We start from the raw sequence: 1153433 nt of genomic DNA, 5'->3' as shown, positions 1-1153433 counted from the left end.
ATTATTCGAAATAAAAAAAAGTCTTTTGTAATTTTTCTCTTAAGTTAATCGTTTTCGAGTTATAAACAATTTTAAACTAAAAGAAAACGAAAAATGACGGTTTTCAAGGCTCCAAAACATAGGTAAAAAATATCTTTTTTGAAATCACGATGGACCTTAATTCAGGTTTGAACCTTATTCTATGAGTTCTTGATAACTATTTTGGGCTTTTTCTCATTTTAAGTAGTGCTTTTTTAGTTGCTAATGCAACCCGATCGCCCGTCTTCCCATAAGGAGCCTTCCTCATTAACAATTAAAAAATATATTTTAGAATCAAACATGGCAAAAATTCTTAGTGGAACCCGATAGAAGAAGGATTGACCTTGAATTAAGGTATTTGATGATTATAAACTTGACGGTTGTTAAACTCAAAAACCAACGACTCAACTCAACATAAAACAAAAGACCTTTTTTGTTTCGACTGATCCAAAAAGTCTTAAAATATCTGCCTGGGCCGAAAAAATTAGAGTAGAATTATAAAAAAAGTAATTTTACAATTATTAAAATTAATTATAGTCTGGACAAAATTATATCGGGCACGCCTGGTTTTTTTAATTTTTAACATAATAAAATAATAGGACTGGATGCCGCGTACCAAAAAAAAAAAGTTGATTAATAGCAAGCTGAAAATTTGTTAATAGCTTGAAGGTGTCTAGTCGAACACACTTTGATGTATGGGAAAACTGGAATAGGGGAAGTTTTAATTGTGGAACAGTTTAAAAATTTGGAATGCCAGATTACGAAAACGTCCCATGTATTTTGTCAGATAGAACATCCAATTGATTTGTTACCCTTTCATTAAACTCTCATGCAAAAATCAGACTGTTATTACTTACTAACCAACATGATTCCTGTCATTTGACATGTTCTTCGTGTTCCACCCATTAAAATGCCCAGTTGGTGATTAACCTGTTCCCAATTAAAACTTCCCCTGTTCCAGTGTTCCCACACATAAAAGTTTGTCCGACTAGACACCGTTAAGCTATTAAGGGGAAACAGTAGCGATCAACAGGTAGCGAAAACGCGTTCCAAGATTGCGGCTGTAATTTTGAATATTTTTCGAGATATTTGGCACACGTATTCGTGATATAATAAAGAATGGCGGTACAGAGCCCAGTTTGAAAAATATTTTAATATGTGGAAATTACTCTGTAATTAAATACAATATTAAAAAAACGAGCCTGTACCGCCATTAAGAAGAACAAAAAAATACACTTTCTTCAAAAACTTTTTTATTCGATGCCTAGATTTTGTGTCATTTTGGAACTACTAAATTTTTTTATTTCATTAGTAGTTCCAAAATGACACAAAATCTAGACATCGGATAAAAAAGTTTATTTGAAGAAAGTGTATTTTTTTGTTCTTCTTAATGGCGGTACAGGCTCGTTTTTTTAATATTGTATTTAATTACAGAGTAATTTCCACATATTAATATATTTTTCAAATTGGGCTCTGTACCGCCGTTCTTTATTATATTACAAATACGTGTGACAAATATCTCGAAAAAATATTCAAAATGACAGCCGCAATCTTGGAACGCGTTTTGGCTACCTGTTGATCGCTACTGTATCATCTTAATAAATTTTCTGCTTGCTATTAATCAACTTTTTTTTGATACGCGCCATCCAGGTCCATAATTTTTATCCGTTAAATAGATCGGTGAAGGTCGTTCTTATATCGGATCCTCTACTATATTTTTTATTAATTGCATTTTTATACTACTGCACATCTTTTTATTAGAAGAATATATTTTTAAGGATATTCTAAGAAAGTGCTATCAAGTGCTATATTGCTCAGAAGTATGTTTTCAGCATCACGTAATCTCATCTTAGGTTCTACTGGTTCTACCAAATACCTATTATATTTACATATTTTAATGGCAAATGAGAATGTAGTTAGTACCTACATTCTGCAATATTACTTAAAAAGTAAGTACATATTTATAAATTTTAGTAATTTATATAAATTATTATATTATAATACTTATTTAGCTAAACTAAACTATGTATGAGTAACTAAAATAATTTATATACTTATATGTACTTACTTATATTATGTATTTATTAAATAATATTGAGTTACCAAAATGGATTATACATATTTTGAAGCACCGCAAACAAAATAAAGAGATTATGTATGTTCTTTAGTCCTAGTACTTTATCATTCGTCTTCATCCTTACACTGCATAGATACAAATAATGCCTACTTTCGATTTCATATTTTACCGTTCTTTCCTATCCCTGATTCATTCAGGTAAGAAATGGTCAGAAAAAGACGGGGATATGTATTGTGGAATAACAACATCTGTGCACCGGTGGTTAGTGTTGCCAAACGGAGAGAAATTTCTTTTTTTTTTCGAATTTTCAACATAAAAGGTGATAAAGGGAAAAGTTAACTCAAAAGGGAATTTTTGTTCCAGTCCAAATTGTAAAATTAAAAAAAAAATCAAAATATTTGAAAATAATTAAACATATCTTCTCAGATTTGGTAAACACGAGGGAATTTTTTTATAAAAGTGGGAATTTTCAAGGTACGTTGACGGAAAAAGCTTACTTGACGGTTGGCAACACCAAAGCCTTTGGTGGTGGGTTTTGGCATGCTTTGGTTCTGGAATGGCCCATATTGAATTGAATGTACCTAAATTTAAATTCCATCGATGTAAAAATACTCATGATAAACTCGAAATGGTAAAGTTATTTCAATTATGAGAACGAATTTTTAATAAAAAACGTTATACAAGTATTGTTTAAACTTTTTTACCATACAACAATTTTGAAATCAAATTCGTCCAATACTAGCTACATACATAAATTTTATTAATTATTCTAAAATATAACGAAGTTGATAATCTATAAGGCTAATATTATACTTCCTATACATACATATTATTTTTAAGATATTTTAAAAGTACCTACTTATAAGTATGTGTTAAGAATGTACTTATAAGTATGTGCTAAGAATATTCGATAAAGTTATGTTCTAAGAATAAACTTTTACGAATATTCCGAGATACTAGGTACACGAATGTACTCAGTATATTCGGTACGAAAATATACTTTAAAGTATATGCAAAGAACATGAAATTTAGAATGGTTTTTAAGGTACATGTTATGCTTGTACTACGCATATACTAAAAAGAATATACTCCGACGAATGTTGGTAGTATATGCTTAGAACATGATGCGAACAACATTGTTATGTGGGATGTGGCACCCTCTGGGCAATTCATCATTTTTGGTGGCGAATTTAGATTTCTCGTCCCAAAAAAACTTCCATTTATCAAATCTCGTGTTATTATCCCATGCCTGTTAGGAAATATTCAAGAATAAATAAAATAAAAGTTTTCGACACCCTGTATTTCGGTAAGGTAAGTTAGCTTAAATCGACCTGTTTTAACCTCAGGAATCTAAGGTTAAGCTATGGCCCATTCTTTACCAAACACCCTGTATATTAATTTTTTCATCAATATTCCTGTCCTATTTGAGAGGAAGGATAAGTCAATTATCATTACTGAAGTAACTGCACAACTTGTTCTGTGAAAAGCATAATGTCACGCTCACATAAAAATGTAGTAATTTTTTCACAGATCCATCCTGGGGGCGTTCAAGTATTACATAACGCGATTTTTTAAGATTTTTTACCCCTCCCCCCTATGTAACGCACCGTAATATGGCGTTTAAGTATGTTGTAACGCAATTTTTGAAGATTTTTGACCCCCTCCCCCCAAACTGCGTTACGTAATACTTGAACGCCCCCACTGGTCTAAATGTAAAAATGCTTGAAACGCACTTGAATCTCAATAAACTGCCCTTTATATTATCAAAATTCAATCGTCTAGTATTCATCTTACAGACTCATAGCAATATACGAAAGGATTATACCCCAATATTCGAAAGTAACGACATAGAACCTCTCTATCGTGGTCTATTCCTAGTACATGACTGACTAAGCCGTGTTCGTGAGGACTCCCTCTTCGTCGCGCTCCATATGTTCCTCCCTCTTCATGGATGTCTGCAGGGAGTTAATCATTTTCCGATTTTGGGGAAGTTGATTGATTTCCAGCAATTTCGGCAGCTAAGCTAAAGTGGGATATGAAATAAGTCAGTGACGTATGCTATTTCCGCTTTTATTAATAGTGGAAGATTTTTTCGGATGGTCTGATTTTTATGTGATTGGAAAATTAGTTAACATCTTCTAATAGTTATTTAGACCTTAATGTAATTTAAATGTTGTGATGTATTTTTAAAAGGAACACACAATAAGTAGAGGTTTGTAAAAATATGTAGGTATGCTTTATGGACTTCGAGAAAGCCTTTGGTAGAGTGCCACATACAATACAGTTTTAATGTTTAAACTTGTTTAGTCATAATACATATATTATGACATAAGATTGCTCAAACAATTTTACTCCAATCAGTCTGTCGCTGGTGTTAATCCGGATCAGATTTTAAATACACTTCCTATAAATCATGGAGTGTTATGTTACCCTGGCGTGGTAATTTTATTGTAAAAGTCACCATCAACTTCTAGTATTAATCCTCCTAATTCATTTCAAAGTCATTAAATGGACATTCCTAAGAAAAATCATGCCACTAAACTCCTCAAACATCAGTTAAATATAACAATACTTTAGATCAAGGAGATAGTGATCCTGAAGATACATAATCGAGACTAAAAAAGACTATATTATGATTAGTGTTGCCCAAAATCGGTCTCGGTCTTGCAGTCTTGGTCTTGTTCTTGCGTTTTAGCAAGACCAAAACCAAGACCAAGACCGCCTTATTTTAGCAAGACCAAGACCAAGACTAACCGTGCAAGACTTGAGCAAGAACAAGACTAAGCCTGCGAGACTCTTGCGTCTTGCAGTTAGGATTGAGTGTCGTTTTATGGAATATATTAGTTCGGGAATATAGGTCTGGATCCCGCGTATGAAAAAAAGTTGATTAATAGCATGCTGAAAATTTGTTAATAGCTTAAGGCTGTCTAGTCGGACAAACTTTGATGTATGGGAACACTGGAACAAGGAAAGTTTTAATTGTGGAACAGGTTAAAAATTTGGAACGTCAGACCACGAAAACGTTGACATGTATTTAGTCCGACAGAACTTCCAATTGATTTGTTACCCTTTCATTAAACGCTCATGCAAAAATCAGACTGCTATTTATCACCTGTCATAATTCCTGTCATTTGACATGTTTTACGTGTTCCACTCATTAGAATGCCCATTGGGTGATAAATAGCAGTCTGATTTTTGCATGAGAGTTTAATGAAAGGGCAACAAATCAATTTGGAGTTTGTCGGACAAAATACATGGGACGTTTTCGTGGTCTGACGTACCAAATTTTTAATCTGTTCCGCAATTAAAACTTCCCCTGTTCCAGTGTTCCCATATATCAAAGTTTGTCCGACTAGACACCCTTAAGCTATTAACAAATTTTCGGCTTACTATTAATCAACTTTTTTTTCATACGCGGGATCCAGACCTAATATGCTTAGAGACAATGAGACGCAAAAAATATGTAACAAAAATTTGGAAAATTTGATTTATGCTCATTATGAACAATAAGATGAACATATATGTATAGCGAATTAAATATCCATATAAGAACACTCAGAGGTTTATTATTACAATGTAAAAATAAAATATTTATCTTCATTCTTTCCTAAGATCAGACAACCCATTCGCTCCGAAAGTAATTGTATTAAAAAAATACTAGATTTTGAGAATACTTTTCATACAATAATCTTCTTGTGTAGGTATACAATATCGCATTTCGTATTGAAACTTTTAAAGATATAATGTCCCCTTTGTTGATAAAAATATAATACGAATAGCATATCCACTGTTACCGACACCCAGTCAATTGTTTTTCCTTATCAGTTAGTGGGAATAATACCATATCGTAAAGACTAAACGTCCTACTTATAAACTTTTTGCAGAGTGTGCAATTAGTTATTAGATCAATAGGCCAAACAAAATTTTTTGCTGAAAAAGCACTAGATAAGATAATGCCCGGCTACCCTGTATAGTCCATTCACTCACGGTAAAATGTTACAAAAACTTGAAATTTTTAAAGAAGCGCTTGGATTTTGGATTGACATGTTTGCGTACACATAGCTAACACGCCAAAAAAGAGATACTGGCCGATGCATGTGTGATTTTGCCCTGGGGATGAGTTTCACCTTTCACCCCTTCTTGGGGGGTTAAAAAACAAAGGTTCAAAATAAGTCAAGTTTGAATAAACTGACTAATTCTAAGCAACTTTTGTTCTATTTTATTCATCTACAAATAAACCAAGTCAATACTTTCGAGCTATTTGCGACTGAATATGTTCATTTTTCAACAAAAAAAAACACACGTTTTTCGACGGTTTTTGCGCAAATGACTCAAAAAGTAAGTATTTTATCGAAAAAAATATTCTAAGCAAAAATATATCTTATAAAAAATTGAAATAAAATGATGCATTTAATGGTAGGGGAACCTAAGTGGGGATTTTTACAGTTACTGGAGCGCGTCAGATTATCATATGGGGAGAAACCTTGTACCCTGTAAATGTACCTCTACCATGCCTATATTGGCTTTTAATACAGGCGAATTCGTTAAGGGAGGCCCGAAAAAAATATATATCCTTAGAAAAACTCGAAATCGTCAGATTAAGATAAGGTAAGTTTAGTATGTACATGCAAAACAGTGTATATTTAAAAAATCTGACGATTTGAGCGGGGCGTAAGGAAATTGGTGAGTCAAAAAGTTTCACAAAAAAGCGAATATTTCACGAAATGAATGTCAGATCGAAAAATTATAAAGTACGTTCAATATTTTTGAAAAATCTATCGAAGGACACCAAACACAAAATGCAAAGTTTTATTAAGAAACAGACTGACTCCCGTAGGCCATGGTAGATAGCTCAGTTGTAGCTCACATTTATTAATTTGGTTGGTTTTGACTATGTCCATGTTAAGTCAAGCTGAAAATGTACCTATACGTTTACGTTGTTCTCAGATCTAAAGATCTCAGATCTAAATATTTAATAAATAGCAATATGCTAGTGGGTAACTGCGAGACTTGCAAGACTCTTGCTGCAAGACCAAGACCAAGACTGGGAGTTCAATACCAAGACCAAGACCAAGACCAGGTGTATTGGTGCAAGACCAAGACCAAGACATTCCAAGTCTCGTCTTGGTCTTGCATTTGGGCAACACTAATTATGACACCTGTTTCTACAAATTACAAGCTATGGAGATACGATGACTCTTCGACTATGATTCAGAGCAGAAAACAACATAAAACTAGATTTAACCAATCAATGAATACAGAGCATTATCAAAAGAAATAAGAAGGCAATTCTGCATAGACAAAGAGGATTACATCCCCCAAATATGCAGAGAAACTGAAGAACATGGTTGTCGGAATAAACCGAGAGATTTATTTGAAAAGGTTTCTTCTTCTCACCAAACAAAAAAATCCTTACCAGAGAGTTTAAACCTCAAACGTGGTCAGTGATGGATAGGTGATGGATGAATGCGACAGAATCTACATTCCAAAGTTTTGCATGCATCCTAACGAGCTAATTATCAGAGTACAAGCTTCCATGCAGCAGATGTTCAGTGCTATTTTTGTTTATTACCTGAATCATACAGAAGGTTGTTGTCAATGTTCCTATTTTCTGAATCAAGGTGTGTCATCTGGCTTATCCCGAGGATATGAATATTTAATCTATTCATTTCTTAAATGGTTTTGTGGATTTTGCCTGCCTAGAAAATGATTCTGACATTCCAGGTGCCTATTTGAGACCATCATTTGGTGTACTTTTAGGCTTTTCCACTTTTGTGTCATAACGCTCTTGGCGGAGATTCTTAACACTGGCTGCGGACTGGGGGCCAAATGTGTGATTGCATTGTTTATTGTTCTTGGGATATAGTTTACTATAGGTCTGGATCCCGCGTATGAAAAAAAAGTTGATTAATAGCAGGCTGAAAATTTGTTAATTGCTTAAGGGTGTCTAGCCGGATAACCTTTGATATATGAGAACACTGCAACAGGGGAAGGTTTAATTGTGGAATAGTTAAAACATTTGGAACGGTCAGACCACGAAAACGGCACATTTATTTTGTCCTACAGAATAGACTTAAACTCTCCGAACAGAGATTAAACTCTCATGCAAAAAGCAGACTGCTATTTATCACCTGTCATAATTCCTGTCATTTGACATATTCTACATGCTCCACTCATTAAAACGCCCATTTGGTGATAAATAGCAGTCTGATTTTTGCATGAGAGTTTAATCTCTGTTCGGAGAGTTTAAGTCTGTTCTGTCGGACAAAATACATGCGCCGTTTTCGTGGTCTGACCGTTCCAAATTTTTAACCTGTTCCACAATTAAAACTTCCCCTGTTCCAGCGTTCCCATATATCAAAGTTTGTCCGACTAGACACCCTTAAGCTATTAACAAATTTTTAGCTTGCTATTAATCAACTTTTTTTTCATACGCGGGATCAAGACCTACTAGTTTTTCCTTGTTCTTTACATTGGATTTTAAGGTTTATGGGACAGATAAATAGTGGATGAATTGTGTCATGAAGCTACCGGCCAAGAGGATCTTAGCACCACGAAACACTTGGAAATAAGCATGGCACACAAAAAAAGAAAAAAAAAATAGTAAATAAATCTTCAGAAAAAGTATTTTAAATATTTCGTTGAGTACTTACTCAAAAATTTTTTTGTTTGAATCTGTTTTTACGTTTCCAAGCATTATTTATAAATTTATGAACACGACATCTCAAACAGATATCACCTCTATCTAGTTATATGGCCGATGGTCTTGTTGCACATTTCCGATCATATTCATTAGTACTCATTACATCATATCTGGACGTTTTACTTTCCTCCTTTATATTTCCATTATCGCCAACATCATAAACCATCAAAGTTATGTTTTATACCAAGTATTACTAAATAAGTGTTATGTGAATAGTCACACTGAATATTTACTACTTGTACACTTGAATGTACAACGTCACTCAATTTTTCCACTTCCCCATTTTGTGAATAATTTCAACATTTTTCATTTTGTTATTTAAATTTTGCACCTTTTCTTAAAGTCTATTTTTCCTTAATTAATATCATCATTTTATTGTCAATATCCTCCTTTCCTAACTTTGTACATCAACGAATAAAATTTCCTCTAACCGACAACTTACACCACACTCCGCCTTAATTACAGCTACGCCACTGTTTCACACAGCAATTTTCCCGCTTGTTCTTATACTTAGTTAATTATATAGGAAAACTTTAAGTAGTTTTCGTTGCTTCGACCATTTTCCTTCCCCACTCGAACTTGACTCATGGTATTCCACTCCGAACTTTGGCTTTTCTGTAATTACAGGGTCAATGGGTCTTTGATAATTTAGGTGCGGCTGTATGCGAGGCACATAGGGATCGAGTTTGTGGGTAATAGAGAGGTATTGAAATTTGAAATCGTGTATAAAATTTCGAGGTATGGTGTTTTATTAGGAACCGTAGACAGCCGCCGATCCTGTCATTAAGGCGTGTAATTTGCCTACCGATATAATTATTCAGCAAATAGTAATGACTACTAAGGGAAATAGAGCAGGGTTTCATATAGTCCATGAGGTGAAACCGCTCCCTTCTGGAAAATTTTTTGATTCGGTTTCTTTGTGGATTCCTATTAAAAAAGGTCCCCTTTAAACAAATATGAAGGGAAATTTTTGGGCAGAAATTGTTTAAGGTACTAGTACACTTTAGAAGACCAAAAATAAGCATTGTTTCAAGATTTTTTTTTCTTAGAACCTTTATTAAGAATGAACTAGGTATGCGAAAAACCTACCGGTTTTAACCTAAACCCTTTGTTTGTCCCGGTTACAACCGGTTTTTTCTTTTTAAAGTAAAAACCGATTATTAGGATTTTACGATGATTAGGATTAGGTTAGGTATTATTTTGGATCCCAATCATAATTATTATTCTCAAGTAATTATTCCAAACAAAACCATAATTTAAATTTTATTTTATAAATACAGAAGCAAACTGAAAGTGCAAACTCACGTCAGCCAGAAACAATTAAGTTTTATTATAATATTTCGTTGAATAGGTATTTATAATGATAATATTTACATAAGAAGTGATCTGGTTGAAGTAGACGCAAACATCATCTATTTTTCACACTTGACTCTTGACATTGAAAGTGGGTGAATGACTTTTTCTGATTACCAAAAATAATGTTCTGACTATGAATATCGAATTACCGATTACGAATACGAATCTCCAAGGATTTCCCTACGCTTTCAAAACGATACACTGATACACCCATACAGGAAGTATTAAATGAGTTAAAATGTACCTACCTATTATACAAATATACAAACGTGTTAAAATAAATACATGATAAATTTTTTCGATGGTAGTAAAAATAAAAGATAAATTGCATTATCCAATTTATTTTTAAGTAAAATATTTATGTTGATATTATTTTTTTAAATCCCATTTGAAAGAGACTGGGAAATTTTTTATAAGTTGAAATGGTTGGGTTAAATTATATATCTAATATTGCAATATGTATATATTAATCTTACGCTATATTATATTTAATAATAATCAATAAATATATAATAATAATAAAATAATAAATAAATATAATAATTAATAGAATAAAGTCGTTTTATTAAAAATTGTGTTTTATGTATATTGACACTGATGTTCTTTCGATAGTAATAATTTTGATCATATTGATATCGAGTATCGAGTCGAGTGGAGTATCGCAAACTAAAGTGCATTGTAAATGTAACATTGTAACCTATTGGATTAAAAAACCGAATACTGGTTTTTGGAAAAACCGGTTTTTTTGGCCGGTTATAACCGCCAGGTGAAACCGTAAGCAAAAAAAACCGGTATAACCGAAAACCGGTGTTTTGTCAAAAACCGCCCTCCCTAGAATGAACATAAAACTTTTTACATATTAATATCTAACTGGAGAATACAAAAATATATCTTTTTTCATTTATGCACGTACACTAGTATCGTACAGGGCGCCAAATTCGAGGCCTCGAAAAAAAGTAGTACTGATGGCGGACAGTTAATCTCAGGATTGGGATCTCTGAAACAAAAAAATCGTACATTTGAAAAAGGAAGGTTTCTTACTTGACAATTTACCAATGTTAGTGAAAAATTCCGCAAAAAACGATTTTACAAAAATTTGAAAAAATTTTGTGAAAAAGTCGTCCGTTTTTATTCAGTTTTTTTTTTCATGGTTAAAAAACATTTATTTTTTACTTTGTGTTCAAATTGTGGTAAATATTGTCACGTAAGAAACCTTCCTTTTTCAAATGCAGTACGATTTTTTATTTCAGATATCCCAATCCTGAGATTAACTACTGTCCGCCATCATTTTCGGGGAATCGACATTTACGCCCTCTACAATATTAGTGTAAGTGCGTAAATGAAAAAAGATATATGTTTTTGTACTGTCTGAGAGTTAGATATTAATATGTAGAACATTTTATGTTCATTTATAATAAAAGTTCTGAGAAAAAAATTCTTAAAAAAATGATTATTTTTGGTTTTTTAAAGTGTATTAGTAACTTAACGATTTTTTTAAATAAATACAAAAAATCAAGTTTTTTTCTCCGGAACATATATTTTTAAGTTTTGTGGGTCATTCTAAACAAGAAAGGTATATTATAAATTTTCTCAATAATTAATAGTTTTCGAGTTATAGGCGATTTAAAATCTGAAAAATGCAAAAATACGCATTTTTGAGGCCTAAAAACTCATATCTAAATTAGTATTATTGAGGATGCCATATTACTTAAATTGAATTTTAAACATTCAGCTTCAAGATTCTGAAGAGTGATTGCGTCTAGTCTTAATTTATACCGTTGTTATTTAATTGTTAAATATGCATAAAAAATTTCCAATTTTTCTCCGAAAAATATTTTTTCCAGATCCTTTGGAACATTCTAAATAAAATAAGTTTCTTGACATTTTTCGCAAAACTTAACAGTTTTAAAGGTATAAGCGATTTAAAATCCAAAAATGCGTTTTTTTTGGCAAGTTCTACTATCTCGAAAACTATACATCCTACGAAAAAACTTGTAAGAACGTTTTTTGCTTTTAATGACCCAAAATATACAAAAAATGTTTTGTTTTGCGAAAAATAGCTGTTATGTGATTCCTTAAGTTCTTTGTTTATAAACAAATTCGTGTTCTACATAAATTGTGGATCGATTCATAAATTATTTATTGATTTATACGGGATGATATTATATTTAATAAAAAATTATTATAATATTTAAAGTAATAATATAATATTTAATGTATAAAACAGTTAACTAGAAAACTGCTGTTTGATTTTATTGGAAAGAGATAAAACTTAGAAATAAAGTAACGAGAATAATAATAATATTAAAGTTTATTTATTCGTAGAAAGAACGACATTACCGCGGTATATAGAAGGAAGGAAATCTTCTCAAATTCATATTCCATAAACCGGGATGTTCCTATAAGCGGTATTCGAATAAACGGTTTAGACTGTTATATTATCAACGGAAATCTCGAAACTGAAGTGGAAGATCAAGTAAATAGAGCAAATAGAGGCACAGGTTGACTGAATACAACAATATGGAGAAATAAAAATACCGGAAAAATGACAGAATTTACAAAACAATCATCAGACAAATAATGACATATGCCGCAGAAAGACGACCTGACATAGAGAGAACAAAAGATTGTGTTGGAAACAGCAGAAATGAAAACCCTTCAAGAAATCGATGGTGAGCCACTATGTGACAGAGTTAGAAGTACAGATATACGACGAGGATGCAAGGTGGAGAACATTAACAACTGGGAAAGAAACAGAAGCGTAGAATGGAATGACCAAAAAAACCGAATGACAACAAATATAATAGTAAGGACAGCGAGAGACGGTTCCCAATAGGAAGACGATCAGTGGAAAAACTACGAAAGCGGTGGAACGACAGCAAACCGGAGGGTCATTGAAAAAAGAGACAGAGCCATATCTATTCAAAAAGAAGAAGACGAATAAGAAGACTGGATTAGTATTACTTTCATCTATTCAATTATAAATTACACAACTCTTCTGATGCCGGTGAGTTTTAAAATTCTTCATTATTTTTCCACGCCAACTTTTTTAAAATTCTGTTTGGGCTCTAATTAATTTTTATATACACTTTAACCTTATTATATACGGTATCTATTCACCACATTCGCCATTGTATATTTCACTTAGGTCGTCTCCACTCAATTTGTCATAATTTAGCATTAGCACCAAAATGATTTATGTACATTCGCCGCCAACTATATACACACCACACACAGCTTATTTTCCACGTTATTTCATTCAAGAAAACATTCACTTTTCCAACAGCCCAGGCTGTATGTTCGCCCCCGTTAGGTAAATTATTCCGATTAGATTTTATGTTGCACAAACTTATTAAAAAAGACGTCTATAACAAATCCACGGGGCGCCGGGCGATACCGCGGTCGGAAAATTGTTGAAACAATTTTTTTAAACAAATTCACAAAAATAATTTTTTCACTTCGGACAATTTTTTTACGTTCTTTGGGTCATTCTGAGCAAAAAAGGTCTCTTGTAGTTTTGCTCTAAAATTGATCATTGCCGAGTTTATAAGCGATTTAAAATTTAATGTCCGACTGGTATATTATTAGACAAATAATGACATGATTTCGAAGTCAGTTAAATATGATATAATGCCCTTGGGCGTTAAATTTAAATAACTAGTTAAATACTGTTAAGTTGACAAATAAAAACCTAAGTAAAACTATGGTTACCACAATTACGTTACGACTATTGCTGCTAAATGTACTTATTTAAAAACTAATTAATTCAAAATCCATTAAAATTTTTTGCATATAAAGAAGAATTTAGTCGGACATTAAAAACGTTAAAGGCACCACGGTATTATAGATAATAACGCTCTCGGTCAACATATATACTTTGGGCCATAGGCCTTCGGTATATACACCATTGACCTCAAGCGTTATTATCCTTATAATATCCTTGGTACCTTAATAATTATAAAAAACGCGTAAATGACCATTTTCAAGGCTTAATAACCTGCTTATTAACCCTGGATTTCTACACTTATTTTCTAAACTCAAAGTGCTACACATTGGTACAGTGGTACCCCAAATAAAATCGACCTAAAAATATTTATATATGTATATTGTATATTTTTAAGAACGTATGACAAAATAATCGTTAACATTACATGTTAAGAGTCTATTTTGTATACAAAAATATTTTATTATATTATTATCCACAAGTTAGGCATATTTTTTTTTGATGCTACAAACAAATGAATTTTTTGCATAGGGCACAGCTAACTCTGGATTTCCGATCTTCGCTTCTGGGACAAAATGTGCATCTGCCTGTGGTAGCAACCGGTCTTGTTGGTACTTCTACTGGATTAAGTATTTTTAGTACATTGCAAATAGTTTCGCGAAGTTCACGCCTCAAAGTCGAACATTCCAAACGACTGTCTATTTGAGGTTTCACTAAATCAAGTGCCACTTTTTTTAGGTAAGCTCTTCTGTTGACAAGAATTTCCTTTTCTGGCGCATTAGAACCACGTAAAAGGATCATTGAGTTATATCCCACAATGTTGAGCAGATTGTAAAAAAGGCATAATGGCCAAGGACGCGTCTTTCAATAGTCTTTCTATAAACATACGCTGGGGTACAAATTTACCCCCTTGGTTATCTGAAGGTTAACATGATGTACGAGATTATATTGATTATAATTTCAATAGTTTAGCAAAAAATTGAACTTACATGTCAGAACAAAAAAATATATTATTCTGCTACACTGCAGAATGTATACCCCGGACCTCAAATATCTCAAGAACTAAAAATGCACAGTGCGTTATCAATATCACATCTAAACTGCCGTCACGAAAGATGAAACTACCGACAACTACCGAGGTTCTCATGACCGCAGCCCCCACTCCTGCAGATTGGTGTAACTTTTAAACACGTTTGGGGTACAAGTGTACGCCAGGTAACATTCCAGGGTTAAGCATAGATCAAGGTCGGTTTTCTCTTAAGAGGATCGGTACGTATTTTCGGCTGCAATGCTATTCAAATGGGGATTCATTTTTTTCGAATCCTGAGAAAACTAATAAGTATTTTTGAAAAATTTAAACGCAAAATGAAAGATTACGTTATTAGCGAGGGCCGAAAGTCCGTGAGAACTTCTATATTGTTTATTTTAATAAGTTACAGGGGTGAAAAACTAAGAGAAAATTTAGTGTGATTTTTAATTTCAAATATCTCATTCAAAATAAACTTTTTATTTATTCTAAGGGACTTTCGGCCCTCGGTAATAATTTAGTCTTTCATTCTGCGTTTAAATTTTTCAAAAATATTTATTGGTTTTTTCAGGATTCGAAAAAAATGAACACAATGCCGTGGTAATATTTTCCAAATCTATCTTTGTCTTACAACGCACTCAGCCGAATATAATATTGTCAGCATATGTTGTCAGTCAGACACTGACAATCAGTGACAATTTTAAATATTTGACATTGCATCGGGAATATGTTGAGTTATTGATTAAATATTATTGATATATATGTGGCGTATTTGATAAATAATTGATTTATAAGACGTGAACTTAATAAAAAGTTATTTATTGTGTATTATTTGTGGAAGATCCAAGCAGAGAATACATCAGGATAATAATATTCTGCGATCCAAGTATTTTGTTGTTAAAGATGTTCAAAATTGTAAGCGTTCCATAACAATATACAGTCGAACCCGCTTATTGGAATAGCCTTTGTGCCAATCAAAAGTATTCCTATAACCGGGATATTCTAATAACCAATCATTGGTCGCTAGTAGAAACGTTTCGGTACCTCAAGTTTCTATTCCTTAAACCGGGATATTCCTTTAAGAAGTATTCTAATAAGCGGGTTTGACATTAAAAAATCACTTTTAACACTTTTCCTCTTTTCTTGATTGAGTATTAGTTTTTGTTGTACAAATAAATTATTACAATCACTGAATACATAGTTAGTGAAAAAATTATCACATTTATTAAGTGAATTAATAATTTGCATTGCAATTATAAAAATAACAGTTATCCAAGAACATTCAACAGCCATCTCTTTAAATAAATGATGACATTTTCAAGTAGAATGACATTCTAGTAATGTTTACATATCCATACCAGTGTGAATTTTACTACACCTGATTTGCCGTGTAAAGACAGATAAAGTAGGGATACACGTAAAATATTTGCGAATTATGTACCCATAACCTTAATGTAAAGGAAATAGAACGGGTAAATCATTTCAAATACCTTGGCAGCTGGTTAAAAGTAAATTGTGACTCTGATGAAGAGATAATAACCAGTATCGAAATATCACGTAAGACTTTTATGACTTGGAAATCAGTTTTATGTAACACAAACCGGAATTAATATTCGCAAGAAGGTCTTGAAATGTTATGTGTGGTATATCCTAGTGTATGATTGTGAAACATGGTCGTTAAAAATCACAATGCTAAACAAATTAGAAGCATTCGACTTGTGGTGCTATCGACGAATCCTAAAGATATCGTGGATTTTGCACACTTCCAATGAAGATGTTTTTCAAATGATGAATTCATCATAAGAACGAATTCATCATCAAAACGCCTGCTCATAAGCATCATAAAGAGGAGAAAAACAGAATACTTCGGCCATATAATTCGAGGACCTAAATACCATCTGCTTCGCCTTATAATAAAAGGAAAATGGGAGGGAAAGAAATGGATTGGTCGAAAGAAGGATTAAAGAAGAAAAATAACTCGGTTAAAAAATATTATTGCGAAAGTTAGAAAGTGACCAAATCAAAGTTTAAAGCCCCTCTACAAGATCCTGAAGCAACTTTTGTCATTATTTGATAACAAAGCTGTTATTTTTCATTATTAACAATGGGTGCCAAGCGCGTATTAAGGCGGCCGTTCAATAGAGTGGGAGAGAGATACACCATTGGACGGCCGGAATGGTGCATATCTCTCGCACTCACCATTGACAGCCGCCTCAATACGCGCTTAGCGCTCATTGGTATACTGTGATAAGCGCGCTAATAACCGGCAAAAAAACGCAAAAGATGGAAAACATAATACATTAAGAAACAAACAGGGATGAAACTAGTGGAGGTGGAAGGTATCGTTATAAACGTATAAATAATTTAACATTACATTACATAGTTTCCCACCTTTAGACGTCTGTGACAGGAGTATTTTATAAAATTCTACTGTCACAGTGACATTTGTCATACTCCTCTAATACCTCTAAAGGTGGGAAACTATGTAATGTTAATTTGTACGTTTATAACGATAATTTCCATCTCCACTAGTTTCATCTCTTTTTATTTTGCAATGCATTATGGTTTCCATCTTTTGCGTTACTTTGCCGTTTATTAGCGTGCCCATCACTGTATGTATATACTATTAAAGCTGTACGCTCCCGAGGAAGCTGAAGCTGTTTTCACTTGAAAGTCTTCTTTGTAGGCGATCATCCCATTCTGAGTTTGATTTTATAGTTGCTGGTGTGACTTCGCTGTTTCCACTACCTTTCTACATCCTTCTCTCTCTTTAATTTTTCTTCCTATATTTCTAATTCCCACACTTCTTAAGTCCTCTTCCAGTTGCTGTCTCCATCTCAGTGTAGCGCGCGTTGTTAATAATTAAAAATAACAGCTTTGTAATAAGTAATGACAAAAATTTCTTCAGGATCTTGTAGGGGGGCTTTAAACTTTGATTTGGTCATTTTCTGCTAGGCCTGGATCCTGCATACCAAAAAAAGTTGATTAATAGCAAGCTGAAAATTTGTTAATAGCTTAGTGGTGTCTAGTCGGATAAACTTTGATGTATGGGAACAGTGGAACAGGGGAAATTTTAATTGTGGAACGTAATTTTAATTTTGGAAGTTGTCATCCTGATAAGTTTATGATTGTGAAAACTAGCAGGTTGTTTTTAAGTTTATTTAATAGCAAATTTTATATAATATATGAAAAAAATTTTGTTCGACAAACTATATTGGACGTCTTAATAAGTTCGACACGTAGAACATTTCAAATGACACGAATTATGTTGGTGATAAGTAGCAGTCTGATTTTTGCATGAGAGTTTAATGAAAGTGTAAAAAATCACAAGTTCTGTCCCACAAAATACATGGGACGTTTTCGTTGTCTTACGGAAACCTGTAACCTGTTCCACAATTAAAACTTCCCCTGTTCCAGTGTTCCCCTTCATCAAAGTTTATCCGACTAGACACCGTTAATCTTTTAAAAAATTTTCAGCTTTCTATTAATCAACTTTTTTTTTGGTACGCGGGATCCAGGTTTATGACTTTCATAATAATAATTTTTAACCGAGTTATTAAGCCTTGAAAATGGCCATTTCCGCGTTTTCCAAATTTTAAAGCGCGTATAACTCGTCAACAATAAATTTCAGAGAAAAATCACAAAAAACCATTTTTGCCTAGAATGGCCCAAAGAATCTAAAAAAGTCCGAAGTGAAAAAACTGATTTGTTAAATTTGTTAAAAAAAATATTTATACAATTTTCCGACCGCGGTACATCTAGGCTATTGATTATGTTCAAAATAAGAGAGCTAAAAGGAACTACAACGTTAACGAAATTTTGTTGTCTCATATGGTCAATGCACCTCTAAATTAGAAAAAACCGCGGAGTGCTACCATTTAAATGGGTGCGTTTTTGAGAAAGGGGTGAATTAGTCACTAGGCAAAAGGTGAATTAGGGTGAGTTTTATGCAATTTTAATACAAACACGTCTACAGAAAAATTGTTCCAGATTAAATTTACTATCGAAATATTACACTTTAATGTCAAAAATATTTTTTTTTTACAAAAATATATTCAAAAGAAAAGCAAGAAAAAACACGAAAGAAAGCAATTTTGTTCTTTGCCCATAACTTTTTTCCACAGGGATATAGGTATAGGCATTGCTTCACCAAAAAAATAACATTAATCCTTCCTCTTTAAAATGAGATTTAGTAAAATTCTCTAAGATTTATAGTTTCCGAAATAAGATTTTTCAAATTTCGCCGCTCACAGCATTTTTGGGCAATTTTCCCCATTATTTCGTAAACATTGTTCTGTTACTTTTTTCTACGCATTTCTAGGTATATGCAATGGTACATTTAGTAGAAAGAGAAGTCAATTACCTTTAAAATGGTCTACAGCATAAGGTTATACGGCTCTTTTTAAGCAAGTTACGCTTTTTCAAGGTTTCATACTTTTAATGAGTTTTGATATTTTTAATGATTTTTGTTTATTTCTCATTATGACATTTTTCTTGTACATTTAGGTATATACGTTGTGGAATAAAAAAAGCTTATTTTCTTTACTTTAAAATGGCGTACCGCAAAAAATTCTAGGACTATTTTTAAAAAAGATATCCGTAGGATATCCAAGTGTGTCTGTAATTTGAGAAAAATTTTAATTTTTTTTTATTTTTGTCAATTAGAAAATTATGATTACATATTATAACATTATTGTTAATTCTAAATATCTTTCTTAATAACACTTTTCGATATTATGAAATATAAAGGTACTTTACTCTTGAGCAAAATCCATAATTTTTAACATACCTCGTACACTATTGACAAAATTTTATATCTGATTATTGCATCTTAGGTATTAGACCATGGAAAACATATTATAAGCAATATTTTTTTTCACAAAGTTAATAATAAAAAAGTTTTCCATATGGTTCCAACTTAGTGGGACCTATTGCATGTGTATATGTCACATTTTGAAAAAGCATATCTTGTTTAAAAATATTCCCAGAATTTTTTACGATACACCATTTTAAAGTAAAGAAAATAAGTTTTCTTTTTTATTAGGCAATATATATACCTACATATATACAATAAAAAAAAGTTATAATGAGAAATTTAAAAATGCTCATAAAATATGTCAAAAATAATTAAAAGTATAAAACTTTGAACAACCACATCTTGCTTAAAAATAGTCATACAGCCTTTTACGGTCGACCGTTTTAAAGGTAATTAACTTTTCTTCATATTAAATGTAACATTTCATGTACCTAAAGCTATGTAGAAAAAAGTTAGAGAACACTGTTTGAAAAGTAAGGAAAATGGGCCAAAATCGCTGTAAGTGGCGAACTTTGAACAATCCTTTTTGGAAACTATAAATCATAGAGACTTCTACCAAACGTCATTTTAGAGAGTATGGATGAAAGTTTTTTTTCTGCGAAGCGATATCTATACCTATATCCCCGTGGAAAAAAGTTATGGGTCAAAAAGCAAAATTGCTATCTTTTGTGTTTTTTCTTGCTTTTGTTTTGAATATATTTTTGTAAAAAAATACTTTTGACTTTAAAATGTGATGTTTCGATAGTAAATTTAACCTGGAACAATTTTTCTGCAGATGTGTTTGTACCAAAAGTGCATAGAACTCACTCTAGTTCGCCCTGTTCCTAGGGACTAATTCACCCCTTTCTCAAAAACGCACCCCTTTAAATGGTAGCACTCCGTGGGTTTTTCATATTTACAGGTCCATTGACTATATTATTATAGAACAATAAAATCCCGTTAACGGTGTAGTTCCTTTCTAAAATATATAATCAATAGCCTAATTCTTGCACCCTATGTATTTGTTATAAGGACCTCTCTTTGAGTAAGCTTGTGTAAAAAAAACGAATCGGAATATTTTACTTAACGGGAGCGAGCATACAGCCTGGACTATAAGTTTATTCTGATAAATTGTGTGTTCACGTGCGAACCGTCGACGCGTCTACAAAGTTTATGAATATAAAAAAGAGTACGAGAAAAAAAAAACACACCAACAGTGTGATCTATGATTTCATCGAACACAACTTTTTGAAGTTAATGGCTACGTCGTAAAAGTTGGAAATTGTTCGCGTTTGCTTCGGTAATTAAAACAGGTTATTGAAAGAAACCATATTAAAAACGTGATAGATGCTGCGTGAGTTAAATCGATGGATTTACCTCCATTTTATGAACTTTTATTAAATTTTACAGATAGAAGGGAGAAAACTAACTGACGCCTTCATTAGTATTGTTCTTTCACACAGGAAGACGAAATGTAAACTGCGATTTTTTCACTCTGTCGCCGGTTGAAGGCTGGACTCATGTGCGAATATCTTACAGCCCTTCGGTTGAATTTCTTTCTTGATTATTGACTTATACAAGGTTAGTTGAAAAAATTTTTGTTCGATAGGAGAAACTATAATATGGCAGAACTATTTGAAACTTTTATTATCTAGGAAACTGGGGTACACTCATTGATTATGCACAATGAGAGAGTGATAAACCTGCCTCAAAAAACCTATTAATGTCAGTTCTTTTATTCAGGGCAGATGGATGTTTCGGAATATGGCACATTTCGAGAAAGGATCTTTTTTTGATAATTTTGTTGTTTAACCAGTATTTTAACTTTGGTAAAGTCGATCTGATATTTTGTGGAAATGGCATGTTCTGCACGGGCACAAGAAAGTTTTGAAATCCTAATGTCGCTTTTATGAGAAGTTAGACGGCCTAATAGAGAGCGGCTGGTTTGGCCAATGTAGCAGGAATCGCACTCAGTACAGGGAATAGTCTTTCACAACGTTTACAAGTTTATTCTGATAAATTGTGTGTTCACGTGCTAAATGTCAACGCGTCTACGAAGTTTATGAATATAAATAAACAGTACGAAAAAAAAACACACCTACAGTGTGATCTATGATTTCATCGAACACAACCTTTTGAAGTTAATGACTACGTCATTACAAAACAGGTTATTGAAAGAAACTATATTAAAAACGTGATAGATGCTGTGAGAGTCCGATCGATAAATTTACGTCCATTTTATGAAGTTTTATTAAATTTTACAGGTGAAAGGGAAATATCCTCACTTTACATACAAAATAATGGACTTGGAAATAATATACGAAAAGTAATATACACAACTCGTTTAACTCGCCATTCTGTGACACGTGCTTCGTGTCACTAGTCTCGTGACCTAGTGTCATATTAATTTTACAATTTATTGTAAAAGGTCTCAAGTCTGACCATGCCATAGGATAAATTTGACTGTTTTTGGCTATGCTAGTTAACCCGCCAGTGGTCGCTATATGAGATTTTCTCTCACGGTTTCAGAAAATTGCGCACAACTTTTTTTTTTGGAAAATTATAGGTACGCTCGGTAGTTCCTTTTAGCTAGTCTCCTAACTATCCTCCCTCGACAATCTAATAGACTTGTACGCTCAAATAATGACTCATTTTTCTTAGTATCACCATATTGTTGAGTCAGTGCGCTTCAGGTGAGAGATTCTCTCATCAAGCGACCACCAGCGTCGCCAACTGTGTATAAAAATTAATTTTATTTTTCCCCTTAAAACCTAAAATACCTTTAATGATGTAATAAAAGGCGCCGTGGATGTGGTCGATGATATAAAAATCATATATTCTGTTTCACGGGTTAGTTGTAAATGGTCACTTACCAATATATTTTTCAATGTTAAATATTAGCGGCATCAATAGTCACATTTTATATAAAGATAATAATAATAAAACAGAAAAACGTCGTGTCTTTTAAAGCAAATAAATTTATCGTTGATGAAACCTCATCTTTTTTGTAAACATTTTTAAAAAAAGGCAAAAGCGACCAAGGCCGGGTTAAGAGATAAATGATGCTGTGTGTAATTCTTAAAATCAAAATAGCTAAATACATCAGAGTTTCCAATTACATTTATTATTCTCGAAGCATAAAGACCAGACATGGCTTCTAAATCAGTCATATCATTTACAAACTTTTTTGTCTCTAATGTGATGCATGTGAATGTGATGAATAACGCAGCACAACAGGTCACACATTTATTATCAGATGTTATGATCTTGGATGAAGGAAATAACTATAAAAAAAGACTATTTCTCGCAATGTACCACAAAGTTTTATTTGCTTTGAATGTAATATATTATTGCTGAATTTTTGTTCTTTTCGCTGTGCCTTTAACTTAAACTATAAACAAAATGGATCAAAAAACCTCAAAGAGCTTCCTGATTAACTGTTGCATGAAGCTAAAACTTTATTGGCTCTAAAAAACAGTTTCATTTTAAAAATTCATATCCTTTCCTAACGTACACATGCAATTTTTTTTACTCAGTAAACTCTTGTGAAGTGAACTCTTCCAACATGTTCTAATTCCAAAAGCGGAGCTGAACAAAGAACAAACAAGTTCCTCTAGCGAAAATCTAAACGATTACACTTCTGAAAAATTGATCATACCTTTAAGAGTTTCCTTTAATCTCGGCTAACAGTTTAAGAGCATACACAGGTAACCTTTTTATTGGAACTTACCTAACTTCACGTTACTAAAAGTAGAAATCTGTGCGGAAACTACTTTAATTTTGTATTAAACATAAATAGATTTCCTCGTAGAAGAGCTTAAACAACTTTTGCGAAATTCACTTTATCACTTTTTAAATAAAATATCCTTTCGTCGGTCCTTTTCTACAAACTTGCCTTCCTAAATGTTTCAAACTAGACTCAATAAAATTTATGTAGTTAATATACCTGGAGGTGTGTTAAGTTTTAAAGTTTATAATGTATATAAAGTGCAAGAACTTGTAAGTGTAAGACAAATGCATTTGAAAGTATCAGTCAAGCTAATATGCAACAAGAAAATACTATTAGAGTAACATACATTCACAATAAATTATTTTTTCACATGGTGCAGGCTCCATTATGTAGAATCTACATAAATATCTATATTGTAGATAATTTCCCACCCTCTTTGTTGCAGTTTCGAAACTGTATATAAATATTTTGGAAATATCAACATAATTGTTGCTAGTTTTGTTTCCCCTCATATAATTAGCCAATATTTCGCTCACCAAAACTAACACCGAACAATAGACTCACGTCGCATCATTCTCAAAAAAACGATTATTTAACTGACCCCCGTTAGACATGGGAAAATCACTTTTGTTGCTCCTGCCGAGCGAAAAAAATGTTGCTTGCGCTCTTCCCAGTACCGATTGTAGCTACTACCAATTCCATGAGATGAGGCACCAATTATATTCATTAATGAACACATTATTTGTTAAAAATAAAATAAAAATTCCATTTTTATTCAGTTGCAATGCGAAGGCAAAACAACCTTATTTTTCACTTAGAATACGGAGCGCAGTCCAGCACTCTGAATCGACGATTTTCGACTTTTATTGGAGTCTCATCGGAGAGACGTAGGCCTGCTGCTCCATACTCCAAGTGACCAACAACGAGAGTTTATCCACCACACCGCAACTGATGTGAATGTATTAGGTGACTACCGTCATCTGGCAATTGAAAGGTAAGGTAAAGTTTTTCTTTTAGAATTTACCAGCTGAACAGACAGGGTCGTGAATTGTAAGTTTCTTGAATTCCCTCTTGTCTTCTTCGCTTCAGCATCCATCTGGCTTGCAATTTTTAAAAGCCATGAATGAAGGTCACCAGGGAAATGGACAAATAAGTTTTCAATTTAAAAATCTTTTAGTAATATTTTTAATATTTTTCAATATTATTAATGTCGCTATTAGGATTGAAAACTTTACCTAGCATTATTTGTTATCAAATTTCACTGTTGCTGTGATATTTCAAATACGTTTATTGCTATAACGTAGTTATCTTGCTAAAAGGCGCAAACTGGAATACTTTAGTGATATAATGCGTCACCCAGAACAATATGACATACTTCACCTTGTCATGTAAAATAATGGGAAAAAGAAGTGTGGGCCTGTAAATAAGACATTGATTGTTAATATGCTGGGCAACATGAGAGCCAACGTCGACAAGCGGTCTCGGCACCTTAAGAAGAAGAAGTTATCTGCTGCAAATTTGTTTGTGTAGAATTCTATCTCATCGTGTATCGCGATTTAAAACATTTTGATTTAAGAGCATTTAACATTTGCTTATTTACTTTAAGAACATTTTACATTTGTTTTTTGCTTTATCGTGTATTTGTAGGTTTAGAACTTGCACAAAACGATTATGCTAATATTAATATAATTTTTTTTATAATTCAAAGACTTGTAGCTTTTATTTGACTTATTCCCAACCTTAGTTAAATGTGTTTATATGTTTTTTACTTCCATACTTCAAACTTGTAGGTCTTAATGCTTTAGAATTAAATGTATATACGTGATATTCTGTTTTCATTTTAGATGCTTCTTATCTTTTGTGTAGTAGTGCACACACTCTTTTCAATTGAGAGAATTCAGTGTCCTTTAGACTGAGTTTATATCTAGACTTTCTTGCTGATTCCTCGTATATGGAGAAAGTAACACTTTTCTTTTTTTGAATAACGAACAAGCTGCATTTGTCACAGTATACTCGTGTAAGTTTCGAGTGAGTCACTCATCATCTAATTTGAGTTATAAAATGGACTTATTTTTTATTTCTTCTGTTTAAGCATTCTTGCGTTTCTTAGCCGTGAGTAGAAGGTTTCTGATTGGCTAGATCCGATCATCCTCATCCTCTCTGTTGCGTCATTCGTTTTTGAAATTACTTGTACAAATTCTGTTCAGTCCTTTCTATTTCTCCCCCTTTGCTTGGCTTCTATCGATCTAAATCTAACTCGTTCTTTGTTCTATTATTGAGGTTATTCGCCAGATATTAGCTGGTCCTCTTCATCTTGATCACTTGAGTGCACGCCAGCCTGACTATAGTAGAATGATCTTTTTTTAAATGTAAGCACCACATATAATATGTAAGATAAGAAAGATATCGTAGTAACATGAATTTAATGGGATGTGATCTCTTCTTCTTCTTCTTCTTCTTAACTCAGGCGAGACTCATTAGTCTCTGGCACTTGGTCATAAGACCTTTGTACCAAACCCTGTTCTTCTCCTTAAACTTTAATAAGTCCTGTGGCCTCAACGAAGGCCAACAGTTTTCTTATTGGTAGTTTTAGGATCTCTTCTGGTTCAAACCTCATTTGACCAGTAAAGTTCTGCCTTACATCACCTAGCACACTGCAATAGCATAGTATGTGTATGGCAGTTTCTTGTTCCATTTCGCACTTTCTGCACCATGGTTCATTCACCTTACCTAGTTTGTATAGGTGATTTCTTAAACGACAATGTCCAGTCACCATTTCAGTGACCGTTTTGATCTCTCGTTTATTGAGGTTCATCAAACTGTTCGAGAGTTTTTTATCAATATTCTTGATTATTTTTTTAGTCTGGATTTGCCCTTGAGTGGTTCTCCATTTATTTTGATGATTCTTTATCAGCCATTTCTGAACCTCGTTTTTCATAGCATCTTTAGTGATGCTACAGAAAGGTTCTGTGCCTTCAAAAGTTTTTCTCGAGCCTTGTTTCGCTAACATATCTGCTCGTTCGTTCCCATGCACCCCTTCATGACCCGGCACCCATATTAAAGACACTTTATTGTCTTTTGCCAGGTTATTGAGGAGATCCTTGCAGTTTCTCACCAGTTTTGATTTGGTGAGAGGGTTCTTTACAGCCAGAATAGCCGATTGGCTATCTGTGTAAATGTTGATTCTCTTAGCTTTAGGGTCCTCATCAATGATTTCATCAATGCAGGCCACCAAAGCAAAAACGTCAGCCTGGAACACCGTTGTATGTTGACCTAGGCTGTAAGATTTATAATAGTTACATGTTTGCCCAAAGACTCCTGATCCAGTACCATGGGCAGTTTTAGATCCATCAGTGAACCATATTAAGTCTCCATTAATGTTTGGGACTTTTTGTTCTCTAGACGGTATAATTGTGTTATCATCATATCTAAGTTCATCATAAAGATATATTCCTCAAGTATAGTCCCAGTAATGTTTGTGTGGCTATTCAATACATAATTTGGCCTCCAAGTATTGTTTGCTTTCAGCCTCAGGATGGTCATAAAGGCTACCGCCGAAATATACAATTCCAGCGGAGGGAGACCTGTGATAGCCTCTAATGAAGCCGTTCCTGTACTATTCAAGGCTCCTGTTATATTTAGAAGCGCTTGTCTTTGTAGGGTGGTGAGAGTGGTCACACAAGATTGCAAAGCCGTCTTTCTCCACCAGAGTACTGACCCATAAGTAACTGTCGGTCGTATCACTGATGTGTATAACCAACATATCACCTTTGGTTTCAATCCCCAGGTTTTACCTACAACTCGTCTGCAGTTCCAGAAGAGTAGCTTAGCCCTATTGGTTATATTGGTATGGGATATATATATATATATATATATATATATATATATATATATATATATATATATATATATATATATATATATATATATATATGGGATATGATAAATCATGGCAATTGAATAGCTTAGGCATTTTTGGAATGCAGGTCTTACTTATTCTGTCCTATATTTGATTTATAGACAAATATTTCATAATTTTATTACAAAAAAAGAATGTCTGTGTACTTTGTATGCACGTAAGAAGTTATACTTCTATTATTATGACTTTAACGAAATTAATATACTTAACAGGTTATTTGTATTTTATTTAAATATAAGACTAACTTTCTTTACCTAACACTTTAAAAAAAATATTAAAACGATACCAAAAATATAAAAAAAAAGAATGTGAATCGGCCGGGATTTGAACCCGGGACCTCTTGATCTCCGGTCACACGCTCAACCACTGAGCTATATCCCTTTTGCTTTGACAGGTTACAAGATTTCTCATACATACTGGCCAAGTGAAGTATACAAAAATACTTTAGATATATTATTATAAAATATCTTATTCCCGAGGAAGACAAATCCAAAGACACAAAAATTATAATAAATAATACATTTACTAAGAACACTAATATATCCTTTTATATGATATAATATGACTTATTTGCGCTGACAGCGCTGATACATACATATCTTGAAAGATTAGCAACGAAATACATACTGTCTGTGTGCGCATGCGCCCGGCATGTGAAAAATTTTACTCTCGATCGTAAAAAAGTATAACTTCAAAAACTTTGAGAAAGAAAATAGGAAGGTGAATATGAGGTTTCTTTTTGATTCAGAGGGGAGCAAGCATCTGCACCGATGAAAGTTCATAACAGCAACAGCTGTCTGTAGATTATGCCTTGCCTCTTAATCAAAATAAAACATAAATTGTCTTTTAATTCAGTTCTATCTTTACTCAGATGAGTAAAGTACTATGAGTACTATGATCCTTTTCTTGTACCTTTTCCTACACGAATCAAAACGGAGTGCGATTGCATATCGTAGAATGCTTTCCGTTTTCTATATTCGTCGTCTCTATACCATGTAAATTGTGGAAAGCAGAGATTTAGGATGTTAACAGATAAAGGTTCTAATAAGGAAAGTTTTCAAATTAAAATTAGTGCATATTATTATTTTAAGAATGTATTCTGTATCTAGGACTTTCCTATTTTCTTTAATAGATGTCGCGACAGCGTTATTATAGTGTATAGAGATGCATCAAGTCAAACTAGTTTGATTTTATTCAACAAACTTGACTTGACTTGAAAACCAAACTTTTTTTGTAAAAAAGTTTGACTTGACTTGATTTCAATATCTTTAGATTTGACTTGAAATCGAACCTCTTCAAACAGTTTGAAGTTTGAATATCATATTGCGCAACGTGTTTATTTCCAATTCTAATTGAGAGCGTAATTTACTGACTTTGGTTTTGACTTTTTGGATAGGTCTGAATCTGCTACTCCGCAAATTAGTTTGTAGTTCATATTATTAAGAAGTATATGCTTGGCCTGTTTATTACGTTCGTTTTGAAGTGTGTGCTATGTGAAATAATATCTGAACCTGAATATTTTTCGGCTCAGGATAAGTACTAGATCTAAATTGAGTCTGATTTTGAAGGTATTCCCAGTGCAAAAATTAAGAGAAAAAATTCTGCGTTACAAAATGACAAATAGTGAAATAAACTCAAGTTCATACATTCAAGTCAAACTTGTGCAACTGTAATAGTGTATTCCAATCAATTTTTGAAACTCCCCTTAAGATGACAATCTCGTGTCGTTTTGATTCAGAGGCATTCGGAGCATCTGCACTGATGAAGTTTATAACAGAAACAGCGCTGTATTATGCCTTGGCTGTAAACCGAAATGAAACATAAATGGTCTTTTAATTCATTTAAAAAAATTTTACTTTACGTTTTTATTCTAGTTCATGTATTTCCAACAAAAAGTTAAATAAAAAGTAATATGACCGTAAGGAAACCATTTCCGTATATTCACCGTTGTTATTTTTGCTTACTAAACAGTTGTGCTACATTTTTAAACAAACTATAAAGATCGTAAAACAATCACGTAGCTGGAAGTATACAGGCAACCGTACCGTTGTTTGACAACTTTTTAAGAACAACACAAACAATTCGAGAGCGGCGGCGACTGCGGGCGGCTAGCGAAGCGGGCGCCGCCGCCAGGAAAAACATCCACCGCCGACCAATTTTATTTGTGTTTTTCTAGAATAAATTAAGCAATTAAACGGTATAAATTAATACGGTCGTTTTTCGTTTCGTTTCGGCCTCTGACTCTGTACGTTGTTAGTTGTTCTCTTTTCGCTGGCCGGGAAATTTATTCCGAGTTGGTCACTTACAAATTTTATCATTCTAGTCCAGTTACTGTAGCAAATTTCCACAAAAATTTTATAGCTGCACCAATTACTGTCGTTTTTATAAAAATTCATGATGAAATTCATAATGTTGTTGTAAAAATTGGAAGCATCACCGTTACTAACACCTACAAACCACCAGCTATATCCTGGCCAGCACAAGTCATTCACACACATCCTCGCCCGTCAATATACGTGGGGGACTACAACAGTCATCATGAACAGTGGAATTATAAACAATGCAACAACAATGGGAGCACACTAGTAAAATGGGCGGAGGACGAATATCTCTTACTTAAGTTTGATGCTAAAGACCGACCTACATTTATGTCAGCAGTATGGAAACAGGGGTACAACCCTGATCTATGTTTTGTCTCTACTAATAGGAGCGAGCAACCTCTATCAGTCTCACGAAAAGTAATGGACGACTTTCCACACACTCAACACCGCCCAGTAATCATAGAGGCAGGAACCCAAATTCCTATAATCACATCCATCCGTCGCCCACGGTGGAATCTGAACAAAGCCAAGTGGAGTAGGTTTTCTACGGAACTGGACAAGACTCTAGGATGGATACGGATACCCCCTACCGGCAGAAATTACAAAAGATTCGCTGGAGCCGTAATAAGCACGGCCAAAAAGCTTATACCCAGAGGCTATCGAAAAGAATATATTCCCAGTTGGTCCCATAATAGTGAAGAACTGTACTAAAATTTTCTTGAAAGTGGTGATCAAGAAATAGCCGATGAACTGCTCCATAGCCTAGATGCGGCGAGACAACAAAAATGGACCGAAAATGTAGAAAGTCTTAATTTTCAAACATCAAGCAGGCAAACATGGACACTGTTAAGAAAATTAGGAAGCGGAGCTCCTATAACAAGGAACAAAAGAACAATTAACCCAAACACTATTGCCTCACATCTGGTATCAACATCTAGAGCACCGAAAGACAAGCCACATACAACCAAGGTGAAACGAAAGCTCAAAACTTTAAAATTCCAATCTACAGACACCGAAAACTTCCGCCCTTTCACTTCCGAAGAAGTCACCATTGCTCTCAAGGATGTAAAGCCAGATAGAGCCCCAGGTTTTGACCATATTCATCCCGAATTCTTAATTAACTGCGGCAAATGTGCGAGAGAATGGATAGCCCACTTTTTCACGGACATTATGAAGAATGGTATCATACCACAGGAACTCAAACGCTCGAAGGTCATTGCCATATTAAAACCAGGGAAACAAAATGATAACAACCCTAAGAATTACAGACCAATAGCCCTGCTATCGGTGACGTTTAAGCTTCTAGAGCGCCTTATCTACAATAGAATTAGCCCAAAGCTGCTTGAAACAATACCGGTTGATCAGGCAGGTTTCCGACCCAAAAGAAGCTGCGCAGATCAGGTTCTTTGACTTACCACATTTATTGAGGCAGGGTTCCAGCGAAAACTTAAAACTGCAGCCGCATTCATCGACCTAACAGCGGCCTACGATACAGTCTGGAGAGAAGGCATGATATACAAGCTCCTCCGTACAATCCCCTGTAAATCCACCGCTCGAATAATCAACAGCATGCTAGCCGACGGGTTCAACGCATTTCAAACAGAGAAGTCTTAAACAGAGTAGGTCAAGGCGAAGGTGACTTAATGAAGATGATAAAAAAGAGAAAACTTGAATATCTGGGGCATATAATGAGAGGTAGCAGATACAGGATGCTGCAGTTAATACTCAACGGAAAGATCGACGGAAAAAGAGGAATTGGTCGAAAGAAATATTCATGGCTCCGAAACCTTCGTCAATGGACTTAACATGCCGCACAAGATCGAGAACGATATCGGCAAATTGTTATGGAAGCTACCCACGCCTAAAAATTTGGGCACGGTACTTAAAAAAGAAGATGCTAGCCGACCGAACGATTCAAGTGGTCATGGGATCTCACATCAGCACCAAAAGGAAACTGAAGAATGGACTGCCTCAGGGATCTGTCCTAGCTCCTCTTCTCTTTAGCCTATACATCTCTGATATACCAGAAACCAAATCAAGGAAGTTTGGTTACGCCGATGACTGGGTCCTTGCAACAAGGTGTAAGTCATTTAAAAAAACAGAAGAAATCCTCACGGCGGACTTACACATAGTGGGAAAATATTTCCGTGAATGGAGGCTCCAACCAAACGCTACGAAAACAGAGGTTTCCAGTTTCCACCTAAAAACAAGTTTACAGGAATAATACTCAATATTCAGTTCGAAAACACCACACTCGCCTACAATAAAACACCAATGTACCTTGGGGTGACTCTTGACAGAACCCTATCATTCAAGGAACATCTGAAAAAACTTAAATCCAGAAACAACATCATCCAGAAGCTGTGCGGCACAACATGGGGAGCATCGGCTTCCACCTTTGGATCATCTGCCCTATGCCTAATCTTCTCAACTGCGGAATACTTCTCTTCAGCATGGCTTAACAGCCCACATATACAAAAATTAGATGCCCAATTGAATAATACAATGAGAATTATTGCTGGAGTTATCAAATCCACCCCTACGCAATGGCTCCCAGTACTGAGCCACATTCCACCACCCAAACTACGACGCATACACGCACTCACTAGTGAGTACCGAAAGATAGTAGATAACGAGAACTTGCCAACCAAGATATAGATACTGCCAATGGTACTCGTCTACGCTCCAGACCACCACCAATAAAAACAACAAAGGTGGCTGTGAAAAATGAGTTCAATTTAACGACAACATGGACTCGAGAATGGATGGAACAACAAAATAACAACTTACCCTGCATCACACAAAAACCACCAGGCTTTGACTTACCACGCAACAGATGGTCTATGCTGAACCGAATCAGAACCCAACACGGCAGATCTGGTTACATGATGCACAAATGGGGTAAACGACCATCCCCACTCTGTGACTGTGGACAACCACAAACCATCTATCACATCACAGAACAGTGTCCCACAAGATCATATCATGGCAGGTCAGAGGATTTCCTGATGGCGACTCCAGAGTCGATAGACTATGTAAATAAGTTAGATGTACGTTTGTGAACCTATGTATTGTCTTATACAAAATATATGTAAATGTGTCAGGTGCCATACGCTAAATAAAATAAATAAATAAATATAAAAATTCACTCTTAACATTGTTCCCAATCGCGCCTTAAGAAGTATATATCAAAATTTAGAGGTATTGACCTGTTTTCGTATGCAGTGACTGGGCTATTATTCCGAGTGGGTCATTTACAAATTTTGTCGTTCGTTATTCGAGTCACCCTGCGACCGCGCGCCCGACGGTGTTTACATTAGCTCGACAATTTTTGGAATATCTTATATAATTATGGTAATTTTGGAGGACATGGCGGCCTTAATTACTCGAGTTCTTCCAAATTCTATTTTACATTTATAAACACGGCTTTGCTACAATTTAGTAAAAAGTACAGAATACTTTATATTCACAAACTACCTAAAAAGAAGTTTTAAATATATACTTGTAACATAATGTAAAAAAAGCTATAGTGAGAATTATGTACAGTTCATTATACTCAATACAATGCCATTAATAAATACTACAACTAAGAAAGTTATAAATTTTTTTAAAATTTTATGCATAGGTGCCTATTTATTGTTATTTTAATCCAACATATACTTGAATAGCCTACAAAAAATTGTACCTCATCAAAAGGTATTCATAGAGTTTAGTGGAGTTTGCGTTACTAATTGTTGATTTTTTCGTATAAGATGCAAAAATCGTTAGCCAGTATTCGAGATACAGAGCAGTGAAAAACATCGTTCATAAAAATGCACAGAGTCTTGTTCGAACATTCGAGCTGAACACACGTAATTAAGAAGCAATTTGTCGAATAATTATTTTATCATATTGTAATTAGTATAAATCCACTGTTATCAAGAAACCGAAAAAGAATAGCTGAAAAAAGTGTTCGTGTTTAATGTTAAAATAATTATCCAGTAAGTAATTTCTACAAATCTAATTACTAAGTTTATCAACATAAATTATCCCTAAATATAAAGAAAATAGGCCAGTATATTATCAAAATATGTCGGAATGTTTTAAAAATTCATAGCTATAACTAGTGGAAACTATATGTTACCAACATGCTAACCAGGAACAATCTACTAGTTATTCATGCAGTGAGGACATAAATCCAGCAATTAGAAGAAACAGCTTAGCACGAACTCCTACACCTGCAAGAACTCAAAAAGACAGTTCCAATTCACTAGATGAACAGCAGAAAATAAAAACACGCAACAACAATCTACAATCGCATTTAACAAATTTTCCAATAGATAAACCGCAAGAACATCTCCCAGATGCCGATGTGGCAAAAAGTGATGGTGAATGGGTAACAGTCCACCACAATAAACGTCAACGCAATGACGACAGTCCTGATTTGAAAAAAAAAAACAAAGAAGCTACAGTCAATGATTATTGGCTGAGTAAAACTCTTCATACATCTAACAGATACGAGTTACTTGAAGATGATACATTTCGTGAAGAAGTTGAAACGTTGGAAGACCGAAGAGAGGAACAGCCACCACCCATATTTATACAAAATGTTGAGCGTATCAAACTACTACAGGAATTACTACAGCAGATAACACCAGGTAAATATACTTGCTAACATAAATGTATTGCTAACAATCAAATTAAAGTTCAAGCTGATTCATCACTCAGTAACATACATACGAACTAAAACAAAACCGAGGATTCCGAGTTGTTATACGTAATATCCACCCTTCAACAAATCCAGGCGACATTAAAAAAGCACTGCTGGAGCACGGGCATACAGCCCTGAATATCTCTAATATTAAGTAAAGGGGAACCAAAGAAAGGTCTGCCACTATTTAATATAGAACTGGATATTCACAGCAATAATAAAGTATATTTGAGATCACGAAATTACTCAATACTATTGTTACAGTTGAGCCACCGCATCCGAAGAGGGAACTACCCCAATGTCAAAGATGTCAACATTTTGGCCATACACACAATTATTGCCACAGGAGTCCGCGCTGCGTAAAATGCGTAGGAAATCACCTATCGTCTAAATGCCCAAAACAAAAGAATATAAAAGATGTCCAATGTGTAAGTTGGAAGGAAAATCATCCTGCAAGCTACAAAGGATGTTCAGTATACAAAGAGCTGCAAAAGAAAAAAATTCCATCGCTTCGAGAAAAAAACGCAAGTCAATCACCTCGTGTTGCACATTCGTCAATCACTCAACCAAATATTAGTTATGCGAACATTGCTGCAGGAAAAGATAATAAAAACATAACTAACACAAATGAAACTACTCACGAAATAGAAACAGCAACTCCCCAATATATACAAAACGATTTAGAACTTCTGGTACATAAGCTAATGAAAAGAATGGATACGATATTTGATCTAATAATGTCTCTGATATCTAAGTTTAACCTTCAACACTTAACTTAAGATGTGCTGTTGGAATGCCAATGGCTTAACTAATCATTTCCACGAAGTAAAAGCTTTTATTAATTCTCATAATCTAGATGTTATGTTTATTTCCGAAGCACACATGACTATTAAGAGTTATTTTAATATTACCAAATATTCAACCTATGTAACTCAACACCCATTAGGAAAGGCGCATGGATGTACGGCAATTATTATCAGAAATAATATTAAGCATCATGAAATAAACAAAATTAGTAAAGTTAACATTCAAGCCACATCAGTGTCGGTAGAAGATTCACAAGGCCCGATTATTTTATATGCTGTTTACTGTCCACCAAATAAAATAATTAGAGCTGATCATTTTATTGAATGCTTTAAGATGCTCGGACACCGTTTCATTGCCGCTGGAGATTAAAATGCCAAACATCACAAATGGAGCTCCAGAATCATAACCTCACGCGGGCGAGAATTATTAAAAAGTATTAATAAGAATCATTTAACTCCTCTCTCCACTGGACAGCCTACTTATGGGCCCACCGATAGACAAAAAATTCCCGTTCTTATTGATTTCACTCTATTAATAGAATAACACACACCTATATCCAAATTTCTCCTTCTTTTGACCTATTATCGGATCATTTCCCTTTCTTCATAACCTACTAAGCCAAATTCGTAATTGTCCTAAACTTTTAACACTTTGTAATAAAAGAAAAAACTGGAGTAGATATAGAGACGAAATAAAAACATCCATTAACCTAAACTTCCCTCTTAAAAGTGACAATGACATAGAAAATGCAGTTGCTCACTTAACTACAAATTATTCAGCAAGCTGCTTGGTCGTCCACCCCAGAGATTACCTACACACACAACTCCGAGTCGTATCCTGCTCACATAAATACATTTATACTGGAAAAAAGAAAACTAAGAAAGAGGTGGAAGCTCACTAGGCACCCAGAAGATAAAACAAATCTTAATAGAGCTTGCAGATTACTCAAAAGAAACTTGATCCAACCTAAAGACAATGGAATCGCCAACTATTTAAAGAACCTCTCACCTGCAGATGATACAAACTATTCTCTGTGGAAACTAACATATAAACTTAAAGACAACGAACAAATGAATATGCCAATCAGGAAACCAAATGGCACATGGGCTAAAACTGACAAAGATAAAGCATATACTTTCGCAAATCATTTATGCGAGGTATTTCAACCGCATCAGAGGGAAGTATCAGCTGAAGAGGAAGAAGTTATTCATGAAGTCGTACACGCGCCATATCAAATGGCTCCGCCTCTTAAAATTTTTAAGGAATCTGAAGAAGTTATTGATAATCTGGAAAATAAGAAGTCACCTGGATATGATATATTATCTAGTTTGGTACTAAAAAATCTACCCAACGAAGGTGTAAGTTTAATTACCTATACAATTCAATATTAAAAACAGGCTACTTTACACTCCAATGGAAAGTAGCTCAAATTGTTCTAATCCCAAAACTTAATAAGGATCACGCGGAAGTATCTTCATACCGTCCAATAAGCTTGTTGCCTATTATATCCAAAGTATTTGAGCGGCTTTTTCTGAGAAGACTAGACCCTATCTTAGACAGCAGCAATATTTTACCTAATTATCAGTTTGGATTTAGAAAACAACATGGTACCATCGAGCAAATTCATAGAGTGGTAAAAACTATCAGAAATTCGCTCGAACACAAAAATTACTGTACAGCTGCATTTCTACATATTTCACAGGCATTCGACAAAGTTTGGCATGTAGGTCTTATCTCCAAAATTAAATCCATATTTCCTTATCCCATAAGTTTTTTATTAAGATCCTATCTGACAGATAGATTTTTTCAAGTCAAAAGAGGTGGGGAAATTACCAACCTGTTCCCAATATGTTCTGGAGTTCCACAAGGAAGCATATTAGGACCAACACTCTACTTAATATACACCAACCACCAATAATATAACAATTGCTACATATGCGGATACACTGTTATCATGGCTTCAAATTCTATAGCAACGGAAGTATCCGAGGTATTGCAAAACCATCTGCTTAAACTAGAGAGCTGGCTTAAACTGTGGCGAGTCCAAGTCAACAGTTTATAGTCAACACAGATAACATTTACTTTAAAAGGTGTCGCGCCACCTGTTTCTATAAATAACACTCCACTACCAGTCAATACAGTCGTGAAATACCTCGGAATTCATTTGGAGAGTAAACTTAATTGGGGCACCCACATTTGGAAAAAAACGTCTTCAACTTAGCTTAATCTACAGGAAAATGTATTGGTACATGAATCAAAAATCAAATCTCAGCCTGGAGAACAAACTTCTTATTTATAAATGTATTGTAAAACCGGTATGGCTATATGCAGCACAAATATGGGGAACATCAAGTAACACCAACATTCAAAAACTTCAACGATTTCAATCAAAAGTATTGCGAACAGATCTGCACTGCACCATGGTATGTTACGAACCACAGGTTACACCACGATCTACAGCTACCAACTGTTAGCGAAGCAATCTCTGGCGTAAGCTCTACGTACAAGACCAGACTATCTTGCCATCCAAATCCACTCGCCACGGACCTGCTCAACATTTCTCATGAAAGACGATTAAAAAGACCTGACCCTTTGGACCTCTAGTACATCTGGACATCAGAGCAACAACAGAGTACAGTGTCATAGTGCGGTGAAATAATCAAGTGTTAGTTTCAGTGGTTTTTTTAAACTTTTTTCGTATTTTTATTCTTGTTTTTAGATTTCTAATAATCATATTTATTGCCCGTGCTGTATACTATACTACATTTTACCTATTATGTTCCAAGTAACTGTTATGTTGTATATTTTAAAAATTATAATTTCTTATATGTCTTACAGGGTGCTCGCCACTGGGCGGCTTCCCTCTATGTTATTTTACAATAATTATGCATATTGCTTATTGTTTGTGATGAGACAGATTGCAATAAACATTGGATGTTATTAAAAAAAAATAAAAATACACGTGCAGGCTAAGTTACTTAAAGAGAATCATGAAAAATTTACTTTTTAAAAGAAACTTTTGGAATCTACTTAGCAAGGTAAATAATATCTGTATCAATCAGTTGTAAAATAAAAATTTAAAATATTATTTTCTATCATAAATAGTATGTATCATGTAGCACAACCTAATTTTTTTCAAATCCAAAGAAAACTAATAAGAATTTTTGGAAAACTTAAACGCAGAATGAAAGATTACATCATTACCGAGGGTAAAAAGTTCCTGAAAACTTTTATAATGTTTATTTTAATAAGTTAGAGGGGTAAAAAAGAAGAGAAAATGGAGTGTGATTTTCAACTTCAAATACCTCGTTCAAAAGAAACTTGATGTTTATTCTAAGGGACTTTCTACCCTCGGTAATCCTGTAATCTTTCATTCTGTGATAAAGAAGACCGTGATGGCTTTGTCACGGTCATCTTCAATGTCAGATAACTCTGATATGACGTAAAGAGAAGATGTTTTTTTATTTCAAATTTGATCTAACCTCCTTTGTCACTTTGCCTCCATAAAATCATTGATTGGATTACTCGTATTTTATGTTTTTACAAAGTTTATACGAATTATTTTTATATAAAATCGGAATCTGTGCATCTCGCTTGACCAATTTTATTCCAAATAATACTATTAATATAAAACAATCGAATTTGTCAAAATCGCAACGAACCTGATGACGAATATAATGAACAGTTTGTTTGAATTTATTAAATATTCAAAAGAGAGAGCAGTGGACTATAGGCCAATAAATGACTCTTTTGGAGTGTAATTTTCAGGGGCAACTCCGAATTGCATGAAAATTTGGATTTAGGTTCTACTTACCCTCCACTTCAAAGTTGAATTTGTGCCGTTGGTTGCTTTTACTTGGGGGGTAACATTTACCCCTTCTCGGGGGGTGAAAAACGCGTGTTTAAAATAAGGCCGGAAATGGATAAATTGACTTATTTTAAGCACCTTTTGTTCTATAACGTTTTTTACGTAAGTCAATATTTTTCGAGTTATTCGCGATTTAAAATGTTTATTTTTCGACAAAATAACTACGTTTTCAGACTGTTTTTCCCTAATAACTCAAAAAGTAAATATTTTATCGGAAAAAATATTTTCAGCAAAACTGTAGCCTATTAAAAAACTAAAAAAATGGTGTACCAGTAAAATCTACAAATTGAGTAAAAGCAAAGTTGTAGCTCATGAAAAATACGTTCTTATTCGTCTAATTCCAAATCGAATAATTCAACGCGAAATCACCGAAGAAAGAAGCATTTTTCGGGAAAACCTTATTAAATTTTTTAAAGTATCGAAAAAAGCTTATTATTTGTTTTTTACAAAAGTTTACAGCATCAACAATAAACGAGTTACACTGAAAAAAAGTTGGCCCCTTTTTTTTTGGAAAAAAAATCGTGAAAACCTCCCACTATTTGACACCCTAAATGAAATTAATCGTTTGGCTTTACCATCTATTTTAACTGTATGTGTATTGTTTATATGATCTGTAAGTTTGATTGGCTTGCAGTGCTTATTAATAAAAACATTTGGTTTTATAGTAAAAAAAAAAAATGTTCTAAAAATTTTTGAAAAATTTAATTTTTTCAAAATAACTTAAAAAGTATTAGCGATAATAAAAATCTTAAAGAGTAAAAAAATGTAGGTTTTGCTATTATAAATATGCTAGTTTCATTTTGTTTCTCCGTAAGACAAAAATTGGTTAAGATATGGCTGTTCAAAATTTGCATACACTCGTGATTAGTGACCCATTCAAGCTTTCTCGATTATAACCCTTTCAAAAGTAAACTTTTTAAACCGGTGAGACTGACATACCATATAAAAAATAGATAGGTAAGTAAATTGTTTGTAAAGCGGTAGCGATTAATTTCATTTGGGGAGCTAAACACGGCGAGATTTTCATGATTTTTTACAAAAAAAAAGAGGGCCTACTTTATTTTGAGCGTAACTCGCTTATTTTGAATGCAAAAACTTTTGTTAACAATTAAAATAAAGCTTTTTATAAACACATTAAAAAATTTAAACGGGTTTTTCCCGAAAAGTGCTCAATTTTTCGGTGATTTCACCTTGAAATATTCGATTTGGAATTAGACGAATAAGAACGTATTTTTCATGAGCTACAACTTTGTTTTTGTTTGATTGAAAGACTTTACTGATACACCATTTTTTTGGGTTTTTTTAAGCTACACTTTTGCTAAGGATATTTTTTCGATAAAATATTTACTTTTTGAGTTATTTGCGAGAAACCGTCTGAAAACAGTTTTTTTGTCGAAAAATCAACATTTTCAATGGCAAATAACTCGAAAAGTATTGACTTACGTAAAAAACTCTATAGAATAAAAGTTGCTTAAAATCAGTCAATTTATCCATTTCCGGTCTTATCTTGAACGTATGTTTTTTCACGCCCGAGAAGGGGTGACTGTCACCCCCCAAGTAAAAGCAACCAACGGCACAATTTCAACTTTGCAGTGGAGGGTAAGTGGAACCTAAATCCAAATTTTCATGCAATTCGGAGTTGCCCCTGAAAATTACACGGTATCGCCGAATTTCCCGTTCATTTACTGGGCTACTAGCATATATGTTATTATTTCGTTACCTGAAGTGTAAAATATTTTTGCGAAGGCCTTTGTTCAATATTTTCGTTTCCATAGAAACGTTTTTAAAACTATTCGGGTTGGAGTTAACAAAAAACAACTATTTCGTGGATATTTATTTGTTATTTTTTATATCGGTAAATATGTTTTACACAAACATGTTAAAAGTATAAACGCTTTAACTTATTTCGACACCCCCATCGAACAAGGTTGTAACTCATTTTTAGCGATTTTACAGGAGAGGCAAAAATCGAATTTTTAAAAATTTGTAGCGAAATGATTAGACCATTTTACACTAATGTGATATGATATTTATAACATAATAAGGGATTACTGTGAGATGTATGCTTTGTAATTTTATTAGCTATTGAGAATCTTGAGTTTGATTGAGATACAACCTTGAGATTAAACATGAGTATTTGTAGAAAAAGGTTGTAACTCGCGTAACAACCATTTTACACTCTCCGTGTTAATTATTTTTCCCGTTTAACTAGTAAAAGGATGTATGTTTTGAGTTATTTGCAATATAGCTAGGAGAAAATTAGTTTTTATGGTATATTTAAACAAAATATCAACTCAGAGTTTACACAATTTTAATTGGAAATTATAAATTTTACAATAACAAAAATATTCAACACAACTTCTATCGCTATGACAAAATCATGGTATAAAATATCTCAAATTTTTCGAATTTTTATTGCGTATTTATCTGTAAATATTTAATTTTAAACCATTTTAGTTTATTACTTTACTCTTTTACTATTAATATCTACTTCAAAATTAACATGTGTGCCCTTAAATGGGTCAAAATTTAGAATTTGCTTCTAATTTATTTCATTTACGGATTTAGACTTGCCTGATGCTTTGGCATATCGTATCATGGTTAACCATTGGTGTGGAGCATATACGACTTAATGTTTTTTCTGCTTTTTTTATAAGGGCATGCATTGAATCACCATCGTTTTGTGAATGTGCTATTTCTAAAAATACATTAAACTTTTTCACTACATATAATTACGTAGCAAACACTATTCGATACTTATTTTGTCCACCGCAATTACCAAAAAGAAAAAAAAAATCTCCGTAAATCCGTTTTTACTTTTATTTCGATAATTTGACTTATGAGATGCACCATATGTTTGAATACGTTATAAATTAAACATACGTGCAACAAAGTTGTAACTCATTTAAAAACCATGTTGATCGTCAAGTATAAAGAAAGTAAATATTTTACATAGGGAGTATCCAGTGTTACTGCCTTCTTCAAGCTAAAATGGAGTAAAATGGCATACTTAACTTAAAATACAACTTCTTATTAGCCAAACTATTGAGAATTAAACTATGTCGTTTATATTGACGTATGCGCAATTTTTTGCTGAATTCGCCTGTGTTGAAATCTGAAAAAAGATGTAACTTGAGTTACAACCTTGTTCGATGGGGGTGTCGATTTATATGCACAATATGCCGTTAAGACCTAGGGCATTTTTTAAAAACATAATCATAAAGTTAGCTAGTCACAAATTATTTTAAACAAAACTCAAACTTTTTGAAAACAAAAAAACAAAATTTTTGAATAAGTTTGACAATTTATAGCTTTATTATTTGTGTTCCGATTTTCAAGATTCTTGCACCAGTTTGTAGGTACATGTATTGGTATCGTTTGGTATTATTCCTATAAAAAAATTGCTTAGATGGCATTATACGGGGGTGAAATAAAGCGCTGTATTCTCTCCTAACTTTAAAAAATTCTGGGGAAAAATACAATAGCTCATTTTATTTCATAGTCCTGTCATATTATCCCGGATACATCACTAAAATTTTGTTTTTTGAATTATTCAAATATCTCTTTTTTTGTAAGAGCCGTACCATTTTTTGTAAATAAAAACATTGATTAACTCATAAAATAGAGGTTAGATTGATAATATCAGAATGGCCCGCATGCAACCCATATCTCAATGCTATTCAGCATTTATGGGATGAACCAAAAAAGCTATTCGCCGCCATCCTAGGCCTCCAGAAAATTTGGTACAGTTATGGACCTGGTAAAGGAATATTGGGCTATTCCCCAGGCAAGGATAACACATCTTTATTCGATGCTAAACAGATTGAGAGCAGTCGTTGCTGCAAGAGGTGGACATACCCGCTATTGAATTGTTGTGTTGGGTTGTTAATTTTGTTCGGTATTGTTAATTTTAGTTCGTTTGAAATTTTTAATTAAATAAACCTTCAAATCAGTGTTTTTATTTACAGCTCTTACAAAAAAGAGATATTCGGATAATTTAAAAAACAGAACTTTAGCGATACCTCCAGGATAATACAAAAGGAGTATGAAATAAAATCGGCCCTTCAATTTTTCCACAGAATTTTTTAAATTTAAGAGAAAAAACAACGCTTCCATTCACCACCGTATAATACCATCTAAGCAAAAAAAAATGTATTACTGGAATAATAACAAACGACATCAATACATGTACCTGCAAATTGATAATAAAGTTATAGATTGTCAAACTTATATATATATATATTTTGGTACATGCTATTTTGATATGTTTAGCGTGTGTTTGATAGAAAAATATTTGTTAAAGGAAGGGAAGCAGAACTATTCAGATGTTTCAAACTTAATTGTAATAAATCAATGTATATATTAAAGTATATATTTAGGTTAGCAAAATAAATATATGTATTTAGTTGACATAACACGTAAAAAATATTGTTAAAATAATTTTTATACGTAAGTTAATTATTATAATCAACTATTCTAAATGGGAAGTAAGCCACAATTTAACTAAAAAAATGATTTTATTAACGTTTCGACGTCCAAATCGGATGTCATTGTCAAAATACAAAAATTAGTCAGATTAAATAAATTATTAGAAAAATTTTTTACTAAGCAACACCATTTTTGTTTAAGTTAATAATATTTTGTATTTTGACAACGACGTCCGATTTAGACGTCGAAACGTTAATAAAATCATTTTTTGGTTAAATTGTGGCTTAGTTCCCATTTAGAATAGTTGATTACAAAAATGCCACAAGGATAATAGCTTCAGAACAAGTTAATTATTATTGTGAAAGCTTTAGGTCTTCTTTTTATTTTAATCTTTTACGGTAATACATACTATTTCATTTATAACTAAAAAAAATATATATTAATTTATAGTCTCTTATCTTTTTCGTACTGTTTTAAAATGTTCTTAAACTCATTAAAAGAACTAAATAATTGTCCACACTCCGTAGTTAATTTAAAAACAAACACTAAACAAATAAAAAATAAGAAATCACTGACACTCTAACTTTTTTATTTGCGTACACGGTAACGTATACCTAGACACAACCTAATATTTAGGTATAATCTTCTTCTCCTTCTTTAGTTTATTGGCCTCCACCTACTTGGGTATTTGGCAAGCTCATCGTCGTGGAATAAGTCAAAAATATTTATATTCTAATGACATTTATCGTATGTCATTGTAATAATATATACCAGTTTGTTAAATTGTAGTTTTATACTGTTTTTGAAGGAAAGGAACGAAGGTTTACTATTGAAAATAAAACCATTTTGTAAAAGTACGAATTTTTCTATGAATAGTTCAAACGATCAAAACACTTGTAACGTCACATAAATGTATTTTCTACTGACGTTTATAACGTCTAATTTAAAATTCTGTTTACTTTATTGGAAAAATGTAAATGTAAAACCAAGTGACGTCACGACGCGTTTTGGACCACCTGTTGTAATTTGAATTTTTAATCGTCTTTAGGGGCCAAACGAAAGACAAACAAAACTTTTTTATCTTTGATACATGTTTTAAATTATGTTGTGTTGTGATTTATAACAATTTTTTCGAATTTAAAAATGTATGCAAGTTCCCTATTCCTGAAGCTGGCTGTATACCATAGTAGTCCAGGGTAATAAGGTTTTTTTCATGACACTTCAGCAACCAGGGTACTGAAGCGTTTTTCTGACAGGAAATACTTATAAGAGCAAATTGTAACTATTTCCTGGATGGGATCTGGCGGCAATTTTTATTTATAAACAATTAAGTGTCAAAAAATGGCATTTTTCATTTTTTTTTTCAAATCAATGGAAAATAGGAAAACTTATAGTTTTTTTAGTACAAATATATTCGAGATTATGGAAAAAGCTTTGAAATGACGTATTACAACGTTTGATATACACATTTATTGTTAATATAATTGCGAAAAAAGTCAGAATTGCAAAAAAAAATATTTTCTCAATAACTGTTGTAAAAATTAGTGTACAGCTTTGAAATTTTTGTCAAATAAGGGTTCTTTATATATTATAAAGTTCTTATATATTAAATTTAAACATTTAAATGAATCGCTTTGAAATTTTTATTACATATTAAGCACCAAAGAACCCTCATTTGACAAACATTTCAAAGCTGTGCACTAATTTTTTACAACAGTTATTGCGAAAATATTTTTTTTGCAATACTGACCTTTTTCCGCAATTATATCAACAATAAATGCGTATATTAAACGTTGTAATACGTCATTTTAAAGCTTTTTCCATAATCTCGAAGATATTTGTACTAAAAAATCATACGCTTCACTGTTTTCCGTTGATTTGAAAAAAAAAGAGGAAAATGCCATTTTTTTACAGTTAATTGTTTATAAATAACAATGGCCGCCAGATCCTACGCAGGAAATAGTTATAATTTGTTCCTATGGGTATTACCTATCGAAAAAACGCTTCAGTACCCTGGTTGCTGAAGTGTCACGAACAGGGTATATTTTTGTCTTATTACCCTGGCCCATAGGTACATCACAAAAAATTAACTAAAATCCTTTATAAAAGGTACATATATAATTTATTAAAATTCCCTTGAAAGGCTACATCACAAATGCATGAACATTTTTGATCTTAATACAGATTATCATCAGTGCTGAACCGAAAATTAGTATAACCTATAAATTTAATGCAAAAATTTTAAATGTTGACTAAGGTTGAAAAAAGTTTAGGCTATACTTACAGGATGTTCACATGCTAAGCAACCAAAATTGAAAATATATGGGTAAAGACCCTTTAAAATGATGGATGTTATAAATAATACATAATTAAGCCCGGGTAACATTTGACCTTCAAATGAGGTGGGACACATCCTGATGTTCAGCTACCTCATATCTTGAACCGCCGATGGCAACTGATGGTAACGTAAATCTTGAAAGATATCCAAACTTAACTATCAGTGCAACCGGAAGGAGCAATTTGTACCTATTGTTTTTGTAGCGAACTTATTAACTTTCTTAGTTTATTGATTCTATAATAATCTATCACATCATTACTAAACTATTTCATAATGAGTAGTTGTCTGCCTAACCTATCGGGCAGACTGCAATTGCGCGCAGCGGTCAGGGTTCTCAACAGGGTGTCTAAGCCAATGGTGCAATTGCGCGCACGTCTTTAAAAAGGTGTGCTGTGATTGCGCGCAAAGTCTTAAATTATAGTAAACGGAAGTTTTATTTACTTCTTATTCGTTTTGAACGGAAATTTTGCTAATTTTAAAAAATTAAGATAATAACAAGTGAATACTACATTGAAATAGTTGTGATAAAAAAAACTAAATAGTGTTTCTTTTATAATTAATATTTATTGTATTAAATAATGTACATATGTAGACATTTAATGTGAACATGCCTTATAACATATAGTTTTAGCAAATTCTATTCTGGATATTTCTTTATTTTTAAATTTCTCGATCAAAATTGTTACATATTTTAATGTTCTTTCATAATTAATATTTTTAATTTTTTTTGAAGTTATACTTCTTTACCGGCGATAGAGGGTGAATGTTTATATGGTAAAACCTATCGACCGGGCGCATGCGCATTATAACTTTGTTCTGATTGGATGTTCAAATGACATGTCAAAAATTATTCAATATGGCGGCTGTGGCAGAGCTGTAGTTAGATTATTTATGGTTGTTGCGTTTTAAAATTTGTGTGCAAAGAAACAACAAACAAAAGTTAGTTAATAGTTATACTGCCTTTTTAAATAGTTTTCATATACCTATATTTTTGGACTTTTAAACTATTTTGGACAAGGAAAACTCATTCTAATTTGGTAAGTAGTTTTTATTATAATCATATTGTAATTATACATTTGGATTAGGTTGAAATACATACATTTATTTTCTCAAGAATGCGGATTTTAGAGAGAAATCCCAAATTAGGTTCGATTTTTATTTTTAAATTATGATTTTTTGGCGTAGATTTATTTATCTAGTAGATATGTAATGCTTTGATTTACATACTTAATTTGATTACCAACAAAAGTTCTACCAATCTTCATCTAATATATTGTTTTCTTACTGTTTTGTTATATTTTTATATTTTCTTCCACAAAATTTAAACTGCATAATTTAATTTTCAAAACAACTGTCAAACAGTAAAACGTTCAGTTACCGTATTTTTCCACATGATAAATAATGTGGGATTGGACGAGTGAGTCTACGCTTCGATTACGAATCAAAGCGCCACGAAATTCACGGGTTCAATTCCCGATGCAAGTTTTATTTTTTTATTTTTTTATGCATGTTATGATTGTAAGTATATTTGTTATATAATTTTTTTTCAGAAAATGCGTATTTAAAATTTTTATCGTTATCAATTATTATCGTTCAGAAATCATTTTTTCTTTGTGGCGTTTTTCAATGCGTTTGTGTGCGTTTTATTCTTTTATTTTTTTAAATTTTTGGTATTGTCTTAAAAATCACATAATATGTATTAGAAGTATAACTTCTTACGTGCGTACAAAGTACACACACATTCTTGTTTGTAAATGTAAGCTATTTAATTGCACATAAGATCCTACTTGAACATTTTTTAATTCATATAAAAATACAAAAATATTAGGATACGGAGAATAAAATCTTTTGTTAAAATGGCTATGAAAAGATTCACAGGCGTTGGTAGTCCGTTCTCGATTTGGGCTACATGAAGCCCACATCTCTGGAGGAAATCTTGCAGATTCAGAAATGTAATTCTTTGTTAAATAATCGCAGACTGAGGTTATACGGGTATCGTTGGGGGCTTCAGCAATCAATTCTTCAACGAAGCATTCCGAAACATCGGTACTATCTAAATATATGAGGCCGAAAGACCAGCGTAACCATTTGCCCAACTCACTGTCCTTGTCGGTATACTCTCTTTTGAGTCCAATATTCTGTATTTTCCTCAGCCAAGCTTGGCTGATGTGGAATCTGCAGCCAGTTATCTTTAGCTGGGGCCAAACGTTTCGGCTTGCTTTGTGAATAGCTTCTTCGAAATCACACACAATTTCACTGGGATTTAATGTCAGATTATTGCTATCACAAGCAGATATTACAGTTCTAAACACTTGCTCATAAGCTTCTGTCTTTTTATTTTTTATAAGTGCAAAAACTAATGGCACATAATATCCATTTCGAATCACGTGAATCGTGAATAACTGAGTGAAGAATTTTGTGCAGTAGTTGAAGGTCCCATCACAGAAAAACTTTGTTTCACTACACAAAAATTGTAAGTGTTTTTCACAACTGAATATTACTATTCCTAACTCCTTATTAAGCGAAAGCAGGAAGTCTTCATTTATTGAAGTTTTAATTTCAATTGTAGCCAAAGCGTCGAAAACATCGTCCAAATTTTTGGGAAGTGGTGGAAGTAATTTTCTTCGAGATCGGTAAATGCTATCCCGAATGTTTGATAGGTCTTGAGTTGTTGCCGAAAGAACCGCATCTCTCATTACCATGTTCATGATTTTGCTGGGCCGGATAGAAATATCTTCGGTGGCTTTTCTTTTGGCGTTGTTTTGAACCTTCTATAACAAAAAATAAATTGGGATTTTCCCATTGATTTTAAAAAATAAATATATTGTTAGAAACTGTATTTAATATTTTTTTTTATTTAAAATTAATGTGCTCGGCTACTAAGGCCACTTGCACAAGAACGGTTACAACAATATTACAATAAATAATGTGTTACACAATGCAAATACAGGAGAAGCTATTTGTAATCCGATATCTTTAAGTGCTTTTTCTATTATAAGGTGCGGTATTGTGGGCGATACATTTGGCTACGTTTAGCTGGAGTAATAAGTCGCCTGATAGGGACAACTATTGAGTTTATGGTAATACTTTGGTGGGTACACAGAAGTTCGTCGACTACTGCAACGGAGGTTAAATAAATACAAATACGATTATTAGAAATTCGAGATGCAAAGGTAATATTCTTGGGGGTAACAATGTCATGGGGGGCTTGATTTTTATGAGGAAACGTTGGAGGTGCTGGTTTAGTTAAGGTTGCGGCGACATAAGACTTATTATTCATTGTTACGTTAGTTTGTAAATTTATTTGAGAGTTATCTGAAGTCATTTTTGTGAGTGGTCCTAGATGCCAAAACCACTACACGTAAATTTTGTTAATGCAACAGACATCCTAGTAGGACTCTCTGGATAAAGTGATTAAAAAATAACAGTTACCTGGTATGATGTTACGCCACTGGATAATCAAATTGTTCAATTTATGTAGTTTACGATGCACTGTTTTTTTAAAAAACTTAACACTGTGTGTGTGTGTTTATGTTTTATTGGCACTAAAAAAAAAAAAAAAAAAAAAAAAAAAAAAACTTAACACTGAATTGTTCGTAAATATCACATATTTCTTTGTGTTTACATGGTAATTAGTACAAACTAGTAATAAGAAAAAAACTCGTAGATATCAGAAATATCTACCTACAGCAAACGATAAAGCCTGTATTTATATTAAAAATAATAAATAAGTCGATTTGAATTTAATTTATAGAGTTCGCATCTATGGACAGCTGGCTTTCGATCTCAAAACCTGCTCTACAGTCACAGTATTTCCTCTGTCGTCTACAGATGGCGATACTTTTTTCGCAAACATTGTATTTAATATTGTTATATTAATTTTGTTAAAACATCTTACCTTGATTTTCAGATTTTCATTTCCATCGTGGTTGTGCTCGTTCAAACTTTCTAAGAGAATAGTTTCGTTGTGATCCACTCTAATAGATGCTTTACACAATTTGTTCGTACACGGATATTTTGTACACGTAGATTGCACCCTATCTTTACGAAACGTAAAATAACATAGGTATATCTATGAAATCTTTATTAGACGAGGATACCCTATTATAATATTGATTAATTAATTAAAAAATTAATATATTATATATATATATATATATATATATATATATATATATATATATATATTATATATTATACAGTACCATTTTCAAAGGAGGAAGACCTAACCCTTCGGTCCAAACCTAACTTTCGGGTATTAGAGTGTAGAATACCCCAGGAGGTATTTGACCGCTGCGCGCAATCACAATATACCGTGTTGTTTACCTGCCTTAATTCTTCCGTTGCGCGCAATCACAGCAACCCTCTTAAAGGTAAATTTCAGTACCCCAGGAGGTATTTGACCGCTGCGTGCAATCACAACCCACCCAACCTATCTATATGAATATCATCTTTTATCTACTTAGTCCATGTAGTGAGACCGCTCCCGTCTGAAAAAAATTCTGATTCGGTTTCTTTGTGGATTCCTATTCAACAATGTCCCCTTTAAATAAATCTGAAGGGTTCCGGGCGGAATTTTTGGGCAGAAATTGTTTAAAAAATATTGTTAAACAAATACAAAAATCACCTTTTTTACACGAAGAATATTTTTCTAGGTTTTTTGGGTTATTCTAACTAAACAATAAAGGTATCTTGTGATTTTTTCTCAAAAGTTGACAGTTTTCGAGTTATAGGCGATTTAAAATCTGAAAAATGCGAAAATACGCATTTTTAAGGCTTAAAAACTCATACTTAAATTAGTATTTTGATGTTGCCAAGTACTTGAATCCAACAAACTAGTTTTGAATGAAGAGAAATCAAAGTAAATGATTTTTACGACAAATAATTTATTAAACCATCAAGCCACTATAGAAGCAGCAGTAAATAAAACAGACTGCACGAAGTTGCTGGGGGTCCTTTTAGACAGTAATTGTAAATGGTCAAACCACATTTCTAATTTGAAATCCAGATTTAGTAGCGCATATTATGCATTGAGTATTCTTTTACGTCTCTTTAATATATCAATATTAAAAACAATATAATTTGCCCATTTTTACTCAATAGCCAAATATGGCATTGAAGTCTGGGGTTGTACCTCTGAATTAGAGCAGATATTCGTACTTCAGAAAAGAGCTATTAGGATAATGTATAAAATGAAATTTAGAGATTCTTGTAGAGGTATCTTTAGACAAAACAATATTCTTACAATTCCTGGTCTGTATATATTTTCGTGTATATAGTATTTACATTGCAAAATTTATGAATTTAATAAATTTCAATTTAACCATGTTTATTCAACAAGATTCAGAGACAATCAGTTTATGCTTCCACAACATCGTTCTATTTTGGTGGAAGGTAGCACACATTATGCAGCCATAAGTTTCTTTAACAAATTACCAATAGATATACGAATGAATTTACATCAGCCAAACTTTCAGAGGTGTGTACATCAACACATTTGTGACCTAGAGCCATATTCTAAAAATAATTTTTGAGTATGTTTTATCGTATTTATTAACTTATATACTTTTAAGATGTATGTCTGTAACTTTGATTTGTCGCATACATGTACCTTGTATAATGTCGCATGTGATCAATAAATTTGACTTTACTTGACTTGACTTAAATATTACACAAACTATATAACACCAAAATCAAATCGTCGTTCTGAGCAACTTTCAGTGAATTTCATGAATATGGAACATTCCGAATACATTTTCAGTACGGAAGGGAGCAGGATTGAGCAAAGAAAATTTTCTCTTTTGGCGACTGAGTTTTCAAAATTGAATTAGGGAATTCCTTCGTGGTTCTTGCTAGCATTGAGATTTTATTAAGGACTCATCAGAAAAAAGTTTTGTAATGCCAGAAATGGAAGGCCGTCATTAACGGCCCGAGGGGCTCTTCGCAGGGCAAAAAATATGTAGTGTTTTTATACTTATTCCTGTAAGGGTAACGGCAAACATTTTATACTTTTAAATTTGCGTACGAAAGTTTCTTAGTATTTTCTTCTAATTCATGGATACCTTGATATTAGCATCTAATGTCCGTCCCACCTTGACTTTACAGTATAGGGAACATAGGCAATGCAGTCTTCTGAGCGTTTTTAGTTCGCTGATGCCAATTTTATCAAAAATAATTTGTAATCGAACATTACAGAGATTAAATTAAAACTGTTTTAGAAAGGCAATCTACGATTCATATGCGTAATAACTATAGTATATCAAATAAACTTAAACGCATACAAATCCTAAAATTGTAGATTGTCTTTCTAAAACAGTTTTAATTTAATCTCTAATGTTTGATTCCGGATTCTTTTTGATAAAATGGGCATCACCGCGCTAAAAACTCTCATAAGGACTGTATTGCCTATGTTCCCTATACTATAAAGTCAAGGTGGGACGGACTATAGAGAGTTATAATAAAAATAACATAAATTTTTACTAATTACAAAATTAAGGAATTTATTATTGGGTGCCATGCACTTTTTTCTGTAGCTTAACCTTCGGATGACCAAGGGGGGTAAATTTTGACCCCAATGCATGTTTTTATTTAATAAATTCAGAAATACTTTTAATTTAAACTCATTATTTTTTTATTTGACTTTAATATCATTTTAGGTACCCTCATATTTTGTAATATAAAAAATTCTCTATATTTCACAAAAAAAAATCTGAATTTGGGGTCAAAGACGAATTCTCTTGGCCTTCCATGTTCGTCTATTATGTGGATTTGTATGAACGAAACATCCCAATATTGAAATAGTTATTTTCCTAACTAGTGCGGAAAGTGATACTTTCACACACGAGACTGCCGTTGACCCGAATGACGCGATAGCGGAGTTCGGGCAAGCAGTCGAGTGCGGGGAAGACACTTTCCGCATGAGTTAGGAACAATATTTTTTCTAGGGCCGTACTTTTGGAAAAAAGCCACAAAAATAGAGTCATATCAATTTTTATTTAGGAGTGAAAATACACAAACTAATTCTTTGACAAGGTTGTCAAAACCAAACTTTCAATATAATGAGTTACCACGACGATATTGGTTTTCATGACGACGATTTAAAACCATTGTAATTGTCTACTGATTTGACTTTTAAATATTATGTCAAAATAATTTTATTTCATCGAATTATTGCGTTAATTTCATTAAAACATGAACACAATAAAATACATTCAAAATAAAATAGTAAATAATATCTAAATATTAGTTTACTGCATGTATTATAGTATATTATAATGTCATATTAGAAGGTATTCTTCATTCCCGCACGCCGTGCGGGAAAGTGCAACTTTCGGAAACGAAATGCGTGCTAGAAAGTGGCTGTTTAAGCACGGCCGTAGAAAAAAAAATGTTTGTTAAACCTGTGGCGACGTAAATTAGTCTATATTTTAAAATTTCTTTAGTTCTAAGTTCCGAATGATGGTTCCTGTTTTTGTTCAGTTGTAATTAAAAATATGTTTGACTTATGTATTCATCATTTACTGATAAAATAATAACATTAAAATTAAGAATACATTATTTTATTTCTTAAAACAACTTAATTTTTTTATCAATTTTCATTTTTAAATGGGTGTCATTTTTGACTCCCGTTGGTCATCCATGTAACAAAGGAAGGTTGTTCATCGGAAGGTTAATAGGTAATTTGGTTATTGCTTACTTACAGTCGAAAAAATTAAAGATTATCCATGAACGATCATATCAAGCACATAATATTTTATATGTGCTGTCTTTTCCAATAAATAACAAACGAGAGAGATAGATTATTAATAATCTTACGGTTACAATATGGAAGGACTGTCAAATTTCAAGAGCCTTATAGATAAGGTTAATCAACTGCTTAATTATACTCCCAATTCTGACCTAGGCATGTGAATCTTGGACCCTGAGAAAATCAGAAAGAAGAAAGATAGACGCCACTGAAATGCTCTTTTGGAGACGAATGCTACGAATTTCTTGGCCCGCCATAGGACAAATAATTCAATTTTAAGATAGCTAAAATTTAGCCAACGACTCTTCAGTAAAGTCCATCTCCAATATTAAAATACTTTGGACATGTTATGAGAGAAAACATAGAAAACATGAAAAGACTCATTATACAAGTAAAGGTGGAAGGCCGAAGATCACGAGGAAGATTCCCAACAAGATGTATCCATCAAATTACAGCATTGTGCAAAAGACCTATGTATGAGTTGACAGAAGTGAGCATAGCCAGAAATCTTTGGAGACGGACAATACACGACATCACGTCGACCAGTATACTCCCTTCGGGGGTCAGGATTGAAGAGAGAGAACCAAGAGGGTCAGAGTAAATGATCCAGTGGATTAATGATTCATACCATGGCCAGAAAAAAAAGACTAAAGCAGTAATATACTGACTTAATCTAGAATAGAATACAGCTGATAAAGTGTATCAGATCCACACAAAGACGGGCAATACGTTAGAGATTGGAACTTGCGACTTGGTGTTATTCAGTCCATAGATTCTAAGGCCGCATCTACATTGGATCCGTATTTTTCCGATCCGATCCGATCCGACGTCGGCGTCGGTTTGAAAACAAACTTATAGTATTAAATGGCGGCACCTACACTGGATCCGTAAATCGCCCGATATCGGGCGATCGATAGGAGAAGCTATAGTATGGTATAGTTAGACCCAAACTCAGACATCCAAAGTGAAAGTTATCCTCCAACACCAAATTGTTTTATATGGTCCACATAATGTTCAGAAAAAAGTCACACCATCTTGAGCATTGGGTTTGGGTGAGAGAGCGGGGAGAAATCTGCAAATTCGTAGTTTTTTACGTTTTTCGTCAATATTTCTAAAACTAAGCGGTTTAGCATGAACAAACTTCTACACAAAATTGTTCTACATTAAATTTGAAATAAAAACGGCCTTATGCATAACCCTTCTAAAATGAACGGTTCCAAAGTTACAGAGGTAGTATAGTATAATTGGTCCAACAAAAGGCCTAACCCAGACATCCAAAGTAAAAGTTTTCCTTCAACACCAAATTGTCCTATATGGTCCACATATTGTTCAGTAAAAAGTTACACCATTTTGAGCATCCGGTTTGGGGGGGAGATGGGGGAGAAGTCGGTAAATTAGTAGTTTTTTTACGTTTTTCGTCAATAATTTTAAAACTATGCTTTAGCGTAAGGAATGTTCTATAGAAAAATGTTCTACATATAATTTAAAACAAAAAAGGTTCTATACATAATTGTTATAATATCAACGGTTCCAGAGTTACAGAGGGTGAAATGTGGAGGTTTTCGATACTTTTTATATTTACCGATTTCTCCCCCCTCCCCCCCCAACCCGACGCTCAAAATGATGTGACTTTTTCTTGAACATTATGTGGACCATATAGAACAATTTGGTGTTGGAGGATAACTTTCACTTTGAATGTCTGGGTTTTTGGTATAGTTATATCATAAATATTGCTCAAAAAATATAAAAAGTATCGAAAACCTCGACTTTTCACCCTCCGTAACTCTGGAACCGTTGATTTTATAAAAACTACTAATTTACCGGCTTCTCTCCCATCTCCGTCCCAAACCGGACGCTCAAAATGGTGTAACTTTTTACTGAACAATATGTAGACCATATAGAACGTTTTGGTGTTGAAGGAAAACTTTTACTTTGGATGTTTGGGTTAGGCCTTTTTTTGGACCAGTTATACTATACTACCTCTGTAACTTTGGAACCATTCATTTTAGAAAGATTATGCATAGGGCCTTTTTTATTTCAAATTTAATGTAGAACAATTTTGTATAGAAGGTTGTTCATGCTAAACCGCATAGTTTTAGAAATATTAACGAAAAACTTAACAAACTACGAATTTACCGATTTCTTCCCACTATCCCCCCCAAACCCGACGCTCAAAATGGTGTGACTTTTTTCTGGACATTGTGTGGACCATATAGAACAATTTGGTGTTGAAGGATAACTTTCACTTTAAATGTGTGGGTTATGCCATCTTTTGGATCAACTATACTATACTACTACAGCAGAGAAGCAGTTCGGCGTCGGCCTATATGGGATCGGATCGGAGAAAAACGGATCCAATGTAGGCACCGACATTTAATACTTGGGTTTATTTTTTAATCCGACGTCGGATCGGATACTGGAAAAGTGTATAGGCGTAAATAATCGGTATATAGATCAAGTCATGTTTGAGTCCCTGACAGTTAGTTTATTTGTGGTGGTTGTATACGCATAAATGAGATAGTACATAGCTATTGCCGATCTATATAAGATGATAAAAAATATGTAATGTAGTGATTACCGTTTAGTAAAAGAGTATAACAACGCAGGCGCAGAAGGTATCTTAAAACTCAGTAAGTATAGAAGCGATATAAATATTTTCCAATAAAAATTACTATACTACTTTTCAACGCTTCTCATTTGTTTTTGAGCTTCTGTCATAATGTCTTATATTAATATTATACACGGATTATATGACATATGACAGAAGCTCGAAACAAATCAGAAACGTTGAAAAGTACTATTCAAATTTATGCAATCCTTAAATAAGTGATATTTTTCCTAAATAAAGACGTAATGACATAAGACATAAGTATTAATAATCAAAATATATCCCAGCAGTCCTTTAGTTACTTCGTTTGGTACGTCTATGGGCTCACCGGCGCCGGGGCGCTTTAGGAATTCCTAATTTTTCACATGAATTTAGATTGGGACGAAACTTTTACAGACACAATGAACAATTTCTATAATCTAGCGTTTGGTGGTGGTTTTTGGAGGTTCAAAACCGTGATTCTTAGCGAGCAAAGCGTGGTAGGTAGGGCCGGGATTATAATCGACGAAAGACGAAAAACAGTGCACTATTAAAATTTTTGAAAGGCTGCGATATTGTTTGTAGTTGAAAAAATGAATTAGAGAAATTTAATTTTGTAACAAACATGGACAAATTAAACTAAGCTAAAAACTAATCTGACTTAGTTCAGAGAAATAAGAAAAAAAATATCCTGTTAGTGACACAACCCTCTCCAGGCCGAAACCAAATTTTTTGAGTAGCATGGATATCTATAATAACAACCTACATGTTTCCTGCAGCCGATTTTGATGATATATATAGTTATAAACAAATGAAGATCAAAAACGGTAAGGTTTCGGTTTTCTTCGTCTATTACCGAAAAGTTAAGCCAGCGATTCTCAACCTGTGGGGCGCGCTTTTAGTAATGGGGGGGCGTGAGCATATAAAAAAATACACCAATATCATTAGCTAATATACTAAAATCAAAGCAAAACAAAACTTTGACAAAATAAAAAATAAAATACACATGAACACTGAATAGGAGTTATAATCATAAAGAGCACTCAATACTAAAAAGAAAGATTTTACTTTTTTTTGTCAAAATGATTGAACGAGGGGGGGCGCGGTGAAAATAATTATGGAAGATTGGGTCGCAAAGGGTAAAAGGTTGAGAAACGCTGAGTTAAGCATTTTAAACAAATTTGAGAGTAAGAGTCTCATAAATCGTAAAAAAACTTCAATATGGCGTTCGCGGAACATGCCTATCCTTATTGGTTGCTTAGAAAATTGAAAAGTAAATCATAAATTTTAAGTTTATATAAATAATGTTCATAACTTATGTAAAAATTAACGACATTAAATTAAGAACATTGTACGTGGAGTGCTGAGACTTCTGGTGCTGAAATCATACCCTAAATTTCAAAGCTATTGGTCAAATAGTTTAAAAGTTATTTAAGCTGTTTATCCCAAATTAATTTTTTTTTTCAACACTATAAGTCAGAAAATTATGAAGTTACATTAATACTTTGGATAGTTTATGAAAGACGAAGATTTACACTATTAACTTAATTGAAAAAAATGACAAAAAATAATTCTAAATATTGCAAAATAAATTTGCAAGAACATGTGAATTAAAAAGGGGGGGGCTAACTTCGTCCCTAATTGTCATAGGACAATTGTTTTTCTTTCTAAATGTGTATAAAAATTCAGTCTTTCTAAATATGAAAAAATAATTTTTCTTCTGGTAACGGTTAAAAAGTTATTCAAATTGTTTTTAAGTAAGCAAAAAATCGACATGTTTTTGCAAAATAATTTTACACTGTTTACAATTAATTTTTGTAATTTTTTTTAATAACGTTAATAGTATAAATGTTCTTCTTGCATAAACTGTCCGAAGTAGTACTGTAACCTCATAATTTTCTGACTTATAATGTTGCAAAAAAAAATGAATTTGGGATTATCAAATTAAATAACTTTTAAACTATTATAGCCCAATAAATGACCGTTTTGGAGTGTAATTTCCAGGGGTAACTCCGAATTGCATGAAAATTTGGATTTAGGTTCCACTTACCTTCCACTTACCTTCCACTTTAAAGTTGAATTTGTGCCGTTGGTTGCTTTTACTTGGGGGGTGACATTTACCCCTTCTCGGGGGTGAAAAACGCGTGTTTAAAATAAGCCAGGAAGTAAATAAATTGACTTATTTTAAGTACCTTTTGTTCTATAAAGTTTTTTACGTAAGTCAATACTTTTCGAGTTATTCGCGATTTAAAATGTTGATTTTTCGACAAAAAAACTACGTTTTCAGAACGTTTTCCCAAATAACTCAAAAAGTAAATATTTTACCGAAAAAAATATCTTTAGCAAAAGTGTAGCCTATAAAAAATGAAAAAAATGGTTTACTAATAAAGTCTACAAATTGAGTAGAAGCAAAGTTTGTAGCTCATGAGAAATACGTTCTTATTCGTCTGATTCCAAATCGAATAACTCAACGCGAAATCGCCGAAGAAAGAAGCGTTTTTCTGGAAAACCTTATTAATATTTTTAAAGTATCGAAAAAAATCTTATTATTTGTTTTTTACAAAAGTTTACAGCATCAAAAATAAACGAGTTACACTGAAAAAAAAGTTGGCCCCTTTTTTTTGGTAAAAAAAATCGTGAAAACCTCCCTCTATTTAGCACCCTAAATGAAATTTATCGTTTGGTTTTACCATCTATTTTAACTGTATGTGTATTGTTTATATGATCTGTAAGTTTGATTGGTTTGAAGTTCTTATTTTTGAAAACATTTGGTTTTATAGTAAAAAAAAAATTTTCTAAAAATTTTTGAAAAATTTCATTTTTTCAAATTAACTTAAAAATTATTAGTGAAAAGAAAAATCTTAAGCAGTAAAAAAATGTAGGTTTTGCTATTATAAATATGCTAATTTCATTTTGTTTCTCCGTAAGACAAAAATTGGTTAAGATATATGGCTGTTCAAAATTTGCATACACTCGTGATTAATGACCCATTCAAGCTTTCTCAATTATAATCCTTTCAAAAATAAACACTTTAAACCAGTAAGACTGACAGATCATATAAGAAATAGATAGGTAAGTAAATTGTTTGTAAAGCGGTAGCGATTAATTTCATTTGCGGAGCTAAACACGGCGAGATTTTCATGATTTTTTACAAAAAAAAAGAGGACCAACTTTATTTTGAGCGTAACTCGCTTATTTTAATTGCTAAAACTTTTGTTAACAATTAAAACAGATTTTGTTAACTCTTTAAAAAAGTTTAAATGGGTTTTTTCCGAAAATTGCTTAATTTTTCGGTGATTTCGCTTTGAAATATTCGATTTGGGATTAGACGAATAAGAACGTATTTTTCATGAGCTACAACTTTGTTTTTATTTGATTGCTAGACTTTACTGATACACCATTTTTTTGGGTTTTTTATTAGCTACACTTTTGCTTAGAGTCTTTTTTTTCGATAAAATATTTACTTTTTGAGTTATTTGCAAAAAACTGTCTAAAAACGTAGTTTTTTTGTCGAAAAATCAACATTTCCAATGGCAAATAACTCGAAAAGTATTGACTTACTTAAAAAACTCTATAGAACAAAAGTTGCTTAAAATCAGTTAATTTATCCATTTCCGGTCTTATATTAAACGTATGTTTTTTCACCCCCGAGAAGGGGTGACTGTCACCCCCCAAGTAAAAGCAGCCGACGGCACAATTTAAACTTTCAAGTGGAGGGTAAGTAGAACCTAAATCCAAATTTTCATGCAATTCGGAGTTGCCCCTGAAAATTACACGGTATCGCCGATTTCCCGTTCATTTACTGGGCTATTAGACCAATTGCTTTGAAATTTAAAATATAATTTCAGCACATGAAGTCTCAGCGTTTCGTTTAATAAGAACGTTCTAACTTAATTTCTACATAAGTTATGAACATTTATAAAAATCTCAAAATTTATGACTTATTTTGCAATTTTCTAAGCAACAAATAAGGATAGACATATCCAGCAAACGCCGTATGGAAGTTTTTTTATATGGTTTATGAGTTTCTTATTCTCAAATTTGTTTATAATGCTTCACTTTTTAGTAATAGACGAAAAAAGCGTAAATTTACCGTTTTTTGTTCTTCATTTGTTTATCACTATGTATATCATCAAAATTGGCTGCAGGAAACATATAGGTTATTAATATAGATGTCCATACTACTCAAAAAATTTGGTTTCGGCCTGGAGTGGGATGTGTCTCGAGAAAAATCTTATTTCTCTGGCCAACTGTGTTTTTATTTAATGCTAATAACCTAATAGTCGTTTTTCATTCTTTCTAGTGTTGTATTCTATGCATTTTGGTGCCACAATATGAAATGCTATTTTACAAACTAGGAATCAGTGGCTACAGAAAAAAGTGTGTCGAATGTGAATCCATACACATCTTCAGTTTTAATCTATAAATAAAACTGTGCCATAGAGAAATAGAAAATACGGTGTAATAAATTTTAAAAAATGTAGTTACTAATTAACTAAATAATAAATACTATGTTAAATAAGTTCTAAGAAAAAAGTGTATCATTCGCAGTAGTGCAGTGAGTTGGGGAAAATATAGTGAAGAAATCTAGGGGCTCAGGAGGTTCAGAACCGGGAAACTCTGAAGAAGACATCGGAAAGGATGACACTCTAAGATGCTACATATTTTCTATATTGCTATATGGAATGAAAGCTTGGACATTGAAGAGACAACACATAAGAAGAATAGAAGCGTTCGAAATGTGGTGTTGCAGAAGAATATTGAAAATTCAGTGGGTTCAAAGGATTAGTAATGTTGAAGTGCTACGACGTTTAAATAAGGAGTTAGAAATTATGAAAAGTATAAAAACTAGAAAACTGGAAAATTTGGGTCACATTACCAGAGGAGAAAAATATGAGTTGCTGAGAATTATTATGCAAGGAAGGATCCAAGGAAAAAGAAGCATATAAATCCTCCTGGCTGAGGAACCTTAGAGAATGTTTTAACTGTAGATTATTACAACTACTCAGAGCAGCAGTCAACAAAGTGATCATAGCCATGATGATATCCAGCCTCCGATAGGAGAGGGAACTTTAAGAAGAAGAAGGTCAAAGTAAAGCAGGGACTCAATGACAGATTACTTTATACACAGAAGAGGAAGTGCTGCTTCTCCAAGATAGCAAAAATTCATGAGATGAGCTTCGAATTGCTTTCTCATGCGACTTATTCTCCTGACTTGGCCCCATCCGATTATTATATGTCCCACCTATTTTGCAATGCTTCCAAAATCGTATTATTCGGACGACATAAGGAAGTTGGAGAATCACTGGAATCGTTGAATTGGGTTAAAAGGATTGGGCTACATCAAATAAAATAAAAAGAATTTTTTGAAAAACAAGTTTTGCATTTCAAAGGAGGCAACTTATCACTCAATTCCCAGGTAATTATGCTAATATCGTATTTTGATGGATTACTAAAAATTATACTCAAACATCCACTTGCTATTGTCAAAAAAGTTATTTGTATTTTACTTATATTTTTTACTCACCGACTCTAATTCAGTAATCAACTTGAATAAATTTCTCACCTGCAACAAAAAATAACATTATTAATACGAGTAACCCATTATAAAAGTAATAATTGGAGGATAATTACACACATTTGACTTATTCCATATATCAACGTGACCGAAACGAGTGACATATCAGGAAAATTACTCTACTAATTGTCAGAAAGCCCGTTATTTGAATAACATATTCACGATGAAAGTAGTCCGTTACTGCGTGTTTCGAAAGAATGGCAGATTATAGATTGGTTCGTCATTAATTTAACATTTAAGAAGGTTATCACCCTTTGTATAATGATCGCTTAATTGACAAGCGGTTATGACATACATGGAAAGTCCTACTAATAAATAAGCCATACCTATTAGAATATTTTGAAGGATATTACCAGAGAACGGCAGTTCTCACCAGTGGCGCACACCCACACCCCCCTACATGCGACACTATATATACACGAAATTTTCGATTTTATAAATCTGACTGAATTGAAAATTGGGCCAACTCCCATCTTAAAATTCAGGGAAAGACTCACCCATTCATATGTCAACCATCCATTTTAATCTAAGGGTGTAAATTTTACGGTCCTTCCTATTTCGTTCTCGTCCCCAAAACTCCCAAAAACCTCAAAAATTTAAGTCTGACTTTTGCAGTTTCTAATAGCACTGATCATTTCCTTTCCAACGCATGTCTAATTTTGAAAATCGGTGATACCGTTCAAAAGTTACCAAGCTCAGAAATATGACTCAATTTCTAAATAAAAAAGGGAAAGTGTTTGTGGATATGTATGTATATATGTGTGGAAAAGTTAAACCGATCTGATTTTTTTTCTGTGTTTGAAGAGGGGGTCAGGACCGATTCAGAACCGGTGTAGTTTGTGACTTTTGACCACCCATAAGCCAGCTATAGGACTTGGTAAGTACAAAACGGCATATTTTTGGGGGGTATATATCTTCGGTTCAAGAAAAGAAAAGAGAACCGCAAATACACCAAATCAATAGTGTTGAGTTAAGCTTTCAGTTGGTGTGTAAGCCGTCAGGATCAGACATATACACGGCTCAGTATAGCCGAAAAATTGAAAAACTAAACTTTCAACATTTTGGTTTTTCGACAATTACTCAAAATTTCAACCTACGAATTGCGCCAATAACTGAGCGTTTATAGAAGGACTGTGGACGAATCTAACGGTGTGTACCTCATATCCGGAAAAATTCGAATTTTTAAGTTATAAGCTTCATAAATATGATCAAATCTATGGGAAAAACGGTTTTCAAGGTCAATAATTCCTGTAATAGTTTCAGTTATCATACCTGACCTTAGATGCATCAGATACTACTTGTCAATACGTTTCAAATCCATGTTTAGTGATCAAAATCGGTTAAGCCGTTTAGAGGTTATTAAGCTACACAAGTATAATCCAATTAACGATTATTCCCGAAATGGTTTATGTAGTTGTAGTGATTACGACGCTAAATTTGATCTGGCAACGGGCAATCCGAGTTTATTTACCGGACATCCCAATATTTTTTTCATTCTATTTCGAATAGAAAAAAAATTTAGTGTACTAAATCGACTATTTATAAAGCTTAACGTGTAATCGAGAAACATTACATTCAACTTCATACATTTAATGTATAAATAACTTTGAAAAACTCCTGATACAAGAATAAAAAACCGCTAAACGCCGTAAAAATGAGTGGCGCATACAATATTCCAGCTACAAAAGATCTGATATGAATATTACGTGGCGCGAAAATGTATTTTCATTTTGATGCAAAACAAAATTATAGTTTTATTTTAAAAGATGTTTCCATAATATTTGCTAAATTTAAAGTAAACGCGCCACAAAAGACTTTCAAAATTCAAACTGTATCAAAGTTACTCCGTTTACTTTTGCGTTTTAGTGCGTTTTACTTCAATTTGAGCAAATATTATGGAAAAATCTTTTAAAATAAAACTATAATTTGGTTTTGCATCAAAATGAAAATGCATTTTCGCGCCATGTAATATTCATATCAGATTTTTTTATAGCTGGAATATTGTATGCGCCACTCATTTTTACAGCGTTTAGCGGTTTTTAATTCTTGTTACATTATAAGTAACTAATAGGTCTGGATCCCGCGTATGAAAAAAAGTTAATTGATAGTAAGCTGAAAATTTGTTAATAGCTTAACCCGGGAGTAGTCGCGCTCACTTCTGTAACGTCGATAGTCGCGTGTGAGATTCTATCTCAAAATACGAATTTAAAACAAATTTTTATTTTGTACTATTTTTATCTACTTTTTATATTGAAAATATATATTTCTAACAATTTTATTAAAAAACCTGTGTTAACGGCCACCTGCCAACATCGGCCACCTGTCCTAACGGCCAGTTTAAAAATTTCCCAAACCAATTATATGTAGACTACAAAAACTGGCAATACCGTCCACCTTTCTATATCGGCCAATAGTTCTCTCATTTTTAGTGGCCGTTACTGACAAATTTTACTGTACAGTAAAACATGTGTTAACGGCCACCTGCCAACATCGGCCACCTGTCCTAACGGCCAGTTTAAAAATTTCCCAAACCAATTATATGTAGACTACAACTGGCAATAGCGGCCACCTTTCTATATCGGCCAATAGTTTTCATTTTTAGTGGGCGTTACTGACAGGTTTTACTGTATTACGAAAAAGGTTGAAATGTGAGATTCTATCTAACGGCGCGACTACTCGCGGGTTAAAGCTCATTGGCTCTCGCCAAAGCCATAAATTCCACAAAAAGAAGAAGAAGAAAAAAAGAATAATTCCTACGCATTACTACACCCTTCCTCGAGGCACTTACGAAATTTTTTCAAAATAGCAAAATTGTTCATCAAGTTATCGCGAAAAAGGATAAAAATTGAGATTCTATCTCACCGCGCGACTACTCGCGGGTTAAGGGTGTCTAGTCGGACAAACTTTGATATATGGGACCAGTAGAACAGGGAAAGATTTAATTGTGAAACAGGTAAAATTTGGAACGGTCAGACCATGAAAACTTCACATGTATTTTGTCCGACAGAACTTCCAATTGATTTGTTAAGCTTTCATTAAACTCTCATGCAAAAATCAGGCTGCTATTTATCACCAAATGGGCATTATAATGAGTGGAACACGTAGAACATGTCAAATGATAGGAATTATGACAGGTGATAAATATCAGTCTGATTTTTGCATGAGAGTTTAATGAAAGGGTAACAAATCAATTGGAAGTTCTGTCGGACAAAATACATGTGACGTTTTCGTGGTCTGACCGTTCCAAATTTTTAACCTGTACCACAATTAAAACTTCCCTGTTCCAGTGTTCCCATATATCAAAGTTTGTCCGACTAGACACCCTTAAGCTATTAACAAATTTTCAGCTTGCTATTAATCAACTTTTTTTTCATACACGGGATCCAGACCTATAATATCTACTTTTATTTATTTAGCGTATGGGATAATAACTCTGATTAGCTATCCGAATAGCTATGATGATATCCGACCTGCGTCGCGAAAATGGAACTTGAAGAAGAAGATGGCATAAAATAAGAAAAGTTAATTAAAAACAGTAGAAAACGTTAAATAGAATATTACAAACGAATTAATGTATCAGTGTAATCTAAAACATTTTCGGTGGCATTCGGGAATTTATCAAAAACTTTTTTTAGGCAACCGCCTTTGGGGGCATTTTTCAAGATGATGATGGTGCAGGAGTAAGGGACTTTCCCCATCTATGTAGGGTGTCAGCACATCTACCGCTGCCTGTTCTTATTCTGTTCTGCGTTATCCATATAATGCGGAGAATTTCAATACCTGGTAGGTTCTAATCAATATCTGGTATACTTCCAATACACCATCTGGTGTACTTCCTGTAGTGAGTCGCTCTCCCATTGCTTTCTCCAGGCGTTGGCAAGGCTGAAATGTTCCTCATATAAAGAGGTGACCTTTAATAATGAAGGATATCTGGAGCTCAATCTATTCATTTTGAAATCAACTTAATCGTGGTAGTAGGTAGTTGATGATTAGCCGAGATTTATCTATATTATCTGGGAATAGAATGACTAATTATAGTATACTGAAGGTTTTCTCCTCCGATTTCATTGAACCTTCATCGATTTCCATGAAAATTGGTAAGTAGTTAGATGATACCTCAAGGAACAAATATGACATGATTCCAACTTGCGCTTTTACCCTGGGGGTGGATGCCACAATGCCACCCCATCTCGGAGGTGAAAATTATTTTATTAAAAATAATACCATAAGTCGATAGAGGGATCAATTCTACGCAAAATTTGTTATATAAAGTTATTAACATAAATCAATACTTTTTAAGTTAAAGATCAAAAATTTTATTTTTTCGCAGAAATGATGCAAGCTATTTTCCACGTATAACTCAACAACTATAAGCGTTTGCAAAAAAGTTATTCTTTCCAAAATTAAAGATAATAAAAGTTTGAATACACTCCTTACTTAAAGAACTAATCTGATGTTAATTCAAAATGAGTTATGGGTAATTGAATGTATTTTATTTTCGACGAGTACTCAAATCTTAGTATTTAAGCTTAAATAACGGAAAAAGCATTTTATAAAATATACCTGTTAAACAAAAAAAGTTAATAGCTTCACAATTAAGAATGTTATGATGAAAATAAGAGAACCCTTTCGAATTTTTTAGGAAAAAGTGAAAAATAAAACATAAGTATATGCCATTTCCACAAAAATTATAATTTATCGTAATTCTTACAAGAATTTCTTTATATTATTAGTATAGGTATTAATTTCTATTGTGACTGGTTTAGAATGCATATTTAAAAATATATATATATATGACTTAAAAAAATCAAAATTTTTAAAACTATCTTAATTTTCATCTTCTTTTGATAATAACTCCAAAAATAGTCATTATACGTAAAAATGATTACCAAATTTTAGCTTTTTCTGAAACAAATATTTTACCTTCTTTACTATTTACTAAATTAACTGAGATATTTTGCTGCGAGAACCATGTAACAGGGTCTATTTAACCTTTTATTTTTAAAATAGTAAGGTCTTTAAAATATTAAATTCAACGTGGTTTAATAGCCCTTGGAATTAACTTTATATCTTAAAAATTAACGGAGTTATTTAAAAAACACAATAACATTTTTGGAAAAATTTTTAAAAGATACAAACAATTCTTGGAGCATAAATTTTGATTTAGGAGTTAAATTTAGAGAATCGTTAGGGAGCTCATTTGATAGATATTTCTAAGTACTTTGACAAATGTTTAATAAGTTTACATATTATGTCATAAAATGCATCATTTTTTCGTTAATGAAGCTTAAACATTAGACTTGGGTACTCTATTACTGGGTATTACTAAAATTTTTTATTTCATTAGTAGTTCCAAAATGACACAAAATCTAGGCATCGGATAAAAAAGTTTATTTGAAGGAAGTGTATTTTTTTGTTCTTCTTAATGTCGGTACAGGCTCGTTTTTTTAATATTGTATTAATTACAGAGTAATTTCCACATATTAATATATTTTTCAAATTGGGCTCTGTACCGCCATTCTTTATTATATTACGAATACGTGTGCCAAATATCTCGAAAAAATATTCAAAATTACAGCCGCAATCTGGGAACGCGTTTTCGCTACCTGTTGATCGCTACTGTTTCACCTTAAGGCCGATGCCGCAGTGCAGGAAGTTTGGCAGGATGGTGGATGGTAGATACCCGCCTGGCGACCATCCAGCTACTTATACCACGAATAATACAACGACGGTAGCCGCAGTGGCCTCCCAGTACCATCTACCCATCCGGTGGTCCGCCAAGCGTCTATCCACCCATATCAGTCGTGTTTGAAATCCATCCGGGTAGCCTCGCTATAAATATATTACATATATGGAGGAAAGCGTAATAAGTGCTGTTTATAAAAGAAGGGCAATAATTTTTTGCATAATCACATTTGTAATACATCCCAGAATAAGGTTCAAGAAGTCGCCCACGAGAAAAGTGGTCCAAATTTTTTTTAACAATTTTTTTTAATCAAATCTTTTTTAACCTTTTTAGACCATTCTGGACAAAAAAGGTCTCTTGTAATTTTTCTCTAAAGCTGATGGTTTTCGAGTTATCTATGAGCAATTTAAAATTTGAAAAATGCGAAAATGGCCATTTTTAAGACTACTTAATAACTCGGTTAAAAATTATTATTATGAAAGTCAGAAAGTGACTAAATCAAAGTTTAAAGCCCCCCCCCCCTCCTACTTGATCCTGAAGGAATATGTGTCATTAATGTATTACTAAGCTGTTATTTTTAAGTATTAAAAATAAGCCGTAGATCGTATTGACGCGATCGAGTTCAAGTGCGAGTAAGATGCCCCATTGGACTGCCGGAATGGCATCTCTCTCGCACTCACCATAGACGGCCGCCTAATACGTGCTGGCGCTCATTATTATTACTTAAAAATAACAGCTTAGTAATAAAATATTGACAAAATGTTTTTTACATTATTTGCCATTATAATTGCCGAAGATAGTAACATTTTTTTCGCAACTTTAGAGAGAGGCATGATGTCTCCTCAGCAGTCAGTTGGATACTGACTTCATTTCACTCTTTTCACTGCGTCCAGGATGCAGCGACCCTCCACCATCCACCTTTAAAATCCACCATCCAAGCCACCATCTAGCATCCTGCAGTGCGGCATCGGCTTAAGTTCTTTGTTTATAACAAATTTATCGGCATCCGGATCAACCGCTACCTAAAAAAATCGTGTTCTACGGGTCAAAATACATAAAAAACTTGGGTAAGTCCATCTGAATAAAGGTGGCCGTTGTACCCCCTGGCGACAGGACTATATGATTCGTTGACTCATCTCGTTATTAAAATTCGGAATGCTTTAGTAACCTACAAGTAGTTGTTTTTGAACCTATGTGTGCCTTAAATAATAATTTACTACCAGTATACAAAATTCACCTAGAAATAAATTACATAATGTGCGGGCCGACGAACTGTCGGCTGCAGCTATCATCAGTTTAATGATAGATGTTGAAATGCACTCTACCCTGTTCATTTATTTACTTTACTTAAGGTAAGATGCCAATCACTAAGACGTAACGAATAGGTACACAGTGTTGAATTAGGGATGGGGCATTGAGTCGTAATTTTTAAATTATTCATAGCAGACTAAACTAAATATTTTTTTAAACTACAATTGAGGTGCGTTTCAATATGATCTTATATTCTATTAGACCACAAATCAACTTTTCTTCTTCTTCTTCAGACTGTATTCGTCCACTGCTGGACATAGGCCTCTTCCCTTTCTTTTCATCGATTTCTACTCTTGGCGATCCTCATCCACTGCTTGCCCGCGACTTGTTTAATATCATCTGCCCACCTCTTCTGCGGTCTGACTAGTCCTCGCCTGCTCTCTCTTGGTCCCCAGTTTGTTAGTCTCTGTGTCCATTTTTCGAATGGAATGTCGATATTTCGAATTCTGTCTCTCAAGATAATCCCTAGCATGGCCCTCTCCATCGCTCTTTGGGTTGTGCTGAGCTGCTCTAAGATTTTCTTTGTAAAAGCCATGGTCTCCAGTCCATATGTAGTTACAGGCGAGATACATTTATCATAAAGTCTACGTTTTAGACACATTCTTCAAGATAAGGCTTAACTTGCCGAAAGCTACCCAAGACGTCTGCGTCTCTTTATTTCGGCTATTTGGTTTTCTTTGCCGATTTTAATGGTATGTCCAAGATATATATATATATATAAAGTGCTCTACATTTTCCAGACTGACGTTGTCAATAACAAGATTAGTTTGTAAATTACTCATTATTTTTGTTTCTGAAGATTCAATTTGAGACCTATTTTATTTCATTGCTGGTTTAATTCCTTCAACATTTGCTCCAGTTCCTTGATATCTATACTAAATTATACTATGTCATCCGCAAACCTCAAATGACTCAAACGTACACCATCAATATTTAGACCTTTTTCCTCAATGTAACTTTTATTGGAGGAATATTAATACATAGACTGTCATCATAATCACTAATTTGTACGATATTAGCCATTCTTTCGGAATTTCCCCGGTATAGTGCATTTCGTTGAATATATCTACTAGTATATCCATTTGTTTCTCTATTAGTAGTCTTAAAATTTTTGTAGGTAATCCATCCAGTCTTATGGCTTTATCATTTTTTAAACAATTCGGTGCCTTTTTAATTTCCTCTTTGGTAATTGTAGGTCCATTTCTAACTCTTGGTTTTCTTGTCGTCATTCTTTTATTGTCTTCAACTAGCTCTTTTATAGGTAGATATACATTCTTCGCATCTATTTATTTTCTCTTCATTTTTCATCATTATCATTTCAGGTCTATTAGGAATGTATATAATAATAATACTACAAAACAATAAATAAATGTGATAAATAAAACCTTGAGAAGATAGTAAAATAATTAGTTATCTCCAACAAATTGAAAACACTTTGTAAACACGCTCAAAGCATCAAAACCGCCATTTCTACTCTTTTCAACTTGCCAATGTACATTTATATAAACGAGCTTTCGGCGCAAAAAACGCGAAATTGTAGCTACAAATGGTGTTTCAGCCAACGCAAGGCATTTTTCTTCCGTTAATTAAAAGCCCAGACGTTTTGCTCACTTGTAATTCATAAAATTGCATTTAATTACACCAATTTATATTTCCAGAAATTCGGCGCATAAAGAAAATACTCAAGTACAATAGAAATGACGCTGCTAAAGGAAACAATGCTGGATTCTTTCTAGTCGACATGCGGACTTTTTTAATTTTGCTTTTGTGTAAACACGAATATTTTCTACACTACCGACATTTAACATTTTTCTCGTTCGTCGAGAGATTCCACGATTTATGTTGGCATTAAAAATTAAAAATTTGAAGCTGCGAGAGCATTATCTATCTGGGTACACTGATCGAACTTAACCACAATAAATATATCTGAAAAAATAAAATGAAATTTTGAAAAATCTGCGTCTATGGTATATCAATTTATGGAGCTTAAACGCAATTTGCAAATATGCGATTATAACATATTTTTGTACCATTTAAAGGGTTCTCAGCCTGGCATTTCTTTGGTGGCTCAGCTTGCAGTTAACCTGTTCTTAACACTGATGATGATTTTGTTAAAAATCGAAAACTTTCTGTGATGTAGCCCTTAAAGAGATTTTAATAAATTCTTATAGCTTTTACAAAGGATTTTTTATTAAAATTTACTAAAAAATACTTTAAAGACATTTTTCTCGAAATCACATTTTTCAAATCAGGGAGATATTGTTTTTCAAAATCTACTATACCAATCTCATAAAGCCACCATTTAAACGTTTATTTATTAGTTTTATGCTTTACGAATTCAACCTGGTTGCAATTAAAAAACGTGTTACAGGGAGGCAGAAAAGTGTCTTCCAAATTTAAATGCATCTTTGGAAGACGCCCACTGCAGTGGTGAAAAATAATAAAAAGTGCCAAATATTTTTTTGTTTACCTACCTCAAAACCTTCCTAACAATTCATAATCAAAAAATTATAACCATAAATATAATAAAAATTAAAGAGATAAAGTTTTTCAATCCTAATAGCAACATTAATAATATTGAAAAATATTAAAAATATTACTAAAATATTTTTAAATTGAAAACTTATTGGTATATTTCCCTGGTGACACCTCCAAGGCTTCTACAATTTGCAAGCCAAATGGATGCTGCAGTGAAGACAAAAGGGAAGGAATTCTACACTATGCAATTCACAACCCCCGCCTGCAGCTTGGTAAAGTTCCAACGGAAAATGCACCTAGTTACTCCACGGAGTAATACTACTATAAAATAAAAATGTGCTCTCTAATCTAAGTCAAAATTAAGATATTTTTGGCCTCGCATTTCAACTGAATAAAAATTGTATACATTTTTATTTTATAGTAGTATTACTCCGTGGAGTAACTAGGTGCATTTTCCGTTGGAACTTTACCAAGCTGCAGACGGGGGTTGTGAATTGCACAGTGTAGAATTCCTTCCTTTTTGTCTTCACTGCAGCATCCATTTGGCTTGCACATTGTAGAAGCCTTGGAGGTGTCACCAGGGAAATGTACCAATAAGATTTCAATTTAAAAATCTTTTAGTAATATTTTTCAATATTATTAATGTTGCTATTAGGATTGAAAAACTTTATCTTTCAATTGCCAGATGACTCTAGTCACCTAATCCATTCACCTCAGTTGCAGTGTGGGACTAATATATGTCGAAAAATTTACTGGATTAGAGAAAAGCAACCTATGCATTCTCTGAAGAGCCTCTAACAAGAGGTGAAATCGTCGATAAGAGTGCTGGTTGCGTTCTCTAATCTAAGTAAAAATTAAAACATTTTTGGCCTCGCATTGCAACTGAATAAAAAAAAATGTTATACATTTTTATAATAAAAAGTCTCTACTTTAGTACCATTTAACAATTTCATATTAACTTCTAACTTCAAATCAATTTAACCTACATATCACAACTTAAGTCATTTTCAAATTTTTAATAATTCTATTTTTACAATAATTTTATTTTTTAATAATAACATAAATGTCGCCAGGAATTTTGTTTCCGTCCTCATCTTTGCAATATTGTCAGTAACAGCTGTTAATTGTAAAATGGTAGCCATTTTTTAAAACACATTAAATGTGATTATTTTATATATATTTTAAGGGTTTTTACCCTGACCAGTGGTTTGATCCCTGGGTCACTTTTTAAAATTGGAATGTGTTTGTTCAATGATTTCTCTTCGTTTGAGGTATTTACAACTATAAGACGTAAGTGTTCACCTTTATAGTTTTTATAAATAAAATTCTTAAACTTAGTCTTTTATTAGGATAGCTCTGATGATGGCATTTAAAATGCTAAAAGTACTTAGCTGATTTAATAAATTTATTTACACACTGTCAGTTTTTTTGAAAACATACACCAGTTCCCGTTTTGATTTATAAATATAATAGTTTTTTTTTGTTAAATATTTTAAAACTGACTTTTTTTTCAATTTACACAGTAAAGTACCCTTTTCAATGATTCTATATCAACTCATTTTTTTTAAATACTGAGAAACCTAATAAATATTTTGAAGGAATTTAAATGCAGAATGACATCCCTCGGTAATAACGTAATCTTTCATTTAAATTTTTAAAAAATACTTATTATAGACCAGTAAGGATTTGCGAAAAAACGTCTATTTTTGGATGTGAGAGGTGGCATTTGGATTTTTGCAGATAAAGTTAGGTTACACCTTCAGTAATAATAATTGACTTATGCTCCTTCTCGAATATGCCCGGAACAATAATAAAAAAATTAAAATATTTAAAAATTTCGAAAAACATCGATTCTTTTCTGCTTTCTTTGCTTATAACTTTAAAACGATTCGTTTTGGAGCAAAGTCGTAGAGAAATAAAATAAAGATAATTAAATTTTGTATGACATACGACTGGTAAAAAATGTCTTAAGGTATTACCTTTTCTGCAATATAGCAATAAATACAAAATAAGGGGGCAAAATAAGTCTGTTCTTATTCAATATTTTCTAACCACTTTGGTGGCACTTAGAACCTTAGTAATTCGCTTAGGAAATTCTTTGTAACATACTTCAATCGTGTACCAAATTTCATTAAATCGACCTAATAAATTTTGCATAATAAATTTGCAATCTAAATGTTTTTAAAAAAGTTCAAATTTTTTAAAATCTTTCTGAACAAAAAGTAGACCATTTAGAAGTTGGCTAATTTTTTACATATAAAGAGGTGCTCTACCTATCTAATACACCTTACAGAATTAAAATCGGATTATTGGCCTCAGCAATGTTTGAAATTTACAGTATGTCCCTGTAAGTTGTATCCATATGGAAAACTTTTTTATTAATAATTTTACGAAAAAAAGTTATTCTTTATAAAAAGCTCTGCATGGTCCAAAACCTATGATTTAACCATCAAATATAAAATTTTTTGAATATTATACGAGGTATGTCAAAAAGTTTGAATTTCACTTAAGAGTAAAGTAGCTTTATTTTTCACAATATTGAAAATTGCTATTATGAAAAGTTGTTTGGAATTAAAAATTGTATTCTAGTATGAAATTACATCCTTCTTATTGAAAAATTTTTTTTTTTTGAAAAATTATGGATAACTAACATTATTTTCAGTTATTTTAATTCATATAACTCTTTTATTATTAATTTTACGATAAAAAGTGATTCTTAATAAAAAGTTCTGCATGGTCTAAAATCTAAAAGACAACCATCTTTTGTCAAATTTTATCAATTTTATACGAGGTACGTCAAAAAATATGAATTTCGCTCCAAAGTTTATTTTTCACAATATCGAAAATTGTTATTATGAAAAGTTATTTAGAATTAAAAACTATGTTTCAGAATGTAATTACATCCTTCTAATTGAAATATTCTGAACTATAAAGGTACTTTACTTTTGATCTAAATTTATCTTTTTTGACATACCTCGTATAAAATTGATAAAATTTGATATAATATGGTTGTATTTTAAGTTTTAGACCATCCAGAACTTTTTAATAAGAATCACTTTTTTCGTAAAATTAATAATAAAAGAGTTATCAGAATTGAAATACCTAACTGAAAAAATAATGATAGTTATCCATAATTTCTCAAAAAAATTTTTTTTTCAATTAGAAGCATGTAATTGCATATTAGAAAATAGTTTTTAATTTCAAACAACTTGTCATACTAGCAATTTCCAATATTGCGAAAAATAAAGCTACTTTACTCTTGAGTAAAATTCAAACTTTTTGACATACCTCGTATAATATTAAAAAAATTTGATATTTGATGGTTAAAGCTTAGGTTTTGGACCATGCAGAGCTTTTTATAAAGAATAACTTTTTTTCGTAAAATTAATAATAAAAAAGTTTTCCATATGGATACAACTTACAGGGACATACTGTATAAACAATTTTTTGGCTTATAAAAAAATAGCTTTGTATAATAATAAAAAAATTAATTTTTAGCAATGAAAATAACTAAAACCGGTATAATTTGACTTAAACTTTCAAATGCTGTAAGCAGAATTGCTATTTTATTTTTTAATCAAACTTTATTCGCGTTCAAAAATTGCAATTTCTCGATTTTTTGAAAGTTCCATCGCGTTTATCTTGAAAAATATGCATCCTACGAAAAAACTTGTAAGAACATGTTTTGCTTAGAATTAGAATTGCTTTATTTTGCGAAAAATCGATGTTATGTAATTCCTCAAGTTCTTTGTTTATAACAACCTTATCGATATCTGGATTAACTGTTACCCAAAAAATTCGTGTTCTACAGGTCAAAATACATAAAAAAAACTTAGGAAAGTCCATCTAAATAAAGGAGCCCGTAGCACCCCGTCCTGGCCACAGCACTAATTTGTTTATAAGCCAAAAAATTGTTTATGACTTTAAAACATTGCTGAGGCTGCTTAAATAATCCGATTTCAATTCTGTAGAGTGCACTAGACAGATGGAGTACTTCTTTATATGTAAAAAAATTGACAAATCTTTGTATGTTCTAGTTTTTGTTGTGCAAGATTTTAAAAAATTTTAATTCTTTAAAAAAAGTTTAGATTGCAAAATTATTATACAAAATCTAGTAAGTCAATTTTAATTAAATTTGGTGTACGGTTTTAGCACATTACAAAAATTTGCTAAGCGAATTAGGAAGGTTCCAAGTATAACCTAAGTGATGGAAAATCATTGAATAAAGACAGGCTTGTTTTGCCCCCTTATTTTATATTTATTGCTATTTTGAAGCAAGGGTGATAAATAAAGACATTTTTAACCAATCGCATCTGATAGAAAATTTAATTATATTTGTTTTATTTCTCTACGACTTTGTTCTAAAATGAATAGTTTTTAAGTTATAAGCAAAAAAATTAAAAAAAACGAAATTTTTTGAAATTTTTAAATATTTTATTTTTTTATTAATGTTCCGGGCATATTTGAGAAGGAGCATAAATCAATTATTATTAACGAAGTTATCACCTAACTTTATCCGTAAAAATCTGAATGCCACGTCTCACATCCACCTAAAAACAGATCTTTACTAGTCTATTAGTTTTCTCAGGATATTCGAAAATGAATGCACTTAAAAAGCATTAGAGCCGAAATCTTTCGCCTACGCCCTTAAGCCCTTTGCTTACTTACATCAATTATTAATTATTAACCAGCTCTTTCCCTTTATAATGTCTCTCTACGCCACTCCCTACATACTAATGCACTGTTCACGTTTATCAATCTTCAGTAGGAAGTAATCAGTCCGCGTTAATTATTTTTTAAATAGCCAACGTTACAGTTCACTAAAAATAATCAGCAAGCACAAGAAAGCTGTCACCTCTAAAGAGTAACTACTCGATCGCACAGGCTGTTCTCCCGGCCCTAAACACAACTTGTTGAGCGCGAACAAAATTTTAATATTAAACGGACGCAAAAACTTACCGCAGTAATTAAGTTGTGAAAAATTATGTTAAAATAGATCGTTAGGTTAGTTGTTAAAAAACAATTACAAGGATAAGTAAGTCTATTGAGCATCTGTGCTTTAATAAATTAAAAAGTAAAATAAGTTTTTTGGAGTCTTGTATAAACTTAAATTTGGTCTGGTTTATAATTGGTATAATATGGCATCGTCATCATTATCTGAACGGCCATTTGTTGGTTTTAACTTGTAATTATTTGTATTGCTTTTCCATTAGATGATTTTGGTATCTGTCATCATTTGATACTATACTTTTTTGAAGTTATACTTCTTTACGATCGAGGGTGAAATTTTATGCTTGCCTGGCGCATGCGCAGACACACAGTATGTAGTTCGTTGCTAGTCTTTCAAATTATGTATGTAGCAGCGCAAATAAGTCACTAAAAGAATATGTTAGTGTTTTTAGTAAATGTATTATTTATTACAATTTTTGTGTCTTTGGATTTGTCTTCCTCGGGAATAAAATATTATACCTCGGTGGTAGCGCGTTCGACCGGAGATCGAGAGGTCCCTGGTTCAATTCCGTGTGTTATCTAACCTTTTTTTTATTTTTAGTATTGTTTTAGTAAAAATTTTTGGAAAGTAGTAAGTAAAAATTAGTTTAATCTTTAAATACAAATAACCTGTTGAAAGTATATTTATTTCGTTGAAATCATATTATAATAGAAGTATAACTTCTTACGTGCGTACAAAGTACACACACATTCTTTTTTCATTTGATACGTTTAAATCTTTTTCACTAGTTCCGTATATATAATTTCAGGTCTTAATATTGACCTTGTTTCAACATAACTGGTATCTGTCTCATTACTTTCTTTGGTATTTCTGTTTATTGCATACTGCATACCTTAAACATGGCCCATCCAATATAAATGTCTTTCCTTCTGCTTCTTCTTGAGATTTACCTGTTTCAGGTTTCGTTGTTCCTTACCTTTCCTTCTTGGGCTTTGCCTGTTTCAGGGTTTGCTGTTCCTGGCTCTTTCACTCAACTTCTAAACGTGCTATCCTTCTTCCTTAATATTTCTCAATTCTACGTATGACGTGACCAAACCATTGCAGTCTTCGTTCTTGAACCTTTTTCTGTTATGTTACGTTCCCTAGTCCCGTTCAATATCGACCGAAACATTTTCATTTCACTAAAAAGGGGTAGTTCACTGGGTTGGCTGTATACCATATAGTTAAACAAACTCTAATATGAAGTATAACCATTTCTATGTAATAGGTATAATTCACTAAAATCTTAAAAATCCCAATGGATTAAAAAAAATGTTCATTCAGAACGTTTTCGGACCTATCAGTCCATCATCAGTGAATTCATATATATTTGCTAACTAACCCCAGAACCAAACATAGTATAGTATAGTTGATCCAAAAGATGGCATAACCCAGACATCCAAAGTGAAAGTTATCCTTCAACACCAAATTGTTCTATATGGTCCACACAATGTCCAGAAAAAAGTCACACCATTTTGAGCGTCGGGTTTGGGGGGGGGGGGAGAGGGGGGGAGAAATCGGTAAATTCGTAGTTTTTTAAGTTTTTCGCCAATTTTTCTAAAACTATGCGGTTTAGCATGAACAGCCTTCTATACAAAATTGTTCTACATTAAATTTGAAAGAAAAAAGACCCTCTGCATAATTTTTCTAAAATGAATGGTTCCAAAGGTACGGAGGTAGTATAGTATAACTGGTCCAAAAAAGGCCTAACCCAAACATCCAAAGTAAAAGTTTTCCTCTAACACCAAAATGTCCTATATGGTCCACATATTGTTCAGTAAAAAGTTGCACCATTTTGAGCGTCCTGTTTGGGAGGGAGATGGGAGAGAATCCGGTGAATTAGTAGTTTTTTTAGGTTTTTCGTCAATATTTCTAAAAGTATGCTTTAGCGTAAACAATGTTATATACAAAAATGTTCTACATGAAATTTAAAACAAAAAATGTTCTATATTTAACTGTTATAAAATCAACGGTTCCAGAGTTACGGAGGGTGAAAAGTCGAGGGTTTCGATACTTTTTATATTTTTTTGGCAATATTTATGATATAACTATACCAAAAACCCAGACATCCAAAGTGAAAGTTATCCTCCAACAATAAATTGTTCTATATGGTCCACATAATGTTCAGAAAAAAGTCACACCATTTTGAGCGTCGGGTTTGGGGGGTTGGGGGGGAGAGGGGGGAGAAATCGGTTAATATAAAAAGTATCGAAAACCTCCACTTTTCACCCTCCGTAACTCTGGAACCGTCGATTTTATAAAAATTATGTATAGAACCTTTCTTGTTTTAAATTTTATGTAGAGTATTTTTCTATAGAACATTCCTTAGGCTAAAGGATAGTTTTAGAAATATTGACGAAAAACTTCAAAAAAAAAACTACTAATTTACCGACTTCTCCCCCATCTCCCCCCACACCGGACGCTCAAAATGGTGTAACTTTTTACTGAACAATATGTGGACCATATAGAACAATTTGGTGTTGAAGGAAAACTTTTACTTTGGATGTCTGGGTTAGGCCTTTTTTGGACCAATTATACTAAATTACCTCCGTAACTTTGGAACCGTTCATTTTAGAAGGGTTATGCATAGGACCTTTTTTATTTCAAATTAAATGTTGAACAATTTTGTGTAGAAGGTTGTTCATGCTAAACCGCTTAGTTTTAGAAATATTGACGAACAACCTAAAAAACTGCGAATTTGCAGATTTCTCCCCCTCTCCCCCCAAACCCGGCGGTCAAATTGGTGTGACTTTTTTCTGAACATTATGTGGACCATATAGAACAATTTGGTGTTGGAGGATAACTTTCACTTTGGATGTCTGGGTTTGGGTCTAACTATACCATACTAACATTGGTTGTAATTATAATTCAATCTAAATTATAATGTAAAATTAAAAAGGCTAAACGCCGATGTTAACAAATAACCTCTGGGAACATGGTGAAACTCTAAACGAGAACCTTAACCAACCATCTTGGGCCAACGATGTCTGCCAAGTCTTGGCTGATTTTCATTTCAGCTGTCTCCATCTTCTTTTCCGGAACCGTCTTTAGAAGCCTCTCTTCACTGCCGTAAATCAACGCAGGCCTCGCTATATTCTTATATATCTTTCCTTTTAGCCCTTCCCAGTTTTTTAGATCACTGAGAACCCCGCTCATTCGCTCTCAGTTAAGTTAACCAGTTTGTATCCTGTGGATAATCTCTCGATCTAGTGTCCGATTTTCGGATATCTACGAGCCACCCATTCCATTAGTCGTTCTAGCTTTCCCTCAAGCAATTCCATATCCGAAACCATTCCTGTTCCTTCCAACTACATATACTCCGTTTTCGACATGTTATTCTTAAGTTCTCCCTCTTCAGTAGCCCTTCCCGAACCCTCTAATTTCTGCAACATTTTTTTACCCTCTTCCAGTAAAACAACATTACCCCAAAGAGCATTATCCAAGGAGCCTCCTCCCTTACCTTCTCTGCCAATATATCCATGACAAGATTAAATACATAGGTAATCAGTGTGAATATTCTTGATGCAAAACAAACACCACTGAAAAACTTTCGGTTTTCGGTCAATCCGATACAAGTCCTGACTTTAGTGAACGCTTCTTCATGCATATTTTTCACGAGCCTTACGTACTTACAAGAACCCATTGTCCTCTCATATCTCCACAGCTCTTGTCTAGGAATTATGCCTTCTTAAGATTTATAAATAACCAATGTAGCTCTCCTTTCCTTATGGCCATATTTTCTATCAACTACATCACTGTATATCGAACATACATACAAATATACACACTGTATATCAAAGCAAACAAAGCATTCGTTTTCCTTCCTAACATAAACCCAAACAGTTCTTCTCCTATCGATAATTCCCTTCTTTACCTTCGTTCTACAGTTCTCTCCCAAATTTTCATTGTATTAGACAATAACATTATCCCTCTATACAAGTCCTGAGTAACGGTCCCCACATACCTTATACCCCATCTTATTTTTTAATGAAAGTTTGTTATAAGTGCTCTTTTTATTGCTGATGTGACCTTAAAATTCCAGTCAAAACCACTGCTGTGGCCAAAAGTTCCAGCTTCCGTATAATGGATAAAGGGATAAAGGGAGAATTTTATGACAAAATACATACATAAATATGTAAAGATTATAATCTGTTTAACAATGTTCGAAAACTGTTTACTTGTAGCATGTCTAATTTAACTATTATAGACATATTGTGTAATTGAGTGGAAAGTACTGAGTTTTTCTCTGGTACTGAAGGTACTGCGTCTGCGCAAAGTAGACATGTATATAGTGTACTGTAAAATGTAGTTTACCCTCCATGTTTAAATCTGGATATGTCCCCATGACCAAATCAACGTTTGCTAAAAGCTGATATGTACCCTTGTCAGTTGTAAGTCATAAAACATTGCGCATGCCAAAAGCAGATATGTACACTTGAAGTGGATTTATCATATTTTGGCAGGCATTTTTTTCTATATTTCTTGAACTTGTCTTGTTTCTTTAGGAGCAGTATTTTATTTTAAAACCTTTTAATATACTTGGCTTGGTTGGTGTCACGGACTCCGCAAATGTTGTAATCCATTTTAAAAATAGTTCTAGGCTACCTAGACACCTGAAATTTTCAGGATAGGTTAGAACTAGCTAACAATGCAATATTTAACTGCTATTATACAGGGTGATTAATTGTGAAGTGAAGTGAAGCTCCGTAGATCCTTTATAGTAATGTATAGCGATAAAACTTAATAACAAAAATTGTAGCGAACTTTGAGCTTCACATTACAAAATTAGTTAGAATATTACAGGATGCTCTATAACATAGTGGCAGACCAAATTTATGTTTTTTTAAATAGAACACCCTGTATTTTATTTTATATTCAAAATGTTCGTAACTTTTCGATTACAAAAATATAAAGGTTTGGTATGTTATACGGGGTATTTACAAAGTTATAACCAATTTTATATGAAAATCGTAACAAGTTTAACTGCCTGTATAAATAAAAGCAAGCACAAGGTCAATGGTTTATTGACGTCATATTTTGTTATTTATTGTCAAAATTTTCGTAAATGTTTGTTTTGCTAATTTTCTTTATATTGAATACAGGGTGATTCAAAACGCAAATACATTATTTTGTCAGTAATTTTAAATAGAACACCCTGTATTTTATATCATTATCGAAAAGAACCATTACCATACTTTAATTTTTGTATAACATTCCCTATGTGTAAATTTATTAGTTTTCGAGATATTTTCATTTCTCAGACCAAAATTATTAATAATTACGGGTCTAACTCTTTCCAAATTTTAAGTAAGCCATGACTAAATAGTTATCTAAAACTTGCAATTTACGATTGCTGATTATCAATCTGTAATCAAAGTTGGCTACAATTTTTGTTATTAACTTTTATTATTATCTATCATGTACTTATAACGGATCTACAAAGCTTTACCCCACTGACCAATCACACTGTATGGATAAATCGATTTTTTTTTTAATTTCAAACTATTTTAAAAATGTGACTAATGCAATTATATTTTAAAGTACGTTAATAAATCGATATCTACAAATTTATGGTGCCTCAGTGGCATTAGACTGCAGATCGAGAGGTCCCCAGTTGGAACCCGGCTGTTGCGTATCTTTTTTAATTGTTTTAATAAATAATTAAAAGTTTATATACTTAAAATTATATACAGTAGGAAAAATGAAAGAGTACCCATGAACGAACATATAAAACACGCTGTATTTTCCTGTCACCATGTCACACAAAAAATTGGCCAGCGCAAGTACATGTTATAATTATTGTTACATGTATTGCGCTGGGCAATTTTCTTTGTGACACGGTGACAGGAAAATACAGCGTGTTTTATATGTTCGTTCATGGGTATTCTTTCATTTTTCCGACTGTATACCATTTTAAACAAGCTTAGTATTATAAAAAATACTATTTTATACTAGTGTAATTTTTGGAATCATAATTATAAATAACAGTTAATACACCTACTAAAAATTCATATTTTGTAAGTTAATTATTAATTCTTTCCAAACATGTTGTGTCCTACATAATATGTACATGTACAATAACAAAACCGTGATATTATAAAAATTAATTTTTTATTTCTATTTGAGTATCTATATATTATATTTCTATTAAAAACTAATTTTTTATTGAGTGTAATTTTTGGAATTTTAAGCATTTTATCGTTAAATCGTTTATCGTTAAAATATTTGATATTCTTTCACATAAATAATAAAAAGGTTTTATTATAAAAAAGTTCTTTTTTATAAAAGTGTAATTATATTTTGTATAAAGATTTTGTTTTAAAAATGTTTAACTATATTATGTTGGCAATATTTTTTTATTTAGGAATTATACATTATACAAGGTGTTTCTAAATAAGTATGACACCGTAAGGGATAATTCTGCATAAAAAATAAGTACAGTGTGCTCGATAAACATATGTCCGCAAATACTACTTCATTTCCGAGATACTGATTCCGAGGTGTTGAAATTTTTTTTCAAGCTGTCAATTTATTTATTACTCTAACACCGGTTAAGCTATGACAATGAAATTTGGTAAGCTTTAAGCAATAGTTATTGCGCATTTGTTAGCGACATAAAAAATAAGAGTTTTTTTATTCATCATTGGCGTGCATACTTGTAATGGTCTAATTTTTTTACAGAAAAAAATTGTACGCCACTGAGATATTCCAAATTAAAAATTATTTTTAAATTCCATGGTTAACTTCTGATAAAAAATCCTCTGGTCCCTTATTTTCATATGATGCACCGTTTTTATTAAAAAAAAAACATCTTAGCGCATATTTTTCATTTCATTAATACATTACCAAGAACTACTTATCTAATACAATAATACTAAACTAGAAAAATAACAGAAAATAACAGTAATAAGATTTCAACTAGGCGCAAAGCTGCAACATATGTTCAAAATGAATTTCTTCTCTGCGACAGAAGAATTTTAAATTCATCATTGGCGCGCATATGAATATTGGTCTGAATTTATTTTTAAGAAATGGCATGCCACTGAGATATGTCAAATTAAAAATCATTTTTGAATTTCTCGTATAATTTGTGACAAAAAATATATTTTGCCTTTTTTCATATGAGGCGCCGTTTTTATACAAATAAAATAATACATCTTAACGCTTACAAAGTATTCGAGGTAATTTCCATATGCATAGTAAACTATGCATATGGAATTCAAATACATACTTCAAATACATTCAAATACTTTGTAAACGTTAAGATGTTTAATTTTTTTGCATAAAAACGGCGCATCATATGGAAAAAGACAAGATAGATATATTATCGTAAATTGAACCAGGAATTCAAAAATGATTTTCAATTTGGAATATCTCAGTGGCGTACCATTATTTTCATTAAAAAATTCAGACCATTACCCGTACGCGCGCCAATGATGAATAGAAAATTGTTAGTTGAATGTCAAAAAATGCGCAATAACTACCTCTTAAAACTCACCAAATTTTATTAGAATGTTGCCAGTAGTTTATTTAAAAAACGTTTGTCAAAAGCTGATATGTGCACTTACATCAGTAAATTTTTTGCATTTTGCAAAATTAACAGAAAATTTTTATGAAATTTGTAGCTTGGTTATATGTAAACTCATACGGATAGCTGTAAAAAAATTAAACTCAAAACCAAATATGATATTTCTAAACCTGTGATTTTATGGACGTCGTAGAAATTTTAATTTGCTTTCCTTAAAAGTAGCAAAAATGGACATATCAGCTTTAGGCAAACGATCACTCATGTAGTTTTTTAATGTTGTTTATTGTTTGTTTATTGTACCCGTTATTTACTCTTATTTTTTTAATGAGATTCAGAGGAATAACACCAGCTTCAAGTACAAACAATAACAAGAACTTACACAGTGGTGTATACAAATTTACACGTAGTGATTGCCCAAAAACTACATCGGTCAAACTGGTAGAATCTTAACACACGTATAGCAGAACACAAAAGGTCTTGCCTTTCAATAATAAATCAAATAAAAACGGATTCTATGTACGAACTTTACCTTCTAAATCATAATTAAAGGCCCTAACCTATACTTATTAGATTTTATGGAAATTATTAAATTAAAAATTACATATATTATTCTGAATGACCAACTTAAGACACACTTATTCAGGTAAAGACTATAAAGTGTAGACACATAGTAAAAATATATCCTTCGAGAAAGGCACTCTGTCGAAACAACTGTAATGAAAATAAAGTTTAATATATTTTGTGTATCAGAAACAAAAGTTTTCAGTCTTTTATTGTTATATAAAAGGAACTTCCATTAAGTAACGGTCAAATTATTCATCACGGCAAAAGTTTTCTCAACGGCAAAATCTAAACCTCCATCAGTTTATACCAATTTTCCCAAAACATAACTACCCACCTACCTCATAGCAGACTTGTTGCGTCCTCCCAACAAATTACAACAAGCCGTAACCGTACCGCCAACCTATAACGTATAATTTACTAACAAACAAAACTAGTTCGCAGTCCAGAGCTGGAAGCTGGAAGGCGCGCCAGACCCTCAACGACCGTGATAATCCGGCAAACTTCGCGGGCTCAACCATTCGATTCCAGTGCAAATTTCTACAGGAGTCGTTCGCAAGTTGCGGAAACTACAGTGCAACTTCTTGGAGTTGGTATGTGACAACCACTGGGCGTGAAAATTGTTGCTGACGCTGGTAGATACAGATAGAGTATCGATTCGAGGATGTTCGGCAGTAAACCATCGATGCGATAATGTGGAAGACAGATGAATGCATTAAAATTCGGTTTTGTATCAATTCAAATGTTGTTCGGAAACTATAATTAGATTGACCGAGTTAGATTCATCAAAATATCGTTGAAAATAAACAACAAAATATAAAATGAACTATATAGTCGAGGAAATGAAGCATTTTGGCTCGCAATTTTTTCGTCCAGCATGGATTTACTTGAAATTTTCACAGAAGGTAGGGAATAGACCAAGGATGATCTTCTATATTATGCCGCTGTACGCTAAACCTTGGGGGTGGTTTCCACCTTATCTCGGGGGCGGGAATTTTTTATTACATTCTAACCATGTAAATCGATGTAAAAAGTAATTCTAAGAAAAAAATGTTTTTTACAATTTTTTCGTAAAACTAATATTTTTCGAGTTATTCGCGCTTGAAAGTAACAGTTTTTCGATGAAAAAATCGACTTTTTAGAGGGTTTTTTAGAATACCTCGAAAAATATGCATTTAATCAAAAAAACTACAGATATGTAATATCTTTAAGACCAATACAAACCGAGATACGGCATGTTAAAAGTTAGCTATTTTGTCAAATGCATAATTTTAAATATTCAAAGTAAAATAACGGAAAAACTTTGCATTTTTCGAGGAAAACTTAAATAAACTTTTTTAAAGTATACAGCTAGGCCTTTCAAAAAATAATAATAAAAAGTTTCTAGTCTTAAAATTAAGCGACTTATGATCAAAAAAATGTCGATACCTGCTTTTCTCTATGAAAAAATCAGTGAAAACAACCCCCTAACTACCCTCCTAATTAAAAATTATTCTTCACCTTTTTGTAATTCCTTTTATGTTTGTATTATTAATACACTTAAGAAGTTTGACCTATTTAAAAGGCATAATTTTAGAAAAACTGGAGTTTAAATAAAAATTAATTTTTTGGAATTTTCCATTTTTCACCTTTTACTTCAAAATATCTTCGAAAATACTGGAGATACAAAAAAATTGATAAACTACTAAATTATAGCTTTTTTAATAACTAAAATTCCCTTGTACATAGATTTTCATTACAGGGAAAAGTTAGCGAGATATAGCTGTTTAAAACCTCTATTTACGAGTAAACACCCCCTTATTCGAGCCCTTTAAACCCACCCTAATTAAAAACTAAGGGATCTTACGGAATTTAGTTCACACAGTCTTATAGTCTCCAAAAATCCTACGAATTAATTTTTGAAAAAATTTTTATCGACAAAAATGAAGGAGCTATGTTTATAAAACGAATTTTTTTTTTCGAAAAGTTCGGATAGTCCGCTTATGGATAATTTTCAATGTATGTATAATACCACAGAACCGGTCCGTATACTGGACGATGACTAAAAAACTATTTGTATTTGTATTTGTACATATTTGTAAATTCGTTATTTTGTGTAAATAAATGTTTTTGTAATTCTTTAATTCTACTTTTTTTCTGTATAGATCTATTAAAATATCTACTTATAAAAACTGTAATGTTATTAAGGGTGGTTTTTAAGGGTTTAAATATTATGATATTATATCCTAAAGTATAAAACAATCATTATTTAACCAATCAAAACCAAATTTTACCCATATTAAAGTTTACAATGTTTTTATATATTTTTGACAATAAGGGGTAGTTTACACCCCTAAAAATAATCAACGCCTTTAAGCATGATATAGAATATGAAGTAAAGGGTGAGATGATGCTAATCCCAAATTTTTATGTAAATCGATGCAAGCCGAAATTATTCTTTTATGATAAGTAAATTTTTTATATATAGCTCTAACAAGGTTGGTTTTAAGGGTTGAAATATTATGATAGTATATTTTACAGCATAAAACAATCACTATGTAACTAATAAGAACCAAATGTTGACAATGTTAAAGTTTAAAATGTTATTTTATAATTTTTTACAATTAGGGGTAGTTTTCACCCTTAAAAAACCAAAAGCGTACAACGGCTCAATATAGAAAATGAACTAGAGGGTGTAATGAGCCTAATCACAAATTTTTGTACAAATCGATGCTGGACGAAAAAATTGCGAGGTTTTGCCATTTTTTCAGCTTGATTTCCTCGACTAATAAGGCGAACTACAGATGAAAATTATAAATATCGATACATTTTTGTCATTTATATCTTAACTTTTCTCATCCATGTCCATTTTAAAATGCCTATTTCCAGGTTATTATACACATTTATATCACAAAGGTGATACGTTTAACATGAGAAATATATTCACCCATTGCGACATATCTCTACCACTAAAAATATAGCTGCTAAAATGCTATGTATTTGCAGTCTTGCTGTATCGCGCAGAGGCCTGGACAATAACGAAAACATTAATTAAAAAGCTAAAGGTATTCGAAATGTAGGTGTACCGACGTACTCTCAAAATATCCTGGATGACTAACATCACCAACGTAGAGGTATTATTGCGCCGAATGGGAAAACAGACATCTGGTTCACAATTAAGAAACGGAAACTTGAATACCTCGGTCATACTATGAGGCATAATAAATCTCGTATACTCCAACTGATAATACAGGGTAAAATAAAGAGCAAATGCATACCCGGAAGAAGAAAACATTTATGGCTTCAAAACTTCCGCCGATGGTTTGGACTAATATCGAGAAGTTATTCGGAAATGCCGCAAACAAAATAAAAATTACTATAATGATAGCCTACGTCCACTAACGGACAAGGCACATGAAGAAGAAAAAGATTACCAAGAAGGGTTACCAATTACCTAAAAGATACCAACTCTTAACCTCCTAAATTATCGCCCAAAAGACATTAGTACCAATAACTATTCCTAGAAATAACTTAATCATTCAGAAATAATATCGTCAAAAATTTTTAAATGAATATATCAACTTTCACATTTATTACACATATTTTAACTTTCTTGCCGTGTGATGGGCACACAATATTATTAAGAATATTTGCTTTGCTATTTGCAATATGTCTTCCTTTGGCAAATATGGCACCTTCCTTTTATTTTTAGTTGTGAGGAATTCGCTTCTTCCTTTGAATGATCTTCCAATTATTTCAATATCTGGTGATAGTTTCTGTTGTTTTGTTGGTTAGACGAGATTGGATGGTCGGGTTGCTTATCTTTCTTGTTAAGTCTTCTTCTTCTTTCTTCTTGTATGTAGGCTTTAAAGCCTGTTTATTATTCAATATTAGCCTCCTAAATTGTTTAAGTTATCGCACCATTTTTTCTTGGTCTGCCAATATTTCTTCGTCCATTTGGTGACTTATCTCGTGCTATTCGTACTATCCTATCCTCTGCCATTCTACTAATGTGTTCGTTCCACTCCTGTTTCCGTTTTGCCACCCATCCATTTATGTCTTCTACATTGCATGATCTTCTTATGTTTTCGCTTCTCTCCCTATCCAACTGACTTTTTACTGATATTCGTCGGAGTATTTTCATATCTGTTGTTTCTAGTAGTCGTCTCGTTTTAGATGTGTCAGGTCTTGTCTCCGCCGTGTATGTCAATATAAGTCTAATTGCTGCTTTATAGATTCTTGATTTTGTGTCTTGTGTTAGGTGTTTGTTCTTCCAGATTGTGTCATTAAGAGATCCCGCCGCTTTACTTGCTTTTAAGCTTTGTTTTCGTACTTTCTCTTCAACATCTCCGTAACTGGTTATATCTATTCCCAAATATGTAAATCTTGCTTCCTGCTTTATTATTTTCCCATCAATTTGGATTTTACATCGTAGTGCGTATTTAGATGTTGTTATACATTTGGTTTTTTCTGCTGATATTATCATATTGTATTTCTTGGCTGTTGTATTGAAGATGTGTGTTAATCTTTGGAGATCGTCTTCTGTCTCGGCGATTAATGCGGCGTCTCGTCCGCATAAATAATATTTGGATTTCTTTGTTCCCCATTCTGTAACCATGACCGTTACGTACTGCTTCTATTATTTCGTCCATTATTATATTAAAGAGCAGTGGGTTTAACGAGTCACCTTGTCTGACTCCGCTTTGTACTGGTATAAACTTCGTTAGTTTTTCATTTATCTTTGCCTGTATTCGATTATGAAAGTAGATGTTTTCAATGGTTTGTATAACATTGGTTGGTATGTCTCTTCTATACAGTAAATGTAGGACATCTTCGACTTTCTTGTTAACTGTTGCAATAAAAGCTTTTGCCTAACAAAAACGATCTTCGTTTACCTAAATATTGAAATTTCTGTAGCGTTCCGAATAGTGGTGGTTTCATGTCGATGAGATCTCTTTTGCTTTTTATGTAGACCAGTGGTTCCCAACCTTTTATATTTGGCGACCCACTTTCTGATGTGTTTTCATATTCGCGACCCATCCCACAGTCATGATGATATAAAAAAATAAGGAGCATAACCCCTGTGTTACACGACAATTAGACGGAAATCATTAGACCGAAAGCAGTAGACTGAACTCATTGGACCGAAAAGCACTTTACCGAAACCTTACTAGACAGAACAGCATTAGACCGAAATGGTACATGAATTAAAAAATATTGCAGCAAATTATGCTAAGATTTTGTATATCTGTCTTTTTGTTTATTGTATTTTTTATTTTTTTTTTTGTATTATTTATATATTATAGACTGTGTAAATTGTTCCTCTGTACAGTCTGATATGAAATAATTTTCATCCGTTAAACAAATTAGTGAAGGTAAAAATAAATTAAGGGTAGAGTGACGTTAACAGCATATTAACTGTTTCTAATAACCATCCAAATAACATTTGGTTGTAATTACATTTGTCTTATCTCTTTTACTGCGACAAGTAAAAAGAAATTGAGGGTAAATTTTACTTGCTTCTAATTTATAAAAAAAAATAAACCAAAGCAAAAAAAAAACAAGAAAATAAACAAAAAACAAAGCAAAAACGAACAACCTCTAAACTGTTTTTAGTATTTAATTTTTAGTATTGTACATAATAAATAAAAAATAAACCAAAAACCAATAATACCAAAAAACAATAAACAAAAAACAAAGCAAAAAAACAACCTCTAAACTCGCCAGTACTTTGTGCTGCCAGTTCTAAGCCTGGATAAAGGGTGAAGGGAGGTTGATGTTACCCTTGCTCAGATTACAATCTGGTTTGAGCACCCAGTATTATGTACCTATTGCTTTTCGGTCTCCTACTGTTCGGTCTAGTGAGGTTTCGGTAAAGTGCTCTTCGGTCTAATGAGTTCGGTCTACTGCTTTCATGTCTAATAATTTCGGCATCTTTACAGTAAACCGGTCACTGTACGCTACTCAGCTAAGGCCGATGCCACACTGCAGGAAGTTTGGTAGGATGGTGGATGGTAGATACCTGTCTGGCCACCATTCAGCTACTTATACCACGAATAACAAAATGACGGTAGCCGCAGTGGCCTCCCGCTATTATCTAACCATCCGGTGGTCCGCCAGACAAGCGGATACCTTATACATTCTCAGTCATCGTCCCGGCACAGGAGTGCGTGTGCGAAAACTATGTATATTATTTGTAATTTTAATAATTCTCGACAATGATTATCAAATTTCAAATTATTGGTTACAATAAGAAATAATATTGTTTTTCCATACACACACACACACACACACACACACACACACACACACACACACACACACACACACACACACACACACACACACACACACACACACACACACACACACACACACACACACACACACACACACACACACACACACACACACACACACACACACACACACACACACACACACACACACACACACACACACACACACACACACACACACACACACACACACACACACACACACACACACACACACACACACACACACACACACACACACACACACACACACACACACACACACACACACACACACACACACACACACACACACACACACACACACACACACACACACACACACACACACACACACACACACACACACACACACACACACACACACACACACACACACACACACACACACACACACACACACACACACACACACACACACACACACACACACACACACACACACACACACACACACACACACACACACACACACACACACACACACACACACACACACACACACACACACACACACACACACACACACACACACACACACACACACACACACACACACACACACACACACACACACACACACACACACACACACACACACACACACACACACACACACACACACACACACACACACACACACACACACACACACACACACACACACACACACACACACACACACACACACACACACACACACACACACACACACACACACACACACACACACACACACACACACACACACACACACACACACACACACACACACACACACACACACACACACACACACACACACACACACACACACACACACACACACACACACACACACACACACACACACACACACACACACACACACACACACACACACACACACACACACACACACACACACACACACACACACACACACACACACACACACACACACACACACACACACACACACACACACACACACACACACACACACACACACACACACACACACACACACACACACACACACACACACACACACACACACACACACACACACACACACACACACACACACACACACACACACACACACACACACACACACACACACACACACACACACACACACACACACACACACACACACACACACACACACACACACACACACACACACACACACACACACACACACACACACACACACACACACACACACACACACACACACACACACACACACACACACACACACACACACACACACACACACACACACACACACACACACACACACACACACACACACACACACACACACACACACACACACACACACACACACACACACACACACACACACACACACACACACACACACACACACACACACACACACACACACACACACACACACACACACACACACACACACACACACACACACACACACACACACACACACACACACACACACACACACACACACACACACACACACACACACACACACACACACACACACACACACACACACACACACACACACACACACACACACACACACACACACACACACACACACACACACACACACACACACACACACACACACACACACACACACACACACACACACACACACACACACACACACACACACACACACACACACACACACACACACACACACACACACACACACACACACACACACACACACACACACACACACACACACACACACACACACACACACACACACACACACACACACACACACACACACACACACACACACACACACACACACACACACACACACACACACACACACACACACACACACACACACACACACACACACACACACACACACACACACACACACACACACACACACACACACACACACACACACACACACACACACACACACACACACACACACACACACACACACACACACACACACACACACACACACACACACACACACACACACACACACACACACACACACACACACACACACACACACACACACACACACACACACACACACACACACACACACACACACACACACACACACACACACACACACACACACACACACACACACACACACACACACACACACACACACACACACACACACACACACACACACACACACACACACACACACACACACACACACACACACACACACACACACACACACACACACACACACACATGCTCGTATCAACCCCAGCCCCGGGGGACATGTGTGTTCCAATAGAAAAGTGGAACCCACATGTCCGAAGATCAAACCGGTCACACCCCGTAATAGAGTGGTACCTATCTGACCCCCAAGCTATACCTCCACCCCTCCCCATCGAAGGACATACCGAATGGGGAGGCGTTGATCTTAACGTTACTTTGGATGCCCTGGGTAATGGAACATCCTTTGTATTACTTCATGTGGTTAAGCCACCTGGTTTTAGGGGTAGCTAGAAAATTACTAGTCTATTATAATTAATGGGTTGTCAGAGTTGTAGCCAATATGATTCAGACTAGGTATTATTGACGTACTTTCCTGACGATAAAATTAAAAATACCGCCTCTAATAATTATTGTATACCTTGCAGAAGAGTAGAGGATCCGATATAAGGTCGATTTGCACCGATCTGTTTAATGGATAAAAACTATTGGGTATGTAATGTAGCATGTTAACCATTACAAAAAATAAGGGTTGCCCGATCTATCTAACTATAATTAATTAATAATTAAAAAATGAAATTTTTTTATAAATTAAAAAAATTCGACCCGGGCAGATACTATTTCAGGTTTTTTGGACCATTCTAAACAAAAAAGGTCTTTTGTAATTTTTCTCTAAAGTTAATCGTTTTCGAGTTATAAACAATTTAAAACTGGAAAAGAACGAAAGATGACAATTTTCAAGGCTCAAAAACACAAATAAAAAATATATATCATTTTTGTAATCATCACCATAGGGTACCTAAATTCAAGTTTAAACCTTTTTCTATCAGGTCTCGATAATAATTTTAGCGATATTTTATTCTAAAAACATATTTTCTTTAATTGTTCATGAGGAAGGTTTCTTATGGGGAGACGGGCATTACCAATTAAAAAACAATGTTTCAGAATGGAAGTCCAAAAGACTTATCAAGAACTGATACCTCTAATAAGGCTTGAACTTGAATTTAATGTTCTTTCTTGATGAATACACAAACGATATTTTTTACTTGTGATTTTCAGCCTTGAAAATTGTCATCTTTCTTCTTTTTTCAGTTTTAAATTGTTTATATCTCGAAAACGATCAACTTTAGAGAAAAATTACAAAAGACCTTTTTTGTTTAGAATGATCCAAAAAATCTTAAATAGTATCTGTCCGGGTCGATTTTTTTTTAAATTTATAAGAAAATGTGATTTTTTAATTATTAATTAATTATATAGTTAAGAACAAGATTAGATAGGGCAACCCTTGTTTTTTGTAATTGCTAACATGCTAATTAATTAAATCGACCTTATATCGGATCTTTCCTCTACTACAATAAGGAATAATTATTATTAGAGACTGTATTTTTCATTTTATCGTCAAAAAAGTAAATAATACCTAGTCTGAATCATATTGGCTACAACTCTTGCAACCCATTAATTATAATGGACTAGTAAAATCGAAAAACAATATTATTTCTTATTTTAACCAATTATTTGAAATTTGATAATCATTGTCGAGAATAATTATTAAAATTACAAATATGTATACATAGTTTTCACGCACGTGCTCGTGTGCCGGGACGATGGCTGAGAATGTATAGGTATCCGCTTGTGTCCGCCAGGCGCGTATCCACCCAAATCAGTCGTGTTTGATATTCCAGCCGGGTGGCCTGGCTATGGAGGAAAGCGTAATAAGTGTTATGTATAAAAAAAGAGCAATTTGGGACTCAGCAAACGCACTATGTGACGAAACATGGCTTAACATATCTGTTTCATTTATTCTTTGCAGTTGCATTAAAAAAATCCAATATTTAAGTCAGGTGAATTTAAAAAACAATTTGTACCTTTAAGTCGATTTTTCTCCACTTTCTGAAAAGTGTAGTTAGTGAGTTTTACCTCTAATAGGACAATATGCTAAAAAACACACCAAATGTAACGTAACAAATGAAACAATCCACCCTTTAAAATCCTTTAAAATCCAATACACCTTTAAAATCCACCCTCCAAGCCACTATCTAGCATCCTGCAGTGCGGCACCGGCTTAAGAGCCACGCCGCGACCCACCTGAAATCCGCCCGGGACCCACCGGTTGGGAAACGCTGATGTAGACTATTCGTTTTCATCAGCGGTAAGATGGCATTATAGTGTTTTTCACAATTACCTACGAACATTTCAATCACGTTTCCAATAGGTTTGTCGGTTTGTCTCTGGTGTTCCAGTGTACCTTTATCATCAAAACGCTTTCAACTGGTTATTTGTAAAAACTTGTTCCGTGGCATTGTTCCAGAATATACTAGGGTGTTGAAACAATAGTAATTTTGCCATAGGATTCCTACACGCTCCCGACTAATTTTCAGGGTACTAGGGCAAATGAACCATATTTATATTCCAAAAATTCTTCTTCTCCTTCTTCATCTGTATGTTTCCAATATACAGAACGTAAGTAAAAAATTAAAACTTTCCTCGTCCAATAGTTAAAGAACTTCAATACAGATTATCTGAATGAGCCGCTTTTCCATTTTTTACATTTTTCCAGTGCTTTAATTAATTCTTCGTTAAGTATCTCAGGTTCATCTAACTCTTCATATGATTGTTGTATATTGGGTCTCGATCATTGGCAAAACATTCAGATATGTAGGTTTTCCATATTTATGCCTCTTCCTGTTTATCTATTATCAATCTGTTGGTTTTATCGATAAGTTTTGTGAGTGTTTTCTGTTTATAAATAATGTTATTTCTTTGATCCTTTCATAATATAGTCCTGTCGCCAGGGGGGGTACAACGGCCTCCTGTATTCAGATGGACTTACCCAAGTTTTTTTTATGTATTTTGACCTGTAGAACACGAATTTTTTGGGTAACAGTTGATCCGGATGTCGATAAGATTGTTATAAACCAAGAAGTTGAGGAATCACATAACAGCGATTTCTCGCAAAACAAAACATTTTTTTGTATTTTTTGGGCCATGTTAACCAAAAAATGTTCCTACAAATTTTTTCGTAGGATGCATAGTTTTCGAGATAAACGAGGTTGAACTTTCAAAAAATCGAAAAATTGGAATTTTTGAACCCGAAAAACTTTTGATTAAAAAATAAAATAGCAATTCTGCTTACCGCATTCGAAAGTTCAAGTCAAATTATATCGGTTTTAATTATTCGTATTGCCAAAAATGTATTATTTTATTGTTAAAACAAAGCTATAAACAACTAGTGCTTGAGTGATGTTTCAATGATTTCTCATTTAAAATCGAACGAGTACGTAGAGGAGGAAAAAGTGCAAGCGGGGCTATTTCTAAGTAGCATGCAATAAAACGCATGTATTAGGCACGGGAAACAGTATGTGTTTATAGCTTTTTTTAACAATCAAAAAATAAATTTGTAGCAATACAAATATTCAAAACAGATATAATTTGACTTAAACTTTTAAAGGCGGTAAGCAGAATTGCTATTTTATTTTTTATTCAAACGTTCTTCGGGTTCAAAAATTGCAATTTTTCCATTTTTTGAAAGTTCAACCGCGTTTATCTCGAAAACTATGCATCCTACGAAAAAACTTGTAGGAACATTTTTTGGTTAGAATGACCCAAAAAATACAAAAAAATGTTTTGTTTTGCGAGAAATCGCTGTTATGTAATTCCTCAACTTCTTTGTTTATAACAATCTTATCGACATCCGGATCAACTGTTACCCAAAAAATTCGTGTTCTACGGGTCAAAATACATAAAAAAAACTTGGGTAAGTCCATCTGAATTAAGAAGGCCGTTGTACCCCCCCTGGCGACAGGACTAATATGGCATATTATGGATTAGAACTATCGTCTCTTCTTTCACTTTTTTCCATGTTCTGGTACTCTTGATTTACCCATTTTTGTTTGGTTTCTTTGATTCGTCTATTATGAGTATTGTTGACACTTTATTCATCCATCTTTGTCATATTTTTGTTGACATCGCTTCCATGAGCTGTAGGAATTCATTGGTCATCCAACATTTTCCTTTTTGGTAGATTGGTAGATTTCATTACATCATTTCTGTGGTAATTTGATGGTTCGTTTTTGCAGATCATCTAATAAAGTTGTTTTTTAAGTGATTCCATAAAAAAACCAAGAGATGATATATCTGGTGATTGAGCGGCTTAGTCAATGAAACGTCTTCTTTCAATAAATTGACCTGGAAAGGTCTAATATAAATATTCTCGAATAAACAATGTATAATGAGGTGGAGTACCATCCTGTCGAAACGTCAACAACTGTTCTTTAATGTATCAACCATTCCAATATTCAGTTATAACTGTTGAAAAAGGTTTTTTCTTACACAGTGCATAAGAAAGAACTATTGTGTGTGTAGTGTAATTGTAACGAAAATTATGTTTTACATTTACTTTGACGTTTCTATTTTCAACACAAAAATCATGTTCAAAATATTTAGAAGCTATAATTATCTTTACCTCAACTATAGAGTTTTTTGTTCTATTTTATTGCATTTGGATTTGCATTGAAACGTTAAAAATAAACAATATTCCATAAACAGGTAACCTTTTAAACAGTTTAAATCGCTTCTTTTATTTTTTAATCTAATTTTTCTTTTGACATTGTTACACTTCAGTCCATTTTGACGAAAAAAGAAAATAAATCCTCCGAGAAAGTCTTTCCGACTATTGTCACACAAAGAACGCATATTTACAATATAGAATTTTTCATATTTCCTTGACTTATATCATATTTTCTTGTATATAAAAGAGATCGAAAAGTCCTCATGTGAATTCAACAAATACAATAAGTTAAATTCAGATACGTACAAAGGAATGGAAATGTCTATGTAATATATAACTTTAACGCCATTTTTCTTTTTGGTATTATCCGGAAAGCTTAATATAATTGAAGAGTTTTATAATACTTTGGAGGAAGTAATAGAACTAGTAAAGGAAAAATAAAAGGGGCATTTTAATAATAGCTGGGTACAAGAATTACTTATATACTAGAGATGATATACTTATATAGTGATATACTAGAGATAATTTCGATAGAGAATTTGTCATAAGACTTTAGTTTCATAAACAAATCGTTGCGTCAGAATAACAAGGTTCTATCTGCCATTTTTGTCTAAACTCTGATTTTTATGTTAAGTGGTTCTATTTCATGTTCTTCACCTTAATATGATACAAGCACCGACATCTATTAACAGGTGGCTGAAATACGTAAGTTACAAGGTTCTATCTGAGAGAATTTTAAATGTTGATAAGTTAACAAGGTTCTAACTGAAATCAAAATAGTCAACTTAAGTACATAAGACTTTATTAAATAACTTAAAGTTGTTTAAATAACTTAAAGTGTTAAATAAGTCTAAATCATTTCTCACATCAGAACTTTTGTATTAACTATTGAAGTAATCTTTTATTTCATATTAAATTAATTATATATTTTTAAAAATTTACATTGTTAAAACATACAAGTAGCGACAGTAGTAAAATAAATACATAACATAGAAACTTTAAACAGTTATAACTAAAAATGGCACCTGAGGCAGTTGGAACTTTGTTATTCCAATGCAACGAAATTTCGATATGTAAACTGGATTATAGCAGAACTCTCCATTGGATCATTGATGTCAAAAACACCCATGAGAAGACAAGAAAGAGAGAACCTCCTAGGAGTATCTGGAAAGTTTGGAGACACATAAAGGAAAGCTCTTTTACACATTTATAAAACCATCACCAGGCCAATTATCCAATACAGGGCAGTTTTCTATGCGTCAGTGAATACTTTCCACAAAAATACCATCGTGGATATCGAAAGAAAAATCTTAAGAAAGCGCTTGAGAAAGATACCGCTTTATACATCGGTATTGGTACACCCACACGCTAATCTTCCCTTCTTCTTCTTAAAGTGCCCTCTCCTATAGGAGGTCGGATATCATAATGGCTATGGTCACTTTGTTGGCTGCTGCTCTGAACAGTTGTAATGAACTACAGTTAAACCATTCTCTAAGGTTCCTCAGCCAGGAGATGCGTCTTCTTCCTATGCTTCTTCTTCCTTGGATCCTTTCTTGCATAATAATTCTCAGCAACTCATATTTCTCTCCTCTGGTAATGTGATCCAAATATTCATGTTCTAGTTTTTATACTGTTCATAATTTCTAACTCCTTATTTAAACGTCGTAGCACTTCAACTTAACATTGGTAATCCTTTGAACCCACTGAATTTTCAATATTCTTTTGTAACACCCACATTTCGAACGCTTCTATTTTTCTTATGTGTTGTCTCTTCAATGTCCAAGCTTCCATTTCATATAGTAATATAGAAAATATGTAGCATCTTAGAGCCCTCAATCTGAGAGGCAACTGAAGGTATTTGTTTGTAAACAGTGTCTTCATTTTTATAAATGCTTGCCTTGCAGTTTCAATTCGAACTTTAATTTCTTTGCTTTGGTCATTTTTGTCATCAACCCAGGTTCCCAGATATTTGTATGTCTTTACTTTTTCTATTTGGATTTGCTCTATCATTAACCTTTCATTTCCATGTTGTGTTTTTGAGACAATCATAAATTTAAATTTTTTCTTGTTTATTTTTAGTCCTTATCGAATGCAATAATCGTTAATTCTATTTAGCAATTCTTGTAGCGATTCCAGGGTGTCTGACATTATAACGGTGTCATCAGCGAATCTTATGTTATTTACTACTCTTCCGTTTATATAGATTCCATCACTTAGCTCCGCTATGGCTTCCTGAAATGAGGCGCTCAGAGCAACAGTGGCCTAACCCACATCACACAATTTTACCAAAACGCTTTTGCTACATTAAAGTTATGCATTAGTTAAGTATTTTCAGATGAAGATTGGCTCAAGCAACTATTGGTTGATCTACTCTGCATCTGAAAATATTTAAATAAGGGATAACTGTGATGTAATTAAAGCGTTTCGGTAAAATTGTAGGATGTGGGTTAGGCCACTGTTGCTCTGAGCGCCTCAAATATGACTTCAGTGTATACGTTAAACAGTAGCGACGACAGAACACAACCCTGTCTTACTCCTATCTCTATATCAATATTCTCGGATTCTTGTTCTTCTATCTTTATATTGGCCTTTTGATTTTTTGATACCACCATAGAGGAAAGAATTGGTCTTCTCAGCAAAAGATATGTACTACGTACGATAGGCAGCTCCAACAACAGAGTAATTAGACCCTAAAAACCCTTTGTCGTCGTCTACGTCACATACTCGCCAGGCATCCCAGAAACAAAGTTCCGTTCCATCCAGACAGTCTTTTTCATTTGGCCAGTAACGAACTTCCTAACAAGTATTACGTCGTCGTAGAAGAAACCCCCTAAAGCCGGTCACTCACGATATTGAGGCGTCGTTTAATTTTGTCGAATTCTACTAACTGACAAAAATTTTGATCGTGTGTGACCGTGTATCTAACAAAATCGTCAATTTTACCACAAAGAGACTGGAATCTCTGCTGCACTACTGCAGAATTGATATCAACGACGATTTTGTCGAATGACACTGCAGTACCGTGAGTGGCCGGTTTAAGATATCGCAGATAATGTAAGCTGCAAGCAAAAAACGCTGATCAAGAGCTGTTTCCATCTATGTTTGTAACATCAGCGGTACCTTTCGCTTGAAGTTAGTTGTATCACGACTTTTTTACCTAACATCCTTCTCTTAGCTTCTTAGCTAATCCACATCCAAGCCTCCTGCTCCACTGGAAGTTTTGGTTCTCTATCTAATAATTACTCTTGCTTATCCCCACTCAACGCTCCTGCAAAAAACGGAGCCCACCTACCTTAAAGAGGCGAAAGCCTAAACGAGATTTCCTGACATGTGTTCATTAATTCTTAATGAGCTTTTATTTTGTAGTAAGTTTTTTAATACTATGGTCTACAGCCAATCACTGGGATTTCCCTTTAAATTTTTTCCTAAATCTTCTGGGTGTAGAGGCATGGCCCTCTCCAAGCTGTGGATGCGTGGATCTTGAGGATCAAGATAATTTTTTTATAAGATCTAAAACATTACAAAATCATTCCGATAAAAGTGCCCATTACAGTATACTAAGACTTTTTCAATATATTGTAACAAAAGAGAAATCTTGGCCGACCGCCGTATAACAGTAAACACCTCGAGAATGACGTCATCGAATGATCTAGGCCTCGGCGGAAAGGAGGAGGAACTTCTCGAACGTACGACCCGTAGGCGGAACACGCTGATAGCTAGAGATGGGCGTCGATTGTTCCAGAATAACAACTGGGTATAAATACGGGCATATTTGTAAATAAAGTTTAGTCTGAAGCTAAAGTTTGTAAAGTAAACTTGTATAAATAAATAATAAAGTCGTATATAAATACCCGAACGCTCGTTTATTACAGTTGGTGTCGGTGTTCGGTAAACTTAGTGCGATATAAATAAGTGAATTACAGAGAGACTTTAAAAGACTTTTGAACTTTATTCGTCGGGAAAAACCGGAGTGCGTTAATTGTTCGATATTCGGAAAGACTTTAAAAGACTTTTGGACTTTTTTCGTCGGGAATAGTTAAAGTGCGTTGATTGTAAGGTATTCGGAAAGACTGTTAAAAGACATTTTGGAAAGTACGTGTGTGCCGACCAAAGATGTTGCTACAAGAACTTACAGTAAAACAGCTCCGTGAACAGCTAGAGGAACGGGATCTGGACAGCAGTGGGCTCAAGATAGTCCTACAAGCACGACTCGAGGATGTCCTCACGAAGAACGGAGAAGACCCAAAGACGTTCCACTTCCAGTCAGCAGAACAAGCAATCTTATCGAAATTAAAAACTGTTTCTGAAACGATCGATGAAACTTCTAGAAAAAGCGACGAGAAATTCGAAAACGTTGCTAAAAGATTCGACGAGACTTCTCAAAAGATTGATGAAACTTTTAAAGAGGTCTGTAGACAAAACAACGAAAAAGTTGAAGAAGTTTGTAAACAGAACAATGAGAAATTTGAAGAAGTTTCTAGAACATTCGATAAGATACAGAAAAGTGTAGACGACAATAAAGAAACGTTAGAAGAGAAGATCAAACAACTAGAGACTATGGTAACCAATACGAAAGTTCTACCTTCAGTTAATGCAGTAGTTTTGGCCGTAGAAGAGAAGATCAAAGAATTAGAAAGCATGATAACCGATACAAAAGTGCAACCGTCAGTTAATGCAGTAGCTTTAGATCCTGTAGTGAAAGATGAACTACCGAGAGACGAAATGTCGCATAATATGAGATTCAAATTACCACCATTTGATGGAAAGTCCTCTTGGTCCATATACCTTAGACAATTCGAAGCTATTGCGACCGCCAATCATTGGACCGAACAGGAAAAGGCTGTTTCCTTGACTGCTGCTTTGCGAGGTGATGCTGCAGATATATTAAGATCAATTCCTAAGGGTCAAGAAAATAGTTACCAGACCTTGTTCACTCGTCTAGAAAAACGCTATGGAGATGCCCATCTACAACAAGTATACAAAGCACAACTGCGAAGTAGAAGTCAACGAGCAAGTGAGAATCTGCAAGAATTTGAAGCAGATGTGGCTCGTGTAGTGCGGTTGGCTTATCCAGAGGTGCCAGACAGCGTTTTAGAAGAAATTGCAGTAGATACCTTCGTCAATGGGCTGAAAGATAATAAACTACAGAAAGCTTTACGACTAGCAAGGCCGAAAGTTTTAGATGAAGCACTTGCTATTGCATTGGAACACGAAACGGCTAGTCAAACTTCACGAGGCCATAGAGTAAGAACCAGTGAAGAAAGTGACGAACACAACGATGAACGTCTGGAGGAAATGATACGTAGAGTATTAAGTAATCAGATGCCAAAGAGACGCGAGCCTAGATGTTGGAATTGTGGAGACGTAGGCCACATTCGTCGTAATTGTAAGAAGATCATACAGCCGTCGGAAAACTAGAGCGGGTCGACACCAAGGGGCAACTGCCGACCTCGAGAACTAGAGCCCCCATAGTAACTGTCAACCTTACGTCCTCCGGTGGAATCCACAACTTATACATCGAAGGTCGTATCAGTAATAGATGTAGATCATTTTTGGTGGATACAGGTGCAACGAGAACTATCGCACGTCCAGATGTAGTACGAGACCATAATAAATTATCACCTGCAACAGTAAAGCTTAGAACAGCGACTGGTGAGCTAATTAATACATATGGCGAGGCTAATATGTCAGTATCCATTGGCCAGACCACAGTTGAACATCAAGTATTAATTGCCGAGATCTCCGACGAATTCATATTGGGGATGGACGTACTAAGGAAAGTGGGGGCAATATTGGATGTTCAAAATGGAGTTCTCAAGATCAATGGTGAAGAGTTGCCCTTTCACGACGACAAAGAAGATGTCATCCGCTTACTTACTACATGCGACGTAACCATACCCGGTAATAGTGAGAAAATTCTGATGACCATGCTTGATGGACACTGCCGAGAGGGAAGTTTAAGGATGGTCGAAGATGTGGATAATGTCGAGTTCCTAACGGCGAAAACTTTGGTAAAAGTTCGAGATGTGATCCCTGTAAGAGTTATGAATTTAAGGGAAACTGCTATCAAGTTAAGTAGAGGAGCTTTGATCGGGCAGTGTGTTCCAGTGGCTTCAATTTGCTCTGTGAATACCAATGAGAAATCATCGAAGGCGAAGTATCCAAAGGAGCTTGTTGAGATGATCATTGAAAGATGCCAAGATCTTGATCATGAACGAACGGAAAAAGTGACGTCTATGCTGATAGAGTATCAAGATGTTTTTGCTATTGACACGAAGGATAAGGGCAAAACAAGCATAGTATTGCATAAAATAAATACCGGAGACGCTCAGCCAATCAGACAACGGCCTAGACGACTTCCATTTGCGAAAAGAGATGAAGCCGAAGAGATTATCAAGGATATGGACAAACAAGGGGTAATTGAACCATCGAACAGTCCATGGACATCACCAGTAGTTCTGGTAAAGAAGAAAGATGGTTTAACGCGTTTTTGTATCGACTACCGCCAGCTCAATGCGGTAACAAAAAAAGATAGTTATCCTTTGCCCATAATAGACGATACATTGGATACTCTCTCCGGTTCTCGTTGGTTTTCCACACTCGATTTAAAAAGTGGATATTGGCAAGTAGACATGGAGCCAGCCGATCGGGAGAAAACCGCATTTTCGATAGGATCAGGGCTTTGGCAGTTTACGGCTATGCCGTTTGGTTTATGTAATGCCCCTGCCACATTTGAAAGATTAATGGAGGCAGTTTTAAGAGGTTTAACATGGAAAACATGCCTGGTTTACTTGGATGATGTAATTGTGGTTGGAAGGTCCTTTGAGGAACATGCCAAGAATCTAATAGAAGTCTTTCAACGATTGAGGGCAGCGAACTTGAAGTTAAGTCCGAAGAAATGTCACATGTTTCGACGAGAAGTTAAGTATTTGGGACATATTGTATCGAGTAATGGTGTAACAGCTGATCTTGAAAAATTGAAGCAATTAAAGATTGGCCAGTACCAAAAGATAAACATGAAATTAGAAGTTTCCTTGGCCAATGTACATATTACCGACGATTTGTCAAAGGATTTGCCAATACCTCCAAGCCCCTAACAAAGTTGACGGAGGAGGGCAAAGAATATACATGGAATGAGGAGTGTCAAAAAGCTTTCGAACAACTACAAAGGGCTCTGATCAGTGCACCGATATTAAGCTACCCGGGACAGGCAGGAAAATTTGTTTTGGATACCGATGCTAGCAACAGTGCCATAGGAGCTGTTCTCTCACAAATCCAGGATGGACAGGAAAAAGTCATCGCTTATTTCAGCAAAGTCCTGTCGAAACCAGAAAGAAACTATTGCGTTACCAGAAGAGAACTGCTGGGTGTAGTGAAGGCTTGCGAACATTTCCATAAATACTTGTACGGCAGAAAGTTCCTTCTTCGAACAGATCACGCTGCTCTAAAATGGCTCATACAATTCCGTAATCCAGAGGGCCAGATGGCAAGATGGTTAGAACGACTGCAAGAATATGATTATGAGATAGAACACAGGGCCGGAAGAGTTCATTCAAATGCTGATGCCCTTTCGAGACGACCATGCAGTGCAAATTGTAATCACTGTGCCAAATTAGAGGAACGATTTTGCCCCGTGAGACGAACCACCGTAGTTAATGAGCAATGGCAGCCCCAACAGTTACAAAACATTAGTGCATGTAGTCCAGAAGTCAAGGCCTACTGGAGCCAATGGAATTGCCTGGTACTAAAATATGATCTTCTGTACAGAACCTTTGAGATCGATGATGGTACAGAATCTGAGCTGCAGTTGATTGTACCTAAAAGTAAAGTGTCAGAAGTATTGCGTCAGTTGCATGACGGTACATCAGGTGGACACTTTGGTATTACGAAGACTCTGCAAAAGATTCGAGAACGATTCTATTGGGTGAACTGTAAAGATGATGTAAGAAGATGGTGCCGGAAATGTGAACTGTGTGCATCCGGTAATGGTCCAGTTGGTAAAAAGAGAGCACCCATGAGACAGTACAATGTTGGAAGTCCTATGGAAAGAGTAGCAATCGACATTGCAGGTCCATTTCCAGAAACCGATGCTGGAAATAAATACATTCTGGTAGCCATGGACTATTTTACGAAATGGACCGAGGCCTATGCATTACCGAATCAAGAAGCTGCTACCGATGCAGAGGTACTTGTTAAAGAATTCTTCAGCCGATTTGGTGTTCCCTTGGAGATCCACTCCGACCAAGGGCGAAACTTTGAGTCAGCTCTTTTCCAAAACGTTTGTAAATTGATTGGTGCCAATAAGACCAGAACAACACCCCTGCATCCTCAATCAGATGGAATGGTCGAGAGGATGAACCGAACGATGGGTAAACACTTGTCCAAAGTTGTATCTGAACATCAGCGAGATTGGGACCAACACATTCATTTATTCCTGATGGCCTACCGCTCGGCCGTGAATGAAACTACAGGTCAAACACCAACCTGCCTGATGTTGGGTCGTGAAGTTCGTTTGCCCTGCGACCTAGAGTTTGGCTGCAGACCTTCCGAGGAATATGTTGCAGGCGAAGAATACGTAGACCGCCTGAAGTTACGAATGAACAACATTCATGAACTTGCCCGACAACACATCCAGATAGCCAGTGACAGAATGAAAGATCAATATGATTCTCGATGCAAGAATGAAAGCTTCGAAATAGGTGATCTTGTCTGGCTTTATAATCCACAACGTCGTTGAGGCCTGTGTCCTAAACTGCAAAGACAATGGGAAGGTCCGTATGAAGTTAAGAAGAAAATAAATGACGTAATATACAGAATTAAGAAGTTACCAAACGGTAAACCAAAAGTTATTCACATAAATCGTCTTGCACCATATGCTGGTTCAAATGAAGCAGAGGAAGCCCGAGTCCTCCAACAGGAGATGAAAGATGCACCACAGCCAAGTTTTAAGGAATTTATGTCAAATTGCGCAGAAAGAAAGAGTGCTAGATTCGGCGTGACCACAGAAGTTCAGCAAGATCTGTTTGGTGTTCCAGAAAACGTCTCTCTAGCCCACTGTGTTGCCCAAGACCTCGAGATGACTAAAGGAATCTCGTCCGTATTCAATAGAAAGTTCGGCCGCCTGGACGAGTTAAGGAATCAACAACCTAAAATTGGAAGAGTATTGCGATTGGAAGATGGTCCTCGATATTTGCTGTATATAGTGACCAGGAAGTCTTATACGGACACGCCAAGCTACGAGAACATATGGCGTGCTCTAACTAATTTGAAGAAAATCGTGTGTAATTATGACATCAAAGATTTGGCTATACCAAAAATAGGCCATGCAGTAGAAAATCTGGATTGGAAGATTGTGAGAAGCATGCTTAAAGTGATCTTCAGAGAAACTGGCGTACGAATTACTGTGTGTTGCATGAACCCGAAGATGTCATACCCTTCAAAGACAGTAGACTGCTATTTCTTCTTGAAGGGTGTATGCAGAGCTGGAGAGTCGTGTAGATTCCGCCATCCTGGGCCTTCATCTAGAGTTGCTGATCGGGACGCTCAGATCTTAAGAGGGGAGCAGTGTAACAAAAGAGAAATCTTGGCCGACCGCCGTATAACAGTAAACACCTCGAGAATGACGTCATCGAATGATCTAGGCCTCGGCGGAAAGGAGGAGGAACTTCTCGAACGTACGACCCGTAGGCGGAACACGCTGATAGCTAGAGATGGGCGTCGATTGTTCCAGAATAACAACTGGGTATAAATACGGGCATATTTGTAAATAAAGTTTAGTCTTAAGCTAAAGTTTGTAAAGTAAACTTGTATACATAAATAATAAAGTCGTATATAAATACCCGAACGCTCGTTTATTACAATATCTTGTTATTCTATTGAAAAATCGTTCTATTCTGCATCATCGTATCTCTCCTATCAAAAATAGAATTTCTCCGTTGCTCAGAATCAAAAGAGATGTGGGGGTGGTTCTTTGGAATTTTCTTACTAGCTCAGAAATGGAAATAAAATTGGGGAAATAAAGGAGATGTTTGCTAATAGAGCTAAACCAAAAATAATGAAAAAAGAAAAAGGAAAAAAGAAATTAAAAACAATTTAACAAAAAGGGAGCCACTTTGTCTTTTTTCAGGAAAAGAGAACTCTCAAAATCAAAACACAAATATAAGCAAATAACAAGTAACAAAAATAACAAACAAATAGCAATCACACCTATTTTATTTAGTCATATACTCAAAACATATTTCACATTTTACAAATAGATAGGTTCATATGATAATATACGTAGGCAAAGAATCAGTATAATTATTTAATACCGTCACTTTAATGTTGTACAAAAAATAAAACAATGGTTATACATACAAAAGTTGCTGGGATTTGCCCAAAAATTAATTGTAGCATTAATGTGGACTAAAATTGTTACATTAATGGTCGCTGCATATTATCATGCACGTAGCGTTTTAAGCAACGTAGAGAGTAGTTTCCGAAAAATATGATTTAATGGTCTTAAATATGAACAATTCGCACTGTCTGGAACGTATCGTATCAGACAACTTACGTTTACGTTCAATAAAATCATATTTTTCGGAAACTAAACGCTACGTGCTGGAAACGCTACGTGAATGATAATATGCAGCGACCTTAAGAAATAAATATAAGGACAGCCTTGGACTTTCTTGTCCAACTTACATTGCTTATGGACTTATTTAGCTACAGCTAATGCAATAAAAGATTACCCTCGTTTTTATATATACCTTTATTTACTGACTGCTTTACTGCACTAACTACTGCCAAAGAAATTTATCGGAAAAAGGTGTATTATAACAGCCAAACGTCGCTCGCATCGGTATGGTACATGGCTCGTATGATAACAATCCATCCTCCTAGAAGCGACAGCGTGAACTTGACTGATTCTAACACACGCTATTACTGAAATCAATCATGTTCGCACAATTGTTTATCAAAAGATCTCTTTCGCAAATTAAGAACACAACAAAATACTTATAAGACTCCATGAGGAGGCCATTTTGATGTTTTTAATCCTCTCTCATGGATCTCAGCGATATTTTAAATAAACAGTCTTTTTAGTGTTTTTTACTTAGAAAGTTTCAAGATACAAACACCCAATACCTATTGTTAATTTAGAATACCACATTTAGACAAGAAGAAAACGGCTGGTTCGTTGAAAAAAATATTCCCATGAGATTTTTTGCATAATCACATTCGTGAAACATCCCAGAATAAGGTTCAAGAAGTCGCCCACGTGAAAAATTGTCCAATTTTTTTTTTATCAAATTGCAAAAAATCGATATTTTCAGCCCGGACAATTTTTGTTAGGTTTATTGGACCATTCTGGACAAAAAAGGTCTCTTATAATTTTTCTCTAAAGTTGATCGTTTTCGAGTTATAAGCAATTTAAAATTGAAAAAAACGAAAAATGGCGACTTTCAAAGCTTAATAACTCTCTTAAAAGTTATTATTATGAAAGTCAGAAAATGACTAAATTAAAGATTAAAGCCACCCCTACAAGCTCCTGAAGAAATTATTGTCATTATTTTATTACTAAGCTATTATTTGGATGCCTCAGAAATCAAACGGTGTAAGTCACATTCTCCCTAAAAATGATTTATGAGATATAACACTTATTATTATATATAATAATATTATTATTTCCTTGATTGTATTTATGAATATGTTACCCATATTATGATAAATATTAAAGAAAGTTTATTTGTTTTTAATAACTACTTATATTTCTGCAACTATTGTCAGAAACATCTTAGTATCTCATTTTAAACACTTATTGACTTACACCGATTGGCTTCTGAGGCATCGATTTGTAAGTAATAATAATGAGCGCCTTGCACGTATTAGGCTGCCGTCAATGGCAAGTGCGAGAGAGATGCCACTCCGGCAGTCAATGATGCATCTTTACTCGCACTCACATTTACAGCCGCGCCAATACGATCTTACCGCTCATTGTTAATAATTAAAAATAACATCTTAGTAATAAATTAATGACACAAATTTGCTCAAGATCATTTAGGGGGGTCTTTAAACTTTGATTTAGTCACTTTCTGACTTTCATAATAATAATTTTTAACAGAGTTATTAAGTCTTAAAATGGCCATATTCGCGTTTTCTAAATTTTAAATTGCTTATAACTCGAAAACTATCAGCTTTTGAGAAAAATTACACAAGACCTTTTTTGTGCAGAATGGTCCAAAAACCCAAAAAAAAGTTGTCCGGACCGAAACAATTTATTTTTGCAATTTGATTAAAAAAAATGTTAAAAAAATGTTGACCACTTTTCGCGTGGGCGACTCCTTGAACCTTATTCTGGGGTGTCTCACGAATGTGATTATGCAAAAAAATCTCATGGGAATATATTTTCGAACGAACCCGCCGTTTTCGTCTTTTCTACATAATTGCCGTCCGGATATTTATAAGGAATAAATCTTTTATGGGTTGCGGTAACCATTAAAATTTTATGATATACAGGATCGGAAAATTGTTGGATTCATGGATCGTTACATCCAGTCAAAAAAATGTCTTTCTTATATGTTTTCCTTTGTTTACTATAATTTATGTTTCCAAAAATCATTCGAATTGATATGTTCTCTAAGGTATAAAACGTATAAAGTTAACTCTGCATTTAAATAATCCACATCTTCCTCCATAACTTTAAATCGTTGCGCAAGTTGCTGTAGGAAGTAACTTTATGATATACGGCGATGACTAGACAAGAACAATATTATTAAGTTTACAAAGACAAAGGCGGCGGGCAACGGAAATGGCTTGATAATTAATAATCTTCAAACGGAACATATGAGCCCCAAGGGCCTACGTGGAAATTGTCGTATATGTCTACAATACAAATATCTATTACTGCATAGGGATGATGATTATCCGATATCTACGGGAATGGTAAATGTTTGCAGTTGCTAATTAGGACGAATAGCTAGATAATGGGGTCAAGAAATGTTAAAATGGTTGATATATTCCAATAAAAATAAACCGGACAGTTAGGCATTTATTATCTAAACTAAAGACAATTATAGAAACAAATTCCTAGAAAACAATTTCGAGATCTGCTATAGTTAAATATTGATAATAATGTTCTTCTGAAGCTGTTTTCTTGTGAAATTTTTGCAATTAACTATTTTAAATGAGAAATAAGCCACAATTTTACCAAAAAAATTATTTTATTAACGTCTCGACGTCCAAATCGGATGCCGTTGTCAAAATACAAAAAATATTAATATAAACAAAAATGTTGTTGCTTAGTAAAAATTCTTCTAATAATTTATTTAATCTGACTCATTTATATCGGCAATTTAGACATAATATATTATAAATTTTAAAGTAGAAGATTTTAAAATGATATTGCCAATATTTACGAGTTGCGTTCCTGGGACGACTTTACTGAAAAATAGTTCATTCGATTACATGAAATCAACCCCAACTCAAGAATATCCGTCAAAAAAAATCATAGCATGTGATCTGTTTTAAAAAAGACGGTGCAATAGATGCAAAAAGACATGCAACGGTGACAATAAAATTCTCGCGTTAGAGATTCCATAGTAAATCACGAGGGAAAAGCAGGAAAAAACCTCGTGATACTATCCCGACATCGTAAGTATTAGGTCTTACTTTAATTTACTCTCAAAATTAATACCAAATTCTGCTCTTAATATATAAATATGATATTTTAAATTATAAATAATATTATTAATACATAGATATATAAATATTATTTCTTATTCTTCTTATTTTTTGTATATACATGACTCTGTCTGTTTTTTCAATGTGCCTCTAGTAAGTTGTCGTTCCATCGTTTCCGTGGTCTTGCCACTAATCGTCTTCCTCTTGGGAAGACGATAAATCGATATGTTATTGACTTACTAATCGTGGTATTTTCTTTCTATTGACTTAGTATGGGTACTGAACCAGGGCACAACGGGGTAGCCATTACAAGATTAGTGAAATTAATAACAAAAATATCTTAATTGTAATTATTAAGAACCGGAAAGTCCTTAGAAGCATTAGAGAATACCACAAACTTTTTAAACCACGCCAAAAACAACTCTGCAGTTATCAAACTCTTTATGCATTTTTTTCCTAGGAAACGGTTTCACCTCTTTGGGCCGAAGTTAGTGAGCCGACTTGTCGCTTGCCCTGAAGTGCTATAATTTTGTAATTGTTCTTAGGGTTTACTGTGACACCAGTTTCATCACAATTAAATATTTGCGCTGCTGTCAATTTGTACTTGTCTACCAAGTTTTTAAGCAACGAAAAAAAGCTATCAACTGCCACTTTATTGAAGCCCATAGCTCTGGCGCCAGATGTTGACTCAAGTTCTCGAAGTGATAATGTAAGACTTCTCTTTAAAAATCCACTGACCCAATCCTGGACAGCGATTGACCCAATCCGTGGGCTAGGCCATTTCTTTCAGCTAACTGATAAGCTAAGGTGTGCAAATATTTCATCGTTAGACCAAATAATCGAGACTCCATAATTTTCAAATAGCTCATGAGCTCATATTCTGACTTTCGGTGGAGACAACTTGAAATTTTCCTGCTGTTGTGTCAATATGGTACTATGGATCTTCCCTTTCCTTCTTAACATATCTCTTCAGGGTACGTTGGGGAATATTAAATTGCTTTGAAGCCTTCAAATAACCTACTTGACTAGAAATAACCGCTTTGACAGCATTATTCATACTTTCAGTAGACCATGACTGTCTATTCGTCTTCCTTTTGTATACTCGAACCATGATGTATACTCATGAAGCACATGATTTATTTCTTCAAGCTATGGTCACTCCAAAACGATTGGTAAGAAAACGTTTGCCTAGATTAAATGAAAGCTAAATACCCTACAAGTATTACCAACTAACGTTGTAAAAAACTTAGTTGGTCATAGAATCACAAACAGTTACAAATTATAAGCGAAAAACCACGCAACGATAGATTTACGTTGTTAACGGCAAGATAATCAGACAAACATGCCTACCGGTCTTCACTTGCACTAAAGTCACTTATGTACTTTTACTTATCAACGCTTGGCTGCTGCACGTAATTGATACTTAAAAATACCAATCTTCATTCCACTCTGATACCCCAATCCGCCCAGCTTTCCCCTATACGGAAGGAGATTATATACTTGAAAAGCTTCTTAAGATATCATCGAAATAATGGTAAGAAACCAAATTGATTACATCTTAATTAATAGTAGATCCACAATCCATAAAATGTGTTAAAACCTACCCATGAGCAGATATAGGGTCTGAGCCTGATGGCTCAAGAAAGAGTCAGATTAAAAAAAATCAACATTGGGATTAGAAGTAAACCTTGATGCCCTGAATGACAACAACAAAAGTCTTCAGCTGTATAATACACAACTAACTAAAAAGACTAATCAAAATAAGAGGAATATGCATTAAAATATCGCATATACACTGCAGATATAGATGATTAAACCTTGACGCTCTGAATGATAACAACAGAAGTCTTCACCTGTATACACAAATAACTAAAAAGACTCATCAAAAGAAGGAGAATATGCGTTAAAATATCGCATAGACACTGTGAATATAGATGATATATTGACAAATGTCAAGGACACAACAAAAGAAACTACATTAGAAATCCTGGGAAAAGCAAGTAAAAAAAAGGATATCCAATCCAAGCACCAATCACAAAGTGGTAGAAGCATCGGCCGACCGCACACGTAATGAAGTGATAATTTTTCATAGAGGCAATAACCACATCACACATCACACGACCGATAATATCCTGATAATAATAGCAAGAAGAAGAAGAAAGACCACATATGAGGTAAGTCGATAACTGCGGTACAATCAAATAAATAGAACAAAAGATATAAACCAGATGAGGAGCTTTTTCCAAAAAAATATGTTATTATTTACAAATTGTTAGATTTTAAAGTTACTAAAAGATAATTTGTAATATTAGTATGCCGCCTAGAAAGCACTACAGACATAATCAATTATAAAGTACCCATAAACAAATTATATATCGACTACTCTATATTATTGTGTCGGCTTTAATGAGTCTTTATATCGTAAAGTTTCAAAGGGATTTGTCTCCGGGGCAATTCTCATCGAGATAATTGGCTTCTCTATGACAATGATTGATATTTATTGTTTATGTTGCTGTGTCCTATACACCAGTCAGAGGAACGGCAATTATTTCTTTATCTGCTACAAAGACTAATTGCTTCGGTTTTTGCCAACAGCAGAAGACAATCCAATTATTAGATTTTGTTAAAGGAAAATTTTAATGCTATTCGACTTTTATCAAAACCAGTAAAATAGACAAAAGAACAAATTAACTTGACAAAGAAATATGTATAATTGAGGCAATATTTCTGGTATCTGATATTAATTTTGCATAGAAGACGCATACACAAATAAGATGTATGTAGAACAATTGACTATTGTTACAGAAAATTATTCCCTCTAAAATAAACTTGAATGCCTAGAAATGGAAAAAACATCGTGAGTTATGAACTCGTATAACATCGAATATCATGAACAAAGACATTATTAAAGTAGGATTCAACAATATTCATGAACAATAAAAGTGGGAAAAGTAATTATTATGAGCCAAAGAATTATATAGACTAGAAAAAATAACTATAATAAAGTGGTGCAAGGATAAACAAAAATCCAATAATTTATTTATTTTGGAAAATGTCGCAAGCAGAATCATAAGTTTTTGTTTACTTTTGCCAGGTTCCTCCAACAAAATGTTTATTTATTAGATCGCTGGGCCGGGAGATTTTTACCGGCGAAGGGTATCGTCGCAAAAATAAAAGGTAAGAAAGTCAGTCTGGAACTGGTCTTTTGCTGGTCTTAGTCTAGCAGTTAATCAGTGAGGTACTGGCAACACCAGTATCAACAGATTTCAACAGACCTGGGCACTTCGCACTTCATTGATACCTGCAAGTTAAAGAAGCCATGAGGAACTCAGAATTAGATCTTAAATCTCTTAATAATCTTTTAACTAGGCTTCAGCGTATTTTGCTCAAATTTAAAGTAAAATCCCTCTAGTTCTTCCTCTGCAAATTTCACTTCTTTTGCATTAGCTTACAGTGGTTTACTTGTCTATAGGTTTAACCTGATGCTGATATTTTCGACTTCTTCAGTATTTTTTACTTTTGAAGTCTTTTCGACTTCTTGAGTATTTTTTACTTCTTCAGCGTATTTTGTTCATAGCATAAAGACAATTGGCTTCTATATGACAATGATTGATATTTATTGTTTATGTTGCCGTTTCCTATACGGGGGAACGCAGTCAGGGGAACGGCAATTATTTCTTTATCTGCTACAAAGACTAATTGCTTCGGTTTTTGCCAGCAGCACAAGAAAATCCAATTATTAGATTTTATTAAAGGAAAATTTTAATGCCATTAGACTTTTATCAAAACCAGTAAAATAGGCAAAACAACTAATTAATTTAACAAAGAATGCAATTGAAGCAATATTTGGGGTTTCTGATGTTTTAAAACTAATGCTCAAAAGCTTCCAATTTCTTAATCTCTAATTGCTTCAATGCCCAGGCTCCATATTCGTACTGCAAAGTTGTAAAAACGTAGCAGCAAAACAACCTTATACTTAGATCCTATCTTAGGTCTCTAATAGGTAATAGATGATTTATTTTCACAAATTATTCCCTTGTTATTCCTATACGGAATCTCTTGTGTTTGTTCTGAATTTTGACTAACTAATTTTCTAGATATTTGTATTTATCTACTATTTCTATCTGGATATTATTAATATGAAGTGTCTCTTTGTCTTTTGGATGTTTTTTAATTTCATGTAAGTTCATTTTGATACCATATATGGTACACTTTTTCTTCAGCCGTTCCTGTTTGTTTGTCAGACCATGACCATGAATTTCGTTTTTTTAAGTTCATTTTAATACCATATGCCATATGATACACTTTTCGTTCAGCCGTTTCACTTTGTCAGACTTTGTAGAATTGAAGTGTATATCCAGGGCCTCCCTTGCCTTTAATCTTGTCTTGTAAAATCAACTTTACAAGTCGGTATTTACTATTACACGTAATGTGGCCGAAGTAAGCTAATTTTCTGTTCTTTACCATGTTAATAATTTCTTTGTCATTTCCTAGCATCTGGAGAATACTTATGAACTGCAACTAAAATATATAAAGAAAATATGATGTAATTAATGTATTGAAGAACAATGGCGGTATTCGTAACAAAGGCGGCAAATCTCGTGAGGACTACCAGTCCGAATGCAGCTATTTTTCCTTTCGGACTTTTGTGTATTTTTCTTTATTACAGGAGTATAAAATTACCTGTATGATAAAGGAATTTTTATTTTTATTAATTAAAGCTTATTATTATATATCACAAAAGTATGTATAAAAAGATGTAGGAAAATAATTTTTCTATGGATGCTATACAATGTGCAACTTCTCTCACTACTTACATACATTCAAAACGAACAATTTCTCAGGCAGTGAGAAAAGTCGGCCATTGCAGTGAGAAATATTTTTCTCACGGGTTCACAGCCGGTTTACATACATAGGATCGCCATTTCCATGGTAACATGCACAATACAAACACAATTATTCTTGTCAAATAAAATGTGTTCAAACTTGTCAAAACTTATCAAAAATTACCTTTTAAGACTATTCAACTGTGAATTATAACTTTAAATAAATAAAGTATATAAATATTAAGAAGATTAAATACCTATGTGTATATATGTATTTTATTTCAATTTAGGCATATAATATACCTAAAAGCACCTAAATTATTGACAAAAACGCATCCATAGAAAAAGTACAGTGTACAACACGAGAGAAAATGTATGTACCGTACATAAAAAAACTGCTCAGCTGAAAAATTTCATCAAATTCACCTGGGTCGGGTTTTTTATCTAAAGCTAAAGAAATGGAAAACGTACCAAAAAGCCGGCGTTTTTCATAAAATATTTTACTGGTATGAATCTTTATAAAAATAATTTGTGCAAATACAAATTTTTTTATTAAAAGTGCTTAAATTCTATAACATCTAATTTTTTGAGTTACTGATTAATTTTTTCTTTACTTCTCACAGTCTGATGAAATGAATTTCTGTTGAGATTATTATTAGTAAAATAAGAAAATCTACGGTTTCGTTTTGATTAAAATCTGTCTTCCTCCATCCCCCGATAGCACTATTTCTAGGTCTACCTGTTGTCAAGGAAGACAGATTTTTACCATTCCGACCGTAGATTGTCGATATAAATTAAAATAATTTATATCGCAGTATGGATAGAACGCCCTCTAACGGGGAATAAGCGAAATGAATTTCGACTCAATTCAAGCTTTCTGCTTAACCCAGGTATATCATACCAAAAGGCACCGCCAGGAAAACATTCCACTTTGCGGTTCAGAGAGCCCATATGAAACGAGTCTTTGTACTCTATGCAGAGTATGGCATTAACAAAATAAGAAAATCTACGGTTTCGTTTTGATTAAAATCTGTCTTCCTCCATCCCCCGATAGCACTATTTCTAGGTCTACCTGTTGTCAAGGAGGCTCTAAGGAAGACAGATTTTTACCATTCCGACCGTAGATTGTCGATATAAATTAAAATAATTTATATCGCAGTATGGATAGAACGCCCTCTAACGGGGAATAAGCGAAATGAATTTCGACTCAATTCAAGCTTCCTGCTTAACCCAGGTATAACATACCAAAAGGCACCGCCAGGAAAACATTCCACTTTGCGGTTCAGAGAGCCCATATGAAACGAGTCTTTGTACTCTATGCAGTGTATGGCATTGACAACATAAGAAAATCTACGGTTTCGTTTTGATTAAAATCTGTCTTCCTCCATCCCCCGATAGCACGATTTCTAGGTCTACCTGTTGTCAAGGAGGCTCTAAGGAAGACAGATTTTTACCATTCCGACCGTAGATTGTCGATATAAATTAAAATAATTTATATCGCAGTATGGATAGAACGCCCTCTAAGGGGGAATAAGCGAAATGAATTTCGACTCAATTCAAGCTTTCTGCTTAACCCAGGTATAACATACCAAAAGGCACCGCCAGGAAAACATTCCACTTTGCGGTTCAGAGCAAAGAGCCTCCTTGACAACAGGCAGACCTAGAAATAGTGCTATCGGGGAATGGAGGAAGACAGATTTTAATCAAAACGAAACCGTAGATTTTCTTATTTTGTTAATGCCATACTCTGCATAGAGTACAAAGACTCGTTTCATATGGGCTCTCTGAACCGCAAAGTGGAATGTTTTCCTGGCGGTGCCTTTTGGTATGTTATACCTGGGTTAAGCAGAAAGCTTGAATTGAGTCGAAATTCATTTCGCTTATTCCCCGTTAGAGGGCGTTCTATCCATACTGCGATATAAATTATTTTAATTTATATCGACAATCTACGGTCGGAATGGTAAAAATCTGTCTTCCTTAGAGCCTCCTTGACAACAAGTAGACCTAGAAATAGTGCTATCGGGGGATGGAGGGAGACAGATTTTAATCAAAACGAAACCGTAGATTTTCTTATTTTATATATCGGAGAATTCTAAAAATCCCATGGACTGATCGGGTCACAAATGAGGAGGTCCTTAGAAGAATGGGGAAGAACCGAGAGGTACTGACCACCATCAAATCTCGAAAGTTGGAATAGTTTGGACATATTATGCGAAATGAATCCAGATATGGCCTCCTACAAGCCATCCTGTAAGGAAAAATATTTGGAAAGCGAGGTCCAGGAAGAAGAAGAACATCCTGGTTAAAGAACCTCAGAACCTGGTTCAACACAACATCTGTGCAGCTTTTCCGCGTTGCTGCAGATAAGGTGAAGATTGCCATGATAATCGCCAACATTCGTCACGTATAGGCACATCAAAAAGAAGATCATAGTCCCCCTCTAATTAACCTTAAACCAGCAACCAAAAAACATACAGTCCACACAACTCTCAAATTATATTAATAACTTCATATATGCACGTGCTCTAATTGTACACTTACTTTTGTCTGTTTTTAAGATGTGATCTAATAGGTTTTGAAAAATTAAGAAAATTAACTTCTCTATTTAGGTAGTTTGGCATTGGTCGATTTTGCATGTTTTTTTAGCAAAAAAATAAGATCATATATACGATTTTGCCCAACCCAAAACAGGTACCGCCTGGTATACTTGTAGTTTGGGTGAAGAATCCGTCCCATTTTATAGTTTTATTAATGTTCAATTTAAGCCGTACACGCTCCAGTAAAATCACACTAAAATAGAAAACAAAGCAAATAAAATCGGCTGTTCTTTTAACTTCCCATCCGTGCCAGTCCCTTCGTTAAACACATTCGTGTAGATAGAACACTCTTTATTAGCGGCGACTATTTCGTTTCTTCGTCTTAACTAATCAGCCTCGGTGTACATCATGCTCTTCCATCGACACCGAAAAGAATGTAAATTCAATTTTTCTTATGCAAAAAATAATCTTACTACTGTATTAATCCCTTGTATTAAATAGTGTGATGTTATGCCTTCTGGTCCCAATTAATTAAAACTCAGGTTTTCCGATAACATTATATTTAATTCGAAGCCGATGATTCACTACATAAGTTGTTTACAATAGTAACTTGACCTATCCTATACGTGAATACCTTCCAACTACATCAATAATCATAATAATCTTTCTCGACCGAGTTAATGTTTATATACACATTTAAATAATAACAAAACATGACAATTCAATGTTACTTGCGGTTATTGAATCCAAGAACAGATACTACATGGATTAATGACTTTGAATGAGTTTTAAACATCTTTTGTACAGGGTGATATTATAATACCATACCTCCCCGTTTTGTTAAAATTACATATTTTTAAAATGTGATGCTCCTCTTTCCCTTTTACAAAAATGTTTACGGTTACCTAATACTATTTTCAAAAATTAAATTTCCTAACTATCCCAACTAACTGTAACATGGTACGTTTCAGAGTTTTTTTTTAATCCTAAAAATTGTTTATTATTATCACTAATTCACTTTCTGTTCCGTCTTGCTTTTTAGTCTTTTCTCCATTCACAAAACAGTGTCCACATAAAAACAGTGACTAAACATATCGGGATTTTTAATATAGTCTTTTAGTGCCTATATGCATCTCCTACAAGCAGGGGAATAATCTAATCTACCTAACTAAAAATCTCGTATCTAACTAAAAGTCCTAAGCTAAGCTAATATTACTCGAATAAGTAAAAAAAATGTATCCTTTACTCTATTAATAATTCCTATTTCAGTCTTCTTTTGATTTATTTATATATGTCTTACTAACTTTAAAATAATGTACCTATAATAAAAATGTAATCTCTCTAAAAACTTCTAATATTTCTCTAAAAAACTTCTAATAACTCTCTTGTAGCTAAAATAAAGATTTAATCTCTCTAGAAACTTCACTTTTTGTGTCCCTTTGCTTACTATCTACTAACACTTATTGTAAGATATTGTCTATCCTTAATTCAAACACTTCCATTTTACGCGAAAATTTAACCTGAATTCATTATCTACCTTTAAAAATAAGTTATTTATAATTTACATGACTTTAGAGAAAAACAATTTACAACTTTAATTCTTAGACATAATTCAATGATTAGCTACTTATTTGATATTATTCTTAATTCTGCTTTATTTTGACATTTCTGACAAATTTTATATTCCTTCTTCCATTTTTCCCACATATTTTAATAAAATTATTTTTTTCTCTCTCTCTTCTTCTTGTCTGGTACTATAACTATATTTCTTCATTTTTCTCCACATAATAACACTTCTACAGTGTACATAATTCATCTTCATATACATCTTTCATATAACAATCATATATCATTTATCTCATATATCATTTCATATAACATCATAATCATCACTTCATATACTAGCTCCGAGACCTTCGTTTTACCTTAATAAAAGAGGTTTCACTCGGATGTCTTAGTTCTCCGCCAATATTAATCCGAATTTTCGCCCTGATCTGTACGCACCATCTAGGTGGTATAGTTAACTCAAAACACGAAATAGGTATTTTATGCGGTTCAAATTCTTCTAAAAATATCACAACCTCAATCCCTTGCTTTGAGGCCGTTGTTTATTCACGAATAATCATGAATAAAATAGGTACCCTTCAAAACACAGAGTGGGTCTCTAATAAGCGTTCAAGCTTCTATAAATCACTTAGTACCTTCCTAATTTGACAAGAGCCGTGGGTTTCTTATTGTCTCAAGTTGCCTCATAATATTTAGCTTATAATATTGTTAGTTCTTCTTCTTATCTATATAGTTCTTCTCCAAATTCCTTATCTCGACTCATCAGGTCGGTTCGTTAAAAATATATCTCTTGCTTATAGCAATGTTCGTCTTAAAGCTCTTATATCAACGTATCTCATCACTAATCATTATTAATTAAAAAAATATCATTTATCACACAAAAATTATTAATTCAGTTTCATATCATAAAAAATTTAACACAAAATCGATGCAAATGTACTAAATTTACTCAACAAATATCAATAAAAAAACAACTGGCTAATAAAAATTAAATAATAGTATACATATTCGACAAAAATTCAATAAAGATTCAAAAATAGCATATGCAAAAGTTAGATAAACATATTCAAAATAAGTTTAAATCTCAAAATTCGATAGAATTTTTTGGAAAAAATTCGATATTCCATAAAATATTTAAAAATAACCGTACTAAAAATCGAAATCAGATAGAGATTTTTCAAAAAAATTCAATAACAATTCAAAATTCAATAAAAATTCAATAATAGCATATATAATAAACTTCGATAAAAATATTCAATTCAAAAATCACTTCATATTTCAAAATTCATAGATATTCTTAAAAAAAAATCGATACTTCATAAATTATTCAAAAATCAGCAAATATAAATATTCAATTTTCAATAATAATATAAAACGAGGGAAGCATTTTTAATAAAGATAGACATTCTTACTTACATTTTATTTCCACTTTGTCTTTACACTGTCGCTCACTGGGTTGACCGTCTCACAATACGGGCAGTATTGGATCCTCGGTTCCTGGTCCATTTTCGCCGTCTCCATTTCCAAGCTGGTGCCGCCATCTCTGCTCCTTTCAGAAGACCTCCTCTAGTCTGCAGGATCAGCCATGTATTAAATAGTGTGATGTTATGCCTTCTGGTCCCAATTAATTAAAACTCAGGTTTTCCGATAACATTATATTTAATTCGAAGCCGATGATTCACTACATAAGTTGTTTACAATATTAACTTGACCTATCCTATACGTGAATACCTTCCAACTACATCAATAATCATAATAATCTTTCTCGACCGAGTTAATGTTTATATACACATTTAAATAATAACAAAACATGACAATTCAATGTTACTTGCGGTTATTGAATCCAAGAACAGATACTACATGGATTAATGACTTTGAATGAGTTTTAAACATCTTTTGTACAGGGTGATATTATAATACCATACCCTTAATAACAATCCTTAGTTTAAAATAATTCTTAAGCCGACTCTGACTAACAGTTGGTACCTGTTTCATCCGTACCCAAATACAGACATTATGCCTAGACATTGAAACGTGGATTCTATCTCTTAACCGTTGAACAGCAACGGCAACAGATGCATATATAGCTCTGTTTTGTTAGCTGTCGAATGCAATACATCTCTCTCATTACGCCAATCTTTCTCTCGGTTGAACTATTATCGCGAACCTTTGTCTCAGTTCAACTATTATTGCAAACGTTTCTCTGGATTCAATTATCGCTAAACAAACGCTTTTTAGCCTTTTGCAATAGTGAAAGATGCTAATCTGATATAGATAAACCGCTAATCAGTTAAAAACAATTAGGTAAACCTCGTACTTGAAGCAACCGAGTATGAAACCGGCATATGTTGATCTATGCGCGAGTGGTGAAATAGTGACTTGGGCAGATTTTTCATTAACTTATGATATTGTCTGTATATGTTGGATACTGATTTTGGATGTTCTTTTTTAACAAAAAAATAGATTGGATTTACCCAACCCAAAATAGATATCGCCTGATCTACGTTTATTTTGTGTGAAGAATTCATCCCAGTTTATAGTCTCATTAATGTTCAATTTAAGCCGTACACGCTCCAGTAAAATCACACTAAAATAGAAAACAAAGCAAATAAAATCCGCTGTTCTTTTAATTTGCCATCCGTGCCAGTCCCTTCGTTAAACACATTCGTGTAGATAGAACACTCTTTGTTAGCGGCGACTAATTCGTTTCTTCGTCCTAATTAATCAGCCTCGTGTACATCATGCTCTTCCACCGACACCGAAAAGAATGTAAATTCACGCAACCATTGTCGACCCAACGTTTAACCTTTGCCCTAATTTATGAAAGGACAACGAATAGAATCGCGCGACACGGAAAGATGAGGTATGAGGATACATGCTCGAGCACGAATCTCCCCACTAAATTCGAAGCGACAACTTTTGTCCGATGTGCTTTTGTTAAAAATAAGAAAATTACGTTATTCTTTTTCCTCGTGCGACATTTTTTGATGTTCACAATTGTACAAAAACATGAATTAAACATTATTCTTAATTACCAACATATATAAGACTAGCAATTGCTCTCTATTCTTTGCAATCTATATTTTTAGACAAGGCATGTAATGATTTTCCAGAGACATTCATGAGGTATATTAAAGTTAGGGTGAATTTCCCTTGGTAAGGAGTTGGTCGTCAGGAATATACTTAAATTATCATCTGTACTTTACTGCTGTTGAAATACAGTTATTAATATGGATCGTACTCAGCTGATGACGATGGTTATATCATTTTGCTCTAAATGGTAGCAAACCCCATTCTTCACTAACTCCCCAATATATTCGCTTTCCCATATTTATCAACACATCGTTATATAAATATGGTTGCCTATGTTTTTCATTACTGTGTTAAGTTTATCGTTATATAATAAACAAGCTCGCTAAGGTTTGCCGAATTGCATGCATGCGTTGTTTATTTCACCAAATATGTTCTACTTACGAAATTAAACGTATGCTTGATGTATATTGGTTTATAAATAAATATCTAATAGATTAATTAGATACTAACGATTTGACGCCTTTGAAATGTGGACCTATAGAAGAATTATTAGGGTTTCCTGGGTAGATAGTTACAAACAATGAAGTACTGAAAAGAATAAGGAAAGAGAAGGAAGTTGAACTTATAATTAAAGAAAGAAAACTGCAGTATCTCGGACATGTGATGCGGGACGAGAAGTATGGCATTCTGCACCTCATAATGCAAGGAAAGATATATGACAGCAGAAGCATTGGAAGAAGATGAATCTCATGGCTGAAACACCTGAGAGAATGGTTTGGAGACAGCTAAAACAACTAATTAGAGCTACTGCCTCAAAAATTAAAATACCTATGCAGATGGCACCCGAAGAAACAGATTAATTTAGGATTTTATTGCGCTGGTAGTCTGACTCAGAATGAACTATCCATTCTGGTTTCAGGTACCTGACGCAGATGAGTGTTGATTTTTATTAATTTAAAGTGTAATTCATGATGATATCGAGGAATTAAAAACAAAGGTCCAGATTAATCCTCTTATATTATGGGATAATAGAGTAAGGTATCATTCCAATAGAAATATTGCTGACAATTATTAGTCAACGCTCTACAGTGTCGGCCCCTAAAACCAGCCTTCAATGACTAGACTGAAATAGGCTGGGGTCTGATCGGCCTACGGGGGAGCAGTATGGTAAGGGATAAAGGCTTGCGGCTCGGTGCTCATAATATATACTTCTGTCACCGGCGTGCCATAGTCCAAGGACCAATAAGCACACGCCGATAAGCATCGGCCCTACTCTGGTCCCATTTCAAATTTTCCATTACCCTACGACATGGAAATCCCCGAAATATCGCTGTAAACGCCGATATAAAACTGGTGATTCCCAAGTCAGGCATATCAGTCTTTCACTGGCTCTTCCAGAGTCACTTGCACTCCGGGATCCCTCCTGTTGGGGCTCTGCTGCTTTCTCCAGATCCTGATTATGGCTGGCGTTCTTATTTCTTCAACTTCTACCCTGCGAAATGGTTAGCTTTTATTAAAGCTAGTCTACCAACTTTAATCAGGCCATATCCAAAATGGTCTGACTTTAATCAGACCATAGCCAAAACAAAGGCGATGAAATCACCTGAAATGGTAATCGAAGAGGATCCTTCCCCCTTTGCAGAGCGTACGAGGCAGAAGCAGTAGATTCGACCACTTTTTGCTGACGAGCCGATATAGCGCCCAATTTAGTGAATCGAATCCAACCATAGTCAGCCATACCGAAGGCAACACCAATGAATCCAACTGGTGTTGGATTTAAGGAGACAGTGGGGAGGCCACGTTAGTGCACGGAGTGCAGAACCTAACATTCCGCCATCGAGGAATCTTGCTGACCTTGATGCCTTCAGTGTGCCAGACGTCTTCGACGAGCCAGACTTCTTCGAAGTTGGAAGTCCCCAGAAGCTATGGAAGTCCCGGAGTAGACCAGCCAATGTATGTCCTACATATATGTGGTCCATGACATCACGAAGGCGCAGGCTCAGGTACACTCGACTACGGAACACTGCGGACATAGCAGATGGGAACCGATGACCTAGGAGAATACGAACTCCCGAAGGAATTAGCAGACCGACATGATGGCAGTTGCAGGAGAAGGAGATGCAGTCAACACAACAAGTTGTATGTATAAGTAGTGATATGCTGTGCTTTTCGAACAATTTACCTTTTGCATAATTTTACCTTATTTCTGACTTTTTATTTTTTTCGTATCTTAATAGATTTATTCCAGCCACAGAGTCTTCCAGAGGACGGGGGATGTCACCGGTGTGCCTTAGTCCGAGAACCAATAAGCTCACGCCCATGCACGCTATCCTCGAATAAATCTAAACAATGATTATTCAAAAATTAAACTAATTATTACTTAAAACTTCAAAACTTAGAAGTTTAAATCATGAATGCTATTACATCTGGAAAAATGGATACAGCGCTACAGACGAATGTTTTTTTAATTGAATCCTAAACATTAAAATACTATTGAAAAAATGTATCATTAATCGCTAATGATTCAGATAATTATTGCCACAACATTGCGAGAGATTTTATTTTGGAAATAAAAATACCCTGCCGATTCAAAATTATTCTACAGACAGAGGAATGGAATATTAAGCATCAAGTTGTCGATTTCGTCGGACAACAACTCGTCGTCGTGTCGCAAATTGTATGTTGTGGGTAAACGTTTGGGGGTTATTCATTCGGGCTGCGTTGTTTCCTCCGAAATGACAGGTATTTACGTTGCTTGTGTACAATGTTCTTCCCGTTGCGTTCCTGTTGGTTGTTCGTGAAAGTTCAATATTATCGTTGTGACAGGTCGAGGGATGAAGTTAGCGGCTCGGCGGTATTGTAAAAGTGATATCGGTTATACCAACAGACGAGGCGCTAATCTCGCCACTTTCGGTGTTTCGTTGCCACCACAATTCGAGCTAAATGTTTTTTTTTCCGTTTCGAGTGAAAATTTTAAATGGAAATTACACACGGTTTATTAAAAATTGTATTTTGTGTTGGTTAAAGAAGGTTAATTATGTATTTTTTTATTTATAATTTTGCAACCGCCTATACCTATGGCTATTAGCGAGAAAGAAAATATTAACATGCATAGAATACCCCAACAATCAAATTTTGTATAAATATTAAAAACAGCTTATGTTCCATTTCAGTTCAGAGATGATCCACCATTCCTCTAGAGGTTCAGTGTTCATGTATCCCTATTGAAGAGGTCTGAACAGACCTAAACGGACTTACAGGGATGGTGGATCATCTCTGAGCTGAAATAAAACAAGCTATTTTTAATTTTTCATTTACTCATATTTTGACTACAGGGAACCAGCTTTAGTTGGAATTTTTTCTAGATGAATAAACGGAATGTGGCTGCGTATTGTAGACTCCCTTTCGTCTTCTTCATTCGTCGTCTCCTTGCCGTATAAAATGTAAAAGACATAGATTAAAGATTTTTCCAGAAAGTGGTTCCAAGAGAATTTTCAGATTTATTGTTTAGATCTGGTACTTCTCAATTTTTTTTGTATAAATAGTTTACGCTTTTAAATATTGAATAATCACTTTAGCAGCGCAATTTTATCCTTTAGTTCACGAATTAAATTTCTTTAAGCTAAAAATCTGAAATTTGCAACATAGCGCGAATGATTTTTTGCGGATTTGGGATATTAATTTTAAAAGATATCCTCATTTGAGAAAATCGTGAGCCAATGAAGTAAAAATATTAGATATCTGTTTTTAAACAGTAACAAAAAACAAAAACTAAAGTATGGTATATTACGAAAGTTTTTTTTACTTGTTCAGAGATGAACATTGCATTTGGTAGGGGAGCAAAGTATGCTAAATGTGCAGTCACTCGAGCGCTTTGGAGACCTATTGGGTAGTGAAGAGTAGGTCCTAAAACCAAAAAAAGTTAACTAACATTTTCCATTTTAGTGGGCGCTTGCCATTTTTTAATTTAATTTTCCATTTCCAACAATCGTTTTTTCCGATTATAACGCCATCTATGCATAATTCGAAAAAATGTTTCGAATAAAAGTTACTTAGTTTTTCGTAAGGAATCCAAATCTGCAATAAAAAATGGGGGCTCCTATTTAAGATTTTAAAGTAACCCCCCACCCCACCTCCGTGGGGGTCTTGTTTGGTGTCATTCGATAGATTTTTTTAAAATATTAAATAAGTGTATTTTACAGTTTTTCGATCTGATTTCATTTCGCGAAATATCGCGGGATTCGTATTTAAAATATTTAATTTACCCCACACCCCTCTCTGTGGGAAGTCGTGTTTGGTATCATTCGATAGATTTTTAAAAAATATTGAGCACATATTTTTTAGTTTTTCGATCTGTTATTCATTCCGCGAAATATTCACTTTTTTCTTGTGAAACTTTGGGACTCGCCCACTTCCTTACGCCTGGCTCAAATCGTCAGATTTTTGAAATATACACTCTTTTGCATGTACTTAACTTACCTTATCTTAATCTGACAATTTCGAGTTTTTTTAAGGATAGATTTTTTTTTTCGGGCCCCCTTAACGAACTCCCCTGTGTTAAGAGCCAATATATGGTAGAGGTACATCTGCAGAGTACCAGGTTTCTCCCATATGCTAATCTGACGCGCTCGAGTAACTGCAAAAATCCCCGCTTGGGCTCCCCTACCAATTTGTCGTATATTAATATAGAAATGTCGCATGAAATATAAAAACCTATATTTCAAAAAATTTTATATTTTGTTCAAAAGCTGTTTTATGGGAGCACAAATACTCATTGGATGGAGTAAGATGTCCATAAACGGGGACAATGTGTTACAAGGGTAAAAACACATGGAGCTACATACAAAAAATTATAAAATAGGTTGTCCTCAATTGAGGGCATGGTGAATGAAAGGGTTAAGAATAGTTCTTTCAAATTTTCCGGGATTCCGAATTGACCTCTTTTCGCACTGTATAAAGGGAACTCCACTAAAAGGAGTTTTATTGTTAGTGGGTCTCTCAATCATATTGTTAGTGGGTCTCTCAATCATAACACTTCGGGTCTTCGGTTGGGGATCTCGTGTTATTAGATGTCCATGCGTGAGGCGACTATACTCCTTCTCAGAGGCATCTTTCAGTACGCACAGTTTTTCGATTTCTTTCCAACGCATTAAATTCAAAGTGACAGAAGAAAAGGTATGGCCGTGATTAAAGTCATTTATAACATTTATTCTTTAAAGCCATATATATAATCGAACAAAAAATGATTAATGTATTATCTATACGACTTTAATCTGTATAATTTATAAGACTATACAAATCAAGGAGCATACCATTTTATAAATGAAATAAACACAATTGATTTGTTTTTATACCAAATTACGATTACCATTCTGACAACTGTCAGATTTAACTAAAATGTTATGCTATGATTCTCTACATTCTTAAACTCATATATTACGTCATTAATGACACACTGAAAGATTGAGAAAAACTTTAAATTATAGTCGTAGATAGTAAGTCTATAAATATGTAATAGGTAAATAATGGGTAAATACCTAAATCATTTCTTTTCAGATTATAACGCCACCTATCAGCAACTGGAATAAATGTTATAAATATGTATGTATCACGGACGTACCTTTTCTTTTCTGTCACTTGAGTAACACTGAAAAAAGCCTCTGAGAAGCACCATATAACCTAGTCGCCGTCACGTAATGGTCACCTAAGACAAACGCTTTTTGTAACTATTAGACCATGGTTGAAATGATGGTTTTATCTCAAGCTTAAGCATAACTTACAGTCCTCATATTCCATCTACAAAGACTCTATAATACGACTGAAACATGTGGTAAATTTCGTTAGTTCACATCGGTTAAATAGTTTTTACACAGTAATTTTGGGTCTACCAAGACCTGCAAAAAATAGTACAATTAGTTTGCAATAGTAAGTCTGCATTGCAAATACAGTACACAGAATTTGCGATATTTGTAATATAGTGAGTTTTTGGAGTTAAAGTATATTTATTTAAACCGAGTTTGTCTTCACTTAATCTATAAGCTCACAGAAAAACGTAACAATATTAAACATTATCTAAGATGTGTAAAGTTTCATTAAAACTAATTTTCTCGCTACTCTTTTTTGCATATTATGTGATTGGTAAATTTATCGTGAGTTTTATAAAATACATCCTCGAATCCCATAAATAACAAAATATCACAGCGATCGTACAAACAAACACAATGCCATCATAACTATAGGTACACGCATCTATGGAGCTATTGTTGGACAAAACCTTTTGTTTTTGGTCACAGCATTGAAAAATTTGTGGCCAAACAATTGACGCTTGCGGTGAACATCTCTCACGTATTTATATACAGGGACCGTACCTGATACACGGATTGAATTTGACAATACCCGGAAAATTTTCGACTAAATCAAATAAACTGGAATGTTATTTGTGAGCTACATGTATTTAAAATTGGGTACGTAGTTTTATTTTACCTATACTGCTTACGAGTACAAAGATGTACAAAATAGGGTGGCCCTTAAAATATGTGAGAAAATTTTAATTTTGAAATTTCAACCTCTCACCCCCCAAAAGTCGTGCTCTTTTAGGTAAAATTTCATCTTCAGAAGTCGCACCTGCACCAACGTTAGTATTATCAGTGTTGTCCAAGTCGATTTCACTTCACCTTCACCAATCTTAATATGTACTCTTTATTCCTGTGCTTAATTGTAACTATTAAGCTATTATTTATTAATATATTTTACAATAATGGCTGAAATTCGTAGCACACGACTAATTTCAATTACGTGGGGTCTCAGGGGCCCGGAAACCTTTAAATATTTTCAGATTTCAATAAAAATTTATAATTTTAAGTTTCTCCATAAATGGAACAATTTTAGGGGGTGAGTGGTGAATATTTTTAAATTTCATTTTTAAGGGCCACCCTAGTAGACAAGTATACAAGAGAAGAACTTAGTACCTACAAGAGAAAAGTTCATAATAGACTATATTATACTAAAATAAAATGGAAACAAAGAAAATATCTCATGTAAAAGTCAGCCCGAAATAAACAGCTACCATTATCTATTGGTATCAATAATAAAAAAGAATGTGTGTGTACTTTGTACGCACGTAAGAAGTTATATTATTTTTCTCATGATCATCTTTCAGTGCGTCACAGTTTTTCGATTTCTTTCTAACGCATTAAATTGTATGTGACAGAAAAAAACGCACGTCGGTGATTACATTTCGTCGGTGACATTTATAACATTTATTCTAGTTATTCTAGTTGTCGATAGATGGCGCCATAATAAAAGAAATATTTTTTTTAATTAGATAATAATATTACAAACATAATCTGTATAATTTATAAGACCATACAAATCAAAGAAAATACCATTTTATAAATGCAGGAAACACATTTGATTTGTTTTTATTCCAAATTGAAAATAAAATGTGACAACTGTCAGATTTAACTAAAATGTTATGTTAGAATAAATGTCATAAATGTGTATTATCACGGACTTATCCTTTTTCCTATCATTTGTTACGCACTGAAAAATGATCATGAAAAGGACAATACTTCTATTATATGATTTCAACGAAATAAATATACTTTAAACAGTTTATTTTTATTTTATTTAAATATTAAACTGATTTTAATGCTTACCACTTTCCAAAAATAAAAAAAAAGAATAGGAATGCCCCGGATTTGAACACAAGACCTCTCGATCTCTAGCCGAATGCTATACCAATAACGCTACGAGCTCTGTGTGTATATTTATAGTCTCGAACATAAAAGTATAATAAATATAAATAATGTTTTAATAACACTTATCTTACCCCTGAGGAAAACACATCCAAAGACAAAAGAATTATAATAAATATATTTACTAAAAACACTAATATATTCTTTTCACACCTTTATTTACACATAACTTGAAAGATTTATTAGCAACTAACGCCATACTGTCTGTGTGCGCATGCGCGCAGAATAATAAAAATTCACTCCCAATCGCGCCTAAAGAAGTATAACTTCAAAAAGGAAATAAAAATAAATAAAGGAAAAGGCAATACAAGTGGGATAATAGTAGAAAAGGATAAAATCGTACCGATTGAAAAACAAATATTAGCAGAGAAATATGCTGAAGCAGTTTTTCAAGAAACAGAAATAAGAGACTGGGGTACACAAAATGTGGAGGATGTATGGCAAACACTTATGCTTGGTTGCACCAACACATCTTAAGATTAAGACGTGCCCTAAGCTCATCTTACAAAACATACGCTTGTACCATGGAGTCTTAGATCAATTTTCATCTTGCCAGAATGAATTGTCATGTTGATTGCATAGATAAGAATCGAAAATTATGGTGCAACGTAAGTGAGATTCACAACGGCCCTATCTATAAGCTGAGCTTGGCTAAGCTGGAGCTTAAGATTTGTTGGTGCAACCAGGCATTAAAGAAATAATATTTAATTTTCCAGAAAAAATATGAAGTATAAATAAAAGTAGTAAAAAGGAAAAAAATGACTGTATGGTGGACGGAGTAAATTAGGCGTCACATACAATTAAAAAAGGATACATAGAGAAAATATTAAGGAAATAGAATGGATAAAAACTATAAACAATATAAAGAGCTGAGGAAAACACTAAACAAGTTACTATTCGAAACAAAACAACGTGCTAAAAAGATTTTTCAGACAAATTAGAAGAAGATAACAGGAGTAACTAAAAAATATTCTACAAGCTGTAAGAGGTAACAAAAAAAGATGTAACGACGATAAAGACTGGATATGGGGAACTATTGACAGTAGAAGAAACAATCATACAGAAATGGAAGAGGCGGAAATAAAAAAGAAAATTTACAGGCGGAAATAAAAAAGACTACAGATTCGCAAAGAGAAAAAAGCGATAATGAAGAATAAGACATTCCAGAAAACATAACATCATTTGAGGAACTAACAATACAAGAAAAATAAAAAAGGAGAATTTCTGGACATGATAAAATTACGACAAAAATGATTACAAGTACGGTTTAAAACACAACAAGGGAAGACAGTTTTGGACGTTTTCCAAAAAGGAAAACAAAAATTCTGGTATTACTCAATATAGCATGAAATGAAAAACAGTTATCTACAAACGGTGAAAGGGGTTTCGTGAGAAATGGCGATAAAAAATTGCAATACCTGTAGAGGAACTAGCCTGTTTAGTACAGTTGTATGTTTAGTAAGAACATGGCCTAACTTTTTTATTATCCCACAAAAGCCAATGAATCAATAAACAGAATGTTAACCCTTAAGTACTAACATCTTAAAGCAATGACGTAAACACTAACTAACCGCCTGACAGACGGTTTAATATTTTAGTGATTATTTCATTCATAGGAGATTTTGACCAATAGAAAGCTACAGAAATCTGAAATAAATCGATAATTTTTGATAATCTCCCGTCGTTAAGTATATTACGTCAGATGCCCTTCGTTGCTACGAAAAAATACATTCAGTGACATTAATGACAATTAATATTTTAAAAATTATAAAAGTGATGACTTTCAATCGTCAAATATTTATAAAAACTGTGTGTTTAATGGTACTTACATAAATAAATTACAATAAAATTTTGGTTTTGAACAGTTTTATTCATGAAATAATCGCAACAAATTGCACTCGACCTCTGAAATTAATATAGAATTTTTGCTCTCATGACACTTTGACATAATTTCACTCGCCTTCGGCTCGTGAAATTAAAACTGTCAAAGTGTCACTCGGGAAAAATTCAATAATTTCAGAGCTCTTGTGCAATTACTACTGATAATTTTTTTTTGTTAAATATTTTAATGCAAAAAATATCTCAGTGACTTACTGAAAGTATTGATTATCTAAAAAACACAGTAGTTAATCTAGCTTTTCTGTATTTATTAAAATAAAAAACATTATAATAAGAATGGAAGGATTGTTTGTGTACCTTTTTACTCCTAAAAAAGTGTGATAAAATTTAAACAAATTAAAGAATCTTAATAAAAATTTATAATCGAGTTAACCAGAGAGTAAGGAAAATGAAAATAAAAAGGTTTTCAAAAAATGTTGAAACAAAAAAAAACTGACAGGTACTATAGTTAGTACAGTGTAGCAACGGTAGTCAGTGGCAACATTTTAATCACAAATTGATTCCACTTCGCTCATGTCGTCTGCTACCTCATTAAACCATTTCAAAAGAGTTTCCTCAGGGTCTTTATTCCCTTATTTGATGTTTTTTGACGAACTGGGGCACATTATGTGTAATGACGAACTGGGCACAAACACTAACACCCCGTCTATTAGACGGAAATTACACTTTGAGCCTAAATATCTTGCGAATAACAACCTGCCGCAAATTGCCGAATTCAGTACTACTAAAGAACAACCCAACTTAAAAAGTCATAAATGGGTGACCTTCAAAATTTTCTAGGAAGGGAAATATCTCACTTTCGACAAGCGATGCCGTCTGAGAGACGGGGTGTTAGTACTTAAGGGTTAAGAAAACCTGTGGCTATAGTTGGGTTATAATTTTAGTATTTTATAAATGCTAGAATATTTCACAGGGTATGATGTTTGTTTGGTACATCAGGTATACAATCACAATTTACCTGTCTAGCAACAATAATACTACAGCGATATTGTTCAAGAATAAGAGTATAACATATTAAAAATCACTTAAATAGGACAACTGGCTTAGGAAATTTGAGACATCAAAAATGGCCCATTTTGTGGGGTGCCCTTTTTCTATGACGCGCAGTGTAGTTTTTAAAGCTATATAATAATTATTATATAGACCCATTCATACGTATGGTTATAAGTCCTGGATATAGCTAAGCAAGACCAAAGTACGATTTATGTATGCGGCAGAGATGAGACATTTACGGATGATCCAGGGAGCGAGTAGAAGAGATCGGGTAAGAAACATTGGTACAAGATATGTATTAAAAATAGAGTCAATGGCAGTGTTGAAAAAAGAGAGTTAAGTTGGTGGAATAACCAAAAAATAAAATAACGGTCAAAAAGATATGAGGAACTAAATCACAAGGAAAAAAGAAGGGAGGAAGGCCTAGAGAGGCTTGGAACGATATAACAGCAAAACGACTTGACAAAGAAGGAGCTACATGAATAGAAGGTGATGGAACATGGTAGAAAGATCTGGAAGAAATTCGTGCATAATTTATTGTAATGACAGTGCATTTCATACCTACACCCTAGGGGTAGAAGGGCATTAGATTCTACGGAAGGTAGAAGGGAATTTGATTATTTAGAAGTGTAGTTCAAGGACTTTCTCATTATCTGAAATAGTCTTTGTTTACAGTTTATTTATTACAATGATAGAACATCAAATTCTCTTAAAAAAATCAATACAGAAGTGCGAAAGAAGCTTTACATTGGATCCCAAATTATTTTGTATTTATAATCAAAATTTTGCTGCTAGCTTTCTGTTCTAACTGAATGACTAATGTTAATGCCATTAAATGTTTTTTTATTTAAACAATATGAATACACCTAATCTACAAGATTAATCAGTATTTTTTCTTTAACCTAATTTCCCTAAAAATGTTTGTAAACTAGATGTCACCTGGTCCATCCTAGCTTTTTTTTACATGAAATGCCCACTTCTTTGTTGTGGCTACACAGCACAGCACTGACTCTGCTTTTCACTAATTGCTCACGTCTTTGTTGTGGCTACAATACAATGCACAACACTAACTAAGCCCGGCACAACTTCACACATTACAAGAACTCGAACGGTTTAGTCCTCTTGAGCCTTTGCATCTGGAGTTCGTTGACCAGAAGCTGAAGTGCTTCATGGTTGGGATGTTTATGGAGCCTCTCTTCATGTCTCCTGGCGACTTTCTTAATTTCATTTGGAATAGATTCGATTTTAAGATCTCTACGCAAATCGTCATTCCGAACATACCAAGGAGCACATACAATATTCCTTAATATTCGGTTCTGGAGCGTTTCTAAATTTCGGTAATTGCTTTTTTTGGTACAGCCCCATAATTGTAGGTCATAGGTCCACACCGGTTTCAATATCTGTTGGTAAATAAGTACTTTGTTCTGGATGGAAAGTTGAGAGTACCTACCTATTAGCCAATACATATTTTTGTACTTTATCTTCAACTGTTCAGTTTTCTTTTTAACATGCTCCTTCCATTTTAGTTTGACGTCGAGATTTAAACCCAGGTATTTCGCTGTTTTTTTTTATTAGGAACAACGTTGTTGTTTAGGATAATTGGAAGATTATTGATTTTCTTGTTAGTGAAGTTAATATGAACTGACTTATGTTCATTAAACTTTATACGCCATTTTTTGGACCAGCCTTCTATGCCATGCCATTAATTGCATTTTGTAAGTTAATCGTAGATTCCTCTATAGTTGCTCCTATTGTCAGGACTGCTGTATCATCAGCAAATGTGGCCAGTTGGATGTTTTCCCTCTCCGGAATGTCAGATGTATACAAAAGGTATAGTATTGGTCCAAGAACGCTACCTTGCGGAACCCCCGCATTTATTTGCTTTAACTCAGAGTACTCGTTTTCCATTTTAACTCTAAATGTTCGCTGGTGTAGGTATGACTGCAATATTTCAACGAGTTGCATAGGAAATATTTTCTATAGCTTCATTAACAGATCGTCATGCCACACTTTGTCAAATGCTTTTGCGATATCCAGGAATACTGCTGAACAAAGGCTATAGCGGGATAAGATGGTAAAATCTGCACTCGGCTGGATTCTTAGTTGGGTTTTAGCTCCCTATGTGACCCCAGGTGTCCCCTATCGAAAAAAATATGGTTTTTCGAAAAACATTTTTTTGGAGCGATCTTTTGCCTTAAAAAATGTGAAAAAAATTGTGAATGTACATTATTATACCCTAAATCCCACTAATTTTTTTCAGATTTTTTGGATCAAAATTAACGCCAGAAAAAATGTTTGAAGTTTTCAAAAAATTTTTAGGTTATGTAGGTAATTTTTGGCTAGCTCCGACAAAATTGTCTTTAGTGTATTTTTTTCCGTTCTTTTGAATGGCAGGGATAGTTTTGCCATTTTCTCGCCGGAAATTACTCAAAATTCGAAAAAAACCCATTTTTTGGTTACGCCCCTTATATTTTTAGTGTTTACTGAGCGATCTTTTCTTTAAAAAATCTGAAAAAAATTATGAACATACATTGATGCCCAAAAATATACTATTTTTTTTCAGATTTTTTGGATCAAAATTGAAAAATTTTGAATTTTTCAAAAAAATTTTAGGTTATGTAGGTAATTTTTGGCGAGCGCCGACATAATTTTTTTTAGTGTATTTTTTTCCGTTCTTTTGAATGGCTGGGATAGTTTTGCCATTTTCTCGCCGGAAATTGCTCAAAATTCGAAAAAACCCATTTTTTGGTTCCCCCCTCATATTTTTAGTGTTTACTGACCGATCTTTCCTTTAAAAAATCTGAAAAAAAATTATGAACATACATTGATGCCCAAAAATATACTGGTATTTTTTCAGATTTTTTGGATCAAAATTGAAAAATTTTGAATTTTTCAAAAATTTTTTAGGTTATGTAGGTAATTTTTGGCTAGGTCCGACATAATTTTTTTTAGTGTATATTTTCCCGTTCTTTTGAATGGCTGGGATAGTTTTGCCATTTTCTCGCCGGCACAGTGCGCAGCACGTGGAAAATCGAGCACGAATTGGCTTATGCTTACCTATAGTATTATTGTATTATTATTCTATCTATGTATATCATGGATTGAAAATATAAATATGTAGATATTCACATACTTATTTAGTAAGGTACATTTATGGAAATAACTTGATTACGGTGCAATTTGCTTATTTAAAATGTAACTTTTAACGAATAATTTTATTTAATTTACACCTTTGAAAAGTAAAATTAATAAATCAAATAAAGTTGAAAATAAACGTTTGCCTATAACTGTATGGCATATTTCATGCTGTGAAAACGTTTTTAATAATTACTTATTACTTATTAATTACTTATTAATTACTTATAATTACTTATTAATAACATTAATAATGTCTATATATATTTAAATATTTATAATATTGATATATTTTTTAAAATAGGTACTCTAGCGTATCAAAAAATTAACTTTCAATTACCTTAAGTTAATTAATAAATACGCAAAAGGTAATATTAATATGGTAATTTCAATTGAGAAATCGGAAAACACAACTAAGACGAAGAAATATCTATGAATTGATCTATACATAATGTAATTAAGGTAGCTATGTACCTATAGTTAAGGGTTAAGGTTGTCTACTAAAAACATAGGAAAAATATCAACAAAGGGAGTTTGTCGTATTTTATGCATATTCTCTTCTCAAAATGGCTACCGTCTCTTCTCAAAAAACCTGATCACGCTATTCAAAATAACGGAAAATCGTTATTTATTGACATGCAATTGAGTTTATGTGTACACATAGGGGGACACAAAGAAATGGCTCTTTTCGAATTGTGAGGAAGTCCCGGAGAGAAAATGGCAAATCTAACCCAGTTATTCAAAAGAACGAAAAAAAAATACACAAATTATTTCGAAGTCCGTCAAAAATGGCTTACGTAAACGATTTTTTTTGAAAAATTCAAAAAATTTCCCTGAGTAAAATTTTAATCCAAAAAATCTAAAAAAAATCAGTATGTTTTTGGGCATAACAATTTATGCTCATAATTTTTTTCAGATTATTTTAAGAAAATATCGCTCAGTAAACACTAAAAATATGAGGGGGGAAAACCAAAAAGTGGGTTTCTTCGAATTTTGAGCAATTTCCAACGAGAAAATGGCAAAACTATCCAAGCCATTCAAAAGAAGGAAAAAATACACTAAAAAAAATTATATCGGAGCTAGCCAAAAATTACCTACATACCCTAAAAATTTTTTGAAAAATTCAATAATTTTTTCTGGCCTCAATTTTGATCCAAAAAATCTGAAAAAAAGTATGTTTTTGGGCATCAATGTATGTTCATAATTTTTTTCAGATTTTTTAAAGAACAGATCGCTCAGTAAACACTAAAAATATGAGGGGGGAAACCAGAAAATGGGGTTTTTTCGAATTTTGAGCAATTTCCGGCGAGAAAATGGCAAAACTATCCCAGCCATTCAAAATAACGGAAAAAAATACACTAAAAAAAATTATGTCGGAGGTAGCCAAAAATTACCTTCATAACCTAAAAATTTTTTGAGAAATTCAATAATTTTTTCTAGCCTCAATTTTGATCCAAAAAATCTGATAAAAAAAACAGTATGTTTTTGGCCATCAATGTATGTTCATAATTTTTTTCAGATTTTTTAAAGAACAGATCGCTCAGTAAACACTAAAAATATGAGGGGGGAACCAAAAAAATGGGTTTTTTCGAATTTTGAGCAATTTCCGGCGCCAAAATGGCAAAACTATCCCAGCCATTCAAAAGAACGGAAAAATATACACTAAAAAAAATTATGTCGGACCTAGACAAAAATTACCTACATAACCTAAAAAATTTTTGAAAAATTTAAAATTTTTCAATTTTGATCCAAAAAATCTGAAAAAAATACCAGTATATTTTTGGGCATCAATGTATGTTCATAATTTTTTTTCAGATTTTTTAAAGGAAAGATCGGTCAGTAAACACTAAAAATATGAGGGGGGGACCAAAAAATGGGTTTTTCGAATTTTGAGCAATTTCCGGCGAGAAAATGGCAAAAATATCCAAGCCATTCCAAAGAACGAAAAAAAATACACTAAAAAATTATGTCGGCGCTCGCCAAAAATTACCTACATAACCTAAAAATTTTTTGAAAAATTCAAAATTTTTTAATTTTGATCCAAAAAATCTGAAAAAAAAATGGTATATTTTTGGACATCAATGTATGTTCATAATTTTTTTCAGATTTTTTAAAGAAAAGATCGCTCAGTAAACACTAAAAATATGAGGGGGGTAACCAAAAAAATGGGTTTTTTCGAATTTTGAGTAATTTCCGGCGAGAAAATGGCAAAACTATCCCTGCCATTCAAAAGAACAGAAAAAAATACACTAAAAAAAATTATGTCGGAGGTAGCCCCAAATTACCTACATAACCTAAAAATTTTTTGAGAAATTCAATAATTTTTTCTAGCCTCAATTTTGATCTAAAAAATCTGATAAAAAAAACAGTATGTTTTTGGCCATCAATGGGTTCATAATTTTTTTTTTCAGATTTTTTAAAGAACAGATCGCTCAGTAAACACTTAAAATATGAGTGGGGAACCAAAAAATGGGTTTTTTCGAATTTTGAGCAATTTCCGGCGAGAAAATTGCAAAACTATCCCAGCCATTCAAAAGAACGGCAAAATATACACTAAAAAAAATTATGTCGGACCTAGCCAAAAATTACCTACATAACCTAAAAATTTTTTGAAATATTCAAAATTTTTCAACTTTGATCCAAAAAATCTGAAAAAAATACCAGTATATTTTTGGGCATCAATGTATGTTCATAATTTTTTTTCAGATTTTTTAAAGGAAAGATCGGTCAGTAAACACTAAAAATATGAGGGGGGAACCAAAAAATGGGTTTTTTCGAATTTTGAGCAATTTCCGGCGAGAAAATGGCAAAACTATCCCAGCCATTCAAAAGAACGGAAAAAAATGCACTAAAAAAAATTATGTTGGCGCTCGCCAAAAATTACCTACATAACCTAAAAATTTTTTGAAAAATTCAAAATTTTTCAATTTTGATCCAAAAAATCTGAAAAAAAGAAATAGTATATTTTTGGGCATCAATGTATGTTCATAATTTTTTTCAGATTTTTTAAAGAAAATATCGCTCAGTAAACACTAAAATTATGAGGGGGGTAACCAAAAAAATGGGTTTTTTTCGAATTTTGAGTAATTTCCGGCGCGAAAATGGCAAAATTATCCCTGCCATTCAAAAGAACGAAAAAAAATACACTAAAAAAAATTTTGTCGGAGCTAGCCAAAAATTACCTACATAACCTAAAATTTTTTAGAAAACTTCAAAAATTTTTTCTGGCGTCAATTTTGATCCAAAAAATCTGAAAAAAATCAGTGGGATTTAGGGTATAATAATGTACATTCACAATTTTTTTCACATTTTTTAAAGCAAAAAATCGCTCCAAAAAAATGTTTTTCGAAAAAACACATTTTTTTCGATAGGGGACACATGGGGTCACATAGGGAGCTAAAAATTTGGTTAGGGGGTTTTTGAATTATGTACTTTCGATTGCCCAACCCCAACTAAGAATCCAGCCGAGTGCAGATTTTACCATCTTATCCCGCTATAGCCTTTTGTCCCCTTCTAATGCTTTCTCTATTTCAGTTATTATTCGATGGATCTGGTCAATTGTGAAGTGTTTATCACGAAATCCAAATTGGTGTGTTGGAATAATATTTTTTTGTTCAATTATATGGTTCATTCTTCGTAGTAGTAATTTTTCAAACACCTTTGAGATTATGATAGTAAGGAGATTGGCCTGTATGATGTTAATTCATGGTTATCTTGTCCTACTTTGGGTATCATTATAACCTCTGCAGTTTTCCAAAGGATGGGAACATATCTAAGCCTAAAGGATGCATTTATTAGTGTAGTAAGCTTTACTATGACTTTTCTAGGTAATTTTTTTAGTATCTCACCATTGATCAGGTCAAACCCAGGCGCTTTTTTAAACGCTTTTATTTAGTTCAATAGTTTGCGTCAAATCTTTAGACGTTAATTTGACTGCCTTTTCTTCAATGCAAATGAATGAAAATTTGCAGACATATGCATTCGCGAGAACAATACACGAATAGTCAATAAAAGAAATGTTTCATGTTTATTAATTGTTTAAACAAAAAAAAAAAAGATTTTAATGAAAAACGCTTCAATTCTCTTGTTTTTTACAATGTAAAAACTTGAAACTTTTACGGATTGTATAGCTAATGATATGAACAATACATAATTTCACTTTTTACGTTAATTGTTTACGTTATGCTTCATTAATAAACAATAAAGTTTCAAATTTTTTGCCGATTCCGACTACTTTTCATGTTAGTACATCATATGTTTTATACATATTTTAAGAAACATGACGATATATTTTAATGTTTAAGAAGTGTAAGACTACAAAGTAAAAAATAAAAAAATATGAAAAAAAAATTTTTTAAGAAACGCTTTTCTTTAGTTACTAGTGACTAAAATTAAAAATTATATATTATAAAAAATCAACTAAAAAGCAAAAAATAAAAAAAAAATTGAAAAAATCTAACATATTCGTTAAAGAAAAGCGTGGGGCGAAAACCGTTCATTCGATGAACACGCGCCACGCTTTTCTTTGACGAATGTGTTAGATTTTTTCATTTTTTTTTATTTTTTGCATTTTAGTTGATTTTTTTATAATACTTTTTAATTTTAGTCACTAGTAACTAAAGAAAAGCGTTTCTTAAAATTTTTTTTTCTTTTTTTTTATTTGTATTGATGTTCTTGATTAATTTTTGAACTTTTTTGTAGTAGTCAGTTGTATGTTAACAGAATCAATAGCTATTCGTTCATCGTCTACATGAGTTTCCACAGGGTTTGGTTGAAATATGTTTTCTAAATAATCAGCGAACGCATCCACTTTCTCTTTGGGATTTCTTGCCCATGTTCTGTTTTCTTTTCGTAAAGGAGGTATATGCTGAACTGGCTTATTTATCTTTTTGGCTGCCTTCCAGAGGGAGTAATCGGTGCATTCATCATCAGTTAGTCCTCTCAGGTACTTATTGATTGATTCGTTTTTAATTTTCGAGATTTCTCTTTGCAGCTGTTGTGTGAGCCTATTTAGCTTATTTTTATTTTCTGTAATTCGAGTTCTTTGCCATACCTTCCGAGCCTTACTTTTTTCATGTATCAAGTCTCTAATTTCTTTGGGGTAATTGTTTCCTACTGTTTTTCTTTGGATTATAGGTGTGTTGTTCCACGCTGCCTGCTGGATGTTTATCATAAATAGCTCGGTTTCTTGTTCCAATTGTTCTATCGTTTGAATAAATCCACTGATAGACCGGTCTAGTTAGACTCAAAAATAGGAGTGAGGCTACAATAATTACCATCAAGCTGAAAATTGGCAGGATTGTTCAAAATACCATCATAAATGAAATCTGAAAAGTCCTCATAAATCCGACCCCTGCTAAAAAATTTACAAGGGGTCAAAGGTCACCAAATATGGTTTTTAGCGATTTTCAGCGAAACGGTAAGTTTTATCGTAAAATTAGTTCTAACAAAAAATGTAGATTAGATAATTATCTATAAAAAATATCTTAATAGTTTTTTTCCTAAGAGGCACTGTTTTTGAGATACAACGATTCAAAGAGTTGAAAGACTTCTAATCGTCATAATATATGTATTAGTACACCAGGTATATACATCACTGAAGCTGTAATACAAGTAAACATAATAGTCTACGGTCAACTTAACTTATATTACACATAATAATATAAGATTATAAATATGATAATGTTTCTACTATACAGCTTGCGGTCTACCTAGGGATGCAATCCATAAGCTGTATTATATTACAGTGCCAACAAAAAAATCTTTACAAAGTGGATGTAACGCGAAAATAATAAGAATTATTTGAATTTTACGGCTTAATCCCAACAAAAATACACATCAAAATACAACAAATGACAAAGTATTAACTTATAATAATTCTTTTTTTTTATGCGCCTTAGTTCAATTTGCAAAGATGGGTTTTGTCGGAATAAACACGTTCGTCAGCTAATCTAATCACCCTACATATTCTCTTCTCAGAAGGGTTTGAACATAATAATGAAAGACAACTTTCTAGGCAAAATGTTTATTGAAAAGTACTAATAAATACTTATGCAAATTACACCGTAATTTTCCTGGGTGGCAAAATCCTTCAGGTACATGACACCCTCGAGGTATTAATTAGTCTTGAGTACTACTCCGGAGTGAAAATACGTGTTAAACCTATATTTTTTTATCGAGTATTTCGTGTTATTTTCATTGTTATAACAAAAATGTCAGAATATTGTTTTATTTGCGCTAAAATTTTAACTGAAGGTGAAATTGTTACCGTTGAACGTGGTATAAAAACATTAATCAATGCAAGTACTGAAAGAGCTGATGGATTTTTAGAATTTCTTAAACAGCAGAAATCTGTGACCATACATGTGGAGTGTCGTAAAAGTTATACTCGAAAGTGTTCTATTGCTGCAGCTATTAAAAGACAATATGAAAACCAAGAAGCCAGTACATCGACCAAAAGTCCTCCTCTTACTAGAGCACGTGTAAGTGAACCAGCTTTTTGTTTTAAAAAACAATGCTTATTTTGCGGCCAGGAATGTAATGAAGAGCGTGAAAAAAAAAATGGCCATCTCTTCTCTCTCTATGTATGGAGCGCCTAAGAAAACTACGTGCTTAGATAAGTTTCGATATGCATGTTTTTTTAAAAGTACTCGAAACAAAAACAAGTGCAGTTATCTTGTCTTCCTCCAACCTCAGCGGCTGCTCATCAACATCTTTTTCGGGTATATTACCAAGTTCAAGTGTGGCTTGGTTATCAGCTAGATCCAAAAGACTGGGGATGGAAATTAGTCGAAAGTTCATTAGAACCAATTCAAACTTTACTCCCCCTGCGCCGGAAAAACTCCTGAACACAATTTTTTGCAACTGTAAAAAGGGATGTAGCGCTAAATGTGGTTGCAAAAAAGTTGGACTGTTTGGTTCGGTAGCATGCACTAATTGTCAAAACCGGTCGTGCTCCAATGTTGAATCACCAACAATGGAGGATTCATTTGATTCTATCGAGGAGCCATGCGATGTGTCATTATTGGGACAATTTACTTGCACCCAGGATGAACAAGAAGAAGAAGAAGAAGAAGAAGAAGAAGAAGAACTAGAAGATGAAGAAGAGGAAGAAGAACAATGAGAAGAAGAACAAGGGAAGCAGAAGTATTAGAAAATTATGAACCCGTTTGATAAATTTCCCTTTTTTTTTAATTTATACCGCTTTATATAAAGTTTAATCATTTTTAACCCTTGCCAATATCAATTATTAAATAGCTTTAAATTAAACAGAATCATAACAGATCCGTGGAATAGGCCTACTGGGAAAACCACGTTAAAAAAACGCACTAAGTACACTACCTCAAAGGTGGTGTGGAAACGTGTGCGCATATTATGACGATTACCACTTTTTGAATCGTTATATCTCAAAAACGGTGGCTCCCAGGAAAAAAGTAATAAGACATTTTTTATAGATAATTATCTAATCTACATTTTTGTTAGCACTAATTTTACCATAAAATTTACCGTTTCGCTGAAAATCGCTAAAAACCATATTTGGTGACTTTTGACCACGCGTAAAATTTTTAGCAGGGGTCGGATTTATGAGAACTTTTTAAATTTCATTTATGATGGTATTTTTAACAATCCTGCCAATTTTCAGCTTGATGGTAATTTTTGTAGCATGCAAAAAGGATGCGTAAGTTGACCGGAGTATGAACTCAATTTTCTCATTCATTTCTGATTGGAAGTTTACCCAGTCCGTAAACTTATTGGTCAACGCGGGTTTCATTTCAGTGGTAACAATTGGCTTACTAATTGTTAGTAGAATTGGAGAGTGGTCAGATATAAGCTCCTCTACATCCTCTACTTTTATAAAATTTGTTGCTACACCTCTGGATATGAAAAAATCTAGGAGGTCCGGGATTCTGTTTGCATCACTTGGCCAGTAAGTGGGTTTCCCAGTATAGTGCCATCTACACTTTTGTCCGGTCACAACATGCTGCAATTCTTTACCTTTAGGTGTTGAGAGTCTGGAGCCCCAACATGTATTTTTTGCATTAAAGTCTGCGCCAATTATGTATTTTTCACCCAAGGTTGACAAGAAGTTAGCATAGTCTTATCTTTTGAGGTTATGTCTTGGAGGGAAATATGCAGCTGCAATGTTAAGTGTGTATTTCTTAGTTTTAACACTGATAGAGGCACATTGTATTTCTTCAGTTTCAATTTTTTCACGTTCCCAGTGGAGAATAATATTTTTAACAGCGACAGCAGCTCCGCCTTTGGCTGAATTTTGTGGATACATGGCATGATAGATTTGATAACCTTGCAGCTTAATAAATAATTGTCTAGTTAGATGTGTTTCTGCAATTAGGCATATGTCTATTTTTTGTGTTTGTAGGGTTACTAATAAATCTTGCTGGTATTGTAAGAGTCCATTTGTATTCCATTGGAGTATCCTAAGGTCCATGGGCATTATAGACTGATTATGATCGGCTTCTGATATTTTCAAGTCTGTCCAGCCTTTCAAGTACCTTTTTGTTAAATTCTTCTTGTTTGCTCATTTTCTCCATTATTCTTTGCAGCATTTCAGTTACTATGTCTGTATTATTTTCTGTTTCTGGTTGTGTTACTTGAGCATAAGATACTCCAGCCATTCTTAAAAATTCGGTGTCTATTTTCCATATTTTCTATATTTAATCTGCTCTCAGGAGCCTTGTTATTTATATTTTTATTTCTTAATATTTGCAGAGCTTTTGCAGTGCTACATCCCTATAATTAGCTGGATGGTCATTTCCGCAGTGAACACATTTTGGAGCTATATTTTTGGGTTTTTTAGAGTCTTGGGTTAGATGTTTTCCAATGCATTTGACACATGCCATTAAATAAAAATAACTTTTTGTTCTATAATCTTTTTAGTTTTACTAGTTAAAATATGCAGTGGCACTTTTGTAATTAATTGTTTTTTTTATAATTTTTTTCAAAATTTATTCTCCTTCAAACCATAACAGCATCAACAATGTATGAATGAACCGACAGATTATATTCAAAATAAACCAAACAGTCAATCCCATTACATCGCATTGCTTCGAAAAATCCATCTGCCGATTGACTAACATTCTAGGAAAATATTCAAAAGTGTGGAGAGGATGCCAAAACTATTCTACTAAAAATTGAAAATGTTAGTGACAAGAACTAGACACCGCTTTTACCTCTTATCCAAACGAGAACGATCGACATGAAAAGCTTCTTACGTTATTACATTTTCTCTTTGTTTATTTTGTATTACAATAGATTCCCTTTCTCTTCTCTGTTAACTTTATGGTATTCTGAAATAGGCCAGAGCTTGAGTCACACATGTTCATATAACTTATGTGCTAAAAGTTTTGGCACAAAATTCATTGGCTGTAATTTTAACAAAAACAAAATAATATAAAGTTGCCTGTAGAAAAAAAGGTTTGTTTACCTTGTCTATTGATATTTATTTATTTTGAAGTTTTTAATCAAAAATCTTCATTATGTCATAGACAAGAAGATGGACAGAAGTAAGCACGTTCCTCAAAAAAGCACGTTCGTCAAAAAAACAACTCTGTTTTATAAACGAATCATTTTTTTACGTACACATTAATCCTGTCTGTTTTCAATGTGCCTTCCATCATTTTCGTGGTGTAACGTTACAAACGTCACATCTTTGTTATTTTATTTTAAAATAATTGTTTTATTTCATTTTTTTAATATTTCATTCATAATTATCTTCTATTCGTTTTAACTTGCTTTTTCGTTAAAACCTTGTTTGGCGCCCTCTTTTGTTATCCTATTTTATTATCTTCTATTTAATATATCTCTTTTCATCTAAAATCTAATCATCATACTGAACGTACCCCGTATATTCTCACTCTGTATCTGTCTTTCAATACGGAACATGCCTGCTACTTCATATGTACTTGGCCGTCATTTCAAATGTCGTTTTCAATGACAGTCTCACTTCATCCCTACCCGAAGACACAAAATGGAAGGGAATAATTATTGCTTAAAAAGGCATTTAATTTGAAAATTATGATTTATTATTTATCACACCATAGTCTCCTGGGGTGAGTTGTGTATTCTAATTATTTTTTCTTGTAATTACATTTCTACAGCTAACGGCTTTTTCTAAAAAATTTTATATCTAACCTAGTGTTGCCCAAAATCGGTCTTGGTCTTGCAGTCTTGGTCTTGTTCTTGCGTTTTCGCAAGACCAAGACCAAGACCAAGACTGCTTAATTTTAGCAAGACCAAGACCAAGACTTACCGTGCAAGACTTGAGCAAGAAGAAGACTAAGCCTGCGAGAGTCTTGCGTCTTGCAGTTAGAACTGAGGGTCGTTTTAGGGAGTATTATATTAGTTCGACTATATTCTTAGATACTCTATGAGAAACAAAAAAGTCTGTAACAAAAATTTTGTAATTGGACTTATGCGCATTACGAACAATACCATAAACATATATAGGGAATCAAAATATCCATTTAAAGAACACTTCACACATTATTTGACACGTCATCAGAGGTCATTATTACAATGTAAAAATAAAATATTTTGTACATTTCTTCCCAGCAGACGACTTCTCTGAAATTAATTATCCGGGTTATGAGAAAAGTCGTCTTCTAATCATAATCATAACATAACATTCTTGCTTTGCGACGCAGACAGTAATATCGAATATCGTAACCAAACTTTTTAAAATTACCTGATAAAAAATATACCTAATAAGTAATTAATTTTTTTCATTATTAGTTTTCTAGAAATTTAAACACACAACTCTTATCGGTATATGGAATAGTAAGACGATTATGTATTGTTTTTGCTGAATGTGCTATGAGGTCACTCGGTAAAACAAAATTTGAGACAAAAGAAAATTAACTATTAAAAGAACTATTATTTAATAACGATACACACTTCTCCAAAAAATTAACGCACCACCTTGTAAACGGGTCATTGTTAATGTTTCGAATTTTCTAAACCTGTTGTCCGATTTAAGTGATTTTTTTAATACGTTGTCTTATTTTTATAAATATCGCTGTAATAATATTATTGCTAGACAAATCAATTATTGTCATTGTACACCAATCAAACTGTGTTTTTTTCTCAAAGGAATACTCAAAACAACATGATCACTCTGTGGAATATTCTAGCATTTATAAAATACTGAAATTAAAACGATAGCCTCATATTTTCTTAACATTATATTTTTTATTCATTCGCTATATTGGATAATAAAATACATAAGTTTCTAATAAACTTAATTAGTTAGAACATAGGCACGGATCACTTAGATCGTGGGTTCAAACCCCACCCGGTGTCAATTGTCTACATCAGTAATTCTCAATATTTTTGAGTCATGTACGACAAAACACTTTTTATTATTTTTGTAACCACCTAATACTTCAGAAAGCCACTGCGCATCCGCTAGGAAAAATATTATAATTCGGATTTTTTGCACAATCTTACTCAAAAAGGATTCCCTTTTAACAAATTTGCATGTTGCCAGGACCAAAAGGTGGTCAAAAATTTTTTAAACGTTTTTTTTTGTTTTTATCCAAAAATTATTTTTTTTACATGGAAAAAAGTTTTTTTTAGGTTTTTTGGATCATTCCAAACAGAAAAGGTCTTTAGTGACTTTTCTCTAAAAATGATAGCTTTTGACATATAAGCGATTAAAAATTGACAAATTGTGAAATCGGCCATTTTTAACCCTCAAAAACTATGTGAAAAACTAAAAATTCGAATGTTGCCAAGGTAGGTAGATATTCTTTAAACATCGATTGATGAAATCCCGAAGAGTTTTTTGCAATACAACATTCAAAACTCCTTTGTTTTTTAATTGCTAATTATGTGTGCGCGACACTATTTTCCACCGACAGTATGGTGCAAATGAAAGGAATAAATTCGTTATTTTGTAAACCGGCGACTTTAAGAAAAAATCCCGAAACAGGTCGATTTTTATTTTTAAGTTATGATATTGTGGCATATATGGTATACTAGTGACGTAATCCATCTGGACGTGATGACGTAATCGATGATTTTTTCAATGAGAATAGGGGTCATTTGCTAGTTCATTTGAAAGGTTCTTCAATTCTCTATTCAGTAATATAAACATTTACATAATTATTTATACAGGGTGTCCAAAAAATGTTTATTAAATTAAATTATTTGACAAAAAAAAGAAGTGGAAGGACACCCTGTATAAATAATTATGTAAATGTTTACATTACTGAATAGAGAATTGAAGAACTTTTCAAATGAGCTACCACACGACCCCTATTCTCATTTAAAAAAATCATCGATTACGTCATCACGCTCAGACCGATGACGTCACTAGTATACCATATATGCCGCAATATCATAACTTAAAAATAAAAATCAACATGTTTCGGGATTTTTCCTTAAAGTTGCCAGTTTACGAAATAACGAATTTAATCCTTTCATTTGCACCATACTGTTGGTTGAAAATAGTGTCGCGCACGCTTGATTAGCAATTAAAAAACAAAGGAGTTTTGAATATTGTATTGCAAAAAACTGTTCGGGATTTCATCAATAGATGTTTAAAAAATATCTACTTACCTTGGCAACATTCAAATTTTCAGTTTTTCACATAGTTTTTGAGGGTTAAAAATGGCCGATTTCGCAATTTTTCAATATTTAATCGCTTATATGTAAAAAACTATCATTTTTAGAGAAAAGTCACTAAAAACCTTTTCTGTTTGGAATGATCCAAAAAATCTAAAAAAACTTTTTTCCACGCAAAAATAATAATCTTAGGAAAAAAACAAAAAAAAACGTTTAAAAAATTTTTGACCACCTTTTGGTCCTGGCAACATGCAAATTTGTTAAAAGGAGTCCTTTTTGAGTAAGATTGTGCAAAAAATCCGAATTAGAATATTTTTCCTAGCGGATGCGCAGTGGCTTTCTGGACTATAACTGAAATAGCTCTAATCTAATTAACTATAATAACTGTGGCTGATTTTGGATGTTTTGCGTTTTGTGTACCACCGCAAATAATGATATGTACCACCAGTGGTACATGCACCACAGATTAAGAACCGCTGGTGTAGATATTTATTAATTTGGCTGGTCTTTACTAAGGCTATGGTATTCCAGCTTAAAATGTACCTCTCTGTTACGTTGTTTGAAAGATATGCAATAGGCTAATAGGCCCTAGTCTCTTGCGAGACTTGCAAGACTCTTGCTGCAAGACCAAGACCAAGACCGGGAGAGCAATACCAACACCAAGACCAAGACTAGGTGTACTGCCGCAAGACCAAGACCAAGACTGTCTAAGTCTCGTCTTGGTCTTGCATTTGGCAGCACTAATCTAACCTAACCTCCAATGTCAGAACATGTGTTTTGATATTTTATTCCTAAACATATCTTTTTAATTTACATATATGCACGTTTAGTAATCAAATTTTAGCTATTCTTCTCATCTTATTTCCATTTAATTTATTCTTGTCATCTTCTACTCTTTGGATTAAAGAATGGCAGACTGGCACACTTTGGTTATTAACTTCTTGATTGTTGATATGTGTTTTACTCTTCTAGTTTTCGGGAACAAATCAACATTTTCTCCCTTCGGGAGCATCAAGCCAACCTCACCGGTGATGGAACTACGGCGATACAAGAACGGAGAACATGAAATCTAGACTACAGCACCCAACATCTTCAGCTGCAGGGACCTAGGGCCGAACATCTGCCCAGGTCTACAAGAAGTCAACAGGAGTACCATTCGACATCAAGAAGTTACCATCAAATACCAGCTACCAAAAGCTATAAGTATAATCCAGAATTGTTAGTTTTTGGCAAGAATTTGAATATATTTGTTAATACATTTACTAAGTCATACTTTTATTATATCTTTATCGAACAATAAATATGGTTAGTTAAAAATACTGTTTTGTTTGCTTTGATTCCAAACTTTCATAGTTCATTTCTAAGGTTAGGACAATACGAACACACACCTGAGAGACTGAGCTAAGCTAAGGGTGTAGCGATGGCTATCTTGGATGATTGAGGTAATATTTTCGAATATTATTTCAATTAGCTGGGGTAATGCGTCGCGCATTTTTTTCGTTTCAGTGGTCTTCCCACCGATCGTCTTCCTATTGGAGGACTGTCCCTCGACGCCTTTACTACTCTATTTGTTGTCAATTGGTTTACGTGATAGTTCTATTCTACTCTTCGCTTTCTAACCCAGCCCTTTGTGTTGTCCAGTTCTCTATCGACGGAATCTCCGTATTATATATGTGCTTCTAACTCTATCTCATAGTGACATTATTAATTATGTTAAGGTTTTTCATCTCTGCGATTTCCAGCACTACTTTTGTTCTCTCTGTGTCAGCTCGTGTTTCTACCGCGTATGTCATTATTGGTCTGATGACTGGTTTATAAATTCTGACTTTCATTAAATTTCTCTACATTCTTTTTTTTTTCTCCAGATTGTTTCATTCAGACATTTTGCTGATCTGTTTGCTCTATTAACTTGATCTTTGACTTATGTTTCGAGCTTCTCGTAACTATAATGTGATGCCTAGATATTTGACTTATAAAATTATAATTTTATTACTTCACCCTTTCCAAAGCAGAAAATGTTTATATAATATTTTCATGCCCTTATTTATCATTGCCATTTTAACAGTAGTACAAACAGTACAGTAGTACAAACTACAGAGCTATCAAACTACTTAGCCATAACATGAAAATATGGGAAAGAGTAATTGATAGACGGATACGTGAAGAGACCGAAATATCCGAGAATCAGTTTGGCTTTATGCAGGGCAGATCAAAAACAGATGCAATTTTCATTACAAGGCAGTTGATGGAAAAATACAGGAGTAAAGAAACAAACGCTCATATGGTATTCATTAATCTTGAGAAAGCATATGATAGAGTTTCTCGAGATATTCTGTGGAGGGCACTCAATAAGAAAGGAGTCCCTGGTGAATATGTAAAGATTGCAAGGGATATGTATGAGGGAGTAACGACTAGTGTTAGGACAGGTGTGGAAGAGACTGATAAATTTCATGTTAAAGTAGGATTGCACCAAGGCTCGGTGCTTAGTCCGTATTTATTCTCATTAGTTTTGGACCAGATAACAGCCAAACTACAGGGTAACATTCCATGGTGCTTAATTTATGCTGATGATGTCGTGGTAGTAGGAAATAGTGAAAGAGACTTAGAACAAAAACTGGAACAGTGAAGACAAGCTCTGGAGGAAAAAGGTTTAAAACTTAGTAGGACAAAGACAGAGTATTTGCAATGTTCATTTAAAGATGGAGTTACTACAAATAAAATGGTATCTTTGGATGGTGAATTGATTGTAAAAAGCAATAGTTTCAAGTACCTGGGATCGGTATTACATAGTAATGGAGAAACAGATGAAGATGCATGCAGTAGAATTAGGACTTTTTTTTTTTTTTTTTTTTTTTTTTTTTTTTTTTTTTTTTTTTTTTTTTTTTTATTTATTATTTATACATATGACCTGGCCTCTAGTGACTAATCCAGGTCGTTTTTTCCTGATGGGATTACAGATATTTTTTTTTTTTTTATATTTTTACATTTTTTACTCAACTATTAAATCTATTTTTACAATAACAATTTGCCATAATCTCTTAATTACGTATAACAAACAAATTTAAATAAACAATTTAAAATATTTTTGGTACTATCAACTCCCTTCTAAGTTATAAAGACAGTCCCTCTATTTTCAGAAGAGAGTTGGTAGTTTTTTTTTTTTTTTATTTTTTTTTTTTTTATGAATTATGTATTGAATTATTATTTTTATTTATTTATTTTATATTGAATTATTATTATTATAATTGTAAATATCTATTTTTGAATTTATATTTTATTTTATTTATTTTAACTTTATCTTACTCAACTTCATCAGGGTTGGATTATTGGTTGTCTTCTTCTATTATTATAGATTTCTTGTTGTTTTTTAGATATTATTTGTGTGAGATTGTTTAATATTTCAAAATATTCTTCATTTTGTAATATATCTTTTATTTCAATTCTTTCTAATCTTCTTCTCATTTCTCTGTGTTCTTCATTTTCTATAGTATTTTCACAATGTAACACTATATGTTCTGGTGTACCTAGTTCTCCACATTCACAATATGCATCATCTTTTAAGTTAAATCTTTCCAAATATGTTGGGTACGGTCCATGTCCTGTTAAAAAGTGTATTAAACCTTGTTTTGGATTAAAATAATTTGGAATGTTTTCTAATATTGGTATAAAAGTAGAATTAGGACTAGATGGATGAAGTGGAAGGAAGCGAGTGGTGTGCTGTGTGACAGGAAAATTCCAATGAAGTTGAAGAGAAAATTCTATAAAACAGCCATAAGACCGGCTGTGATGTACGGAACTGAATGTTGGGCAGTGAAAAATAAAGAAAAACAACGAATACATGTGACGGAAATGAGAATGCTTAGATGGATGAGTGGAGTGACAAAAAAGGATAAAATTAAAAATGAGTATATTAGGGGAAGTCTAGGTGTGGCACCAATTGATGTCAAAATGACAGAGCATAGGTTGAGATGGTTTGGTCATGTTCAATGTCGAGACGCTAATCACCCAATACGACAAATTGCGGAAGTGCAGATTCCTGGAAGGAGTAGGAGAGGAAGATCAAAGAAGACGTGGGGGGGGAGACGATAAGGAAGGACATGTTGGTAAAGGGGATTAATATTGATATGACCAAAGATAGAATTGTATGGAGAAATGCAATTAGGGAAGCCGACCCCGCATAGGGATAAGGCAAGGAAAATGATGATGACTTATCATTGGAATTTTCTTCGTTGTCTTCTTGTTCTTCGGGAATTGAAAATGGTACATTGTGAACCTAGTGCTGACTGATATAGACGACGGAATACTGATAAATGGAGAACGACTGAACAAGATAAAATACGATGGCAACTCTGATCATTATTTCTTGTTATGCTTAAGAAGCAGAAGGAAAACGGCCCTTTACTGCTATTCTCACAAGTAGGTACATTAACAAGTTCCAAGCAATGTTCGTAGTATTATGTGAAAAAAAAAATTTAAAATAACGAGAACGACACTGTTATTATAACGCCCAACATATCACATAGTGTACGGTATTTTCCTACGGGAAATAAAAACTTAAAACACTTCTTTCATATTATTCTTAGGAATATGTACTTCCGGAGAAGTAAAAACAGTAAATAAGTAGATTGAAAATGTTCCTCTTGTGTGGGGAATCCAGTTTTGTATCTTTCTATAACATGCATAGGACTGGGCCAAAATGAGAAGATTTTGTCCAATGTTGAGAAAAATTTATAGTTTTTACCGTTACATCTTCGATTGCTTTTCCGCAATCGAAATATCAAAATAAATGTATTTTGAAATGGGATTGTGATTAATTCACAATAAACAGTAAATGAAAAACATAATATGAAAAAATACTCTGAATAATTTACAAGAAAGCTTTCGAGGAATACCCTAGATAAAGGATAAAATTAAAAGCTAGAAAATAAATATATTGCCAAAACAACATTTAAAGCAACAGACATACTGATGTATAGATCTATTTTGATATTGATATTTGAAAATCAAACCTAACAATAAAGGTGAAAGGAGAGTACATATATCTAAAATATCTTGTCCCTTTATTCTCAAAAATTATCATGCATATCACACAAAAGTACCTAGTTGTTAAATATTTAAAAATCAGCTTGGTAATCATAGCTCTTACGTCGTTCTATTCTGGCCTATAAGCTCACTTCTATCTAAATTTACTGAATGCGAAAAGACGAAACCCAAATGTAAAACTTTCTCGGGATAAAAGGTAAGAAGAAAAACGGTGGCATCGTCTCGCCAAAATGTAAATTTCCTAAAGTATACAATCGATTGTTTGGTAATATAATACTACCGTATGTTTACTTGCATTAAAAAATTCCTTGTTTATCTATTGAAGTTAAGGCAATGAAGAGTTTTTATTATATTTGTCTCACTTCTTATATCAACAGAAAATATTGATTATATTTTTCATAAAGTTTTACAAGTTCGTAAATTAAAATTTTCTCGAAATAGTACATTCTTTCACGGTTTTGATGTAAATTTTAAGGAACCGCTTGGATTGACATGAAATTTGGCGTACGAATAGCTAACATGTCAAAGAAGAAAAGTGAAAATATGTGTGCAAAATAAGTCCCGAAATGGATAAACTGACTAATTTTAAGCAACTTTTGTTCTATAGTTTTTCACCAAATCAATACATTTCGAGTTATTTGCAAGTGAATATATTCATTTTTGAACAAAATAACCACGTTTTTAGACGGGTTTTCGCAAATATCTCAAAACTTAAGGATTTTGTCGAAAAAAATATTCTTTGCAAAACTATAGCCTGTAAAAAAAGTTAAAAAACGGTGTATATATTAGGTCTCTATACCTAGCAAAAGCAGAGTTATAGCTAATCAAAAATAGGTTCATAATCGAAAAATTCCAAATAGAATAATTCTATGTGAAATATCCAAATAATAAAGCATTCTTGGGAAAAAAATATTTCAACTTTTTTAAAGTGTTTAGAAAACCTTTATTTCTGTTTTTATAAAAAAAATTTCAAGCATCAAATGTAAACAAGTTACGCTCAAAATAAAGTTGCCCCCCTTTGTTTTGGCAAAAAAAAATCAGGAAGATCACCCTCCAATTAGCAACTTAAATGAAATTAATCATTACTGCTTCACAAGTTACTTTACTTATGTTGTGTTTATATGATCTGTAAGTTTCATCGACTCAAAGTGCTAATTTTTGAAAAAAACTGGTTTTAAAATAAAATTTTTAAAAATTTTAATTTTGAAAAAATGCTTTTTTTTAAATATCTTAAAAATTGTTAGAGATACCAAAAATTTTAAACAATAAAAAAAGTCGGCTTTACTTTTCTGAATATTTTGCATTCTTTTGTTTTTCCGTAAGACAAAAATTGGTTAATATTCGGTGTTTCTAAATTTGCATACACTCGTGATAAGTGAGTCGTTCAAGCCCTTTTAACTACAGCTCTTCCAAAAATAAGCACTTTGAACCGATGAAACTTACAGATCATATGATCAATACATACGCGAGTAAAAAATTTGTGAAGTGGTAACAATTAAGTTCATTTGAAATGCTAATTAGGAGGTGATTTTACCGATTTCTTACCAAAAAAAAGGGACCAACTTTATTTTGAGCATAACTTGTTTACTTTTGATGCTAAATGTTCCAAATTTTTAAGCTGTTCCACAATTAAAACTTCCCCTGTTCCAGTGTTCCGGTTCATCAAAGTTTGTCCGACTAGACACCGTTAAGTTATTAACAAATTTTCAGCTTGCTATTAGTCAACTTTTTTTGGTACGCGGGATTCAAGCCTATATGCCTGATCACTTTCTAGCTACGAAAAATCAGTGAGCATATTGAACTAAGACAAAATTACACTACCCTAATCAATAACAGACAATAACAAACAGACCGGACTGAGCTAGCTTTAGACACGATTTAAGTGACACAATTCACCTAAATGTACCAATCAAAACTAATGAACAACTTGATAAAGAAGCAGAGAAACTAGCCTTAAATATACAACAAGCAGCAAGGAACAATACCAAACAAATTACACTTGTGAACAAAAATATCGAATATTTTGAAATTATCATGTGAAGTGCAATTTCACTTAAACTTAACATAACAACAAAACCACTTAACATCCAAAACAGAATTATTCTTCTATACAAAGCAATACTCAAACCCATCTGGTACTAAGGTCTTCATCTATGGTACTGTGCAAAGCCAACTTCCGCTTAATATCATCCAAAGATGTCAGTCTAAAGACCTGAGATCGTATTTGCGTAAGTAATCCAACACTTCGAGGCACATCGAGGCTCGGGGTCGCAAAATGAACGTACCATTCACCACGAAAATGAGTTAGTAAGTGAATTATTCAACAATGGCCCTACCACAAGGAGACTAGAGAGAATCTGGCCCTAAGACCTACTTCAAATCTAAAACATAAATAGAATAAGCTGTTGTTGTTTATTTGGGTTTATATGACTGCGGACACTAAATCCATTCGCCAATTTTACTATTTTTATTTTATTAGTCATTTTTTCGTATCTTATCCTAAAACTAATACTAATATTAATCTCTAATAAACAATTCTACTAATAAATAATTATTTTTGTATTTATTTTTTTTAATAATTTTTTATAATATATTTTTTTTCTTTTTTTTTCTAAATGATGTTCTCAGAGTTCAACAGCAAAAACTGCAACATTCTTCTTTAGCCATCTACTTAATTCGAAAGCTTTTTACTATGGACTGTCCAATAGTGTCCAAGTTCGTCATTTATTTTTATCTACATATTTTTTTATTATATTATATTTTTTTATTATTTTTTTTTATATTTTTTTTGTATATATATTTTTTATATTCTTTTTCTTTTAATATATAACAATTTACAAGAAATACTTACTCTATATTTTACAATTACAATTTAACTTTAATATCTAAAATATGTTTATACAATAGTCGGTATACCAACTCATTATTTTCTAATGTTAATAAATAATTTAAATTAATGGGATGGTGGACATCAGTCAAAGAATACAGTGAATTTAAAAACATATTAACTTTATTAGAAATAAGAGAACAGGTCAAAATTTTGTGTTGTAGGTTACCCAACTGACCACAAATACTTTGTGGGCTATCAGCTATATTAAGTTTAAAAAATATATATTTAATGATAGTGTAAGACAGTGGTTAAATCTCATTCTGCATATGGTTATTGTCATATCCTTTGTCGACTCCATTTTAGACAACCAAGGCTTATCTGTTATATAGTTTCTGATTGATCTGTAGTGGGTTCCTGTATTTATGTTCTCATCAATATATCTTTTTTTCCATTCTTTCTTAAGCTCTTTGAATAAATCTGATTCAATATCTCTAGACGTACAAAGGTAATGTGTTAATACTCCTTGTATCATTCTATATCTCTCCTTCACGTCCAAATTCAGTTACACATTTTTTGCTTTTATCTATAATGATATACATTGTAAATAAACATATAATAGTTATATAAAAAATAATAGTCTTAAAATTTAAAATTGACTTCAAAAATATACAGTTATATATTTTGATTTTCTTCTTTGTGATTTAATATTAATCCAGCCCATTTTTCTCCTTGGCTTAATTCACAAAATCTTTTAGCTAAAACATTTTTAAAAATACTTCCCGGCAAACCATCAAACAAAAAAGGATTTTTATATGTAATCTCCTTTGAATACCGACCTCCCGACCAAGCAAATCCATATTTTTTACTAAAACATCTTTTTGTGTCCGATTTAATAAAAAATAATGTCGTTTCGGGCTCACGTGAAAAACGCCGTCCTTCACATTTGGCGTTATCCCTCCAAAGTAAACTTAGTCCAGTATGTATCGTCGCCCCCGTTAGGTAAATTATTACGATTCGATTTTTTTGCCCAAACTTACTCAAAAAGAGGTCCTTATAACAAATACACAGGGTGCCGGGCGGTACCGTGGTCGAAAAATTGTTTAATTTTTTTTTGCACACTCCCAAAAACAATTTTTTTACTTCGGACAATTTAGATCATTTGGGCCAGTCGGAGCAAAAAAGGTCTCTTGTGATTTTTCTCTCTAAAATTGATTGTTGTCGAGTTATTAAACGCGATTTATAATTTGAAAAATGCAAAAATTACCATTTTCAAGGCTTAATACCTTAGTTAAAAATTATTATTATGAAAGTCAGGAAGTGACCAAAGCAAAGTTTGAAGCCCCCCTACAAGATCCTGAAGAAATGTTTGTCATTATTTTATTACTAACCTCTTATTTTTAATTATTAACAATGAGCCCTAAGAGTTTATTGAGCCGGTCATTAATGTGAGTGCGAGTGAGATGCACCATTGGACGGCCGGAATGGTGCATCTTTTTCGCACTCACCATTGACGGCCGCCTAAAATATGCGCTTAGCGCTCATTGGTAATAATTTAAAATAACCGCTTAGTAATACAATAATGACACAAATTCCTTCAGGTTCTTGTAGGGGGGACTTTAAACTTTGATTTGGTCACTTCCTGACTTTCATAATAATAATTTTTAACCCGATATTTAGCCTTGAAAATGACTATTTTCGCCTTTTGCAAATTTTAAATCGCATATACCTCGACAACAATCAATTTTAGAAAAATATCACAAGAAAACTTTTTTGCTCTGAACAACCCAGATGATCAAAAAAATTTGTTCGAAGAAAAAAAATTTTTGTAAATTTGTTTATGGTCCATTGAAATGTTACATTTTTTAGGCCTTACCTTGCATTTGTTAGAAGTGTCTATTTTATTTTTTTTAATGTGTAGGAGGGATTAGTAGAAGCTTAAGTTCAAGTTTTTGGTGTCGGCACCCTTGTCCCCCGGCCGCCATCTTGGAATAGGGGAGCAAAGGGATTTCGCGCTATATCTCGTAAACTACTGACATTACAGAAAATCTAATAAAACATAAAATGTAGCAAATTAAATTTTCTACAATTCTGTTTCTACTAGTTTTTATCGTCAAGTGATCAACAAAAAAGATATAAACAAAAATAATTAAAATTTTTTTAAGAAGTTTCCTTTTGGAGCTTATAACTTCTTTCAGTTTATTTTGAAATAAAATAACATAAGACAAATTTTGTAAAGGGTTTTTTAGCGAACAATTTCCACTATAAAGTTGTTTAATTCTATTTATTTATCTAGGTTTTACAGCTCTCCAAACTTGACCAGATTCTCCAATGCTCATAGGGATACAATAAAAACAAAACGTTAGGCTTACTTTTCTATTTATATATTTTTTTATTCTTACAATTTATTATGATTTTAACATTCCAATGCTATTAATAATCTATCTTTGACCTTTCTCCCCACTATAAAAGTTAACAAGCCTAAGCATATAGAGAAAAGACCCAAGAAGTTGTTTGATGACAAATTCGCCGGTCCAGAAGAAGAATGACGCAATCGCAAAATGCAAAATTCTTCACACGAGCAAAAAAGATTTTTAAATATTTAAAATAGGTATTAAATAAAGCGTAATCGTCCAGGAGCGTTGTATGGCGTTTGTTTTTTGAAAACGATGGCTTTTATTTTCATCAATATTTATTGGAATTTCATTATCTTAATTAAATCGCCCCATTTTCAACCCTACCTAGAGTTGCGTCATTATGCATCTGAAACAAGGTCTAACAGCGCGTATTTCAGTAACGACGCAACCACCCTATAGTGGCTCAGCCCATTTTTACAGTTCGGTAGTTTCTGTATCGTCTGTACATAGTATTTTAGGAGTTAAGTACGCAATAAACAGGAATTGACAAAATTTGCAGTCAAATTATTCTTCTTCCGTACCGGACTAAACATCTGTCTGCTAATACATTTTTATTAGGTATAATTTATAGTAGGTGGCACAGCAGTTAGGTTCCCCTCTACTTAACTTATTCTTACAGTTGTGCTACCTATGTAGCCACGTGCAGTCGTATTAAAAATTGTGAAAAGTATTTTGAGTTGTAGAGAAAATAGGATTGAGAGTGGATAAAATTTATATTTTTGTGGTTAAATAAGCATTTTATGTTTTTTGTAAGCGCGCATCATGAGTGGTGGTTATTTAGTTGTAAGAAACCTCTGGGGAAAATTATTTGTCAGTGGGAAAGTCGAGACATCTTTATTCACTGTTGTCGGCGAACGTTTTTCGTCTATTTATATGGCGGAATTAAAGACGATTTTCTGGTAACCCTGAGATGCAAACGATTCGCTGAAACAGCGACAAAAATGCATTTAATCTTTTTAGTATGGTATAACTTGACCCAAACCCAGACATCCAAAGTGAAAGTTATCCTCCAACACCAAATTGTTCTATATGGTCCACATAATATTCAGAAAAAAGTCACACCATTTTGAGCGTCGGGTTTGGGGGGGAGAGGGGGGAGAAATCATTAAATTCGTAGTTTTTTAGGTTTTTCGTCAATATTTCTAAAACTATGCAAAAATGTTCTACATTAAATTTGAAATAAAAAAGGCCCTATGCATACTCCTTCTAAAATGAACGGTTCCAAAGTTACGGAGGTAGTATAGTATAATTGGTCCAAAAAAAGGCCTAACCCAGACATCCCAAGTAAAAGTTTTCCTTCAACACCAAATTGTTCTATATAGGCCACATATTGTTCAGTAAAAAGTTACACCATTTTGAGCGTCCGGTTTGGGGGGAGATGGGGGAAAAGTCGGTAAATTAGTAGAAGTTTTTCGTCAATATTTCTAAAACTATACTTTAGCGTAAATAATGTTGTATAGAAGAATGTACTACATGGAATTTAAAACAAAAAAGATCCTATACATAATTGTTATAAAATCAACGGTTCCAGAGTTACGGAGGGTGAAAAGTGGAGGTTTTCGATACTTATTATATTGTTTGGGCAATTTATAGAAATTTTCTTTAACAGGATTGGGTTTTGTAAATAAAATTTGCTATTTCAGTGGCTGATGGTATGTTAGTGATAAGCCCTTGAAGAGACGTCAACCCCACCACCCAAAATAATCATCAATTGACCAAATAATATAAAAAGTATCGAAAACCTCCACTTTTCACCCTCAGTAACTCTGGAACCGTTGATTTTATAACAATTATGTATGGACCTTTTTTGTTTTAAATTTTACGTAGAACATTTTTGTATAGAACATTTTTTACGCTTAAGCATAGTTTTAGAAATATTGACGAAAAACGTAAACAAACTAGTAATTTACCGACTTCTCCCCCATCTCCCCCCCCAAACCGGACGCTCAAAATGGTGTAACTTTTTACTAAACAATATGTGGACCATATAGAACAATTTGGTGTAGGAGGAAAACTTTTACTTTTGATGTCTGGGTTAGGCCTTTTTTGGACCAATTATACTATACTACCTCCGTAACTTTAGAACCGTTCATTTTAGAAGGATTATGCATAGGACCTTTTTATGTCAAATTTAATGTAGAACATTTTTGTATAGAAGGTTGTTCATGCTAAACCGCATAGTTTTAGAAATATTGACGAAAAACCTAAAAAACTACGAATTTACCGATTTCTCCCCCCTCTCCCCCCCCAAACCCGAAGCTCAAAATGGTGTGACTTTTTTCTGGTCCACATCATGTGGACCATATAGAACAATTTGGTGTTGTAGAATAACTTTCACTTTGGATGTCTGGGTTATGGCATTATTTGGATCAATTTTATCATACTATTTCTCACTTTCTCCAAAACAAGATGCAGCCCGTTTCCACACAGTGCATGTGGTTGCCGAAAAGCAAACCTCAAATGTTCAGCAGTGTGCATCCATTTTGGTGGTGAAAATTTCAGCGACATCGTTTACATATCAAAATTAATTATTAAAGAACATGAATTGGAAGATGAATTACCGAGAATGACGCAAACTCTAATTCTCATTATACCACAAAGTTCACCTCGGATGCTGATTCATATCTTGACTCGCAGCCTGGACCTCAGAATAAAAATGAAAAAAATAATAACTCTGATAGATCTTTATCAACATGTAATAATAAATAATATTATTTTGTCTAAAAATTGTCCGTGGATTAGGCCTATTGGTGATACCACCCAAAAAACGCTCCTCCAGACTCTACCTCTTAGGTGGCGGGGAAAAGGGTCAAAAATAGCGTAATAATAGCATAGGAATGTTAAAATCATAATAAATAAATATATAGATAGAAAAGTAAGCCCAAAGTTTTGTTTTTATTGTATTCCTATGAGAATTCGAGAATTTGGTCAAGTTTGGAGCGCTGTAAAACCTAGATAAATAAATAAAATTAAACAACTTTATAGTGGAAAATGGTTCATTGAAAAATCCTCTACAAAATCGCTGTAATGTTATTTTATTGTGAAATGAACAAAAAAAAACAGTTATAACCTCCAAAAAGAAACTTCGTACAAAATTTTCTCTTATTTTTGTGTATAACTTTTTTGTTGGTCACGTGACGATTAAAAGTAATACACATAAAATTGTAGAAAATTTAATTTGCTACATTTTCTGTGTTACTAAATTTTCTATAAGTTTACTAGTTTAGGAGATACAGTACAAAAGCCCTTTGCACCCCTTTTTCCAAAATGGCGGCCCAGGAACAAGGGTGGTATCCCAAAAACCTTGAACTTAAGCTTCTACTGAACCTCCCTACACATTAAAAAAATAAAACTGACTCCTCTAAGAAATGCAACCCTAAATGTAACATTTCAATGGACTATTAAAAAAATAGTTTTAACAATTTTTCGACCACGGTACCGCCTGGCACATTGTGGATTTGTTATAAGGACTTCTTTTTGAGTAAGTTTGTGCAAAAAAATCGAATCGGAATAATTTACCTAACGAGGGCGACGATACAGCCTGGACTAAAAAAAACGCGCCGTCTTTCACATTTGGCGTTATCCCGTCAAAGTAAACTAGTCCTTTTTAATCCGCAAAGGGTCCTTAAAAGCCGCAGACCCAACAAGAAAAAAAGGATTTTTTCAGCTTGACGTACATTAACATTTTGCCAAGAATATCCTATTATTAATTTAGGCTTCGACGCCCACTTGTGCTTTTTGTGGTTTTACGTTAATTATGGATTTAATGAAAGTATGAGTGTATCAAATCAGTGGCGCATCAATGAAAATGTTTTATTGATTTATGTTAAAATGTCAAAATATTCATGTTAAATTGAATTTTCTCACGAAATGTACAGACTGTCCATGCTCATGCAGTCTGTACATTTTTGGTCAATGGCAACCAAAAGGATCCATACAATATAATAAAAAAATCTGGACACAAATATGTTTGTAGTGTATTGTATAATGAATAAATGTAAATGTAATTACTTATTCTGTGATGTAAGCAACGATAAATAAAAAAATAGAAAACTTCGAAAACTATGACCATTGGTACATGATTACTAATATTAGATATACCTATTAAATAACGAAAATGAATAATAAGTATACGCAAAGAACGACATAGTAGTGAATTGTTGCATGGAATGTTACTTATTGCTTACTAAAATAATAGTATAATTTTACATAAAATTATAGAATTATACATTTAAACTTATAGTATACTTTTACACACCACTGAAATTACTTCTTTTTCTCCTCAAATTCCGTAAAAATCCACGAATTTCTAAATAAATCATTGACAATTATGTATTTTGTTCTATGACTACATATATTATCAATTATCACTTTACCTAAAGATTCTTATGTTAAATCTTGTGGTAAAGCTAAGCGGTTTTTTGAAACTGTATAGTTTTCGCGATCTCTGGAGATTGTTGAACATTTCCTTAAGAGTACATAGGTTTCATGATAGGTGATGATGAGACAGAACAGAAATTTTAAAAGGCTATAAATAAAAATAGCTCTAACACAGACAGAGGACTATAACAACATAGACTCAGCTTGGGAAAATATAAAATTAGCTCTGACAAGCGTATCAGATGAAATACTAGGCCACAAAAAGAGAACAACAAAAAAATGGTTCTATGATGATTGCCTGAAATCCATAACAGGAAGAAATATGGCTAGAAGGAACATGCTACAAAACCCCTCGCACAACAACAATGAAGTGTATAAACAAAAAAGAACAGAGACAAGAAAATTAATGAGAAGGAAGAAGAGGGAGTATCAGGAACAATTAATCAGAGATATAGAAGAAAAAGAAGGAACAAACAAGCGAGCCAGTTCTTCAAAGGAGTTTTAGATATCAAAACAGGGTACCAAGCAAGAACAGGAAACTTCGTTCAAAACGACAGCGGGCAGCTTATCACTGACGACAAGGAAATCCTAAAAACCTGGAAGGAATACTTCTATCAACTATTAAACGACCAAGCTAACAAAAATACATCAAACAAAGAAGTACATACAGCTGAAATAGAAGACCAATACCCGACATACGAAAACTTATTACAGGCAATTAAAAAACTTAAAAATAATAAGACACCAGGTAGCGATGGTATACCCGCAGAGTGCTTAAAACATGGAGGAAAAGCGTTGTACAGTTCTATATACAAGCTAAACAAAGACATTTGGCGGGAAGAAACAATGCCACATGAATGGAAAGAAGGAGTTATTGTACCAATACACAAAAAAGGAAACAAAAAGCAATGTATTAACTACCGGGGAATGACACTCCTAAACACCACCTATAAAATCCTTGCAAACATCCTGCTAGAAAGAACCAAAAAATACACAGAAGAAATCGTTGGAGATTATCAATGCGGATTTAGACCGGGCCGCTCTACTATTGATCAGATATTCACAATAAAACAGATAATGGAAAAATGCTGAGAATTTGATCGTGAGCTTCATCAGATGTTCATAGATTCTAAAGAAGCATTTGATAGGGTATGCAGGGATAGACTGTGGAGAGCGATGCAGGAACTTGACTTTCCAAAAAAACTAGTCAGGCTGATACGGATGTGTATGGAACAATTACGATGTAAGTTGAGAGTTGGACAACAATATTCGGAGACATTTGAAAAAAAAAACAATGGACTAAAACTGGGAGATGCACTTTCACCACAACTTTTCAATTTAGCTCTGGAGCACATAATCAGAAGTGCAAGAATAGAAAAACCCAATACAGTATTTCATCGAGAAGAACCAAACTTACTACTGGCATTTGCAGACGATATCGATCTAATAGGTAACACACGATTAAGGATGAAGGAGACTTTGGTAAGGTTCGAGAAGGAAGCAGAGAAGATGGGGCTCCAAATCAACGAAAACAAGACGAAATATATGTATATGAGCCGCAATAACCAAAGCAGAGACAGAATTGGTCAGAACATCACCATCGATGACTTTAACTTTGAGCACGTTAGAGAATTCAAATATCTTGGAACAACAATAACTGAAGACAATAACGGATCACAAGAAATAAACAACAGGATACAGGCCGGCAACAGATGTCTTTTTGTCCTCCAAAACCTTATAAAACCAAAACAATTAACAAGACGTACGAAGATACAAGTCTATAAAACAATCATATGACCCGTTGTGATGTATGGAAGCGAAACGTGGACGATAACAAAGGCAAACGAAAAGATACTACTTGTTTGGGAAAGAAGAATCCTAAGGAAGGTCTTTGTTCCTGTGCTGGATGAAGCATCAGGACAAAATAGGATAAGAACTCACAAAGAGCTCAAAGAACTTTACCCAGACGCCAACATCATACAAGAAATAAAGTCCTCGAGACTCCTATGGGCGGGACACCTCAGAAGACATTCTGACCAAAGAACAGTAAAACTGGTGTGGGAGGAAGTCCCAGCTGGGAGGAGACCAAGCAGACGCCCTCGACTTCGGTGGCGACATAATATAGCAGGAGTCCTAAGCGCGATGGGCGTGGAGAATTGGATGAAGGTTGCTCAAGACAGAGAAGAGTGGAGGCATGTTGTCGAGTCGGCCAAAAACCCACGAAGGGTTGTAACCCCACGGAGTAAGTAAGTAAGTAACATAGGTTTCATGCCCAATGCTGAAAGTTCCTGAAAACGTCAAGAAACTATGGGTAAGTTTGGTGTGGTTAAAATCGGAGTCTTCTGATAATAGATAAGATGCTTCTGTTCTAGTTAGAAATTCCAGGAAAAGATTACCAATAAATGGATGCAGTTCATAAAGAGTTGTTGTGCTATTTTACCATAAGTTTGGCCAGATATCCTCTACTGACTTTTTGACAATGAGTTTAAAATCATTAGCTGGCTGAGTTATGGTATCACAGTACTATGGTTGGTAGCTTCTTTGGCAAGATGATCTACTGTTTCATAACTAGTAATTTCAGTATGAGAAGGCAACCACATGTGAGAAACTGTTACGTCGTGAGCAGAGAGATTTTGGTTCTTTTTATGAATGTATTGAAGCAATGCTTAGTCAGTGACAATTTTTGTGATTAAATGGATTCATGTAAGGAAATCTGTACAAATGGATATGTGTCTGTTTTGATGGTAGATGTATTTAAAAGTCAACAGAAAATTATACAGTTTATCTGGCTAAACGCTGTATGTTGAGAGAAACCGAGATTATCTTACAAGTTCATATTTAGTGGTGACTGCACAGAGTGCACAGACAACACCAGTGGCAGTTTTAGAATCATCAGTAAAAAAAACTAACTTATATAATTTTTGCATAATTCTAAAAATAATTTATTTATAAGAATTATGGAGATTTGCATTTGTTAAAGATGGAGAGTGAAATGTCTATTGAAGAAAGATGTTTAGTCCAGGAAATAAAGATAGAAGAAATGCTTTACTCAGACAGAGATCAATAGTTTGGACATCTTGGCTATTAGTGCACCCTAATATTATTATGTCTGTGTAGATTTTGGCATTGGATCTTATGGCAATGGATGTTAAGTAGTGGAGCACTTAATTGAGGTACAGGTTTTATGATAATATGTTGGACATTGTTATTGGAAAATGTATTGTAATAATTACGCAATGGACAAGATTGAAGAGATTTGCGGATGTTGATGCAGTATTTGAAAGTTGAAGAGTTTGGCGTCTTAAAGTGAGAGAATATTGGATTCACAATATACGCTCTTGCTATGATATAAATTACCAAAAAAGGCTAATTTTAAAGTGTTTTTGCCTACAGTTACCTTGATTTCTTTTTAGTTTTTGTTTATATTGATGTGTTTTTAATTTTTCCTTTCCTCTAGATACACGGCCTTATTTCTTCATGATCTGCGAACAGTTGTATAATTTTCCTTTTGATCTCGTGTGTGATTTAAAAGCAGGCTCCTACTTGTCCAAATTCAATTATTGTGACATAATTAAAAACGCTTCAGCAGTGCTTTAAGTTCTATAAAAGTTCAATCAACTGTGATACTTACTAGGGCCGGTTGTTCGAACGCTAATCAACAATGATCATTATCAAATATTTAATTACTGTCACCAAAACTGTCAATGTCAACTTTGTTTGGGTTGCTGAAAACATAATTAATTACAATTATGAGATTTATTATTAATTATGTTAATAATTATTGTTATATTAATTGATTATAGACTCCACAGACTTTTTAACAACCCAAACAAAGTTGACATTGACAGTAATTAATTATTTGATAATGATCATTGTTGATTAGCGTTCGAACAACCGACCCTTAGTCCTGTTGCCAGTGGAGGTACTCCTTAATTCAGATGGATTTACCCAAGTTTTTTTTATGTATTTTGACCCGTAGAACACGAATTTTTTAGGTAACAGTCGATCCGGACGTCGATAAAATTGTTATAAACAAAGAACTTGAGGAATCACATAACAGCGATTTTTCGCAAAACAAAACATTGTTATGTATTTTTCGAGTCATTCTGAGCAAAAAAATGTCTTTACAAGTTTTTTCGTAGGATGCATAGTTTTTGAGATAAACGCGGTTGAACTTTCAAAAAATCGAAAAATTGCAATTTTTGAACCCGAATAACTTTTGATTGAAAAATAAAATAGCAATTCTGCTTAGCGCATTTGAAAGTTCTAGTCAAACTCTATCGGTTTTGATTACTTTCATTGCTAAAAATTATTTTTTTTTGTTGTTAAACCAACCAAGCTATGAACACACAGTGATTGAATGATGTTTTCAATGTATTTCTCATTTGAATTCGAACGAGTAGGCGTGCATACATACAATTTCTACGTGGATTACGTACCTTAAAATGAATGCATTGGGCACGGGAAACACTATGTGTTTATGGCTTTGTTTAACAAATTAAAACTTAATTGTTAGCAATGCAAATAATCACAACCGATAGAATTTGACTTGAACTTTCAAATGCAGTAGGCAAAATTGCTATTTTATTTTTTAATCAAAAATTTTTCGGGTTCAAAAATTGCACTTTTTCGATTTTTTGAAAGTTCAACCGCGTTTATCTCTAAAACTATGCTTCCTACGAAAAAACTTGTAAAGAAATTTTTTGCTTAGAATGACCCGAAAAATACAAAACAATGTTTTTTTTGAGAAAAATCGCTCTTATGTGATTCCTCAAGTTCTTTGTTTATAACAAACTTATCGACGTCCGGATCAACTGTTACCCAAAAAATTCGTGTTCTACGGGTCAAAATACATAAAAAAACATGGGTAAGTCCATGTGAATTAAGGAGGCCGTTGTACCCCCCTGGCGACAGGACTATTTTACATAATTCGATTAAATATGGCTGCAAAGGGCACAACGAATTCCAGTTAATAAAATAATTATTTTTATATACAGGGTGTCCAGAAACTCTACCGACAAACGAAGACAGGAGATTCTTCAGATAATTTTAAGATAATTTAACCCAATTCACTTAGTCCGAAAATGCTTCCTAAGGGAGCTAGAGCTCTTTGAAGATGGCGTTTTGTAATTAGTGTTTCTTAAATACCTCCAGAACGCCTCAATTTAGAAAAACAAAAACTGGTACGCGTATTTATCTACAAGATATAAATCTAATCCATTCATTGCATATTTCTAGTACCGATCATAGGCGTCCGTTTTGGGTAGGGCAACGGTTATTTTATCGCATAACTTTTTTATCTTTAACTTTTATGCATTTCTGACACTGGATTATGAAATTTTGAAGTATTCTAGTACTAAAAGATACTCTTATTTTAAATCGGTAGGACACACCGTTTTCTAGAAAAATCGATTCAAAAAATTTTTCGCTTTTTAAATAAAAAAAATTAAAAAAAAAAACTGTTTAGAAAGACGAAAACTGGTACATTTATTTATATTCCAGAGATAAATCGATTTCATTAATTGCGAATTTCTAGTACTGGTCATAGGCGTCCGTTTTGGGTAGGTCAACAGTTATTTTATAGCATAACTTTTTTGTCTTGAATTTTTGAGCATTCTTGACACTAGATTATTAAATTATGAGGTATTCGAGTACTAAAAGTTACTCTTACTTTATGTTGGTAAAATACTTCGTTTTTTGTAGAAAAGTTCTTTCAATTTTTTTTCAAATTCCAAAAACGAAAAACTTTCAAATCGATTTTTCTAGAAAACGGTGTGTCCTACCGACTTAAAACAAGAGTACCTTTTGGTACTAGAATACCTCACAATTTAATAATCCGGTATCAAAAATGCATAAAAGTTAAAGACAAAAAAGTTATGCGATAAAATACCCGTTGCTCTACCCAAAGCGGACGCCTATGACCGGTACTAGAAATTTGCAATAGATGGAATCGATTCATCTCTGAAAAGTAAATAAGCATACCAATTTTCGTTTTTCTAAATAGAAGCGTTCTGGGGGTATTTAAGAAAAACTAATTTCATGGCGCCATCTTCAAGGAGCTCTAGCTCCCTTAAGAAGCATTTTCGGACTAGGTGAATTGGGTTAAATTGTCTTAAAATTATCTGAGGAATCTCCTGTCTCCGTTTGTCGGTAGAGTTTATGGACACCCTGTATATGACGACATAAAAATAGAACAATAAAATTGAGTAAAAACAACACAATAACAAAAATTCGTTAGATAAATGGAAAAGCTGTATAATTATAATTTTGACACAAGGGAAAAACAAGTAGCGCTGTAGAAATTTGTTTCAAATTTATTTTCACGTTGAAAAAGCCACGCGTGTAGCACACGATTAATTTCAGCCGTCTCCTGGTTTTCCAAAGTCTTCACACACAAGACAAACTTTCAATAGAAAATAATATCAGAACTGCATTAAGTCCAGATAATTTACTAGCAAGGTTGCGTTACGGATATATTATTAGAAAATAAGACACAAGGGCTGAGTTAAATAGAAAAACGTAATCGCTATTGACAAAAAATTTCGTTTAATCTAATATGTCGCTAATAATATCTTCCAACCATATTTTACAAACTTATTTTTATTTTATTGTATTATTCTACTCACCAATTCTAATTCAGTATAGAACTTATATAAATTTCTTACCTAAAACAAAGAAAACTTAATTAGTATGTACCAGCAAAGCCTTTGAAGTAAAATGATAAATTATAAACTGCGAATCTTAACATCTACAGACACAATATTACCATATTAGGCCTCTATGGCCCTAGTGAAGATACATCAGTACAAGAAAAAGATACATTCTACTAACAACTGGAAGAGAAACTCATAAAATAGGTAACCAGCGAGAATTAATAATAGTGGGCAGTGTTGAACACAGAACCTGGAAGAAAACTACATAATCCAGTAAGTAGTAATAGGCAACTTCGACGAAGAATTGAAAAATAATAACGGAAATTTACTTAGAAACCTATGTCCACAGTTTGACCAGAAAATAAGTGCTTAATTATCAGTGCCGTATGCTGACGGCATAGCAGATATTAGGAGAAACCTACACAGTTTAAAGGAAGAATTTACGAAGTTATGCAAAGAAGCATCCAAAAGAGGTTTAGAAATAAATCAAAACAAAACAAAATATCTAATATGCTCAAGAAAAAGCCCAGTTAATATAAGAAGCTTAAATATTGGTGAATATGAATTTGAAAAGGTAGAACATTTTAAATATCTTGGAGTCTCAGTTAATGGAACTAATGATAGCAGTATCGAAATTAATGAAGAATCCAGGCAGGAAACAGAACCTACTGGAAATACAGTAACTTCCTCAAAGACAAGAATCTTACTCAGAATACAAAACTGAAAATTTACAAAGCAGCAATTAGACCAGTAATCACATGGTGCTGAAGTAATGTGTCTGACACAGAAAGAGGAAGAAGGATTGAGGATCCCAGAAAGGAAAATAATTCGGAGGATAGCAGGACCACTGAATTTAGGTAATAATGAATTTAGAAAACTCATGAACCACGAAGTGAGAGAACTTCTGAAAGGAGAAGATATCGCCAGATTTATCAAGGCACAGAGACTCAGATGGATGGAACATAGAGAAAGGAGGAATCAAGAAGCGGTTTTCAATAAAATTTCCAAATGGAGACCTGTATCAGGCAGACCACGAGGAAGACCCAAAACTAGATGGGAGAACCAGATAGTGGAGGACCTTGAGAAGATGGGAGTCAGAGAATGGGTAACCAGAAGCAAAAACAGGAACGAATGGAGGAAAATTGTAGAAGATGTCAAGTCACACAACCAATTATAAAACCAAAATGTTAATGCGGATTGACTCACCGCGACAAACGAATCGGAAGGGTCCAAAGAGGGCGGCAATCACTCCGCTAGGAGTGTAGATGCCATGGTTATGATGATGATAATTAAGATTGCACACCTGCGAACACTAAGGGTCGATTTCTCATACCTGCGGTAATCTATGGTTCGGTTGAACCAGGTTCACCGGTGAACTTCCGTTTTGTTTGGAATGCATTTCTCATTGCACGTTCATGTCAGTGCACGTTCTACAGCTTTCGAGAAATGCCAATAGATGGCAAAAGTTAAAAACTGTCGCCATTTTGAACTACCTTTTTATGCAGTTTTGAATAAAGTTAAATTTAAGTATTTATAGTCATTTTAATAATTATAAATAAATATTATAAAAACAAAAATAATGTTATCGTTTATCGTTAGGCTTAATATAATAAAATAGGATATATTTATATTATGACAGCGTTTCGTGTTAATACAACGCATGCATAATCCATGAAATCATCTGAACTGAGTTCTGAAATTTTGAGCGGCCGAATTCCACCGTTCAAGCATCGTTCAAGTTTAAACTGCCATCGGTTGAACGTGAATTGAGAAAGACGATTTTGACTTTAAACTGACGTTTACTAAAAGTTCATGTTAAACTGGAGTTAAACTCGATATGAGAAATTGGCCCTTAGTCCTGTTTGTATAACAATAACCAATCTTCTGTTTATCAGTAACACCTCTCTTTTCTTTTGGCAAGCAGTTAGTAGTTAACTGAATATTTCAAGCAGTTACTAATAATTAAAATCAATGTTTTTAAGCAGTTATTGAAGTTAAAGTTGTGAAATCAAGTAGTGTAATTAGCAAAAGAGAAAAACATGTTGTAGTGAGCTAATTTTCTCGTTAGTAAAGTCACTACAGTCAGTCATGAATAGCTGAGGGTTTCATAGTGAAAGTAACAGAAGAAAAATCAGACTTGTACTGTCTTAAAATGTTGTTGTCTACTCAGACTTAAGTGCAGTGAAAGTGCCACCATTTAATTCTTGGAGTCCCCAGTTATTAGGCAAGAGGACAATCGCCGAAGTCCAAATGATAAACAAAAGAGGTATTTGGAGCCAATAACACCCAAACTCTCCTAAAGGCTCATAATGGGATAACTGATCTACTCAGCAGGGCATGCATTTCTCTTCATAAATGGTGATCTAACTCTAAAATGTTTTTGGAAAATGTTTTTTCTCTCTCTGCAAACTCTGCCTATGTTATTTCACCAGAAAATGCTTCTAATAAGGTTTTAGGTCTCTTTTGGAACCCCATTACTGATACATTCTCAATTTCTGTACCTCAATGGTCAATAAAGGATAATTATACAAGAAGGGAAGTACTCTCTATTATCGCTGAGATTTTTTATCTACAAGGGCTTATTAATCCCGTGACAGTGCTGAAATTATTATGCAGAAAATTTGGATTGCTAAAATTAATTACTGGAATGATCCCGTAGATTCAAATATTTTACATGAATGGTTAAAGTTTGTGACTGATCTCTCTGCTCTCAAGGGTATGAGTATACCCAAACCTCTTTTTTCAAGTCATGAAATTTGTTCTGTTGAAATTCACTCATTTTCTGACGCAAATTTGAGAGCATATGCTGCTTGTTGTTATATACGGGTTATATACAATTCAAAAAATGTCTCTTGCTTTCTCATTGCTTCAAAAAGCCGTATTGCTCCTTTAAAGACCGTAACGCTTCCAAGGCTGGAACTTACGGGTGCTTTATTGGCTAGCAAACTTACCACTAGGGTGGTTGATATCATAAAGGATAAATTGCCCTCTCTTAGCTCCATAAATATGTGGAGCGATTATGAAATAGTTTTGGCATGGCTTAGATCCCATCACTCTAGATGGAATCAATCTGTCGTCAATAGGGTAGCTCAGATTCAAGAAAATTCTTCTCATTCTCATTGGAGACACGTAAAGTCTAAAGATAACCCTGCTGACATCCTCCCCAGAGGAATGATGCCCTCTAACATACTCAATTCCACTCTTTGGTTTCAAGGTCCCCAGTTTTTACGAGGATTTGACATAAATTTGTCTGAATATAGTCCAAAGTTTAATTCCGATAAATTACCTAAAGAAAGAAAAATTATTGTTCTTCACACTCGAAATGCTCAGATCAATTTTTTCGTCATGCTTCTGAAAGGTACTCCAGTTTCACGAAGTATATAAGAACTATAGCTTATGTACTCAGATTTGCTAATAACGGAAAATCTCGCACCCAAAAATCATCCGGTACTCTTAAAGTATCTGAGCTTCAAAATGCTGAAATGAAAATTATAAAATTACTTCAAAACTCAAGTTTTTTCTCAGAAATTGCTGATCTCAAAGGCAATAAGATTATCTGCAAAAAGTCTCTTCTACCACTTGCTCCTTTCATTAACAAAGATGGAATGCTCCGTTTAGGTGGACGTCTTAGTAACTCAGAAGTCACCTTCGATCAAAGATACCCTCTCCTCCTGCCTTCAACAAATTATGTTTTTTGTCTTATACTCAAAAGAGAACATCTTAGGCTCCATCATGCAGGCCCTCAGAATACTCTCTCCCAACTGCGCCTTAGATATTGGCCTTTAAATGGTCTGCGTGAAATTAAGAGGATAGTCCATGAATGTCATGTTTGTTTCAAGTTCAATGCCAAACCCTCAGCTCAAATCATGGCTGATTTAGAACAATGTAAAACTTTTATGTAATAATGGAACACACTATTAGTTACTGTAACGCGAGAAAGCGGTCCAACATTAATTTCTTTTTAATGTTCTCTTCCGATTACTTCTCTTCCGATTCTGGGCAACAGACCTTTGTTCATCTCATATGTGTTGGCATATTATTACTACAACCTCAATCTTCTATAATTCCCAGTATGTTCTTTATTTTATCCATTATTTTAGCTCTTCTGTTCTGGACTTGTCTGATCTTCGTGATTTTAATCCAAAATCTCTATATTCCACAAATTTTTGTTTTAAGTTGGATTCAAAGCATCGCTATTATCAATTGACTATGAATTAATCAGCTATTGTGTCAATCAATCATCCATTGTTTCGTCGGAAAAACTACTTACAAAATTTAAATATACAGGGTGTTTGGTAGAGAATGGGCCATAGCGTAACCTTAGATTCCTAACGTTAAAATAGGTCGATTTAAGCTAACTTACCTTAGTACCAAAATTGATAATAACCGAAATACAGGGTGTCAAAGATACTTTAACTTTTATTTTATTTTTTCTTGAATATTGCTCAACAGGCACGGGATAATAACACGAAATTTGGTAAGCGGGGGTTTTTTGGGATAAGAAATCTAACTTCGCTACCAAAAATGATGTATTACCCAGAGGGCGCCACATACGTCTTTCAGCGCTCTGTTGATACGTTAAATTTTTTTTATTCCTTACTCTACATACTTTTTGCATAAAAATTTTTATTCTCTTAATATTTTTACTTAAAAAAGGTATACTACTACATTTATCTCGCTAAACTAAACTGTTTTCGAGATAAACGCATTTTAAATCTACGATACTGTAACGTTACAAACGTCACATCTTTGATATTTTATTTTTAAATAATTATTTTACCTTATTTCCTTTAATATTTCATTAATAATTATCTTCTTCTATTTGGTTTACCCATTTTCCCCTTTAAAAATCGGTTGGCGCCCTCTTTGATTATCCTCTTTTATTATTCTCTTTGATTATCCTTTTTTAATAACCTCTTTTATTATCTTCTATTTACTATATCTCTTTTCATTTAAATCATCGATTGAACATACTGAACATACCTCGTATATTCGTACTCTCTAAATATCTGTATTTTCAATACGGAACATGCCGCTACTTCATAGTACTTGGTTGTCATTTTAAATGTCGTTTTCAATGACAGTGTCACTTCATCGACTTGACCCCTACTCCCTGACATAAACTGGAAAGGAAAAATTAATCCTTAAAAAGGCATGTAATTCCAAAATTAAATCATTTTGCTCCATCAAATCATTCCTCTTGGGGTAAGAATAATATTATATTGTAAGTATATTTCTCCGTCTAACAGTTTTCTAATGTTTTTTATATCTAACCTTCAAATGTTCAACCATGTGTTTGGTTTCTATATTCCTTTTCATCTAATAATATGCACGTTTAGTAATCAAAATTTTTACTATTCTCCTCATCTAAATTCCATGTAATTTAACCTTGCCATTTACTATTTCTGAATACTATTTGGCAAAGGTACAATTTGGTTTTCTTCTTGATGATTGATATGTGTCTCTATTTTATAGTTTTTGGGAATAAAAATCACAGTCCTCCCTCCGGGAGCTTGAAGCCATCCACACCGGTGATGGAACTAGGGCTATACCACAACAATTGACCATGAAATCTAGGCTGCAACACTCAACATCTTTCGCTGCGGGGGCCTAGGTCCGAAGATCCGCCCAGGCCTACAAGAAGTCTACAACAGTACCATACGACATCAAGAAGATACTATCAGCTACCAAAAGCCATAAGTATATTCCAGAATTGTTAGTTTTTGGCAATAATTTGAATACATTTGTTAATGCAATTTACTAAATCATATTTTTATTATATCTTTATGAACAATAAACATGATTAGTTAAAAATATTGTTTTGTTTGCTACCATTCTAAATTTTCATAGTTCATATCTAAGGTTAGGACAAGACGAACACACACCTGAGTGACTGAGCTAAGCTAAGGGTGTAACGATGGCTATATTAGTTGGTTGAGGTAATATTTTCGAATATTATTTCAATTAGCTGGGGTAGTCCATTGCTAATTCGTTTCAATACAACATAATTTTTTTCATAATATCATTGTAGTTAGACCCGAGAAATAAACTTAAAACCATAATAATAATTGTGCCAGTTCTCATATTTATGTCAACGCGTTGCAAATTACATTTGAAGAAATTTGCGATACACTTTGTAAATTTTTATGGGTGTAAGTTATTTTTCGGGGGTAACTACAATGATATACAAAAAATTATGTTGCTTCGCAGATTTAAAATGTGTTTATCTTGAAAACGGTTGAGTTTAGCGAGATGAACGTAGTATACCTTTTTAAGTAAAACTATTAAAAGAATAAAAGTTTTACTTCAAAAAGTATGTAGAGCGGGTAATAGAAAAAATGGAACCTATTTAATGAGCGCTGAAAGGCGTATGTGACGCCCTTTGGGAAATACGTAATTTTTGGTGGCTAATTTAGATTTATCGTCCCAAGAAACCCCCGCTTACCGAATATCGTGTTATTATTCCATGCCTGTTAGGAAATGTTCAATAAAATAAAATAAAAGTTTATCTTTGACACCCTGTATTTCGGTTATTATCAACTTTGGAACTAAGGTAAGTTAGCTTAAATCGACCTATTTTAACCGCAGGAATCTAGGGTTAAGCTATGGCCCATTCTTTACGAAACACCCTGTATAATAAATCAATTAACTATATTTTTAAATTATTAATTTATGTGCACACTTATATAAAACACGCGTCATGTTGTTACTGCATGACAATAAACAATAATCAGCCTCATTTCTACAAATGCCATTGAAAAAACGACACGCGTCTTTTCCAAAGAGCATGGTGCCAGAGAAAAACGGAAAGTGGAGAATGCAATATCGCTAAATAAACGTCGAAAATATTTCAACGTCGCTCTCGTTCGTATCTAAGATTGTTGGCAGTGTCATCACAACAGTCGGGAGATGGAATTTGAAAGATCCAGGTCAGTTAACCATAATCTCGTAAACGGAACAGACAGAAACAGGATGAGGTGAACGCGGAATCTACAAAATTTCGCAGGAGATGGTATATACCTGGTAAATATTGCGTTCTACCCATATAAATGTAAAGTTGAAGGCACAATTAGACGATTTTCGTTGTAAAAAATCTTTGATCAGAGCCATATGCAGAAAATTTATAAAATTCAAGTTAAAAGAGGTGGAAAACTAAAATTCGGATTATTGTCCTCTGATGGTTTTACGTAAATATAAAGCAAAGTACAGTGATGAATTAGTCGACATGGAATCTAAAATTGCATTCGCGACTTGTATTTTACTTGTATTTTATCACCTTTACTTGTATTTTGTTAATTATTATTTGATTCCAGTTCTGTGCTTGCACAGAGGTACTCTCATAAGATTTATTTAAAGTCGAATATAATCTGGGCAGATTATCGGAGAATAGGCTTTTTTTGGAAAAATTTATTTACCAGCAATTTTATTGCTGGAATCGAATCTTATGATTGTATATATTAATAATATAGGTATACAAAGTCCGCAGATAGTGTGCTACTTTTTTATAAACAAAATGGCGCCCGAAAATCGTGTTTTTGAAGTTATACTTCTTTACGCGCGATGAGGGTGAATTTTTATATGTTAAAACCAGGCGCATACGCATCACCCAGGCGCATACGCGCATTATAACTTTGTTCTGATTGGATGTTCAAATGACATGTCAAAAATTATCCAATATGGCAGCTGTAGGACAGCTGTGGTTTGGAGGAAAAGGTAAAGATAAACAAATGTATAATATATTAGTTTTATTGTTGTAAGGACAGAAACAAAACAGTTTATAATATTGTAGTGACATTTAAATAGTTTTTAAAAGCAACAGATACGTAATAATTGTTAATGTATCATGGCTATAAACCTACCTGTTTGATCTGCCAAAATACATAGTATGTAATAATGTAATACTTTTATTTATATAATTTGATTACCATCAATATTCACCTAATCTTTAAACCTAAACCTTTTTTTTTCAATTCTAAAGTCCACTTTACATCAACAATAATTGAATAAGAAATTGACAACAAGTTATTCAAGGTCAAATTTGGCTTATACCAAACACAATTCTACATCCAATTTTGCCGTGAATAAAAAGAAAATAAAGAAATTTGACAAAATAAAACATATCCAATTGTTCTATTTCATCAAATTCCTTCATTTTCTTTTACAAACCATACATTTTGTACTCGTCAAATTTGGCCTTGAATAACTTTGTCAATTTCTTGTTCAATTTATTGTTGATGTAAAGTGCACTTAAATCATTTCAATTCAAAATTAAAATAATTTGATCAATTTTCAAAATATCACAAGTTTAATGACGTTCTACACCTTCGGCAAAGAATTAAGGATTTGCATGAAATTTTAGTATGTTATAGTTTACTTCAACAAACTAAGACTCGATTTTTTAAAAAATGTTTTACCGTGCCGTTTAATTACTCTTAAGGGTCAAAGTTAAGTTTTAACATGGGCTCTTATGGGAATTCTTAAAAAGTTAATAACTTTTGACCACAATTTACGATTTTTAATTATTTGTGCTTAAATTAAAGGTATTTTTGTAAGGAATAACATATTAAAAAATGAGGATTGTTTACCGTACCATTATTAAAATAAAAGTGAAATTACTGTTTCGAAATTTAACAAAGTTGGTAGTAGTGAGATCAGCTGCACTCATAATTATATCCGAAACGTACATGTCAATCACATGACCTCGGTGGTCTAGTTGTTGAGCGTTCGGTCAGAGTTCGAAACGTCCCGGGTTCCAATCCTCTACGATTGATTTTTTTTTAGTTGTTTTAATAAAAAATTTTTGAAAGTGGTAGATAAGAAAGTTAGTTTAATATTTAAATAGAATACAATTACTTCGTTAAAATTATATAATAGAAGTATAACTTCTTACGTGCGTACAAAGTACACACACATTCTTTTTTTTTCAATTTTTGTTCTATAACTCCAAAGATTTTAATTTTACACCAAAAACACCTAAATAAAAATTCACCGTAATTGGATTCTGCATAGAGATGTGTTTTCCCGATTTACTTTGATGAAAATTTTCCCCGGAAAATTCGGGTTTTTCCAACAAAATCTTTAATTTTCAACTAAAATTTTAGATAAATAATTGTCTATCAATAATTAAATTATTTGGCAATATAAAAGCTGTTTCGCATAGATTATAGTTCCAGAAACCGATGGAAATTGAGTGAACAGTTTAACAACAAATGAATTGTTAATTAAAAATTTACGGTCGCTATAATACCCACAATAAATAAGATAAATAAGAATAACTACGATTTTTGTATGAAAAGATACTGTACCTATCTAATCTACTTTACAGAATTGAAATTGAACTATTTAAGCGGCCTCAGGAATATTTTAAAATTATAAACAATTGTTTGGCTTATAAACAAATAGAATATCTCGGGAAATGTTAAATTAAATTAAATCATGAAAACGATATTGGAAAAAACCGGCAGGATGCTTCTAATAAAAGAAAAAACGTTTAATTGTGATGAGTGGTTCCTGAGACACAACCGGTCAAAGTTGACCGGCATTAACGGCAAAGATATAAACAATAGGATCATAATTTTTAAACCATCACCTTTTTATTTTTGTCCTATTTCTCCGCACCTATTTTCATATCTTTAAAATACTCATAACATATATTATTATAATAAAAACTATCGATATTACTAGTGAAAATTGCCAAAAATAGCAAAATTCCAATCAAAAAAATTAAGTTCAAAATCGGTATACGAGTAGAGCCATAACTAACGTATTATTAAATGTCAAACCTGTTTTGTTCTGTTATAATAAATTAATTTATTGATTATAACAAAAATTTTTAATTTGTTTAAATAAAGATTGTTTAAATAATTATGCAGCTTTCAAATGAGAATATTTGTGTTTTTAACGGTAAAAGGTAAACTTGTAGTAAGTTTACATAAAAAAGTCTACAACTGGAAAAAATATGTAGTTTTCTTTTCTTAAATAAATTAATCTATTATAACAAAACAAAAGCAAGTTTAACAATTATTAATGCATTAGTTAGATGGCTCTACTCGAGTTACTTGGGAATAAAAAAAGCTCCATGGGAGGTCGAGAAAATGCATTTTTTTAACGTATACCGATTTTGAACTTTGAGATTACATTTTTTTCCAACCTAATTTTTGATTGAAATGCTATTTTAGCAATTTTCACTCGTAATATAGATATTTTTTATTATAGTAATATATGTTATTTTAAAGTATTTTAAAGAAATTAAAATTGGTGTGGAGAAAGAGAAAAAAACTAAAAAGGTGATGGTTCAAAAATTATGATACTATTGTTTATATCTTTGCCGTAAATGCCGGTCAACTTTGAGCGGTCGTAGCTCAGGAACCACTTATCACAATTAAACGGTTTTTCTTTCAAAAGAAGCGTCCTGCCACTTTTTTCCAACACCGTTTTCACGATTTGATTTGATTTAACATTTCCCGAGATGTTCTATTTGTTCATAAGCCAAAAAATTGTTCATAAGTTTAAAACATTCCTGAGGCCGCTTACATAGTTCGATTTCAATTCTGTAAAGTATATTAGATAGGTACAGTGTCTTTTTATACAAAACTTATAGATATTCTTATTTATCATAATTATTGTGGGTATTATAGCGACCGTAAATTTTTAATTAACAATTCAATTGTTGCTAAACTGTTCACTCAATTTCTATCGGCTTCTGGAATTATAATCCATACGGAAAGAGCTTTTATATTGCCAAGCAATTTAATTATTGATAGACAAATACTTATCCAAAATTTTAGTTGACAATTAAAGATTTTGTTGGAAAAACCCGAATTGTCCGGGGAAAATTTTCATCGAAGTAAATCAGAAAAATCACGTCTCTATGCATAATTTAATTAAGGTGGATTTTTATTTAGGTGTTTTTGGTGTAAAGTTAAAATCTTTGTAGTTATAGAGCAAAAATTGAAAAAACACGATTTTCGGGCGCCATTTTGTTTATAAAAAAAAGTAGCACACTATCTGCGGACTTTGCATACCTATATTATTAATATATACAATCATAAGATTCCATTCCAGCAATAAAATTGCTGGTAAATAACTTTTCCTTGTATTTTGCTAATTAGCCCAGAGTAATACTTATAAGCACATACTGGAGGCCCTATATTGTAATCAAATCTGAATCATCTTTACTTTCAATTTATTTTTATTCACTTTTGTGAGTGTAAAGGAAATAGTTTGCTAAAGATTATTATTACGGTGAACGACAATTCGTGAATGCATTTTAAGATTCCCTTGTCGACTATTTCATCACTTTGTTTTTCTTTATATTTACATCTTATTTAAAGACATCAGAGGACAATAATCCGAATTTTAGTTTTAAGCCTCTTTTAACTAAACCTCGTTCATAGATTGTGCTAGTTGCATCTTTGGTAAGTATTTGAATAATTACCCCGAAAAGATGACAAATATCTGATTCCACTTCAGTGCATCTACAGAGTTGCTCTGATGAGATTTATTTAAAATAGAAATACGTATAAGCACATAGTGGAGGCCCAGTGCTGTTGTAATCAAATCTGAATCATCCTTACTTTCAGTTAATGAAATTCAATTTTTGGAGCTTTCTTGACAAATATAAATGTTAGTTTGGTTCTTGTTATACAATATAAACCAATACTACAACGAAGTACTAGTTAATTTGAATTAAATAATTAGTGCAAACAAATAGTTATTAGTTTATTAGCAATAAAAAAAGAAGAAATTCGCTCAGTAACCATAGTTCCTGAACCTATGTTCCGCAGAACCATAAAGTTACTGTTAAAAAAATAGAAAATATAATTAATATAGTTTAGGCCTGGATCCCGCGTACAAAAAAAAGTTAATTAATAGCAAGATGAAAATTTGTTAATAGCTTAACGGTGTCTAGTGGGACAAACTTTGATGTATAGGAACCCTGGAACAGGGGAAGTTTTAATTGTGGAACAGGTTAAAAATTTGAAACGTCAGACTACGAAAACGTTCCATGTATTTTGTAGGACAGAACTTCCAATTGATTTGTTACCCTTTCAATAAATGCTCATGCAAAAATCAGACTGGAATTTATCACCAATTGGGCATTTTAATAAGTCCAACACGAAGAAGTGTGTTCTTGGGTTTGGTTTTGGACATGATAGATCTCATAGTGATAGTCGTTTCGAATGTTGTGATATCGTACTTTTGTCCTACCCGTTTCAGTTTTTCTCATAAGCCCTTTCATATGGTATTGTCGCCATGTTTGAGTCATTTCTTGTGAGTGTATCTGAAATGCTTGTGGTGTTCTGTTGCTTCTTTTCTATAATCTTGTTGAATTCATCATTTATAAATAACAATCGATACTATCTATAGTCATTATCAGCCAAAACCTATGTTAGCAGGTTTTTTTCTTCCTGAAATGCGTTTTCCTTTTATTTTCTTATCCTTTAAAAAAATACAGTTAACGGAGGTACGGTAAACCACATTGTTATCACAATGTGGTTTATTTGGTTTCTCACAATTTCCTATTTAGCCATTCCAAAAGAATAACTATAGTTTTCCTTCTTGCTTGAAAGCTATTCAATTAGTCGTTCTGCTAAGGCCTGTTCAAAGATTGTTGCAGGACCTCTGCTCCTATTAAATATTTTATTTAATGAGATGAACAATAAGAATGGAAATTATTTTTAACACATTTGTAGCAACATTGGCTTAAGAAGGCAGATGGCCTCAAAAATGCCTAGAAAAATTAAACTGACTGTACTGCCGTGCTAAGCCCAAAGGCGGTTACTGATTTTTTATCGAAAATGAGATTTTTGTATTTTTAGGTAGAACAGGGTATTTAGTATATATTTATAAAGTCTTTGGAGTTGTAAACGCATTATATTTTAAATAAAATTGCAATTTTGTTAGCGGTATCTACACTTTTCAGTTAAAATACTAAGCCATTTGGCGGTAAATGTTAAATACTATGGCGTTTTGACGGTATCTGCTACAGATGCCGTCCATATACCTTAGCATATTGCACTTACCGCTAATCTACTTTAAAGAATGCTACGCCTACATTTAGAAACCGCCAAATCGCCTTAGTATTACGAAGTAAATTCGGCCTAACTTTACAAGGTTAAATTATTGTGTTAGTTAAAACAGTTGTGTTAGTAAAAGAAATAATTAGCGAGGATAATGAGAACTTTTCGAGATTATTATATCTATTGAAATGTATTTTCATTTTTGTTTATAGTGTTTCAAGGATTAACCAATTATGTTGTCCTAAACAATATGACTCTGCTCCAAGTGGATGATTTATATCTTGAATTAGGCAGTAAGAGATTTTCACATTTAAAAATATTCCTTTTTTTTTAATTAGGTTTTAAAAACTTAATAATATTTTGTGTTTTAAAAATACGCTGTCCACAAGCATTTTTAGAAAAAAAGACTTAAAATATTTTGTTTTTTTAGAAAATCAAGTAGAGTCGAGTAAGATTTGTGAAACACGAGGTGAAACCACTAAAGACAATATTATAGAAAGAGGACAATTTATTGTAAAGTAATTACAAGAGGTGAAAAAAAATATGTTCAGCCTGTACAGGCGCAAGGTTTGTTTCATACTTAAAGTTTTCGGTAATTAACCATTTGTTGGTCGTACATGGGATTAGCAGTCCCATTGATTGCATTTTTTTTTTGTTTAAATACAAGCTATTATCATTGTTTAACTAGACAATATCTAGTAGTCTAGTTATACAATGCTATTATAAATAGGTAAAAGACAATGTGATCATATTTTACTCATAACATATAACTAGTTTGTACAACACAACTAATAAAATGTTAAAATTTGCCCTAATTACCTTAAGTAATGGTATTTTAATACCCAATATGATATTGTGAAATACCCAATAATATAACAATGCATAATAATATTAGGGTAGGTGTCGGCTATCATAAAAATGTTAAAGCTCTATAATAACATGTCGTAAATAAATAGCGAACCTTTGTCGCTAAGAATATAATAGCTGAAAATAGAAAGTGAAAAGTATGGTTTACAATCACATTCAAAGTTCAAGAATCCTTTAAAACGCTTAACATCAGCACATAACAATCTGACGGGATTCTGTTTTTTCCTAGTATAAGTAAACTTTCGCCTAAATTATTAGATGCACTATAAAAGATTTTATAAAAAATGTTAATTATGAGGTAATACCATTGTAATACTAAATAGGTTTTTCGGTATGTACCAGACACAAGGTATGTTGTTCGGTTGTCTGTTTAATTGTCTATATTGAATCACAAATGGAACATTATTATTCATGAACCAATATGTATTTATTGACTCTTGAAAGAAAACAGATATAACGACAACTAAATATTGTCAATTTGTTGTTGTCATATCGTGGCTCAACAAAATAATAACATTTAATAGTACTTTAATTCTTTCAATTTAATAAACTTTAATACACAGAAAAGCTTTTTATTTCATAACAATCACAACTGTAAACCACATACCGCTAATAGGCTTAGTAATATAGTAAGTTTTGATAAAAACGTTTTAGCACATGTGGGCCAAACCAAGACAGGATATGAAACAATACATGGGGGATTAGGCTTTGGAACTAGAAATGAAGCTGGAGATGACATGCTTGAATTAGCAACAGCATTGGATATGGCGATTGTTAACACATTCTTTAAAAAGAGAGAAACTCAACTTATTACCTACAAAAGTGGACAACATCAATCCCAAATAGACTACTTCATGATAAGGAAAGAAGACATACGTGAATGCAAGGACTGCAAGGTAATAGTGAGTGAGACAGTAAGCCAACAACATAAGCTGCTTGTTCTGGACATCGAAGTAAAAAGCGAAACTAAACAAAAATATCGGAGAGGACCACAAAAAATCAAGTGGTGGCTGCTGAAAGATGAGAAAGAAGGTCTATTCAGGAGAAGAATAGTAGAAAAAATATGTTGGAACATGAAAGGAAGCCCTAATACAATTTGGAGAAAAATGGCCAGTAGTATTAGAGAGACTGCTATTGAAATACTTGGGAAAACGTCAGGAAAAAAGTTTGAGGATAAATAGACTTGGTGGTGGTCAAACGAAGTACAAGGAAAAATAAAAGAGAAGAGAAAATTATATAAAAAGTGGCAAGAAACCAGATCCGACATAGATCTTCAAAACTATATGGTGGCGAAAAAGGAAGCGAAAGTAGCAGTAGCAAAAGCCAAAGCAGAAGCGTATTCAAACCTATACGATCAACTTGATACCAGGGAAGGCGAAACGAAGATATATAAAATAGCCAAACAGAGAGCAAAGAAAGCAAAAGATTTTAATCAGATTAGATGTATCCGAGATGAAAATAATAAAATACTAGTTCACGAACGGGAAGTCAAAAAGAGATGGAGAAAGTACTTTGACAGCTTATTAAATGAAGAATTTGACAGACAGCCTGTAGAGTCAACGGAGGCAGTAGCAGCAATGGTCACCAAAATAACCAACGAGGTAGTGGCTCAAGCGCTTCAAAAAATAAAGAAAGGAAAAGCGGTAGGACCAGATGATATTCCTGGGGAAGTATGGAGAGCATTGGGAGAGACAGGAACAAGGTGGCTAGCAGGTCTATTTAATAGAATTATGGAAGTCGGACAAATGCCAGACGAATGGAGAAGCAGTATACTAGTACCTGTTTACAAAAACAAGGGAGATATACAGCAGTGTACAAACTACCTTAGCCACACCATGAAAATATGGGAGAGAGTAATTGAAAGACGGATAGTGAAGAGACCGACATATCCGAGAATCAATTTGGCTTTATGCAGGGCAGATCAACAACAGACGCAATTTTCATTATAAGGCAGTTGATGCAAAAATACAGGAGTAAAGTATATGGTATTCATTGATCTTGAGAAAGCATATGATAGAGTTCCTCGAGAGATTCTTTGGTGGGCACTCAATAAGAAAGGAGTCCCTGGTGAATATGTAAAGATTATGAGGGATATGTATGAGGGAGTAACGACTAGTGTTAGGACAGGTGTGGGAGAGACTGATAAATTCCATGTAAAAGTAGAATTGCACCAAGGCTCTGTGCTTAGTCCGTATTTATTCTCATTAGTTTTGGACCAGATAACAGCGAAACTACAGGGTAACATTCCATGGTGCTTAATGTATGCTGATGATGTCGTGCTAGTAGGAAATAGTGAAAGAGACTTAGAACACAAACTGGAACAGTGGAGACAAGCTCTGGAGGAAAAAGGTTTAAAACTTAGTAGGAGAAAAACAGAGTATTTGGAATGTTCATTTAAAGATGGAGCTACTACAAATAAAATGGTATCTTTGGATGGTGAAATGATTGTGAAAAGCAATAGTTTTAAGTACCTAGGATCGGTATTACAGAGTAATGGAGAAATAGATGGTGATGCATGCAGTAGAATTAGGGCTGGATGGATGAAGTGGAAAGAAGCGAGTGGTGTGTTGTGTGACAGAAAAATTCCAATGAAACTGAAGGGAAAATTCTATAAAACAGCCATAAGACCGGCTATGATGTACGGAACTGAATGTTGGGCAGTGAAAAAGAAAGAGGAACAACGAATGCATGTGGCGGAAATGAGAATGCTTAGATGGATGAGTGGAGTGACAATGAAGGATAAAATTAGAAATGAGTATATCAGGGGAAGTCTAGGTGTGGCACCAATTGATGCCAAAATGAGAAAGCATAGGTTAAGATGGTTTGGTCATGTCCAACGTCGAGACGTTAATCACCCAATACGAAGAATAGCTGAAGTGCAGATTCCTGGAAGGAGTAGGAGAGGAAGACCAAAGAAGACCTGGTGGGAGGCGATAAGGCAGGACATGTTGGTAAAGGGGATTAACATTGATATGACCCAAGACAGAATTGTGTGGTATCTACCTCTTTTTATATAAAACTTCGTTTTAAAATATAATTAATGGTTCCCTTAATAAACTGGGGCATATATCCATGCATTAAATCTATTAGCTAGTCCATAAATCCCTAACGGGCCAAAATTGTAGCAAGACCAGTGCTAACATATGGTTCAGAAACTTGGTCATTTACACAGAATGACCAAGAACTGCTCAAACGTTTGGAGCGAAAAATACTAAGGCGAATATATGGAGGCATAAAACAACAAGGATTGTGGAACAGGCGTTACAACTTTGAGTTGTATGTAAGTTTTGGAGAATCTGACGTTGTAAAATTCATTAAGGTAGCACGCCTTAAATGGATAGGTCATGTAATCAGACGAGGGGAAGATGCCATAGTCAGGAAAGTTTTTGACCGAAGAGGGCTGATAGGACAACGAACAAGAGGAAGACCGAGACTTAGGTACCAAGACAACTTAGAAAATGATTTGAAATCTATTGGAATTAGAGCATGGAGAAGAGTTGCCAGAGACAGGGGCAAATGGAGGATTGTTCTGAAGAAGGCGTTGGCTCATAAAGTGCTGTAACGCTACTGATAATGATGATAGAAACATTGTCTGTCAGATAATTTATTGAGTTTTAAGGAACAAATTGGATTCTATATAGGATATTATAATACAATAGGATATGTTATATGTAAATTTCCAATGAAAATAACATAACAGTTAATTTGAATGATACGCCTTCATTAATATAGACGATGTAGAAAATTAACATTTGAAAATTATGCTTGTTTACTTTGACCACGGTAAACAAGTTAATAGATATGAAATTTTGTTTTGAGCCGATAGTTGATCAATAATGGACTGTACGCAAATTGCAGACGTAATTACTTTGAAATAGTATGCGTATTAAGTTATCGAATTGAAATGGCCACTATTTGTTTTTCATTGATCCGATACTTCACTGATACTTGCGATCTACTCTGAATTATTATAGTGTTTGTTTTTAATTATTATCCAACATTAACCTTTTTATCAAGATTTTTGCCACATTTATGTTATGATATAGCAATATATGCTATATAACAAAAGAACTCACTGAGGTGTATCTATATTTATAAATAATAAAGGGACACCTAGAATTACAGGCTACCCACACATAAATGAAAGAATAATAAAAAATGTTTAACAAATCTCCAAACCTTCATCAAGTAAGGGTCGAAGCCATCGCCTATTGACAGAATAATAGTAAGATTAAAATTTGATAAAGGTCATCATCATTCCTGACGTTTATTTGATAAAGGTTTCATCGATAAACGATCCAAAAATTGATCTATGAATCGTGCAGTAAAACAAATCATGTGATTATTGGAGATGCCTTAAATGGTGACACATTATAGTCCTGTCGCCAGGGAGGGGGGCAACGGCCTCCTTTATTCAGTTGGACTTACTTAAGTTTTTTTTATGTATTTTGACCCGTAGAACACGAATTTTTTGGGTAACAGTTGATCCGGATGTCGATAAGATTGTTGTAAACAAATAACTTAAAGAATTACATAACAACGATTTCTTGCAAAACAAAAAATTTTTTTGTATTTTTGGGGTCAATCTATGCAAAAAATGTTCTTAAAAGTTTTTTTGTTGGATGCATAGTTTTCGAGACAAACGCGATTGAACTTTAAAAAAATCGAAAAATTGCAATTTTCGACCCCGAATAACCCCGTTTTGATTAAAAGAGAAAATGGCAATTCTGCTTGCCGCATTTGAAAATTCAATACAAATTATCGGTTTTAATTACTTGCATTGCTAAAAATTTATTTTTTTATTGTTAAACAAAGCTATAAACACATAGTGTTTCGAGTGTTGTTTTCAGTGATCTCCCATGTAAAATCGAACGAGTAGGTAGAGTAGGTACAAGTGCAAGCGAGACAATTTCTACGTAGCATGCAATAAAACGCATGTATTGTCCACGGGAAACGCTACATATGTGTTTATAGCTTTGTTTAAGAATAAAAAAATAAATTTTTAACAATGAAACAATCAAAACCGATATAATTTGAATTTATCTTTCAAATACGGTAAGCAGAGTTGCTATTTTCTTTTTTAATCAAAAGATATTCGGGTTCAAAAATTGCAATTTTTCGATTTTTTTTTAAGTTCAACCGCATTTATCTCGAAAACTATGCATCATACGAAAAAACTTTTAAGAACATTTTTTGCTTAGAATGACCCAAAAATTTCAAAAAATGTTGTTTTACGAGAAATTGCTGTTATGTAATTCCTCAAGTTCTTTGTTTATAACAATCTTATCGACATCCGGATTAACTGTTACCTAAAAAATTCGTGTTCTACGGGCCAAAATACATAAAAAACTTGAGTAAGTCCATGTGAATAAAGGAGGCCGTTGTATCCCCCTTGGTGCCAGGACTATTATATAGACAGAAAGATATGTATACTTGCACATACAGTGCTCAAAGATAGAGATCTCCAATGTTAAAAAGAATGGTTTAAGAGGGTTTTTGTTTTAAGGCGTTGCAATAAAAGAAGTCGTTGCAGTAAATTGTAATAAAAAGACTTATGAGTTGTCCGTTCTAGAAACAAAATCCTGAAATGACAATAGGATTGATAAATGTGAGAGGTATGCTGCTTCTATTAGAGATTCGAAGCACTCAAACAAGTCAAGAAGGAAAAATAAAAATGGTTTATCATCATCAATGCCCTTCCTTGCCAATGGAGTGTTTGGCGCTCCTACTTAGAGCTATATTAATAATAGTCCAGGGCGCATCTGTTTTGAGATAGACGTTGAGAGGTGACTCAAATTTTTTTGCAGAAATTGCTTGAAAATAACTCAAATAATAATATTTCAATTATCCTCCCACTCAAAATGGTCCGGAACATTGTTTAAATAATCAAAATGTCAAAATATGAAAGAAAAATTCGATTTTTTTATTGGTTTTTTGATTATAACTTTAAAACTATTCATTTCCGAGAAAAGTTGTACAGACATAAAAGTTGCGTAATTAAATTTCCTATAACATAAAGTTGGTTAAAAATTTAAAAAATGGTCACCCTTCTGGCAAAATAGCAAAAATTGCGAAAAAACCATACAAAAACAAGTATTCGCATTTTACGTTTTTCAACCATTTATGCTCTGCCGTCCTTAGGAAAAACGCCGTATCTGCAGAGAGATCGAATTTGAGTAAAATCGGTTTTTGTTTAAATGTCTAGCCGTTGAAAACTATTTAGAATTTTGTTTTGTTTTCTACTTTATATACATAATAAATATCATAGAATTCATATTTATACATAAGAATGGCAAAAAATATTTTATTTACTCTAAAAACTCATGTTACTGCGTTCTTTCTAAGTATACTACATAAAAATTAACTTCTTCCTCCTTAGGAAGAATGCAGTACTGCGTTTGCGCTAAGCTTTTTCTTATTTTATAATACAGTAGGCTCTCTCTATAACGAACACGGTTATTACGAAGTTTCGCTTATAACGAGGTACACTAGATGTCCCATAAAATTCCTATTGAACTGAACATTTCTATAATGAGGAAAAATGAAATCGTAAAATATGTCCACAAGGAAAAGAAAAAGTTTTCCTGTAGTTGGCTGTATACCATCAATCACAAAATTGAAAAGAAATCCTTTGTAAAAGGTATAAAATTTTTTTATTAAAAATCCCTTAAAAGGGCTACATCACAACAAAACGTTTTCGATTTTTATAAAAAATCATCATCAGTGTTCGATAAACTGGATGCTAGCTGAGCCACAAAAGAAAAATATCTGGGTAAAAACCCTTTACATAAAATATAGATGCCTTAAAAGTGCATACTTCAATAAAAAGGCCTGTGATGGTCACATGGCAAACAGGATAATGCCCTAAGGTAAGGTATACAGGTTTCCCAACACGTGGGATCCAAATTGAGTTGATCACATTTCAATGACTTAATGGCAACTGGGAACTAATTAAAAAAAAAATTTATACCTTTTACAAAGGATTTCTTTCCAATTTTGTAAAATATGTATCTTTATTATTCTTTATCTATTTTTAGCTTTTGGCTATAAGTAAATAGCTCAACTACCTACCTGTATACATAAATTACCAACATCTGTGCTGTTCTCCAGGGTAGTACTTAATTAATACTCCGTGGCGTTACAACCCTTCGTGGGTTTTAGCCGACTGGACAACATGCCTCCACTGTTTTCTGTTGAGGCCGACTCCACTGAAGATATCGAGGGTAGTGCTTTAATAAAAATCCACGCCTACCTATAAGAAAGTTCTTCCTGTTCTGTTTATTTATTGGCCGATACTGAATATTGTAAAAAAATTTATAATTTATGATGGCGAAGCCTAATTGTCGAAGAAACAATATTTAGCAACTTATATTGCTCCGAATGGCATCACTATATAATAGAAAGTTAATATTTTAGACAACGATATAGGTATGTATGCACAATATAATTGTTGTCTGATATAACGAGATCCGCGTATAACGAGGTAATTAGTCTGCCATTTCAGTTCTGGTTATAGAGGAAGTCTACTGTATAATAAATACAATATAACGATGAAAAAGGAGAATAAAAAACATTTTTTATAAAAGTGTGTCATGATAATGGATAAAAAAAGTGTTGGAAATAATTTTGGAATTAATAAGTTTGCCGCTAAGGGGCGTTTCTTGAATTTTAAAATTAAAAACATTCCAGAAACGATTAACATTTACGATCAAGTTTATTTTTAATTGATTCACGTTGAAAGATGGCAACAAACTAACCGTATTAAAAATTTTACACATGCTGTAAAAATCTGTCAAATGCTTAGGCAGAACGCCGCATCTAGTGCCTACTTAGGATAAACGCGGCAAGTGATCTTTAAATACGGTGTTTTTTCTAAGTATTTTTCAGATGACGCATTTATTCTAAGTATCCATGAACATTTTTGCAGATACGGCATAAAATGCGTTGTGTTTAATGTATTTTGGCTTAACTTACGTCATTTTTAGTAAGCAAATAAGATAGATATGCACATTTGGGTTAGAAAAATATATAAATCTATTTTTTTCAGATTTTTGCAGATACGGCGTTTTCGCTAAGCACGGCAGTGCTAGAGTTAGGACCTTCATATTTTACCTAAAAAAACGTTATGATATAGTAAAACAACATTGTAAATTTCATTAAGATCGGTTTAATAGATTTTGCAAAATAAATTTTGCAATCCAGCTTTCGCAAAAAAAATTCATTTTTTAAAATGTTGCAGGACTGAAAATAAAGCAGATTGTAAGTTGAATTTTTTTTTACTTATAGAAGTATACTGTACCTTTCATTTGAAATCTGCAAAATTAAAATCGATTAATTACCACGGCGTCAGGAAATTTTTTAAATAAACATTAATTTTTGGTGCTACGCGCAGGACAGCGGTGTTCGATTCACACAAGTTGATTTCTACCAAATTTTTTTCCAACCTTTATCTAATATATTATTTTCTTGCTCTATATTTTGTTGTATTTTAATTCCACAAAAATCAAACTAGTTTTGTTATTGTTTGTGAAATATTGTTTAAACAATTGAATATGTTTAAAAGTAATAAACTTTTATTCTCAAAGTTAAAATATATGAACAAAGAAAGTTTTTGCTAAAAAAAGTGTTATTTCAAAGGATAGATTATGTGTTTTTATTTTGCAATAAATAAATTTATTTATTTATATCAAAATGTAATAAAAATTAAAATGTATCAATCATTATCAAAGGTCATTGGAATGCCCAATCAGAGCAAACTATCCGCTGTCCTGCGCGTAGCACCAATAATTAATGTTTATTTAAAAAAATTCCTGACGCCGTGGTAGTTAATCGATTTTAATTTTGCAAATTGCAAATGAAAGCTACAGTACACTTCTATATGCAAAAAAAATTTCCACTTGCTATCTACTTTATTTTCAGTCCTGTAACATTTTGAAAAAATGAATTTTTTTTGCAAAAGCTGGATTGCAAAATTTATTTTGCAAAATCTATTAAACCTATCTTAATGAAATTTACAGTATTGTTTTGCTGTATCATAAAGTTTTTCTGGGTGAAACATGAAGGTCCTAAGTGTAGCATAAATGCTTTAAAAACGTAAAATGCGAATACGTGCTTTTGTATGTTTTTTTCGCAATTATTCCTATTTTGCAACAAGGGTGACTATTTTTTAAATTATTAACCAATTCTATATTATAGGAAATTTAATTACGCAACTTTTATGTCAGTTCAACTTTTCTCGGAAATGAATACTTTTAAAGTTATAATCAAAAACGAAGAAAAAAATCGAATTTTTCCTTTATTTTTTGACATTTTGATTATTTAAACAATGTTCCGGACCTTTTTGAGAGGGAGGATAACTCAAATATTATTATTTGAGTTATTTTCAAGCAACTTCTGCAAAAAAATTTGAGTCACCTCTCAACGTCCAAATGTACTAATATTTTTACAAATGCGCCCTGGTCTATAAAACAATTACAGCAAAAATGTTCGCCAATATTCGAAACGAATAGGCACCAAAAGAAGAAGACTTACAGCTCATAGAGTCGCTTACTGTGGTGAATCGGGTTTTTATATGTTTTTTTTTTACACGCATTTTTCTTGCGTGTTGTAAAAGTTTGTTGGATGACGTAGTTTTCGTTAATATTTTTGAAGTTATACTTCTTTACCGGCGATAGAGGGTGATTTTTTTATATGTTAAAACCTATCAGCCCGGCGCATGCGCATTATAACTTTGTTCTGATTGGATGTTCAAATGACATGTCAAAAATTATCCGATATGGCAGCTGTGGTTTGGAGGTAAAGGTAAACAAATGTATAATATATTAGTTTTATTGTTGTGAGGACAGAAACAAAAAAGTTTATAATATTGTAGTGACTTTTAAATAGTTTTTAAAAGCAACAGGTACGTAATAATTGTTAATGTATCATGGGTATAAACCTACCTATTTGATCTGCCAAAATACATAGTATGTAATACTTTTATTTATATAATTTGATTACCATCAAAATTTCTATCAATATTCACCTAATATATTGGTTTTTTGCTCTATGTTTTGTTGTATTTTTTCAATTCTAAATCATTTCAATTCAAAATTAAAATAATTTGATCAATTTTCAAGATATCAAAATATCACAAGTTTAATCCGTTTAGTTAGTCGATCTTCGTAAATAATGACACATAGTGTCCGTGGCTAAGCGGAGAAGGCGAGTGAATTCCAATACCAACCGCTCTTATCAGCGCTGGTTCGAGTCCCAATAGAAACTTTCTTTTTTGTTTTTTTTAACACATTTTATGATTGTAAGTATATTTATTATATAATTGTATTTTCAGAAAATACGTATTTAGTTAAAAAAATTTTCGACAATTAATTTTCAGACATCATTTGTGGCTTGTTTAATGTGTTTGTGTGTGTTTTATTCTTTTATTATTTTAATTTTTGGCACTGTTCTAATAAAAATGTTTGAGAAGTAGTAAGTATAAATTAGTTTAATATTTAAACAAAATATAAATAAAAAGTATATTAATTTCGTTTAAATCATATAATAGAAGTATAACTTCTTACGTGCGTACAAAGTACACACACATTCTTTTTTGTCACTTATTTCGATGTGTATAGACTCCTCCAGTTTCTTAGTTTGATATCTCTATTGACTTGGTGCTCCCATCTCCCTTTTCGGTCTTACCTTTTATTTTTCAGCCTCTAGTCTGGATTCCATCGAATAGCTAGTCGAATCAGGAGGTCGCCTTTTCATTCTCTCTATGTGCCCCAGCGATCACAGTATCTACGCTTTGCTAAATTTAACTATATCTTGTTCCTTTATTATGTCTTATTTTATGGTTCATTCATCTTATTTCTTCATTTTCCAGTCTTATCGGACCTACAATTCTTCAGAGAATTTTCATTGTGTATATTATTCATTTTCTTCAGTTTATCGGTGAGGCACATTGTTTCAGCTACGTATGTAACTACTGATCTGATTGCAACTCTCTATATTTTCAGTTTTGTATTTCAGGATAAGTTCCTATCCTTGATTAGCATATTATATTATCTCCAGCATGTTTTGTTGCCTGCTAGTAATAGACCAGGGTAATAAGCTAGAAATAGACCATGTTCGGGACACTCAAAGATCCAGGTAGCTAACTACTTTTTTAGTTATTGGATACCTATAGGATAAAAACCTACCTGTTTCCTGCCTAGAGTTCGCGTCCGTTTTTTATTTATTAACAATTTAGTGCGAAAATCGTGATTTTTTACACATCGCGATAGTTGACACAAAATTAAAAAATTTGATTTTTTAGAACATTAAAAAACCTTCAAAATGCCGGTTTTTTAAAGTTAAAAAGTTAATTTGTTGCTACGCAAACTGCAAAATAAATGAAAACCTTTTTTTGTTAATAACTTTTACTAAAACTGCCTTAGAACTTTGTTGTTTCACATAAAGTTGGGTATTGGGGTACTTAACAAACCCTCAAAATTTGAGATCGATCCATTAATTAGTTTAAGAGTTATTCTAATTGTTTATCCCAGAGACCCTTATTTTGCAATAACATTAGACAGAAAATAATGAATATAGGGCAATTCTGAGTATGACAAATGAAAGTAGAAAACCGATGCTATCAAAATTTACTAAAAAACTATATAAAAAACTATTTGTATCTAATATAGTCAAAAATCCTAATGCCAAATTTGTTAAATTTTGTAGTTTAAAAACATTTAGAATAACTTCAATCAGACAATATTGTCTGTAGAAAAAGTCATTTTACATATTATAAAATCTGGTATTTTACACGAATTTTAAAAAATGTAGTTTAACTGGTGACTATGTAGTCGTGGTAAGTGAAGGGGGAGCTGGGAGCCGACAAATGCACGAGTTCAAAAACTAAAAAAAGCAACTTAAAACTACTATCATTTTCTATATCTCGGGATTTACTGAATATATTTTGATCGTCCTTTTCTTAATTTGTATGTAATTTTTCTGTACATTACAAATATGTAATTTGTCTAGACATTTATTGATTAATAAACAGTCAAATTTGTTTAAACAATTTTTGAAAAAATAATTTTTTCCCAAAAATCCATGATTTTAATCATACTATCCCTATTAATCCTAGAAAAAGTTAAGGTATACTTTAATAAATAAATTATCTCCAATAAATAATTATCCAATAAAAATCATTTATTTAATAAAGTGTACTTTAACTTTTTCTGTGATCATTAGTGATACTATGATTAAAAAATAGATTTTTGCAAAAAAATATCTTTTCAAGAATTGCTTAAACAAATTAGACTGTTTATTAATTAATAAATTTATAAACAAATTGCATATTTGTAATGTACGTAAAAATTACATACCAATTAAAAAAAGAAAGATAAAAATCCATTGAGTTGATCCGGAGATAGAGCAAATTATATTAGTTTGAAATTGCTTTTTCGGTATTTTAACTCGCTGTATTTGTAGGTTCCCCCTAGTAATCGTTTGCACTACATTTTTGAAAAATCGTAGAGGGTGCTGTAAAGGTACCTATAATGTTTGTGCAAATTTTTTAAGAAAAAATACAAATCCCCTTCTTTAAAATAGCATTAATGAGATTCCTTAATTATTATAACCAAATTAGCTGTGAATTAAAAAAAAAACATATGGCTAACTTTGTCCCAAATGAGCCCAGGCTAATTTTTTTTATTTGAAAATTCGTGTTAAAATACTATCTTTTCGAATATATAAAAAGATTGTTTGTACGGACAACATTTTTAAAGTTATTCTAAATGTTTATAAACTACAAAATTTAAAAAAAATTTTACCTTTTTTTAATACATTCTGATACCATCACTCTTCTACTTTCATTTGGCATACTTAAAATTGCTCTATCTTCATTATTTTCTGTCTTATCTTATTGCAAAATAAAGGCATCTGGGATAAACAAATAGAATAACTCTTAAACTAATTAATGGACCAGTCTCAAATTTTTAGGGTTTATTAAGTACCCCAATATCCAACTTTCTGTGAAACACTAAAGTTCTAAGGTAGTTTTAGTGAAAGTTATTAACAAATAACCATTTTCACTTATTTTGCAGTTTGCGTAGCAACAAATTAACTTTTATACTTTCAAAAGTCGGCATTTTGAAGGTTTTTCAATGTTTTCAATGCAAAAACTGAATTTTGTAATTTTATGTCAACTATTTAGTTTTTGAATGGAGTGCAAAAAATCGAAAAATTCGCGATTTTTGCACTAAATTGTTAATAACTAAAAAACGGACGAGAACTCTAGGCAGGAAACAGGTAGGTTTTCTTCCTATAGGTCTACAATAACTAAAAAAGTAGTCAGCTACCTGGATCTTTGAGTGTCCCGAGAAAATACTTATTACCCTGGACTATAATCGCTCTGCTACTTCGTAGCTTCGCTTACTTTTACCATTCACCTCCTTAGTATTTAAATTGTTGAACTCACTGTTGATTGATTTACTGTAGATTGATTGCTGATTCACTGTATTTGAATATAATTCATACAATTACGTAAAACTAATTTAACAAAAGGGAATATGAAAGTCAAAACGTCAAACAAAGTTTATTAGCATCGGCATCTTCGACAAAGCTCATTTATAGTTGTTTTAATACATCGTTGTATGTTCACCTGAGGAACCGCAGACGTTCGGATACAATTAGTGTCCCTTTGTAAAGACAATAAAATCGACTTTACTAAGTAACAAGATATTTACTCAAAATACACATTGCACTATACCATGATTGCGAAATCAACTGCACCATGTCAATGGCCTTAGTTGACAAGTCATTTAAGCTAAATAGAAAAAATATGTTATTGCTGCATAAACTTACGTGCATAGACATCAACCCACTTAAAAATTTGGTCATTTTTGATGTCCCATATTTCCTAAACCTGTTGGCAGATTTAAGTGATTTTTTGAAAATGTTATAGCCTGATTTTTTAACAATACCACTGTAATATACTGTAGTATTGTTGCTCAACAGGTAAATTTTCATTGTACATGAAATCTTATACGTAAATCACTTCAGTATACAAGGTGTACCAATCAAACTGTGTTTTTTCTCAAAGTTTGCATCACCCTGTGGAATATTCTAGCATTTATAAATACTGAAATTAAAACCCAACTGTAGCCTCAGGTTTTCTTAACATTCTGTTTTTGATTCATTCGTTTATGTGGGATAATAAAAAAGTTAGGTACTTTAACAACTAGACGTGTTCTTTATCAATACACGGTGTTTCTAAATAAGTGCCACACCTTAAGGGATAATTCTGCATGAAAAAATAATGACAGTTGTCTTTATAAACGTAATTCCGCAAATGTTTCGTTTCCGAGATACGGGATGTTAAATTTTTTCTTACAAACTGACGATTTATTTTATTGCTTTAAAACCGATTGAGATATTCCAATGACATTTGGTGGGTTTTAAGACGTAGTTATTGCACATTTTTTGACGTACAATTAAGAATTTAAAATTCACCATGAGTGCGCATACATGTAATATGACCGATCATATTAACCGTATGCACGCTAATGGTGAATATAAAATTATTATTTTTATGTTAAAAAATCCGCCATAACTATCTTTTAAAACTTACCAAATTTCATTTGCATATCTTAACTGGTTTTAAAGCAATAGATAAATCGTCAGTTTGTAAGAAAAAATTCAACATTCCGTATCTCGAAAACAAAACATTTGCGGACATCGCTGATCAAGAAAACTGTCATTATTTTTTCAAATCTCTTAAAGTTTGTTGCACTTATTTAAAAACACGGTGTATTGATGAAGAACATGCCTAGTTGTTAAAGTACCTAATTTTTTTTATTATTAAACATAAACGAATGAATCAAAAAACAGAATATTAAGAAAACCTGAGGCTATAGTTGGGTTTTAATTTCAGTATTTTATAAATGCTATAATATTCCACAGGGTGATACGAACTTTGAGAAAAAAACACAGTTTGATTGGTACACCCGATATACAATGAAAATTTACCTGTTTACAAACAATATTGTTTCAGTGGTGTTGATAAAGAATCAGGCTATAATATATTCAAAAAATCACTTAAATCGGTCAACAGGTTTAGGAAATATGAGACATCAAAAATGACCAAATTTTTAAGTGGGCTGATTTCTATGCACGTACTTTTAGTACACATAATCGCAACATGACAGCTTTCCTTTTTTTGTGGCAGTATTTTATCCCATTTAGTTCAAAGCTTAATTTATCCCGATTCTTTTTATACATCGACCATTGAAAATCGAATGTATCCTTTTGCAGTATAAGTCGGGCATATGCGGGCGTAGGCACGCATCCAAAAATCCAAAATCCGGCGCATTATTCAATGAAATTTTCAACAGTGTTGGCTGTTTGTGTAAATAGAGAGAATGAGCAATACAAAATGAATTGCGGTAAAAAGTAACGCAAGCTATACACAAAACACAATCAACTAGTGGGTATGTTTGTGCAGAACTAAATTTTCCACCATGTTTGGCGCGCTAATGGCACTAATGTGTAGGATATGTTGCCGAAAAGTTCGGATGGATCGTTTATCCGTGAACGTTTGGACTTTTGGCAATGCAGTTATTTGATACTCGATATTGTTGATGGAAAACAAAAAACAAAAAGTTGTTCATTTTAATAATATAATATCACATGCTAACAAACAAACGGTGATTTTTATAATTGAATAACCTATTTAGATCATTTCCACCTATTTCCTTGTGGCATTTTTATAATGAGCTATTTTAAATGGGAAATAAGCCACAATTTTACCAAAAAAATGAATTTATTAACGTTTCGACGCCCAAGTCGGGTGTCGTTGTCAAAATACAAAATAATACTAAATAAACAAAAATGTTGTTGCTTAGTAAAAATTCTTCTAATAATTTATTTAATCTGACTCATTTATATCGGCAATTCAGGCGTATTATACATCTTAAAGTAGAAGACTTTAAAATGATATTGCCAATATTGATGAGTTGCGTTTCATTAATATTAATTAATTAAATTTAAATTATAAATTTCATTAATTTCTATTCAGATCAATTAATACCCCAGTAAGCAAGTATTTGATACTCGATATCGTTGATGGAAAACAAAAAACAAAAGTTGTTCATTTTAATAATATAATATCACATGCTAACAAACAAACGCTGATTTTTGTAATTGAATAACCTATTCAGATCACTTAATACCCCAGTAACCAAGCCGAAAAAGCTCTTGAAAAATCGAAAAATTACTGGCCGGTATTTTTTCAAATGAAATATCTCAGAGAAGTCAATAGAAAAGGCATAAAGTCACTGAGACTTTGTAAATTAAAAAAATTTTATAAACAAAAGTTGTTGCAAATTAATCCCGAAAGTAAGCATTTTTTCAGTTGTTTATTTTATGAATATTAAAATCAATAATGAAAATATTTAAAACATATTTCACAATGAGGTTTTATATAAATACGTAGTTATTATACAGTATGGTGCATATGAAAGGAATAAATTCGTTGTTTCGTATATCGGCGACTTTAAGGAAAAATCCCGAAACAGGTCGATTTTTATTTTTAACTTATGATATTTCGGCATGTATGTCATACCAGTGACGTCATCCATCTGGACGTGATGACGTAAACGATGATTTTTTTAAATGAGAATAGGGGTCTAGTGCTAGCTCATTTGAAATTTAATTGAATTCTCTATTCAGTAATATAAACATTTATATAATTATTTATACAGGGTGTCCAAAAAATTTCTTTTAAATTAAATCATTTGACAAAAAACAAAGAAGAATTTTTGTAATTTATTTAATTTAAAATTTCAAAATTATTGCTGTCAGAAATCAGAAAAAAGTGTTTATATCACAAATAAACATTGCTTTTCGCTTAAATTAAATGTTCAAACTTCCAAGATGCAGGTGGCTGGCGGGAGCTGGCTTAAACATTGAATTTAATCGAAAAGCAATGTTTATTTGTGAAATAAACATTTTTTCTGTTTTTGGACAACAGCAAAATGTAGTTTGAATTAAATAAATTACATACATTCTTCTTTTTTTTGTCAAATAATTTAATTAAAAAAAATTTTTGGACACCCTTTATAAAAAATTATGTAAATGTTTAAAATACTGAATAGAGAATTGAATGACCTTTCAAATGAACTTGCACACGACCCCTATTCCTATTTAAAAAAATCATTGATTACGTCATCACACCCAGATGGATGACGTCACTACTATGACATATATGCAAAACTATCATAAAAAATCGATATTTTTCGGGACTTGTCCTTAAAGTCGCCATTACGAAATATCGAATTTATTCCTTTCACTTGCACCATACTATATGTGAAAAAGTAGTTTTTAAACAATTATATTTGTTTACCACATTTGGGGAAAAAAGGTTATCTTCAAATGGTTCTTATGGTCATTCTCTTCATGAGGTTGTAACGGTTAGTTAAGGTAGGGAGAACGTTAAGGGGTTAAGTTAAGGTAAAGGTAAGGGGTAGTTAAGGTAGTTAAAGGGTAACGGGTAGCTAAAAGGTTATGAAAACAGGCATCTTTAAAAAAGGGAAGTTTGTACGACCCATCGAACCGAAAATATATTTTTTTTAAATACAGCGTAGGTAATTGTTTATAAACATTAAGAGCTGAAATTTGGTAAATTTGTCACTGAAGTTTCAGTTTTTCATTTCAAATTTAATTGTAAATTAAATAATGGTAAACCAAAAGGAACAGCAACTTTTAAACACATTATAAAAAATTTCTGTTTTAGCTTCAAAGAACCTGTTTAAACTAGAGTTAAAATAAGCAAGTTTCCATGTAGTTCAGAGAAATAAGGAAAAAAATATCCTGTTGGTGACACAACAACCTCCAGGCCGGAATCAAATTTTTTGAGTAGTATGGACATCTATATTAATAACCTATATGTTTCCTGCAGCCGATTTTAATGATATACATAGTTATAAACAAATGAAGATCAAAAAACGGTAAATTTTCGCTTTTTTCTGGTGCTTAAATCATACCCTAAATTTCAAAGTAATTGGTCAAATAGTTTAAAAGGTATTTAATTTGTTTATCCCAAATTAATTTTTTTTTGCAACGTTATAAGTCAGAAAATGATGAAGTTGCGCTAATACTTTGATAGTTTATGAAAGAAGAAGATATATACTATTAATTTAATTAAAAAAAATGACAAAAAATAATTCTAAATACTGCAAAATTATTTTGCAAAAACATGTGAATTAAAAAAAAATGGGGGGCTACTTCGTCCCTAATTGTCCTAGGATAATTGTTTTCATTCTAAATGTGTATAAGAAATCAGTCTTTCCAAATATGAAAAAATAATTTTTCTACGGGTAACGGTTAAAAAGTTATTCTAATTGTTTATAAGTAACCAAAAAATCGACGTGTTTTTGCAAAATAATTTTACCCTGTTTAAAATTACTTTTTGTCATTTTTTTTAATTAAGTCAATAGTATAAATGTTCTTCTTCCATAAACTGTCAGACGTCTTATTGTAACCTCATAATTTTCTGACTTACAGTGTTGCAAAAAAAAATGAATTTGTTATAAACAAATTAAATAACTTTTAAACTATTTGACCAATTGCTTTAAAACTCAAAATATAATTTAAGCACCAGAAGTCTCAGCAATTCGGGTAATAAGAAGGTTCTAAGTTAATTTTTAACGTAAGTTATGAATACATATTTGATGGATTCGACCGTTACTTGATGGAAGTTCATTTTATCTAACAATAAAACACTGAAAACGTTTGTTTTCTATACTTCCACAAAATTTATTATAACTAAGTGACTACAGCTGTTTCGGCGGAGTGCCTTTCTCAAGTGATACAGTTTACAATGTGTTTGCCTTTTTAAGTCTTCAACTGAAGAGTTTGAGGAGTGGGGAGCTGTTTGTCTCGAGTTGGTCATTCAGAATTATATCTGTATTTTTCAGTTTATTAATTTCCATAGATTCTAAAAACAGCTGTAGTCGCTTAGTTATAATAAATTTTGTGGAAGTATATAAAACAAACGTTTTCAGTGTTTTATTGTTAAAATACATATTTATAAAAACTCAAAATTTATGATTTATTTTGCAATTTTCTAAGCAACCAATAAGGATAGACATATTCAGCGAACGCCATATTGAAATTTTTTAGACGATTTATGAGTTTCTTACTCTCAAATTTGTGTAAAATGCTAAACTTTTTGGTTATAGACAAAAAAAGCGAAAATTTACCGTTTTTGATCTTGATTTGTTTATAATATGTCTATGTATATGATCAAAACAGACTGCAGGAAACATATAGGTTATTAATATAGATATCCATACTACTCAAAAAATTTGGTTTCGGCCTGGAGGGGGATGTGTCACGAGAAAAATCTTATTTCTCTAGACTAATGGTAAACTTTGGGTAAACTTTTTACTTCAGTATCAACAATCATCATTTACTTTCGTTAAGGGGGGGGGGTATGGTTTGAAATATTTAATTTTTTTTTATTATTTCAGATAAAAGTGCATACTTTCAAGAATACACTCTGAAAATTTCAAAATAATCGGAGTAAAATTACCAGAGATACAGGGTGTTGAATATCCCTACCTTCGACTCGTTTTGCCGCGACTTCGCGCCAGCACGCTTGAGCGTAGTGAGAAACGTTAAACAACTGTTCGCCTTCTCTTTTGTAGATTATTCCTCGATTAAAAAAACATATTCCAATGTGCATCACTTTACGATTTGGCAGACAAATAAGAAGATGAAGATGCAGTTGTCAAAACTTTAAACGTATTTTTCTCAAAACTGCTTTTTCAAGTTCGGTGGACATTGTAACTGAAAAACTACCAGGCCGATCTACCTGATATTTTGCACATATTTTCTTTAGATATTTCATGAGGTAACAACGTCGAGATATTTTTCTTATTTGTTTATTTTTTGTTCAACAATAATAAATCTGTTGATTTTCACAAAATTTTTACCAAAAATTTAATTTTTTTGATTTCTGAGTGATACCAAAAATTCAAATATCATTAAAAATAAAAAAAAACTCGACGTTGTGACCTCGCCAAACTCATGAGCTAATAAAATCTTTTTGAATTTTTGGTTTCGTATGATCGAGTTTCGAGTTATGATGTCCACCGCAAAATCCATTTTTTTGTGAGCTGCCTGTCAAAATTTGTCACCAATGGATTATTTTTCAATATTTTGGATTGAATTTTTTTCTAGCATATTCTTTGAATTGTACTTAATATGCTTGTTTAATTTAAAAATAAAATAATTCTACCATAGCTTCGAAAAAAATTCACAAAAATGTGCTTGATATGTTGATTTCAAACCATACCCCCTCCTTAAAGGCCGGCGCCCACTTATACGTGGAACACTTCCGTAGCTGAACATTCCGCTACGGAACGGACCGCGACGATCGGCATTTTAATATTTTCTTGTATTCAAATGGCTCAACGCCTCCTTTACGGAATCGTAGCACATCACGCTGAGCCATTTGAATACACGCAAATATTAAAATGCCGATCGTCGCGGTCCGTTCCGTAGCGGGCTGTTCCGTATAAGTGGGCGCCGGACTTAAAACAATATTCAGCTTATAAGTAACCCATAAACAATGTGTTTATTGTTATTATGCTCTAGCACTTCTTGTACTTGTTTTCTCAAAGCCTCTCTTTTTCCTTCTGTAGATATATTCCAGTCGCTTGTATTATATTTTCGTTACAATACCAATATCTGTTAGTCTAAGATCCGAATAGAAGGTTGAAATGTACCCATCTGCTTGCCGGGTGAAACATTGTTGTTTTCACCCAATTTTGAAAAAATGTGAAAACTTTGAATTATCCACGTCCGTCTGTCCGTCCGTCTGTCTGTAATCACAACTCCTCCGTCAATATACCAGCTAGAATAACAAATGAGGTGTCAAATGAAAGCTTATAATCCAAGGATGGTACTAAAGGTGAGATATTTGACCTAGGCTGTCTAACCGTCGGTCTGTCCGACCGCGAATATAACTCCTCCGTCATTATACCAGGTAGAATGACAAATGAGGTGTCAAATGAAAGCTTATAATCCAAGGATGGTACAAGGTGATAAATTTGATCTAGGCTGTCTTTCCGTCGGTCTGTCCGACCGCGAATATAACTCCTCCGTCATTATACCAGGTAGAATGACAAATGAGGTGTCAAATGAAAGCTTATAATCCAAGGATGGTACTAAAGGCGAGATATTTGACCTAGGCTGTCTGTCCGTCGGTCCGTCCGACCGCAAATATAACTCCTCCGTCAATATACCAGGTACAATGACAAATGAGGTGTCAAATGAAAGCTTATAATGCAAGGATGGTACTAAATGTGAGAAATTTGACCTAGGCTGTCTTTCCGTCTGTCCGTCGGACTGCGAATATAACTCCTCCGTCACCATACAAGGTAGAATAACAATTGAGGTGTCGAATAAAAGCTTATAATCCAAGGATGATACTAAATGTGCGAAATTTGACCTAGGATTTCCGGTTTTAGAAATTCGACCAGAAGTACTGTTTTAAAGTCACCGGAATAGTACACGTGATATACTACTCGACGCTACTTCGCAAGAAGAGAACAACTATATACTTTCGGTTTCATGATTGTCTGTTCATCTGTCTTTCCGTCCACGAATACAACTCCTCCATTATTAATACAGATAGAATGACAAATGAGGTGTTGAATGAAAGCTTATAAACCACGGATGGTATTAAAGATGAGAAATTTGACACCGGACTTTCGGTTTTAGAGTTCCAACCGTATGAGCTGTTCTAAAGTCACCGAAATAGTATAAGCGATATATCATTCGACGTGCCTTAGAAAGATGAGAAAAAATTTTGGTTTTTATATCATTTCCGCTTAAAAATTTCTAACCAGAAGTGCCGTTATAGTCGCAAAAATAGTACATGTAACACATCAATTGAAGCGTATTGAAAAGTTTAGTTTTAATCTTTAGTTCCTGTTTTGAAGTAATTTCTGTTTAAACAATGATTATCCAAAGTTTCGTAACAATGACTCAAAATTAGTAAAATCGTATATCGATCGACGCAAAGTTACACGCGAAGCGTTCAGATATCGACTTCCAGTTCTAGTTTCGATTACTTTGGGTGAAAACCTAGGACTTACGAAGTCCAATTACTTGTTTTTATTAAATTTCATACATAGAAAAACACGACCAGCATGGGTTGCCTATCAAAATCGTGTCATAGCTATCCTTAAGGGGGGAGGCCGTAGGGGTTGAAATCAATATTTCAAGCATATTTTTTTTGAAAGTATAGTAGATTTATTTTATTTTTAAATTAAACAGGCATATTCAGTACAATTCATAGATTACATAAGAAAAAATTTAAGGAAAAATTCAGGAAAATAAGCTAACAGTGGCAAATTTTAAAAGACACCTCAAAATATAATGAATTTGGCAGTGGACATCAGAACCCACCATTGGATCATGGTAGACAAAAAATTCAAAAAGATTTTATTAGCTTATGAGTTTCTCGAGGATACGCTGTCGAGTTTTTTTAGTTTGATCTAATTTCGACTTTTTTATATCACTCAGAAATCTAAACAAAGATTTTTTTGCAAAAAAGAGTGAAAATCGACATATTTGTTATTATTAAACAAATAATAAGCATAAAACAAAAAATATCTTAACAGCGTTACCTTAAGGAATGTCTAAAGAAAACATATTCAAAATTTCAGGTGAGTTAGTCAAGTAGTTTTTGAGTTGCAATGTCTACAACCTGAAAACAGCAGTTTTGAGAAAAACGCGTTTAAAGTCAATTTCTATTTTCAATTTCTTTTTTGTCTGTCAAAAATGGTAGAGTGATACACACCGGAATATGTTTTTAAATAGCGAAGTAATTTACAAAAGAAAATAAGAACAGCTGTTGACCGTTTCTCACTACGTTCAAGCGCACTGACACTAACTTGCTGCAAAGTGAGTCGAAGGTAGGGAGGTAGGGAGATAATGTTGAATAGCCCTATCTTCGACTCGATTTGCAGCAGGTTCGCGCCAGCACGCTTGAACGTAGTGAACAAGGGTCAACAGCTGTTCTCATTTTCTTTAGTAAATTGCTGCGCGATTCAAAAAGATATTCCGCTATGCATCATTTTACGATTTGAAAGACAAAAAAGAAATTGAATATACAATTCGACAATACTTTAAACGCGTTTTCCTCAAAACTGCCTTTTTCAAAGGCTGTAGACAACTCAAAAACTACTTGACCTATCCACCTGTAATTTTGTATTTATTTTCTTTAGACATTCCTTGAGGTAATGCTGTCGAGATATTTTTTGTTGTATGCTTAGTTTTTGTTTAACAATTATAAATATGTTAATTATCACCCTTTTTTGCAAAAAAAATTGGTTGTTTTGACTTCTGAGTGATATCAAAATTAGATAAAACTAAAAAAACTCGAGAGCATTACCTCTAGAAACTCAAAGGCTAATAAAATCTTTTTGAATTTTTTGTTTAGCATGGTCCAATGATGCGTTCTGATGCCCACCGCAAAATTCAATATATTTTGAGGTGTTTTTTTTTTAATTTGCCATCGTTCGCTTATTTTTCAGTATTTTTACTTGAAATTTTTCTTGAGTAATCTATGATGTGTACTGAATATGCCTATTTAATTTAAAAATAAAATAATTCTACCATACTTTCAAAAAAATTTACTTGAAATATTTATTTTAAACCCCTACAGCCTCCCCTCTGAAGGATAGCTATGACACGATTTTGATAGGCAACCCATGCTGGTCGTGTTTGTCTATGTATGAAATATAATAAAACAAATGTTTCATCCGGCAAGCTGATGGGTACAATTCGACCCCCTATTCGGATCCCGTACTATAACGTATTTATATAATCCGAAAAGAAGGAGGTAATAATACTCCTAAAGCTCTTTTCCTAACTGGATTTTTTTTTCAATTAGTCGCATCATGTTAATATTTGACTAAAGTTGAAGAGGATTAAACCAACTCGCTCGCTCGATTTGGAATCAGAAAAACACGTGATTCGATAAAATCCATCGGGTGTAAACGAGATTTTAAGCCGGGATTAATTTCTGCGTTTTTTCCGGATCTTTTGTAATTAAAATGTAACGATATAATTTTTTAGCCCTTTTTTATTTTGTTGTTACCTCAAACGAATCGTTAGCTGTTAAGGGGATGCTGTGTTCGGTGCGTGCTCTCTGTGAAAAATGTTGTGGAAATGGTACGTCAAACCATAATTCACCTTTTCCGTTTAATAGGATAACGCGAGGAGAGAAGCAACTTCGTTCTCGACCCCTTTCACCATCGGTCAGGAGCGTATTCGAATGTATGTTTAATTTATTTATAAACTTCGCCAATATTGCAAGCTATTAAAAAGGTATACAAAAAGTTTATGTTGATCCAGCTAAAAAAAACTTTATTGGTGGAAATGATAATAAACATTTTTGAAAATGACAACAGACAATTGGAAATCAAAATCTCAGAGTTCTAACTTCCAAATGTCTTTCTTCATTTTGAGTTTGCTTGTCGATAAAAAGTATGAAAACATACTTACAGTGTTAAATTTTAATTAGAACATCATAATACCGAGTGTCCACTTATATTTTCCCCCATTTTAACTGCCTATAACTTCTAAACGGCTCAAGATAGAAATATGCGGCTTTCGCTGAAATGTTTTATTTTAATAAAAGTTTTGTCTGAATGAATTGAATTTTTAATATCGATTTCAAATACGAAAAAAAATGGCGGATTTTTGAAAAAAACGTTGTTGACTTTTTTTTAATGGAACACCAAGTATATTTTTCTGTAAATTGAAAGAAAGGTCATTCACCTATCCAGCGATATAACGTTTTTCAAAATCGATTATCAAATCACTGAGTAATTAATTTTTAAAAGAGGTGCAACGTGGATATCACATACCTAAATAACATAACTAAGCAAAATAATATTGTTATGTGATTTCCACATTGCATCTCTCATTTTAAAAATTAATTGCTCAGTCATTTGACAACCGATTTTAAAAAATTTCATTTCGCTGGATAGGTAAATGGCCCTTTTTTCATGTTACAAAAAAATATACTGGATGTTTTAATAAAAAGAGTCAACAAAGCTTTTTTTCCAAAATCCGCCATTTTTTATTTAAAAGCGATATAAAAAATGGTCATTTACCTAAAAACTTGAAAAAACGGTCATTTACCTATCCAGTGATATAAAAATTTTTAAAATCAGTTGTAAAATGACTAAGCAATTAATTTTTAAAATGAGAGATGCAATGTGGAAATCGCATAACATAATATCAATTTGCTTAGTTATGTTATTTAGGTATGCGATATCCACGTTGCACCTCTCATTTTAAAAATTAATTACTCAGTAACCTAAAAGATCTAAAAGATCTCAAAAGATCTAAAAACGGTAAAGCAGCAGGACCTGGAGACATCCCAATTGAGTTGGTAATGTACGGACCAAACATATTACATGAGATGTTGGTTCAACTATTTAATAAATGCTTAAAAGGACAAAATATCCCTGATTATTGGAATAATGGATACATCAGCTCAGTATACAAGAAAGGGGATAAACGTATATGCTCTAATTATAGAGGAATAACTGTTACCAGCTCAGTAGGGAGGTTGTACGGTCGAATAATAAAAAAAAGAATAGAATCACAATACGAAGACATGGAAGAACAAAGCGGATTTCGTGCAGGAAGATCGTGCACTGATAATGTATTCGTTCTGCAGCAGGTAATAGAAAAACGGAAGGCAAGGAGTCTATCTACCCACCTATTGTTTGTAGATTTGGAGAAGGCATACGATACGGTACCGTTGAATAAACTGTTTCAAACATTGACGAAGGTAGGTCTCAGTAGAGAGTATGTGGATGCTATCGCAAATATATACAAAAATGCAAGAAGTGTCGATAAAGAAGGAAACTGTATATCTGAATCATTCCCTATATCAAAGGGGCTTAAACAAGGATGTTGTCTGTCTCCGACTTTATTTAAAATATATATTCAATCATCGCTAGAGCAGTGGAGGAAACAAGTATCCGGAATGGGAATAGGCATAGGCAGTGGTAAATGTCTAACAACTTTGTTTTTTGCAGATTATCAGGTAGTCGTAGCGAATGATGAGGAAGACATGGACTACAGGTTTAGAAAACTAAAGAAAGAATATGAAAAATGGGACCTCAATATGAATATGTCAAAGACAGAGTATCTTAAAATAGGGGATGATAAGGAAGATCCAGAGTAAGAAATTAGAACCACAAAAAGATGTAATGAATATAAATATCTCGGATCTATAATATCTAAAGAACGCACTACCAAAAGAGACATCGAAAAGAGAACGCAGCAGGGCAAAAAAGCGGTAAACATTCCAAGCTGTCTACTGTGGTCTAAAAATATAAGACAAAAAACGATATTGACAATCTGTCGTACCTTGGTAGAGCCTATTATGACTTATGGGGCAGAAGTTTGGCAGATGACAAAAAAAGATAGAAAAAGAAAAGAAGTAGTAGAAATGGATTATCTAAGGAGAGCGTGAGGTATATCTAAAAAAGATCACATCAGGAATGAAGATATTAGAAGGAGGACACATACTGTATATTCCAGTGTAGATAGAATTGAAACTAAACAACTAGTGTGGTATGGTCACATGAAACGAATGAATGAAGATAGATGGCCAAAGAAAGCTTTGAATGACATACCACACCAAAGAAGAAGAAGGGGAAGACCTTCAGTTGCCTGGGAAGAAAATGTACGGCACATCATGAAAGATAGAGCCATCAAAGAAGACGAATGGATGGACAGAAAACGATGGCGGTGTAAATGCGAGAAGCGGCAGAGGCTGTAGGAACCTCGCTTATAGATATATAGAGAGAATTACTCAGTGATTTGACAAACGATTTTGAAAAACTTCATATCGCTGGATAGGTGAATGACTTTTCTTTCAATTTACAAAAAAATATACTGGGTGTTCCATTAAAAAAAGTCAACGTTTTTTAAAAAAATCCGCCATTTTTTTTCGTATTTGAAAGCGATATAAAAAATTCAATCCATTCAGACAAAACTTTTACTAAAATAAAACATTTCAGCGAAAACCGCATATTTGTATCTTGAGCAGTTTAGAAGTTATAGGCAGTTAAAATGGGGGAAAATATAAGTGGACACCCGGTATATTGGGTTTAACTTTATTCCTATCCAAAAAGAAATTAAGCGTCAACTAGCAATTATCCGAACCGCAAGAACTAAATTAAATAAAGAAAGATCGAATAATACCAAGGAATGTTAAGCTCAGTCTGTGGTCTTTAGACACCGTACGCTGAGTACAACGTCACGTCGGGCGTCGTAGGTATAGATATAATAACACATAGATTAGGCCAGGTCCGAAAAATAGCGTAACGCGGAGCACTTCGGGTCGGTGGTCTATATATCTATCTCTACCGGCGCTTAGCTCTCTCTAGCATTATCATGGCCGCTGCAGCTGTTACGCTGTGGCTGTATCGTTCCATTACTTCCACCTCTTGGTAGATACGCTCACACTCGTACGACAGACAAAGATAGCTAGACCACCGTACTTGATATTAACATTACACCCCGATGCATTAAGTTGCATATCCCTAGCCTGGTCTATTGTTAACATGTCTCTGATCGTAGGTCGCGTCTGTATGCTTAATACAATATAACAGCTGTGGTCTCTTACCGAATGCAACATGAAGCTACTTCGCAGGCTTTGGTCTCCAACGTTGGATGCCGTACGCCGCATACAGCATCACGCCATACGTCGCGTCTCGATGCTTTACACAATAAATAAAGGATACGGTCTCTATTGTACGTCAAACTGTTGTACGTGGCTCTAAATGTTGGATGCAGCGTCTCTATATTTATTTTTGGGCATATACGTATAATCCAAAATAATACTTATAATGCAAAATCGAAGTGCCGTACGCAAGTGGTATCGACATATACGAAAAAGCAACATTTTCCTGTATTTCACTGGATGGAAGCCAGATTAATGAAGATGATAAAAAAGAGAAAACTTGAATATCTGGGGCATATAATGAGAGGTAGCAGATACAGGATGCTGCAGTTAATACTCAATGGAAAGATCGACGGAAAAAGAGGAATTGGTCGAAAGAAATATTCATGGCTCCGAAACCTTCGTCAATGGACTGGCCTATCAGCAGATCAATTGTTACATGCCGCACAAGATCAAGAACGATATCGGCAAATTGTTATGGAAGCTACCCACGCCTAAAAATTTGGGCACGGTACTTAAAGAAGAAGAAGAAGCCAGATTACCTTCTTTTAATGCTTTGCTTTCTTGCTTTCTTACGATTTTTCCTATTGATTTTCCACTATTTCTTCAACTTTTTCATGCGATTTTATTTTTGTTTGTACTCTTTCGATTTCGTTATTATTTTGGTGAATATTTGTTTTTACTGATAGGTGTGCGTGTGCATACATATGTACTTACCTGTGGTTTTAATTTATATATTTTCAAATATTGGCTTGATCTTATAGTATCTTTTGTTACAACCAGACAATGTTCTAGCTCTGGTTTTTTCTTTATTTGTAGCATTTAGTTTACTTGTAATCGTTGACCTGATGATGATCTGAATATTGTAGAGATCGAAACCGGTCGTCGGAATAAAACAATAAATGATTACGAGTACGTCTGTTTTTTACTTCTTTACGTTATTTCATTTAAAAAATTGAATATGTAAAAATTTTTAAATCATAATCTATTGAAAATAGTTGAATGAACAAAGTCTATTCTAAAAAATTTAACTTTTTGTATTAGTAGGCGAGAAAAGTATGCTTATTTTGCAGTTACTCAAGCGTTTTGGAGACCTATTGGGTTGCGAAGAGTAGGTCCTAAAACCAAAAAAAGTTAAGTTTTCCATAAAATGGGGTACTTTCCATTTTTTAATTTAATTTTCCATTTCCAACAATTGTTTTTTCCGATAGATATATTTATCTAGGTATCCACAATTCAAAAAAAAAGTCTCGAAAAAAAGTTATTTATTTTACGTAAGGAATCCAAATCAGCAATAAAAAATGGGGGCTTTTACTTAAGATTTTAAAGTAACCCTCCACCCCATATCCGTGTTAAGTGTGATTCGATAGATTTTTCAAAAATATTGAATACGTCTATTTTTCAGTTTTTCGATCTGATGTTCATTTCGCGAAATATCGCGGGGTTCGTATTTAAAATTTTAAATTTACCCGCCCCCCCTTCCCCCAATACTCTCCATGGGGGGTCGTGTTTGGTATATATGGTGGGGGTAGATTTACAGGGTACAAGGTTTCTCCCCATGTGATAATCTGAGTAACTGCTCGGACAACGAGGTAACCGACGTAACTTCTCGACGGTAACCGCTCGAGTAACTGCAAAAATCCCCGCTAGGTCCCCTGTCATATTAATAGATCTGGATCCCGGGTACCAAAAAAAATTGATTGCAAGCTGAAAATTTGTTAATAGCTTAACGGTGTCTGTCGGACAAACGTTGATGTATGGGAACACTGAAACAGGAGAAGTTTTAATTGTGAAACAGGTTAAAAATTTGTAACGTCCGACTACGAAAAAGTTCCATGTATTTTGTCGGACAGAACTTCTAGTTGATTTGTTACCATTTCATTAAACTCTCATGCAAAAATCAGACTGCTATTTATCACATTATCACGAACTGAGCATTTTATTGAGACAAACACGAAGAACATGTTAAATGACAGGAATTATATTGGTGATAAATAGCAGTCTGATTTTTGCATGAGAGTTTAATGAAACGGTAACAAATCAATTGGAAGATCTGTCCGACAAAATAGATGTGGCGTTTTCGTAATCTGACGTTTCAAACTTTTAAACTGTTCCACAATTAAAACTTGTCCGACTAGACACCTTTAAGCTATTAACAAATTTTTAGCTTGCTATTAATCAACTTTTTTTGGTACGCGGGATTCAGGACTATGATAATTATTCTATTAAATTTTTTTATACGTCCATAGAGATAGCATGAATTTTATGAATAAATATTCGTTTTCACTTTCTATTATTGCGGTCCTGTCTTGGCAGCGTGCTATCTCTTTCCCACATCTTACCCCCCGCATCCCCCTAAGCAATTCATCAACATAACGTCGGAAATACCAAAAATATAAGGAGAACATTTCGGACGCTCTCTCCTCAAGATCCAAGTAATTTACTTCTTTAAGACAAATTCCGAAAGTGTATTATGATTTTAGTAAAGAGACAGATGAACGATGTTTTTTGTTATTCACACTTTGAATTTTCCCGGAGAATATTATCACTTTTGTGATGAAACATAAAACTTTAATTCGAATTTTAATTTTTGGATGGTACATTGTACATTGGATTCAAAAATGTTCGCTCTCAAGACAGAGTGGATTTTTTTAAATCCAAAGCGAAATTTAAGTTTTAACCCAAGCCGAGTAAATTTTATTGACTAATATTCTGCTGAATCCATTTTCTTATTATCTTATGGTATCTTAATGCAGTTTCCCATTTTTGTTGGGAATAAGTAACAACTTTTTGTATTTTGAGAACGGATTTCAAAGTGGAAATCGAAACGTCAAATACACTGATTCTCTAAGTAAAATTAGGGCTTAATCCCAACAAAAATGGTAAATTATACTATAGATTTTCATAACGTCCTATAAACAAGGTGTCCCGAAAAGATTGGTCATAGATTATACCACACATTCTAGGGTCAAAAATAGTTTGATTAAACCTAACTTACTTTAGTATAAATGTGCTCAGAAAAAGAGTTACAGCCTTTGAATTTACAAAATGAAAATCGATTTTTTTCAATATATCGAAAACTACTAGAGATTTTTTATTGAAATTGGACATGTATTATTCTTATTGCAGGAGCATCTTAAAACAAAATTATAGTGAAATTTTATCACCCCATAAAAATTTTATGGGGGTTTTGTTCCTTTAAACCCCCCCAAACTTTTGTGTACGTTCCAATTTAACTATTATTGTAGCACCATTAGTTAATCACAATATTTTTAAAACTTTTTTGTCTCCTAGTATTTTTTCGATAAGCCAGTTTTTATCGAGACGCGACTTCCTTTTTAATATAATTACATAAAATTTGTATGGGGGTTTGGTTCCTTTAAACCCCCCAAATGTTTGTGTACGTTCCAATTAAACCATTATGGTGGTACCATTAGTTAAACATAGTGTTTTTAAAACTTTTTTGCCTCTTATTATTTTTTTGATAAGTCACCTTTTATCGAGATGTGGCTTCTTTTTCAAAATAAACCTATTAATGCAAGTTATAAATAAATTTTCAGATTATTAACAGGTCTCTATAATCGAACTTTACCATATACAAATATGTGGTGGATTCGAAAATTATTCAAAATATCTAGATAAACACTGTCTTATCGAAAAAGTACTAAGAGACAAAAAAGTTTTAAAAATATTGTGTTTAACTAATGGTGCCACAATAATAGTTTAATTGGAACGTACACAAAAGTTTGGGGGGGTTTAAGGGAACAAAACCCCCATAAAATTTTTATGGGATGCACAAATTTCACTTTATTTTTTTTAAGATGTTACTGCCATAAGAATGTCACATGTCTATTTTCAATAAAAAATCTCTAAAAGTTTTCGATATACGAAAAAAAATCGATTTTCATTTTTTAACTTCAAAGAGCTGTAACTTTTTTTTGTGTCATATTGTATATAGGTAAGTGAGGTTCAATCAACCTATTTTTGGCCCCTCAATCTGTGGTATAATTTATGGCCAATCTTTTCGGGACACCCTGTATTGTTAATTAATGGCTTCAAAGCGAGCTGCGTCTTTTTCTACACAGGTATATTTTTCTTCATTAATGTTATACAAAAGTCTGGTCAACGAGAACAAAAATAGGATATTATCTCCGAATTCTATCTTACTAATTCATAAAAATTTGGTAATAGGCGCTACTTATTTCAAATTTAAAAGACTACCCTATGCCAATATATGATAATTATTTGATAGAGGTAAAAACTACCCATTATTGCCAAAATTGAATAAAACTAAATAGTGGGAGATTTTCACGATTTTTTTTTACCATAAAAGTGCTCAAATTAATTTTGGGCTTAACTCAGATCGTAGTTTTGAAGTTCTAAACTTATAGAAAATAAAAATAAAACCTAAAAATTGAAACATTTTAAAAAAGTTATAGTGAGTTTTCCGCGAAAATGCTTCGCTTTTAATGGGTCGATAGACTTCATAAATACATCATTTTTTTATTTTTTATAAGCTACGTATTTTCCAAGAATAATTTTTTCTTTAACAGTGCCACACAATGGCTACAATCTCCGTAACTTATTCTAATCTATTCGCCTCTTTCTCATTTTCGTCAGAGATTGGAGCACTGCTTTGGCAGTTAACACCTACACCACTCCCATGTAGCGTTACAAAAACACAACCTTTCTGTAGGTGATTTATGCATTTTTGTAGGCAGTAAATATCCATTAACATTAATCCATCCCCAATCAATTGGATTAAAATCTGCACAGCTTCTAGTACTAATTTTACAGCAGTGATTTTTCCAGGAGCTATGAAAAGTGAGTAGTCGATATATCGAGATTCCATCCACATCTGTTCCAAAATTGGTACATGCTACAAAATTGAAAAAAAAAATTTGGTTTTTTACAATAACTTCGTTTATTTTAAAGTTACTGTATGCATTTAAGAACCATTTTAAAGGAAATCTAAAGTACTGTAAAACCAAGTTGATCACATCAATTCAAAATATTTAGTTTTGAAAAGGTAAATAGTGGAGTCACTGAAGGTTTTCACCTCCGATTTCGATGAACCTTCATCGATTTTCATGAAAATTGGTGAGTAGTTAGAAGATACTCCAAGAAACAAAGGTGACATGATGCCAACTTGCGCTTTTACCCTGGGGGTGGATGCCACCCCTTCTTGGGGGCGAATTTTTTTATTAAAAATAATACCAGAAATCGATAGCGGGTCGACTTCTAAGTAAAATTTGTTATATAAAGTTATAAACATAAATCAATACTTTTTGAGTTCTTAAATATCAAAAATTTTATTTTTACTTAAAAAAATGCATGTTTTAAAGCAGGTTTTCACGTATTAAGCAAAAACTATAAGCTTTTGTAAAAAAGCTATTAATACCAAAATTAAAGATAATAAAAAATTTAATACACTCCCCACTTAAAGAACTAAACTAATGTTATTTCAAAGTGAGTTATGGGTAATTTAATGTATATTTTTTTCTACAAGTACTCAAATCTAAGTATTCAAGCTTACATAACGGGAAAACGATGCATTTTATAGAATATACTTGTTAAGCACTTATCAAAGTACTTCGGAATAGCTATCAAATGAGCTCCAGTAGAAGTTAATAGCATCAAAATTAAGCAAGTTATGATGAAAATAAGAGAAATCTTTCGATTTTTTTAGGAAAAAGTGAAAAATCAAACATACGCCATTTCCACAAAAATTAAAATTTGTAGTAATCCTCACAAGAATTTCTTTAGCTTAACATAGTTAATGATTTTAACAATTTTTACCGGATTAGAATGCATATTTTTGAAAAAGAAGATATAATTTAAAAAAATCAGAATTTTTTAAATTATCGTACTTTTCATTTTCTTTTGATAATAACTCCAAAAATACTCAATATACGTAAAAAATGATATTTAACTAAATTTTAGTTTTTTCAGTTCCAAATACTTTACCTATTTTACTATTTCCGTAGAGTAAAAAATAACCGAGGTAGAAACGCTTAAACTTTCAATTTTGCTGCGAGAACCAGGTAACCGGGGCCATTTAACCTTTTAATTAAAAAAAAACTAAGAGGTTTAAAAGACTAATTTCAAAGTTTTTTAATAGCTCTTAAAGTCAACTTTCAATTAGTTTTTAGGTGAACCTGATATCTTACAAATTAACGGAGTTATTTACAAAAAAACACTAACATTTTTTGGAAAAATTTTTAAAAGATACATTTTGAAACATTTTTGGAACATAAATTTTAATGCTATCAACTTGTTTGAGGGCTTATTTGATAGATATTTCTATGAACTTTGACAAATGTTTAATCAGTTTATGTTATAAAATGTCCTAATTTTATAATTTGTCCCTTTATCGAATTGTGGGGTTATTTTTAATAAAATAATTTTCACCCCCCAGGGAGGGGTAGCATCCACCCCCAGGGTAAAAGCGCAAGTTGGCACCATGTAGTGTTGCCAGGTCCGATTTGTTTTTAATCGGTACATAAGCAAAAACAAATCGGGATTTAGGGTTGTAGATCGGGACAAATAAACAAAAATATCCCAATAAATGGTCGTTTTGGAGTGTAATTTTCAGAGTCAACTCAGACTTGCATGAAAATCTGGTTTTAGATTCTACTTACTGTCTACTTCAAAGTTTAACTTGTACCGTTGGTTGCTTTTACTTGAGGGATGACAGTTGCATTTACCCCTTCTCAGGGGTAAAAAAGCGCGCGTTTAAAGTAAGTCCCAAAATGGGTCAACTGACTAACTCTAAAAAACTTTTGTTCTACAGTATGTCCCTGTAAGTTGTATCCATATGGAAAAAATTTTTATTATTAATTTTACGAAAAAAAGTTATTCTTTATAAAAAGTTCTGCATGGTCCAAAACCCAAGTTTCAATAATCAGATATCAAATTTTATGAATGTTACACGAGGTATGTCAAAAAGTTTGAATTTCACTCAAGAGTAAAGTAGCTTTATTTTTCACATATTGAAAATTGCTATTATAAAAAGTTGTTTGGAATTAAAAACTATATTCTAATATGCAATTACATCCTTATAATTGAAAAAATGTTTTTTTGAAAAATTATGGATAACTAAGATTATTTTCATTTATTTCAATTTTGATAACTCTTTTATTATTAATTTTACGAAAAAAAGTTATTCTTAATAAAAAATTCTGGATGGTCTAAAACCTAAAATACAACCATCTTATATCAAATTTTATACGAGGTATGTCAAAAAAGATAAATTTAGATCAAAAGTAAAGTACCTTTATAGTTCAGAATATTTCAATTAGAAGGATGTAATTACATACTGAAACATAGTTTTTAATTCTAAATAACTTTTCATAATTACAATTTTCGATATTGTGAAAAATAAACTTATTTTACTCTTGAGCGAAATTCATATATTTTGACATACCTCGTATAAAATTGATAAAATTTGACATAAGATGGTTGTATTTTAGGTTTTAGACCATCCAGAACTTTTTATTAAGAATCACTTTTTTTTGTAAAATTAATAATAAGAGTTATCTGAATTGAAATAACTGAAAATAATGTTAGTTATTCACAATTTTTCAAAAAAAAAAATTTCAATTAGAAGGATATAATTGCATACTAGAATAGTTTTTAAATCCAAACAACTTTTCGTAATAGCAATTTTCAATATTGTGAAAAATAAAGCTACTTTACTCTTGAGTGAAATTCAAACTTTTCGACATACCTCGTATAATATTCAAAAAATTTGATATTTGATGGTTAAATCTTAGGTTTCGGACCATGCAGAGCTTTTTATGAAGAATAACTTTTTTTCGTAAAATTAATAATAAAATAGTTTTCCATATGGATACAACTTACAGGGACATACTGTATATAATTTTTAAGTCGATACTTTTCGAGTAATTTTATCGAAAAAATTATTCTTAGCAAAAATAATTTTAGCAAAAAGCTTTCAAAAAAAGCAAAAAAAAATTGCATGTTCAGAAAGTCTATAAAATCAATAAAAGCAAAGTGGTAGCTCATCAAAAATATGTTCTTATTCGTCAAATTCCAAATCGAATTTTTCAATTTGAAATAACCAAAAAATTTAGTAATTTTCGGGCAAAACTTATTAAAATTGTGAGTGTAAAAAATCTTTAATTTTGTTTTATATAAAAGTCTCTAGCATTAAAACTAAGCGACTTACGCTCAAAATAAAGTTGGCCCCTTTTTTGGTAAAAAAAAAATCCTGAAAATCTCCCCCTATTTAGCACCGTAAATAAAATTAATCGTTACCGCTTTACCATTTACTTTATATGTGTATTATTTATACGATCTGTAAGGTTGATCGGTTGGGAGTACTGAGTTTCGAAAAAAAATGCTTTTATAGTAAAAAAATTTTCCTAAAATATTGGAAAATGCCCTTTTTTCAAAATATCTTAAAAAGTATTAGGGATACTAAAAATCTCAAGGAGTAATATGATAGATTCATTCATTTTGTTTTTCTGTAAGACAAAAATTGGTTAAAATATGGCTGTTCATGTTCATATTTTGCATACACTCGTGATTAGTGACTCGTTCAAGATCTTTCAGTTATGTAAAAAATACATAAGTAAAGTAAATTGTTTGTAAAGCAGTAACGATTAATTTAATTTGGGGTGCTAATTAGGGGGAGATTTTCACGATTTTTTTACCAAAAAAAAAAAGGAGTCAATTTGATTTTGAGAATTTTGATTTGAACTCGCTTAGTTTTGATGCTAAAAACTTTTTTAAAACATAAAAATAAAGCTTGGTTTTGGTTTTTTCCCGAAAACTTCTTCATTTCTTGCTTATTTCACGTTGAAATATTTGATTTGGAATTTGACGAATAAGAACGTATTTTTCATGAGCCACTGCCTTTGCTGGGTCTATAGACTCTTCACAAGAGTTTACAATTTTTTTCATTTTTTATATTATTCTACATTTTTGGTAAGAATATTTTTTTCGATAAAATACTTACTTTTTGAGTTATTTGTGAAAATCGTCTAGAAACGTCATTTTTTTATCGAAAAATACACATTTTCAATCGTAAATAACTCGAAAAGGATTAACGAAGTTAAAATTTTATAGAACTAAAATTGCTTAGAATTAGTCAATTTATCCATCTCCGGACTTATTTTAAACTCGCGGTTTTTTACCGCCAACTAGGGGTGATCGAGTAAAAGCAACCAACGGCACAAGCCGTCCAAATTTTCATGCAATTCGTAGTTGATCCTAAAAATTACACGGTATCTCCGTATTTACCGTTCATTTACTGGACTACAAGGTGTTTCTATAATCTGTATTTAATCCTACATAATAATAATACACGAAATTACAAAAAAAATCGTAGATTAAGTAAATTATTTATCTTTTATTAAAATTATATTTTTTATTGGATTTTGCCACTTCTAGGAGTGCTTTTTTTTATAACATAGTTATAAAATTCACTGCAAGTCCTCCTGAAATTGGTTTTCGTGGGTGAAAATCGGGACATTTAGTGTCCCGATCAAGTACAAATCGATACGCGTCCCCAGACCCCTAAAAATCGGGACGTCCCGCGTAAATCGGGACACCTGGTAACGCTAGCACCATGTCACCTTTGTTCCTTGAGATATCCTCTAATCACTCACCAATTTTCATGTAAATATATGGAGGTTCAACGAAATCAGAGGTAATAGCTCATATCCACCTTCAGTGACTGCACTAAAAAGGTTAAGGTGATAATTGCGCTATCAACCTAACTTAGTATTGATATATCTGACAGTTTGTATGCACCAATAAATAAAAAAATATAAAAAAAAATTTTAAGAAACGTTTTTTTTTTTAGTTACGTGTGACTAAAATTAAACATAATATAAAAAAATCAACCAAAAACAAGAAATTGAAGAAATCTAACACATTCGTCAAAGAAAAGCGTGGCGCGTCTTCATCGAATAAACGGTTTTCGCACCACCCTTTTCTTTAACGAATGTGTTAGATTTTTTCAATTTTTTTATTTTTTGCTTTTTAATTGATTTTTTATAATATTTTTAATTTTAGTCACTCGTAACTAAAGAAAAGCGTTTCTTAAAAATATTTTTTTTATATTTTTTTAGTTTTTACTTTTTAGTCTTACACTTTTCAAACATTAAAATATATCTTCATGTTTATTAAATATGTATAAAACATATGATATACAAACATGAACAGTAGTCGGAATCGGCAAAAAATTTGAAACTTTATTGTTTATTTATGAAGCGTAACGTAAACAATTAACGTAAAAAGTGAAATTATGTATAGTTCATATAATTAGCTACAATCTGTAAAAGTTTTAAGTTTCTTCATTGTAAAAAACAAAAGAATTTAAGCATTTTCCGTGAAAATCGTTTTTTTATTTAAACAATTATTAATAAACAAAAAATTTTTTATTGACTATTCGTGTATTCTTCCCGCGAATGCATGTCTGCAAATTTTTAGTCATTTGCAATGAAGAAAAATCAGTCAAATTAACGTTCAAAGATTTGACCCAAACGATTAAACTAAAGAAAAGCGTTTAATTAATTAATACGATACAACGAATTCTAATGTTAATTATAGCACAAAACGTCTCTACCGGTGGTTTTCTAAGACTACGATAAAAACACGAATTTTTTTAATTCGAGTTTTGGTTGAAGTTTTGTTTCATATCGTATTGAAATTTGACACGATAAACGCCGATTTATTTATAAACAAATATATGAGCGTTCAGAATAATTTGAAACTTTATTGTTTATTTATGAAGCATATCGTGAACAATTAACGTAAAAAGTGAAATTATGTATAGTTCATATCATTAGCTACAATCCGTAAAAGTTTCAAGTTTCTACATTGTAAAAAACAAGAGAGTTTAAGCATTTTCCATTCAAATCTTTTTTTTTTTATTTAAACAATAAATAAAAAAATTTTATTGACTATTCGAGTATTGTTCCCGCGAATGCATATGTCTGCAAATTTTCATTCATTTGCATTGAAGAAAAGTCAGTCAAATTAACGTCTAAAAAATTGATGCAAACTATTGAAGTAAAGAAAAGCGTTTAAAAAAATAAAATTTTTGTCAAAAAACCCTACATTTTTGTACTGAATCTTTTTCGTATCTCTTAGCATTTTCAAAATAGATGGAGAAAAAGCAGATTTTTAACAAAATTTAAAAATGCGCTCTATAATTTGCGGTCCTATTTTTTTCAAAATGAATTTTAAACCAGTTAAACTTTTTGAGCATAGAGACAAAATAAAAAAACAGGTCTTGAATATAGATCTCGTACACTTTATGCATAGCAAATACACATAAAAGTTAACCATAAAAATGCACAGGAAGTCAGTAAAATGCAATCTGATACGATCGTGCAGTTTTATTAAAACTGTCTTGTTCCCTCATTAATTCCTTCCAATTAAACCTAACCAACCCCCGTTTATAACATAAATTCCTTTTTGTAAAAGTATGGTGGAGGTCTTGGGGGCGGCTACGAAAACAATAAAAAGGACATTATTCTAATTGGCAGTAAAGAGCTTTACGATACCAATAAAATTCAAAAGCTCTCCTTTTGCTTTTCTGAGAGAGGAATAGAACTTTAATTATGTATTATTACACAGATTTTCCATATAATTCTTTGCCGCAAAAACCTCGAAGCTTTAAATTTATGATTCAATTACGAAGGGATACCGGAATAATAAATGTGCTCGGTGAATTTGTTAATTTTTCATGAATAAGAAATGTGGCGACCTTTAAGGGAAAGGTACGGAAAAAAATTTCCAAGATACGACTGTTTTCTTTGTATAGGTATACCGATTAATATTTTTAGAAGTGTACAGGAAGGAGTCTTGATAATTTACATGATTTTCTAAAATTTTTTCTACTCTCATGCTTTAATACATCAATCACAATTTCAATACCTCCCCATAATGGGCTTCATTATGATACAGATTTTTAACCAATAGAATTGCGAGGTTATGACGTTAATAAGATAATGACAATTAATATAATGATATCAAGAAATTATTATGGTTTCTTGTTTCTAAATAAGGAATTTTCAAGAATAGACCAAATGGAATAAAACAACTTAAAACACGGGATCCCGTCACATTCACAAGAAATAATATGAAGAAAATAACAATACCATACATAAAAGGATTATTCGAAAAATTTAAAACGATAGGAGATAAATTCAACATTTCAACAAGATTCCAAACAACAAACACATTGAGATCTATTTATATAAAACGAAACCAAACAATGATCAAACAAGAACAAAGAATTATATTTATAACATACCTTGGTGAAACAACAATTAACAATTCCATTAAATGTTAGAAGAAGTGGACATCAGTCTTATATTAAAAATAAAGAATTTGATATAATATCTCAAATATGTAAATACGCATGGGACAACGAACATAGCGTTCAGTGAAAAGATTCAAATATAGTCTTAAAAGAATCAGATGTTAAAAACATAATAATCAAAGAAGCGGCTCTAATAATTATGTTAAATGAAACCAATTGTGTCATTTAAGAAAACAAATTCCTCCGCAGAATGCAGTAGGATGTGGTTACATACATATATTAAAAGAGGAAATCAGTAGAAAGAGAATACCACAATTAGTAAATCAAGAGCATATCAATGATACACAGGGCCTATTTTACCACTAGGCCAGTGAGGCACCTGCCTCGGGCCCGCATTTAATTGGGGCCCGGAAAGATCATCAAAAAATTTTGATTGCAAAAAAACAAGATAAATTTTCAAATTTGTCAACTGTGGTCTTAGAACCACATGAGCCACACTTTGAAAATCTTTCAACGTATCATCCACAGTAGAATCAGACATAAATGTGAAGAAGACCAGGATGAAACACAATTTGGCTTCAGAAATGGACTGGAAACTCGGGTCGCACTCTTTGCACTAAATGTATTATTGCAGAAATGCCGAAATCAAAGGAAAGACGTATTTGCTGTATTTATTGACTATGAGAAGGCCTTTGATCGAGTACAACATCACAAATTAATTAAAATATTAAAGAATTAAGGAGTTGATAGTCAAGATGTACAAATCATAGAAAAATTATACTGGCGTCAAACAGCGACAGCTTGCATAAACAGAAAATCAACAGAAATATGCAAAATACAAAGAGGTGTCAGACAGGGTTGTATACTGTCCCCACTGTTATTCAATTTATATTCAGATAGAATATTTAAAAAGCGCTCCATATTTTGGAATGGAGTGTGAAAGTTAATGGAATTCTGATAAATACAATCAGATATGCAGACGATGCAGTTATTTTAAGTGATGGTATGAATAGATTACAACACCTTTTAAATGCCATTGACACAGTGGGAAGAGAGTTTGGCCTAAACATAAACTGTTCAAAAACAAAATACATGGTATTTAGCCGGTTGGCCCATCAAGATTCACAGTTATATGTTGATGTCATATAATTCAAAGAGTACCCAGTTTTATATATCTTGGTTACCATATTACTAAACAACTAGATCCAGATAAAGAGATAAAATGTAGAATCGAGATAGCCCGCACGCATTTTTAAAAATGAGGTCATTCTTCTGTAATGATAACTTGCAACTTAAACTTCGAAAGCACATGATTAAATGTTACATTTGGTCAGTCCTCTTGTATGTTGTCGAAGCATGGGCATTAAAAATATCGACCATTAATCGTTTGGAGACCTTTGAAATGTGGCTGCACAGACGTACACTGAAAATACCATGGACGGCTACATGGACGTGGACAGGAATAAAGAAAGCAGAACAACTATTTAGAATGGCTCGAGACAGAGACAGTTTCGCCATGTTAATCGCCAACGTCAAGAGGACTTGATAGGGCACTTTAAGAAGAAGAAGAAGGTCTTAGAACAATTAAAAAATTTGATATTAATATTAACTAATTAACTTAATTAATATTATTATTAAATTATATTTAGGGGCCCGAAAATTATGTAGTGCCTCGGGCCTGATTTGAAGTAAAATAGGTTCTGATGATACATGATACATAATTTATGTTTTAAAATAACCTACATATAAATTAGTGTCATTTTGAGAGTAAACCAAGTGTAAGACAGATGATTACCATGTCGTGAGAGTATGGTTTTTGTCCTCACGATTTACTAAGAGATCATAACCAAGAGAATTTTGCTGTCACTATTGCATGCGTTTGTCTTTTTAAAGAAAAATCATGCCATGATTTTTCTGACGGATATTCTAAGTTAAAGTTGATTTCATGTAATCTAATGAACTATCGTCCAATAAAGTCGTCACAGCCCATTTTTACCAAGCAACAAAAACAAACTTTGCTTAATTTATTAATGTTTTACATACTTAATTTTAAAGTAAAATTTTTGATTGTTCCTAGCACAAATTATAAATTGCCATAAGATGCGACAAGAAATAGCTTCAGAACAATATTAGCTCTAACATACAGTGAGGACGTTTGAGTTGGAATAAATTCATTATCTCGAGAATGGGCGAATTTGGCGAGAAATCCTGACACAGGTCGATTTTTTTTTTAAATTATGACTTTTTGGAATCTTATATCATACTATGACGCCATCCATCTGGGCGTGATGACGTAATCGATGATTTTTTAAATGAGAGTAAGGGTTTTATGATAGCTCATTTGAAAGGGTATTTAATTCTCTATTTAGTAATGTAAACGTTAACATAATTATTTATACAGCATATGTCCCTTATAGCAGTTTATACATTGAATTTAAGCGTAAGGCAATGTATATTTGTAAAATAAAAATTTTTACACGTTTTCTGACAGCAGTAAAATATATTTTGAATCAAATAAATTGCTTACATTCTTCTTTTTGTGTTAACTAATTTAATAAAATAAATATTTTTTGGCCACCCTGTAGGCATAAATAATTAGGTTATTGTTTATATTACTGAATCGAGAATTGAATAACCTTTCAAATGAGCTATCACACAACCACTACTCTCATTAAAAAAGTCATCGATTACGTCATCACGCCCCGATGGATGACGTCACTAGTATGATACATATGCCAAAAAGTCATAATTTAAAAATAAAAATCGACTTGTTTTAGGATTTTTCTCCAAATTCACCCATTCTCGAGATAATGAATTTATTCCAACTCAAACGTCCTCACTGTATAATATGTGGTGTAGGCCTCACACTTCCATAAAAGAGGAAAGACTTCATAAAGGATTACCCATACAACAACTTATAGAGCCGATCACAACATCATAAAATAGAAAAGTAACAGAAGCTATATGAGGTGACCTGAAACAACCTTGCTTTTGTCCTTGGATTGTTTTAATTTTCTTTGATTGCATTTTTTTAATATACCTATCTGAACTAAAACCTACGTACATAGTTATAAAATACCTTTCGATAAAACCTATCAGCATAGTGTCCCATGACAGAAAATAAAAACACAAATATCACACCCAAACCTGCACTCACGCGACCGTTAGGGTAAAAAGCAATACTGATTTTGGTGAAAAAAAAAATTGATTAAACGAACTGCCTAATGATATAAGTATAAAAATATCACCAGGAAATACAAACGTAGGCGGATAGTTTAATCTACTTAATAATATCGACCGAATTAAATACGCTTTTTAACTCACTTAATATATTACTACTATTATCTATCATTCAGATAGAAAAATTGAATTTTTTTAAGTGCTTAATGTGTTTTTGTTCATTGATTATTAGATAATGAAATATGCGGTAAACTATTAATTTTACTTGTATTTAATAATGACGAGACCCAACTACAAATGTTATAATCCAAAAAATAAAAAAATAATCTGTATAGCAAATAACGTGAAGTCTTTAAGAACAACTTTGCTTAGATCACCATAATATGAACAAATGCATAGTTTACTGTTCTATAAAGGCGGGTTGACATTACTAGTGAATAACGAACGTGGCTCACACTTACGTATTTTGCCCGTGCTATTGTTAGATATTTTATTATCTATTTTCAAACTCGAGCAGTACATTTGTATCTATGCATTGCATTTATGCAAATGTACTGCTCGAGTTTGAAAATAGATAATTAAATATCTAACAATAGCACGGGCAAAATAGTAAGCGTGAGCCACGTTCGTTATTCACTAGTAATGTCAACCCGCCTTAAAGGACATACAGGCAAACATACATTTTTATGTAATATACAGATTGTGATATCAACAAATGTAAGTGCTTTCTAGTTTCTCATAGACATAATACCAGCTTAAAAATTTAACTGCTGAAGTTCGGTTATTCTTTTATTCTGAAACGGGTCAAAATCAATTAACGACCGTTTTGAAGGTGGATGTGAGAAAAAGCGACGCAGACCGACCTCAGCATATGCTCATCGGGCCACGAGCTGCGGCATCATCAACTGGACCGCAAAGTCACGTCACTCCAAACACTACGTTCGTTACTGATAATAATTGCTGGCCTGTGATGGCGAAATAACGGCAAAATGACTGGAAATGACGGCAAAATAATGGCGAAACGGGCGGGCGACCGACTATCGGCAATGCAGAAATATGTCGGCTTTTCCGTAATTTTTTAACGACTTGGCGCTCCGACGTAGGGGTAGGGGCATTGGAATCGGATTACTTCTAATGTAATTGGTATGAAATACGACCGAGGCGCGATGTAGATGTATAAGTTTGGTTGCGGGGTTGATGTTGTTTTAATGATCCTAGTTAACTGTTTATCAAATCCAATTAAAATGTTTGGAATGTATCTACTGCGGGTTTAATAAATCCATCAGATTTACGTTAAATATTATGAACAAGCATTGTATAATGGTGGGTTTTTCACATTAGGTACATATTTCCAGAAATCTGTATCAAACTTGGGCCAAAAAAGCAAAAATAAACGACGATTACACAATGATATACTGCGAAGTAGTCACAATGCTTTCAAATCGAAAATTAAATAAAATTTATCAGTTGATGCAAATTTTATAGAGGATTATTTTTTTTAATGTTGTCCGTGCAACTTTGTGCAACATTTGTGGTGCGTTGTTGATTTCATATTATTCTCTTGCGAGATTTCTGCGTTACCAATGCTAAACAGATCAAGATTTAACACATAGAAAATCAGGTTCTTAAACAGAGAAAACTGTGTATAATAAAGGAAATACCACATCTGAAACAAAAAAATAAATATCTGAAAAGGAAGATTGGATCCAAGGAAAATTGAAAGAAGTAGAAAGCTCGCAAAAGAAATATATAGATATTTACACATGAACTTTAAAAAATAGTTCTATGTAAATTTAAATTATTATCTATAGTGACAAATACAAAAACGTAAAATTAGACCCTGAAAAACAAAGACAACTTATGAGAACGATTTTCGAAGTGGAAATCGAAACGTCAAATAAACATATTTTAAAGAAAAATTGTGGCTTATTAACAATAAAAATAGTAAAGTGTCAGTTCTATATTGCTAACTAGTTAGTAATAGAAATAAAAGGCAGATATCGAGCACCTAGTTTGCCCAAGATTCCATATATTCGAGCCCAATTCCATATATTCGAGCATTTAACCTACTCCTATTCTTTCGTTACTAATACACGAAATTAATAATAAAGGCGATGCTAAGGGTATCATCCCACTAGGAGTACTGTTTTATTATAATTATTAGCAAGAAAAGATAGTGTTGTGTAAAAGGTACAATGGGTGTCCCAATAAGAATGGCTCTCGGCCATATCTCAGGAACCGTTTATAGTACAGCTTTGGGAAAAATTTTTTTATAACAAAAGTTGCTCGAGAAAAGCCTGGAAATTATTTTCATATTTGTAAGTCCACCGCTAGAGGGCGTAATTGAATATCAAAAATTTAAAAATCAAAATTTTACAAAATTTACGTAATGAAAGGTCACTGAAAATCCGATCATCGTATTCTTCGCAAAATTCTGCGAATATTTGATTTCACAAGTGTAACTCTACCTTTGCAAATAAGAGGTGGGGACGAGTGGGAACCTTGTTATGAAAAATGGCTGTACGTCCGGTTCTGCTTAATCGATTTTTGCAAACTTAGTCTCGTTGAAAACAGATCTTTTTCGTTAATGTAAAAGTTATAATTACGAAACAGCCTAGTAAGTAATATGCCAGCTAGGGGGCGCTATCTTATGTTTTTCAGAAATCTAGTTTTCTTTGGAAAATATTAAATACAAGTATGCACTTTTAACCCTGTATTACAAAATTAAACCAAATTATCAACAGAATATCGAAAACCGCATGTCGATACCTTGTTTCTATCTCAAGATATCTTAAGAAACGTATAAATTGTAAACAAACTGATAATGTCACCGGTAAACAAAGTTAAGGAAATCAAAGTGAAAATAGGTAGTGTGCTATGGAAACAAATTAGAGCGGGGCACTTGCGGAGTGCCGATAGAAGTGAATATTTCTCATAGATTCAATTATATTCGGTTCGATTCAATTCGATTCCATTTAATTGGATTTAATTTTATTTATTATAATTATGCTTATAATTTAATATATTTAAAATCTACCCAATTTAATACATAATATATATGGTTTGTCAAACGTAGGAAAGAGTTTGAAAATCTTACAATCGTCGAAATTTTTAAACTTTTTGCTACGTTTGACAAACTGTACTAGTGATTTTACCCATTAATTTTAGAATTAACAAACTTGCAAAAGAAGTTTTACTTCAAATTTGATAGTGAATTTAATTATTATTATATAAAATGAATAGGATGTTTAAAAATACCATTTGAGGATAAGTAGGTTGAAAGGAATAATGTAATCAACAAATTTAAAAAAGTCACTTTTGTATAACGGCCTCCCCTTTAATGAGAGTATCTGAAAATAAATGAAATCTTCCATGCATTATTTACGATTAAAATTTACACGAAGTATTTACTATACTTCATCAGTAATTACATTTTTAAATTAAAAAATATCGGTTACATTATTAAGAAAAATAATAATTTAAAGCTTTATGTATCTTTATATCTTATTAATCCTAATTTTAACGGTAAAATCACTAGTATATAATATTATGTATTAAATTAGGTATATATTATACAGGGTGTATCAAAAATACAGGTCATAAATTTAATCACATATTCTGGGACTAAAAATAATTCGATTGAACTTAACTTACCTTAGTACAAATATGCACATAAAAAAAGTTATAGCCCTTTGAAGTTACAAAATGAAAATCGATTTTTTCCAATATATCGAAAACTATTAGAGATTTTTTATTGAAAATGGACATGTGGTATTCTCATGGCAGTAGTATCTTAACAAAAAATTATAGTCAAATTTGGACACCCCATAAAAATTTTATGGGGGTCTTGTTCCTTTAAACCCCCCCCCCCCAAACTTTTGTGTACGTTCCAATTTTAATAATATTGTAGTACCATCGGTTAAAGACAATGTTTTAAACATTTTTTTGCCTCCCAGTACTTTTTCGAAAAATCAGTTTATATCGAGATATTTTGAATATTTGTCAAATCCACCCCATTTTTGTATATGGTTAAGTACGATTATGGAAACTTGGTAATAATATGAACATTTATTTTTGATTTACATTTTTAGGTATATTTTGAACCATATTAAAAAAGGATCCACATCTCGATAAAAGATGCCTTATCAAAAAAATACAAAGAGGCAAAAAAGTTTTAAAAACACTGTGTTTAACTAATGGTATCGCAGCAATAGTTTAATTGCAACGTACACAAACATTTGGGGGGTTCAAAGGAACAAAACCCCCATAAAAATTTTATGTAAACATATTAAAAAAGAAGCTGCAACTCGATAAAAGCCGCCTTATCGAAAAAATACTAGGAGGCAAAAAAGTTTTAAAAATATTTAATTCAACTAATGGTGCCACAAAAATGATTTAATTGGAGCGTACACAGAAGTTTGGGGGGGTTTAAAGGAACAAAACCCCCGTAAAATTTTTATGGGGCGTCCAAATTTCACTATAATTTTTTCTTAAGATACTACTGCCATAAGAATACCACACGTCCATTTTCAATAAAAAATCTCTAATAGTTCTCGATATATTGGAAAAAATCGATTTTCATTTTGTAAGTTCAAAGGGCTGTAACTTTTTTTACGTGCATATTTGTACTAAGGTAAGTTAGGTTCAATCGAATTATTTTTGGTCCCAAAATATGTGATTAAATTTATGACCTGTATTTTTGTTACACCCTGTATATTTATATTAAAATATAGATATAATATATATTAAATAAAATTAAATCTAATCGAATGGAATCTAATTGAATCAAACGAATATAATCGAATCTATAATAAGTATTCACTTCTGTCGGCATTCCACAAGTGTCACGCTTTAATTTTTTTCCACAGCACAGTACTTGTTTCCACTTTGATTTCCGTAACTTCGTTTAAAGGAGACATCATCAGTTATGTTTAAAAATGAACACGTTTCTTAAGATATCTCGAGATAGAAAAAAGGTATCGACATGCGGTTTTCGATATTCTGTTGATAATTTGGTCTAGTTTTGTAATACCGGGTTAAAAGTGCATACTTGTATTTAATATTTTCCAAAGAAAACTAGATTTCTGAAAAACATAAAATAGCGCCCCCTAGCTGGCATATTACTTATTACCCTGTTTCGTAATTATAACTCTTACATTAACGAAAAAGATCTGTTTTTAACGAGACCAAGTTTTAAAAACTCGATTAAGCAGAACCGGACTTACTGCCATTTTTCATAACAAGGTTCCCACTCACCCCAACCTTTTATTTGCAAAGGTAGAGTTACACTTGTGAAATCAAATATTCGCAGAATTTTGCGAAGAATACGATGATTGGATTTTCAGTGCCCTTTCATTAGGTAAATTTTGTAAAAATTTTATTTTTAAATTTTTGACATTCAATTACGCCCTCTAGCGGTGGACTGACAAATATGAAAATAATTTCCAGGCTTTTCTCGAGGTAACTTTTGCTATAAAATTTTTTTCCCCAAAGCTGTATTATAAACGGTTCCTGAGATATGGCCGAGAGCCATTCTTATTGGGACACCCGGTACAATGTCTAAAACAAAGAGTAATTTAGACATCGCCAAACTGTACAAAGAAACATTGTACCTCAAAATATTTTCCGTTTGTGTTTTAATCTTATTCATAATATAGAAATTAGGTTATTAATAAGATAATCCACCCCTTTCCTCTTCGAATGTAGAAGGTTTATAAAAATAACTGTTATTACAATTATAACGAGCCGTATAACAAACTATTCCGCACAGTAAAACAATTAACTGTCTCGAATATGCAACCGACCATCCATTAAGTTCCCTTAGATGCGGATTCCGTCGAAGCTCCTAAAAGCGTTTGCTATATTTAAATTTCACATCTAATTCCCGTTGTAATGTTCGCATAAATGCAACCAATAAAGTTTTACGGTCCACAAAAGAAAACTGAAATTCTACTCGATCTGTTCCAGTCCCGAACAGCAGGCCCTCTCGCTCTATTACTACAGTCAATGAGAGCACAAATAGGACTACCAATCACAAACAAATTAACACAAAATACCACAAAACAGTTAGAATTTGATACCCTAGGCAATAAGAAGAAGAGGTCCAGAAATATGAAAATGCTAGATTTCAGTTCTCATCCTCCTTCTTGGTTCAATTTCTTGACCGGGATGAGTGGGTAGAACGAGAACCCACACTAGTATGTCGAAATGGGCTCACCTGGTTCACAGATGGGTCTAGAATTGACGAGATGGCAGGTACTGGAGTGTATGGTGGAGGAGTCTGATTTGAGTCTAGCCAGGCACTCGGCTCTTATGCATGTCTTTCAGACCGAGATCTTTGCGATCCTGGTATGTGCTCAAGAGATTATAGACATGGCTTATTTAGGCGGGAAAATCTCTATCTGATCTGACAGCCAGGCAGAGCTAAGGGCTTTGGAAGCGCCCAAGAACAGCTCTAAGCTGGTTCTTGAGTGCAAGAGAGCACTGGATGATGCTGCTCTGTCCAACAGGGTTGGGTTGGTATGGGAACCGGGACACACAGGTACGGAAGGCAACGAACGGGCTAACGCCCTGGCAAGACGGGGCTCATCCATTCTGCCTTTGGGACCCGAACCTATGATTGGGGTGCCCTTAAGTACTGGTCGAGGTAGTCTCAGGGAGCTTCTTCTGCGGACGTTCCACGACTCCTGGGCCAGTTGTGGAAGTTGAATTGTGGAGTTGCTCACATACAAAAGTCTCACAGCCCAACTGCTTCTTCTAGATCGTAGAAGATGCTCCCTAGTGGTCGGTATGCTCACCAGCCAGGGTAGACTCCGACGGCACCTTCATCTGCTTGGACTTGCGGATGGCTCACGGTGCCGTCTATGTAATGATGAGGAGGAAACCTCACATGTCCTCTGAGAATGCCCGGCATTGGCCTGTCAGAAGTGGCAGATCCTGGGATCGGAATCTATGCAGCCGAGACAGGTGAGGGAGTTGTCTTTCAAGAGACTTGTGGCTTTCTGTGAGGCAATAAGTTTTCTATGGGATTAGACGTTCGGAGTGGCATCGGTAGGAGCTCAGATTGTGCAGACCCTGCTGATCTTGACAGACATGTGAGCTCGGTGTAGCCTGGGCCCAAGAAACGCCGAAAACCAGGTTCTTATGGACCTGGTCCGTGAGATAGAGGTGATAGAATGGATGCGCCGTAGGAGGTCTAAGTGTCTGAAGGGTTCACGATGTATCATAACCATAACCACCCATAGAAATTAGGTTATTATTTAGATGATCCACCTCTTACCTCTTCGAATGTGGAAGGTATATAAAAATAACCGTTTTTACAATTATAACGAACCGTACAACAACCTATTCCGTACAGCAAAACAATTAACTGGCTGGAATATGCAACCGACCATCCATTAAGAAAAATTGCATGAAATCGTCATGCGTTCTTCTGGAGCGTCCGGCAACTGGAGTGCCCTTAAAAATTTGTTGGACAATATTACCCTTAAACTGTAAGTATTTCTATCGAACAATCCTGCAAAAATCAGCTGTGAGAGTATAAATTGTACATGGCTCTTTATGATGCGTGCGCCCCCCCCCCCTAAACACAGCAAAGTTAGAAAGTCAGAAAATTAAAATTTATAGCCTGACAGATGATTTTTGTAGGATTGTTTTATGACATACCGTATGTCGGTGTAGTTTGACAAACGGAATTAGGAGCCAAATACCCTCATTGACTGCACTACTATCGCTGCTCTGTCGAGTGCGCACCTCTAAAAAGTAGTAAAATTCAATCAACAGAGGGAATTTAATGAATCATTAAAAGGCCAACTCAATCGGAAATGAGTTAGAAACTACTTTTATAATTAATTAAGGGAAGGCCTTTTGAGCGAAGAAGTTTTTACTGCCAGGAACGGAACGAGCAAAGCGGGATCTTCCCAAAGAAAGCTAATTATAAATGCAAATAATGCGATCTATAGGGGATCGAGAAGGTGTGGACTTATGTTATAGTTAAACTAATTTAGTATTTTATGGCGTGATTATTCCTCAGAGTAACCAAAGCTGAGGGAAGTCAATAGAAGAATAGTGTCATCTGTTGGGTATCGAAATTTTTATTGCGTCATGTTGTTTTATTAACACTTTTATTAGCACAAACAAAAAAGCGACTTTTTTCATTTCAGTATTGTGAAAAAACTACGGACTATTTATACATGAAAATGTTTATCAGTCGCTTTTCATGAAAATACTTACTCTTTAACCCTTAAGTACTAACACACCGTCTCTCAGACGGCATCGCTTGTTGAAAGTGAGATGTTTTCCTTCCTAGAAAATTTTGAAGGTCATCCGTTTATGACTTTTTAAGTTGGGTTGTTATTTAGTAGTATTGAATTCAGCAATTTGCGGCAGGTTGTTATTCGAAAGATATTTAGACTCAAAGTGTGATTTCCATCTAATAGACGTGGTGTGCCCAGTTAGTGTTTGTGCCCAGTTCGTTTGTTAAACATAATGTGCCCCAGTTCGTCATGAAGTTCAAATAAGGGGCTAAAGACTACGAGAAAACTCTTTTGAAATGACTTAATGAGGTAGAAGATGACATAAGCGAAGTGGGATCATTTTGTTATGAAAATGTTGCCACTGACTACCATTGCTACACTGTACAAATTTTAGTGCCTGTCAGGTTTTTTTTTGTTTTAACATTTTTAAAAAAACTTTTTTATTTTCATGTTTATTACTCTTTGTTTAACTCGATTTTAAATTTTTATCAAGATTCTTTAATTTGTTTCATTTTTATCACACTTTTTTTCAGGAATAAAATGTCACACAAGCAATCCTTTCATTATTGTTATAATGTTTTTTATTATAATAAATACAGAAAAACTAGACCAACTACTGTGTTTTTTAGATAAGTAGTACTTTTATTAAGTCATCGAAATTTTTTTTGCAACAAAATATTTAAAAAAAAAAATAACCAGTAGAATGTTAAACCCGTCTGTCAGGCGGTTAGTTAGTGTTTACGTCATTGATTTAAGATGTAAGTACTGAAGGGTTAAAGATTTTCTAAACTAACATTAAAAAACAAGTGTAAAAATAAACACAATAATTACTTGCGGACAGTAGAAAAAGCTGAAATTTTGGTTGATCGCACTACGCAATATGTACTGGACTGGCTCTGAATACAAAAAAAATCATGATTGTCAGTAAGAAGATATTGAAGACGAAAGAATCCACGTTAAAGGAAAAGCTTTGAAGAAAGATACAATTATTTGGGATGTGAACTAAATGAACAACGGACCACAGCCTCGAAATAAACCGACGCATAGAGATTGCCAGAAGCGTTTTCAATAAGATGAAAATAGTATTATGCAATGGAAAAATGGGAGTAGAAATTAGAATTAGATTATTGAGATGCTATAATTTCTCTGTCCTTTTATATGTAGTTGAAGTCTGGAAAATTACGGACGTAAGTGAAAAAGACTTGCCAGGTTTGAGATGTGGTGTTACCGTAGACTGTGGAAAATTACATGGACAAAATCCGTAACAAATACGAAAATATTAAGAAAGATAGAAAAACAAATACTCAACACTATGAAGGAAACAAAAATGAGCTACTTTGGTCACATACTAACACATGAAAAATATGAGTTGATACGATTATTAGTTTTACATGTAAGTTTTTATGTAGATACTATATTATGAGGCTAGAGTAGCGATCAACAGGTAGCAACAAACGCGTTCCAAGATTGCGGCTCTAACTTTGAATATTTTGTCGAGATATTTGGCACACATATTCGTAATATAATAAAGAATGGCGGTACAGAGCCCAATTTCAGAAATATGTTAGTACGTGGAAATTACTCTATAACTAAATAAAATATTGAAAAAAGGAGCCTGTACCGCCATTAAGAAGAAAAAAAAATAAACATTGTTCAAATAAACTTTTTTATCCCATGCCTAGATTTTGTGTAATCTTGTAACTACTAAAATTTTTTATTTCTAACAAGAAATCGAACATATTATAACTAAATAACTAATTAGACAACATAGAGAAATTATCACTGTCATTTTGACAAGCCTGCGTCAGATTTTCTCTAACCTGTTCTGTCATCTTTATCGATATCTGTTCAGTGCAGTAGTGTGTTAATTTAAGAATTCGTTTTTTTTTGTTTCATAGGAAAGTAGTGTTTATTGATAGTAAATTTATTATAATCCCTATTCCACGAACATACGCCTGTTTTGGATTACTTCGGCAACGAATATTTTACTGTGCAAAATAAGAAGAACGAAAGTAAATGGCAAATTAAATTTGTGTTTATTGGAATAATTATTGCTATGTATTTTCTACGTTATTATACGGAGTAGAGGCCTGGACACTTTCCGAGGCTTCTTTGAGAAAACTCGAGGCATTTGAGATGTGGTGTTACAGGCGCATTTTGAGAATTTCGTGGGTGGATCGTGTGACTAATATTGAGGTTCTACGTAGAATAGGCAAGGAATGCGAGATTATTAACATAATCAAAGAGCGCAAACTAGAATATCTTGGCCATGTTATGAGGAATGAACAGAGATATGGCTTGTTGCAACTCATTCTTCAAGGCAAGGTATTTGGAAAGAGAGGACCAGGGAGAAGAAGAATATCTTGGCTTCAAAACCTGAGAAAGTGGTTTAATACATCGACAACCGGACTATTCAGAATAGCAGCAAGCAAAGTTAGGATAGCCATGCTGGTCGCCAACATCCGGAACGGATAGGCACCTTAAGAAGAAGAAGGAATAATTATTAGCGCCATTGATTTTCGTACTTCTTCTGTTGCACAGTAAAATATTCGTTGTCGAAGTAATCCAAAACAGGCGTATGTTCGTGGAATGGCCCATATATTTGTTGTTGTTGTATAAGTTGTTGGCCTCTTTTAAAGAATAGATTGTTGTTATTTGTGAGTTTTATTTATATTTATGTACGTAAGTATATTTTACGTAAAAATATTTCGAATTCTAATGCGAGTATATAAAGTTTTAGGAGGATTTTTTATTCTAAAAATATTATCAATAGTTTAACAAAATGGAAAAAGTAAATCAAACGAAAAATAAAGTGAAACCTTCCAAGAAAAAGTCCATTAAAACCGTGCCAAAATTATGCGAAAATCGAAATTTGTTTCGCTTCACAACAAAAAATGATTATTTATTATTGTTTTATTATTAGATATTTCATGCAAATACCTTTCTAAATACCTATCTTAATATAAAATGTTCACCCATTTTGGTTTATTTTTATAAATATGTATTTATTAATAATAAAATCTTTTTCTATTACTTCCATTTAGCGCGACTATGATATTGTTAAAATATTAATCTTAGATAATGTCAAAGATTACCACTGTTGCCAAAGTTTATGATACTATCTCCCGAAGTTATATTTTGTTGCTACCTGTTGATCGCTACTGTTTACTCTTATGGGTAAAAGATGGGCCTGATCGGTAGATCAGTTTTTAAACTATTCTATTTGTAAAAAAAAACTAAAAAAAAACTAAGTTTTTAATCTAATAGCACATAAAACAACATCCAAAAATATTATTCTATATCCTACCAGACTGAAAACAATGGGAACCTTCTCTGGCTCTATTTGTTCTCTATTCTATTTGTTTATCCCATTTGAAAAAAACGGTCATTTTCAAGTGGCTCTACGGGCGCTTTGTCAATACTTATAAGAGTTCTTTGGTATCACTTCCTACGTAGTGTCTCAAATTTTTGATATATTTTTTTAAAAAGTAATTTTTAATTGTTTAATTACAAATAATTGAGGCGCAATGAAGTGTCATTTTTCGTTTTATTAATGAAAAATTTCATTATTTGCGGCGTTGTAACCTTGACAAAAACCAAAATAAACCATTTGAAAGGTTATGAAAAAACCCATTTTTATAAAAGAGAGGAGTTTGTACGACCCGTAGAACTGGAGATATTCTTTTCTTAATTCACAGCACACTTGTTTACAAATATTATTGCTGAAATTTGGGCGGTTTGCTAATGAAGTTTCAGTTTTCATTTCAAATTTGAGTAAGTGTAATATATGCATAATAATTAATATCATGGAAAGTTGTTAAAGTTAGGAAACCAAAAGAACGAAAACTTCAAAACTGAGCACGCTTGAAACTGCAATATCTCCGGTTCTACGTAACTTAGAGATTTTTTTTTATTTGGGGTAGCTAGTATAAATAGTAAGTTCTAATATATTTTCATTCCTATATAAAATTTTAGTAAACCGGTAAATATCTATACTGTGTCAATTTGTTTTTATTTTTTTTTGTATTTTTTCACTTTGTTCATTTGTTTTTAAATTTTTATTAATCAATTAAATTTTCTTTAGATATTTTAAAAGAACGGAATGTTTTAAACACAATGAAATACCAATTTTATTTATAAAAATACAGCTAATGCTTTTTATTTTTTCGAATCATAAAAAAACTAATAAATGTTTTTGAAAATTTTAAAAGCACAATGAAAGATTACATTATTATACTTACCAGTACTCTTTACGAAGATCGTATAAAAGCTATTAAGAACTAAGAACTTAAACTAATAATATTGGGAGATTTTACCGCCACGCTTTTTGGAAGAGAGACTGAAAACTCTGAAAACAAGACTGAAAATTTTGGATTCGACACAAGAATCACAAAAGGAGAAAATAGGAAAAAGGACTAATAGAATTCCTGCAACAAGAAAATATGTATGATATAATACCTTTCACAAAAAGAAACTAACGAAACTCCCAAAAATGAAATAGACTATTTTCTCTCAAGCAATACCCTTGTCTCATGCCATCACTAGCTTTAATTTCGTCAGTTTTTCTTGTATTTTTACTTTTATTGTGTTGTGGTAGAAAATTTTTATTGTTTTGATTATTCCTAGAGATAGATATCTCTCTTGCATCTTGTATTCAGTTCCTATTACCTCTATTCAACCTTAGGATGAGCTTTCAAAAAATCGAAAAATTGCAATTTTTGAACCCACATAACTTTTGACTAAAAAAAAATAAAATAGCAATTCTGCTTACCGCATTTGAAAGTTAAGTCAAATTATATCGGTTTTGATTATTTGCATTGCTAAACATTTATTTATTTATTTTTAAACAAAGCTATAAACACATATTGTTTCCCGTGCCTAATACATGCGTTTTAATGCATGCTACGTAGAAATTGCCTAGCTTGCACTTGTACATACTCTACCTACTCGTTCGATTTTAAATGATAGATCATTGAAAACATCACTCAAGCACTAGGTGTTTATAGCTTTGTTTAACAATAAAAAAATTAAATTTTTAGCAATGCAACTAATCAAAACCGATATAATTTGACTTGAACTTCCAAATGCGGTAAGCAGAATTGCTATTTTATTTTTTAATCAAATCATTCGGGTTCAAAAATTGCAATTAACTAGTTTTGATGGAAAATAAGCCACAATTTTACTAAAAAAAAAAATGATTTTTTTAACGTTTCGACGCCCAAATCGGGTGTCGTTGTCAAGATACAAAAAATATTAATATTTCACCTGAAATTCCTTTCACAAAAAGAAACTAACGGAACTCCCAAAAATGAAATAGAGTATTTTCTCTCAAACAACAAAAGAATATTTGAAGACGTCACAACAATAAAAAACGTAACAATTGTAACGATTTAGCCTCCAGCTCACGCATGCGTTCGCCAGCGTATTGAACGCAGGCAGTCCGTCCAGACTTCAACTAGGCTTTAACACATTGAGTTGAATCTAGTAGCGGTTCAGAATTGATGAATTGCTGGCGGCCCGTTTCTCTCCAATGACTTGAACGTTAATTGAACGGTCATTCCCATGTTCTTCCCTACTGCCTGGCCGTTATCGATTTGTGTGAATGTTTTAAGCGCCGTATTTTTCACGTCTAGTAATTGAATTTTATTTTAATTTACAGACAGTTTAACATCATATTAGGGCGAAAATAAGTATTAATTCAAAAGAAGACAGAAAAAGGAAAAATTCAGCATGTATATATCCTAAAACCTGTCCTGTATTTCACGTGCAACTCTAGGGGCATCAGGCGCGTTTTCCACTTAATACTTACTTCTCTTTTCGTGTAATAAGTGGCCATCATAAAAGACTAATTTTGTTTCACAGCATTCAGCGAGCGGAAGAGAATAGACCAGTAAAAATACAAGGAGCGAGAAATAGAGCAAACGGCAAAAAGTAACGCTGAAAAATTGGAATAAAAATGTTTTTGCATTAAACATGCATTACGTTGTTTAGAAACGAGCGTTTTCAGAAAAAATGTTAGAAAGCTTTTTGTTTTTAGCCAATATCGTAACATTGTGCTACAATGCTCTTGCAACTGCAGTTTGAACTTAAACAAAGATAATACGAAAAACTTTGTGTCAAAAGGTAATATAATACCCCATTCTATGCTTTGTTTTTAAACCAGGAGGAGTGAACTAAAAAGACAGATTCATATCCAAGAAATTCACTAGAAAAATCACCAAATACCTACATTTCTTTTTTGGTTTATCATGTCGGTCTTCGAAAGTAATCCATAAATATTATATTATACTAATACGTCGCTAAAAAGTTGGAAAAATAACTGATTGTTATATAAAAGCAGACTAAAAATCTATAAATTAAAAGAATGGCGTAGAAATTAAAAAAATCCAAAAATACATGCCAAAGATGTGACAAATTCGCATTTAAGGATCATTTTGGAAATATTTGCACTGAATGTTTGACGGACTAAAATTATTGTGCCACTTCGACCATTTAAAGTACTAGTACACTTTTAGTACGTTCTTTGAAGGTAAAATATTGCAAAACCTCTAGATTTTAAAGAACTGCTTGGATTGACATGAAATTTGGCATACAGATAGCTAATAAGTCAAAGAAAAAAAGTCATATTGTGCCGACGTGTGCTTTTGCCCTAGGGGTGAGTTTCACCCCCTTGTGGGGGTGAAAAATATATGTTCGAAATAAGTCCGGAAATGGATAAAATGCCTTATTCTAAGCAACTTTTGTTCTATAAAGTTTTTTTCACCACGTTAATACTTTTCGAGTTATTTGCGAGTGAATATGTTAATTTTTCTATAAAATAACTACGTTTTCAAACGGTTTTTCGCAAATAACTCAAAAAGTAAGTATTTGGTGCAAAAAATTCTTATCAAAAATATAACACGTAAAACAATGAAAAACTTGGTGGATATATTAAGTCACTGTATCTAACAGAAGCAGAGTTATAGCTAATTAAAAATAGGTTCATATTCGTCAAATTCCAAGTCGTATATTTTAACGTGCCATAACCAAAAAACGAAGCACTTTTTTGGGGAAAGCTCATTTTAACTTTTTTAAAGTGTTCAAAAAAATGCTTATTTTTGTTATTTAAAGAAATTTTTAGCATCAAAAGTAAACAAGTTACGCTCAAAATAAAGTTGGTCCCTTTTTTTTGGTATGAAATCTTAATATGAAATCTGAAACTTAATTGTTATCACTTCACAAGTTTTTTACTCGCGTATGTATTAATCATACGATCTGTAAGTTTCATCGGTTCAAAGTCCTTATTTTGAAAGAGCTGTAGTTAAAATGGCTTGAACAAGTCACTTATCACGAGTGTATGCAAATTTAGAAACAACGAATCTTGACTAATTTTTGCTTACAGAAAAACAAAAAATACAAAATATTCAGAAAAGTAAAGCCGACTTTTTTTATTGTTTAAGACTTTTGGTATCTCTAACAATCAATAAGTTATTTTGAAAAAAAAGCATTTTTTTCAAAATTAAAATTTTTAAAATTTTAATTTAAAACCAAATTTTTTTCAAAAATAAGCACTTTGAATCGATGAAACTTACAGATCATATAAACACAACATAAGTAAAGTAACTTGTGATGCGGTAATGATTAATTTCATTTAAGTTGCTAATTGGGGAGTGATCTTCCTGATTTTTTTTGCCAAAACAAAAGGGGCCAACTTTATTTTGAGCGTAACTTGCTTACATTTGATGCTAGAAATTTTTTTATAAAACAGAAATAAAGACTTTTTAAACAATTTAAAAAAGTTGTAATGTGTTTTCCCCAAGAATGCTTCATTATTTGGATATTTCACATTGAATTATTCTATTTGGAATTTTTCGAATATGAACCTATTTTCATTAGCTATAACTCTGCTTTTGCTAGGTATACGGACCTAATATATACACCATTTTTTTCACTTTTTTATGGGCTATAGTTTTGCTAAGAATATTTTTTTCGACAAAATGCTTACGTTTTGAGTTATTTGCGAAAAAGCGTCTAAAAACGTGGTTATTTTGTTGAAAAATGTACATATTCACTTGCAAATAACTCGAAAAGTATTGATTTGGTGAAAAAGCTCTATAGAACAAAAGTTGCTTAAAATTAGTCAGTTTATCCATTTTGGAACTTATCTTGAACATATATTTTTCGCCCCCGAGATGGGGTGTAACTCACCCCCAGGACAAAAGCACACATCGGCACCATATCACTTTTTTTCTTTGACATGTTAGCTATGCGTGTGCCAAATTTCATGTCAATCCAAGCGGTTCTTTAAAATTTACAGCAAAAACCGTGAAAGAATGGACTATTTAGAATACCAAAAATAAGCATTTTTTCAAGATTTTTTTTCTCAGAACCTTTATTAAAAACGAACATAAAATTGCTTACATATTAATATCTAGCCCTTAGAGAATACAAAAAATATATCTTTTTCCATTTGTGCTCGTACACTAATATTGTAGAGGGCGCCAAAGTCGAGGCCTCGAAAAAAAGTAGTTCCGATGGCGGACAGTTTAATCTCAGGATTGGGATTCCTGAAACAAAAAAAGTCGTACGGCATTTGAAAAATGAAGGTTTCTTACGTGACAATTTACTACCGTTAGTAAAAATTCCGCAAAAAAAATATTTTACGGAAATTTGAAAAAATTTTGTTATAAAATCGCCCGTTTTTCTTCAGTTTTCATGGTTAAAAAATATATATTTCTTATTATTTGGTCAAATTATGGTAAATTGTCACGTTAGAAACCTTTCTTTTTCAAATTCAGTACGATTTTTTTGTTTCAGATATCCCAAGGCCAAGGCAAAGATTTTTCGAGGCCTCGACTTTTGCGCCCTCTACAATATTAGTGTAAGTGTGTAAATGAAAAAAGATATATTTTTTGTTCTCTCTAAGAGTTAGATATTAATATGTAAAAAGTTTTATGTTCATTTAATAAAGGTTCTGAGTAAACATTTTTTTAAAAAATGATTATTTTTGGTCTTCTAAAGTGTACTAGTACCTTAATAGTGTTATTTTTTTACTTTTTAGTTCTATTCTTTATTATTCATCCCTATTGGTCATTCTATAAGTTCGAAGATAAAATATATTTGTGTTTTTTACTAAATTGATCTTATTTTTGTTACCATTTTCATTTACTTGCGAATAAAGACCCAAAAAATCATGACCCCCCCGTTCTTAATTTAACCACTGTCAAAATGAGAAAAGCCAAAGAACAAAACATATCTAATATCAAAGTACGGACAGATGTAAATATGTTATTAACCATTAATTTGGTAATTTTGTCAGAATCCTGTATTATACGACAAAAAACTATTGGTCTACAATCGTAGACAGCACGACTAAGTTCGTCAGCAATAACCGCGTGCATAACGTAGGGTTAATGACCAATTTGGTGTAGTGACATTAGTTTGTAATACATTTTTTGGGAGAATTGATAACAAATTTTTCCAGTGTTTCATTATTACATACAATGAATCAAAGCAACGGTCGAATCCATCATTTAGTTAAATAATGTTTACAAAAGTTCTTCTCGTTTTTTATTCATCTGTACAAACATACATTTGGCTCGTTACAACATCGTTTATTTGAGCAAATTGAAATATGCTCACGTCGAGCACCTTTTTGTCGTTTACCGGAAAATATGTCGCTGAGAAAAAAAAAAGAGAAAAGAAAACGCCGAAAGACAGAAAATATCCAATTACAACAATTTATTTTATGGTAATCGCTATCATTACGTTTGTGGGGGAGCAGCAGGTATTGCTGTTTTTTACTTGTTTTTGTCAGCGTCTCAGATTGCTATCGTTACAGACAAATGAAATAAAACGAATCGGAGCTTTTTATGGATTAATATTTGCGTTTCTACAAATATGAAATTTTTTTTAGTACCCGTATATCAACAGAAATGATAAAAAACAAATTGAAGTTTTGGGAATTATTTATTTACAGTAATGATTTGTATTGCTGGGTTATTTTGTATTAAGATAAAACTAGTTTGACAAATTTATATACAGTGATGAGCGCGCTAATAACCGGAAAATAATGCAAAAGATGGAAAACATATTAAGTTGTAAGATATAAAGAGATGTTGTAGAGATGGGAAATTTAGCGATAGAAACCTATAAATTTACCTTATATTGATTGTTTCCCACATTTGGATGTATCAGAGGGGTATGCCAACAAAAACTGTCACTGTTACAGTAGTTACCAAACTCATCCGATACGTCTAAAGGTGGGAGACAATCAATATAATGTAAATTTATAGGTTTCTATAGCTAAATTTTCCACCCCTAGAAGTTTCATCTCTATTTATCTGACGACTAAATATGTTTTCCATCTTTCGCGTTATTTTTCCGGTTATTAGCGCGCTCATCACTGTATATACGGGGTTTAAAACGGCCTATGCCGCATCCCCACAAATATGTGCTCTGTGCGTAAAGAGAGTTAAGTCCTAAAACACCGTTTCGAGATAAACGCGTTTAAAGTTTGCAACGTCGCGTGGCGCACAGAGAGTCAACTTAATAACTCATTAGCGTACAGTGTGTTAAGTCCCAAAATTGAGGGACTTAACACACTGAGTCTTCCTGTTTCTTAAATAATCATGCGTCTAAGTTCAGAACTTAACACGCTTTACACAGATTGTTTTTCATTTGTGAAAAATCAATATCTCCTTTTGTTTCCTGACATTTTAATTCCAGGATAGACTTGGTCTTCCCCTCTTCCTCTTATCTGGGGATTTCCAATTTAATAATGCTCATACTGCTCATCCATCCGAAGCACGTGACCTATTCTGTCCACTGCATTGTCTTGGGCTTACATTGATACATTCATCTTCGTCAAATCCCCTAGGGAATGCTAGCGATCACATTTTCCATTAACTCTTTGTATCTTGCATCAGATCATTGTATCAGAGATTGTATGTCATTAATTCCTGTCCATTGCCTTATGTTTCGGAGCCAGGACATGTTCTTGTGGCTTATTCCTCTCTTGCCTTCAACTTTATCCTCGATTATAAGTTGAAGGAACTGGTATTTTTCGTTTCGCATGATGTGACCCAGGTAAGTCTTTTTCTTTTCTTGATGGTTTCGAAAAGTAGGCGTTCTTGGTTGATTCTCCTAAGAACATCTATAAAGCCACTGTTTATATCCCCCGTTTTGAGTGCTCAGACCTCTACGCCATATAGCAGCACCGACCATACGTAGCACTTAGTAAACCTTAGTTTGAGTTGAAGATCAAATGCTGAACAGGTGAGTACCTTCCTGAATTTTACGAAAGTTTCTCGAGCTTGCTCAATGCGACATTCTACTTCCCTGTCTGATGCCCAGTCTTCAAAGAGCCATGTTGCCAGGTATTTAAATTTGCTCAATCTTTCAATGGACTGGGTATTCAGTGTTATGGTTAAATTTTCAAGTACATCTAAGTTTTTGGAGATGATCATAAATTTGGTCTTTTTGGTATTATTATTTTGCTATTATTAAAGTATACCTTGAAACACCCTAATTTTTTTTTGTCCATATATTCTAACTAGTAATTTTGCTCGTCTCAATGCGATACGGGATCCAATATGTTGACATATACAGTCACTCCAATTAATTTTTCATAATTTTGTTCTATTTTGTCGTATCTCCCTCCAATTTTTCTGATTCACTCTAGCTTTAGATTATCTCTAGATTACCTCAACACTTTTATTGTCTACTTATATCTTTGATTATTATTTCTCTCGGTGCTCTTTTATCGTCGACTTTGTATAAAATTTTTATCATTTCCATTATGAAGTGATTAAACCAGTTAAAATCAGCACAAAATTAAAGAAAATCTGGTATTTTTTGCAACTTAAAAATGTATTGAAATAACCAATCAATCTATTTTAGAGATAAAATATCCTGACTTCATTGTAGAAAATGTAGAAAAGCAAAAAGAAATAAGAACTTCTTTGACAAGTACCTAGTTTTAAAGAAAAAGTAAAAATCTTGAAATTGGCAGTTATGAATAACGATTACAGTCGATAGTAAATTACGTTAGAATAGTCAGAATCAATCCGCGAATTTGCGAACGAGGATAAACTTTGATGGGAAACTAAAACTAATTTAAAGTGAGTATCAATGGAATATGACGAACTGACGGCCAACGGATGCCAACGGGGCGCTAAATCAAATTTGTGACGCAACGAGAAGTGACAGGCCATGCCAATGGTGTTGCGATAATGGCTGAAAATTCGTTTAATGACAGCTTTCAGCTATTTTTACACGGTGATCCCAAGTGACAATCGATATATAAATAAAAAAGGATAAGGAAATACAAAAAATAGAGTTTTTGAAATTTAAAATAACCAAGAATACAGTAAAGAACCAGAGAAAATGAAAAAAGTTAAGCAATTGTTGCATTATGATACGAAAAAAACATGAAAACTTTTGATAGATCAATCGTACCAATATTTTAATTTTATGCTAATTAACCAGGCTTTATTCATATTATTTACTGATTACTTCACAAAATTACAGCAAAACTTTAGAAAATAGTTATTTATGTACCAAGTCAGTAAAGAGTCTTTACTGACGTGGTGCATACAAAATTTTATCGCCAATCATAAAAACATTAACACTTACTTAATACTTACTTAATTACATCCTTCTAATGACAAAAGAGTGTGAGTGTGTACTTTGTACGCACGTAAGAAGTTATATGTACTTATATTGTTATGATTTCCACGAAATAAATATATTTTAAACAATTGAATTGTATTCTTATTTAAATAACTTATTTTCTTAAAATAATATCTACCAAAAATTAAAACGGGATACCACCTTTATTATTTTTTCCCAAGAGAATCACATGAATACATTTAACTCAAAAATATCCGGAGATATAAATGGTTCCCCAATCGGATCTCCGGGGGGAACGGTCTTGAATGTTAGAAATGTACGAGCAAACTTAAGAAAGACATTAAAGATAGGCACCTGGAATACACGCAGCTTATTTGAAGCAGGGAAGCTGGCTAACCTAACTCAAGAAATGTACAGAATCGATCTAGATATCCTGGGGATCTCAGAAACCTGGTGGCCTTGATCCGGTAAATGCACCACAGAGAGAGGAACATTCTTTTACTCAGGCAATGACGACCGTGATCATAGAAAAGGCGTCGGGATTATGATAAATAAAAAATTGATGAGTGCTGTCACAGAGTTTGTACCATATTCCGACCGCACAGCCTTGGTAAAACTTGAAGCGAAGTCAAATAATCTCAACATCATACAGGTCTATGCACCAACTGCAGATGCAGCAGATGAAGAGGTAGAAAACTTTTATAGTGAAATCAAAGAATTGCTTAAATTGACAAAGAAATATGATGTTAACATAATTATGGGAGATTTTAATTCCAAAATAGGGAAAGGCAGCTTTGAAGACGTAGTTGGACCTTATAGTCTTGGAACAAGGAACGAAAGGGGTGACCGACTTGTACAATTTTGTCAGGAAGAAAACATGAGAGTTACCAACACATGGTTCCAACTCCACCCCCGTCGCCTTTATACTTGGAAATCTCCAGCCGATAGAGCTCAGAACATAATAAGAAATCAGATAGACTTCATTCTCATCAACGGTAGATTCAGCACAACTGTCAAAAGAGCATGCACATATCCTGGAGCAGATGTGCCTTCTGACCATGTACCATTAGTGGCCGTCATAAAGATCGCTCTTTCATGCAAAGACAAGCCTGAAACGCAACAACAGTTCGCATTGGATAAACTGAAAGATCCAATGATACAAGCAGAAATAAGTAATGAAATAAACACACAAATTCAAATATTGACGACAAACATTACCGAAGATCTAACACTAACATGGAATACGATTACAAGTGTATGGAATAAGATTACATCATGAAAAGCAACTTGGGGTACACACCAAAGAACAAGAAGCAAAAATGGATGACAGAAGAAATACTATTACTAATAGATGAACGACGACGACACAAGAATGACCCAGATGGCAGCAATATGTATAAAAACATTAACAGTCAAATAAAAGCAAAGATAAGAATAGCAAAAAATTAATGGCTTAAGCAACAATGTATCGATCTAGAACATTTACAACGACAGCACGACGATCAGAATTTACATAAAAAGCTTAAGGAGACTGCTGGAATATACAGAAAAGAAGACCAACTATTATAGTTAATCAGGATAACCAGGTAGTGCTAGGTGAAAAAGAGAAAATTCATATATGGGAAAACTATATCCAGAAGCTCTTTCATGACGAAAGACCCATGAGTGAAGTTTATACAGACGACCAGCTGACTGGCCCTTCAATTAATAAAGAGGAAATAGAAAAGGCAATATTATATTCAAAACACAATAAGGCACATGGAACTGATGAAATCCCTTCAGAAATACTTAAACTTCTAGATGAAAGGGGAATTTCAGCACTACATAAAATATTTAATTTTATTTATGAAACTAGTTGCTATCATCAGCAGTGGTTGCTCTCTACATTTATTCCCTTGCCCAAAAAAGTCAATGCCAAAAGAAGTGAGGATCACAGACTCATTAGCCTGATGAGTCACACTTTAAAAATTTTCTTAAAAATACTACATCAAAGATTATACAAAAAATGTGAATGGGACATCAGTGATTCTCAGTTTGGGTTTAGGCAAGGTTTGGGAACAAGAGAAGCAATAGTAGCAACACAGTTGTTGGTCCAAAATTGTTACGATCAGAGGAAGGACGGACGTATTTCTGTGCTTTCTAGACTACGGGAAAGCGTTTGATCGTGTCCAACATCACAAGTTAATGCAGATCCTCAAGAATCTTGATATAGACCAAAAAGACATAAGATGCATTGAAAACTTGTACTGGTATCAGGCAGCACAATTAAAAATAGACAATTCTATATCCAAATCCATACATATAAGAAGGGGTGTTCGGCAGGGATGTGTGCTTTCCCCTCTTTTATTTAACATTTATTCGGAAGCCATATTTCAAGAGTCTTTGGAAGATGCACAGATGGGAACCAAAGTGAATGGAGTATTGATCAACAACATACGATATGCTGATGATGCTGTCTTAATTTGCGACAACATAGCAGATCTTCAACAACTTGTCACTATAATCGGAGAATACAGTAAGCGAATGGGATTAGAGATTAATACCAAAAAGACCAAATTCATGATCATCTCCAGAAACTTGGATGCATTTGAAAACTCCACCATATCACTGAATACTAAGTCCATTGAGAGAGTGAGTAAATTCAAATACCTAGGAACGTGGCTTTTTGAAGACTGGGCATCGGACAGGGAAGTAAAATGTCGCATTGAGCAAGCTCGACAAGCTTTCGTAAAATTCAGGAAGGTACTGACCTGCTCAGAGTTCGACCTTACACTGAGACTAAGGTTTACTGAATGCTACATGTGGTCGGTGCTGCTATATGGCATAGAGGGCTGGACACTCAAAACGAGGGATATAAACAGATTAGAAGCCTTCGAAATGTGGCTTTATCGCCGTATCCTAAAGATACCATGGACGGCGAAAGTCACAAATGTGGATCTCCTTAAAAGAATCAGCCAAGAACGTCAGCTTTTCGACAACATCAAGCAAAGAAAACGGCGTATTTGGGTCACATCATGCGAAACGAAAAATACCGGTTCCTTCAACTTATAATCCAGGGTAAAATTGAAGGCAAGAGAGGAATAAGACGAAAGAAAATGTCCTGGCTCCGAAACATAAGGCAATGGCCAGGGATTAACGACATACAATCACTGATACACATTGCCAGAAACAGAGAGTTAATGGATAATGTGATTGCCAACATCCATTAGTGGATTTGCATTTGAAGAAGAAGAGGAAAAATTAAAAATAACATTAATAGTTACGTCATTGTTTATCAACTGTATATCCTTGCGCAGTTGCTTTTCTCTTGATAAATCGTAGACAATCTAAATAAATATATTTACTAACAAATTATCAATAATTATCTATCACCGTCCTATATGTAATCAAATTAAGAAAAACACAATTTCACGCATAATTTGCATTAGTAGGTAGTACCTAACTTAAAAGATTTAAGAATTTTATAAATTTTAGACGTAATAAAAATTTTGTATGACAATGACAGTAATGACAGAATGCCTTTGCATTATGGGCGGTTTCGATGTTTAATCGATAGTTGTCAATATTGAATACCTAATTACTAAATTTGTAAAGTTTTGATTTATTTTGTATGAATATAATTGCAAAATAATACAGAATTTCACTTTTTGATATAAATTTAATTAATAATAACGTAAATTTTGTACAATATTTTTATTAATTAAAGTAAATAAATTTTAAATTCACAGAAATAAATAATCGATTACTGACATTGACCACTTACACTCAATCTTGGTTAATTAGATTAATCGCGACAGGTAAAGTAAAATTCTTCTTTCAGTACAATAAAGTGTTACTTTGCTGCCGCAAATGAGGGCAACTGAGTACAATAATGAATGACTTTAGTGACGGTTGGCGATAAAAATATTAGAAAAATAAAGTTGAACGATATAAATTTAGAAACAAAAAGCGAATATATCTACCTGGGACATATATAATGAGAGTCAACAAAGAAAATCAAACGAAATTACCAGAAGAATAAGATTATCGTGGGCAGGATTTGGAAAACTGAGTTGGATCTTGAAAAACACTAAAATAGAAAAATATTTGAAAACCAGAGTTTACGATCAGTGTATCCTCCCTATACTCACGTATATAGTTCACAGACGTGGACACTCACCAAGGCCAATATTGATAAAAAATGATCAAGTGATCAATGCTCGGTGTGAGACATATAGTCAAAAAAATGGATTAGAAGCAAAACCAAAGTAAAAGACGCAGGAAAACATGTTGCAGAACTAAAATTGAGCATCGCATGACACAATGTCCGACTGAAGGATAAAATATGGAACCACGAAATACAAAAATAAAAAAAATATTTACAAACAAAACAGTGTATTATTTAGATAATAATTGTAATAAGTTAGTTTGTTATGTATTTACAGTTAGAAATACAGAAAAAATTCCTCTGATTGAAAGAACAAATTTGTTTGTTAAAAAAAAAATGAAATGTCTGGCTAAAGGCCATCAAATTCACACGAAATACAACAATAGAGACCATGGTTAGTAAGGAGAAGCAAAGAAAGGCCACAAATGAGATGGGCTGATGACATTAAGAAGATTGGATGAAACAACTGGAAGTAATTGGCGCAAAATAGACAACATTGGATTGACTTGGGGAAGGCCTATGTACAAACTTAGATTACTTAAGGCTGTAGAAGAAGAAGAGGAAGAAGAATCAGAAGAAGCATAAGTACAAAATTAGTAGACGACAGTATCATGTCATGACTATTAATTTATGCTAATAACTCATCATATAAAAATATTTATAATGGTACATCTATGTAGATATAAAATTATGTTCCTATCAAATCACCTCAAATTACATCACCTAAGGTTACAGCCAATAAACAAGACAAAGTGAAGAGGTAGAGGGAATATATTGAGGAACTGTTTGATGACGAAGTAACAAAAATTCAAAAAATATCGACTAGGTCAAAAATAATCTTCTATGGAATGGAAAACCCATAAAATTAGAAAAGAATAAGGAAAGCAATCAGATGAAATTATTAGCGCAATAATCAAACTACTCGACGATAAAGGTCTCTTCTAAACCTGTTCAATAAAATATGCAAAACAGTGTAGCGATTATCGCACCATCATGCCATCATGCGTCAGTCTGATGATCTATGTACCCAATTCGTTTTTAAATACTGCACACGAGAATTAGTAAAAAAAACAGAAGTAGAACTAAGTGAAACACATTTTGGTTTGAAAAACAATCTTGAAATTAGAGAAGCATTATTTAGCTTGCAGATCATGTTTCAAAGATGTCCTCTGTTTAAAGAAGGTCTGTGATCGGGTCACGCAGGAGGCGCTGATAGGTGTGTTGCAATAGGTGGGGAGTTATAATCAAGATCTTCGTATTACGAACTACTTGGCATCAATGTGCAAACAAAAGAGTTGGTCAAGGTACGACGGAAGCAGTGAAGATACGAAGTGAAGTGAGGGTGTATTTTATCTTCTTAATTTTTTAATAATTACTCCTAATTTATCTTTAAATAAGCCTTAGTTGAGCCTTTTATTAAATTCGGCGGAACTAATATAAACAGTCTCAGATACCCAGACGATATGGTACTGATCGCTTCGAATCAAAAATATTAAAAATAGCTGCGAAGACTAAAAAACAGGGTGACCAAAACAATAACAGTATCACTTAGTTGGGCGCCAGTAGTCTTACACCAAAAGGGCACAGAAATAACGAAGTAGCAATAATGAAATTACAATAAAAATTCGAAAGTTACAATACTTCAATAATGTAACGAGATCACCAGAGCGGTATAACCTTCCACACCTCATGGTGCAGGGTAATATTGCCGGAAGAAACTGCCCAGGCCGACGAAGAACATCCTGGCTACAAAATCTCAGAGTGGTATCAAGTGACATCGGCTAATCTGTTTCGATCTTGCGAAGTCATTATGGCCAACATGATCATCAATATTCGATATATTCGGACCGGTTACTGAAATAAAAAAGAAGAGAAAGAAGATTATTAAGAAAATTCCCTGTATATTTCTTGTACTGTTATGTAAGTATCATTAATTGTAATTATTAAAACTTTATATATCATATACTGACTAAAACAGTTAACATCAGATTGTTACTGGTTTATTCGAACACCTTTGTGACACCTTCTGTGTTCTATTACCTACTGTTAAACTTAATCCTAAAACTTAACCTAGGGCAACTGTATTTTAACACAGCTTCATTAATTTTTTAGCTTTGTTCAGTTTCTGAAGGGCCTGATGAGGGCGTACAAATTTTAAACGCCTAAACCGGTCGCCCACAATCTGTTGTAAATAAAACCTTCAATAATATTGTGAGCATGGGACTCTTTATATCCAACATTTACACAATGTGCTCATACCAGCAACTACACTTGAGAGCAAAATAATCGACTCACTTGCTGAATTGTACACGTTAGAAGTCTCGAATTTCCTAAACCTGTTGTCCGAGTCAAGTGATTTTTTTAGTATGTTACAGCTTTATTATTTAAGAAAATCGATGTAATATTATTATTGTTAGACAGGTAAAGGACATTTTATACCGGGTGTAACATAAGAAAATGTTAATAAAGCCTAAACCTACAATTGAATTTTAATTTAAATATTTTTTATATGCTAGAATACTCCACAGGGTGTTCCGAACTTTAAGAAAAAAGAATGTGTGTGTGTACTTTGTACGCACGTAAGAAGTTATACCTCTATTATACACTGTGTCCGTAAAGTATGGAACAAATTCTTTTTTAGCTAAACAGAGCATTTTAAGAAATAATCCTGAAACACGTCGATTTTTGATTTTAATTTACCGTATTTTAAAATAATATTCTAATATACAGGGTGAATTACTTTCGAGTAATGACGTCACCGTAATTTTTTTTAAATGGAACACCCCCATTTTGTCTCAATTTTCGGATTACTTTAGCTGAGCTGATTCCAAAAATGTATCACATGTTGATTCAAGTTGGTACAGGGTGGACAAAATACAATAGTTTTGTGTGTGCTCATAATATTAAATTTTAATTAATTTTTGATATTAAATTAAAATATTAAATTAAACAATATCAAAAATTAATTAAAATCAAAAATTAATTAAAATATCAAAAATACAATAGGTATTTTTGATAATATTGTTAATTTAACTAACGCGTTACTATATGAACACACACAAAGCTATTGTATTTTTGTCCACCCTGTACCAATTTGAATCAACATGTGATACATTTTTGGAATCAGCTCAGCTAGAGTAATCCGAAAATTGAGACAAATTGGGGGTGTTCCATTTACGGTTCCATGACGGTGACGTCATTACTCGAAAGTAATTCACCCTGTATATTAGAATAATATTTTAAAATACGGTAAATTAAAATAAAAAATCGACGTGTTTCAGGATTATTTCTTAAAATGCTCTTTTTAGCTAAAAAAGAATTTGTTCCATACTTTACGGACACAGTGTATATGATTTAAACCAAATTAATATACTTTTTATTTATATTTTATTTAAATATTAAACTAATTTATACTTACTACTTCTCAAACATTTTTATTAAAACAGTGAAAAAAATTAAAATAATAAAAGAATAAAACACACACAAACGCATTAAAAATGCCACAAATGATTTCTGAACATTAATTGTCGCAAATTTTTTTAACTAAATACGTATTTTCTGAAAATAAAATTATATAATAAATATACTTACAATCATAAAATGTATAAAAAAATAAAAGTTTCTATTGGGGTTTGAACCAGCTTATCAGCGCGGTTGGTATTGGTGTTCAATCGCCTTAAACGCTTCGCCACGGAGACAATGTGTCATTACGTGCGAAGGTCGACTAACTAAACGGATTAAACTTTTGACATTAAATTATTTTGATTTTGAATTGAAATGATTTAGAATTGAAAAAATACAACAAAACATAGAGTAAGAAAACAATATATTAGGTGAATATTGATAGACAATTTGATGGTAATCAAATTATGTAAATAAAAGTATTACATACTATGTATTTTGGTAGGTTCAAAGAGGTAGGTACCTATGATACATTTACAATTATTACGTACCTGTTGCTTTCAAAAACTATTTAAAAGTCACTACAATTATAAACTTTTTTGTTTCTGTCCTCACAACAATAAAACTAATATATTATACAACATTTGTTTACCTTCATATTGAACAATTATTTATTATTGACAGATCATTTCAACACCCAATCAGAGCCCGTATAACGACTAATACCATACTGTCGGTGTGCGCATGCGCGCAGATTAATATAAATTCACCCTCAATCTCAATCGCGTCTAAAGAAGTAAAACTTCAAAAACACAGTATGATTGTTACACCCGGTATAAAATGACCTTTACCTCTATAGCAACAATAATATTACATCGATTTTCTTAAATAATAAGGCTATAATATACTAAAAAAATGACTCAAATCGGACAACACGTTTAGAAAATTCCACGTATACAATTACTCAGGAAGTGAGTCGATTATTTTGCTCTCAAGTGTAGTTCATCACTTAAAAAAATTACTATTTACAAATGTAGTTAGTTACATTTGCAACAAGAAAATTTATTTGGATATAAAAATTATTTTTAAATGAGAAAATCTGCTTGCATTCTGAAAACTACCGAATAAACAGTTCTTAAACCCATAGGCCTGGATCCCGCGTACCAAAAAAAGTTGACTAATACCAGGCTGAATTTTTGATAATAGCTTAACGGTGTCTATATTATATTCGGACAAACTTTGATGTATGGGAACACTGGAAGTTTTAATTGTGGAACGTGATTTTAATTGTGGAACGTGTCATTCTGACAAGTTTGTTATTGTGAAAATTTTTAGCGGGTTGTTTTTAAGTCTATTTAATAGCACACTTTATATGTATAAGAAAAAATGTTTTTCCGACAAATATGTTGGACATTTTAATGAGTCCGGCACGTAGAACATGTCAAATGGCAGGAATTATATTGGTGGTAAATAGCAGCCTAATTTTTGCATGAGAGTTTAATGAAAGGGTAACAAATTAATTTGAAGTTCTGTCCGACAAAATACATGGGACGTTTTCGTAGTCTGACGTTCGAAACCTGTAACCTGTTCCACAACTAAAACTTCCCCTGTTCCAGTGTTCCCGTACATCAAAGTTTGTCCGACTAGACCCCGTTAAGCTATTAACAAATTTTCAGCTTACTATTAATCAACTTTTTTTGGTACGCGGAATCCAGGCCTATCAAAAAAGCTTCTTGAAACGCTTTCTGTGGTACTGTTATTTATAAAAGAGTTTTCCTTTCTGAACAAACCTTCCAGACAGTATTTAACCAAAAATTTGAATATTTTTATTGGAGATTTCATAAAAAATCAACTCCAAAAAATTTCTTACCTTCGCGACCGATCTCATCAATTTTTTTCGAGGACGTCCTGACTTCGTAATGAAAAGTTATCAGAAGGATTCTCGCTGTCGCGATGAAGAGAAAGATGAATTATGGATGGACAGTAAACGAATTTTTGGAAGAGATCGCCTTCTGTTTAATTCATTGTGTTGCTTTTGTCAATTATGATACTCGTTTTGACAGAAGAGTTTGTTGTACAGTGTTGGCATGGAAAGTTTTTACGAGGGCTATTCAGAAATTCCGTTACGTTTTGATCTGTAGCCGCTAAGGGCGAGGATAGCGTGGCAGTCTTAGCATCGTGGCGTTCCTCTGTTCAGTAGCTGTCCATCCGTGCTAGCGCGAAATCACTGTCTCTTCTCGTTATTTTACAACAGCTGTTTGAAATGTGCGCTGCGGAATACTTGAGAATAAAACTGTCAAGCTACGGAAAAGTGGAAGAAGAAGAACAAAAACAAGTGAACATGGCGAACAGAGCAGCAGGATGTCTAAACAACACAATATGGAGAAACAAATACCTCACAATGGAAACGAAAACCAAGATATATAAATCAACAATAAAACCGATAATAACGTACACAGCGGAAACGGCTCAAATACGGCGAAAACACAAAGGCTGCTGGAAACAGCAGAAATAAAAGTCTTGCGAAAAATAACAAACCAAACTCTAAGAGACAGAGTAAGAAATGAGCAAATACGAGTGAGATGTGGTATAGAAGAAATAAACATGTGGACCAAAAACAGTAAAATAGAATGGAACCGACACATGCAAAGAATGACAGAAAATATGATAGTACGAATAACTAGAGACAAATCTCCAAATGGAAGAATATCATTGGAACGACCGAGGAAAAGATGGTCAGACAATGTCAATCGAGGCTAACAACCGAAGTAAAACAGGCTTTGAGCCTATTTATAAAATAGGAAGAACAATAGGAGGAACAATACAATAAACATAGACTGACATATTCATTTGACACGTACTTAGGGGTCATAATAAATTATTACAATGTAAAAATAAAATATTTTGTAATACATGCTTTCCTATCAGACGACGCCTTCGCTTTGAAATTAATTTTAATTATCTAGATTTTGAGAATAGCGCCCTTTCATAAAATAATCTTGTGTTGTGACGCTGACAGTAATATCCTATTGACTATTGAAACTTTTTAAAGATATCATGTAGTAAAAAATACAATATCACACCCACTCAATTGTTTTTCCTTATCAGTTAGTAGGATTCTAAATACCACATCGTAAAGACTAAACAACGTTCTTATAAACTTTCTGCAGAGTGTGCAATTATTATATCAATTGTTCAAACAAAATTCCTTTCTATTTAGACAGAAAATTTTCTTTAATATACCATTTATTTGATTTTTTTTTGTTTTAACCATGTTTTAGCACGTGTAGCACATATTAATCTAGACTGATCCTAAAAATTACCAATAATGGTTAAGCTGTAAGGGAATGCTTAAGAAATAAAAAAGTACCATAAAATATCATTTCATTACAAGACTAAAATACAGGGTGTTGTATTTAAGAAAACTCAGAAAATACTCATTCCGAGTTTCGACCAACCCTGTATACCAAATTCAACATTTAGCTATAATAATAACTTTTAACAATAGTAGACTATATTCAAAATCATTTGAACATAAATAAAGTTTTTGATGTCAAATACCTACAATTCTACAGGGTGTGAAAGTTGCTACGAAATTAATAAGAAAACGTAATTATCTTTTAAACTACCCTATATAACGTTACAAAACCTCATATTTTTAGAAAGAAGACATGGAAGTGAATTCAGAAATATAAAAATATACATGGTATTTAAAAAAACGAAGTTATAGGCAACTTCCGGTATAACTGGAAGTAGGAAATAGATAAAAATATTTTCATTAAATAGATCAATCTTCAAAACCCTTTCGTTCCAATTTTCATGATTCTGTTGTCTTTAGTCCTCGAGATATTTTTAATAGGAAGTTTATCTGCCTCGCCCTGTATGTTAAGTCAAGCTGAAAATGTACCTATACTGTTACGTTGTTCTAAAATCTAAAGTAACGTTTAATAAATAGCAATATGCTAGTGGGTAACTGCGAGACTTGCAAAACTCTTGCTGCAAGACCAAGACCAAGACCAAGACCGGGAGTGCAATACCAAGACCAAGACCAGGTGTATTGGTGCAAAACCAAGACCAAGACTCTCTAAGTCTCCTCTTGGTCTTGCGTTTGGGCAACACTACTTCCACCCTTTTGATTTTTGCTTATGTGGTTATTCCATTTATTTATCGTTACATTTGCTTCTATTGTCTTCTCTTTTCTTTCAATATTTCACTCTACACAAAAAATGTTAGTAAATATTTTGATTTACCATTATCTCAGCTCCATTTCTGCCCATCTTATTATTCATTCGAGGGGGTTTTAGTGGAAAGCCCAGAGTTAGGACTGGATAACTTTTCTGAATCTTATTTAGGGTTCCAAAATAAACATTTTATGCAAAATTTAGCGTGTTTATCTCGTCTTAAGACATTAAACATATCTAACCACTGGACTAAGAGGAAAATAATGTTTTTAGTACTGAATTAACCAATATAATTAAATTATGGATTTATAGTAAGCGGTTTGAACTCTACGCATAATGAAAATCAAACAGATAAATAAATGTCTCTACATATAACCTGCCAGTTATAGACAAGGCGAAAACGGCGGGTTCGTTGGGAAGAACATTCCCATTAGATTTTTTTGCATAATTACATTCGTGAGACATCCCAGAATAAGGTTCAAGAAGTCGCCCACGTAAAAAGTGGGCCAAATTTTTTTTAACAATTTTTTTTTAATCAAATTGCAAAAATCAATATTTTTGGCCTGGACAATTTTTTTGTAGGTTTTTTGGACCATTCTGGATAAAAAAGGTCTCTTATAATTTTTCTCTAAAATCGATGGTTTTCGAGTTATCAGCAATTTAAAATTGAAAAAAATGAAAAATGGCGATTTTCAAGGCTTAATAACTCGGTTAAAAGTTATTATTATTATATGAAAGTCAGAAAGTGACTAAATCAAAGTTTAATGCCCTCCCTACAAGATCCCGAAGAAATTTTTGTCATTATTTTATTACCAAGCTGTCATTTTTAAGTAATAATATTGAGCGCCATGCACGCCGTAAATGTGAGTGCAAGTAAGATGCAGAATTGGACTGCCGGAGTGGCATCTCTCTCACACTCAGCATTTACGAGCGGCTACCACGTGCATGGCGCTCAATATTATTACTTAAAAATAACAGCTTAGTAATAAAATAATGACAAAAATTTCTTCGGGATCTTGTAGGTGGGGCATTAAACTTTGATTTAGTCACTTTCTGACTTTCATAATGATAACTTTTAACCGAGTTATTAAGTCTTGAAAATCGCCATTTTTCGATTTTTTCAATTTTAAATTGCTTATATCTCGAAAACGATCAACTTTAGAGAAAAATTATAAAAGACCTTTTTTATCCAGAATGGTCCAATAAATCTAAAAAGAAATTATACGGTCCAAAAATATTGATTTTTGCAATTTGATTAAAAAAAATTGTTAAAAAAAATTTGGCCCACTTTTTACGTGGGCGACTTCTTGAACCTTATTCTGGGATGTCTAACGAATGTAATTATGCAAAAAAATCTCATGGGAATATTTTTCCCAAAGAATCCGCCGTTTTCGCCTTGTCTATTACTAAATATTACTATTATTCGTGTGTCTATTATATTATAATGTACGAGTACAAATTGTAGGCCTGATTGAGAGTAGCATCCCTCTTATACAGCAATATATATTATCTGCTCTTGTTGGTCAGAATATATTATTTGCCTTTGATCTATCTATCTATCGTTCTAAAGGTATGTGGAATCAGCTTGGTGGGTTCGTTAGGCTAAAACAGGACGCCATGCCGATAACCATAGCCGCAATGCTGTTTTCGATGCAATTCTACGTTACCCTACGGGAAACTAAATCCAACGGTGGTTTCTCTAAATAGATTTTCCTTTAAAAGCCATGTATACAGTTTTTATATCCTAATTTATTAATTTAACAATTTACAAATTCCTGGATTTGTACTAATTTGGATTTGAACTAAATTGGATTTATAGTATTGTACACAATGGTGTTGCCTAAGTATATTTTACCTATACTAAGTAAGTTTTACGTTATACAGGGTGCCCCGAAAAGATTGGTCATAAATTATACCACAGATTCTGGGGTCAAAAATAGCCGAAATACCGAAATACATTATACAGGGTGTACCGAAAAGATTGGTCATAAATTATACCACAGATTCTGGGGTCAAAAGTAGGTTGATTGAACCTTACTTTCCTATAATATACAATAGTGCACACAAAAAAAGTTACAGCCGTTTGAATTTACAAACTGAAAATCGATTTTTTTTCATATATCGAAAACTCCTAGAGATTTTTTATTGAAAATGGACATGTGGCATTCTTATTGTTCAAAAATGTGGCATTCATTTTCAAAAAAAATTATAGTGAAATTTTGCACCCCATAAAAATTTTATGGGGGTTTTGTTCCCTTAAACCCTCCCCCCAAACTTTTGTGTACGATCCAATTAAATAAACACAATATTTTTAAAACTTTTCTGCCTCTTAGTACTTTTTCGATAAGCCAGTGTTTATCGAGATATTTTGAATATTTGTCGAATCCACCACATATTTGTATATGGATAAGTACGATTATAGAGAGCTGTTGATAATCTGAAAATTTATTTATAATTTACATTTTTAGGTATATTTTGAAAAAGAAGCCACATCTCGATAAAAGGTGATTTATCCAAAAAAGGCTAAGAGGCAAAACAGTTTTAAAAACACTGTGTTTACCTAATCGTATCACAATAATAGTTTAATTGGAAGGTTCACAAACATTTGGGGGGTTTAAAGGAACAAAACCTCCATAAAATGTTTATGTAAATATGTATATAAAAAAGAAGGCGCATCCCGATAAAAACTGGCTTATCTAAAAAATACTAAGAGGCAAAAAACTTTTAGAAACGTTGTGTTTAACTAATGGTACCACAATAATTAATGAATTAGAACGTACACAACAGTTTGGGGTGGTTTAAGGGGACAAAATCCCCGTACAATTTTTATGGGGTGGACAAATTTCACTTTAATTTTGCGTTCACTTTTTTAAAGATGTTCATGCCATAAGAATGCCCCATGCCCATTTTTAATAAAAAATCTCTAATAGTGTTCGATATATTTAAAAAAATCGATGTTCATTTTGTAACTTCAAAGGACTGTACCTTTTTTTAGGAGCACATTTGTACTAAGGTAAGTTAGGTTCAATCAAACTATTTTTGACCCCAGAATGTGTCGTATAATTTATGACCAATCTTTTCGGGATACCCTGTATAATATGTATTTCGGTCATAAGTTGTATATGTTACCGGCCAAACCCGATTTCAGGATACACTACTTTGGCCTAGGCCAAACTAGTTTGTCCGCATTAGACATATTTGCCAGTGTAGTCGCAACATCCACTAAAGGAGACAGCACCTCAACAAAAAGAAGACAACACGTATCTATTATTTACATTTTATTTCAGTATTTTTTTTTTCTATTGGGGACTATAAATTATCGAGTATCTTGAAAACAATTCAAAATATTATATACAACTACCTAAAGATTAACCATTTAGATGGGAAATAAGCCACAATTAAATTGAAAAAATAATTTTAATAATAATTTCGAAAATTAATTTTTAGAAGAAAAACAATTGTTAACATCAGTTTTATTAAAAAATGATTATCCTTTTTCGTTTATAAATAAGGAATTGTCAAGATTGGATCGAATGGAACAGAACAACTTAGAACGGGATCCTACAACATTAACAAGAAATAATACGAGGAAAATATCAATACTATATGTTATAGTCAAAGCCCGAGTTTCAGGCAATCCTAGGTTTGACTAGGCAATCCTCAGGTCTGACTGACGGTCTTAGTCAAAGCCCGAAATAAAATTACAGTTTCGGCCTTTGACTAGTCAAATCTAGGAGAGCCTAAGTTGACCACGCAAAGGTCGAAATTTAATTTTATGAAATCGGGGTTTGACTAGTCAAACCCCGATCAGCTATTAAAATGTCGTAATTTGTTAGATTGGGTTTAATAAAACGTCATTTTTTAATTTTAATGTTTAAGATTTTTATATTGTCGTAATTTACTTACTTACTTAGTCCTAAGCCTTTCTACCTTTAGGTGTAAGGCTGGTGGAGTTGAGTTTGGCATTGTAGTCTCCATGCTTTCCGATCTTGCGTTAGGTTTCTTGCATTTTCCAATGTCAATCCCTTCTTCTCGATTTCTTTCCTGATTTCATCTACTCACATAACTCTTGGTCTCCCTCTTTTGTTTTTCCCCTGCACTCTCGTTTCGAACACTCGTTTTGTTAGCCTCTCGTTCGACATTCTACACACGTGCCCGAACCATCTAAGTTGTCCTTCTACTATTTTTTCAGTGATTGGTCGTAATTTAAATAAAAAAATTAGTGTTTATTCTCACATGTTGAGGCATTATGACATTTAGAGTTGTACAATACGTTAGACCTTTTACACTTACGTAATATGGACTAGCATTTATTATTGCAGTAGCATTTTATAAATCCTTGTTTTCCAAATTTAGAATCTGTTGTACTAATTTCTTTTAGAGATAGAGACAGCTTAACGTCTGGAACATCTTCGAAATTAGGAAATTTCTCTTTGCATTCTCTTATTTTATTTCTTGAAAAAAGTGTATTTATTGTTCCGTATTTCGTACCAACTCTATATAAACCGTCAATTGTTTTATCTTGTATCATACCCAAAATATTTCAAGCTTCTCTTTTGGCTCTATCAAAGCTGGGGATGGGTATTGTTACAGTTTTTCCGATCAAAATTGAAGGACATTTTTTTTCACTTAATTTTTCCATAACATTATAGGCTGGTCATGAAGACCTTCAATCGCATTTCCTTTATTTATTTTAATCTTTTCTGTCAGTGCTCGAACGCGTGCCAAGAAGATGCTCAGTTTTGACGGTAATAATTGTCGGTTTATATAGAGTTGATACGAAATACGGAACAATAAACACATTTTTTTCAAGAAATCAAATAAGTGAATGCAAAGAGAATTTTCCTAATTTCTAAGATGTTCCAGACGTTAAGCTGTCTCTAAGAGAAATTAGTACAAAACATTCTAAATTTTGAGGACAATGATTTATAAAATACCAATGCAATAAGAAATGCTCTTTAAAACCATGTAAGTGTATAAGGTCAAACAACTCCAAATACCATAAGGATAATGCCTCAACATGCGAGAATAAACAATAATTTTTTTATTTTAATTACGACAATATAAAAATAATAAACATTATAATTAAAAAATGACGTTTTATTAATCCTAATCTAACAAATTACGACATTTTAATAGCTGATCGGGGTTTGACTAGTCAAACCCCGATTTCATAAAATTAAATTTCGACCTTTGCCTGACCAACGTAGTCTCTCCTAGGTTTGACTAGTCAAAGGCCGAAACGGTAATTTATTTCGGGCTTTGACTAAGACCGTCAGTCAGATCTGAGGATTGCCTAGTCAAACCTAGGAGTGCCTGAAATTCTTTGACTATAACATATATAAAAAAATTATCCGAGAAACTTAAAACAATAGGAAATAAATGCAACATTTCAACAACATTTAAAACAACAAACACATTGAGATCTATTCTATCTAAAACTAAATCTATCAATGAACAGGAAAGAACAAAGAATTGCATTTATAAACATTTATAAAATACCTTGTGAATGCGAATAGTTTTATTTAGGTGAAACATCAAGACTATTAAACGTTAGAATAAGTGAACGTCAGTCTTATATTAAAAATAGAGAATTTGATAGATCTCAAATATGTCAACACGCATGGGATAATGAACATGGAGTTCAGTGGAGAGATTCAAGTATAGTCCTGAAAGAGTCAGATAGTAAAAAGAGAAAAATCAAAGAAGCGGCTCTAATTATGCTAAATGAAACCAATTGTGTCGCAAATTCCTCGGTAGAATGCAGTAGAATGTGGTTAACCATACTAAAAGAGGAAGTCAATAGAAAGAAAATACCACGATTAGTAAATCAATAACATATCGAGTTAGTACGTATTTTATATTTTAGTATTACTTATTGTATATCTATGTATTATTAATATTATTTATAATTTAAGCATATTTAAGTCAGAATATGATATTAGTTTTTGAAAGTAAATTAAATGTAAGACCAAATACTTACGATCCACATGAGATTACATCCTACCGACACATTAGCCTATTACCAGTTATGTCCAAAGTTGCAGAGAAAATCATTGCAAGTAGACTAATTATTGATATTCAGACAAACAATATTATACCAAATCATCGGTTCGGTTTTCGCCAAAACCACGGCACAACTGAACAAGTGCATAGGGTGGTAGAAAAGATACAAACAGCCTTCCAGGAAAAGAGCTATTGCAATGCCATTTTCCTGGATGTAAGTCAAGCATTTGACAAGGACTGGCATCCAGGATTGTTATTCAAACTAAAGAAAGAAATCTCTCAGCCGCTATTTACAATACTAAAATCATATCTCGAAGAAAGGCTATTTTACACAAGATACGAAGAAGGTGTGTCTGAAATTCACAACATAAATGCTGGCTGGGGTCCCGCAAGGCAGTGTCTTGGGGCAAATTCTCTACACAATCTTTACAGCTAATTTCCCAATTGGAGAAGAATCTACAATCGCAACATTCGCAGATGACACTGCAATTCTGGTAAAAAACCCAGATCCCATACAGGCAGCTGAAATATAACAACAAAACATACATCCAGTTGAAATATGGGCTAAGAAATGGAAGATAAAGATCAACGAAGCAAAATCAGTTAACGTAGTATTCACTAAATGTCACAAAGAAAAATCGAATATCCTAATGCATAACAAGAATATTCCTAAGAATGATACTGTAAAATATCTCGGATTACACCTTGACAAGGGGCTAACATGGAGAACACACATATTAACGAAGAGGAAGCAATTAGGAATAAAATAAAAAAACACTACTGGTTACTCGGCCGAAAATCCACCTTATCTCTATCCAACAAAATATTAGTGTATAAAGCAATCATCCGGCCCATCTGGACATACGGGATTGAACTGTGGGGAACTGCAGCAGAGAGCAACCTAGCAATACTGGAGCGGTTTCAATCCAAGGTTCTTCGTGCTATCACAAATGCACCGTGGTTCATTCCAAATGCAGACATTTACAGGGACTTGAAGATCGAGACAGTGAAGCAGATGATCATCAAATGCAGCGATAAATATTTCAAACGACTGGAAAAGCACCCCAACGAATTAGCAGTGAACTTATTGGACAACTCTACACAACTAAATAGACTGAAAATTAGAACTCCTCTTGACTTGCCATTTAGAACATAAGTGTTTTAAAGTGTTTTAAGGTTTTAAGTGAAAGTAAGTGATTTAGTGTAGTTATTAGTAACAAACCTACTAGGAGTTGATAGTCATTAAAACTCCTCTCACATTTGTTCCTTCAACAAAAATGCTTAGTGTTACTTTTTTTTGTGATGTAACAGATTGTATTTAAAAACAAATAAAAAAATACTTACGATATCGGGATAGTATCACGAGGTTTTTTCCTGGTTGTCCCTCGTGATTTACTATGGAATCTCTAACGCGAAAATTTTACTGTCATCGTTGCATTTGGTTGTCTTTTTAAAGACAGATCATATGCTATGATTTTTTTGTGACGGATATTCTTGAGTTGGGATTGATTTCATGTAATCGAATGAACTATCTTTTAGTAAAGTCGTCCCAGGAAAGCAACTCATAAATATTGGCGATATCATTTTTTAAAGTCTTCTACTTTAAAATGTATAATATACGTCTCAATTGCTAATACAAATGAGTCGGATTAAATAAATTATTAGAAGAAGTTTTTTACTTAGCAACAACATTTTTGTTTAATTTAGTAGTATTTTGTATTTTCACAACGGCACCCGACTTGGGAGTCGAAACGTTAATAAAATTATTTTTTCAATTCAATTGTGGCTTATTTCCCATTTAAATAGTTAATCATAAATTGCCACAAGGAAATAGCTTCAGAACAACATTAAAAAACTACCTAAAGAATTCGTATAATTAAATTTTTCGCGTTGCTATTTGAGAACAAGCTTCGTTTTTTTTTCATTTTATTACATTATTTGCATTTTTTTTACTTTACATATTAAAAGCATAACTTATTCGACGAATTTTTAATAATTACCTCGAGATGTTCCTCTTCTCGGTTTACCTTCTTTTAAGTTGAAGTAACCTCTTAAATTACAAAACCTCCAAGTAAAGTTTTCGAAGCGAACTTTCCGCAGACAGGGGTTTCGACGTACTTCTTTTAATCCGATATTTCCAAAAATTTGTACCAAACTTTTGTTCTCGTGTTACAGGGATGTAATTCGTCCCAAGAGCGATTTTTTATCTTAAAAGGTATATTTAGACGAATTGGGAAACATAACCTTATATAGATCAACCCATTTTCTTGTTCTTCTTCCTTCTTATATGTAGGCTTTAAAGCCTGTTTCTTCTTCCATATTAGCCTACTAAATTGTTTAAATTATCGCACCATCTTTTTCTTGGTCTGCCAATACTTCTTCATCCATTTGGTGACTTATCTCGTGCTATTCGTACTATCCTATCCTTCTACCATTCTGCTAATGTGTTCGTTCCACTCCTGTTTCCGTTTTGTCACCCATCCATTTATGTGTTCTACATAGCATGATCTTCTTATGTTTTCGCTTCTCTCCGTATCCAACAGACTTTTTCCTGATGTTCGTCGAAGTATTTTCATCTCTGTTGTTTCTAGTAGTCCGTTTTAGATGTGTCAGGTCTTGTCGCCGCCGTGTATGGCAATATAGGTCTGATTGATGCTTTATAGATCCTTATTGCTTTTGTGTCTTTTCTTAGGTGTTTGTTCTTCCAGATTGTGTCATTAAGAGATCCCGCCGCTTTACTTGCTTTTATGCTTTGTTGTCGTACTTCCTCTTCAACAGTTCCTCCGTAACTGGTTATATCTATTCAAAGATATCTAAACCTTGCTTCCTGCTTAATTATTTTCCCATCAATTTTGATTGTAGATCGTAGTGGGTATTTATATGTTGTCATACATTTGGTTTTTTCTGCTGATATTATCATATTTTATTTTTTGGCTGTTGTATTGAAGATGTGTGTTAATCTTTGGAGATCGTCTTCTGTCTCGGCGATTAATGCGGCGTCGCACATACGTTGATTTTAAATAATTAGCCGACCAAAAGTCAAATTTCAAAAGTGACGTAAAAAATTCAAGACTCGTCCTAGATACACCTGATGGTTTGTCTTAACAAAAACTTACTATCCCCACTCCAGAACTATTCACCGCGCACGTGTGCACGTGCGAATGCGCGAGCATGTAGCTGTTCGTAAATTTTTGTTCTCTTAGCTTAGTAGTCAACTTTTTAAAAATTGTGACATTTTGCAATATTTACCTTATTTTTCAAAGTGATTGTTGTAGAATCGAATAATTTAGGTAATAATGAATATTTCTTAAAATATTTTTAGAAAGTTTACTGTTATTTTATATTATTTTTAGAAAGTCAAAAACAAGCCGTTTAATAGTGACATTTTTGTTGAATTTTTATGTTTATATGATATTTAGTTATGCTATCGCCTCCGATCGAGCAAAAGTATTTATTTTATAGCATACTGCATGTATTTGGCTAATTAATGGCATACAATTTAGCTGCGGATGCCAGAAATACAGGGGTTTTTAATTTTGCCATATAGGATGACGTCACAAAAATAAAAGTACCTACATATTTGTTTTAATTATAATAATTGAGCTTTTTTTTGTTTTAACTACATCTGGTGACTACTCTGGCCTAAAAATAGTACTCCGTAAATATCGCTGAGACCAAATGGAGCTACAAGATTTCCCTAATCTAGAAGACAAATTAAAATATTTTCAAATTAACTTATTCAACTGTTATATCTGATAATTTAATCAATTTAAAACAAAGATTTCGAGATTTTAAAACGGCGATGATAGAGAAATGGTCAAAGACTCACGAAAAGATGCGGTATTTCTACAAGCAAATAAAGATTGGTTAAATGGAACATTTAAATCTTGTAGAAGTAGAAAACAAATAAATGGAACCAGGTCGGCTTCCTAAATTATTTGAGGACACCAGTGAAAGGATGAAAAGAAGAAAAACAGAAGAAATACGTTCTTTGCTTGATGGTGAAGCTATCTTTAATGCAGCACAGACATTACAGGCTCGTGAAAAAAGGAATGTTTCAAAAATACCAAAAGAGGTCCCAGCTAGTATAAGGAAATACATATAGTTGCGTACAGGAAATTAAACTTCTTTTAACTTCTGACCAGCTATTAACAATTTTAAGAAGCAAGAAACGTGTACAGAAAAGGATCAAACGACGGTCATTTTATTCTGAAACGATTAAAATGCTTTTGCCTACCGGGTGACCCCAAATACTGAGTCCGATATGTCAGATACCGACTGAGGTATAAGTAAAACCTGCATATTTTGTATTAATTTTAAATTTTAATTTTTTATGTGAAAAATGTAAGTCAATTTTTAAAAAAACAATATTTTTAGTAGATATAATATGCTGTAAAATAATTTTGGCCGCGTAAATCTATTAAATCGACCTATGTGCGTCGTCTGCATAACATAATATTCGGATTTCTTTATTCGCCATGCTTTATATCATGACTTTTACGAACTGGTTCTATTATTTCGTCCTTTATTATATTAAAGAGCAGTGGGCTTAACGAGTCACTTTGTCTGACTCCGCTTTGTACTGGTATAAACTGTTTTAGTTTTCCATTTTTATCTTTGCCTCTATTCGATTATGGAAGCAGATGATTTCGATAGTTTGTATATTTTTGATTGATTGATTGTTTGATTGTTGATTATTAATTATTGTTGATTGTTGATTATTGATTGATTGGTATGTTTCTTCTATAAAATAAGTGGAAGACGTATTCGACTTTATTGATATAATTTGCTTATATGTTTTATTAAAACAGACTAGTATTATTTGTCGCTGATAAAAAATTCACGTTTTGTATCACATGACTTTAAGAGCTGAACATATCGGTTATTTAACAAAAAGGTTAGGAGTCTGGATTACGGAAGATCTAAATCCGAAATCAGAAATTCGATCAAGAATAGAGCAAATCAGAGCGGCGAAATGGTATTGCACACAATGGAAGAAGACAGAGAATTTTTGACCACCATTAAAAGAAGAAAGTCAGCATATTTGGGGCACATATATAAAAAATATAAATACGAGTTGTTGCAGCTGGTTATGGAGGGTAAAATCGAAATTAAAGGTCCTGGTAGACAACCACCTGTCTGAAAAACATTCGCGACTGGACCGGGGTAAACACACAGATGCTTTTAAGAAAATCAGAAGATATAGACGAATTTGCAATGGTTCTAGCCAACCGTCATTGGTGGAGTCGGCGCTAGAAGGAGAAGAACAAGAACGTTAGGTTCCGACTAAGGTCTATAACCTCAAAAATCAATGTATACAATGTATGAGTGGACGGTATGGACTGGGAATACAATCAAAGTTAAATACATCTTCTTCGTATGCTTCGATAGTGATTTCTGTTCATTGTCAATCATTGCTTTTTATGACCAATAATTTTTAAGTAAAATTATTATTAAAAAAGTTTCCAATATGGTTCCTACTTACTCAGACACACTGTATATTACATCAATATTTTGAACAATATTACTTCATTCAAGTTAATCTGTCTATAAAAGACAGTCCAGTTACTTTGTAAAAATTTATAGATTATTAATAAAAGATACCTTGTATACTACAATCTACTAATTTATTAAGAATAATGCAATAACAATATTGACGACAAACTCGTTTTCTAATAAATCACAAAACGATTATTGTTTTCAAACGATTCCTGTAATTATACTACAAGGTCATTTCGACCACGAAATCAATTTCTTGATAAAAATTACAAAAAAAACAAATTATTACGCTACAACACATTACCAAGAAACTATAATTGGATTAATCAATAAGGTATATAATAGACTAGTGCATTAAGAGGAAACAGTAGCGATCAACAGGTAGCGAAAACGCGTTCCAAGATTGCGACTGTAATTTTGAATATTTTTTCGAGATATTTGGCACACATATTCATAATACCATAAAGAATGGTGGTACAGAGCCCAATTTGAAAAATGTATTAATATGTGGAAATTACTCTGTAATTAAATACAATATTTAAAAAAACGAGCCTGTACCGCCATTAAGAAGAACAAAAAAATACACTTTCTTCAAATAAATTTTTTTATCCGATGCCTAGATTTTGTGTCATTTTGGAACTACTAAAATTTTTTATTTCATTAGTAGTTCCAAAATGATACAAAATCTAGGCTTCGGATAAAAAAGTTTATGTGAAGAAAGTGTATTTTCTTGTTCTTCTTAATAGCGGTATAGGCTCGTTTTTTTAATATTGTGTTTAATTACAGGGTAATTTCCACATATTGACATATTCTTCAAATTGGACTCTGTACCACCATTCTTTATTATATTACGAATACGTGTGCCAAATACCTCGAAAAAATATTCAAAATTACAGCCGCAATCTTGGAACGCGTTTTGGCTACCTGTTGATCGCTACTGTATCACCTTAAGCAAAACATAATTCGATTTATAAATACAGCACCTAAGAGACTTGCAAATTTTTGCATTGTGTTCAGGATGCGTCAGGAAAAAAGTCTATAATGGAGAAATGGGTAGATGCATAATTAAATTTTAAAGTGCATAACATGCATCCAAAAGTTCACAAACATGTCAAAGTTAGTATATTAAGGGCCAGATTTTGTCATTACACGAATATGCTATCAGAACCCACCCACGATGCAAACGGTGCCTAGGGTCACTGATGAGGCACGTCATCTTCTGGAGTGTCAAGGAGTTTTCGGCACTAAACTCATACATACAGATTACTCGTGGGTTTTTGAGGTTGCTAAACACGAATTTGACATCAGAACCGACACTCAGAGACTCAGAGTACCTAGTGCCCAAGGTGATTGATACGCACGCCATCGTCTGGAATTTCGAGACTTTCCGACAATAAATTGATGCACTTAGACCACTCGGGAGTTTTTGGGAATGCTGAACACCCCATCAGAACCGACCTCCGAAAACCGGATGCCTTCGAAATTCTAGAAGATGAAGTGCAAATCAATTTACTTGGGCACTAGGTGCTTCGAAGTTCGGTTGTGATGTCACAATCGTGTTCAGAAACCCTCAAAACCCCACGAATAAAATGTACGTATCAATTTAGTGCCGAAAACCACCGAAACTCCAGCAGATGAAGTGCCCTAGCAGTGTCTCTGGGCACCAGGTGCTTCGGGTCGGTTCTGTTGACGTATTCGTGTTCAGCGATCATAAAAGCCCCGAATAATCTTTTGCATCAATTTAGTGGTAAGAACCCTCGAAACTCCAGATGACCTGCCTTCTGTGGGTACCAGGTGCATCTAGGTTAGGTTCTTGTTACGTATTCGTGTTCAGTCACACCAAAAAAACCCCAAATAACAAAAACTGGCCTTAATATACTAATTTTGGCATGTTTTTGCACTTTTGGATACATGTTTACACTTTAAAATCCAATTATGCATTTACACCCATTTTTCTATTGTAAACTTTTTTCCTGGTGTCCTTCCTGTTTTTAGTGTTAAATGCCCTGGTCTAATACGTTGTCGAGCAAACGCGACTGAAACATTTTATAGCATTTCTATTTAAGGCTATGGGTACATAATTCGCAAATATTTTACGTGTATTCCTACTTTTTCTGTCTTTACACGGCAAATTACGTGTAGTAAAATTCACACTGGTAAACTGGTATGGATATGTAAACATTACTAGAATGTCATTCTACTTGAAAATGTCATCATTAATTTAAAGAGATGGGTTTTGAATGTTCTTGGATAACTGTTATTTTTATAATTGCAACTTATTAATTCAGTTAATAACTGTGATAATTTTTTCACTGACTATGTATTCAGTGATTGTAATAATTTATTTGTACAACAAAGACTAATACTCAATCGAGAAAACAGGAAAAGTGTTAAAGTGATTTTTTAATAATACAGTGCCGGCAAAAAAAATCTTTACATTGCCAAATAAATCACCAAATTTGAAGACAATTTGCATGCGTTGTGTCTGCGCTTGGAGGGGAGGCTAGGGGAGGGGGATAGCGTACTTGCGACGGCAATTATCTGCAGTTTACGGACCGCTTGGCGTATTTAGGGTATTCTGCGCGTTTGCACTGTAAACGGTTGGCTTTGTGCGGGTAGTCAGTGTTAAACTTCGTCTCATTTACCGCGTAAAGTTTGAGATCGTCAAATTCTAAATTGAACTGACAAATATGGGTCGAAAGAAACTCACAGAAGAGGAGAAGGTTCATGTTTTAACATCAGTGGAAAAATGAGACTCTGAAATTACCGTAGCACGTGATATTGGTGCTTCAAGAGGGGCTATTTATCAACTGAAACGTTCGGCTGCAACGTTTTAGTTGATAAATAGCCTCTCTTGAAGCAGCAATATCACGTGCTACGGTTATTACAGAGTCCCCTTTCTCCAGTAATTTTAAAGCACGAACCTTCTCCTCTTTTGTGAGTTTATTTCGACCCACATTTGTCAGTTCAATTTAAAATTTGACGATCTCAAACTTTACGCGGTAAATGAGACGAAGTTTAACACTGACTACGCGCACAAAGCCAACTGTGTACAGTACAAATGCGCAGAATACCCTAAATAAGCCAAACGGTCCGTAAACTACAGATAATTTCCGTCGCAAGTACGCTATCCCCCCTCCCCTACCCTCCCCTCCAAGCGCAGACAGAACGCATGCAAATTGTCTTCAAAATTTGGTGATTTATTTGGCAATGTAAAGATTTTTTTGCCGGCACTGTATATTGTTATGGAACGCTTACAATTTTTAACATCTTTAACAACAAAATACTTGGATCACAGAATATATTATCCTGATGTATTTTCTGCTTGGATCTTCCACAAATAATACACAATAAATAACTTTTTTTTTAAGTTCACGTCTTAAATCAATTATTTATCAAATATACTATATATCAATAATATTTAATCAATAACTCAACATATCCCCGATACAATGTCAAATATTTAAAATTGTCACTGATTGTCAGTGTCTGACTGACAATATATGTTGACAATATTATATTCGGCTGAGTGCGTTGTAAGACAAAGATAGATTTGGAAAATATTACCACGGCATTGTGTTCATTTTTTTCGAATCCTGAAAAAACCAATAAATATTTTTGAAAAATTTAAACGCAGAATGAAAGACTAAATTATTACCGAGGGCCGAAAGTCCCATAGAATAAATAAAAAGTTTATTTTGAATGATATATTTGAAATTAAAAATCACACTAAATTTTTTCTTAGTTTTTCACCCCTGTAACTTATTAAAATAAACATTATAGAAGTTATCAGGGACTTTCGGCCCTCGCTAATAACGTAATCTTTCATTCTGCGTTTAAATTTTTCAAAAATACTTATTAGTTTTCTCAGGATTCGAAAAAAAATGAATCCCCATTTGAATAGCATTGCAGCACAAAATACGTACCGATCCTCTTAAACGGAAAGGCGCAAAATGTTGCCTGTCAAAATTTTCAACCTGTTTTAAATGTATTAATTTTTTTCGTTTGAGAAGACTAGCAAGTGTTTTTGGAAAATTTAAACGCAGAATGAAACGTTACGTTATTACCGAGGGCCGAAAGTCCCTTATAATAAATAAAACGTTTCTTTTGAATGAAATATTTGCAATTAAAAATCACATCAAATCTTCTCTTTTATCTTCATCCCTATAACTTATTAAAATTAACATTATAGAAATTTTCAGGGACTTTCGGCCCTCAGTAATAATGTAATTTTCATTCTGCGTTTAAACTTTTCAAAAATATTTATTAGTTTTCTCAAGATTCGAAAAAAATTAATAAACTTATTTTAAAATACATTGAAAATACGATGCTTGAAAGGTAAAAAGTTGTGCAAAATTGAGGGTTTATAAGAAAAATTGTGTTAGTTACACATTTTTAAATCATTTTTAAACAAAATTCATGTAAGGCTTTTTTTCCGCCCCCACCGTACTTATGCCCATACATTTTATTTCGTTTTATTATAACCATAAAAAAGCTTAATTATTCTTTTTTTAGGTTCAATTTGTAAAATTTCATTTGATCCATTAGTTAAAGAATTACATTAAAATAACTCAATCGTGCACTTCTTCGTACGCTAGTTTACAGTACGCCAATGTTTGTGAGAAGGGTGATTTTAGCGTTATAAATAAAAAATTATAGAAGATACAGATTTAATTTTAAAAAATTCTTCATATAAGGTTTTTTTTAACATTTTCTGGATTTTACAATTGTCAAGTCAGTTTTGTTCTAAAATTTATAATTTCGAAGTTATTTAAAAAAACATCAAACTTCGTAGTTCATTTGTTTAATAAAAAATGAAGCACCCACTTCTCGAGTAGAACTTTTTGATATGTTGTTTATTAAACATTTCTTAATAAAATTACAAAAAGTTCTATCTTGTACTGTCACTCTTGTGGGAACTGATTCGGCTTTTCAAATATCTGTTTGTTTGGCCAATATATTGTTTATTGCAACTTCCACAAGGAATAAAATAGACTATGTTGGATAACCATATCAGGTCTGTAGGTGTTAAATGTATAAATATATAAAATCACGAAACAAGAAAAAACCAACAGTTAAGATTGATGCCAAAATATGGGATCAACATTACGAAGAGCTAATTAAGGTAAAAAAGCACTCACGAATGCTCCGAAGAAACATACCTTGATGATACAAACAAAATTGAAAAATCCACTGTAAAAATTAGATGCTTACTCTGAAGGGGTTTGGAGGCTAACTGATAAAAATAGATGTCGATATGGGGCTTTATAGGTGAAGCAAGTACTCAATGATACTTGGTGCGAGACGGCTACTCGTGTTTTTGGTTGGAGAGCTAAAGTCGTGGGACGTTTAGGGGATTATGGAATGGGGGTATTAACTACTGAAACAAAGATACTTACAGATGCCCTTAAACTTTCGGAAAAAGAAAGATCCCTGATATTTTTAGGGCGCCTTTTCAGGAATTTCTTAAACAACTCACTTGGGCATAAAACTCAGGGAAAATTCTTCTCACTTGGGCATAAACTTCAGGGAAAATTCCTCTTTTTTCTGGGCTCTTTATCTTGTTTTTCTTGCTAAAATGCTTTTAAGTGATTCATATTTTTCCCAGAGGTCTAAAGAAATTAATCAGAACAAGATGTGTTCAATCCGGAAAACAAAATCCATAAGTAGCTATCAATAAAATTACCAAGTGGAGACCAGTATCGGGCAGACCACGAGGAAGGACGAAAATGAGATGGGAGAACCAGATCAGATAGAGAATGGATAACCATGAGCAAAAACAGGAATGAATGGAAAAATATTGTAGAAGATACCAAGCCACATAATCAATTGTAAAACCAAAATGGTAATACAGACTGATTTCCTGCGACAAATGAAGCCAAAGAGTCCAAAGACGGAGGCAATCGCTCCGCTAACATTGTCGAGCAAACGTGACGAGTAGATGAATTGAGAGGTTGAGAAATGTAATCTTAGATTCCGTCTAGTCTGCTTTATTCATCGTTCTTTTGTTTTACAAATTTTAGTAGGCACGAATTCAGGTTGTCACCCCAAAGTTGGTAGCAACGATTTTCATATCAAAATATTATCATTGTTTTTAATAAGGTAAATCGATATGTATAAATATAATATAATTTATCTTGTTTTTCTTACTAAAATGTTTTTAAGTGGTTAATATTTTTGCATAGGTCTAGACAAAATAAATAGATCAAGATTTGTTTAATCCAGAAAACAAAATCCAGAAGCAGCTATCACTAAAATTACCAATTGGAGACCAGTCTTAGACAGACCACGAGGCAGACCAAAAATGAGATGGGAGAACCAGACAATTGCGGACCTTAAGAAGATGGGAGTTAGAGAATGGGTAACCAGAAGCAAAAACAGGAACGAATGGAAGAAAATTGTGAAAGATGCCAAGTCACACAATCAATTGTAACACCAAAATGGTAATACAGACTGATTTACTGCGAGAAATAGTTCAAGTAATGAAGCTTAAAATAGGACAAAACCTCGCAATTTTTACAAAATGGATCGATTTGCTTGAAAATTTGAGAAAAGTAGTGAATAGTCCAAGGATCAAAATCTATATCATGCCAAAAGGCGATTTTACCATGGGGGTGGTTGCCACCCCATCTCGGGTGTGGAAATTTTTTATTTTATTTTGACCGCAAAGTTGGTAAAAACATTCATTCTAAGCAAAAAAAGGTTTAATACAATTTTTTGATAAAATTAATAGTTCTCGATTTATTCACTATCGAAAGTTTTAGTTTTATATCGAAAATATCAATGTTTTTAATCACAAAATTGGAAAAAATCCTTTGTAAAAGTATAAAATTTTAATAAAATCCCTTTAAAGGGCTACATTACAACAAAACGTTTTCGATTTTTATAAAACGGAAAACGTTTTGTTGTGATGTAGCCATTTAAAGGGATTTTATTAAAATTTTATACCTTTTACAAAGGATTTTTTCCAATTTTGTCATTGATGGTATACAGCCAACTACAGGAAAAACATTTTCTTTTCCTTGTGGGTTTTTAATCAGTTTTCTGCTAATAACTCAAAAAGTTTTCGTTTTATTAAAACAACTTTGCTTACCAAATATGTACCCTTTGAAGAAAAAATACACAAAATCGTTTTATTTTTATTTTCTTTAAGACCAGTAGTGATCGAGCTAAACTTAATTATATGTTAGCTCTTCTTCGTCAAATGCTAAATATTGTAGTTTCAAAGTCAAAGGAAGGGAAAACTATGCATTTTTTGAGGATAACTTGTTTAAATTTATTTAAAGTATTTAAAAATGTCTATCTCCAGAAATAAAGAAATAGTCTATAGCTCAAAAATTAAATGACTTTAATTAAATAATAAAAAGAATGTCAGTCACTATTTTTTTCAGCGAAAAAGTGATCGGAAATTTCCCTTTACTCACCACCCTAATTAAAATTAGTCATTGACATTATTTGGTCTTCTTTATTTATGTATTATTAATAGGGTCTAGAGATTTGACCGGCTTAGAATGATTAGTTTAAAAAAATGAAGTTAAAAGCGAATAACGAATTTTTGTAGTTTGGTAAATATTCCCATTTCTTCAGAATAAAAGGATTGACATCAGAAATTCGAAAAAATATTTAAATATAAAATTGTAGCTTATTTAATTCCCAAGAACTTGGTTTACAAAAAATTTTTCTGCAGCATACATTGAGTGAGCTATTGACAATTAAATCTTGTAATAATGCGCAAAAACCACCTTTACTAATCCTTTCAAAGTCATCTCTTTTTGCGACTGGGGATTTTAAAAGGATTTAATATTAATAGTCTTATAGATCTTGTAAATTCCTACAAAATTATTTTTTAACAAACTTTCTGGAATAAAAAATAAAAAAGTTTAAAATCAATATAATTTTTTGAAAAAGAAAGGAGAAATCCAATTGGAAGCATAATAATGTAAGTTAGCCGTGTTTTTAGTCATTGACACTATTCATTCTTTTTTATTTATGTGTTATTAATAGGTTCCAGAAGTTTGACTGGCTTAGAAATATTAGTTTTTAAAAAATAGAATTAAAAGCGAATAACGAATTTTTGTAGTTTGGTAAAAAATGCCATTTTCTTCGGAATAGAAAGATTAGCATCAGAGATACGAAAAAATTATTAAATATGAAATTGTAGACTATTTAATTCTCAAAAACGTGGCTTGAAAAAAATTTTTCTACGGAAAAAATTGAGTGAATCGTAAATGAGTATAATATCGAAAAACATTGATTTTTTCAATATAAAACTAACACTTTTGATAGCGAATAAATCTAAACCTATTAATTTTATCAAAAAAAAGTATAAACATTTTTTCTTAAAATGAATGTTTTTATCAACTTTTGCGGTCAAAATATAATAAAAAATTTCCACCCTCGAGATGGGGTGGCAACCACCCCATGGTAAAAGCGCCTTTCGGCATCATATAGATTTTTATCCTTGGACTATTCACTACGTATTCTCAAATTTTCAAGCAAATCGATCAATTCTGCAAAAATTGCGAGGTGAAAAGCTTCGGTTATTGTACTAAAATGAATCAAAAGAGTCCAAAGACGGAGGCAATCGCTTCGCTAACATTGTCGAGCAAACGTGACTGGACAAATTTATTACAATTGATGTTTAGAAAATTTCTTCGTATAAATGTAAAACCTGTCATCATAAACATATTTGAGCTTAAAAATACTTTTTTATTGCTTAAAAAGCAGATCTGGAATTTGATTTAATCCTTCAGGATTGCAAGGGCATGACGATTGTGACAAACACAAAAGACCCGTAAAAATATTCCATTTTCTGATTAATAACATCTAATGCAGCCGCACATAAAATCCCGATCGAAATCGACAGGTGTCCCGCAGAGCAATCAAAACGCGGAGTTTCGCTCTAAAAATCTCCATTTTTACAATCTCCAACGATGAAAAAACACCACGAAATGCAAATAAGAGATAAATCCTGTTCGTCGTCTTCGGCGGATGTACACGTCGGGGACCAATTCCACTAGCGCTCTTCCAACACTATTTAAAATTAATTGAATTGCACCCGACTTTCTGCATACCATGTATTTTTTGGTCTGAGAATTATTTTATGCAAATGATATGACATGAAATTTCTTGAAAATGAGACGTTTTCTCTAAGTGAGTCGAGATTGAAGATATTCTAATGAAAATTAATATTACACCGACTTGTACGTTTCTGGAATATCTTAATAACGTCTTATTCATAAAGCCCACTACAAAAGATTTTATGAAAATGAATTTAAAACCCATTATTATATTTAATTATTATTGGGAAGAATTATCTTTAACGATGGAAACATTCAGAGGAAAAAAGTATTAGTTGCATGCAAATTTAATGGAACAGAAGGAATAAAAGATAAAGTGTATACAAAACTGGAGAATATTGAGAGGTTCTCTAGTTTTCATGCTCCATCTATGCATGTAAATATTGGACTAAACTTATTGGACATTCTTCACAAATACAATACGATATATTTCTTCTTTCTATGCAATATTAGGTCCCCTTAACGTTGGAAATTACATTGGCAAATTAACAGTACGGAACAAAAATAGTATTTGATCATTCTTTGGCGTAATTTTAGATTTAAGATGTGGTTACAAAAGAAGGATTACATTTCTAGAAAGGTGTGCTTGCTGGTTCAAATCCGCAATAGGGATGTTCACTAATTTTTAAATATAGTTAAATTCAATAGATTATAAGGTATATAAAAACGTAACAATCATAAAACTGTTTAAAAATGTATATTTTTTAAGATAAATGAGTTCATAATGTTGATTTTCTTGGAGGCTAGAAAAACGGTACCCTGCAGCGAGGCTACGGTCTGTGACGTCAGCAGTCGTAACGTCTTTGATCGACGACTAGTTTTGTATACTTATTTACTCAGTGTATTTGAATGTGCGCAGTTTTTTACGTATTTAATTATTAAAAATAAAGCCAAATAAGTGGTGTTTTGTTCCTGGGTGTGTAAATACATCAAAAAACAGTTCTAACAAGATTTTTATTACCGTTCCAGCCAATTTAAAACAGAAAAAGAAATGGTTTGTTGCAGCTACAACTTAAAATAACTAACTTAAAGAACTAACTTAATAAAACAAACATTATAGAAGTTTTCCAGAGACTTTCGGCCCTTGGTAATAATGTAATTGTTCATTCTGCATTTACATTTGTCAAAAATACTTATTAGTTTTCTCAGGATTCGAAAATAATAAATGAATTTAAATAGCATTGGACCAAGATTTTGCACCTACCCCCTTAAAGAGTAAATGAAAAAGTTTCGGGACCTCAAATTTGTATTCCTTAAACTGGGATATTCCTAAAAACGGGATTCTAATAATACATACAATAAAAGTAAACCTTGAAATAACTACATGTGGATGTAGGTATGACTTTATAATTTATTAAAATCATTAATAATTTAGTGAAAAGATTGGTTGAAATGAAAATGTATAATACCCAAGTTCAAAAATATTTTTTACCTTGGAACAGTTGTCAACTCGAAATACGAAACAACCGAAATAAGATCTAGAGTTGAAAAGGACATAGCAACATTTAACAACATGCATGAAAAATATTTTCACCCATTGCGACATAAAATCTCTCCCACTAAAAATGCGGCTGCTAAAATGTTATTATTTCCGGTCTTGCTATATGGCGCAGAAGCCTGGACAATAATGGAAACATTAATGAAAAAGCTAGAGGCATTCGAGATGTGGGTGTACCCACGTATCCTCAAAATATCCTGGGCGACCCACACCAACGTACAGGTATTGCGTCGAATGGGAAAACAAAAATAAATCTCTTTTACAATTAAGAAACGAAATCTTAAATATTTCGGTCATATCATGAGGCATGATAAATATCGTATACTCCAACTGATAACGCAAGGTAAAATAGAGAGCAAACGCGGACCCGGAAGAACAGTCATGACTTAAAAACTTACGCCAATGATTTGGATAAAAATCGATCGAGTTATTCAGAAACGCCTCAAATGAAATTAAAATTGCCATGATGATAGCCAACGTCCACAACGGACAAGGCACATGAAGAAGAATAAAAATATTTTTAATACACCTAACCAAGGTAAAGTAATAACCAGCCAATGTATGTATACAATATGGATGCGTACAATGCATGCATACAACTTTCTCTATTTTTTTTTGTGGAGTATTAAGCATTTATTTTTTTAGCTTACAGAAGACATGGAAAATTATATGGAATATACACTCAGTAAAGCTGTGGTAGATTTATTTTTTTACAAGATGCCAATAAATCATACACCATTGTTACATCTACACTACAGTCGGTAGTTTATACGAATCGGCTTTCTGAAAACCTTCTTCCATTTTATTTGTTTATTTTTGTAAAACCCAAAATATGTCCTTACAAACAGTCTATCCACTTTAAACTGAACAAATTCACTATAAAACTCCACTTTAACCCTGATAAAACAAGAAGAGAACAAAATAAAATGACCTGAAACGTCAAACAGGTAAACAGTAACACTATGAGAATGGCGCGCGCTTGGGGTATGCAACTAGTGACGTCAGGCCAATAGAGAAGCGTTCTTGAAATTTAAAATAATGCTAGATTTCTAATAAAGATTTTTTGTAGAAAGGCTTTTTCAATTTTGTTGAAATTTTGGACACTTATTCCTAGGGTGTTTCTTAATCGTTTTACATGTTTGAAATGACTTTTTAATTTTTTGTGAACATCCCTATTGATCTCTTTACCTTGGTCTATTAATCTGTAAAGTAGCATCAAATATATCTAAAGTGGGTAACTTTCTTAATGTTTTGTTGATCTATCTGGAGGGAAGCAGTTTTTGAGTTTGGCGACTAAATATCATAAATTTTGTCTTAGAATAATTTATTTTTAGACCCATTTTTCTGCTTGTCGTGTTTATGAAATCCAATGGCCCTGAAGACTATCAGATACCAGTTTCAATAACGTATCTAAGATTACTGATCCGTTCACTATTGAGTTTTACTCCAAAGTCATAATATCTTGATTTTGCTATCGTGAATCAGGGGATTCCGAGTACCCACTGCCCACTAAAGAACTGCCCGTAAATAGAGGCTGTGATTTTTGATTGATTTACCACAGAAATATCCTGGGAAATAGATAACAGTGTGGTTTCCCGTTGCCTTCAATTTTTTGAATAGAGCTGTCTTTAACGTAGGGGCGGACAATATTTGCAGCCGCCTACTCTAGAACAGACTCTGCGTATATGCTTCTCAACTGCGTCTAGAAGCCAGGCTGCCACTACTGCCAAATTTGCCGTTACTATTGTACTTCTCCTCAGCTTAAATCGTCGTTGTGGTCTTTACCTGTAACCCTAGATAAAAGACCTTCACAATACGCTATCAGCCAGACCTGCTGCACTCTGCTTTTTTATAGAGGTGTTACTCTTTTAACTCTCCTCTTTTTTCCGGGCTTGAGACCGGCTGCACCGGTTATAGAGCGACTCAGTTCACACTAAACGTAACACAGGTTTAACGTAATAATAAAAAACTTTTATAACACAAGAAAATATAAAAATACCTACATACATAAGAATAGCCCAAACCCATTAGGAGAAATCCATACTAGACTACGTTTTTATTAAATAAGTAAAAGAGACTCGATAATAGAAACGGGTTATAAATAATAGCTAATAATAGCGATAGCTTTGTACTGGTTGCCAAAATAAAAGATAAAAGTAGATGTGAAAGACAAATCATGCACAAAAGACACAGAGTATAATATTATGAAATATTTAAAATCAATAAACTAAAAGACAATTACATTGCTAGTAGGTACCTATATCGAAACAACGAATGAAAGAACAATATACAGATTTGCTCAGAAAGAATAATGCTCTATGATTTTTGTGTAGTATTTAAAAACATCGTTATTTTATGTCTGCTTATTACTGAATTGTTATTTTTCGATAATAACATCGCACATTTAAGTTTTTAAATTTATAAGAGGTTCTCACCACCCCTAAGCATGCTTAAAACCAAAAAATGATCAATTTCGTTTTTAAGCAATATGATCCATTCCTATGGAGGACGGTCTTGAAAACCTTGTCTAGTATGAATATTGTGCAAATGTGGAGCAACCGGTCTGTGTTAGCATATCCCGTATATTCGCCTGGTGAGAACAATAGTGACGAAACTTCAAAATGAACATTTAGAGATAATCGTATTTGAAGTTTTGATGAAACTGCTAAACAGTATAACTGACTTATAGGTAATCATTTTGCAAATTTTTTCTAATAATGTGCTTTCTAGATATGTAAACCAATTAGCAGAAGTAATTTTATTTGAAGAAAAGATTAATATTGAATTTATTTTTGATTTTTTTTCTGCGTTACGCCATTATTGCATTATCGAAGATGTTTAATTTGATGTTTCGCCACTATACTTTAATACTACTATACTACAACAGTTTAGTTTCTGTTTTAAATAATTAAAAAATTTACTTTTAAAAATAAATTAAACGCATCAAATAAAATATTTTATTGTACACACCAGTTATGCGCAAAATGAAACTAAGTACAATAGAAAAATAACAAAATAAGATCTTAAGTAATAATTATGAAAACGATAAACATGATAAAAGATAAAAAGTAAGCAAAAGAACTATGAATAGTAAAATTAAATTCATAATTTCACTCACGTATGTTTCGTATTTCAAACTACTAAAGAAATTATTGTAGGTAGAAGGAATTGATTTTTTTTGTAAGACTTCTTTTTAGAAATGAATATTGGTTCTCGATTGTGTGGAATTAAACAATACTGATCCAAAGTGGATAGACGCTTTCCGGATTTGCTATTTGTAAGTACCTAAGAACGATTGAAACTGAGTTTCTCTGTAAGAAGTTTTATAAAAAAAAACACAAAGGCAAAAACGACCACACAGACAAAAGTGCTCATTCGCCGCTATTGCACATTGTACTACTATCTTTAATAAAATATCTAATATTTCAAATACATGCAGGCACGGCGTAATTACAGATTCGCCAGTATTGATATAAAGTTTGGTGTGCTTTCGTCGTTAATGCATCAAAATATTTGACAAATTCACAATACCATAAAGACTTGTAGGCGCCCTCTAGTAATAAGGAAATTAAATAATTGTTAGCCGATATTGCATATAAAAGAGGGCATATTTAGATGTCGATTGATGGACTTAACTCAAAAACGTTAATTTTCGAGTTTCGCCACTATTGTTCTCACTAGGCGATGCTCGATGGGATTAAGATCTGGCGACTGTGCTGACCACGTTAAAAGTGTAGAATCCTCATTATGAAACCAATATCTTGCTGTTGCTGCAGTCTGTTGCCTTGCACTATCCTGCATGTAATATAAATCAGGAACTGCAGCAGTGGCAAATCTAACCTAACCTAACGATGTTGTATGCTGTAGATATGTGCATGATAAACACAGTATTGCACGAAGAAATTTATAAAATTTGAGACTTTTACCTAGAAAAGGCATAAAATAAGTATAGGAAAACACAATCAAACCTGTGAGATCCAGCGTCGTATAGGCTTGGAATAGGCAGCATTTGGCAAGATGCGACATATTCTAAAAGGACCGCTACCGATTTGCTTGACGAAAAAAGTTTACAACCAGTGCATGCTGCTGTTAATAATATATGGTTCCGAAACAATAACTTTGACTAAACATTCTGCAAATAAATTGAGAATAACCCAAAGAAAAATGGAAAGAGCAATGTTAGGATTAACGAGAAGAGATTTGGTACAAAATAGAATAGGGAGAGAGAGGACCAAAGTGACAGTGCCATAGAAAAACTGCACAAGCAAAATGGAGATGGGCTGGACATATAGCACGTTTAAATGATAATAGGTGGACCAGAAACTTATAAAGTGGAGACCTAGAGAAGATAAAAGACACCGAGGTAGACCACCGAAGAGATGGATGAATGACTTGAGATCAACAGTGGGAAATTGGAAACAGAAAACACAAAATAGAGAACAGTCGAAGGACATGGAAGAGACCTATAACCAATAGTGGATGCAAGAGGTTGAAGAATGATGATGATGATGAATATGACCTAGAAAAATCTCCTAAAAGAATAAAATAACTGACCAAATAGTACTCCAGATTAGAAATAAATAGAGAGACATCGGTAATTATTTAAAAAGTTAAAAATATTTAATAATAATAATACATAATTATTATTATACCTCAATGAAGTTCAATGCATAAATATAATTTCAACTGATAATGGTAAAAGCCCAATCCCAATTATAAATAGATACTTTAATACGAATAGTGTTTTTGCCTCAAAGTTTATTTACTTCTTTTCACTTGCTTTTTTTTTCGAACATAGCACGTTCTCTGCTAGTCACATTTCAGTTCTTTTCTCGTATCGATTCCGTAGAAACTTTTCTCTAGCATTATTTTATATCGTAGCGACGTTTCGATTATTATATACATGAAATTTCCCGCCGCCATCAGCACGGCGAGGCGGATCCATATACAGCTTGAAATTTATTATTCCTTATAACGTGTAGCTAGTTTTCTCTCAGGAAAATTTCTGGAGTTGTTCTGCCAACACTGCATTACCAGGGTAGCGGCGGATGAACTTGGTTGGATGAAATGACTGATATTTTCAACGGTATGAAAAATCTTAGACGTTTTGCGCTACAAAGATGTATTTCAGGGCAATAGTTATATAAACTGTGATATGAAGAAACTAGAACAGGAAAAACTAATAAGCCGGCCATTACCCATTTAAAGCACGTCAATCTAAATAGAACATAAGATAAAGATGACCTAACAAGTGTACTGAATCAGTTCATAACGGGTAAACCACAGGGTAACATTTACTGGTGCTTAATGTATGATACTGCTCATATTATTATAGTATTAGTAGAAAATGCTGAAAGATACTAAGAAGACAAACCGGAAAGATGTGGACAAGCTCTTAAGGAAATTGTTTTAAACGTTAATAGGACAAGAACGTCCATTTTAAACGTCCATTTTAAGATGAAAACACCACTACAAATGAATGGAACTAAGTAATGAAAACGATTAATTAAACAGAATAACAACCAATTAAAAAAAATGCAAACAATTTGTAACCTTAACAAAAAAGTGGATAACTGAATAACATCACTTTTATTTTTAATAACATTTAAAATTCTTGGCAAAATTTTTACAAAGCTCTTACAAAATTTTTGGTGTAAATGAATTCAATATTACTTGCCAGTTTTCTTCAATTATTGTAGTATACCAAGGCCTTCAATCAAGTTTAAACTTTTTTTTGAGGTCTGGCAATCTGCGCTGTCCTGTTGTAAGACAAAATCTTCCTCTGATTTTGACTTTTTTAAAATGATTTATTTCCATAAATAATGAAAGATATTCTCCAAAAGTTTAAAATATTTGTGCGTAATTGAAAACGAAAATGTGTGACGTTTGCACATCTTTAGACGACATACTGCTCTAGACCATGATATATACAAGAAAGACTTTTCTCTTGAGACAGTCTGGTTAAACAGTTTTTCTGCAAATAACGCGCCTCGTACTGTTTCCGACCCAAACTTCAATTCTGGACTCATCACTCCATCGTATTGCATCCTATCGTGAATGTGTCCAATCGCAATGCTCTTTTGACCATTTTAAACTATTTTTCTTTTGTTAGAATAACTAACAAAAGAAAATGTTTTGTTAGAAAATTAGATTTTCATTGGCCTGAGGTAAAATAAAAATTTTTAAAAATAATTCGTACTGATTTTTTCAAATATATAATTTCTAGATATTCTAATTGTAGATTAGTAATCTGTAGATATTCTAATTCACATAAACTCTCCTCTAGACATTCAAAGTGGACACTACGAAGATGAAAACTCTTATGCCTTGGAAGGACGAAGTTATTAAAGTAGTGACGTCTTCCATAATGTCCATGATATCTCCCTTCATAAGGTCTTTCTCCGTATGATCCAATTCCGCCTTCATAAGGTTCTTCTCCATAAGAACCACCTCCGTAGTTGGCCATAGCAGCAGCAACAAATAGAGACAAAAATGTATAGTCCAGATTTTTTGCACAATCTTACTCAAAAAGGACCCCTTTTATCAAATTTGCATGTTGCCATCCCCAACAGTTGGTCAAAAGTTTTTTAAACGTTTTTTTTTTTGTTTTTTTTTCCTAATATTATTTTTTTGCATGGAACAAAGTTTTTTTTGATTTTCTGGATCATTCCACACAGAAAAGATCTGTAGTGACATTTCTCTAAAGTTGATAGTTTTTGACATATAAAATCTATGTGAAAAACTGAAAATTTGAATGTTGTCAAGGTAGGTAGATATTCTTTAAACATTGATTGATGAAATCCCGAAGAGTGTTTTGCAATACAATATTCAAAACTCCTTTGTTTTTTAATTGCTAATCAAGCATGCCCGACACCATTTTCCACCGACAGTATGGTGCAAATGAAAAGAATAAATTCGTTATTTCATAAACCGGCGACTTTAAGGAAAAATCCCGAAACAGGTCGATTTTTATTTTATGATATTGTAGCATATATGGTATACTAGTGACGTCATCCATCTGGGCGTGATGACGTAATCGATGATTTTTTTAATGAGAATAGGGGTCGTGTGCTAGCTCATTTGAAAGTTTCTTCAATTCTCTATTCACTAATATACTGCCGTGCTAGGCCCAAAGGCGGTAACTAACATTTGATAAAATGGTGGCAAAATCGATTTCAAAATTAAATGCTAAAATTTTGGCCCGTTAGGGATTTATGGACTAGGTAATAGTTTTAATGCATGCATATATGCCCCAGTTTATTAAGGGAACCATTAATTATATTTTAAAACAAAGTTTTATATAAAAAGAGGTAGATACCGCTAAAACGTTTTATCAAAACTTACTATAAAACTAAGCCTATTAGCGGTATGTGGTTTACAGTTGTGATTGATATGAAATAAAAAGTTTTTCTGTGTATTACAGTTTATTAAATTGAAAGAATTAAAGTACTATTAAATGTTATTATTTTGTTGAGCCACAATACGACAACAACAAATTGACAATATTTAGTTGTCGTTATATCTGTTTTCTTTCAAGAGTCAATAAATACATAATATGTTATAATATATAATATATTATATTGGTTCAATAATATTAATGTTCTATTTGTGATTCAATATAGACAATTTAATAGACAACCGAACAAAATACCTTTTGTCCGGTACATACACAACACCTATTTAGTATTACAATGGTATTACCTCATAATTAACATTTTTTATAAAATCTTTTATAGTGCGTCTAATAATTTGGGCAGAACTGTACTTATACTAGGAAAAAACAAAATCCGTTCAGATTGTTATAGATGTTTAAACACCTGCTGATGTTAAGCGTTTTAAAGAATTCTTCAAAACTGTGAATATGATTGTAAACCATACTTTTGACTTTCTCAGCTATTTTTATTTTGTTTCTTAGCGACAAAGGTTTGCTATTTTACGAAAGGTTGTTATAGAGCTTTTAAGATTTTTATGGTCGCCGAGACCTACCCTAATATTATTATGCATTGTTATATTATTGGTTATTTCACAATATGTATTATATTCGGGTAAATACCATTACTTACAGTAATTGCCATATGCCATATGCCATAAATAAAGTGCCATATGCTAAGGTATATGGACGGCAACTGTAGCAGATACCGTCAAAACGCCATAGTATTTAACATTTGCCGCCAAATGGCTTAGTATTTTAACTGAAAAGTGTAGATACCGCTAACAAAATTGCAATTTTATTTAAAATATAATGCTTCTACAACTCCAAAGACTTTATAAATATATACTAAATACCCTATTCTACCTAAAAATACAAAAATCTCATTTTCGATCAAAAATCAGTTCCCGCCTTTGGGCTTAGCACGGCAGTATAAACATTTATATAATTATTTATACAGGGTGTCCTTCTACTTCTTTTTTTTGTAAAATAATTTAATTTAATAAAAATTTTTTGGACATCCTGTATAAATAATTATGCAAGTGTTCCCACTGCTGAATAAAGAATTAAAGAACCTTTCAAATGAGCTACCACACGACCCCTATTCATATTTAAAAAAATCATCGATTACGTCATCACGCCCAGACGGATGACGTCACTAGTATACCATATATGCCACAATATCGTAACTTAAAAATAAAAATCGACCTGTTTCAGTATTTTTCCTTAAAGTCGCCGGTTTACGAAATAACGAATTTATTCTTTTCATTTGCACCATACTGTCGGTGGAAAATAGTGTCGCGCACGCTTGATTAGCAAATAAAAAACAAAAGGAGTTTTGAATATTGTATTGCAAAAAACTCTTCGGGATTTCATCAACCGATGTTTAAACAATATCTGCGTACCTTGGCAACATTCAAATTTTTAGTTTTTCACATATATTTTGAGGGTTAAACATGGCCAATTTCGCAATTTTTCAATTTTTAATCGCTTATATAATATGTCAAAAACTATCAACTTTAGAGAAATATCACTAAAGACCTTTTCTGTTTGGAATAATTCAAAAAATCTGAAAAAACTTTGTTCCATGCAAAAAATGTAATTTTGGGAGACAAACAAAAAAAACGTTTAAAAAATTTTTGACCAACTTTTGGTCCTGGCAACATGCAAATTTGATAAAAGGGGTGCAAATTGTGCAAAAAATCCGAATCGGAATATTTTTCCTAGCGGATGCGCAGTGGCTTTCTGGACTAGTAAATAATTTCATATTTAATTATTGCTATAATATCTGCTACCACTAAACGACAACTGAAGAGCAAGCAGCAAATCCTAATATATGGGCCTCTTGGTGACAGATTGATCTACATATTATAATTATATCCAACAATATTAATCCACAAAACACGACACTATTATACGAGTAGATAAGTTGCACGTCGTTTTATCACTATAATGCGTTTTAGTGCCCTTCGATCTGCTTCGGTTATTTTTTTTTCTTAATTTCTGTTATAACAAAATTTTAGGTTTTGTATCTTGATTAGAATGAACCAGAAAACATAAAAAAATATTTTTCGGGCCAAAAAAGGTGATCTATTGTATTTGTTTAAAAAAATCGTTTAAAAAATTTCTGCCCACAAATTCCGCCCTGCACCCTTCAGACTTGTTTAAAGGAGATATTTTTTAATAGGAATCCACAAAGGAACCGAATCAGAAATTTTTTCAGACGGGAGCGGTCTCGCCACATGGACTAGTAAAAGACTTCATTTATGTAATGGAGTCCAACTCCATTTGCGATATAACTTTATACATAACGACATCAACAACACGAAACTTATCATTTCCGCGCAAAACAAACCAAATCATCATATTACCATCGCAAAGAAAACCTTATTTCCTCGCTCACTTATTGTTTGCGTACCTCAGAAACAGGAAAATTAACTTAGTCTCTATGATTTCAAGAGGAAAATTCAAATTAAATTACCAACTTCATCGCAAAGTTCCACATTACGCCTCTATGTCGTCAGATAAAGTTTGGCCGTGTGTATATAGTCCGATGTGATGTAATACTTGTAGTTGTATTAGTATGGCTTGACTGGTTTGTGCTATTTTGAGGACACCATAAGACAGATAATATTTAATAGATAAAGATAGAATATACAAATATTAATTAAGTTAACATACATAACGATTATTCTGCAATCAAGGCACATTTAAATAATTTTTACACAGCGTTGACTAGAGATAGACAAAAAAGTCATTTTTTATCAGGTAACACAAACTTGATAGATGTTTCATTTGCTTAGAAATCGTCATCATCGTTAATCTGATAATGATTCATCATGAAGCTCGTGGTTCACCACTTTTCACTGGGTTTTTGGGGTTCATCACTAGGGATGGCGGTTGTTGACAAAACACCGGTTTTCGGTTATACCGGTTTTTTTTACCTACGGTTTAACCTGGCGGTTATAACCGGTCAAAAAACCGGTTATTCCAAAAACCGGTGTTCGGTTTTTTATTCATAGCCAATACCCAATAGGTTAAATTTACATTGCGCTTTAGTTTGCGACACTTCATTCGAGTCCATATCAGTATAGAAATCAGTCATCAGGGTTGTGAAATTGGTTTCAGTCAGCTTGAAATTTCTCATTTAGGCGCGGGGGCCACCCAGCAAACAGGTTTGAGCCCAGTTACGTGATGATTACGTTAAATTTACGGCGAATTTCAACGAATACGTAACTCGGTGATTTATGACGGGAAAAAAACGTAATTCAGTGCCAAATCATTCACCTATATATTAGTGCTTCCTTTATACATGTTTGACATTAGAATAATATAAAATCATAATGACGAATATAGTACATATTTTTTATAATAGGTGTGTTATTTCACGCAATAATCACGAAACAGAAATAACTTCCTTTGGTTAAATTTTGAGAAATATTTTGGAAAACAAAATTTTACAACGGTGTTGGTTAAATAAGTATCGCTTGAATTTTACTCACTGTATTTTATGAACGTCGAAAAATTAGATGTATTTCACGTAAAAGTCATGTAAATAATACCAATATTTTAACAAAAAGTTTATGATTTCACTTTTAAAATCATTTAGCATAACTATTTTAATCCAACCTTGATTTGAAGCTATTTTTGCTATTTTTTTCTTTAAAAATATCACAGGAGCTAAAATGATGTTGAGTCTAATTTTCAAATCGCGCGCGGTGATGACGTACTATCAAGCCTTTCTCCTCCTTTAAATACTATCACGTGACCACGGTACGTGATTAACATAGTTGGTTCGAAAATTAAATTAATCGATCTATCGAATAATAGATACGTTTCGATAGGATTTTTTTTATATTATTCTGGTATTGAAATAGATTTTTAGTAAGACCAACTAAGTAGTTAATAGTAGAAGAAATTTAAAAACAAAAAGAAAATACCTAATACTGATTTAAAGTAAGTAGAATAGTTTAACTGTAATTTAAAAATAATCGATTTTTATAATCGATGATCATAACCTCTAAAATATCAGCTTCTCACATTTCTCACAACAAAAAGTGAAGTGAAAATGAAACGCGAAGAGCTTTATTTCACTCGTTTTATTTTAGGCGGGTTTATTTATAATACTGTCTTTCGTATTAACGTTTACCTCACTGCTCGAGGGTTGAAGTGCCGATGATGCAATTAGAAAAAAAAAACAAGAAAGTGTCCTCCTCGAAATAAAAAGTGGCCTGTTTTGTGTTGGCAAATTTTTTAATGTGTCTTTAGGTCCGTACCATTTTTGATTCATTATCTTGTATAATAATTATACAAGACAAATGTTTTACAGTACTTACCTAAATTCTACTAAATAAATACATTGTTAATACTTTATATGCTTGTTTTATTTATATCATATGAGGATAATAATTACGTAATCCATAAGTTAATTAAGGTCGAATTATTTACGTGAACCGAGTATGTATCTTTCACGTGAATACTAATATATACATTCCCTAAAAATACGTTAATCAACACGTATTTGTAACGTGAATTTCCCGAAACATTTTGGTAAATAACACGTCTATTGAAGACGAGTTATTCACGTAATTTAAAGAGGTATTTTCAATGTGACATTCCAACCAAATTTTCACGTGAAATTCACGTAAGCAATTTACATATATTGGTGAAAAATGTACCCAAAATTCACGTAATTAACACGTCGGTCTGTTTGCTGGGGAAAGATTTTTCCATATTTTCTCTGAATTCAGTATTTTTTCCGCTTATCCGGTTTTTCACCGGTTATTATTTTATAAAAAAAAAACCGGTTATAACCGGGACAAAAAAAAACAACCGGAAAAACCGATTATTGCAGAGGAAAAAAACCGGTTTTACGTTAAAACCGGTAGGTTTTTCCCATCCCTATTCATCACTCGATATTAAGCCCCGGCGCAAATTGAACCTAAGCGAGACACAACCTGCGCCGGCGGGACGCATTTGTTTTTCTAGCGCACCGCATATTAAACCCAACCCGATTCAACCGTTGCGTTGGCTGTCACCGTGGTGAATAGAAACGTTCAAAATCAGTGCGGACGTGTAACGGTTACTTTTGGATACCGGTTCTCAGTGGTACTGAGTACAAATACTGATTACAAAATACTGATGTATCTGATCCTTGTACTAAATTGAGTAGGCAACTTTAAATCGGTATTTCCGTACTTGTAACTCGTAACGTTTTAAAAATATCTTACACGCCCCTAGTAGTCGTAGCGGTATGACTTTCGAAAACATCGAATTTGATCATAAGCGGGTGCATAAAAAGATATCTTACACTGAGTATTTTATTTCTGGACATAATACACTAGACTCCCTCTATAACGAGAACTGAAATGGCAGACTAATTACCTTGTTAAAAACGGATCTCGTTATATCAGAAAACAATAATATCATGCATACTATAGTTTTCTAATACATTAACTTCCCATAGTGAAGCCCTTCTGAGCAATATAAGATGCTAAATATTGTTTCCTCTACAATAAGGCTTCGCCATCATAAATTGTTAATTTTCTTACAATATTCAATATCGGTAGATAGAGAAACAGAACAGCAAGAAGTTTATTATGGGCGGTGGATTTTATTACAGCACTATCCTCGATAACCGCACAGATGTTGGGGATTTCTGTGTACAGGTAGTTGGGTATTTATTTATAGCCATTACAGAGCTAAAAACAGATGAAAATACATATTTTACGATTTCATTTTTCCTCGTTATAACCAAATATGCCTCGTTATTGAGGTGTTACAATTCAATATGAATTTCATGGGACATCTAGTGTACCTCGTTATAAGCGAAACCTCGTAATAACCGTGTTCGTTATAGAGAGAGTCTACTGTACCTACGCATTTAAAATAATCTCTCCGCTACTTGGTTATTTCATACTGAGAACCTTGGTTTTCATTAAGAAAACTTTGTTTTCTTAAGTAACTGGTTTTAAAGCTGCTGTGAAGGTGCTTTTAAAACCATGTTAAAAGACACTTTAAGTGCAGGCAGTTTTATAGCAAACTTAAAAAGGTTTCTTAAATGGACACTGTTAAAGACAATTAACCATATTAAAATGATTCTTTAAACCCATATACCCCATATAGGAAAACAAATTTTTACATGTGTTACGTATGATAGGTAGATACGTATTTGTTACCATAAAATAATAAAAAGTACTTGGTTATTTCGAACTGTCAAGGTAGAAAACACTTGCGCACCCAACTTTATTGATAATGTTAAAAAATAGGTCTAAATAACTCACGCGCCCTAAAATCTCTGACTTTTGGCGGTTAAAAAATAAAAATAATAAAAAAATTTATATCCGAAAAATATTAATTTGAAAGAAAAAGAATTGTATCTACAATTTTAATGTTTTAATGTTAAAATAAATCGAATTTATGTCTTTAAGTCGCTTATTTATAATTTTTATGTAAGCCTTATATTGTAATCTATCATGGCTTTCAGCAACTCCAGAAAGCAATATGACTGAAACTAAAATAAAACTATTTAGTCAAAATCAAAAAATCAAATGATTTTAATTTATAACTTTCCATGAGCATATATCCTACATCAAAGCAAGGTTGCCTTGGAATTAAAACCGTTTAGTTTTAATGCTGCTGTTAATAATTCCACTCGGTTTTAATGTAAATGTAACCTAAAATCGAGGCGTCGCGCGTCGTCGTAGTGCTGTGTGTGTTGTACTTTTCTTTTAGAATGACCAGTTCGGTTTTATTTTAAGTACTTGCGACTTACTTCTTCCATACCAACTCTACTTCCACTTTTTACAACACACTACACCATTGTTTCGCTCTAAAACAAATGGCCGACCCTTTTGGACATGAAAGAAGAGGGGATGAGTTTAGTTTTATTGTTTCTAACAAGAAGCATAGTTTAGTCTTTACGATAACCAAATTGATTCAGTTAAGTGCGTTTGGTTTTAATATAACCTACTAACTGCCTTTAAGAAAGCAACTTTAAAGAAAACTAAAATAATAGTTTTAAGGCATATGTTTTACTGACATAATAGTCTTAAGATCAAGTAGTTTTAATAAAAGGTTTTATTAGTAATATTAGGAAAATCTTTAAAACTGCAATAAAACTAAAATGTCACAAACTAGAATCTAATAAAACCAAACAGTCCGGAAGTTTTTATGAAACTGATTAGTTTTAAAGTGAACTGAGAATAAACCATTTTAAAACTACAATGAGAAAAATTATCTATTAAGATTAATTAGTCTTATTTCATACTCTTATTAGATACTTTAAAACTAGTGACAAATGCTTAAAGTTTTAAAGTTCTGGCAGTACATCTACAAGATAACTTTAAAACCATTATCTTCTTATTTACCACAAAAAAACCTTTATTAACCTTAAATAAAACTAAAATGTTTTATTGTGCTACTTGGGATGAACCAAATGGCGTTTTTTTCTTTAGTTGTCTCTCTATGGTTGGTACTGCAAAAGTTATAAACAATTAAAAGTGCACAAAAAAAGGTAGAACAGTTCAAAAGTCCACCATATTGTTTTTTTTTTTCATAATTAAGTATTTTCTATGGGAAATAAGCCACAATTTTACTAAAAAATGAATTTATTAATAAATTCATTTTTTAGTAAAATTGTGGCTTATTTCCCATAGAAAATACTTAAGAGGAAACAGTAGCGATCAACAGGTAGCGAAAACGCGTTCCAAGATTGCGGCTGTAATTTTGAATATTTTTTCGAGATATCTGGCACACGTATTCGTAATATAATAAAGAATGGCGGTACAGAGCCCAATTTGAAAAATATATTAATATGTGGAAATTACTCTGTAATTAAATACAATATTAAAAAACGAGCCTGTACCGCCATTAAGAAGAACAAAAAAATACACTTTCTTCAAATAAACTTTTTTATCCGATGCCTAGATTTTGTGTCATTTTGGAACTACCAAAATTTTTTATTTTATTAGTAGTTCCAAAATGACACAAAATCTAGGCATCGAATAAAAAAGTTTATTTGAAGAAAGTGTATTTTTTGTTCTTCTTAATGGCGGTACAGGCTCGTTTTTTTAATATTGTTTTTAATTACAGAGTAATTTCCACATAATATATTTTTCAAATTGGGCTCTGTACCGCCATTCTTTATTATATTACGAATACGTGTGCCAAATATCTCGAAAAAATATTCAAAATTACAGCCGCAATCTTGGAACGCGTTTTGGCTACCTGTTGATCGCTACTGTATCACCTTAATTATAAAAATGCCACAAGAAAATAGTTTTTTTTTCAGTGCAAATATTTCATTGTAGTACCGACAATAGCTAATTCCAAACCGATTTTCAGAGCGGCCATTTTGAAAATAAATTCGAGTATTTTTTTAGTGTATGTAATTTTACCTGCCAAATATATCATTTTGAAATAACTTTTGTACTAGAAATAAAATACGTTTTTGGAGGAATCTGGCCATAAACATGATATTTAACTTATGACAGGCAAAAGAAGAAAAGTTTCAGAATGATTGTTATATCAAATTTTCTAAAATATATCAATTTTCATCTCTTAGAAAACCCGTTACCATAATAGTGTATTATCTGACAGCGTAAAAGGTAGTTACTCCGTACAATTTCTTTCTTTTTATATTTTCTCCGTGCAAATATTTGCTTGTCAGATTATCGCTTCAGGCGACTTCTTTGTGTTGATTTTTCCGCGATATCACAACGCAGGCCGGTCGACTCGTATTCAGCCATGTCTATACGCCAGCCCTGTCAACGAAATCTTTTTATACAACTTAAAGCCCCGATATTACAAAAAAAATAAACAAGGGTTTGTAAATGTTTACTTAAAAAATTTAGAAGTTGAAAAAATGTTTTAATAAGTCAAAAAATATTTAACAGGAAGTCGTAGAAAGACACATTTGTGAAATAGTTCATATAACATTGACGTAAAAGATCATTTTCAAGTTACATTGAAAAAAAGGGAGATTTTTAAGAAAATTTAAAAATGCGCTCTATAATTTGATCTTTTTTTTATATAAAAACCATTCATTTTAAACCCGACCAACTTTTTGAACATATAAATAACACTATAATAAAAGATATTGTAGAAGGAAAACCATGCATTTATATTTTGGCGGATGGGGGTTAAAAATACTTCTCATTTTTTCTTAAAATACATACATTAGTTATCAATTGTATTTGCAGCATATCTCGGTTAGTTTTAATGTAATGGATCTTTAATATAGCTCATTTTAAAGGTTTTTCAAGCAATAGAAAAGGTATTAGTGGAATTATACACCTAAAATCCACCGTTTCTCTGTTATTTCAAGTTGAATACACCAATTTGAGAATGTACCAAAAAACAAACTATTTTCACCTACCTTATCTCGTTTTATATTATAACTAGAAGATTTATGAAGGCAAGTGTCTCTTTGTTTTTTTATAACCTACAAAAATGTTTAATATAGTTTTTTTAGTTAGATGCATAGTTTTTAAGGTATTCGCAAAAAACCGTTTGAAAAGGTATTATGTTTCAATAAAAAATGGCCAATTTTCCTTGGGGCAAAATGGCCTTGGGGTGGGAACCACCCCCAAGATAAAAGCACACATCGGCATAGGGTAGACTTTGAATTAGGAGATAAGTAGAGGCTAGGCCCAAAAATTTCATTAAAATCCATGCTCAATAGGGTGGAACGAAAAATTCGAAGTCATTATTTTTTATGGGGCTAGTGCGAAAAAGTTGTGTTTTGATGTATAATAAAACTGTAAGAAATCTTTTTTGTATTGGACCCTATCTTCAGGTTCCATATTAAATTTAAATTTTTGGGAATAACAAAAAAAAATAAAATTTAAAAATTTTATTTTTTTATCTGTTCTTTGACTCTAAATAATTGTTTTATGATACAATATACATTTTAAAATTGGTAGTCTGATTTTTTGTTAAAAAACGGCATATTTCTAGACGGTAACCTTGAACGAATAAAGCCATTCCTTGATTCTGGTCCACAAACAGCAGCTGATGCTTCAGTTACCAACTTAACAGTTCTTTCCACGGATTTTGTATGACAAGGGCAGCTTAAGACCTCTATGTTGTTGTAATTCCCAGAATCAATCATATCCCTTACATCTTGAAATTGGAAATGTGCTTTAGCAAAGGAGGAGCCGTAACTTTGAATCCAGAAACAGAAATTAAGTCATTACAATCTGCAGCACTAAAATTTAATGTTGGTATTTTGAATCTCTGGATTTTTTTTCTTTCTGACTTTCTCTAGCTTTCGGCACTCTGCGTAGTCCTAGCTCCCGTATATGTTTTCGTTCATCTTTCATCATACCGAGTAATACATTTTCGGGATGGGCAAAATAAGCATTCCTTTGGATAACGGCATCGACAATTTTTCTTTGGTCAACTGGTAGAAATCGTGAATAATGGATCATTCGCCATAAATGTTTTGAACCATCAGAACAGCTCGGATGCAGTTTTATATAAAACCAAACTGGTGCATACACTTTTTGGATGAAACTTACTAACATAATAATTAATTGGGGGCTGGGACATTCAGTTCCAACATACAATCGAAGCAACCGATTATCAACTGTCAGCCACCTTGCGTGTGATATTTTCCCAGGTTTTTTAAGGCTCAAATCATTAGGACATTTTCCTGCAGCAACTGCTTGACTGATTTGGTACAAGTACTTCTGATCGGTGCTAAGGTCTGTTGTTTCTAATAATATTGCTAGGTTGTTTTCTATTGCGACAAAATCGACAACAGCCTTCTCTTCACAGCGTTCCAGAAGTTTCCCTATTGTCCCTGAAAAATGAAGTGGTCCACTGGTGCGTCCATCTAACTGTTGAATTAAATGACGTAGGAGTAGCTCATTGCAATGAAATAAGCATACTGGCCATTGAAGTGAAGTGCCGCAGTATTTGTGACGTAAATGGTTGGACTGTAACTGTTGACAAAGAGGCAATGAATTCTTCTTCATGATCATCTGCATCAGAAAAATTTGAGTCAAACAAGCTGCTACTCATGGAAGGATTGGAGGAATCTACGATACATGCTTTAAGAACAATTTCGTCAATATTATATTTTTGAGAACTTGCCTTTGCCTTCATGGTTCTTTACATTTTCTTCCTTATTGCTGCAATATCCACTGGTCCAATTGCCATTTTTCGACAGGATCGTTGATCTTGAAGAAAAATTCGCTCATTTTGTGGTACTTTCTGGATTTTATCACAAGTACACACACGCAATTCCAGTCATGTTGCACTTGCAAGCCGCGATATTCAATAACTTTTTACACTCCTTTCGAAACTGGCAAATCTTTTCTATTTATGAATCAGATGCTTGCTGAGTTGTTGTGTACCTATCGCTTAAGATTTTGATACTCTGTATAAATATTTTTAATCATATCTCGAATGCACTTATGCGATAATGTTGGAATAGAAGCTTTTATTCATATTTGTTCCACTTTCGTTGCAACGGCATTTAAGACGTCGGCGATAGATGGATCTCTGTTATTCTTTGTCAACTTAAGTTCATTACGAATAAAGAGAAAGCACTTTAGAATGTCACACTTAGTTGATAAAACACGATCATTGAAATTTGATCAGAGCCATATTTATTTTTTCGACAAAAATAATTTTTTTGTTTTTTCATTTTTCAAATCCAATATGAAACCTCAAGATATTTTTTTATTTCAAAATGCTCTCGCACCAATTGTTTTCATCACCTGACACAACTTTTAAACGATAGCCACAAGAATTTTTCTTTTGTTTTATTTTTTTGACTTTTTTCGTTCCACCCTAATGCTCAAGGATAGAATTCTGAGGTAATATCCTATTCTTGCTCCCACTGACTGGCGTATTACTATTTAGTGAATAACGAACGTGGCTCACGCTTACATAGTTTGCCCGGGCTACACGACTAATGTAAACAGATTTTCGTGCAGCACGATTATCTCACGAATGGTCTACGCCACGCCACGATAGATATTAAATCTGTTAAATATTTCACGCTCTACAGACAGTCGTAGAGAGTTTGTATTTGATTAAGTACGTGCTTTTACCCTCAAAAATGAGCATCTGAATGAATGGAAGACCGTTATATGTTCGATTTGTAGAATTGTACGAACGCGATCCTGTAAGTACTCCTGGAATGATTCTGACGTAAGGTATAAAAAGAATGACGCATGAAACGCAGCAGTGGAAAGAATTGTTGCTCAGCTTGAAATTGAAAATTTTACTGATTCAAGTACAGTCATGAAATAAACAGATAATAAAAACAGAAAAATCAAAAAAGCGGCTCTAATTATGCTAAATGAAACCAATTGTGTCGCTAATTCCTAATCAAGGAGGAAGTCAATAGAAAGAAAATACCACGATTAGTAAGTCTTCTACTTTAAAATGTATAATAATATATGTCTGAATTGACGATATAGATAAGTCAGATTAAATTAAATTATTAGAAGAATTTTTTAGTAAGCAACAAAATTTTTGATTAATTTATTAATAGTTTGTATTTTGACAACGACGTCCGATTTGACGTTGCGACGTTAATAAAATCAGTTTTTAGTTAAATTGTGGTTTATTTCCCATTAGACCAGGGCGCATCTGTAAAAATATTAGTACATTTGGACGTTGAGAGGTGACTCATATATTTTGCAGAAATTGCTTGAAAATAACCCATATAATAATATTTGAGTTATCCTCCCAGTCAAAAAGGTCCTGAACATTGTTTAAATAATCAAAATGTCAAAAAATGAAGGAAAAATTCGATTTTTTTCCTCGTTGTTTAATTATAACTTTGAAAGTATTCATTTCTGAGAAAAGTTGTACTAATATAAAAGTTGCGCAATTAAATTTCCTACAATATAGAATTCGTTAAAAATGTAAAAAATTGTCACCCTTGTTGTAAAATAGCAATTATTTCGAAAAAACGATAAAAAAACAAGTATTCGCATTTTACGTTTTTCAACCATTTATGCTACACTTGGGACCTTCATATTTTACCAAGAAAAATATTATAATATAAGAAAATAATACTGTGAATTTTATTAAGATCGGTGGAACAAATTTTGCAAAATAAATTTTGCAATCCAGCTTTCGCAAAAAAAAATATTTTTTTCAAAATCTTGCAGGACTGAATATAAAGCAGACAGCAAGTTTAATTTTTTTTAAATATAGAAGAATACCGTACCTTTCATTTGCAGTTTGCTAAACTAAAATCGGTTAACCACTACGGCGTCAGGAATGTTTTTAAATACACATTTATTTTGGTGCTACGCGCAGGACAGCGGATAGTTTGCTGTGATTGGGCATTCCAATGACCTTTGATAATAATTGACAAATTTTAATTTTTAGTACATTTCGATATAAATAAATAAAAAATACAACAAAATATAGTTTAAGAAAATAATATATTAGATAAACATTGAAAGAAATTTTGGTTGAGATAAACTTGTGTGAATCGAACGCCGCTGTCCTGCGCGTAGCACCAAAAATTAATGTATATTTAAAAAAAATCCTGACGCCGTGGTAGTTAATGGAGTTTAATTTTAAAAAATAAATGAAAGGTACGGTATTCTTCTATATGTAAAAAAAAATTGAACTTGCTATCTGCTTTATTTTTAGTCCTACAACATTTTGAAAAAATGAATTTTTTTTGCGAAAGCTGGATTGCAAAATTTATTTTGCAAATTCTATTGTACTGATATTAATTAAATTTACAGTATTGTTTTACTATATTATATAGTTGTTCTGGGTAAAATATGAAGGTCGTAAGTGTAGCATAAATGGTTGAAAAGCGTTAAATGCAAATACTTGTTTTTGACAATTGACAATTTTTAAAATTTGTTACCAATCTTATGTTGTAGTAAATTTAATTACGCAACTTTTATATTAGTAAAACTTTTCTCGAAAGTGAATACTTAGAAAGTTATAATCAAAAAACGAAGAAACTAATCGAATTTTTCCTTCATTTTTTGACATTTTGATTATTTAAACAATGTTCCGGACATTTTTGAGTGGGAGGATAACCCAATTATTATTATAGGAGTTAACTCCAAGAAATTTCTGCAAAAAAATATGAGTCACCTCTCAACGTCTATCTCAAAACAGATGCGCCCTGGACTACATTCAGAATAGTTAATTAAAAATTTTACAGCAAAACATGTACTAGAGAAATAATACCTATTATTCGCAGGTAGCCTGTAATGTGTGTGCATTTTTTGTTCTATGCGTGTGCATTTTTTGTTTTTATATTCTTTAATACATGTTCATCAAAATCTCAGCTTTTTTACATTTACATACATCTAATATCTAGGTTTTAAGAACAATTTTTACAGTTAAATGGTCCGATTAAGTCTGTTCTTGGAGACATTAGAATTAAGTTTTTGTGGCTTCAGAATCTTATCTATAACGATATCCATATATAAGTGGATCGACTTCTTTTGCAACATCTTCAAGGTACGTCAATTTTTTGCATAAAATGCTCATTTTATATGCAATAATGGTGCTGCAAAAAAACTCTGGTGGTCTGAAGGCCCAAAAAGTTAATTTTGATGCCTTTAAACACAGACTTATTCTGTAGATGTAGAGAGAGAAGCTGAGATTTCCTGTATATCTTGATGAAGATGCATTAAAAAGAATGTTCGTAAAAATAGTATTTGTTGGAGAACTGTATTCTCCACCCAAAATAAATTCTATTTCACCAACAACAAATTTCCGCGCCGCCTCTGTAACAACCATAAATAATTTCATTACGCAGTGCCCGAAGAAAACTTCCAAGAATGTTAATCTCCGCCTCCAAAAACCCAAACACCCCAACGGGAAAATTTGTTAACGGTATGCAAGAGCGGGGTGCAACAGTCAGTCAGTCAACTATCACCACTCATTAAGAACGTACGCAAAAACCTCTTTTCATTTACGCTTTTTCGAAGAGAATTCTTCACGCCGCAATTAGCAAAAAGCCGGTACAAAGTGTAAATATATGTGTAGTGGCGTCTTTCACGGATAAGTTGTTAACTCAATTGTTCACATGTAAAATTCTATTTCTTGCCCTTTTCAACTTCATTACAGTCATAGCAAAATAGAAATTGTTTTATTTACATTAACAATTCAACAGGCCAGAATTACAGCATCTTACGGTTCACTAAAAGTTCTCCTCTTAGCTATCGAAGGCTTAGCGACACATTGAACTTACTGCAAGTGCAAAACGCTGGAAAGAGACATTGGAACTACTCCAAACTCTCCATGGAGGAATGCTGAACACCGGCGTCCCTCCATTTTGTTCCTCCGAGACCGGATTTTATTTCTAAGAGCCGAATTTGGCCCTTAAAGCCACATTTGATCCATCGACCGAACTTTTCTGGCCAAAAAACACTCAATTCAAGTTTCTATCTAATTCTTTTATTTTGTTAAAAAAAACATTTCTGGCTAATGCCAACTCTTTCTAAAAGACATTATAAGTGTCGCGTTTTTCGGATATTCTCGTCGAATAGACAATAATTCCAAGAGACAAAGTGATTGCGTTATTTATTCTACGGACAAATAAACATTCTGTGAACAAAAACAGTGATAATAGTTTACTTCAAGAAGTGGTGTTCAAGGACTAGCTGATTCCAGGAAAAGCAGCCCACATTCAAGTACCAAGAGCCCAGGGGTGACGTACAAAATAAACTTTTCTATATATGTAAATTCAAAAAGTTAATTTTCAAAGATCTCTTGCGAAATGTTACTCTAATAAAGTTAAACACTATTTAAAGAACTATTCAGGGTTGAATTTTTGGTTTAATATTGCATGCTTGTTAAAATTCAAAAATAAATAATAATTTTATTCAAAAATAAACAAATTAAAGTTATTACAATGAGCAAAAAAGGTTTAAGTAAATTATTAAACAAAAAGCATTCCATTCTAGATTCTGTTAATAGAATTCAAACGTGGCTAGAAGCAAACCATGACTCGGAAAAAGATGTTTTCTCATTCAAAACAAGAGAAGGTCGATTACAAGACCTGTTCTCTGATTACAATAACGTACAGGATGAAATTGAATTCCTGGACGATTCTCAAAAATGTGATCGTGCCATATTTGAAGAAAATTATTTTGCGGTTCTGTCAAAAATACAAAGTTCGATTAGAGCATTGGATATTACCAATACAGGGAGCGTCGCTGCCGCTAAGCAAGTGGCCGTAAAGCTCCCGGCAATAAGCATATGCAAATATTCCGGGCAAATAGGGGACTTCGAAAGTTTTTTTGAGCTCTTCGACACACTGATAATACAAAATCAGTCCCTTTCTGACATCCAAAGGTTTCTTTATTTGAAAAGTTACCTACAGGGTGATTCTCTTAAGTTGGTGGATTCTTTGAAAGTCACAAATGAAAATTTTTCGATTGCTTTAAATATTCTAAAGAACCGCTATCAGAATAAGGTCACAATCATAAATTCTTACTTAACAGAAATTATAGACATTCCTACACTGAGAAACAGCTCACCGCAAGCCCTCAGAAATTTTCTAACTACCGTAACAAAAAATATGCAATTGCTAAAAAATTTGCAATTTTCAAGTACAGAGCTCATTGATATAATTTTAGTTTTCCTGCTAGAAAGCAAATTAGATTTTTCAACAAGGAGACTTTTTGAAACTGAGCGAAATCATTCAGATGTACCAAAATTAGATGGTTTTCTTAAATTTCTTGAAAAAAGGTGCATTGTTCTGGAAAGCCTGGAAAATACAAATCCTAGGCAAGCCAAAAACGTAAAAGTTTCACATCATGCATCCAGTAATAACACATCAGAGGATTCAGATAAAAATAATACGTCAAATAATTTAGTTTCTGACTTTTATTGCATTTTCTGCAAAAAGCAAGGTCATAAAATTTACAAATGTCACTTTTTCAAAAGCATTCAGCATGATGACAAAATAAAATTCGTGAATTCAAAAGGTCTCTGCGTAAATTGCCTAGGTAGGCATAATTCTAAAGATTGTTCATCAAAACATGTATGTACCGTTTGTAAAAGGCGCCATAATACAAATTTGCACATTCTGGCACCAAATAATAATTCGGGTAAACATAATACTTTTCTACGACCCATAAAAATGAAAGTCCGTCCACTTCTACAAATTCAAACAATTACGAACGCGAACATTCGTCAAATTCAAACTTTCAAGGGCAAGAACCTTTTACAAATTCCTTTTCTGCCTTGTCCGTAAAAAATTTAAACATACTTCTAGCTACGGCCAAAGTAACTATTTTCGACAAAAACGGGAAACCTTTAACGGCCCGATTGTTACTCGATACGGGAAGTCAAAATAGCTTTTGTACCCAGTGTCTCGCTGATAGGCTGGGCTACAAGCCATATGACATATCTCTAAACATTTCTGGCATAGGCCAAAGTAATTCGGTTTCAAAAAAGATGGTCAACATAAAAATGCATTCTAACTATAATAAAAAGTCTTTCAAAATTTCATGTGCCATCTTAGAAAATATTACTTGCAATCTTCCACAGTTCCGCATTCTTACAAAAAAATTACCAATTCCAAGGGACGTTTTTCTCGCCGACGATTCCTATCACAAACCTAGTCAGGTAGACATCTTGGTTGGGGCTGATTTGTACTACGACTTAATTCTTCCTGACATAATTCCTCTGGGCCCTAGGCTTTCAATTTTGCAGGCTTCTCATCTGGGGTACCTAATAGCCGGCGTCAGTGCTCCTCACTTGACGGCACCTACAGTAGCAAACAATGCTTCTGGAGATGTTGCTCTACTTTCTACGTGTAGCACGGACGAGCTGCTCACGAAATTCTGGAACATGGAAGAACTTTCTCAAAAACCTATTCTGTCGGAAGCTGACGAGCTGGCCGAACAAATATTTCAAACTACAACAAAGATCCTTGAAAATGGACGCTTTGAAGTAGATATTCCATTAAAAAGTGCACAAGAACACCAATTACTGGGTGATTCATTTTCTATAGCCAAACGGCGTTTTCTTTCACTCGAAAATAAATTCCAAAAAGATAAAAAAATATTTTTCGAGTACAAAAATTTCATTGACACATATATTTCTTTAGGGCATGCTGAATATGTACCTCTTTCGTTCGTAAATGAAAATTCGGACAAAAAATATTTTATTCCACATTTATGTGTCATCAACGAACAAAATAAAAGTACAACTTTGCGTGTCGTCATGGACGCTAGTTGTAAAAGCTCTACAGGAAAAAGTCTGAACGACATTTCATTAAAAGGGTATCAGGTTCAACCCGATTTATTCGACATTCTGGTTCGTTTCAGGCAATACAAATTCATATTTTCCTGTGACATTCAAAAAATTTTTCGACAGGCGTGGATCAACAAAGATCAACGCTTTCTACAAAATATTCTATGGAGGGACGATACCCACGATTCTATAAAATGTATTCAATTAAATACTATCACATACGGGACGAATAGCGCCCCGTTTCTTGCGACGAGAGTCTTGCAAGAAATTTCAAATAAAAATAAAGTTCAATTCCCATTGGCCTCGCATTTTTTGAAAACCAATTCTACGTAGATGATGGTTTATGTGGGTCAAATAATATTCAAGAATTGCTCGAAATACTTCAGCAATTAAATTCTGTTCTAAACCGCCATAGGTTTACTTTACATAAATTCCATTCAAATTCATCCATATTCCTACAACAAATCAACCCAGAACATTCAAAAAATACTACTCAGGAATATGACCTAAATTTCGATTCCACTTCCAGTAAGGTTCTAGGCCTAAAATGGGACCCTGCGGAAGACCAAATAACAATTTCCGTCCCCGAAAATAATTTCTGCCCACCAATAACAAAAAGAAAAATCCTATCTGCGTTAGCGCAATGTTTCGACCCTCTGGGACTCATCAATCCGTTTATTGTTAAAGGCAAAATGCTTATGCAGAAACTCTATCTGCAAAAAATTCACTGGGACACAGAAATTTCGGACAAAACTATTCTAAACGATTGGAACAACTTTCTACAGGACTTGTCACAATTAAAACAATTAAAAATTCCTCGTTTCTATTTTTCTGAAAAAATAATTCTGAAGGTTGAGCTTCATGGATTTGCAGACAGCAGCATGGCAGCTCATGGCGCATGCGTATACCTAAGAACTTTCTATTCAGATGAGACCATCTTTTGTGCATTAGTCTCTTCCAAATCAAGGATAACTCCGTTAAAGACGGTAACACTTCCTAGGCTTGAGCTGTGCGCAATGGTTCTTCTTTCAAAACTTGTTGCAAAAATAATTTCTATCTTTGAAAATCAATCTATAAAATTTCATTCAGTCAGCCTCTGGTCAGACTCCCAAGTAGCTCTGTCGTGGTGTAAAAGTCATCCAAGTCGGTGGTCGGTTTTCGTGGCTCACCGGGTAGCTCTTGTCCAAGAGTTGACTCAAAACTTTACATGGCTTCACATAAAGTCTGCGCAAAATGCCGCAGACCTTCTTTCTCGAGAAATGTCTGGTTCTGAAATTCTCAATAGCGACTTCTGGTGGCAAGGTCCCAAATGCTTGCGAGATAAAAATTTCAATGTTTCCAATCTAGTAAATGACAAAGTTCTCGAAAACCTACCCGAGGAAAGAAAAATAAGCCTCGTGGTAAATTCTAATGTGGAAAATTTCTGGATAAAAATTTTCTCACGTTTCTCAAATATTTCACGCTTAAAACGTACAGTAGCGTACGTATTTCGTTTTATTTCTAATTGTAAAAAACAAAAAATTTCTGAACCTCTTTCTGTTGCGGAGTTAAATTATGCAATGGATTTCATCATCAAGAAAATACAGGGTGATGCATTTTCAAAAGAAATTTCGGCGCTTAAAAATAACAAATTTATTTCGAATAAAAACTTCATGTCACTAAAACCATTTTTAGATTCTTCTAATTTTCTCAGAGTTGGAGGCAGACTTACGAACTGTCCCGACATAGACTATTTGCAAAAACATCCGATACTGCTCCCATCCAATAATCCTATCGTCAATCTTATCATCAAAAATGAACATCTCAGATTGGGACATGCTGGTGCGCAAACAGTTCTCTCAAATCTTCGTTTGAAATTCTGGGCTCTCAATGGTCTAAAGGAAGCAAAACGAATCATTCGCAACTGCACCATATGTTTCCGATTTTCGTGTGCTCCTGCACAACAGCTTATGGGTAATTTACCTGAAGATAGGTTGTCCATTACAACAAGACCCTTTCAAAAAGTGGGTGTAGATTATGGTGGACCCTTTCTGTTAAAATCTTCTTCACTCCGAAAAGCGCCAAAAATCAAGGCATACATAGCCATTTTCGTGTGCATGGTGACCAAAGCTGTGCACATTGAGGTTGTTTCTGATCTAACAACTTCTTCCTTTCTATTAACACTTAAGAGATTCATTTCCCGACGTGGTAACCCAACCGTCATTTACAGTGACAATGCCACATGTTTTTCTGGTGCAAAAAACCAACTCTATGACTTATACAAATTTTTTCAAAATAAGTCTAATTCTCAAACCATTATGGAATACCTTTCTGAAAATCAAACCTCATGGAAGTTTATCCCTCCTAGATCTCCTCATTGGGCTGGGCTCTGGGAAGCTTCAGTAAAAAGCGCAAAATATCATATGCGTAGGCTAATAGGCTGTTCTTCTTTCACTTTCGAACAGTTTTACACTGTCATGGTTCAAATTGAAGCTGTGATGAATTCAAGGCCTATCTGTTCCATGTCCAGCGACCCTTCAGATTACACCTTTCTCAGTCCTGGGCATTTTATAATTGGCTCCAGCCTGTCAGCGCATCCTGAGCAAAACTTACAAAAAATTCCGGAAAATAAACTATCCATGTTTCAGCAAATTGCAAAAATACAACAAAGTTTCTGGAAAAAGTGGTCTGTTGATTACTTGAACCGGTTACAAAATTCTCCAAAATGGTCCCGACCAAGGGAAAACGTAAAAGTCAATGACTTAGTTCTTCTGAGAGAGGATAATGTACCTCCTCTAAAATGGCCTTTAGCACGGGTAGTTGATACAATGCCCGGGCAAGATGGCAAAGTCAGAGTGGTCAAGTTGAAGACCATCGATGGTAAAATTCACAAGGGCAATCTCTAAAATTTCGGTTCTCCCTAATCAAGGTAAAGAAGAGTAGGTTAGACCACAAGGCTCTAACGCCGGGGGGAATGTTGGAGAACTGTATTCTCCACCCAAAATAAATTCTATTTCACCAACAACAAATTTCCGCGCCGCCTCTGTAACAACCATAAATAATTTCATTACGCAGTGCCCGAAGAAAACTTCCAAGAATGTTAATCTCCGCCTCCAAAAACCCAAACACCCCAACGGGAAAATTTGTTAACGGTATGCAAGAGCGGGGTGCAACAGTCAGTCAGTCAACTATCAACACTCATTAAGAACGTACGCAAAAACCTCTTTTCATTTACGCTTTTTCGAAGAGAATTCTTCACGCCGCAATTAGCAAAAAGCCGGTACAAAGTGTAAATATATGTGTAGTGGCGTCTTTCACGGATAAGTTGTTAACTCAATTGTTCACATGTAAAATTCTATTTCTTGCCCTTTTCAACTTCATTACAGTCATAGCAAAATAGAAATTGTTTTATTTACATTAACAATTCAACAGGCCAGAATTACAGCATCTTACGGTTCACTAAAAGTTCTCCTCTTAGCTATCGAAGGCTTAGCGACACATTGAACTTACTGCAAGTGCAAAACGCTGGAAAGAGACATTGGAACTACTCCAAACTCTCCATGGAGGAATGTTGAACACCGGCGTCCCTCCAGTATTAATGTAATCTTATTGGGCTGTGTCCCGTTGAAAATAAATAAATGAAAAAAAATAAATAAATGCATAAGAACAAATTAATTTTTTAAGTTATATTTCTGAAATTTTAGTTTTTCATGTTTTTTTTTCTCATTTGGTACAAAAAAACCAAAGAAAAATATATAGAATGAACGGTGATACGAGGTACTTTATGATGATTTAATTATAGGAATTATATGATAAAATTGTATTAGGAACTTCAAAAATGAAAAATGAAGATAACGTATACATACATCATTCGTTATAATTTGTATTGAGAGTGATCGCGCGTGAAGTTTTTCGCTGTGAGCCGTTCTTGAGTCTCATAGCACGCTTTTTAATATACAGAGAGCACGTAAAGGTTGGAATAAATTTATTTTCTCGAGAATGGACAATTTTGAAAAAAAAAATACAGAAACAACTCGATTTTAATTTTTAAATTAAGACTTTTTGGCATATATATCATACTAGTGACGTCACTTATTTGGGCGTGATGACGTCATCGATGATTTTTTTAAATGAGAACAGGGTGTCCAAAAAAAATTTTTGAAATAAATTTATTGACAAAAAGAAGAATCTGTGTAATTTATTTAATTCAAAATACATTTTACTGCTATCATAAAACAGGAAAAAATGTTTATTTGACAAATAAATATTGTTTTTTGCAAATTCAATATTAAATCAGCTACCCACCTGCCACTTGGCAATTTTAGCATTTAATTTAAGCGAAAAGCAATGATTTTTTTTTCAAATAAACATTTTTTTTGTTTTCTGAGAGCAGTAAAATGTATTTTGAATTAGATAAACTATACATACTCTTCTTTTTATGTCAATAAATTAAATTAAAAAAAAAATTTCGACACCCTCTATAAATAATGATGTTAATGTTTAAATTACTGAATAGATAATTGCATTACCTTTCAAATGAGCTATCACACGACCCCTATTCTCATTTTAAAAAATCATCGATGACGTCATCACGCCCAAATGGGTGACATCACTAGTATGATATATATGCCAAAAAGTCGTAATTTAAAAATAAAAATTGACCTGTCTCGGGATTTTTTTCCAAAATCGTCCATTTTCAAAAAAATGAATTTATTCCAATCTTTACGTGCTCACTGTATGTACATCTCGAACAAAAATAAACCTACGAACATTTTACTAAGCTCAAAATGTTCCTTTTGATTTCTTCTATTATTACTGTTGATTAAAGTATAAATGTTTATTGCTCAAATTTGGTTAAAACCCTTATAGTCCTGTCGCCAGGGGGGGTACAACGGCCTCGTTAATTCAGATGGACTTACCCAAATTTTTTTTATGTATTTTGACCCGTAGAACACGAATTTTTTGGGTAACAGTTGATCCGGATGTCGATAAGATTGTTATAGACCAAGAACTTGAGGAATCAAATAACAGCGATTTTTGGCAAAACAAAACAATATTTTGTATTTTTTGGGTCATTTTAAGCAAAAAATATTTCTACAAGTTTTTTAGTAGGATGCACAGTTTTCGAGATAAACGCGGTTGAACTTTCAAAAAATCGAAAAACTGCAATTTTTAAACCCGAATAACTTTTGATTAAAAAATAAAATAGCAATTCTGCTTAGCGCCTTTGAAAGTTCAAGTCAAATTATGTCGGTTTTGATTATTTGCATTGCTAAAAATTTATTGTGTTATTGCTAAACAAAGCTACAAACAACTAGTGCGTGAGTGATGTTTCTATGATTTCTCATTTAAAATCGAACGAGTAGGTAGAATAGGTACTAGTGCAATCAAGACTATTTCTACGTTACATGCGTTAAAACGCATGTAAAAGCACGGGAAACCCTACGTGTTTATAGCTTTGTTAAACAATAAAAAAATAAATTTTTACCAATGCAAATAATCAAAACCGATATAATTTGACTTAAACTTTCAAATGCGGTAAGCAGACTTGCTATTTTATTTTTTAATCAAAAGTTATTCGGGTTCAAAAATTGCAATTTTTCGATTTTTTTAAAGTTCAACCGCGTTTATCTCGAAAACTGTGCATCCTACGAAAAAACTTGTAGAAATATTTTTTACTTAAAATGGCCCAAAAAATACAAAATATTGTTTTGTTTTGCCAAAAATCGCTGTTATTTGATTCCTCAAGTTCTTGGTCTATAACAATCTTATCGACATCCGGATCAACTGTTACCCAAAAAATTCGTGTTCTACGGGTCAAAATACATAAAAAAAACTTGAGTAAGTCCATCTGAATTAACGAGGCCGTTGTACCCCCCCTGGCGACAGGACTATTATAAAAAATTAACTTACAAATGTTTTAAGAAAATTATAACTTCAAACGAGTATAACTTTTTAATACACATAAAGATAGAGCAATTTAACAATATTTTTTTGAAAGTCTATGAATTAAGCTTTAAAATGAGACTTTGCATAGCTCATTTTTATGCGTAGAAACTGAGTTATGATCAAAACAGCTTCGAAAGATACTTATTTTGCAATTTGCACTAAGCACTAATTTTGCAATATCTTGAGTTCTAATTGTTGGAATTAAGTGTAGTAACCGCCATTTTCTTTTGTTATTTATTAAGGAATAAATTTTATTTTAAAAATTCTTTCTTACCACTTTTAGTTTATGAGCTAGAGCCTTATAAACAATTTATAAACAATTAAATTGTTTATTATAAAAATTTTTTGACCGCTCCGATCGAAATCCAACCTCGAAATTCGTAATCATCGGCAAAAAATACATTAGAAACCGTTGAGTTTGCCCATCAGAATTAAAAAGACCACAGCTGGCGCCTAGGCTAAAACCAAAAAACTAAAAAAGAATTAATTTTTTATCGTAAAAACAATGTTTCCAGTTTGTCAACAACTACCGCTCAACCGCCCATTATTTTTTCATCACATTGCAATTTAAACCCTCCGAACGCTTGTCAAAAACCACGACAAAGTCACTCAAACGGAATGATACCTGGCTCATACGTTTCCAACGGTTTTGCATTGTTACGATGTCCTTTACCTTTACCTTTTTTCTTCATTATTTTCCGAAAAAACTTCAAAAGAGATTTTCTTTGGTATTTTCTATAGACTTCAAAGGTAATTATATTAAGCGAGGTAGCGTCGACAACAGAAGATTGGGAAGTAAGTCTATATCGTCATGTGAACTAGAACTTTTAAGGATTCTTTGTGCTGTATATCTGTATTTATTACAATTTTTAACGGTAAGCATTTATCAGATCTAAAATATACTGCGCGGGATAAGTTAGAGGATTGCCAATAAACTGTTTTATTGGCATAGGCAATTGACCAGACTATTTTTTAATTTGTATTCACAGATCTACACAATCAGAGTTAGTTAGTGGTGAGTCTAAATTAAAAGTATATAATTTAGTTGTGTTGATTGTTATTTTTTTTATTATCTATTTTTAGTCGATTCTTTTTTTAAGTTTTGTTTTTTAATTGCGTTATAATATTTTTATGGAGTATATAATATATTATGTATTTACCTATTATTTTTTATTATTTTTTATTCGAATTCTATATCACATTCGAATTCTAGGTCACCGTTTAGCACATATAGAGAAACTCACTTTCGGAAATTTTTAGCCCCCTAGGTCCTAGGTGATCACGTGATCCACCTAGAGCCTAATTAGGCTTTTTATGTTTTTATTTTTTATCTCAGCCGCATCGAGAGCTAACGAAAAACTTTAAATAAAAAAGTTGTAAATTTCAAAAAGTTTTGTCCGAATTTTTTTTTATTTTTGGCGGACAATTTAAATTTTTCGACCATTTTAAAATTTTAAATGAGTATAAAAAACAACTAAGACATTCGTTTTCACGAAAAAAAATTATAATGTGTATTTTTGCATAATGTTTTACCCTGAATTTTTTCAGATTTTTAAAGTTGGTGAAACGTACTTTTAAAGTGGTATAGTACTATGCCACGGCGTCCATTAAATAATAAAGATGAACTCAACAGGCCTATAGGGTGGAGATGCTTCAAAATGGTGCACTACAAGGTGAAGTTGATGCCAATATTTTCATTGTTTCGCGAAGTGTTATTTCCAGACTTGGGTCTAGATCTAATAACACCGGCACCGGTTGCTGAACAACAAAGAACAGGTCGGTCTAGGATTACCACGGCTCAGGATGACCAATATATTACACTAAGGCTGCAGCTCCTCGGGCGCAAAATTGACGCTAGCAGTAGCGGTAAAATTACGGCAGCAGCACAGCTGTAAAATCTTGGCTCCACGAGAACGACAATTTACAACATTGCAGGGTCGGCGATAACGGGCTTGCAATGGATGCACTGCAGGCGGGCTCTCCTATTTGAGGGGCTCCAAAATGAGCTTTTTTCTGTATACATGTTAAACAAAATAGCCGAGTTGAGGTCCGAAGATGGCTAAATTGATTCCCGTTGCCATCTGGGGCTTAGTCGGTGTACGTAATATTTTCTAGGAATGACAAAACAATAAATTATTTTATAACATATAGTTTTGTTATAAAAATGTATACCTATATATTTACAGTAAAAAATATAGCCTACATTTACACGCTAAATCTATGCTAAGGTATTTAAATACCAGTCTATGTATATTATGTACGTTTTTGTCTATTTGGCAATAAGAAGAAAACCAAAGGTACTATCCGTTGCACGATAATTCGGATGGAATTCCCCAGATTTTTTTTGTGCTTGATATCGACCCAGTCTGTTAATCTGGGGAATTCCATCCGAATTATCTTGCAATGGAGAGTGTATAAATACAGAGAGAGTCTGTAACTTGGAATAAATTCAATATCTCAAATACTAATTGTTTTTTTGAAAAATGCTCAGACCCGTGGATTAGTATTTCAAATTGTCCTTTTTGACATACAATAATAATGTATACAGGGTTTCCCAATTTAGAGATATGACGTCATCATTGATTTTATTAAATGGCAACACTGTCATTTTAATAACTATTTTGATAGTGTGTGTAAAGTTATACATAACTGCAAAATATAAAATTTTTATTCTCTACCTTTTACAAGATAATAGAAAATAACAAAGTTATGTCTGTAATTTGGAATAAATTCAATAATTAAAATATTAATTGTTTTTTTTTTTTGAAAATGCTCAGACCCGTCGATTAGTATTTTAAATTGTCATTTTTGACATACAATGATAATGTATACAGGGTGTCCCAATTTAGAGATATGACGTCATAGTTGATTTTCTTAAATGGCAACACTGTCATTTTGATAGCTATTTTGATAGGGTGTGTAAAGTAATACAAAACTACAAAATTTCAAATTTTTATTCCCTACCATTAACAAGATAATAAAAAATACCAAAAATTTTGAAAAACAAGTAATCAAACAATAATTGAATTTAATTATTTCAATTAAGTAAATGCCATAACGTTGTCCATTGACAATTTGACAATATTTGAGGGAAACATTATGAGTATTTGTTTAATTGAAATAATTATTAAATTCAATTATTATTTGATTACTTGTTTTTCATTATTTTGTAAATGGTAGGGAAAAAATTTGGCAGTTGTGTATATCTTTACACACCCTATCAAAATAGCTATCAAAATGACAGTGTTGCCCATTTAAGAAAATCAACAATGACGTCATATCTCTAAATTGGGACACCCTGTATACATTATAATTGTATGTCAAAAATGACAATTTGAAATACTAATCGACGGGTCTGAACATTTTTCAAAAAAACAATTAGTATTTTAATTATTGAATTTATTCCAAATTACAGACATAACTTTATTATTTTCTATTATCTTGTAAATGGTAGAGAATAAAAGTTTGATATTTTGCAGTTGTGTATAACTTTACACACCCTATCAAAATAGCTATCAAAATGACAGTGTTGCCATTTAAGAAAATCAACGATGACGTCATATCTCTAAATTGGGACACCCTGTATACATTATTATTGTATGTCAAAAAGGACAATATGAAATACTAATCGACGGGTCTGAGCATTTTTCAAACAAACAATTAGTATTTGAGATATTGAATTTATTCCAAATTACAGACTCTCTCTGTATAGACCATGAACGGAGAAAATTTACTTAAAGAACTTTGGGCAATATTCAAAAGTTCCATCCATATACATAAATGGTATCCAAACCTGTTAAAAATTGTAAAATGCTATTACAGGAAAACATAATAGTTTGGTTTTCTATGTCGTTTACCATTAGGAAATCCTCGTTATTGTTGGTTTCACTAGAAATGTTTTAATGTTCATGAGTTTCTTCCATACTTTTTGCCAATTTGGGCCGAAGAGATCGTCGGGCGTTATACATATTTTTCGGAGAAATTCCACATCTTTGGTAGTCAAGGTACTAATATCGCCGTTTCGTAATTTCTCATGCAAAATTTTCATATCACCCATTTTCATAGGTCCACTGACATCTTCTACGGTCTTTCACTTTAAGGAGTTACTTAACATTTGACGATTGAGCACATCTTCGTTTAATTCACAATGATTGTGGTCATCCATAATTTCCGTCACTACGTTGTCCCCTTGGGTTTTTAAAAATGCTTTACATTTTTCTTTCGTCTGCGCACAACAAATTCAACGCTTGTCATCATGCCGTCATTTTTTAAAGATTTGTGAAAACGACATTTGAAGCCATTCAACACAATCAATTGTTTTCCTTTTTCACTAAGAACAACTTTCACAGAATTCATTTTGGCAATCAACTCAAACCGTATCGTATACAGATAGATCGCGCTCTATAGTGTTACCCTTCCTTATTAACTTATTTATTTTTAGCATGTAGGCAAAACGCTCGGACAGGTCGATTTTTAAAATAATCATAGTATATTATAGCATCAATTTTTCGAACTTTACGCGATCCCTCTTCAGGTAACAGGCATAAAGGGCCTAGCCGGGTAAGATGGTGAAAAGTGCCCCCAACCCAATCTAAATTCCATATAGGCCACTTTTTAGCACATATAGAGGAACTCACTTTCTGAAATTTTTAGCCCCCTAGGTGGTCACGTGACCCCCCTAGAGCCTAATTAGGCTTTTTATGTTTTTATTTTTTATCTCAGCCGCATTAAGAGCTAGCCAAAAACTTTATTTAAAAAAGTTGTAAGTGTCAAAAAGATCTATATGAAAAAATTTTTTTTTATTTTTTTGGCGGGAAATTCGAATTTTTAGAACAATTTTAAACTTTTAAATAAATCTGAAAAAAAAACTAAGACACTCGTTTTTACGAAAATTAATTATAATGTGTATTTTTTCACAATCTTTCACCCTGAATTTTTTCAGATTTTTAAAATTGGTGAAACGTCCCTTTAAAAATAAAAAACCGCATTTTTTCGGTTTTTTTTTTCGTTTTTTTGATACAATTTTATACATATTTTTCAAAAAATTTAACACCGTCACTAGAATAGGTAAAAAACTGAAAAATAATTGGGATTTGCTTCATAAAAATTTTTTGTAACGCCATCCATTTTCAAGATACAGGGCGTTGAAGAAAACAAAATTTTACATATTTTTTACGATTTTGCCGAAACTACTGGCAACATTGTAATAAAACTTGGCGGGTTTTAAGAGGTAGTTATTGTGCATGTTTTGACATACAACTAAGGATTTAATATTCATCATTGGCGCGCATAGGGGTAATGGTCTGAACTTTTCAAAGAAAAAAAGATAGTACGCCACTGACATATTTCAAATTAGCAATCATTTTTGAATTCCTCGTTCAATTTGCAATAAAAAATCTATCTTCTCATTTTTTCATACGACGCGCTGTTTTGCTGCAAAAAATAAAATATCTTAACGCTTCCAAAGTATTCGAATTAATTTTGATAATGGATGTATGAGTTTATTATGTATGTAGATGTAGAAACTACTAGAAGTTCGAATACTTTGTAAGGGTTAAGATCTTTTATTTTTTGAATAAAAATGGCGCGTCGTATGAAAAAATAAGAAGATACATTTTTTGTCACAAATTGAACGAGAAATTAAAAAACGATTGTTAATTTGAAATATGTCAGTGGCGTACTATCTTTATTCTTTAAAAAGTTCAGACCATTACCCCTATGCGAGCCAATGATGAATATCAAATCATTAATTGTATGTCAAAATATGCACAATAACCAGCTCTTAAATCCCGGCAAGTTTTATTACAATCTTGCCAGTAGTTTCAGCAAAATCGTAAAAAATGTGTAAAATTTTGTTTTCTTCAACGCCCTGTATTTTGAAAATGGATGGCTTTACAAAAAATTTTTATTAAGCAAACCCCAATTATTTTTCAGTTTTTTACCTATTCTAGTGACAGTGTTACCTTTTTTGAAAAATATGTATAAAATTGTTTCAAAATACGAAAAAAAAAACTGAAAAAATGCGGATTTTTATTTTTAAAGGTACGTTTCACCAATTTTAAAAGTCTGAAAAAATTCAGGGTGAAAGATTGTGCAAAAATACACATTATAATTAATTTTCGTAAAAACGAGTGTCTTAGTTTTTTTTTCAGAGTCATTTAAAAGTTTAAAATTGTTCTAAAAATTCGAATTTCCCGCCAAAAAATTTAAAAAAATTTTTTTCTTATAGATCTTTTTGGAACTTACAACTTTTTTTAATAAAGTTTTTGGCTAGCTCTTGATGCACCTGAGATAAAAAATAAAAACATAAAAAGCCTAATTAGGCTCTAGGGGGGTCACGTGACCACCTAGGGGGCTAAAAATTTCAGAAAGTGAGTTCCTCTATATGTGCTAAAAATTGGCCTATATGGAATTTAAATCGAGCTGGGGGCACTTTTCACCATCTTACCCGGCTAGGCCCTTTGATTTTTTTAAATGGGAAAATACATCATGTGACACCTTATTTAAAAGCATTTGAAATACTGATTACAAAAATGTATAATACTTTATAATATATAATAAAGGAATATAATGTATAATCCTTTTTAAAAGCGTAGGTGCAGAATTTCGATCGAATTTTTTTTAAATTCATTCATTTTTTTTGAATCCTGAGAAGACCAATAAGTATTTTTGAAAAATTTAAACGCATAATTAAATATTACAGTATTATCGAGGGTCAAAAGTCCCTGAGAACTTCTATAATGTTTATTTTAATAAGTCACAGGGGTGAAAAAAAGAGAAAACATAGTCTGATTTTTAATTTCAAATATATCATTCAAATGAAACTTCTTGTTTATTCTAAGGACTTTCAGCCCTCCGTATTAATGTAGTCTTTCATTCTGCGTATAAATTTTTTAAAAATACTTATTGTTTTTCTCAGGATTTGAAAAAAATGAATGCGTTTAAAAAGACTTCGATCGAAATTTTGCGCCTACTGTCTCAAATAGGATTAAAGTATTATCCATTTTTGTAATCAGTATTTTAAAAGCTTTTAAATGAGGTGTACTTTCCCATTTAAAAAAATCAAAGTTATGCCTGTCACTTGAAGAGGGATCGCGTAAAGTTAGAAACATTGTAGCTATAATATACTATGATTATTTTAAAAATCGACCTGTCCCAGCGTTTTGCTTATGTGCTAAAATAAATAAGTTATTAAGGGGGTAACACTTGTTCCAGCGCACTGTATATATTACATTTTATATTTGATTATCATAAATGCATAAACAATAAAATACTTACAAATTAAAAGCTATCAAAAAGGTAATTAGAAGCATTACGATTCGCGGGATTCAATTCGACCTCTAAATATTTTGACCCTTCTTAATTTAGATATGGGACTCAATTTACCTACGCCCCTGTAGATTACTGTAAAAATAGGTTTGGACCTATCCATCTGCGAAATAACCTTGACGATGCGTCTTTTACCGATGTTGAGCGACAGTTTACAGCATCGTGGAGCCGCCCAGTATTATCGCTGTTGGTTTCATTTATCACTCTTCATTTTACCGCTACTGCTTGCGTCAATTTTGCGCCCGTGGAGCCGTAGCCTAAGTGCGATGGACTCTTTTTTACTACACGATACTCTCACAGCGTCTTCATGCTGCTACTGGTACGCTTGTTTCCATTCGAGCTATTCGAAGACGTTTAAAAACATTTGGTTTTGTATCAACGACCTCACGATGTATTGACCTCACGATATCGGCGTCACAAGATTAGATTTGGATAGAGCACGTTTAAATTGGAGAGTTGAATCGAATTCCGTATTGTTTACCCGTGAGTCCAGATTTTTCCAATATTCAGATAACCGTCGAGTATGTATGGACAAAACCAAATATACCAAGAAATCAAAGACGTATCGATGGTTCATCCATTTGCAGGTGGTGGTGTTATGGTTTGAGCTGGAATCTATTTCGGTTGAAGAGCATTTCTCTAAGTTTGCAAGGACATTGTGAATAGTGAGATGAACAAACGGGTCATTATTGGGCATATTATTGTTAATTTTCGTGCAACCATTGGGAGCAGTTTTTTTTTTGTTAAAAATGCTCGACCACATAGGTCTGCAGCTTTCGAAAAAAATAGAGATATGTATGGAATTCCTGCACACTTTAATCCTGCAGGGCTACAAAGATAATGTTCCCTTTCTGTAGACACTTCAGCAACTTTGAAAATTGTTACCACTGATATGGGCAGAAAGTGCTCAAGAATATGCCGATATTAATAAATACATAGTATGTCACGTGGAAGTCACACAATACTTGATGCCAATGGTAGATATGAGGACACAATGTCTGTTAATAAAATAAAAATTTGATTTTACCTGGATAATTATTAAATATTATTTTTTATATATATTTTTTGAAAATATTAATGTTTTTTGTAAATAGTTAAGAAATATGTTTAATTAAAAAAATAATTAAAGGGCCTAGTCGGGTAAGATGATGAAAAATGCCCCCAACTCGATTCGAATTCCATATAGATCACTGTTTAGCACATATAGCAAAACTCACTTTCTGAAATTTTTAGCCCCTAGGTGGTCACGTGACCCACCTAGAACCTAATTAGGCTTTTTATGTTTTTATTTTTTATCTCAGCCGCATCGAAAGCTAGCGAAAAAGTTTAAATAAAAAAGTTCTGTCCGAGAAAGATTTTTTTTTTATTTTTGACGGAAAATTTAAATTTTAGGACGATTTTAAAATTTTAAATGAGTATAAAAAATAACTAAGATATTGGTTTTCACGAAAAAAATTTATAACATGTATTTTTGCATAATGTTTCATCCTGGATTTTTTCAAATTTTTAAAATTGATGAAACGTATTTTTAAAAATAAAAAACCGCATTTTTTTTTTGCCTTTTGATACAATTTTATACACGGTCACTAGGATAGATAAAAACTGAAAAACTATTGGGCTTTGCTTAATACAAAATTTTTGTAATGCCATCCATTTTCAAGATACAGCGCGTTGAACAAAACAAGATTTTACACATTTTTTCCGATTTTGTCGAAACTGCTGGCAACATTGTAATAAAATTTAGAAGGTTTTACAGGTAGTTATTGTCCATTTTTTGACATACAATTAAGAATTTTATATTCATCATTGGCGCGCATACGGGTAATGGTCTGAATTTTTAAAGAAAAAAGATAGTACGCCACTGACATATTTCAAATTAACAATCATTTTTTAATTCCTCGTTCCATTTGTGACAAAAAATCTATCTTCCTATTTTTTCATACGACGCGCCATTTTTGTGCAAGAAATAAAACAGCTTAAGCCTTACAAAGTAATCGAACTACTATGTCAAGTTTCTATACATCTACATAAATACTCGTTACTCGTACATCCATAAAAACTAAATTCTAATACTTTGGAAGTATTAAGATATTTTATTTTTTGCATGAAAACGGCGCGTCGTATGAAAAAAGATAATATAGATTTTTTGTCACAAATGCAACGAATAATTCAAAAATGATTGTTAGTTTGAAATATGTCAGTGACGTACTTTCTTTTCTTTTTTTCCTTATAAAATTCAGACCATTACCCGTATGCGCGCCAGTGATGAATATAAAATTCCTAATTGTATGTCAATAAATGCACAATAACTACGTCTTAAAATCTGCCAAATTGTATTACAATGTTGCCAGTAGTTTCGGCAAAATCGAAAAAAAGGTCTAAAATTTTGTTTTCTTCAACGCCCTGTATCTTGAAAATGGATGACATTACAAAAATTTTTTATTATGCAAACCCCAAATGTTTTTCAGTTTTTTATCTATCCTAGTGATGGTGTTACCTTTTTTTAAACAGCATGTATAAAATTGTCTCAAAAAGCGAAAAAAAAACCAAAAAAATGCGGTTTTTTACTTTTAAAAGTACGTGTAAGTGTTTATATTTGTGATCAAAACTAACCATAATTTATTAGTGATTTTAAGTAAATAATTTTCTTGATAAGTAAATAAATTAGATCAATGAAATCTGAGTAATACTTACAGTTTATAATATATTAGGAGCACTGGTGACTTACCTACAACAAAAAAAAAATAGTAATAGTATTGGTGCATTCACCAAAAATTCAGACAGCATTTATTATTACGATTAAAAATAATATTTAAATGTTATTTAACAAATACAGATGACACCGGTATTGAACAAACTTTTGATACAGCTTGTGACTATGTATATGACTTCGACATAAAAGGACTATTTTATAAAAAGTATTTTTTTATTTTGTTTAAAAAAAAAACTCGATTTTTTACATCTTATGTAAAATTTTGAGCTATCTATTAAACTTTATAGTTTAACTCGAAAAATGCAAGTATCCATGTTAAACTAATAAACTAAAAAATGGCTAAGTCATTCATGAAACATATAGATTGCAAAAAAACAGAAAAATACTTGACTTTTCAAATACTAAATATGTGATTTAAAAAGGGGATTTTATCTAAAAACGCAAATGTTACTGCTGCAACTTTTTTTAGTAAAGAACTTGATTTATTTAAGTATAATTGCTTTATGTCTCGTTTTCATTATTCTAGTGCAGCATTCCAGTAGATGGGTAGAATTTCATGAGAATAATATGAACTTACACTGAAATATATGATACCAGTGATCAATCCAACCCAGTTGACTGGAATTACGGTCTATTTTTAAATTCAGTTCGCCTATGCCAGCGCTAGTGATGTTGATTATAGTTACTTTCGAGTATTCGTTACAAATCGTTACTTTTGTGTAAAGTAATCATTTACAGTATTTGTTACTTTGATTACTTTTGTTACTTTTGTGTTTAAGTACCGGTAATATTATCGAGAATTTTCTCAGTAAGTAGGTATTTTGTATAGGTATTCCGATATAACAACGACTTTCGCCGATCAGTTTAAGGGGTAAACATGATTTGATTACTTTTGTTACTTTTGTATATGAATACTGGTAATCATATCGAGAATCGTATTTCTCAGTAGGTAGGTATTTTGTATAGGTATAGATATAGATCTAGATAAAAATATAGGGTTGTCGCATTCGATCTTTGTTAATGACATACACTACATATTTTACGTACATCCATTATACCTCCCTCTATTTAATCTTTTGTCTTCTTCTCACCCTCACACCCTTAACGCTTCACACCGATAACGATATTCGATAACACTCGTAAACTACCGGTCCCGTCCGCTACTCGCTAGAATACGAGTGGTAGAAAGTAATCAAGTGTACTGGTTGTAGATACAATAGTCGTTACTCGCTCTGATACGAATGGTACGAAGTATCGAAGTAATCAAAGTAACGATTTGCCTCTTCGTATAGTAATCGTTACTTTTGGTATCCGTAGGTAACGAGTACTTTGTGACGAATAGTTACTTTTTCAACATCACTAGCCAGCGTCACTGAAACAGTGTGAATAGCCAGTCCAGTGCTTGATTATGGCATTAAATTATTGTCATTATATTGTTAAAGATATAACTTTTAAATCACTGGAACAATATGGATCCAGTCAAGCAGTGTACTGGATTAACACGCTGGATTACTGGACTCTAATAATGTGAACCAAACATAAATAATGTTGGAAACTTTTTTCTTTTCCAATCGGTTCATTCCTGTTACTATTTATTTTTTCACTTTTAATTATTTCCTAATTCTTAAGCCTGGTTTATAACCAATCAAAAAAAAATAAAGAATATTCACGACCTAGCAATAATAATTAATTATCTGAACGGCACATAAAATATTTCAAAAATGTGTAATGTAGAAATGAGTGAATAATAAAGTAAACAAAAAGCAAACAAAATAATATTTATTTCAGTACATATTGTTGATACAAAATCGCAATTTTGCTGTAGCTCAGTAACGATTTAATAATAAAATCAAAAATATACAGCATACCTACCAATCCTATAAATCGTCAGCAATTTAAATAGTCTATGTTTTGAGGCCATTCCCGTATGAAAAAATTTCTGATTCGATTCAGATTCCTGTTGATAAATATCCATATCCCATTTAAACTTTAAATAGGAGCCGGAAGAAATTTTTGGGCAGAAATTGTTCTTAAGTTTTTTATATAAATTCAAAAGATTTCTTTTTTTCCCCAGAAAATATTTTTTAGGATTTTTGGGTCAGTTTAAACAAAAAACGCTGCTTTCATTTTTCTCAAAAGTTGACAGTTTTCGTGTTATAAACAATTTAATATTTGAATTCGTACAAGCTTAGTCTACAATGCAACAATGCCATCGCATATCGAATCGACGGTTGAAAGGTAAGGGGTTGTAACGTGTAACCCACCAATCAACTTTTTTCAGGAAGTAGAAAAAACGTTCCATTTAAGTAATTTGATCAGGAATTAACCTAATAATTCTTTTCATTAATTTATAGATGGCTTATTGACCTATAAATTAATGAAAAAATTATTAAGTTAATTCCTCAGAAAATTACTTAACGGAACATTTTTTCTACTTTCTGAAAAAGTGTATTTGTGGGTTACAACCTTTTACCTTTCAACCGTCGAAATGTGATTAATTGGGCCTTGGACAATAAACATTATTGCACAGCAGCTTTTCTGGACACCAGTCAGGCATTTCACAAGGTATGACACCTAGGATTACTTTTTAAAATCAAAAAATCTCTACCCAAAAATACTTCGACTTATTAAAAGCATACCTAAATCAAAGAGAATTTGAGACTAAATTGGACGATGAACTATCAAACCGTAACCAAATTCATTATGGAATCCCACAAGGTAGTTACTGGGTGCACTACTGTATGTACTGTACACATCAGATTTACCAATGTCTCCACAAACCACCATAGGAACTTCATCGCTGATGACACAGCAATATTTGCAACTGAAGAGGATTACTACAGCTGCAGTATTAAAACTTTAAGAACACCTACTGGTAGACCAAATCGGACAGTGGTTAAAAAATAGAAGATTAAAGCTAATGAAATTAAATCAACACATGTAACTTTCACACTGAAGAAAGACCAATGATTATTGTCTTATTGTCAGAAACAGATTATTGTCAAATACCAGGGACTTCACCTTGATTCTAAATTAAATAGAATTAACACATTTTAAAGAAAAACGAATAAAATGACTTAAAAGTGAAAGAAATTAATTGGCTTACAGGTCTAAAATCGCGACTATGAATTGAGAATGAACTGCTCATTTATAAAACAGTCATCAAACATATATGGACGTATCCGATCGAACTATGGAGTTGTGCCAGCAAATATCAAATACAGAAATAATCCAAAGAACCTAATCAAAGATTCTACGTACGTCGCAAATGTACCGTTTCTAATCAAACTTTTCATAGAGACCTAAGCATCCGTTAGTCAGCATAGTTATTCAAGAAAGAGCTAACAGACACGATGAAAAGGCGACCCCAACCAGTTAATATTACCTTTACTACATCCACTAAACAACAGAAGATTGCGAAGTTTATGGCCCATAGATCTTCGCTGAAACTGAGGTTAAACCGTTGGGTGATGCACCTTATAACACCACATCAGTTATGTATATATTATATTTTATATATTATATAAGATGTGCTTGTTTTCAAATTATCTTACATAATTTCTATTATCTGTCTGATGTTATGTCTGTTAAAAATACAGCTCTAGTCAAAGGTCCGGTCCCCCCCTCGTATCTTTTGAACGTTTATACTTATAATCGTGAAATTTGGAAGAAGAAAATAAACGGACGTAGGCTCATAGACATATTAAGGATAGACAAGGCATTCTGAGCAGAAAAGCGTAACTCACTGGCAGTCGATCGGTGGTCTCGCTATCTCTTTTTACAAAGCGATCCCGCATATGTGACAGACAAAGATGGCTAGACCACTCAAATTCGGATATTGGAGTTACACATCGATGCACAGAGCGGCCCATACCTTACGTGATCTATTTGTTATTATAATATATATGCGTAGACTTCTCAACTAGTTATAAAAGGTGACGTGATAGTGATAAATGACGTTACAGCGCGCAGCGCCACGGTGACAGATAATTTTAAATGGGACCTTATGGCAACTGATACCTCGTTTGAAAGGTATTGAAATTACCTATTCAGCCATACTAATTTTATTTGTGTTTATGTTGATTGTAATGAATAAATTAAATAAATACTAAAATAGTAAAAATAAAAATGTATACCATTTTAATTCAGTTGCAATGCGAAGGCAAAACAATCTTATTTTTCACTTAGAATACGGAGCGCAGTCCAGCACTCTGAATCTACGAATTTCGACTCTTATTGGAATTATTATCTTATTCCATTAAGAGTCGAAATTAGGCTACGGCTCCACGGGCGAGAAATTGACGCTAGCAGTAGCCGTAAAACGAACTTAGGTTCCGCGGAATGGAATAGGAATAGCCGAACTGAACCGACTACGCACAAGTCCTGTAGTCGGTACAGTTCGGCCATTCCTATTCCGTTCTGCGGAACCTTAAGTTCGTTTTACGGCTACTGCTAGCGTCAATTTCTCGCCCGTGGAGCCGTAGCCTCAGTCGATTCAGAGTGCTGGACTGCGCTCCGTATTCTGAGTGAAAAATAAGACTGTTTTGCCTTCGCATTGCAACTGAATTAAAATGGTATACATTTTTATTTTTATATTAGTATTACTTCTATACAGTGCGTCCATAAAGTAACGCATAAATTCGTTATTTGGTAAACCGGCGACTTCAAGGAAAAATACCGAAACAGGTCGATTTTTATTTTTAAATTACAATTTTTTGGAATGTATATTATACTAGTGACGTCATTTGTCTGGGCGTGATCACGTAATCGATGATTTTTTTAAATGAGAATAGGGGTCATGTGATAGCTCATTTGAAAGGGTATTCAAGTCTCTATTCACTAATGTAAACATGAACATAAATATTTATACATGTTGTTCAAAAAAAAACATTTTTTTATTTAAAATAATTGAGACAAAAAGAAGAATGTATGTAATTTATTCAATTCAAAATGCATTTTACTACTGTCAGAAAACAGAAAAAATTTTATTTGATAAATAAACATTGATTTTCGCTTAAATGAAATATTCAAACTGGCAAGAGGCAGGTGGGTGGAAGCTTTAACATTGAATCTAAGCGAAAAACAATATTTATTTGTGAAATAAACATTTTTTTCCTGTTTTCTGACAACATTAAAACGTATTTTGAAAAATTACATACATTCTTCTTTTTGTCTCAATTATTTTAATTAATAAAATGTTTTTGTGGACACCTTGTATAAATAATTATGTTAATGTTTATATTATGGAATAAAGAATTTAATACCCTTTCAAAGGAGCTATCACATGACCCCTATTCTCATTTAAAAAAAATCATCGATTACGTCATCACGCCCAGATGGATGACGTCACTAGTATGATAGATATGCCAAAAAATCGGAAATTAAAAATAAAAATCGACCTGTGTCGGGATTTTTCCTTAAAGTCGACGGTTTCCGAAATAATGAATTTATGCGTTACTTTATGGACGCACTGTAGAGTAACTAGGTCCATTTTCCGTTGGAACTTTACCAAGCTACAGACGGGGGTTGTGAATTGCATAGTGTAGAATTCCTTCCCTTTTGTCTTCACTGCAGCATCCATTTGGCTTGCATATTGTAGAAGCCTTGGAGGTGTCACCAGGGAAATGGACTAATAGGTTTTCAATTTAAAAATCTTTAATTAATAGTTTTAATATTTTTCAATATTATTAATGTCGCTATTAGGATTGAAAACTTTACCTTACTAAAATAGCAGTTTCGCATTTAATTATTGTTTGTTTTTTAACCAAGAGGAGTGATTCAAATTTACCGCGCCGTAATGCTTGTTTCTAATTGGTCTAACCGCAGGGAAGTTTACTCCCAGAGATATGTAAAGAAAATAGATCAGGCTAGTCATATGCCACTAAATGCATCGGGGTGCAACGTCGATATCAAGTACGGTGGTCTAGCTATCTTTGTCTGTCGTGCGAGTGTGAGCGTATCTACCAAGAGGTGGGAGTTATGGAACGACAGTTACACACAGGCGGCAGCCATCATATGCTAGAGAGAGAAAGCTAAGCGCCGGTAGAGAGAGATGGATAGACCATCGACCAGAACTGCTCCGCGTTACGCTATTTTTCCGAGTTGGCCAAATCTATGAGTATAAGATCTTTGTTTACTCCACTGTTATTAAATTTTGACACTAATGACATTTATGCAATTTTGGCACTTCTGTCATTTTATAGGTTAATTAAGTATATCGGCGATTGTTTGTGTTTTCTGCAGTATTCCTTTAATTTTTAGATTTTTAGTCTACTTTTATATAAAAACAGTTGTTTTTAGAACTCTTTAGCGATGTGTTAATATAATATAATATGTATGGATTATCATCAAAGGTGATATGATCAACGAAAAAAGAAGATGAATTTGGTGACTTTTCTAGTAACTTTCTTGGGTGTGAATCTGTCTTTTTAGTTTACTGCTCTTGGTTAAAAGATCAACTATAGTTAAGTTAAAACGTCCGCCTATGGTTTCTTGTCAAAAAAGTTGACGTTGATGTAAAAAACAACTAGAGAATTAAAAAAAGGCAACTATTTTGACAAGTAACCATAGGCGGACGTTTTAATTTTTATTAGTTAAATGCTGAACTAGAATTTTAGTATTTATTTAATTTATTCGTCAAAATCAGCTAAAATCTTAAAAAAGTTAGTATGATTGAATAGGGATATTAAAATTATTGTAGTTTAAATATTCAAACGTCCGCCTCTCGTTATTTGACAAAAAAGTTGACGTTGAAGTAAAAACAATTGGAGAATTAAAAAACGTCAACACTTTGACAACTAACCAGTGGCACACGTTTGAAAAATTTTTAATTTAATGCGAAACTAAAATTTTAGTATTTATTTAATTTATTCATCAAAATAAGTTTAAACTCAAATAAAGTTAGTATAATTGAATAGCTATTTTCAAACGAGGTATCACTTGTGATAAGGCCCCATTTAAAATTATTATCGGTCACAGTGGCGCAGTAACGTTATCTGTCACTATTAACGTCACCTATTATGACTAGTTGAGAAGCCTAAGTCCGTTTATTTCCTACCTCCAAATGTCGCTATTATAAGTAGATCCGTTCAAAAGATACGACGGGGGATCGGACTTTCGACGAGCACTTACAAACCAAAGACAATGTTTGCCAAAACATTTCGGCTGGTACCCTTCTGATTTATTTAACCCTTATCCGGGCAAGGTGGGACCGGCGGGCCCGAGACGCCAAGTCTTTTATCATAAACTGATAAAAAAAAATTATTGAATTTTATGCATCACTGAGTGTGTTTAGAAGTGTGTTTCCTTCACATAGTCATGAGCTATTTAAAATATTCATTATTATTTTTGAAATTATTGCGTCGAAAGAATTTTGTCTCGTAAAGGGGCAACACGGGCCTGTCAAGCCCTACTTGTATTTATACCTAAAGTCTAAATCTTTGTTACAGAAGTTAATCTGGCAGTCAGGTAATGTTTTTGTGGATTATGTAAAAGACTTTTATGATTCCGGAAATAAAATAATAAAGTCTAAACGTGCAACAAACAATTTAAACTAAAAAGGGGTAGTTCCCTGGATTGGCTGTATACCTTATAGTTAAACAAACTGGAACATGAAGTAAAAACCACTTCTATGTAAAAGGTATATTTACTAAAAATTTTTAGAATCCCAATGGATTCAATAAAATGAGTTCATCAGAACGTTTTCAAACCTATCGGTCCATCATCAGTGATCTAAAATCAAATAAGTAATCCCACTATTAAAATTAAAAAGATGGTTGAAATTGTGAAAGTTAAAAAATGTGGTTATGATTACTTACTTGAATACTTGCAAAATAGCCCCAGAACCAAACAATGGTTGTGATTATAAATAAATCTACATTATGTTGAAATAAATTTAAAATGGCTAAACGCCGATGTTAAAGGATTAAACCTCTGGGAACATGGTGAAACTCTACCCGAGGACCCAATCAACCATCTTCGGTCAACGATGACTACTAAGTGTCAAAGCTATGTGGGAAATGCTTGATGTGACATTGACAGTTAAGGAAGAAGGTAGTCGATTTTCTAGGAATTTTAAAAAACAAAGTCATGATCCAGAAGAAGATATGTTAAAGCTTTAAATATCTGAAATTGTCTGTTAATTAAATCTATTGTTGTTTAAAATTAAAAGATAATGTGTTTTACAAAATAAAATTATTTTAACTGTAGGTAACTACAAATTGACTGTATCAAATAAAATTAACCTGATCAAAAAATTACAATATGATAAAGTGAGCTGATTAGTAGTAATAACAGAAATAAAATTAAATAAGTGGTGTTATAGAAGAAGTTTTAAATTTTGAAAAGGGATATTATTATATCAAGAAATTTATATGTCCACAGCATGTGTATTGATGGTTGTATAGGTAGTAGGGAAATTATTGTTTGGATGTAGGTGAAAATTAAAAAATTTTATATAGATTGGAGTTAGGATAAAGTCAATCTGATAGTAGAAAATGTGATTCAGGAATGCAATTCTTATGGAAAAATTTTAATGAAATTGAGAAAATTCTTGTGACAAACTGGAGAATATGTAATTGATAATAAATAATTGTAGGAAAAACAGGTTGCCCAGTTGATACAAACTAAAATTTAATTAGTATAGAAAACAATAGGTGTAATGAATGAAATAGAATTAATAAAACAAAATTAAGAGAATGAATATTGTTATAATTTGATTAAAGAATGACTGAGTTTAACTGTGATTAAAGAAATAAAGTGATGAAATGTTAGATGTGAAGATAAAAAATATATTTGGAAAAGGTCAAAGACAAAAAGCAAAGGAGTGTGATGTAGGATCAAAGCATAGGTGAAATGAGTGAAAGAGAAAGATTGGAGAGTTGGGTATGAGGGTTGAACTGAATGAAGAAAAGAAATGAAAGAAGTGTGAAAAGAGGGGGTAAATTAATTAGGTTTTGATTAAGAGGAGTTTATGTGGTTAGTAATGATTAGTATGTGTAAGGAGTTTGGAGCCAGTAAGGGAACGAAGAAGATAGTTGACAGTGGGTAAATAGGATGAAGAAGATAGCAGATAGGATAGGAAAAGGGAAGGTATAACAAAGTAATAGGAATTATGAAAATAATTGACGGTGAATGGGGACAAAATTGCGGTTAAGGGATGTTTGTCGGTTAACACAATTGGGACTTTTCTTTAGGTCTTTGACAATTTCCAAATCCTCGTATAAGTCTAAACGGAGTGTATTTTTTTGTTGAATGTTGTGTATCAACTGGACCCCATCAGGAATCTTAAGTTCGTGTTTATTGACTTTTAAATGGTGTGAAAAAGCTGAAGTGGTATCTCTCTTACTGTGTTCTGCCGATCGGGTGGAAAGAGATCTATAAGTTCTACCAATGTAGGTAGCATCGCAGTCTGAACAAGAGAGTCTGTATACCCCACTACGGCTCATGTAATGGATAGGGTCTTTGGTGTTAGTTAAGCTTTTATTGAGGGTGTTATTGACTTTAAATGAGATTTTGATGTTATCACAAGAATTAGAAATGATTTGTTTGACTCTTTCAGATAATTTGGAGTTATTAAACGGTAAGGAGGCATAAATTGGAGTAGTTGTGGAAGATGATGAGAAAGCGGATTGTTGAAGTAACTTAAGTTCTCTTTTCTGTTGAAGTTTAAGGATGATGTCTGGGTCATAACCATTGTTAACTGCAATTTGTTTGATGATGTTCAGTTCTTTGTTAAATTCAGTTGTAGATAGAGGAATAGAGTTTAATCTATATATAAAGCTACGAAATGCAGAAAGTTTATGTGAAAGAGGATGGTTAGAAGTGGAATGGATAACGTGATCAGTCTGTGTAGGTTTACGGTAGATACCAAAGTTGAAGTGGTCATCTAGTCTGGTAATAGATATGTCCAAGAAGTTAATGGAGTTAGAAGATTCTAGTTCCATGGTAAAAGTGATTTTAGGATGGATTAGATTGATTTTATGAAGTAAGTTGTGAGCTGAGTCGGAGTTACCAGATATGAGGACTAAAATGTCATCTACATAACGAAACCAATGTAATATCTCTGGATTTTTTGTGATATGATTGGATTCTAAATGATCCATAAAGACATCAGCTAAGAAAGGGGATAAGCAACTTCCCATTGCTAAACCATCTGGTTGTTGATAAAAGTTGTTGTTGAAGACAAAGTAATCTTGAGATAGGCAGATTTTGAGAATGTTTATAATAGATGAAGTGGTAGTGGAGGTCACCGAATTATTTAAAAGAAGCGAGTTGACCAGACTAATCGATTCATTTTTTGGGACTGAAGTGAATAAATTGCTAACATCAAAAGACAGCATGACGATATTCGGATTAAGATTGACAAGTTGAAGTTTTTCAACTAATTGGCGAGAATTCAAAACAGTAAACTGTGGGGTGAAGTTAATAAAATTTTTAATAATGTTAAGAATGAATTTGGATAAAATAGAGACTGGAGTATTGATGAAACTGACAACGGGACGAATGGGATTGTCAACCTTGTGTATCTTTGGTAAACCGTATAACCTGGGAGTGAGTGGATTAGACGGAATTTTGGTGTAAGGTGCTTCATATTCAGAGAAGAAATCAGTAAACTGTTTAAGATTGTTTTTCATTTTTGAAACAAAAGATTTTGAAGGATCAACAGGGAGAAGATTAAAATTATTGTTATTTAGGAAAGATGTGACTTTGTCGATGTATAGTTGTTGGTCTAAAATAACAAGGCAGTTACCCTTATCTGCTTTACTAAAAATGAGGTGTTGGTTTTTGATTTTATTTTTAATAGATTTGAGTGTGGATAGAAGGGATTTAGACTTGTTAAATGAAAAATTGGGAAAAGATGAAGATGACGTGGAAGTAGAAGAGAAATTGATGTTGGAAATAGAAGAATTGTTATTAGAGAGAAGTTTAGTTTTGAATTTGTTGATAGTTTGGATGCAAGAGTTTCTGATTGATGTTTTTTGTGTAAGTGAAATGGAAAGATTTTGAATAACAGTGTCGGTCTCTATGGAAAGACTCTCAAGATCTCTGATAGATAGATTGGTGGGAATGGAGTGTTTAAGACCGAGGTTTAAGAGTTTTAATTCGTCATCTGAAAATTGGACATTTGAGAGATTTTTGATTCTTGGATGGAATCGAAAATTGGAAAAACTTTTGTTATGGGAAGCTTTTTGTTGATCAAGTCTAATCTTATTGTTAACTAAATGTTGTAATTTATTATTGACTCGGTTGAATTTAACTGAATGTGAACGATCTACCTTATCCTGAACGTCAGACAAGAGAGTATTAAGATTAATATAATGTAAAGTTTCGAGTAGAGAATCATATGTTACCTTTAGCTTACAGTCAATGTAGTTCAGTTTGCTATAATGTTTACAAATCTCTTTCTTCATGAGTTTAGTCTGCATAGCGTTCCTGATGTTGGGATGTACATTATTGGAAGTTCTAACTCTACAGAATGTTGGGAAGACTTTATTATGTAAACATCTGGATATGAACCATATGTCCAGCTTTATGTTGCTCCGTTGTGTGGCTAATCGCAAGTATTGTAGAGCCAAGTTGACCATACTGTCATATATAAACTAAAAAGGGGTAGTTCCCTGGATTGGCTGTATACCTTATAGTTAAACAAACTGGAACATGAAGTAAAAACCACTTCTATGTAAAAGGTATATTTACTAAAAATTTTTAGAATCCCAATGGATTCAATAAAATGAGTTCATCAGAACGTTTTCAAACCTATCGGTCCATCATCAGTGATCTAAAATCAAATAAGTAATCCCACTATTAAAATTAAAAAGATGGTTGAAATTGTGAAAGTTAAAAAATGTGGTTATGATTACTTACTTGAATACTTGCAAAATAGCCCCAGAACCAAACAATGGTTGTGATTATAAATAAATCTACATTATGTTGAAATAAATTTAAAATGGCTAAACGCCGATGTTAAAGGATTAAACCTCTGGGAACATGGTGAAACTCTACCCGAGGACCCAATCAACCATCTTCGGTCAACGATGACTACTAAGTGTCAAAGCTATGTGGGAAATGCTTGATGTGACATTGACAGTTAAGGAAGAAGGTAGTCGATTTTCTAGGAATTTTAAAATACAAAGTCATGATCCAGAAGAAGATATGTTAAAGCTTTAAATATCTGAAATTGTCTGTTAATTAAATCTATTGTTGTTTAAAATTAAAAGATAATGTGTTTTACAAAATAAAATTATTTTAACTGTAGGTAACTACAAATTGACTGTATCAAATAAAATTAACCTGATCAAAAAATTACAATATGATAAAGTGAGCTGATTAGTAGTAATAACAGAAATAAAATTAAATAAGTGGTGTTATAGAAGAAGTTTTAAATTTTGAAAAGGGATATTATTATATCAAGAAATTTATATGTCCACAGCATGTGTATTGATGGTTGTATAGGTAGTAGGGAAATTATTGTTTGGATGTAGGTGAAAATTAAAAAATTTTATATAGATTGGAGTTAGGATAAAGTCAATCTGATAGTAGAAAATGTGATTCAGGAATGCAATTCTTATGGAAAAATTTTAATGAAATTGAGAAAATTCTTGTGACAAACTGGAGAATATGTAATTGATAATAAATAATTGTAGGAAAAACAGGTTGCCCAGTTGATACAAACTAAAATTTAATTAGTATAGAAAACAATAGGTGTAATGAATGAAATAGAATTAATAAAACAAAATTAAGAGAATGAATATTGTTATAATTTGATTAAAGAATGACTGAGTTTAACTGTGATTAAAGAAATAAAGTGATGAAATGTTAGATGTGAAGATAAAAAATATATTTGGAAAAGGTCAAAGACAAAAAGCAAAGGAGTGTGATGTAGGATCAAAGCATAGGTGAAATGAGTGAAAGAGAAAGATTGGAGAGTTGGGTATGAGGGTTGAACTGAATGAAGAAAAGAAATGAAAGAAGTGTGAAAAGAGGGTATGGTAAATTAATTAGGTTTTGATTAAGAGGAGTTTATGTGGTTAGTAATGATTAGTATGTGTAAGGAGTTTGGAGCCAGTAAGGGAACGAAGAAGATAGTTGACAGTGGGTAAATAGGATGAAGAAGATAGCAGATAGGATAGGAAAAGGGAAGGTATAACAAAGTAATAGGAATTATGAAAATAATTGACGGTGAATGGGGACAAAATTGCGGTTAAGGGATGTTTGTCGGTTAACACAGTCGGTTTGTCAAAGACCTAAAGAAAAGTCCCAATTGTGTTAACCGACAAACATCCCTTAACCGCAATTTTGTCCCCATTCACCGTCAATTATTTTCATAATTCCTATTACTTTGTTATACCTTCCCTTTTCCTATCCTATCTGCTATCTTCTTCATCCTATTTACCCACTGTCAACTATCTTCTTCGTTCCCTTACTGGCTCCAAACTCCTTACACATACTAATCATTACTAACCACATAAACTCCTCTTAATCAAAACCTAATTAATTTACCATACCCTCTTTTCACACTTCTTTCATTTCTTTTCTTCATTCAGTTCAACCCTCATACCCAACTCTCCAATCTTTCTCTTTCACTCATTTCACCTATGCTTTGATCCTACATCACACTCCTTTGCTTTTTGTCTTTGACCTTTTCCAAATATATTTTTTATCTTCACATCTAACATTTCATCACTTTATTTCTTTAATCACAGTTAAACTCAGTCATTCTTTAATCAAATTATAACAATATTCATTCTCTTAATTTTGTTTTATTAATTCTATTTCATTCATTACACCTATTGTTTTCTATACTAATTAAATTTTAGTTTGTATCAACTGGGCAACCTGTTTTTCCTACAATTATTTATTATCAATTACATATTCTCCAGTTTGTCACAAGAATTTTCTCAATTTCATTAAAATTTTTCCATAAGAATTGCATTCCTGAATCACATTTTCTACTATCAGATTGACTTTATCCTAACTCCAATCTATATAAAATTTTTTAATTTTCACCTACATCCAAACAATAATTTCCCTACTACCTATACAACCATCAATACACATGCTGTGGACATATAAATTTCTTGATATAATAATATCCCTTTTCAAAATTTAAAACTTCTTCTATAACACCACTTATTTAATTTTATTTCTGTTATTACTACTAATCAGCTCACTTTATCATATTGTAATTTTTTGATCAGGTTAATTTTATTTGATACAGTCAATTTGTAGTTACCTACAGTTAAAATAATTTTATTTTGTAAAACACATTATCTTTTAATTTTAAACAACAATAGATTTAATTAACAGACAATTTCAGATATTTAAAGCTTTAACATATCTTCTTCTGGATCATGACTTTGTATTTTAAAATTCCTAGAAAATCGACTACCTTCTTCCTTAACTGTCAATGTCACATCAAGCATTTCCCACATAGCTTTGACACTTAGTAGTCATCGTTGACCGAAGATGGTTGATTGGGTCCTCGGGTAGAGTTTCACCATGTTCCCAGAGGTTTAATCCTTTAACATCGGCGTTTAGCCATTTTAAATTTATTTCAACATAATGTAGATTTATTTATAATCACAACCATTGTTTGGTTCTGGGGCTATTTTGCAAGTATTCAAGTAAGTAATCATAACCACATTTTTTAACTTTCACAATTTCAACCATCTTTTTAATTTTAATAGTGGGATTACTTATTTGATTTTAGATCACTGATGATGGACCGATAGGTTTGAAAACGTTCTGATGAACTCATTTTATTGAATCCATTGGGATTCTAAAAATTTTTAGTAAATATACCTTTTACATAGAAGTGGTTTTTACTTCATGTTCCAGTTTGTTTAAACAATTTAAACACCTCTTTGATGTGAACATCAAAGAGATGCTTACAATAGGTGTTATATCTATTCTAAATGAATTGTAAAAACTGATAATGATTGTTGGAATGTAATAGTATTTTTAGGTAGGTACCTATACATATTTTGAAATAAATAATGCATCTGCTATCAGTCGTTTGATAGCGATGTTAGTGTCGACAACTACTAAGCAAGTAAAATTATATTGAATTACAGTGAAATTAGATAGTGCGAATAAAATATCCCGAAAACCATTATCAGCTGCAGAACTGCAAGATATTGCTAATAATTTATGGGATTCCAATGATGAAGAATCTTCTGAAGTAGTTGGCATTGAAAGTGACTCTAAAATTGAAGATCATCTTTCGGAAGCAAGTGAAGAGGATGATCAGCAAGTAGTATTGAGTGATAATGAAGAAGAGTGTGTAGCTACCAGTTCCCAGATTTCAGAGTGTGTAATTTTTGAAACTAAGGATGGAACTAACTGGAAGAGTCAACCACAACCGACAGGACATATTCGATCCTGCGGCATAATAAAAAGCAAAGTGCACAAAGTAATGTTAGCCCCTGGTCAAAGTGTGGAGGAACCTGTTGATTCATTTTGTTTGTTTGTGGACGAAAAAATTGTAAACGAAATAGGGAAGTGTACAAATAAAGAAGCGGAAAAAGTCCTGGGGATAGAGAACTGGACATATTGTGACTCTACAGAGATATATGCCTTTATTGGACTCTTACTAACTGCACGGCACCTGAGTGTCAACAATCATATTGTAGATATACTTTGGAGTAAGTTTTATGGCCCTACTATATTTTCTCTTTTATACTATTTTCTCAGAAGAGTTTTCACACAATAATGATAGGCAACAACACCGTAATCTTTTTCAAGGGTATGCGTAAATACCAATCCCTCTTTTCAAATGAAATAGCCTATTAGATTTACAAAAGATTTTATTTATTTATTAATTAAGTCGTCTTTGGCTCCAAATCTTTATTACTTGTACATAAATATTTTTTCTACAAAAGTTTTTTTGCATTTCATTATTTTGTGCAAATCTTTCAGGTAGATCGCACCCTCGAAGTAGACCGCATAGGTACTAAAGTAGCATCTTTTTTTAATCTAGAGAATTTAAATCTAACTTTAATAAAAAATCAAAAATGAATATTAGACATAATATATGCGGATAGTTATGAATAGTACATTAAAGAACAGTGGTGGGCCCAACGGACCCGAGTTGCCCGGTTACGTAAGTCAAATGTGTTGCCCGGATAAGGGTTAAAGGGGACATTTTTGAATAGGAATCCACAAAGAAACCGAATCAGATACACGAGCAACCTCACAACATGGACTAATAAATCGTCAGCAATTTAAAACGTTTACTGCCATATGTAAATAGTACCGGATATTAAAGTTTTGTTTTATAGTGACGTTTTTATGGAAAGTACATGATAATTCTATTTTTCGACATCCCGTTAGGGATTGGGTCTGTGTCAAATAGCTAAAAACAAATCCGGACAGGAATTTTGAGCTTTGAACTAAAAGAGAAAATATTCACGGATGAATTTGTACCGAAAGAGGAGCAAAAATGTTGGTTTGTCGGTTTTGTTCCTAGGGATTTCATTTGATTTTTAGAACTTCTTTTGAGTTGACCACAAACCGAGGGTTTTGAATTTGGGAGCAGTAGCTGTATGATTGAAAAAGTTAATTTGATTATTTACGGTTGAAGAAAAGCGTCGGATTCAAACAAGATGCACATATGTGTGTATTCACGCTCAAATTAATATTCACCGCATGCTACAAACGTGGATAATTTTGAGTTATACAAGCTTCGAATAATGGTAACTATTATTGCAACTTGTACGAAACTATTTTTATAAAAGTCAATGTACACATAATATCTTACAAAGTGCTTCTTCTTCATCGCGTATCAGTTTTCATATAAACTTTTGATTTTCTTCTGTACATCAATGTTCTTTAGACATATTCATGATATTTCGAATAACTACTAAAATTTATGGAAATAAAAGGCAGATATCGAGCACCTAGTTTATTAAATCTTGCCTAAGTACCTTTGCGCTCCTAGACCGTCCTAGACTTCTAGAGCTCCTACAGTAAAATTATATTTGGGGCAAGATTTCATAAACTAGGTGCTCGAAACCTGCCTTTTCTGCCTGCAACGGAAACCGTTGAAACGATTTTTATAGATTTTGTTGGGTAAGGGTTTTCTAATACGAACGATATTATAGTGGTAATTACATTGTTGTCAAATCTTCCGTTTTTCTGGAAATCTAATGAACTTTCTTATTTCAAATAGAACACTCTGTATGTTTGTTGCGTTTTGACGTCCTTAAGAAATACTGATTATTTTTCATGTTATATTCTCTATACCTAGATGCCGTAATTTCTGAGTTATTGCTACATTTATTAAAAAAAAATTGTTTTTAAACAAATTATAAAAATTAAATTTTTTGGCCCGGATAGACATTATTTTAGGTTCTTTAAATCATTGAAAATAAAAAAGGTCTTTTATAATTTTTGTCTAAAGTTAATCGTTTCCTAGTTATAAACAATTTAAAACTGAAAAAAATCAAAAAATGACGATTTTCTAGGCTCAAAAACACAAGTAATAAATATTATTTCTGAAACAACGAAGGGCCTAAATTCAAGTTCAAGCCTTATTTTATCAGTTACCGATAAGTAATTTTGGGCTTGTTGCATTTTAAAACACTCTTTTCTAGTTGTTAATACAGCCCGATCGCCCGTCCTCTCATGTTATGTGCTTCATGAAATTTAAAAAAATACAATGTTTTAGAATAAAACGTGCCAAAAAATTCTTATTGGGAGCTGATAAAAGAAGGTTTGAGCTTGAATTTAGGTACTTCGTAAATAAAAAAAGAATTACGTGTGTATTTGAATCTTGAGAATCGTAATTTTTCGATTTTCAGTTTTACATTGTTTATAACTCGGAAACGATTAACTTTAAAGAAAAATTACAAAGGATCTTTTTTGTTCCCAATCATCCAAGGAATCTAGTCTGGCCAAAAAATTTCACTTTTATAATTTGTTTAAAAATTTTTTTTTAATAAATGTAGTAATAACTCCGAAATTATGGCATTTAGGTATAGGGAATATATCATGAAAAATAATCAGCATTTCTTAAGGACATCAAAACGCAAAAATATATAGGATGTCTCATTTGAAATAAGAAAGTTCATTAGATTTCCAGAAAAACGGAAGATTTAATAACAATGTAATTACCACTACAATATCGGCCGTATTAGAAAACTCTTACTCACCAAAATCTATAAAAATCGATCCAGCGGTTTCCGAGAAATTACCGTGTTTCCATACTTTCTCGTTACCCTGTATAACTACTAAAATATTGTGAAACAGTCGTGACAGAACAACTAACTATGAATGTATTTATAGCGTTAACAGGCCTTTTATGCTTATTTCTGGATGGATAATTTCCATCGTTTTCTGTTTTTTAGCGGTCTGTTTCCAATCTCTGATTCCTAACTCACTGACGTCTTCCATTACTGCATCTCTCCATTTTCTTTTAGGTCTCTTTTTTGCCCTCAGGTGCTCTCCAGCCAATATTCTTGACTTGCATGCCCTCCTGCATTCTTTCTAGATAACCAATCCATTCTAGTTTGCGTTTTCTCACTATTTTTGATATCAGGAGGTTAGCATACAGTTGGTACACTTCGTTCGACTTCTCCATTCTCCCTCAACTACTTTCCCACCAAATATTGTGCGACGTATCTTTCTTTGTCAGGCTTCCGATCTATTATGTATGGTTTTATTCATAGTTCATGTCTTAGCCCCGTATAGCATTGTGGGTCTAATTATATCGATTTGTATACTCTTATTTTTGTATTACGTGATATTTCCTTAGCCTTAATTGTTTTTTAAGGTTGTTCTGATGCTATTTCCTTGTGGCATTTTTATAATTAAGTATTTTCTATGGGAAATAAGCCACAATTTTACTAAAAAATGAATTTATTAACGTTTCGAAGCCCAAATCGGGTTTCGAAACGTTAATAAATTCATTTTTAAGTAAACTTGTGGCTTATTTCCCATAGAAAATACTTAATTGTTTTGTTCGAAAATCGAAGAAGCATGGGAGAAAGTAAAAACATCAATAAGGAAGCAAATGAGGCAGTTCTAAATAGTACAGTGATAAAAGGAAAAGTAAATGACTGGTATGATGAAGAATGTGAAAAAGCAGCTGAAGCAGTGAGCAGAGCAGAGCTAGACAAATTATTAAAAGTAAATGAGAACAACAGAAATGTGTATAGGGACGCAAGAAGGGAAATGAAAAGACAATGTAGGAGAAAGAAGAGAATATCCTAAGAAAATAAGCTAAAGGAAATTGAAGAAAATTTCAAACTAAAGAAATAAGGTCATTTTACCAAGAGGTTAAAAGAATGGACAAAGGATATCAAAGCCGCAGGTGCTATAAAGATGGAAAAATTATTTCGAGGAACTATTAAATAATGTTGAAGAGGACGAGATGGACATAATAGAGAACATGGACGAAAACAATACGATAGTGGAGACGCCGACAAAACAAGAGGTAATGAATATAATCAGCCAACTTAAAAACAACAAAAGTCCAGGAGCGACAGAAATAACAGTTGAAATGTTAAAGGCAGGAGGAGAACAACTGTATGAGCAACTATATGGGTTGGTGAAAAATATATGGGAAGAGGAAAAGTGCCAAATGACTGAAGGCTGGCTAGAATCTGCCCCATACTTAAAAAAGGAGATAAGCAAACATGTGAAAAATTAAAAGAGAATAGCACTTCTGGAGACAGGGTATAAGATATTAGCACAATGCATACGTGCAAAACTGAACGAATTCATGGAGGATACTGTGGGGGAGTACCAGGCAGGCTTTCGATCTAACCGTTCGCGTTCGGTAACAGACCAGATTTTCACGCTAAGAGATTTACAAGCAAATTGCTATGAGTACAAAACTACCCTGTATGCGCTGTTCATAGATTTCAAGCAGGCATATGATCGTGTAAATAGAAAAGAAATGTACCGTACTCTGAAAGAACTAAAAATTCCCAAAAAATTGATTAGCTTGATTGAAATGACGTTGACAAAAACGAAAAGTGAAGTGGTGTAGAAAGACGTCTCAGAGGACTTCGAAATCAAACAAGGACTCAGGCAAGGTGACCCGATGTCAACCACGTTATTCAATCTTGTTCTTGAAGTAATAATGAGGAATTGCAGCATAAAAATGGAAGAAACCATATTTAAACATGCACATCAATGTATAGCTTTCGCGGATGACCTAGCAATATTAGCAAAATCAAAGAAAGAATTGAAGATAATTGTGAAAAAGATAAAAAAAGAAGCAAATAGGTTTGGCCTAAAGATAAATGAAAAGAAAACTAAGTACATGATAATGGGGGATACACAGCAAGACAATGAAAAGTTTATAAAAATACAAGGGGAGAAAGATTACATATACAGTTTTGACAGAGTGGAAGAGTTTACCTACCTTGGTGTGAAAGTAAAGGAAAATTGACGTGAAGATAAAGAAATAGAATCCAGAATTACAAAAGGCAACCAGCAATATGGAATGCTGAGATCCCTAATGAAGTCTAAATTTCTTTCAAGAAAAACAAAAGAAAGAATTTACAAGACAGTGATTAGAGCTACACAAATGGGATGGAGAAGAAGGACAAATAAAGAGTTGGAAGAGCTGTATACAGTATAAAATCACCGCAATAATAAAGGCGAGTAGAATAAGATGGCTGGGACATGCGCAAAGATTGGAAAATCACAGAATGACTAGGATGATATTGAACAGGAAACCAGTCGGGAAAAAAAGGAAAGGAAGACCCCGTAAAAGATGGTTTGACAGTATCCAAGCAGAATTACGTGAATTAAAAATAGATAACTGGAGAAACAAGGTACTAGACAGAATAGAATGGAGAGAAGTGGTAAGAAGAGCCCAAGAGAAATTGTAACAAAAGAATATACCATGAACTTTAAAATGAGAGCTATATATGTATATATTTATATTAATGTATTTTTAATAGACAAATTATTATTGTATATTGTATATAGTAAAAACATGTAATTGTGTATTTCACGCTCAGGGCCTACATGTCCTGTTGAGCAAAATAAATAAAATAATTATTTTGTTCATAGCCCGAATGCATCTATTACTCTTTCAGCCTTAACTGGATTTATGTTTCTTCCTTATATGTCTCATCGATCACTGTACCCAAATACATATATTCATCCACCCTCTCAAATTCCATCGCCGATTCTTCATCCACTTCTAACTGAAAGTGTCCCCTGCTATTTCCTTCTTTTTTCCTCGCAATTTCCATGTACTTGGATTAATTGATATTCACTTTCAGTCCAATCTTAGCGCTAGCCGCAGTCTTTTTACCGTGCTTGCCAGTGCTTCTTTATTTCTTACAAAAAGAACCACATCATCAGCATACGCCAGGCAATGGTGTTCTTTTTAGAAAAGGGTTCCGAACCTATTTATCTCACTATCCCTCACAACCTTTTCCAGAGCTCTATTGAATAACAAAAAGTGGAGAATGGGTCTCCATGACGAACCCCCCTTTTCACTTCGAATTCTTCTGAAACTGTACAATTGCATTTCACAGCACAAATGGTTTTTCTAACTGTCATTGTTACTTTGGAACTTTGCCTTTCAGCTCTTTTCCATTGGACTTATAGTTTTGACAAACAAACTCACCCTCTTCCCCTCCGCGATCTCAGATCGTCCATAAATTATTTTTCGTTTAATTTTTGTTATATTTTCTTTCCTTTACACCACGTATATACTGTTCACTACACATACATATTGTTATTAAACACAAGCAAAACTTATAAATATCGCTCCTAAATTCATCATATTTATTGTTTGCAATCACGATATCGCCTCCCGGATTTAAATATTTAGTTTTTCATTATCGCATGTGTCTATCAATTTGTTTGTCAATGCAAACAAAAATTTTAAAAACGCTCTTGGGCTTTATGTGTATAACCATAAATTGTTATTTTTTTTATTAATATCGCTTTGTAGAATTTTTTATTTGTAAAAAATCGTGAACGTAAATATTGGTGATGGAGGGATAAATTTATTTTTTAATAAAATTTTTTGATGTTTGTATTTGTTAAAACGCACTGAAAATATTTATTTAAAAAATAATTATTATATACATCTGGGCGCCTGTATATTATTTAAGTTATTATTAAGTATGATTTGGAATATGAGTAGAAATAATATTGTTAATCGTTTGTTTTATCTTTGTCGGACAGCATTCAAAATGTTTGCTTTAATTTTTATTTATCTAAAACTAAAAAAAGGATTTGGTGCTTACTTTAATATTTTATTTTTTAAGTGAAGCTTTTATACAGGCGCACAGTGTGTCAATGAGCCTAACTACGTGGACAAAAGTGATATTAAAAACTAAAAGGATTATTATTTGAATATTGTAAACAATACCCCAAAACATACTACTCTAATAATTGTTTATGTCTAACACATCCCATCGTTGAGTAATAGAGCCGAAAAGTACGTATTATCAGTAGTAATTGCACAAGAGCTCTGAAATTATTGAATTTTTCCCGAGTGACACTTTGACAGTTTTAATTTAACGAGCCGAAGGCGAGTGAAATTATGTCAAAGTGTCACGAGAGCAAAAATTCTATATTAATTTCTGAGGTCGAGTGCAATTTGTTGCGATTTTTTCATGAATAAAACTGTTCAAAACCAAAATTTTATTGTAATTTATTTATGTAAGTACCATTAAACACACAGTTTTTATAAATATTTGACGATTGAAAGTCATCACTTTTATAGTTTTTAAAACATTAGTTGTCATTAATGTCACTGAATGTATTTTTTCGTAGCAACGAAGGGCATCTGACCTAATATACTTAATGACGGGAGATTATCAAAAATTATCGATTTAATTCAGATTTCTGTAGCTTTCTATTGGTCAGAATCTCCTATGAATGAAATAATCATTGTAATAGAATAAATCAGTTGAATTTCGTACATCATTTCAATCATACGAAATTAAAGTTTTCCTTGATTTTAAAGATAAGTTGTTGAAGATGGATAATAGTTATGCTGGTAAGTGCTTTTTTTGTTATCCAATAAACCTATCTGATAATCAAACAATATTAAAAAAAAGTTTTTATGATGAACAAAGGAAATTTTCTTCGTTTTTAAACTTTGGAAGGGTGGCAATTACTTTTACCCTTTTGTACCCGGGCTAAATTTTCTATACGTCATAGCTGCACCTTTCCCATTAATAATAATACTTATTATAACCTGCACACGCTTGTACATCATTTTTTTTTTGTAGTAATAGCGTCCAAAGGTACGTATTTTTATTGTAATAGAATAAATCAGTTGAGTTCCGTTCATCATTTTTTTCATACGATATTAAAGTTTTCCTTAATTTATACAGATTAATTGTTGAAGATGGATAATATCTATGCTAATTTTTTCTAATTTATTAAATCTATCTGATAAACAAACAATATAAAAAAAACTTTGTATGATGAACGAAGGAATTTTCTTCGTTTTGAAATTTTCAAATAATGGAAATGACTTTTACCCTTTGTACCGGGGCTAAATTTGCTATTTGTAATATCTGCACCTTTTCCACTGATAAAAAGGCTTATTATAACCAACACACTCTAGCACAACATTTTTTGTAGAGATTTGAAAATTTATGTCTTGAATGCAGAGAACATTTTCTTGGCCATAAGAGCCATTTCATGGTACTGAAAGCCACTGTACATAAAATACTTATACATAGGTAGTATGGAAGTAATCAAATCAGCATTAGTTCCACTTGGGCCGCTTTCAAAGGAAGCTCAAGAAGCAAGGAACCAAGATTGCCGCATGTTCCAGGAGAAATACATCTGAAACTGTTCACGTATTGCCACGACTACTACATATTTACCTTCAACGCTGGTTATAACATCTGATCCACTGATAAATACCCTCAGAGAAATTCTAAACAAAAAGCTGGTTAATTGTACCCAGAAGTTTTAAAGTTGATTATAGCTCCTACAGCAGAGTCTCAACCTATGTCAAGTCTACTTCAAAATCAGACGAATATTTATTTATATATTTATGTATTTGTAAAAATAAAATTAAAATTCCATTTTTATTCAGTTGCAATGCGAAGGCAAACCCGTATTATTTTTCACTAAATCGACGATTTTCGACTCTATTTGGAGTCATCATCAGAGAGGCGTAGGTCTGCTTCTCTCTGCTCGAAGCAACAAAATTACGAAAGATTATCCCCGCATTGCAACTGACGTTTATGGAGTAGGTGACTAGCGTCATCTGGCGACTGAAAGGCAAAGTAAGTTTTCATCCTAATAGAAACATTAATATCGAAAAATTTTAAAAATATTACTAAAGGATTTTTAATTGATAACTTATTGGTCCATTTCCCTAGTAACACCTCCATGGCTGCTAAAAATTGCAAGCCAAATGGATGTTGAAGCGAAGAAGGCAAGAGGGAATTCAAAATCTTGCAATTCACGACCCCGTCTGTTCAGCTGGTAAATTCCAACGGAAAATGGACCTAGTTACTCAAAGGAGTAAAGACCAATATAAAAATAAAATTAAAATTCAATTTTTATTCAGTTGCAATGCGAAGGCAAAACCGTACTATTTTTCACTTAGAGCAGGGAGCGCAGACCAGCACTCTATATCGACGATTTTCGAGTCTATTTGGAGTCATCATCAGAGAGGCTTCTTCATCTGCTGAAATTTAACTTAATGGTCCTTCTAGCCTCGATACCAGTGAAATATTGGTAAATTTTGGACAAATTTCAGTGTCGTTCCAGCATCATATTCAAGCAACCGTTAATTGGACAAACAAACGATTCAAAAACTCATTTTACGTCGCTCATCGAGAACTTCAAAGTCTGTGAGTGAGTTTTTACCTAAAATATTGCTTTCTTATCTGATCATGAATAAAAGTGTTAATAATTGTCATATTTGAGATCTGAATTTGCAAATATTCTTTGTTTTTTAAAACATTAGTAAATAAATTAGCGGTAATAAAATTAACTTAATAATTTCTATATATATATATATATATATATATATATATATATATATATATATATATATATATATATATATATATATATATATATATATATATATATATATATTAAAATTAATTAATTCATTTCTATAAAGCTTAATAATTTCTATACAGTGTGTTTAAAATCTTATTATCCATTTATTGCCACAAATAAATGTCAAAAGGTAAAAAATCCAAAACGTCAAAAATGTCAGAAGCTATAGGGCTTTTCATTCACAGTCATTTGTTTCGAGCTTCTGTCATGTGTTACATAATATTAATATATCTACGACATACGTTATTGGTATATACAATAATACAAACCAAAGACGTATGACGTAGATATATTAATATTATGTGACACATGACAGAAGCTCGAAACAAATGACAATCGATGAAAAGCCCTATTGATAAATTACGTAAAAATAGGAATTCTGTCAAAATCAACTTAACTATATTTAGTAAATTCGTAGATAACTTTAATACAGCAGGTGGATCTGTTACTGAGTTGCAAGCTAGATTAAATAATGCAAAACATTTAATACGCGAATTTGAGGATATTCAACGTGAAATTGAAGCATCTTTGGATCAAGTATCTGAAGAAGAAATAAATCACCGCGTAGAATTCAATTCATTGTACTATTCAACGGTAACAAGTGCCGAACTAATAATTAATACTTCTAGTTCTACTTCTGAACATAATTCTTCTTCAGCACAGCAATATACAAATATTGTAGGCATTACTCTTCCTTCTCTTCATCTTCAAAATTTCAGCGGAAGTTATGACCAGTGGCTATCCTTCCGTGACTCCTTTGAGACAATAATAATTCAGAACAAAAATATTAGTGACATACAGAAGTATCACTATTTAAAGTCATGCGTCTCTGGTAGTGCAGAAAAAGTTATTCAGTCACTAACAGTTAGCAGTTAAAATTTTATTGTTGCATGGAATCTTCTTCTTGATAGATTTGAAAACAAGGAATTATTAATCCACAATCATATTAAATCAATGTTCAATATAAAACAAATAAAAGAAAATTCTTCTTTTTCCTTACGATATTTAGTAGATACAATTACAAGCAACTTGCGCTCATTACATTCTCTTAAGGAACCAGTAGATAAATGGGACTCTCTTCTCACTTACATCGTTTTAGAGAAATTAGATTCAGATTCAGCCCATGACTGGGAGAAAAACAAAACAAAAAGTTCTTCTTTCCAAGATTTAATGACATTTCTTAGTAATAAAGCAAATGTATTGTAAAAAAATAGAATTGATTGTCAAACTACAAAAAAGCGTCATGTACTTTTAGAATAAAAAATATTTAATTCAATCAGATTAGTTTGTCCAAAACAACAAAAAAATAAGCCACAGGGAAAGCCCCTAGACACTTTAGTTTCTTATTTTTTTGTTGTTCTGGACAAACTAATCTGATTGAATTAATTATTTTTTATTCTAAAAGTACATGACTTTAAATTTAACCAGCACTCTAAATCGACGATTTTCGACTCTATTTGGAGTCATCATCAGAGAGGCGTAGGTCAGCAGACCTACGATAAAATATATTTTCGGCGAGGCATGGCATACCGCATGTCAGTGGTTAAGGGTTATCTTTGTTTTTCTCGGAATTTATATATTTCTAAGTTATATACCTACTTTTATTTTAATAATAGATACGGTACGTCGTTTAGCATCTCGCTCTAATGGTAAAGTTTTAATGGTGAATATCTTATGTTAGTTTGATTGTTTATCTTTGAGTTCGTCCTCTTGAATTTCACGTTGAATAAAAATAACGTTTTGTCCCAAAACTAACAAAGTCACAACTCTGAAATGTCTTTACAATGGAAAAACTCAGCGTGGCGTATTTTCGTATGAATTATGAATGTAATTATCGTTGTTTTCATGACAAACTTTTCGCTTAAAATGGCCACGTCGTCGCGACGCGAAGCGCCCTCGACTCTCCAGCTCGTAGTTTGTAGTTTCTGACTGTTAGTGGACTGTGCTCTATGCTGTCGTCGACACTAGGTGTTGATTTAATTGTTCTTGACTTATTTCTGTTACAGCCGGAGAGTGAATTCTCTCGCAGCATGAAGAAAGGTACTTGCATAAAATTAGGATGAATGATTCCGTGTATGCGAATAAAGTTTCATTTATTCATAGAGTACGTTCGTACTTTGTAGGTCATCAGCAGTTGGGAGTTCTTTTCAACAACGAGGTAATTAAACACAGATATATCAAACACAGAGACAAAATAGTATTCCCTCTAACAAAAAAGCTTTTATTCTCAGAAGGTTAATTAAACAGATTGTTTAGCTGATATGAAAATAAATTAGGGACTCTTCACGGGAAGTAATTTAGGTGCGTCAGTACTTTTATTAAAAATATAATTTACTTTTTAGTGGCAAATAAGCCATAATTTTTCTTTTAGACAAGGCGAAAAAGGCGAGTTCGTTGGGAAAAATATTCCCATAAGATTTTTTTGCATAATCACATTCGTGAGCCATCCCAGAATAAGGTTTAAGGAGTCGCCCACGTGAAAAGTGGTCCAAATTTTTTTTAACATTTTTTTTAATAAAATTGCAAAAATCAATATATTTTGCCCGGACAATTTTTTTTTTATATTTGTTGGATCATTCTGGAAAAAGGTCTCTCATAATTTTTCTCTAAAGTTGATCGTTTTCGAGTTATAAGCAATTTAAAATTTGAAAAACGCGAAAATGGCCATTTTTAAGACTTAATAACTCAATTAAAAATTATTATTATTATTATTATGAAAGTCAGAAAATGACTAAATCAAAGCCTAAAGTCCGCCCTACATGATCCTGAAGAAATTTGTGTCATTAATTTATTACTAAGCTCTTATTTTTAATTAATAACAATGAGCGGTTAGATCGTATTGACGCGGCTGTAAATGTGAGTGCGAGTAAGATGCACAATTGGACTGCCGGAAGGCATCTCTCTCGCACTCACCATGAACGGCCGCCGAATACGTACAGGCGTTCATTATTAAAATTTATTTTTACGATCAACTTTACAAAAAAATTATAAGAAACCTTTTTTGTGCATAATGGTCCACAAAACTTAAAAAAAAAATTGTGCGTTCCAAAAATATTCATTTTTGTAATTTGATTAAAAAAATTGATAAAAAAATTGGACCACTTTTCACGTGGGCGACATCTAGAACCTTATTCTGGGGAACCTCACGAATGTGATTATGCAAAAAAATCTCATGGGAATATTTTTCCCATCGAACCTGCCGTTTTTAACTTGTCTATTTGAAATTAAGTTTATTTTAACATAGCAATGAACAAGACTAAACAATTCTGCTACAATTATTGTATTCATAAAATACCATGTGAATGCTAAAATTATTATTTAATTAAAATAAGGCATTAAACGTTAAAATAAGTGAACATCAATTTTATTTTAAAAATAGAGAATTTAATAGATCTCAAATATGTAAACACTCATTCATGGGACAATAAACATAGAGTTCAGTTGAAAGATTCAAGTATAATCCTAAAAGAAACTGATGGTAAAAAGAGAAGAGTAAAAGACGCGGCTCTCATTGTTGTAAATAACACCATTTGTATCGCAGATTCCTCGACAGAATGCAGTAGGATTTGGTTACCCATATTGGAAAGGAAATCAATAGAAAGAAAATGCCAAGAGTAGTAAGTCAGTAACATATCGAGGATACATCATTTACATTTTAAAATAACATATATACATAGAATCAACGATTGGTGTTATTTTTGGGAGTAAATTAAATACTTACCATGTCGAAAATGTCGGGATAGTATCATGAGGTTCTTTATAAGAGGATTTACTACGGCATCACTAACACGAGAATTTTACTGTCATCATTGCATGTGGTTGTCTTTTTCAAGACCAATCACATGCTATGATACGCTTTCTAACGGTTATTCAAAGTTAAATTTGATTTTAGGTAAACGAATGAACTATCTTTCAACAAAGTCGTCTCAGTAACTCAACTCATAATTGAAGACCTAAGTGGAAGAAGGAGGTATGTAACATTTTTTTTTTAATTTTGAGTTTCTAAGTGAATTAAGGTGGTATGTAACTTCACTATCATATGACACTTATACTGTACCTCTAAAAACTAAAAAGCTTAATAAGAGATATTCTAGTGGGTGAAGGAGGTATGTAACATGTAAAGTACGATTCTTGAATGGAAGAGGGAGGTATGAAACATTTTTCGTCGTTTTCAGATTTAAATTGTTTATAACTCGAAGACTATTAACTTTGGAGAAAAATTATAAAAGACCATTTTTGTTTCCAATGATCAAAAAGACCAAAAATAATGTACCCGGGTTAAAAAAAAATTGATTTTTTAAATTTAACTAAAATTTTTTTTAATAAATGTAGCTAAATAACTTTAAAATTATAGCATTTGCGTATAGGGAATATAACACGGAAAATAATCAGCATTTCTTAAGAACTTGAAAACGCAAAAATATACAGGGTGTTCCTGTGTTCCATTTGAAATAAGAAAATTCGTTAGATTGACAGAAAAACGGAAGTTCTGACAACAATGTAATTGCCACTATTATATCGGCCGCATTAGAAGACCATTTATCACCATAATCTATAAAAAATCGTGCAAGCCGTTTCCGAGATAATTGAGGCTTTCCATACAAAAAACTTAGGATTTTAAAAAAATTTTGGGCCTAGCCTCTACTTATCTCCTAATTCAAAGTCTGCCCTATACCGATGTGTGCATGTATCTTGGGGGTGGTTCCCACCCCTCCTCAGGGATGGAAAATTTTTTGGTTAAAATTATCACGAAATTCGCTAGAGAATCTAATTCTAAGCAAAAACTGTCCCATAATTTTTTTTTTGAAAACTCAATACTTTTTGAGTTTCATTTTCATTGAAACAATACCTTTTCGAAAGGTTTTTGCGAATACCTTAAAAACTGTGCATCTAACTAAAAAAATTATATTCAACATTTTTGTAAGTTATAAAAAAACAAAGAGACAATTGCCTCCATAACTCTTCTAGTTATAATACAAAAAGAGATATGGTAGGCGAAATAGTTTGTTTTTTGGTACATTCTCAAATTGGTGTATTCAACTTATAATAACAGAAAAACGGTCGATTTTACGTGTATAATGCTACTAGTGCTACCAATACCTTTTGTCGTTATTGAAAAGACCTTTAAAATGATATAAATTAAAGGTCCATTACATTAAAACCAAGCGAGATATGCTGCAAACAAAATTGATAACTAATGTGTTTTAAGAAAAAATGAGAAGTAATTTTAACCCCCATACAGCAAAATGTAAATGCATAATTTTCCTTCTGCAATACCTTTTACTATAGTGTTATTTCTATGTTCAGAAATTTGGTCGGGTTTAAAAAGAATGGTTTTTGAAAAAAAAAAGATCAAATTATAGAGAGCATTTTTAAATGTTCTTAAAAATCTTCTTTCTTCTCCATATAACTTGAAAATGGTAAGAGATACAAAAATGACAAACAAAATTGAAATTTTTATCTTGAAAAACCCTACATTTTTGTGTGATATCTTTTTTCGTATCTCTTATAATTTTCGAGTTACATGGAGAATAAGGAACATTTTTAAGAACATTTAAAAATGCACTCTATAATTTGATCTTATTTTTTTCAAAAACTATTCATTTAAACCAGTCCAACTTTTTGAACATATAAATAACACTATATTAAAAAGTATTTTAGAAGGAAAACGATGCATTTAAATTCTGATGGATGAGGGGTTAAATAGACTTCTCATTTCTTCTTAAAATACATTAGTCATCAACTTTTTTGCAGAATATCTCGCTTAGTTCGAATGCAATCGACACTTAGTGTTGCTCATTTTAAAGGTTTTTTCAAGCACTGTAAAAGTCGTAAGTATCATTATACACCTAAAATCGACCGTTTCTCTGTTATTTTAATTTGAATACACCGATTTGAGCATGCAGCAAAAAACAAACTCTTTTTACCTACCATATCCCTCTTTCTATTTTAACTAGAAGATTAATGAGGGAACGAATCTCTTTGTTTTTTTTATAACCTATAGAAATAATTTATATAGTTTTTTTGTTAGATGCAAAATTTTTAAGGTATTCACAAGAATCCGTCCGAAAAGGTGTCATTTTTCAATGAAAATGGCCAATTTTCAACCACGAATAACTCAAAAAGTATTGAGTTTTCAAAAAATAATTATAGAACAGTTTTTTCTTAAAATTAGGTTCTCTAGTATCTTCCGTGGCTATTTTAACCCAAAACATTTTTCACTCCCGAGAAAGGGTGGGAACCACCCCAAGATAAAAGCGCACATCGGCATAGGGTAGACTTTGTTTCATGAGCTATTCCCTACTTACTGTGAAAATATCGAGTAAATCGATTTAGTAGGATGGAATTCGGAGCCAAATACCCTAATTGACTGCCCTAAGGAGTAGGGCTGCGCTGTCCCGGCCAGACAGCAATCTTACACTTTTGGCCAAGAAACGCATAAGCGCCCAATATTCCACAAGAAGGGATGGAACGAGAGAGCGAGAAGGAATAAGGAGGTAGGAATGGCAAACTTTCTTGTATATTTCTTGGGGTCCCAAAATTTATATTCTCAAAAAAATTCAGCTTTGTTTGTATGGTTTTTAGAGGTTCAGTGGCATTTTCATCTCTGACGACTGGAGTAATAGTGTATTTCCAATTTTGACTGCCCTCATTATCCTTCTTTTCCTTTATTGATATTTTTGATCAACTCTTTTATAAGTAATAAAAGGTTAATTAGAACCGTCTATCAAAAACAGCGACCAAATTGAACGTAAAAAGGCACAACATCTCAAAACGAAGGAAATTATCAATGATGTTATTAAAACTTAATTCCACGTTTTTCTATTTACCTTACCTACCGTAATGATAAAATAAACGAGCCGCGCCCTGGACAAAATCAACGTCTTCAAAACGCGGCCCCGGAGTTAATTAACGTTTTTTGGCGGACCCATCAGGACCACTCTCGACGTCTCCGATTTTGAACGCCCCAAAACAGTTCACGCGAACGCCATCGGCGAGCGCTACCGAGAATTTCCGCGTCGGAAAGCAAATATAGCGTTTCCTTCGTGTCTCGGAAACCACGGCCAAACGAACGAAAACTTGATAAAATCAAGGATTGTTTGTTTCCATCGCAGAGGATGTTAATTATTTTGATGTATATAAATATATGGAAAAAGTGGTTCATACATAGTGTGACCAACTAATTTCAATTGTTGAATAATAGTTGAATTTTCAACTATTTGGTAAAATTCTATTTTGAAATTTTGAATACGTTATTCTTCTAAGAATGCACATCAAATAAGTGTAATAGAGTCAGAGTGTAATGTTAATACCAGAATTAGTGGACTTTTTTCGTTTCTATATTTTAATTATCGTCTTCTGAAAAGACAATAATTATATTTTTGATGGGATTAAGCCGCAATTGGTTGTAATGATAATTACATTTTTATATTAACCTAAGGTGATATATATTTACATGGAAATCCAAAATCAGTTTATTTTCAAATTTTTGCTTTTTTGAGAACGATTTCCTTATTGGAACTCGAAACGTCAAAAACTAACAAAAATATAATTATGATTAGAGCCAATAATTGTGGCTTAACCCCATCAAAAATATCATCGGCAACATAAAAATGTTAAATAATCAATAAAATTATGATATTAAAATTCTACATTTAAAAAAATGGCCCGATTTTCAGTAGTAATTGCACAAGAGCTCTGAAATTATTGAATTTTTCCCGAGTGACACTTTGACAGTTTTAATTTCACGAGTGAAATTATGTCAAAGTGTCACGAGAGTAAAAATTCTATATTGATTTCAGAGGTCGAATGCAATTTGTTGCGATTATTTCATGAATAAAACTGTTCAAAACCAAAATTTTATTGTAATTTATTCATGTAAGTACCATTAAACACACAGTTTTTATAAATATTTGACGATTGAAAGTCATCACTTTTATAATTTTTAAAACATTAATTGTCATTAATGTCACTGAATGTATTTTTCGTAGCAACGAAGGGCATCTGACGTAATATACTTAACGACGGGAGATTATCAAAAATTATCGATTTAATTTAGATTTCTGTAGCCTTCTATTGGTCAGAATCTCCTATAAATGAAATAATCATTGAAATGTTCCGGATTTTTGATATTTTTTTCAGACTTGTCCCGAATTCGACAGAATTGGAGTTGGTCATACTATACATACAGAATATTTATATGGTAAATCAATTCTTACATAAATTATACACTTACAACTGAACATTATGCATTTATATATATAATGGTAGGGGAGCAAAGTATGCTAATTGTGCATTTACTTGGGTTGTGAAGAGTAGGGCCTAAAACCAAAAAAAGTTAAGTAAAGTTTTCCATTTTAGTGGGGACTTGTACATTTTAAATTTAGTTTTCCATTTCCAACAATCGTTTTTTTAGATTATAGCGCCATCTATCCATAATTCGAAAAAATGTCTCGAATAAAAGTTATTTATTTTTACGTAAGCAATCCAAATCTGCAATAAAAAATGGGGGCTCCCTATTAAGATTCTAAAGTAACCCCTCACCCCACCTCCGTAGGGTTCGTGTTTGGAGCCATTCGATAGATTTTTCAAAAATATTGAATAAGTGTAGTTTTCAGTTTTTCGATATGATGTTCATTTCGCGAAATATCGCGGGATTCGTATTTAAAATATTAAATTTACCCCCACTCCTCTCCGTGGGAAATCGTGTTTGGTATCACTCGATAGATTTTTAAAAAATATTGAGTACGTATTGTTTAAAAAACTCATACAGAAGTAAAAACTTCAACTTGTATTCTGGTATAAAATCGTTTATTTAAAAACTATCTAAAAAGTCATCCAAATGGATTGCAAAACGTTTTTGTTCTAATTCAGAACATCTTCAGTGCCTAGAATGAAGTATTTCCACGTTAGACTAAAAAAAAGGTTAAAATTGTGACTGTTAGAATGAAAAAACTTGTGTGAATACTTACATTCTGCATAGTAGTTTGAAACTAGCACACCATTTAAAGTGGTAACCCCATAATATATCGTTTAAAAAACATGGTGACTACAAGTCGATGTTATTAGATATAGTAGAACACATGCTCAAAGGGCAACATGGTTCCCTGCTCGAAACTGCTAGGTACTTGCCAATACAATGGGCACATACCAACTGAGAAATTAGGAAATGGACAATTCAATATGACAAGAGTGACATGACATGACCAGATAAAGCCAATTTTTGGTTAAAGCTTACAAAGTGTAATTTGGTTTTGGATTTGTAGTAAAATGTAAAATTTTTTATTAAATATCTGAAAATGCGATTTAAATTATTTAAATATTATAATCTATTGTAAAGTCTCAATTAGCAACTCTCTATTCCAGAAAAACTTATGGATTTTATAGATTTAATGTGGAATTTAATTTCATGTTACCTGAAAAATACGACATGTCATGTCGTATTTTTTAGTTTTTCGCTCTGTCATTCATTTCACGAAATATTCGCTTTTTTCTTGTGAAACTCTGGGACTCACCCATTTCCTTACGCCCCGCTCAAATCGTCATATTTTTGAAATATACACTGTTTTGCATGTTCTTAACTTACCTTATCTTAATGTGATGATTTCGAGTTTTTCTAAGGATAGATTTTTTTCGGCGCCCCCCTTAACGAACTTTCCTGCATTAAGAGCCAATATATGGTAGAGGTACATTTTCAGGGTACAATGTTTCTCCCCATGTAATAATCTGACGCGCTCGAGTAACTGCAAAAATCCCCGCTTGGGCTCCCCTACCATAGGTCATTTCACTTATGCACAATATGAGACCAGTTTCGAGAGAGATTAAGACATCGATCACAAATTGACAGGTTTCCTTATATATGCGAAAAATTTACAGTTCATTGAAGAATAAAGACCTATTTACGGGGTCGGGGTCCTGCAACCTCTGGCGCATCCCGATCTACACCTTTTTGGTCCATCCAGTCCTCATTCATGGCTCTATTTCTCATCATTCCTCTGATTCCTTCTCTTCGTTCTAACGCTGGTCTTCCTCGCCTTCTTCTATTCAATGGAACATAGTTTATAGCCTCTATTGGCCGTAGTTCATCTGTCATTCGCATTACATGCCCGTACCATAAAAGCTGTTTGTGAATTCTATTGTATCTACGGTATTGTACTTGTACCGGGTGTCCCAATAAGAATGGCTCTCGGCCATATCTCAGGAACCGTTTAGAGTAGAGCTTTGAAATAAAAAATTTTATAACAAAAGTTGCCTCAGGAAAAGCCTGGAAATTATTTTCATAATTGTGGGTCCACCGTGAGAGGGCGTAATTGAATATCAAAAATTAAAAAATCAAAATTTTACAAAATTTTCCTAATGAAGGGGCATTGAAAATCCGGTCATCGTATTTTTCATATAATTCTGCTCATATTTGATTTCGCAAGTTTAGGTCTACCTTTGCAAATAAGAGGTGGGCGTGAGTGGGAACCTTGTTATGAAAAAATGGCTGTAAGTCCGGTTCTGTTAAATCAAATCTTGCAAATTTGGTCTTGTTAAAAACAGATCTTTTTCGTCACTGTAAGAGTTATGATTTCGAACCAACCTACTAAGTAATATGCCAGCTATAAGGCGTTATTTAATTTTTTTCAGAAATCTAGTTTTCTTTGGAAAATATTAAATACAAGTATGCATTTTTAATCCTACATTATAAAATTAGATTAAATTAGCAATGGAATAGCGAAAACCGCATGTCGATACCTTTTTTCTATCTCGAGATATCATACGAAAGTGTAAATTTAAAAACATAACTACTGTCACCGGTAAACGAAGTTAAGGAAAGTAGTGTGCTATGATAAAAACAAAGAAGAATTTTCCAGATGTCAACGTATATAATAGGGCTTTTCAACGCTTCTCATTTGTTTCGAGCCTCGGTCATATCTCGTATACCTATTAATATTATCACGGATTATACGACATACAATATGACAGAGGCTCGAAACAAATGAGAAGCGTTGAAAAGCCCTATTAATTAAAACAACAAAAAAATAAAAACAACTATTTAGTGTTAGTGACGACATAAATGTTCAGATTTTTGCAAATCATTTTCGTTGCAAGCATTTACTCTTTCAGATTGAACAGCGGTCTCAATTTCTGCTCTTGAAATGCTTTCATATTCTCTGGATAATGTTTTCTCGAGTAGGGTATCAGTATTGTAAATGCTTGCTTCAAAAATGATGGACAAGAATTTGAATATTTAGGTCGTCACTAAGTAGTTGTTTTTATTCCTTTGTTATATTTTTTAGTGTTGTTTGTCTTTATATTGTTGTTTTAATTAATTATATTTTTATACGTTGACATCTGGAAAATATTTCTTTGTTTTTTCCATAGCACACTAGTTTTCATTAACTTAGTTTACCGGTGACAGCAACAGTAATGTTTAAAATTTACACGTTTCTTAAGATATCTTGAGATAGAAAAAAGGTATCGACATGCGGTTTTCGCTATTCTATTGCTAATTTAATCTAACTTTATAATGTAGGATTAAAAAGGCATACTTGTATTTAATATTTTCCAAAGAAAGCTAGATTTCTGAAAAAAATTAAATAACGCCTCCCAGCTGACTTATTACTTATTAGGCTGGTTCTAAATTATAACTTTTGCATTAACGAAAAAGATCTGTCTTCAACAAGACCCAGTTTGCAAAATTTGATTTAGAATGACCGGATTTACAGCCCTTTTTTCATAACAAGGTTCCCACTCACCCCCACCTCTTATTTGCAAAGGTAGACTTAAACTTGTGAGATCAAATATGCGCAGAATTTTATGAAGAATACGATGATCGGATTTCCAGTACCCCTTCATTAGGAAAATTTTGTAAAATTTAGATTTTTTAATTTTTGATATTCAATTACGCCCTCTAGTGGTGGACCCACAATTATGAAAATAATTTCAAGGCTTTTCCTGAGGTAACTTTTGTTATAAAATTTTTTATTTCAAAGCTCTACTATAAACGGTTCCTGAGATATGGCAGAGAGCCATTCTTATTGGGACACCCGGTACATTCTTCCCGTTCTTCTTCCTGTTGGATTTTTGCAACACCAAGGAAATAATTTTACACTGGTTTTACACTTCTGAAGCTAGGAATAACTAAAGACACTTTTCACAACTAATATTTTATTACAATAACACAAACTTTTGGTATTAAAGTAATTTTTGTGTGGGATCGGACACACGCCCTACTTTCCCGTTTTTTATTATCTTATTATTCTATATAACAACACCTTGGCAACGAACTTTTTTTTTGAATATTGCGCCTTTGTGTACACTTTGAATTATAGAACATAAAAACATAGAAACATCTTTGTGAAGTGTACACAAGGCGCAAACCACTAAATAAAATATTGAAACAAAATATAGTTTTACTAAATATTAATGTTGGGAATTTATTTCTCCAACATGCTGGGGGGCCTTGGTTTTGATACCAAAACAATATATTCCACCCCTTTTTTTTACACATTTTTTAAAGAATTTATTGCTTATATAAGTATAAAACTTTTACAAAGTTTTAAATTTAAATAGAAATAGTTATAAAGTTAAATTTTATTTATTATTATAAATTGAGAAAAAAAAAATAATTTAAATTTGTTCATCGTTAATTGGAAGAACAGCAATTTTTGTGACAGAACGTAAGTATGTTCCCTTTTTAGTTTTTACTTCCACCACTCTTACCTTTCCGTCTTTACCAGGAATAACTTTATTAATCCTTGCTATAGGCCACCCAAAAGAAGAAACATTGTCCTCCTTTACAAGCACAAGCATGCCTTCTTGTAAATTTGGCAACGATTTTCTCCATTTAGGTCTGTTTTGAAGTTGTGTTAGATAATCTTGGTACCACCTTTGCCAAAAATGCTGCTGCATTTGAACACACAACCTCCAAAATTTTAATCTATTTTCAGGAATCTCAGTTAAATTAGTTTCAGGGAAAGTTGTCAAAGGAGCACCTATTAGAAAATGACCTGGGGTCAAATATTCTAAGTCAGAGGATTCATTATTAATTGCCATAAGAGGCCTTGAATTTAATATTCCTTCAACTTGAGTAATCAAAGTATTAAACTCCTCATATGTTAAAATATTATTTCCCATCACCCTTTTTATATGATATTTAGCACTCTTCACCCCGGCCTCCCATAGACCCCCAAATACTGGAGAATAACTTGGGATGAAGCAAAATTCAATTTTATCATCAAGGCAAAAGTTGTTTAACTTAATGTTGTCGTTTAGAAGTTTTTGAAGTTGATTATTTTCTCCCTTGAATGTGGCACCATTGTCACAAAAGATCTTGGATGGTTTACCCCTTCTAGAAATGAATCTTTTTAATGAAGCTAAAAAAGTATCTGTTGTTAGATCAGAGAGTAACTCCATATGAATTGCCTTCACAGAAAAGCAAACAAACAATGCTATATATGCCTTTGTCGTTATAGACTTTCTAATCCGTGACTGTTTAATTTGGAAGGGACCACAGAAGTCTATACCAACATTCTGAAAGACCCTCGATGAACGTACCCTTTGTTCAGGAAGAGATCCCATTAACTGTTCACTGCACTTGGCCTTACATTTAAAACAGGTTACGCATTTGTGCAAAATCCTTTTAATTTCTTTAGTGGCACTAATAATCCAAAAATTTTGATTTAATGAACTTAAAACTTGTTTCGGACCTGCATGTAAAAGTCTTAAGTGCTCTCTGTGAATCAAAAGATCAGTGATATGATTGTTTTTGGGAACGATCAAAGGATGTTTTTTATTAAAAGAAATATCTGAGTTCTCCAGTCTACCACCAACTCTTAACAGTCCCTGAGAGTCCAAGAAAGGATATAAAGAATTTAAATTAGACTTAATTGCTGTGTTGTTGGTTAGACATTTTATTTCCTCAGAAAAATGAAAACTTTGTTCATACTTAATAATGGTTTTAAGGCTATTTTCTAGTTCTACAACTGTTAAACTTCCAGTAATCTTTTTATTTTTATTTTTTATATTATTTACAAATCGTAGGCAATAAGCCACTATTTTTTGAAGTTTTGTTAAGCTAGAGAATTTTATGAAGAAAGATTCTGGTTTGACCTTAGCTAAAGTGACAACTTTATATTCAGGCAAATGGTCTGGAGTAGAAAATGGAATTTCAAAGTGCAAGAATTCAATATTTGAAAGAATTTCAGGACCATTAAACCAAAGATTGTTTGAATTAATTTCATGAGGTTCAAGTCCACGAGAAAGACAATCTGCTGGATTTTCCTTAGTGTTTATATACAACCATTTAAATTCGGATGTCATTTCTTGAATTTTAATAATTCTATTGGCAACATAGGGATTCAATTTCAAAGGTTCGGATTTTATCCAAGCTAAGACAATGTTTGAATCTGAATATAAAAATACCTTACTGACTTTATCTTTTAACAGTTCAAAAACCTTGTGAGATAGTTTTAAAAGCAACAAAGCACTGTTCAGTTCAAGTCTTGGCATAGTTAGTTTTTTGTTTATAGGAACAATCCTAGATTTGGAACAAATCAAATTTACATGTACTTTATTTTCAAAAATAGTCCTCGCATAAATAACAGCTCCATATGCAATCAAGGAGGAGTCACAAAAGCCAACTATTTCAATATGAAGAGCACCAGTAAAGTTTAAATTTCTTTGGACAGTCACTGTGGGCATGCTCATTAAGCTTTCAACAAAATTTTTCCAAGTGTCAAGTAACTCACTGGAAATTATAGCATCCCATTTGACCTTACTTAACCAAAGTTTTTGCATAATTACCTTAGCAGCTACTAAAACTGGGCCCACTAATCCCAAAGGATCATAAAATTTGGAAACAAAACTGAGAATCTGTCTTTTAGTTACACATTCATTTATATCAACTTTTGGACAACTAAATTTAAAATTATCTGTTTTTGTATCATAAGTCAATCCCAGAGTCTTTACCGTTAAATCGTTTTTGCTGATGTTAATTTCATCAAAATTTTGTTTATTTTTAGGAATATCATTTAAAATTTGTAAATTATTTGAGCACCATTTGTGCAACTCGAAGGACCTTAATCTGAGCAGCGAGATAAGTTCATTTTTTAGTTTTATCGTTTCTTCGATTGTGTCACACCCACACAAAATATCATCAACGTAGGTGTTATTAAGAAGAGCTTTAGAAGCCAAAGGATAGCGTTTACCTTCAGTTCGGGCTAATTCTACCAAACATCTGGTAGCTAAAAAGGAAGAACTTCTTAAACCATATGTTACAGATTGAAGTTGAATACATTGTAAACTGCCATTTTTCTCTCGCCACAAAATATTTTGTAACTGGCAATGGTCTGGATGTACCAAAACCATTCTATACATTTGTTTAATATCTGTCAAAAGGACGTAATTATATTTTCTAAAAAGAACAAGAATATCGAAGAGCTCATTTTGAACTACAGCACCATTATAGAGATAATCATTGATGCATTTTTTCTTTTTTGATTTCATGCTGCCATCAAAGACTACTCTTAATTTTGTTGTTTTTTTGTCTTCACGTATCACTGGATGGTGAGCCATAAAGTATAAAGAACCACTATTTAAGTCATATGTACTAAGACTTACTATTTTTGCATGCTTTAGAGCTAAATATTCATCAATAAAACTTTTGTATTGAGAGTACAGGAGAGCTCAGGATTGACTTTAAATCTTTTTTCTAGATTTTCAAAGCGTTTTAATGCTACAGAAAATGAATCTCCTAAATCCAAATCAGGTAGATTTTGTTTTAATGGTAATTTAACTTGGTATTTATTATTTATTACTTGCAAAGAATTTTCAAAATTAATCTCACAAGCTTCCTGCTCTGTCGAATATTCCGGAAAAATTTCTGGAACCTTCTCGGTTTCCCAAAATTGAGAAACAATATTTTCTAAATTATTTTTCATGCTTAAATGAAAAGCAGAAAAATTACAAATTTGTAGTGATGGAGCAGAACCACTAACTATGAACCCAAATAGAGTATTTTGTAATATAATCTGGTCTACTTGTATTTTATCGGAGAGCAAAATATGAAATGAAATATTTGCCCCAAACAATATATCAATTGTGCCAGATTTATTGAAGTCATCATCAGACAATTTAATATTTTTAGGAATATTTAAATTTGAAACATTGAAATTTGTTTGTGGTATATCACTAGTAATTTCATCAACCACAGAACATTTTATATTTGTGCTATAATCAAACACACATGACTCAATTTTTAAATTTACAGCCTTTTGCACATTGGTAATATTCTCAGAAATACCTAAGATATTGACATTATTATTAAATGTTTTTAAGTTTAATTTACTTACCAATCTACTTGTTACTAATGATATTTGAGATCCTGTATCCAGGAGACCTCTGGCAGTGATATAATCACCCCTTTTTGTTCTAATTTTTACCTTCACTGTTGGTAACAGAACATTATTAATGTTTTCATTTATTGAACCAAATGTAGTCACCCTATCGTCTGCATTACCACTGTTACCCTGTCCAGTGCTGTCTAATGGAGTTTGTCTGTCCACATGCAGAAGAGAATTATGTTCTTTTCGACAAACTGAACACCTGAAACTCATTTTACACCTACCAGGATGATTATTCAAACAAATTCGACAAGCCTTATGACTGTCTATAAAAGACACTCTATCATTTACTGAAACAGATTTGAAACTGGAACAATTATAAATTTTATGGCCTGAGGATGAACAAAAGCTACACCTGGTTTCTAATTTGACTTTACTTGTAGCCAAGTGAGTTTTTTGATACCTTTCTTTGTTAGTGCTACATTTTTTATCTGGAGTGGTTACAGTTTCTAAAGCTGTAGCCCTATTTTCAATATAAGATAAGAAATCTTTTAAATTTGGCAATTTTGAGTTGTCCCTATCAATTTGAAATGATCTATTAGTATAGTGATCTAGTTTTTTAGTTAAAATGCAAATAAGGATCATATCCCAACTTTCTACGGGTTGCTTTAAGTTTTTTAGTGCACCTAACTGCTGTCTCACTTTACTAATGAACTCACGTAAGGCGGTGGAAGTTCCTTTTTGAATGGAGGGAATGTCAAGTAGTGAATAAATGTGAGAATTTATTAATATTGTTTCATTGTTATAACGGTTATCTAACATTCTCAATGCATCATTATAAGAGTCATTTGTTAGAGGTAGATCATTTATTAGGCTTCTTGCCTCTCCTTCCAAATGATTCTTTAAATGAAAAAGTTTTTCAACATTTTGCAGTGACTTATTTCTATCAAAAACAGCTAGAAATAAATCTATAAAAGGTCTATAACTTGTTAAATCTTTGCCGTCATAACAAGGAATTTCTATTCGTGGAATATTTGAAGAATAAAAAGAATTATTTACATCTTGTGGATTAGTACTTACGCTCTGTATTACTGTTTTTGAGAGTTGACTATTAATTTTAGCTAATGTGTCAAAGTATTCCTCTCTAATATTATCAATGGAATCTGCATACCCCTGTTCACAACATAAAATTTCACAATGAAGATCTTGAAGTTTATTAAAATTTTCTATTAGTAAGTCTTTCCTAGTTTGTAATTGATTAATTATTAATTCAGAAATTTCTTTGTCCAAATGTTTTTCAACAAACCTTGTAATAGTTTTAATAGACTGAATTTCTTGAGATTTTTTAGTTTTTAGCATTTCAATATCCTTTTTAGCGGGCATTTTTTTTTTTTATATGAATCTACCTAAAACTTAAAAGGTAAAAAAAACTATTTTAAATATCAAAATAACAAAAATGTTGACGATTATTTACAAACCAAAACACAAACAGTCAATTTATTTAATTTTGTATTCACTGTCAATGTCAGTTTTCTGTCACTTCATATATGATCGATTTCATAAAACATCGATTATTTCTCTCGATCGCTTGATAACCATTCGACGTCGGTCGTTCGCCCTCTTTTACATAGATGGCGCTATTGTATGAGCTTGACGTTTTACAAAATTAATTTTTTAATGATTTTTCTTTTTTGTAATTTCTTTTCTAATAATTTCTTTTTTGTTCAATAATTTCTTCTTTTTTTTATTAGGTGTGTTTCTTACCTTCTGGAAATTGAGTAATTCCTAGCTTCTTTTTATATCCGGCTCGAAGGACCAAACTTGATGTTGGATTTTTGCAACACCAAGGAAATAATTTTACACTGGTTTTACACTTCTGAAGCTAGGAATAACTAAAGACACTTTTCACAACTAATATTTTATTACAATAACACAAACTTTTGGTATTAAAGTAATTTTTGTGTGGGATCGGACACACGCCCTACTTTCCCGTTTTTTATTATCTTATTATTCTATATAACAACACCTTGGCAACGAACTTTTTTTTTGAATATTGCGCCTTTGTGTACACTTTGAATTATAGAACATAAAAACATAGAAACATCTTTGTGAAGTGTACACAAGGCGCAAACCACTAAATAAAATATTGAAACAAAATATAGTTTTACTAAATATTAATGTTGGGAATTTATTTCTCCAACACTTCCTATTTATTAATTTGGGATGGAAACAAGTCTGGATATCTGGACAGGCTTGTCTTAGATAGTCAATTTCTACTACTTCCAGTTTTTCTTCTCTTTCATCATCATTTGTCAACATTCAGATACGTACGTCAAAATTGGTTCTACAACTGACTTGTTTGTTGTCATTTTTGTTCGTAAACTAATTTTAGGGGACCAAAGTGACGAGTTTAGTGTTTGTATCACATTTTTATTTTCTGCTGGATGTTCGTTTAGATGTTCTTTCCTTAAATATCACTGTACCTAGATATATAAATTCTTCGCATTTTTTTTAAACCTCTAATCGAGATTTATGGGTCTCTTTCTTTATCCTTCGTATAAATATAAATCAAGAAACAATATAAAGGATAATGAGTTCTTAAATATTTTTGTTCGAGCAGTGCCGATTTGTTTTAAGAAATAAATGCTGAATTTTTCTATAAATTATGGGAACTACCATTGATGTATCCTTAATATATATATTCCTTTGTAAAGTGACTTTAGTGAAGTGAACTGTGCCTTGGACTTAAAACAAACCAAGAGATGATACAGGACTAGTATACAAGGTATTTTTTTAGTAAACTTTTCATTTTCTTTTTGGTAAAAATGATCTCTTTATGTAAAATCGCAAGAGATCACAGATCTTTATAATTTTATTTTATTTTGTTTCAATAAAAAAGTTTGGTTCATTGAAACATACTATTTATTATTGTATTTTGCCTTTCTCTAGTTTGGTAAGAACAACAAAGATTTGCTGAGTAAAGACATATATAAGGTAAGTCGCTCCAAAAGTATTTTATATATTTTGTATTGACTAAGTTTTTGTTTAATTTTTGATTTAGCTATCTTTTCTTTTACGTTTCTATTCTTGTATATTTATGGTTCCCACAAGGAAACAAGTGGCGCCCAATATTTGATTTCTTTTTATTTGATATTATTATTTGATTTTTCTTTTTTTTTCCAAGCTAATAAGTGCATATTAATAACATCCCGTTAAGAACCACTCCCATATCTCTTCTTTGTACCATCCTTAGATTATAAGCTTTCATTTGATACCTCATTTGTGATTCTACCTGGCATAATGACGAAAGAGTTAAATTAGTAGTCGGACGGACAGATGGACAGACAGCGTAGGTCAAATTTCTCACATTTAGTACCATCCTTGGATTATAAGCTTTCCTTTGATATAATGACGGAGGAGAGTTATATTCGCGGTCGGACGGCCAGACCGCCAAATTGATCACCTTTAGTACCATCCTTGGACAGCTTTCATTTGACACCTCATTTGTCATTCGACCTGGTATAGTGACGGGGGAGTTATATTCGCCGTCAGATGGACAGGCGGACAGACTGACAGACAGCCTATGTCAAATTTCTCACCTTTAGTAGCATTCTTGGATTATAAGCTTTTATTTGACACCACATTTGTCATTCTAGCTGGTATAGAGACGAAGGAGTTATATTCGCTGTCGAACGGACAGACGGACAGAGAGCATATGTCAAATTTCTCACCTTTAGTACCATCTTTGGATTATAAGCTTTCATTTAACACCTCATTTGTCATTCTATCTGGTATAGTGACGGCGGAGTTATATTCGTGGTCGAATTTATCACCTTAAGTACCATCCTTGGATTATAAGCTTTCATTTAACACCTCATTTGTCATTCTACCTGGTATAACGACGGAGAAGTAAACGTTCTTATAAAATTATTCTATTATTCTTGTAGGTACATTTAACATTGATTGAAATTATGAAAGAAATAAAGAAAACAGTAGGGTGTACTAATAACCAAACTGTCAAATTCTTCAACCATGACACTCTTCTTCTTCGTATACTCCTTCCGCCTCCTATCTACCGTTAACGCTAAAGAATGATTAATTTAATCTGAGTTGTTACTATAAAGTTGTTTTTTATCCGAATATATGAGAATAATATAATTTTAATATAATTTCATGTTTGTATTACAAACATACCTGGGTATCGAAATTCATTTTTCAGGAAAGTTAGTAAGTTAGAAATACATAAAAAAGTGGGAAAATCGTCTCAATCATACAGTCACTCATTCACTCAATCTTTGCATAATTTACCCTTCCAATAATAGCCATATAAAAAAACCGGGAGAATAATTCGTACAGCATATCGAAAACGCATTAGTGGAGGTGATCCCAGTGCGAGTTTCAGTGGGCGAGAGACACTCTCCATAGAATTGCTTTGGCCATGCAACGGGGAGAAGCAGATGTTCCATGACCGAAACGGGGTTACGGTCAAATATTGCGGTTACGACAACTCGTGCTATATTCTCCATTGTCATCGATGTATTACAATAACCGCAGACGGCTTTAGCTTTATACAATGGACAGCCGGAGTGATGACGTAGAAGTGTCAATTTTTATTGACATATCAGAGTTTTCCAAACAAACGTTGTTTAGTGTGGCAAATTTGTATTTTTTATTATTTTTTCAGTTTTTACAGAGAATATTTCCGTTTTTTGCAATGTAAGTATTGTTATAGTTACTACAACAATGTTAGAAGGTTGTGTAAATAATAAAGGATGATGTTTTATATAAATAGCAATAAAATGTATGTATGGGTGAAGTAAGGTTAGAATTTATTTGATTTTTAGAAATTTTAGATTTTATATGTTATTTTATTTTTTTTTTTAGATTTTATACTAATTAAAAAGTCTTGAAATTCGGTAAAACCTTACTTTTCAACGTGTTTACAATCTTTGTTTGGAAGTGATCATCATAACACTGAATATAGCCGCAGTTGGCTGTGACGTCACACTCCGGCCGTCTATTACGTAAAATAAACTTCCCGGTCAGATTCGTGAATTATGTAACCATAAAGCGCTTGATTTTTTTATCAACATCTTGCGTTCATTGCCATCTGTCACATCAGAAGCAATAAACCATTAATGCATATTCAATACATCATTCAATAGACAAGATTGAGTATTTTCAATATTTCTCCAGGTGGTGATATTTTTCCAATATTCTTCATGTAAAGCAGCTCCATGGCGGGCAAATTTGGATAAAAAGATATTCTGGTCTTTACCATTCCGGTAGAAACCGTCATGCAGAGCAAAGACAAGGGTGGGAATTATATTAGTACAAGAATTACATAAGGAAATCTTAAAATTCGAACCATAAACTCAAGAATACCAAACATAGAGTTACCGTTGAAACATAATATCAAGATAATGTGGAGAACAGAGGATACTACCGAGATAGGAGCCTGCCATACGCAAGCCTTAATTCTCTCTGAACTCCTGTACTTAACTGGAGAGAAATCATGGCCTAAGACTATTCCTATCCAATACCTAGGATATCATACCAATTTCTCAAACAAATTTACCAACCTGCCTGACAAGCGTGAAATTTAAATGCCAAAACACCCTCAGCATGAATAGACATTCAAGAAAAGGGCCCTCAATTCCCGGAAGTTCGCTTGTTCCCAACCAAGGTACACATAGGATTCAAGGGGAGCGAGCAGAGCGTGAAGCGAGAAAAATCCCTCGGTTATAGGAGGTATATACCTGTACCTATATAATGTAAGTATCTGATTTAAAGATGAGAAGATGACGGAACAGCTCTAAATAGTTGGTTAGGGCTCAGACTAAACCATTCCCTTATATTTTGTAGGCAGGAGTTTTTTCTACATCTCTTTTGTCTTTCATATTAAATGGGATATTAAAGGAATTAGCCAAATCAAAACAAGAGGTGAAAACAGGTCAAACTAAAAACAAGCAGCAAATTTGACTATAAATGGGAAAAAGGATCGTCAACTGGAGGAATATGTTTATTAATACAGAACAAGTAAAAACTTCGTTTGTATAATGGTATGAAAAGTTTATTGAGAAACTATTGAAAAGTCATCCAAAAGGATTCGCAAAACGTTTTCGATCTAGATCATATCATCTTCAGTGCCTGGAACGAAGTATTTCCACGTTAGAATGAATGCAAAAGGTGCATTCTAACATGGTAAATTTTATTAATGGCATCAAATTTTATTTGCCAGTATATAATCAAGGATTCATCTATGGCCTCTTGTTTTGTTGAAAGTAGTATGAAATACGTAAAATATTTTCAACAACAAAAAAATGCAGAACGCAGAAGCCTAAGGTATCGTATATGTAATATATGCCATGTCCTAAATAAATAAATTTTCAGTACAAGGTCTCACTATTTAAGTCGTATCCCGGTTGTATATAGAGACCTTTCGGTCGAGAGGTGAAAATTACATAAATCAATTTCGGATTTGGAATAGATTGGCCCTAAGTACCTTTTGGTGAGTGCACTGGTTTATTGAAATCCCTATCTTTTGGTATGCGCCAATGAACACCACCTACTAGACTATATTTGTCAATTTACATAAACAAATTAAGGTCGTTTTTCCGTGTGTTTAATGAGAAAGGCGGCTGTATATACGCTCTATTTTTACGTCAGGTTGAATATACATAATATGCGAATGCTGAACTTATATTAATTAATTTCATTAATGTATATGTTTTACCAACATGGGATTATTTCTCCGTTTTATATCGGTCATTTTTTTGGTAAAATGTTTATTCAGTTTCAAGCGCGTGATTATTAGCTAAATATTGCAATTTCGTTTAATTATAATAACACTGATTCAGTTTCATATGGTTCAATTAACAGTCAGTAAAAAAGATTGTTCCATACTATGTGACTAAAAAAAACCAAAAACCCTTTTTAAAGTAAATATACACTAAGCAGTAAAATTAACGCACCACCTTAAAAATGGGACATTTTTGATGTCTCGTATTTCCTAAACCTGTTGTAAAATTTAAGTGATTTTTTAAATATGTTATAGCCTTATTCTTTAGTAATATCGCTGTAATAACATTGTTGCTAGACAGGTAAATCTTCACTGTATACCGAGTGTACCCAGTACCCATGAAACTGTGTTTTTTCTCAAAGTTCGCAACACCCTGTGGCATATTCTAGCACTTATAAAACACTGAAGTTAAATCCAAATTATTAGCCTCATAGACCGGGCAGTATCGTCGCCCCCGCTGGCGAAATTATTCCGATTCGATTTTTTTGCACAAACTTACTCAAAAAGAGGTCCTTATAACATATCCATAGGGTGCCGGGCGGTGCCATTGTCGAAAAATTGTTTAAACAATCTTTTTTAAACAAATTCACAAAAATAATTTTTTCTTTTCGAACAAAATTTTTTTAAATAAATTGGCTTATTCTGAGCAAAAAAGGTCTCTTGTCATTTTTTTCTAAAATTGATTGTTGTCGAGTTATATGCGATTAAAAATATGAAAAATGCGGAAATGGCCATTTTCAAGGCTTAATAACTAAATTAAACATTATTATTAGGAAATTCAAAATGTGACCAAATCAAGTTTCAAATCCCTTCTTCAAGATCCTGAAGAGGTTTTTGTCATTATTTTATTAGAAAGCTGTTATTTTTAATTAAAAATTAGCGCTATAGTTCAGGATCTATCGTCGCCCCCGTTAGTGAAATTATTCCGATTTCATTTTTTTGCAAAAACTTACTCAAAACGAGGCCCTAATAACATATCGACAGGGTTCCGGGCGGTGACGTGGTCGAAAAATTGTTTAAACAAATTCACAAAAATAATTTTTCCACTTCGAACAAATTTTTTTAGATAATTTGGGACATTTTGATCAAAACATGTCCCCTGTGATTTTTTCTAAAATTAATGGTTGTCGAATTATACGCGATTTATAATTTGAAAAATGCAAAAATGGCCATATAACTCGACAACAATCAATTTTAGAGAAAAATCACAAGAGACCTTTTTTGCTCAGAATAACCCAAATTATGTAAAAAAACTCGTTCGCAATAAAAAAAATATTTTTGTGAATTTGTTTAAAAAAAAATTGTTTAAACAATTTTTCGACCACGGCACCGCTTGGCACCCTGTGGATATGTTATAAGGACCTCGTTTTGATTAAGTTTCTGCAAAAAAATGGAATGGGAATAATTTTACTAACGGGGGCGACGGATACATCCTGGACTATAGGCATATTGTTAATAATTAAAAATAACAGCTTTTTAATAAAATAATGACAAAGATCTCTTCAGGACCTTGAAGAAGGGGTTTGAAACTTGATTTGGTTACTTTTTGAATTTCATAATAATAATGTTTACTCGAGTTATTAAGTCTTGAAAATTGCCATTTTCGCATTTTTCAAATTTTTAATCGCATATAACCCGACAACAATCAATTTTAGAAAAAAATGACAAGAGACCTTTTTTGCTCAGAATAAGCCAATTTATCTAAAAAAAATTTGTTCGAAATGAAAAAATTAATTTTGTGAATTTGCTTAAAAAAAATTGTTTAAACAATTTTTCGACCACGGCACCGCCCGGCACCCTGTGGATATGTTATAAGGACCTCTTTTTGAGTAAGACTGTGCAAAAAAATCGAATCGGAATAATTTCGCTAGCGGGGGCGACGATACTGCCCGGTCTATCAGGTTTTCTTAACATTTTGTTTTGTGATTCATTCGCTTATATTGGAAAATAAAAAAGTTAGGTAGGTACTTTCACAACTAGCCATGTTGTTCGTAAATAAATTCTAATTTTCTGCTTAGTTTAATAAACAAGCCTAATAAGCTATGATAAATTAACAATTTGATAAATGTCAAATTGTTAACAGTCAAAAGTGTCTGGTTTTTTGTAAAAATTAGTAGATTTATTATTTAAGTCCGTAATTTTTTTTTGTTGTTTGGTGGAAATGGAACGCCCTACAAAGAGTTTGACCAGCGATGAGTGTGTTCAAGCAGTGACCTTACATAGCGAAAAGCGAACATGCTATGGGTTCCTTATATTGGTAACAATTTTTTGTTAATGCACGATACTGCAAGACCTCACGTTGCACCAACTGTAACCTAATATTCAACAGGTAAATATTTGGACTTTTGTATTGGCCACCGCATAGTCCATATCTTAACCCAATAGAACATTGGTGGGACATAATTGGCAGAAGACTACGACAACGTTTGCTACCTCCTAGAACCTTACAAGAGGTAGAAACTGTAGCTCTCGATATTTGGAATGATATTGTTCATGACCAAATGGCAAACCTAATTTGTAATATAAAAAAACATATCTCGTTGATTATGGAACATAAGTGAATGAATTAAAAAATAAAATGTGAAGAAAACCTAGTGCTACAATTAAATTTTAATTTCAACATTTTATAAACGCTAGAATATTCCACAGGGTGTTCAGAACTTTTAGAAAAAAACACAGTATGATTGGTACACCCGGTATACAATGACAACTTACCTGTCTGGCAACAATATTATTACAGGAATATTGTTTAGGAATAAAGCTGTAACGTATTAAAAATCACTCTAATCTGACAACAGGTTAAGAAAATACGAGACACCAAAAATGTCCCATTTTAAAGGTGGTGCGTTAATTTTGGTGCTTAGTATATTATAATGTTTAGCTCGTTAATTAATTAAGGCATTAAAAAATGAAATGTAAATGGTTGTACATATAAGAACAATCGATTGGTATAACTCGAAATTTATTACCGCAAAAGAGTGATTATGTAACATTCGAACTACCACATAAAAAGTTGGGAGGTTAATGTATAACAACCAAACTCTAACTAAACTTAAGTCCAGGAATCTTTAGCCGTGCGTCATTAATACCTGGCGAGATAAAACACATATTTGATAACTCAAATTTTAACCCGTGATAGGAGTAGTAGCTACTTTCGTATGCTTTAAATTAATGATGACGCACGGTCAAAGAACACTGGACTCAACTGTAACTACGGACACCGATTGTTAAGGGCTTGTCCATATGAGGGCGGTTTGCCAACGTCGACTGCGCGGTTTATCTGTTTTACTTGATCTCACCCTAATGCCGCCTTTGAAGTTACCAAGGAAAACAGGTAAATCGCGCAGTCGACGTTGGCAAACCGCCCTCATATGGACAGGCCCTAAGCATTCGCCTATCTCATTCACTCACATGTAAGTTCGTCTTACCTTAATTTAAAAAGTGAACAATGAATCTTGGAAGGGACAAATAAAATATAAAATTAACTAATCATATTTATTTAGCATTTGACAATATAATAAATAAAATGGGATTTTATTAATACCAGCAAATCCTGCCTATAGCTTTACAATAAAAATGATACTTGTGGTACGGTTGGATTGGTTGCTGAATATAAAGATTGATAAACGTAAATGGCTCCAGATGAAGTAGGTGGATATAGACGTTTGCCATGTATCTTTAAATAGCTGTTATCACATTTTTCAAAACTAGGAGATGTTTTTCTAAAAATCAATATGCGTTATTAAAAAAGTGTTTATTAAAAAAGTTTTTATTAAAAAAAGTGGAATAATGTTGGTGTTCCCTAGCCATTTCTGATCTGTGAAGAATACGGTAGTATACATTTTCGGACATATTTTTTACAAAATCGCTGCTGTTTTGAATTTTATCTACATCTTTAACACTTTCGGGTCATCCCCCTTTCAGCAATCTTATCGTCGCCCATCCACTCCTTCGTTTCGACGGGATTTTTCCTAGACAGATGCACTGTCGGCAAGTTGCGATGCGGCCGGAATTTTAAAGAAGCACCAGAATGATTTTATTACAAAAACATTGGGACGTTAAGCGAATTACAGGGGAAATTAAAAAATAAATGAGGAAGTGAAGATGGCCCTGTTAAATTGGAATCAGGAACACTAACTGCCTCAGTGGTAATCGGTTTTAGAGGTTGTGGTGTGGAAACGGTATGCTAGTGGGCGTAGGAAAAGAAAAAGAGCAGTTGTAACATTAATGATGAAATTCTTGCGATTAATTTGATTAGTATGTTTGATTTTAATTGCTTTTCTGTCGCTGTTTAAAAATATTGGCATAATTTTATAATATTTTTTTTTCAAATGTATTTATAACCTTTAAGAGTTATGAGTTCATGTTGTCATTTTAAATAAAGCTATTAATAAAAATGATGAAATATTTGCATATGTGAGTCAACTTTCAGCAGGTAAGAATAAGATAACTTTCTATCGTACGAAAATGAACTAAAAGAAGATAACTAAAAAAAAAGAGACTTAGAGTTGAACCAGGAATCTTTCCCTGTTTTCCTTAACTTTTCCGAGGTAAAAATTTTCGTCTCCACAACCTGCCGTTATGCCTATTTTTGCAGGTTCATTAACGTGAAAAGTAACAAACTTTCAAGTGACATGAGGGAGAAAATCATGGACAGTCAATACTCCTCTATCGATTCGTAAAACGACATAAGGAAGAAAATCGTCGCCGGACAAGCGAATTTCTTTACAAAAGAAAATTCAATTTTCACAGGAAATACCACATTTTGCATTATTCTAATGGAAGCAACACATTGTTACATGGGGGTAAAAAAGGACGGTTAGTATATATACAAAATTATATCCATAATACTGTTTAAAAGACTAACTCGATACGCAGAGGAAATAATAGGTAATAGTTGAAAGACTGATAAAAATAATAGGTGACTGCCAAAGCGGATTCAGACCGGGAAGGTCGACCATAGACCAGATCTTCGTCTTACGCCAGGTGTTGGAAAAAACTGGGAATTCAACCGTGATGTACACCAAATCTTCGTGGACTTTAAACAAGCTTACGATTCTGTTAGCACAGAAGCATTGTGGGAGACCATGGTAGAAATGGGAGTGCCTGGAAAGCTGGTACGATTAGCACATGTGAGCACGGAGAACGCTTCCGCACGGATCAGAATTGGCAGCACCATGTCGGAGAAATTCCTCATTGACACCGGGCTTAGAAAATGATATCCTCTCGCCCCCTTCCTGTTTAACTTCGCACTGGAACATGCTGTGAGGAAAGCTCAGCAACTACTGACAAACATATTTGCAGCCCAAGGATCAAAAACACTATTGGCATTTGGGGATTACGTGGACACAATTGCACAATCCACCAGAGATACAAAATAAGTGTTCACCCTGTTCGAGAACGGAGCCAAGGAAGGTGGTCTTAAGGTCAACGAGGACAAGACCAAGTACATGGTGGTTACGAAAAACCCAAGACTAAGGGTTAGACAAAACGTAACAATTCATGAATATAACTTTGAAGTCGTCAAAGAATTCAACTACCTGGGAGCGATCATAATATCTAAAAATAAATGTGAAAAGGATGTGGCAGCCAGGATCATTGCAGGAAACAGGACATATTACTCACCAATGACCGTACTAAATCAAAAGTCATCTCAAGATCAGCAAAAATAAGAGTATACTCTGAACCATCGGGAAAAGACAAAATTACTTGTACTTGAAAGAAAGATACTGTTGACTATCTATGAGCCTTGCAGGAAAGAGACAACAGGAGAATGGGGAAGAAGACACAATGATGAACTCCAGCAAACCGAATAAGATGGACGGGCCACGTGCTAAGATCGAGCGACGAAAGACTTCTGAACGCCACATTCTGGGAAAGGGCCGATGGCCCCAAAAGGTCAGTTGGTCACCCAAGAAATAGATGGAAGAACGCAGTAGCCAGTGATCAACGCAAAATATGAGTACAGCAATGGAAAATAGCTGCTCAGGACCGACAACAATGGAGGGAAATCGTAAACGCGGCCAAGACTCACATAGCGTTGTAGAGCCAAATGATGATGAGGATGACGTTTAGTATGTTTACGATTTAATGTTATTTGACTAAATAATGTATAGAATAAACGTTAACCCCTTGATTATATTCTTGCACTTTTTAGTCAATTTCAAGGAGCCTATTAATCATAATGAAACTTAATAAAGATTTTTGTCAAAATAAAATCCCTCTGTAATTAACTTCACGAAAGTAGTTTTAGTGTAAAATCACCGGTGACACGTGTACAAAGTAAAAGAAAAATTCCGTTTTCATTACGACCGAAACATAAAAAAAACCGATTTTTTTTTCTTTTGAAGTACGCGTTTTCCCCGTAATAAACATGACATGAAAGGGTAATTTGCTGTTATCCGGATATGGTCCCAAAGAGTTTTTTGTTGTACCACTTTTTTAGTGCGCCTATTTTCAGGTGGATACGGTCAAAGTAAATAAATGAGGTACACAATATTCATCCCGTAGGTTTACAGTTGTTTAACAAAAACTCATAGGGGTCTATTTATGAATAAAAGCGACTACCAATCATTTAGGTTCAATCATTATTGATCTGTTGAAGAATGTCTGATTAAAATGAAACGTATGTAGTTTTTAGGTCTTTTTAGTTTTCGCTCTTTATTTGGCACATTTTCTAATACAAAGAAATGGAATATTCTATTATACAGGATGTCCAGAAACTCTACCGATAAACGAAGACAGGAGATTTCTTAGATAATTTTAAGACAATTTAACCCAATTCACCTAGTCCGAAAATGCTTCCTAAGGAAGCTAGAGCTCTTTGAAGATGGCGTCATGTAATTAGTTTTTCTTAAATACCTCCAGAACGCTTCTATTTAGAAAAACGAAAATTGGTGTACATATTTACTTTCCAGAAATGAATCGATTCCATCCATTACGAATTTCAAGTACCGGTCATAGGTGTCCTTATTGGGTAGGGCAACGGTTATTTTATCGCCTAACTTTTTTGTCTTTAATTTTTAAGCATTTTTACTCTGAATTATTAAATTGTGAGGTATTCTAGTACTAAAAGGTACTCTTACTTTAAGTCGATAGAATACACCGTTTTCTAGAAAAATCGATTTGAAAATTTTTCGTTCTTTGAATTTCAAAAAAGAAGATTCAAAAAAAATTATTTAGAAAGATGAAAACTGGTACATTTATTTATATTCCAGAGATTAATCGATTTCATTAATGGAGAATTTCTAGTTCCGGGCACAGGCGTCCGTTTTGGGTAGGTCAACAGTCATTTTATAGCATAAATTTATTATCTTTAATTTTTAAGTATTTTTGACACTAGATTATTCAATTATGAGATACTCGAGTACTAAAAGTTACTCTTGCTTTAAGTTGGTAAAATGCATCGTTTTTTTTTATTAATTTTTTTCAACTTTTTTTTCAAATTCCCAAAACCAAAAACTTTCAAATCGATTTTTCTAGAAAACGGTGTGTCCTACCGACTTAAAGTAAGAGTAGCTTTTAGTACTAGAATACCTGACAATTTAATAATCCAGTATCAAAAATGCTTAAAAGCTAAAGACGAAAAAGTTATGCGATAACATATTCGTTGCCCTACCCAAAACGGACGCCTATGACCGGTACTAGAAATTCGCAATGGATGGTATCGACTCATTTCTGGAAAGTTAATGTGTATACAAGTTTTCGTTTTTCTAAATAAAAGCGTTCTGGAGGTATTTAAGAAAAACTAATTACATGGCGCCATCTTCAAAGAGCTCTAGCTCCCTTAGGAAGCATTTTCGGACTAGGTGAATTGGGTTAAATTGTCTTAAAATTATCTGAGGAATCTCCTGTCTTCGTTTGTCGGTAGAGTTTCTGGACACCCTGTATAAAGCAGGAGATATAGACCAGTAGGGATCTGTTTTTAGGTGGATGTGAGAGGTGGCTGTTCAGATTTTTGCGGATAAAGTTAGGTGATAACTTCGGTAATAATAATTGATTTAAGCTCCTTCTCAAATATGCCCGGAACATTAATAGAAAACATATAATATTTAAAAATTTCAAAAATTTTCGTTTTTTTTTCTAGTTTTTTTGCTTATAACTTAAAAACTATTCATTTTAGAACAAAGTCGTATAGAAATAAAACAAAGATAATTAAATTTTATATCAGATGCGATTGGTTAAAAATATCTTAATTTATCACCCTTGCTTCAAAATAGCAATAAATATAAAATAAGGGGGCAAAACAAGCCTGTCCTTATTCAATGATTTTCCATCACTTAGGTTACGCTTGGAACCTTCCTAATTCGCTTAGAAAATTTTTGTAATGTGCTAAAACCGTACACCAAATTTCATTAAAATTATCTTGCTAGATTTTGCATAATAATTTTGCAATCTAAACTTTTTTTAAAAAATTAAAATTTTTAAAATCTTGCACAACAAAAACTAGAACATACAAAGATTTGTCAATTTTTTTACATATAAAGAAGTACTCCACCTATCTAATGGACTTTACAGAATTGAAATTGGATTATTTAAGCAGCCTCAGCAATGTTTTAAAGTTATAAACAATTTTTTGGCTTATAAACAAATTAGTGCTGTGGCCAGGAGGGGGTGCTACGGGCTACTTTATTTAGATCGACTTACCCAAGTTTTCTTATGTGTTTTGACCCGTAGAACACGAATTTTTTGGGTAACAGTTGATCCGGATGTCGATAAGATTGTTATAAACAAAGAACTTGTGGAATTACATAAAATCGATTTTAAATTAAAACATTTTTTTGTATTTCTTGGGTAATTCTAAGCAAAAAATGTTCTTACAAGTTTTTTCGTAGGATGCATAGTTTTCGAGATAAACGCGATGGAACTTTCAAAAAATCGAGAAATTGCAATTTTTGAACGCGAATAACGTTTGATTAAAAAATAAAATAGCAATTCAGCTGACAGCATTTGAAAGTTTAAGTCAAATTATAACGGTTTTAATTATTTGCATTGCTAAAAATTAATGTTTTTATTATCAAACAAAGCTATTTGTTTATAAGCCAAAAAATTGTTTATAAATTTAAAACATTGCTGGGGCCCCTTAAATAATCCGATTTTAATTATGTTAAGTATATTAGATAGATAGAGCACCTCTTTATATGTAAAAAAATTAGCCAACTTCTGAATGGTCTACTTTTTGTTCAAAAAGACTTTAAAAATTTGAACTTTTTTAAAAATATTTAGATTGCAAATTTATTATGCAAAATTTATTAGGTCGATTTTAATGAAATTTGGTAAACAATTTAAGTATGTTACAAAAAATTTCCTAAGCGAATTACTAAGGTTCTAAGTGCCACCAAAGTGGTTAAACAATATTGAATAACAACAGACTTATTTTGCCCCCTTATTTTGTATTTATTGCTATATTGCAGAAAAGGTAATACCTTAAGACATTTTTTACCAGTCGTATGTCATACAAAATTCAATTATCTTTATTTTATTTCAGTGCGACTTTGTTCTAAAACGAATCGTTTTAAAGTTATAAGCAAAGAAAGCAGAAAAAAATCGATGTTTTTCGAAATTTTTACATATTTTAATTTTTTTATTAATGTTCGGGGCATATTTGAGAAGGAGCATAAGTCAATTATTATTACTGAAGGTGTCACCTAACTTTATCTGCAAAAATCCGAATGCCACCTCTCACATCCAAAAATAGACGTTTTTTCGCAAATCCTTACTGGAAAATTAGAGAAAATTAGTGAAAATTATCAACCAAGAGAAGAGACAGGATTCCGAAAAAGTTACGAAACTAATGACCAACTGCAAATTATAAAAACTATCATAGAGCCGTAATACAAAAATGGTCTTTGTGAATTATGTTATAGGCATTTAATCAATTTTGTTTTGTTAAAAGATGAATTATTTTCGTGTCATATGTTATACGCATTTGGATAATTTTGTTTTAATAAAAGGTAGATTTTTTGTAACTACTCATATTTCAAATTGTAATTTTAAGTCTTCAATTTTCTTTGTTAAAAAAAATAAGTTGAGTAAATTTTGATTTTTAAATAAACAAATTGAACAAATTGGACAAATTGGATTGTTTAGACTCACAGAAAAATACTAACTACATAAAAGCATTTTAGATACAAAAGATCTTCAGAGAAAGAGAAATTTTCCATGAGTTTTATGCCCAAGTGAGAACGATCTTGTAACCGGCGCGGCGTCCAAATTCAAATGGGTTAAGATCTTTCTGAATATTTTCAATAAGGACATTTTTGTAAGTATCCTTGTATTTCTCTGGTATCAGTAGTTAGTACTTTCATTCCAGAATCCCCTAAACGTCCCACGACTTTAGCTCTCCAATCAAAAACACGAGTAGCCGGCCGCACCACATATCATTGGGTGCTTGCTTCACCTTCTTTAAAGCCCCACATCGACCCCCATTATCTGTTAGTATCAATTAGCCCCCAACCCCCTTCAGAGTAAGCATCTCAATTGTTAAAAGTAAGCATCTCAATTGTTTAAAGTACAATAAACCTCTATTGCTACTATTTATCGATTTTCACAAAGCTCTTGACAAAGTGGAGCCAAGTAAATACAACAGGCGCTTAAAGAATGTAGGCTAGATTAGAAGTATACAAGATTATTAAGTATATTTCGCAAATATTCTAATCTTAGTACATTGAACCGTTCGAAGACTGTTTCTAAATAAGAGGTAGCTTTTCTTGTACAATTCAGTGGTTTTATCATGTGCGCTTGTCTTGAAATGATTTTTACTTCGTTCGAAACTTCCCTGTATTTTTTAATCCTGCTGTTTTGGTAAGTAGAATACGCAACTCAAAAATAAATTTTCCCTCTTTAGTAACTGTTTAAACTTGATGAGTATATACAAGAGGATTAAAATGTTAAGAGTATTCTCCCTCTTTCTGCCATAGAGGGAATACAATGCACAGCCAATTTTCTTGAAAGACAATAGAATAACGAAAGCGAAAATTTGAAAATTAATCACCTCCAAAGTCTGAGTCATTAACAACATGGCGCGGTATTGAATAGCTAACGAATAGTTGGAATATTATCCTCTGAGCCGTTTATTAATGGTTTTGGTTTGCAAATACTTCATTATGCTTCATCATGAAATTATATATTATATATGGCTCGATACAGGTTTGGAATGGGTGCTTGATTATACCATTACATCGTGTTTCGAGGTCCATTATAGGATGTAATGATTTCCGTTTATAAGAGACTTCTTTTAAACTGGCGCACAAATTCATTTATCAGTATGTTTTACACATGACTATTAATTATTTCCAATAATGAATAGTTCCAGTTTTTTAATAATATAAAAAAAACTAATATTTGTAAGGATTCGTATTCGCATTTTACGTTTTTCATCCATTAATGCTACATTTAGGACCTTCATATTTGAACCAGAAAAACTGTATGATAGAATAAAACAATAATGTAAATTTCATTGAGATTGGTTTAATAGATTTTGCAAAATAAATTTTGAAATCCAGCTTTCGTAAAAAAAAATTCATTTTTTCAAAACGTTGCAGAACTAAAAATAAAGCAGATAGCAAGATGAAATTTATTTGACATATAGAAAAGTAATATACCTTTCATTTGCAATTTACAAAATTAAAATGGCTTAACTACCACGACGTCAGGAATTTTTTTAAATAAACATTATTTTTGGTGCCATGCGCAGGGCAGCGGATACGTTTGCTCTGATTGGGCATTCCATTACCTTTGATAATGATTGATAAATTTAAATTTTTACTACAATTTGATATAAATAAATAAATTTGTTTATTGCAAAATAAAAACACATACTCTGTCCTTTGAAATAACACTTTTTTTAGCAAAAACTTTCTTTGTTCATATATTTTAACTTAGGGAATAAAAGTTTATTATTTTTAAACATATGCAATTGCTTAAACAATATTTCACAAGCAATAATCAAATTAGTTTGATTTTTGTGGAATTAAAATATTAAAATACAACAAAATATAGGGCAAGGAAATAATATATTAGATAAAGATTGCAGGTAATTTTGGTGGAAATCAACTTGTGTGAATCAAACACCGCTGTCCTGCGCGTAGCACCAAAAATTAATGTTTATTTAAAAAAATTCCTGACGCCGTGGTAGTTAACCGATTTTAGTTTTGCAAATTGCAAACGAAAGGTACAGTTTTATTCTATATGTTAAAAAATCAACTTGCCATCTGTTTTATTTTCAGTCCTGCAAAATTTTGAAAAAATAGTATATTGTTTACCGGGTAGGAAAAGCTTAACATTCCTGGACGACTGTGAAGATTGCTAAGTCGAGGCGCAAGCCGAGACTTAGCAACACAGAGTCCAGGAATGTGGCTTTTCCTACGAGGTAAACATACTATTTTTCCGCAAATCGTTTAAAATTCGACAGATATTGATTGATTTAAAAAAAACGCGATAATTTTATTCCCAAATAAATGGTGCTTTGAAATTCCTAATAAAATTACTTGGGTTACTATGGAAACGTATTGAGGTTGAATTGTCAAACTTGACGCTTATAAATTTAATTGCTGGTGTTCTCGAAAGTAAAATGATAAGTGATGATGAAATTTCCATTCCTGTGACTCCTCCAGAGCTGGTTGAGGCAGTGAATACTGCTTCATTAGAATTATTAGAAGGATATATCGAAGAATCGCTTAACAATAAGGTTGAGGTGGCAAATAAAATTTTCACAGTACAAAATATTCAACAAAATGACCCTTCCACCCTGCATGTTGTCCAAAATGTTTCTCATAGTTCTAAGAGTGTTCCTCCAATGTTCAATAATTGTACTAACTGTCAAATTACTGTAAATATAACAAATTGATCTTAAAAATGTATTCAGCAATGACTTGATGTTTTCAAAATATAAATTAATTCCTTATAAGCAATGTGTTTTCTATCATTTATGTAGAACACTAACAACTGTACGGAAATATCATTTCCTTACAGTAAGGAAATGACATTTCCTTACAGTAAGGAAGTCCTGACTTTTTCTTCAAGAAATTTTGATAGGAATGTCAAAATTTCCTGGCGATTTGCGGAAAATGAATTTTTTTTGCCAAAGCTGGATTTGCAAAATTTATTTTGCAAAATCTATTGAAACGATGTTAATGAAATTTACAGTATTGTTTTATTATATCATAAAGTTTTTCTGTATAAAATACGAAGTTCTCAGAGTAGCATAAATGGATGAAAACCGTAAAATGCGAATACTTGTTTTTTATGGTTTTTTTCGCAATTATTACTATGTTGCAACAATAGTGAAAATTTCTAAAAATTTTAACCAATCCCATATTGTAGCAAATTTAATTATGCCTCTTATATATGTTGATACAACTTTTCTCGGAGTGAATACTTTTAAAGTTATAATCAAAAAACGAAGAAGAAAATCAAATTTTTCCTTCATTTTTTGACATTTTGATTATTTAAACAATGTTCTGGACCTTTTTGAGGGGGAGGATAAGTCAATTATTATTACATGAGTTATTTTCAAGTAATTTCTGCAAAAAAAATATGAGTCACCTCTCAACATCCAAATGTACTAATATTTTTACAGATGCGCCCTGATCTATCAACAATATGTACTGAAATAAATATTATTTATCTACTATTATGTTGAAGCGTTTTACATGTCTGCTCTGATGGGGCCAAGGATAAGACTAACTACTTAAATACTGGGGGTCAATATAGGGCTAAAGAAGGAGCAGGCACATAAAGCTTCATTGCGAACGGCGCATCAGTTTGTTGTTCGGAGAGCTGAGTCATAGATTCGTTAGGGAGATGGAAGGGTTTAAAGAGGACTAACTACCATAACCAAATAAACAAAGGATACTTACACAGACTGGAAGACTTTCCTACTATTTAAAGAAATTTGGACGCCGTTTGAAAAATCCTCAGGTTCACATATTGGGTACTTACTGGACATATTATGTACTTACGGAGTTAATTCCAATTAATTTCTGCAAAAAAATATGAGTCACCTCTCAATTCCATCTCAAAACAGATACGCCCTGGTCTATTTATAATTTTACGATTTAAGAATGTAAATTGAATTCGATGTATAACCATTGTTTGGTTTTGGGGCTATTTTGCAAGTACAGTGGAACCTCGTTAGCTCGGATTAATCGGGACCGCGGCCTATCCGGGTTATCGAAAATCCGGGTTAGCCGGAGAAAATGGTAAAAAATAATAAAATACGGTATACTTACAGATAAATTCCGTTATAATTGAAATAACATGAAATATATATGCACAGTACACATCTAAATTACGTATCAATTACGCCTTTATCAATTCTACCTAACGCTTCTAGTTTCCTTTCCATTGTCACTACAACATTTTTACGCTTTGTTGCCATTACGCAGACCTAAAAACACGCAAACACAAAATCTGAATAGATTTACGAACGATTACAGAACGGAAGCGAACAACACGACTGTACTACTTATACACAATACGGTCTCAATAGCAACGATGTTATGTTATTTAATAACAGTGAAGACTAAGTCCATTGTTTAAAAAATATTTTTTAATAGTCTTTTAGTCTTTTTTAAACAATGCTAAGACAGTTTGAAATAAATAAAGGACACTACAAGCGCCTGTTGTTTCGGATAACACGACAATGAACGTGAGTCATGAGTCATTTTACTATCGTATAAATATGTAGTTACACAAATGCCCATTATCTCTTAAATATTATATTACATACATTTTTATTGTTGAAATGTTTGTCTGATAAAAATCGGTCAACGTTAGACGGATTAACTTCCGGGTTATCGGGGGCCGACTTATCGGGGTTTCACTGTACATGAGTTCAAAAATGACGGACTGATAAGCTTTTTAACTACATGGTATACAGTACAGCCAAATTCCGCAAAACTTACCTGTTTTAGCTTAAAAAAAATGTAAGATTTTTCAAATGTAAGATCCAATTTGTAAGAATCACTCACTTATGCGTTAATTAGAAAATATAATAAATTCTAACGCCAGTTCGCCTCTGTATATCTCGGTGGAGAGCCTCGTTGTAGGTGATACAAAGGCTGGAAAATAATGATGGAGTCGTGAATATCCCCACTGGATTATGACTGTATTGTATGCGAGATGCTAAATGAATGGAGTCATTTTAAAGGTTTAGGTTAGAAAACAGAAGAGAAGATGATGGAAAACGTTGTTTGCCAGAAACAATAGCTTTCGTGTGGTGAAAAGAGATCTAGAAGGAGAAGTTTTCTTTTTTGTGTTCTAAGCCGGCGTAAATATCGTACGTGGTTTGAAAGGAAATAATTTCCATTAAAATAATTGTTATTATTTGGATAAATAAATGTATATATATTCTTTATACGGTGATGAGTGCGCTAGTAACTGACAAAATTTCGAAAAAGATGGAAAACATATTAAGTTGTGAGATAGTTAGGAGATAAAGCTAGTTCTTATACTACTTATACATACGTCGCTAGTTGACTTCAGTCATAATTACACGTATGACGTCGAAAAACATTTTACTTTAATTTCCAATGCCATGATTTTTATGAAAATTGGGGAGTACTTAGAGAATGCCTTAAGGAACAAAGGTGACATGACGCCAACTTGCGCTTTTACTCTGGGGGTGGATACCACCCCCTATTGGGAGTGGTTTTTTACTTAGAATGAACGTTCTTACCAACTTTTGCGATAAAAATATAAGAACAAATTTCCACCCCCGAGATAGGGTGGCAACCACCCCCATGGTAAAAGCGCCTTTTGGCATGTTATAGATTTTGATCTTTGGACTACCCACTACTTATTCTCAAATTTTCAAGCAAATCTAGTCATTCTGTAAAAATTGCGAGGTTTTGTCCTATTTTAAGCTTCATTACTTGGGCTATTAGTCGAAGAAATGAAGCATTTTGGCTCGCAATTTTTTCGTCCAGCATGGATTTACTTGAAACTTTCACAGATAGTTCAGAGAAATAAGGAAAAAAAATAGCCTGTTGGTGACACAACCCCCTCCAGGCCGAAACCAAATTTTTTGAGTAATATGGATATCTATAATAATAACCTATATATTTCCTGCAGCCGATTTTGATGAGATACATAGTTATAAACAAATAAAGATCAAAAAACGGTAAATTTTCGCTTTTTTCGTCTATTACTAAGAAAATAGGCATTTTAAACAAATTTGAGAGTAAGAAACTCATAAACGGTATAAAAAACTTCAATATGGCGTTTGCTTAATATGTCTATCCTTATTGGTTGCTTAGAAAATTGCAAAATAATTCATAAATTTTGAGTTTTTATAAATATTTATAACTTATGTAAAAATTAACTTAGAACCTTCTTATTACACGGAATGCTGAGACTTATGATGCTTAATTCATACCCTAAATTTCAAAGAAATTGGTCAAATAGTTTAAACGTTATTTAATTTGTTTATCCCAAATTTATTTTTTTGCAACACTGTAAGTCAGAAAATGATGAAGCTACAGTAATACTTTGGATAGTTTATGGAAGAAGAAAATTTACAATATAAATTTAATAAAAAAAAATTACAAAAAATAATTATAAATATTGCAAAATTATTTTGCAAAAACATGTGAATTAAATAAATGGGGGGGGGGGGCTAACTTTGTCCCTAATTGTCCTAGGACAGTTGTTTTTCTTTCTAAATGTGTATAAAAATTCAGACTTTCGAAATATGAAAAAATAATTTTTCTACAGGTAACGGTTAAAACGTTATTCTAATTGTTTATAAGTAAGCAAAAAATCGACATGTTTTTTTCAAAATAATTTTACACTGTTTAAAATTATTTTTAATAATAGTAATAGTATAAATGTTCTTCTTTCATAAACTGTCCGAAGTATTATTGTAACCTCATAATTTTCTGACTTGTAGTGTTGCAAAAAAAATGAATTTGGGATAAACAATTTAAATAACTTTTAGACTATTTGACCAATTGCTTTGAAATTTAAAATATAATTTAAGTACAAGAAGTACGAGCATTCCGTGTAATAAGAAGGTTCTAAGTTAATTTTTACATAAGTTATGAATATTTTTAAAAACTCAAAATTTATGATTTATTTTGCAATTTTCTAAGCAACCAGTAAGGACGGACATATTCAGCGAACGCCATATTGAAGTTTTTTATACGATTTATGAGTTTATTACACTCAAATTTGTTTAAAGTTCTTAACTTTTTGGTAATAGACGAAAAAAGCGAAAATTTAGCGTTTTTTGATCTTCATTTGTTTATAACTATGTATATCATCAAAATCGGCTGCAGGAAACATATAGGTTAATAATATAGATGTCCATACTATTCAAAAAATTTGGTTTCGGCCTGGAGGGGGATGTGTCACGAGAAACAGGTAGGGAATAGTCTAAGGATCATTTTCTATATCATGCTGCTGTACACTAAAACCTTGGGGGTAGTTGCCACCCCGTCTCGTGGGTGGGAATTTTTTATTACATTTTAACTATGTAAATCGATGTAAAAAGTAATTTTAAGAAAAAAATGTTTTTTACATTTTCTTCGTAAAACTAATATTTTTCGAGTTGTTCGTCGTTGAAAGTAACAGTATTTCGACGGAAAAATCGACTTTTTTAGACGGTTTTTTGAGAATAACTCGAAAAGTATGCATTTAATCAAAAAACTGTAGATATCAAAATTGTATCTTTTAGTAACACAAAAGAAACTGTATTTTCTATGGGAAATAAGCCACAATTTTACTAAAAAATGAATTTATTAACGTTTCGAAGCCCAAATCGGGTTTCGTTGTCAAAATACGAAACGTTAATAAATTCATTTTTTAGTAAAATTGTGGCTTATTTCCCATAGAAAATACTTAATTATAAAAATGCCACAAGGAAATAGAACAACAAATGAAACTGTTCTTCTATAATATTTTTACGACCAATACAAACCGAGATACGGCATGTTAAAGGTTAGCTTTTTTCGTCAAATGCATATTTTGAAATAATCAAAGCCAAATAATGGGAAAACTTTGCATTTTTCCAGGAAAACTTACATATTTTTTTTCAAGCATACAATAAGATCTTTAAAAAAAAATAACAAAAAGTTTCTAGCATAAAAATTGAGCAACTTATGATCAAAAAAAGTCGGTACCTATTTTTCTCTACGAAAAAAACAGTGAAAACAACCCCCTAACTACCCTTGTAACTAAAAATTGGTCTTCGCCTTTCTGTAATTCCTTTTATATTTATATTGTCAATGCACTCAAGAAGTTTGATCTATTTTAAAGGCCTAATTTTAGAAAAATTGGAGTTTAGAAAAATTGATTTTTTGCAATTTTGCATTTTTTATCATTTTCTTCAAAATATCTCCGAAAATACTGGAGATAGGAAAAAAATGATGTACTACTAAATTATAGCTTCTTTAATAGCCAAAATTTCCTTATGCATAGATTTTCATTACAGTGAACAGTTAGCGAGATATAGCTGTTTAAAACATCTATTTACGAGCAAACATCCCCTCATTCGAGCACTTTAAACCCACATCAATTAAAAATTAAGGGATCTTACGGAATTTAATTTACACAGTCTTATTACTCTTCAAAAATCCTACAAAACTATTATTGAAAAAACTTTTCATCGCCAAAAATGAAGGAGCTATGTTTATAAAACTAATTTTTTTTTTTTCGAAAAGTTCGAATAGTCCCCTTATAGAGCATTTTCAATGTACCTACTATATAATACCACAGAGCCGGTTCGTATACTGGATGACTAAAAAACGATGTACTTGTATATGTATTTTTATATATTTGTAAATTCGTATTTTTGTGTAAATAAATGTTTTTGTAATTCTTTAATTCTACTTTTTTTCTGTGTAGATCTATTAAATTGTTTACTTATAAAAATTGCAATGTTATTAAGGGTGGTGTTCAATGGTTGAAATATTATGATATTATATACTAAAACAAAACAATCATTATTTAACCAGTCTAAACCAAATTTTACATATATTAAAGTTTACAATGTTTTTATATAATTTTTGATAAGGGTAGTTTACACCCCTAAAAATAATCAACGTCCTTGAGCATGATATAGAATATGAAGTAGAGGGTAAGATAATCCTAACCCTAAATTTTTATGTAAATTGATACAAGCCGAAATTATTCTTTTAGGATAAGTAAACTTTTCATATATAGCTCCAACAAGGGTGGTTTTAAGGGTTGAAATATTGTGATATTATATCTTAAAGCACAAAACAATCATTATGTAACTAATAAGAAGCAAATGTTGACAATATTAAAGTTTAAAATGTTATTGTATAATTTTTTACAATTATGCCCCTTCGTTTTGAACTTCAAATATCTCGAAAACTAACAATGACTTTATCGTTACGAATGAAGAGTATATTATTTACATATAAAGTATTGGGGAATCCAAAAATTGCACTAAAATATCACTTACGCCAGTGGCGTAGAATGTGGGAAAGGTAAACCATTTACTTTCCCCCGTCGGTACGCCTCTGATAGTAGCCATAAACGTTTGTTTAATACAATTTAGTAGGGTGTACAGTACGTACACTTGCTGTCAAATATGACAAAGATATGTCAAATGGTTTTTAATAATTACAATGAAATTCAAAAAATTGAATTTTGCATAGTATGTATATTTGAAATGCGTTTATCTCGAAAATGGTTGAGTTTAGCTAGGCAAATGTAGTGTACCTTTTTTAAGTAAAAATAATACGAAAATAGAAGTTTTAATCTTAAAATTATGTAGACTGAGTGATAAACAGAATTGAACGTATTAAATGAGCACTGAAAGACGTCTCTGGTGCCCTCTGGGTAATATATAATTTTTGGTGAGTAATTTAGGTTTATCGTCCTAAAAAACCCCTACTTACCACATTTCGTGTTGTTATCTCATACCTGTCAAAAAATATTTAAAAATAAATAAAATAAAAGTTTAACTTTGACACCCAGTATTTCTGTTATTATCAACTTTCTTACTAAGGTAAGTTGACTTAAACCGACCTATTTTAACCCCAGGAATGTAAGGCTAAGCTATGCTCTTTAACAAACACCCTGTATATTGACGGCCAATTACTGGTTGTTAGCGCTTCTAAATTTTCGAAGTTAGAGAACAAGTTTTATACTGAATTTAAAAGAATGGCAGCAAAAGGCAGTATAATAATATAAATAATTATTAACAAGCTGAAAACGCGAGCATTATCATAACGAAAACTTTGTTTATTTAGGTATTTTAATTCATACTGTGGAAAATTGCTATTATGGAAAGTTGTTTAGAATTAAAAATTATGTTTTTATATGCAATTGATCGAATTTCGTATTTTTTATATACCTCGTATAAAATTAATAAAATATTATACATGATGGTTGCATCATAAATCTTAGACCATGAAGAGCTTTTTATGAAGAATAGCTTTTCTTCGTCAAATTAAAAATAAAAGAGTTATAAATGAAAATGTTGATATTCATAATTTGAAAAAAATCTTCAAATATTTTTTTCCATTAGAAGGATGTAATTGCACATATCAGACCATAATTTTTTATTCCAAACAATATTTCGTATGGTCGGTTCGCTAAACTCAGACACAACTTGCTAGTGATTTTAGTCAGTAATTTTGCCAATTCGGCAAAAAATATAATTACTAAATAGTTAATAATTACTAAATACATAGTAATTTTGCCAATTTTTTCAAAATTGGCAAAAAAATAAAAAAATTACCTACTAAAATCACTAGCCAGTTGTGTCTGAGTTTAGCGAACCGACTAAAATAACAATTTTCATTTAATAACAAATGAAACGGTCTATTTATCATTAGGTACACCCATTAAAGGGGAGGCCGTATACTTGTATAAACCTTTTTAAAGTTTTTAATTAATTATTGCTTTCAAAATATACTCAAATTGTATTTTTGAACATCTTATTTATTTTTTATATTTATTAAATTCACTATCAAATGTCATTGATATTTTATTAATACTTTATTCAAAATTTAGTTTGATATTCACGAAGTGTCAAACTCAAATAACGTAAATCTATATATATAAAAGAAAGTCGAGGTTGTGTTAGTTACACCATTTATAACTCGAGAACGACTGAACAGATTTTTATGAAATTTTACATGTATATTCTAGCGGTCTGGGAAAAGGATAATATGGAGTTTCATACCCGTACATCATAAGGGGTGTTGCCCCCCCTGATATATTTTTTTAATTTTTGGAAAAACCGTTTTTTACTATTTTTATGAGATGTAGAAGCAAAAGATACATACAATCCTAAATTTTCAATTTTTCATCTCAGACCGTTATTTTTTAATAGCCATTTAAATATTTTACATCTATATAAAAATTCGCCGGTCGCAGTGTTTGTTACCATACTCCTCCGAAACGACTTAACCGATTTTTATGAAATTTTGCAGGTATATTGGACTGTACTGGGAGTAGGTTGCTGTCTATATTTCATATCCGTATGTCATTAGGGGGTTGCCCATGACGCCGTAACTCTCAGAATAATGACGTGAAAAATATTAAATTAAGTAGGTAGACTCCTTGCTGAATTCCCAGCAGAACCGTACTAAAAATTTTTGTCTAGCACAATCGGTGTCCGAAATACAATATCTCAAGCCGTAGCAATATTCTGAGGACAGAAGAAGAACGAGCGACAAATTTCATAGAAGAGAAATGGCACAGTTTAACTTTGGGACTCAAATTGGGCAAAATACGAATTTTTTAATTTTGCGAAATTTTCAAAAAATATCTCTAAACGGAACCGTAAGCAGGAGAAAAATTCTGAGCACACGAAAAGAACAAGTAGCAAATTATAAAATTTTATTTAATTTTAATTCATTTTGTTTAATTTTATTTAATTTAAGTATTTTATTTATTTTCGTTTATTTTATTATATTTCATTTTATTAAATTTTATTTATTTTTATTAGACTATATTTTCCTTTATTTAATTTTATTATTATTTTTTAAATTATTCATTATTTTTATTTAATTTTTTTTTAACTTTATTTAATTGTATTTAAGTTAATATGATTTTATTTATTTGTATTTAATTTTATTCAGTTTTATTTATTTTTATTTACGTTTATTCAATTTCATTTAATTTTAATTTACTTCATTTACCTTTTTATTTAATTTTAATTGAATTTAATTTTATTTAATCAACACCTATAGACTTGGAATCTCCCCGAACCTAATAATAAATAGATGGTTGTTTTGAATGTAGATATAATAAAGCTGTTATGTTCATTATAAGATAAACAAATTTAAGATTGTAGCTGTTGCACTACAAACTTTATTTTGTTACTTCTAACTAAACTTTATTATTTCAAACATCATGTGTAATTAATTAAAAATAATAATAAAACCTCATTCACATCGAGCATTTTTGTTTATTAATTACGAATTCCTTTTGTTCATTGTAAGTTTATTGTATACAACAGTTTGTTTTTATCTATTGAGGCAGTACGAAGTCTGCCGGGTCAGCTAGTACCCTATATATGCTTTGCTTAACAAATTCAGATTAAAAAACTAAACCACATTCAAATAGCAAATTCCCAACTATAAACAAACGCACGTGTTACTATTCGCCCGCTCATTCGTCAAGAGGCTATTAAATCTAATTTATTGCCCTAGTCCAAACTGGTCAGTCTGCAAATTCAAATTGTAGGTAGCGTGTTGGTTTTTAAGATACACTCCAGGACGACCCTGTTTAGCTTCCATGCGCGTTTGTTTACAGTTGGGAATCTGTAAAATGCCTACCTACTAAATCTATAGCCTACCTACTAGCAACGATTTCAGCTGACGTTTAGTGTATCGGCAGAAAATAAAGGATTGTGACGTCACATTTTAGATTTTGAGGTCGATTATCTCGAAGACGGTTAGAGATATCAAAATGCCGTTTTCAGTTTGGATTCAAAAGACAAAACCACATGAGAATCCCTCGACAAATCCGCTCTATGTATTGCAGGAGCGGCAACGCAATAACACACACACTTTGCGAATTTATAAACGAAAAGTTTTCGTTGGAAATCGATTAACAGTTAACGCTTCCATAGTTTTATTAACTCAAATATCAAATATTTAATTTGTATACATTTATTTCTCAGCCATTGCAAACAAATTAATAAATCATTTTGTTACATCACGAAAATATTTACATACATTTAGCCATTGTTTTCGGGGTAAATAATTACAAAATGTGCATTAAAAACGCATTATCGCAGGAAATATTCAATATATTTTCATATATTATTCATAAGCACACAAACTGATTTGACGCTAAATAAAATATTTATATTTGGAATGGACATAAAGGTAGGCAACATTAAATAATCATTTTTATATTTACCTACAAAATTTGATATTTGCATTGTAATAATTTGGCTTTGATATAATGAAATATCGAACATGTTCAATAAACATCCGTGGTTCACTTCGTAGTATGATACAATTGATCCAGAAAATGACTAAGAAAAATACTGATTTTTTTGAAAACGTAAAACGTTTTACTGATTTCACCAGTGCTTAATAATATTATAAATTACCCAAAAAAAATAAAAAGTATCGAAAACCTCCACGTTTCACCCTCCGTAACTCTGGAACCGTTGATTTTATAACAATTTTGTATACAACCTTTTTTGTTTTGAATTTTATGTAGAATAGTTTTATATAGAACAATGTTTACGCTAAAGCATAGTTTTAGAAATATTGACGAAAAACTTAAAAAAACTACTAATTTACCTACTTCTCCGCTCAAATGGTGTAACTTTTTACTGAACAATATGTTGACCAATGTGGTGTAGAACAATGTGGTGTTGGAGGAAAACTTTTACTTTGGATTTTTAGGTTAGGCCTTATTTTGGACCAATAATACTATACTGCCTATATAGTTATATATAGTATAGGCCTATATAGTATAGGCAGCAGCAACAAATACCTATATAGTCAGTTCGAAATTTATACATAAAAAGAAACACAAGATAACCTGGATGTTACCAGGAAGATCAGATGGCAACCAAATAGATCATGTATTGATTACAACAAAATGGTCAAAGATAATACAAGATGTTAGATCCTTTAAAGGAGCAAACGCTGATACTGACCACATACTCTTAATAGCTAAAATAAAGATTAAAATCATCAAATCTAATAACAAGGTAGGAAAAAGAAGGAAGTGAAACATAACAAAATTAAAAGTGCAACAAACAAAACAAGAGTATTCAGAGGAACCAGTACAAAAACTGAAGAGGTACGATGGCACGAACGTAGAAGAGGAATGGACAAATATAAAAATGAGCATCATAGAGGCTGCGGAGCAAACCATAGGACCTCAAGAAAAGAAAAAAACCAAAGAATGGTTTGAAGAAGAATGTCGATACCAAAGTCAACTTAAAACGCTGGCGCGAAACAAATGGCTTGAAAATAGCGGTCAAGAAGAAAGAGAACAGTACCAAAAAGAAAAGAGAGAAGCGGCCAAACTTTATAAAAGGAAGAAAGAGACATGGATCTTAGATCAAATGCAAAAGATTGAAACAAATAATAAAGACAACAAAAAATTGTTTGAATACATAAAACAACAATATAACGGTAACAAAGTGACCAGCAAAATAAGCAAAAAAGATTGGGAAAATCACTTTAAAGGTATAAATACAAGCAACCAAGCAATCGACGCAGAAGAAGAAGATATAACAGATAACCGAGATGAAGAAGAAAATGCACCTACCTATCAAGAATTTATAGAAGTAGTAAAACAACTAAAATCTGACAAAACTCCAGGACCGGATGAGATTAACAATGAATTGATTGCAAATGGAGGAGATGACCTTCTAAATCGTATATATAAATTAATGGTCAATATTTGGGAAAATGAATACATGCCTGAAGAATGGAAGAACGGACTCATTATACCAGTTTTTAAAAAAGGAGACCCAACGCTCTGCAGCAATTATAGAGCAATCACGCTATTAAATACAACATATAAGATCATGACAACAATTATAAGAAATCGGCTAACCAGATACACAGAAAAAAACCTAGGACCGTATCAACAGGGATTTAGAAAAGGGAGATCAACAATCGATGCAATCCACGTTTTAACGCAAACAGTCGAAAAAAGTTACGAACATGGCATAGAACTGCACATATTGTTTATTGATTTCCAACAGGCTTTCGACAGCATCTACAGAAAACAGCTATTAAAAGAAATGAAAAATATGAATGTACCTGCAAAATTAATAAGATTGACCAGAATGACAATGAAGGACTCAACAGCAAAGGTTAAAACAGTGGATGGTGAAACAAAGAATATCAACATAGAACACGGGGTAAGACAAGGCGACAGCCTATCAACGACTATCTTTAATATAGCTTTGGAGGGAGTAATTAGAAACACAGGGCTAACAAAAAAGACAATAATCCAAAGCTCTACACAAATAATAGGGTATGCAGATTACCTAGGATTGATAGCCCGCGACAAGAGAAGCCTAGAAGATGCATTGCTAACATTGACAAGAGAGGCAAAAATCAGGGGGTTAATAATTAACCAGAAAAAAAAAACAAAATACTTAATAAGTACAAGAAATCAAGACCAAATAAATAGAATAAAAGAAATAAGAATAAGTGATCATGTATTCCAAAGGGTTGACTGCTTTAAACACTTAGGAGTGATAGTAGACGGTCAAAACAGAAGAAGCATTGAGATAAATGAAAGAATTAAAGCAGGGAATAGGGCATTCTGGAAATACCACAAGCTACTTAAAGATAAAAACCTGAGCAAGAAAACAAAAACAAAGATATATAGAGCGGCACTTAGACCAGTCATCACCTATGGAGCAGAAGCAATGTGCCTTACAAAAAAAGATGAAGAAAAACTGAGAATAATAGAAAGAAAAATTATGAGGAGAATACATGGTCCAATTAAAACAGATCAAGGAGAAATACGAATTCTGATGAATCACGAAATAAGAAATCTAATGGAAGGAGAAGACATAGTGAGATTCATTAAAGCACAAAGACTAAAATGGTTTGGCCACATCCAAAGAAGAGGAGTGGATGAACTAATTAGGCAGAAAATTTTTTGCTCAATTAGAAATCCAATGAAATCAATTAATTTGTGGTCATCTGATTGAATACAACCAATAAAACCAACATTATACTGAAAACAGATCCCATGGGCTGTTTTCACTCAATCATGTAGCTATGGATACCTACATTTCGTTTCATTTCGATTTTGACATTTCAAATATTCAATATTTCAAAATGTCACGATTTGGTTGTAATACTGATGAGAATATTAATGAAATTATCGAATCAAATATACCAAAGAATACGGTTTACAGTAAAAAATTTGTATGGAAAGCGTTTATGGACTTTTGTAATGATAGAAAATATAAATTAGATGGAAATCGGACGGTGGAAGAATTGTGAATTGCACATTTAAATAAATTGTTTCTGCTCTGTATTTTTTTTTCATAACCAGCAAACAATTTTCTATCCGAATAACCCTCGAACATTGATAAATGCTCAAAAATTTTTTAACAACTTTCTCAAGCTTTTTGCTTACAGGCAACAGACCTCCGCCTACGGCGTCGGTCTGTTTCCAAGCAAGAAGCTTTCGAAATCTGTTATAAAATTTTTTCGAACAATTATCAATGTCCTTGGGTTATTACTACTGATAACAAATTGGACGCCAGTAATAAACAGACCTAGAAGAAGACCGAAAATAAGATGGGAAGATCAACTGCGAGAGGATATATCCAATATGGAAATTACAGGCTGGAGAGAAAAAATACAAAATAGGAAAGAATGGAAACAGATCACAGAGAAAGCAAAAAAACACGAAAATCTATAAAGGATAATGAAGAGGACTTATGCGGACCAATCCACCGCATGAAATGGATAAAAAGAGCTCATGAACCTGAGCGACCTATACTCTACTAGAGTGACCGGTCTATATATAATAATACTATACTACCTCCGTAACTTTGGAACCATTCATTTTAGAAGGATCATGCATAGAACCTTTTTTATTTCAAATTTAATATAGAACATTTTTGTATTATATGTATAAGTATGTTCATGTTCAAAAACGTAAAAAACTACGAATTTACCGATCTCTCCCCCCTCTCTTCCCCCAACCCGACGCTCAAAATGGCGTGACTTTTTTCTGAACAATATGTGGACCATATAGAACAATTTGGTGTTGGAGCATAACTTTCACTTTGTATGTTTGGGTTTGGGTCTATTTATACCATACTATTTGCTACTTTCAATTTATAGTCAAAAGTTATTTTTATTAACATTAAGTAAACGTGTAGTGAAAAAAATCAATGCGGCATTTTAAATGCCTATTTGTGTACCTAATTTATAAAATTCTTATTAAAGTTTTCAATATCTTTATAGAGTAAGAAATATTTCCTATAAACCAAAAGAACTAATTTTTTAATTTTTAAAACCGGGACTGGATTTTTCCAGTTTGAATAAAGCAGTTAATTATGTGGAAGTAGTGTAATGTTTAACCAAATTATGAGACACATCGATTAAAAGTTATGACGTATAAAAGTTTCAGTCAAAATTCACAACTCACCCTGTATATTACTAAACAATGGGAGCAGACACTTCTTAATGGTGACTTGTTACTTCCCATAGGGGCTTTTATACGAGGCAGAAATATGTACAGTTCTTCATGACTCGCCCTGTATATACTGATGAAGCTATGACGAAAAGAAAGTATTTCTTCAAAATACAAAACGATTACATAAAGCCTGGTTTAGCTGGGCGTCAACAGGTTTGGTGTGTGGGCTGTTGAGTCCCATATCGATGCACAGTACTTCGCAACTAAATACACGCGTCCGCGTCCCGTCCCAGAGTTGTCAACCTAAGTATCGTTGCTAAGGAACCCCATGTGGTATAGTATTTTTAGTCAGTTGGAACACCAAACAAACTGGTTGACGGCAAATATAAAACAGTATATGACATTACGATACATGAGCGCATCATTCATTATACAGGGTGTCCAGAAACTCTACCAACAAACGAAGATCGGAGAATCCTCAAATAATTTGAAGATAATTTAACCCAATTCACTAGTCCGAAAATGCGTCCAAGGGAGGAAGGGAGCTAGAGCTCCTTAACGATGGCGTTTTGTAAATAGTTTTTTTTTAAATAGCTCTAGAACGCCTCTATTTAGAAAAACGAAAACTCGTACGCCTATTTATCTTCCAAAGATAAATCGATTTCATTAATTGCGAATTTCTAGTACCGGTCATAGGCGTCGTAAAGCAAGAGTAACTTTTGGTACTAAAATACTTCACAATTTAATAATCCAGTGTCAAAAATGCTTAAAAAGTTAAGACAAAAAAGTTATACGATAAAATAACCGTTGCCCTACCCAAAACGGGCGCGCATGACCGGTACTAGAAATTCGTAATTGATGGAATCGATTTATTTCTAGAATATAAATAGACGTACCAGTTTTTATTTTTCTAGATAGAAGCGTTCTGGAGATATTTAAGAAAAACTAATTCAAGACGCCATCTTCAAAGAGCTCTAGCTCCCTTAGGAAGCATTTTCGGACTAGGTGAATTGGGTTAAATTGTCTTAAAATTATCTGAGGAATCTCCTGCTTTCTTTTGTCGGAGTTTCTGTCACCCTGTATAAAGCACGGTACATCCTTCTTGACGGTATTGGGCTACAATCTTCAGATGCGAAAATATCGCTCGAGGGTAACCAGATCGTTTGTTAATATTTGCTCAGAAGTTTCCAATTCCTTATAGCTCGTAGCAAGCGCCCAGTCGCCTGCATATCCGAACTTCTTTGATCTGGTTTCTGGCATGTCTGCTATACAGGGTGTCCAGAAACTCTACCGACAAACAAAGACACAAAATTCCTCAGATAATTTTAAGATAATTTAATCCAATTCACCTAGTCCGAAAATGCTTCCAAAGGGAGTCAGAGCTCTTTGAAGATGGCGTCTTATAATCAGATTTTCTTAAATAACTCCAGAAAGCTTCTATTGAGAAAAACAAAAATTGGTACACATATTTATCTTCCAGAGATAAATCGATTTCATGAATTGCGAATTTCTAGTACAGGTCATAGGCGTCCGTTTTGGGTAGGGCAACAGTTATTTTATCGCCTAACTTTTTTATCTTTAATTTTTAAGCTGTTATGACTCTAGATTACTAAATTGTGACGAAACCTACAACTAAAAGGTGCTCTTGTTTTAAGTCGATAGAATACACCGTTCTCTAAAAAAATCGATTTGAAAATTTTTCTTTTTTTGAATTTCCAAAAAGAATTTAAAAAAAAAACTAAACAACTGGAATGTTTATTTATCTTGCAGAGATGAATCGATTTCATTAATTGCGAATTTCTAGTACGGGTCATATGCGTCCGATTTGGGTAGGTCAACGGTTATTTTATCGCATAACATTTTTGTCTTTAAACTTTAAGCATTTTTGACTCTAGATTAATAAGTAGTGAGGTATTCTAGTACTAAAAGTTACTCTTGCTGTAAGTTGGTAAAATACACCGTTTTTTTTTTGAAAAATTTTTTCATTTTTTTTTTCAAATTCAAAAATCGAAAAATTTTCAAATCGATTTTTCTAGAAAACTGTGTGTCCTACTGACTTAAAGCAAGAGTGTCTTTTAGCATACCTCACAATTTAATAATCTAGTGTCAAATATGCTTAAACGTTAAAGACAAAAAAGGTATGTGATAAAATAACCGTTGCCCTACCCAAAACGGACGCCTATGATCGGTACTAGAAATTCGCAATGGATGGAATCGATTTATCTCTGGAAGATAAATATACGCACCAATTTTAGTTTTGCTAAATTAAAGAGTTCTGGAGTTATTTAAGAAAAACTAATTACAAGACGCCATTTTCTAAGAGCTCTAGCTACGTGAATTGAGCTAAATTGTCTTAAAATTATCTGAAGAATCTTCTGTTTTCGTTTATCGGTAGAGTTTCTGGACACCCTGTATAAAGGCTAAAGAGTATACCTAGAGATATTACCTAGTTCTCTTTAACTAATTTACACGAAGACGTAATACTAACTGCTTCCAAGTCTGCGTCGGTATCAACAAAAACAGAAATCCAACGTCCCATACTATGCAATTTATATGGGGCAAATGTTGTACGGATACATTAGATAATGAAGCAACCTTTGAACTTATACAGAAAGTATGCTAATATCATAAAAATCTCGAAATAACTGTGAACATAATGTTGTATCAACATGTTCGTTATGCAAACAACAATTCTGAGAAAGTGTCGCAATAGAATGACTTATAATGTCGTGGCAGTGATATATGTGAAGGATCCTCGACTTTTCCTCGCTGCATAAACCCATCTTATCTGCGTATTATCCAGTAATAGCAGCAGTGCCTTCCCGCATTCCTGAACAATATCGCCTAAGATCCACGCGCATCCGCCTAATTTTAAAATTGCACGTCGCCTTTCTGTCTCCACTCGTATGCATAAAGCAATTATCTGGATTCAGAGCACGGAGGGTTCGTTGGCGGCTGGATAACAAATTAACTTTGTTTTGCTTATGTCGGAGGAAGAATTCGAAGCCGCCTTCCGCCTTCCAGAGCGGCGGGCACGGCATCGTTGTCAACGCCACGCGAACGTTTGTCGTCCCTTCGATGGCGGATTGGAACAGCTCTGACAAATCTGAGAACAGATTCTGGAATTTCCTTTAATATACACAAGATTTGTAGACGCTTTTTATTTGTTCATGTATAAATTATCAAAGAAATCAGAAAATAGTGCCGCAAAGACAAAGCTGATTACATCTCTTCAGAGAGATAGAGGAACATGGCTGTCGAAATGTACTGAGGGATTTATTCCAGAAGATCAAACTTCTTACCAGAGAATTTAAACCTCAGACGTGGTCTGTAATAGACAAGAAAGGAAATCTAAAGACCGATACTAACGAAATATTGGAAACAGCGAAACTACTGTGGCGAGCTATTAAAAAATAACGAGGTATCAGCATAAAATCAGTGGCACTCTGATTACCCTAGAGAACCCTACTGTCTTAGTCGGTGAAGTCAAAGATGCAGTTAAATCACTAACGAGAAATAAATCCCCAGGCATTGATTCAATACCATGTGAAATACTACAGTTACTAGGTGACAAAGGATTACATATCATCCATTCTATCTCTGTCGCTGTTTGGAATTCAGGAAAATGGCCATCTGATTGGTGTACCTCAATTTATATCCCGCTACACAAACAAGGAAATACTACGAGATGTGAAAACTACCGCACACTGTCACTAATAACGCATTCTAGTAGTAAAATCTTGTTACAAATTATCAAAAACCTATCTACATTACCAAATACCTCAGGAACAAGCGGGGTTTGTAAAGGGTAAAGGTACAAGGGAACACATCCTGAACCTGAGACAACTCATTGAAAAGTCTAGAGAATTTCAAGTACCTACATACTCGTTGGCTACCAAAAGGCATTTGATTGTGTAAGCTGGATAAATCTGTGGTCAATTTTAATAGAAATGGGAGCACCAATGCACCTGGTGACACTTATTAAAAATCTGTACCAGTCCAGTGTAGCGACAGTACGACTAGATCATAAGTTCTCAAACCAATTCAAGACCGAGAGAGGTGTTAGAAAAGGATGCGTGTTGTCACCTGATTTTTTAACATTTATGGTGAACAAGTCATGAGGATGGTTTTAGAAGGATGGACCGGTGGAGTAACAGTAGCTGGTAGGAAAATCTCCAATTTAAGATTTGCTGATGACACTACACTTATAGCAGCAAATGAGCAAAAAATGTTTGATCCCCTGCGAAGAGTTGAGTACGAATACAACAAAGTTGGTCTGGAAATCAATAAAGCTCAGACAAAAATAATGGTGGTCGACAGATTCGACACTATTCAACTGACTAACATGTTACAGAAATACCAGGTAGTAAACACCTTTGTCTATCTCGGAGTTCGGAGACGTATTGGTATGGTAAAAAATGGGATGAGTCGCCTAAATAAAGTTTGGAAAGACAGATCTATCTCTCAAAATATCAAAATGAGACTGGTGAATGCCCTTGTAATCTCAATATTTCTATACGGAGCAAAGACTTGGACTCTTCGCGCATGCAAGCGCCAAAAAATTTATGCCTTTGAGAAATGGTGCTGGAGAAGAATGCTGCGCATACCTTGGACGGCTCATAGGACAAACGTTTCCATTCCAAACCAACTCAAGATTAAAAAAAGGCTGTCCACAATATGTCTGCAACGAATACTGCAATTCTGTGGTCACGTGGTTCGCAGAGGTGACGACAGTTTGGAGAGATTAATTGTTTCTGGAAACGTTCTGGGGAGAAGATCAAGAGGACGATCACCAACTATATGGTCCGACCAATAAAGAATTGAATATTGGAAGAAATCACGATCCTCAGTAATGGGGAAACGAAAAGAGAGAGAGAGATAAATTATAGCATGCAAAGCGTGAGAACAAATGGTGTAAAAATAGAGAAAGATTGACAAATTGAAAAAAGGAAGTTAACTAAGATGTACGAGCAACCCAAAAAAAAACTAATGGTAGAAAAAGACAAACGCGTAAACGTAGAAAATATATGACACTTACCTAAATTTCAAGAGCAACTTCAAGACATCAGTTTATATTATGGTATACAATGCAGTTAGATTGTGTGGTGAAGCTTAATTTGTACAATGCACAGAGCCAACTGTTCAGACCCAACACTCCCCTTTAGTTCGATGTGCTTAGTTGTACGAAATAATAACGGAAATTTTTACTACCAAAGGCACAATCTGTCTTTTAGCAGCCCAGCCCTTATTTACCCTAATATATAAAAAGGAACAAGAAGTGCTTAGATTAACAATTGAAATAAGGAAAAAAAAATTTTAATGAAAAATTGTTTAATGAAAATCCTTTAAAAAAGCTATAAGTAAAAACTATTTATTAAAATCCCTTTAATGGATTACAGAATTGTTTATATTTTTTACAAAATCATCATCAGCGTCAAGAACAGGTTAATTTCAAGCTGAGCCACCAACGAAATACCAGGGTGAGGATCCTTTAAACGGTATATAATTATAATAGGTTTGTTCTAGCATCAGTTTCAAACGGTTTGAAACCATCAGCGAATAGTGAACTAGCGCGAGTAGAGGGGATAGCACTGGTGACTGTATTACGTTCTCTCACTGACCAACGATTTGCTGACGGTTTCTAACTAGTTTGACTGTTTGCTAGAACAAACCTATTATAATCGCATATTTGCTTTAAATTGCATAGGACGGATAGTATTTTTAAAGAATTATGCCCTTCGGCAAAGTATGACTTTCCCCATTCGGGTTAGACGAATAGCAGACCTAACCTTGCATTAGGAGTTAGGAGCTGCCCCAAATTTTAGTTTTCTTATCTTTAGGGGGGGGGTCAATTGTAGTGTAAATTTAAAATCTCGACTGAAATGCCCTGTTGTGTTAGCCGCCATCTTGATTTTAAACGAAAACCGTTTTTGTCAATATCTCCGCCATTTTCAACTTTTCGACAAAAAGTATAGCAACCAAAATTGTTGAAAATGTGATTTTCTATTATTTCTATTTTTACAATTTTTTCGCGCCGTCGATATTTTCCGAATTATCTCGTTTATTATTAGTTTTACGACGGAAATGTTCCTATACAAAAATAGAGAGAATTAAATTCTACACAATTTTAATATCTTTAATTTTTTTGCTAAAGTTAATATTTTTAAGGTAGTACGTATGCGATAATGGCGCGAGCGTAAGACCCGATTGTTTTATAACAATTGTTTTTGTTCAATATCTACGCCATTTTCAACTAAAATTGTCCCAAATGTGACTTCGTACAATTTCTTTTTTAACAATAAAATTTTTTTCATGCCGTTGATATTTTCCAAGTTAAGTGGGAAAATAGTAAAAAGTGGTGGGGGGAGCATAATTAGTAATTTAAATATTTCTTCTGAGCTGCCCCAAATTTTATAATTATCTCCTTTAGGGGAGATCAATAGTAGTGCAAATTTAAAATCTCGACTGAATTCCGCCGTTGCATTAGCCGCCATATTGATTTTAATGGAGAACCGTTGTTGCTTAATATCTCCGCTATTTTCAACTTTTCGACAAAAATAATACGAACTAAAATTGTCGGAGACACAATTTCCAACCATTTATTTTCCACAATTTTTTATGCCATCAATATTCTCCTAGTTAAGGGGGGAAATAATGAAAGCGGAGGGGAAGCATAATTATTGTAGACCCGCCACTGCTTCTCTCGAAAAATTGTAGTAAATCGTAATTGCAACAATTTCAGTCATTACACTTTTTGTCCGAAAAGTTGAAAATGGCGGAGATATTGAACAAAAACAATTGCTATAAAATCAATCAGGTTTTACGCTCGCGCCTTTTACCACATACCTACTACCTTAAATATTGATTTTATCAAAAAAATGACAAGAATCAAAATTGTACAAAATATAATTCTCTTCATTTTCGCATAGGTTCAAATTTGTTGTAAAAGTAATAATAAACGAGATAATTCAATAAATCAATAATTATGCTTTAACTGTCTTTATTTCCCCATAACTCGGAAAATATCGACCGACCGAAAAAAATGATCATAAACAAAATTATAGAAAATCGCATTTTTAACAATTTCAGCTTTTACACTTTTTGTCGAAAAGTTGAAAATGGCGGAGATATTGAACAAAAACGGTTCTCGTTTAAAATCAAGATGGCGTCTAACGCAACGGTCAAATTCAGTCGAGATTTTAAATTTATACTACTATTGACCCCCCTAAAGATTAGATAAATAAAATTTGGGGCAGATCGTAATGCAAGGTCAAATGCTATCCCGACTGGGCTACATCACGTGGGTTGCAAAGCTAGTTATTGCGTCTCTACATGACGACAGTTAGATGGGAATTAATTTGGAAAAAATTTGTTATCAGAAATCTCTTCTGATTGCTCGCATTTGTTATCAGAAATCTCTTCTAATTACTCGCAGTGACTCAATTCAATTTTTTTTGAAATAGATATAGTAAGTACTTTTTTTATGCAAACAAAACATAAATATACTGCGTGCCAAAAAAAGATAAACACGTACATAATATATGTATTATTAAATAATATATTATTATATTTTTTCGATTGTAATTATTTTTGGTATACATATTTATTATCTCTTACTACAGACTAAAATGTCTATCATAGTCCTATATTCTCAACTCTGACAACTTAACTGAGAGTAAACTCTGACTCTTCTCAATATCAGTGTGTCTTTTAAACTCTGCTCTTTTTCTTGTTTTACTATGCGTGCGAGATTTGGACAGTTAAAGATTGAGATGCATGGGCCTTTGAAATTTGGACACGGAGACGATTACTTCGAATTGCATGTACGAATCACCGATCGAATCTATCAGTTCTAGATAAAATTGAACCCAATCAACGTCTCTTTAATACAGTTAATGCTAGTATTTCAAAGTTCGGTCATATCCATCGAGCAGGGCCGCATTTAGGTCAATTGACGCCCTAGACAATTCTCTAGTAGCCGCCCTTCAAACATGTACCATTTTTGCGAAAAAAAATTGCAGATATTTTATTTAAATAAGAATACACTAAAAATGGATTTAAACTAAATATACCTACAATAGAAAAAAATGGCATTCCAGTTCGATCACATCAGACACTTCTTTTCAAAAAAAGATTTTTCCAAAAAAAAATTTTGTTCTTGACAAAATCGACAAATTTTTAACACTTTCTGCGTCATACTTGATGGGAAATTATTTTCTATTCTTAAAAATTTTCGAAAATGACCTTTCAGCAGACACGTTGGCAACTGGGAAGCACAAATAAATGTGCAAAGCAATGTCAAAATTAGGGAAAATATCTTTCAATCCACTTAGTGCAGTCACTGAAGGTTGTCACCTCCGATTTTGTTGAACCTACTTCGATTTTCATGAAAATTGGTGAGTAGTTAGAAAATACCTCAAGAATCAAAGGTGACATGATGCCAACTTGCGCTTTCACCGTGGTGGTGAAAACTACCACTTTACGTGGGGGTAAAAAAAATAATACCATAAATCGATGGAGAGACAAATTCTAAGCAAAATTTGTTATATAAAGTTATTAGTTAATAAATCAATACTTGTTGAGTTATTAAAGATCAAAGATTTTATTTTTTAGATGTACGAGTATCTTAAATAACGGGAAAACGATGCATTTTATAAAATATACCTGCTAAACACTTGTCAAAGTACTTCGGAGTACCTATCAAATGAGCTCCAGTAGAAGTTAATAGCATCACAATTAAGCAAGATATGATGAAAATAAGAGAACCCTTTAGAAAATTTTAGGAAAAAGTGAAAAATAAAACATACGCCATTTCCACAAAAATCAAAATTTATAGTAATCCTTAGAAGAATTTCGTTATATTAGCATACGTAATGATTTCAACAATTTTGACCAGTTTAGAATGCATACTTTTGAAAAAAAGATGTAATTTGTTTAATAAGGTTATGTTATAAAATGCATCATTTCCTCATTATTTAAGCTTGAATACTTAGATTTGGGTACTCGCCGAAAAAAATATACATTCAGTTACCTATAACTTACTTTTAGTTAAAATTAAAAGGTTTTGTCACTAAGGAGTTTATTTAGTTTTCTATTAGCTTTAATTTTGGTAATAATAACTTTTTTGTAAAATCTTATAGTTTTTGAGTTATTTATGAAAAATCGGTAAAAAACATGCATTTTTCTCACGAAAAATTAAAATCTTTGATCTTTAATAACTCAAAAAGTATTAGTTTATTTTAATAACTTTATGTAACAAATTGTGCTTAGAATTTGTCCCTCTATCGAATTCTGGGGATATTTCTAATAAAATAATTTTCAGCCCCGAAAAGAGGCGACATCCATCCCCAGGGTAAAAGCGCAAGTTCACACCATGTCACCTTTTTTTCTTGAGATATCCTCTAACCACTCACCAATTTTCATGCAAATCGATCGAGGTTCAACGATATCGGAGGTAATAGCTCATATCCACCTTCAGTGACTGCACTAACTCTTCTTTAAATATTAAGATATTTATGTCAATTGGTGGTTTTATTGTGGTATCCAACAAAATTTGTTTAATGACCCTTTAAGTGAATGCATCCATGTATGAATGATGTATCTTGGTCGTCTTTATTTTGTATCAGATTTTCAGCTTCTTTAATAATTTCTTCCTTACTTAATTTTGGCAAATCTGTTAATAACACGAAAACGTTGATAAATAAGTCGATAAGATTCCAGACGTCTATTCAGGTCTCTTATCAGAGTGTCGATTATAACATAGAATGTGTGGATTTTCATCTCATCACTAGCTGAAAAGTTTAGTTGATCATCAACCCTCTCGTCAAATTGAATTTCTCTTTCTTATTTCTTTGTATGTTTTATTTGGGCAAAATTTTTTGGCCTCTTTGAGGTAAAATAATTTGAAAGAGCTTCATACTCTTTAATAACAGAACTTAGATCCATAATGTTTATATACAAATATTTTTTGTACAGTATTTTTGCCGCCCTCTCATAATGTGCCGCCCTAGGCAACTGCCTATATTGCCTAGTGGATAAAGTGGCCCTGTCATCGAGGCGATCACAAGACGGTTATTGGTCCAAGGAAGGCTTCCACAGGGATGGGCAGACATTACAACAAAGCTTTTCAACAAACACTATACCGGAACCGGATCAATCACCCGATTCAACAATATTCTATTTTGATCAAACGGATTATGGCTTCCATTGACCTTAACAGAAGCTTCCGCAAGTGCAAGTGTAGTACTTTTTTTTGCTTTTTTCCTGTTGTATTCCCAAATTGATATCTTCTAACACAGCGATTCTCAATCTGTGGTACATGTACCACTGGTGGTACAATTCACTACTTGCGGTGGTACACAAAACACAAAAAAATTAAAATAGTAGTACTTAGTAAGTTTTCATAATACACTCTAAAAATACAGGGTGTAACAAAAATACAGGTCATAAATTAAATCACATATTCTAGAACCAAAAATAGTTCGATTGAATCTAACTTACCCTAGTACAAATATGCACACAAAAAAAAAGTTACAGCCCTTTGAAGTTATAAAATAAAAATAGATTTTTTCCAATATATCGAAAACTATTTGAGTTTTCTTATTGAAAACGGACATGTGGCATTATTATGACAGGAATATCTTAAAAAAAAATTCTGCACCTCATAAAAATTTTATGGGGGTTTTGTTCCTTTAAACCCTCCAAACATTTGTGTACGTTCCAATTAAATTATCATTGTGGCACCATTAGTTAAACACAATGTTTTTAAAACTTTTTTGCCTCTTAGTAATGTTTCTAACAAGTTTTTATCGAAATATTTTGAATATTTGTCAAATCCACCACATATTTGTATACTGTTAAGTACCATTATAGAGACTCTATTAATATGAAAATTTATTTATAGATTATAGATTTTATAAGTATATTTTGAACCATATTAAAAAAGAAGCTACAAAAAGAAGAAGGCAAAAAAGTTTTAAAGACACTGTTTTCAACTAATGGTACCGCAATAATAGTTTAATTGGAACGTACACAAACATTTGGGGGGTGTAAAGGCACAAAATCTCCATAAAACTGTTATGTTAACATATTAAAAAAGAAGCCTCATCTCGATTAAAACTGGTATATCTAAAAAATATTAAGAGGCAAAAAAGTTTCAAAAACATTGTGTTTAACTAACGGTACCACAATAATAATTTAATTGGAACATACATAAAAGTTTGGGGGGGGGGGGGGGTTTAAGGGAACAAAACCCCCATAAAATTTTTATGGGGTGCACAAATTTCACTATAATTTCTTTTTAAGATGTTCCTCCCATAGTCATGCCACATGTCCATTTTCATTAAAAAATCTCCAATAGTTCGATATATCGGAAAAAATCGATTTTCATTTTGTAACTTCAAAGGGCTGTAACTTTTTTTTGTGTGCACATTTGTATTAGGGTAAGTTAGGTTCAATCGAACTATTTTTGGTTCCAGAATATGTGATTTAATTTATGAACTGTATTTTTGTTACACCCTGTATATGTGGTACCAAAAATAATAAAAAGGACTGTAGGTGGTACATGACTCAAAAAGTTTGAGAACCGCTGTTCTAACACATTCCATAATACTTTGCTTTTGTGTTCAAAATTAAATATTAGCCCCTGAACTGTTTTTATTCCTGTCTCTTATTTGCTGCTATTCTCAGACAGGTGGTTTTGCCTGATATTTATTTTAGATAATCGTGTCAGCTCGGTATTGATTTCACCCTGTTTTGTTTCCGTTCTTGATGATCTTAATCAGTCGAATGTGTAAATAATAACCTACACTGTACCAGTATACTAATAATATAATATTTTAAAGTGTTTAAATTATCTATAGCTATCAATGAGACATTAAAACACCATTTTTATTTTCATTTCAATCACACGGAAGTTGTCCCAAAGTAAAGCAATGAAACTTAAGCGAAGTTTTTAATTTAAATTAGTGTTTTATTCAGCTCCGGCTTCTAGTCAGCAAGGAAATAGGTCGAAAAATATTGGCGCTTTTTTATCAAAGTAATTTTGAATAATTCGGATCGACTACAGCCATTTGTTAGTCCGTACACAAATTCAATTAGGAATAAAACGGAGACAGACCATTTGGTAGCTTGTCTCAAGTTCAGGAAATAATCTTCCCAGCGGTCGACAACTTGGATTGAGTTTGGAGAAATGATGACGGATTAATAAGTAATTTTGTAAGAACGTTACGTCTTAGCGTTGCAATCTTATTGAAAAATTACTTGAAAACTGTTTACTGCGGATACCAATCAATTCGTTGATTATAAATTTTATTAAATTCGGTAACAATGCCATTATTTGTGAAATATTAGCTTATCATCCTATAAAATAACTGTAAAAATTGAGAGGAAACAGTAGCGATCAACAGGTAGTCAAAACGCGTTCCAAGATTGCGGCTGTAATTTTGAATATTTTTTTGAGATATTTGGCACACGTATTCGCAATATAATAAAGAATGGCGGTACAAAGCCCAATTTGAAAAATATATTAATATGTGGAAAATACTCTGTAATTAAATACAATATTAAAAAAACGAGCCTGTACCGCCATTTGGAAGAACAAAAAAATACACTTTCTTCAAATAAACTTTTTTATCCGATGCCTAGATTTTGTGTCATTTTGGAACTACTAAAATTTTTTATTTAATTAGTAGTTCCAAAATGACACAAAATCTAGGCATCGGATAAAAAAGTTTATTTGAAGAAAGTGTATTTTTTTTTTCTTCTTAATGGCGGTACAGGCTCGTTTTTTTAATATTGTATTTAATTACAGAGTAATTTCCACATATTAATATATTTTTCAAATTGGGCTCTGTACCGCCATTCTTTAATATATTACGAATACGTGTGCCAAATATCTCGAAAAAATATTCAAAATTACAGCCGCAATCTTGGAACGCGTTTTGGCTACCTGTTGATCGCTACTGTATCACCTTAATGATCATTTAGCAATTTAACAATATCCAATAAGCAACACCTAGCAGCAGAAGAAGAGACTAAAAGGAAAAATGACCAGATCACTTGAGGCCTCTAGAATGAAAACCCGCTAGATCCATGTTTTGGAATTTTTCAGGAGACTAAAAAAACATTAAAAATCTCCTTATGTTTAAAGGCAAAATAGAGGGCCGTAGAGATGTAGGAAGAAAACAGGTTTCTTGGTTAAAAAACATTCGTGAATGGACTCAGATATCAAATGCAGGACAATTTATTCCATATTGCAGAAGATCGAGAAGCCTTCGCAATGGTGATCGCCAACGTCGGATAATTCTGATATGGCACGTGAGGAAGAAGGAGTCTAGAACAGCGTTTCCCAAATGGTGGGTCGCGACCCGGTACCGGGCCACGAAAGCAAAATGCCGGGTCGCCTGGCTTTGCCGAATAGGTTTTTTTTATAAATAAAAAGAGAATTAATAGCTACCATAAAGAATGTGTGTTTGAATTTTCTCAGAACGCTCAATCTGAAAACCTTGTACCTACTGGCTTCTTATGAAATTTCAAAATTAATTGCTGAAACAGGTTATCCACACACAATTGCCAAGAAATTAATAGCTCTAGCAGTGAAAATAGTAGCATCTCGGATAATATGTAATGAAAAGCAGGAAAAGCAAGAAGTGAATTCGCTGGCTCTATGAAATAACATATCGAAGCGTAGGATTGTGGAGATGGCAGATAATATTGAAGAAACTGTTATATATCTCTTAAAGGACTATAACTATTTTTCCTTTCAACTTGATGAAAGTACAGCCATATCAGATAATGCTAATCTAATATGTTTTGTAAGACACGATTTTGAAAATACTATTCACGAAGAATTTCTATTTTATAAATCTTTGTCAACAAGAACAACAGCTGAAGAAATATTTAATCTGATTGCTAGCTGCATTAGTCATAATCGTAATGGAATTGAATAGAATAAATGTGTGGGACTTAGTAGCGATGGATCACGGACAATGGCAGGCACTCGTACTGTACTTTTTCCGGGGATCAAAGCCTTAGCACCACAATATATTTGGGTGCATTTAGCATCCACAGAGAGGTATTAGCTGTCAAAAAAATGCCACTGATTTTAACCGAATCTATGAAGGAGAGTTTAAATTTTTTAAACTTCATAAAATTTCGCCCACTGAACTCACAAAGTATTCTCTGCTTTGTGCAAAGAAATGGGAAGTGAACATGAAGATCTTATTTTGCACTGCGAAGTGCGTTGGCTATAAAAAGGAATGTTTTAGAAAAACCTATTGAACTGAAGGAAGAAATTTCAATATTCTTAGAAGCACATCCACCAGTGGCTAGGGATGCAATATTTAAATTTAAAGACAGTTTTCATGATGTTAATTGGTTAATCAAGGTAGCCTACCTTTGTGATATTTTTGACTTCTTGAACAATTTAATTATGACATTATAAGGTAGCAATGTAACTTGTATTTAAAGTACAGGAGAAGGTGAAAGCTGCAACAAAAAAAACTTAATTTGTAGACATGTCGCACGGAAGCAGGAAATTACAAAGCTTTTGCAAAGCTAACGGAACTACAAAAAAAAATAATATCGTAAATTCATTGTCGGATGAGATTTCAGCGGCTTTCAAGAAACACCTGCTAGGAGTGGACGCAAGAGGCAAATCTGAAGGAATACTTTCCCCCATCCACAGCAACAAAACGTGGATAAGGTATCCATTTTTTGCAATAGACGTATAATCCGAGGCAGAACTTTGGATTTAGATGTTGAGTCAGTAATTGAACTATCTTGTGATAGGGCACTCAAAGACATATTAGAAAAAATACCACTGCGGATTTTTTTGGCTGATTTGTCGCCAGGAGGAGGTACCCAGTTTTAGCAGAAAAGGCGATAAAATTTCTAATTCCTTTTGTTACGACCTATAAGTGTGAGGTAGGGTTTTTAACACTGCTTTTCCTTAAAAATAAATATAGGAACCATTTGGAAGTCGAACCGGACCTGAAGATAAAATTAACATCTACTTCTCATTAATATTTGATTATTATTTTGTTTTATTGCATTTTTGTTTGAGCAAATGATTCTTTATTAAAATATAAATATAAAGCTGTAATAAATATTTAAATATGTTTTCTTGTACACACACCAGGCTATGCAAAAAATTAGTGGGTCACGAAAGATAAGCACAAAAATAACCGGGCCACGGAAAAATAAGTTTGGGAAACGCTGGTCTAGAAGATTGTACTAAATTAAAAAAAACTGTGATTAGATTAAAGACTAAATTAAATCGGTGTAAAATTAGAAAGTAAAATCACTACAATATGACAAAGAAAAAAATGTCGATTAGAATATTGTGAACGGCAAAGACAATTGTAAAGCCACGGATAAATAAGAATAAGTAGTAGACTCTATTAAGACCATACAGTAGCGCGTCATCAATATAACTTCGGGAGATAGTATCATACCTTTTTTCGTAAGGTCTGCGAAACTTTGGCAACAGTGGTAATCTTTGACATTATCTAAGATCAATATTTTGACAATTCTGCTCATAGACGCGCCAAATGGAAGTAATAGTAAACAATTTTGTTATAAGTAAATAAATATTTATAAAAATAAACCAAAATGGGTGAAAATTTGATGTTAACGTAGGTATTTGCACGAAATAATAATAATAAATAATAATCATTTCGTTGTTAATTGAAACAAATTTTATTTAGTTCATAGAGCGCCAAAGGCTCTGTAACTTTATATACTCGCAGTAGAATTCGAAATATTTTTACGTAAAATATACTTACCTACCTACATATAACTAAATCTCACAAATAAAAATAATCTATTTTTTCAAATAGACCAACAACTTAGTTCTATTACACAAAAATATAATAAATTAACTATAAATAAACACTACTTTCCTATGACACAACAATAACGAATTTTTAAACTAATACACTACTGCACTGAACAGATATCGACAAAGATAACAGAACAGATAAATAAAATCTGACGCAGGTTTGTCAAAATGACAGTAACAATTTCTCTCTGTTGCCTAATTAGTTATTACTAATAATATGTTCGATTTCTTGATACAAATAAAAAATTTTGGTAGGTCCAAAATGACACAAAGTCTGGGGGGGTCCGGACAAATAATCCCGGACAAAAAATCCCCACAAATTATCACTGGACAAAAAATCCCCGGACAAAAAATCCCCGGACAAATAATCCCCGGAAAAAAAATCCCCACAAAAAATCCCGGCAAATAATCCTCACAAATTTTTTTTGGAAAAAATATCCCCACAAAAAATCCCGGACAAAAAATCTCCAAAAAATATTTGCTGCCGAATAGTTATCCAAAAGTTTTCCCCAAATTTTAACAAATTTCGAATTCCAATTCCATGCTGAAAACTTCAAATTTTACATGACAAAAGAGTGTGAGTTTTTTCAAAAATTGTGGAAGATATGGGGAATGAGTTAAGGCCCCGTTTTCATGTCAGGCGCATAACGTGCGTTTTTATAACGCTCGATTACAACTACATACATTTTACTGAAGACCGTTCACATGCTAATGCGCGTTTTAGGTCAGTAAGATCAAAGCGCCTGTCATGAAAACGGGGCCTTAGCTCATTCCCCATATTTTCCACGATTTTTGAAAAAAAACTCACTTTTTATCATGTATAAACAAATAAAGTTAACAAAAATATAACACAAATAAAGTTTTCAGCATGGAATTGGAATTTTAAATTTGTTAAAATTTCAGGAAAACTTTTAGAGAACTATTTGACAGCAAATATTTCTTGGGGATTTTTTGTCCGGGATTTTTTGTGGGGATATTTTGTCTAAAAAGATTTGTGGGGATTATTTGTCCGGTATTTTTTATGGGGATTTTTTGTCTGGGGAATATTTGTCCGGGGATTTTTTGTCCGGGGATTTTTTGTCCAGGGATAATTTGTGGGGTTTTTTGTCCAGGATTATTTGTCCGGGATTATTTGTCCTTGCTTCAGTCTGGGCATGGGATAAAAATCTTTATTTGAAGAAAGTGTATTTTTTTGTTCTTCTTAATGGCGGTACAGGCTCGTTTTTTTAATATTGTATTTAATTACAGAGTAATTTCCACATACTAATATACACTCCTGGCCAAAAAAATGGAACACCTTAAAAATGGGTCATTTTTGATGTCTCTAATCTCCTAAACCTGTTGTCCGATTTTAGTGATTTTTTTAATATGTTATAGCCTTATTCTCTAAGAATATGAATGTAGTAATAGTGTTGCTGAACATGTAAATGTCATTGTATACCGGGTGTAACAATAATACTGTGTTTTTCCTGAAAATTCGTAACACCCTGTGGAATATTCTGGCATTTAAAAAATATTTAAATTAAAACTCAATTGCAGCCTTAGTCTTTCTTAACGTTTTGCTTTTTGACTCATTCACTTATGTTAGATAATAAAAAGTTAGGTACTTTGACAACTAGCCATGTTCTTCATCAATACAGGGTGTTTCTAAATAAGTGCGACAATTGTTAAGGGTTAATTCTGCATGAAAAAATAATGACAGTTTGTTTTAATAATAATAATAAATAAATCGTCAGTCTGTAAGAAAAAATTGAACACCCGGTATCTCGGAAACTAAGCATTTGCAGACATATGTTTATAAATCAAACGGTCATTATTTTTTCATGCAGAATTACTCTTTAAAGTTTGTCGCACTTATTTAGAAATACCCTATATTGATGTAGAACATGGCTACTTGTCAAAGTACCTAACTTTTTCATTATCCAACAAAAGTGAATGAGTCAAAAAGAAGAATGTTAAGAGAGGTTAGGGCTACAACTGAGTTTTAATTTCAATATTTTTTAAATGCCAGAATATTCATTAACATGTTCAGCAACACTATTACTACATCCATATTCTTAGAGAATAAGGCTATAACATATTAAAAAAATCACTACAATCGGACAACAGGTTTAGGAGATTCGAGACATCAAAAATGACCCATTTTTAAGGTGTCCCGGTTTTTTTGGCCAGGAGTGTATTTCTTTAATTGTGCCATTCTTCATTATATTACGAATATGTGTGCAAAATATCTCGACAAAATATTCAAAACTACAGCCGCAATCTTGGACCGCGTTTGTTGCTACCTGTTGATCGCTGCTGTAGCGTCTTAAAAGTTCATATTTCGTCAGTTTTATATTATTGGTTTAGCTGAAATTTACTATTTTTGTTTATTTAAAAATGAAACTAAAACTATCTGCCAAAAAACTTCAAAACAAAGTTCTTTGTCACACTATAATCCCCATAAAGCTTTCCGGTGCACTTTCCAGTATACACTCTCGGCGGTAAATGCCACTCAGTTTGTCATTGTACGATTGAACAAAAGGGCCCAACAAAGACAAAAAGACGTCTTTAACTGCCCCCTAAGACGCTTAGCGACACACAACAAAGGGAGGCGTCCTCGCGAAGTAGCGTCGCGAGAGACAGAGCGCGCCAAAGCGGCAAATTAGACTTATTAGTTGGGGTAGAAGAATAGAAAAAAATAACGCTGGATGATATACCCAAAGAAATAAAAGTTTTTTGGGTAAAAGTATATAGCTGGGTTATTTCGTGTCACAATATATAAGGCTAGACAAAAAAGTGGGAACACTTCAGTGGTTTTTGCTGTGATTCGTTGATAAAAGACAAAATATAGAGGGTGGCACGAAACCAAGTCCATTCAACAATGATTGGACTTGAAGTAACGTCAACCTTTCCAAGAGGCTTCTACAGGCCCACGGTACACGTACAGACGGTATGCCGATTTGGGCGCCTAATTCCGTCCGGTTCGCGCACGACGTCAGCTTCGAGGAACCCACACACTTGCCACTTGACTTGCAGATACATTTTTACATGCATTTGTGAAATTCTTTACACCTGATAGTTTTACGGAGCGGAGAATATATTTTGTTACTTTTAATCATTAGACATTATTGAACTTATTAATATTCAATTTATTATTTGTATTGTTTTTGGTATCGTGTGGGTCTGGCATAAATTTACAATGCCGAATTGTGCCGTATATAATTGCAAAAACTGTAATCAAAGTACAAAATGTACGAAAATAAAATACTTCAGCTCAGTGGCGTGCGGTGACTTTTTCGAAAGGGGAAGCGATTCAATAAGGATATAAATATATTTTCTTAAGGGTCGAGAGTCGAGCAACTTTCCACCTGATAACACTCTGATGCGCAGGGGCTCTCTATCAGCAAAGTACTTAATTATGTGAGACGTCCTACGTACAAGGACTCACACACTAAATCCGTGACGCGTGAATGCGTGAGGCACTCTATTCTCGCTATTTCTAGTGACTAGTGACCTATCATTGATCTGTATTGCTACCTAGGGCCTTGAGTCCTCGCGCCGGGCTTGGTTTTCTAAAGAAGAATCATATTTAAAAAAAAAATATACTCCGAGGCATTTTCCACAACACACGACTTTCACTAAAATGACACTTATTTATACTCGAGGTCTATTCTCCTATCAACTTCTGATAATTTTTGAATGCAGTCTTTTTTAATGGATAATAGGGCTAACTTTCAAAGTCTGTCTTCGCTTGTTGAATTCTTTTAAACTCGTAATTTGAAACTTTTAATGCATCTTAATACTGCAAAACTTCGTTCAACTGATGCACTTGTGGCTGGGATAGTTAGTAGCACTAATTCACACAACTTGACCACTTCACACAGCGACTTGTTTAAACCAGTAGTTATAAAGAAATCCCAGATTTCTGGGTATTTCTTTATCATTCATGTCAGTTGTTTCATAAATGATACTTAACTGAGAATGTAAAGCTGGGATATCAAAAAATTTTCATTATTTAATCGTAATGAAATAAATTCCTCTGTGGGAAATTTTGATGAATTATAATTAGAAATATTAAGATTATATATAATTCTACAAATTTTAAATCGTTAAAATTTTGAAAGTTAGAATTCATTTGTTGTAGAATATTATCAAAAGGTCTCTTTGTTTCCTCTGTTTTCTCTGTCTCTCTGTCTCCGAAATTATCAATCTTCATTATTTTTCTTTCATGTTCAAACCCCATATGTTCAGTTTTATGCCAAATATTTTTAAACTGCTCTCGTTTTTTTTTTAATTATCGTATTAATAAAGTCATCAATTTGTCTTATACAAAATGCAATACCATTTGATTTCTGTAAAATGTCAAGTAAAAGATCAGTAAAAGGAAATATCTCTGCAAAAAAATTAAATCGAAATATTCTTTAAGCGGATGTATGTAATAACTAAGCACCCCTTAAGGCAAGCGTCCACAGACCCGCATCGTACGCATCGGACGCGTCGTACGCAACGGATTTTAGTTTGCCTTGTACAGAAATTTATGTAACCGCGTCCACTGATCTGCATTGTACGGATCGCATTATCGGCAATCATTGTAAGGCAAACTAAAATCCGTTGCGTACGATGCGGGTCTGTGGACGCTTGGCTTTAGCAGCAGTAACAGTCGGAGCATCTCACTTTCGGGAAGGCGATACGACGAGCGCTTCCATGGCATACCAAAATTCGCGCGACTAGTGGCTGCGGTCATTGAACCCTGACCAATTTTAAAAGGGACAACTGCATGACAAGCGGCGATTTTGAGATGCGCTTCTGCCAGGAGTGGACCAAATAGTTGAATTGTGTGCATATTGAGTTCGTTCGTACGCGATTAATTTTTAATATTTTTCAATGCCTATTGGCTAGGTAATATGTAGATTATTTGGATTAGGGAAAAAATTTTATTATTAAATATTAATTAATAATATATTTTCTTATATCGACGAATAAATAGGGAAGCGGCGCTTCCCCCGCTTCCATGGACCGCACGCCTCTGCTTCAGCTTTCCAAAGACAGATAATTTGTCGAAACAATGGATAATCGCTTGTCGCAGAAAAGATAATAATGAAATTAATTTAAAAAATGTAAGTTTGTAATTAATTCTAAAATGCCTAATTATAAGAAATTGATATAATATCAAAAATAAGTAATAAGAAGATATCAAAAAAGAGCTGTATTAAATAAATATTTATATCTATAATAATATATTTTATGTATAAGTAACTTTAACTTCTTTAAGTAACGATTTGCTCAATACATTTTGAAGAAAAACATTATGAAATTCCTCTGAAACAAAGGCTTTTGGATTACTCTCCAAAGAATGCTCGTCATTTAAAGGCTGATGAATCTCTACAAGGTTCAGAACCTACTCTAAACTTACCTGGAGGCTCATCAAATACTGACCTAGAGCAAAAATCTGAAGAAAGAACACTGAGAATTCCCAAAAAGAAGACGTAGAGAAGAGGTGGAAAATATTATAAAATCATCAAACAGTATTTCAAGTTGTACATTAGCACATAAAAAGAACATAGAGAGGATTACTAAGGAGTCACAGCTTCCAACATGTGATGAACAATTAATTTTAACATGAATAGAGCCCCTGACTGGATACAAGCTGTCGCTAGAGGTTCTCTTTTACATCCAAATGATGATTTGTGGGAAGTGGCTCTGAAATTGGAGACGAAGTTCCACAAGATGCATGGTAACTCTTTATCTACAGAGAAGAACAGTTTTCACAAATTAGCTGATAAAACAATGTCACAAATAACAACTACATCAGTGCCTTACCAAGTTGTCCTTTACTTCGCTAAAACTCCAAGTTATATTAGGCTACAAGAGTTAAATTAGAAAAATTCGTTTAAAAATGCTCAAAGGAGCATAGATAAGAAAATGTCAAAATTAACCAATTTTAAAATATAATAGTATTTTATTTTTGTTCTGTTCTCTTGCAATAAAATATTCTATAAAATGTCTGCATTTTTTCTTTCCTTTTTTGGAAAGACGATATAACTAATAGTATTATTTATAACATGTTTTCTTTTCTTGACAATATTTTTTAATTACCTGGCAATTTAAAAGAAAGCATTTCATCAGGTTATTAAGACAATACTGCAAAAAAGTATTTATAGTGGTCTTGAATTAATAATCAAGGCTTATTATTTCTGGACATATTTCCTCGAAAATAATTTTCAAATATGAATATCTTTAATGAACAACGTTTAGGTGGACAAATTTTAAATCCCTAGGAATAATAATATTAGTACATAAAACTATTTTCTCTTATAATCATTTTGATCAAAAAATCAGACCTATCATTTCAAATTCGATAAAACTGGAACGTATCTCCTAAAATGATATACATTTATTAGAAAACATTCTCCTAGCGCGTGACGTCACAACGGCGAGAGAGATGCGCCTCTGCATACCGTCTGTCTGTACGTGTACCTTGCTACAGGCCTAGGCCATATACATTTCTGATATAGAGAAACCCAATCTGAACTTTCTATGGACAATGTCGCATGAATATTCTTCCAACAGTAAAATTTTCGTTTCAAATTTAATGTAGAACATTTTTGTATAGAGTATTGTTCACGCTAAACCGCTTAGGATTAGAAATATTGACGAAAAACGTAAATAACTACAAATTTGCCGACTTCTTCCCTCCCCCCAAACCAGACGATCAAAATGGTGTAACTTATTACTGAATAATATGTGGACCATATAGAACAATTTGGTGTTGGAGGAAAATTTTTATTTTGGATGACGGAGGGTCTTTTTTTGGACCAATTATACTATACTACCTCCGTAACTTTGGAACCGATCGTTGTAGAAGTTATACATCAACCCTTTTTTGTTTAAAATTTAATGTAGAACATTTTTGTATAGAACATTGTTCACGCTAAACCGCATAGTTTTAGAAATATTGACGAAAACCGCAAAAAACTCCTAATTTACAGACTCCCCCCCCCCCCACAACCCGACGCTCAAATTGTTGTAACTTTTTACTGAACAATATGTGGACCGTATAGATACAGAACAATTTGGTGTTGAAGGATAACTTTCACTTTGGACGTCTGGGTTTGGGTCTAGTTATACCATACTATTATTAAAACAGATAGAAGAGTCAATGATACGTCGAATGAGAGCTTATAAAACAAAGAGGCTATTAGAGGTAATAACTTTGACCTATGACTTCCGGCTCCAGAGTTGCAACCGAAAGTACTATTTTTTAAAGTCGCCAAACTAGTACAAGCGATATATTATTCGACGCCTATTAGAACGATGGGAACAAATTTGTATACTTTTGGTTTTTATATCAGTAGTAAATTAGTGAGATCGTATACCAATCGACAAAAAGTTACACGAACAGTTCAAATATCGACTTCACTAAAGACACATGTTAAGACATCTTTCTATAATCAAGCTGTCTCTATACCAAATTATAAAATCTACTACTTATATACGTACACATGTATCCTCTTTTAAACTAAATTTAGACCTCGACTTCAGCCGTCGTGATAACTCGGTTGTAATTTAAGTTTAGCGATAAATTGCAGAAGACTCCATCACTCTTTATTCATCCAACGTAATCAAAACGAAAGTTGAGTTACAAAGAAAGATAAGAAAGTATACACCTGCATAATGAGTAGAGACGAGACAATGTTTCACTGGAGCGCTATATCACAGTCTAGTAAGTTAATTAACATGTCAAAACAAAATGTTGACTATCTCATGCATAGAATGCAAGAAAAATTAATTAGTAAGTTCGCATTTTGTAGCATCTGGAGAATTTTTAATATCGTGTATTATAACTAAAGACTGGATTATATGCAAAATGCATATGCATATATATGCTGCATATTTCTCATGTTTTTCATAAATGCATATGCCTTGCATATTTGGAGATTTAAGAGCATATAAATGCATATTTTGATGGGAATTTACTCTACCCCATTTAAAAATAAGGTATATATTAGTAACATCAACATCCATTAAAATAAAATGTGAAAGTAAATATTTTGCTGTTAAGCTCCTTTGTTGTTGTACCCATAAACATAATGGGCGTTATTTATAGCTGCAGGTATCATTATCCGGATATTTAAGATTTATAGACTTCTCAGAATTTACAAATTACCTAAGTAAATACCGATTATATTTTGAATAACATTACAAATATTACCTGTACTTTCTGCTGGTGTCGGCCAACTATGAATTATTCTGGGAAAACCAACCAAAACGAAATTTTAAGCATTTTAAGGGTAGGATAGATTATTTTATTTTATGAATGGTTAGTCTTAAATCAATCGCCGATTATTCAACTTTTGTGATTGCAAGTTATTGACTATACTGTGTAAAAAAATCATTTTATTATTATTGTGAAAATGCCTAAAGTAGCAAGGGAAAAATCAAGTCTTCTCAGAAGTTGGATTGGAAGTAACAATCATCTAAAAGTTATCGACAGTGAAAGTATGTTTTGCACCATTTGTGATAAAAAGGTAAGTTCTCCACTTCAATAGATTTTTAAACTTATCAAACTTCTTTGCACATCTATGTGTCTGTCTATTCTAAAATGACAAACCGTCCCATTTCTTCAAAAACTGTTTTTTAAAGTTCGCAACGGTTTGGCTTATACAGAGCGAGGTGTTGAGAGTGGCCCACCCTGTATACTACGGTACACTGACTGTACTTTATTGTTTGACGATTTCAATTTCACTTTGAGAAATAAAAAAAAATTGGGGGAGGTTTAAAAAGTTTGATCATTTTAATGTAGGTATCTATTTACGAAAACATCTAAAACATCATTATCATTATATTCCAGATTCCATGTCAAAAGAAATTCCAAGTAGTTCAACACATAAAAACTTCACTTCACCAAACTAAGCTATCAAAAAATGATAATAAACCTCGCCAGCAGATTCTACAGAACAGTTTGCAGATTCAGAATACGTCAGTTGGGCAAGAAACCTTTGCAAAGGATTTATGCCATTTTTTTTTTGAACTGCAATATCCCTCTGCACAAGTTAGAACATAAATCGTGTCAAAACTTTTTAAAAACTTATTGCAAGATTAAAGATAAACCAGCTCAAATACCAAGTTCTTCAACTCTTCGGAAAAAATATGTCAGTGCATGTTACAAAGATGTGATGACGAGTATTAAAAATCAGTTAAAAGCCGAATATCTTTGGATTTCCGTCGACGAAACAACGGATACAAAGGGTCGACAAATTGCGAATCTAATTGTTGGAGTTCTTAACGACTCTGGCGATTTTAAAAACTCATACTTAATTAGTGTAAAATGTTTGGAAAAAACAAACTATGCTACAATAGCTAGATTTGTTAACGAATCCCTAACAAATTTTTTTTTACCTGATCAAGTACCATTTGAAAAAATATTATTAATGCTTAGTGATGCCGCCTCATATATGATGAAAGCTGCATCCAATCTTAAAATCTTTTTCCCTAATTTAATTCACTGTACATGTTTGGCGCACGGCCTAAACAGAGTTGCAGAGAAAGTTAGAATTGAATTTCCCAATGTAAACACCTTAATAAATAATGTAAAAAAAGTATTTCTGAAAGCACCACTACGTGTACAGGTATATAGGGAGATGCTTCCCGATATTCCTTTACCACCAGAACCAGTATTAACCAGATGGGGAACTTGGCTTAAAAGTGCTATATTTTTATCTGAACACTACGACGACATCAAAAGCGTTATTTCAAGTTTTGATCCGACTTGTACCGCTATTGATAACTGTCAAAATATTTTTAAAGAAAAGTCTATTAAAAATCAATTGTTGTATATAAAATCGAATTTCGATATCATTGAAAGTTCAATTACAAAATTAGAGGCTCAAAATTTATGTCTTCACAATAGTATGTCTATTGTTGATTCGGTTAAACAGAAAATAACAAATCTGAATGGGGAAATTGGAGTAAAAATTAAAGATAAACTTGATGACGTTTTAAACAAAAATGAGGGTTTCACTTTATTGCGTTCAATAAATAATATAATCAATTTTGGAAACTTCGATGAAAATATTAATATGGATCCGTCTCTAATAGCAAAGTTTAAATATGCCCCAATTACATCTTGTGACGTTGAGAGATCTTTTTCTGCCTATAAACAAATATTAACAGATAGAAGACATAATATTAGTTTAGAAAATATGAATCAATATATGATTATTTATTGTAACAATAAAAATATGTAAATTTGTTTTATTGTACTCTTTTTATAATATTAGTTTAGAAAATATGAATCAATATTGTAACAATAAAAATATGTACATTTATTTTATTGTACTCTTATTTATCTTGTGGTCAAAATAAAATATTTTGCCGTTTTATTTGTCACAAAACCTGAAGTTAAAAAAATATATTAAGAAATAATAATACAATTTGGTTTAAATTCAAACCTATTTATTTATTTTTATTATTTTTTATTTATTTATGTATTTAACGTAAACCATAAAATTATTCATATAAAAATAAGTGCATATATAAATGCATATTTGCATGTTAATTGTGCATATTCAGCTTGTTTTAAAATGCATATTGCATGCATATTTTAGACATTTTTTAGTGCATATTTTCCAGTCTCTAATTATAACATGTATTATACAGAAAGACGGAGCGCTGACAATTATTCCAAAACTTAATCTGTCTTAATGAGTTTGTTTTAATAAAGACAACTTTTACTATTATTAAACTGCTAAGGTGACAAACGTATTACTGGAATACGTTTTTCATTACTCTCCATTTATACTGTATATATTATATGGAATCTATTTAAACTTATATGGAATCATCTGATATTTCTTAATATTTCGTGCGAATTTCAAAAAAAAACGAACACACGAAGTCAAACATAAATTATTTTAAAGGAATTTAATCACAAATACGTAACAATTAAATAAAACAATAAAACATTTAACAAACAAATTAACACTAGTTGTTTTAAAGTCAATGGAATAAAAAATTTCAATGTAAAACCAATAATGTTTAAATTAAAAAGGGTTCAAGGCAGGTTTTGTTTATATTCGATTCAGAGTTGGACTACCATCTCCATATAGCAACTATTTCAGCATCCTTATGCATCATCAGTGAAGATTATGCAGTCACAACTCTGAAGGGAATATAAACATTCTGCCTCTTTTAAGGCAAAACATCGCGATACAATGAACCCACCTTTTGAGACGCAAATCAGCGACATCTCTCGTATTACGAGGAAAACAACGAAAAGCCCCAGATACAAAGTTTACTGCTTTTTAAACAATTAGAATAATTGAAATAAAAATATAATAAACAATATTTTAAATCTAAGACTTTTCGCTAATAAACTGCTTTCTGGCTGCATCCCATATCTCCGGATTTTACAATATATAATCACGTAGAGACGACGAAAATAGGAGAAAGCAAATAGAGGACACTTAGGCCACGCATTTACCTTCTCTTCGTCTAGGAAAAGGACCGAAAGACAGTTTCTAAATACTCAAAAACTGAGTAAAATGAAAAAGATTAAAAAGGGTTCAAGGCAGGTTTTGTTTATATTCGATTCAGAGTTGGACTACCATCTCCATATAGCAACTATTTCAGCATCCTTATGCATCATCAGTGAAGATTATGCAGTCACAACTCTGAAGGGAATATAAACATTCTGCCTCTTTTAAGGCAAAACATCGCGATACAATGAACCCACCTTTTGAGACGCAAATCAGCGACATCTCTCGTATTACGAGGAAAACAACGAAAAGCCCCAGATACAAAGTTTACTACTTTTTAAACAATTAGAATAATTGAAATAAAAATATAATAAACAATATTTTAAATCTAAGACTTTTCGCTAATAAACTGCTTTCTGGCTGCATCCCATATCTCCGGATTTTACAATATATAATCACGTAGAGACGACGAAAATAGGAGAAAACAAATAGAGGACACTTAGGCCACGCATTTACCTTCTCTTCGTCTAGGAAAAGGACCGAAAGACAGTTTCTAAATACTCAAAAACTGAGTAAAATGAAAAAGATTAAAAAGGGTTCAAGGCAGGTTTAAATGTTTAAATTGTTTTTATTTATTTTTATTTTTTTTTGATAGTCAGTGTTATCACCTCTAGTCCAATGTAAGCTTCAGTTTGCGTGGGCACGCTCCTAATCAAATTTCAACATTGTGTTGTGGTAGGTTGCTCCATTCTTCAAGAGCAGTTTTGTGGATTATTCCGGTGAGTTCTAATTTTTCTTTTAAGCATATCCCACAAATACTCTATAGGGTTAAGCTCGGGTGAGCAAGCCGTCCACTCCAAACAAGGGATACCTTCTGCTTCAATGATGTCTTTAGTCACTCTAATGGTAGGTGGAGGTCCATTATCATGCATGAAAATGTGATTTTACACCAATCCTGACTTTTTCTGAAAATAGCATATTTTGTCAATTCTCAATGTTCCAGTTTTGGTGGTGAAGACATCAATTTAGGCGATCAATCTTGTGCTGCCTGGATAACTCGGGAACTCATAACTGTCTCTTGCTTTATACTTCTTGGCACGAACTCTTCTTCTTATCGTCTCAACTGAAAAAGTTATTTCTGTAGCTTCCAAAAGCTGCCTTTGGAGCTGCAGGTGAGAAATGGTTGGGTGTTTTCCAGCTGATTGCTTTCCCTTGACTATCCCTTGCTTTATTTTTAAACTTTCCTAGTTCCTGTTACCTAGCATAGGTTTTGGACAGAATAGAAAAGGCGAAAACGGCGGGTTCGTTGGGAAAATATTTCCATGAGATTTTTTTGCATAATTACATTCGTGAGACATCCCAGAATAAGGTTCAAGAAGTCGCCCACGTGAAAAGTGGGCCAAATTTTTTTTAACAATTTTCTTTTAATCAAATTGCAAAAATCAATATTTTTGGCCTCGATAATTTTTTATAGGTTTTTTGGACCATTCTGGATAAAAAAGGTCTCTTATAATTTTTCTCTAAAGTTGATGGTTTTCGAGTTATAAGCAATTTAAAATTGAAAAAAAAAAGGAAAATGGCGATTTTCAAGGCTTAATAACTCGGTTAAAAGTTATTATTATGAAAATCAGAAAGTGACTAGATCAAAGTTTAATGCCCCCCTACAAGATCCCGAAGAAATTTATGTCATTATTTTATTACTAAGCTGTTATTTTTAAGTAATAATATTGAGCACCATGCACGTGGTAGCCGGCCGTAAATGCTGAGTGCGAGAGAGATGCCACTCCGGCAGTCCAATTGTGCATCTCTTGCACTCACATTTACGGCCGCCTACCACGTGCATGGCGCTCAATATTATTACTTAAAAATAACAGCTTAGTAATAAAATAATCACAAAAATGTCTTCGGGATCTTGTAGCGGGGGGGCATTAAACTTTAATTTAGTCACTTTCTGACTTTCATAATAATAACTTTTAACCGAGTTATTAAGCCTTGAAAATCGCCATTTTTCGTTTTTTCAATTTTAAAGTGCTTATAACTCGAAAACGATCAACTTTAGAGAAAAATTATAAGAAACCTTTTTTATCCAGAAAGGCGGGTTGACATTACTAGTGAATGACGAACGTGGCTCACGCTTACGTATTTTGCCCGTGCTATTGTTAGATATTCTATTATCTATTTTTAAACTCGAGCAGTACATTTGTATCTATGCATCGCATAAATACACTATACTGGAAATCTGATGTAGGTACCATAATCTACAACTAAAAGGTATAAACAAAAATAAAAAATTTAAATTTAAGGAAAAATAATATTTTTATATTTAAATAGAAGCAATTATAAAACAATACAATGTCATCATTCACATTTATCTTTTTTTACATTTGTATATTGTGTGAACATTGTTTAATTTATTTAATGTCAACGGAATTTAAAAATGACTTAGGCAGTTACAAAAACTCCCTATTAACGTTCATCATTTTTACGATACGTAAGTGCTTTACGTATAGGTAGATACGTTTATGTTAGGCAGTCACAAAAGCTCCCTATTATCTGCCACCGCCCCTATGTGCCTATGTCGTATAAAAATTCTGGTTCAGCGCTTAAACGAATGCAGATAATTAACGTAAAATGAAAGTTGGTGATAGACTAAATTGAAGGTAGAGGATTGAAAAGAATAGAAGGAAATTTAGGGATTCTTATACAAATAACTGTAACTTCAGAAATGAGATAATTGTGTGGCATTTACTTCGAGTGTTTCATTACCAATCTATTTAAGTTATTTAAGTTCTTTTTTGCCTAATACCAGAGTTTTTGTCTAACACCACGCAGAACTGGGTAGAAGCCATTCGAGTTGGTGATTTAAAGAAGGAGTGAAAAAAAAAAAAGAATGTGTGTGTACTTTGTACCCAAGTAAGAAGTTATACTTCTATTGTATGATTTCAACGAAATTAATATACTTTAAACACTTTATTTATATTTTATTTAAATATTAAACTAATTTTAATAGCTACTACTTTCCAAAATTTTTTATTAAAACAATACCAAAAATTAAAAAAATAAAAGAATAAAACACACACAAACACTTAGAAAAATGCCACAAAGAAATGATTTGTGAACAATAATTGTTGGCAGAAATTTTAACTAAATACACATTTTCTGAAAAAAAATTATATAACAAATATACTTACAATCATAAAATGTATAAAACACATAAAAAAAATAAAAACTTGCATTGGGGATCGAACCCGCGCATATCAGAGTGCTCAGATTTGTAATCTAAGCCTCTACTCATTTACCCACTGACATATATCCGTCATGTGGGAGGATAGGCCAACTGAACATTTTACTGTTTGACAGTTCTGAATTAGTTTGATTTTTGAGGAATTAAAATATTAAAAAACAACAAAACATAGAGTAAGAAAACAATATATTAGATGAAGCTTGTTAGAAATTTTGTTGGTAATAAAATTATGTAAATCAAAGCATTACCCACTAGATAGGTACATTTTCCATTTTTCAAATAGGTAAGTATCTATGTAATTTTTTATTACAATACTGAAACATTTACAATTACGTAACTGTTGCTTTTAAAACTATTTAAAAAGTCACTACAATTATAAACTTGCTTTTGTATGTGTCCTCACTAAAATAAAAACTAATATATACAACATTTGTTTACCCATAACCATTGACGTGTTAATAAAATAGCCGACATATTGAACAATTGTTGACAGGTTATTGTAATTACCCAATCAGAGCACTATAACCTTTCAGCTGCGCGCAGAACCAAAACTTTTGATGAATTCGCGCACATATAAATTTACTCGCAACGCTCCTAAAGAAGTATATCTTCAAAAAACTTACTGCACGCCATTTTATGATGCCATTTTAGGAAAAAATTGGAGGTACAATGGGAAATTTTTTTTTTCTCTCTGATTCTGGCTTTGGTTTAGAACTAGAACCTTTAGCCACGTAATTGTATAACTTATCACTAAGTCAGGGGAGTAATGTGTAGTGTGTGTGTAGAGTAAGTGTCTTGTTACTTTGCAAAGTACAATGGGAAGTTGTTTGAAGAGTTGTTAAATTTAAAAATGTGTATTTATATTAATATTGTAGGTTAGTCAGCTTTTCGTTTAGTTGTATTCCGTGTATCTGTTCTGGTTGTTTATAAGCGATAATATTGGTATCTCCGTATTATGAAAAAAAAAAAACAAAATCAGTTTGGTACGTGACCATAAATTCCATCCCACAATACAAAAGACCGGCGGTTATTATTCATCCGTGAAATACGATTATCTTGTTCCAAATTGACATGGCACAAGGAACGCGTTTCATTCCATACTATTGTTCTTTGCTATCTAACAAAAGCATCTGAAAGGAGTGTTCGCGTGGCCAAAACCCACTAAGTCTCATTAAAATTATTACCTCGTCGTCAAAGGCTCAGAATAAAAGGAAAAGGGAACTTTGAAGTTTTCCCTTGTATGCCTCCATTTTGCATGAAAGCGGGACACACGAGGCCATGCACCGATCGCAAGGACAGTGTGGTCCTACTCAAAATAAAAGATTAAATGAGAAATCACCTAAAAGCATGAAGCCGAGAAGTAGGCCAGAGAAACATTAACTCATATAACAATAATTGATGTATCCTTCCACTCAGAAAGGTCCGGAACATTGTTTAATTAATCAAAATGTCAAAAAATGAAAGAAAAATTCGATTTTTTTCTTATATTTTTGATTATAACTTTAAAAGTATTCACTTCCACAAAAGTATTCATTTCACACAGAAAAAAGTTGCACTGACATAAAAGTTGCGTAATTAAATTTCCTACAATATAGGATTAGCTAAAATTTTTAAAAATTGTCACCCTTGTTACAAAATAGCAATAATTGCGAAAAAACCACAAAAAACATGTATTCGCATTTTACGGTTTTCAACCATTTATACTACACTTAGGACCTTCATATTTTACCCAGAAAAACTTTATGATATAGTAAAACAATACTTTAAATTTCATTAAGATTGGTTAAACAGATTTTGCAATCCAGCTTTTGCAAAAAAAATATTTTTTTCAAAATGTTGCAGGACTGAAAGTAAAACAGATAGCAAGTTCAATTTTTTTTATATATAGAAGAATATTGTACCTTTCATTTGCTTTCATTTGCAAAATTAAAATCGATTAACTACCACGTCGTCAGGTATTTTTCTAAATAAACATTAATTTTTGGTGCTAAGCGCAGGATTGAGGTGTTCGATTCACACAAGTTGATTTCCAAAGTTTCTTCCAATCTTTATCTAATATACCCTATTCCACGAACTGTGTTGGATTATCTCGACAACGAATATTTTATTGTGCAAAATATGAAGAACGAAAGTAAATTGCAAATTACATTGTTGTTTATTGGACTAATTATTAGAGTCATTTACTTTCGTACTTCTTATGTTGTACACTAAAATATTCGTTGTCGCGATAATCCAAAACAGTCGTATATTCGTGGAATGAACCATATATTATTTTCTTACATTATATTTTGTTGTATTTTCATATTTTAATTCCACAACAATCAAACTAATTTTATTATTGTTTGTGAAATATTGTTTAAACAATTGCATATGTTTAAAAATAATAAACTTTTATTGTCTAAGTTAAAATATATAAACAAAGAAAGTTTTTGCTAAAAAAGTGGTATTTCAAAGAGCAGAGTATAATTATTTAAAAAATAATATATAATTTATAAAAAAATGAATAAAAATCTGTCGTTTATTTAACTTCTTTTAAATCTCATTATAACACCACACAATTTTTTTAATTTTAGTATCTTCATTATTTCATAAAATAATCATAATTTTAATAATCCCCGAATGAAAAACTGCCGAATGAAGTACTGAAACCTTGACAGCTTGGACAATGCCAAAATATGTTTTATCTACAATTTCACTTTCTAAAATAATTTGATATTGGTTTTAACACTTACTTGCAATTTACAATTTAAGAACTTTTTAAATTTTAGATGTCATAATAATTTCATGACAGTGATGACAGATAACTTTTGCAAGATGGCCGCTTTCGATTTTTAATCGATAAGTAGTTATCAATATTGAATAATTACTAAGTCGGTCAAGTTTGAATTTATTTTATATGAATATAATTACAAAATACCACAGAATTTTAATTTTTGACATAAATTTAATTGATAATATCGCAAATTGTGTACAATATTTTTAATAATAATTAAAGTTAATAAATTTTAAGTTCACTCAAATACTCGCCATTCGACTACTGCCATCGACCAGTTACATTCAATCTTGGTTAATTTGATTAATCGCGGCAGGTAAAGTAAAATTCTTCTTTCAGTACAATCAAGTGTTACTTTACTGCCGCAAATGAGTAACTATATGATCCAAGCCACTTATTGTATTGCAAATTTCGCATAAATCCTGGATAACAGGCGTGGCCAAATTTTAGTCGAGATATAGTAACAATATCGTATCTTGAAAAATCTTAATTTTTATGCCAATAACCTGTCGGGATTTTCGGACGTAAAAGAGTGTACCTTATCGAACAGTTTAGAGAGTATTGATTCCAATCAAGTTTCCAGTTATCATGTAGCCTGGCTTTACTTAAAAATTACTTATTAATTAATTAAATTACTTATTAGTGGAGTCACTGAAGGTTTTCACCTCCGATTTCGTTGAACCTTCATCGATTTTTATAAAAATTGGTGAGTAGTTAGAAGATACTTCAAGGGACAAAGGTGACATGATACCAACTTGCGCTTTTGGGGGTGAAATTTTTTTTAATAAAAAATACCAGAAATCGATAGATGGGCAACATGTAAGCAACATTTGTTATATAAAGTTATTAACATAAATCAATACTTTTTGAGTTATTTGATATCAAAAATTTTATTTTTTCTTAAAAAGAATGCACGTTTGAAAGCTGTTTTTCACGTATTACTCAAAAATTATAAGCTTTTGTAAAAAAACTTTTATTACCAAAATTAAAGATAATAAAAAATTCAATACACTCCCCACTTAAAGAACTAAACTAATGTTATTTCAAAGTGAGTTATGGGTAATTGAATGTATATTTTTTTCAACGAGTTCTCAAATCTAAATATTCAAGCTTACATAACGGGAAAATGATGCATTTTATAGAATATACTTGTTAAGCACTTTTCAAAGTACTTCGGAGTACCTATCAAATGAGCTCCAGTAGAAGTTAATAGTATCAAAATTAAGCAAGTTATGATGAAAATAAGAGAACCCTTTCGATTTTTTTAGGAAAAAAATGAAAAAAAGCATACGCCATTTCCACAAAAATTAAAATTTTCAGTAATCCTCACAAAAATTTCTATAGGTTAATATAGTTAATGATTTCAACAATTTTCACCGGTTTAGAATGCATATTTTTGAAAAAAAGGTACAATTTAAAAAAATCAGATTTTTTAAAATTATCGTACTTTTCATTATCTTTTGATAATAACTCCAAAAATACTCAATATACGTAAAAAATGATATACAGGGTGTCCCGAAAAGAATGGTCATAAATTATACCACACATTCTGGGGTCAAAAATAGATCGATTTAACCTAACTTACTTTAGTACAAATGTGCTCATAAAAAAAGTTATAGCCCTTTGAAGTTACAAAATGAAAATCGATTTTTTTCAATATATCGAAAACTATTAGAGATTTTTTATTGAAAATGGACATGTATCACTCTTATTGCAGGAACATCTTGAAACAAAATTTTAGTGAAATTTGTCCACCTCATAAAAAATTTATGGGGATTTTGTTCCCTTAAACCCCCCCAAACTTTTTTGTACGTTCCAATTAATTCATTATTGTGGTACCATTAGTTAAACACAACGTTTTTAAAAGTTTTTTGCCACCTAGTATTTTTTCGATAAGTCAGTTTTTATTGAGATGCGGCTTCTTTTTCAATATATTTACGTAAAAATTGTATGGGGGGTTTGTTCCTTTAAACCCCCCAAATGATTGTGTACGTTCCAATTAAAGTATTATTGTGGTACCATTAGTTAAACACAGTATTTTTAAAACTTTTGCCTCTCAGTCTTTTGTTCATAAGTCACCTTTTATCGAGATGTAGCTTCTTTTTCAAAATACACCTAAAAATGTAAATTATAAATAAATTTTCAGATTATTAACAGGTCTCTATAATCGTACTTAACCATATACAAATATGTGGTGGATTCGACAAATATTCAAAATATCTCGATAAACACTGGCTTATTGAGAAAGTACTAAGAGGCAAAAAAGTTTTAAAAATAATGTGTTTAACTAATGGTGCCACAATAATAATTTAATTGGAACGTTCACAAAAGTTTGGGGGGGTTTAAGGGAACAAAACCCCCATAAAATTTTTATGGGGTGCACAAATTTTACTTAAATTTTTTTTTAAGATGTTGCTGCCATATAAATGTCACATGTCCATTTTCAATAAAAAATCTTTGAGAGTTTTCGATATATGAAAAAAAATCGATTTTCATTTTGTAACTTCAAAGGGCTGTAACTTTTTTTGTGTGCAATATTGTATATAGGTAAGTGAGGTTCAATCAACCTATTTTTGGCCCCAGAATCTGTGGTATAATTTATGACCAATCTTTTCGGGACACCCTGTATAACTAAATTTTAGTTTTTTCTGTTCCAAATCCTTTACCTTTTTTATTATTTCCGTAGAGTAAAAAATAACCGGGATGGAAACGTTTAAAATTTCAATTTTTCTGCGAGAACCATGTATCCGGGGCAATTTAACATTTTATTGTTAAAAAGTGAGATGTCTAAAAGACTAGTTTTGACATTTTTTAATAGGTCTTGGAATCAACTTTTAATTAGTTTTTAGTTGAACCTGATATCTTAAAAATTAACGGAGTTATTTACAAAAAAACTATAACATTTTTTGGAAAAAATTTTAAAAGATACATTTTGAAACATTTTTGGTGCATAAATTTTAATGCAATGAACTTGTTCGAGCGCTTATTTGATAGATATTTCTATGAGCTTTGACAAATGTTTAATAAGTTTATGTAATAAAATGCATCATTTTGCCGGTATTTAAGCTTGAATACTTAGATTTGGGTACTCGACGAAAGAAATATACATTCAATTACCTATATCTTACTTTTAGTTAACATAAAAAGGTTTTTCTAGTAAGAAGTTTATTTGATTGCTTATTTGCCTCAATTTTGATAATAATAACTTTTTTGTAAAAACTTATAGTTTTTGAGTTATTTATGAAAAATCGGTTAAAAACATGCATTTTTCTCACGAAAAATTAAAATCTTTGATCTTTAATGACTCAAAAAGTTTTGATTTATTTTAATAACTTTATATAACAAATTTTGCTCATAATTTGTCCCTCTATCGAATTGTGGGGTTATTTTTAATAAAAGAATTTTCACCCCCGAGGAGGGGTGACATCCACCCCCAGGGTAAAAGCGCAAGTTGGCACCATGTCACCTTTGTTCCTTGAGATATCCTCTAACCACTCACCAATTTTCATGCAAATCGATTGTGGTTCAACGAAATCGGAGGTAATAGCGCATATTCACCTTCAGTGACTGCACTATTATAAATTGAAAAGATCTATATCGCTGGTAAAAAAATGGCATGAATTAGAGTAGGTTTTTCCCGGTCATATTTAATGCCAAAAATGGTAGTGTATTAGGGCGCAGGATTTAATCAGAGCCACCCCTTGCTGCATGCGTCGTCTCGGCGTCGCATCATAAAGAAGCAATACAATGCATTTAAATTGCCGCTGTGTTTCGCACAGGTACATGATGCAGAGAAACAAATTCAACAAACGAAATATGCTTATTGTGTGAATGGAGTGAGCGAGCGAGCGAACGAAATTAATAAACATAGTCCAAAAAGGGTTGAAACGGAATAGAATAAACCACCTTGCGGAATATTTTACCTCCGGTAAATTTATATGGTTTCTGTTTCGCAGCAAAACGTAAACGGCTCTCGAGTACTCGCCGTAAACAATATGATAATTAAGGACACTAGATGTCGTTGGTTTTGATGATGCATTTCGGAGTGTTTACTTGATGCATAGGAGAAGACTGACAATGAGATCATTTGTAACGTTTCTGGAAGTGACTGTAAGGGATTTTGGTAGGTTGTGCATATTTTCGACTGCAATGAATGTAATTTTAATGTGATTCTGCTGAATAATCTTAACTGGAATGGTTTAATCCCTGGATTCCCAACGATGCGTAAATGCAACATTTTTAAATGTATTTTTTATAGGTCACTATTTCAATGCCAATTTTGTTGCTACATTTTTATTAAAACAAAATATAAAGTACAAATCTAATAAAATATTTTGAAGTAATTACAAAGGTAAATTTAATTTAATAAATATTGAATTTAATTTTTTTTAATTTAATAAATATTGAAAAAATCGAAAATTATTTTTTTATTTTTGTCGAAGTAATTTCGGCACAAAAAAATTATATTTCCAAAATTATCAATTTACATTCTTCTATCGAATGTCTATATTATTATTTAAAAAAACATTATTAAAAACAATAATGTTTTTGGTTTTTGCATACCCAACCTTAGCCTAAAGCGCCGCTTAGTCACGTTGTGTCAAATTTTGCATTTTGTTCAGTTTTGTTTAATTATTTGAAGTAAGAGTTAATAATAAGTAGCTATTTACTTGAATTATAAACGAGTAAAGGCAAAATTTGGTGTTAAAAAGTACTGTGGTAAAGAGATTCTATATTTTTTTTATTTGGTATTTCTAACTAACTTTACCGTTCTAGTAATATCGTGGGAAATCAAGAGACCTTTGACAACTGCTTTTGCATTTAGCTTTATTGGAGGAGGATGAAGATTTACTTGTGCGGATACTGTTAATACTGTATATTATATATTCCGCCTCCTGTAGATGGGCTTACTGATGAAGAAATGCTTCTCGATAATGTTAAGGAGCACAGATATTTGCCAGATATCGCAGAGTTACGAAATACATTCAAGTTTAACTGACACATGCGAAAATAACAATAAACTCCTTTTGTCTTCAACTTCAAAGAAAGGAAAAATTTGTAATAATACTATAAATTTTTCAGCCAAAAGTTACAGCTGAGTACCGAATATCGAGCTACAGAATCAAGATAAAAGGAAAGAAATGGTGGCGGAACCTCTTTATACATGTAATTGATAGAGTTATTGTTAATGCATGGAAAATATAAATAAGGTGACATATAAAACTAAAATGTCATAGTTCGATTTTAAGTCTCACATAGCAGTCAGCCCTACGAAGATGGAAATACCGCTTATCGAATATAATGTTCAATATATCGGCTCCAAGTCATTACAGAAACAATCTTCCAAAACACAATTGTGGACGACCATCCAGAAACAAATTGTTAGCAGAAATTATGTAAATACAATGTCATAGTAATTAAGCTATTTAATTTAAAGTACTAGATTTTAGATACGCAACATTTTGTGCTGAAAAAACTAAGGACCTTTAGTTTTTTAACCCGCGAACCCGCTTATTAGAATACCTGTTAAAGGAATATCCCGCTTTAAGGAATGAAAATTTGAAGCCCCGAAACGTTTCTACTAGCCACCAATGATCGGTTATTAGAATATCTCGGTTATAGGAATACTTTTGCTTGGCACGAAGGCTATTCCAATAAGCGGGTTCGACTGCAGTGGCAAATACATGCCACGTGGCATAAAGATAAAAATTTATTCTTTTTTAATCTTGGGAAATACCAGGTTTTAAGGACATTAGTGGCTGGTTGCACCAGCAAATTTTAAGCTTAAGACGTGCCTTAAGCTCACCTTACGAAACATACGCGTTGCACCATTGAGTCTTAGATCAATTTTTAGTTTGCCACAATGGATTGCCATATATGTTGCATAGATAAACATCGAAAATTATGGTTTAACGTAAGAGAGACTTAAAGCCGCCCTATCTAGAGTCTAGAGAGTGTCCAGAAACTCTACTGACAAACGAAGACAGGAGATTCCTCAGATAATTTTAAGAGAATTTAACCAAATTCACCTAGTCCGAAAATGCTTCCTAAGTGAGCTAGAGCTCTTTGAAGATGGTGTCTTGTAATTAGTTTTTCTTAAATACCTCCAGAACGCTTTTAGTTAGAAAAACGAAAATTTGTACACATATTTATCTTCCAGAGATAAATCGATCCCATCCATGGTAACTTTCTAGTACCAGTAATAGGCATAAAATTTTGAAAATAAAAAAAAACGCTGTATTTTACTAACTTCAAGCAAGAGTAACTTTTAATACTAGAATACCTCATAATTTAATAATCTTATGTCAAAAAATCTTAAAAATTAAAGACAAAAAAGGTATGCGATAAAATAACCGCTGACCTTCCCAAAACGGACGTATATGACCAATACTAGAAATTAACAATTAATAAAATTGATTCGTCTCTGGAATATAAATAAATGTACCAATTTTCGTTTTTCTAAATAGTTTTTTTATTGAAGTTTTTTTTTGATATTCAAACAACGAAAAATTTTCAAATCGATTTTTCTAGAAAACGGTGTGTCGACCTATCTATCGACTTAAAGTAAGAGTACCTTTTAGTACTATAATAGCTTACATTTTAATAATCCAGACTCAAAAGTGCTTAAAAATTGAAAACAAAAAAGTTATGCCTTACCCAATATAGCTGATGGGTACTAGAAACTTGCAATTAATGAAATCGATTTATCCCTAGAAGATAAATATGTGTACCAATTTTCGTTCTTCTAAATAGAGGCGTTCTGGAGATATTTAAGAAAAACTAATTACCAGACGCCATCTTCAAATAGCTCTAGCTCTAGTCGGAGAGATAGAAGCGGATTTTGTGCGTGATAAGTAATATGGAAAAACTATTCGGGGATATGTTGAATTAGTTGTGTACATGACTTTCACCAACGGCCGTAAACCAGAGTTGGGGCCGAGGGTAGGTATAAGGGATCAAAGTCGCGGATTTTATTATTTTTTTTTATCACGCTCATGATCGAGATAGTGCACCAAAATTTGGGAATAAGTAGACCATGACATTACTAAGTAAAATCCCCAGAGCCGGAAACCAGAGTTGGGGATGAGGGTAGTTATAAGGGGTCAAAATCGCCGTTTTTATTATTTTTTTTTGTGACGCTCATGATCGAAAGAGTTCACCAAAATTTGGGAATAAGTAGGTTAAAACGTAACTAAGTAAAATCTCCAGGAGTGGCAGGCTGCGTGGCCGACAAAGGGGTGGGGCAGGGGTGAATACAAAAAATATAAGGGGTTTTTTTGCAACGTTCGTGATTGAGAGAGTGCACCAAAATTTGGGAATAAGTAGACCATGACATAACTAAGTAAAATCCTCAGAGTCGGAAATCAGAGTTGGGTATGAGGGTAGTTATAAGGTGTCAAAATCGCCGTTTTTATTATTTTTTTTGTGACTCTCATGATCGAGATAGTGCACCAAAATTTGGGAATAAGTAGGTCATGAGGTTAGTAAGTACAATCCCTAGGGGTGGAATGCTGCGTGGCCGATAAAGGGGTGGGGGTAGGTGTGAATATAAAAAATATAAGGGGTTTTTTGCGACGTGCTAGATTGAGAGACTGCACCAAAATTTGGGAATAAGTAGACCATGACTTAGCTAAGTAAAATCCCCAGAGCCGGAAACCAGAGTTGGGGATGAGGGTAGTTTTAAGGGGTCAAAGTCGCAGTGTGTATTATTTTTTTTGTGAATCGGCACAACATTTGTCTCCCACGCAGCGTTCCGCCCCTGGAGATTTTACTTAGTAATGTCATGATCTACTTATTCCCAAATTTTGGTGCACTATCTCCTACATGAGCGCCACAAAAAAAATAATAAAAACCGCGACTTTTACCCCTTATAACTACCCTCGTCCGCCACTCTGGTTTCCGCCTCTAGGGATATTACTTAGTTATTTCATGGTCTACCTATTCCCAAATTTTGGTGCACTATCTCAATCATGAGCGTCATAAAAAAATAATAAAATCCGCGACTTTGACCCCTTATACCTACCCTCGGCCCCAACTCTGGTTTCCGGCCGTTGGTGAAAGTCATGTACACAACTAATTCAACATATCCCCATATAGTTTTTCCATATTACTTATCACGCACAAAATCCGCTCCCAGCTCTTAGATCTTTAGGAAGCATTTTCGGACTAGATGAATTGGGTTAAATTGTCTTAAAATTATCTGAGGAATCTCCTGTTTTCGTTTGTCGGTAGAGTTTTCGGACACCCTGTATAAGCTTAGCTGACCTAAGCTGGAGCTTAAGATTTGTTGATGCAACCAGGCATATATGTCGTTGGTTTTGATGAAGCATTTCGGAGTGTTTACTTCATGCATAGGAGAATACTGACAATGAGATCATTTGTAACGTTTCTAGGAGTGATTGTAAAAGATTTTGGAAGGTTGTGCATATTTTCGACTGCAATAAATGTAATTTTGATCTGATTTTGATAAACAATGTTAATTATAATGGTTTAAGTACTTTTCTAAGTGGTATTTACTTACTCAATGCTCTTCTTAGAAGATAATCAGAAGAGCTGAATGTATTACTAACCTAAAACAAATAGAAAATACGATTAGTCAAAATTCTGTTATTATTAAATTTAATATTAATATTTTTAATAAATTTCAATACTTATTTTATACATCTGCAAAAATCAGTAACTTTTATGCGATCCTGTATAATTTTTCTAATGTTGATTACTGTAATGTAATACAATTAATAATTTTATATTCACCATTGGCGCGCGTACGGGTCATATTATCCGTATGTACGCCAATGGTGAATATGAAATTCTTAAATGTATGTCAAAAAATGCGAAATAACTACCTCTTAAAACCTACCAATTTCCATTTGCATGTCTCAACCGGTTTTAGACCAATAAATAAATCGTCAGTTTGTACGATAAAATGCAACATCCTGCATCTCGCAAACGAAGCATTTGCGGACATATGTTTATAAAGCAAACGGTCATTATTTTAATGCAGAATGGGTAATGCAGAATTACCCCTTAATGTTTGTCGAACTTATTTAGAAGCACCCTATATTGATGAAGAACATGGCTAGTTGTTTTGCTAGGTAAGAACCTAACTTTTTTATTATCCAACATAAGCGAATGAATAAAAAAACAGAATGTCAAGAAAACGTGAGGCTTTAGTTGGGTTTTAATTTCAGTATTTTATAAAAGCTAGAATATTCCACAGCGTGTGGTGAACTTTGAGAAAAAACACAATTTGATTGTTATACCTGGTATGCAATAACAATTTACCTGTCTATTAGCAACAATAATATCACAGCGATATTGTTAAAGAATAATGCCATAACATATTAAAAAATCATTTTGATCGCACAACTGGTGTTTATAAAATTCTAGACATCAAAAATGACCAATTTTGTTGGTGGCCCGTTTTCTCTGATCCACTGTGTATATGTTACTATAATATATACAGAGAGAGTCTGTAATTTGGAATATATTCAATATCTCAAATACTCATTGTTTTTTTGAAAAATGCTTAGACCCGTCGATTAGTATTTCAAATTGTCCTTTTTGACATAAAATAATAATGTATACAGGGTGTCCCAATTTAGAGATATGACGTCATCGTTGATTTTCTTAAATAGCAACACTGTCATTTTGATAGCTATTTTGATAGGGTGTGTAAAGTTGTACACAACTGCAAAATTTCAAATTTTTATTCCCTATCTTCTTTTGCCCTTTAATTCGTCCAATTCTGAACATAGGCTTCCACCAGTTTCCTCCATTCGCTTCTGTTTAGTGCTTTCTGTTTCCAGTGCGTTCCTCCTATCTTTTTAATGTCGTCTCCCCATCTCATCTGGGGTCGTCCTCTTGCTCTCTTTCCTGTCCATGGTCTCCATTGTTGTATCGTGCTCGTGCTATTCCACCTATTGTCCGTTTGTCTAGCGTTATGACCTGCGAAGCTCCATTTTAGCCTGGTTATATGTTGACCTGCGTCTTTGACTTTTGTTCTATTTCTGACCCAGTTCTATTTCTGATCGTTTATTCCCTATCGTTTACAAGATAATAAAAAATAACAAAGTTATGAAAAGCAAGTAATCAAATAACGAATAATTGAATTTAATTATTTCAAATAAGCAAATACTCATAATGTTGCCCTTAATTATTGTCAAATTGTCAATGGGCAACGTTATGAGCATTTGCTTAATTGAAATAATTAAATTCAATTATTATTTGATTACTAGTTTTTCATAACTTTGTTATTTTTTATTATCTTGTAAATGGTAGCGAATAAAAATTTGAAATTTTGCAGTTGTGTATAACTTTATAACCCTATCAAAATAGCTATCAAAATGACAGTGTTGCCATTTAAGAAAATCAACGATGACGTCATATCTCTAAATTGGGACACCCTGTATACATTATTATTGTATGTCAAAAATTAAAATTTGAAATACTAATCGACGGGTCTGAGCATTTTTCAAAAAAACAATTAGTATTTTAATTATTGAATTAACTTTGCTAATTTAACTTTGAATTAACTAATAACTTTGTTATTTTCTATTATCTTGTGAATGGTAGAGAATAAAAATTTGACATTTTGCAGTTGTGTCTAACTTTACACGCCCTATCAAAACAGCTATCAAAATGACAGTGTTGCCATTTAAGAAAATCAACGATGACGTCATATCTCTAAATTGGGACACCCTGTATAAATTATTATTGTATGTCAAAAAGGACAATTTGAAATAGTAATCGAGGGTCTGAGCATTTTTCAAAAAAACAATTAGTACTTGAGATATTGAATTTAATCCAAATTACAGACTCTCTCTGTATATTATATATAATATATATATATACTGTATATTATATATAATATACATAATATACATAATATATTATTATGTATATTATAGTTATATAATGGACTTTAATTATTGTGCTAAAGCGCAATAATATTTGGATAAGTTAATATCACTACGGTACACAGTTAATCAACAAGTGTTGCATTAGCATTTAACACTAAGCATTGTCTTAGCATTTTTTTATTGTGAGTTAAAGTTAATTTTAATTTATTATTAAAACGCTATGAAAATATTAAATTTCAAGGCAAAAAACGTAATATAAAAATAAAGTATAAAACCAACGAATATTGTCAGATCAATTCATATCTCTCGCAACATTTAGCGTGGTGACTAAATTACCAAAAAGTCGTCTACATAAGTGGTTTCGTACCGTTCTCAATTTTCGACAGCTCTATATTATACAGGGTGCGCCCTCTGGTTTTAATTGAATACGGCTAAACTATGGGATACACAGAAAAAAATTTTTAACAAAACTAATGTATATCAAATCCTTTAATAATTTAAAATTATTTTCGATTATACAGGGTAAGTCAGAACGGCGGTATGAACCAAAGTTGTATTTTTTCAAAATGGAACACCCTATATATTAAATAATTTTTGAATATAGTTTTTAAAAATATGAAAAATTTGTATAAAGTCTTATAGGCCTAAAGTTAATAATTTTCGAAATATTTACATTTATATTGAGAAAAATGGTAATGTTTATAGGGCTGTGGATTATGTTTCCAAGGTAATAAAAATTGAAGTGCTAAGTCAAATTTTTTATAAGTGTCAATTTTAAATAATTTAATATCTTTTACTTATAGGCATAAAAATTACAGTGTGATCACTATTTGCGAATACAAAATTTTCTCATTTGTTTTAAATAGAACACCCTGTATATTAGTATTGCATTTTGTAGTAAATATTACAACCTTTCTTTTGGTATAAGGTTGTATGTACATAGCATGTTTGGTTTTGTAAATATTTAAAAAAGAGCTATAGATTTTACGTTTCGCGGATATTTTATATCCGCGATAATTTTAATTAAATTTTTTTGCAAAAAAAATTGTAATCTGATTTTGGAAACACTAAAATATCAAAGATCAAAATAAAAACGTAATTAACGGTTAAAATAAAACGTATGCGAGTGCAATTTAATTAAATTTAATAACTTTAAAATTATTTTACAACCAATATTTTACCATGCTAATAAGTAATTAATATAGATAAATTAATTATTAAATTAAACAACTATTTTAACATCTATCTTAGAAATTTCCAGTTAATAAGATCAGTTAATAACTTTTTAATTTACCTACATCTTGAGAACGTATAAAGTATGCTTTGAAACAAATGAACGTTATGAATTATGAATTATAAAATAAATAGTATCTATGTAGTCGTGTCATAAATATCATATCCATCAATTATTGTTCGGTTGAAAAATTTAAATTTAAAATATTAAAAATTGTTACAAAAATTTTAACTACAAAAGTATTACTAGCTTTTGTAACAGCAGTTAATACTAGTTATATTAATAAATAATTTGACTGATACATTTAACATTCATTTGTTTCCAAGCATACTTTATAATAATTATGTTCTCAAGATGTAAATAAACTTAAAAGGTAAATTAAAGGTTAACTGATCTTACTCGTAAATACAATATAACTAACAATTAATTTGGTACAGGAAAGTTGCTGCGGTAGAAAAATTACTAGGGTAGATTTCAAATTTGGTTGTTTATTTAAATTAGTAACTAATTTAAAGTTATTAAATTCATTCGAATTGTACTAGTATACGATTTATTTTAATCTTTAATTACGTTTTTATTTTCATATTTGATATTTTAATGTATGTTTCTAAAACCAGATTAAAATTATTTTTTTTTGCGAAAAAATTATTTAATAAAAAATCCGCAAAAATGTAAAATCTAGAGTTTTTTTAAATATCTACAAAACGAAACATGCTAGGTACATACAAAGTTATACCAAAAGAAAGGTTGTAATATTTACTACAAAAGGCAATATAAATATACAGGGTGTCCCATTTAAAAAAAATGAGAAAATTTTGTATTTGCAAATAGTGATCACACTGTATATTTTATGGCTATATGTCAAATATGTTAATTTATTTAAAAATAACAGTAAACTAAAAAAAAAAACTTTAACATGCCATTTAAATTTTTATTACCTTGGAAGCCTAATTCACAGCCCTTTGAATATTACCATTTTTCTCAATAAAAGTGTAAATATTTAGACAATTGTTAACTTTAGGCCTATAATAATACCTCATATAAATTCTAAATATTTTTAAAAGGTATATTTAAAAATGATTTAATATATAGGATGTTCGATTTAAAAAAACAAAACTTTGGTTCGTACCGTCGTTCTGACACACCCTGTATAATCGAAAATAATTTTAAATTATAGACGGCTTCAATATACATTGGTTTTGTTCAAAACATTTTTTTGTATATCCCACAGTTTAGCTGTAATCAAAGAAAACTAGAGGTTTGGCGCACCCTGTATGTAAATTATGTATAATCTCATATCTTCTTAGGTATTTTGCCAAAATTTTGAACAGATTTCTTTAAAAACCGACATTTTTCTTAAAGTTTAAAATTATGCACAATTGAAAGAAGAAAAACTTGTATTTATGAAAAATGGCTTACGTTCCAAACTCGATTTATCAAAGCAGGTATCGGCTTATAGCGTACTTCGAAACTAGGACCAATTTCCGCGAATTTTTGTAACGTTTATCATCCATTTTAGATAACCGTCGATGAACCGAACGATCCAAACGGAAAACTATTTCTGATGGAAACCGCACACTGAAAATAATTCAGGTCATTTTTCAGTGCTTTACGCTAATCTTCTTTAAGTGTAAAGAAAGTTTTGGTTAAGGAAATTGTTAAAAGTTTGGCGAAAATGTTATTGTGCGGCGGTTCTTTTCAGACCGCATCATCTTTTTAAGAAAAGTCAAACAAAATAGCTGATGACAGCAAACTGTAAAAGTGGCGAAACTTGAGTTTATCTAGTGACATTTTTCAGTCTGAAGCGACTAAAGAAAATAAGTTTTGGAAAAGTTTCAAGTCAATTATAAAAATAACAAAGTGCCTAGACGTCAACTAATATATCTGTTATATAAAATTGTGCTATTCAAGTTTTACTTTACAAAAACTTTAAAATAAAATAGAATAGAATGAGGAATGTACCTTTGAAATAAATTAGTATAATCAGAATACCGAAAATTAATAAAAATGTTGACTGAATAAATTATCGCTTGTATTTTTCAAGATTAAGTTTGATATGTGACTTATTATGACTTTTCTTTGTATATGCTGGTTTTCTTGATTATTAAGTGAACTTCACTTGTCCAAAATTTTAGAAATCATCACCATCAGATGTCAACTAATATATCTGTTATATAAAATGGTGCTCTTAAAGTTTTACTTTACTAAAACTTTCAAATAGTCCATGTGGTGAGACTGCTCCCGTCTGAAAAACATTTCTAATTCGGTTTTTCTGCGGATTCATATTCAAAAATGTCTCCTTTAAACAAATCTGAAGGGTGCCGGACGGAATTTTTAGGCAGAAATTGTTTAAACAATTTTTTTAAACAAATACATAAGATCACCTTTTATTGCTCCAAAAAATATATTTGTAGGTTTTTTGGATCATTCTAAACAAGAAAGGTATCTTATGATTTTTCTCAAAAATTGACAGTTTTCGAGTTATAGGCGATTTAAAATCTAATAAATGCGAAAATACGCATTTTCGAGGCTTAAAAACTCATATTTAAGTTAGTATTTTTAAGGGTGCCAATAACAAGGATTAAAGTTTAGACATTCATTTTCAAGATTCCGAAGAGTGATCGGGTCTAACTGCAATTTAGACTGTAATTTTTTAATTGTTAATTATGCGTGTCCATCCGGTTTTTTTGTCGGTGCGGCGCGCATTATTTTCAAAAATCTCCTATTTTCCTCCGAAAAATATTTTTTCTAGATTCTTTGGGACATTCTAAATAAAATAAGTTTCTTGACATTTTTTTTCAAAAGTTAATAGTTTTAAAGTTATAAGCGATTTAAAATCCGAAAAATGACAAAAAGAACACATTTTCGCATTTTAAATCGCTTATACTTTAAAATAATTAACTTTTGAGAAAAATGTCAAGAAACTTTTTTTATTTAGAATGTCCCAAAGAATCTAGAAAAATATTTCTTTAAGGAAAATAGGAGATTTTTGAAAATAGTTCGCGCCGCACCGGCAAAAAAACCGGATGGACACGCATAATTAACAATTAAAAAACTACGGTCTAAATTGAAGTTAGACCCTATCACTCTTCGGAATCTTGAAAAGGAATGTTTAAACCTTAATCCAAGTTATTGGCACCCTTAAAAATAATAATTGAAATATGAGTTTTTAAGCCTCGAAGATGAGTATGTAGTATGTATTTTCGCATTTTTTAGATTTTAAAAAATGCGAAAATGCGTATGTAGTATGTATTTTCGCATTTTTTAGATTTTAAATCGCCTATAACTCGAAAACTGTCAATTTTTGAGAAAAATCACAGGATACCTTTCTTGTTTAGAATGACCCAAAAAACCTAAAAATTATATATTTGGAGCAGTAAAACGTGATCTTAGGTATTTGTTTAAAACAATTGTTTAAACAATATCTGCCCAAAAATTCCGTCTGGCACTCATATAACTCATATAACTTTTCAACATTTAACCTCATATTTTGTTGTTGTACTCCTTTTTAGGAAGAATATTCCTTTCTCCTTATGTCTTACTCTTTTACTTTATGAAAAATAACATTGGATTTACTCGTTTATATTGTAGGCAATAACTCAATTAACTTTAATACCTTTGCTCGTTATGTAATTTTTTTTCTACGTCGGAAAATTACGAAAAGATGGAATAAAAAGGTCCTAAATACAATATCCTACCTACTGTATTTATATCTTAACTTTTCTCTAAATGTGTAATCGCAATCTCCAATTTGCCGTACAAAATGTAAATGCCTCTCTAAAAATAAAAATCCCTGTTATGTGAATCGAGCCAAGACGAGGCGGGGCGTTTTCCTTCCCGGGAAGGACAACTAAAGGATAAAAGGTGGAAGGAAACGAAAATTAGTCACGGTTTCCTCCTGCTCGGGCCAGAAATCTCGACTAGAATGAGGATGTGTCTACTTACATTCCGTTTGTAGGACCATACCACACCGGATTTGTCTTTAGGTCACATAAACTCCGAGGGATTATTGTTATGATCCTGCAATTCTAGACAACTATTTCTGTAGTAAGTTCCCCTAACACAGGAATTATTCGGTTCATTTTGTTACCCGAAATAAAGCAGATATATCAGTCGAAGAATGCTCCTTATCATGCTAGGAAATAACGGAGAGATGCTTTGGCTATTAAAACTTTATCTCTTAAGGACATGAAATAAGAAACGAACTTTTATCTTACAAGCACTGTTACACAACTAGAAAATATTCGACTTGCTAATTGTATTTAAAAACGCTGGACGGAAGGGCCGCCCGAGAACTTTATCGTACCGATCTATTATCGTTATGGTACTAGATACTGGCATTCTATAAAACTAACAAAGTTACTCGTTATTTTGATATTTTAGAAACACTTTCTGTACTTGAAAGTATTTTATGGTTCCACGCATCATTAATTCCTGCATTTGAGAAAATGTTCGATGCCATATTTCGGGGATACACTATAGATGTATAGATTATTGCATCAATAGAATATTATAGTCATACTTTCATTTCAAATTAGTTCATTTTTCTGAGAAATTAATAGTTTACAATATTTGCATTTCATTCTATTTCGATTACGCTAGTCAATGCGTGATATTAAGAACAAGATATTATCTTCAAATTCTATCCTACTGCATGGATTTTAATGAAATTTTGGGAGTAGCCCAATCTCCTAATTCAAAGTCTATCCTATATACTATGGCGCTTTTATCATGGGGGCGGTTCCCACCACTTCTCAGGGGTGAAATATTTTTATTTTCGAATTACATGGAGAAAAAGGAAGATTTTTAAGAAAATTTAAAAATTCATTTTATAATTTGATCACATTTTTTACAAAAACCATTCATTTAAAATCCGTTCAACTTTTTGAAAGTAGAAATAACACTATATTAAAAGGTATTGCAAAAGAAAAACAATGCATTTAAATTATGGTGGATGGGGAGTTAAATGTATATACTTTTCATTTTTCCTTAAAGTACATTAGTCATATATTTTTTTTGCACCATATCTCGCTTAATTTGTATGTAACCGGCACTTAACGGTGCTCGTTTTAAAGGCCTTTTCAAACACTACAAAAGGTGTTGGTAGCATCATACACCTAAAACCTACCGTTCCTCTGTTATTTCAAGTTGAATACACCAATTTGAGCATGCACCAAAAAACAAACTATTTTCACCTACCATATCTCTTTTTGTATTATAAATAGAACATTTACGAAGGAACGAATCTCTTTATTATTTATAATCTAAAAAATGTTTTATATAGTGTTTTTAGTTCGATGCATAGTTTTTAAGGTATTCACAAAAAATCCGTCCGAAAAGGTGTCATTTTTCAATGAAAATGGCCAATTTTCAACTACGCATAACTCAAAAAGTATTGAGTTCTCAAAAAAAATATAGACCAGTTTTTGCTTAGAAATAGGTTCTTTAGCCACTTCCGTGCTTATTTTGACCAACAAATTTTCCACCCCCTTGAAGAAGTGGGAACCGCCCCAAGATAAAAGCGCCATAGTATATAGGGTAGATTTTGTTTCTTGAGCTATTCCCTACTTACTGTGAAAATATCAAGTACATCAATGTAGTAGGATGGAATTCGGAGCCAAATACCCTCATTGACTGCCCTACAATAATGCTCTCCTATGATCGCGTGAGAGAGGACACACATAAGATTATAGCAAATTTTCTATTTAGCGTAACTTTTTGAGTTTTTGAGCTACAGCAATAAATTTTATGCCATTGGAAAGGTAATTTTGCATTCTTTCAAAATATTTAAAAATATACAGGACGTATCTAAAAAATTAAGATTTATTATTTATTTCCGGTTCAACCGGAAGCCATATTTTTAGTAAAATTTATTGTGATAATAGATAATAAAGTACCATATATGTCTGCAAAATTTCACATTTTAGTTTCTATTAAGAAGGAAGTTACGGGCACTCGAATATTTTTTTATAAAAAATTCATAACTCTTCTCCTATGGGGAGTTAAGAAATCTGGCTAATGTCATTCAATTTAACGATAGGATATCAAAAATATGTCAAAAAATAAAAAAATTCCTTGAAGCCATTTTTGAGAAAATCTAGTTCAAATTTATGTCAAATTTTGACCCCTTAAATATAGGCAACCCGTAACTTTTTCTGAAAAACGATAACATCCTTCTTATAGCCCCATCTTTAGGCTATATAACGACTTTTTCAAATTAAACTTATCTTAAACAAGTTTTTAGATAGGTAGGGAAATGTGTCGGGTGGGCGGTCGGCCATGATGGCCGCCATTTTGAATTTGGAAATGTCAAATTCCGTATTTTTATTTACCTATCGATGATCTTACTTTGAGTTGAATTTCATTCATTTCGGTCAAAATTTGCAAAAATGGGCCCTAAATAACCCCCCTATTTCGGCCCCCCTTTGAGAGGTTTTTTTTAAAAGCTTAGTTTCTCGACAAAATTCTCTTAAACTTACTCATACCAAATTTCATCAAAATCGGTTCGGTAGTTTTTGCTGGGCGGTGGCGACATACGTACGTACGTACAAACTTCCGACATGTTTTTTTTATTTGCTTTTTAGACTCAGGGGGACTCAAAACGTCGAAAAAAAGTGAAATCTGAAAAAATTTTTTTTGCACGATCCTATAACTTTATCTATTATACTATACTACGTATATAGTACGATAAAGTGAAAAAGACTATTTATTTTAAACCACATTTCTGGTTAAAATAGCTTAACTGCACTTTCAAACTAAATTATTCTTAACAGGATATTTAATATAAATTAAGATGCTATTGAAAGATGGGTGAGTTTTTCGAAGGATGCTGAAGATCTCTTGGACAGAGCATGTTACCAACAACAAGGTGCTGAGAAGAATGGGGACTGAGAGAGTACTCCTAACTATTGTAAAAAATAGAAATACGAGTTATCTAAGACATATTTACAAACGAGAAAGATACAGCTTTTTACGACTCATAATAGACGGGAAAGTGGAAGGAAGAAGATGTCCAGGAAGAGGAAAATGCTCCTGGCTGAAGACCGTAAGAAACTGGACAAGCATGCAGACTAGGGTGGAACGAAAAAAATGTTTTTATAATTTCAAAGTGTAATAGTGATAGAAAGTTGCCTATAGCCATTGTTAACCCATAAATAAAATATTTTGTAAAACAAAATATTTTTAGAGGTGCCGCAAAAGGGTTGAAAATTAGAATTTTTAGTTAAATTTTGCGAATTTTGATGATTTTATTTTGGTCAAAAATAGCTATTGTAACGTCTGTCTATTATAATTATTGTATGTAAATATATATACACTCTAAAACTACTCTTTAAAGATAATTTTAGTTTTAACTTACAACAATCTAATATTTATTTTTACTAAAACTGACAAAGTTTTAACTAGAATTTCACTTTAAAGAAATATTTAGTAGTAACTATTTATTTCATTCCTTAATATATTTTAACATTCTTAGTAGCAGATGAAAACCAAGACGTGAGGAAAATGTGTATTGATAGAGTTGACAAGATAGTTTCAAAGGTTCTGGCAACGAGGGAGGAAAAGAGGCAAAAACTAGTACAGCAGTATTTGAATTACACACAATAATCAGTAGCTGATGGTAACACTGCTGTGAATATTACATGTGTTACATGCTGATGATCGTGATCAAAGTTACGAGCAAGAATTTATTTATAATTCCAAAAAGCCCTCAAGTTCTTTAAGTATAAGAACTACACAAATGCGAGTAGAACTGCCAACAGTAGCTTCTATCTGTGACAGGACTGGTGTCTCAAACAGAGTAGCAGCAGCAATCACCAGAGCTGTACAAGATGTTGGCATTATTTTGGAAGGTAATAAAAGTAAGGTAATTGACAGGATGAAATACGTCGAGCACGGTTAAAAAATCGTACAAAAGCCGCAGAAATTAGCTTCACGCAAATTGGAAAAAAACGTGGGGTTATTCTTTGATTTAAGAAAAGACGAAACAATTAATCAAGAAAAACGAGGGCACAAATTTTACAAAAAAAACTATACTAGAAGAGCACATTTCAATAGTAGACGAACCTGGATCAACCTTCCTAGGGCATATAACTCCTGCTTCCGGAACAGGTTAAGCTATAAAAGATAGCATTGTGGAGCATTTTCAAGGTGACAATCCTTTGAACATTTGCAATATAACAGCTGTCGGATGTAATGGAACTGCCACTATCACCGGTTTTAACAATGGTGTAATTGCTTTAGTAGAAAAAAAACCTAAATAAGCCGCTGCAATGGCTGATGTGTTTGTTTCATACCAATGAATTGCTTTTGCGTCATTTGTTTTGTACATTGGATGGAAAAACTAAAAACCCTAATGAATTTGAAGAGGTTTTAAGCAAAGAACTTGACATCTGTAGCCAGTTTCCTGTGATTAATTTTGCTCCCATACAAAACAACCTCCCTATTCTAGAGATTGAGGATGATCTAAGCACAGATCGAAAATATTTACTTGAAATGTGCAAATCAATCTGATATGTATGTCCTTCTGATCTTTCTTTAAAAATCCCTGGAAAATTAGCTCATTCACGATGGCTTACATTGGCCAATCACATTCTTCGCTTATATGTTGCAATAGAGAATCCTTCAGATAATAATCTGAAAACTTTAACTATGTATGTGATAAAGGTGTATGGATCAAAACATGGATCAAATGGATCAAAACATCTATGGGGACTGAAATTAAATTTTCACGTTATTTTTGTGAGGAACATCTCCAGATAACTGATCCAGTAATTCAAAGGAATGATTACTTCTCTCACCCAGAAAATATGCTTCTCTCCATGTTATGCGACAAGAGAAAATGCATAAGAGAGCTAGGTCTACGGCGACTTTTGAAGGCAAGATCGGAACTCATAAATGGTGTAAGGAACTTTGTTGTCCCGAAGCTTAACTTTAATGCCAATGACCACATTGATATAATTAACTGGACGGAAGAAGGAATTACTGAACCTCCTATGACAAAACATATAACTGACGAGGGCTTAAAGTATATAAGTGAAGCAAGAGGCCCTATTTCTCAGGTGCATTGTGTGGATTTTCAGTGTTTTCCCTGTCATGCACAGGCAGTGGAAAGGATCATAAAGCCCGTGACTGAGTCATCTCTTAGTGTCTGTGGTCTAGAAGCAAGAAGTGGCTTTGCTAGAGCAAATATTGCTTCCCAAAAGATTATGCCCAAATTTTAGACAAAAAAACAATATCTTGAGTATCAAGAAGAATATTGTAACTAAAGAAATCTTATAGCAATGTGTACATATAACAATGATAGCAATGTTAACTGTTATTATGAACAATATTTGACTAAGAAATGTTAGCTATGGCAACAGGTTAAATATATAAAATATTTGAAAATTTCTGTATTTTTTTGTTAAAAACCTATCTTTTCAATGCTCTTGCGGCACCTCAAGATGTAAACCTAGAACAAAAATATTTTGTAGGTTTATTGTAGACATGAAAAGGCAACTTTCGAGTGCTATTAGAAAGTTGCTTGAAAAAATTTTTTTGTCCTATCCTTTCGTTCCACCCTAATGCACACACATTCGACAAGAACCGTTCAAGATAGAGAGAAATTTGCTGTAGTTATAGCCAACCTTCAATATTGGAGAAGGCACCTTAAGAAAAAGTTTGAAAGCTGCTAATATGTCACATCTTAAGTGCTTGCGAAAAAGAGATATAAAAACAGAGAAATATATAGAAGGTCGAGAAGAAGTAAAAGGTTCAAAGTTCAAAGAGACCTTAAGTTGAAAATCAGCATTCATGAGAAAACTTTATTTATTGACACGCAGAACAGGCCGTTAAGGTCTATTACGTTTTTATAAACTTTAATCATGAATAACTAAAATATGATAAGTATTTTAAACAAAATTCAAACTTTAGTATCTAGTGTTATGCAAATATATGGAATAAATTCATTATTCTAGAAATTCCAGATACTTCAAAAAAATCTTTCAATTGCTATAATATACAGTATGGTGCAAATGAAAGGAATAAATTCGGTATTTCGTAAACCGGCGACTTTACGAAAAAATTTCAGAACAAGTTGATTTTTATTTTTAAATTAGCATATTTTGGCATACATATCACACAACTGACGTCATCTATCTGGGAGTGATGACGTAATCGATGATTTTTTTTAAAATGAGAATAGGCGTCGTCTGCTAGCTCATTTGAAAGGTTATTCAATTCTCTATTCAGTAATATAAACACTAACATCGTTATTTGTACAGGGTGTCCAAAAACAATGTTTGTATATTAAATTAATTGACAAAAAAAAAGAACGTATGTAATTGATTTAATTCAAAATACATTTACGTCTGTCAATTTACCTCGCTGTATCTTTGTTGGCTGTAAATATTTCCCATCGCCAATTTTAATGTGTTATCTTTGAAGTAAATAGATAATAACGAGCTTTGTCTGAAATGTTTAAACAAATTAAAAGAGCAGTTGCTCATTTCTAAACATTCTGTCGTCAGATTTCGTTAGTTTCATGTTTACTTAAAAAAGTTGAGTGACAAACTTTCTAATTAATAGTTTTAACTAACACAGCGATAAAGCATAATTCATGAAGAAGTTTTCTGGAAAATTTTGAGTCAAAATATGCAACAGGAGAAAAGTTATGTGACTTTATAGACGAGCGGCACACCCAAAAAAATGCTTATTTCCCGAGATGCTGTGTGGTGTGATAACCACGGTGTGATGAATAGCTAATTTTGGTCATACTGTATGATTTTGATGGTGATGAAAACGAAAATTAGGTTTATTTTGAATTTTACGTAGGGGAACATTGGCAAAATTGCAATTTTACCTTAAAAGTAAAAAAAAATCCCGTTTTTTTTGTTTAACTGGCTACAACTCTGTTCCATTTTAATATTTTTTTCTGAAATTCGTATAGTATATATTTGTTAGCTTTCTGAAGATAACAGTACCTCTTTTAATCTCTCTGTCTTATCATAATAAAATATATGAATTGTTTAAAGTAAAAGATTAAGATTCCTGAATTGCAAAGTTTAATCGCAAAAGTTGAGTTTCAAAATTTATAAAAAGCTTTTTAATCAAGTTTGTGTTAAAATGTAGGGTTTACAGAATACAATGTTTTATAGAAAAGAGATGATGCAACTTTGAATTTTAAGAAAAACGTGATTTAATTTTTTATTAATTTTAGGGTAAAATTGAGATTTTGACAGTGTTCCCCCATCTAAAGTTCAAAACAAACCTCATTTTCATTTTCAGCACCATCAAAAATATAAAGTAAGACCAAAATTAGCCATTCAACACACCGTGGTCATTATGAATTGTATTTTATTGGTATATTGGTTCAAATTATAAACTAGAAAGTTTGCCACTCAACTTTTTTAAGAAAACATAATACTAACGAAATCTGACGACAAAATGTTTAAAAATTAACAACTCATCTTTTAATTCGTTTAAACATTTTGGACAAACCTCGTTGTTATCAAAACATTTTAGGGATGATACAGTAAAATTTTCAAAAGGAAATATTTACAGTAACCAAAGATACAGCGAGGTAATCATCAAAATTGATTTTTCACATTTTTGCATAAAATTGGATTTTTGAACGTGTTCCACCAATTCTAGATAAAAAATAAACTTCATATTCGAATTCAGCGACCACAAAAATATGAAGAATGACCAAAATTTTCCATTCACCTATCATGGTCGCTTTTTCGATTTCTAAGCCTCAAATTAGGGGTGTGCCGCTCGCCTATTAATTGTGCCTGATATAATACACAAGGCCTGTTTTATTTGGACGTCAACATGCTTGTTGTGGGGGCTGTTGAGCTACACCGGTGGCCAGTACTCTGCAACACACAGGTATCTTAACGTTTTGAACGTCACACCTAGATATTTTGGGTGCTTAATCTGGCTGACGATAGTCTTCACAGTGGATTTTTATAACAGGTATTATAATAGATATTATACTATATTATAATAATAGGCTCTCTCTCTCTCTCTCTCTCGTTCCATCCCTCCTTGTGGAGTATTGGGCGCTTATGCGTTTCTTGGCCAAAAGTGTAAGATTGCTGTCTGGCCGGGACAGCGCATCTTCTTTTGTTTTTATTCTCTGGATAAATTGTGAACTAATTCCCTCCACTCTCTTCTATCTTTTGGTCTCTTTTTAACTTCGCCCCATCTTAGTCCAATTTTTTCGAGTTCTCTCGTTGTTGTTCTTTTCCAGCTGTTGTCTGGTCTGCCCTCTTTCTTTTCCCCTCTGGTTGGTATTCAAGTGCTTGTCTTGCTATGCTGCTTTGGTCTTTCCTCAAAGTGTGGCCGATCCATTTCCATTTTTTTCCTTGACTGTAGTAGATATGTTAGTTTGCTTTGTCCTTCCCCATAGTTCTGTATTAGTTAATTTGTTTGACCAGTATATTTTCAGGATTTTTCTTAGAGATTTGTTTACAAACGTTTGTAGATTTTTAGTTGTATTTTCGTCCTGTTTCCATGTTTCTGCTCCATAGAGCAGTATACTTTTAATGCAACTATTAAAGATTTTAATTTTTGTTGTTTCCGATATTTCGTTTGTTTGCCAAATTCTATTTAAAGCGTTGAATGTGTGTTGCGCTTTTGTTATTCTCGTCTGTATATTCTTTTTGCACCCCCCGCTCCTTTCCATGACAGATCCCAGATATGTGAACTTGTCTACCTCTTCTACTTCTTTACCGTTTATCATTATTTTATTATTTGGATGGTTATTATTTTTTAGAAGTTTAGTTTCTTCTGTGTTTATTCGAAGTCCGATCGTGTCGGAATACTGTGCCAATTTGTCAATTTTTACTTGCATATGATTTCGGTGTTCAGTTATCAGGCAGATGTCATCTGCAAATTCTAGATCTTCTAACTGTTTGAAAAGGTTCCACCGAATGCCTGTTCGGTCGTCGATTACTTTTCTCATTACCCAATTTATCATAATAAGGAATAGGGTAGGGGATAGTACACAACCCTGTTTGACTCCATTTTCTATGGATATTTCTTCTGTTACTTCACCTGAATGTTCTAGTTTGGCTTTGTATCCTTCGTAGAAGAGTTTAATAAAGTTTATGATTTTTAGTGGTATCCAATATAATCTAAAGATTTTCCACATCTGTGCACTATTAACACGGTCAAAGGCCTTTCCTAAGTCGATAAAACTCACATCTATATCTTTATTCCATTCATTTGTTTGTTCCAATCTAAGGGTGCAGATTTGATCAATAGTGGAATTGTTGGAACGGAAGCCTGCTTGGTTGTTTCTCAGTTTTTTATCTAGTTCCGGCTTCAATCTTTCCAATATGATTTTGGTCAGCACTTTGGATGTGGCACTTAGTAGTGTTATTGCACGCCAATTGTTGCATTTGCTCAGGTCTCCTTTTTTGGGTATTTTAATAATCAATCCCTCTTTCCACTCCTTTGGCAATTTTTCGTCCGTCCATATTTTATTCAAAAGTGTATGTAGCATCTCTACTGACTGCCTGGTGTCTGCTTTTATTATGTTAATGGGTATGTTATTGTCGATTCCTGCGGCTTTGCCATTTTTTAGTAGTTTTAGGGTGTTTCCAATTTCATCCCTTGTAATTTCTCCAGTATTCACTTCTAGCTCTGGTGCTTCTACTTCATCTTCTATGATTTGAGTTATTTCATGCTTAGTATATATCTCTTCGAAGTATTCCTTCCATCTTTGTATTATTTCTTTCTCATTTTTTATTCTATTTCCTTGTTTATCCTTTACTTCTCGTATATTTCGTTGTGCTTTTCCTGTTAAGTTTCGTATTATTGTATGTTGTGTTCGTAAGTCGTTTTCTTTCGCTGCTTCTTCTGATATATTTAGCATCTCATTTATATAGTTTCTTTCATCTTTTCTGGCTTGTTTTTTTACTTCTGCGTTTTTTGCCTTGTATTTCCTTTCAAGTGCCCTCTCTTCTTCCGATCCTTCCTTTTGTAGAATTTCTTCTTTGATTTTTTTTCTTTCTTCTATCAGTAGTAGAGTATCTTTGGTAATCCATTTTTTATTTTGTCTTCTTTTCAGTCCGATTGTTTCTTTTACTGTATTAATCATCACTTCTTTAAAATATTTCCATGTTTCTTCGACTGACTCTCCAGTTTGTTGTGATACTGTTCGGTTAATTGCCAGTTTCTCACTGAATTTATTTCTTATACATTCTTGTTTTAGGGCATCAACGTTGTACTTGTTCCTTTTGCTGATTTTTTGGTTTTTATTTCTGGCTAATTTCATTTTTAGTCTCGCTTTGATTAGCATGTGGTCTGATTCCACATCAGCACCTCTTAAGCTCCTGACATCTGGCTGACGATAGTCTTCACAGTGGATTTTTATAACAGGTATTATAATAGATATTATACTATATTATAATAATAGGCTAGGTAACTCATTATACAATGTTCTGAAACTGTTTTCTTGTGGCATGTTAAATTTAGTGTTACCTATGTATATGCTCAATCTTATATAAAACACTAAACTCATTATAAATTTAAAAGACACGATTAATGTAACAAACAAAATTTAATGATCGTATTAAAACGTTTTTTAAACATATTAAAAAATAAAATCCTAATAATATATCTTGCCAACTCATTAAAAATATTCAGTTAACGGGAGCACAGAGTTCAGCTATTTCCAATTCATCTCTACAGTTCCTATTGCCACTCTTAGAAAATATTGACCTTAAACTCACCACCCCGATTATTCAGCTCAATACTCAATACTCCACCTTGGCTAAAAATATTACCTGCCTTTAACGTAAATTTGTGCAGATATAAGAAAATGGAAACCTCCATGATACTCATGAGACAAACTTTTAACGATATAATTAATAGAGGCAAGTTTGATAACATAATATTCACAGATGCATCTAAAGACGAAGAAAGTGTAGGATGTGCTGTTACTTCCACAAATAATACACTAGCCATGTGTAGACTACCCAAGATGACTAGTATTTTCACAGAACTCTACGCAATACTCAAAGCTCTAGAGGTTCCAATGCAGGGTACCAAAAATTTAGCAATCTGCACAGACTCATTATCATCCATATATTCAATTAGAAAAAATTATACAACAAATCCAATAGTTATTAAAATCCATGAAAAATGTACAGCACTTGCCAAATCAAACACTTCAGTTTCGATTATATGCAATCCTTCACATGCTGGTATCAAAGGAAACGAGAATGCTGACCACGCAGCAAAGGAAGCACGTCGCTCTGATCTTACAGATGAACATATCCAGTTGTTTCAAGACATAACAACTGAAATCAAAAAGTTATCCACCTCAATGTGGCAAAATCAGTGGAGCAAGTGCACTACCCAATTAAAGTCCATCCAACCCAGCATTTTAGGACCTAGACTGGTAAAAAGGAAAGGAAACTGAAGACCATCATCAGAAGGCTCAGAATTGGGCACACCCGCCTAACCTATGGATACTTGATGGTTCCCGAAGAGCCTCCAAACTGCTAACACTGCAACACTCGACAAGTGTACTGCACTTACTTGTAGAGTTTAACCACTACGCAACAGGACGGACCAAATATGGCATCCACGGAAATTTGTGTACTATTTTAAACTCTAAAAACAAATTGTGTAATGTGATAGAGTTCCTTAAACATTGTAAAGTATACCACCTACTGTAAATTTAACTTAATTATTTATTGTTATTGTAATGTTCCTTGTATCAATGACCGCAGCAGCCGAGACACGTTAATTGAAATAAAAAAAAATAATACGTAAAATTATTAACCTCGAAACTGTATAGTACTTTTTGTCTAGAAAGTTTTTGTCAATGTCTACTCCTTTATATATTTTCGTATTTGCTCTAAATTACTTTTATTGGGAATCCTGTAGATTCTATTCCTAAAATTAATCAAGTAACCAAAGAAAAGATTCGAAAGACCTTCCGAATAACCCTCTCGCCAATAAATTGATCTAAACGTATCTATGAAGAGGCGAAAATAAACACTTCACGTCCAATAAAAAGAATGTACATGTTGTTTGCAAAGAGCCGAAAGAAAAACACTCCTAATGGCCCGATACTATTTTCTTCTAATAAAAAAACAGCAAATCATCAACCCCTGCGGGCTTAAATCCGTAAAAGTGCCCTGGAGGTGACCTTTTCCGAACAAGTCGAGTTGACTTTTTCGTAAATAAACCAATCTGAAAGGGCTGTCAAGCTCCTCTATGGCGGTCGCTGGCGCTACGGGCGATGTAACAAAAGTTTCTGTTTAAGTCGTTGATGTTTTACCGACTCGAAAAGGTCATGCTGGTCTTATTTCTGATCTCTTGAGAAAATTATTTCGTTTAATATAAAGGGATATCGCGTAATGTTTCTAACATTCGATTTTACTTTCTAGTTAGTTTGAAGTTCAAAGGTAGTAATCAAAGTCATATAACATATTTTAAGAGAGAAATGTAATAGATACTTCTCCCAGAGAGTGTGGGTATTTTTATTGTGTCACTAGATTTACAATTAATTCAAAGGAGCATACATTTCTACAATGTTTTTTTGATATGACATGTGTTCAGCAGGAGATCTGGAAGACGGTCTGGATTCTGGATCTGGTTCAATGTTGCTGCACCACGAAGGGGCGAGATAGCTACACACCCTTAGGACTCGTGAAAACAGGCTCTAACATTCCGACAATTAACTCTTCATTATCAAACCCAGAAATAGCGAAACGCACTGGTCAGCTCTCCAAACCAACCAAACAAAAAGTTCATAAAAAAGAAGTACTACATCAGCTCAAAAAGATCAAAACTACATATCAGCAAAGTTTGCCAATCATGAGACAGAGACCGAGAAACTTTTCAATGCAATAGACTTAATTAAGAATCGCAAAGCTGCAGAAGTTGACAAAATATTTCCTGAGTTCATAAAACAAACTGATCAAAAACTCGAAATTGGCTACTATTAGATTTCTTCAATCAGATAATAATGACCCAAAAGCTTGTACATATTCTTTTCTTCTTCTTTAAGTACCGTGCCCAAATTTTTAGGCGTGGGTAGCTACCATAAATTTGCCGATATCGTTCTCGATCTTGTGCGGCATGTAACAATTGATCTGCTGATAAGCCAGTCCATTGACGAAGGTTTCGAAGCCATGAATATTTCTTCCGACAAATTCCTCTTTTTCCGTCGATCTTTCCATTGAGTATCAACTGCAGCATTCTGTATCTGCTACCTCTCACTATATGCCCCAGATATTCAAGTTTCCTCTTTTTTATCATCTTGCTTAAATCACCGTCGCCTTGACCTACTCTGTTTAAGACTTCTCTGTTTGAAATGCGTTGAACCCAAGATATTCTGAGCATTCTATGATACGACCACATCTCAAAGGCTTCTAATTTGTTCATCATGTTAATCCTTATGATCCAGGTTTCACATCCATATAGTAATACAGGATACACATAACATTTTAGGAACTTGATTCTTAGTTGTAAGTTCAGCTGAGAGTTGCTCAGAATAGATCTAAGTCTCATAAATGCTCCTCTTGCAATTTCTATACTAGTTTTAATTTCTTCATCCGGATTTAGTGACTCGTTTATCCAACATCCTAGGTATATAAAATACTTAACTTTTGTTATTGGTTCATCACTGGCAATTAGTTGCATAGGGCCGACGTCTTGTTTACTAACCACAAGTAACTTTGTCTTTGTTGCATTTATGTTAAGTCCGTTATTGGAGCATTCTCTAGTGACTCGATCTATGAGGAATTGAAGATCTTCGATATTTTCAGCCATGATCGCGGTGTCGCTTGCATATCTGACGTTGTTAATAATTTCTCCCGCGATTCGAACTCCACATTGTCCTTTCAAGGCTTCATTAAAAATTATTTCTGAGTATACGTTAAACAAAGTTGTGGATAATACACAACCCTGTCTGACACCTCTTTGAATGCAAATTTTGTCTGTTTCTTTGCCGTCTACCAGAATAGAAGCTTTTTGATTCCAATATAGATGTTGTAAAAGTCTCAGATCTTTATCATCTATTCCAATCATTTCTAGATATTCAAACAACCTATCCTGTTGAACTCTATCAAACGCCTTCTCAAAATCTATAAAGCAGACGTAAATTGGTTTCTGTACTTCCCATGATCATTGAAGTAATGTTAACATTGAGAACAAAGCTTCCCTTATTCCCAATCCTTCTCTGAAACCGAATTGTTTGTTTCCCATTGTCTCTTCACATTTATACATGTTCAAACATATTCAAACAAATCAAAGTCATCGAAACTGCAAACAAGGCAAATCCACACTTAAAATGGCGGGTGGAGACCGCTCGCCCTTTTAAGTGTCTGGTATAATATTTTTGAGAGGATAATCTCCGCCAGGCTTTTCGAATCTGTCATCGGAAATATTCCCGTAGAATAAGCTGGAGTTATGACAGGAAAAACTGGACTGATCACTGGTCAGGTTCTTTCTCTCACAACATTTATTGAAAATATCCAAAAAAAATTAAAACGGCAGTCGTTTTAGTCGTTTAATAAATCAAATGAATTGCGATAGACTTAAAATTAGAGTTAATGGCAAAATTAGTAAATTCAAAAGTTTAGTGAATCGCATACCCCAAGGTTCGGTTCTATCGCCGCTCTAGTTCAACATTTAACTCAGACGCTCCTACTACAATCTCACGTAATGTTATTTATGCAGATGACATGGGTTTAGGTATACAAGAAAGAAACGTTGAGAACCCCCAATTGAGTAAGTTACTGCTTTCCACCGAAACAGCTGCGAAGTAAGCCACAGAATAAACTAAGCTAAACTAAATTATTTATATAATTATTATATATAACTAAATTTAAATAGGTAGTTAGAAATTATGAATAGTATAAAAACAAGAAAACCGGAATATTTAGGTCACATAACCAGAGGGAAAAATATGAGTTGCTGAGAATTATTATGCAAGGAAGGATCCAAGGAAGAAAAAGCATAGGAAGAAGACGCATCTCTTGGCTGAGAAACAAACCTTAGAGAATGGTTTAACTGTAGTTCATTACAACTATTCAGAGCAACAACCAACAGTGACCATAGCAATTATGATATCCAACCTCCGATAGGAGATGGAACTTTAAGAAGAAAAAGAAGACTGCGTCCTCGGAAACGACGCATGAGCGAATTCGATCGCTTTCTTCCGCGTTCAACGGGCATTACCTACAGAGCTGGGCAATACCCGGGTGCAAGTACCCGAATTTTGTATTTTAAGTACATTTTGGATACTCAGTACCCAGTATCCGAGTACGTTTTCAATAAAGTACTCGGTACTCGTACCCGTAGTATATGGGCTAAAATACCCGATACCCGCGTTTAGTATATAGTCCATTCTTTTACGGTTTTTGCTCTAAATTTTAAAGAACCGCTTGGATTGGCATGAAATTTGGTATACGTATAGTTTACATGTCAAAGAAAAAAAGTGATATTGTGCCGATGTGTGCTTTTGCCCTGGGGGTGACTTTCACCCCCTCTTGGGGGTGAAAAAATATATGTCCAAACTAAGTCCGGAAATGGGTAAACTGACTAATTTTGAGTAACTTTTGTTCTATAGAGCTTTTTCGCTAAGTCAACACTTTTCGAGTTATTTGCAAGTGAATATGTTCATTTTTCAACAAAATAACCACATTTTTAGACGGTTTTTCGCAAATAACTCAAAAAGTAAGTATTTTCTCGAAAAAAACGGTCTTAGTAAAAATATAGCCTATAAAAAAGTAAAAAAAATGGTGTACGCGTTAGGTCACTGGATCTCGCAGAACCAGAGTTATAGCCAATGAAAGATGTGTTTAAAAAAAGTGTTTAAAAAGCTTTATTTCTGTTTTTACAAAAAGTTTCTAACATTAAATTACAGCAAGTTACGCTCAAAATAAAGTTAGTCCCTTTTGTTATTGCAAAAAAAATCGGGAAGACCACCCCCTAATTAGCAACTTAAATTAAATTAATCGTTACCGCTCCACAAATTATTTTACTTTTGTTGTGTTTATATGATCTGTAAGTTTCATCGATTCAAAGTGCTTATTTTTGAAAAAATTTGGTTTCAAAGTAAAATTTTTTAAAATTTAAATTTTGAAAAATATGCTTTTTTTCAAAATGACTTAAAAATTGTTAGAGATACCAAAAATCTCGAAAATCAAAAAAAGTTAGATTTGCTCTTCTGAATATCATGTATTTTTTGTTTTTCTGTTAGACAAAAATTGATTAAAATTTGGTGTTTCTAAATTTGCATACATTCGTGATCAGTGACTCGTTCAACCCCTTTAACTACAGCCCTTTCAATAATAAGGACTTTGAACGGATGAAACTTACAGATCATATAAACAATATATACACGAGTCAAGAAACTTGTGAAGTCGTAACGATTAAGTTCATTTAAGATACTAATTAGGTGATTTTCTCGATTTTTTACCAAAACCAAAAGGGAATAACTTTATTTTGAGCGTAACTTGTTTAATTTTGATGCAAGAAATTTTTTTTAAAAAACAAAAATGAAGCTTTTTTTAAACACTTTAAATAAGTTGTAATGAGTTTTCCCCGAAATGTGCTTCATTTTTGGTTATTTCACGTTAAAGTATTCCATTTGAAATTTGACGAATATGAACCTATTTTTCATTAGCTATAACTCTGCTTCTACTAGGTGTAGAGACGTCATATATACACCATTTTTTAAATTTTTTACAGGCTATATTTTTGCTAGGAATGTTTTTTCGACAAAATACTTACTGTTTGAGTTATTTGCGAGAAACCGTCTAAAAGCTTGGTTATTTTGTTGAAAAAATGAACATATTCACTGCCAAATAACTCGAAAAGTATTGACTTAGTGAAAAAACTCTATAGAACAAAAGTTACTTAAAATTATCCAGTTTATCCATTTCCTGACTTTCTTTGGACGAATATTTTTTCACCCCCAAGAGGGGGTGAAAACCACCCCCAGGGCAAAAGCACATATCGGCACAATATCACTTTTTTTCTTTGACTTGTTAGCTATGTGTATGCCAAATTACATGTCATTCTAAGCGGTTCTTTGAAATTTAGAGGTTTTGCAATATTTTACCGTTAAAACGGACTAATATGAGTACATTTTCTGAGTACTTTTTGTAAGTCTAAATTTGTTGCTGTATGTGGGAAAGCAAATTAATAGCAACCCGCAAAAACAAAAACGCCGTTTTCCATGCAAATGACGCTTTGAAAAAGATCATTCACACTGAAAAACTAACTGCTCTTGATTATTGCGAAGAACTAGATACGGGAGATTCCAGTGATACCATCCCAGATGGCTTTTTCGATTTCAATGAACCAGAGTATTCACCCAAATAAGACACACGAAACCACTCACAAAACAATCACATGAAGAAATGCTCTAACTGATGAAAACTTCATTATCTTAAAAGCCAATAAAACTAATCAGTGAGTGTGAGTGGTGTTACACTGATTATATTATTAATCGATGATTAATTTTTAAAATTCTTAATGTTGTTCTGAAGCTATTTCCTTGTGGCATTTTTATAATTACGTATTTTTTATGTTTTTATATTTATATTTTTATTTTTTATTACGTATTTTTATTTTTTTATTTCAGTTGGAATTGTAGGTTATTTTATGTGATCATAACTCATAAATATGTTCAGAGATGCAGAAGCTAATTATTACCTTCTTACCTTTTTTCTGGTTCTATTTTGGAATGTACTCGAAATAAGTAGCCGAGAAATTCGGGTAATTATTGTACATTGAGTATTGTACTCTGAGTATTTTTCTTGAGCAATGTACCCGGTACTCTGTACCCGAGTACAATTTATTAATCAGTACCCGGCCCAGCTCTGATTACACAGCCCAACAAAAAACAATTTTGTCTTGCTGCCGAAAAAAAATCAACTGATTTTAGTTAATTCATATGTCCTGATTCCAAAAATATAAACCTTTTCTTTGTATCGGCTCTAATTTTCGAGATATAACATACTCATCAAATACTTAAATATTCTTCCATTTCTGTATATTCCACGACTATAATTGCAATATGTTTGTAAAAAAACTTAACAAATTCCAAGACAAATGGGCAAATGGACAAAAGGGCGTATTAAAACTATTTTGGTGTTCATTTAGGAGATCAAGATAAATCCTGGGCTCCATATGTAGTGTGCAAAACTTGTCTTGAAAACTTGCGACAGTGGACGAAAGGACAACGAAAGTGTTTAAAGTTTGGTGTTCCAATGGTATGGAGGGAACCAAAAATCATTTTGACGATTCAGCAAAGACCATCCTAACCTTGGTTCAGCAATAAGACCAATTCCACATCAGCTTGAGCAGATACCCATTCCAATATTTAGCAGTCTACCTACGCTACCAGAGGATAATGTCAAAATGTTATCTGACGAACTACAGACTAATAGATTTGAGGAAGACGACAGTGATTTTGAAGGAAATTCAACACGTCCTGAGCGCTTTACTCAGGAAGAGCTAACCGATCTTATCAGAGATTTAAACCTTCCAAAGGACTCTTCCGAGTTGCTTGCCTCCGGACTAAAAGAAAATAATGTTCTTCACTCAGACACCAAAATTCTATACTACCGTAATAGAGAAAAAGACCTTTTGCCTTTTTTCTCAACAAGATTATATGGTTTTTTATAACAATATTAAAGAACTGTTAGAAGAAATGGGTGTATCGGAATATACACCAGATCACTTGGCGACAAGTGTGTCCTTCTACATAATGGCAAAAAATATGGAAGTATATCAATTGGTCATTAGAGTGGAAGAAATGCTCAACAACTTTAACAAACACGGTTGTCATATGAGAATTGAAATACCTCTACAGCCATTTAGACCGTTTCCCAGAAAATCTTTTTGACCTTAGTGAGGAACAAGGGGAACGCATCCACCAAGGTATCAAAACGATGGAAGAGAGGTATCAGAGGAGATGGGGCAATCACATGATAGCAGATTACTGCTGGAGTCTTTGAAGAGGCCGTCCTTTTAAAGCCTTGCAAGAAAATTATATAAAAGGAAGTTTTTAGGTGACGCCGACTAACACATTTTTGCTGCGACGCTGGTAAGGTTAGATGGAAAGTTAAGTTTTTTTTGGCAGATATGTGTCATGATTTATGTAAGTATATTGTTGTACAATAAATATCTTACTTTTTATTCGTGTTTTGTTTATTTCATCGGTAGCAGCACTACATATATGTTGGTAGTGCTGCGTTAAATTACCCTATATGTTAGAAATGTGATCTGTTGTCGTATTTTCTGAAAACGATTTGATGGAGCAAATCTGGTGGCATTTTTGGATTCAGCAGACCCAAATTACATAGAAACAGTCAAAAAATTTCCGGCAGCAAACTGTGTGTTTATCAGTGTTACCTATCGACACGGTCGGCTGGGCATAAGTTCGCGTGAAGTTTACGTTATAATCAACTGTGTTTTTATTAAAACCGTTTTACTGTCAGGACTCGCGATTTCGAAGCTAGATTATATTAGTCAGCAGTTTCCTGGATGGATCGGTAAATGTTAAAACGAACCGTGGCCTCCAAAGTTGCCAGACATTACTCCTATGGAGTTCTCAATCTGGGGCATGCTTAAAAACAGAGGTTTTGCGCGAAAATCGAACACGTCGACTTAATACGTTAATTCGATCTAAAAATGTTATTTGAAGTATACTGAGATGCATGGTGAACATTTTGAACACTTATTCTAAATACACACTTATTTTTTTCAAATTTTCCAGCGGACTTATGCCCTCCCCCGTATATTTCATAAGAGCTAAAGAAAGAAAGAAGCGATACTTTTAGCACACGCCCCGTATTCCCATATCCCTTAAAAACTTTCCTGAGCGGTCATTCGCACACTCTTCTCCCGTTGTTTCCTTCAAAATTGAATTTTTCCGATCCTCTTAGAGACAGACTATGTAATTAAATAAGACCTCGGCAAAGAAGTGCGCTGTGAAAATGAACATTTTGGTTCGCCCAGGATGGCGTGTGGAGTGCCCTTAACGTCCTTCAAGATACCCTTTTGTTTTTGCTGCGTTGGCCGAACGTATAAAAGTTGCTAAATTTACGTACGAGGTCGACCGAATGCGGGAGGGACTTTTTGAATATATCGGTCGGAGGGATGAGAAGGTTTGGAACAACATTATGAATGATTGAGACACGTGAAAGGTCTCTTAAAAGTTTTGCAATATAATATACAGAACTAAACTTGTAGTTTGATATAAACTCTAAACGCTACTAATAGACCAAGAGGCAGCGCTGAAAAATCTCTTTGAATTTACTAAAGCTAGATTTTTCACAGTTGATTACTGTGAGTGTGTAGAGAAACACTGCCGTGACTAACATTTCACAAAATGGTGGCAAAATCGATTTCAAAATTGAGTGCTAAAATTTTGGCCCGTAAGGGATTTATGGACTAGCTAATAGTTTTTATACATGGATATATGCCCCAGTTTATTAAGGGAACCATTAATTATATTTTAAAACAAAGTTTTATATAAAAAGAGGTAGATACCGCTAAAACGTTTTATCAAAACTTACTATAAAACTAAGCCTATTAGCGGTATGTGGTTTACAGTTGTGATTGATATGAAATAAAAAGCTTTTCTGTGTATTACAGTTTATTAAATTAAAAGAATTAAAGTACTATTAAATGTTATTATTTTGTTGAGCTACAATATGACAACAACAAATTGACAATATTTAGTTGTAGTTATATCTGTTTCTTTCAATAAATACATATTGGTTCATTAATATTAATGTTCTATTTGTGATTCAATATAGACAATTTAATAGACCACCAAACAACATAATTTGTGTCTGGTACATATACAAAACCTATTTAATATTACAATACAATGGTATTACCTCATAATTAACATTTTTTATAAAATCTTTTATAGTGCGTCTAATAATTTGGGCAGAACTGTACTTATACTAAACAGAATTCGTTCAGATTGTTATAGATGTTTAAACATCTGCTGAAGCGTTTTAAAGAATTCTTCAACTGTGAATGTGATTGTAAACCATACTTTTGACTTTCTCAGCTATTTTTTTTTGTTTCTTAGCGACAAAGGTTTGCTATTTTACGACAGGCCTGAGTTATTATAGAGCTTCAAGATTTTTATGATCGCCGACACCTGCCCTAATATTATTATGTATTGTTATATTATTGGGTATTTCACAATATTATATTTGGGAAAATACCATAATTTACAGTAATTAGGGCAAATTTTAACATTTTATTAGTTGTATTGTACAAACTAGTTATATGTTATGATTAAAATATGATGACCATTGTCTTTTAGACCGAAAAATACCTAATTATGGGATATATAAGATTTCTAAAATATGCAAACAAATTTTTGGATTATTATCCAGGTACCTGACGCATTCTTAGAAAATTTATAAAGGAATAAAACCAGCATTTTTGTATAAAACTTACGTAAAGAATTCTCAAAAGATTAAATAAAGATATCCCAAATCTACAATCCCGTATCTATAATAGCATTGTATAACTAGACTACTAGACATTATCTAGTTAAGCAATGATATTAGCTTGTATTTAAACAAAAAAAAATGCAATCAATGGGACTGCTAATTCTAATCCCATATACGACCAACAAAGGGTTTAAACATACAGAAAACTGAAACAAACCTTGAAACAAAGTATGAAACAAACCTTGCGCCTGTATAGGCTGAACATAGTTTTTTTTCGCCTCTTGTAATTGCTTTACAATAAATTTTTCTCTTTCTACAATATTGTCTTCAGTGGTATCACCTCGTGGTTCACAACTCTTACTCGACTCTACTTGATTTTCTAAAAAAACATAATACCTATTTTAAGTCTCTTTTTCTAAAAATGTTTGTGGACAGCGTGTGGATATATTATTGAGTTTTTAAAACCTAATTAAAAAAAAAGACATATTTTTTAAATATGAAAATCTCTTACTGCCTAATTCAAGATATAAAAAATCATCCACTTGGGGCAGATTCATATTGTTTAGGACAACATAATTTGGTTAATTCTTGAAATATTATAAACAAAAATGAAAATACATTTCAATAGATATAATAAACTCGAAAATTTCTTACCATCCTCGCTAATTATTTCTTTTACTAACTATCTAATGCCATCCCCTCTTTGTGAACACACACACACAACTCTTTTAACTAACACAATAATTTATTGTAAAGTTATGCCGAATTTACTTTGTAATACTAAGGCGATTTGGCGGTTTCTAAATGTAGGCGTAGCATTCTTGAAAGTAGATTAGCGGTAAGTGCAATATGCTAAGGTATATGGACGGCAACTGTAGCAGATACCGTCAAAACGCCATAGTATTTAACATTTGCCTCCAAATGGCTTAGTATTTTAACTGAAAAGTGTAGATAGCGCTAACAAAATTGCAATTTTATTTAAAATATAATGCTTCTACAACTCCAAAAACTTTATAAATATATACTAAATACCCTATTTTACCTAAAAATACAAAAATCTCATTTTCGATAAAAAATCAGTTCCCGCCTTTGGGCTTAGCACGGCAGAACATACTGCGGTCGGTCAAGCGAAACGTAGAACAGGGGTTACTGAGAGGGTATCAAAGTTGCTTTCCTACGAAGGTAATTATTTCCATTTACTAAGGCTGAAAATCAGTACACACATTCTAAATTAAATATAAATAAAAGTTATTATAGTCGGTCAGCTGTATGACGGGACAGAGCCGGTCGGTCGGCCCCAATAGTCGATTGAGGAAATAAAGCATTTTGGCTCGCAATTTTTTCGTCCAGCATGGATTTACTTGAAATTTTCACAGAAGGTACGGAATAGTCCAAGGATCATTTTATATATCATGTTGCTATCATGCACTATAACCTTGGGGTGGTTGCCAGCCCATCTCGGGGGTGAGAATTTTTTATTACATTTTAACCATGTAATTCGATGGAAAAAGTGATTTTAAGAAAAAAATGTTTTTTACATTTTCTTCGTAAAACTAATATTTGTCGAGTTATTCGCGCTTGAAAATAACAGTGTTTCGACGAAAAAATCGACTTTTTTAGAGGGTTTTTTGAGAATACCTAGAAAAATATGCATTTAATCAAAAAACTGTAGATATCGAAATTGTATCTTTTAGTAACACAAACCAAATTCTTTTCCTATAATATCTTTAAGACCAATACAAACCGAGATACGGCATGTTAAAAGTTAGCTTTTTTCGTCAAATGCACAATTTGAAATATTCAAAGCCAAATAATGGGAAAAATTTGCATTTTTCGAGGAAATCTTAAAAAATCTTTTTTCAAGCATACAATTAGAGCTTTCAAAAAATAATAACAAAAAGTTTCTAAAAAAATGTCGGTACACAACCCCCTAACTACCTTCCTAATTCAAAATTGGTCTTCACCTTCCTGTAGTTCCATTTATATTTATATTATCAATACACTCAAGGAGTTTGACCTATTTAAAATGCCTAATTTTGGAAAAATTGGAGTTTCAAGAAAAATTGGTTTTTTGCAATTTGGTATTTTTCATCTTTTACTTCAAAATATCTCCGAAAATACTGAAGATATGAAAAAAATTATAAACTACTAAATTGTAGCTTTTTAATGGCTAAAATTACCCTGTGTATAGATTTTCATCACAGTGAACAGTTAGCCAGATATAGCTGCTTAACACCTCTATTTACCAGCAAACACCCCCTTATTCGAGCCCTTTAAACCCGCCCCAATTAAAATCTAAGGCATCTTACGGAATTTAATTTACATAGTCATATAGCTCTTTAAAAATCCTACAAAATTATTTTTGAGGGGTCTCATTACTGAGAGGGTATCAAAGTTGCTTTCCTACGAAGGTAATTAATGCCCGGTTGCACCAACAGATCTTAAGCTTAAGTCGAGAATATCATAAGAATTAATATAATATAATTATAATATATTACAATAAGAATACCATAATATAATAATAGATATAATTGATAATAAGGTAAGAATCTAAAATTATGTTGCAACGTAAGTGATATTCAAGGAGGCCCTATCTATAAGTACAGCTTAGCTAAGCTGGAGCTTAAGATCTGTTGGTGCAACCAGGCATAAATCCATTTACTAAGGCTGAAAATCAGTACACAGTGAGATATAATATTTTTCCAAAATTAGGCATTTTAAATAGGTCACACGCCGTGAGTGTATTGATAATATAAATATAAAAGGCACTACAGAAAGGTGAAGACCAATTTTGAATCAGGAAGAATTAGGAGGTTGTTTTCACTGATTTTTTTGTAGAGAAAAGCCGACATTAGTCGAAATTACTGAATTTCTTAGTTTATATAAACAATTAGTTTTTAACTTTTATTGCAAACATGTGGACGACGACTATTATTGTTTAATACATTTAATATGCGCATGACACCGATTCTTGGTCACAATTCGTTATTTTAAAAAGACGTTGTGTCACATTACATCAATGGAAATGAGACGTCTATAGACGTTCTGTCCGTCAACGTGTTAAAAATGCAGACGGAAACATTTGTGATCACAAACGACAGTGCAATGAATGAGAAAGATGGATCAGTGAACTTTCTGACGATGGTTCTCGAGAAAATGGTACACATACTACCTGTGACAACCAGTTAAACAGAGATATGGTGTAATGAAATCAGAAGTCAGAAAAGCAATACAGCAAGTCAAATATGATAAAGCACCTGGACCAGATTAAGTTTCTGCTAAACTATTTAAACTTTTGGACGGGAAAACTTTACCTACTTAACAACTTTCTTTAATAAAATTTACAACGAAAGAAAAATAGCATTTGATTGGTTGGTGTCACTGTTTATAGCATTATCAAAGAAAAGCAGGCCTACCAAATGCAGCGATTTTAGGTTAATCAGTTTGATAAGACACTCACTTAAAATATTTTTACGAATTATACAAAATTGTAGATTCTTTCTGTGCGAACGTAGAATGGGTAATAAGCAATTTGGATTTACAAACGCTCCAAGAACTAGACAGGCACTATTTTTTATGCGCATCCTCTTACAAAAAAGTTGCAGGTTCCGAAAAAACATTTATATTTGTTTCAGTCAGCAGGACTTGGCCACTGAAACATAAGTCTGCTAATCAAGTAGCCTCTATACGTCCACTTATCAGTTGCACAGATATTAGATACTCGTTAGAAATATAGAAATTGGAATTGACAACAAAGATCTGAGAATTATCAGAAATCAAACGGCCAAAATCAAAATAGAAGACCAGTTAACTGATAAAATTGCAATAGAACGAGGAGTACGACAGGGCTCTATTTTATCTCCACTACTATTCAATATTTACTCTGAATGGGTATTTAAGGAAGCTTTAGACGGTTATGCGAAAGGAGTATTAATAAACGGTGAATGGTTGAATAACATTAGATATGCAGATGACACCATAGTTTTTGCCGATAATCTGCATGATTTACAGATATTAACAAATAGCATAACAGAAGTCAGCAACCGATACGGACCAGCTCTTAACATAAAGGAGACCAAATGTATGCCAATTAGTAAAAAACCAATATTAAACGCTCAACTTACAACCAACCAACAAAATATCGAAAGAGTTGAGCAATATACTATTGTGTTTTCAATTTTATCAATCAAAAGCAAAATAAAAATTAAATTAAATTTTTTTTTAATAACGCGGGCACATAAATTTGATACACCCTGTATATTGAGCTGTAGATATTTCTTAGAATGTAGTTTGGATGTAAGTAGATTTCTCTTTTAATGAGCTTTCCGATGAACCATTAAAGACTTTTGTGAATAATTAAAGTGAAAATAACGATGTATTTAGATTTAAAATGAAAAAAGATTGTTTAGGGTATAGGTAATTATAAATTTCTCGAAATTGATAATTGAAAAGAAAGTTGGAATTTTAATATCTTTATTTCAACACGAGTATAATATGTTGGAGAGTTTCTCCGAAATTAATTAGGATTGTCGGAATAATTTTGAAAATGACTGTTTTGTTTGTCGAATGGAAAAGTCGAGGTTTCTGATGCTTGGCAATGTGGAAGGGGAAAGGTAGTTAGAATGAGTGAGAGAGTTTGAAAAGGAAGGCATTATGTTTTTGGCATCGCTGAAGGAGCAGTTCGACGTGTTAGTGGATAGATAGTTAGCAGATACCAGTGGCTGTTTGATAGTGGAGAATAGTGTTGAAAAGTGGAACGAGAGACAGATCAAATTGAGACGAAATACCTCTTTGATTCTGTATTATTGTGAGAAGGAGAGCAGATAATTTTTGGGAGTTTTGTTTGAGTCGAGTACGTGTCAAAAGAGGTCCGGCTTGTTGGAGAATTGGTGCTGGTATGCTGATAGTTTTGAAGCTGGACAAAGGAGAGGGCTTTGATGAGTAGCCTTTAACATAGTCAACGAGAGAGAGCTGTTTTGGGTCACGAGAAGACATCAGAGTGAGTGAAGCAAAAGGTCAGTCAATTTATGTGAAAGAGATTTTTATGTTCGGAAACTAAATTTTTGAGTAAAAAGCATATAAATTAAAATTCCAATATTTCAAAAAGTAAATAGTAAATATAGGTAATCTTGCGAATACATAAATTTGTTTTGTTTAGTTTGTTTTACCAAAGTCATCGGGAACAAACCGATAAATTGTTTTTTTTTAACTATAATAAATTTAAGTGGTGAAAATTTCATTCGGACATCTGTGTCCACAGGTTTTTAGATTCGATAGATTTCAGAGTATTGATTTTGATAAATAAAAGACAATTCTGTATTTTTATTTTAATATTTTGCTTTATTTCTTTTCCCTATTTTATCCCGATTAGGATCAACTAAGAGATACTGAACCCACTAGAGAAGATAAGTATAACCTGAGATAATTTGGATTTTTTTTTAATAGTATAAAAAGGCACCTTGAGATTTTTTATTCAATTTTTATGTATGATTTGCGACAATTAAATAATTAATCAAATAAGTCATAATTAATATAAAATTAATAAGAAGCAGATCATAACAATACATATCTCGGCACAAATTTAAATATCCAATGGGACCGCTCAACAGAAATTAAGCAGCATACATTAGAATGAGACCCATTTTCAACAGTCGGAACATATAACTAAAAACAAAATACCGTCTGTTGAAATGCTACATATTCACAGTTCAGCTCTACGGAATGGAAGCGTGGACACTAACTGCTGCATCTATGAATCGGCTCGAAGCTTTTGAAATCTGGTGTTATAGGCGCATCTTACGTATATCCTGGGTTGACCGAATTATCAATGTGGAAGCCCTGCGTAGAATGGGAAAAGAGTGTGAAATTCTCATAACCATCAAAACAAAAAAATTAGAATATCTAGGACATGTAATGAGAAATCAAGAACGTTACGGCCTTCTCCAAGTGATTCTCCAAGGGAAGGTAAATGGTAAAAGTGGACCGGGAAGAAGACGCATTTCCTGGCTTCAAAATTTACGAAAGTGTTATAACACGACTACCACTGAACTGTGCCGCGTTGCGGTAAACAAAGTCAAGATAGCCATGATGATCGCCAACATCCGGATAGGCACTTTAAGAAGAAGAAAAGATATATCTAACAATTGTTAGATATTCGTACTGAAAAAAGTGGAAAACTACCCAACAAACGTGGCGTACCACAGTGTTGTGTTTTGTCACCCAGTCTTTTTAATCTATTTTTTGAAGAGATCTTTAGGAAGGCTTTGGATGATAGACAAGCGGGTAAGACTAGGCGAAGAAGTAATGAACAATATCAGATACGCTGATGATACAGTCATTCTTGCAGAAAATTTGAAAGATCTCCAGACACTAGTAAATCTAGTCAGTGAAGCAAGATGTAACAGAGAGGCCTTAAAATCAACATTTCAAAAATAAGTTTCAAAAGAAACTTTCATGGATGTGTAATATTAGACAATGGTGTGGTTCCACAGTAAAAGATTTATTTCGCGAAGCAGCCGATAGAGAAAAGTTTCAGGAAATTGTAAACATGAATAACAGGAGCCAAAAGAAATAACACTTACACAGTGGTTTATACAAAGTTACATGTGGTGATTGCCAAAAAATTTACATCGGTCAAACTGGTAGAACCTTTAACAAATGTATAGCAGAACACAAAAGGATTTTCAATAATAAAAAGACAGATTCTACTTACACACTTCACCTTCTAGATCATAATAATTCTTTTAATGACCAATTTCAAAAACTATTTATATTCAAAACAAGAGCTTAAGCTATCTTTATTAGAATCTATGGCAACAATTAAGTTAAAAGGACAGACATAATTGATTCTTCAAGTTATTCAGTTGAAGACTATAAAGTGCATAAGCACAATAGGGGAGAGCGGGTACAATTGTAACGCGGTACAAATGTAACATCGCTTATAAACATCTTGTTTTTGGTCGAATAGAGCTGGCAACGCTGTTGAGATGTTGATGTGAGAAAGGGTTTAGTGATTGAATGTTGACCGTAGTTTCGCGATGTTAAGTGAGGTAGTTATGTTGTTAGATGAAAATATTGGTTTTTACGCCTGGCGAGTAAAATTAATTAAATTTTGTATTTTTTGGATAATCGCTCTAGTTTTAGAGCGTATTGTAACGTGTATTAGCCATACCCGTATACACCTACATAAAATTATATATGTTTGTATCACTAATATATTACATACAAATATATTTATATGTAATATATGTTATATAATATGTGTGTATGTGTTTTGGAATACATTTTTGATTTATATGTTCACTTTAAGTAGTAGTAAGTAGGTCTTTATATAATACTTAATTCTTTATTGGTTTACAAGGCACCTGTTTATAAATAATTATTTAGGGAATCAGTTGAATAAAATTTGATGATCTTGACCTTGTTACATTTGTCCCCTTTATGTGTTACAATTGTCCTCGAATGGGTACAGATATAACACTTGTTGTTAAGTTAAAATGTTGCAATTTTCTAGTTACCTAATCAATTAAACTTACACAATAAAATTGGAAATTGAAGTTAAATTTTTAACCTACATTTCCCTAGTTTTATATCCCACTTATATGGAATCCATTTTTAAATAAAAAATTCTAAGTTTAAAATTTTACAATTGTACCCGCTCTCCCATCCTAGTGATATATTGGTAGATAAAATAATGAACTTCCAGCAAGTCAAGTCAAATCACTTATTTAAATGTATTTTTTTTATTAATTTTCCCGAAAAATCTTCGAATTACGGTAAATATAAAACCATAATTTTTAAGCGATATTCAATCGAAGTCTAATCTCATAAATAGTCTGTTTCTATTTACGGATTACTCCGCTGGTGTCTGCTTATGCGGAACGTTCACAAACAATGTCTATCTTAGGGATTAGGATTCGTTTGATTGAGATGGCTGGGCTTATGATCGGCTACCAATCACTGTAGAATTTATCCGATTGCGATTTTGTTAGTTTGCGTTTGTTCGTCATCAGAGACGGATCACCTCGAGTGAAAACTGCTAAAAATAACGGTTTTTTAAATTAAATTTGAAATTTTTTAGTGTTAAAGACGGTTAGTACAATCATTCAAGCCTAAAATGGATCCAAACCTCGCAATTCTTAATTGCCTTCATCGACCTTCTTGAAAATTTAGAATTAAGTTCATTTTATCCTCCTCTTCAAACCTGACTTGGTCGCAAAGTATGTTTCTTATTATGGAGTAAGGGGTGAAAACAGCCCATTACTCCAATAAATTGAAAACTAATGAATTAAAGCGATATAGGGCTATAATTATGCTCAAATATTCAAACCTGACTTGGTCGCAAAGTATGCTTTTTATTATGAAGTAAGGGGTGAAGACAGCCCATTACTCCAATAAATTGAAAACTAATGAATTAAAGCGATATAGGGCTATAGTTATGCTCAAATATTATATTAAATGTTGATCGTTTTGAATCATGACTTTAATATTTTGATATTTTACAGCTCACCAACCCTTAAAAATAACCGTTAATGCCAAGATTATTTAAAAATTATGGTCAAGAAACATGAAAATTTTTTTATTTTGGATCGTATAGGAGAATTTCTTTCCTTTAAGTACAAGAAATCTGACAGACACTCCACCAAAAACCACCCCTAAGAATGAAACTTAGGAAAAAATTGAAAATTAATAAATGGAAGCAGTTGTAGATATCAATATGTATAAACATGTTAAATTTTAGTTGTTTTTTTTACAATGTAACTAATCGATATTTTATATGTATCTACCCTTAAAAACTACCCCCATAGGGTTATTAAAAAATGGTTGAGATCACGAATCCATTTTATTTTCGATTTTAAATAGAAAAAATATATATTATTTATATATAAAGAACCTGATACATACAAGTTTTTAATTTGATTCGACCCCTAAAAACTACCCCTTACCATAAAAATTAGGGGAAAAATCTTTTTGAAAGCTTAAAGTGATGGAATTCTTTAAGAAAATGAACATGAATTGTTGCTTATTATACAGGGTGTCCCGAAAAGATTGGTCATAAATTATACCACAGATTCTGGGGTCAAAAATAGGTTGATTGAACCTGAGTTACCTATATGCAATAGTGCACACAAAAAAAGTTACAGCCCTTTTAAGTTACAAAACGAAAATTGATTTTTTTCATATATAGAAAACTCTTAGATATTTTTTATTGAAAATGGAGATGTGGCATTCTTATGGCAGCAACATCTTAAAAAAAATTAAAGTGAAATTTGCGCACCCCATAAAAATTTTATGGGGTTTTGTTCTTTTTAGCCCCCCCCCCCCCAAACTGTTGTGTACGTTCCAATTAAATTATTATTGTCGCACCATTAGATAAACACAATGTTTTTAAAACTTTTTTGCCTCTTAGTACTTTTTCGATAAGCCAGTGTTTATCGACATATTTTGAATATTTGTCGAATCCACCACATATCTGTATATGGTGAAGTACCATTATAGAGACCTGTTAATAATCTGAAAATTTATTTATAATGTACATTTTTAGGTATATTTTGAAAAAGAAGCCATATCTCGATAAAAGGTGACTTGTCAAAAAAAGACTAAGAGGCAAAAAAGTTTTAAAAACAATGTGTTTAATTAATGGTACCACGACAATAGTTTAATTGGAACGTACACAAACATTTGGGGGGTTTAAAGGAACAAAACCCCCATACAATGTTTATGTAAGTATATTAAAAAAGAAGCCGCATCTCGATAAAAACTGGCTTATCGAAAACATACTAAGAGGCAAAAAAGTTTTAAAAACGTTGTGTCTAACTAATGCTACCATAATAATGAATTAATTGGAACGTACACAAAAGTTTGGGGGGTTTAAGATCACAAAACCCGCATAAAATTTTTATGGGGGGGACAAACTTCACTATAATTTTGTTTTAAGATGATCCTGCCAAAAGAATGATACTTGTCTATTTTCAATAAAAAACTCTAATAGGTTTCGATATATTGAAAAACATCGATTTTCATTTTGTAACTTCAAAGGGCTGTAACTTTTTTTATGAGCACATTTGTACTAAGGTAAGTTAGGTCCAATCGAACTATTTTTGACCCCAGAATGTGTGGTATAATTTATGAGCAATCGTTTCGGGACACCCTGTATAGTGATATATTTATAAAATTTGTATCCCATAAAAATATACCTACATTTGAGGGAAATTAAATTTGTAAACTTCACATTTTGATGATAATGAAAAATATTTATTTTACAACATTAAATTAAATGATTTTTAAAGTATATATCAATGACTTAACTTCAACTTCCAAATTAGTCTATTCCTTCTGCATCAACTTCCTTTTCTTCTTGGTCGACAGTAGGACAATTTTGGCAGCTATCACTAGAGCAATAACCGCAGGATTTATTGCAATATAATCCAAGTTTCCAACACCCACATGTTGAGCCACATCCTTTTTTGCAATTGCAAAATATAATTTTAAGTAGTTCTTCTGGTGCAGGAATATCCGTCATTTTGTTTGGTACCAAGGTGGCATTCACTTTTGTCCATCCCCAATAAGCAACATTGACAGTTTAGTTGCCCGATATGTAAATACAAAGCAGACAATGCATATATAAAAGAATAAATACTCCAAAAACATCAAAATTTAGACGCTCCGTAATATTCAAACATTATCTCTAGAAAAATGTATTTTGTTTTTTACCAATAACTCGGCTTCCCTGTAAGCTTTTTGCATTCACTCTCACATCATTCTGTAGGGCATTTTATAAGCTATAAGACCATGGGAGTTACAATCTTTCTAGACACTTTTTTTCTGAGAATTTTAATGTTAAAGGGTTAAAAAGACGCTCCCTTTGGATTGAAATGTGCGAAAAACCGCGAATAACTCAGAAATTATTAAGATAAGTAAACAATTTAATGCTACATTTTCTTCATAAAATTCAATTCTCCGTGACTTTGATTTTTCCATATTTTAATCATTTTAGCTGTTGCAATTCGGGTCATTGCTAGTCTACGATTTACTTCTGAGAAATGACTTCTATCATTATTGCTTGTGAATATATTATGTAAAACAATCTTTTAAAAAGCCCTTATATTTGAGAGGAAGGCAATTGCCAAGTAACAACCAATGTCATTGGTTGTCATCGTGGCAAAAAGATTCAATTATATAAATATTATATTCTGCTGCTTTACGAGTTTTTTCATTAAGTGAATACTTTTCGAGTTACTTGCGAGCGAGAGAGAGTAACTCAAAAATATTGACTTAATGAAAAAACTCTATACTTACAACAAAAGTTGCTTAGAATTACTCAGTTTATCGAATTTCGGACTTGTTTTGAACATATGTTTTTTCACCCCTGGAAAGGGGTGGAATTTTCATGAAATCCGGTGGTGACCCTGAAAATTACACGGTATTACCGTATTTCATGTTCATTTACTGACCCATAAAATTAAAAAGCCAATGGACCACTCAAATTCCAATCCTACTTGTTTGCGAACCTACACAGAGACACACTTACGGTCATGCAATCAATCGATTTTAAATTCAAAATCTGCTTACTACTAAGAGTCCGTCTCTGCCGTTGAATGTTAATCTTTGTTATTCTGAAAGGAGCGAAAAAGAATTGAAACACCGTAAAGAACTTTATATCCGAAATCATAAAATTTGATGACCAGAGATACGATTTTTGGTATAGAGGTTGAATTGTAACAAAATTGTCGGAATTTGAACATAGTATTTCGAAGCAGTAGGTGGGTTCGTTTTATATACACTGGAAACCATTTAGAGAATAGCAATACATTTAATAAAATAAAAAATGTACTAAATGTACAATGTAATGCGGTGACAAATCAAAAAATTTAAAAGACGTCATACACGTATGAATTGAATATTCAGTCATATGGTATGTAGTAAACCAGACAGATTTTGAAAAACTATAGATCAGAAAGAAATACCCACATAAGCTTAACACGAAGCTTTTTAACTAGTCTTCCATATTCTATTAAGTCATGTGGTTTCATGGTATCGTGATTGCCAGAGACATTTTCAAACCCAATCACAGTATAAAGAGGGACCTCTTTATACCGAATCCCTCTTTATACTGTGACAAAGTCCGGTCATTGCTTGTGTTTTAATATACAGTGATGAGCGTACTAATAACCGGCAAAATAGCGCAAAAGATGGAAAACGTATTAAGTTGTGAGATAAAAGAAATGACACTAGTAGAGCTGAGAAATTTAGCGATATTAAAATATGAATTTACATTATATTGATTGTTTCCCACCTTTACACACTTCAGAGGAATATGTCAACTAAAACTGTCACTGTGACAGTGGTAGTTGTTTAACTCGTCCGATACGTCTAAAGGTGGGAAACAATCAATATAATGTAAATCTATAAGTTAATATTGCTAAACTTCCCAGCTCTAAGAGTTTCGTTTCTTATCTCAAAACTTGTTACGTTTTCCATGTTTTGCGCTATTTTACCGGTTATTAGCGCGCTCATTACTGTATAGCCTAAAACCTAAGATGCAATCATCAGATATGAAATTTTATCAATAGTATACTAGATATGTTAAAAAATATGAATTTCGCTTAAGAGTAAAGTACCTTTATATTTCACAATATAGAAAAGTATTATTAAGAAAAGTTATTTGGAATTAAAAATTATGTTTTAATATGCAGATATATCCTTTTACTTAAAAAAATCAAAATTTTTTCTCAAATTACGAACACCTATCCTTGGATATCATACGGATATCTTGTTTAAAAATAGTCTTAGAATTTTTTACAATATGAACACAATTTTAAAGTAAAGAAAATAAGCTTTCTTTTTTATTCCACAATGTGTTATACCTAAGTGTACAAGAAAAAAAGGTATACTGAGGAATTTAAAAAATGATCTTAAAAAAATCAAGAATCGTTAAAAGTATAAAATTTTGAAGAACCATAACTTGCTTAAAAATAGTCGTACAACCTTAAACAATACACTGTTTCAATGAGCATTGACTCCTCTTCATGTACCATTGCGTATACCTACCTAGAAATGAATAGAAAAAAGTTACAGAACAATGTTTGCGAAATAATGAGGAAAATGGCCCAAAAATGCTGTGAGTTTACAAAATTTTGAAAAATCCTATTTCGGAAACTATAAATCCTAGAGACTTCTACCAAATATCATTTTACCTACGAAGGATAAAAAATTGTTTTTGTGAAGCAAAGCCAAATTATCTATGCAAAGCCTCTTATGAGGCCAAAAACAAAATTGCTTTCTTTCGTGTTTTTCGTTGAATCTTCTTTTAAATATATTTTTGAAAAAAAAAAATATTTTTGACTTTAAAAGGTGATATTTCGATAGTAAAATTCATCTGACACAATTTTTCTGTAGACGTGTTTGTACCAAACGTGCATAGAACTCACCTTAAAGTACCCTGTGCCTAGGGACTAATTCACTCCTTTCTCAAAAACGCACCCCGTTAAATGCTCTGCGGTTTTTTTCGTATTTAGAGGTTCATTAACCATACGAAACAATAAAACCCCGATAACGTTGTAGTTCCTTTCTAAGGTACATAATCAATAGCCTATTTAAGCAACGTGTAGATGTGGAAAACGTGATTGGAAATTTTTAAATATTTTCTGAACAATACAAACAATTTGTTAGTTTGTAAATTTCACAAAGTTCTTAGTACCATGACAAACATGTAGTAAAAAGTAGTAATCACCAGAATAGATAACAGCGATAATACAGGGTAACTGGTAATTAGTTGGTTGTGTGAAAAGTTGTTCCAATCAGGCCGAAGAGAAAATTCTATAAAACAGCTGTATAAAACAGATGTATGGAACTAAATGTAGGGCAGTTAAAAAGAAAGGAGAACAAAGAATTAATGTAGCGAAAATGAGAATGCTTAGATTGATAAGTGGAGTGGCAAAAAAAGATAAAATTAACAATGAGTATAACGTATGGTCCAAAAGTTTTGGGAAAAATTTCAAAAGCATATAACTCTGACCACAATAATCTTATATTTTTATTAAATTATTCAACAATTTAACTTAACTATCCTTATTATATATCAAAATTCAAATGACAGAAAAGGGACCATTATTTTCGATTTGCCTAATAATTCCCCTGACACGTTGCATCATCTTTGGACGACCTCGGCGTCAATTTCTCTAAATTTTGTATATATGCGGCGTCTTAACTGTTCCTGATTTTGTGCTTCCCATCCGTTATTATAGACTTTCCGACCTAATATTGCCCAGAACTCTTCAACTGGACGAGCCTGAGGTAGGTTGGGGGGATTGTCTGCTTTCGGTACAAAGGTAATGTTGTTAGTTTCGTACCAGTCCCTTGTGATCCTCGCGTAATGACATGAAGCAAGATCTGGCCAAAAGACTATTTTATCATTTGCATGATGTGTGTTCACAAACTGAAGCAATTTAGAGAGACATCTTTGAATATAAATATTTGCGTTTAAGGCTTCGCCTCGAACAACACCAATGTAGGGCTGTGAGATAAAGCCAGCCTCAGAAATTGCACACCATACCAAAATTTTGTCCTCAAATTTTTCTTACTTTTGAATTTTATTTCATCAGGTACATTTTTGTAATCGTTCGTGTAAAACCCATCGTTACCCTTCATCTCAGAGTTGGACAAAGTAATAGCTATTTGTATAACAAGGGAGGAAAGTGTAACTTTTCCTCCCGAGAATGAAGTTTACTGCCCGACGCGTAGCGGAGGGCAGTAATCATTCAAGGGAGGAAAAGGCACTTTACTCCCATGTTATACATATGGGTTTTCCACCTTCCTCAAATAACAAGTAATTTTTTCATTTTTACTTAATTTATTTATGTAACTAACCAACAAAATTTATTAGAACTAAAACAACAAGTAGGTACAATATTACTGTCAACTGTCAAATATAAGTCAAATTATTAATGTAAACATTGTTAAATCAAAATAACAATTTACTGTTTTTTACCATTCTGCAAAATACAGGATGTTTTATAAATAAACGTTAAAATGTATAGATACTTCGTAATAGAAAATAGATATTATACAGGGCGTCAATAAGTTATATTTCATGAATGAAATACCATGACGTCATTTTTACTTTTCCTCCCTAGGGAGGAAAAATATTTTCCTCCCTAGGGAGGAAAAGTACAACTTTGCTCCCTACAATCAGGTCCGGAAAAGTATACTTTCGGTAGAGGTAGGTGGAAAAATATTTTTCATCGTCCATCACGATCAACTTGTTGACGAAATGCACTCGCCTTAACGCGCGGCAACATCTCGGAATTCTCTCTAATTGATCCTCTGTGTATTTTGGAGCTTTCCTTCTTTTCCGGTAGATAATGTTGTTACTCGATAGGGTCCTGTATACTGTAGTCTTTTCAACATGAAATCTTCTGGCCAGTTTTCGCTGTGAGACCCCAATTTTGTTCTTAGCTGTTTCAATCAGTCTTGCCTCTCTTATATGGTTCAAAATCCGCGGTCGGCCACTTTTACGCAAGCTAACACATGGTATCCCTTCTTCACATTCTCTGATTGTGCGATAAATTGTCGATTTGCTTATGTTTTGATCTCGATAAATATTAACAATATCTCGTTTCGACATTCGCCCAACCATATTATAAACACCTCGACGAATATCAATTTTATAAGACATTTTGCAGAGCACAAACCAAAATATTCTGCTTTGTTTATTAAATGTCAATAACTGATGACATTTCAATTCCATGGCCTTCTTTGTTAAATGCATTTTGCTTCTCAATCAGACCAGGTGAAATTTTTCCCAAAACTTTAGGACCATACGTTATTAGGGTAAGCGTTTAATCTAGGGTGACACCAATCGATGCCAAAATTGAACAGCATAGGTTAAGACGGTTTGGTCACTTTTAACGTCGAGAAATACCCAATACGATATATGCATATCGCTATCACAGTAACTGCTGACCTGCAGGTTGTTAGGAGGAGAGAAAGACCAAAGAAGACATGGGGGACGCGTAGAGAGGATATGTCGGTAAAGAGGATTGATACTGATATGACTCAAGATACAAACATGGAGACGTAACGAAGGGAAGCCAACTCCGCATTGCGATAAAAGCAGATGAAATAATGATCATGAAGTGCTTAAGTTTTCAGTGTCTTAATACCGAAATTGTAAAAACCATTCGATAAAATGTATTACACCCACAATTCCGGTCATTCGACTTATGGAGATTAAAAATTGCAAACATAATTTTTCAAAATAATTTTGCTCTCAACATTACAATCTCGTTAAACAATTCAATAGTATCTACTAAATATAGTGTCAGTTTACTTTTTGTTAATTTTAATGTCAACTTACACTATAGACCAGTAAGGATCTGTTTTTAGGTGGATGTGAGAGGTGGCATTCAGATTTTTGCGGATAAAGTTAGGTGATAACTTCGTTAATAATAAATTGATTTATGCTCCTTCTCAAATATGCCCGAAACATTAATAAAAAAAATAAAATATTTAAAAATTTCAAAAAATTTCGTTTTTCTTTTCTATTTTTTTTTTGCTTATAACTTAAAACTATTCATTGTAGAACAAAGTCCTATAGGAATAGAACAGAGATAATTAAATTTTCTATCTGATGCGATTGGTTAAAAATGCCTTAATTTATCACCCTTGCTTCAAAATAGCAATAAATATAAAATAAGGGGGCAAAACAAGCCTGTCCTTATTCAATGATTTTCCATCACTTAGGTTACACTTGAAACCTTGCTAATTAGCTTAGAAAATTTTTGTAATGTGCTAAAACCGTACACCAAATTTCATTAAAATTGACTTACTAGATTTTGCATAATCATTTTGCAATCTAAACTTTTTTTAAAAAATAAAAAAATTTTAAAATCTTGCACAACAGAAACTAGAATATACAAAGATTTGTCAATTTTTTTAAATATAAAGAAGTACTCCGCCTATCTAATGCACTTTACAGAATTTAAATCGGATTATTTAAGCAGCCTCAGCAATGTTTTAAAGTTATAAACAATTTTTTGGCTTATAAACAAATTAGTGCTGTGGCTAGGAGGGGGTGCTACGGGCTCCTTTATTTAGATGGACTTACTCAAGTTTTTTATGTATTTTGACCCATAGAACACGAATTTTTTGGGTAACAGTTGATACGGACGTCGATAAGATTGTTATAAACAAAGAACTTGAGGAATTACATAAAATCGATTTTTCGCAAAATAAAACATTTTTTTGTATTTCTTGGGTAATTCTAAGCAAAAAATGTTCTTACAAGTTTTTCCGTAGGATGCATAGTTTTCGAGATAAACGCGCGGTGGAACTTTCAAAAAATCGAGACATTGCAATTTTTGAACGAGAATAATGTTTGACTAAAAAAATAAAATAGAAATTCTGCTGACAACATTTGAAAGTTTAAGTCAAATTATACCGGTTTTAATTATTTGCATTGCTAAAAATTATTTTTTTTTATTATTAAACAAAGCTATTTGTTTATAAGCCAAAAAATTGTTTATAAATTTAAAACATTGCTAAGGCCCCTTAAATAATCCGATTTTAATTCTGTAAAGTGTATTAGATAGCTAGAGCACCTGTTTATATGTAAAAAAATGAGCCAACTTCTAAATGGTCTACTTTTTGTTCAGAAAGATTTTAAAAATTTGAACTTTTTTAAAAACATTTAGATTGCAAATTTATTATGCAAAATTTATTAGGTCGATTTTAATGAAACTTGGTACACGATTTAAGTATGTTAAAAATAATTTCCTAAGCGAATCACTAAGGTTCTAAGTGCCACCAAAGTGGTTAAAAAATATTGAATAACAACGGACTTATTTTGCTCCCTTATTTTGTATGTATTGCTATATTGCAGAAAAAGTAATACCTTAAGACATTTTTTACCAGTCGTATATAATACAAAATTCAATTATCTTTATTTTATTTCTGTACGACTTTGTTCCAAAACGAATCGTTTTAAAGTTATAAGCAAAGAAAGCAGAAAAAAATCGTTGTATTTCGAAATTTTTAAATATTTTAATTTTTTTATTAATGTTCCGGGCATATTTGAGAAGGAGCATAAGTCAATTATTATTACTGAAGGTGTCACCTAACTTTATCTGCAAAGATCCGAATGCCACCTCTCACATCCAAAAATAGACGTTTTTTCGCAGATCCTTACGGGTCCACTAGTAATTTGTGTTGAACACATGTAATATTTAATTTCATATACATATGGGTATCGTTTAAAAATACAAATTCAGAAATTCAAAATTAAATAAACATGTTATTTTAATATGAATTTTTGACGTATTTATTTTTTTATCTCATATTTCCTCTGTTTTTATTGTATTTTTGGATGCAGACTTCAAACAAATATTTGTGGAACTGATTAATAAACGTTCTATACATTATTCTGTACTATTTCAATCAGTTTTTTAATTAATTTATATTTTTCAGTTACATACTACATACAGTTTTTATTTCCATAACACCTTTTGGCTTTGTTTCGTAGTGGTAGCTTTTAGTTTCACCAGAGCACTGATTTCCATTGAATTTCCTCATCTTTGTCACGTGCTTAAACTCGTTTTAGTAGACAAACGACAACGACATTCGAATTTATATCAAAATCCTCATATCGAATTTTCAAAAGAAAAACTATTGCACATCCAACGCATACAATTCCATTTTGCTTTTGCATTAGAAAGGCATTTGAACGCTCTTCCTAACAGAACCGGCTCTTAGGTTAGTAGGGGAGTGCATATAGATTTTCACTTAGGAAAAAATCAAACGAGATAGAACTTTTTGTAATTTCATTAAGAAATGTTTAATAAACAACATATCAAAAAGTTCTGCTCGAGAAGTGGGTGCTTCATTTTTTATTAAACAAACAAACTACGAATTTAAATCTTTTTTAAATAACTCCGAAAATATAAATTTTAGAAAAAAACTGACTTGACCATTGAAAAATTTAGAAAATTTTACAAAAAAAAACCTTATATAAATAATTTTCTAAGATTAAATCTGTACTTTCTATAATTTTTTATTTATAACGCTAAAGTCACCCTTCTCACAAACATTGGCGCACTGTAAACTAGCGTACGTTGAAGTGCACGGTTGAGATATTTTAATGTAATTCTTTAACTAATAGATCAAATGAAATTTTACAAATTGAACATGAATGAAGAATAACTAAGCTATCTTATGGTTATAATAAAAAGAAATAAAATGTGTGGGCATAAGTACGGTGGGGGCGGAAATTGAGTTTTACATGAATTTTGTTAAAAAATTATATAAAAATGTGTAACTAATACAATTTTTCTTATAAAACCCTCAATTTTACACAACTTACCTTTCACGCATATTACTAAATGATGTTTCATTCCAAAAAAGTCTCATCAATTTAATTCAAATGATATGACGTCTCAAAAAATGTAATTTTTCAAATCTTCGGAGTTTATAGAATTACCACCATTTTAAGACGGTATTACTAAAGTTTGAACAGATCTATTACAGTTTTATAAGTACTTTTTTTAAAGCTTAGGATGTAATATTGAATATTCACTAAATTATTTTACTTTAGAAATGAAATAAACTATTTCTTTTTGAGAAAATTAAGAAAGATAACAGAAATGTAATACAAAAACCGAAAATTACCAACTAAAAAAATGTTTATACAAAGTGATCAAAATTTTTTCTGTAAAACTTACCTAAAATACATTTAATAATAAGCTTCAGCAATAATAAATGTTCAGCAAAAAACAATTTTTTAGCTCTTATACAGCATGTCTGCGTAACTGGGAACCTATTGATAACTTTTTTATTATCAGTTTTACGGAAAAAAGTTATCCTTTATAAAATACTCTGCATCGTATATAGTCTAAGATGCAATCATCAAATATCAAATTTAATTAGTTTTATACGAGGTATGTCAAAAAATATGGATTTCACTCAAGAGTAAAGTACCGTTACATTTCACAATATCGAAAATTGTTATTAAGAAAAGTTGTCTGGAATTTAAAAATTTGTTTTAGTGTTCAATTACATCCTTCTAATTAAAATATTGTGAATAATAAAGGCACTTAACTCTTAAGAAAAATTCATATTTTTTACATACCTCGTATAAAATTAAAAAAGTTTGATATCTGATGGTTGTATCTTATAGTTTAGACCAGAAAGATATTTTATGAAGAATAACTTTTTTTCGTAGAAGTGATAATAAAATAGTTATCTTAATTGTAATAAAATGATGATGAGTACCCGTAGTTTGAGAAAAAATTTTAAAAAAATTTTTCGATTAGAATGATGTAATTGTATATTTAAACATAGTTTTTAATTTCAAACAACTTTTCATAATAGCATTTTTTGATATTCTGGAATATAAAGGTACTTTACTCTTTAACGAAATTCAAACTTTTGACATAACTCGTATAAAATTGATAAAATCTGATATCTGATGGTTGAGTTTTAGATTTTTGACTATCCAGAGTATATTATGAAAAATAACTTTTTTTCGTAAAATTGATAATAAAAAAGTTTTCCATGTGGTTCCTAGCTACGCAGACATACTGTATAAGAGCTTCTGTATAAGAATTTTCAAATTGCAATGCCATATTCGGGTTCAACATAATCAAAAACAAAATAAAAACATATTTGATCAAAGTAAAATGATGAATTTAACGATATTTTTAAAATTATTTTTATGGGCCATTCCACGAACATACGCCTGTTTTGGATTACTTCGACAACCAATATTTTACTGTGCAACATAAGAAGTACGAAAGTAAATGGCGCCGATAATTATTCCAATAAACAACAATGTAATTTGCAATTTACTTTCGTTCTTCTTATTTTGCACAGTAAAATATTCGTTGTCGAAGTAATCCAAAACAGGCGTATGTTCGTGGAATAGAGTATACAAAAAAATTGTTATTGTTTAAACAATTAATAAACAATTAGCGGCCAAATCTGCGAGTAGAACTTTTTACTTTAACATGTATATAAATTAACAAAAAAAGTTTTACAAAAATATATAATAAGCTTGTTTGAATTTTTCCGAAACAATGCATATTTTCGTTCTAATTGCACTCCCCTATATAGTCGAGAAAATGAAGCATTTTGGCTCGCAATTTTTTCGTCCAGCATGGATTTACTTGAAATTTTTACAGAAGGTAGGGAATAGCCCAAGGATCATTTTCTATAGCATGCTGCTGTACGCTGAAACCTTGGGGGTAGTTGCCACCCCATCTCGGGGGTGGGAATTTTTTCTTACATTTTAACCATGTAAATCGATGTAAAAATTAATTTTAAGAAAAAACGTCTTTTACATTTTTTTCGTAAAACTAATATTTTTCGAGTTTTTCGTGGTTGAAACTAACAGTTTTTCGGCGTAAAAATCGACTTTTTTAGAGGGTTTTTTGAGAATAACTCGAAAAATATGCATTTAATCAAAAAATCTGTAAATATCAAAATTGTATCTTTTAGTAACACAAACGAAACTGTTTTCTATAATATTTTTACGACCAATACAAACCGAGATACGGCATGTTAAAGGTTAGCTTTTTTCGTCAAATGCATAATTTGAAATAATCAATGCCAAATAACGGGAAAACTTTGCATTTTCCAGGAAAACTTACATGACGTTTTTTCAAGCATACAAAAAGATCTTTCAAAAAAAAAATAATAAAAAGTTTCTAGCATAAAAACGGAGCAACTTATGATAAAAAAATTCGGTACCTGTTTTACTCTACGAAAAAAGACAGTGAAAATAACCCCCTAACTACCCTTGTAACTAAAAGTTGGTCTTCGCCTTTCTGTAATTAATTTTATGTTTATATTATCAATACACCCAAGAAGTTTGACCTATTTAAAAGGCCTAATTTTAGAAAAATTGGAGTTTAAAGAAAAATAGATTTTTTGCAATTTTGCATTTTTTATCATTTTCTTCAAAATATCTCTGAAAATACTGGAGATACGAAAAAAATTACAAACTACTAAATTGTAGCTTTTGTAAAAGCTAAAATTTCCTTATGCATAGATTTTTATAAAAGTGAACAGTTAGCGAGATATAACTGTTTAAACATCTATTTACGAGCAAACATCCCCTTATTGGAGCCCTTTATGCCCACCTCAATTAAAAATTAAGGGATCTTACGGAATTTAATTTACACAGTCTTATTACTCCTCAAAAATCCTACAAAACTATTATTAAAAAAACTTTTTATCGCCAAAAATGAAGGAGCTATGTTTATAAAACTAATTTTTTTTTCTCGAAAAATTCGAATAGTCCCCTTATAGAGCATTTTCAATGTACCTATATAATACATCAGAGCCGGTTCGTATACTGGATGACTAAAAAACTATTTGTATGTGTATTTTTATATATTTGTAAATTCCAATTTTTGTGTAAATAAATGTTTTTGTAATTCTTTAATTCTACTTTTTTTCTGTATGAAAAATTTTCTCTATTAAATTGTCTACTTATAAAAATTGCAATGTTATTAAGGCTGGTTTTTAAGGGTTGAAATATTATGATATTATATCCTAAAGCATAAAACAATCATTATTTAACCAGTCAAAACCAAATTTTACCTATATTAAAGTTTACAATGTGTTTATATAATTTTTGACAATAAGGGTAGTTTACACCCCTAAAAATAAGCAGCACCCTTGAGCATGATATAGAATATGAAGTACAGGGTAAGATTATCCTAACCCCAAATTTTTATGTAAATTGATGCAAGCCGAAATTATTCTTTTAGGATAAGTAAACTTTTCATATATTGCTCCAACAAGGGTGGTTTTAAGGGTTGAAATATTGTGATATTATATCTTAAAGCACAAAAAAATCATTATGTAACTAATAAGAAGCAAATGTTGACAATATTAAAGTTTAAAATGTTATTTTATAATTTTTTACAATTAGGGGTGGCTTTCACATTTAAAAAACCAAAAGCATACAACGGCTCAATATAGAAAATGAACTAGAGGGTGAAATGAGCCTAATCCCAAATTTTTGTACAAATCGATGCTGGACGAAAAAATTGCGAGGTTTTGCCATTTTTCCAGCTTCATTTCCTCGACTAATAGGGTATTATTAGAAAACGTGTAAGAATCTTTTGTTCCGTTCTAAAACAGACTTGTTTAAAAATTATACACACACCGGCAAAATTAAAGGAACACCTTTAAAATGGAACATTTTTGATGTCTCGAATTTCCTAAACCAATTGTCCGATTTGAGTGATTTTTTTACTATGTTATAGCCTTATTATTTGAGAATATCGGTGGAATAATATTGTTGATAGACAGGTAAATGTCATTTTATACCGGGTTTAAGAATCATACTGTGTTTTTTCCTTAAAGTTCGGAACACCCAGTGGAATATTCTAGCATATATAAAATGATTAACTATTTAGATGGGAAGCCACAATTAAATTGAAAAAATAATTTTATTAACGTTTCGAAGCCTAAATCGGGTTTCTTTGTCAAAATATAAAATACTGCTAAAATAAACAAAAATGTTGTTGCTAAGTAAAAAAATTTTGCTAATAATGTATTTAATTTGACTCATTTATATTGGAACTTCATTGTAGACACATAAATTGTATAAAAATTTTTAAGTTTAATTTTGTACATAAATATTTTTTTCGTAAAATGCGTCGGTAAGTAGATATGGCCAAAAAACTGTTATACCGCGCCATTTCTTCAATATGGCAGCGCGAGCGGCGGAGATACGAGATAGCAAAGTTGAAATTCGAAAAGAGCATACCGAAAAATTACCAATTTTCGAAATTCCCCGAAATCGTTTCAGGTAAAACTACTAAATGATTGGACTCGTAATAAAAAAATAATTTTTATTTATCAATATTCTCTATAAGTTTGTTTAGTCGAGGAAATGAAGCATTTTGGCTCGCAATTTTATCGTCCAGCATGGATTTACTTAAAATTTTCACAGAAGGTAGGAAATAGTCCAAGGATAATTTTCTATATCATGCTGCTGTACGCTAAAACCATTTCGAATGTGGGAATTTTTTATAACATTTTAACCATGCAAATCGATGTAACAAGTAATTCTAAGAAAAAAAACATTATTTACATTTTCTTCGTAAAACTAATATTTTTCGAGTTTTAAAGTAACAGTTTTTAGACGAAAAAATCGACTTTTTTAGAGGCTTTTTTAAAAATACCTCGAAAAATATGCATTTAATAAAAAAACTGCAGCTATAAAAATTGTATTTTTTAGTAACACAAATCAAATTCTTTCTCTATAATATATTTTAGACCAACACAAACTAAGATACGGCACGTTAAAGGTTAGCTTTTTTTCATCAAATGCACAACTTAAAATATTCAAAGCCAAATAACGGGAAAATTTTGCATTTTTCGAGGAAAACTAAAACTATATATATGTTATACATAACTTAAATCTTTTTTCAAGCATATAATTAGACCTTTCAAAAAAAATAATAAAAAGTTTCTAGCATGAAAATTAAGCAACTTATGATCAAGACAAGGTCGGTATCTGCTTTTCTCTACGAAAAAATCAGTGAAAACAACCCCTAACTACCCTCCTAATTAAAAATTGGTCTTCACCTTTCTGTAATTCCGTTTATATTTGTATTATCAATATACCCAAGAAGTTTAGCGAATTTAAAAGACCTAATTTTAGAAAAATTGGAGTTTAAAGAAAAACAGGTTTTTGCAATTTCGTATTTTTCACCATTTACTTCAAAATATCTCCGAAAATGCTAGAGATACGAAAAAATGATACATTACTAAATTGTAGCTTTTTTAATAACTAAAATTCCCTTCTGCATAGATTTTTATTACAGTGAACAGTTAACGAGATATAGCTGTTTAAAACCTCTATTTACGAGCAAACACCCCCTTATTCGAGTCCTTTAAATCCACCCCAATTAAAAACTAAGGCATCTTACGGAATCTAATTTACACAGTCTTATAGCTTTTCAAGTATACTACAAAATCATTTTTGAAAAAACTTTTTATCGCTAAAAAATAAAATATCTGTGTTTATAAGGCGAATTTTTTTCTAAAGCATCTCCGCTTGTGAAGCATTTTCAATGTATGTATAATACCAAAAACCGGTTCGTATACTGGAAGATGACTAAAAAAACTATTTGTATTTGTACATATTTGTAAATTCGTATTTTTGTGGAAATAAATATTTTTGTAATTCTTTAATTCTACCCTTTTTTTCTGTATAGATCTATTAAATTATCAACTTATAAAAATTGCAATGTTATTAAGGGTGGTTCTTAAGGGTTGAAATATTATGATATTATATCCTAACGCATAACGCAATCATTATTTAACCAATCAAAACCAAATTTTACCCATATTAAAGTTTACAATATTTTTATATAATTTTTAAAAATAAGGGGTAGTTTACACCCCTAAAAATAACCAACGCCCTTGAGCATGATATAGAATATGAAGTACAGGGTGAGATGATCCTAATCCAAATTTTCTTTGTAAATCATTGCAAGTCGAAATTATTCTTTTAGGATAAGTAAATCTTTTATATTTATTCAGCTCCAACAAGGGTGGTTTTAAGGGTTCAAATATTATGACAGTATATTTTAAAGCATAAAGCAATCATTATGTAGCTAATAAGAACCAAATTTTGACAATATTAAAGTTTAAAATGTTATTTTATAATTTTTTAAAATTAGGGGTAGTTTTCACCCTTAAAAAACCAAAACGTACAACGGCTCAATTTAGAAAATGAACTAGAGGGTGAAATGAGCCTAATCCCAAATTTTTGTACAAATCGATGCTGAACGAAAAAATTGCGAGGTTTTGCCATTTTTTCAGTTTTATTTCCTCGACTATATTCTATTTTTATAGTCCGAATATAGTGTATAGCTACAAACAATACAGCAATTTGCCTAATTATCAAAATCCTCGGTTTATTTTCACCCTTTATTGATATTTCAGTGATTTTTGAAAGCCGAAATCCCTCTGTATTTGTGTAAATCCCGGCTTACATTTTGATTCCCCGAGGCTCAATCCCGTCCTGATACTCTGGATGTGGATCGAACAACGAAAATCGTATATCTATGACGACAATCCGGTTTTGACATCGTATGTATGTACCGTACACGTAAAATATGTTGGGTACCAATTTGGAATTGAATATGAGAATTCTGAAGGCGATGCAATGGTGGCTGAAAATGTTTGAATATTGTATGTTTTATCGTCGCTTTTATCTCACAATAGTTGGAGAAATTCGAAACTTACGACAGTTACTCTTCTAGATACATCAATAAAAACGAATATAGGTATAGTATTTAGAATATCTGTTTATCAAAAAGGGAAGAAGATACATGCAGAAAAATTGGTTCAAAATCCCAATCGAAGACTACCATCAAAACTGGTAGAAAGAAATGGAAAATTAGTTCAATAAAAATGTAGGAAGATGAACAACAAAAATTAGGATGGTGGTCAGAAAAATTAATATCGAAGACTCAGTACTAAATTTAGATAACAAAATCCTGAAAAGGGTGGAACACTTTAGATATCTGGGTAGCTATATTGACTGAAGGGTTGAAAGCGATTGGGAAATTTCGACCAGAATAGAATTTGCACGAATGTTTACGTTATGCTTCATACATAGACAATAAAGTTTCAAATTTATCCAGTTTCTATCCGATTTCTACCCAGTTTTCAGCGAAAGAAAGTTATGGCACCGCAGAGAGACGAATGCTGCCCTTAGTATTGTCGTGGACTTCGACTGTCCATAAAACGCAAAGTTGGACTGTTGACTACGCTGTCGTGAACTTGGGCCCGAAAGTGTTTGCGTAAGGAAAGGCTTAAATGCCTGCATTGAGCCTGCAAAGCTTACGTTGCATTGAGCCGAGTGCGATCATTAAGGTACGTATCCATACAAGGGTGAACTCCGCCGTATGTAGCTGCTCAAATGAATACGGCATGCGCTCCCCTACATATAAACCGCAAACCGGTTGAGTCGAAGAGGTTAAGCGCCGAGCGGCGATCACCGACGTATCCACTATGTGGAGCTACTACACCGAGCGAGGTTTACCCTTGTATGGATACGTACCTTTAGACGACTTGCGCATCGAAGAACTGCATTGCGAGAAATTATCAGGGTCTACACCGTGCAATAGTAAAGCATTAGAAGAGAGGGAAAGGTAATAGGTGCAAATAATGATTTTGATTCAAAAAATGTATGAAGAAATTACAGAAAATGTACATACAATGTATGTATCAAAAGTTGAAATAAATGCAAAAAATGTATCTGTCATACACTTACATCCTTTTGTAAACATGACGATATATTTTAATGCTTGAAAAGTATAAGACTAAAAAGTAAAAAAATAAAAAAAGTGAAAAAAAAAATTTTTTGTGTTTATGAATTGTTTAAATAAAAAAAAAACGATTTTAATGGAAAAAGCCTAAATTTTCTTGTTTTTTACAATGCAGAAACTTGAAACTTTTACAGATTGTAGCTAACTATATGAACTATACATAATTTCACTTTTTACGTTAATTGTTTACGTTATGCTTCATACATAAACAAAAGTTTCAAATTTATCCAGTTTCTGTCCGATTTCTACCCAGTTTTCAGCGAAAGAAAATTATGGTACCGCAGAGAGACGAATGCTGCCCTTAGTATTGTCGTGGGCTTCGACTGTCCATAAAACTCAGGGTTGGACTGTTGACTACGCTGTCGTGAACTTGGGTCCGAAAGTGTTTGCGTAAGGAAAGGCTTAAATGCCTGCATTGAGCCTGCAAAGCTTACGTTGAATTGAGCCGAGTGCGATCATTAAGGTACGTATCCATACAAGGGTGAACTCCGCCGTGTGTAGCTGCTCAAATGAATACGGCATGCGCTCCCCTACATATAAACCGCAAACCGGTTGAATCGAAGAGGGTAAGCGCCGAGCGGCGATCACCGACGCGCGACGTATCCACTATGTGGAGCTACTACACCGAGCGAGGTTTACCCTTGTATGGATACGTACCTTTAGACCACTTGCGCATCGAAGAACTGCATTGCGAGAAATTACCAGGGTCTACACCGTGCAATAGTAAAGCATTAGAAGAGATGGAAAGGTAATAGGTGTAAATAATGATTTTGATTCAAAAAATGTATGAAGAAATTGCAGAAAATGTACAATGTATGTATCAAAAGTTGAAATAAATGCAAAAAATGTATCTGTCATACACTTACATCCTTTGCAAAATCCTTTGCAAAAAGCAAAAAATAAAAAAATCAAACTCGAAGGATTATTTGAAAAAAAAGTTCGTTAAAAAAATGAAAAAACCTAACACATTCGTTAAAGAAAAGCGAGGGGCGCATCTTCATCGTCTAAACGGCTTGAGGATAGCGCCCCACGCTGTCCTCTAACGAATGTGTTAGATTTTTTCATTTTTTTAACGAACGTTTTTTTCAAATAATCCTTCGAGTTTGATTTTTTGATTTTTTGCTTTTTAGTTAATTTTTTTATAATATTTTAAAATTTAGTCACTCATAACTAAAGAAAAGCGTTTCTTAAAATTTTTTTTCACTTTTTTATTCTATTCTCATACTATAATATGATTATGATGTCACTACCTGTTTCATAATGAACTTCATTATGATACAAATTTTCATTAAGATACAGATTTTTAACCAATAGAATCGCGATATGGCATTCGCGATAAAGGTGGTACACGCGCAGTGACCAATAGCCAGTCAATTACATACGCTTCGACAGTTCTCAATATGTACACAAACTGTCAAACTGACAAACTACTTAATTTGTTTGTGTTACAAAATTATTAAATTTTAATATATTTTTTGTTGTGAATGGTCATCGAAAAAATGGTGTATACAACTTGCATTTAATTATCATTATGAAGCTCGTACTCTATACGAAACTTGCCGCATACGGCTCGTTTCGTATCCCTCATACTCGCTTCATAATGACCATCATTAAATGCTCGTTTCATAATATACTACTACATTTCCATAATGTCAAATGATAGATCGGCCTGCCCCCTTCAGCATTTCCTATATGTACGCATCAGGTGGCGTTAGGTCTGGTGAGTGGCGATCTCCCAAAATCATCGTCCGGTATTCGCAGAGACTTCCTGGCCGTGTGATAGGTTACCCCGCCCTGCTGAAATCATTGTTGACGTTAAGCTTAGATCGTTTTCGCGACCTTTTCCGTATGACCATAAACAGCACTCCACGATAAAAAATTTTCTGCAAAGCAGAACCATCCTGAAGCACCTAATATTAACACGACATTCAGATACGTTATAACGACGTTCGGAAACCGTTCAGTACGTTTCGGCCCATGACACATATAAATTTGAGGCATACGAATTTCAGTACTGTTTATTTTGCCGCATACCGTACTATGGTTTGCTTTTAAACCAGGAGGAGTAAACTAAAAAGACATACTTACACCCAATAAAATCACTAGAACAATCACCAAATACATCTTCTTTTTTGGTTGATCATATCGGCCTTTGACGGTAATCCATACATATTATATTATAGTAATACGTCGCTAAAGAGTTCTAGAAACAACTTCTTTTATATAAAAGTTTTAACTAAAAATCTAAAAATTAAAGGAATACCGCAGAAAGCACAAAAAATCGCGGATATAACTTAATTAACCTATGAAATGCCAGTAATGATTACAAACAAGCATTAGGGCGCGGTAAATTTGAATTACTCCTTAGTTTAAAAACAGACCATAAAAAAATAAAAACGCTATAAAGCTACCAAATGTTAGTTACGATTTAGAAAAGCGCATTCCACAATAAAAAACATTACGCATTTAGTAGGTCACATTAATATTTCATTTTCATTAAATCGTTCTATCATAGCGTTATTCTATGTGAATCTAGAAATTCTACATCAACAAAACGATACTAACTAGATTTATTTTTGAATTTTGTAGAAAAATGCATTCATGGTCGTGCAGACTACGATTTATATTCGAGCTCAACTTTTCAATACATGTCGATTGATATATTAAATGTACTATTGCGGCGATTAAAATGTAGTACTTCCGGTTACAAGCTTTTAACCGGAAGTATTTGTTCTGTCTTGCTAAGGCGCGATGAATAATATATCGCTTGTATTATTTCAGCGGCTTTAAAATAGAACTTCCAACTCTCTGAGAAGGAGGAAGCGGAAATTTGATGTCATATTTCTTACCTTTAATACCATATTTGCAAAGGCGAAGTGACATTCCTAAGAGCTTTCCTGACTGTGAAGGGCTACGTATGGGCAGTGTCGAAACCTTTTTAAATGTTTATAATCAAATTATTTTTTTTCTTCTATTTTTATGACTATTCGTTTATCCTATTTGTTGTCTTTTTATGACTATTCCTTTATCCTATATATCCATATCAAGTTGTTTTTATCTTCGTGTACTTTTTTACCAGATACCTACGACATTCGGCATTCAAGAACCGATTGCCAATTTTAAATGCGAAATGCGGACATAAATTTGATGACAGAATCAACATAAATTCCAGATATAGGAATTACCCGGAATATACTGAGTTCGCGAATATTTATCCGGTTCCGTATGCCAGATTTCGTCGCCGTGATAGACATCCTTAGTCCATTTACTCACGGTTGTTGCTCCATATTTTAAAGACCGCTTGGACTGACATGAAATATGGCATACACATAGCTAATATATCAAAGAAATAAAACAATATGAAAAAAATTTAAGAAACGCTTTTATTTAGTAATGAGTGACTAAAATTTAAATATAAAAAAATCAACTAAAAAGCAAAAAATAAAAAAAATCAAACTCGACGGATTATTCGAAAAACACGTTCGTTAAAAAAATTTATTTTTATTTAGCGTATGGCTTAAGTATATCACAGAATATAGTTAGATTTATGCATTATACAATGCATCACAAACAGATGTCCAATTTTTTTATATATTCGATTGACCCTTCGGTTGCCATTACAAAGTCTATAGGGTCGCCTGTGTATGCTCTGCGTGGGCAGTCCTGAACAATGTGACTGATCGTCTGTCTTGCAGCGCCGCAGTCACAAGAAGGCGAGGGGAGTTTACCCCATCTGTGGAGGGAGTCGGCGCATCTTCCACAGTTTGTTCGAATTCGATTAAGGGCTGCCCAAATCTTACGGGGACGTTCAAATTCGCCAGGTTTCCCTATGATGTCCGGTAGACTATGGTAATGCGGATCTGTCCTACTTTCCCAATCTTCTCTCCATCGGGTATTTAAGTCAAAGTTGGATTGCTGCAGCGCTTGAGCAGATTGTAGAGGGGGTAACCTGGATCGGAGACGGTTTCCAAGAATATCGGGGATGTCGTTGTGGACTAGAAGCTGGCGACTGTCCATTATTTTGTTATATTCTTTAACCAATGCATGTTCGCGGCGTAGGTTGGGTGGTGCTATATTACTAAGGGTAGGTAGCCACATTGTAGGGGTGGGCTTAATTGTGCCTGTTATCATACGCATAGTACGGTTTAGTTGGGTGTCGACCAGGTGGGTATGCCTGCTATTTAGCCACACTGGAGCACAGTATTCTGCCACCGGATATATCAGGCCAAGAGCAGAGGATCTTAATGTTGATGCTGTGGACCCCCATGTAGTGCCGCAGAGTTTCTGTATTATATTGTTGCGTGTTTTCAATTTTGCTGCTGTTTTCGTCAGGTGTTCTCTGAATGTGAGCGTTCTGTCTAGAGTAACCCCAAGGTATTTCGGGTATTTATTGTGTTTTAACAGCTTGTTATTAAAATACACTCGCAATTCTCTGTTTGCCAACTTGTTGTTTAGATGAAAAGCTGATACTTCAGTTTTTGTAGTACTTGGCTGTAGTCTCCATTTCTTAAGGTATTCGCTGAGGATGGATAAGTCATTCGTGAGAGTGATTTCTGTAGTTTCTAAAGATTGGTGGCTTGTTGCAAGGGTCCAGTCGTCAGCATATCCAAACTTCCGAGATTCGGTTTCAGGCATGTCAGCAATATAGAGGCTGAAAAGTAAAGGGGCAAGGACAGAACCCTGTGGAAGACCATTGTTAAGTTTCATCTGTCTACTCGTCTCCTTTCCCATTATAACCTGGAAGGCTCTGTTGGTCAGCATGTTGTCAATGAGGTTAATTATCTTTCTGCAGGGGATAATGCGGGCCAGTTTATATATTAATCCCTGTCTCCAAACAGTATCATATGCTGCTGTTAGATCTATAAATACTGTTGCTGTCTTTTGTTTCTTTTGAAAACTAGCTTCTATAAAAGTTGTTAATGACAGCACTTGGTCCGTACAGCTTCGATGAGGGCGGAAGCCAGCTTGTTCAATGGGGACATTTTCTAGTATCCTGTGACTAATTCTGTTGAGGAGAAGCTTTTCTAATAGTTTATATACCATGCTGAGTAGAGCTATGGGGCGGTAGTTTTCTGGCTTATCGTTTGATTTGCCCGGTTTCGGAATTGCAATTATCTTTGTTCGCTTAAGTGAGAAAGGAATGTTACCTGACTGAAGTATATCATTAAAGAACATTGCAAGCCACTGTTTCGTGTATGCACCACTGTGTATCAAGAACTCTGGATGGATACCATCAAACCCAGGTGCTTTACCTGATTTCATTTCTTTCAGCGCATGTGTGATTTCAGAAATAAGTATTCTTGCTGAATATTCGGAGTTCGTTCTGTTCATTTGTTTTAATGCCCTTAAGTCTCTTTTCACGTTGGTAGTATGTGTTCGATCTCGTGGAGCTCTGGATAGAGATACTATATGGGAGGCAACCTTGTTAGGAGACATTTTAGACTCTCTGGATTCCAGCTGGTTAGCTCCTCCAATTTTCCGCAACAAGGACCATGCCTGCCGGCTTGATTTTTTGAAGTCAAGGTTTTCGACAGTCTTTATCCATTTTTGGCGTCTAGCTGTATCGATGTTGTGTAAAAGCTCATCGGCTATTTCTCGGTCACCACTTTCGAGAAACTTCGTGTATAAGTCTTCACATGTTTCAGTCCATCCAGGCACATATTCTTTGCGATACCCCCTAGGGATGGTTTTCTTGGCAGTGCTTATTACTGCGCCCACAAACCTCTCATAATGTTTGCTGGTTGGAGGGACCCAGCTCAAGGTCCGGTCTAGTTGTTCAGAGAATTTCTTCCAGTTTGCTTTTCTAAGATTCCACCTGGGTCGAGGATATGATCTAATTATTGGAATTGATATTCCGATGGTGATAAGCACCGGACGATGTTGAGTATGTGGGAAGTCTGCAAGGACACTTCTCGCAGTTGTTAGTGGTCTGTCATTGGTATCTTTTGAGACAAAACATAGGTCTGGATTATATTCTTTTCTCCATGCAGCTGATTTAAATGTTCCTCTGTCTTTAGCATCAAAAACTAGGTATGTGTTTTGCTCTTCGGACCATTCTACTAGTGCCTCCCCATTTTCATCATTCGTGGTGTACTTCCACATTTCGTGGTGGCTGTTGAAGTCGCCGATGTATATAGTAGGATGTGGATGAGTCTTTAGCACTTCTGGGTTCCATGTAGTGGCTGGAGGTTTGTATATGTTAACTACGGTAATATCTCCAATCTTGGTGACTACTTCATGTATATTATTTTCATTGGAAGCAGAAAGTAGGAAACCATTTTCTATATTGCAGCGAATGTAGGTTGCGACGCCGTAATGTTTATCATAGGTGGCTCCCAGTAAATCGTAGCCAGGTATCTTTCCCCTTAAATCAAGCTGGACTTTGTCTTCAGTATGGGTCTCTTGTATGGCAACCAGGTCAATGTCGTTATCGTGTAGGATTTTTTGCAACACTTGGCATTTTGCCTGGCTTATGCCCTCGATGTTAAGGTGACAGACTCGGATACACGGTCCGAGATCTCTAGTCAGTTGGTTCTGAGAAGAACCTTTATTTGTTCCCATCGTATGTTTACGTATAGATAAGATTTCTGTTTGTGATCTGTGATGTTGGCAGGATATTGTTTTTGTTTTTCGTTCGTCTGCCGCCAAATTTTTGCTAGTTCATTTAGCGTTACCCAGGGTGCACCACATGGAGGCGAACTAGCATTACAACCCATTAAAAAAATGAAAAAATCTAACACATTCGTTAAAGAAAAGCGTGGGGCGAAAACCGTTTATTCGATGAAGACGCGCCACGCTTTTCTTTGACGAATGTGTTAGATTTTTTCATTTTTTTAACGAACGTTTTCTTCGAATAATCCGTCGAGTTTGCTTTTTTTTATTTTTTGCTTTTTAGTTGATTTTTTTATATTTCAACTTTTAGTCACTCATAACTAAATAAAAGCGTTTCTTAGAAAAATTTTTTTCATATTGTTTTATTTTTTCACTTTTTAGTCTTATTAGTCATTAAAATATATCGTCATGTTTAAAAAAAAGGATGAAGGTATATGACAGATACCTTTTTTGCATTTATTTTATCTTTTGATACATACAGCTGGTTCCAAAAAAAACTGATACGACTCTTAAAGCGTATTTTGTAGAAAATTGAGCAGTGTATTTTGAAGGATAAATAGTTATTATTTACATACTGTCACTGTCACTGCTAAATCTTAAAATTTGTCAGATAACTTATTCTGTTCAACCTCAAAAAATGGGTCCACATGCTGGCAAAGAACTAATATTAAGAATTATAAGGAAATTAGAAGATGGTTAGTCACTATCTGCTGTGGCGAACCATTTTAACGTAAGCAGAACAATTGCTTTTAATATTAATAAAAGATGGAGAGAACAAGAAACTCTCAAAAGAAAGCGAGGTTTGGGAAGAACTCTCTGAAGAAGACAATTTTATAGTTCCTTTCACGCAGATGGACCGAAGACTACAAGCTGTTATCGCTGCTGATGGAGATATTACAAAATATTAATTTTTACATACCTAAATTTAGTATAGCTTTGGTCTTCCAGACCCTCGCTTTTTTTCGAGAGTTTCTTGTTCCCTCCATTTTTTATTAATAGAAAAACTTTGGTTCTGCTTATGTTAAAATGTTTTGCTGCCTTTGATAGTGCCCAGTTAACTTTTAATTTGGATACAATACTTGCTTTAATATACGTATTGTTGAATTAAGTCGTTTGTTTTATTCCTTAATAAGATTAAAAATGATAACAACAACCCTACTTTATGTAAAAACTATCATTTATACTCTTTATAAAATGCAGAAATTCAAAATAATATAAAAATTTAGACCTTAATAATTATTACGATTTATGAATTAACATATGTAATAAGCGCCTAACCTTTGGATCGAAAGTTCCGAATGGTAGTGAGTTCGAATCCCACCAGGGTCAGGAATTTTTTCATTTATTATAAATTAATAAATGAAAATAGTTTCTGTCCTTGTGGATCGTTACTCACCGGAGGGACCGCAGACGTTCGGATACAATTAGCGTCTCTTTGCAAAGACAATGACGTCGACTTTGCAAAGTAACAAGACACTTACTCAACACACACACTAAACATTACACCTGAGTTAGTGATAAGTTATACAATTATGTGGCTAAAGGTTCTAGTTCTAAACCAAGGCCAGAATCAGAGAAAAAAAAAACATATGTAATAAGTTGTTTGTTTGATTATTTTAACTGACTTTGACAGTCTGTCATAATAAATATAATATAATGTCAGACCAATCAAATACACTGCTCAAAATAATCAAATCTTATTAAGGTGAAACAGTAGCGATCAACAGGTAGCGAAAACGCGTTCCAAGATTGCGGCTGTAATTTTGAATATTTTTTCGAGATATTTGGCACACGTATTCGTAATATAATAAAGAATGGCGGTACAGAGCCCAATTTGAAAAATATATTAATATGTGGAAATTACTCTGTAATTAAATACAATATTAAAAAAACGAGCCTGTACCGCCATTAAGAAGAACAAAAAAATACACTTTCTTCAAATAAACTTTTTTATCCGACGCCTAGATTTTGTGTCATTTTGGAACTACTAATGAAATAAAAAATTTTAGTAGTTCCAAAATGACACAAAATCTAGGCATCGGATAAAAAAGTTTATTTGAAAAAAGTGTATTTTTTTGTTCTTCTTAATGGCCATACAGGCTCGTTTTTTTAATATTGTATTTAATTACAGAGTAATTTCCACATATTAATATATTTTTCAAATTGGGCTCTGTACCGCCATTCTTTATTATATTACGAATACGTGTGCCAAATATCTCGAAAAAATATTCAAAATTACAGCCGCAATCTTGGAACACGTTTTTGCTACCTGTTGATCGCTACTGTTTCCTCTTAAGAGTCGTATCAGTTTTTTTAGGAACCAGCTGTACATTGTACATTTTCTGTAATTTTTTCATACATTCCTTAAATCAAAATCAGTATTTACGACTATTACAGTTTTCGCAGTATTTCCATCTCTTGTAATACTTTACTATTGCACGGTGTAGACGCTGTTAATTTCTCGCGATGCAATTCTTCGATGTGCAAGCCGTCTAAAGGTACGTATCCATACAAGGGTAAACCTCGCTCGGTGTAGTAGCTCCACTTAGTGGATACGTCGGTGATCGCCGCTTGGCGCGTACACTCTCCGTTTCAACCGGTTTGCGGTTTATATGTAAGGGAGCGCATGCTGTATCCATTTGAGAAGCTACACCGAGCGGGGTTCACCCTTGTATGGATACGTACCTTAATGATCGCACTCGACTCAATGAAACGTAAGCTTTGCAGGCTCAATGCAGGCTTTTAAGTATGTCCTTACGCAAACACTTTCGGGCCCAAGTCCACGACAGCGCAGCGTAGTCAACAGTAGAATCTTGCGTTTTATGGACAGTCGAAGCCCACGACAATACTAAGTGCAGCATTCGTCCTTCTGCGGTGCCATAACTTGTTTTTCGCTGAAAACTGGATAGAAATCAGACAGAAACTGGATACATTTGAAACTTTATTGTTTATATAGGAAGCATAACGTAAACAAATAACGTAAAAAGTGAAATTATGTATAGTTCATAATAATTAGCTACAATTTGTAAAAGTTTCAAGTTTCTACATTGTAAAAAACAAGAGAATTTAAGCATTTTCCATTAAAATCGTTTTTTTTTATTTAAACAATTCATAAACATAAAAGAAAAATTTTGATCGACTATTCGTGTTTTGTTCCCGCGAATCCATACGTCTGCAAAAGTTCATTCATTTCCATTGAAGAAAAGGCAGTCAAATTAACGTCTAAAAATGTGACGCAAACGATTGAACTAAATAAAAGCGTTTAAAAAAGTGATATTGTGCCGATGTGTGTTTTTGCCCTGAATGTGAGTTTCGCCTCTTCTCGGAGGGGAAAAAATATACGTTTAAAATAAGTCCGGAACTGGATAGACTGGTTTTCTCACTAAGTCAATATTTTTTCGAGTTATACAGATAAAACAGATAAAAGCAGATTAGAATATCCAAATTTGTCAGTCAGCTATCTCTACTCTACCAGGCCAAAATGGTTGGGGGATACACCCACACCATGACCATAATGAAATTTGTGTAACATTACTGTGGCCGTTTTTTCTGTTTTTTCCTGTTTGAGGTTGCACGGTGGATAAGTAAAATAAAAGCATACATGACTGCACATTCTAATGTAGATTCACATTTTCAAGATGCTCACGCATATTCCTCAACTTAGTGGTACTTTTTACTAATTGACGTAAGTAAAAAAAGAGTTTTGTACTTCTTTTTCTTAAAAGATTCTTTTTTTATTGTAGCTTAGTTCGGATAATAACGCTAATGTCGAAAGCGCTCAGCTAAAGAAATTAATGGTACTGGTTGTGCCTTTTATATTCCAGATAAATTTATAGAAAAAATGTTTGAACTGCCCTTACATTGCCTACAATTACATGTAAAAATACAGCTGATAAAAAAGTGAAAAACGGTGTATGTATGAGGTCTCTAGACGCAGTAGAAGCAGAGTTATCTTATCAACTCTCTTTGTAAATTTTAAATTTTCCTTGTAAAAATGTAGAAAATATTCATATTCTAATGTCAGCTGTCAAACTTCAACACCAAACAGATAAAAGCAGATTAGAATATCCTACTTCGTCAGTCAGCTATCTTTACTCTACCAGGCCAAAATGGTTGAGTGATGCACCCACACCATGAACATGAAAAAAGTTTTTTTATCTATTTGTTTTTTTATTGTAGCATAGTTCAGATGGTGACGTTTAAGTCGAAAGCGCTCAGCTAAAGAAATAATTATTTATACACTTCGATATACTATTTTTTCACTTCATTCATTCAATTGTGTACAAAATTATCGGTCTTTCAATTAAAAATATTAGTCATTCCAAAAATCTCAAAGAGTAAAAAGAACGTAGATTTTGGTTTTCTGAATATGTTGGATTTTTTGTTTTTCTGTGAGATAAAAATTGGTTAAGATATCGATGAAACTTGCAGATCATACATAAACAGTACATACACGAGTAAAGCAACTTGTGAAGTGGAAAGGATTAATTTCATTTTGAATGTTAATTAGGGGATGATTTTTACGATTCCTTTTTTACCAAAAAACGGGACAAACTTTATTTTGAGCGTAACTTATAATACCGTATAGCGTAAAAAATAAAAATAAAAATAAAGCTTTAAACTTTAAAAAGTTGTAATGATTTTTTACCAAAAAGTGCTTTATGTTTTTAGTTATTTCACGTTGAAACATTCCTATTCAATTTATATTTATAATTTGACGAATGTGAACCTATATAATTTCATTGGCTACAACTCTGCTTCTAATGGGTCTAGAGACCTCATCCATACCCCATTTTGTTCACTCTTTTATAAGATATTCTTTTACTAAGAATATTTTTTCGACAAAATACTTACTTTTTGAGTTATTTGCGAAAAACTGTGTAAAAACGTATTTTTTTTGTAGAAAAATTAACATTTTCACTCGCAAATAACTCGAAACGTGAAAACACGCTATAAAATAAAAGTTGCTTAGAATTAGTCAGTTTATCCACTTCCGGACTTATTTTGAATGTATATTTTTTTAACCACGAGAAGAGGCGAAACTCACCTCCAGGGGAAAAACACACATCAGTACAATATCACTTTTTTTCTTTGACATGTTAGATAATATGTGTATGCCAAATTTTATGTCAATCCAAGCGGTCCTTAAAAATTTTGAGGTTTTGCAAGATTTTACCGTGAGTGAATGGGCTACCTCTCCAGCCTTGGAAAATAAAATACAGTAGTTTCCACGATTGTTTCCGGTTTTTATGAAGGTATCCACCTCGAAAAATCGATCGCTCTGACAGGAATATTGTGATTTAGGGCTGATTTTTTTATAGGGTCGGCGTTTCACGTTTGGTGATTTATCGGAGAGTGTTATAGAGCCGATGAAAGAATTCTTTGTGCTAAAAAGAATATAACTCACCCAGGAAAATGTTGTCGGTGTAAAATTATGGCCACGAAAAGCAGCATTAGCTTGTTTTCATAAACAGTAAATTATAATTGATGTATTTCTTTTTTCCGTCTACTTCAACAAACAAAGGTGAAAAATATACTAACTCAATAACTCAGAAATATCTTCTAGTTCCATACAGCTCGTATTTTATGAAGGTTGTAAAAAGCAGAACCTATACTAGAAAATGTTTCTTTTGTAATTTCCCATATATCAATAAATACCTTCTTTTTAATCCTATATATTTAAAACAAATATTTAGGATCAACGATTTAAAACATTTCCAACGTCTTGGACTTGACCTATTCAGATTGGAAATAGCTATTTGTATAACAAGGGAGGAAAGTGCTACTTTTCCTCCCGAGAATTAAGTTTACTGCCCGACGCGTAGCGGAGGGCAGTAATCATTCAAGGGAGGAAAAGACACTTTACTCCCATGTTATACATATGGTTTTTCCACTTTCCTCAAATTAATAGCAAGTCATTTTTTCATTTTTCTTGTCTTGCTTGCAAGTCACTTGCTTCCATACAGTCATGATGTGAACTTGTCAGATAGAGCTCATTGGTTCCTCGGGCGAAAAACATTGGATATTTTAATCATCCATGTTATAATTCACATCTTTGTCATATGTTCCGATGACGGATCAATTGTAAAGGGTTTTTACCCTGTTATTTTTATTTTGGTGGCTTGCATGTAGATTCTAAGATTGCACTGATGATGATCGGTCAACCGATCGAAAACTGGTTCTCTCTTTGATGTAGCCCTGTATAGATATTTTAACAAATATACCTTTTATAAAGGATTTTATGATATAAATAACTAGTAATGTCGTTCGTTAAAGACGTCATTATAATATATCATGCAATAAAGTCCTACTTATTAAGCCATAAAAATAATCACGTCGGACTCGGCCCCGGTATATTTCTCCCATAAATTATCCCCGAAAAAACAAAATAAAATTTCATCGAACTAAAAAAGAAACACTTGCCCCGAATTTATCCGCCATTAATCGTTATATAGTGCTTTCGAAGAGGAATTATAGTAAATAAAATGGGGAGTTTTCCTAGAAATGATTTAATGAAGGTCCTTGATGAAATTGTTCGCGTGGACGGTCATAAAATCGGTAATAGCCGATCTAAAAAAATGTTTTCGGAAAGGAAAAGAAATGGAAGACAGAGCGCGACTAATATATCGTAAATAAATAATTATGTTATCAAAATTAACGAAAATAATAAAATAAACGATATAACGATCAATATAACAATTTTGGAATGTTATTAATATACTCACGGACAAAAATATGACATATTTTAGAAATTATGGTATGAAGTGAAATTTGTTGTGCTACCATTTTTAGCCTCTAATAGGAATAGGTTTTTTTTTTCCAAATATGATGTTTTAAATAAAGTGTCATTAGTCCTGTCGCCAGGGGGGGTACAACGGCCTCGTTAATTCAGATGGACTTACTCAAGTTTTTTTTATGTATTTTGACCCGTAGAACACGAATTTTTTGGGTAACAGTTGATCCGGATGTCGATAAGATTGTTATAGACCAAGAACTTGAGGAATCAAATAACAGCGATTTTTGGCAAAACAAAACAATATTTTGTATTTTTTGGGCCATTTTAAGTAAAAAATATTTCTACAAGTTTTTTCGTAGGATGCACAGTTTTCGAGATAAACGCGGTTGAACTTTAAAAAAATCGAAAAATTGCAATTTTTGAACCCGAATAACTTTTGATTAAAAAATAAAATAGCAAGTCTGCTTACCGCATTTAAAAGTTTAAGTCAAATTATATCGGTTTTGATTATTTCCATTGGTAAAAATTTATTTTTTTATTGTTTAACAAAGCTATAAACACGTAGGGTTTCCCGTGCTTTTACATGTGTTTTAACGCATGTAACGTAGAAATAGTCTTGATTGCACTAGTACCTATTCTACCTACTCGTTCGATTTTAAATGAGAAATCATAGAAACATCACTCACGCACTAGTTGTTTGTAGCTTTATTTAACAATAACACAATAAATTTTTAGCAATGCAAATAATCAAAACCGACATAATTTGACTTGAACTTTCAAAGGCGCTAAGCAGAATTGCTATTTTATTTTTTAATCAAAAGTTATTCGGGTTTAAAAATTGCAGTTTTTCGATTTTTTGAAAGTTCAACCGCGTTTATCTCGAAAACTGTGCATCCTACTAAAAAACTTGTAGAAATATTTTTTGCTTAAAATGACCCAAAAAATACAAAATATTGTTTTGTTTTGCCAAAAATCGCTGTTATTTGATTCCTCAAGTTCTTGGTCTATAACAATCTTATCGACATCCGGATCAACTGTTACCCAAAAAATTCGTGTTCTACGGGTCAAAATACATAAAAAAAACTTGGGTAAGTCCATCTGAATTAACGAGGCCGTTGTACCCCCCCTGGCGACAGGACTACATATAATAGCCCGATTAAAGAACAATCTGACCCCCAAAAAAAAAATAAAAGAAGGATAAAAATTTGAGAAATAGGTAGTTGAAATTGTCTATTATTATATATGAAAAAGTTTACAATTCTACATCCCCTCCATTTTACAAAAATTTTGAAAACAGGGTGAAAAATATTTTCTCGGTGGTAAAAAAATATACATTTAAAATAAGTCTGGAGTTGGAAAAAATGACTAATTCTAAGCAACTTTTGTTCTATAGAGTTTTTTCACTAAGTCAATATAGGTCTGGATACCGCGTATGAAAAAAAAAAGAATGTGTTTGTACTTTGTACGCACGTAAGAAGTTATACTTCTATTACATATTATGTGATTTTAACGAAATTGATATAATGTACTTTAAACAGTTTATTTATATTTTATTTAAATATTAAACTAATTTTAATACTTACTACTTTCCAAAAATTTTTATTAATACCAAAAATTTAAAAAAATAAAAGAATAAAACGCACACGAACACATTGAAAAATGCCACAAAGAAAAAATGATTTCTGAACGATAATAATTGTTGGCAAAAATTTTAAATACGCATTTTCTGAAAAAAAAATTATATAATAAATATACTTACAATCATAAAATGCATAAAAAAATAAAAAAATAAAAACTTGCATCGGGATTTGAACCCGCGAATTTGGGGACGCTTTGATTCGTAATCGAAGCCTAGACTCACTCATCCAATTACTCATTTTGTCATGTGGAAAAATAGGTCAACTGAACGTTTTACTGTTTGACAGTTATTCCGAATTTAAATCAAATTATGTAGTTTGATTTTTGTGGAAGAAAATATTAAAATATAACAAAACAGTAAGAAAACAATATATTAGATGAAGATTGGTAGAACTTTTGTTGGTAATCAAATTAAGCATATAAATCAAAGCATTACATACCTACTAGATACATAAATCTACGCCAAAAAATCATAATTTAAAAATAAAAATCGGACCTAATTTCGGATTTCTCTCTAAAATCCCCATTCTTGAGAAAATAAATTTATTCCAACCTAATCCAAATGTATAATTACAATATGATTATAATAAAAACTACTTACCAAATTAGAATGAGTTCTTGTCCAAAATAGTCCAAAAATATATATGAAAACTATTTAAAAAGACAGTATAACTATTAACTAACTTTTGTTTGTTGTGTCTTTTCACACAAATTTCAAAACGCAACAACCATAAATAATCAAACCACAGCTTTGCCACAGCCAACATATTGAATAATTTTTGACATGTCATTTGAACATCCAATCAGAACAAAGTTATAATGCGCATGCGCCGGGATCGTAGGTTTTAACATATAAAAATTCACCCTCATATCGCGCGTAAAGAAGTATAACTTCAAAAAGTTGATTAATAGCAAGCTGAAAATTTGTTAATAGCTTAACGGTGTCTAGTCGGACAAACTTTGATATATGGGAACACTGGAACAGGGAAAGTTTTAATTGTGGAACAGGTTAAAAATTTGGAATGGTCAGACCACGAAAACATCAAATTTGTTTTGTCCGACAGAACTTCGAATTGATTTGTTACCCTTTCATTAAACTCTCATGCAAAAATCAGACTGCTATTTATCACCTGTTATAATTCCTGTCATATGACATATTCTACGTGTTCCACTCAATATAATTCCCATTTGGTGATAAATAGCAGCGTGATTCTTGCATGAGAGTTTAATGAAAGGGTAACAAATCAATTGGAAGTTCTGTCTGACAAAATACATGTGACATTTTCGTGGCCTGACCGTTCCAAATTTTTAACCTGCTCCACAATTAAAACTTGCCCTGTTCCAGTGTTCCTATATATAAAAGTTTGTCCAACTAGACACCCTTAAGCTATTAACAAATTTTCAGCAAAAATTCAGCTATTAATCAATTTTTTTTTCATACGCGGGATCCAGGCCTAATATTTTTGAGTTATTTGCGAGTGAATGTGTTTATTTTTACCAAAAAAAAATGATGTTTTTGAACGTTTTTTTTTTGCAAATAACTTAAAAGGTAAGTATTTTATCATAAAAAATAGTCTTAGCCAAAATATAGCCTATAAAAAAGTAAAAAAAAATGGTGTATGCATGGAATCTGTAGACCCAGTAGAAGCAGAGTTGTAGCTAATAAAAAGTAGGTACTTCTTCGTTAAATTCCAAATCGAATATTTCAACGTGAAATAACCAAAAAATTGAACAATTTTCGGGGAAAACTCTTACAACTTTTTTAAAGTGTTTAAAAAAAGGTTTCTTTTGTTTTTAAGAAAACTTCTAACATTAAACCTAAGTGAGGTACGCTCAAAATATTGTTGGGTATACAAACTTCATAGGCTATTGATTATATTCAAAATAAGATAGCTAAAAGGAACTACAACGTTAACGGGGTTTTATTATTTCATATGGTCAATGGACATCTATATATAAAAAAATCGCGGAGTGCTACCATTTGAAGGGGTGCGTTTTTGAGAAATGGGTGAATTAGTCCCTGGGCACAGGTTACATTAGGGTGAGTTCTATGCACTTTTGGTACAAACATATCTACATAAAAATTGTTCCTGGTTAAATTTCTTATCTAAATATCACTATTTAAAGTCAGTGATACTTTTTTTACAAAAATATATTCAAACAAAAAGCACAAAGAAACCCAAAAGAAAGAAATTTTGTTTTTTGTCCCATAACTTTTGTCCACGAGGATATAGGTATATACATTACTTTACAGAAAAGAAATCTACATATTCATTCTTTAAAATGTTGTTTAGTACAGGTAACTACGATTTATAGTTTTCGAAATATGATTTTTCAAAGTTCGCCACTCACAGCAATTTTGGGCAATTTTCCTTGTTATTTCGCAAATATTTTTCTGTAATTCTTTTCTACGTAACTTTAGGTATATGCAATAATAAACGTATTAGGAATAGAAATCAATTACCTTTTAAATGGTCTACTGTATAACGTTGTACGACTTTCTTTAAAGAGATTATGGTTTTTCAAGGTTTTATACTTTTAACGATTTTTTATAATATAATATAAAAATAAAATAATATTATTATATAATATTATATATAGTATATATAATATAATATTATATTATATATCATATATTATATAATACCTAGCATAAAAAATAGATTATATTTGTTACATTTTTTACGATTATTTTTGAAATTTCTCATTATAACTTTTTTCTTTGCAACGATACTTGCAACGATTTTTGATTTTAGGTTTATTTTTTAAATTTCTCATTATAGCTTTTTTCTCTTGTACATGAATATACTTTCTGTTCTTTAAAATGGTGTATCATCTATATTTAAATAATGGAAACCGAGTGATTCTTTGATATTTTTTTAACTGTATTATTTAAAATTATTTCTTTTAAAAAAATTACATAAATATTATTCTTAGAAAACATCACCTTAGTTAAAATTATTTAAAAATGAATAACCATTTTCAATTTCGTTGCAAACCGAAAATACAGCCGAACCATATTCTAGTCCAATCAGAGAGTGCATCAAGTACCTCTAGCGGTTTCGAAACTTATTAGTCTCTCATCAGGAGGCACATATGCTGCTCTCCCTGATCCAACCAAAACAAACCCCAGCGTGCAGTCCCGGATTGCAACGAACGAAATGGCATAGATGCCCTAGCGGCAACTGCTAACAAAAAGACTAAGTTTTCACTCTAATGGCACACAAAACAACATAATGCTATTCTACATCCCACCAGAATGAAAACAATGGGAACCTTCTCTGGTTACACCTCCGAGGCTTCTACAATTTGCAAGCCATACGGATGCTGAGACTAAGGAAGATGAGGGAATTCTACAATTTACAATTCACGTCCCATCTGCTCAGCGCGGTAAAGTTCCAACGAGAATGGTTCCCTTTGTACTCTAATCAGAGTAAAAGTAAATCAAAAATGAATAACCATTTTCAATTTCGTTGCAAAACGAAAATACAGCCGAACCATATTCTAGTCCAATCAGAGAGTGCATCAAGCGCCTCTACCGGTTTCGAAACTTATTAGTCTCTCATCAGGAGGCACATATGTTGCTCTCCCTGATCCAACCAAAACAAACCCCAGCGTGCAGTCCCGGATTGCAACAAACGAAATGGCATAGATGTCCTAGCGGCAACTGCTAACAAAAAGACTAAGTTTTCACTGTAATGGCACACAAAACAACATAATGCTATTCTACATCCCACCAGAATGAAAACAATGGGAACCTTCTCTGGTTACACCTCCGAGGCTTCTACAATTTGCAAGCCATACGGATGCTGAGACTAAGGAAGATGAGGGAATTCTACAATTTACAATTCACGTCCCACATGCTCAGCGCGGTAAAGTTCCAACGAGAATGGTTCCCTTTGTTGAGAGAAGGTACTTAAAAGGTTGTGCACTTAAAACAGGGTAAAAAAGTTAATTTTTTTGGAAAAAGTTATCAAAAAAGTTTATAAGGAAAGATTTACGATACTTTTGCATAATTATTTATTACTAATAAATGTATTTTTTATTCGCTTTTTTTAAACCAAGTTGAAAATATAGCTCATGATCTTTCATTTGACATCTGTGGAATGGTTTTAACGTCATGTTTTTCTGACTTATGTTATTGCAAAAAAAATGCTCTCTGGGATAAACAATTTGAATAAAATTTAAACAATTGAATGAATGGCTTTGAAATTTTTATAACATATTAAGCACCAATGTACCCTCATTTGACAAAAATTTCAAACTTTTACACTAATTTTTACAACAGTTATTGCGAAAATAGTTTTTTTTGCAATTCCGACCTTTTTTCGCAATTTTATTAACAATAAATAAGTAAATCAAACTTTGTAATATGTCATTTTAAAGCATTTTCCATAATCTTAAAGATATTTGTACTAAAAAAATCATAAGTTTCACTGTTTTCCATTGATTTGAAAAAAAAGGGAAAAATGCCGTTTTTGACAGTTAATTGTTTATAAATAAAAATGGCCGCCAGATCCTACGCAGGAAATAGTTACAATTTGTTCCTATAGGTATTACCTGTCGAAAAAACGCTTCAGTACCCTGGCTGCTGAAGTGTCACGAACATGGTATATTTTTGTCTTATTACCCTGGTAAATATGAAATAATAAAACCCCGTTAACGTTGTAGTTCCTTTCTATAGTATATAATCAATAGCGTATCATGCATGCACCTTTTTTTACTTTTTTATAAGCTATAAATGGTCAAAAATGAATATATTCACTCGAAAATAACTCGAAAAGTATTGATTTAGTGAAAAACTCTATACAACAAAATTTGCTTAGAATTAGTCATTGTATCTAATTTCGGACTTATTTTGAATGTATATTTTTCATCCCCGAGAGGGTGGTAATAGGCAATTTCAACTACCTATTCCCAAATGTTCATCCTTCCTTTATTTTTTTTTGAGGTTTTCGTAAAATTTTGTGTTCTTTGATTGGGCTATAAATGATCGATAGAATTTAATTCTGCTATGAGCCATATGGTGCCCAATATAATTTTTAAAATGAGTCGCATCAAGGTCAGTATTCAATATTCTAATAGCGCGTTATCGTGCATCAGCACGAATCTGTCATATCCAATATAGTAGGCAAATGGTAACACATGATATTCTTCTTCAGATGTCGTCTCCGCAACGAAGGCCAGCAATCATCATCGTTATTCGGATTTTGGAGACGGCTGCTCTGAAGAGTTCCTTTGATGTACATCCGTACTATTTTCTCAGATTGCGCAACCACGATATTCTGCATCTCCCTATGCTTCTTTTGCCTTGAATCTTTCCGTGTATAATGGGTTGGAGTACATGTATCTCTCTCCATGTGTAATATATCCGGGATACTCCAATTTTCTGGTTTTGATTGTATTTAAGACTTCCATTTTTTTATTCATCTTTCTCAGAACCTATTTGTTTGTGACCTGCTCTCTCCATGATATTTTCAGAATTATTCTATACACCCACAACTCGAATGATTCCAATTTTCTCATTGATGCCTCATTCAATGTCCAAGCTTCCATTCCGTAAAATAAAGTGGAGAAAACGTAGCACCTTGCCAACTTTACTCTTAGCTCTAACTTTAGATCTCTTGTGCAGAGCAGTGTTCTCATTTTGTTAAAATTCGCTCTAGCCTATTCTATTCTAATTTTAACTTCCTGGAAGTAATAATTTGTGGACTTGATCACTGTTCCATAGAGCCCATTGGTACGACAAATATTAGGCCGATTTCATAATGACAAGATATTAACAGCAACATTTGAAAGCGAGGAAATATCTTATCTTTAGTTACAGTGCTCATAAAGAAATGATACTTTGGATGGTGAACGTGGCAAAACAGCACAATTTTACAATAAAAAATAGAATAGTATCGAATAACTTCCATTAAAATCATATCTGAAGGATTTCAAATGCCAGAGATTGTTAATGATGTTTTTGAGAATGAAACAGACGGTGATATGAATGATGAGCAAGCTACGAGGAGATTAATAATAGCGAAAGAAATGAAAATTAAAGTGAAAGTGACTTTTGATTATTGATACAGTGTACATCCTGAAGTGATTCATTGTGAAGTGACAATGTCTATTATGATTTGCTTTTTCACAAATCCCATGTGGACTGGAATTGAAACCTTTTTAAAGATATAACACATAAAAGATATAAAATATAGACACATAATATCTTTATAATTACAGGTCTGTTAAAGATTTATTGTTATTTTTGATTCGACTATTCCATCCCATAATCCTATTAGTTAATAGTAGTTGTGATTAAATCCTCCGATTATGGCAAACAAATCGAACTTGTTACAAGAAGAAAACTTGCCATAATCAGTTACTGTCGTTTACAGGTAGCAGCGAACGAAGGAAGGCAAACGCTTCAACTAAACTTCATTAGGTAATCCCATCTTGAATCGCTCAATTTCAGCGGAGTGCGAATTTATATCAGCGATCTCATCCAAAACAAACTTGCATTGGCCGATTATACATCTACAGCCGAATTAATTATGAGTACATTTTGGAATTACGGAGTTTGGAGTTGAATTATCGCCGGTCATATTTTGAAGTTGTAGAGGAAGTTATTACTCGATCGCGTCGAACACCATTGGCGGTTGGCTAAGCGTTCAATAGGGTTTAATTACTTCGATATTAGTTATTTTAATTAATAAAGGAGCCGCAAATTACAAGCTATATTACAAGCAGCAAAAAAATTTAGGATTCAGAAAAATTAACCTAAACGCAACAAAAATATCAAAGCTCTGGTTCAATACTGAAATCAGAGATCTAGTGTACGAGAACAGGAAAGCATATCTTCATTACTGCTGTAAAAATAAAAAAACAATTACCAAAAATATAGAGATACAATGAATTACATCAATTCTAAGATTAGAAATATAAAAAGAGAATATTGGACACGCTTTACCAAAGAAATGGAACACGATTTTTATGGGGCGCAAAGAAAAGTTTGGAAAATACTAGGTAAGAAGTAGTACAAAGTAGGAAAGAACCCATTAACGAATATAGAAGTTTAAACAAAATAGAAGCAGAACAATGGACCGCCTATATAGAAGAACTATACAGTGCTAATCAAAAGTCCGTACCCCCCTCTTATCTTTTGAACGGTTATACCTATAATAGTGAAATTTGGAGGGAGGAAATAAACGGAAGTAAGCTTCTTAACTAGTCATAACAGGTGACGTAATAGTGACAGATGACGTTACAGAGCCACTGTGACCAATAATTTTAAATGGGACCTTATGGCAAGTGATACCTCGTTTGAAAGGTATTCAAAATACATATTCAGTCATACTAATATTTTTGGGTTTAAGTTGATTTTGATTTTGGTGAATAAATTAAATAAATATAATATTGTAGTTTCGCATTTAATTAATAAAAATTCAAATGTCCGCCTATGGTTTTTTTGTCAAAAAATTTGACGTTTTTTCAATTCTCTAGTAGTTTTTACGACAACGTCAACCTTTTTGACAAGTAATCATAGGCGGAATTTAGAATTTTTAATAATTAAATGCGAAACTACAATTTTATATTTATTTCATTTATCATCAAAATTAGCTTAAACTCAAACAAAATTAGTATGACTGAATAGGTATTTTCAATACCTTTCAAACGATGTATCACTTGCCATAAGGTCCTATTTAAAATTATCTGTCACAGTGGCGCTGTAAGGTCATCTGTCACTATTACGTCACCTATCATGACTAGTTAAGAAGCTTACGTCCGTTTATTTCCTCCCTCCAAATTCCACTATTATAGGTATAACCGTTCAAAAGATACGAGGGGGGGTACGAACTTTTGACTAGCACTGTATAAGGAAGATACTAGAGCACCTGAAGAAGAGAAAGAAACAGGAAATGAAGATGAATTCAACATAGACACAGAACTAGAAATCACAAAAGAAGAAATAAGGAATAACATACGTAAATTAAAAAACAGGAAAGCTCCGGGACCCGATGGGATACCAAATAAACTCCTAAAATTTAGTAAATAAATTTATATCAGAGACCACGAAATGATAGATTTTCATCGCCCTGTATATGACCAAAAATTGTAACAGGATAATTTAGTTGGTAATCAGTGTTTTCGCGGAAAAGTGAAATCGTTAAGAAGGTGGTTTTTCTTAATGGGTTTTTGAACGGACTTTGACTGGTGCCGTCAGATTAGACAATACCGTTTATTTCGCTTTCCAATGGACAATAAGACATTTTATAACAAATTCGAAGAAGGTTAAGAGGTAAACAAATTTATTAAGTTTAGAATGTAAGGTTTTTTGTTTAGCAGTTTGAAACAACGAAAGTAATTTGATGTCTCCGAGAATTTAACAAAATGGAAAGTTGTATACAAATTAAGTAGAAAGGATATTTTGTGATTGGTGGAAAATGATGGATGGAAGGGATGAGAGTGTTGAGTCTGATTTGACGAGAGAAAAAAATGCACTGTGTAATGAATATCTGGAGGAAGCAGTCGAGTTTTTGAAAAGTGAGTAGTCAGTGTAAAGTGGTGAAATTGCTAGCAGAATCAAGTTGAAACGAAATCGTTTACCGGTTTGAGAAGATAATTTTCCTGTGTCCGAGAAAGATTCCTGTTTCTGTCTAGAACGAGTAGCCGATTGGTATCTATTTGCACAAGATATCGAGCAGAGAGAAAACTGAGTTGAGAATTCGAGCGAGTCCTGTTTGTTTGTTTGTGAAGCAGTTTGGACGAGAGGGACCTTTTGCAACATCCTAAGAGTAAGTGTGGGAGAATCGAGGACGACGCAATCCGGGAAAAGAAGTAGAGAAGAAACAAAAAGGTTAGTCAAATCATTTGTGAAACGGAGAGAGTTTGTTTACATCCACACCATATTTGCTTATTTTTGTATTGAACAGTTCTATAACATAATTAGTCATTCCAAATTTTAAAGAAGAAATAAGTAATCAATTCAAAAGGAGAAAAGTAAATTTTATTAAATTTTGTAAGAATAAATAACGAAATATTTAAATAAATTTTTTTTGTTAAAAAAGAGGAGATATCAGAATTAAAGCTTAATTTAGTAGATGAGAAATAGTTGCAACAAATTTAGATTTTAGCATATTTTTTAAATCCTATGTTTATGGTATATTGGATAAATAAATAATATTTTTTAACATTTATATGACATTGAGTGTGTTTAATTTCCCTATTTTGTCCTGGATGGAGTAAGCAACTAGGGATACCAGAAGCCACAAACCAAAGGTAAAGCATCAAAAATAAAATAGCCCTGAGAATAAAGATTATTAGATTATTTCATTCATAGGATATTCTGACCAATAGAAAGCTACATAACTCTAAACTAAACTGATAATTTTTGATAATTTCCCGTCGTCAAGTATATTACGTCAGATGCCCTTCGTTGCTACGAAAAAATACATTCAGTGACATTAATGACAATTAATGTTTTAAAAATTATAAATGTGATGACTTTCAAACGTCAAATTAATATTTATAACAACTGTGTGTTTAATTGTACTAATTTGTACTTACATAAATAAATTACAATAAAATTTTGGTTTTGAACAGTTTTATTCATGAAATATCGCAACAAATTGTACTCGATCTCTAAAATTAATACAGAATTTTAGAGCTCTTGTGCAATTACTACTGAAAATTTAATTTAAATTTGGTTTTGTTTTACATAAGCAGTAATTAAAATAATTGAGTAATTAATTAAATTAAGAATTTGTTCATCAATCTCATAAAAGAGAGAAATACAGAGCATATATACATATAAAAATAGTTGAGGGAGACCTAGTAATGGACATGTACAGGATTATGAAAATGAATACTTATAGAAGTAATATGCGGCAATAAGTATTGTGCTGAATATCATTTTTACAATTTTCCCAGACATATTTGTTAAAAGATTTTACATAAGCAACGTCAAACCATAATTGTTACGATTAGTCAGTTGGTATATTATTATATTATTATTCCTGAAAGAGGCAGTAAGATAGGTAAATTATTTGCCATACAATACAATATCAGTGAAGATATTTCCCAAAAATCGTTCCTATCTCTTGGGCCTTTGTGTTATTGAAGAGGTCAACTGCACAATGGGATACGAGATAAGAGCCGCCACTGGCATATACCGATGGCAATGAAGGATACCGACGTATGCTATTCAGTTTATCGAGGGAGGTTGAATTTGGACTAATGAGGTTGATTAGAGATCAGTTTGATAGATATGCAAGATATGTCCTTAATCAAACTATCTCGAGCAATTCGGTTAATAAAACTTTGGATAAACGTTTTGATTGGATTACTTGATTAATATAATTAGTATTCTCTGATTTATTAAAAAAATACTAATAACGATTTATTATAATTAGGTCATTCTTGCCTCTTCTTTTTCATTACAGGGGTTAAAAACATTTGTTGTTCTTTCGGCATCAAACTTTGCTCCGTGTATTCAAATACCTACACGTTTTTCAGTTTTAGACCAGGGCGCATCTGAAAAATATTAGTACATTTGGATGTGACTCATATTTTTTTGCCGAAATTGCTTGAAAATAACTCATATAATAATATTTAAGTTATCCTCCCACTCAAAAAGGTCCGGAACATTGTTTAAATAATCAAAATGGCAAAAAATTAAGGAAAAATTCTATTTTTTGGGTTTTTGATTATAACTTTAAAAGTATTCATTTGCAAGAAAATTTGTACCAACATAAAAGTTGCGTAATTAAGTTTCCTACAATATAAGATTAACTGAAAATTTTAAAAATTGTCACCCTTTTTGCAGAATAGCAATAATTTCGAAGAAACCATAAAAAAGAAAAATGCGAATTTTCCGTTTTTCAACCATTTATGCTACACTTACGACCTTAATAATTCACTCAGAAAAACTGTATGATATGGTAAAAGAATACTGTAAATTTGATTAAGATCGGTTTAATAGATTTTGCAAAATAAATTTTGCAATCCAGTTTTCACAAAAAAAATTCATTCTTTCAAAATGTTGCAGCACTGAAATTAAAGCAGACAGCAAGTTGAATTTTTTTTTACATATAGAATAGTACTGTACCTTTCATATGCAATTTGCAAAATTAAAATCGGTTAACTACCACGGCGTCAGAAATTTTTTTAAATAAACAATAATTTTTGGCGCTACGCGCAGGACAACGCATACGTTCGCTCTGATTGGGCATTCCAATGACCTTTGATAATGATTGATAAATTTTAATTTTTAGTACATTTCAAAATAAATAAATAAATTTGTTTATTGCAAAATAAAAACACATATTCTGTCCTTTGGAATAACACTTTTTTTAGCAAAAACTTTCTTTGTTCGTATATTTTAACTTAGAAAATAAAAATGTATTATTTTTATATATACAGTGCTAGTCAAAAGTCCGTACCCCCCTCGTATCTTTTGAACGGTTATACTTATAATAGTGAAATTTTGAGGGAGGAAATAAACGGATGTAGGCGTCTTAACTAGTCATGACAGGTGACGTAATAGTGACAGATGACGTTGCAGCGCCACCATGACAGATAATTTTAAATGGGACCTTATGGCAAGTGATACCTCGTTTGAAAGGTATTGAAAATACCTATTCAGTCATACTAATTTTGTTTGAGTTTAAGCTAATTTTGATGAATGAATGAAATAATATAAAATTGTAGTTTCGAATTTAATTAATAAAAATTCAAACCTCCGCCTATGATTACTTGTCAAAAAGGTTGACATTGACGTAAAAACTATTAGAGAACTGAAAAACGTGAACTTTTTTGACAAAAAAAACCATAGGCGGACATTTGAATTTTTATTAATTAAATGCGAAACTACAATTTTATATTTATTTCATTTATTCACCAACATCAAAATCAATTTATATCCAAAAAAATTAGTATGACTGAATAGGTATTTTGAATATCTTTCAAACGAGGTATTACTTGCCATAAGATCCCATTTAAAATTATCTGTCACAGTGGCGCTGTAAAGTCATCTGTCACTATTACGTCACCTGTCATAACTAGTTAAGAAGCCTACGTCCGTTAATTTCCTCCCTCCAAATTTCACTATTATAAGTATAACCGTTCAAAAGATACGAGGGGGGGTACGGACTTTTGACTAGCACTGTATAAATTCGGTTCAAAACGTCCTCCGACGTTGTCCGATGCCTTGTTGCCAATATCTTCTATCATTGCAGTTTTCATCTTCTAATCCTCGTACACTCATTGATCGTCTTACTCCTTGTATCCATGTCGTTCTTGGCCTTCCTCTTTTTCTGTTTTCTGTGGGTATCCATTTCATAAATTTCTTTGGCAGTCTTTCCTCCCCCATTCTCTGAACATGTCCGTACCACGTTAATTGTTTCTTCTCAATGCATTCTACAACGGTTTCTTGTAAATTCATTCTTCGCTTTACTTCCTCATTTCTAACCCGGTCCAATCTCGATGTTCTACTTGCTCTTCTTAGGGCGTCCATCTCAGTAGCTTCTAATTTTCGTTTTAGGTGTTCCTTTATTCTCCATGTTTCGGATCCGTATACCAATGTGCTCTTAATCATGGTGTTGTATATTCGCATTTTCCTTTGTTTCCCTATCTCGGTACTCCATAAAACTCCGTTCAATGATTTAATTATCGTTCTTGCTTTATTTATTCTGCTCTTAATTTCTGAATCGTCAGTACCTTCCTTGTTGAAATTAATGCACAAATACTTATATTTATCACAGCTAGTTATTTTCTGATTATTGTCCAATATCATATCAGTTGAATCCTCACCTAGGCATAAATATTGTGTTTTTTCTACATTCATCTGAAATCCCCATTTTTCGTATTCTTCCTTCAATTTGCGAGTCATATATTCCAAATCTTCTTTATCGTTTGCACATATTATCTGATCGTCTGCAAACTGAAGGGTGTACAGGCAGGTGTTGCCGTCGATTTGGATGCCCATTCCACTGCATTTTCTTTTCCATATTGCAAGGGCTTTGGCGATATAAATCTTAAACAGACTCGGTGATATGCAACATCCTTGTCGTAGACCTCTGTTGACTGTAAACAAATCTGTTATTTTGTTTCCTAATTTTACTGCAGATTTCATGTCACTGTATAAATTTTGGACAGCTTTTATGAGAGTAAAGTTAATGTTGGAGTTTTGCAGTACTTCCCATAGTTTCGGTATCGGTATATTGTCATACGCTTTTTGTACATCTATAAAAACTAGGTGTATTGGCCTATTCCGTTCTAATTTTTTTTCGATGATTTGCTTTAACGAAAATACATTATCCGTATAGGACCTTCCAGCTCTAAACCCGCATTGTTCTTCTTCTTCGTATTCTGAGTATTCTTGTTCAATCAGTTCTCTTAAAATTTTTGTATATACTCTGCTTATTGTATTTGTTACTGATATTCCGCGATAATTGCTACATTTTAGTTTATTGCCCTTTTTATGAATCGATGATATATAAGCTATTTTCCAGTCACTGGGTACATTTTCGCCATTGATGTACTTTGTAAATACATATGCCAGAGATTCGAAAAGTTTTTAGTTCTATTTTTCAGTAGTTCAGCATTGATTCCACCTGGACCAGGAGATCTTCCATTTTTTAGTTGTTTAATTGCATTTTTAACTGCTACAGTGTTTATGTTTATTTCTTCCCCTACAATTTGTATTTCCGTCTCTGTTGGTTGTGAGTATTCGGGCCTTTGTTCAGTTAATAAGTCCTTATAATGTTGAACCCATTTATCTGTTGGTATTAATTGTAGTTTGTCGTTGCGTGTTTCGCTATTCTTGATCTTGTTCAGAAATTTCCATGATTCACTGCATTTTCGTGTGTGCTTCGATTTCTTGGCACTTTCGATCCCAGGTCTCTCTCTTACTTTGAATGATTTTATGTCTTGATTCTCTTTTCTTTTCTCTATATCTGTTGTAGTCTTCTTCATTTTTTGTGTTAAGCCATTTTTGGTATAGTATCTTTTTTTCCTTGACTAGTCTCTCTGTCTCTGAATTCCACCAGTATTTGTTACTTTTTCTAATTTCTCTGATACCAAGGGCTTCCTTTGCAGCTGCTTTTATGCTGTATACTATATTATTATAAACCTCTTCTGTTGTTAGATTATTCGGGCTTAGTATGTAATTGTCGAGTCCCGTTTGATAGAGATATTTAACACTTTCATGTAATAGGCTCTCTAAGTTATATTTCTCGTCTGTTATATTTGAAGTATTTTTGTCTGCATCCGGGATTGTTTTCGTCTTCGTTATTGTGTGTCTTATCGGGAAGAATATTTTAGCTCTTAGAAAATGATGATCTGATATGTTACATATTCCTCTGCATACTCGTATATCTTCAACTTTCAATAAGGTTTGTTGTTTTAGTATTGCGTAGTCAATTATTGATCTTAAATTTCTTGTCGGCTGTGCCCATGCATACTTATGTACCTCTTTGTGGTTAAAATAGCCGTTGTTAATTCTTAACTGAAGTTGGCCGCATAAGTCTATAAGTCTTTCGCCATTGTCGTTGACTATTTCTTTACCAAAAGGTCCTATTATGTTGTTATTTTCCATTTTTCCCGTTCGACTATTGATGTCTCCTAATATAATTATTTCTCTAGTGTCACCAATTTTCGATATCGCTTGATGTAACGTTTGAAAGAATATTTCTTTTTCACTGACGACACTATCATTTGACACACCGTATACTGCAAAAACAGTGAGTTTATGATGCAAGATGTTTATGTTTACTCGTATGATATTTTCATTTATTGCATCCCAATCTGTTATTTTATTCTTTAATGTTTTTATAATTAATACCGATACACCTCTACTTGCATGTTTATCTTTTGTGACGCCACTGTAAAGATGAAGGTAACTGCCAGTTATTTCGATACCGCTTCCTTTCTTCTTTGTTTCAGTTAGTGACACTATTTCTAACTTGTGTTTATCAATTTCGTGTACTATTTCTGTTAGTTTTCCTCTGCAACCTTGCGTATTGATAGTTCCAAAATTCATCATCCTTTTTCTATGCCGTTGTCTTTTTCCATTTTGTCCGTCCTTACTTCCGAGGCAACCACTAGGCTTTTTTGCATTTTATCGTTTTTACGTGAAATGAGGAGCAGGCCCATTGTCACAATCCCCAACCTGGAGAACCAGGAAGAATTTCTGTCGGGGTCTTCTACCCTTAGCTGATGTATTATTTTTAAACATATGCAATTGTTTAAACAATTTTTTTACAAACAATAATCAAATTAGTTTGATTTTTGTGGAATTAAAATATGAACATACAACAAAATATAGAGTAAGAAAATAATATATTAGATAAAGATTGGTAAAGACATTTTGGTGCAAATCAACTTGTGTGAATTGAACACCGCTGTCCTGCGCGTAGCACCAACAATTAATGTTTATTTTAAAAAAATTCCTGACGCCGTGGTAGTTAACCGATTTTAATTTTGCAAATTGCAAATGAAAGGTACAGTATTCTTCTATTTTCCAAAAAAATTAACTTGCTATCTGCTTTATTTTCAGTCCCTCTGCAAAAAAATCCCTCCATTTGCAGCGGTATAGCTGCTTTCCAAAAAAATATCCTAATTCCATAATTCCAAGTTCCTTTTGCTTATTTATCTGTCCTGTAGACAATCCACTGTCGTGCTTGAGCCGCAGGACTCAACCGAGTGGGATTCGATTTACCACCTAGGCATTCCTCTTAGCAGCCTCCTACATGATGTAGTCAATCCCTATCTAGTTTGCATACTTTCCCGAAAAAAAAATTGCATCAGGCACCGAATTCTTCCGTTGCTCATGGTGATTGTATTTCACCCGAGTCCATTGTTTATTTCTTCTTCCTTATTGAGCTTGCTGTGTTCCTCTGTTTCTTCGTATTCTATTTTTATTTCGACAAGTCGTATCAAATCTTTCATGTTTATTTGTATTAGTATCCTTTATATAATGACTCCTCCTCGTAGAATTTCGCCATTGGTATTTATTTTTATTCTGGTAATATTTGTTATTGTTTTCATTTGTCTTCCTGTAGGTTTAATCCCGATAACTGCTCGTATCACGTCGTTTATTTTTTTTGTACTTTCGTACCTTTTATCTCGATACATCTTCGACTGTGGTCCGTATTGTTTTGTATTTCTGTGATCACGATACGTCCTCGTGTCACGTCTTTCATTTGCGTTAGTACTATTGCAGTTTTTGTTTCTGTGTGTTTCTCTTATTTTAGAGTTATTTTTGTAATTTTCATGTGTTACATTTTTTCCTTCTTTCTGTCTATCGACGTTTTGCTTTTTATTGAATTGTTTTTTGTTTGTATCTACGTATTTGTGTCCGTTTCGTACACTTCCTCTTCTCCCTTTATACCCACTGTTTCTTCGGTACTTTCTGGAGTTCTCTGTGTTTTCTGCTTGGACAAGTGTTTCGTCACCCTTAGTCCATGTAATTGCCCTTCCTGCTTTTACTATTGTTTGTATTTCATCATATGATTCATGATGTCTTGTTTCTTTTCTTGGTGTCGTTCCTGACACTATCCATCATAATTTAGTATTTTGAGTAAGTAGGCCATTACTTAATCGGTCCCTACCCTCCATCAATATGTTGCTATATTCTTTTACTCCTAGCAGTAAGTCTATCTTCCCTACTTTGTAATATCTTGGGTCTGCTAGTAGTACATTTTTCTCGTTATATTCCTATAGAACTATATCCTGCGGAACTACCTGTGGACTCCAAAAGGAAGAAACATACATATCAACTGATGATGGTAGCTCCTGAAACAGATTAAATCTTTAGATGTCTCTAGTTAAATTTTTATATTTTCTATCCTTAAGACGGTTTTAGTTCTGGAAATCTTAATTTCAAAGACGGTCATCTGTTTTGTGAGTTTATCCTCAACGAACTGTTTAATAAATGAATAAATTGCCAACATAGCGGGGGAGCAAAATGTTTATCTCTTAGTGTATAGCGTATCCATCGAAGAATCTACATTAATATTCGATAGAAATTGCAGCAGCGAATAAGTTTATCTGGAAAAGTTGAGCCCTAAAAACTTCCGATTCATCCGGTCGAATGCATGGACCTCCCCACTTTTACAGTCTCGAAAAGTTTCCGAAACGGCAACGGAATTATAAGGCCGCAGCCGCAACAAATTGCATCTGTCATATGCAACTTGCCGATAACTTTTGAGACATCTAGACCGTTACCGGGGAACGTTTATCACGAATTGTGTGATATATGTCCGTGGAGGTAAATGGGTCAAACGCAGGGATTATTTGGAAAGTTGTTCGATTGTAACAGACGTAAATAAGGTAAGGTATTACTCCAACGGCGCAACCGAACCGCTATTGTGCCGGAAAATACAGGAAGCAGTAAAATACTGGATATATAGCGGAGAGTCTTTTATTTTCTTCTATTGCGAAAACTCTTTAGGTGCTCCAAATGTGCTTAGCGGTTTATATAGAACAGAGACCTGACAGGGTAATTAAAGTAAGAATAAGGCCTAAAAGTGAAAGCAGAAGCAGAGTAATAATGGTGATTTTAAAAAAATGAGCTGAAATTTACAATGCTTTCATCTTTAGGTTGTCGAAAATGTTTAGGAAAACAACAAAGAAATGTTGCTTGGAAAAAAAGCAGAGACAGAATCGGTCAGAATACCATCGCTGTCTTTTGAGCACGTTAAAGAATTTAAGTACCCTGGAACAACAATCACTGAAGACAATAGATGATCACAAGAAACACACAATAGGATACCAGCCATAAACAGATGTCTTTATGCCCTTCAAAAACCTTATAAACTCGAAACAACTAACAAGACGTACAAAGATACAAGTATATAAAACAAATATATGGAAACGAAATGTGGACGATAACAAAGGCAAACGCAGAGAAAGTACGTGTTTGGAAAAGAAAAATCCTAAGGAAGATCTTAGGGCCTGAGTTTGATGAAGTAGCAGGACAATATAGGATAATAAATGACAAAGAGCTCGGAGAACTATACTCAGAAGCCAACATCACAAAAGAAATAAAGTCAAGAAGACTCCAATGGGCAGGACATCTCAGGAGGCATTCTGATCAAAGAACACTATGGCTGGTTTAGGAAGAAGTTCCACCTGGAAGAAAACCACGCGGACGCCCTCGAATCGATTGGCGAGATAATAAATATAGCAGGAGACCTGAAAGCTATGGGCGTGGAAAATTGGGGAGAGATTGCTCAAGACAGAGATAGTCTAGGCGCCAGAGGGGTCACCGTGTCCTTTTTAATTCTGATGGACATACTCAACGGTTTCATATGGATTTTTGGCTGCTAATTACGTATTTCGAGGGTGGATTTCGATCCGAGTGGTCAAAAAATTGTTATAAACAATTTAATTGTTTATAAGGCTCTGGCTCATAAACTAAAAGAGATACAAAAAATGTTTCAAATACAAATTGTTCCTTAATCAAAAACGAAGAAAAAAACGTTTACTAAACTTAAGGTACTAGTACACTTTAGAAGACCAAAAATGAGCATTTTTTCAAGATTTTTTTCTCAGAACCTTTATTACAAATGAACATAAAACTTTTTGCAGTTAATATTTTACTCTTAGAGAATACAAAAAATATATTCTTTTTCATTTATGCACGTACACTATAATTGTAGAGGGGGCTAAAATCGAGGCCTCGAAAAAAAGTAGTTCCGATGGCGGACAGTTAATCTCAGAATTGGGATCTCTGAAACAAAAAAAATCGTACGGCATTTGAAAAAGCAAGGTTTCTTACGTGACAATTTACCACTGTTTTGACAATTCAGCAAAAAAAAGATTTTACGGCAGTTTGAAAAAATTTTGTGAAAAAATCATCCGTTTTTTTTAGTTTTTCATGGTTAAAAAATATTTATTTTTTATTTTTTGGTCAAATTGTGGTAAATTGTCACGTAAGAAACCTTTCTTGTTCTAATGCCGTACGATTATTTTGTTTCAGATATCCCAATCCTGAGATTAACTGTCCGCCATCATTTTCCGAGGTCTCGAGTTTTGCGCCCTCTACAATATTAGTATACGTGCATAAATGAAAAAGATATATTTTTTGTACTCTATAGGAGTTACAAATAAATAATATGTAAAAAGTTTTATGTTCATCTTTACTAAAAAAAAAAATTCTTAAAAAAAATGATTATTTTTGGTCTTCTAAAGTGTACTAGTACCTTAAATCAAACTATTAGTACTCAAGATATTGTAAAATTAGTGCAGAATGCAAATTGCAAATAAGTATTTTTCGAAGCTTTATCGATCGTAACTCGGCTTCTACGCATGCAAATGAGCACTAGAAGGTCTAATTTTAAAGCTTATTTAATAGCTTTCCAAACATAGCTTGTTAAATTATTTTGTCTTCATTTGTTTTAAAATTATACCCGTTTGAATTTATAATGTTCTTAAAAAAATTGTACAATAATTTGTTTATAAGGATTTCAAGCAAATTTGAGCCATAAACAATATAAACATTTATACTTTAATTAACAATAATGATAGAACTCAAAAGAAACAATTTGAGCTTATGAAAATGTTCGTAAGTTTATTTTTGGCCAAGATATCGTTATTTTAATGGCGCGCTATGAGGTGAAGATCACACAAGAGTGTGATATTCCTATATGAACTCAACGCAATCGATTAAATATGGTTTAATGTTTGTATACCTGTTTGTATATAATAGGGTTTAATTTCTTTTAATTAATATCGTAATATCGTCGGCCTATTTTGTTCCTTGTTTGTTATAAGATTCCATTGGAGCTTTACTAAAAATATTCTTGACAAATTTAACGTTCTTGATAAACTTCTTTGAATATTTTTCGGTTACTTTGTTACATGTTTTACTTAGGGCCATATCTTGACATAATTTGACTATCTTTATTATTGTTGATGTGCCTATCCGTGATGAATGATGATCATGGCGATCATCATGGAAATATGTACAATCCGACAAGCGAGACCTGGCGGGTGATCTTGCGCGAATATACACAACGAGAAATACACAATACAAGAAGGTTACCCACCAGGTCTCGCTTGTCGGATTGTATCTTATTTGCAGCAGCGTGGAAAAGCTGCACAGATCGACAATATGAAATATTATTAATACTTACAGTTTATAATGGGTTAAGAACTACTGGAGACTTACCTATAACAAAAAATATAATATTAATGTTATTAAGCATTCACCAAAAATTATAATAATAGACCAGGGCGCATCTGTAAAAATATTAGTACATTTGGACGTTGAGAGGTGATTCAAATTTTTTTGCAGAAATTGCTTGAAAGTAACTCAAATAATAATATTTGAGTTATGCTCCCTCTCAAAAATGTCCGGATCATTGTTTAAATAATCAAAATGTCAAAAAAGGAAGGAAAAATTCGATTTTTTTCTTGGTTTTTTGATTATAACTTTAAAAATATTCATTTCCAAGAAAAGCTTTACTCACATAGAAGTTGCGTAATTAAATTTCCTACAATAAAAAATTGGCTAAAAATTTAAAAAATAGTCACCCTTGTTGCAAAATAGCATTAATTGCGAAAAAACCATACAAAAACAAGTATTCGCATTTTACGTTTTTCAACCATTTATGCTACACTTCATTTTTTCAAAATGTTACAGGACAGACAATAAAGCATTATTGGGCATTCCAATGACCTTTGATAATGATTGATACATTTTAATTTTTATTATATTTCGATATAAATAAATAAATTTGTTTATTGCAAAATAAAAACACATACTCTATCGTTTGAAATAACACTTTTTTTAGCAGAAAACTTTCTTTGTTCATATATTTTAACTTAGAGAATAAAAGTTTATTATTTTTATACATATGCAATTGTTTAAACAATATTTCACAAACAATAATAAAATTAGTTTGAATTTTGTGGAATTAAAATATTAAAATACAACAAAATATATAGTAATAAAAATAATATATTAGATAAAGATTGGAAGAAATTTTGTTGGATATCAACTTGTGTGAATCGAACACCGCTGTCCTGCGCGTAGAACCAAAAATTAATGTTTATTTAAAAAATTTCGCCGTGGTAATTAATCGATTTTAATTTTGCAAATTGCAAATGAAAGGTACAGTAGACTTCTATAAGCAAAAAAAATTCAACTTGCTATCTGCTTTATTTTCAGTCCTGCAACATTAAAAAAATGAATTTTTTTGCGAAAGCTGGATTGCAAAATTTATTTTGCAAAATCTAATAAACCGATCTTAATGAAATTTACAGCGTTGTTTTACTATATCATAAAATTTTTCTGGGTAAAATATGAAGGGCCTAAGTGTAGCATAAATGGTTGAAAAACGTAAAATTCCAATACTTGTTTTTGTATGTTTCTTTTCGCAATTATTGCTATTTTGCAACGAGGCTGACTATTTTTTAAACTTTTAACCAGTTCTATATTGTAGGAAATTTAATTAAGCAACTTTTATGTCAGTAGATCTTTTTTCAGAAATGAATAGTTTTAAAGTTATAATCAAAAAACCAATAAAAAAATTGAATTTTTCGTTCATATTTTGACATTTTGATTTTATTTAAACAATGTTCCGGATCATTTTGAGTGGGAGGATAACTCAAATATTAATATTTGAGTTATTTTCAAGCAATTTCTGCTAAAAAATTTGAGTCACCTCTCAACGTCCATCTCAAAACAGATGCGCCCTGGACTATAAAGGTGACTCTGATATTAGCCAAGCTTTTGAGAGAGCTTGGCGCCACCGTATTGCGGTATTATCAAGTGACTATAAGACTTGGAAATAAAATAATTCTTTTATAAAAAATTACGGAAAAGATAAATTCAAGTTCGAATAATCGGAACTCAAATAAAATTACAAAATGGAATTCGGCAGGGATTTGTTGCAAGCCTCAAATTACGTACTATCGGCATAAACGATATCTTACGAAATCTAAAACTTCCAGTTACATGCAGATTATATTCTTCTTCTGGATGTGTCCATCAGTGGCGATGATCATGGCAATCTTCATGTGATCTGCAGCAGCGCAGAAAAACTGCACATATGTTATGGTTGAACCAGGTTCTGAGGTTCTTTAACAAGGATATTTTTCTTCTTCCTGGACCTAGCTCTCCAAATATTTTCCTTGCAAGATAGCTTGTAGGACAATAGGATATCTGGGTTCATTTGGGACATAATGTGTGCGAAGATTTGTAACGTTATAGATAGTGATCCGTAGCTCTCGGTTCTTCTTCATTCTTCTGATCACCTCCTCATTTGGGAGTCGGTCAGTCCATGTGAATTTTAAGTACCTATTCTCAGATATTCATCATCATCAACCCGTACTCGTCCACTGCTGGACATAGGTCTCCCTCAGCTCTTTACATCTTTTTCTGCCTTATGCGGCTTGCATCCAGTTGCCGACAATACGCTTCAGATCGTCAGTCCATCTGGTTGGTGGTCGTCCTCTGCTCCGTAGTGCTTCTTCTCGTGGCCTCCACTCGACAATACGTTTTGTCCATCGGTTGTCTTACAATCTGGCGAAGTGTCCTCCCCAATTCCACTTGAGAGACGCGATTCTTTCTACGGCGTCCGTTGTTTTTGTTCTACGACGTATTTCTTCATTTGGGATTCGGTCCCTCAGGGAGACACCCAACATCTGGCGCTCCATATCCCTCTGAGTTATGCGAATCTTGTTCACTACCTTTTTTGTGAGTGTTAATATTTCCGCTCCATAAGTGAGTACAAGCAATACACACTGGTCAAAGATTTTCCTATTTAGGCATATGGGTAAGTCCGATTTAAATACATAGCTCAGTTTCCAAACGCTGCCCAGGCTAATCCTATGCGACGTGGGATCTCGCACGTCTGGTTATCTGTTCCCAACCGAATTTCATGCCCCAAGTACTTATAAGATGCAGTCTGCTCAATATCCATTCCATCAACAACAATCTTACGATTTAGCACCAGATTAGTCATTATTTGCGTCTTGTTGATGTTAATCTTTAGTCCGACCTCTAAGGAAGCGTGATATAACTTGTTCAACATTATTATTGCATCATCCATACGATCGGCTATAAGGACCATGTCATCTGCGAATCTCAAATGACTGAGCTTCTCTCCATTTATATTGATACCATATTCGCTCAGATCTGCCTTCTTAAAAGTGTGCTCTAAAAGGGTTGTGAACAGCTTTGGTGAGATGGTGTCTCCTTGCCGTACTCCTCGCTGCACACAGAATTTTTTAGTTTGTTTATCAGAGAGTCTTACGCTAGCTGTTGCATTGTGGTAGACATATTTTATCATGTTAGTGTAGCGATGGTCTATTCGGCATTCTGTCAATGCTTTTAACATTTTCTGCTGGTTTATAGTATCGAACGCTTTCTCGTGCCAAATATCAGTGCCAATGGTTTGTTGTATTCCGCCGACTTCTCTATGAAGTTTTTTATTACCAGTGAGTGGTCGTTAGTGCTCTATATCCGGATCTAAACCCAGCTTGTTCTCTAGGCTAACAGAAGTCTAACTTAGCCTTCAGTCTTTTTTGGTAATTTTTGTGAAAAGTTATAGGACGGTAGTTTTTAGATCTGTTATGTCACCTTTCTTGTGCAATAAAACAATGACTGCATCGTTCCATTGAGAAGGGGTTTTTCGTTGGTAAATGCACTACGTGAAAAGTTTGGACAAAACCTGGATAATTTTATTTCCACCTTGTTTGATTGCCTCGATCACTACTCCGTCATCGCCAGGGGATTTATTATTTTTCATTTCTGAAAGTGTCTTTTTAACTTCGTATGGTGTTACTTCTGGCATTAATTCTGATCCCTGGTTTGTGACTTTTTTGGGCAGGGACTGATCTTGCCTTGCGTTGGTGCTCTCATATATTTCGCGATAAAACGATTCAACAACCTTAAGGATTTCGGCTAAATGCGTAGCAGTGTTGTTGTCTTTGTTTCTTATTCTGTACATATTTTTTTGCCAATGTTATTCGTATTTCGCCGCAAAACTTTTAAACTTTTGTTTTCTTGAATTATTTGAGTTATTTCTCTTGTATTGTTTTCTCTTATGTCTTTTCGGATTTATCGGTGGATATCTTTATTTAATTTCTTCAGTGTTGTGTAGTTGGAGTCGTATTTTTCAGTCAGTTGTCTTCTTTTACTTATTAACTCACTCTTTGGCATTTTGGCTTAATTTTTCTTTATGGGTCACGACTATCGGGCAGCACTCCCTTTCGATGTCTTCAATTTCGTTTTCTAGGTCTTGTATACGTCTGGTTAGTATATCTTCATAGAGGTCGTTGTTTTCTGGGGAATCCATTTCTTCTTTCGTGTTTTGAAGATCATCTTTGTTCTTTCCAAGTTGGCATTTAATTGTATCATTGCTCGGATTAATCTGTGGTCGCTTCCTATCGAAAATTTGTTAAGTACTTTAACATCTTTAATTATTTCTTTTCTATTCGTTATGATAAAATCTATCTCTTTTTGACACTGCCATCTGGGCTTATCCATGTCCATTTACGCTGAGGCTTTTTATCGAAAAAAGAGTTCATAGTGGATAAATTTTCCTGGTGTAAGAAGTTGAGCAGTCTTTGCCCTCGTTCATTTCTTTCGCCGTACCCATACTTGCCCATTACTACTTCTGCATCATCTTCTTTAAAGCCCATTTTCGCATTAAAGTCGCCCATAATTATTGTGTAATATGCTGGTGCAGTATGTAATGCTGTTTGTAGGTCATTATAAAATTTTTCAATTTCTTCATCCGAGTGGCTAGTCGTTGGAGAATATGTCTGGATTATCTTAAAGTTATATCTTGCATTTAGTTTGAAGATGAGGTACACAATTCTGGGACTTATGCTATTAATTTTAGTTATATTTTTGGCGTGTTTTCTATGTATAATGATATTCTCAGATATTACTACATCTCAAATGCTTCCAATTTTCTGCACATACCGTGGTTCAAGGTCCACGATTTAACACCATATAAAAGGACAGAGAAGACGTAGCATCGCAGCATTCCTACTTTTATACCAGGAGAGCGGTTGTAAAAAAGCCAAGAAGCCAGAAAAATAAGACATTAAACAGTTTTATTACGAAAAATACCAAAACGGAATTGTTGACTACCAAAAAAGAAGTAAAGAAGTAAGTTAAGAAATAGATCCAAATCCCTACCTCATGTCATATTGTCTTATGTTATCACTATATTAATTTATAATACTTTAATTTACAAATCAAGTGGTTTTCACGTAGCTGATATCCTAAAATTTTCAAAGCATAAATATGTTAGGTCCGAAATAAGCTCAATTTTAAGCAGTGATATTTTATCAAATAAAACCGAGAAATATGTTTTGCGAACCTCTAAAACTTTAATGCATAAAAATCAACTCGACTACACATATTTCCGACGTCGTTTTTTTTTTGTGAAAAAATAACGGCTAATTCATCTTGAAGAGTTCATAAATTTCGACTAGAGGAAACTTTCGCTTTGGCACTTTAAAATTGTCGGTTTAGTTTCAATCTGACCCAATTCCGAATTCAGCGCAGCAACAGCGGAAACTTCGAAAATCTGCTAGTGCAGAATCGGTTGCCGAAATATTTTCTTTTTTATATGTATGTACCTCCCGTGTCTGTTAATATTTGGTGTACTCGTATGACTATGCAAGTAAATGGGAGACGTTAAAGATAGACACAGAAAACTGACTGAGATGATAGATAATGACATAGATTGTAATTTCTTATTTCATGTTTTTCGGGAAGATACCAAGATAATAAAAAATATATTGAAATATTTCTGCCATAAACGATAAAAAAATTAGTAATTTTTTGCGACTTAAAATACAGTTTTTTTCTTCTTTATATTTATAAGCAGTTCGGCTTCTTCAATTGCGGATTGATATCTCTATGGAAGGTTGTCACTTCATCTTTTGCGCGGTCGGTTGACGCTTCTTCTACAGATTGGCGATTTATCTCTTACTATATTGACCAAACCTGTCTCCCCCATTCAGCTTATTTGGTTATTCCATATTGTGGCTTCTTGATTTAACCTGTGTTAATATGTAGGTTTCGCCATATTAAGTGTTATTAAGGCATCCTGTCAGTCTATTTGCTATTTGTACTTGATTTCCCACTTCTTTGTCCAGGTCTCCGGAGCTGGACTGACTGTAATTCCAAGGTATTTTATTTGCATTACTTGTTCAATAATTACTGATAAATACTGATACCATCAATTCCTATTTTACATTCGTTCTTTACTGACTACTACTCGTATTGTTTGAGTTTTCTGAGATGAAATTGTCATATTGAATTATTTTCAATTGGATATAGGAATTGAGTCAATACTCGCAATCTTAAGTTTGTATTTTATTAGTTGTTACATAATCATGGGGCAACCGGTTTCGAATCTTACAATTTATGACTCATCTTCAGGCCCAGTACAAAAAGACTTCACAATACAAACTACAAGCTAAATTCACAAAAAGAGACAAACATGTACATATACATATATAAAACACACAAAAAATAACGATGTCTTGGTTTAAATTACATACAATAAATCCAAACAACTGTATAGTATTATTGAACTTAATAGTCTATAGAGTGTATACTGAGACATTTAGCCTTTGGGAGTGACCAATCTGATGAGAATTGCTTGGTATATAATTTAGTATATGCTACCATCAATCCTTAAATAGTTAAGGGTTGATGGAGTCTTGACAAGATGGTGTGTGATCAAAAAACACATAAAGTTTGTAGTAATAGGTATGTACTTACATATCAGTAACGGAAACCGTCCTACAGCTAAAGATATTCGTGGAAGTCACCACCCCCATCAAAAAAGCTGACTAGTCAAATAGCTCTTATGCCTGGTTGCACCAACAGATCTTAAGCTCCACCTTAGCTAAGCTCTACTTATAGATAGGGCCTCCTTGAGTATCACTTACGTTGCACCATAATTTTAGATTCTTACCTTTTAATCAATTATATCTACTATTATATTATGGTATTCTTATTGTAATATATTATAATTATCTTATATTAATTCTTATGATATTCTCGACTTAAGCCTAAGATCTGTTGGTGGAACCGGGCATTATTCTCTTAATTATTTGTTATATTGTTCAATGTGGAATTTGATATTAATTCGTGTGTTCTTAGTGATGTATGTTTTTTTGCAATTAACAGTTGTTGTTTGTCTTAGATTTTTGCAGTTCTTTTTTATTATTATATTATTATAATAATAAAAAATAAAAAAAATAAAAAATAAATAATAAATAATAAAAAATAATAAATAAATAAAAAATAAAAAACAACTGCAAAAATCTAAGACAAAAAACAACTGTTAACTGCAAAAAAACATACATAACTAAGAACACACGAATTAATACCAAATTCCACATTGAACAATATAACAATAAATAATTAAGAGACTAAGAGCTATTTGACTAGCCAGCTTTTTTGATGGGGCTGGTGACTTCCACGAATATCTTTAGCTGTAGGACGGTTTCCGTAACTCATATGTAAGTACATACCTACGACTACAAACTTTATGTGTTTTTTGATCACACACCATCTTGTGAAGACTCCATCAACCCTTAACTATTTAAGGATTGATGGTAGTATATATTAAATTATATACCAAGCAATTCTCATCATATTGGTCACTCCCAATGGCTGAATGTCTCAGTATACACTCTATAGTAGGGTGGGTCGAAAAAAATCGATATTTTTTTTTCGGATCGTAATACCGCGGAAAAGTTGCTAAATGGTATGACTAAATAGGGGAAAAAATATTAAAATTATCGGATGTTATCTTCCGTTCGCGCATGAGCTCTAAAGTTTGATTAAATTTTGAAAAAATTAAAGTTTTTTGGAAATTTTTAATAATTTTTTTTATTACGATATTTAATATGTAATAGGGAAAAATGTCATCTACGACACACTAATGAATTAATATAAAAATACTGGTAATGAGTTTTAACATCTTCCGTTCGCGTATGGGCTGTAAAAATAGCAAAAAAGTGTTGAAAACCTCAAAAATGTGGACTTAGGAAAAATAAATATATACAAGCTTCAACATATTATTGATGTATTATCCAATAAATACAAAGTACATATTTCACTTACGAATAGATTACATGTCTGGTAGTTTGAACTGTCTTTTGTTATCAAAGGCTGACATCGTGGACCTTGACTTAAGTGTCGTTCTTATGTACCCGTCTCGAGCTGCAGATCCGCAAACCTTAGCAGAAGCCTCGCTCACCAACTTGACGCTTCTCTCCACTGCTTGAGTATGGACTGGCATCTTCTGTGATAGGATTTCCCACTTCGGTACTTCTTCTGTTTTGATGTAGGTTTTCAGTTCATCATCAGTGACATCTTTCAATAGAGGCGGCGAAGAAAATTCACAGTTTGTCCAATAATTTAATTCCGTGTAGTCTGTTGCGGAAAAGTTTAGCTTAGGTGCCACGTACGTTCGAATTGTTTTCCTCTTTTGGTCTCTTTCTCTTGCCTTAATGATGCGGCGGAGGCCCAGTTCTCTTATATGTTTTCTGGGATCTTGAGTCATAGTAATCATAACATGTTCTGGATGCGCAAAGAACCCATTTCTCTCTATAACTGGGTCAATTACAGCTTTGAGTTCATCTTTAAGATATCTTGAGGTTTCAATACATTGGTGCACGAGCTTAGGGCCATCAGTAAAAAGTTTGGTCTTCTTAATACAAAACCACATCGGCATATATGACTTCAGAATGAATATTACTATTTCCTGGAACTCAGCAGTTGGATTTTCTTGACTAATGTAGAGTCTTAAAGCACGGTTCGCTGTTGTTAGCCACCTTGAGTGAGACAAAGGTCCTGGATCCCTGATTGATAAATCTTTTGGGCATTCACCTGATTTAATCGCTTCTGATATTTCCAGCAAATACTTCTGATCCTTACTAAGAGTTTTTTTGTCTATCTCAGGGATTTGGCAATCAATACTTTCAAACTGCACTACTGGAAGTGTTTCACATTTGATCAATTTCCCACCAATCGGTCCTTTCAAAGAATTTGGCCCGGTCGACTTACCATCTAAATACTGAAATAAATGGCGGAAGGGTAGTTCATTAAAATGAAGAAGACAAACTGCCCATTGCAGAGGCTTACCTAAGTGTGTTTCAATACGGCGTATTATACCGTTTTTCAATCCGGTGTTAACATTGGTGCCATCACAGCCAATAACGACTAATTCGTCCAAAGAAATGTCATTGCTTGTCAAATAGGATATAAGAGAGGTCGCAATATCCTCTGAACTTCCTGAATTCGGGGTCACGTGACCCAGAAATATATTACCAGGTTCTTGTATAAGCACGTAATGTTCCTCCTTTACCACTCTTTTAAATCGTTTTGAATGTGCCTCTTGTACCACAATAGTGTCGTCTTTACGGCCATCAAAATATAGCCCAATTAGCTTATTTTCTGTTATAGAACTGGACAAATCAGCCCTAACATTGTGTTTTTCTCTTCTTATTTTACACTTGTCAACTACTTGTGAATTGTCGCTATTAGTTACCACGCCAACGTCCTGCAAAACACTTGAGGCTATTGCTGCTGTAGCACGATCGGAAACACCGTAACGATCACTAGTTAATGCAGTAGATTTAAGGTTAATCCTCATTTGCCAACCGGATTTCTTTTTTGGAGATTCAGGTATGAATTCTTGGTCACTGTCACTGCAATCGTCACTGGAGGTCAAGGATTCATCACGTTGTTCAGTTTCGGAAACTTGGACATCTACTTTTGGTTTTGGACAGCTGGAACGAGATTTCCTCTGTAAAGATTTGGCACGTTTCTTTGTTTCATTTAAGTCCACACCTCCAATTTTGCCAATGCCGTGAGTGCGTAGTGAATAGATAAATTTCAGCTCAAGTAAAGGTATTTTTTTAAGCTTTTCACAAGTACAAGTTATTGAGCAGATACACTGGCATTGATCCGATGTTTTATGACAGGTACATTCAAGGGCAATGGGGCATTTGCATGCCGCAATGTCAAAAAGCAAACAGCATTTTTTCTTAAAATCATCAAGGTTTCTCTTAAAGACTTCCTTGTTTTTGTCTCGAGTATGAGATTTTCTTAAACTATAATACTTGTCATGCAGTGCAGTCAACAGTTGTACTACTCTCTTATCACTTACGGTGGGAATTGATGCTCTATTGTACAAACACACTATTTTGCCAGCTACTGTATTGGCTACTTGTCCAAAACTAACTCTTTTGTTGTTTACTTTAACTGCTAAATTATACCTCTCATTCGATATACATCGAAGAACGTCCTCTCCTATAGGGAGCTTGTTAGGCGGCAAGTCTCTTGGTGTACCGAAAAACGGACACTGGAATTCTTGTCTAGTGATCACTGTCTTTGATAATGCCATCATTCATTGCACAATTGTTCAAAAAACTACACCAAAATATGAAATTTGGAACACACACTACGCAACACATCCACCGCACTCAAGAGACAACAGCAGACTGGCACACAAAATTGCGCGGCGGACCAGTGTAATGGCTGCCTGCAGCGGAGAGGGGGTATCACGTGACGCGGCGTGGGTCGTTGACCCGCTAGTGGCGCTGACAGTAAGTTTTGTATCGCTGTGCGCGATCGAAAAACCAAGCCTAATTACGTCTGAATTTTTTTCTTTAACTATCAGAACATGTATAATCAGATATTAGGTATTACATTATTGATATCTGTAACTATACATGAAAAGAAAATAGGACAAAAATCCGATTTTCTTGTATTTTGGCTATATTTGGATGTCCATGCGCGAACGGAAGATGTTGAAGTGCAATACCGGTATTTTTATATTACTTTATTAGTGTGTCGTAGATGAAATTTTTCACTATTACATATTAAATATCGTAAAAAAAAATTATTACAAATTTTCAAAAAAAAATTATTTTTTTCAAAACTTTAGAGCTTATGCGCGAACGGAAGATAACATCCGATAATTTTAATATTTTTTCCCCTTTTTAGTCATACCATTTAGCAACTTTTCCGCGGTATTACGATCCGAAAAAAAAATATCGATTTTTTTCGACCCACCCTACTCTATAGACTATTAAGTTCAATATTATACAGTTGTTTGGCTTTATTGTATGTAATTTAAACCAATACATAGTTGTTTTTTGTGTTTTTTATATATGTATATGTACATTGTACATGCTTTTCTTTTTTTGTGATTTTAGCTTGTAGTTTGTATTGTGAAGACTTTTTGTACTGGACCTGAAGATGAGTCATAAATTGTAAGGCTCGAAGCCGGTTACCCCATGATTATGTAACAACTAATAACATACAAACTTAAGATTGCGAGTATTGACTCAATTCCTATATCCAATTGTATAATGGACTCACATTGGCAACCCTTCCATCATTTGAATTATTTTCCTCTTATTTTAAATCTGTGGACTAATCTTTGCAGACTATCTTCATCTTGGACTATCAATACTGCGTTGTCTGCGTAACAGAATATTTTTACTTCTCTGTTTCCCATTCTATATACTCTTCCTTTTTGACGCTTTTGATGATTTCATCCATGATTAAATTGAAGAGCATGGGGCTCAATGAGTCCCGGTGTCTTATAAAATACAGTGTATTTCAAAAATGGTCATAACAGAAGCCAAGAGAGGCACATGTAGGAAGCACTGTGAGGAAATTGAAAACACTTCTGCTAGACTTCAAAAGGAGCTCTCAAAGGAGAAAATATAACCAATTACCTTACTCCTAAATGATAAGGGCGAGTATACCAACACAGGAAGAGACATGGCTGAAGAGCTCTTCAGAGTGCACTTTCCTGGAATACAAATAGTTGAATCACCACTTGACTGGAGATCATCAGGCAACTAGACTTTGCAGAGGTTCTCAAGAACGAGCTGGCAGACAGTCAATGAAAAAGAAGCACATGGAATAAACTCATGCGAGCCCTATAAATTACCAGGAATGGACGGTACATATCCAGTGTTATTACAAAATGGATCCGAACTTTTGTACTGCAGAATATGCAATGGTACTCACAAGTAGTGTAACCTTCAGGTACATACTTAAAAAATGGAGAGAAATTAGAGTAACTTCCAATCCTCAACCGGAGACAATGGGAAGGGAAAGGGCAAAAATACCAGTATTCTAATGTCATTCCTCCAGAAGACATTAGAGAAACTACTCGACAGGTATATTAGGTATCAAACAATGGCATACCCTCCAATACATCAAGAACAACATGCCTATAAACCAGGGAATTTAAACGAGACGGCACTTTCAAGACTAATAAAAAAAGTAAAGAGTACAATTTAAAAAAGAGGATATGGGGATTTCGACAAGACTTTGATAGCAATATAACCAATGCTTGAGAAGTAACGGAGTCGAGAAGATTTGTTTAAACTGGCAGGAATCTATGTTCAGGAATAAAGTTGTGAATACCACCATTCTTGGAGAGAACGCGTTGACCCGGACTGACAAAGGAGGTCCACATGGGGAGGTCTATCCCTGCTGCTGTGGAATCTGGTGATGGAGGACTAACAGGGACTTTAAAGGCAAACGGTCGTGAAACAATTGCGATATGCGGATGATTTGGCAATAATCTCGCAAGAAGAGTACAATACGGTAATCAAGGATCGTATGAAACAGGCCATTGAATTAGTGAGACAATGGAATTATTTGAAGGGGCTCACAAAAGCACCATAGTGGCATATCGCAAGAAGGTAGACAAATACACACAACAAATAAGAAGAGAACGATAAAAAACCTGAACTTGGTTTAACAATAACAAATATGAAATCGTACCAGAAAGTACTCGGAACGATGATTAAACAAAAACAAATAGTTAATAAGCGCAGCAATGAGAGGGGACTGATTTGGTTAGTAGTTGGCCTATACACTTTGATAGCTGAGATGTCATGTATAAAAATATGCATTTTAATAATTATTTTTTGAAACCTATACTAAATTTACAATCATATTTCGTGGTTTACCAAAAACTGGGTATAACTATGAAAAATTTGACAGCAGGGAAAAATGGACATTTTCAAGAATTGGACATTTTCAAGAAGAATTGTCCCCAACGCAAAGGTTTAAATTTTTGTTTAGTTTGGAGAGTGATTTGTACTTTCCACTAGGTTTACAAATACGATATGTTTACAATACACTTATTTCTTCTTCTGTTTTATTTATTTTTCGTCCATATTCTTCCTCCAGTAAAAGACTGTCCAGTATATAGGGCTAAAATCTGCTTAACTTGTTTTTATTTCAATATTCCTTTTTGTATTCGGTAATAACTTAGTCTGGTAACAAATTTATTCGACTTATCATTCAAAAACCGACTCTGGATGAGAATTCTCGAAAAAGGACGCTAGAAAACGATATCGCAGAGAAAATTGCAACTTTTACAGAAGCTTAAATCCCTTTAAGATATCTATCATTGCCGACTTTGTGGGTATCGGTTGCGTACTAGGTCTTTTTCTTTTGTACTGTCAATAAGATTACCGCGTTTCTTATAAAATGTTTGTATGTCCCGAATGTAGAAAGGTAAAAGAATTTTTAAAAGAAAAATACGCAATAATAACTTTTGAAATGATTTCGTATTCTTAAATATTTATTAATCTATGTATTTTACATGAAAAATATTTGGTTTCACTTTGTATTTTAAGTTCTTTAACTTTCCTATGTACATTGTGACTATCGTACTTTGACTGTAGAGTCTCAATTTCTTGTCATCTCTCCACTGCTTCTTTTTCTTTCGCCTCTGTAATTTTCCTTCGTATTGATATATTTGTTCTTTAGATTTTTTTATTACTTTCCTTTTCCATATCTCCAGTTTAATACTTTTCTTTACCTTCAAAGTCTATAATTCACATCAGTACGGCATCCAAGGTTTTTAAAACTTTTAAAACATTACTTTAGTTTTCTTTCAGATATTGGTTGATTGTAGAATTCTTCACCTTTACAATATTTTCAGAAAAATAATAAAAAACTGCAGAAACGGCCAGAGTTTTATCTAATAGTACATCAGAGCTCATTCGGGATTCAATGATAATCTTTAAATTAAAGCTATTAAAAAGCAATAGAACACAATAGGCCACTGATGTGTTTTGTGTTTCTGTTGACTTTTAGAAAGCATGTAACACCATTGCAATGCATGACATTGTATATTCTCTTAATCAATATCGCATACATTATACATACACGCTTCTTTTTTTTATTCTAGTGTCACTCCTATCAAAGATTGGTTATCATAATTAATAATACAACTTCATTAACTCTTATCTGTTTTGTATGCATTTTTCAGCAGACCTTTTACCTTATAGGCCTTGGGCCCGCATATACAATTATTATTTATGACCACACCGTTGAAACTTTTTGTACTTGTTATTTGGGTGGAGTCGGACAAATTTTGAGCTTGGCGCATTATGGTAGTGGGGCGTTTGTCTGTCAAGCGGTGACGAAGTTGTCAATTTTATGCAAGAAAAAAATTTATTACCACATTGGTCATTCTATTTTAATCAATGGATTTTATCATATAAACAACGAAAACAATTTTGTCGGACAAAAATATTGGGGCATATGACGCGTCGGACACGCTAAATATGTCAAATTTATGAAAATAATAAATTTATTACCACATCGATAATTTTAACGGTATCTATCATAAAACCTTTTTACAATAATGTGGTAACCTTGTCGGACAATTTTCACGGGGCATATGCGCAGTCGGACGCGCCGAAGATGTCAATTTCCTGAAAATTTTTTATTTATTACCACAGATGTCATTTTTATTTTGAACTGTTCTTTTACATGTGTAATGCATATTGGATCACTTGTCGGACAAAAATAATGGGGCGTTTTGGTACAATTAAAAGAAAAAGTAATTTTTATGCATACAGGGTGTTTGGTAAAGAATGGGCCATAGCTTAACCTCAGGTTCCTGAGGTTAAAATAGGCCGATTTAAGCTAACTTACCTTAGTATAAAGTTTATAATAGCCGAGATACAGGGTGTCAAAGTTAAACTTTTTTTTTATTTATTATTGAATATTTCCTGATAGGTATGAGATAACAACATGAAATTTTATATCTGGGGGTTTCTTGAGTCGAGAAATCTAAATTTCTTACCAAAAATTATGCATTGCCCAGAGGGCGCCACATATGCCTTTCAGCACTCATTTATTACGTTCAATTTTTTTTTATCCCTCACTCTGTATAATTTTGACATTAAAATTTTTATTTTCCTATTAGTTTTACTTAAAAAAGGTATACTTCTTTCATCTTCCTAAACTCAACCGTTTTCGAGATAAACGCATTTTAAATATGCGATACACCATCATTTTTAGCATAATATCATTGTAGTTACACCCAAAAAATAACTTAAAATTTATGAAAATAATAAATTTATTACCACATGGATAATTTTAACGGTATCTACCATAAAACCTTTTTTCAATAATGTGGTAACCTTGTCGGACAATTTTCACGGGGCATATGCGCAGTCGGACGCGCCGAAGATGTCAATTTCCTGAAATTTTTTTATTTATTACCACAGATGTTATTTTTATTTTGTACTGTTTTTTTACATGTGTAATGTATATTGGATCACTTGTCGGACAAAAATAATGGGGCGTTTTGGTACAATTTAAAAAAAAATTAATTTTTATACATTTTTGACTTCATATTAAATTACGTATTTTTCGGCTCATATTACCCGTATGCGCGCCAATGGTGAATATTAAATTCATTAAATGGTGAATATAAATATTAGATTTTTTGATTTAGAATATAACTACTTATAACCTGATACTTGTGTCGGAAATTTTTTTTAATTGGAAAAAAAAACTACAGAACGATGTTTGTCGTTGTTCAAGGAGTATGTAAGCAAATATCAGATCACAATTTTTCTAAAATTTTCCCTCCTGTCGGAAAATTTTTTAAGAAAATTTTGGGTACAGCTCTACGTCATACCCTTTTAAATGTTTTACTTAGCGTGTGTACCAATTTTGAGCTAAATCGATTCAAAAATAACCGAGAAAACTCTTTTAAAATTTTTTGATATTACTTTCTCGTCGATAGCCTAAAAGAATTAAGTTTTCTGTTCGTTTGCCCCAAGATTTTTGTCAAACAATTACATTTTTTGTTTAAGAATATAATTACTTGTAACTTACTACCTTTGTCGGAAAAATGGTTGTAAAGATAAGGGATACACGAATCCAGCATAATTTAAAAGTATAGTTTATCAATAAAAATTAAATTTTTTGTCCGACTTTGGATTTGCCCCAATATTTTTGTCGGACACTTAGATTTTTTGATTTGGAATATAACTACTTATAACCTGATACTTGTGTCGGAAATTTTTTTTTATTTCGAGAAAAAAAAACTACAGAACGATATTTGTCGTTGTTCAAGGAGTATGTACGCAAATATCACATCAAAATTTTTCTAAAATTTTCCCTCTTGTCCGAAATTTTTTTGGGAAAATTTTGGGTACAGCTCTACGTCATACCCTTTTAAATGTTTTACTTAGTGTGTGTACCAATTTTCAGCTAAATCGATTCAAAAATAACCGAGAAAAACTGTTTTAAAATATTTTTGGATAATACCTCCTCGTCCATAGCCTAAAAGAATTAAGTTTCCTGTTCGTTTGCCCCAACATTTTTGTCAGACAATTAAATTTTTTGTTTAAGAGTATAATTACTTGTATCCTACTACTTTTGTCGGAAAAATGGTTGTAAAGATAAGGGATGCACGAACCCAGAATAGTTTAAAAGTATAGTTTATTAATAAAAATTCAATTTTTTGTCCGACTTTGGATGTGCCCCACTATTTATGTCGGGCACTTAGATTTTTTGATTTGGAATATAACTACTTATAACCTGATACATGTGCTGAAATTTTTTTTTTAATTCGATAAAAAATACAGAACGATGTTTGTCGTTGTTCAAGGAGTATGTACACAAATTATCAGATCACAATTTTTCTAAAATTTTCCCTCTTGTCGGAAATTTTTTTAAGAAAATTTTGGGTTCCGATCTACGTCATACCATTTTAAATGCTTTACTTAGTGTGTGTACCAATTTTCAGCTAAATCGATTCAAAAGTAACCGAGAAACACTGTTTTAAATTTTTTTTTTGATAATACCTCCTCGTCGATAGCCTAAAAGAATTAAGTTTTCTGTTCGTTTGCCCCAACATTTTTGTCAGACAATTATATTTTTTGTTTAAGAATATAATTACTTGTAACCTACTACTTTTGTCGGAAAAATGGTTGTAAAGATAAGGGATACACGAACCCAGCATAATTTGAAAGTATACTTTACTAATAAAAATTAAATTTTTTGTCCGACTGTCGAGTTGCCCCAATATTTTTGTCCGACACTTTGATTTTTTGATTAAGAATATAATTACTTATAACCTACTAATGTTGTCGGAAAAATGGTTGTAAATAAAAAAATTTCAGGAAATTGACATCTTCGGCGCGTCCGACTGCGCATATGCCCCGTGAAAATTGTCCGACAAGGTTACCACATTATTGTAAAAATGTTTTATGGTAGATTCTGTTAAAATTAGCCATGTGGTAATAAATTTATTATTTTCATAAATTTGACATATTTAGCGTGTCCGACGCGTCATATGCCCCAATATTTTTGTCCGACAAAATTGTTTTCGTTGTTTATATGATAAAATCCATTGATTAAAATAGAATGACCAATGTGGTAATAAATTTTTTTCTTGCATAAAATTGACAACTTCGTCACCGCTTGACAGACAAACGCCCCACTACCATAATGCGCCAAGCTCAAAATTTGTCCGACTCCACCCAAATAACAAGTACAAAAAGTTTCAACGGTGTGGTCATAAATAATAATTGTATATGCGGGCCCAAGGCCTATTACTCATTTCTGTTATTTTTTTTATTTTCTTATTATACATGCTCACATAATAATGTGTCGTTTATAGCTCTGCAACTTATTTGCATTTTTTGATAACACACCTTTAACGTCTTTAGGATTTTCCGCCATTCTGTTCTGTTCCTTGCTTTGTTCTTCCATTGGGTAATCTCAAGTATTTTCAGATCTTGTTCCACTTGTTCCATGTATCTAAGTTTGGGCCTTCCCTTTGACCTTCTTCCTACTGGTGCTTGCCTCATTATATGTTTTTGGTGTTTCGGTCTCCAACATCCGTTCAACATGGCCCATCCAGCGTAGACGTCCGATTTTTATGGATGTTATGACGTCGGGTTCGTTGTATGTTGCGTATAGTTCAAAATTATATCTTCTGCGCTATACGTCATTTTCTTTCACCCCCTTATATATGTGTCTGAGGATTTTTCGTTCAAACGTACCTAATAAGTCCTCATCGCTTTTCGACAGTGTCCATGTCTATAATCCATATATAAGGCCCGGTTGTATCAAGGTTTTGTATATTTTGCATTTGGTTTTTCTCGTGATGTTGTTAGATATTAGATGTTTAATTAGTCCATTATATGTTTTATTAGCAATATGTCTTCTCTTAACTTCTTCACTGACATTGTTATCTGCAGAAACTAGTGAACCTAGATATGTAAAAAAAATTTACACTTTCGATGTTAGAGTCACCTATTGTCAGATTCTGTAGGTTTCTTTGGCCTGTCGATTTGCTGGACCTCATGTATTTGGTTTTTATTTCATTAATATTTAGGCCAGTGTTTTGTACCGCTTCTTCTATCGCATTAAATGCTTCTATCATTTCTCTTTTGCTTCTAGCTATGATATCAACATCATCTGCAAATGCCAATATTTGTACAATTTTTATTATTATTGTTCTTCTGGTCTTGACTTTTGACTCTCTCATTATTTTCTCTAATGTGATGTTGAATAGAATACAGGATAGAGCATCTCCCTGTCGTAGGCCCTTTCTAACATGGATTGTATCTGTTAATATTAAACTCTTTCAGGGCATGGATCAGAAATTCTCGATGTATACTATCATAAGCACTCTCAAAATCATTGAAGAGATGATGTGTCTCTATATTAAATTCACTAGTCTTTTCCAAGATTTGCCTCAAGACGAAGATCTGATCTATTGTGGACTTTTGCCTGCAGAAACCACATTGATATCCCCCAACTATTTGTTCCGCATATGGTCTCAATCGCTCGTACACAATATTTAACAGTATACTCAAAGATATTTAAAAACTCATCAATTACAAATTGCAGTCAGTGAATGTTTGCATACTTGTTATTTATTCTAGATCTATACAAAACCTGCAGATGCTAAAAAAATTTCAGCGGAAACTTTAAACTACAGATTAAAGCTCAAAAGAAATATCTCAAGTGTAAAACTTAGGCCTACGGCCATAAATTTAACAGCCTTCAGATGAAATTTGTTCGCTCCGGAGACTCCTTTAATCCGAGAGATTTAGAAACAACCTCCCGTTAGACGTCAAGAACATGGGGAATGAAAAGTCTTCCTGTAACATACGTGCCCGACCAAACTATCTGCGTGTAGTAAGTAGAATGAGAGGCAGAGGATCGAAGCGAAATCCCCTCGACACTTTTTGAATTAATAGCATTTTCGGGTAGTTATCAACAAAAGCAATAAATAACACTAGAACCTCAGAAACGTCCTCGAAAATAAATCGACAAATCTTGTTCGCATACATCAAAAACTCTCCGACTCTCAGACTCAGCACGTTCTGGCGGTGTTTGGAGGAGCTATCGAGAGAAAAGTCCGGGCCGAGGAGGCACTCGTTTTCATCCCAACAACTTTACGAATACTCGAAACTACACCACGGAAATAGTTTCTTTGTAGTAGACGTAAAGTGCATGAGCCATTGGCGAAACCTTTAGACGAGGACTTAACTTTTGTTGTTTCGTAGTCGGCATATGTAATCGTAAACCACTTGACGATACCTAACCCCGTTTTATGTTACACTGAAAACATCTTGCACCACATTTCTACATACTTTTATATCGATTTTGCACTTTTTTATTTTCCCTTCTTTATGTATTTCTACTTTTATATACATATCTTAAATTAAAAAAGGTGAGAAAATAGTTCAATAAGACGTTTTATTACAAAACTATACAAATAAGATCAATTCTATTACTTTTTATTTATAAACATAAAGTACCAGGCCAGCTATTGTCATTGATAAAGGAAGGCTAACATTAAATATACCTACAGGAGGGCCGCATTTAGGTCAATTTACGCCCTACGCAATTATCTAGTAGCCGCCCTTCAAACATGTACCATTTTTGCGAAAAAAAGGTATGCAACTGGGATGTACAAATAAATGCACAAAGCAATGTCAAAATTAGGGAAAATATCTTTCAATCCACTATTCTTTTAGACGAAGCAACGAAGCACTAAAAAGCCCAAACCTAGGAATTTTGTGCAGTAAGATGAGTCGTCATGCAACTTTTTGCATTCGATTCAAGAGAGTGTCAGGAAATTTTGTGAACTAAATTGATCTCCGGCAAAAATTTTTGTGCATATGAAAATGCATTTTCAAAGTGCATCTCGAAGAGATGGAAAATGAAAAATTTAGAACTCAGGAAATTTTGAGGGAAATGAGTTCAATTTTTATACTTGATGGTTTTGGAGGTCACTGAACACGAATTTCATGACGGCGGTGGTCTCCGAAGTACGTGGTGCCCAGAGTGGGACTCGTATCCTGAAAAACTGAAAAATACGTGTGCAATATTTTTCAAAAATCTATCGAATGACACTAACCACGACTCTTTACTCCACCCCTTGAGATGGGTGGGGGTAACTTTAAAATCTTAAATGGAAACCCCATTTGTTATTACAGATTTGGATTGCTTACGTAAAAATAAGCAACTTTTGTTTGAGAAATTTTTTTCAAATTGTGGACAGATAGCGCTATAATCAGAAAAAATGATGTATTGTGATACTATAGGTAAATTATAGAAACGGTATAATATCTCGAGAAATACATTTCCAAATAAAAAATCAGAAAATACGTGTTCAATATTTTTCAAAAATCTATCGAATGACACTAACCACGACTCTTCACTCCACCCCTTGAGGTGGGTGGGGGTAACTTTAAAATCTTAAATGGAAACCCCATTTGTTATTACAGATTTGGATTGCTTACGTAAAAATAAGCAACTTTTGTTTGAGACATTTTTTTCAAATTGTGGATAGATAGCGCTATAATCAGAAAAAATGATGTATTGTGATACTATAGGTAAATTATAGAAACGGTATAATATCTCGAGAAATACATTTCCAAATAAAAAATCAGAAAATACGTGTTCAATATTTTTCAAAAATCTATCGAAGGACATGAAAACATAAAAAAAGGCATAAACACGACTCTCCACTTCCACCCTAGGAGCCCCATTTTTTATTGCAGATTTGGATTCCGTACGTAAAAATAAGTAACTTTTATTCAAGACATTTTTTAGAATTAGGGATAGATGGCGCTATAATCAGAAAAACACAATTTATTAGCGCCATCTATCAACAATTCTAAAAAATGTTTCGAATAAATATTCCTTATTTTTTTCATGAGGAATCCAATTCTGCAATAAAACATGGGGATTCCTATTTGATTTTAAAGTTACCCCCCACCTCACCTCCAAGGGGATGGAGTGGAGGGTCGTGTTTGATGTTATTTGATAGGATTTTGAAAAATATTTAACGCGTATTTTTTGGTTTTTTATTTGGAAGTGTATTTCTGGAGATATTAGACCGTTTCTATAATTTACCTATGGTATCACGATAAACCGTTTTTTCCGATTATAGCGCCATCTATCCACAGCTCGAAAAAATGTCTCGAATAAAAGCTTATTTTTACGTAAGCAATCCAAATCTGCAATAACAAATGGGGGTTTCCATTTAATATTTTAAAGTTACCCCCACCCCACCTCTACGGGGTGGAGAGGAGGGGGGCCGTGTTTAGTGTCATTCGACAGATTTTTGAAAAATATTGAACACGTATTTTTCACTTTTTCGAGCCAATCTTCATTTCGCGAATTATTCGATTGTCCCAGGCGACGAGTTCCACCCTGGGCACCAGGTTTTCGATGACTACCGTCATCATGAAATTCGTGTTTAGTGACCTCCAAAACCCCCAAGTATAAAAATTGAACTCATTTACTTCAATATTTCCCGAGTTTTAAATTTTTCATTTGCCATCTTTTCGAGGTGCACTTTGAAAATGAATTTTTTCATGCACAAAAATTTTTGCAGAATATCAATTTAGTTTACAAAATTGCCTGACACTCTCTTGAATCGAATGCAAAAAATTGACCCGTGTTGAGCTGCCCCCCCCCCCCCACTTGCAAAAATTAAAAAACAAATAGCCCTGATTTATGAGCTTTCATATTCCGCAAACTAAAAATTTTGAGCTCGTTCCACTGAGCAGGAATTTAATACTTTAGTGGGGGGGGGGCTGAGTCAGCCCCCCCCTCTACTTAAAAATAGGAATATTGAATCGGTTTTTGCGGCAGAATTACGAGCTATTTATGAGCTCTTGAAATTATATAGTTTCGATTTTTGAGCTCATCCCTTTCACCCCCAAACAACCCTTTAATTGATTTAACTTAGGAGAAAAATGCTGAGAAAACTTAAAATATATCGTATTGCGGATATAATTCCTATAGTGTATATACTTTAAGAATAAACGATTAAATCACGTACATTTCGATTATTGAGCTACAACCCCTTCGCAAGGAAACCACCCTATCTTCCCGGCTTAAGAGAAAGTTGTACTTAAAATGCATTAAATCATTTATTTGGCTACTACATATCATTTAATAATTTATAAGGTTCCAAATTACGCACATTTAAATCAGTACATTGCAATTTATTTTGTATAGTGCAGTCACTGAAAGTAAAAAATCAACGATTACCTTTAATTTCGGTCAACCTTCATCGATTTTTACGAAAATTGGTCAGTGGTTAGAGAATACCTCAAGAAACAAAGGTGACATGGTACCACCTTGCGCCTTTACCCTGAGGGTGATACCGCCCCTTCTCGGGGGTGAAAATTATTTTATTAAAAATAACTGCACAAATCTATAAAAGAACAAAATATAAGCAAAATTTATTATATAAAGTTATTAAAATAAGTCAATACTTTTTAAGTTATTAAAGATCCAAAATTTTAATTACTCGTGAAAAAATTGCATGTTTTGAAGAGGTTTTTCGTAAATCACTGAAAAACTGTAAGTTTTTACAAAAAAGTTAATAGTAGTTTAATTCGTATAGCTTATATTCTACGAATAAACTCTTAAATCACGCTCTTTTCGATTATTGAGCTACAACCCCTTCGCAAGAAAACCATCCCATATTCCCGGCTTAAGAGAGAGTTGTACTTAAAATAATTTAAATTATTTATTTGGCGACTAGATATCGTTTAATAATTTATGAGCTCGCAAAATATTCTTCTTCTTAAAGTTCCATCTCCTAGCGGAGGTTGGATATCATAATGGCTATGGTCACTTTGTTGGCTGCTGCTCTGAACAGTTGTAATGAACTACAGTTAAACCATTCTCTAAGGTTCCTCAGCCAGGAGATGCGTCTTCTTCCTATGCTTCTTTTTCCTTGGATCCTTCCTTGCATAATAACTCTCAGCAGCTCATATTTCTCTCCTCTGGTAATGTGACCCAAATATTCTAGTTTTCTTGTTTTTATACTGTTCATAATTTCTAACTCCTTATTTAAACGTCGTAGCACTTCAACATTGGTAATCCTTTGAACCCACTGAATTTTCAACATTCTTCTGTAACACCTCATTTCGAACGCTACTATTTTTCTTATATGTTGCAAAATATACGTATCTCAATTATTGAATTGCCATTTTCTTTCTATAGTGCAGTCACTGAAGGTAAAAATCAGCTATGACCTTCGATTTCTCGAACTTTTTCAACTCATTTTTGATAGGTATTACTAAGTACTTTGACAAGTATTTAGTACCTAAGTGTTATAAAGTGCATCTCTGTCCCGTTATTTAAGCTTGAATCCTTAGATTTGAACAGTTGCAGAAAAAAATATACATTTAATTACCAATAACTTACTTTAAATTGACATAAAAGGGTTTTTTAAGTAAGCAATTTATTATATTTTTCATTAGCTTCAATTTTAGTGATGAAAACTTTTTTGTAAAAACTTACAGTTTTTGAGTTATTTATGAAAAATCGCTTTAAAGCATGCATTTTCTTTCACAAAAAATAAAATATTTTATCTTTAATAACTCAAAAAGTATTGATTTATTTTAATCACATTATATAACAAATTTTGCTTACAATTAGTCCCTCTCTCGATTTGTGGGGTTATTTTTAATGAACTAATTTTCACCCCCATATAGGGTGACATATACCCCAGGTTAAAACCCCAAGTTGTTATTGTCAATTCGTGAAAATGAATGGAGATTTACCGAAATCGAAGGTCATAGTTGTTTTTTACCTTCAGTGACTACACTATAGAAAGAAAATGGCAATTCAATAATTGAGATGCGTATATTTTGCAAGCTCATAAATTATTAAACGATATAATATAGTCGCCAAATAATTATTTTAAATTATTTTAAGTACAACTCTCTCTTAAGCCGGGAATATGGGATGGTTTTCTTGCGAAGGGGTTGTAGCTCTATAATCGAAAGGCGCGTGATTTAAGAGTTTATTCTTAGAATATAAGCTATACGAATTAAACTACTATTAACTTTTTTGTAAAAACTTATAGTTTTTCAGCGATTTACGAAAAACCGCTTCATAATATGCATATTTTTCACGAATAATTAAAATCTTTGATCTTTAATAGCTTAAAAAGTATTGACTTATTTTATTAACTTTATATAATAAATTTTGTTTTAATTTGTTCTTTTATTGATTTGTGCAGTTATTTTTTATAAAATAATTTTCACCCTCGAGAAGGGGCGGTATCCACCCTCAGGGTAAAGGGCGCAAGTGGTACCATGTCACCTTTGTTTCTTGACGTATCCTCTAACCACTGACCAATTTTCGTGAAAATCGATGAAGGTTCACCGAAATTGAAGGTAATCGTTGATTTTTACCTTCAGTGACTGCACTATACAAAATAAATTGCGATTTACTGATCTAAATGCGCGTAATTTGGAAGCTTATAAATTATTAAATGATATGTAGTCGCCAAATAATTAGTTTAATAATTTATGGATTCGACCGTTACTTGATGGAATTGGTTGATTGATGGAATTAGTTTAATGCATTTTAAGTACAACTTTCTCTTAAACCGGGAAGATAGGGTGGTTTTCTTGCGAAGGGGTTGTAGCTCAATAATAGAAATGCACGTGATTTAATAGTTTATTCTTAGAGTATATAATCTATAGGAATTTTATCCGCAATACGATATATTTTAAGCTTTCTCAGCATTTTTCTCTTAAGTTAAATCAATTAAAGGGTTGTTTGGGGGTGAAGGGAATCAGCTCAAAAATCGAAACTATATAATTTCAAGAGCTCATAAATAGCTCGTAATTCTGCCGCAAAATCCGATTCAATATTCCTATTTTTAAGTAGTGGGGGGGGGGCTGACTCAGCCCCACTAAAGTATTAAATTCCTGCTCAGTGGAACGAGCTCAAAATTTTTAGTTTGCGGAATATGAGAGCTCATAAATAGCTCATAAATCAGGGCTATTTGTTTTTTGATTTTTGCAAGTGGGGGAGGGGCAGCTCAACACGGGTAAAATATTGCATGCCGATTCGTCTAACTGCACAAAATTCCTAGGTTTAATGCTTCGTTGCCTCGCATATTTAAATATTAAGATATGTCAATTGGCGATTTTATTGTGGTATCCAAATGACCCTTTAAGTGAATGCATTCATTTATGAATGATGTATCTAAGTCGCCTTTATAAATTTGTATTAAATTTTCAGGTTTATTAATAATTTCTTCATTGTTTAATTTTTCCAAATCTGTTATAATACGAAAACGTTGATAAATAACTCGCTAAGATTCCAGACGTCTATTCAGATATCATATCAGAGTGTCGATTATAATATAGAATGTGTGGATTTTCATCTCATCACTAGCAGAAGCTGAAAAGTTAAATTTATTATCGACCCCCTCGTCAAATTGAATTTTTCTTTTTCTCTTTCTTATTTCTTGATATGTTTTATTTGGGCACAATTTTTTGGCTTCCTCTTCATAAATGGCAAAATTATTTATGATTGAGTTAAAGTAACTTGAGAAAGCTTATTGGACATACTGGACATAATTATTGGATAGGCTCATTCTTTCTAAAATATGTTGCTAAATGACAGCTAATAAAGCCATTTCAAAAGTGTCCATTTTTTCAAATATAGAAAGTGCTTGATGTTTCACAGCTGCAGTTTGACATTCGTCGTTAGATATATTTAAACCCATTCTTTATTTCGCTGAAGCCAGTGTGTAACGCTTTAGTTGCGGCCGACTTCCACATTCCATGGGATCCCAGCTTTAGACATATTGTCCTGAGTCGCGTGGGTAAAATTGCAATATGCTAATGCAGTCGAAACGCCAACGACACTAATTATAACACCATTGTTTCGATTTTTGTTTGCTAAACGAGCACGGGCACAATCGTAACACGCGGATCCGGTTCTGCGGTTTTTGTTTGCCGGATATTTTCCGGTTTTATCTTTTATCGAATAATGCCGCCCCCAGAGACGCGCTCCCGGTGATTGTCAAATATCTCGATTTGCATTTGTTTTTCTGTTACGCATTTTCACCGTCGACAATGAATCGGATGTCACCGTCGAAAAATAATTTTGACACATAAAAAACGCGCTTTTTATTCGCTTCGACAAATTTTGCGTTAGGTGTTGCTCATTTGTTTTATATCTTTTTTGTATTTGTCGGGGTCGAAAATTATATTGTATGGATTTAGGAAGGAGGGAGGGAAACAGATGACATGAAGGATAATTTATGGGTTGCAGATATTTCGTCAACTTTTATGATATTATAACTGTTTTAATAGAGGTGATTTTTTATTTCCTTGTTTCGTCACAAAACTGTCGATTTAGAATATTATTAGGCTACTAGCATACTCCCCATCTTCTATTATATAGTGCTTAATATTTACCATATCCTTATAATACCGGGTGCACCAAAAGTCAGTTAACGCTATTAAAAAAAGTCACGCACAAGTTTGCGGCGTCTCCAAAAAAATGTATCATGCTCTGTGAAGGGCCTTGCAAATAATCCACAGTTACATAGTCCATGTGGTGAGACCGCTCCCGTCTGAAAAAATTTCTGATTCGGTTTCTTTGTGGATTCCTATTCAAAAATATCTCCTTTAAACAAATTTTAAGGGTGCCGGGCGGAATTTTTGGGCAGAAATTGTTTAAACAATTTTTTTTTTAATACATACAAAAAATTACCTTTTTTGGCCCGAGGAATATTTTTTAAGGTTTTTTGGGTCATTCTAATCAAGAAAGGTATCTTGTCATTTTTCTCAAAAATTGATAGTTTTCGAGTTATAGGCGATTTAAAATCTGATAAATGCGAAAATACGCATTTTCGAGGCTTAAAAACTCATATTTCAGTTAGTATTTTTAAGGTTGCCAAGTACTAGAATTGTAGTTCAAACATTCATTTTCAAGATTCTGCAGACTGATCGGGTCTAACTTAAATTAACACCGTTGTTATTTAATTGTTAATTATGCGTCTCCATCCGATTTTTTTGCCGATGCGGCGCGCTATTTCCAAAAATCTCCTATTTTCCTCCGTAAAATATATTTTAAAGATTTTTCGAGGCATTCTAAATAAAATTGGTTTCTTGTCATTTTTCTCGAAAGTTAATAGTTTTAAAGTTATAAGCCATTTAAAACCCATTTTCGGATTTTTACTTTCGATTTTCCCCAATATTTTTGCTGGACACTTAGATTTTTTTGATTTAGAATATAATTACTTATAACCTCCTATTTTTGTCGGAAAAATGGTTGTAAATAAAAAAATTCCAGGAAATTGACATCTTCGGCGCATCCGACTGCGCATAAGCCCGATGAAAATTGTCCGACAAAGTTACCACATTATTGTAAAAAGGTTTATGGTAGATTCTGTTTAAATTAGCTATGTAGTAATAAATTTTTTCTACGAGCGTGCAAATATCTACTTTCGCGCACGCGTTTTTTTTTATGACATAGACTTGGGTGTCATTTAGCCAGTCACAACTTTTTTTGTTTTCTGTTCATACATAAGGAAAGCAATGAGGTCCTTAGAGTTCCATAGCAAACTCTTCTACAGCTATCTACTCAGTTCAAAAGCTGGCCGCTATGGACTGTCCAAGTTGCTCACCACATTTTCCATTATGTATCTTCTTCTTCTTTTTTCATATGTACATAATATACCAAATTATCAGGATTAATAAGTTTAGAGGTTAATTTTAGTTTCATAGATAAATTTCATTAAACAATCATATATGTTCTTGCTGTTCAGAGACAATAGATAGGATACATTGAAAGGTGGAAAAACATTACATTTTATTAAATCTTGGATTAAATTATATACGCACGCGTTTTAGTTTAGAAAGTTTTAATTTTATGCACGCGTTTTACTTTTCCGCACGCGTTTAGACATTTTAATATGGCCTTACAATAATTATAATACAGTGGAACCTCGATAACTCGGATTAATCGGGACCGCGACCGATCCGGGTTATCGAAAATCCGAGATAGCCGGAGAATATGGTAAAAATTAATAAAATACGGTATACTTACAGAGAAACTCCGTTAGAATTGAAATAACATAAAATATATTTATAAATATGCACAGTATTACCTACTCATTAAAATTGCTAAAAAAACACCAAACCCAAACGTAAGCCAATGGAAGCGAACAATACAAGACACACAATACTAAAGACCATTGTTTATAAAAGAATTTTTAAATAGTCTTTCCTAAACAATGCTGACAGTTTGAAATAAAATGGAATAGATACTACAGACAGGTGGCTGTTGTTTCTGCGGCGTGTGCTATGAGTCATTTTTAATATCGTATAGTTCAAATTACACACATAAGTACACATTATCTCTCAAATATTATATTACATACATTTTTATTGTTGAAAGGTTTGTCTGATAATTAACTATTTTGATTGGAAATAAGCCACAATTAAATTGAAAAATACAAAATATTGAAAATCAAAATGTTTATCTGATGAAAATCGGTCCGGGTTAGCCGGACTTCCGGGTTATCGTGGGCCGACTTATCAGGGTTCCACTGTACATGCAATAAACTAATATTTAGATATTATTTACTATGTTGTTTTAAATGTATCTTATTGTATTCCGGTTTTAATGAAATTAACGCGACAATTCGATGAAATAAAATTATTTTGACATAATATTCGAAAGTCAAATCGGTAGACAATAACAGTCGTTTTGAATCGTCGTCATGGAAACCAAGATCGTCGTCATGCTAACTAATTATATTGAAAATTTGGTTTTGACAACCTTGTCAAAGAATTAACTTGTGTATGTATTTTCAGTAGTAATTGCACAAGAGCTCTGAAATTATTGAATTTTTCCCGAGTGACACTTTGACAGTTTTAATTTCACGAGCCGAAGGCGAGTGAAATTATGTCAAAGATTCACGAGAGCAAAAATTCTATATTAATTTCAGAGATAGGGTGCAATTTGTTGCGATTATTTCATGAATAAAACTGTTCAAAACCAAAATTTTATTATAATTTATTTATGTAAGTACCATTAAACACACAGTTTGTATAAATATTTGACGATTGAAAGTCATCACTTTTATAATTTTTAAAACATTAATTGTCATTAATGTCACTGAATGTATTTTTTCCTAGCAACGAAGGCCATCTGACGTAATATACTTAACGACGGGAGATTATCAAAAATTATCGATTTAATTCAGATTTCTGTAGCTTTCTATTGTTCAGAATCTACTATGAATGAAATAATCATATTAATTAAATTAATTGGTTAAGATTTGGTTATTTTTTAAAGACTCGTAGAAAAAATATTGTTCCTAACTCTTGCAGAAAATCTCTTTTCGCACTCGACTGATTGCCGAACTCCCGCTTCGCGTCGTTCGGTAAACTGCAGTCGCGTGCGGAAAAGTATGACTTTCTGCACTTGTTAGGAAAATAACTATATTATTTTCATAAATTTGACATATTTAGCGTGTCCGACGCATCATATGGCCCAATATTTTTGTCCGACTAAATTGTTTTCGCTGTTTATATGATAAACACCATTGATTAAAATAAAATGACCAATGTGGTTATAAATTTTTTTCTTGCATAATCTTGACAACTTCGTGACAGCTTGATAGACAAGCGCCCCACTACCATAATGCGCCAAGCTCCAAATTTTTCCGACTCCACCCAAATAACAAATATAAAAAGTTTCGACGGTGTGGTTATAAATAATAATTTTATATGTGGGCCCAAGGACTATTACACACCGTTACCAAATAATGCCGCCCTGAGTTTAAAATACACATTTAAAATACAAAATTCTACGAAAAAAAAATTATTTTTTATTATGCCCTCTTCTAGAAACTCCGGCATCGAGCGAAAATTGACACAACAAATGTTTGGTCGAGATAAGGAAGCGCCGTGTTTGATTTTTGTTCCATTGTGCAACGCAGAAGGAAATTTTAAGAGTGACTCGAAAAGAATTGATCATTAGTTATCGGCGAATCTGGAATTGAAAACCGGAAAGACACTTTTGTAAATTAAAATTTTTCTTTTCGCTGGCAAATGTTGCTAAGGAAAGATGATTTTATCTTTTCTTTTCATAATCATAATATAATAGAGTGGATTTATTTTTAAATTCTTAGATATTTCAACGTAGATGTATATAAGGATAAGATAGTGTATTGTTTAAGAAGTTCCATTAATCGGACGAAAATGATAGATGAGCTAGGGCCTAGGGAACCTTGAAATCAGAGAAAAATTAAGACATATGCTAACAGTGAGCCTAAAGAACACCACAGCAAAGGTCAGTTTCAACAGAACAATTTCTAAGGAGATCAATGTAAACAAAGGCATGAAACAAGGTGACTCTATCTTCCCGACATTATTTAACCATATATTGAAAGTAATAATAAGGACGACAAACTTTACAAACAAAAACATTATTAGAGATCAACTTCAACTAGTAGCAAATGCAGATAATCTAGTCATCATAACGATGACTAAGTGTCATCGCTATGATAGATGAACTGCTGCACCGAACGGGTTTATTAAGTCTTTTAAGGATGCTTTAAAACTGTAGAATTAATCTAAAATTAAAACCAATTGGTTTTTAAGTAAACCATAAGGTTACAAATAAAACCGCTTTCAGCATAAAAGGGCCCACACTGAAAGAAGTCAATAAAACCACAAATAAAAACCTTCTTAAAACTTTTTTTAAGCAACTGGTTTTAATGCTGCTGTAAAGGTGCTTTTAAAACCATGTTAAAAAACACTTTAAGTGCAGGCAGTTTTATAGCACACTTAAAAAGGTTTCTTAAATGGAGACTTTTAAAGACAATTTACCATACTAAATGATTCTTTAAACCCATATACTCCATATAGGCCAACAAATTTTTACATGTGTTATGATAGGTAGATACCTATTTGTAACCATAAAATAATAAAAAGTACTTGTGTTATTTCGGACTGTCAAGGTACAAAAACACATGCGCACTCAACTTTATTGATAATGTTAACAAAAGCAGGTCTAAATAACTCACGCGCCCTAAAATTAATAATAAAACAATTTAAATCCGAAAAACATTAATTTGAAAGAAAAATAATTTTATCTACAATTTTAATGTTGTAATGTTAAAATAAATCGAATTTTTATCTTTAAGTCGCTTATTTATAATTTTTATGTAAGCCTTTTATTGCAATAATATATCATGGCTTTCAGCATCTCCAGAAAGCAATATGGCCGAAAACCAAATAAAACTATTTAGTCTATCTACAGAGAATTGTTAAGATCAAACGGTTTTATTTTATACTTTTCCAGGAGCATATATCCTACATAAAAGCAAGGTTGCCTTGGAATTAAAACCGTTTAGTTTTAATGGTGCTGTCAATAATGCCACTCGGTTTTAATGTGAATCTAACCTTAAAATCGAGGCGTCGCGCGTCGTAGTGCTGTTTGTGTTGTATTCTTTGAAAAATAAGCCGAAATGACCAGTTCGTTAATATTTTAAGTACTTGCGACTTATCCATACTAACTGTATTTCCACTTTTTACAACACACTACACCACTGTTTCGCTCTAAAACAAATGGGCGACCATTTTGGACATGAAAGACGATGGGATGAGTTTAGTTTTATTGTTTCTAACAAGAAGAATAGTCTAGTTGTCTTTACGAAAACCAAATTGATTGAGTTAAGAGCGTTTGGTTTTAATATAGCTTAATAATTGCTTTTAAGAAAGCAGCTTTAAAGAAAACTAACAAAATAGTTTTAAGGCATATGATTTACTGACATGATAGTCTTGAGATCAAGTAGTTTTAAAAAAAGGTTTTATTAATCACATTAGGAGAACCTTTAAAACTGCAATAAAACTAAAAGGTCACAAAGTAGAATCTAATAAAACCAAATATTACGAAATTTCCTCATAAAACTGATTAGTTTTAAAGTGGACTCAGAATAAGCCACTTTTAAAACTGCGATAAGACAAATTATCTATTAAGATTAATTAGTCTTATTTTATACTCTAATTAGATACTTTTAAACTAGTGACAAATGCTTAACAGTTTTAAAGTTCTGGCAGTATATCTACAAGGTAACTTTAAAACCAATATCTTCTCATTTACCACAATAAAACCTTTATAAATCTTAAATAAAACTAAAATGTTTTTATTGTGCTATTTGGGCTATAATCCCTAGTGATTGTAATTCTAAATCAAGAATCAATGAATGAATAAAACGAAAAGAATTTTTGAAAAAGAAAGAAGCATTTTCAGCCAATGATTACGTAAGAGAGTCTTATGTTGTAACAATGGAAAGTAGAGGAATATCGGTTTTGTGAATTTTAGCTAAGCCATTTGAGGTGTTCTCGAAGACTTTTCACAAGGAATTACAGTTTTGAGTCAACAGTAAGAGAGGTTTTATTGATAATGAGTCCTCTTCTTTAAAACAAGCCCTCCTTCAAAATGGTTAAGGTGAAAATCACATCAATAAGAGCATTAATAGACATCAATCACCCGCGCAATCTCAACTCAATGTCTCAAACCTTCATAATACAAAAGATTTTCTTCATTACATCAAAAGTGTCATAACAAAATCGACAAAATCCTCAAATCAAGAGGAATAAAGGCAATATTTACCCCCTTAGAAAAACTTAAACAAAAAAAATTATATTGTACAATATTTTAATTAAGTGACCCTATTATTAATTCGAAAAAACCTCAATAGATCGAAGAATGGACTCGTAAGTGTATATCTATCTTAGCTATTGTATACCCCCCATAAATTGTGTATCAGAAGAAGGGGCAAGTGTGAGCGGAAAAAGGAGACCACAATCGCGTCGAAAATCCCAAATAATATGTTTTTTCATTCCGGTATAATTCAAAAGAAAAACAAGAGGAATTGCATATTTACCCCCTAACACAAATTTCACAAAAGAAAAATATACAGAAAAGCTATGTAGTAAAATTTAACCAAGTGAAGTAGGCCTGGATCCCGCGTACAAAAAAAAAAGTTTAGTAATAGCAATCTGAAAATTTGTTAGTAGCTTAATGGTGTCTAGTCGGACAAACTTTGGTATACAGTGTACCGGTGTGACAAGTTACGAAATTATTTTTTAACTTTTTCATTATTTTTATAATTATATCTTTTGATCTTTTAATTAAATTTCTCTAATTTTCTCGTAATTCCTATTTATAACTATTAGGTCTGGATCCCGCGTATAAAAAAAGTTGATTAATAGCATGCTAAAAATTTGTTAATAGCTGAAAGGTGTCTAGTAGGACAAACTTTGATATATGGGAGCACTGGAACAGGGGAAATTTTAATTGTGGAACAGGTTGAAAATTTGGAACGGTCATACCACGAAAACGACACACCTATTTTTTCTGACAGAACCTCCAATTGATTTGTTACCATTTCATTAAACTCTAATGCAAAAATCAGTCTGCAATTTATCACCAAATGGGCATTTTAATGAGTGGACCACGTAGAACATGTCAAATGGCAGGAATTATGACAGGTGATAAATAGTAGTCTAATTTTTGCATGAGAGTTTAATGAAAGGGTAACAAATCAATTGGAAGTTCTATCGGAAAAAATACATGTGACGTTTTCGTGGTCTGACCGTTCCAAATTTTTAATATGTTCCACAATTAAAACTTCCCCTGTTTCAGTGTTCCCATATATTAACGTTTGTCCGACTAGACACCCTTAAGCTATTAACAAATTTTCAGCTTGCTATTAATTAACTTTTTTTTCATACGCGGGATCCAGACCTATATTATTTTCTCTTATATTTTAAAAATATTTATTTTGATGACGACATACCTCAATACACTTAAAACTACCTGTTAGTTTCGTGGGTTGGTATCGGTGAATATTACTTCGTGTTCTGAGGTCGTCCTTGTGACAGACGAAAAGATCGGACTTCACTCTTGCTTGGAAATTGTTCGTGGTGTTTTAGTCAAGTTTAGTTTCAGTTAAATTATTAGAAGTTCGAAATGTGGTTCGCTAAAGGTATTAGAAGTGTTTATAAGGAGCCAAGGAACTAAATCTGGAACGTCGTCACATGGTAAATTTTTTTTATATAACTGTCATAGCAGCCATGTTCTTAGTCCGTTCTTACTGTGACATTTATTTCCTATTAAATCTTCCAGTAAATTTATTTAATGAATTTAGTATATTATAATCATTCCAATATCTATAAGTAATATTCATTCAGAGAAAATCCTAACCTTATTTTTTTTGTCATACAAAAATCAAAATTTCTTTTGAATTCTTCCAACATCATTAATAAGTATCTTATAATTATTTTAAAGAAATCATATTTATTCTGTATTTAAATCCCAAATCCACTTGTCTGTAATTAGAAATTATCAGTAGTAATTGCACAAGAGGTCTAAAATTATTGAATTTTTCCCGAGTGACACCTTGACCGTTTTTCACGAGCCGAAGGCGAGTGAAATTTTGTCAAAGTGTCACGAGATCAAAAATTCTATATTAATTTTAGAGATCGAGTGCAATTTGTTGCGATTATTTCATGAATAAAACTGTTCAAAACCAAAATTTTATTGTAATTTTTTTATGTAAGTACAAATTAGTACAATTAAACACACAGTGGTTATAAATATGAATTTGACGGTTGAAAGTCATCACTTTTATAATTTTTAAAACATTAATTGTCATTAATGTCACTGAATGTATTTTTTCGTGCATCTGACGTAATATACTTGACGACGGGAAATTATCAAAAATTATCGATTTAATTTAGATTTATGTAGCTTTCCATTGGTCAGAATCTCCTATGAATGAAATAATCACTTAAATTCATTAATTATCTGTAATATTACTTAATTTCTTGTTTCCCAAATATTTTGTTGATCATTAGCTTTTCTTCATTTGTTCGGTCAATTCAAGTCGTTTGTACAGGTATTGATCTTAACTTCATTTCTTTAAATTTCATTCATTAATTTTGCTTAATTCTCTGCCTCTACAAATACTACTGCGAAAGTAGTATTTTGTTACTTCGGCTTTTCAACGTAGAAGCCACCTTTTCATTTTGACACGTTTTTGTCAATTTTAGCTATACAATACTTATATCTATTTCTACTTCTGTTGGAGTTTATCGTTCACTTTACACATACTCCAACAGAAGTTCCCTTTTCTTACATTGTCATATGTATTTCTACTTCTGTTGGAGTTTATCATTCACTTTAGACATATTCCAAACAGAAGTTCTGTTTTTTGTTACACTGGAACACTGGAACAGGGAAAGTTTTAATTGTGGAAGAGGTTACAGGTTTCGAACGTCCGACTACGAAAACGTCTCATGCATTTTGTCGGACAGAACTTCCAATTGATTTGTTACCCTTTCATTAAACGCTCATGTAAAAATCAGACTGCTCTTAACGACCAACATAATTCCTGTCATTTGACATGTTCTACGTGAAGGACTTATTAAAATGCCCAACATATTTGTCGGACCAACATTTTTTCATATATTATACAGTGCGCTGGAATAAGTGTTACCCCCCCCCCCATATTAACTTATTTATTTTTTAGCACATAAGCAAAAAAAACGCTCGGACAGGTCGATTTTTAAACCCGTGTTGAGCTGGCCCCCCCCACTTGCAAAAATTAAAAAACAAATAGCCTTGATTTATGAGCTATTTATGAGCTCTCATATTCCGCAAACTAAAAATTTTGAGCTCGTTCCACTGAGCAGGAATTTAATACCCTAGTGGGGGGGGCTGAGTCAGCCCCCCCCACTACTTAAAAATAGGAATATTGAATCGGTTTTTGCGGCAGAATTACGAGCTATTTATGAGCTCTTGAAATTATATAGTTTCGATTTTTGAGCTCATCTCCTTCACCCCCAAACAACCCTTTAATTGATTTAACTTAAGAGAAAGATGCTGAGAAAACTTAAAATATATCGTATTGCGGATATAATTCCTATAGCTTATATACTCTAAGAATAAACTATTAAATCAAGGGCATTTCGATTATTGAGCTGCAACCCCTTCGCAAGAAAACCACCCTATCTTCCCGGCTTAAGAGAAAGTTTGTATTTAAAATGCGGTTAAACTAATTATTTGGCGACTGCATATCATTTAATAAATTATAAGCTTCCAAATTACGCGCATTTAGATCAGTAAATTGCAATTTATTTTGTATAGTGCAGTCACTGAAGGTAAAAATCAACGATTACCTTCAATTTCGGTGAACCTTCATCGATTTTCACGAAAATTGGTCAGTGGTTAGAGGATACGTCAAGAAACAAAGGTGACATGGTACCACCTTGCGCCTTTACCCTGAGGGTGGATACCGCCCCTTCTCGGGGGTGAAAATTATTTTATAAAAAATAACTGCACAAATCAATAAATGAACAAATTAAAAGCAAAATTTATTATATAAAGTTAATAAAATAAGTCAATACTTTTTAAGTTATTAAAGATCAAAGATTTTAATTATTTGTAAAAAAAATGCATGTTTTGAAGAGGTTTTTTGTAAATCACTGAAAAACTGTAAGTTTTTACAAAAAAGTTGATAGTAGTTTAATTCGCATAGCTTATATTCTAAGAATAAACTCTTAAATCACGCACCTTTCGATTACATAGCTACAACCCCTTCGCAAGAAAACGACCCCCATTTTCCCGGCTTAAGAGAGAGTTGTTCTTAAAATAATTTAAATTAATTATTTGTCGACTATATATTGTTTAATAATTTATGAGCTCGCAAAATATACGCATCTCAATTATTGAATTGCCATTTTCTTTCTATAGTGCAGTCACTGAAGGTAAAAATCAACTATTACCTTCGATTTCGGTAAATCTCCATTTATTTTCACGAATTGACAATAACAACTTGGGGTTTTAGCCTGGGGTATATGTCACCTCTTCTCGGGAGTGAAAATTACTTTATTAAAAATAACCCCACAAATCGAGAGAGGGACAAATTGTAAGCAAAATTTGTTATATAATGTGATTAAAATAAATCAATACTTTTTGAGTTATTAAAGATCAAATATTTTAATTTTTGTAAAGAAAATGCATGCTTTAGAGCGATTTTTCATAAATGACTCAAAAACTGTAAGTTTTTACAAAAAAGTTTTCATCACTAAAATTGAAGCTAATAAAGAATATAATAAATTGCTTACTTGAAAAACCTTTAATGTTAATTTAAATTAAGTTATTGGTAATTAAATGTATATTTTTTTCCGCGACTGTTCAAATCTAAGGGTTCAAGCTTAAATAACGGGAAAAAGATGCATTTTATAACACTTAGGTACTAAATACTTGTCAAAGTACTTTGAAATACCCATCAAAAATAAGATCCAGAAAAAGTTGATAGTATCAAAATCCGCTCACCAATTTTCGTGAAAATGAATGGAGATTTACCGAAATCGAAGGTCATAGTTGATTTTTACCTTCAGTGACTGCACTATAGAAAGAAAATGGCAATTCAATAATTGAGATGCGTATATTTTGCGAGCTCATAAATTATTAAACAATATATAGTCGACAAATAATTAATTTAAATTATTTTAAGTACAACCCTCTCTTAAGCCGGGAATAAGGGATGGTTTTCTTGCGAAGGGGTTGTAGTTCAATAATCGAAAGGCGCGTGATTTTAGAGTTTATTCTTAGAATATAAGCTATACGAATTAAACTACTATTAACTTTTTTGTAAAAACTTACAGTTTTTCAGTGATTTACAAAAAACCTCTTCAAAACATGCATTTTTTTTCACAAATAATTAAAATCTTTGATCTTTAATAACTTAAAAAGTATTGACTTATTTTATTAACTTTGTATAATAAATTTTGCTTTTAATTTGTTTTTTTATTGATTTGTGCAGTTATTTTTTATAAAATAATTTTCACCCCCGAGAAGGGGCGGTATCCACCCTCAGGGTAAAGGCGCAAGGTGGTACCATGTCACCTTTGTTTCTTGACGTATCCTCTAACCACTGACCAATTTTCGTGAAAATCGATGAAGGTTCACCGAAATTGAAGGTAATCGTTGATTTTTACCTTCAGTGACTGCACTATACAAAATAAATTGCAATTTACTGATCTAAATGCGCGTAATTTGGAAGCTTATAAATTATTAAATGATATGTAGTCGCCAAATAATTAGTTTAACGCATTTTAAGTACAACTTTCTCTTAAGCCGGGAAGATAGGGTGGTTTTCTTGCGAAGGGGTTGTAGCTCAATAATCGAAATGCCCTTGATTTAATAGTTTATTCCTAGAGTATATAAGCTATAGGAATTATATCCGCAATGCGATATATTTTAAGTTTTCTCAGCATCTTTCTCTTAAGTTAAATCAATTAAAGGGTTGTTTGGGGGTGAAGGGGATGAGCTCAAAAATCGAAACTATATAATTTCAAGAGCTCATAAATAGCTCGTAATTCTGCCGCAAAAACCGATTCAATATTCCTATTTTTAAGTAGTGGGGGGGGGCTGACTCAGCCCCTAACCACTAGGGTATTAAATTCCTGCTCAGTGGAACGAGCTCAAAATTTTTAGTTTGCGGAATATGAGAGCTCATAAATAGCTCATAAATCAGGGCTATTTGTTTTTTAATTTTTGCAAGTGGGGGGGGCCAGCTCAACACGGGTGATTTTTAAAATAACCATAGTATATTATAGCATCAATGTTTCGTTTCGAACTTCACGCCATCCCACTTCAGGTGAGAGTCATAACTTTGATTTTTTTTAATGGAAACGCACATCATGTGATGCCTCATTTAAAAGCGTTTGAAATACTGATTACAAAAGTATATAATACTTGCGCAAAATTTCGGTCAAATGCTTTTTAAATGCATTGATTTTTTTTTCAAATCCCGAGAAAACTAATTAGTATTTTTGAAAAATTTAAACGCAGAATAAAAGATTATTACATTATTACCGAGGGCCGAAAGTCCCTGAAAACTTCTATAATGTTTATTTTAATAAGTTACAGGGGTGACAACGAAGAAAAAATTTAGTAACATTTTTAATTTTAAATGTAATTCAAAAATACTTTTTGTTTATTCTAAGGGACATAGGGGCCTCGCTAATAATGTAGTCTTTCATTCTACGTTTAAATTTTTAAAATATACTCATTAGTTTTCTCAAGATTCGAGAAAATTTAATGCATTTAAAAAGCATTTGACCGAAATTTTGCGCAAGTATTATACATTTCTGTAATCAGTAGTTCAAAAGCTTTTAAATGAAGTGTCACATGATGTACTTTCTCATTTAAAAAAATCAAAGTTATGAATGTCACCTGAAGAGAGGTCGCGTAAAATTAGAAGCATTGATGCTGTAACGTATTATGATTATTTCCAAAATCGACCTGTCCAAGTGTTTTGCTTATGTGATAAAAATAAATAAGTTAATATGGGGGATAACACTTATTCCAGCGCACTGTATAAAGTTTGCTATTGAATAAACTTAAAAACAACCTTCTAGTTTTCACAATCATAAACTTGTAAGGGTGACACGTTCCACAATTAAAATTTCCCCTGTTCCAGTGCTCCTACACATCAAAGTGTGTCCGACTAGACACCGTTAAGCTATTAACAAATTTTCAGCTTACTATTAATCATTTTTTTTGTTACGCGGAATCCAGGCCTAAACCTGTGATTAGTTCTAACAAACCCAATAAATCGAAAAATTGGGTCCTGGGTATATCTTAGCTATTATATACCTCTGACAAATTGTGTTGGAGTGGGGGGACGTGGAAGCGGAAAAGGAGACCACAATCGCGTCGAAAATCCCAAATAATATGTTTTTTCATTCCGGTAAAATTCGAAAGAAAAACAAGCGGAATCGAATAAAATTCGTGAATCGGCGCGCACAAAACGCGATAAGAAATAATCCCGAACTCAAATATTGCAAAAGCGAATTACACGCCGTGATTGCCAATAGAAAACAATAGAGAAATATCGTTGAGAACGGGGGAAGCCCAAATACACGGAAAAACGGAAAAATCCGCCGACGGTCGGGTCAAAATATAATTAGAGCTCACCGAATGGAGTTTTCCTTTTGTTTTTTAACCCCCACGATCTGGTTATGTATACACCGAATTTTCCCATATAAAAATATAATCTGGTTATTTTGACCGGAGAGGATTTTTCGGGATTAGTTTCTTAAATGAAATATTAGATATATATCGTATTAAGTTAGGCAGGAAGAAAATGGGGAGCAAAAATTAAATTAATATACAGTTTATGATACTATACGGACAATGTTCGCTGTTACGGTTATCCTCTTACAATTTATTAGATATTAATTTTGAAAAAAAAAACGTCGGTTTTACGTTTATTCAGAAGATTCTGGAGGTTTAGTCCATTTATTTACTCCATACACTTTACAATAATAGTTATTTTACTAACAAGAGCAGAAAGTCATTCTTTTCCGCACGCGACTGCAGTTTGCCGAACGACGCGAAGCGGGAGTTCGGCAAGCAGTCGAGTGCGGAAAAGAGACTTTCTGCAAGAGTTAGGAACAATATTTTTTCTAAGAGTCTTTAAAAAATTACGAAATCTTAGGGCCGGTTGTTCGAACGCTAATCAACAATGATCATTATCAAATAATTAATTACTATCAATGTCAACTTTGTTTGGGTTGTTAAAAAGTCTGTGGAGTCTATAATCAATTAATATAACAATAATTATTAACATAATTAATAATAAATCTCATAATTGTAATTAATTATGTTTTCAGCAACCCAAACAAAGTTTACATTGACAGTTTTGGTGACAGTAATTAAATATTTGATAATGATCATTGTTGATTAGCGTTCGAACAACCGGCCCTTAATCAATTAATTTAATTAATATGAAAATACATACACAAATTATTTCTTTGACAAGTTTTCAAAACCAAACTTTCAATATAATTAGTTAGCATGACGACGATCTTGGTTTCCATGACGATGATTCAAACCGACTGTTATTGTCTACCGATTTGACTTTCGAATATTATGTCAAATATTTTGTTGTTCTGAAGCTATTTCCTTGTGGAATTTTTATAATTACGTATTTTTTATGGGAAATAAGCCACAATTTTACTAAAAAATGAATTTATTAACGTTTCGAAGCCCAAATCGGGTTTCGTTGTCTTATTTCCCATAAAAAATACGTAATTATGTCAAATAATTTTATTTCATCGATTTGTCGCGTTAATTTCATTAAAACAGGAACACAATAAGATATATTTGAAATAAATTAGTAAATAATATCTAAATATTAGTTTATTGCATGTATTTAATTACTTTAAGGCCATATTAACATATCTAAATTAACACGCGTGCGGAAAAGTGAAAGCCGCGTGCGGGAAAGTAACACGCGTGCGGAAAAGTGAAACTTTCTAAACTAAAATGCGTGCGCGAAAGTAGACATTTTTGCACGCTCGTAGAAAATAGTATATTGTGCAACAAGTGCAGAAAGGTACTAATTTCTCACGAGTTTGAAAAGTTGCGGTACGAGCGCAAGCGAGTGCCGCAATTCAATTTGGGCTTCGAAACGTTAATAAATTCATTTTTTAGTAAAATTGTGGCTTATTTCCCATAAAAAATACGTAATTTCTGCACGTGTTTCACACTATACTTTTTCTACAAGCACAGTTTTTCCTAAAAATAAAAATCACAATTTCCAAACGACGATTAATTATAATAGGTACCTATGTGATAAATTTTAAACTGTATTTAATTAATACCTACTAATCAATTTAAATTCCATATATCTAAATAAATTGCACAGAAATCAGTTAAAAATTAATGCACTGCCTTAATTTGTTTAAATTTAAACAATTATTACACATTATTGACATTATATTTATGCAGTCACGGATTTACACAAAACCTACTTCATTCGACGTCTCTTGCACAGGTTGCTAAATCCTTATTGGTTATTTGATAATTATAAAATATTTAATAAGAATAAAATTGTAAAATAAAACAGTTGTAACATCCATAATTTAGTTCCTATGCTATAGTTAAATATAATAATTGTCTTATAGGTTATATATTTGTCTAAAGTTTAACCACGGATGTAAACAGAATATAACGTTACTCAGAATGCGGTAGTCCACGGATGTAAACAGAATATAACGTTACTCAGAATGAGGTAGTCAACTGTGCAGAAAAGAACTTTGCGGCACAGAAACGTCACTTTGCGGCACAGAAACGTCACTTTTCTGCACACTAATGTCAAATATCTTATACTGTGAGAAAATATCAAGTTTGCTAACATAAAACCGTGCAGAAAAGTGCACTTTGAATAGTGGTTGTAGAAAAATGAGTTTATAATACAATTTGATTTACTCTATCTTTTTTTTGTCATCTGTTTTTATCGTTTCCGAGTATTCATATAATTTGTCACCTGTTTTATCTGATATTCCTTGCAATATTGTGTTTCTATTCCTCTCTAACTCCTTCTCATTTATGAACATTATTTACTTTGTTTAACATTTATGGCCAACCTTTTATTGTCTATTTCCTCTGGCCACATATTTATAACTATTTGTAGATTAAAAATTGGAAAAATTCTTTGTAAAAGGTACAAAATTTTATTAAAATCCCTTTAAAGGGCTACATCACAACAAACCGTTTTCGATTTTATAAAAAATCATCATCAGTGTTAGATAGATTGGATGCTAGCTGAGCCACCAAAGAAAAATATTCGGGTAAAAACTCTTTAAATATAACATGGATGCATTAAAGGTGCATACTAAAATAAAATTCCTTATGATGGATACATGGCAACAGGATAATGCCCTTAGGTAATGTATTCAATTTCCCAACACGTGGGATGCAAATTGAGTTGTTTACATTCCAATGACATAATGGAAGGGGTTTTTACCCGAATATTTTTCTTTGGTGGCTCAGCTAGCATCCAATCTATCTAACACTGATTATGATTTTTTATAAAATCAAAAACCTTTTGTTGTGATGTGGCCCTTTAAAGGGATTTTAAACTTCCGATGACCAACCTTTTTTTGTTACACGGATGACCAACGGGGGTAAAAAATGACCCCAAGTCAAAAATGGCAATTGTCAAAAAAATTAAGTTGTTTTAAGAAATAAAATAATGTATTCGTAGTTTTAATATTAGTATTGTATCAATAAATAATAAATAACATTAGTAAAACATATTTTAATCACAACTGAATCAAAACAGGAATCATCATTCTGAACATAGAACTAAAGAAATTTTAAAATATACACTAATTTACGCCGCCACAGGTTTAACAAACAACTTTTTTTTCACTATTGAAATGTTTCTTACTAACAATTCAACATAATAGACGGTATTTACTTAATATAAAATTGGAACATGGAAGGCCAAGGGAGTTCGTCTTTGACCCCAAATTCAGAAAAAAAATTTTTTTGTAAAATATAGGGAATTTTTTTATTACAAAATATGAGGGTATCTAGAATGATTTTAAAGTTAAATAAAAAAAATAATGAGTTTAAAATTGAAAATAATTCTGAATTTATTAAATAAAAACATCCGTTGGGGTCCAAATTTACCCCCTTGGTCATCCGAAGGTTAATAAATAAAGTTTTATACCTTTTACAAAGAATTTTTCCAATTTTTGTGATTGATGGTATACAGCCAACTACAGAAAAAATATTCTTTTCCATGTGGATTTTATTTGTAGATTGTCTTATTCTGTTTTTTTCCGCAAAACTCCCTCTACTTTGATAGATATCACAACTTGTTTGGTCAATTTATTGTTTGTATTGTGATGTTCAGCTGATTGTGTAACATGGGAGCTCGTTAAGGGGGGTTGAAAAAAAAATCTATCCTTAGAAAAACTCGAAATCGTCAGATTAAGATAAGCTAAGTTAAGTACATGCAAAACAGTGTATATTTAAAAAATCTGACGATTTGAGCGAGTAAGGAAATGGGTGAGTCCCAAAGGGATTTTCACAAGAAAAAGCGAAAAAAGCGACAATATTTTTCAAAAATCTATCGAAAGATACCAAACACGACTTCCGACGGAGAGGGAGGGGATAAATTTAATATTTTAAATACGAATCTTGTCATATTTCGCGAAATGAACATCAGATCGAAAAACTGAAAAATACACTTATTCAATATTTTTGAAAAATCTATCGAAAGGCGCCAAACACGACCCCCACGGAGGTGGGGTGGGGGGTTTCTTTAAAATATTAAATGGTAGCACCCATTTTTTATTGGAGATTTGGATTCTTTACGTAAAATAAGTAACTTTTATTCGAGACATTTTTCGAGTGACGGATAGATGCCGCTATAATATAATAAAACGATTGTTGGAAATGGAAAAAAAATGGAAAATACCCTCTAAAATGGAAAACTTTACTTAACTTTTTTTGGTTTTATGACCTACTCTTCACAACCCAATATGTCCCCATAACGCTCGAGTGACTGCACATTTAGCACACTTTGCTCCCCTGCCATTTAATTACCTACAGTATTTCAATTCCGTGTTTGTAAACTTCTTCATAAAAGAACAAAATGAATGAAAGCGACATCGCCACTACATCAATCGCCTCTAGATTAATTTAGGGCTCCGAACCGAAACGCAGGAATATTTATTCCCCTTTGTAAAATTTTCAATAAATCTGTCGATTGGAGAGTTAATAAAAAGGCTGCTGTCCTTCTAGCTCGAAAACATGTTTACGCGAAGAGACGTTGTGCGTTCGTTCGATGAGCGAAGAGTGTGAGACGCGAGACGCGAAACGTCCCGTTTCTATTATATTTTGCAATACCGAAACGCAAACGTACCAGAAAATAACCGCGGACCCCCGGGGAACGGGCCGCGTTGCCAAATTTTCAAAAACGTATGGTTGGATCCTCCTTGTTTTGTTCCTTAAAGTTCACTAGTCATGTAAAAATGTTGTGTAACGTATAATAAACATCATTATGTGTGATTTCATCTCTATGCAGGGTCGACTTCTGAGTCATATCCAAATTAATTACCTTTACCGAAATGAACTACCTGAGCGTCTTCTTCCAGTTCTCCTTTCGTCTTCCTCTCCTTCTCCTTCTGAGTTTAACATATCAGCAATTATTGAGTAAATTAAATAAAGTAAATAAATTCAACATTTCAACAACATTCAAAACAACCAATACATTGAGATCTATTCTATCTAAAACTAAACCTAACAATGAACAAGAAAGGACAAAGAATTGTATTTATAAAATACCTTATGAATGCGAACAGTTTTATATAGGTGAAACATCAAGACCATTAAACGTTAGAATAAGTGAACATTAATCTTATATTAAAAATAGAGAATTTGATAGATCTCAAATATGTCAACATGCATGGGATAATGAACATAGAGTTCAGTGGAGAGATTCAAGTATAGTCCTGAAAGAAACAGATAGTAAAAAGAGAAAAATCAAAGAAGCGGCTCTAATTATGCTAAACGAAACCAATTGTGTCGCAAATTCCTCGGTGGAATGCAGTAGGATGTGGATACCCATACTGAAAGAGGAAGTCAATAGAAAGAAAATACCACAATTAGTAAGTCAATAGTCGAGTTAGTACATATTTTATATTTTAATATTACTTATATACCCATGTATTATGATATTATTTATAATTTAAACAAAATTATAGTAAAGTCAGAATTTGGTATTAATTTTGAGAATAAATTAAATGTAAGACCAAATACTTACGATGTCGGGATAGTATCACGAGGTTTTTTCCTGGTTTTCCCTCGTGATTTACTATGAGATCTCTAACGCGAGAATTTTAATGTCACCGTTGCATGTGGTTGTCTTTTTAAAGGCAGATCACATGCTATGATTTTTTTTTTTTTTTTTTTTGTGACGGATATTCTTGAGTTGGGGTTGATTTCATGTAATCGAATGAACTATCTTTTAGTAAAGTCGTCCCAGGAACGCAACTCATCAATATTGGCAATATCATTTTAAAGTCGTCTACTTTAAAATGTATAATACGTGTCTGAATTGCCGATATAAATGAGTCAAATTAAATAAATTATTAGAAGAATTTTTTTACTAAGCAACAACATTTTTGTTTATATTAATAGTATTTTGTATTTTGACAACGGCACCCGATTTGGGCGTCGAAACGTTAATAAAAAATCATTTTTTAATAATATTGTGGCTTATTTCCCATTCTAAATAGTTAAAAATGAGTAAATAATGTCTGTAATTATTGAGTAAATAATGTCTCCACGTTAAACATGACTAAACCTATGCTGTCTCATTCTGGTGTCACTCCTCGACTTTCCCTAAATGGGTACTCGTTCCTAATTTTATCGTTTTTTGTTACTCCACTCATCCATCTAAGCAATCTTATTTCTGACACGTTCGTTCGTTGTTCTTCTCTCTTTTTACCTGTCCAGAATTCAGTTTCGAGCATTTTAGATGGTCTTATGGTTGTTTTCTAGAATTTTCCCTTCAGATTCATTAGAATTTTTCTGTCAAATAACACAACACTCGTTCTCTCCCACTACATCCATCAGTTCATCCACTTCATATTGCTCACATCTCCATCGATTTCCCCATTACTCTGTAATACTGATCCTAGGTACTTAAATATATTACTGATCGCAATCATTTCAGCATCCAAAAAAATCATTTTGTTTGTAATATCTCAATCTTTAAATCAACATTCCAAATGCTTTTGTTATAAGCCGCTTTCACTATTTCTTCCTAACACATCATCAGCATACATTAAGCATCAGGGAATGTTAATTACCCTGTGGTTTTGCTGTTATGTAATCCAAAACTAATAAAAATAAATAACTGACCTGTCTTAACACTAGTAGTAGTTTATTGTGGGCTCACCAAAGGATATCAAAGAAAGCTCTATCATATGCTTTCTCAGGATCAATGACCACTATTTGAGCGTTTGTTTCTTTATTCCTCTATTTTCCCACCGACTGCCTTATAACGAAAATTACATGTTATTCTTCCATAAATCCAATTTAGTTCTCGGATATTTCTGTTTGTTCCCGTATCCCTCTATCAATTACTCCCTCCCATATTTTTATGGTGTGATTAAGTAGTTTTACGGCCTTGTAGTTTGAACAATATTATATATATCCCTTGTTTTTGTACACATTTACTAACATACTGCTTCTCCATTCGTCTGACATAATGTGTCCAACTTCAAAAATTCTCTTAAATTAAAATTTAAACTAACTTGTTTCGGTCTCTCCTAAACATCGCCACACTTTCCTAAGTGCAACTGTTTTCCTTTATTTATTTTTGTTAGTGATTAAACCATGTCGTCGTTTGTTATTTTGGTGACCAATGCTGCTACTGTATTCGTTAACTCAACAGATGCTCTGTCAAAACTTCGTGTTATAGTCTGTTCGGTCAACTCAGACACAACTGGCTAGTGAATTTTAGTTGGTAATTTTTTTGTTTTTGGCCAATTTTGCCAAAATTATCAAAATTACTAACTATTTGGTAATTATTAACTATTTAGTAATTATTTATTTGCCAATTTTACCAAATTGGCAAAATTACTTACTAAAATCACTAGCCAGTTGTGTCTGAGTTTAGAGAACAGACTATACCATCTTTTTTGACACCCTTTCTGTTAATTAGTATTTTATTTTTTAATCGCGGATATATCCAAATTGATTCAAATTTTTAAAATTAAAATTTCGCGTCTGCTTTAGTTTCTGCTTTAGCTTTTGTTACTGCTACTTTCACCTCCTTTTTGGCGATTACGTAGTTTTGAAAATCTGCGTCAGACCTATTTTCTTGCCACTGTTTATATAATTTTCTTTAATTTTTTCTTGAACTTCGTTTGACCACCACCAGATTTCTTTATTTTCTAGCTTATTCCTAGCGTTTTGCCAAGTATTTCAATTTCTTTTGTGTTCCAACACATTTTGTCTGCTATGTTTGACCTGCATAGACCTTCTTTCTCAGGTTTTAACATCCACCACTTGACTTTTTGTTGTCCTCTCCAATATTTTGGTTTATTTTCGCTTTTTACTTGGATGTCCAGTAAAAGCAATTATTGATTTTGTTGGAATACTGGACAAACTCTTACCTTGCAGTCCTTAGATTCATGTATACCTTCTTTTCTTGTCTTGAAATAAGTATTTGAGAGTTATTTTGTTCATTTTTGTACGTAATAAGTTGAGTTTTTCCCTTTTCAAAGAATATGTTAACAATCGCCATATAGAAAGCAATCGGCATGACGTTTGATGAGCCGGTTTGACGCTAGAAGAGGCAACATATAAATATACTTTTGAATGCAGAAGAATAATATAAATAATCATCATATTTAATTATTATTTTGTACTGTATCAACAAAAAATTGTAAGTGTGATATTTCAAACTTGGCAACATAGCGGCCAATTCCGCAAATGGAAATCAGCTAATTTATCACTTGTAGGTGGCGAATATTAGCCCCATCGTCCCCCGGCCCACGCCTCAGGAAACGATTTTCAAAAGTGGCAATCATTCCTTTGAAAATTAAAGATGCCGAAGGAGCACATGGATGGATGGATGGATGGATGGATGGAAAGGAATGGAGTGAGTATGCCTTGGAGGCGATTTAATTTTTTCTTCGTCGTCGCCGCCTCCGTTCTCCGGCCGCCCCACCGCAGACTGCTCGACCGTCTCACGAATGATTACCCTTTCAGATTGGGTTATTGAATGCGACGAAGAAATAAACCCTAATCGTAATGGTTGGGCTTTTAAGAACAAAAAGCGATACACGGATTAAAGCTGAAGATTTTGGCGATTTAAATAAATTGGCAAAAGTTTCAGATCGAAAAAATGAGCTTGAAAAAATCTAGTGTAATGGTCAAGTATATTGTATGTGTAATTATTCCTAGAAGACAGAGAAGCTTCCTAGAGGATTTCTAAACAAGGAGCTCTAGCGCGGTTATGTTTTGTGATTGCAAAATTATAATTTTTCATTTTAATCCAAGATTATATTAAAATAAAATAAATTATTTTTGTCCTACAACAAAAAGGGGACGATTGTCGAGTCCGACACCCGCAAGATGTCATTCTAGCGCAGTAAAGTTTTGTTATTACAAAACTCTTAATTTTCAATGGAAAGTACTTATAATTCATTATAAAAGATTGTCGATCTCTTGTCCGACAAATTTACAGCATCGTTTCTTTAGTCCGACAGCGTAAATATGTTAATTACGGCAAGTTATGTTTTGCGATTACAAAATGAAGTTAATTTGGAATTCTATGTGTGAGAACATTGTGAAAATCGCAATTTTACGCTAAAAATAAAAAATAATTAAATTACTTTTTTTGCGTTTAACTCGCTAAAACGCTGTTCAATTTTAAAACTTTTTTCTGAAATTTTTGTAGTATAAATATATTTCTCACCTATCTGAAGACAATGAGACCTGTTTCAAGCTTTCAGCCTTATTCTACTAAAAGTTATGACTTTTTTAAAGTAAAAGGTGCAGATTCCTGAATTGCAAAGTTTAATCGCAAAAGTTGAGTGACGAAATTCGAAATTCAGCTTTCACGTTGTTGCTAAAATATACAGTACAAAGATGTTTTCTGGAAAGTTTTAGATGATATTGTTTTAAAGAAAAAAAAAGAATGTGCGTGTACTGTGTACGCACGTAAGAAATTATACTTCTATTATATGATTTCAACGAAATTAATATACTTTAAACAGTTTATTTATATTCTATTTAAATATTAAACTAATTTTAATACTAACTACTTCTCAAAAAATTTTATTAAACAGTGCCAAAAATTAAAATAATAAAAGAATAAAACACACACAAACAAACACATTGAAAAATGCCACAAATGATTTCTGAACAATGTAGGAAACAATTTTAACTAAATACGTATTTTCTGAAAAGAAATAAACTTACAATCATAAAATGTATAAAAAAAATAAAAAAATAAAAGTTTCCATTGGGGTTCGAACCCACTTATCAGCGAAGTTAGTATTGAAATTCATTCACCTTTAACTTTTACCCACGGAGACCATGTGTCATCACGTGAGAAGATCAACTAACTAAACGGATTAAACTTTTGACGGTTCTGAATTTAACCAAATTATTTTGATTTTGAATTGAAATTATTTAGAATTGAATGAAATTGAAAGAAAATACAACAAAACATGAGTAAGAAAACAATATATTAGGTAAATATTGATAGAAATTTGGATAGTAATCAAATTATGTAAATCAAAGCATTACATACTATTTTGGTAGGTTCTTTTTAAATTTTTCCAATAGGTAGGTACCTATGAAATTTTTTATTAGGATACTGAAACATTTACAATTATTACGTACCTGTCGCTTTTAAAAACTATTTAAAAAGTCATTACAACATTACTCGACTCTTTGATTCTTTAGTTTTGTATGAGATCGTCCCGCTTGATTGATGTTATCTACAGATCTCTACGCCTTCGAGATAATCGGTTTTTATCAGTAATTTTGTGATTGAAAACCGCAGTCACAGAATAAAACTCCACTTCTCTGTTTGATGGGCTTCCACACCTGGCATCTTTTCTATGTTAATAAGTCCAAAAATTTATACGAAAACCATTTAAAAAGGGCAGTATAACTATTAACTAACTTTTGTCTGTTGTTTCTCTTCTCACAAATTTTATAACACAAGAGCCATAACCACAAAAATAGACCACATCAAACCACAGCTGTGCTACATCCGCCATATTGGATCATTTTTGACATGTCATTTGAACACCCAATCAGAACAAAGGTATAACGCGCGTGCGTCCGGCACTAAGGATTTTGATGTAAAATTCACTCCCATCGCGCCTAAAGAAATATAACTTCAAAAATGGTGCAACGTTTAATATCGAAGTTGTAAATCCCCTAAATAACGCTTATTTCTTGAGATACTGACCATAAGTGGTGAATGGCTAATTTTGGTCTTACTTTATGTCTTTGATGATGCTGAAAACGAGAATAAAGTTTATTTTGAATTTTAAGTGGGGGAACCATAACAGTAAGTAGGGAATATGCTGGAAAATTAACCCCATGCCGACATGTGCTATTATATTAGGGTTAGAATCCACCCCAACTAGGGGGTTGAAACCTTTATATTAAAAATAATATCAAGAATCAAGCGAAAAATATATTTTAAACAAAACAGAATAATTAAATTATGTTTTTGCGTTTATCTCGCTAAAACGCTGTTTTAAAATTTTTTTCTGAAATTTTTGTAATATATATTTCTGACCTATCTGAAGACAATGTAAAATTTCACCTGTTTCAAGCTTTCAGTCTTATTCTAATAAAAGTTATAACTCTTTTAAAGTAAAAGGTGCAGATTCCTGAATTGCACAGTTTAATCGCAAAAGTTTAGTGACGAAATTCGAAATTTTGCTTTCACCTTTTTGATAAAATATAAGTACAAAGATGTTTTCTGGAAAGTTTTAGATGATTTAGTTTATTTAAAAGTCAGTACCTACTTGATTGAGAATTTCAATTGTTTCTGTGTTTTCAACCAGTTATTCACAAATGACTCCAAACTTAGGGGGATAACTATAAATGGGTAAAAACAATTTCTCATCGGAAAAATTACAGAATAAGATGAAAAGAATATAAAAATATATTTTAATAACTACGTTTATATTTGACAAAGATTAGCAAGCCTACATACGGGTAATACAAGGTAGGTATTTGAAGCAGTCTTAAATCAATTTACCTTCAAATTTGTATAATCTAATTCCAGTCATATTTTTTCGATGGTTTCTTTAGTAGATATCACTGTCGATACCTCCTACGCATATTTATTTCGTCATTCTTCATTATTTTTTATGAGAACATATTGATATCCAATTTTTCTCCACGTTCTTCCATCGAACACGAGAAATGCCTATATTATGTACATAAAACCGCCACTAATTTCAGCCATAATTTATCAGAAGTGGGCGTATTGTGTAACAAAGCCGAAATCACGATTGAAGCGTGTTCGAAAAAGCCTTTTTTGTTGTTCGTCGCAGCAGTGTACATCGCTCGAACCTAGGTCCGTAATTATTATCTATAGGAAAATGGGAAATCCGTATGTGTATATGGGCCGTGAAATTAAATGGTTATAAAGTATGCAACAAGGCCTGGAACTCCATTATCTTTTTTTTTGTTATTTTTATTGTTCGGAATATGTACGCCTGATACTATAAAAAACTGAGAATACAGGATACGACGAAAATGGATTTGACCTGATGCTGGTTATCAGGTTTAGAGCTCAAATAAAATGCGTGCGTTGGATGCTTCGTTCAATATTTTTTGTGTTTGAAAAAATATCGCAATATCAGTGATGTATAATACAGTGATGATCGCGCTAATAACCGGCAAAATAACGCAAAACATGGACACACATGGTAAGCTGTGAAATAAAACGAGATGAAACTACTAGAGATGGAAATAATCAATATATCTAAACTTAATTCACATTACATTATATAGTGTCCCACTTTTAGACATATATCGGAAGAGTATGCCACCTGTCACTGTGACATGAGAATTTTATACAATTCTCCTGTCACAGACGTCTAAAAGGGAAAATTATATGTAATGTAATGTAAATTTATAGGTTCCCATCGATAATTTTACACCTCTACTAGTTTCATTACTTTTTATTTCGAATCGATGTTCCTCTTATATACCGGAAAGTGTCGAGGTGTCTTCTTTACTTGTTGTTCTCTGCGAACTTACGCCATTTTTTTCTGTCCCTACCTAATTATTTGGCTTCCTGCCACGATTTTCCTCTAATCTTTAATATTTCCATCACACTTGTATTCCAGATTGTTCCCGGTCGGCCTCTCCTGTTTTTTCCTATCGGCCTCGCTTTCCATGTCATTTTAACTTGTCTGTTGTCATTTATTCTACAAAAGTGCCCAGTCCATTGTAATTTCTTTTCTTCAATTTTTTCCTTTGATGTTTTTAATTTAATTCTCTTCTAATATCGCAAAAACCATAGAAAAGGGGATTTTGGCAGCCAAAAGAGATGGGAAAGATTTTTTAGGACATTTCTAGGTTGCGCGAAAGCCGAACAAAGGAAGGAGTTTTAGCTACTAGCCCGATCAAAGAACAATCTGACCCAAAAAAACATTAAAGGAAGGATGTAAATTTGGGAATAGTTAGTTTAAATTGTCTATTATTACAGTTGAGTCCGCGAGTCTTTACCTGTGCGTCATTAATACCTGGCGAGATAAAACACATACTTTTTATCTAGCATCATTCTCTTCCATGCATAAAACTCATGACAAACCAGCTGCCGTTTGTTATTAAGTAACAACACATGTTATTTTTATGAACCATCTAGACTCAGTGCATTGAAAAGAGATAGGTACAATCGGTACCTATTCGGTATGTTTTCATATTTTAAGCACAATTATTTTGACGTTTCTGATTTGTTTAATTTTGTGGCTGTCAGTCAGTTGAACTTTTTGCAGTTTTTGTCGAATTTTTGCGTTTTGAAGTTTCTTTATTATTCCATTCTTTTACGGTTTTTGCTCTAAATTTTAAAGAACCGCTTGGATTGACATGAAATTTGGCATGCGTATAGCTTACATGTCAAAGAAAAAAAGTGATATTGTGCCGATGTGTGCTTTTGACCTGGGGTGACTTTCACCCCCTCTTGGGGGTGAAAAAATATATGTCCAAAATAAGTCCGGAAATGGGTAAACTAACTAATTTTAAGTAACTTTTGTTCTATAGAGCTTTTTCGCCAAGTTAACACTTTTCGAGTTATTTGCGAGTGAATATCTTTATTTTTCAACAAAATAACCACATTTTTAGACGGTTTTTTGCAAATAACTCAAAAAGTAAGTATTTTGTCGAAAAAAACGTTCTTAGCAAAAATATAGCCTATACGAAAGTTAAAAAAATGGTGTACGCGTTAGGTCTCTGGATTTCGTAGAACTAGAGTTATAGCCAATGAAAAATATATTCATATTCACCAAATTTCAAATAGAATATTTCGACGTGAAATATCAAAAAAATTAAACACTTTTTGGGGAAAACCGATTATAACTTTTTTAAAGTGTTTAAAAAAAGCTTTATTTTTGTTTTTACGAGAAGTTTCTAGGATTAACTTTAAGCAAGTTACGCTCAAAATAAAGTTGGTCTCTTTTGTTTTTGCAAAAAAAAATCGGGAAGACCAACCGTAATTAGCAACTTAAATGAAATTAATCGTTACCGCTCCACAAATTATTTTATTTATGTTGTGTTTATATGATCTATGATAAGTTTCATCGATTCAAAGTACTTATTTTTGAAAAAATTTGGTTTCAAAATAAAATTTTTAAAAATTTAAATTTTGAAAAATATGCTTTTTTTCAAAATAACTTAAAAATTGTTAGAGATACCAAAAATCTCGAAAAACGAAAAAAGTCAGATTTGCTTTTCTGAATATCATGAAGTTTTTTGTTTTTCCGTTAGACAAAAATTGATTAAGATTTGGTGTTTCTAAATTTGCATACATTCGTGATCAGTGACTCGTTCAACCCATTTTAACTAGAGCCCTTTCAATAGTAAGGACTTTGAACCGATGAAACTTACAGATCATATAAACAATATATACACGAGTCAAGAAACTTGTGAAGTCGTAACGATTAAGTTCATTTAAGATACTAATTAGGGGGTGGTTTTCTCGATTTTTTTACCAAAACCAAAAGGGACTAACTTTATTTTGAGCGTAACTTGTTTAATTTTGATGCTAGAAATTTTTTTATAAAACAAAAATGAAGCGTTTTTTAAACACTTTAAATAAGTTGTAATGAGTTTTTCCCGAAATGTGCTTCATTTTTGGTTATTTCACATTAAAGTATTCCATTTGGAATTTGACGAATATGAACCTATTTTTCATTAGCTATAACTCTGCTTCTACTAGGTGTAGAGACGTAATGTATACACCATTTTTCTAAATTTTTTACAGGCTATATTTTTGCTAAGAATGTTTTTTCGACAAAATACTTACTATTTGAGTTATTTGCGAAAAACCGTCTAAAAGCGTGGTTATTCTGTTGAAAAAATGAACATATTCACTGCTAAATAACTCGAAAAGTATTGACTTAGTGAAAAAACTCTATAGATCAAAAGTTACTTAAAATTAGCCAGTTTATCCATTTCCTGACTTTATTTGGACGAATATTTTTTCACCCCCAAGAGGGGGTGAAAACCACCCCCAGGGCAAAAGCACATATCGGCACAATATCACTTTTTTTCTTTGACTTGTTAGCTATGTGTATTCCAAATTTCATGTCAATCCAAGCGGTTCTTTAAAATTTAGAGGTTTTGCAATATTTTACCGTTAAAGAACGGACTATATATTACACAAACGGTTGTTTTCACAAGTACATAATTTTATATTGGGCTTTGAAATTTTAAGGTAAATAATTATATATTTAGGCAATTAATATTTAAAACATACAAAGCTAACGTCATTCACACAGTAAAGAAATGACTGTGTTTAGATTTCCGTCAAAGTGAATAAAATAACAAAAATAAAATATGTTATTTAATTTTTTTATAAATTGTTTATTTATTTATTAATCAATAATAATAAAAGAATTTATTAAGCTACTTCAAATGTAGCTGTAATTCTGCGAAAAAATTTTGACGCAAAACTTACATTTGACATTCCATATATTTGATAATGTCAAATTTTATAATAAAACCCGTAATCGGAACAGTAGCCACTTTATGTCAGTTGTTGTTGCGTGAAATAGATTTCCGACTTATTTCGTATGCTTTAAGTGATGACGCACGGGTTAAGACTCGCGGACTCAACTGTATATCAAAAAAGTTTACAATTCTACATCCCCTCCATTTTACAAAAATGGAGGGGAATACACCCTTCTCGGGGGTGAAAAATATACATTCAAAATAAGTCCGGAATTGGATAAAATTACTAATTCTAAACAACTTTTGTTTTATAGAGGTTTTTCGCAAGTTAATACTTTTCGAGTTATTTGCGAGTTAACATGTTCATTTTTAACAAAAAAAAAACATGTTTTTGGACGGTTTTTCGGAGATAACTCAAAAAGTAAGTATTTTATCGAAAAGATATTCTAAGCAAAAATATAGCTTATAAAAAATTTAAAAATTTTTTTGCAGGGATGAGGTTGAAAACAGAGTTGGAGCTAATGAAAAGTAGGATCTTCTTCGTCAAATTCCAAATCGAATATTTCAATGTGAAATAACCCAAAAACGGAGCACTTTTCGGGGAAAATTCATTTCAACTTTTTTAAAATGTTTAAAAACAGGTTTATTGTTGTTTTTTTTTTAACTTTTAACATTAAAAGTTAGTGAGTTACGCTCAAAATATTGCTGGTCCCTTTTATTTTTTGGGAAAAGAATCGCGAAAATCACAATTAAATTTTATCATTAACACTTGACAAATTACTTTGCTTATGTATTATTTATATGATCTGTAAGTTTCATCGGTTTAAAGTGCTTATTTTTCAAAAATTTGTAGTTAAAATGGCTTGAACGAGTAACTATTCACGAGTTTAGGCAAATTTTGAACAGCCATAGCATAACCAATTATTTTTGTACAACAAGAAAACAAAAAATCAAAAATGTTCAGAAACGCAAAACGAACATTTTATTACTCTTTGAGATTCTTGGTATCACTAATAATTAAGTTAATTCCATACAAAATTCCATTTTTTTTCAAAAATAAAAAAATGTTTTATTTTAATCCCAATTTTTTTCAAAAATGAGCACTTTGAACCAATGAAACTTATAGCTAAAATAAACAATATATAAAGTAAAGTAACTTGTGAAGCGGTAACGATTAATTTTTTTTGGGGGAGCTAGTTAGGGGGTGATTTTCGCGATTTTGTTAGCAAAAAATAAAAAAGATCAGCAATATTTTGAGCGTAACTCACTTGCTATTAATGTTAGAATTTTTTTAAAAAACAAAAATAAACCGTTTTTTAAGCACTTTAAAAAAGTTGTAAAAAATTTTCCCAGAAAAGAGCTCCGTTTTGACTTATTTCATTAGAAAGAAGAACCTACTTTTCATTAGCTACAACTCTGCATCTACTGGGTTTACAGACCTCATGCATACACCATTTTTTTTCAGTTTTTTAAAAGCTATATTTTTGCTAAGAATTTTTTTTTTTCGCTAAAATACTTGCTTTTTGAGTTATCTGCTAAAAACCGTCCAAAACATGTTTTTTTTGTTAAAAATTAACATATTCATTCGCAAATATCTCGAAAAGTATTAACTTATTGAAAAAACTCTATGGAACAAAAGCTACTTAGAATTAGTCATTTTATACAATTTCGGACTTATTTTAAACGTATATTTTTTCAATCCCGAGAAAATATTTTTCACCCCGTATTTCCCAATTTTTGTAAAATGGAGGGGATGTAGAATTGTAAACTTTTTCTTATATAATAATAGACAATTTCAACTACCTATTCCCAAATTTTCTTCCTTCCTTTATTTTTTTGGAGGTTTTCGTAAAATGTCGTGTTTCCTGATCGGGCTATACAGAATTGTTATGAAAGAACATTTGTATATTTAAAGGGGGCGTTTTGTTTTGCTTCTGATGTTTCCATGCCATACAAGTGAATGTTTTTCCATGTCTATTCTATTATATTTTTTTGTACTACATTTGTCTCCTAACGCCGGCTTTTCTTATATATTCCAACCGAGATGTTCTTGCGACTCTCCTCCAAAAGTCTAGTTCAGTAAATAATAGTATCGCGTTATATTTGCGACAAAAAACGACGAAAGTTAGTTGCTGAGAAGAAGTAAAAGATATTATAAAAGTTGATAAATAAAGAAATTAAGAAGTGAAGAACAAAATGGAAACAACATAAACCGAACGGAATGAATAATAAGGGGTCTAGGAAAGTTGGTCGACAACACTTCGTCGACGGAAAATTAGTCGACAACATTTGGTCGACAAACAGTTGGTCGAATGCACAATTCATCTAATGTAAAATTCGTCGACGAGCATTTGTTCGAATGGATTTTAAAGAAATTTCATAAATATAAAGAAATTTCAAATTTATGCTAAACTTTCTTCTGTTGTAAACTCTCTTATCTAATCAAAAAAAACTTTAATTCTGTTATCTCCTTTTGTAAACCAAAATTCATTCAATCGAATCGGTATACTGTACTTATTATTATTAAAAAAAAAAACAAAATTTAATTTCCACCTTTTAAATAGATTACTTATATTTTCAGTAGTAATTGCACAAGAGCTCTAAAATTATTGAATTTTTCCCGAGTGTCACTTTGGCAGTTTTAATTTCACGAGCCGAAGGCGAGTGAAATTATGTCAAAGTGTCATGAGGGCAAAAATTCTATATTAATTTTAGAGTTCGAGTGCAATTTGTTGCGATTATTTCATGAATAAAACTGTTGTTATAAATATGTATTTGACGGTTGAAAGTCATCACTTTTATAATTTTTAAAACATTTGTCATTAATGTCACTGAATGTATTTTTTCGTAGCAACGAAGGGCATCTGACGTAATATGCTTAACGACGGGAGATTATCAAAAATTATCACCTTAATTTGCATGTCTGTAGCTTTCTATTGGTCAGAATCTCCTAGGAATGAAATAATCTATAAAATTTATATAATACGGCTACTCGTTCCATACAGAAACTGGAATCTATTCGGACACAAGGAGTTTATACTTCTCGACTTGATCACGATTTCGTCTCACACAAATCTGCTTCCACGGCCACCAAATTAACACACTTTACACAAAAATACTACTTTCAAACTCGACTGATTGCTTTCGATGGTAATTACACAATGAATTCCTCTTTCTCTAATCAATTTGAAACTCACTACTCCATTCTCTTTCCATCGGTCTCCTAGCCAATCACAAGCATTCTCCACACATCATACCCCTACTTTTTTTTTCTTAAGAACAAATAGTATTGTATACAAATTTTCCTACTTATCAATTTCCAGGAGATATTAAAATTAATTTTACTTACAATCTACAAAAATCCTCTATTTTAAACTAAACAAAATTGTTTACCATCGTTTCTTTCTAGGATACCATTTAGGAAGCACTGTCTATTGTTCAATCAACGCGGTATCCATGAACTTTCTAAACAAGCGTTTGTGGTCCATTCTGGTGAAATGTATAAATTGTTCTTAGAAACTTTACCACTAAAATTGTTCTCTTCCGCGAAACAATTCTTACGGCTAAATTATTTTATTTACAAAATTTGACCATATACAGGGTCATGAATTTACGGTCTCATGGTCTTTGACATAGAATTAATTTTTTAAATTTTCCCCATAAAAATTATTTAACAGTATTTTTGGTGGCCCCGCATGTCATGCCTGTAAGAGTATTGATGATGCTCTACTTAGAGCGAAAACGTCTGTGATATATGCAGCCCTTTAAGAGTTTTTTTAAATAAATATACCTTTTATACAAAAAATTTTCATTCAATTTATTTTAGAAAGAATTTGTGACACAACTTCATACAAAAAAAAACAAAACAATTTAAACCGGATTTTAATCACACTTGAAAGTCAGCAACCCCAACATTACCTGAGGCCGCACGTCGAACAATACCGATATCTATCTATCTGTTGTGCAAGGGCAATTGGTGGGCACACTCGCGCGACCGACGACGGAGCCCTTTGTATATCTGCACCCTTCGAGAGAGCGCCACCCTTCCGACGACGACGTGTCGGCTCCTATCAATGTTGACCCTATCTGGGGGCTAATGCCTATTAAATTGTATTACAAAGTTTGACGCACCGGGTGGGGCACGTTTCTATTGTTGTTGAAGTAGTCGTGGCACACTCGGTGTTGGAAAATGTTATGGAGTTAAGTGTATATTGTGAAAAGCTGTTGGTCTTACCGTTTTCACTGCAGCGGAATCTAGTTTTAGGTTTTCAACAACAAGGTGTACATACCTGCAAAAAACAAATAAAATGGTTTAGTATACTTAACATTAAAAAAATAAAATTGGACAATTATACATATTAAATATTGTCAGTTGAAGATTGTGTTATTTCTTTATTAACCTTTCTAATAATATCAAGGGAATTTTAAAAAACGTAGTGCTAGGTGGGACGAATTATTTTGAATTTTTGAATTAAACCCCAGTATTTTTTTGTATTGGAAAATATTTTTTTCTGCAGCCGTTCCGAAAATAAAACTTTCGGTATGATTTATTAAATCGAAATTACTATTTTACACAATTCGTACCGCAAGTAGCTACTTTTGGGACTAACTTTTCACTTCGGGACGCTTTTTTTTATTTTCGGGACGATTTTGTGTAGCTAGGTAACGGCTTTGACAATAAGATTGTCATCAACTTTGTATTTTATTACGACAACGCTTGTCATTTAAGATTCGTGTGCGTGAAAATGGCCGTAATAAAATTAATGTCTCAAAAAATAGTAAAAGTACTGACACGTTAACACTACCTTCAATACTGTCACTTCTGTTAATATTCCTAGCAATAGCAATGTAAATAATATAGTTTAGTACACTTAACATTAAAAAAATAAAATTGTACAATTACGAGCCCCTTCCCATATAAGTTGGCCCAATGCAGATTGAAAAGAATATCCAATTTTATAGAACCAACCAAAAGTCAAGCATACCTAAACTTTAAAAGTTTTAATTCACCGATAATTTGTGGATTTCCAGAAGTACACAAAATATGTTTTAAATTAATAAAAACGATTAATTGAACAGAATAACAACAAATTAAAAAAAACGTAAACAATATCTAATTTTAACGAAACAAATGTGAAAGTTTACATCTGAGACATCCCTTTTATTTTTTTTAATTAAATTCAAAATTCTTCGAGGCATAGTTTTTACAATGTTTTGGCTACACTCTGGTGTAAATGAATCCCATATTTTTGGAAGTTTTGCTTCAATTCATTGACGGACCTAGCAGTATGTTTCCCCAATGTTTTTTTTTATTTCGCGCCACAAAGGGGCGTGAAAGTTTCTCTCAGGGACAAGTCGGGACTCTTAGAAACGTATTCTAGAAGTAAAATATCGTAGTCTCCAATCTAGTTTAAACTCTTTTGGCATATGGCCACCTACGCCATCCCATTGGAAGACAAAATGGTTCGATGATTCTAACTTGTTTAAATGACTTTGTTCCAAAATCGGTAAGAGATTATTCAATATACCTTCAAATATTATTTGCCCGGATTTAAAATGTGTCATTTGATTTGGGGACATTTTTGAATATGAATCCGCAGAGAAACCGAATTAGAAATGTTTTTCAGACGGGAGCGGTCTCCCCACATGGACTAGAACTGATTGTTCTAATTTTAAGTCTAAACATTTTTTAATAAAAGTTAGAAAACCGTATCTACAGCAGAAAACCGTTTTTTAAACGCTTTTCTTTTCTTTAATAGTTTGCAACAAACCTTTAGACGACTTTGACTGACTTTTCTTCAATCCAAAGGAATGAAAATTTGCAGGCATATGCATACACGGATAGTCAATAAAAAAAATTTTTGTTTATTAATTGTTTAAATAAAAAACGATGTTAACGGAAAATGCTTAAATTCTCTTGTTTTTTACAATGAAGAAACTTGAAACTTTTACAGATCTATACAGAACTATACATAATTTCACTTTTAACGTTAACTGTTTACGTTATGCTTTATAAATTAACAATAAAGTTTGAAATTTTTTGCCGATTCCGACTAGTTTTCATGTTTGTACATCATCTGTTTTATACCTATTTTAATAAACATGACGATATATTTTAATGTTTGAAAAGTGTAAGACTAAAAAAAAAAATAAGAAAATATGAAAAAAATATTTTTATGAAACGCTTTTCTTTAGTTACGAGTGACTAAAATTAAACATATTATAAAAAAATCAACTAAAAATAAAAAAAAAGGTGAAAAAATCTAACATTCGTTAAAGAAAAGCGTGGTGCGAAAACTGTTTATTCGATGAAGACGCGCCACGCTTTTCTTTGACGAATGTGTTAGATTTTTTAATTTTTTTATTTTTTTGCTTTTTAGTTGATTTTTTTATAATATGTTTAATTTTAGTCACTCGTAACTAAAGAAAAGCGTTCTTAAAAATATTTTTTTCATATTTTTTTATTAATATAATATATTTTCTTCGTTTATTTGAAGATATTTGAAAACAGTTCTAATGTAAATTAGTAAATTAGTAAATTAGTACATCCTGTAGTTCACGTAGGCGCCCAAAAAGGACTCCGAACAGGGTTAAAAGGGCAGGAGGTCGAAGGTTTAATTGCAAGATTGTAAACTTTACAATGGGGATAGTTGCGAAGGGTTAGGGACCGATTAGGGTGTCGTTTCCGGAGCAGTAGAAAGGTCCAAGTGTTTTAAAATGAAAGTTGGAATGTCAAGAACGTGTCTTAGTCGAAATGCCTTAGATGTTCGACAGAAGGTAAATGTACAAGAATTTGGCAAAGGGTCAACCCAAGACAATAAATTTCGAAGCATCCGAACGAAAAAATTAAATACGGGACATTGTTCTTGTATACGAGGAGGAACAATACACTTTGCATTATTTTTAACATAACACTATAAAAATAGAATTACAGTACATTTGTTTGTGCATTCTCGATCGAATATTGTTCCTAAGATATTTCTGTACTTCCTTCTGTATTTCTTTGTTTCTTTCTAGTATTTTTCGTATAATTAAATATTTATTTCCGCCTACCTCTACTGAAAGTATACTTTTCCGGACCTGATTGTAGGGAGCAAAGTTGTACTTTTCTTCCCTAGGGAGGAAAAGTAAAAGTGACGTCATATGGTATTTCATTCATGAAATATAACTTATTGGCCCCCTGTACAATATCTATTTTCTATTACGTAAGTATCTATACATTTTAACGTTTATTTAAAAACACTCTGTATTTTGCAGAATGGTAAAAAACAGTAAATTGTTATTCTGATTTAACAATGTTTACATTGCTAATTTGACTTATATTTGACAGTTGACAGTTATATTGTACCTACTTGTTAGTTTTAGTTCTAATAAATTTTGTTGGTTAGTTACATAAATAAATTAAGTAAAAATGAAAAAAGGACTTATTATTTGAGGAAGGTGGAAAAACCATATGTATAACATGGGAGTAAAGTGTCTTTTCCTCCCTTGAATGATTACTGCCCTCCGCTACGCGTCGGGCAGTAAACTTCATTCTCGGGAGGAAAAGTAGCACTTTCCTCCCTTGTTATACAAATAGCTATTTCTTGTATGCCGTGATTTCTTTAAGGATGTTTATTCAATTAATCTAAACGTTACAGTATATCGAAGAATCGCATCGTACCCTACAACATATCTAAAGGAAATAAAAGTTTCAGATATCAAGAAAGAACTACAGTTCCATTTGTGATCTTGTAGTCCATTTACTCATAGATTTTGCTTCGAATTTTAAAGAACCCCTTGGATTGACATGAAATTGGGCTGACATATAGCTAATATGACAAAGAAGAAAGTGATATTGAGCTAATATGTGCTTTTGCCATGAAGTGAGTACCACCCCATCTTGGGGAGTGAAAAAAGATACGTTTAAAATAAGTTCAGAATTGGATAAACTGATTAATTCGAAGCAACTTTTCCTTAGAAATATAAATATATAAATATAAAATACACCGTTTTTTTCACACTTTTATAAGCTATATTTTTGCTAAGAATATGTTTTCGATAAAATATTTTTTGAGTTATTTCCGAACAATCATCTAAAAACTTGCTTTTTTGGTTGAAAATTGAACATTATATTATTTATTAGCAAATAATTTGAAAATTATTGACTAGCGAAAAAACTCTATAGAATAAAAGTTGCTTAGAATTAGTCAATTTATCCACTTCCAGACTTATTTTGAACGTTTATTTTTTCACCCCCAGGCTGAAAGCACACACATTTGGCACAATATCAACTTTTATCTTTGACATGTTAGCCACGTATATGTCAATTTTCTTGCCAATCCAAGCGGTTCTTTAAAATCCTTGGTTTTGCAATATTTTATCGTGAGTGAATGGACTCTTGAAAGAAGTTGTCAAGATGTCCAAAACTCTACGTCGTAACCAAGGTACATAAGACAGGATTATCATTGTGTCTAGGAGATAGTTCTATTGGATCTCCTCTACAACCACTGAAAAATTTCTAGATTAACAGTTGCAACCATACGCAGAAGTGACTCTTAAGCCAGGACATTTGTTAGTCGGCTAGGATGTGTTCTCACCTCATACGAATGTTTTTATAGATGAATCATTAGATACTGGTAGTGAAGTGTCTGTGTCTGGTTTGCAGATTGCGATAAGTTTGCTTTGTTTGTTGGGTCGTCGTTTTGGCTGAAGAAATTTAAGAGCTACTTTCGAGTTTTTATATCAGTGTATTCTATGAACACGGGAAATATTTTGTCATACGATATTTCATATGTACTCTAGGCTAATTAGCAAATTACAAGGAAAAGTTATTTACCAGCAATTTTATTACTGGAATCGAATCGTATTATTGTATGTATTAATAATATAGGTGTGCAAAGTCCGCAGATAGTGTGCTACTTTTTTTATAAACAAAATTGCGCCCCAAAAACGTGTTTTTTTCAATTTTTGCTCTATAACTATAAAGATTTTAACTTTACACCAAAAACACCCAAATAAAAATTCACCGCAATTAAATTCTGCATAGAGACGTGTTTTTCCCGATTTACTTCGACCAAAACTTTCCACGTAAAAAGCGGGGTTTTCCAACAAAATCTTTAATTTTCAACTAAAATTTTAGATAAGTAATTGTTAGTCAATAATTAAATAACTTGGTAATATAAAAGCCCTTTTTGTATAGATTATAATTCCAGAAGCCGATGGAAATTGAATGAACAGTTTAGCAACAATTGAATTGTTAATTAAAAATTTACGGTCGCTATAATAACGACAATAATTATGATGCATAAGAATAACTATGATTTTTTCATAAAAAGACACTATACCTATCTAATGTACTTTATAGAATTGAAATTGGACTATTTAGGCGGCCTCAGGAATATTTTAAAATTATAAACAATTTTTTGGCTTAAAAACAAATAGAATATCTCGGGAAATATTAAACTAAATTAAATTGTTAAAACGGCATTCGAAAAGCAGTAGCAGGGAGCTTCTTTTAAAAGAAAAAATGTTTAATTATGATGAGTAGTTCCTGGGATACAACCGGTCAAACTTGACCAGAATTTACAGCAAAGATATAAACAATAGGATCATAATTTTTAAACCATCACCTTTTTTCTTGTCCTCTTTCTCCACGCCAGTTTTCATATCCTTAAAATACTCATAACATATATTATTATAATAAAAACTATCGATAGTATGTTTGAAAATTGTCAAAAATAGCAAAATTCCAATCAAAAATTAGGTTGGAGAAACTGTAACCCTCAAAGTTCAAAATCGGTATACGTTAAAAAAATGCATTTTCTCGGCTGCCCATGGAGAAATTTCCTTCATTCTTTTTTTGTTCCCAAGTAACTCGAGTAGAGCCATCGAACTAACGTATTATTAAATGTCAGACTTGCTTTTGTTTTGTTATAATAGATTAAGTTATTTATAAGAACAGAAAACTACATATTTTTTCCAGTTGTAGGCTTTTTTTACATAAACTTACTACAAGTGTACCTTTTAAAGTTAAAAACATAAATATTCTCATTTGAAAGCTGTATAATTATTTGAACAATTTTTATTTAAACAATTTTTATTTAAACAAATTAAAATTTTGTGTTATAATAAATAAATAAATTAATTGTAACAAAACAAAATTGTCTAAATAATTATACAGCTTTCAAATAAGAATATTTATGTTTTTAACTTTAAAAGGTACACTTGTAGTAAGTTTATGTAAAAAAAAGCCTACAACTGGAAAAAATATGTAGTTTTCTGTTCTTATAAATAACTTAATCTATTATAACAAAACAAAAGCAAGTCTGACATTTAATAATGCGTTAGTTCGATGGCTCTACTAGAGTTACTTGGGAACAAAAAAAGAATGAAGGAAATTGCTCCATGGGAAGCCGAGAAAATGCATTTTTTTAACGTAAACCGATTTTGAACTTTGAGGGTTACAGTTTCTCCAACCTAATTTTTGATTGGAATTTTGCTATTTTTGACAATTTTCATACGTACTATCGATAGTTTTTATTATAATAATATATGTTATGAGCATTTTAAGGATATGAAAACTGGCTTGGAGAAAGAGGACAAAAATAAAAAGGTGATGGTTTAAAAATTATGATCCTATTGTTTATACATTTGCTGTAAATTCTGGTCAACTTTGACCGGTTGTATCACAGGAACTACTCATCATAATTAAACATTTCTTCTTTTAAAAGAATCTCCCTGTCGCTGTTTTTCGAATGCCGCTTTTACAATTTAATTTAGTTTAATATTTACTGAGATATTTTATTTGTTTACAGGCCAAAAAATTGTTTAAAATTTTAAAATATTCCTGAGGCCGCCTAAATAGTCCAATTTCAATTCTGTAAAGTACATTAGATAGGTATAGCGTCTTTTTATAAAAAAAAATCATAGTTATTCTTATGTATCATAATTATTGTCGTTATTATAGCGACCGTAAATTTTTAATTAACAATTCAATTGTTGCTAAACTGTTCACTTAATTTCCATCGGCTTCTGGAATTATTATCTATACAAAAAGGGCTTTTAGATTACCAAGCTATTTAATTATTGATTAACAATTACTAATCTAAAATTTTGGCATGCTTGGCATGCGCATGCCAAACATGGACCTTGACCAAGGCAAACATGGATAAAATAATAAAGACACCAAGAGCCATGGACAGAGCAATGTTAGGAGTAAAATTGACAGACAAAAAGCAAAACAACTGGGTCAGAAATAGAACAAAAGTCAAAGACGCAGGTCAACATATAACCAGGCTAAAATGGAGATTCGCAGGTCATAACGCTAGACAAACGGACAATAGGTGGAATAGCACGATACAACAATGGAGACCATGGACAGGAAAGAGAGCAAGAGGACGACCCCAGATGAGATGGGGAGACGACATTAAAAAGATAGGAGGAACGCACTGGAAACAGAAAGCACTAGACAGAAGCGAATGGAGGAAACTGGGGGAAGCCTATGTTCAGAATTGGACGAATTAAAGGGCAAAAGAAGAAGAAAGAATCTAAAATTTTAGTTGAAAATTAAAGATTTTGTTGGAAAAATCCGCTTTTGACGGGGAAAGTTTTCGTCGAAGTGAATCGGGAAAAACACGTCTCTATGCATAATTTAATTGCGGTGAATTTTTATTTGAGTGTTTTTGGTGTAAAGTTAAATCTTTGAAGTTATAGAGCAAAAATTGAAAAAAACACGATTTTCGGGCGCCATTTTGTTTATAAAAAAAGTAGCACACTATCTGCGGACTTTGCATACGTATATTATTAATGCATACAATAATAAGATTCGATTCCAGCAATAAAATTGCTGGTAAATAACTTTTCCCAAATATGGCCTATTCTCCGATAATCAGCCCAGACTAATGGGAACTATGTCTGAAATACAGGGTACAATAAACTTGAACCAAATGACGGTCGTAACTAACATTGAAATTAGAAGGAAACGTGAAATCAGGCAAGCAATAGAAATTGAAAAAAAATCCAAACAATCTAAACCAAAGATATGCTTCGAGAAAAATGGTGTTGATGAATACAAAAATAAATCACGTAACAGGCTGATGAGTAGGACCAACCTACCTACACGCGTACAGGACCAATCACAAGAAGCCCTCCCAAGGATTGGTAGAGACAAGTGCGCGAAGGTCTACTATTTAAGTGACCACTTTGAGCGGGAGAGACAGTTTACTTCAAGCATCAGGAAAAAGCATTACTACCTGACTTGACAATGGTAAGTGCATTAAATGCCTTATATCTCTGGACTAAAGTCTAGCTATGTTTTATATGCCTTTCTTTTTTGTTTAAAGGAAAGGTATACAGTGATGAGCGCACTAATAACCGGCAAAATAACAATAGCAAAAGATGGAAAACATATTAAGTTGTGAGATAAAAAGAGATGAACCTAGTGGAGGTGTTAAATTTAGCGATAGTAACTTATAGATTGACATTATATTGATTGTTTCCCACCTTTAGACGTATCGGACGAATTTAAGAAATGCCACTCTCACAGTGACAGTTTTAATTGGGATACTCCTCTGATACGTCTAAAGGTGAAAAACAATCAAATTTATTAGTTACTATCGCTAAATTTAACAACTCTACTAGTTTTATTTCTTTTTATCTCACAATTTAAGATGTTTTCCATGTTTTGCGCTATTTTGCCGGTTACATACTAGCACGCTCATCACTGTATATCCAACACATTTATTATATTTCATTTTTTAGTTAGGTTAATTTACCCTTATATTTTAATCCAGAACTGTAAAAAGGGTATGGAAAGCGGCATCTGACAACAAACGACGAAGAGGCAGGGCAGCAAGAACGTGGAACGCAAATATTGGAAAGGCTTGTGAAAAAAGAAATATTGGGTGGAGAGAAGCAGAAAGACTAGCTGCTGACCTTAAGGCATGGAGACGTCTGATTTCTCCACTTACCTCGGAACCGTAAGGTACAAGATGACGGCTTAAGTAAGTAAGTAATTTTAATCCATTATAATTTTATAAAGGGTAAAGAGTAGCTTTTAATTATGGAAATCCAAATATCCATATCCCTCCGTAGATCGTATAGCACTTATAATTATATAAAATACCCCAATAATATCCGACCCGATTAATTACAGTTAGCATTGATTTAATATTAGTATAACCTTTCAAATAGATACATCCGGCAAACATATAAACCCTCTATAATATTTGCTTGGAACCTCCGCATCTTAGATTCGCGATCGGTTATGTACAAAGGACTTTCCCTAATTATAGAACTAATAGACTAACTTTATCTGAAATACTAATTAATCTTGAAGGGTCAATTAGAGCCGAAGACCCTTCCAAGAAACGCCAACGCCGACGAAAATTTATCGAACTGATATCGAAAACTTACAAACGATTTACGGTTCGAGGCATACAAGGCCTGGATTGGACTCTGTTAGCCCTTTGTTATAATGTTTATGATGTAGCGTGTTATTTTACTTGAATTTAAAACTTTGTTGCCTAGACTACGCAGTAGTACCAATCTACTCCTATAATTAAAAATATCTGGGTGGGTATAATAATTATATAATTATTATGTTAAAAGTGCATGAAACCATTGGCCTAATATAAACTCGGTTGCACTTCCTTTGGAATATTAGCGCTCAGATTTTTAATTGGTCCGTATATATTCTGGCGATCTGTATAAATAGTCATACACCCCCATTTTATTCCACTCAAAGCTTGATATGCCAAGATCATAATATGGCACATGACGTTAATTTATAGAATTTTATTAGTGAAAAAACCTGCAGTCTATGGTAAGGCTACCCCTCCACCATAACTTTAAAAAATTCCCTAGGCTCTCCTTGTTGACTGAAGTGCTTGTTTTGGGCCCAGCACAATTTTGCAAATTTACAATTTTTTACGGACCCTGGATTGCAGAGTTATTATACAAAAGCTATTAAACTCGTTTTATTGGTATTATAGAGTTTTTCTAGGCGGAATATCAAGGCTGTACTTAACAAATAAGGGGCCAAAAAAAATTAAAAGCAGAAACTCCACTTTTTACACTTTTTTCTCAATTATTGCTATTTGTTAAATAATAAACATTAAATTTTTAATACTTATCTCTAGGAAAATATGTAAAATTGAAAAACGGAAATTGTATGTACTATATTTTTTATAGTAGCAATATCTCTCCAGTTATAGGCGAAAATAAGGGCGCAAAAATCCAAAGTTTTCGATTTTTTTCAAATTTTGTTAAACAAAAAAATTAAACAAAAAGTTTGCGACTGGCGCGTATTGTGATACAAGGAATATCCCGAAATGATTTCAGCAAAAAATAGACTACTATGGAAATTGTCCAATTTCATGTTAATGAAATCTTAAATTTTCTTGATTTACCTTTTCAAATGGATCTCCCAATCAAACAATTTAAATCTAAAGAAATGCGAATGGTAGTCGTGAATGAAATCAATCCAAAAAAGGCTCCTCGATATGACATCGTCACTGGAAAAATCCTGCAAAACGTAACTAAGAAAACAATTATGGAAATAACACATATATCATCATGTTACAAAAACCAGGAAAATACCCCAAAGAACTGAACTCTTATAGACCCATTAGTCTCTTACCTATATTATCTGAGCTATTTGAAAAATGTTTCTACGTCGATTAGAACCAATAATAGAAGAAACAAGAATAATTCCAAAACACCAATTTGGTTTTCGTAGCAAACATGGAACAATAGAGCAAACACATCATATAGTCAAACAAATCAGCAATTATCTAGAAAACAAGAGATACTGTAGTGCAGCTTTTTTAGATATCAGCCAAGCATTCGACAAAGTGTGGCATATAGGACTCCTCCATAAGCTGAAGAAAAATCTTCCGTATCAATATTATACAATTATAAAATCGTATCTGACAGATCGCTTTTCATTAGTAAAACAACAAGATCCTCGCTCAGAACTATTTAAAATAAAATCCGGTATCCCACATGGTAGTGTAGTCGGTCCCTTACTATACCTGTTATTTACTGCTGACCTACCTACAACTAGATTGACAACAGTCGCAACATTCGCAGATGACACAGGTATTATCGCATCTCACACAGACCCCCAAAGAGCTTCGCAAAGCTTACAAGCCCACTTAAATTAAATAGAAACTAAAAGCTAATGAAACAAAATCGACTTACATGACATTTACCATGCGAAGAGAGAGCTGTCCACCACTATACATAAACAACAAACAATTAGTACAAGTAGATACAACCAAATACCTGGGCATACATCTAGATAAAAGACTAACATGGAGAAAACACATCTTCACCAAAAGAAAGCAACTTGGACTCAAACTTTAACAAATGTACTGGATTCTGGGCAGACATTCAAGACTGTCAATTGAAAATAAATTAGTGGTATACAAAGCCATACTTAAACCCATATGTACCGATGGCATTCAGCTATTGGGCTCAGCCAGCAACTCTAACTTGGAAATCATACAACGTTTCCAAAATAAGGCATTAAGAACCATAGTAAACGCTCCATGTTACGTCCCCAACGCAATAATAGAGAGAGACCTGAAAGTTCCCAGCATCAAAGAAGAAATCAGTAAATACAGTGAAAAGTATGAAGAAAGACTTAGTGCGCATCCAAATGATTTCGCGAGTTAAACACGGAGGGTGAAGTTCGCAGACTGAAACGTTATAAACCAACTGGCTTACCAAATAGATTTTAGATAAATTAGAACTATTCTAAGTGATACTTTATTTTACTAGTAGTACTATCTATACATTTGTTGATAATTTAGAAAGGAAAGTTTTCATTGGAATTCTTACCTACATGTCATAGCCTAAGAAAGTCATAAGTTTAACTGATTGTTCCTAACGAAACAGATTGTTAGGTAAATTGGAGTAATAAAAAAAAATAAGTGGCCTATTTAGATTACTAGACAAGTGGTTCTACCACAAGTAAAACAAACAGTTGATGCCTTGGTTTTGGATGATGGAAGGCAATTTTTCAGTTGAATGTACGTATTTTATTAGCTCTCAATAAATCATTTTTACTCTACGACTTAGAATAATAAATCTACATCGTTGATCGAGAAGTGCGGACATTGAGCATTCAAATTATTTTCAAAATTATACTATATTCGAATTGTAGATATGGTCCTTCGAGCCGGATATAACATAATTTCGAATATAATTCGAATGTCCAATGTCCTAACTTCTGGATCGACTATGTGAAATAATGCTTGAAGTCGTGGAATAAAAATGATTTATTGACAGCTAATGAATACGTAGGTACGCTCTTCGTAACTTCAACACTGGCTTACATACTGCTTGAGGTAAAAATTTAATTAAACTGTGAAATCACAAGAGCCCGTCACCTAATTTATAATGCTCACAAATAAAATATAATTCACCAAAAATATAATAAGGTTAGAAACTTTTTATTTTAAAACACTTTTTAGTAGTTGATTTTATTTTCTATTAGACTTATATCATTCTTTATCGATTCAAATAAATCAACTCTTTGCCAGCGACAGTCTGTCCTATTAACCTCTATACGTCTTGAGTGGTTTTGTAGAAATCCATTTAAACACCCTCTTCCCTTATAGCAGCTAGACATCGTTTCCTTTATCAAGACGGCTTCGATTTTATAACTGTCATATAACTTCAATAGTCTGTATCTACAACCAAGAATGGCTTTGGCGAAATCACCTTTATTGATTAAAGCTGTCAATTATAGTTCGACGTGTTTCGTAGTTATTCTCCGGTTGACGCGGGAATCTATTTAATATAATCTCAGTGTTCATTCATCCCGAAGATATGAACACTGATAGGTGTATGTCAATATTAAATATAAACTCTATAATGAGGACAGTGAGGTTTGTTAGTGGTATTTGCTGCGTATATTCACTTATTAGAGAGGAAATTAAGAATTGAGAAGTGGATCAAATTATTGAATATGTATATTTTCGAAAAGAGCAAGGAAAATGATTTAAGATAGCCTCAAGATCTGCAATTTGTTGTTTCTGTTTTAATATTTTTAACTAAATAAGTTGAGGAGGTGAGAGTTGATTATGAACTTTTTAATCTATTAATTTCTATAGATTCTAACAAAGATAGCTTAAGGCCCTTAGTTTGAATATGGAGAATTTGAGATGGGTCATTAAAAGAATGATTATGATCTAGAAGGTAAAGTGTTACGTAGAATTTGATTTTCTATTATTGACAGACCTTTTTGTTTTGATATATATTTGCTAAAGGTTCTACCAGTTTGACCGATGTTAATTTTTCAGCAGTTACTACATTTACATTTGTGCACACTACACTAGTATATATGTAAGTACTTTTTTTTTCGCTCTTGTTGTTCGTAATACAGGGTGTCCCGAACAGAAAATGTGAACATAAAAAAAGGTACAGCCCTTTGATGTTACAAAATGAAAATCAATTTTTTTCAATATATTATCGAAAACTATTAGAGAGTTTGTATTGAAAATAGATATGCGGAATTCTTATGGCAGGAATATCTTTAAAAAAATTATAACGAAATTTGTGCACTTCATAAAAATTTTATTTGGTTTTGTTCCCTTATACCCCCCCCCAAACTTTTGTGTACGTTCCAATTAAATTATTAATGTGGTACCATTAGCTAAACACAATATTTTTAAAACGTTTTTGCCTCCTAGTATATTTTTCGATAAGCCAGTTTTTATCGAGATGCGACTTCTTTTTAATATGTATTCAAACAAATTTTATGGGGGTTTCGTTCTTTTAAACCCCCCAAATATTTAGGCACCTTTTATTGAGATGTGGCTTCTTGTTTAATATGGTTCAAAATATACCTAAAAATGTAAATTATAAATAAATCATACTATTACCAGGTCTCTATAGTCAGACTTACTATTAACCATATATTACAAATATGTGGTGGATTTGACAAATATTCAATATATCTCAATAACTACTGGCGAGTACTTAGTACTTTTCGAGAAAGTACTAAGAGGCAAAAAAAATTTTAAAAACATTGTGTTTAACTAATAGTAATACAATACTGCCCTCCTAAGCCAAAAGGGCGTATCTCAACTTTTTGTTATTTTCTGTTCTTTTCACTTTAGTGTTGCTATGTATTAACCGGAACATAGTACTAAGCGAAAAAACCCGTATCTCAACATGAAACAGGCTAAAAACGCTAAGAAAAAAAGGCACATCTCAATAAATTGTTCAGATTGTAAGTCAAAAAGTCATATCTCATGTTACTTAGCAAGAAAGGCCTTTCTGTGAGTTAAGGCACTTTGTTTTAGGAACAAATAACCTGAAACCACAACTTTCCTTAGCGAATAGGACCTATCTCGGAGATATGCCTAATTCGCTAAGGATTGTAACACGTGCCAGATGGCGAGGTGAGCGCGAGAGTACCTAACTCAGCTAATTCATTTTCATTTGAGTCTCTTGAAAGAAACAACTCATTTCGTTACATATTGAAAAATGAAAATGGAGAATCTGTAATAGTGTGTAAAGTTTTTTTATAAGTACTTCGGGCTATGACTAAGGTAATGACAAAGTATTCCGGAATATTTTCAAAAGCAACAGAAACTCTGTAGTTCCTCTAAAAGACTCAAGATGTACGAAAGAACTTCACAACAAGATTAATAGTGACCTAATCAAACAGCACATCAAATCTTTTGGACCTTCGATCGCTCATTATCGCAGGGAGCTTGCAGATGATTTAAAAATGTACAAAATTATTCAGTCAGTACGTGATTGTATTAAGTTACAGAGAGACATTGATAGTATTTACGAGTGGAGTATAGTTAAGAAGTTAGAGTTTAATATTAATAAATGTAAAGTTATGACGATAACTCGGTTACAGGAACCAGTTATTTTTGATTATGAGATGGGAGGTGAGAGATTGACTAGGGTTACTGAAGTAAAATACTTGGGAGTAACATACAATCAAGTTTTTTCGTTTGGGAAACATATAAATCAGTCGATCTCAGCGGCAAACAAATTGTTTGGATTTATTAGAAGACAGACAATGGCATTTACAAACATTAATACAATAAAATTTCTCTATTTTACTTTAGTGCGACCTAAAATGGAATTTGCAAGCGTAATATGGTTTTGTGAGTATATGTCAATACTTAAAGAATTAGAAAAGGTACAAAATAAAGTTATTCGGTATTTGTATTTTAAAAACACAAAAAATGGCCTGATTATAATTATGTTAGGTCAGCTCACTTAAGAAACGATTAAAATATTGTCTCTACGATAAAGAAGGGACTTAATGGTAATTATGTTTATATACAATATAATTAACAATAAGATTAACAGCCCATATTTACTTTCACTCATTCCATTCAATATTGCTCCTCGTCGGACACGATCTTCATTAATGTTCAATATACCTCACAATCTTGTTGCAACAAGATTCCCCTTGCCAATGCACTTAAGTTATTAAACAATTTAAACAGTTTAATCGATGTAGATTGGCCCTTGTATCGGACAAAGTTTTATAAATTGATACTAAGTCAAATTTTAAACACCTCTGTGTAAAAAAACATTCAAGCCTCTAAAATGCTGGAAATGATAATGAGATAATTTGTATAATTTTTATATAGGTAACTCAGAAAGTCATCTATTTAACATTATAGAATTGTAAATGTATATATATTATATATTTTTTTAGCCATGTAATAAGACACTTAGTCTGTATGGTTAATAAATAAATAAATAAATAAAATGGAACAATTATATTAAAGTTTTGGTCTAAATATAACCTACTTTAGATATTAATTTAGAACCTAGGATGTTAAATTCTATATTATTTAATCTATCTATTCTGAATGACACACATTAAGATGCCGAAACATCTGTAGTAACATTAATGTGTAATAAATTTTGTGGAACTGTTAAAAACAAAAGTTTTCGGTGTTGTATTGTTATAATTACATAGAGCTTTAGAGAAATCCTGTGAAAGAGATATAAAACGATTAGGGGAGAGCAATTAGAACGAAAACATGCATTGTTTCGGAATAATTCAAACAAGCTTATATTTTTCTAAAACTTTTTTTGTTAGTTTATATACATGTTAAAGTAAAAAGTTCTACTCGCAATTTCAATTATTGTAACTATTTTATTACCAATTTTACGAAAAAAAGTTATTCTTCATAAAATGCTCTACCTGGTCTAAAATCTAAGACACAACCAACAGGTATCAAACTTTTTTAGTTTTATACGAGGTATGTAAAAAATATGAATTTTTCTTACGAGTTAAGTGCTTTTGTTATTTACAATATTTTAATTAGAAGGATGTAATTAAACATTGAAACATATTTTTTATTTCCAAACAACTTTTCTTAATAACAATTTTCGATGTTTTGAATTATAGAGGTACTTTACTCTTGAGTGAAATTAATATTTTTTACATACCACGTATAAAATTAATAAAATTTTATATTTGATGGCTGCATCTTAGATCATATATGATGCAGAGTATTTTATAGAGAATAACTTTTTTCCGTAAGACTGATAATAAAAAAGTTATCGATAGGTTCCAAGTTACGCAGACATACTGTATAAGAGCTAAAAACAAATTTTTTGTTGAACATTTATTATTGTTGAAGCTTATTATTAAATGTATTTTAGGTAAGTTTTACAGAAAAAAGTTTTGATCATTTTAGATAAACATTTTTTTAGCTGGTAATTTTCGGTTTTTGTGTTACATTTTTGTTATCTTTCTTAATTTTCCCAAAAAGAAATAGTGTATTTCATTTCTAAAGTAAAATAATTCAGTGCGTTTTAAAGACTACATCCGAAGCTTTAAAAGACACCTATAAAACTGTAATAGACCTGTTCAAACTTAAGTAATACCGTCTTAAAGTGGTGTTAATTCTGTAAAACTATGAAGTTTTCAAAAATTACATTTTTTGAGATGTCGTATCATTTGAATTAAATTTTTGAGATTTTTTTGGATGAAACATCGTTTAGCAAGATGTTTGAAAGGTAAGTTGTGCAAAATTGAGAGTTTTATAAGGAAAATTGTATTAGTTACACATTTTTAAATAATTTTTAAACAAAATTCATGTAAGTTTCACTTTCAGCCCACACCGTACTTATGCCCATAAATTTTATTTCTTTTTATTATAACCATAAGATAGCTTAATTATTCTTCTTTCATGTCCAATTTGTAAAATTTCATTAGATCTATTAATTAGATAAATACACTGAAATAACTCAGCCGTGCACTTCGCTGAACGCTAGTTTACAGTGCGCCAATGTTTGTGAGAAGGATGACTTTAGCGTTATAAATAAAAAATTATAGAAGCTACAGATTTAATTTAAAAAAAATCTTGATATTAGGTTTTTTTGTACAATTTTCTGAATTTTTCAATGGTCAAGTCAGTTTTTTTCCAAAATTTATGTTTTCGGAGTTATTTAAAAAAAACATCTAATTTCGCAGTTCATTTGTTTAATAAAAAATGAAGCACTCACTTCTCGAGTAGAACTTTTTGATATGTTATTTATTAAACATTTCTTAATGAAATTACAAAAAGTTCAATCTTGTTTGATTTTTTCCGAAATGAAAATCTATATGCACTCCCCTAGATATTAAATCTAAAATGAATAGAGAAAGACACAAAAAGTAGAAATGTATATCACCTTTAAAATATTATTTCCCGATTAAATTGGTCCTGATATCAACTAACACTCAATAAAAATATTACACTCATCAACACTTGGCAATTCGCCTCGAAGGGTTTTCCTTGAAATTTATCTGTGTCTTATTAGGTCAAGTTTCCCGATTAGGAGATCCATATCTTCCCCGATTGATCCCAAATGAACGGATATCATCGCCTACTGATATTTATTTGCTCCGTATACGTTGTCTCACTTTCTAATTTGTCCCTTCTTCCATCCCTGTCCTTCGGCACGTGTTGGAAAACGTTCTTGGAAGATTTCGAACTTGTTCGTCTGACAATATGTCTCGACGCGTGTGTCGTATTTATTCGTATGATGTACCGGTGTGTGTGTGTGTATCGATAAGTCAACTGGAAATATATAGATCCCCTGGTCTTATGAGAAATGGCGTCAAGAGTGCTCCATCAAAAAGTAAATGGCGGTCTTTGATCGATGTAGCAAAGGTCCAAAGCCGGCTGCCGGACACAGCAGCACACTCGATTAGACCCCCTCGATTCCTCAGTGGCAGTTCTGCCGAAACGAGGCCGGACTTCAATGTTTGGCGGATGAGATGGGGTTTTAACAAGTTGTTGAATGTGTATAATTTCTTGTGGGGCATTTAGTATAGCCCGTGTACAAAAGTAAGGCATGTGTAGTTGCCAAATTACTAAAATTCGATATTATTAGGTCTGTATCATAGGTCTGGCTTCTAATAAATTGGGAGAGGTTGTACAGACAATAGCTGAATCGAGTTTATAAAAAGGCTTACCAATATTACTGGTGTATATACTCAAGGTTTTCACATAAGCAGGTTTGAGTTGTGGTGTTACAGACGAATTTTAAGAATTTCTAGGTCTAAATGGGTCTAAATAGGTCTAAAAATCAATTTTGCCAAAACAAAAACAAACACACAAGATAATAGAAACGTAATACTAAACGACACCACAATAGAAGCGGTTAATGATATAATGATTATATATATTTGGGACAGATAATAAAAATAAATAAGGAAAACCAAACAGCGGAGGTAAAAAGAAGGGTCAGATTAGCCTGAGCAGGATTTGGGAAATTAAAATGGGTCCTAAAGAATAAAAAAATACAACAATACTTAAAAACAAGAGAGTTTGACCAGTGCATACTCCCAATTCTCACATACGCATGCCAAACATGGACCTTGACCAAGGCAAACATGGATAAAATAATGAAGACACAAAGAGCCATGGAGAGAGCAATGTTAGGAGTAAAATTAACAGACAAAACCCAAAACAACTGGGTAAGAAATAAAACAAAAGTCAAAGACGTAGGGCAATATATAGCCAGGCTAAAATGGAACTTCGCAGGTCATAACGCTAGACAAACGGACAATAGATGGAATACCACGGTACAACATAGGAGACCATGAACAGGAAAGAGAGCAAGACGACGACCCCAGATGAAATGGGGAGACAACATTAAAAAGATAGGAGGAACACACTGGAAACAGAAAGCACTAACAGAAGCGAATGAAGGAAACTGGGGGAAGCCCATGTTCAAAATTGGGTAATTTAAAGGGCAAAAGAAGAAGAAGGAGTTATGAGGGTTGAACTGTCGTGGTCTCTAGTCGTGGATGACCTCCTTACTAAGTTGCATGATTCTGGTTTTACAACTCAAGGTTACGCAGATGACCTAGTTGTTACAATTAGGGGCAAGCATGACCAGACCATATCTAGTCAAATGCAAATTGCTCTAAACGAAATCAAAAACTGGTGTTCGAAGGAGAGCTTAAAAGTCAATCCTAGCAAAACGACTCTGATACCGTTCACAAGGAGACGTAAATACAATTTACAGGCTCCAATTATGAATGCCATCACATTAGACTATTCCAGAGAAATAAAATATCTGGGGGTAACCATAGATCAAAAATTCACCTGGAATAGTCATATTGAACAAATCTTATCCAGAGCCTTGGTGGCAAGTTGGATCTGCCGCAAGACATTTGGAAAGACTTGGGGCCTAAAACCGAAAATGACTCTCTGGACATATAAAACGATTATTATTCCGATGGTCACATACGCATCACTCGTATGGGGGCCAAAAACACAACAAACAATAGCTTACGCCAAACTGCAAAAAGTTCAGCGGCTAGCTTGTCTGAGAATCACAGGGACAATGTCAACATGCCCCACGGCAGCCATAGAGGCGATGCTGAACCTTCCTCCCTTGCAGTTCTGCATAAGGAGGGAGGCAGTAACCACCGCCTTAAAGCTGCGACAGACACAAATAATGAAACCTGGTGATCTAGTGGGCCATCTTAAAATCTTGGAAGAAATTCCTTTGAATTCTAAGGATAAGCCGACAGACGTAATGCCAGTCAAATTCGACTTCGAAACACCATTTGAAGTGGTCATAAAAAACCACCAAATGGATGAAAGAGTTGAACCGAAACTGGAGGAAGGTTCGCTCTTATGGTATACGGATGGATCTAAGATAGATGAAAGAGCAGGAGTTGGAGTTACTGGGCCGAATTTCAGGCTATCCAAATCTCTTGGAAACGCCCCAACTATCTTTCAGACAGAAATATATGCCATACAGATTAGGGTCCAAGAATGTCTCAACCGAGACACTCGTAGGGCAAAAGTCTTCATTTTATCAGACAGACAAGCTGCCTTAAAGGCTCTAAAGTCATTTACTTGTGAGTCAAAGTTGGTTTGAGAATGTATACAATCCCTTAAGAAGCTGTCGGAACGCAACAAAGTAACTTTGATGTGGGTGCCAGGTCACAAGGGAATTGCAGGAAATGAGGAAGCTGATAGCCTCGCAAAAGAAGGAAGGCCAATACCCCATTCCATGGTCCAGAACCCTTCTGTGGACTACCAGAAAGCCACATCAGAGAGGAACTCCGGACCTGAGAACTCAATCAACTACAACTATACTGGTCCAACACACCAGGATAAAGGCAAGCAAAAAGGCTTATAAAGGTGTCGCCTAGTGCAACAAACCGCCTTCTCGAAATGAGTAAAAAAGATATAAAAATGGTTACTGGCCTTCTCACTGGTCACTGCCCTAGGAGATATCATCTCAAAAAATGGGCAAATCAGATTGTGAGAATTGTCGTTTCTGCGACAACGAAAAAGAAACGGCAGAACACATTCTATGCAATTGCATAGCGCTGTTCTGCAAACGACTAAAATTCCTAGAAGAGGTCACCCTAACGCAATCTGACATATGAAACAAGTCACCTAGGATGATAATCAGTTTCATCAAAAGTATTGGTAGCTTAGAGTGTAACTAGATTAAGGTATGCACAAAAGATCTTTATAGGTCGAAGTGGTGAGAGGCTCCATAGCATTAACGACCTCACATAATCTAATCTAATCTATGAGGGATGAACAGAGATATGGCTTGTTGCAACTCACTCTTCAGGGTAAGGTATTTGGAAAGAAATGACCAGGGAGAAGAATAATATCTTGACTTCAAAACCTGAGAAAATAGTTTAATAAATCTATAACCGGACTGTTCAGAATAGCAGCAAGCAAAGTTAGGATAGCCATGCTGATCGCTAACATCCGGAAAGGATAGGTACTAGGTACCGTAAGAAAAAGGTTTGAGTTATCGTGTAGCAGGATTTTATTCGAGTTATTAGCACGTCGTGTTGTTTCTCGTACGAGATTTAATTGTCTTTAGCGGATTTTAGAAGTATATTTATACTCTCACGTGTATCACGGTACTGTTTTTGTTGGGCTACTCGATATCACTCAGAAATGAAAACAGAGTTGCATCTATCTTCCACTGCAAACAAATTGAGAGAGCGAACACAGCGTCTGTTGTCTAGGAGAGTCAACGGTCCAAATAGAGTTTTTATTTTTCATTTGTATTATCCAAGAATGTCTGTACTTGAGTAAGGGTAGAGTCGAGGTAGGAGCTGTCACTAAGTGATGATTTTGGAATTGATGTTGGTAATTTAGGATTTGATTCAGCAAAAAATATTATGTATTTTTTCTTTCAGTTTTGAGAAAAACGCCTTTTAAGTTTTGACAACTTCGTCTTCTTATTTTTCTGTCAAATCGTAAAGGATGTACATCGGAATATGTTTTTTAATCGCTGAGTAATCTACAAAAGAGAAAGGGAACAGTTGTTGAAAGTTTCTCATTACGCTCAAGAGTAATGGCGCGAAACCTTGGCAAAGCGAGTCGAAGGTGGGGATATTCAACATGATGTATCTCTGGTAATTTTATTTCGATCAATCTGAAATTATTATAGAGTATGGTTGAAATTATCCACTTTCATTTAAAATAATAAAAGAAAATAAACATTTCAAACCATCCCCCCTCCTTAATAATGTATTAAGAACTGAAAAATACACGTTAAGAAATTTTATTTCTTTGTAGAAAACGGTGCCTCATATAAAAAAAATCTTTTGGCGCAAATGAAACGAAAAATTCAAAAATGATTTTTAATACGAAATATCTCAGTGGTGTACTATTTTTTTTCATCTGTAACTCAGAAACAATTGAACTTTTGATCAGCATGACCAAAGCCACCTATCTGCACAGTTTCAATCAATTTTACTGAGACCACTATAGGAAAAATGCCGGGGTACGTTGTGCATTAATATTTTGAAGGAATTTAATACATCACATTGAGTACCTATAATTTAGTGAGGACTGCTTCGGTCCATAGTTCATTACTATAAAGCATTGTAAGCATCAATATTAGCCTCTTGCTTGGCAACGTTATAACATATGTACAGTCGGAAAAATGAAAGAATACCCATGAACGATCAAATCAGTCACTTATTTTGTATTGGCTGTCTTTTTCTATAACAAACGTTTGTTATTTATAGAAAAAGACAGCAAATACAATATAAGTGATTGATGTGATCGTTCATGAGTATTCTTTCATTTTTCCGACTGTACCTACTTCCCCAAAGCGATTCCGACTGACAATAGTACATTGTTTACCGGGTAGGAAAAGCTTAACATTCCTGGACGACTGTGAAGATTGCTAAGTCGAGGCGCAAGCCGAGACTTAGCAACACAGAGTCCAGGAATGTGGCTTTTCCTACGAGGTAAACATACTATTTTTCCGCAAATCGTTTAAAATTCGACAGATATTGATTGATTTAAAAAAAACGCGATAATTTTATTCCCAAATAAATGGTGCTTTGAAATTCCTAATAAAATTACTTGGGTTACTATGGAAACGTATTGAGGTTGAATTATCATTTATGTAGAACACTAACAACTGTACGGAAATATCATTTCCTTACAGTAAGGAAATGACATTTCCTTACAGTAAGGAAATGACATTTCCTTACAGTAAGGAAGTCCTGACTTTTTCTTCAAGAAATTTTGACAGGAATGTCAAAATTTCCTGGCGATTTGCGGAAAACGTATATTATTTCTGATCATCCTCAATCGTATCGCGTACGCCTTTGGTGAAGTGTGGGCTTCAAGAGCGACGACGTTTCAATGATGTATATAGAGAATATACAAGGGTGTAATGCGTTCATTAGTTTGTTGCCTCTCGGCGGAAATTTGATACATTCTTATTGTGATTTTTGTCGTGTTCCATTTTTCGTGTTATGTCCGGAGCTGGGGAATATTGCGGCCTCGATTTCGCCCGACCGGCCCTTCAAGAGGTCGATCGGTTTAGTGAACTGTCATCAATCAGTATTTCGATGTCGTACCCTTGTTGTTCCGAGATAAACTTGATGCTATCGTTCTTTTAAATGTATTTTGCGGGAATCCATCAATTATAAGTATATACCGAGATTAAGGGACAAAGTGTTTTTATATGAAAAATTAGCCAAAAACATGCTAAAAGAATACTTTCTGCCCAAAGTTTATATAGTTTGTAATTGAATTTTAATTTTAATTTACTGTGTTCTATTTCTGTTGTTGTTTTTCACTAAAATTCACAATGTACATACATTGTTAACCAGTAAAGCTATACAGGGTGTGACAAAAAGGCAGGTCATAAATTAAATCACATATTCTGGGACCAAAAATAGTTCGATTGAACTTAGCTTACCTTAGTAAAAATGTGCACACAAAAAAGTTACAGCCCTTTGAAGTTACAAAATAAAAATCGATTTTTCCAATATATCGAAAACTATTACAGATTTTTGTTGAGAATGAACATGTGTCATTCTTATGGCAGGAACATTTTAAAAAAATGAAAGTGAAAGGACATCGCACACATCTTATGGAAAATATAATGTCACTCAAAATCAATAAAATTTATACGAATAGATTCGTTTTAAATTAACTGTCAATTCTTATCATTGCGCCAACTCTTAATTATGATTAATTACGGCGCAAATTGCAATTAAATTTTATCGAAATCACATTTTTGGAGTCTATAAACGTGTCAGTTATAATCACTATTGCTCTGGGTGCTATTCAAAACAGCTTAAACCCCGCTGGGCCTAAGCGGATTAGTGAAACTATTATAATAAGATGCTTAAGAGCTCGAGAAGATTTATGAACTAACTATAATTTGGGTATTTTAAAATATTTTTTCTCTCTCTAACTTATGTACCTACCCATTTGATTTCAGATTGATTTATATCAATTTCTGCTCTTATTATTGAAAATTAGGAGTTGGCGCAATGATAAGAATTGATCGTTAAATTGAAACGAATATACTCATATAAATTTTATTGAATTTGAGTGACATTATATTTTCCATAAGATGTGTGCGATGTCCTTTGTGCAACCCATAAAAATTTATGGGTGTTTGGTCCCCTTAAACCCCCAAAATATTTGTGTACATTGTACATTCCAATTAAAGTATTATTTTGCGCTATCAGTTAAACACAATATTTTTAAAGTTAGTATTTTTTTAATAAACCAGTTTTTATTGAGACATTTTGAACACTTTTAAAATCCAATATATATTTTTAAATGGTTAAATAGGATTATAGAATATTATAAGTATAGAATATATAAATAGGTAGTGAGTAGGAACTCTTTAAATTCTTGAAGATATTCCTCTCAGGAAAAATGAATCAATCCCTGTCCTCCGCAGATTCCGGAGGTTTCCTGACTCTAGAAACTAGTACCTGTCTAGTGCCCCTTATCCAGAGTTACGGATGAAGTCCACAACGGCAGCCACGGCAGAGAAGCGGAGCTTCGGTACGGTACGGATGGCGGAAGTGGCAACCCTCGATTTTAGGGGTATCTAATATATAATCAATTTACTCATCGAATGATTGCCGGAATAAGTAATCCCCCACTTACTGGCCAACGGCTTTGGGCGGAAGAGTTAGAAAGTGGTAGGGCACCCTTTTGTCCTGAGGTTGAGAAATCGGCCGCGAAGGCGGAGAAGCCAAATAATGTTCAACGGCATAAGGATGCAGAAGGCAAGGGAAAACCACTACATTAAAGATCCCTATGGATATATGTATATATTACAATCATCATGGTGGTAGAAACCAACAACAGCGATACTGATCTTGGCTCTCGGAAGCCAAGATCCGGCAGGGGAGGAAAAGACAAGGCCTCTCAGGTCGTTCATCAGCGAATTCCTTGTCACAAAAGCTGAGAAGATAAGAGAATAATATTGTCCAACACTAAAATTAGAATCTGGAATGTTGATGTACTGGATTGGATGAATAGGTAGAATATTGATGTACTGGGTATCAGTGAAGCCAGGTGGCCTAACTCAGGCTGCTTCCCAACAGCTGAAGCCACAATATATTATTCAGGTAGCGAGGACAACCGACATAGACACAACGTGACAATAATTGTTAATAAAATATCTAATAGAGCAGTGAAAGGGTTTTTCCCCATCGCAGAAAGAGTAATGTTAATACAGTTAGAGACTTCTTACCTGATACAAGTATATGCTCCTACGACGAATGCCAATGAAGAAGAACTAGAATTATTTTACCAGAAAATCAAAGAAGCACTGAAAAAAAAACAAAAACTAGAGAAATCTCGATAGTCCTAGGTGATTTCAATGCAAAGATTAGAAAGGGGCAAAGCGTGTGTAGGAAAATATGGTCTGGGAAATCGCAATGAGGGAGGGGATCGTCTACTTCAATTTTGCCAAGAGAAGAACTTCATTATTTATCGAAGAAAGTAGTTACGGACCAGATAGACTACATTATAATATAATAAATGAAAGATACCGTAATGCTGTTGAAGCCGTGAAATCATATCCTGGAGCAGATGCGGCCTCAGATCACAACCCACTTACCGCCAAAATTACACTCACACTTAAAAATATTAAAAGACATCAGAGAATTGCTACAATAGACATAAGCAAGTTTAAAGAACCCAAAGTAAAAGAATGTCTTCAACACGAACTGCATAATATGAACTGTAGAAAGCTGAACATAGACACCAACGATATTGACGAGTACTGGGAGCGACTAAAATATTGCCTACTAGAACCTTGTATAGAAATACTCTAAAAACTTCCATGAGGAGAAAAGAGGAATGGGTGAACGACGAGATACTGAATATGATGGACGAACTGTTCGTTGATAAAAGAGTGGACTCGGAACACATTGAACTTACTTCAGGAGAAATAGGTCCAGTTATTACAAAAGAAGAAATAATACACGCACTAAAACAATAAAGAACGAAAAAAGCCCAGGACCTGACATGCTTCCTATCGACGTTCTAAAAATTATAGAGAGCAGCATATTGGTGTTTTTGCTCTAGCCTGAAAAGGCTAGAGAAAATTTTAACAAAATGAGAAATGTGCTCGGCACAAGATATTTGAAGTTGGAGCTAACAATTAGGTTGGCTAGGTGCTACGTTTTCTTGACTTTGTTTTATGGAATGGAAGATTGGACCTTGAATGCTGCATCAATGAAAAAACCAGAATCATTTACCACAGCTATTTCTCAGTCGGAATTATTATTTTTAATTAGTTGGTTTGATTTAGATGAGCATGAGACATGACAGTTCAAATAAAACACTAGATAACTATAGAGAATATAATGTCAACAAAATTTTAAGTCCCTTTTTACATACAAATATTAATTTTGAGTTCAATAGTTTATAAGAACAAAAGTAAGTAATTAATTAAAAAAAAATAAACCAGAACCAGCTGTTTCCTTCACATAAATATAAAAATCATTGTATTTTAGTCCCCTTTTTTAGACCCCTTAACCCAATCTAAATTGTACCTTGTTCTTTCTTGTTTTCTCCCATAAAATAAAATAAAATCTATTACCGTCCTTATTTCCTTCAATAAAAAAAATCATTTGCCTGGATAAACACACTGCAATCTTCCTTAAATTTTGTCAAAATGTCACGTCAAATATCGAACTTCTAAATAAATCTGCCAAATTTATTATTTCCAATATACTGAATAAATGTAAATCTGGTAAATAAATGTACTTCTATTACTTCTTTAAAGCCTCAGGATCGATAAATACATACAATTACTGAATACCGGAACACCCTTTAACATACAAAAGGGTCTATTACACGACTCTCAGCCTGGCCATTAATACATTAAATTAATATTTGAGGGTTTTCCCAAAAATTCTTATCGTGCCCCAAATTTCCAGCACACAAACGGAAACCTCAACAGAAGAATTCTCAGCACATCCCATCAAAGGATCGAAAAACTACCATTTTCAATTAAAAACTGAGAATTCTAATCGCCGGCCAGGCTTCAAGTCCTTTCTCAAAATCTATCTATTGAAAAAGAATGAACGTTGTTGATTTTGCTAACAAGGCGTTCCAAACAAAAAACTCTACAACAAAAATCTTCTCTCACTGACTCACACAAAAAGCATATACATCCAAACATACAAATTATACATCCTCCAAGGACAAAATAATCGGTTATAAACAACCAAAACTCAACAAACGTTACTACTAAATTTTCAACCGTAATAACTCCACCTTTCCTTCCGGAAAGAAAATTAAGTTTCTTTGAATTGAATCCCAAAGAAACTTGTTAAAAATACATACTATGTTACACTATCTACATCGGAATCCGATTCAACGTGGCTATCAGAGTTCTGTGGGTGAGGTTTCAAGTCTTTCACATGCCAGTGACCAATAGACTTACCATTATCATTTATTAATTCATATGTACAATAACCAACCTTACGCTTTACTCTAAAAGGTCCAACAAATCTATCAGCAAACTTAGATGTAAAATAATTAGCTTTATCAGAAAGAACATAGTTCTTTTTCCAAACTAAATCATTTTCCTTAAAATGAACATCCCTTCTTCTTAAATTATATCTTTCTCTGGTGTTATCTGAAGCTTTATCAATCCGCTTCTTAACCCAGTCTCTCAACCTATTCATATTTTTAGAACGATCATACACACGTTGTTTATTTTCTTCATTCCCTATTTTTAGATGATATTCACTTCCATGAGTCATCATCTCACAACCAAAATTAATGAAGTATGGTGTTTGACCTGTCACCTCATGTTTGGCAGTTCTAATAGCACAACCTAGTTCAGGTAAATTAACATCCCACAACCTATGATTATCTTTAACATAAGCCATCAACATGGTTTTCATGATACGATTAATTCGTTCAGTAGGGTTTGGATGAGGGGTAAAATTTGGAGTAAAAAGAAATCTGATTCCAAACTCTTGACAAAAAGATCTTAAAATATTACCTTTGAACTGACTTCCATTATCACATTTTAAGACTCTGGGAACACCAAACAAAAGAAATACATTTTCTTTTAAAATTTTACTTATAGAAGTGGCAGTTGCCTTTCTCAGAGGGAATAAAAAAAGAAATTTACTGAACTTATCAGTAACTACCAAAATCCAAGTATTACCAGCTGAACTTCTGGGCAATGGTCCAAATAAGTCCATACTGATGATCTCCCAAGGTTTTGTGGGTTCGACAGCCTGTCCCATATGTCCTGCAGGACTTTTCTGTTCAGGCTTTGTCCTTAAACAAACCTCACATTTCCTTATATATTTCGTAATGTCCATTTTCATAAAAGGCCAATAGAAAAGGCGAGATACACGATGAAATGTTTTGTAGATACCTAAATGACCTGAAACACAAGAATCATGACACCTCTGAAGTATCTTATCTCGAAAATCTTTTGGAACTACAAGTTTCCAATATTCACAATCATCTCTTAAACTCGGAAAATCTTGATCAATATATTTATACAACTTATTATTTGCTAGTCTCCATCTGACAAATTTTAAAGGATTTTTATTTACATTATTACACATTTTCTTATACCATTTATCACTGGTAGAAGAAAAATCATATTCGTCACATTCGGGGTTTATTGCTTGAACATTACTTATTTCTACAGAATTTATCATATGTACACTATCAACAGGTAGTTCTAAAGCTCGCGAAAGGGTGTCAGGAACTATGTGATCCTTACCTTTGCGATGCAGTACTTCATAGTCAAACTGTTGCAGACGTAAGGCCCATCTACCAAGTCGTCCTTGAGGGTCCTTCAAATTGTCCAACCATAACAACGAGTAGCAATCAGTGATTACGTAGAACTTATAACCATCTAGATAAGCTCGTAAAGTTTCACACGCCCACAAAACACAGAGGCATTCACGCTCAACACTGCTATAGTTTCTCTCGGCTCTATTTAGAGTTCTAGACAAATAACAAATTACATGTTCAGTTTCATCATACTTTTGAGTAAGGACAGCTCCAAGACCATACGCTGACGCATCAGTTTGTACGTAAAAAGGTTTGTCAAAATTAGGACTAGACAAAATAGGTGCTGAGACAAGAGCGTCTTTAATACTCTGAAAAGCTTCCTCACAAGCTTTGTCCCAAACGAACTTCTTGTTCTTTTGTAATAATCTACACAAAGGTGAAATAAGATCTGAATAACTATTTACAAACTTACGATACCATCCTATAACTCCAAGGACTCTTCTGACTTCAGTGACATTGGTGGGTCGTGGAAGATTCACAAAGGCCTCTACTTTTGCCGGATCTACAGACAGACCACTAGAGTTAACAACATAACCCAAGTATTTAAGTTCTGACACACAGAAAGAACATTTTTCTTTATTAAGGGTCAAATTGGCTTTTTTCAATCTGGCAAAGATTTCTGTCAAGACTTCGACATGTTTATCGTAAGTTGACGTAGCCAGACATATATCATCTAAGTACACAAAAACATACTCAGAGAGTTCAGGACCTAATAGATTATCTACTAATCTTTGAAACGTAGCTGGAGCGTTGTGCAATCCGAAAGGCATACGACAATACTGGAAAAGTCCACGCCCTGGCACAGTAAACGCCGTGTACTGCTTGCTCTCTTCAGTAAGACCCACCTGCCAATAGGCACTCTTAATGTCCATTGTTGCCAAATATCTAGCTCCACCTAACTTACTTAAAATGCTATTTATATAGGGTAAAGGATAAGCATCACGCTCAGTAACACGATTTACTTTCCTAAAATCAACGCAAAAACGCCATTCCCCATTCTTTTTAGGTACCAGCAACACTGGTGTAGACCATCCGCTGTGTGACTGTTCGACAACACCAAGCTTCAACATTTTCTCCAGCTCCTTGTTGATCATACCCTGCTTAATTGGTGATACCGGATAAAACCTCTGCTTGATTGGTTCTTGTTGACTAACTACAATTTTGTGTTGAACTACATTAGTACAAGTTAATTTGTCTGGGTCGATACTAGAAAAATAAGAATCAACGAGTTCGTTAAGCTGTTTACGTTGCTCTGGTAGAAGTTCAGATTCCGATTGTATCGAATTAACCACTGGAACACTCATAACTTCCGAAGAGAAAAACCACTCTCCTTTTCGTAAATCTGGTACAATACCCATTCGCACCCAGAAATCTACACCTAGTACTAAAGAGTGTCTACACTGTGGCCAAACGAAAACATCAATTATTACCTTAACAACATCACGAAGTTTTATAGGCACCGAAGCTACACCTAATAAAGGACTCTGACTACCATCCGCAACTCTGCAAGACCCATCTGGAACAGTTTTTAAATGTACACCTAAACTACGTAAAATCTCCCATGTAGGCATATTTACAAAAACTTTATTGGCTCCACAATCCAATAAACCGAATACTGTCTTACCTAAGATATCAACTTCTACATAAGGACATTCACTGTCATTACTCTGTGTTAAAATATAATCTAAAACTAACTTAAATGAATAAAAATTATCACTACCTTCTTCCTTATCGACCGTTAATTGTCCGTTCCGATTCGAGATAGCCCGGTCGTCCACTATCTCCGGTTGCCGTTTCCCGAATTATTTCCAGAATTGTTTCCAGTTCTAGAATTATTATTGTTACGATTCTGTGAATTACATTGAGGACAAGTATTTTTAGTAAAACCTTCCTTGTTACAACCAAAGCATCTAAACACACGTTTTGGCCTCTTACAGTCCTTAACCACGTGACCATACTCATTACAGCGCCAGCATTTAGGTACAAACGCCTCTACTTCTTGTACAACGTGATGACGAGAAGAATTAGCTCTACTACTAGAAGAAGGCTTAAACGACTCAATATTAATTCGAGTTTGCTCAATTTTTCGACACAAGTCAATTAAATCAAAAGGACTCTTTACTTCGACTAAAGTTAATCTTTCCTGATAAAAAGGTAAAATGTTTTTAAGTAACACCTGCATTTTTAAACTGTCCGGAACTGGTGTTGGCATTTGTTCGAACTTACTGGTCATCTTGGCAACAAACATACCAATAGATTCGTTAGATTCCTGAGTAGTATGAAGAATATCCTGCCAGATCTCATCTGCAGAAAGGGTAAATTCTTCCTTCATTAAGCTCACTAAACTATCCCAGTTGCTAGCATAGTTCCTATACAATTTATAAAAACCTAAAGCGTTACCAGTAAATAAATCTCTAGCACAAGAAAATAACTGAATTTTATTTACATTACGTGACCTACAATACTCCTCAACTTCTTCAAGAAAAACAGAAAAATTTTGTGGTTGACCAGAATACTTAATTCCCCACTTATATACAGGTTCTGAAGGAAAGTCACTATTAGATGGCAAGAAAACAATGGGATTAACTGTTGAATTCGAAGTTTGATTTGTTTGGTTACTCACATTCGGTGCAGAAATATTTCGAGTAGGGGTAGAATTACCATTAGGGTCATTTAAATTAAGACCTGATAAATCAATATGATGATAAAAATTAGGATCAGTAGGCATCTCTACAGAAACAACATTACTAGTTTTCAAAACATTAGACTTAGTAGTATATTCACCTATCAAATCCATCAATTTCTTTAACAATGCAGAACGCTTTGACATTTCATCAGTGTCTGTACTGTGAATACGGTTCAATCTACCTGAAAGATGTGCAAACTTAGTCTCAATCCTTCTTATTTGGTTTGCAGTACCTGTAAAAGCATTAATAATATTCAGAATCTCTTTTAATTTATTTTCACAACTTGTCAACTCAGCAGGAATATCAGGAGGTAAATCAAAGTTAGGGATTTTGCCAAATTTTTCTAAAACAAGGCAACTACGCAAAGTACTCTTTAACTCTTCTACCTTACAATTAGTCAAAATAATACCTCTCATTTGCAACTCAACTTCAAGTTCGTCTTTGACCAAACGGTCAACATCAAGTTTAAACGACATTTTCTTTTAGAGAAATTAAAATACACAAAAAAAAATAAGACAAGAAAACCTCTACCTCACTTTAAATAAAAGTACATTTAACTTTTGATTATTAATTTTAAACTCCTGTAACTCTACGTAACCTATGTCTTACTTGAACTATCTAAAAAAATAAAAATCTCGGGTGGTTGAAAAGCCCCTTAAGTTGGCCGCCAAAAATGTACCACAGCTATTTCTCAGTCGGAATTATTATTTTTAATTAGTTGGTTTGATTTAGATGAGCATGAGACATGACAGTTCAAATAAAACACTAGATAACTATAGAGAATATAATGTCAACAAAATTTTAAGTCCCTTTTTACATACAAATATTAATTTTGAGTTCAATAGTTTATAAGAACAAAAGTAAGTAATTAATTAAAAAAAAATAAACCAGAACCAGCTGTTTCCTTCACATAAATATAAAAATCATTGTATTTTAGTCCCCTTTTTTAGACCCCTTAACCCAATCTAAATTGTACCTTGTTCTTTCTTTTTTTTTTTTTTTTTTTTTTTTTTTTTTTTATTGGAAATTTACCGCATCCACCAAGAGGTGATTAGCGGGAATACAGTGTAGGAGTACAGTTCCAATAACTTACAATCTATAATATAATTCTATGAGTTTTAAATAATTATCGATATTATTATCTATAATTACAGTATGTATCTTAAATTAAGAATACAGTGTAGGTATAACTTCCAGTAATTTAGATTCTATAATATAGCCCTATACATTTTAAATAGTTTGCGATATTGTCATAGTAACCATCTGTGCCTAAAAGTTTGTTGATGTTGTTAGGAATATTGAATCTAATTCGTTCATTTGCAAAAAGTGGACAGTCAATAAAAAATGTTTTACATTATTTATTTCGTCACAAATTTCACATTTAGGGGGATCGTCTCTTGTAAACAGGTGAGAGTGCGTGTATCTTGTGTGACCTATACGCAGACGTGTGATAACAGTTTGAAGTTTTCGGGCTCGTATTCTCGATAGCCGCGGGTAAACATTATCCTTGATTGTTCTTAAAGATGTCTGTGAATATTTCCATTCTTGGTTCCATTTACACGTGATTAGATTTCTAAAGTACGATTTTATGTCACTCGCGAGATTTCGACACTCCGTTACCTCTGTTTCGACACTTTCCGACACTTTACGGGCGCACTGATCTGCTGCTTCGTTTCCATCGATACCAATATGAGATGGGATCCATATGAAGGTAATGCGTCTGGAATTTTCTTGAGCCTCTTCTAGTTCAGATTTTACCATTTTCTCTAGGGGGTTTTTAGGATACACATGATTTAAAGTTTGTAAAGCACCGAGTGAATCACTTAGGATCAAGCATTTTGATATTTTGTTTTTGTTGACATGTTCAAGGGCTTTGAGTATTGCATAAAGTTCAGCAGAAAAAATACTGAAATATTTGGGAAGTCTAAAATGATTTTCTGTCATTTCTAAAACAATTGAACTGCTTAGAATTGTAACTTGTGTTTGGACTAAGGTTAGTTTCTTGTAGGCAAATTATTTCTGGACAGTATTCTGATTGGATGATTTGAAGCATGGGTAAACGATGGAACAGTCCATCAATATTCCACTGTAATATAGAGTTGAAAATTAGGCATCGGAGGAAGATAATTCACTGTCAGTGATATCTTTACCTAGATAGTGATTCAATTTATTTTTAAGTCGGGTGAAGCGATGTTTCGTAGTTTTGTCTGATAGGTATGGGTAAGATATGGTTAATAGGTTTATTAAACCGGGGAGATCGGTTGTGTATTCCTGGATAATTTCTATAGGTGAATTGTTACCTTGGGTATTTTCAATTAGCATTATTAGCTGATCATAGTTTAATGGGAGTGTTGTGGAATTTTTATTCATGAAAAATTTAAGTGCGTCAGGAGTAGGTGCTGTGCGTTTAGGTTTTTTGGGCTTTTGGATGTTGGTTTGACGTGGTGTTTGAGGGAGAGCAAACGTTGGATTATTAGCATTCAGATTTTCGATGGGAGGGGATAACGTTTCGTCAATACTTCTTTTCACAGATGTACTGGATGATTCTCCTATGATTCCGAGTGAAGCTTGTTGATCCATTACTTCAGAGGTTTTTTCACATGGAGTTTTAGTGGGAATGTTCTCTTCGGTGGGAATTATTTTGCTCGCTTCAGAAGTTGGCAGTAGGGTTTGAGGAGTAGAAGAAATTGAAGAAGGTTTTTGAATATTTATGTTGTTTGGATCACCGTTTTCAGCTTGATGTGATTCAGTATGGGAGAAAAGTTGTGTGTTCTGTTGCTGTGGCGTAGATTCGGTGGTGGTGGTTAGGTCATAAGAGATAGTAGAGTTTTGAGATAACACATTGTCTGTCACAAGTTGTGTATGCTGTTGCTGTGGCGTTGATTCGGTAGTGGGAGTTGGGTCATGAGAAAGAGTAGAATTTTGTGATAACACATTGTCAGATGAAGTATTGGGGCAATTTGACGCAACGTGTCCAGCCTGTTTGCATACGAAACATTCCATCTTGTCCGTTGAAAGAAAAATTCTATTATCATTGCCTTCAAATGAAATTAATAAGGAGGTGTGAAGCTCGAAATTATCAGAGGGTGAAAAGACATACACTTGGCGGCGGAAACTGAGGATGTGGGAATATTCATCACCTGGAATTCCTGCTCTAAGGAAAGACACTGGGGAGGCTATTTGAAGACCAAGACTCTTGATTGCATTTTCTGCAAGTTGGTGGGGAATATAAGGAGAGATATTCGAGATTAATATTCTTTTTGTCGGGGAGACAAGTTTCCTAATACTTAAAATTAGGGATCCGATTTGGATAGTTGGGTGGGACTTCAGAAGTTGATCAACGAGATTTGGGTTGGCTAGATATATGCAGATTCTATTGTTGGAGATTCTGGAAGCAAAGGAAATATTTTTTGGTCCGATGACATCACCAATAGCTTTAACGTAATCTAGAAGTTTAAGGTTTTCTTCTGCGTGAAGGACTATGGCTTGCTCTTTTTTGGGTAGGGATGGTGGTTTCGGCGAAGATTTTGCAGCGTTTACGTACGAAATTGATGTAGTAGCTTGAGTATTTGTAGCACTTTGAAGGGCCATGGTTGAGGTAGAAACTGTAGGATTACTGTGTATGTTTGTACTTGTCATGCAGATACAGACAATAGCTTCGTGTTATATTTTTTCTTTAAATGGTTCTGGTATCAGAATTGCATTCAAAGCCATTATGCTGGATGGTCAGCAAGAACCAGCAAACTGGTGAAACCAGCCGCTGGTATGCACTTTTTATAAATTAAATACAATTTATAATGGTTTAATAATATAAAGAAAGCAATACGTACAAATTTTGTCCAGAAATCACTTTTTAAAATACACTATTAAATCGAAATCAAATACACTAATATTCTACTGATAAGGTAAACTAGATTTTAATTATACTTTGCACAGGTCTTACTCGTATGAATGCTAGAACAAGACTCCTCCTTGTTCTTTCTTGTTTTCTCCCATAAAATAAAATAAAATCTATTACCGTCCTTATTTCCTTCAATAAAAAAAATCATTTGCCTGGATAAACACACTGCAATCTTCCTTAAATTTTGTCAAAATGTCACGTCAAATATCGAACTTCTAAATAAATCTGCCAAATTTATTATTTCCAATATACTGAATAAATGTAAATCTGGTAAATAAATGTACTTCTATTACTTCTTTAAAGCCTCAGGATCGATAAATACATACAATTACTGAATACCGGAACACCCTTTAACATACAAAAGGGTCTATTACACGACTCTCAGCCTGGCCATTAATACATTAAATTAATATTTGAGGGTTTTCCCAAAAATTCTTATCGTGCCCCAAATTTCCAGAACACAAACGGAAACCTCAACAGAAGAATTTTCAGCACATCCCATCAAAGGATCGAAAAACTACCATTTTCAATTAAAAACTGAGAATTCTAATCGCCGGCCAGGCTTCAAGTCCTTTCTCAAAATCTATCTATTGAAAAAGAATGAACGTTGTTGATTTTGCTAACAAGGCGTTCCAAACAAAAAACTCTACAACAAAAATCTTCTCTCACTGACTCACACAAAAAGCATATACATCCAAACATACAAATTATACATCCTCCAAGGACAAAATATTCGGTTATAAACAACCAAAACTCAACAAACGTTACTACTAAATTTTCAACCGTAATACATTCGAGCTGTGGGTGTACAGAAGAATTCTGAAAATATCGTGGACAGAACACGTAACAAACAAAGAGGTTCTGAGAAAGATGAATAAAAAATGGAAATTTTAAAAACCATCAAAACAAGAAAATTGGAATATCTCGGATATATTACGTGTGGAGAGGTATACAACTTACTCCAATTGATTGTTCAGGGATGTACATCAAATGAACTTTTCAGAGCAGCCGACTCTAAAATGTGAATAGCTCTGATGATTGCCGACCTCCGTCGCGGAGATAGCACTTAAAGAAGAAAATAGAATATTATTTTCATAATTAATATTACCAGGTCTGTATAATCTTACATGTAAAAATATGTAATGGATTTTATAATGTTTAAAATATCTCGATAAACACTGGTTTGTCTAAAAAGTGCTCAGAGACAAAAAAGTTTTAAAAACATTTTGTTTAACTAATAGACTGGGAGCTAATAGAAGAAATTCAGCCACGAAGTCCAGCTCTTTGCTTAGTTAATCGCCCTGTATGATATACAGGGTGATTAATTAAGAATGTCCAATCTCTGAATTGTAGATTCTGCACGTCAACGTATTAAGATTGAATCACAATCACTTAAATGTATCACTTGATTTAATATGACATCGAAGGAAGAAGACAATTGCACATAATTCGTGAATTAATGGTTTCTAAGTTTGTTTTTTGTTACCGATATAAAACAAAAGTTTTCTTATTTTTTTCCACTGTACCCTTGTATACATATCCTGTATCATTCAAGCGACCTTTTTAATGGCAGTAGAAATTTCATAAAGTTCCTCCCCGGGTTGTTTCGCTGTCTGTGCTCAATTAATTTTCTTTTAATAAAGAAATGAAAAATGACCGTAATCAAATAAAAAAGCCATTAATTCAAAACACTTATTTAGAAAAGAATAAAACAAAGAATACATTACAAGAGCGCCGAAACAAATTGGGTATTTAGTCCTTTTTTTAATTAAAACAACCGAAGTGGAGATCCCGTCAGAGTGAGTTTCTCTCTTCTTGAGCCCCAGAGGGTTATTGTTTAATTTCATTTGAATTATACATAACCATGGCCACATTCCACAATATGCAGATAAACCTTTATTATTATAATAATGACTTTTAGTAACGATTACTACCGAGAGGGGGTAAATGGTCGGGGCAGTGTACGATTTTAAAGTACTATAAACCGTTTATGTAACAGGACAACTACTTAGCCCAAAGTGCTTTGGAAATAATTAAGCAGGATTAAAGGGTTGTTGGGGATTATTTTGGTACTTTATTTGAAATGTAAATGTATTTGCATATATGTTACATTCGTATGTTGTGTTTGGTTGAATCGGCATGACTTTGTTCTTTGTTTGCAAAGCTTGTAACGTTATAAGTAGGGAGCGGATTTATATGCGATCAATTTTGATGAAATATTATATATTGCGACCTATATATGCAGTAAAAAATTACGAAATATGCGCAAGATATGCACAAAAATTCAAAAAATGCGCATTTTGAGAAACCAAAAACTGATACCAATAGTTACCTATTTAAAATAAAACAACAATATCACTATATATTATATCTTCAATTACAATTCACTACAATGTATTTTCGATTATAATTCACTACAGAAGTAATTGTGGCATATTTAAAATACATTGTTAAAGCCGAAAATTCTACACCAAAATCAATTTCAAAAATTTCCATTAAAAATTTCGCGTATATCCTCCAAAGTTTTAAAGCCGTTTAAGACGGGATCTGATCTAAAGCATGAATATGTCAATTTTCGTTAGAAAATCATAAAACTATGGTTAAAGGTGTAAATTCTCTTAACAATAGGAGATTTAGAATCACCAGAATTATAGGTATTACCTACTAAATTGGGATACAAATTGTACTAAATATAATATAGTCCATTCATTAACGGTAAAATATTGCAAAACCCTTAAATTTTAAAGAACCGCTTGGATTGACATGAACTTTGGCAAACACACAGCTAACAAGTCAAAGAAAAAAAGTGATATTGTGCCGATATGTACTTTTGCCCTGGGGATGGTTTTCACCCCCTCTTGGGGGTTAAAAAATATTCGTCCAAACAAAGTCAGGAAATGGGTAAACTGGCTAATTTAAAGTAACTTTTGTTCTATAGAGTTTTTTCACTAAGTCAATACTTTTCGAGTTATTTGGCAGTGAATATGTTCATTTTTTCAACAAAATAACCACGCTATTAGACGGTTTTTCGCAAATAACTCAAATTGTAAGTATTTTGTCGAAAAATCATTCTTAGCAAAAATATAGCCTATAAAAAATTTAAAAAAATAGTGAATATATCAAGTCTTTTTATTTAGTAGAAGCAGAGTTATAGCTAATGAAATATAGGTTCATATTCGTCAAATTTTAAGTGGAATATTTTAACGTGAAATAACCAAAAATGAAGCACATTTCGGGGAAAACTCATTTAAACTTATTTAAAGTGTTTAAAAAAAGCTTCATTTTTGTTTTATAAAAAAAATTCTAGCATCAAAATTAAACAAGTTACGCTCAAAATAAAGTTAGTCCCTTTTGGTTTTGGTAAAAAAATCGAGAAAATCACCCCCTAATTAGTATCTTAAATGAACTTAATCGTAACGACTTCACAAGTTTCTTGACTCGTGTATATCTTGTTTATATGATCTGTAAGTTTCATCGGTTCTTATCGGTAAGGTTCATAAGTCCTTATTATTGAAACGGCTGTAGTTAAAAGGGGTTGAACGAGTCACTGATCACGAATGTATGCAAATTTAGAAACACCAAATCTTGATCAATTTTTGTCTAACAGAAAAACAAAAAAATACATGATATTCAAAAAAGCAAATCTGACTTTTTTTGTATTTCGAGACTTTTGGTATCTCTAACAGTTTTTAAGTTATTTTGAAAAAAAGCATATTTTTCAAAATTTAAATTTTTAAAAATTTTACTTTGAAACCAAATTTTTTCAAAAATAAACACTTTGAATCGATGAAACTTACAGATCATATAAACACAATATAAGTAAAATAATTTATGGAGCGGCAACGATTAATTTCATTTAAGTTGCTAATTAGGGGGTGGTCTTCCCGATTTTTTTTTGCAAAAACAAAAGGGACCAACTTTATTTTGAGCGTAACTTGCTTAAATTTAATGCTAGAAACTTTTCGTAAAAACAGAAATAAAGCTTTTTTTAAACACTTTAAAAAGTTAAAATGGGTTTTCCCCAAAAAGTGCTTAATTTTTTGGATATTTCACGTCGAAATATTCTATTTGAAATTTGGTGAATATGAATCTATATTTCATTGGCTATAACTCTGGTTATACGAGATCCAGAGACCTAACGCGTACACTATTTTTTTTACTTTTTTATAGGCTATAGTTTTGCTAAGAACGGTTTTTTCGACAAAATACTTACTTTTTGAGTTATTTGCGAAAAGCCGTCTAAAAATGTGGTTATTTTGTTGAAAAATGAACATATTCACTCGCAAATAACTCGAAAAGTGTTGACTTGGCGAAAAAGCTCTATAGAACAAAAGTTACTTAAAATTAGTCAGTTTACCCATTTCCGGAGCTGTTTTGGACATATATTTTTTCACCTCCAAGAGAGGGTGAAAGTCACCCCCAGGGCAAAATCACACGTCGGCACAATATCACATTTTTTCTTTGACATGTAAGCTATGCGTATGCCAAATTTCATGTCAATCCGAGCGGTTCTTTAAAATTTAGAGAAAAAACCGTGAAAGAATGGACTAATAAAAGTAAATAAAATTCGGATTTCTCGGTAAACCATCCTTTATCATTTTAACATGCTACAATCATTTTATAACGGCGTACTATAAGCACTATAAGTACTTTGTGTAAGGGTATTTTCTAAGAAAAAATGAAAAGGCAGTGAATGAGCCGTCTCTCTTCAGGTAGTTCTCGAATTAATAGATAGGACAGCGGGGAAATATTTTGCGACAAATTAAAAAATTTAATTTTTTTTGACTTAAATGTTTTGAAATAGGCACAAAATATGCATGTTTCTTTAAAAATATGCAAAATTTAGTTAACTTCTCAAATATGCGAAATATGCATGCAATATGCATTTAGCATAAAATCCGCTCCCTAGTTATAAGCGTCATAAATATGTTTATTAATTTATATTGAAATAATTATTTTATTCCGATTTCTCTCGATTTTATTAATTTCTTAACTTTCTGTTTTGTTTTTCTATTTTTTTTTTTTTCAAAAAATAATTGGCGCCCTCTTCTATTGTCAGCTAATAATATTCTATGCTTATCTTACCCGTATTCAAAGTCAACGACTAACTTAATCACAGTCATTTTAATTTCTATGGTTATATACCACACATTGGTCTGTCAGAAACTGTTGACTGCCATTCTGTCATGTCAGTATTCTTCTTAATATGCTAATCCTGAGTACCCTGCTATCCCTAATCCAATACAGACATTCTTGGACAATGAAAGAGACTCTATCTTTGATATTGGTCCCCGGAGAGGATACTCTGCTTAGTGATAACGACAAGCTCAATAAAAACAGTACCGTTATATACATGATAAACACCGCTAATCAGTTATACGCTGTGAGCTCGTACGTAGAAGGGATATTTACAAATTCGCGAGCGCCAGTAGTGGCAAATCTGTAAACGTTTACCGGAAATTTGACATAAATGTCAAAGTGATTAATTTAAAATTAAAATTAAAAACATTAATTATAAAAAATATTAGTTGGTCAAAGCTGTGGTATATATTTTTACCTTAAATATACTTACGTTTTAAATACTGAACTTAAGTTTTTTTAATGTTCCGTAATATGCAATTATAATTTAATCTAAAACCCTTAGCGCCATCTACACGATAATTGTGAAAGTATCCGAAGTAAGAAATTCATATTTTATCAATAGAACGTCAAAATGATTAGCAAAATCTTAAAAAAATCGATTAAAATTTAATTACTTTTTTGCGTTGTAAATGTTAAGCGATAACAATTAAATAATAAATTTAAAAATTACCGGTGAAAGTTGAATTAGTAATCAACTAGGAGCGCCACCAGCGAAGCTCAGAGCGAATAGACAAACACCGCTAATTCATTAATGACAGACTAAAACTTGTACGCAAAACCACCTCGTGTGAAACCTGCCTATATGACGATTACCGACGCGCCAGTGAAATAACAGTAACTTGAAGAAAAATCTTCTGCATAAAAGGTACATTCATTTTAAAAAACCCTAAAAAAGCTACAAATACAACAGAACGTTTTCGCTCTAAAGAGAGCATCGTCAGTATTCTTGTAAGCTTTACATGATAAGCCAACAAAAATACATTGGTTAAAACCGTTTAAATGTCGACTAAATGTCTTGCATTATGTTAAATCCATAAATGTTAAATGTTAAATCCAAATGATCGATGAAATCCCTAAGGATCTACCCTAAGGCATTAATGACCTTCCACGAGGCACGTGAATTGCCGAGTAAAATTCTCTGTCTTCACATGGAGAAAGGTAAAAGTCAAGAAAAGTTCCTAATACGTAATAACTAATGCACCTAGACCTAGATACACAATAAGTACCTATCCTAATGCATTTAAACCACCCCTATGATACAGTCCTAATAACTATGATTTTTTTTATTTAATGGTTTTGAATTGCTTTATTCATTCAGCCACAATAGATCAGAGTGGTTTTATTAATTTCGCATATGTACTTACATGCTGTAATTGTCCAAACATTTTAATAAATAGACAAAAAAATAACAAATAATCAAGAAAAATTAATATTTTTTCCGAGTACATTTTTATTACATACTTAAATTACTAAATCCACTTCAATATATTCTTTATTCAATATTTAATATTTTAGAGTTATTGGTCAAGTGATCAATAGAGAAAGACATCGCAATAAAAATATTATTACGACTAATTTTCCAGCCCTTTTTAAATCCAACGTCGCTTGGAGCGTTTACAAGTCGATCAACATCTACCCTCTATTAGTCGACAATAGAGCGAAACATCTAGAGCCATAGAAATGAACGCAATAAAAATCATCGGGCCAGAAGTTTGATTAGCCGGATGCCCCGCGGAGTCGTAAAAAGCAATCTGTCTCTTCCTTTCGTGGGGAATGGAACAAAAGTGGTAAAAAGCTTTTCTTTTTCGCTACGAGAATGACGTAGTAAAAATGGGAGATCGATAGAATCAATGGACGTACAGTGATTAAGAAGGGAAATTAATTAATGGGAAAGGGGATTGGGTCAGTAGGTTAGGAGGGACTTTTTTGTATTTTCGACGGTTTCTAGTTGGCACTTGGCATATTTTTAAGGGAGAATATTTTTCTTTCATTATTTTTCCCCTTTCTTATACAGACATTATTATAAGTTTGTTAAAAATCTAACCCAAGTCACTGTTTCACCACTCGTACATGGGTCAACGTCACATATGCTGGATTCACACGCGGTTGATTCTCGTACGAGATTTAATTGTTTTTAGCGGATTAGCGGTTTGTCTATATCGGATTAGCGTCTTATACTTTTACACTGATAGAAAAAGCGTTTGTTCAACGAGATTTGAACCTAGAGACAGGTTCGCGATAATTGTTATACCCAGAGAAACGTTCGCCCAATTATTGGTCATATCGACCAATTAGTTTAATGCCAGTGATGTCTAAGTTCATGGAAAAAATAATAGAAAAAAGACTTCTAAAAATATTAACAGACAGAAATATGATACCCCACCATCAATTTGGCTTTAGGAAAGAGCATGGTACCGTCGAACAAGTTCAGAAAGTGGTCAACGTTATAAATAAAACATTTGAAGAAAAAAGTTACTGTTTAGCAGCATTTCTCGATGTTAGCCAGGCTTTTGGATAAAGTTTGGCATTAAGGACTGTTGTATAAACTGAAAAAGAACTTACCAGATGAACTATATACACTCCTGAAGTCATATTTACCAGAAAGATACTTTCGAGTGAAGTTTGAGTCAGCCTTTACAAATCTATATCCCATCAGATCGGGGGACCGCAAGGAAGAGTTCTGTGACCACAACTGTATCTGGTTTACACAGCCGACTTACCCACAGTTCGTGATACAACGACCACCACTTTTGCAGACGATACTGCAATCCTAGCAGTACACAAAAATCCCGTCGAAGCTGCTGCAAAACTCCAGAGAGTACTAAATCAAATAAATACATGGGCACAAAATTGGAGAATTAAATTGAATTAACAAAAATCAAACCATATCGTTTTTACAAAATGTCACAGTGAATCACCTACAGTAACAATAAATAATAAGGTAATTCCCTCAGTTGCATCTGTAAAATATCTGGACATGCACTTGGACAGCGGATTAACCTCAAGAACCCATATATTAGTATAGTATAGTTGATCCAAAAGATGGCATAACCCAGATATCCAAAGTGAAAGTTATCCTTCAACACCAAATTGTTCTATATGGTCCACATAATGTTCAGAAAAAGTCACACCATTTTGAGCGTCGGGTTTGGGGGGGAGAGGGGGGAGAAATCGGCAAATTCGTAGTTTTTTAAGTTTTTCGCCAATATTTCTAAAACTATGCGGTTTAGCATGAACAACCTTCAATACAAAATTGTTCTACATTAAATTTGAAATAAAAAAGGCCCTATGCATAATCTTTCTAAAATGAATGGTTCCAAAGTTACGGAGGTAGTATAGTATAACTGGTCCAAAAAAGGCCTAACCCAAACATCCAAAGTAAAAGTTTTTCTCCAACACCAAAATGTTCTATATACTCCACATATTGTTCAGTGAAAAGTTACACCATTTTGAGCGTCCAGTTTGGGAGGGAGATGGGAGAGAAGCCGGTAAATTAGTAGTTTTTTTAAGTTTTCCGTCAATATTTCTAAAACTATGCTTTAGCGTAAACAATGTTATATACCAAAATGTTTTATATGAAATTTAAAACAAAAAATGTTGTATACATAATTGTTATAAAATCAACGGTTCCAGAGTTACGGAGGGTGAAAAGTCGAGGTTTTCGGTACTTTTTATATTTTGTTGGGCAATATTTATGATATACCTATACCAAAAACCCAGACATCCAAAGTGAAAGTTATCCTCTAACACCAAATTGTTCTATATGGTCCACATCATCAACTAGACTATATTTGTCCACTGCTGAACGTAGGCCTCCCGTAAAAATTTCCACCTATTTCTATTTTGAGCTTCTTGCATCCAATTTGTGGTGATGCGCTTGATATCATCCGTCCATCTAGTCGGTGGTCGTCCTCTGCTTCGATATGCCTCCTGCCTTGGTCGCCATTCCAGAATCTTTTTGGTCCATCTGTCATCCGTCAGTCTGGCAACATGTCCTGCCCAAGCCCATTTAGCCATGGCTATTCTTTCAACTGCCTCCGTGACTCCTGTTTTTCTTCTTATTTCCAGGTTCGGTACTTTATCTCTGATGGTAATACCTAACATTGATCTTTCCATAGCGCGTTGTGTAACTCTTATTTTATTTATTGTTCTTTTTGTCAGAGTTAGTGTTTCTGCACCATATGTAAGAACCGGCAAAACACACTGCTCAAAAACCTTTCTTTTTAAACAAACTGGAATATTAGACTTGAAAATGTTATTTAATCTACCGAAGGCAGCCCATGTGAGACCTATCCTTCTTTGTATTTCAGTTGTCTGGTTATCTCGGCCTAAGCGAATCTCATGCCCTAGATATTTGTAAGCTATTACTTGGTCGATGCTATGACTCTCAATCTGAATTTTATCGCTGACTACAAGGTTGGTCATAAATTTTGTCTTTGAGGTGTTAATTTTAAGACCAATTGTTTTTGACACTTTATGGAGCGTGTGCAGCATTTTTGTAGCTTTATCAACTCTATCAGATATTAAAACGATGTCATCGGCAAATCTTAGGTGGTTCAGATCCTCCCCGTTTATATTGATTCCCATATTATCCTCTCCTTCCATTTGCTTGAACATATATTCAAGAACAGCTGTAAACAATTTCGGGGAGATAGTATCACCCTGTCTAATTCCACGTTCTATTCTAAATTTCTTGGTATCTTCATGAAGTCGAACACAAGCTGTACCAGTTTCGTAGATACTTTTAATCAAGGCGATATACCGGTAGTCAATGCGGCAGTCCGCCAATGCTCGAAGCATTTTATGATGATCTATAGTATCGAACGCCTTTTCATAATCCACGAATATAAGAAAGATAGGCTTGTTATACTCTGTGCACTTTTCTATTAGCGTTTTTATAACTTGTAGATGATCGTTTGTTCCGTATCTGGAACGGAACCCAGCCTGTTCACAAGGTTGGTAACTATCCAGTTTGTTCACAAGCCGTTTTGTTATTATCTTCATGAATAGTTTGTATGTATGGGAGAGCAAACTAATAGGTCTGTAGTTCTTCAGATCTGAAATGTCACCTTTTTTATGCATTATGGTCCACATAATGTTAAGAAAAAAGTCACACCATTTTGAGCGTCGGGTTTGGGGGTAAAGGGGGGAGAAACCGGTAAATCTAAAAAGTATCGAAAACCTCCACATTTCACCCTCCATAACTCTGGAACCGTTGATTTTATAACAATTATGTATCGAACCTTTTTTGTTTTAAATTTTATGTAGAACATTTTTCTACAGAACATTCCTTACGATAAAGCATAGTTTTAGAAATATTGACGAAAAACTTAAAAAAACTACTAATTTACCGACTTCTCCCCATCTCCCCCCCAAACCGGACGCTCAAAATGGTGTAACTTTTTACTGAACAATATGTGGACCATGTAGAACAATTTGGTGTTGAAGGAAAACTTTTACTTTGGATGTCTGGGTTAGGCCTTTTTTTGGACCAATTATATTATACTACCTCCGTAACTTTGGAACCGTTCATTTTAGGAGGGTTATGCATAGGGCCTTTTTTATTTCAAATTTAATGTAGAACAGTTTTGTGTAGAAGGTTGTTCATGCTAAACCGCTTAGTTTTAGAAATATTGACGAAAACGTAAAAACTAGGAATTTGCAGATTTCTCCCCCCCCCCCCCCCCCAAACCCGACGCTCAAAATGGTGTGACTTTTTTCTGAACATTATGTGGACCATATAGAACAATTTGGTGTTGGAGGATAACTTTCACTTTGGATGTCTGGGTTTGTGTCTAACTATAACGTACTATATAATATGGAACAAACGGAAACAACTGGGCATACAATTTAGTAAGCATTATTGGCTTCTAGGGCGTAAGTCTAAGCTCACGACAAGATATAAACTGCTAGTCTACAGCAGAATAATCAAATCAGTCTGGACATGGCCTGCAGCTCTGGGGAACAGCATCCAAATCGAATGTATCCATAACTGAGAGATTCCAGTCCAAGGTGTTACGTTCAATCATTGATGCTCCGTGGTTGGTTACTAACAGGGATATTTACAATGATCTGGAAAGGAAAACCGTCAGTGAAGTGATAGTGGTGTTAAGTGCAAAATACATCGTACGTCTTGAAAGCCACGCGAATGTGCTTGCAATGAATTTGTTAGACAACAGTCAGGAAACAAAACGGTTAAAGAGACAGACACCATTAGATTTACCATTAGATCTACCGCACAGACAATAATATTGTTACAGTAGCTAAGTAAATGTGTGTACATACAGTAATTTAATATTATCTCTATAGATGTGTGGCGCTGGTCACAATCTCTTCATGTCATTTTTTCACAGATAAAATGGGCCTATTGTTATATGTTGTAACAGATTGCCTAACAAAACATTAAAAAAAGAAGGAGAAACGTTCGCGTTAACAGCTGAACCCAGAAAACGGTTCGCGTAATTAATAGAGATGTGTGGCCGTCGAACGCTAACACAAGAAAGATTGAATATTCGTTTTTAGTTCACAAATGTCTGTACTTGGGTAGGGATGAAACTATGTAGGATGAAACTATTGTTTAAGGTTAGCTTAGGAATTACTTAAAATTAACGATTTTAATTATGAGTTTAATACAGAAAAAATAAAATATTATTGATTGCATGTGAAAAATTTAACAACATTTTTTAAGGAAGACTAAGATGCCTTGGGAAAAATGGATTTTAAATTCATTTATTTTAAAATAACTCGGCGCGTTTACTTCAAATTTAGCAAATATTATGGAAAAATCTTTTAAAATAAAACTAGAATTTTGTTTTGTAACAAAATGAAAATACATTTTCGCGCCACGTAATATTCATAGCAGATCTTTTGTAACTGGAATTTGTATGCGCCACTCATTTTTACGGCGTTTAGCGGTTTTTTATTCTTGTAGCAGGAGTTCTCCAAAGTTATTTATAAATTAAATGTATGAAGTTGAATGTAATGTTTCTCGATTACATGTTAAGCTTTATAAATGGTCGCCTTTGTCGCATTATCTCTCAATTGATCTAGTGTCCATCGAATGTATACTAGATTTTTTTCTATTCGAAATAGATTGAAAAAAAATATTCGGATGGCCGGTAAATGAACTCGGATTGCCCGTTGCCAGGTCAAATTTAGCGTCGTAACCACTACAACTACATAAACCATTTCGGGAAATGAAACAGAAAAAAAATTCAGATCGGTTTAACTTTACCACACACATACATACATACATACATACATACATACATACATACATACATACATACATACATACATACATACATACATACATACATACATACATACATACATACATATCCACAAACATTTTCCCATTTTTAAATAGAAATTGAGTCATATTTCTGAGCTTCGTAACTTTTGAATTGTATAATACCCCAGGCTGTGGGTGAAAAAACGTGATATAATTCAGGAATTTTTGAAACCTATCAGGTGTTGTAAAGAACGATGCCAGGAATAACTTCTACTAAAATGTAACCAAAAATATTGTGCGCTTTTTTTATTGTGATTTTCATTCGTTAAATTTGCAATTTTTAATGATTTTTAATTTTAATTTTAAGGATATTGATTTTAGAGAAAAACTTTTTAATAGAAAGTTGTAGTAAATTAAAAAAACCTACAATTTGAGCTAAAGTATGTTTAATTTCGTTAATTGGTTATTGCAAAACAGCCTGCGAAAAATCCAAAATGGCCGTTTTTTACAATTGCATTATTTATTATACAAATAATTTTTTTTTTATTTTTTAAAGCTTTATAATGAAGGTCTTTTAATCCCAAACATAAAAAAATTGTAAAGCCAGATTAACGAATTCGTTGCTTAGATATTATAAATTGTTTATCCCAAGAGGTCAAATGTCGGAGGCTATAACTTTTTGAAAAAAAAATCGTAGAGAGTTGGTGAAACATCCAGTCTCCTTTTAAAGAGTCATATTTTCATATTCTGATGTAAATAAATGCGTGAAACATTTTTAAACCTCTAATTTTTGGGTTTGAAAATAAGGGGGCAAATTTCGTTATAAACATTTAGAGCTGATGCGGCCCTGTACATCCTATGAGTTTTTAACTTACAGATTATTGTTGCTGAAGATGAAACGAAGATTTATAAAAAAATAAAAAAATTCTACGACCAACTGAAGCCGAGATAATTTTTGGGTTTGAAAATAAGGGGGCAAATTTCGTTATAAACATTTAGAGCTGAAGTGGCCCTGTATATCCTATGAGTTTCTAACTTACAGATTATTGTTGCTGAAGACGAAACGAAGATTTATAAAAAAATTAAAATTTTCTACAACCAACTGAAGCCGAGATAATTGTTTTTTTTTTTCTTAAATCGTAGTGCCTTTATTTATAATAATTAAGAAATTATTTCACAGTCATTGACTAAAGAAAGACTTATATTATCTTAAAATAAAAATTATTATAAAAAATAATTACATTTAATTATTAAAAATTATTTTTTAAATCGGTGCTTTTGCAAGCGGCCGAATTTTGCAAATCGCTCGGCTCGCTTCAAATCCGCGCGCTTGTAACTTGTATTAAATTTTGACAGAAAACAATTTAATAATATTACCATTATAATATACAGTCTATTTACCACTGTATTTGTTTTTCTTGATAAACTTTTATATGTGAAATCCAAAAAGAATAGTCACTACAAGAAGAAAAAGTTTTATATTGTATATTATAGTAAGAAGTAACATTATTATTATTATATTTATATAACAATGAAAAAATTAAAAATATATATATATATATTTCATATATATGTATCATTTTTGTAATATTATTTCTTCAGAAATGAAATTTCACATATAAAAGTTCAAGAAAAACAAATAGAGTGGTAAATAGACTGTATATTATAATGGTAATATTATTAAATTGCTTTCTGTCAAAATTTAATACAAGTTACGTAAAAATTTTCCGACCGCGCGGATTTGAAGCGAGCCGGGCAATTTGCAAAATTTGGCTGCTCGCAAAAGCACCGATTTTAAAAATAATTTTTAATAATTAAATGTAATTATATTTTATAATAATTTTTATTTTAAGATAATATAAATCTTTCTTTAGTTAATGACTGTAAAGTAATTTCTTAATTGTTATAAATAAAGGCACTACGACTTAAGAAAAAAAAAAACAATTATCTCGGCTTCAGTTGGTTGTAGAAAATTTTTATTTTTTTTATAAATCTTCGTTTTGTCTTCAGCAACAATAATCTGTAAGTTATAAACTCATAGGATGTACAGGGCCGCTTCAGCTCTAAATGTTTATAACGAAATTTGCGCCCTTATTGTTAAACCCAAAAATTATCTCGGCTTCAGTTGGTCGTAGAAATTTTTTACGTTTTTATTAATCTTCGTTTTATCTTTAGCAACAATAATCTGTAAGTTAAAAACTCATAGGATGTACAGGGCCGCTTCAGCTCTAAATGTTTTTAACGAAATTTGCCCACTTATTTTCAAACCCAAAAATAAGAGGTTTAAAAATATTTTACGCATTTATCTACATCAGAATATGAAAATATAACTCTTAAGAAGGAGATTAGATGTTTCACCAACTCTCTACGATTTTTTTTCATAATGTTATAGCCTTCGACATTTGACCTCTTGGGATAAACAATTTATAATATCTAAGCAACAAATTCATTAATCTGGCTTTACAATTTTTTTTATGTTTGGAATTGAAAAGTCTTCATTTTAAAGCTTTAAAAAATAAAAAAAAAATTATTTGTACAAAGTATAATGCAATTGTAAAAAACGGCCATTTCGGACATTTCGCAGGTTGTTTTGCAATAACCAATTAACCAAATTAAACTTGCCGTACCTCAAATTGTAGGTTTTTTAATTTACTACCACTTTCTATTAAAAAGTTTTTCTCTAAAATCAATATCCTAAGCTGCAAAATTAAAAATCATTAAAAATTGCAAATTTAACAAATGAAAATCGCAATAAAAAAAAGCGCACAATATTTTTGGTTACATTTTAGTAGAAGTTATTCCTGGCATCGTCCTTTACAACACCTGATAGGTTTCAAAAATTTCTGAATTATATCCTGAAATCGACCTATTTTTCACCCACAGCCTGGGGTATAACCGATTTTCAAAATTAGACATGCGTTGGAAAGATAATGATCAGTACTATTAGAAGCCGCAAAGGTCGGACTTGAACTTTCGAAGTTTTTGGGAGTTTTGGAGACGAGAACGAAAAACAGACATTAATTAGGAGAGAGAACGTTCGGGTTAGAACGTAGTGCGACGTTGTCCGATGCCCAATTGCCATCGCGTCCTATCATTACATTCGTCCCCTGTCAAACCTCGTTCGCTCATTGATCTTCGAACTCCTTCCATCCACGATTTCTTTGGTCTTCCTCGTTTCCTATGTTCCGGTGGTATCCATTTTGCTATTTTCTTTGGTAGTCTTTCCTCTGACATTTGTTGAACATGCCCATACCATATAAGCTCTTTTCTATCTATGCAGTCGGTCACAGTTTCTTTTAGACCCATTTCTTCCTTAATTGTGTTGTTTCGAACCCTATTAAGTTTCGTTTTTCTAGCTGCTCTTCTTAGTGCATCCACTTCTGTATTTCTGTGGCCACTATTTTCCTTATTTGATGTTCTTTCAGACGCCAAGTTTCAGATCCGTACAGGAGTGTGCTTTTTATCATTGTGTCATATATTCTTAATTTTCTTTGTTTTCCTATTAGGGAAATTTCCTAATTAATTAGGAAGGGCCGTAAAATCCACACCCTTGGACAAAAATGGATAGTTGATACATGAATGGGTGAGTCTTTCCTGAACTTTAAGATAGGAGTTGGCCCAATTTTCAATTCACTCAGATTTAGAAAATCGAAAATTTCGTGTATATATAGTGTCGCGTGTAGGGGGGTTGTACGCCACTGGCGAGAACTGCCGTTCTCTGGTAATTAGATTGATTATTAACAAAAACAAGTTTGTAATGTTATGAAAATAACATTAAGTAGTAATATTACAACATTACTGATAACAGGAAATCCCCAAATAAATTAAAAATGTAATTATGTAATTTCTTAAAAACTAAATTTATTTTTAATTACAGCTAAAACAAACTATTATTTGTTTTTAAATTAATTTAAAGTTCAAGAGAAACCTTTTAATTTTTAATTATTGTGATTATATTACTGAGCATTAATATTATACAGGATGTCCCAAAAGTAGTGGAACGGTCGAATATTTCGCGAACTAAACATCGGATCGAAAAACTGAAAAATACATGTTCAATCAGTTTCAAAAATCTATCCAATGACACCAAACACCAACCCCCACTACACCCCCTGGAGGTGGGGTGGAGGGTAACTTTAAAATCTCAAATGGAAACCCCTAGTTTTTCTTGCAGATTTGGATTCGTTACGTAAAAGTAAGCAACTTTTATTCAAGACATTTTTTCGAACTGTGGATAGATGGCGCTATAATTGAGAAAAACCATTTATCCTGATACCATAGGTAAATTATAGAAACGGTCTAATATCTCGAGAAATACACTTCCAAATGAGAAACCAAAAAAAAAGTTTTTAATACTTTTCGAAAACCTATCGAATAACACTAAACATGACCCTCCAACCCACCCCCTAAAGGTGGGGTGGGGGGTAACTTTAAAATCTTAAATAGCAACCCCCACTTTTTATTACAGATTCGGATTCGTCATGAAAAATTAAGCAACATTTATTTGAAACATTTTTTAGAATTGTTGATAGATGGCGCTTTAATTGGAAAAATACGATTTATTAGCGCCATCTATTAGCAATTTTAAAGAATGTTTCGAATAAATGTTGCTCAATTTTTCATGACGAATTCGAATCTGCAATAAAAAGTGGGGGTTGCTATTTAAGATTTTAAATTTACCCCCACCCCGTCTCCAGAGGGTGGGTTGGAGGGTCATTTTTGGTGTTTATCGATAGGTTTTCGAAAAATATTAAAAACCTGTTTTTTGGTTTCTCATTTGGAAGTGTATTTCTCGAGATATTAGACCGTTTCTATAATTTACCTATGGTATCAGGATAAATAGTTTTTCCCAATTATAACGCCATCTATCCACAGTTCGAAAAAATATCTTAAATAAAAGTTGCTTACTTTTACGCAACGAATCAAAATCTACAAGAAAAACTAGGGGTTTCCATTTGAGATTTTAAAGTTACCCCCACCCCACCTCCAGGGGGTGTAGTGGGGGTTGGTGTTTGGTGTCATTGGATAGATTTTGAAAATGATTGAACACGTATTTTTCAGCTTTTCGATCCGATGTTTAGTTCGCGAAATATTCGACCGTTCCACTACTTTTGGGACACCCTATATATAAATTGTCAATAATGTGGATACATGGTTATGACATAAAAAAAATCTAATAACTGGTGAATCTTTAAACTTTTTATGGTTCAAAGAAAATGCAATGTACTTGCCGATAACTGCACAAAAATAATAGAAACTCTTTCTATGACCAATTTGAATAAATATTTAAAAATATTTCAACACAAAAGAAAAACATATTAGAAGGTAGAGTGGAGGTGACGACTAGGTTTTGGGAAAGAAATGATATGCTTGGATTAGCTTGTAGTACTCGATATTTATAGTATAGCGTTTTTATTAAAAAGTGAAAGACAACGTATCACATATTATAGAAGTGGAAAATCAAATGGAATATTCTATACAAGATACCATATACCCGGATAAGGACTACAACGACTATTTTGTTTGTAACATTTTGAAGATATTAGTCCAAATATTTTTTATTATCAAAAGTAGTAGTTTTTTTTCACTTTTTGTGAACTTGTGGCAGTCTTTGTGTTAGATGGTTAGATTGATTTGTTGGGGTTTTATCGTTATTTATCGGTTATAGTTTTAGCTATATACTAATTTGTTTTTAAATTACTTCGCCTTTCCAATTACTTCCATTTACTCGCATCTTTGATGCGAATTGGCCTTTGTCATTTTCTTGGCATATTGTGCTGCGTTTTTATGGTTTAGTTGCTGCCTTAGCTTTTTTTTCTTTCGTGGGAAAAATTTTCAATATCCAAAGAATAACGATAAAATAAATGCTAACTAGGAAAATTCTGAAACGATTGTTCATTGAGGCTTTCTCCTTTGAATTTTTCTCAATATTACTGAATATAATATAAGCATTTCTTCCTGTATTCCTATATTTTCCACCATCTGACTTATAATCAATAAATAAACAAATTAAACGCTTTCAAAATAAGACTTGAATAAACCTTCCTTATTTTATTGTTAGTATATTGAAGGCGTTTCTTTTTTATTAAACAAAGGTATTGAGGAACTGGCAGTAACAATCGTTAAGGCAACCAAATAGAGAAACTTCGTATTACTGGAACGAACATTATTGAAGTCGTTTTGACTTTATTAAGCAAGCCAAAATAATTATAACAGCGGCTCGTCTGTCTGTCTGTATTGTAAAATTATACATAATTTAAATGGGACGAAATTAGACAATAACCCTTTTCGAGTTTAAAAATGGTGGAGGGGGCAGGGGTATTTCGTACTCGGAGGTCGATTGTTAGATTAAAACCTTTCGGTTTAATTAAAAAAGGGTTGAATAATGTCCAATTTGCTTCCTGTTTCATAGTAACCGTTCCCTTGTGTTCCTTATTCTTTTGATGTTAATAATTTATTTGATTTAATGAGGTTTTTTGTTTGATGTTGCTAATTATTCTCTTACTTTTATAAGAAAATTGAAACAAGATTATATTTGTTTTTTCGTGTTACAAAGACAAGAACCGAGGAAAAACGAGATTGAAGTTTAAGAATTAAAGGCAAATAGCAATTTGAACAAGTTCATTATAACAAATTTCAATTTAAAGATATAAATTCTTATGAACAAATTTTGCACAATATAAATACAACTGCATCCTACTGCATCCCCAAATTTAAAATAAAAAAACCGACTTCCAGAGGAAAATACTGGTGGGATTTAGAATGTGAAGAAGCAGTCAGAAGAAGACAGGAAAGTTTTTGTATATTCAAAGAAAATCCAAACCATGAAAACCTACTTAAGTATAAAAAAGACGATGCACATGTCAAGAAGATCACTAAACAAACTAAAAGAAATAGCTGGAGAGATTATGTCGGATCCCTAAATAGGTCAGTCCCTATTAAAGATGTATGGTCAAAAGTTAACCGAATAAAAAATAGAAAAACAAAGAACAAAGTCCCTGTTATTCTGTCGGAAGCTTCGTGGATAGAAGAGTTCCATCAAAATATCACACCGCCGTCTGCAGAATTAGTAATTCCTGATTTACAACTAAATGCTCTGTACGACTATCCAGAACCAATCCGTTTCCTAGTCAAACCATTTTCTGCCACTGAACTAAACTTTGCGTTGAAGAAAAACTCAAATTCAGCACCAGGTGCCGATAATATCCATTACTCGATGCTATCAAATCTTTCAAGAATTGGTAAGGCTGCACTACTAAATATATATAATGAAATTTGGATGCGCCGCATAAAGATTCCTGACGATTGGCACGTTTACACTATTATCCCGGTTTTAAAGCCAGGAAAATCATCAAAGAATTGGGATTCTTACCGTCCAATCGGTCTGGCTTCCTGTATACTAAAAACATATGAGAGACTTATTAAAAACCGTCTGGAATTTTGGCTAGAAAAGAACGACCTATTACCAAGAAGTCAGTTTGGTTTTAGAAAAGGTAAATCCACACAAGATAGCCTCTGCCACTTTTTAATAGACATTTATAGTTCCTTTACTTATAAGAAAGCAGTTAGTGCTTTGTTCTTAGATATAAAAGGGGCTTACGACAACGTTAATCTTCACATACTATACGCGAAAATGTTGGAAATAGGAATACCCGAGATAATAACATGGAACATCATTAACTTATACATTAATCGAGCAGTTCACGTTAGATTAAATGGAGATCAATCTAACTCCCGATACACATCTTTGGGACTACCTCAGGGTAGCATCCTAAGTCCTATATTATATATACTGTATACTGCTGACTTAGAAACTAAACTTCCTCAACACATAAAAATCCTACAGTACGCTGATGATGTTGCGATATATGCAGAAAATAAGTCAATAGATAGATGTAATAACTACCTTAAATCGACATTGAATATTATAAAAAAATGGGCTACCGATAATAACTTAACAATATCAGAGAGTAAATCAACCATTGTTACCTTTACTAAAAAACGATATGTTCCTCAAAGCCATCTACAATTTGATAATACTAGTATTCCTTATAAAACTTCAATAAAATTTCTTGGCGTATTTTTAGACTCCAAATTAAATTGGAAAGAACACACAAATTACATATTACGAAGAATGGAAAATGCAATGAATATCATGAAGACTGTAAGTGTCAGTAACTGGGGAGCTGATCCAAACATATCAATATTACTATACAGAAATTTGATAAGATCAATCTTAGACTATGGATCTATTTTTTATGGCTCAGCATCAAACTCTGTACTCCAAAAAATCGAGAGGATCAAAAATAAGGCACTTAGGTTATGCACTGGTTATCTTCGTAGCACACCTATATTGGTCATGGAATGTGAGCTTAATGAACCTCCACTTTCATTACGCAGGGAATACCTAAGTGAGAAATTTATAGTTAAAACAGCGGTTAACGATAAACTGCTATTAAATAAAATTGTTCATTTAACCACCTCATACCTAACTCATTATTACTGGGAAAAAAAGAAACTGCTTTTAGTTGTGGAAAGCTTCCTCAACGTTTCTAATTCCATTGGCGACATACACCAAATTGAACAAAGCTCGTCTCGAAAGCTAAATTATGAAGATTATTTATCTCCAGTTAAGTGTCATTTAAGTAATATTCGTGCGACAGACTTCCTTACTAAAATAGACCACCTTCAGTGTGTACAAAAAAACTGGGGGAGTTATCAGAAATTATATACGGATGGTTCAAAAATGGAAGGAAAAGTTGGATATGCTATATATTACCCACAAAAAAGTATAAAAATAAACAACAGATTACCTGATAAAATGACAATTTTCACAGCTGAACTCATTGCAATCAAAGAAGCATACAAAATATGTATTAATCAAAAAGAACTCAATTATGTTATATTTACAGACTGCCAAAGCATTGTAAAGACATTGAAATATAATGTACATAATTTTGCAGAAAATTATATCATCAGTGACATCATAGCAATGAACAGTGAAGCTTTGAAATCGGGCAAAAATATAATATTGTGTTGGATAAAAGCACACATTGGTATAAAAAACAACGAAATAGTAGATGATCTGGCTAAAAAAGCAACAACGAAGGAATCCACTCTGCATACTTATCAACTTCCTATGGGAGACATAATTTCTATTATGAGATCTATCAAACGGACGAAATGGCAGGAACAATACAATAATTCAGACAAAGGAAATTATTACAAAAAAATCCAGCCTACACTTCCCATCAAGACATGGTTTAATCAAGTTTCCAACAAAGGCTTTATCAAAACTATTTGTCGAATAAGAAGTAATCACTGTCTGACTCCAGTCTACAAAAGAGAAATAGGACTTGTAGATAATGATGAATGTTTATGTGGAGAGCTAGCTGATCTACAACATATGCTGTTAGAATGTCCTTTACATTTTATTGAAATATCAAACTTTTTTGCCAATCTAGTCCAAGTTAATGTACAATTTCCTTTTAATCTTATATACCTTTTACAATCAAACAATCTAGATGTTTATAAAATTTTGTACAACCATGTTAATTGTTTAAAATTAAAGCTCTGAGAAAAAAAAAAAAAAGAAAAAAAAAAGAAAAAAAAAAAAAAAAAAATAATTAAATAAAATAAAAAGTTACTAAGATCTAAACCTCCGCGAGGTTGAATCGGGTTTAGGTCTTAGCGCGATAAAAAAAATATACAAAAAAAAAAAAAAAAAAAAAAAAACTAAAAAAAAAATAAAAAATGTAATAAAAAAAAATGTTAAAAAAAAATATAATAAAAAAAATAATAAAAAAAAACAGAGTAAAAAAAAACAGTAGTACTAATAGTTTTAAATTTAGATACTAAGCATATATTTTGTAAAAGAGAGAATTCAAAACACATTGACTGGCCAGTTGGTTGCTTAAACCAGTGCCAATAAAACATAAACACACACACATTATAACAAATTCAAATTAAAAATGTTACGTGAATATGTCAGTAATCACTCACCATAATCCAGTATACTTTTTTGTTACAGTATAAAAGGAGATTTTTGTTTCTCAGAAAGAAAGCAAAACATTACAGATACATATGGGTCACGGTGAATTCGTAACTATTTTAATCCCCCATCCTAATTACAGGCCAATTAGTAACTCTGGCCCTCAGGTAATTTTTCGGTAACCAATCAACTACCGGTGAATTCGTAACTAAATAAATATAACCTTTTAGATTTGAAATAAACATATGGAAAATATCTTTGCTTTTAAATTATCAGATGGATTTAAATAATTTATCGTTGCTAAACATCTAAATATTGAATTTACAATTACTTGATAAATAGTCCAGTGTAATAAGGTTTTTCCTATGACACTCGAGGAGCCAGGGTACTGAAGCGTTTTCTCGATAGGTAATACCTATAAGAGCAAATTTTAACTATTTCCTGCGTAGGATCTAGCGACCATTTTTATTTGTAAACAATTAAGTGTCAAAAAATGGCATTTTTCCCTTTTTTTTTCAAATCAATGGAAAACAGTGAAACTTATGGTTTTTTTAGTACAAATATCTTTGAGATTATGGAAAAAGCTTTAAAATGACGTATTACAAAGTTTGATATACTCATTTATTGTTAATATAAATGCGAAAAAAGGTCGGAATTGCAAAAAAGTTAATTTCGCAATATCGACTGTAAAAATTAGTGTACAGCTATTTTTGTCATATAAGGATTCTTTGATGCTTAATATGTGATAAAAATTTCAAAGTGATTCATTCAATTGTTTAAATTTTATTCAAATTGTTTATCCCAGAGAGCATTTTATTTGCAATAACATAAGTCAGAAAAAAATGACGTTAGAACCATTCCACAGGTGTCAAATGAAAGAGCATGAGCTATATTTTTAACTTGATTTAAAAAGCGAATAAAAAATGCATTTATTATTAATAAATAATTATGCAAAATTATCGTAAATCTTTCCTTATAAACTTTTTATTTTGTTATATAAGAAATTATACATATTTATTATAATTTTTTATCAATTATGATATAAATAATATTCCTTGGTAGTGGTGCAGTTAAAACAGGGTAAAAAAGTTAATTTTTTTGGAAAAAGTTATCCAAAAAGTTTATAAGGAAAGATTTACGATACTTTTGCATAATTATTTACTACTTATAAATGCATTTTTTATTCACTTTTTTTAAACCAAGTTGAAAACATAGCTCATACTCTTCCATTTGACACCTGTGGAATGGTTCTAACCTCATTTTTTCTGACTTATGTTATTGCAAAAAAAATGCTCTCTGAGATAAACAATTCGAATAAAATTTAAACAATTGAATGAATCGCTTTGAAATTTTTATCACATATTAAGCACCAAAGAACCCTCATTTGACAAAAATTTCAAACCTGTACACTAATTTTTACAACACTTATTGCGAAAACAATTTTTTTGCAATTCCGACATTTTTCGCAATTATATTAACAATAAATAAGTATATCAAACTTTGTAATATGTCATTTTAAAGCTTTTTCCATAATCTCAAAGATATTTGTACTAAAAAAATCATAAGTTTCACTGTTTTCCATTGATTTGAAAAAAAAAAGGAAAAATGCCATTTTTGAGAGTTAATGTTTATAAATAAAAATGGCCGCCAGATCCTGGCTTCAGTACCCTGGCTGCTTAAGTGTCACGAACAGGGTATATTTTTGTCTTATTACCCTGGTCTAAAAAACCAAGCCCACGTAGAGCTATACTTGATGGAAATAATATTTATAACACGTGTTAATGAAACACTATAATTGTTTCAATTATTTTATTAAGATATTTCAACTTTACATAAATAGGTACATATAACACAAATATAATTTTTTTAAGCAAAGCAAGAAACAGTCGGTTTAGATTTAAGGTATTAGATTTAATCAATGGTTTCGAATTCACCTGAACAAAATTTCGAGTTGGCAGGTCAGGTAAAAGAAAAGTTACGAATTGGCCGGTGTAGGTACATTTTGATTTGAAAATTTTTGTCATTAAAAGTTACGAGTTGGCGCGTGTCCATACATATAATGAATATTTTGACTAAATAAAATGTATTTCCTACTAATGAAGAAACGCTGCGGAAGTCTAGCAGAAAAACCTTTACCGAATCATTTATTACTACTTAAAAAAACCTCCTGGGTGAAAAACGCGCTTCCTGAGTGAAAGCCAGGTATCCTAGTCACTAGACCATGTTGGATGTGAGGTATGGAGATAAATACTTGGCATATAAGTTCTAGTGAAACAGTGTTAACTATGATTTTTTGAAATAATAAAACGCAATGCATCCATGTAAATACTGTTGAATATTTCATTGTCATGGAGTTCTGAGCTATTCGGAAAATTTCAAAGCTCTAGCTAGTCCGGAAGTAAGTATGTACGTTTAAAATCGATTACAAGAGTTTTTCCAGACAAAGAATAAGTCAAGTATATAAAAATATAAAGATGTTTTAACATCACAACTTTTAGACTATAGCCTATGGATTTATTTCCTTGTGGCTGTCTATGTTTTTTCCCATTAATTATACACTTTGGTCTGTTTTCTGTCTCATTAAGATTTTATATTTAATTATTTTATATAAATTTTTTAATTTGTGTAGAATAAACATTATTGTTATTATGAATATCTTTTTAACATTTTCACGTCGAAATTGACTATCTATCTATTAGTCCATGTGGTGAGACCGCTCCCGTCTGGAAAAATTTCTGATTCGGTTTCTTTGTGGATTCCTATTCAAAAATGTCCCCTTTATACAAATCTGAAGGGTGCCGGGCGGAATTTTTGGGCAGAAATTGTTTAAACAATTTTTTTAAACAAATACAAAAGATCATATTTTTTTATCCAGAACATATATTTTTGAGTTTCGTGGGTCATTTTGAACAAGAAAGGTATCTTGTAAATTTTCTCAAAAATTGATAGTTTTCGAGTTATAGGCGATTTAAAATCTTAAAAATGCGAAAATACGCATTTTCAAGGCTTAAAAACTAATATTCAAATTAGTATTTTTGAGGTTGCCAGATACTTAAATTGAAGACTAAATATTCAGCTTCAAATTCTGAAGAGCGGTCGCGTCTAACTTTAATTTATACCGTTGTTTTTTAATTGGTCAATATGCGTGTTTATCCGATTTTTTTGCCGGTGCGGCGCGCTCCGTTTCAAAAATCTCCTATTTTCCTCCGAAAAATACTTTTTCTAGATTCTTTGGGACATTCTAAATAAAACAAGTTTCTTGGCATTTTTCTCAAAAGTTAATAGTTTTAAAGTTATAAACGATTTAAAAACCGAAAATGCGATTTTTGTCATTTTTCGAATTTTAAATCGCTTATAACGTAAAAACTATTAACTTTTGAGAAAAATGACAAGAAACTTATTTTATTTAGAATATCACAAAGAATCTAGAAAAAATATTTTTCGGAAGGAAATAGGAGATTTTTGAAATGGAGCGCGCCGCACCCACAAAAAAATTGGATAAACACGCATATTTAACAATTAAAAAACAACGGGGTAAATTAAAGTTAGACGCGATCACTCTTCAGAATCTTGAAGATGAATGTTCAGTCTTTAATCTAAGTGTCTGGCAACCTCAAAAATACTAATTTAAATATGAGTTTTTAATCGAAAATGCGTATTTTCGCATTTTTCAGATTTTAAATCGCCTATAACTCCAAAATTATCAATTTCTGAGAAAAATTACAAGATACCTTTCTTGTTTAGATTGACCCATAAAATCTAAAAATTTATGTTCCAGAGCAAAAAGACATGATCTTTTGTATTTGTTTAAAAAAATTGTTTAAACAATTTCTGCCCAAAAATTCCGCCCGGCACCCTTTAGATTTGTTTAAAGGTGACATTTTTGAATAGGAATCCACAAAGAAACCGAATCAAAAATTTTTTTCAGACGGGAGCGGTCTCACCGCATGGACTATATGTTATTCTCGTCGCTTTGTTTACTTAACGGCATAATTCATGCTTCGAAAAAATATCGTCGAATCAGCGTCGAACTCGGGCAACAAAACAATATCTGGATTTACTACTCTAATCCAGGAGATATATCTACGACCATCCAGGATATCCAGAGATCCAGAAATAAATGTTATAGTTGTTGGATGATTGTAATTCGGAGAATTTACAGCAGCGATTTAACTGGCGTTGTTGTAAACACGGAAAGGTTAAATTATAGTTGGGTGTTCTGTGCGCGTTTATATTTTCAATGGCCCTATGGTAATTTTGCGTTGAAGCCGATGTTTGTACTGAAGTAGTTTCAGTACGACCGTGAGACGACAAAAAATATTATTTGACAGAGTTTTAAAAGGAAATTAAGTAGGATATAAAAACCTAAATAAAGCAACCAAAAAATCAAACAGGCACAGGAATTGTGGCTATCATGAAAATGTAAAGAAATAGAAACATTACAAAAACAACATGACGGCTTTAACATATACAGGAAAATTAAAGAAACAGCAGGCATATACAAAAGAGAGACATTGGAAACAAAAAAAAACAACATAATAATTGAAAGTGTAGACAAAACAAAGAGACAAAACAAATAGGAATCTATAAAAGAGCTATCGGAAGAAGACGAAAGAGTGGAGACAATAGAACCAAAAGGTAGAAATGGACCTTACTAATTTAAAACATGAAAAAGCAATAATACGTATAAAAATTTAAAAAGGATGGGACATTATGAAATATCTACACAAATCTTAAGACTACTAACAGAGAACCTATTGAAATACTAGTAAAATTATTCAATGAAATTTATTACACAGCGAAAATTCCGAAACAGTGACTATCTCAATACCTAAAAAGGCCAACGCAATGAAGTATGTACACGTACACTTACCTAGGAACACTTATAACAGAAAATATTGACTATACTGCAGAAATCAAAGTCAGAATCGAGAAAGCACGTTCTAATTTTTTGAAAATGAAAAAGGTCCTATGTAGCAAAGATTTAACATAATCTCTTAAAGTGCGCCTAACAAAATTTTACGCATACAGTGTACTATGGAGTGGAATCATGGACGTTAAATCTAGAGACAATGAGACGTCTTAACGCCTTTGATATGTGGACCTATAGAAGAATTATGAGGGTTTCCTGGGTAGATAGATTTACGAACAATGAAGTAGTGAGAAGAATAGGTAAATAGAAGCAACTTGAACTTACAAAAAACAAAGAGAGCTACAGTGTCTCGGACATGTGATGCGGGGCGAGAAGTATGGCATCATGAGACTCATAATGCAAGGAAAGATAGATGGCAGAAGAAGCCGAACTTCATGGCTGAAAAACCTGAGAGAATGGTTTGGAAAGAGCTCAAAACAATTATTTAGAGCTACTGCCTTAAAAATTTAAATAGCTACAATGCTTACGAACCTACGTAAATAAACCCAAGTCGCGTTTAGAAAAGGCTTTGGCACCAGAGATGCATTATTTACTTTACAAATACTGATAGAACGGCGTCGAGCTATCAACTGTGACGTATTCATATGCCTAGTTGACTTTGATAAATCTTTCGACACAATACAACACAGAAGAGTTGAAACCATATTAGGGAACACAGAAATAGATGACAAGAATTTGAGAATCATTACAAATTTTACCTACATCAGAAAGCCATAGGGTAGACCAACAAAAATCTAAAGAAATACCTATAAGAAGAGAAGTTCGAGAAAGATGTGAACTATCATCTCTAAGGGTAGGGAAGCCCAAGCGGGGATTTTTGCAGTTACTCGAGCGTGTCGGATCATCATATTAGTCTGGGCTGATTATCGGAGAATAGGCCATTTTTGGGAAAAGTTATTTACCAGCAATTTTATTGCTAGAATTGAAGATTATGATTACATATATTAATAATATAGTTATGCAAAGTCCGCAGATAGTGTGCTACTTTTTTTATTAACAAAATGGCGCCTACAAAACGTGTTTTTTTTTTCAATTTTTGCTCCATAACTCCAAACATTTTAACTTTACACCAAAAACACCCTAATAAAAATTCACCAAAATTAAATTCTGCATAAAGAAATGTTTTTCCCGATCTGCTCCGACGAAAATTTTTCCTCGGAAAATGCGGGTTTTCCCAACAAAATTTTAAATTTCAAATAAAGTTTTAGATAAGTAATTATCTACCAATAATTAAATAACTCGGTGACAAAAAAGCTTTCTTGGTTTAGATTATAGTTCCAGAAGGCGGTGAAAATTAAACGACGATTTTAGCAACAATTCAATGGTTAATTAATAATTTACGGTAGCAATAATAACCAAAATAATTATGATACACCGATCAAACTTTGAAATCTTATAAAGATGAGATGCCTATTTAATATTTTGTCGACAAAATATAAATTTTTAATTTTTTTGAATAATCTTTAAATGTTTAAAAAAAATAGTTATAAACAAATTAACGTTTCTCAGAAAGTTTTATTATATTCTAATTTTAAAAAATACGTAAAATGCGTATTTCAAAGATCTTGAAAATGAATGCTTTAAAACTTTTTTGCAACCATTTGCAAAAAAGTTATGAAACAGCAAATTTAACATACGATTACTACGTTGTTTATAATTTTTTTAAATTTTTCTAAGCGTAAAAGTTAGTTTGAAATACAAGCTAATTACTTACAAAAAATATCGATTATTAGTTTAATGGTTATATTTTAATTAAAGATTATAAATATTTTTTTCTGTAATTTACACGCGCGAAAGTACACTAATACAGTACCGTAGCTAAATTTTCACTCGAAGCGACGACCGCCGCGCGACGTGCAGTAGTATTTGTATGCTGCGTGTCAATCGCTTCGAGTGAACATTTTAGCTCCGGCTCTGTATCAAGCCTACTTTCGCGCTAAAAATTACAAAAAAAAAAACATTTTTAAACTTTGATTAAAATATAACCATTGAACTAATGTTTGATATTTTTTGAGAGTAATGAGATTGTCACATAAACTCAGTTTTAAGCTTTGAAACAATTAAAACAAATTACAAACAACGGAGTAATCGTATGTTTATTTTGCTGTTTCATAACTTTTTTGCAAATGGTTGGAAAAAAAATTTAAAACATTAATTTTCAAGACCTTTGAAATACGCATTTTAAGTATTTTTTAAAATTATAATATAATAAACAATTTCTGAGAAATGTTAATTTGTTTATAACTATTTTTTTAAACATTTAAAGATTATGCAAAAAAATGAAAAATTTATATTTCGTCGACAAAATATTAAATAGGCATCACATCTTTAATATCTTTCTAAATTTGATCAATGTCTCATGATTATTTTGGTTGTTATTGCGACTGTAATTTGTTAATTAACAATTGAATTGTTGCTAAAATATTCGTTTAATTTTCACCGGCTTCTGCAGTTATAATCTATACCAAGAAAGCTTTTGTTTCACCAAGTTATTTATTTATTGATGAATAATTACTTGCTCAAAAAATTTATTTGAAAATTCGAGATTTTTTTGGGAAAACCCACATTTTCCGAGAACAATTTTCGTCAGAGCAAATCGGGAAAAACATATCTCTATGCAGAATTTAATTGCGGTGAATTTTCATTTGATTGTTTTTGAGTAATGTTAAAATCTTCAGAGTTATAGAGCAATAATTGAAAAAAATACGATTTGTCGGCGCCATTTTGTTTATAAAAAAAGTAGCACACTATCTGCGAGCTTTGCATACCTATATTATAAATATATAGGATCATAATATTCGATTCCAGCAATAAAATTGCTGGTAAATAACCTTTCTTTGTACTTTACTAATTAGACCAGCGTATTATAACTATTTTTTTTTTCAAAATTGCAAGATTATGCAAAAAACGAAAAATTTAAATTTGGCGATAAAATATTAAATAAGCATCTCATCTTTATAATCTTTATAAGTTTAATCAATGTATCATGATTATTTTGGTTATTATTGCGATCGTAAATTGTTAATTAAAAATTGAATTGTTGCTAAAATATTCGTTTAATTTTCACCGGCTTCTGGAATTACAATCTATACCAAGAAAGGTTTGATGTCACTAAGTTATTTAGTTATTGATTAATAATTACTTACCTAAAACTTTATTTGAAAATTAGAGATTTTGTTGGGAAAACACGCATTTTCCGAGGAAAATTTTCGTCGGAGAAAATCGTGAAAAACATATCTCTAAGCAGAATTTAATTGCGGTGAATTTTTATTTGAGTGTTTTTGATGATAAGTTAAAATCTTCGGAGTTATAGAGCAATAATTGAAAAAAATACGATTTGTCGGCATCATTTCGTTTATAAAAAAAGTAGCACACTATCTGCTGACTTTGCATACCTATATTATTAATATATAGGATCTTATAATTCGATTCCAGCAATAAAATTGCTGGTAAATAACTTTTCCATGAATTTTGCTAATTAGCCCAGAGTATATGGGGAGAAACCTGGTACCCTGCAGATGTATCTCTACCATATATTCGCTCTTAACACAGAGAAGTTCGTTAAGGGAAAGCCGAAAAAAATATACCCTTAAAAAACTCGAAATTGTCAGATCAAGATCAGGCAAGTTAAGTACATGCAAAAGAGTGTATATTTCAAAAATCTGACGATTTGAGCGGGGCGTAAGGAAATGGGTGAGTCAAAAATTTCACAAAAAATGCGAATATTTCGCGAAATGAACGTCAGATCGAAAAAGTAAAAAATAACATGACCCCCCACGGAGAGGGGTGGGGGGTTTAAAATTTTAAATACAAACCCTACGATATTTCGCAAAATGAACATCAGATCGAAAAACTGCAAAATACATTATTAAAATATTTTTGAAAAATCTATCGAATGGTACCAAACACGACCCCACATGGAAGTGGGGTGCGAAGTTTCTTTAAAATGTTAAATGGGACCTCTAAATTTTTATTGTAGAATTATGGCGCTATAATCGGAAAAACGATTATAGCGGAAAAAAATGAAATTAAAAAATGGAGAGCGCCCCCTATAATGGAAAATTTTACTTAACTTTTTTTGATTTTAGGACCTAATAATCACAACCTAATAGGTCCCCATAACGCTAGAGTGACTGCAAATTTAGCATACTTTGCACCCCTACCATAAGTTTTAACAGAAAATACCAATGAAAGCGTATTAATAATTATTACTAATGGAACACTAGTTAATATTCTCAGATCTGCAGATGACACAATACTCCGTCAGGAGAGGCATGCTTAAAATAAAATGAAGTATTGAGATGGTCAGAACCGCAATAAAATGAAAGCAGTATTACTTATGTAATGAGGAACTGGGAATAAAAAATAAAACTTGAGTATTGAGATGCTACGTATTCCGGGACATCTGAATAGTTTTGATATTTTTATGGAAATTGAAAGAATCGTGTTTACGATTTAATATCTCCATTTTTTGCATTCTTCTTCCAGAATAATATTCTAAATTCTTCGTTTGCTAAGGAGATGAGAGGTCCCATGGTTTTGTTGTGTTCATATTCCTCCCCTGTTGGGTCTAGCACTCAGATATACGAGTACCTACACATTAGGCCTAAATTTCGCGTACCAAAAAAAGTTTATTAATATCAACTGAAAATGTGTTACTAGCTTAACGGTGTATAGTCGGACAAAATTTGATGTACGGGAACACTGAAACAGGGAAAGTTTTAATTGTGTAACAGGTTACAGGCTTCGGACGTCCGACTACGAAAACGTCCCATTTATTTTGTCGGACAGAACTTCCAATTGATCTGTTACCCTTTCATTAAACTCTCATGCAAAACAGACTGCTATTTGCCGTCAACATAATTCCTGTCATTTGACATGTTCTACGTGTCGGACTTATTAAAATGCCCAACATATTTGTCGGACAAACATTTTTTCATCTATAAAGATTGCTATTGAATAAACTTAAAAACAACCTGCTAGTTTTCACAATCATAAACTTGTCAAGATTACACGTACTACAATTAAAATCACGTTCCACAATTAAAACTTTCCCTCTTCCAGTGTTGCCATCCATCAAAGTTTGTCCGACTAGAGACTGTTAAGCTATTAACATGTTTTCAGCTGGCTATTAATAAACATTTTTTGGTACGCGGGATCCAGGCCTATATTAGTCTGGGCAGATTATCGGAGAAAAGGCCATTTTTGGGAAAAGTTATTTACCAGCAATTTTATTGCTGGAATCGAATCTTATAATTATATATAATAATATAGGTATGCAAAATCCGCAGATAGTGTGCTACTTTTTTTATAAACAAAATGGCGCCCGAAAATCGTGTTTTAAAGATTTTAACTTTACACCAAAAACACCCAAACAAAAATTCACCGTAATTAAATTCTGCATAGAGACGTGTTTTTCCTGATTTACTTCGACGAAAATTTTCCCCGCAAAATCTTCCTTTTTTCAACAAAATCTTTAAAATTGTCAACTAAAATTTTAGATAAGTAATTGTTTATTAATAACTAAATAACTTGGTAGCATAAAAGCTCTTTTCATATAGACTATAACTCCAGAAGCCGATGGAAATTGAATGAACAGTTTAGCAACAATTGAATTGTTAATTAAAAATTTACGGTCGTTATAATAACCACAATAATTAAGATACAAAAGAATAACTATGATTTTTGTATAAAAAAACACTGTACCTATCTAATGTACTTTACAGAATTTAAATTAGGCTATTTAAGCGGCCTCAGGAATATTTAAAAATTATTAACAATTTTTGGCTTATAAACAAATAGAATATCTCGGGAAATATTGAATTAAATTAAATCACGAAAACGGTATTGGAATAAAAGCGACACGACACTTCTTTTAAAAGAAAAAACGTTTAATTGTGATGAGTGATTCCTGAGATACAACCGGTCAAAGTTGACTGGCATTTACGGCAAAGATATAAACAACATGATGATAATTCTCAAATCATCACGTTTTTACGTTTATCCTTTTTCTTCACACCAATTTTCATATCTTTAAAATATTGATAACATATATTATTATAATAAAAACTATCGATATTACGAGTGAAAATTGCCAAAAATAACAAAATTCCAATCAAAAATTAGGTTGGAGAAAATGTAATCTCATTATTTCTAAAATGTAAGTTCAAAACCGGTATACGTTAAAAAAAAGCATTTCTCGGCTTCCCATAGAGCAATTTTGTTCATTCTTTTTTTGTTCCCAAGTAACTCGGTAGAGCCATCTAACTAACGCATTATTAAATGTCAAAGTTGCTTTTGTTTTGTTACCATAAATTAATTTATTTATTATAACAAAATTTTTAATTTGTTTAAATAAAGATTGTTTAAATAATTATACAGTTTTTAAATGAGAATATTTGTGTTTTTAACGTTAAAAGGCACACTTCTAATAAGTTTATCTAAAAAAAGCCTACAACTGGGAAAAATATGTAGTTTTCTTTTCGTATAAATAAATTAATCTATACAAAACAAAAGCAAGTTTGACATTTAATAATGTGTTAGTTAAATGGCTCTACTCGAGTTACTTGAGAACAAAAACAGAATGAAGAAAATTGCTCCATGGGAAGCCGAGAAAATGCATTTTTTGAACGTATACCGATTTTGAACTTTGAGATTACATTTTCTCCATCCTGATTTTTGATTGGAATTTTGCTAATTTTGGCAATTTTCACTCGTAATATCGATAGTTTTTATTATAATAATATATGTTGTGATTATTTTAAAGGTAAAAAAATTGGTGTGAAGAAAGAGGATAAAAATAAAAAGGTGATGGTCCGAAAATTATGATCCTATTGTTTATATTATTGCCGTATATGCTGGTCAACTTTAACCGGTTGTACCTCAGGAATCACTCATCACAATTAAACGTTTTTCCTTTAAAAGAAGCGTCCTGCCACTTATTTTCTAGTACTGTTTTAATGATTTACTGTAATTTAATATTTCCCGAGATATTCTATTTATTTATAAGCCAAAAAATTGTTTACAATTTTAAAATATTCCTGAGGCCGCTTTAAAGAGTCCAATTTCAATTATGTAAAGTACATTAGATAGGTACAGTATCTCTTTATAAAAAATCATAGTTATTCTTATCTATCATAATTATTGTGGTTATTATAGGGACCGTAAATTTTTAATTAGCAATTCAATTGTTGCTAAACTGTTTATTCAATTTCCATTGGCTTCTGGAATTATAATCTATACAAAAAGAGATTTTATACTACCTAGTTATTTAATTATTGATAAACAATTACTTATCTAAAATTTTATTTGAAAATTAAAGATTTTGTTGGAAAAGCCGACATTTTCCAGGGAATATTTTCGTCGAAAAAAATCGGGAATAACACGTCTCTATGCAAAATTTAATTACGGTGAATTTTTATTTGGGTGTCTTTGGTGTAAAGTTAAAATCTTTTGAGTTATGGAGCAAAAATTGAAAAAAAACACGATTTTCGGGCGCAATTTTTTTTATAAAAAAGTAGCACACTATCTGCGGACTTTGCATACCTATATTATTAATATTTATACAATCATAAGATTCGATTCCAGCAATAAAATTGCTGGTAAATAACTTTTCCTTGTATTTTGCTAATTAGCCCAGAGTAATAGTATTTTAGTTATCTATATTTTTTTTGTTTGTATTAAATTATTTATTGTTCTCAATTATATTTACTGGTTATGCATGTGCATATTTTTTCATATACACCTAAAATGTTATTTTTGATGGGTTAAATAATTTTTGTAGTTAGTCCTTTTTTATAATGAAGAAATCCCGTAAATAAAAAATATATATCATACATTAAATTTAAATAACTACAGAATTTTAATGTAATAGCGTAACACACAATATCCCGTATACTCCAATTTGTTGGTAAAACTTTAATATTAATATAAAAGGTTTTCTTTGGAAACACAAACAAAAAATTGTGGCTCATTATTATTTTGCCCGCAGCATCTAAATTACGTTATTTGCCTTATAAATTTATAAATAGACCTGTCTACTCTTTATTAAATTACTGAATAGTACAAAAAGAAATCATTTTTCTATAGTAGCAGCACAACAAAAGCTTTATTCTCGTTATATTATACATATTCACTGACTCCAGCGACCAATATGCTCATTTTTGGCTGGCTCTCTTTAAATTGGTCGATGTTTCGCTTTAACCATCAAAACCTTTCAATTCGACGAAAATGAATAATGACAATCGGGAATGGAGGATTATAATACGTTGGAAAAGTGGATGAAGTTGATTACATAAATTTTTTGATGTCATTTCAGCGGCTCATATCAAATTTTTAATTAACTTTCTCAAAAGGATATTTTCGACGGCTTTATACTTATTGAATTAACATATTAGTCAATTTAAATCGTATTTATAATCACAAATGAACTATGGTGAATTTTTTGAAAATGTGGTCTTACTCAGAGATATTATTAATATAATAAACAAAATGCTTGTTAACATTATAGTCCAAGAGATAGAAGCGGATTTTGTGCGTGATAAGTAGTATGGAAAAACTATACGGGGATATGTTGAATTAGTTGTGTACACGACTTCCCCCAACGGCCGGAAATCAGAGTGGGGAACGAGGGTAGTTATAAGGGGTCAAAGTCGAGGTTTTTATTATTTTTTTTTTGTGACGCTCATGATAGTGCAACAAAATTTGGGAATAAGTAGGTCATGACGTAACTAAGTAAAATCCCTAGGGGCGGAACGCTGCGTGGCCGACAAAGGGGTGAGGGTAGGGGTTAATATAAAAAATATAAAGGGTTTTTTGCGACGTTCGTGATCGAGATAGTGAACCAAAATTTGGGAGTAAGTAGATCATGACGTAACTAAGCAAAGTCTTCAGGGGCGGAAACCAGAGTTGGGGATGAGTGTAGCTTTAAGGGGTCAAAGTCGCAGTTTGTATTATTTTTTTGTGACGAAGCACAACATTTGTCCCCCAAGCAGCGTTCCGCCCCTGGAGATTTTAATTAGTTATATCATGATCTACTTATTCCCAAAATTTTGGTGCACTCTCTCGATCACGAAGGGTAATAAAACCCTTATATTTTTATACTCACCCCTGCCTACCACCCTTTTGTACCCCAAGCAGCGTTCCACTCCTGGAGATTTTACTTAGTTACGTTATGATGACCTACTTACTCCAAAATTTTGGTGCACTATCTCCATCATGAGTTTCACAAAAAAAATAATAAAAACCGCGACTTTTACCCCTTATCTACTCTCGTTCCCCACTCTGGTTTCCGCCTCTGGGGATTTTACTTAGTTATGTCAGGGTCTACTTAATCCCAATTCTTTATATTCACCCCTGCCCCACCCCTTTGTCGGCCACGCAGAATTCCACCCCTGGGTCTTTTGTCTCAATACAGCTAATTATTAGTTGTACAGTTTATTGAGAGAAAAAAGTACGCGGATATTAAGAGGAAACAGGAGCGATCAACAGGTCGCGAAAACGCGTTCCAAGATTGCGGCTGTAATTTTGAATATATTTTCGAGATATTTGGCACACGTATTCGTAATATAATAAAGAATGGCGGTACAGAGCCCAATTTTAAAAATAAATTAATATGTGGAAATTACTCTGTAATTAAATACAATATTAAAAAAACGAGCCTGTACCGCCAGTAAGAAGAACAAAAAAATACACTTTCTTTAAATAAAATTTTTTATTCGATGCCTAGATTTTGTGTCATTTTGGAACTACTAATGAAATAAAAAATTTTAGTAGTTCCAAAATGACACAAAATCTAGGCATCGGATAAAAAAGTTTATTTGAAGAAAGTGTATTTTTTTGTTTTTCTTAATGGCGGTACAGGCTCGTTTTTTTAATATTGTGTTTTTTTTACAGAGTAATTTCCACATATTAATATATTTTTCAAATTGGGCTCTGTACCGCCATTCTTTATTATATTACGAATACGTGTGCCAAATATCTCGAAAAAATATTCAAAATTAGAGCCGCAATCTTGGAACGCGTTTCCGCTACCTGTTGATCGCTACTGTTTCCTCTTAATGAGGTACATAGTAATACCAGTAATACTGATTTGAATACATTCGTAAATAAACTTGGAGAGCTAACTTTAAAAAATCCAGAAATAACATTGGATTTTCAAAAAAATCTCTAAAAAAGGGGGTCATGAGTTGCAATTGCGACGTCGATATGATGGGGGATCAACTGTAAACGACGCTTTACGACGGAAGGGGGGGGGGTTATTAAAAACTCCAAAAATTTTACGACGTAGTTTACGGATGTTCGCCATGGTCGCGTAAATGTAAATCATGATTCGGGAGTGCTCCTCGTAATATTCAACGTATCCTGGTTTGTTTATTTCTAGTGCATCTTTATTGTGATTTTAGTATAATTTCAGCACATTTGTTTGCCCTAATATACTTACAAAAATCAACGCTATAAACATTACTTATTTTTATAATCATTTCCACTGCATTTATCATTATTTGTTTGGTGCCTTATAAAAGCCATTATTTTATGTAATTGTTATTACCAAGTTGCATTCAAACAAGTCGGTGAATTATAAATTATTATTATAACCGCAATCTCTATAATAATCATGTAAATGCAGAAAATTATTCCCAAGAACAACGAACAAAGAATAACTATGTTCTATGTTGATTAATTTCAAAGGCCAACAAAAATAATTATTTCAAACTCAACAAACCGTATTTTAATAATGCATTACGTTTAACACACTAACAGTAATTTCAAGTAATAAAAGCAATGGAATAATTTAAATTATTATCTTAAAAAAATTATAAAAAATGATAATTGCTTAAGTAAAAGTGTCCCCCTAGAAACTACGACAGCATCATATTTATGTCTTAATACAGTGGAACCTCGATAAGTCGGATTAATCGGGACCACGGTAAAAATAATGGTAAAAATTAACAAAATACGGATACCTACAGATAAACTCCATTATAATTGCAAAAACATGAAATACGTATGCACAATACATCTAAAATACGTACGGTTGTACACAGCATTGCTCATTTCTTAGTGAAAAACTCAGTAACGTTTTTATTTTGCATTTAATTTGTTTGGTATAGTTACGAAGGTCGACTCTAACTAGCTCTGCGGTATTTTTCCGATTAAAAATATTTTGTTAAATGTAATTGTTGTTCATTTTATTCCTGGTCAATCTAATCTTAGTCCTGGTCATCCATAAGTTTTAGTTATTCTGCACAAAACTTGTTAGGCCCTACAGCTTTACCATATTTCTCTTGGGCATTCCGTGTATTCAATGGTATTCTACGTTTCATCGGTAAAAGATATGTCCAGACATTTTTTCCTTATATCTAGTTTTTCTTCTACCCCTCTGTGGCTCAGTGGTAAGAGCGTCTACCATTGGATCGAAAGGTCCGAATGGTCGTGAGTTCGAATCTCAGCAGGGTCAGAGATTTTTCGTTTATTATAAATTAATAAAAGAAGATAGTTTCTGTCCTTGTGGGATCTGTACTCACCGGAGGGACCGCAGACGTTCGGATACAATTAGGGTCTCTTTGCAAAGACAATGACGTCGACTATGCAAATTAACAAGACACTTACTCAATACACACATTACTCCCCTGAGTTAGTGATAAGTTAAAGTCTAAAAAATTATTATGAAATTAACTGCCCAGTTGGTTGTGAAAACCAGTGCCAATAAAGCACAAAAACACAAACACAGTTTTTCTTCCACACCTACTAGTGGTTTGCCTTGGTTATCTGGAAAATACCCAACTCTTCTAGGCTTGTGTACGCCTGCAACTTAATTAACTTTTTTGTACATATTAAATGAATCGTGTTTATGTTGTAATAATCGTTGTTGTCTTAGTCGTAATACAAAAAGCTTTTGAAGGAGAAACAGACAGTTTGGCCCTATTTTTAAATATAGCCCAATCATTTGATACAGCATGTCATAAAGGCTTCATTTCTCGATGAAAAATAATCTTTGCAATACAATATCTGGCCACTAGGAGAATCTTAAATGTGAAAAAGATTCTTTAGAGTCAAACAAGAGGATCCATACTCGCAGAAATAAAAAAAAATAAAGTCAGGCGTACCACAAGGCAGCGTATTGGAACCGGGACTTTAGCACGTAATACATCAACGACTCTGACTCTAAATTGTCGGAAGGTATAGGAGTACTGTCGGGGCGAGAAATATGGCATCCTGCGATTCATATTGCAAGGAAAGATAGATGGCAGAAGAAGCATCAGAAGAAGACAAATTTCATGGCTAAAGAGCCAGAGAGAATGGTTTGGATGCAGCTCAAAACAACTATTTAGAGCTACTACCTCAAAAATTAAATTGGATATGATGATTGCCAACCTCCGTAGCGGAGATGGCACCTGAAGAAGAAGAAGATAGGAGTACTTGTCGCAAAAAGAATACTCTATAACTTATGGAGTCAATTTCAGAAAACATTAAATATTTATTAATCCGGAATTTATCACATTTATGACAGTTCTGTTTAGTAAATTTGAGCCGAACCGGTCCTGGTGTCCAATAATGCCAGTAAATTCAGATTTCGGCCTGAACGTGTCGCCTATACCAATTTTTAGAAAATAATTCATGTGTCGTGGAGTGACTCAAAAAAAAAGATATAAATAAATAGTGTCTGTCTGCAGTTCAAATTCCATACATCATTCCAGGAAAAGCGACATCTCCTGTGCCTTATTTTATGCCACCACGTTAAGGGTGATATATGGCGAATGTGGATGATATGACAGAATGAGGGGATTTTTAGTATAGGGCGAGTTAACGACTTCGGTGACTGTTGTTTTTGCAACTACATGAGAGTTTTGGCAATTTATGTCAAGACAATGGATACTTGAGTAAACGGGAAATGTTTAAGATGACAATGCCTGTCTGGAAGAGAAGAGATTCTCAAAAATTGACAAAAAATTGGATAGACCTGTCACAAGAAATTTATAATACGAGGGAAACGTGTAGGGATCTATATAGAATGAAAATGAGTACCTACTGAAAACCAAATTATAAAAACGCAGGCCTATTATATTATAAATTTTAAAGTTTTTCTGTATTTTATGAACTGATTTGTTAATTTAATTTGTTGGTAATTCGATTATGTACGAGTATAATCCAACCAGCATAAACTCCAACACGCTGCATAGCATACAGCACCAGAAGAGAAAAAAGAAAATAATTTGAAAATATCATTTTTTCACCATCAAAAATTCATTGTTAAACATGTTTAAAAAAAAGAATGTGTGTGTACTTTGTACGCACGTAAGAAGTTATACTTCTACTACATATTATGTGATTTTTAAGGCAATACCAAAAATTTAAAAAAATAAAAGAATAAAACGCACACAAACACATTGAAAAATGCCACAAAGAAAAAATTATTTCTGAACGATAATAATTGTTGACAAAAATTTTAAATACGCATTTTCTGAAAAAAAAATATATAACAAATATACTTACAATCATAAAATGCATAAAAAAATAAAAAAGTAAAAACTTGCTGAATATAATTAAATTATGTAGTTTAAATTTTGTGGAAGAAAATATTAAAATATAACAAAACAGTAAGAAAACAATATATTAGATGAAGATTGGTAGAACTTTTGTTGGTAATCAAATTAAGTATGTAAATCAAAGCATTACGACCTACTAGATAAATAAATCTACGCCAAAAAATCATAATTTAAAAATAAAAATCGGACCTAATTTGGGATTTCTCTCTAAAATCCCCATTCTTGAGAACGTAAATGTACAGTAGAGCGTCGATTATCCGAACGTCGATCAACCGAACGACCGCTTATTCGAACTGTCGACTCCCGCATCCCGCACTCGAATACCGAGCAAGCGTTAGTAATTGACGCTTAAAATATCTTCAATTTTCTTCAATATTGTATCCAAAAATAATTATGTTGTTGCAAAGACAGCACTTTTTTGTTTAGTTGCTAGTTGTCATTATCAAGATATAAATAAATATGTAGGTATATAAATATGGCTTTTATTCACTTGTGGATAAATATGTATGACTATAAATATGTATCAATATATTGTAGTTCGATTATCCGAACAAATTGGTTTTCCGAACACCTATGTCCCCCAATTAGTTCGGATAATCGACGCTCTACTGTATTTCAACCTAATCCAAATGTATAATTACAATATGATTATAATAAAAACTACTTACCAAATTAGAATGAGTTTTCCTTGTCCAAAATAGTCCAAAAGTCCAAAAATATAGGTATACGAAAACTATTTAAAAAGGCAGTAAAACTATTAACTAACTTTTGTTTGTTGTTTCTTTTCACACAAATTTTAAAACGCAACTACCATAAATAATCAAACTACAGCTGTACCACAGCCGCCATATTGAATAATATTTGACATGTCATTTGAACATCCAATCAGAACAAAGTTATAATGCGCACGCGCCGGGATCATAGGTTTTAACATATAAAAATTCACCCTCATATCGCCGGTAAAGAAGTATAACTTCAAAAATTGGAAAAACTACAAATACACTCTTTCCTCGCCAATGCAGAAGTTTTTAAAACTCGACGGTAGTGTCGAGTCTAACGGAATCAAATCGCACGATCTTGGTGGCTAGTTTTCATCACATCCACGTAAAATGACCATTTCCTGAAGTCGCTAGCTGCAGAAAGCCCAACTTAAGATGATATGTGTGGCCTGCAGCGCCATCCTGTTGGAACCACATTCTGTAGTGGTCATATTGTTTAGTTGATGGTCACCAGCGCTCGTCGTTGACGATTATGCCTTGACCAACTGGTCCAAAAACTACATAAAACAGTGACAAAGTTCAACAACGATATTCAGCCACAAATGGTCTTCATCTTATCCTCATAGTCTCTTTTCTCCTAGTCTCTCCTATCCTCTTGTCTTTGCTGTTTAATGACCAGAATTGGATCACCCAGTGATGTTTTCTATTGACTCATTCTATTCCATTTTTCGTCAATAATTTTGGTTTGTGTTTGGCTATAGTTTTTTCAGTTGAGTTATATCTATACTTACAGGATTTTGATTCTATTTTTGAAGCTTTTCTTTTTATTTCATCACTGTTGCTGGATATTACAATATCGCGAGGAGATCTCAGATAGGTTTGTTAGTAGCTATCGATGTTCCTAGCTATCGAGTTCCTGTATTATTTCATTCTGAATTGCTTTGAGCATATCAGATGTGCTCCTATCGAACTCCTTGTTAATCGACCAGTCCTCCTATTTTCGGTCCTACAAGTTTGTCCACACGAGACCGTATGCACGTTTTAACACATGGTTGTCACACCTGATGTTATCTAGCAACCGACCTAGTTATCAAAGCTGATAATCACAATTGATAGTAAGTCATATACTTCCGGATTCCATCAATATTCTGCCAAAAGACTATTTCATTGCCTCAAACTGAGATATTCCAAGTAGCACCGAACGGGTTTAATAAGTCTTTTAAGGATGATTTAAAACTGTAGAATAAAACTAAAATTAAAACCATTTGGTTTTTAAGTAAACCTTAAGGTTGCAATAAAACCGCTTTCAGCATAAAAGGGCCCACTCTGAAAAAGGTTAATAAAACCAAAAATAAAAACCTTCTTAAAACTTTGTTTACTTAAGCAACTGGTTTTAAATCTGCTGTGAAGGTGCTTTTAAAACCATGTTAAATGACAATTTAAGTGCAGGCAGTTTTATAGCAAACTTAAAAAGGTTTCTTAAATGGAGACTTTGAAAGACAATTTACCATATTAAATGATTCTTTAAACCAATATACTTCATATAGGCCAACAAATTTTTACATGTGTTATGATAGGTAGATACGTATTTGTAACCATAAAACAATAAAAAGTACTTGGTTATTTCGGACTGTCAAGGTAGAAAAACATTTGCGCACCCAATTTTATTGATAGTGTTAACAAAAATAGGTCTAAATAACTCACGCGCCATAAAATTTCTGATTTTTGGCGATTAAAAAATAAAAACAATAAAAAAAAATTAATTCCGAAAAACATTAATTTGAAAGAAAAATAATTTTATCTACAATTTTAATGTTTTAATGTTAAAATAAATCGAATATATGTTTTTAAGACGCTTATTTATAATTTTTATGCAAGCCTTATATTGTAATCTCATGACTTTCAGCATCTCCAGAAAGCAATATGGCCGAAACCCAAATAAAACTATTTAGTTTATCGACAGAGAATTGTTAAGATCAAATGGTTTTATTTTATACCTTTCCAAGAGCATATAACCTACATAAAAGCAAGGTTACCTTGGAATTAAAACCGTTTAGTCTTAATGCTGCTGTCAATAATGCCACTCGCTTTTATGTAAATCTAACCTAAAATCGAGGCGTCGTAGTGCTGTGTGTGTTGTATTTTTCTTTTAAAATGATCAGTTTGTTTATATTTTAAGTAATTGGGACTTATTTCTTCCATACTAACTGTACTTCCACTTTTTACAACACTACACCACTGTTTCGCTCTAAAACAAATGGCCGACCATTTTGGACATGAAAAAAGAGGAGATGAGTTTAGTTTTATTGTTTTTAACAAGAAGCATAGTTTAGTCTTTACGATAACCAAATTGATTCAGTTAAAAGCGTTTGGTTTTAATGTAGCTTACTAATAGCTTTTAAGAAAGCAACTTTAAAGAAAACTAAAAAAATAGTTTTAAGGCATATGTTTTACTGACATAATAGTCTTGAGATCAAGTAGTTTTAATAATAGGTTTTATTAGTCATACTAGGAGAATCTTTAAAACTACAATAAAACTAAAAAGCATAAACTAGAATCTAATAAAACCAAACAGTCCGGAAGTTCTTCATAAAACTGACTAGTTTTAAAGTGAACTGAGAATAAACCATTTTAAAACTACAATAAGACAAATTATTTATTAAGATTAATTAGTCTTATTTGATACTCTTATTGGATACTTTAAAACTAGTGACAAATGCTTAACAGTTTTAAAGTTCTGGCAGTATATCTACAAGGCAACTTTAAAACCATTATCTTCTTATTTACCACAATAAAACTTTTATAAACCTAAAATAAAACTAACATGTTTTTATTGTGCCACTTGGAATATGAGATATTCCAAAGCCGGCCACTTACGGTGCTGCGGCGTCATTCAATTTTGTCGGATTCAACCAATTGGCAAAAATTTTGATCGTGTGTGACCGTGCATCCAACAAAATCGTACAATTTGACTACAGAGATATTGGCCTGTCTGCTGCAGTACTGCAGAATTGATATCAGCGACGATCTTGTCGAACGACACCGCAGTACTGTAAAGTAATGGTGATCAACATGGGCGTCGCCAGGCATGGGCAGGGAGGGGCAGCTGCCCTCCCCTAGATATTCGCTAAATTAAAAAATAGAAAGAGTAAATATCTACAACTAAAAAGTAAATAATTAAAAACAAGGTCGTCTGATAATGGCGCTAAAAACTTTATGTAAAAACAGAACGGCCAGGTCGACAACACTGTTGCGATGGTATAGCTTGTCTCAAAATAATTATATCGTCTTGGTAGTAGTAGTACCAGTGTTATTTACATATACATAAGTACCTACAGCTTCTACAACTCTACAGCTACAGCTTCTAAAGTTACGTTCATTCTGACCCTTATTTTGATAGCCAAATATTCAGCTATGATGGAACCAGTTGTAAACGTTCTTCAGTCTGTAACTTTGGATGCGGCTAAGGCATCCCAGCACATTAAACGCTTATTGCAATTGATAAAAAAACATCGTGATAGTCCGGAAGTGGTCACAGATGAAGTTATGAGGGTGGTATACTTGCAGATAAAATTGGAGTGGAAGAGGATATAAAGTCATTACCCCGTATTGTTAGGAGAGGGTTGCATCGAAGCAATTACATAGCTGAAAGCCCATCAGAATTTTGGCGGAGGTCTTTAGTAGTCCCATATTTGGACTCCATAATTAGTTCTCTTGAAATTCGTTTTTCTGAATAAAAAACCCCATCATTTGCATTATCTTAATTGCACCCAGTTCAAATGTTAACAATCTCACTAAAAGATCTCACAGAAGCTTGCGATCTCTTCTCCCATTTTTACGGATTATCGAATATTAAAAATGAAATTGAAATTTGGCAAAAATTATGGCACGATAAATCTGAGTCAACGGCACAAATAGGTGTCCTAAAAGAGACTGAACATTTTCTCCGGAACGACGATAGCTTTAAAAATTTTGAATGCCTTACCTTGCACGACGTCTACTGTTGAATGATCCTTCAGTAGCCTTAAGAAGAATTAAAACCTGGTTGAGGAGCACTATGGCAGAAATTTGGCTCAATGGCCTTGCAATGATGAGCATGCACCGAAAGTATGTACTTGAAAATTCGGAAGATTTTATTAATAAAGTAGTTGACAGATTTGCCAAAAATCGGAGAAGATTAGGTTTTAAATAATTTTTATTAATTTTCATATTTTTGTTTTTTTTAATTCTTTTAAAATTAAGAGATTTTCTATAAAAATGCAGTAAGTGTATAATGTATATGAGTTAGAATATATAGTTACATAATTATTATCTGTTTCCTAATTTCCAATGTTTGTCTCATCTGCCCCCCCCCCCTTATCATGCAGGCTGGCGACGCTCTTGGTGATCAAATAAACTCCGCAGTAAAATTCCTTAAGGGCGTAGTCGCAAAATTTCGCGCCAATGTGTTTTAAATGCATTCATTATTTTTTTTAGAATCCTGGGAAAACTAATAAATATTTTTAAAAAATTTAAACGCAGAACGAAAGGTTGTATTATTACCGAGAGCCGAAAGTCCCATAAAATAACCAACAAGTTTCTTTTGAATGAGATATTTGAAATTAATAATCTCAAATTTTCTCTTTTTTTCACCCCTGTAATTGCTATAACATTATAGAAGCTTTCAGGGACTTTCGGCCCTAGGTAATAATGCAATATTTCATTCTGCGTTCAAATTTTTCAAAAATATTTTATTTAGTTTTCTCAGAAATCAAAAAAAAAATAAATGCATTTAAAACACACTGGCGCGAAATTGTGCGCCTACGCCGTTAAATATATACCTAAAGTTGTATTAAAAAATATAATTTCATTGTACGAAAATATCTTGTATGTTGTATATTGTTTACTGTAAAATGTATTCTTTTGTAATCGTCCTGTAAATAATTGGAGAAAAAAGCATGAAGCAGGTAGTTCAGAGAAATAAGGAAAAACAATATCCTGTTGGTGACACAACCCCCTCCAGGTCGAAACCAAATTTTTTGAGTAGTATGGACATCTATATTAATAACCTATATGTTTCCTGCAGCGGATTTTGATGATATACATAGTTATAAACAAATGAAGATCAAAAAACGGTAAATTTTTGCTTTTTTCGTCTATAACTAAAAAGTTAAGTATTTTAAACAAATTTGAGAGTGAGAAACTCATAAATCGTATAAAAAAAATCAATATAGCGTTCGCTGAATATGTCTGTCCTTATTGGCTGAACGTTATATAATTAACTTAGAACGTTCTTATTACACGTAATGCTGAGACTTCTGGTGCTTAAATCGTACCCTAAATTTCAAAGCAATTGGTCAAATAGTTTAAAAGGTATTTAATTTGTCTATCCCAAATTAATTTTTTTTGTAACGCTATAAGTCAGAAAATCATGAAGTTACACTAATACTTTGGATAGTTTGTGAAAGAAGAAGATTTATACTGTTAATTTAATTTAAAAAAAATGACAAAAAATAATTCTAAATACTACAAATTTATTTTGCAAAAACATGTGAATTAAAAAAAGGGGGGTTAACTTCGTCCCTAATTGTCCTAGGACATTTGTTTTTTTTTTTCTAAATGTGTATAAAAATTCAGTCTTTCCAAATATGAAAAAATAATTTTTCTACGGGTAACGGTTAAAAGGTTATTCTAATTATTTATAAGTAAGCAAAAAATCGACGTCTTTTTGCAAAATAATTTTAAACTGTTTAAAATTACTTTTTGTAATTTTTTTTAAAGTAGGTCAATAGTATAAATGTTCTTCTGTCGTAAACTGTCAGAAGTCTTACTGTAACCTCATAATTTTCTGACTTATAGCGTTGCAAAAAAAATGAATTTGGGATAAACAAATTAAATAATTTTTAAACTATTTGACATATTGCTTTGAAATTTAAAATATAATTTAAACACCAGAAGTCTCAGCAATTCGGGTAACAAGAAGGTTCTAAGTTAATTTTTGCATAAGTTATGAATATTTATAAAAACTCAAAATTTATGATTTATTTTGCAATTATCTAAGCAACCAATAAGGATAGACATATTCAGCGAACGCCATATTGGAATTTTTTAGACGATTTATGAGATTATTACTCTCAAATTTGTTTAAAATGCTTAACTTTTTGGTTATAGACGAAAAAAGCGTAAAATTTACCGTTTTTTGATCTTCATTTGTTTATAACTATGTATATCATCAAAATCGGCTGCAGGAAACATATAGGTTATTAATATAGATTTCCATACTACTCAAAAAATTTGGTTTCGGCCTGGAGGGGATGTGTCACGATAAAAATCTTATTTCTCTGGACTAAGGTCAGAATAAAGAAGAATCCTGAAACAAGCAAAAGCTAAAAAAAAGTTCTCTAGCGAGTGATGGTGATAATACGAAATTATTCTATTTTAGTGACAGAAATATTAACTCTCGTATAATGTGATCATTTTTAAGTATGTCATATTGACTTCAGCTGTGTTATCGCACACTTATATAACTTTTATTTGCATCATCATTCTATTAGATCGAAGCGCACACTCTTAAAGCGTCTCGTAAACATTTTTAGGTGAAATATTTCATTAAAAGAATCCGAAGCAGAAAAATCCGTATCTGGTCTGAAAGATTACTTCCAAATATAGTCACGATTACATACAAACACGCAAGACGTTTGTGAGCTCGGGGCAAATTAATTTTTTCTTCTCTTAGTCCATTTACTCACGGTTTTTGCTCCAAATTTTAAAGAAGCGCTTGGATTGACATGAAATTTGGCATACACATTTACAAATAGCTAACATGTCAAAGAAAAAAGTGATATATTGTGCCGGTGTGTGCTTTTGCCTTGGTAGTGGAGTCACTGAAGGTTTTCACCTCCGATTTCGTTGAACCTCCATCGATTTTCATAAAATTGGTGAGTAGTTAGAGGATACCTCAAGCAATAAAGGTGACATGATGCGAACTTGCGCTTTTACCTTGGGGGTGGAAGCCACCCCTTCTCGGGGGTGAAAATTATTTTACCAAAAATAATACCATAAATCGATAGTATATAAGTATAAATTCTAAGCAAAATTTGTTATATAAAATTATTAATATAAATCAATGCTTTTTGAGTTATTAAAGATAAAAGATTTTATTTTTTCGTAAAAAAATGCATGCTTTAAAGCTGTTTTTCACGTAAAACTCAAAAACTATAATCTTTTTAAAAAAAAGTTATTATTACCAATATTGAAAATAATAAAAACTGAATACACTCCTCACTTAAAGAACTAAACTAATGTTAAATAAAAGTGAGTTATGGGTAATTGAATGCAAATTTTTTTCGACGAGTACTCAAATCTATGTATTCAAGCTTAAATAACGGGCAAACGACGCATTTTATAAAATATACCTGTCAAACAGTTGTCAAAGCGCTTTGGATTACCTATCAATTGAGCTTCAGAAAAAGTTAATAGCTTAAAGTTAAGCAAGTTATGAAGAAAAGAAGAGAACCATTTCGATTTTTTAGGAAAAAGGGAAAAATAAAACATACGCCATTTCCACAAAAATTAAAATTTATAGTAATCCTTACATTTTCTTTATATTACCATTACTAATGATATCAACAATTTTGACTGGTTTAAAATGAAAATTTTTGAAAAAAAGGAATAATTTAAAAAATCAAAATTTTTAAAATGATCGTTATTTTCATTTTCTTTTGATAATACCTCCAAAAATACTCAAGATACGTAAAAAATTATATACCTATAACCAAATTTTAGTTTTTTCTGTATGAGATATTTTACCTCTTTTCTTATTTCTATAGGGTAAAAAATAACCGAGATAAAAACGTTTAAAGGTTAAATTTTGCTACGAGAACCATGTAACCGGGCCATTTAACCTTTTATTTTTAAGAAAGTAAGGAGCCTAAAAGATTCAATTTAACGTCGATTAATTGTCCTTAGAATTAACTTTTAAATGGTTTTTAGGCGAATCTGATATCCTAAAAATTAACGGAGCTATTTAAAAAAAAAAAACAATAACATTTTTTGGAAAAAATTTTAATAGCATAAATTTTAATGCTATCAACTTGTTCGAGGACTCATTTGATAGATATTTCTAAGTACTTTGACAAATATTTAATAAGTATATGTTATAAAATACATCACTTTCCCGTTTCCCGTTATTTAAGCTTTAATACTTAGATTTGGGTACTCGCCGAAAAAAATATACATTTAATTACCTATAACTCACTTTCAGTTAGTATTAAAAGATTTTTTTAGTAAGGGATTTATTTCATTTTTTATTATCTTCAATTTTGGAAATTATAACTTTTTTGTAAAAAATTATAGTTTTTGGGTTATTTATGAAAAATCGGTTAAAAACATGCATTTTTCTCACGAAAAATTAAAATCTTTGATCTTTAATAACTCAAACAGTTTTGATTTATTTTAATAACTTTATATAACAAATGTTGCTTAGAATTTGTCCATCCATCGACTTATGCGATTATTTTTAATAAAATAATTTTCACCCTCGAGAAGGGGTGGCATCCACCCCCAGGGTAAAAGCGCAAGTTCGCACCATGTCACCTTTGTTCCTTGAGATATCCTCTAACCACTCACCAATTTTTTAGCAAATCGATGGAGGTTGAACGAAATCGGAGGTAATAGCTTATATCCACCTTCAGTGACTGCACTATGGGGGTGAGTATCACCAATTCTCGGGGAGAAAAAATATACGTTTAAAATAAGTCCGGAAATAGATGGCTAATTCTAAGCAACTTTTATTTTATAGCAGTTTTTCACTAAGTCAATATTTTTCGAGTTATTTCCAAGTGAATATGTTCATTTTTCAACAAAAAAAAATTTAGGCGGTTTTTCGCAAACAACTTAGAAAGTAAGTATTTTATCGAAAAAATATATAAAATATAGCTTATAAAAAAGTAAAAATTGTGTACGTATGAGGTTTCCGGGCCCAGTAGAAGCAGAGTTGTAGCTAATGAAAAATAGGTTCACATTCGTCAAATTCCAAAACGAATATTTCAACGTGAAATAACCAACAAATGTGTACAACTTTTTAAAGTCCTTACTTCTGTTTTTTCTTTTAGTTTCTATCATCAAAATTAAGCAAGTTACGCTCAAAATAAAGTTTGTCCCTTTTTTTAGTAAAAAAAATCAGGAAAATTACCCCCTAATTATCATCTCAAATGAAATTAATCGTTACCGCTTCACAGATTGCTTTACTTATGTATATTTATATGATCTATAAGATTCATCGGTTCAAAGTTTTTATTTTGAAAAAAATTGGTTTTAAAGTACTTAATATTTTTTTAATTTTTAGTTTTGAAAAAATGCTTTTATTAAAACTTATTAATGATACGAAAAATCTCAATGAATAGAAAAATTTAAGTTTTGCTTTTCTCAATATTTTGGATTTTTTGTTCTTCAGTAAAACAAAAATTGGTTAAGACATAACTGTTTGCGTACAGTCGTGATTAGTGACTTTTTAAGCCGTTTCAAATACAACTCTTTCAAAAATAAACACTTTGAACCGATGGAACTTGGGAGATTATTGTATAAACAATATGTACACTAGTAAACGATTAATTTCATTTGGGATGATAATTAGGGGATGATTGTCACAACTTTTTAACAAAAAAGGAATTAGCTTTATTCTTAGCGTAACTTGCTTACTTTTGAAGCTAGAAACATTTTTTAAAAAACCAAAATAAAGCTTTTTTAAACACTTTAAAGTTATCATGAATTTTTCCCGAAAAGTTCTTAATTTTTTGGTTATTTCATGTTGAAATCTTCTATTTGGAATTTAGGGATAAGTACCTACTTTTCATTAGCTACAACTCTGCTTCTACTGGTTCTAGAGATTTCATACATACACCATTTTTTCACTTTGTTTTCAGTTATTTTCGAAAACCCTCTAAAAACGTGTTTTTTTGTTGAAAATTGAACATATTCACTCGAAAATACCTTGAGAAGTACATATTAGTGAAAGAACTCTATAGAACAAAAGTTGCTTAGAATTGGTCATTTTATCCATATCCGGACATATTTTGAACGTATGAACTTTCACTAGAGTTGCACAAGTTTGACTTGAATGTTTGAACTTGACTTGAGTTTGACTTAATTTCAAGTCAAACTCAAGTCAATCCTTCTGACAAATATTTCAAGTCAAGTCAAACTGGTCAATCGTACAGGTTTGAAAATTCAAACTGTTTGTCAAACTAGTTTGAAAGAGTTTGAAAAATAATTTATTTAGTAGATATACTTTTTTGTCGAGATAGACATGTTATTAGTTGCCAATTAAGATAAGAAAATTAATAATACAATGAGTGCCACATAAAAGTCAAAATTTTCAATGTGTTTTAATTTGAAACTTTTAAATGTAGATATTTATTTTTTTCGAATCCTGAGAAAACTAATAAGTATTTTTGAAAAATTTAAACGCAGAATGAAAGACTGCGTTATTACCGAGGACCGAAAGTCTCTTAGAATAAATAAAAAGTTTGTTTTGAATGAAATATTTGCAATTAATAACAACACTAAATTTTCCTTTTTATGTTCACCAATGTAACTTATTAAAGTAAACATTATAGAAGTTTTCAGGGATGTTCGTCCCTCAGAAATAATGTAATATTTCATGCTGCGTTTAAATTTTTTTTTTAATTCTTATTAGTTTTCTCAGGATTTGAAAAAAATTAATACATTTAAAACACATTAAACATTTTGATAAGCGACATGTTACGCCTATGCCCTTAAGGGTTACAATAAAATAAGACTATTTGCTTTTTCAATGGACAGCTCAAAATAAAATTATTTGGAATTTTTATGACTTTCTTTTATTAAAAAAGGCATTTATTTATTTTGGGCCAGTACGAAAAAAACATGTGGTACCAAGCTGCTAGTTCACTTAAGTTCACTCGAAAATATGTACCACAATACAAAAGTTAGTATTGCTGTATATTCCTTGGTATTTCTTTAAAATTCAAAACTAACCATTATTAGACCTGGATCCCGCGTACCAAAAAAAGTTGATTAATAGTAAGCTGAAAATTTGTTAATAGCTTAACGGTGTCTAGTCGGACAAACTTCGATGTACGGGAACACTGGAACAGGGGAAGTTTTAATTGTGGAACAGTTTAGAAATTTGGAACGTCAGATTACGAAAACGTCCCATGTATTTTGTCGGTCAGAACATCCAATTGATTTGCTACCCTTTCATTAAACTCTCATTAAAAATCAGACTGCTATTACTAACCAACATGATTCCTGTCATTTGACATGTTCTTCGTGTTCCACTCATTAAAATGCCCAGTTGGTGATAAACATAAACACCAGTCTGATTTTTGCGTGAGATTTTAATGAAATGGTAACAAATCAATTGGAAGTTCTGTCCGACAAAATACATGGAACGTTTACGTAGTCTGACGTTCCAAATTTTTAACCTTTTCCACAATTAAAACTTCTTCTGTTCCAGTATTCCCATACATCAAAGTTTGTCTGCCTAGACACCGTTAAGCTATTAACGAATTTTCAGCTTGCTATTAATCAACTTTTTTTTGGTACGCGGGATCCAGATCTATATGGTTTTATATCTACAATTTAAATTTTTTTCGGATACAGGCTACAAATGTTGGGTTTACATTTAAAAAAAATTAATGTATAAATATGCATTAAGTTTTCTTAATAATTATTAATTATCCTAACTGGCGCGTTTATTGGGTTTTATTTGTCTGTTTGCGGTTTAAATATCGTATCAGCTAATACATTTATATGTTTTTATAATCAATTACTTTTAATGGGAAATAAGCCACAATTTTACCAAAAAAATGAGTTTATTAACGTTTCGAAGCCCAAATCGGGTTTCGTTGTCAAAATACAAAATACTACTAAAATAAACAAATATAAATACAATATAAATAAGTTAGATTAAATAAATTACAAAATACTACTAAAATAAACAAATATAAATACAATATAAATGAGCCAGATTAAATAAATTATTAGAAGAATTTTTTTACTTAGCAACAACATTTTTGTTTATTTTAGTAGTATTTTGTATTTTGACAACGAAACCCGATTTGGGCTTTGAAACGTTAATAAAATCACTTTTTTGGTAACATTGTGGCTTATTTCCCATTAAAAGTAATTGATTATAAAAATGCCACAAGAAAATAGCTTCAAAACAACATTTCTATGTTTATTGAAATTTGTCAAAAAAAATTTTTTGGACCTTGTTGGGAGGGGGGATATTTCCCCCCACCCCCTGTTGATCCGCCAGTGAACAAATAAAGGCGTAGGCGGTCTCATTTAAAATTGAAAATAAACACGTTGCGTAATATTCAAACTTTTCAAACTGTTTGAAGATGTTTGAATTCAAGTCAAACCTAAAGATATCGAAATCAAGTCAAGTCAAACTTTTTTATACAAAAAGTTTGATTTTCAAGTCAAGTCAAGTTTGTTGAGTAAAATCAAACTAGTTTGACTTAATACATCTCTAACTTTCACCCCCGCGAAGAGGTGAAACTCACCACCAGGGCAAAAGCGTAGGTACATCGGCACAATATCACTTTTATTCTTTAACAGGTGGAGAGGTGTATGTGCATGGTATATTAAATTCCATATCAATCCAAGCGGTTCTTTCAAATTTTGAGGTTTTGTAATATTCTACCGTGAGTGAATGGACTATCTGCCAAGTGAAAAACGAGGTTGATCCGCACTGTTCATCGATACGTGACGTCGCACGAAGAATAATTTTGAATTTGTATGGATTTTGTAAAGGAAATGGAAAAAATCGCGATTAGCGACCAACTTGGCTGAAAAGTGTCAACGCGTAAAGTGCCGCAAAATGGAATATATCTTAATTTTCCGGTATATCGAACATATGTCGTCGGTTCTTGGCTGTGACTTCATGAAAATTTATTTAAATTCGAAACAGAACTGACGTGGTTTATTTGATAATAAAAGTTGGGAATACTTCAGAATATATGAAGAAGTATTGCAGAATGGTGACAAGCATCAAAACTAATGCCTATACATAATTAGTCCATGTGGTGAGACCGCTCCCGTCTGAAAAAATTTCTGATTCGGTTTCTTTGTAGATTCCTATTCAAAAATGTCTCCTTTAAACAAATCTGAAGGGTGCCGGGTGCAGAAATTGTGTATTAAACAATTTTTTTAAACAAATAGAAAAGATCACTTTTTTAGCCCAAAAATATTTTTTTCAAGTTTTTTCGGCCATTCTAAACAAGAAAATTATCTTGTGATTTTTCTCAAAAGTTGATATTCTTCGAGTTATAGGCGATTTAAAATCTGAAAAATGTGAAAATACATTTTCAAGTCTTAAAACCTCATATTTAAGTTGGTATTTTTGAGGTTACCAAGTACTTAAATTGTAGTTTAAACATTCATTTTCGAGATTGTGAAGAGATATCGGGTCTAGCCTTAATTTAAACCACCGTTTTTAATTGTCAATTATGCGTGTCCATCCGATTGTTTTGCCGGTGCACCGCGCTCTATTTTAAAAATCTTCTATTTTCCTCCTAAAAATATATGTTTTAGATTATTTGGGACATTCTAAATAATATATGTTTTTTGTTATTTTTCGAAAAAGTTAATAGTTCTAAAGTTATAAGCGAATTAAGATTCGAAAAATGCGAAAATACGCATTTTCGCATTTTAAATCGCTTATAACTTCAAAACCATTAACTTTTGAGAAAAATAACAAAAAACATATTTTATTTAGAATATCCCAAAGAATCTAAAAAATATATTTTTCGGAGAAAAATAGGAGATTTTTGCAAATAGTGCGCGCCGCACAGACAAAAAAATTGGATGGACACGCATAATTAACAATTAAATAACAACGGTGTAAATTGAAGATAAACCTGATCAGCCTGCAAGATCTTAAAAATTGATGTTTCAACTATAATTTAATTATGAACTTGGTAACCTCAAAAATACTAACCTAAATATGTAACCAAAAATACTAACCTAAATACTAACCTAAATCCTTGAAAATGCGTATTTTCGCATTTTTCAGATTTTAAATCGCCTATAACTCGAAAACTATCAATTTTTGGGAAAAATCACAAGATACCAGTCTTGTTTATATATATGTATACACCGTTCTTAGGCGTCAACGCCCTTCGGTAGGGATCTATGAAGGAGTATCACCAAGCCGCAAGCCCTTATCTCTTGCCGTACCGCTCCTCCATAGGCCGATCCGACGCCAGTTTATCCAGACCAAGCCGTAGACTCTATCGAGTTTTATACTACGGCGTTGGCCTTTTATAAATTTCATGACCTAGCTGAGGCTCGAACCAGCGACCGCAAATCGCAAATCCACTAAACTTGTCGATCGACTGCGCCCCAGCTAACTGGACCGTCAAGACCGACTAGTTCGACCAGTCTTGTTTATAATGACCCAAAAACCCTAAAAAATATTTTTTGGGTCAGAAAAGGTGATCTTTTGTATTTGTTTAAAAAATTGTTTAAACAATTTCTGCCCAAAAATTCCGCCCAGCGCCCTTCAGATTTGTTTAAAGGGGATATTTTTGAATAGGAATCCACAAAGAAACCGAATCAGAAATTTTTTCAGACGGGAGCGGTCTCACCACATGGAGTAAACAACGTAAAATACAACAAAATGGTGTATATTATGTTATAGTCAAAGCCCGAATTTCAGGCACTCCTAGGTTAGACTAGACAATCCTCAGGTCTGACTGACGGTCTTAGTCAAAGCCCGAAATAAATAACAGTTTCGGTATTTGACTAGTCCAACCTAGGAGAGACTAAGTTGGTCAGACAAAGGTCGAAATTTAATTTTATGAAATCGGGGTTTGACTAGTCAAACCCCGATCAGCTATTAAAATGTCGTAATTTGTTAGATTAGGTTTAATAGAACGTCATTTTTTAATTCTAATGTTTATTACTTTATACTGTCGTAATTAAAATAAAAAAATTAGTGTTTATTCTAGCGTGTTGAGGCATTATGGCATTTAAAGTTGCACAATACGTTAGACATTTAGACCGATAGAAGAGATCTATCGGTTTGATTATTATTTTGAAGCCAATAATATGATGGGGCCAAGATCCAACTTTATATCGTCCTGTAGTATCATCTACCATGTCTCACGATATATTCCAACGTATTATGTGCTTCTTATAGTCCTGTCGCCAGGGGGGGTACAACGGCCTCCTTAATTCAGATGGACTTACCCAAGTTTTTTTATGTATTTTGACCAGTAGAACACGAATTTTTTGGGTAACAGTTGATCCGGATGTCGATAAGTTTGTTATAAACAAAGAACTTGAGGAATTACATAACAGCTATTTTTCGCAAAACAAAACATTTTTTTGTATTTTTTGGGTGATTTTCAGCAAAAAATGGTTTTACAAGTTTTTTCGTAGGATGCATAGTTTTAGAGATAAACGCGGTTGAACTTTCAAAATATCTAAAAAGTGCAATTTTTGAACCCGAATAACTTTTGATTAAAAAATAAAATAGCAATTCTGCTTACTGCATTTGAAAGTTCAAGTCAAATTCTATCGGTTTTGATTATTTGCATTGCTAAAAATTTAGTTTTTGTTTATTAAACAAAGCCATAAACACATAGTGTTTCCCGTGCAAAATGCATGCGTTTTAATGTACGTAATCTACGTAGAAATTGTCTGTATACCGCCTACTCGTTAAATTTCAAATGGGAAATGCATTGAAAACATCATTCAATCACTATGTGTTTATAGCTTTGTTTAACAATAAAAAAATTAATTTTTAGCAATGAAAGTAGTCAAAACCGATAGAATTTCACTTGAATTTTCAAATGCGGTAAGCAGAATTGCTATTTTATTTTTCAATCAAAAGTTATTCGGGTTCAAAAATTGCAATTTTTCGATTTTTTTAAAGTTCAACCGTGTTTATGTCGAAAACTATGCATCTTACGAAAAAACTTGTAAAAACATTTTCTGCTTAGAATGACCCAAAAAATACAAAACAATATTTTGTTTTGCGAAAAATCGCTGTTATGTGGTTCCTCAAGTTCTTTGTTTATAACAATCTTATCGACAACCGGATCGACTGTTACCCAAAAAATTCGTGTCCTACGGGTCAAAATGCATAAAAAAAACTTGGGTAAGTCCATCTGAATTAAGGAGGCCGTTGTACCCCCACTGGCGACAGGACTATTATTCTTAAGAGCCGAAAATGTTTGAAATAAGAGAATAAAGAAAACTCAATGATAAATTTGGACGCAATCAGAGATGCATTTGATGGTTCTCTATCAAATTGCAAGAAATCTTTAAATGCACCTGAACACTTATGCGTGGATGAGCAGTTAGTTACAAGGAAACAAACATGAAAAAGTCCAAGGACAAAAGGTACCTAGTGATGCACCGGGTAAACCATTTATCTGCAGGATATGGAATAACTACTGATAACTGGATATGGAATAACTACTGGAATATGGAATAACTTTTTACAATCGTTGAGTTAGCCGATATGCGTTTAGATAAAAATATAGCCCTGTGTGGAACACTGCACAAAACTAAACATTATACTATTCTAAAAGAATTACTTCCAACAGTATGCTAGTGAAGTTTCAATGTAGTTCTAGAAAGCGTGAAAGGCTATAGTGATTAAAAATACAAAAAATAAAATAAAAAAAATTTGGGACAGTATTATGGTGCTAAAGTTTTACAATCTCTGTCTGGTTTTGATACCTATATATCTCGACACACACAAAATCTCTGTTGCTGATATAAACTTTTCCATTTACAAAACAAACCGTGAATATTTTTCAACTTCACAGCTTCGTCATTAAGCTCATAATTTACTCATACACACAACAGCTGGCTAAATAATGCCAGTACGTAAGAAGAAAGGGTCATAACGAAAATGAAGTTAGCAGCCATTTAATACATCATCGGCGTTAATCCCGGACGAGAGCAGAGAAAATTCGACGATGTTGTTTTGAAATGTATGGAAACGTCGAAAGTGTTATTGTTAGGCCAGTACATGACCGTATTGGAGGGTAATTTTCCTAGTCATGACAGATTTTCTTGAAAATCTGGATTTAGTCTTACCTACCCTCTACTTCACTTTTGGACTTGAGTCAAGAGTTGCTTTTACTTGGCGCGTTAAAGCCACCATAAATAAAGTTCAAAATAAGTTCGGAAAAAAATATCTTTTTCTTACGGTGCCTATTCGTTCCGGATGTTGGCGATCAACATGGCTATCCATAGCCTATACTAACCAATTCTAAGCAACTTTTGTTCTATAGAGTTTTTTCACGAAGTCAATACTGTTTAAATTATTTGCGAGTGAAAATGTTTATTTTTCAATAAAATCAACGTTTTTGGACGTTGTTTTGCCAACAACCCAAAAATAAGTATTTTATCGAAAAAGCAAAAATGCAGATTATAAAAAAATACAGCAATAACAAGCAGAGCTGTAGATCATGAATAGTAGGATGGCATTCGTCAAATTACAAATCAAATATTTTAACATGAAATAAGAAAAATGAAGCATTTTCCGGGGAAAACGCATCAAAACCTTTTTAATGTTTTGAAAACAAGCTTTTTTTCGTTTTTATAAACGTTTCTAACAGTAAAATTAGGCAAGTAACACTCAAAATCAAAATAAATTTAATTCTTTCTTTTTTCCCCAAATTTTTGTACCCAAAATACTCACAAAATCGTTAGTCGAAAACATCTTAAACTGTGAGTTTTAAGTTGGCTTTTGTTAATATATCATATTACTTGTCCTCTCTGTATTTCAGTTGCCTAATGAGGGTCAAACTTATAGTGAGCTCTCAAGAATGTGTGAACGGACCATAGCTTTCGGACCAATTTTTTGTGAACGGACCAATAGCAGAACCAGTTTCCTACTATTCCCATTTCACTTGCAAATAAAACTCAAGAATTATTGACTTAGTGAAAAAACTCTATAGAACAAAAGTTGCTTAAAATTAGTCAGTTTATTTATTTCCGAACTTATCTTGAACGTAAATTTTTTTACCACTTTAACCCCCCAAGTAAAAGCAATCCTGGACACAAGTCCAAAAGCGAGATAGAGGGTAAGAGGGATCTAAATCCAAATTTTCAAGCCAATTCGTCGTGACGAAGAAAATCACACTAAAAATGGGTAATTGACTGGCCTAGATGTTGTTTTGAAATGTATAGAAACGTCGAAAGTGTTATTGTTGTTTGTTTGCTTCTGCTGCGGCGTTCGTCGCGTTGTCGTTGGCCGGGTTGAAAAAGGAGGGACGAGGACGTTTATCATTTAGTCTAGTCCATAATCGTTATTATAATTAAAATTCGCCCGAATAATGACACCGGATAAATAACTCGTATTAGACCTAATTGTTTTCCCCGGATTAATTTCGGCGGGTCCCTTTTGAATTAGTTTTCTCTCCTGCCGTAAGATTCTTAATTGGGTTTCGCATTTTGTCGTTATGAATGAGTAACGCGAACACTGTCAGCCATGTACATAACAGGGTCGAGTCTTTTGTTAAAACGTGAAACGTTTAAACTTAATGGCATATTGTTTTTAACATTCATTCATTCGTTAACAAATTTAATAGGGATGTATAGACTACGTTGTAGAAGCAGTCGTTTTATGTGAGGCGGTATGGTCCTTCTCAGAGGCATTTTTCAGTACGACAAAAGTGACCGAAAAAAAAGGTAAGTCCGTGATAATACACATTTATAACATTTATCCTACCATGACATTTAAGTTAAATTTGACAGTTGTCAGAATCGTAATCAGCCAAATATGAAAAGGGTATTGCAGTATAACCCGTTTATTTGCAATTTGCTATAAAAATAAATCAATTTTTTTTATTGCATTTATAAAATGATATTTTCTTTGATTTGTATAGTCTTATAAATTGTACAAATTATAGTCTTCTTCTTTTTTTATATAGACATTACTCTGTCTGTTTTTCAATGTGCCTCCAGTAAGTTGTCATTCCATTTTTTCGTGGTCTTCCCACTGATCGTCTTCCTATTGGGGAACCGTCTCTCGTCGTCCTTACTACTCTATTTGTTGTCATTCGGCTTATGTGGTCGTTCCATTCTACTCTTCTGCTTTTCACCCAGTTAGTAATGTTGTCCACCTTGCATCTCCTTCGTATATCTGCACTTCTAGCTCTATCCCACAGCGTCTTACACATCGATTTTTCGCAATGTTTTCATCTCTGCTGTTTCTAGCATTCTTTTTGTCCTTTCTGTATCAGGTCGTGTTTCTGCCGCGTATGTCATTATTGGTCTGATAACTGTTTTGTAAATTCTGCCTTTCGCTTCTTTTCCCATGTTTTTATTTCTCCATATTGTTTCATTCAGGCAACCTGCGGCTCTGTTTGCTTTATTCACCTGTTCTTCCACTTCTGTTTCGAGCTTTCCGTAGCTGGATAGTGTGATGCCTAGATATTTAAACTCCATGACTTGTTCTATTATTTGACCCTCCAGCTCTAATTTACACCTTATTAGATCTGCTGTTATAACCATGCATTTAGTCTTTTTTGGGGAAATTAGCATGTTAAATTTTCTAGCGGTTATATTAAATTCGTGCAGCATACGTTGTAAATCATCTCCACTTTGAGAGATTAGTATTGCGTCGTCTGCATAGCAGATTATTTTAAGTTGTTTTTCTCCCATTTGGTATCCTTTTTTTGTTCTTACTTTTTTTATTACTTCGTTCATGATCAGGTTGAATAACAGAGGACTCAGGGAATCTCCCTGTCTTATCCCATTGCCGCTTCAATTGGGTCAGTTAGTTCTTCATCTTCTTTTACTTTTATTGTGTTGTTCTGGTAGATATTTTCGATCGTTTTAATTATTCCTGGAGGTACCTCTCTTGCGTACAATAAATGGATAACGTCCTTTAATATGACCCTGTCAAATGCCTTCTTAAGGTATACGAAACATAAGTATGCCGGTTTGTTGTATTCTAATGATTTTTCCTGAATCTGCCTCATTATAAATATAGCGTCGGTATATGATCTTCCCGACCTAAAACCTTGTTGTTCTTCTGCTAATGTTATAATTTTATTCAGTTTGTTTGTTATCACTTTGGTTAGTCACAAATTATAGTCGTATACATAATTCGTAAATCATTTTTTGTTCGATTATATCGACATCTTCGACAACTAGAATAAATGTTATAAATGAGTGTGATCATGGACGTACCTTTTTTTCTGTTACTTCCAACTTAATGCGTTAGAAAGAAATCGAAACACTTAGACGCAGTGAGAGATGCCTATGAGAAAGAGTATAGCATCGATATACTATTGATACCAGATACCAGATAGATGATTTCAAACAACTAGTACTCACAAAACAGTCAACTCTTGCCTCTAGTTTCAGATGTCATAACTAGTACATTACATCAGTATTATGTTCTTCTAACAGAAAACACATTCTAATCTATTAGACTGGTCGGAAATAATTGTATCTACTTGTTTTACCCTATTTATCTATTTTAAATTCTTCTTTATATTATTCCCTGCATTACAATCCAGGTTTGGGAGTTTGGGAATCAAAAAGTAGAAATAATTGCAAGACGGTCCTTGAAACTTTGATACCAAACAGTCAAATGTCGAAACTCTGGAATGAAGAGGGAGAATAACGGAGCTTAAAACAAAATTGTTTGATTAAGTTATTAGGATGTAAAAAAATAATCTTATAGAATGTTTTTGTTTCATACAAAATCTGCTCTATAGTTTTTTATAATGTTTTGACTGAAGTGCTTTAGTAACACTTTTTCTTTCGTACCAACTGCCCTGCATGTTAAAGTAACACTTTCATGAGATTTCATATGGGAACCTATTATAAATATGTTATTGTTACATAAACAAACTTATAAAAATTGATCTACTTACGATATTATCGTTCGCTAAACATGGGTACCGTAGCTTTCACTTACCTGGAACAAATATAAAATTGTAGAAAAACCAGTTAACAGTTACAAATATTAATTAATTTCAATATTCTTAAGAGTACATAAATATGGTCTTTAAGAGAGTAATCAAAAAGTATAAGGAAGTATTTTGTCAAGCTATATTTAAATTTATTTAATTTATTGACAATAAATTTACAATGCAATAAATGTTCTTTGTTATAATATTAGGTCTGGATCCAGCGTATGAAAAAAAGTTGATTAATAGCAAGCTGAAAATTTGTTAATAGCTTAAGGGTGTCCAGTCGGATAAACTTTGATATATGGGAACACTGGAACAGGAGCCGTTTTAATTGTGGAACAGGTTAAAAATTTGGAACGGTCACACCACGAAAACGGCACATTTATTTTTTCCAACAGAACAGACTTAAACTCGCCGAACAGAGATTAAACTCTCATGCAAAAAGCAGACTGCTATTTATCACCTGTCATAATTCCTGTCATTTGACAAATTCTACATGTCCACTCATTAAATCGTTCATTTGGTGATAAATAGCAGTCTGATTTTTGCATGAGAGTTTAATCTCTGTTCGAAGAGTTTAAGTCTGTTCTGTCGGACAAAATACATCCAATTGTGTTCCACAATTAAAACTTCCCCTGTTCCAATGTTCCCATATGTCAAAGTTTGTCCGACTAGACACCCTTAAGCTATTAACAAATTTTCAGCTTGCTATTAATTAACTTTTTTTCATACGCGGGATCCAGACCTAATAATACATAATAAACGATAATATAGAATAATTCATTTAGTCATTAAACGCCAGACTAAAATTTTGTGGACTAAAAACTGGACGTCTTAATTCTGGTTTTGGTGTTTTGATCTATCTATGTAAGGATTTTTACAGCTGTAACCGCCTCCTTCTTTCAGCCACCGTCTCTAGTCGTTTCTGTTCTACCATTCTCCATCTCTAAGGTCTCGTCTTTCCATGGCCTCGTTCACTTCATATCTCCATGCTCTTCGGGGTCTACCTCTTCTTCTCTTTCCTATTGGGGTCCAATCCGAAATCTTGGATATCCCCTTGTACGATCTGCTTTTTTCACATGTCCATACCAAATTAAACGTTTTTCTTCGATGTAGCTGAGGATGTCTTATTCTAGTATCATTATTCGTTTTATCTCATCATTTCTAATGCGATATATTCGTGTTTCTTCTCTGCAGTTTCTTCTCATAAACTCCATTTCAGTTGCTGTAATTTTGGACCTGTTTCATTTGTTTATTACCCAATTCCCTGCTCCATAGTTCATTATACTACGCACCAAGGTGTTATATATTCTCTTCTTCTTATTTCTGGTAATATGTCCATCCCACAATACCCCGTTCATTTGTTAATACATGTTCTTGTCTGTACTAATCTGTTGGTAATCTTTTGCCGGGTGGTTCCATTCTTTGAGAGTATGAATCCCAAGTACTTGAATTTTTCAGTGCCGTTAATTTCCCTATCATCGTTTATTTCCAAGTTTCTTACTGGTTCTTCTTCTGTTGTTAAGTATTAGGTCTTGTCTAGATTTATTTTCGGTCCATTTTTTGTGTATTCCTCTTCTAATTTTGGAGCATATAGGACAGATCTTTTTCATCTTGCGCCGTTATCACTTGGTCATCTGCAAAACTTAATGTGTATAAGAAGTTGTTCCCGATAGGAATTTCCATTCCTTCACATTTCCTTTTCCATGGTTTGAATAATTGTTCTTGGCAGGGGTCGACAAGACAAGAATTCTTGTCTTGATAGCAACTTTTTGTCTTGTCTTGAGAAAAAATCAAGAACTTTTATGAAATCTTCTCTTGACGATTTCTTGACATATTATATCTTGTCTTGACTCAAGAAATTTCAAGATCTTGAAATTTCTTGATTAACTGGTCTGGTGATTCTTCGGCAAACTTTTTATTGTGTTGCATGCTAACACTGCTTTCACCTTTACTGGCTCCCGACCCCGGGGAGTCCCCGATCTGCATTTGTTTCCTGACGAACAAAACATTGACGTGCAGTTGCATGCTTTATCCCGTTTAGTTAAGTAGTGGTAATCTGTACCGGTTTCGTTAAATATTTGATGGAAGCTTGTTAATATTGGTGATAAAGAGTACATTATATTAAAATTACCTCTTATTTTACCACGAGTAACATCGACTCTTCAGTAAATAGTAGGTGTATCTGTTGAGTCATTTGGCTCTGATTCTGGCTCAGAATATTTACCAAAAAGCAATATAAAGAAACGTAAGCGCTGCGGTTTCAGTCAATGTGAAATAATCAGTGAGACTAACGCGACTACTAGTGCGAGTGTGAAAACTGTGACCTGACCAGTGAGACTGTAGTTTCCGCGATAGTGGCAGCAAAAGTAAAAAGCAGCAGCACTTACAACTGCAGGATAGTGGTAGTAGTAGTACTGGTGGCGACACGGGCACCAAAGAATTTAATATACTCTCCTAGAAGAAGAGTTTATATGGAACCGATGGTCACGGTTTTGTCACTTCAAAATACTCGTTGATACTCGTGTAGAGGACGACTGCATAAGCTCTCAACTCTCGTGGGAAAGTCTATCTCAAATAAAATCAAATAAAATTGGTGTGTTAAATCCGGATATATAGAATGTAGAACATGCTAGATTTTTAAATTGATATTATATTCATTGATATTTTTAGAAAAACAATGCAAAACAATTAGAAAACAATTAACAAAATAATTAGAGAACAAAAACAACCCAAATGCTACGATATGTGTAACTGAAGAAGAAATCGAGCAAGTCAGGGAATTTTATTACTTGGGTTTTTTGCTAAACGATAGTTGGGACGCTGATATTGAAATAAAAAGCCAGGAAATCTATTTTGAAACTTCGTAAATTTCTGACTGTTCGCAAGTTGAATTTCAACCTTAGATACAAGAAGCTAAAGACTTTTGTCCTCTTATCTTTTACGGAATGGAAATATGGACCTTAAATGCCAGATTCATTAACAAACTTGGAAATTTTTAAAATGTGTTGCCTGTCACATTACTGCGTAATATTTGCCAATGGACAGAAATCCACAGTCTGGAAATCTAAAAACAATGGAATCTCACAGCTAAGAACGTATCTAAAAACCTCGGATCCTATGTTTCAAATATTAATTACCTATGTTAATTTTCTCTGAAACTTCTAATTGGAACTCCCAAAGAATCATCTTGTTCCTACCTTGCATAAGAAGCAGTATTGCTACCTTTCTTAGAAAAATCTGCGTACGTCTCTTGAACCCAAAGCGAGGTTAACCTCATTTTGGTGAGTCGATTCATTAAATTTTCACGAATGCCAAAGTATATTTTTACCTCAAATTTAATTATAAATTGAAAATACCCTCAAAATGAAATATTACCCTCTAAAAGGGCAACAGATCACGTTGCAAATGTTGGGTTTCAGTTAAATATCGATCGAATAAGATTGTAAATAGCAGTCACCCGCATATTTATTCTCTTTTCTACTTCCGCCGTTATACCTCTAATTGGCTGATGTTTGTATGTTCTCTGTAATCGATTTTTAAAGGAAACATCCGTATTCACATTCACGCATTATTTTCTATAGCAGTCGAAACTAAAACTTAATGTGTATTTAAGTACAGGTTTTATTTATATTAGTTGTGCATGATGTTTTTTGTACGGTTACATAAAAAAGTATTATAAAGCAAATTGTTGTTATCTGGTTTGCTAGCTGATGATTTACATTTTTTTTTTTCGGTAAGTAAATATAATAATATCCTTTTCTAGGGCCTATCTGGTACCAGATGTTAACAATTATTTCTTCTTGTAACAAATTCATAGAGTAACATTTGGCGCCCAACGTGGAGTTAAACGGGTTAAAAGAAGATAAGCAGCTAGGAACGTTTTTTTTTATAATCGTTCGAACGATCGAACGATTGTCTTAATTTTAGCTTTATTCTCACAAGTACCTACTGGCCTAAACAGATATAAATATCAAGATTTTATATTGTCTTTTATATTAACTGGTATCAAGCCATTTTTAAGACCGAAATCATTGAGACTGTAGGTATAAATTGATACCTGTCTAGTGCCATCTCTTACTTTGTCTTTACCTGTCTAGTGTCATCATTTGTTCACTTCCGATTTAAAGTTTATGAGGACAAGGTTGTCCTGTGAATCTCGTTGGGTATTTGCAACTGGAAGCCATCAAAGGAATTAATATTATAAATGTTCAATTTTCTGAAGTTGTTAATCATCTTCCGTACTAATCTCACGATTAGTTCATTTACATAGTTATAGCATTAGCCAAGTCTTCTGCCGACATGTTAATTCTATCTGTTTTGCGTTTGGAATTACGCATCACACTACACAAAATAAAAATGGAATTTGGCGCATAATTGCATCCATTGTTTTATGAATATATTGCTTATTTACATTAACGCTCCATTCCAACAATTAGTTTTGATATGAATCTACTAAATTTATGACAATTTTCAACCAATAATACATTTCCTTGTATTGGGGCGCAACTGGACTAGTACAAATCTGCCCCACCTTATTTGTCTAAATGTGCCCCACATTCATTATATTTCTACATCAGTTGTTATGAATTCTAACGGGTTGTAAAGAAACATTTTAAGGTTTAAAGGTTGTGGTTGTGGCTCTTTGAGTCAAGGACAAAAAACTTGGCTGTTTATGATAGAAAAATATTTAAACCCTGATATGTACACCAGGATATATAACAAATATCTTCTTCTTCTTCTTCTTCTTCTTCGCGCGACTAGGATTACTCCTGTTTGTCTGCCTCTTATTCTGTTTCAGTTGTTGTTGACTGTACATTGTCTTTCCACCTTTTCGGCGGTCTTCCAACGGGTCTTTTGCTATACGGCTTGTTGTTTTTACAGATGTTCGCTAATCTATCTGGTTCCATTCGATTTACATGTTCGTTCCAGTTTTTCTTTCTTGTTTTTATCCACCTGTTAATATTTTGAATTTTGCAGCGTTCTCGTATACTTCTGTTGCTTTGTCTGTCTCTTAATGATATGCCCGCTATTGATCTTAATACTTTCATTTCGATATTGTTGATTTGTTGTTTCGTCTTTCTTGTATCGGTCCTTGTCTCCACTGCATATGTTAGGATAGGTCTTACTGTTGTCTTGTATACTTTTATTTTGCTTTCCATGGTCAGATATTTGTTTCTCCATATGGTTTTTCGGAGGCAACCACTTACTCTTGCCGCTTTTGTCGCTTGTGTTGTGGTCTCTGTTCTTATATTCCTGTCACTAGTGATCTCTCCTCCTAGGTAATTGAATTTCATTACTTGTTCTACAATTTTGCCGTCTATTTCTAACATGCATCTACGCGGCTCTTTACTTATCGTCATACATTTAGTTTTTTCTACCGATATTCTCATATTAAATTTTTGCTGTGAGATTGAAAGTGTGGAGCTGCCTTTGTAGGTCATCCTCGTTATCAGCAATTAGTACTGCATCATCGGTATAGCATAGTATCGTGATTTTATGCGCTCCCATGTGGTATCCATGTCGTTTTCTGACTTCATGAATTATTTGATTCATCATCATATTGAATAACAATGGGCTGAGCGAGTCTCCTTGGCGGATTCCTCCCTTTAGTTCTATGCGTTCTGTTTCTCCTGTTGACATTATAACTCTGGTCTTGTTGTTCTTGTTAATTTCCTTGATTAGCCTTATTATCTGGTGGTCTATTTGTTCAGCTTGTAATAAATTTAAGATATCATTTCGCCTCACCCTGTCAAAAGCACTTTTTAAATCTACAAAGCACATGTATGCTGGTTTTCCATATTCAATAGACTTTTCTACTATTTGCCTGATAATAAATATTGCATCTATTGTGCTGCGGTTCTTCCGGAAGCCTTGCTGTTCATCTGCCATATTCGCTTTTTCCTCGATTTTACCTTTTATGACTGCCGTCAACAATTTTAATGTGCTGTTCATCAGACTAATGCCTCTATAATTTTCAGGATTTTTCGAGTCTCCTTTTTGAGTATCGGTAGCAGGAGACTTTCCTTCCATTCCGCTGGTACTACTCCGATATTTATTATTTCGACAAATAATTTTAGGAGCCATTTGAGTAGTGTTCTTCCTCCATATTTTAGCAGTACATTATTTATCTTACCAGGACCAGGTGCTTTTCTATTTTTTAATTTTTTTATTCGTTCTTGTAGCTCTTCTTCTGATATTAGTACTCTATCGTGGGTTTCATTAATGTTTATTTCTCTGTTCTCTTCTTCTCCTTCTCCATATATTTCGCGAAATGCTCAGTCCATTGTGTCTCCGTAATGTTATCTATCCGTATAAATTCATTCATTTCTGTTTTTTGTCTCCTTATCATCTTCCACAACTTTTTCTGGGATCCATAGAGGTCGTATTCCATATCTTTGGTAAATTTCTCCCAGTGTTCCTTTTTGATGTTATCTATTTCTTGGTTTACTCTATTTCCTGATTGTCACATAGTCGTCTCGTGCCTCCGGTGTCTTCACTCTTTTGTATGTTAGGAAAGCTTGTTTCTTTTGATTTGCTAGTGCTTTCACCCTTTCATCGTACCATGGAGTTTTGTATTCACGTTTATTTCTGTTGACTTTTCTTTTACCTAAAGCTTCTTCTGCTGCTTGTAGGATACTTTTTCTAATAATTTTCCAGGTTTCTTCTATATCCTTTTTAGTCTCTAGGTTATGGCTGTTTAGCTTTTCTGCTAGTCTGTTTCTGTACAAGTTTTGTGTCCCTTGGTCTTCTAAGCTTTCTATGTTTAACTTTTCTTCGACTTTTGTATTTCGTTTGCGTTGTGTGTTGATTTCTATATTTATTTTCCCTAGTACCAGGCCATGGTCGAATCCTACAATGGCGGACGATAGAGTGCGCACATCTATTATATCCCTGGGGTGTATTTGTCTGTTTGTTATAATGTAGTCAATCATAGAGTTACGTCCTATTGTATCTGACCAGGTGATCTTATGCTGTATTGGATGGTCAAAGCATGTGTTGTTAATTCGGAGGTTATTCAATAAACAAAGTTCTAGGAGTCTTTCTCCGTTGTCGTTGAGCGTTTCTTCATTAAATCTTTGTGTAAGCCACAGGTATGTTGCCGACTCTGGCGTTTAAGTCACCGAGAATTATTGTTTTACTACCGGCTATTATGATGTCCAGTAGACCTTGGAGCTGTCCATAAAAACATCTTTTTTAAACAACAAATATCGTGAATACTTAAATTAGCCCTTCAGTAAAATTTCAGAATATTTTCGCAAATTAGGATGACGTTTTATTTGAATGTCTACAGTGACGCGGAAACTACTCATTCAATTATGTACGCCCTGAGACGCTACTAACTTCACAACTCTTTTTAAGTGATAAATTAAACGATACAAATGTGCCCCACGTCCAAATCTGTCCCACCCTACCCTAGTCTATACTGTTATACAAAATATTTATTGGTGTACAAAATTAATTAAAGGAATGTGTAAAATACATTTAATAAAATAAATTAATATATTTTGATGGTAATATGTCCTACAAAACTTCTTGATAAAAACGGACAAACTCGTCTTTTTTATCACACCAAACACAGTAAACGATGGATATATGTATTGTTAAAGGTGTTGCATAGAACATTTGGAGCTAAAACACGTTGCATCCATATTAACGTCCCTTGTTCTAGTATATAATTTAGGGTCGTTTATGTTTTCTTGATAATCCTGACGTTAAATAGACAACACAGGAGACTCGGTTGTTTCGGCCGTTTTGCAAAACGGAGAACCGCTCCGACACATATAAATTACTCTTAAACTAGAATTTAGCAAAGTTATTCTACAGAGCTTGGCGATTTTATGGCCGTGAGGTGTGACTTTATCAAAAATACATGTTTTCCTTTTCGTATAATCGTGACTACGAAACAAATAAAAAGCAGATGAGTTTGATATTTAAACATTTTCTTTAGTTTTAAAAAATGATGTCGTCAATTGTAGGTAATCAATACATTTAAAGTATGACAGTTGAAAGTTACGTCAAATAAAGGTCAATACTTAAATATAATTTTTCAAAGTTCTCTGTCAAAGTTATGTGACGTCGCATGGTACCAACACGAAATATTTAGGCGGTAGGTGTGTTATTTTTTAGAATCATTTTGCTTAGTACACTGGAATTGCAGCCACTAGATATATTTTATTATATACGCGTAGAAATAATATTTGATGATTTCTATTAATGTTAACCTAAAGAAATACACAATATATGTTTCATTTAATTTGTATACGATTATAAAGCGTTTTTATGAAGCAGATTTGTTCGGATCACACTGTAACTGAAATCGAACGAAGGTGACATTTTAGAATAAATTGGTAACATTTATTTGACAGTTGCGGTGATGACACTTCAAATTTGTTTATATTCTTTACTATAAGTATCTGTTTTAATATATTTACTGTTTTTATTATTTACGTAACTATAAAAAGATCGTCTACTATAAAAATATAAATTTCACCTAATTTTATCACGACTTGGAATAATCGAGGTATCTGACAACTTTTCTAGTTGTTATTTTAGACATATACAAAGAAACCTACCGGCTTCATGCCAAGAGTTCGGAGCCGTTTTTTAATTATTAACAATGCAGTGCAAAAAGGCTTGCACTGCAAATCTTAAAAGATTGTAACTTAATTCTTGTTTTATATTTCTTAAGTTTTTACTAATGTACATTGAATATTAATTTGTTTTTTTGTATAATCCACGTTTACAATAATTATGTGATATATTTGGTTTAAAATGGATTCAGGATTTTTTTTATACTTTGGCAACTATGTCAACTTAGATCTCTAGCGTAGATAATGACGTGCAACGGTAAATAAATTAGATGAACTGTATGAAGGTCCTAAGTGTAGCATAAATGGTTAAAAAACGTAAAATGCAAATACTTGTTTTTTTATGGTTTTTTCGAAATTATTGCTATTTTGCAACAAGGGTGGCAATTCTTAAAATTTTCAGTTAATCCAATATTGTAGGAAATTTAATTATGCAACTTTTATGTTAATGCAACTTTTCTCAAAAATGAATACTTTTAAAGTTATAATCAAAAAACCAAGAAAAAATCGACTTTTTCCTTCATTTTTTGACATTTTGATTATTTAAACAATGTTCCGGGCCTTTTTGAGTGGGAAAATAACTCAAATATTATTATATGAGTTATTTTCAACTTAATTTCTGCAAAAAATATGAGTCACCTCTCAACATCCAAATGTACTAATATTTTTACAGATGCGCCCTGGTCTATAGTGTCACTCCGATTTTATTTTTAAAGACGGTCTCAAAAATTCAGTGACGTCCTCACCTACGACATATTTCCAGGTTTAACCGGAAAAGAAAATACTCATGCAATATTCCCTCCCTGATTTATTGCGAGCTATGTGAATTATTAAGGAGTTGTTCATTTTATACGGGCTCTCTGACGAAAGTGTCCGTGTTCTGGGGAGGTTTTGTGTACATTTGCGATTCTAGTTTGGAAATGTCTTAGGAAGTTTTTGTTTGTACGAGACGTGAAAAGTTACTTCTGAAATATACCCGGTTTATTTTCCGAATAGTTTTGTTTGAATTTAAGAGGCATAGATCGAGGATAAGGTTTAGGATTAGTTCGATGTACTTTTTTATATCGAGTATTAATTCCGAAACTTTGGGAAGTGCTTAAATAAACATTTTTCAACAATCACTTGATAAAGAAGACTTTTTCGCTTGTCAATGGCAACGACAAGTTGACGTTTACTGAGTACCGTCACTTTATCGCTCTAGCGCGTAAAGTTTGATTTTACGATCGTCGTCCGTAGTAGTGATGTAACGAATATTCGTATTCGCATTCGCATTCGCATTCGCGAATATTCGCATATTTTTGAATATTCGCATTCGCATTCGTATTCGCAAAATTTGTGCGAATGTTTTGCGAATATGAATATCAGAAAAAAAGTAATTTGAAGATAATATTAGGTTAATAAAATCAAAATATATTCACTTCTCACCTTATTTTTTATTAAGAGGAAACAGTAGAGATCAACAGGTAGCGAAAACGCGTTCCAAGATTGCGGCAGTAATTTTGAATATTTTTTCGAGATATTTGGCGCACGTATTCGTAATATAATAAAGAATGGCGGTACAGAGTCCAATTTGAAAAATATATTAATATGTGGAAATTACTCTGTAATTAAATACAATATTAAAAAAACGAACCTGTACCGCCATTAAGAAGAACAAAAAAATAAATTTTCTTTAAATAAACTTTTTTATCCGATGTCTAGATTTTGTGTCATTTTGGAACTACTAAAATTTTTTATTTCATTATTATAGTTTATTTCACCTTAAGGAAAGGTAACTTAACATCATATAATCACATTGTCAGCCTTTACTTTATTTTATTATTTGGTCTTTTTTATTAAGCCTTAAGATTCCTTAAGAATCAGATTTATTTACACTAGATGTCAATTAACTTCTCATTATAAATTTAGAAAATATTACAAAAATAGAAGCAAATTAAAAAAAACTGAATATTCGCATTCGCATCCGCATTCGCGAATGTCGTAGCAGATATATTCGCGAATGTCGTAGCAGATATTCGCATTCGCATTCGTATTCGCGAATGTTAAAAAAATGATAGTGGTTACATCACAACCGTACAACCATACAATACAAACACATTGAACATTCGAACTGAAAAATATAAAAGTTAATGTTATGACATTATAATGACAGATATCAAATAGTTAAAATAAACTTAATGATTTAAAAATAGTTTCATTAATTTAGTGATTGTAGAAAAAATGTTGTATGTATTACAAGCGCAAAGCGACATTATTGCTTTCGAGTAATTACCGCTCTCCGCTACGCGTGGAGTAAAAACAAAGACGTGGAAAGAGTTTGGAGAAGAATTACAACAAAACTAACAAATAATAGAAGCTTCTGGACAACAGTCAGACATCTGAAGAAAGGAAAACATAAAGAAATAACAGCCGTAAGGGATACAACAAACCAAATCCAAACAACTCCAGAACAAATAGCTAAAGTATGGAAAGAATACTATGAAAACCAATTTAGAAATGCAATAATAGATGAGAGAAATGAAACATATCAAGATAACGAGAACAAAGAATTAGAGCAAATAAATAGAGAAGAAGTAATATTGGAAGTATCAAACGTAAAAATAGGTAAAGCTGGAGGGGATGATGACATAGACCCGGAAATGGTCAAGTACATGGGAGAAGAAGGGATAAACTGGTTGTTGAAAATATACAAAGAAGCATGGGAAAAGCAGCAAATCCCAAAAGACTGGCAAAGTAACCTTATAGTGCCAATATACAAAAAGGGAGAACACGTCAACTGCGAAAATTATAGAGCAATATGTTTATCATCGGTATGTTTTAAAATATACACGAAAATAGTAGAGAAGAGGCTAAGGCAAGAGGTAGAAAAGGAACTGGGAGAAGAACAAGCAGCGTTTAGACCAGAAAGACAGACAAACGATAACATTTACATCATGAGAAATATAATAGAAAGAAGTATTGACTCGGGGGGAAAGCTCATTCCAGCATTCATAGATCTAAGGGCAGCATTCGACTATATAGAAAGACAAATTATGTGGAAATGCTTGCAGAACATGAAAGTACCAAGTACACTCATAAAAATAATTGAAAATGTATACGGAGTAGTAAAAGGACGTGTACAGATAGCAGGAGAAAGATCTGAAGAATTCAATTGGGAAAGAGGTATCAAGCAAGGAGACAGTCTTAGTTCTCTACTATTCATAATAGTCACGAATGATTTGACTAGCAATACTGGAGAAAGAACGAACCAAATACAGAAAACAATAGGATACCAAAGATTACAGCCAATAAAAATAGAAGCCCTATTGTATGCGGATGACATAGTCCTTATAGCAGATTCCGTGACAAAAATGCAAAAACTTATAAATATATGAACAGAAGAAATAGAGAAATTAAAAATGGAAATAAACATCAAGAAAAGTAAAATAATGGTCATCGGCGAAAAGGAAGAAAATGAAGTAAATATAAAATGCAAAAATACTCAACTGGAAATAGTTACCGCATATGATTATCTTGGAAGTATAATTACCAATGATGGGAAAATAGACCTCGAAATAACAAACAGAACTAAAAAATCAAACAAACTGTACTACGCACTAGCGCCAGTTCTGAGGAAAAAATAATTGTCCCACAAAACAAAAATTAAAATATACAATACGATTGTGATACCGACGATACTGTATACGAGCGAAAATTGGACTTTACAGAAAAAGCATAATAGTAGGATAAATGCAATTGAGATGAGACATTTACGTGCTATAGCCGGAAAGACCAAATGGGATAGAATAAGAAATGAACAATAAGAGGGATAACTAAACAGGAACCAATAATGAATAAAATAATAAAGAGGCAATTAAACTGGTATGGACATCTGATGAGAATGAAACATAGTAGACTAGCAAGGAAAATTCACGAAATAAGGAATATTACAAAAAAGAAAAAAGGCAGGCCGAGGAAAAAATGGATACAGCAAATAGTAGAAGCAGGAAAAATTAAACAGGAAACGCTAGTAGAAATGAAACTAATAGCACAGGACCGAAAAGAATGGAACAGATGGGTGAATATGTAGCTAAATTAAACCCAAATGCGACACCTGAAAGGGTATAAGGAAGGGGAGAAAGAAAGAAAGATGTTGTAGTACCTATGTGCGTCCTGTAATAATTCGTTAATAAATAATTATTTTTTAAATAATCACAAAGTTGTTCTTTTTTATTCATCTAACCAATTCCTTCCTAAAAGTACTATTTACTCGTGTACTCAAACCTGTCAAAGTCCTCTACCAATTTTCAATCTTACCTCATAGATAAAAAAGTTCCTTTTTAATAAATATGTTTAACAGATTTGGGTAGGCTGTTCTGACGCCATGAATATAACCTATTGGCTCCTGACATCATTTATGCCCGGTTGCACCAACAGATCTTAAGCTTAAGTCGAGAATATCATAAGAATTAATACAATATAATTATAATATATTACAATAAGAATACCATAATATAATAATAGATATAATTGATAATAACGTAAGAATCTAAAATTATGGTGCAACATAGGTGATACTCAAGGAGGCCCTATTTATAAGTAGAGTTTAGCTAAGCCGGAGCTTAAGATCTGTTGGTGCAACCAGGCATTAAAATTGCACTATTTGCATCTGGATTGTTGTTTACATTATAAGCGTACCTAATACCCTCTAATACCCCTTGTACTAGTGCTAGGAAGGTACCTATTCGACTATTCCATTTTGACTGCGCGTCTGCTAAAGGGCGCCAGGACCTCGATTTTTGACCCTTCGCTTCGTTATCGAACGTATTCGCTTCATATCTGCTAAGTATACGAACCGAATACGTTGGATAACGAAGCGAAGGGTCAAAAATCGGGGTCCAGGGCATCGACTGCACACGGGCGCTACATGGGCTCTGGGAATACCTGCAGAACTACTTAAAAATGGTACTGACAAGTTAGCTCAAATAATAAAAATATTAATTAACAGATATTTAAATGGATAACCGGTACCGCAGACATGGAAAGAAGGAAGGATAACATCTATACATATAAATAACTGCAGAGGTACTGACGTAACTAGTACACTAAGCACTCGTACATATGAAGGCAGTTTGCCAGCGGTTGACGCCGCGGTTAGCCGACATTTGGACCGTATACATGACAGTGTTTGACTGGCGGTTCCATTCCTCTCCTAGTAACTTACAACCGTCACGGTTTGATGACTGAACGGTTGCACTTGTACGATTCCATTTGTTCCTTGGCAATTTGAACCGTGGTGGTTGGGTTTTTCAGGTAAACCGCGACGTCGACATTGGCAAACCGCCCTAATGTGGACGAACTGTAACTTGAAGAGAGGAGTTTGGGTTTTTCAGGTAAACCGCTGCGTAACCGCCTGCATGTGTACGACCGCTAAGTCGACTGTAGGGTTTATTGTTATAAAAACAATTTTAAAGACTAAATTGAAAAGGTAAATTGAAAGGTAAGGTAAAATTTTTCAATCCTAATAGCGACATTAATAATATTGAAAAATATTAAAAATATTACTAAAAGGATTTTTAAAATTGAAAACTTATTGGTCCGCTTCCCTGGTGATACCTTCAAGGCTTCCACAATATGCAATTCACAACCCACGTCTGCAGCTTGGTAAAGTTCCTTGGAAATGGACCAATAAGTTTTCAATTTTAAAAATCTTTTAGTAATACACACACCGGCAAAATTAGCCGAACACGTTAAAAATGGGACATGTTTGATGTCTCGTATTTCATAAACCAGTGGTCGGATTTGAGTGATTCTTTTAGTATATTATAGCCTTATTATTTAAAAATATCGGTGTAGTAATATTGTTGCTAAACAGGTAAATGTCATTTTATACCGGGTGTAACAAACATACTGTGTTTTTTTCTTAAAGTTCGGAACACCCTGTGGAATAATCCAGCATATATAAAATATTAAAATTAAAACTCGATTGTAGAATTATGCTTTCTTAACATTTTCTTTTTTGATTCATTTGCTTATGTTGGAAAATAAAAAAGTTATGTGCTTTAACAACAAGCCATGTTTTTTTATCAATAAATCTTCATAGTAGGGGAGAAAAGTATGCTAAATTTGCAATTACTCGAGCGTTCTTGTGACCTGGAGTGGATTGTGAAGAGTGGGTGCTACAACCAAAAAAAGTTAAGTTAAGTTTTCCATAAAGTGTGGGACTCTCCATTTTTCAATTTAATTTTCCATTTCCACCAATCGTTTTTTCCGATTATAGCGCTATTTATCCATAATAGGAAAAAATGTTGCGAATAAGTTGCTTATTTTTACGTCAAGGAACCAAATCTGCAATAAAAATTGGGGGCTCCTATTTAATATTTTAATGTAGCCCCCACCCCACCTCCGTGGGGGGTCGTGTTTGGTGCCATTCGGTAGATTTTTGAAAAATATTGAATAGGTGTATTTTGCAGTTTTACTATCTGATGTTCATTTCGCAAAATATCGCAGGGTTCGTATTTATAATTTTTAATCTACCCCACACCCCTCTCCGTGGGGTGTCACGAGCCCCCACGGAGGTGGGGTGGGGATTTAATTTAAAATCTTAAATAGGAGCCCCCAATTTTTATTACAGATTTGGATTCTTTACGTAAAAATAAGCAACTTTTATTCGACATATTTTTTCGAATTATGGATAGATAGCGCTATAATCGGAGAAAAATGATTGTTTCAAATGGAAAATTAAATTAAAAAATAAAAAGTTCCCCACTTTATGGAAGAACCTTTTTCTGATTTTAGCACATACTCTTCACAATCCAATAGGTTCCCATAACGCTCGAGTAACTGCAAATTTAGTATACTTTCCTCCCCTACTATGAGGATTTATTGATGAAAAACATGGATAGTTGTTAACGCACATAACTTTTTTATTATCTCACATAAGTAAATGAATCGAAAAGGAAAATGTTAAACAAGCCTAAGTCTACAATCGAGTATTAATTCTAATATTTTACATATGCTAGAATATTCCACAGGGTGTTCCAAACTTTAAGAAAAAAACACAGTATGATTGGTACACCCGGTATAAAATGGTATTTACCTGTCTAGCAACAATATTATTACAACGATATTCTTAAATAATAAGGCTATAACATACTAAAAGAATCACACAAATCGGACCACTGGTTTATGAAATACGAGACATCAAACATGTCCCATTTTTAACGTGTTCGGCTAATTTTGCCGGTGTGTGTATTTTTAATATATTTCAATATTATTAATGTCGCTATTAGGATTGAAAACTTTACCTTACCTTTCAATTGCCAGAGGACGCTAGTCACCTTCTCCATTCACGTCAGTTGTGGTGTGGGGGATAGATTCTCGTTGTTGGTCACTTAGAGTATGAAGCAGCAGGCCTACCTCTCTCCGATGAGACTCCCATAAGAGTCGAAAATCGTCGATTCAGAGTGCTGGACTGCGCTCCGTATTCTAAGTGAACAATAAGATTATTTTGCCTTCGCATTGCAGCTGAATAAAAATGGTATACATTTTTATTAGAAATGTAAATTATCAAATACGGAAGAATTTATAACAGGATTGTTATTTTATTGACCCACTTCATGATTTACAAAACCCGTTCCTGTCATTTAGCAAAATCCCTGCTTTTGGCGTGTTCAGTCCGTTTAATACTGAAATAAGCAGAACACGACGGAATGGCGGTCGGATAGTTTTGAGCTAAAGTAGATTACATTATCCACTTGACATAAAATGTTGACCTTAACTTTCTCCTTCATGTGCAACTCGCGACAACAACGCAACGATGGTAATAATCACGAAACGAACGAATTCGTGTTTTGCAAAACAGTTTTTTTTTCTTCTATTCAACGCTGGGTGGAATGTAGTTCAAGTTGATCTGCGAGATCAATAATAATTACCAATAGAAAGGCGATAATTTGTGTGCGATTTTTTGTCTGTTACGTATTTTAATATTGACATAATAAGTAACGACTTAATACCGCAACAGAAGTGGTCACTTTGTGGGCAACTAAAACCTAGAATGCGGTATTTTAGTCGAGGAAATGAAGCATTTTGGCTCGCAATTTTTTCGTCCAGCATGGATTTAATTGAAATTTTCACAGAAAGTAGGGAATAGTCCAAGTATCATTTGCTGCTGTACGCTAGAACCTTGGGGGTGGTTGCCACCCCATCTCGGGGGTGAGATTTTTTTATTAAATTTTAACTATGCAAATCGATGTAAAACGTAATTCTGAGAAAAAAAATGTTAAAACTAGTATTTTTTGAGTTATTTGCGGTTGAAAGTAACAGTTTTTCGACAAAAAAATCCACGTTTTTAGAGAGTTCTTTGAGAATAACACGAAAAATATGCATTTAATAAAAAAAAACTGTAGCTATCGAAATTATGTCTTTCAGTAACACAAACCAAATTCTTTTTCTATAATATTTTTACGACCAATACAAACCGAGATACGGCATGTTAAAGGTTAGCTTTTTTCGTCAAATTTATAATTTGAAATATTCAAAGCCAAATAACGGGAAAACTTAGGTAATATTTTTCAAGGATACAATTAGACCTTTCAAAAGAAAAAAACAAAAAGTTTCTAGCATAAAAATTAAGTGACTTATGACCAAAAAAAGGTCCGTACCTGCTTTTCTTCATGAAAAAATCAGTGAAAACAACCCCTAACTACCCTCCTAATTAAAAATAGGTCTTCACCTTTCTGTAATTCCTTTTATATTTGTATTATAAATACACCCAAGAAGTTTGGCCCATTTAAAAGGCCTAATTTTAGAAAAATTGGAGTTTAAAGAAAAATTGATAATTTTCAATTTCGTATAGATACGAAAAAAATGATACACTACTAAATTGTAGCTTTCTTCATGACTAAAATTTCCTTGTGCATGGATTTTCATTACAGTGAATAATTAGCAAGATGTGACAGTTTAAAACCTCTACTTACGAGCAAACACCCCCTTATCGAGCCCTTTAAACCCACCCCAATTAAAAACTAAGGGATCTTACGGAATTTAATTTACATAGTCTTATAGCTCTTCAAAAATCCTACAAAATCGTTTTTGAAAAAACTTTTTATCGCCAAAAATAAAGGAGCTATATTTATAACACGATTTTCCGCTTATAGAGCATTTTCAATGTATTTAATACCACAGAACTAGGTAGTACACTGGAAGGTGACTAAAAAACTATTTCTATTTGTATCTGTACATATTTGTAAATTCGTATTTTTCTGTAAATAGTAGTTTTTGTAATTCTTTAATTCTACTTTTTTTCTGTATAGATCTATTAAATTATCGACTTATAAAAATTGCAATGTTATTAAGGGCGGTTTTTAAGGGTTGAAATATGATATTATATCCTTTAGCATAAAACAATCATTATTTAACCAATCAAAACCAAATTTTACCCATATTAAAGTTTACAATATTTGTATATATTTTTTGACAATAAGGGGAAAGTTTACACCCCTAAAAATAATCAACACCCTTAAGCATGATATAGAATATGAAGTACTCAAATTTTTATGTAAATCGATGCAACCCGAAATTATTCTTTTAGGATAAGTAAAGGGCCTAGCCGGGTAAGATGGTGAAAAGTGCCCCCAACCCAATCTAAATTACATATAGGCCACTTTTTAGCAAATATAGAGGAACTCACTTTCTGAAATTTTTAGCCCCCTAGGTGGTCACGTGACCCCCCTAGAGCCTAATTAGGCTTTTTAGGTTTTTATTTTTTATCTCAGCCGCATTAGGAGCTAGCCAAAAACTTTATTTAAAAAAGTTGTAAGTTTTAAAAAGATCTATATGAAAAATTATTTTTTTATTTTTTTGGCGGGAAATTCGAATTTTTAGAACAATTTTAAACTTTTAAATAAATCTGAAAAAAAAACTAAGACACTCGTTTTTACGAAAATTAATTATAATATGTATTTTTGCACAATCTTTCACCCTGAATTTTTTCAGATTTTTAAAATTGGTGAAACGTACCTTTAAAAATAAAAAACCGCATTTTTTCGGTTTTTTTTTCGTTTTTTTTGATACAATTTTATACATATTTTTCAAAAAATTTAACACCGTCACTAAAATAGGTAAAAAACTGAAAAATAATTGGGATTTGCTTCATAAAAATTTTTTGTAACGCCATCCATTTTCAAGATACAGGGCGTTGAAGAAAACAAAATTTTACATATTTTTTACGATTTTGCCGAAACTACTGGCAACATTGTAATAAAACTTGGCGGGTTTTAAGAGGTAGTTATTGTGCATGTTTTGATATACAACTAAGGATTTAATATTCATCATTGGCGTGCATAGGGGTAATGGTCTGAACTTTTCAAAGAAAAAAAGATAGTACGCCACTGACATATTTCAAATTAACAATCATTTTTGAATTCCTCGTTCAATTTGCAATAAAAAATCTATCTTCTCATTTTTTCATACGACGCGCTGTTTTGCTGCAAAAAATAAAATATCTTAACGCTTCCAAAGTATTCGAATTAATTTTGATAATGGATGTATGAGTTTATTATGTATGTAGATGTAGAAACTACTAGAAGTTCGAATACTTTGTAAGGGTTAAGATCTTTTAGTTTTTGAATAAAAATGGCGCGTCGTATGAAAAAATAAGAAGATACATTTTTTGTCACAAATTGAACGAGAAATTAAAAAACGATTGTTAATTTGAAATATGTCAGTGGCGTACTATCTTTATTCTTTAAAAAGTTTAGACCATTACCCCTATGCGAGCCAATGATGAATATCAAATCATTAATTGTATGTCAAAATATGCACAATAACCAGCTCTTAAATTCCGCCAAGTTTTATTACAATGTTGCCAGTAGTTTCAGCAAAATCGTAAAAAATGTGTAAAATTTTGTTTTCTTCAACGCCCTGTATTTTGAAAATGGATGGCTTTACAAAAAATTTTTATTAAGCAAACCCCAATTATTTTTCAGTTTTTTACCTATTCTAGTAACAGTGTTACCTTTTTTGAAAAATATGTACAAAATTGTTTCAAAATACGAAAAAAAAACTGAAAAAATGCGGTTTTTTATTTTTAAAGGTACGTTTCACCAATTTTAAAAGTCTGAAAAAAATCAGGGTGAAATATTGTGCAAAAATACACATTATAATTAATTTTCGTAAAAACGAGTGTCTTAGTTTTTTTTTCAGAGTCATTTAAAAGTTTAAAATTGTTCTAAAAATTCGAATTTCCCGCGAAAAATTTAAAAAAAAATTTTTTCTTATAGATCTTTTTGGAACTTACAACTTTTTTTAATAAAGTTTTTGGCTAGCTCTTGATGCGCCTGAGATAAAAAATAAAAACATAAAAAGCCTAATCAGGCTCTAGGGGGGTCACGTGACCACCTAGGGGGCTAAAAATTTCAGAAAGTGAGTTCCTCTATATGTGCTAAAAATTGGCCTATATGGAATTTAAATCGAGCTGGGGGCACTTTTCACCATCTTACCCGGCTAGGCCCTTTTTTTATATATAGCTCCAACAAAGGTGGTTGTACTGGTTGAAATATTATGATATTATATCTTAAAGCATAAAACAATCATTATGTAACTAATAAGAACCAAATGTTGATGATATTAAAGTTTAAAATGATATTTTATAATTTTTTACAATTAGGGGTAGTTTTCACCCTTAAAAGACCAAAAGCGTACAACGGCTCAATATATAAAATGAACTAGAGGGTGAAATGAGCCTAATCCCAAATTTTTGTACAAATCGATGCTGGAAGAAAAAATTGCGAGGTTTTGCCATTTTTTCAGTTTCATTTCCTCGAATATTTATGAAAAAACTGAAATCGTGCGAGTTGTGGGTATAAGAATTCTGAAAATATCATGGACAGAACACGTCACAAACATAGAGGTTCTGAGAAAGATGAATAAAGAAATGTAAATCTTACATACAATCAAAATCAGAAAATTGGAATATCTCGGACATATTACACGTGGAGAGAGATACAATTTGCGAACTCATTATGCAGGGAAAGATTCAAGGAAAAAGAAGTATAGGAAGACGCTGAATATCGTCGCTGTGCAACCTGAGAGAATGGTACAGATGTACATTAAATGAACTTTTCAGAGCAGCCGTCTCTAAAGTCCGAATAGCTATGATGATTGCCGACCTCCGTCGCGGAGATGGCACTAAAAAAAGAAGATAAAAATCTGGATACAAATAATAATAATCTAACAATCTAACATGATGATTATCTCGGAGTTCTAATTAGACGTTTGACAGAAACTTAACATAAATAATAGATATAGGAAAATATAAGATGAGGAGTTTTTAGTTACGTCCATATCTGTAAGATTCCATTGTTTTTAGATTTCATAACTGTGGATGCCTGTCCATTGGTGAATATTACGTAGCCATGGCATCTTTTTACATCCTGGATCTCTATCTGGATGCCCGCTCTTCTTAATACTTCCTCATTTCTGAATCCTACTCTTCCGTGATATTCTAAGCATTCGGCGCAAGCACCACATTTTAAAAACTTCAAGTTTGTGAGTGAATATGGCCTTTAACGTGCATGTCTTTTCTTTTCAAATCTTTTCAGAGCAGCAGTGTGCACAGTATAGATTGCCATGATGGTCGCCAACATCCGAAACGGATAGGCACTACAAGAAGAAGAAGAACGTGCATGCTTCCATCCCGTACAAAAGAACAGAACAAAATATTTTTCGCATATTGTATCTCAGGTTGAAATGCATCTTGCAAATAAGAGTGGTAAAGGGAAACAAAGCTTATTTTTAGTCGCCCATGTATTGCACTTTAAAAACACATACTGAAGATTAAATATCAGGGTCTACGCAAAACTTCTATCAGACAAATAGTATGTTATGGATGCGAGACAGAGGTGATGACAGAAAACAAAAAAGAGTCTTAAAGAAAATACTGGGATGTAATAACGAAAATGAAGTATGCAGATCCAGGTATAACCATGAACTCTAGTTCAAAGAGACACTGATCTCAGAATTCGATAGAACTCAGATACTTCAATGGGTTGGATCAAGACCAAAAAGGAGGCCACGCTGTGGCAGCGGACAAGCAAAATTTGCTAGACGTGAGAACCTGGCGGAGATTAGGAAGCACAATTTGGAGGACGCCAAGGTTTGATTTGCGCTGCAGCGCCCTTAGCGCGATCAAAGAACAATCTGACCCCAAAAAAATAATAGGTCTGGATCCCGCGTATGAAAAAAAAGTTGATTAATAGCAAGCTGAAAATTTGTTAATAGCTTAAGGGTGTCTAGTCGGATAAACTTTGATATATGGGAACATTGGAACAGGGGCAGTTTTAATTGTAGGACAGGTTAAAAATTTGGAACGGTCACACCACGAAAACGGCATATTTATTTTGTCCGACAGAGCAGACTTAAACTCTCCGAACAGAGATTAAACTCTCATGCAAAAATCAGACTGCCATTTATCACCTGTCATAATTCCTGTCATTTGACATATTCTACATGTTCCACTCATTAAAACGCCCATTTGGTGATAAATAGCAGTCTGATTTTTGCATGAGAGTTTAATCTCTGTTCGAAGAGTTTAAGTCTGTTCTGTCGGACAAAATCCATGTGCCGTTTTCGTGGTCTGACCGTTCCAAATGTTTAACATGTTCCACAATTAAAACTTCCCCTGTTCCAGTGTTCCCATATATCAAAGTTTGTCCGACTAGACACCCTTAAGCTATTACCAATTTTCAGCTTGCTATTAATCAACTTCTTTTTCATACGCGGGATCCAGACCTATAAAGGAAGGATGAAAATTTGGGAATAGGTAGTTGAAATTGTCTATTATTATATAAGAAAAAGTTTACAATTCTTCATCCCCTCCATTTTACAAAAATGAAGGGCAATAGCCCCTCTTGAAGGTGAAAAATAAACATTTAAAATAAGACCGGAATTGGACAAAATGACTGATTATAAACAACTTTTGCTCTATATAGAGTTTTTTCACTAAGTCAATACTTTTCGAGTTATTTGCGAGTGAATATGTTCATTTTTAACAAAAAAAAAAACATGTTTTTGGACGGTTTCTCGCAGATAACTCAAAAAGTAAGTATTTTAGCGAAAAAAATACTCTTAGCAAAAATATAGCCTATAAAAAATTAAAAAAAAATGGTGTATGCATGAGGTCTGTAGACCCAGTAGAAGCAGAGTTGTAGGTAGTGAAAAGTAGGTTCTTTTTCGTCAAATTCCAAATCGAATATTTCAATATGAAATAACCCAAAAACGAAGAACTTTTCGGGGAAAATTCATTTAAACTTTTTTAAAGTGTTTAAAAAAGGTTTATTTTTGTTTAAATAAAGACTTCTAGCTTTAAAAGTAAGTGAGTTACGCTCAAAATATCGTTACCACTTGACAAGTTACTTTGCTTATGTATTATTTATATGATCTGTATGTTTTATCGGTTCAAAGTGCTTATTTTTGAAAAAGCTGTAGTTAAAATGGCTTGAACGAGTAACTATTCACAAGTTTAGGCAAATCTTGAACAGCCATAGCATAACCAATTTTTGTCTAACAAGAAAACAAAAAATTAAAAATATTCAGAAAAGAAAAACGAACATTTTATTACTCTTTGAGATTTTTGGTATTACTAATAATTTTTAAGTTAATTCCATAAAAAATACCATTTTTTTTCAAAATTAAAAAAAATGTTTTATTTTAAACCCATTTTTTTTTAAATGAGCACTTTGAACCAATGAAACTTATAGATAATATAAACAATACATAAGTAAAGTAACCTGTGAAGCGGTAAAGATTAATTTTATTTAAGAAGCTAATTAGGGGGTAATTTTCGCGATTTTTTTAGCAAAAAATAAAAAAGACCAGCAATATTTTGAGCTTAACTCACTTAATTTTAATGTTAAAAGTTTTTTTAAAAACAAAAATAAACCTTTTTAGTAATACCTAATATTTTTAATAAACCACTTTAAAAAAGTTGTAATGAATTTTTCCCGAAAAGAGCTCCGTTTTTGGGTTATTTCAAATTGAAATATTCGATTTGGAATTTGACGAAGAAGAACCTACGTTTCATTATCTACAACTCTGCGTCTACTGGGTTTACAGACCTCATGCATACATAATTTTTTTCAGTTTTTTATAAGCTCTATTTTTGCTAAGAATATTTTTTTCGTTAAAATACTTACTTTGTGAGTTATCTGCGAAAAACCGTCCAAAAACATGTTTTTTTTTGTTAAAAATGAACATATTCACTAGCAAATAACTCGAAAAGTATTAACTTAGTGAAAAAACTCTATAGAACAAAAGTTACTTAGAATTTTATATAATTTCGGATATATCCCATTTTATATAATATCCCATTTTATATAACTTCGGACTTATTTTGAACGTATATTTTTTCACCCCCGAGAAAATATTTTTCACCCTGTATTTTCCAATTTTTGTTAATTGTAGAGGATGTAGAATTGTAAACTTTTTCTTATATAATAATAGACAATTTCAACTACCTATTCCCAAATTTTCATCCTTCCTTTATTTGTTTGGAGGTTTTCGTAAAATTTTGTGTTCCCTGATTGGGCTACATTGTAAACAGAGAAGTATATCGCGTGATTCTACTATTATTAAATTCATCTTGTATACCATGACTTGTTACCTCTTCCTTATTTTAAAAATAATGTCTTTAATATTATTAGGTATTTCGATAGAACAGCTCTTGAAATTCTCTTAATATAAGGTATGGCTATCTTATACCAAGTGTTTTACGAGATATGACCACTGTACGATTTGACACCATGTATCTATACGGCCCACCGTACCGTCTATATAATGCGGAGGAGGAACCTCCTCACAATGTACTCTGGAAATGCACGGCATTGGCCTATTGGAGGTGGCAGATCCTGGGTTCGGTCTTTATACAACCGAACCAAATTAAGTAGTTACTCTAAGTGCTCAAGTTTAGAGCCCCTGCTGATTCTAGCAGATACGGGAACTCTGAATAGCCTGGACTATAAGGAGTTACCTATAAAGAAACTTGTAGCCTTCTGTGAAGCCACAAAGTTACTAAAGGATTAGACGTACGGAATGGCAAGAAGAGCTCAAATTTAGAGCCCCTACGGATTCTACCAGATATGGGAGGCCGAAGCAGCCTAGGCCCCAGAAACAACGAAGAATAGGTCCTTGTGCGCCTAGACCGTAAGATATCGGGGTGATAAAATGAACCTACCTTAGAAGCTTTAAGTGTATGAAGGGCTCACAAATGGGCCCATCTCCTAGTAATTGTTTGTGTACCTTGTAAATTATTGTCAAAATGTCTCTGTCCTTTCTTGATTTGTAAATTTTGTTAACTTTTTAACTGTCATCATAAATATACAACTCATCATCATTCTCTTTGCCTTATCATTATGCGGGGTCGGCTTCCCTAATTGCATTTCTCCACACAATTCTAGCTTGGGTCATATCAATGTCAATCCCCTTTACCAACATGTCCTGCCTTATCGTCTCCCCCCAGGTCTTCTTTGGTCTTCCTCTCTTATTCCTTCCAGGCATCTGCACTTCAGTTATTCTTCGTATTGGGTGATTAACGTCTCGACGTTGAACATGACCAAACCGTCTTAACCTATGCTCTCATTTTGGCATCAATTGGTGCCACACCTAGACTTCCCTTAATATACTCATTTCTAATTTTATCCTTCTTTGTCACTCCCCTCATCCATCTAAGCATTTTCATTTCCGTCACATGCATTCGTTGTTCCTCTTTCTTCTTCACTGCCCAACATTCAGTTCCGTACATCATAGCCGGTCTTATGGCTGTTTTATAGAATTTTCTCTTCAGCTTCATTGGAATTTTTCTGTCACACAATACACCACTCGCTTCTTTCCACTTCATCCATCCAGCCCTAATTCTACTGCATGCATCTCCATCTATTTCTCCATTACTCTGTAATACCGATCCTAAGTACTTAAAATTATTGCTTTTTACAATCAGTTCACCATCCAAAGATACCATTTTATTTGTAGTGACACGACATCATCAGCATACATTAAGCACCAATGAATATTACCCTGTAGTTTCGCTGTTATGTGGTCCAAAACTAATGAGAATAAATACGGACTAACCACCGAGCCTTGGTGCAATCCTACTTTCACATGAAATTTATCAGCCTCTCCCACACCTGTCCTAACACTAGTCGTTACTCCCTCATACATATCCCTCACAATTTTTACATATTCACCAGGGACTCCTTTCTTATTGAGTGCCCACCACAGAATCTCTCGAGGAACTCTATCATATGCGTTCTTAAGATCAATGAATACCATATGAGCGTTTGTTTCTTTACTCCTGTATTTTTCCATCAACTGCCTTATGAATGCCATCATGAATATACAACTGTCATCATAAAACTCCTCGTGGTATCATACAATACCATACCATGACCATGGCATCCTGTATCCAGAAATAACATTAATAAATTTAATGTTTTTAAAATTATTAATAAGGAAGAGGTCATGGATTGCAACTGCGACGTCGACATGAGGGAGGGCCTCGACTCTAAACGACGCTTTACGACGAAGGAGATGGAAGGTATTAAAAAGTCTAAATTTTTTGCAATGTATGTTATGGACGTTCTACTCCGTAAAAAGCTTTCAATTTTTTAAAGCTTTTATATACAGAGAGAGTCTGTAAAGTGGAATAAATTCAATATCTCAAATACTAATTGTTTTTTTGGAAAATGCTCAGACCCGTCGATTAGTATTTCAAATTGTCCTTTTTGACATTCAATAAAAATGTATACAGGGTGTCCCAATTTAGAGATATGACGTCATCGTCGATTTTCTTAAATGGCAACACTGTCATTTTGATAGCTAATTTGATAGGGTTTGTAAAGTTATACATAACTGCTAAATATCAAATTTTTATTCTCTACCATTTACAAGATAAGAGAAAATAACAAAGTTATATCTGTAATTTGGAATATATTCAATAATTAAAATACTAACGGTTTTTTTGAAAAATGCTCAGACCCGTCGATAAGTATATCAAATTGTCATTTTTGACATATAATAATAATGTATACAGGGTGTCCCAATTTAGAGATATGACGTCATCGTTGATTTTCTTAAATGGCAACACTATCATTTTGATAGCTATTTTGATAGCGTGTGTAAAGTTATACACATCTGAAAAATTTCAAATTTTTATTCCCTACCATTTACAAGGTAATAAAAAATAACAAAGTTATGAAGAACAAAAAGTAATCAAATAATAATTGAATTTATTTATTTCAATTAAGAAAATGCTCATAACGTTGCCCATTGACAATTTGACAATAATTGAGGGCAACATTATGAGTTTTTGCTTAATTTATTGAAATAATTAAATTCAATTATTATTTGATTACTTTTTGTTCTTCATAACTTTGTTATTTTTTATTATCATCTAAATGGTAGAGAATACAAATTTGAAATTTTGCAGTTGTGTATAACTTTACACACCCTATCAAAATAGCTATCAAAATGACAGTGTTGCCATTTAAGAAAATCAACGATGACGTCATATCTCTAAATTGGGACACCCTGTATACATTATTATTATATGTCAAAAAGGACAATTTGATATACTAATCGACGGGTCTGAGAATTTTTCAAAAAAACAGTTAGTATTTTAATTATTGAATATATTCCAAATTACAGATATAACTTTGTTATTTTCTATTATCTTGTAAATGGTAGAGAATAAAAATTTGATATTTTGCAGTTATGTATAACTTTACAAACCCTATCAAATTAGCTATCAAAATGACAGTGTTGCCATTTAAGAAAATCGACGATGACGTCATATCTCTAAATTGGGACACCCTGTATACATTATTATTGAATGTCAAAAAGGACAATTTGAAATACTAATCGACGGGTCTGAGCATTTTCCAAAAAAACAATTAGTATTTGAGATATTGAATTTATTCCACTTTACAGACTCTCTCTGTATATATTTTTATCACTGTCCCTCTGCATTTCTGTACTATTTTTGTTTTTGTTGCTCCACTATTATAGATAAACGTACCTATCTTCCATGATGTTCCTACTTTACTTTGAATATGATCCTCAACTTCCTATATCGGCCAGTTAATATATTAACCTAAAATCGCAGTCCACACATATTAACCCCGTATTAATTAGATATTCCTAAAGCGTATGCGGGTAAATGCAAAATTGTGATTTGGTACCCACACAAAACAAATGGTTACCCTTTGCATAAACGTGAATCACCTTCTACGTCACTACTTTGGCAATATCATTTATTGCATGTTTATTGTGAACGAAATCACGCAATATTGATATTAGATAAGTATGGATTAATACTAAGCTATAAATCGTATAAAATTTTTAGTAGTAGGAAAATGAATATTTCGATGTTTGTGGAAAAAAATAAAATTCAAGAAAAAGAAACGTCGGAAATTGTAGGTTTTTTGGTCTATTTACAGGTTAGTACTTCTAGTCATAACTTTACTAACTTACAATTTGAATATGAAACTCTTAAAAATTCCTTATCTAATAATTTCCCGTTCGTCTTTCTAAGTTTTCCATGAAATAGCGCCACAAATTGGTGTATGATACTCTTTTATTATTCCTCTATATTTACTCAATACAGTTTTAAGGTTGATTCACCATTTACACTCTTATAATTAAAATTTTTCCCGTTGGTGCACCAAGACAGATGATAATCCATCACCTTAGAAACAAGCATGATGGAAAGAAGCTGGAGGTATCTAGAGGTCGTGATTAAAAACTTAAAAACTTATTGGACCATTTCGCTAGTGACACCTCCATGGCTTGACGTTATTTTTATAATTTAATTGTCCCTTCCATTGTTTCTTTGAGCAGTATTAGTTTTTACGATTGGTAGGTTGCTAACCTTGCCAATCACCCTCCACATTTTATCCGGGCTTGGGACCGGATGTGGTAACCGCAGAGCTACTCGATCCACCCCGCAATTACCCCAGGCCAGAAGAACAAAAAAAAGATACAAAATGGGAGAAAAACAACTTAAAATAAACTGCTATGCAGACGACGCAATACTAATATCTCAAAGTGAAGATGATCTACAACGTATGCTGCACTTATAAAATCAGCTAAAAAAGTCTACTACCAGAACCGTCTGGGAAGCTCCAAAAGTGTTGCAAAAGAAACTTGGTCCATAATAAACGATCTTCGAAATAAAACCCACACTGCTCAAACATTTTCCTTCCAGACCCTGAAAATCTAAATGAATACTTTGTTAATGTGAGTAAAAATATTACATCAACTACTTTGCCACAACAAGATCCCATTTCCTATCTCCCTAATTCAAGAAAGGTCTCGAATTCATTCTTTATAAAACCAGTCGATAAATCTGAACTGATCCAAACAATCAATAGTATCAAAAGCAAATCTTCCTGTAGTACTGATGGTCTATCGATAAAAAATTTTTCTAACCTTCCAGAAAATATGTTAAAAGTCCTCATCTCACTAATTAATGATTCTTTTAAGAAAGGTAAATTTCCAGAGTGCCTGAAGACAGCCATCATTATTCCTCTTCATAAGGGTGGTGAAATATCGAATACCTGCAATTATAGACCTATTGCACCACTACCGGTACTCTCCAAAATTATTGAGAGACTCATAAAAGCCCGACTTATATCCTTTCTAGTTGAAAACAACATTTTATCACAAAATCAGTTCGGCTTTTTAAATAATAAATGCACCACTGATGCCATGTTTTCTGTACTACATGAGGTTTATCAAGCACTTAACAATAATCTTCACACTGCCACCGTTTTTGTGACTACGCCAAAGCTTTTGATTGTGTAAATCAAAACATTTTGATAAAAAAACTAAATTTCTAAGGAATTCGAGGCATTTCTTTAGATTGGTTCCAATCTTACTTGGATGATAGGAAACAACTGGTTAGAGCAAATGATACAGACTCTAGTCTCAAAAACATTGTATGTGGGGTACCTTAAGGTTCAGTATTGGGTCCTCTACTTTTCCTTATCGTTATTAATGACATCACTAATTTAAAAATCGAAGGAAAAATCTGTCTTTTTGCTGATGATACCAGTATCACTTGGAGCAACTCAAATATTGCAACTCTTCATGGTACTATAACTTCTGATCTACTTACAATAAAAACCTGGTCTGACTCAAATTTACTCTCGTTTAACGTAGATAAAACCGTAGCATTGTCTTATAAAGGAGCTCTTCAACCCTTATCTCTTAATAACAGCCAGATCAGTACCGTTGATTCTGTAAAATTTATTGGTATTTTTTTAGACATCAACCTTAAATGGTCCCTCCATATCGATTTGTTACGGAAGAAACTCTCTTCAGCTTGCTATGCTATAAGATCTGTTTCAAATGAACTCAATTTAGCATCTTACAAAATAACATATTTTTCTTTGTTCGAGTCACATCTTCGTTATGGTCTTCCTTTTTGGGATTCTGGTACAGCTGCCCAATTCGATGTTATGTATAAATTACAAAAAAGAGCAATAAAATACCTCTTTGGCCTCAGAAGAACAACACATTGCAGAAGTTATTTCAAAGATCACGGAATTTTAACCCTTCCATCTTTGTATATTTTAGAAACTGTTTGCTTAATTCGTAAACATCTACATGTCTTTCCACCAAGACCTAATCATGACTACTTCACGAGAAATTCTACGTTTGACGTCTATTTGCCGACCCCGTCCTCGGAGTTAGTAAAGAAATCGATATTATATTCCGCAAAAAAATGTACAACCATCTCCCCCTACAACTAAAATCTGCACCATCTTTCCACAAATTCCGTAAACTGACAAAAGCCTACCTCTTTGAAAGACCATATTATTCAGTAGAAGATTTTTTTAGTCAATAACTAAGAAAATACCCTTTGCACAAGTAGTATTTTTATTATTTTTTTATCTATATTTGGGTGTCATATGCAGCAGCTTAACTTTTTAACTTTTAAACCTTTTTTATTAATTATTAGGTACACTATGCATTTGAAATTTATTTAAATTTTTGCAATTGATTATTTCTGTTTTAACTTCATTATGATTATTATTATTATTTAAATATATTGACGATTTATGTAATTTTAGTAAATAGGATTGTTACTGTTTTGTTTTTTGACTATATAAGCTTTGTCGATAAAATTGTAAAAATTTTTATGGCAATAAAACATATTTCTATTCTATTTCTATTCTATTCTATTCTATAATATAACCGCTAGAAAATTTAACATGTTAATTTCCCCAAAAAAGACTAAATGCACGGTTATAACAGCAGATCTAATAAGGTGTAAATTAGAGCTGGAGGGTCAAATAATAGAACAACTCATGGAGTTTAAATATCTAGGCATCACACTATGCAGCTACGGAAAGCTCGAAACAGAAATGGAAGATCAGGTGAATAAAGCAAACAGAGCCGCAGGTTGCCTGAATGAAACAATATGGAGAAATAAAAACATCGGAAAAGAAGTGAAAGGCAGAATTTACAAAACAGTCATCAGACCAATAATGACATACGCGGAAGAAACACGACCTGATACAGAAAGGACAAAAAGAATGTTAGAAACAGCAGAGATGAAAACATTGCGAAAAATCGATGGTAAAACGATGTGGGATAGAGCTAGAAGTGCAGATATACGAAGGAGATGCAAGGTGCACAACATTAATAACTGGGTGAAAAGCAGAAGAGTAGAATGGAACGACCACATAAGCCGAATGACAACAAATAGAGTAGTAAGGACGGCGAGAGACGGTTCCCCAATAGGAAGACGATCAGTGGGAAGACCACGAAAAAGATGGAATGACAACTTACTGGAGGCACATTGAAAAACAGACAGAGTAATGTCTATATAAAAAGAAGAAGAAGAAGAAGAAGAAGAAGAAGAAGAAGAAGAAGAAGAAGAAGAAGAAGAAGAAGAAGAAGAAGAAGAAGAAGAATTGTCCCTTCCAAGTCTCATTGTTTACTTTTCGATTAAGATTAAGATAAGATGAACTTACACCTGAGTGACTGAGCTAGAAGAAGCCTTAGCAATCGGCTTTCATAGTTAGTTGTAGTTTTATTGTTATACATTAACCACAAACTTTCTATGGTAGTTCGAATGTTACAATGTAAAAAATTGTATGGACGTTATTATAACCATTACTATATCTACAACACCCGCTACTTTGATATGTAAATCAATCGAATTTGTTTTCGAATTCGGCTTAATATTAGGTGAGGAACCGCCACCGAAATTATTCTAATCTAAATATAATCACGTTGGCGTGGCGGCGAATTTCTCATGCTCTCCTAGTCCAGGCTGTATCGTCGCCTCCGTTAGGTAAATTATTCGATTCGATTCTTTTGCACAAACTTACTCAAAAAGAGGTCCTTGTAACAAATATACAGAATGCCAGGCGGTACCGTGGTCGAAAAATTGTGTAAACAGTTTTTTTAAACAAATTCACAAAAAAAAATTTTTCACTAGATCACTTGGGTCATTAGGAGCAACAAATGTATTTTGAAATTTTTCTCTAAAATTTATTGTTGTCGAATTATATGCGATTTAAAATTTGAAAAATTAATTAAACAATTTTTCGACCACGGCACCGCCTGGCACCCTGTGGATTTGTTATAAGCACCTCTTGTTAAGTAAGTTTGTGCAGAAAATCGAATCGGAATAATTTACTTAACGGGGGCGGCGATACAGCCTGGACTATCCGTTCGGTTCCGGTTCAGGAAAATCAATAAAATATTTACGTAATATCAATTTCGCGTGATCCAAAGCAGAAATTCACGTGTAATAAAACGAACGAGCGCGAAATCGTCATCAAAAGATCTCTCGAGTCAAACGAACGGTAAAAATGTGGAGAAGTATGTGTATAATCAGGAGAATTGAGATTGTTTTCGAAGCAACGTCTGCGTGGTGGAATGTTAGTTTTTTACTATGATGTATGATCGTTAAGTTTAACAGTTGTTCGGTAGCAAAAAAAACCGAAAATATACAATTAGTTCAGTCGTCAGAAATTTTGCCAGTCGCGACCATATAGTTTTGAAGATCTATACTTGGGAAACGATAAGACTTGGCAAAACGTCAGGAAAGAAGTTTGAAGATACTTGGTGATGGTCAAACGAAGTACAAGGAAAAATAAAAGAGAAGGGAAAATTATATAAAATGTGGCAAGAAACCAGATCGGATATAGATTTTCAAAACTATATGGTCGCCAAAAAGGAAGCGAAAGTAGCAGTAGCAAAAGTTAAAGCAGAAGCGTATTCAAACCTATACGATCAACTTGATACCAGGATAGGCGAAACAAAGATATATAAAATAGCCAAACAGAGAGCAAAGAAAGCAAGAGATTTTAATCAGATTAGATGTATCCGAGATGAAAATAATAAAAATTCTAATTCACGAAAAGGATGTCAAAAAGAGATGGAGAAAGTATTTTGACAGTTTATTAAATGAAGAATTTGGCATACAGCCTGTGGAGTTAACGGAGACAGTAACAGCAATGGTTACCAGAATAACAAACAAGGAAGTGGCTCAAGCGCTTCAAAAAATAAAGAAAGGAAAAGCAGTCGGACGAGATGACATTTCTGGGGAAGTATGGAGAGCATTGGGAGAGACAGGAATAAGTTGGCTAGCAGGTCTATTTAGTAGAATTATGGAAGTTGGACAAATTCCAGACGAATGGAGAAGCAGTATATTAATACCTGTCTACAAAAACAAGGGAGACATACAACAATGTACCAACTACAGGGCTATAAAACTACTTAGCCACACCATGCCAGATATGGGAGAGATTAATTGATAGAGGATACGTAAAAAAACCGAAATATCCGATAATCAATTTGGCTTTATGCAGGGCAGATCAACAGATGCAATTTTCATTGTATGGCAACTGATGGAAAAATACAGGAATAAGGAGACTAACGCTCATGTGGTATTCATTGATGTTGAGAAAGCACATTATAGAGTTCCTCGAGAGATTCTGTGGTGGGCACTCAATAAGAAAGGAGTCCCTGGCGAATATGTAAAGATTGTGAGAGATATGTATGAGGGAGTAACGACTAGTGTTAGGACAGGTGTGGGAGAGGAAATTTCAGGTGAAAGTAGGATTGCACCAAGGCTCGGTGCTTAGTCCTTATTTATTCTTATTAGTTTTGGACCAGATAACAGCGAAACTACAGGGTAGCATTCCATGGTGCCTAATGTATGCTGATGATGTAGTGTTAATAGGAAATAGTGAAAGAGACTTAGAACAAAAACTGGAATAGTGGAGACAAGCTCTGGAGGAAAAAGGTTTAAAACTTAGTAGGACAAAAACAGAGTATTTGGAATGTTCATTTAAATATGGAGTTATTACAAATAAAATGGTAGCTTTGGATGGTGAAATGATTGTAAAAAGCAATAATAATTTTAAGTACCTAGGATCGGTATTACAGAGTAATGGAGAAATAGATGGAGATGCATGCAGTAGAATTAGGGCTGGATGGATGAAGTGGAAGGAAGCGAGTGGTGTGTTGTGGGATAGAAAAATTCCAATGAAGGTGAAGGGAAAATTCTATAAAACAGCCATAAGACCGGCTATGATGTACGGAACTGAATGTTGGACAGTGAAAAAGAAAGAGGAACAACGAATGCATGTGGCGGAAATGAGAATGCTTAGATGGATGAGTGGAGTGACAAAGAAGGATAAAATTAGAAATGAGTATATTAGGGGAAGTCTAGGTGTGATGAGAGAGCATAGGTTAAGATGGTTTGGTCATGTTCAACGTCGAGACGTTAATCACCCTATACGAAGAATAGCTGAAGTGCAGATTCCTGGAAGGAGTAGGAGAGGAAGACCAAAGAAGACCTGGGGGGAGACGATAAGGCAGGACATGTTGGAAAAGGGGATTAACATTGATATGACCCAAGATAGAATTGTGTGGAGAAATGCAATTAGGGAAGCCGACCCCGCATAGGGATAAGGCAAAAAAAATGATGATGATTCAATCGTCAGAAATTTGACCTCTAAAAATCAAATGACCAAGCTAAATTATGCTGAGAAGGTCAATATTGGGACCTCAAAAAGATGCAAAAAAGTTTCCCACTCCTACCCCAGGAATTTCTCTTACAGCCCCCCTCGTAAGGGAGTGGGGCGAAAACATCGATTTACTAAGAATCTGTATGCAGTAGAAAAAATTGTTTTAAACAAGAAATGTAGCTGAGGTAATTTTGAACAAAAAGGTCCTGACAGAAATTCCCATGACAAAAAATAACTTCGACATAGAACTAAACATCATTAAACAAATAGCAGTAAACCACGGCTATAACGAACAAATAATTAACAAAATTTTAAACCAAAAACTCCATAAGAAAGCCCTGAAATTAGTGTATCCACCACAACAGAAAGAACCCAGTACCTTCTGCTCTCTCACATATACTGGCAAGATAACAACAAAAATAGCCAGATACATAAAAAAGAAAGGAATAACACCAGCTTTCAGAACTAACAACAACTTAAGCAAATATATTAAGAACAATAAAAGCCGATTAAGAACAATAAAAGCAACTACAGAGTGGTGTGTACAAACTAACTTGTGGTGATTGTCCGAAAACGTACATCGGTCAAACTGGCAGAACTTTTGACAAACGGATAGCAGAACACAAAAGGGCTTTCAACAATAGAAAAACAGACACTTCTACATACGCACTTCACCTTCTAGATCATAATCATTCTTTCAATGAAGAGTTTCAAATTCTGCATATCCAAAATAAAGGCCTTAAGCTATCTTTTTTAGAATCTATGGAAACTAATAAACTGAAAAATACAGATATAATTCTGAATGACCAACTCGAGAAAAACAGCTCCCCACTCGTCAACCTCTTCAGTTAAAGACTTAAAAAGGCAAACACATTGTAAACTATATCACTTGAGAAAGGCACTCTGCCGAAACAGCTGTAGTCACATAGTTGTAATAAATTTTGTGGAAGTATAGAAAACAAACGTTTTCAATGTTTTATTGTTAGACAAAAAGGTTTATTAACACTTTTTGAGTAGACTGAGTCGTTCTCTCAGAAACAACTCCTAAAGCGACCGGCGGTTTTGAATCTGTTACGCACACGTGACCAATTTTTTTTAATAAAATTTTTATTAACTAAATGGCAAAAATTCGAAATAGTGCTCTCCTTTCCTTTTTATGCTTGTGCAAATGGTTTATTCCAGTTTTATTAAATCAATATACGATTGGGTATGTTAATCTAAATATAGCTCGAAACTCCCTTTAGAATCAGATAACATCCAAATAAGCATGCAAAAGCAAACATAATATATATGTTCTTTAAAACTTAATAAATCTATTGTCATATGCCTTAGTCGGTGAACTTGATATTACTTGAGATTTATCAGAAAAACGTCGAGGGAAGCCGACAATGCACGCTAAAAAATTCGTCATGAATTCAACGAGAAGGAAAACCTTTTTGAGATATAACAATGGAGAGTTACTTCCAACTGAGGAAAGAAAGCGAAGGGAACACAAGCGCAAAAATCTCCAGCTCTGATTTATCAGAAACGAATGGAGAAGTTTCTTTCACCTTTATTCGGGCACGTGGTGAATCAAGTATTCAGAATAATCAGGGTAGTCTTTTAAGGTTGCTATACGAGTAACTCAGTGCTTAAATGGATTTTTAAAAGATTTTTTTATATATGAAATTTTTGGAAAATAATTCTGTATATTAAAATTGATATTATAATAATAACAAGGGTAAAACAGCTGCTTTGTTCACAGCTTAACAGTAAAAATTTGTTTAAAGTACCAAACACCTACGCTTGTTCCGCCCTAATTAGATAAACAGATTACTAATTTAAGAACTTATTTTCAGATGCAGTCGGAGATATCTACTGTACATCGCGCTATTTGCGCAGTAGATGACACAACACCGATCAAACTGAGGGAACCAGAAATGCGCATAAACTACCTTACTAAGGACGACAAAATGCGCACCTGGAGAATTAAACCTCTGCACGGGCGATATCTCAATGAGGTCAGCCTAGACTATGTCGATAATACAACGTCGAACCATTGGTTGACATCATGAAGGATATTCCCTGAAACAGAAGGTTCATTACTGGCCATTCAGGATCAGGTTATACTAACCAAAAATTATATGAAATATATCGTCAAAGACCAAAACGACAAATGCCGATATGGATTTCAAACCCAAGAGACCATCCAACATCTTACAGGGTGTTGATAGACATTTGCTGCAACTGAATACAAGGAATGGCACGACTCAGTAGGAAAGATTCTTCATCAAAAGATTGCTATCAAGCTTGGGATTTCTCCAAACGGACCATCTCTCATATTATCAATACGCACCTGGGCCTCGATTTTTGACCCTTCGCTTCGTTATCGAACGTATTCGTTTCGTATACTAAACAGATACGAAGCGAATACGTTCGGTTCGATAACGAAGCGAAGGGTCAAAAATCGAGGCCCAGAGAATATGCTTGAGAATGACAACTACAAGCTATACTGGGGCCACACTGTACTCATAGATCAATCAGTGGCACATAATAGACCAGATATCGTACTAGCTAATATATTAACTAGACAAACAACACTAATTAATGTGGCGATATCTAATAACAATAACCTACGTAGTAAATTTATTGAAAGGATTGCCAAGTACAGAGATCTGGAAATTCAAATACAAAGACAATGGAGAATGCAAAGTACCCAGACGATACCTATCATTATGTCTACTACTGGAGTCATTTCGAAGAAACTCCTCGAAACACATAAAAAGCTGGGCGTAAATTAACATCTTTATAAAACCATGCAGAAAGCTGTACTATTCTCGACGGCGAGATTCGTATGAAAATTTCTGGGAGATACTGCAGCATACCAAGTCACCTAGGGCTCGATAACACGGAAAGAGTCCCACCAGAGCTCCATCCTTTTGATACCGTAGGCATCTGGGATGAGTCAATTTTCCCCTTAGAGGAAGTGTGAGCCATAGTGCTAAATCTGGATAGTAATAATAATATTAATCAAACATCATTATCGCTAATATTATTATTGTCTTCTAGTCTACTATTTCCAATATAAATAAATTGTTATTAGTTTCCTGCTAGTTTTAATTGTTTTTTAGACAATAATAAGTTTTTGGTTGAGAGATTGGGTTATTCTTACATTGTATTTTCTTTTTTTTACTATGACAATCTTTGGTGTATTTTCTCTTTTGTCACTATATTTACATCTTTGTTTTTCTTCTTCCTGGCAGTAGATAGATAGATAGATAGATAGATTTATTTAACTACTTTACAAAAAAAAAATTGTTTGTAGCAAGTCAAAATTACAAAGTCAAAATAAGGAATATAAAAATTACAAGGTATATAAAATCACAAGGTATATAAAACAGAAATATAAAACACAACTTATAAATATGTATCACAAACAAGAATATAGATTAACAAAAAATATTTTGTGTCACGGTAAGCATTTCAGTAGATGTTCTGCAATGAGTCATATATTCTTCCGAGCAATAAAAGCAATGTTTCAACAGATACCTTTTTATTACTTTTTTGAAACTGTTACAGCTTAGCTGTTTAATATCTTTTGGTAAAATATTGTAGTAGTTATAATTAAGACAATTTTTATCTGAAAGACGCAATCTAGAGCGATTTGTTCGTAAATAGTGAGAGTATCGCGTATTGTGAACGTGAACATCAGACTGCTTTGTTAAATGGGACCTTTTTCTGTGAATTTCAGTCAGAACTTGATATATCAACAGAGTAGGTAGCGGCATAATTTTTAATTTGATGAAGAGAGGTCGGCAATGTTCCAGATAACTAACCCCTGCTAAAATCCGGATAGCTTTCTTTTGCATCCTGAAAATTTGAAGAGCATTTGTTGAATTGCCCCATAAGATTAATCCATAGCTTAGGTGTGAGTGAAATAAAGAAAAATATGTCACCTTCAATGTCTCAAAGTTGACAACCCTTGCTAGTTGACGAATAAGAAACAATGAACTAGACAGCTTCGCCTTTACTTGTGAAATATGAGCCGACCAGTTCAATCGATTGTCTATGGTTATTCCTAATAGTTTAGCAGTGTCTTTGTCATCTGGATCGCCATGTAAACCACTTGCAGATATAATCAAGTCCTGCGTTTTTTCAGTATTGAGTTTTAGTTTGTTCGCAGCAAACCATGTGCTAGATTTATCAGAGACTTCCTCGTAAGCCATTTTTAAATCCTCATTTTTATTACCTGATATTATGTATGTCGTATCATCCGCAAATTGTACTGATTTGTACGGAGATATGAAATGAGGCAAATCGTTGACATATATAATGAATAAAAGAGGTCCCAAGACCGAACCTTGTGGGACTCCATGTTTTACGGGTCGAAAATCGGAGAGATAACCTTTAGACACTACAGCCTGGTGTCTACCACATAGGTACGAAGAGATAAGCTTAAGAGGGATACCTCTGATTCCATAATAGTTTAATTTGTGGAGCAAAATGTCATGTGAAACGCAGTCAAAAGCCTTCGACAAATCGCAGAGAGAAATTGCTATGCGATTGCCACGTTCAAGCCCCTCAATCACCTCGCTCACAATATTATATACCGCGTTTGTAGTAGAACGAGCACTTCTGAATCCATATTGCGAGTTGCTAAAATAACTTTTAGACTCAAAATAAGAATATAATTGTTGTTTGATCACCTTTTCAATCACTTTCCCGAATGTAGAAACAATGCTTATGGGTCTGTAATTGTCAGCTTTCGAGGAATCACCTTTTTTATAGATAGGTAGTACCTTTGAGTACTTTAGTGCTTCTGGAAATACTCCAGTTGATAAAATTAAGTTAATAAGATGAGTGAAAGGTGTTAAAACTATTTGGTAAGTTTCTTTTAAAATTTTGCTATTAATTTCGTGAACGTCCTTACAATTGGAATTATTAAGAGATTTAATTATTTGAGAGATCTCATCTTCCACAACGGGTCGGAAACAAAAGGACTTACTCGGGGAAGGATAGTTTCTGTAACTGAAGAGGATATCGTTATTAATAGTGGGAAGGGATGTAATTATATTCTCTGCGATTGTAATAAAAAATTGATTTATTTCGTCTGGAGATAGATCTGGTTGTACCGAACTGGATCTTGTATTGCCTCTTTCGAAGTTTAATATTTTCCAGCAGTCTCTAGGTTTATTATTGGAGTTAGCAATAAAACCAGAGTAAGCCGACTTTTTAGCATTTTGTAACTGCCGATTATATTCATATTTTTGTTGTTTATATAGTTTGAAAATATCGGGATCCTTAGTGACATCTGCAATGTGTTTAATGAGAGAAAGATTAGATCTGTAAGACCTTAATTCGTCATTAAACCATTGCACGGGTGTTATTTTAGCAGTTTGTCGTACTTTTTTTAATGGAAAAAACTTTAATATTAAGTTGTTATAAGTTTCAGTTAAAAAGAACATCAAGACATCGGGATCGTTATTGGTGTCATAGAAAAAGTCCATCTTTGTACTAGCTAGTGCATATTTAAGCTTCTGCAAACCAGAAGAAGTAATAGACCGTTGAAGTGATTGATTAGTGTCAACAACTTTAAGATCAGAATCAATAGATATAAATTGTGCTCGATGGTCAGAGAAACAAGGTTCAAATACGCCCACCCTGTAGATATTTTCAGAAAAGTTAGTCATAATGTTATCGATGCAACTACTGGATTGAGATGTGATTCTAGTATAATCGTTTATCGTTATTTCTAGACCAAAAGACATTAACAGATTTTGAATATCATAAGAAGAGTCAGATTTAATTTTAAAATTTATATTAAAATCCCCAAGTATAATCAGTTTGTCTGCTTTGTTAAGTAAGAATGCTATAACATTCTCAAAATTCACCAAGAACAAGTCACAGTCACCATTACCTGATCTGTATACAGTTAAAACATTGGTTCTCATTGAAGGTATATAAATTGCACAAAACTCTGAAGTTTGCTCTACGTTATATTCATTTAGATTAAGAGAAGAGTACATAAGATTTTCTTTTACATAAATTGCAACGCCACCTTGCTTCTTTTCAACCCTACAGAAAAAGTTAGCTAGTGAAAAGCCGGAGATGTTAATTAATTTTAGATTTTCTTCAGTTTGCCAGTGCTCTGAAAAACATATGACGTCATAGAACTTTTTATCCGCAAGAAAAGCATTGATCATATCGACTTTATTTGATATACACTGTAAATTGACATGAAACATGCTTACCGTGCCTTGTTGAATTAGGTTATTTTGAAAATTTGATGGAGGGTTAACGGTCGTTTCTTCATCCTTCATTTTATTTGAGTATGTGTTGGACGCTTCACAAAAAACCTGCTTACATAAGAGCCTACGGGCCATAGTTTTGGGTCCATCGCTAAACCAAAATGTTGTTCAAAAATTGAGACTTTAAAGGATGAATATATGTTGGGATGCTTAGCCGTTAAGGACGTACATATCACTTCTGGAAAGTGTTTTTCTAACATCTTCTTAAGATTATCTGCCGTCGTATGCTGGTTTACCCTAGTAACATGAAGATGACTAAATTTTGGGACACCACTGATTTCAGAGTTTTCATTATTGCCAATAACAATAGGTCCATTCCTTCTTTTATACCTAACAGTTTTCCATTCTTGCCCATTATTATTTGGAACTGGAACCGAATTTTTACTCTCAGTATTTATCAAATTCTCATCGTTTGTTAAATTAATGATATCTGAACATTTTGCCTCCGTTTGTATTCTTAAAATATCAGCTGATAATTGTTTATTATTTTCGATTAAGGAAACAACTTGTTTATTTTTATTGGTACTATTTTTAAATAGAGTTTTTGTTGGGGAACTCCTTTCTTTATCAACAACTAGACTTTCATTTACAGCAACATTTTTTGCGGGTGTAGTGTTTTCGTTTTTTGGATATATTTTACTGCTAGACTGTTTCGGTCGTTCAAAATTTGGGTCTCTGTTTGAATGGTTGATTGAATTCGTATTTTGTTTTGTAGATGGCGACTGATCAGCTATTTGCATATATTTAAATAAATCTAGTTGTTCCTTCAATAAATTTATCGTAATTTGTTGATTTGATATTATTGTTTCATTCTGATTAATAATTTTCTTTAAGTACCTTATTTCAGTTTGTCTCGGATCCTCATCGTCAGCCTCACTATCCAAGGTTTTGTTTGGTGGATCACTTAACCTCACACTCTCCTCACAGCATATAACTGTCTCATCATCGATATATTTGATCGATTTTAGTTGCTTCAGGCAGCCACTATGGGATAACGTTCCACAATTTGCACATAATAGACCACTTTGTGCAACTTTATAACACTTTTTACAACACTTAACTTCCGAGTCGTAAACACGACCGTTCTTCTGAGGCGCCATGTTTCTTTTTTTGAAATATCTATTTGAGTATCTATTCTGTTATTCCTTTCTTTCTTCTTATATCTATTTGCTATGTATAGTGCACCCATTTTTGACATATTTAACGATTCAATCACCTTCCTCTTTTCCATCATGGTTTGCGCTCTTCCCCTATTGTTATCGTTCTGATAAGTTCATAGATATTTTTTACTCAGCTAGTTCTCTCAATATGTTTATATTTTTTTTTATTTAGCTAATGCCTCGACAACTAATGGCCATTGGCATGGTAGGTACGGTAATTTTGAACAGTTAGGTACCTAGTGTCATGTATAGTGTGTGTGTTGAGTAAGTGTCTTGTTACTTTGCAAAGTCGACGTCATTGTCTTTGCAAAGAGACGCTAATTGTATCCGAACGTCTGCGGTCCCTCCGGTGAGTATCGATCCCACAAGGACAGAAACTATATTCATTTATTAATTTATAATAAATAAAAATGTTGTTCTGAAGCTAATCATAAATAAAAATTTCTGACCCTGGTGAGATTCGAACCCACAACCTTTCGGATTTTTTCGATCCAAAGGCAGGCGCTCTTACCACTGAGCCACGGAGGGGGTCAATATGTTTATAATTCTTTGTTTATTTCATTAAATCTCGCAGCTCTTTAATACATTGGTTCTTTCTCGCCTTATATTTCTATCTTCTGCATTAATGCTTCTATTCTTGAAGTTATATTTCTTTACGATCGAGGGTGAAATTTTATCATTTTCTGGCGCATGCGCAGACAGACCGTATGTAGTTCGTTGCTAATCTTTCAAATTATGTGTATGTATCAGCGCAAATAAGTCATTAAAAGAATATATTAGTGTTCTTAGTAAATGTATTATTTATTATAATTTTTGTGTCTTTGGATTTGTCTTCCTCTAAGATAATGAAATATTTATTTTTATACTTCACTTTGAGCTATTTACCACCGTGATGTGTAATTATATCCGACACGTCAATAGCACGGGGCTTTATAGCTCGGTTGGTATAGCATTGGACCAGACATCGAGAGATCGCGGGTTCAAATCCCGGACGATTCATATTCATTTTTTTTTCTATTTTTGGTATTGTTAAGTTTTGGTTAATTTTTGGTAATTATTGTTCATTTTTGGTATTGTAACTGTTAAGTATATCTATAGTGGTAGCGGGTAGGTACCCCTCTATGATCCCGATAGAGAGCAGACTTACTTCAGGGATTTAGCGCCCCTGCCCACCCGAGCTCGTGGTTTTTTCCTCCATTTCCTATTTAGAGGTAACCAGGCCCCAACCTCCGTATTATCCTATCCAAACCCCAAATTCCTTCCCTAATATCCCCTCCCACCCACCAACCCCTCTGGCCAGCGTGGTGGGTTATGGCCAAAACCTCCACAAATCAAAAATGTCGGTTTCAACAGATATACGGAAGATAACCCAGGTGGGTAGGTAGTTTATTCCACAGTCCTACACCGAAATAACGGTCTGCCTCGAGGATTCTGGGGGAGGCAAGTCGACATTGAAAAAGAAGAACAACAAACAACTCCATATAGCAACTTACAACATCCGTTCCATGGCAAAAGAAGAAAAACTCTACGAACTAGAAGAGGAATTAGGGAATATGAATTGGGATATAATGGGACTATCAGAAGTTAAAAGAAGGGGTGAAGGGTATGTGGACTTACATTCAGGCAACAGACTCTATTATAAAGGCAACGAAGACTATACATACGGTGGAGTAGGTTTCTTAATCAACAAGAAGAGAAAATCACAAATTCAAATAATTGACAGCATCTCAGACAGGGTTACATACATGATTTTAAAACTAAATCCAAAAACCAAATTAAAGATTGTGCAAGTTTATGCTCCAACTGAAAAGGCAACTGATGAAGAAATAAATACTTTTTACGAAGATCTTAAAAAAGCTATAGACACCAACAGAGAATCCAAAATAATAATAATGGGATATTTTAACGCCAACATTGGAAGTAAGATTGAAGACTGTGAAAGCAAGATTGGAAATTTTGGATTCGGCACAAGAAACACAAGGGGAGAAAAACTTATGGAATTTCTGGAACAAGAAAATATGTATGTTATGAATACCTTCTACAAAAAGAAACCTAACAGAAAGTGGACATGGGTTGCACCTAACGGAACCACCAAAAATGAAATAGACTATTTTCTCTCAAACAACAAAAGAATATTCGAAGACGTAACAACAATAAACAACGTAACAACGGGTAGTGACCATCGTATAGTTAGAGCAAAAATAAATATTAACCTGAAAGAAGAGAGGAAAAGAATATTTAAAAAAACAACGCGAATAGATGCCTTTAAAATAAAAACAAATGAAGAGCAATTCCGAGAGGTCTTAGCGGATAAGTTCAAATATGATCCTTCACATAATCAAGATGAAATTGACGAAATTAACAAAAACATCAATAAGAACCTTCTCGAAGCCGGACTACAGGTCGCAAAGAAAACAAGTACTAAAGAAGACAAAATAAGCAACGAAACTAAACAACTAGTGACGGAAAGACGACAACTACTAAAACAAAACAAACGCCATACTCAAGAATACATAGAACTTAATAAAACAATTAGAAAAGAACTAAAACGCGACTTACAAAAATGGAACGAGAACTTAATAGAGCGAGTCATTGAAAACAACAGAGGCCTAAAATGTCTAAGACCCGCACTGGGTGTTCAAAAAATCATTAAAATTAAAGACGCCAATAGTAAGGAAGAGAAGGACAAATATAAAATAACAAAAATAATCGAAGACTTCTACAAAAGCTTGTACAGCTGGCAAAGCCAGCCTAATGAATCAACAAAGGAGAACGTCAAAAGAAAAATAAAAAACGTGGGATCAGAAGTACTACCAAATATAAAGGGATTCGAAATAGAAAGAGCTTTAAAAGAACTAAAAAATAATAAAGCTCTAGGATAGGACGGTATAATTGCCGAGCTCTTGAAAACAAGCAAAACAGTAACAATCCCTATACTAACAGAGCTATTTAATAAATGTCTCCATAATAGCAAGATCCCTAAAGACTGGAACGAAAGTCTAATAATACTTTTACACAAAAAAGGGGACAAATGTGACCTACAGAATTATAGACCGATATCGTTGCTCAGTCAAGTATACAAACTATTCATGAGAATTATTAACAACCGGTTGACCTACAAAATGGACAATTACCAACCAGTGGAACAGGCTGGCTTCCGCAAAGGATATAGTACATCAGACCATCTGCTGACAATGAGAACATTGATAGAGAAGGCAAATGAATACCAACTATCCGTATTTCTTGTCTTCGTAGACTATGAAAAGGCGTTTGATAGCATCGAGATGTGGGCCATAGAAAAAGCTATTAATAATTGTAGAATAGATTCGAGATATAGACAACTAATACATAATATATATGAAAATGCAACTATGATAGTACAACTAGACGAAAATACAAATCCCATCCCTATTAAGAGAGGCGTGAGACAAGGAGACGTAATATCGCCAAAGCTTTTCAACCTAGCACTAGAAGACGTCTTCAAAACGACAAATTGGTCAACCTATGGCATTAACGTTAATGGCAAGAAGCTAAATCACCTCAGATTCGCTGACGACATTGTGATTATAGCGAGCTCATTCGAGAAACTGCAAATTATGATAGAGGAACTGGCAGGCAGCTCCGAATACGTCGGCCTAAAAATGAACATGAAGAAATCAAAAATAATGACAAACACAGATGACCCCAGACGCATAACTATAAATGGCAGTGAGATAGACAAAGTCCAGGAATATATCTACCTAGGCCAAATCCTGAAACTTGACACAGAAAACCAAAGTGCGGAAATTAATAGGAGAGCAAGACTAACATGGGCAGGATTTGGAAAACTTGGTTGGATACTTAAGAACCGCAAAATACCTCAATATTTGAGGACCAAAATGTTCAACCAGTGCATCCTTTCTATCATGACATATGGGTGTCAAACCTGGACCCTAACCAAGGCAAATATGAATAAATTAGCCACAACAGAAAGAGCTATGGAAAGAGCAATGTTAGGTATACGACTGTCAGATAAAAAGAGGAACGACTGGGTAAGATCAAAAGTCGAGGACATAACAACAAAAGTTGCCAAACTTAAATGGAGCTTTGCAGGCCACACTGTTAGACAAAAAGACCAACGTTGGAATTCCACGATACAACATTGGAGACCTTACCAAAGTAAACGACCGAGAGGAAGACCACAGATGAGATGGCTTGATGATATTAAAAGAGTAGCCGGAACGAATTGGAAATAGGTTGCTCAAGATAGAGATCGATGGAAGGAGTTGGGAGAGGCCTATATCCAAACGTGGACGATAGAAGGCTAAGAAGTATATTTATTTCGTTGAAATTATATAATAGAAGCATAACTTCTTACGTGCGTACAAAGTACACACACATTCTTTTTTTAATTTTTTTTGTCTGGCACAATCTCTTCTTTCTTCTTTATAAAGTCAGTACCAACGAAAATTTGACCCCCTCAGAAACTCAGAAACCAAGAGCTTCTTTAAAATTTAAAAAACACGTCAATTTTTAATGGAAGGGGGACGAATTTTCATGCAAAATTCATGCCCTTAAATTTAACCCCCTACTGCCCCGCATCGACCACCACTTTTTTTTTTAAATAGCAAATGTGGTTGAGTTGCACATCATTTGAAAGGTAATTTTTTTCTCTAAACGACGCTCTATTTTTTTTTAATTTACGTAATAAGTTTGAAGATAATTTTGGACTTAACAAATGTATTATAAATTAGTTAAATCCAAAATTATCTTTAAGGTTATTCCGCAAATTAAAAAAAAAATTAGAGGTTCCTGTAAAGAAAACAAATTCCTTGCATATGATGTGCCACTCGACTATACTTGCTATTTAAAAAAAATGGGGGACTGGTGCGGGGCAGGAAAAGAGGGCGAATTGTGCATGAAAATTTGTCCCCTCTCAATACAAATTGACATGTTTTTTTTAATTCTGAAAAAACTCTTGGTTTCTGAGTTACTGGGATAGGGGTCAAATTTTCGTTGGAACACTCTGTATTTCTTATTGTTTATTAGCTTTTTTCATTTTCATACCTAACCATTTTAATCTTACTACTGATACGTTACGTAACCACTCAGATATTCGTTTTATTTGAATGCCTATTTCTTTCTGTGTTGCTTTATACCTTCTTTAATTTTATATAACCTACTTTATTGATACCTTCTTTAATATAATATATTATATATTAATATCTTTAATTATATCATTTCCAAATCGATTTTACAAATATGTCTTTTATCTTTGTGCATTTTCCCAAACCACCTCTGTCGTCCCATCCTCTCCTTTCCTGCAGGAATTTTTATTATACCTCAGCTGGCTGTGAATGAAAGTTCACGTTCGAACAAATCATCGTTCCTTTTGATTTACAACACGCAGGGATTCCGGGTGTGTTTTACAGGGTGTTTTTTGCCTATTTAGTGCCTGGTCATCGTTTACGGAATGGGTCAGATGAAATATTAAAGCGATTTCTCTTCTGGATATAACAGAAAGATCTTTACGGTCGGCCAGAAAGGAACTGAATTGAAATCATTCTACAACTGCACTCTCTTTTGTGGGCGTTTAGTTCAAATTAGTGCGTTGAAATGAAAGATGGATTTGTTGGATTTTTTTTCAGACAATTTTGTATCGGTTATCTTTGAAATATTGACGTAGATTAAATGATAAAAATATAAATAAAGACATCAAAGGGACCGATTGAACAATTTTAGCTTCCAGATTAGTCCAGAGAAATAAGATTTTTCTCGTGACACATCCCCCTCCAGGCCGAAACCAAATTTTTTGAGTAGTATGGACATCTATATTAATAACCTATATGTTTCCTGCAGCCGATTTTGATGATATACATACTTATATACAAATAAAGATCAAAAAACGGTAAATTTTCGCTTTTTTCTTCTATAGCCAAAAAGTTAATTATTTTAAACAAATTTGAGAGTAAGAAACTTATAAATCGTCTAAAAAATTTCAATACGGCTTTCGCTGGATATGTCTGTTTTTATTGGTTGCTTAGAAAATTGCAAAATAAACCATAAATTTTGAGTTTTTCTAAATATTCAAAACTTATGTAAAAATTAACTTAGAACCTTCTTATTACACAAATTGCTAAGACTTCTGGTGCTTAAATTATCTTTTAAATTTCAAAGCAATTGGTGTAATAGTTTAAAAGTTTTTAAATTTGTTTATCCCAAATTCATTTTTTTTTGCAACACTATAAGTCAGAAAATTATGAGGTTACACTAAGACTTCTGGCAGTTTATGGAAGAAGAACATTTATACTATTGACTTAATTAAAAAAAAATGCCAAAAAGTAATTTTAAACAGTGTAAAATTATTTTGGAAAAACACGTCGATTTTTTGCTTACTTAAAATCAATTAGAATAACTTTTTAACCGTTACCCGTAGAAAAATTATTTTTTCATATTTGGAAATACTGAATTTTTATACACATTTAGAAAGAAAACAATTGTCCTAAGACAATTAGGGACGAAGTTAGCCCCCCCTAATTTTCCTAGGACAATTAGGGACGAAGTTAGCCCCCCTCTTTTTAATTCACATGTTTTCCAAAATAATTTTGCAGTATTTAGAATTATTTTTTGTCATTTTTTTTAATTAAATTAATAGTATAAATCTTCTTCTTTCCTTAACTATCCAAAGTATTAGTGTAACTTCATCATTTTCTGACTTATAGCGTTGCAAAAAAATTAATTTGGGATAAGCAAATTAAATACCTTTTAAACTATTTGACCAATTGCTTTGAAATTTAGGGTATGATTTAAGCACCAGAAGTCTCAGCATACCGTGTAATAAGAACGTTCTAAGTTAGTTTTTACATAAGTTATAAATATTTATAAAAACTCAAAATTTATGATTTATTTTGCAATTTTCTAAGCAACCAATAAGGATAGACATATTCAGCGAACGCCATATTGAAGTTTTTTATACGATTTATGAGTTTATATAGGTTACTAATATAGATGCCTATACTACTCAAAAAATTTGGTTTCGGCCTAGAGGTTGTGTCACCAACAGGATATTTTTTTCCTTATTTCTCTGAACTAGATAGTTTATCTACCTGTTTTAGTGCAACACTTTTTTGACTGGTTATTTATTTCTTTATTCTAATCAATCGATAACGCATGATAGAAAGTGTGTCTTATAAGATCGCTATGTTCACCTGACGAGTTCGACTGATTTATAATGCATCTATAATTATTGCTCTAGCAAATCTATATCATTTTTCATTGAAAACTACAAAGCGCGTCAAACAGTAATATCTAATATTATTAATACACGTAATTAGTAATGAGTAATGTGTAGGGTGTATGTTGAATAAGTGTCCTGTTACTTAATAAAGTCGAGTTCATGATTGACAAAATTTGTGAGTATAACCAAACAAACACTAAAGTACAAGGCTATGTATCATTTGCTTTTTCTATCAACATTTCCAGTAGTACCTACACCTAAAGTATAATAATATAATTGGCCAATAAATAAGTAAATGCACAGCCAATACGAATATTTTTTATGCTAATATCATTTTAATTTACAAACGTTTGAGTACTTATAGTAAAAAAAATATTCATTCATACGACATGTAACTACCAGTTTTAAAAAAACTGGGAGTTTAACATAACATGTGTAGCGATTTGTTTTATAGTAAAATAAATTGTCTAGTAGTCTAGTACATTAAGTGTTTCGTGGAACTATTTTAACCTTTAAAGTTCATCGCATAAATTGAATAAAATATTCTCCAATAAAAGATGAAGAGCACAAAAATACTTTTTTAGAATCCATTAAGAATGTAGGCGCAAATATTTTAGGGAGCTATCCCCACTTTTTCTTTTTTCACACGGCAAATTACGTGTAGTAAAATTATTACTGGGCCCTGATTCTAATTCATTTCGACAGTCGCAATTTCATTTCGACACCGCCATGACAGCCGGAGAGTATAGCGATTCTTGGGGATATTAACCTTATCATGTTGAGACTGCTCAGAATTTGGGTTGGCGCTTCGGTTTCTTGGATTTTGTTGATAGTCTGGGAAAATTATCGAAAAAATACCATTTTTGGGAAAAATTATTTACCAGCTATTTTATTGCTAAAATCGAATCTTAAGATTGCATATATTAGTAATATGGGGTATGACAAGTCCGCAGAAAGTGTGTTATTTTATTTATAAACAAATTAGCACTCCTAAATCTTCTTTTTTTTTTTCAATTAGTGGTCTGTAACTCCTATAATTTTTCCTTTGAGCCAAAAACACTCAAATAAAAATTCACCGTAATTTAGTTCTGCACAAAGTTATTTTTTTTCCGATTTCCTTCAACAAAAATTTTACTCAGAAAATCCGAGTTTTCCCAAAAAATCTGCCATTTTCAATTAAAATTTTAGGGAAGTACCTAATTATTTATCAATAATTAAATAATAGGGCTTTTCATCGACTGTCATTTGTTTCGAGCTTCTGTCATGTGTCACACAATATTAATATATCTACGCCATACGTCTTTGGTTTGTATCATTCCAGATACCAATAACGTATGACGTAGATATAATAATATTATGTGACACATGACAGAAGCTCGAAACAAATGACTGTGAATGAAAAGCCCTCTACGTCATACGTTATTGGTATATACAATGATACAAACCAAAGACGTATGGCGTAGATATATTAATATTATGTGACACATGACAGAAGCTCGAAACAAATGACAGTCGATGAAAAGCCCTATTGAAGACATGAAAGATTTATTATAGTAGATTATACAGAGGGGCTAAATTATGGAATAAATTCATTTCTTTAAAACGGACGATTTTGGAGCAAAATCCCGAAAGAGGTCGATTTTTATTTTTAAATTACAATTTTTTGGCATATATTTCATACTAGTGACGTCATCCATCTGAGCGTGATGACGTAATCGATAATTTTGTTAATGGGAATAGGGGTCGTGTGGTAGGTCATTTGAAAGGGCGTTTAATTCTCTATTCAGTAATATAAACATTAATATCATTAGGTATTTATACAGGGTTGCCAAAAAAAATTTTGAATTAAATTAATTGGCGCAAAAAGAAGAATGTATGTAATTTATTTAACTCAAAATACATTGTACTGCTGTCAGAAAATAGAAAAAAAGGTTTATTTCACAAATAAACATTTCTTTTCACTTAAATTAAATCACAAACAGCCTCCCTCCTACCTATTGGCAGTTTGAACTTTTAATTTAAGCTAAAAGCAATGTTTACTTGCAAAATAAACATTTTTTTCTATTTTCTGACAGCAATAGAATGTATTTTGAGTTAAATAAATTACATGCATTCTTCTTCTTGCGTCAATTAATTTAATTCAAAATTTTTTTGGCCTCCCTGTATAAATAATGATATTAATGTTTATAATACTGAATAGAGCATTGAACGCCTTTGTAAATGAGCTACAACACGAACCCATATTCCTATTTAAAAAAAATAATTACGTCATCACGCTCGGATGGATGACGTCACTAGTTTGAAATATATGCCAAGAAATTTAATTTAAAAATAAAAATCGACCTGTTTCGGGATTTTTCTCTAAAATCGTCCATTTTAGAGAAAATGAATTTATTCCATAATTAGCCCCTCTCTGTATATCAGGAGACCGGCGACAATCTAACCAATAGTTTAGCAATAATTAAAATGTTAATTAAAAAATTTCGGTCGAAATAATAACCAGAAAGATTATGATACACCAGAATAACTATGATTTTCATATAAAAAAGCACTATACCTATTCAACGTACCTTACAGGATTGAAATTGGACCATTTGAGCGGTCTCAGGAATGTTATAAAGAAACAATTTTTGGCTTATAAACAAATAGAACCCCTCAGAAAATATTAGATTAAATTAAATTAAGTTAACGCTGTTGAAAAGAGCACGGCTTCTGTGTCCTTTTCGAAGAAAAACAAATTGAATTGCGAGGAGTGATTCCAGGTATAACCGGTCAAATTTGACCGGCATTTGCGACAGAGTTATAAACAACAGGATTTTAATCTTTGAACCATTAGATACCTTTTAATTCCGGTCCTCTTTGTACATACAAATTTTCATATCTTCAAGACACTCATAACAAAAAAGATTTATGTCACTGTCACCAAATTATTTAATTATTGATAAATAATTACTTCCCTCAAATTTTAGTTGAAAATTAAAGATTTTGTTTGGAAAACCCGAATTTTCCGAAGAAAATTTCCGTCGAAGGAAATTGGAATAAATTATCAACGTGCAGAATTAAATTACTGTCAATTTTTATGTGAGTGTTTTGGTTTAAAGTTAAAATTTTCGGAGTTATAGAGCAATAATAAAAAAAAAAGATTTCGGAGTGCTAATTTGTTTATAAACAAAATAGCACACTTTCTATGGACTTTGCACAGCTATATTACTAATATAGGAAATCTTAAGATTTGATTTCAGCATGTCCAGCAATAAAATAGCTGGTAATTAATTTTCCTTGTTTTTTACTAATTTTCCCAGATTATTACCTCACATCTTTCATTGAGTTGATGATTCATGTTGTGGACATTCTCAATTATTATTAATTTAATACTATTCTATCTAATTCCTCAAAACAAGCAAATTTCAATTAAACCCAGCTATATTATAATACCTTTTGATTTAGTTTTCCTTGCAAGAAATAAACAAAACACATCTAAACTAAACCTAACCTCGCTTTTGGCCATTCATTCATCTCCGTGTCAAATAATTTCGACAGTCGCCATATTGAAAGCGACTTGTTTTTGGTCGAAATTTGATTTAGAATCAGGGCCCTGGTATGGAAACTGCAGATGTAAACATTAGTAGTTGACAAAGACATTGGCATTAGCTCTATAGAGATTGTACGATAAAGCTTGTACACATGTGAGATTGTGAAAATATAATGTCAGGGTTGGACTATATGTATGAGGATTGCTAGGTTCAAGTGGGAATATGTAAGGTTTTATACAGACAATATTCATATGTATATATAAAGTCTTATCAAACTGTGAAGCCTTGTCGCGAGCACTAAAGCCGGTCAAACACGAATCGACTGTTCCCGTTCCACGTGCCTCGCGTTTTGACTGCTGCGAAATCGTGTATGGCGTCACTCACGAATTAACTGTTCGTGCACGACTTTTGATTGTTCGTTTCAGCCCAAAAGAAAGGCTGTTTACCCCTTCAGCGAGCAGAGGTAAAAAAAGAGCGTTGCTGGCCCTTAGGTGGGTGCTATGGAAAAAATATTGATGAGATGTACCGTCAAGGGATGAGCGGTACCAAGTTGATCTGTCGAAAGATCATAGAAAAAAGAGAAAGATTTTTTCTGTCGCGAATCCAAGTATAATTGTCTGTCTGTAGGGGTAAGGGTAAAAATTAGGAGGGATGAATTAAGTAGTACTGTTAGGTAGTAAATTAAGAGTTTTATTACAGATTTAACACAGTAAAAAATATAATAATATTTTTTACATGTGAAAATTGAACAGAGATTTTCGTTCAGTTTTTGAATGTCCTTGGATAACCGTTACTTGTGTAATATGTGTAATCGCTTAAATTATAGCATTATTTTTTCACTTACTATGTATTCAGTTATTGCAGTAAGTTATATACTATACAATAAAACTAATACTTCATCGAGAAAAGAGGAGAAGTGATAAAGTGATTTTTTTAATAATATATTGTTACTATGGAACGCTTATATATAAATTTTGAACATCTTTAGCAACAAAATACTTTTATCATATAATATATCCTAATGTACTTATTCTCTGCTTGGATGTTCCATAAATAATAAACAATAAATAACTTTTTACTAATTTCACGTCTTACATCAATTATATATCAAATAAACTATCAAAATTATTGAATAAACAACTTAAAATATTCCTGAAGCCGTGTCAAATATTTAAAATTGCCACTGTCTTGTCAGCATGTGATGTTCAACTGAGTGCGTTGTATGACAAAGACAGCGAATGTTCGATTTGGAAAATATCACCTCGGACATGGTGCTCATTTTTTTCGAATCCTGGAAAAACCAATAAATATGTTTGGAAAATTTAAATGCAGAATGAAGGATTACATAAATACCGAGGGCCGAAAGTCCCTTAGAATAAACAAAAAGTTGCTTTTGAATGAGATATTTGAAATTAAAAATCACAATAACTTTTTCTTTTTTGTCACCCCTGTAACTTATTAAAATAAATATCAAAGAAGTTTTCATGGACTTTCGGCCCTCGGTAATAATGCAGTCCTTCATTCTGAGTTTAAATTTTTCAAAAATACCTGTTAGGTTTCTCAGGATTCGAAAAAAATGAATGCACATAAATAGCATAAGAGCCTAAATTTGGTACCGATCCCCTCAATACATGTTTACTTCTCCGCTCCTTCTCAATAGTTTTTTTTTGGCTATTAAGAAATTTTATTAATAAGTTTTCCAAGTTAGTACCATTCATTCTGATAAAACATTCTTACGTATGCTTTGAACTTTAAAGCATATAGCTTCTTGTAGAATTACAATTCATTTAGTAGTTTTTTAGAAAAAAAATTACAAGATTTACTAATGAAGGCAAGAAGAACGCAAAGGGAAATGAAGGCAAGAAGAAGGAGAGTCAAGAATGCTAAACTACCAATTACTAAAGCGCTAGTGTGACCTATTGGATGGTGAAAATTTGGTCCTAAGACCAAAATAAGTTAAGTTTTCCATTTTAATGGGGATTTTCCATTTTTTAATTTAATTTTACATTTCCAAAAATCGTTTTTTCCGATTATAGCGCCATTTATGCATAATTCAAAAAATAGCCTCGAATAAAATTTAATACTTATTTTTAGGTAAGAAATTCAAATCTGCAATAAAAAAATGAAGGCTCCTATTTATGATTTTTAAACCCCTCACCCCACCTCGGTGTGGGTAGTGTTTGATGCCATTCGATAGATTTTTGAAAAATATTGAACACGTATTTTTCAGTTTTTCGATCTGATACTCATTTCGCGAAATATAGGCTTCTTTTTAAACTTTGTAACTCGCTCATTTCCTTATGCCCAACTCAAATCGTCAGATTTTTATGTCAAATATACACTGTTTTTCATGTACTTAACTTACCTTGTCTTAATCTAACGATTTCGAGTTTTTTAAGGATAGATTTTTTTCGGACTACCCCAGCGCACGACCCTATATTAACAGTCCATATAATGGTAGGAGTTCTTTCACAATTTCACAAGGTACAAGGTTTCTCCCCATGTGATTTTCTGACGCGCTGGAGTAACAGCCAAAAACCCCTGCTTGGGCTCCCCCACCATAATTAATGCATTTTTTTAACAAAAAATTGCAAAAAGCTCGAAAAGAAAGCATTTTTTGAAATATTACCAAGAAGGGAAAAGTGTTTATTGCAATATGAGAAAAGATTCAGGAAATTGGTTATTCTTTTTTATAATAAAATTTCAAAAAAATAACTAACAAAAACAGTGACAACGAATACATAACCTAAAAAACAGGCTATAAAATCTTCCCAGAATTTTTAGAATAATTTTTTTAAGAACTATTTTGGGAGTGGAATTCGAAACGTCAAACATTAGTTACTTAAAAATGTAATTTTTATTTTACCAATAATTGTAGCTCAATCCCATATGGTAGGGCTCCCCTACCATATGGGAATATCCCTCAAAATCCAGCTTAAAAATTGAAAACAAAAAAGTTATGCGATAATATAATTGATGCCCTGCCCAAACGGATGCCTATGACCGGTACTAGAAATTTGCAATTAATGAAATCGATTTATCCCTGGAAGATAAATATGTGTACCAATTTTCGTTCTTCTAAATAGAAGCGTTCTGGAGATATTTAAGATAAACTAATTACCAGATGCCATCTTCAAATAGCTCTAGCTTCTTTAGGAAGCATTTTCGGACTAGATAAATTGGGTTAAATTGTCTTGAAATTATCTGAGGAACCTCCGTTTGTCGGTAGAGTTTCTGAACACCCTGTATTTTAATTTCATAACAAATGGAACAGTCCATTTATTATAAAGGGTAGGCCGTATATTCGTAAATATATACCTACTTAATAAATTATTGCTTTTAAAATATACTCAAATTGTATTTTTGAACATCTTATTTATTTTATATATAATAATTAAATTCGCTATCAAATGTCATTGATGTTTTATTAATACTTAATTTAAAATTTAGTTTGACATTCACGAAGTGTCAAACTCAAATGTAAATAAACTATGCTTTGCTGAACAAATTGAGATTAAAAAAAGTAGCCTACTTCCTAATCAACCATTTGAGCTGACGTTTAGTGCGTCGGTAGGAAATAACCGGATTTTAGACTTTGAGGTCAATTATCTCGAAGACGGTTAGAGATATCGAAATGCCGTCTTCAGATTTGGATTCAGAAGGCAAAACTACATAAGAATCCATCGATACACCTGCTCTAAGTATTGCAGGAGCGGCAACGCAATAACACACAGACTTTTGCAAATTTATAAACGAAAAGTTTTCGTTGAAAATCCCAACTAAAATGGGAAACTGAACTTGACCTTTTTTGGTTCACAACCCATGACTCTTTAGTAACTGCAAATTTAGCATCCAAGGCTCCCCTACTAATGTAATTAAACAGATGTCCGGTTCTATTTTTAATTTTAATACATAAATCATAAAACTGTGAAATACAGGGTGTAACAAAAATACAGGTCATAAATTAAATCACCTATTCTGGGACCAAAAATAGTTCGAATGAACCTAACTTACCTTAGTACAAATATGCACATAAAAAAAGTTACAGCCCTTTGAAGTTACAAAATGAAAATCGATTTTTTCGAATATGTATATTGAAAACTGTTAGAGATATTTTTTATTGAAAATGGACATGTGGCATTTCTATGGCAGGAATATCTTAATGAAAAATTATAGTGAAATTTGTGCACGACATAAAAATTTTATGGGGGTTTTGTTCCCTTAAACCCCCCAAACTTTTGTGTACGTTCCAATTAAATTATTATTGTGACCCCATTAGTTAAATTCGATATTTTTAAAACTTTTTTGGCTCTTAGTATTTTTTCGACAAGGCAGTTTTTATCGAGTCGTGGCTTCTTTTCTAATATGTTTACATAAAGATTGTATGGGCGTTTTGTTCCTTTAAACCCCCCAAATGGTTGTGTACGTTCCAATTAGACTATTACTGCGATACCATTAGTTAAACACAGTGTTTCTAAAACTTTTTTGCTTCTTTGTATTTTTTCGATAAGGCACCTTTTATCGAGATGTGGCTTCTTTTTTAATATGGTTCAAAATATACCTAAAAATGTAAATCATTTCAATGAACTACTTGAAATTACGTAGAATCCACTAAAATAATAACTTTGGCATTTGTACAGATTTACTGGAAAATTAAAAAAAAATGTCATCTTTAACGATATTTCCAACCCTTGTTGGCAATATCGCCAACCTATTATTTCGAATGCAATACAGTCTAACAATTGAACATTATACTTCAAAATGATATATTTGCTGAAAAATAACAATAGGTAAGTATTTAAGAACAATAAGATTTTTTAATATAATCTGGATTGGTTAGCATATCTGAAAATGAAGTGTCATGTTTTTCTTCATCTGATGCTTCCATCTCACTTAACTCTATATCATCAGAATCACTGTTGCTTGTCGATGACTCTACGGCAGAGCGCTCTTTAATTTTTCCAACCTTCGACGTAAGGCAACCTTCTCCAAGTAGGGATGGTAACGCCAAGGCGTTATTACCATCCATTGGACTTGGCGATATTACTGACATGCACATAAATTGTTTGTAATTTCGTTTTCGAAGATAAGCAAAACTATCTTAAAAATATGAAGGCATCATTTTATTCCTTAGGAAACAAAGTATAAATCACTGAAATCAAATAATATTACTCATCAATAACGCCGCTCCAATCTAATAAACACAAAAGATGTAAAATTATAAACGGTACTCCTTCTACACCGAACACTGACACTCAACTGTCCTAAACACTGCTGGCGAATCTAAGGTCATCGCAAACATGATCACGTGATTTAGAATACTATGAAATCACGAGTTGGCGATATTACCAAGCTGGCTTTATTACCTGCACATACCTTATACAAATATGTGGTGGATTTGAAAAATATGCAAAATATCTCGATAAAAACTGACTTTTCGAAAAAGTAGTAAGAGGCAAAAAATTTTTTAAAACATTGTGTTTAGCTAATGGTACTACAATAATAATTAAATTGAAACGTACACAAATGTTTGGGGGGGGGGGTTTAAAGGAACAAAACCCCCATAACATTTTTATGGGGTGTCTAAATTTCACTATAATTTTTTCTTAAGATACTACTACCATAAGAATGCCACATGTTCATCTTCAATAAAAAATCTCCAATAGTTTTCGATATATTGAAAAAAAAATCGATTTTAATTTTGTAACTTCAAAGGGCTGTAACTTTTTTTATGTGCACATTTGTACTAAGGTAAGTTAGGTTCAATCGAACTATTTTTAGTCCCAGATTATGTGATTAAATTTATGACCTGTATTTTTGTTACACCCTGTATAACGTAATAGACGTTAGAAGGCATATTTTCGCTTAAAACTTTTTTTTTATAAATCTAAGATACCTTTTTGTTCCCATTTTGAAAGTTACTAAATAAAATTATTAACTTAAAGAGTTCTACAGTTTTACAAAAGTGTCCGTCCAAAAGTAGGGGACAATCAATTCATCGCATCAAATTATCCTCGTGTCGAGGAAACTCCTAGGGAAATTGTTACGTGCCAACAAGGAAAAAGATAAACCATTTCCATTTATTCAGGAATTTCCGGGTCGACGATTTTTAGAAAGGTGCGACAACTTTTTCACCCTTTCTATCCGGCCCCTTCACTTTAAGATACGCAATGGGGATAAATATGTGTTTTCTCTTGTTATTGATGAACTTAAGTTGTTTTGGTTGTGAATCTTAGTGTACGAGGATGGGAAAAAAATAGGAAGGTAGCAATAAAAGAGGAGATACTGATATTAAGATAATGAGACTAAATAATAAAAACAGAAAACAGTATAAACAGTCAAAACAAAATAGAAAGAAATGGAAGGCACATAATGATTATTTTGGTATCCTAATTTCTAACGCTTGTTTCACACACTAAGAATTGTGCGATGGTTGAAATTAGTGTTGCCCAAATGCAAGACCAAGACGAGACTTAGACAGTCTTGGTTTTGGTCTTGCGCCAATACACCTGATCTTGGTATTGGTCTTGGTATTGCTCTCTCGGTCTTGGTCTTGGTCTTGCAGCAAGAGTCTTGCAAGTATCGCAGTTATCTATTAGCCTATTGCTATTTATTAAGCGTTATTAATGTATTCGAAATAATGAAATAACAAATTTGATATTATTTGTTATTTCATTATTTCGAATACTTTATATCTCATACACCGACTATAATACTGCGCATAGGGGCCATCCCCCACCGGCACCTTTAGAATCTGTGCACTGTAACAGAGTAGGTACATTTTAATCATTAGTTAACATAGCCATAGTAATGACCAACAAAATTAATAAATGTCTAAACTAACATTGGGTAATAGGTGTGATCTACGATGTAAGCGATCCCTGCCTATGCTCTAACTAACTGAGCTATATACCATGGCCCACGGGAGTCAGTCTGTTTCTTAATAAACGTTTGCATTTAATAAGCTTATATGTGCTAAAACATGGTTAAAATACAAAAAACCAAATTAATGACATAAACTTGACTGTATTTCAAAGAACATCTGTCTAGAAAGTGATTGATCGACCCTCACCACATATTAAATGGGATAAAAAAGTTATACAATTTGCCATTTATTTAAATAAAAAATAAAATACAATACAAATTAAATTAAAGAACAGTACGCAATTGCTTTGATATTACTGTTAGGTAATTTATCTTTATATAAATTTTTTTGACCAAGAATTAATTCAAAGTAATACAATTCTTTACACTCGTTACTATCCAATGCCCTACCATTACTTCGTTACTTTAAATATTTCGGTATTTGGTTTATAGAGTAGCCGGAATTATCTGTTAATAATTTGTCTCATTACTTTTGCATAACACTAATACTACAATGTTTAAAGTAATTTAAAAAAGCATGAAAATAGAGAATTTATCTGTAAGTTTAAAATGCGAAGGTGCCAATGAAATTGAAACTATCAATTTTGTGTTTGTATTCTGCTACGCCAGCGTTTCCCAACCGGTGGGTCGCGACCCACTAGTGGGTCGCGAGCGGATTTCAGGTGGGCCGCGGCGTGACTCTTACAGTGTCTGAATAACGTACATATGCGTATTATTATGGGTGTGGGATGGGTCGCGAATATGAAAAAACATCAGAAGGTGGGTCGCCAGACATAAAAGGTTGGGAACCACTGTGCTACGCGATTAATTCAATAATGATGAGTTTAAATTTCTTTATCAAAGATCCGAAAAATATCATAATCTGTTTCGTGATTAACAACGCGACAAGTGTCGGTGTTATAAACACCAAAAAATTGCATATCAAAGAAAGAAATTTATTGTTCATTATATTAATAGAAATATAGTTTGATAGTCGGGCATTGTCAGCAAATTTTAGCACAAACGATTAGTCTATAAAATAATTTAGGCGGATAAGACTTGTGGTATGTATTACATTTTTTATCAGCTAAGCTAAGATGACATATTTATGTTTCGATACGATATTATTGTTAACGCAAGAAGATTATGATTAGAAGGCATTATGGGTATTGTGGTGGCTATTACATATTAAAATCTGGGCACTTAATTTCAGAGCGAAGAAATCGCCTGCTGGGAAAGTATGTACAAAATGTTTTATTTTTATATTATACTTATGATCTAATTCATTAACCTAGTTAATTTCCTCAAAAAATACAAAACGCATGGTTATAACAGCAAATCCAATAAGATGTAAATTGGAGCTAGAAGGTCAGATAATAGAACAAGTGATGGAGTTTAAATACCTAGGCATCACACTATCTAGCTACGGAAGACTCGAAACAGAAGTGGAAGATCAAGTGAATAGAGCAAACAGAGCCGCAGGTTGCCTGAATGACACAATATGGAGAAATAAAAATATCGGAAAAGAAATGAAAGGCAGAATTTACAAAACAGACCAATAAAGACATACGCGGCAGAAACACGACCCGACATAGAGAGGACAAAAAGATTGCTCGAAACAGCGGAGATGAAAACCCTTCGAAAAATCGATGGTAAGACTCTATGGGACAGAGCTAGAAGTACAGATATACGACGGAGATGCAAGGTGGATAACATTAATAACTGGGTAAGAAACAGAAGAATAGAATGGAATGACCACATAAGCCGAATGACAACAAATAGGGTAGTCAGGACAGCGAGAGACGGTTCCCCAATAGGAAGACGATCAGTGGGAAGACCACGAAAACGATGGAACGACAACTTACTAGAGGCACATTGAAAAAACAGACAGAGTGATGTCTATACAAAAAGAAGAAGAGACTTATGATCTCGCAATACGTATCAAATGTGTTAAGTATTTTCTTAATGAATATTTTGATTCTATATGTATGCTTCTGGTATTGTTCGTAATGCGCATGAGTTCAATTTTCCAAATTTTTGTTACATATTTTTTTGGCCTCTCATAGAGTCTCTGTGCATCTAAGCATATACCCGAACTAGTATACTCCCTAAAACGACACTCGGTCCTAACTACAAGACGCAAGAGTCTCGCAGGGTTAGTCTTGTCCTTGCTCAAATCTTGCACGGTCAGTCTTGGTCTTGGTCTTGCTAAAATTAGGCAGTCTTCGTCTTGGTCTTATTCTTGTGAAAATGCAATAACAAAACCAAGACGGCAAGACCAAGACCGATTTTGGGCAACACTAGTTGAAATGTACATAGTAGCTCGAGCAATCATATGGAATCTTTCTCCCTTCACCGAACGTTTCAAGCGCTGAAGAGAGAAAGATTCCATATGATTGCTCGAGCCACTATGTGCATTTCAACCATGGCACGTTCAAAATCCTTAGTGTGTGAAACAACGCTTATGATCAACTTGATAAATCAAAAAGGCAAAGAAATCTTCTTCTTTAGGTGACGTGTCCGTATTAAGACGTTTACCATGTTTGCTATCATCATATTTGCTATTTTCCTTTTTCTATCGGCTGCTACGCGAAATAATTATTCTACTATGGAACTATGCGATTGTCTAATATTACGCAGCCATGAGAGTTCATTTCAACAAATCCATATCTTTCTCTCCACTTTTTCTTGCATTATGAGACGATGTAGATGATATGTAAGCCCTCTAATTATATGGCCGAAGTATTCTGTTTTTCTCCTCTTTACGATGTTTATGAGTAGACGTCCTAAATTAATTTTAGACAGAAACGTTTTAAGAACAACTTCATGGGAAGTATGCGAAATCCACGATATTGTAGGATCCGTCGATAAGGCCACATTTCGAATGCTTTTAATTTGTACAGAACTATGGATTTTAAGGTCTTTGTGTCACAATCACATAATAAGATAGACCACACATAATATTTTGAGACTTTCTTGCGAATATACATCAACAGTAAAATTAAACTGGTTTCCAGCACATGAAACCTTATGTTATAGCTCAATCTTGGTAATTAACTCTTGATCAAAGTCATAATTTATATTTAATCAGCTGTGAAGGTATTTAAAACGGTTTACACGTTCCATCTCATCTCTATTAGAAGAAAGCAGACATTAATCTATATCTTTCCAACTGCCAGCCACTTTGCCTTTAAAATGTTAATTTTAAGATCTGACACTGTTTTTCAAGATTTTCTTCGCATTTGTGTCTTCGGTCTAAAAGTCTAATAGACGAAGAAGCAGCTGCTGAAAAATCTATTTGAATTTACTAAAGCTAGATTTTTCACAGTTGATTACTGCAATTGTGTAGAGAAACATACTGCGGTCATACTGTAACATTTACTAAGGCTGAAAATCAGTACACACATTCTAAATTAAATATAAATAAAAGTTATTATAGTCGGTCAGCTGTATGACGGGACAGAGCCGGTCGGTCGGCCCCAATAATCGATTGAGAAAATGAAGCATTTTGGCTAGCAATTTTTTCGTCCAGCATGGATTTACTTGAAATTTCCACAGAAGGTAAGAAATAGTCCAAGGATCATTTTCTATATCATGCCGCTATCATACGCTAAAACCTTGGGGGTGGTTGCCACCCCATCTCGGGGTGGGAATTTTTTATTACATTTTAACCATGTAATTCGATGGAAAAAGTGATTCTAAAAAAAAATTTTTACATTTTCTTCGTAAAACTAATATTTTTCGAGTTATTCGTGCTTGAAAATAACAGTTTTTCGACGAAAAAATCGACTTTTTTAGAGGGTTTTTTGAGAATATCTCGAAAAATATGCATTTAGTCAAAAAACTGTAGATATAAAATTTGTATCTATTAGTAACACAAACCAAATTCTTTTCCAATAATATCTTAAGACCAATACAAACCGAGATACGGCATGTTGAAGGTTAGTTTTTTTCGTCAAATGCATAATTTGAAATATTCAAAGCCAAATAATGGGAAACATTTGCAATTTTCGAGGAAAACTTAAAATAAATTTTTTCAAGTATACAATTATACCTTTAAAAAAATAATAAAAAGTTTCTAGCATGAAAATTAAGCGACTTATAATAAAAAAAATGTCGGTACCTGCTTTTCTCTACGAAAAAATCAGTGAAAACAACCCCCTAACTACCCTCCTAATTCAAAATTGGTCTTCGCTTTTCTGTAGTTCCTTTTATATTTATATTATCAATACACTCAAGGAGTTTGACCTATTAAAATGCCTAATTTTGAAAAAATAATATATCTCATTGTGTACTGATTTTCAGCCTTAGTAAATGGATTTAATTACCTTCGTAGGAAAGCAACTTTGATTCCCTTTCAGTAATGAGACCCCTCAAAAATGATTTTGTAGGATTTTAAAGAGCTATAAGACTGTATAAATTAAACTCCGTAAGACGCCTTAGTTTTTAATTGGGGCGGGTTTAAAGGACTCGAATAAGGGGGTGTTTGCTGGTAATTAGAGGTTTTAAACAGCTATATCTGGCTAACTATTCACTCTAATGAAAATCTATGCACAGGATAATTTTAGTCGTTAAAAAGCTACAATTTAGTAGTTTATAATTTTTTTCACATCTTCAGTATTTTCGGAGATATTTTGAAGTAAAAGGTGAAAAATACCAAATTGCAAAAAAATCAGTTTTTCTTTAAACTCCAATTTTTCAAAAATTAGTCATTTTAAATAGGTCAAACTCCTTGAGTGTATTGATAATATAAATATAAAAGGAACTACAGAAAGGTGAAGACCAATTTTAAATAGGAAGGTAGTTAGGGGGTTGTTTTCACTGATTTTTTCGTAGAGAAAAGCAGGTACCGACATTTTTTTGTAAGTCGCTTAATTTCATGCTAGAAACGTTTTATTATGTTTTTTGAAAGGTCTAATTGTATACTTGAAAAAAGATTATGTAAGTTTTCCTCGAAAAATGCAAATTTTTCCCATTATTTGTTATTCCCATTATTTATGTAAAGATATTATAGGAAAAGAATTTGGTTTGTGTTACTAAAAGATACAATTTCGATATCTACAGTTTTTTGATTAAATGCATATTTTTCAAGGTATTCTCAAAAAACCCTCTAAAAATCGATTTTTTCGTCGAAAAACTGTTATTTTCAAGCGCGAATAACTCGAAAAATATTAGTTTTACGAAGAAAATGTAAAAACTATTAAACTTCTTAGAATCACTTTTTACATCGAATCACATGGTTAAATTGTAATAAAAAATTCCCACCCCGGAGATGGGATGGCAACCACCCCCAAGGTTTTAGCGTATGATAGCGGCATGATATAGAAAATGATCTTTGGATCCATGCTGGACGAAAAAATTGCGAGCCAAAATGCTTCATTTCCTCAATCGACTATTGGGGCCGACCGACCTGCTCTGTCCCGTCATACAGCTGACCGACTATAATAACTTTTATTTATATTTAATTTAGAATGTATGTAACGATTTTCAGCCTTAGTAAATGCAAATAATTACCTTCGTAGGAAAGCAACTTTGATATCCTCTCAGTAACCCCTGTTCTACGTTTCGCTTGACCGACCGCAGTATGTTTCTCTACACACTCACAGTAATCAACTGTAAAAAATCTAGCTTCAGTAAATTCAAATAGATTTTTCAGCGCTGCCTCTTGGTCTATAAAGGATCTACTAAACGATTCATAAGTAAGAAAAGCTTAAAGGGGTGGCTCATTAGACTAATTATTCGATATTCTGAGCAATTTCTTGCGTGTATTTTTAAGAGCAATCAGAGCGAGTCTGTGTAAATAAATCTGGTGGCTCATACTACATTAAAAAGTTTTCGTATCACTTTTATATGTCCTTTTCTAGTTTTAGCATTTTATATGTTTTTACCTCTAATTGCATGGTTTATGCGCCTTCAATACAATCTTGTTAGAGTAATAGATGAAACCCATTTAGAATCGGCAAAAACTATTTAAAATAAAAGAAATAACATTGACAAATAAATCCATTTTTATATGAATAAACAAATTTCTTCGCTTTCAAATCGAAAACTCTTACATCACCCTCGTATTTACTTTCATCTATTGTCGTTCAAATTATTCGACTTGAACGTTTCAGGCTTTCGAAATTAACATAAATAATAGTTGTATGATACGCGGTTATGAAATGCGTGATGGTTTCATAAAAACAATTTTAATGACAACACTTGAAAAATCTATTCCGAATACCTGCAATTTCAGAAGTTTCATTATAGTTTTTAGTTGCGGAATTTTTTACGCGGCAGTGATCGCGCGAAAACGAACTGTAACTGTACACAGATGACATCTAGACCGTTAACAATATAACGATGTAAGTGTTGGTTTTGAGGAGAGTACTAATAAGCTAACATCTAGATAGTCTGATTTATTTCCGGCAAAATAACTCTTGATACAAAACACGTATGGTATGTTGTAGCATTCTTAAAATCAACATAGACCCTCGACAGATATAATAATTCTTTTTCCACCTACCTCTACCGAAAGTATACTTTTCCTGACCTGATTGTAGGGAGCAAAGTCGTACTTTTCCTCCCTAGTGAGTAAAAGTACTTTTCCTCCCTAGGAAGTAAAAGTAAAAGTGACGTCATGGTATGTCATTGATGAAATATCTTATTGACGCCTTATATAATAGTTTAATAGTCTATTATCAATTACGTAAGTATCTATACATTTTAATGTTTACTTATATAACACTCTGTATTTTGCAGAATGGTAAAAAACAATAAATTGTTATTTTGATTTAAAAATGCATCCTAATACCTAAACACGCATCCTGATATCTCTCTTCAAAAAGGAGAAAAATCGGACCCGGAGAATTACAGAGGAATTAATTTATTAAACACAAAACTAAAATTAACGACCAAAGTGATAACAAATAAACTGAATAAAATTATAACATTAGCAGAAGAACAACACGGTTTTAGGTCGGGAAGATCATGCACCGACGCTATATTTATAATGAGGCAGGAAAAATCGTTAGAATACAACAAACCGGCATACTTATGTTTCGTGGACCTTAAGAACGCATTTGTCAGGGTCAAATTAAAAAACGTTATCCATTTATTGTACGCAAGACTCTAGGAATAATTAAAACGATCGAAAAAATCTATCAGAACAACACAATAAAAGTAAAAGTAGATGAAGAACTAACTGACCCAATTGAAGCTGGCAATGGGATAAGACAGGGAGATTCCCTGAGTCCTCTGTCGTTCAACCTGATCATGGACGAAATAATAAAAAAAGTAAGAACAAAAAAAGGATACCAAATGGGAGAAAAACAACTTAAAATAATCTGCTATGCAGACGACGCAATACTAATATCTCAAAGTGAAGATGATTTACAACGTATGCTGCACGAATTTAATATAACCGCTAGATAATTTAACATGTTAATTTCCCCAAAAAAGACTAAATGCATGGTTATAACAGCAGATCTAATAAGGTGTAAATTAGAGCTGGAGGGTCAAATAATAGAACAAGTCATGGAGTTTAAATATCTAGGCATCACACTATGCAGCTACGGAAAGCACGAAACAGAAGTGGAAGATCAGGTGAATAAAGCAAACAGAGCCGCAGGTTGCCTGAATGAAACAATATGGAGGAATAAAAAAATCGGAAAAGAAGTGAAAGGCAGAATTTACAAAACAGTCATCAGACCAATAATGACATACGCGGCAGAAATACGACCTAATACAGACAGGACAAAAAGAATGCTAGAAACAGCAGAGATCAAAACATTGCGAAAAATCGATGGTAAGACGCTGTGGGATAGAGCTAGAAGTGCAGATATACGCAGGAGATGCAAGGTGGACAACATTAATAACAGGGTGAAAAGGAGAAGAGTAGAATGGAACGACCACATAAGCCGAATGACAGCAAATAGAGTATTAAGGACGGCGAGAGACGGTTCCCCAATAGGAAGACGATCAGTGGGAAGACCACGAAAACGATGGAATGACAACTTACTGGATGCACATTGAAAAACAGACAGAGTAATGCCTATATAAAAAGAAGAAGAAGAAGAAGAGGAAAAGAAGATTTAACAATGTTTATATTAATAATTTGACTTATATTTGACAGGTGACAGTTATACGGTACCTACGTGTCAATTTTAGTTCTCTAATACATTTTGTTAGTTAGTTACATAAATAAATTATTTAAAAATGAAAAAATTACTTGTTATTTGAGGAAGGTGGAGAAATCATATGTGTAACATGGGAGTAAAGTGCCTTTTCCTCCCTTAAATGATTACTGCCCTCCGCTACGCGTCGGGCAGTAAACTTCATTCTCGGGAGGAAAAGTACCACTTTCCTCCCTTGTTATACAAATAGCTATTTCGTGTGTATCCCTAAGGCTGACTTACGTTAGAACGGGCCGTGTACGAAACGGCTGTCTTGCGGGACTCGTTGAAGAATCGTGTGATATGAAAGACATTGAGTAGTTTATAGTACAACGGGATGGAGACACAACGCGAACGGACGCCAGCAACAGGCCGTGCTCGCCCCGTGGGTGACGATTCTTTTCCCGTACTCGTCACATACTCGCCCTACTCTGTCTTAAGGGGTAGTCGCAAAACGTTGGTCCAATGCTATTTAACTGCATTAATTTTTTTCGGATCCTGAGAAAACTGATAATAGGGCTGTCGCCAGGGGGGGTACAGCGGCCTCCTTTATTCAGATGGACTTACCCAAGTTTTTTTTATTTATTATGACCCGTAGAACACGAATTTTTTGGGTAACAGTTAACAGTTGATCCGGATGTCGATAAGATTGTTATAAACAAAAAACTTGAGGAATTACATAACAGCGATTTTTCGCAAAACAAAACATTTTCTTATATTTTTTGGGTCATTCTAAGCAAAAAATGATCTTACACGTTTTTTAGTAGGATGCATTGAAGAATTTTGGCTCGCAATTTTTTCGTCCAGCATGGATTTACTTGAAATTTTCAGAGAAGGTAGGGAATAGACCAAGGATCATTTTCTATATCATGCCGCTGTACGCTAAAACATTGGGGATGGTTGCCACCCCATCTCGAGGGCGGGAATTTTTTATTACATTTTAACTATGTAAATCGATGTAAAAAGTGATTATAAGAAAAAAATGTTTTTTTTTCATTTTCTTCGTAAAACTAATATTTTTCGAGTCATTCGCGCTTGAAAGTAACAGTTTTTCGATGAAAAAATCGACTTTTTTAGAGGGTTTTTTGAGAATACCTCGAAAAATATGCATTTAATCAAAAAAACTGTAGATATCAAAATTGTATCTTTTAGTAACACAAACCAAATTATTTTTCTGTAATATCGCTAAGACCAAGACAAACCGAGATACGGCATGTTAAAAGTTAGCTTTTTTCGTCAAATGCATAATTTGAAATATTCAAAGTAAAATAACGGAAAAACTTTGCATTTTTCGAGGAAAGCTTAAATAATCTTTTTTCAAGTATACAATTAGGCCTTTCAAAAAAAAAAAATAAAAAGTTTCTAGTCTGAAAAGTGAGCCACTTATGATTAAAAAAATGTCGGTACCTGCTTTTCTCTATGAAAAAATCAGTGAAAACAACCCCCTAACTACCCTCCTGATTAAAAATTGGTCTTCTCGTTTCTGTAATTCCTTTTATATTTGTATTATTAATACATTCAAGAAGTTTGACCTATTTGAAAGGCCTAGTTTTAGAAAAATTGGAGTTTAAAGAACAATTAATTTTTTGGAATTTCCCATTTTTCACCTTTTACTTCAAAACATCTCCGAAAATACTGGAGATACGAAAAAAATGATACATTACCAGATTGTAGCTTCTTTAATAACTAAAATTCCCTTGTGCATAGATTTTCATTACAGTGAACAGTTAGCGAGATATAGCTCTTTTAAACCTCTATTTACGAGCAAACACCCCCTTATTCGAGCCCTTTAAACCCACCCTAATTAAAAACTGAGGGTTCTTACGGAATTTAGTTGACACAGTCTTATAACTCTTTAAAAATCCTACAAAGTTATTTTTGAAAAATATTTTCACCGCCAAAAATGAAGGAGCTATGTTTATAAAACAATTTTTTTTTTCGAAAAATTCGGATAGTCCGCTTATAGATAATTTTCAATGTATGTATAATACCACAGAACCGGTTCGTATACTGTAAGATGACTAAAAAACTATTTTTATTTGTATTTGTACATATTTGTAAATTCGTATTTTTGTGTAAATAAATGTTTTTATAATTCTTTAATTCTACTTTTTTTTCTGTATAAACCTATTAAAATATCTACTTATAAAAACTGTAATGTTATTAAGGGTGGTTTTTAAGGGTTGAAGTATTATGATATTATATCCTAAATTATAAAACAATCAAAACCAGATTTTACCCATATTAATGTATACAATGTTATTATATAATTTTTGAGATTAAGGGGTTGTTTACACCCCTAAAAATAATCAACGCTCTTAAGCATGATATAGAATATGAAGTACAGGGTGAGATTATCCTAATCCCAAGTTTTTATGTAAATCGATGCAAGCCGAAATTATTCTTTAAGGATAAGTAAATTTTTTATATATAGCTCCAACAAGGGTGGTTTTAAGGGTTGAAATATTATGATAGTATATCTTAAAGCATAAAACATTCATTATGTAACTAATAAGAACCAAATGTTGACTATATTAAAGTTTAAAATGTTATTTTATAATTTTTTACAACTAGGGGTAGTTTTCACCCTTACAAAACCAAAAGCGTACAACGGCTCAATATAGAAAATGAACTAGAGGGTGTAATGACCCTAATCCCAAATTTTTGTACAAATCGATTCAGGACGAAAAAATTGCGAGGTTTTGGCATTTTTTCAGCTTCATTTCCTCGACTAATAGTTTTCGAGATAAACGCGGTTGTACTTTCAAAAAATCGAAAAATTGCAATTTTTGAACCCACGTAACTATTGACTAAAAAAAAAATAAAATAGCAATTATGCTTACCGCATTTGAAAGTTCAAGTCAAAAACCGGTTTTGATTATTTGCATTTCTAAAATTAATTTTTTTATTGTCAAACAAAGCATTAAACAATTAGTGTTTGAGCGTTTTGACCCATGCCCAATGCCTGCTACGTAGATATTGCCTGTTTGTAGGCGCGCCTACTCGTTCGATTTTAAATGAGAGATGCATTGAAAACATCACTCAAGCACTATGTGTGTATAGCTCTATTTAACAATAAAAAAACTAATTTTTAGAAATGCAAATAATCAATACCGGTATAATTTGCCTTGAACTTTCAAATGCGTTAAGCAGAATTGCTATTTTATTTTTTAATCAAAAGTTATTCGGGTTAAAAAATTGCAATTTTTCGAAAGTTCAACCGCGTTTATCTCTAAAACTATATACATATTCTGCGAAAAAACTTGTAAGAACATTTTTTGCTTAGAATTGCCCAAAAAATACAAAAAAATTTATTGTTTTGCGAAAAATCGCTGTTATGTAATTCCTCAAGTTCTTTGTTTATAACAACCTTATCGAAATCCAGATCAACTGTTACCCAGCCCAAAAAATTCGTGTTCTACGGGCCAAAATACATAAAAAAAAAATGGGTAAGTCCATATAAATAAAGGAGGCCGTTGTACCCCCTACCCCCATGGCGACAGGAGTATAACTATTTTTGAAAAATTTAAACGCAGAATGAAAGATAAATGTATATTAAACTATTCTCATATTTCGTATTAATCCCTAATTCAAACATACTTGAAAAGTAACAATTACTTAATTAAAGAAAATATCTTTTAAATGTATCAAATATTGATTTTTATATAAATGGATATTTATATAAATGGATTTGAAGTGTTTATATTTACTTATCATTTCCATAACTCTGAGAATTATTAACCGTATTAGATGAAATAACTACATCCTAATCAATCTATGGCCTTGACATTTATTTATCAAATGTTGTTGGTTTTCTTCGGCGAATGTTTGAGTCGAAAAATATACTACTTTTAGTAGTGGCCATTCACGGGTCATTTTAGATTTAATATGTTGTTATAATAGGCAGTTGTTTATATTAGAAGTCATTAACTAATTAAAATGGATACAACACTGAGAGAAGAAGTATAAATCTCGTAGTTATATAAAAGAGGACTTATAAGAACAAACTTCTTGGTGGAGTTGACTCTATAACAATGAAGAAGAGAATGCAGATTACGGAAGAAATAAAACCTCTGAACTACAAGGTGATTGATTAGTGGGGTAAAGCTACGTAGATCCGGTATAGTAATAGATAGCGATAAAAGTTAATAACAAAAATTTTAGCCAACTTTGAGCTTCATATTACAAAATTAGTTAGAATGTTACAGGGAATTCGATAACATAGTGGCAGACCAAACTTATTTTTTTTTTAATGGAACACCCTGTATTTTATTTTATATTCGAAATCTTCTTAACTTCTCCATTACAAAAATATAAGGGTTTGGTATGTTATACAGGTTGTTTACAAAGTTGTAAACAATTTTATATGGAAATCGTAACAAGTTCAACTCCATGTATAAAAAAATAAGCAGAACGGCAAAGGTTTATTGATGCCATATTTTTTATTTATTGTCAAAATTTTCATAAATGATTGATATTGCTAATTTTCTTTATATTGGATACAGGGTGAGTCAAAACGCAAGTACATTATTTTCTGAGTAATTTTAAACGGAACACCCTGTATTATATATGACTATCGAAAGTACCATTATCGTACTTTAATTTATATACGACATTCCCTATGTCTAAATTTATCAGTTTTCGAGATATTTTCATTTTTCCATGGACCAGTAGCGCGGCCACCCAGATTACCAGAATTTAATAAACTGGACCGATTCTGGGGTTAATTTAAGAATGAAGGGCAAGGTCAAAATGCCTCCAACAACAAGACTTAAGAGGAAACAGCAGCGATCAACAGGTAGCGAAAACGCGTTCCAAGATTGCGGCTGTAATTTTGAATATTTTTTCGAGATATTTGGCACACGTATTCGTAATATAATAAAGAATGGCGGTACAGAGCCCAATTTTAAAAATATATTAATATGTGGAAATTACTCTGTAATTAAATACAATATTAAAAAAACGAGCCTATACCGCCATTAAGAAGAACAAAAAAATACACTTTCTTCAAATAAACTTTTTTATCCGATGCCTAGATTTTGTGTCATTTTGGAACTACTGAAATTTTTTATTTCATTAGTAGTTCCAAAATGACACAAAATCTAGGCATCGGGTAAACAAGTTTATTTGAAGAAAGTATATTTTTTTGTTCTTCTTAATGGCGGTACAGGCTCGTTTTTTTAATATTGTATTTAATTACAGAGCAATTTCCACATATTAATATATTTTTCAAATTGGGCTCTGTACCGCCATTCTTTATTATTTTACGAATACGTGTGCCAAATATCTCGAAAAAATATTCAAAATTATAGCCGCAATCTTGGAACGCGTTTTGGCTACCTGTTGATCGCTACTGTATCACCATAAGATGAAAAATAGAATAGAGAGTATATTTTGAAGTGTTAATTTACAAATGCTTCGTAGTGTAAGTAACTCATTCAATGACCGTTTTTAGGCATGCATAAATGTGTTAGGAGGTCATTTTGAACAACTTATGTAATTAAATATTTAAAATATTTTATTAAAAGTAGCTTTTAATTTTTTAAAAATTTTGTGTTTTATGTTCATGTCTTTGTTTGTAAAAATTTTTACTATTTTTTTTTTCTTTATTTGTTACACTTATGTACTGTTACTCAAAAATGTTGTATATTGTGGTTGTGGTTTTTTTGTAAAATTTATTACTAATAAATTATAGGTATTTCTTTCTTTATTTGATACATTGTTACATTTATTACCAGATTGATAATTGTTAATCGTAAATTGTCTGTTTTAGACAATTCAGTCATGGCTTACTTAAAATTTGGAAAGATTTAGACCCGTAATTAATAATTTGCTCTGAAAAATGAAAATATCTCGAAAACTAATAAATTTAGACATGGAATGTTGTATAAAAATTAAAGTACGGTAATGGTACTTTTCGATAGTGATATAAAATATAGGCAGTTCCATTTAAAATTACTGAGAAAATAATGTACCTTCGTTTTGACTCACCCTGTATTCAATATAAAGAAAATTAGCAATATCAATCATTTATGAAAGTTTTGACAACAATTAAAAAAATATGTCATCAATAATAATTAATTGCTTTTTTGCTTACTTTTATTTATACAGTGAGTTGAACTTGTTACGATTTTCATATAAAACTGGTTATAACTTTGTAAATACCATGTATAACATAAGAAACCTTTATATTTTTGTGATGGAGAAGTTAAAAAGATTTCAAATATAAAATAAAATACAGGGTGTTCTATAAAAAAAAATAAGAGTTTGGTCTGCCAGTATGTTATCGAACACCCTGTAACATTCTAATTAATTTTGAAATATGAAGCTCAAAGTTGGCTACAATTTTTGTTGGGAACTTATATTGCTATCTATTACTATAACGGATCTACGGAGCTTTACCCCACTAATCAATCACCCTGTATATTGAAATCTCTAATAAAGCAGTAGAATTAGTACCAAAAGATAAAAAGACACTAACCATGAGAATAGAAACCCATAACCCGATAGGTAAGGTACAGACGAGGACTCCCAAGTTGTTTACCGTCGATCTACTTGTCAAACAAGGAAAAAACATTATAAAATTATCCAACACAAAAATAGGTAAGTGTAACGTCTCCAGAACATGTATCAACTAGGTAAAATGCATAACGTTCTTCAGGACATGAGTCGCCTGAATATAAATATATTAGGAGTAAGTAAAACACGGTAGGTGAATGTGCTGGTATAACTATTTAATGAAATTTATTAATCGGGTGACATATCCAGCCAATGGTTGACTTCAATATTCATTTGTTTCTCAGAAAAAAACGGTAGAGAATGAAGCGACAGTGACCTTCGCACCATAAGTCTGATACCACGCACTTACAATGTCCTTAAAGATCATTTCCAGACGAATTTACCAAAAACTTGATATGGAGATTGAAGAACAAAAATTTGGATTCAGTAGAGACGTAGATACCTGAGAAACTATCTCTCGTTGCATTCGATGTACTAATCCAAAGATGTTTCAACGTTAACCAAAATATGTACGCCTGTTTCATAGATTACACTCAAAAAAATTTAGTTCGTAATATTGATTAACAGTGATTACTGAATAGTATTTCGTTGTCACAACAATTTAATTTGTTGTTTCAACGAACTTTTAGACATTGACGAATGTATTTGTATTGGTTATTGTCACAATGATTGAATAATAATTGTGAGAATAACTAGAGTACATTAATCAATAACATTCAATTTATTCAGCCAATAACTTAGTTTCGTATATTTAATAAATACTGTTAATTCTGGCAGCAACTCACGTTCTTGATTTCGTAGATGACAACCAATTACCTTGGTTTATCGTGACAATGTACAGATTTCATTAAAACAATGTACAAATGTTGTTAATATAGAGTCAAATATGATTATTGAATAGATGTAAATTGATTGTTGTGACAACAAATGCATTAATCAATCTAATACTGCATTTAATACCCACAATCAATACGTTCATTGTGACAATAATCGTAGTTGTTGAGACAATAAATGTTTTGCTTGACCATTTGAAAGTTAACGGCTTTTCCTTATCGTGATACCCCTAGCTTCTCTGTGTTACCGAAGTGCCGAATAATAATTGCATTTCGTTTTCAAGTGTAGTCCGTAGTATAAGGAAGGTTTTGTGTGTCTATTAACGTGAAATTTCGGTCGAATTCTTTTTAAATGTATTCATTTTTTTCGAAACCTGAGAAAACTAATTATTATTTTTGGAAATTTAAATGCAAAATAAAATATTACAGTATTATCGAGGGTCTGAAGTCCCTGATAACCTCTATAATAAGTCTATAATTTAGTATTTTTTTTAATTTCAAATATACATACCATTCAACAGAAACTTTTTGTTTATTCTAAGGGACTTTCTGCCCTCAGTAATAATGTAATATTTTATTCTGCGTTTAAATTTTTCAAAAATACTTATTAGTTTTCTCAGAATTAAAAAAAATGAATGCGTTTAAAAAGAATTCGATCAAAATTTTGCACCTGCGCTCTCAAAAAGGATTAAAGTGTTATAATACATTTTTGGAATCACTATTTCAAACGCTTTTAAATAAGCTGTCACATGACGTACTTTCCCATTTAAAAAACTCAAGTTACGCCTCGCCTGTCACCTGAAGAGGGATCGTGTAAAGTTCGAAACATTGATGTTATAATATACTTTGATTATTTTAAAAATCGACCTGTCCAAGCGTTTTGCTTATGTGCTAAAAATAAATAAGTTAATAAGGATGTGGGAGGAGTGTAACACTTACTCCAGTGCACTGTATAAGTGAAATCATATGAAAAATCACACAGTGTAAAGTCCTTTAGGTTAAGGACAAAAAAGGGGGATTTAAAAAATTATTATTAATCAATTAATATCATACATTGAGCTATTGCATTCAGTAATTATTAATATAAAATACGTTCATAGTAGGAATGAACGAAACTGATTGTAAGAATGAATAGAATTGCTTGTAAGAAAAACCGTATTTATTGTGGGAATGAACGGAATTAATTGTAACAATAAACGGAAATAATTGTAGAAATAAACGAAATACGTTAGGAGAAATAACTCTGTAATTGACACAACGAATAGTCTTCGTCGGTCAATTAACGACGTTGTTGTTGCAATAAATAGTGTTCGTTGACGCAGTGAACAGAGTTCGTAATATCAATAAATAGTGTTCGTTGACTCAGTGAACAGAGTTCGTAATACCAATAAAGTGATATTATGGTATACATAATGAATGTTCATCCATTCAATAAACGTAATACATTGGCTCAATGAACGAAAATAATGAATTGATGAACATCGTTTTGTTGTCCCAATATAACCAAGAATTGGACAAATTTTAAGTATTGCGTTTGTTGTCTGAATTAACATTTTTATTGATATTACGTACCTTTTTCGTTGAGTGTACAGCAAGGTTTTTGATAAAGTTCTCCACAAACAACTAATTGACGTCCTCAAAACAAAACAAAAATAAAGTACAATGACCTTCGAATTATGATGAATCTATATTACAAGCAGCGAGCACATATTACGCATTGGTGAACACACTTCAGAGGAGTTCACAATTGAAAGAGGTGCAACAGGGTTGTGTATTGTCGTCACAACTCGCATAATATGAAGAAATTATGCGAAGAGCTCTGGAGGGAGAATGAGCTGGAATAAAGGTCGATAGAACACCAATTAACAACTTTAGGTATGCGGACGATACTGTCATAATAGTGGACAACCTCCACGACTTCCAGAAGCTAATAAACAAGATTGAGTTGAGTATGGAGAATAATATGGACTATCAATAAAGATAAAAAAACACATATATGAGGTTATCCCAACAAGTAGAAAACTATCTATATATTCAACCATTTTGGCACAGTACTTAATTAAAAAAACGATTAGTGCAAAGAAATCAAAGTTCGAATATAAAAAGGTCCAACAAACTTCAATAAATAAAATAAGAAACTTACTTTAAACAAAAAAAAAACTGGAATTAGACTTGAGAGTTAGGCTAGCAGGGTGCTATAATTACACAGCTAAACACTTAACACAGCGATTACTAAGGAACTAGTAGCATTCGATGTAGAAGAATCCTGAAGATATTATGGGCCGATCATGTAACAAACAACGAAGTCACAAGAGTTAAGAGAATGGAAATAATGTAATTAATCAAAACATAAAAGCTGCAGTATCTGGGGATGTCATGCATAGTGCAAGATACGACGTATTTTAATTGACTATACGAAGGAACGTGGATGGCAAGAGAATATAGAAAGGAGAAGAATCTCACGGCTGCGTAACTTGAGGGAATGGCAGGGTTGGATGTGCATCAATCAAACATATTTAAATCTTGGATCAGAATCGCCATAATGATTGCCAATTGCCAACCTCAAAGGCGATTTGAGGTTGGCACATAAAGAAGACCAATATTAGTTGACCTTTTTCTTCTTCTTGTGCCACTCCTATCGGAGATTGCAAATCATCAAGGCTACCCTGACCTTGTTTACAGCTGACCTAAAAATTTTATTAGTGGTGCAGCCAAACCACTCTCTCAAATTACGCAACCATGACATTCCTCTAGGGTCTGGATTCCGTTTTCCTTCTATTTTTCCTTGCATTATATTTTGAAGTAATGCGTATTTATTACCTCTCATCAGGTAACCCAAATACTCGAGTTTTCTTCGTTTTATCGTTAACAAAATTTTTGGGTCTCTTTCTATCCTTCGTATTACTTCAAGGTTTGTAATTCTTTCAACCCAACTTATCTTCAGAATTCGACGGTAGCACCACATCTCGAAACTTTCAATATTTTTTATGCTGTTCTGTTTGAGAGTCCAGGCCTCTACACCGTATAGTGTTAAATATGTAGCCTCTTAGCATTCTTAATCGTAGAGGGATGCTTATGCTTATATCTCTGTTGCAGAAGAATTTTCTCATCTTTATGAAGGTGGCCCTGGCAAATTCGATATGTCTTTTTATTTCATTGTTTTGGTCTCCACTTTCGTTTATTAAAGTTCCAAGTAAATTATTTTTAATGTGAATAAGCCACAATTTTACCAAAAAAATTATTTTATATATAATAAAATATAATAAATAGGAAATAGCTTCAGAACAACATAAAGTTCCAAGTATTTGAAACTTAATACTTTTTCAATTTGAATGCTGTTTATATTAATATATGCTGGTTGTGTCATGATTTTACTGAAGATATACTTGGTTTTTTTGATATTAATGTTTATGCCATAATTGTTGCAAGCAATAGTTATGTTTGTAAGTAATCGTTGTAATTCTTCTACTGTTCTTGCAACTAGTACAGTGTCGTCAGCGTATAGAATATTATTTACAACCTCTCCATTGATAACGATTCCTTCATTTGCTTGCAAAAGGGCTAGTTCCTGGCTAGTTGACTAGATGATCTCAAAAAATATGATATAGGTACAAAAAAAGGACATTAAAAAATATTTACGGTCACTAGGTAACTTGCATTTCGTATAATGAAGATATAAGAGATAATATTTACATGTACGTACATCACTAGAGTATTGAAGAACATTAAAACACTTGTTTCATTTTTACATAATACCTACATAAATAATTTAAAAAGTCGTAAAAGGTCATTGAACAAATGTTCATTTGATTTATTGGCACTTCGTAACGTAATAAATAACCGAATCGCAATTGTTATTGAAATTGCAAAACAAACGACTGTTTTGTTGACATACGTTAATAGATGTATGTCGTAAGATTGATATTTAAAGAAATTTTATTGTTTGGAAGACAATACACATTTTAAAATCTCCGTTAATCGTTAATAAAGCAAAACTAAATGTTTCTTTTAGCCAATACCTTTTTATTATAGTCATCTGCTATTTAACGATTTCAAAGGATGTGATTATATCATTAGCCGGTGTTCTGACTGACAAAGGTCTCTATTTGGTAATTTTTTGAAGTTAAGCTGTAATCTGGCCTCTTTCAGCCTTCGGAAGACCTCTTTTAGGTGATTTAAATGTTCTTGAAATGTTGTCGATATTACCACGATATCATCCAAGTAGGCGAATGCGAATTCTACATCGGGCGGTATTACTTTGTCTAGTAGTCGTTGGAAAGTTGCTCCGGCGGAGTGTAGTCCAAATGGGGTGGTTCTGAACTTAAAATGACCTTCTCCGGGTACGCTAAATGCTGTCACTGGGCGGCTTGTTTCTTCCAGGGGTATTTGAAAATATCCCTGTTTCAAATCGAGGGTTGAGATAAAATTTGCTTCCGTAAGTCTATCCAGAATTTCTGATACTCGAGGTAACGGATGTGCGCCCTTTTCTGATAGTTCGTGGACTTTTCTAAAGTCAATGTAAAATCTGTACGAATTATCCTTTTTTTTTTAACTAGTACAATCGGTGAACTCCGACCACTTGCGGAGGGTTAGATGGTTCCTTCTTTCAACATCTTGTCCACTTCTTGGTTTATGATCTGCAGCATTGCGGGATTGTGCCGTCTATACGGCTGTTTGACGGGATCGCACCTTTTCTTTAATTTTATTTCGTGTTTTATTAAGTTGGTGGGTCCTGTTAACTTCTCGAATTCCCTAAGTTCTTTTCTTAGGAATCTTTGTAGCTCTGTATTTTGAGTGGAGTCTTTTAAAGTGTTACATGTTTCTTCTTGATAATGTTCGTACTGTTTGGACGTTTTTCTATCGAACTTAAGTTAGAGCGAATGTTTCCTGAGGAATTCCACTCCTAGTATTGCATCTTCCGTTAACCCTGGCACTACTATGAATGTTTGTCGTGTTTGTAAGTTATCGATCTCACAGTCAATTGTTAACTTCTGGTTGAGCTCCATTGAAGATCCGTTTACTAGTTTTGTTCTTCCGCTATAGCTATCTAGAAAGTGTTTGAATAACTGCGCTATTCATCTCCGGCGTAATTTTTAATTCTCTTTCGGTCTCTGTGTCAATTAACGCTTTGTAGGATCTTTACCCGATTTTCAGTGATGCGAATAGTCGCATGTCGTTGCTTGTTTTTTGTGTAACGGCGAAAACGAACGGAGTCGAATATTGCTCCACAGACTGGGACGACTCTCCAGTCTGTTATTCGTTTCCCTGACGTCTGAAACAGCAGTCACGTCACTGCAGTAGACCCCTTCTTTGCCGCATCGCGAACAAAACTTTTTCCATGAGGTTTTACAATTTTTACGGAAGTGACCTGGCATCTTGCATCTAAAGCATGTCCTTTTGGCATCGTATTCTGTAGGGTCTGTACGTCTCCAGTTTCCGCGAAAATTTTGATTTGCTCGGGTTTTTTCGTCTTCTATTTCGTATTCTTGGGCTAAATCTTGCAATTCCGATAAATTTTAGAAAAATCGGCGGCGAGAATAAAGCTTATATTCTGGCAGCATATTTTTATATATCCTTTTGATTTCTTGAAAAAGATCCGTCTCGTCTGATTAATGTTTGAATATCCGTGATATATCTATCCACTGGTTCATTTTTCCTTTGCTTCCTGTTTCTGATTTGCTCCTCTAGTTGTAGCGCATACTCTCTGGGAGGGAAAGCTTTTTAAAATCTTCGCTGAAGTCCGACCACGAACTCAAATTGCTGTTGTTGTTTCGGTACCATAACAATGCATGGTCTCCTAACAATTCTGGTAATGCTCTTAGCAGGTCATGCTTATCGATCCCGTATGCTAGGCTCAACTCGTCTATTCTCTCTATGAACCCTACTGCATCCGAATATTTTTTGTCGAAGTGTGTATTTCACTTCAGTACTTGATTTAGCAATTCTGATTGCCTCATTTGTTTTGACATTGTTAAGTCGTGTAATTGACTTCTGATTATCGAAATTTCCTGGGTCAGTGTATCTGATTCAGCTTCCTTGGAAGTATTGATTTTTGGGATTGTTCCTGCCGCTTCCCCGCGATCTTTACAAGAGGTTTTGAGCCTTGACCTTAACTCGTCGACGGTTTCTTTGGAATCTAATTAGAACTTTTCGGCTTCGCGCTGTAATTCCTCTTTGGAAAGACGATTTATCCACGACGTACCTGTCGTGGCACTTGTTACTGAGTCTGTGTCTTTATTTGTCGGCATTTTTGTTAATTTTCGGGCGTCGAATTGCGACGTTTACTTGAGTATTTTCTAACTTCTGCTCGGGCGCCAATTTGTGACGGGTGGCTCTTTCAAGAGGACAGACTCAGAAAAACACAGGTTAAAAACAAAATAAAATATAACTCTATATATTGCCCTGTTGCAGAGAAGTCCCCCTGGGTAAACGTATGCAAAAAAACAAAAATAATAACAAAACGAAATATCCTTACACCTCACTCCAGTGTAAGATACAAACAGTCACGCGATCAAAATATTAATAATTTATCGGGAGCACGTTCACTTCACGGCTACCGTTTAATTATGTGACTCTGCGAATCACGTACGGTGCACCTCGCTACTCAAGGTGGTCTGCCTCAGTATGCGAATCACGTCAGTACCTCGCTCACTTCGCTTGGCTGGTGTTGGAGCCCAGAGCTGTGGCTTCAAGACTGGAGAATGTCCGTTCGGTGGCCTCCTTAAGTATCTTTCTGCCTGGACGCGGATTGTTGAACTCCCACGGTTCAAGGTGTCGGTGCGCTGCTCGCAGCGTATCATTACACTGTAATGTGTAGTGTGTGTGTTGAGTAAATGTCTTGTTACTCAGTAAAGTTGAGTTCATTGTCTTTACAAAACGACGCTAATTGTATCCGAACGTCTGCGGTTCTTCCGGTGATTACCGATCCCACAAGGATGTTTGGTAAATTATTATTATAATTAAAAAAGTGCATTTTGCTTGGTAAAATGTATCTCTCTCTCTTGTCGTTTCCCCATTACTGAGGATCGTGATTTCTTCCAATATTCGTAACAATGTTTCTCCATTGGTCTCTATCTTCAGCTGCTCTAAGAGCTTCGCAGAATGAGTTTCCAGCTGAATGCTTTATTTGGTCAGACCATCTAGTTGGTGATCGTCCTCTTGATCTTCTCCCCGAAACGTTTCCAGAAACAATTAACCTCTCTAAACTGTCATCACCTCTGCGAACCACGTGACCAAAGAATTGCAGAATTCGTTGCAGACATATTGTGGACAGCCTTTTTTTAATATTGAGTTGGTTTAGAATGGAAACGGTTGTCCTATGAGCTATCCAAGGTATGCGTAGCATTCTTCTCCAGCACCACATCTCAAAGGCATCAATTTTTTTGCGCTCACATGAGCGAAGAGTCCAAGTCTCTGCTCCGTATGGAAATATTGAGAATACAAGGGCATTAACCCTTAACTACAAACATCCCAATATTAGCACGTAATTACAGATCCCCGGTATTTTTTACCGGTCATTATAAAATAGAGTCAAAATATTAAGTTAATAATAAAAAACAAAAAAACTTTGCATTATGAGTTTTTATGGAGTCTCTAGATATGGGAAAAATGGTAAAACAAGTGATTTTAATAATATAATACAAGATTTTTGAAGAATAATCTATTAAACCAGAATTTTGGTAACATTTTTGGTCTATTCAAACAAACGGCCATAAATGCTATGAAAAAAAAATTGTAGACTTTTTTTTAACAAACAAACGTAACATAGAATCACAAAGGAAACATAAAAAATAGCATTTACAAAAATTTTTACATCCATGAGAAAAAATCAACAAGGGGTAAAATTATCACAAAATTAAATGGCAATTCCATTTTTGCAAAGTGGCCTCAAAATTTTTATCGTCAAATTTAACCTTCATTGAAGGTCCAGGATGACTTCCACAGTCCATTTCTTTACTTTTTTCCTACAAACTCCAAAAAATAATATAAAAATTTCAGATTTACAAATATAGTACCCATATAAAAATACTTACTTAACACAGACATCCGGTAATTTTTACCGGTTAAAATTTTTGATGTGTGCTAGAAAAGAAAATATTGACAATACACACTACACGCTTTGACTAGCATTGTTATACAAACTACCCGAGAGGTACAGAGACACATGAACTTGTAAGTGGTGAGGTTACCATGAAATCCACATTTTGGGAATTCTCGCCGGTAAAAAATACCGGATCTCTGTAGTTAAGGGTTAACCAGTCTCATCTTGATATTTTGAGAGATAGATCTGTCTTTCCAAACTTTAGTTAGGCGACTCATCGCATTTTTTGCCATACCAATACATCTCCGAACTTCTACTTCACATTTACCATCGTTAGTTATACTAGACCCGAGATAGACAAAGGTGTTTACTATCTGGTATTCCTGTAACATGTTATTAGTCAGTTGAATAGTGTCGAATCTGTCGACCACCATTATTTTTGTCTTAGCTTTATTGATTTTCAGACCAACTTTATTGCTTTCGTACTCAACTCTTCGCAGAAGATCAACCATTTCTTGCTCATTTGCTGCTATAAATGTAGTATCATCAGCAAATCTTAAATTGGAGATTTTCCTACCAGATACTGTTACTCCATCGGCCCATCCGTCTAAAACCATCCTCATGACATGTTCACCATAAATGTTACATAAGTCATGTGACAACACGCATCCTTGTCTATATTTATAATGTATAACGTTGTTTATAAATTTATGTGTAGTGAAGATTCAGTGAAGGACAAAATGACAATATAGCACAAAATTCTACGATAAAATCAACAAGCCGACCTTCTTTTCTCTTTTTCTCTATTAACAATAATGTTAGCATTAAAAGACACTATTGACTATTAACAATAGATTTTATTATAATTTGCTCGTTAAGGTGAACAAATGACTCAGCTAAAGCGACCGATAACTACAAACAATTTCCTCGTTTCAAACCAAAAGTTGCAGACGTACATAAAAACACAACACACTAGCAAACGACATAGTAAATAAAAATCAATGAAAACTCACCAGCACTTAATATATAATATCGAAAGATGGTATCTAATAGTGAATCTTTGTAGCTGCGTTATCGTTCCGAATATACTCTCGTAGTATAGGTAACTTTCACTCACCTGAAACAATAAATAAAAATAATTAGTATAGATAACTATCACCTAGTAAGTAATATCTATAATTAGAAACCTCGACTAAATATTTTATCAACGATATTATAATAATTATATGGGTAATTTGTACAAGACGTGTATTTGACTAAAGTTACGATAGAGACGCTGTGGATATTTCTTCGTGCATAATTTATTATTACCTGACGAGATTTTTTTGTGTCGTGACGTTCTTCCTTACTTAAATTTTTTCTAGATTTTACTGGTTACCTCGAAGAATTATATAGGCTATTGATTATGTTCAAAATAAGAGAACTAAAAGGAAATACAACGTTAACGGGATTTTATTGTCTCATATGATCAATGAACCTCTAAATTTGAAAAAAACGCAGAGTGCTACCAGAGAGAGCTTTTTATCAGGATTATTCAAAGAGTATTTTCCCAAAGTATGAACGAAATCCACTGGGACCTAATTTCAATAAGTTTTGTGCGGGGTACTTTAGAAATGCTATGATAAATGCAGCCAAACTTGTATGTATGTAGGACCACAAGAAATAATAGAAAAGAGGAACGGACACCATAGTAGAATAAACAGGTAAAAATCGAAATAAAAGAAAAGAAGAAATTGTGGAAAGAATCGATACAGGACAAAACGCAACAAAAATATGAAAGATACAACATACAGAGAATACACGTTAAATAAAAAATATTTAAAAATGAGTTGGAAGTGGAACGATTGTGTATGTATGTGAAGAAGTTGGACTAGACGTTATTTATATCTGGAGAAGTGTGAACAGCTTTAGGAGAGACAGGAACAAATCAACAAGTATTGATGCGATTAATATTAATATGTTTCAAGATAGAAACATGAAAAAATGTAACTAAAGAATCTGAAACCTTTTAGGAATAAAGGCAAAGATAATAATAAGGTTTTACGGTTTCATTTCATAATCATTTATATTATATAATAAAATAAACGATAAAATTAGTAAATTGTAGTTAAGTGTGATTTATTTACGAACAATCTACAAAATTCGGTTGTCTATTTTGATAACAAATGTCAGATAATTATTTTCTAAATAATTCCACATACCTAAAACGGAAATAGTGATACTGCATCCGGTTGATAAACTTCCAGCTAAGTACCAAATTATGTGAACGTTTATTTTTATTGAATTTCATTGATGTTGTGAAAATGGCATGAAAGGAAGATAATAATAATGTTTTTCGCAACGGTAATTTTACGTTACACCAAATTTTGGGTTATTTGGTAGGTGCAGACAGAAGTTAATAACATACTCGAATACAAAAAATGATTGATCTGAAATGACACATTAGAGAGAACTAAAAATTAAACATAGAAAAGCAAAATGTATGTGGATCAGTACAGTGCCGGTTTAACCTAACTTCGGGCCCTGTGCGCTGGAGGTTTAAGGGCCCCCTTCATTGCTATTCGTTGTCAGTTTTTTAACAAGAAAACACATGCAAACTGTAAAGGTTTATTGTAAAATCCATAAAATAGTTTTTTAAACAAACAAGAAGAATAGCAAACGTAAAAAATAATCCAAAAAATACATTTAAAAACATAAATAAAAAACAGAAAGTTCCACAAAACAACACATGACAAGCAAAAAAACATTCTAAAAAAACATTAAGACAAAAATTAGATCACTTTTTTTCTTGACTTGGCATTCGCAAACTGCCATAATATAATATTATCACACTTCAGTTTCTCCAGTTCTTCATTCTGTATATACAATAGTGATAATGCGTTTAGGTTTTCTTGGCCCAAATTTGATCTTAAATACGTTTTTATTCTTTTTAAAGCCGAAAAAGACCGCTCGCCTGACGCATTAGAAATTGGTATCGTCAAATAAATTTGCAGTAAAGTTAAAATATTGGGAAAAGTTGCTTTTACATCCTGGAAGAATAAAATTTTTCATAAATTGTATGATGTTTATTCAAATTTTTGCATAACGTTACACAATGGGTAATTTCATTATGTGAGTTCTCTTTGGTTTCGTCAACATCGTTTTTATGTTTCTCGAATAAAGTATTAATTATTGACCTCTTGGCTTCTTTATCTCTAGATTAAAAGAACATCAAAAAGCTGATGTTTCATCCTCGTAGCATTCAATTCGCGATTCTGAAAACAGCGATTAATTTTCTAGACTCTAAATTTTCTGCGACAGCGATTTTTTTGTCGCTGCGACTACAAATCGCAAGTGCAGTGCTAGCCTTAGAGACCACTGTATAATGCCAAATAGCAATTTTTGTAATCGCTTTACATTTGAATGTTTGAAAGAGTGTGTACCTATTGTTTGGTTATTGGCATTTTTGAGAATAATCTATTCTTTATCTATAAATTAGATTTATGTATATCTATTTTTGTCTTTCGTTTAACTATTTTAAAAGGACTTATTTTGTTCTTATTTTAAAATAACTTATTTTATAGCCGAAAAGTGAGATAAATTATTATTTAAGCCCCACAATTCAAAATGAAATTATTAAAAACTAAAAAAACTCTGTTTGTGAGATTATTTTGGATACAATTCGAGATATGGTCATTGATTAATAACCTACACAGTGTTTACCCAATACCTGGGTAGTTATTAATCAATGACATGGCGAAATCTGACAACTTTCTGTAGTTTTTGGAAAAGGGCCCCGCCACAAACACTGCCCCGGTCCCTGTGGGGCTAGGCTACGGCAATGTGTATAGGCGTGAGGAGATGTAACAATAGAACAAAGGCGTTTGCAGTGTATTGGCGTATCTGCGCATGGGATTTTTTTCGGAGAATATGTAAATTATTTAGCGACTTGTCAAGCTGTCTATAGTTTGAAATAATCGTACCCAGGTAATACTAGTAGGCTGTCACCATCTCTAATTCAAGTTTTTTACAGAACATTCTGGGTTCATCCCTAAAATTCATCTCCTGGTGACCTATTATTCATAGTTTTGCTTTTTTATCGTTTATTTCTACTATTTCGTTTGTCCACATATCAATTAGTCATTGGAAATAATTTCAGCAGCCATTTATTTCCAACTCTTCCTGTCCATTTTGTCATTTCTGGATCAGTTTTAGGTGATCTGCAGGCTTTTCCTACTTTTAGTCTACTTATTGCTTCGTCTAGTTCTTCAATTCTTATTAGTTCTATTTGCTGTTATCTGTTATATGGCTTCATCTGTCTCTGTTTCTTCAGTTCTTTAGACCATATTATTTGTGTTCATAACCTTCTTTCCATACTTATAGTAGTTCTGTTGTATTTGTTTTTATTGGTTGTGTTTGTCTCTGACTAAACTGAACTCTTTTTTCTTCTTTCCTCTGAGAAATATTCTTATTCTATTCTTATTTTGTTCCAAAAACTTTTGTTGATGTGTCTATAATTTTAGTTTAGCGTTTTTGGTTTAATTCACTTTTTTCTCTTTTTTTACTATTTCTTTTACTATGATTTTATGTTGTTGGTATTGTCCTTTATCTTATTCCTCTATTGTCCTATTGTTCTTCTGTTTTGCTATGCCATTTTATTTTTCCTCTCTTCGCTTTAGATGTCTATATTCGCATTATTACGTTTTGTGGGTTGAGTGTTAATTTTTTGTATATTTCCTCTGCCTTCTTTATCATTACTTCTTTAAATATTTCCCTTTTTTCTTTCATTTTTCTCATTTCTCATTTTAACTTTATTTCTCTCTGCCATTTTGAGCACTTTATCCGTTCCTTCTGCTATGGATTTATATTTTTATTATAGTGCTTGCTGAGAAACGAGTTTTTTGTTAACCTTTAACTACACGCGCTGGCGTACTTTGTACGCCAGATATAAGAATTCTACTGGAAATATATTTAAAAATTTAATTTTTGACCTTGCCTATTTTTCTAACCTATCACTGGAATGTGCTTTACAATTTGGTTTTAGTTTCGTTATAATTCTGGCCTTCTGGAAAGATCGTAATTTACATTTTTATTATTTATTATTTGTTGTTTCCGGTGGTGGACAATATACCCCAGGATTATATTACTATAAGTCGTAATATAAGTACATATTTTAATTGTTTTTTAGTCATTATGGCAAAAAATATATTTTTCTTTGTAAACAATACTTTTTCTCCTGTAAAAAATCACATTTAAAAAAAATTTTTATTAGTTATTTTATTTATCATGGAATCCAGTTATTCCATGATTCCAGTTATAAATCTCAATTGGCTTATTGAAAAGGAACTCCAAGTATTCACTGATGCCGAATAAGGTTTATAACAAACAACTAAGTGTATTTTTTCAAAAAAAAATTAAACAAATCCGTTTTTAAGTGTATTTTCTTGTGGCGTACAAAGTACGCCACGCGTGTAGTTATGTTATAACTTGATGCGCGGGTAGTTAAAGGTTAAAAGGTCGTTTCACTGACAGAACCTAATCATTTTAATTCGATTTTGCTAGATTGCAAATGAGAAATGAAATTTGTGGGTATCTGCTGACTAACACAATAAAAGTGAAACAATACATAGATCTTAAAAGTCAATTAAAAACGTTAAAAAATACTGTGTTCTTTAAAAATACACGTACCACAAGAATTATAACAAAGATACACGTCTTACTTTCCCACAATCTACACTTGGCGTTCTTCTACTCCACATCAAACTTAAACTAAATCCCTTTATAGCCCAACTTTGTTAACTACCTTTCATCTGCAGAAAGTTCATTTATAACCGCGCCAAGACACCTCCAGTGCATGCATTGTGTTAATATCTGACCATTACAACTAATCTGCCGCATTCAAAGAGGATTCCCCCAGGAATGTGAATCAATGTTAGTGTCTCGGAAAGGAGTATGTACATCACACACCACGGTGTCCCCGAAGTTATCAAATGACATGGGAGTTTGAGCTATTACCTAGTTTTATGTTACAAGTATTACCGGAAGGAGAGCATTTCTCATACGAGATCAAAACTAAACTTACGTTCATAGAAATCGGCCCACGTAAAAATTTGGTCATTTTGATATCTCTTATTTTCTAAACCTGTTGGCCGCTTTAAGTGATTTTTAGAACATGTTATAGCCTAATTCGTTAACAATACCACTGTAATAATATTGTTGCTAAACAGATAAATTTTCATTGTATACCGGGTGTACCAATCAAACTATGTTTTTTCTCAAATTTTGAATCACCCTGTGGAATATTCTAGCATTTATAAAATACTAAAATTAGACTAGAAATTAGAAAATAACTATTAGTTTATTTTATTGTAACTTTAGATATTTTCTAATAAAGTTGTTACTTATTATGTACTTGAAAACATGTACTACTGGATCAGTTAAATTACTTGACACACTTTCAAACGAATTTCATCCAGAACGGGGTGTCAGACAAGGATGTATACTATGTCCACAAATATTCAAGATATATGTGCAATTCAATAAATAGTCATAAAATAAACAACCTACGTATCGCAGATGGGATAGCCCTTCCAGCAAATAATGAAGCAGAGCTGCAATTTAAATGAAAGTTAAATATTTGGTCTGCAATTAAACATATCAAATACAAAGATCATAATAGTGGATAGACTACATAACAATAATCCACACATAACCACAAATGACCGGTTTGAAGTTTTGAGCTTATACTTATATCTGGGATCACTGATCACAAACACAAGGTCACTACATAGGAAGAAATAAAGCGCACATGTGATCTAGCAAAAGTTGCCACAGCAAAAATGACCACAATATGGAAGGACTGTCAAATTTCAAGAGCAAAATGAGGCTGATCAACTGCTTAATATTCCCAGTACTGACCTATGGATGTGAATCTTGGACCATGAGGCAAGAAAGATAGACGCCGCGGAAATGTTCTATTGGAGACGAATGCTACGAATTTCTTGCACCGACCGTAAAACAAATAATTAAATTTTAGGAGAGCTAGAAGTTAGCCAACGACTCTTCAGTAAAGTCCATATCCAATAATTAAAATACTTTGGACATGAGAGCAAACAGAAAACATGGTGTAACGTTACAAACGTCACATCTTCGATATTTTATTTTTAAATAATTATTTTACTCTATTTTCTTTAACAATCCATTATTAATTATCTTCTATTCGTTTTAACTTGCTTTTTCGTTAAAAACTTGTTTGGCGCCCTCTTTTATTATCCTCTATTTCCTATCTCTCTTTTCATCTAACATATAAATCATTAACTGAACATACTGAACGTACCCCGTATATCCTTACTCTCTAGATATCTGTCTTTCAATATGGAACATGCCTGCTACATCATACGTACTTGGCCGTCATTTCAAATGTCGTTTTTTTCAATGACAGTGGCACTTCTTCCCTACTCCCTGACACAAACTGAAAATGGAAGGGAAGAATTATTCCTTAAATATGCATGTAATTTGAATATTAGATTTATTTTCCATCAACACTACATATTCTTTTGGGGTAAGTTCTGATTCTTATCATATTAATAATTACAATCATATCATTTTTACGTATCTAACCAGCCTTCCATGTCTGCGAGCACATGGTCAGTTTTAAATACCTATTTCTTTCTAATTTTCATATTATATGCACGTGTAAATCAAATTTTAACTATTCCCCTCATCTTAATTCCATTTAGTTTATCCTTTTTACGATTATTTGGCAAAGGCTCGTTTTTGGTTTTTCTTCTTGATGTTTGATATGTGTTTTTATCTGATAGTTTTTGGGAATAAATCCACCTTTCTCCCTTCGGGAGCCTCAAGCCGTCAACATCACCGGTGATATAAAGCGAAGAAAACATGACATCTAGACTGCAATGACTACCATCTCCAGCTGCAGGGGCCTAGGGCCGAACACCTGCCCATGTCTACAAGAAATCTACAGCAGTACTATTCGACATCAAGAAGTTACCATCGAACCAGATACCAAAAGCCATAAGTATAATTTAAAAATTGTTAGTTATTGGCAAGAATTTGAATATATTTTTTAATGCATTTAATAAGTCATATTTCAATTATATCTTTATGAATAATAAACATGATTAATTAAAAATTCTGTTTTGTTTGCTTCCATTCTAAATTTTCAGAGTTCATATTCTAAGATTAAGACAAGACGAACAAACACCTAGAGATAATGAGCTAAGCTAGGGTGGACGATAACTATCTTAGTTGAAATATCATTTTCGGATGGTATTTCGATTAGCTGGGGTAGTCTGTCGCTTTTTGGTTTTCGTTTCAATGGACAGACTCATTATACAGGGAAAGGTGGAAGGCCGAAGATCACGAGGAAGATCCCCAACAAGATGGATCGATCAAATTACAGTAACATGCAAAAGACCTATGCATGAGTTAAAAGAAATAACCAGAGATAGAGATCTTTGGAGACGGACAATACACGATATCATGTCGAACACTACACTCCCTCCGGGACTTTGGAGCCTTTAAGGCAGCTTAACTATCTGATAAAATAAAGACTTTTGCTTCTACGAGTGTCTCGCTTGCCACATCCTTGGGCAATAATGTCTATGGCATCTATTTCTGCCTGAAAGATAGTTACGGCTTTTCCAAGAGATTTGGATAGCCTGAAATTGGGCCCAGTAACTTCTACTCCTGCTCTTTCATCTTTCTTAAATCCATCCGTATACGTGGGCAGTCCGATAAGTACTTAGCCTACAAAAGAAAAAGGAAAATTTTGGAAAAGTAGCAATTTATTTCTCTACATAGTCTCCTTTTAGCTCGATACATTTGACTCAGTAATGCTCCATCACCGACCGATATTGGTATTTTTCCATTTTATTAAAATTTGGGGACACGCTGACTTTCACACGCATTCACAACAGTACTATAATTTCGATTGGGCTGAAATTTTGACATTAGCCGTCTACGACAACGCATTAAATGACAGTACACTAAGTACTTATCGGACTGCCCTAGTAGCGGACGAGTGAACCTTTTTTCAGTTTCGGTTCAACTTCTTTCACCCAGAATAATTTCATCCTGACTATCTAACATCTCACCTGACAAGACAATATACGGTGGACGTCTACGCAAAAGTGCACGGCACCTTAAGAAAAATAAGTAATCATCCTTTATAGCAGGAAAAATTTTGAGATGCGTTATTTCTATGTCTCAATGATCCCCTTGAAAATATATTCCCTAAATAAAACTGGGAATTAAACGTCGGCGTCGCGTCGATAGCTGCGAAATAAAGGTACCTATGTTTCCAATAACGATGATATCGCGCAGGTAAAGGATCTAACACACACGAGACTGAGTCTGCAATATGATGTACAAATAAAAAGAAAAATTCCATCTCCCATTGGGCTTAATTTCGTGAACTTTACAAAAGACGCAGGCAAGGAGGAAAAAAGGAAGCGGAAAGAAAAGAGGCAATTGAATCTGTATATTCGATTCGACTTGTGTTCTTCAATTTTACTAGGGGATATCAATTTCGAATCATATAATTTAATATTTTCCTTTTTGCTCCGCCCTTCCGCTTCAGCCTTCTAACGTAACTGTCCGGAGCAGAGGCGTATTGAGCCATTTAAGACTTATAAATTACTAAGATTCTACTGCATAAAGAAACTCGCAATTCTATTTTTTAGACTTAAGGCTACATTTAGCAGAGATTACAAAAAAATTGAGAGATTTTTCAATTTTTTATCGCAGACAAAAGTAAGCGCAAAATGAGGTGTAACATCCTTCAGAATAAGCAAATATATAGTCCGTCTAGAAAATATCCGGAAAAAAGAAAGCATAATTATAACTTTACGGTATTTATTTCTATCACTTGAAATATAAAATTTCAACAAATAATTAATCTCATTTACTTATACAACCTCCAATTAAATCTAAACACTTAACTAAACGTCCAGGTACACCCGAAACTAGGTCAAGGCCATAATTTTCGGTAATGGTGTTCCATTACCGAAAAAACTGTAAAACTGACCGAATCAAACCTTCTTTATCTCGTGGCGCTGCTCGTTCCACTTCAATCTTCATCAGTCCCCATATTTTTTCAATGGGGCTAAGATCTGGAGATGCTGTTGGCCACGGAATTGTTGCCAATGCGTGTTCTTGCATCAAAGCTTGAGTAAAAGCAGAAGTATGGCATCTTGCTAAAAACGCCACCCCTCTGGATATAAAACATGAGTCGTTTCAAGAAGAAAACCATTTAGGATGTCACAATATTTCGCACTATCAACACTACCATTAACTATACAGAGAGGTGTAGCACCACGCTGAGATATTGCTCCCCAAACCACTATTTTAGAGGGAAATTTGAACGGTAACATTTTCTTTTGATAGGACTTTTAGATGATTTGCACCAAGCTGGAAACAACTTTCATCAGATATAAAGACAAAATTATCTTCTCGAAAACGTTGACAAAAATCTATTCTTCGTTACCTTTGCAGAGGTGTCATTGTAGGGGTTTTTTTTTAATTCCTTGATATGTAGTCTTGCTTTTTCAGTGACATGCGGACAGTTTCTGGGCATCACTTTTATTCTTCGCTGATTTCCAAATCTCTTCGCTAATTTTCGAAACCCTAGGCGCGGATTTTGTCGTCCTAAATCCACTAAAGCATTTAAATTTTTTCCGCGAATCTTACGCGGTCTACCCGAAACTGGTTTATGTCTCATATCTATGCCATTTTTTATCCTCTTTATTGTCTCATACACTGCACTTTCTCCAAGTTCAGTCAATTGCACCAATTTTTTAACGTTTTTACCGTCTACAGAGAGCGACGAATCAGAGTTGCCAGATTTGGGGTACTTTCGCCCTTTAGGATAATTTGAAAGCGCCGTGGAAAATTTTTAGGTTGAACTGATTGGGGAATTTTTCAGGAGGAACATTGAGCCAAATAAAGTGCAATATAAATGTAATATTTTAACCTATTGACTATTTGCTATTGATTAAGAAAACCGAAAACAGGTTTTTGTAATAACCGGTTTTTGTGACCGCAAGGTTAAACCGTAAGTAAAAAAACCGGTATAGCCGAAAACCGGTTTTTGGTCAACAACCGCCATCCCTAGTCACGTGCTCGGTCCAAGATACACGTAATATACGTCGGTAAGCCCACATTTCACATGCCTCTACTCTTTTCATCAATGTGGTGGTCGGTAAGATCCCATTTTAACAGTCCCCGTTTCAGCGGTTCTCGATTCCACCGACCCGTTTCAGCGGCGTTTGGTTCTGCAGCATGCCGTTTGAGAGGCATCGTTCAGGATAATGAGTAAAAACAGGACCCTCTTGGGGACAGTAGTTTTAACATTAAAAAATGAACATATAAAATTATTTTTTCTTTTTTATATGCATTTTTTTATCAGCTTTTCATTGAGCCTACATACAAGCACGGAACATAAAAAATATCTAAGTTAGTCTAATTGTTTATAAGCTAAAAAGTCAGGTCTTTTTCAAACAGTTTTTTTTAATAACAATTTCAATAAAATGTTAAAATTTTTTTAATACGTCTTAAAATTAAAGTCTCAAATAATCGACTGCGATCTGCTAAATATCTCACAGAGTCACTGTAGGGCAAGAACAGTTGTATAAACAATTGCTCTCTGGGATAAACAAATTGAATAACTTATAAACTATTTGGTCGATCTGGTTGAAATTTAGCACACTTAAATAACTCATTATTTGACATAATTTAAAGTCATTAAATTTTACGTCATTGTGCAAAAAATAAAGTTATTAATATTTATAGTTTACTGCCAAAATGAGAGTTTTTTGCAATTATCTCGGTCAATTGTTTATATATTACAATATGCTTACCACCAAATTAAAGAACTTTTTAAGATATACATTTATTTGAAACATTTTTCTCTAAAATGTACAAGAAACGTTTTATAGTAAAAAAACTGCTTTTTTCATTCTTTGCAATTGTTTAAAAAAAAAAGCAAAATCAGCTGTACGTCTTCACGGAATTATCATCAGTTATCCCTCATCTACCGTTTAAAACTTTGAAAACCCTGTAGAACATCTTTACGTGAAATCGATGATTTTTTTCCCTATTAACTGGAGTATATACCAGATACTTAGATATTACCTGTATATTTTCAAACAAGAATAGGTTAAAATAATATCCTACAATAAAACTAATTACTTATCATTGTCATATTATTATTTTCTTATTGAGTCCGCTCTATTGGGGACCGCGTTTATGGGGACCGCTGAATTGGGCACCGCTGAATCGGGGTACCGCTGAAACGGGGACCGCTGTATTGAGACCGCTCAATCGGGGACCGCGTTTATGGGGACCGCTGAATAGGGGTGAAACCGCAATAGACACCCTGCATAAATTCTTAAAATTGGATCCTTTTGTCATTTAATACGGTCCCACATTAAAGATGTCCGCCACAGTCCATTGTATCCTGTAGGCTCCCAATTTTACCTCTCCTTGTATTATCAAATAAAAGGGGGACAGGTCTATTAAAGCTTTCATAGCTGTTATTGGAGTAGTACGCTTAGCACCAGTTATCCCCATACACGCAAGTATTTGCACCTTGCTGAGTCTGGCTTTTGCAGCTGTTGAAGTGTCTTAGTCCACCACATTGTACCTGCACAGGTAATTGGGGCTTTGATTACCATGATGTAAACCCAGTGCACCATGTCCGGTTTTAATCTCCATTTCATCCCATACATGCGCCTGACCCTCATAAGCGTTGTCACTGCACTGCTTGTTATTTGTTTTGTCTATAGTTTGTTACAGTATATTTTTAAAGTCGAAAAACGTCTATAAACAAAATACGACAGGAACTATATAGTACCTACGTTCTCTCTAAATTGAACCTCTTGTATTGACATGAAATTTGGCATACGCATAGTTAACAAGTCAAAGAAAAAAAGTGATATTGTGCCGATGTGTGCTTTGGCGCTAGGGGTGATTTTCACCCCCTTCTAGGGATGAGAAATATATGTTCGAAATAAGTCCGTAAATGGATAAAATGACTAATTCTGAGAAACTTTGGTTCTATAAAGTTTTTTCACCAAAATAATACTTTTCGAGTTATTTGCGAGTGAATATGTTAATTTTTCTACAAAATAACCACGTTTTCAGACGGTTTTTCGCAAATAACTGAAAAAGTAAGTATTTGATCGAGAAAAAAAATTTTTATCAAAAATATAGCAATTAAAAACGTGAAAAACATGGTGTATATATTAGGTCACTATACCTAGTAGAAGCAGAGTTATAGCTAATGAAAAATAGGTTCATATTCGTCAAATTCCAAATCGAATATTTTAACGTGCCATAACCAGAAAACAAAGCACTTTTTTGTGGAAAACTCATTTTACCTTTTTTTTCTACAACCGTGTTAAAAATGCAATTTTTAGCACTCCATACGAGCGTTAAAAATGCTACTTTAAGGCACTAGTGCTTTAAAATTTTTATGGCACTGCAGTTCGTATTGACCGTATAGGCAATTTTGATGTAATGTCAAGAAAATATAAAAATGGAATGTCAGTCAAGTTCAAGTAAAAGTTTTTGTAGATATTGTCTTGTAATTACGTTTGTAGAAAAAATATTGTATGATATGCGTGTTAAAAAGTACATTTTTATTTTACTCATGTGAATTGCAGAACTTGCTATCGCTCATTCTGCAAACTTTCACATGCGTGCCTTAAACGTGTACTTTTAACACTTATATCATAAATAACTATAAAGTGTTATAAAAAATGTTTATTTTTGTTTTTTAGAAAAATATTTTAGCATCAAAATCAAACAAGTTACGCTCAAAATAAAGTTGGTCCCTTTTTTGGTAAGAAATCGGGAAAATCACCCCCTAATTAGCATTTCAAATGTACTTAATTGTTACCACTTCACAAGTTTTTTACTCGCGTAGGTATTGATCATATGATCTGTAAGTTTCATCGGTTCAAAGTCCTTATTTTTGAAAGAGCTTTAGTTAAAAGATCTTGAACGAGTCACTTATCACGAGTGTATGCAAATTTAGAAACACCGAATCATAACCAATTTTTGTCTTACAGAAAAACAAAAAAATACAAAATATTCAGAAAAGTAAAGCTGACTTTTTTTGTTGTTTAAGATTTTTGGTATCTCTAAAAATTTTTAAGTTATTTGAAAAAAAGCATTTTTTTCAAATTAAATTTTTTTTAAATTTTAATTTTTTTTTTTATTTACATAAAGTACCTCGACAACTATGGCCATTGGTACAAGAACACTAACATTAAATACATAATTAAATAACGAAAACATATAATAATTATATAACTTTAACTAATGACTATGGTATTAAATCTTCTTGTATAGCTGAGTAGTTTTTAAAAACGATATAGTTTTCATGATCTCTGTAGGGCTGTTGAGCATTTCTTTAACAGTAGGTTTCATATCAAGTAATGTATACAGGTTGGTGAAAGAGTTACATTCGGTGAGGACGTGTTTCACAGTCAGGAAAACATTGCAATCGAGGCAAGTTGGACGAGTTTCTGAGGACATCAAGAAACCATGGGTAAGTTTGGTGTGGTTAATTCGGAGTCTTCTAATAATCGATGCTTCTCTTCTAGTTAGAAAGTCCAAGGAGAAATGACCAATATATGGTTGGAGTTCGTGTAGAGTTGTTTTACTTTGTTGCCATAAGTTTTGCCAGGCATCATTTACTGACTTTTTGAAAACGAGTTTGAGATCGCTAGCTAGTTGAATTGTAGTTATTCCGGTATTGAGGTTGGTAGCTTCTTTGGCAAAATGATCTGCTGTTTCATTACCAGTAATTCCAGTATGAGAAGGTAGCCATATGAGAGAGACTGTTACATCTTGAGCAGAGAGATTTTGGAAGATGTCATGAATGTTTTGAACCAATGGATGGTCAGTAAAAATTGTATTGATTGAATGGATAGATGAAAGGGAATCCGTACAAATGGCATCATGTCTGTTTTGATGGGAGATGCATTGAAATTCCAACAGAATACTATATAGTTCACCTGTGTAAACGCTACATGTTGAAGGTAGCCGAGAAGATCTTACAAGTTCATGTTTAGTGGTGACAGCACAGCCAACACCAGTGGTAGTTTTAGAAGCATCGGTAAACAGAATTAAGTCATATGATTTTTTTTGTACGATTTCTAAAAATGCTTTCCTTACAAGACTGTTGGGTGATTCATGTTTGTTAAAGATGGTGAGGGAGATGTCTATTGAAGGAAGATGTTTAGTCCAGGGGGGAAGAGAAGGAATAGGAAATGAACTAGTCAACCGGAGGTCAATATTTTTAAGTAGTGGAGTAATTAATTGAGGTATAGGTTTTATGGTAACATGTTGAACATTGTTAGTAGAAGAAGAGATATTGGATGTGGTAATTAGAGAATGGACGGGATTAAAGGGATTTGCGGATGTTGATGCAGTATATGAAAGAAGAAGAGATTGCCGTCTTAGGGTGAGAGGAGGTTCATTGGATTCACGGTATATACTGTCGATAGGACTGGAGCGAAAGGCACCAAGGCATAAACGAAGTGCGCTATTATGAACAGAGTTTAATAAATCTATGTCAGATTTAGAGGCTGAGCAGTAGATAAAGCTTCCGTAGTCGAGCTTAGATCGGATGAGAGCTTTATAGACTCTTAATAAAGTAGTTTCATCGGCACCCCAATGAAGATGACTAAGGGTTTTTAGAACGTTCAATCTTTTAAAACAATTAGTTTTAAGTTCATGGATGTGATTTTTCCAATTTAACCTGGAGTCAAATATCATACCTAGAATTTTACACTCATTAACAACAGATAGAGGGGAATCGTTGAATAAAATTTGGGGCACGGAAGTGGAGGTCCTTCTGGAAAATTTTATTAATTTGGATTTACTTTGAGAGAGTGATAATCCTAGTTTATTAGATCTATCTTGAAGAAGATTTACAGCACCTTGTAAAAGTTTACATGTGATGGGAACAGATTTACCATGACAGTAAATGATTAGGTCATCAGCGTATTGAACATATTTTATGGGAGCAGGAAATGACTTGCATAACTCCCTGACTGCAAGAATGAATAGAGTTGAACTTAATACAGATCCTTGAGGGACACCTTGATTCTGAGGAAGAGATTGAGAAAGCTTACCGTTGACAAGGACTTTAAAGATTCTTCCAGTTAGAAAGTTTTTTATAAATGAGAGAATGTTACCATCCAAATTATAGTAGGATAATTGGTCAATTATTGCATTTCTAGAGATTGAATCAAAAGCTCCTTCAATGTCAGATATAGTTGCTACAACATCGACATCTTGATGATTATTGATTGCTTGAGATATGTGTGTTTGAAGAAAACAAGGTTATCAAGAGTAGATCGGTGACGGCGGAAACCGGATTGAGCTTCAGGAAGAATATTATGTTTTTCAAGGAACCAAGTGAGTCTTTTATGTATCATTTTTTCAAGAAGTTTGCAAGTGGTACAAGTGAGAGATATTGGACGAAATGATTTAGGAGTTACGGAGGATTGATCAGGCTTTATAATTGGAATAATTATAGAATTGCGCCAAATATCTGGGAATTTATGTGTGTTCCAGATAAGATTATAAATTTCGAGGAGTTTGGAGAGAGATGTATTGGAGAGATTTTTTAAAAAGATATAAGGGATGTCATCGGGTCCAGCAGCAGATTTTCTACATGTAGATAAAGCAAATTTTAGTTCATGAAGGGTAAAGGGGGCGTTGATAAACATAACATCATTTGTAGTTGATAAGGATGTGGAGAAAAATTTAGAGTGCAAATAACTGGGAGCGGAAACCGTATTACTTTTATTGAATTTGTCTTCGAAATAATTTGCGAGTGTGTCGGAAATTACTTGGCTATCAGAGATAACTGAATTGTTGACAGTTAGGTGAGGAATCTTAAAGTTAGTTTTATTTTAAAACTAAATTTTAATTTAAAACTAATTTTTTTCAAAAATAGGCACTTTGAACACTTAAAAATGTTGTAATGTGTTTTCCCCAAGAATGCTTCAATATTTGGATATTTCACATTGAATTATTCTATTTGGAATTTTTCGAATATGAACCTATTTTTCATTAGCTATCACTTTGCTTTTGCTAGGTACAGAGACCTAACATATACACCGTTTTTGAAGTTATACTTCTTTACGCGCGATATGAGGGTGAATTTTTATATGTTAAAACCTACGATCCGGGCGCATGCGCATTATAACTTTGTTCTGATTGGATGTTCAAATGACATGTCAAAAATTATTCAATATGACGGCTGTGGCACAGCTGTGGTTTCATAGAGAAATAAAAAGAATGTTGTTTTTATTTCTCTATGTGTGGTTTGATTATTTATGGTTGTTGCGTTTTGAAATTTGTGGGAAAAGAAACAACAAACAAAAGTTAGTTAATAGTTATACTGCCTTTTTAAATAGTTTTCATATATATTTTTGGACTTTTGGACAAGGAAAACTCATTCTAATTTGGTAAGTAGTTTTTATTATAATCATATTGTAATTATACATTTGGATTAGGTTGGAATAAATTTATTTTCTCAAGAATAGGGATTTTAGAGAGAAATCCGAAATTAGGTCCGATTTTTATTTTTAAATTATGATTTTTGGCGTAGATTTATTTATCTAGTAGGTATGTAATGCTTTGATTTACATACTTAATTTGATTACCAACAAAAGTTCTACCAATCTTCATCTAATATATTGTTTTCTTACTGCTTTGTCATATTTTAATATTTTCTACAAAAATCAAACTACATAATTTGATTAGGTAAATTCAGAACAACTGTCAAACAGTAAAACGTTCAGTTGCCCTATTTTTCCACATGGCAAATAATGTGTAATTGGATGAGTGAGTCTAGGCTTCGATTACGAATCAAAGCGTCCCCAAATTCGCGGGTTTGAATCCCGATGCAAGTTTTTATTTTTTTATTTTTTTATGCATTTTATGATTGTAAGTATATTTGTTATATAATTTTTTTCGTTCAGATCGTTCAGATCATTTATATCGTTCAGAAATCATTTTTTCTTTGTGGCATTTTTCAATGTGTTTGTGTGCGTTTTATTCTTTTATTTTTTTTTTTTAATTTTTGGTATTGTCTTAATAAAAATTTTTGGAAAGTAGTAAGTATTAAAATTAGTTTAATATTTAAATAAAATATAAATAAACTGTTTAAAGTACATTATATAAATTTCGTTAAAATCACATAATATGTAATAGAAGTATAACTTCTTACGTGCGTACAAAGTAAACACACATTCTTTTTTTTATTTTTAGTATTGTTTTAGTAAAAATTTTTGGAAAGTAGTAAGTAAAAATTAGTTTAATCTTTAAATACAAATAACCTGTTGAAAGTATATTTATTTCGTTGAAATCATATTGTAATAGAAGTATAACTTCTTACGTGCGTACAAAGTACACACACATTATTTTTTTCACTATTTGATAGGCTATAGTTTTGTTCAGAATATTTTTTTCGACAAAATGCTTACGTTTTGAGTTATTTGCGATAAACCGTCTAAAAACGTGGTTATTTTGTTGAAAAATGAACATATCCACTTGCAAATAACTCGAAACATATTGATTTGGTGAAAAAACTCTATAGAACAAAAGTTGCTTAAAATTAGTCAGTTTATCCATTTCGGGACTTATCTTGGACATATATTTTTTCACCCCCGAGATGGGGTGAAACTCACCCCCAGGGCAAAAGCACACATCGGCACCATATCCAAGCGGTTCTTTAAAATTTACAGCAAAAACCGTGAAAGAATGTACTAATAGTAAAACATTTATCCTAAATTATATTATCTGAACGTTTGTTTATCTGATTTTTGTACGGACTTCATTCAAAATCTAGATAAAACCCCCTCGGAGTCCTGTCCTGGGTTTCGTACAAGAAAGGATATCTTATCCGTAGATTAAAAGGAGTTCTCCACTGACTCGCACAGAAACTTCTCCCAATTTAATATCCGGTATATTTCTTTTCTGAGACTTCCCTTGGTAGAGGGACGACTGCGACTGGCCGGTGGCCTGCCCGCAAGCCGTTCCGCAACAAAGGCGTAACAGAACAGGCCAATTTTTGTTATTATTAATTCTCTCTTCTCTTATTGACCGTCGACATTGTTCAAGCCATTAGCGTAGTTCAGGGGAAATGATAAGTAGACCAGGAAGGATCTGTTTTTAGGTGGATGTGAGAGGTGGCATTCGGATTTTTGCGGATAAAGTTAGGTGATAACTTCGTTAATAATAATTGACTTATGCTCCTTCTCAAATATGCCCGAAGCATTAATAAAAAAAATAAAATATTTAAAAATTTCAAAAAATTTCGTTTTTTTTTTTATTTTCTTTGCTTGTAACTTTAAAACGATTCATTTTGGAACAAAGTCGTATAGGAACAAAACAAAGATAATTAAATTTTCTATCAGATATGATTAGTTAAAAATGTCTTAATTTAACACCCTTGCTGCAAAATAGCAATAAATATAAAATAAGGGGGCAAAACAAGCCTGTCTTTATTCAATGTTTTTCCATCACTTAGGTTACACTTGGAACCTTCCTAATTCGCTTCGAAAATTTTTGTAACATGCTAAAGCCGTCCACGAAATTTCATTAAAATTGACTTACTAGATTTTGCATAATAATTTTGCAATCTAAACATTTTTTTAAAAAATTAATATTTTTTAAAATTGTGCACAACAAAACCTAGAAAATACAAAGATTTGTCAATTTTTTTACATATAAAGAAGCACTCTACCTATCTAATGCACTTTACAGAATTAAAATCGGACCATTTAAACAACCTCAGCAATGTTTTAAAGTTATAAACAAATTTTTGGCTTATAAACAAATTAGTGCTGTGTCCAGGAGGGGGTGCTACGGGCTCTTTTATTTAGATTGGCTTACCTAAGTTTTTTATGTATTTTGACCCGTAGAACACGAATTGGGTTGCAGTTGATCCGGATGTCGATAAGATTGTTATAAACAAAGAACTTGAGGAATTACATAACATCGATTTTTCGCAAATAAAACGTTTTTTTGTATTTCTTGGGTAATTCTAAGCAAAAAATGTTCTTACAAGTTTTTTCGTAGGATGCACAGTTTTCGAGATAAACGCGGTGCAACATTCAAAAAATCGAAAAATTGCAATTTTTGAACGAGAATAACTTTTGACTAAAAAATAAAATAGCAATTCTGCTGACAGCATTTGAAAGTGTAAGTCAAATTATACTGCTTTTAATTATTTGCATTGCTAAAAATTAATTTTTTTATTATTAAACAAAGGTATTTTTTTATAAGCCAAAAAATTGTTTATAATTTTAAAACATTGCTGAGGCCCCTTAAATAATCCGATTTTAATTCTGTAAAGTGTATTAGATAGGTAGAGCACCTCGTTATATGTAAATTAGCCAACTTCTAAATGGTCTACTTTTTGTTCAGAAAGATTTTAAAAAATTTGAACTTTTTTAAAAACATTTATATTGCAAATGTATTATGAAAAATCTATAAGGTCGATTTTAATGAAATTTGGTAGACCATTTAAGTAAGTTATAAGAATTTTCTAAGCGAATTACTAAGGTTCTAAGTGCCACCAAAGTGATTAAGAAACATTGAATAACAACAGGCTTATTTTTCCCCCTTATTTTGTATTTATTGCTATATTGCAGAAAAGGTAATACCTTCTTAAGACATTTTTGACCAGTCGTATACCGTACCAAAACGAACCGTTTTAAAGTTATAAGCAAAGAAAGCAGAAAAAATCGATGTTTTTCGAAATTTGTAAATATTTTAATTTTTTTATTAATGTTTCGGGCATATTTGAGAAGGAGCATAAGTCAATTATTATTACTGAAGGTGTGACCTAACTTTATCTGCCAAAATCCGAATGCCACCTCTCACATCCAAAAATACACGTTTTTTTTACAGATTAGTCCTGGTCTAAAGGTTATATGAATGTGCAACTTTGACCATATAAAATAAATAAATGAAAACCATTCTTATAAAAAATATCCACTGGTACTAAACAAAGGATAACGCCTGTGAAGATAGGCAAAATGCCCTTAATCCTAGATTTAATTTTTTTTATTTTTGTACGCTCTATGGTATTAATAAATATGACTCAGCACAATTTTAACCCTGCCCCCCCCCCCTTAAAAATTTTAAAAAATCCACAGGCACAGTTCAGGCTTTTACAAAAGATGTCTATTTTTATTAAAACGTTTTTATATACTTGGCTTGGTCGGTGTCACGGACTCCGCAAATTTTGTAATCCATTTTAAAAATAGTTCTAGGCTACGTAGGTACCTGAAATTTTCAGAATAGCTTTGAACTAGCTAACAATGCAATATTTAACTGCTATTATACAGGGTGATTGATTAGTAAAGTAAAGCTCCGTAGATCCGTTATAGTAATGGATAGCGATAAAAGTTAATAACAAAAATTGTAGCCAACTTTGAGCTTCACATTACAAAATTAGTTAGAATTTTATAGGTTGTTCGATAACATAGTGGCAGATCAAACTTATGTTTTTTTAAATGAAACACCCTATATTTTATTTTATATTCGAAATCTTCTTAACTTCTCCATTACAAAAATATAAAGGTTTGGTATATTATACAGGGTATTTACAAAGGTATAACAAATTTGATATGAAAATCGTAACAAGCTTAACTCCCTGTATAAATAAAAATAAGCACAACGGCAATGGTTTATTGATGCCATATTTTTTTACTTATTTTCAAAATTTTCATAAATGATTGATATTCCTGATTTTCTTTATACTGAATACAGGGTGAGCAAAACGCAAGTACATTATTTTCTCAGTGATTTTAAATGAAATACCCTGTATTTTATATCACTATCGAAAAGTAGTATTACCGTAATTTAATTTATATATAACATTCCCTATGTCTAAATTTATTAGATTTTGAGATATTTTCATTTTTCAGAGCAAATTATTAATTACGAGTCTAAATATTTCCAAATTTTAGGTACGCCATGACTGAATTGTCTAAAACTGACAATTTACGATTACTGATTATCAATCTGTAATCAAAGTTGGCTATAATTTTTGTTATTAACATTGCTATCTATTACTATAACGGATCTACGGAGCTTTTCCCCACTAATCAATCACCCTGAATGGATAAATCGATTTTTTTTATTTCAAACTATTTTAAAAATGTGGCTAATGCACTGATATTTTAAAGTACGTAAATAAATCAACATCTACAAATTGATGGTGGGTCAGTGGCATTAGACTGCAGACCGAGAGTTCACTAGTTCAAACACGGCTGTTGCGTATCTTTCTTTAATTTTTTTAATAAATAAATAAAAGTTGATATACTTAAAATTCGTATTTTATAAGTTAATTATTATATATAAATATTATATATGCCATTTTAAACAACCGTGGTATTATAAAAAGTACTTTTTTGTACTAGTGTAATTTTTGGAATTGTAATTTTAGCAGTTAATACACCTACTAAAAATTCATGTTTTATTCTTTCGAAACATGTTATGTCCTATATATAAAAAACCGTGTTATTATAAAAAGTACTGTTTTATTATAGTGTCATTTTTGGAAATCGTCAAATTATTTTATATTCTCTCCTATAAACAATAAAAACGTTTTATTATAAAAAAGTTATTTTTTATAAAAGTTTAATTGTTAATTGACATGTTGTGTACATAATCTTTGTTGTACAATGTACATAACCCATTTAGACCAGTAAGGATCTGCGAAAAAACGTTTATTTTTGGATGTGAGAGGTGGCATTCGGATTTTTGCAGATAAAGTTAGGTGACACCTTCAGTAATAATAATTGACTTATGCTCCTTCTCAAATATGCCCGGAACATTAATAAAAAAATTAAAATATTTAAAAATTTCGAAAAACATCGATTTTTTTCTGTTTTTTTTTGCTTATAAATTTAAAACGATTCTTTTTGGAACAAAGTCGTAGGGAAATAAAATAAAGATAATTGAATTTTGTATGATACACAACTGGTAAAAAATGTCTTAAGGTATTACCTTTTCTGCAATATAGCAATAAATACAAAATAAAGGGGCAAAATAAGTCTGTTGTTATTTAATATTTTTTAACCACTTTGGGGGCACTTAGAACCTTAGTAATTCGCTTAGGAAATTCTTTGTAACATACTTAAATTGTGTACCAAATTTTATTAAAATCGACCTAATAAATTTTGCATAATAAATTTGCAATCTAAATGTTTATAAAAAAGTTCAAATTTTTTAAAATCTTTCTGAACAAAAAGTAGACCATTTAGAAGTTGGCTAATTTTTTTACATATAAAGAGGTGCTCTACCTATCTAATACACTTTACAGAATTAAAATCGGATTATTTAAGGGGCCTCAGCAATGTTTTAAATTTATAAAAAATTTTGGCTTATAAACAAATACCTTTGTTTGATAATAAAAAAATTAATTTTTAGCAATGCAGATAATTAAAACCGGTATAATTTAACTTAAACTTTCAAATGGTGTCAGTAGAATTGCTATTTTATTTTTTAATCAAACGTTATTCGCGTTCAAAAATTGCAATTTCTCGATTTTTTGAAAGTTCCACCGCGTTTATCTCGAAAACTGTGCATCCTACGAAAAAACTTGTAAGAATATTTTTTGCTTAGAATTACCCAAGAAATACAAAAAAATGTTTTATTTTGCGAAAAATCGATGTTATGTAATTCTTCAAGTTCTTTCTTCGTTATCGACATCCGGATCTTATCCGGCTCCAATCTTATCGACATCCGGATCAACTGTTACCCAAAAAATTCGTGTTCTACGGGTCAAAATACATAAAAAAACTTGGGTAAGTCCATCTAAATAAAGGAGCCCGTAGCACCCCCTCCTGGCCACAGCACTAATTTGTTTATAATCCAAAAAATTGTTTATAATTTTAAAACATTGCTGAGGCTGCTTAAATAATCCGATTTCAATTCTGTAAAGGGCATTAGATAGGTGGAGTACTTCTTTATATGTAAAAAAATTGACAAATCTTTGTATGTCCTAGTTTTTGTTGTGCCAGATTTTAAAAAATTTAAATTTTTTAAAAAAAGTATAGATTGCAAAATTATTATGCAAAATCTAGTAAGTCAATTTTAATGAAATTTGGTGTACGGTTTTAGCACATTACAAATATTTTCTAAGCGAATTAGGAAGGTTCCAAGTGTAACCTAAGTGATGGAAAATCATTGACAAGGGTGATAAATTAAGACATTTTTAACCAATCGCATCTGATATAAACTGTAATTATCTTTGTTTTATTCCTATACGACTTTGTTCTAAAATGAATAGTTTTTAAGTTATAAGCAAAAAAATTAGAAAAAAAACGAAATTTTTTAAATTTTTAAAAATTTTATTTTTTTTATTAATGTTCCGGGCATATTTGAGAAGGAGCATAATTCAATTATTATTAACGAAGTTATCACCTAACTTTATCCGCAAAAATCTGAATGCCACCTCTCACATCCACCTAAAAACATATCCTTACTGCTCTAATTGAAGAACCAGAAAAACTGTTTTTATGGGTATTGGGGGATTTTACTCATTTTATTTTTGACTTCAAAATAGATCAATTCAAGTTATTTTTTATAGTTTATATATAATTAAGTAACTGAGTTCTTTGGGATACTGAAAAATTGGGGGAGAGAAACACGTTCTCCCTCAAAAAACTTGGGGACGTGGGGGGCTTTTGGAGTTTTTTTGGGGTTTGAACATGTTTTGTACAATTTTTTAATGCTCTAAAGGACTCACTTATTTCAAATTATTTATAAGCTATAAAAAAAGCCTTGATTTGATCAGTTATGAATTTTATCAAACAGGAAAAATCTCCCAAAGCCGCTAAAAACCAGTTTTTCTGGTTTTTGGAGGTGGCGCAGCTTATAAAAATTTGGAAAATATTGGAAATATATTTTTTGATAAAATACACAAAATAAAAAAAATTAGATTTGTAGCCATCTCCAAAAATAAGTTACAGGTACGCTTTTTTCGAAAAAAATGCATTTCCAAAAAAATCAACGGATCTCTAATTGATTGAATCCTACCTAAAAATACAGAAATAATTACGCTTTTCTTGGGAGGGGGATGCAGGAGTCTTATTTTTTAATCACATCGATACATCAGTATCAGAGTGCACCAACTCAAAAAACATAGTTCTTCACAAATCAACTTTAACTTATTTTCCCTGGGAGCAAATATTTTTAATCTGTTGTAAATGGTCCATTTGTTTTTCAAATAAAACAAAATTTTGGAATTAGATGTTTATTTTATGGTTCTTTTAGATGATAATTTTTGTTTAATTTTTTTTAAAGAATTCAGATTTTTTTTTGAGTTGGTGCACTATGAAACTGTCGACACATGATTTTTTTAACAGTTAGTGCATTTTGTATAGGGTATTTGTATGGAATTCAATTAAAATTATTTTTATTTTCTTATAAAATCAATATTGTTTCCTTGTTATGAAAAAATATAACAAAATCAGAATAATTTTAAATTGTCTTATTATTATAACTATCTTATTTTGTGTGGCTGGTCTTTCTCAACTCTTAGAATTTGTATTTCGCTCCATTTTATTTTGTCTCCGGCTTCATTTATATTAAAAATTGCATACACTTCGGCAATTTCTTCTGTAGCGTACCAGGCCGTCCAGTTTTCTTCTTCTCTTCTTCTTCTTTTTGTATAGACATGACTCTGTCTGTTTTTACAATGTGCCTCTAGTAAGTTGTCGTTCCATCATTTTCGTGGTCTTCCCACTGATCGTCTTCCTATTGGAGAACCGTCTCTCGCTGTCCTGACTACTATATTTGTTGTCATTCGGCTTACGTGGTCATTCCATTCTATTCCTCCGTTTCTTACCTAGTTATTGAATGTTATCCATCTTGCATCTCCGTCGTATATCTGTACTTCTAGCTTGTCGCATAGAGTCTTACTATCGATTTTTCGAAGGGTTTTCATCTCCGCTGTTTCGAGCAATCTTTTTGTCCTCTCTGTGGTCGGGTCGTGTTTCTGACGCGTATGTCATTATTGGCCGGATGACTGTTTTGTAAATTCTGTCTTTCATTTATTTTCCGATATTTTTATCGGAAGTTTTTTTAGCCAGGCTAATTATTATTGGTAACATTTGCGATAAAATATAGAGCGGGTTTCCTTTTAGGTATCTTTTTTTTTGTGAGGGCGTGCATCGCATCACCCTCATTTTGAGTATGTCCAACTACTAAGCATTTGTGGGCTATGCTTTTTATTGATAAGTTTTGACAGCAATATAAAAACAAGCAAGCAATAAATTTGTTTTTGTTTTCGCCCAGGCAATTATCGGAGTAAAATATGTGCTCATATTGAGGTCCATGGTTCGTTAGATACTGTCAAAGACACATACTTATTTCATTAAAACCTCTGCTTGCGATACGTTCGAGCCACAAAAAACTATAGCCATGTTTGTGAGAAATATCAAATATAATGAAGTTGTAACATGATAAGCGTCTCATGTAAAAAGAAAATCACTCCGATCTCCATTTGGTATGTAGTGATAATAAAACTTGGAGATGAAAGCAACAAACTACAGTACTGTTATCTTCCTTTGAATCCGTGATATCCAATTCCTTTTCTAACCGAATCCGATTTTTTTCTCTGATATGTGCATCATACTTAAGTTGTAATACTTTTTACAACACTGGTCTTTTTTGGCTGAAAAAAGGCAATATTAAATTCCCTGTTAAAAATCTTGGTGTAATAATGGAGTTTTACGGGAATTTTCAGTTCTCCTCAACATTTTTCTTGGTACAGTCTGTACATGGTGGCTAAGTTTACAGATTTGTTTTTTCTTGCTCCGCAATAATGAGAGTCAATTACTGGAAAAGATTTGATGTGGCACCGCACGAATTCTTTTTCATCATCAAGCACCATTGGTCGCCAAGCATTTTTTTTTCCTCCGCGATTGTCATTCTGTGCAAACCCTAGCTCTGCTTTTTTTTTTAATTGCTGTGCATGCTTTTTCATTATTATCCTTTTCGAAATGTTCAAAGTGTTATAAAGAAAACTTTACATAAGTACTCTAATTTTTTCATTTCTCATCTCAAAGTAATAAGCTCTATTTTCGCTCCTAAAACTCCCTTCTTTCTTATATAGTCGGTTCGCTAAACTTGGACACGACTGGCTAGTAACTTTAGTAAGTAATTTTACCAATTTGGTAATATTGGCAAAAAATAATTACTAAATAGTTAATAATAATTACTAAATAGTTAGTAATTTTGTCAATTTTGGCAAAATTGGCCAAAAACAAAAAAACCTACTTAAATCACTAGCCAGTTGTGTCTGAGTTTAGCGAACCAACTATATTGATATTTTGGCTTAACTGGCATTATATTGTTAACTATAAAATCTTGCTGCCTATTTACATCACCAAGACCCCAGTAGTTATTTAGCAGTTTTTCTCTTTCTGTATCACTAAACTTTTCCGAACATTTAATTTAGCAACGGTCAGTGCAAGCAGCTTTCACAGACCATTTTGAGTTAGTAGCTGACAATAGTTCTACCGGTCAAGTTTCATTATGCACTAACTCAAAGTGATGCGGTATGAAACTACCACATTCTAAACAAAATATACGATTCTGCATGTTGACAAGTCAAAATTTTTACGATGGTGTTGGAATTTTGAGATGGTGTAATTTGAAACTGATAAATAAACATATTTTAACCATTTCCTCGTACTTATCTCAATATTGAAAAATTTTGAGTTGGTGCAGTCTGATACTGATGTATCGACATATTATTCATAATGACTGACATATATATTATTAACAATATGAGTATATAATTAGCTGTAGAGATATAGATAGATGTTAGTGCATACTTACGTTAAAAGTATTTAGCATTATAGCGCAATCTATTGACAACTAGAATAAATTTTATAAATATCACCGATGCAATATAATCACCGACGTGCGTTTTTTTCTGTCACATACAATTTAATGCGTTAGCATGAAATCGAAAAACTGTGACGCACTGAAAGATGCTCATGAGAAAAAGCATACTTTTATATTTTGTCATCACAAAAATATTTTGAAATGACCAAATTTCTTGAAACATTATTATTGCCTTTCAAAATGGGGAAATTTACGAAAGGTACTAAAGCTTTAATTTATTACTCTACGCCCATTCTGGTGTACCGCACTAGGTAAGAGAGCACCTTCGTTGAGAACGAGGTTGATCCTCTATAAAAAAACTTTGTGGTGAGCGCATCTCCAGCGTGGAAGAATTCTTAGGGGTAAGTGAGTTATTTTGTACAACTAATAATTTATGCCAACTGTTTTTTATTTACAATTATATAGTTTATTTCATTGTTTATGATTTTAATTAATTAACCAGCTATGCTGGATAAGGGGTTTAATTTACCCTTATATGGGGTGGGTTAGCAGGAATACACTTATTGAACCATTAGTATTTTATTCGACGTCAAATACTGGTATTCATACATTGGATCATACTCAGCTTATGACGACACTCAACACGTATTACGTTAATCAGCACATATCAGACAACCCTAAATATAACTGAATCTCTAAATCTATTCACGTCTTATTTATTTATAAGATCGATATGTTTCTATTCAATTTACATTCATTTCTATGTTAGCTTTAGGTATGATATAATACCTACTGCTTACTTGGCAGAAGTCACTATATCATCAAAATGTGTGTGCCCTACATTGGCGGTAAATAACTGATGGTCTGTTTGTTATTTGACATTCTATAAACAATTGTGTCAGGATTATCAGTATCCAAAAATAAGAGCAACACATAGTCATTTAATTTTTAAATGTCCTAGAAAAACAAACACCACGTTTGTTTTCAATTAAGTAGGTGACACATATTTCTCAACACAAGTACACTAATCGGCAATGACGCTTGGTAAGCTAGTCAATATTATTGTAATTCACGGCCAGGCTGTATCAGCATTCAAAACAACAACACCTTGCACTTTACTTATACATCCAGCAGAAGAAGCGTGATTGATTCTAATTCGATCTGTTATCAATTATCATTCGTTCAGATAGTTATACCGTAAGCACGCCAACTCTTTACTGTTATACTTAGAGTTGGTAAATAAATACTAAATATCATAGGGGGTAACCACCCCCAACCAACATGGGACGTTCCTGAGAGTGGAGTACCCCCATACAATGTCGTAATTAATTATTTCGTATTTTAAAAGGATTTTGAAATTATCTGAAATATTTTTAAGATATTTTACACAGCTGATATTATGTGCTACTTGAACACTTACAACTACTTTTTATTTTGTTACTGATTTTTACTCAAATAACTGTTTATTCGTAAGAAAATAAAACAACTCCCAGTAATTTGAACAGCTGTAGAGTATTTGTGTTAAATATGATCCCCTTAAAATCCCCCGTCTACTTCTAAGTGAGCCTCGGGCGGCCGCACTAGTGCGAAAAGCCGGACTTTCATAAAGTGTAATAACTAAGTTGGAAAAGTGTGTTCGAATCCATGCAGCAAAGAAAATGTGTTATTAGATGATGTGCTTCTATTCGAAGATTGTTTATTGGATTTGAGAGGATAGTATATAGTTGTCCTTTGGCGCTACTGTTGCCTATGCTGGCGCTGCCGTTCTCTGTTATATTAAGGACACAAAGAGATATATATTAAATGTGGCTCGCTCGGTGAGTCACGTGTACGTTGAGTTCACAAAGAATTGTTTGAGAGTTGAGTTTTTTGTTCCAAATTGAACAATCGATCTTAAAGTTGGTATATAATTGAGGAGTATAGTGTATCGAACGATTCCATTTTTGTCGGACTTCGATATCTATAACAAAATATAGACTAAAGTAGTTTTTCAATTTGAAATCCAGTTGCTTTGTTCTCCTTCTTGTGATTTTAGGTTTCAGTTAGTTTTATATAGCTCCAAGTTGAATATGTACGAGTACGTATTCTTTACATCTATAGGAGACATATCAAATCAGGAGACTAAAAAAGATTCAACAATATAGATATTATAGTCCACTCTAGGTCCTTTTTTGAAAATAATTAATGGTTATAACTACTTCGTGTGAGCGAGTATACCACTTTCTGAAAAATTACAGAGTTTAGGTTGGACGACATTCCTCACTCCCTACGCCTAACCCCGTAGCTGTAATGTGCTAAGTTTTGTGATTGCAAAACTATAATTTTTGAATTTTAATCAAAACATTATGCGTACTTCTTCTTCTTTAAGTACCATGCCAAAATTTTTAGGCGTGAGTAGCTTCCATAACAATTTGCTGATATCGTTCTCGATCTTGTGCGGCATGTAACAATTGATCTGCTGATAAGCCAGTCCATTGACGAAGGTTTAGGAGCCATGAATATTTCTTCCGACCAATTCCTCTTTTTCCGCCGATCTTTCCATTGAGTATTAACTGCAGCATCCTGTATCTGCTACCTCTCATTTGATAGATGCCCCAGATATTCAAATTTTCTCTTTTTTATCATCTTGGTTAAATCACCTTCGCCTTGACCTAATCTGTTTAAGACTTCTCTGTTTGAAATGCGTTGAATCCAAGATATTCTGAGCATTCTACGATACGACCACCTCTCAAAGGCTTCTAATTTGTTCATCATGTTAACCTTTATGATCCAGGTTTCACATCCATATAGTAATACAGGATACGCATAACATTTTAGAAACTTGATTCTTAGTTGTAAGTTCAGCTGAGAGTTGCTCAGAATAGATCAAAGTTTCATAAATGCTCCTCTTGCAATTTCTATACGAGTTTTAATTTCTTCATCCGGATTTAGTATCTCGTTTATCCAGCACCCTAGGTATTTAAAATGGTTAACTTTTGTTAATGGTTCATCACTGACAATTAGTTGCATAGGGCCGACGTCTTGTTTACTAACCACAAGTAACTTTGTCTTTGTTGCATTTATGTTAAGTCCGTTATTGTTTAGTCCAGTGGTCCAGTGACTCGATCTATAAAGAATTGAAGATCTTCGATATTTTCAGCCATGATCGCGGTCTCGTCTGCATATCTGATGTTGTTAATAGTTTCTCCCCTGATTCCAACTCCACATTGTCCTTCCAAGGTTTCATTAAATATTATTTCTGAGTATACATTAAACAAAGTTGGGGATAACACACAACCCTGTCTGACATCTCTTTGAATACAAATTTTGTCTGTTTCTTTGCCGTCTACCAGAATAGAAGCTTCTTGATTCCAATATAGATGTTGTAAAAGTCTCAGATCTTTATCATACATTCCAATCATTTCTAGATATTCAAACAACCTATGTTGAACTCTATCAAACGCCTTCTTAAAATCTATAAAGCAGAAGTAAACTGGTTTCTGTACTTCTCATGATCGTTGAAGTAATGTTAACATTGAGAACAAAGCTTCCCTTGTTCCCAATCCTTCACTGAAACCGAATTGTTTGTTTCCCATGGTCTCTTCACATTTTTGCTTGATTCTATTAAGAATTATCTTAAAAAGTAGCTTGAGAGAGTGGCTCATGAGACTGATTAGTCTAAAGTTTAGTCTAAATTATGCGTTAGAATAAAATAAATTATTTTTGTCGGACAAAAAAAAGAGCACGATCGTTGAGTTCAACACCCGCAAGATGTCACGCTAGCGCGGTACAGTTTTTTTATTACAAAACTCTTAATTTTCAATTGAAAAAGTATTGATAAGTAATTACTAAAGGTTGTCGATCTCTTGTACGACAAAAATTTAGAGCCTCGTTTCTTTAGTGGGTTAACGTTAATATGTTAATTATGGCAGGTTATGTTTTGCGATTACAAAAGTCATAATTTTAATTTTTTAACGTTCAAATAATACATATTTATTAGAAAAATAATTGTCCGACAAAAAATGACGCAAACTTATAAAAAACGAAATTCTTCTTAAGCAGTGGTAGTCTACTTATACTTTGGGGTATTCCCATCTCGGCCCACAAATTTATCTTGGAATTATAGATTAGGGAAAATATACTGTTTGGGTATCTGCTACGCCACTGCTCATGTAGTCAAAAACAATAATTATTTCTAGTTGAAGATACACTAATGTCACTGTTTTTGTACTATGTTTTAAAAAGCATGTTATTCGGTTGACACCTCGTAGTGTAATTAATGTATCTTTCAATTAACTACTAGTTCAGTATCCAGGCAAAATCTAAATGACATCTTTAAGTATAAATGAAATGTTTAGTAAAAGAGGAAAATTGTTATTAGTGTGTGAACGTTATAAATTTAAAGAACAAAAACGAAAATTAGTTTCAGGTGAAAAAAAGTGGAGATGTGTAAAGGATAACTGCAAAGCATTCATCAAATCAATTGGAGAAAATAAGAATCGAATTACAACTAGTATAAACAATAGTCACAATCATAATCTGGAAGCAGAAAACCTATTAGAAAGACAAGTTTTAAGTCACGGCATAAAAAGAAAGGCCTTCATGCCTTCATTATTTATATTTTTAAATTCAATTTTAAATATACAAGCTGAAGTTCATATTAAGTGTAACAGTATAAATACACTCCATAAATTTATAAATATACATTCAAAAAAGCGCCATGATTTTATTCACAAAAACACAAAAGTTAATGAATACAACAACCATATGTTATCGCAACTAGAATATGTTAAAATATTATCAAATTATTATAATTTTTAAACGCTTTTATTTAGTTCAATATTTTGCGTCAAATCTTTAGACGTTAATTTGACTGCCTTTTCTTCAATGCAAATTAATGAAAATTTGCAGACATATGCATTCGCGGGAACAATACACGAATAGTGAATAAAAAATTTTTTGTCATGTTTATTAATTGTTTAAATAAAAAAAAAACGATTTTAATGGAAAACACTTAAATTCTCTTGTTTTTTACAATGTAAAAACTTGAAACTTTTACGGATTGTATAGATAATGATATGAACAATACATAATTTCACTTTTTACGTTAATTGTTTACGTTATGCTTCATTAATAAACAATAAAGTTTCAAATTTTTTGCCCATTCCGACTACTTTTCATGTTAGTACATCATATGTTTTATACATATTTTAATAAACATGACGATATATTTTAATGTTTGAAAAGTGTAAGACTAAAAAGTAAAAAATTAAAAAATATGAAAAAAAAATTTTTAAGAAACGCTTTTCTTTAGTTACGAGTGACTAAAATTAAAAATATTTTAAAAACATCAACGAAAAAGTAAAAAAAATTGAAAAAATCTAACACATTACTTAAAGAAAAGCGTGGGGCGAAAACCGTTTATTCGATGAACACGCGCCACGCTTTTCTTTGACGGATGTGTTAGATTTTTTCAATTTTTTTTATTTTTTACTTTTTCGTTGATTTTTTTAAAATATTTTTAATTTTAGTCACTCGTAACTAAAGAAAAGCGTTTCTTAAAATTTTTTTTTCATATTTTTTTATTGATATTAACTTTTATTTTTATTGGACTATGTATAATTATATATCTATTTAATAAAGTTATTCTATAAATGTGTTTTTTTCCATTGAGATGTAAAATTATTTGATTGTAACAATTAATATCTCATGGGCCGAGCTGGGTATATTTTATATCGGGCAGTTTTAATCTTTGCGCCGACTTGGGACATTTTTCAAAAAAAACCTACCTGTTTCTTGGGCCGAGATAGGCACTGCCCTATCATTTGTCAGTATCGTCACAAATCATCTTTAGTCTAGATTAGATGATTCATGGCAACGCTTTGTTTGGATATGAAATTTCTGGTAATTAGGTTATGTTTACATTCGGTTTCTATACATTTTTAGACGTTCTAGACGTCACTAGACATAAGAGTAAACAGTGCAACAAGTGAAGGGTCCAGGGCTGTATCAATTTGTCTAGTAGTGTGGCGGTTACGGTATAAAAAGTTTTGAAATTAATTTGTCGGACTCATGGGGAGGTCCTTGTCGATGAGTGAATGCAAACAGGCTGAAGAAGAAGAAGAAGGATAGTTACGGACAGCATACAAAGAATAGAGAACTCATGGAGAGGTATTTGTCGATGAGTGAAGAAGAAGAATGATAATCGTTACGGACATCATACAAGCGCTCCTAACCTTGAATAGACCACGTGTCACATCAGGGTTTGCAATGTACCTAAAAGTGTAAAAGTTTAGTGTCATAAGTCACTCACAACTCAAGCTCCGGATGGTAATAGCATTATCCTGAGGTATGGTAAAGGAGATAATGGGAATAAAGTTAGTCGCATGGCTGACCCGCTAGCGAGGAAAGTGGCAGGCCTAAAAGTCTTAGGACCTGGTGATTTTTGTAGATGGTCAATTACAATCTCGGAAATTATTAAGTGTCACTCCCACACGCAAACCGTGGAAAGATGGTTAGCCTTACCAGGCTAACACTAAGGAACTTTGAAAATCAGTATCAAAGAAGTACTTGGGAATGACCAGGAAAAACCTACGCTTGACAGTTGCTATTTTAACTGATAATTGTCAACTAAGCAAAACCTCCACACACTGGGGCTAGTAGACACGCCTCTCTGCAGAAAGTGTGAACGAGATGAGGAAAATGTCGAGCATGTCCTATGTTAATGTCCGAAGTTATCGTCAATACGGGAGTAAGCATCTGGCCAACCCTGGCCTACACCTGCCCATATATGGGAGATGTGACTTGTCCACCTTAAGTTAATTGCGCAATAAACAGGAATTGTGAAAATTTGCAGTTACGTCATTTTTCTTACGTACCGGACTGAATATCTGCCTGCTATTACTTTTATTATTATAATTAATCCTAGGTGGCACAGCAGTCGGTCCCCCTCTACTTAACTTGTTCTTGCAGTTGTGCTACCTATTTGGCCACGTGCAGTCGTATTAAAAATTGTGTAAAGTATTTTGAGTTTTATAGATAATACTATTGAGAGTCTTGTGGGTAAAATTTATATTTTTGTGATTAGATAAGCATTTTGTATTTTTTGTAAGAGCGCATCATGAGTGGTGGTTATTTTATTTGTAAGAAACCTCTAGGGAAAATTATTTGTCAGTGGGAAAGTCGAGCCATCTTTACTCACTGTTGTCGGCGAACGATTTTCGTCTTTTTATATGGCGCAAATAAAGACGATTCTCTGGAAACCCTGAGATAGAAACGATTCGCTAAAACATTGACCAAAATTGCATTTAATCTCTTCTCACTTCCTCCAACACAAGCTGCAGCCCGTTTTCACAGACTCCGAGTGTATCACCAGATTCAGTCATGACTCGGTAAACATTGTGATCCAGAAATTTGGGGCTGGAAAAAGCATGGAAAATTTTGGATACCAATCCAAACTTCCAAACCTCCAGTACCACCGAGCTTATGAAATTCATCCTTAGCAGATGCAATGGAAACTGGAAGTGCATGTGGTTGCCGAAAAGCACACCTCAAATGTTCAGCAGTGTACCTCTATTGTGGTCAGCAGTGTACCTCTATTGTGGTCAGCAGTGTACCTCTATTGTGGTGGTGAAAGTTGCAGCAACATCGTGGACATATCAACATTAATTATTGAAGAAAATGAAATGGTAGATGAATTACCGACAATGACGCCAACTCTAACTCTCATTATACCACAAAAATTCACGTCGGATGCTGATTCAGATCTTGATTCGCAGCCTAGACCATCGAAAAAAAATGAAAAAATAATAACTATGATAGATCTTTTTCAACATATAATAATAAATAATATTATTTTGTCTAGAAATTGTCCGTGGATTAGGCCTATTGGGGATACCACACAAAAAACCTGCCTCCAGACTCTACCTCATAGGTGGCCAGGAAAAGGGTCAAAAATAACTTAATAATAGCATAGGAATGTTAAAATCATAATATGTAAATAAATATATAGATAGAAAAGTAAGCCCAAGGTTTTGTTTTTATTGTATTCCTATGAGAATTCCAGAATCTGGTCAAGTTTGGAGCGCTGTAAAACCTAGATAAACTTGTTCGTTGAGAAATCCTCTATAAAATCGCTATGATCTTATTTTATTGTAAAATGAACGGAAAAAAAGTTATAACCTCCAAAAGGAAATTTCTTGCAAAATTTTCTTTTATTTTTGTTTATAACTTTTTGTTGGTCACTTGACGATAAAAAGTAATAGATATAAAATTATAGAAAATTTAATTTGCTACGTTTTATGTGTAATTATTTGCACCCCATTTTCCAAGATGGCGGCGGGGGACAAGGGCGGCGACTCCAAAAGTTGAACTTAAGCTTTTACTGAACCTCCCTACATCGTACTAAAAAAAATGACTCCTCTAAGAAATGCAACCCTAAATATAACATTTCAACAATAAAAGTAGAAAAACGAAATATTTCTAGTTTAAAAAATTGAAAACAAAATCCAGAAAAGACACTATATTTTCGTGCATTCTCAAATTGTCTTGCTACATTGTTCCTATCTGAAATATAGTTTAAACATTTTAAGAAGCTGACCACCTAAACAGGCATTACTTAACATCACCGTTTAAATGCAGACATATCAATTCCGGACCGGTAAGCACACGGCAGGAACTGGCAAGAAACTTCGTTATTTACCGAGTGAATTTATTGGGGATCAGATAAAAGAGTCGTTTTGGCCATAATTAGCGTACCAGATTAACCTCCGAACTTATGTATGTATATTCCTTCGAAGCACGCCACATGCCGACTGAAAGTTTTGCCGTATGTGGATTGCTCGAGTTGTTTAAACGCTTTCAAGAGTTTTGGTATTGTTGCAATTCGAACGGTTAACGATCACCGCATGTTACGAAACACAACACTTTAATACCGTAAAAGTTATGGCCGTATACTGTTGTATACTGCAATGCAATAAAATAGTATTTTCAATTGGCGCAGTCGATAGGATTTTTAACGTTGATGATAATTCATCAGTAATCCGATTACAGTTTTATATACGTTGCGAGCCAATTACGTTGATTATTTTTATTGTTTTAAACGTTTTTTGTTTGCTTTATTTTGTTGTTTAATTTATGAAACAAAGGATTCCATATAAATAATTTAATGATAAAATCCGAAAGGTTTTATTGTTCGTGGATATTTTATATTTTAGATTTACATGATTTTTAACCGTTATTTTCTAAAATACGATTAACTCATAAACAATTATCCATCTGTTCCTAAATCAAATAATAAAGTAAAAATGAGTTCACTGTGATAGTGGAGGGTTTCAGGTCAAAATTTGAAAAAAAAGAAAGGATATCAGCTACAGCATCCCTTTATTTGAAGACGTTTCCTGTACTAATCAAAACACATCATCAGTCCATGTTGTAAAATATATGCACCAAAATAAGATGGAAATGACGAAATGGCTTAACTTCTGAACCATAATATATAGATTAAAAAGTAAAAACGTTCAATTTAAAGTAACAAAAACGGAACTAAGTCAGTGTTTATGTATAAATTTAGCAAAGATAATCAAAGAGCAAAGTAACAAAATGCTTTCCAATATGGAAAACTAACAGAGTTCCAAAAACGGCACTAATGCTATTTGATGATTAACGTCATTAGATTTTATATTCAACTTAAGGTAGCGTTATACATGTATCAAGTTATTGCACAATGTGAAGGTGAATATGATCTTGTATTACCAACGAGATACCATGTGTGAACACTTCAACAGTTGATTGGAAATCGCTCTCATATTCAATAGAACGTATTTATATCAATGGAGAAGTTTTAAATAATATACGTTTTGCCTATGACATCGTCTACCTATGATGTCCCAAACATGTTCTATTAGGTTGAGGTCAGGACTTCTCGCAGGCCAATCCATAGCAATAATTCCAACCTAACGACGATATTGCTGCACAATTCTTGCCATGTGTGGCCTTGCATTATCTTGCATAAGCATGAAATTATCCCCAATAAATGGTGCAAATGGCGCGACATGCTCTTCTAAAATGTCTGTTGTATACCTCTGATACCTTATTCTAACTAATTCCGTACGAGCCTCCAAATTAATCCCACCCCACACCATTACCGAGCCGCCGCCATACTGTACAGTCCCTACGGTGTTACACTGTGCGTAGCGTTCCCCAGGCCTTCTCGGTTTCTCCTGCCATCAGAAAAAAGACAGTACCTGGATTCATCGGTGAACAATATTCTTCCCCAATCGTCATTACTCCAATCAACATGTTCACGAGCAAAATGCAATATTTGCCTTCTATGATCTCTGGTCAATGATGAGCCAGTTGGTGCCCTTCCAGGGCGTAGGTCGTATTCGGCAAGTCTTCTTCTAATTGTATTTTGGCTAATTCTAAAGTTATAACAACCCAAAAATTCATTTTGTAGAGAAGTACTGCTAACAAAACTTTGTCTCGGTGTACGAACTGTCAAAAACCGGTCTTGATTATTAGTTGTAACCCTTCTACGGCCATGACAGGGCCTGCTCGAGTTACTTCCAGTAACAGAAAAACGTGTTAACACTCTTGAAATGGTTGACTGAATGACGTTAAAACGTTCAGCGAGTTCGACTTGAGCGTATCCTTCTTCGTGAAGAGTAACGATTCTAATACAGTCACTTTTTGACAAATTTCGATTTTCTTGCTGCTGCTGGTTCATTTCAAAGGAAAAACCACTCAATAAAAAACCCTTTAAACGTTTAGCACAACGTATACCAACCCAACTAAATTTGAAATAAAATGATGCACAACTAGCATGTTTCTAATTTTTTTGCAAATAATGATAAAAACATCAGCGTTTTTTACCGTTCTTTCGATAAATTTTACAATATACCGTGGGTAAAAATAATATATTATCACAAAAATTGAAACATTAAAATTATTTAACTTACCAGGGTTTCTAAAATTATGCGTTAATTTTGGAGCGCAGTGTATTTAGATCGGCAGTTAACAGGGTCCGCATAGAAATGATGAATTCCAACCTTCGATGGAAGATGAAACTTGAAGAAGAAGAAGGTTGTTCATTTTCAAGACAATTTACAAACATTAACTCCTATTATAAAGTAGGACAAGAATCATTCAGCTCACTGAAAGAACCTAGACCTCCTAACCAATATGAAATGTGGTTAAGTATAATATTATTATATAAGACAATTCGACAGATAAAACTAAGTGCAATATACACACACATTATACTTGTCTACATATTTTAAGTTGAATACTTCTTGTCTAATAATCAAGGTGGTATTCAACAGCAAAAAAATAAACATTACTTATATAGTGACTAAGCAAGTTGTACACTACATACCGAATATATTTGTAAGGCAATTTATTCTATTTCTGATTTATCTATTTTCAGATTTTTTTATTGAAATGCATTTTATAGAGGTAAGAAGGAATGTTTGATACGAAATGCACCGATCAAGGTCTAAAATTGGTATCATATACGTCATATAGCCTCTATTATTTTTATCAGTCTATTGAGATATAAATAAATAAAATTTATTAGTTTATTTGATGTTTACATTTAGATATCAGAATAGGTTATCAAAATTACAAAGTTAACAATCAATGGGAAACGATATGATAAATAGAATAGAGAAAGACTAGTAATAAGTTGCATAGTCTTGTTCCAGTATCATTCCTGTCTTAGTAAATTGTTTCTTTCCCTGCAACTTCCCTACAGGGATAGGAAAAACCTACCAACCGGTTTTTTTACTTCGCAATAACCGGTTGTTAGGTTTAGGATTAGGATTAGGTTAGGCACTATTTTGGATCCCAATCATAATTATTATTCTCAAGTAATTATTCCAAACAAAACCATAAGTCAAATTTTATTTTATAAATACAGAAGCAAACTGAAAGTGCAAACTCAGATCAGCCAGAAACAATTAAGTTTTATTATAATATGTCGTTGAAAAGGTATTTGTAATCATAATATTTACATAAGAAGTGATCTGGTTGAAGTAGACGCAAACATCATCTATTTTTCACACTTGACTCTTGACATTGAAAGTGAGTGAATGACTTTTTCTGATTACCAAAAATAATGTTCAGACTATGAATATCGAATTACCGATTGCGAATACGAATCTCCAAGGATTTCCCTACGTTTTCAAAACGATACACCCATACAGGAAGTATTAAATGAGTTAAAATGTACCTTATCTTATCTTAAGCCGTCCTCTTGTACCTTACGGTGTCGAGGTTTAAAATGTACCTATTATACAAATATATACAAACGTGTTAAAAGAAACGCATGATACATTTTTTAATGGTAGTAAAAATAAAAGATAAATTGCATTATCCAATTTATTTTTAAGTAAAATATTTATGTTGATAATATTTTTTTTAAATCCCATTTGAAAGAGTCTGGGGAATTTTTTATAAATTGAAATGGTTGGGTCACCTAGTTTTGTTAGAAGCACCAGTCGACGATATTGCATAGTCAACTAATTCATATTTTCGTATGTCATGGCCACGCTGAGTCGACAATATAAACAAACTAGATGTTATAAGTTTGTTTATATAAACACGAAGGTATGGTGATTCATTCTAATTCATTCGTATTATTAAAAAGAACATTCTTAATCCAGATGCTCTAGCAGATGGTTTTACCGCGAGCACATCAACTATTTACTGTGGTCTTTATAGTTGGTAATCAATAAGCAGTTATACATATTGTTTAATTCAGCAACCCCTATTGGTAGGGGGTAACTACCCCCAACTACCCTAAGATGTTTCCCGAGGGTGCATACCCGCATACTCTTCCGTGCGTTCTTCATTTATCTTACTTCCTTGTCTGATGTAATTTTCCTATTGCACTATTTTTAAATTCAATAAAATTCTTTCATATAGATCTATAAAATAAATTACACTCTCAATGATAGTGCAAATCATGAAACGAAGGACTGAAATATATTTTTATAGTTTTGTTGTCCGTACGTGCCATATTGCAAATATCAAGAAATCAAAAAGTTATAAAACCTTTTATTAGCTATATACGTTAAACCCCCTAAGATCTAGATATCGTACCAACTTTTTGATATTAAGAACTAAACTAAAATCAAATACTATGCACTAAACTAACCTCATTTTGTTTAATAGGGAATTTTGCCGGTATTATTCGGCTGTTTGGTGAACTTTTGGTCTAGTTTTATATCAAAAACCACATAGCAATTTATTATAAAATTGGATATGAACTATTTTATTTCGGTTCCTATCTAGAAAACAGTTTTATTATCTTGGAAACTTTTTCATATCAAGACGACTTTTATTGAGGCGATATTTCTGCTCAACAATCGAGTTTTTTATTTATCATTTTCTTTCGGTATTAGATTTGATGAGTTCATTAGGAATGCAATTAAGATTATTAATACATTTTAATCACTTTCACTTAATAAATTACAACATAAGTTTTTATCGTTAGTCTAGTATATTTATGTAGAAATCTCTAAAAGTATTATATTATTCAAGGTTGTCAGAATAATTTCTAAAAAATAAATAGAAAACCGGTAGAAACAGGTAATAATAATAACTGTGAATGACATGTCACAAAAAACTAAATTTTAGAAATATATAGAAGTATACACGTGCGTATACAATTATTATTATACAATAGATGAACACACAAAATATCAGAATTTTATATAAAACCAAGAGTACAACACCACCCTTAGAATTTTTCAACTAAAATATAAGGTCGAGGCCACGTAAGTTACCTCTCAAGTTAGCAAAACAAAGCGCCAATTAATAAATATGTAGTCTCGAATAGAACATATAACTAAAATTTTACAAGAACTAGAAGAAAAAATTCACTAGATAGACCAAGGCGCATCTGTAAAAATATTAGTACATTTGTACGTTGAGAGGGGACTTAATTTTTTTTGCAGAAATTGCTTGAAAATAAATCAAATAGTAATATTTGAGTTATCCTCCCTCTCAAAAAGGTCCGGAACATTGTTTAAATAATCAAAATGTCAAAAAATGAAGGAAAAATTCGATTTTTTTCTTCGTTTTTTGATTATAACTTAAAAAATATTCATTTCCGAGAAAAGTTGTACTAACATAAAAGTTGCGTAATTGAATTTCCTATAATATAGAATTGGTTAAAGATTTAAGAATTAGTCACCCTTGTTGCAAAATAGCAATAATTGCGAAAAAACCATACAAAAACAAGTATTCGCATTTTACGTTTTTCAACCATTTATGCTACACTTAGGACCTTCATATTTCACCTAGAAAAACCTTATGATATATTAAAACAACACTGTAAATTTCATTAAGATCGGTTCAATAGATTTTGCAAAATAAATTTTGCAATCCAGCTTTCGCAAAAAAAATTCATTTTTTCAAAATGTTACAGGACTGAAAATAAAGCAGATAGCAAGTTAAATTTTTTTTTGCATTTAGAAGTGTACTGTACCTTTCATTTGCAATTTTGCAAAATTAAAATCGATTAACTACCACGGCATCAGGAATTTTTTTAAATAAATATTAATTATTGGTGCTACGCGCAGGACAGCGGATAGATTGCTCTGATTGGGCATTCCAATGACCTTTGATAATCATTGATACATTTTAACTTTTATTACATTTCGACATAAATAAATAAATTTGTTTATTGCAAAATAAAAACACATACTCTAACCTTTTAAATAACACTTTTATTAGCAACAACTTTTTTTGTTCACATATTTTAACTTAGAGAATAAAAGTTTATTATTTTTAAACATATGTAATTGTTTAAACAATATTTCACAAACAATAATAAAATTAGTTTGATTTTTGTGGAATTAAAATATTAAAATACAACAAAATATAGAGTAAGTAAATAATATATTAGATAAAAATTGGAAGAAATTTTGGTGGAAATCAACTTGTGTGAATCAAACACCCCTGTCCTGCGCGTAGCAACAAAGTTATTGTTTATTTAAAAAATTTCCTGACGCCGTGGTAATTAATCGATTTAAATTTTGCAAATTGCAAATGAAAGGTACAGTACATTTCTATAAGCAAAAAAAATTAAACTTGCTATCTACTATATTTTCAGTCCTGCAACATTTAAAAAAAATGAATTTTTTTGCGAAAGCTGGATTGCAAAATTAATTTTGCAAAATGTATTAGACCGATCTTAATGAAATTTACAGTGTTGTTTTATTATATCATAAAGTTCTTCTGAGTAAAATATGAAGGTCCTAAGTGTAAAATAAATGGTTGAAAAACGTAAAATTCGAATACTTGTTTTGTATGGTTTTTTTTCGAAATTATTGCTATTTTGCAACAAGGGTGACTATTTTTTAAATCTTTAGCGAATTCTGTATTGTAGTAAATTTAATTACGCAACTTTTATGTCAGTAGATCTTTTTTGAGAAATGAATAGTTTTAAAGTTATAATCAAAAAACCAATAAAAAATTCGAATTTTTCCTTCATATTTTGACATTTTGATTATTTAAACAATGTTCCGGACTATTTTGAGTGGGAGGATAACTCAAATATTATTATTTTTTGAGTTAATTTCAAGCAATTTCTGCAAAAAAATTTGAGTCAGCTCTCAACGTCCATCTCAAAACAGATGCGCCCTGGACTAAGAGTATAATAGACAAGCATTGCTATGTCTGATTTACTTAAACAAAGCATTTGACAGATAGGCTATTGATTACGTATTTTAGAAAGGAACTACAACGTTAACGGGGTTTTATTGTTTCATATAGTCAATGGACCTCTAGATATGAAAAAACCGCGGAGTGCTACCATTTAGTGGGGTGCGTTTTTGAGAAAGGGATGAATTAGTCCCTAGGTACAGGGCGAATTAGGGTGAGTTCTATGCACGTTTGGTACAAACACTTCTACAGGAAAAATGTTCTAGGTTAAATTTACTATCGAAATATTACATTTTAGAGTCAAAAATATTTTTTTTTTACAAAAATATATTCAAAAGAAAAGCAAGAAAAAAACACCTAAGGTAGCATTTTTGTTTGTTGTCCCATAACTTTTTTCCACGGCGATATAGGTATAGCCATTACTTCACAGAAAAAAAACTTCCATTCTTTCTCTTTAAAATGACGTTTGGTATAAGTCTCTATGATTTATAGTTTCCAAAATATGATTTTTGAAATTTCACCACTCACAGCGATTTTGTGCAATTTTCCTTGTTACTTCGCAAACATTGTTCTATAACTATTTTTTACGCAGCTTTAAGTATATGCAATGTTACATTTAGTAGGAATAAAAGTCAATTACCTTTAAAATGGTCTATCGTAGAAGACTGTATGATTATTTTTAAGCAAGATATGGTTTTTCAAAATTTTAGACTTTTAATGATTTTTGATATATTTTACGATTATTTTTAAATTTCTCATTATAACTTTTTTTATTGTATGTTTAGGTATATACATTGTCCAATAAAAAAGAAAGCCTATTTTCTTACTTTAAAATGGTGTAATGTAAAAAATTCTAGGTCTATTTTTGAACAAGATATGCTTTTTCAAAGCTTGGCATATACACATGCAATTGGTCCCACTAAGTTGGAACCATATGGAAAACATTTTATTATTAACTTTATGAAAAAAATTATTATTTATAAAATGCTCTGCATAGTCTAAAACCTAAGATGTAATCATCAGATATAAAATTTTATCAATAGTGTACGAGGTATGTTAAAAAATATGAATTTTGCTCAAGAGTAAAGTACCTTTATATTTCACAATATCTAAAAGTGTTATTAAGAAAAGTTACTTGGAATTAAAAATTATCTTACAATATACAATTATATTCTTCTAATTGAAAAAATAAAAAATTTTAAAATTTTTCTCAAATTACGGATACCCTTGGATATCCTACGGATATCTTGTTTAAAAATAGTCCTAGAGGTGTTTGCAATACACCATTTTAATGTAAAGAAAATAAGCTTTTTTTATTCCACAATGTATATACCTAAATGTACACGAAAAAAAGTCATAATGAGAAGTTTAAAAAATAATCATAAACAATATCAAAAATCATTAAAAGTATAAAACCTTGAAAAGTATAACTTGTTTAAAAATAGGCCTTATACAATAAACCATTTTAAAGGTAATTGACTTCTCTTTCTACTAAATGTACCATTGCATATACCTAGAAATGCGTAGAAAAAAGTTACAGAACAATGTTTGCGAAATAATGGGGAAAATGGCTCAAAAATTCTGTGAGCGGCAAATTTTGAAAAATCCTAATTCGGAAACTATAAATCCTAGAGACTTCTTCCAAACGTTATTTTAAACAGGAAGCTATATCCCTGTGGAAAAAAGTTATGGGGCAAAAAACAAAATTGCTTTCTTTCGTGTTTTTTTCTTGCTTTTCTTTTGAATATATTTTTGTAAAAAAAATACTTTGGACTTTAAGATATGATATTTCCATAGTAAATTTAACCTGGAACAAATTTCCTGTAGAAGTGTTTGTACCAAGAGTGAATAGAACTCACCCTAATTCGCCCTGTGCCTAGGGACTAATTCACCCCTTACTCAAAAACGCACCCATTTAAATGGTAGCACTCCGCGGTTTTTTCAAACTTAGAGGCCCATTGACCATATGAGACAATAAAATCCCATTAACCTTGTAGTTCCTTTTAGCTCTCTTATTTTGAACATAATCAATAGCCTAAGAGTAGGTAAAAGATGTAATCCGCCCTCTGTATAATAGAGAAATTCTCTTAAGTATCATAAAAACTATTAAAACGTCTACAAAAACAATAACATGGAAGTCAGAATAGATGGACCTCTTACAAAACCTTTAGGGTATGGACATACCGAAAATACATAAATATGCGCGGTGTAGGTCGCGGTCGCGGTCGAGGTTTACATCGATGACGGGCAGAACATACCGAAGATACGTTCCTTTAAGGTACTACTACACTTTAGAAGACCAAAAATAGTCATTTTTTCAAGAATTTTTTTCTCAGAACCTTTAATAAAAGTAAACATAAAACTTTTTACATATTAATATCTAACTCTTAGAGAGTACAAAAAATATATCTTTTTTCATTTATGCACGTACACTAATATTGTAGGGGGCGCAGAAGTCGAGGCCTCGAAAAATGATGGCGGACAGTTAATCTCAGGATTGGGATATCTGAAACAAAAAAATCGTACTGCATTTGAAAGAGGAAGGTTTCTTACGTGACAATTTACCACAATTTGACCAAAAAATAAAAAATAAATATTTTTTAACCATGAAAATCTGAAGAAAAACTGGCGATTTTTTTACAAAATTTTTTCAAATTTCCGTAAAATCTTTTTTTTGTAAAATTTTTCACTAATTGTGGTAAATTGTCACGTAAGAAACCTTCCTTTTTCGAATACAGTACAATTTTTTTGTTTCAGATATCCCAATCCTGAGATTAACTAGCCGCCATTGGAACTACTTTTTTTCGAGGCCTCGACTTTGGCGCCCTCTACAATATTAGTGTAAATGCATAAATGAAAGAAGATATATTTTTTGTATTCTCTAAGGGTTAGATATTAATATGTAAAAAGTTTTATATTCATTTTTAATAAAGGTTCTGAGAAAAAAATCTTGAAAAAATGCTTATTTTTGGTCTTCTAAAGTGTACTAGTACCTTAAGTGTTCTTTGCGGCTTCTGAGGTGACTGACACTTTTTTCGGGAAAGTTAGCTTTTTTACATTATAAAATTATATAGGGTGAGGCAGACAAAGGGCCTATTAGAAATATTTCGAGAACTAAAGGCAACTGAATTATGAAAATTGGAATAAGGGGGTTTTGAAGGATGATCTATTAAATGAAAATATTTTCATCTATTTGGTACTTCCGGTTATACCGGAAGTTGCTTATAACTTCGTTTTTTTAAATGGGACACCCTGTATATTTTTACATTTTTGGATTCTCCTCGATTTCTTCTTTCTTAAAATATAAGGTTTTGTAACATTATACAGGGTAGGTTAGAAAATAATTACGTTTTTTCATTAATTTCGTAGCAATATTCACACCCTGTAGGATTGTAGTAGTTTGACATAATAAACTCTATTTATGTTCAAATGATTTTTAATATAGTCTACTATTGTCAACAATTATTGGTATAGCTAAATATCGGCATACCAAGTAAAATCGTCAGGATGGTAAAGATGACTATGGATAACTCCACAAACGAAATAGCATGGAAGGGACATAAAGCAAATAATTTTGAAACAAAGGAAGGATTAAGACAAGGAGACCCACTATAAACGACTCTTTTTAATGTAATACTGGAAGGAATAATCAGGAAAAGTAAAATAAGCACACAGGAAACGATTTTTAAAAATGGCCACCAATGTATTGCATTCGCAGATGATCTAACATTATTATCGGCAAGTAAGAAAGAGCTAACAAAATTAATGAGCAATATAATAAAACAAGCCAAACCTTTTGGTCTTCTCATAAATAAGGAAAAGACAAAATACATGATAATGGGAGAAACAGATAAAGAAAATGAAGACAATTTCACATTGGAGATAGAAGGAGAAAATGTATGCGCATTTAAAAGAGTTTCAGAATTTACATACCTGGGTGTAAAAGTAGATGAAAAGGGACATGGGGAAGGGGAAATAAAAGCAAGAATAGCAAAAGCAAACAAAAAGTATGGAGCATTGCGTCCATTAATGAAATCCAAAGATGTGTCAAGAAAAACAAAAATAAGAATCTACAAAACAGTTATCAGACCTACAGCTACATATGCATGTGAAACATGGGTGCTTAAAAAATCAGAAATAGACCTTTTAGAAAGATGGGAGAGGAAAATACAACGAGCAATATATGGAGGCGTGAAAATAGACGGTCAATGGAGAAGAAGAAATAATAAAGAACTTGAAGAACTATATAATGAACCAAAAATAACGACGGCAATCAAAGCACAGAGAATCCGATACTTAGGACACATAAAAAGAATGGGAAAGGCGAGAATGCCAAAAATGGTTCTATTACGTAAGCCAATACAAAAAAGAAGAATAGGAAGACCAAGAAGGAGATGGAAGGACAGCGTATATGAAGACTTAAAACAAAGTAATATTGTAAACTGGAAAGAAAAAGCTTTGGACAGAAAACAATGGAAGGAAGTGGTGAAGAAATGTATGGAAAGACTATAATGTTAAGTGTAGTATTAAGTGTTTTATACAAACAAATGTAATATTGTATATATTATAGTAGTATAGGATATAGCATTATATATAAATATGTAATAGTAATTGTAAGGAAAAATTAAATCTTTCAGCCCTAGGCCTTCACGGCCTGTTGAGCTTAATAAATAAATAAAGGCAACTGAATTATGAAAATTGGAATAAGGGGGTTTTGAAGGATGATCTATTAAATGAAAATATTTTCATCTATTTGGTACTTCCGGTTATACCGGAAGTTGCTTATAACTTCGTTTTTTTTTAATAGGACACCCTGTATATTTTTACATTTTTGGATTCTCCTCGATTTCTTCTTTCTTAAAATATAAGGTTTTGTAACATTATACAGGGTAGGTTAGAAAATAATTACGTTTTTTCATTAATTTCGTAGCAATATTCACACCCTGTAGGATTGTAGTAGTTTGACATAATAAACTCTATTTATGTTCAAATGATTTTTAATATAGTCTACTATTGTCAACAATTATTGGTATAGCTAAATTTTTAATTTTAGTATACAGGGTGGGTCGAAACTCGGAATGAGTGTTTTCTGAGTTTTCTTAAATGGAACACCCTATATTTTAGTATTGTAATTAAATCATATTTCATGGTACTTTTTTACTTCTTAAGCATTCCCTATACCTAACTGCTTTAATTTGTGCTTAATTGTTAATCGTACCAACAGTCTTAACTTCGTTGGTATTTTGATATATCAACCAATATTGGCAATTTTAAGTATCAGTTTAGATTAATATGTATTTATTTCCAAAAAATTATTTGTGATTGAATATTTTCACGGCCAACCTAATACAATTTCACATATTTTGTGTTGCAATTAATGTTTGGCTTGAATCACCAATAACTCACAAATTAAAGCAGTTAGGTATAGGGAATGCTTAAGAAATTAAAAAGTACCATAAAATAATATTTCATTACAATACTAAAATACAGGGTGTTCCAATTAAGAAAACTCAGAAAATACTCATTCCGAGTTTCGACCAACCCTGTATACTAAAATGAAAAATTTAACTATACCAATAATTCCTAACAATAGTAGACTATATTAAAAATCATTTGAATATAAATAGAGTTTATTATGTCAAACTACTACAATCTTACAGGGTGCGAATGTGGCTACGAAATTAATAAGAAAACGTAATTATCTTTTAACCTACCTTGTATAATATTACCAAACCTTATATTTTAAGAAAGAAGAAATCGAGGAGAATCCAAAAATGTAAAAATATACAGGGTGTCCCATTTAAAAAAACGAAGTTACAAACAACTTCCGGTATAACCGGAAGTAGCAAAGAGACCAAAATATTTTCATTAACCTTTAACTACACGCGCTGGCGTATTTTGTACGCCAAATATAAGAATTCTACTGCAAATATATTTAAAAATTTAATTTTTGACCTTGTTTATCTCTCTAACCTATCACTGAATGTGCTTTACAATTTGATTTTAGTTTCGTTATAATCGGCGTTCTGGGAAGATCGTAATTTACAGTTTATTATTTGTTGTTTCCGGTGGTGGACAATATACTCCACAATTATATTAATATACCTAAGTAGTAATATAAGTACATATTTCAATTGTTTTTTAGTCATTATGGCACAAAATATATTTTTCTTTATAAACACTACTTTTTCTCCTGTAAAAAATCACATTCCAAAAAATTTTTTATTAGTAATTTTATTTATCATGGAATCCAGTTATTCCATGATTCTAGTTATAAATCCCAATTGGTTTACTGAGAAGGAACTCCAAGTATTCACTGATGCCGAATAAGGTTTATAACAAACAACTCAGCGTATTTTTTCAAAAAAAAATACACAAATCCGCTGTTTTTAAGTGTATTTCCTTGTGGCGTATAAAGTACACCACGCGTGTAGTTATGTTATAAATTGATGCGCGGGTAGTTAAAGGTTAAATAGTTCACACCTCAAAACCTTTAAATTCCAATTTTCATGATTTTCTTACCTTTAGTTCTCGAGATATTTCTAATAGGCCCTTTATCTGCCTCACCCTGTATATATGAGCAAGAGTAGTGACGACAATGTTTACATGTCTTGAAGTGAAGAGTGGTGGATCATTTGTTATTCTTCAAATTGCCAGTTTTCCGCTTATCCTATAAATCAATAAAGACAGTCTAGGAGAAAACCATTACCTATTTAAATACCTTAAGAAACACCACTCATACGAGAATGCCAAGTGGTTTGAAAGCCACCAATAAACTTGTAAGTAATTTACCATCCGATCAACAGCTCGATAGCGATGTAAAACAAACTATTTTGAAAGGTAAGTTAAATTTTTGAATCCTAATAGCGACATTAATAATATTGAAAAATATTAAAAATATTACTAACTGATTTTTAAATTGAAAACTTATTGGTCCATTTCCCTGGTGACACCTCCATGGCTTCTAAAAATTGCAAGCCAGATGGATGCTGAAGCGAAGAAAACAAGAGGAAATTCAAAAAACTTACAATTCACGACCCCGTCCCTTCAGCTGGTAAATTCCAACGGAAAATGGACCTAGTTACTCAAAAGAATAAAGAGCAATATAAAAATAAAATAAAAATTCCATTTTTATTCAGTTGCAATGCGAAGGCAAAACAATCTTATTTTTCACTCAGAATACGGAGCGCAGTCCAGCACTCTGAATCGACGATTTTCGACTCTTATTGGAGTCTCATCGGAGAGACGTAGGCCTGCTGCTCCATACTCTAAGTGACCAACAACGAGGGTTTATATATGGGAAATATATCTTAGGCAGGACATGTCGGTAAAGGGGTTTGATATTGGTGTGACTCAAGATAAAAACATAATATGGGGAAAAGATAAAAAAGATCAAGGCAGGTTTTGTTTATATTTGATTAAGAGTTGGACCACCATCTCCATATAGCTATTTCAGCATCCTTATGCCTCATCGGTGAAGCTCAGAAGTCTCAACTCTGAAGGAAATACAAACAATTCTGCCAATTTAAGGCAAACCATCGCAATGCAATGAACCCACCTCTGAGACGCAATTCAGCGACATCTCTCGTATTACGAGGAAAACAACGAAAAGCCCCAGATGCAAAGTTTACTACCTTTTAAACAATTAGAATAAAAATATAATAAACAATATTTTAAATCCAAGACTTTTTGTTAATAAACTGCTTTCTGGCTGCATCCCATATCTCCGGATTTTACAATATATAATCACAAGAGACGACGAAAGTAGGAGAAAGCAAATAGAGGACGCTTAGGCCACGCATTTACCTTCCCTTCGTCAAGGAAAAGGACCGAAAGACAGGTTCTAAATACTCAACAAACTGAGTAAAAATGAAAAAGATAAAAAAGATCAAGGCAGGTTTTGTTTCTATTTGATTCAGAGATGGACCACCATCTCCATATAGCTATTTCAGCATCCTTATGCCTCATCGGTGAAGCTCAGAAGTCTCAACTCTGAAGGAAATACCAACAATACAAATAATACGGGGAAGTGCAATAAGATTAGGTTAGGTTTTATCAGTCTTTGCTTCCTATAGTTTAGTACAAGATATTGAGTTGTATGCGTTTTTGGGACTGATCTACTTTTGGCTATATGATCTATATGTATTTTTCCAGCTGTAGTATCTCCTTGTAAAAAGTAAAAATCAAATAAAAAAATTGTCTAATAGAAAAGCATGTACATAGAAAAAGTACAAATAAAAGCCGATTTTTCTGGTTTAGAAACAAACATTCTTCATTAATTCGACTCGTTGACATGCTACGGATTAAACTCGTAGTGAGTAGTGAGAATCACGTAATCAACCAGCGTCATTGGATTTCTTGCAATTTATGAGAATAAAGGTCAATTTTAACGACTATTTGAACCTCTCTTTAATTAAAACCAAAGTGTAATATAGAACCGTACGATCTCCTAACGAAAACGTGGCACGTTGAATTTTAATTTCTACGATTATCCAATAGATTACACCTAATTTAACCTGATTTGCTGTAGGTCAGTTATTTAATGGGCTCTTACTTATTAAATTATGAAAATTTAATTCATATGAGTCGCTCGTAGGTTTTGATGAGACTTTGATATTTAGACTAAGGGCTTGCGAATCGTAAATTAAGTTTTGTTAAGTTTCCTGAAGATGAGGCCCGTATATAGTGTGATAACATTAAACGTGGAGTATTCGCTCCGTGCATGACTGACGTGACACCTAGCGTAGTCGCCTGACATTTTTGGCGATTCCAATTTGACGTTAAGCATATGATACACATATGACATATTTCACGTTAATATGTAATATTTATTTACAGTTTTTGATAAAATTGGATTACAAACAAGTGTGTTCGGGGAGACAGTCAAGGACTAGTCCACGACAAGTGGAGCATGCACACTTTAAAATAATATAAATACTACCATTGGTAGATAAATATACAAGGTATATTTACTATTAATTAATATTATTAATTAATTATTAGTTATTAATATACTGGTCTATTTATCAATAAACGTTAATACATTAGATAAATATAATATGAAATTAAAGTGCGCATGCATTTTCGTGGACTAATAGTCACCGACAGAGCCCGCGAACGAACATAAGGACACTGACATTACTAAAATTCGCCAAAATTGTCATATTTCGACACTATGGACGCTGGCATAGTTTCGAGTATCCCCACCATGGTAACACACGAAACGAACACGGCTGCATTTTATTACCCAGCCAATTAAGTAGATACCACGAAGAAATATTTAGAAAGGTTGTAGATGATCACAGTGTAACTCTCCTTTCACACACTAAGAATCTGGACGTACGATCGTTTGAACGCACGATATAGTGACTCTAGCAATCGCATATTTTCTCTAACATTACACTGCTACTACATATTATAGCATACGACGCAATGTTGTAATTACCAACACAGTAGCATACTTTCACATGATACATATAGTCGTAGGAAGGTACTTTGTTGGGTAGTTTGGTATATTATTTTTTTACATTTCATGGCTATTTGAAGTAGGTGCAGAATACGATGTGTGTGATTGATAGTGAAATATTAACAACATTGGTTCAAGCGAGACCTGTTCTTTAGAACAAAACAATAGAAATGTATGTATAATGTTAGAAACTTAACGAGAAATGCTTGGAATGATGTATACTATGTACTGCACTTTACAGTGAATTTGAGGAACTGGGTGATAAAAAGAAATCATTTCGCATTTTCTAATCTAAGTTGGAGCATACGTTTCCTGTTTCATTGGTTTTAGACATTGACCAAGTAAGATGGGCTTCTCTACTTGCCCTTCAAAAAGGTTGTTCGTGCCGTTTTTAAGAAGTACGCTTCACTTCACAAGACCTGGAGGTGAAATAGTTATTAGCGATAGTTGACCGCTGAGTTTTGAGCTAAGTCTAAAATGTATTTGATTTAGGAACGAAAAAGCTTTCTCGGTCGAAAAATTGTGTTATAACTGTCAATACTCATTTTTGAATCTTTTATAATCAGAGAAAAACATGATTGTCAGAGATTCATTTCGAAGTTCGTGAATTATTACGGAATTTGAGAAGAAAGGAGTAATTTTATTGTAACTATAATTTTATAATTATACTATTATTTTATTAAGAAACAAGTAACATTACATGCAACAATTTCCTGCCAACTAGTTCGTTCTTTTAGTATAAATAATAACTAATATTCACTTTTATTTTAATATCGTCTGATTTTTTTTTTTTGATCTCGTGAACGCAATTTATATAAATACCTACTAGTTTTTTGTTTTCTAATAATTACTGTTTTTTAAAGTTTATTATTTTATGTAACTGGAATACCTGAATAACTAGATGACTTTCTTCTCAATGGCTATGGTCACAGTTTGCCATAGAAAACCATGGAACTGATATGTCGTCAAGGCTGTAAGTCCGCAAGTGATTGTCAACCAGACTCTGAGAGCTCGAAGCAACTTAACTGGAATCCCTAGATCCCTACACTGCCAAAACCAATGTGACTTTTCCCAATTTGACCAACGAGAAATTTGATGAAAAACTTATGATCTTACAAGAAAATAGTTTGCCATTCTTTCTTCAATTTTAAACGATCAGCTATCACAATCTTTTACATTTGTATCATACGGTTTATAGACATTTGTAGGCAGTTGTTGGCTCTCAGTCTGTTGTTTATTATCTGAGTAGTATGATCCCGGAAAGTTATTTTTAGAATTTTAACCATAATTTTAATTTTGAGATTAGTGTAAAATTCCGTTTTGCCAATAGAAATGTCATAGGTTATCCGGAGAAGGAATTTTAATTTTAATTATTAAATATGCAACAAAAATATTAATAGTTTACTAGGAATTCCAAAATACATCGTAATTTTGATAATAGAATATATTTTACAGATCAACCATGTTATTAGCGGGTGTTTAATGATTACAATATTTATAAAGTTTGTGTATATACAGGGTGGGCCAAAGAAAAGAGTCCACTTCGACATTTGGCAGTAGTTATTAGATTTTAAGCAAATGCCGAAACAGGTCTAATTTTATTTTTAAATTACATTTTTTTTTATATTGTATCTCATACTAGTGACGTCATCCATCTGGGCGTGATGACATAATCGATAATTTTTTTAAATGAAAATAGGGGTCGTGTGGTAGCTCAATGGAAAGGGTGTTCAATTCTCTATTTAGTAATATAGACATTAATATCATTATGTATACAGGGCGACCAAAAAAATATTTTTTGTATTAAACTAATTGAGGCAAAAAGGAGAATGTATGTAATTTATTTAACTCAAAATACATTCTATTGCTGTCAAAAAATATAAAAAAAGATGTTTATTTGGTAAATAAACATATCTTTTCGTTTAAATTAAATCTTCAAACTGCCAAGAAGTATGTGGGAGGTGTTTGTGATTTAATTTAAGCGAAAAGAAATGTTGATTTTTGTGAATTAAGCATTTTTTTTATTTTCTGACAATGTATTTTGAGTTAAATAAATTACATATATTCTTCTTTTTGGGTCAATTAATTTAATTTAAAAGTAATTTTTTGGTCACTCTGTATAAAGAACGATATTATTGTTTATATTACTGAATAGAGAATTAAACACCCTTTCAAATGAGCTACCATACAACCTCTATTCCCATTTAAAAAATCATCGATTACGTCATCACGCTCAGATGGATGACGTCACTAGTATCAAATATGTGCCAAAAAGTTGGAATATAAAAATAAAAATCGAACTGTTTCGGCATTTCTTTAAAATCTAATAACTACTACCAAATTCGAGGTAGACTGTTTTCTTTGGCCAACCGTGTATACATAAAGTTAACATAAAAATTTATCATCTAAAGAAATTATTACTTTGTATGAAATAAGTTGTTGATGTCCTTGAAATATTTAACTGTATTGGACAAGTTGCAGTTCAATTTTTTAATCTGGCTGGGTTCTACAGAAATGTTGTTGATTCTAGCATTCTAGCGGTAGCTGTTTCGTTAATAAGTGGTTATGGGTTAATGTTGTATGACCGGAGGAAATACACCATTAAATTCGGTTAAGCCGGATTTATGTTACAACCGGGACGTGGACGGGACGGGGCACGTTGAACTATCATCCGATATGAAAAGTATTGGTTGATTTATCTTATGACGGAACGGGGCGAGACCGGGAAGTGCCGAGGACGTGCGATTTCTATTGTTCTGATTTCGTTGAACTTCCATAGATTTGCATGAAAATTGGTGAGTGGTTAGAGAATATTTCAAGAAACAAAGGTGACATGGTGCCAACTTGCGCTTTTACCCTGGGGGTGAATGCCACCCCTTCTCGGGGGTGAAAATTATTTTATTGAAAATAACCCCATAATTCGATAGAGGGACAAATTCTAAGCAAAATTTGTTATAAAAGTTATAAAATAAATCAAAACTTTTTGAGTAATTGAAGATCAAAGATTTTAATTTTTCTTGAAGAAAATGCATGTTTTTAACCGATTTTTCATCAATAACTCAAAAACTATAAGTTTATACAAAAAGGTTATTATTACCAAAATTGAAGCCAATAAAAAATGAAAACAACGCTTTACTAGAAAAACCTTTTAATGTTAACTAAAAGTAAGTTATAGGTAATTGAATAATATATATTTTTTTGGCGAGTAAAAAAATCTAAGTATTCAAGCTGAAATAACGGGAAAATGATGCATTTTATAACATAAACTTATTAAACATTTGTCAAAGTACTTAAAAATATCTATCAAATGAGCCCCCGAACATGTTGAAAGCATTAAAATGTATGCACCAAAATTTTTTCAAAATTTATTTTTTTAAAATTTTTAACAAAAATGATATTGTTTTTTTAATAACTCCGTTTGTTTTTAAGATATCTAAAAACCGTTTGAAAGCTAATTCTAATGGCAATTTAACCACGTTGAACTTAATCTTTTAGACCCCTTAGTTTTTTAAAAAATAAAAGGTTAAATGGCCCCGATTGCATGGTTTTCATAGCAAAATTTAGGATTTAAACGTTTCTATCTCGGTTATTTTTTACCCTATGGAAATAGTACAACAGGTAAAATATTTGGCACAGAAAAAACTAAAATTTGGGCATATATCATTTTTTACGTATATTGAGTATTTTTGGAGTTATTATCAAAAGAATATGAAAATTACAATAATTTTAAAAAAAAATTTTAATTATATCTTTTTTTCAAAAATATGCATTCTAAACCGGTCAAAGTTATTGAAATCATTACTTATGCTAATATAAAGAAGTTCTTGTAAGGATTACTATAAATTTTAATTTTTGTGGAAATGGCGTATGTTTTATTTTGCACTTTTTCCTAAAAAATTCTAAAGGGTTCTTTTATTTTCATCATAACTTGCTTAATTTTGACGCAATTAACTTGTTCTGAAGCTCATTTAATAGGTATTCCTAAGTACGTTGACAAAATATTAGCAGGTATATTTTTTATACATTGTATCGTTTTCCCGTTATTAAAGCTTGAATACTTAGATTTGAGTACTCGTCGAAAAAAATACACATTCAATTGCCAATAACTCACTTTGAACTAACATTAGTTTAGTTCTTTAAGTGAGAAATGTATTCAGTTTTTTATTGTCATCAATTTCAGTAAGAATAACTATGTTGTAAAAGCTTATAGTTTTTAAGTTATTCGTGAAAAACCGATTTAAAACATGCATTTTTTTACGAAAAAATAAAATTGTTGGTCTTTAATAACTCAAAAAGTGTTCATTTATATTGATAACTTGATATAACAAATTTTGCTTTTTTGTCCCTCTATCGATTTATGGTATTATTGCATATATATTGCTTATATAAAAGCGCAAGTTGGCATCATGTCACCTTTGTTCCTTAAGGTATCCTCTAATTATTCAACAATTTTCATCAAAATCGATGGAGGTTTAACGAAATCGGAGGTGAAAACCTTCAGTGACTCCACTAAAAAATGAACCATGTATTTTGCGATTTAATAAAATCTTCAACAAAATTCACCGCTGAAATATGTTGGGACAATTTTTACTTTCGTTCAACTTCGTTGTACAACAACTTAGATGATTCATCCACATTGATGCGTCTATACAAGCTTGTAGATTGGTATTTTGCATCCTATAACCACATACTTGTCATCCATGACATCACAAAAATTGCAGTCTTCTCTGCTTATCATTCATATTTTTTACACATTTCAAGTAAATGTTCGCAAATAATTAGAACACCGATCCGCGCATTTGCATTTGCCGACATTTTTAAATCAAAATAATTGAAGCGTTTAGGCATCGGTATGCTTTTCAATTTGATTGAACTAGGTAATTGAATTACTCACATTGTTCAATCGAATTGAATGGTGTATTTCCTCCTTTAGACAAAGTTGGAGCCGGACACCGATAGAAAGTTTGATCACTTTAAATTTTGAAGTATGCGAATCCCAACAATGCTGCCAAACGTGTGCTAAGTATTATTTCAGAGGCGGCTTTACCTATTGTGCAGGTTGTGCGGTGTACACAGGCGCGAGATGTTGGGGGCGCCGATCGCCAAAGAGAGGGTCATTTACTTTGTTTCAACATAAAATATGCTTTAAAACGATTAATGAAAAATTACATTGGCACTTAAGGGCGATTAATAGAATGCCGCCCGCCCGGCTGTCCGTCCAACAGACGGACGGCGATCTTTTGATTCGTTTGAAGACATACCGACAATGGTTCCGAAATCCGTTGTGGAACCTATTAAGGTCAAATTTCTTGGGACTTGTCGGGCATTTTCAAAGGTGTTTGTTCAGGTGTCGCGGCATTTTCAAAGCAGCTTTTCATTTGATTTAAATTTATTAAAAGGAAGATTTTTCTTTTATTACGCCCAAATCAAATTGCGTCCAATCAATTTGGATTTGTGAACGATATTGGTGCAAGGGAGGCTTTATTTAGCGTGCAGTTGTTGTTCCAGAAATGTAGAGATGTCAGCTGTGATGTTTTTACATGCCTGATTGACTACAAGAAGGCTTTCGATAGAGTCAGGCATGAACAAATGATGGAAGTGCTGAAGAGGACAGGGATTGACGGAAGAGACCTGAAAATAATAGCTAACCTGTATTGGAATCAATCAGCAGTGCTCCGAATAGATGGAAATATACAGATCAGGTCAAAAACTTAAGGGGAGTGAGACAGGAATGCATAATTTCACCGCTGATGTTCAATCTGTACTCAAAGAACATTTTTGAAGAGGCTGCGGTATGCAGATGATACAATAGTGTTTTCCAATACCATAGAAGGGCCGCAAAACTTGATGAACAAAATAACGGAAACAAGTAGAACATATGGACTAGATATAAACACCAGCAAATCCAAGCTAATGATCATCAGCAAGCAAAACATATTTGGAGCAAATCTGTATGTGAACCAAACGAGAATTGAACGTGTCTCACAATACAACTACTTGGGAACTATATAATCAATGAGTCATGGGACAATACTTAAGAGATTAAATGTCGCATCGAAAAGGCAAAAAGTGCATTCTTGACTATGAGCTCTGGGGTCTAGGACGTTTCATCGCCGCCGTTTCGATGCCGCCAGTTCGATGCCGGTGCCGGCCGATTCATCGGCAGTCAATTAATCGCTATCTGATATATTTCCGAATTTTCGACAGTTATAATTATTAGTTATTTTTAGTATTATTTAGGAATTCTAGGAAATGTGAGATATGACGGCGATGAAATGGACTGGCGATGAACGGGCGGCATCGAAACGGCCGGCGATGAACCGGCGGCATCGAAACGTCCCATTCCGTGAGCTCTGTGTTCAAGAGCCATGACCTCACCCTAAAAACAAAAATAGGGCTTCTTAAATGTTACGTGTACTCAATGCGTCTTTACGGAGTAGAAACGTGGACATTGAAGGCAGAAACTCTATCGAAACTTCAGGCTTGCGAGCTGTGGTTGTACAGAAGGATCCTGAAGATACCATGGACAGACAAAGTCACCAATGAAGAAGTACTACGGAGGATGAACACAACCGCAGATTTAGTCAACATCGTGAAGGCCCGTAAGCTGCAGTACTTGGAACATATAATGAGAAATCGAGGCAGATACGAGATACTCCAATGCATTTTACAAGGTAAAATTTGAGGAGAAAGGGCCCCAGGACGAAGAAGAATATCCTGGCTTGCTAACCTGAGAGCATGGTATAAAAAAGACCTCAACACAACTATTCCGTATAGGAACCAAAAAAGTCATCATAGCCAGAATGATCGCCAACGTTCGGAACGGATAGGCACCCTAAGAAGAAGACTACCACAATTATTGCGACTTTCAGCGGAGTCAGATCTCCTCAAAATTTCCATATTAACAATTATTTGTTGTTGGCTTTTTAAGTAATACTGAAAATACGTAGTATGTAGTTCATCATTTTATCAACCTCAACCAATTTTCAACCTTACCTTATAGATAAAATGTTTATTTTTAATTAAATATTTTTAACAGATTTGGGTAGGTTGTTCTGACGCCATGAATATCTATTGGCTTCCGACATCATTTAATCTTGCACTATTTGGATCTGGATTTTTGTTTACATTATAAGAGTACCTAATACCCTATGTGCAAGTACTAGGTAGGTACCTATTCGACTATTCCATTTTGACTGCGCGTCTACCAAAGGGCGCCAGGGCATCGACTGCACACAGGAGCTACATGGGCTAGAGACGCCTCTGTATTATTTGATATTAACGTCTGTGCCAGGGCATCGACTGCACACAGGCGCTACATGGGCTAGAGACGCCTCTGTATTATCTGATATTAACGTCTGTTACGTTATAATATAACGTCTGTATTCTCTGTGACTGGAATTGTTTTGATAATATCAATGCTTTTATCTGAGGTTTCTTCAACCGCTAAGACATCACCTGTTTCATTACCTTAAATACTTATATGTATGATAATGTCCGGAGGAAGTGACTGTTTATATTTTTGTTTTGCATTTAATGTAGCATATATTTTATATTTTGGATTATTTAACGAGTTGAATAGACTTGCTTTATGCTGTGGAGTAATGATAATGAATCTTAGATAAACAAAAATTACTAATGTTGTTCTGAAGCTATTTTCTTGTGGCATTTTTACAATTTTAACTATTTATAATGGGAAATAAGTAGTAGAATGCAGTAGGACGTAAATACCCATACTGAAAGAGGAAGTCAATAGAAAGAAAATACCACAATTAGTAAGTCAATAGTCAAGTTAGTACATATTTTATATTTTAGTATTATTTATATATCCATGTATTATTGATATTATTTATAATTTAAACAAAATTATAGTAAAGTCAGAATTTGGTATTAATTTTGAGAGTAAATTAAATGTAAGACCAAATACTTACGATGTCGGGATAGTATCACGAGGTTTTTCCTGGTTTTCCCTCGTGATTTACTATGAGATCTCTAACGCGAGAATTTTAATGTCACCGTTGCATGTGGTTGTCTTTTTAAAGACAGATCACATGCTATGATTTTTTTGTGACGGATATTCTTGAGTTGGGGTTGATTTCATGTAATCGAATGAACTATCTTTCAGTAAAGTCGTCCCAGGAACGCAACTCATAAATATTGGCAATATCATTTTAAAGTCTTCTACTTTAAAATGTATCATATTATGTATCTGAATTGCCAATATAAATGAGTCAAATTAAATAAATTATTAGAAGAATTTTTTTACTAAGCAACAACATTTTTGTTTATGTTAATAGTATTTTATATTTTGACAACGGCACCCGATTTGGGCGTCGAAGCGTTAATAAAAATCATTTTTTAATAATATTGTGGCTTATTTGCCATTATAAATAGTTAAAAAATTACTATCTGTACTTATATTTTTGACAAAATTTAAGTGCTTTTAAAATTGCAATAGCTTTTGTAGTAAAAAGTAAGTATTTCTATAGCATATTCTACATTATCTGTTATAAACGCTGCGGTACAGGCTTTTCGGTTTTTGATGCGTCAGTATCTACATACAGAGTGAGTTTTATGTATCAACACACTATAATATTATCTCGAAAACGGCTTGCACGATTTTTATAGATTTTGGTAGTTAGGGGTTTTCTAATGCGTTCGATATTATAGTGCTAATTGCATTGTGGTCAGATCTTCTGTTTTTCTGCAAATCTAATGAACTTTCTTATTTCAAATAGAACACCCTATATATTTTTTACGTTTTGAAGTCCTTAAGAAATGCTGATTACTTTCATGTTACCTGTATCTAAATGCCATAATTTCGGAGTTATTGCTACATTTATTTTAAAATTTTTTTTTTAAATTTAAACAAATTATAAAAATCAATTTTCTAGGCCCAGGTGGATATTATTTTAGGTTCTTTGGATCATTGGAAACAAAAAAGGTTTTTTTTAATTTTTCTCTAACGTTAATCGTTTTCGAGTAATCAACAATTTAAAACTGAAAAAAATCGAATAATGACGATTTTTAAGGTTCTAAAACAAAACTAAAAAATATAAATTTTGAAATTATGAAGTACCTAAATTCAAGCCCATCTCTTCTTCTGATAGCTTGCCATAAGATTTTTTGTCTCTTTTTATTCTAAAACATTGATTTTTAATTTTTAATGAAGTGCATATGAGAGGACGAGCGATCGGGCTGCATTAACATTTAAAAATACAATATTTTAAAATGAAACAATCTTAAATTACTTATCGGTATCTGATAAAATAAGTATATTAATAATAATAGTATATTAAATATGGAGAACGGTAAGGGTTTTATACTGATGGAAGACAATTGTTTTGAGGAGGAACGGAGCGACGACTTAAATTATTGTCTGAGATCGGTTACCCTTAACTTTCGACATGCTTATAACGTTTTTTCCACGATTGATACCATTATAAATTATAAAATTAAACATTTTCGTCATATTGACTAGTTTCATTAATTTTATCAAGATAGATACTTTGGTTGTTAGGTAGTAACTAGGGTGCATAACAACAATGGAGAATCGAGTTTTTATTTAGTTGTCAATAATTTTAAGTACAATTTTGATTATTATAAATTAAAATATGAGCGAAAGTGAATTTGAAGAAATTGAACGGGCTTGGGAGGAAGGGTGTTCCGCAATTATTCCCGAAAAATCCAAAATCCGTTATCAAAATACATACCAAAAGTTTTAAAAAATGGTGCGAAGGCAAGAATTTAAGAATCGAAGAAAAGACTCTATTGGCATATTTCGTTCAAAGACATATGCAGTTGAAAGCTCCTGGAAGCCTCTGGGCAGAATATTCAATGATTAAATCCACCGTTTTTCTTTACGATGGCATTGATATTTCCAAGTTTTCAACTTTGATCGCGTATTTGAAGAGAAAAAATGTTGTGCAATACTAGTAATACTACTAATGTATGCGATTCTGCAGGAGTTTCTGTTAGAAGTGAAACCACAACCCAAACAAGTGGGATTTCATTAAATAATTTAACAAATTGTACCATAAGTTTCAATATTAATAAATAATTCGTTAGTTTTCTTTATTCTTTCAAAAAATAAATTAAAATTAAGAGATTTTTTAACTCGACGGTAAGTGAATTACTTACCGTCGAGTTGGAGTACTTACCGTCGAGTTGCTAATAAATGTCACCTACTGACGTAAAATCTGTCACGGTAAACAGTCAAAAATGATCAATCGTGCAAAAAAGATCTTTTTTGTTCCCCATAATCCAAACAACCTTAAATAGTGTTTACCCGGGTCAAAAAAATTTATTTTTATAATTAGTTTAATTTTTTTTTTTAATAAATGTAGCAATAACTCCGAAATTATGGTATTTAGGTATAGGGAATATACCATAAAAAATATCAGTATTTCTTAGGGACTTCAAAACAAAACAAATATACAGGGTGTTCCATTTGAAATAAGAAAGTTCATTAGATTTACAGAAAAACGACAAATATGACAACAATGTAATTAGCACTATAATATCGGCCGCATTAGAAAACCCATACCTACCAAAATCTATAAAAGTCGTGTAAGCCGTTTTTGAGATAATTGAGTGTTTCCATACATAAAACTCACTCTGTATATATAAAAATCAAATAATGAGGTTAACGCTCAGGGGCAACAACCCACATTGTGGGGAAGTTCGACGTTGTCATGATGAAAAACTACGGAAAAGTTCAAACATCATTAATATTACCACAACTTCCGCAAAATATCCCTCATATATGTGATTATCACGTTACTCGATTTTATTCCACGTCCCTAAGTCGCTTAAGATTAAACCATGGCAACTTTCCTGTACATTTAGCTAAAATCGGAATGCGTATCAACTCTCTCTGTTCATGTGATAACAACTCTACTGCACTCTACAATTTAAATCATATAATCTTTAAACTAAAAAGGGTAGTTCCCTAGGTTGGCTGTATACCATATAGTTAAAAAAAACTCAAACATGAAGTAAAAACCACTTCTATGTAATTGGAATATTTATTAAACATTTTAAAAATCCCAATGGATTGAAAAAATGTGTCCAATTCAAAACGTTTTCGGACGTATCGGTCCATCATCAGTGAATCTAAAATAGAATAAGTAATCCCACTAATAAAATTGAAAGATGGTTGAAATTTTAAAAGTTAAAAAATGTGGTTATGATTACTTACTCGAATACTTGCTAAATAGCCCCAGAACCAAACAATGGTTGAAATTATAATTCAATCTACATTATATTGTAGTGATGTTGAACAGGCTAAACGCCGATGTTAAAAGATATAACCTCCGGGAACATGGTGAAACTCTACCAGGAAACTTAATAAATACCATACAAAAGCACTAATTGCTAGACTTCGAGAGCAGAATGTAAGTTTACCGCTGAATACTTCACACCTACTAAGCTTCAACACCAAAACTATTGATAATTATCATACAATTTCTTAAAGATTCTAAAATAAAAATTTAATATGACATCTTTAACTTTCAAATATCTGTCACAAAAACTTTATCTAATGCCATCCCCTCTTTGTGAACACACACGCATACAGTATGTCCCTGTAAGTTGTATCCATATGGAAAACTTTTTTATTATTAATTTTACGAAAAAAAGATATTCTTTATAAAAAGTTCTGCTTGGTCCAAAACTCAAGATTCAACCATCAGATATTAAATTTTATGAATGTTATACGAGGTATGTCAAAAAGTCTGAATTTCACTCAAGAGTAAAGTAGCTTTATTTTATCACAATATTGAAAATTGCTATTATTAAGAGTTGTTTGGAATTAAAAAACTATATTCTAGTATTCAATTACATCCTTCTAATTGAAAAAAAAATTGAAAAATTATGGGTAACTAACATTATTTTCAGTTATTTCAATTCAGATAACTCTTTTATTATTAATTTTACGAAAAAAAGTGATTCTTAATAAAAGTTTTGCATGGTCTAAACCCTAAAATACAACCATCTTATGTCAAATTTTATCAATTTTATACGCGGTATGTCAAAAAATATGAATTTCGCTCAACGTTTATTTTTCACAATATCGAAAATTCTTATTATGAAAAGTTACTTATAATTAAAAACTATGTATCAGTATGTATGTAATTACATCCTTCCAGTTGAAATATTTTGAACTATAAAGGTACTTTACTTTTGATCTAAATTTATCTTTTTTGACATACCTCGTATAAAACTGATAAAATTTGATATAAGATGGTTGTATTTTACATTTTAGACTATCCAGAACTTTTTATTAAGAATCACTTTTTTCGTAAAATTCATAATAGAAGAGTTATCAGAATTGAAATAACAAATTTTTCCAAAATTTTTATCCAGAATTTTTCAAAAAAAAACATTTTAATTAGAAGGATGTAATTGCATATTAGAATATAGTTTTTAGTTGCAAACAACTTTTCATAATAGCAATTTTCAATATTGTGAAAAATAAAGCTACTTTACTCTTGAGTGAAATTCAAACTTTTTGACGTACCTCGTATAACATTAATAAAATTTGATATATGATTGTTGAATCTTGGGTTTTGGACCATGCAGAACTTTTTATAAAGAATAACTTTTTTTCGTAAAATTAATAATAAAAAAGTTTTCCATATGGATACAACTTACAGGGATATACTGTATAATATTTCATGTAAAAATATAACTTGATAATAACTTTACACCAAGGATTTCAATAGTAATTGCACGGGAGCTCTTAAATTATCGATTTGCTTCCCGAGTGACACTTTGACAGTTTAAATTAACGACCCGAAGGGGAGTGAAATATGTCAAAGTGTCACGAGGGCCACACAAGGTGTCACAAGCCAATAATAATTTTAGAGATCGAGTGTAATTCACTGGGATTATTTCATGAATAAAACTGTCTTTTCAAATCATTTTAACTAATATTTTATTGATATCTTCACCTGAATATTTGCTAAACCTATTCTTGGTGCTTTCTGTGACAAGTTGTAAAACATTAATTGTCATTAATGTCACTGAATGTTCATTTTTGCGTAGTAACGAAGGGCATCTGACATAATGCTTGACGACGTGATATTATCAAAAATTTCGCTGTAATTTTTATTTTTGCAGCTTCCTATTGTTCAGAATCTCCTATGAATGAAATAATCACATAGACGTATTTGGTGATTCAAATCGTTTATACCTGTAAGAGGTACTGGTGATGGAATTTTTAATCCGAAAACTTTCTGTGATATTTCTCAAAAGGGTGTTTTTTAATATATAGTGACCGCCAAAAAGCTAGATGACTCTCGTGTTTCCGGGGAGTTATGGCGCGCTCGACCCGATATTGGCCCAACTCGCGACAATTATTGATGAATATTACCCGCCAAAGCGCGTCCTGCCAATCTTCTTCTTCTTCAAGTGCCATCTTCGTTCCGAAGGTTGGCGATCATCAGGGCTATACGTATTTTCGAAACTGCTGACCGAAACAATTCGTTGTTGCTACAGCTATACCATTCCCGTAGATTCTTTAGCCAGGAGTTTCGTCTTCTTCCTATGGACCTTTTTCCTGCTATCTCCGCTGCATAATTATTCGAAGCAGTTCATATCATTCGCCTCTTGTAATGTGTCCCAAATATTGCAGTTTTCGTTTTTTGATCGTAAATATGACTTCCTTTTCTTTATTCAGTCCTGACAATAGAGTGCTTTATTTTTGGCGAGGGATCTAAAAGTTTTTGCAGGAAATTTAATTAACGGGGGTTCGGTACAGTTTATTAAGAACACAGATATCGTTGGAGAAAACGATCAAATTCGATTCTCAGTTTGAACGTTACAAGTAAATAAATCTCGTATAAGTACACCTATTTTTAGGGAAATACCGTAATTATAAATGAAATAAATTAAACATCGCGATAACCTTAATTTTCGAGAGTAATTTTACATAAAGCGCTCGAAACAACCGCATCACATCGTTTTACTTCAAGAGTTGTGCATTGAAGTAGAATCGAGTTAAATTGGGAGCCGATTTCTCTTGTACCAACCGAACCAACGACGTCATACCCAACACTGTAATTATCATTAATAATCCACTTAGCGCTAATAACAATTGGTAATTAATTACAAGTATAATTTAGGGCGTTACATCAGTATTATTTACAATATTGTGAAATCGTAAGATAGAGGCTTACCTTGCCACAGGCACATTACCCGATTTTTCCGCTGCACTATGTAAGGTAATTGACTAGAGTGGCTATTTTTTGTCCGAATGGCCTCCACGTACACTTGAAGTCAAGATGTGCACTTATAATCTGAAGTGAATAGTTTTTATTTTGAGGTACTTCAAGCAGAAGCATTAGGCAAATATTTAAACTGTGAGATTGGAAGCACACAAAAATTTCTATAGACTGAATATTATTTTAGAACATTAAAGCAATAAAATCGATTCTGCTCAGGGATAAAAGCAAATAGAATGATGCTGAAGATTGAAATAATAGCCGTAAGCCTATAACCTGTTCAAATTCGGCTATTTATCTTATTTATTATTCTAAGGTACAGTACACACGTCAGCGCTTAAGGCCGCTGTTTACCTGATGTGTACAATACCATTTGTTCCTTGGTAACCCTAAACGCAACGTTAGGCAAACGCTGAGTTTATGTGTACATGGTGTAACTCTCATGTGCTTGGTATGCGTTTTTCGCTTAAATGTTATAATTTCTATAAGTATATTTTTACATTTTTATTAATTTGTAAGGCTTACCGAATCTTCTAAAGTAGAAGAAGAATAAATTTAAATAAAACAAAAGTCATGCACTCCGAAGAAACCGTGACAATAATAAAAGACAAAGTTATAGAAAAGGTTGAAGAATATTATGTATATACTTAGGACAAAAAGTAAATACTAAATAGAAGAAATTTCAAACGGAAGAACTAAGAAGAAGAAAGTTAACCTGGGCATCATTCGGCAAACTGAACTATATACTCAGAAATCCACAAATTCAACTACATCTTATATCTAAAGTTTTTGATTCATGCAATATTCCGCTATGTGGCACAAACATGGACAATCACAAAAATAATATGAATATACTCAGAGTCACTCAACACGCGATGAAAACAGCATGCTAGGCATATCACCTAAGGACAGGAAAACAAACAAATGGATGTGGAAAACACCGATGTGGTACAAAAATCATTAAAATTGAAATGGGAATACCCTGGAAATGTAGCTAGGAGCGAAAGGAAGAGGAGGAAATTACAAAAGACCTAGAGGTAGACCTCCTATGAGATGGACAGATGATCTGAAACGGACTGCCGGGAAAAATTGGCTACAAGTACATAGCGTACAATAAAAAACAATGGAAAGGAAGATTTGAAGAGGTGTTCAGAGGCATCCAATGTTCAGATGTGGACGTGAAATTAAATTTTTTATATTTCAAAAATTGAAGAAAAATTCTCTTCTGTGTAAAAGGTATATTTATTTAAAACCACAATAAAGGGCTACATTAAAAAACAGAACCTTTTCGCTCTAAAGAGAGCATCATAAGTGTTCTAAGCCTAAAATAAATTATAATTAGAATAATTAGAACACTGATGATGATCTCTTTAGAGCGAAAACGTTCTGTTTTTTAATGTAGCCCTTTATCGGGATTTTAAATAAATATACCTTTTACACAGAAGATATCTTTTTCTTCTTCTTCTTCTTGTAATAGGACTATGTCCTGTTTCTTCTGTTACAGTCTTTGCTGCGATCCGGAGCTCCAACTCTCGTACCATCGTTTTTTGGGTCTTCCTATGGGTCGCTTGGTGTTGGGCTTCTGTGTTTTCGCCCAATGCGCCATACGTTCAGGGTCCATCCGATCTACGTGGTCCCTCCACATGCGTCGTCGCGCTCTTGTCCATCTCACTACGTCCTGAACGCCTAGCTCTCTCAATGTGTCTTCGTTTCGTACTCTATCTCTGAGTGTGATACCTCTTATGGATCTTAGGGTTTTCATCTCTGTTGTTCTCATTATCTGTTTGGTCTTTGTTGTCTCGGCCCTTGTCTCAGCTGCGTATGTCAGTACGGGTCTAACACATGTCTTATAAATGCGGACTTTGCTTTCGGTGCTCATATATTTATTCCGCCAGATTATATCCCTCAGGAAACCAGATATTCTCGCTGCTTTCATTGCCTGCTGTTTTGATTCTTGCCACAGATGCCTGTCGCTAGATATTTCCACACCTAAGTATCTGCAATCCATTACCTGTTCGATTATATGGTCATCCACTACTAACTTACATCTAATTGGGTTCCTGGATATTACCATCGATTGGGTTTTCTCTTTGGATAGTGTCAGGTTATACTTTTCGGCGGTTATTTTGAATTTTTGTAGTAGGCGTTGTAAGTCATCTTCGTTCTCGGCTATTAAGATTGCATCATCTGCGTAGCAAAGTATTCTCATGGTTCGGTTACCCATTTTGTATCCCTGATTCATTATGTTAACACTACCTATAACTTCATCCATTATTAAATTAAATAGGCATGGACTGAGGCTCTCCCCTTGTCTAATGCCTACATTGATTTTGATTTCTTCCGTGAGCCCGTGTGTGGTTTTAATTCGTGTTTTGTTGGATCTATTGAGCTCTTTGATTATGTTTCTATACCTCTGACCTATGTTTTTCTTTTCAAGGATACTGAGCACGTCCTTTAATCGTACTCTGTCGAATGCTTGTTTCAGATCTACAAAGCATGTGAACATGGGCTTGTCGAATTCTATTGATTTCTCAACTAATTGCCGCATTATGAAAATAGCGTCTATTTTAGATCTGTTTGGGCGAAAACCCTGTTGTTCTTCCGATACACCGGCTTTCTTATATATTTTTTGGGATAGAATTTTTGTCAATAGTTTTGATGTAGAATTGAGTAGTGTAATTCCTCGGTAGTTCGTAGGATCTGTCTTTACGCCTTTCTTGTAGATGGGTATTGTTATACTCTCTCTCCATTCCTCTGGTACTGTCATGTTGTTTACAATTTTTTGGAATAATGTTGTTATTTCTTCTATTATTTTTGTACCTCCGTATTTAATTAATTCATTTGGTATATTATCCGGACCTGGTGATTTTCTATTTTTTGATCTTTTGATTGCTTCGTTTACTTCTTCTTGGGTGATGTTGTCATTCTCTGTTTCTTCTTGGTGAAGGTTTGGTAGGTCATTTTTTGTACTTCATTATTATCGTCGTTATCGTCTTTGTATAGATTCTCGAAATGAGTTACCCATTCTTCTGGTTTTATTGCGTTAATTTGTAATTCTTCGGTAACCGGCTTCTTCCTGTTCCTCAACATGTTCCATACCTTCCTTTGACCTCCTCGTAAATCATGTTCCATGTCATTTGAGAATTTTTCCCAATATATTTGTTTTAGATCTTTGATTCTGTTAGTTGTTCTATTTCTTTCTGATTTATATCTTTGATACTCTTCTGGGGTCCTATTGTTAATATATCTTACGTATGCATCTTTCTTCTCTTTTGCTAAATCTTTGACTTCCTGTGTGAACCATGGTTTTTGGTTTCTGCCGCCGTTTAAGTCAATTGTTCTTTCTCCAATGGCTTCTTTTGCACTACTAGTTATATGATTTTTTATTTTTTCCCATGCTTCGTTTATATTGTCTGTGATTTCAATAGGGCTAAGATTGATCTTTTCCTCAAGTCTTTTTTGAACACAGAAGATATGTTTTCTTCAATTTTTGTAATTAATAGTATACAGCCAGCTACAGGAAATTACAGGATTTTTATATTTAATAAATATGGTTAGTTAGTATAATCTTTCACTTGTCCCTGCCAAATATATCACTGAACAAGTATTAAGATAAGACATGCCTACAGCTGAGAAAGACCAAGTCAAAGTCCTAACAATCATATTGGCATCTCAAGTGTCGTTTTGTAGTTACATGGCTGAGATGGTTGTTTTATTGGACATTGGTTTATAATATTGTAACACGATAAGTAGAGGAAGAATCTGGTAAACTGTAACATGTAAAAAATTTCCATTTTTTGGCCATTTTATTAAATTACATAAGATCATCCTGTCCATTATTTAAATTTCTGTGAATATATTCCCACAAAATCGTCTTTGTTGACCATGCCAATAAAGAACCCCTTATAGGTTACCTTCCAAATTCAGTTAATTAAGTAAATTTGAACCTTTATTGTGCTTTGTGTGGTTGTTTCGCTAAACGCGGCTAATTCAATTCTGACACTTTTTGTTAGTAAATATAGTAAGTACTTTCTCAAAGAAAGTGCCGAAAAATATCCCGTTACGGATCATCATAACAGTTACGGCTATCTTGGGCCAAACACAAAGTAACCTACAGTCGGAAAGATAAAATAATACCCATGAACGATAAAATCAATCACTTATTTTGTATTTGATGTCATTTTCTATAACTAACAAACGTTTGTTATAGAAAAAGATAGCAAATACAAAATTAGTGATTGATGTGATCGTTCATGGGTATTCTTTCATTTTTCCGACTGTAACTCCCTTCTTTAAATATTTTTTGTATAAAATGGCGTAGATTTTGAATTTAAAATCATTTTAAGTTGAACAGTATGTAGTGAAAGTTTAGATTTGTGTCTTTGAAAAAAACTACCATAATATAATAGCTGATGCAATTGTAGCAGTTTATGCGGATTACTCAACAATGCTATATCGAGATGAGGACAGACATTTTTTACAAGATAAAACAACAAATTCATTGAAGACTTTCTCCGATTGGATTTTGCATATTTTTCCTGTGATTTTTTTGTTTGTTTTTTTTTTACGTTTCGTAGCTAGTTATTTTGTGTTGTTTCCTTTTCTGTTTATTTCTGACTATTGCATGGTAATTTTTTTCGACAATCTCTAGTAGTAGTAGAAGCTATTGTATTATTTTGTTTTGGATTAAAAGTTGTAAAACAAAAAGAAATCTAAAAGAACTGAATGTGTAGGAAATCTAACACGGAATTTTTGTTGCGAATTGTGATTTAAACATCAACGCGAGAGCGAAACTCTCGACGTTTGAATTCCGTACCTACTAACAATGTCGGAAAGCAAAAACATCCCAAGATTTGAGCGTGATCGACATACCGAACGACAGCTGAAAAATTTAAAATTTACACCCGGCAGAATAAAAAAGCGGTGGATGAGAGAAACTGTGGAAAAAATACTTAACAGATAGAAAGCAAGAAAGCTATGACAAGTACAAAGAGAAAAGAACAGAAGTTAAACAAATGGTTAAAAATAACAAAGACATAACATGGTAGAATTTGGAAATAAATTAACAGAAACATTCGGTAAAAACCAGAAATTGTTCTATAACACACTTAAGAGCATGAGAAAACCAAAACCAAATACATTAAAAAACGTGAAGGATAAGAATGGAAACATACTTACAGAAAAGAATGAGATTATGGAGAGGTGGAGAGAATACTTTGAAGAACTCTTGGAAGTGGAACAAGTAGAAGGAAATAAGATAGAACAAAACAAAAATCAACACACCCCACAAGAGCAACAAGAACAGGAACACAAAAGGAATTACCAAATACAATCAAGAAAATCAAGATAAGAAAAGCACCAGGATATGACGATATAACTGCAGAAATGGTCAAATACATGAATGAAGAAAGACAACTAGAATTACTAAACATCATGAACCAAGCTAAGAGAGAAAAGAAAGTACCACTAGACTGGCAGATAGGCATTATAACACCATTGTATAAAAAAGGAGATAGCAATGAATGCTCAAACTATAGAGGAATAACACTTGGAAGCACAGGAGGAAAACTTTATGCTGGTATACTAGAAAACAGGCTACAAGAAAAACTAGAAAACACCTTTGAGGAGAGCCAGAGTGGTTTCAGAAAAGAAAGAGGGACGAACGATCAGATTTTCATAATGAGACAAATAGCAGAAAAAGCTCTTAAAACAGAAAAAGAAAAACATGCATGTTTCATAGATATGGAAAAAGCTTTTGACAGAATTAAAAGAGAATATATTTGGAAAATACTAGAGAAGAGAGAAATTTAACAAGATCTAATAAGATGCATCCAGAGACTATACGAAAATACAAAAAGCTATGTAAGGACAAGAAATGAAAAATCAAAAAGGTTCGACAGCAACATTGGATTAAAACAGGGTTGTGTCCTGAGCCCACTACTCTTTAACCTAGTACTAGATGACGTAATAAAAGAATGCAAACACAAATGGAGAATAATTGATGGATTCGACCGTTACTTGATGGAAGTTCATTTTATCTAACAATAAAACACTGAAAACGTTTGTTTTCTATACTTCCACAAAATTTATTATAACTAAGTGACTACAGCTGTTTCGGCGGAGTGCCTTTCTCAAGTGATATAGTTTACAATGTGTTTGCCTTTTTAAGTCTTCAGCTGAAGAGGTTGAGGAGTGGGGAGCTGTTTGTCTCGAGTTGGTCATTCAGAATTATATCTGTATTTTTCAGTTTATTAATTTCCATAGATTCTAAAAAAGATAGCTTAAGGCCTTTATTTTGAATATGTAGAATTTGAAACTCTTCATTGAAAGCATGATTATGATCTAGAAGGTGAAGTGCGTATGTAGAAGTGTCTGTTTTTCTATTGTTGAATGCCCTTTTGTGTTCTGCTATCCGTTTGTCAAAAGTTCTGCCAGTTTGACCGATGTACGTTTTCGGACAGTCACCACAAGTTAGTTTGTACACACCACTCTGTAGTTGCTTTCTCTTTTAAAAACTGCTTTTAAGAACAATAAAAGTCGAAAGAGAAAGCAACTACAGAGTGGTGTGTACAAACTAACTTGTGGTGACTGTCCGAAAACGTACATCGGTCAAACTGGCAGAACTTTTGACAAACGGATAGCAGAACACAAAAGGGCATTCAACAATAGAAAAACAGACACTTCTACATACGCACTTCACCTTCTAGATCATAATCATTCTTTCAATGAAGAGTTTCAAATTCTACATATTCAAAATAAAGGCCTTAAGCTATCTTTTTTAGAATCTATGGAAATTAATAAACTGAAAAATACAGATATAATTCTGAATGACCAACTCGAGACAAACAGCTCCCCACTCCTCAACCTCTTCAGCTGAAGACTTAAAAAGGCAAACACATTGTAAACTATATCACTTGAGAAAGGCACTCCGCCGAAACAGCTGTAGTCACTTAGTTATAATAAATTTTGTGGAAGTATAGAAAACAAACGTTTTCAGTGTTTTATTGTTAGACAAATGGAGAAAATATAATGTAGGATATTGGAAGTTAAGAATGATACAAATAACAGAACTATGCTACGCAGACGACCTGGTGACCATTGGGGAGTCCGAAAAACAATTACAAAAAAATATAAACATACTGTATGAAGAGCTAAAAATCAGAAACATCAAAATAAACAGAGAGAAATCAAAAACAAGGATAATTGGAAGACAAAAAGGAAAACATAATATAGAAGTAGAAGGCAAGCAACTTGAACAGGTAGACAGATATAAGTATTTGGGGGTAATCATAAGCCGGGATGGAAAATTAGAAGATGAGATAAATGAAAAAATTGCAGAGTAACTTTTTAAAAAAGAACTAAGAATATAAAAACGGAACTAGTAAAGAAGATTGTGAAACCCGCTCTATGCCTGTGAATCTTGGGCATTAACAAAAAGGCAAAAGAATAGACTAATAAGCACAAAAATGAGATTTTTGAGAACAATAGAGGGAAAAACAAGGAAAGATAAAATTAGAAATCAAACCCTTAGAGAAAATCTCAAAATACACCCAGTTACAACAACAATCGAACAAGGACAACTTAGATGGCTCGGACATGTACTGAGAAGAGGAGAAGAAAAAATAGTAAGACAGAGATATATGAAGCGAGAGATATGGAAAGAAAGAAGAGAGGAAGATCAAGAAAGACGTGGACAGAAGAAGTGAGGGAAGCGGCCGACAAAAGAGGAATAAAATGGGAGGAAACAAAAGCATTGGCCATGGAGAGAAGGAAATGGAAGGAAATCTGGAAGAAAACGACGGAGAACCTAAATCCGTAATAACTCACACCGAAAGGTAGACGAGTTCTGGATTAAGTAAGTAAGTTCTTTTCTGTTTATTTCTGACTATTGCATGGTAATTTTTTTCGACAATATCTAGTAGTAGTAAACGATATTGTATTGTTTTGTTTTGGATTAAAAGTTTTAAAGCAAAAATAAAGAACTGAATGTGTAGGAAATCGAACACGGAATTTTTGTTGCGAATTGTGATTTAAATATCAACGCGAGAGCGAAACTCTCGACGTTTGAATTCCGTACTAACAATGTCAGAAAGCAAAAACATCCCAAGATTTGAGCGTGATCGACATACCGAACGACAGCTGAAAAATTTAAAATTTACACCCGGCAGAATAAAAAGCGGTGGATGAGAGAGAGACCCGTTTAAAATTCCAGTCGGCATTTCAGTTGCTTACTTAACACCAAAACCCCTTTTTCCGACCATCATAATTCTTGCTACGAGCAGGAATCGTAAAGAATCTTCGTCCAGCACAATCAATTTTCCGGTGGTGTTTTCAGTAGTAATTGCACAAGAGCTCTAAAATTATCGAATTTTTCCCGAGTGACACTTTGACAATTTTAATTTCACGACCCGAAGGGGAGTGAAATTATGTCAAAGTGTCACGAGGGCAAAAATTCGATAATAATTTTAGAGATCGAATGCAATTTGTTGCGATAATTTCATGAATAAAACCAAAATTTTATTGTAATTTATTTATGTAAGTACAAATTAGTACAATTAAACACACAGTTGTTATAAATATTTGACGGTTGAAAGTCATCACTTTTATAATTTTTAAAACATTAATTGTCATTAATGTCACTGAATGTATTTTTTCGTAGCAACGAAGGGCATCTGACGTAATATACTTGACGACGGGATATTATCAAAAATTATCAGTTAAATTTTTATTTCTGTAGCTTTCTATTGGTCAGAATCTCCTATGAATGAAATAATCATTTTAATAGAGATCATAATTAGTCGAGCATAAAAGAACACACTGTCTGCTACAACTTATGACGTATGCATATTTTACTTTCTTTGCACCCTAAAGCCACAGTGGTAGCCCAAAATCAATTTTTGATTATTTTCGTTATTGATTCTTTTTTTTTGGGTGGTTCCGGGGAAAATATAAGGGGACATTATACAAATTTGTAAATAATACTTGTACATGGTTAATCGCTGAAGGTTTTGTTACTCTAGCATGAGCGGTTCAGATGATTATAAAAGGGGATTTTTTAAAATGTAACACCCTATAATTAAAAAACGGGAACCTCTCTTAAATGAAATCTATACCAAAAAATCAGCCACTTATTTGTGATTATTCACCGCAGGGTCTCTTCTTGATTTCCATTACAGTTAGGGAAAAATATTTTTTTTTAAAAACATGTTTTTTAAAAATTTGTCAACTTTGGGGCGCCACCCCCGCTAAAGGGTGGGTGATAGACATATGCTGTCGCGAAATAAATAGTAGGAAATATAGTCCTCTTCATTTTACTATTAAGCAATTTTTTTGCAAAACGTACAGGAAGGGCTACGTTTCGCAAAAACCACAAATTACATCCTTTAAAGGGATGGAAAGGGGGGTTCCGATGAGACATTTTTTAAGAAAAATTTAATCTCATAGTAAGTACCCCTTAATATACCAGAAAAAAAATAAAACCGGACTTGTGTTCATTTTGCGAGGTTCAGCCTCTGTTTCCTACACTAAAAATCTTTTCTTTTAATTTTGTTTTATTAATTTTTATTTTATTCGTTACATACATTTCAACATTAATTTAATTTCATTCTTGTATCAACTGGGCTCACCTCTAATATTGCAATCTTTAACTTAAAGTTTACATACCCACCACACTGTCACAAGAAATTTCCTTAAATTTTCATAATCATTATAATCTTTCAATCATATACATTTCTTACTATCAGATTGATTATAATATCATCACTCCAATTTACTCTATTTTAACGTTTTAAGTTTCTATTCACAGATACTTAAATCTGCTCCTCAACTTATACAATCAACAACACAATGTCCGCATGAGGTTAAGTTCCATATTAATTTTTCTCAATAATAGTATACCAATTCAAAAGTTTAACTTAATTTCTTTTTCCCTCATTACCATCTGTTTTATCCTCATTTTGGTCAGTGTAATTTTATAGTCAATTTGTAGTCAACAGATAATTAAGAATTTTAAATTCTTAAATTTTGTAAAACAAAATGTGTCTCTTTCTCATTAATTACAATAGATTTAAACGATATACTGTTTCAGATATTAAAAAGATTTTTATATTTATCATTTTTTTCGTCATAACCATTTTGTTATAATTTTTAAAAATCGACTACCTTAGTCCTGTACCGTCGCTGTCACTTCAATCATTTCCTTATGAACTTTTGACACTTGGCTTGGCAGACATTCGTGGCCCAAGATGGTTGCTAAAGTTTTCGTTTAGGGTTTCACCATGTTCCCAGAGGTATCTTCTAACATCGGCGTTTAGCCTTTTCAATATTACACAATAACATAATGTAGATTGAATTATAATTACAACCATTGTTTGGTTCTGGGGCTAGTTAGCAAGTATATGAGTTCACTGATGATGGACTTATAGGTCCGAAAACATTCGTTCTGAACACATTTTATACAATCCATTGGGATTTTTAGGATTTTTTATATTATCCTATTACATAGAAGTTGTTTTACTTCGATGTTAGAGTTTTTTAACTATATGGTATACAGCCAACCCAGGGAACACTGGCGAAGCGTCCCTGTAACCACTATTACCATCGGTTATAGTTAAAAATCTTGCAAATAAATATTTTATTACGATGAATAATTCCATTTATCTATATTTTGCCAATAGAAATATATTATTATATTATGTGTTAATAGTACCTAATTCAGTAAATAGCCAACTACCCGTAGACACACGCAAATATTGGCGAGTTTATGTGACTCAGTTGCACTTTATTATATTCTGTTACCAGTCTCATTTTTGTGGTTACAATGAATGGTTATCTCGCTGTCGCTCGGGCGCCTCGCAACCGGCTAGTGTCTGAAAATTTCGAAGGAGCGACGGGCGTAAACGCGCTGTGTATATCAGTAGGGCTGTTACCAGATTTAAATTTGGTTACAGTTCCTATAAAAAGTGTGCGTGCAGTTCACCATGCATGAGTGTCGGCTCCGTAACCGATCAACTACTTTAAAAATAATTCTGATTGAAAAAAAATGAGATTATTGAAAATGAAAGACCTATTTTAAATTTAGTTGATACAGTGAAAATCCTTGGTTATGTGCAAGAAAACTAGACTGTCTTCTGTTTTCTATGGAAAAATGGATGGACCAGGTTCACGATTTAAATAGTTTTAGAGTTATAAAAAAGATACATGAAATTTCTCCGTTACCTACATGTAAGGTGTATACCCAATTTGATTCAGTTTGGCAAAACAAGAATCGAAAGTTCTCTTAACCAAGATTTTAAAGCAAATATTGCTAAACATAATGAGTTTGTTAAAAAAATAGATAGGTATATCCTTAGCTCACTTATAATAGATACCGTATGTTTTTTGGCCAAACAAGAATTAGCGTTTCGTGGTCATTTTGAGGACGACGGCTCTGACATTCGAGGCAATTACAGAGAATTGTTAACATTAATTGCCAAAAAAGATCAAAAATTTTGCCAACATCTAGAAACATCAACTGTTTTTTCGAGAGTTTCAAGTGATATACAAAATTATATTATTGAAGCTATACAGTGAGGACGTTTGAGTTGGAATAAATTCATTATCTCGAGAAGGAGCGAATTTTGAGAGAAATCGTGAGACAGGGCGATTTTTATTTTTAAATTATGAGTTTTTGGCATATATATCATAGTAGTGAGGTCATCCATCTGAGGGTGATGACGTAGTCGATTACTTTTTTAAATGGGAGTAGGGGTTGTTTGGTAGTTCATTTGAAAGGTTGTTTAATTCTTTATTCAGTAGTATAACGTTAACATAATTATTTATACAGAATGTCCAAAAAAAATTTTTTTAATTAAATTAATCGATACAAAAAGAAGAATACATGTAATTAATTTATTTCAAAATACATTTTAGTGCTGTCATAAAACTGAATTAATGTTTATATGACAAATAAACATTGCTTTTCGCTTAAATTCAACGTTAAAACTGCCACCAACCTATATATTAGCAGGGTGAACATTGAATTTAAGCGAGAAGCAATGTTTATTTGTGAAATAAACATTATTGCCTGTTTTTTCTGAGAACAGTAAAATGTATTTTGGATTAAATAAATTGCTTACATTCTTCTTTTTCTGTAAATTAACTTAATAAAATTTTTTTTTGTACACCCTGTGTATAAATAATTATGTTAATGTTTATATTCCTTAAACAACCTTTCAAATGAACTCTAACACGACCCCTACTCTTATTTAAAAAAATCATTGATTACGTCATCACGCCCAGATGGATGACGTCACTAGTATGATATATATGTCAAAAAGTCACAATTTAAAAATAAAAATCGACCTGTCTTAGGATTTCCCTCCAAATTTTTCCATTCTTGAGATAATGAATTTATTCCAACTCAAATGTCCTCACTATATACATTTAGCCATGTGTTCATTTTTTTAAATAAGATTTTTTGCATCTGGTTTTGGTAACACTTTAGAAAAAGTCACGCGTCGCCACTGCCAGGGAACTATCCCTTTTAAGTTTTAGAAATAAAAAAGATAGTTTCGTTGCAATAATGCTCAGCTATATACAGTGCTAGTCAAAAGTCCGTACCCCCCTCTTATCTTTTGAACGGTTATACCTATAATAGTGAAATTTGGAGGGAGGAAATAAACGGACGTAAGCTTCTTAATTAGTCATGACAGGTGACGTAATAGTGACAGATGACGTTACAGAGCCACTGTGACCGATAATTTTAAATGGGACCTTATGGCAAGTGATACCTCGTTTGAAAGGTATTCAAAATGTCTATTCAGTCATACTAATTTTTTTGGGTTTAAGTTGATTTTGATTTTGGTGAATAAATTAAATAAATATTATATTGTAGTTTCGCATTTAATTAATAAAAATTCAAATGTCCGCCTATGGTTTTTTGTCAAAAGAGTTGACGTTTTTCAATTCTCTAGTAGTTTTTACGTCAACATCAACCTTTTTGACAAGTATTCATAGGCGAAATTTTGAATTTTTATTAATTAAATGCAAAACTACAATTTTATATTTATTTCATTTATTCATCAAAATTAGCTTAAACTTAAACAAAATTAGCATGACTGAATAGGTATTTGCAATACCTTTCAAACGAGGTGTCACTTGTCATAAGTTCCCATTTAAAATTATCTGTCACAGTGGCGCTGTAAAGTCATCTGTCACTATTACGTCACCTGTCATAACTAGTTAAGAAGCCTACGTCCGTTTATTTCCTCCCTCCAAATTTCACTATTATTGGTATAATCGTTCAAAAGATACGAGGGGGGGTACGGACTTTTGACTAGCACTGTATACCTATCTGCAGTTATCAAAGAAAATAAAGATTTGCATGAGATTCCTCATTCATCATTGAACAATTTAAAATTTACAGAATAAAAAGCTTCGGATGAGAGAAATCCGTTTAAAATTCCAGTCGGAATTTCAGTTGCTTACTTAACACCGAAACCCCTTTTTCCGACCATCATAATTCTTGCTACGAAAAGCGGGAATCGTAAAGAATCTTCTGGTACGGCACGGAGCCCGGTCCGGCAAAATCAATTTTCCCGTTGTATTTTCATATTACCCAGTTTAAGCACTCCGGGTGTCCCTCGAGGACGATTCTTCACATTTCTGCAGAGACATGTTTCATGTCGGCCATGTCCTGACTATTTTATGACTTCCGACTCGCGAACTTAAAGAGAAAATCCGCGTAAAATACTCCGCTATCCAGTCTACCGTCTACCGATGATACGATAACGTAAAATTTAATTTTCTTTTAGACTTATTTCAAGGCATGTATCAAGAAATTACAGCCTTATTCACTTACTATATACTACATTTACACTCCAATAATATTAAAATGTATCTACTAAAATATTTATGGAAAGCAGTTCTTTGTTCTAATTGCTTGATGTTCAGTATTAAAAATATGTTTCCTAGTTACCATTGTACTTTCTTTCTTCTCAATCTTCTCGTAAAAAAATAAATACAAATTAGTCCTGTCGCCAGGGGGGGTACAACGGCCTCCTTAATTCAGATGGACTTACCCAAGTTTTTTTTATGTATTTTGACCCGTAGAACACGAATTTTTTGGGTAACAGTTGATCCGGATGTCGATAAGATTGTTATAAACAAAAAACTTGAGGAATTACATAGCAGCGATTTTTCGCAAAATAAAATATTTTTTGTATTTTTTGGGTGATTCTCAGCAAAAAATGGTTTTACAAGTTTTTTCGTAGGACGAGTAGTTTTCGAGATAAACGCGGTTAAACTTTAAAAAAATCGAAAAAGTGCAATTTTTGAACCGGAATAACTTTTGATTAAAAAATAAAATAGCAATTCTGATTACTGCATTTGAAAGTTCAAGTCACCATATCGGTTTTGATTGTTTGCATTGCTAAAAAATAAGTTTTTATTTGTTAAATAAAGGTATAAACACATAGTGTTTCCCGGGCCCAATGCATGCGTTTTAATGGACGTAATGTACGTAGAAAATCTGTATGCGCGCCTACTCGTTCGATTTCAAATTAGAAATGCATTGAAAACATCATTCAATCACTATGTGTTGATAGCTTTGTTTAACAATAAAAAAATTAATTTCTAGCAATGAAAATAATCAAAACCGATAGAATTTTACTTGAACTTTTAAATGCGGTAAGCAGAATTGCTATTTTATTTTTCAATCAAAAGTTATTCGGGTTCAAAAATTGCAATTTTTCGATTTTTTTAAAGTTTAACCGAGTTTATGTCGAAAACTATGCATCCTACGAAAAAACTTGTAAAATAATTTTTTGCTTAGAATGACCCAAAGAATACAAAAACATGTTTTGTTTTGCGAAAAATCGCTGTTATGTGATTCCTCAAGTTCTTTGTTTATAACAATCTTATCGACATCCGGATCGACTGTTACCCAAAAAATTCGTGTTCTACGGGTCAAAATACATAAAGAAAACTTGGGTAAGTCCATCTGAATTAAGGAGGCCGTTGTACCCCTACTGGCGACAGGACTAAATTTAAAATAAATACATACAGGGTGAGTTTTTAGTGCGGGATCGGTCGATAACTCTATTATAGTATAAAATATCGAGAAAAGTTATTTAAAAAAAATGTAGGCAATGATATTCTCCACGCTTGGAAAATATGTCCATTTCTACAGGGTGATCAGTAACTGCGTGGTATATCAAACATATAATTTTTTAAATGGGACACCCTATATATTTTTTCATATTTATATTCCCCTCATAATTCTTGTTCATATAATATAGGGTTTTGCATTATTATACAGAGTATTTAAAAAGTTATGACCATTTTTATTTCGAAATCCCTATGAGATTAACACCCTGTATATAAAGAAGTAATTCATAGACAATAATTTGTTTTATGTAGTAAGATAAACAATATTCTGTAGTTTTTAAATTAAGTCCAATTGAAATCATTGACGAATGTTTGTATACAGGGTGAACTACAAAACCAAATTACGATTTTCTCTATTTTTTTAAATGGATCACCCTATATTTTATTTTTAAACATTATTGTATTTAATATACTCTTTCATTTTTATATAGCATTCCCTATATCTAAACTTATTACTTTCCGAGATATTTTTAGTTTTCTTCAAATTTCGGGAATACATTCAATTTTTTCTAGTAGAAATAAGTTAGTATTGAGTGATAATTAAACAAACTTATTTTTATTAGATAAATAACTAACACAAAATATAAACCATAGCAATATGCAGTGAATATACTAATAAATGTGATATTAAGAAATTATCATATTTCCGTAATATAAAAGAATCGTAAAATTCCTACAAAAAAACTTTCTATTGTATATAATAATATAACAAGATAATTTTTATTAAATAAATAACTTACATGAAACATAAATCAAAACAATATAGCACTGATGTAACAGTTTTTAGATTGGTATATCAACAGCATTCTAAGCCAAGAATTTTTTAGTAGAACATTCATTTTTATAAGCACTTTTAAACTACAAAACCAAATTACGATTTTCTCAATTTTTTTTAATAGATCACCCTATATTTTTTTTTTGAAATATTGTATTTATGATACTCTTTCATTTTTATATAGCATCTCCTATGGCTAAACTTATTAGTTTCTGAGATATTTTTAGTTTTCTTCATTTGCCGGGAATACATTCAATTCTTATAAATATAATAATAACTTAACAAATAAGTGTTATGCAATAATATAACAAATATTTTCATTCAATAAATAACTAACAAAAAATAATAAACCATAACAAAATTTAATGAATGTACCAATTAATGTGATGTTAAGGATATAAGTCTAAAGTAAATGTTGAAAATAACCACTTTCAACGTCTATGCAATTTTGTAACCGATATTCAAATGACCGAGCCACATTTCTAACATTTTTGTAAGTCAATATTATTAAAAGCTTCTTTTATTCTATTTTTCATATAATCAAGCGTTGTTGGATGCTTCTGGTATACAAGGTTTTTTATATAGCCCCACTTGAAAAAAATCAATTTTGGAAGAACTGGAGCACCGTCGTATAAAAACCTGAACCGTCAAAATATGTGGACCAATCACATAATCTCTAACAATATCACCTTAAACATTTATAGATCACCTAATTTGAGTGTTAACAAAGTAGGGATTTCTTGATGCATATTAATGAAATTTAATATGAAAATTATATTATTAATAACTGCGGGTCACAATCTGCAATTAGGAATGTGTTACTAAAAACTTCTTGGCTTAGAATGCTGTTGATATAATAATCTAAAAACTATTAAATTAGTTGTATATTGTTTTGATTTATATTTGTGTGAGTTGTTTATTAAATAAAAATAATCTTGTAATTTTATTATACACAAGATACCTAGGTATATTTTTTTGTAGGAATTGTATGATTCTTGAATATTAGGGAAATATGATAATTCCTTAATATCACATCTATTGATACATTCATTGCCTATTGCTATGGTTTATATTTTGTGTTAGTTATTTATTGAATAAAAATAATTTTGTTTAATTTCAATACCAACTTATTTCTACTAGAAAAATTGAATGTATTCCCGAAAGTTGAAGAAAACTAAAAATATCTCCGAAAGTAATAAGTTTAGATATAGGCAATGCTATATAAAAATGAAAGAGTATCATAAATACAATATTTTTGAAAAATAAAATATAGGGTGATCCATTTAAAAAAATAGAGAAAATCGTAATTTGGTTTTGTAGTTCACCCTGTATACAAACATTCGTCAATGATTTCAATTGGACTTAATTTAAAAACTACAGAATATTGTTTATCTTACTACATAAAACAAATTATTGTCTATGAATTACTTCTTTATATACAGGGTGTTAATCTCATAGGGATTTCGAAATAAAAATGGTCATAACTTTTTAAATACTCTGTATAATAATGCAAAACCCTATATTATATGAACAAGAATTATGAGGGGAATATAAATATGAAAAAATATATAGGGTGTCCCATTTAAAAAATTATATGTTTGATATACCACGCTGTTATTGATCACCCTGTAGAAATGGACATATTTTCCAAGCGTGGAGAATATCATTGCCTACATTTTTTCTAAATAACTTTTTTCGATATTCTATACCGTAATGGAATTATCGACCGATCCCGCACTAAAAACTCACCCTGTATATCATTTATTTACTATTACGCCAGTCAATGAAAACAAGAACAGGATATTACCTCCGAATTCTATCCTACTGCATGGATTTTAATGAAATTTTGGAAATAGCCTCTGCTTATCTCCTAATTCAAAGTCTACCCTATATACTATGGTGCTTTTATCTTGGGGGTGGTACCCACCCCTTCAAGGGGGTGAAAAATTTGTTGGTCAAAATAACCACGGAAGTGGCTAGAGAACCTAATTATAAGCAAAAACTGTTCTACAATTTTTTTTTTAAACTGCACACTTTTGAGTTATTCGTGGTTGAAAATTTGCCATTTTCATCAAAAAATGACACCTTTCGGACGGTTTTTTGCGTATTCCTTAAAAACTATGCATCTAAATAAAAAAACTATATAAAACATTTTGGTAGCTTATAAAAAACGAAAGAGATTCTTTGCTTCATAAATCTTTTAGTTATAGTATAAAAAGAGATATGGTAGATGAAAAGAGTTTATTTTTTTTGGTGCCTGCTCAAATCAGTGCATTTAACTTGAAATTACAGAGAAAATGTCGACTTTAGGTGTATAATTCTACCAGTACCCTTTGTAGTTCTTGAAAAGACCTTTAAAATGAGCCATATTAAATGTCGAGTACATTCAAACTAAGCGAGATATGCTGCAAAAAAATTGATGACTAATGTATCATAAGAGAAAATGAAAAGTATATTTAACCCCTCATCCACCAGAATTTAAATGCATCATTTTTCTTCTACAATACCTTTTATTATGGTATATTTTCTACGTGCAAGAAGTTGGACGGGTTTAAAATGAATGGTTTTTGAAAAAAATAAGATCAAATTATAGAGCTCATTTTTAAATTTTCTTAAAAATTTTCCTTTTTCTTCATGTAACTTGAAAATGATAAGAGCTACAGTAATGAAAACACAACCAAAATTTTTATCTAAAAAAACCCTACATTTTTATATGGTATCTTTTATCGTATCTCTGATCATTTTCGAGTTATATAAAGAAAAAGAAGATTTTTAGGAAAATTTAAAAATGCGCTCTATAATTTGATTTTATTTTTTTCTAAATCCATTCATTTTAAACCCGTCCAACTTTTCAAACATAGAAATAATACTATAATAAAATGTGTTGTAGAAGGAAAACGATGTATTTAAATTCTGGTGGATAAGGGGTTAAATATACTTCTCATTTTTTCTTAAAATACATTAGTCATCAATTTTTTTGCAGCATATCTCACTTAGTTTGAATGTTATCGGCATTTAATATGGCTTATTGTAAACGTCTTTTCAAGAGCTACAAAATACACTGGTAGCATTATACACCTAAAATCGACCGTTTCTCTGTAATTTCAAGTTGAATACACCGATTTGAGCATGCACCAATAAAAACAAACTCTTTCACCTACCATATCTCTTTTTGTATTAAAACTAGAAGATTTCTGAAGGAACGGATCACTTTGTTTATTTATAAGCTACAAAAATGTTTTGTATAGTTTTTTAGTTAAGTACACAATTTTTAAGGTATTCGCAAAAAACCGTCCGGAAAGGTGTCATTTTTCAATGAAAATGGCAATTTTTCAACCACGAATAACTCAAAAAGAGTTGATTTTTTAAAAAAATATTATAGAACAGTTTTTGCTTAGAATTAGGTTATTTTGACCAAAAAATTTTTTACCCCCTTGAAGGGGTGGGAACCACCCCAAAGATAAAAAGCGCCATAGTATATAGGGTAGACTTTGTTTCTTGAGCTATTCCCTACTTACTGTGAAAATATCAAGTAAATCGACGTATTAGGATTAGTCCTGTCGCCAGGGGGGGTACAACGGCCTCCTTAATTCAGATGGACTTACCTAAGTTTTTTTATATATTTTGACCCGTAGAATACGAATTTTTTGGGTAACAGTTGATCCGGATGTCGATAAGATTGTTATAGACAAAGAACTTGAGGAATTACATAACAGCGATTTCTCGCAAAACAAAACATCTTTTTGTATTTTTTGGGTCATTTTAAGCAAAAAATATTCTTACAAGTTTTTTCGTAGAATGCATAGTTTTCGAGATAACCGCGGTTGAACTTTCAAAAAATCGAAAAATTGCAATTTTTGAACCCGAATAACTTTTGATTAAAAAATAAAGTAGCAATTCTGCTTACCGCATTTGAAAGTTTAAGTCAAATTATATCGGTTTTGATTATTTGCATTGCTAAAAATTAATTTTTTTTATTGTTAAACTAATCTATAAACACATACACTGTTACTAATAAAGGAAGTATAAAAGTTATACTGAGAATAAATCAGGTATAGGCAAAATCACTACCAATAAACATGGAATAACTTAGGTATAGGTTATACTTGGTATAAGAATTTAGTCCAAGTTTATACCGACCCACACCCTTGTTTAAGTCAGGTATAACCTATTTTATGACTGTCAAAGTCATCAGAGACAAAAATATATTATTTTTTATTTGTTTTGTGAGTAGATATACAATAAAAAAAATGTGTTTAAGGGGTATTGCGGCTAACGAGGAAGTTGATAATTTAATTAACATGATGGAAAATACACGAAAAAGGAAAACTTTCAAAGAAAGCATAAATTCTTTTTCAAACAAAGCAGAATAAAAATCCGGTTTCCTAAAGATTATGTAAGATTTTTAGAAAAATTAGTAGGTGATTCACTTATTGTGAACAAGCGAGGAGGAGGCTTATCCTCCACTCTACAAGAAAAATAAGGTCTTTATTTTCTATAATATGTAGAAAATCTCTCACAATATTCTTCAAAATATGCTGAAATTAACATATTTACATTGCATTTATAAGTCAAATAAATAAAGTTTACTTTTTCTTCACTTTCCCATTTAATGTAACGTTCTGTTTTATTTGAAGCCATTTTATGAAATGCTCAAACATAACATACAACATACGAAATAACGATTTATTACAATACAGCAGAAAATACAAAGTTCCTTTTATTCGAAGCCATTTTATGAAATGCTCAAACTTAACATACAATATAAGAAATAACGATTTCTTAAAATATAGCAGAGAATACAACGGCCATAGTCCATCAAAAAATTATGTAATCTACATATTTTTTGAGTTTATACGACTCATAAAGGGAAAAGCAACTGCGGGTAGTTCATCAAAAAATGACGGAATTTGGTGTATTATTTGTAGAGAAAAGTCAAAATTGACATATTTTACCCAATATATCGTTGTTTTATGCATTTGTGTAGAAGATTGCGTCGTTGCCAAACTAATATTTCGGAATAAAGTGGGAATACTTATAACTAACTTATACGGAGTTTATTGGTAACAAATTATTTTTGTATTATATCTACCTTATACTTAGAATAACTATTCTAGATATAAATACGGAATAACCTTAGAATACGAGTGTTTTATTAGTAAGGCAGATAGTGTTTTTAACGCATGCTACGTAGAAATTGCCTCGCTTGCACTCGTAGCTACTCTACCTACTCGTTCGATTTTAAATGAGAAATCATTGAAAACATCACTCACATACTAGGTGTTTATAGCTTTGTTTAACAATAAAATAATAAATTTCTAGCAATGCAAATAATCAAAACCGATATAATTTGACTTAAACTTTCAAATGCGGTAAGCAGAATTGCTACTTTATTTTTTAATCAAAAGTTATTCGGGTTCAAAAATTACAATTTTTCGATTTTTTGAAAGTTCAACCGCGGTTATCTCGAAAACTATGCATTCTGCGAAAAAACTTGTAGGAATCTTTTTTGCTTAAAATGACTCAAAAAATACAAAAAGATGTTTTGTTTTGCGAGAAATCGCTGTTATGTAATTCCTCAAGTTCTTTGTCTATAACAATCTTATCGACATCCGGATCAACTGTTACCCAAAAAATTCGTATTCTGCGGGTCAAAATATATAAAAAAAACTTGGGTAAGTCCATCTGAATTAAGAAGCCGTTGTACCCCCCCTGGCGACAGGACTAGATGGAATTCGGAGCCAAATACCCTCATTGACTGCCCTAATATGGACTACACGTAATATGGGGCTGGGCAAAGTCAACATCGCTGAATGTGTCTGTAGATTTCAGTCTTCTTCTTCTTATTTATAAGCAATTCTGCTTGTTCATTGGCTGATAGATACCTCTATAGAAGGATGTCACTCCATCTTTTGCGCGTTCGACCGATACTTCTTCTACCGATTGATGATTTATCTCTTGCTATTTTGACCACACGTACTCCCGAATTCTGCTTGTGTTGTTATGATAGTATTTTTACTACAAAAACGTTATTACGTAGGTCAAAATTTTTGACGTAAGAGAACTGTCAAAACATTAGAATGTGACTTTTATAAACATGCAATAATGAAAACATAGAGTTATATATTAGCATAGAGAGAGTGTCATTCAGGGCGAAGTGACGACACCATCTTTTTTATTTGGATTAGTGCTGTTTCACTCTTACGCATAGCAAAGCTGCTACAGTTTTCCTCCTCTTCCGTGCCTATCTTCACACTAAATGTCATCATAGATTTTCGATACAATGTGTTAGAAATAGATGCTAGAAACCAGTCCATGAGATCTTGTCGTCAAAAAGCGCGGAAGGTAGGCTCCCTCTATGTTAATATATACCTCTATGAATGAAAAGTCACATTCTAATGTTTTGACAATTCTCTTACGTCAAAAATTTTGACCTACGTAATAACGTTTTTGTAGTAAAAATACTATACAAGAGTTTTTTTCTATTTAATGTCCATTCGTTTATACACTGCACGTTACACTGTCTTCTAATGTATTCACTCATTTCTTCGATCTTTTAGCGTATTTCCTGTAATTCTTCTCAGTAATCTCATCTCTGCCGTTTCGAACAGTCTTTGTGTTGTGGCTGTATCTGGTCTTTTTTCTGGTGCATTTATCATTATTGGTCTTACATTGGCTATATAAATTTTTGATTTCTCAGTGTTAACATGTCGGTTTCGCCGTATAGTGTTATTGAAACATCCTGCCAATATTTGCTTTTTGAACTTGATTTCTCACTTCTTTGTCCAGGTCTCCGTAGAGACCTGGACATAAAAGTTTTTAAAACATTGTCGCATTATTTTCAATTTATTTTCACTGTTTTACTATATTGCTAGTATAGTTTCTATGATCCTTCCTAATTTCTTTTTTCAGTTATTGTTTAAACTTTTGAAGATGTCCGAAGTTCGATCTGTTCTGTCTCGTAAGTAGTTTAATTGTTTTAGATTGGAATTTAGATATTTTAAATATATTAGATATATTTTAGATATAACAAAAAATAATAATACAATAAATAATAACGCTATACTAAATTCCAATAAGCGATGCAGTGCATGTAAACGACGATTTAAGTTGTTAAAGATGTTCAAACTGTATCTACTCGTTCCATAATAACAGTATATCATTAAATTCACTTTATAATTTTTTTATTTTCTCGATTATTAGTTTTTATTGTATACTATATAAATTATTATAATCACTGAGACATAAACAGTGAAAAATAATCCTATTAATGAATAATTTACGCGATTATACAATTAACTTTTATCCAAAAATAGTCAAAAAAGGAACTAAATAGCCATCTTGTCCTTTGCTGATAACATGCTGTCAACTAATGTTTACATTTTTTAGGTATTTTGTTTATCTTTTTTATGTCTTTTGGTTAGTGTTTCATTGGAAGTCCCCCCCCCCCAAAGCAAATTTCCCCGCCCAAGGCAAATGTATAGATCCGCCACTGAATCTGTTTATATCCATCTCTTTTAGTATCTCTATTGATCTTATCTTATATTACTTATCTCTTTTTGGTATTCGGTTTGTTTTTGAATCAGGACATCGGTGGTTAGATGTCGCTCTTGTTTGATAAGTTTGTTTCGTTCTATTTTCGCTACTATTTTAATAGCTTTAACCAATCTATGGTCACTTCCGGTATAAAATTTATTTAGTACTCTCACGTCGTTGTATATGTTTTTGTTATTGGATATTATTTGGATACTATTTCATTTTTTGTTTTGTTTTCTGAGCTGATCCACGTCCATTTACTTTGCTTGGATTTTTTAAAGAAAATATTGAGGCAAAATAAATTTTAGTTGTTTAAATAGGTACTTGTACAACATCTCACCAATCCTTATGGGATCGATACTCACCAGAGGGACCGCAGACGTTCGGATACAATTAGCGTCTCTTTGCAAAGACAATGACGTCGACTTTGCAAAGTAACAAGACACTAGATACGTAACTGCAAAAATTCACCGTACCTACCATGCCAATGGCCATTAGTTGTCGAAGCATTAGCTAAATAAAAAAAAACATCTCACCAAACTAAAATAAATACATATCATTAAAGTTTTGATAAAACCATTCTCAAAACAATTATGAGTATCAATCATCCCTTCAACATCCTGTCTCTTCTAGAGACGCTACGGCTTATTACGATTCCCCTTTGACGAAGCGCTCGCTAAAACTTTTTATTTTACATCTGAAAAGCTCATAAAATAAGAGAAGCCCTTATTTCACTTTATTTTATTTTCTGTTTTATTTCACAGATACACCGGTTAAGGTATTAAGTGAAGTACAGTTTCTGTTTCTGTTTCCGTTCTTTTAGGATAAAAGGAGTGCCAGTATAATTGGATTTAAGTGTCATCGGGCCGTACTTTACTATGGGAGTTATAGATGGGTGTTTCATTATAAAAAAAGTCATGGTTTCTATGTACCTAAATACGGTTCACAAATTATAATATAATATCGGGCAGAATTTATCCTCGAAATATCTTGACGAAAATATAATACACTCAAATGCAAAAAAACGCAACAGATAAAATTTTGGTCAAATTCAAAGTATTTTAGTTTTTTATTTTTAGCCCTGTTTTGATGATTTTTTTAACACACTGTGTAAAAATTTATAAATTTTAATTTGGTATAGTGAGTTTTTTAATAAAATTTTGTATTTGACTTATTATACGGGGTTAATCGAAAGGTGGTTTTTTATCCTAACTTTGAAACATCCTGTGGAATAATTCTGTTAGCGTATTTTCGTAAAGCCTTCTTTTTCGGTTGCAACCATGTCTTCGAAGTATTATGTTTTTTGTTTCATGTGAAAATATGGATTGGTTCATTTTTAGGAGCGAAATGACTTTGTCACCCACAATTTACGACTTTTCCTATTATTACCATTATCTTTTGTATTAATTTGTAATACGACGATGGGGGCTTTGGTTACTGATATCGAAGGAATGTCATATCGACATCACAGAAGCACTGTATTTAAATAATGATTAAAAGCAACGACATGATCTTGGTGTTAATGAACAATGATAACAATAACAAAACATAAAAAAAAAACAACTTAAATGTAGCTTAACTTAAGTACGCAAATAACAAAAAAAAACTACTAAAAAATAACTTAATACTTTGTATTGCCTCCCTTAGCCTCTATAACTGCCTGTACACGTCGGCTCATGCTGTCTATGAGGTTGCGAATATCATCTTGCTGGATGTTTTGCCATTCCTCTTCTAGAGCCAAGCGAAGTTGGTTAATTGAGGCTGGTGCGACTTCGCGACCTCTAATATCTCTACCAAGCATGTCCCAAACGTGCTCTATTGGGTTCAGATTTGGCGTTCATTCTATTAATACCAACTTCTTCTAAATATTGCGTGACACACATTGCAGAGTGGGGTCGAGCATTATCTTGCATTAGTAGAAAATCATCGTCGATATATTGAGAAAAGGGCACTACGTGATTCGCTAAAATCTTTCTCAATATATCGGTGTGCAGTCAATGCACCCTCAATAAATACCAATTCAGTGTGCGCCTCTCGGGATATTCCTGCCCATACTATTACCGAACCCCCTCCATGGCTAACGCGGGGACTGAAAGTGCACTCCGCAAATCTCTCCTCAGTTCGACGCCATACTCGTTCTCTCCCATATGATGAGTGAAGACAGTATCTCGACTCATCTGTAAAAAGAACAGTGCTCCATTGTCCTAAATTCCAATGTAAATGTTCCCTGGAAAATTGTAGTCTAGCCACTCTGTGCCGTGGAAGTAATTTGGGCCCAGTTCCATCCATCCAAGGGCACTACAGCCCAAATCGAGCCTTGGCCTCCTTCAATAAGCTTCTCCAATCATTTCGATTTACCGCTGTTCTTTTCCATGAACGCGTTCTCAGAAAGTTCCTGGCATCCTCATCGACTTCGTCTTCCCATCTCTTTTTAGGTCTTCCAACAGGTCTTCTTCCCTGCATTCTTGCATTCAGCAATTTTCTGGGGATTCTACTCTCATGCATGCGGACCACGTGCCCTGCCCACCGTAATCTCTGCAGTTTAGTGTGTTGTGCTAGAGTTGGTTCGCTATATTGCTCGTATATTTCTCTATTATACCTAATTCGCCAGTTGTTATTTTCACTTATTGGGCCCAGTATCCTACGTAATACTTTTCTTTCAAACACATCTAATGCATTGGCAGATTTCTGTGTCACCACCCATGTTTCGCAGCCATAACTTACTATGGGCCTGATTATTGTTTTATATACACGGAGTTTTGTTTTCCGGTGTACGTCTCGCGATTTGAATATGTGGCCCATCGCGAAATAGGCTTTATTTGCCAGCACAAGCCTTCTATTTATTTCCGGTTCTTCTTCACTGATTGCAACCAGATCCATTCCTAGGTACGTGAATCTATTCACATGTTCTATATCGTCAATAAAGTGTTGTTGCACCGGTCTATTTGATCTGGTTTGTATGAGTAGTTTTGTTTTATTTGTGTTTATTGCTAGCACTACTGCTTCTGCACTCTGTTTCAACTCAACAATTTGGGCCCAGTTGCTGGTCTGCAACTTTGCAAACCAAATTCATGTAATCTTCGACGAACTGTAAATACACTTACATTATTGCCTCGAACCTGTTGAAGCTATTTTCTTGTTTGCACCGCTGCGCTGTTAAATGACGGTCCCGCAAAGCGTTGACTTGTGTAAAACGATTATCTAAAGCGGTAGTTTTGCGCTTCCTGCCACTTCTCGCTTTACGCTTGTTTGTTCCAGTTCGTATAAAACGTTACACTACCCTTTGAATGGTAGAGCGATGAGTGTCTAGTACTCTAGCCACATATTCATAATTTCGCACATCTTCAACCAGAGCAACGGCTTTAACACAATCTTCGACATTAAGAACCTGATCAATCATAGGTAAACAAAATGTAAGTGTCAATATGACATAATGATAACAGTCAACAAAGCCACTTCGTCGTATTACAAAATAATTCCAAAATAATCATAATTAAAAAAGCCCTAAATTGTGGGTGGAATTCATTTGGCTCTAAAAATGAACCAAAGCATATTTTGACATGAAACAAAAAACACGATGCTTACAATCAAAAAATAGGGTTTTACGAAAATTCGCAAACGGAATTATTCAACAGAATAGAATGTTTCAAAATTAGGATAAAAAAAACCACGTTTTAATTAACCCCTTACAATAAGTCAACTATAAAATTTTATCAGGAAACTGACTATACCAAATTAAAATTTATAAATTTATACAGTGTGCCAAAAAAATCATCAAAATTTTCTCCGTTGCGTTTTTTTGCATCGGAGTGTAGTAGAAGAAATAGTTCAGTCAATGAAGGTATTTGGCATTTCTCTAACTCGAAATTATGCATTTTAAAAGTATACAAAAATGGCTTCCTTTCACTGGTCCCAGAGGGTCTTTATTGATGAACCATGGTACGTAACTAATTAAATAATGAAAACTTGAAAATTATCTTTCTCCTGTTTCTATTCTAACTACAAAATGAATAACAATTTTTTAATCTTATTCCTATATAATTTGTATAAACAATCTCATAGCACCATTACATTTTCCGTTTTCTCAAGCAATTTCTTGGCAAATTTGTTTCATTGTCGGTATTTGATTAGATTTGATTAAATCAGTTGGGAATTGTGTCATTGGGCCTTCTTTTTTTTCGCCTTCCTACCGGCTTCCATTGTAATATTTTATTTGTTGTTTTTATTAACTTAAAACTTTAAAACATGTAGCCACAGAAGCGGAGCATTGCCTCCCCTTCACTGGCGAAGACATATCAGAGGCTCTTAAAGACGTTAAGCCAGCAAAAGCACCAGGATTTGATAATATTCACCCTGAATTCCTAATAAATTGTGGCAAGTATACAAAAGTTTGGCTGGCTCGATTTTTCACAGACATCATGGAAACTGGAAATATTCCACAAGAAATAAAGCGCTCTAAGATAATAGCCATACTAAAGCCAGGCAAACCCGCCGACAACCTGAAAAGCTACAGACCAATTGCGCTTCTCTCTGCCATCTACAAACTATTAGAGAGGCTTATATATAATAGAATCAGCACAGAACTGTTCCAGGTGATCCCAGTCGAACAAGCAGGTTTTCGACCAGAAAGAAGCTGCGCGGACCAGGTAATGTCACTCACCACCTACATCGAAGCGGGTATCCAAAGAAGACTCAAAATTTCAGCGACATTTATTGATCTCTCGGCAGCTTACGATACAGTATGGAGAGAGGGACTCATATACAAAATTCTCCGTGCAATCCCCTGTAAACCAATAGCACGCCTAATAGATAGCATGCTCAACGACCGAATGTTTCAAGTAGTGATGGGCACAGATATCAGCCCACCAAAGAAACTCAAGAATGGCCTACCACAGGGGTCAGTGCTCTCTCCACTACTATTTAGTATACTTAGCAGAGATGCCGGAAACAGAAAGTCAAGAAAGTTCGGATACGCCGATGACTGGTCCCTCACTACACAATGCAGAACACTAGAAACGTCTGAAGAAGTTCTGACGGCAGACATATATATTGGGCAAATATTTTTGCAAGTGGCGACTTCAACCAAATGCATCCAAAACAGAAGTTAGTTGCTTTCACCTGAACAATAAACTTGCTGGAAAGGAACTCAACATACAGTTTGATAATACCACACTTACCCACAACAAAACACCTAAGTACCTGGGCGCAACACTAGACAGAACGCTATCATTTAAAGAGTATCTAACAAAAACTGCCCAAAAGTTGAGTACAAGAAATAACATCATACAGAAGCTCTGCGGTACCACCTGGGGAGCATCGGCTTCCACTCTCCGCTCTACTGCCTTAGCCCTTGTTTTCTCGACCGCTGAATATTGTGCTCCAGTTTGGCTACACAGCCCTCACGTAAAAAAGATCGACACTCAGCTACACAGCACTATGAGGATGATAGCTGAGCTGGTACAATTAAATCAACTCCCACCCAATGGCTTCCAATATTAAGTCACATCCCACCTTCACATTTACGACGAGTTGACGCACTTACACGTGAATACAAAAAGATCATGAACAATATAAATCTGCCTATCCACCAAGATACCGAGGATTCACGAAATACCCGTCTCCGCTCTAGAAAACCACCAATAAAAACTGCAAGAATGATACATGAGGAGTTCAACATCACGAATGCATGGTCCCAAGAATGGAACGCATGGCAAAATAACATGCCCTGCAGTACCCACAAGCCACCAAGTTTTGATCTTCCACGTAAAACATGGTCCACTTTAAATAGGATCCGAACCAGACATGGCAGATGTGCATACATGATACATAAATGGGGAAAAAACCCGTCTCCTCAATGTGACTGTGGGGAGAACCAAACCATTGACCACAATTTTGAAGAGTGTCCCTCAAGATCCTATAATGGTAGCCCTGAAGACTTCCTGTTTGCAACTTCAGAGTCAATTGATTATATTAATACACTTGATGTTTGTTTGTAACTATTTAAAGTTTGTCATATTACTAGTGTTTGTAATTTTTTTTCTAAATGTGTTGTAATTGCCATACGATAAATAATGTTGTTTTTATATCTGCTTGTCTCTGGACATGTCCCAGCCATGACAATCTTTGACTTTTCACAAATCTTACAATATCATACCCTTCATTCAATTCATTAACCTCGTCGTTTCTCCTGATTCTCCATATTCCGTCTTCCTCTTGCACCGGCCATATACTTTTGTCAGTATCTTTATCTCGAATGTTCTGAATTTGCCTTCATCTTTTTTCGTCATTGACCAGGTTTCACAACCATAGGTTACTACGGGTCTAATTGATGTTCTTTGGTTGTTTTGTCTAATAATTTCGATGTCATCAATCTTTTATTAGCATAGTATGTACGATTCCTACTGGAAATAGCATTAATTTCTCTACTTACGTAATTCTTCTGATTGATTCCTGTGCCTAGATCTGTGAAGGAATCCACTCGTTGTTTCTAATAGTTGTTTATTGCGATTTAATTTTCGTTGTCAGGTGTTCTTTTGATTGTCGTGAACTTAATTTTTGTTTGGTTTATTTTAAGCCCTCTTTTTCTCTTCTTGCTTCAGGAGCAATTTTCCTAAACGCTTTCATTAGTATCGACTTGCTCCTACTAATGATAGCTACATCGCCTGCATATTATGCAGTAGTTTGTACTGTTTTGGTATTTATATTGCCGGTTACATTAATTTCACTGATCCCAGAGGGTCTTTATTGATGAACCATGGTACGTAACTAATTAAACAATGAAAACTTGAAAGTTATCTTTGCCCTCTTTCTATTCTAACTACAAAATGAATAACAATTTTTTTCATCGTATTACTGTATAATTTGTATAAACAATTCCATAGCACCACTGCATTTTCTATAGACGTAATCGTTTTCTCAAGCAATTTCTTGGCAAATTTGTTCCATTGTCGGTATTTGATTAGATTTGATGTAAATCAGTTGGGAATTGTGTCATTGACATCAGAAACGCTTCCTACAATTACGGCAATATTTTGTTGTTACTGTAATATCGCGGAAGGTCATTTGTTCCGGCGTTACGGCCATTGGCGTGGCCACAAAAGAGACGACAGGTCTGCTCATTGGATGGAAAAACGGCAGATGCTAACACAATATATCAAATGATGTGCGTTGATTGTTGCGTTTACTTTGGAAAATTTAATAAAAAAAATGTAATTCAACACATTCTTTTGTTTTTTTATTTACATTTGAGGCGCATCGACCTATGTGGTTGATGCACACAGTATACATTATGTACAAAGTATATACCTAAGTACCTACTAAAATTATTAATTACATTGGTTTTTACAAGAATTGACTTTTACACATTTATTTTTACATGCACTGATGTTAAGGTTTACTGAGGTAAAATTAATGGTAAAAGATCCATAGGCAGAAGAATTGCCTGGATGAGAAAACTAAGCGAGTGGTATAGATGCAGCTCAGTAGATCTTTTTAGAGCAGCCGCCAATAAGGTACGGATAGCTGTGATGATAGCCAACCTCCAATAGCAGAAGGAACTACAAGAAGATGAAGAAGCACCGAAGTTTATATTTGGTTGTGTATTCCATATTCCTTAGAGTCTGAAAATGAATTTGATAAAGCTCAACATAAAAAGCTTGTATCAAGGGCGCATTCAGGGAGGGGGCCATGGCCCCCTCCGAGAATTTAAAAAATATAAATTTGAATATTTGCAGTTCAAATGTTTTTAATTTCAAACACATGGACAAAACAGGGGATAAATATGTTTTCTGGACTAGAATTGAACAAAGACAGTAACAGAAGCTTCAAAAATGACATGGGATGTTTTATAAACCAAAATGTTGATAATTTTGCAAAGTGCCAATTGTTAGAACTACCTTGATAGCCATCAAAATCGTACCAATTTCCATATTCTATACACACAAAGAATAAAAAAGAAATGAAGCGTTACTTGGGTCACTAGCACTTAGAACAAAGGGTTTGGTTAGTATTTTCGCACAATCAAAAGGAATTGTTTTACAAGTATTGCGTTTTATTTTTCTAATGAGAAATATGGTCACTTTAGCATCTTTCACCAAACTCATGAGCAAGGACGGAGCCATACAAACCCATGAAAAAACATCATACCACAAGGACTGCGTTCAGCTTGAGCTGGATTTTCTACAAAGTTATCGCAACCCTCAAAAGTCAGTCATTAATCAGATAGACCCTCAGAGGTCTAAACAGATACAAAAAAATAAAAAAAAGACTACGACCAATAGTAGGGTCTATAGTCTATAGTTTTCTTATCTTAGGTCGACAAAATATTCCTCTAAGAGACCATCGTGATGATGGCTTTTGCTTCTGGACGAAGATGCTTGATCTAGCAAAGAGGGGAATTAAGAGTAATTAATCGTATCTGAAAATAAGACTCTTAAATAACACCTATCCACAGCATGTTCCTGAGCAACATACATTAGTAGCACCAGTCAAAATCAATTAATAAGTTTTGGTGAAGAAATAATTGAACAAATAATGAATCAGGTTCAAAGTGCAAATTATTACTCTGTCTGTCATATTTGACGAAACGACCGACGTATCCCACGTGGAAGAGCTTTCTCTAAATTTGAGATTCATACACAATAACAACATTCGTGAAGACTTTGTCAAGTTCATTGACGCTTATGAGAACCTAAAAATAATTAGTGAAAATCAAGAAAGAGGGAAAGAATAATGCCTGATAGGAGAAGCATTGGGAAAAATAGTATTAAACTTGTTGAAAGAACTGCACTTGGATCCGAAGAAATGTGTAGGAATCGGTACTACGGCATGAATGGTGAATTTTAAGGCACTTCTTACACACGGTAAAAGTGTGTGAAAAGTGCCTTAAAACTCACCATTGCAACCCTAATTTTTAAAAATTACCCCCCGTACCTCCGGTACCTCTCCCCAAAAAAAGTTCATGGCTCCTCCCGAAAATCGGTTCTGGATCCGCCCTTGGCTTGTATATAGATATATTATTACCAAAAAGCAAACATATTGACAGTCGTGATATGAAAATTATATCTTATAATCTATCAGTATTGGAATCAAACTGACAAGGTATCAGAGAGGACTATGTCAGGATTGTGTGCTCTCCCCATTACTCTTCAATGTCTACAATGAAGCGGTATTTAAAGAAACGCTGTCAGATTCAATAGAAGTCTAATATATCGATTGAGAAGGACGGATGAATGAATAACTTACATTTTGCAGACAATACAGTAATAATGAGAACAATGATTTACAGAACGTAATGCAACATCTTAATGAAAGCTTTCATGAATACGAAGTGAAGATTAATTTGAAGAAAACTGAATACCTACTCATGACTAAATCAGCAGGTGCAAACCTCCAATTGAATATTGAGGATACTGTAATTGAGAAGTGGATATCTACAAATACTTAAGAACATGGATAACATCAAAGTGTAGATCAAACTAAAGAAATTAAGACACGTGTTGAAATATAACATGCATCGTTCATCAAACTTAAAAAGTGTCTTTGTTGTCGGGATAAAAGGTTAGAACTACGCCTAAAGATGGTTTGGTGTTACATATTTTTTACTCTTCTTTATGGCTTGGAAGCGTGGACACTAAGATAAGCACATGCGAATAAGTTGGCCGCCTTTGAATGTTAGCGTTACAGAAGAATCTTCAGAATATCATAGATTCAAAGAAAGTCAAACGTGGAAGTAACTAAAAGAATAGGATATAAAACGGAAATATTATAACTATCAAAAGGCGAAAGCTTAAGTACCTACTTAGGATAATGAGCAAAACACTTACCGCACATTGGAGTAACACTCCCAGTAATATGATAATAATGTTTTAAGCGTGTGTGTCCTAATTTCAATATGCTTATTATTATAGTTTGTTCTTTCCTCTTGCTACACTTTCTCTTTGATATTTTAAGTCTTGTTTTATGTCTCGTAGTTTTTGTTGAGAACAATTGCTTTTGAAACCACCGTTCTTTTAGTTCCGAGTTAATTTGGACATCCTTTTTTCATTTATCTTAGACCTCTACAACTAATGGCCATTAGCATGGTACGGTTGATTTCGCAATCCGGTAGTGTAATAGTACTATTTTCATTTAATGAAAAATTTCCTATCCGGCTGATATTCGAACTCACAACCGTTGGATCTAAAGGTAGGTTCTCTTACGACTGAGCCACGGGGGGTGGGGGGATCTCAACATCTAATAAATCATAATATAATCAGTGATATAAATCTTTCTTTATGTAGTTTCTGTTAACTCTTCGCTGTTAATTGAAGATTTGGCAGCAGCATTTATTCTTTCATTACCATATGTTGGTACAAATCAATCGCAACAAAGAATCAGTTGGGTAAACGGTGCCTAAGGTAGCCATAGAACTTAAAGAACTCAGGTTTAGTTCCGGTATAGTCATCTTCCACTAACACAGTTCTGGATCATTAGTGTGATTACCAGACAAAAGCTTTGAAAAAAATATATGAGTATGGAATTGATACTCACCCTTTGATTATGGATTTTAGATGTGCCTATGACAGTGTGGACAGAAACACACAATACAAAGCCATGGTATGGGCCATTCCACGAACATACGCCTCTTTTAGATTACTTCGACAACGAATATTTTACTGTGCAACATAAGAAGTACGAAAGTAAATGGCGCTAATAATTATTCCAATAAACAACAATGTAATTTTCAATTTACTTTCGTTCTTCTTATTTTGCACAGTAAAATATTCGTTGTCGGAGTAATCCAAAACAGGCGTATGTTCGTGGAATAGGGTATAGAATATCTTAATACACTTAGTGAAATTGGTGAAAGCAACCCTCTCAACGGTCGAGGTAAGGAAAGGAAAACTGCGGACCTGGTCCAATCGTTCACTGGATTGGAAGCAGCAGCAAATAGAATGGGGTTAAACGTTAAGTATATGAAGGTATCAAATAGCAAACAGAATCGGTGTTCAAAAACATCAGAAATAAAAACCTAAAACAGAGGGCAGAAGGAGTAGAGGACGACCGTGTAGATGGAGAACATGGATTGATGATGTGGAAGACGACTTTAAGATGCTTAGGGTCAGAAGATGAAGGGAAGTTGCTAAAAAATTGACCGAAGTGGCGAATTCTCTGCGAGAAGGCCAATATCCACGAAAGATTGTCGAGCCCATTATGACGATGGAGGTTATAATATGGGACAATATTGGCCAGACTTTTTGAAACCAATCTTTCAAAATTCAATTGTTAATATAAAACAAAATTATAAATAAAAATTAAATTTGTATTCCTAAATAAGAGTACTACTTTAAAATTTTCGCAGAAACTTTGAAAAAGATTTTTTTGAAAAAGCCGAAAATATTTCAAAAATTTGAAAATTAATTTGAAACAAATCCTGTATTTACTTCCGACAAAAGGATAATATTATTATGAAGTATAATAAACTATCAGATCCTTGTGTTAATAATTCATCCGGCTTCTGGTCAGAAGGTTTATAAATCGAAAGTTACTATATTGTGATAAAACAATAAACGGCATCGTATATTACATTTCAAGGTGAGCACATAAAAGGATTACGTTACAATAGGCTCTGATGCAAAAGTCTGTTAAATATTAATTAAAAGAAATATAGGAAGTGAAAAGTAGCTGCTCACATTAAACCGGTTTTTGAACAGTGAAATAGCTATTTAGCAACTCAGATTGTATTTTATATCAAACAGAGTAATCAAGAAATAAATTATACAGCGAAGATTAAAAATATACATATAGTCTAAGTTCTCTATCAAATTATGAGATAAACACAAAAGAATATAGCGTATAAATAAATGAACCGATACTTGAAGAAGACAACAGAATCTATAAATTCTATTAAACATTCTAGTCCTGGTCCAGGTGACATTCCTATTATTTTCCTTTAACATTTGCCTAAAAATGGAACTGCCTACTTACTAAAGATATACAGTGATGAGCGTGCTAATAACCGGCAAAATAACACAAGGGATGGAAAACATAATACGTTGTGAAATAAAAAGAGATGAAACTAGTAGAGGTGGAAAAATATCGGTAGTAACCTATAATTTAGTTACATTATCACTATCGAGAGTTTCCACCTTTAGACGTTAGCATAAGAGCTAGATAACTTCAGTCATCTATGGCGTATGACGTTTGCCTTAACCTAGTGTTATTAGGTTATGTATGTCTTCTTCTTCTTTGGTTTATTGGGCTCCACCTACTTGGGTATTTAGCAAGCTCATTTTCTTGGAATAAAGGAAAATCCCTTATTCACCTACAATTTGTAGTTGATATGGGACAAATACAACAAAGGTAAAAACTTGTCTTGCTCAGGAAATACCATTACACAATCTGCTTTAAACTGCTTTTCCATTTGACGTTTATTTGTTTCATCCGAAACGAGTAACATGAGGCATTAATATAAAATGCTTTTCATCGTCATACCTATAATTACGACTGAAGTCAACTAGTCACATATAAGAACTAGCTTTATCTTGTACTATCTCACAACTTAATATGTTTTCCATCTTTTGCAATATTCTGCATGTTATTAAGGCACTCATCACTGTATAACAAAATATGGCTTGAAGGAGTGTTTCCACAATACCTATCCTAAAAACCTGATAAAATACGTTCATACTCAAACTCCCTCCGTCCAGTACCGTTGGGATGTGCATTAAGCAATGAGTAAAGTACTCGAAAAAATAATCAATCAACGCCTTATTTGGATACAGGAGCAAAGATCTGTTCTATCTTACAAACAATGTGGATTTCGTACACAAAAATCAACTGTACACAACTTAGTTGACTTCGATTCCGAAACACATGAAGTGCTAGCAAACATTCAAAGCGGCGTAGCTATCTTTTTTGATATAACCAAGGCATTTGATACAGTTTGGCGCCATGGGATAATTAAAACTTTACAAAAATTAGGTATATGAGGAAATATTCTAAACTTCATTACTAATTTAAAAAAAAAATACAAAGCTTTGAAGTAAAACTAGACGATTCCATTTCTAAAACAAGAATACAGGTAAATGGTACCACTCAAGGATCATGATTGGTGTTACTCTTTTTTCGTCTATAGACCAATACGTACATATGACTTCCTATTCGAATAGGGACCTATCATGTTCCCGGATAGTCCCAACTACTGTTTGGTTCGGGGGATATTTAGCAAGTAAAAGAGACCACTGAAGATGGCCTAATAGATCAGAAAACGTACACTTATGTAATTTAATTTAAGCTTAATTCCTAATTAAAATTATACCAATTACAACAGGAGTTTTTACTTCGTTGTTAAAAGTGACATACACTAGTTATTCGGTTCATTTTTCTTCGGAAATTGATACGGTTTTTGTTTTCTTTGTGTTCACATTAAGATTGTTCTATCTACCTTCCCATATTACACTGTTGACATATCGCACTAATAATACAATAGTGTCGTAAATCAAAAAGATGATTTTTCAGAATCAACGAAAAACTCATTACTCATTTTCTATTGCAGGTAAACAAAAAATTAATGCATAATGTGTTTCTAATTAATATTAAAGGAAGTTTCTTTGTACTTTTAGTTAAATATAAATACGGTCAGTGAAGTTATTTAAGAATTTTGAGTTAAAACGGTATTGTTCTAAGCAATATGTTCGAAATGGAATATTATTTTTAGTTATGACATTATTTATGAAATATTTTGTGTTACTACAATTTGATTTACTAATTTTTTTCTGCGGTTTACGTCAGTTTTTGGGAAATTTTGCTAAATCTTTGTCGCTCAATGTAAAATTAAAACAGTTAATTCTACTTTTATACAAAAATAATGAAACTTGGCCTCTTGGTACTGGCAGCACAGATTGCAAGTCATATACGGAGAATATTGTTGAATCTATGTTAGCAGTTTTGTCCTTTTCTTTTTCCTTTCTGGACAGTTCTGTTTCTTTCAAGTGGTTTTCGTACGTCACAACAATACTGTTTTTCCATCCTCATCAGCATTTTTGAAATTTTCACAAAGATCACATTGATCTTTTTTGGTGTATGGAAGGAGATGTTAAAATCTTTAGTAAAAATGCGGTTAAAATTAGTTGCAGACGCAAATGATTTGAAGTTTTCTTCTGTACATTTATCTTTGTAGTCTCGATATAAATCAGCTAAAGACACACTGGATATATTCCCGTGACGTCTGAGCTCTAAGGTAATGTTATTTGACGCGTGGTATAGCGTTTATAAAATGTTTGACACCGTCATAGATCCCCGGTTCCACAGTACATATGTTGTTTGCCATGTTTTCCGCGTAATTTGCCATGTTTTCTGCGTTTTCAGAGAGCTACTAGTAGAAGAGCTACTCGATGAAGAGCTTCTTGAAGAAGATCTTCTTGAGGAAGAGCTGCTTGATGATTTTACCGTTCGACATAAAAACAAACTATAGGTTTTCGTTTGCACAACAGGAACGAAATGCGGATCTCGGTCGGAATTATCGGAATCAAAGTCGCTCTGGTCTGAGTGCACCGGTGAAATGTGATATTGCCTTTGGTTGGATTTTGTAATAGGTCACATTACTGACCTTACTAAAGGTCACTGTTTACGTCAATTTCTTGAAGTACTTTGATAACTCATAAATGGTGAAGGTATAGGTGCCTGTTGTACTTTCGTAACGTCACTGTTCTCTATCTGGGCACCAGGTTCATTATTTGTACTCACCAGTGGGAATAACGACGGTGAAGAGTTTTCCTGCTCGCCATCCTCAACATTTGTTGCTATGAATCGCCCCCTTAAAAATGAACTAAGTAGTTATTAACATAGGTAATTGACGAAACGAACAAGAATGTCACGAAGAGTGTGGTAACTCTAAATTTATAAAATAGTTAGTATTTAGTAAGCTTTTTTAATAACACTGCTGCACATTTTAAATGAGTTATTCCTATACGTTGATTGAAATTAATAAATGTTTTACAAACAACAAAAAATGGTTTAAAGTTATGATTCAACAATAGTGTAGCATGTCAAAAATAATGAACTGAACCAATAATAGTGTCGTTAGTAAAAATATTATTTTAAAACGTGCTTGTGTAAATCAGGAATGGTGTAATAAGTAGAAAAACAACAATGTTATGGTTAGGTTCAAATCAACAAGAATGCAATAACTCAAAATATAGATATGGAAATTACATACCTGATTCAGCATTAACGTGGAAACTCAAAATGATGAGCAAAGCAAGACGTACGTTCCCGATCACTGTTGGCCGCAACTAAAAATGGCACAATATTGTGAAGGCGATAACGACAGTCGGTCAGTCATGAATAGCGTCTTATGGCGCCATCTCTTATTCATTTTTTGCAGTATTAAAACGGCGGTTTTATTGACTTGTAGGGAATTGAATTTTACGTCTGAATATAGTTTTATGTCAAATTCGAAACATTTTGAGTTACGACACTTGTATTATTAGTGCGATATGTACTTAACATTGTATAAAAGACGAGTTTAATCTAGACATAATTATAATTTGAAGTTAATTTTAAATTGGAAACATTTTTACTTGACGTATTTGTTCAGTTCTTGCTTTTCTATTAAAAGCGAAAAGCCTTAAAAATTCTCAACAGTTATAACGATAAAATATACCGTTTGTAGAGCTATTTAATGTTTAAGAATATGTGAAACCGCGAGTGCCGTATTAAAATGATCGCACAAGGGATCAAGAAAAAGGTTATTTGTGATATAAAAGTGCAAAACATTGTGCAATAGTTCAAGAACCGAAGTTTTTGAAATATACGTAATTATAAATTTATGACTCGGTTAGATCAACAAAACGATTTTCTGATTTTGTACTTAGGTAATTTCTGGTAAGATTTTCAGATCATTTATTGAAAAACTTTCATTGTGTCCATTTTTTTATTCTTTGGCTGGTGTCAGGTAGTCGTCATCTTAAACTTTTTGATATGAATTTTAAATTAAATTTTTTTATTCAAATCTTGTTTCTAATTGCTGAATTATAGTCACAACGAAAAAAGGTAGAGCTAAACTCTTTCTGGGGCATTGTGTGACCTTCAAAATAATACAGTGTCTTTTAGCGTTCTTGACGTAACGTAACTGTATCATTACACAACTTATTTCAGCTTTACATATCTTGCATACTTATAAAGAGATTTAAATAACATCGTGCACGTACGTATGATAATTAAGCCTGAAATATAGGCCTGAAGCTACATTTGTGTTATATTATCTCATCTTTGATGACAGATTGCCTGTAACGTACGTGACTTCTTTGTCTTTGCTGTCAATGTCAAACTTCGAAGTTAGGGGTGGTTCAAATATTAAGTAAAGCAATTAGGGGGAGGGGGTTTTAACGGTGAACTATAGTATACAGTCCCTGGCCATATTATTATGACCACCTATGAATTTTTACAAAAATCAACTATTCCATTAGGTACGTTTTGCTTAAAATATGAATTTTAAATTTAATTTTGTTATGCAATGTTAATGTTATGCATTAACTATAATATATCTAATAATAAACAGCAATAAAGTTTTTGAAAATATTACATATTTATGTTTTTTTAATATTTTGTTCAACTTCTGACCTGGAAGCTTTTAAAACAAGAAATTTCCGATGAAAAGGTCACTAACAAAATTGTTTTGATTAAAGGACTAATATATCGTTGAGACCACAATGACAAATTAAAGCAAAAAAAAATTTAACTGCATTCAAAGTAGGCCAAGACGGGTACTAGCGGTAATCAAAGTTAGAGGGGGCTCAGCAACATACTGACAAAATAAAAATATGTGATTTTTTTAAATGTTTTATTGGTGTTTATTATTAAATATAATACATTGAATAATAAACAGCAATAAACAATTTGAAAATATCACATATTTGTATTTTTTTAATATTTTGCTGAGCCCCCTCTAACTTTGATTACCGCTAGTACCCGTCTTGGCATACTTTGAATGCAGTTAAATTTTTTTTGCTTCAATTTGTCATTGTGGTTTCAACGATATATTAGGTATTTAATCAAAACAATTTCGTTAGTGACCTTTTCATCGGAAATTTCTTGTTTTAAAAGCTCCCAAATATTTTCCATCTGATTAAGGTCAGAAGTTGAATAAAATATTAAAAAAAACAACAGGTGACAGGCCTGTTAACATAATGATCTAATGTTACCTATTGACCCACTTACCACGTGTGGGAATCATATGTTGCCCTAGGGCCGTAGCCATAGGCATTTTATCCATCCTTTGGATTTTGCCATGTTGGTATCTATATAAGACTTTTAGTCTGTTTTTGAAAGGCTTTGACCTTTGTATTTTTTGGTTGGCTCACCATGTTCTTGTAACACTGATGATGCTCTGGTTACAGAGCGAAAACGTTTTGTTTCTATGTTTGTAGCCCTATAGGGGCTTTTTAAACTAATATACCTTTTACCAAGCTAAAATTTTTTTATTAAATTTTACTTGTAATTAATGGCATACAGCCAGCTACAGGAAATTTTTCCTAGTGGATATATGTACCTTGTACTGGTGAAATGCCCAAAAAATCGTTGAAGACTGTTTTTTATAGCAATTTCGAAGCAACAGCGGACAAAAAGAAGCTACGAATACAGATTGTTTACAACAGAGCCACACATTTAAAATTTTACTTCGAATTATTCATGTAAGAATAGGAAGTCCTTGCGAAAGAGATCTAGATGAAACCCAGTTTGGATTTAGAAATGCACTAGATACGTGTGAGGTACTTTTTGCAAATGAGGTACTTCTTCAAAAATGCCACGACCAATAAAGGTAGGCTTTCATCGATTCCGAAAAATCATTCGATAGAGTAAAGCCTGGAACGCTTTTAAACATATTAAGAACCACAGTCATCGATGGTAGAGATCTATGTATCGTAGATAACTTATATTGAAAGCAGTCGTAATGGTCGATTTCCCACTGGCGTTAGATATAAATACTTTGGAATAAAAGTCAATGGCAAACCTATTAATACTCTTGATACCTGACGACACCACGATAGTCTCCAGATGTTGACCTCCTTCTTTCCCTGGCAACAGCCTTTTAATACAAAATAGATTTATAGTTGAAAATTCTTGTAATTTCCGATATCTCAGACGTATTTTTTGCCGTTCCATCCACTATTTCTTTTAGTGTTGTCCAAATGCAAGACCAAAACGAGACTTAGACAGTCTTGGTCTTGGTCTTGTGCCAGTACACCTGGTCTTGGTCTTGGTATTGCGCTTCCGGTCTTGGTTTTGCAGCAAGAGTTTGGCAAGTTTCGCAGTTGCCCATTAGCCTATTGCATATCTTAGAACAACGTAACAGAGAGGTACAATTTAAGCTTGAATATCATAGCCATAGTTTACATAGCCAAATTAATAAATATCTAAACAACTGACACCGGGTGGTGTTTGAACCCACGATCTAAGTGATCCCTGCCTATGTTCTAACTAACTAAAGTTAAAACTACCTCTTAAAACCAACAAAATTTCATTTGCATATTTCAACCGGTTTTAGAGCAATAAATAAATCGTCAGTTTGTAAGAAAAATTTCAACCCCCCCTATTTGGTAAACAAAGCATTTATAAAGTAAACGTTTATGAAGCAAACTGTCATTACTTTTTCGTGCAGAATTACCCATCAAAGTTTGCCATACTTACTTAAAAACATTCTGTATTGATGAAAAACATGGCTAGTTAAAAAAGTACATTTCTTAATATCCAATATAAGTGAGTGAATAAAAAAACATAATGTTAAGAAAATAAAAGGCTTTAGTTGGGCTTTAATCACAGTATGCTATTGCATGCTAGAATAATAAGTTAGCATAATGCTAGAATATTCCACAGAGTGAGAAAAAACACAGTTTGATTGGTACACCCGGTATACACTGACAATAATTGACCGGCCTAATAGCAACAATATCTATTATTACTGCGATATTTATAAAGAATAAGACGAAATATTAAAAAAAATCACTTAAATTGGACAACAGGATTAGGAAATTTGAGACATTAAAAATGACCCGTTTTAAGGTGGTGCGTTAATTTCTTGGAGAAGTGTATATCGTTAAAATAATATTTCGGTATTATATTTACACGATATCCGGCATATCTCTATACTTTTGTCTAGTTATGATACTTATAAATAATAGCCGCGCTGTTTCGGCAAATTTTGTGTAGCCGAGTTACCTCATAACACAGGACACAGTCAGCAGAAACAATACATAATAGTCTTAATATAATAATGTATACTGATAATATTTCTGGTGTTTAGATTCCTAGAAAACTAATAATGAAAAAAATTATTTATGTAAATTTATATAAGTGCTAAAGTGGCATATTTTTAAAAAGTTTGGAAACGATATTCGATATTACTGTAGGCTTCGCAACGTAGGAATGTTGTGTTATATGAATATGATTAGAAGACGACTATTATTAAAACCAGGACAATTAATTTCAGAGCAAAGAAGTCGGCTACTGAGAAAGATTGTACTAAAAAATTTTATTTTTACATTATAATAATGACCTCTGAGTACATGTCAAATGTGTCAAGTGTTCTTTTAATGGATATTTTAATTCGGTATGTATGTTTATGGTACTTATTGTTCATAATGCGCTTAAGTCCAATTTTCAAAATTTTTGTTAATTTTTTTTTTTTTCTCATAGAGTATCTAAGAATATAGCCGAACTTATATACTCCCTAAAACGACCCTCAGTTCTAACTGCAAGACGCAAGAGTCTCGCAGGCTTAGTCTTGTTCTTGCTCAAGTCTTGCACGGTAAGTCTTGGTCTTGCTAAAATTAGGAGGTCTTGGTCTTGGTCTTGCGAAAACGCAAGAACAAGACCAAGACTGCAAGACCAAGACCGATTTTGGGCAACACTAATTTCTTTGCCAATTATTCCATTATGTCCTTTAACCCAGAGTGAAGTTAACGTTTTTTTTTGTGAATTTTAGTTCATGTAATAATTTTCTGATATCAAAGATAAAATGGAGTTTTGGAAATTATCTAATGGAAGGCAATGTTAGTTTGTCTATCAGAACTTCAAGGTCTAGTTCGAAAAAAAAAGGAATTTTTGGTAGCTGTAAAATATAAGATTGGTAAGGATTCTTGCTAATAACAGATTCTGTAAGAGGAGAATTTTTATCCTCCAATAAGAATTTGTTAAATTTTCTGTCAAAAGTACACCTATTTTGTGAACCATAATTTCATTACACTATCTGTATTTTATTAAACATTTGTTGGCTAACATTTGCTTAGGTATGTATAAAGGTGATTCTTGAGTTTCTGTTAGAACTACTTGGTTTGGTGAGGAAATCAGCAGAGCTCCGACATAAATTTTTATTGATATAAATTGCATTCTGTCTACTGTTAAAAGATCTGTTCTGTATGTTGAATCATAAAGAATACAACCATAATCCAGAATAGATCGTATGTGGAAAATATAAAACATTAAGGAAATATGTTGATCTGCACCCATCTTCTTTTGGAAACGAAACGCAGAAGGTTAATTCAACGCTGGCACTTTTGTTTAAAATACTTTATGGACCACAAGAGCTCTTTATCTAGGATCTAGGATCATACCTATCCCATACACCACACATGTTGCAAAATTATGCAAAGGAAAATAGCAGGTAAACGTAGTCCAGAACAAAGAACGGCTTCATGGTTAAATAACTTGCAAGATTGATATGGTGTTGATACAAGCATACTATTGAGGGTGGCAGCAAATAAAATTAGGAAAGCTATGATTGTAACCAACGTTCTGAAAGAACATGGTACATCTTGAAGAAGATACTCAGATATGTGTACCTACCTACTCTTCTGGTAAGGAAAAATCTCCATAACTAATTTGCCCAATTCACTCGTAGAAAGAATACCCTAAGTAATATATCGACTAATTGTGCAGCAATTACTGCATTTTTTTAACTTAATGACATGTACATAATGTACACAATGGCATTTAATTTTGTATCCAATTCAACTGACGTCACGTCAAACGTTGATGGCATATCAATTAGGCAATGTAAATTTGACTTTGTTGATTCCATTCCAAAATTGTTTGTTTGTGGTTTCTAACTTTGTTCATATAGTTTTTTGGGAAAACCGCATAACATGTAAATGAAACTGTTTATTATTTATTAATGGTCTGTCTTAAATTATGATGCCTAAAAGTATTCGGTGAATTTTTAGGCATGTACCGTTAATGTCATTGTGATACATTCACACAAAATTAATCCTGCTCATAAAATATGTCCGTTACACCTATGAAATAGCGTGAAATCAATCAACCACTGTATTTTTACAAGAAACGAAAGTATGTCAAACTGTTAAACACATAACCTAAGTTGAAACATGCCCATTTGGGCCAAATATATCCGAGTGGAAAGTAAAAAAGCAGGAAAATATTTTTAAACTCGCTTACCGATTTTGTGGAGAACTTGCGAAACTCAATTTCAGCCAAATCCACTTTCTACAAAATACCACTTTCCAGCTCTTAAACACTTACACAATCAAAAAAACACAACAAAACTATGATCATATTGTGCGACACTAGCAGAAAAACATCATGCCCTGGCGTAGTTTCAGAGTAACATGTAAAAAGTTTCCGGAAAATTTACGAAAACATTGCCACTAAGAACTGTCAATGGTCCGCGCGGGTAAGTACACTCTCTCAATACCAGCAGCGAACTGAATAACTGAACAAAACGCGAATGCGATATCAGAGCGGAGAAGACTAGATAGTTCGCGACGGCGATACCAGATGGCGTTAAAGGCACGAGTCTGATCAATAAACTCATAACGGAGCGATACGATCCTGAAAGCTGCATTAAAAAAGATGTTTTTGATCAAATTACATCGGGGAAATTCGTTCAAATGGTTACGCAACGGAAACATGATTATATATTTCAATTACACTATTAACGATTGCTCTCGCCAATCCGCGTTTTTATGCAACACGTTATACATACAATAAAATAGCTGCGTTGACCAAAATTTGTTTGTTAATAAATTAGTAGAATATTATTCACCCGTGTTGAGCTGCCCCCCCCTTGCAAAAATCAAAAAACAAATAGCCCTGATTTATGAGCTATTTATGAGCTGTCATATTCCGCAAACTTAAAATTTTGAGCTCGTTCCACTGAGCAGGAATTTAATACTTTATGCCTGACTGAGTCAGCCCCCCCCACTACTTAAAAATAGGAATATTGAATCGGTTTTTGCGGCAGCGTTACGAGCTATTTATGAGCTCTTGAAATTATATAGTTTCGATTTTTGAGCTCATCCCCTTCACCCCCAAACAACCCTTGAATTGATTTAACTTAAGAGAAAAATGCTGAGAAAACTTAAAATATATCGTATTGCGGATATAATTCCTATAGCTTATATATTCTAAGAATAAACTATTAAATCACGTGCATTTCGATTATTGAGCTACAACCCCTTCGCAAAAAACCACCCTATCTTCCCGGCTTAAGAGAAAGTTGTACTTAAAATGCATTAAATTAATTATTTGGCGACTACATATCATTTAATAATTTATAAGCTTCCAAATTACGCGCATTTAGATCAGTAAATTGCAATTTATTTTGTATAGTGCAGTCACTGAAGGTAAAAATAAACGATTACCTTCAATTTCGGTGAACCTTCATCGATTTTCACGAAAATTGGTCAGTGGTTAGACGATAGGTCAAGAAACAAAGGTGACATGGTACCACCTTGCGCCTTTACCCTGAGGGTGGATACCACCCCTTCTCGGGGGTGAAAATTGTTTTATAAAAAATAACTGCACAAATCAATAAAAGAACAAATTAAAAGCAAAATTTATTATATAAAGTTATTAAAATAAGTCAATACTTTTTAAGTTATTAAAGATCAAAGATTTTAATTATTCGTGAAAAAAATGCATGTTTTGAAATTTTTACAAAAAAGTTAATAGTAGTTTAATTCGTATAGCTTATATTCTAAGAATATACTCTTAAATCACGCGCCTTTCGATTATAGAGCTACAACCCCTTCGCAAGAAAACCATCCCATATTCCCATATAGGTTGTCCCATCCCATATAGGTTGAGAGAGAGTTGTATTTAAAATAATTTAAATTAATTATTTGGCGACTACATATCGTTTAATAATTTATGAGCTCGCAAAATATACGCATTTCAATTATTGAATTGCCATTTTCTTTCTATAGGGCAGTCACTGAAGGTAAAAATCAACTATGACCTTCGATTTCGGTAAATCTCCATTCATTTTCACGAAAATTGGTGAGCGGATTTTGATGCTATCAACTTTTTCTGGATCTCATTTTTGATAGGTATTTCTAAGTACTTTGACAAGTATTTAGTACCTAAGTGTTATAAAATGCATCTCTTTCCCGTTATTTAAGCTTGAATCCTTAGATTTGAACAGTCGCAGAAAAAAATATACATTTAATTACCAATAACTTCCTTTAAATTAACATTAAAGGGTTTTTCAAGTAAGCAATTTATTATATTTTTTATTAGCTTCCATTTTAGTGATGAAAACTTTTTTGTAAAAACTTACAGTTTTTGAGTTATTTATGAAAAATCGCTTTAAAGCATGCATTTCTTTCACAAAAATTAAAATATTTGATCTTTAATAACTCAAAAAGTATTGATTTATTAATAACATTATATAACAAATTTGGCTTACAATTTGTCCCTCTCCCGATTTGTGGGGTTATTTTTAATAAAGTAATTTTCACCCCCGAGAAGGGGTGACATATACCCCAGGCTAAAACCGCAAGTTGTTATTGTCAATTCGTGAAAATGAATGGAGATTTACCGAAATCGAAGTCATAGTTGATTTTTACCTTCAGTGACTGCACTATAGAAAGAAAATGGCAATTCAATAATTGAAATGCGTATATTTTGCGAGCTTATAAATTATTAAACGATATGTAGTCGCCAAATAATTAATTTAAATTATTTTAAGTACAACTCTCTCTTAAGCCGGGAATATGGGATGGTTTTCTTGCGAAGGGGTTGTAGCTCTATAAGCGAAAGGCGCGTGATTTAAGAGTATATTCTTAGAATATAAGCTATACGAATTAAACTACTATTAACTTTTGTGTAAAAACTTACAGTTTTTCAGTGGTTTACGAAAAACCGCTTCAAAACATGCATTTTTTTTCACGAATAATTAAAATTTTTGATCTTTAATAACTTAAAAAGTATTGACTTATTTTAATAACTTTATATAATTCAATTTTGTTCTTTTATTGATTTGTGCAGTTATTTTTTATAAAATAATTTTCACCCCCGAGAAGGGGCGGTATCCACCCTCAGTGACTGCACTATACAAAATAAATTGCAATTTACTGATCTAAATGCGCGTAATTTGGAAGCTTATAAATTATTAAATGATATGTAGTCGCCAAATAATTAATTTAATGCATTTTAAGTACAACTTCCTCTTAAGCCGGGAAGATAGGGTGGTTTTCTTGCGAAGGGGTTGTAGCTCAATAATCGAAATGCTCGTGATTTAATAGTTTATTCTTAGAGTATATAAGCTATAGGAATTATATCCTCAATACGATATATTTTAAGTTTTCTCAACATTTTTCTCTTAAGTTAAATCAATTAAAGGGTTGTTTGGGGGTGAAGGGGATGAGCTCAAAAATCGAAACTATATAATTTCAAGAGCTCATAAATAGCTCGTAATTCTGCCGCAAAAACCGATTCAATATTCCTATTTTTAAGTAGTGGTGGGGGCTGACTCAGTCCCCCCCCCCCACTAAAGTATTAAATTCCTGCTCAGTGGAACGAGCTCAAAATTTTTAGTTTGCGGAATATGAAAGCTCATAAATAGCTCATAAATCAGGGCTATTTGTTTTTTGATTTTTGCAAGTGGGGGGGGGCCAGCTCAACACGGGTATATTATTCCATCACCGATAAGGCTAAAGGCATTTAATAAAAACTATTAATGATTGGCTTCTGAATTATTATTTTGACAAAATGAAACAAACAACTATTTGTCTTTTCATCAAACCCAAGAAAGACAACACTCTCCCATCGTCTTACCGACCCATTTCACTATTGTCTTCTTCTTTTTCTTCATTAAGCAATTATGTTTGTTCATTGGCGAATTGATACCTCTATGGAAGGTTGTCAAAGTCATTCCTTTTTTTACGCGGTTGGCCGATACTTCTACCAATTGGTGATTTATCTCTTGCTATTTTGACCACACGGGTCTTCCCATTCTGTTTATGTGGATATTCCATTCTTTTTTTTTTATTTTTTTTTCTTTTGTTTAGACACTGTACGATACATTTGCTTCTAATATCTTCACTCCTTTTTCGATTTTTTTAGTATCCAGAAATTATTTTCAGTACTCTCATTTCTGCCGTTTCTGCCGTCTTTGTGTTGTGGCTGTGTCGGATCTGGTTTCTGATGCATATATGATATATTATTATGTCATTATTAGTCTTACAACTAGTCTTTTATGCAACACGTTATACAATAAAATAGCTAGGGATGTTCACCAAATTAGTTTGTTAATAAATTCGTAGAAACTATTACTCTATCACCATTAGATTCTGGAAGGAAATTACATTGACACAGCACAACAGAAGTAGGTATCAAAAAGTTATTTACAGAAATAAAAATATTACAATTAAAATGTAATCAAACGAATCAAAACTTGCATAAAACAAACGAATATTTAATTGTTAATATGTACCTAAAAACCACTGTAAAACTCTTCGAACAATCAATAATACAACCCTGTTTTTCTCAATAATGTTACGCCTATGACCGAGCATCTGAGCAGATATGTAAATCAATTTGCGGTACGTTGATTTGAAAGGTCTATTTTCACCAAATGGTCTCGACAAAAATTGTAAAAACAAAATAAAAGAAAAATTAATTTGCTTGTTGTACGTGGACAAAAAAAAACAGCGAGAACATAATGGGATGCCATTTTCAGCAAATACGTTTAACAATAGAACGGACGCGGAATAAGGCTAAGAAATAGCTATTTGTATAACAAGGGAGGAAAGTGTAACTTTTCCTCCCGAGAATGAAGTTTACTGCCCGACGCGTAGCGGAGGGCAGTAATCATTCAAGGGAGGAAAAGACACTTTACTCCCATGTTATACATATGGTTTTTCCACCTTCCTCAAATAAGAAGTCATTTTTTCATTTTTACTTAATTTATTTATGTAACTAACCAACAAAATTTATTAGAACTAAAACTAACAAGTATGTACAATATAACTGTCAACTGTCAAATATAAGTCAAATTATTAATGTAAACATTGTTAAATCAAAATAACAATTAACTGTTTTTCACCATTCCGCAAAATACAGGGTGTTTTATAAATAAACGTTAACGGTATAGATACTTCGTAATAGAAAATAGATATTGTACAGGGCGTCAATAAGTTATATTTCATGAATGAAATACCATGACGTCACTTTTACTTTTCCTCCCTAGGGAGGAAAAATATTTTCCTCCCTAGGGAGGAAAAGTACAACTTTGCTCCCTACAATCAGGTCTGGAAAAGTATACTTTCGGTAGAGGTAGGTGGAAAACATATTAATTTTTATTTATTTTTTTCCGTCCTTGTTACGGAAAAGATATGCGGCTGTGGATGACATTGGAAAATTTGCTTTTCACTTTACCAAGAGGAGCAAATCAGAAAAATGTAATTGTTTTATATTCTCTTTGCATTACGGCAGACGAAAGAAATATTTTATAGATTAACAAGCTAAATATACAGGGTGTAACAAAAATGCAGGTTATAAATTAAAACACATATTCTGGGACCAAAAATAGTTCTACTAAATCTAACTGCTTAACTTAGTACAAATGTCCACCCAAAAAAAGTTACAACCCTCTGAAGTTACAAAATGAAATTTGATTTTTTTCAATATATCGAAAACTGTTACAGATTTTTTATTTAAACTGGGCATGTGGCATTCTTATGGCAGGGACATCTTAGAAAAACATAACAGTGAAATTTGTACACCCCATAAAAATTTTATGGGGTTTTGTTTCCTTAAACCCCCCCCCCCCAAACTTTTTTGTACGTTAAAATGAAATTATTAGTGTGATACCATTAGTTTAACACAATGTTTTTGAAACTTTTTTGCCTCTTTAGTATTTTTTCGATAAGTCAGTTTTTATCGAGATGCAACTTACTTTTTAATATGTTTACATACAAATTTTATGGGGTTAAACCCACCAAATGTTTGTGTACGTTCCCATTAAATTATTATTGTGGTACCATTAGTTAAACACAGTGTTTTTAAAACTTATTTGCCTCTTACTTCTTACTTTTTTTAGATAAGCGACCTTTTATCGAGATGTGGCTTCTTTTTTAATATGTCTCAAATATACCTAAAAATGTAAATTATAAATAAATGTTCAGATATTTAACAGGTCTCTCTAATCATACTTAACCATATACAAATATTTGGTGGGTTCGAAAAATATTCAAAATATCTTAATAAACACTGGCTTATCGAAAAAGTATTAAGAGGCAAAAAAGCTTTAAAAACATTGTGTTTAACTAATGGTACCACAATAATAATTTAATTGGAACGTACACAAAAGTTTGGTGTAATTTAATGGAATAAAACCCCTATAAAATTTTTATGGGGTGCACAAATTTCACTACAATTTTTGTTTCCTGTCATAAGAATGCCACATGTATATTTTCGATGCCAGTCAAATTCGACTGCAAAACACTCTTTGAAGTGGTCATAAAAAAACCATCAAATGGGTGGAGAATTTGAGCCAAAACTGGAAGAAGGTTCGCTCGTATGGTATAATGGTATACAGATGGATCTAAGATAGATGAAAGAGTAGGACTGGGAGTTACTGGGACCCATTTTAGGCTACCCAAATCTCTTGGAAACGCTCCAACTACCTTTTAGGCAGAGAAATACATGCTATAGGCTGAAGTGCCTAAGAATGTCTCAACCGAGACACTCATAGGGCAAAAGTCTATATTTTACCAGACAGCCAAGCTGCCTTAAAGGCACTAATGTCGTTTACTAGTTAGTGAAAGTTGGTTTGGGACTCTAAACAATACCTCAAGATGCTGGCGGAACACAACAAAGTAAATTTGATGTCGCTGCCAGGTAACAACTAAATTGCAAGGAATGAGGAAGCTGATAGCCTCACAAAAGAAGGAGCTTTCAGATTCCAAGTTCCAGAACCCTTCTGTGGACTGTCGAAAAGCCACATTAGAGAGGAACTCCGGACCTGAGAACTCAATTAACTACAACTGTATTGGTCCAAAACACCAGAACAAAAGCAAGTGTTTTACACCAGAACACAAACACCAGAATAAAAGCAACAAATAAGCTTTATTTTTGATTTTTAAAAAAGGTTCTAACATCAAAAGTAAGTAAGATACGCTCAAAATAATGTTGGTCTCTTTTTTTGGTAGAAAAATCGGGAAAACACCCTCTAATTAGCATCCCAAATGAAATTTATTGTTAGCGCTTTACAACTTACTTTACTTATACATTGTCTATAGGAACTGTAAGTTTCATCGGTTTGCACGAGTGTATGCAAATTTTGAAGTGCTTCTTTTTGAAAAGGTTATGACTGTAGTTAAAAGGGCTTGAACAAGTCACCAATCACTAGTGTAGGTATCCAAATTTTGAACAATTATATCTTAACCAACTTTTGTCTTACAGTAAACAAAAATTCCAACATATTCAGAAAAGTAAGACCTACATCTTTTTACTCTTCGAGATTTTTGGTATCACTAATAGACCAGGGTTGATCTGTGAAAAAATGCCTATTTTTGGATGTGACAGGTGGCATTCGGATTTTTGCAGATAAAGTTAGGTGACAACTTCAATAATAATAATTGACTTATGCTCCTTCTCAAATATGCCCGGAAAATTAATAAAAAAATTAAAATATTTAAAAATTTCGAAAAACATTGATTTTCTTCTATTTTCTTTGCTTATAAATTTAAAACGAATCGTTTTGAAACAAAGTCGTACAGAAATAAAATAAAGACAATTAAATTTTGCACGATATACAACTGATTAAAAATGTCGTAAAGTATTACCCCTTCTGCAAAATAGCAATAAATACAAAATAAGGGGGCAAAATAAGCCTGTTACTAAATATTTTTTAACCACTTTGATGGCACTTAGAACCTTAGTAATTCGCTTAAAAAATGCTTATAATATACAGTAGGGAAAATGAAAGAATACCCATGAACGAACATATAAAACACGCTGTATTTTCCTGTCACCGCGTCATACAAAAAATTGGCCAGCGCAAGTACATGTAATAATTATTATTACATGTACTTGCGCTGGGCAATTTTCTTTGTGACACGGTGACAGGAAAATACAGCGTGTTTTATATGTTCGTTCATGGGTATTCTTTCATTTTTCCGACTGCACTTAAACCGTCTACCAAATTTTATTAAAATCGACCTAATAGATTTTGCATAATAATTTTGCAATCTAAATTTTTTCTAAAAAGATCAAATTTTTTAAAAACTTTCTGAACAAAAAGTAGACTATTTAGAAGTTGGCTAATTTTTTAAATATAAAGAGGCGCTCTACCTATTTAATACACTTTACAGAATTAATTTCGGATTATTTAACCGGCCTCAGAAATATTTTAAAATTATAAACACTTTTATGGCTTATAAACAAATAGCTTTGTTTAACAATAAGAAATTAATTTTTAGCAATGCAAATAATTAAAACCGATATAACTTTACTTAGAGTTTCAAATGCTCTAAGCAGAATTGCTATTTTATTTTTTAATCAAATGTATTCGCGTTCAAAAATTGCAATTATTCGATTTTTTTAAAGTTCAACCGCGTTTATCTCGAAAACTATGCATCCTACGAAAAAACTTGTAAAAACATTTTTGTTTAAAATTACCAAGGAATACAAAAAAAATGTTTTATTTTGAGAAAAATCGCTGTTACGCAATTCCTCAAGTTCTTTGTTTATAACAATCTTATTGACATCCGGATCAACTGTTACCCAAAAAAATTCGTGTTTTACGGGTCAAAATACATAAAAAAACTTGAGGGTAAGTCCATCTACATAAGGGGAAAGAGCACTTTGTTTATAAGCCAAAAAATTTTTTACAACTTTAAAACATTGCTGAGGCTGCTTAAATAATATGATTTTAATTATGTAATATGTATTAGATAGGTCGAGCGCCTGTTTATATGTAAAAAAATCAGCGAACTTTTAAATAGTCTACTTTTTGTTCAGAAAGTTTTTAAAAATTTGAACTTTAAAAAAAAAATTAGATTACAAAATTATTATGCAATATCTATTGTCGATCTATTGTCTATAGTCGATTTTAATGAAATTTGGTGGACCGTTTAAGTATATGAGAATTTTTTATGCGAATTACGAAGGTTCTAAGTACAAACAAAGTGGTAGAAAAATATTGAACAAGAACAGGCTTATTTTGTCCCCTTATTTTGTATTTATTGCTATTTTGCAGAAAGGCTAATAATTTAAGACATTTTTAACCAGCAATGTATCATAAAAAATTTAGTTATTTTATTTCTAAAAATTATTTTATTTCTATACGATTTTGTTCCAAATGAATCGTTTTAAAGTTATAACCAAAGAAAATCGAAAAATTTGGATGTTTTTCGAAATTTTTAAATATTTTAATTTTTTTATTAATGTGCCGGGCATATTTGAGAAGGAGCATAAGTCAATTATATTTATTGAAGTTGTCACATAACTTTATCTCCAAAATTCCGAATGCCACCTCTCACATCCACCTCAAAACAGACCCGTCCTGGTCTATAATGTCTATAATGTGGAAGTTATTTTGAAAAAGAGAATTTTTTCAAAATTATAAGAAAAAGTTTTACTTTAAAATGAAATGTTTTCAAAACTAAGCACTTTGAACCGGTGAAATTTACAGATTATACAAAAAATACGTAGATATTAGTAAAATTACTTGTGAAGCGATAACGAATAATTTCATTTGGGATGTTAATTATGGGGTGATTTTTACCACTTTTTTTTTAAATAAAAAAATATTTTGATTTGAGCGTAACTTAGGTAGGCACTTACTTTTGATGCTGGAAACTTTTTAAAAGAATAAAAATAAAACTTTTTTTAACACTTTAAAAAAGTTGTGGTGAGTTTTTGACCAAAAATTGCTTCATTTTTTGGTTATTTCGCGTCAAAATATTTGACATATAAGAACCTAGTTTTCATTAGCTACAACTCTGCTTCTACTTTCTCTATACACTTTATAAGATACCTTTTTGCATTGTTTTATAAGCTATATTTTTGCTAAAATTATTTTTTCCAATAAAAGACTTACTTTTTGAGATATTTGCGAAAACCTGTCTAAAAACGTGAATTTTTTGTTGAAAAATGAACAAACAAAAATGGAAATGGACATGTACAAATAACTCAAAGAGTATTTACTTAGTGAATTAACTAACAAAAAGTTGCTTAGATATAATTGGGCAGTTTATCTAATTCCGGACTTATTTTGAACGTATGTTTTTCATCCCTGAGATGGGGTTACTCTCCCACAGTGCAAAAGTACACATCGACACATTATCACTTTTTTCTTCTGCAGCCCTACAGCAAAGCTGTGAGTAAATGGAATAAATATAAGAATCAAAATACTGAGCGGACGCCCTACCGACTTTCAAAACAGAATGGTAAAACGTGTTTTTTTACTCTTAACAATATTGAAAATAATAAAGGTGATACAATTTAAATAATACCTTATAAATATTTTTATAATACCCCATATTAAAATAGCAATTTTTATAACACATTCGAGATCTTGTATTAATTGTCTATCTACTAAAAATATCCTTATGAGCTTTGAGGATACTGTTCTTCAATTAATTATCTGTATTTTGTATTAAGGTTAGGATTATGTATTTGTCTGACTGAAGAATTTATTAAAACTGGCTGAATGTAATATCTATGCCATAAAAAAATGATACCTATATACAAAAAGGTATGTAAAAAATCTGTACTTCTGCACATTTTTACTAAGAATCGCTTTAGTATGAAATATTAATAAAATAATCAATAAAGACCTACAATATCTTTAAAAATGACTATAACAAGCGACTGAATACTTTTCACTAAATTTGATCCAAAGTTACCTATTGTATATCCTATAATATCTAAAAATCTACACTAAATGGTACAATTTCAAATACATTCGCGTAATTTGATAATAAATATGATATTAATGCTAGTAATGGAATATAATTAAGGTACCTGATTTCCACTAACAAATAACTTTTTAAATCTTAACACCTCACTCGCGTATTTATAACGTACAGAACAACGCGTTACTTTGTGCAATAATGGCGAAAAACTTGCAAGAAACCTAGACAGCACCTACTCGATAAGTTTTTTAAATAAGGTTTTTGGAAATGGCGGGTGCGCGCGCATGATCTACATTGACTGAACTGCAGCAGAAGTTACGTTTATAATTGAGGGGCTCGGTTGTAAACAATGGTAAGGGACACGGTTATTAGACTTTATTAGGTAAGCGAAAAATTTTAATTTTTCGCGAAATAGTATGTAAACGATGGCAAGGGACATGGCGAAGCAGAAAATTTTACTTAGCTCATCCTCCTAAGAATAGATGGAGCCAGATTAATTTTTTAAAATTTGGTAAGGGACATGCATAAGCATGAAAATAATGTTATGTGTCGATGATAATGCAGGTTGTTCAAATCTAAATGGCTTTTTTGCTGTTAACAGTGACAATTCTGAGAGCTACGATGATTGGAACTCAGAAAAAGATCCTGAATTTTAAGTATTTAGTGAGGCTAGCTTGGTCAAGCTTCTATAAAGAAGATAATTTCTTTATATTCTTAGAATAAATATTCGCAAGTAAAAAATGGTAAGGGATGTACTTAACATTGTTTACATATACGTTCACTTTGCATAAAAACTTAACATTTTTTACTTGCAAACATTAAAATAAATTTTTTCCAGCGCTATATTATTATTTTTATTTAAACTTTTTAGAAAACCTGAAAGATGTAAAATCATTTTGGGAATTGATTCCAGCTGTTTACCACAAACGGTATCTAAATTTATAATGAATTTCTGGTACCTAACAAATTATGTTAAGTCAACACCACTTAACACGTTACGTTAAACTATTTCAAATATTTTAGGTAAACAATGTTTAGTTGTAGTTCATATTTTCATACTTTTCTAATTAATCATTATAAAAAAATATTTGGTTTTCCATATTTCGCCTACGTATTAACAACATATTCAGCTAGTTTTAACATGCTTCATACTCTTAAATTTTTTAATAAAAAATATAAGAATATTTTTTTCAAAATTCAACACTTCAAAACTCAAAACTTCTTTACTGCCCCTTACCATTTTTTACTGCCGGACCTCTCAATTGTTTGGTTTTAATTTAAATTTCAATACAAATCATACTAACACTTTTATCTATGTTCAATACGTTTATGAACAGGGGCGTGACATACATTATTTAATATTGATGTAATATAGTCATTGGTAACATATTATTAAGTTATGAATTATTTAAATCGGTTTTTTAATATCAAATACATATTTTATAATATTATAGTGTTACATTTTTGGCGTTGATGCCATTTAAAAATAGACTTTTATTAGATAGTTTTAGAACTTTTTGTGAGCATTTCGTTAATATGGTTTGTATGGATTTTAGTAATAAAACAATTACAAAAATAAGAGGCAGATAATATATATAGTTTCGATTTTCATATTAATTTCGAATTGACACATCAACCATAAAAGATTATTGACAGATCTTACAAAAAAACGTTTTTTTATTCATTGTTTGCTATAACCACAAGGGTTATTATCGACATAAAATATCTCCTTCTTCCTCTTTATAAACGATTCTGCTTGTTCATTGTCGGATTGATGCCTATGTCCAAGGTTGTCACTCCATCATTTGCGCGGTCGGTCGATACTTATACCGATTGGTGATTTATTTCTTGCTATTTTGACCACTCTTTTCCATTCTTTTTTCTATTTATTACCCATCCGTTTATACATTGTACGTTACATTTTCTTCTAATTTCTGCACTCCTCTCTATAGACGAAGCAACGAAGCATTAAACCTAGGAATTTTGTGCAGTAAGATGAATCGTCATGCAACTTTTTGCATTCGATTACAGAGAGTGTCAGGCAACTTTGTGAACTAAATTCATCTAGGGCAAACATTTTTGTGCATAAAAAAATGCATTTTAAAAGTGCATCTCGAATAGGTGAAAATGAAAAATTTAGAACTCGGGCAATATTGATGGAAATGAGTTGAATTTTTATAATCGGGGGTTTTGGGGATCGCTGAGTACAAATTTCATATCGGCGATGGTCTCCAAAGTACCTGGTGCCCACGGTGCAACTCGTAGCCTAGAGTTTTACGTTATAATCATTAAAAATCAGTCAATATCCATTACTCGGGTGTTTTTGGGGTCGCCGGCCACGAATTTAGTGTTGGCGATGCTCTCCAAGATACCTGGTGCCCAGGGTGGAATTCGTCGCCTGGAGTTTTATGTTATGATCATTCAAAATCAGTCAATAACCATTACTCTGAGGGTTTTGGGGGTCGCTAAACAAGAGTTTCATGTGGTCGATAGTCTCCAAGATACCTGGTGCCCAGGGTGGAGCTCGTCGTCTGGAGTATTATGTTATAATTATTCCAAATCATTTAAAACCATTACGCGGAGGGTTTTGGGGATGGCTGAGCACGTATTTTATGACGGCGATTGTCTCCTGTGTACCTGGTGCCCAGGGTGGAACTCGTCGCCTGGAGTTTTACGTTATAATCATTCAAAATCAGTCAATAACCATTACTCTGAGGATTTTGGGGGTCGCTGAACAATAATTTCATGTGTTCGATGGTCTCCAAGGTACCTGGTGCCCAAAGTGGAACTCGTCGTCTAGAGTTTTATGTTATAATTATTACAAATGATTTAAAACCATTACCCGGGGAGTTTTGGGGATCGCTGAACATGAATTTCATGACGGTGATGGTCTCCAAGGCACCTGGTGCCCAGGGTGGAACTCGTCGCCTGGAGTTTTATGGTATAATCATACAAAATCAGACAATAACCATTACTATGAAGGTTTTAAGGGTCGTTGGGCCAATTTCATGTTGGCGATGGTCTTCAAGGTAGCTATACAATAATCTAAAAGATACGTGTTAAATTAAATGTTAGTGCACGTATTCATAATCAATTTATTTGTATAATATAATGAAAAAATTAATAAAAAAGTAAAATAAAATAAAAAATATATTTACTTACTTGAAGTTACACAAATTTCTCTCTTCCGCAATTTCGAAAACCAAAATTATAAAATAGCTCAGGTATAGAGTGTAGACAATGAAAATTCCTTTAATACCAATCTTAAACAGCTTGATATTATAGTATTATTATTTATTCTCTAATTAACAGAACTAATAAGTATAAAATATATGACTTTTTCAAAACACCAACATTAAAAACTTACTTTGCTTTAAATACGGTATCACTTTTTAGATGTTTTTTTATAATTAATTAAAAATTTTTAGAAGAACAGAACAACATAAAAGTGTAGCTTGGAGGTATTCACATATATACTATGCTTTGTTTTTAAACCAAGAGCAATAAAATAAAAGACAGATTCACACCCAAGAAAGTCAATAGAAAAATCACCATATACATCTTATTTTTTGGTTGATCATATCGGCCTTCAACGGTAATCCATCAACATTATATTATACTAATACGTCGCTAAAGAGTTCTAAAAACCACTGTTTTTTATATAAAAGCAGACTAGAAACCTAAACATTAAAATAATACCGCAGAAAACACAAAAAAAATCGCTGATATAAGTTAATTACCCTTGAAATGCCAATTATGTCAAAATTTCATAAATGTCATTAGTGTCAAAATTTAACGACAACTGCTTTAAAAGCGACAAAATTTTAAAATAATTTTTAAATAAGTAATTTTTTAGGATATAATATAAAAGTGTTTTAAGAAAAATTATTAATGAAAAATATATTTAGCGACCCCCAAAACACCGAAGTAATGGATATTGACTGATTTTAAATGAATATAACATAAAACTGCAGGCGACGAGTTCCACCCTAGGCACCAGGTACTTTGGAGACCACCGCCGACATAAAATTCGTACTCAGAGACCTCAAAAACCCCCGAGTAATGGTTATTGACTGGTTTTGAATGGTTACAACATAAAACTCCAGGCGAAGAGTTTCACCCTGGGCACCAGGTAACTTAGAGACCATCGCCAACATGAAATTCGTACTAAGCGACCCCCAAAACCCCCAGGTTAATGGTTTTTCACTGATTTTGAATAATTATAACGTAAAACTCCAGGCGACGAGTTGCACCCTGGGAACCAGGTACCTTGGAGACCACCGCCATCATTAAATTGTGTTTAGCGACTCCAAAAACCCCCCGAGTAATGATTATTGACTTATTTTGAATGGTTATAACATAAAACGCTAGGCAAAGAGTTCCAACCCTTGGCACCAGTTACCTTGGGCACCATCGCCGACATGAAACTCGTACTCAGGGACCCTCAAAACCACCAGGGTAATAGTTTTTGACTAATTTTGAATAAATATAACTAAAAACTCCGGGGGCGACGAGTTCCAGTTTAGGCACCAGGTATCTTGGAGACCACCGCCAACATTAAATTCGTGGTCAGCGACCCCAAAAACCGCCGTGAAATGGATATTGACTGATTTTTAATTATTATAACATAAAACTCCAGGCGACGAGTTCCACACTGGGCACCAGGTACCTTGGAGACCATCGCCGACATGAAATTCGTACTTAGCGACCCCCAAAACCCCCAGGGTAATAGTTTTTGGCTGATTTTGGATAATTATAACTATAAACTCTAGTCGACGAGTTCCACGCTGGGCACCAGGTATCTTGGATGCCATCGCCAACAATAAATTCGTGGCCAGCGACTCCAAAAACCCCCCGACTAATGGATATTGACTGATTTTTAATGATTGTAACATAAAACTCTAGGCGACGAGTTCCACCGTGGGCACCAGGTACCTTGGAGACCATCGCCGATATGAAATTCGTGCTCAGCGATCCCCAAAACCCCCGAGTATAAAAATTCAACTCATTTCCGTCAATATTTCCCAAGTTCTAAATTTTTCATTTTCACCTCTTCGAGATGCACTTTTAAAATGCATTTTCTTATGAACAAAAATTTTTGCCATAGATGAATTTAGTTCACAAAGTTGCCTGACACTCTCTCTAATCGAATGCAAAAAGTTCCATGACGATTCATCTTACTGCACAAAATTCCTAGATTTTTGGGCTTTTTAGTGGTTTGTTGCTTCGTCTACTAAGCGTATTTCCTGTAATTCTTCTCAGTATTCTCATTTCTGTTGTTTCTAGTAGTCTTTGTTTGGTTGCTGTATCGGGTCTTGTTTCTGATGCATATGTCATTATTGATCTTACACTGGCTTTATAAATTCTTGACTTCCTCTCAGTGTTAATATGTCGGTTTCGCCATATATAGTGTTGTTAAGACATCCTGCCAGTCTATTTACTTTTTTGTAATCGATTTCTCACTTCTTTGTCCAGGTCTTCGTAGTACTCCAGGGAAATAAGCTAGAAATATACCATGTTGGGGACACTCAAAGATCCAGGTAGCTGACTACTTTTTTAGTTATTGTAGACCTCTAGTAAGAAAACCTACCTGTTTCCTGCCTATAAATCGCTTTCTTTTTTTTTAATTATTAACAATTTAGTGCAAAAATCGCAATTTTTTCAATTTTTTGAACCCATTCAAAATCTAAAAACAGTTGACATACAACTACAAAATTTAATTTTTAGACATTGAAAAACCTTCAAAATTCCGGTTTTTGAAAGTTAAAAAGTTAATTTGTTGCTACTCAAACTGCAAAATAAGTGAAAATTGTTATTTGTTAATAACTTTTACTAAAAATATTTAAGAACTTTAGTGTTTCACCCAAAATTGGGTCTTGGGGTACTTAATAAACCCTCAAAATTTGAGACCGATCCATTAATGAGTTTTAAAGTTATTCTATTTGTTTATCTCAGAGACCTCTATTTTGTAATAACATAAGACAGAAAATAATGAAGATAGGGCGATTCTGCATATGTCAAAATTACAAGTAGAAAAGTGATACAAACGTGATAATATCAAAATGTATTAAAAAATTAAAAAATTATCTAATATAGTCAAAAATCCTAATGCCAAATTTTTGAAATTTTGTAGTTTATAAACATTTAGAATAACTTTAAAAATATTGTCCGTAAAAAAATCATTTTACATACCTATTCGAAAAGTTGATATTTACCGCGAATTTTTAAAAATGTAGTTCAATTTTTGACTAGTCGTGGTAAGTGAAGGGGGAGTTGGGAGCCGACAAATGCACGAGTAGGTCTGGATCCAGCGTACCAAAAAAAAAGTTGATTAATAGCAGGCCGAAAATTTTTTAATAGCTTAACGGTGTCTAGTCGGACAAACTTTGATGTACGGGAATACTAGAACTGGGGAAGTTTGAATTGTGGAACAGTTTAAAAATTTGGAACGTCAGATTACGAAAACGTCCCATGTATTTTGTCAAACAGAACATCCAATTGATTTGTTAGCCTTATTGATTTGTTAGCATTAAACTCTCATGCAAAAATCAGACTGCTATAATTAACCAACAGGATTCCTGTCATTTGACATGTTCTTCGTGTTCCACTCATTAAAATGCCCAGTTGGTGATAAACACCAGTCTGATTTTTGGACGAGAGTTTAATGAAATGGTAACAAATCAATTGGAAGTTCTGCTCGACAAAATATATGGAACGTTTTCGTAGTCTGACGTTCCAAATTTTTAAAATGTTCCACAATTAACTTCCCTGTTCCAGTATTCCCATACATCAAAGTTTGTCCGAGTAGACACCGTTAAGCTCTTAACAAATTTTCAGCTTGCTATTAATCAACTTTTTTTTGGTACGCGGGATCCAGGTCTAGAGTTCAAAAACTAAAAAACGCAACTTAAAACTAATATCATTTTCTATATCTCGGGATCTACTGAATATATTTTTATCTTTCTTTTTTAATTTGTATGTTATTATTCTGTACATTACAAATATGCAATTTGTCATTTATTAATTATTAATAAACAGTCTAATTTGTTTAAACAATTTTTGAAAAAATAATCAGTTCTCTAAAGTCCATGGTTTTAATCATATACATACTATCATTATTAATCATAGCAAGAGTTAAGTTAAGGTATACTTTAATAAATAAATTATCTTCAGCAAATAATTATCTAATAAAAATAATTTATTTTTTAAAGTGTACTTTAACTTTTTCTATGATCATTAATGATACTACTTGTAAAAAAATATTTTTTCAACAATTGTTTAAACAAATTAGACTGATTATTAATTAATAAATTTATAAACAATTTGCATATTTGACGTGAAAATTACATACAAATTTAGAAAAGAAAGATCCAAATCCATTTAGTTGATCCGGAGATACAGGAAATTGTATTAGGTTGAAATTGCTTTTTTGGTATTTTAACTCGGTGGATTCGTAGGTTCCCCCTAGTAATCATTTGAACTACATTTCTAAAAAATCGTAGAGGGTGCCGTGAAGATACAATGTTTATGCAAATTTTTTAACAAAAAACACAAATCCCATTCTTTAAAATGGCATCAATAAAATTCCTTAATTAAAATGAACAAATTAGCTGTGAATAAAAAAAACACATGTCTAACTTTGTCTCTAATGAATCCAGACTAAATTTTTTATTTAAAAATTCGTGTTAAAATACTAGCTTTTCGAATATATAAAAAGATTGTTCGTACGAACAATATTTTTAAAGTTATTCTAAATGTTTATAAACTACAAAATTTCAAAAATTTTGCATTGGAATTTTTGATTATATTAATTATTTTTTTTATCTTTTTTAATACAGTTTGATACTACCAGTCTCTACTTTCATTTGCCATACTCAGAATTGCCCAATGTTCGTTATTTTCTGTCTTATGTTATTGCAAAATAAAGGTCTCTGGCAAAAACAAATATAATAACTTTTAAATTAATTAATGGATCGGTCTCAAATTTTAAGGATTTGTTAAGTACTAAAATGCCCAACTTTGGGTGAAACCTTAAAATTCCAAGGTAAATTTAATAAAAGTTATTAACAATTATTAATTTTTATTTATTTTGCAATTTATGAAGCAAAAAATTAACTTTTTAACTTTCAAAAATCGGCATTGTGAAGGTTGTTCGGTGTTTTAATAAACTAAATTTTGTAGTTTTATGTGAATTGTTTAGCTTTTGAAAAGGGTGCAAGAAATCTAAAAAAATCGCGATTTTTGCACTAAATTGTTAATAATTAAAAAACGGACGCGAACTCTAGGCAGGAAACAGGAAGTTTTTCTTCCTATAGGTCTAAAATTATTAAAAAATTGGTTAGCTACCTGGATCTTTGAGAGTCCGGAGAATATCCTTATTTCTCTGGACTATATAGTGGAGTCACTGAAGGTTTTCACCTCCGATTTCGTTGAACCTTCATCGATTTTCATGGAAATTGGTGAGTAGTTAGAAGAGACTTCAAGGAACAAAGGTGATATAATGCTAACTTGCGCTTTTACCCTGGGTGTGGATGCCACCCCTTCTCGGGGGTGAAATTTTTTTAATAAAAAAAATACCAGATGTCGTTAGAGGGGCAACTTCTAAGCAAAATTTGTTATATAAAGTTATTAACACAAATCAATACTTTTTGAGTTATTAAATATCAAAAATTTTATTTTTTCTTAAAAAAATGCATGTTTTAAAGCTGTTTTTCACGTATTACTCAAAAACTATAAGCTTTTGTAAAAAACTATTATTACCAAAATTAAAGATAATAAAAGATTTAATACACTCCCCACTTAAAGAACTAAACTAATGTTATTTCAAAGTGAGTTATCGGTAATTGAATGTATACTTTTTTTCGACGAGTATTTAAATATAACTATTCAAGCTTACATAACGGGAAACCGATGCATTCTATAGAATATACTTGTTAAGCACTTGTCAAAGTACTTCGGAGTACCTATCAAATGAGCTCCAGTAGAAAATACCATCAAAATTAAGCAAGTTATGATGAAAAAAAAACCCTTTCGATTTTTTTAGGAAAAAGTGAAAAATTAAACGTACGCCATTTCCACAAAAATTAAAATTTGTAGTAATCCTCACAAGAATTTCTTTTGGTTAACATAGTTAATGATTTCAACAAGTTTTACTGGTTTAGAATGCATATTTTTGAAAAAAGAAGCAATTTAAAAAAATCAGAATTTTTAAAATTATCGTACTTTTCATTTTCTTTTGATAATAACTCCAAAAATACTCAATATACGTAAAAAATGATGTAAAACTAAATTTTAGTTTTTTCTATTCCAAATACTTTACCCATTTTATTATTTCCATAGAGTAAAAAATAACCGAGATAGAAACGTTTAAAATTTCAATTTTGCTGCGAGAACCGTGTAACCGGGACAATTTAACCTTTTATTGTTAAAAAAGTGAGAGGTTTAAAAGACTAGTTTCGACATTTGTTAATAGCCCTTGAAATCAAATTTTAATTAATTTTTAGGTAAACCTGATATCTTAAAAATTAACGGAGTTATTTACAAAAAAACAATAACATTTTTTGGATAAATTTTTAAAAGATACATTTTGAAACATTTTTCGTGCATAAATTTTAATGCCATCAACTTGTTCGAGGGCTTGTTTGATAGATATTTCTATGAGCTTTGACAAATCTTTAATGTATATGTTATAAAATGCATAATTTTGCCGGTATTTAAGCTTGAATACTTAGATTTGGGTACTCGACGAAAGAAATATACATTCAATTACCTATAACTTACTTTTAGTTAACACAGAAAGGTTTTACTAGTAAGGAGTTTATTTAATTTTTTATTAGCCTCAATTTTGATAATTATAACTTTTTTCTAAAAACTTATAGTTTTTGAGTTATTTATGAAAAATCGGTTAAAAACATGCATTTTTCTCACGAAAAATTAAAATATTTGATCTTTAATAACTCAAAAAGTTTCAATTTATTTTAATAACTTTATATAACAAATTTTGCTTATAATTTTTCCCTCTATCGAATTGTGGGGTTTTTTTAACAAAATAATTTTCACCCCCGAGGAGGGGTGGCATCCACCCCCAGGGTAAAAGCGCAAGTTGGCACTATGTCACCTTTGTTCCTTGAGATATCCTCTAACCATTCACCAATTTTCATGCAAATCGATGGAGGTTCAACGAAATCGGAGGTAATAGCTCATATCCACCTTCAGTGACTGCACTAATAGGTAGACAGTGTAATTCCAAGATATTTTATTTTCAATAATTATTCAATACTGATGGCATTAATTTCGATTTTAGATCTAATTGGTTCTTTACAGATCATATTGAATTAGTTGTTCTTAATTATGTATCTTAAAACTGTGGACTAATCTTTGCAGACTATCTTCATCTTGGGTTATCAATATTGCGTCGTCTGCGTAAAAGAGTATTTTTACTTCTTTGTTTCCCATTATGTATCCTTTTTCTTTCTTGACGCTTTTGATGATTTCATTCATGAATAAATTGAATAACATAGGGCTCAATGAGTCTCCCTGTCTGATTCCGCTGCCTATGTCTATTGATAGGTTCTGTAAGTTGTCCATTTATTCTGATTTCCATTTTGATGTGGTAGATGTTTTTAATAGTTTTTATGATATCTAGGGGAACTTCTCTATTATACAGAAGATGGATTATATCTTTGGGGTTTACTCTCTTTAATGCTTTTTTTAAGTCAATCAGACATAGAAATGCTGGTCTATTATACTCTAGTAACGTAAATACCAGAAATAACGTAAATACTCTATATACGTAACTGGAAAAGTACCCCAAAGCTGGTTAAAGTCGACCTTCGTAACTTTACCCAAAAAAGTAAATGCCAAAACATGTGAAGACTACAGAACAATTAGCCTAATGAGCCACTTACTCAAAACGTTTCTGAAAGTGATACACGGCAGAATATATAAAAAATGCGAAGAACAGGTATGATGGACGCAGTTTGGATTCCGCGATGCCTTAGGCACCCGAGAGGTTCTATTCACTGTCCAATTGCTTATGCAAAGATGCAGGGATGTTGACTGTGACGTGTATATTTGTTCATCGACTACAAAAGGGCGTTTGACACAGTAAAACATTAGCTTTGTTCTAGCAAACAGTCAAACTAGTCAAAAACCGTCCGCAAACAGTTGGTCAGTGAGAAAACATAATACAGTCACCAGTGTTATCCCCTCTACTCGCGGTGGTCCACTATTCGCTGATGGTTTCAAACCGTTTGAAACTGATGCTAGAACAAACCTATGATAAACTCATAAACATCTTGAAAGAAGCGGGAGTAGATGATAGAGACTTGAGAATCATATTTAATTTGTATTACAACCAAACTGCCAATATTAAAGTGGATGACCAATTGACAGAGGCAGTCTCCATAGATAGAGGAGTGAGGCAAGGATGCATTCTGTCCCCGGTGCTATTTAATATATACTCTGAATGTGTCTTCGGGCAAGCGCTGGGAGAATTACAGGAAGGCGTATTAGTCAATGGAGTGCGTCTGAACAACATTAGATATTGTCTAGATGATTTGCAAAGAATAATGTCGCCCATATCAGATATAAGTAGAGAATACGGACTTGATCTCAATACGAAAAAAACAAAGTATATAGTAATCAGTAAGCGCGAAATATTAAATACACAGCTTTTAGTTAACCAACAACTAATTGTCAGGGTCGACAGCTACACATACCTTGGTACCAACATAAACAGCCAGTGGGACCACTCAAGTGAAATAAAACAACGCATAGGAAAAGCGAGATCAGCGTTCATAATGATGAAGTCTCTTTTCAGAAGCCACGATTTACCTCATGCTAGCAAAATCTCTATCATCAGATGCTATGTATTTTCTACGTTATTATACAGAGTAGAGGCCTGGACACTTTCCGAGGCTTCTTTAAGAAAACTCTAGGCATTCGAGATGTGGTGTTACAGGCGCATTTTGAGAATTTCGTGGGTGGATCGTGTGACTAATGTTGAGGTTCTACGTAGAATAGACAAGGAATGCGAGATTATTAACACAAACAAAAAGCGCAAACTAGAATATCTTGGACATGCTATGAGGAATGAATAGAGATATGCCTTGTTGCAACTCATTCTTCAAGGCAATGTATTTGGAAAGAGAGGACCTGGGAGAAGAAGAATATCTTGGCTTCAAAACCTAAGAAAGTGGTTTAATACATCGACAACCGGACTATTCAGAATAGCAGTAAGCAAAGTTAGGATAGCCATGCTGATCACCAACATCCGGAACGGATAGGAACCTTAAGAAGAAGAGAACCTAAAATATAATTCAAGTAATGTTCTCTTTCTCTTACTTGGCACTAAAGCCAAAGTCGGACTCTAGCCTCCTCCAGAATCCGCCTTTAAGTATCTCTGTCTCTGGCTGCTCTCCTCCAGTTGTCCATCCTCAATATCTCTTTAGCATCGGTTCTCACTTCGTCCATCCGCCTCTTGCTACTGGCCCACGTCCCACCCTAGTTCCGCTAAGCATTCTACGAGGTGTTCTGTTATCCATTCTTATAAGGTGACCTGCTCGGCATCATCTTTGTATGTTTGCATAATTTGCTATAGAGGATTCTTTCTGATATTTTAATCAACACGTGGTTGAACCTTATTCCTAGTAATGTTACAATAACTAACATAAACCAGTGTTTTTTTAAATAACCTATTGAACTTTCAATATGTGTTGCTTCTTTCTTGTAGCTTCCTGTAGTATACACTGAGTTCATGTATGTTTCACAGAGAGAGCTATTTGGCAATTTTCGCACATTGGTGATACAGTTCAAGTAAAGAGGTGTTTATGGGTTAAGTTACTGCGTCATGGCCGCAAACGTATTATTTTCACTTGGTGTGGCCTCTTCGATGTTGGTTGGGGCCACTGGTTCACTAATTGTTTAATTTCCTTTAGTTATTTTGAGATACACTCCACAAGTTTTTCCACGCACTAAAAACTTTAGATTTGATTTCAAATCAGTATAAGAAACTTCATTAATGTGAACTACTTCTTTTCGATTGCACGAAGTACCTTTTCTAAACTACACAACTTCAACTACAAATTCCACCTAATTCTGTCTTCATGTAAGCATTTCCTATGACGTGAGATTGTTTGCAATGGAATAGTATTTTGTACAACAAGTCAGAAAAAAGACATATTTATCACGAGCGCAGAAGTTTGTTGGCACGAGCTGAGGCACGAGGCGAGTGTCGCAAATCAAGCGAGAGAGAAATATGTCATTTTCTCTCGTGTGGTACACTGTACTTTTTCTATGGATGCGTTTTTGTCAAGAGTTCAAATTTCAAAATTAAATAATTTAGGTGCTTTTAGGTATATTATATGCATAAATTGAAATAAAATACATATAGATGTACGTATTTATTATTCATAAAATTTATATACCTTATTTATTTAAAATTCTAATTAACAGTTTATTTTGAATAGTTTTGAAAGGTAATTCCTGGTGAGATTTGCTTCAACACATTTTATTTGATAACATTAATTGTGTTTGTATTGTGCATGTTACTATGGAAACGGCGATCATATGTGTGGAAACCGGCGGAGAACCCGTGAGAAAAAATATTTCTCACTGCAATGGCCGACTTTTCTCACTGCGTGAGGAATGGTTCGTTTTGAATGTACATATCGTCGTTGATTTGCAAAAAGGTGCCAAGTAACATTTAACTCTTTTTTACACAACCAGTTTAAAAAAATGCTACTTGGTACCAAAAAATTATGAGACTATCTCAACAACAATAAGTAATACACTTGACCCCTTTTTACAGAATAGGCATAAACTTCGTATCTATAATTTTTGCACATAACCCCTCTTTTGAATAAAATGTCACTTGGCACCTTTTTGCAAATTAGCGACGATATGTGAGTAGTGAGAGAAGCTGCACATTGTACAGCATCCATAGAAAATATTCATTTTGTTACCATTTTTTTGAAACATTTTGAATGTTTGACAGTTTACCATGTTTGAGACATTTTTTTCTACGTCGCAGCGCACAGATTCTTGAAAAATCGATGTTTTCAGTTCTTCACCCCCTACGAGGGTAGTTTTACACGAAAGCCAGAGGTACACTTCTCGTCATGAAAAACTGATACACCTCTTATAACCGAAAATCGTGTTTTTCAAATTGTGTCAATTTGAGTTGGTCTTGCCAAATGTGTCATTCTAATTTCTAGGGCATCGTTGCCAGTTCAACGGCAATATTATTGAACTCTTGAGCCAGTTGTCGGACAGAACAACCATCTTCTATGTTAGAAATTATTCTCGTTTTATCACACTTACTTAATTGACTTGTCATCACTAAAAATTTACTTTGACCAACTTGTCAAATCTGACTGATGTTATGTAATAGGTCTGGATTCCGCGTATGAAAAAAGAGTTAATTAATAGCAAGTTGAAAATTTGTTAATAGCTTAAGGGTGTCTAGTCGGATAAACTTTAATATCTGGGAACACTGTAACAGGGGCAGTTTTAATTGTGGAACAGGTTAAAAATTTGGAACGGTCAGACCACGAAAACGGCACATTTATTTTATCCGACAGAACAGACTTAAACTCTCCGAACAGAGATTAAACTCTCATGCAAAAATCAGACTGCTATTTATCACCTGTCATAATTTCTGTCATTTGACATATTCTACATGTTCCACTCATTAAAACGCCCATTTGGTGATAAATAGCAGTCTGATTTTTGCATGAGAGTTTAATCTCTGTTCGGAGAGTTTAAGTCTGTTCTGTCGGACAAAATACATGTGGCGTTTTCGTGGTCTGACCGTTCCAAATTTTTAACCTGTTCCACAATTAAAACTTCCCCTGTCCCAGTGTTCCCATATATCAAAGTTTGTCCGACTAGACACCCTTAAGATATTGTCAAATTTTCAGCTTGCTATTAATCAACTTTTTCATACGCGGGATCCAGACCTATAATTAAATAAGTCATCCAGGACTGGACCTATTGCTTCTTATTATGTTTAATCGCCTAATTTTTTAGTTATAAATGGATTTTTTAAGATTAACAACGCTCTCTCTGGTTATTAAATTTATTAGATACGGTTTTTTGATAATAAAAATAATACCTATCTGATACTTTATACATTTTTGAACGTTATTTTTTATTTAGATCTAGTGAAATTCCATTATCTGTAATGGCAACAACGAAGTGATTCACGAACCAGTGTGTCCAGTCTGAAGACGGGTTTACATTGGGAAAAAAAGTGTACCAGTTTTTTATGACGGGAAGTGTACCAGTGACAAAAGTTTTGCATCCTTTTGGGGTCCCAAAATTGACATTCTCGGCAAAATTCAGCTTGTGAGTATGATTTTTAGAGGCTCATTGGCATTTTTCGTCTCAGAGGACTAGAGTATCTGTTTACTAACCAAAAACTTACTGTACATTATCGTGTCAGGACATGTCACTTAAGGGGGACAAGGAAGGAGCCTCCACCAGATCAATAGTGTCATATCAACTACAGAATGGTAAACATTATTGACGGCGTCCCCCAGAAGCTTAAACCAATAGACTGCTCATCCTTCCATAACCGGACTAACCAAAAAAAATATTAAAGTCCTTTTCATGATCATTTTTCAGTGCGTAACAAATGATAGGAAAAAGGGTAAATCCGCGATAATACACATTTATGACATTTATTCTAACATGACATTTTAGTTAAATCTAACAGTTGTCACATTTTATTTTCAATTTGGAATAAAAACCAATCAAATGTGTTTCTTGCATTTATAAAATGGTTTTTTCTTTGATTTGTATAGTCTTATAAATTATACAGATTATATTTGTAATATTATTATCTAATTAAAAAAAAATTATTTTTTTATTATGGCGCCATCTATCGACAACTAGAATAACTAGAATAAATGTTATAAAAATGTCACCGACGAAATGTAATCACCGACGTGCCTTTTTTTCTGTTACATACAATTTAATGCGTTAGAAAGAAATCGAAAAACTGTGACGCACTGAAAGATGATCATGAGAAATACTTTACTCGTAAAATTTAATTTCTATAAACATAAAACATTTTAAACACAAAACGATGTTTTGCCATGCTTACAATGTTTATTATAATCAATTATTAGGGAGGAAAGTTTACATAAATCCACAAAAATACTTTTTTACTATTAATAATTTTAAAAGAACAAATTATTAATTTTTTTAAATATACTCCATTACTAATATGCAATTTCCAATCTTCGAGAACTGTATTGTATATACAAAATACCAAGTATAAACAACATCTAACAACGAACCATATCGCCCGCTATGGCTTTCTAGTCATAAAACTGCAGGGTGATACTACGGTAGTTGTATTTACATTCCATTCCTAAAACCAAAATGAGTGAATAAAGATAGAGAGTTTGTGGTCAGGTTGCAGGAAAATAGGGTCCAGGATGGATAATCAACCCCTATATATATCCGTCAAACGTTCTCATTAAGTAATTCGCCCCAAACGGTTCGAATATCCAGAGTCTTGTTGCGGCGAACTTCCACATCAAATTAGAATGATATTTGATGATGGCAAAATGTTTGTTGGTTTATAATTTTATCTATTTATATTTATTTATGAATAAATATCTCAAATATATCAAATGTGAAAATTGGGAGAGTAGTGTCTGAAGAAATTGAGATAATGAGAAAGAGGGTAGTCAGTGAGCCCTGGAAGATCACATCTATTTTTTTTTAATAAACCGCACAAATGGGTATCAGATACCCAATGATTTTTTGTGAAGAAATAAAAAAAAGTAAATATTTTATGATTTCCAGAGATTTTTTAATCACTATTGAATAGATAAGAATAATGAAATCATTAATTTTATTTTCTCTCTCTTAATTGTAGTAACACAAAAGAAAAAAATATTAAAAATACCTAAAAATAATCAACAGACATTTTCTAAAAAACCGGAACCATAATTCAAAATATTTTAGTTTAATTTAACAATAAAATGATCTTTCTAACTAAAATATAACACCTTTTGATTATAGAACTCATATTCATTCTTAGCCAGGTATTTCAGTTTCACTCATTTTAGTGACTACATTCATAAGACAGTGTGGCTCTATGCTCCATGCATTATGCTTTATAGCAAGTCGAGCATGCACGCTTTGCTTTTCCATCTTTGCCTTTGTAGAAACAACACCTAGTTTGCTTTACTAAATTTGTGGCATGTTGTATTGTTAGGTCATTAACTTGAACGCAGATTTGATCGCAAACCTCACACATGGGTGCTACATACTCTAACCTGTATTCAATAAATTCTCGTGATCGAAAATATTGCTCAAATGAGACCGCAACTACACACCCGTCCTTGGCAGACTAGAGACTGAATTTACATAAAGCAGCATTACCATTGAAATACAGCTGCGCAAGCTACATGCAGTTAAGTGTCGCGATGGGTATCTCACACCCAAGTGTGAGTTTCCAGGGTTAAGGTTGCATACTATTACCGTTATTGCTTAATGCTTACTCTGAAGCAAAACAAGAAGCTTTGTTAAACGAGACAGTCGGCATAAAAGTGAATAAAAGTTTAATTTACTATTCTAATTGGGAAATAAGCCACAATTTACCTTGAAAAAATTATTTTATTGACATTTCGACTCCCACTTCGGACGTCGTTATCAAAATAACATCCGAGATGGAAGTCGAAACGTCAATAAAATAATTTTTTCAAGGTAAATTGTGGCTTATTTCCCAATTAGAATAGTTAATTACTACGGACTCCTAATAACACGCTCTGAGGTAATAAAAGCCCTACAATCATCAAAAGATGGCAGATTTTCAGGTCCTGATGAAATTGCAACGGAAATATACAAGCGTATAAATGATAGCAATGTTTTAGATTTTAGAGGCTATAACTTCGCTTTTCAAGACCATTTATACCAGCGGACAACTACCTAATGGTTGGTCTAATTCAGTGTTTATAGCTCTACCTAAGAAGACAACAGCAAAAACCTGTATTGATTATAGAACCATCAGTTTGTTAAAGCATTTATTAAAAATTTTTCTGAAGGTAATACATGGTCATATCTACAATAATTGCGAGGAATACCTAAGTGACCCACAGCTTGGTTTCCGTAACGGGTTTGGAACGAGAGAGGCATTGTTTGGAATGAAAGTACTTGCTCAAAGATGTCGAGATATATCTGTAGACATATACTGTTGTTTTATTGACTTCCAAAAGGCATTTGATCGTATTAAGCATTCTATATTGATCGGAGTTCTAAAATACATTGGCTTGGATGGCAGGTCTGTTCAAATAATTGCAAATTTATATTGGAATCAAACAACATCAGCTTTAGCAGATAGTGTGGAATCACAGGTTCTCAATATTAAAAGAGGAGTACGGCAGGGATGCCTCTTGTCACCCAGCTTTTCAACGTTTACTCCGAAATAATTTTCAGAAATGCACTTTCTGAAAAAGAAGAAGGAATAATTGTGAACGGTGTGAGTGGTCATCAATAATTTGCGATATGCAGACGATACAGTACTCCTAGCTTCTAGTCAAGAAGATCTGCAAACACTACTTGATAGTGTCGTTGATAGTTTTAGGGAGGCAGGTCTGGCTCTGAACATACGGAAAACCAAAATACTCGTAATAAGTAAAAAACAGAATATAAAACCGTCTATATAATATGTAAATAATACCTAACTTGAGCAAGTTGATAAAATCGTTTACCTTGGATAGCAATTAAATTGTAACGCAGAAAGTCACGGCGAAATTAGATCTAGGAGAGAGCAGGCCAGAGCCGCTTTTAGAAGGATGTCCAAGGTGTTATGTAACAGAGACGTAAAATTGTCATTGAGGATCCGCCAACTTCGCTGCTACGTATTCTGGGTCCTATTTTATGGTGTCGAGTCCTGGACTGTGAATAAAATCGATCTAAATCACCTTGAGCCTTTCGAAATGTGGTGCTATAGAAGAATTTTTAAATGTTTCCTGGGTGGAGAAGATTCGAAACTCCACAATACTAGAACGTCTCAGCAAGTCTACTGAGATTATAAAAAGCATCAAGCAGAGAAAGCTGGAGTATTTCGGACATGTAATGAGAGGTCTGAAATATAGGTTGCTGCAAAATATTATGCAAGGAAAAATAGCAGGCAAACGCAGTCCAGGATGAAGAAAAACCTCATGGTTGAAGAACTTGCGAGATTGGTATTGTGTTAATACAAGCATGGTATTCGGGGTGGCAGTGAATAAAATTAAGATAGCTATGATGGTAACCAGCGCAGCGTTCTGAAAGGACATGGTACATGAAGAACAAGAAGTAAAGCAGTGTGTTAGGCCAATGCTGTACCAGCTTGTTACTGCAGACAGGGCCGCGCCGTCCACGTGTGCAATGTGTGCGGCGCACACAGGCGCCAGCAATTAAGAAGCGGGTTAGAGGGCGCTAAAGTTTTCACAAAAATTTTAGGTGGGTCAAAATAATTCATATGCTCAGTTGCTCAGTCTACATACCTATGGTATAAAGTTCTGATGAAAGTTAACTTCGTTAGCTAATTTTTCAATCAAAAACAATGAACATAAAATGTCATACAAAGTTCATTTTTTTTTTATTGTGTTCTCAAGTATTAATGAGCGTAAATGAAAGATTTTCATATTGGAAAATCATATTAATTCTTTCAAATTTGTAGTATATAATTTGAACGAGAGTACAATTACAACTTTTGCGTAGAAATTTGAAAAAAACTAAGATTTAATGATCATCTAGGATCTAGATATAGAGGGAGACGATTTGGTTGAAACATTATATGAATTGTACAGCTGCAGCCTTTGTTAAAAGAATTAAATAATGATGTTTGTAAAATTTTAAAATATATACTTTTAAAGGAATTAACTGTTTCTTCTTCTTAATGTGCCTATCCGTGATGAATGTTGGCGATCATCATGGCAATCTTTATCTTAGCTGCAGCGCGGCAAAGCTGCACAGATGTTGTGTTGAACCAGGTTCTGAGGTTTTTAACCAGGATGTTTTCCTTCTTTCTGAACCTTGCTTTCCAAATATTTTTCCTTGCACGATGGCTTGTTGGAAGTCATATATCTGGATTCATTTCGCATAATGTGTACAAAGTATTCTAATTTTGAGATTTGATGGTGGTCAGTAGTACCTCTCGGTTCTTCTTCATTTTTCTGAGGCCCTCCTCATTTGTGACCCGGTCAGTCCAAGGGATTTTAAGAAATATACGGTACAACCACATCCCAAAGCTTCCAATTTTCTGCACATATCTTCTGCTTCTGTTTAGTAGAATTCCTTTTTCAGTTTCGTTCAAAGCTTCGATGAATATTCTTTTAGAATAGAGATTAAAAATAAGAGGATACAAAATACAGCCTTGCCTCACTTCGAGCATGATGTTTACGTATTGGGTGTGTTCACCTTTAACTCTGAGATTTGCAGTCTCATTCCAGTAAATGTTTCTAATTATTTTCAGATTTTGGTTGTTAATTCTTGCTTCTTTTAGTATTTATGTTATTTTGGCGTGCTGTACTCGATCAAACTCTATCTCGTAATCAACCAGACATGCGTATATGTCGCAATTGACGTCTCTGCATCTCTGGAATAACACTTCTATTGATAACTGGAATAATACTTGAATTAACTTAAGTTTACCCAAATTTAACAGTAGCTCTTCGCATTCTGCCCATATCTGTTGGCACTGATGAACGATCTCTTTGTAAACTAAAACTTATAAAACATTATTTAAGATTGACCATCGGTCAAGGGCGGTTGACAAATTTATCTATCATCTCTATAGAGTCCTTAATATTAGATGATATTCACCATGTTATAAAAATATTTTCCGAACTGATATGAAGGCAGAAACCAGAAATAAGCCAGATGGTCAGAACAAAGAGACTAAGTTGGTTAGGTCATCTTGCGAGAACGGCTGACGGAAGGTGGGCAAAGGAGTCGCTGCTGAGAGGGGAAGGAAAGACGAGAAGAGGACGACCCAGGAAAAAGTGGCTAGAAGCATGTAAGAAAAACCTGGAAACAATCGGGATATCAAATTGGAGAACTGCGGCCATGGACAGGAGAAAATGGAGAAAAACCGTGGAGAAATTCCAAGCCATGGGCCTTTAAGGCCTGTTGAGCTATATTATATATATGAAGACGCGAAAAGTGATTTTTTTTTCTGAAATAGATATTTATTTTCATGTTTACCTGTATCTTTAGTTTTTTATGTCGTTCGCCAAATATTTATTTTTACTTAATTATTTTTAACTTAGTTTATTTTCTTGTTGCATGTATGAGAATTTTCAGTTATTTTTGTTTGGTTACAATAAATAATTGTTCATTTTTATTCCCATTATTTAAATTAACTAGATGATTTAACAAATAAATGTATATTTTGGGCGCCATTAAATGTTTTGTACACAGGCGCTAACACGTGCTGGCGCGGCATTGACTGCAGATCTACCAACCTCAAACAATACCAGCAATCTTTACCGATGACACTGCAATACTCGCCTCTCATCATGATCCAGTAACTGCTTCAAGAAACTTACAAGCCAGCCTCAATAATATGCAAGCATGGATAAAAAAATGGAAAATTCGACTTAATGAGACCAAATCGAGCCATGTTACCTTTACACTAAGAAGATGTATATGTCCAGTAGTGTTACTAAATAATCAACTAAGAGAAACGAAGTCAAATAGTTAGGTCTACATCTTGACAAAAGATTAACATGGAGAACATATATATTTACAAAACGAAATCAACTGGGACTCAAACTAAGACCGGCTTATTGTCAGAAAATCACAATTAAATCTAACAAATAAGGTCTTATTATATAAAGCCATACTAAAGTCAATATGGACGTATGACATTTAATTAGGAGGTTCTGCTAGCAACGCAAACTTGGAGATAGTACATAGATTCTAGACTAGATCAAAGTTCTTAGAATTATAACCAATGTTCCGTGATATGTTTTAAACAATACAATAGGAAAAGACCTCCAAGTTCAATCCATAAAAGCTGAAGTCACAAAGTACAGTGAAAAATACAAAAATAAAGCTAGTGCTCACTCTAATTATTACTGAGTGCAAGGACTGTTTAATGTCAACGACGAAATGCATCGCCAAAGTATTTTAATCCTACCGATTCAAATAGAATATTAGTTAAACTTGCATCACTACATTATTAACTTAATTTGTCAATTATACAGAGAGGATCTAAATTATGGAATAAATTGATTTTCTCTAAAATGGGCGACTTTAGAGAAAAATCCCGAAACAACTCGTTTTTTATTTTCAAATTACAATTATTTGGCATATATTTCATACTAGTGACGTCATCCATCTGAGCGTGGTGACGTAATCGATGATTTTTTTAAATGGGAATAGGTATCGTGTGTCACCTCATTTGAAAAGATGTTCAATTCTCTATACAGTAATATAAACATTAATATCATTATTTATACAGGGTGGCCAAAACAATAATTTTTGAATTAAATTAATTGACGAAAAAAGAAGAATGTATGCAATTTATTTAACTTAAAATACATTCTATCGCCGTCAGAAAATAGAAAAAAATGTTTATTTGGCAAATAAACATTGCTTTTCCCTTAAATGAAATGTTCAAACTGCCAAGAGGTATGTAGGAGGCTGTTTGTGATTTAATTTAAGCGAAAAGAAATGTTTATTTGTGAAATAAACATTTTTTCTATTTACTGACAGCCGTACAATGTATTTTGAGTTAAATAAATTACATACATTCTTCTTTTTGTGTTAATTAATTTAATTCAAAAATTATTTTTTGGTCACCCTGTATAAATAATGATATTATAGTTTATATTACTGAATAGAGAATTGAACACCCTTTCAAATTAGGTGCCACACGACCCCTATTTCCATTTAAAGAAATTATTGATTACGTCATCACGCTCAGATGGATGACGTCACTAGTATGAAATATATGCCAAATAATTGTAATTTTTTTTGTAAGCATTTATTAACAATCAGAATTACATATTCTATAAGCTAATTTGATAACAAGTACAATAACATATATCAATGTATTATTGTACACTAAAATGGCGTTATGAGGTACATTACCCAGCGGTTTCACCTCAGTTTCAGCGAAGATCTATGGGCCATAATCTTCGCAATCTTCTGTTGTTGATTGGCTGCAGTAATGGTAATATTATTTGGTTGGGGTGGTCTTCCAATTTCTCGTGGATTTTTCTCCAAAGTCGTCCATTTTAGAGAAAATGAATTTATTCCATAATTTAGACACATCAAAATAATCTAGGGCAGCAGTTCTCAATCTTTTTAAGTCAAGTACCACCAAATACTTTTTATTATTTTTGGTACCACCTAACTGAAATACCTATCTAACTAGGTGATATAATTAACTATAATAGTGGTGTTGATTATGGCTGTTTTGCGTTTTGTGTACCACCTCAAATAATGAAATGTACAACCAGTGGTACATGTACCACAGATTGAGAACCGCTGATCTAGGGGACACCTATATTAACAGCTTTAAATCAATTTTAGCTTCAAATACAAAAATAAATTTATGATTTTAATATTTTTTGTTGTTTTTTCGATTATTGTACCAACTTGGACAGTAACGCTGACAATAATGGCTATAAAAAATAAAACAAAACTTCAGTAGGTATGCGTTTTTGTCTATACATGAGATAAGAAGTCATATTTATTTATTGGTACTTGATTTTCGATGTATATGTGGATTTTTATTTAGTTTTGCAATTGCTTATAATATAGACATATCATTTAAATCGCGAAATGCAGTGGCGTGCTATCGGGATGCTTAGACCTCGCAGAAGTTAAAGAGACGTTGCTGATGTCCTCCACACGAACAGTAACGTCATTAATTGTTTGTGGTTAAGGAAACTGGTGACGTTTCTGAACGTCATATATGCCGTACAAGAATAACCAACCAGATTGAAGACCGTTTTCTTAGGTTGCAGGCTTTGTGAAATCTCACTGAAACTGCATCACAATTACAAATTAGGCTGCAAGAGACCCATCAGGTCTTTGTAAGTTGCCAAACTATTAGAAATAAACTGCATGAAGTAGGTTTAGATGCTCGTAGACCTGTGAGAGTGCCTGTGTTATCCAGAGGAAATCGCGCTCGTCGACTTCAGTGGGCACAAGAACACGCAAATTGGGTTAGATGTTAGTGGGCGTCTACTTTGTTCACAGATGAGTCTCGATTTGGGTTTGCATCAGATACGAGACGGACAAGAATTTGGAGACGATCTGGCAATGCTGAACAATTTATCGCCATGTAGGAGGTTATACATCAGATATATTAACTTAATAAAAGAAACTATGAACCAAGCTACAGCTACATACTACCTAAATGAAAATGAATACACGAACCCTGTACCATTAAATAGGGGAGTCAAACAGGGAGACACTCTATCACCCAAACTGTTCACCTTAGCTTTGGAGGACGTTTTTAAAAATCTAAATTGGAAATATAAGGGAATAAACATCAATGGCCGCTACCTCAGTAATTTACGATTTGCGGATGACATATTCCCGATAGCTACTGACCTACAAGAACTGCAAACCATGCTTTCCGAACTACACACAGAATCTTCTAAAATAGGACTGAAAATGAATTTAAACAAAACAAAAGTCATGCACTCCGAAGAAACGATGACAATAATACACAACAAAGTTATAGAAAAAGTTGAAGAATATATATACTTAGGACAAAAAATAATACTAAATAGGGAAATTCAAACGGAAGAAATAAAAAGAAGAAGAAAGAGCATGGGCAGCATTCGGCAAACTGAAAGATTGTAGATTAAATGGAGTTAAATAAAAAAAAGATATGCCCAAGGGAACAAAAATATCTAATAAAAAGATAAAGAAAACTGACTAAAACCATTTTAGGTTACTTTGGGAAAAAAAATACAATATCCAATAAATATAAATAATAAAATCTTTAAAATTTAACTCTTGTAAAATGTTTCATAATATTTGATTTATTCGTTCGTCACTAAGCAAGTTTTGGTTTAATCTAATTAGTTAATATTTTAAACATATTATACCAAATGGTCTTCTTTTTATCCACACAGTGTTTGGTCAAAAGGGCGACTGCTTTTAATATTCAACATTTTCTCTTGTAGGAGGGAATTTAGTTGTCGGCCCGCCCTAGGGCAAGGAAGTCCACTCGTGCCCCCGGAGAATAAAATGAACATTTATCCGGGTTATATGCCAGCATTGCCAGCAATGGCGATCTTCTGACTAAGGTCAGCTCCACCATCATCCATTTAGTAATCTCTCATACCTGTTTTGAATTTACATGGTCGTATTGTTTCGGGAGTTGTTGGAAAACAAGTTGGCGGCAGGGACAGAACTAAGAAGAGTTGGAAAGGTAATGAAAATGGATTTGATGCTACAAGGAAAAGGTGAAATTAAAGTTTTTCATTAAAATAATATAAAGAACTATCTAACAATATCTATATACTTATTTATTTAAATCTTCCAATTTTTTTGCAATTTTGCCTGTTTTACAGTTTGGTAATTATCAGTAGTAATTGCACAAGAGCTCTAAAATTATTGAATTTTTCCCGAGTGACACTTTGACAGTTTTAATTTCACGAGCCGACGGCGAGTGAAATTATGTCATAAGTGTCACGAGGGCTAAAATTCTATATTAATTTTAGAGATTGAGTGCAATTTGTTGCGATTATTTCATGAATAAAACTGTTCAAAACCAAAATTTTATTGTAATTTATTTAGGTAAGTACAATTAGTACAATTAAACACACAGTTGTTATAAATATTTTACGGTTGAAAGTCATCACTTTTATAACTTTTAAAACATTAATTGTCATTAATGTCACTGAATGTATTTTTTCGTAGCAACGAAGGGCATCTGACGTAATATACTTGACGACGAGCAATTATCAAAAATTATCAATTTATTAGATTTCTGTAGCTTTCTATTGGTCAGAATCTCCTATGAATGAAATAATCAATTTTATTAGCTGGTTGTTAAGGGGCTATCCTAGTGTAAAATTACAAAAATTATATACTTTTTTTGGAAATTTCTAAAATAAAAAGTACTGTACCAATTGTTTTGAAAATTTGCATGAGCATTTACCATAAAAAGAAACACACGTAAAACAATTTTCATAAAAAAATATTTAAAATTAAACGATTTATGCGCGATCTACTGGCACCATGAAAACAAAAACATGGCCCCACTGCTGCAGTGATTGGGACTAATATAGATCCTGAAACATAAAATTTCAAAGTGATTATTGAAATATACTTAAGTTATTTCCTATACATTAACATTTTTTATCCGATCAAAAAAACCCCTAGTTGATGGTATAGAAAATAGCTTATATTTTAATAATAACTTTAAAATTTTATGTTTCAGGCTCTCTATTGGTCCCATTCACTGCAGCAGTGGAGTATGTTTTTATTTTCACGGTGCCAGTAGATAGCGCATAAATAGTTTAATTTTCAATATTTTGTTATGAAAATTGTTTTGCGTGTACTTATTTTTATAGTAACTGCTTGTGCAAATTTTCAAAACAATCGGTAGAGTATTTTTTATTTTAGAAATTCCCAAAAAAATATATGAATTTCGTACTTTTACACTAGGATAGCCCCTTAATAATTATTATTGGCTGAGCAACGACTTAGATCTATAATCCTTTAGGTCACATATGTCCGTTTTTTTGTGTAGGAATATTACTAAACTCTTTTTCCAGTCTGTCTTTAAAGCTCTGTTTAATCCTTCTATATTTGAATTTTATCTATCTTTTAACATTTTCCTTTGTTGACTCATTAGGTTCGATTTGTGAGTTGTACAAGGCTTTGTAAATGTCTTTAACTGTCTTGGTCATTTTATGTTTGTCCTTCTGTTTCTTATTATTGGTGTTATTCAAGTTTCTGAACACTTCTTTTCTAATTATTTCATTTTTTTTTTCTACGTCTTGTATGGCGTTTGTTTTCCGCTAGTAGTTGTCTTCTTTTCTTCATTAGCCGCTTAGTTTTATTGCTTATTTTGTCGTATTTGATTCTTATTTTCTACGCGACTTGTAGTCCGGCTTTGAGAAGGTTTCTATTTATTTTTTTTTTGTTAACGTCATCAATTTAGTCCTGATTATAAGGGTCTGATCTAAGATAAGACCTTGCGGAATTCTTCTTCATTTTTTCTTGCTTTTAAGGACATATAGACATCAATAAGTACTCTCATTGTCAAAAAAAGCTAAATTTAAATTTAGCTAGTTCCTTAAAGGAGATCACTCACTGGAGTGATACTCTACATGTCAATCTCACATTTGTCAAAGCAAACGCTTATTGCCCTTCCGGCAGATTGTACAATCCAATAGGGGTTAAATAAAAAAAAATTTCTTTTCTTAGTATTAAAGCATCTATCCGCGTTGTTTTTGGAATCATTTTTATTTCCTCGAGATAATATTTTTATTTTCGCTCTAACTTTACAATGGTCACTACCAGTTGTTATGTTTCTTATTGTTTTGACATCTTCAAATATCCTTTTGTTGTTTGATTGAAAATTTTATTTTTGGTAGTTCCGTTAGATGCAGTTCAGTCTTTTTTGTTAGTTTCTTTTTGTAAAAGGGATTCATAATACACATATTTTCTTGTTTCATGAATTCTATCCTTTTCTCCTCCTTTGTTTCTTGTATCGAATCCAAAATTTCCCATCTTGATTTTAGAGTCTTCAAATTTATTATTATTAGTTTAAGTGGTTTGATGTCGCCTATAGCGTTTTTAAGGTATTTTTAAAGATCTCGGGTCTCGGACAATCAATTAAAAACTATGAACATAGATTTTTGTCTATAATAAAAACCTAATCTTAAACTCGTCAAGTCAAAGGCTCAATAAAGTATTAAATTTAAAAGGAAATAGTGATACAAAGGAACTTGGACATCACTGGATTGCACACAGTCACCCAAATAGATCATATTTATATGCTCATAGAAAGAAAATATGCCAAATATATCGCCGACAAAAGAAGCATGAAAGGAGCGGACTGAAGTTCGTTTAAGTATTTAGTAGAATTTAATAAATAAAGTTAAAATAAAAATTGTGCAAGAAAAAATACAAATATTGGCAAATAACCGTGATACAGTTACCAAAAAATAACGATAATAAAAATTAGGAAAAGAAATTAAAACCAAATTGAACGATAAAAAGAAAGTAAAGTGCTAATTTTTTGCATATAAAATCACATTTAAACACATTTTTTACAAAAAATAACAATTTTTATTTGATATTCTCTAGATGACATTGTTATTCATCACCGACTGCTTCACTTTGATCTAAATCAGGTTCTTATGTTCTTAGTTAAAACGAATTGTGACTCTCATCTGCCTAACTTATTATTGAGTAGATAATATTTTTTCTCGTTCTTATAACAATCCCAATGGCTGAAAACTTGATTTTATGAAGTAGTTTTAGAGTAGTGAAAAATCTATAAAAACCGAAAACTACTCTTTCCCGAAAGTACCTAATTTAGTTTTTTGGTTTATTTTGCACTGTAATAAGTTTGAGACATGTAACGAACTAAAAGTAATGAACAATTTCTTTGTGAATTACGGAGATATTCTTAGGAGGAATGGCGAAAATCCAGGTTTAAAATATCTAGGAATATTACACCAAATTTTTTCCATCTATTTCCTTACTTTTTTCGTCTTTTGGCATTTTTATCATTATTTGATTTATTGCTCATTAATTTTTTCAAGTGTTTTTGTACTTTATGCTTGTTTATATGAAAGTTCTTCGTTTAAAGTAATCTTTGGTGTTTGTGGTTCCAACGCCATTTGTTGTTCCTCTGTATATAATTTTTTAAATTATCAATCCATGCATCCTTTTCGATGTTTTTTGGATCTATTAATTGCTTCACCTCCACCCTTTGACCTCTTATAGAGCGCCATATTTATTTTGTAAACTATAAAAATCATGCTCCAGTTCTTTTGAGAAGCGTTGATAGTTTTTAATTCTTCTTACAAGTAGATGTAGCATCTGTAGCATGAAAATTTGGTTGAGAGTACGTAACTGCTTTAAACTGATATGAACGCTATGAACTAAGAATATAACATGAGTTTGTTTATCATTACAATAGGGGAGGCAATTACCTATGCTAAACTTGCAGTTACTCGGGTGTTATGGGTACCTATGGGGTTGTAAAGATTAGGTCCTAAATCCAAATAAAGTTAAGTTAAGTTTTCCATTTCAGTGAGTAGGTAGATACTTTCCACTTTTTAAATTAATTTTTCATTTCCAACAATCGTTTTTCCCGATTATAGCGCCATCTATCCATAATTCGAAAAAATGTCTCGAATAAAAGATACTTATTTTTACATAAAGAATCCAAATCTGCAATAAAAAATGGGGGCCCCGATTTAAGGTTTTAAAGTAACCCCCACTCCACCTCCGTGGGTGGTCGTGTTTGATGCTATTCGATAGATTTTTAAAAAATATTGAACAAGTATTTTTCAGTATTTCGATCTGACGTTCATTTCACGAAATATTTTTTTTGTGGAACTTTGTGACTCACCGATTTCCCGATTACGCCCCGCTCAAATCGTCAGATATTTGAAATATATATTTTTCTGCATGTACCCAGGCAACCAAACGACGTTTTTATAACGTAGATAACACGTCATAAAAATGACCAATTGACGTGTTTCTATGACGTAGTACCGACGTTGAAAATCACGTGTATTTGTCTCATCGATTTGACGTCATAATTGTGACGATTTTAAAACGTCTAAAAGGTGACGACTTTTATACGTCGGTAAAACCACGTCTTTAATACTTTCAAAAAGTGACCTCTTTCAGATGTTTTAAAATAGGTAGCATAAAAAATAGGTAACATGAAACCTATATAGGTCTACTTCCCATGTGTCGATGAAGATATACTACCATTAGTTTGAGATCGCTTGTGCATTAGAAACAATCTAACATTGATTCTGCATGATTGTACCAGCCCTCGCATTATAGAATTTTCACTATTTATATAAGTATACCTATTTGTGTCAAAACTGAAAAAACATACAAACTAATAAATAATATATTAACAAATTACTCGATAACACATAATTAGTTCATTAACAGAAAATAAACATAACCTCAAACAGTTGTCAAGAAGAATACTGCATTAAACTAACTCACTGAGCAAAAACGAATACAAATCTCTTAATTAACACGTTTCTTCAACTAAATATCTAAATGAAAAGTCTTATTTTATCACACAAGACACAAACCACGTTAACAATAAATGAGAAATTTCTTATGAAAATTATTTAACGAAATTGTTTGGAGTAATACAAACAAGCTCCTCCCAAAAAATGAAAATGTTTTTTAAACGTTATTTTAACGTCATTAATCTTACGTATTTAAAATCACCTACAAAAGACGTATATATGACGTAATTTTCAAACACGTGTATATATTCAACCAAAACTGACGTTTCCTCGACGTTATATGACGTCAGTTGTTTGCCTGGGTACTTAACTTACCTTATCTTAATCTAGCGATTTTGAGTTTTTCTAAGGATAGATTTTTTTCGAGCCCCTCTTAACGAACTCCCCTGTATTAAAAGTCCATATATGGTAGGGGTCAATTTACGGGGTACAAGGTTTCTCTCCATGTGATTTTTTGACGCGATCGAGTAACTACAAAAATCCCCGCTTGAGCCATTAAAACATAATAATAATAATAAATGAGTTAAACGAATGATGTGTTGCCTACGTGTTAGGCACATGTTTGTGTGATAATAAAGTACCCATACTTCTTAGTTCAATGCAAAACTGTACTTCAAGAATTTTTTTAATTTCTAAATGATGGGATGTACTGGTACTGTCCCAAGGGGGCAGAAAGAGGTTATATTATTGTAAATATAAATCTGCAGCAACGGAAAAGAGCTTATTTTAACAAAAAAATGGATAAAAATCTATACTGTGTCCTCTACGCCACTGAGGAAGGTAGCTATATAACGGCGTTGCCTCGTCTTGTCAGCTGGTTTGAATATCTCTGTATTCAGTGTATGCCCGTGGTTCATATTAGGGTAAAAGTCTATATACACACCAGACGTGATGTCATGGTCAAGTGAAGTATTATGCACAGGAGGAGTATATATTGCTGTTAGGTAAAACAGAAGTTATTTTCGCACTTTAGCACTTTTTTGATTTTGTTTCATTCTACCACCATCAAGCATTAAATTACGCTTTTTGCATTTTGCGGTTATGCTTGTGACGTAATTTGGTTATTTTTTTGTTTATTTGGTATGTAACTCAAAAGATATCAATATAATCACTGTTATAAATCACATATTCATTAACGAATATGATCAATTGTAAAAATAATCTCAAAATAATTTAACAAAACATTAATTACCTTTAAGAATCTATAAAGCAGCAATTAGACCTATATTGACATGCACGGCGGAGACACAGGGCCCCCGCTATACCATATGTGCAAAATGTGCAATGCACACTGGCGCCATCCTTTAGGGGCGCCAAAACCAAGGGTCAAAAATTGAAAAAAAAGTTACAAAAAAATAAATTTTAAAACAAAAGTTGAGAAATGAAATAGGATTAGGAATAAATACACATATACATATTTAAATTAGGTGACAGCGATCTTTTAAAATGTTGTTTTGTTCTTGAAGAACGACTGACGGACCAGGATAATAAGAATATAGACCCCAATCATTTGTTTAATGAAATGAAAGCGTTAAAGTTAATTTCATTACTTGATGATAGTGACCGCTTAAGTATTTTACAATATATATTTAAAAACAATTTAATCTCCACCTTTCCAAACATAAGCATTTCACTAAGAATTCTTTTGACATTGCTTGTATCTGTAGCTTTCGGCGAGCGATCTTTTTCAAAATTAAAAATCATTTAATTACAATGCTTCATGAAGGGCTAGCAATATTAGCAATTGAACAAGAAATTTTTGTTTAAATATATAATACGGTATAAATTTTAGCCATGTAATTAATGAATTTACAACAGCAAAGTCTCGGAAAATATCGCTACTACAATAGCTAATTTTTATTTTTCTTAATTGTTCATATTTATACATAGCCCAGTAAATGAACGTGAAATACGGTGATACCGTGTAATTTTCAGGGTCACCGCCGAATTGTATGAAAATTTGGATTTAGGTTCTACTTCCCTTCACTTCAAAGTTGGACTTGTGCCGTTGGTTGCTTTTGCTTGAGTGGGTGAAAGTTACCCCTTTCCGGAGGTGAAAAAATATATAGGTTTAAAATAACTAAACAACTTTTGTTCTATAGAGTTTGGTAACTAAATTAATACTTTTCGAGTTCTTCACGAGTGATAATGTTTACTTTTCAACAAAAAAACTCATTTTAGGCGGTTTTTCCCAAATAACTCAAAAATTATGTATTTTATCGAAATAATATTGTTATCAAAAATTTAGCTAATAAAAAAACGAACAAAATGGTATATTCACGAAGTATATAGATCTAGTAAAAGCAAAAATAAAGCTCATGAATAATACGTTTTTATTCGTGAAACTCTAAATCGAATATTTCAACATGAAATTAAAAATTTGTCAACACAAAAAAATTAAAATGTATTGAATTTTAGATACTGAAATATAAATGTATGTAGGTAAATAGCCCAACACCGAAAGGTACAAATGGGTTCAACTGATTAAATAAAATAAAAATAAAATAAAATAACCAAAAAATGAAGCACTTTCGGGAAAAACTCATTAAAACTTATTATAACTTCTACAATTCAGTTTTTTACCTTATTTCAAGCACCTATCTAAAATACCCACCTACCATCAAAAAAATAAATAAATAGACATAAATCAAAATGCCTTGAGGGGCGCCAAAATCCTTTTTTGCACACAGGCGCCAGTAGACCTTACGGGGGCTCTGCGGAGACAAGACCTGACACATCTAAAACGAGACGACTACTAGAAACAGGGATGAAAATACTCCAACGAATATAAGGGAAAAGTCTGTTGGATAGGGAGAGAAGCGAAAACATAAGAAGATCATGCAATGTAGAAGACAGAAATGGATGGGTGACAAAACGGAAACAGGAGTGGAACGAAACAGTAGATTGGCAGAGGATAGGATAGTACGAATAGCACGAGATAAGTCACCAAATGGACGAAGAAGTATGGGCGCAGACCAAGAAAATAATGGTACGATAACTTAAACAATTTAGCAGGCTAATACTGAAGAAGAAACAGGCTTTAAAGCCTACATACAAGAAGTAAGAAGAAAAAAGAACTAACTACCTTCTTATTCATTGAGAGAGAAAAACTAGGACACATGAAGAACACATGTTACCCGTCTTCACTTACCCCGAGAGATGACAGTTACTCTGGAAAATCGTCATGTTTGAAGCGACGAAGATAATTATATGCTCGAAAACAACCATTTCCTGAGAGCATTTATGTCAGATAGTAGTTGACCTCGCCATGTTTGCAGTTCAGCCAAACATTTACCTGTATTAAGGTCGACATTATTATAAGACAATGCGTCCGCCTGCCCGTTGTTGCGAAATGCCACTGTAAATGCCATGGACGCATGCTGTTTTGACGTTCTCTTCTTCAAGTTCATCAAGACACAATATACAGTTGAGTCCGCGAGTCTTTACCCGTGCGTCATTAATACCTGGCGAGATAAAATACATACTTTTTATCTAGCATCATTCTCTTCCACGCATGAAACTAATGACAAACCAGCTGCCGCCTGTTATTAAGTAAAAACACAAGTTATTTTTATGAAGAATCTAGACTCAGTGCATTGAAAAGAGATAGGTACAAAGAAAGACGATTGAAGATGTTTTCACATATTTTAAGTACAATTTCTGACGTTTTGGTTTGTTTACTTTTGTGGCTGTCAGTTTGTTGAATTTTTTGCTGTTATGTATTTTGTCGAATTTTTGCATTTTGAAGTTTTTTATAGTATACAAATAGTGGTTTTCACAACTAATTTTATATTGGAGTTAGAAATTTTATGATAAGTTGTAGTATATGTTATTGTACGATAAATTTTGACAACGTACAAATAACCTCATTGTTGACAAAGTTAAGGAATGCTTTTGTTTAATGTTCCGCCAAAGTGAATAAAATAACAAGAAGAAAATATGTTATCAAATTTTTTTATAAATTGTTTATTTATTTATTAATCTGAAACAAGTAATCGGCCATGGACTACCCCATCTAATTGAAATAATATTCGAACATATTACCTCAATCATCCAACATAGCCATCGCTACACCCTTAACTTAGCTCAGTCTCTTAGGTGTGTGTTTGTCTTGTCCTAATCTTAGAAATGAACTCTGAAAATTTAGAATAGAAGCAAACAAAACAATATTTTTAACTAATCATGTTTATTGTTCAAAAAAGATATAATAAAAATATGACGTATTAAGTGCATTAACAAATATATTCAAATTCTTGCCAAAAATGAACAATTTTTAGATTATACTTATGGCTTTTGGTATCTGATGGTAACTTCTTGATGTCGAATGGTACTGCTGTAGACTTCTTGTAGGCCTGTACAACTGTAGTTGTAGTTGACTCTCTTTGTCAATAAAAGGTCTTCCTTTCTTCAACTAGTACTCCTACTCCCTAGCGTCCGGGCTATGACGTATATAGCGTCCTCAGATACTGTGCTGAAGAAAATGGCAGCTCTTAAGGTTTTCAGACGATAATATACTGATGCGTCCTTCCTCGGTGACTGCTAGACTTCTAGGTTCCGAGGGTGTTAGCCCAAGTAGATATTCCATTATGTTAATATTGACATAACAAGTAACATTCTCCTGCTGTGGTTTGGGCCACCTGCATTCAACATTGACTGCACTTTATTCAGATGATAAGAGAGAGATTGTGACATCAGACAAAATCTATTTTCCACAGGACATGGAAATTATTATACATATACACCGTTCTTAGGCGTCAACGCCCTTCGGTAGGGATCTATGAAGGAGTATCACCAAGCCGCAAGCCCTTATCCCTTGCCGTGCCGCTTCTCCATAGGCCGATCAGACGCCAGTTTATTCCAGACCAAGTCGTAGATTCTATTGAATTTTATACTACGGCGTTGGCCTTTTATTAATTTCAAATGACCTGGCTGAGGCTCGAACCTCGATCGCAAATCCACTAAACTTGTCGATCGACTGCGCCTCAGCCAACTGGGCCGTCTAGACCGACCTAATCGAAATTATTAATTACTTTAAATGATTCCGTGTTGTCTAGTTCTTTAAAGTATACCACTATTTTTGCATTTCTGATAAAATTAATGATGGAACCAAGTACGAGAAAGACAGGGAAGCTGTAATATTTAGCGGCAATGGGAACTCATTATTAATTAGTTGTTGATACAAAATTGAAGAGAACCGGGACTAAAATATATACCATCTGTATATATTTTACTTAAGTTCGATCCGAGGCCATTCAGAATAGATTTTATCACGGGTTGGTTTAAGATATTATTAAAGCTCGGATTATAGGCAAAATGCCTTTTTTGCCTATTTTGCCTATTATAATTGTTTTTTGCACTTTTTGCCTTTTTTCGTAAATTCCGCCTATTTGTGCCTTTTTAAAATTTCATGGTACTACCCATGATATTATTCTATTACTAAACCATTCTATAATAAAATTTTGGGTCAATAATAAAATATCAATGGTTTATTTATATAAGAGATTTCTAGGAAAATGTACCTGATCGAGACTTGAGGGTTAACTATTTGGAAATCCCTAAGCTTTATTAGTTTATTATCAGTTGTACAGTCGGTTACTGTATCAGAGTTTAGTCACAAATTGCTATATCCTAGTTTAGTTTTGTTGCGTATACCGAAAAGCAAAGAACACGTTTTAAAACGTTTTAGACATTTGTGTGAAAAGATAACATCTAAATTAAGGCTATGGATCGCACCTTATTCGGAACTTTCTCTAGAAGGAGATGGAGCATTTTGTAAACCATGCGGCAAATCGGTAAGTTTTATTTTTTCTCTTTTTTTCTCGTCCCACAACATAACTAAATTCTAAAGCGGTTTTAGAATTCTAATTATTTTTTTTTAAATTCTCAGATTTCAAGTAGAAAAAAGTACTTTATTGACCAGCATTGTGGAACCCCACTTCATAAACGTAATTTGGAAAAATTAAATTCCTCTAAGTTAGCCCAAATATCTCTGCGGGATAGTTTAAGCAGTTCAAAAAAAAAGGAGGAAGACGCATTTAAATTTGATTTATGCCAGATGATGATTGCATCCAACATTCCTCTATATAAAGTTAATAACCCTAGTTTTAAATGCTTTTTCGAAAAATATCTTAATAAATCCTTACCGGACGAGAGTACATTGAGAAAACATACTGTGGAAAAATGTTATGTGGAATGTATTTCAAAAATTAAGCGGGAGTTGGAGGGCAATTTTTTGTATATTATCATAGATGAAACGACAGATGTATGCGGCAAGTATATAGCTAATTTAATGATTGGAATTTTGAACGAAAACTTTGCGAGAAATCCTTATTTAGTTGCCCTTAAAGAATTGGAAAAAACAAACAATTTAACAATAAGTCGATTTATACAAGATAGTTTAACAAACCTCTTTTTACCCAACCCTATTCGCGGTGTGCAAGTACTTGGAAGGGGAAACGAGAAACGACTTTGCGCGAGTCGCGGAGAAATATTGCAACTATCTTAAATAATTCATATTGTCAAATTGACGTATATTTCATACCTTCTGTCAATGAAGCAGAAAAATTATATATTGCTCCACAATATTGATATGATATGCAATTATAATATAAAGGTAAATTTAATTAATTTTATTTTGCTTGCAGTACTGCATTTTAATAACTAATTTTATTTACTGCATACAATTGTTGACGTTTTCATAACATAACCTGAATCTTATTTTTTCTTCTTATTATTTTTTTGGACTATGGCCTTGACAATTATCCAGTAACCAGGACTAATATAATTGGCCAATATAATTAAAAGTGCGAATTATAGTATAGAGCGTAGAAATAGGGGTCGCTTTGCCGAACTTGCACGGTCCCAATACCAGTGAATAAAATAGTTTTAATGCTTTTAGATGCTGCGGCATATATGTTAAAAGCTGCTGTTATTTTAAACATTTTTTATCCTAATTTAATTCATTGCACTTGTGTAGCCCACGGGGTAAATAGAATTGCTGAAGAAATAAGAAATCGGTTTCCGTTGGTAAATAATTTTATAAATTTTATGAAAAAAGTTTTTGTAAAGGCTCCGTTGAGGGTGCAAATATATAAAGAAAGACTTCCCGGTGTCCCTTTGCCACCTAAACCAATAATTACAAGGTGGGGAACCTGGCTCGAAGCAGTTTTTTTTTACTTTGAACACTGCAATGAAATAGAATTAGTTATGTCAGAATTTGATGTAGATATTTCCGAAGCCATTCGAGAAGCAAAAAAAAATATTAAAAAATCCCAAATTGAAAGAGGAACTCGCTTATATCAATGACAATTATAAATTAATAGTTACCACAATTATTAGAAAAACAAGAGATAAATTTATGTGAAATCAAACAGATGAAATAGAGAATGTGGAAAAATCCCCTTACGAACAATTCACACATCCACCATTTCGGGTTGGGAAAAATTTTTTGAATAGAATCAAAGATCCAAACACCAGTTCTTAGAAATGTGTTTCGCCCTCTTCAACCTCTCTGGGCTTATCAATAAAGATGAGAGGTTGAATATCTTTAGACACATTCCAATCAAAAAACAACATTCGAGACCTAGACATAGAATATGTGTGAATTGTTCGTAAGGGGATTTTTCCACATTCTCTATTTCATCTGTTTGATTTCGTACGACTGGTCGTCAAACCATTAACCTTGGATCTTTTGATCACTGAGTGTGTCTCAAGGATCTACATCTCATGTTTTTAAATTTATGTGAGTCAGTAAAATTAATAGATAATTTAAAGACGAAAATTAAATCGGCACCAGGAAGTAACGGTCAATTAATTTTTAAAAAAATGAAATATGTTTTCGACAAGAATGAAGATTTTTCGTTTTTATCTAATGTTGTTAAAGTTTTGAATGGGACATTTTCCAAGGAATTACAAATTATGCCAGATTTATTATCCGCTCTGAAATATGCTCCAATTACATACATCTGTCAATGTCGAACGTTCGTTTTCGATGTACAAATTAATTTTAAGTGATCGAAGACATAGTTTTAAGACCGAAAATATTGAAAAACATTTAGTTGTTTCTATTAATGATAAAATTTTAAGTGGTTACAATGTTTAATTATTAATTAACAGTTATTTAGTTACTAGTTTATTTATACTAATGTGTAAATATACCTGCCTTAAGTTAATATTACGTTAATTCACTTTGTACTATAAATAATAAGTTATATTCCTTTATTGCCTATATTTTGCCTAAATGTTAATATTCCTGCCTTTTTTAATAAAAATATTTGCCTATATAGGCGCCTTTTTCTTCAATTTTTGTTGCCTATAAATCCGAGCTTTAGATATTACAATCTGAATACTGGGGGGAATGTTGTGATGGGTTTGTCAATAGGGCTTTTCATCGATTGTCATTTGTTTCGAGCTGCTGTCAAATGTTGTATAATCTGTGTATAATATTAATATACACGGAATATACGACATATGACAGAAGCTCGAAACAAATGACAGAATGAAAAGCCCTATTATAGAAGTAAAATTCTGTTCATACAAAAGCAATATAATGTTGAACAATATCGGCTTAAAATAAATTCGTATCAATAAACGCATCTGCAAAAGAAGGAGTGATTTTCTTTTTTGATAATAATTTGTCAAGTTTTCATTTATAAGAAAGTTATTTTTGCGATCAAATCCTAGTTTTAATATCTATATTTTAATAGACTTTTACTTACTAAAAACTGTCTTCGAACCCTAAGAGGAAGTTTTTTGGACTCTGCCAGATTTGTATGATTTTGTGAAGATACCATTGGCTCCGAAAAATATTTTTAGAGCTTTCTACTGCATTCGATTAAGAGTAAGTTGGTTCATTAACAACACTATGTATAGCAATGACACAGGAATAGTGGCAGATAATATCGGGGATTTTCAATGTCTCTTGAATGATCTAACTCTTGCAAGTAATATTTTGTGTTTTAGATATTGTATAAGAAAGGTTTTATTTATAAGAAAGTTATTTTTGCGATCAACTCATTGTTATAACATCTATATTTTAATAGACATTCATTTACTAAAAACTGTCTTCTAACCCTAAAAGGAAGTTCTTGGGACTCTGCCAGATTTGTATGATTTGGTGAAGATACCATTTCTCCGAAAATATTTTTAGAACTTTCTACTGCATTCGATTAAGAGTAAGTTGGTTCATTAACAACACTATTTTTATAAATGACACAGGAATAGTGGCAGATGATATCGGGCATTTTCAATGTCTTTTGAATGATCTAACTTTTGCAAGTAATATTTTGTGTTTTAGATACTGTATTATTGTGTTTTCAATTTATCAATCAAAAGCAAAATGAAAATTAAATAAAAATTTTTTTAAATAACGCGGGCACATAAATTTGATACACCCTGTATATTGAGCTGTAAATATTTATTAGAATGTAGTTTGGATGTAAGTAGATTTCTCTTTTAATGAGCTTTCCGATGAACCATTAAAAACTTTTGTGAATAATTAAAGTGAAAATAACGATGTATTTAGATTTAAAATGGAAAAAGATTGTTTATGGTAGAGGTAATTATCAATTTCTCGAAATTGATAATTGAAAAGAAAGTTGGAATTTTAATATCTTTGTGTCAACCCGAGTGAATGTTTTAGAGTTTCTCCGAAAGTAATTAGGATTGTCGGAATAATTTTGAAAATGACTGTTTTGTTTGTCGAATGGAAAAGTCGAGGTTTCTGATGTTTGGCAATGTGGAAGGGGAAAAGTAGTTAGAATGATTGAGGAGTTTGAAAAAGAAGTCATTATGTTTTTGGCATCGATGAGGAGCGGTTCGACGTGTTAAGTGGATAGATAGTTAGCAGATACCAGTGGCTGTTTGATAGTGGAGAATAGTGTTCAAAAGTGGAACGAGAGACAGATCAAATTGAGACGAAATACCTCTTTGATTCTGTATTATTGTGAGAAGGAGAGCAGAGAATTTTTGGAGTTTTGTTTGAATCGAGTACGTGTCAAAAGAGACCCGGCTTGTTGGAGAATTGGTGCTGGTATGCTGATAGTTTTGAAGCTGGACAACGGAGAGAGACTTTGATGAGTAGCCTTTAACATAGTCAACGAGGGAGAGCTGTTTTGGGTCACGAGAAGACATCAGAGTGAGTGAAGCAAAAGGTCAGTCAATTTATGTGAAAGAGATTTTTATGTTCGGAAACTAAATTTTTGAGTAAAAAGTATATGAATTAAAATTCCAATATTTCAAAAAGAAAATAGTAAATATAGGTAATCTTGCGAATACATAAATTTGTTTTGTTTAGTTTGTTTTACCAAAGTCATCGGGAACAAACCGATAAATTGTTTTTTTTTAACTATAATAAATTTAAGTGGTAAAAATTTCATTCGGACATCTGTGTCCACAGGTTTTTAGAGTCGATAGATTTCAGAGTATTGATTTTGATAAATAAAAGACAATTCTGTATTTTTATTTTAATATTTTGCTTTGTTTCTTTTCCCTATTTTATCCCGATTAGGATCAACTCAGAGATACTGAACCCACGAGAGAAGATAAGTATAACGTGAGATAATTTGGATTTTTTTTAATAGTATAAAAAAGGCACCCTGAGATTTTTTATTCAATTTTTATGTATGATTTGCGACAATTAAATAATTAATCAAATAAATAATAATTAATATAAAATTAATAAGAAGCAGATCATAACAGTATATAAGAAAGTTTTTATTTATAAGAATTTTTTTTGAAAAATGGCTTTGGCGGAGCCAAATTATATAAGAAAATTATTTTTGCGATCAAATCATTGTTATAACATCTATATTTTAATAGACTCTTATTTATTAAAAACTGTCTTCGAACCCTAATCGGAAGTTTTTGGGACTCTTGTCAGATTTGTATGATTTGGTGAAGAGGACGTAAGACGTTTATTGTTCCAACAAAAAAATATATACATTTACAAAAAAAACATGATACAGGAATAGTGGTAGATAATATTGGGGATTTTCAATATCTTTTGAATGATCTAACTCTTGCAAGTAATATTTTGTGTATTAGATATTGTATACGAAAGTTTTCATTTATAAGAAAGTTATTTTTGCCATCAAATCATTGTTATAACATCTATATTTTAATAATAGGCTTTAATGTATTAAAAACTGTCTTGGAACCCTAAGAGGAAGTTCTTGGGACTCTGCCAGATTTGTATGATTTGGTGAAGATTCTATGCGGCTCCGAAAAATACTTTTAGAGCTTTCTACTGCATTCGATTAAGAGTAAGTTGGTTCATTAATAATACTATGTATCGCATTGACACAGGAATAGTGGCAGATAATATTGGGGATTTTTAATGTCTTTTGAATGATCTAACTCTTGCAAGTAAGATTTTGTGTTTTAGATATTGAAAATTTTACTATTGTTAGAAAATAACAAAGATTAAAAGTAGAAATAATTACCCAAATGAAAATACATAAATGGCTGAAGAACAAATAGAGCCAGTCAGGCAGTTTAAATACTTGAGTTGTCTGCTAGACGATAGTTGGAAAGTTGGAACCCTAAGACTAAAATAAAGAGCAAAGTAGAAAATGCAAGAAATGCTTTTAAAAATATCATAAATTTCTGACTGATTGCAAGTTGGATTTCAATCTGAGATACAAGATGATAAAATGTTACCTTTGGCTTGTTTCCTTGTATGGAATGGAAGCATGGACCTTAAAGGTAACATCCATTAACAAACTTGAATTTTCTAAATGGTGCCTGCGCATAATGTTTGGAATATCATTATTCGTTTGGAAGGACAGAGTGAGAAATTGAACAGTATCAAGAAGAGCGGGTCCCCATGATAGGAAACTTTTTGATTATATAAAATGTAAGATAACATATTTGGGAATATATAATTTCGAGAAGATCTATACACTTTTCAGCAACTAGTACTAGAAGAAAAGATAGAGGGTAAGAAATATCTAGGACGTAAAAAGATGCCATGACTTCGTAATATTTGCCAATGGACAGGAATCCACGGTGACGAAAAGCTTCAAAAATAGAATAAATTAAAGTTGACCATCTAACAACCTGATAAGACAATGTAGGTACGGCCTACGCAGAAATGCACGGCACTTAAGGAGATGGGTACGTATTTTCGGCTGTAATGATATTCAAATGGGGATTCATTTTTTTCGAATCCTGAGAAAACTAATCAGTATTTTTGAAAAATTTAAACGCAGAATAAAAGATTACGTTATTAGCGAGGGCCTAAAGTCCCTGAGAACTCATATAATGTTTATTTTAATAAAGTTACAGTATTTCAAATATCTTATTCAAAATAAACTTCTTATTTATTTTAAGGGACTTTCGGCCCTCTGTAATAATTTAGTCTTTCATTCTGCGTTTAAATTTTTCAAAAATATTTATTGGTTTTTTCAGGATTCGAAAAAAATTAACACAATGTCCGTGGTAATATTTTCCAAATCTACCTTTGTGTTACAACGCACTCAGTCGAATAGAATATTGTCAGTATATTGTCAGTCAGACAGTGACAATCAGTGACAATTTTAAATATTTGACATGGCATCGGGAATATTTTAAGTGGTTGATTAAATAATATTGATATCTTTTAAGTGTATTTGATAAAAATATTTGATTTAAGACGTGAACTTAATAAAAAGTTATTTATTGTGTATTATTTGTGGAAGATCCAAGCAGATAATACATCAGGATAATATATTCTGTGATCCAAGTATTTTGTTGGTAAAGATGTTCAAAATTGTAAGCGTTCCATAGTAACAATATATTATTAAAACCACTTTAACACTCTTCCTCTTTTCTCGATTGAGTATTAGTTTTTGTTGTACATATAAATTATTACAATCACTGAATGCATAGTTAGTAAAAAAATTATCACATTTATTAACTGAATTAATAATTTGCAATTATACAAATAACAGTTATCCAAGAACATTCAAAAGACATCTCTTTAAGTTAATGATGACATTTTCTAGTAGAATGACATTCTAGTAATGTTTACATATCCATACCGGTGTGAATTTTGCACGTAATTTGCCGTGTAAAGACAGAAAAAGTAGAGATAGCCGTAAAATATTTGCGAAATATGTACCGATGCTCTTAAAAAGACGATAAAATATTCTAATTTTGTTATCAAATATAATACAATTCCACTCTTATTTCATTGTCTTAAGTACCAAAACGATGTAGGTAAATTAAAATTTTCATCTCTACCACACCTGGTATCCAGAAAGCTTTATTGCTTATTAAATTTAATTCTTTAGAAAAATGGATACTTAATTTATAATGACATCCCCCCGACGTTTTTTCTCACTTTGTCAAAATTTATTATTTGAATCTTTCATTTCCCGGCTCTTCTCCGGAATGTTCCGTTGGAAAATCATTGTCTTAATCACAATTTATGGCCGGGAAATATTTCTGATACCTCAACCGGTAAAAAGTCTATGAACACAGTGGTGGCGTGCGAGCAGAGCAAAAAAAACTATTAAGGGGCTGTTTTCTTTGTACTATGTTTAGATTTTTGGATATTTTCTTGGCAAATAATCAGATATTACTAAATAGACTTTTGGTTGATTTCTAGATCGAGAAAAAAGTCAGAAAAATAACTTTTAGGAAAAAACTTGTAGTCATTTAAGAAAAATACATTTATTAGGCCATACCTTGCATTTGTTAGAGGAGTCAATTTTATTTTTTTTAATGTGTAGGGGGATCAGTAGAAGCTTAAGTTTAAGTTTTTGGGGTCGCCACCCTTGTCCCGGCCGCCATCTTGGAAAAGAAGTGCAAAGGGGTTTTGCGCTATACCTCGTAAACTACCAACCCTACGGAAAATCTAATAAAACATAAAATGTAGAAAATTTAATTTTCTACAATTTTGTTTCTATTACGTTTTATCATGAAGTAACAAACAAAAAATATATAAACAAAAATAAGTAATAATTTTTAATCAAGTTTTCTTTTGGTGGTTATTTTTTTAGTTCATTTATATTACCTTTTTTTTAGTTCATTTTACAATAAAATAATATTATAGCAATTTTGTAGAGAGTTTTTCAGCGAACAATTTCCATTATAAAGGTGTTTAATTCTATTTATTTATCTAGGTTTTACAGCGCTCCAAACTTGACCAGATTCTCGGATGCTAATAAGGATGCAATAAAAACAAAACGTTAGGCTTACTTTTCTATTTTAATATTTTCTTATTCATACAATTTATTATGATTTTAACATTCCTATGCTATTATTAATCTATTTATGAGCTTTGTCCCCACTATTAGTTAGAACCTAACTACAAGTTAGAACCCTAAGCATATATTATAGAAATGGCACAATAAGTTGTTTGAGGACAAATATTCGCCGATCCAGAGGAAGAATGACGCAACCGCAGTCGAAAACGATTTTTAAATATTTAAATTTTTTTAAATATTTAAAATAGGGATTAAATAAAGAGTAATCGTCCAGGAGCATCGGTATGGCGTTTGGTTTTTGACAACGATGACTTTTATTTTCATCCATATTGGTTCGAATTTCATTATCTTAATTTAATCGCCCCATTTTCAACCCTCTCTGCAGTTGCGTCATTATGCATCTGAAACAAGGTCTAACATAGCGCGTATTTCAGTAACGACGCAACTACTCTATAGTGGCTCAGCACATTTTTACAGTTCGGTCTTTTTGCATCATCTTTAGATAGTATTTTAGAAGTTAATTGCTCAATAAACAGGAATTGACAAAATTTGCAGTTACGTCATTTTTTTCCGTACCGGATTGAATATCTGCCTGCTATTACTTTTATTATTATAATTTATCCTAGGTGGCAGAGCAGTCGGTCCCCCTCTACTTAACTTATTCTTACAGTTGTGCTACCTATTTGGCCACGTGCAGTCGTATTAAAAATTGTGAAATGTATTTTGAGTTTTATAGATAATACTATTGGGAGTTTTTTGGGTAAAATTTATATTTTTGTGAGTAGATAAGCATTTTGTGTTTTTGTAAGAGCACATCATGAGTGGTGGTTATTTTATTTGTAAGAAACCTCTAGGGAAAATTATTTGTAAGTGGGAAAGTCTAGCCATTTTTACTCACTGTTGTCGGTGAACGTTTTTCTTCTCTTATTATGGCGGAAATAAAGATAATTCTCTGGAAACCCTGAGAGACAAGCGATTCGCTAAAACAGTGACAAAAAATGCATTTAATCTCTTTTCACTTCCTCCAACACAAGATACAGCCCGTTTCCACAGACTCCGGGTGTATCACCAAATTCAGTCATGGCTTGTATTGGTAAACATTGTAATCCAGAAAAGTGGGGCTGGAAAAAGCATGCATAATTTTGGATACCAATCCAAACTTCCAAGCCTCCAGTACCCCCTTTATGAAATTCACCTTTAGCAGGTGCAATGGAAACTGGAAGTGCATGTGGTTGCCGAAAAGCAGACCTCAAATATTCAGCAGTGTGCCTCTATTATGGTGGTGAAAGTTGCAGCAACATCGTGGACATATCAACATTAATTATTGAAGTAAATGAATTGGTAGATGAATTACCAACAATGACGCCAACTCTAACTCTCATTATACCACAAAAATTCACCTCGGATTCTAATTCAGATCTTGACTCCCAGCCTGGACCATGGAAAAGAATGAAAAAATAATAACTATGATAGATCTTTTTCAACATATAATAATAAATATATATAACACCGGTTTATAGCGTCCTGCGCCTTCCGGTTCCTATTCTCCAGCCGCGTCGATCTGTCCAATCTCCTGGTCGGAGATCTCTCTCAGACATGGCTTTCTGGATTCCACTTATCCAGGTTGTTTTCGGTCTGCCCCTTTTCCTTCTTTCCGGGGGTTGCCATTCCATTATTAGCTTTGGGAGTCGATGTTCCTCCATTCTTTGTACATGGCCATACCAACAAAGTTGTTTTTGTTGGACTTCTTCAATTATGTTTGTTTTTCTATTCATAACATCTCGTACCCGTTCATTCGTTATATGTGAGACTCTGGAGATGCAGGCCGATCTTCGCCAGAAGTCCATTTCCAGTGCAAGCAACTTCTGTTCTGTTCGCTTATTCAGTTGCCAGGTTTCACATCCATACAGTACCACGCTTTTAAAGATGCTATTATAAAGCTGTGTTTTCTTTTCTTTTGATATGGTTTTTGACCAAAGTAGCGAGTTCAAAGCTCCTATTACCTTCTTTCCTTTCATAATTCTTTCCTCTATTTCGAATTCTGTCCTTCCACTTTGTTGGATTCTCGTTCCAAGGTATACATAATCAGAGCTTGGCTCGATAACCATATCATCCTCTAGATGTATCTCACTTTTCTGTCCTCCTATACACATATATTTGGTTTTCTTCATATTAACGTATAGGCCCCATTTTTTGTATTCTCGAAACAGCCGGTTTGTCATAAATATTAGATCATCTTTATCCTAGGCAATCACCACCTGATCGTCAGCAAAATGCAGTGTGTATAATGTTGAGTCGTCGTTTAGCTGTATCCCCATTCCAGAACACGATTTGCGCCACTTATGCAAGACCTCATTTATATAGATTTTAAACAGTGTTGGCGATAAGCTGCATCCCTGTCGTAGTCCCTTATTCACCATGAAGCTATTGGATAATCTGCTGTTGATTTTTATGTTTGCTTGGATATTGTTATAGAATTGTTGCACTGCTTTTATTAAAGTTATATTAATAGGGGATAAGTGGTTGCCATAATAATAAATAATATAGAAATTGTACGTGGATTAGGCCTATTGGGGATACCACACAAAAAACACGCCTCCAGACTCTGCCTCATAGGTGGCCGGGAAAAGGGTCAAAAATAGCTTAATAATAACGTAGGAATGTTAAAATCATAATAAATAAATATATAGGTAGAAAAGTAAGCTTATGTAGGCTTTGTTTTTATGGTATTTGTATGAGAATTCGAGAATATGGTCAAGTTTGGAGCGCTGTAAAACCTAGATAAATAAATAAACATAAACAATTTTATAGTGGAAATTTTTCTTTGAAAAAGCCTCTAAAAAATCGCTATGATGTTATTTTATTGTAAAATGAACGGAAAAAAAGTTATAACCTCCAAAAAGAAACTTCTTACAAAATTTTCTCTTATTTTTGTTTACAACTTTTTTGTTGGTCACTTGACGATAAAATGTAATACATATAAAATTGTAGAAAATTTAATTTACTACATTTTATGTGTGATTAATTTTTCTGTATGGTTGCTAGTTTAGGAGATTTTGCATCCCTTTTTCCAAGATGGTGGCTGGGGGACAAGGGCGACGACCCCAAAAATTTGAACTTAAACTTCTACTGAACCCCTGTACACATTAAAAAATAAAATTCACTCCTATACGGCATGCAACCTTAACTGTAACATTTTAATGGACTATTGATGTATCATTGCCGATAGAGGATTAAATTATATATCAAGAAACGAAAGAAAAAAAACATAGAAACTATATTTAAAAGATAAAAAACGGGAATTACAATAACTATAAATATGAAAGAAAACATTACTTAAATATATTAATAACAACAGCAAAGCAAGGTAATTAGAAAAAATTCTGAGATAAAAAATGTAATAAGATAGCAAAAGTAACCAAAAGCTATTCCCTACAGAATCCTGAAGAATATAGCAACAAAAAAAAATCATAAAAGATAAAAATGGAGAATTAATAACAGAAATAAATCAAATAGAAGATGGAAACAACACTTTGAAGAGTTAATGACGGATATAAACCAAGGCAACACTAATGAAACATGAAAACCTGAGAAAAAATGGAAAACAAATATTTCTAAAAATAATGAATAAAATATGTAAAAATGAAGATATCCTGGAAAATTGTAAAGTGCCACTAATAGTAGCTATATATAAAAAATGAGACAGGATAGAATCTCACACAACCCCTACATGCGACATTGACTGAATTAAAAAATGGCCAAATATCATCTTAAAGTTTAGGAAAAGATCAGATAATTGATATATCAACCATCCATTTTGGTCAAATGGTGTGGGTTTTACAGCCCTCCCCATTTGGGGTCTGTTTTTTGTTCTCGTCCCCAAAACTCCCAAAAATTTCGAAAATTTAGTCCAACCTCTGCTGTTTCTGATAGTATTGATCGTTACCTTTCCATCACATGTCTAATTTGAAAATCGGTTATACCATTCAAAAGTTACCACGCTCAGAAATTTGACTCTCTTTCTATTTAGAATGGGGAAATATTTGTGTGTATGTTTGTATTTTTGTATGTGTGTGAAAAAGTTATGACAATATTATTATAATGATCTGAATTTTTTTCTATGTTTCAAGAGGGGGCCAGGGCTGATTCAGAACCGGTGTAGATTGTGACTCTTGATCACCCACAAGCCAGCTATAGGACTGGGTAAGTACAACACGGCATATTTTTGGGGGTATGTATCTTACATTCAGAGAGACAGAAAAACCGCCAATAAGCCAAATCAATAGCGCTTTAGTACACTTTAGAAGACCAAAAATAAGCATTTTTTCAAGACCTTTTTCTCAGAACCTTTATTAAAAATGAACATAAAAATTTTTACATACCAATATGTAACTCTTTGAAAATACAAAAAATATATCTTTTTTTCATTTATGCAAATACACTAATATTGTAGAGGGCGCGAAATTCGGGGCCTCGAAAAAAAGTAGTTCCGATGGCGGACAATTAATCTCAGAACTGGAGTCTCTGAAACAAAAAAATCGAAGAGCATTTGAAAAAGGTATGTTTCTTACGTGACAATTTACCACCGTTAGTGAAAAATTCCACAAAAAATAAATTTTACCGAAATTTGAAAAAAAAAAACGTAAAAAATTCGCCCGTTTTTCTTTAGTTTTTCATGGTTAAAAAATATTTATTTTTTATTTTTTGATGAAGTTGTGGTAAATTGTCACGTAAAAACCTTCCTTCTTCAAATGCAGTACGATTTTTTTGTTTCAGATATCCCAATCCTGAGATTAACTGTCCGCCATCTTTTTTCGGGGCCTCGACTTTTGCACCCTACTACAATATTAGTGTACGTGCATAAATGAAAAAAGGTATATTTTTGTACTCTCCAAGGCACATCAAAGAAACATGAAACGTAAATCACGTTTCATGGAAATAAAACACTGCTAAACAAATAGACATCCGGCCATTTATGAAAGTTTTCGAAAATAAAAATGTGTTATGAGCATGACTCACACTCGTTTCATTGGTAGGCGGACTTCAAGAATTGTTTAGCCGTGTTTAATTTTCATGAAACGTGTTATACTTTTCATGTTTCATGTTTTTCGTTTCATGTTTCGTTGGTATGCGGCTTGCCTAAGAGTTAGATATTAATATGTAAACAGTTTTATGTTAATTTTTAAAAAAGGTACTGAGAAAAAAATTCTTGAAAATAATGATTATTTTTGGTCTTCTAAAGTGTACTAGTACCTTGGTTTCAAATGGTGGCTAAGTGGTCAGGATCGGATACACACACACGGCTCAGTATAGCCAAAAAACTAAAAAATTGAACTTTAAAAACTTTGATTTTTCGACAATTACTCAAAATTTCAACCTAGAATTGCGCTAATAACTGAGCGTTTGCAGGAGGATTTGTCTAACGGTGTATATACCTCGTATCTGGGAAAATTTGAATTTTAAAGTTATAGAAAAAAAACTTCCTATAGAAAAAATGGTCTTTCAAACTCACTAAATCCTATAATTCCTTCAGTTATCATAATCGACCTTAGATGTATCAGACACTTATTGTCAAGACCTTTTAAAGTCATGTTCAGTGATCAAAATCGGTTAAGCTCCGGTTAAGAAGTTATCTAGCTCCAAAAGTATAATCCATTTAATCATTATCGCCGAAATGGTCTAGTTGTAGTAGTTAAGTCGCTAAATTTGATCGGGTGACCCGAGTTCATTATTTGTCAGCCATCCCAAGATTTTACTTCAGTCTATTCCAAATAGAAAAAAATCTAGTGTACCTACAATGCACACAAAGAATTATTTTGAAAAAAAAATATTGGGATGCCTGGAATATGCACTGGGATTACCCTATCACAAATTTAGTGTCGTAACCACTAGATTATTTGGGCGATAATGCGACAAATGCGACCATTTAGAACGCTTAACGTGTAATCGAGAAACATTATATTCACGTTCATACATTTAATTTATAAAAAACTTTGAAAACTCCTGATACAAGAATAAAAAATCGATAAACGCCATAAATATTAGTGGCACACACAATATTCTAGCTGCGAAAGAGCTGATATGAATATTACGTAGCGCAAAATGTGTAGGGGAGAGTTGGACAAAACGGGATACCATTCTTGTTTATTTTTATTACGGAAAAAATGTTAAAGAAATTATCATATTATTATTTTTTTATAGGTATAACATTTATTGAAGCACACAAAAAACATATTTTTAGCTATTTTTAATGACTGGAAAATAGTAAAAAAAATATTTATTAAAGTCCTGCACATCCCGTTTTAGCATACCACGGTTGGATAAAACGGGATAGCTTCACAATATTTAATTTTTTGCATAAAATTATCTCAAATAGTTATTTATGATATAAGTGTTAAAAGTACAATTTTAAGTTACGCATGTGAAAGTTTGCAGAATGAGCGAAGCGAATTCTGCAATTCACATGAGTGCCTTAAAAATGTACTTTTTAACACGTATATCATACAATATTTTTTCTACAAACGTTATAAATTTATAAAATACAATATTTTTGTTAATTGCTGAAACCATGAAACCTATGACACGTAAAAGGTAGAACTGGTTGTCTACACTCGAAGGGAATGTCTAAAAATTCTTAGCAAAAATATTACCTAAACCGTTACATAAACTTGTTTTTTCTACAAACGTGTTAAAAATGAAATAATACAGTTTAAATTAAATTTTAAAAAACCTTTTAAGCCACCTTTTTCAAATTTCGCAAGTTGTACTATTAATATTAATGTTAAGAGCAAACCGTATATAGCGAGCAACAGGTAGCAACAAACACGTTTCAAGATTGCGGCTCTAATTTTGAATATTTTGTCGAGATATTTGGCACACATATTCGTAATATAATAAAGAATGGCGATACAGAGCCCAATTTTAGAGATATGTTAGTATGTGGAAATTACTCTACAACTAAATAAATTATTAAAAAAAGGAGCCTGTACCGCCATTAAGAAAGACATAAAAATACACTTTCTTCAAATAAACTTTTTATCCCGTGCCTAGATTTTGTGTTACATTGCAACTACTAAAAATCGATTTTTTTACAACAAGAAGTCGAACGTCACTGACTTGGCAACATTTCGCGCATTTGTGTATAAAAATTATTGTTACTGATAGTATAAACGTCACTCTCAGAGTCGAATAACCAACGCACTGTTGCCTCACTTTTGAAAGTTCGCAGAACTTTCGTAATCTTGGACCGCGTTTGTTGCTACCTGTTGATCGCTACTGTGTGCTCTTAATAAATGAAATATAAATATTTTGACTTTTCACAATTTGATAATTCACTTTTAACTGCAGTGTCTTAAATTTTTTAAAGCACTAGTGCCTTAAATTAGCGTTTTTAACGCTCCTATGGAGTGCTAAAAATTGCATTTTCAACACGGTTGTAGAAAAAGTATATTTAAGTAGATATAAGACTGCAAAGCAAAATTTACCTTTGAAAAAACAATATTTTCAGTAGTCAGAAACTTAAAAATAGGACTTTTTTATGTTTTATTGCAAAATGGGAAATAAACCTTTTATTTAGGACTAGGTACGTTGGCGTATATCAGAACAAAAGTCGCATAAAAATATGTTGTTCTTTTCTGCAGTATGAGAACACGCTTTATCGCTATTTAAAAAATTATAGGCCGTCAAATAAATAGGTGGATAAACCGGGACATAAAAAACTGTATCCCATTTTATCCAACTTATGTCCCGTTTTGTCAAACTCAGATATTTTTTTTTTCAAAACAAAAATGGCTCCTGCCTAAACGTGAAAGTAAAATTAGATAGACTACATATGAGAATATTCGTTAATGAGTGGTTAATTAGATGTAATAGTCACCGGAATTATATTAGGTCTGGATCCCGCGTATGAAAAAAAAGTTGATTAATAGCAAGCTGAAAATTTGTTAATAGCTTAAGGGTGTCTAGTCGGATAAACTTTGATATATGGGAACACTGAAACAGGGGCAGTTTTAATTGTGGAACAGGTTAAAAATTTGGAACGGCCACACCACGAAAACGGCACATTTATTTTGTCCGACAGAACAAACTTAAACTCTTCGAATAGAGATTAAACTCTCATGCAAAAATCAGACTGCTATTTATCACCAAAGGGGAGTTTTAATGAGTGGAACATGTAGAATATGTCATATGACAGGAATTATGACAGGTGATAAATAACAGTCTGATTTTTGCATGAGAGTTTAATCTCTGTTCGGAGAGTTTAAGTCTGTTCTGTCGGACAAAATAAATGTGCCGTTTTCGTGGTGTGACCATTCCAAATTTTTAACCTGTGCCACAATTAAAACTGCCCCTGTTCCAGTGTTCCCATATATCAAAGTTTATCCGACTAGACACCCTTAAGCTATTAACAAATTTTCAGCTTGCTATTAATCAACTTTTTTTTCATACGCGGGATCCAGACCTATATGTTTAGATATGTTAGCAATATAATGTAGAAAACAACTTAAAAGTACAAAGTACCAAAAAAATAAAGTCAAACAATTCTAAACACAACTTTTCATCAAATAATGGCATCGAGGTAAAACGAACTGAGAATAATAAAATGACCACTGACATAGCCACCTTTACTTTACAAGCCATGAAGAGAAAAAGGCAACGTCGCAATTGATGACGTCCGTAGTCCGACTGTCGGACTACCGCTTTCGAAACTACGATTTTAAAGGACAAATTCTGGTAAAATTTATAGTATTTTTTGAGTCGAATAAGAAAATATTATTAATTAGAAGTTTGTACAAAATAATATTAAAAGTAATTCCTTGTAAGTAACGTTTATTATACAAAAAAAAGCAATAACAAGAATATAAACGGGATTAATTTTTTTCGAATCCTAAGAAAACTAATAAGTATTTTTGAAAAATTTAAACGCAGAATGAAATATTACGTTAGGACCGAGGGCCGAAAGTCCCTGAAAACTTCTATGTTTATTTTAATAAGTTACAGGGGTGAAAAATTAAGAAAATTTAATGTGATTTTTAGTTTCAAATATGTCATTAAAAAAAACATTTTATTCATTCTAAGGGACTTTCTGCCCTCGGCAATAAAGTAATCTTTCATTCTGCGTTTAAATTTTTCAAAAATACTTATTAGTTTTCTCAGGATTAGAAAAAAATGATTACGTTTAAAATACAGGCGTCAAAATTTTACATTTTGTTCCTTTCCACTTAAAGTTTGTCGCACGTATTTAGAAACACCCTGAATTGATAAAGAACAAATCTAGTTGTTAAACATAAGCGAATTAATCAAAAAAACAGAATGTTAAGAAAACCGGAGTCTATAGTTGGGTTTTAATTTCAGTATTTTATAAATGCCCGATACACCATAAAAATTTAACTGGTTAGCAACAATATTATTACAGCAGTATTGTAAAAGAATTAGGCTGTAACATATTAAAAATCACTTAAATCTGCCAACAGATTTAGGAAATATAAGACATTAAAAATGACAAAAATTTTAAGTGGACGGATTTCTATATGCACGCAAGTTTATATAAAAATATATTATATTGAACTAAAATCATCTTAATAACATACCTTTAAATGTTCTTTATAATTTAGAGCACGAAATATTGTAAAATATTTCAGTTTCTCTGTAAATACAGTGAAAATTATTTAAAAACAAATGAGAACTGTCAGAATTAATCGGTCTACCAATAGATGTTGCCAAATTTCAACTTCATGGCTTGTTAAGTAAAGGTGGCTATTCCACTGAGAACAAGTTTTCGTCGTTGTCCAATTGATAGCAGCACTAGTTGGGTCTCTAGGCTAGCTAATATCCCGTTTTATCCGACTATCCCGTTTTATCCAACTCTCCCCTATTTTCATTGTGATAGAAAATAATATTGTAATTTTATTTTGAAATATTTTTCCATAATATTTGCTAAATTTGGTGTAAAACGGCACCACAAAGCTTAAAAATGCAAACTGTATCAAAGTAACTCTCTTCTCTTTTGTGGCGCGTATTACTTCAAATTTAGTACATATTATTGAAAAATCTGTCAAAATAAAATTACAATATAATTTCTATCAATCAGAATGAAAATACACATTTTTGGGGTACGTAATTTTCATATCAGCTCTTTTGTAGCTGGAATATTGTATGTGCCACTCATTTTTACGGCGTTTAGCGGTTTTTTATTCTTATATAATCCTACATCGATTTTCACATATGAAATTCAAGACTTGGTTCTTCATTTCTGATAACTTGATGGTTCTAGAATGAATATACAAAAATGTAACTATAACCTGCATAAAGCCCCTTTACATATTCAAAAAGGACGTTCTTGTCTCAGATCAATTCTTTAACGCTGAAGCTCCAGCAAAATAAAAAATACAGGGTCAAATTAATAATCGTTGCATTAATTATACTTTTATTTGGCAATTTTACACTGTCTTCGAAATAAATGAAATTTTAATTCGGATATTTTTGCTCGAAAAGTTTTATTAAAATTGAGATTCACAGTAAAGGAGCTGAAGGAGGAAAATTGATAAAAATATATTTATTATTCCTCGAAAAATGGAAATTGCTGCAAAATTCTTTATGCCAATTAAAAAAAGAATAAAGAAAAAGGAAGTTGTGGTGCTTTTTACTTTCTTTTAGATATTAAAAAAGAATCTAGTGACCTTAAGACACAATGGTTTTATTAAATGTATTCTTGCAGTAGCTGCCTCGTATCCACAATTGTCTAAAAGTATAGTTATGTTGTAAGTTGACAATGAACACAATGAACTAGAATATTTTTATAGTCAACTGAAATAGACATTTAAAAGCCTAAAAGGAAATAGGCCTGGATCCCGCGTACTAAAAAAAGTTTATTAGTAGCAATCTGAAAATTTGTAAATAGCTTAACGGTGTCTAGTCGAACAAAGTTTGATGTACGGGAACACCGGAACAGGGGAAGTTTTAATTGTGGAAAAAGTTACAGGTTTCGGACGTCAGAGTCCGAAAATATCCCATGTATTTTGTGGGACAGAATTTTCAATTGATTTTTTACCCTTTCATTAAACTCTAATGCAAAAATATTTACCACCAATATAATGCATGTCATTTAACATGTTCTACTTGTAGGACTTATTGAAATGCCCAACATATTTGTCGGACAAATTTTTTTCGTATGTGTTATATATAGTTTTCATGGTATTACATGGTCAATAGAGAAGGAATATGGCAAAGCCTGATAAACAAGGAAGTAGATGAAGAACTTGTAAGTGTAATAAAGAGTTTGTATGTCAACACAAAAAACCAGGTCAGGACAAGTAACTTAATCTCCGGCGAATTTTCTAATAACGACGGGGTTAGACAAGGTGGAGTATTGAGCCCACTGTTATTTATTTCCGTTATGGATGAAGTTATTAAAAAGTGTTGGAAAAAAACTAAAAAATGCGCTATAGGGTATAGAAATTTGCAACAAATAAAAATTGAAGCCTGTGCATTTGCTGATGACATTGTATTAGTTGCAAGAACTGAAAAGGCTCTCGCAGATAACATTAGAATCTGGGCTGAGGAACTAAAAAACTACAACTTAATAATAAATATGGAGAAAACTAAAGTAATGACAATAGCCAACAAAGAAGCAACTGTAAATATTGAAATCGAATGGCAAAAAATCGAGCAAGTAGACCTCTTTAAGTATTTGGGAATAATGTTAAACAACAAAGGTACACAAGAAGATGAAATTGGAAACAGAATAAAATTGGCAACGAGAACTTATTATTCACTGTATAAAAATTTCCTAAACAAAAAAGAAATATCGAGGAAAACCAAAATGACAGTATATAAAACTGTATATATGCCAATTACAATATATGGGGCAGAAAACTGGGTACTTAATGACAGACAAAGAAAAAGATTACAAGCTACAGAAATGAGATACTTAAGAAAAGTGGTGGGAGCAAGAAGATTAGACAAAAGAAGAAACGAAGATATAAGACATGAATTACAGGTAAAATCGCTCAACGAAAAAGTTGAAGAAAAGAAGTTAAAATGGGCTGGACACATGATAAGAATGAGTGGTGAGAGACAAGTTAAAATGACATGGGAGGCCAAAGCAGTGGGTAAAAGCACGAGGGGCAGACCAAGGAAAAGCTGGAACACTAGTGTAAACGAAATACTCAAGGAAAGAGGAACATCGTGGCAAGAAGTAAAAGTTTTAGCAGCAGATAGAAAGAAGTGGCGTAAATTTGCAGAGAGTATTATATAAAGGAGGAATCCTCGACACCTAATGGTAAAAGAGGCAACCGATTATGTATGTATGTATGTATATATAGTTTGCTATTCAATAAACTTAAAAACAACCTACTAGTTTTCACAATCATAAATTTGTCAGGATTAGACGTTACACAATTAAAATCACGTTCCATAATTAAAACATCTTCCTGTAAAAAAGAATGTGTGTGTACTTTGTACGCACGTAAGAATTTATTCTTCTATTATATGATTTCTTAAAAATAAATATACTTTAAACAGTTTCTTTTAATTTTTTTATACACCAAACGAATTTTGTGCTTACCGCTTTCAAAAAAATATAAAAAAGTATAGGATTGCTCCGGACTCGAACTCAAGACCTCTCGATCTCTGGCCGAATGCTATACCAAATAAGCTACGAGGACTGTGTCTGTATCGGTTCGGACGTACCTAATGACAATTCACGGTAACAGACAGACAAGGTGAAGTAAAATAAATATACAATAAAATGTTTTAATAATACTCATCTTACTCCTGAGGAAGACAAATCCAAAGACACAAAAATTGTAATAAATATATTTACTAAAAACACTAATATATCCTTTTCACACCTTTTCTTGCACTGATATATTTATACATAACTTGAAAGATTCAGCAACTAAACGCCATACTGTCTGTGTGCGCATGCGCGCAGTATTATGAAATTTTACTCTCAATCGCGCCTAAAGAAGTATAACTTCAAAAATTTATTTCAGCCTTAAGAGAACACAGTAGCGATCAGCAGGTAGCAACAAACGCGGTCCAAGATTGCGAAAGTTCTGCGAACTTTCAAAAGTGAGGCAACAGTGCGTCTGTAATTCGTTAGTGACAGTGACGTTTATACTACCAAAAACAATAATATTTATACACATAGGCGCGAAATGTTGCCAAATCAGTGACGTTCGATTTCTTGTTATAAAAAAATCGATTTTTAGTAGTTCCAATGTGACACAAAATCTAGGCACGGGATAAAAAAGTTTATTTAAAGAAAGTGTATTTTTTTGTCTTTCTTAATGGCGGTACAGGCTCCTTTTTTCAATATTTTATTTAGTTATAGAGTAATTTCCACATACTCACATACTTCTGAAATTGGGCTCTGTACCGCCATTCTTTATTATGTTACGGATATGTGTGCCAAATATCTCGACAAAATATTCAAAATTAGAGCCGCAATCTTGGAACGCGTTTGTTGCTACCTGTTGCTCGCTACTCTTTGCTCTTAACAATTAAATTTTTATTTTTCTTTTATTTTTTAAGGTTGGTTTTACAACAACTGAAATATATTATGTTGTTTTTTACGAGGAATATATTGAAATGCGGCTAACTAATATCATAAAAAAATGTAAAAATTTAATGTAATAAAAAATAATAAATTTAAAAAAAGATAAAAAAATTAAATTAATGGCTTCTCTGGCATTTATTACTGCTTGACGACGATCTCTCATACTGAGAATAATTGAAACTATTAGTGCATGAAGGTATCAAGTCATTTTTTAACAATTTTGAGATATCAAGAGTTAACACCTTCTTGCTCGGACTACTTTAGACAAAACTTGACTTGACGTGTTTTTAACATTGGATTTTGGGGTCGCTAGCGACATCTATGCACCAAAGTCTTTACTAACGCAATAAAATGTGTTAACATTTTCATGCATACCATTTTTGGCATTTTTGAAAAAAAAATGATTTAACACCTTCATGCACTAATAGCTTTAATTATTGTTTTATTTCATCACGTTCTTGCTCAGGTATATCGCGTATATATTATTTTTCGGTCCTGTGCCACAAATTCCCATTGTCGCACTCCCATTTTCTCTAGATCTTCTTTGACTGCATCTTTCCACGATTTTCTAGGCCGCCCTACAGACCTTTTTCCATCTGGCCTTTCCCAGAACACATTGTTTATAAGTGTATTTCGAATGTCTTAATAAAATTTTAGAACATTACAGTTTACGATATCAATAAATGTTTTTATGCAAAAAAAAACAGAAATTGATTTTTTTCCAAATTTAGAAAGTAGCGGTCACCTTAATCCAATATAAAGTAATATTTAACAGATGAACCAAGATTTTAGAAAGATAACAATCAGTAGTAAGAGAAACTACATAACTGAAGAATTTGAACAAAAAAAAAAAGAGAAAATCCTTTAAAAATCTATCATTTTTAATAATTAAATCGTAGTCAACGATATCTCAGGTGTTTCAACAATATTCAAATTCAATTTTTAAAAGTATTTACGAGTATGTTTAGATTAGACACTTTTGTGGCAATCAGATATTTCCTGCTTGTTTCTCAATTAACTAAATATGCAAATGAAATTGATTTCGAGTTAAAACATTTCTGTAATTTCTCTTAATTATTACACTGCGTTTTCCAATACATTGAATTGATTATTGCCGCCAAAGGGCCGGAAAAGTTAATTAGTTTTGTCAAAAGATGATTCGCTTCATAAGCAGCTACTTACGAAACATTCCCTCCAAACTGTAAACTTTATAATTTTGTTATCTAGATATAGATATAATATAATACAACAAGAAGAGCCGATTTCTGAACAAATATCAATTTCATTAGTCAAGTTTTAATAAGGCATAGACAGAATGAAAACTTACTTAACGAACATTTTCGTAATTGGCCAAGTTATAAAGGGAAATTGTTGGAAAATTTGCCTCCACCAAGAATATTTAATGATATGCTCACGAATTTTCTAAACATTTTCTTTGAAAATTCTCGGCGGTGAAAGAAAACTTAAAATTGATCGAGATGAAAATAAAGTAAAACAAAATTTAATTATGATAAGTGATGCCCTTCTTGTGACAAAATTGTATGCCTATAGATAAAGACAAAAGCATTCAGTGTAGGTACTTAAAATAGACAGAGAACCGCAATCATTGTGTAGTCAGCAATAATTGTGTACTTGGTATATGTAACAATGTTTATATTTGTATTCATATTGTGATGTTTACATTTTTATTTAATTTTAATCAATCTATCAAGCAATAAAAAAGTATTTTTTGACTTTACTATACTCACGGACAAAAATATTGCATATTTTATCTTCAATCGTTTAATCCTTTCGCCAGGGGGGGTACAACGGCCTCCTTAATTCAGATGGACTTATCCAAGTTTTTTTATGTATTTTGACCCATAGAACACAAATTTTTTGGGTAACACTTGATCCGGATGTCGATAAGATTGTTATTATAAACAAAGAACTTGAGGAATTAAATAACAGCGATTTTTCGCAAAACAAAACATTTTTTTGTATTTTTTGGGTAATTCTCAGCAAAAAACTATTCTTACAAGTTTTTTCGTAGGATGCATACTTTTCAAGATAAACGCGGTTAAACTTTCAAATAAACGAAAAACTGCAATTTTTGAACCCGAATAACTTTTGATTAAAAAATAAAATAGCAATTCTGCTTACTGCATTTGAAAGTTCAAGTCAAATTCTATTGGATTTGATTATTTGCATTGCTAAAAATATTTTTTTTATTATTAAACAAAGCTATAAACACATAGTGTTTTCAGTGTTCAATGCATGCGTTTTAATTTACGTAATCTACGTAGAAATTGTCTACATATATGCGCGCCTACTCGTTCGACTTCTAATGAGAAATGCATTGAAAACATCATTCAATCACTACGTGTTTATAGCTTTGTTTAATAATAAAAAAAAATCATTTTTAGCAATAAAATAATCAAAACCGATAGAATTTGACTTGAACTTTCAAATGCAGTAAGCAGAATTGCTATTTTATTTTTCAATCAGAAGTTATTCGGGTTCAAAAATTGCAATTTTTCGATTTTTTGAAAGTTTAACCGCGTTTATGTCGAAAACTATGCATCCTACGAAAAAACTTGTAAAAACATTTTTTACTTAGAATGACCCAAAAAATACAAAAACATGTTTTGGTTTGCAAAAAATCGTTGTTATGTGATTCCTCAAGTTCTTTGTTTATAACAATCTTATCGACATCCTGATCAACTGTTACCTAAAAAATTCGTATTCTACGGGTCAAAATATATAAAAAACAATTGGGTAAGTCCATCTGATGTACCCCCACTGGCGACAGGACTAGTTATTATTTGTTTAATTTTCTTCTTTTATATGTTAAGTATTGTTTTTAACTATTTATTTATTTATCTATTTATGTTATTTATTTATTTGATGTATTTTAATTTATTAGAGTTAAATAAATGGTTAAACATAGTCTTTACAACCGAATATGCAATAATGTCACAAATTAACAAACATTGCATAGTGTGGAAAGTATGCTTTGGCGACTTGACAATTCTTAAAAAAAACATAAAATCCTTTATAGAAGGTATATTTGTTAAAATGTTAAAATATACCTTTTATAAAGGATTTTATGGTTTTTTGTAATAAATGGTATACAGCCAACTACAGGAAAATTTTTTCCTCGTGAAATTTTTTTGACAATTCTTGTTTTGTTGAAATATCAGTTGGAGAGTTTTATTTTTCGATTCTGCAGTTTTCTTGCTGATATGCCACATATAAGCGAGTTAGTGTGTATTAAAATTGTAACTTTAAGAAATGAGGGTTACAGACAAAAAGATATTGCGTGGATAGCGGATATCATCAGTTGACTGTTTCTCGTATAGTAAAGCGATACAATGAGACTGGAGAATACCACCGGCGACCTGGTCAAGGACGAAAAATGTACAACGCCAAGAGGAGACCAATATTTAAGACGTCAATCTTTACGAAATCGTACACTTATAGCTCCCCATCTCAAAAATGAATTACTGATCACAAGACAAGTTAATCTAAGTGTCAAAACTGTGACTAGAAGACTTAAAGAGGTTGGTTTGACTCCAAAACGGCCTGCCAGGGTTCCATTTCTTCTACCACGGCATAAAACTCAAAGGTTTCACTTTTCAAGAGCCCACGTTAACTAGAACGAACATCAATGGGAAGAGTTTTTTTCACAAATGAAACGAGGATACAATTATCGAAGCCAGATGGACGTGATCGAGTATACAGAAGGTCTGGGGAATGTTTCGCAGAATGTAATCTTGTACAAATTGTTAGCTTTGGTGGCGGTTCCATAATGCTCTGGGGTGGCATTAGATGGGAGAGTCGTACGGAGCTGATTGAGGTGAATATTTGAATGAATGCTGACTGGTACATACGGAATATCCTTGAAGAACATGTTTTTCCTTATGCCGGCTTCATTGGGTATGATAACTTTGTGCTAATGCATGATAATGCCCGTGCACATACCGCAGCCAGGAACAGTCATACAATATCTTAAGGATGCTGGGGTTGAGGCTCTAGACTGACCACCAATCAGCATTAATGCAAATCCCATAGAATATATATGGAACATCCTAAAAAGATGTTTTTAGAAATCCAGATCAAGAAATCCAGATCCAAACTCAATTGCAGAATCAAGAATTGCTGCACAGGAAGAATGGAACCGATTTCCGCAGGAAACCATCCAAGATATTCTGCGGAGCATGTCTAGAAGGATGCGGGCAATTATTAGAGCTAGAGGAGGAAATACTAGGTACTAAATTGTAGCGATGTTGCCGTAAAAAAATTGTTATATTGTCTTTATTGTTTCTCTTTCTAATTAAATGTTATATAAAAAATCAGACTATTTCATTGATTTCTGTACAAATTAGTTGTGACTCTGCAATATGCAAGTTACTTGACCATAAGTATACGTAAGATAGTCCAGCTCAACTCATTTAGCAATAAAAAGTACCAAACTTTTTAAAATAAAAAATTTAAACTATTTCCCAAAAAACTATTTCCCAAACAAAATATGCAATAATTTTGTCTGTGAGTGTATATACCGATAGATTGGGGAGCAACACAGAGGGCAATCGAACCAGCTATGTTGGGAGTATCTCTGAGAGAACATATGCGAAACGATGACGTGCGAAGCAGGGCGAAGTTGGAAGATGTAATTGGAAGAATTGCGCAAATGAAATGGAACTGGGTAGGTCACATGGCACGGCAAAACAACGACAGGTGGACGAGAAACATTGTTCATTGGAGACCACGCGAACACAGTCGTCGTAGTAGAAGAAGACAACAAAAACGATGGCTAAAACGACGACATTAAAGTCAAAGGAGGGAGAAGTTGGCACCAAATTGCACAAAATAGAGGAGAGTGGAGAGCTCGTGGGGAGGCCTTTGTCCAGGAGTGAATGCAAACAGGCTAAAGAAGAAGATGTATCAATAGTATTATAAATAAAAAAAGGAGAAAGATGAAGATGAAAAGTAGAATTGCAAAAGCGCTAGTTTTTATCAATGTTTTGCAAGTAAATTAGATATAGTATTTTTACTACAAAAACGTTATTACGTAGGTCAAAATTTTTGACGTAAGAGAACTATCAAAACATTAGAATGTGACTTTTCATTATTGCCATGTTTATTATAAACATGGCAATAATGAGAAGTCACATTCTAATGTTTTGACAGTTCTCTTACGTCAAAAATTTTGACCTACGTAATAACGTTTTTGTAGTAAAAATACTATATGATAGTGGTTCTTCACTTTATTTCCAATTTATTTTGGTGTGAATACGTTTTGCTAAATGTTCAAAGAAGTTTTTCAACTTTATTTCGAGTTTTCCTTGAAAGGAACCACCGGCAACAAGAAAATCGAAATTTGTCTCTGACTTCAATGTTTCTGATTGCATTAGAATCATTACTCTTCGCGCAGAACGACACAGTCAAGCTGAACTCACTAAACGATTAGTGTCTACTACTGTCTAATAAACTAGTGTCACTTACTCAACCACTTAAAAACTTTAACACATTTTGTTTTTACTGCGAATAACTCAAGTAGATCTGGTCAAGACCGCAGGGCTGTTACAAATCCTGATTAAGACCAATTCTTGAAATTTCGTACACTAAAGGCGGAAATACACCATTCAATTCGGTTGAACAATGTGGATGATTCAATTACATTGTTCAACAAAATTGAAAGGCATACATATACACGCTTTAATTATTTTTCATTCAATTCGGTTGAACAATGTGGATGATTCAACTCGTGAATTTTATATAAGTCGAGAAATATCGGAGTTTTTTCGTCTTTCCATCTATGCACCATTATTACATGAAATTATTACGTATTTTTTAAATAAACTACGAAGCTCTCACAGCACAATTTATAATGAAATAAACGGTTGAATCGAACACAATCGACAAAACTTGGATGAATGTGGATGAATCATTCCCGTTGTTCAACGAAGTTGAACGAAAATAAAAATTGTCTCAACAACTAGGGGAGCGCAATTAGAACGAAAAGATACAATGTTTCGGAAAAAATCAAACAAGGTTATATTTTTATAAAACTTTTTTTGTTAGTTTACAAATATGTTAAAGTAAAAAGTTCTACTCACAAATTTCGCTGCTAATTGTTTATTAATTGTTTAAACAATAACAATTGTTTTGTATAAATAATGTTAAGAATATGGGTGAATTCAACATTTTATTTTGATAAAAAATGTTTTTATTTTAGTTTTGATTATGCTGAACCCGAATCTGACATTACAATTTGCAAATTCAAAATGGCGGATTCAAAATGGCGGATTTTTTCCTAAAAACCCTTAAAAAGTAATTGTAAAATCCGAATTTTTTTATAAAACGTGTTTTATACACTGAACCTGAATCAAATTTTGATAATTTAATTTATAAAATGGCAGATCCAAAATGGCGCATAACTTAGAAAATAGTTGTAAAATCATAATTTCTTTACAAAATGTATTTATTTCTACATAATATATTTATTTTTGAGAGCTTTGATAAACCTTAATTAAACGTTAACATTATAAACTATAAAATGGCGGATCCAAAATGCGGATTTTCTAAAAAGAACATAAAAGGACATTATTCTAAAATATTTATTGTCTTTATTTTTAACAGGTTGTTGAATCTGAATTAAAGATTAAAAATTTTAATTTCAAAATGGCGGATCCAAAATGGCGGATATTTAAATGAAAAACAAGTAGAATCCAATCAAACAAATATGGAATTTTATTCTTAAAAAAAAATTTCACAATAATATTAAAAATTAAAATGTATTAGAAAGAATATTTAAAAAAAAACAAATTTTCGATTAGAAGAATATAATTACATATTGGAACATAGTTTTTAATTCCAAACAACTTTTCTTTATAAACATTTTCGATATTGTGAAATATAAAGGTACTTTACTCTTGAGTGAAATTCATATTTTTTGACATACCTCGTATAAAATTAATAAAATTTGATATTTGATGGTTGCATCTTAGATTATATACGTTGCAGAGTATTTTATAAAGAATAACTTTTTTCGTAAAACTGATATTAAAAAAGTTATCAATAGGTTCCAAGTTACGCAGACATACTGTATAAGAGCTAAAAAAATTTTTTTGTTGAACATTTATTATTGTTGAAGCTTATTATTAAATTTTATTTAAGCATTTTAGGTAAGTTTTACAGAAAAAAGTTTTGATCACTCTGTATATACATATTTTCAGCTGGTAATTTTCGGTTTTTGTGTTCCATTTTTGTTATCTTTCTTAGTTTTCTCAAAAAGAAACTGTTTATTTCATTTTTAAACTAAAACAATTCAGTGATTTTTAAAGATTACATCCCAATCCCAAGCTTTAAAAAAATAGCAAAAACATTGTGTTAGATTTATTAAAACTTGAGTAATACCGTCTTAAAGTGGTGGGAATTCTGTAAAACTACGAAGATTTCAAGAATTACATTTTTGAGACATCGTATTATTTGAATTAAATTTTTGAGTTTTTTTTAATCAAACATCGTTTAGTAAGATGATTGAGAGGTAAGTTGTGCAAATTTGAGAGTTTTATAAGTAAAATTGTATTAGTTACACATTTTTAAATCATTTTTAAACAAAATTCATGTAAGGCTCACTTTCCGCCCACACCGTACTTATGTCCATATATTTTATTTCTTTATATTACAACCATAAGATAGCTTGTTTCATCTTCTTTCATGTCCAATTTGTAAAATTTCTTTTGATCCATTAGTTAAATCATTACATTAAAAAAACTCAACCGTGCAATTCTTCCAACGCTAGTTTACAGTGCGCCAATGTGTGTGAGAAAGGTGACTTTAGCGTTATAAATAAAAAATTACAGAAGCTAGAGATTTAATTTTAGAAAAATCTTTATATAAGGTTTTTTGTAAAATTTTCTTAATTTTTCAATGGTCAAGTAAATTTTTTCCTAAAAATTATATTTTCGGACTTATTTAAAAAAACATCTAACTTCGCTGTTCATTTGTTTAATAAAAAATGAAGCACCCACTTCTCGAGTAGAACTTTTTGATATGTTGTTCATTAAAAATTTTTTAATGAAATTACAAAAAGTTTTATCTTGTTTGATTTTTTCCGAAGTGAAAATTTAATGCACTCCCCTAAACGTTCAATTTTGTTGAACGCTTTTATTGAATTGCAAAATACCAATTTCCTGATTTAAATTTCAAACTGAAAAACAAGCAAAAAGCCCATGTGTCCCGTTTTAACTAGTTTAAGAATCATCATTTTCGTCATTCATCATTCATAATTCTGTGTTCAAAGACTTCTGTGCCTGGGAGGCCATAGGCCTAGATTTCTTCCAGTTCCAATTCAGCCATACTATCCACTCTTTGAAATCTGTGACGCCTGTTCATCTTTTGATTCCCTCGTTTCTAACCCTATTTGTGAGAGGTTGCAAGTAGTAATCATCAGTGGCGTACTGAACACGGTTCCGCAGGTTCCGCGGAACCAGGGCCCGGGCCCCCAGGGGCCCGCTTTAACGCGTTTCTTGCTTCGAAGAAGAAGGAAAAAAACGAAGAAAAAATCGGTCACTTATCGTAGCCCGAAAATTCAAAATGAGGTGATAGATTTGCTTGAAAACTCAATTAAAAGTGAACTACTTCATAATATTAGTGCATCTCCATTTTTGTTGTGATAATATTAGGTATAGAAACAACTCAAGCCATTTCAAAAACAGACCAACTTATTAGTTTTTCGATATGTAGAAATTATGAATGCCGAAGAAAATGTCTTGGATGTTGTAATTAACGAATCATTTTTAGGATTTGTTCTGATAACTGACCAAACTCCGTGTACACTTAGCAATAAAATTTTGGCTAAATTATAAACTAAATTAAATATACGCATGGACAAACTGCGGGGTCAGGGATGTGATGGCGCAGCAAACATGAGTGGCGTTTATAATGACGTTTAAGCCAAAATTTCGAAAAGATATCAAAACGCTCCTCATGTTCACAGCGCTTTATATTATAGTCTTAACTTAGTTTTAAATGATTCAGTCAAAATATTTATTTAAACTTTACTCTGATCATTGATATGTGTTCAATATTTTTAGATGTTTATTCCATATTTTTTGTGTTTGCAGCAGCTTCATGAATTTTATTTTAATAAAGTCGTGTTTGGTTTTTTTAACAAACTATTAAGCTTATTTATATAGTTTTTATAATCAATATTAAGTGTTAGCAAAAATTGCTTTATTAATTTATTTTTAAGAAAATCTCGTCGTTCGATTAAAGATATCAACCCCACCGTTATCCAAGATTTTATTTTTGATATTTTTTTATTTAAGCGTTGTATCTCCCTAGAGGTTGGTATGTAATTATCAACTTATTTTTAAATAGATTTATACAATTTAAGAATCTATTTTGTTCATATAACTATCATTCCAATGTTCATTTTTTAAAAGCTGTTTTAGTTTTCCGATATTAAGATTTTTAATTACGGCTGAAGATTTAGATGTAGAACATTTTTGAGTTTAATTATTTATAAAAACTACTGGATTAAAGTGATCAGTCATGTCAGTATGAAAAACGATACCATTAATATTAATTTACTCTTTAAAATTAACTTGAGTTTTTATAAATATATCACATAATACATATAGGATGATTTATATTTTTAATGTTTATTAAAAACTTTTGATATACAATGTGTGTGTTAATTGGGCGGGCGTGCACGCATCACAACTGGAACCAGGGCCCGCATCCCAACTGGTACCAGGGCCCGCATACCAACTGGAACCAGAGCCCGCATCCCAACTGGAACCAGAGCCCGCTGATCTATCAGTACGCCACTGGTAATCGTTCCATTTTTTTAGGCCACTCTGAGTTTGGCTTGATTAAAGGCTCAGTTACACGATGTACTGGGGCGAGTACTGGAGGGATTGCTTTCTATTTATTCGACTGCATCTATTGGAATATAAAATGACAATTTACATAAGAAGACCCAAGTAGCAATTTGTCGACGCGCCAACGTTATCTACCGCGTGGCAACGTTTTCTTACAACGTTGTTATCGCCTAGAAGACGACCCTATTCTGCACTGATTTGGTGGACGATTTTTGAGTTGTCTTAACGTTGCCTAGGCAACCTCCTGTTTAAGCAACATCGTTTCGTAACCGTTGCATAAGACAACTGAAGCGACTATAAAAAAAACACCTGCGCGTGCAATGGTTGCTCAAGGAGTCAGACTAGTTATATTTTTTTACCTATATTTTTAACACCTGTATGGTGAATGCGAAAACCAAAAAGTAAACTGTTTTGACATCGTATTCGGTATTTAAATTTATATAAATACATAAAAGACTTATTACCTGATGTGAAATTTATAAACGCATCTCAGATTACCGTCAAATATGGATATTTCACCTTTAAAAAACACACGCGCTCCTTTTTTTATGACATTTTTGACAAAAAATATGCAAATTTAAAAAATAAAATTTTAATATAAAAGTCAAAATTTATGTTAAAGATGTTCTGTATAAATTTAATGTATTTATGGTGCTTTTAAAGATATCAGAAAATGCCTGCATTTTTTATATTCTGCGTTTTCATTTTCTTTACATCCCAAAAATCTCAAGTAAAACCAGAATGGCGCATTAAACAATATTACCAATATTACTAAAAAAATACCTTATCACCAACCTTAGACGGATAAGACAACTTAGAAGTCCAATCGCCAACCAAACCCGGCAGCGCCGACTATCAAAACCATTTTAGAACGCACCCTCTTATTGGGTGACAGAGGTCATGTGACCAGTGTCAAAAGTGTATCATTCTCATTAACAGCGTTGCCACATTTAGTAGATTTCTGCTTTTTTGGTAGATTTTTGATATTTTTTTAAAAAATTCTATGGTTTATTTTTTAACCAGGAGGAGTAAACTTAAAAGGCAGATTCACGCCTAAGAAAGTCACTAGAATAATAACCAAATACATCTTCTTTTTTGGTTGATCATGTCGGCCCTCAACGGTAATCCATGAATATTATATTATATTAATACGTCGCTAAAGAGTTCTAAAAACGACTGCTTTTTATATAAAAGCAGACTAACAATCTAAAAATTAAATGAATAACACAGATAACACAAAAAATCGCCGGTATATCTTAACTAACCTATGAAATTCCACTAAGGTCAAAATTTGATAAATGTCATTAGTGTCAAAATTTTATAAGAGTGGAGTAAACTTGCCTGCAGTTGGACCAATTACAAACAAGCATTACAGCGCGGTAAATTTGAATCACTCCTCTTGGTTAAAAACAAACCATTAGTAGGCAATATTTTTTAGTAGATTTTTGGTATATTTCAACAGAATTTGATCCATTTTTCGAATCATGAGGAAACTATAATAAGTATTTTTGAAAAATTTAAACGCAGAATGAAACGCATTATTTAGAAAAACCAAAACGTTTTTTTTGAACGAGATATTTGGAATTAAAAGTCACACTAATTTTTTTCTTTTTTTCACCCCTATAACTTATTAAAATAAACATTAAAGAAGTTTTCAGGGACTTTCGGTCCTCGGTAATAACGTAATCTTTCTTTGTGCGTTTAAATTTTTCAAAAATACTTATTAGTTTTCTTAGGATTCGCAAAAAATGAAAACATTTAAAATACATTGAACATTTTAACAGACGACATTTTGCGCCTATCCCCTTAAGTTAGCTGTTGTTTTTATTATAAAAAATCCCAAATATATCCCAAAAATCCTTAAGTATACTTTAGTTTTTGATTTAGTAGATTTTAGCTAAAAAATGGTAATTACCAGTTGGTGGTTTGGAATAATTAGGTTTCCAATTTTGTGGAATTCCTCTTGGGACATTTAGGACGGATGTGCATATCACTGTATTACTGTATATTTACATGGCCTAAAAAGAATCTACTGATTTTGTGAAAACAAAACTACTGAAAGAGTAAAAACTGACCTGGCAACCCTGTCTACGAAAGCTGATACAAAGATTAGGTTAACAAATCTCAAATCTACTGATAAAACAATGGAATGGAAACCAGCTATTAAAAAAACAAATAAACAGGTTGTTAAATAAATCGAAAATTTCCATCAAAATAAAATATATAATAATAAGAAAAAAATAAGGTTATAAAGTAAATTATTTTTCTCCTAGTTGCCGCAAACGTGTCACACCTCTAGAACAACACAAGGGTCGTGACGTGACAGATAACTACTCAACTACAACTACAGAGTCGGCCAGGGCGTAAATTAGTTTAGCATTATAACATTTTTAACTCGTTGTGATTGTTGAAAAAACTGAACCACACTGAACTGTGATATTATGTAGTTGTCACAATCATTGTGACACAATGGTAATAAATTAGTTGCCCGTATAACTAAACGTTGTAACATCGTAATGTCAGTCGGGGTAGGGGACGTTGGCCGAAACAACTGAAAATGTTCTCAGGCAACGTTGTATACAGTGCATTTGTTTGTACTGACAACCAATGCGTCGAAAAATTGCTACTTGGGGAGTACTAAAAGTTAGTATCGGTTTTACTGACTCTAATGCCGCGTCCATACTGGTAAAAATTTGCGTCGAACCAGATGTTCGTTGCAAATATTTGCGTGTTTGAATTAAATTGTGCTAGTGTGGACGTGTTCGTCGCATAAATCGGACGCAAGAAGTTTCGACGCACACAACGCACACGCTGCATCGGTTATCGTTTTCGAGCAAATGAAATGATTTGAGCACCGCGTCTTCACTGGTAAAAATTTGCGACGCCAACTCTTGCGACGAACCATTAGTTCAATACGTACGAAAAATTTACCGAGTCGTATAGCTGAGCCTTTAACGAAAGTGTTTCCTCGTTGGAAATTACTTTTATCTATTCTATCTAATATTATGTGTAAGTTTTTAGTTTGTGAAAACTGTCATTATAGAGAGCAGTGCGTAAAGGGTTTAAAGTGTGCGTGAATTACCAATGTATTTTAAATGGAATTTACTTTTTCGCACTGTTTTTTGGCACACTTTCATATAATCAAATATCCTTAACTTTCGCGTTGTCATGGTGATGGCGTGTGAGCAATAAATTACAACAAAAGTTTTGACAGTTTTATTGTTTGAAAGAAGTTTGAATTTTTAAATGCCAAAGTTCTAAAAATTGTAGAATAGAAATGTATCCCAGTGATGAAGAGTTGCAGTTTTTTTATTTGTTTATCGTAGATAACATATTGTATGAAACTGTGCGTGGAGTCCATTTTGCGCACTTACGCTCTAAACATCGCTTGCGTGCGCAAAAAGCATACTCCACGAGCTGTTTCATAATAGTTATTTATGAAACATCGCGTAAGTTCGCAAAAAGTACTTCACGCACAGTTTCATCATCATCATCATCATCATCAATGGCGCTACAACTCTTCGTGAGTCTTTGCCGCATTTACTATTGCCTTCCATGTTTGTCGGTCCTGTGCCACTAATTCCCATTGTCGCACTCTCATTTTCTCTAGATCTTCTTTGACTGCATCTTTCCACTTTTTCTAGGCCGCCCTACAGACCTTCTTCCATCTGGCCTTTCCCAGAACACATTGTTTATAAGGCGATTGTCGTTACTGCGTATCACATGCCCTGCCCATCATAAAGTCTGTTAGCCTTTATATGTCTTACTAGATTTTCTCTTCCGAATGGAGGCTTTATCTCGTTATTGTATCTGCTCCTCCATTCGTTTGTCACGCTGTCTCTGCAAGGGCCATATATCATTCGAAGGAGTTAATGTTCCCACACCAGCAATTTATTTACTTTTCTTTTTGATAATGTCCATGTTTCGCTTCCATACGCGACTGCTGGTCGTATTATGGTCTTATATATCTGGATTTTTGCACCTCATGAAAGAAGTTTTGACTTCATTAGATATTACATTGCAAAGAAAGATCTGTTTCCTGCCATTATTCGCGTTTTAACTTCTCGCTCTAATTTGTTGTCATTTATATTTGTTGCTCCTAGATATTTAAATTCTTTAACCACTTCGAAGTTATGATCGTTTATAGTAATATTTTGCCTTATTCGCCGTCGTTCTTGTTTTGAGACGACCATGTATTTTGTTTTGTCTTCATTTATTTTTAGACCGATGTTTAATGCAGCTTCTTCAAAGCTCGAGAAAATATCCTTAATTTCTAATGTTGATTGTGCTACTGCGTCTACGTCATCGGCAAAGGCGAGTATGATTTTTGCTCTCCGAGAAGTTACGTCTGGTTTGATTTTTTGGATAAATTTTTCGCATGACATATTCTAAGGCCAGGTTAAACAACAATGGGGACAGAGGATCTCCCTGTCTCAGTCCAGAATTTACGCAGAAAGCATTTGATATTTTCCACCTATTCTAACTTGTGCAAAGGAGTTACTTACTCACATTTGTGTTACCGCAGCTAGTTTCTTGGGTACGCCGAGCTCGATCATTGCCTTCCATAATGTTGCACGATTAATTGAATCATAAGCCTGTTTGAAGTCTATAAAGATCTGATGAACGTCCTGATTATATTCCCAATACTTTTCAAGCATTTGTCTTATTGTAAATATATGATCAATAGTCGATCTGTCAGGCCTGAAACCACACTGGTAGTCACTAACTATTTCTTCGGCGTATGGTACTAATTTTAATAATATCGAAGCCAATATTTTATACGTAGTGGTGATTAGTGAGATTCCTCTGTAATTCATGCATGATTCCTTTTTTCCTTTCTTGTGTATTGGTACAATATTACTACCACACCATTCTTTCGGCATTATTTCTTGTTGCCAGGCCTTTTCTATTAATTGATGGATTCTACTTATTAGTTCATGACCGCCTGTTTTAATTAGCTCGGCATCAATATTGTCCAGAACAGGGGATTTATCGTTTTTAAGCGTTTTTATGGCATGCGTAATTTCTTTCATGCTTGGTGGGGGTATTTCTAATTCGACCGTTTGATACTCATGTTCTCCGTTGTTTCCACCATTTTCATTGTTTCCATCAGTGAAATTTTGGATATTCAGGAGTTCTTCAAAATATTCAGCCCATCTTTCTATTATTTTGTTTTCGGCAGCCAGCATTTCTCCATTTTTATCTCTCACGAAGTTGGCTGTCCTTATATACGAGCCTCTTTTATGTTGTCTTACCTCTCTGTAGAAATTTTTACTTTGATTGAGTCTGTGTTCTCCTTCTACTTTTTCAATTTGTTGTTGTAGATATTGTCTCTTTTTTTGCCTAAGTGTTCTTCTAGCTGCGGCTCTCTCTCTCTCTCTCTCTCTGTGGAATCGTGTACGTTTTTCTTCTGATGGGTTCACACACAGTTTCATACAATATTTTATCTACGATAAACAAATAAAAAAAAACAACTTTTCGTCACTGGAATTCATTTCTATACTAAAATTTTTAGAACTTTGACATTTAAAAATTCTGACTTCTTTCAAACCACAGAAATGTCAAAAGCTTTGTTGCAATTTATTGCTCACATGTCATCACCATGACAACGCGAAAGTTAAGAATATTTGATTAGGTGAAAGTGTGGCAAACAACAGTGCGATAAATTAAAGCCCATTTAAAATACATTGTTACTTCACTCACACTTTAAATTCTTCACGCACTGCTATCTATAATGACAGTTTTCACAAACCAAAAACTTATACCTAATATGAGATAGAGTAGATAAATATCTATTTGTTTTATAATTTTTGGAGCTTTCTCTCTTTTTTCAAATGATATGTGTTATATTTTTCCACTTTTGTCTTAGAACAGATTGTACTATATAGTTTGCGGAAATATTTTTCTTAGGATGAAAAACTGTTGAAAAACCTAATGTTAGATTTCACAATCAGTTTCCAGAAGTTATTAAATAAACAACAAATGCACCTAAAAATTTTCCAAATTTCCCTCGTAAGTCTGTGCAGAGCTTGCTTGCGTTCCTCTATCGATTTTCCCGAGTTAGAAACTGGTCCAATTTGCGCGCTCGCACAGGATCAGAACTGAGACCGTCATCTGTCATCAGATATGTGGGCGTAACGACTTGCTCAAATTAATTGTTTAAACAACAATGCAGTTTTTAAAATGTGAACTAGTTCTTGGTTTCGTTGTTGTTTTCATGCTCAAAGATGCCTCAGGTAAGAGTGGTTTTTGTTAAACAGTTGTGATGTAAAAGTAGGTTATGTTTACAGAATGCGTTCATACATTATCAGAAAATATATTTTAAATATTTAGTTAAGCATAATATAAGAACGAAGAAAATTATAATAATTTTTTATCCACCAAAGAAGGCTTTGCATTAATATTTTTCGCCAACGTTTATTTGTCTACAGTTTCTAGCTAAATGTAGCTGCTGTTTACAAATAAACACATAAGATTACTGGCTGTATTTCCTGTGAAAATTATAGGCCAATCACAAACGAAAAAAAGGGAACCCCCTTTAAGCTCTCAGAGAGGCTCTCGCCCCAGCATTTAATTTTTAATTTTTTTACGTTCTATATAATAATTGAACAATAACATTTAGGGCAATTTTCGCCCATCTCCCCCTTTCCCTACCCCCAACCAAAAAACGTTATTTTTCCGATCAATTTTTTTTCAGTGGGTTGCAATCAATTTAGGAATTTTAAAATATTTACATGCATAATTGAAGCTTTTACAAAAGGCCCAAAACGTGCCCAAAAAGGCATGTTCTTTATGGTTTTTAAGGGTTTTTGCGGGGTTAATCATATTTTTGAGATCGATGCAAATTTATTCAACGTTTTAATTTGTTTGCGTTTTATGTGTTTAAAAAATATGACGTAGCAAAATTTTAGCCCGCCACCCCCCTCCCAATACCTACTAAAACGTCAATTTTTCGTTTCTATTTTTTCTTCGCAAGCATATTTGAGGCTTTTACACAACTTACAAATTTTTTATAGACCCGCGGGTTGAGTATGTATTACCTAAAAGTGCATTAGGACAAATTATATTAAATATAACCTACCCAATGACGATGACCATCAAATTATATGGTTTTTAAAATAATTACAGTCGGAAAAATAAAAGAGTACCCATGAACGAACATATAAAACACGCTGTATTTTCCTGTCACCGTGTCACAAAGAAAATTGTCCAGTGCAAGTACATGTATTCTTGTTCTCATGATCATTTTTCAGTGCGTCACAGTTTTTCGATTTCTCTCTAATGCATTAAGTTTGATGAGACGGAAAAAGCGGTAGCTCCGTGATTAAACACAAAAATAATGCAGCATTACAATGGTTATATACATAAGATGTCTATTCCTAACCTACGTTTGATTCGTTGATATTTAGAATGCGCGTTTTTCTAGCCAATCAAATACACGTATTACGAACATTTGACGAAAACTTCGTCCATTTTGGCCAATTTTTAGAAGTGTCAAAGAGTCAAGTGACGGTTATCATTCAGGTCAGTATTTTGTGTACCTATCATTTTGAAATTTCGAATTCGACTTCCCTTGTGTTTCACAACGTTTTTGTGCATTATTTTGTGTTTTGGTTTAGAATTTAGTTCGTTAAAAGTTAGTTTTGTATTTTGGTTTAGAATTTAATTCGTTAGAAGTTAGTTTATACTCCAGATTATTATACAAGAAAAATATCCATAGTTAGGAGACGTAACTCATGGCTGAAGAACCTTAGGAACTGGTTTGGATGTAATAACAATGAATTATTTAGAGCCGCGGTTTCAGAAATAAAGATCGCTCTGATGATTACCAACTTTTGAAGCGGAGACAGCACCTAGAGAAGAAGATAAAAATACAGTTTATGGATAGTTTTGTGTCATTTTTGAATGTTTCCATATTTATAAATTTAATTAACAATATTGTTTACTTTTTAATTTTATTCCCCTTTATAAAAAATACCTACATGTTAACATATTGTGTAAAAATAAAATCTACTAAATTACTAATTAGTTTAATTCCACAAGCTTTTCACCTATGGCGAAGTACGATTCTGGCATCTGTCAGATTCGTCAATAATTACATGAAATAAGTCTCGACACACCCAATACAGTATATGACGTCATAATTAATGACGCACTGAAAAATGATCATGAGAACAAGAATAACAATAATTGTTACATGTACTTGCGCTGGCCAATTTTTTGTGTGACACGGTGACAGGAAAATACAGCGTGTTTTATATGTTCGTTCATGCGTATTCTTTCTCATTTTTCCTACTGTATATATTCTGACAAACTTGTTTTTTGTTTCGTTGTTTTTCTCATACTCAAAGATACTTCAGGTAAGACAGGTTTTTGTTAAACAGTTGTGATGTAAAAGTAGGTTATGTTTACAGAATGCGTTTAGACATCAGTAAATATATTTTAAATATTTTGTTAAACATAACATAAGAAAAAAGAAAATTCTAATTACTGATAATATTTTTTGTACCTTTGTATAATATGTACCTTTAAAATAAGGCTTTTCATTCATATTTTTTGCCAAGGTTTATTTGCCTACAGTTTCCAGCTGAAACTAGCTGCTGTTTACAAATCATAAGAAAAGATTACTTGTTTTATCACTTGTCAAAGTTGTAAGCCAATCACAAAGACAAACGGGTACTCCCTGCCAGAGCCTATTTTACTTCAAATCAGGCCCGAGGCATTGTACCATTTTCAGGCCTCTAAATATGATTTAATAATAATAATAATAACTTTTTAACTGAATTAATTATTTAATAGAAATATAGTTGGACCAGAAATTTAAATTTCTATTAGCAATAAATAAAATTTATATTTAAACAATTAAACATTGTTTAAATACAGTGTGTCGCATTATTAAAATACTCAACTGAAATTTAAATTTTAATCGCGGCCTACTGCCAATCCAAAAACAGGGTAAATTTTCTATATTTTGCTTCGCGTTAGAGACATCGGAAAAAGTTATTTGAAAAAGTACTTCCAAATCTTATTCTAACCCCACATACCAAATTGAATGACAGAATTCGCACTTTTAGTTTTTTCAGTATTTGTAGTCAGGACCCTAAATTTCATCTCAGCTGTTCCAAGCTGCATCTCGGGCCAGCAAATTTTAATTTTTAGGGTCCTGACTACAAATAATAAAAAAATATTTGGAACAACTTTTTCAAATAACATTTTCCGATAGCTCTAACGCGAAGCCAAATATGGAAAATTTACCCTGTTTGAGGATTCGCAGTAGGCTGCGTTTAAAATTTAAATTTCAGCTAAGCATCTTAAAAATGTGAACATTCAACCTCTATGACTGAAAATATTCAAATCTGTATATGTATTTATTTTGATAGCCAAAATATAGGGCTGTCTTCATCTTAAATGCGACGCACTGTAGGTATCCTATATTATGTCATTGCCTTTAGTAAACCATAAAATAGTAGACCGTTCGTGGACAAAAATTTAATGGTGGCTATTATTCGTTGAACCGTTGAAACGTTCGTTGAAACGTTCGTAAGAACGTTTCTCCAATATTCCTTTTCTTCTAAATATGTAACTTTCTTTCATTAATGTAACAATTTTTTCTGATGTACTACTTCTCTTGACTAACGTACCAATTGAAGAAATATGTTCAGGAGATCGCTCATGTTAAATAACTACCCTATTGATAGTTTTCCAATCATTATACCCATCGAAAGTTAGAAGAACAATAATTTTGGTGGAAATCAGTTTACAAACGTAACAGTAAACACGGCTACATTTAGGACTGTACTGTACACTACCCACTCGCGAAGAATTTTTTCCCCATTAGCTTTCATTTTATAAAAAATGGCACTTTGCAAATATCTGGTTTTATTATTATCCAGTTGTGTAATACATTCACTAATTTTATCAATATTATATCGATTCGGTCGATTATTTATAAAATATTGTTGAAATTCCATATTTAAATATTTTGGCCAATCGCTAGGAAATGAGTTGTCTCTTTCTATAGGAGATGAACTTGTCACAAGTGAAGTCGCTTGAAAATCAACAGGGAAGTCATCATTTAGTCCAGAAAGCCACTGCGCATCAGCTAGGAAAAATATTCTAATTCGGATTTTTTGCACAATCTTACTCAAAAAGCACTCCTTTTAAGAAATTTCCATGTTGCCAGGACCAAAAGGTGGTCAAAAATGTTTTAAACGTTTTTTTTTGTTTTTTTCCTAAAATTATTTTTATTGCATGGAAAAAAGTTTTCTTAGGTTTCTTGGATCATTCCAAACAGAAAAGGTATTTAGTGACTTTTTTCTAAAAATGATAGTTTTTGACATATTATAAGCGATTAAAAATTGAAAAATTGCGAAATCGGCCATTTTTAACCCTCAAAGACTATGCGAAAAACTGAAAATTTGAATGTTGCCAAGGTAGGTAGATATTCGTTAAACATCGATTGATGAAATCCCGAAGAGTTTTTTGCAATACAATATTCAAAACTCCTTTGTTTTTTAATTGCGAATCAAGCGTGCGCGACACTATTTTCCATCGACAGTATGGTGCAAATGAAAGGAATAAATTCGTTATTTCGAAAATCGGCGACTTTAAGGAAAAATCCCGAAACAGGTCGATTTTTATTTTTAAGTTATGATATTGTGGCATATATGGTATACTAGTGACGTCATCCGTCTGGGCGTGATGACGTAATCGATGATTTTTTTAAATGAGAATAGGGGTCGTGTGGTAGCTCGTTTGAAAGGTTCTTCAATTCTCCATCAAGTAATGTAAACATTTACATATTTTTTTATACAGAGTGTCCTACTTCTTTTTTTTTCAAATAATTTAATTTAATAAAAATTTTTTGGACACCCTGTATAAATAATTATGTAAATGTTTATATTACTGAATAGAGAATTGAAGAACCTTTTAAATGAGCTAGCACACGACCCCTATTCTCATTAAAAAAAATCATCGATTACGTCATCACGTCCAGATGGATGACGTCAGTAGTATACCATATATGCCACAATATCACAACTTAAAAATAAAAATCGACCTGTTTCGGGATTTTTCCTTAAAGTCGCCGATTTACGAAATAACGAATTTAGTCCTTTCATTTGCACCGTACTGTCGGTGGAAAATAGTGTCGTGTACGCTTGATTAGCAATTAAAAAACAAAGGAGTTTTAAATATTGTATTGCAAAAAACTCTTCGGGATTTCATCAATAGATATTTAAAGAATATCTACTTACCTTGGCAACATTCAAATTTTCAGCTTTTCACATAGTTTTTGAGGGTTAAAAATGGCCGATTTCGCAATTTTTCAATTTTTAATCGCTTATATGTCAAAAACTATCATTTTTAGAGAAAAGTCACTAAAGACCTTTTCTCTTTGGAATAATCCAAAAAACCTAAAAAAACTTTTTTCCGTGCAAAAAAAAATAATTTTAGGAAAAAAACAAAAAAAAAACGTTTAAAAAATTTTTGACCACTTTTTGGTCCTGGCAACATGCAAATTTGTTAAAAGGAGTCCTTTTTGAGTAAGATTGTGCAAAGAATCCGAATTAGAATATTTTTCCTAGCGGATGGGCAGTGGCTTTCTGGACTAATTTATCATTTTCTGTTCGTAAAATGAAAGAATTTTGAAAATTTATTTTGTTATTGCAATAAAAAAAAATTTTAGTTATCTTTCCGGGCTCATTAAAATGCGGGCCCGAGGCAGGTGCCTCATGGGCCTAGTGGTAAAATAGGCCCTGCTCCCTCTTAAGACAGGTAAAATACTCTCACTCCAAGAATTCAATTTTTCATTTTTTTTACATTCGATGTAAATATTAACGTACCTATTATTACGTATTAAATAATAACATTTAGGGCAATTTTAGCCGACCACCTTCTCCCTTTCCTAATAACTCCAAAAAATATCATTTTTAGATATATTTTTCTCCGGTGGGTTGCAATTAATTTCAAAATTTCAAAAACTTCTCACGCATAGTTGGGGCTTTTACAAAACTTATCAATTTTTTTAGACCCATAGGTTGTGTACACATCACAATTAAAAATGCTTTTTTTTTAAACCTATAACTTTCTTTTGGAGACAGCTGCAGTTCTAATATTTTGTATATTTTGTCAAAAAATATATATCAGACAATTTTTTCAGATTTTTCCGTGAGGTACTCCACCTTAGAAAATACGAAAAACTGGTTTATAGGTGATTTGGGATATTTTCTCTATTTAATAGACTTAAAGATAAAAATCAAGGTTTTTTATCGGTTACATGTAATTTGAAGTAACTAAGTCATTTAGGACATTCAAAAATTGGGCGAGACACCTTTAAACTCCCAAAAAACAATATTTCTGTCAATGTATTTAAGAGGAAACAGTAGCGATCAACAGGTAGCCAAAACGCGTTCCAAGATTGCGACTGTAATTTTGAATATTTTTTTGACATATTTGGCACACGTATTCGTAATATAATAAAGAATGGTGGTACAGAGCCCAATTTGAAAAATATATTAATATGTGGAAATTACTCTGTAATTAAATACAATATTAAAAAAACGAGCCTGTACCGCCATTAAGAAGAACAAAAAAATACACTTTCTTCAAATAAACTTTTTTATCCGATGCCTAGATTTTGTGTCATTTTGGATCTACTAAAATTTTTTATTTCATTAGTAGTTCTAAAATGACACAAAATCTAGGCATCGGATAAAAAAGTTTATTTGAAGAAAGTGTATTTTTTTGTTCTTCTTAATGGCGGTACAGGCTCGTTTTTTTAATATTGTATTTAATTACAGAGTAATTTCCACATATTAATATATTTTTCAAATTGGGCTCTGTACCGCCATTCTTTATTATATTACGAATACGTGTGCCAAATATCTCGAAAAAATATTCAAAATTACAGCCGCAATCTTGGAACGCGTTTTGGCTACCTGTTGATCGCTACTGTATCACCTTAAGGCTATGGGTACATAATTCGCAAATATTTTACGTGTATCCCTACTTTTTCTGTCTTTACACGGCAAATTACGTGTAGTAAAATTCACACTGGTATGGATATGTAAACATTACTAGAATGTCATTCTACTTGAAAATGTCATCATTAATTTAAAGAGATGAGTTTTGAATGTTCTTGGATAACTGTTATTTTTATAATTGGAAATTATTAATTCAGTTAATAAATGTGATAATTATTTCACTATCTATGTATTCAGTGATTGTAATAATTTATTTGTACAACAAAGACTAATACTCAATCGAGAAAAGAGGAAAAGTGTTAAAGTGATTTTTTAATAATATATTGTTATGGAACGCTTACAATTTTGAACATCTTTAACAACAAAATACTTGGATCACAGAATATATTATCCTGATGTATTCTCTGCTTGGATCTTCAACAAATAATACACAATAAATAACTTTTTATTAAATTCACGTCTAAAATCAATTATTTATCAAATACACTATATTTCAATAATATTTAATCAATAACTCAACATATTTCCGATGCAATGTCAAATATTTAAAATTGTCACTGATTGTCAGTGTCTGACTGACAATATATTCTGACAATATTATATTCGGCTGAGTGTGTTGTAAGACAAAGATAGATTTGGAAAATATTACCACGGCATTGTGTTCATTTTTTTCGAATCCTGAAAAAACCAATAAATATTTTTGAAAAATTTAAACGCAGAATGAAAGACTAAATTATTACCGAGGGCCGAAAGTCCCTTAGAATAAATAAAAAGTTTATTTTGAATGATATATTTGAAATTAAAAATCACACTGAATTTTCTCTTAGTTTTTCACCCCTGTAACTTATTAAAATAAACATTATAGATGTTCTCAGGGACTTTTGGCCCTCGCTAATAACGTGATTTTTCATTCTGCGTTTAAATTTTTCAAAAATACTTATTAGTTTTCTCAGGATTCGAAAAAAATGAATCCCCATTTGAATAGCATTGCAGCCGAAAATACGTACCGATCCTCTTAAGGGATTTTGCGATTTTTCGCAGTGTTAATCATATTTTTTGATATCCATACAAACTGAATTATTTTTTTAATTTATTTAGGTTTTATGTGTTAAAAAAATTACACAGTGCAATTTTATCCTGCTACCTCCCTTCTCTACTTCCTAAAACGTCATTTTTTTTATTGTTTTTTTCGATCGGTTGCAGTCAACTAACAAGTTTCAAAAAATTCATACACATAGTTGACGCTTTTACAAAATTCGTCTATTTTATAGAACCGTAGATCGAGTGTACTTAACCAACAATGCATCATTTTTTTTTTTCGAAAATATATTAACTTTATACGTTTAACAGGTATATTTTTTTATTGTGTATATTTTGTCAACAAAATATATTTCTGTTATTTTCCAGATATTTCCGTAAGGTGAGCCGCTTTCAAATTTCAAAAACTGTTATTTTAGGGGTTTTGGGAGATTTCATTTTATAGATTTCAAAATAGATCAAATTCAATTTTTGAATGTCCTAAAGGACTCATTTACTTTAAATTGTAGAAAATTATAAAAAAAATATAAGCTATAAAAATTGATTTGATTTATTTTGAAGTCTTGTGTGAAGGCGTCCTACACACAACCTACGAGTTTATAAGAAATAGACAAGATTTTAAAAGCCTCAACTATGCATGTGAATTTTTTGAAATTTTAAAATTAATTGCAACCCACCGAAAGAAACATAAACCCAAAAAAAGACGTTTTCGGAGGTGCTAGGGGAGGGGAGAGGAGGTGGTGGGCTAAAATTGCGCTGTCTTATTTTAACATATAACCTAAAAAAATTTAATTCTGGGGTGTAAGCATTTTGCGTATCTTAATAGGGGGTACATATTCTTAGGGTTTTTAAATACAAATCTGAATATTTTTCTGATTGTGTCGTTATTTGAAACATTTTATTGCAAATTTTATTGTTGATTACAGCTATCAAACATATTGAAGCTAACCCGGACGCTAAAAGGCTCTACGATGATTTGCTCAGCAACTACAATAGGCTTATTCGACCAGTTATCAACCACACCGAAACGCTCACCGTTTGGCTCAGTCTCAAATTATCACAACTCATAGAGATGAATCTGAAGAACCAAATAATGACCACTAATTTGTGGGTTGTTCAGGTAAGCACACACTAAATTGTTTAACCTATTTTTTCTATGTTTTACTACAAGTTTCTTTATGGTTTTGGCGTAAAGTTTGTAGGAAATTTTTCTTTTACCAAAAATAACACTTTTTCCGATGATCAGCTGTTTTTTTTTAACTAAGTTAATGGCACTGGCGTAGCCAAAAGGCCAGTCATGTTTTCTTATAGTTTTATCAACCATTGCTTACTTATACTTACATTTATATACGTGGTACATTGAGTGACAATAATTTGTATACAATACAATATTGGTATGTTAGTAAATGCCTAATGATTTTGTTTGCATATTTTTATTATTTTTTATGTATTTTTTTTTGTTTTTTTTTGGTTTTTTTTAATTTTTTTATTTCTCTTCGTTTTATTAGGATTTATGTATTTTTTTATTGTTTTGTTTTTTTATATTATTATTATTTTTTTATTTTTTAGTACATATTTTATTTTGTTGTTTGTCTTTTTTATTTATTTTTTTAATTATTTTTTCGGTTTAGGCTAACAATGAAAAAATTTTTTTTGTCTGTCGCAATACTGCTTACAATGTAATGTTAGTAGATTTTACATACTGATATATAATACTATAAATACTATTATCCTCTAATGTCAATAGATTTGAAATATTTATTGGAAATTTCATATTGTAAGATATTAAATTTTGATAAAGCTTGTCAATTTCTATTTTTTTTTAAATAAAACATTCTAAAATAATATGTTGTAAATCGGCAATTTCATCACAAAGACATTTATTATTATCTAACAAACCTATTTTACATTTATACACGGGAAATAAGGCATGATTACAGCGCATTCGACTTATAATCCGAATAATTGAACGATTACATATATTCTCAAACCATGGTTTGTCCCTTATTTTTGGTTATATATTCTTAAAAAACTGTCCCTTCTCTCCTAATTCATATTTTAGCTGCCAATTTTCCTTTAGTTCCTTTCGAAAAATTGGAATAAAGTCAGATTCTGGTATTTTTGATCCGAGTATTCTTCCATTTTTCGCACCATTTTTTGCTAAAGAATCCACTTCTTCATTTTCTTCTATACCTGAATGGGCTTTGATCCATGAAATATAAACTTGTTTTCCCATACTTAATACATTGTGATACAATTCCAAAATATCAAGAAGTATATAATTTAAATTAGGATTTAAACAAAGGTTTTTAAGTTTTTCTACAGAACTTTTAGAGTCTGTGAATATAACAAATTTATCATCTTCTTGTTCTAAACACATACTAATTGCTAGTTTTATGGCAATAAGCTCTGCACTGAAAATTGACAACATTTCTGGTAGTTTGTATATTAACTTAATATTTTTAGAAGGGTAATAAACGGCACAACCAACTCCATGTTCCGATTTCGATCCATCAGTATAAATTTTTCCATACTCCTTCCACTTAACTGTACATTCCCGATAATGTTCTTTTTGTATAATATCACTGTTTTGACACAAGTATCTAACATTAATATGAGTCTTTACTGGATATAGAAACATTTCATAGGGATAATTCCATAAAGGGATACCATTGGATTGATAAAGTTGTTCATATCTGTGTATATTGGTAATAAAACTTTCAACTAATAACGGTGTTTTTTTCTTCTCCCAATATTTAGATGTCAAAACCATACTGGCTAAACTGGATATTTTAGCCAACACCTTAGATTTCTGTGAACTTAACTTTAATACGAATTTGTCAGACAAAAATCTTCTACGCAGGTTCAGTGGTGGTTCACATGTTTCAGCTTCCATGACGTCTATAGGCGTGCTTCCCAAGTATCCAATACTGAGTCGAAGACATTTGTTTTTTATTTGATCTATTTTTTTAAGATTTGATTCCGCTGCTGAATGGTAAAATAAAGAACCATAATCTAAAATAGATCTGACAAGTGTTTTATAAAACAGTAACATTATTTTTGGATCTCCTCCCCAGGAGGAATGACTGAAAGTTTTTAATAAATTTACACTATTTTCTGTTCTTTTGATTACATAATTTATGTGTTCTTTCCAATTTAATTTACAATCTAAAATTACTCCTAAAAATTTAATAGAAGATTTGTAAGGAAATACATATTTTGATAACTTTATTTGAGAAGGACAACGAAATCTTTTTCTTGTAAAAGTAACTAATACTGATTTTTCTTCGGAAATTGATAAGCCATTATTGAAAGTCCAATTGTCTAAATTTTTTACTGCATAATTAAGTTGCTTATGGCCTATCTCAATGGATTTGTGACGAGTGTAAATAACAATATCATCGGCATATTGCAAAATAGATACATTTTGTGGGATGTCAACAATTAAATCACTTGAATAAATTAAATATAATATAGGACTTAATATACCACCTTGTGGCAGCCCCATAGATGTTTGTCTGCATTCAGAGAATGAGTTATTTTCTCTGAAAAATAGATTTCTGTTGTTGTATAGAATATATACGTGTTTAGCTAGACTTTGAGGAATTCCCATTTGACACATTTTTAAATATAATATATCTAATTTTACGTTGTCATATGCCCCTTTTATGTCTAAAAATAAAGCTGATGTTGACTGGTCATTGGAAAGTGATAGTTGAATATCTGTAACAATATTGGCCAGGTTTTCATATGCCGATTTTTTTTTTCGAAACCCAAATTGAGAACTATGAATAAGGTTATTAGATTCTAAAAAAAATTCTAGTCGTGATTTTATCATTCTTTCATATGTTTTTAAAACACATGATGATAAAGAAATGGCCCTATATGACGATGCTTGATTTTTTGGTTTTCCTGGCTTAAGTATGGGAACTAAAATATAGTTTTTCCATTGTGAAGGTATGTCGATTTTATTTAACCAAATATCGTTTAGTAGATTTAGAAGCAAAATTTTTCCTGGTTTAGAAAGATTAAACAACATAGAATAATGCATATTATCAAAACCTGAGGCTGTATTGGCAGACTTTTTAAATGCCATATCTAATTCTTGTTTTGAAAACTGATTGGTGAGATAATTGACACTCTATGATGTTCTGTCACCCCTGGACAGTCAAGAAATATTGGATCAGGTGATACATATGGAGGAGTTAAAATGTTATGAAATTCCGCTCGCCATTCTTCTTGATCTGATTGAGTTTGATTAGAGATTTTGCGATTTTTAAAGTTATTTACCTTTTTCCATATAGTCTTAAGGGGTATTGATCTATTGAGAGATTTACAATAATTTATCCAGCTATCTTTTTTAGTTTGCTTAAAAGTTTTTTTTGCTATAGCATCAGTTCTTTTATATTCTAACAAATTATCTAATGTGGGATTATTCATATATTTATGAAAACTATTTTTTCGTTTCTGTACTAAATACTGGCATTTTTCATTCCACCATTGTTTATTTTTATTTGAACATTGATTGGATTTAAATTTAGGTATAGAAAGGTTTGCTGTGGTTTCTACAATTTGTATAAAAGAATTGTAATCACCAACTTCTGTTTTACTAAACTGTTCATAGGACTCCATATAATATAGATCCCAGTTAGCCTTTTTAATATTCCATTTTCTACAAGATAATGATTTATTAATTTTGGGAGACATATATATTTGTGTAATGCATGGAATATGATCAGACCCGTAAAGATCCTTCAATGTTTGCCAATGTAGTAAATGTTTTATACAAGGAGAACAAATTGTCAAATCGATAGCTGACTGAGTTTGTAAATAATTTCCTATAAATGTAGCTGTTCCATCGTTTAGATAGACAAGATTATTTCGATCTAGGGCTTTCATAAGTGTTATGCCGTAGCAGTCTGTGTTTGGCCCACCCCAAGCAATATTATGCGAATTAAAATCTCCTGTAAAGATTACAGGTGGCTTAAAAGAACTGAAGAATTTATCCCAAATATGCAAAGAAATTTTAGTTTTTGGTGGAACGTATAGCGATACAATAGTAATATTTTTTTTATCATTACATTTTACAATAATGGATATTTGATTACAATTAGGTAGGAGAACAGAGATCGGTAGTTCCGTATACAAAAGTTTCGACTTAGTAAGGATGGCCGTTCCACCACCACTGCGGTCCAAACGGTCATCCCTCACAATATTGTAGCCTGGAAGATTAAAATATTTATTGGATGTAAATCTAGTTTCTGACAAGCAAGCTATATCAATGTTTTTCTCATTTAACAAATATTGTAAGTTTTCTTTATTTGAATTTGCCGATTTAAGATTCCATTGACAAAGAGTTATCTGATCCATGTTCAAAAAGGTTATTTAAACTAGCTTTAATAATATTTGTAATTTCGTTTTCTTGTATATCGAATTTATTTTTGCTCTTTATTATATTTATGGTTGATAAAACTATCTGAAAAATTAAGTTTGAAATTTCATTACCTTCGTTTTCTGAATTATTTTCTTTTTGGATATTGGAAAGATATTGTTCTGTGCTCAAAATTCCTCCTTTTTTAAACGGAAGGTTAACTGAACTAACAATGGACTGGTGCTCTGACAATGTAGGATCGGGAGATAAAGGATACGATCTTTTACTTTTTTTTGGAAAGCTATTTAATTGTGCTTGAGAATATGAATGTGGATTTGATCGTTGAGAAATGGGTCGCGTATTGGACTGGTACGATATTGGTGGAAATGACTTGGACGATGTAGACGGTACATGAACATTAACTGAATTTAATAATGAATTTTGATCTAGATTAGAATTAACTATTTTGTTATCAATTGTGGTTGTAGTTAAATGCTTAGATACTATATCAGCGTAACTTTTTTAGGAACACTACTATTTGCATCCTTGAAGGAACAATTTGACTGTGACATAATTTGTTTAATTTTTTCTTGTCTATTGTATTCTGGACATCTACTAAAATCGTTTGTAAAATGGTTTCCATTGCAAGAAAAACACCTTACTGTAACTTCTTCTGATGAGCAGGTTACTGTGTCATGATTCTGAGAGCATTTCAAGCATCTTATTTTAGAACGATATTGCTTACCAATATGTCCGTAACGATAACAATTATTACACATTACAACCCTTTGTTTATAAACTTCTACTTCGTAAAGAACCTTATTTATTTCTACATACTTAGGTAGAGTTTGACTTTTGAAAGAAACCAAAATGGTACTTGTGGGTATTAATTCTATTTCGTTATTTGAATTTTTTATTTTTCGATTCATTCTTTTAACAAATTCAACTTCAAATTTACGATGAAAATCTTAGGCCCTAATTTTATTTTTCAAATAATCAACTGGTAAATCTTTATCAATGTGTCTAATAATTCCCAAACGAAATATTAAAAATTTAGGAATGTATGCAGACAAATTTTTATTTTTTAAAATGTGTGATTTTATTAATATATTAGCACTTAAATAATCTTTCAACAATACCCGAATACGATTTTTCCCTATAGACTGTATTTGTTTTATTTTATTATCTAATTGCGGATATGATGTTAATATTATTTCTCCAATTTTTATTGCATTTAACTGCCCTGTATAATTATCCGTATTGTTTTCAATATAAATTTGAAAAGGAGCCGTGTCCGTAGACTGATAAAAGAATGTTGTTTTATCTTTTTTATCGTTGTCATTAGAAACCGATAAACTCGGTGTTGGATTTAAACTTGAATCTACAAACTTTTCTTTCGATACAAACTGATTTTTGTTGTTTTGTTCATTTGCATGTTTATTTATTAAAGGAGAATCTATAACTAAATTTAAATTATTTGAACCACTTATCTGATTTACAGGATCTATATTTTCTCCAGGATCTGGTTGAGCAGGGGGTTTCCCCTCAGTATCCACCTCCATATAAATGCACTAGGAACTCACAATATCCTTATAACTCTAACTATATTTATTAAATAATAATTAATATTACTACTACACTATTAATAATTGTTCTATACTTTAACGATGTTCTCACCTACGCTGTTGAAGTACGACTGGATGATCAGCTGTATAATCTAAAATTTTGAAAATATGCTACAAAGAGACACCTAGAAACGATAGATATAATGAAACAACTTTATTAAGACAAAACATTACAATAGGAAAAATGAAAGATTACCCATGAACGAAAGTATAAAACACGCTGCATTTTACTGTCAACGTGTTACAAAAAAAAAATGGCCAACACAAGTACATGTAATACTTATGTAAGCTGTTCTTATAGTGCTGGTACTAGTTCAATATTTTCTGGGACATAGAAAAGATATGTTTAATATGATCGCTCATGGGTAATCTTTTATTTTTCCTACTATACTTATTCTGCTGTTATACGGATGTGTAAACAGGCTAATGACGCTGATAATAAATAATTCTAAAATTTTAGCTAGCGAAACGATATTTCCCAGGAAAGGATATTACCCCACCCTTCAAGCCGCTAGCAAGAAGAAGAGGAGACGTAGGAGTATATATCCAGCTAGCTAAGCCCTGTCAGGCAGCGGAGTGGGTCGGAGTTCTTTTGACCCAAAATCAGATGTAATAATGGGCGCCAGTCGGTTCCAACCGACTTCCCCTTGGCTAAAAATATTTTGATCATGAAGTGCAAATTTTAGACTTCCAAACTAGTCGAAATCATTCAATAAACAGTTTCTGACCCAACCCCTTTTCCGTCCTTTTATCTTAGTAGTTCTTACATTCTCTGCAAAATAGTAAACTATACAGTCATTATCTTCAATTTCTTCAAATCGTTAAACAATATCTTTTCTGAGTTGTTTTTTTTTTTATTTCAGAAATGGTATGACTATAAGTTGAGGTGGGATCCTGAAGAATATGGAGGAGTTGAAATGTTATACGTGCCATCTGAACATATTTGGCTGCCCGATATTGTACTATTTAACAAGTAAGTGTATAATAAATACTTAGTGAAAATAAATTTATTTTTACTACGGTTAAGTTTAGACTTCAATATTATTAGACCTAGATCCTGAGTATCAAAAAAAGTTGATTAATAGCAAGCAAAAAAGTAGAATAAAAGAAAATTTGTTAATAGCTTAACGGTGTCTAGTCGGACAAACTTTGTTGTATGGGAACACTAGAAGAGGGGAAGTTTTAATTGTTTTAGTTAACTGAATTAATTAAAAATTTGGAACGTCAGACTACGAAAACGTTACCATGTATTTTGTCGGACAGAACTTCCAATTGATTTGTTACCATTTCATTAAATTCTCATGCAAAAATCAAACTGGTGTTTATCACCAACTGGGCATTGTAATGAGTAGAACACGAAGAACATGTCAAATGACAGGAATCATGTTAGTTAGTAATAGCAGTCTGATTTTTGCATGAGAGTTTATTGAAAGGGTAATAAATCAATTGGATGTTCTCTGGCGTTCTAAATTTTTAAACTGTTCTACAATTAAAACTTCCCCTGTTCCAGTGTTCCCGTACATCAAAGTTTGTCCGACTAGACACCGTTAAGCTATTAACAAATTTTCAGCCCGCTATTAATCAACTTTTTTTTGGTACGCGGGATCCAGGTCTATATAAGAAAACTAATTGTAGGTAATAATATTTTCTTGGTTTTCAATAAATAGTTTAATTATTCTATTTATTCTATGATACGTGCATTCTGAGAAGAAACATTAGAGAGAAATGGGTGAATATAACACAAAAAATGTATAAAGAAACGGAGGTGCAAATAAAGTTAGGAAGTGAAATAATAAAAACAAAAGCCTCAATTGGGGATGTCGTCTATCGTCTATACAGAAAATTAGATTTTCAAAATATGGTATAGAAAATGAGGAACAATAGGCATAAGTAACAAGAGAATATATTACATACACTACTTTTCGCAGAATTTTTTCTGCGACACACAAAATCCGCAATGGTTTATCTCAAAACCAAAATTATCCAACGCGAAGTCAAACCCGGAAAGCCATAGAAATTACATAGAGCTTCGGCGGAAAATTCAATATAATCTAATTTCTTGCTACCCATAAACTGTAAGGATGAAATGCACTGTTATTTTAACTTTGCACGAATCTCTAAACTCTGCACGGATTTCTTTTTAACCGGTTGTTCCATTTTGGATCGCTGAAGATTTAATCCCCCACCAACTTTTCGTCTTCAATCCTGACGCCCCGGAGGAAGTGTAATGGTCGACATGATGTCGTGTATTGCCCGTCTCCAAAGATCTCTGTCGCTGGTCATTTCCTTTAATTCATGCATAAGTCTTTTGCATATTCCTGTAATTTTATCGATCCATCTTGTTGGGGATCTACCTCGGAATCTTCGGCCTCCCACCTTTCCCTGTCGAATGAGTCTTTCCATGTTTTCTATGTTTGCTCTCATAACATGTCCAAAGTATTTTAATTGTTGGAGATGTAATTTACTGGAGAGTCCTTGGCTAACTTCTAGCTCTCTTAAAATTGAATTATTTGTCCTACGGTCGGTCCAAGGAAATCGTATCATTCGTGTCCAACAGAACATTTCAGTGGCATCTATCTTTCTTCTTTCGGATTGCCGCAGGGTCCAAAATTCACATTTGTAGCTCACTATTGGGAATATTAAGCAGTTGATCAACCTCATCTTTAACGCTCTTGAAATTTGACAGTCCTTCCGTATTTTGGTCATTTATGCTGTGGCAGGCAACTTTTGCTAGATCACATCTACGTTTAATCTCTTCCTGTAATGACCCTGTCTTTGTAATCGATGATCCCAGATATAAGTATGAGCTCACAACCTCAAACCGGTTAATTGTGGTTGTGTATGGATGAATGTTGTTATATATCTTTGTCTTTGTCTTTGATATGTTTAATTGCAAACGAAAACTTTCGTTTTCGACCAGTCGTATAAGATCAATCAGCTCTGCTTGAATATTTGCAAGAAGGGCTGTGTCATCTGCGAAATATTGGTCGTTTATTTTATGACCATGTATTGAGATGCCCTTTTCCCATCCTTTAAGCGCTCTTCTCATAATGTGCTCCCCATGTAATATATTGAATAATTGTGGAGATAGTACATACTAGGGCAGTCCGATAAGTACTTATGGCGCCACTATCGCAAATGAAGTGTACTGTCATTTAATGCGCTCTCGTAGACTGTAGACGGTTAATGTCAAAATTTCAGCCAAATCGAAATTATAGTATTGTGAGTGCTTGTGAAAATCAACGTGTCCGCGGATTTTAATAAAATGGAAAAAGAGCAATATCGGTCGGTGATTCGATTCTTGTTTTTGGAAGGGAAATCACGCAGCGAAATCAAAGATAGCTTGGATACTGTGTACAGTGACTCTTCTTCTTCGATGGCAACTGTCAAAAATTGGCTTAATGAGTTTCAACGTGGACGAACGTCGGTTTTTGATGAGCCACGCGTAGGTGCCCCGAAAATGGCTACCACGGAGAATAGCGTGACAAAGATCCACGATCTTGTATTGGCAGACCGCCGACTGAAGGTGCGCGAGATAGCTAACACAGTAGGCATCTCAAAAGACTGCATAGGTCATATCCTGCATGAAATTTTGGGTATGAGAAAGCTGTCGACGCGATGAGTGCCGCGTTTGCTCACTTCAGACAATAAGCGCAACCGTGAGACCACTTCAGAGCAGTGTTTGACGCTATTTAAGTGTGATTAAAAGGAATTTTTACGTCGTTTCATAACCGTCGACGAAACATGGATTCACTGGTATACACCAGAAACCAAGGAATACTCGAAAAAGTGGACAGCACCCGGCGTATGTGCTCCGAAGAAGGCGAAGACTGTCCAATGGGCCGGAAAGGTGATGGCCATCATTTTCTGGGATTCACAAGATGTGATCTACATCGACTACTTTGAGAAGGGCAAAACGATCACAGGGCCCTATTATGCCGAATTATTGGGCCGATTTGACGCCGAATTGAAGAAAAAACGACCTCATTTGGCAAAGAAAAAAGTGCTCTTCCACCATGACAACGTACCGGCTCACACCTCCGCCGTAGCCATGGCCAAATTGGTCGAATTGGTCTACGAACTGTTGCCTCACCCACCGTATTCTCCAGATTTGGCCCCGTGCGACTACTATGTGTTTCCAAACTTGAAAAAACACTAGCTGGTCAGAAATTTAAGTCGAATGAGGAGGAAGCCTATTTTGCAGAACTCGAGAAAATGTATTTTTCAGACTGATCAAAGAAGTTGGAGCATCGCTGGGTCAAGTGTGTCGAGCTAAAAGGAGACTATGTAGAGAAATAAATTGCCACTTTTCCAAAAATTTTCTTTTGCTTTTATAGGCTAAGTACTTATCGGACTGCCCACGTATACATCCTTGTCTGACACCCCGTTCTGAATGAAATTCGTTTGAAAGTGTATGAAGCACTTTAACTCATTCAGTACTGTGTTCGTTTTAGTCCAGTTATAAGCGAACTGAGGTGTTGTGGTATACCTACTTCTTTTACTATTCGCCATAAGTGTCTTCACTTGTCTTAATTTTTCGAACGCTTTACGATAATCTATATAACATAATGTAAAATGGAATAATGAATACCCTAGATTTTTCGATTTTGTGTCATATATTCAACAGGTGTTCTCGACTGACTCTACCTTTGGTAAATCCAAATTGTTCTTCTGGAATTTCTTTTTGAAGGAATCTTTTCAATCTCTCATTGACCCACCAACGTAATAGACTTTTTTTAATATATTCTGCCACCAACTCTATGCTTATTTCATAACATAGTTTCTTACCTCGCCTCTACCACCTGTATCTTACTTTGATATAGTTTTTTATCTCGCCTAGTCCTAGAATCCTGTGAATCTACTAAAACTAGCTCTCCTGCTTGAAGTGGTTACTTAAATAGTTCTCCCGATCGGTCCTTGGTGGCTATTCTTCCGAATGCCTCTGTACATGTATAGGTTGGGTCTTACTGGTCGGCCTTGTTGTCTGATTTATTTTTGTATCCTTCTTTAAACATTTTTCGTTGTTATTGGAAGCATTTAAGCATCATCTCTTTGATATCGATATTTTTCCCATTTTCATTTTTTTTCCGTAAATTTCCCTTTTAGCTGTTATGTTTTTTACTCCACCTGTCTTTGGTGTACTTTGGTCATTTTATGCAAATTGAATTTGTCTTATTTGTTTTTTCTGAACATTTTCCTCAATATATTTTTGTGAATATCACGCTTTTTTGTGCTTCGTTATTTTTGAAGGTATACTTCTTTAGGCGCGTTGGGAGTAAATTTATATGTGTGCGAATTCATCAAAAGCCTTGGTCCTGTGCGCAGCTTAACCGTTATATATCCTCTGATTGGGTAATTACAATGACCTGTCAACAATTGTTCAATATTTTGGCCATTTTATTAATACGTCAATGGTTATGGGTAAACAAATTGTGTGTATATTAGTTTTTATTGTTGTGACGACAGAGACAAAAAGCAAGTTTATAATTGTAGTGACTTTTTAAATAGTTTTTAAAGCAATAGGTACGTACCTAATTGTAAATGTGTCAGTATTGTAAAAAAAATTACATACCGATTTGGAAAATGTACCTAGCTAGTAGGTAACGATTTGATTTAAATAATTTTATTACCAACAAAATTTCTACTAATCTTCATCTAATATATTGCTTTCTTAGTCTATATTTTGTTGTATTTTAATATTTTAATTCCACAAGACTCAAACTTATTTGATTAAACTAGAAGAATAAGCAACTGTCAAAAAAGTTTAAAACGTTTAGTTGCTATATCTTCACACATCATTCATATGTCTTGGTAGCTAAATTCTGCGTGCGGTGAGTTCAAAATCTAACAACCTGATACACACAGGTTCAATCCCCAATGCAAATTTTTATTTTTTTTTTATTCTTTTTATACATTTTATGATTGTAGCTAAGTATATTTTTTTCCAGAAAATACGTATTTAGTTAAAATTTTTGTCAACAATTATTGTTCAGAAATCATTTCTTTGTTTCATTTTTCAATGTGTTTGCGTGTGTTTTATTTTTTTAATTTTTTGTATTGATTTAATAAAAATTTTTGGAAAGTAGTAAATATTAAAATTAGTTTAATATTTAAAAAAATATAAATAAGCTGTTTAAAGTATATTGATTTTGTTGAAAACATATAATAGAAGTATAACTTCTTACGTGCGTACAAAGTATACACACATTCTTTTTTTTTATTATACTTTGTATCTTGTGCCACTTATCTCCAGTAATTGGACATTCGTTATTAATCCTTTGTTTGATAAATATCCGTCTCAAAAGATATATAACTAGCACATTTTTCGGTTGATTTCTTTTATTAAAAATATCTTATTGATTTCTATGTCTTTGAGCCCGATTTTTTACCTGTGTCGCTCCGTCCAAAAAAATCATATCGCCCCTTATATTTCTTTTTCTCGATAAAAATAACAAAATCGTTGTACCTACTGTGTTTAATAAAATAGAAAACTGCCAGACTGAACTGATATCTCGTATTTTAACAGAAGAAAAGAAATTTTTTTCTTGGGTAAATATTAATCAAAACGTATTTGTTTCGGGTATTTTTCTTTTCTTGAGACAACATTTTTTGTAGGGATACGACACTCTGAGAGAAGAATGTATGTGCGGAGGATTCGCTAGGGTTATATTCTTAGTTGTAGGTTTTTTATTTGTTTCAAAAGAGTATATTGAATTCAAGTAGTCCGAAGAATTTCAATCTCTGGATTATTTTTAAGTCATATAATTAATACCTAAAGCATGAAAAATAAATAAGTAACCTAGAGAAGTCACGGAAATGGGAGGTACAGTGGAACCTCGATAAGTCGGCCCCCGATAACCCGGAAGTCCGGCTAACCCGGACCGATTTTCATCAGACAAACATTTCAACAATAAAAATGTATGTTTGTCTGAATCATCTATCTTTATACTTATCTTTATACTCTATTATTTCTGTCCATGAAATAATACGGAGAACACGAAGCATCTCAGAAGTCTTATCTTTAAAGAAATTGTAATGTCCCTGCTAGAGAATACTTTTTTCAGTTTGTTGAAAGCATTTCTTGCCCTGTCCTATTATTGCTATAAAAAAATGTTATAATGATACTATATTGGCAATCATGGCCATACAAGATACAAAAAAGAAAGAGACAGATTTTAAAATTGATATAGTGACAATCCTAAGGAACACGCTGTAATAAGATGGACAGCCATTATCATCGAGGGTAAACATAATACTTTCATTAGTTTACTATTCATGTTTCATGTTATGCATATTTAATTTTCGATATGTTCCGTCATATGTTTTATTTTTTTAGGGCTTTTTCTGTCTATATTAATTTCTTTCTTGTAGTAGGGGAGGAAAGTATACTAAATTTGCAGTTACTCGAGCGTTATGGGGACCGATTGGGTTGTGAAGAGTAGGTCCTAAAACCAAAGAAAGTTCTGTAAAGTTTTCCATTTTAGTGGAGACTTTCCATTTTTTAATTTAATTTTCCATTTCCAACAATCGTTTTTCCGATTATAGCGCCATCTATCCATAATTGTGAAAAAATATCTCGAATAAATATTACTTATTTTTACGTAAAGAATCCAAATCTGCAAAATAAATTGGAGGCTCCTATTTAAGATTTTAAAGTAACCCCCCGTAACCCCCTCCCCAGCTCCGGGGGTGTCGTGTTTGATGCCATTCGATACATTTTTCAAAAATATTGAATACGTGTATTTTGCTTTTTTTCGATCTGATGTTCATTTCGCGAAATAACGCGGGGTTCGTATTTAAAATTTTAAATTTACCCCCACCCCTCTTCGACAGGGTTATGTTTGATATTATTCGATAGATTTTTGAAAAATATTGAACACGTATTTTTAAGGTTTTTGATCTGACGTTCATTTTGCGAAATATTCGCTTTTTTTGTGAAACTTTGTGACTCGCCTATTTCATTACGCCCCGCTCAAATCGTCAGATTTTTTAAATATACGCTCTTTTTCATGTTCTTAACTTACCTTATCTTAATTTGAACGATTTCGAGTATTTCTAAGAATAGATTCTTTTTTCGGACCCCCTTAACGAACTCCCCTGTATTCAGAGCCCATATATGGTAGAGGTATATCAACAGGGTACAAGGTTTCTCCCAAATAAATGCATTTAACAATCCATTTATGTGATTTACTGTGACAACCATGACACTAATCGTGACTTTTCTTTTCCAGTGCAGATGGAAACTACGAAGTAACATTGATGACCAAAGCCACATTATCGTATACTGGTGAAGTGATTTGGAAACCTCCTTCTATATATAAATCTTCTTGCGAAATAAACGTACAATATTTCCCATTTGACGAGCAAAGTTGCCTCATGAAGTTCGGTTCTTGGACATACAATGGACTGCAGGTAGGTTATTGTAAATATAACTTTCCTTCAGGTGTTGTATTCAATGTGAATTGATATTTTTATCTTGTGAATGTAAAGGGCATTAATCGTAACAATCGACAGAAGTAGACATATCCTAAACCAGATTCATCAATAATACCTATGGCACATCAGTTTGAGCAGATACCCATTCGCATTCCAATATTTACTAGCCTACCTAAGATGGCAGAGGATAAAGTCGAAACGTCATCTGACAAACTACATACTAACACATTTGAGGGAAGTGTGGGATTTTTAAGGGGATTAAACAGGTACTGACGATTTACTCAGGACCAACTAAATGATCTTATTAGAGATATGAACCTTCTTCTTCTTCTTCTTCTTCGCGCGACTAGGATTACTCCTGTTTGTCTGCCTCTTATTCTGTTTCAGTTGTTGTTGAACCTTCCAAAGAAATCTTCCGTATCGCTTGCCTTCTGAGTAAAGGCAAAGAATCTTTTTCATACGGGCACCAAAATTACATACTACCATAACAGAGAAAAATATCTTTTATCGTTTTTTTTTACAACAAGGAGGTATGGTTTTTTGTAACAATATTAAAGGACCGAAAAAAATAGGTACATTAGAGTATAGACCAGATCATTGTAGACCGGGCAGTATCGTCGCCCCCGCTAGCGCAATTATTCCGATTCGATTTTTTTACACAAACTTAATCAAAAAGAGGTCCTTATAACATATCCACAGGGTGCCGGGCGGTGCCGTGGTCGAAAAAATTTTTAAACAATTTTTTTTTAACAAATTCACAAAAACAATTTTTTTATTTCCAACAATTTTTTTTAGATAATTTGGGTCCTTCTGAGCAAAAAAGGTCTCTTGTCATTTTTCTCTAAAATTGACTGTTGTCGAGTTATACGCGATAAAAAATTTGAAAAATGCTAAAATGGCCATTTTCAAGGCTTCATAACTTGTTCAAAAATGATTATTATGAAATTCAAAAAGTGACAAGATCAAGATTCAAATACCTTCTTCAGCATTCTGAAAGGATTTTTGTCATTAATTTATTACAAAGCTGTTATTTTTAGTTAATAACAATTAGCGCTATAGTCTAACTGTATCGTCGCCCCCGTTAGCGGAACAATTTCGATCAGATTTTTTTGCACAAACTTACTCAAAAAGGGGTCCTCATAACATATCCACAGGGTGCCTTGCGGTGCCGTGGTTTAAAAAATGTTTTAAACAATTTTTTTTTAACCAAATTCACAAATATAATTTTTTCATTTCCAAAAATTTTTTTTTAGATAACTTGGGTCATTCTGAGCAAAAAAGGTCTCTTGTAATTTTTCCCTAAAATTGATTGTTGTCGAGTTATATGCGATTAAAAATTTGAAAAATGCGAAAATGGCCATTTCAAGGCTTCATAACTCGATTAAAAATGATTATTATGAAATTCAAAAAGTGACAAAATCAAGATTCAAATACCTTCTTCAGCATCCTGAAGAGATTTTTGTCATTATTTTATTACAAAGCGGTTATTTTTAGTTATTAATAATTAGCGGTATAGTCCAACTGTATCGTCGCCCCCGTTAGCGGAACTATTTCGATTAGATTTTTTTGCACAAACTTACTCAACAATAGGTCCTTATAACATATCCACAGAGTGCCGGCCGGTGGTCTAAAAATTGTTTAAACAATTTTTAGACCACGGCACCGGCCGGCACCCTGTGGATATAAGGATCTCTTTTTGATTAAGTTTGTGCAAAACAAATCTAATCGAAATAGTTCCGCTAACGGGGGTGAGTATACAGTTGGACTATAGCGCTAATTGTTAATAACTAAAAGTAACAGCTTTGTAATAAAATAATGCCAAAAATCTCTTCAAGACGTTGAAGAAGATATTTTGAATCTTGATTTTGTCACTTATTGAATTTCATAATAATAATTTTTAATCGAGTTATGAAGCCTTGAAAATGGCCATTTTCGCATTTTTTAAATTTTTAATCGCGTATAACTCGACAACAGTTAAGTTTAGAGAAAAATGACCAGAGACCTTTTTTACTCACAATGACCCAAATTATCTAAAAAAAATAATGTCGGAAATGAAAAAATTATTTTTGTGAATTTGTTTAAAACAAATTGTTTAAAACATTTTTCGACCACGGCACCGCCCGGCACCCTGTGGATATGTTATAATGACCTCTTTTTGAGTAAGTTTGTGCAAAAAATCTAATCGAAATAGTTCCGCTAACGGGGGCGACGATATAGTTGGACTATACCGCTAATTATTAATAACTAAAAATAACAGCTTTGTAATAAAATAATGACAAAAATCTCTTCAGGACTCTGAAGAAGGTATTTGAATCTTGATCTTGTCACTTTTTTAATTTCGTAATAATAATTTTTAATCGAGTTATAAAGCCTTAAAAATGGCAATTTTCGCATTTTTCAAATTTTTAATCGCGTATAACTCGACAACAGTCAAGTTTAGAGAAAAATGATTAAAGACCTTTTTTACTCACAATGATCCAAATTATCTAAAAAAAATTGTAGGAAAAGAAAAAACTATTTTTGTGAATTTGTTTAAAAAAAATTGTTTAAAAATTTTTTCAACCACTTTTCGCCCGGAACCCTGTGGATATGTTATAAAGACCTCTTTTTGAGTAAGTTTGTGCAAAAAAATCGAATCGAAATAGTTCCGCTAACGGGGGCGACGATACAGTTGGACTATACGGCTAATTGTTAATAACTAAAAATAACAGCTTTGTAATAAAATAGTGACAAATATCTCTTCAGGACGTTGAAGAAGGTATTTGAATCTTGATTTTGTCACTTTTTGAATTGCATAATAATCATTTTTAATCGAGTTATGAAGCCTTTAAAATGGCCATTTTCGCATTTTTCAAATTTTTAATCGCGTATAACTCGACAACAGTCAATTTTAGAGAAAAATGAAAGGAGACCTTTTTTTCTCAGAATGACCCAAATTATCTAAAAAAAATTGTTGGAAATAAAAAAATTATTTTTGTGAATTTGTTTAAAAAAATTGTTTAAAAAATTTTTCGACCACGGCACCGGCCGGCACCCTGTGGATATGTTATAAGGACCTCTTTTTGAGTAAGTTTGTGCAAAAAAATCGAATCGGAATAATTGCGCTAGCGGGGGCGACGATACTGCCCGGTCTATTGGTTTTTTTTGTCGACAGTAGTAAACGAAGTTGAAGGTGTGTCCTACAGAATGGCTGCAAATATGGGAGTATTCCAATTCGGCATTTTACAAAAATAAAGGAAGTATATAAAAACAATATTGCTGGTGCTAAAAACCATCAACTCTGACCAATATCAGTGGGTGATCTGTATTGATTTCTAGATGGTGAACTTTCTTCAACAAGGACAACAAGGTGGCTCTTTTGTATTCCTTGTTTCTTGTATCTTTGGGATAGCAGGCTTAAGAACAAACATTGAGGTAGAACAAAATGCCCTTCTAGAGATGCTTTAGTTCAAGGACAAACTAGTAATTAACAAAGCATTGGACAAAAGAAAATAATAATATCTCGGTTACACACTAAAATAGGGCTCTTGAAACAATTTGTAAAAGCCTTAGACCAGAATGGTTCTTGTTGTTTGAATACTTATCCAGCAGATAAGACATCTTCGATAAGGCAGCAGATTCACATTTTACAGAATCGATGACTGCCCAATTGAGCCCAATGAATGGTGCTCTTTTATTAAAGTAATGCAACATTTTCTAGAAAACAATAAATCGGAAAATTGCCGAGATAGAGTGGAAGCCATGCTCAACAATGTTGAGAAACACGGTTGTCATTATGAGCATTAAAATTCATTACCTCCAAAGCCACTTAGATAGTTTCCCAGAAATTGTCCTTAGATTGTTTCCCAGACCTTAATGTAAGAAACGGGGAGAACGATTGCACCAATATTTCAAAACGATCGAATAGAGGTATCAGGGGAGATGGGACACTCACATAATGGCTGATTACTGGTGGAGTCTTCAAAGGAACCATTTTTTTAACCAAAATCACATAAAAGGAAGTTTTTAGGCGATATCAAATAACAGCTTTGTGCTGCGATGCTGGTTAAAGTAGATGAAAAGGTTCAGGGTTTTCGGCAGATACCTATGCTTGATTATTTTTGTAACTACATTATTGTACAATAAATATCTTCATTTTTATTAGTGTCTTGTTTATTTAATGGGTGTTGAAAACAATCTGATTTAGTAATTCTGGTGGCCTCTTTGGGTTCAATAGACCCAAATTACCTAGAAGAATAGTGTAATACATATATGTGCGCCGCCAGTGGTATTCGTCTTGGCTAATCAATTGGATAAGGCCAACCTTAGCCAAGGTGTGGTGTTTTTAGATTCTTTTTAATTAGTAATTCATATAATTCTTTCGGTGTAGAAGAATATAAAGCTATTTTTGTTGTTGGGTTATTGCGTGTTATTGTTAACAAATAAAGTATTATTATTTGGTTTTACAATATTTCTAAATATATTTCTAAAGGTCCCTATATGAAAAGTTAATTAAATAAATATAAGGCCCATGAATAGACACATCATGGTCATTTATCAATTAGAGGTCAGAGAACAGATATCTTTAGGAAAGAAGTTACCCATAAGAAAGTAATACTCGTTTTTGAAAAACCTCTTTTTTATTATATGGGTATATAAACCTTTAACGTTATACTGCTTCTAACGTTTACATTTAATGAAGCAATATACGGCTTCGGATTAATGCTTTCTAGCTATCAGCTAACAACTAGTCAGTGTAATAAACAACCTTGCAAAACCAAAGGCAAGACCGGTAAAATCTGCTTTTACAGCCGCCCTTACAACTCAATATTGTCCCCAAAAGGCAGTTACAAAAACAAAATAAAACTTCCTTCATTATTACAGCATCATATAGTTCCGTTACGACTCAAGATGGAATGGGGTAAAAACGGCTTAAGATATGCTGCACGAAAACATTCCACCGACAAAACAAAGAAAATGTGTAAAAGTTGTTATAGTTTATGGGTTTACTATGTCTAATTTATATATCTCTGTAGTAAAAAGTTTTTTTTTCTACAAAAAAGCTCATATACATAAAAAAGTCGATAATACTGTAATAAATATGAAAATATAAAAGATTAATTTCAAAAATTAATATATTTGACCAAACTTTCTTTAAATTTATGTGAATTTATGTTTTATTGTTATCGCATTTTATTGTTTTTAATTTTGAAAAAATAGAAAAATGTCAGCATCGTTGAATTATTAATTGTTGAAATAATCCACGAAAAAAAAATACTGTCGATTGTTTCCAAAAACAAAGTAAATTTGACAATGTAAAACAGAGAATATTTATTAGATAATAGGTAAAAAAAGAAGATTGTAATAAGACGCGAGATAAAATGACTAAAGAGAGAGCATTCCAGTTGAGGAATAAGCTGATACCAAAATGAACGAGTTCTATATTCAATTATTACAAAACATACTAGATGCAGTTACAGAAAGAACTCAAAGAGTACCAATAACAGGAAACTGAAACGCTAGGGTAGATAGGAAATGATATAAACAAAGGAAGGTGTGCATGGAGGAATATGAAGAAATTAAATCAAAAAGGAATGGAGATAAAGTAATTCAGGTCTGTATCGCTAATAAAATAAACATAGGAAGCGGCCTATGGGAACAAAAAATAAATAAAAAATACTTCATAGACAAAGGAAAATATACAGTGTAGCAAGATAAAAATAAGGAAACTAAATATAAACAAAATAAAAGACCTCTACCAAAATAAAATCAATAAGATACTACAGAAGTACGCCGAGATTAAAAAAGAGTGCTCGATGAAATAGGAAGTATATACGAATCAGCTAAAAAATCCTGTGAAATTAAGAAAATATTGAAAAACGAAAAGAAAATGAACCAGATGGTGGACAAACCCAGTAAAACTTCTTATCACTGATAGAAAAGAAAAGCACGGAAAAGATAAGTGCAAACAAGGAATCCAAGGGACAAAGAACTATATAATAATACTTAACAAAAGGAATTTATAAAAATAAAATTGCCACAAAGGCACTAATAAATTCGAAACAAAAATTGTTGGAAGAATTTGGGATAGGCTTGAAAGAAGGTTATAAAAATGAAAATAGATTCTACTGGAATTAATAGGACAAAAGAGAACAGAAATATTAATACGATATACAAGATGATACCACACGAAAAAGAAGAAATCTGGAAATAATATTAATTTATAAATTAATATTGAAGAAGACACAAACACAAGCCTGATCTCAAATGGCACATCAAGCTCAGTGGAAGAAGGAGGCAGGACATGGATAATTAAAAAAGAAGAAGTCATCGGAGCAACAAAAAGAATTAAACGAAAAAGATTAAGGAGAAGATAGAATAGAATTAGAAATTATGGATAGTTGAGGAAGCCACAGACTGGTCCTGGATGACATGCAATGAAGTGTTGAGAGAAAATAAATTACCATAAGATTTGATAATGAAAATTGTAAAAACCTAGGAGAAGAACAATTTCTCTTCAGAAAATATAGACAGGCAATGGATAATATTTTTCTACCGAGGAACATAATAGAAAGAAAAATGAGGACAAGAAGGAACTATTACTAGCATTCTTAGTCTTGAAATCTACATTTGACAAAATATGTAAGAAAATGATCAATAAAAAATACATCATGGGTGAGAGATCAAAAGATTGAATTTTAGAAAGAGGAGTGAAACAATAAGATATTCTGAGTTCTCTACTATTCATAACAGTCATGGATATATTAATTAAAAAATACTAAATCTAGAACGAGGACACTTCAAATAAAAGTTTGATATATTCAACTTACTATAAAAATGCTCAAACTGAAACATAGGAGTTGAAGATAACAGTAAATATCAAGAAAATAAGATACTGAGTTTTAATTGGGAAAATGCAAAGACGATAACAAATAAAAACTGGAGGAGGTCTCAACGTTTTATAACCTAGGAATTATCTTTTCAAATGATGAAAAATTTGATTTGTAGATACAGTAAAACCTGTCAGTAACAGCCACTAAAAATGAAAGAAGTATTGCCAGTTTTTGTAGTCTACATATAATTGGTTTGGAGAATTTTTAAACTGGCCGTTAGTACAGGTCTTCGGTTTTGGCAGGTGGCCGTTAACACAGGTTTCACTGTAGTTGATAAATAAAAGAAACCCAAAAAAATCTACTACACGCTAAAAAACAATATACAGAAAGAAAGAAATAAATAAAAACAAAACTAAATTACTTGTATACCTGTATAATACGATTAACATACCAAAGGTTACATCTGCAAATGAAATCTGGGTATTATAAAAGAAATATGAAAGGAAATTAAGTGCTATCGAAATGAAAGTATTGAGGAAAATAACACACAATACAAGGAAAGGCAGAATCAGAAATGATCCATAAGAAATAAGAAAACAACTTGACCAAGAATCCATAATACGTAAAATAACAAGAAAACAATTATATTAGCTTAGGCACGTATAGAGAATTGGAGATTAAAGATACCCAAAAAGAATATTAGAAACTGATAGAGCACAGAAACGAAAGTGGACGGCCAAGAATAGACGGCCAGGATACTTGAAATTATAAAAGCAGATAAAGCCAGAGGGATGAACTAGAGAGAAATAAGAATCATGTCGAAAAACAAAATAGAATGGAAAAAGAGATAGACACCAATACACAAAAAATCCGACTCCCCAGCGGGTGAAAGAAGTTAGAGAAGAAGAACATGATGAGGAAGTAGTACAAATAGCGAACGATTTCTTTCTAATGTGTTGATAATAATTTTTTGTTAATTACCAACGATAGGAATCTTTAATAGGACTATAAAAACAAAGAAGGGCACATAAAAAGCTTGATCTCTTCTTGTGTGACTCTATCAATCAATTTCTGTCTTATGGGAATGTAAAATACGAAAACTACTTGGAATTTTTCTGTGTTTTATGTAGTGGAATTGCGAAAATCGTTTTTCAGAAAAATCTAATATCAAATTATTTACGACGAACTACTTTTTACGACCCTTTTACTACTCACTCATATTTTTTACGTTTTTGTCAATAACAGCACAAACTGTTAAGAACAATCAAATGTGTTTTACAGGCAATTTTATTTCCACTTTCTTGGGATGTAATCAAACGAAAGTTGCGCTGATGGATGACAAGCATTACTTTATTTCAACAGCACTACTAATATGCCAAGAATTAAGAAAAAGGTTCTGAAACGCTATTCTTGTAGAAATTTCAACTTTTGTTTTGTATGGAATTAAACCATAATCGATTGAAATGAGAATTACATTTCACAATGACTGTTTTATGTATGTATGTATCAGTTTTAGAACGTCTTTCGATGTTGTCCGATGCCTAACTTCCACGTCCTTCTATCATCCCATTGGCCATCTCTAAAATCCCTTGTACTCATTGCTTTGGTTACACCTTCTTTCCATGTCTTTTTGGGTCTTCCCCGTTTTTTGCGGTTTGGTGCTACCCACGTTTTAGGGCAATCGTGTGTCTTCCATTCTTTGAACATGACCATACCAAATCAACTGTTTCCTCTCAATTTCTGTTGTTAAGTAACCATATATTCCTATTCGTCGTCTTACTTCCTCATTTCGAACTCTTTCCCTACGAAATATACCTAACGATCTTCTAGACACATCCATTTCTACAGCTTCTAATTTTTTCCTGTTGTTCTCGGTTATTCTCCAAGCTTCTGCTCCGTAAAGTAGGCTGCTTTTAATAAGTGATTCATAGATATTGTATTTACGCTGTATTCCTATTTCGGAGCTCCAAAGTATTCCATTTAGGCAGCCAATTGTTCTTCTAGCTTGTGTTACCCTTTTCTTTATTTCCTTATCGTCTTTTCCCGTTCTATCGAAGATTACTCCCAAGTACGTGTATTCACTACAGGATGTGATTTCTTCATTATCCTCTAGTTCGATATTGGATAACTCAGCTCCTATGGGTAGGTATTTAGTTTTTTCCACATTAATTTCCAAGCCCAACTGTTCATATTCCTCATATACAGGGTGAGGCAGATAACCGGCCTATTAGAAATATCTCGAGAACTAAAAGCAACATAATCATGAAAATTTGAATACAGGGGTTTTGAAGGATGATCTATTAAATGAAAATATTTTCATCTCTCTGCAACGTCCGGTTATACCGTAAGTTGCTTATAACTTCGTTTTTTTAAATGGGACACCCTGTATATTTTTACATTTTTGGATTCTCTTCGATGTTTTCTTTCTTAAAATATGAGGATTTGCAATGTTATACAGGGTATTTTAAAAGATAATTACGTTTGTTTATTAATTTCGTAGCAATATTCACACCCTGTAGAATTGTAGTAGTTTGACAACTAAAACTCTAATTACGTTCAAATGATTTTTAATATAGTCTACTATTGTTAAGAATCATTAGTATAGCTAAATTTTTAATTTTAGTGTACAGGGTTGGTCGAAACTCGGAATGAGTATTTTCTGAGTTTTCTTAAATAGAACACCCTGTATTTTAGTATTGTAATGAAATGATATTTTATGGTACTTTTTTATTTCTTAAGCATTCCCTATACCTAACTGCTTTAATTTGTGCTTAATTGTTAATCGCACCAACAATCTTAACTACGTAGGTATTTTGATAGCTAAACCATTATTGGTAATTTTAAGGATCGGTCTGGATTAATATGTATTTATTTCTGAAAATTGTTTGTGATTGAATATTTTCATGGCCAACCTAATAAAATTTTACGTATTTTTTTTGCAATTAATGTTTAGCTTGAATCACCAATAACTCACAAATTAAAGCAGTTAGGTATAAGGAATACTTATAAAATAAAAAAGTACTATGAAATATCATTTCATTACAATACTAAAATACAGGGTGTTCTATTTAAGAAAACTCAGAAAATATTCATTCCGAGTTTCGACCAACCCTGTATACTAATATTTCAAAATTAGCTATACTAATGATTCTTAACGATAATAGACTATATTAAAAATCGCTTGAACGTAAGCAGAGTTTTTAATGTCAAACTATTACAATTCTACAGGATGTGAATATTGCTACGAAATTAATAAAAAAACGTAAATATCTTTTAAAATACCCTGTATAATATTACAAAATCTCATATTTTAAGAAAGAAGATATTGAGGACAATCCAAAAATGTAAAAATATACAGGGTCTCCCATTTAAAAAAAAACAAGTTATAAGCAACTTCCGGTATAACCGGAAGTTGCAAAGAGATGAAAATATTTTCATTTAATAGATCATCCTTCAAAACCCCTTTATTCCAATTTCATGATTCTGTTGCTTTTAGTTCTCGAGATATTTCTAATAGGCCAGTTATCTGCCTCACCCTATATATGACTGTTTTATAGTAGGTATATGGTATAACTAGACCCAAACCCAGACATCCAAAATGAAAGTTATCCTCCAACACGAAATTGTTCTATATGGTCCACATAATGTTCAGAAAAAAGTCACACCATTTTGAGCGTCGGGTTTGGGATGGAGAGGACGGAGAGGAGGAAGAAATCGGTAAATTCGTAGTTTTTTACGTTTTTCGTCAATATTTCTAAAACTATGCGGTTTAGCATGAACCACCTTCTATACAAAAATCTTCTACATTAAATTTGAAATAAAAAAGGCTGTATTCCTTCTAAAATGAACGGTTCCAAAGTTACGGTGGTCGTGATGAGCGAGCTAATAACCGGCAAAATAGCGCAAAAGATGGAAAACATAATACATTGCGAAACAAAAAGAGATGAAACTAGTGGAGATGGAAATCATCGTTATAAACGTATAAATTAACATTACATTACATAGTTTCCCACCTTTAGACGTATCAGAGGAGTATGACAATTGTCACTGTGACAGTAGAATTTTATAAAATACTCCTGTCACAGACGTCTAAAGGTGGGAAATTATGCAACGTAATGTTAATTTATATGTTTATGACGATCACTTCCACCTCCACTGGTTTTATCTCTTTTTGTTTCGCATTGTATTACGTTTTCCATCTTTTGCGCTATTTTGTCGGTTATTAGCGTGCTCATCACTGTATATGTAGAATGTAGAAAATGGTGCGGCTAATAGAGCCTGATACACTGCGACCTTTGCAGATTTATTAATTGTGTTTCCCCCTTCTTTTAAAGCAGTTCAACTAGCTTGGTCCTCGTAATGAGACTCAACAGCCTTGATAGTGACCTTTTCATGTAGCCTGGTGCTTCCGGTTTTTCCTCCATCCAAAGTAAAAGTTTTCCTCCAACACCAAATTGTTCATATTATTCGGTAAAAAGTTACCCCATTTTGAGCGTCCGGTTTGGGGGAGATGGGGGGGAAGTCGGTAAATTCGTAGTTTTTATATTTTTCGTCAATATTTCTTAAACTATGCTTTAGCGTTAACAATGTTCTATATAAAAATGTCCTACATAAAATTTAAAACAAAAAAGGTCCTATACATGATTTGTTATAAAGTCAACGGTTCCAGAGTTACGGATGGTGAAAAGTGGAGGTTTTCGATACTTTTTATATTTTTTGGGCAATTTATAATATTATTAGTGATAAAAGAAATTTTCTTTAACAAGATTGTGTTTTGTAAATAAAATTTGCTATTTCAGTGACCGATGGTATGTTAGTGATAAGCTCTTGAAGAAACGTCAACCTCACCACCCAAAATTATCATCAATTGTCCAGATAATATGAAAAGTATCGAAAACCTGCACTTTTCACCCTCCGTAACTCTGGAACCGTTGATTTTATAACAATTATATTGTAGAGGACCTTTTTTTGTTTTAAATTGTATGTAGAACATTTTTGTATAGAACATTCTTCACGCTAAAGCATAGTTTTAGAAATATTGACCAAAAACTTAAAAAAAACTACTAATTTAACGACTTCTCCCCCATCTCCCCCTACCCCCAAAACCGGACGCTCAAAATGGTGTAACATTTTACTGAACAATATGTGGACCATATAAAACAATTTGGTGTTGGAGGAAAACGTTTGCTTTGGATGTCTAGGTTAGGCCTTTTTTGGACCAATTATACTATACTACCTCCGTAACTTTGGAACCGTTCATTTAGAAGGATTATGCATAGGACCTTTTTTATTTCAAATTTAATGTAAAACATTTTTGTATAGAAGGTTGTTTATGCTAAACCGCATAGTTTTAGAAATATTGACGAAAAACGTAAAAAACTACGAATTTACCGATTTTGTCCCCCCCTCTCCCCCCAAACCCGTCTCTCAAAATGGTGTGACTTTTTTCTGAACATTATGTGGGCCATATAGAATATTTTGGTGTTGGAGGATATCTTTCACTTTGGATGTCTGGGTTATGCCATTATTTGGATCAATTGTATCATACTATTTAAGGTTTCCATTTCTAACCAGCAAATCGTTTCTAACTAAAGTCTGAAATAAAAATTTGAAAGTTGACATACTTGGCCTCGATCTTATAGGCTAGCTATGTTTTAAGGTGAAATTTTGAGAGGAAATTGTTCATCCTGGATTGACATCAAACAATCATAACTTTATCTACAAGGAAAACATTCCTGTAGCTAGCTGTATACCATTAATCACTAATAAACTTTAATGAAAAAATCCCTTATAAAAGGTATATGTATTTAAAAAAAAAACCTTTAAGGTGAAACCGTAGCGATCAACAGGTAGCGAAAACGCGTTCCAAGATTGCGGCTGTAATTTTGAATATTTTTTCGAGATATTTGGCACACGTATTCGTAATATAATAAAGAATGGAGGTGCAGAGCCCAATTTGAAAAATATATTAATATGTGGAGATTACTCTGTAATTAAATACAATATTAAAAAAACGAGCCTGTACCGCCATTAACAAGAACAAAAAATACACTTTCTTCAAATAAAACTTTTTTATCCGATGCCTAGATTTTGTGTCATTTTGGAACTACTAATGAAATAAAAAATTTTAGTAGTTCCAACATGACACAAAATCTAGGCATCATATAAAAAATTTAATTTGAAGAAAGTATATTTTTTTGTTCTTCTTAATTGCGGTACAGGCTCGTTTTTTTAATATTGTATTTAATTACAGAGTGATTTCCACATATTACTATATTTTTCAAATTGAGTTCTGTACCGCCATTCTTTATTATATTACGAATACGTGTGCCAAATATCACTAAAAAATATTAAAAATTACAGCCGCAATCTTGGAACGCGTTTTTGCTACCTGTTGATCGCTACTGTTTCCTCTTAAAGGGCTACATCTACATCTACAGAACGTTTTCGCTCAAAGTTGAGCATCATCAGTGCTGTTACAGTTATAGGCATCACATGCTGAGTCCCCAAAAATACAAGGATAAAAACCCTGTAATTATTAACAAAATGTGTCACAATGATATAATTGATGAAAAATCCAATTGATGGATAAAATTCGTAAGGATATGACCTTTGGCATTATATATGACCCCCTTAAGGCACATGGGTACCTTAATTGACAATATGTCTTCACATAAAGGGCGGTGAGTAGCAACTTTAATTGACCTGAAATCTCCAGCAGCGAGTAAGCGATAACTTTTTTTAACTTTATGGCAGTGGTATTCTACCTAACACAGTCAATAAATTAATGATCTTCTTCTTCTACACGTGCCATATCAGAATTATCCGGCGTTGGCGATGACCATTTTGAAGGCTTCTAATCTTCTGCAAACTCAAATAATTGCCAATAATTGAGTTGCCATCTAACTGTCGTAATTTAGAGACAAAACAACTTACTTTACATCCCACGTGCGATAGGAAGGACATAATTCCTTATAAATTCTATCCTTCTTCTTAACGTGCCCTATCAAGTCCCCTTGACGTTGGCGATTAACATGGCGAAACTGTCTCTATCATCATATGGAATGATGATGAAATTCTATCCATCATATGGAATTTCAAACAAATGTGCATTTATAAAATATCTATATGCCATTTAAAGCGTTCTCACCCTGATATTTCTTTGGTGGCTTAGCTAGCATTCAACCTGTTTATTTTAACACTGATGATGATTTTGTAAGAAAATCGAAAACGTTATATTTGTGATGTAGCCCTTAAATGTATTTTAATAAAAGTTTTTATACCTTTTACAAAAGATTTTTTTAATAAAATTTCTGAAATAATTGTCCTGCATTTTATATCTCCACTTACTATTGATTTTTAACGAAACATGATATTGCTTTAATTTGCTAGAATTTGCGTTGTGTATTTAAATTTGCATGTATGAATTAATTGTTGCTGAACCAAATAATTTTTTTAAATTTTCTCCTGCAGGTAGATCTGAAGCACATGGACCAACAACTAGGAAGTAACATAGTAAAAGTTGGCATCGACTTGTCAGAATTTTACTTGTCTGTAGAATGGGACATACTAGCGGTACCAGCAACAAGAAATGAAGAGTACTATCCGTGTTGTACAGAGCCGTACTCTGGTATGTACATACCTATATATAATTTATATAATATTTTTATAACGTATTTTTAAAGTTTTTAAATGTTGATATAATAGTATTAAAGATAGATTTATAACGACAATAATGGTGGTATTCGATGAGAGTTCTGAAGTCCTCCAGGAGCTAATGAACAGGATCGCAGAAGTCAGTCAGAGATACGGACTTTCACTATGCAGTAAGAAAACAAACTGTATGATAATCTCTGAGAAGGAACGAGCGATTTGGACGAATCAGTGTGAACGGTCAACAAATAGAAAGAGTAAAAACAAACACCTACCTTGGTACGAACGTCAATGAAAATTGGGACCATTCCAGAGAAATCAAATGTAGAATAGAGAAAGCAAGATCTGCATTTCAAAAATGGCTAAGTTATTCAAATGTCATGATTTGTCGGTATCCATAAAAATCAGGTTACTACGATGTTATATCTTTCCTATACTGTTGTATGGAGTTGAGTCGTGGACTCTCACAGACGCCACCCGCAAGAAAATTGAGGCTTTTGAAATGTGGCTTTATCCTCGAATCCTGACGATATCTTATACCGACCACATTACTAATCAGGGTGTTTTGCTGTTAATTAAAATAAAAGGAGCTGTTAATTAAAATAAAAACAGCCAAAATCGAATACCTCGGTCACATCATGAGGAACAGTGAAAGATATGGACTGCTGCAACTAATCTTGCAAGGTAAAGTAGAAGGAAAGCGGGAATAGGAAGGCGAAGGATTTCATGGCTGAAAAATATACGTACGTGTTTCAGCACAACAACCATAAATCTTTTTAGAGCAGCAGTATGCAAAGTACAGATTGTCATGATGGTCGCCAACATCCGAAACGGATAGTCACTAAGAAGAAGTAGATTTACAATAATTATAAAACAAATTTAAATTTCCTTTGCATGAGGACAGTATTATACGTATTGGGACCGTGCAAGTTCGGAAAAGCGACACCTGGTTTCTACGCTCTGCACTTTTATTCGCACTTTTAATTATATTGGCCAATCATATGGTCCTGGTTACTGGATAATTGTCAAGGCCATAGTCCAAAAAAATAATAAGAAGAAAAAATAAAATTTAGGTTATGTTATTAAAACGTAAATAATTGTATATAGTAAATAAAATTAGTTATCAAAATGCAGTACTGCAAGCAAAATACAATTAATTAAATTTACATGTACCGGGTGTCCCAATAAGAATGGCTCTCGGCCATATCTCAGGAACCGTTTATAGTAGAGCTTTGAAATAAAAAATTTTATAACAAAAGTTACCTCAGGAAAAGCCTGGAAATTATTTTCATAATTGTGGGACCACCGCTAGAGGGCGTAATTGAATATCAAAAATTAAAAAATCTAAATTTTACAAAATTTTCCTAATGAAGGGGCACTGGAAATCCGATCGTCGTATTCTTCATAAAATTCTACGCATATTTGATTTGACAAGTTTAGGTCTACCTTTGGAAATAAGAGGTGGGGGTGAGTGGGAACCTTGTTATGAAAAACTGGCTGTGAGTCCGGTTCCGCTTAATCAAATTTTGCAAACTTGGTCTTGTTGAAGACAGATCTTTTGCGTCAATGTAAAAGTTATGATTTCGAACCAACTTACTGAGTAACATGCCAGCTAGAAGGCGTTATTTAATTTTTTTCAGAAATCCAGTGTTCCTTGGAAAATATTAAATACAAACATGCATTTTTAATACCATATTACAAAATTAGACAAAATTAGCAACATAATAGCGAAAACCGCATGTTAATACCTTTTTTCTATCTCAAGATATCTTAAAAAACGTGTAAATTTAAAAACATAACTGTTACTGTCACCGGTAAACAAAATTCATTAAAAGTAGTGTGCTACGGAAACAACAAAGAAACATTTCCCAGCTGTCAACGTATATTAGGTCTTTTCAGCGCTTCTCATTTGTTTTGAGCCTCGTTCATATCTCGTATATTAATATTAAACACGGATTATACGGCATATGACAGAGGCTCGAAACAAATGAGAAGCGTTGAAAAGCCCTATTACAAAGAAATAAAAACAACTATTTAGTGATGACATAAACGTTCAAATTTTTGCCCATCATTTTCGTTGCAAACATTTACTCTTTCAAGAGTAGATTGAACAGCAGTCTCAATTTCTGCTCTCGATATGCTTTGAATGGCGTTTAGTATTCTCTGGATAATGTATTCTAGAGAAGTGTATGATGGGCAACAATTTGAATATTTAGGTCGTCACTAAGTAGTTCTTTTTGTTCTGTGATATATTTAATTTTAATAGTATTGTTTCTCTTTATATTGTTGTTTTAATTAATTATATTTTCATACGTTGACATCTGGAAAATGTTATTTTGTTTTTTTTTCACAGCACACTACTTTTCACTAACTTAGTTTACCGGTGATAGTAACAGTTATGTATAAAATTTACACGTTTCTCGAGATATCTTGAGATAGAAAAAAGGTATCGACATGCGGTTTTCGCTATTCTATTGCTAATTTAATCTAATTTTATAAAGTATGATTAAAAATGCATACTTGTATTTAATATTTTCCAAAGAAAACTAGATTTCTGAAAAAAATTAAATAACGCCTCCCAGCTGGCTTATTACTTATTAAGATGGTTCAAAATTATCACGCTTACATTAAAGAAAAAGATCTGTCTTCAACAGGACCCAGTTTTCAAAATTTGATTTAGCAGAACCGGACTTACAGCCATTTTTTCATAACAAGGTTCCCACTCACCCCCACCTCTTATTTGCAAAGGTAGAGTTAAACTTGTTAAATCAAATATGCGCAGAATTTGATGAAGAATACAATAATCGGATTTCCAGTGACCCTTCATTAGGAAAATTTTGTAAAATTTAGTTTTTTTTATTTTTGATATCCAATTACGCCCTCTAGCGGTGGACCCACAATTATGAAAATAATTTCCAGGCTTTTCCTGAGGCAACTTTTGTTATAAAAATTTTTATTTCAAAGCTCTACCATAAACGGTTCCTGAGATATGGCCGAGAGCCATTCTTATTGGGACACCCGGTACATAAAGTTAGCGAATCACTTCTCGCAAATATTATGGCAAGCACAATGGGAATTTGCCGCTTTTTTGCCGTTAATTAGTTGTGAAAAAATTAATTTTGCCGCTCTTTTATTTTTCTTAATATTCAATGTTTCGCTAACTTCATATGAAGTTAGCGAATCACAACAGCAAAAAATGTTTCAAACTCAAATCGAGTTGGTGCTGAATTTTCCGCTTTTTGCCGTTAATTAGTTGTGAAAAAATTAATTTTGCCGCTCTTTTATTTTTCTTAATATTCGATGTTTCGCTAACTTCATATGAAGTTAGCGAATCACAACAGCAAAACATGTTTCAAATTCAAATCGAGTTGGTGCTGAATTTGCCGCTTTTTTTCCGTTAATTAATTGTGAAAAAATTAATTTTGCCGCTCTTTTATTTTTCTTAATATTCGATGTTTCGTTAACTTCATATGAAGTTAGCGAATCACAACAGAAAAAATGGTTTCAAATTCAAATTGAGTTTGTGCTGAATTTGCCGCTTTTTTGCCGTTAATTAGCTGTGAAAAAATTAATTTTGCCGTTCTTTTATTTTTTATAATATTCGATGTTTCGCTAACTTCATATGAAGTTAGCGAATCACAACAGCAAAAAATGTTTCAAATTCAAATCGAGTTGGTGCTGAATTTGCCGCTTTTTTGCCGTTAATTAATTGTGAAAAAATTAATTTTGCCGCTCTTTTATTTTTCTTAATATTCGATGTTTCGCTAACTTCATATGAAGTTAGCGAAACATCGAATATTAAAAAAAATAAAAGAGCGGCAAAAGTCTTCTTCAACTTCTTGCAACCATTTTGATCTTGGTCTTTCTCTTTTCTTTCTTCCTACTGGATTCCATTCTATCATAGTATATGTCACTGCTTCATCTCCTGTCCGCCAGATGTGACCTAACTATCTAACTCTGCATTGCTTTATTTTGGTCACGATATCTTCTTTTAGTACTTTCTTAATCTCTGCATTTGTTCGGCTTCTATATTCATTTTGCTCTGTTCTGATTGGCCCCAGTATGGTTCTCATGATCTTTCTCTCCACTAGTCTTAAGTTTTCTTCATCTTTTTTAGTCATCGTCATTGTTTCCGCTGCGTATAATAATATTGGTCTAATTATGGTGTTATACATTCTTATCTTGGTTTTAATAGACAGTATTTTGCTTTTAAGTAGTGTTGTATTTGCAAGATAAGCGTTATTCGCTGCCAATATTTTTTCTTTTATTTCTGTATTCTTTCACCCGTTTTGCTTATTGTCACTCCTAGGTATTTGAAATGTTCTACATCTTCAAACTCTGAATTTCCTATTTTGGTTTTTCCTTTTACTGCTGTTTTCCATAGTCTTAATATTTTTGTCTTTTCTTCATTTAATCTGAGTCCCATTGTCTCCCCTTTCTCTTTTATTTCTTTTAGCATTTCTTTTATTATGTTTCTATTCTTTGCCATGATAACAATGTCGTCTGCGTAGGCGATTATTTGTCCACCTCTTGTTCTTAGATTTCCTTTGTTTATATTTCGTAGTACATATTCTAAAATTAGATTATACAGTGGATAAAGCATCCCCTTGTTTCACTCCTTTATTTATAATGAATTCATCTGTCTCCCCTCTTTGCGTTTTTATGCTAATTTTGGTAGTTCTCATTGTCATATTTATTAATTTTCTGAGTTTATGTGGGATTTTTAATTTTTCCAGGGCAATCGTTAGTTGTTTTCTCTTATCAAATCAAGTGCCTGTTTGAAGTCGATGAATAGCATTTCTAATTCCAGTTTGTATTCATTTGCTTTTTCCATTATTCTTCCTTCCTCCATATATCTTCCTTCTGTGACTCCACATTGGTACTGTCCCACTCTCTTCTTCGTGATCTTTGACAATCTTTTTCTTATTATTGAAGTCAATATTTTATATGTTGTGCTTAGTAGTGTTATTCCTCTATAATTATTACAAATTTGTTGGTTCACAATACCAAAATACTATACTAAAATCCATTTAAGAAAGCCCAAAAAAATACTCATTCCTAGTTTTGACCAACCTTGTATACTAAAACTAAACGTTTCTCTATATTAATAATGTTTAACAATAGTAGACTATATTAAAAATATTTTCATATAAATAGAAATTTTTATGTCAAGTTACTACAATTCTACAGGGTGTGAATATTGCTACGAAATTAACAAAAAACGTAATTATCTTTTAAACTACTTCGTATATTACTACAAAAGCCTATATTTTAGGAAAGTAGACGTATAGGAGAATCCAAAAATGTAAAAATATATAGGGTGTTCTATTTAAAAAAACATAAGTTTGTGTCACCCTGTCAATACGGATAGCCCTGTATATTTGAAAATATTTTCAGATTATGGTCCTGTCTAGGCACCAACTTTTAACTAAATAACTCTTTTTCGTATCTCCTACGATAAACGAGTAATTAGACTTCTTCACACTAATTCCCCACCCTTTATGAAATTAGCGAAACATCGAATATTAAGAAAAATAAAAGAGCGACAAAATTAATTTTTCACAACTAATTAACGGCAAAAAAGCGGCAAATTCAGCACCAACTCGATTTGAATTTGAAACATTTTTGCTGTTGTGATTCGCTAACTTCATATGAAGTTAGCGAAACATCGAATATTAAGAAAAATAAAAGAGCGGCGAAATTAATTTTTTCACAACTAATTAACGGCAAAAAAGCGGCAAATTCCCATTGTGCTTGCCATAATATTTGCGAGAAGTGATTCGCTAACTTTATGTACATTAAATTTACCTTTATATAATAATTGCATATCATATCAATATTGTGGAGCAATATATAATTTTTCTTCTTAAATGACAATAGGTATGAAATGTACGTCAATTTGACAATTTCAATTGACAATATGAATTATTTAAGACAGTTGCAATTTTTCTCCGCTATTCGCGCACGATCGTTTCGCGTATCCCTTCCAAGTACTTGCACACCGCGAATAACATTTATAACATTTTAACCTGGCCCCTGCCTCTGTATATATGTTCGATCCTGATTGCTTAGGCACACCTCAATGGAGCGGGTCATACAACCCAGACCCTTGGACCAAAATGGATGTTTGACCTATGGGATTGGCGGGTATTTTCCTAAACTTTAACGATTTTGCCCATTAGTGGGGCTAGTACTGTTTGGCGACTGCTTCAATATTAGTTATTAGGTTTATATTTAGGATAGATACGTAAGAGTTGATATAGAGATACTGGTCTACTGGCATTAAAGTGGGTTTCGTGTAAAGAAACAAAATCTGTTGCATACTCTGAGAAAAGAAGCTATTAAAAACTTATCGTGTTAGACTAAAAATGTAGTTATACAGAGTGGGCCAAAGAAAAAAGTCCACCTCGATATTTGGCAGTATTTATCAGATTTAAGGAAATAAAAACAGGTCAATTTTTGATCTAAGGGGACACATTTTTATTGTACATATATCTGTCATTTGTCAACCCCCTCCCTTCCACTTCCCCCACCCCTTATTTTTAAATGGGAAATAGGGGTCGTGTGCTAGCTCATTTGAAAGATTATTCAATTGTCTATTCAGTAATATTAACATTGACATAATCATTTACACAGGGTGTCCAAGAAAAATTATTTTGAATTAAATTAATTGACAAAAAAGAAGAATGTATGTAATTTATTTAACTCAGAATACATTTTACGGCTGACAGAGAACAGAAAAAATGTGTATTTGATAAATAAACATTGTTTGTCGATTAAATTCAATATTCAACCTACCAAGAGGCAGATGGGTGAAAGCTTGAACATTGAAATTAAGCGAAAAGCAATGTCTATTTATCAAAAAACATTTTTGTTCTGTTTTGTGACAGCAGTAGAATGTATTTCGAATTAAATAAATTACATACATTCTTCTTTTTGTGTCAATTAATTTAATTAAAATATTTTTTTCTTTGACACCCTATAAAAAGAATTATGTTAATGTTGATATTACTGAATAGAGAATTGGATAACCCCTATTCCCTATTTAAAAAATAAAGGGTGGGGAAGTGAAAAGGAAGGGGTTGACAAATGACAGATGTAAATACCGTAAAAATGTGTCCCCTTTTGGATAAAAAATTGACCTGTTATTTTATTTCCTTAAAATCTAATAAATACTGCCAAATATCGAGGTGGACCCTTTTGTTTGGACCACTCTGTATAAATGTAATGGTATATAACTTTATACTGATGTCTAGAAACTACAGCCTGTCCACATTTGTACACAATACCCAAAACAATTACAAGTAAAGATCATTCAGATTTTATTACAGTTACACCATAGGCCACCTAGTTTGTGCCGGTCGCGGACGTTTCCCCAACTGTCATCAATACGACTAACTTCACGCGTAACTTTGATACGAGAATTATAAAATATAATATGCATTTAGGGGGAGAGCTAGAGCCGAAAAATCATCGTCATAAGTAATATGGAGTTTTTGCTGTGAAATGTGTCCATTGTATATTGACAATTATGACCCCTTTCAGGCTGACACCTCAGCGGATACAGGAAGTAGCAATAAGGGATGAAAGGGGAAAACTAGTGCAGTCATTAAAGGTTTTCACCTCCTATTTTGTTAAACCTCCATCGATTTGCATGAAAATTGGTGACTAGTTAGAGCATACCTCAAGAAATAAAACTGATTTGGTGCCAACTTGCACTTTTACCCTGATGGTGAATACCACCCCTTCATACGGGTGAAAACAATTTTATTAAAAATAACCCCACAAATCGATAGAGGGACAAATTTTAAGTAAAATTTGTTATATCATGTTATTAAAATAAATCAATACTTTTTGAGTTATTAAAGATCAAAAATTTGTCTATTTAAGAGCATATGCGTGAAGTTACGGATGATAAAAAGAACATATTAATTAATTGTATGTTTGTAAAATATTACTTTTATATTATTACGATATTTAATTGAATTTTTTTATCAATATAAACTGAATATGTCCAGAAAATGGGGGTGTCCACTAGTGGGTACATTTGACATATTCGAATACAGTTTTGCTAAATTTATAATATCGAAATAATATAAAAATAATATTTTAGTAACATACAATTAATTAATATGTTCTTTTTATCATCCGTAACTTCACGCATGTGCTCTTAAACAGACAAATTTTTGATCTTTAATAACTCAAAAAGTATTGATTTATTTTAATAACATGATATAACAAATTTTACTTATAATTTGCCCCTCTATTCATTTGTGGGATTATTTTTAATGAAATAGTTTTCACCCACGAGAAGGGGTGGTATCCACCCCCAGGGTAAAAGTGCAAGTCGGCACCAAACCATTTTTATTTCTTGGGGTATGCTCTAACTAGTCACCAATTTTCATGCAAATCGATGGAGGTTTAACAAAATAGGAGGTGAAAACCTTTAAAGATTACACTAACTTTCCCCTTTCATCCCTTAAGGTAGACTTCCGCACCAAGCGACCGAGACAGGAGACCGCGACAGGCGACAGATAGGCGAGGTCTCCCTAAGACTGCTCTCAATGCAATTATATCAGGGTAGTTCTGCAGCCCGCGACCGAGACCAGCGACCAACTATCGTCTAATCGCGACCTATCTGTCGCCTGTCGCGGTCTCCTGTCTCGGTCGCTTGGTGCGGAAGTCTACCTTTATTGCTACTTCCTGTATCCACTGAGGTGTCAGCCTGAAAGGGGACATTATTTTCAATATACAATAGACACATTTCACATGCCAAACTCCATACTACTTATGACGATGATTTTTCGACTCTAGCTCTTAGACTAATTGAAATCCAGATACCGATTCGTTAAGCGTGATAAAGTGAGTACAAAGGAATACATATTTGTTTCTTTGTAATTACAGCTTCAATTTACCGTACATTTCTCGTAGACTCTGCCGATAAGGTAGAGTCGTGTTGGGGAAAAGTCGCACGCCCAGTTTGTGCTTATACGTACATATTTCTAATTCAACTTATTCTCGTCAGAGCACCTGTGTAGAAGCACAAAAAATATCTACTAATTTGAATACTGTCAGTTACAAAATAAAAGTATATAACATACATAAGAGATATAGTCTCGGATGTACTCATAACTCATAAAAAACAATACATGCAAATATTATATGTATGTAAATTTATCTAATCTTGCAAACGAATTGCATTCGTTTATCTCTTAAACCGTAAAACTTATCTAAAACTAGAAAATATAACCTGGAAAACGTATTTTAGAGATTTTTAAAGGAAAATTATTTCAGTATAAATTTTTATGACAAAAAAACGACATAATTTGCAAAAGTTTGCGAAAGTTTTAATTCAGTTCTCATTTCAGCGATGTTATCTCTGTATGATGTTACGAGGGGGTTCTGCAAGTTCTGCGTTAAAAAAGACAAACATTTTTGGTAAAACGTTATCAAGTTTTATTTATTATTCTGTATGTGCGATATTCGCTAAGGAGGTTGGCAACTTTTGAAATAGCTGTTCTAAAGAATTGTTTTGAACTCTAATCATACCCTTATCTTAGGATTCTTAGCTAATATATTCGTCTTCTTTCCATACTATTCTCTATTTTGCTTTTTCTACATCGCCGCTGGCAATATGTTCGAAATATTGTGGATTTTTTGTATCGCATTTTGTTGTCAATGAAAATTGGGGTCATTTCCTAGAAACTAATTGTACGATAGAGAAAGCAAGATCTGCATTTCAAAAAATAGCTACGCTATTTAAATTTCATGATTTAACAATAAACAAACCAAGTCATTACCATATTATATCTTTCCCATACTGTTGTTCCGAGTTGAATCGTGGACTCTCACAAATGTCACCTGCAAGAAAATTGAGAATCCTGAAGATATCGTATACCGACCATGTTACTAATCACGACGTTTTATTAAGAATACAAAAAGAAAAAGCTGTTAGCCACAATAAAAACAACCAAAATCGAATACCTCAGTCATATCATGAGAAACAAAGGGAGATGTGGAGTGTTGCAATTAATTTTACAAGGAAAAGTAGAACGAAAACGGGGATCAGGAAGGCGAAGGATATACTGGCTGAAAAATCTAAGTACCTACGTGGTTCAACACAAAAGTTTATCTGTCACCTAGTGATAGCGGTTTTTCACCGGTTTTCGGTTATACCGGTTTTTTTGCTTACGGTTTAACCTGGCGGTTATAACCGGCCACAAAAAACCGGTTTTTGGAAAAACCGGTTTTCGGTTTTTTTAATCCAATAGGTTACAAAGTTACATTTACAATACACTTTAGTTTGCGATACTCCATTCGACTCGATATCAATATAATCAAAATTAGTACTATCGAAAGAACATTGTATTACTTTTAACACGTTTGTATATTTGTAGAATAGGTACATTTTAACTCATTTAATACTTCCTGTATGAGTGTATCATTATTCATCAGAGCATTATTTTTGGTAATCAGAAAAAGTCATTCACCCACTTTCAATGTCAAGAGTTAAGTGTGAAAAATAGATGATGTTTGCGTCTAACTCAACCAGATCACTTCTTATGTAAATATTATGATTACAAATACCTTTTCAAGGAAATATTATAATAAAACTTAATAATTATTTCTGGCTGATGTGAGATTGCACTTTCAGTTTTCTTCTGTATTTTATAAAATAAAATAAAATTTGAATTATGGTTTTGTTTGGAATAATTACTTGAGACCAATAATTATGATTGGGATCCGAAATAATACCTAACCTAATCCTAATCACCGTAAAAATCTAATAACCGGTTTTTACTTTAAAAAGAAAAAACCGGTTATAACCGGGACAAAAAACAACCGGTAAAACTGGTTATTGCGAAGTAAAAAAACCGGTTTTAGGTTTAAACCGGTAGGTTTTTCCCAGTCACCTAGTCATGTTCCTTCTATCTTGATGTGTTGGCGGTAATTTATAGCTAAGTTTGATAAAACTTTCTCTAAGGAAACTGTAGCCTTTGACTTAAAATTTCATATAGTGTGTATTTAAGGTCTAAAAGATACTATACAAGTTTCAACATTTTACGTTCTCTACAAGGAGATATCTGTAGCTTTGGTTATCGTTGACATATTCGCTATTCCATAGAGTTCTTCCTTGGACCTCGAAATACCTATGCACGAAGTTTCCAGACTATACTTGTAGAACTTTTACTTCAAGAGATAATGCACAGACAGGCAGAAATAATTTAAAAAATTATATCTGTATTTTTTTTTCTATACTTCTCTAAGAAATTAAGGCACCAATTTCCCAAACCTCTTCTCCAATTTAAGTGATTTTTTTAATATGTTATAGCCTTAATCTTTAACAATATCGCTGTAGTAATATTGTTGCTAGACAGGTAAATTGTCATTGTATACCGGGTGTACCAATCAAACTGATTTTTTCTTAAAAATCGCGTGACCGTCTGGAATATTCTAGCGTTTATAAAATACTGAAATTAAAACCCAACTATAGCCTCATGTTTTCTTAACATTCATTCTCTTATGTTGGGTAATAAAAAAGTTAGGTACTTTAACTTTAACAACTAGCCTTGTTTTCGTCAATACAAGGTGATAAGTATGGCAAACTTATCACCTTAACAAAGTCAAGGGGTAATTCTGCATGAAAAATAATGACAGTTTGCTTTATAAACGTATGCCCGCAAATGCTTCGTTTCCGAGATAGGGGGTTGTTGAAATTTTTCTTACAAACTGACGATTTGTTTATTGCTCTAAAACCAGTTAAGATATGCAAATGGAGTTTGGTGGGTCTTAGAGGTAGTTATTGCGCAATTTTTGATATACGATTAGGAATTTAATTAAGCGCACTATTGGCGCGCATACATGGCATTCTGACATGTCAGTATCAGGTTAATCTGTTCTGTTCGATGTAGTCTAATAAATCTGAGTTTAATCCCATTCTTTTCTTAATATCCATGTTCTTTATTCTATCTCTTTTTGTTACTCCGCAGCTTCTCCTTAGGAATTCCATCTCTGTTGCTCTTATTTTGTATTTGGTTGTCTTATTTATTGAAACAGACTGTATGACTTGTACACACTTCTAAATAGGTCAAACCGGCAAATAGGTGTATGTTCTCAAAGAAATTGAAAGTGTGTAAAAAAATTTTAATAATCAGCTAAGTACTTTCAACACATAACGTGCCATCATCAGAGCTTCGTCCTCTTATAAATCCTTTATAGAAGAGCAATTATTGTTAAAATTCACATGATAAATCATGGATACTGGGCAAAAGCCACAGATATCGGGTATAAAACCCTAAAAATTAAAAGTTTATCACATCTAAATTCTTTTTTAGTTTAAAATTACAACATGGCCATTTTAAACTAGAAAAGAATTTAGATGTGATAAACTTTTAATTTTAAGGGTTTTATACCCGATATCTGTGGCTTTTGCCCAGTCTCCATGATTTATCATGTGAATTTTAACAATTGCTCTTCTATGAAGGATTTATAAGAGGATGAAGCTCTGATGATGGCACGTTATGTGTTGAAAGTACTTAGCTGATTATTAAAATTTTTTTACACACTTTCAATTTCTTTGAGAACATACACCTGTTTGCCGGTTTGACCTATCTTATTTATTGTCCAATTTTCACACCCATATATGAGGATACTCCTTGTCATGGTACTTAATATTCTTCTTTTTGTTTTTACGCTGATGTTCTTATCCCAGAGTACAGGGTTCAATCTTGTACAGACAAGTATAATAAAAACTAGTAATTTTCTGTTCCTCTGATTTGTTTACCTTTGTCTATTTCCAACTGTTTTATTTCTGTATTCATTAGGTATTTTATCAGTTTTCTTTAGGTTTATTTCCATCTCATTCTTTATATATTTCCGTTGTATATGTATTACTTAAACAATTTTCATTTCTAGTCTAATTACATAGTTGTATTTCGGTACTACTTCTACTATCTTCTTCTCTATCTAATCACATGATTTTTTTTCATTTTTGTTTTCTATATCAATTTTTAACCATATATAAGTATTTCTGCTACATACTACTATTCTATGTTCTGTTCCTAGTTCCGTTTGTTTTTGTATCTATTTGTATGTTACTTATTTTTTCTACGAGCGTGCAAAAATGTCTACTTTCGCGCACGCATTTTAGTTTAGAAAGTTTCACTTTTCCGCACGCGTGTTACTTTTCCGCACGCGTGTTACTTTTCCGCAGGCGGTTTTTACTTTTCCGCACGCGGTTTTACTTTTCCGCACGCGTGTTAATTTAGATATGTTAATATGGCCGTAAAAGTAACTATAATACATGCAATAAACTAATATTTAGATATTATTTACTAATTTGTTTCAAATATATCTTATTGTGTTCCTGTTTTAATGAAATTAACGCGACAATTCGATGAAATAAAATTATTTTGACATAATATTCGAAAGTCAAATCGGTAGACAATAACAGTCGTTTTGAATCATCGTCATGGAAACCAAGATCGTCGTCATGCTAACTAATTATATTGAAAGTTTGGTTTTGACAACCTTGTCAAAGAATTAATTTGTGTATGTATTTTCATATTAATTAAATTAATTGATTAAGATTTGGTAATTTTTTAAAGACTCTTAGAAAAAATATTGTTCCTAACTCTTGCAGAAAGTCTCTTTTCCGCACTCGACTGCTTGCCGAACTCCCGCTTCGCGTCGTTCGGCAAACTGCAGTCGCGTGCGGAAAAGAATGACTTTCTGCACTTGTTAGGAAAATAACTATTTGTACCTACAGACAATGTATCTAATAATTATTACTAATTTATTTGTTTTTTCTGTCACATAAGTAATACTGTATTATATTCAGAACACCCCTCGTAGCTGAACAGATTTTAAGATAACCATATTTTGAGGTTAACGGAACTATAAAATATTCTCTACATTCTTAACATTTCCAGAATGATGACTTGTGCCAATGTAAGTCATTCTCCTGAAGAAAATCATTCCAGACGTCTATATTGCTGGTTTCGATGTAATGAGAGAGCCAACAATTTTTAATAAGGGAAGGAACAATCTTGTAGAAGGAATGATTTTGAGTTGTTAAAAAGAAGACGATTTGAAATAAACGGAGGACAAGAAATATTATTGCATAAGTAAAAGATATATAGAAACTTATGTCTAAAACATGTAAAAAGATAGAGTTTTTAATTACATATTTTTCAAATTATTTTTTTTATTAAGATATTTTAAAAAAATAATGAAGTACTAAAACTGTCCCCAAATCCCGCTCCACCTTTTTATAAAAAATTCTGGACTTCTTCTTTTCGGCTTACAATTTAATACTTGCTTTCAGTCAATTTTCTCTCCATTCCAAAGCTGGTTAGGCCCTCCATCTTCTACTTCTTGGAGCTTTAGTCCCTCTTTCATGATCTTTTATTATTTGTTCTCAATACATGTTCTTCTTCTTCTTCTTCTTCTTCTTCCTCTTTATAAGCAATTCTGCTTGTTCATTAATGGATTGATACCTCTATGGAGTTCTTCGTCTTGGAAGCGATTTATTTTTATTAATGTTTCCTTCACCAAAAACTTCCTTGGCTGAGGCTAAGATATTAGACTTAATTTTTGCCCAGCTTTCTTCAACTCCGTCACTTTCTGTGATATACATGTTGCTGCTTTTTCCGTTAATCTTTTTTGGAATAGGTATCTTGTGCAGTCATCCTGTAAACTTTCACTTTAATCTTGGTGGTGTATTCTGCTATTTTGTTATGTGCTTTCACTCTGATTTTTCACAATACGAATTTATGATCGCTTCCTATTTCTGCTGATGGTAGTGCTGTTACATCTTAGATTAGAGACGGGTGTAGCTCTCTATTCGACAGAATATAGTCTATCATAGATCTTTATCCTCTGGTGTTTTCAAAGATGTATTTGTATTGTTCTTTGTGAGGGAAAAATGTATTAGTAATTCGTATTTCATTTTTGCTGCAGAGGTCCGTCAGAAGGTCTCCGTTTTCGTTTCTGATATTTTCATTATATCGCTGTTTATTCCCGGAACTGTGTCATTGCCAACACGGGCATTAAAATCACCCATAATGATTATATATTCATCATTTGGGATCTCGGATATTACAGTCTGAAGGTGTTCATAGAAGTTTTCTCTTATGGTGGCATCTCTGTTGTTGACATCCAATTTGACTTTTACACTAGTTATTCTTTCAGAGATATATTGGCACTCTTGTACTTGGTGTAAAAATTTTCTGCGGACTAGCAGTGCGACCCCTTCTTTGGCTCTCGTATCTTTTGCAACACCACTGCCAATCATCAGATAGTCATCCAGCATAATTTGACCCTTTTCTTTTAGTGCACATATGTGTATATTTTTTTCTACAAGCTCTTTTGTGATTTCCTGCTCTCTTGTCTTTAGAGACTTCACATTCCAAGTACCGATGCGAAGTATATTTTTCGTTTTCCATGAAAATCATTCCTGTTCTGAGGCATAATCCTATTTCTATGAGGTGTAGGGTTTTAAAATCTATCAGTAGGGTGCTAACCTGGCTGTAGACCCCTCTCCTCCTTTATCTGGGCTTGGGACCGGCAACAGTTCTGTCGAGCTACTCGATCATACCAAACAAAACTGCAGGCGGAGTTCAATACATGTTCGAACCATAAAAAATTGTTAAATATTATGTTTACGTTAGTTAAAAGTTACTCTTTTGTAACATTGTGTAGCTTCTATAAAATTTGTTAATCTGTTTGCCAGTAGTATAAACCGTCTGAACTCGCTGTCGGATCATAAAATCATCTGAAAGGTAGCGAAAATGCACTCGACTATTCCCGTAAGTGGATAAGTCTGTTCGAAACTTCACAGGTTGCTATGCTTAGCGATTTTCCGCTGTTAGAAATTTCCAAAGAACGCCCTCACTCCAAGATCGTCTTTTCCCCAATGAAAAGACAGAGTAATGCTCGTACTAGACTTCCTTATATTGGTAGTCTCGCGAGACTCTAAACGCCTTTTTATTAAATCATATTCTTTTTAGAGAGAAGTCATAAATTGTTTGATGTTAACTGTAAAAAGGCGCATTTGGAATTTTTGTCAGCAACGATGCGACGCGCGACGGAAGGAAAGATTTTAAATTACTCAATGTAATCTAAAGTTCTATTAAATCCGGTAGATATTTGCTTATTAAATATTTCTCTCTTTTAAAATGTAGTTATTTTCATTTTAGTCATTTAATCTGACTTGATGATGTAAGATGTATGCTTATAAAGTTCACTTTATGAACTCTATTATTTACCAGACACAAGTTTTTTAGTGCCTTCGCAATTTATCAAAACTTTGATAATTTGTATTCAGTTTTTTAAGTTAGTATTATAAGCCCATTAATTTTTTTTGCTAAAAGTTGTCTTCTATATTTATCTAAGAATACCTTTCGTTTCGGTCACGGCTTGCTAACTTATCGGTGGATTTACGAGCCCCTTCCCATTTCAGTTGGCCCACCTTTGGAACTTGCAGTTTATGACGATTACCATAAACAAGTGATAATCAACATATTTTATAAGTTGCCATATTAATTATTATTGCATTTTTTACTAATATTTATTGAAAGCATTATCCTTATGGTTTTTTTTTTATTTATTTCAAACAATAATAAAAAAAATCGCTAAATCGTGGCTTTTGATTTAATTACATCAACATACATTGATTTTTTCATAGTTATCTTAAAATCAGAGTTAGGCTATGGAAAATGATATCAAAACAGCAAAACAGTCTGGGGCAGCATGTCATCGAATAGTTTGGAAAAATTATTTGAAAGTTTTAAATAATTTCTTACCGATTGTAGAACAAAATCGTTTCAATAAGTTTAAATTAGCGAAAGATTTTGTCTTCCAACGAGATATCGTAGGTTGGCATACCTCAAAAAAGAGTTTAAACTGGATTGGTGACCGCTGTGCAAGGTATACTACTTCTGGAATACGTTTCTAACAGTCCCGACTGGTCGCCGAGAAAAACATTTGCGCCTCTTTTTTACGCGAAATAAAAAAAACATTGAGGAAACATCCTGCTAGATCCGTCAAAGAATTGAATCAAAACTTGCAAAAAATATGGGATCCATTTAGACCAGAGTGTTATCAGAACTTTATAAAAACTATGCCTCGAAGAATTTTGAATCTAATTAAAAATAAAAAAGATGTCACTTAGTTGTAAACTTCCACATTTGTTTTGTCAAAATTAGATATTTTTTGCGTTTTTTTTTAATTTGATATTATTCTGTTTAATTAATCGTTTTTATTAATTTAAAACATATTTTGTATAAGTAAAATTTAATAAAAAATTTTGGTCTTGGTAAAAGGTATATTATTTTAAAAAGCCCTATAGGGCTACAAACATCGAACAGAACGTTTTCGCTCTAAAAAGAGCATCATCAGTGTTGCCTAAAATAAGTATAACCATATTAATTATCAAAATGTTGAACTTAAAGTGATGACCAAGGTAGAATCAAAGTTTGGTTATACTTACAAGAACATGGTGAGCCAATCAAAAAATACGAAGGTCAAAGCCTTTCAAAAATGGACTAAAAGTCACATCAAAATGCTAACATAGCAAATTCCAAAGGATGGATATAATCCCTAAGGATATGGCCCTAGGATAACATATGACTCCCACACGTTGTAAGTGGGTCAAAGGTAACAAATTAGGTCATTATGTTACAAGAGCTGACAGGCAACTAAGATGTGAGATATCAAAAGCGAATCTGTCGGATGTCAAGACAACAATTGTCAATGGAACTTGAAGTATCATGAAAAATTGGTTACACAGCTACTAAATTTATAGTTGTTTATAGTACAAGCAATGATAACAGCTAACATCAGTGTGTTGGAATTATAAAAATAAAGAGTTAGTGAGAATAGATTATCTAGATGTAAAATAGAAGGGGGGAATTTGAGTACCCACAATCATCAATGAAGTGTACGTAAATTGATGAAGAAAGGTAGGCAAAACAACATACAGATAATGTAATGTATGGTTTATGTTTTGAAATTAGATAATTTATATTTGTGAACCAACACAAATGATGGCTGAGAGACTGGCTGAAAAACTAGAGACAAAATAGGGGTCGTGATATCAAATGCTGAAAAAGTTGTAAATGCAAAATCTTATTTATAAATTAATAAAATATAGATGGGTTCATCAACACAAATTTACAAGACTGAAAAGGTTGTATTACAAGCTTAGTCCAAATTTCTTTATTATGTCCTTTTATGTTAAATAATATCTATTGCAAAGAAAAATTAATAACTTGGATAAAAGTGTCTAAGCTACAACTAAAGTGGGGTCAGATGAAGATAAGTGTTGAGTAAGATTATTGAGTATATGAGAAAATTAAAAATTGTGTTTATTTGAGATAGATGAGTTTGTGGTATATAAAGTAAATATAATAACCTTTTACCAAGACCAAAATTTTTTATTAAATTTTACTTGTAATTAATGGTATACAGCCAGCTACAGGAAATTCTTCCTAGTGGATATTTTGTATACTTCTGGAAATCCAAAAATTATCGATGAATTAAAATTTTAAAAGTTTAGGTATGCTGGACTTTTGTTTTTGAAGTTATACTTCTTTATGATCGAGAGTGAAATTTTATAATGCCGGGCGCATGCGCACAGAGATAGTATGTATTTCGTTGCTAATATTTCAAGATATGTATGTATCAGCGCTGTCAGCGCAAATAGGATATATTAGTGTTCTTAGTAAATATATTATTTATTACAATTTTTGTGTCTTTGGATTTGTCTTCCTCGGGAATAAGATATTTTATAATAATAATACCTAAGTATATTTAAAGTATTTTTGTATACTTCACTTGGTCAGTATGTATGAGAAATCTTGTAGCCTGTCAAAGCAGAAGGGATATAGCTCAGTGGTAGAGCGTGTGACCGGAGATCAAGAGGTCCCGGGTTCAAATCCCGGACGATTCATATTCTTTTTTTTATATTTTTGGTATCGTTTTAATAAAAAAATTTTAAAAGTGGTAGGTGAAGAAAGTTAGTTTAACATTTAAATAAAATAGAAATAACCTGTAAGTATATTAATTTCATTGAAATCATAATAATAGAAGTATAACTTCTTACGTGCGTACAAAGTACACACACATTCTTTTTTGTTCTATAAAATTTGATTTTCTTTTAAATCTACATTGGGCTAACTGATATGGGAAGGGGCTCGTACACATCATATTCTATTTGCCATTTACCACATTCCAATCGATATTTCTTCTTGTTATAATGTGTCTTCTTCAGTGAGATCTCATTAGAGATCTAAAGATATAAGCTCAAGTTTCACTGGGTCCCATGTTTCACATGTTAGAATGGCAGATAATGAAGCAGCAGATAGAAATGTCCAAGACGATAAAACATAACAGTATATCTCCAAGTAACCCCAATCTGTAGGTATAGAAAACTGCTTCAAAAATTACCTGTTCGAGATCTGGAACAATACATCCACACTATCCTGGAAATCCACACCATCAAAGCTTCAGGAGATAAAATATAGGATTGGTCCATGGCAGCCACCCGAGGTATCTACGAGTAGACGAAAGCAAATAATTATTTCGCTTTATAACAATAAGGTATATCAATAATCAATATCAACAAAAATAGCCAAACATTAAAAAAAGAGAGCGTGGCCCTTGCGGAGTGCCTGCAGAAGTGAATACCTCTTATTCTATTATATTCGATTCGTTGCAATTCGAATCCATTCGATTCGATTTATTTTATTTAATTTTATTTTTATAATATTATACAGCGTGTCCCAAAAGTAGCGGAACGTCGAATATTTCCTGAACTAATCATCGGATCAGAAAACTGAAAAACACGTTTTCAATAGTTTTTAAAAATCTATCCAATGACACCAAACGTACGTGGAGTGGGGGGTAACTTTAAAATCTTAAATAGAAACCCCCAGTTTTTATTAGAGATTTGGATTCCTTATGTAAAAGAAAGCAACTCTTGCTTGAGACATTCTTTCGAATTGTGGATAGATGGCGCTATAATCGGAAAAAACAATTTATTGTGATACCATAGCTAAATTATAGAAACGCTCTAATATCTCGAGAAATGCATTTTCAAATGCAAAACGAAAAAAAGTATGTTTAATATTTTTCAAAAACCTATCGAATAACACCAAAAATGACCCTCCACCCCACCCCCTACAGGTGGGGTGAGGGTTAATTATATAATGTTAAATGGCAACCTATATTTTTTATTGCAAATTTGGATTAATCATGAAAAACTGAGCCACATTTATTTGAAACATTTTTTAGAATTTTTGACAGATGGCGCTTTAATTGGAAAAAGACGATTTATTAGCGCCATCTATCAACAATTCTAAAAATTATTTCAAATAAATGTTGCTTAATTTTTCATGACAAATCTAAATCTACAATAAAAAATGGGAGTTGCTATTTAAGATTTTAGAGTTACCCCCCACCCCACCTCCAGGTTGTGGAGTGGGGGTCGTGTTTAGTGCCATGTTTTTGAAAAATACCAAATAATTTTTTTTTGTTTTTCATTTGGAAGTATATTTCTCGAGATATTAGACCGTTTCTATTATTTTCCTATGACATCAGGATAAATGTTTTTTTCGATTAAAGCGCTATCTATAGATAGTTCAAAAAAAGTCTCGAATGAAAGTTACATACTTTTACGTAATGAATCCAAATCTCAAATAAAAACTGGGGATTTCCATTTTTTAAGATTTCAAAGTTACCCCCCCACCCCCCGCCACACCTCTAAGGGGTGGAATGGGGGTCATGTTTTTGTCATTCGATAGATTTTTGAAAATTATTAAAAACATATTTTTCAGTTTTTCGATACCATATTTATTTCGAGAAATATTCGACCGTTCCGGTACTTTTATATAGGGACACCCTATATATGCAGAGTACAGAGTGAGTGTTATGTATGGAACGTCTCAATTATCTCGAAAACAGCTTGTACGATTTTTTTTTAGATTGTGGGGTCTTGCGGGAGATTGAAGAGTCTTCTAATGTGGTCGATATTACAGTGGTATTTCCATTGTTAGAAGCTGTAGAAATGGATGTGTTTAGAAGAAGATCGTTAGGTATATCCCGTAGGGAAAGAGTTCGAAATGAGGAAGTAAGACGACGAATTGGAATATATGGCTACTTAACAACAGACATTGAGAGGAAACAGTTGATTTGGTATGGTCATGTTCAAAGAATGGAAGACATAAGATTGCCCAAAAAGATCATTTATTTATTTATTTATTTATTTATTTATTATTCAAACAAACTAATAGTTTTTTTACATGAATAAATATTACTTATATACATAGTTTCAAAGTACAGAGTATACATTCATCAGTAATTAATTAAAGAAAAGTAAACATCAATAAAAAAAATAACAAATATATAGCTATTATGAAGAACTGTAGAGTATGAACATCATCAACGGTAGTGAAAGCTGTAAATTTATTAGATGGACAAATTAATAATTCCAGTAACTATTTTCAATCGAAACTTAGCAGGAGAATCAGCCCAATTTAAATTGAATAATTCATTAAAGTGGTTTGCCAACCGGAACATGGTTACAAGAGGTGATCTATTGGTCGAAAAAACTTGAGGTATGTGAAACATAGGGCTAGAGCGCATTCTTCTGGCTGGTACGTTAAATTTAACCAATTCAAGCAATTCGGTAGAATTAATTTTATTATTAATGATCTTGTATAAAAAAAGTCAATACAGAGATTTGCCTCCTATTCTCTAGCGATAAAATTTTAAATTCTTTTCTTAGGCTGGATGTTCTAACAGTATGATAATCAGGATACCTACGGAATTTTCTTAAATAAAGGGACCTCAAAAATTTATTTTGTATTTTTTCTAACCGCTCTAAATTAGTTTGATACTCTGTGTACCACACTTGTAACCCAAATTCTAATTTGCTCCTTACTAGAGAATAATATAATATTTTGAGCGTATTTATGTTAGTAAAGTTATTTGACTGTCTTATTATATAACCCAAAGTTCTATTTGCAGATTTTGCGATATTTTTAATGTGGTTACTAAATGATAACATACTATCGTACGTTATCCCTAAATCTGTTTTTTTTGAGTCCCGCTGTAGACTTTGTTCATTCATTAGGTAATCGAATAAGCACGGATTTTTTAAACGCGTTATTGACAATACAGAACATTTATTTATATTAAAATGCAATTTATTTTGACAACTCCATTCATACACCTTGTTTATGTCTTTCTGTAACATGACACAATCTCTAACTGTTTCAACCCGCCTGTACAATTTCAGATCATCTGCAAACATTTGATACATAGAATATTTAAATACCTTAGGTCAGCGTTTCCCAACCGGTGGGTCGCGACCCACTAGTGGGTCGCGGACAGATTTCAGGTGGGTCGCGGCGTGGCTCTTACAGAAGCTGAGTGGCGTACAGAGTACAGAATAGCGTATCATCATGGGTGAGCGATGGGTCGCGAATATGAAAAAACATCAGAAAGTGGGTCGCCAGACATAAAAGGTTGGGAACCACTGCCTTAGGTAAATCATTTATAAAGAGTAGAAACAGTAGTGGCCCTAGGTTGGATCCTTGCGGAACCCCCAAATTCATTTCATATTTTCCAGATGTATTCCCATTGTGTTTAACTACTATGCCTCTATTTTCTAAGTAATTTTTTATTAATGTAAGAAAATTTATTGATAGTCCGTATCTGCTTAGTTTTTTTAACATAATATCATGATCCACTTTATCAAAAGCTTTTTTGAAATCCGTGTATATTACATCAAGTTGAGATTTACGTTCAATAATTTCTAATGCATCGTTAGTAAAAAGGAATAGATTGGTATTACTTGATTTGTTGGCAACAAAGCCGTGTTGATGTGGTACTATAAAATTTTCAACATAACGATACAGTTTACAATAAATTATTTGTTCCAACAATTTAGCTGGAGAGCACATAATTGATATAGGCCTATAATTTTCAACGTTCATTTTATTCCCGGATTTAAATATGGGTGAGACAAGTCCCGTTTTCCACATTGAAGGAAATACATTAGTTGATAATATAAGGTTGTAAATATGTAGTAAGGGCTGTCGCACCCACTCACCACATGCTTTGAGCATAAAAGCAGTTATTCTGTCAGTTCCCGCAGATTTCTTAGGTTTTAATTTATTTATCGCATTATTGAAATCAGTCTCATCAACTGAGTCTAAAATAAAAGTATCATTTGTTATATCTATATCTCTATTAAAATTTAAATTATAAGAAGGTTTCTCCTCTGCGTATACTGATGCAAAAAATGTTGCAAAACTTTCGTCAGTCCGTTCTTCCGGTATATCTTGTCCGTTTTAATAATATTTATCACTGTTAGACATCTTTTTATTATTTGTAATATAATTCCAAAAATTATTTACATCAACACTTATCTCATTTTCTATTTTATTTATATATTCTTTTTTTTTTCGTCTTAATTAATTTACTTACCTCTTTTCTACATTCTATATATTTATTTTTGTAATGATCAGATATATTTTTTAATTTTCTGTATCTGTCTTTTTCTTTTAGCGCCCTATTTATGTCAGGTGTAAACCAAACCGGTCTTAATTTCGTATTTTTATGAAAAACATTTTTTGGAACGCACTTGTCAACAACCCTACTCCAGCTATCATAAAAATTTAGTACAGCCTTGTCTACATCAAATTTTTCTTCCAATACCGCATCCCAATTCATGTCCCTAACACGTTCACTAAAGGTTAAAAAATCAGCTTTTTTATAATTTAGTCTAGTTATAATTTCCGTATTCTTTGGTGTAATGCTTCTTTCTATATTTATATTAATCTCAAGCGAGGGATGATATATATCTTCATTAACAAAAGGCAAAAAGTCCCTATTTACTACAATATTTCTAAAATTATTTTCAGATGATATTACCAAGTCCAACGTTCTGTCCTGAAAGTTTTTAATGTTATTATATAATGCATACCCATTAAAATCCATAAATTCTTGAAAAATTTCTAAAATATTATTGGATACGTCTAAGTTATATACAGTGCCCGTGATGGCTTTTATATTAAAATCTCCGAAAATATACGTATTATCAGAATGTGTTAGATTATTCTGTAAACAAAAACCGCTTCGTATACATGTGATGGGCTTCCCGAGGGAATATATAGAGAACAGAAGTTATATTTGTTTTGACCAATTTTCATTTCAATAATAAGCGCTTCAAACGATGTATTATTTCTAATAATTTTCATTATTTTATATTGATTTTTTACTGCGAAAAATACTCCGCCTCCGGTGTTTTTATTTGTAAATACTAAGTCCCTATCACACCTTATAGCCCGATCAAGGAACACAAAACTTTACAAAAACCTCAAAAAAATTAAAGGAAGGATGAAAATTTGGGAATAGGTAGTTGAAATTGTCTATTATTATATAAGAAAAAGTTTACAATTCTAAACCGTCTCCATTTTACAGAAATAGGGAAATAGGGGTTGGTTTTTCATTAAAAGTGCTGTATTTTAAAAATAATAAAATAATAAAATAAAATGTAACAGTGAAAAATAAAATAGTCATCAGAGTGATTTAACCTTAAAGATTGGTCTTTAAATTTTTTTTTAGATCTCGATTATTTTATGAGATATAGCCTATTTTTAATAAGGGTTGAAAACCAAAATTTTTTAAAACGGTCTTATTCGGTTAGTTTTGTATCAATTAATCTGAAAATTGGTGAACACACTATTTACAGATCTATTAAGGGCTTGAGGTTAACATTTTCCAAAAATTTTCAAAAAAAAATTTATGGCCAGTGGAAAAATTTTGGAAATTTTTTTTTGAATTTTTGGAAAAAGAACTGAAACTTTGGTTTTTCTTGTAAGTATGTACTTACCTGAACGAATTACATGCGCGTGCACGTATCCCATATTATTTTGTTTTTGAATTAAGTTAATAATTTGAAAAACTATAATTTTAAAGTACATACTTGTATTAAGTTAATTATTTCAATATAAACCTATAAAATCAATATCAAAATTTCTCAAAAAAATACTTCTTTTACTAAATATTTATTAGGTTTTATAAAGTTCATTTAAAAATTAAATTAACTTAATTAAAAATAAATGTACTCTATTAAGAGGCTACATCAGCGCGTCAATATTTTTTTTCGATAGTTCTCCGAACTTTCAACAGTGCGGCAACAGTGTGTCGGCAGTACTACAGTGTCAGTGACACTATACACTATACTATCAGAAACAAAGGCACATAATTGTGATAACAATAATTATTATACTCATAGGCGCGCTAAATGTTGCCATGTCAGTCAAGTTCGATTTCTTGTTATAGATAATCGTTTTTTAGTAATTTCATTGTGACACAAAATCTAGACATGGGATAAAAAAGTTTATTTGAAAAAACTGTATTTTTTTGTTCTTCTTAAAGCGGCACAGACTCGTTTTTTATATTTAATTTAATTTTAGAGTAATTTCTACATACTAACATGTTTCTTAAATTGGGCTCAGTACCACAATTCTTTACTATATTGCGAATATATGTGCCAGATATCTCTACAGAATATTCAAAATTAAAGTTGCAATCTTGGAACGCGTTTTTCGCTCGCTGATGTTGCCTACTAAGTTATAAAGGATCAAATGAGTATGAAGTACTAAAATGATAAAAGGTGCAATGAAAAATCGTTTATTGTATATCGAACTGGATCGTCACTGTTTACATTTAATTAATTAATCTAAATTATTCAAAGTTCATTTTCATCTTCGTCTGATGTAAAATTTGTGTCTGAATCAACTTCATTTATAATAGAATCAACTGTAAAATCATAATTTTGGGTCTCTTGGCAGCTACCATCTAAACTATTATTACCAGTTTGACAACTTCCGCATGCAGCATGAAAACGTTTCTCCTTTTTTTTTTAATACATATTTTTGTCTATTTACATTCTAATTTCATCACAGTCCAAAAGCATTTTGTGTCTATCATCATTTCTTTCTTAACTTACACTTTTTAATGTTTCAATTCCACTTTGACAATTACAATTTTTTCGTTATCACATTCTAAATGTTTTTCACAAATAAAACAAGAATTATTATTATTTGTTTCACTGTTCGCACTCATTGTAAATATTTACACAATTATTTTATAACAAACAGATCACTTTTATTGATAATAAGTTATAAATTCAAAAGACAGCCGAAAACGATAACAAAACATTGCAGCGTGAATATTTCTCCAATTTTTTAGGTTATGTTCGTCTACTCAGTCAACTGTGTTTAGGAAGCGCGCCGTTTTCTCTTGTAAGCAATTTTTTCACCTGTGTTTACGTGCCCCATATATTTTTATCTTTGCAATAGGCCTATTGTATATATATGTAATATGTTATTCAAGCCTTTTTTAATATGTTCCCATATTTTCATTTAAAAAAAGGCTTTCAGAAAAGAATGGCATCGATTTTATTAAAACATGACATTTTTTTGTAGTTGTTTATAATAAGTGAGCCTTATTTAAAAAGTATTCTATGCATAAGAAAAATGGATATCGCTTTCGAAAGAGTACATTTTCAAGTACCTACAAGCATATTTTTAAAGTTTTTTATGAATTTTCAACAAAGATATTATTGATTGAAATCTTGAAAATTGGCTTAAAATAAAAATCAAAAAAATATCCATTTTTTATCGCCATACAAATTTTTATCCTTTAAAGTAACGTTGTGCAATTTTAAATCCAAATGTTAATTAGCCATCTTAAAACGTAAATCTAAAAGGAATTTTAATTTAAATGATTATGTAAATTTTTGTGACAAAAAATATGTGTTGCTCTCAAAACTTGTATTAGTATATTTTAAAACATATTTTTCTAAATTAAATAATTTGTAATTCACAATGAAAATATATTCACGTTAAAATTGATATTTTTCTAAAGGTATTGTGTTTTTTTCGTACATTTTATTGTTTGATAAATGCCCCAAATTATCGATTTAAAAGTTAGTTAATTTTAAAATCTGACATTTTTGTTGCGCGCGCAATTCAAATAAGCGCCCCTGTTAAGTACTTTAAAAAGGGCTATAGGTTAGAAACGAATCAAGATGCAAACAAAGTTTTTAGTCAGAATGTTAGGATAAAAGTACCTTGATGATTTTTAAATAAAATTTTTTGTTATTATTGCCTTATTTTCTGAAATACAGCACTTTTAATGAAAAACCAACTCTTATTTCCCTATTTTTGTAAAATGGAGGGGGTGTAGAATTGTAAACTTTTTTTTATAAAATAATAGACAATTTCAACTACCTGTTCCCAAATTTTCATTCTTCCTTTATTTTTTTTGAGGTCAGATTGTTCTTTGATCGGGCTATTACCAGTTTATATGTGGCCAGATCTATTATTTCCCCATCATGCACTCCCGCCTGCAACCATGTTTCAATCGCGATCACAATATCAAAGTCGGCAGCCATAGAGTTTCTATAAAAGTCAGTACATTTGGTGTTCAACCCTCTACAGTTCTGAAAGTAGACATTAAGGTACTGTGACATACCTATTATATAACATGTAAGCCCCCTCTTGCAAAAATAAAATAAAATAAAAACGAAAATAAACATTGTTAGGCAATTATCCAGTAGAAAATTGTTCACAAACATAATTATTGTATCAAATTTAATCAACGCCCTGTAAAAATAATTTCATTATACAAATTCTACAAAAAAGTTTACAAAAATTTATAAAACCATATCATTTGATGACTCACACGTGTGTAATGGTCTTTTCGAAAAAAATAAAATAAAAAGAAATAAAATTTATACATTCCAACAAAAATTTGAGCACTAATTGGATTGACAAAAAAAAACACTAAGTTATCTTTAATGATATAGCCATTATTCTCACTTGTTTAGATATTATTGAAGTCTTTAAGCATTTTAACAGTGTTGTCATGTTTTATGAAAATTCTACCATTTTTAGACCAAACTTTTTGTTGCCCATATTTTTCTTTAGCAGATTTTAGAAGTTTATAATTTCGATCACTAAGATTTTCATTAATGTATATACCTGTACCTTTTAACGAGTTTTTCACATTATATATCTCCTTCTTCTTTAATAGTGAGACGAAGAAAACAATAACAGGTCTAGAACGAACTTGTTCATTATTGACTTTACCAATTCTGTATATGTTGTAGATTTCCCAGTGTGCACATTTAATGTTTAAGGCTTCGTTAAAGACTGATAGTATTTTGGACATTAAATTTTCATTTTTTTCCTCCGTTACTCCAGAAATTATCAACGAATTTTCTCTTCTCTTCTCTTCCATCTCTTCATAATTCGTAGCAAGGTTTTCAATATTATTTTTATTTGAATTTGCAGTCGTTTCAATGTTAGTACACTGCGTCATTAAGTTGTTCAATTTTTCATTTATGACTTCAAACTGTTCAAAGATCTTATTCAATGTTTCATCAGTTTTCGCATTCAGCCTTGGAACAATTTTATTTAGAATAGTTTCCAGCATACCTTCATCCAGTGTGCCAGTAATACTTTTACTTCTAGTTCTATCTGTCATTTTGTTGAAAAATAATGAATTACAGGCTGGCAACAGTGCAAAGATGGACACTTTGTTTCTTTATATTCTAAATATTAATGCAAGACACTTACAGGAGTGATATTTTCAGATAAATGCACATACAGACACTTTGTTATGCACTTCACTACTGATATTGCATTAGACAATAATTAATTTCGATTACAATACCACCTAAAATACTTCTTTTGCCAGGAGCTCACAGTCACGATGTTTACAGCGACAGCGACATCGTACGACCCCTGCATCACGATCATGCAGTGGGTACCACCAAACCGCAAAAAACGAGGAAGGCCCCAAAAAAACATGGAAAGAAGGGGTAACCAAAGCAATGAGTGCAAGGGATCTTAGAGATGGCCAATGGGATGATAGAAGGACGTGGAAGTTAGGCATCGGACAACGTCGAAAGACGTTCTAAAACCGATACATACATACATTTCCATTATTATCAGATCTTCCGTTTCTTTTTTTAAATCCAATATATCCAAAAAAAGAATGTGTGTACTTTGTACGCACGTAAGAAGTTATACTTCTATTATATGATTTCAACGAAATCAATATACTTTAAACAGTTTCTCTACTACTTTCCAAAAAATTTTATTAAAACAATACCAAAAATTAAAAAAATAAAAGAATAAAACACACACAAACACATTGAAAAATGCCACAATGGATTTCTGAACAATAATTGTTGCCAAAAATTTTAATTAAATACGTATTTTCTGAAAAAAAAATATAAAAATATACTTACAATCATAAAATCTATAAAAAAAAAATGATATAACTTGCATTGGGCTTGAACCTACTTCCCGTGTATCCCGCCGTACGAGAGTCGAAGCGATTTAAAACTGTACCACCTTCGCGTATACTTCATGTGGGAATATACACAAACTGAACAACTTTTTGACATTTTGTTTATATGAATTTTTATTAGTTTGATTTTTGTCGAATTAAAATACAACAATATATAGAGTAAGAAAACGATACATTAGATGAAAATTTGTAGAAAGTTTGTTCGTAATCAGATTATGTAAATTAAAGCATTGCCTACTAGCGGTATAGCATAGCAAGTACTAGGTAAGTACATTATTTTTTTACATTTTCCAAAGAGGTATGAAGATATTTTTTATTGGAATACAACTGAAACATTTAGAATTACGTACCTGTGGCTTTTCAAAACTATCTAAAAAGTCACTATAATTATAAATTTGATTTTATTTCTGTCCTCACAACAATAAAAACTAATATTTTATACAACATTTTTGTTTACCGATAACCTCCATATTGAACAATTATTGACAGATCATTTCAACACCCAATCAGAGCCCGTATAAAGACTAATACCAAACTGTCGGTGTGCGCATGCGCGCAGATCAATATAAATTCATCCTCAATCTCAATCGCGCCTAAAGAAGTATAACTTCAAAAACTTATTTCAAATGGAACCCCCTGTATATTTTTTGCGTTTTAAAGTCCATAAGAAATACTGATTATTTTTCATATAATATTCCCTATACCTAAATGCCGTAATTTTGGAGTTATTACTACATTTATTTATTATAAAAAAATATAAAACAAATTATAAAAATAAATTTTGTCGGCTTGGGCATATACCTACTATTTTAAGTTCTTTGAATGATTGGGAACAAAAAAGGTCTCTGTTAATTTTTCTCTAAAGTTGATCGGTATCGAGTTATAAATAATTTAAAACTGAAAAAAAAAACGAAAAACAACGACTTTCTCAAAAACAAAAGTAAAAAATATTAATTTTGAAATTACGAAGTATCTGAATTCAAGTTCAAAACTTATTTTATCAGTTCCCGATAAATAATTTGGGCTTATTTCATTCTAAAACATTGTTTTTTAGTTGTTAACGACTTATTATGTCTATTAAAACGACACGTATTTAGGAATATAAAATAAATGATGGACGTGTCTATTACTCCCGTTAAAAGGGGAAGCCGTTATAAATGTAAATATAACTTGTAACCTTTTTAACGTAAATTAATAAATTCCTTTCAAACTATACTCAAACTCAAAATGTAAATATTTTTAAACATCCTATTTATTTTTTATAATAATTAAATTCACTATCAAAAATGATATTTATTAATAATTTAAAATTTAGTTTGCCTCTGACGTATCTGTCAAACTCAAACGTAAACAACGTACATGCTTTTTTGATAGGTGCATACAAACAAACATTATAATTAATTATTATTATTTGAACAAAACAAAATTTGTTTAAATAGAAATAATAAATAAATAATATAATTCCTTTATTCAATTTAATTAAGTATATGGATACCTACGTTCGTACCTATATTATGATATACCGCAAGCTAACCTCTAGCATCACGATTTTTTTAATGACGCTCTGGCGTCACGATTTTGAATGACGCCCAATATGACTTTACACCCGCTGAAATTCCATACCTAACGATAAGAAGTATTCACTTCAAAAGAAAGGAATAACACCAGCTTTCAGAACAAACAACAAAAGCAAATTCAATAAAAACAATAAGAGCCAAAAGAAAAAGCGATTACAGAGAGATGTATACCATATGACATGTGGTGACTGTCCAAAAACTTACATCGGTCAAACTGGCAGAACCATTAACAAATGCGTAGCAGAACACAAAAGGGCTTTCAACAATAGAGAAACAGATTCTACATACTCATTTCACCTTCTAGATCATAATCTTTTTTTAAATGAACATTTTCAAATTCTTCATATACAAAATAAAGGCCTTAAGCTACCTTTATTAGAATCTATGGAAATTAATAAATTGAAAAATGCAGATATAATTCTGAATGACAAACTTGAGACAAACAGCTCCCCACCCATCAACCTATTCTGTTAGAGACTTAAAAATGCAGACAAATTGTAAAATACAACGGAGAGCTTTTTCCAACAAGCCAAAAACAGCGCTCTCGGACCTGATTGCATCACTCGAAGACCGAAGATGCCTTAAGAAACTTCCTGAGAGTATTATCCCTCTTCTCACTAAAATTTTCAATGCATGTCTCAAAAACAGCTACTTTCTTACTCCTTGGAAAGTAGCCAACACAATCATGTTACCAAAAAAAGGTAAGCCCTCACCGACGTGGAATCCTATAGACCTATCTCACTCATAAACACTCTGGGAAAAGTCCTTGAGCTAATCCTAAAAGAGAGGCTCAAGGACTTTCTCGAAACCCGCAACATCATCCCTAAATTTCAATACGGATTCCAAAACGGTAAATCTAAACAACATGCATTGATTGACTTCACCACTAAAATCACTCAAACCATCAACGATAGATCATTCGCCGTAGCCACTTTCCTTGATGTACAAAAGGCTTTTGATCAGGTCTGACACGACGGGCTTGTTCGGAAGTTAATTGACATCAGGCTTCCTCTACAATTTACAAAAATTGTACATTCTTACCTCCACGACCGAACTGTAAGAGTGAAAGTATGCGATCAACAATCAACCCCAGTTGCTCCACAAGCTGGCGTTCGCCAAGGATCAGTTCTAGCTCCACTGTTGTGCATACTCTAAAACAGTGATCTTACAAACCAAAATATTCCAGGAACTAGTCTGTTTCTCTATGCTGACGACACGGCTCTACTCACAACAACTACACGATACAATCCACAACTCATTCACAGAAGAGCTCAGGCTCTGTTAGACGCGGTCGGGGATTGGTGTTGTAAGTGGAGAGTTACGCTGAACGCGAACAAAACAACAAACATTGTGTTTCGCGAATCCCAGAGTTTCCCTCTGTGCCACTCAGAATCATTCGGAATAAAGACGACCAATACCCACTGAGACTGATGGGAGAAAGGCTCGTGCTCAGCCCGACTGCAACCTATGTGGGAGTTCTGTTTACCAGGACTCTCAACTGGAATGCAGATCTAAAGGTAACTTTAGATAGGGTATGAAATAGAGCCAGACTGCTCAACCCTCTCTCAGGGAGAATTGGCAAGACACGCACGAAAACTCTCATCTACACTTACACGACCTATATTCGACCCATCATTTAGTACAAAGCAGGTCTCTACAGCCTTTTCAGTAGAGCACAGAAAGTGAGGTTGTTGCGAGTGGAATGTAGAATCCTGCGTAGAGCAAACTACGAGCACTGGAGATTCCCGTATAATGAAATCCATAACCTTTCTAATATCCCCACAATTATCGAGAGAAAAACTCTCTGAACAGGAACTTCGCATCTAAAATAATCAACGGTCCCCTCTCTGACACACAACTATCTCTCAAATGTTCCTGTTCTTCTCTAGACCACGTATTCTGCCACCGAAAGCCCAAACGGAAAAAGATTCACCCACCGTCTGCTCTAATGCAAACCTGCATTGACGAACTCCCGGCAGATTACGACGAAATCCTTGAGGCTACTCCGCTAGCCAACCGTACCCTCCTCGTCTAACTCCTCTTCCCTACCCCGAACAGGGAGAAGTTGGTTTTTTGCGGTTTCCCAACTTCATTGCACAATTATACCTGTTCGACCTAAGAAAATAGCCGCAACTATTTTCTACCACTTGAACGCTCACTGTCAACGCTGCGCCCAAAAACCACCTCCTGACCGCCGACGAGGGACGCAGGCTTGCCTGTCGTTGTACAATGGTTTCTAGGGAGCTTCTTCTTCTTCAAGTGCCGTCTCCTAATCGAAGGTTGGATATCATCATCACTATCTTTACTCTATCCACCGCTGCTCTAAAGAGTTCTATAGAACTGCATCTAAACCAGTCCCTTAAATTCTTTAACCATGACACTCTCCCCCCTCATTACGTGTCCCAGATATTGTAACTTTCTTATTTTTATTGTGTTTATTATTTGCATTCTTTACCCATTTCTTACAGTACTTCCGTGTTCGTTTTCCTCTGTGTCCATGCTATTCTAAGCATTCTTCTGTAACACCACATTTCAAATGACTGTAGCTTATTTATGTATTCTGTGTTTATGTGTTTGTTTTTAAAATAACAAAAGTTTGGCTAATTGGCTCAGCCAAGGCTATTAAATTCACACATAAAAAATAATTCATGGAAGTAACGGTCGAATCCATCAATTATAAAAAAAATCATTTTTAAAACTTTTCACAATATTTTATTTTATTATTAGAAATTTAAATTTTCGTTCTATACATGACTGAAATACTTTTTCTCATCTAGATACTTTACATAGACCTCACTTGACATAATTAACAGGATCAATCGTAAAGTAAATCCAATTGAAAGAGTACGATATCAGTATTCAAAGCACGAGAGACCCAATTCTTTCTTCGAAGAGATCACAGACAATGCATAAGAAATCCATTTTCCCCGTGAGTCCTAACCAATTTGATTTAAATTCAAATTTGTTCCGAGTTTTTGTCCATGTCGCACGGTTCGTTCTTTGCTTGCAATCTGTCTATTTTTCAGATTCAGATATTCGCGTTGAAAATAACAATAGAAAGAAGAGATCTTGTTTGCGAAAATGTGTGTCGGGGTGCAAGTGTTTTAGCTATTTGGGGTGAAATGTCTTGTATCGGTAGAGTGTTTGCTAGGGATGAGTTTGTATGGAGCTCTTATACAAAACGAATTTTTAGATTAATCTTCGTACATAGGCTTTGCAATAGTGTATCTATTTGATATCTTCGACAATCGTTTTTTTAAGCGAATTTTTTATAGTGACATTGAATTAATTTTTCTCTATAGTAAAATAAAAAATTGTCACGTGACTAACACGTAAACACGTAAAATAGATTGAAATAGATTCAAATAGTTGGAAAGGCCAATTTACTTAACAAGACAAAAAAAAATTAAGGCACTCATGGGAGGGCCAACAGAAGTGAAAACTTCTTATAGTAGATAAATTACGAGCTCAATGTTTTTCCCCATCCAAAAAGAAGTGATATACCTATATTATATACGCGTTGCGTACGTTCTATGCTATTTATGTATACATACACATAATATATTCGTACGAAATTTAGTTCGGCAAAATGATGACGGTCGCAATCTCAATACTTTTTCCCCATCTAAAAAGGGCACAAGGTCCCTAAAGAAGTTTTCACTTAAAAAAAATTATTTCGTCGAAGCAATGACGGTCGCTAATTTAATACTTTTTCCCCATCTAAAAAGTGCACAAGGTCCCTAAAGAAGTTTTCACTTAAAAAAAATTATTTCGTCGAAGCAATGACGGTCGCCAATTTAATACTTTTTCCCCATCTAAAAAGTGCACAACGTCCCTAAAGAAGTTTTCACTTCAAAAATTTATTTCGTCGAAGCAAACACGGTCGCTAATTCAATACTTCTTCCCCATCCAAAAAGTGCACAACGTCCCTAAAGAAGTTTTCATTTCAAAGAAGTTTTCATTTCAAAAATTTATTTCGACGAAGCGATGACGGTCGCTAATTCAATACTTTTTCCCCATCTAAAAAGTGTATAACGTCTCTAAAAAAGTTTTCGCTTCAAAAATTTATTTCGGCGAAGCAATGACGGTCGCTAATTCAACATTTTTCTCCATCTAAAAAGGGCACAACGTCCCTAAAGAACTTTTTACTTCAAAAATGTATTTCGTCGAAACAATGACAGTCGCTAATTTAACACTTTTTCCCCATCGAAAGGTCAAAACGTCCCTAAAGAAGTTTTCTCTTCAACAATTTATTTCGTCGAAGCATTGACGGTCGCTAATTTAATACTTTTCCCCATCTAAAAAGGGCACAAGGTCCTTAAAGAAGTTTTCACGTCAAAAATTATTTCGTCCCAGCAGTGAGGGTCGCGATGACGGTCGCTAATTCAATACTTTTCCCATCTAAAAAGTGCACAACGTCACTAAAGAAGTTTTCACTTCAAAAATTTATTTCGTCGATGCAATGACGGTCGCTTATTCAATACTTTTTCCTCATCTGAAAAGTGCCAAAGTTCCTTAAAGAAGTATTCACTTTAAAAATTTATTTCGTCGAAGCAATGACGGTCGCTAATTCAATACTTTTTCCCCATCTAAAAAGTGCACCACATCCCTGAAGAAGTTTTCACTTAAAAAGATTTATTTCGTCGAAGCAATGACGGTCGCTAATTTAATACTTTTTTCCCATCTAAAAAGTGCACAACGTCCCTAAAGAAGTTTTCACTTCAAAAATTTATTTCATCGAAGCAATGACGGTCGGGATGACGGTCGCTAATTCAATATTTTTCCCCATCTAAAAAGCGCACAACGTTTCTACAGAAGTTTTTACTTCAAAAATTTATTTCGCCGAAGCGATGACGGTCGCTAATTCAATACTTTTTCCCTATCTAAAAAGTGCACAACGTCCTTAAAGAAGTGTTCATTTCAATAATATATTTCGTTGGAGCAATGACGGTCGCGATGAAGGTCTCTAATTCAATACTTTTTCCCCATCTAAAAAGTGCACAACGTCCCTAATAAAGAAGGTTTCACTTCAATAATATTACTATTATTATACGTACATTATAATAATATACGTACAAAATTTATTTAGTCGAAGCTATGACGGTCTAGAAATCAATCCTTTTTCACCATCCCAAAATAGATTTTACATTTATTTTAAATTTAAATACTTCTACACAATTTATATTATTGTGTTTGCATTTTATCAATCAAAAGCAAAATAAAAATTAAATTAAATTTTTTTTAATAACGCGGGCACATAAATTTGATACACCCTGTATATTGAGCTGTTTTAAAATTTATTAGAATTTAGTTAGGACGTAAATAGATTTCTCTTTTAACGAGCTTTCCGCGGAACCATTAAAGACTTTTGTGAATAATTAAAGTGAAAAGAACTATGTATTTAGATTTAAAATGGAAAAAAATTGTTTACTGTATAGGTAATTATAAATATTTCTCGAAATTGATAATTGAAAAGAAAGTTGGAATTTTAATATCTTCATTTCAATACGAGTATATGTGGGAGAGTTTCTCCGAAAGTAATTAGGATTGTCGGAACAAATTTGAGGGTGACTGTTGTTTGTCAAATGGAAAAGTCAATGTTTTGATTCTTGGAATGTGGAAGGGGAAAAGATGGATTGGATGATTGAGAGAGGTTGAAAAATTATTCATTATGTTGTTGGCAGCGAGAAGAAGCGGTTTCGACGTGTTAAGTGGAGTAGATAGTTAGCATATATCAGTGGCTGGTTGATAGTGAAGAATAGTGTTGAAAAGTGGAACGAGCGACAGATCAAATCGAGACGAAATACCTCTTTGATTCTGTAGTATTGTGAGAAGGAGAGCAGAGAATTTTTGGAGTTTTGTTTGAATCGAGAACGTGTCAAAGAAACACGGTTTGTTGGAGAATTAGTGCTGGTATGCTGACAGTTTTGAAGCTGGACAACGGAGAGAGGCTTTGATGAGTAGCCTTTAACATAATCAACGAGGGAGAGCTGTTTGGGGTCACGAGAAGACATCCGAGTGAGGGAAGCAAAAGGTCAGTCAATTTATGTGAAAGAGATTTTTATGTTCGGGAAATAAATTTTTGAGTAAAAAGCATATGAATTAAAGTTCCAATATTTCAAAATATAAATAGTAAATATAGGTAACCTTGCGAAGACATAAATTTGTTTGGTTTAATTTGTTTTACCAAAGTCATCGGGAACAAACCGATAAATTGTATTTTTGTAAAGATAATAATTTTAAGTGGTATAAATTTCATTCGGACATCTGTGTCCACAGGTTTTTTAGATTCGATAGTTTTCAGAGTATTAATTTGATAAATAAAAGACAATTCTGTATTTTTATTTTAATAGTTTGCTTTATTTCTTTTCCCTATTTTTATCCCGATTAGGATCAATTCAGAGATACTGAACCCACGAGAGAAGATAAATATAACGTAAGATAATTTGGTTTTTTTTATATATTAAAAGGCACCCTGAGATTTTTTTATTCAATTTTGATATATGATTTGCGACAATTAAATGATTAATTAAATAAATAATAATCACTATAAAATAAATAAGAAGCAGATCACAACAATATATATACAGACACATAATAAATATACGTACAAAATTTATTTCGCCGAAGAGATGACGGTCGCCAGGATGGTCGCGAAATCAATCCTTTTTACCCATCCTAAAATAGGTTTTACATTTATTTTAAATTAGATACCTCTACACAATTTATATACACATACACCTAATATACCTATAGATGTACAAAATTTATTTCGCCGAAGCGATGACGGTCACCATGACGGTCGAGAAATTAATACTTTTTACCATCCCAAAATAGATTTTACATTTATTTTAAATTTAAATACTTCGACACAATTTATATATATAGAGACATAATAAATATACGTACAAAATTAATTTCGCCGAAGAGATGACGGTCGCCATGATGGTCGCGAAATCAATCCTTTTTCCCCATCCTAAAATAAGTTTTACATATTTATTTTAAATTTAAATACATCTATACAATTTATACATACAAACACATAATATACCTATAGATGTACCAAATTTATTTCGCCTAAGCGATTACGGTCGCCATGATGGTCGCGAAATCAATCCTTTTTGCCCATCTTACAATAGGTTTTACATTTATTTTAAATTTAAATACCTCTACACAATTTATATATACATACACCTAATATATAGCATAAGCAATGACGGTCGCGATGACGGTCGCGAATTCAATGCTTTTTCCTCTATCCAAAAATCGCACAAAGAAACTAAAGAAGTTTTCACTTCAAAAAAATTCAAATATCTAAGAATAGTAGAAATAAAAATATTGAGATCAATATTGGGACCAAAAAGAACAAACGACGGAGAAACAAAATGAAGACCAATAAACAGATTTAACAAGAAATGGGAGGTAATAACATAGCAAGATACATAAAAGCAAGACGACTAAAATGGGCACGCCATATAATGAGAAGAGTTCCCACAGAAATGATAAAAAGAATCACGAACTTTACACCTCTGGGACCAAGGAAAAGAGGAAATCCCAGGATAAGACGGTGAAACTAGATAGAAGAAGACATATAAATAATGAAAATAAAAGACTGGAAGACAAGATGCAGAAAAAGAAAATGTTGGGGATACATAACCAGCACCGCAAAGACACATATAGATCTATAAGAAATAAACGCAAGAGGAATAATCCACCTGGAAAAAAGGATTACTATATGTCCCGGGATTGCCATAATCCACTAGGATTGATCAGCTAGAATTGATCGTCTGTGATGATGATGATGATGATGATGATTATGATGATGATGAGCTGTATATAAAGGAAGGCGAAAAAAAGGAAGGCCCAGAACCAGATGGTTCGATGACGTGGAAGGTGACTAAAAACCATGAATATAAGACAATGGAGAAGAAGGGCACAATAGAGATCCGAATGGAAGGACCAGCCAAACTGGCAAAGACCCATTCAGGATTATGACGCCAAAAAAGCTCTATAGTATATTAAATATCAAAACGATTTTCTATATTCCCTTGTTATAGGATCATTATTATTAAAACTACTTATGTTTGCTTCCCATAGTTTGGGAGTTGATTCAGAAAAATCATCTACCAGATTTATTTTTTGTTATTATGATATTCTAATACAAGTCTACTTTAGTTTTAGTTGAAGGTAGTACAAATCATGTATGGTACTATTTTGTAAGTATGTATTTGTTTCAGATATAACCTTCAAAATAACGATGAGGAGAAAAACGCTATTCTACACCGTCAACCTCATCATCCCTTGCGTCGGTATCACCTTCCTAACCGTTCTGGTATTTTATCTTCCGTCAGATTCTGGAGAAAAAGTGACGCTGTGCGTATCCATTCTCATCTCGCTCACAGTGTTCTTCCTGCTGCTGGCAGAAATCATCCCACCGACATCTCTAGCTGTGCCGCTTCTAGGAAAATACCTTCTATTCACGATGATTCTGGTTACTTCTTCTATCTGGGTGACGGTGTGTGTACTCAATGTTCATTTCAGGTAAGTGTTTTAAGAGATGAGATATATACATGTCGTATATTATGTGATATTACGGTATTTAGGGTGGACACACGCAGGATTAATTGGTTTATGTATATATAAACGAATAATGACCATCACGATTGCTGCAATCATTAATTTGTGTGCCCACCTCTAGAACAACTCGTCATATGCTTTATCGTTATATATCGTTTTTCCTCACCACAGTGATCACTGGCTTGACAACTATTTTTAAGTCTTGAACTGTTCCAGGATACGTCTCCACCTGTTATAACATTTTCTCGTTATTCTAAGTATCTCAGCTTCACTTGTTTGTTTATTATGTTTGATATTTTGTCTTCTTTCTGTCCTTCTTCTTCTTTTTCTTAGCCTTCTGTCGTCCACGTTTGGACATAGGCCTCTCCCAACTCCTTCCTTGAGCAACTTCCTCCATCTTGAGCAACATATTTCCAATTTGTTCCGGCTACTCTTTTAATATCATCAACCCACCTCATCAGTGGTCTTCCTCTCGGTCGTTTATTTTGGTAAGGTCTCCAATGTTGTATTGCTGCATTCCAACGTTGGTCTGTTTGTCTAGCAGTGTGGCCTGCGAAGCTCCATTTAAGTTTGGCAACTTTTGTTGTTATGTCCTCGACTTTTGTTTTTGGTCTTACCCAGTCGTTTCTCTTTTTATCTGACAGTCGTATACCTAACATTGCTCTTTCCATTGCTCTTTCTGTTGTGGCTAGTTTATTCATATTTGCCATGGTTAGGGTCAAGGTTTGACATACATATGTCATGATAGGAAGGATGCACTGGTTGAACACTTTGCTCCTCAATTATTGGGGTATTTTGCGGTTCTTAAGTATCCAACTAAGTTTTCCAAATCTTGCCCCTGCTAGTCTTGCTCTCCTAGTAATTTCCGCACTTTGGTTCTCTTTGTCAAGTTTCAGGATTTGGCCTAGAAAGATATATTCCTGGACTTTTTCTATCTCACTGCCTTTTATAGTAATACGTCTGAGGTCATCTGTGTTTGTCATTATGTTTGTTTTTCTCATGTTCATTTTCAGGGCGACGTATTGGGAGCTGCCTGCGAGTTCCTCCATCATAATTTGCAGTTCCTCGAATTAGTTCGCTATAATCACAATGTCGTCAGCGAATCGGAGGTGGTTTAGCTTCTTGCCATTAACGTTAATGCCATAGGTTGACCAATTTGTCGTTTTGAAGACGTCTTCTAGGGCTAGGTTGAAAAGCTTTGGCGATATTACGTCTCCTAGTCTCGCGCCTCTTTTAATGGGGATGGGATTTGTCTTTTGTCTAGTGGTACTATCTTAGTAGCATTTTCATATATATTATGTATTAGTTGTGTGTATCTCGAATCTATTCTACAATTATTAATAGCTTGTTCTAAGGTCCACATCTCGATACTATCAATCGCCTTTTCATAGTCTACGAAGGCAAGAAATACGGGTAGTTGGTATTCATTTGCCTTCTCTATCAATGTTCTCATTGTCAGCAGATGGTCTGATGTACTATATCCTTTGCGGAAGCCAGCCTGTTCCACTGGTTGGTAATTGTCCATTTTGTAGGTCAACCGGTTGTTAATAATAATTCTCATAAATAGTTTGTATACTTGACTGAGCGACTATATAGGTCTATAATTCTGTAGATCACATTTGTCCCCGTTTTTGTGTAAAAGTATTACTAGACTTTCGTTCCAGTCTTTAGGGATCTTGCTATTATGGAGACATTTATTAAATAGCTCTGTTAGTATAGGGATTGTTACTGTTTTGCTTGTTTTCAAGAGCTCGGCAATTATACCGTCGTGTCCTGGAGCTTTATTATTTTTTAGTTCTCTTAAAGCTCTTTCTATTTCGAATCCCTTTATAGTTGGTAGTACTTCTGATCCCACGTTTTTATTTTTCTTTTGACGTTCTCCTTTGTTGATTCATTAGGCTGGCTTTGCGAGCTGTACAAGGTTTTGTAAAAGTTTTCGACTATTTTTGTTATTTTATATTTATCCCTCTCTTCCTTATTATTGGCGTCTTTAATTTTGATGATTTTTTGATCACCCAGTGCGGATCTTTTATCTCAGACATTTTAAACCTCTGTTGTTTTCAATAACTCGTTCTATTAAGTTCTCGTTCCATTTTTGTATGTCGCGTTTTAGTTATTTTCTAATTGTTTTTTTAAGTTCTATTATATGTATTCTTGAGTATGGCGTCTGTTTTGCGCTAGTAGTTGCCCTCTTTCCGTCATTAGTTGTTTAGTTTCGTTGCTTATTTTGTCTTCTTTAATCCTTATTTTCTTTGCGACCTGTAGTCCGGCTTCGAGAAGGTTCTTATTTATGTTTTTGTTAATTTCGTCAATTTGATCTTGATAATGTTAAGGATCATGTTTATTCGAACTTATCGCTAAGACCTCTCGGAATTGCTCTTCATTTGTTTTTAGTTTAAAGGCATCTATCCGCGTTGTTTTTTAAAATATTCTTTTTCTCTCTTCATTCAAGTTAATATTTATTTTTGCTCTAACTATACGGTGGTCACTACCAGTTTTTACGTTGTTTATTGTTGTTACGTCTTCAAATATTCTTTTGTTGTTCGAGAGAAAATAGTCTATTTAATTTTTGGTGGTTGCGTTAGGTGCAACCCATGTCCACTTTCTGTTAGGTTTCTTTTTGTTGAAGGTATTCATAACATACATATGTTTTCTTGTTCCAGGAATTCCATAAGTTTTTCTGCCCTTGTGTTTCTTGTGCCGAATCCAAAATTTCCAATCTTACTTTCAGAGTCTTCAATCTCACTTCCAATTTTGGCGTTAAAATCTCCCATTATTATTATTTTGCATTCTCTGTTGGTGTCTATAGCATTTTTAAGATATTCGTAAAACGTATTTATTTCTTCATCAGTTGCTTTTTCAGTTGGAGCATAAACTTGCACAATCTTTAATTTTGTTTTCGGATTGAGTTTTAAAATCATGTATGTAACCCTGTCTGAGAAGCTGTCAATTATTTGAATTTGTTCTCCTCTTGTTGATTAAGAAACCTACGCCACCGTATGTATAGTCTTCATTGCCTTTATAATAGAGCCTGTTGCCTGAATGTAAGTCCACATACCCTTCACCTCTTCTTTTAACTTCTGATAGTCCCATTATATCCCAATTCATATTCCCCAATTCCTCTTCTAGTTCGTAGAGTTTTTCGTCTTTTGCCATGGAACGGATGTTGTACGTTGCTATATGGAGTTGTTTGTTGTTCTTCTTTTTCAATGTCGACTTGCCTCCCCCAGAATCCTTGAGACAGACCGTTGTGTCGGTGTGGGACTGTGGAATAAATTTCCTACCCACCTGGGGTATCTTCCGTATCTCTATTAAAACCGACATTTTTGATTTTTGGAGGTTGTGACCATAACCCATGACGCTGGCCAGACGGGTTGGTGGGTGGGTGGGTTATTGGTGCAGGAATTTTAAGGGGGAATTTTTTAGGAGACGCAGCCGTTCTATTTAATAAATAGATATAGATATATTTTGTATAATTTTTGTATTATCTTCTCTAACATGTTTTTTTTATTTCCTTCACTTCACCTCCACCAAGTCCTTTGATTTATTCCTACATAAGATTGTGTGATTCTGTTGTCATGTTAAAACATCAAATTGAGTTGTAATCCACGTTTTAATCTAGATTTGACAAATAATATTTGTGAGTTCAATATATTTTTTAAAGTAGTAAAAAGCTGTTAATGATACAAAAAGCATTTTTAAAACGTATGCGTGCAGTGTGAAAAAGTTGCTGCAAAATTAGACTAAATGCATGTAAAAATTTATATACCACTAGGAGTGTTCAAAGCTCCTAAAAACAATAAATCTCTTATCTATGATAAATACTATCCGTAATAGTGTATACTCAAGAAAAACTTTTTCCGTGGTTTTCTTTTAACGACTCTATAATTTCCCCGTGAAAAATAATCCCGAATACCAAAGCCGACATGGGGTGAAGACTAAAATGCTAGAAAAGTAATTTGGTATAGCGTGTGCATTAAAAATAACTCATTTTTGATTAATCCTGGAATGTGGAATTAGAAGGGCTCACGAAACAAATTGTGGTGGCCGTAGCTAATAATGATATTTTAATGAAAGGGTCTTTGATATTTTTTGACGTGCGGAATTGCATGTTTTCAGCCTTGGTAAATCATACGGTCAGTAGCGGAACATCAAATAAGGACTTTTTCGAGAACTAATATAACTAAAACAACAATAATTAATGACACATAACAGTGATTTTAACAATAAAAGGGAAAAGCATGTGTTTTCTGTGGTATATGCCACTCATTCCTTTATATATTTTTATCATTGATAAATATTTATGTCACTTCGGACTGTTACATTTTCCAATGATTTGTATGGTATGTTAAACAGTAAATGGTTAAGATCAATTAGTTACCACTATAAACATCCTGGATTAGCCGATAATAGTATAAAAGGCCCGATTTCAGGTAAAATTTAAATATGTTTTCTGGTAAAATTTGTCAATCTTCATTTCTTAATGTTGATTTAATTGCGTACAATCCAAACTCATTATAATTTCATTAATACTGATTAGGCTTATATTGACGAAACTGTACCGCTAAAAGGGTTTTTCGAATTCGATTGTAGTGCGCGACGGGGTTGCTATTTAATCACCTTTTAAGTGTCCAAGTTTTCACTCTAATGGCATATAAAGCAACATAATGCTACTCTACATCCCACCAGAATGAAAACAATGGGAACCTTCTCTGGTTACACCTCCGAGGCTTCTACAATTTGCAAGCCATACGGATGCCGAGACTAAGGAAGATGAGGGAATTTTACAATATATAATTCACGTCCCATCTGCTCAGCGCGGTAAAGTTCCAACGAGAATAGTTCCCTTTGTACTCCAAACAGAGTAAGTAAATCAAAAATGAATAACCATTTTCAATGTCGTTGCAACACGAAACTACAGCCGCGCGATATTCTAGTCCAATCAGAGAGTGCCGCAAGCACCTCTACCGGTTTCGAAACTTATTAGTCTCTCATCAGGAGGCACATATGCTGCTCTCTCCGATCCAACCAAAACAAACCCCGGCGTGCAGTCACGGATCGCAACGAACGAAATGGCATAGATGCCCTAGCGGCAACTGCTATCAAAAGTCTAAGTTTTCACTCTAATGGCATATAAAGCAACATAATGCTACTCTACATCCCACCAGAATGAAAACAATGGGAACCTTCTCTGGTTACACCTCCGAGGCTTCTACAATTTGCAAGCCATACGGATGCCGAGACTAAGGAAGATGAGGGAATTTTACAATATATAATTCACGTCCCATCTGCTCAGTGCGGTAAAGTTCCAACGAGAATAGTTCCCTTTGTACTCCAAACAGAGTAAGTAAATCAAAAATGAATAACCATTTTCAATGTCGTTGCAACACGAAACTACAGCCGCGCGATATTCTAGTCCAATCAGAGAGTGCCGCAAGCACCTCTACCGGTTTCGAAACTTATTAGTCTCTCATCAGGAGGCACATATGCTGCTCTCCCCGATCCAACCAAAACAAACCCCGGCGTGCAGTCACGGATCGCAACGAACGAAATGGCATAGATGCCCTAGCGGCAACTGCTATCAAAAATCTAAGTTTTCACTCTAATGGCATATAAAGCAACATAATGCTACTCTACATCCCACCAGAATGAAAACAATGGGAACCTTCTCTGGTTACACCTCCGAGGCTTCTACAATTTGCAAGCCATACGGATGCCGAGACTAAGGAAGATGAGGGAATTTTACAATATATAATTCTCTGTTAATTACTCTGTTTGGAGTACAAAGGGAACTATTCTCGTTGGAACTTTACCGCGCTGAGCAGATGGGACGTGAATTATATATTGTAAAATTCCCTCATCTTCCTTAGTCTCGGCATCCGTATGGCTTGCAAATTGTAGAAGCCTCGGAGGTGTAACCAGAGAAGGTTCCCATTGTTTTCATTCTGGTGGGATGTAGAGTAGCATTATGTTGCTTTATATGCCATTAGAGTGAAAACTTAGACTTTTGATAGCAGTTGCCGCTAGGGCATCTATGACATTTCGTTCGTTGCGATCCGTGACTGCACGCCGGGGTTTGTTTTGGTTGGATCGGGGAGAGCAGCATATGTGCCTCCTGATGAGAGACTAATAAGTTTCGAAACCGGTAGAGGTGCTTGCGGCACTCTCTGATTGGACTAGAATATCGCGCGGCTGTAGTTTCGTGTTGCAACGACATTGAAAATGGTTATTCATTTTTTTTTTTTTTTTTTTTTTTTTTTTTTTACCTTTTAAGTGGTTTTCAGGTATTTATATAATAAGTTTATGGAACTGAAAACCAACCAGTATTAAAATACGATTTATTGATAAAATTTGTTAGTCTTTATGTATCACGGGAAGTGTTAAGTAGTATTACTCATTTTATTCATTACGTTTTCTATCATTATGTGGCGTCCGTGGGATAGTAATAATGGGGCTTCTTCTAGTGTTCCGGTATAGAAGAAACATTTATCTGTAGATGCAAAGCAAATTGTAAAAACTATATACAGTACCTTACTTAAAAGAGGACTTGACACAACTTCCGCTACGAGTGAAATATGCGATTTGACGAAAATACCTCTGACCACAGTAAAAAGAATTACATCAAACCCCATAGAAACAAGAAAAAACGTAAAGATTTCAATTCCACCAAATGTATGGACGAAGCCGATAAGGACTTGATACGTCGAAAAATCTATACCATGTACGAAGAGCAACGCATACCTACATTAAGAGCTCTGAAGCAACGGCTCAATGTTGACGAAACCCAAATAAGCTGTAGCCTCACCAGCTTATGGACAATTTTGAAAAGTATGGGCTTGCGATATCGTATAATTGACAAAAGACAAGTAATTATGGAATCTCATAGATTACAAAAATGGCGTTATGAGTATATAACTTCGATAAGAAAATTCCGTTCTGAAAGTCGTCCGATAATTTACCTCGACGAGACATGGTTTGACACACATTCAACGCGACCTAAAAGATTTGCCGATCCGTCCGGTAAATGTAAGACAAAAGCTCCGTCAAATAAAGGGTAAGAATAACGATTTTACAAGCTGGATCAGAAAATGGTTGGGTTCCAAATGCCCTGTGGCTTTCTGCAAAGAACATTAAAGACTCCTGCGTCGACTACCATGAAGATACAACGGCAGAACTTTTTGAAGAATGGTTCAAAAATAATCTTATGCCAAACATTCCTCAGAATAGCGTGAGAGTAATGGACAATGCAAGCTATCATAGTCGCCAACTAAGTAAGGCTCCAAACTCGAATAACACTAAATTGGAAATTCAAAATTACATGGAGACTAATGATATGTATTTTGAAGAATGTTATACCAAACAAGAGCTTTTAGAAGTTTTAAAGGCATTTTCTATAAAAAAAGTATATGTTTGTGATACATTGGCAGAGGAAATGGGACATACAGTGCTGCGGCTTCCACCCTATTATTGTATGTTTAATCCCATAGAACATATGTGGCACGAATTGAAGTCTAACGTGAGGTCACAAAATATTTCTCCAACGTTAAGTAGTACTGTTGTAAAGTTAATAAGAAAATGTGTCAATGATATTCTTCCAAATAGTTGGAGAAATTCAGTCCGACACGTAATAGGTAAAGAAAATTCATATGTTCGTGTACATCATAATATAATTGGACCGATCATAATTAATTTAGATGAGGATAGCGATAGCGAAACGGAACTATGTGTGGAGTGAGACTTTCATCAAGTCTACAAATGTTACTATTAAAAAAACGGTTCTTTTCAGAACCACAAATTATTATTAATGTTTGAATGTTTGTTTTTCTATAATCTTAGCAATTAAAATAGATTTAATTTATTTTAAAACTCATTTGAAAACATTAATTTCTATTCGGGTATATAAGGCAAAGCAAAATACTTCTAGAAATACTTCTAGTTGCATTAAAAAAATCTTCATTTTGTAAATAGTTCGAAAACCTTTTTTGCCATCATTAAATCGAACTTCTTTTTGTGTTCACACGACTTTTTTTTTGTGAATTTGATGACCTTAGCCGAGCCAATTAGCCAGACATTTTGTAATTTTAAAAACAAACAAATTTGTTTTTTCAATCGAAGAAATTTTTGTGTATTTCTAACTCTAAATACATAACAAACTAACATATTTACAATTATTATCTACATAATACACTGTTTTGGTTGTAAATAATTTTTTTTTGTAAATTTTTATTTTTTTGTATTTTTTTATATTTCTAATTTGTTTATTTTATTGCAGATGACTCTGTCTGTTTTTTAATGTGCCTTCAGTAAGTTGTCGATTGCTTTCGTGATCTTCCCACGGAACCACATTCTTCCTGTCGGGGAACAGTCTCTGGCCGTTTTTAGTAATTTATTAAAATTTGTTGTCTTTATCGTCCCATTCCACTTTTTTCTTTCTTACCGCATCCTTGATGTCCTCCACTTTGCATTTCCGTCGTATATCTGTAGGTACTTATAGCTCTGTCCCATAGTGTCTTACAGTCGATTTTTCTAAGGGTTTTCATCTCTGCTGTCTCTTACATCCTTTCTGTCATCTCTGGGTCAGGTTGTACTTCTGCTGCTTATATCATTATGTCTGATGACTATTTTGAAAATTCTGCCATTCATTTGTTTCCCGATATTTTTGTTTCTCTATATTATTTGATTCAGGCATCTGCGGCTCTATTTGCTCTATTCACTTATAGGTCTGGATTAGGGATGGCGGATTTTGACAAAACACCGGTTTTCGGTTATACCGGTTTTTTTTGCTTACGGTTTAATCTGGCGGTTATAACCAACCAAAAAAAAACCGGTTTTTCCAAAAACTGGTTTTCGATTTTTTAATCCAATAGGTTACAATGTTACATTTACAATGCACTTTAGTTTACGATACTCCACTCCACTCGATACTCGATATCAATATGATCAAAATTAGTACTATCGAAAGAACATCAATATCAATATAAATAAAACACAATTTTTAATAAATTCGTATTCGTAATCGGTAATTCAATATTCATAGTCAGAGCATTATTTTGGTAATCAGAAAAAGTCATTCACCCACTTTCAATATCAAGAGTCAAGTGTGAAAATAGATGATGTTTGCGTCTACTTCAACGTCAACGAGATCACTTCTTATGTAAATATTATGATTACAAATACCTTTTCAACGAAATATTATAATAAAACTTAATTGTTTCTGGCTGGTGTGAGTTTGCACTTTCAGTTTGCTTCTGTACTTATAAAATAAAATTTGAATTATAGTTTTGTTTGGAATAATTACTTGAGAATAATAATTATGATTGGGATCCAAAATAATACCTAACCTAATCCTAATCACCGTAAAAAATTAAAGACCGGTTTTTACTTTAAAAAGAAAAAACCGGTTATAACCGGGACAAAAAAATAACCGGTGAAACCGGTTATTTCGAAGTAAACAAACCGGTTTTAGGTTTAAACCGGTAGGTTTTTCCCATCCCTAGTCTGGATCCCGCGTATGAAAAGAAAGTTTATTAATAGCAAGCTGAAAATTTGTTAATAGCTTAAGGGTGTCTAGTCGGACAAACTTTGACATATGGGAACACTGGAACAGGGGAAGTTTTAATTGTGGAACAGGTTAAAAATTTGGAACGGTCAGATCACGAAAACTTCACATTTATTTTGTCCGACAGAACATCCAATTGATTTGTAACCCTTTAATTAAACTCTCATGCAAAAATCAGACTGCTATTTATCACCTGTCATAATTCCTGTCATTTGAATATATTGTACGTGTTTCACTCATTATAATTTCTATTTGGTGATAAGTAGCAGCCTGATTTTACGAGAGTTTAATGAAAGGGTAACAAATCAATTGGAAGTTCTGTCGGACAAAATACATATGACGTTTTCGTGATCTGACCGTTCCAAATTTTTAAACTGTTCCACAATTAAAACTTCCCCTGTTCCAGTGTTCCTATATATCAAAGTTTATCCGACTAGACACCCTCAGGCTGGTCGTCCATTGAAAGCGTACTCGCGCGACTCGAAGGTAGCGCGTATACGCCCGTATAGAAGCGACTAATCCTAACAAATAAAATGTAACTAAACAACGTCCACTGCAAAGGACTTTGAGCGACCGATCCCCTAGAATGGGATTAGTCGCTGGTAATCGCATGTTAATGCTACACTGGTTTGCAATAAATAACTGTACAGGTATTTTTGACATTGTATTAATTTTCGATAATTGTGTTATTTTGGATATGGAAATTGATAACGAAAAACTGATTAGTGCCGTTTATGAAAATTCTCAGTTGTGGAACATGAAAGACAAGAGATATCATTCATGGGATGTTCAAAGGAAGTTGTGGTCGAAAGTTGCAGAAGAAGTAGGTGCTAGTGAAAAGAGTTTTTCAATAGTATTATTTTATAATATACAGAGAGCACGTAAAGGTTGGAATAAATTCATTTTCTTGAGAATGGACAATTTTATAAAAAAATCCCGAAACACGTCAATTTTTATTTTTAAATTACGACTTTTTGGCATATATATCATACTAGTGACGTCACCCATCTGGGCGTGGTGACGTCATCGATGATTTTTTAAATGGGTATAGGGGTCGTGTGATAGCTCATCTGAAAGGTAATTTTATTCTATATTCAGTAATATAAACATTTACATAATTATTTGTACAAGGTGTCCAAATAAATGTTTTTTAATTAAATTTATTGACATAACAAGTAGAATGCATGTGATTTATTTAGTCCAAAATACATTTTACTGCTCTCAAAAAACAGCTAAAAAATGTTTATTTGAAAAATAATCTTTGCTTTTCGCTAAAATTAAATGTTCAACTGTCCAGAGGAAGGTGGGTGGCGGATTTAATAATGAATGTAAACAAAAAGCAATATTTATTTGTCGAATGAACATTATTTCCCGTTTTGTGATAGCAGTAAAATGTATTTTGAGTTAAATAAATTACACACATTCTTCTTTTTATGTCAATAAATTTAATTAAAAAAATTTTTTTGGGCACCCTGTATAAATAGTTATGTTAATGTTTATATTACTGAATAGAGAAATGAATTACTTTTCAAATGAGCTATCACACGACCCCTATTCTTATTTAAAAAAATTGTAGATGACGTCATCACTCCCAGATGGGTGACGTCACTAGTATGATACATATGCCAAAAAGTCGAAATTTAAGAATAAAAATTGACCTGTTTCGGGATTTTTTTCTTCAAAATCGTCGTTCCCGAGAAAATGAATTTATTCTAACCTTTACGTGCTCACTGTATAATTACAATGTAAACGCAAAATAAAAAAAAATAGAGCGTGGCACTTTTAAGTACTTCTTATAGTTTTAGGATTAACAAATTTTCGAAAGAATTTTCATTTGAAATTTTTACAATAATACACGTCTTAAATCTAAGCCAAGTAATTATAAAGTTACATAAATCTTTAAATTATTTTTATTAACAAATTACTTAATGTTTTATTTTCAATTTGGCGAAAAATATAATTAAATACTGATAAAGTATAGTAAATATTTCATGTAAATTTGAATCGCCAACAATATATGGAGCAGTCGATTCCTGTTAAAGGGGAGTCCATTGTACAAAGGTACCAACCTTTTTAAAGTTGTTAATAAAGTAACATACATAGGTATTTGTGTAATAAATTATTCCTTTGCAAAATGTGCTTTCTATGTATATTTTACACGCTATTCACAAAAATACACTTTCTTTTGATGATGACAGTCAGTTTGACAGTCGCGAACTAAGTAGTATACAGTCGCCTGCAGTGGATGATACCAATCGCTCAGTCGCATGATCGCACTTACAGGGACGTAGACGCGCTACCTACGAGTCGCGCGGCTACGCTTCCAATAAACGACCGGCCTTATGCTATTAACAAATTTTCAGCTTGTTATTAATCAACTTTTTTTTTTTCATACGCGGGATCCAGACCTATTAGTCTACCACGTCTGTTTCAAGCTTTCCGTAGCTAGGTAGTGTGATACCTAGATATTTAAACTATATCACTTGTTCTATTATCTGACCCTCCAGCTCCAATTTACATCTTAGTAGATTTGCTGTTATAAACACACGGTTATTAGACTTTATTACGGTTGTCTTGTCCCACGGTGATGGGGAGACTTATATTTTTGACTTTACGTCACAAGAGTTTACATTCCCATATTTTTAAATTATTTTCGATCATTGAATATGTGTTATTGTGTATATATGTGTATTATTTGTGTTATTATGAAATAATAAGACAAATAGTACACATTTTATCTTATACCGGGTGGCGAATCGTAAAAAGGGCCATAGGAAACTCAATGTAAAGTTCTGAATTGTTGAATTCCTGCTTCCCTAATTATTCTACATCAAAAGTCATGAGAGAATACTTGTAGAGAATTAAAATCTGTATTAAAATCAAAAGTTAAAATTGTTCTACGATTTAAATGCATTCCAAAATTTTGAAAAATATGATACATTTGCCACAATAGGTATGCGTGTAAAAGTAAGGCCACACGTTACTATTTAACTGACAGTGCTCACACCATTGACTGAATAAATAAATCTTTATTATTAATCCTTTCTCCGCAACTGAGGGTATCTTATCAACTGTATTGTTTTTAAACAATGGATGATAAAATAAAAATATTGACAATTCAAAAATGTGAACATTATTGCATTGTGTGTGGCCTAAGTTTGGGCTGGAAACTAAAATGTATTACATTTTTACAAAATTTTGGAATATGTTTAATTACGTAGACCAATTTTAAGTTATTTCCAATACAGATTTCAATCCTCTTCAAATAGTTTCTAATGTCTTTTGATGTAAAATAATTATTAGGGAAGCTGAAATTCAACAGTTCAGAATTTTACATTGAGTTAATGCAAAACTTTGACGCATGTCAAAATTCTCAATGTGTTTTAATTGTATTAATTTTTTTCGAATCCTGAGAAAACTAATAAATATTTTTGAAAAATTTAAACTCAGAATGAAAGACTACATTATTACCGAGGGCTGAAAGTCCCTGAAAGCTTCTATAATGTTTATTTTAATAAGTTACAGGACTGAAAATAAAAGAGAAGTGTGATATTTACTTTCAAATATTTCATTCAATAGAATCTGCTTGTTTATTCTAAGGGGCTTTCCGCCCTCGGTAATAATGTAATCTTGCATCCTGCGTTTAAATTTTTCTAAAATACTTGGTTTTCTCAGGATTCGAAAAAAATCATATTACGATTCAAATGACAGTAAACTCTCGTGACGTAATCTCACCCTTAATGTTCATTGGTTAGTCGATTTAGGCAACCGTAGTAATGTCTAAGAACCGTGTTATAAACATACATTTTGTCATGGGGAAATTAACATAATCAATTTTCTAGCGGTTATATTATATTGGTGAAGCACACTTTGTAAATCATCTTCACTTTGAGAAATTATTATTTTATCGTATGCATAGCAGATTTTTTTTTCTCCCATTTGGTATCCTTTTTTTCGTCGTTCTTACTTTTTTATTATTTCCTTCATGATCAGGTTGAACAGAATTCCCTGTTTTATTCCATTTTCAGCTTCGATTGGATCAGTTAGTTCTTATTCTATTTTTACTTTTATTGCGTTATTGTGGTATTGCTATTATGTTTTAGTAGATATTTTCCATCGTTTTAATTATTCTTAGAGGTATCTCTATTGCTTACAATAAGTGAATAACGTCCTTTAATGTAATCCCGTCAAATGCCTTCTTAAGGTCCACAAAACATAAATGTGCCCGTTTGTTTTAATCTTCCGATTTATTTGAAAAATCTGAAAAAGAGCACAGAAATAACAAAAACGAGAAAAATTCACAATTTGTATGTCGTTACAATATTATAAGTTACAATATTTCGGTCATGTGATGAGACATCCAGAGGGGTATTGCCTTTTACACCTCATAACACAGCGCAAAATCGCTGGAAAGAATGGCCCAGGCCGAAGAAGAACATCCTGGCTCCGAAATCTCTGAAGCCGATGCGGCACTGCAGGAAGCTTGGTAGGATGTTGGATCGTAGATACTTGCCTGGCGACCATCCAGCTACTTATACCGCGAGTAACAAAACGACGGTAGCAGCGGCATGGCTTCCCACTACCATCTAACCATCCGGTGGTTCGCCAGGCGTCTATCCACCCAAATCAGTCGTGTTTGATATTCCATCTGGGTAGCCTGGCTATGTAGAAAAGTATAATAAGTGCTATGTATAAAAGAAGGGCAATTTGGGACCCTGGAGACCCACTATGTGACCAAACATGGCTTAAAATATCTGTTTTACTTATTCTTTGCAGTTGCATTAAAAAAATCCAATATTCAAGTCAGGTGAATTTAAAAAACAGTTTGTACCTTTAAGTCGATTTTCCTTTACTTTCTGAAAAGTGTAGTTAGCGAGTTTTACCTCTAATTGGACGATATGCTAAAAAACAAACCAAATGTAACGTAACAAATGAAAAAAACGATTCCTCAGCAGTTAGTTGGATACTGACTTCTGACTTCATTTCACTCTTTCACTGCGTCCAGGATGCAGCGCCCCTCCACCATCCACTTTTAAAATCCACCCTGGAAGCGACCATCTAGCATCCTGCAGTGCGGCATCGGCTCGAGATACCACCGCTAATCTGTTTAGAGCTGTCGTAAAAAAGTTATTATTGCCAACGTTCGATAATCGGACAGGGCACGGAAAGAAGATTTGAGGATAATAGACAAGAACCGGAAGAAATCGACAGCGAAACGGGACCAGAGATCATAATGGAGCAAATCGAATAAGCAATACGAAACGCAAAAAACGGAAAAATTGTAGGTCCAGACGAAATACCTGCGGAATTACTGAAATGTCTGGACGATGAAACTCTACCGGTACTACTGGATCTGTTTAATGAAGTATATAAAAAGTATATATCACCAACCTCAGAAATGGTTGGTGTCCACCTTTGTAACAATACCAAAAACAATATACGCCAAAGATTGTTCGGACTATAGGACAATATGACTAATAAGCCATACCCTCAAAATATTTCTAAAGGTGATTCATGGAAGATTATACAGAAAGCTAGAATATGATATGGATGTTACCCAATTTGGGTTCCGCAAAGGACTTGGAACAAGAGAGGCATTGTTTGCGTTTAATGTCCTCTCTCAAAGATGCTTAGATATGAACCTGGATATTTATTCCTGTTTCATCGACTTCGAAAAAGCGTTCGACAGGGTCCGACATGAAAAACTAATAGAATTATTGAAAAACAGAGATATAGACAGACGAGATTTACGAATTATCATCAATCTGTATTGGAATCAAAAGGCCAATATAAAGATAGAAGAACAAGAATCCGAGAATATTGATATAAAGAGAGGAGTAAGACAGGGTTGTGTTCAGTCGTCGCTACTGTTTAACCTGTACAGTGAAGCCATATTTCAGGAAGCGATAGCGGAGCTAAGTGATGGAATTTCTATAAACGGAAGAATAGTAAATAACATAAGATTCGCTGATAACACCGTTATAATGGCAGGCACCCTGAAATCGCTACAAGAATTTCTAAATAGAATTAACGATTATTGCATTCGATACGGACTAAAAATAAACAAGAAAAAAACTAAATTTATGATTGTCTCAAAAACAGAACATGGAAATGAAAGGTTAATGATAGATCAAACCCAAATAGAAAAAGTTAAGACATACAAATATCTGGGAACCTGGGTTGATGACAAAAATTACCAAAGCAAAGAAATTAAAGGCCGAATTGAATCTGCAAGGCAAGCATTTATAAAAATGAAGACACTGCTTACAAACATAGACCTTCAGTTGCCTCTCAGATTGAGGGCTCTAAGATGCTACATATTTTCTATATTTCTATACGGAATGGAAGCTTGGACATTGAAGAGACAACACATAAGAAGAATAGAAGCGTTCGAAATGTGGTGTTACAGAAGAATATTGAAAATTCAGTGGGTTCAAAGGATTACCAATGTTGAAATGCTACGACGTTTAAATAAGGAGTTAGAAATTATGAAAAGTATAAAAACTAGAAAACTGGAATATTTGGGTCACATTACCAGAGGAGAAAAATATGAGTTGCTGAGAATTATTATGCAAGGAAGGATCCAAGGAAGAAGAAGCATCGGAAGAAGACGCATCTCCTGGCTGAGGAACCTTAGAGAATGGTTTAACTGTAGTTCATTACAACTATTCAGAGCAGCAGCCAACAAAGTGACCATAACCATTATGATATCCAACCTCCAATAGGAGAGGGAACTTTAAGAAGAAGACTAAAAGAAGAAGAATGATTTCTCTTGCACTTACTCCATTATAACTATAGCATCGTCGCATGATCTTTCTTACATAAGACCTTGTTTTTCTTCTGCTATTATTATATTTTAATTAAGTTTATTTGTTCTCAATTAGGTTGTTGGTTAAATAAATTAATAAAAAGAGAGAGAAAGATAATAAAGATACGATACTATGCTATGCCGATGATGCAGTACTAATCGCTGATAACGAGGATGACCTACAAAGGCAGCTCCACACTTTCAATATAACAGCAAATAAACTTCATCAGTAGAAAAACCTAAATGTATATAAATGTATATAAGTAAAGAGCCGCGTAGATGCAAGTTAGAAATAGACGGCAAAATTGTAGAACAAGTAATGAAGTTCAATTACCTAGGAGTAGAGATCACTAGTGACAGTAATATAAGAACAGAGACCACAACACAAGCAACAACAGCGGTAAGAGTAAGTGGTAGTGGTTGCCTCCGAGAAACCGTATGGAGAAACAACTATCTGACCACGGAAAGCAAAATAAAAGTATACAACACAACAGTAAGACATGTCCTAACATATGCAGCGGAGACAAGGACCGATACAAGAAAGACGAAACAACAAATCAACAATATCGCAATGAAAGTATTAAGATCAATAGCGGGTATATCATTAAGAGACAGACAAAGCAACAGAAGTATACGAGAACGATGCAAAATTCAAAATATTAACAGGTGGATAAAAACAAGAAAGAAAAAGTAGAACGAACATGTAAATCGAATGGAGGCAGATAGATTAGCGAACATCTGTAAAAATAACAAGCCGTATAGCAGAACACCCGTTGGAAGGTCGCCGAAAAGGTGGAAAGACAATGTATAGTCAACAACAACTGAAACAGAATAAGAGGCAGACAAACAGGAGTAATCAAGAAGAAGAAGGAGAAGAAGAAAAAGAAGATAATAAAGAGGGGTGTTAGGATGCTTAATTTCTATTCTTTTGAAGATCTTTTTGTTCTACCCGTATTATTTTTTCTATATTAGTTTTAAATAATTGGTTCGTCAGATCTGGTTCTCCGTACTTTATATTTGGTATTGGTATTTGTGTTTGGTATTTAGGAATTTATTCGGAATTCTATTCTCTTCTGGCGATTTTCTATTTTTCAATTTCCGTAATGCTTTTAGACTGAAGAACCTAAAATAAAAATAGACTTTTGATGTTTCCTTCTGAAAGTTCGTGTTTCGTCCATATCTTTTCTTTGTTCTCTAATCATTCTCCATATTTCTCTTTGTGTTTATTTCTCTTTCATCGCTTGGATTAGTTCTTGGTTCCTTCTGTTGAGCTATCAAGTGTTCCATGTAGTAAATATCATCTGGGTTTTGGATATTTTCCCCTTGTCGTTTTTTTTTTGCTGTAGAAGTATTCGTTTTTACTATTGGTAGGTTGCTGGTCTTGCCAATCATCCTCTAAATTTTATCCGGGCTTGGGACTGGCTGTGGTAACCGCAGAGCTAGTCGATCTATCCCGCAATAACTCAGGCAGGGTTTTCTGCCTGGGGTAATTGCAAGTCTAGAAAGATAAAGAAGGAATTTTTTTTGGAAGATACGCCCATGGTCTGTGTTTATTGTAGGCTATCAGAATCACTTGAGTATTAATTATTATTCACATAGCCCAAGCTAGAAGAGGGCTATTTTTAAATTGAACTTTGGCTATTTTGAATTGGCCCTGAAAGATTTAAAGAAAGCAAATTACATCGTGAATACCTAATTAAAAAACCATCAGGTCTCTGGCAACTTTCGCTTTTGGTTGATAAAAGTCATTTGGCGAATGTGGAGGAAGTCGAAGGGATTTCGATAATTACCGGGGAAGCCCACAATCTGATATGGTATGTCCTCTGCCGTATCTTGGCTTCCGAAGATCATGATCACTAACATTTTCTTGGCTATTGAGCTCCATGTTAATTATTCTCGAAAACATTTCCCGAGGTGGTTTCCCGTCACCTTCTCCAATGATTTTTCTTTCTTATTAGGTTAACTCCTGAGAATTAGATAGAATGTGTAATGATTTATGGTCATTTGAAAAAAGCTATGGTGGGTATATAACTTCCCTTCCTGAAGGAACTAGGAGATAGTCATGGCTTGCGTGTACAGGGTCGCATCCCTTAAATAGATCTGTCTTATATCCGGATCGTAAAATCCTAAGATTATATGGAATATCACTGAAAATCATAAACTTCTACGAAGAATACAAAGTCAAATTGGAACACTCAGGTGAACTAACAGAAGAAATAGCCATCGAAAATGGAGTCAAACAAGGATGTGTACTATATTCTACGCCCTACCCTATTTCGATTTTATGATAGATTGGGTAATGAAAATGGTAACTGTCAATTGAACAGGCATCAGATGGAACATATTCAAACAGTTAGAAGATCTTTAATTTGCGGATAATATCTTCCTGCTAATTGATAACAGAAATCATATGAAGACTGAAATTAACAAGTTAACACAGTACTCCGACACGATCTGACTCCGAATAAACACAGAGAAAACCAAACTCTAAAAAATAATAACCAACCAAATAATAAAATAATAATAAAGGTAAGAAAGTAGAATAGGTAGAGAGGCTCCTATATTTGGTATCTGTCATGGAAAGGAACTGGGATTAAAATAGGATATACAGGCGAGAATAATAAAAGCCCAATACGTATTCAACGTTTTAAATAAAATTTGGCAAACAAACGAATTATAGAAATAACAAAAATTAAAATCCTTAATATGTTGCATCGAAAGTATTCCACTTTACGGAGCAGAAACATGGAATTACGACGAAACTATAACTAAAAAACTGATTTTTTTTTCAAAAAAAAACAAATTTTTATGAAGAATCCCGAAAATATACTTTCACAACAGAATACCTAATACATAACTAAACTATGGGAACGAACAAAGCAAAATAACATAATCTACTACAATCAAGGAAAAAAAGTGGAAACGGATTGGCCATACTTTGGGGAAGATCAAAGCAACCTAACAAGACAAGCACTTCAATATCAACCAGAGGGAAAAATAATTAAACCAAGACCAGACAACGATTGGAGAAGACCTACAACGAGAGAATACTAAAAAATTGGGCCAAAGTCGAGGGGAAATCACAAATAGAGCAAGAAATAGAAAAGCATTGAAGGAACTAGTACACAATTTATCCAGAGAATAAATAAGAAAGAAGATGCGCTGACCCGATGAATCAGCAATCTTATACTTTTGGCCAAGAAACAAAATAGCGCCTAATACTCCACAAGGAGAGATGGAACTAGAGAGAGATATATATCGGGATCGTATAAGAGGATCCACCGCCTAGTGTGTATCCATCGTATAAGATTATTCTTCCACTTTCTAGAAAGTTCTAGTGGATAGCGGATGAATACTGCAACTTTCTAAAAACATGAAGAAGGAAATTTTTTGGAAGATACGCCCATGGTCTGTGTTGATTTTAGGCTATCACAATCACTTCAGTATTAATTATTCACATAGCCCAAGCTCGAAGGGGGCTATTTTTAATTGGAACTTAATAGGAGATTTTTGTTCAGATTGGCCCTGAAAGATTTAAAGAAAGCAAATTACATTGTGAATACCTAATTAAAAAACCATCAGGTCTCTGGCAACTTTCGCTTTTGGTTGATAAAAGTAATTTGGCGAATGTGGAGGAAGTCGAAGGAAGGAAGTCCGTAATTTTCGGTCGTTGGAAATTCGCCAGGAAGTTTTAAAGAAAAACTTCGCATATTAGTATGTTCTTATATGTTTATTAAGAAGTTAAGTTCGGCGAGGAGAATTATTATCGTTTTATTTGTTGTAAAATTACTGGAATCGCGTAATTTTGTGTGAAGATTTATTCTAGTTCTTTGCAATATTTTAATTTCCGTTAAATTACTTTAAATCCAGGAGGTGTCCAAAATTTTGCAGCCAGTTCAAAATTCATAAACACGGTTTTTGATGCACCTTTATCACGGATTAGAGAAATACTTATAAAATTGGAATTATCAGTCGAAAAAAAATCATCATATACACTCCTGACCAAAAAATCGGGACACCTTAAAAATGCGTCATTTTTGATGCCTCGAATCTCCTAAACCTGTTGTCCGATTTTAGTGATTTTTTAGTATGTTATAGCCTTATTCTCTAAGAATATGGATGTAGTAATATTGTCGCTGAACAGGTAAATTTCACTGTATACCGGGTGTAACAATAATATTGTGTTTTTTCCTGAAAGTTCGTAACACTCTGTGGAACATTCTAGCATTTAAAAAATATTGAAAAAATTAAAACTCAATTGTAGCCTTAGCCTTTCTTAACATTCTGCTTTTTGACTCATTTATTTATGTTGGATAATGAAAAAGTTAGGTACTTTGACAACTAGCCATGTTCTTTAAGGGTTAATTCTGCATGAAAAATAATTACACTTTGCTGTATAAACATATGTCCGCAAATGCTTCGTTTCCGAGATACGGGATGTTGAATTTTTTCTTACAAACTGACGATTTATTTATTGCTCTAAAACCGGTTGAGATATGCAAATGAAATTTGGTAAGTTTTAAGAGGTAGTTATTTCACATTTTTTGACATACAACTAAAAATTTTATATTCGACATTGGAGTGCATACAGGTAATATGACCGGGTAGGATGACCCGTATGCACGCCAATGGTGAATAGAAAATACATAATTGTATGTCAAAAGTTGCGCAATAACTGCCTCTTAAAATCCACCAAATTTCATTTGCATATCTTAACCGGTTTTAGAGCAATAAATAAATCGTCAGTGTGTAAGAAAAAATTCAACATCGATCCGGTATTTCGGAAACGAAGCATTTGCAGACATATGTTTATAAATCAAACGGTCATTATTTTTTCATGCTGAATTACCCCTTAAAGTTTGTTGCACTTATTTAGAAACACCTAAAGGTACCTCAAAGTACCTAACTTTTTCATTATCCAACATAAGTGAATGAGTCAAAAAGCAGATAATTAAGAAAGGCTAAGCCTACAATTGAGTTTTAATTTCAATATTTTTTAAATGCTAGAATATTCCTCAGGGTGTTACGAACTTTCAGGAAAAAACACAGTATTATTGTTACACCCGGTATACAGTGACATTTACCTGTTCAACGACACTATTACTACATCCATATTCTTAGAGAATAAGGCTATAACATACTAAAAAAATCACTAAAATCGGACAACAGGTTTATGAGATTCGAGACATCAAAAATGGCCAATTTTTAAGGTGTCCCGATTTTTTTGGCCAGGAGTGTATTAGGAATTCACAACATCTCATTAAAATCTACCCAATACAGTCTATGAAACAAAGTAATGTTTCGGATAGTTTTCTTCTCTAATAATAGCACTTCTCTCTAATATTGTTTTTCCTTCATAGTTACGAATACAAAAACAGAACAAGAATACAAAGAACAAAAAATTAGAAAGTACTGAAAGAATACCTACCAAACCAAATGAATCATTAGCTCGACAACCCTTCATAAGTCTCGGCTTGTTCCATGATTTTTGTGAAAGTAGTGCCTGTATTGTAAAATAACTGTCTATATTCCCAATTTCAATATTAGTTAAATTAAGCACTAAATTTTATTAAATGTTGTTTTTTTTTGTTTAGATCGCCATCAACCCATAAAATGTCACCTGTATTTAGAAAAGTATTCCTACACTTTATGCCCAAATTGCTCATAATGCGACGGACCACCTACTCATTGCCAGAATATGATGACAATCAGCCACCTAGAGGATACACTAATGAAATTGATTTGCAGTAAGTATAAAACTAAAACTACAAAAATATTTATGGTCCTTAATCTTGATTCAAAAATCATTTGGACTAGTATAATTTGGTTTACTATAATGATTTGTTCCTTTTTGCAAATATTTATCGTTTTATTATTAACACCTTAAGATCGAGGGTAAGAGAGGCCTTGGACGTAGACATATATCCTGGCTGGCCAATTTTAGAAAGGGGACTGGGCCCTGATTCTAATTCAAATTTCGACTCAAAACAGGTCGCAATCAATATGCCGACGTTGAAATGCGACTATGCGATCCTTGTGGATTTCAGTTGAACTAACTAAAGGACGTCACTAAATTTCGAGAGGTCGCAATTAATTTCGACTCCTTGAAAGTGGTTGAAATTATAATTTCGAGTCGAAATTATTGTGACACGGACATGAATGAATGGCCGAAAGAGAGGTTAGGTTTAGTTTAGGAGATGTGTTTTGTTTGTTTCCTGCAAGGATAACTAAAGCAAAAGGTATTAATATCGCTGAGTTTTATGGAAATTGGCTGGTTTTGGAGGAATTAGATAGAATATTATTAAATTAGAAATATTATAATTGAGAATTTCTTCAACGTGAATTATCAACACAATGAAAGGTGTAAGGTAATAATCTGGGAAAATTAGTATAAAACAAGGAAATTATGTACCAGCTATTTTATTGCTGGACATGCTGGAATCAAATCTTAAGATTTCATATATTAGTAATATAGCTATGCAAAGTCCTCAGAAAGTGTCCTAAAAAACACTCACATGAAAATTCACTGTATTTTAATTCTGCACATAGATACTTTTTCCGATTTCCTTCGGCGGAAATTTTCCTCGAAATATTCGGGTTTTAAAAACAAAATCTTTAATTTTCAACTAAAATTTTAGGGAAGTAATTATTTATCAATAATTAAATAACTTGGTGACATAAATCGGTCTTGTTATGAGTGTCTTGAAGATATGAAAATTTTGTATGTACAAAGAGGACCGGAATAAAAAGGTAATGGTTCAAAGATTGAAATCCTGTTGTTTATAACTCTGTCGCAAATGCTGGTCAAATTTGACCGGTTATACCTGGAACCACTCCTCGCAATTTATTTTTTTTTCTTCGAAAAGGGCACAGAAGTCGTGCCCTTTTCAACAGCATTAACTTAATTTAATTTAATCTAATATTTTCTGAGGGGTTCTATTTATTTATAAGCCAAAAAATTGTTTCTTTATAACATTCCTGAGACCGCTCAAATAGTCCAATTTCAATTCTGTAAAGTACGTTGAATAGGTATACTGCTTTTTTATACGAAAATAATAGTTATTATTATTTCGACCGGTTATTATTTCGACCGAAATTTTTTAATTAACATTTTAATTATTGCTAAACTATTGGTTAGATTGTCGCCGGCCTCCTGATATATAATCTACTATAAAAAATATTTCATGTCATAAATTTATTTCTTTATTGATAAATAATTACTTCCCTAAAATTTTAATTGAGAATTGCAGATTTTTTTATTAAAACTCGGAGTTTCCGAGTAAAATTTCTGTTGAGGGAAATCTGAAAAAAAATAACTTTGTGCAGAACTAAATTACGGTGAATTTTTATTTGAGTGTTTGTGATTTAAAGGAAAATCTTAGGAGTTACAGAGCACTAATTGAAAAAAGAAGATTTAGGAGTGCTAATTTGTTTATAAATAAAATAACACACTTTTTGCAGACTTGTCATACCCCATATTATTAATATATGCAATCTTAAGATTCGATTTTAGCAATAAAATAGCTGGTAAATAACTTTTCCCAAAAATGGCATTTTTTCGATAATTTTCCCAGATTATCAACAAACGTTGCGGTGGTTGCGTAGCCAATAAATCCAATAAACCGGAGCGCAAACCCAAATTTTGATCAGTGTCAAAATGATAACGTTAATATCCCCAGTTGTAACTAATATCGAAATGAATAAGTATCACTATAAATTACGACCATCATGGCGGAGTCGAAATTAAATTGCGACCTCGAAGTGATAGAATCAGGCCTCTGGTCTAACATCATCTGACATATTTCGAGCTGCTGTGAATAGAATAAGATGGGTCAATGTGGTATCCAACATCACTAGAAGATAGATAGATAAATAAAGAAGAAGTGGATAAATTTCTTAATCATGAAACACTCCAGATCAATCGTCACTTTTACTCTCAACTTTATTGTGTAGATACGACAATTCTTAAAGATTAAGGTCCTATCTACTAGCGTATCTGAGAATCTAATTCCTCTGACACCATGATTAGTCCTGTCGCCAGGGGGGTACAACGGCCTCCTTAATTCAGATGGACTTACCCAAGTTTTTTTATATATTTTGACCCGTAGAATACGAATTTTTTGGGTAACAGTTGATCCGGATGTCGATAAGATTGTTATAGACAAAGAACTTGAGGAATTACATAACAGCGATTTCTCGCAAAATAAAACATATTTTTGTATTTTTTGGGTCATTTTAAGCAAAAAATATTCCTACAAGTTTTTTCGTAGAATGCATAGTTTTCGAGATACCCGCGGTTGAACTTTCAAAAAATCGAAAAATTGCAATTTTTGAACCCGAATAACTTGTGATTAAAAAATAAAGTAGCAATTCTGCTTACCGCATTTGAAAGTTTAAGTCAAATTATACCGGTTTTGATTATTTGCATTGCTAAAAATTAATTTTTTATTGTTAAACTAATCTATAAACACATAGTGTTTCCCGTGCCTAATACATGCGTTTTAACGCATGCTACGTAGAAATTGCCTCGCTTGCACTTGTAGCTACTCTACCTACTCGTTCGATTTTAAATGAGAAATCATTGAAAACATCACTCACATACTAGGTGTTTATAGCTTTGTTTAACAATAAAGTTCAACCGCGGTTATCTCGAAAACTATGCATTCTACGAAAAAACTTGTAGGAATATTTTTTGCTTAAAATGACCCAAAAAATACAAAAATATGTTTTGTTTTGCGAGAAATCGCTGTTATGTAATTCCTCAAGTTCTTTGTCTATAACAATCTTATCGACATCCGGATCAACTGTTACCCAAAAAATTCGTATTCTGCGGGTCAAAATATATAAAAAAAACCTGGGTAAGTCCATCTGAATTAAGGAGGCCGTTGTACCCCCCCTGGCGACAGGACTAGATATAATTTAGATATATTTTTTTACATCTAGATCTCTATAATAATGAAAGTAGATCACACAATGACAGAACGCTTAATGGAACTATGGTGGGACGTCGCGTCGGCCAGTAGGAAAACCAAGGAAGATGTGGATAGACGAACTGAGGACATATTAGCACAAAACAACTTATATGGTGTGGTCGTGTACAGAGGACAACAGAAGATAGACTACCAAAGTAACTGTTGAATTCAAGAAGATGCTGGAAAGAGGTCATAGATATGCAAATTAGAGACAGCAACTTAGATTAAGATGTATGAAGAGAGAGAGAGAGAGAAAGAGAGAGAAAGAGAAAGAGGGAGAGAGAGAGAGATCAATGGCGACTGGGTATCTAAAAACGTCATAGAACGTTGTGAATGTATTTTTTGTAAAAAACTTCTGGATCCTATCAAAGAAAATTAATTGTTTCCTCGCGTAATATTTACAAAGACGCTTTTTCAATTGCTACAAAATTTTTTAATGTACTGCTTCTTCCTCTTTATAAGCAATTCTGCTTATTCAGTGACGGAACAGGATTCCTTTCTCTATGGAAGGTTGTCACTCTACCTTTTGCGCGGTCGGCCGATACTTCTTCTACCTATTGGTGATTTATCTCTTACTATTTTGACCACACGTGTCTCCTCTATTTCATGTGGTTATTCCATTCTTTCTTTTTCTATTTAGTGTCCATTAGTTTATATACACTGTACGTTTAATTTTCTTCTAATGTCTTCACACTCCTTTCGATCTCTCAGCGTATTTTCTGTAATTCTTCTCAGTACTCTCATTTTTGTCGTTTTTATTAGTCTTTGTGTAGTGGCTGTATCGGGTCTCGTTTCTGATGCATATGTCATTGTTGGTCTTACACTGGCTTTAAAAAATCTTGACTTTATTTCAGTGTTAATATGTACTAGTGGTCGGTTTTGCCATATAATGTTATTAAGGCACTTCTTTGTCCAGGTCTCCCTAGCGGGATAGTGTAATTTCAAGGTACCTATTTTATTTCCATTACTTGTTCAATACTGAGGCCATAAATTTCTATTTTACATCTAAGTGGTTCTTTATTGATTAATATTGTTTTAGTTTTCTAAGATGAAATTGTCATAATGAATGTGTTTGGTCTTATTACCGCATTTACACTCAGTCCTGTTGGACAGGGAATTGGGCTGGGAAGTGGGCAGTGAATGTGTAAATAGCTCACTCGCGCTGCCGCTTCTCATGCTACTGCCATGGCACGGCGCTCCCTCAAAAGTCAGTTTTCGAGATGGAAGTCAAAAGACTGGCAGCGCGAGCGCGAGTGAGTATTCACATTCAACTATTCCCTCTCTCACTTGCCGCCGGCAAAGCGACAAGTGAGTAAGGGAGCAAGACGATGCTGTCGTCACATTCCATTCTTGAGAGTCGTTTGGTAAATGAGTTGTGAGGACATTGGCGAGGAACTGATGTGAACACCTCACTCCCGTCGATATCGTATTTCGGGCAATATTTCCGGCAGCGACAGCAGCAGTGGCAATGGCTGAGTATAAATCCGGCATATCGTTCTCTTATGTTAAAATTGTGGACTAATCTTTGCAGAATATCTTCATCTTCGGCTAACAGATTCTGTATCCCCTTCCTTTGTTGACCCTTTTGATGATTTTATCCATAATTAAATAGAAGAACATAGGGCTCAATGAGTCACCTGTCTTATTCCGCTGCCTATGTCTATAGGTTCTGTAAGTTGCCCACCTATTCTGACTTCCAATGTTGTTGTTTTGGTAGGTGTTTTAAATAATTTTTATGATATCTAGGGAAACTTCTCTGTTATTCAGAAGATAGATTACATATTTATGTCTTACTCTGTCAAATGCTTTCTTCAAGTAAATCAGACATAGAAATGCTGGTCTATTAGACTCTAGTGATTTCTCAGTAATTTGCTTTATGACGAATATTGCATCTGCAGCTTTTCTCTTTATTTGAATTCAAGATATATGCTTGTAAATTGAACTTTATAATAGTTTTGAATTTCCGAAAAAGTGTTATTGAAATCATTAAAGTTTTCTCGTTCTTAAGCAAATGCTAGTAAATCTTGATTAAAGGGTTAATTATATTAAAGGATTACTCTGATAGCATAAAACATAATTTAATAAATAACTGTTAATTTCACCTTTCCACTTTTCTCCAATTTAATTAAAATATTACATCATAACCCACTCTAACATTTATACAATTTTATTATACAGGGTGTCCCGAAAAGATTGGTCATAAATTATACCACAGATTCTGGGGTCAACAATAGGTTGATTGAACCTCACTTACCTATATACAATGGTGCACACAAAAAAAGTTACAGCCCTTTGAAGTTACAAAATGAAAATCGATTTTTTTTCATATATCGAAAACTCCTAGAGGTTTTTTATTGAAAATGGACATGAGGAATTTTTATCACAGCAACATCTTAAAAAAAAATTATAGTGAAATTTGTGCACCCCATAAAAATTTTATGGGGATTTTGTTCCCTTAAACCCCCCCAAACTTTTATGTACGTTCCAATTAAATTATTATTGTGGCACCATTAGTTAAACACAATATTTTTAAAACTTTTTTGCCTCCTAGTACTTTTTTGATAAGCCAGTGTTTATCGAGTTATTTTGAATATTTGTCGAATCCACCACCTATATGTATAATATGGTTCAGTATGATTATTGACACCTGTTAATAATCTGAAAATTTATTTATAACTTAAATTTTTTGGTATATTTTGAAAAAGAAGCCACATCTCGATAAAAGTTGACTTATCAAAAAAAGACTAAGAGGCAAAAAAGTTTTAAAAACACTGCGTTTAACTAATGGTACCACAATAATAGTTTAATTGGAACGTACACAAACATTTGGGGGGTTTAAAGGAACAAAATCCCCATAAATTTTTTATGTAAATATAGTAAAAAAGAAGCCGCATCTCGATAAAAACTGGCTTATCGAAAAAATACTAAGAGGCAAAAAAGTTTTAAAAACGTTGTGTTCAACTAATGGTACCACAACAATGAATTAATTTGAACGTACACAAAAGTTTGGGGGGTTTAAGGGAACAAAATCTCCATAATTTTTTTATGGGGTGGACAAATTTCACTATAATTTTGTTTTAAGGTGGTCCTGCCATAAGAATGATACATGCCCGTTTTCAATAAAAAATCTCTGAGAGTTTTCGATATATTGAAAAAAATCGATTTTCATTTTGTAACTTCAAAGGGCTGTAACTTTTTTAATGAGCACATTTGTACTAAGGTAAGTTAGGTTCAACCGAACTATTTGTGACCCCAGAATGTGTGGTATAATTTATGACCATTCTTTTCGGGACACCCTGTATTTTTGCTCCCATCTAACACTTATTTGATTTTTCAATCTCCATACTATTCGTTTCAGACTAAACATGGGAGAGCCCTTCACGACCGATTTTAAAATAAATAACTACAGTCGAACCCACTTATTATAATACCTTTTATAGGAATATTCCGCTTTAAGGAATAGAAATTTGAGGTCCCGAAACGTTTATACTAGCCATCAATGATCGATTATTAGAATATCCCGGTTATAGAAATACTTTTGCTTTGCACGAAGGCTATTCCAGTAAGCGGGTTCGACCTACGGAGTCAAGTTTCGTGCTTCGAAACTTCGAACACAAAGACGGGAAAATGAAAGTACATTTTTTCAGCCATGCTTCTTCTTACTTACAGGACAGGAGAGCAATATCAATACTGAATGTGATCCTCTTGGGTCAGACGATATCGAAGAAAATAAACAAAAAATATATATCACCATAATCCTGGGCATTATAACTTATGGCAGCGAAGTCGGACAAATAGAAACTACAACAGAAAACACTAAATGCCATATAAATGAACCTTTGGCAAAGATTCGCTGGGAAGTTCAGGAGAAAACGAATAGTAAATGACCGTATCAGAGAAATAATGAAGGTATAGCACACAATTGGAGACGATATTCATAGAAAACAACTTTTATGGTACGGTCATGTAGGTACCGGGTGTCCCAATAAGAATGGAGCTCGGCCATATCTCAAGAACCGTTTATACTAGAGCTTTGAAATAAAAAATTTTATAACAAAAGTTGCCTCAGGAATAGCCTGGAAATTATTTTCATAATTGTGGGCCACCGCTAGAGGGCGTAATTGAATATCGAAATTAAAAAAATCTAAATTTTACAAAATTTTCCAAATGAAGGGGCACTGGAAATCCGATTATTGTATTTTTCATCAAATTCTGCGCATATTTGATTTAACATGTTTAACTCTAACTTTGCAAATAAGAGGTGGGGGTGAGTGGGAAACTTGTTCTGAAAAAATGGCTGTAAGTCCGGTTTTGCTAAATCAAATTTTGAAAACTGGGTCTTGTTGAAGACAGATCTTTTTCTTCAATGTAAGCGTGATAATTTTGTGCCATCCTAGTAAGTAATAAGCCAGCTGGGAAGCGTTATTTAATTTTTTTCAGAAATCTAGTTTTCTTTGGAAAATATTAAATACAAGTATGCATTTTTAATCATACTTTATAAAATTAGATTAAATTAGCAATAGAATAGCGAAAACCGCATGTCGATACCTTTTTTCTATCTCAAGATATCTCGAGAAACGTGTAAATTTTATACATAACTGTTACTATCACCGGTAAACTAAGTTAATGAAAAGTAGTGTGCTGTGGAAAAAAACAAAATATCATTTTCCAGATGTCAACGTATAAAAATATAATTAATTAAAACAACAATATAAAGAGAAACAATACTATTAAAATTAAATATAACACAGAACAAAAAGAACTACTTAGTGACGACCTAAATATTCAAATTGTTGCCCATCATACACTACTCTAGATTACATTATCCAGAGAATACTAAACGCCATTCAAAGCATATCGAGAGCAGAAATTGAGACTGCTGTTCAATCTACTCTTGAAAGAGTAAATGTTTGCAACGAAAATGATGGGCAAAAATTTGAACGTTTATGTCATCACTAAATAGTTGTTTTTATTTCTTTGTAATAGGGCTTTTCAACGCTTCTCATTTGTTTCGAGCCTCTGTCATATGCCGTATAATCCGTGTATACTATTAATATACGAGATATGAACGAGGCTCGAAACAAATGAGAAGCGTTGAAAAGACCTAATATACGTTGACAGCTGGAAAATGTTTCTTTGTTGTTTCCATAGCACACTACTTTTAATGAATTATTTCATTTACCGGTGACAGTAACAGTTATGTTTTTAAATTTACACGTTTTGTAAGATATCTCGAGATAGAATAAAGGTATTAACATGCGGTTTTCGCTATTCTGTTGCTAATTTTGTCTAATTTTATAATATGGTATTAGAAATGCATATTTGTATTTAATATTTTCCAAGGAACACTAGATTTCTGAAAAAAATTAAATAACGCCTTCTAGCTGGCATATTACTCAGTAAGCTGGTTCGAAATCATAACTTTTACATTGACGAAAAAGATCTGTCTTCAACAAGACCAAGTTTGCAAAATTTTATTAAGCAGAACCTGACTCACAGCCAGTTTTTCATAACAAGGTTCCCACTCACCCCCACCTCGTATTTCCAAAGGTAGACCTAAACTTGTCAAATCAAATATGCGTAGAATTTTATGAAGAATACGACGATCGGATTTCCAATGCCCCTTCATTAGGAAAATTTTGTAAAATTTAGATTTTTTAATTTTTGATATTCAATTACGCCCTCTAGTGGTGGTCCCACAATTATGAAAATAATTTCCAGGCTTTTCCTGAGGCAACTTTTGTTATAAAATTTTTTATTTCAAAGCTCTACTATAAACGGTTCCTGAGATATGGCCGAGAGCCATTCTTATTGGGACACCCGGTACAGAGGATGACAGAAGATAGACTAACAAAACAATTGGGTACTCGGGGGTACCCAATTATTAATTTGGGTTCCGCAGAAACGCTGAAAACGTAGAAGACCAAGAAATAAGAAGCTGGAGAGAAGGCGTAGACAAGGCAATTAGAGTCAGCTACTTATATTATGAAGACGCATGGAAAGAGATGAATAGCGACTCACCAAACAGTAGCAAAGCTGATGTTCGCATAAAACTTGTGGATGAACCCAATCAAAGAAAATTAATTGAATGGAGTACGTGAGTTTTCTCGCCCAATATTTACAATGAAGCTTTGTCAATTATTGCTACATAACTTTTTAAGTAATGATATTTTTCGTCTGATTCATATCTCCCATGTTCCTGTATTAAAGTTATCTAGTACATGAAGATATTCGAGTTTATAACAGTTTTAAATTTTCGAAAAAGTTTTGTTGAAATTATTGGAGTTTTCTTAGTCTTAAGTAAATGCTATTAAATCGTGATTAAAGGCTTACTCTTATATCATGAACCATAACTTAATAATTAACTATTAATCTCAACTTTCCACTTTCCTCCCATTTAATTAAAATATTACATCATAACCCACTCTAACAATTATATAATTTTATTTTATTTTTCCTCCCATCTAACACTAATTTGCTTTTTCAATCTCTACTATTCGTTTCAGATTAAACATGGGAGAGCCCTTCACGACCGATTTTAAAATAACTACCAGAGAGCCAAGTTTCGTGCTCCAAAACTCCGAACACGAAGACGGTAAAATGAAAGCGCATTCTTCCAGTAAGTACATTTATGGATTTATTAAATAACGTTCCATTAATCCACATACCTAAAAGCCGTGAGTCACTACTGACCCTCGACACTTTTTCGCATGTAAAATCGATAGATTTTGACGTTGTAATAGAATTAAATGTTAAACTCTGTATATTTGGGACTAGCTACAGTTAGGATGTAATGACAATTGCACATTTAACTAAAAATACTTAACTTTTCGATTTCCAATTCGGAAATCATTATCAAAAGAAATCAACGGCGTAACCAGGATGATCCTAAGGGGGGAGTTACAACTTCAAACTGGCTTGATTTGTCAGCAATTCATAATGGTGTTAAGCGTATAGAGCTCAAAGTACATCCTAATGGGGGGTTATAACCCCCAAAACCCCCCTGGTTTCGCCTATGAAGGAAATTAAGAACAGTAATTTGTCCAGGAGAGGACAGAATATCGAATGAACTCCTAAAGTATGGAGGGCAAGAACTGACCAAACAATTACTAAAACTAATCCAAAAAATAATAGAACAAAAGAGAATACCACAAGAATGGAGATCAAGCATCCTAATACCTCTCTTCAAAAAGGGAGAAAAATCGGACCCGGAGAATTACAGAGGAATTAATTTATTAAACACAACACTAAAATTAACGACCAAAGTGATAACAAACAAACTGAATATAATTATATTAGCAGAAGAACAACAAGGTTTTAGGTCGGGAAGATCATGCACCGACGCTATATTTATAATGAGGCAGATTCAAGAAAAATCGTTAGAATACAACAAACCGGCATACTTATTAGGGTGGTGCGAAAAAAGTCAAGTTGATTATCCAGTATCGCTATAGTGCGGAAAAGTTGCGATTGGTAATTACAAGAAAAACAAAAGAAAAATTATTCAAATCGGACTTTATCTTCCGATCCCGCAACGGGCCTAAAGGTTATGAAAAAATGAAATTTTACCTTTTTTTCGGAAATTTTTATTAATTCTCCATGTACGTTTTATTTATCGCTATAGTAAAATTTATTTACAGTTTGCATGGTTGAGTAATAAAAACAGTAGTTTTACGTACTTAACGAATATCTTCCGATCCCGCAAGGTCAATCAAAATCTATAAAAATTTGAAATTGTTAATGATTTTGACAAATTAAAAAACATTTTGTTATCTCATTTTTCTGTTACATTGTAAAACTCTTCGCTTGTTGAAGTTATACTTCTTTACGGGCGTAATGACGGTGAAATTTTATATGGGAAAACCTAGCGACCGGGCGCATGCGCATTATAACTTTGTTCTGATTGGATGTTCAAATGACATGACAAAAATTATCCGATATGGCAGCTGTGACACAGCTGTGGGACTGTGCATGGTTTGGTTATAATGTATGCTTGTTGCGTTTTAAAATTTGTAGGAAGAGAAACAACAAACAAAAAGTTAGTTAATGGTTATACTGCCTTTTTAAATAGTTTTCATATTATATTTTTGGACTTATTTACATAGAAGAGATGATTGTTGCATGCCAATGTGAAAGCTCATCAAACTGTGCCTAGTATGAGTGCCGCAGATCTCGCTTATTCAAAGCTAATAGGCCTTGGGCCCGCATATACAATTATTATTTATGACCACACCGTTGAAACTTTTTGTACTTGTTATTTGGGTGGAGTCGGACAAATTTTGAGCTTGGCGCATTATGGTAGTGGGGCGTTTGTCTGTCAAGCGGTGACGAAGTTGTCAATTTTATGCAAGAAAAAAATTTATTACCACATTGGTCATTCTATTTTAATCAATGGATTTTGTCATATAAACAACGAAAACAATTTTGTCGGACAAAAAAATTGGGGCATATGACGCGTCGGACACGCTAAATATGTCAAATTTATGAAAATAATAAATTTATTACCACATCGATAATTTTAACGGTATCTATCATAAAACCTTTTTACAATAATGTGGTAACCTTGTCGGACAATTTTCACGGGGCATATGCGCAGTCGGACGCGCCGAAGATGTCAATTTCCTGAAAATTTTTTATTTATTACCACAGATGTCATTTTTATTTTGTACTGTTCTTTTACATGTGTAATGCATATTGGATCACTTGTCGGACAAAAATAATGGGGCGTTTTGGTACAATTAAAATAAACAATAATTTTTATGCATACAGGGTGTTTGGTAAAGAATGGGCCATAGCTTAACCTCAGGTCCCTGAGGTTAAAATAGGCCGATTTAAGCTAACTTACCTTAGTACAAAGTTTATAATAGCCGAGATACAGGGTGTCAAAGTTAAACTTTTTTTTTATTTATTATTGAATATTTCCTGATAGGTATGAGATAACAACATGAAATTTTATATCTGGGGGTTTCTTGGGTCGAGAAATCTATATTCCTTACCAAAAATTATGCATTGCCCAGAGGGCGCCACATATGCCTTTCAGCACTCATTTATTACGTTCAATTTTTTTTATTCCTCACTTTGTATAATTTTGACATTAAAATTTTTATTTTCCTATTAGTTTTACTTAAAAAAGGTATACTTCTTTCATCTTCCTAAACTCAACCGTTTTCGAGATAAACGCATTTTAAATATGCGATACACCATCATTTTTAGCATAATATCATTGTAGTTACACCCGAAAAATAACTTAAAATTTATGAAAATAATAAATTTATTACCACATAAACGCTACGCTAATTTTAACGAAATCTACCATAAAACCTTTTTACAATAATGTGGTAACCTTGTCGGACAATTTTCACGGGGCATATGCGCAGTCGGACGCGCTGAAAATGTCAATTTCCTGAAAATTTTTTATTTATTACCACAGTTGTTATTTTTATTTTGTACTGTTTTTTTTACATGTGTAATGCATATTGGATCACTTGTCGGACAAAAATAATGGGGCGTTTTGGTACAATTTAAAAAAAAATAATTTTTATACATTTTTGACTTCATATTAAATTACGTATTTTTCGGCTCATATTACCCGTATGCGCGCCAATGGTGAATATTAAATTCTTAACTGTAGTTAAAAAATGTAGTTAATAATGTAACTGTAGTTAATACCCAAAATTAATTTTGGGTACAACTCTAAGTCATCATCATCATCATCATCATCATTTGGCTCTACAACTCTATGTGAGTCTTGGCCGCGTTTATTATTTCCCTCCATTGTTGTCGGTCCTGAGCAGCTATTTCCTATTGCTGTACTCCCATTTTGCGTAGATCGCTGGCTACTGCGTCCTTCCATCTCTTTCTTGGGCGACCAACTGACCTTTTTCCATCGGGCCTTTCCCAGAATGTGGCGTTTAGAAGTCTTTCGTCACTTGATCTTAGTACGTGACCCGCCCATCGTATTCTGTTTGATTTAATGTAGCGTATTATGTTTTCATCTCCGTATATTGTCTGGAGTTCATCATTGTGTCTTCTTCTCCATTCTCCAAGTCATACCCTTTTAAATTTTTTACTTAATGTGTGTAACAATTTTCAGCTAAATCGATCTAAAAATAACCGAGAAAATCTGTTTTAAAATTTTTTTTGATAATACCTCCTCGTCGATAGCCTAAAATAATGAAGTTTTCTGTTCGTTTGCCCCAACATTTTTGTCAGACAGTTACATGTTTGTAGTTGTAACTTACTACTTTGTCGGAAAAATGGTTGTAAATATAAGGGATGCACGAACCCAGCATAATTTAAAAGTATAGTTTATTAATAAACATTAACTTTTTTGTCCGACTTTGGATTTGCCCCAATATTTTTGTCCGACACTTAAATTTTTTGATTTGGAATAAAACTACTTATAACCCGATTTGTGTCGGAAATTTTTTTTATTTCGAGAAAAAAAAACTACAGAACTGTCGACTGTCGAGTTGCCCCAATATTTTTGTCCGACACTTTGATTTTTTGATTAAGAATATAATTACTTATAACCTAATAATATTGTCGGAAAAATGGTTTTAAAGGTAAGGGTTGCACGAACCCAGTATTTTTTAAAAGACGGTTTATTAATAAAAATTAAATTTTTTGTCCGACTTTGGATTTGACCCAATATTTTTGTCGGACACTTAGATTTTTTGATTTAGAATATAACTACTTATAACCTGATACTTGTGTCGGAAATTTTTTTTAATTGGAAAAAAAAACTACACAACGATGTTTGTCGTTGTTCAAGGAGTATGTACGCAAATATCAGATCACAATTTTTCTAAAATTTTCCCTCTTGTCGGAAATTTTTTTGGAAAAATTTTGAGTACAGCTCTGCGTCTACCATTTTAAATGTTTTACTTAGTGTGTGTACCAATTTTGAGCTAAAGCGATTCAAAAATAACCAAGAAAACTGTTTTAAAATTTTTTTTGATAATACCTTCTCGTCGATAGCCCAAAAGAATTAAGTTTTCTGTTCGTTTGCCCCAAGATTTTTGTCAGACAATTACATTTTTTGTTTAAGAATATAATTACTTGTAACTTACTACCTTTGTCGGAAAAATGGTTGTAAAGATAAGGGATACACGAACCCAGCATAATTTAAAAGTATAGTTTATCAATAAAAATTAAATTTTTTGTACGAATTTGGATTTGCCCCAATATTTTTGTCGGACACTTAAATTTTTTTATTTGTAATATAACTACTTATAACCTGATACTTGTGTCGGAAATTTTTTTTATTTCGAGAAAAAAAACTACAGAACCATGTTTGTCGTTGTTCAAAGAGTATGTACGCAAATATCATATCAAAATTTTTCTAAAATTTTCCCTCTTGTCGGAAATTTTTTTGGGAAAATTTTGGGTACAGCTCTACGTCATACCCTTTTAAATATTTTACTTAGTGTTTGTACCAATTTTCAGCTAAATCGATTCAAAAATTACCGAGAAAACTGTTTTAAAATATTTTTGGATAATACCTCCTCGTCCATAGCCTAAAAGAATTAAGTTTCCTGTTCGTTTGCCCCAACATTTTTGTCAGACAATTACATTTTTTGTTCAAGAGTATAATTACTTGTAACTTACTACTTTTGTCGGAAAAATGGTTGTAAAGATAAGGGATGCACGAACCCAGAATAGTTTAAAAGTATAGTTTATTAATAAAAATTAAATTTTTTGTCCGATTTTGGATTTGCCCCACTATTTATGTCGGACACTTAGATTTTTTGATTTTTTAATATAACTACTTAAAACCTGATACATGTGCTGAAATTTTTTTTAATTCCAGAAAAAAATAGAGAATGATGTTTGTCGTTGTTCAAGGAGTATGTACACAAATTATCAGATCAAAATTTTTCTAAAATTTTCCCTCTTGTCGGAAATTTTTTTGGGAAAATTTTGGGTACAGCTCTACGTCATACCCTTTTAAATGTTTTACTTAGTGTGTGTACCAATTTTGAGCTAAATTGATTCAAAAATAACCGAGAAAACTGTTTTAAAATTTTTTTTGATAATACCTTCTCGTCGATAGCCCAAAAGAATTAACTTTTCTGTTCGTTTGCCCCAAGATTTTTGTCAGACAATTACATTTTTTGTTTAACAATATAATTACTTGTAACTTACTACCTTTGTCGGAAAAATGGTTGTAAAGGTAAGGGATACACGAACCCAGCATAATTTAAAAGTATAGTTTATCAATAAAAATTAAATTTTTTCTCCGACTTTGGATTTGCCCCAATATTTTTGTCGGACACTTAGATTTTTTGATTTGGAATATAACTACTTATAACCTGATACTTGTGTCGGAACTTTTTTTAATTCGAGAAAAAAAAAACTACAGAACAATATTTGTCGTTGTTCAAGGAGTATGTACACAAACTATCAGATCACAATTTTTCTAAAATTTTTCCTCTTGCCGGAAAATTTGTTAAGAAAATTTTGGGTTCCCACCTACGTCATACCCTTTTAAATGCTTTACTTAGTGTGTGTACCAATTTTCAGCTAAATCGATTCAAAAGTAACCGAGAAACATTGTTTTAAAATTTTTTTTTGATAATACCTCCTCGTCGATAGCCTAAAAGAATTAAGTTTTCTGTTCGTTTGCCCCAACATTTTTGTCAGACAATTACATTTTTTGTTTTAGAATATAATTACTTGTAACCTACAACTTTTGTCGGAAAAATGGTTGTAAAGATAAGGGATGCACGAACCCAGCATAATTTGAAAGTATAGTTTACTAATAAAAATAAAATTTTTTGTCCGACTGTCGAGTTGCCCCAATATTTTTGTCGGACACTTTGATTTTTTGATTAAGAATATAATTACTTATAACCTACTAATGTTGTCGGAAAAATGGTTTTAAAGGTAAGGGTTGCACGAACCCAGTATTTTTTAAAAGACAGTTTATTAATAAAAATTAAATTTTTTGTCCGACTTTGGATTTGCCCCAATATTTTTGTCGGACACTTAGATTTTTTGATTTGGAATATAACTACTTATAACCTGATACTTGTGTCGGAAATTTTTTTTTATTTCGAGAAAAAAAACTACAGAACGATGTTTGTCGTTGTTCAAGGAGTATGTACGCAAATATCAGATCACAATTTTTCTAAAATTTTCCCTCTTGTCCGAAATTGTTTTGGGAAAATTTTGGGTGCAGCTCTACGTCATACCCTTTTAAATGTTTTACTTAGTGTGTGTACCAATTTTCAGCTAAATGAATTCAAAAATAACCGAGAAAAACTGTTTTAAAATATTTTTGGATAATACCTCCTCGTCCATAGCCCAAAAGAATTAAGTTTCCTGTTCGTTTGCCCCAACATTTTTGTCAGACAACTACATTTTTTGTTTAAGAGTATAATTACTTGTATCCTACTACTTTTATCGGAAAAATGGTTTTAAAGATAAGGGATGCACGAACCCAGAATAATTTAAAAGTATAGTTTATTAATAAAAATTAAATTTTTTGTCCGACTTTGGATGTGCCCCACTATTTATGTCGGGCACTTAGATTTTTTGATTTGGAATATAACTACTTATAACCTGATACATGCGCTGAATTTTTTTTTTAATACGAGAAAAAAATACAGAACGATGTTTGTCGTTGTTCAAGGAGTATGTACACAAATTATCAGATCAAAATTATTCTAAAATTTTCCCTCTTGTCAGAAAATTTTTTTAGAAAATTTTGGGTTCCGACCCACGTCATACTCTTTTAAATGCTTTACTAAGGGCCGGTTGTTCGAAAGCTAATCAACAATGATCATTATCAAATATTGAATTACTGTCACCAACTGTCAAGTCAACTTTGTTTGGGTTGCTGAAAACATAATATGAAATTACTTATGAAATCTCATAATTTTAATCAATTATGTTTTCAGCTACCCAATAAAAGTTGACATTGACAGTTTTGGTGACAGTAATTAAATATTTGATAGTGATCATTGTTGATTAGCGTTCGAACTACCGGCCCTTAGTGTCTGTACCAATTTTCAGCTAAATCGATTCAAAAGTAACCGAGAAACACTGTTTTAAAATTTTTTTTTGATAATACCTTCTCGTCGATAGCCTAAAAGAATTAAGTTTTCTGTTCGTTTGCCCCAACATTTTTGTCAGACAATTACATTTTTTGTTTAAGAATATAATTACTTGTAACCTACTACTTTTGTCGGAAAAATGGTTGTAAAGATAAGGGATGCACGAACCCAGCATAATTTGAAAGTATATTTTACTAATAAAAATAAAATTTTTTGTCCGACTGTCGAGTTGCCCCAATATTTTTGTCCGACACTTTGATTTTTTGATTAAGAATATAATTACTTATAACCTACTAATGTTGTCGGAAAAATGGTTTTAAAGGTAAGGGTTGCACGAACCCAGTATTTTTTAAAAGACAGTTTATTAATAAAAATTAAATTTTTTGTCCGACTTTGGATTTGACCCAATATTTTTGTCGGACACTTAGATTTTTTGATTTAGAATATAACTACTTATAACCTGATACTTGTGTCGGAAATTTTTTTTAATTGGAAAAAAAAACTACAGAACGATGTTTGTCGTTGTTCAAGGAGTATGTAAGCAAATATCAGATCACAATTTTTCTAAAATTTTCCCTCTTGTCAGAAAATATTTTTTTAGAAAATTTTGGGTTCCGACCCACGTCATACCCTTTTAAATGCTTTATTTAGTGTGTGTACCAATTTTCAGCTAAATCGATTCAAAAGTAACCGAGAAACACTGTTTTAAAATTTTTTTTTGATAATACCTCCTCGTCGATAGCCTAAAAGAATTAAGTTTTCTGTTCGTTTGCCCCAACATTTTTGTCAGACAATTACATTTTTTGTTTAAGAATATAATTACTTGTAACCTACTACTTTTGTCGGAAAAATGGTTGTAAAGATAAGGGATGCACGAACCCAGCATAATTTGAAAGTATAGTTTACTAATAAAAATTAAATTTTTTGTCCGACTGTCGAGTTGCCCCAATATTTTTGTCCGACACTTTGATTTTTTGATTAAGAATATAATTACTTATAACCTACTAATGTTGTCGGAAAATGGTTTTAAAAGTAAGGGTTGCACGAACCCAGTATTTGTTAAAAGACAGTTTATTAATAAAAATTAAATTTTTTGTCCGACTTTGGATGTGCCCCACTATTTATGTCGGGCACTTAGATTTTTTGTTTTGGAATATAACTACTTATAAACTGATACATGTGCTGAAATTTTTTTTTAATACGAGAAAAAAATACAGAACGATGTTTGTCGTTGTTCAAGGAGTATGTACACAAATTATCAGATCACAATTTTTCTAAAATTTTCCCTCTTGTCAGAAAATTTTTTTAGAAAATTTTGGGTTCCGACCCACGTCATACCCTTTTAAATGCTTTACTTAGTGTGTGTACCAATTTTCAGCTAAATCGATTCAAAAGTAACCGAGAAAGACTGTTTTAAAATTTTTTTTTGATAATACCTCCTTGTCGATAGCCTAAAAGAATTAAGTTTTCTGTTCGTTTGCCCCAACATTTTTGTCAGACAATTACATTTTTTGTTTAAGAATATAATTACTTGTAACCTACTACTTTTGTCGGAAAAATGGTTGTAAAAATAAGGGATGCACGAACCCAGCATAATTTGAAAGTATATTTTACTAATAAAAATAAAATTTTTTGTCCGACTGTCGAGTTGCCCCAATATTTTTGTCCGACACTTTGATTTTTTGATTAAGAATATAATTACTTATAACCTACTAATGTTGTCGGAAAAATGGTTTTAAAGGTAAGGGTTGCACGAACCCAGTATTTTTTAAAAGACAGTTTATTAATAAAAATTAAATTTTTTGTCCGACTTTGGATTTGACCCAATATTTTTGTCGGACACTTAGATTTTTTGATTTAGAATATAACTACTTATAACCTGATACTTGTGTCGGAAATTTTTTTTAATTGGAAAAAAAAACTACAGAACGATGTTTGTCGTTGTTCAAGGAGTATGTAAGCAAATATCAGATCACAATTTTTCTAAAACTTTCCCTCTTGTCAGAAAATTTTTTAAGAAAATTTTGGGTACAGCTCTACGTCATACCCTTTTAAATGTTTTACTTAGTGTGTGTACCAATTTTGAGCTAAATCGATTCAAAAATAACCGAGAAAACCCTTTTAAAATTTTTTGATATTACTTTCTCGTCGATAGCCTAAAAAATTAAGTTTTCTGTTCGTTTGCCCCAAGATTTTTGTCAAACAATGACATTTTTTGTTTAAGAATCTAATTACTTGTAACTTACTACCTTTGTCGGAAAAATGGTTGTAAAGATAAGGGGTACAAGAACCCAGCATAATTTAAAAGTATAATTTATCAATAAAAATTAAATTTTTTGTCCGACTTTGGATTTGCCCCAATATTTTTGTCGGACACTTAGATTTTTTGATTTGGAATATAACTACTTGTAACCTGATACTTGTGTCGGAAATTTTTTTTTATTTCGAGAAAAAAATCTACCGAGCGATGTTTGTTGTTGTTCAAGGAGTATGTACGCAAATATCAGATCACAATTTTTCTAAAATTTTCCCTCTTGTCCGAAATTTTTTTGGGAAAACTTTGGGTACAGCTCTACGTCATACCCTTTTAAATGTTTTACTTAGTGTGTGTACCAATTTTCAGCTAAATCGATTCAAAAATAACCGAGAAAAACTGTTTTAAAATATTTTTGGATAATACCTCCTCGTCCATAGCCTAAAAGAATTAAGTTTCCTGTTCGTTTGCCCCAACATTTTTGTCAGACAATTACATTTTTTGTTTAAGAGTATAATTACTTGTATCCTACTACTTTTGTCGGAAAAATGGTTGTAAAGATAAGGGATGCACGAACCCAGAATAATTTAAAAGTATAGTTTATTAATAAAAATTAAATTTTTTGTCCGACTTTGGATGTGCCCCACTATTTATGTCGGGCACTTAGATTTTTTGATTTGGAATATAACTACTTATAACCTGATACATGTGCTGAAAAATTTTTTTTTTAATTCGAGAAAAAAATACAGAACGATATTTGTCGTTGTTCAAGGAGTATATACACACATTATCAGATCACAATTTTTCTAAAATTTTCCCTCTTGTCGGAAGATTTTTTAAGAAAATTTTGGGTTACGACCTACGTCATACCCTTTTAAATGCTTTACTTAGTGTGTGTACCAATTTTCAGCTAAATCGATTCAAAAGTAACCGAGAAACTCTGTTTTAAAATTTTTTTTTGATAATACCTCCTCGTCGATAGCCTAAAAGAATTAAGTTTTCTGTTCGTTTGCCCCAACATTTTTGTCAGACAATTACATTTTTTGTTTAAGAATATAATTACTTGTAACCTACTACTTTTGTCGGAAAAATGGTTGTAAAATAAGAGATGCACGAACCCAGCATAATTGGAAAGTATAGTTTACTAATAAAAATTAAATTTTTTGTCCGACTGTCGAGTTGCCCCAATATTTTTGTCCGACACTTTGATTTTTTGATTAAGAATATAATTACTTATAACCTACTAATGTTGTCGGAAAAATGGTTGTAAATAAAAAAATTTCAGGAAATTGACATCTTCGGCGCGTCCGACTGCGCGTATGCCCCGTGAAAATTGTCCGACAAGGTTACCACATTATTGTAAAAATGCTTTATGGTAGATACCGTTAAAATTATCCATGTGGTAATAAATTTATTATTTTCATAAATTTGACATATTTAGCGTGTCCGACGCGTCGTATGCCCCAATATTTTTTTCCGACAAAATTGTTTTCGTTGTTTATATGATAAAATCCATTGATTAAAATAGAATGACCAATGTGGTAATAAATTTTTTTCTTGCATAAAGTTGACAACTTCGTCACCGCTTGACAGACAAACGCCCCACTACCATAATGCGCCAAGCTCAAAATTTGTCCGACTCCACCCAAATAACAAGTACAAAAAGTTTCAACGGTGTGGTCATAAATAATAATTGTATATGCGGGCCCAAGGCCTATAAATAATCTTTCACTGGTAAGTGTTTTATAAATAGTTGATCAAATTTTGTTATGATATTTGAACATAGCCACTTCGCACGACGCAATTGATTGCGAAATTTATTAGTCGTTATACGGGCTCCGATACCTACCTTGAACCTACCAAAATACATAAGTAGTATGTAATACTTTTATTTTACACCTTAATATTCACCTAATATATTGTCTTCTTACCCTATGTTTTGTTGTATTTTTTCAATTCTAAATCATTTCAATTCAAAATCAAAATAATTTGATTTACATAAGTTAAAAATGTCAAAAGGTTAATCTGTTTAGTTAGACGATCTTCGCACATAATGACAAGCTGTGTCTGTAGCGCAGTTTTAATGCGGGTGAATCCCAATACAACGCAAATACCAGCCGCGTGGTAAGTTGGTTCGAATCCCAATAGAAACTTTTATTTTTTTATTTTTTTTTATACATTTTATGATTGTAAGTATATTTATTATATAATTTTATTTTCAGAAAATACGTATTTAGTTAAAAAATTTTCCGACAATTAATGTTCAGAAATCATTTGTGGCATTTTTAATGTGTTTGTGTGTGTTTTATTTTTTTATTATTTTAATTTTTGGCACTGTTTTAATAAAAATGTTTGAGAAGTATTAAGTATAAATTAATTTAATATTTAAATAAAATATAAATAAAAAGTATATTAATTTCGTTTATAATCATATAATCATATAATCATATAATAGAAGTATAACTTCTTACGTGCGTACAAAGTACACACACATTCTTTTTTAGATATTGTATAATAAATAATATTTAAACGACCCAGAATTCAAAACAAGAAGGTGGTTGAACTTTTTACTCCACCCACACCCTTCTCTCCATAAAACCAATGCGTGTGTGTTTTTTTACATTATTTACATAGTACATTTCTTTTTCATTTGTTTGTGTCCATCTTTTAAACGTCAACTTTGAATTTTGATTTGGTGGTAAAATCTGGCAGCATGGACCTTGATTTAAGTGTTGCCTTGATGAATCCATCTCTTGATTAGATCCCACATAACTATATTAGACGATACTTCCGTGACCAAACTCTACGTACCGCTAGACAGCTTGCATATGACAGGGATGGTTTTGTACATTCCAGTCTGGCGTGATGCCTGATATAATGTGGGAACTTATATCTTCATTTGTAACGCTTTCAAGAACTGGTGGAGAAGTTAGTTTTGCAACATTCCAATCTAATATTTCAGTGTAGTCCTGTGCTTCAAAATTTAAAGTAGGAGGGATGAAATTTCTAATACGTTTGCCCTTGGCTTTAGTCTAACTAGCTTTTAACACTCTCCTTAGCCCTAGCTCTCTAATGTGTTTCCTTTCTCCCTAGTACTCGAAATTTTAAAGCACGGGACTAAACTGAAATAATAGACTGGAATATAATGTTGCAAAACTATTGCAGACTGTTGCAAAACTATCTTCTCCACCACTTCTTCGAAGTGTCAAATGAAGATATAAGTTCTTGCATTACATCGGGCGACATACCAGACTGAAATGTACAAAACTATCTCTGACACACGCAAGCTGATGAGAGGTGCCTAAAGTCGGTCACGGAAGCATCGTCTAATGCAGGGGAGGCAAACCTGTCGATCGCGACCCCTAGGTCAGTCGATCCATGGCAAGAAGAAATTATCTACCTACCTACCTATTCCCGTCCTAAATATTACGAAAATTCCTAGTCGGTAGATCGCAGAGAATTAGAAAGGCAGACAGTAGATCTCGAGTCCAATTAAGTTGGTCACCCCTGGTCTAATGTATGTGGGCCCCAATCAAGAGATGGATTCATAAGGGCAACACTTAAATCAAGGTCCATGCTGCCAGATTCTACCACCAAATCACAATACAAAGTTGACGTTTAAGAGCTGGATACAAACATGAAAAAGAAATTTACTATGGAAATAATGTAAAAATCACACTCATTGGTTGGTTAAAGAGAAGGGTGTGTGTGGAGCTAGAAAAGCAACCACCTCCTCGTTGTGAGTTCTGGGTTGTTTAAGTATTGTCATACAATATATAAACAAGCGAAAAACTGCACAATGTAGGAGAAAAATGAGATAACTAAATGTTTTTTAATTTATCAAAATCATCGAAAATTTCAATTTCTTATAGATTTTGATTGACCTTGCGGGATCGGAAGATATTCGTTAGATGCGTAAATCTGTTGTTTTTATTACTCAACCATGCAAACTGTAAATAAATTTTATTATAGAGATAAATAAAACGTACATGGAGGATAAATAAAAATTTCCGAAAAATAGGTAAAAATCGCAACTTTTCCGCATTGTAGCGATACGGGATTATCAACTTGACTTTTTTCGCCACCACCCTAATACTTATGTTTCGTGGACCTTAAGAAGGCATTTGACAGGGTCAAATTAAAGGACGTTATCCATTTATTGTCCGCAAGAGAGTTACCTTTAGGAATAATTAAAACGATCGCAAATATCTACCGGAACAACACAATAAAAGTAAAAGTAGATGAAGAACTAACTGACCCAATTGAAGCTGGCAATGGGATAAGAGAGGGAGATTCCCTGAGTCCTCTGTTGTTCAACCTGATCATGGAAGAAATAATAAAAAAAGTAAGAACAACAAAAGAATACCAAATGGGAGAAAAACAACTTAAAATAATCTGCTATGCAGACGATGCAATACTAATCTCTCAAAGTGAAGATTATTTACAACGTATGCTGCACGAATTTAATATAACCGCTAGAAAATTTAACGTGGTAATTTCCCCAAAAAAGACTAAATGCTTGGTTATAACAGCAGATCTAATAAGGTGTAAATTAGAGCTGGAGGGTCAAATAATAGAACAAGTCATGGAGTTTAAATATCTAGGCATCACACTATGCAGCTACGGAAAGCTCGAAACAGAAGTGGAAGATCAGGTGAATAAAGCAAACAGAGCCGCAGGTTGCCTGAATGAAACAATATGGAGAAATAAAACTATCCGAAAAGAAGTGAAAGGCAGAATTTACAAAACAGTCATCAGACCAATAATGACATACGCGGCAGAAACACGACCTGATACAGAAAGGACAAAAATAATGCTAGAAACAGCAGAGATGAAAACATTGCGAAAAATCGATGGTAAGACGCTGTGGGATAGAGCTAGAAGTGCAGATATACGAAGGAGGTGCAAGGTGGACAACATTAATAACTGGGTGAAAACCAGAAGAGTAGAATGGAACGACCACATAAGCCGAATGACAACAAATAGAGTAGTAAGGACGGCGAGAGACGGTTCCCCAATAGGATGACGATCAGTGGGAAGACCACGAAAAAGATGGAATGACAACTTACTGGAGGCACATTGAAAAACAGACAGAGTAATGTCTATATAAAAAGAAGAAGAAGAAGGAGAGGAAGAAGAAGAAGAAGAAGAAGAAGAAGAAGAAGAAGAAGAAGAAGAAGAGAAGAATTTGTTGACAATGTGTGTACAACCATATGACACACCTTATCACAGTAAATCATGAGGAAAAGCTAGTAAAAAACCTCATAATACTATCCTGACATTGTAAGCATTTGATTTTATACTTAGTTTACCCTCAATATTAACAGCAAACTCTGATTTTATATGTATATTATTTTAAAACATAAATGATATATCCTCGATATGTTATTTAATAATAGTGATATTTTCTTTCTATTGATTTGCTTATTTAACATTAGTAATCACATCCTCCTGAAGTCTGGCGAGGAATTTGCGACGCAATTGGTTTCATTTGACATAAGTAGAGCCCCTTATTTGATTTGTCTCTTTGTACCCTCTGTTTCGTTCAGGACTATACTTGAATCTTTCCACTGAGTTCTATGTTCATTGTCCCATGCGTGTTTACATATTTCAGATCTATCGAATTCTCTATTTTTAAAACAATTGAGTGTGTTAAGCGAAAATATTTCCGTAAATAGCATGCCTATTGAAGAAACCACCTCTTATAAGTACTTAGGGCATGAGATACGCATAGGAAGAAATAATCAAACGTGCGAACTAAGCCGCCGCATAGGACTTACTTGGGTGGCATTCGGCAAGCTGAGCTATGTCCCTAAGTCAGAACTGCCTATGTGTCTCAAAAGAAAAGTCTTTGATCAGTGTGTGTTGTCAGTACGTACGTATGGTGCAGAAACTTTAACAATAACCAAGAAAGTAAGAAATAAAATTTGTGTTACCCAAGAGCCATGGAACGCTTAACGTTAGGCATTTCTCGTCGGGATCGAATTACGAACAGGGAGATAAGACGGAGAACAGGAGTGACGGATGCCATAGAAAGAATTATGACCCTAAAGTGGAACTGGGCTGGACACATAGCTAGAATGTTGGATAACAGATAGAAACAGCGAATAATACACTGGAAACCAAGACAAGAAGCATATCGAAGTAGAAGTAGTCCGTCAACCAGATGGTCTGATGACATAAAATGGATCGACAAAAACTGGATGCAAACAGCACAAAACAGAAATGCGTGGAAAAGACTGAAGGAGACCTATATCCATCAGTGGATAGATCCGGGTTGAATGATGTTGCTGAATACAATTGATGTTCGTCAATGTTCACTTGATGTACATCCGCTATGAAGATGGCACGGTATTTATGACTGATTCGGACCATAGTCTGCAGATACTGTTAAATAGCGAGAGTTGTAAAAAAATGGGAATGAAGATCAATACTGCGAAACCAAAGTTATGAAAATATCAAGGAACAAAAATTTACCCCTTCCAATATAGGTGAACCACCAACAGATTAAATACGTAAACCAATAGAAATATCTTTGTTGCTGGTTCAACAATCAACTTGATTATCAACAAGATGTAAGAACGATAGTACAGGTAGCCCGACAAGGGTTTATCAAAATGAAAAGCTTATTTTGTAAAATTAGCATTAATATTAGCCTAGATGTTGTTTTCTGCATTGCTGTGTGTGGTCAATACTTTTGTATGGAACGGAGGCCTGGACACTCAACATTCTTCTTCTTCTTTTAGTGCCTATTCGTTTCGAATATTGGCAATCATTCTGGCTGTAATTATTTTATTAACTGATGCTTTAAATAGATTAGTTGTTGTTGTGGAGAACCATTTCCTCGGGTTCTTTAACCATGATATTCTTCTTCTCCCAATTCCTCGCTTTCCGAATACTTTACCTTGAAGGATTACCTTCAGTAATCTGTATTTACTGCCGTTTCTCATTATGTGTCCGAGATATTCTAACTTTCTCCTTTTAATGGTATACATCACATCTCTTTCTTTGCCCACTCTTCGTAATACGGTCTCGTTGGTTATCTTTTCCGTCCATGATATCCTTAGGATTCGCCTGTATAGCCACATCTCGAAGGCTTCAAGTTTTTTCTCCATTGCTTCAGTGAGTGTCCAGGATTCAAGTCCGTAATACAATATTAAGAAGAATATAACATCGTAGGAGCCTTATTTTCATCTCCAGATTAAGGTTGTGGCTTTTAACCCTGCGGTGGTAGCGCCTGTTTTGAAAAAAAATTGTTGCGCCGGGTTCACCAGACTCGATATATAAATATAATATAAATATATATTTTTGTACATTTTTAAATATTTTTTTCCCATTGATTAATTAACTATATTCTTATAAATGGGTTTGTGTGAAGATGATATTAAATAATATATTATTTCAATATTTATTGACATTTCTTTACAACCCTACATTTTGATACAAAAAAACGTTTTATTATAAAAAAAATTATTTACCCCATAATAAAATATTACATATTTACTTTAAAGAAACATAAAACGTAATAATGAAAAAAACTAAAAATCATAAAATAGTCGATTAAGTTGAACATTCATCACAGTAAATATTGACATGTTTGAGGCATAAAAATGCATGTCATTTGTTATTTTTACATCCTCTTCGGTATTCGATGACTCATATTAGACTTCGCAAGGATTGAAGTTTTCGGTCTCAGAACAATCATCTTCTGAATCAATCTCTATTTCACTGCCAGATGATACTTCTTCCAGTAGACTAAGAAGTCTGTCTTGCTGTGCCTCATAATCTATTATCTGCAAATAATTATTGTTATAAGTTATAAAATACAATATAAAGAAATTATTGAAATACATAGCATACTACATATTATCAAGTTGTAACAGTAAATAAACAAATAAATTTAAAATACTCACAAAAAAAATTACTGTCGGATTTTGTAGCTCTAGGTCTCCTGAACCCGACGCACGTATCCACAATACAAAAAACAAAACTTTTTCTAACGTCTGACTTGTACTTACTGCCGGCGAAGATAGAAACATAGCCGCATGGTTTTGTTCACAGCGTTGTTGCCAACGGAGTTCTGTACAGTTAAATGTAGGTTCGGGTTTCACAGACCCCCGCTACCACCGCAGGGTTAAAGAGTTTGGCCATGTTATTGAATGCACTCATAGCCTTCTCTATTAATTCACACTCAACATAACACTGATAAACAAGTTAGAAGCCTTTGAACTCTGGTTTTATTGAAGAATCTTGAAAATACCTTGGACAACCCACACCACCAACGAGAATGTTCTGAGGAGAATAGCTACAGATGGGGAACTGCTAAAAATCATTAAAGTCAGGAAAGTTAGATACCTGGGACACATAATGAGAAACGAAAAGTACCGCCTCGCTCAACTGGTCTATCTATCTTTATCTATCTATTGCCCTTCATTTGTCCAAAGTTGAACATAGACCTCCCCCTTATTTTTCCACTCTTCTCGGTTCAGTGCTAATGCTGTCTTCTGCTGTGTTATCTTCCGTCTCTTTGTCTGCTGTTGTGTCCTGCAAATTTCCATTTGAGAGTAGCTACATGTTTGTTTACATCTTTCACTTTGGTTTTATTGGTAATCATTCAGGGTAAAAATGAAGGAACATCTGGGGTCCTGGTAGGCGCCAGATTTCATGACTTAGAAATATTAGAGGCTGGACCGGCCTTGATTCAACATCTTTGTTTAGAGCCGCATTGGACAGAGACAGATTTGCCAATGTAGTCGCTAACCTCTACTAAAGAAGAAAGCACCACAAGAAGAAGAAGATGTTCACGTATTACGTGAACGTTTAATAGTCTTGATGTTTCAGGTTTCACCTAAATAAATATGTTCACATTTACAAGGTATTTTAGTTAGGCTTAGTTTTAGATAAAATAGATCTTCCGTGTGTTTGTTGTTTTGAATGTTGTTGAAATGTTGAAGTTATTTTCTATCGTTTTAAGTTTATCCCGTTCTGAGTTGTTCTATTCCATTCGGACCAATCTTGAAAATTTCTTAGTCATAAACGACAAAGGCTAATCATTTTCGAATAAAACATATGTTAACAAATGTTATTTTTAAGAATGAATTTTTATTAGAACAGGTTATTTTGGCTCTATCGTATATAAACAAGACGAAAACGGCGGGTTCGTTAGAAAAAATATTCCCATGAGGTTTTTTTACATAATCACATTCGTGAGACATCCCAGAATAAGGTTCAAGAAGTCGCCCACGTGAAAAGTGGTCCAAATTTTTTTTAACAATTTTCTTTAATCAAATTTTAAGAATCAATATTTTTGGCCTGTACAAATTTTTGTTAGGTTTTTTGGACCATTCTGGACAAAAAAGATCTTTTGTAATTTTTCTCCAAAGTTTTTCTCTAATGGAAAATAACGAAAAATGGCATAAATTGGTTAAAAGTTATTATTATGAAAGTCAGAAAGTGACCAAATCAAAGTTTAAAGCCCCCCCCCCCTTACAAGATCCTGAAGAAATTTTTGTCACTATTTTATTACTAAGCTGTTATTTTTAAGTAATAATAATGAGCGCCTGCACGTATTAGGCGGCCGTCTATGGTGAGTGCGAGAGAGATGCCATTCCGGCAGTCCAATGGGGTATCTTACTCGCACTCACATTTACAGCCGCGGCTAGCCGGGTCAATACGATCTTACGGCTTATTGTTAATAATTAAAAATAACAGCTTAGTAATAAATTAATGACACAAATTTCTTCAAGATCATGTAGGGGCCCTTTAGACTTTGATTTAGTCACTTTCTGACTTTCATAATAATAATTTTTAACCGAGTTATTAAGTCTTAAAAATGGCCATTTTCGCGTTTTTCAAATTTTAAATTGCTTATAACTCGAAACCATCAACTTTATAGAAAAATTACAAGAGACCTTTTTTGTCCAGAATTTTCTAAAAAAGCTAAAAAAAATTGTCGGGGTGTCAAAAATAATAATTTTTGTAATTTAATAAAAAAAAATTGTAAAAAAAAATTTGGACCACTTTTCGTGTGGGCGACTTCTTTAACCTTATTCTGGGGTGTATTACAAATGTGATTATGCAAAAAAATCTCATGGGAATATTTTTTCCAACGAACCCGCCGTTTTCGCCTTGTCTAATAAGGATTAATGATTCCAATTTTAACATTGATTGTGAAATGTATTATTGTTTTTTTTTTCAATTTCAATTGATAATTTTCTTGTTTTTTTTTTAACAGTGACAGAATCTTCCAACATGACTCCCAAAGTACTTTCGGCAAATGTATTAGCAGCTCTAGAAGGAGTCAGATTCATTGCTCAACACATTAGAGATGCGGACAAAGACAATGAGGTAAACACACTTTTTAATTTTTTTATTCCTAAATTTTCACAATTAGCTAGAAGAAAAATATTGGAATATGGAAGTCACATATTTTTATTATAAATAAAGCTTTTTTTAGCTTATTGGTGTTAGTGTTAGTGCTGGTACTTTAGTCGCCAACAAATTTCATCAGTTTAAGCAGGTACATAAACCGATATAAACATAATATTTAACTCAAATTGATCATGTCTTAATTCATTAAAGAGATTGATATGAGAAAATTTATTTCTTCATTACAATCATTCCTTACAGCATTGTTTGCGTTTTTTTAGTCTTTTTTTACGATTCGCAATGCTTACAGAAAATAAGGAGGGAAAGCAGATCATTCATTCTTCTGAAGAATCCATGTTGAACTGACAAATTTGTATGGTACACCTGACAGGTATACCTATGGTAGGTGTATGTGCCCCTCATGTTGGAAAGCATGCATGAAGATTTCATGGACATGATAGTTCGAAGACAAATCAGCATGGATAATGGCAAATGAATATTTTTCTCGGATTAACCAAAAAAGTTCAAAGAAGAAGAGGTCCAGGAAGAAGATAATGCTCCTGGCTGAAGAACGTAAGAGACTGGACAGGCATGGACACACATTCAATACTAAGAACCGCTCAAGATAGAGAGCAAGTTGCTGTAGTTATAGCCAACCTTCAGTAATAGAGAAGGCGCATTAAGAAGTAGAAGAACCAAAAAAGGCGATTATTCCTCAAAAATCAAGTGTTGACTAGCAATGGTCCGATTTTCAACAGCTACAATAATTAGAATACAAAAAGACAGAACAATAACCAGGAATATTAAGCTCAGATTGGTCAATGTTCGTATTTTTCCCATTACTACATACGCATTTATTTAGCGTATTACTTAAATACATCACATAATATATTTAGATTTATGCATTATACAATGCATCACAAACAGATGTCCAGTTTTTTTATATATTCGATTGACCCTTCGGTTGCCATTACAAAGTATATAGGGTCGCCTGTGTATGCTCTGCGCGGGCAGTCCTGAACAATGTGACACAAGAAGGCGAGGGAAGTTTACCCCATCTGTAAAGGGAGTCGGCGCATCTTCCACAGTTTGTTCTAATTCGATTAAGGGCTGCCCAAATCTTACGGGGACGTTCAAATTCGCTAGGTTTTCCTATTATGTCCGTTAGACTATGGTAATGCGGATCTGTCTTACTTTCCCAATCTTCTCTCCATCGGGTATTTATGTCAAAGTTGGATTGCTGCAGCGCTTGAGCAGATTGTAGAGGGGGTAACCTGGATCGGAGACGGTTTCCAATAATATCGGGGATGTCGTTGTGGACTAGAAGCTGGCGCTTACTCGCTTACTTTAATTATTTTAATTTGTATTACGTTTTCTGTTTATATTGTATGTTTTTATATGTAATTTTAATGTTTTAAATACTTAATTTTGTTTGTTCTATACTTCTATATAACTATTTACTGACTTGCTATAAACATTATGTAACTTATAGCTAAATAAACTATCTATCTATCTTTCTATTATTTTGTTATATTCTTTAACCGATGCAGGTTCGCGGCATAGGTTGGGTGGTGCTATATTACTAAGGGTAGGTAGCCAAGTTGTAGGACTGGGCTTAATTGTGCCTGTTATCATACGCATAGCACGGTTTAGTTGGGTGTCGACTAGGTGGATGTGCCTGCTATTTAGCCACACTGGTGCACAGTATTCTGCCACCGGATATATCAGGCCAAGATCAGAGGATCTTAAAGTTGATGCGGTGGACCCCCATGTAGTGCCGCAGAGTTTCTGTATTATATTGTTGCGTGTTTTCAATTTTGCTGCTGTTTCCGTCGGGTGTTCTCTGAATGTGAGCGTTCTGTCTAGAGTAACCCCAAGGTATTTAGGGTATTTATTGTGTTTCAACAGCTTGTTATTAAAATACACTCGCAATTCTCTGTTTGCCAGCTTGTTGTTGAGATGAAAAGCAGATACTTCAGTTTTTGTAGTACTTGGTTGTAGTCTCCATTTCTTAAGGTATTCGCTGGCATAAGTCATTCGTGAGATTGATTTTTGTAGTTTCTAAAGACTGGTGGCTTGTTGCAAGGGTCCAGTCGTCAGCATATCCAAACTTTCGAGATTCGGTTTCAGGCATGTCAGCAATATAGAGGCTGAAAAGTAAAGGGACAAGGACAGAACCCTGTAGAATGCCATTGTTAGGTTTCATCTGTCTACTCGTCTCCTTTCCCATTATAGCCTGGAAGGCTCTGTTTGTCAGCATGTTGTCAATGAGGTTAATTATCTTTCTGCAGGGAATAATACGGGCCAGTTTATATATTAATCCCTGACTCCAAACAGTATCATAGATCTATAAATACTGTTGCTGTCTTTTGTTTCTTTTGAAAACTAGCTTCTATAAAAGTTGTTAATGACAGCACTTGGTCCGTACAGCTTCGATGAGGACGGAAGCCAGCTTGTTCAATGGGGACATTTTCTAGTATCCTGTGACTAATTATGTTAAGGAGAAGCTTTTCTAATAGTTTATATATCATGCTGAGTAGAGATAAGGGGGGGGGGTAGTTTTCTGGCTTGTCGTTTGATTTGCCTGGTTTCGGAATTGCAATTATCTTTGTTCGCTTAAGTGAGAAAGGAATGTTACCTGACTGAAGTATATCATTAAAGAACATTGCAAGCAATTGTTTCGTGTATGCACCACTGTGTATCAAGAACTCAGGATGGATACCATCAAACCCAGGTGCTTCACCTGATTTCATTTCTTTCAGCACATGTGTGATTTCAGAAAGAAGTATTCTTGCTGAATATTCGGAGTTCGTTCTGTTCATTTGTTTTAATGCCCTTAAGTCTCTTTTCACGTTGGTAGTATGTGTTCGATATCGTGGAGCTCTAGATAGAGATACTATATGGGAGGCAACCTTGTTAGGAGACATTTTAGACTCTCTGGATTCCAGCTGGTTAGCTCCTCCAATTTTCCGCAACAGGGACCATTTGATTTTTTGAAGTCAAGGTTTTCGACAGTCTTTATCCATTTTTGGCGTCTAGCTGTATCGATGTTGTGTAAAAGCTCGTCGGCTATTTCTCGCTCACCACTTTCGAGAAACTTCGCGTATAACTTTTCGCATGTTTCAGTACATCCGAGCACATATTTTTTGCGATACCCCCTAGGGATGGTTTCCTTGGCAGCGCTTATTACTGCACCCACAGACCTCTCGTAATGTTTGCTGGTTGGAGGGACCCAGCTCAAGGTCCGGTCTAGTTGTTCAGAGAACTTCTCCCAGTTTGCTTTTCCAAGATTCCACCTGGGTCGAGGATATGATCTAATTATTGGAATTGATATTCCGATGGTGATAAGCACAGGACGATGTTGAGTATATGGGAAGTCTGCAAGGACACTTCTCGCAGTTGTTAGTGGTCTGTCATTGGTATCTTTTTAGACAAAACGTAGGTCTGGGTTATATTCTTTTCTCCATGCAGCTGATTTAAATGTTCTTCTGTCTTTGGCATGAAAAACTAGACATGTGTTTTGCTCTTCGGACCATTCTACTAGTGCCTCCCCATTTTCATCATTCGTGGTGAACTACATTACGTTATACTACATACGCAGATGAAACATTGACTCTCAAAAAAAATTCGAAGATCGAAGGCTTCGAAATGTGGGTCTGCAAAATTATGTATAGAACACAGAACCTTACTGTCAATTCTGCAAGAGCCTAATATAAAATATGCTATAAAAATATAAACCGGGCATATCTAAATTACCTACTTCAGCCACATAGCCAGAACTTTAGGCAGTAGAAGGATATCGAATGCAGAATACCTAGAGAAAGATCCCCACCGCGATGAGCAGATCAATTGAAGCCTCCGTTGGAAAAAGCCTCATATGAAGCCATTCATCTGGCAGAGGATCGCAGCCGATGGAAACAGCAAACTAACAATATTTACAGTCTCGCCACGCTCTGACAAGGGCTCAAAGAAGGAGGAGAAAAACTTATTTTGGACACGTCCTTAGACACGACAGATGCAACTGCCTACAGCTCTTAATGTAAGAAAAGGTTTGGGGAAGACGCTGCTGGTAGACAACAGATAAAGTGGCTAAAAAAACATTAATGAATGGCCTGGCTTCTATTTCCAGTCACTCATATGAAAGTCCAAAAATTACAGAAGTGGTCAGTCTTCATTAGAAGTTGGCACCTGAAGAAGAAAAAGAATGTTTAAAAATCATCAGCTTCCCGTGTAAAATTGTTGTATAATGATCCTCATTTTCTATTCACTTTTTTTGACCATATAGATATTATTATTTTCAAGACACTGCACATTGCCCTCAAATGACTCCATTACACCTATCAGAAAAAAAAATATTAAAAAATGCATCCGTTTCGACCGTTTCGTCGATTGAAGGGATTAAGTCCAGCTCGTACGTGAACAATGCTTGCTTGTACGTACAGGGTGCCGTAAATACCGTTCTGGATAACAGCCTCAGCCGAGCGCATACTGAACATTACACAGCCCTTGAATCTACACATAACAAAGATTTAAACGTCTATCAATCATATCATGAATCGCTGCTTATCAATTGGCTCCGTCATTGCACGCCCATTCTGCAATCGCTATGCTGATAAACAGAGGCGTGTGGCAAGAGGGAGTTTGAGTTGGCATGTCAAGGTATTTGAGGAATTTTGATGAAATAAGATCCACATGAAATAGTAGAAGGGAGATTATTAAAAAATAAATAAAATAACTGAGGTAGATCTTTGATTAATTGTAGAGGGTAAAACTTGAAAATAAAACAATAAAATGGACGAATAACAAAGCATGAGTAGTTATGATCATCATTGTTAATGGTACTGTAGCCCTATAAAAGAGCCTCGACCTTCTCAAGTCTATTACGCCAGTAAGTTCCATCCATTGCTTACTGTTGCCAGTTTGCTGCACCTGTTTTTCTACCATCCTCATCTACACCATCCTTCCATCTAAGTTTTTGCCTACCCCTATTTCTACTTCCCACAGGTTGTGATATAAGGATTCTTCTAGGAGGATTGTTCTGCTGTGTTCTTGCTAGATGTTTTGCCCATCTTACTCTTCTTATTTTTATAAGAGACATTTTATTATTTATTTATAGTACTATACAAATGACCTGGCCTCTTGTGACTAATCCAGGTCGTTTCCTGATGGGATTACAGTAGTTTATCTTTACATTATTATTATTTTAAAAATTTTCTATATTTGACTAATTAACAATAGCCCTAATCTACTACTAATTATGAAAACTACAAATTGTAAAAAATTCTAATAAATAATTCTAATGAACAAATAATAACAAATAAACAAAAACTAATAAACAAAAATAAGTTATTAATTTTTTTTGAACATATAATTTTTATTAAAGTGCTCCCATTTCTCATTCTCAGATGAGAAATGCCAGCACTTTTCATCTAAAAATAGTCACGAATAATTTTAAGTGCAAGTCTAATCGACTTTATCATATTCTTAATGGTATTTCGGTGAGCCTCAGACCATTGAGTTTTAAAATTTCAGGTTTTTAGTTTAATTTTTTTTTGTTTGATTAATAATTTTTTGATTTTTGATTTATTTTATTTTATATTTGATATTAATTTTTTAATTTTTTATTATATAAATATTTATTTAATTATTCCAATATTTTATTTTATATTTTTATAGGTAATTTTAATTTTTTTTTGTATAATTTCTTATTCAAATTCAAAGAGGTTGGATATTATTTACTTGATTTATTCTTCGTCTAATATTATATAATTCTAATTGTTTCTTTGATATTATGTCCGCTAAATTGTTTAATGTATTAAATAATTCTTCATTTTGTATTCTTCTTCTTTAAGTACCGTGCCCAAATTTTTAGGCGTGGGTAGCTTCCATAACAATTTGCCGATATCGTTCTCGATCTTGTGCGGCATGTAACAATTGATCTGCTGATAAGCCAGTCCATTGACGAAGGTTTCGGAGCCATGAATATTTCTTTCGACCAATTCCTCTTTTTCCGTCGATCTTTCCATTGAGTATTAACTGCAGCATCCTGTATCTGCTACCTCTCATTATATGCCCCAGATATTCAAGTTTTCTCTTTTTTATCATCTTCATTAAGTCACCTTCGCCTTGACCTACTCTGTTTAAGACTTCTCTGTTTGAAATGCGTTGAACCCAAGATATTCTGAGCATTCTACGATACGACCACATCTCAAAGGCTTCTAATTTGTTTATCATGTTAACCTTCATGATCCAGGTTTCACATCCATATAGTAATACAGGATACACATAACATTTTAGAAACTTGATTCTTAGTTGTAAGTTCAGCTGAGAGTTGCTCAGAATAGATCTAAGTTTCATAAATGCTCCTCTTGCAATTTCTATACGAGTTTTAATTTCTTCATCCGGATTTAGTGTCTCGTTTATCCAACATCCTAGGTATTTAAAATGGTTAACTTTTGTTATTGATTCATCATTGACAATTAGTTGCATAGGGCCGTCGTCTTGTTTACTAACCACAAGTAACTTTGTCTTTGTTGCATTTATGTTAAGTCCGTTATTGGAGCATTCTCTAGTGACTCGATCTATAAGGAATTGAAGATCTTCGATATTTTCAGCCATGATCGCGGTGTCGTCTGCATATCTGATGTTGTTAATAGTTTCTCCCCCGATTCGAACTCCACATTGTCCTTCCAAGGCTTCATTAAAAATTATTTCTGAGTATACGTTAAACATAGTTGGGGATAACACACAACCCTGTCTGACACCTCTTTGAATGCAAATTTTGTCTGTTTCTTTGCCGTCTACCAGAATAGAAGCTTCTTGATTATATTATATTTGTATTATATTGTATTATATTTTCTATATTTATGCCAACAAGGTCTCTTCTCATTCTTTGTAGTACTTGTGTATTTGTTTGTCTTCGCAATTAAATACTATGTGTTCTGGTGTGCCTATTTCTCCACTTTCACAATATTCATTGTCTTTTAAGTTAAATATATGTAGGTATGTAGGGTACGGACCGTGCCCTGTAAGAAAATGTATTAATCATTTTTTTGGGTTAAAATAATTTGGTATATTATTTACATTTGGAATGAAATTATAGAGACGTCTTACTTTAGGTGAATTATCCCATTCGTTTTGCCATTTTCTATTTAATATTTCTTCTAATTCTCTTTTTCTTCTGATTTCTATTCCCATTAATTGTATTATTTTTTCATAATTTTCTTTTCTTTGCCAATATCTACATGCACGTTTTTGTGCTTCCAAGTGCATGGGCATTACACCAGTCAAGACTGTTAAAGCTGATGTTGCTGTAGTACTGAAGGCTCCTGTCATTCTAACAAGGAAACCTCTTTGTGCTTTATTAATTTTTTCAATATTTGTATTATTTGTTAGTATGTGTGCCCATACACTTGCACCGTATCCTACAATTGAGGCAAGTATCGTACTCAGGTATACGCGCATATGCTGGAACGGAATTCTATATTCCCTTTGTGCTAGGCTTGCAATTCAATGCATGACTTTCGCTGCCTTCTCACAGACGCTATTTATATGGTTTGTAAAGAGTCTTGGTTCATCGATTATGATACCAAGATATCTAGTTATTTTTGTTCTTTTTATTGCCTTCCCCCTTATTTGTATACTTGGATTTCTTTCAAGTCTTCCTTTTATAAGGCTATATGTTGTTTTTGTTTCTGATATAGTTAGTTTAACTTTTTTCATCCATTCATTTATGTTTTCAAGTACTCCATTTGATTTTATTTCTAGTTCTCTTCTTGAATTAGCATCTATGATAAGCAGCAAATCATCCGCATACGCTGTGCTCCCTAGAACTCAGGATCTACAGCTAACCGTTCCAGCAGTTCTTCTAACATTATGTTCCAAAAATAGGTCCACACACTGAACCTTGTGGACAACCTTTAGTTATATGTCTCGTCTTTTTATCCATTGGACAACTTAAGCTGGCATATCGGTCTTGACAATAGTTTCTGAAACTCCCGTACAAGTTTCTGGGGCAATGCATCTGTCGAAGTCTTTCGAATAATGCGGGCCACCATAAATTGTCAAAAGCTCCAGAAACATCTATAAAGATCATCAAAACATTCTTCTTTGTGCTCCCCTCAATTATATTATAAACTTTATTAATAGCATCTTCTGTTGATTTTCCTTCCCTAAAGCCATATTGATTTGGATGAAGTCCAGTTTCGTGTCTTATTTGATTTAGTCTTTTACAAAGTAATTTTTCATGTAATTTCCCCATTGTGTTTAGTAAGCATATTGGTCTATAAGATTTAGGTAAAGTTGGATCTTTTTCTTCTCCTTTACTTATAATTATAACTTCAGCTTGTTTAAAGTTGAGAGATAAGATTATAAGAGACACTACGACTTTAACACCAAATATATGTTTATATCTGTGGTATATCTCGTAGTTGTACCTCCTCCTCCAAACAACATTTTCACCGATGCCACCGAATATTCCTTTCAGGATCCTTCGTTCAAATATAAGCAGAAGGTTTTCATCTGCCTTGGAGATGGTCCATGTCTCCGATCCATATGTCAACACTAGTTGTATAAGGGTTTTGTATATGCTTATTTTTGATTTTTGGCTTAAGTTTCTGCTTCTCATATTTCTACTCAGTCCAAAATAGCATTTGTTTGCTATGATTATTCTTCGCTTGATTTCTGCCGTCATGATGTTCTTCGTGGTGATCAGGGAGCCTAAGTATGTGAATTTGTCCACCACTTCAAAGGTAGAGTTATCAGCCGTGAATTGGTTACCGATGTTTCTGGCTCTATTGGTGGGTATTGATGCCATCATCTTAGTTTTCTCCTCATTTACTTGTTGTGCTAGCAACTAGGTCCACATCACCTACATATACCAAAATGTTTGATGATTTATTAAAAATATTTCCTCTGTTATCTATTCGGGCATCTCTGACCGCCTTTTCCAGAGATATGTTAAAAAGGAGACACGGGATGTAGAATTCATTCATGGCAAAATATGGCCCGTTGTAAAGCTCCTCTGAATATGTAATTTGGCGAACATAAGCAGGACCGCTTTATCCATTAGGCAACATAGGCAGTTGCCTAGGGCGGCACATTATGAGAGGGCGGCAAAATTACTGTACAAAAAATATTTGTATATAAAAATTATGGATCTAGGTTCTGTCATTAAAGAGTATGAAGATCTTTCAAATTACTTTACCGCAAGAAAGTCAAAAATTCTGCCCAAATAAAACATATAAACAAATCTTCTTAGCCTTCTATCGTCCACGTTTGGACATAGGCCTCTCCCAACTCCTTCCATCGGTCTCTATCCTGAGCAACATATTTCCAATTCGTTCCGGCTACTCTTTTAATATCATCAACCCATCTCATCTGTGGTCTTCCTCTCGGTCGTTTACTTTGGTAAGGTCTCCAATGTTGTATCGTGGCATTCCAACGTTGGTCTTTTTGTCTAACAGTGTGGCCTGCAAAGCTCCATTTAAGTTTGGCAACTTTTGTTGTTATGTCCTCGACTTTTGTTTTTGATCTTACCCAGTTGCTCCTCTTTTTATCTGACAGTCGTATACCTAACATTGCTCTTTCCATAGCTCTTTCTGTTGTAGCTAGTTTATTCATATTTGCCTTGGTTATATAAACAAATAAGAAAGAGAAATTCAATTTGACGAGGGGGCCGATGATGAACTAAACTTTTCAGCTAGTGATGAGATGAAAATCCACACATTCTATGTTATAATCGACACTGATAAGAGACCTTAATAGACGTCTGGAATCTTATCGACTTATTTATCAACTTTTTCGTGTTACTAACAGATTTTCCAAGATTAAGCAATGAAGAAATTATTAAAGATTAAAGAAGCTGAAACTCTGATACAAAATAAAGACGACCAAGGTACATCATTCATAGATGAATGCATTCACTTAAAGGGTCATTTGGATACCACAATAAAATCACCAATTGACATTATCTTAATATTTAAAGAAGAGTTACTGCAGTCACTGAAGGTGGATATGAGCTTTCACCTCCAATTTTGTTGAACTTCCATCGATTTGCATGAAAATTGGTGGGTGGTTAGAGAAACTTGCGCTTTTACCCTGGGGGTGGATGCCACCCCTTCTCGAGGCTGAAAATGATTTTATTAGAAATATCCCCAGAATTCGATAGAGGGACAAATTCTAAGCAAAATTTGTTACATAAAGTTATTAAAATAAATCAATACTTTTTGAGTTATTAAAGATAAAGATTTTAATTTTTCGTGAGAAAAATGCATGTTTTTTATTGATTTTTCATAAATAACTCAAAAACTATAAGATTTTACAAAAAAGTTATTATTACCAAAATTAAAGCTATTAGAAAATGAAATAAACTCCTTACTGGAAAAACCTTTTAATGTAAACTAAAAGTGAGTTATAGGTAACTGAATGTATATTTTTTTCGACGAGTACCCGAATCTAAGTATTCAAGCTTAAATAACGGGAAAATTATGCATTTTATGACATAACCTTATAAAACATTTGTCAAAGTACTTAGAAATATCTATCAAATGAGCCCCCGAACAAGTTGATAGCATTAAAATTTATGCACCAAATATTTTTCAAAATTTATCTTTTAAAAATTTTTCCCAAAAAGTTATTTTTTTTTAAATAACTCCATAACTCTTTTAAATAAATGGCCAATTAATGGCCATTAAACCACGTTGAATTTAATCTTTTAAATCCCTTACTTTTTAAAAAAATAAAAGGTTAAATGGCCCCGGTTACATGGTTATCGCAGCAAAATTTAAGCTTTAAACTTTAAACGATTCTATCTCGGTTACTTTTTATCAGCAATAGTAGAAGGGTAAACTATTTGCTACAGAAAAAACTAAAATTTGATTATACATATATCACTTTTTACGTATATTGAGTATTTTTGGAGTTATTAGCAAAAGAAAATGAAAATTACGATAATTTTAAAAATTCTGATGTTTTTAAATTACATCTTTTTTTCAAAAATATGCATTAAAAACTGGCCAAAATTGTTGAAATATATGCATTCTAAACCGGTCATTACTTATGCTAATATATAGAAATTCTTGTAAGGATTACTATACATTTTGATTTTTGTCGAAATGGCGTATGTTTAATTTTTCACTTTTTCCTAAAAAGTTCTAAAGGGTTCTCTTATTTCCATCATAACTTGCTTAATTGTAATGCTTTAACTTCTAGTGGAGCTCATTTGATAGGTACTCCGAAGTACTTTGACAAGTGCTTAGCAGGTATATTTTATAAAATGTATCGTTTTCCCGTTATTTAAGCTTGAATACTTTGATTTGAGTACTCTTCGAAAAAATATACATTCCATTACCCATAACTCAGTTTCTTTAAGTGTGGAGTGTATTCAGCTTTTTATTAATTTCAATTTTGGTAGTAATAACTTTTTTTGTAAAAGCTTACAGTTTTCGAGTTATACGTGAAAAACAGTTTTAAAACATGCATTTTTTTACGAAAAACTAAAATCTTTGATCCTTAGTAACTCAGAAAGTGTTGATTTATATTAATAACTTTATATAACAAATTTTGCTTGGCATTTGTCTCTCTATCGTTTTATGGTATTATTCTTTTCACCCACACGTAAACGGGTAGTTTTCACCACCACGGTAAAAGCGCAAATGGGCATCATGTCACCATTGTTCCTTGTGGTACCCTCTAACTACTCACCAGTTTTCATGAAAATCGATGGAGGTTCAACGAAATCGGAGGTAAAAACCTTCAGTGACTGCACGAAGTAAATTTAAAGATATTTTCCCTAATTTTGACATTGCTTTGCACATTTATTTGTGCTTCCCAGTTGCCAACGTGTCCGCTGAAAGGTCATTTTCGAAAATGTCAAGAATTAAAAATAATCTTCCATCAAGTATGAAGTATGACTCGAGAACGTGTTAACAATTTGTCGATTTTGTCAAGAACAAATTTTTTTTTTGAAAAGTCTTTTTTTGAAAGGAAGTCTCTGATGTGATTGAACTGGAATGACAATTTTTTCTATTATAGGTACATAAACATCGTAGTTTAAATCCCTTTTTAGTGTATTCTTATTTAAATAAAAATTTCTGCAATTTTTTTCGCAAAAGTGGTACATGTTTGAAGGGCGGCTACTAGAGAATTGCCTAGGGCGTCAATTGACCTAAACGCGGCCCTGAACATAAGATAAGATAAGATACTCGAAAATATTTTGTATGCTCTATTAAGGAGGGTTATTCCCCTATAGTTTCTACATTCCAATTGATCACCTGTTTTGATAGAGAAAGGTATTTATACAAAAAAAGAATAGCAGAAAAATGCAGAAACACATATATCATCCAAAGCGATATAATGGAGGAAGCTGAGCAGAAATTAGAACAAACATTTTAGATCCAGCTAAAGAATCTATGAGCCAGGATGAACAAGCACAATAAATTATTTATATAAAGAAGAAGGAAATAATTATTATCGCTAATTTGGCAATCCTTTGTGGTTTTGGCTGGCTCTAAGGTTTGCTTTTAGATACTGTTCCTCTTGTTGCATGCACCTTAGTTTACGACTTATTATGACCTTCTTTCTACCGTTGTCTACCTGAATCCATTTTTTTTTAAATATAACATCTCTGCATCCGTTTAAGATGGTCCATCCAATGTGAACGTCCAATCTTTATAAATTTTATACATATTGCTTTATAAAAATATTTCATAGATATTGATTTGGGTATCCTTAGTAAAGATGTAAATATTACTACAATAATATCAGGATCATTTTGAATTTATACTATAAGCAGTGATAAAAAGTACTTGTTAACGAATAGCTGTCAGAAAAAATTGAATTTAGATGTAAGTAGAGCGAGACAGGGATGCGTAGTGTCGCTAATTCTTTTTAATCTCCACTTGGACGAGATCCTGAAAAAGCTCTCAAGGGTGAAACAGCTGGAATAAAAGTAAATTAACATTAACAATATTAGATATACACAAGGCACTGTCATTTTAGCCGAAAATATTGAAGATATTCAGAGAGTGATGATCATAATAGCGGAGTATGGAAAAGAATACGGTCTTGCAATGAACATCAAGAAGACAACATTTATGAGAAAATTGAAAACTCAAAGAAATAATTAGAATTTTATAATAAACGGAACCAATGTCGAATGAGTGGACAAATATGCAGGTCTTGGAACAATGATTAACGCCACAAGTAAATTATTATTTTCAGGAAATAAACATCAGAACAATACCGCTAGAGCAAATTTTAACAAAATAAGAAGAGTTCTTTTCACAATAAATTTAAAGTTGAGGCTAAGAGTTAGGTTGGCGAGGTGCTACTTGTAAGGTGAACTTTGTTATGTGGAATGGAGGCTTGGACCTTGAATGCGACATCAATGAAAAAATTGGAATCATTCGAGATGTTGGTGTATAGAGGAATTCTGCAAATATCGTGGACCGAACACATCACAAAGAGAAGGTTGAATAAAGAAATGGAACTCTTAAATACAAGCAAATTAACAAAAATTGGAATTTTTCAACATATTACACGTGGATAAAGATACAGCATACCCCAACTGATTATGCAGGTAAATATACTATGAAAAAGAAGATAGGAAGACTTTCATGGCTGCGCAACCTATAAGAGTGATATGGATTTACATCAAATGTATTTTTCAGTGCTGCCCTCTCTAAAATCCGAATAGCTATGATGATTGCCGACCTGGGTCGTGGAGATGTCATTTGAATTGGAAAATATGAATTGAATTATTAGAACAAATTTAAAATAAATTATTTAAACTAAATAAATTAACCAAAAGATTCTTAGTTAGGGAGTGCATATAGATTTTCACTTCGGAAAAAATCAAACAAGATAGAATTTTTTGTAATTTGATTAAGAAATGTTTAATAAACAACATATCAAAAAGTTCTACTCGAGAAGTGGGTGCTTCATTTTTTATTAAACAAATTTTACAAAAAAAAACCTTCTATAAAGATTTTTCTAAAATTAAATCTGTAGCTTCTATAATTTTTTATTTATAACTCTAAAGTCACCCTTCTCACAAACATTGGCGCACTGTAAACTAGCGTACGGTGAAGTGCACGGTTGAGTTATTTTAATGTAATTCTTTAACTAATGGATTGAATGAAATTTTATAAGTTGATCATGAAATAAGAATAATTTAGCTATCTTATGGTTGTAATAAGAAGAAATAAAATGTATGGGCATAAGTATGGTGTGGGCGGAAATTGAGACTTACATGAATTTGGTTTAAAAATGATTTAAAAATATGTAACTAATACAATTTTTCTTATGAAACACGATGTTTGTCTCAAAAAAAATCTCAAAAATTTAATTCAAATGATACGACGTCACAAAAAATGTACTTTTTGAAAACTTCGTAGTTTTACAGAATTACCACCATTTTAAGACGATATTACTCAAGTTTGAACAGATTTATTACAATTTTATAGGTGCTTTCTTAAAGCTTAGGATATAGTCTTTAAAATTCACTGAATTATTTTACTTTAGAAATAAAATAAACTATTTCTTATTGAGAAAATTAAGAAAGATAACAAAAATGTAATACAAAAACCGAAAATTACAAGTAAAAAAAAAGTTAATACAAAGTGATGAAAACTTTTTTCAATAAAACTTACCTAAAATACATTTAATAATAAGCTTCAACAATAATAAATGTTCAACAAAAAAAATTTTTTTTTAGCTCTTATACAGTATGTCTGCGTAACTAGAAACCTATTGATAACTTTTTATTGTCAGTTTTACGAAAAAAAGTTATTCCTTATAAAATACTCTACATCGTAAATAATCTAAGATGCAACCATCAAATGTCAAATTTTATTAATTTTATACGAGGTATGTCAAAAATATGAATTTTATTCAAGAGTAAAGTACCTTTATATTTCACAATATCAAAAATTGCTATTAAGGAAAGTTGTTTGGAATTAAAAAATATGTTTCAGTGTTCAATTACATCCTTCTAATTAAAATATTGTGAATAATAAAGGCACTTAACTCTTAAGCAAAAATCATATTTTTTACATACCTCGTATAAAATTGCAAAAGTTTGATATCTGTTAGTTGTATCTTAGATTTTTGACGAGGTAGAGCATTTTATGAAGAATAACTTTTTTTTGTAAAATTGATAATAAACTAGTTATCATAATTGTAATAAAATTATGATGGGTATCCGTATTTTGAGAAAAAATTGAAAAAAAAATTTCGATTAGAATGATGTAATTGTATATTAAAACATAGTTTTTAATTTCAAACAAGTTTTCATAATAGCGTTTTTTGAAATTCTTGAATATGAAGGTATGTACTTTACTCTTTAACGAAATTTATACTTTTGACATAACTCGTATAAAATTTGATATATGACGGTTGAGTTTTAAATTTTTGACTTTTGACTTTTTTCACAAAATTGATAATAAATAAGTTTTGCATGTGGTTTCGAGCTACTCAGACATACTGTATAAGAGTTTCTGTATAAGAATTCTTAAATTGTAATGCCATATTCAAATTCAGCATAATCAAAAACAAAATAGAAGCATATTTCATCAAAGTAAAATTATGAATTCAACGATATTTTTAAAATTATTTATACAAAAAAAATTGTTATTGTTTAAACAATTAATAAACAATTAGCGGCCAAATCTGCGAGTAGAACTTTTTACTTTAACATGTATATAAACTAACATAAAAAGTTTTAGAAAAATATAAGCTTGTTTGAATTTTTCCGAAACAATGCATATTTTCGTTCTAATTGCACTCCCCTATCTAGCTAGTTTCTCATACTTGTGTGATGGGTTGGTAAAGACATTATATAATTGCTTTTTGTCCTCTTTGAACAGTTTAACTGTTATGTCTGAGATTTCTGAATTTTTATTTTTCTTTCTTATCTTTGGTTGGTGATTTGTTTCTGTCATGTCTTGCGTTGGTGTTCATAACTTCATTACAGATATTTTTTTCTATGCGTACATAAAGTCTTGAAGCAGAATTCTCCGAAATGTTACGCCTATGGTGTGCGAAATTACATAAAGTGCGACAATTCGACGTGTTTCATAGCAGTTCAATGTGCACTATCAAGTTAACCTTAATCTAAATGCATGATCACATGCATTAAACTTCTGTAACAAATCCTTTATTAGTGAGAGGATGTTTTGCGATACTTACTGTCAAATATGTTGCAAATATAGCTTTCATTCAATACCAACCTGATAGGTGATAGGTATTTCAATTATTTTCTATATCTATGTATACCGGGCGGTGAATCGTAAAACGGGCCATAGGAAACTCAATGTAAAAATCTAAACTGTTGAATTCCTGCTTCCCTAATTATTTTACATCAAAAGTCATGAGAAAATATTTGTAGAGGATTGAAATCTGTATTGAAAACAAATGTTAAAATTGTTCTACGATTTAAACGCATTCCAAAATTTTGAAAAATATAATACATTTGCCACAGTAGGTATTAGGTATGTGTGTAAAACGTTACTACAAACGTTACTATTTAACTGACAGTGCTTACACCATTGACCGAATAAAAAATCTTTATTATTAATACTTTCTCCGCAACTGAAACTGAGGGTATCTTATCAACTGTATTGTTTTTAAACAATAATAAATGATTAAATAAAAATATTGACAGTTTAAAAATGTGAAAATATTAACTTCATTGTGACACATTATTGCATTGTGTGTGGCCTAATTTTGGGATGAAAACCTGAAAAATGTATTACATTTTTACAAAATTTTGGAATATGTTTAATTCGTAGAACAATTTCAACAGTTGTTTTCAATGCAGATTTCACAATCCTCTAAAAATAGTTTCCAATGTCTTTTGATGTAAAATAATTAGGGAAGCAGGAATTTCAACAGTTTAGAATTTTACACTGAGTTTCCTATAGCCCGTTTTCCTATTCACCACCAGGTTTAATGTCTAATAAAGTAATGTAGAAAAGAAATAGATAAACAATGTATTAAAATACCTACGTGTAGGCGGGTGGCTTAGGTCGAAAAAGATCTATTTCATACCTATACGTTGAAACTTTTTTAATTGATACATTATAAAATCCACAAGGAAAAATTGTCCTGTAGTATGGCTGGCTGTATACTATCATTGATCACAAAAAATTTATTGAAAAATCCTTTATAAAAGGCCCTCAAAGGGCTACATCTAAACCGCAGAACGTTTTCAGTCTACATACATATTTATCAGTGCTGATACAGGCAAATCACATGTTTAGCCACCAAAAATATATCGCTAAAAATCCTTTAAATATTGACAAAATCTCATTTACGTTAGCTTTGTTCTAACATCAGTTTCAAACGGTTTGAAACCATCAGCGAATACTGGACCAGCGCGAGTAGAGGGGATAGCACTGGTGACTGTATTATGTTCTCTCACTGACCAACTGTTTTCTGACGGTTTCTGACTAGTTTGACTGTTTACTAGAAAAAAAAAAATTAATATTATTAAAAAATCCAAGTCTTCTTCATCCTCTTCTTCTTTTTGTATAGACATGACTCTGTCTGTTTTTTCAATGTGCCTCTAGTAAGTTGTCGTTCCATCGTTTTCGTGGTCTTCCCATTGATTGTCTTCCTATTGGGGAACCGTCTGTCGCTGTCCTGATTACTCTATTTGTGGTCATTCGGCTTATGTGGTCAATCCATTATATTCTGTTTCTTACCCAGTTATTAATAGGTTTGTTCTAGCATCAGTTTCAAACGGTTTGAAACCATCAGCGAATAGTCGACCAGCGCGAGTAGAGGGGATAGCATTGGTGACTGTATTATGTTCTCTCACTGACCGACGGTTTCTGTCTAGTTTGACTGTTTTTGCTAGAACAAACCTAATGTTATCCACCTTGCATCTCCGTCGTATATCTGTACTTCTAGCTATGCCCCATACAGTGGCGTAGCTGGAGATTGGGGGGCTCCCCGCGACAAATTTTATGGGCCCCCGTATTATAAACATAATGACACAAAATAACAGTATAATTACTAAAATGTGTGTAAAGGACAATATTTGGCATTTCTATAATAAGTCTTCATGCTTTAGTGTTAAGAGATTTTTTGGAAATATACATGAAAACCTATTATACATGTATCTTAATCCGAAAAACCTATTTGTAAGTTGTATTATATAAAAATTTACATTGAAAACATGTTTTTTTTTTGGCACAGGCATTTGCCATTCAGCCAGTCACAACTTCAAAAGTTCTTATTCTAAAGCAAAGGAAAGAAAGTAATTATCACAATACCTATTTGATTAACAGTAAGGAATAAACATACACGCTTCTCATCACACAAACTAGACTGGGTCACGGAAAGAAGATTTTAAACAAATGGGGTTTTTAACATTGAAAAATGAACTTCAAAACTTTTTTGCTATAAGTTATCCTTTCGTCGCAGCTGAGATCGTCGTAAAATTTTTTTTATAAGTTTTATCCGTTTATTTTTAAATTCTGGTATAATACCTCACTATTCTGCTATTCCTGCTGCTTCTGCTAAAGTTTCGTAAAACGAATTTCTCATTTCTCGAAGATTATCACGAGTTTTTTCAAAAAGTTGAAGGGCGACCGTTAACTCTGCCTTTTCAGATTGCAGAATTTTGATGTTAATTAAGATTAATAAAGTTAAGTATTTTAGATTGAATACTAATGTTAACGGCAAATTCAAAATTATTCATATGCTCTAATAATGCATTAGCTTCTAATTTTTCATTTTCTTTTTTTAGATAGCAATGAAATTTTCATTAAAGATTTCATTAATTTTCTGAGAGCTCGACGCAAAGCCGTAACAGCATTATGTCTGAATAACCACAGGTTTCACATAACCTTTTAAGTGTTGGCAAACGCGATGAATTCAAAGTCATAATAGTACATAGTACATCCCATCTTTTAATACTTGTGCTAAAAAAACATATAATCTCTTAATCATATCGTAAAAAACCAACTCCTGTTAGGGATGGTCACAAGCTCGAGCTTAGTTCGGCTCGGCTCGTTTGACAAGCCGAGCTTCGAGCTCAAGCCGGTTTGTTTCTTGCGAGCCGAGCCGAGCTTTCCTCAACGAGCTTGTCAATATTTTAGCTAATACTTAATACTTTATCTAATTCATTTATTTCTGCTACGACTGATACTTTTGTGTGAGAATAAGTAATTCACACTACAAATAAATATGTATTTTTAATATACCACATTCATATGTGTCCGTAAATATGAAATAAATTCCAGCCGGCTCGAAATATTCGAGTCGAGGCGACACGAGCCACGAGCTTATCCGGCAGCTCGAAGTTCAAGCCGAGCTTCTATCTCGAGCTCGGCTCGACATTCCGAGCTTGTCAAAAGCTCGGCTCTGCTCGGCTCGAGTCCATCCCTAACTCCTGTACACCGGCAACGGCATCATTCAACACTAGGTTCAGATTATGGGATGCACAATGAACATAGGAAGCTGTTTTTTCAATGTCAGTTATGCGCCTTTGTACGTCTGAATATACACCACTCATAACGCTTGTCCCAGCATACCCCTTTGCTCTGCAGTTGTGTACGGAAAGGTGCTTTGATTGTATAAATTTTAAAATTTTATTTACAAGACCGCCTGCACTTTGGTGCAAAATTCGAATAAATCCCAAAACACTTTCAACATCTGCTTTGGAAGGTATTGTCCGGTTACAGATAAATGAGAAACTTAAAGAGATAGACCAATTGGTGTACAAGTGGTACCGAACAAAATGTATCTTTAATATATATTTTTTTTAATATATTTTGTTGGGTACCACTTGTACAACAATTGGTCTATCTCTTTAAATTTCTTATTTATCTGTAACCGGGCAATACACCAATTGGTCTATCTCTTTAAATTTCTCATTTATCTGTAACCGGGCAATAAATTATTTTCATTGCAAGTTAGCTTTACATATCGAAAAACAAAACTAAGCTGATCGTGTTTTGAAATATCTTGAGTGGTATCAAGAATTATTGAGTAAAAACAAGTTTTTTAATTAAATTGATCAATTGGGCTCAAGTAATTTGTTTTTAAGTTATTGTTTTTATTGATTAATTTAACTGAAACAGGATCATATTGAACTAGGAAAAACTACCGACAAAAAATTACCTTTTTGGGAATCACTTTCATCTAAACTACCAACATGTCCACGAAACGCTAAATTGCACCCGGAAGGGTAAGAATTACGTCAATTATCCGCTTCATTACTTCCTTCCAAATTCCCTATTTTTATGCTTATTAGGAAAATAGGTTTTGGTCACTAATTTAAATAAAGTAGAAATATGAAGCTTGAAGGCTTTAAGGGGCCCCTCCTAACTTCGGGCCCCCTCGCCTTGCGGACCCTGCGGGCATGTCAGCTACGCCACTGGTCCCGTCAGCTACGCCACTGGTCCCATAGAGTCTTACCATCGATTTTTCGAAGGGTTTTCATCTCCGCTTTTTCGAGCAATATTTTCGTCCTCTCTGTGTCGGGCGTCGGGTCGTATTTCTGCCGCTTATGTCATTATTGGTCTGATGTCTGTTTTGTAAACTCTGCCTTTCATTTCTTTTCCGATATTTTTATTTCTCCATATTGTGTCATTCAGGCAACCTGCGTCTCTGTTTGCTCTATTCACTTGATCTTCCACTTCTGTTTCGAGCCTTGCGTAGCTAGATAGTGTGATGCCTAGGTATTTAAACTCCATCACTTGTTTTATTATCTGACCTTCCAGCTCCAATTTACATCTTATTGGAACTGCTGTTATAACCATGCATTTTGTCAAAAATTAACAGGGTAAATTTTCTGGCGGTTATGTTAAATTGACGCAGCATACGTTGTAAATCATCTTCACTTTGAGAGATTAGTACATATTGCATCGTCTGCATAGCAGATTATTTTAAGTTGTTTTTCTCCCATTTGGTATCCTTTTTTAGTTCTTACTTTTTTTATTATTTCGTCCATGATCAGGTTGAACAATAAAGGACTCAAGGAATCCCCCTGCCTTATCCCATTGCCGGCTTTAATTGGGTCAGTTAGTTCATCTTCCACTTTTACTTTTATTGTGTTGTTCTGGTACTTAGATGTTTTCGATCGTTTTAATTAGATATTCCTAGAGGTACCTCGCTCGAGTGTAACAAATGGATAACGTCCTTTAATGTGACCTTGTCAAATGCTATCTTAAGGTCCACAAAATATAAATATGCCGGTTTGTTGTATTCCAACGATTTCTCTTGAACTTGCCTCATTATTAAATGTAGCGTCAGTGCATGACCTTCCCGACCTAAAACCTTCTTGTTCTTCTGCTAATGGTACTTAGGTATAATTTCATTCAATTTATTTTTTGTTATCACTTTGGTTGCTAATTTTAATGTTGTGTTTAATAAGTTAACTCGTCTCCTCTGTAATTCTCCGGGGCCTACTTGTCTCCTTTTTGAAGAGAGGTGGGTATTAGGATAAAATCCAAGTGATGGATAAAAATCCGTATGAATATGGCCGTTGGCTGTTATGACTTATGACTATCCAAAAGACACGTGGGTTGCGTGTTTATAGTGCTGTATGTCTTTACATTGTATCCCCATGTACCTTGTGGCTACGTAAAAACTCAAATTAATACACTTTTTGGAACTAAAATAATTATTACGTACCGTTTTATGACAAAATATAATGTGTGACATCTTCACAGAACGATATTATAGAGTTGTTACCCATTGGAACTCGTAAATATTTGTTATTGAAGCACTTTCCAATACTCAGGCTGTGGGTGACAAAACGTGATATAATTCAGGAATTTTTGAAACCTATCAGGTGTTGTAAAGGACGATGCCAGGAATAACTTCTACTAAAATGTAACCAAAAATATTGTGCGCTTTTTTTTATTGCGATTTTCATTTGTTAAATTTGCAATTTTTAAAGATTTTTAATTTTGTAGCTTAGGATATTGATTTTAGAGAAAAACTTTTTAATAGAAAGTTGTAGTAAATTAAAAAACCTACAATTTGAGCTATGGTAAGTTTAATTTTGTTAATTGGTTATTGCAAAACAGCCTGCGAAAAGTCCAAAATGGCCGTTTTTTGCACTTACATTATTTATTGTACAAATATTTCTTTTTTATTTTTTAAAGCTTTAGAATGAAGATCTTTCAATGCCAAACATATAAAAAAAATTGTAAAGCCAGATTAACGAATTTGTTGCTTAGATATTATAAATTGTTTATCCCAAGAGGTCAAATGTCGAAGGCTATAACTTTTTGAAGAAAAATCGTAGAGAGTTGGTGAAACATCCAATCTCCTTCTAAAGAGTTATATTTTCATATTATGGTATATATAAATGCGTAAAACATTTTTAAACCTCTAATTTTTGCGTTTGAAAATAAGGGGGCAAATTTCGTTATAAACATTTAGAGCTGAAGCGGCCCTGTACATCCTATGAGTTTTTTACTTACAGATTATTATTGCTGAAGATGAAATGAAGATTTATAAAAAAGTAAAAAAATTCTACGACCAACTGAAGCCGAGATAATTTTTTTGTTTGAAAATAAGGGGGCAAATTTCGTTATAAACATTTAGAGCTGAGACGGCCCTGTATATCCTATGAGTTTCTAACTTACAGATTATTGTTGCTGAAGATGAAACGAAGATTTATAGAAAAATTAAAAATTTTTACAACCAACTAAAGCCGAGGTAATCGTTTTTTTTTTTTTCTTAAATCGTAGTGCCTTTATTTATAACAATTAAGAAATTATTTTACAGTCATTAACTAAAGAAAGACTAATATTATCTTAAAATAAAAATTAATATAAAATATAATTACATTTAATTATTAAAAATTATTTTTTAAATCGGTGCTTTTGCAAGCGGCCGAATTTTGCAAATCGCCCGGCTCGCTTCAAATCCGCGCGCTCGGAAAATTTTTACGTAACCTGTATTAAATTTTGACAGAAAACAATTTAATAATATTACCATTATAATATACAGTCTATTTACCACTGTATTTGTTTTTCTTGATAAACTTTTATATGTGAAATCCAAAAAGAATAGTCACTACAAGAAGAAAAAGTTTTATATTGTATATTACAGTAAGAAGTAACATTATTATTATTATTATATTTATATAACAATGGAAAAATTAAAAATATAGTTATATATTTCATATATATGTATCATTTTTGTAATATTATTTCTTCAGAAATGAAATATCACATATAAAAGTTTATCAAGAAAAACAAATACAGTCGTAAATAGAGTGTATATTATAATGGTAATATTATTAAATTGTTTTCTGTCAAAATTTATTACAAGTTACGTAAAAATTTTCCGACCGTGCGGATTTGAAGCGAGCCGGGCGATTTAAAAAATTCGGCCGCTCGCAAAAGCACCGATTTTAAAAATAATTTTTAATAAAAAAATATGAAAAAAAAATTTTTAAGAAACGCTTTCCTTTAGTTACGAGTGATTAAAATTAAAAATATTATAAAAAAAAGAATGTGTGTGTACTTTGTACTCACGTAAGAAGTTATACTTCTATTATATGATTATATGATTATAAACGAAATTAATATACTTTTTATTTATATTTTATTTAAATATTAAATTAATTTATACTTAATACTTCTCAAACATTTTTATTAAAACAGTGCCAAAAATTAAAATAATAAAAAAATAAAACACACACAAACACATTAAAAATGCCACAAATGATTTCTGAACATTATTGTCGGAAAAATTTTTAACTAAATACGTATTTTCTGAAAATAAAATTATATAATAAATATACTTACAATCATAAAATGTATAAAAAAAAAATAAAAAAATAAAAGTTTTTATTGGGATTCGAACCAACTTACCACGCGGCTGGTATTTGCGTTGTATTGGGATTCACCCGCATTAAAACTGCGCCACAGAGACAGCTTGTCATTATGTGCGAAGATCGTCTAACTAAACAGATTAACCTTTTGACATTTTTAACTTATGTAAATCAAATTATTTTGATTTTGAATTGAAATGATTTAGAATTGAAAAAATACAACAAAACATAGGGTAAGAAGACAATATATTAGGTGAATATTGATAGAAATTTTGATGGTAATCAAATTATGTAAAAAAAAGTATTACATACTACTTATGTATTTTGGTAGGTTCAAGGTAGGTATCGGAGCCCGTATAACGACTAATAAATTTCGCAATCACTTGCGTCGTGCAAAGTGGCTATGTTCAAATATCATAACAAAATTTGATCAACTATTTATAAAACACTTACCAGTGAAAGATTCTTTAGCTTTGAATAAGCGAGATCTGCGGCACTCATACTAGGCACAGTTTGATGAGCTTTCACATTGGCATGCAACAATCATCTCTTCTATGTAAATAAGTCCAAAAATATAATATGAAAACTATTTAAAAAGGCAGTATAACCATTAACTAACTTTTTGTTTGTTGTTTCTCTTCCTACAAATTTTAAAACGCAACAAGCATACATTATAACCAAACACAGTCCCACAGCTGTGCCACAGCTGCCATATTGGATAATTTTTGTCATGTCATTTGAACATCCAATCAGAACAAAGTTATAATGCGCATGCGCCCGGTCGCTAGGTTTTCCCATATAAAATTTCACCGTCATTACGCCCGTAAAGAAGTATAACTTCAAAAATCAACTAAAAAGCAAAGAATAAAAAAAATTGAAAAATCGAACACATCCGTCAAGAAAAGCGTGACGCGTGTTCATCGAATAAACGGTTTTCGCCCCACGCTTTTCTTTAACGAATGTGTTAGATTTTTTCAATTTTTTTTATTCTTTGCTTTTTAGTTGATTTTTTTATAATATTTTTGATTTTAATAACTCGTAACTAAAGAAAAGCGTTTCTTAAAATTTTTTTTTTCATATTTTTTTATTTTTTACTTTTTAGTCTTACACTTTTCAAACATTAAAATATATCGTCATGTTTATTAAAATATATGTGTAAAACATATAATGTACTAACGTGAAAAGTAGTCGGAATCGGTAAAAAATTTGAAACTTTATTGTTTATTAATGAAGCATAACGTAAACAATTAACGTAAAAAGTGAAATTATGTATTGTTCATATCATTAGCTATTACAATCTGTAAAAGTTTCAAGTTTTTACATTGTAAAAAACAAGAGAATTTAAGCGTTTTCCATTAAAATCGTTTTTTTTTATTTAAACAATTAATAAACATGAAAAAAAAAATTTATTGACTATTCGTGTATTGTTCCCGCGAATGCATATGGCTGCAAATTTTCATTCATTTACATTGAAGAAAAAGCAGTCAAATTAACGTCTAAAGATTTGACGCAAACTATTGAACTAAATAAAAGCGTTTAATAAATAAATGTAATTATATTTTATAATAATTTTTATTTTAAGATAATATAAGTCTTTCTTTAGTCAACGACTGTAAAATAATTTCTTAATTGTTATAAATAAAGGCACTACGACTTAAGAAAAAAAAAACAATTATCTCGGCTTCAGTTGGTTATAGAAAATTTTTATTTTTTTAGAAATCTTCGGTTTGTCTTCAGCAAGAATAATCTGTAAGTTAGAAACTCATAGGATGTACAGGGCCGCTTTAGCTCTAAATGTTTATAACGAAATTTGCCCCCTTATTTTCAAACCCAAAAATTAGAGGTTTAAAAATGTTTTACGCATTTATTTACATCAGAATATGAAAATATAACTCTTTAGAAGGAGATTAGATGTTTCACCAACTCTCTACGATTTTTTTTTCAAAAAGTTATAGCCTTCGACATTTGACCTCTTGGGATAAACAATTTATAATATCTAAGCAACAAATTCGTTAATCTGGCTTTAAAAATTTTTTTATGTTTGGAATTGAAAGATCTTCATTTTAAAGCTTTAAAAAATAAAAAAAATTATTTGTACAATAAATAATGCAATTGTAAAAACGGCCATTTTGGACCTTTCGCGGGCTGTTTTGCAATAACCAATTAACCAAATTAAACTTACCGTACCTCAAATTGTAGGTTTTTTAATTTACTACAACTTTCTATTAAAAAGTTTTTCTCTAAAATCAATATCCTAAGCGGCAAAATTAAAAATCATTAAAAATTGCAAATTTAACAAATGAAAATCGCAATAAAAAAAAGCGCATAATATTTTTGGTTACATTTTAGTAGAAGTTATTCCTGGCATCGTCCTTTACAACACCTGATAGGTTTCAAAAATTCCTGAATTATATCCTGAAATCGACCTATTTTTCACCCACAGCCTATTATCTCTTATCTCCAAATAACTAAAATCCAGACTTGTTACTCTGGAACTGGTAGATGGGTTTGTTTTCTGACGGAAAACAACAAATACTACAAAGAAAATATACGTGTTTAAAAATTTAAACGAACAACCTTCGATAGCTCAGTTGGTAGAGCGGTGGACTGTAGTGGTATAAACTTGTAGAAATCCATAGGTCGCTGGTTCAAATCCGGCTCGAAGGAATCCTTTTTGTTTTTTTTTATTGTTCAAGACGGCATAAATGGCAATTTTAAAGGTTTAATCATGTTGGATCGCAAATAAACTTTCTTAAAATGGTCCTTAATCAAGATTGACTACTAAAATTGAAAACTCTTATCTGTCTTCAGCTGTTCAATATTTAGCCCTGTTCATTGTCTGATATTTCAGCCGCGATAGTCTTTTCCTTCCTTGTACTCTCTTTCCCTCGATATTTTCTTTCACTTTTAGTTTAGTAAGTATATTGGTGCTTAATATTTCTAAGTAAGTGGCTTAGGTAGGTGCCTATGATATTTTTCTAACTTTCGCTTTGTTCAAAAGTTCTCTTTCCTGGCATATTTAATCAGCAGTTCTTCGTTTGAGGTACGCGATGTCCCGCGATGTCCATGAAATATTTATGATTCTCCGGTACATCCGCATTTCAAAGGCCTCTAATTTATTTACAGTTCATGTTTTAAGGGTCCACGTTTTAACTGCATGGAGGAGAGTCGACCAGAAGTAGTATTTTGAAAAATGTAGTCCAATTCTGAGTTTCAGTCGAGTATCACATATCAGTTTTTTTTTATTTAGATTAGAAAAAATTAAGTATTAAGTGAGATTTCTAGTAACATTTTTGGTTATAAATCAAGCTGTTAAAAATATCTTTGTTGTTTTATTTTTAAATAAGACATAGTTTGTAGGATAGATACTTCTTAATCTAATTGACCTTTGAATTAAAAATTTACCTACTTTTGATCTTTAACAAAAAACCTACTGTGGAGTACAATGTTTTATAAGGAGTTTGATAATTTTCTTTTATCGTTTAGTAACCACTTAATAAAAATTTCGTTTTGCTTAATATTATCTAATAATTAAAATATATTCCGGATGAAAAATCCGTATTGAAAACGATAATTATTGGTAATAGGCGGAGAGTAGGCGCTGAAAAATCTCTTTGAATTAAAGCTAAATTTTTTACAGTTGATTACTGTGATTGTGTAGAGAAACATACTGCAGTCGGTCAAGCGAAACGTAGAACAGGGGTTACTGAGAGGGTATCAAAGTTGCTTTCCTACGAAGGTAATTAAATCCATTTACTAAGGCTGAAAATCAGTACACACATTCTAAATTGAATATAAATAAAAGTTATTATAGTCGGTCAGCTGTATGAAGGGACAGAGCCGGTTGGTCGGTCCCAATGAATGTACAGGGCTCTTCACTATATTTTGACCCCCCTGTAAACTGCTTTATTTACTAGATTAGAAAAAAATGTAAAATACAAAAGTTATTCGATTTTTTAATTATGATTTTTTGACATATATATCGTACTATTGACGTCATCCATCTGGGCGTGATGACGTAATCGACTATTTCTTAAATGAGAATAGTGGTCGTGTGCTAGCTCATTTGAAAGGTTATGCAATTGCCTATAGAGTACTATAAACATTAAGATCATTATTTATACAGGGTGTCCAAAAAAATGTTTTGAATTATTAATTAAACAATTAATTTAATGAAAAAAAATTTTTTGGACACCCTGTAAAATTAATCATAGTAATCTTTATATTACTGAATAGGGAATTGAATAACCTTTCAAATAAGCTAGCACTCGACCCCTATTTCCATTTAAAAAAATAGTCGATTACGTCATCACGCCCAAATGGATGACGTCACTATTACGATATATATATATGTTAGAAAATCATAATTTAAAAATCGAATAACTTTTGTATCTTACATTTTTTCCTAATTCTGTAAATAAAGCAGTTTACAAGGGGGTCAATATATAGTGAATAACCCTGTACATTCACTGGAGCCGACCGACCGGCTCTGTCCCGTCATACAGCTGACCGACTATAATAACTTTTATTTATATTTAATTTAGAATGTGTGTACTGATTTTCAGCCTTAGTAAATGGATTTAATTACCTTCGTAGGAAAGCAACTTTGATAACCTCTCAGTAACCCCTGTTCTACGTTTCGCTTGACCGACCGCAGTATGTTTCTCTACTAGACAATCACGGTAATCAACTGTGAAAAAACTAGCTTTAGTAAATTCAAAGAGAATTTTCAACGCTGCCTCTTGGACTATAAGACACGAACGCCATATAAGGCCATGTTAAGGTGTAAAAGTCTGTAATATGTATTTTATTCAGCAACAAAATGGGGAAAGTCTTGCATATAGATTGTCTAACTTTTTACTTTCCGAATTTCAAGGTAAAATACTTAATAGATAAATAAGGAAATATTAAATTAACATTGAATACATCTTGAATATTTGGCCTTATTTGAAACTAGTAACTTAGTAATGCCAGTTTCATTTTACACAGAAAATTACTTGAATAAATTAATCTTAAACCTAAGAATTAAAGAGCAAATTCTTACTTACTCACTTAGTCTTAACCCTTTCTACCTTTAGGTGTAAGGCTGGTGGAGTTGAGTTTGTCATTGTATTCTCCATGCTTTCCGATCTTGTGTTAGATTTCTTGCACTTTCCAATGTCAATCCTTCTTCTCGACTTCTTTCCTGATTTCATCTACCCACATAACTCTTGGTCGTCCTCTTTTGTTTTTCCCTGTTCTCTCGTTTCTAGCACTCGTTTTGTTAGAGACAAAGAACAAATATAAAATAAAAACAAAAATTTGTCAGTTTGAAAATATTTACTATTGGCCTTATTAAGACACTTAGCGTTATTTGATTTGTGCAATAAAAAGCAATTACTAAAACACATTTTTCTCTCAGATTGTCGAAGACTGGAAATTCGTATCGATGGTACTGGACAGATTCTTCTTGTGGGTGTTCACTCTGGCCTGCATCGGAGGAACATGCGGTATAATCTTCCAAGCGCCGTCCCTCTACGATACAAGGGTTCCTGTGGATCAGCAGCTCAGTGGAATACCGCTGACGAAAATATTCCAGCTGCCCCCCTCTCACATACCAATTTTTTAGACACTGTATTTAACACAATAAAATGTATAGAGATAGTCGTAAGATTTGCCAGTCTTTGTATATTTGACTGTTTTATTTGAACTATGTATTTAAAGGTCTGTAGGAAAATTGTCAACAAATGTCCTCACAGTTTTGGCAAAAAATATTTATCGAATTTTGGTAATTAAATGAAGAAATTTATTTAAATACCAATTAGTTATCATACATTACAAAGCAATACTTAACTAAACTATACTATCGAATTATGTGGTGTGCTCCACTCTTCTCTAATAAACGCAAGTTTCTTCGAATGTCCCTTATGAGGTTCTGGACGGAATTCAGATCAATTTCTCAGTTCTCCGTAAATTCATCGTGTTACTTATTGTTCTTCATCTTGAGTTTCCCATCCTCCATGATAAACATTTCTAGACAGTAAAGCCCAAATATCCTCTATTGTGCGAGCCTGTGGCAAGTTTGGAGGATTATCGTTTCTGGGAACAAAGGCTTCGTGGTGTTGTTGAAGCCAGTTTTAGGTATCTCTTGAATAATGGCATGAACCTAGGTCTGGCCAAAACATAATTTGGTCATTAGCATGATTTTCGTGGACAAATTGAAGCAAGTTGGAAAGGCAGTTATCAATATAGCTCTGACTATTCGAAGCTTCACTCTTAACTGTTCCCACAACAGAACACCCCTAGGTATTGCACAGCAGACAAGGATTTTATAAGCAAATTTCGTTTTATGTTAATATCTAACATTGTCGGGACATTTCTCTACGTTGTCCATATAAAATCCATCGTTTCCCTTCATAATTACTCAAGGTGAAATACTTTTCCAAATGCTGTTCCAAAAAGAAATCCAAATATTATGTTATGCAGGCGACACGACGCCGCATTAATCACCAAGACAGAAGACGATCTGCAAAGATTAACACACATCTCCAATACAACAACCAAGAAATACAATATGATGTCAGCAAAAAAAAAACAAATGTATGGCAACATCCAAATACCCACTTCGATGTAAAATCGAAATTGATGGGAAAATAATAAAGCAAGAAGCAAGGTTTAGATATCTGGGGATAGATATAACCAGTTGCGGAGATATTGAAAAGGAAGTACGACAACAAAGCGCGGCGGGATCTCTTAATGAGAAAATCTGGAAGAACAAACACCTAAGACAAGACACAAAAGCAAGAATCTATAAAGCAACAATTAGACCTATATTGACATACCCGTTGGAGACAAGACCTGACACATCTAAAACGAGACGACTACTAGAAACAACAGAGATGAAAATACTTCGACGAATATCAGGGAAAAGTCTGTTGGATAGGGAGAGAAGCGAAAACATAAGAAGATCATGCAATGTAGAAGACATAAATGGATGGGTGACAAAGCGAAAACAGGAGTGGAACGAATGCATTAGTAAAATGGCAGAGGAGAGGATAGTACGAGTAACACGAGATAAGTCACCAAAAAGACGAAGATGTATTGACAGACCAAGAAAAAGGTGGTGCGGTAATTTAAACAATTTTGGAGGCTAGTATTGAAGAAGAAACAGGCTTTAAAGCCTAGATACATGAAGGAAGAAGAATAAGAAGAAGAAGAAGAAATAATTTTCGTCATCTGAAATAAATTTATTCATTGACAGAGTGTCAATGAAGGAGTTCGAAGGAGTTTTGCTAGAGAATATTTGGGGTACTTGGATCTCTTTCGATATTTAAGACCATTGCTCCTTAATTGCAACGATATCTTACTGTTAGAAAATCTATATTGATGATCCAATCTCCTAGTTAACATTCCAACCTTGTTTTCGGCTCTTCTTACCAATCTCCCTAACCTCTGTGCAGTAAATGGACGTGATCTTCCACTTTTTCTTAGATTCAGACTAGGTATTCCTTGTTCGCACTCAGCTATTGTTCTATAAAATGTTTATGCGTGAAATGTTTTCATTCTGGAGTATTCGATAGATTTGGCAGCTTTGGGTACCCGCCCAACCAATTTGTAGATACTGCTCATATTTGATCATAACTGTCAGTAAATAAAGTAAACAAACTTTTGTTTCCAAAGACAACTTAATATTATTTTGTATTATTTTGATATTATTTTGTTTTTGTTAAAATTAAAGCAAATGAACTTTGTGTCAAAACTTTCAGGACATATAGTCCAGGGCGCATCTGTTTTGAGGTGGACGTTGAGAGGTGACTCAAATATTTTTGCAGAAATTGCTTGAAAATAAATCAAATAATAATATTTGAGTTATCCTCCCTCTCAAAAAGGTCCGGAACATTGTTTAAATAATCAAAATGTCAAAAATTTAAGGAAAAATTCGATTTTTTTCTTCGTTTTTTGATTATAACTTTAAAAGTATTCATTTCCGAGAAAAGTTGTACTAACATAAAAGTTCCGTAATTAAATTTCCTACAATACAGAATTAGTTAAAAATTTAAAAAATAGTCACCCTAGTTGCAAAATAGCAATAATTGCGAAAAAACCATACAAAAACAAGTATTCGCATTTTACGTTTTTCAACCACTTATGCTATACTTAGGACCTTCATATTTCAGTTAGAAAAACTTTATGATACAGTAAAACAATACTGTAAATTTGATTAAGATCGGTTCAATAGATTTTGCAAAATAAATTTTGCAATCCAGCTTTCGCAAAAAAAAATTCATTTTTTCAAAATGTTACAGGACTGAAAATAAAGCAGATAGCAAGTTGAAAATTTTTTTGCTTATAGAAGTGTACTGTACCTTTCATTTGCAATTTTCAAAATTAAAATCGATTAATTACCACGGCGTCAGAAAATTTTTGAAATAAACAATAATTTTTGGTGCTACGCGCAGGACAGCGGTGTTCGATTCACACAAGTTGATTTCCACCAAAATTTCTTCCAATCTTTATCTAATATATTATTTTCTTACTCTATATTTTTTGTATTTTAATATTTTAATTCCACAAAAATCAAACTAATTTTATTATTGCTTGTGAAATATTGTTTAAACAATTGCATATGTTTAAAAATAATCAACTTTTATTATTTAAGTTAAAATATATGAACAAAGAAAGTTTTTGCTAATAAAAGTGTTATTTCAAAGGATAGAGTATGTGTTTTTATTTTGCAATAAACAAATTTATTTATTTATATCGAAATGTAATAAAAATTAAAATGTATCAATCATTATCAAAGGTCATTGGAATGCCCAATCAGAGCAAACTATCCGCTGTCCTGCGCGTAGCACCAATAATTAATGTTTATTTAAAAAAATTCCTGACGCCGTGATGTTAATCGATTTTAATTTTGCAAAATTTCAAATGAAAGGTACAGTATACTTCTATGTGCAAAAAAAATTTCAACTTGCTATCTGCTTTATTTTCAGCCCTGTGACATTTTGAAAAAATTAATTTTTTTTACGAAAGCTGGATTGCAAAATTTATTTGGCAAAATTTATTGAATCGATCTTAATGAAATTTACAGCATTGTTTTACTGTATCATAAAGTTTTTTTGGGTGAAATATGAAAGTCCTAAGTGTAGCATAAATGGTTGAAAAACGTAAAATGCGAATACTTGTTTTTGTATGTTTTTTTCACAATTATTGCTATTTTGGAACAAGGGTGACTATTTTTTAAATTTTTAACCAATTCTGTATTGTGGGAAATTTAATTACGCAACTTTTATGTCAGTACAACTTTTTTCGGAAATGAATACTTTTAAAGTTATAATCAAAAAACCAAGAAAAAAATCGAATTTTTCCTTATTTTTTTGACATTTTGATTATTTAAACAATGTTCCGGACCTTTTTGAGAGGGAGGGTAACTCACATATTATTATTTGATTTATTTTTAAGCAATTTCTGCAAAAAAATTTGAGTCACCTCTCAACGTCCAAATGTACTAATATTTTTACAAATGCGCCCTGTTCTAATATATTAGTTGAGAATAACATTGACTGGTCTCTTCTAGGATTCTTTATATACAACGGAGGCTCTAATATAAGCACTTATATGGCTTATTGCACGAAAAAGATAACTTATTTAGTGATATATTATTTGGAATAATATTACAATTAGTATTAGTACTTTAAATTTGTCGGTTATGTGTATAAAACGTTGTTAAACAACGATAATATTAGGGTACGTTACCTTTTAATAAAATAATTTACGGTTACGGTGTCTTGTAAAACGACTGTGGTATCTCAAATAAGTCAAAAGTTAAAATCTAAAGTAGGTAAGGGAGTTGATTCGGTTAGAGAGTTAAAAATGACAGTTGGAAAGTGACAAACGACATGCTAAACAGCTTTAAAATGATATCGACTGACTCACAGCTGTTTTAGATCTATATAAGCTATGCCAGACTAGTTTCTACCTATTTTATGCTTAATCCGACTTCAAGCTAAGCGCGAGGCTACCGTGATCAGTGGGTGTGTAGTGACGTCGCAGATTGTCATTGGATAGAAATTAAACCGATCACGGTGACCTAGCGCTTAGCTTGAGGTCGGATGGAGTATAGACCTGTTTGCAACCCTTCTTTTAGGCCAGTGTATTTTGCAACTCATTAACTGTCAACTACTGCCCTTATGATATGTTGTTACAATTGTGTTTTTTTATTTACTACTATAAAGCTCTGAATAAATTATTTTCAAATTATAATTTTCGTTAGAGGTTTTGAGGAAAAAATGGGCGTGTAAGATTAATCAAAAAAATTGTTATTGGACATTTTCCAAATTTGTTATTTATAATATTATATCTTACGGTATTTTATAGTTTTTATTGCCTGTATTACGATTTAAGTGATAGATTATAAATATTTGTTTATAATTGCTCAATATTAATTTTTATAGAATTTTAACAACAGATGTGAAGAACAGTGTTAGAAATGCTATGGGGTAAATACTCGCATACTAGTGATCTACCAATTGAGGTATTTAATAAACTAATCCGAGATGTTATATTAGCATTAGATGTTATATATCAATTATCATGGACTTATGGATATCTTGAAAGAAAGAGTGGCTATATAAAAGTCATATAAAAATTACACAGATTAGGGGTTATTCCAAGTTCAAATGGAATCAAGTGTTGTTTTTTTATTTGATTTTTCTCTTCCCTATTAGTAAGATAACCTATGTATGTTACTTGTTGAATAAATACCAAGAGAGAGTAAAAAAATTGAAGGCACTCGTGGGAGTGTCGACAGAAGCGAAAATTTCTTATAGTAAATAAATTACGAGCTCAATGCTTTTTCCCCATCCAAAAAGAAGTGCTATACCTATATCATATACACGATGCGTATGCCCTATGCTATTTATGTATACATACCCATAATTTATATACAGTGCGGTGGAATAAGTGTTGCCCCCCCCTGTTAACTTGTTTATTTTAAGAATATAAGCAAAACGATCGGACAGGTCGATTTTTAAACTAACAATAGTATATTATAGCATCAACGTTTCGAACTTTACGCGATCCCTCTTCAGGCGACAGGCATAACTTTGATTTTTTTAAATGGTAAAGTACATCATGTGATACCTCATTTAAAAGCTCTTAAAATACTTATTTCAAAAATGTATAACACCTTAATCCTTTTTGAGATCGTAGGCACAAAATTTCGGTCGAACTTTTTTTAAACGCATTTATTTTTTTCGAATTCTGAGAAAACTAATAAATATTTTTTAAAAATTTAAACGCAGAATGAAAGATTAGATTATTACCGATGGCTGACAGTCCCTTAGAATAAACAAAAAGTTTTTTTGAATGATATATTTGAAATTAAAAATCACACTAAATTTTCTCTTTTTTCATCACTGTGACTTATTAAAATAAACATTATAGGAGTTTTCAGGGATTTTGGACCATCGAGAATACTGTAATATTTCATTCTACGTTTAAATTTTTCAAAAATATTTATTAGTTTTTTCAGGATTCGAAAATAATGATTGCATTTAGAAAGAATTCGACCCAACTTTTTGCGCCTACGCTCTCAAACAGGAATAAACTATTATACATTTTTGAAATCAGTTTTTTAAGAGCTTTTAAATGAGGTGTCACATGATGTACTTTCTCATTTAAAAAAATCAAAGTTATGGATGTCACCTGAAGAGGGATCGCGTAAAGTTCGAAACGTTGATGTTATAATATACTATGGTTAGATTAAAAATCGACCTGTCCGAGCGTTTTGCTTATATTCTTAAAATAAACAAGTTAACAGGGGGGGCAACACTTATTCCACCGCACTGTATGTACAAAATTTATTTTAGCGAAGTAGTGACGGTCGCAAATTCAATATTTTTCCCCATCCAAGAATTGCACAACGTCCCTAAAAAAATTTTCAATTAAAAATTTTTTCGTCGAAGCGATGACGGTCCCTAATTCAATACTTTTCCCCCATCCAAAAAGTGCACCACGTCCCTAAAGAAATTTTCACTTCAAAAATTTATTTCGTCGAAGCGATGACGGTCGCTAATTTAATAATTTTTCCCAATCCAAAAAGTGCACAACGTCCCTCAAGAAGTTTTCACTTTAAAAAATTTATTTCATCGAAGCGACGATGGTCGCTAATTTAATAATTTTGCCCCATCTAAAAAGTGCACAACGTCCGTAAAGAAGTTTTCACTTCAAAAATGTATTTTGCCGAAGCGATGACGGTCGCTAATCCAATACTTTTTCCCCATCTAAAAAGTGCTCAACGTCCCCAAAAGTTTTCACTTCAAAAATTTATTTCCTCGAAGCGATAACGGTCACGATGACAGTCGCTAATTCAATACTTTCTCCCCATCTAAAAAGTGCACAACGTCCGTAAAGAAATTTTCACTTCAAAAATTGATTTCGTCGAAGTGATGACGGTCGCTAATTTAATTATTTTCCCCATCCAAAAAGTGCACAACGTTCCTAAAGTAGTTTTCAGTTCAATAAATATACGTACAAAATTTATTTAGTCAAAGAGATGACGGCTGCGATGACGGTCGCGAAATAAATCCTTTTTCCCCATCCAAAAATAGGTTTTACATTTATTATAAATTTAAATACTTCTATACAATTTATGTATACATACACATAATATAGATACGTACACAATTTATTTCGCCGAAGAGATGACGGTCGCGAAATAAATCCTTTTTTTCCCATCCTAAAATAGGTTTTGCATTTATTTTAAATTTAAATACTTCTATACAATTTATATACCTGGAAACAATCGGGATATCCAATTGGAGAACTGCGGCCATAGACAGGAGAAAATGGAGAAAAACCGTGGAGAAATTCCAAGCCATGGGCCTTTAAGGCCTGTTGAGCTATATTATATACATACAATGTATATATACAGTAGAGCGTCAATTATCCGAACGTCGATTAACCGAACGACCGGTTATCCGAACTCCCGACTCCCGCGCCCCGCACTCGAGTACTGAGCAAGCGTTAGTAAATAACGCTTAAAATATCTTCAATTTTCTTCAGTTGTGTATCCAAAAATATGTTGTTGCAAAGACTGCACTTTTCTGTTTAATTGCTATTTGTCATTATCAAGGTATAAACAAATATACAGTTATATAAATATGGTTTTTATTCACTTGTGGATAAATATGTATGACAATCTCAATATAGTTCGATTATCCGAACAAATCGTTTTTCCGAACACCCATATCCCCCAATTAGTTCGGATAATCGACGATCTACTGTACATACAAATAATATATAGCATAAGCGATGACGGTCGCAATGACGGTAAAGATGACGGTGGCGATGACGGTGGCGATGACGGTCGCGATGACGGTCGCGTTGACGGTCGCGATGACGGTCGCGAATTCAATGCTTTTTCCCCTATCCAGAAATCGCAAAACGTCCCTAAAGAAGTTTTCACTTCAAAAATAGCTCTAGCTACTATGCCAAATGCCAAAGTGTGATGAAGAAGGGTACATAAAAATGGTAACAGACGAGTCACGAATGTTGCTGTTTTGTTTTCTATTCCTTGGTTTAAGTTTTTTTCTTCTGTCCCCTATTAAACTAACAAAATGTGTATAGTAAAAAACAAGAGACATGGTTATAAGTTTATTATGAGGAAAAAGAAAAGTAAATAAATTACATGTTAAGGTACACTATTAATAATTTTATAATGACATTGAAAAGTTTTACTTTTACCAAGGCCAATCTATGACTAAAAACTCAACGATATCTATATGATTAATACCCACCTAATAGTCAAAACATCCCTAAATTTCAAGAACCGTTCCTACTTCTTGATAGCTAATTTTAACTACTTGGATCAGTTTATTAAAAATAGTTGTTTAAAATGTATTATTTATATTATATCAATATATTTTTTAAATCGGTTTGTATTTAAATATGCTTTAAATAAGTTAAATAAATAATTAAATTTTTTTGCATTTTTTTTTTATTTCTCGGCATAATTTGTTTGAAAATTATTGATAGCTCGATTTTATACACAGTTGATAATCCCCAACGTAACGTCATTAAGAAGCCACTAAGTTTATTAGAAAGAATTAAAACGTCTCAGCAAGCCTCTCATTCATTAGGATATGTAGCCATTCTGCTTCACGATTGACTGTCCAGGAAATTTCTTGCGTTCTTATCCACATCATCTTCCCATCACTTTGTCGGTCTTCCAATATGTCTCCTTCTGCATTCTTGCATTCAACAGTTTTTTGGAAGCCTGTTTCCTCCATCCTAAATACATGGTTTCTCCATTTAAGATATTTTAGGCGGAAATACTGATATAAAGGTGGTTCTTTATATGTATATACTCCATCTAATTTACTTACCGTTGCACGTCATCCGCGTTACAGCCCGTGACGTCACATAATACCAACACGAATTATTTAGGCGGTAGGTGTGTTCTTTTTTAGAATCACTTTGCCGAGTACACTGGCATTACAGCCACTAGACATATTTTATTATATACACGTAGAAATAATATTTAAAGATTTCTATTAATGTTAACTTAAAGAAATACACAATAATATGTTTAATTTAATTTGTATAAATGGACTATAAAGCGTTTTTATGAAGCACATTTGTTCGGAATACACTGTAACTATAATCGAACGAAGGTGATATTTTGGCATACATTGGTAACATTTATTTGACAGTTGCAGTGATGACACTTCATATTTGTTTATATTCTTTACTATAAGTATTTGTTTCATTATAGTTACTGTTTTTATTATGTACTTTAACGTAAGATTATAACTTAATAATTATTTTTTTCTATTTCTAAAGTTTTTATTTATTTACATTGAACATTAATTTGTTTTGCTGTAGGTATACGCTATGAGCTCTTAGGTAGAGGGGATAATTAGAAATTCGCGAGCGCCAGTAGTGACAGGTATGTAAGCTTTTACTAGAAATTTGACATCAATGTCAAAGTGATTAATTTAAAACATTGAAATTAAAAACATTAATAGGAAAAAATATTAATTGGCCAAAGCTGTGGCATATATTTTTACCTTAAGAGGCTACAGTAGCGATTAACAGGTAGCAACAAACGCGTTTCAAGATTGCGGCTCTAATTTTGAATATTTTGTCGAGATATTTGGCACACATATTCGTAATATAATAAAGAATGGCGGTATAGAGCCCAATTTCAGAAATATGTTAGTACGTGGAAATTACTCTATAACTAAATAAAATATTGAAAAAAGGAGACTGTACCGCCATTAAGAAGAAAAAAAAACTTTCTTCAAATAAACTTTTTTATCCCATGCCTAGATTTTGTGTAATCTTGGAACTACTAAATTTTTTTATTTCTAACAAGAAATCGAACATATTATATTATAACTAAATAACTAATTAGGCAACATAGAGAAATTATCACTGTCATTTTGACAAACCTGCGTCAGATTTTCTCTAATCTGTTCTGTCATCTTTATCGATATCTTTTCAGTGCAGTAGTGTGTTAATTTAAGAATTCGGTATTGTTGTTTCATAGGAAAGTAGTGTTTATTGATAGTTAATTTATTATATATTTGTTGTTGTATAAGTTGTTGGCCTCTTTGAAAGAACAGATTGCTGTTAATTGTGAGTTTTAGTTATATGTAGGTAGGTAAGTATATTTTACGTAAAAATATTTCGAATTCTAATGCGAGTATATAAAGTTTTGGGAGGATTTTTTATTCTAAAAATATTATCAATAGTTTAACAAAATGTAAAAAGTAAATCAAACGAAAAATAAAGTGAAACCTTTCAAGAAAAATTCCATTAAAAGCCGTGCCAAAATTATGCGAAAATCGAAATTTGTTTCGCTTCACAACAAAAAATGATTATTTATTATTGTTTTATTATTAGATATTTCATGCAAATACCTTTCTAAATACCTATCTTAACATAAAATTTTCACCCATTTTGATTTATTTTTATAAATATCTATTTATTAATAATAAAATCGTTTTCAATTATTTCCATTTAGCGCGACTATGATATTGTCAAAATATTAATCTTAGATAATTTCAAAGATTACCACTGTTGCCAAAGTTTATGATACTATCTCCCGAAGTTATATTTTGTTGCTACCTTACTTACGTTTTAAATACTGAATTTAAGTTTTTTTATATTTCGTAACATGTAATTATAAATTAATCTCAGCGCCATCTACACGATAATTGTGAAAGTATCCGAACTAAGAATTTAATATTTCATTAATAGAACGTTAAAATGATTAGAAAAATCCTTAGAAAATCGATTACAATTTAATTACTTTTTTGCGTTGTAAATATTAAGCGATAACAATTAAATAATAAATTTAAAAATTACCGGTGAAAGTTGCATTAGTAATCCGCTGGGAGCGACACCAGCGAAGCTCAGAGCGTGTAATGCACTTCCGCAAAAATTGTGTGATGTATTTGATTTAAAATGAATTCAAGATTTTTTTGTAATTGGGCAACAATGTCAACTTACATAGATCTCTAACGTAGATAATGACGTGCAACGGTAAGTAAATTAGACGGACTGTACATTATATTTTATATTTCATAATTGTATCTGATACGCCACCTGTTATTCTCAGGTATAGAGCCTAGTATTCGTTCCAGTACCTTTCTTTCAAAGATGTCCATGCGGTTTACAGATTTTCAATATCCAAATTTCACATCCATAGTCTACTATCGGTCAGATTACGGTATTATTGTAGATTCGTATCTTAGTCCTGATGTAAGTCTCATGGCATCGTCAATGTCTCCCTTTGTGTTGTTGACTCCTAAATAGATAAAGCTATCTACTTTTTCTAAGATGTAAACTATCAAGTAAAGTCGTGTTTCCTTCTCCGATTGACATTGGACTAAAATGTTATTCTTCTTTGTGTTTATTGACAGACCCATGTTTTTAGCATGTGCTTTAAGTTTCGTATACCTTTTCTCTCCTGTTGTTTTGGTTCTATTCATGATCCTCTTCAGAGGGTGTATGTAGAGGTAACCTCTACACCTACAACCTCTAAATATCTCTAATGAGAATGAAACTTACATGAGGAAGTTTATCGTCCTCTTTAAATAAACTGAAATATAAACTACCTCTTATAGTGGAGTCACTGAAGGTGGATATGAGCTAGTACCTCCGATTTTGTTGAACCTTTATCGATTTGCATGAAAATTGGTGAGTGGTTAGAGGATATCTCAAGGAACAAAGGTGACATGGTGCCAACTTGCGCTTTTACCCTGGGGGTGGATGCCACCCCTTCTCGGGGGTGAAAATTATTTTATTAAAAATAACCCCATAATTCGATAGAGGGACAAATTTCAAGTAAAATTTGTTATATAAAGTTATTAAAATAAATCAAAACTTTTTGAGTTATTAAAGATCAAAGAATTTCATTTTTCTTGAGAAACATGCATGTTTTTAACCAATTTTTCATCAATAATTCAAAAAGTGTAAGTTTTTACAAAAAACTTATTATTATCAAAATTGAAGCTAATAAAAAACGAAATAAACCCCTTACTAGAAAAACCTTTTAATGTTAACTAAAAGTGAGTTATAAGTAATTGAATGTACATTTTTTTCGGCGAATAAAAAACTCTAAGTATTCAAGCTGAAATAACGGGAAATCGATGCATTTTATAACATAAACTTATTAAACATTTGTCAAAGTACTTAAAAATACCGATCAAATGAGCCCCCGAACATGTTAACAGCGTTAAAATTTATGCTCCAAATTTTTTTCAAAATTTACCTTTTAAAAATTTTTTCAAAAAATGTTATATGGTTTTTTTTAATAACTCCGTTCGTGTTTACAATATCAAGTTCATCAAAAACTGTTTGAAAGTTAATTCCAAGTGCTATTTAAGCACGTTAAACCTAATCTTTTAAACCCCTTACTTTTTTAAAAATAAAAGGTTAAATGACCCCGGTTGCATTGTTCCCACAGCAATATTTAAGATTTAAACGTTTTTATCTCGGTTAGTTTTTACCCTATAGAAATAGTTAAACAGGTAAAATATTTGCCACAGAAAAAACTAAAAGGTTATGTATAATTTTTTACGTACATTAAGTATTTTTGGAGGTATTATCAAAAGAATATGAGAATTACAATAATTTTAAAAATTATGATTTTTTTAAAATTATATCTTTTTTTCAAAAATATGCATTCTAAACCGGTCAAAATTATCTAAAACATTACTTATGCTAATATAAAGAATTTTTTGTAAGGATTACTATAAATTTTAATTTTTGTGGAAATGGCGTATGATTTATTTTTCATTTTTTCCTAAAAAATTAGAAACGGTTCTTTTATTTTCATTATAACTTGCTTAATTTTGACGCTATTACCTTGTTCTTTAGCTCATTAGATAGATATTCCGAGGTATTTTGACAAAAATGTTTAGCAGGAATATTTTTTACATTGCATCGTTTTCCTGTTATTTAAGCTTGAATACTTAGATTTGAGTACTCGTCAAGAAAAATACACATTCAATTGCCAATAACTCACTTTAAACTAACAATAGTTTATTTCTTTATGCAAGGAATGTATTCAATTTTCTATTATCTTTAATTTCAGTAATAATAATCTTTTTGTAAAAGCTTATAGTTTTTTATTTATAAGTGAAAACCCGATTTAAAACATGCATTTTTTAACGAAAAAATAAAATCTTTGGTTTTTAATAACTCAAAAAGTTGATGGATTCGACCGTTACTTGAAACGTTCATTTTATCTCACAATAAAACACTGAAAAACGTTTGTTTTCTATACTTCCACAAAATTTATTACAACTATGTTATTACTACAGCTGTTTCGGCAAAGTGCCTTTCTCAAGTGATATATTTTATAATGTGTTTGCCTTTTTAAGTCTTTAACTGAAGAGGTTGAGGAGTGGGGAGCTGTTTGTCTCGAGTTGGTCATTCAGAATTATATCTGTATTTTTTAATTTATTAATTTCCATTGATTCTAAAAGTGATAGCTTAAGGCCTTTATTTTGAATATGTAGAATTTGAAACTCTTCATTGAAAGAATGATTATGATCTAGAAGGTGAAGTGCGTATGTAGAAGTGTCTGTTTTTCTATTGTTGAAAGCCCTTTTGTGTTCTGCTATCCGTTTGTCAAAAGTTCTGCCAGTTTGACCGATGTAAGTTTTCGGACAGTCACCACAAGTTAGTTTGTACACACCACTCTGTAGTTGCTTTCTCTTTCGGCTTTTATTATTTTTAATATTTTGGCTTAAGTTGTTGTTAGTTCTGAAAGCTGGTGTTATTCCTTTCTTTTTTATGTATCTGGCTATTTTTGTTGTTATTTTGCCAGTATATGTGAGAGAGCAGAAGGTACTGGGTTCTTTCTGTGGTGGTGGATACACTAATTTCAAGGCTTTCTTATAGAGTTTTTGGTTTAAAATGTTGTTAGCGGTTTGTTCGTTATACCCAATGTGCCATTAGACAAATAGCAGTAAATAATGGCTATAACGAACAAACAGTTAACAACATTTTAAACCAAAAATTCCATAAGAAAGCCTTGAAATTAATGTATCCACCACCACAGAAAGAAACCAGTATCTTCTGCTCTCTCACATATACTGGCAAAATAACAACAAAAATAGCCAGATACATAAAAAAGAAAGGAATAACACCAGCTTTCAGAACTAACAACAACTTAAGCAAACATATTAAAAACAATAAAAGCCGAAAGAGAAAGCAACTACAGAGTGTTGTGTACAAACTAACTTGTGGTGACTGTCCGAAAACTTACATCGGTCAAACTGGCAGAACTTTTGACAAACGGATAGCAGAATACAAAAGGGCTTTCAACAATAGAAAAACAGACACTTCTACATACGCACTTCACCTTCTAGATCATAATCATTCTTTCAATGAAGAGTTTCAAATTCTACATATTCAAAATGAAGTCCTTAAGCTATCACTTTTAGAATCAATGGAAATTAATAAATTAAAAAATACAGATATAATTCTGAATGACCAACTCGAGACAAACACTCCTCAACCTCTTCAGTTAAAGACTTAAAAAGGCAAACACATTGTAAAATATATAACTTGAGAAAGGCACTTTGCCGAAACAGCTGTAGTAATAACATAGTTGTAATAAATTTTGTGGAAGTATAGAAAACAAGCGTTTTTAAGTGTTTTATTGTGAGATAAAATGAACTTCCATCAAGTAACGGTCGAATCCATCAACTTTTTGAGTTATTAAAAACCAAAGATTTTATTTTTTCGTTAAAAAATGCATGTTTTAAATCGGGTTTTCACTTATAAATAAAAAACTATAAGCTTTTACAAAAAAATTATTATTACTGAAATTAAAGATAATAGAAAATTGAATACATTCCTTGCATAAAGAAATAAACTATTGTTAGTTTTAATTGAGTTATTGGCAATTGAATGTATATTTTTCTTGACGAGTACTCAAATCTAAGTATTCAAGCTTAAATAACAGGAAAACGATGCAATGTAAAAAATATTCCTGCTAAACATTTTTGTCAAAATACCTCGGAATATCTATCTAATGAGCTAAAGAACAAGGTAATAGCGTCAAAATTAAGCAAGTTATAATGAAAATAAAAGAACCGTTTCGAATTTTTTAGGAAAAAATGAAAAATAAATCATACGCCATTTCCACAAAAATTAAAATTTATAGTAATCCTTACAAAAAATTCTTTATATTAGCATAAGTAATGTTTTAGATAATTTTGACCGGTTTAGAATGCATATTTTTGAAAAAAAGATATAATTTTAAAAAAATCATAATTTTTAAAATTATTGTAATTCTCATATTCTTTTGATAATACCTCCAAAAATACTTAATGTACGTAAAAAATTATACATAACCTTTTAGTTTTTTCTGTGGCAAATATTTTACCTGTTTAACTATTTCTATAGGGTAAAAACTAACCGAGATAAAAACGTTTAAATCTTAAATATTGCTGTGGGAACAATGCAACCGGGGTCATTTAACCTTTTATTTTTAAAAAAGTAAGGGGTTTAAAAGATTAGGTTTAACGTGCTTAAATAGCACTTGGAATTAACTTTCAAACAGTTTTTGATGAACTTGATATTGTAAACACGAACGGAGTTATTAAAAAAAACCATATAACATTTTTTGAAAAAATTTTTAAAAGGTAATTTTTGAAAAAAATTTGGAGCATAAATTTTAGCGCTGTGAACATGTTCGGGGGCTCATTTGATCGGTATTTTTAAGTACTTTGACAAATGTTTAATAAGTTTATGTTATAAAATGCATCAATTTCCCGTTATTTCAGCTTGAATACTTAGAGTTTTTTACTCGCCGAAAAAAATATACATTCAATTACTTATAACTCACTTTTAGTTAACATTAAAAGGTTTTTCTAGTAAGGGGTTTATTTCGTCTTTTATTAGCTTCAATTTTTATAATAATAAGTTTTTTGTAAAAACTTACACTTTTTAAATGATTGATGAAAAATTGGTTAAAAACATGCATGTTTCTCAAGAAAAATGAAATTCTTTGATCTTTAATGACTCAAAAAGTTTTGATTTATTTTAATAACTCTATATAACAAATTTTGCTTGAAATTTGTCCCTCTATCGGATTATGGGGTTATTTTTAATAAAATAATTTTCATCCCCGAGAAGGGGTGGCATCCACCCCCAGGGTAAAAGCGCAAGTTGGCACCATGTCACCTTTGTTCCTTAAGATATCCTCTAACCACTCACCAATTTTCATGCAAATTGATAAAGGTTCAACAAAATCGGAGGTACTAGCTCATATCCACCTTGAGTGACTCCACTATAAGAGGTATTTTATATTTCAGTTTATTTAAAGAGGACCATAAACTTCCTCATGTAAGTTTCATTCTCATTAGAGATATTTAGAGGTTGTAGGTGTAGAGGTTACCTCTACATACACCCTCTGAAGAGGATCATGAATAGAACCAAAGCAACAGGAGAGAAAAGGTATACGAAACTTAAAGCACATGCTAAAAACATGGGTCTGTCAATAAACACAAAGAAGAATAACATTCTAGTCCAATGTCGATCGGAGAAGGAAACACGACTTTACTTGATAGTTTACATCTTAGAAAAAGTAGATAGCTTTATCTATTTAGGAGTCAACAACACAAAGGGAGACATTGACGATGCCATGAGACTTACATCAGGACTAAGATACGAAGCTGCAATAATACCGTAATCTGACCGATAGTAGACTATGGATGTGAAATTTGGATATTGAAAATCTGTAAACCGCATGGACATCTTTAAAAGAAAGGTACTGGAACGAATACTAGGCTCTATACCTGAGAATAACAGGTGGCGAATCAGATACAATTATGAAATATAAAATATAATGTACAGTCCGTCTAATTTACTTACCGTTGCACGTCATTATCTACGTTAGAGATCTATGTAAGTTGACATTGTTGCCCAATTACAAAAAAATCTTGAATTCATTTTAAATCAAATACATCACACAATTTTTGCGGAAGTGCATTACACGCTCTGAGCTTCGCTGGTGTCGCTCCCAGCGGATTACTAATGCAACTTTCACCGGTAATTTTTAAATTTATTATTTAATTGTTATCGCTTAATATTTACAACGCAAAAAAGTAATTAAATTGTAATCGATTTTCTAAGGATTTTGCTAATCATTTTAACGTTCTATCACTCAACGAAAAAGGTACGTAATATCAATAAAAATGTTAATTCAGACAGCAAACGCAATTCTTAAAATTTGTCCAATTCTTGGTTTTATTGGAACAACAAAGCGATGTTCATCAATTCATTATTTTCGTTGGTTGAGCCAATGTATTACGTTTATTGAATGGACGAACATTCATTATGTATACCATAATATCACTTTATTGATATTACGAACTCAGTTCATTGAGTCAACGAACACTATTTATTGAAACAACAACGTCGTTAATTGACCGACGAAGACCATTCGTTGTGTCAATAACAGTGTTATTTCTCCTAACGTATTTCGTTTATTTCTACAATTATTTCCGTTTATTGTTACAATTAATTCCGTTCATTGGCACAATAAATACGGTTATTCTTACAAGCAATTCTATTCATTCTTACAATCAGTTTCGTTCATTCCTACTATGAACGTATTTTATATTAATAATTACTGAATGCATTAGCCCAATGTATCATATTAATTGATTAATAATAATTTTTTAAATCCCCTTTTTTGTCCTTAACCTTTAGGACTTTACACTGTGCGATTTCTCATAATTATTATATCGCTTATACAGTGCACTGGAATAAGTGTTACACTCCCCCCCCCCTTATTAACTTATTTATTTTTAGTACATAAGCAAAACGCTCAGACAGGTCGATTTTTAAAATTATCAAAGTATATTATAACATCAATGTTTCGAACTTTACACGATCCCTTTTCAGGTGACAGGCGTAACTTTGATTTTTTTTTATGGAAAAGTACATCATGTGACAGCTCATTTAAAAGTGTTTGAAATGGTGATTTCAAAAATGTATAACACTTTAATCATTTTTGAGAGCGCAGGGGCAAAATTTCGATCGAATTATTTTTAAACGCATTCATTTTTTGGAATCCTGAGAAAACTAATAAGTATTTTTGAAAAATTTAACCGCAGAATAAAAGACTACATTATTACTGAGGGCTGAAAGTACCTTAGAATAAACAAAAAGTTTCTTTTGAATAGTATATTTGAAATAAAAAAATCATACTAAATTTTCTATTTTTCACCCCTGTGACTTATTAAAATAATCATTATAGAAGTTCTCAGGAACGTCAGACCCTCGATAATACTGTAATATTTTATTCTGCGTTTAAATTTTCAAAAATACTAATTTTTTTTTTTTCATTCAGGATTCGAAAATTCATTTTCAGTTCATCTTATAAATAACATCACAAGACAATATTAAAAGTAAACACTTACAAACATAAGACACTGACAAGTTTATTTTTAATTAGAATGTTCTCCCGTATTTACCTTATCAGAAAAAACTTACTTTTATTTAAATATAAAAAATAAGTAATATCTTATCCTTATCTTCCTTCTACTACGGACTACACTTGGAAACAAAATGCAATTATTATTCGGCACTTTCAAGGAAAAGCCGTTACATTTCAAATGGTCAAGCAAAACATTTATTGTCTCAACAACCACGATTATTGTCACAATTAACGCATTGATTGTGGGAATTAAAGGCAGTAGTAGATTAATTAATGCATTCGTTGGCACAACAATCAGTGTACATCTATTCAATAATCATATATTACTCTATATTAACAACATTTGTACATTGTTTTAATGAAATCTGTACGTTGTCACGAAAAACCAAGGTAATTGCTTGTCATCTACGAAATCAAGAACGTGAGTTGCTGCCACAATTAACAGTATTTATTAAATATACGAAACTAAGTTATTGGCTGAATAAATTGAGTGTTATTGATTAATGTACTCTAGTTATTCTCACAATTATTATTCAATCATTATGACAATAACCAAGTACATTCGTCAATGTCTAAAAGTTCGTTGAAACAACAAATTAAATTGTTGTGAGAACGAAATACTATTCAATAATCACTGTTAATCAATATTACGAACTAAATTTTTTTGAGTGATTAATGAAATATTAAATTCTTACTTCGGATACTTTCACAATTATCGTGTAGATGGCGCTGAGATTAATTTATAATTACATGTTACGAAATATATAAAAAAAACTTAAATTCAGTATTTAAAACGTAAGTATATTTTCAGTGTTTTATTGTGAAATAACTCAAAAAGTGTTGATTTATTTTAATAACTTTATATAACAAATTTTGCTTAGAATTTGTGCCTGTATTGATTTGTGGGGTTATTTTTAATAGAATAATTTTCACCCCCGAAAAGGGGTGGCATCCACCTCCAGGGTAAAAACGCAAGTTGGCATCATGTCACCTTTGTTCCTTGAGGTATCCTTTAATTACTTACCAATTTTCATGAAAATCGATGGAGGTTCAACGAAATCGGAGGTGAAAACATTCAGTGACTTCACTATTAATTTCGTTTTACAGCGATATAGCGTAACCAGAAACTTATTCCCATTAGAGATTTTATTTCTTCGGAAATAAAACTTCGAATTCTTTTTTTCGAATTTTTTTTTGTCTTATTATGATATTTTGTTTTCGGGGGACATGAAAGGAGCCTCCACGTAGATTGTGATCACTTGTGAATACAATCGGGCGTCCCTTGGAAACGAGTAGGGGAATACGGGGCGGAATGGACCGGCGGGGTAGAATGAGATTTGTATTTTTTGACGTGTGTATTATGCTACCATCTACGATGTTTCGTAGTAAGCCACGCTCCGATCAGTAGTTCTGTAACTCGTAGTCGCCATTGTTCACTGCGAAGCGAAGGTGGTATTTATAACGTATTTGTGAATTTCAGTTGTTTTGTTGCATTTTCTGTCCATTTCAGATTTGAAGGTAAGTGGCTAAATGTTTCTTATTGCTTATTCAGTATTACGTACGATTGAAATAGACATTTTAGCTTGCTGTAAACTCCCATAGTTCTTTAAAATATTGCTATATAACCTCACAAAATTTTGAAATTCAAAATAACCAACTTCGGGGTAGAACGGTACGGGGCAAAATGAAACATGTCTCATTCCGCCCCGCTTTATCTTTTGTTGCTTAAGAAAAAACTACCTTCAAGTTTTTTTGTTACAGATGGTGCGAAACTATGTTAGAAAAACAGAGAGACAAAGTTGGATTGTGGATTCTATGGAACAGGCAATATCCGCAGTAATTGACGGTAATATAAGTTTAGACAAAAGAGTCGTCTCAATATGGTGTACCAAAATCAACATTGTCTCGATATGTCAAGAAAAAGCGGGATAGTCCTGCATTTCGCATTAACAAACATTCAGGAAAATTTACGTGTATTATCAATGAACAGCAGGAGTTAGAACTTACTAATTACGTTAAAGACATGGAAAAAAGATTGTTTGGATTATCCATGAAAGATTTGCGCAGGCTGGCGTATCAGTTGGCACACCGCAATGGAATCGTTCATAGTTTTAACCAAATTAATCAAACAGCAGGACAAGACTGGATTAAAGCTTTTTGAAGAGACATCCCAATTTAAGTTTAAGAAAACCTGAGGCAACCTCTGGAGCTCGTGCGATGGGCTTTAATCGGGTAGCTGTAGCACAATTCCAATCTCTTCTAAAATAATGCATTGACAAATATAAACTGACTTCTGATCGTATCTTCAATTGTGATGAGACCGGAATTAGCGTGAATCCAAAGGGACATTCTAAAATCTTAGCAACGAAAGGGAAACGGCAGGTAGGCAACATCATCTGAGAGAGGTGAAACTGTGACTGTGGAGTTGTGTTTTTCGGCCAGTGGATCTTACATGGCACCAATGTTAATTTTCCCCAGGAAACGGAAGAAGCAAGAGTTTGAGTTGGGTTTGCCACCTGGAGGTTGGGCAGAAGTCTCTGACTCGGGATGGGTTACAACCGAAACGTTTGTCAGTTGGTTTAAAAAATTTATATATTTTTCTAAGGCCACAAAAGATGCTCCTGTTTTGCTTCTGTTCGACGGACATTCGACACATACGAAGAACCTTGAACTCATTGATCTTGCTCGAAATAACGGAGTTATATTGCTCTGCTTTCCTCCCCACTGTTCGCACCGTCTTCAGCCTTTAGATGTTTCACTGATGAAGCCTATTAGTGTTTATTATGAAGAGGAAGTGCGAAGATGGTTAAGATCGAACCCTGGAAAAGTAGTGACTTTTTTTCAGATTGCATCGTTGTTTGGAACTGCATTTATTAATGCAGTTACAACGAAAACAGCACTGAACGGCTTCAAGAAAAGAGGAATTTAGCCTCTAGATGTGAATGCATTTACTGAGGACGATTTCCTTCCATCTGCACCAACAGATATTAAAATAGAAATAGATGATAATTTGGAGCCCAGTAATGCCAATGATTTGTCAACGACAGATGAAGTAGTTGAGGAGGAACAAATTAGTCAAAATGATGCCACTACTGAACTCATCGGAACAAACTCTAAAATACCAGCATCTAACGGTGAACACCTACCCATTCTTCCTCAGTGTTCATGGATGCCAGATCCTGTTCAAATTCCTTCAGCTACAAGTAACCTAACGTCATTTCCGACTGCTTCTCCTCAACATGTTCTACCGATACCGAAAGTGGAACAGAATAAAAAAGAACTTCTCGAAAAAAAGGAAAAACAGCAATTCTGACTTTATCGCCATACTTCGAAGAGTTGAAAATGACCAAGGAAGAAACAAAAACTAAGCGGCTAAAAAAGTAGAGCGAGTAAAAAAGAAAAGGCTTCAGTAAAGACGGAAGTAAAGCCACTAAAGAGAAGGTGGCTAAAAAGAAGAGGGTGTTGTTAAATAAATTTCTGAAAGACAAGACAAGAGACTCTGATTCCAGTGACACTGAAGATGATGCACAGGGTTTACACTGCGAAGACTTCTATTCAACTTCCAATGAAGGATGGGTAGCATGCTCATCGTGCTACAGTTGGGCACATAATTCTTGTGCAGACATAGATAGTGAGGATGATGAATCAGTTTTCATCTGTGAATTATGTGTAAATTAAAAATTATGTTAGGCGTAATATTAATAAAAATTATTTCCCACTAATTATACTTTTTTCCACATACTTTTCTTATGACTGTGTTCATTAAAACCTATTAAAAAATTAAATCCCGTTCTGCCCCGCATATGGGGCGGAACGGGAAAAGTGAACTACTTTTCGTATCAAGTAAAATTGTCAACTATCTTGATTTTTTCTAAAGTTTTATTCTGTTTATTGTTTTTTAGAATAATTGATTAATTCATTTCTGCAATTTGTTTTCATTTTCAATAAAAACTTGTTGACTAGTCAAGGCATCAAAATTAGACGTGCCATTCCGCCCCGTGTTCCCCTAATGTCGGCTAATCCTTTCAACACCGGTGCACCAACAACACAGATGCAATCAAAATCAAAACGGTCTTTATCAAGGTCATTTTTGATGACGACCTCAATTAATATTGAAGGACTATCAGCAGATAAAGAAGATCTATTGTCTAATATGTGCAGAGAACATGGTGTCGATGTTCTACTGGTTCAAGAAACCCATAGAGGTACTGCAAGCCGCAGACCAAGGATTCGGGGTATGAAGCTCATACTGGAGAGACCACACAACCAATATGGTAGCGCAGTCTTCGTCAGACCAGATATCGACGTAGCATCCACATCTCTAAGAGATCAAAATGACATCGAGATCCTCACAGTGGAGATAAACTCCTGTACAGTAACGTCAATCTACAAACCACCAAACGCTGACTTTGCTTTTGAGGAACCGAATAACTTTCAATCACAGCAAATCAAATTCGTACTGGGTGACTTCAACTGTCACAATGTCGCGTGGGGTTACAACGAAACAGATTCCAATGGCGAAGAACTAGAAAAATGGGCTGAAAGCATGAACCTAAAACTTATTCACGATCCAAAGCAGCCTGCGTCGTTCAACAACGGAAGATGGCGCAGAGGTTACAACCCAGACAATATATTTGTCAGCGACAGAATTGGAGACCAGGTGACAAAAATCGTTGGAAGCGCCCTCCCAAAGACACAGCACAGACCAATAATTTGTCTTTCCAACGCGGCAATCAGATACGAAATTGTTCCTTTCAAGAGAAGGTTCAACTTTACTAAAGCAAAATGGGAAAAATTCTCTGAAACATTGGATCAAGAAGTTTCCCAGCTAGAACCTTGCCCTGATTCATACGATAAATTTGTAGAAATCGTAAAGCAAGTATCACGGAAATTTATCCCTAGAGGTTGTCGAACTGAGTACATAGCGGGGCTCAATGAAGAATCTAAACCCCTACTTAAAAGATACGAACAGCTATATGAAGAAGACCCTTTCTCGGAAGCGACAATACAGGCTGGGGAGGAAATGTTACATGCGATATCCGCCAACAGAACGGAAAGG

General features: G+C 32.7%; 2 protein-coding genes and 1 non-coding gene across 3 annotated transcripts; 2 read left to right on the top strand and 1 right to left on the bottom strand.

Moving 5' to 3' along the window:
* Nucleotides 1–375608: 375608 nt before the first annotated feature.
* On the bottom strand, nucleotides 375609–936634 carry LOC114335431 (uncharacterized). Its single transcript, XM_050645032.1, has 6 exons — nucleotides 936578–936634; nucleotides 886577–886624; nucleotides 775461–775564; nucleotides 593312–593366; nucleotides 441539–441587; nucleotides 375609–375849 (listed from the first exon to the last, which is right to left on the bottom strand). The coding sequence occupies exons 1-6, from the start codon at nucleotides 936632–936634 to the stop codon at nucleotides 375806–375808; spliced, it is 357 nt and encodes a 118-aa protein (XP_050500989.1). The 3' UTR covers nucleotides 375609–375805.
* A 34612-nt stretch (nucleotides 936635–971246) lies between these two features.
* On the top strand, nucleotides 971247–1130071 carry LOC114331675 (acetylcholine receptor subunit beta-like 2). Its single transcript, XM_050643136.1, has 10 exons — nucleotides 971247–971367; nucleotides 980079–980272; nucleotides 987012–987121; nucleotides 994380–994564; nucleotides 1008874–1009026; nucleotides 1048261–1048564; nucleotides 1070562–1070714; nucleotides 1080446–1080558; nucleotides 1100488–1100600; nucleotides 1129826–1130071. Exons 1-10 carry the CDS (start codon nucleotides 971301–971303, stop codon nucleotides 1130030–1130032), a joined length of 1599 nt encoding a protein of 532 aa, XP_050499093.1. The 5' UTR covers nucleotides 971247–971300; the 3' UTR covers nucleotides 1130033–1130071.
* On the top strand, nucleotides 1127001–1127091 carry Trnay-gua (transfer RNA tyrosine (anticodon GUA)). Its single transcript is given in 2 exon segments — nucleotides 1127001–1127037; nucleotides 1127056–1127091. It is a non-coding gene; the product is annotated as a tRNA-Tyr (tRNA).
* Nucleotides 1130072–1153433: the final 23362 nt, after the last annotated feature.

This window comes from Diabrotica virgifera, chromosome 2 (genome assembly GCF_917563875.1).
Source record: "Diabrotica virgifera virgifera chromosome 2, PGI_DIABVI_V3a".
Classification (NCBI taxonomy): Eukaryota; Metazoa; Arthropoda; class Insecta; order Coleoptera; family Chrysomelidae; genus Diabrotica; species Diabrotica virgifera.
Note: the sequence above shows the minus strand (reverse complement) of the source record. Positions and strands in the feature narration are given on the sequence as shown.

Bases quoted from the DNA above. Each gene is read 5' to 3' on its own strand.
- LOC114335431 (XM_050645032.1), bottom strand. From the start codon at position 936,634: ATGGTATCTTCACCAAATCATACAAATCTGGCAGAGTCCCAAGAACTT. The intron at 886,625-936,577 runs GTTAGAAGACAG...GGTATTTTGTAG, and splicing joins CCCAAGAACTTCCTTTTAGG to AAAGTGGATTTGGCTGAAAT. The intron at 775,565-886,576 runs GTAAGCGAGTTT...TTATTGTTTCAG, and splicing joins GCAAGTTCTCCACAAAATCG to GTGAGTGAAAGTTACCTATA.
- LOC114331675 (XM_050643136.1), top strand. From the start codon at position 971,301: ATGCAGTTTTTAAAATGTGAACTAGTTCTTGGTTTCGTTGTTGTTTTC. The intron at 1,009,027-1,048,260 runs GTATGTACATAC...TATTTGTTTCAG, and splicing joins TTGTACAGAGCCGTACTCTG to ATATAACCTTCAAAATAACG. The intron at 1,048,565-1,070,561 runs GTAAGTGTTTTA...TTTTTTGTTTAG, and splicing joins GTACTCAATGTTCATTTCAG to ATCGCCATCAACCCATAAAA.